The sequence below is a fragment of the Loxodonta africana genome, chromosome 3, assembly GCF_030014295.1.
Source record: "Loxodonta africana isolate mLoxAfr1 chromosome 3, mLoxAfr1.hap2, whole genome shotgun sequence".
Lineage (NCBI taxonomy): Eukaryota > Metazoa > Chordata > Mammalia > Proboscidea > Elephantidae > Loxodonta > Loxodonta africana.
The window spans coordinates 69,108,039-70,261,471 of record NC_087344.1 but is presented as its reverse complement, the minus strand read 5'-3'; the positions used below and the strand labels follow the sequence as shown (position 1 = coordinate 70,261,471).

Below are 1,153,433 nucleotides of genomic sequence, written 5' to 3'. Positions count from 1 at the left end.
TGAAAGGCCATCACTAAATGCTGACAGTACATTTGTAAGTCTGTATGGAACAGGGAACAGAACATATTACTACATAATTTGGGAGGGAAATAAATATACGTATCTTCCTGGGAAAAAATAAACGGGGAAAGGAAGGGAGGAAGGGAGGGAAGGAAAAAGGAACAAAGGAGGGAGGGTAGAAGGGAAAGAAGGAGGGAAGGAAGGGAGGAAAGGAGGGAGGGAGGGGGGGAGGGAGGGAGGGAGGGAAGGAAGGATTGTCTCAGATTTACAGCAGAGCCCAATGATTTATCCGATGTTGCTGGGGTCACTAAAGCTCTGAAAGCTACCTGATCCTAGAAAGACTGATTTATTTATCTCAGAGTAATTCCACCCTTTGGTCCATTGAGACTCCAGCTTAAAAGACATCACTTAGATCACTAAGTCCTCCCTCTGGCTAAGGGTTTTGTTCTGAGGCTGAAGCCCCTGTGCGTTTTCCCAGCTAAATATCTACGTCCTGGTGTTCACACCTGCGTATTGATATATCTGAATGCCTCCAGATCTATGCTGTCTTGGATAAAAGTGACAAATTCTACAGCATTTCCTCGTGAATTCCCACTAACTAGTATTTTCACTAATAAGAAAATCCCCTTAGTTCTTATCAAGTAATTTCATTGAGGTGATCTGAGCTGTAGAATATCTAGAAGGGGAAGTTAGAGTGTCTGTGTAAGCTGGCAGTTTTAGGGGACACAGCCAGGGTGATGACTACGAGTGGATCTGTCACAGTTCCTCCCAAAGCCAATGTAGGCTCCTTCTAGAAGCAAGGTAAAACAAAACAAAACAAGTTGATTCTGACTCCTGGCACTATGTGTTACAGAGTAGAACTGGGCTCCGTAGGGTTGTCTTAGCTGTAATCATTATGAAAGCAGATTGCCAGGCCTTTCTTCTACCGCCCCACTGGGTGCAGTGAACTGTCAACTTCTCAGTTAGTAGCCAAGTGCAAAACGCTTGTGTCACCCAGGACCTCAGAAGGAAAATAAATCCTCAGAACCTTATGGGGAGGGGAATGGGTTTTTAGGTTAGGCTGCCTCTCCCACAATTAAGGCAAAGGAACACACAAAAGCCTCTTGCTGCCAGTGCATGTCTCTGTTTGACCTTTTCATTCATTCGTTCATTCCACAAATATCTGTTGAACACCTGCAATGTACCAGACACTGGGATACAGGGATGAGCAACACAGATAAGGCTCCTGCCTTAATAGAGGTTTACACTTTGATGGAAAGAGATAAATAATAAACATGTAAACATATAAGCAAACAAGTAACAAGCAAATAATTTCAGATAGTGTCAAGTGTTCAGAAAAAAAATGAAACAGGATAATGAGATGGATAGTTACTGAGGGATTGCTTTTCCAGGGGAGTGAGTCATGGCAGGCCATGCCAAGTGACAGTTGAGATATGAATGAGCAGGACAAGGCAGCTGCTCCGAGACGGCACACTGCTTCCTTATTTTCCGTAGCCTGGCTGTGCCTATCTGTCAAGGTCACCTACTCCAAGGAATCTTACCTGGAATTCTCAGTGCATATTCTTGCCGTCTTTTCAGAGCTCCTAGACTGTGCCACGCATACAGTCAGACAGTTCTCCTAATATGTGTATGTATGTGCATATGCATGTGTGTGTGTGTGTATGTGTGTGAGTGTGTGTGTATGTCCTACCCTGATACGAGGATACACAACCCATGAGTCAGTTAGGGGTGCATCCTGTTGGTCAGTCTACAGCCCAGGGGCCTGAGTTCTTCCCAGGGTTGGTCCAAACCCACTTAGCCAACTGCCCACTGAATGAATTTACCTGGATCTCCCACGAATGCCTTGTTCTCAGCATATCCCAAACTGAATTCATCACTTTTTCTCTTCCCATGTCTGCTCTTCCTCCCATATTCCCTGTTTCAATGACACATCTGCATTTCTTTCTTTAAAGGCCTGTCTCTGCCAGGGTCACCGTGTATGGTTGGGCAGTGTGTGCACTACACAAAGGCTGAGAGGTTGAGAGGTTGAGAGGGAGCTAGAATACTTTCCATAATCAGGTCGCCCTGGCATGGGGCTGGATCCCCCCAAAGAAAGTAGATGATAGTCTCAAGGGTACCATCTACTTGCCTAGCCCAGCATCATGAGGTTGTACTTTCCAAGAGCAGATACTTTTTCTAATTTTCTCAAAAATTCCCTATACCTAGCTGTGTCCCAGATCCCCGCTGTAGTGTGATCTTCTTGTGGGCAAGCCTTACATGTTAATAGCCTTAATTCTCAGCCACATCTCCATAAGAAAGACCAGTTAATATCCTCTCCACCTACCTGTTCCTTCCCTATCCTTCAAGTCTCCCTCCTTCCAGAAAGCCCCCTTGGCACCCTGAATGCACCATAATCTCTCTTCTGAAACCAAAGTACAGACCATCTACACAGCTCACCTTTCCTTGCTTGTATTGTCTAGGAGTGCTGCTTTCCATACTGACTTTTGCCACTCCAACTGGACCACAAGTTCCCAAAGGCTGGGACTATGTGTTGGGTCTTAGTAACAGGCACTAAGTGATGCATGGGTAATAGAATCCTCAAAATGTATTTCTCAAAGTGTGGTTTCTGCAAACTATTTGTGTCAGAATCGCCTGCGTATTCCTGGGTCCATCCCAGACATATTGCATCAGAATCTGTAGGAAGTGGGTCCCTGGAACCTGAATTGTTAAGAAGCAGGGCTTTGAACCACTTCAAAGCAGTTCAGTCATGGCCGACGAAGTGAAACTGGAACAGGCCCAGATTTTTACAATTTGGGTAGTCCAGAACAATAACCAGAACAGGAAAAGTTATGGTTGAAGCCCTGAAACAGGAGACTCAGAAGAGGCATACTGAGCCCTTTTGGGAGCCTGACGTGTGAGACCAGGTTATTGGCAGAATTGTGGAGAGAGACACATATTCAAACCAGAGTCATTGGCCACCATCTTTGAGTGGAAAAACACTGTTGCTGACTCTGCTCAAAATTTGGAGGGCAAGAGATTTGGTGGCTATGCAACACATGTACTTCCCTTTTTTTCTAAGAGCGAGATTAGGTTTCTAGTAGGGCTTCAACCTGTAATTTTTTCCATTCTGGTTCTTGTCCCGGTTCCTAAAAATTCAGGTCTGTTCCAGTTTCGCTTCCTAAGCCATGATTGAACTAGGAAGGACAGGTTCGAAGCCCTGTTAAGAAGCTTTCAGATGATTCTTATGTACACTAAAGTTTGTGAACCACTGTCTTAGCAACACTAGACCTGCAGAGAAAAGAGGGCTGCAAAGTGAAGGATCAGGATAGGAAGGTGTAAATCACCAGAGTGGTAGGTCACTTGCTGCCCCTTACATCTGCCAGGGCACATTTTTATTCACCCAGGGAAATACAGCTCTCCGAAGGAATGACCAACAGTTAAGAGTGCTGATCTGAAGCTAATCTGAGTTATATCTTGAATTAAAAACAAAACAAACAAAAACCTCAGAACTCAGAACAATATGTGGAATGCTGTAATTCGGTGATAAATAGGTAGGTAGGTAGGCAGGTATCCTGACAGGCAGATAGATAGATAGGTACCATGCCTGTACTTGTCATTGAGTTGATACTGACTCAAAGTGACCCTAGAGGACAAAGTAAAACTGCCCCATAGGGTTTCCAAAGAGAAGCTGGTGGATTTGAACTACTGCATTTTTGGTTAGCAGCCATAGCTCTTAACCACTGCACTACCAGGGCTATAGATAGATAGACAGACAGCCAGAGATGGATGGATGGATTGATGGGTGGGTAGGCGGGTGGGTGGGTGGATGGGGGGTGAGGGGGTGGAGGGGTGGAGGGGTGGATGGGTAGGTGGATGGATGGATGGATGGATGGATGGATGGATGGATGGATGGATGGATGGATGCATGGATGCATGGATGCATGGATGCATGGATGCATGGACAACCAGAATGCTCCTTGGAAGCAAGGATGGATAGACTGCATCTTACATACTTTGGTCATGTTGTCAGGAGGGATCAGTCCCTGGAGAAGAACATCATGCTTGGTAAAGTACAGGGTCAGTGGAAAAGAGGAAGAGCCTCAACGAGGTGGATTGACACAGTGGCTGCAACAATGAGCTCAAGCATAACAAAGATTGTAAGGATGGCACAAGATGGGGCAGTGTTTCGTTCTGTTGTGCACAGGGTCGCTATGAATCAGAGCCGACTAGACAGTACCTAACAACAACAACATGTGCCAGGCACTGTTCCATGTGGCTTTATCTATACCAATAATCCTAAGAAATGGATACTATTTAAATAGGGAAGTTGAAGTAGAATTTAAGCAAAGCAAATTGCCCAAGTTGGCACCAATAATGATAGACTGGGGATTTGAACACAGGCAGTCTGTTTTCAGAGGCATGCTCTTAACTACTGGCCAACACTGTCTTTTGCAACTCCAAAACCTGGATTGGTCCTTGGGAGAAGTTCATCTGTACCTCGGCCACAGTAGGATCCATACAATTTCTGATGCAAGTGTTATCTTCTCTCTCTCTAGCTGATAGACTCACATTTCCAGACAGGTTGCTCCAATCCAAGTGTAGAATATGTGAAAGTGAATTAATGAATCAATCATTCAATGAGGCAGCTGAGCTGATTCTTTGAAAAGCCATTAAAATGGATAAATCTCTGACAAATGAGATTAGCTAGGAGAGGGTGTTGGTGGGATACATTCCATGTGTGAAGTGTTGACATCACAGGGAGCCTAGAAAATGAAGAGATGGAGAGAAGGTAGGTGAGTGTGACAGGAATGTTAGTTAGATAAAGGAGATGACCAGAGATATGGCCAGAGAGGTAGGCAGGGGCTGGATGGTGCAGATCTTTATACGGGATTTTGAAATGTGTCTTAAGAGCCTCTGGGTGTCATTGAAAGGTTTTAACAGGGTGGCAGCCTTCCCAGCAAGGCCAACAATGGACACTGCCCTGGAGATATCTTGAAGACTACTTCTAGGGATATGCTCTGTGAAATAAATGAATGGGAACGGTGAGTGATTCTGTCCCTAGCACACAAAAAAGGCACCTGAGAGGGTACCCAGGGGTGCTTGCAGAGGGTCCTGGAAAAGAACATGGTAGAACCTCCTGTTTGCTAACTCATGCAGTGACTCCCAGCCCCATTCCCTCCCTCCTCCCTACCTCGCCTGGATTCGGGATTTTTCTGCAGTTGGAACCTTGGCCAAGGGTTGGCCTTTCAGACAGTGGCCTCATTCTCGTGGATTCTGAGTCATGGAGGCAACAGTGTCAGGATAGGCCAGGAGCCTAGTCAATGTTTTCAGCTGGCACAGATGTGTCAGTGCCTAACAGTCCCGAGTCCTCTGGGCCAGCCAGGCTTTGGCTGAGGTCATAAGGACAAAGCAAAAGGAAGCACACAATACCCCAGGGGAGGAGGAGGAAGTAATGGAGCCCATCCAGGCCCCACACTGCCCTTTAGCATTAAATACTGTACTGGCCTGAGCTCTTGACCCAGGCTTCCAGCTCTTCTCAAGTTCCCCCAGCCATGTCAAACAGCCCAAGAGCCACCATCTCTGCAATAACCTTTCCTGAATTGGGGAGATGGGATACAATCTTAGGTGTTAGGCCCAGGGAGAATTCAATTCAGTTCATTGCCAGCTCTGCAGTAAGATCTGGGGCTACAAAGACATTGCATCTGCCTCTGGGAGCTACAGTCTATGTGAGAAGACAACAACGAGCAAACAACAATGGTGCAATGCAGTCATCTAACAGAAGTGAATAACAAGTGCAATGACAACACAGACAGGCAGTGTAGAAGTCCTCCTAGTGGACGTCAGGGCAATTGAAGCAGAGGAAACATTTGAGATGGAACTTGAAGGACAGGTAGCATTTGGTGAGCAAACAAGGAGGAAAAGAGCATCCTAGCAATAGGGAATAGTATAAACAAAGGCATGGAGGCATAAAAATGCTTGTCATACAGAAATGTTGTTGTGTGTCACCGAGTTTATTCTGACTCATAGCAACCCAATGTGACAGAGTAGAACTGCCCTATAGGGTTTCCCAGGTTATAATCTTTGCAGGAGCAGATTGCCGGGCCTTTCTTCCCATGGAGAGGCTGGTGGGTTCAAACTGTAGACCTTTCAGTTAGCCGCTGAGTGCTTAAACAATGCTCCTTATTTCAGAAGTAGAAAAGCATAACAGCAGCACAAGAACTCTGGAGCCAGAGTGCTAAGGTTGGCCTCAACTCTGCCACTTACGAGTGCTGTGACCCTGGAGCTGTTAATTAACCTTTCTGTGCCTCAGCTTCTTCATCTAAAGAAAAGGCAATAATAACAGTAGTGACTTCATAGGATTGGAATGGAGATTTAAAAAGTCAAACTACATAAAGTGCTGAGAAGGATGCCTGACATATAGTAAAGACTATGTAAATATTAGCTTATATCATTATTGTTGTTGTTACTACCATCATCTTTGAACAGCTGCCCAGTGCAGAGTCAGTGAGGCTGGCTGTGTGTGAACGAAGGGTCAGACACAAGATTACAAAGGGAAACTGGGCCATCCCTCCACCAGCCAACAGATTGACCCAGTGAGGATTTCAATCCGTCTATCCTAAGGGTGAATTCTTACAAGCAGGGGGTCAGAGGAGCTACTAAGGGGTGACATAACATGTGCCCATGCCCTGGACCAAGGAATAGAAGCTCTCTCAGAGCCCAAGTTCCAGGTTTAACCCCTGCTCTGGCCATTTAGCAGGCTCAGTCTGTGTTCCAGAGACCATCAAATCAACAACAAATGCCCCCACTTTGCCACAAGGGACTGAAGGAGAGAGCACTGATGGCTTTGACCAAACTACCTCTCCTGTGAGTCTGAGGGCAGCCTGGAGACTTGTGGGTGGAAGGGGAAGAGCTGTGCAGAAGATGTACATGTGGTCCCTGAACATGTCCAGAAACCTTAGGGTAGAATGGATTTGAGCCTGACTGGGATCAACTGGTAGGTGAGGGCCAGAGCAGGAGTCTCCAAATAGAAGCAGAAAATCTACAATGTGCATCTGAAAACCTAGTGGGAGGAGCTGGCAAGAAGTGGACTAGAGGCCAGAGCCCCAGCTAAGTGGTCTGGAGTTCAGCATGGGCTTCCATCTCAGTGGAGAAGGAAAGCACTTACAATGATTGCACCGAATAAGCAGGACACCAGAGCAAAAGCAGAAAGCACTTCTTTTATTCCCCACACCTGTGCTTTTAATTTTCTCTTTCTTGCCTTGGGTGAAATCATAGGCAGATTCTATAATCTGAGCATGTCATTCCTTTACAATAAAGTCCTCTAATCACTTTCAGGCACCTAAAGTATCTCATTTCAGTAATTAAAATACATAGCGCAGTACAATAAACTTTATTTAAAGTGAAAGTTCTTTCTTTCCCCCAGCTTGAGCCTGTTTCAGGGTAGTATGGGGCAGGAGGAGGAGGACACAGGGTTGTCCTCTTGATTTCCTCTCTTTACACATTTCCATCTCCCCATCGCACCTCATGTGGCTGTCTTTGGCTTCTCCAGGGTTAAAGTAGAGACAGTAAGGGGAAGTAAAGTCAAGAATGGACTTACTGGACTGGCATTGCTGCCATCTGGCATGGATTCTTTCTGGGATTGACTGATGCTAACTCCATGACCCTTCCTGGTAAATTTCCTTTGAAGATGGCTGTAGGCAAGTTTTCACCCTGGGTCCATTTGTCTTATGGGAAGCCCGGCCTCCACCCCATCCTACTCTATTGGTGGAAATGTATCTAGTCTCTAGTGCAGCCTGGCTTCTCTTCTTTCTCCTTCACCCATTAGCCAAATCTTGACTTCTTGCTTTAGATTTTTCAGATGGGGACAAGCACCAGAACATTGGTCCCCCTTATTTCCAAGAAATGAGGCATTGGTGGTTCAACGATAGAATTCTTGTCTCTCATGCAGGAGACCTGGGTTAAATTCCCAGCCAACATACCTCATGCGTAGTTGTTGCTGTTAGGTGCTGTTGAGTCAGTTCCAGCTCAAAGCGATCCTGTGTACAACAGAACAAAACATGACCTGCTCCCTCGCCATCCTCACATTTTTTGTTATGCTTGAGCCCGTTGGTGCAGCCACTACGTCAATCCATCTCATTGAGGGTCTTCCCCTTTTTTGCTGACCCTCTACTTTATAGACCATGATATCCTTCTCCAGGGACTGATCCCTCCTGAAGACATGTACAAAGTAGGCTAGACAAAGCCTTCCTATCCTCACTTCTAAGGAGCATTCTGGCTGTACTTCTTCCAAGACAGATTTTTTCATTCTTCTGGAAGTCCATGGTATATTCAAAATTCTTCACCAATGCTATAATTTATTCTTCGGTCTTCCTTATTCATTACCCAGGTTTTGTACGCATATGAGGTGATTGAAAACACTATGGCTTGGTTCAGGCACACCTTGTCCTCAGAGTGACATCTTTGCTATTTAACACTTTAAAGAGGTCTTTTGCAGCAGATTTACCCAATGCAATGCATCTTTTTGATTTCTTGACTACTGTTTCCATGGGCATTGACTGTGGATCCAAGTAAAATGAAATCCTTGACAACTTCAAACTTTTCTTTGCTTATCATGATGTTGCTTATTGGTCCAGTTGTGAGGATTTTTGTTTTCTTTAGGCTGAGGTGTAATCCATACTGAAGGCTGTGGTGTTTGATATTCGTCAGCAAGTGCTTCAAGTTTTCCTCACTTTCAGCAAATAAAGTTGAATCATCTGCATATTGCAGGTTGTTAATAAGTCTTCCCCCAATCCTGATGCCCCATTCTTCTTCATATAGTCCAACTTCTTGCATTATTTGCTCAGCATACAAATTAAATAAGTATAGTGAAAGAATATAACCCTAATATACACCTTTCCTGACTTTAAACCATGCAGTATCCCCTTGTCCTGTTCAAACAACTGCCTCTTGGTCCATGTACAGGTTTCTCATGAGCACAATTAGGTGTCCTGGAATTCCCATTCTTTGCAATGTTAACTATAATTTGTCACAATCCACACAGTTGAATACCTGTGCAGAGTCAATAAAACACAGGTAAACATCTTTCTGGCATTTTCTGCTTTCAGCCAAGATCCATCTGATATTGGCAATGATGTCTCTCATTCCACATTCTTTTCTGAACCCAGCTTGAATTTCTGGCAGTTCCCTGTAGATGTGCTGCTGCAACTGCTTTTGAGTGATCTTCTTTTGAAAGAAGAAGGAACAGTAGATGGAAAACATGGCCTTGGTGTTAGAAACAACACTGGAGGTTGCATGACAGAATTTTGCAAGGCCATCAGCTTATTCATTGTAAATATCTTTTTTTCAACAACATAAAAGGCAACTATACACACGGACCTCACCTGATGGAAAACACAGTAATCAATCAACAACATCTGCAGAAAGAGATGATGGGAAAGCTCAATATCATCAGTCAGAACAAGGCCAGGGGTCAACTGTGGAACAGACCATCAATTGCTCATATGCAAGTTCAAGCTGAAGCTGAAGAAAATTAGAACAAGTCCATGAGAGCCAAAATACAACCTTGAGTATATCCTGTCTAAATTTAGAGACCATCCCAAGAATAGGTTTGATGCACTGAACACTAATGACCAAAGGCCAGACGAGTTGTGGAATGACATCAAGGATGTCATACGTAAAGGAAGCAAGAGCTCATTAAAAAGACAGGAAAGAGGCCCCAAAACAGTTAAATGGGGGAACCCAAAAAACTAAAGACAGTCTTTTTAACAAATGGTGCTGGCATAACTGGATATCCATCTGCAAAAAAACGAAACAAAACCCATACCTCACTCCATGCACAAAAATTAACTCAAAATGGATCAAAGACCTAAATATAAAATATAAAATGATAAAGATCATGGAAGAAAAAATAGGGACAACATTAGGAGCCCTAATACATGGCATAAACAGTATACAAAACATTATAAAGAATGTAGAAGAAAGACTAGATAACTGGGAGCTCCTAAAAATCAAACACTTATGTTCATCCAAAGATTTCACCAAAAGAGTAAAAAGATTACCTACAGACTAGGAAAAAGTTTTTAGCTATGACATTTTTGATCAGCAGCTGATCTCTAAAATCTACATGATACTGCAAAAACTCAACTGCAAAAAGACAAATAACCCAATTAAAAAATGGGCAAAAGATATGAATAGACACTTCACTAAAGAAGACATTCAGGTAGCTAACAGGTATATGAGGAAATGTTTACGATCATTAGCCATTAGAGAAATGCACATCAAAACTTCAATGAGATTTCATCTCACTCTAACAAGGTTGGCATTAATCCAAAAAACACAAAATCATAAATGTTGGAGAGTCTGCGGAGAGATTGGAACACTTCTACACTGCTGGTGGGAAAGTCAAATGGTACAAACACTTTGGAAATCAATTTGGTGCTTCTTTAAAAAGCTAGAAATAGAACTACCACATGATCCAGCAATCCCACTCCTTGGAATATATCCTAGAGAAATAAGAGCCTTTACACGAACAGATATATGCACACCCATGTTCACTGCAGCACTGTTTACAATAGCAAAAACATGGAAGCAACCAAGATTCCCATCAACAGATGAATGGATAAATAAATTATGGTATATTCACACAATGGAATACTACACATCGATGAAGAACAGTGAGGAATCTGTGAAACATTTCTAACATGGAGGAACCTGGAAGGCATTATGCTCAGTGAAATTAGTCAGATGCAAAAGGACAAATATTGTATAAGACCACTATTATAAGAACTTGAGAAATAGTTTAAACCGAGAAGAAAACATCCTTTTGTGGTTATGCAAGGGGGGAGGGAGGGAGGATGGGAGAGGGACATTCACTAATTAGATAGTAGATAAGAACTACTTTAGGTGAAGGGAAAGACAGCACACAATACAGAGGAGGTCGGTACAATTGGACTAAACCAAAAGCAAAGAAGTTTCCTGAATAAACTGAATGCTTCGAAGGCCAGCATAGCAGGGGCAGGGGTCTGGTGACCATGGTTTCAGGGGACATCTAAGTCAATTGGCATAATAAAATCTATTAAGAAAACATTCTGCATCCCACTTTGAAGAGTGGCTTCTGGGGTCTTAAATGCTAACAAGCGGCCATCTAAGATGCATCAATTGGTCTCAACCCACCTGGAGCAAAGGAGAATGAAGAACACCAAGGCCACTAGGTAATTACGAGCCCAAGAGACAGAAAGGGCCACATGAACCAGAGACTACCTCATCCTGAGACCAGAAGAACTAGATGGTGCCTGGCTATAACCGATGACTGCCCTGACAGGGAACACAACAGAGAACCCCTGAGGGAGCAGGAGAGCAGTGGGATGCAGACACCAAATTGTCATAAAAAGACCAGACTTAATGGTCTGACTGAAACTGGAAGTACCCCGGTGGTCATGGCCCCCAGACCTTCTGCTGCCCCAGGACGGGAACCATTCCCGAAGCCAACTCTTCAGACATGGATTGGACTGGACAATGGGCTGGAGAGGGATGCTGGTGAGGGGTGAGCTTCTTGGATCAGGTGGACACTTGAGACTATGTTGGCATCTCCTGCCTGGAGGGGAGATGAGAGGGTAGAGGGGGTTAGAAGCTGATGAAATAGACATGAAAAGAGAGAGTGGAGGGAGAAAGTGGGCTGTCTCATCAGGGGCAGTGTAATTGGGAGTGTGTAGCAAGGCGTATATGGGTTTTTGTGTGAGAGACTGACTTGATTTGTAAACTTTCACTTAAAGCACAATAAAAATTATTTTTTAAAAAGACAGGAAAGAAAGAAAAGACCAAAATGGATGTCAAAAGAGACTCTGGAACTTGCTTTTGAATGTAGAATAGCTAAAGCCAAAAGACAAAATGATGAAGTAAAGTAGCTGAACAAAAGATTTCAAAGGGCAGCCCAAGAAGACAAACTAAAGCATTATAATCAAATGTGCAAAGACCTGGAATTAGAAAACCAAAAGTGAAGAACACAATCAGCATTTCTCAAGCTGAAAGAATTGAAGAAAAATTTCAAGCCACAAGTTGTAATATTGAAGGAATCTACGGGGGAAATACTAAATGTAGGAAGCAACAAAAGAAGACAGAATGAATACATAGAGTCACTCTACTAAAAAGAATTAGTCATTTGGTCGATGTTCAACCACTTCAGGAGGTAGCATACGATCAAGAACCGATGCTACTAGAGGAAGAAGTTCAAGCTTCACTGAAGGCATTGGCAAAAAACAAGGCTCTGGGAATTGGCGGAATATCAATTGAGATGTTTTAACAAATGGATGCGGTGCTGGAAGAGCTCACTTGTCTCTTCCAAGAAATTTGGAAGACTGCTTCCTGGCCAACCAACTGGAAGAGATCCATATTTGTGCCCATTCCAAAGAAAGATGATCCGACAGAATGCAGAAATTATTGAACATGCATAGCTACCACCTGTCTGTTGGTGGTGGTTTGTGTGTTGCTATGATGCTGAATAGGTTTCAGCAGAGCTTCCAGACTAAGACAGACTAGAAAGAAAGGCCTGGCAATATACTTCCCAAAATCAGCCAATGAAAACTCTAAGGATCACAATGGAACATTGTCCAACCCTCAACCCACCGTGGGGATGCCACAGGGCTGGGCATTGTTTCATTTTGTTTCTTTTCATTTCATTGTGCATGGGGTCCCCATGAGTCAGAGTCAACTCAATAGCAATTAACCACAACAGTTTCCAAGGAACCCCTATCAAGGTCTCCAAAAGAGCCTCCTTCCCCATGTGGTTTAAGGCTAGAGGGGTGTTACTTCCTCCCCATTTCATGGTGGTAGACAAAAAGTACACTGACAACTCTCTACAAAAGTCACTCCTCCCCTCACCCTCCAGCATTTCAAATTTCAACCCTTTCTACCTTTGAAATGGGTGATGACTAAAGGTGCTCAAAGCCAGTTTTGGTCATCTCTTCTTGCTTGTAAGTGCTGGATGGATGGTCAAGCATGTTGATTTGGAATATGGGGGTAATTGGCATCCTATTTTCTTGCTATAGAGATAGATATTCTTTATAGACACAGAGCAGTCAGCAACCTAGAAGGTTATCATGCTCAAGGGAATGATCCTCAGCTTTGTGGAGCTAGAAAATAAATTTTGTCATTGACCCAAAGCTGAACAATTTCTGCAGGACTGATACTAACTAAGCTTGCAGAAGACCAAAGTACAAAGCAGACTCCTTCTCAGTAACTAAAATGTTCAGATTTTCTATCCAGGCCAACTTGGTCCTCACCATGGAGGTACTTGAGAAGGTGACATAGGTTTCACGGTGTGGTGTGATTCCTGATTTGTCATCGGCCTCCTCTCTATATTGTAAGATCCTGAGGGCACAGATTATGTTTAGTTCATGACTGTATTCTCAGCTCCTTCAATTGCATTTGGCATTCAATTGGTGTGGTAGGCAGAATAATGGCATCCCAAAAATGTTCATGTCCTAATGCTTAGAATCTGTGAATGTGTTAGTTTGCATGGCAAAGGAGAATGAAGATTGCAGATAGAATTAAGGTTGCTGATCAGCTGACCTTGAGATGGTAAGATTATCCTGGATTATCCTGTGGGTCCAATGTACAAGAGTCCTTATACGTGGAAGAGAAAGGCAGATGATCAGAAACAGGGAGATAATTGAAATTACTACACCATCAATTCTGAAGATGGAAGGAGGCCACAAACCAAGGAATGTGAGCAGCCCCAGAAGCTAGAAAAGGCAAGAAAATGGATTCTCCTCTAGAGCTTCCCAAAAGAAATACATCCCGGCCAACATCTTGATTTTAGGCCCGTGAGACCCATTTCAGACTTCCGACCTCCAGAAATGTAAGATAATAATTTCATGTTGTTTTAAGTCACTAAATTTGTGATAATTTGTTACAAATCCATAATACAAACTTTCTGGAGCATTGAGGCTGAAATAACCCCCGAGGCTATTGCCGTCAGATAATCTTTAAACCTTAAACCAAAAATATCCCTTGAAGTCTTCTTTAAATCAAACAATCATTTATCTTAATTGCTAAAGAATGTCCACATTGAGTATCGTGCTCTTTTAAGAACAATGTAGATGGGATCGAATTGACAACAGTAACTCAAAAGACTGGATGAGAGGCTTAGGGGACAGTGACTTTATGTTAATGGGGGAAGAGGGTGATAATGATTCACAACTTAAAGAATGTAATCAATTGACGTCACTGAACTGTATATGTAGAAATTGTTGAATTGATGTATGCTCTGCTGTGTATGTTCTCAACAAAAAACAAAAATAAATTAAATTTTAAGAAACCTGATACAATCAGTGCCCAATAAATATCGACTGAGTCATGAAATTAAATTGAATCAGAAAGTTCCATGACGAATGTGGAATGTGAGCAAAGGACTAACAAAAACTGGAGGGCTGTTTCCTCCAGACAATAGCGGGTCTGTTGAACCATCCCTGGAAGCTCCTGGAGCCCATCTCTGGAATGACAAGATATTCAGGATATTCAGGTGCTCTTCTGTGGACTACGCTAGATGAATAATGCCAATTCCTGGTTTGTGAATTCTCCCTTCCCAGTTGACCTGCAGACCATTCCCTTCTGTAATTTCTTGTTATTGTTTTTAATTATAAAAGTAATACATGCACTTCTATTTCTTTTTTTTTCAATTCAGGTGAGTTTTACAACATGAAAAGTAGAAGTCTCCATCCTCCAATCAGGGGCCTACCTGTGAAAAACGGTGCTATGGCATTTTAGTTTTACATTGCTGAATGATCTCACAGCTGGTGATGGAAACTAAGATGGCCAGTTGAAACTGTTCATTAGCTCCCTTTCTCAAGTGGCGCCCAGGGCACGTGCCCTACCTGCCATACCTTAGTTATGCCTCTGCCTCCAAACCCTCATTTCTGATCTCCAGAGGTAAACTACTACAAACACTGTGGATTCTTTCAGAATTTTCCTACAAATATGCCAGCATGCACTGGCACATTTATAGTTGTATACACGCACGCACACACACACACACACACAGTATTTTGACACAAAATCCATGATACTATAGATATTATTCTATTACTTGTTTTGTTCGTGAAACAATATATCTTGGATATCTCCTCGTATTAACACAAACAAATACACTTTGTTATTTTTAAATGGTTGCATAATATCCCATTGTTTATCTAATTTATATGCCCACTGTCATAAAAAAAAAAACAAAAACTGTCATAGTGGCATTTAAATGGCTTGGTGTACTTTTGATGAAGGACAGAACATCCAGAAAGAAGCTCAGTAAAGACATGGAAGATCTAAATGCCACAATTAACCAACTTGATCTCATAAGCATATACAGAACACTCCAACCAACAACAGACAACTGTACTTTCTTTTCCAACACAAATGAAACATTCTCCAGAATAGACCACATGCTAGGCCACAAAGCAAGCCTTAACAGAATCCAAAACATTCAAATATTACAAAGCATCTTTTCTGACCATAAAGCCATAAAAGTAGAAATCAATAACAGAAAAAGAAAGGAAATTAAAGAAATCAAATAAATGGAAACTGGATAACACCTTGTTCAAAAACTGCTGGGTTATAAAAGACAGAATACAGAAATTCATAGAATCAAATTAGAATGAAAACACATCTTACCCGAACCTTTGGGACATAGCAAAAGCAGTGCTCAGAGGTCAATTTATAGCAATAAATGCACACATCCAAAAAGAAGAAAGGGCCAAAATCAAAACATTAACCTTACACCTTGAATAAATAGAAAGAGAGCAGCAAGAGGAGCCCTCGGGCACCAGAAGAAAAGAAATAATAAAAATTAGAGCAGAACTAAATGAAATAGAAAAAAGAAAAATAATTGAAAGAGTTAACAAGACCAAAAGCTGGTTCTTTGAAAAGATCAACAAAATCAATAAACATTGGCCAAACTGACAAAAGAAAAACAGGAGCGGGAGCAAATAATGCAAATAAGAAATGAGATGGGTGATATCACAACAGACACAACTGAAATTAAAAGAATCGTAACAGAATACTATGAAAAATTGTACTAAAGCAAATTTTAAAACCTAGAGAAAATGGATAAATTTCTGTAAAGACACTACCTACCTAAACTAACACAAACCGAGGTAGAAAAACTAAACAAACCTATACCAAAAGAAGAGATTGAAGAATTAATTTAAAAAAACTCCCAGTAACAACCACAACAACAAAAAAGCCCCGGCTCTGGTGACTTCACTAGAGAGTTCTACCAAACTTTCAGAGAAGAGTTAACACCACCACTGCTAAAGGTATTTCAGAGCATAGAAAAGGATGGAATACTCCTGAAATTATTCTATGAACCCAGCATAACCCTGATACCAAAACCAGGTAAAGACACCACAAAAAAAGGGAATTACAGACCAGTATCCTATCCCTCATGAACTTAGATGCAAAAACACTCAACAAAATTCTAGCCAATATAATTGAACAACATATCAAAAAATTTCAAAATAAAATAATTCACCATAACCAAGTGGGATTCATACCAGCTATGCAGAGATTTTTGTTTTTTTTTTTATGCAGAGATGGTTCGACATAAGAAAAACAATCATACAAATAAAACAAAAGACAGGAACCACATGGTCTTATCAATTGATGCGGAAAAGGCATTTGAAAATGTCCAACAGGCATCCATGATAAAAATTCTCACCAAAATAGGAATAGAAAGAAAATTCCTCAACATAATAAAGGACATTTATACAAAGCCAACAGCCGACATCATCCTAAAAGGAGAGAGTCTGAAAGCATTCCCCTTGAGAAGGGGAACCACATAAGGATGCCCTTTATCACCACTCTTACTCAGAATTTTGCTGGCGATCCTAGCCAGAGCAATAAGGCAAGAAAAAGAAATAAAGGCATCCAAATTGGCAAAGAAATAAAAGCATCCCTATTTGCAGATGGTATGATCTTATACACAGAAAACCCTAAAGAATCCTCAAGAAAACTGCTGGGAATAATAGAAGGTTTCAGCACAGCATCAGGATACAAGAGGAACATGCAAAAATCAGTTGGATTCCTCTACACCAACAAAGAGAATGCAGAAGAGGAAATCGCCATATCAATACCATTTACAATAGCCCCCAAGATGATAAAATATCTAGGAACAAATCGAACCAAAGACGTGAAAGACCTATAAAAAGAAAACTACAAGACACTTCTGCAAGAAACCAAGAGACCTACATAAGTGGAAAAACACACCTCACTCATGAATAGGAAGATTCAACATTGTGCAAATGTCAGTTCTACCCAAAGCAATCTACAGATACAACACAATCCTGATTCAAATTAAAATGACATTTTTTTTGTATTAACTTTTATTGAGCTTCAAGTGAACGTTTACAAATCAACTCAGACTGTCACATGTAAGTTTATATACACCTTACTCCATACTCCCACTTGCTCTCCCCCTAATGAGTCAGCCCTTCCAGTCTCTCCTTTCGTGACAATTTTGCCAGCTTCCAACTCTCTCTATCCTCCCATCCCCCCTCCAGACAGGAGGTGCCAACACAGTCTCAAGTGTCCACCTGATATAATTAGCTCACTCTTCATCAGCATCTCTCTCCTACCCACTGTCCAGTCCCTTTCATGTCTGATGAGTTGTCTTCGGGAATGGTTCCTGTCCTGTGCCAACAGAAGGTTTGGGGACCATGACCACCGGGATTCCTCTAGTCTCAGTCAGACCATTAAGTATGGTCTTTTTGTGAGAATTTGGGGTCTGCATCCCACTGATCTCCTGCTCCCTCAGGGGTTCTCTGTTGTGCTCCCTGCCAGGGCTGTCATCGATTGTGGCCGGGCACCAACTAGTTCTTCTGGTCTCAGGATGATGTAGGTCTCTGGTTCATGTTGCCCTTTCTGTCTCTTGGGCTCTTAGTTATCGTGTGACCTTGCTGTTCTTCATTTTCCTTTGCTCCAGGTGGGTTGAGACCAATTGATGCATCTTAGTTGGCCGCTTGTTAGCATTTAAGACCCCAGATACCACATTTCACAGTGGGATGCAGAATGTTTTCATAATAGAATTATTTTGCCAATTGACTTAGAAGTCTCCTTAAACCATGGTCCTCAAACCCCCGCCATTGCTCCGCTGACCTTTGAAGCCTTCAGTTTATCCTGGAAACTTCTTTGCTTTTGGTCCAGTCCAGTTGAGCTGACCTTCCATGTATTGAGTATTGTCCATCCCTTCACCTAAAGCAGTTCTCATCTACTAATTAATCAGTAAAAAACCCTCTCCTACCTTCCCTCCCTCCCCACCTCGTAACCACAAAAGTATGTGAATTCTTCTCAGTTTATACTATTTCTCAAGATCTTATAATAGTAGTCTTATACAATATTTGTCCTTTTGCCTCTGACTAATTTCACTCAGCATAATGCCTTCCAGGTTCCTCCATGTTATGAAATGTTTCACAGATTCGTCACTGTTCTTTATCGATGCGTAGTATTCCGTTGTGTGAATATACCACAATTTATTTACCCATTCATCCGTTGATGGACACCTTGGTTGCTTCCAGCTTTTTGCTATTGTAAACAGAGCTGCAATAAACATGGGTGTGCATATATCTGTTTGTGTGAAGGCTCTTAATTCTCTAGGGTATATTCCGAGGAGTGGGATTTCTGGGTTGTTATGGTAGTTCTATTTCTAACTGTTTAAGATAACGCCAGATAGATTTCCAAAGTGGTTGTACCATTTTACATTCCCACCAGCAGTGTATGAGAGTTCCAATCTCTCCGCAGCCTCTCCAACATTTATTATTTTGTGTTTTTTGGATTAATGCCAGTCTAGTTGGAGTGAGATGGAATCTCATCGTGGTTTTAATTTGCATTTCTCTAACGGCTAATGATCGAGAGCATTTTCTCATGTATCTGTTAGCTGCCTGAATATCTTCTTTAGTGAAGTGTGTGTTCATATCCTTTGCCCACTTCTTGATTGGGTTGTTTGTTTTTTGTGGTTGAGTTTTGACAGAATCATGTAGATTTTAGAGATCAGGCGCTGGTCGGAGATGTCATAGCTGAAAATTCTTTCCCAGTCTGTAGGTGGTCTTTTTACCCTTTTGGTGAAGCCTTTAGATGAGCATAGGTGTTTGATTTTTAGGAGCTCCCAGTTATCTGGTTTCTCTTCATCATTTTTGGTAATGTTTTGTATTCTGTTTATGCCTTGTATTAGGGCTCCTAAGGTTGTCCCTATTTTTTCTTCCATGATCTTTATCGTTTTAGTCTTTATATTTAGGTCTTTGATCCACTTGGAGTTAGTTTTTGTGCATGGTGTGAGGTGTGGGTCCTGTTTCATTTTTTTGCAAATGGATATCCAGTTATGCCAGCACCATTTGTTAAAAAGACTATCTTTCCCCCAATTAACTGACACTGGGCCTTTGTCAAATATCAGCTGCTTATATGTGGATAGATTTATCTCTGGGTTCTCAATTCTGTTCCACTTGTCTATGTGTCTGTTGTTGTACCAGTACCAGGCTGTTTTGACTACTGTGTCTGTATAATAGGTTCTGAAATCAGGTAGAGTGAGGCCTCCCACTTTCTTCTTCTTTTTCAGTAATGCTTTGCTTATCTGAGGCTTCTTTCCCTTCCATATGAAGTTGGTGATTTGTTTCTCTATCACCTTAAAAAATGACATTGGAATTTGGATCGGAAGTGCATTGTATGTATAGATGGCTTTTGGTAGAATAGACATTTTTACTATGTTAAGTCTTCCTATCCATGAGCAAGGTATGTTTTTTCACTTAAGTATGTCCTTTTTAATTTCTTGTAGTAGAGCTTTGTAGTTTTCTTTGTGTAGGTCTTTTACATCCTTGGTAAGATTTATTCCTAAGTGTTTTATCTTCTTGGGGGCTACTGTGAATGGTATTGATTTGGTGATTTCCTCTTCGATGTTCTTTTTGTTGATGCAGAGGAATCCAAGTGATTTTTGTATGTTTATCTTATAACCTGAGACTCTGCCAAACTCTTTTATTAGTTTCAGTAGTTTTCTGGAGGATTCCTTGGGGTTTTCTGTGTGTAAGATCATGTCATCTGGAAATAGAGATAATTTTACTTCCTCTTTGCCAATCCAGATGCCCTTTATTTCTTTGTCTAGCCTAATTGCTCTGGCTAGGACTTCTAGCACAATGTTGAATAAGAGCAGTGATAAAGGGCATCCTTGCCAATGACATTTTTTAATGAGCTGGAGAAACAAATCACCAACTTCATATGGAAAAGGAAGAGGCCCCGGGTAAGTAAAGCATTACTGAAGAAGAAAAACAAAATGGGAGACCTCACACTACATAATTTTGTTGTTGTTGTTGTTATGTGCCATCGAGTAGGTTCTGACTCATAGCAACCCTGTGTACAACACAACAAAACACTGCCTGGTCCTGCTTCATGCTCACAATTGTTGTTAGCCTTGAGCCTATTGTTGCAGCCATTGTGTCAATCCACCCTGTTGAGGGTTTTCCTGTTTTTCGTCGACCCTGTACTTTACCAAGCATGATGTCCTTCTCTAGGCAGGCACTGATTCCTTCTGATAATGTGTCCAAAGTATGTGAGACATAGTCTTGCCATCCTTGCTTCTAAGGAGCATTTTGGTGGTACTTCTTCTGAGACAGATTTGTTTGTTCTTCTGGCAGTCCATGGTATATTCAATATTCTTTGCCAGCACCACAATTCAAAGGTGCTAATTTTTCTTCACTCTTCTTTATTCACTGGCCAGCTTTCACATGCATAAAGTGATGCAACTGACACCATGGCTTGGGTCAGGCGCACCTTAGTCTTCAAGGTGACATCTTTGCTTTTCAGCACTTTAAAGAGGTCTTTTGAAGCAGATTTTCCGAGTGCAATGAGTCTTTTGATTTCTTGACTGCTGTTTCCATGGGTGTTGCTTGTGGATCCAAGTAAAATGAAATCCTGAATAACTTCTATCTTTTCTTTTTTTTATCATAATGTTGCTTATTGGTCCGGTCTTGAGGATTTTTGTTTTCTTTATGTTAAGGTGTAATCCATACTGAAGACTGTGGTCTTTGACCTTCATCAGTAAGTCCTTCAAGCCCTCTTCACTTTCAGCAAGGTTGCATCATCTGCATAATGCAGGTTGTTAGTGAGTCTTCCTCCAATCCTGATGTCCCACTGCTGCTCTTCATATAGTCCAGCTTCTCAGATTATTTGTTCAGCATACAGATTGAGTAGGTATGGTGAAAGGATACAATCCTGATGCACATGTTTCTTGACTTTCCTCCTTAACATAGAGTCAAAGCACCTTATTTTAGAGCCTATTGTACTGTCATGGTAGTCAAAACAGCTTGGTACTGGTGCAACAACAGATACATAGACCAATGGAACAAAATTGAGAATCCAGGTGTAAATTCATCCACCTATAAGCAGCTGATATTTAACAAAGGTCCAAAGTCCATTAAATGGGGAAAAGACAGTCTCTTCAACAAATGGTGCTGCCACAATTGCATATCCAACCACAAAAAAAAATGAAACAAGACCCATACCTCACACCATGTGCAAAAACTAACTCAAAATGGATCAAAGGCCTAAATATAAAATCTAAAACAATGAAGATGATGAAAGAAAAAAATAGGTCAATGCTAGGAGCCCTAATACTTGGCATAAAAAGAATACAAACCATAACTAACAATACACAAACACCAGAAGAGAAACTAGATAAATGGAAGCTCCTAAAAATCAAACGCTTATGCTCAGCAAAAGACTTCACCAAAACAGTAAAAAGAAAGCCTACAAAATGGGAAAAAATTCTGGTTACAACATATCTGATCAGGGTCTAATCTCTAAAATCTACCACATACTGCAAAACTTCAACAATAAAAAGGCAAATAACTCAATTAAAAAATGGGCAAAGGATATGAACAGGCACTTCACCAAAGAAGACATTCAGGAGGCTAACATACATGAGGAAATGCTCAGGATCATTAGGCATTAGAGAAATGCAAATGAAACCTACAATGAGATACCATCTCACCCCAACAAGGCTAGCACTAATCCAAACAACACAAAATAATAAATGTTGGAGAGGTTGTGGAGAGACTGGAACACTTCTACACTGCTGGTGGGAATGTAAAATGGTACAACCAATTTGGAAATTGATTTGGCGCTCTCTTAAAAAGCTAGAAATAGAAGTACCATACAGTCCAGCAATCCCACTCCTTGGAATCTATTTGAGAGAAATAAGAGCCGCCACACAAATAGATATATGCACACCCATGTTCACTGCAGCACTACTCACAATAGCAAAAAGATGAAACAACCTAGGTGCCCATCAATAGATGAATGAATAAACAAATTTTGGTACATACACACAATGGAATACTACGCAACAATAAAGAAAAGTGATTAATCCGTGAAACATCTCACAGCATGGGTGAATCTGGAAGGCATTAGGCTGAGTGAAATTAGTCAGTCACAACGGAACAAATATTATATGAGACCACTATCACAAGAACTCAAGAAAAGGTTTAAACACAGAACAAAACATTCTTTGATGGTTAAGATGGGGAGGGAGGAAGAGAGGAATTCATTAACTAGATAGTAGACAAGAATTATCTTAGGTGAAAGGAAGGACAACACCCAGTACGGGGAAGAGAGCACAACTGGACAAAACCAAAAACTAAGAAGCTTCCTGAACACAACCAAACACTTTGAGAGACAGAGTAGCAGGGGTAGGGATCTGGGACCATAGTTTCGGGGGACATCTAGGTCAACTGGCGTAACAAAAGTTTATTAAGTAAATGTTCTGCATCCTACTTTGGTGAGTGGCGTCTGGGGTCTTAAAGGCTCTGAGCAGCCATCTAAGATGCATCAATTGGTCCCAATCCACCCAGAGGAAAGGAGAATGAAGAACACCAAAGACACAGAGAAAATACTATCCCAAGAGACAAAAGGGCCACATAAACCAGAGACTCCATCAGCCTGAGACCAGAAGAACAAGATGGTGCCTGGCTACAACCAATGACCGTCCTGACAGGAAACACAACAGAGTTCCTCTCTGAGCAGGAGAAAACTGTAGTGCAGGACTCAAATTTGCATAAAAAGACCAGACTAATGGTCTGACCGAGGCTGAAGGAATCCTCAAAGACATCACTCCTGGACGATTTAGTTCTGTTATCCCAGAACTAAAATCATTCTTGAAGCCAACTCTTCAGACAAAGATTAGACTGGACATAAAACTTAAAATAATACTCGTGAAGAGTATGCTTCTTAGTTCAAGCAGATGCATGAGACTAAATGGGCAGCTTCTGTCTGGAGGCAGGATAAGAAGGCAGAAAGGGACAGGAGCTGTTCGAATGGACACAGAAAACTTGGGGTGAAAAGCAGGAGTGTATTTTCACATTATAGGAATTGCAATTAGTGTCATGTAATGATATGCATATAAATTTTTGTATGGGAAATTAACTTGATCTGTAAACTTTCACCTTAAGCACAATAAAAAATAAATAAATGGCTGGGTGTACAATATAACAGATTCTTTAATATTTAATCACATTCTCCTTAGACCACACAGGCATTTTATGGCTTTCATGGGTCCTGGCTGTTCAAATTTGGAGTTTCTACACCACATCCTATTAATCATATTTAAATATACCCCATACCACATCAAATATAAATCTTTTCTGTAAAAATTAAAAGGAATTTTATGATTTTGCTTTTGAAATAATTTGGCTCTGAGTAACTTATTTAATTTATGATTGGCTACAATTTTTCAGCAATCATCATGCATACTTGCGAATTCTTGCAAAGTGAGACAATTTAACCCACAAATAGTTTTTAAATGTAATGATGTTTTATGAATATTAAATTTAACAATTAATGAATGTGACATAATGCTATGTTCCATAGACATTTAAATGAACACACTGATTTTGATTTTTGCTACTTTCCTTTTGCATTTTCTTTTTTTGGCCTCACAGTTTTCTTAGGACTTGGAAAAGCGTATAACTCCTAGAGATGATGACTAGTGCAGTCAATGCGTAAAATAGCTCTGTGCACACCACTTCTTGGCTGGATGGCTGAGCTCACTTTTGAGGGAGTGGATAGGAGAATTGGAGTGTGCCCAGGGCTGGTATGGGCAGGAGGCTCACCAAGGTCCCCAAGATGGATGTTTCTCAAGATGGTCTGAAGCAACAGAGCAGAGCCCAGAAACAAACGGGTCATAAGTGGAACCAGAGTTACAGCTAAGTAGACAAGAGACAGAGGCGAAGGTTAGTCTTTTGTGAAGAGAACAAGGCTGGTCAGGACTTTGGTGCCCCCAGAGCCTTCGTCCATATATTCCAAGACAATCACTCAAGGGCTTGATTTTGATGTTTTGGGGGACCTTTGTCATATCTTTCTCAAAGGGTGGTCAAATCTTCAAGGTCTGTTGTTGGTACCTGCCACTAAGTTTGTACAGCAGAACAAAACACTGTCTGGTCCTGCATCAAAAAAGCTGGAGCCATTTGTTGCAACTGTGTCAATCCATTTCGTTGAGGGCTCTTCTTCTCTGACCCTGTACTTTACCAAGCATGATGTCCTTCTCCAGGCACTGATCCCTACGAATAACACGTCCAAAGTATGTAAGGCATAATTTTGCCACTCTTCCTTATAAGGAGCATTCTGATCGTACTTCTTCCAAGACAGATTTGTTCATTCTTTTGGTGGTCCATGGTATGTTCAATATTCTTCATCAACACCACAATTCAAAGGTGTCAATTCTTCTTCAGTCTTCCTTATTCATTATCCAGGTTTTGTATGCATATAATGCAACAGACAATACCATGGCATGCGTCATGCGCACCTTAGTGTTCAAGGTGATCTCTTTGCTTTTCAACACTTTAAAGAGGTGTTTTGCAGCAGATTTGCCCAATGCAATGTTTTTTTGATTTCTTGACTATTGCTTCTATGGGTGTTGATTGTGGATCCAAGTAAAATGAAATCCTCGACAACTTCAATCTTTTCTCCATTTATCATGTTGTTGCTTATTGGTCCAGTTGTAAAGATTTTTGTTTTCTTAACGTTGAGGTGTAATCCATACTGAATGCCGTGGTCTTTGATCTTCGTTAGTAAGTGCTTCAAGTCCTCTTCACTTTCAGCAAATAAGATTGTGTCATTTGCACGATACCAGTTGTTAATAAGTCTTCCTCCAATCCTAATGCTGTGTTGTTCTTGATTTTATCCAGCTTCTCAAATTGTTTGCTCAGCATATAGATTGAATAGGTATGGTGAAAGGATACAACCCTGACACACACCTTTCCTGACTTTATAGCATACAGTATCCCCTTGTTCTGTTCGATCAACTGCCTCTTGATCCATGTACAGGTTCCTCATGAGCACAATTAAGTGCTCCAAAATTCCCATTCTTCAAAATGTTATCCATAATTTGTTATGATCCACAAAGCCGAATGCCTTTGCATAGTCAATAAGACACAGGTGCACATCTTTCTGGTATTCCCCGCTTCCAGCCAGGATCCATCTGACATCAGCAATGATATTCCTGGTTACACGTCCTCTTCTGAATTCAGCCTGAATTTCTGGCAGTTCCTGTCTATATACTGCCACAGCGGCTTTTGAATGATCTTCAGCAAAATTTTATTTGCTTGTGATATCAATGATACTGTTCAGTAATTTCTGCATTCTGTTGGATCACTTTTCTTAGGAATAGGCATAAATATGGATCTCTTCAATACAATTGGCCAGGTAGTTGTCTTCCAAAATTTCTTGGCATAGACAAGTGAGCACTTCCAGTACTGCATCCGTTTGTTGAAACATCTCAGTTGATATTCAGTCAATTTCTGGAGCCTTGTTTTTCATCAATGCCTTCAATGCAGCTTGGCCCTCTTCCTTCAGTACAGTCAGTTCCTGATCATATGGTACCTCTTGAAATGGTTGAATGTTGACCAATTCTTTTTGATATAATGACTCTGTGTATTCCTTCCATCTTCTTTTGATCCTTCCTGCATCATTTAATATTTTCCCCATGGAATGCTTCACTATTGCAACTCAAGACTTGAATTTTTTTTCAGTTCTTTCAGCTTGAGAAATGCAGAGTGTGTTCTTCCCTTTTTGATTTCTAACTCCAGGCCTTTGCACATTTGATTGTAATACTTTAGTTTGTCTTCTTGAGCCACCCTTTGAAATCTTGTGTTCAGCTCTTTTACTTCAACATTTCGTCCTTTTGCTTTAGCTATTCTACATTTAAGAGCAAGTTTCAGAGACTCTTCTGACATCCATTTTGGCCTTTCTTTCTTTCCTGTCTTTTTAATGACCTCATGAATGATGTCCTTGACATCATTCCACAACTTGTCTGGTCTTCAGTCATCAGTGTTCAACATGTCAAATCTATTCTTGAAATGGTCTCTAAATTCATCTATGACTAGACTATACGGGGATTTTGGTATCTCCCTTGAATTATGTATGATAATCGTATAGTCAAAAAACATGACTTTATAGAATATAGGAATTCTAGAAAGAAGGACTCTAAGGTGAATCCATGCCTTCCCCTCACACACACATACACACACACATGTTTCTAATATTATAACATTTCTCAAAAGCATTAAATTTGAAATTATTGTTGAAGAAGGTTTGGAAAAGATCATCAGATTCTAGAAGTACTCAAAGTCATACTTTGGCTCTCGCTGACTTGTTCGAATTTTATTCAGGTTCAATCTGAACTTGCATTTGAGCAATTGATGGTCTGTTCCACAGATGGCCCCTGGCCTTGTTCTGACTGATGATATTGAGCTTTTCCACCATCTCTTTCTACAGATATAGTCGATTTGATTCCTGTGTATTCCATCTGGCGAGGTCCATGTGTATCGTTGCCATTTACATTGGTGAAAAAGATATTTGCAATGAAGAAGTCATTGGTCTTGAAAAATTCTGCTGTGCAACCTCTGGCATCTTTTCTATCACCAAGGCCATATTTTCCAACTACCGATCCTTCTTCTTTGTTTCCCACCTCCACCAGTAATTATCAATGCATCCTGATTGCATGTTCAATCATTTTCAGACTGCAGAAGCTGGTAAAAGTCTTCAATTTCTTCATCTGTGCCCTTATTAACTGCTGCATAAATTTGAATAACAGTCGTATTAACTGGTCTTCCTAGTAGGAGTATGGATATTATCCTATCGCTGAGAGCATTGTACTTCAGGATAGATCTTGAAATTTATTTATTTATTTATACAATGAATGCAATGCTGTTCTTCTTCAAGTTGTCTTTCCTGCATAGTGGACCATATGACTATCTGATTCAAAATGACCAATACCAGTCATTTCAGCTCACTAATGCCTAGGATATCAATGTTCATTTTGACAATTTCCAATTTTCCTAGATTCAGACTTTGTACGTTCCACATTCCAATTATTAATGGACATTTGCAGCTGTTTCTTCTCATTTTGAGTCATGCCACATCAGGAAATAAAGGTCCTGAAAGCTTGACTCCACCTAAATCATTAAGGTAGACTCTACTTAGAGGAGGCAGCTCTTCCCCAGTCATCTTTTGAGTGCCTTCCAACCTGGGGGGCTCATCTTTGGGCATTATATCAGACAATGTTTTGCTGCTATTCATAAAGTTTTCACTGGCTAACTCTTTTCAGAAGTAGACTGCCGGGTCCTTCTTTCTAATCTGTCTTAGTCAGGAAACTCAGCTGAAACCTGTCCTCCTTGGGTGACCCTGTTGGTATCTGAATACTGGTGGCATAGCTTGCAGTATCACAGCAACACGCAAGCCCCCACAGTGTGACAAACTGACAGACGTGGGGGCTTCAAGGCCTAGGGGTCTCTAACTCTGCCCCTATGCTCTGACTCTACGTCCCTAGATAGCACAAATGGTGAAGGAATCAACTACTAACCAAAATATTGGCTATTTGAACCCACACAGAGGTGCCTTGGAAGAAAAGTCCTGGTGATCTACTTCTGGGAAGTCATAACCTTGAAAAGCCTATGAAGCAGTTTTACCCTACTCTGCACACACATGAATCAGAACTGACTTGAGGGCAACAGTTTAGGTTTTTTTTTTTTTTTTTTTTTTTTGTACGCTCTGACTATTGTAAAATCAGAGTGGGCAATGAATGTTTAAGCAGAGATGACTAATGGGCAAAAGAGTGGTCTCCATCGGGAGGTAAATTTCCTCATCTTCATTGCTACATGTGAAAATGTCACACTGATCAGAGCATTAAGTGCTCAGGAGGGAAGGGTAACATAATGACAGAGACAATTTGGCACCTCGTTTGATTTCCTCACAAAATTAACATTTTTTAAAAGATTGACTTTCTCCATGGAAATTCCTCTCCAATGTAAGCACTTCCTTGATGATGGGCTATTATAAATGCTTACAATCATGAGGATGAGATTTCTATAACATCAGATGCTGTTATTGCTTTGGAATGAAATCACTGTGAGGACAATTTCAGCTCCTACAAGCAGCTCTTAGTTTTATGAAATCCCTGTGTGACAGAACACAATTTCCATACCTCAGGAAGACAACCAGCCAAGAAGCAGGGGCAGAGTCATGGTGAGGTGGGGGGAGATAAAAAGACTGGGAGACCACATGACCGTGGAAAAGCAGCAATGGCACTAGACAAAAACTCACAGCTCTTGCTCTTGAGTTGTCCACTCCTTGGGTAAGAAGACACTCAGAATTTCAGGGACACACAGGATTTCTTTCATTCAGCCCTCATGGACTCAGTGGGACTCTCTGGGAGTCTCCAGCCAGGACCCATGTGTGCTCTAGATATTGTTTTTCTTAGTAGGTGTGATGTCCATCATTTTCTTCCTCTTCATTCTAGGTCGCTGTGAGGATGGCTTCTTCCGCTCACAATAAAAAATGTGTCAGCTCTTGGGGAGGTGGGGTCAAGATGGCAGAATAGCCAGATGCTTCCAGGGATCCCTCTTACAACAAAGACCCGAAAAATCAAGTGAAACTATTATATTTATGACAAGCTAGGAGCCCTGAACATCAAAGTCAAAATTAGAAAACAGGCTGAGCGGCAGAGGAGAAAGATACGATTCGGAAGTGGAGAAGAGCTGCTGGGCCTGAATCACTGAGATCTCTCAGACACCACTCCCAGGAGTGGCTGTGGTGGGCTGGTCGTAGCATTTGGCCACAGTTTCCTCAGGGAGAAGCACCCAGCTATACAGCTACTGACACTCCAGAACCAGAGAACAGAGCATTCAGCAAAAGCTAAGTACTTCTGTATATTTTACTGTGTCCCCCACACCCAAGCCTGCTTCAGTGGCTGTTGGGTTCCCTGGCCCTGAGATAGGCCCATTTAAGCGCCCTGAGCCATGCTCCCAGACTTGGAGAAAGAATAAATTCACAACAGGGGGAAAAGATAATTTTCCAGCTCCACTAACCTAGGGAGCTCAAGACAGAAGCGGCTCCTGTTCAGGCATAAACAGTCCAAGGACTTTGAATACTTTTCCCCCCTGCATGGACCCGTGTGGGTCTATTTCAGGAGAATAGGCCCTTGCTGGCAGACTGCAGCTGTTTAAGCTGTGTGGTGGTGAGGAGGGTGTTTGATATTTGACACTGCTTTGCCTATTAAACAGGGTCCTCACCTACCCACGTCACGTGCCTAAGGACTAGTGGCTCCACTCAGGTCACCCAGCCACCTGCAACAGGGGTCCAAGGATAACTGATACCTCTCAGTCCTTACAACCAAAGACGTTCGGTGCCCATGGTCCATCTGCAGAACCCACCCATCTGTATGCTCTAGGGAACAGGGATGTGCTTTCTTCAGAGACACTTGGGGGATGGTTCTCAGCCAACTGCCCTGTTCAGAGTGTGACCCCCCCACTCCAACCAGATACCAGTACCTACACCAAACACCCCTGCCCCTCCAAGACTGTAGCACAGAGCCTGTACCACACACTAAATGACCAGCTACCTGGACACCTGATCTGTTTCCACACAAGAAAAGTAAATGGACTGATGAGATCATATACCTGATAACAACTCTGGCCATCTGGTGACAGGACATCAGAGCTCCAAAGATAAAAATAATCAAGCTAGCTCACTCAAACAACCCATTTGGTCATATCAAAACAAAACAAAGCAAGAAACTAGGATACAGTAGGGAAGCATAAAATAAACTAATACAATAACTGATAGATGGCTCAGAGACAACAGTCAATATCAAACCACATAAAGAAGCAGACTGTGACCGCTTTAACAAGCTCTCAAAACAGAGATTAAAGGATCTTCTGGATGAAGGTGCCTTCCTGGAACTACTTGATGCAGAATTCAAAAGATTAATATACAGAACTGTTCAAGATATCAGGAAGGAGATCAGCAATATGCAGAACAAGCCAAGGAACACACAGATAAAACAGTTGAAGAAATTAAAAAGGTTATTCAAGAATATAATGAAAAATTTAATAAGCTGCAAGAATCCATACAGAGACAGCAAGCAGAAATACAGAAGATTAACAATAAAATTACAGAATCAGACAACTCAATAGAAAGTCAGAGGAGCAGAATTGAGCAAGTGGAAGGCAGAATTAGTGACCTTGAAGATAAAGCACTTGACACCAACATATTTCAAGAAAAATCAGATAAAATAATTTAAAAAAATGAAGAAATCTTAAGAATTCTGTGGGACTCTATCAAGAGAAATAACCTATGAGTGATTGGAGTACCAGAACAGGGAGGGATAACAGAAAATACAGAGAGAATTGTTGAAAACTTGTTGGCAGAAAACTGCCCTGAAATCGTGAAAGATGAGAAGGTATCAATCCAAGATGTTCACTGAACTTCACATAAGGTAGATTTTAAAAGAAAGTCACCAAGACATATTATAATCAAACTTGCCAAAACCAAAGATGAAGAGAGAATTTTAAGAGCAGCAAGGGTTAAACAAAAAGTCACCTACAAAGGGGAGCCAATAAGAATAAGCTCAGATGACTTGGCAGAAACCATACAGGCAAGAAGGCAATGGGATGACTTATTTAAAGCATTGAAGGAAAAAAATTGCCAGCCAAGAATCATATATCCAGCAAAACTGTCTCTCATATATGAAGGTGAAATTAGGACATTTCCAGATAAACAGAGGTTTAGGGAATTGTAAAAACCAAACCAAAACAACAAGAAATACTAAAGGGAGTACTTTGGTTAGAAAAGCTGTAGCATCAGGTGTCAACCCAAGACTAGAACACAGGACAGAGGAATCAGATGTTAACTCAGACAAGGAAATCACAAAAATAAATCAAGATAAAAAAATGCTCAAAACAGGGAAACAGCAATGTCATTATGTTAAAGAAGCCAACATTAAAACAATAAAGAGGAACTAAGAAATACAGTCAGAGATCTTTCATGTGGAGAGGAAGACAAGGCAATATAAAGAAACAAAAGTTAGGTTAAACTTAGAAAAGTAGGGGTAAATATTTAGGTAAACGCAAAGAAAACTAACTATCCTACTCATCAAAATAAAATACAAGAAAAAAATAGAGACTTGGCAGAAACAAAATCAACAACAATGAAGAAGAAGAAATGACAATACATAAAGATAAACTACTCAGCACAAAAAATTAAGTGGGAAAAATAAACTGTCAACAACACACACAAAAAAAGACATCAAAATTACACTCAACTCATACCTATCCATAATTATACTGAATGCTAATGGACTAATGCACTGATAAAGAGACTCAGAGTGGCAGAATGGATAAAAATAGCACAATCCATCTCTATGCTGCCTACAAGAGACACACCTTAGATTTAGAGACACAAACTAAAACTCAAAGGATGGAAAAAATATGTCCAAAAAAAAAAAACAACAATCAAAAAAGAGCAGGAGTGGCAATGTTAATTTCTGACAAAATAGACTTTAAAGTTAAATCCATCGCAAATGATAAGGAAGGACACTATATAATGATTAAAGGGACAATATATCAAGAAGATACAGCCATACTAAATATTTATGCACCCAATGACAAGGCTGCAAGATACATAAAACAAACTCTAACAGCATTGAAAAGTGAGATAGTTCCACTTTCAGTGAAGGACAGGACATCCAGAGAGAAGCTCAATAAAGGCAAGGAAGATCTAAATGCCACAATCAACCAACTCAACCTCATAGACATATAGAGAACACTTCACCCAACAGCAGCCAAGTATACTTTCTTTTCTAGTGCACACGGAACATTAGAATAGACCACATATTAGGTAATAAAGCAAGCCTTAGCAGAATCCAAAGCATCGAAATATTACAAAGCATCTTCTCAGACCATAAGGCCATAAAAGTAGAAATCAATAACATAAAAAGGAGGGAAAAGAAATCAAACACTTGGAAACTGAACAATAAAAAAAAAAATACCATGGTCAAAAAAGACTGGATTATAGAAGACATTAAGGAAGGAATAAAGAAATTCATAGAATCCAATGATAATGAAAACACTTCCTATCAGAATCTTTGGGACACAGTGAAAGCAGTGCTCAGAGGTCAATTTATGTCAATAAATGCACATATCCAAAAAGAAGAAAGGGCCAAAATCAAAGAACTGTCCTTACAACCTGAACAAATAGAAAGAGAGCAACAAAAGAAACCATCAGGCACCAGAAGAAAATAAATAATAAAAATTAGAGCAGAGTTAAATGAATTAGAGAACAGAAAAACAACTGAAAGAGTTAACAAGACCAAAAGCTGTTCTCTGAAAAAATTAACAGAATTGATAAATCATTGGTCACACTGACTAAAGAAATACAGGACAGGAAACATATAACCTGAATAAGAAATGAGATGGGTGATATCACAACAGACCCAACTGAAATTAAAAGAATCATATCAGATTACTACAAAAAATTGTACCCCAACAAATTTGAAAACCTAGAAGAAATGGATGAATTCCTAGAAACACACTACCTACCTAAACTAACACGAACAGAAGTAGAACGACTAAATAGACCCATAAGAAAAGAAGAGATTGAAAACATAATCAAAAAACTCACAACAACAACAAAAAAAGCCCTGGCCCTGATGGCATTGCTGCAGAGTTCTACCAAACATTCAGAGAAGAATTAACAGCATTACTACTAAAGGTATTTCACAGCATAGAAAAGGACGGAGTACTTCCAAACTCATTCTATGAAGCCAGCATATCCCTGATACCAAAACCAGGTAAAGACAGCACAAAAAAAGATAATTACAGACCTATATCCCTCATGAACATAGATGCAAAAATCCTGAACAAAATTCCAGACAATAGAATTCAATAACATGTCAAAAAAAAAAAAGAATTCACCATGACCAAGGGATTCAAACCAGGTATGCAGGGATGGTTCAATATTAGAAAAAGAATTAATGTAATCCACCATATAAGTAAAACAAAAGACAAGAACCACATGGTTTTATCAATTGATGCAGAAAAGGCACTCAACATAGTCCAACACCCATTCATGATAAAAACTCTTAGCAAAATAGGAATAGAAGGAAAATTCCTCAACATAATAAAGGGCATTACTTTTTTTATACAAAGCCAACCGCCAACATCATCCTTAATGGAGAGATTCTGAAAGCATTCCCCTTGAGAACACGAACTAGGCAAGAATGCCCCTTATCACCACTCTTATTCAACATTGTGCTAAAGATCCTAGCCAGAGTAATTAGGCTAGATAAAGAAATAAGGGGCATCCAGATTGGTAAGGAAGAAGTAACAGTATCTCTATTTGCTGGTGACATGATCTTATACACAGAAAACCGTAAAGAATCCTCAAGAAAACTACTGAAACTCATAGAAGAGTTCAGCAGAGCATCTTTTTGCTGTTGTAAACAGTGCTGCAATGAACGTGGGCGAGCATATATCTGTTCATGTAAAGGCTCTTATTTCTCTAGGATATATTGCAAGGAGTAGGATTGCAGGATCCTATGGTAGTTCTATTTCTAGCTTTTTAAGGAAGCGCCAAATGGATTTCCAAAGTGGTCGTACCATTTTACATTCCCACCAGCAGTGTAGAAGTGTTCCAGTCTCTCCACAACCTCTCCAACATTGATTATTTTGTGTTTTTTGGATTAATGCCCGCCTTGTTGGAGTGCGATGAAATCTCATTATAGTTTTGATCTGTATTTCTCTAATGACTAATGATCGTGAGCATTACCTCATGTATCTGTTAGCTACCTGAATGTCTTCTTTATCGAAGTGTCTGCTCACATCTTTTGCCCATTTTTTAATTGGGTTATTTGTGTTTTTGTAGTTGAGCTTTTGCAGTATCATGTAGATTTTAGAGATTTTCTTACTGGATGTCCTGTCTTTCACCGAACGTTGTGTGTTGAAGTTTCCTACTATATTTGTGGAGGTGTCTATCTCACTTTTCAATGCTGTTAGAGTTTGTTTTATGTATCTTGCAGCCCTGTCACTGGGTGCGTAAATATTTAATATGGTTATATCTTCCTGGTAAATTGTCCCTTTAATCATTATATAGTGTCCTTCTTTATCCTTTGTGGTGGATTTAACTTTAAAGTCTATTTTGTCAGAAATTAATATTGCCACTCCTGCTCTTTTTTGATTGTTTGCTTGATTTATTTTTTTCCATCCTTTGAGTTTTAGTTTGTGTCTCTACTTCTAAGGTATGTGTCTTGTAGGCAGCATATACCTGGATTATGTTTTTTTATCCAATCTGCAACTCTCTGTCTCTTTACTGGTGCATTTAGTCCATTGACATTCAGAGTAATTATAGATTTTAGTGCTGTCATTTTGATGCCTTCTTTTTGTGTGTTGTTGACAATTTCATTTTTCCACTTACTTTTTTGTGCTGAGAAGTTTTTCTTTGTAAATTGTGTGTTCCCCATTTTCACTGTAGTTGAATTTATTTTTGCTGAGTCGTTACGTTTATCTTGGTTTTTATTTTGAAGTATGGGATTTGTTAGACCTCTTTGTGGCTACCTTAATATTTACCCCTATTGTTTCAAGTAAAAATCTAACTTGTATTGCCCTACATCACCTTGATTTCCTCTCCATATGGAAGATCTATGCCTCCTGTATTAATCCCTCTTTATTGATTATTGTAATCTTTTACATAATGACATCAATGATACCCTGTTTTGAGCATTTTTTTTTTAATTTATCTTATTTTGTTTTTGTGATTTCCCTATCTGAGTTGATATCAAGATGCTCTGTTTTGTGACCTTGCATTGTGTTGATATCTGATATTATTGATTTTCTGACCAAAGAATTTCCTTTATTAATTCTTCTAGCTTTGGTTTGGTTTTTGCAAATTCTCTAAGCTTGTTTTTTTGTGTAAATGACTTAATTTCACCTTCATATTTGAGAGTTTTGCTGGATATATGATTCTTGGCTGGCAGTTTTTCTCCTTCAGTGCTCCATATATGTCATCCCATTGCCTTCTTGCCTGCATGGTTTCTGCTGAGTAGTCCAAAATTATTCTTATTGATTCTCCTTTGTAGGTGACTTTTCTTTTATCCCCGGATACTTTTAAATTTTTCTCTTTATATTTGGTTTTGGCAAGTTTGATGATAATATGTCTTGGTGATTTTCTTTTGGGATCTATCTTGTATGGGGTTTGATGAACATCTTGGATAGATATCCTTTCATCTTTCACGATGCCAGGGAAGTTTTCTGCCAACAGATCTTCAACTATTCTGTCTGTATTTTCTGTTATTCCTCTCTGTTCTGGAACTCCAATCACATGCAAGTTATTCTTCTTGATACAGTCCTACATGATTCTTACGGTTTCTTCATTTTTTTTTTAATTCTTTTATCTGATTTTTCTTCAAATATATTGGTGCCAATTGCCTTATCCTCCATCTCCCCAATCCTGCATTCCAATTCCTCGATTCTGCTCCTCTGACTTCCTACTGAGTTGTCTAATTCTGTAATTTTATTGTTAATCGTTTGAATTTCTGAATGCTGTCTCTCTACAGATTCTTGCATCTTATTAAATTTTTCACTATGTTCTTAAATAATCTTTTTTATTTCTTCAACTGCTTTATCTGTGTGTTCCTTGGCTTTTTCTCTACATTACCTTATTTCATTTCTGAGGTCATCCCTGATGTCTTGAAGCACTCTGTATATTAGTTTTTTATATTCTACATCTGGCAATTGCAGGACTGTATCTTCATCTGGGAAAGGTTTTGATTCTCCACTTTGGGGGTTTGTAGAAGCAATCATGGTCTGCTTCTCTGTGTGATTTGATATTGACTGCTGTCTCCGAGCCATCTATAAGCTATTGTAATGATTTATTTTATATTTGCTCACTGAGTCTTATCTTCTTGTTTTGTTTTGTTTCAAAACACTCAGATGGGCTACTAAAGTGCGCTAATTGCATTGTTGGAGACTTTGAATCACTTATGTCCTGTTAGCAACTGGTTTGAGCTGTTACCAGGTATATGACCCTGAGTCCATTCACTATTCTTGAATAGAATCAGCTCAGGTGCCCTGATAGTGGGTTACCTAGTGTGTGGTATAAGGTCTCACCTACTATCTTAGAGGAGTAGTGGTGATTGTTGTATGCACCAGTTTCTGGTAGCAGCAGGGGGTCACAATCTGAGGAAGGCAGAGTGCTGACAGCCTTCCCCCAAGAGCCAGTGAGGAAGGAGTGTCTCTGTTCTCTAGAGTGCTCTGGTGGGTGGGCTCTGCAGCTGTGCCTTAGGCACCCAATGCTTGTAATTCTAAAGATTGGTAGGTGTCATCATCCTCAGATCCCTTTAGCAGGTGGCTAGGTGGTGTGGATGGAGCATCAGCCCTCAATTCCCTGCTGTGGGTCAGTGAGGAGTCTGTTTAATAGGTAGAGCAGTAGCAGACCTCCAAAACTTGCCTCTCCACTGCTCAGCTACAATGACAGTCAGATCTCTAACAGAATTGTCTTTGCGTACAATAGCCACCTGGTTCCATGTAGGGGTGAAAGCCAAAGACTCTGTATCTCTTATGTCTGGATGGAGCTGGTTCTGTACTGTTATTCCAGTTTAGGTAAGTCAGGAAAGGATTTTTCCCCTGATTGTTAATTGCTGCTTTTCCCAGGCCAGGAGAACGGGTTAGCGAGAAAAAAATGCAGAGCACTCCACTCTCTGGCCCAGGGAATTCCAATGTTAATGAAGCCGGCTGGGGCAGGAAGGGGAGGGATCAGATAGATAGGAGAGAGTAGCACAGTAAAATAGACAAAATCACATATCTTGTTTGGTGAGGGCTGTTTTATCTGAGAGTCCAGAGGGTTGTGTAGCCTGTGTGTGCTGGCTGAGTCCCCACCTGAGATTGCCCCAGGGGTTAGAGCCGGGTCCCGTGCTTGCCTTGTCTCAGGAAGCCACCATCAGCCCTGCCACACTAGCTCCAAAGGCCAGCACCAAGGGATCAGGGCTGGGTGGCTGCGTGCCAGTCTCCAGAACCAGTTGCTTCTTCCACGCGGTCTCTCATTCCTCTGTTGGCCACGTTGGTGTGTAGTCTGCATGCACTGGCTGGGTCCCTGCTGAGATTGCCCCAGGAGGTTAGGGCTGCATCCTGCGCTTGCCTTATCTCAGGAATCCGCGATCAGCCCCACCACTCTGGCACCAAAGCATCACAAGGGCTCAGGCCTGGGGCACAGCACACTGGGCTCCAGAGCTGGTCACTGCTGCAGAACGCGGTTTCTCACTCGGGTCAATTCCTTAGCTCTGTGTTTGATGGTCAGGGTTTGTATATTGTCATGTATGTGATCAATTCACTTGTTTTTTTGAGTCTTTGTTGCAAGAGGGATCAGCAGAAGCTTCTGCCTAGTCAGCCACCTTGGTCTCGCCCCTTTTGGGTAGTTTTTAATGTAGCATTATTTCAGGACAGGAGCCCCCGTCACCCAGTGGTTAAGAGTTCAGCTGCTAACCAAAGAGGTTGGCAGTTAGAATCCACCAGCCACTCCTTGGAAACCCTATGGGGCAGTTCTACTGTGTCCTACGGGGCTGCTGTGAGTTGGAATTGACTTGATGGATTTGATTTGGGGGGGGAGGGGAACAAGCCTAGCCATTATAGTAAGAAAGCTGTCTTGTATCTTTTAAGTCTTTTAAGCATCTTTCAAGTCGTTGGGTGGGAAGAGATCTTTCAAAGCCACTGGGTGTGGATTCAGACCTGTAAATGTGAATGGAGTGTGCCCAGCCTCTCCTCCAGGGTCCTCAGACTCTAGATTTCTCTCTTTCCTGAAGGACAAAAGGTGTGGGCCCCAAAATCTCCCTGGAGGAGAGCCTCCTTCAACAGACTTGTTGCTGGCTCCCTCCTAGACCCACCGCTCCATGCTATCTCACCAGCAATATATTCTTTTCAAACCACCCTCCAAAATGTAGCCAGAGACATTACTGCAAGAAACCAAAAGAGACCTACATAAGTGGAAAAGCATACCTTGCTCATGGATAGGAAGACTCAAGACGGTGAAAATGTCAATTCCACCCAAAGCAATCTACAGATACAACGCAATCCTGATCCAAATTCCAATGTCATTTTTTAACTAGTTGGAGAAACAAACTGCCCAATTCATATGGAAAGGGAAGAGGCCCCAAATAAGTAAAGCATTACTGAAGGAGAAGGACAAAGTCGGAGGCCTCACACCACCTGATTTTAGAACACATTATACCACCACAGTAGTCAAAACAGCCTGGTAATGGTACAACAACAGATACATAGACCAACAGGACAGAACTGAGAACCCAGACATAAATTCATCCACCTATGAGCAGCTGATATTTGACAAAGGCCTTTCAAAGTCCGTTAAATGGAGAAAAGACAGTCTCTTTAACAAATGGTGTTGGCATAACTGGATATCCATCTGCAAAAAAATGAAACGAAACCCATACTTAACACCATGAACAAAAACTAACTCAAAATGGATCAAAGACCTAAATACAAAATCCAAAACGATAAAGATCATGGAAGGAAAAATAGGGACAATGCTTGGAGCCCTAATACATGGCATAAACAGAATAGAAAATATAACAGAAAATGCACAAACATCAGAAGAGAAACTAGATAACTGGGAGCTCCTAAAAATCAAACACTTATGCTCATCGAAAGCCTTCACCAAAGAAGTGAAAAGACGACCTACAGAATGGGAAAAAATTTTTGACTACAACATATCTGATCAGGGTCTGATCTCTCAAATCTACAAGATACTGCAAAACTTCAAAAATAAAAAGACAAATAACCCAATTTAAAAAATGGATAAAGAATATGAATGGGCACTTCATCAAAGAAGACATTCAGGAGGCTAACAGATACTTGAGGAAATGCTCAAGATCATTAGCCATTAGAGAAATGCAAATCAAAACTGCGACGAGATACCATCTCACCCAAGAAGACTAGCATTAGTTCAAAAACACAAAATAATAAATGTTGGAGAGGTTGTAGAGAGACTGGAACACTTATACACTGCTGGTGGGAATGTAAAATGGTACAACCGCTTTGAAAATTGATTTGGTACTTCCTTAAAAAGCTAAAAATAGAAGTATCATACGATCAAGTAATCTTACTCCTTGGAGTATATCCTAGAGAAATAAGAGCTGTCACACAAATAGATACATGCACACCCATGTTCATTGCAGCACTGTTCACAATAGCAAAAAGATGGAAACAACCTAGGTTCCCATCAACAAACGAATGGATAAACAAATTATGGTATACTCACACAACGGAATACTATGTAAACGATAAAGAACAATGATGAATCCATGAAACATCTCACAACATGGATGAATCTGGAAGACATTATGCTGAGTGAAATTTGTCACAAAAGTATAAATATTTTATGAGACCACTATTATAAGAATTCAAGAAAAGTTTTAAACACAGAAGACAACATTCTTTGATATTTACGAGGATGGGGAGGGAGCGAGATGGAAATTCACTAACTAGATAAAGCAGGCAAGAATTATCTTAGGTGAAGGGAAGGACAACACACAATACAGGTGAAGTCAGCCAAACTGGACTAAACCAAAGCTAAGATGTTTCCTGAACACAACCAAACTGGGGTTGGAAAGGGAGATTGTGCTGTCACATTATAGAGATTGCAACTAGGGTCACATAATTATATATGTATAAATTTTTGTATGAGAAACTAACTTGAGCTATAAACTTTCACCTAAAGCATAATACAACATAAAAATTAAAAAGAAGAAACAATATGTAGCCAGAGTGATTTTTAGAACATCCTATCTGATTATGTCCATCTCATGCTTACAAACCTTCAGCCTTTCTCAGTAAGTATTTATTGACAGTGTCATTTGTTGGCTTAATGTACAAGGTCCTTCAGGATCTGGCACCTGCCAGGTCTTACCAGTTCCTACTGCTTCCCTCACCCACCTCTCCCTTCCACTCTAGAGAGCTCCTCATAGTTCCCTGAATGCACTGTGGTGTTGCCTATCTCCACACCAATGCACATGGTTTTCCACGGCTTAGATGACCTTTCCTTATTCCCTGGGATGCAACTGTTACAAGGTGACAGTGATATGATAGTTGGACAGATGCCAGCAGACATAGGAAAAGGAAATGAGTTCTCTACTATAAAGTATACAACCAACCACATGCACACAGCCTTGCAAAATAGGGGATCCAGCAGCAGGCTCAGTCCAAAGTTGTATTTGTTAGGACACAGTTCGGCTGCTGTAACAGACAGACCCAAATTCCTAACGCACCCTTCAACGCTCAGCTCAAGCCTCACCTCCTCAAGCCTTCCCTGATTTCCCTCACTGCCAATCACTCAAGGTCTGATTTAGAAGCCTGTTACCTGGGTTTCTGAGCAACCTACCTCGCTGCTGTCCAGGTGCAAGACCCAGTCTGGGAACTCGCAGGGGGTTGGTGATCTGTCATGTGCTTTGTTTCCCAGAGCAGCATCTAGCACATTTTATGTGCTTAGTATCTGCTTGATGAGCTGCCGGGCTGCTTAGGTTGGGGCTGGGAAAGGTAGAAGCACACCTGATTTATATACACCACCTGGATGACAGGTGCTTGCAATGGACTTGAAAGTGTGCCCTCTAAACTGCCTCCCTGTCTCTGGGCTTGTCTTCATAATGAAGTCAAAACAATATTTCTACAGCCCAGAGCTAGCCATGTCACTCCCCTTCTTGAAACCCTCCAATAGTCCCCACTGCTTTCGGGTTAAAATCCGAGCCCTTTGACACGTCTGTCAAAGGGAGGTTGTCAGATTGAGCAAATAAAAAAAAGATACCCAGTTAAGGTTAAATTTCAGATAAACAACAAATAATTTTTTCTTGTTGTTTAAGGATGTCCCATGCAATATTTGGAACATATTTATATGAAAAACAAGTTTGTTGTATATGTGAAATTCAAACTGGGTGTCCTGTACTGGCAACGTATTTGCAAAACTCCCAATCTCCTACCTGCCTTCCTCTGCAGCCTCCCCTCTCACTAAGGCTCTGCCCCAGTCTCTCCCCTTCTTGCCTCTGCACTTGCTATCCTGGGGACTTTGTGAGGATCACATGAGTTAACATATGCAAAGTGCTTAGAACAGCCTCTGGCCCAGGGTGGGAGACACTGAAGCAGTCACTGTTATTGTTACTACCCTCCCTGTCCCTCACACTGTACCCACACTCACTGCCCCACTTTGCCACATTAACTCTTAGCCTTTCTATAATCAAAAGACCCACTGCCGTCGAGTCAATTCCTACTTGTAGCGACTCTATCAGACAGAGTAGAACTGCCCCATAGAGTTTCCAAAGAGTGCCTGGCGGATTTGAACTGCTGACCTTTTGGTTAGCAGCCGTAGCACTTAACCACTACACCACCAGGGTTTTCATCCCTTCTATAGCAAGGTGATTATCTCCAACCACACCTCAGATGAGATAGAGGGGTCTTGGTATATTCTCCCGAGTGCCCTGTATTTGCCCTACTGCAGCTCCGGTCACTCTATGTCATGATTTCTTAATGGTCAGTTTCTCCCTCCCTGCCCACCCCCCCCACCTCCAGACTGTAGCGGCCACGAAGGAAGGGATCTTGTCTGTTTTGTTCACACCTCTGCCCTCGTGCCTAGCACAACACCTGGAAGAGGAGGCATTCAGTACGTATTAAATGAATGAATGAATGAATGAATGGCACCCTGTGACCCTTGTTACTCGGGAACTGGTTTCCTAGATACTTTAACCTCTTTGCAGTCAACGTTGAGAGAGATTCTGACATTGCCCTTCACTTAAAAAAAAACAAGTTGCCATCTAGTCAGCTTTGACTCATGGCGGCCCCATGTGTGTCAGAAGGGTCTCTGGGTGCATGTGAACCTCCAACCTTTCGTTTCGAAGGCGAGCACATTAACCATTTGCCCCACCCAGGGATTCCTGCCTTTCACTGAGGGTGCTCACTTCAGTGCTTGTGTGGCAGGAAGCAGGGAGGATAGTTCCAGTTCTTTGCCACCTGCAGATCATGTGTCTAACTTGAGCAAGTTACCTTTCTGTCCTGAATTCCAGTTTCCTCAGTATGATCCATCTGGACAGGACTGGGGCAGAATTAACTTCAACGTGATGCTAGTAGAAGGGCAGGCGCATAGCACACGCTCGGCAAACATTAGCTTTCTTCCTCTCCCTCCTAGCCAGCTAACCACTAACCAGGGCTTTCTTCAGAGAAAAAGTGAGGGAGCATGTGACCGATACCTGGTCAGTTTGCATAAAGCAACATATCTCGGCTTCAGATCAGAACCAGGAAACCCCACACTTTAAAGAGGAGAGGAAAAAGAGGTGGATGGGAGAGGCAGCGTCCGGAGACTTGAGAGAGAGAAAAAAGGGGCTGGAAGCAGTGGATCAATCACCAAGGTGAAAATTTAAAAGACGATTGATTTTCCTCCTTGATGTCCAGGTTTCAAGGGCTTTGTCGGATGCCTCTTGGGAAATCAACTTTGAGGTTTGTCTGCCACAGAAAGTCATTTCCTCTGAGCTCTGTTTCCAGTGGCTCCCTGGGCTCTGGGCAGGAAGTAAACACCATCGTCCTTGGAGATCAGCAGCTTGACCTTGGGGCCATCCCTCACTGTCTTGCCCCATAGCCCAAAGGATGCCCAGAGCACTGGACTTGGAATAGCTGCACCTGGATTCAGCCCAGCTGCCCTGGCTGTGTGGCCCTGGACAAGCAGATTGACCTGCCTTTATGTGCTGCTGACTGACAATTGCCAGATAGCCTTCCAGGGACACTATTGTGAGGTCTTGGAGATCAGACATAAGTGGACAGGATGGAGATGAGCCAGAGGATAGGAATAAAATGTAACTCTAAAGGTTGGAGGAAAGCCTGGTGGCGTAGTGGTTAAGTGTGATGGCTGCTAACCAAGAGGTCGGCAGTTCAAATCCACCAGGCGCTCCTTGGAAACTCTATGGTGCAGTTCTCCTCTGTCCTGTAGGGTCACTACGAGTCAGAATTGACTCATCAGCAGTGGGTAAAGGTTGGAGGTTCAATTCCACCCAGAGATACCTCAGAAGAAAGGTCTGGTGATCTTCCCAAAAAATCAGCCTTTGAAAAGCCTGAGGAGCACTGTTGTACTCTTACACACGTGGGGTTGCCATGAGTCAAAGTTGATGGGACAGCATCTTTTTTTGCCGGGGCCGGGGGGGGCGGGCAGGTAGATACCAAAAGACAGAACAGAGCCAATATTTTCCAAGGTGAGTTTAAGGAACAAGCAAGGCAAGAGGGGTGGAGCCAGGTACAGAGCAGGGAAGGGAGGAACCAAGTGAAAAGGTCCACAGTGTTTGCTGGGAACTGAGGAAGGCCCATGGTAGAGGGCCTGAAATGTCCAAGTCCAAGCTAATCTGTCTCCAGGTACCTGGTGAGGAGGGTAAATCTGGCTTAAAAAGCCCAGGGTTAAGGCCGACCACTGTGAATCTGACCATGTAAGGATGGCATGAGGATTACATGGGGTAATGGATGGAAAGCCCTGCCACACAGGGCTCAGTGAGGGCCCAATGTTAGATGAGCCTGAAGCAGAATATGAATCAAGCAAAGGACAAAAGAATCAACTTGAAGTTCCTCTCCCCTGTCTCAGAGACTTGGGCCCTCAGCTGGACTACTGGTGACCTAAGGGCTTCCATGACAAGTACGGCCAGGGCTGACCTGCCCCTGGCAGCAACCCAAGCTAAAGCCTTGCCCTGGCCACCTCCGCAGTGTTGGGCTTTCTCTGCTTTCCAATATGGGAGCTATGGCCCACAGGCCAAATCTGGCCCAATGTAAATAAAGTTTTATTGGAATGCGCCACGCATGTATATACTGTCTATGGAAGTTTTCATACTACAATGTCAGAGTTGAGTCCTTGCAACAGAGGCCATACAACCCACAAAACCAAAAGTATTTACTCAGTGAACCTTTACAGAAAACATTTGGCAACTCCTGGATTAGATGCAAAAATGTTTGTGACTGAGGCTAGGCTTACCTTTATGGCTCAAATAATATTGCCTTTTCTCAAAAACCTTTGTGGGACAACATCTGGGACTTCGTTGTTCATATCAGAGGAGTAAGGAAAGAATAGGCACTTTCAGTGCTGGGAAGAGGAAATTGTAGAAGAGGTAGAAGGTTCTTTGCTGGCCTGGCAAAGACCTTCTACCCCGCTCCCAGCATAAGGGGCATCTGGGAAGGGATGCAAATAGAACATAGTGGTCCCAAGCAGGCTGACTCAGGTTCATTTCAGTTCTCCCTTGTCCTTGCTGTGTGACCCTGGACAAGTTACTTAACCTCTCTGATCCTCAATTTAATTTTCTATAAAATAGGAACAATGAAGAGTGTCTGCATCATAGGGCAGAATTTAGAAAGGTCATGCACGTGAAGTATGTAGCACAAAGCCTGGTGTATGGCAAGCATTTATACAATGCCATCATTATCATTATACACAAAGCTTGGGATGGAGAGAGAAGCCCATATTTCCTTCGTTCCCATGTTCACAGAAGGAAATAATTTTTAAGTGTCAGAAACACGACCAAAAGTGTCCCGAGTCCAGGAAACCTACAGAAATTGCAAAGCAGAAGTCATCGTTCTATTTATTGTGCAATAGCATGAAAATTATTAACTGTTCATCACATGCCAAAATAAAAGTCACAACGATGGACACATCATTGATGCTGCTTCCCCTGCTCTCCCCTTTTTTTTTTTTTTTTAAATGGCCCATGAAAATTACCCAGCTAAGCTCGAAAGTTTGGGACTGCCTGATGAGCATCGAGCTGCTGCAGCTTCCCCTCCTGCCCGCCCCTAGCTCCAACTGGAAGGCAAAGCTTCATCTTGTCCACACTTGCCCACAGCTGGGGTCTCAGCGCGGCTGAGAGCTCTCCCCAGGCCTGTTCCCTCTCCCCACACAGAAGCCTGGCCTGTGGGTGGAAGCAGATTTCAAGACCTACACATGTTGGAGAAGGATGCTGATTCCTGAGGGAACAATCTGGGGTCAGCCTCTCTCTCTTTACCTCCCACCCACCCAGTGGTGTGATGGTTAACCAGCTCTCTGGGGGGAAAAATAACTTTAATTAGTAGCATGTACCAATTTCTGTGGTGTAAATACTCCCACCATGGCCAATTTCAAGCTACTGATTGTTTGCAAAATGCCTAAATGTTTAACAATGCAGCTCCTGATTCAGTATGAGCAGCTCCAGCACACTACTGCCTCCACCCTGTCTGCTGCACCTGCCCCTGTTTCCCAGATCCAGGAACCTTGTCTGAGGGCCCTGGGGTCCCCAGCAAGTTCTCCTGAGCTAGTGGGAAGTATAAGTTTGCTCAGGCCCTCCTCCTATACGACCTCTGTCCCTGGGTCTGCACAGGTCCATATGTTCCTCACACTAGAGGTAGCCTCTTCGGTGACCCCAGGTGATTCACCAGTTCAGGAGCTTATTCCTTCCTCAAAGGGCTGAATAGTGGGGGCTCACCTTCCCCTCCACATCCTTGACTGCCACCCTGCCATGGCCTTCATTCAAGTCTCACCATTTACCCCTAGACTTCACTGCAGCTTTGTCACTGGCCCCTCTCCCCAGTCCACCCTCCACATGGCCACCGGGGTAATCCTGAAGCATGAATAAAATTTTATTTTATTGGTCACTCTCTTGCTAAAAAAAAAAAAAGCAAAAAATTTTTTGTTTGTTTCCTTATCACCTACAAAAACAAAAAAATTCCGTTGCTGTCGAGTCAATTCCAACTCATAGCTACCCTATAGGCTACAGTGTGATGCAAATGGTCAAGTGCTCAGCTGCTGAAGATTGGAGGTTCAAGCCCATGTAGAGATGCCTCAGAAGAAAGGCCTGGAGACTATCTCTGAAAAATCAGCCACTGAAAACCCTATGGAGCACAGTTCTGCTCTGATACACATGGGGTCACCATGAGTGGAAATCAACTTGGTGGCCACTGGTTTTTTTTTTTTCTTTATCACCTACAGGGTAAAGTTAGGAATTCTTTTTATTGCTGGTGTGGGGTTTTTGTTTTGTTTGGAGGTCTTCTTTGGATTTCAGATACAAAGGGTCGAGTTAATTGTACTCATCTATGTGTAGATCACGGATGTCACAGTCCGTACAAGACTCCCTGATTTTGTTTATTTATGGGCGTCCCCCATTCTCCCTATTTCTCTTCCTACTGTAGGCAACCACACAAATGTGTTCAATGTGCATTCTTGAATTTCTTTGTATCCTTGGAAAATAAGGATTGGTTTAATCTATATGAGTGGTATTGTGCTAAAGACCTTGTCACATTTCTTCTCTTTCATTCAACTCTGTGTCTACGTTTGTCCACGTTGTTGTGTAAACATTGAGTTTCTTTGCTTCCACTGCTTCCTGTTCATCTACCAGTGAGGATGCTTAGATTACCTCCAACTCTTAGCTCCCACACACTGTGCTGCCATGTGTATTCCTGTATATGTCCCCTTACGGACTTGGACGAGAATTTCTTTGGGAATTGATGGGTCATAGGGCATATATTCCTTGGTTTGATTGTTGTTGTTGTTAGGTGCTGTCGAGTTGGTTCTGACTCATGGCAACCCTATGCACAACAGAACAAAACACTGCTCAGTTCTGTGCCATCCTTACATTCATTTTTATCCTTGAGCCCATTGTTACAGCCAGTGTGTCAATCTGTCTTGTTGAGGGTCTTCCTCTTTTCTACTGACCGTGTACTTTACCAAGCATGATGTCCTTCTCCAGGGACTGATCCCTCTTGACAACATGTCCAAAGTATGTAAGACACAATTTCACCATCCTTGCTTCTAAGGAGCATTCTGGTTGTACTTCTTCCAGGCAGATTTGTTTGTTCTTTTGGCAGTCCATGGTATATTCAATATTCATCACCAGCACCACAATTCAAAGGCATCAATTCTTCTTTAGTCTTCCTTTTTCACTGTCCAGCTTTCATATACATATGATGCAATTGAAAACACCCTGCCTTGGTTCAGGCACACTTTAGTCTTCAAGGTGACATCTTTACTTTTCATCACTTTAAAGAGGTCCTTTGCAGCAGATTTGCCCAATGCAATGCATCTTTTGATTTCTTGACTGCTGCTTCCATGGGTGTTGATTGCGGATCCAACTAAAATGAAATCCTTGACAACTTCAATCTTTTCTCTGTGTATCATGATATTGCACCGGAACCCATTCCACCAGCCCAAATCCATGCACCACTGGACCCCTGACCACTTCTCCAGCCCTGTCCTGAGTTCCTGTTGCCTGAGCTACTCACTAACTCACTGAAGATGAGTGTTTATTAGAAAGTGTCTAGTCCAAGCTAGCTCTTGTTTGGACTAGATTAGGGCAATAGGGCTCAGAGAGGGAACATTGGTGGCTCAAATTTATGCAGCTCAGAGTGGCTTAAGCAGGAGAGCCTGGGTCTCTTGATAGCTCAAGGCTCTTTTCACTGCTCCCCAAGGTCAAATGTTTCTCCCATTTTGCAGAAGTAGAAAAGAGAGTTCCAGAAACATGAAATCACAAACTTTGGGCTACATGGAAAATTAGAAGAGGGAATAATTGTGGCTCTTTTGTCCCTAAAATTACCTTCCTCCCTGATGTGGATCTGACCTACAAAGTAGGCAAGAACTAGACCTTAATGTCAAAGGAGTCTGGGGGTTTGTGTGGGCTCACTCCAAGTCATGCAGAGCAGCAGCATAGCCAGGGCTCAAGTGCCCACTCCCAGCTGTGCTCACCTGTCATCCAGAGCCAGCCTCAAAGGCCTGAATGATCTAATGGATCTTTTATTAGTCTGATGTTTCTGAGGCTTCAGCTAGGGACATTGCATTTAGAGTGAAGATTGTTTCCACGTAATTGTCAATTATTCCAATGGATCAAAGTTGGTTTGGAAAACCTGAGGCTAAATTTAAAAGTCAGTTTAAGCTTATGAAATTGTTTGGGGATAGTAATAATGTAAACAAGCAGGCTCTTTAATGCATAAAAAGGGAATGCATTGTATTTTTCATAGGGATTTCATCTCCTACATGCTCCCACACATACCTTCAGGGCATCGATCTCACATGGAGGAAAGGTTTGGAAGGGAGAGGAGGGTGTGAAGAACAAAGGGAAGGCATGGCAGGCTTCACTGGGGTGCCTCTTCAGTCTGACCAGCAGACAGAGCAGCCCTCCAGAGTGGGTCCCACAGTGGACCAGGAAAAGAACTCCCAATTTAGACTCAAGGCCACTGGGTGCACAGTCCTGGATGCCTAGACTATCACTTTGTAGCCTCTGCAGAAAGAGCCAGGAAAATTGTCTCCTTTGGTGCCTGTTCTTTTTGCAAGGGCAGCCACGTCCTACCTCCACACCTCCCCCTCTACTCAGTTCCACAAATCCACCCACAAGTTACGGGCAATTTAACAGGCAGATCGAATCTCACCAAGATTTCAAAGCCACCCAGTCAATGCATCCGAACTCTCCTTTTCTCTGCCTGTCCTCTGCCTCTTCTTCCTTCTCCTCCTCCCAACTTGTACCCCAGCAGAGAGCTGTCAGAGGGATCAGAGGCTCTTTCCCATTCAAGGTTGGCTTTTTCCATTGGAATTCACAATGGAGGACTGCACAGTCTTCACCATTTCTGATACAGCACAGAGTATACTGGTTAAGAACATGGGCTTTGGGACCAGGAAGCCTGAATTTTATACTAGCTGTGTAAACTTGGGCAAGATACTTAACCTTTCTGTGCCTAGGTTCCTCAACTAGCAAAATGGGAGTATGTGATGGTTAAGATGGTGTCAACTTGGCTGGGCCATGATGCTCAGTGTTTATATGTGATCATTCCCATGATGGGATCTGCTGTGAGTAGCCAGCCAGTTGAAAGGGAGTTTCCTTGGGTGTGTGGCCTGCATCTGAATACAAACAGACATACTGGCTTTTGCTTGTGCTAGATCCTGCAGCTGGCTCCTGTTCGTCTGACCTCCAGTTCTTGGGACTTGAGTTATGAGCTTACCTGTTAAACTTAGGATTCATCGATCTTCACAGCCTGTGAGCAAGAGCCTTACTCTTCGACCTACTAATCTTGGGTTCAACAGCCCCTGCAGCTATGTGAATCAGGAGAAGCCTCTATCCTGTTCCACAGACTTGGGACGTTCCAGCCTCTACAACTGCTTGAGCCATTTCCTTGATATAAATCTCTCTCTCTATATTTATACACTTTACTGGTTTTGCTTCTCTAGAGAACCCAGCCTAAGACATTGTACTAATACAAGACCTATCTCATAGACTTGTTTGGGAGGTCCCTGGGTGGTGCAAACAGTTTGCTTTCAGCTACTAACCGGAAGGTTGGTGGTTCAAATCCACCCAGCATCACTGGGGAAGAAAGTCCTGGCAAGCTACTCCTGTAAGATTACAGTCATTGAAAGCCATATGGAGTGCAGTTCTATCCTGAGACACATGTGGTCATCATTGGTCAGAATGGACTGAACAGCAACATAGATTTGTTTGTGAGATTTAAGATATATGTTAAGAACAGTGCCTGGCTTACTGTAGGTGTAGTATAAGTGTTCGCTGTCATGAAGATGACAGATGATGATGGCGATGACCGTGGACAGCTTCAGAAGGGGAAGAGAGACGAGGATTGGTTAAACTGGTTATTTCCAGATTATCTTTTCCTTCAATGGCATTTGCCTTCTGGAAACCAGCACTAAGTCAATCGGAATGAAGTCATTTCACCACTGAGGTCAGTGACAGAAAGAAAACCATAAACCCACTGCTCAAGTCAATTCCTACTCTTTGCAATCCTATAGGACAGAGTAGAACTGCCCCAAAGGGTTTCCAAGGCTAAAATTTTTACAGAAGCAGACTGACACATCTTTCTCCCACAAAGCTGCTGGTAGGTTCAAACCTCTGACCTTTTGGTTAGCAGCCGAGAGCTTTAACCACTGCACGACCAGGGCTCCTCCAATGGAAAGAAGTTCTCAAGAGCAGACATCTGACACAAGACTGTTCCCAAAAGGCTGGGATTTTGCCTTCTTAGGAAAGAGAATTAATGTAATGTAATGTAATGTAATGGTAAATGTGGGGTGTCTCCAGTCTCTTGCTACTCAAAGTGTGGTCCAAGTACAAACAGCATCAGCATCCCCTGGAAGTTCATCAGAGAAGCAGAGTCTCAGGCCAGCCCCAGACCTACTGAATCAGAATCTGCATTTTAACAAGATCCCCAGGTGATGTTTATGCACATTAAAATCTGAAAAGCCATCTTCCAGTCCAAATGCAGGGGAGTGGACTCAGTGTCCTCTGCTGTCCCACTAAACTCTAAGTGCCAGGAAGGCAGAGACTGTGTTTGTTTTATCCCTCACTGTATTCTCATTATTTTGGATTCCCAGACCTCCAGCCACAAATGATTAAGCACTCGACTATTAAACAAAAGTTTGGCAGTTCAAATCCACCCAGAGGCACCTCAGAAAACAGGCCTGGTGATCTGCTTCCAAAAGGTCACAGCCTTGAAAACCCTGTGGAGTGGTTCTACTCTGCACACACGGGGTCACCATGAGTTATAATAGACTTGATGGCAACCAAAAACTATCCTCATATAGTAAACACTTGCTGTCATATAGTAATTGCTGTCATATAGTAAACACAAGTATTTGTCAGAAAGATGTACCAATGAATAACTGAACAGTTGGATGAGTGAATGAATGACTTCTGCGCTCAGAAACCCTGTTGCCTCCTATTGAAACCTCTGTAAATGGTGCTGGAATATCCCAGCAGGGGGGAAAATTGATGAGCCAAACAAATACCCCAGCAGTTTCTATCATGCTGCCAAGTTTAAGCAACTGGCTTGAAGGACTTGAGACTTTTCATTTCCTGCAGCTGGGCAGTTAGGTCATGCAGGGACTGACCATGTGTCTACCACATGTCCCCATTCTCATACTTGAGTGACCCTGACAAAGAAGAAAAAAGGTCAGTCTGACATGACTTGGTCTAAATGTACCCACTCAGCCCAACAGGGACCCTCATGTCCTTGTCTGGGCACTCACTGTCCAGTACCTACAGACACTGGGTATACTTTCTTGAGTGGAGGTAATGGTTTATAGAATCCTCCCTCTCCCAAGGTTTGAAAATCTGAATGACATTTGCCTGTTCCCAGGCCTCCAGCTGCTATTAAACTTGCATGATTGTTCAAAGATCACCAAATTGTGGTTGAGTAATCCCCTTTACAAGTGTTTTTAAATATATGGACACAGTGTCTGCAACAATGGGCTCAAACAAAGCAATGATTGTGAAGATGGCACCGGACCGGGCAAAGTTTCACTCTGTTATACTTAAGGTGGCTGTGAGTCGGCGCCAACTCAACCACACCTAACAACAACAAAACATGTCATCTGCCTAGGCCGTGAGGCAGGGTCCAGAAATTTACAGTAGCTCTGTGTTTTATTGTAGTGGCCTCTTCTTCCTCTTTTGGATACCTTTTTTCCCTACCAATGTCTGCTTTCACCTTTACAGTCTGTATATTATGCTAAAGCTCTGTCCAAAGCATCGGGCTGTTTGTGATGGACTCAAGGCTTAGAAGAAGATCTGTAGGCAGCTTGGAGAGGACCCTGCTGTTCAAGGCTCTCTTTACCTTCTTCCCGACCAGCCCCTCCCCCTTCAATTCCTCTAACGTTACTCAACTATAGGAGATCCTTTAAGAATGGAAGCAGAGTGGAATGAGCTTAAGGTCTGATGTCAAACAGACCTGAACTTGGTTCCCAGATAGTGAGGGGCAGGCCAGCAAGGAAGAGCACCACATTCTTGCTTTGCTGGGCACAAGGTGCTTCAGGTCCCCACACTCCAGGGGAATGTGAGGCTCATCTTGTCCTCTCACCTTCCCATCCCACCCTGCAGGCCTCCCCTGCACTGTTCCTAAAACAACTACGCTTAGACTTATTCTTAAGTAGCAAAATGTACTTGTTCTCCCTTTGCCCATATGAGCTGGTAAGTGTGGCATACATGATAGCTGTCCACCCAATATCCATTCCCACTCCTGCCTTGCTCTTCCCCAACAGAACCCCTATTTTGTTGGATACACCTTCCTAAACTTACCCAAATGCCTTGGGGGATTGGACACAGCTCTGTGTGGTGCATCCTGATTAGTTAAACCAATTGTGGTTATTCCCATTTCTACCACCAGTGACCGGGAATCACTTCTGGCCAGTAAGGTATGAGGAAAGTCTGCAGGGGAGCTTCGGGGAGAGGTCTGTTGTTGTTGTCATTGTTGTCGTTAGCTGCTGTCTTGTTGATCCCTGATTCATGGTGACTGAATGCACAATGGAAGGAAACACTGCCTGGTCCTGTGCCATCCCCATGATTGGTTGCAGATCAGACAGTTGTAATCCATACTGTTTTCACTGACTGATTTTTGGAAGTAGATCACCAAACCGTTCTTTCTAGTTCATCTTAGACTGGAAGCACCACTGAAACCTGTTTAGCATTATAGGAACATGCAAGCCTCCAGTGACAGATAGATGGTGGCTGTGCATGAGGTACATTGGCCAGGAATCAAACCTAGGACTCCCACATGGAAGGCAAAAGTTCTATCACCAAGAGGCGGGGCCAAGAAGGCTGACTAGGTAGAAGCTACCTTGGATCCCTCTTGCAACAAAGACTAGGGAAAACAAGTGAATCGATCACATACACGACAGTCTACGAACCCTGACCATCAAACACAGATCTAAAGAGTTGACCTGAGTGATAGAGACTCAGCCAGCGCAAGCAGGCTGCATGCTGATGCGGCTAAAGAGAGAACGAGCAACCACGGGGAAGCAGCTACTGTTTTCAGAGCCTGGAGCCAGCATCCCAGTCAGAAAACCTTGGCACCGGGCTTTGGGCTGGGTGCAGGGGAGCTGAGCACGGCATCCTGAGACAGCACAGACATGGGACGCAGCCCTAGCCCCCAGAAGTGACCTCAGGGGAAGCCCAGCCAGTGCACACAGGCAGCGCAGTGACGCAGCTGACAGGAGGAAAAGTCACCAGGAGGCAGCGACTGGCTTTGGAGCCTGGAGTGCAGCGTCCCACCCAGGGAACCTTGGCACTGGGCTTTGGACTGGGAGTGGAGGAACGGACCACGGCTTCTGAGACAGCACAAGCGCAGGACGCAGGCCTGACCCTCGGGGGCAATCTCAACCCAGCCAACACACACAGGCTACACACCCCTCAGGAATCTCAAATAAAACAGTCATCACCAAGCAAGATAAGTAACTTTGTCTATATTCCTGGGTGCTACTCTCTCCTATCTATCTGATCCATCCCCTCCCATTCCCAGGTGGCTTCATTAACATTGGAATTTCCTGGGCCAGAGAGCGAAGTGCTCTGAGGTTTTTTGTTTTGTTTTGTTTTGCTTTTGTCTTTTCCTAACCCATTCTCCTGGCCTGGGAGAAGCAGCTACAAAAAACCCAGGGACCAAAAATCCTTCCCTGACTTCCAAAAATTGGACTAAAAATACAGAACCAGCTCCAGCCAAGCATATGAGATCCACAGTCTTGGGCTTTCATCCCTACAGGGAACAAGGTGGCTATTATAATGCAAAGGCAATTCTGATAGTGATCTGACTGTAATTCTTTTCGCGGATTACTGGAAAGACAATTTTCCCAGGTCTGACATCCCTACCTATTAAACAGAACCTTCACTGACCCACAATGGGGAACTGAGCGCTAAAGCTCCACCCAAACCACCTAGGCTCCTGCCATAGGGGTCTGAGGATTGTGACACCTACCAATCTGTGGAGGTGCATGCATTGGGTGCCTAAGGTACAGCTGCAGAGCCCACCCACCAAAGTGCTTTAGGAATAGAGACACACCTACCTCACTAGCACTTGGGGGAAGCCTGTCAGCATCCTGCCCTGCCTGGAGTGTGACCCCCTGCTGCTACTAGAAGCTGGTGCACACAACTATCACCACTATTCCTCTAAGTGAATAGGTGACAGTCTATACCACACATTTGGTGACCCAAAATCAGATTCTACTCAAGAATAGTGAATGGACTCTTAGGCTTATATACCTGGTAACAACCCAAACCAGCTGGTAATAGGACATAAGTGATTCAAAGGCTACAACAATCAAGACAGCGCAATCTAGTAGCCCATCTATGTATATTGAAAGAAAACAAAACAATATAAGACTCAGTGAGCAAATATAAAATAAATCATTACAATATCTTATAGATGACTCGGAGACAGCAGTTGATATCAAACCACGTATAGAAGCAGACCACGATTGCTTCTACAATTCCCCAAATTAAAGAATCAAAATCTTTCCCAAATGAAAATACAATCCTGGAATTGCCAGATGCAGAATATAAAAAACTAATTTACAGAATGCTTCGAGACATCAGGGATGACCTCAGAAATGAAATAAGGCAATCTACACAAAAAGCCAAGGAACACACTGATGAAGCAGTTGAAGAAATAAAAAACATTATTCAAGAACATAGTGGAAAAATTAATAAGCTGCAAGAATCCATAGAGAGACAGCATTCAGAAATCCAAAAGATTAACAATAAAATGACAGAATTAGACACCTCAATAGGAAGTCAGAGGAGCAGAATCGAGCAATTGGAATGCAGAGTGGGGGAATTGGAGGATAAGGCAATTGACACCAATAAAGTTGAAGAAAAATCAGATAAAAGAATTAAAAAAAAATGAAGAAACCCTAAGAATCATGTGGGACTCTAACAAGAAGAATAACTTGCATGTGATTGGAATTCCAGAACAAGGAGGGATAACAGAAAATACAGAGAGAATAGTTGAAGATCTGTTGGCAGAAAACTTCCCTGACAACATGAAAGACGAAAGGATATCTATCCAAGATGCTCATTGAACCCCATATAAGATTGATCCAAAAAGAAATCACCAAGACATATTATCATCAAACTTGCCAAAAACCAAAGATAAAGAGAAAATTTTAAAAGCAGCCAGGGATAAAAGAAAGATCTCCTACAAAGGAGAATCAATGAGAATAAGTTCAGACTACTCAGCAGAAACCATGCAGTCAAGAAGGCAATGGGATGTCATATATAGAGCACTGAAGGAGAAAAACTGCCAGGATCATATATCCAGCGAAACTCTCTCTCAAGTATGAAGATGAAATTAAAACATTTACAGATAAACACAAGCTTAGAGAATTTGCAAAAACCAAACCAAAGCTATAAGAAATACTAAAGGAAATTTTTTGGTCAGAAAATCAATAATATCAGATACCAACACAACACAAGGTCACAGAACAGAACATCCTGATATTAACTCAAATAGGGAAATCACAAAGGTAAATGAAGATTAATTTTAAAAAGAAAAAAATGCTCAAAACAGGGAATCATTGAAGTCATTATGTAAAAGATCACAATAATCAAAAAGAGGGACTAAACACAGGAGGCATAGAACTGCCATATGGAGAGGAAAACAAGGCAATATAGGATGATACAAGTTAGGTTTTTACTTAGAAAAATAGGGGTAAATATTGAGGTAACCACAAAGAGGTCTAACAATTCCATAACTCAAAATAAAAGCCAAGAAAAACATAACGACTCAGCAAACATAAATTCGACTGCTATGAAAATGAGGAACACACAATTTACAGAGACAAACATCTCAGCACAAAAAAGTAAGTGGAAAAATGAAATTGTCAACAACACACACAAGAAAGCTTCAAAATGACAGCACTAAACACATACTTATCAATAATTACGCTGAATATAAATGGACTAATTACACCAATAAAGAGACAGAGAGTCTCAGACTGGATAAAGAAACACGATCTGTGTATATGCTGCCTACAAGAGACACACCTTAGACTTAGAGACACAAACAAACTAAAACTCAAAGGATGGAAAAAATATATCAAGCAAACAATCAAAAAAGAGCAGGAGTAGGAATATTAATTTCTGACAAAATAGACTTAAATCCACCACAAAGGATAAAGAAGGACACTACATAATGATTAAAGGGGCAATTGATCAGGAAGATATAACCATATTAAATATTTATGCACCCAATGACAGGGCTGCAAGATACATAAAACAAACATTAACAGAACTGAAAAGTGAGATAGACACCTCCACAATTATAGTAGGAGACTTCAACATGCCACTTTCGGAGAAGGATAGGACTTCCAGTAAGAAGCTCAATAGAGACACGGAAGACCTAATTGCTACAATCAACCAACTTGACCTCATAGACATACAGAACACTCCACCCAACAGCTGCAAAGTATACTTTTTTTTCTAGTGCATATGGAACATTCTCTAGAATAGACCACATATTAGGTCATAAAACAAACCTTTGCAGAATCCAAAACATCGAAATATTACAAAGCATCTTCTCAGACCACAAGGCCATAAAAGTGGAAATCAATAACAGAAAAATCAGGGAAAAGAAATCAAACACTTGGAAACTGAACAATACCCCGCTCAAAAAAGACTGGGTTATAGAAGACATTAAGGAGGGAGTAAAGAAATTCATAGAATGCAACGAGAATGAAAACACTTCCTATCAAAACCTCTGGGACACAGCAAAAGCAGTGCTCAGAGGTCAATTTATATCGATAAATGCACGCATACATAAAAAAAAAGAGCCAAAATCAGACAACTGTCCCTACAACTTGAACAACTAGAAAGTGAGCAACAAAAGAACCCACCAGGCACCAGAAGAAAACAAATAATAAAAATTAGAGCTGAACTAAATGAATTAGAGAATGGAAAAACAATTGAAAGAATTAACAAAGCCAAAAGCTCATTCTTTGAAAAAATTAACAAAATTGATAAACCATTGGCTAGACTGACTAAAGAAATACAGGAAAGGAAACAAATAACCCGAATAAGAAATGAGATGGGCCATATCTCAACAGACCCAACTGAAATTAAAAAAATCATATCAGATTGTTATGAAAAATTATACTCTAACAAATTTGCAAACCTAGAAGAAATGGATGAATTCCTAGAAAAACACTACCTACCTAAACTAACACAATCAGAAGTAGAACAACTAAATAGACCCATAACAAAAAAAAGAGATTGAAGAGGTAATAAAAAAAACTGCCAACAAAAAAAAGCCCTGGCCCGGACGGCTTCACCGCAGAGTTCTACCAAACTTTCAGAGAAGAGTTAACACCACTACTACCAAAGGTATTTCAAAGCATAGAAAATGATGGAATACTACCAAACTCATTCTATGAAGCCACCATTTCCCTGGTACCAAAACCAGGTAAAGACATCACAAAAAAAGAAAATTATAGACCTATGTCCCTCATGAACATAGGTGCAAAAATCCTCAACAAAATTCTAGCCAATAGAATTCAACAACATAAAAAAAATAATCCACCATGACCAAGTGGGATTTATACCAGGTATGCAAGGTTGGTTTAATATTAGAAAAACCATTAATGTAATCCACCATATAAATAAAACAAAAGACAAAAACCACATGATCTTATCAATTGATGCAGAAAAGGCACTTGACAAAGTCCAACACCCATTCATGATAAAAACTCTCAGCAAAATAGGAATTGAAGGAAAATTCCTCAATTAATAAAGGGCATCTATACAAAACCAACAGCCAGCATCATTCTAAATGGAGAGAGCCTGAAAGCATTTCCCTTGAGAATGGGAACCAGACAAGGATGCCCTTTATCACCGTTCTTATTCAACATTGTGCTAGAGGTCCTAGCCAGAGCAATTAGGCTAGACAAAGAAATAAAGGGCATCCGGATTGGCAAGGAAGAAGTAAAATTATCTCCATTTGCAGATGACATGATCTTATACACAGAAAACCGTAAGGAATCCTCCACAAAACTACTGAAACTAATAGAAGAGTTCGGCAGAGTCTCAGGTTATAAGATAAACATACAAAAATCACTTGGACTCCTCTGCATCAACAAAAAGAACATCGAAGAGGAAATCACCAAATCAATACCATTCATTGTAGCCCCCAAGAAGATAAAATACTTAGGAATAAATCTTACCAAGGATGTAAAAGACCTATACAAAGAAAACTACAAAGTACTAGTGCAAGAAACTAAAAGGGACCTACATAAGTGGAAAAACATACCTTGCTCCTGGATAGGAAGACTTAACATAGTAAATGTCTATTCTGCCAAAAGCCATCTATACATACAATGCACTTCCGATCCAAATTCCAATGACATTTTTTAATGTGATGGAGAAGCAAATCACCAACTTCATATAGAAGGGAAAGAAGCCCCAGATAAGTAAAGCATTACTGAAAAAGAAGAAAGTGGGAGGCCTCACTCTACCTGATTTCAGAACCTATTATACCGCCACAGTACTCAAAACAGCCTGGTACTGGTACAACAACAGGCACATAAACCAATGGAACAGAATTGAGAACCCAGATATAAATCCATCCACATATGAGCAGCTGATATTTGACAAGGCACAGTGCCAGTTAACTGGGGAAAAGATAGTCTTTTTAACAAATGGTGCTGGCATAACTGGCTATCCATTTGCAAAAAAAATGAAACAGGACCCATACCTCACACCATGCACAAAAACTACCTCCAAGTGGATCAAAGACCTAAACATAAAGACTAAAACGGTAAAGATCATGGAAGAAAAAATAGGGACAACGTTAGGAGCCCTAATACAAGGCATAAACAGAATATAAAACATTACTAAAAATGACGAAGAGAAACCAGATAACTGGGAGCTCCTAAAAATCAAACACCTATGCTCATCTAAAGACTTCACCAAAAGAGTAAAAACACCACCTACAGATTGGGAAAAAATCTTCAGCTATGACATCTCCGACCAGCGCCTGATCTCTAAAATCTATATGATTCTGTTAAAACTCAACCACAAAAAGATAAACAACCCAATCAAGAAGTGGGCAAAGGATATGAACACACACTTCACTAAAGAAGATATTCAGGCAGCTAACAGATAAAAAAAAAAAATTTTTTTTTTTTTTTTTTTTTAACAGATACATGAGAAAATGCTCTCGGTCATTAGCCATTAGAGAAATGCAAATTAAAACTACGATGAGATTCCATCTCACTCCAACAAGGCTGACATTAATCCAAAAAACACAGAATAATAAATGTTGGAGAGGCTGCGGAGGGATTGGAACTCTTATACACTGCTGGTGGGAATGTAAAATGGTACAACCACTTTGGAAATCTATCTGGCGTTTTCTTAAAAAGTTAGAAATAGAACCACCATACAACCCAGAAATCCTACTCCTTGGAATATGCCCTAGAGAATTAAGAGCCTTTACACGAACAGATATATGCACAGCCATGTTTATTGCAGCACTGTTTACAATAGCAAAAAGCTGGAAGTAACCAAGGTGTCCATCAACGGATGAATGGTTAAATAAATTATGGTATATTCACACAATAGAATACTACGCATCGATAAAGAACAGTGACGAATCTGTGAAACATTTCATAACATGGAGGAACCTGGAGGGCATTATGCTGAGTGAAATTAGTCAGAGGCAAAAGGACAAATATTGTATAAGACCACTATTATAAGATCTTGAGAAATAGTATACACTGAGAAGAACACATTCTTTTGTGGTTACAAGAGGGGGAAGGGAGGGAGGGTGGGAGAGGGCTATTTACTGATTAGTTAGTAGATAAGAACTACTTTAGGTGAAGGGAAGGTCAATACTCAATACAGGGAAGGTCAGCGCAACTGGATTGGACCAAAAGCAAACAAGTTTCCGGGATAAACTGAATGCTTCAAAGGTCAGCAGAGCAAGGGCGGGGGTTTGGGGACTATGGCTTAAGGGAACTTCTAAGTCAATTGGCAAAATAAATTCTATTATGAAAACATTCTTTATCCCACTTTGAAGTGTGGCGCCTGGGTCTTAAATGCTAACAAGCGGCCATCTATGATGCATCAATTGGTCTCGACCCACCTGGATCAAAGGAGAATGAAGAATGCCAAGGTCACACGATAATTGTAAGCCCAGGAGACAGAAGGGGCCACATGAACTAGAGACTTACATCATCCTGAGACCAGAAGAACTAGATGGTGCCCAGCCACAACTGATGACTGCCTTGACAGGGAGCACAACAGAGAACCCCTGAGGGAGCAGGAGAACAGTGGGATGCAGACCCCAAATTCTCATAAAAAGACCAGACTTAATGGTCTGACTGAGACTAGAAGAATCCCAGCAGTCATGGTCCCCAAACCTTCTATTGGCCCAGGACAGGAACCATTCCCAAAGACAACTCATCAGACATGGAAGGGACTGGGCAATGGGTTGGAGAGAGATGCTGAAGAAGAGTGAGCTACTTGTTTCAGGTGGACACTTGAGAGACTGTGTTGGCATCTCCTGTCAGGAGGGGAGATGGGAAAGTAGAGGGGGTTAGAAACTGGCAAAACACAGTCACGAAAGGAGAGACTGGAAGGAGGGAGCGGGCTGACTCATTAAGGCGAGAGTAAATGGGAGTATGTAGTAAGGTGTATATAAGCTTATATGTGACAGACTGACTTGATTTGTAAACTTTCACTTAAAGTACAATAAAAATTGTTTAAAAAAAAAAAAGTTCTATCGCCAAAACACCACTGCCCCTGGAAGAAATTTACTTGCTCTTAAAATGAGACAGAGGGAGATCTAGATATGATGCCTGAAATGGCTGCAGCTATAGGGTGAATCAGACTTAAGACTGAGCCAAGACATTCAGGATGGCAGAGAGAAACTATAAAAAGAACCTGAGTCCTTGATGACATCAATGGGCCACTGACTGAATCAAGCCTGAAGCTGCCCTACCTCTGGAGTTGTTGTGATATGAGATAATAAATCTTATTGCCTGGAGTTATTGAGTTGAGTTTGCTGCAGCTAAAAGGGAAAAAGCAAAATGTATGATTAGATATAGACATCTAAGAAGGAGCTGAGGTGCTTCTGCCTCCTATGTGGTGATTGATCTGAAAAGGAACCTAACCATCAGTGTCAAGCTTCATGCCTCACGTAATCACATACGCGTATTTCATAGACATTCAAAAATACACATGAGTTAACAGGAGCCAAGAAAGGGAAGCAATTATGTGAATATTCTTATGAGAAGAACAAGTTACATTTAAAACCTGAAGTACAAGGGCTCAGGTTTGTTCAGGTTAGGGAAATGAAACACCACCAGGTGGGACTGGGTAAGAACAAGCCAATTAAACTGAGACATTTATTAGCATTTTGTTCTTGAGTGCAGGGCCTAATTGGTACAAGTTTATCTAGGAAAGGACTTCAGAAACCATAATTCTGTTGCTAAAAACTAAAAGTCATAATTCTGATGATAAAAAGGCTCTTCTGTTCAGAGTCGATTATGTAACTCATGTAACTGAAGAGATACACAGCATATTTGATATAAAGTCCTTAAGCAGATGGTGCTCATGCAGAACCTGTGCACAGACCAAGAGGCAGTAATTCAAAAAGAACAAGAGGGTACTGCATGGTTTAAAATCAGGCAAGGTTATAGCCTTTTACCATACTTACTCAAACTGTATGCTCAGCAAATAATCCTAGAAGCTGGACTATATGAAGAACAGGGCACCAGGATTGGAGAAAGACTCTTTAACAACCTGTAATACTCAGATGACATAATCTTACTTGCTGAAAGCAAAGAGGACTTGAAGCTCTAGCTAATGGAGATCAAAGACTATACAGCCTTCAGTATGGATTATACCTCAACATAAAGAAATAAAATTTTCACAGCTGACTCTATAAGCAACATCATGATAAATGGAGAAAAGATTGAAATTGTCAAGGATTTCATTTTATTTGGATCCACAATCAATGCCTACAGAAGCAGCAATCAAGAAATCAAACAACGTATTGCATTGGACCAATCTGCTGCAAAAGATCTCTTTAAAGTGTAAAGAAGCAAAGAAGTCACTTTGAAGACTAAGGTGCTCCTGACTCAAGCCATGGTGCTTTCAATCATCTTATATGCGTGCGAAAGCTGGACAATGAATAAGGAAAACCAAAGAAGAATTGATCCCTTTGAATTATGGTGTTGCCAAAAAGTATTGAACTATGACTGCTAGAAGAATGAACAAATCTGTCTTGGAAGAAGTACAGCCAGAATGCTCCTTAAAAGTGAGGATGGCGAGACTTTGACTCACGTACTTTAGACATGTTATAGGAGGGACCAATCCTTGGAGAAGGGCATCATGCTTGGTAAAGTAGAGAGTCAGCAAAAAATAGAAAGACCCTTAGGGAGGTGGATTGACATAATGGCTACAACGATGGACTCAAACATAGCAACAATTGTGAGGATGGCACAGGACTGGGCAGTGTTTTGTTCTGTTGTGCCTAGGGTAGCTATGCATTGGAAGAGACTCAATGGCACCTAAGAACAACAACAATGAGCAAAAGATGAGGAAATGATACCAAGACTATGGTTTGAGCCTTGCCCATGCCAGCTGCTGTGGCCCCATGGATCACTGTCTCACCGATTCCTCATTCTTAGCCAAGCAGAAGCCATGATCTTCCATCTTGTTTCAGGTGGGGTTCCCCAGGAAACAGATTCTGAAATGGAAATCCACATGCAGGAGGTTTATTGTGCAGATGGATGGAGGTAGAGTGCTCTTAGGAACATTTGGAAGGGAATGAATGAGGGCAAAAGAAAAGGTTGAGCTGAGATGCACCAGTTGTAACCAGGGCCTCAGCAGATCCCACAAGGAGCTCTGGCGGTTGGATGGCTCTTCAGAGTTGTCTAGAATTAAGGCGAGGAGGGCAGGCCTTTGACTCCACTCAGAATACTTATGGGATATGAGCTCCCCCCACAAGGGCACATAACCCTGGGAGAGGCAGCTCCCTTGGAAAGAAGGAGGACAATTCCCAGGGAGAGACTTATCCATGATCCATCAGCAGTCAAATTCCTGACCTCTGGAGGAGTGAGTGCCTTGGTCCTTTGGGGGGGACTCTGGGTGGTACACTACAGCATCCACTACACATCTGATCAACATGGACATTGGAAAGTGCTGAGCAAGAAGGTTCTCTTAGTCCCCCTCTATTCCAAGCACCTCCCAGAATGCACACTGAAGGCACTTAGTAAATATTGTTGGATAAATACCCACCTAACTACGGATATTCAGTACCCAACTGAGGCAAAGATGAAAGCATTTTTGGTCAACCACCTCATTCCGAGAACTGACCACTATCTCTGGAGCTCTCAAACATTGTTTAAATTGCACAGATTTGCTTCAAGTAAGGGAAGAAAGATTAAAATATTGCTGGGAGGGCTTATTAACTATTTGCAGGAAAAAAAGAAAGTTTTAGCCATTACAGCATTACTGCACAGCCTATAATAAAATAAATTGCAGGTGGTTAAAGAGTTAATTATAAAAGAATTGAAACCATAAAAGAATTAGAAAAACCTTCTAGGAGAAAGTTTATATAAACTTGGGGTAGCTAGGCCTTTCTAAGTATTGCTAAGCATTCAAGCATTTCTAAGCAAAAACAGTAAAAGAAAAGATTGATGGATTTGGTTACTTAAAAATAAAATCTTTGTTGGGTCAAAAAAAAATGCCATAAGCAAAATTAAAAGGCAAATGACACACTGGGGAAAATGCAATAAACATACAAAGAAAAGGTTGGTATACATGGAGAGCTCTCAGAAGTCAAAAAGGAAAGATAAGCGCCCCCATAAAAATGGGCAATTGACATAAATAGGCAATTGACTAAAGAAAAATTATAAATAGACAATAAACATATGAGAAGCATTCAGCCTCACTGGAAACAACAGATATGCAAATTAAATCAATGATGAGTGTGAGGAATTGGGCATTCTTGTAATTCTCGTACTGGCTGGAGGGAGTGTAAATTGGTACAGCCTTTTTAGAGAGTAATTTGGCAATATCTACCAGAAGCCTTAAAAATGTGCATACATATCTTCAACTTAGCAACTTTACTTCCAGGACTTTATCTTAATTATAAAAGCAAGTATATGTGTAAGGCTATTCAATAAAGCATTATTTATGTTAATGAAAATCTAGAAAGAATGCATATCCAGCCATAAGCAATTGGATAAACATATAATGGAAGAACCATATTGTGGGATGCTATGGAACTACTGGTGCCCTGGTGGCACAGTGGTTAAGAGCTCAGCTGCTAAGCAAAAGATCAGCAATTCAAATCTACCAGCCACTCCTTGGAAACCCTATGGGGCCATTCTACTCTGTCATATAGAGTCTCTGTGAGTCAGAATTGACTCGATGGCAACAGGTTTGGTGCTTTTTTTATTTATTTATGGAACTATAGAAAATATATTTTTAAATGAAGCTAAGACAGGGAGCAAAGCCCCAGAGATCAGAGGGTGTCTGAGAAATAGCGGAGAAACTGGTGTGGTTAGAGGAGAAGCAAGTAAAAGAGAAATAGACTATACTATCAGGGAGGTAATAGGGGGTTGGGTATGGAACCTACAGGCTTATTAACACAAGGGACAGAGGGGACCCCAAATCTACAAATAAAGTAACAAGAAATGGGCCAGGGAGCAGAAACAAAGCCATTTCCCAGAACAATGGGTCAGGGTATCTAAAAACAGCCTGCAAACTTCTTTAAAGTTGCCTTTCAGAAAAAGCTGGAGAAAACCAGCTCCAGGGACATGCACAGAACATCTACCTGTGACCTCTGTGTGACCTTCCACCAGGGGCAGCGAGGGGCTGCAGCCCCAGATGGGGAATCGAACCTGGGCAGCGAGAGTCTGCACAGGTGCGACACCCCATAATAAGTCCTGCTACGAATCCCAGAGGCCTCCGAGACAGGAGCCAACTTGGAAAGCTGCTGTGGTACCAAAGTTAACATATTGCCGCCTGTGCCTATGAATAAACAAGGATCTTTTCCAACCCGAGAACTTTTAAAAACTCAGGCCTGTCTTTTGTTCTGTGAGATGGAGTATGCGTTGCTCTAGGCCCTCCATGTCTCTGCTTGCAAGCCTCTTCAATAAAGTTTTGCTCGTGTGGAAAACTCTACAGGCCTCACCTGCTCATTCTTGACCAGTGAGAGGCAAGAACCTTATTCCGGTAACAAAGCTATAGATGAATATTCACTGACGTAGGGAAATGTTTGTAACATTGCTAAGTGAAAAAAAACGGGCTACAAAACCACATGAGTAACAGCATGAGTGTGTGTGTGTACATCTAGAAACAAAAAGAATGGAAGCAGTCGTATTTTCTAAACATTAACTTATCACTTGGATCTGGGATTACTGGTTTTTATCTTCTTTGTGTCTTTCTGTGCATTGTCCAAATTTTCTGAATTAACCAAGAATTACTTTTGTATTTAGAAAATAAAATGTCACGAACAACATTATTGAATTTAGTAGAAGTAGCAAAAAAAAAAAAAAAAGGATTTATTAGTATTATTAGTATCAGGACTGGGCCCCTAACTCCAAGACAAGGCAGACTTGCCTCTGCCCTACTAAGAGACAGAGAGAAGCCCACCTGAGCAGCACAGAAGACACTCCTTCTGATATGATTGGTATAAGACCACCCATTGTTTGAGGGCAGGAATGGATCCCAAGCTTCTCTGTGACTAGCACAAGACTGACAGTAAGTCGAATGAAGATATGAGTAACATAATTAGTAAACCTGCCTCCTACCCATTCCCTCCTATGCAAAATTTACTGCACAGAGAAAGGAGAGCCAAGCCTGTTCCTTGTTCCTGCAGGAGCCAGCAGACACTCTTGTCACCAAGACAACCTGAATATGAGCAGAGGTTGTGACGCTATGGAGGCCACCTTCCACCTTGGTTCTCTCCACCTCGCCTGCCCCTCCCTCTCCACTCTCACCTAATTCTCTCTCCAGGGGCTTCCTGTCAATCTCAAAGTAGAGACAGTTGGCTGCCCGACACAAAGATGTGCATTAACCTTTGACCCCGGGCACAGCATGAAACTCCTAAGGGTCCCAAACATATACTGCATTGATTTAGCTTTACTCCTGGAATAAATGGTGAGACTGTAGTAAACCCTGAGTGAGTGGATGGATAGATGGATGAATATTAAATAGTTACTGTCATTCATGGCAATCTTATGTGCAACAGAACGAAATGTTGGCAGGTCCTGAGTCAGCCCCAGGATCACCAACTTTTTCAAGTACATTGTTGTGGCTATAGAAACCCTGGTGGTGTAGTGGTTAAGAGCCATGGCTGCTAACCAAAAGGTCAGCGGTTCAAATCCACCAGGCACTCTTTGGAAACTGTATGGGGCAGTTCTATTCTGTCCTATAGGGTCACTATGAGTAGGAATCAACTCAAAAGCAATGGGTTTGGTTTTGATTTGGTTGTGGTTATTGTGCCAATCCATTTCACCAAGGGTCTCCCTTGCCTCCACTGGCCCTCAGCTTCACCAAACTTGATATCCTTCTCCAGCAACTGATCCCTCCTGATGCTATCCAAAGCAAGGGAGTCAGAAATGTTATGTTGTGCTCCATAAAATTTTGACTGGCTAATTTTTATAAGTAGTTGGCCAGACCCTTCTTTCTAGTCTCTCAGTCTGAAAACCTGTCTACCATGGGTGACCCTACTGGTATTTGAAATACTGGTGGCATAACTTCCATCATCACAGCAATATGCAAGCCACCACAGTGTGATAAACTGACAGGTAGTAGGAATGGATATTAGATCAGTCTTATCTAACAGTAGGGAGTAGAAAAGGCCCTGGAAGGTACTAGAAATTGGAAAGTAGAATAAGGCTGGAAGTAACTGAGAATGTTGACTAGTGAGGACAGAGGTGCTTCCATCCATTCTCACCTCCCCAAATTTCTATGTGTCAGCTCTTCTCCTGCAGGACTGAGTGACCCCCACCCTCACCCAACCCTGGGAGCTCCCTCTGGGGTCATCTCTATGAAGGAGCCACCACACTCTACTGTGACTGTCTATTGTTTGAGTCCCCCCAGACAGTGAGCAGCCTGAGGGCAGTGATTTTGTTTCTGTCAGTTCTCTTTCATATGAAGATTAAAGAAAGCCCAGTCTAAATGAATTAAGTAAATGTGAATTTACTGACTCTTGTAACTGTTAAGGTCCAAAGAGTAGGTTTGGATCATGGTGCAGTTGGTGCAGCAACTCCAACTATTTTACCATGGACCACTTCATTTCTCTCTCCATCTCTGCTATTTTTCCCTCCAGGTTGACTCATTTCTCAGATAGGCAGTTCCCTTGTGGTACCAAGATGGTTGCAACCACTCCAGAAATCGTACCCTCTCTACTTTAAGTCCAGCCAAAGAAACATTCCAGAATTTCCCAGAGAAGACTCATTGTACTACTAGGTTCTAATTGGGTCTCATGCTTATACCTGATTATCTGATCCATTCACTGTGGCTAGGTGAATGTTGAGCTCCCTGATCAGTTTAAGCTCAGGGTAAGAAACAGGAAAGTTGCCCAGAGAGAAACTAGGTATCTCAGCAGAAGAAGGGTGAACAACTGCTGAGATGTATAAACGACAGATGCCAATGGCAGACTGTGCCTTCTTCAGGGAGGAGTCTCACCACCTGGCATCGCCACCTGGCATATAGTAGACATCAATACATGCTACTTCCATGACCCCATCCCAACAAGGAACTCAGAATGATCTTGTCACAAAGCTTTCCAGGACTTCACTGGGTCCAGCCAGGCCTGTGTTGTCCCTGTGGCTCATCCACCATTCCCCTCCACTTCTATTGCCACCTTCCTGCCAGCCCTCAGCCTGTCATGCATAAGCCACAGGCAGCTGTCATCAGGACAGCCCACACCTCCTCATTCCAGAGCACTGTACGTGAAATGTTTGAAACCAGTGCGAACTTAGAAAATTGTGATTTAGGTTTCTCCTGTTTTCTCCCAGCATGGTCTTTGCTCAGTCAGTCAGGATGGGCTGCTACAGATATACCTGTCCAGATTCATGCAATAATAAGTACCATACAAGCAATAACAATAACAGTAGTTGTTATTACAGCTCCCATTTTGAGCATCTACAGTGCACCAAGTCCTTTAAACATATCATCACATGTCTGTACAGTAACTTGCGAGGTGGTATGACTGAGAGCATCCCCGGCTTTGCTCACCTCTAGGTCCAAGAAACCCTGGTGGCACAGTGGTTAAATTAAAGTTGGCAGTTTGAATCCACCAGGCACTCCTTGGAAACTCTATGGGGGCAGTTCTACTCTGTCCTATAGGGTCTCTATGAGTCAGAATCGACTTGATGACAATGGGTTTTTTGGGGGGGAGGTACAAATGGGATCCCATTATTAATAATTATTCAAATCTCACAGACTTTTGTCCCTGAATTCTGGGGACTAACCCCTGGCCTCCTACCCCCCCCCCCAAAAAAAATCCCAGTGTTCACCTCACATGAACCCACAGCTGGTTTCCCTGGGTGCCATGTGCCACTGCTCTGCCAGGTTTTGTGGTCTCTTCTGTTGTTTTTCGCCAGCACCCAGATCTCTACCACTGAGTCATTGGGCACCATGTTCTCTGCCACTAAACAGGAGCCTCCACTGTGCCATTCTAAGCAGCAGTAAATTCAGGGAAGATGCCTCTCTCCTCTCCCCCAACTCCCTCTGCTGAACAACTTCTCCAGGGCTTCTGGAGAAGACAGATCAGCCCTGTGGGTTAGGTCCTAGGTGCCAATTCCCTTCTCTCTGAGGCGCAAATTAAACCCTTCCACTGCAGCCTCAGCCCTGCCCAAGGTCTAGGAATTATGGATCACCATGTGGCAATGGCCAGAGGCACCTGACCCACCAGGACAGAAGGTGGCATGCCTGCCATGTGGGCTTGAGGTGGGTTCCACCGGCCCCAAGCCACAGCCTCTTGGGTCCTGGGTATGTCCTCTGCCCTGCTAACAGGCTGCTGACCTGTTTTTTTTTTTTTCTCTCTCTCATGTAATATACAGTTACTGAAAGAACTCCATCAGCACTGCACCCCCATCACACACACTCTTACCTATGGACACCAAACTGAGATGAGTGGGAACTGGGTTAGGAGATAAATACAAGTGACAGAAACTATGCTGTACTCAAGAATCACACTACTTCCCCCTCCCATTCCTTCTTCTCCCTCCCCTTCACCCCTCAAAGCCAACACAAGACTGTTTTCCTGGGTCAAGTCCTTTTCTCAGGGGAGTTTCCCCCAACTGGTTGAGAGTAGGCATTCAATAAACATCTCTTTAATGGTTGGTTGGTTCGTTGGATGGATGGATAAATGGAAGGATGAATAAAATGCCGCATCAGTTCTTATCCCAACTAGTTTTTGGTGAGTCTACTCCACAGATCTCTGAATTTCATTTAGACTCAAGCTGAAATCTTTACTAGACTTAGTCTGGGTTTTTAATTTTTTTTATTGTGGTAAATATATATATTTAAAAAATCATTTGCCTTTTCAGCATTCTTCACATGTAAAATTCAGCAACATTGGTTTTGTTTACCATGTTGTTCAACCATTATCATTATCCATTTTCAAAATTTCCTGTCACCCTTAACAGAAGCTCAGTGTCCTCTAAGCAGTGAGTGCCCCTTTCCTCTCCCTCCCATCCACCCCTGGTAACCACTAATGGACTTCAGTCTCTATATACTTGCCTATCCTAGATATTTCATGTAAGTGGAATCATACACTATTTGTCCCTTTGTGACTAACTGATTTCACTCAGTATAATATTTTTAAGGTTCATTCACATTGCAGCATGTATCAGGACTTCATTTCCCTTTAAGGTTGAGTAATATTCCATCGTGTGTATATACCACATGTTAGAGTTGTTACGATTCACCTTTATTTTAACCCTTTCAGCACCCAATTATTTTCCACTTTGAATTTTTTGTTGCTACCATATGTTTTCATTAATGGAATGCATGCTGAATCATTGAGTGTGTTTGAATTTTGGGTAGGCAGTGTGGGGTTTTTTCTAGCCTCATCCCACAAAACTTTACCCTCGCAGTCCAGAGGTACATATGTGTACCATAAATTCTACCCCCAGAGTCCAGTGGTACATAAGTGTACCAAAAAACTTTTATAAAAATCTGTGTTCTTCATACTAAAAAAGTTGATCCAGCACCACCTCATATAATATCCTGTTTAAAAAAAAATGTAATTTGTGGCACATGCCCATTTCTTCCATTTCGAACAGTTATACAGGCCCATGCCTTACAGCAGTACGTGCTGTAAGTGGGAAAGCAGCATCCCAATAGACCCCAGAGCTAGAAAAACATAGGTGGTCACTATATGTACCTTGCTTGCCCTGCAAGAATCACTAAACAAGAATCAGGGATGAGTTTCAGGAAATTCTATGCATGTGTGTGTGCTTGTGTGCATTTTACTTGCAGAGTTTACTAACAACAGTAAACACTCAGTGTTTACTGTGTGCCAGTTATTGTTCTAAGCACTAATTCACTTACATACATTGACACATTTAATTCCAACAAAAATATCTTCAATTTACTGTTGAAGAGACTAAGGTACAGAGGGGTTGAATAATCAGTTCAAGATCACACAGCTAGCAAGAAGTGGAACTGCTATTTGAACTCGGATCTTTGTGAATCCCCAGTCTGTGATTTTAACCTCTATATTTCATTATTAAAGTCTCAAAGACTTTAATTCACCCAACAAAGGCTAAGAACCTTCACACAAGAAGAAGAAGCTGAAAAAGTGGAAAAGAGCTTTGATTGTACGAAAATGAGGAACAAGGGAAGACTAAAGAAGTTAGCATCTGCTTACTGAGCCAGGAGCATTCTCCTATCAGGACTTTAGGTTTTTTTCATTTACTCCCCATGAGAACACTTTGGAGCAGGTCTCATAATCCCCATTTTACAGATGAGTCAAGTGTGGCTCAGTGAGGCTCAGTGAACTGCCCACAGTCACATACCTGTAGATGTGGTCCTGAGATTCAAACCCTGTTTGAACGTAGAATCAGTGCTGTGTGACAAGTTAAACTTACCTATCCACAGACTTCCCCGTTGTGGACAGGGAAAGTGGAATGAGAAGGGATCCTGTGCTCCTCTTTCCACCCCATCCTGGTTGTGGCTCCCTATTTCCCTCTGTTTTCTCCCACCACCCACCACCCCATCCACCACACCTGTCCCTCTTCACTTGCTGGGGATTAAGTTAGGAAAACAAAAATGAAATGAACACTGCTCTGCCAACCCATCCCTGGAGACACTGACTTAAACAGATCCGATGCTGCTGATGATGTTCTATCGATTTCCCCTCTAATTGCTGCAGCTGGATCTATATTCATTTTCTGTCTCAAACTTCTCTTTTGTTGGCTAAATCAGCTAAATGAAGGGCCCGTTTCTCTCTGCTCCTGTCCTGAAAAACCAAAGAAGTTTCAAATGAAGAGCTCTCTTCAGAAGTCAGTGAGGTCAGTAGACTGGGGACAAATAGGGTCAGAACTTCGTGACCTCTTTTGGAGATCTGGCAAAGAATAAGGCTGGAAAAGAAAGGCCCGGAGGTAAAGAAAGGCAAGAAGCACAAATATTCAAGCTTGAAGTCACAGACCAGGGGTCCATTTATTCACTCAACACCTTTATTGAACACTTACCGTGGACCAGATCCCATGGTACTGTATAGAATTAAATATGAGTGGAGGAGAAAGGTATTAATCAAATAATCTCATACATATGAAATTTGTGCTATGAAAAAATGTCCAGATTATTTACATCCACAGGAAGGAATCTCAAGGAGGAAATCAGAATTGGCTCAAGGAAGACTCATATGTCCATTTGTTAGCTTAGCAAGCTTCTTTTTCAGTGCTGCTCAACTCGAGAAGCACAATGAAGGGAGAAAAGTTCTGAAGGAGATCTCCAGGACTTGGTGCCTTTCTCCCAGGAGATCACCACATAGAGGAGAGACAGAGCCAGACACACACGACCAAGGCAGGCAGAGATGGGTGCTATAACAAAATATAGTCTGAATACTGTGGGAGATTGCAAAGGCAAAGATGAAATCTGGCAAGGGGAATGTGGAAAGACTTCTCTCAAGAGACAGAATTTGAGCAGAGCCTTGAAGACAGCAAAATCTCGACAGTCCTACTGCATCTTCTGGGTGCCCAGTTTTTCAGTAAATGCTGTGGAGCATAAAGCAGGGGAAGCAGCTAGCCATCTGAAATTACATAGACTCCATTGAAAACCAGTGCTGGGAGCATTGAGGGGAAGCCAGATGCTGCAGCCATTGAACCTGCTTGCTCAGGTCCTCGGGTGGAAGGTTGCACATACAAGATTAACCCTCTTCCTTTGCAATCTGCCTCTTACTTTGGCCATTTGAGTAAACCTGACACTGGATCTTCGAATTCTTTACTCAGGAGGCATTTCAGGCTTCTCCGTCCCCACTTCTGAAATCTCCAGCTACTAGCCTTCGCATGACGATTCTTCCTCCAATCCTTTGCTCCCCAAGCCAGAAGAGTGTACTAGTTACACAGGAGCACTAGTCAGTATGGACTGGGTTGTGCTGCAATAACAAATAACCCCAAAATATCAGAGGCTTCACACAACAAAGAATTTATGCAAGGTATGTGCCAAGTTCAGTGGTTCTCCAGAGCAGCACCCTTCCAGGCAGTGACTTGGGTATCTTGTGTGCTTCCAACTTATAACTCTGACATTTTGGTATATGGTTCCCAGGTTGCTATCTGTCTTAGTTATCTAGTGCTGCTATAATAGAAATACCACAAGTGGACGGATTTAACAAAAAGAAATTTATTTTCTCATAGTTTAGGGGGGTAAAAGACTGAATTCAGTACACTGGCTCATGGGGAAGGCTTTCTCTCTCCGTCGGCCCAGGAGAAAAATCTGTGTTGGTCAGGACAGCCTCTTAGCAGTGTCCACAGGCAGGCCTGTCTCTGGCCCTCAGCCCCTCAGCACAGTCTCTGCCCTGCTTGGGCAAGTGTTACAAAACTCTTTAGCTCTGCCAGTAAGTGCCCACACCAGGAAGCCTCCTGCCTGAAGACAGTCAGCTCTCACTCTGTGAGTCAGCTCCTGTGCTGTCTCATTCCAGTTTCCTGGTTCTGCTGCCACCATTTCTCTGCTGCTCCTTCCCCCATCTTGCACCATCTCCAGGTCCAAAGGACACGCTCTGCTCTTATCTATTCTTCTTGGTGGTATTGAGGTCTCTGCTTTCTTCTCTCTTCTTTTATCTCTTGTAAGAGAGAAGGTGTGACTCAAGTAAGGGTGTGACTTGAATAATGGTGGCGAGAGTGGTGACTGGCTGCCAGTCAGACTGGGTAAGGGTGGTGACTTGAGTCATGTCCTCTAGTAAGGCAGTGACTCAAGAAACATCCCACCCTAATCCTGCCTCATTAATATAATGGAAAACTCATTCCCAAATGGGACCATAACCACAGGCATAAACCCATTGCTGTGAAGTCGATTCTGACCCATAGCTACCCTGCCGGACAGAGTAGAACTGCCCTATAGAGGCTAGGTTTTACAACACATCACAAAATGGAAGATAATTACATCAGATCACAAAATGGAGGACAACCACACAATATTGGGAGTCATGGCCTAGCCAAATCAACACATATTTTGGGGGGACACAATTCAACCCATAACACCATGGTAGAGGAGAGAGCTGAAGATTCATGGGGGAACTTTTTACTGCCTCATCCCAGAAGTAACACACATTTCTGCTCACAGTCTTGGCCACAATTAGTCAAATGGTCCACTTAATGTCAAAGCTGGGAAGTTCCCAGGAAGAGGAGAAGGATGAAAAATTTATACATTCAAATGATGTTTTTATCATAATTAGTCCAGCTTCCAGACAAGAGGTCTATTTACAGACATTCTTATCTAGGACCCCAAACCTTCAATCCATCATAGCCCAGCTTCTCCTTTATTATTCCCATTCCTATAAGATCTTAACTAACTTTTCATGTCTCTGTCTTTAATGGTACTAGACACACTTCCCAGAACTACCCTGTGAGCTCAATATTATTATTGCTTCCATTTTGTTAACATGAAAACTGGATCAGAGAGATGCATAACTTGCCTAAAGTCTCCCAGCCCAAATCTGGCAAGCTGTGATTCAAGCTCTTGACTACCTTCAAGAGGAAACTTAACACCCTTTCCTCTACATTAAACCACCTCCATGAGAAAAGTTCATATCATCAAAGCATTTCTTCTCTTGTTGGGACAACAAAATTACGACACCCAATACATGCATATAATACAAGTAGAGTTGATTAAGTGTAGAGATTAAGAGTTTTGGGGGTCATGAACGTGTTGGTTCAAATCTCAGCTCTTCCATTTGTTATTTGGGTAACCTTGGTCAAATGACTTATCCTCCAGTTTGCACATCTGTAAATGGGAGTTGTAAAAGAACCAACTCAGGGTTATTGCAATGCTAAATGAGCTAATGTGGTTAGTAAAGGCTCAATAAACAGTAACTGCTATTAGTATTATAGATTTCTAGAAGTCAGTATCTAATCAAGGGTTTGATAGTGATTCAGACTCAGTGCTAAGACTCTAGGAGAGGAGAGAGAGGAGCAGAAATACTTGCAGGCTCCAAATGAATTGCTGCACAATTAAACTGCCAAGAAATTCAGAACTGTAAGGAAATTTCAAGCATGCACCTCTAGAGTAATAAAGCCCAGAGGTAGGGGTCGATAAATCTCTGAATATAGGAAAGAGGTTATATGTAGAGGCATGTACATATAACCTCCTTTCTTGCTTCTGCAAACTTGTACTTGAGCTGTCTCCAACACAGCTTAGATTAAATATCACCATGCTTTTTAAATGCATAACACAGTCTTAAGCCTATAGTTGATGCTCAATAAATAATATTTATTATGATCATTCTACTCCTATAAGTTGGCATATTAATGTGGGAGACCATAATAAGGCATTTATCTCTAACAAGTCTTATTCTATAATTTGTTGATCTCCATCCCCAGCTTTTTAGGGAACCCTATTCAGGAGCAAACAGCTCCTAAATATTGTGAGTTGATAAGTAAAAAATGCATTGTCCCAGACCTTGAGGAGCTCACAGTTTACACAGAGAATCAGATATGGTGACAAAACAACACGTATTGAGTGTCTTGTCTACACTGTACACTTCGCTACCGCTATCTCCAAACCTCACAGCCGTTGAATAAGGCGGGACTTATTCTCCCCATTTTACATATGAAGAGAATTAAACCTCAATTTCTTTAACCTTAAAATGGGCACAAACAGAAACTTCAATGATTTGCTGTAAAGATTAGAGACAGCACCTACAAAGGGCACTGACTACTCCCACGCACAAAGGTGTTATGAAAGATGTTAGGAAGGTTCCAGAGAGCAACCAGGATGTTTCTGTTTAGTTGCTACCTGTGCTGGGAAGGTGTGTGGGAGGAGTGGGCAACACAGGAGTTGGACAGCTGCAGTTTGGGATAGAAGACTCATATCCAGTGAGCACACAGGCACTGGAAGAGGGTGGGTAAATATGGGGACAAGTGAGCAAGTGAATAGTGGGAGGGAGGTGCCATCTAAGCCCTCCAACCCAATCTAAGCCCTAGGGAGATGAATATCAGACCCTACAGGGATGCCAGCTAATGCTATCCAAAGGCTAGGACTGGGTATGGGTCCATAGTTATTCTATTCCACACCATTTATTCCCCCCTTGTCCCACAACCAGATTCAAGATGATCCCGAGTTCAATTTCAGCGGCTGGCACAATGTCCAAAGCCTGCCTGCAACTTCAGTTTCCTGTGTTGTACCTAAGTCTCCTTTGCAACCAAGTAGACCCAGAAGTAAATGTGCCAGAGATAAATCTTGGGTAAGAAACTCCAGGTCTCCCCACAACCTATCACTCCTTCTTCTTGTACCATTCCAGGTTGTAGAACTAGGATCCTGACTCATATTTCCTGGTTCCTGGTCCAGTGACAAAATACACCAGAGAGTGACTCTAGCATCATTTGTCTCTGCGTACCGGCTCTACTATATATGATACCTCTCTGCTTCTGAATATTTGACTCAATGTGGCATGTTTATAGAGCCACTAACAGGAAGACTTTTGTAAGAATAACAAAAGAACATGCTTCTCGGGGTTAACTGGAGATAGCCACCTGTGGGTGGATTTTTTAGATGCCTCTTCAGTCCCAAATACTCCCACTTGTCTGTTAAAGGTCTAAAAATTTTGCCATCACAGATATTTAATTCATGTTAAGAATACTTTAAAGTGCAAATATTGCTAAGAAGGGTAACCCGCTATCAGAATTCAGACAAATTCTTAAAAGGAGGAACTTCTTGATGATATTACACTTGACAAAGCCAAGCTAATGGTCAGAACTCTGGAGGGTGGACGGAGCAAAGTCAGTTTGGACTTCATAAGACCAGCACCATGGAGAGTTCCTCCCTGGCTTGTAGCAATTTCTGGGAGACCTCCAGATCTGCTCCTTCTGGAGGCACCATTGCCTTCAGGCAAGCAGCCTTTCTGAGGATAATTCTCTAGCAGCCCCTGTTAGCCAATGAGTCTTTCATCTCTAACCAAAGGTAGAGTTCTGTCCTCTGGCCGGTATTAGAGCCTGGCTTATAATTTGTGCTCAAGAAACCAGGTGAGTTGGAACCTAAAAACACAGACCCTCCCTGGACTTATCTTAATGATGATGATAATGATTATGGTGGATGTGATGATAGTGAGGATAATGTTGATAGATAATATTATTGCATATTAACTATGTGCCAGGTAGAGTTTCATGCACTACATATATATTAATTCATTTAATACCTACAGTAAGCCTATGTTGTTGTTGTTGCTAGGTGCCATCAAATCTGTTCAGACTCATAGAGACCCTATGTACCACAGAACAAAATACTGCCTGGTCCTGTGTCATCCTTACAGTCGTTCTTATGCTTGAGCTCATCTTTGCAGCCACTGTGTCAATCCATCTCATTGAGGGTCTTCCTCTTTTCCGCTTGGTAAAGACCCTGTACTTTACCAAGCATGATGTCCTTCTCCGGGGACTGATCCCTCCTGACAACGTGTGGAAAGTATGTAAGACTCAGTCTCGCCATTCTTGCTTCTAAGGAGCTTTCTGGTTGTACTTCCTCTAAGACAGATTTGTTCATTCTTTTGTCGGTCCACAGTATATTAAATATTCTTTGCCAATACCACAATTAAATAAGCCTATGAGGTGGGTACTATTATTATCCTCATTTTATAGATGAAAAAATTGAAGGCAGGTATTCCTTACGCCACTGTGCAACACAACTCCAAGAGGTACCTGTCATTTTCACTCTGGTCTATGTGAATGGTGTCCCTTAGAGGATAGCATAGGATGGGACAGTGTTTTGTTCTATTGTACATATGTTCACTATGAGTCAGAACCGACTTGACTGTACCTAACAACAACAACCACCTAGACTCCTGTCAAGAGGACAAAGCAAGCATTTGTGTATTAAGCCTTCTTCAGATGACTTTCGGTCTTGTTTTATGGACTGTGTGGTGTTTCTGAGCAGTTTGTTAATCATAACCATAGTAGCAACAGTTGAAACATCTCTAACTAAGGGTTATTCAACTCATGATAATTTATTAACCTATGCAGATTTTTTTCTTTGTTTCTTTGCCAGAATGGGATCATACTATATGAGTCTGCAATTGGCTTTTCTGCTTGGCTCATTATGACACGTCATGGATATTTCCCCAAGTTAGTACAAAAAACCTACCACTTCTTTCTAATAGGGGTGTGGTGATTCACTGTGTGCTGCACTACAATTTTTTTGTCAACTTCTTGTTGATAGATATATAGATTATTTCCATTTTTTACTGTTACAAGAATGCCATTACAAATGTTCTTACATATATCCTTTCACCTCACACTAGTATTTTTGTATAAAGAGGAAACGCTGTGTCAAAGGATACGCAATTGGTTGGTTTTAATGATACAGCCAGATGGCGTGAGAAACAAAAGAGAGGTGCTTTAATAAGGGTGGAGGCATAATGGTTTGGAAGTGGTCATGAGGAGCGAGGAGAACGCTGACCTGAGAGTTTGTGTGTTGGCAGGATGAGCAGACTCGCCTTGAGAAGATCACAGAGGCAGCATGTCCTCTGGGGAGAGCTCATTTTCAGTTAAGGTGGGAGATGGAAGGAAGAGCCAGAGCATGTGGGGAAGTCTGTTTGCCACAGAATGAAAGGACTGGGAGGCTTGGGAGCTATGAGTTTGCATCAGGGATGACGGAGCAGAAAGCTACAGAGGAAAGAGAAGACAGGAGAAGATAGAGACTGGGGTGGTGGAGGGTCTTTCATATGTGAGGTGACCGGTGATGGATAATAAGGGTGTGAGGCCGGGGGACTGTCTGTCTGCAAGGTTCAAACAGGTCTCAGGTGAGAATTCCTGAGTCACTTTCAAAGGTTAATGACACTTGCAAGATGTGGTCTTAGCACAGGGTTTGTCTTAAGTCTGATTCTCTAGAAACAGAGCCTGAGGGATTTGGAAGCATGTGATTTGTTGAGGGATGGCTCTTTAGGAAAACTTGTAAGGGAGGAAGGGAAGCAGGTTAGGGGAGGAGAAAGAACTAAGCAAGGTGGCTGCTGTTGTTGTTGGATGCTGTCGAGTCGATTCCAACTCGTGGCAACCCCATGTATGTCAGAGAAGAACTGCCCCAATGGATTTTCTTGGCTGTAATCTTTATGGAAGTGGATTGTCAGGTTTTTCTCCTGTGGAGCCTCTGGGTGGGTTTGAACTGCCAACATTTCGGTTAGCAGCCAAGTACTTAGCCATTGCACCACCAGGGCTCCTTAGCACAGTGGTATCCTCAGTTAAAGTCTGGCCTTGCCTGACCCAAGGGGGTGCTTTGAAGTGCTCAGAGTGTCTTGCAGTGAGACAAAGGGGCCAGGTGTTTGTGTCTTGGTGTCAATCAGGCATTGGTTGCCTCTGGGGAAGGGAGTGTAAATTCCCAGACTTCTCCAGATTATGGGGTTCCCATCAACCAACGGCAAATCTGCAGAGAAAGACACATTCATCAGCCATTAGCCCCAGCTCTTGCAGCAGCTCAGGAACAGGTGCATGAACAGGTAAAGGTATCTGAGAAAGACTTAAACAGTGTCTACAACAAGATTCAAAGAGACATGTGGAGCAGTCTAATGAGGATGCCTCCAGGGACATCCAAGTTCAGACAGAGAAGGGCAGGACACATTGGTTCCCAGGAGTCTTGCCCCTTAGGGGAGCTGCAAGAGTGCCAGTGGACGGGAGGACTTGGTCTTCTGCAGGTAAACAGCTTGCCAAGGAACGATCGTTTAGTGGAGCAGCTGCTGTGATGCTGATGAAGAGCATCATGAGATAGCTGTTGTTTCATGGACTCTGTGGAACCTGGAGCATGTGCAGGTGAACTGTAGACAATACCAGGATATTGCACACTCTTTCTTCCCCTCCTCTCACATTTTCCCTCACTACGGCAGCTCAGCAACTGCTGATGTCCCGAAATCAAATCCATGGGTGTTGGAGTTAGACGGGCGAGGCTTGTCTTCAGTCTCTGCCATTTTCTAATTGGATGACTTTAGGTGAGTCACCTCACCTCTCTGAACCTCAGTATTTTCCCATAACACGTGCATATAACAGCAATCATGTCATTGGGTGGCTGTGAGATTGAGAGAGATAATGAATATGAAGCACTGAGTATATAATGGGTGCTCAATAAATGACAGTTGCATTTATGGTCGTTGTTTTTAAATAATTAATATTATTGTCACGGTTTAGGAGTGTTTATGCTGGCTCTTTCTTCAACTGTAGGCCTAAAAACAAATACCCCATAAATGGCTTTCTCACACTCTTTTCCTCTGGGAATCTTTCCAAGCTCCATGTCCTGATCTTGCTTTTCCACCATAATTGTTCCTCATTTATGACCGATCACAAGAGATTTGCATTTTTATGATCCACCCGGAACAGGAAGGACACAGGACCAGATGGGACCAGGATTGAGCAAGTGGCTCTGCCTTGGGGCTGGCCTCCCAGAAAGATTGCCATCCATCCTTCTTACAGTGTTCAAAGTGGCATGGAGAGCTTGGACTGGACTACCACTGGGTCCTGTATTGCTTAGAATGCATTCAGCTGCAAGTAACAGAAAAATTGCTTAAAAGTGCTTTAAGCAAATAGAAGTTTGTTTTTCTCACACCACAAGGAGTCTAGAGGGAGGAAATGGCTTGGCAGCTAGGTGATATCAGAGGTGGCATCTCTGAGAGTCTCTTGGACTTCTTGCATTTTGCTTCACAGTCACAAGCTGACTGCTATAGCTCTGGGATAGCACCCATGTTCAAGCCAAGAAAAAGGAGAGAGAGGGAGAGACTGCTCCAACCTTGCCTTTCCCCTTCTATCCAGGAAGTAGAAACCTTCCCAGAACCAGCAAGTCCAGTTGGCCAAAAAGGGTCCAAAAGCCACCCCTAATTGCCAGGAAAGCCAGGACATATTTTTAATTTGAACACTGCTGTTCTGAATTAGAACTCAGTGAGCAAGGGAGAAAGAGGGAATGGGTGTTGAGTAGGCAATAATCACTTTCACATCCAAGGAAGTTATCCAGTGGGAGTGTGGATCACAACAAGAGGACAATGAAAGGGCCTGGGCCAAGGAGCTCTGTCCCTTCCTCCTCAAAGCCTGAGCCTTTTTTGTACACACAGCTACCGGCATCTTGCACTTCCACTTCAGCACCTCCATCTCTTTGTTGAAGGGTGGGAATTTGGTGGTAGAGTGCAGGAATTCACTTTGCTTGTGCATATAGAGAGCAAGAAGGGTATGAATACTATGAATAGACATATGTACACCCATTTTCATTGCAGCATTGTTCACAATAGCAAAAAGATGGAAACAACCTAGATGCCCACCAACAGATGAATGGATAAACAAACTATGGTACATACACACAATGGAGTACTACACAATGATAAAGAACAATGATGAATCTGCAAAGCATCTCTCAACATGGATGAATCTGGAGGGCATCATGCTGAGTGAAATAAAGACAAAAGGACAAATATTGTATGGGATCGCTACTATAAAAATTCATGAAAAGGTTTATACACAAAACAAAAAAATCTTTGATGGTTACGAGGCAGGGGATGGGTGGGGACAGAAAGACACTAAATAGGGGTAACTTTGGTAAAGAGTAGGACAGTACATAACACCAGGGAAACCAGGACAACTTGCACAAGGCAAAGTTATGGAAGCTCCAAAGACACATCCAAACTCCCTGAGGGACCAAATTGCTGAGCTGAGGGCTGTGGGGACCCTGGTGTTGGGGAACATCTAGCTCAATTGGCATAAAACAGTTTATAAAGAAAATATTCTACATTTGACTTTGGAGAGTAGTGTCTGGGGCCTTAAAAGCCTGTGAGTGGCCATCTAATATATTCCACTGACCTCATCCCTCTGGGGTCAAAGGAGAGTGAAGAAAACTAAAGATACAAAGGAAAGATTAGTCCAAAGACTAATGGACCACAACTACTACAGCCTCCACCAGACTGAGTCCAGTACAACTAGATGGTGCCTGGTTACCACTACTGACTGCTCTGACAGGGATCACAGTAGAGAGTCCTGAACAGAGCTGGAAAAAAATGTAGAACAAAATTCTAACTCACAAAAAAAGAACAGACTTACTGTCTGACAGAGACTGGAGAAACCCCAGGGTATGGCCCCCAGACACCCTTTTACCTCATTAATGAAGTCACTCCTGAGATTTACCCTTCAGCCAAAGATTAGACAGGCACATAAAACAAAACTAGACTAAAGCAGCACATCAGCCCTGGGGCAAGGACTAGAAGGCAGGAGGGGACAGGAAAGCTGGTAATAGGGAACCCAAGGTTGAGAAGGGAGAGTGTTGACATGTCTCAGGGTTGTTAACCAACGTCATAAAACAATATGTGTTTAATGAGAAACTAGTTTGTTCTATAAGCCTTCATCTAAAGTACAAAAATAAATAAATAAGAAGAAGGGTATTAATACTTCAACTCCCTTGCCCCTGATTGGGACAGCTCTGAGCTGTGACTTACATTGTCTCCAAGGCTCCCTTATGAAATTGGGCCAGTATTACTGTGCATGGGACTTTGCTTGTTATCACACCCTTGCTCAGCTTATTCCTTTACTTGTCCCAGTTCCCCGCTCCCTTACTGGATTTTCCCAGAAACATTTCATAAAAAATCACTTTCACATGCATCCTCAGGTTGGCTTTTGGGGGACACTCTTAGTTATCTAGTGTTGCTATGACAGAAATACCACAAGTAGATGCCTTTAACAAACAGAAGTTCACTTTCTCACAATCTAGTAAGCTAGAAGTCCGAACTCAGGGTGCCAGCTCCAGGGGAAGGCTTTCTCTCTCTGTCGGCTCTGGAGGAAGGTCCTTGTCATCAATCTTCCCTTGGTCTAGGAGCTTCTCTGTGCAAGAACCCTGGGTCCAAATGACATACTCTGCTCCCAGTGCTGCTTTCTTGGTGGTATGAGGTCCCCATGTCTCTCTGCTCGGTTTCTCTCTTTTTTATCTCGAAAGAGATTGATTTAAGACACAGCCTAATCTTATAGATTGAGTCCTGCCTCATTAACATAACTGCCTCTAACCCTTCTCATTAACGTCATAGAGGTAGAATTTACAACACCTAGGAAAATCACATCAGACAACAAAATTCCCACAATACTGGTAATCATGGCCTAGCCAAGTTGACACACATTTTGGGGGGATACAGATCAACCCATAACAGTGACCTAACCTCAGATCCTGTGGTGTTGTGGTGTGATTCATGTACTCAATCTGTTCAGAGCAGTAGATGAGGCAATGGGAACAGGCTGTTAGAAAGGCCTGAGCAGTGGATCAGGGCCCAGCCTAGCAGGCCAGAATTTAGGACAAGGTCCCCAGCTCAGTGTAGTTGTGGAGTAAAGAGGGAAATGGAGGCAGAAACTTAAATAGAGGGATATGGACAGCATTACAGGTATGAAAATGATATACAGTGTGCTGGGCAGAACCAGGATTTGCATGAGGTCTCCATCACTACAGAAGAAAGACCAGGTCCAGGCCACACCTCCTGGAGCCTAAACATCCAGTGACCTTGAGGTCTGGGTCATGATTAGTGCAGGGCTGGGTAATGCTAACTCTTTAGGTTTCAGACCGCAGGGCTCTAGCTGAGCAGTGCATGGAAGGAGAGTGCTGACACTCCACACCTCAGCTCACCTGACTTCATAGAGCATCACAGCCAGGAGGATCCCAACTGTCTTTTTCAAACTGTAGTTTTCAAACTGTCATCAGCCAGAGCCACTGTGCTTTCATCTGTTTTACATATTAAGCTTCCATATAAGATTGCATTTGAACAAAAGATTCTACTCGTTAAGAATAATGGTTGAAAATCTTGACATTGTTCAATCCTTCACTTGAATTTCCAAACGAGGCCAATGTGCCTAGTACTCTCCAATTCCACCTGCACCTGTGTTCCTTGCATTTGATAACATGATAAGCAAAGATCAAGGTAAAAATAAAACTTCAAGCCATGGCACAAAGAGTCCTAGCTTCAGGCTTGAGGACTGTTCTACAGAAGTGAATTCTTGGGTAACTGAGGCTGGATAACTAAGCAGTAAAGAGTGTGGGCTCTGGAATTAAACAGACCTGGATTCAAATCCTGAAGCCACCACTTGCTAGCTCTATTATCAAGGAAAAGTGAGCGAACTTCTCTGAACCCACATTTCCCCATCTATGAAATGGGAATCTATAAAAGCCATGCATAGTACATACCTAATAAGTATTTGTTTGATGGGGTCTGTGACAATCAGATGAGATGATGTCTTAAATACAGTAAATAGAGCCGATATCCAGAATATCTCACAACTGGTATGGCACTGGTGCCAACCAATCGGCATGTCACACTGACAAATCAGAGTAGATGCACTGACCAATAAGAGTGGATGCTGGTCTGAAACAGACAACATACACATGCCCCTGGGTTCTTTCTATAACTTTTATAGTAGTTTCATAAATGATGGCCAGATGACACAAACCCCTAGATAATTTTGCTTTGCCCCTAGCTATGGAGACTCCAAAATTCTCCAGTCAATTTCACTGATATAATCAATAAAGACAGACAACTGCTTTGCTGAATGAGGGTCATTCTCTGCCCCTCACAGAGGCTTTCAGTGAAGATGGAGAAGGAAGGTCTGATTTGTTGAGTACCCAACTACAACTGAAAGGTTAGCATGCCCTTGGCTGAAGCAGCGAAGTATGAGGAAGATCAGCCATAAGGAATTCCCCCAGGGACTTCTTCGGCTTCCGAGCTGGGTGAGCAGACATCGGGACTCAACATCTCACTAAGAATAGTATGTTTCATCCATGTGCTCTTGTTCAAGATTCAAGTTCACAGAGACCGAGTCTGAAGAGATGTGCTTTATTTAGGGGTTTACCTTGGGGAGTATCAGGGCATGTGTGAGAGAAGGCACCAGAAGGAAGTAATTCTCCAAAAGGAAACTGAAAAGCTGTTAGAAAGGGGCGATGAATGCTGGGCAGCAAAAAAGAAATGTGTCAACTACATCAGGAGACATATGATTCACCCTGTAATGTTCATCTTCTAAGTTATGACAAAACCTCGATTTGCCAACTCACTAGAAATTTTTTTTTTTAATTTTTATTGTGCTTTAAGGGAAAGTTTACAAATCAAGTCAGTCTCCCACAGAAAAACTTATATACACCTTGCTACACACGCCCGATTGCTCTCCCCCTAATGAGACAGCCTGCTTCCTTCCTCCACTCTCTCTTTTCATGTCCATTTCGCCAGCTTCTGACCCCCTTTACCCTCTCATCTCCCCTCCAGGCAGGAGATGCCAACATAGTCTCAAGTGTCTACCTGATCCAAGAAGCTCACTCCTCACCAGCATCCCTCTCCATCCCATTGTCCAGTCCAATCCCTGTCCGAAGAGTTGACTTTGGGAATGGTTCCCATCCTAGGCCAACAGAAGGTCTGGGGGCCATGACCACCGGGGTCCATCTAGTCTCAGTCAGACCATTAAGTCCAGTCTTTTTATGAGAATTTGGGGTCTGCATCCCACTGCTCTCCTGTACCCTCGGGGGCTCTCTGTTCTGTTTCGTCAGGGTAGTCATTGGTTGTAGCCAGGCACCCTCTAGTTCTTCTGTTCTCAGGCTGATGTAGTCTCTGGTTTATGTGGCCCTTTCTATCTCTTGGGCTCATAATTACCTTGTGTCCTTGGTATTCTTCATTCTCCTTTGGTCCAGGTAGGTTGGGACCAGTTGATGCATCTTAGATGGCCATTTGCTAACGTTTAAGACCCCAGACGCCACTCTCCAAAGTGGAATGCCGGATGTTTTCTTAATAGATTTTATTATGCCAATTGACTTAGATGTCCCCTGAAACCATGGTCCCTAAACCTCTGCCCCTGCTATGCTGGCCTTCAAAGCATTCAGTTTATTCAAGAAACTCCTATGCTTTTGGTTTAGTCCAGTTGTGCTGACCTTGCCTGTATTGTGTGTTGTCTTTCCAGTCACCTAAAGTAGTTCCTATCTTCTACCTAATTAGTGAATACCCCTCTCCCGCCCTCCCTCCCTCCTCCTCTTGTAACCGTCAAAGTATATTTTCTTCTTTATTTAAACTTTTTCTCAAGTTCTCATAATAGTGGTCTGATACAATATTTGTCCTTTTACAACTGACTAATTTCACTCAGTGTAATGCCTTCCAGATTCCTCCACGTGATGAAATGTTTCACAGATTCATCACTGTTTTTTATCGATGCATAGTATTCCATTATGTGCATATACCATAATTTATTTATCTGTTCACGGGCACCTTGGTTGCCTCCATCTTTTTGCTATTATAAACAGTGCTGCAACGAACATGGGTGTGTGTAAAGGCTCTTATTTCTCTAGGATATACTCCAAGGAGTGGGATTGCAGGATTGTATGGTAGTTCTATTTCTAGCTTTTTAAGGAAATGCCAAATAGATTTCCAAAGTGGTTGTACCATTTTACGTTCCCACCAGCAGTGTAGAAGTGTTCCAATATCTCCACTGCCTCTCCAACATTTGTTATTTTGGTTTTTTTTTTTGGATTAATGCCAGCCTTGTTGGAGTAAGATGGAATCTCATTATAGTTTTGATTTGTGTTTCTCTAATGGCTGATGATCCTGAGCATTACCTCATGTATCTGTTAGCTACCTGAATGTCTTCTTTAGTGAAATGTCTGTTCATATCTTTTGCCCATTTTTTAATTGGGTTATTTGCCTTTTTGCAGTTGAGTTTTTGCAGTATCGTGTAGATTTTAGAGATCAGGTGCTGATCGGAAATGTCATAGATAAAAACTTTTTCCCAGTCTGTACGTAATCTTTTTACACTTTTGGTGAAGTCTTTGGATGAGCATAGGTGTTTAATTTTTAGGACCTCCCAGTTATCTAGTTTATCTTCTGGATTGTTAGTAATGTTTTGTATACTGTTTATGCCATGTATTAGGGCTCCTAACATTGTCCCTATTTTTTCTTCCATGATCTTTATCGCTTTAGATTTTATATTTATGTCTTTGATCCATTTTGAGCTTGTTTTTGTGAATGGTGTGAGGTCTGGGTCTTGTTTCATTTTTTTGCAGATGGATATCCAGTTATGCCAGCAGCATTTGCTAAAAAGACTGTCTTTTCCTATTTAACTGCTTTGGGACCTTTGTCAAATATCAACTGCTCATATGTGGATGGATTTATGTCTGGATTCTCAATTCTGTTCCATTGATCTATGTATCTTTTGTTGTACCAGTACCGGGCTGTTTTGACTACTGTGGCAGTATAATGGGTTCTAAAATCAGGTAGAATGAGGCCTCTCACTTTGTTCTTCTTTTTCAGTAATGCTTTACTTTATCTGGGGCCTCTTTCCCTTCCATAGGAAGTTGGTGATTTGTTTCTCCATCTCATTAAAAAAATATCATTGGAATTTGGATGGGAATTGCATTAAATGTATAGATTGCTTTTGGTAGAATAGACATTTTTATAATGTTAAGTCTTCCTATCCACAAGCAAGGTATGTTTTTTCACTTATGTAGGTCTCTTTTGGTTTCTTGCAGAAGTGCTTTGTAGTTTTCTTTGTATAAGTCTTTTACATCTCTGGTAAGATTTATTTCTAAGTATTTTATCTTCTTGGGAGCTACTGTAAATGGTATTGATTGGGTAGTTTCCTCTTTGATGTTCTTTTTGTTGGTATACAGGAATCTAACTGATATTTGTATTTTTATCTTGTATCCTGATATTCTGCTGAGCTCTTCTATTAGTTTCAGTAGTTTTCTGGAGGATTCCTTAGGGTTTTCTGTGTATAAGATCATGTCATCTGCAAATAGAGATACTTTGACTTCTTCCTTGCCAATCTGGATGCCCTTTTCTTCTTTATCTAGCCTAATCGCTCTGGCTAGGACCTCTAGCACAATGTTGAATAAGAGTGGTGAGAAAGGGCATCCTTGTCTGGTTCCTGATCTCAAAGGGAATGCTTTCAGGCTGTCTCAATTTAGGATAATGTTGGCTATTGGCTTTGTATAACTGCCCTTTACTATGTTGAGGAATTTTCCTTCTATTCCTATTTTGCTGAGCGTTTTTATCATGAATGGGTGTTGAACATTGTCAAATGCCTTTTCTGCATCAATTGATAAAATCATGTGATTCTTGTCTCTTGTTTTATTTATATGATGGATTACATTAATTGTTTTTCTAATGTTGAACCATCCCTGCATACCTGATAGGAATCCCACTTGGTCATAGTGAATTATTTTTTTGATATGTTGTTGAATTCTATTGGCTAGAATTTTGTTGAGGATTTTTGCATCTAAGTTCATGAGGGATATAGGTCTGTAATTTTCTTTTTTTGTGGTGTCTTTACCTGGTTTTGGTATCAGGGATATGCTGGCTTCATAGAATGAGTTTGGGAGTATTCCATCCTTTTCTATGCTCTGAAATACCTTTAGTAGTAGTGGTGTTAACTCTTCTCTGCAAGTTTGGTAGAACTCTGCAGTGAAGCCATCCAGGCGAGGGCTTTTTTTGTGTGTGGAGTTTTTTGTTATGGATTTATTTAGTTGTTCTACTTCTGTTTGTGTTAATTTAGGTGGGTAGTGTGTTTCTAGGAATTCATCCTTCTCTTCCAGGTTTTCACATTTGTTAGAGTATAATTTTTCATAGTAATTTGATATGATTCTTTGAATTTCAGTTGGGTCTGTTGTAATATCGCCCATCTCATTTCTAATTCGGGTTATTTGCCTCCTCTCCTGTTTTTGTTTTGTCAGTTTGGCCAATGGTTTATCAATTTTGTTAATTTTTTCAAAGAACCAACTTTTGGTCTTGTTAATTCTTTCAATTGTTTTTCTGTTTTCTGTGCCATTCATTTCTGCTCTAATTTTTATTATTTGCTTTTTCTGGTGCTGGAGGGTTTCTTTTGTTGCTCTCTTTATATCTGTTCAAGTTGTAGGGATAATTCTTCGATTTTGGCCCTTCTTTTTGGATGTGTGTATTTATTGATATAAATTGACCTCTGAGCACTGCTTTCGCTGTGTCCCAAAGGTTCTAATAGGAAGTGTTTTCATTCTCACTGGATTCTATGAATTTCGTTATTCCATCCTTAATGTCTTCTGTAATCTAGTTTCTTTTGACCAGGGTGTTGTTCAGTTTCCAAGTGTTTGATTCCTTTTTCCTGCTTTTTCTGCTATTGATTTCCACTTTTATGGTCTTATGGTCAGAGAAGATGCCTTGTAATATTTCAGTGTTATGGATTCTGCTAAGGCTTGCTTTATGATCTAATATGTGGTCTATTCTAGAGAATGTTCCGTGTGCACTAGAAAAGAAAGTATACTTGGCTGCTGTTGGGTGGAGTGCTCTGTATATGTCTATGAGGTCAAGTTTGTTAATTGTGGCATTTAGATCTTCCGTGTCTTTACTGAACTTCTTTCTGGACGTCCTGTCCTTCACCGAGAGTGGCATGTGGAAGTCTCCTACTATTATTGTGGAGCCGTCTGTTTCACTTTTCAGTGCCGATAGAGTTTGTTTTATGTATCTTGCAGCCCTGTCATTGGGTGCATAAATATTTAATATGATTATATCTTCTTGGTATATTGTCTCCTTAGTCATTATATAGTGTCCTTACTTATCCTTTATGACCAATTTAACTTTAAAGTCTATTTTGTCAGAAAATAATATTGCCACTCCTGCTCTTTTTTGATTGTTGTTTGCTTGATATATTTTTTTCCATCCTTCGAGTCTTAGTTTGTTTGTGTCTCTAAGTCTAAGGTGTGTCTCTTGTAGGCAGCATATAGACAGATCGTGTTTTTTAATCCATCCTGCCACTTTCTGTCTCTTTTTTGTTGCATTTAGTCCATCTACATTCAGCCCAATTATGGATAGGTATGAATTTAGTGCTATCATTTTGGTGTCTTTTTTGTGTGTTGTTGACAGTTTCTTTTTCACAGTTTCTTTTTCCCACTTAATTTTATGTGCTCAGTAGATTATCTTTATATATTGTCCTTTCGTCATATTCATTTTTGATTTTGTTTCTGCCGAGTCTCTATTTTTTTCTCTTATTTTATTTTGATGTATAGGATAGTTTGTCTTCTTTGTGGTTACCTTATTATTTACCCCTATTTTTCTAAATTTAAACCTAACTTTTATTTCTTCGTATCACCTTGTCTTCCTCTCCATATGGAAGATCTATGACATTTCTTAGTCCCTCTTTATTGTTTTAATGTTGTCTTCTTTAACATAATAACATCACTGTTTCCCTGTTTTGAGCGTTTTTTTATCTTGATTTATTTTTGTGATTTCCCTGTCCGGATTGACTTCTGATTGTTCTGCCCAGTGTTCTAGTCTTGGGTTGATACCTAATATTATTAATTTTCTAACCAAAGAACTCCCTTTAGTATTTCTGGTAGTTTTAGTTTGGTTTTTATGAATTCCCTAAAGTTCTGTTTATCTGGAAATGTCCTAATTTCACCTTCACATTTGAGAGACAGTTTTGCTGGATGTAAGATTCTTGGTTGGCTATTTTTTTCCTTCAATTTTTTATGTAAGTCATCCCACTGCCTTCTTGCCTGCATGGTTTCTGCCGAGTAGTCCGAGATTATTCTTATTGACTCTCCTTTGTAGGTGACTTTTCATTTATCCCTAGCTGCTCTTAAAAGTCTCTCCTTATCTTTGGTTTTGGCAAGTTTGATTATAATATGTCTTGTTGATTTTTTTTTAACATCTACCTTGTGTGGAGTTCGATGAGCATCTTGGATAGATATCTTCTCATCTTTCACAATATCAGGGATGTTTTCTGCCAACAAATCTTCAACAATTCTCTCTGTATTTTCTGTTATCCCTCCTTGTTCTGGTACTCCAATCACTCGTAGGTTATTTCTTTTGATAGAGTCCCTCATGATTCTTAAGTTTTCTTCATTTTTTTACAATTCTTTTATCTGATTTTTCTTCAAATATATTAGTGCCAACTGCTTTATCTTCAAGTTCAGAAATTCTGCCGTCCACTTGCTCAATTCTGCTCCTCTGACTTTCTATTGAGTTGTCCACTTCTGTAATTTTATTGTTAATCTTCTGAATTTCTGAGTGCTCTCTGTCCATGGATTTTTCCAGCTTGTTATATTTTTCATTATGTTCATGAATAATCTTTTTAATTTCTTCAATTGCCTTAACTGTGTGTTCCTTGGCTTGTTCTGTGTATTGCCTCACTTTTTTCTTGATGTCTTGAAGGGTTCTGTATATCAATCTTTCGTATTCTGCCTCTGGTAATTCCAGGAATGCACTTTCATCTAGAAGATCCCTGGATTCTTTGTTTTGAGAGCTTGTTGAGGTGATCATCGTCTGTTTCTTTATGTGACTTGATATTGGCTTTTGTCTCCAAGCCATCTATAAGTTATTGTGTTAGTTTATTTTATGTTTGCTTACTGTGTCGTAGCTTCTTGCTTTGTTTTGTTCTGAAATGCCCAGATGGGTTGTTTGAGGGAGCTAGCTTGATTATTTTCACCTTCGGAGCTCTGACATCCTGTCCCCAGATGGCTAGAGCTGTTATCAGGTATATCAGTCTAGGAGTCCATTCAGTTTTCTTGTATTATTTCAGCTCAGGTGTCCAGGTAGCTGATAATCAAGTGTGTGATACAGGCTCTGTCCTACAGCCTTAGAGGGGCAGAGGTGATTTGTGTAGGTACCAGTATCTGGCTGCAGCAAGGGGTCGTGCTCTGAACAAGGCAGGGGGCTGAGAATCATCCCCCACATGTCTCTGAGGAAAGTGTGTCCCTGTTCCCTACAGCATACGGGTGGGTGGGTTCTACAGATGGGCCATGGGCACCCAATGTTTTTGGTTGTAAGGACTGGGAGGTACCAGTTATCCTTGGGCCCCTGTCGTGGGTGCCTGGGTGACCTGAGTGGAGCCACCAGTCCTTAAGCCACTGAGGCAGGTAAGTGAGAACGCTGTTGAATAGGCAAAGCAATGTCAAACATCAAACACCCACCTCTCCATCGCACAGCTGAAATGGTTGGAGTCTGCCAACAAGGGCCTATTCTCCTGAAATAGGCCCAAACAGGTCCTTGCAGAGGGGAAAGGTACTCAAAGTCCATGGACAGTTTATGCCTGGACAGGAGCTGCTTCTGTCCTGAGCTCCCCCGATTAGTGGAGCTGGCAAATTATCTTTTCCCCCAATGGCTAATTTATTCCTTCTCCAAGGCTGGGAGGATGGCTCTAGGAACTCAACAGGGCCTATCTCAGGCCCAGGGAAATGAGCCGCTGAAACTGGCTTGGGGGTCAGGGGGCATGGTGAAATACACACAAGTACTTACTTTTTGCCAAGAGTGCCATTCTTCTCTGGTTCCAGAACTGTGAGTAGGCTGTGTGGCTGACTGCTTCTTCCTGAGGAAACTGCAGCTGAAGGCTAGTACCAGCCCACAGCTGCTCCTGGGAATGGTGTCTAAGGGCTCCCCGTGATTCAGGTGCGGTAACTCCTCTCCACTCTGAACCATCTCTTCCTCCCTCTGCCCCTCAGTTCATTTTCTAAGCTTGCCTTTGATGTTCAGGGCTCCTAGCTTGTCATAAATATACTCGTTTCACTTGTTTTTTTGGGTCTTTGTTGTAAGAGGGCTCTCCAGAAGTGTCTGTCTATTCTGCCATCTTGGCTCTGCCTCCTCACTAGAAATCTTATTGCATATACTGTACCCTGTTCAATTCCATTCATTCTAGCAGTGGTGACCAGAAGAGGGAGAGATGTCTGCCACCACCACTCCTGGAGGTATCCAGGTCCTGCCTATTCCAAGTGTGTGTGTGTGTTTAAACTTCCTTTTCAATTTTGTGACCCCCCTCCTTCCAGGTTTTTAATAAATGATCATTTTCCTTAAATTAGCCAACAAACCTTAACTGAAACAACTGGAAATAACAGGTTCCCTTCGTGCATACAAAATATGACATGATTAATGGATATTCAATTTACATGTAATGTTACAGAGATTGCAAGAGAAAATAACCCCAAACTTGGTGCTTTGACACAATCACACCTTGCACTCCTTTGCCTCCATCCATTTGCCCATGCTGCTCTCCCCAACTAGAATGTCCAGTGTCTTTGCAGTAGCCATCTTTTGGAGTGGGCATTGGCCTGTGATGACCCCGTTCTCTTACAACTCCCCTGGATTCAATGACCGAGTCTGAACTACCTGAGCTGGGTCTTCAAGTCCAGCTAAGTAAACCAGAAATGGACATTTGTCCCAAGCTAAGCCAATCAGGTCCTTCTCCAAAGAATCTGGAATTTTGGACTGAGAGACCCAGAGACTGGGAGTTGGTGGAGGTGAGTATGTTAGTGAGCTCCCTGGAGAAGAGGACTAGGGACTCCAGCTGCTGAGGTCTCCCAAGCTGTGGGATTCAGCCATTCTTGATATTTACTTATTTCTTTCTTCCTTGAATTCCTTGAAACAATTGGGACCCTTCCAATAACTCTTTTTGTTAAACTACCCAGTCAGTTTCTGCTATTGGAAACCAAAATAACCTTACTCAACACACTCCTGTTTACTCAGGACTGCTATGTCCTGTTTCTGTGAAGCCTTCTGACCCACCATCCCCTGGCAGGTAAAAATTTCCCATTTCCTGTCTTGTAGGAGTCCCTGAGTGGCACAATTTGTTAAGTGCTCAACTACTAACTGAACGGTCAGTGGTTCAAACCCACCCGGAGGTGCTTTGGAAGAAAGACCTGGTGATCTGTTCTTGAAAGGTCACAGCCTTGAAAACTCTATGAAGCTCAACTCCACTCTCCATACATGGGGTCACTATGTGTCAGAATTGACTTGATGCAGCATTTTGTACATTGTTGTATAATCTGTTGTGTATTTAGAAAGAAAGAAGCAACCGTATTTATACTGGTGTCCCCCGTGCTAATCTTAGTGCCTACAGCATTATAAGTGTTTATTTAGTCCTTCTTGATTAAATGAATGTATGAATCAACAATTATAGTTAATTGGATATGGGCTCCATGAAGGGTTAAACTGTATTCCCTTCTGGTGTGTAGGTGAACACTGCAGAGGGATGTCAGCAGCAAGCCAGCTCTGTTCAGCTCACATCTCCACAACAGTGAGCTCAACAAGCTGTCAGAACCTCTTTGTCCTACTGGAGAGTCTGTTTGCTGCATGTTGCTTGAAATGAAAGGACATCAGATAGGGGGCTAGAGATTCCCTTGGTTGTACAGAGATTTCTTGTTTCCAGAGAACCTGACCTGGTGCACCTCCTGACCATCCTATTGACCCCTGGCTGTCTGGAGCACGTCCCTGAGGAGCAGGGAGTGATGCCTTTCTATTTGGGGCGAGGAGGGCTGACAGGGAGCTTCGGAGAGTCTGGCTGCATTGTCCTCCTCATTCACAAGGGCTCGCTTCTGACAGTCTTGAGACTTGGTTGTGGCTCTGAGCTGAAATTAAAAGACAGTTGCATCATGGATGAATATGAAACTCCTGGCAGAGTAAGAATTTCTAGAATGACCAATCCAGTGACTGTAATTCTGACCCAAGCCACGCAAAGCAAGTGCAATTATGGAAAAGCAGGGCAAGAGTAGACAGATGAATTTGATGCTGATCAAATTTCAAGTGCTCAAAACACAAGCCATCTGAAAAGTTGGGGCACGGGACTAATGCTTGGATTTCAGTTGAGCTGCAGCACCTACAAGAAAAATGGAATGTGGCCCCACAGGTCTGTGGTTGTGCCATTCGAGTACTGAATTAGAAAGGTGGAAGCTGCCTGGAAGGAAAAGCCCTCTGAACCAAGAAGCCAGGCAAGAGTCGGCTGACAAGTCTGAAATGATAGTGGGAATAATAATAACAATATAACAGCTAATACATCATACAGAGTTCTAAGTACTCCAGATGTGTTATCTCACTCAGTTCTCACAAAATATATGAGATCTGTTATCCCCAGTTTACCAAAATGAAAAGGGGCCCAGGCATTATGTAACTTGTCTAAGCTCACACAACCAGTCAGTGGGGGACCCAAGACACTTGCCCAGGCAGCCTGACACCAGACCCTTCACGCTGAGCCTCTAGGCCGTAGATGCTCTCTGCGTCTGAGCTACCCTCACTCTTCCCAGTCACCTTGGGCTCTTTCCTGCCTCAGGGCCTTTGTACATGCTGTTGTCCCTGCCTGGAACATTGTAGAAATTAACAATAATAGTGTAATAGGATGGAAGTTTCTGCTGAGCCACTAGTGCAGCAGATACCAGATACCAGCTTGGGCTTTGAAATAGACCAGTCCATAGAATCTGCCAAAATGAACAAGTAGCTAAGCAGAGGGTAAGTAAATCTTAAACTTTTTACCCTCGTGGAGATAATAATAGAATCAGGAGAAAAGGATATTGAGGAAAATGGTTTTTAGAGAGAGAAAACTGAGGCATAGTGATCTTAACTTATCCAAGGTTGTCCCTAAAATAAAATTTGTCATTATGTGGCCTGGGGCAGGCTAACACTGACCTTCAGTCTCTCTAATGTATCAGAGACTAACCTACTATCACCAAAACCATTCATTTTTCCTTCTGGATGCATGGGTATATCGTATCTCCCAGCCTTCTTTCCAGTTAGTTGTTACCATCTGGCTGAATTCTGGCCAAAGAAGGAGCGTGGATGTGATGTCGGCCACTTCCAAGCCTGGCTGGTTAAGCCCTCTTGTGTGTGAGATGTCCATTCAAGTGAAGATGTTCAGTAAGTAATCAGATCTGTGAATGTGGATTCAGGGAAGAGGTCTGGGTTGGAGATACACATTTGGAATAGTCACCCTAGAGATGGTATTTGAAGTCACAGGCCAGATAAGACCACCTAGTTTAGGCAGAAAAGAGGAAAAGGTTGAGACTGAGCTAAGCAACACTTCAACATTGAAAGGGGGAGAGAGACAAGGCAGAGCTAGCAGAGGAGGTTGAGAAGAAGTGCCCAATAAGGCAAAAGGTGAGTGTGAAGCCAAGAGAAGAAAGTGTGTCAGAAAGAAGAGAGCGATCAACTGTTGAGGCCTGAGAACTGACCTTGGGTGAGGCCACATGAAGTCACCAGTGACCTTGACAAGAGCTGTTCTGGTAGAGCAGTGAGAGTGAAAGCCAGTCCAAAGGGTTCAAGGTAGATGGAAGGAGAAGAAATGGATAGAGAAAGTGAAGAAAATGCTTCAATTTTTTTTTTTTTGTAAAGAGGAGTGAACAATGGCACAGTAGGCAGAGTGAGAGATGTGTAATCAAGAGTGTTCTGTTTTGTTTTGTATTGTTTTTAACAATTCTTGGATGATTATGGGAATGGTCCCAAAGAAAAGGAAAACTGAACGAATTTTTTTGACTTCTGGCAACCCCGTATGTGTCAGAGTAGAACTGTGCTCCATAGGGTTTTCGATGGCTGATTTTTCGGAGGTAGATTGCCAGAAGTAGATCCTCTGTGGCACCTCTGGGTGGACTCGAACCACCAACCTTTCAGTTAGCAGCCAAGAACAGAGGAGATATTGTCAGGATTGATGAAATCCTTGTGAGACAAGAAGGGATGAGTTCCAGTGTACAAGTGGGGGTTGGCCTAAGACAGGAGCATCGGCAGTTCAATCACAGGAATAGCAGGGCAATACATACATGTGGGCAGAAATGTAGATGCCTAGCTTTTAGCTGATAACCTATGACAGTTATCCTCTTCATGTTTCTATTTTCTTGGGGAACTAGGAGCAAGGTTATGGCTGAGAGTGAGAAGGAGGAGGAATAAGGCGTGGAGTAGTTATCTAGGAGAAAGAGGAGAACATGGACCAGAGACATGTAGAATAGTTGCCAAGTTGCACCAAAGGTCTGTTTGAGGTTGTTGGACATCAACTGAAAGACAGAAGGAGCCACATAATGTTGGGTTTACCTCCAGCCACATTCTGCTGTAAGGGTACAGACATGAAGCTGGAGAGAGTTGGATTTAACCAGAGATGGGTCAAGGCAGACCATTGTAACAGTGGAGGCCACCTTGTCTGAAGAGATACCTTATGGATGCCACATTGGCCTTGTGTTGTTCCAAAATATCTCTTGTGCTAGGATGTCTCTATGCTCTTGGAGTTTTATGAACTTTAATGACTGTAGTTATTGCTGATGTTGTTAGCTGCCATTGAGTCAGCTCCTGACTCATGGTGACTCCACGCACAATAGAATGAAATGTTGCCTGGTCCTGCACCATCCTCATGGACTGCTGGTGACGGCTGAGAATGTAGCTGAGGAGCTTGTGACAGCGGTGATGGAGAAAACAGAAGAAGGCAGATTACAACAAAAGCAATTTTAGTTGGTTTCCTGCCAACTCTGTGTGCAAAGCCTCTAACTAATGTGTCTCAGTCTTCTACCTGCCCGTACAAACCATCGTGACAGAAAAGACAAATTGTAGAGGTAGTGATAGTTAACGTTTACTGAGTTCATCTCTACCAGATGGTATTCTAAGCACTTTACGTGGATTATCTTATTAAACTTCACAACCTGATGAGGCAGTTGCTATTATTATTATTACCATTTTGCTGGTCAAAACACTGCGACATTGAGAGGTTAAGAAACTTGTCCAATGCCACACAGCTAGTAAATGACAGTCAGAAGTGGCATCTCGACAGTTATCTCAAAACCTGAAAGCTCTCCCACCATGGAGCTGCCTCCCAAGCTCCTAAGTACCACAGAACCCGGGCTTTGCTGTAGATACCAGTTCCTCATCAAAGCTCCCCCAGAACTCAGTGCTGTTGAGTTGATTCTGACTCATAGCAACCCTATAGGACAGAGCAGAGCTGTCTCATAGAGTTTCCAAGGAGCACCTGGCAGATTCGAACTGCCGACCCCTTGGTTAGCAGCCATAGCACTTAACCACTATGCCACCAGGGTTTCCAATCAAAGCTCCAGATTTCCTAAATTTAGATGACAGATGGGGAAACATATTCCAGTTTATAGCCTAATTTATAAAGGGCTCTAACTTAGCTCAAGTTCTGGAGGCACAGTTGTTTAACAGAGGTATTCTAACCCAATTATCGGAGTTGGAAGAGGAAAGAAGGATGGCTGGTAATCACAGCCAGCCGCCTTAATTGTCAGCAAATGGGAGTGGGAGAAAGTTTGCCTCCTCTCCTAAACTTCCTTGTAATTAACAATATTGTGACTCAACATCACACCCACACACGCCCACAAACACTTGCATTTTGGCATTACGCGGCCGGATGCCGTACCCACCATGCTTCTTTACGAGTAACCAGAGAAATGGCCTTGTTCATCTACCGAGAGGTATTGGGGAAATGCCTCGGCTAAATATCTCAGAAATCAGCATACTGTTCCCCTAAAGTCTGTTTTCTTTGATTACCTTAATCCCAGATTCCCTGGTCCTCCTGAGCCCCCAATTGCTCTGCAACATCGGCAGCAGTCGCTCCCAGCCTTTGGCAGCTGCTTCCTCACGGTAACCACATTTACAGGTGCAAACCCCTTCCCAAGGTAACCAACACCTTACACCAAGTCGTTTCTCTTGTAAGTAGTTGGGATTGTTAATTTTGCTATCAGCAACCTCTTAAAAGAAGCTAAACTGACCCACAAGGCCCCAGAGGAAGAACTAGGTCAGTGGGCAAGGTAAGGAGCTAACAGAGATGCTTCCAGGTCCACGAAAGCAAACTCGACTGGGAATTCAGGTGGGACTAGCAGCAACAATGGTTCAATGGTAGGATTTTTGCCTTCCATATGGGAAAGGTATTATATATATATATATATATATACACACAAATATATTTTATACAGACTTCTATACATATAAACACACAAATATATTTTACAGAAGTCTGTAAAGCATATTTGTGTGTATATATGTAGATTTATATATATCTACATATAAGTATATTTTACACAGATGGCTTTGTGGAATAATTCTATTCTGCAATCTCTTCCACTTGACAATACGTCATGTTCAGCTTTCAGTGTCAGCACACACAGCTCTACATCATTTTTAATGATGAGATTGGAATCCTTTGGGTTGATATAATAAAATTCACTTAACCAACCCCTGTTGTTGGATATTTATGCTGCTTTCAGTTTTTTACTATTAAAAACAAAGTTGTATTGATTATATATATATATACACACACACAGTCCTTGACCTTGAGGAACTCTCAGCTATAGGAATTTGGAAGGAAGATTCCATTGCTTTAGTTTATGGCAGGGAAAATAATGACTCTTTCTTATAATAATAATAATAATAATAATAAAAGCCACTGTCTCTTAAGCCTTAACTTCAGTCATAACTGCTTCTTAAAGAGCCAGGCACTGTGCTAAGGATTTTATATCCCTGTGTCATTTAATCCTGACAACAGCTCTGTGAGGTTGCTATTATTAGTATGTCTATCTGCCCAAGGAAGGAATGGAAGCTTAAAAGCAGGAAGTGACTTGCCCAAGGTCACATAATGTATAAGTGGCAGAAACAGAATTCAAGCCTAAATCTGAAGACTGCAAAGCCCAAGCTATTAGCTAATGTTAGATGCCCTCTTTATAGTCACTTGGAACTCTTGTTCCTGGATTTTAGCCTCAGACCTGATCCTTATCAGGTATATGCTGAAATAAAAAAATAGCAATAAAAGACCACTTGTGGTAGCTGTGCAGTCACTGGGTGGTGTGACTGGTTAACGCGCTTGGCTGCTATCTGAAAGGTTGAAGATTCGAGTCCAACCAGTGGTGCCTTGGAAGAAAGGCTTAGTGATCTACTTCCATAAAGATTACAGCCAAGAAAACCCTGTGGAGCAGTCCTACTCCGACACACATGGGGTCACCATGAGTCAGTCTACTTGATGGCAACTGTTTTTTTGAGGGTAGATGTAAAACAGCCACAAATTTTTTCTCACCCCATAGGCACACCACTTTGCCTCCCAATGTGTGTTAGAAGCTCCTCATTTCAAGAGCAGAGCTTATTTCCCCAACCCTGGAATCAGGGCTGTCCTTTGTGACTTGCTTGAACCAGTAGAAGGGGGCAGATGAGATGCTGCACTAGTTCCAAGCTTAGGTTTCAAGAATCCCCACTTCTACTCTCATCTCGGAACCCTACCATTCCCATGTAAGTGAGCTTGGGCTAGCCTGCTGAAGGGTGAGAGATACAGGCTCCATGGCCCCGTTGCCCCCAGCTGTAGAGCCTAGCTGACTAGCAGCTGTCTGAAGATGCGTGAAGGAACCCAACTGAGATCAGCAGAACTACCTACCGAATGATGAGCTCATAAATGAGTATTGTTTTAAGACCACATGTTGGGAGAGCATGTGATGTAGCAAAAGCTAATGGATACACTGCTCATGGTTCGGTGATATGTGGGTGATGCAGTCTGGGAGAGAGGGTCTGGTGGGGATTGGGGGCCAAGTGTCTGGGAAGGCTTCACAGAAGAGGTGACAGCTTGTGCATCTCAGGGAGTGCAATAAATAGCAAAGCCTCCTGAAGCAGAACAGGGAGGTGGGCCTGCATGAACAATGAGATGAATCTCACCGCTGGTGCTGCGATTGCCTGAGACTATGCTCCAGAGCCTGAATTAAACAGAATCCTCCCTCTGGATGGAAAGGCAGCTAGATGTCATTTACACACCAAGGTGAAAAATAAAACACCTTGCAGGTTCCCTGGCAGTCTCCAACATGTTTACCCTGAGGGCTGGAGCAGAGATAAGTTGGAAGATGGTCTCCCTTTCAAGTGGAGAATTGGAATTCCAGTCTTGGACCACAAAAATGTTACTTTTTTTCATGCTTTTCCTCACCCTGACTGGGGCTGATCCCGGATTAACACATCCCTACCTCCTCTGACAAGGTAGGTGGTGTGAAGTATGTTTTTCCAGTAACCCTTACACAGGCCACCCAGTGGAGCTGCTCTCAGCAGTGTTCTGATGAAACAATTGAGCCAAGTAATATGCCAGCATCAGTGACTTAATAACAAGTCACTCACTCACCCACTCATTCACTACAAAAACATCCCAACCTGGACACTGTGCTTAAAGGTCTAAGGGCTTGTGAGAAGCTCACAGCTTAGTGGGAAAGACTGACACAAGCATAGTCAGGAATCCTTTTTGTATTTTATATCCCACCTTTACTAGCAGTCTTTCTCTTTGCTTTCTCTGGTTGCTCACTAAATACTTCTCTCGAAAATTCTATACCTTTCTCAACTGAACCTAGGCAAGAAAGAAGTGATTCAAAAGGTGGACTAAGAAAGGACCCTGTCTGGTCTGGGTTCGTGATTGTCTTAGTTATCTAGCTCTGCTATAACAGAAATACCACAAGTGAATGGCTTTAATAAAGAGAAATTTATTCTCTCACAGTCTAGGAGGCTACAAGTCTGAATTCAGGGTGCCAGCTCCAAGGTAAGGCTTTCTCTCTCTGTCAGCTCTGAGAGAAGGTCCTTATCACCAGTCTTCCCCTAGTATAGCAGCTTCTCACTGCAGGAACCCTGGGTCCAAAGGATGCACTCTGTTCCCCATGCCGATTCTTGGTGGCATGAGGTTCCCCTGTCTCTCTGCTCACTTCTCTCTTTTATATCTCAAAAGAGATTTACTCAAGATACAACATAATCTTGCAGATGGAGTCCTGATCATTAACATAACTGCCTCTAATCCTGCCTCATTAACATCATAAAGGTAGGGTTTACAACACAAAGGAAAATCACTTCAGATGACAAAATGGTGGACAATCACACAATACTCAGAATCATGGCCTAGCCAAACTGACGCACAATTTTGGGTGACACAATTCAAGCCATAACAGTGTTGGAAGCAGCAAGGTGTTCTCTCCAGCATCTGTAGAAATCTGAGGGGCTGGGGTAGTGAGAGGGTGTGAGAGGGGAAAGACAGATGGATTGGGTGTGTGTTCTGTATGCCAAAACCCATTTACTCTGGGTTTTGGTGTGTCCTGGGAGGAGAGGAGAAACCCAGACAAAGTGGCGGAGGCTTTACTCTTTTTCTTTTTTAATTGTTGTAAAAATATTGATAATCCATCATTTACCAATTCAACCTTTTTCACATATATAATGCAGTGATACAAATTACACCAATCATGCTGTACAACCACCACCAATATCCATTGCCAAATTTTCCATCACCAGGTTTTGCTCTTGTAAGAAGCCAAGGCGATAGGTTTGAGACCTGAGGGGACTGTTACCTGGTATTGTGCCATTATAATAACAATAACAATTTTTCACACCTAAAAGTATTTTCCCACCTGTGTTTATTAATGCCCTATTGTATCCCCCACGTGTCTGTCAGCTTGTCGTACTGTGGGGGCTTGCTAGTTGCTGTGATGCTGGAAGCTATGCCACCGGTATTCAGATACCAGCAGGGTCACTCATGGAGGACAGGTTTCAGCTGAGCTTCCAGACTAAGGCAGACTAGGAAGAAGGACCCGGCAGTCTACTTCTGAAAAGCATTAGCCAGTGAAAACCTTATGAATAGCAGCAGAACATTGTCTGATATAGTGCTGGAAGATGAGCCCCCCAGGTTGGAAGGCACTCAAAAGATGAGGGGGGAAGAGCTGCCTCCTCAAAGTGGAGTCGACCTTAATGACGTGGATGGAGTAAAGCTTTCGAAACCTTCATTTGCTGATATGGCGTGACTCAAAATGAGAAGAAACAGCTACAAACATCCATTAATAATCGGAACCTGGAATGTATGAAGTATGAATCTAGGAAAATTGGAAATCATCAAAAATGAAATGAAACACATAAACATCGATATCCTAGGCATTAGTGAGCTGAAATGGGCTGGTATTGGCCATTTTGAATCAGACAATCATATAGTCTACTATGCTGGGAATGACAACTTGAAGAGGAATGGTATTGCATTCATCATCAAAAAGAAAGTTTCAAGATCTGTCCTGAAGTATAAAGCTGTCAGTGATAGGATAATATCCATATGCCTACAAGGAAGTCCAGTTAATACAACTATTATTCGAATTTACACACCTACCACTAGGGCCAAAGGTGAAGAAATAGAAGATTTTTATCAGCTGCTGCAATCTGACATTGATTGAACATGCAGTCAAGATGCATTGATAATTACTGGCAATTGGAATGTGAAAGTTGGAAACAAAGAAGGATCAGTAGTTGGAAAATATGGCCTTGGTGATAGAAACAATGCCGGAGATCAAATGATAGAATTTTGCAAGACCAAAGTCTTCTTCATTGCAAATACCTTCTTTCACCACCATAAACAGCGACTATACACATGGACCTCGACAGATGGAACACACAGAAATCAAATTGACTACATCTGTGGAAAGAGGTGATGGAAAAGCTCAACAACATCAGTCAGAACAAGGCCAGGGGCCGACTGTGGAACAGACCATCAATTGCTCATACGCAAGTTCAAGTTGAAACTGAAGAAAATCAGAGCAACTACACAAGAGCCAAAATAAGACCTTGAGTATATCCCACCTGAATTTAGAGACCATCTGAAGAATAGATTTGACTCACTGAACACTAGTGACTGCAGACCAGACGAGTTGTGAAATGACATCAAGGATATCATCCATGAAGAAAGCAAGAGGTTGCTGAAAAGACAGGAAAGAAAGAAAAGTCCAAGACGGATGTCAGAGGAGACCCTGAAACTTGCTCTTGAGTGTCGAGCAGCTAAAGCAAAAGGAAGAATTGATGAAGTAAAAGAACTGAACAGAAGATTTCAAAGGGCCTCTCGAGAAGACATAGTAAAGTGTTATAATGACATGTGCAAAGAGCTGGAGATGGAAAACCAAAAGGGAAGAACACTCTTGGTGTTTCTCAAGCTGAAAGAACTGCAGAAAAAATTCGAGCCTCGAGTTGCAATAGTGAAGGATTCCATAGGGAAAATATTAAATGACGCAGGAAGCATCAAAAGAAGATGGAAGGAATACACAGAGTCATTATACCAAAAATAATTAGTCAATATTCAACTACTTCAAGAGGTGGCATATGATCAGGAACCAATGGTAGTAAAGGAAGAAGTCCAAGCTGCTCCGAAGGCATTGGCGAAAAACAAGGCTCCAGGAATTGATGGAATATCAATTGAGATGTTTCAACAAACAGATGCAGTGCTGGAGGTGCTTACTCATGTATGCCGAGAAATATGGAAGACCACTTCCTGGCCAACCGACTGGAAGAAATCCGTATTTATTCCTATTCCTAAGAAAGGTGATCCAACTGAATGTGGAAATTATAGAACAATATCATTAATATCACATGCAAGCAAAATTTTGCTGAAGATCATTCAGAAACAGCTGCAGCAGTATATCGACAGGGAACTGCCAGGAATTCAGGCTGAATTCAGAAGAGGACGTGGAACCAAGGATATCATTGCTGATGTCAGATGAATCCTGGCTGAAAGCAGAGAATACCAGAAAGATGTTTACCTGTGTTTTATTGACTATGAAAGGCATTCGACTGGGTGGATCATAACAAATTATGGATAACGCTGCGAAGAATGGGAATTCCAGAACACTTAACTGTGCTCATGAGGAACCTTTACATAGATCAAGAGGCAGTTGTTCGGACAGAACAAAGGGATACTGATTGGTTTAAAGTCAGGAAAGTTGTGCGTCAGGGTTGTATTCTTTTACCATACCTATTCAATCTGTATGCTGAGCAGATAATCCGAGAAGCTGGACTATATGAAGAAGAACTGGGCATCATTAACAACCTGCATTATGCAGATGACACAACCTCGCTTGCTGAAAGTGAAGAGGACTTGAAGCACTTACTAACGAAGATCAAAGACAACAGCCTTCGGTATGGATTGCACCTCAATATAAAGAAAACAAAAATCCTCACAACTGGACCAATGAGCAACATCATGATAAACGGAGAAAAGATTGAAGTCGTCAAGGATTTCATTTTACTTGGATCCACAATCAACAACCATGGAAGCATCAGCCAAGAAATCAAAAGACGCATTGCGTTGGGTAAATCTGCTGCAAAGGACTTCTTTAAAGTGTTGAAGAGCAAAGATGTCACCTTGAAGACTAAGGTGTGCCTGACCCAAGCCATGGTATTTTCAATCCCATCATATGCATGTGAAAGCTGAACAATGAATAAGGAAGACCAAAGAAGAATTGATGCCTTTGAATTGTGGTATTGGTGAAGAATATTGAATATACCATGGACTGCCAAAAGAACAAACAAATCTGTCTTAGAAGAAGTACAGCCAGAATTCTCCTTAGAGGTAAGAATGGCGAGACTGTGTCTTACATACTTTGGACATGTTGTCAGGAGGGATCAGTCCCTGGAGAAGGACATCATGCTTGGCAGAGTACAGGGTCAGTGGAAAAGAGGAAGACCCTCAAAAAGGTGGATTGGCACAGTGGCTGCAACAATGAGCTCAGGCATAGCAATGATTATAAGGATGGGTCAGGACTGGGCAATGTTTCGTTCTGTTGTGCATAGGGTCGCTGAGTTGGAACTGACTCGATGGCACCTAACAACAACAACAACATTGTCTCAGAACTGTGGGAGGTGTTGGAGAACTAAAACAGATCCTTCCTCCAGGAAGCCATGGTGTGTTGGGGAGACAATATGTCTTTAAGCAGACATATTGCTTGCTACTCAGAGTGATGGATGCTATGATGGGAATAAGCCCAGGATGCTGAGGGAGCAGAGAGGAACGGCCTGAGTGATCATGAAGGGCTTCATATTTGAGTTGGATAAGTGGAAGTTTTCCAGGAGGAATAAAGAATTGAATACACAAAGATGTAACACATGAAAAAGCAAAGAACATTCTAGTCTTCCAGAGTGTAAAATGAACAGGGTATAGTTGGAAGCAGGGCAAAGAGAGGCAGGCAGAGGGCAGTCCATGCAGGGACTTATGGGGCAGTTAGAGGAGCCTAGCCTTTATCCTGTGGAAAGAAGGGGGGCCCTTGAAGGGCTTTGACTAGAGAGGGACATTATCAGAGCTGTCTTTTGGAAAGTGTTCTCTGGTAGCTGTGTGGGGAACAGTTTATTGAATGATAAGGCTAGGGTTGGCACAGGACCAGTCAATAGTTTGTTCTGTTATGCATATGGTTGCCATGAGTTGAAGCTGACTCAAAGGCAACTAACAACAACAAAAACAGTGAAGGCTAGGGTGGCCATGGGCAAGTTACTTAACAACTTTGCACATCTGTAATCTGAGGAAAATAAAAACAACTACTTTTAGAGTAGTTGTTCCATGAATTAAATGAGAGGATCCGTGTAAAGCACTTGGAACTACTCCTTGTACATTGCAAACACTGTAATTACTAATTATTCTTATTTCATCTATTCAACCTGATGATGACTGAATGTGGTCAGTGAGCTAGAGAGTGAGTCTAGACATGCTTCTATGGAACTGGCTAAGATGATGCCATTCCCAGAGGCAAGAAATATGAGAATAAGATATGGCAAAAAAAGTTTACTCCCCTCCAGGACAATGGTAGTGGTGCCCAGTGCCCAGAAATAAGCTCTGCTCCCCTCTTCTCTCTGAGACTCCTACTGTTGTTGTCTTAGTTTTGTGTAAGTAGACTAGATTCCTGCTCAAGACTAACAGCAATAAGGAACATCTGCCAAGGCTCTGTCACTCCCATTTACTCTGTAAAGTTCAATATAAGCCTTTAATGTAAGTATGACAGGTATACTATGACCCCATTTTTAGATGAACAAACTGAGGGTCCTCCACTGGCCAAGGAGAGATGGATGATAAAAGAAAGAGTCATGACTCTGATACTCAGGTTGTCTGGCCCTCAAATCCAGTTCTCTTCCCAAGACCTCAAGTTGCTACCATCCTTTGCTTCTCTCGTGGGTTTCCTCCCAAACACCACGACAGCACAGAGATTTGTCTAAGCTCCAGACCCTGATCTCCCTGTCTCCCAGGGGTGGAAGAGGGGCTTCTGAGTCCCGCAAGAAGAGAGGAGTGGAGGGCTGACCCCAGATCTGATTGGGAGGTTCCTTAGAAAGAATTCAACACCTTGAAGGCCCTCGCTGTAAGCCCAGAGATTTCTCTCTGGTGACAGTGAGAGAAGGGAGGGAGGGTTAGACACAGTTCTCAGCCATTCTTTAGAGAGTGACCCAAAGAGGGAGGGGGAGAACCGTTATTCTTCTCTAAGCACCTGTTCCAGGTACCAGACAGTCATCATCTCAGTAACTGTTCATATCCACTATAAGGCCCTTGACATCATTTCCATTCTTCATATGAGGAGACTGAGAGCCAGAAGTTAGGTACGCCAGTCTACATAACTCCAAAACCCAAATTCTTAATCATTCTGCTGTGGCAATCTTGCCTTCAGGTGAAGAAATGAGATGAGACACAGTGTTGCTCTGTGTATTTTATTACTAAACCAGGAAGATACTGTTCTACCTTTAATCATTGCTTTTGTGAGGACAACAGGGTGAATTAAGTACTGTTAAAGGGGCTCCATGGAGTAGTAAAAGTGGAGAAAAGTGTTTGCTTTTTCACCAGGCTCAGTGTGTATCTGTCTCTAGCCTATAATAACAAGAGTCATTAATTAAGAAGGAACATTTAAATGGGAACATACTAAGTGCCAGGAAATTTGATAAATACTTTACGTACATGATTTCATTTATTCCAGAAAAGACCCCTCTGAAATAGGCTCTATCATCATCCCATTTTCCAGCTGAGAAACTGGAGGCTCAGAGAGGCTGAATAACTTCTTTCTGTAAGGTCTTACAGCCACTAAACAGCAGTGCTAGTCCATGTTCTTAACTGTTATTTTATGCTGCCTTCCCTAGGTGGCACAAATGGTTTACAGTCAACTACTGACCTAAAAGTTGGTGGTTTAAACCCACCCAGCAGCGTCATGGAAGAAAACCCAGCAATCTGCTTCCGTAAAGGTTATAGCCAAGAAAACTCTATGAAGTAGTTCCACTCTGAAACACATGGGACACCATGAGTTGGAATCAACTGGACAGCAACAGGTTTTGGTTTTTGTTTTTTTCTGAAGGAGAAGAAAATTCCCCTGCTAGTTACAGGAGGGTGTGTATGTGGTGCAAAGACCGTCCAGGACTCATGGATCCACCTCGGAGGCCAGAGGACAGCTCCTATGATTAAATCACAATGGAAACCTAGAACAGGAGCCAACAACCCTGTGTCATCCCTTCTAACAAGGTCAGTAGACCACCGATCTATGTAAGAGATGGACAGGGATAGCATGCAAGTTAACAGCATGGACTTTGTGGTATGAAAGACCTAAGATTCCAATCTGCCCCCCCACCCCCATTTATTAGCTCTATCATCTTGGACAAGGTATTTACTTTGTTTGGGTCTCAATTTCCTCATGGATAAGATGGGGTCAATAATAATACCTATTTTTCTGGTTACTACTGCTTTGTAACAAATAACCCCAGATCATACTGGCTTAAAACACAGTTCATGGCTTTGTGGTCAGGAATTTGGGAATAGTTCAGCTTGAGGACTCTCATATGATTCCAGTCAGATGTTAGCTGGGGCCGCTGCCATCTGAAGACTCCACTGAACTGGACATCCAAGATGGTCATTCACATGGTTGGCAGTTAGTGTCAGCTGTTGACTGAGAGTGCAGCTGGGCTATCCCTTGGAGTGCTGACACGTGGCCTCTCCAGCTTGGCAGGCTCTTGGCTGGACTTCTTACATGTTAACTCACAGCTCCAAAAGTGAGTGTCCCAGTTAACAAGTGGAAGCTGTGTCACTGTTTATGACCTAGCCTCATAAGTCATGCATAATCACTTCTGCTGCTCTATTGATTACAAGCACATCACAGGACTGCCCAGGTTCAAGGGGAGGAGAATTATGTCCCATCTTTTAGTGGCGGAGTGGGAAAGTTTTAGAAGAACAGTATGAAACAGGTGATATTGTTGTGGCTGTCCTTGGAAAATGCAATCCATCACCCCTGTATTAAATGGTATTGTATATGAATTAAATAAAACAATTCATGGAAAGCCCTTAAGACAATGCTTGTATGTGTATGCGCTTACAAGTCTTTTGAGACATAGGCTTCGGTGAAGACACACTGTAAGACAGGACATTACAGGATCAATGAGAGCAGCCTATAAGAAAGTGCTCAGTAAAGGTTAGCTCTCTGGGTGGTGCAAACAGCTAAAGAGCTTGGCTGCTAACTGAAAGGTTGGAGGTTCAAGGGTACCCAGAGAAGTCTGGTGAACTACTTCTGAAAAATAAGCCATTGAAAACCCTATGAACCACAGTTCTACTCTGACACACACAGGGTCACCAGGAGTCAGAATCGACTCTATGACAACTGGTTTGATTTTTGTTTATTATAATTACATAGGACATGCTTGGGAGATTTCTTTCAACATATAGAATGGTGGCAAAGGTTGAAGAGAATAAAAGGAATTTTTGGTGGTTAAACATTGGCAACCATTGGCTCACAGCAATGGCTAAGACAATTTACCCAAAGAGCAGAATCACTTGACCATTTAGCTAGTAAATGGGTGCAAGGGAGAGAAAAGGGATAAGACCAGGAACTAGAGACCATTGGAAAGTAAAGTAGCAGGTTATCAGATCTGTGCTGGCTGAAGGGCTTGGAGTCTTGGGTGAGGGAGGTGTAATTCAGGAGGCAGGCAGGACGATGTGAGGTTTAGAGTGGGACTGACCAGTGAGGCCAAGATGGCTGGGAGCTATGCATCCTAGGCTCCCTCATATTGTATAAGAAGAAGAGGAGACAAGTCCTAAAAGGGACAAAGAGCCTACCAGTCCTTCAGTGGGACCAAATTCAGTTCAAGAAAGTACAGCTTAGTTCACAGAGGCTGGATAGAAATCAGCAGCTGAGAGATTCAAGTCTGGTGTCTGGGCTGGTCCCCCAAGGACAAGGAAGCTGGTCCACAAACCTGTGCACTGGGGAAAGGGGGGCTCTGAAGGTGTTTTCCCCTTAATTTCCTAGAACGTTTCCTAATCCAGAGAATCTCAAATGAGAATGAACGTAGCCAAATCTGAATTTACTGAGAAGGTATGAGAAAATACTTCGCTATTTCACTAATGCTCCTATAATAAAATCCATAACATGGTCTACAAGACCTTGTATGGTTTGTCCTCTGGTAGTTCTGCGTTCTCATCTTAAGCCACTCTCTCCTACTAACTTTATTTCAATTCCAGTAAGCTTCTTTCAGGCCCATAAACACTAAACTCTTTCTTGTCCCAGAACCTTTGCACATGCTGTGTCCTCTGCTTAGCCCTGTCTCCCCCATTCTCCCCACTTTGCTTGTCTGGCTTTTTCATCCTCTAGGCCTCAGTTCAAATAAGATGTCTTCAGTGAGGGCTTTTCCAATTACCCAACCTAAACTTGACTGCCCTTTTCTTACTCTCTTTTAAAACACCCTAGAATTTTTCTTCATATCTCTTATCACAATTTTTATGAGTTTATTTGATTATTTACTTATTTATTCTCTCACTTCCTTACTAGACTCTGAGCTATATGAGGACAGGCACTAAGACTATTATTTTTACTCTATATATGTAAACTTTAGCCTAATGTCTGCCATTCAGTATCTATTAGGTAAATATTAGTTGAATTTGAGCAAATATGGAAGTATAAATTAAAAGAGGTTGAGAAAGTCCATAACCTCAGCATGGCTAAGGTAAGAGGTATGGACTTTGTCCATTCCAAGGCCACAAAGCTGGGAATGTACCAGTATGTTGGGAGTGGTGGCGGCCATAACACCTTAGATAAGAGCTGGGATCTGGGACTGAAGCATTCTTGTTCCTGAAGGTCAGACCTCTCCAAGGTAGCTGTGTCTGACGCTGATTCATTCCCAAGTGTGTTCTTTTTGAGATGGTTTTCCAGGAAGCAATTTTTATGTGCAGATGAATTTGTGTGTGTTCTGATGTCAGAACATGAAAACTCAATCACCCAATGTGCTGTTGCTACCAGGAAACAGTCGCCTAGTTGAGATGGGCTCTGCTATATCCTCTGGTCAAGCTGCTTTCCTTGGTCCTGAAATGTCCCGTCTTACAATGTGTCCTCACAGAAGTACGTGTCTCCAAAGACTTAGAAGCACACACATTCACACATGTGCACAAAAACCTATACACAATTGTAAACTCAACCACACCCATCTGATGAATAGTAAAGTAGCAAAACCCATTTGACACACATGCATTAATCTCTTGCTATATTTATGCCAAGAACTGGAATGGGTTGGGAACTTTTTGAACATAAAATATCATTCTATCTCCTGAGGCACGTTGTCTGCAAAAATATCCACAATTACTTGCCTTCCTGTGCCCCTGCCTCTTGCAACATGACTTTGCACCTCTTTCCATCTAGAGTGGCATCTGTTTTCTAACCCTTTGAATCTGGGCTGGTCTTGTGACTTACTTTAACCAACAGGAAATAATGAGAGTGACGCTGTGCCAGGTCCAAGAGACCTTGTAACCTCCATTCTCTCTCTGGAAAACTTGCCATGTAAACAAGACCGGGATAACCTGCTAGGGGATGAGAGAAACATGGAGCAAGCAAACACGAGCCATTCTGGCTGAGGCCCTTCTACACCAGCCGGTCCCCAGCTGACCACAGATACATGAGTGAGCCTTGCTGCAAGCAGCCTGGCCCAGCCCAGCCCTGAAGAGCTGCCTAGCCAATCAACAGAGTAATAATAAATGGTTGTTTTCAAAGCCCCTATGTTGGAGTTAATTTGTTACATTAAAGTAGCAATTTATATACTTTCTTACATCAAGAACTACATCTGAACATTCCCTGCAAATGATATATCTTTAAAATTGGATGTCCACCTAGGGCCCTGAAGCAATTGTACTACTGACTATAAAATCTCAGAAGTGGTGGGACTCTAGGAATAGCAACATGATGTGGTCAAAAGAGTACTGCTTTGGAAGCAAGGAAGCCTAAATCTTCATCCTGAGTTGGCCACCAACTGACTGCAACCTAGGCAAATCACTTGACCTCTGTGGGCCTTGATTCCTTTATATATTCAAAGAATGCATATAACTAATACGTTAGGCCCTTCAGGCTCCGACATACACTCTCTGGTCCCATGGTTCTCAGTCTCTGCTCCTTTCCTCTGTAAAGCAATGAAGGATGATCAGTGATTCTTTCTGTCTTGTAAGTTAATCCAGAAGGATGGAGTGCTATTTCCTCTGTGGCAACTCTGCCTTCACTGACACTTTTCAGGATTTGAGTGCCTCTGTAGCAAGAACAGACACCCTGAGATGCTGGCTTTGTGATAATTCACTGAGCTTTGTCAACATATGTGAACATGCAGATTTTCAGCCTGTCTTAGGAGTTGGGATGGAATTGATGAATGTGGCTTCCAGATATAGTCTCCATCACAACATCTCCTAAAAAGGATTCCAAGCATTCTATTGAAAGTTGTACCCTGCTCCTCCTTTTCTTTTCCCTGGGATTTCCCATGGAGGTTAATAAATTTGATTTACGAGTGGGCTCAAGTTTCCCTGGCCCAAAGAGGTCCTAGACTAACACACAAACACGTGTACACACCATGGTTAGGTGATAAGGTTGCTTGGAGCTCTTTGTGTAGTTCTGACCACACGTGTATTAGTATAAATGTTGAGAGGGGTAAATTTATTTCTATGGATAGTTATGAATGAGTTTTAATTCCCAATAATTTCACAGAAATTTGTTCCGAAAAGGGAATCCAGGGAGTGCCAGCTTAGAAACTGAAATGTAGGGCCTAGCCTCAGATACTGCTGGTGACCCAGTAGACAGCATTGTGAGTAGGATGTTGGATGAAGGTCAGGCATTCTCATGAGGAGACATCAAAATCAAGCCCAACAGAGAGCTATAATACCAGAGTCCAAGAGAAAATCAGGGTCAAGAGCAATGGGCAGCTGGAACCCAGCACATGAGAGAAGGTAAAGCAAGTAGGGAACCTCTTGCTTGAAGTGTTTAAGGATAATACGAATAGTGTACCATTCAGCACTCTTTTTATTGAAAATTATAGAAAATCTAAATCCAAAATGACTTAAAAAAGGGAACTTAGTGGATTACAAAACTGAAAATTTGGTGTAGGGCTGTTTTCAGTCATGTGGTTGGAACAATGTTACCAGGACCCAGATTTCTCTGTTTCTTGGTTCTTTCCTGCTCTCTTTGACGTGTTGGCTTTGGCACATTCTCCTGCAATGGCCACAAGAAGGCTGCAGCTGTACCAGAACTTTCATCCTCTGCAATCTATATCCAGCAGAAAGAAAGACCTTCTCTCTCTCAATGGTTTACAAGTCCTGACTCTGACTCTTGTTACCCCAGTTAGGCCACCTGGTATTCTTGAACCAATTCTGGTCCTACGGTTATGGCATATACCAATTAGCCTAGGCTGATTAGGGCACAACCCAAGAGCTGGAAGGGGCCAACTCCACTCAAACTAAAGTAACTGAGAGTGAAAAAGGAGCAACTGCCCAAAGGAAATTAAAAAATTAAATACATACACAGAAGATAGGTTGATGGATGCTGGACAAAAAGCCCACAGATATTCACTGCAGGTACCCACGAATAGAAATAGAGAACAAGGATTGTGCCATTCAGCCTGAAAGTCTAGAATATTCTGAGACCTGAGAGTAAAAGTTGCTGCAAGCAGACAAGCTTCTAGATGACGAATGTTAGTAAAATATGCCAAATCATTGCTAGAGGTAAAGGAAACAGGATTCTTAGAGAACTCCTCCTGGACACCTTTGGGGCCAGAGAAGTTCAGATAGATTTTCTGGACATGGGATCGGAAGAGGAATATGCCATTCCAGATTTGGGTACCTTTAGAGAATATGCCTGAAACTGTAAAACCAGTCAAATGGAACTGATGTTTCCAGAGACCAGGATTCACAGTAAAGATAAGCTGCCCTAAAGGAAATAGGTTGGAATTTTTTTAAATGCAGACATATTTGAAGGCATATCAAGCAGAGCTGTCATTCTTTTGGATATTGTATATACCCCCAATGCAGCCTGCAGATGCAAAAGAGGTCACGTTTAAAGCTCAAATTGCCATAGCTCCAAGTTCCGACCTGCTGGGTTACAATAGTTATAAGGCAGGGTCACAGTCTTCTGTACAGTTCTGTCACTCTGTCACCTAGGCTTAAAGCACTTCTCTTGTTCCCCAAGTCTATGATATCTCTCAACAAAACAACTCAATCTGCTGCTGACTTTAGCCTTTTCACCAGTGAAGCTTAAATCTGACATCTGAAACCAGGGAGGAACAGATGTCATGGTATCTCCACCTTCAGTCTCTCCCATCTCTATTCTATGGCCAGACCCTAATAAAATACCATTCTACTTCCCTAGTGTCTAAATAGATACAAACAAATATAAGAGGGAGATTGATCATTCATTTAACTAATATTTGTTGAGTACATAATATACTAGGTGCTTGAGTTTACAGTTTAGAGGAGATGACAGAGAATAGCAATACAAACATAAACTTGTGTGTGTATATGCTCACATATAAATACACACACACATATAATTATATTACGTCTAATGGTGGCACAAGCAGTTTGCAATCAGCTGCTAATCCAAGGTTGACAGTTTGAACCTACCCAGAAGCTCCATGGAAGAAAGGCCTAGTGAACTCCTTCCATAAAGATTAAACAACAACAACAAAAAAAAAAAACCAAAGCCATTGCCGTCAAGTTGATTCTGACTCATAACAACCCTATTAAGACAGGCAGTAGAACTGCCCCATAGGATTTCCAAGGAGCAGCTGGTAGATTTGAACTGCCAACCTTTTTGGTTAGCAGCTGTAGCACGACATAGCTCTTAACCATTGCACCACCAGGACACCACGTCCATAAGGATTACAGCCAAGAAAATCCTTTGGAACTGTTCTACTCTTAACACACAGAGTCACCATGAGTTGTGGCCTGACTCAATGGCAGCTAACAACAACAGTGGTAAGTACTATGAAAACTACCTGGTTGGAGAGAAAGAGAATAAATTGGAAGGGATTACTTGAGATGGTTTTAGAAGAAGTCTCTCAGGAGATGACATTTAAAGTAAAACATGGGAATAGTTAGGTCAAACTAACCCTTGCTCTAAAAACAACTAAAATCTGGATAAAATAGCTTAAAAAGCTATTTCAGGCACTGGAGAGCAACAAAAAGAATGCAAAAATGAGAAGAGGATTCCTCCTTGAAAGACAGGAACTGCAACAAGTGATTTGTGAGTTGGTGACTTTTTCTTTGAAGATATTCCCCAATACGTTCACAGTTTGCAGAAGCAGAAAGCTAAAGCCTTACTGATGAAGAAATAGCAGCTAGAAGCTGAAAAAACTGAGTGGACATTTTAGTTGCTGCCTGCTGAAAAGCAGAGTTTGGAATTTGGAAACAGCCAGATCAACTTCCTGTGAGAACAAATATCAACACTTTCCGGAGGAATATAATAAAATCCAAAGACAGTACAACACATCATTTATAATATTCAGTATATAATAAAAAATCAGCAGTCCTGTGAAGAAACATAGAAATGTGAACCCATACTCAGGAGAATCTATAGTCTATTGCAACTCACCTCAAGATGACCCAGACATCAAAATTAGCAGAGACTTTGAAGCAACTACTATAATATGCTCAAGGATTAAGATGAAAATATACTCATAATTAATGAACAGGTAGGAAATTTCAGCAGAAAAACAAAAAATAAAATGAAAATTCTAAATCTGAAGAATACAATAACTGAAAGAAAAGTTCAGTAGATTGTATTAAGAGCAGATTAGAAATGGAAGAAGAAACAGTCAGTGGCTTGAACAGGCTTAAAGATATATGAATGGAAAATATCTATTCTGAACAACAGGGAGCTAAACAAAGAAAAATGAACATAATCTCAGAAACCTGCTATACAGTATTAGATAAAGTAACTTATCTGTAATCAGAGTTCCAGAAGAGGAGAGAGAGAATGAAGCAGAAAAAAATATTTGGAGAATTATTAGCACAAATATTGCCTAATATGGTAAAAGACATCAGCCTATAGATCCAAGAAGCTCAACAAATACTGAGGAGTGTAAAACAAAGAAATTCACAACTAGGCACATCATAGTCAAACTCCTGAAAATTGAAAAATAAGGATAAAATCTTGAAAGCAGCCATACAGAGGAAAATGGTACTTATCAAGGAACAGTGATAAAAATGACAGCCAACTTCTCTTCAAAAATAATATAGGACAGAAGACAATGGAATAAAATTAATAAAGTGCTAAAAGAGGGAAAAACCTGTCAACACAGAATTCTATATCCATCAAAACTACCCTTCAAAAATGAAGGTGAAATAAAAACAATCTCTCCCCCTAGAAACTCCAAGAGGAAAGTAGTACTGTCAACATCCTGATTTTAGCTCAGTGAAACCCATTATGGACTTCTGGTCTCCAGAACTGTAAGATAAAAAATTCATGTTGTGTTATTTTAAACCAGTAGTTTGTGGGGGAGCCCTGGTGGTACAGTGGTTAAGAGCTCGGCTGATAACCAAAAGGTCAGCAGTTCGAATCTACCGGCTGCTCCTTGGAAACCCTATGGGGCAGTTCTACTCTGACTTAGGGGGTCGCTATGTGTGGGAATCAACTTGACAGCAACAGTTTTGGTTTTGGGGTTTAAGTTTGTGGTAATTTGTTAGAACAGCAACAAGAAACTAGTAGGAATAGAAGCCTAATATGAGGAGCGAACACTTCCCAAGTCATTTTATGGGACCAATGTTACCATAATACCAAGACCAGACAAAGGGTACAAATAAAGACAACAACAGACCAATATCCCACATGAATGTAGATGTAAAAATCCTCAAAAAATATTTGCAAACTGAATTCCACAAAGTATAAAAAGAACTATTTATCAATTATATGCTAATTATATACCATGACCAAGTGAGACTTATTCCAAGTATGCCAGCCTGGTTTAATGTTCAAAGATCAATCAGTATAATCCACCATATCAAGAAGCTAAACAAGAAAAATCATATGATTAATATGAATTTATACAGAAAAAGCATACATGATTTTAAAAAACTCTCATAAAAAGAAAAATAGGGGGGAATTCTTCTATTTAATAAAGAGTATCTTCAAAAAACCTACAGTTAACAACATACTTTCCCTTCTAAGACCAAGAACAAGGCAAGGATGTCTACTTTTATCACTCTTACTGAACATATTACTGAAAGTCCTTGCCACTGAAATAAGGCAAGAAAAAGGAGGGGGGAAAAAAAGTACAGATTGGAAATGAAGAAATAAAATAATATTTTCAGATGACATGATTGTCTATGTAGGAAATTCCAAAGAATCGACCAAATAAACTAGAACTAATGAGTTCAGCAAGGCTGCAGGATACAAGATCAACACACACACACACACAGAATTGCATCTCTATATACTAACATGCATGTCTATGAACATGCAGAAAACAAAATAAAAAATGCAATGGATTTACTTTTAGGGTGATAAAAATGTTCTGGTGATCATTGTACAACACTGTGGTACTAAATGTCACTGAATTATACAGTTTAAAATAGTTAAAATTATGAATTTTTATTTATGTGAATTTTGCCACAATAAAAAAAAAATAATACAATGAAAATTAAATGCCAAATGCTAAAAGAAAAAAAATACTTTTTAAGGTCATTCAAAGAAAATGAAATACTTAAGTATATATTTTTTAAAAAAACATTTACAGGATCTATATGATTAAAAATACAAAATGCTGATGAAAGAAATCAAGGAATACCTAAATAAATGGAGAGAAATACTGTGTCCATGGAGTGGAAGACTCAACATAATAAAGATGGTATTCTCCCCAAAGGGATCTATAGAAGGAAAGAAAAAAAAAAAAATCCATTGCTGTCAAGTGGACTCTGACTCTCAACAACACTATAGGACAGAGTAGAACTGCCCCAGAGGATTTCCAGGGAGCAGCTGGTGGATTCGAACTGCTGACTTTTTAGTTAGCAGCCAAGCTCTTAACCACTGTACTACCAGGGCTCCAAATTGATCTACATAGGTTTAATGAAATTCCCATAAAAATTCCTACAAAGTTTTTTGTAGAATAACCAAGCTTATTCTAAAATTTATATGGAAAGGCACAGGTCCTAGGATAGCTAAAATAACCTTAACCAGATGAATAAATTATTCTACCTGATACTAAGATCTACTATTTTGTTGGGTATGTAGCTGTAGTAATCAAGACAGTATGGTGGTGGCAGAGAGATAAACACATAAATCAATGGAAAAGAAAAAGGACTCATAAATAGGTCTACCCAAATATGCCCAACTGATTTCTGACAAAAGTGCAAAAGCTATTCAATGGAGAAAAGACAGCCTTTTTAATGTATGAAAAAAAAAAAAAAAAAACTGGAACAATTGGCCATTCATTGGCAAAAAAAAAAAAATAGAAATTAACTTTGACCAAAATCTCACACCTTACCTTGGGAGGGCAGTCTGTACTGCAGCCTTGTGATCCTCACCTAGACTGCTTAATCAGACTCTTTGGGCCTGGAACACTCCCTGATAATGGAGGCTGGGAATTGAGCCTCCCACTGTCCCAGTTTCTTTTTCTTCTTTGTTGGGGAAACCATTTTCTCATCTGGGTACGCAGTAAACCTTCTTTGTACTGCTTACTGCTTAAAAGTGTGTGTCATACGGCACCTGCCAACCCCACTACTATATCTGTTCCCGTTGGAGGGGTAATGGAATCCTTCACCTGTAGCATGGAAGAGAAGTCTGTGCAGACCACCAGCCCTGCATCAGCTGTGGAGTGAGCCCTGCTGGCGTGGGGGACCGATGTCCATATATAGAACTGATTGTAATCTGTCTCTTCTCTATGTGAGGAAAACTTTATTCCAACCAGTGCCTGTGTGTCATGTCTTGCTTGGTGACTTCAGACCTTGTTTCAGCACCTTAAACAAAAATTGACTCAAAATATCATAAACTTAAAAGTAAAAACCAAAATAATAAAACTTCTAGCAAAAATCGTATGAGGAAATCTTTGGGATCTAGACATAGGCAAAGAATTCTTAGACTTGACACCAAAGCACAATCCATAAAAGGAATAACTTGATAAATTAGATCTCATCAAAATTATAAAATTTTGCTCTGGAAATGTGAAGAGGATAAAAATACAAGACTTAGAGAAAATATATGCAAACCACATACGCAGCAAAGGACTAGTATCTAGAATACATAAAAACTCTCAAAACTCAGTAGTAATACAACAAACAATCCAATTAGAAATTAGGTAAAATACATGAAAAGATACTTCATTATAGAAGACACAGGGATGGAAATAAACACATGAAAAGATATTCAACATCACTAATCATCAGGGAGTCCCAAATTAAAACCACAATGAGACATTACTACACACTTACCAGAATGAATAAAATAAAAAGTACTGACAACACCAAATAATGCTGAGGAGGCAAAGAAATTGAGTCACTCATACATTGTAGGTGGAAATGTAAAATGGTGCAGCTACTCTGGAAAACATTTTGGCAGTTTCTTTAAAAACTAAACATGCAATTATCATATAGCCCATCAAATGCACTCTTGGGCATTTATCCCAGAGAAATGAAAATTTACGTCCACACAAAAACGTGTGCATGAATGTTCACAGTAGCTTTGTTTATAATAGTCAAAACCTGGAATCATCCAAGTTGTCCTTCAAATGATTAATGGTTAAACAAACTATGGTACCTACATACCATGGAACACTTGCCGCCCTAAAACCCACTGCCATTGAATCAATTCTGACTCATAGCTACCCTATAGAACAGAGTAGAACTGCCACATAGGGTTTCCAAGGCTGAAATCTTACAGAAGCAGATTGCCACATCTTTCTCCTAAGGAGCAGCTGGTGGGTTAGAACCACCAACCTTTCAGTTATCGGCTGAATTCTTAACCACTGCACCACCAGCGCTCCTATCATGGTTTACTACCCAGTATTAAAAAGGAACAAATTATTAATACATGCAACAACTTGGATGAATCTCTAGGAAATTATGCTGGGAGAAAAAAGCTAATCTCAAAAGGTTAAAAAAATATAATTCCATTTATGTAACATTTTTAACTGACAAAATTTTAGAATGGAGGACAGATTTACTGGTGGCCAGAGATTAGGGATGGAGAGGTAAGGAGAATAGGAGGGAGGGAGGTATGGTTATAAAAAAGACAACACAAAGAATACTTATGGTGTTGGAACTGATCAGTATCGATTGTATGGAACTTAATAGACACCAAAAAACCAAAGCCAGTGCCGTCGAGTCGATTCCAACTCATAGTGACCCTATAGGACAGAGTAGAACTGCCCCACAGAGTTTCCAAGGACTGCCTGGCGGATTCGAACTGCTGACCCTTTGGTTAGCAGCCATAGCACTTAACCACTACGCCACAAGGGTTTCCCTTAATAGACAAACACAAATGAATACAAGTAAAACTGAAGAAATCTGAATAAGACTAGTGAATTGTATCAACACCATGATACAGGTTGTGATTTATACCATAGTTTTGCAAAAATGCTACCATAGGGTGAAATTGGGCAGAAATGTGCAAGGAATCTCTCGGTATTATTTCTTACAACTGCATGTGAATCTACAATTACCTCAAGAAAAATTTTCTATTAAAAATCAATTAGCAAGATGGAAGACCTAAGCCCAATATTATCAATAATCATATTAAATATACATGGACTAAATTTCAAATAAAAGGCAGATGTTTTCAGAATGGATTAAAAAATCACGGTCTAACTCTATGTTGTCTACAAAATATGCACTTTAGATACAAAGACATAAATAGGATAAAAGCATTTTTTAAAAAAAGGAAAACAATTTCCTTGCATACATGAATTTCCATGCATGCACAAATAAAAAAAGGTGAAACTACAATATTTATATCGGATGAAATAAGCTTTAAGACAGGGAGTATTACTAGACATAAAGAGGGCTGTTTCATAAGATTAAAAGGTCACTATTTTAGGGAAACATAACATGCATAAATATATATGAACCTAATAACAGAGCTTCAAAATACAGGAAATAAAAATTGGTAGAATCGAATGGAGAAACCGACTAATTCACAATCATAGTCCTCTCTCAGCAGTTGACAGAATAACTAGATCTTTTCTTTTAAAAAAATTAGTAAGGTTTTGAAAGATTTAAATGATACTGCAAAAGGAGCCTTGGTGATGCGGTGGTTAAGTGCTCAGCTGCTAACCAAAAGGTCGGCAGTGCATTCCCACTAGCCACTCCACAGAAGAAAGATGTGGCAGCCTGCTTCTGCAGAGATTACAGCCTTGGAAACTCCATGCGGCAGTTCTACTCTGTCCTATATGGTCCCCATGAGTTGAAATCAACTGGACAGCAATGGGTAAATGACACTGCCAACCACTTTGACTTAATTAACACTTATAGAACACTATATCTAGAAACTACAGAAAACACAGTCTTTGGAGGCCAAATGGAATGTTCATCAAGACAGATAAAATTGGACCATAAGAGACTTCCATAAAGTTTTAATATATTGAAATATTACAAAGTATATTTTTGACCAAAATCAGAAATAAGTAACAATAAGCTATCTAAAAAAGCCACAAATATTTTTAAATTAAATAATATACTCCATAATTACTCATGGGTCCAAGAAAAAATCACAAAGGAGATTAGAAACTAGTTCAAAATGAATGATGATGAAAACACAACATATCAAAGTTTGTGGCATGCAGCTAAAGGAATGATCAGAGGGAAATTCATAGTTTTAAATATTTATATTCTCGTTGTTGTTGTTAGCCACCATGGAGTTGACCCTGACTCATGATGACCTTATATACAATAGAAAAAAATGTTGCTCAGTCCTGTATCACCCTCACAATCATCAGCATGTTTGAATCCATTTTTGTGGCAATTGTGCCAATTCATCTCACCAAGGGTGTCCCACACCTTCATTGGCCCTTTACTTCATCAAACATGATGTCCTCCTCTAGCAATTGATCCTTCCTGATATGTCCAAAGCAAGTGAGTCAGATAATGTTCCGTTGTAATCCATAACATTTTCATTGACTAATTTTGTTTGAAATAGTCAGTCCTTTCTCTCTTATCCATCTTAGTCTGAATAGTCCTCTGAAACCTGTCCACCATAGGTGACCCTGCTGAGATTTGAAATACTGGTAGCATAGCTTCCAGCATCATAGCAACACAAAAGCCACCTCAGCACAATAAATTGACAGGTGGGTGGTGGCATAAGAATAGACAAATAGATTGATGGAACAGAATAGAAAGTACAGAAATAAATCCACACATACATGGTCAATTAATTTTCAACAATGGTGTCAAAGTAGTCAAAGGGGGGAAAGAAAGTCTTTTCCACAATTTAAGCTGGGAAAACTGGATAAACACACGGAACAGATAAAATTCATATCCTATCTTTTATTGTACAAAAAAAGTAATTCAAAATATGTAACTTGTAAAAACCAAAACTCATTGCTATTGAGTCAATTCAAACTAATAGTGACCCTATAGGACAGAGTAGAACTGCCCCATAGGGTTTCCAAGGAGTGGCTAGTGGATGTAAACTGCCAACCTTTTGGTTAGCAGCCATAGCTCTTAACTTCTATGTCACCAGGGGTTATCAAAATGTATAGACAGAACTAAATGTAAAACCTGAAACAAATGCAAAGCTTTTTGAAAATACATAGAATATTGTGACTTTGATGTCATCAAAAATTTTTTAGCCATGGCATAGAAAGCAATCACTAGAAAAGATGAAATTGATAGAAATTAGACTTCATCAAAATTTAAAAATTATTCTCATCAAAAGGCACCATTAAGAAAATGAATTGCTAATCCATAGCCTAAGAGAAAACATTCACAAAACATGTATCTCACAAAACGCTTTTATCTAGAATATATAAAGAACTTCTACAACTCAAAAATAAAAAGGACAATCCAATAAATACATGGTCAAAAAATTTCAAGAGAGATTTACTTGAAAATAAATTAATAGCCAGAAAGTAAATGAAAATGTTTTCAACATCATTAGTCATCAGGGAAATGAAAATTAAAACCACATTGAGTTACCACTAAATATCCATTAGAATCACAAAAATTCAAAAGATTGACAACAAAACCATGCCAAGATGTGAAGCAACCAGGCACTCTCATATTGCTAGTGGGAATGTAAAATGGCAGATCTACTTTGGAAAAAGGCTTGGCAGTTTCTTATAAAGTTAAGCATAGACCTAATGAACAACAATTTGTCAAAATTACACAGTTTATATTTGTGCATTTTAATATACATAAATTTTGCATATACATAGAAATAAGAACTGTTACTTTATTGTGGTGAAAATATATATAGCAAAACATACGCCATCCCAATGATTTCTATATGTACAATTCAGTTACATTGATTACATTCTTCAAGTGGTGCAATAATTCTCAGTATCGTTTTTCAAATCATTCCACCACCATTAATGTAAGTTCAATGCCCCCAAGAAATATTTTTTTTTTAAATAACTAAGACTTATAGGATGAGAAGGAGCACAGTGAGAGGAGAAGTATCAAAGACAGAGGGAGCAACATGTGTAATGCCTGAGTATAACCAAATGGATGTCCTGTTTAAGAAAGTGAAGGGTCAGTGTGGCTGAAATAGAGCTGATGAGAAAACAGAATGGAATGTAAAAACTGTTAGGAGTTAGATATGATCCAGATCATTGGTAACCCAGGATAAAGAACATTCACCTTATTGAAAGTGTAATGGGAAGTCATTGGAGGGTTTTAAGCAGGGAAACATTGTGGTCCAATTTGGGTTTTTTAAAAAGATTACTCTTAACAGCTTTCTGGGGGAATAAATTGCAAAAGCCAGAGCAGAATCAGGGAAACTAGAGAGGAGGCTGTTGCAGTTCCTCTGGTAAGAAATGAAAGTTACAGGGACTAGTAGACAGCAGCAGCAGAGAGGACATTCTATCATTTTGAGATACATTTAGGATATGCACATTACATGAACTTGATAATGGTTTAGATGTGGAGAAGGGATTGAAAGAGAGAGAAAAGCAAGGATGGCACCCAGGCTTCTGGTGTGAGAAATCGGGCAGAGAGTGGTACCATTTACAAAGGTGCAAAAGACGGGGAGAAGTTTGTATATGAGGGGAGAGAGAAGAGTCTGAGGACATTGTTGTTGTTGTTAGATGCCATCACATTGGTTCCAACGCACAGCCACCCTATGCACAACAGAACAAAACACTGCCCAGTCCTGTGCTATCCTCACTATCATTGTTATTCTTGAGTCCATTGTTAGAGCCACTGTGTCAATCCATCTCCTTCAAGGGTCTTTCTCTTTTTCACTGACCCTCTAATTCACCAATCATAATGTCCTTCTCCAGGGACTGATCCCTCCTAATAACATGTCCAAAATATGTGAGATGAAGTCTTGCCATCCTCGCTTCTAATGAGCATTCTGGCTGAACTTCTTCCTAGACAGATTTGTTTGTTCTTCTGGCAGTCTGTGATATATTCAATATTCTTCTCCAATACCATAATTCAAAGGCATCGATTCTTCTTGGGTCTTCGTTATTCATTGTCCAGCTTTCACGTGCATATATGGAGATTGAAAACATCAGAGCATTAGGACATGGTAAGTCTGAGAATCATGTAGAAAGGTCAATTAAGTTGTGAGATATTTATGTCTGGAAGTCAGAGGAGAGTTTGATCTGGAGATATAAATTAAAGAGGAATCAGCATGTGAATGGTGTTTAAAGCTCTAGAAATAGAAGGTATCAGGTGCAGAGAGTGAGCAGAAAGGAAAGATCCCAAAATGAGTCCTGGGGAACACAGAAGACCACACAGAAGTCCAACACACGGTAGTTGGGTAGAGAAGGGGACACCTGGGAGAAGACTGAGAAGTGGCCACGGAAACAGGGGCAAAGCAGAAGAGTGATGACATTGAGAGACTGTAGGGAGATTGGAACTCTTATGCACTGCTAGTGGGAAAGTAAAATGGTACAACTATTTTGAAAAATGATATGATGCTTCGTTAAAAATCTAGAAATAGAAATACCATACAATCCAGAAATCCCACTCCTAGGAATATATCCTAGAGAAATAAGAGCCATCACACAAATATACATATGCACAATGGTGTTCATTGCAGCATTATTTACAATAGCAAAAAGATGGAAACAACTTATGTGCCCATCAACAGCTAAATGGATAAACTATGGTACATACACACAATGGAATACTACACAACAATAAAGAACGATGATGAATCTGCAAAGCAACCCACAACATGGATGAATCTGGAGGGCATTATGCTGAGTTAAATAAGTCAATCACAAAAGGACAAATTTTGTATGAGACCACTATTACAAAAACTCATGAAAAGGTTTACACACAGAAACAATCTTTGATGGTTACGGGGCAGGAGGGGGGAGGAAAAAACACTAAATAGACAATAGGTAAGTGATAATTTTGGTGAAGGGTAAGACAGTACACAGTAGTGGGGAAGCCAGCACAACTCGTACAAGTCAAAGTCATGGAAGCTCCATATACACATCTAAACTCCCTGAGGGACCGAATTGCTGGGCTGAGGGCTGTGGGGACTATGGTCTCCGGGAACATCTAGCTCAACTGGCATAACATAGTTTATAAACCTACGTTCTACTTTGGTCAATAGCGTTTGAAATCTTAAAAGGTTGTGAGCAGCCATCTAAGATACTCCACTGGTCCCATCTCATCTGGAGCAAGAGAGAATGAAGAAAACCAAAGACATAAGAGAAAGATTAGTCCAAAGGACTAATGGATGGCAACTACCACAGCCTCCACCAGACTGAATCCAGCACAACTAGATGGTGCCTGGCTACCACCACCGCCTGCTCTAACAGAGATCACAATAGAGGGTCCTGGACAGAGCTGGAGAAAAATGTAGAAAAAAATTGTAACTCAACAAAGAAGACCAAACTTGCTGGTCTGACAGAGACTAGAGAAACTCAGACAGTATGGCCCTTGGACACCCTTTTAACTCAGTACTGAAGTCACTCCTGAGGTTCACCCTTCACTCAAAGATCAGACAGGCCCTTAAAAAAACAAAATGAGACTAAATGGGCACACCAGCCCGGGGGCAAGGATGAGAAGGCAGGAAGGGATAGGAAAGCTGGTAATAGGGAAATCAGGCTCAAGAAGGGGAGAGTGTTGACATGTCGTGGTGTTGGCAACCAATGTCACAAAACAATATGTGTATTAATTGTTTGATGAGAAACTAATTTGCTCTGTAAACCTTCATCTAAAGTACAATAGAAAAAAAATAGAATGATGACATGGAGAGTATTTTAAGGAAGGAGTAATCAACCATGTTAAATGAAGCCAAGAGGGTAAGAATAAGATGGGGGCAGGAAAGTGTCCATAGATTTAGTTACAAGAAAGTTGTTGGTAACCTTGACAAAATCAGTTTCATCTGGAGCAGTGGTAGCTCAGGCCAGACTTCACTGAGTAAAGGAATCACTAGGAGGTGAGAAAGTATACAGCATACATGGACACCTCTTTCCTGAAGCTTTGCTGTGAAGGGAGCCAAAAGATTTGGGCCATAAGAGGTTTGCAAGAGAAGCACAAAATATTCTTAGAAAACAGGAAGTGAGATTTCCAAAGAACTATTGGAGTGTAGGCCACTGAGGAGAGTCCTAAAGACAGGATGATTTTGGTGCAGGATCAGTACCCTCTCTCTTAATATAAGTCTCAGTGAAGAGAAAGTGGTCAAATTAAAAAAATAAAATAAAGAGAAGCTGGTCAGTTTGGATGTGTGGCACATTTAACCTGCTGCAATGCAGGCATGGAGAGGATGAATGGTTGAGTTCACGTTTAGTTGGAGTTTTTGCAGAAGAATATGACAAATAAAGAGATGAGCAAGGGAGTTAAGCTGATTATATTTGTAGGAGGGTGATGAGAGCAATGGATCACAAAATCTCAGAGGTAAAAGAAGGAACGTAAAGGCAAAGGGGAGGTGATAGAGGGTGGAAAAGTGCATGCATGTACCAGTACCAGCGGCCATCGAGTTGATACCCAGTCATGGCCACCCCATGTGTTGCAGAGTAGAACTGTGCTCCATAGGGTTTTCATGGCTGTGACCTTTCAAAGCAGATTGCCAGGTCTCTTTTCCAAGGCACCTCTGGGTGGGTTCAAACCACTAAATAGTCAAGTGTTTAATTAACTGTTTGTGCCACCCAGGTACTCCTGTATGAGTGTAGGGGGTAGGGTTTGATAATTGGATTACAGAATACTCTAGTGGGGGGCGCTTAAGAAAGTGGATGTATGGATAGGCTATAGTCAGGGGGCAGGAACTTAGAATTATAATTTTGGAGGTAGAGGTACCATTTGGGGTGATAATTTAGAGTCCAAGGGTAGCCTTAGGCATTAGTGGTAGAGCGGAAGAAAGAGTCGTTGGAGGATAAGGATGTATAAACACCCAAAGAATGAGGATTAGATGAGCCATTTGTGTGAATTTTGGAGTACTCGGAAACTGGGACTTAAGACGAAGAAAGCGAACCAGGAACTAAGTCTACAATGAATGGGGGGACTATCCAGGTCAGTTGTGGCAGCCATGGGTGTGCTCACGAGGGGAGCAGGGTATGAGTCTCAAAGGAACAGTGGCTTTTGAAAGGAGGGGGAGAGATGGTCTGGAAGCAGCCATGAGGAATGAGGAACACAAGCAGTTCATTCCTGGTCCTGAGGCATTTGGAAACACAAACGTGAAAATACAGTCGCCACCTGAGAGGGTTGCCTGAGAAGTGATGTCCTCAGGCAACAGCCATGTTTCAAAAAAGTGGGTAGTGGAGGGGATACTGGAGGAAGAGGCTGAGGAGACAGGGGAGTTTGCCAGTCAGAGAGGGAGCCTACCTTAGCAGTGTCTGGGCCCATGCCCTATTGTGTGTGTGAGTATATGTGCATGCGTGTGTGTTCCACGTTCCATCTATTTGAAGGCCACCATTCAGCCTTTCCCACTTCCAAAGTGATAATTCTCATAGCAATGGATCACAAGCAGGGCTTCAAACCGGTTCATTCTGGTTTGACCCCCTGCTGAGAATTTGCATTTCCAACCCAGATACACTGAATCCGAATCTACATTCCAGGAATCTTGTTAAAATGTAGATTCTAATTCAGTACATCTGGGGTGGAAATGCAAATTCTCAGGAGGAGTTTGAACGGGAAAGAACCACATCAAAGCCCTGATCACAAAATCTCAGTGGTAAAAGAAGGGAAGTGAGGCAAAGAGGAGCTGATGAAAAGTAGAAACGTGCATTGCGTGGGTAGAGGGAATAGATAATTGGATCACAGAATGCTTTAGTGGGGGCACTTAAGAAAGTGAATGTCTCACTGGCTACTGCCCATGTGGGACAATTTCACCACTGTAAATTGGTGGCTGGAAGAACCACACTTACTCAGTGGTAAGACTGGGCCACCAGTGAAGTGGTAGCTGACTCGCCAACTGAACTTTCAAATCCATTTGTCAATTCGTTCCTGGTGGATAGTGCCCCCAAGAGCTCACACAGCTAGCATTCTCTCCGTTACTCTAAGGACAGCCTGAAGTTAAAGAATCACATCATGGGATTTGGTGTCTCCTGTGGCCTCTCCCATCAAAAGGATTCAATTAAAGTGCCAAGGACTGCAATGCCTCTTTATTTCATTCACATAAGACCAGGTGATCCTTCCATTAATGTCCAAAATAAAAAGTCAGCTGTGTGCAGTGGCTTAAGCTAATCCTACAAGATACATTTAGCCAAATAAGCATGTGCAAATGCAGAAATTTGAATTTTGAGCTGGAACATCTGAAGGACATGATGTGCCTGCACATTTAGAACATTTTACTCCGTGGAATGAGCCAGGCACTTTACTAAGATGATGCATTGCTACAGTCTGTCTAGAAACAGAAAAATGAACCCGAGCCAGGGCAGGCTTCCTCACCTTAAGTAGATGTGAATCCAAAATGAGCACCTTAAAGAAATAGGCTGAATTTGAATTACCTTAATCACTAGGTGGAAAGAAATCAGTATTTTTTTTTTTTATAGAAACTGAATATATGAGACTATCAAATATCTCCCTTTAAATAATGATGAAATGACCATGTAAAGAATTCTATTTTCATTCATTCAACTAGAATTTTAAAAACCCGTTTTGTCTGATGGCCTGTGCTAGATGCTGGGGATGTAAAAAAGGCATGAGTCCTTTCGCTAAGGCTCTCCCAGTCTAGGGGAAGACAGACAGTCACAGATATTATCAATTCCCATTAGAAGGTGGTCTAGACTAGATCATGAGTTCCAATCTGTTGACTCAGGAGCCTGGGCAGAGGGCATCCAGATTTGCAGAGTTTTATTGCACTAAGTATTATCTTAGAAAAAAAAAATATATATATATATATATTCTACACATGTATGTACTATTTTCTGGGATGTACTATTTTAAGAGGAGAGTGGATAAAGTTGTGATTAACAAAAAGAAATTTCATTTAAAAGTTTTCTGAATTTATGGAGCTTCTTGCTATTGTGTATTTTCTCAAGCAATGGATATTAAAACTATAGCTATATCTGTGAATACAGGAAATAATTTGAAGTTCATAAGGCAATATCAAACCAGGAAGAGATGGTAAGCAGTGATGTAAGTCACCAGCTTGGGTTTACCATTACCAGTTACCATTAAGTCAACTCCCACTCATGGCAACCCCATGTGTCTCAGCATAGAATTGTGAGCCATAGGGTTTTCAACGGCTGATTTTTCAAAAGTAGATTGGCAGCACTTTCTTCTGAAGCACCTCCAGGTGGATGTGAACCACCAGCCTTTGTTGGCAGCTGAACATGTTAACAGTTCGCACCACTCAGGGATTCGGGATTACTGTACCTCAGTGTAATCCCAGCCTAGTGGGCGTCTAGGACTTGATATATTCTCTGATTCAAGGCTAAGCTCTCCATCTGAGTTCCAGATTCCATGTCCCTTTCCTCCTTGGAACCTTACTCCACCAATTACTTCTTCTCTTTGATATCGTCCCTCTCCCTTTCTAATAGCTCTCTTCCCTTAGTCCGTATATATGATCGAGTTTCTACTATCTTTTTAAGAATATCCTCTATCGTATCAGTTCCACAAACACTTGTGGGGTCTCCATATGTTGCCTTGCTGACCCATGGTACCAGCATTAATTTCTCTCTGTATATTAGCCCCCTCCTACCTTTACTTCCATACTATCCAGCTTAGATACCATTTCTTATCACTTCAACCTCTGTTGCCAATACTCTTACCCTAGGGTCCCCTCAATTCAACTTCTGGCCAAACATCAACTTTGAATGAATCCAATTATCACTCATCTCTGGTTGCTAAGCACTGCTGGAAATCCACACAGAGTGGTGTCACTATAAATCATTGATGCCACTCTAAATTTATGGTCTCCGACTTCAAAAAGACCCTCTGTGCTACCTGGCAATCTTTCTCTATTTCCCGTGTCAGCGCTCTCTCATTCTCCACAGTGCCTATTGTAGATTTTTAACCCATCCTTAAATCTTACCCCATTGTTGCTCTAAGCAGATGAATTCACCCCTACTTTGCAGAGAAGGTAGAAGTCCTCAAAGAGGGAAACACCGTAGCCTTCTTCCATCAAACCTATAAGTTTACTTAAATCTAAAGCTGTCATTTCTTACCTCTCTTCAGTTAACTGTTCTTTCTTCTGTCTAAAAGTAATACTTCAGTGGGTTCTCTGGATCTCATTCCCTTCCACTTTTCAGGGATCTTCTTCTATTTATCCCCTCTCTTCTCTACATTTTTCAATTACTCCTTCGCTCTCAGCTCCTTCCCAACTGCATTTAAACTTGTTCAGGTTTTCCCCATCTTAAAAGAAAAAAAAATCATATTCTTCCCTGTACCCCTAACTAGTTACTACCAGATCTCTCTCCTTTCTTTCATCAAAACTTCCTGAAATTGTTGTCAACACTTATTTTTTCCAATTCTTACCACAAACTGCAAAGCCTGTGTCATCAATATATTGCCTTCCTCTACTACTTGCAGTTCCAAGTGTGTACCATCCTTTCTTGTCTTCAACTTTACTCATGTTGACTTTCCTCCCCTATTTGTTCTATCCTTCTGTTCTCCTGGCTAACTCTTACTCATCCTTTACCACTATGCTTGGATATTACTTCCTTAAGCTTCTCTAACTTTCCCTCCTTCCCCCAGAATGGATGAGACAGCCCTCCTCTCTACCACATTAGCATCTTCTGCACACTTCCACCCTACACTCACTGCACTGTGTTGAATTTATGAAATACTGTGTTTGTCTCCTTCCTTAGGCTGTGAATGTCTTCAGGTCAGAAGCTCTGGTCCCAGGAACAGGGCCAGTGGGTGCTACGTTCACTTCACCCAGCCAGGTACCACAAGACAACAGGCACCAAAAGAATAATAGGTCAGCCCAAGGTCAGAGAACAGAGCGAGAGTACCTAAAACTGCTCAAAATGCCAACTATTCACACAGAAATGGAAATTTCAGTCCATCTGGCAATTTCAAAGGCAGTGGGTCTTAAAATGAACTTTTCACAGGCAGAGAATTTGCAAAGCTACTCACCCCAAACTCAAATACATGGGCTTGAAAAGAAACTGCAAGAGATCACAGAACTCCTTCTCTTTCTTCTTTATTTCATCGATAGACACTTTCTCATGAAAATAGACTCTAAAAGGTCCTAGAAATGAGAGCTTTAAGAAACGGAACAGGTCAGCCCAGCCATATAGCAGGCAACACGAGATTAAAATAGTCCCAAAAGGGCACTCTGCCTTGACAATGAAAGCACACCCTTTCTGGGATGGGCAGGGCTTCCCCAGGGCCCCCTGTCTCAGAAGCTGCAGCCATTCCACTGGGGAAGGGAAGGTGTCAGATGGTCTGGGGCTATCAATTCCACTTCGGCCATCTTTGATGTGATGAGACAATGATGTAGAAAGCTGCCTTCAGGAGAAAAGAGTCTTTAGAGAACAAAATTCTGGATTCTAGCAAGTGTCCCAAGCAATTTAAAACATCATTACAAAGTGTGCAAGGAGTGAACACTGATATGGTGACATAACATGTCCAGAATACATTTTGCAGTGTCTCAGAGAAGCATCAGGGAATCTTCAGCCTTCTACCCTTTCTCTTTTTCTCTAGAGTTTCCTCTAAAAGTCCTTGATTCTAAAACTAAGACCACACCAGTGACGGGCTATAGGGCCAGCACAATAATACAGGGTTAGTTTGTTCTTGAGTTACGGGCATTTACACTGTAATACTGACTTGGTATTACTTTGGAATGTAGATACTGTTGTACATAAGTGTGACAAAGACTAATAGCTTCTCATAAAATATCCATATTTTCCTCTTCTTCTTGAGTACACAGCTAGAATACATTTCCCAGCCTCCCTTGCAATTAGATGTGGCCCCAAGATGAAGTTCTAACCACTGAAATATGAAAGGAAATGAGGTCTGCCGCTTCCAGGCTTGGCCTTTAAAAATTCCCATACATGTACTATCATACTCTTGTTCCCTTACAACTGGCTGAAAAGGAGACCACCTTCAGGGCAGCCTTGAAAATCATGAGTTGAAGATGACAGGTCTCTGTAAGCATGGTAAGCTTCTATTGCATGTGAGCCACAATACATTTTGGAATCTGTGTTAATTATTTCTTTCTGTGTAACAAATTACCCCAAATATTAGTTGCTTAAAACAACATTTATTATCTCACAATTTCTGTGGGCCAGGAGTCTGGATGTGGCTTAGCTGGTTCCTCTGGCTCGGAGTCTCTCAGAAAGCTGCCATCAAAGTATCAGCAAGAGCTGTACTTATCTCAAGGCTCTACTGGGGAAGGAAGGATCTGCTTCCAAGCTCACCCATGTTATTGTTGGCAGGATTAATTCCTCATGGCTGTTGGCTGTAGGCAGCCCTCAATTCCTTGCAACATGCAGTTTGCTTCATCACAGCAAGCAAGCAAGAAGATCCAGACAGAGCGAGTGAGCAAGACAAAAATCAGTCTTTTGTAATCTAATCCCATCTTTGTTGCCACATTCTGTTCATTAAAAGCAAATTTTTTGTCCAACTCAACTCAAGGGGAGATAATTACACAAGAGCGTGAATGCCAGGTTGCAGCCCTGGTGATTCTGTGGTAGAATGCTCACCTTTCATGATGGAGACCCAGGTTCAATTCCTGGCCAGTGCACCCTATGCCCAACCACCACCTATCTATCGGAGGAGACTTGCATGTTGCTGTCATTCTGAACAGATTTTAGCAGAGCTTCCAGACTAAGATGGACTAGGAAGAAAGGCCTGGTGATCTGCTTAGGAAAATCAGTCAATGAAAATCCTATGGACCACACTGACTGATCTGCAACAGATGATGGGGTTAGTGCAGGACTGGACAACATTTCTTTCCATTGTGTATGGGACCATGAGTCTCAGGTTGACTCAATGGCAGCTAACAACAATAACAATGACATGAATACCAGGAAGCGGAGATCACTGGGAGCCATTTCAGAAGCCTCCTACCACAGGGTCTATTTGTTACAGCAGTTAGCCTATGCTAACTATTACAGTAACCCAGCTTTGATATTGGTGAGAGTTCTTGAAGCTTATTTGACATTCGCCCCACACTTTCTGTCTGTTCTTGGAAGCAGTGGCAGAGGCCATTTTCAGTTCATCCTTAAGTGAAGAGAAGAGCAATGACATTTAAAAGAGGGCTGAGTTTTTCCGGCATGATCCACGTTAGCATCATGACCATAGCTGACCAAATCCAATGAAAATCCTATGGACCACACTGACTGATCTGCAACAGATGATGGGGTTAGTGCAGGACTGGACAACATTTCTTTCCATTGTGTATGGGACCATGAGTCTCAGGTTGTCCACCTTCCTTCCACCAGTGACTAAAATCTGTGATAGCAGGCAGAGCCTTCCCCAGAGTGGTGGCTTTGCTACCACTTTCTCCAAAGGGTATGACCAGTACTGATACTTCAGGAAAAGGTAGAGAAGAAAGAAGGTTGGTCTGACTTTCATGAGCCCTGAATTGAGGAGGGGCTGGCCAGACAGCTGTCAGATGCAAAGTTCCTTGCTATGTGTATAGTTCAATTTAATTACTCATCTGCCTAAGCCCCATTCCTCTCCAGATGTTGCATCACAGCACTGCTGGAATTGCTGCTTCCAGCCCCCTCTCATCACCCTAATTAAGCCAAAATAATAAGGCAACATGTTAGACACAATGATAGAGTTTTAATTAGACTTTAATAAACCCAGTGTGAATTTGGTCTCATCAGGTGCAACATTTCTGAAGAGCAGTGAAGCCTAGGAATCATGATATGGTTTTGGTATAAATAGCAACCACGATTTTATTCTCATTTTTGTGTAGGGAGACCAGAAATTAGGTGTGTGTGTAGCCATAATAACCCCTTCCATTAGGGGAACATTTTGCAGTTTGCAAAGTTCTTTCAGGCCATTGCTATGTGCTTATGTGAGCTGAAGCTCATTTGGCAACCAGTTCCAGATGGGGAGAGGAAGGGAAAAGCAAACGTTTAGTTAATTCCTTTGACATGCCAGGCACTGTGCTAGGAGCATCAACATGGAAGAGAAGTGTCTCGCCCAATGTCTCAGTACTTAAGAAGTGTCAGAGCCAGAACTCCCACCCAGATCTGTCGATTTCCTGTATAGCACTCTCTTCACCGCTTCATGCAAAAAGTTCCAAAGACATCCCGAAAAGCGGCTGTCACAGAGACAGAGTTACAGGATTAGAGCTGAAAGTGTCCTTAGAGATAGGCTCAACCCCATCATCGCATAGATAGGAAAACTGAGGCACAGAAAGGAGGAATTCACCTGGTCACACAACGATTTGGCGGCAGAACTAAACTAGAACTTCAGTCTGATGCTGCCACATTCTCTCGTTCATGTACTTGAACTTGACTCGAAAATATTCACTGAGGACCTACTATGTGCCAAACACCGTTTTAGGGGCATATCAGTGGGTTAAAACAGAAAAAAAATTCATGCTCTAGTAGAGTTTCCATTTTAGCGGGGGGGGGGGCAGATGATGAATAATAAATAAGTAAATTATATTGTATGTTAACAGAAGATAAGAGAGAAAAAAAGCAGAGAAAGGGGAATTGAGAGTGGCAGAGTGTGAGAGTAACAGGGTAGTTAGGGTAGGTTTTATTGAGACACAGGTTCTTGGCTGCCAACTGTAGGGTTAGAAGTTCTAGCCCACCAGAGGTGCCTTGCAAGAAAGGCTTGGCAATCTACTTCTGAAAATCAGTCACTGGAACCCCTATGGAGCACAATTCTACTCTGACACGCATGGAATCACCATGAGTTGGAGTCACCTCAAAGGCAGCTGGTCGTTTTGGGTTTGTTGAGATACAGAGAGCTTTCTGAAGGCAAAGGCTTCCTCATTCATTCGCTTATTCATTCTTTGAGAATTTAGTGAATGCTTATTTCGTCTGGCCTTTCGATGGAGATAGGCAGTGATGTCAGTAGAATCCAGACAGCCATCTCTGTCAAAGATCTCTGCTGAATTCACAAGAATAGCACTATGATCTGAGATACTTTTCCCCAGCAAAGAGCACTGCCTGAGTTCATGACCAGCCAAGTGGCTCCAGTGCTACTAACTGCTTCCACATGGGACAAAACATCTGGGCAAAATGAAAAATGCAGCAGCTAGGCAGTGTTTGGGGTCCAGAGATGAGAGACACCCTTGGCAAGGCTGGGGAGCAGGCAGTTTACCGGCAGGAGCCTTGTGATATGGGGTTGCTTTCTCCCATTCCCAAACAACTCACCACACGTGGCCCCCCTGCAGTGCTACCCCTACAAGTCTCCCTCCCTAGAGAATGCCCTACTTAACCTTTACCCACTTTTCTCCTTAAAAACTTCCCCAGACTGGAGCTAACCCTATTATCAAAGCCCTATTTGAAACTCCCCAAGGGGTCAGCTGGTTCACCCTACAAGCTAGATGAATCCATGAATTCCTGTGTCCATTCCAGTCTTCTGATTGGAATCTGTTGTTGTTGGTTGCAGTCCAGTAGCTCCTGCTCAGGGCAATCTTACATGTAACAGAAAGAAATGTTGCCTTGTACTGCTCTACCTTCATGATCGTTGGCATGTTTGAGTTCATTGTTTTGGTTGTTCCATCACTCCATCTCATCGAGGCTTTCCGTTGTGTTTGCTGATGAGTAGATTGGAATCTACTGACTTTAAACCATTTATTTCCTCCCTCTTTCTAATTTGTGGAATGTTCTGGAGATAAGTGATCTCTGCCAGGGGCCTTCATAGACACTGTGTGGGAGTGAAGACCGTTTGCCTTTGGATAGGATTTTGCAATTGACAAAGCACTTTTGCATCCATAACGTCATTTGTTATTGTTGCTGTTGTTAGGTGCTGTTAAGTCAGTTCTGACTCACAGAGACTCTGTGCTCAACAGAACAAAACATTGCCCGGTCCTGCGCCATCCTCACAATTACTATACTTGGGCCCATTGTTACAGTCACTGTGTCAATCCATCTCATTGAGAGTCTTCCTCTTTTCCACTGGCCCTCTACTTTTCCAAGCATGATGTCCTTTTCCAGGGCTGATCCCTCCTGATAACATGTCCAAAGTATGTGACACATAGTCTCACCATCCTTGCTTCTAAGGAGCATGCTGGTTGTACTTCAGGTCATTTAAACCCTACAAAAGTGCTTGGCCGTTATTCCATTATTTCCCAGATTAGTAAGCCTACGCTCTTACTGATAATAGACATCCAACATTGCAGAGCCATTGAAGCACAACTCAGTGTCCTGTGCTCTTTCTAAAACCCCAAACTGGCTGGTCCTGTGGGCGACATTTGGTAATGTGGCAGGTAGACAAAGTGGAGGTGACCTAGCCCCAAGTTGAGTGGAAAAGCAATAGAACAACATAAAATCCAAGAGTAGTATAGTATTTCTCAAACTTAATGTAGACAGAAATCACCTGGGGAGCTTGTCAAAACCCATATTCTGATTTGGTAGGTCTCTGGGGCAGAGCCTGAAATTCTGCATTTCTTAGAAACTCCCAGGTGGTGTCGATACAGCTGGCCCTCATGCCACACTTAGAGTAGCAAAAGGATGGTGTCATTCCCCAGACCAAGTTGTCCGGTAGGACTGAGCTCAGATCCCAGCTCTGCCTTTTAGTAGCCATGTTTCTTTGGGTAAGTCTCTTCGTCAAGCTGAAATTAAGGTTTTGTTTTTTCCAAACTGGGCATTGAAGGAATGCCATGGTGGGCACTCACATTTGTCGTAAATACCTTGACTCTCTTACACCTTCAGACTGTCACATAGAGTTCTGACAGGGATGCCCTGCACAAAGGCATCTGCCCACGGGGATGGGCATGAGCTAAAACCCAGCCAATACTTTGCTCACCCCCTGGGGCCCCCTGCCCAAGGCTGTGTCCACCTAGAGGAAGGGGAGTGCTATTCTCATTTATACAAGGGCACTGCACTCATCAGCGGAGGCCTTATATACCTTCCCATGACCCTTGAGAACTGCTCATGGTTCCCGAGGCATTCCAATGCATCTGCCTCATAGGGTTTGATCTAATCGCCTAGCTCCTCATCTATACTTTGTCTGCTCCTTCAAGGACACCTGTTTCAGAGGCCTGTTCAAGTAAAGACCCCTTTGACTCTCCCCCAAGCCTCCACTGTGTCCCACCCCCAGTGACAGCCTTGTGGTAAATCCATGTTAATTCATTACCATTCATTCATTCAACAGTATATATTTATGAGTTGGCCACTATGTGCTGGGCAGAGTCCCAGGTACTGGGAATACAATAGTGAACAAAAAAGACAAAGCCTTTGCCCTTATGGAGCTACCATTCTCATCAGGAAGAGACAATACATAAGCAATGTTTAAGGTAATGCCAGGCGGGAACATGTGTAACAAGGAAGAGAAAGCAGGGTAGGAGGATATTGAGTGATAGAGGAAGGTTTTGTTGGTGTGGTCAGGGAGATGATATTTGAGTAAAGACCTAAAAGAAGTGAGGGATGAGCTGTGTGAGTGGTCGAGGAAGTACATTCTGGGCAGATGGAATGGCTTCTGCAACAGGCCTTGGAGCAGAACCTGCTAGGCATGGCCAAGAGAGTCACAACAAGACCAGTATGGCTGTAGCAGGGTGTGACAATGGGAGCATCTATGCCACAAGGAGAAATCTTTTTATTCTAAACATGATATGGCACCACTAGCTTGCTGTCATGGCCATTTCTGATGCTATAGTTATGCCCCCCTTTGTTTCTGGTTTAAATGTTTTAAGTGGGCGTGTGTGGCATAATTCATTCAAAAAATTTTTGAGGCCTGACCATGTGCCAAGCATTCTTCTAGGCCCAATTCAAGGTCCTGTGGATAGAGTAGTGAGCAAGACAAACTCCCCACCCTCATGGAACTTACATTTCCATCAATGGGGACATGAATCTCCATATTACCCTCTTCTCCTTGCTGAGACCCAGGTAGGAATGAGGGTGCAGGGTGAAAGATTTGACATCTGGAGTTGACGGCCACTGTCTGAGACACCTCTCTTTAGATATGCAAGTTAGGGTGGTCGCAAGCAAGAAAGGGCTGAGGGACCCACTACTACCCACACGCAAATGCTTTATCTGGGTGACTGTCACGGAAATCAGGAAGAGAAGATTGGTTTCATGTTGGAGCCAATGTGAAGCAGACAGAAAGGAATATCCCTGCACAGGAGAAGTTTGTGGAGTTAAGTTTCTTGAGAGAGCTGGATTTGACCTTGGAAATGAACATAAGCCCTAGGAAAGCACAGGAATTATGGGGAGAAAGGAACTGGGATGCTTGTATTTTACTGGCGTGTACATAAGTATTCTGCCAAATTGTACTTGCCCTTCAAGATTCAGCTTAATAAGCAAGTCTTTCACAGGACTATCCTTAAACACTTGGTCACTTCCTCCCCCAATAGAGGTCTCATTTGGCACCTGGAACAATGCCTTCGGTGCCTATCACAGCACCCAGCTTGTAGCAGGCACTCAATAAATACTTGCTGAATGGATAGATGGATGGACAGATGATGTGATGGCCATCTAGAAATAGTTTTATCTCATAGTAGATTGTCAGCTCCAAGACGTATGTATGTAGCGGTGGGAGGAGCGTGTAGGAAAGGTCTGAGGCTGATTAGTTAATCTCTTTTTCTTCTATAGCACCTAGACTGTGGCCTTGTACAAAATAAGAGTCCAAAAATGTGTGCTGAATGAAAGAAGATAAGTTTTGACCAGAAGTACTGAATCCAAGGGTTGAGTTTTTTCCATGAAAATTTAATGCCAAAAAGAATTTCTGCGTATGAAATCCACCCTTCTCCGATCACTTTTACATAATTCAAGCAGCATGTGGTTCCCTGGGGACTTCTTGGGACTTTAAGTCCGAGGATTGAACAGCTGCACTTAAGCAATTACCATCGATTTGTCATTACAGGGGAAGTGGTGGAAAGAAGGGCATGGAGATAAGAGGCAGAGATGCAGAAGGGCCCAGGGACAGAAGGACCCAGAGACCAAGCAGCACAGGGACAGGGGGCAGAGGCACAAAGACGGCCTTTGTGGAAGCACAGAGCTTGGAGAAGTCAGAGTGTCTAGAAGAACCAAAGTGAAGGATGAGGCTATTAACGCACTCCAGAGGTGCGGGGCCTTTAAGCTATTTCCTGGTGTGCTTGTTTCTTTCTCCCTGAACAATCTCTGGTCCATGGCCCCTCATCATCGTCTTGACAAGCACATCTCAACAAGGCAAGTCTGAAAAGGGAAGAGGTCAGAGAGGTTGCCTTTGTTTTGCAGCAAAAATCCAGGAGATGATGAGGAAAAGCACTGAGACACTCTTTGAAGATGGGAGTCTCTGGGGAGCTGTCGGAGGAGTGGGAACGACTCAGGCAGGGTTTGCCAATTCCCACATCCCCAGCAAACATCTGCGCTGATTAGTTGTTAGGGGTAAGATAGGCTTCTCCCAGGAGTGGTCCAGGTTGGAGAGGACCAGGACTGCAGAGGAGCTGCTGGCTAGGAAAGATGACAAATGACTCCCACAGGGACCCAGGCCTCAGAAGGAGGAAGCCCTGAAAGAAAGAAGAGGAGTCATTTTCCTCCCCTGATTGCTCATTTAAAATGAAGTTCTCTCCAAGGGAGGTGGGGTGGGGAAGAAGCCCTCGGGCCCCTCCCACTTCATTGTGAATTCTAGTTGCTGATGAGTCAGTTCTGACTCATGGAGACCCCATGGGTGTCAGAGTAGAACTATGCTCCATAAGGTTTTTAATGTCTGATTTTTGGGGAGTAGATTGCCAGGACTATCTTCTGAGGCACCTCTGGGTAGACTCAGAACTAGGGCTTCAAACCAGTTCAAAATGGTTCAGTAATTGCTGTTGTAAACAAGAGCAGTATACTCGTTGCATAGCAGCCAAATCTGTTGCCCATGGGCTTTTGACCTGATTAGGAAACGAACAGCTGTGCCCCACTCTAAGATGGCACCGACCGCACCGCTTTGAAAGTGTGTCATTCTCCATAATCCTCACAATAATGTTGCTATCCCAGAGTCCTGCCACAGACCTTCCTCCTGGACACTTCAGGAGTGCAATGTAGGAGACTGGATTATTGGTGGGGCTGTGGAGAGTAACACACAATCAAAGCAGTATCTTAGTTTCCTAGTACTGCTGTAACAAAAATACCACAAGTGGGGTGGCTTTAGAGAACAGAAACTTATGTTCTCACAGTTCAGGAAGCTAGAAGCCTGAATTCAGGGCATCTATTCCCCGCCGCTCCACCCCATTTCTGCTTCCTTGTCTAGGCTGCTGTTTATACCACTCAGAGGTGATTAGGTTTGGGACACACCCTGCACTGAAATGGATGCATTAACATAATAAAGAAAACTCTATTCCCAAATGGATTACATCCACGGCCATACTCCCATTGCCATAGAGTGCATTCCATCTCATAGCCACCCTACAGGACAGAGTAGAACTGCACCACAGGATTTCCAAGGCTGTAATCTGTACAGAAGCAGACTGCCACATCTTTCTCCCATGGAGCAGCTGGTGGATTCTAACCATGGACCTTTTCAATAGCAGCTGAATGCTCAGCCACGGGGATTCCAACATACACTTTGGGGTGGCACAGTTCAGACCGTATCACTCAATAAATGGCAGATGCCTGTTAATATCTGCTAAATGGATGATCAATAAAACTTCACTTAACCTAAGGTTTTCCAAACGTATTTAACCGTTAAACTTTTCCCCCATAACACCCAAGAATATCAGATTTGGGGAAAGGTGAAGGTCTCTACCAACAAGCTGGGGTGCCTGTACTGTGTTCCCCTAAGGCAAACTTGAGTACAGTCCTCTCCATTCCACAGACCTCTCTGACCAAGGAGAACCTACTCTGTCCTTGGCAAAGTGGGATATTTATGAGACGAAACCCACCAGGTGGTCTGATCTTCCTTCTGAACATTAAGGATCTAGTCATGACAAACGGGAAGGAGGTTGGCCACAGTGAAAAACCAAAAAAACCAAACCCATTGCCATCAAGTTGATTCTGACTCAGGGACCCAATGTGTAATCTTTCCAGAAACAGATTGACAGGTCTTTCTTCCACCATGCCACTAGATGAGTTCAGACTACCAACCTTTTGATTAGGAGTCGAGTGCCAGCCATTTGTACCACCCAGGAACCTTCAAATGCAGTGACGTGTGCATTATACTTGGAAATGAGTGTGAATTGGTCATTATGGAAATTATACAAACTAGCCGTTGACAAACTATGGGATTTGGGAGTGAGGAGGAAGAGATGGGCTAATTTAAAGTTTGCATGGAAGTATAAACATGTGACACTAGCCAGGAAAATTCTGACACTTAAAAGAATAAAGAGAAGTGACATGTCTGACCGGATATTAAAACATAATAAAAATCTGTAATACTTATAACTGTTAGGTACTAGCACAAGTCAGGCAAGTTGTTAAAGGAAAATAGAATCCAAGTATAAATCCAAGATCTAACAGGAGTTTAGTATATGATGAATATGGTATTTCACACTGGTTAGGGGAAAAAAAGATTATTCAATAAGGGGTGTTGAGAGAACCAAGTAACCATCTGGAAAAAAGGAAAGCTGGATCTCGTCTTCACTTTTCACACCAAAGTAAACTCCAGATGGAGCAATGATTTAAACATAAAAATTAAACCTATAAAAGTACTAGAAGGGAATATGGAAAAATTTTTATGACTCTAGAATGCAGACATCCTTTCTAAGCAAGATACAAACTCTGAAATGAAAAAGTAAAAAACTTTTTTTTTTTACTTGACCAGAAAAATGAAAATTTTCTGAACGTCAAAAAAATACTATAAATAACCCCAAAAGACAACCAACACACTGGGGGAAAATATCTGCAACTCATGTGACAAACAAAAGACTGGCTTACTTAATATATCAAAAGCTCTTAGAGATCGATAAGAAAATGACAAAGAACCCAACAGGAAAAAAATGGGCAAAAAAAGCAAAACAAAAAACCACAGACTATTTAGAGAAAAGCACCTGCAAATGGCTAATAAATATACTTTTAAAATACTTAAAGCACCTCTCAAAATTAAATAAATGCAAACTTAACTTGAGAAATCATCTTCCATTTATCAGACTGACAAAATCCAGAAATTTGATCAGACACAGTCGCAGCATAACTAAACCAGTTGCTGGTGAGTCTATTCCAACTCATGGCGGCCCCATGTGTGTCAGACCAACACTGTGCTCAGTAGGGTTTTCAGGGGCTGATTTTTCAGAAGTAGGTCACCAGACGTTTCTTCTGAGGTATCTCTGGGTGGTTTCAAACTATCAGTCTTTCATTTAGCAGCCGAACCCTTTAACTATTTGCACCACCCAAGGAGTAGTGATATAAAAAAAAAACCTTGTTGTTATCAAGTGGCTTCTGACTCATAGTGACCGTATAGGACAGAGTAGAACTGCCCTGTAGGGTTTCGACGGCTATAATCTTTACGGAAACATACTGCCACTGTTGAGCACTTAACCACCGCACCACTAGGGCTCCTAGTAGTAACATAAGCCTTAAAAAAAAAAACCAGTAGCTGTCAAGTCGATTCTGACTCATAATGACTGCGTAGGGCAGAGTAGAACTGCCCCACAGGGTTTTCAAGGAGTAGCTGGTGGATTCAAACTGTTGGCCTTTTGGTTAGCAGCCTGAGCTCTTAACCACTGCACCATCAGGGCTCCAGTAGGATGGGTAGGGAAATAGGCACTCACATGCCCTATTTGGTGGGAAAATGAATTAGGGCTGCCTCTTTCTTTCATAGGAAATCTGGCAACATCTATCACAATGAAAAGAGTGGGCCAGATGCTTGGTTGATGGTTTCCTGCTCCAGCAGTGCTTGGGCTGAACCATTCATTGCTCACCCCGGGCCGGCTCTTCAGGGGTCTCGAGGCCACCTCTCCTCAGCCACCTGCCAGTTCCCCCATCCCCTCACCCTGGATCGCAGGTGCTCCAGAGCTATCACCAAGACTGGAAGGCTCCCTCAACCCCAGATCAACCTGTGGCTCTGTACCGCCTCATCGACCACCCATGTGTTGCCACTCTGGCTGGAACGATGTGACTCTGAAGAACTCTGCCAAATGTTTTCTTCTAGAATCCCATCAACAGAGAGAGCATGCTGAGAAACCAATGGAACAGCAGAGCCCGAGCTTCCTTTAGAAGACCAAGAGCCCATGGCAAATGGAAAGGGGTTTGAACACAGTGCAGTGTACATTACACCTGGACAAGAGTGAATTGGCCATTACAAAAATGGTATCTGCCACAGGATAGCTCTATCTTATAATGAAATCACATATATATTGAATAGTTACTGTGTGCTGGGCACAAAGGTAACCTTAACCCTACTGTGTGCTGCACACAGTGGTAGCCTTGATATCTACTGTGTATGTGTTTGGCATGGCAGTATTTGACCCCTAATATGTGCTTTTTTTTTTTTTTTATGTGCCGGGCATAGCATTAACCTTGGTACCTAATGTGTGCTGGGCACTATGGCAGTCTTAACATCTACTATGTGCTGGGCACAGTTGTAGGCTCGACACCTACCGTGTGCTGGGCATTATGGTAGTCTTAACACCCACTACCTGTTGGCTACAGTGATAGCCTTGACTCCTACTATGTGCTAGGCATGTGGTAACCATGGCAATTATTGTGTGTGGGTGCTATGGTAGTCTTAACACCTACTGTGTGCTAGACACAGTGGTGTCCTTGATACCTACTGTGTGCTGGGCACAGTGGTAGCCTTGACACCTACTGTGTACTGGGCATGGTGGTAGTTTCAAAGAATTGGTAGAAATGGCAAAAGACAGGACCTGCTTCCTTGACCCAGGTCTTGCTTAGATGTATGCTGGGTGGTCTGGCAGTTTTCTGAGCTGCTCAGGGTGAGTTCAGCTGCCAGGATATAGATATTGGTTGGCCAAGCTCCCAGAAAGCTGAGGACTAGAAAGATAGATTGACTTCATTTCAGGAGAGGCTAGAAGGTCTGAGATTGTTTGTGAATGCTGATAGATTGAAGCCCACGATGTGCCAAGTTAGTCTTGGGGTGGATCAGGGAAACCCACGCATGTCCTAAGGGTCAGAGGCTGAGCCAGGACAGCCCAGGCCTGCCACAGTACCCAAAGCCCTGTCTTCCTCCTGCCCTGGCCTCTGACCCTTGTACCCCTCCTTCAACACCAACTTAGGCCACGGTTCTAATTGAACCACTCCAAGTCTCCATAGCAGATTCCTTTTATCAGGTGCTCTCTAGGAGATGGTGTCAGCAGCTGTTTTGCTCCTGGGTATCAACCTGGGCACATGGGTAGACTGCCGGGGGTCACTGTCTCTCCCACTCTTCCCCTAGGCTCATCCATGTCCCCAATCCTGGCCCAGGCTTTCTGGAGAAAAATGACTCCAGGCAGTCTCATACTAGCTTGAGATGCATTTCAAAGATCAGAAAACTGCAACCACAGCTGTCTTACATGACACCGCCAGAGTGCCGGGTGGTAAGTAAGTGTCTGAGCACCACAGCAGAGCACCTGGCTGCAGATCTGAGACACAAGCAAGTTGCTTAACTTCTCCATGTCTTAGTTCTTTCACTGGCAAAAGAGGATAGAAATAGTACCTATTTCATTGGGTTGCCATGAAGATTAAATGAATTAACATCTCTAAAAGCACTTAAAACAGTGCCTGGCACACTAAGTGCTCAGTAAACAGTAGCTAATATCACTAGTAACAATGAGCATCAGACACCATCCTTTACATGCGTTGTCTTATTTAATCCTCACATGGTCCTCAGAAGGTAGACATTACCACCTTCCCTCTCCCCAAATGATAAGGAAACTGAGTCAAGGAGAGGTGAACTAACTTGCCCAGGGTCTGACACCTAGAAAGCAGTGGCACTGAGGTATGAACCCAGGCCCTTGGGCCCAGAGTCATTTGGACTCTAACCATTCTGGTACACTGCCCAGTGGAAGCAGCCTCCTCGGATAGATTTTTTAGAAGCGTCGTTGGACATGGTTGTCTTAGTTACCTAGTGCTGCTGTAACGCAAATACCACAAGTGGGTGGCTTTAAAGAACAGAAATTTATTTTCTCACAGTTTTGGGGGCTAAAAGTACAAATCAGGGTCTTGGCTATATCAAGTCCTTCCTTGTAGGAGTCCCAGATGTTTCTCGGTTCTTTTGCTTGCAGAGGATCCTCACATGTTTTCTGGCTTCCCCTGTGCGCATGCCCACGTGGGCACACATGTGTGTGTCTTCATCTGATCTGCTTTTTTTTATAACTAGGAAGTGATTAGACTTAGAATCCGCCCTACTCGGGTATGATCTAATTAACATAACAAAGAAAACTCTATTTGCCATTTCTAATACATTCCCAGGTGTAAACCAAAAACCAAGCCAGTTGTCACCAGACTGACTCTGACTCACGGCAACTCCATGTGTGTCACAGTAGAACTGCGCGCCACAGGGCTCTCAATGGCTCATTTGTTAGAAGTAGATCACCAGGTCTTTCTTCTGAGGTTCCTCTGGGTGTATTCAAACAGCCAACCTTTCAGGTAGTAGCCGAGTGCTTAACTATATGTGCTCCCACAGGAACGAAACCTGAAGTCCAATCTGTTGTCATCGAGTTGATTCCAGCTCATAGTGACCCTAGAACAGAGTAGAACAGTCCCCTACAGGGTTTCCAAGGAGTGGCTGATGGATTTGAACAGCTGATCTTTTGGTTAGCAGACTTAGTGCTTAACCACTGTGCCAACAGGGCCCCAAACACATATTTTGGGGGGACACAATTTAATCCATAACAAAAGTGTTTCCTCAAAGACAAGAAACCCTGCAGAGTTCCCTGTCATGTATGCCAAGGATCATGCATGTGGCACAGATGGTTATTTGGACCAAGGTCACTGTAGGGGCTGCCCAGGGCCTTTCCTCACTTGGCTCAGGTGAGCTGGCTCCAGCAAGTGCAAGGCAGACTCAGCAGTCATAACAGCTAACACTCACCCAGCACTGCGTCAAACGGCCTTACGCATTAGGCACTATTTTATCTCCATTTTATAGATGAGGAAGCTGTGCTACGAACTGGTTAAGTACTTTGTCCAAGGTCCCACAGCTAGGAAGTGACAGAACCAGGGTTTGAACCCCAGACACTCTAGCTCCAGAGACCATGCTCTGAAATGCTATACCAAACTTCATGAGAGTTTGGCATACCTGGCACATTGCCAGCCCAGAGCCCAGCCCAGGGTCTCCTCTGCTCCAGCAAAGCAGGAAGGAAGTCCAACCCCTCAGAGATCCAGGACAACCCAACAGTCCAAGGGGAGCATACTTGGAACCAGTCATGAGGTGCAGGCCTCCGGTCGCCCCCACGCGTCTGTCATACTGAGATCTGCAGGAAGGAGGCTGCAGAGTACAGTGAGAGGAGTACTGGGCTGGGAGCCAGGGGCCTGGGTTCCAGTTCTAGAAGCATGACTTCTGGAGCATCGTTTTCCCTCTCTGGGCATCAATTTCTTATCCGTAAATTAGGTTTATATCCACTCTAATGCTCTCTTTCGTTCTGACACTCCTGGTTTTGTCAGGAAAATTATGGTCCTTTCTGAGAAGAGAGACATATAGTGGTTTGATCTGACATCTCGCAGAGGGTGAGAACTATCATGTGACTTGTCTTGGGAGGGGCCTGACTTGGCTAGCACAGCAAATGTCATTATTGTTGGCAGATGCTTAGAAGGTGATGCCTGCATGTCTGATGTGAGTGGGTCAAAGAGGTGGATTGAATCCTGGGCAGACTCCCAGGCCAAAACTCAGGCCAGGGGGTAGGAGTTGAAGAAGGACAGAACTCAGCTCTGTATAGGAAAAGCAGAGTCATGAGTTGTCTTATGAAAGAGGAAGCTCCCTATTGCTGGAAACATCCCTGCAGAGATGCATGTTCATCTTCCAGGGGCCTTGGAGAGAAGGTTCCTTCCTTCCCCGCTGGGCTCGGGATGCACCACATCTTAGTCCACTCATTCATTCATTGATCATTTATTCACCCATTGAATATTTAATGAGCACCTGCTCTGTACCAGATACTGGGCTAGGAACAACTGATACAAAGGTGAACAAGACACAGCCCTGCCCTTGTCCACAAAGATGTATACACATGACCAGGGGTATTGAAAGGGACTCTTGTCCACTGGATTGTGACCATTTGGTGGGTAATGGGCTACCTGAAGAAAGCTTTGGACATTCTCCCCAGAAACATGCATCCTTACCGGATATTTTATAAACAGAGTTGAAATCCACAGAAGAATGAGAGTTGATGTCCTGGAGTCCATGCTTCCAGCCTATTAGCTCCCATGCCCACACAGCTGAGTGGCACTGGCTGGCTGCCAGGCATGCTGCGAAGATGGCAGACATAACCAGGGACAAGGAGAGAGAGCTAGCAGGGATACAGGGCCACTGCAGGCAGGACTGATGTCAAGGGAAGCCAGCCACAGGGACAGGATCCAAGCTCTGAGAGGGCACGGGCAGACCTAGCCCTGTCAGGTTATGGTCCAAGAGGAATCCATGCCACTGGCAGCACGACCTAGGAGAAGAGTTTCTGAAACTCGAGGCAGAGACTAGGGGGAGTGAGACCCAGGGCCAGGTCTTTACAGGAACTCCAGGAGGAAAACAAAACCAGACTCATTCTGGGAGGGCAAGTTGAGGACCCAGGGGGGAAGTAGGATAACCTCAGCCCCCCACCAGCCCCTTGGAGGACTAAACGTGGGGACGGAAAAATCCAGCATAGCCAAGAGTCTGATCAGAGAAGAGGCAGGCAGATACCCCAGTCTTCCACGAGGATTTCTCTGCTTTTGCTCTGCAGGGAGCAAATCAGGACTATTTCTATCCCACTGCTGTTTCCAGGATAAAGCCTCTTGCTCTTGGGCTCTGCAGGTCAGGGCTGGCCCAGACGAGGGACACTCCAGGGACAGAACCTCAATGGGGAAGTGGTGCCAAGAACCCTCAGAAACGCCACCAGAAGCCAAGACCCAGGATCAGTCTAGGTTACCTGGGAGATGGGGATAGGATCTTTAAGCACGCCTCCAGGGTTCATCGTGGGAAACAAAGGGGCTGGGATCTCCCCAGAAGAGGCTTTGGAGACCTAACTAGACGAAAAGCTGAGATTAGGACACCTACCTCTGAAATGAAGCAGACCATTGATTCATCTCCCATCAAGGTGGGGTTCAAAAAGCCATCCCAGGGTGAGGTTCTTCCCAACACCTGGCTTTCATCATGAAAGCCTGGGGTAGCTGCTCTCATTGTCAGGAGGGCCCACAAGACAGAGGCATCTGTTTCTGTCCACCTTCCCATTCATTTAAAAAAGAAAGAGCCCATACTCTCCCCTACTGTGTGCCAGAAGCTACTGGCCACTTTCCATACGATACCTATCTAGTAACTGCATTGACCATCACCATCATCATTCAAACCAGCTGCTCTCAAGTAGATTTCAACTCATGGCAACTCCATGTGTGTCAGAGCAGAACTGTGCTCCATAGAGTTTTCAATGACTGTTTTTTTCAGAAGTGGATCACCAGGCCTTTCTTCCAAGGTGCCTCTAACCTCCAACCTTTTGATCAGCAGCCCAGCACGTTAACTGTTCGCACCAGCCAGGTAGAAGAAAACTGAGATTCAGACGGTTTCAGTAATTGTCCAAGGTCCCTCAGTTAGTAACGGTAGAGCTGGGATTCAGACCTGGGTCAGTCTGACAGCTGGACCATTGGGCAACACTGCCTTCTTGTCACTTGTCCTGACCTGAGCCTCCCCTCTGACCTGGCTTCTCCAGTGACACCATCAAAGCACCTTGTTTCATGGTCTTCATAGTTTGGCATTTCTATGGCCACAGCAACCACAGTCCTCCTTGGTGAGGATCTTGATGCAGCTTCTGGTTGGTCCTCTCCCTGGCTTTCTCTCTGCTAGCAGCATGAGTTCTAGGCAACTGGTGCTCCACTCTGGCTTCCTCCACGTGGCAACTGAAACCTCCATGCCACAGATCTGTAACACTAATGCCCCTCATTTGGTGATATTCTTGCCAAGCTTCTCAACTGCTCTATCCCTCTTCCCAACCTCACTTGCATATCAGCCCACCCACGGCTCTGCGAGCTGAGACACTGGAGGCAGGCCAGCCAGACCTGATCCTCAACCACGATTAGTCAAACTTTCCCCAGCCATAGAAAGTTATCTCTCTCTAAAACCGTTTCTCCCAGCTGAGATTTTTCTGTCCTCAAATGGTCTAGCCCCACCTGTCCAAAAACCCATTTCTGAATTAACTGAGGTCTGCTCTGTTGCATCTCAGCCCAGGATAGGTCTGGAAGTTCCACGTGTTGGCCACCACAACAGTCAGGAGAAGCTGGACCAATACTCCATCTGGCACATCTCAGAGCAGGCCCAGGCATTTGGCCCTTAAACAAATGCCATTGTGAGTCCTTGGCTTAACTGTTTCCTGTGTTCTCTCCTCAACTTGATTGTACTGCCTTAAAGTTGGTTTCACACGATGTTCAAAATAACTAATTAAATCAAAAGTTGTAGGAGGAGAAGAGGGGAACTCTCATTTACTGAACACCGGCTTTGAACAAGGGAGTTAGGGGCATTCTGTCTTTAATCTTCTTGCCAACCTTAGGAGGAAGTGCCGCAGACTTCTCTGGTTTCTACCCACAGCCACTTCCCCTTCTCCCTGATTTCCCATTAGGCAAGCCTGATGTGCTGGGGAAGGTAGGCCCCTTCTCCAGCACCAGGGTCTCATTATCTTTCACCAGTCATGGTCTAAGACAAACAAGTGAACTTAATCTTTGTTCAAATTCCAGCTACAAAGCCTGAGCTCTATAGCCAAGCTTGTTGTTTGTTGTTGTGTGCCATCGAGTCAATTCTGACTCATAAAATTAAAAAAAAAAAAACCCATTCCTGTCAAGTCGATTCTGACTCATAGCGACCCTATAGGTCAGAGTAGAACTGCCCCATAGAGTTTCCAAGGGGCGCCTGGTAGATTTGAACTGCTGACCTTTTGGTTAGCATCTGTAGCACTTAACCACTAGGCCACCAGAGTTTCCTCCTGACACATAGTGACCCTAGATGGTAGGGTGGAACTGTCCCCTATGGATTCACAGGTTATAATCTTCATGGGAGCAGATTACCAGGTCTTTTCTCCTATGGAGCAGCTAGTGGGTTTGAAATGCCAACCTTTCAGTTAGCATCCAAGCACTTAACCATTGCACCACCTTAGCCAAACTATCTGGGTTCGAATCTCAGTTCTGACCATTATACACTGTGTAGCTTTGGACAACTTTGTTTTTTTGTTGTTGTTGTTTGTTTTATTTATTTAACCTCTCTGCACCTTATAAAGTTTGTGGTTTGAGTCTACTCAGAGGGTCCTGGGGAGAAAGACATGGTAAGCTACTTCAGAAAAAACAGCCCTGAAAAACCTGTGGAGCACAGTTCTACTCTGACACACATTGGGGTAGCCGTGAGTCGGAATCTATTCAACAGCAACTGGGTTTTTTGGTTTTTGTTTTTTCTTTGGCACCTTATAAATAGTACCTATTTCTTGTGATTGCTGTGAATATAGAGTAAGTTAACACATTTAAAGTATTTAGAAAGTCACCTGTCATATAGCAACCAAACAAAACTAAACCCATTGCCATTGAGTCGATTTCAACTCATAGCGACTCTATAGGACAGAGTAGAACTGCCCCAGTGGGGCTTCTGAGGAGCGGCTGGTGGATTCAAACTACCAAACTTTTGGTTAGCAGTCGTAGTTCTTAACCACTGCGCCACCAGGGCTCCGTCATTTAGTAAGTACTCAATGTTAGATATTATTTTTATTGTTGTTGTTATTATTGCTATGAACCACAAAGGGGAGAAATCTTGGGTGCGTCTATTCAAGATTATGCACCCTAATAAAATGAGAGGTGACAAGGGAGGCTGTCCTCTTCTTCCTGTCTTGCATTTGATTCTGATGGGATGTAATGTGATGTCTCGAGCTGCAGCAGCCATCTTGGGATTTTGAAACACTCATCTAAGGACTGAAGCAAACATGCTGATAATGGTAGGATGGCATCTTAGAAACTTGTAACAGTCTACCTCCAGCCTTCTCCTTATGTGACATCATTGTTAGCCATTACATGCTATGATTAGCCACATTTTACCAATGGGGAAACTGAGGCTAGAGGGAAGGGTTAAGTAATTTGTCCATAATCACACACAGCTAGATGGAAGATCCAGGATTCAGACCCAAAGTCCATGCTCTTTCCTCGGAGCCAGCAGGACTGAAGGCTTGGAGAGACAAGTGTATCTCTTGGAGAGGAGGTAAGGGAGGAGTGTGCCTGAGAGGGGAGGCTGGCTTTTCCTGACTCTGCTTCCCCTGGAAGAGGTGTATCGGAGCAGGTGCCTGCCTGCCTGCCTGCCTCCAGTGCCTCAGCTGTCAATAAAACCCCCAGCCTGGCTGTGGCAAGCTGCAGATTCATGCAAATTCAGCGCCTATATTTAGCAGTAATTTAGCTGTCATCAGTCAGAGGGAGAAGAAAAAGCCCTCCCCAATGTAATGGTTATTCATATCGACTACCTACTCTTCGGAGCTGTATAAATCCAGTGGAATCTGACTCAAAGTTGTGGTAGTGCACCAGAGGGTGGCTGGCTTCGATTATCCTACCCCCACCCCTCTTGCCAGGGCAGAGCTGCTGGGGCAACGATCTGAGTACAAAGAGAAGGAGGGTGGATTTTTCGTGGAGGGTGATGATAAGGGAAAGAAATGAAGAAAGATGAGTCAGTGATGGAAATCTAATAAAAAACCTGAAACAAGAAGGATGCCAATGAGTCAGAGGATGTTGGAGCTGGAAGGGCGCTCGGAAATCAAGCAGTTCACTCTCCCCCCCCCCAGGAAACTGAGGCCAAGGAGAAGATAATCATAATTGCAGCTGTCATAATTGCCCTTACTATGTGCCAGGCACTGTGATAAGCACTTTGCAGGCATATAGGCATGTGGTCTTCCCAGTAACCCTAAAAGATCAGAATTATTGTCCCTGTTTTATAGGTCAGAGACCTGAGATACAGAGAGAGTAAATCACTTGCCCCAAGTCCAAAAATGACAGAGCCAGGATTTGAACCCAGGTTTGTCTGATGTCATAGTTATTGCTTATAACCACTGGCAATAGTTGTTATTTTTAGGTGCCATTAAATTGATTCCTGTTCATATGGACCCAGTGTGACTGAATAGAACTGTTCCATAGGGTTTCCTAGGCTGTAATCTTTACGAAGTAGATTGCCTGGTCTTTCTCCCTCAGAGCTGCCGGGTGGGTTCGAACTGCCAACCATTCAGTTAGCAACTTAGCACTTAACCATTGCACCACCAGGGCTCCTTAAAATACTGTGTGATTCGTCAACAGTTTCAGTTAGTAAATGTCAGAACTGGGTGAGACCTTGGTTTGACCAGCTCCTAATCCAACCTTCTTCCTCCAAGTGGAAAAAATCAACAACAAGCAAGAAGAGAAAAGGGAAAAGAGAGCATGATGGGTAGAATGGGGGAATGGGTTTGTCCTTGAAGTGGTTGGAAATTGGGGGAGGGGAATTAATGTACTGTTTTCTCCCTCTAGTGACATGCCCATTGCATTTATTTATGGATGGTACCTGTAGGAGCCCAGGTAGTGAAGTGGTTAAGCATTTGGCTGTTAACCAAAAGGTCGGCAGTTCGAATACACCAGCCACTCCTTGGAAACCCAATGGGGCAGTTCTACTCTCTCCTACAGGATCGGTTTGCAAAGAACATAGGCTACCCATCCTGAGCTGGTGCTGGCATCCTTCACCAGCAGCTCCTCCAGGACTAAGAACATGGACCCAGGACCAAAGAGCCTGAGTTCAAATCTTTATTAGCTATGTGACCTTTAATAAATCACTTAACCTCCCTGTGCTTCAGTTTGTTGTTGTTGTTAGGTTTCAACAAGTTGATTCCACATACAATGTAATGAAACGCTGCCCAGTCCTGCACCACTCTCACAGTCTTTGCTATTCTTGAGCCCATTGTTGCAGCCACTGTGTCAATCCACATCATCAAGGGTCTCCCTCTTTTTCGCTGACCTTCTACTTTACCAGTATGGTGTTCTTCTCCAGGGACTGGTCCCTTCTCATCACATGTTCAAAGTGCATCACCGTTCTTGCTTCTAAGGAGCATTCTGGTTGTACTTCTTCCAAGATGGGTTGGTTTGTTCTTCTGGCAGTCTATGGTATATCCAATATTCTTTGCCAACAGCATAATTCCAAGGCGTCAGTTCTTCCTCAGTCTTCCTTATTCATTGTCCAGCTTTCACCTGCATGTGAGGCAATTGAATATACCATGACTTGGGTCAGGGGCACTTTAGTCCTCAAAAATGACATCTTTGCTTTTTTAACATTTCCAAGAAGTCTTTGGCTGCAGATTTGCCCAATGCAAAACATCTTTTGATTTCTTGACTGCTGCTTCCATGGATGTTTACTCATCTCTAAAATGGGAATACAGCAAACAATTAAGCACTCTGTTGCCAACCGAAAGATTGGTGGTTCAAACCCACTCAGTGACTCCTTGAGAGACACAGTGATCTGCTCCCATAAAGATTATAGCCTGGAAAACCCTGTGGAGCAGCTCTACTCTGTCACATTGGGCTGCTATGAGTCAGAATCGACTTGGCCATACCCAACAACAACAACAACAAAATGGGAATAATAATGGCCCCTCCCTCACAGGATTGATGTGAGGACTAAATGAATTAGTATGTGTAAGGTGCTTAGCCATAGGGCCTGCCACCAAGTCAGTGCTAAGTAAGTGTTGGCTAATACTATCGCTTTTATTGTTATTAATTCTGGGATGCTTTTGTCTCCTAAGCAGAAGGTCTATGGGGCTGAGAATTTTCCCCCTGAAACTCAGAGTAATTAAATTATTCATTCACCATGCCAGAGAATGGACACTCCAGTCATTTGAATAATACACAAAAGTATTATATTTCTATCCCTCTCCTTTCTCTACCAAACTCCACCCACCCAAACCCGGACACACAGTACCCCCTCATAACTACATTTATCTGGGTAATAGTAGAGAAAAAAAATCTCCTGTTTTGTCCTCAAATTGCTCGGGTATCTTAAGGACAGTTGGCTTAATCTAGGGATATTTTGGGCCAGAATGACTCTAGCCAGCCCCCTCTTTTGCTGCACCTTCCAGGCTGCTACTACATCATGTTGCTCCGCCTGGCCTCACGCTGTTCCAGCAGCCTGGGTCAAGATTATCAGACCTCTCCATTCTGTCCTAGAAGTTCCAGATATCCTGTGCGGCTTCACAGTCAGCATGTATCCTGAGCAGCCAGGAAGAGGAATTGCCACAAATAACCGTGCTAATGGGAGGTAATGGAAGAAGGAGACTGATGTCTCCAGTTCACGGGAGGGCTGGAAACCCAAGCTCGCTGAGCCCGGTCTGAGCACTTCAGTCCGCCGCTGGCTCCTTTAAAAAGGGCCGTGGACCAGGCTGTCTATTCTGAGTCTATGTCTGTAGGGACACATCTCAGGAAAGGATCCCACGGTTCTCAGATCTGGGGAAGATGCCGAGAAGACATTTTGTCCATTCTCCTGTCTCCAAAAGGGTTGTCCCAGTTTCCCCTTTCAAAACCCTTTACCATAGGAAAAATGCAGAGTGTGAATGCTGTGTCACCTGAGTCAGTGGTCCTCAAAGTGTGGCCTCTGGACCGGCATCATCTGTATCACCTGGAACCTTGTCGGAAATGCAAATTCCCAGGGCCTATCGCACAATCTGGAGTCCCTGGAGAGTGCAAATGGTTAAGCAGGTGCCTAATGGCTGAAATGTTTTCAGTTCAAACCCACCGAGAGCCACCTGGGAAGCCAGGCCTGGTGATCTGCTTCCAAAAGGTCACAGCCTTGAAAATCCTATGGGGCAGTTCTACTCTGCACACGTGGAGTCGCCATGAGTCGGAATCAATGGCAACTGATAACAACACCGCACACCTACTGAATAAGAAACTCCAGGGGTGGGTCCCAGTGATCTGTGTTTTAACGAGCCCTCAGAGAATTCTGATGCACAGTCAAGTTTGGGAGCCACTGATCTAGTCAACAGTTCACCATCTTTGCTGACTATTAGAATCACCTGGGGAGCTTTTAAAAACCCCTATGCCCAGGCCGTGTCCCAGCCCAGAATCCCACAAGGTGGGTCCCAAACATCAGTGTTTTTAAATTTCCCCAGGTGATTCTGATACACCCTGAGATTGAGAACTACTGCTCTAAATATTTAATAAACCAAACCACAAACATCCGCTTTCCAGTAAGACTGTGCTTAGCAACAGCCATAACGACATTCTGCCCCTGTGCAAGAGAAGGGGAATCAAGTTTATGCTGCACCTACTGCCTGCCAAGATACCACTGTGTCTGTTTTACTAAGGAATAAATCACCATTTAGTTATTCATTTATTTATTTAGGGGCACGAAACTGTTAAGTAGCTCATTCAACATCTGCAATAAAGCTACCTTATGGCAGCCTACACAAGTTCTAACCTAGGTTCTCAGGCTAGACCCTGGGTCTGAATTTAGACCCTGACACCACTGTGGTGTAAAACGTACACACCATCACTACCGCAACAAATGCAGTTATTTCAGCTCTGCCTCAGCTCTTGTGAATGACAGTACCAGCTGATATTCAGACTCTAAGTGAATTCAACCCATGAGAATTCAGCCAGGCAAAGAGCACACACCAGTCAGAAACACAGAGTAGTCCGTCTACACTAGCATCACCAGACAGTAATTAAACTGTAGTTGTAGAGGGTGTGGCATGTTATAAAAAAAATAAAACAAACAAACCTGCTGCCATCGAGTTAATTCCAACTCATAGAGACCCTGTAGGACAGAGTAGAACTGCCCCCATAGGGTTTCCAAGAAGTGGATGATGGATTCGAACTGCCAACCTTTTGGTTGGCAGCCACAGCTCTTAACAACCGCCTCTACTTAATATCCAAAAATATAAATTAGAAGTTTATAGCCACCACAAGGAGCCTGGGTGGTGCAAGTGGTTTGGAATCAGCTGCTAATCTAAAGGTTTGTGATTCGAGCCCACCCAGTGGCTCCACGAAAGAAAGGCCTGGCAAACTGCTTCTGTAAAATTACAGTCAAGAAACCCCTATGGAACAATTCTACTCTGCAACACATGGAGTTGCCATGAGTTGGGGGCAAAGTCAATGGCAGCTAACATAATAACAACATACTCACCACAAAAGCCGCAATTCAGTGCTAGTTGATTTCATACACTCTGTGGCCTTGGTTCCTCTCTTAGTAAGTTTCAGAGGCAGAATTTGAACTTTCTTCTGCCTGACTCCAAAGCTCAGGTTCTTAATACTACTTTTTTTGTTGTTGTTGAGAACATACACAGCAGAACATACACCAAGTCAACAATTTTTACATGTACAATTCAGTGACGCTGATTACATTCTCCAGGTTGTGCAACCATTCTCACCCTCCTTATCTGAGTTGTTCCGTCTCCATTAACATAAACGCACTGCCCCCTACATTTCCTATCTAATCTTCTGATTTGCTGTTGTCAGTTTGATTCCATATAGATAGATGTTAAAAGAACGTAACGCTCAAGGCAGACATTCTTTGCTAGTCAAGCTAAATTATTATTTAGGTTTAAGAAGACATCAGGGGATATTTTTGGCTTAAGGTTTAAAGGTTAAAGATTATCTTAGGGAATACTTTCAGGGGTTCATCCAGCCTCTATGGCTCCAGAAATTCTGGGTCCCATGAGAATTTGAAATTCTATTCTCCATTTTCCCCTTTTTGATCAGAATTCTTCTATGTAGAATCTTTGATCAAAATATTTAGTAATGGTAGCCAGGCACCATTCAATTCTTCCGGTCTTATAGCAAAACAGGCGGTCGTTCATCGAGGCAATCAGCCTCACATCCATATCCTCCTCCTATCACTGACTCTCCTTTTTCCTCTGTTTCTCCAGGCAACCAGAGACCAATTGTTGTACCTTGGATGGCTACTTAAAGCTTTTAAGGCACTGGGCACTACAATGAACTAGGATAAAGAACAGAAACACTAAACATGTTATTAGGCCAATTAACTGGAATGCCCCATGAAACCATGATCCTAAACCTCCAAACCAAGAAACCAAATCCTATGAGATGTTTGGTAGCATATAAGCAGCCTCAGGAGCTACTCTTTCTTTTTTTTTTTTTTTTTTTTTGGTCATTCTTGTAAATATATTTATCACACAACTTTTGCTAATTCAACTTTTTACAGGCGTACAACTTATTGACAGCTGTAACGTTAATCCATTGTGCAATTCTACTCGTAATCAATGTAATTTTTCCATTATCATAAACCAAAACTCAGTACTTCATAGGCAATAAGGCCCCCACCCCACCCCCTTTTCCTCTTTCTCCCACCTCTGGTAACCACTAATAAGCTTAAATCTCTATACATTTGCCTATTTTTGTCTTTTTACATAAGCGAGGTCATACAATACTTGTCCTTTTGTGATTTACTTATTTCCCTCAGCATGATGTTTTCAAGCTCCATCCGTACTGTAGCATGTGTCGAGGCTTCATTTTTCCTACTGGCTGAGTAGTATTCCATTGTATGTATGCACCACATTTTGTTTATCCATTCATCCGTTGATACGCATTAAGTTTGTTTCCACCTTTTTGCTATCATGAATAGCGCTGAAATGAACATTGACGTACAAGTCTCTGTTTGAGTCTCTGATTTCAAGTCTTCTTAGTATATACTAGGAGTATGTATATATATAAAATCTTATTTTAACCCCAGCAATACCCCTAGGAGTAATTACTATCGATGGCATTTCAAAAATGAAGAAATTGAGGGTTAGAGAGATTAAATTACTAGCTTGCCCAAGATCACAGAGCTACTAGAATTTAAATGAGGTGGGCTAACACCAAAGACCGTGCTCTTAATCATTACACTAAGATGCTAGTATACCCACCCAAAGGACAATTTGACTTTATGTCACTAAGGTCAGTAACTTTAAAGATAATGTGGAAACAGAGGGAATGATGTACTATGAATAAATGAAAGACGCAGATTACCAAATGGTAGGAACATTGTATTTGCCATTATATCTGTATGTGTCTACTATGAAAAAAACCAGGAAGGAAATATGCAGAAGTGGGAAAGACTGCTGTATTAGAACAGTGTGACTGTTTGTGAATTGTCAAAAGTTTCCCCAGAGTTATTCACCACTTTTTCATTAATAAAACAAATCAATATTCTTTTCCAAATGTCTACATCTGCACAATGTCAAAAATGTGAGTGGAAGGTAAAAAAATGCCATCTGTCAGCAGCCTATATCTCTTGCCCAACATCAGATATCTGGAAAGTCTGAGTGAGCCAAACGAATGAAATGTTCATGCTTCGCCTGAAGATTTTGGGGAGTGGGGAGGACAGATCTCTCTGAATAGTCCAAGAACTTTGCAGAGAATTAGGCTTAGGTGGAAATGCTTTTGACAGCAATGCCCAACTGAGGAAAAGTACCGGAGGAAGCAGATCCAGTTTCCCAAGTAAATTGAATGCAGGACATTTCCATGTTTAGCCACGTCTGTCTCAAGTCCTGGGGGGAAAACATAGTCCCTGGGGAGTGGAATATTCAACTAGTGACAGCTGTTGGGGGCTGTCAGGTGGGTATTGTCTAACCAGGCCCAGCTGACCCACCTCTGAATACAGAAAGCTCTGAGAACTGTTTCAACTCACATGAAGGAAACAGTGTCGTTGTTAGTTGCCGTCCAGTAGATTCCGATTCATGGAGACCCTATTGTTACAGACTAGAACTGCTCTATAGGGTTTTCTTGGCAGTAATCTTAACAGAAAGAGCCCTGGTCGTGCAAATGGTTAAGCTCTTGGTTGCTAACCGAAAGGTTGGTGGCTCATCACCCACCTAGCAACTCCGCAGGAGAAAGATCTGACGATCTATTTCCATAAAGATTGCAGCCTAGAAAGCTCTTAGGGGCAATTCTACTCTGTCACATGGGGTTGCTATGAGTTGAAATCCACTCAAACGGCGTCTAGCAACAACAATCTTAATGGAAAAAGTCATTACTCCTTTTCTTCCACAGAACCACTGGGTGGATTCGAACCACCAACCTTTAGGTTAACCGTCTAGCACATGTTAATATTCATCAAAATACAGAGCAGGGAAAAGGATAGTGGTGATTGTTGCACGACACAACGAATGTAGTAAATGTCACTGAATTGCACATGTAAAAATTACTGAATCAGCAAATGTTTTGTTATATATATATTTACCACAATAATAAAAAAATACAGAGCAGGTTTCTCCTCAGAACACTGGCATTCCTATTATTCCTTTACAATGCATTCCTTCTACACGACACCAGGATGATAGTATATGATTCCCCCACCAAACCCCCAGCTGCTTGAACTATAGGAGAGCTCTTGAGCCAAGGGGCAGGATTGCCAGTGGCCTATCAATCCGTCAGGCAGGAAAGCTCTACTCGAAAGGACAATGTTATCTCATAGCGCCAGCCAAGCAGAGACTGGGCTCTTCATAGCAGGAGCAGAAGCAGAAAGACCTGCAGGAAGAAGCTGAGAAGAGACTGTGTCTTGTTTACCATCATGGCAGAGAAGTGACACACTCTTGCTTCTGGGGGTGAATGGACAGTACTAAAATGACCTGACGGTGAAGCAGTCTTGTACCCTGGAGGATCTCCTAGTCCCCAGGCTATCTCCCAGTCTCAAGGTCATTTGGCTATAGTGCTGTCCCTAGGATACCTTGGTTGGGAGTGTTTCCTAGGGTTGTTCCTATAGCCGGGACCTGCTGGAAGGACAAGGTGGCTTGCCCAGAGAGCTGGTCTGGGACCTGGAGGCCACAGCAACTATGGCGGGAAGTGACCACAGAGTTCTGCAGGCACACTTCCAGGTCTAATTGGTTGGGCCAGAAATTGACAAACTTTTTTGTAAAGGGCCACATAGTGAATCATTTCAGCTTTGAGGGACAAATAGTCTCTGTCACAACAACTCAATTCTGCTGTTGTAGCTTGAAACCACCCATAGACAATATAAAAAGAAACAGGTATGGCTGTATTCCAATAAAACTTAACTTACAAAACCAGGAGGCAGGTTGGATTTGGCCCATGGGCAGCAGTTTGCCAGTCCCTGTGTTGGACCGTCAGGTACCTGGACCTGACGGTGACATGTCTACATTCTTCTCAAGGGCAGTGTGTTAGCAGTTCATTGAATACCTCTACCCACAGAAGCTGATAAATGCAGTGGAGGGATTAGCTCGGGGGAGCAATGGCATTAGTCTCCAGCTAATGTCCATTTCTCCAACTTTACGTCCTTTTGCAGCTCCTGGATTCGGGGGTAGCCTAATAAGATGTAAGAATGGCAGAAGGTAGGCTCCAGAGCTCTGCCTCTCCTCCTAAGTACTCTGCCTTCTGGGGAAAAACAGCTTTCTAAGGTGTGGGAAGACCGAGACTATTTCAAGAAAAGAAAACACCATCTGTAATAGTCAGAAACTTAGTTCTCGACTCCACCCATCCCTAAACAAATCCCTTTGCTCATGGAAAAGTAGACTCCTCACAACTCCCAGCCACTTCTGTTCCTATCTTTGCTCCCAGACATGCCACAATGTCTGGTTTCAAAGACTCTCCCCTGAGCTCCAGGCAGTGATCTGTAGCCAGCTGTCTCCACCTGGGTGACCGGTAGACATCTCCTGATTTCCATTTCCCTGCAGACCCCAGGTTTGTTCTTCCATATCATGAAACTGTCACCTCCAATTACTCAGTTGCTCCAGAATCTTCTTTAGCTCCTCCCTTTCCCTTACTTTTCACATTCAAGCCATCACTCAGTCCAATCACTCCACCTCCAAAATTTATCTCAAAGCTTTTCTCCTATCTCCATTTCCACCACCATACCTTAGCCCAGGCCATCAAAATCTCTTGCCTTCACCCCCACTGCCACTTCCTTAGCTCAAGCCCAATTATCATCCCTCCCAATAGCTTCCTAACTATTCTTTTTGCTTCTTCTCCTACCCCCTACAGTCCATTCTCCATTAATCAACTGGAGTGATATTTTTGAGAACAGAAATGGGAGGGTCGTGTTATACCCTACAAATTAACCTATTGTCATTTAGCTGATTTTGACTCTTGGCGACCCCGTGTATGTCAGAGCAGAATTGTGCTCCATAGGGTTTTCAGCTGCTGCCAGGCCTTTCTTCCATGGTACCTCTGGGAGGACTTGAGCTGTCAGCCACCAACCTTTCACTTAGCAGCTGAGTGCTTAACCATCTGTACCATCCAGTGACTCCTATATCCCTCAACCCCCTGCTTATAATACTTCTTTAGCTTCTCATTGCCCTTAGAATAAAGCCCAAGGGCTTAGATAGCATTCAAGATTCAGAATACTCTGCTTCCTGTCCACTTCTCCAACCCCATCCTATAGCACTCGCCTTGCTCACAGTGCTCCTTTCATGCTGGTCTCCTTCTGTTCTGTTCTTTGAATACAGCAGGACTTTCTAACTTTCAAGCGTTCGCACTTGCTGTTGCCTTGGCTAGGAATGTTCTTCCCCCCAGTTCTTTGCATGGCTGGCTTGTTCTCACCCCCCAGGTCTCGGTTCAAATGCAACTGTCTCATAGATGTTGTCATATCTAGAACCCAGCCCCAAGTTACTGTTACTTTGCCCTGTATATTTCCTTAAGAGAATTTACCTTCGTCTGAAACCATCTAGCTCATTGTTTACTTGTCTGTTGTTGCCTCCCTGTCTTAGTAATATAGTGCTGCCATAACAAAAATTAGCACAAGTGGGTGGCTTTACTGACTAGAAGTTTATTTGCTTACAGTTCAGGAGGCTACAAGTCCAAATTCAGGGCATGGCTCATTCCTTGTCTATTTCAGCTTCCAGTAGCTGCCAGCAACCCTTGGAGTTCCTGGACTTGTAGATGCATCTGCCTTGATATGGCATGTGTCTTCCCCCCACACCTATCTCTGTGTCTAATCTGCTCCTTTTATAACCCAGAAATGATTAGGTTTAGGACCCACCCTACTCTGGTATGACCTCATTAACATAACAAAGGAAAGTCCCTATTTCCAAACAAGGTCATATTTACAGGTACCAAAAAACCAAACCAAACCCCTTGTTTTTGAGTTGATTCCAACTCATAGTGACCCTATAGGACACAGTACAACTTCCCTATAGGGTTTCCAAGGAATGGCTGGTGGATTTGAACCACTGGCCTTTTGGCTAACAGCCAAGCTTTTAACTACTGTGTCATCAGGGCTTCATTTACAGGTACAAGGGTTAGAATTTTAACACATATTTAGGGGAGACACAATTTAATCCAGAACACTCCCCCACTGACATCTAAGCTCCATGAAGGCAGAAGTCTTATGTGTCTCACGTGTCTGAGCTACTGTTGCTTCTCTAATGCTCAGAAGACTACCTGGCACAGAGTACGTGTTCAGTAAATACTTGTGGATTGAATGAATAAGTAACCTCACCCTACAACATAAAAAAAAAAGGGGAAAATCCAGTGGTCACCCTTCTCCTCCTTTTCCCCACTCACTCAGGACCCTTGGATTTTATTCCTTGGCCTATATTTTCTGCTCATAGAAGAGAGGATTCTTCTCAAGGTGTGCCGGGGTGGGGGGGCTTTGCCTCATAGCCAAGAGCAGCAGAAGGAGTGAGACAAGTGAGGGTACATGAAGCGCAGGGGCCCACAGCAACAGGTGGTCCCACATTGGTCTTTCATCCTTTTTACTTTCAATTTCCCACCAGAGTACTGTGGTGGCTTGTGTGTTGCTATGATGCTGGAAGCTATGCCACCAGTATTTCAAATACCAGCAGAGTGACCCATGATAGGAAAGTTTCAGCTGAGTTAAGACAGACTAGGAAGAAAGGCCTGGCAATCTATGTCAGAAAATTAGCCCATGAAGACTTTATAGATCGTAACAAAACATTGTCTGACTCACCTGCTTTGGGCACATCATCAGGAGGGATCAATTGCTATTTGATGAAGTAGAGGGCAACTGTTTGATAAAGGGCCAACAAGGTGATATGAATATGCACAACAGACACAATGATGGATTTGAACATGTCAGCCATCATGAGGATGACGCAGGACTGGGCAACATTTCATTCTGTTTTACGTAAGGTTGCCATGAGTCAGAGCCAACTTGACAGTAACTATCTATCTATCTATCATCTAGCTATCTATTTATCATCTATATATCTAATCTATCTATCCATCCATCCATCCATCACCTATCGATTATCTATCTCTATCAATCTACTCTGAATTTCTGTGCTCTTTCTCTGATATAGAATTGATGCCATCTATCTTGTAGGTTTATTGTCAGGGGCAAATAAAAGAATGCACACGAAGCTAACTCAGTACAGAGAAATCCCAGAAACTTGGAACAAGTAGAGGGGTTGAGAGTGCTGGTTTGGCGAATGTGTTGACCAGCATCACTTTGGAGGGGGTATCTGGAAATTCTCTAAAGAATGCAAACTTCATGAAGCAGAAACCTTGTTTTATTCACCACTATCTCTCAAGTCCCTAGAACAGTACCTGGTACATAGCAGGCCATGAAGACATTTTTGTGAATTAATCAGTAGAAGCCAAATGTACTTGTTGTTAGTCAAGCGTGAGGGAGGCAAGAATCAGACAAATTAGTCTGAGATAACACAGTTGAACTCTTTTGCTCTTAGTAACAACTAAAAAAAAAAAAGAAAAAAAAAGTGTAACTGGGTATGGTCAGGACTGTAATGAAATCTGTCTGGGAGTTACCTACAGGATTTAGCACCTAGGAACCTTGTTCTTCTGGACAGTTATTTCCCCCTTTCTCATCTCTTTCCTGTTTGGATTCAATATATTTCCCAGCAGCAAGCCTTCCATATTACTTTTCTACCATGCTTCACTTTCCCAAGACAGACTCTGGGACTAACTTGGGCAATCCATTCTGCTCAGATGAGGGAACTCTTCATTTGGTCTGATGAATGTGGAAACAGAAGTAAATTATTCACTTAGAATCAGTTCATCATTGTTCTGTGGTAGTTAGAGGATGCAGCCACCAACAGGCCTGGAGCCTCTCCACCTCCTGGCCCTGGAGTCTGGGGCTGACAGAGTGTGGGCCCCTCTGCCAATTTCCTGCCAGGTCAGTTCCCAAAGTGAAGCACTTCGAGGTAGTCATTTGGATGTCTAGATATAACCCAAGGCACAAGCCAGTGACTATTACTGACTTTGGACGTGAGGCTAAGCTTTCTTAGTGAGGCTCAGGGAATGGATGACATTGAGTTGGGAGGGAGCAGGGTCTCAGAGGATGTCTGGTCCCAATCCCATCTGGAGCAACCTTCACTTTGAAAGTGTCATCTGAGCCTCTGTGCATGCTGTTTTCTCTATGAGAGTCCCCTTCCCCTCCTTTTCTTCTGGCCTATTTGTCCCTTAAGGTTCAGCATTGGGTACTTCCAAAAGTCTCCCCTGATCTCCCCGCCTCAGTCAAGGGCCCTTCTCCCTGCCCTTTTGTTGGTCTCCTGGTGGTGCAGTGATTAAGAGCTCAGCTGCTAACCAAAAAATAGGTAGTTCAAACTCACCGGCTTGTCTGCAGGAGAAAGATGTGGCAGTCTGCTTCAGATCACAGCCTTGGAAACCCTATGGGGCAGTTCTATGCCATAGAGTTGCGATGAGTCAAAATTGACTTCACGGCAACACGTTTGGTTTTTTGGTTTATCCCAGCTCTTAACTATCTCACCCAATACGCTGAGAGCCCTCCGATGGCAGGAGCTTGTCTTATTCCGCTTTGATCACCAATGTCCAAAACAAGGCCTATCATATAGTAGGCATCAGTGAATTTGGAGGTTGAATAAATGAAACAACATTCTGAAGATCACACGGCCCAGAAGTGGTGAAGCCAGGTGCATTAGTCAGCTTTGAAGTATAATAAACAACCCTCAAATCCCAAGGCTTAAAACAACATACATTTATTATGTGTTCGTGTTGCATGTCAGCAGCTGCAGGAAGCTGTGGCTCACCTCAGCTCTGCCTCCTGCATCTTATTCCAGGACCCATATGAAAGGACCGTGCCCTATATGGGATTTGCCCATTCTCAGAGGGAAAGAGCCAGAGGATGACACAGACCATGCATTTAAAGTTTTTGCTCAGACACAGTGTATGTCAAGTCCACTCATATCCCACTGGCAAAAGCAAGTAAAAAGGTCAAGTCCAAAATTAGTGGGATGGGGAAATATTTTCCTCCTTTGAGGAATATTTAAGAAGAACTCCAACTCTGATGTTCCCCCTCTTTCCTTTGCACTTGCCCCCTAGCTTAGAAGTCCCCTTAGGAGATAAGCAAGGGGGAGGGATCCAGATGGAGAGAGGGAAGTTTATGGTGAGGAATCATCGAGACACCTTCCTAGAAAAGCTGTTTATTTTCCATCTTGATGAAAAATTTGCAATGTTTACACCATTCCAGCACAAGTAGCACCGTGAGTTAAGACTCACAACTTCCGTAACTGATTTCATGTATTTTTGACAGTGCCATCACGTTTCAAGGAGTCATAAATTTTCTTTCTCCTCTGGAAACTATGTCCTCAAAATACAATGCTTATAGACATAATCATAAGAAACACACACAGCATAAGCTCAATCCTCTTCCCAATTCTGCATTTATGAGCCCAAAATATCAGCTGGTATAAGAACAGTTGTACTGAGCCTGCACCCACAACTCAAGCCAATGTCATGACAACAGCCCCAACTGAGATAGGACATGCCTCTCAGGAACAGCGGCTGGTGTTCCCTCCTCCCTCTATCCCCTGCCTATTTGTGGCCCATTTTGACTCACCAAGGAGCTGGGAAGGAAAAAAAAGTCAGAGAGGCACTAATGCCTATTTGCAAACTGGAATTCCAGTGGTGGTAACATACCTACACACAGGTTTTACTTGCCTTCCTTCAAGGCTGTAGTTAGCTAGGGCCGAGGAGTGGTGCAGCTGAGTGATGGCAGCCTCCCATTAACTGGGACATGGGCTCTGGTCTCCAAATGGACACAGCCAGCTCTCAGTGTCTGCATGTATACCTACATCTAGCCTGCTCCACTCATTTATTATACCTGTCTGGTGCCTATAGTTTTTATCTTCTTATTTAGTGAGTGCCTACTGTATAGGAAAACGGTGTTGCCAAAAACCAGTTGCTGTCGAATTGACTGTGACTTGTGGCAACTCCATGTGTGTCAGCGTAGAACTCTGCTCCATAGGATTTTCAAAGGCTGATTTTTCAGAAGTAGATCATCAGGTCTTTTTTCCAAGGTGCCTATGGGTGCCTTGAACTTCCAACCTTTTGGTTAGCAGCCAAGCATGTTAATCATTTGCACCACCCAGGGGCTCTGAGGAACTGTGCTGGAAGCTACCTATTCTTTCCCCAAGAATAATGCAGAAGACTGCCTCTTCTTTTTTAAACTTCCCACTCAATTCAGTATTCTATTGAGGGGACCACATGATGGCTTTTCCAGTGAACAACCATTAAGGTAATAGACACCAACCACTTTAGAGTATTCCCAAATGACTCATCCGTGTAAGTTCTCATCATTCACATCTAGGATGGCAATAAAGTTGAAAGAATATGGAATCTTGGCCAAATTGACCTGGGTTCAAATTCCAGCTCCAAGTTACTTCTATTCTCTGAGCCTCAGTTTCCTCATTTCTAAAATGGGTAAATTAATTTAGTACTGTTGGGTTGCTGGGACGATGGAGTAAATAAGGTCATGTATGTAATGTAAAAAGCAGACCACACATTGTAAATATTCGATAATATTAGCTCCCTTTCAAAATCTCATCTACTTAAAGCCTTACAAAATGTGAATACCTGAGGCATGCAATAATTATACAGAGGAAAGTCAGCTAATGGATATGAGTGTGAGAGGAGGTGATTATTCTCTCAAAGGGATAATGGAAAACTACTTAGGCGCCTCTTTTGGGGGGAAGAAGTGGGCTACATCCCATGAGCACCGTGCCTTATGACATGGATTCCTGTGGATAGGCTAGTTCTGTTTGAGGCTATGAAGATGTTTTCTTGTTTAATGTTTATTCTGTTTCTGTTTCTTGCCATTGCACTTTGTTCTATGAAGTTGGTTGGCAGATGCTGTCCCATTCTACAGATGCAGAAACTAAGGCTCTGGTGTTCTAATCAGGACTCTTTTGGTTGCAAAAGCATAAAGCCACTCAGGCAGCTTTTGTTGGACAACCTAATGAGCTTGCAAGGAGTGGCACCAATGGCAGTTGAGCCTCTCAGGAACTAAGACTGGAAGATCAGGGATCTAGGTTACTTTTTTTTCTCACAGCAGCCTCACGGTCTCTGTCATCTCTTCTCTCTCATTACTCAGCTTGCAATTGGCCCAGTATAACCACCAGCCTGGTTCTACCCTATGTCCTTTGAATGCAGAGCTTGTCACTAACTATCAACTCCCCATAGCCTGAGGTTGAGATTTCTGTACTAGAGTCTAGGAGATTACTACCCTGCCGCCAAGAATATTACGTCCTGTAGATAACCCCGCATTGGACATTAATTCTGTTTCCAGGAGTTTCCCCTGCCCTCTGGTTATTCTTCCCTGTTTTCTCAACAAAGGAGATAGAATGGAGGAAAGGCAATATCCAAAGAAATGATGGCTTGGAATTTTCTAGAACTGATACAGAAACATACTAACATACGGGTAAATTCAAATAAATATTGGCTATGCAAATAATAATAACAATGTCTGGTTTGTGAGGGGAAAAAAAATAAACTACTGAACAACAATAGCCTATAGTCAAGAGAGGGGTAATTGTAGGTAAATTTCTTGGATTGTTTAGGTGGAGAGTATACATATATATAATTTATTCTGTTAAGTATGCATATTAAAATGTCTAGGGTAACACTAAAATAACACAAATAGGATATGTAACTTCCATATTAATAGAGGGACACTAATGAATAGAGTGAGGGGGAATCAATCTGAAAGAGTCAAGAAAGTAGATCAGAGTAAGGAGGGAAAAAAAAGAGCAAGATTAATAGAAAGCACAAAATAAAATAGTAGAATAAAGTCCAACTCTAGTGCTTGGTCCTAATAAATATAAAATGACTAAGTTCTCCAGTTAAAAGAAAAAGATTGAATAAAAATAATTCACTTCTATTTTCTTCATAATATAAGCAGAAGCCAGTTGTTGTCGAATTGATTTCAATGCATTGCAGCCCCACGCATGTCACAGTAGACCTGTGCTCCATGGGTTTTAAATAACTGATTTTTCAGAAGTAGGTTGCCAGGCCTTTGTTCCAAGGCATCTCTGGGTGGACTCAACTTTTCTGTTAGCAGCTGAGCACATTAACTGTTTGCAGTATCCAGCGGCTCTGTTTATAAGATAGAGATAGCTTCAACTTCAGTACACAAAAAGATTAAGGCATAAAGATGGGAAAAAATATATCAATAAAACGTAGAATAAAAGAAAGTTGACATGTTAGTTAGATTGTCTGATTAAATAGATTTTAAAACAGGAAACATTACTAGAGATAGAGTCAGTAAAAGTTCAATTCAATGGAAAGATGTAACAATTCTAAACTTGCATGAACATAATGATGTCACTTCAAAAGAAATAAAACAAGAATTGATAGAAGCACAGGAGAAACTGATAAATCTGCCTTCAAACTGAGAGATTTTAAAACATTCTCATATTACAGTAACAAATAAATTGTGCACACAGGAAAAAGTCAGTAGGGGTATAGAAGATATGAACACACACTTACAAATTTGATTTAATTGAGCTCTGTAGTAATACTTGCAGAATAATAATTATCCCCAACTAAATAAGGACAATTAAACAAAGTCTGAACAAATTGCAAATAATTTGTATTACATGTTTTCTGACCACATTGCTATCAATTTAGATAACAATAACAAGGATAATTAGACCAAAATTCCTTTGAAAATAAAAAATCACACTTTTAAATGACTCATATGTCAAAGAGGAAAAGATAATGGAAGTCAGAAAATACATAGAACTAAACAATAGTGAAAAAACAATACATCGAAATTTGAGGGCTACAGTTAAAATGACTGTTATAGGAAAAATTACAAACTAAAATGCTTATATTAGTAAAGAAGATTGAAAATTAATGAATTAAGCTTATTCCAGACTAATTAATTAGAAAAAGGAAACGATAGAATAAACCCAAAGGCAGCAAAAGGAAAGAAATAAAAATAAGAGCATAAGTTCTTGAAATTAAAAATATGTACAATAGAGAGGATCAATAAAGTCCAAAGTAGATACTTCAAGAAGTCCAAAATAATTGTCAAATCTCTGGCAAGATTGAAAGAGAAAAAAAGTGAGAAGGCAAATTAAAAAAATAGAAGAATATAAAATACGGCACATTACAGCTATAACACAGAATATAAAGGTAAAAAAGGGCTACTGCGAACAAGTTCTGATAATAAATTTGAAAACTTAGACAAAATGAACAAATTCTGGAAGAAAACTGCCAAAACTAATTCAAAATGAAATAAAATATATGAGCAGTTCTATAACTACTGAAGAACCTGAATCAGTGATTTAAAATTGCCCCATATGGAAAATATAGGGCCCAGAATATTGTACTCACAGGTTCTACCAAACACTTAACAAATGGTTTATTCCAAAATTACACAAATTCTATGAGAAATTATGAAAAGAAGAAACACTCCACAGCTCCTTTTATTAGGTTGGTATAACCCTGGCACCTAAACCTAACAAGGTCAGCATCGGAAAAGAAAATCACGGGCCAAACTCCCTCATACATACAAAAACTTAAACAAAAGATTAGCAAATGGCTCATGAAATATTAGAATACTGATTAATGTAATTCATCTCAAGATGCATTGATAATTACTAGTGTTTAGAATGTGAAAGTTGGAAACAAAGAAGAAGAGTCAATAGTTGCAAAATATGGCCTTGGTGACAGACAGGATGCTGGATATTGCATGATAGAATTCTGCAAGACCAACAACTTATTCACTGGAAATACCTTTTATTCAACAACATAAATGACCACTATACATATGGACCTTGCCAGATGGAATACACAGGAATCAAACCAACTACTTCTGTGGAAAAACATGATGGCGAAAAACAGTATCAACAGTTGAAACAAGGCCAGGGGATGGCTGTAGAACAGAACACCAATTGATCACATACAAATTCAAGGCAAAGCTGAAAAAATAAAAACAAATCCAGGAGAGCCAAAGTACAACCTTAAGTATGGTCCACCTGAATTTAGAGACCACTTTAAGAATACATTTGACGCATTGAACACTAATGACACAAGACCAGAAGCATTGTGGGTTAATATCAAGGACATTATACATGAAGAAAGCAAAAGCCCATTAAAAAGATAGGAAAAGAAAGAAAAGACCAAAATAGAAGTCAAAAGAGACTTTGAAATCATAATGAAATGTGTAAAGATCTGGAGATGGAAAAACAAAAGGGAAGAACACCCCCTGCATTTCTCAAGCTGAAAGAACTGAAGAAAAAATTTAAGCTTCCAGCTGCAATACTGAAGTAAAAAATTGAATGACATAAGAAGCAGCAAAAGAAGATGAAGAATACACAGAGTCCCTGTACCAAAAAGAATTGGTTGATGTTCAACCGTTTCAGGAAGCAGCATATGATCAAGGAAGAAGTCCAAGCTGCACTGAAGGCACTGGGGAAAAACAAAACTCCAGGAACTAATGAAATACCAATTGAGATGTTTTAACAAACAGATGTAGTGCTGAAAGCACTCACTCATATATGCCAAGAAATCTGGAAGACAGTTATCTGGCCAACTGACTAAAAGGGATCCATACATGTGCTCATTCCAAAGGTGATCCAACAGAATGTGGAAATTATTGAATAATGCCATTAATGGCACAAGCAAACAAAATTTTGCTGAAGATAATTCTAAAATTGCTGCAGCCATATGTCTACAGGGAACTGCCAGAAATTCAAGCTGAATTGAGAAGAGGATGTGGAACAAGCAATATCATTGCTGATGTCAGATGGATTTTGGCTGAAAATAGAGAATACCAGAAAGATGTTTACCTGTATTATCGATTACATAAAGGCATTCGACTGTGTGAATCATAACAAATTGTGGATAGCATTGCAAAGCATGGGAATTCCAAAACACTTAACCGCACTCATGCAGAACCTATACATAGACCAAGAGGCAGTCATTAGAACAGAACAAGGAGATACCGTGTGGTTTAAAATTGGAAAAGGTGTGCACTAGGGTTGTATCCTTTCACCATATGTATTCAGCCTGTATGCTGACGAAATAATCAGAGAAACTGGACTACATGAAGAACATGGCATCAGGATTGGAGGAGGACTCATTAACAACCTGCAATATGCAGATGACAGAACCTTCCTTGCCAAAAATTAAGAGGACTTGAAGCACTCACTGATGGAGATCAAAGACTATGGCATTCAGTATGGATTATACTTCAACATAAAGAAAACAAAAATATTCACAACTGGACAAATAAACAACATTATGATAAACAGAGAAACGGTTGAAGTTGTCAAGGATTCCATTGTACTTAAATCAACAATCAACATACATGGAAGCAGAAGTCAATAAATCAAGTGACATATTGCATTGGGCACATCTGCTGCAAAAGACCTCTTTAAAGTTCTAAAAAGCAAAAATGTCACTTCAGTGGCTAAGGTATGTCTGACCTGAGCAATGGTCTTTTCAATCACCTCATATGCATGCAAATCTGGACAATTGATCCATTTGAATTATGTTGTTGGCAAGGAATACTGAATATACCATAGGCTGCCAAAAGAAATACAACCAGAATGCTGCTTAAAAATGAGAATAGTGAGACTTCACCTTGCTTACTTCAGACATGGCATCAGGAAGGACCAATCAGTGGAAAAGGACATCATGTTCAGTGGTGTAGAGAGTCAGCAAAAACAAGGAAAATCCTCAGTGAGATGTATTGCCACAATAGCCTCAAAAATACACTCAAACATAACTGAGATCATGGAGATGGTGCAAGACCAGGAAAAGTTTCATTCTGTTATACATAAGGTTGCTATGAGTTGGAGCAAACTGAACAGCAACTAACAAGAACAACAGTGACAGAGATAGCTATATATGCACACAATAACACAGTTTCAAAATATGTGCAGCAGAAACAGAAAAGAAAGGAGAAATAGATAAATCGGCAATTACGGTTAGAGATTGCAACAATCCTTTTTCAGCAATTGACTGAGTAAATAGACAGCAAATTAGTAAGGACACAGAATACTTGAACAATGCTATCAAAAAACTGAGCATAACTGACTTTTATAAAACACTCCTTCCAACAACAGAAGACCACACATTTCTTCCTAGAGCACCTGGAACATTCACCAAGGTAAACCATATGCTGGGCCTTAAACAAATCTTAATGAGTTTAAAAGAATTTAAATCATATAGAGTATGTCTTCTGAATACAAGAAAATTAAACTAGAAATCAGTAACAGAAAAATATCTGAAAAAATCCCTAGATATTTGAAAATTGAACAAAACATTTCCAAATAATTCCTAGCAAAGAGGGAATCACAAGGGAAATTAGAAAATATGTTGAACTGAATAAAAACAAAAGGAAAACATATCAAAATGTGTGGGATGTAACTAAAAAAATTTCTTGGAGAAAAATGTATAGTTTTATATGTTTATATTAGAAAACAAGACTAAAATTAGTTAACTAAAAATCCACCTTAAGAAGATAGGAGAAGAAGAGGATATTAAAACCAAAGTAAGTAGAAGGAAAGAAATAGTAAAGATAAGAGCAGAAACTAATGAAGTAAGAAACAGACAAAAAATTGAGAAAATTAGTAATTATGTTTTTTTAAATAAACATAATTGACAAACCAATAGTGAGATTAATCAAGAAATAGAGAAGACATAAATTACTAATATCAGGAATGAAAGAGAGAAAATCACTACAGATCATGTAGGGGGTGTTATGAACAGCCTTATGCCAACAAATTCAATGCTTTAGACAAAAAGGAAAAATTTCTTAAGAGACAAAATCTACTACAGCTCACTTAAAAAGAAACAATAAGAAGGCAGAGCCAACATCGTGTCCTAGACAGATGCACAGTGATGTCCCTCTGCAGCAATTTCCAAATTTACCAAAAAACTCGGTAAAATAGATAGAAAAGTCAATCACAGAACCCTAAGCATCAAATAAAGGGATAAAAAACTAGATCAAACACAAAATGGAAAAGGAAATTAATAGAAAACAGAGAATGAGGAGAGATATGGACTGGAGGTCACCTGCTCACTAATACGGCACAGCATCACCATCTTGAGGCATAGCCAGCAATGACCTCAGACAGGGAGTACGGGAAGTCAGCTTCACAGAGCTCCCAACAGGAGACAGAGAACCCAGTAACCAGAGAAACATCCTTTCCCATCCCTCAACCCTCTGCCCCATATGCCATTCCCCCCCAGTCCCACCACACCTATCACATTGCCATGGCTAGCTCATCCACGGTGCTGAGACCTGCTGCCACACTCGGCTCACACCATCCCTTTCCTCCCCAGCACTCAACCAGCTGCTGAATGGAGGTAAGTAAGCCCATACCACTCCCTGCCCAAGGGGGTTTTGAATGCTCCCGCATTGCTAAACAAACATCAGAAAAAAAAAAAGCAGGATGAAACAAATGAACATACAATCAAAAAACAAGAAAATAATGCTTTAATGTCACAGAGACAGCAGACAATATCAAAACAAATTTTAAAAAAGCAGGACAAGATGGCTTCACTATATAACCAAAATACAGAATCAGATAACCTTCTGGTATTAAAAAAAAAAAAAAAAAGGCAGTGGAATTATCTGATATGGAATTCAAAAGACTAATATTTAGGGCTCTCCCAGAGATTAGGAAAGAGATCAAGGAAAACACAGGCAAAACCAAGGGAAAAAAAAGACAAAATCATGGAAAACACATACAAAACTGATGAAAGCACAGCCAAAATCAAGGAAAACACAGACAAATCAATAGGAAATTCCAGGAAAATAACACAAGAACAAAACAACAAAGTAAATAAACAATTAGAAATCATACAAAAATAGTAACTAGAAATGCAAAATATAAACAACAAATTTTCAGAAATGGACAACACAATATAATGTTTTAGGAGCAAATTTGAAACAATGAAGGACAAAATCAGCAAGACTGAAGACAAATCCATGAATGTCGCTTTGTTTAAAGAAAGATAAAGAAATGAAGAAAACCTAAGAATTATGTGGGACACAGTCAAGAGCAAAAATTTGCATGTGATCAGAGTTCCAAAACAGGGGCAGAAAATAGACAACACAGAGAAGATTGTTGAAGATTTGCTAGCAGAAAATTTCCCAGACATCATGCAAGATGAAAAGCTGACCATCCAAGAAGCTCAATGAACCCCATATACAATAGACCCCATCAGAAAGTCGCCAAGACGTATCACAATCACACTTGCAAAACCAAAGACAAAGAAAGAATCCTGAGCGCAGCTCAGGAACCGCAAAAAGTCACTTACAGAGGGGAAACAATAAAACCAAGCTCTGATTTCTTGGCAGAAACTAAGCAGTCAAGAAGACAATAGGATGATATATATAAAACCATGAAAGAAAAAAACTGCCAACCAAGAATAATGTATCCTGCAAAACTCTCTCTAATATGATGGCAAAATTAGGACATTTCCAGATAAACAGAATTTAAGAGAATTTGTAAAAACCAAATCAAACTTACAAGAAATATTAAAGGGAGTCCTTAGGTTAGACAACAAACAACAACAGTCACCAACTGGAGTCTAGGACTCAGGGTAGCATCAGCCAGATACCATCCTAGGTAATAAACTCTCAATAATATAACAAAGCTGAAAGACTTAAAACAGGGAAACAGAGCTGTCAATCTGTAAATGATGACAAGGTCAAAACAGTAAAAGGGGGAATAAATGGTGTAGGTATAGAACTTCCAAATGGAGGAAGTCAAAGCTGTATCAAGTTACAAAATACTGGTTCAAGCATAGAAAAACAAGGGTAAATTTCAAGGTAACCACAAAGAAAATTAACAAACCGATTGAGTCGGAATCAACTCGACATCAGTGGTTGGGTGGGTTTATTGTCAAAATAAAAAAGAAGAAAAACACAAAGACTCAGTAAACACAAAATCTATAATAACAAAAGAAAATCCACAAACAAAAGGAACTCAGCACAGGAAAGTAAGAGAAACAAAGAAAACGTCAGCACCAAAAAAAAAAAAAAAGCACAACAATATGACAACAATAGACTCATATGTATTGATAATCACACTGAATGCAAATGCCTTAAATGTACCCGTAAAGATAGAGAGTGGCAGAATGGATGAAAAACATGACCTATCAATATGCTGTCTACAAAAAACATACCTTAGACACAGAGCCATAAATATATTAAAAATCAAAGGATGGAAAAAATACATATCAAGCAGACAGTATCCTAAAAGGGCAAGAGTGGCAATATTAATCTCAGATAAAATAGGTTTTAAGATAAAATCAACCACAAAAGACAAGGAAAGACATTATATAATAACTAAAGGGACAATCCACCATGAAAACATAACCTTAATAAATACCTTCACACCCAACAAAAGGGCTCCAAAATACATACAACAAACTCTAACAGCACTGAAAAGAAAAATAGACCCATTATCCATTGCCATCGAGTCAATTCCGACTCATAGAGACCCTACAGAACAGAGTAGAACTGTCCCACAGTGTTTCCAAGGAGTGCCTGGTGGATTTGAACTGCTGACTTTTAGGTTAGCAGCCATAGCACTTAACCACTACACCACCAGGGTTTCCAGAAAAATAGAGGGTTCCACAATAATAGCAGGAGATTTCAACACACCACTCTTGGAAGAGGACAGAACATCTCAAAAGAAACTCAACAAAAATACAGAAGATCTGAAGGCCAAAATCAACCAGCTTGACCTCATAGACATATACAGACTCTCGACCTAACAACAGAAAAGTATATACTCTTTTCCACCACACATGGAACATTCTCCAGAATAGACCACATTTTAGGTCACAAAACAACCCTTAATAAAGTCCAAAACATCAAAATAATACAAAACATTCTCCCTGATCACAATGCCATAAAAGCAGAAATCAATAACAAGAAGAGCAAAGAAAAAAAAAATCAAATACATGGAAACTGAATAACACCTTGCTTAAAAACAACTGAGTAATAGAAGAAATAAAAGAAAGGATTTAAAAAAATTCCTAGAGTCAAATGAGAATGAAAACACATCATACCAAAACCTTTGGGACGCAGCAAAGGCAGTACTCAGAGGGAAATTTATAGCAATAAGTGCAAATATCAAAAAAGAACAGACCAAAATCAAAATGTTAGCTCTACAATTCAGCGAAGAAAAAGAGAACAGCAAAAGAAGCCCATAAGAATCAGAAGAAAGGAAATAATAATGATTAGAGCAGAAATAGAAATAGAGAACAGAAAAACAATAGAAAGAATCAATAAGACCAAAAGTTAGTTCTTTGAAAAGATGAACAAAATCAACAAGCCATAGGTCAAACTGACAAAAGAAAAAATGAAAGGAGGCAAACAGCCCAAATAAGAGATGATATGGGCAATATCACAACAAACACAACTGAAATAAAAAGGATCATAACAGAATACTATGAAAAATTGTACTCCAACAAATTTGAAAACTTAGAGGAAATGGACAAATTTCTAGAAACACGTTACTTACCTAAACTAACACAAACTGAGGTAGAATGAAAAAAAAAAAAGAATGAACAGACCCATAAAAAGAGAAGAGATTGAAGAGGTTTAAAAAAAAAAAAAAAAACTCCAACAAAAGCCAGCCCTGAACAGGACGGCTTCACTGGAGAACTCTACCAGACATTCAGAGAGCTTGCACCAATACTAACTAAACTATTTCAGAGGTTAGAAAAGGAAGGAATACTCCCAAATTCGTTCTATAAAGCCAGCATAGCCCTGATACCAAATCCAGGCAAAGACACCACAAAAAAGAAAATTACAGACCAATATATCTCATGAATATAGATTTAAAAAATTTTAGCCAATAGGATTCACCATCACATCAAAATAATAATACAACACAACTAAGTGAGAGTCATACCAGGTATGCGAGGATGGTTCAACATTAGAAAATCAATCAACACAATCTACCACATAAATAGAACCAAAAAAAAGGAATCACATGATCATTCTCAATCAGTGCAGAAAAGGCATGTGATAAAGTCCAACACTCATACCTGATAAAAAAAACACTCTCAATAAAATAGATATAGAAGGGAAATTTCTCAACATAATAAAGAGCATCTATACAAAACCAACAGTCAACTCCATTCTCAACAGAGAGAGGTTGAAAACATTCCCCCTAAGAACAAGAGCAAGACAAGGATGCCCTTTGTCACCATTCCTATGTAAAACTGTGCTGGAAGTCCTAGCTAGAGTAATAAGGCAAGAAAAAGAAATAAAGGGCATCCAAATTGATAAGGAAGAGTTTAAAACTATCCCTTTTATCACGATATGATATGATCCTATACATAGAGAACCCCAAAGATTCTACAAGAAAACTACTGGAACTAAGAGAAAGATTCAGCAGAGTAACAGGAAACAAGATAAATATACAAAAATCAGTTGGATTCCTCTATACCAACAAAGAGAACTTCAAAAAGGAAATCAACAAATCAATACCATGTACAATACCCCCAAGGAGATAAGGTACTGTAATGGTTGCGGTTGTATGTCAACTTGGCCGGGCCGTGATTCTCAATGATTTGAGAGTTGTATGATGGTGTGATCATTTCCAAGATGAGATTTGACATTATGTAATCAACTCCATGACAGGGTCTGCTTTGAGTAGCCAGTCAGTCGAAAGGTAGTCTCCTTGGGCCTGTGGCCTGCATTGAATATAAGTGGATATTCTGGTAAGGCTTGTGGGCTTTTGCTTGTTCTGGATCCTGCAGCTGGCTCCTGTTCATCTGATCTCCAGTTCTTTGGACTTGAGCTAGCAGCTTACCTGCAGTCTTGCCTGCGGATCTTTAGGATTCGTCGATCTTCACAGCCTGCTCTCCAACTTGCTGATCTTGGGCTTGCCAGCCCCTGTGGCTATGTGCATCAGGGAAAGCCTCTATCCTGACTCATGGACTTGGGACATTCTAGTCTCTACAACTGTGTGAGTCATTTCCTTGATATAAATCTCTCTATATATCTATATGCTTTACTGGTTTGGCTTCTCTAGAGAATCCGGCCTAAGACAACTACTTAGGAATAAATCTAAACAGTGACATAAAAGACCTATACAAAGAAAACTACAAGACTATTTCAAGAATCCAAAAGAGACCTACAAAAATGAAAAAAGATACCATGCTCATGAGTAAGACTCAACATCGTGAAAATGTCAATTCTACCCAAAGCAATCTACAGATACAATGCAATCATGATCCAAATACCAACAGCATTCTTTAATGAGATGGAAAAATTAATCACCAAATTTATGTGGAAAGGAAAGAGGCCCTGGATAAGCAAAACATTATTTAAGAAAAAGAACAAAGTAGGAGGCCTCGAACTACCTGATCTCAGAGCCACAGTAGTCAAAAAAGCCTGGTACTTGTACAATGACAAACATATAGACCAGTGGAACAGAATCGAGAACAAATGGAACTGGGAAAAGTGAATGTCTATCAACAAAAAAATGACACAAGACTCATACTTCACACCGTACACAAAAACTAACTCAAAATGGATCAAAGACCTAAATGCAAAACCTAAAACAAAAAAGATCGTGGAAGAAAAAATAAGGACACAGCTAGGGACCATAATATATGGCATAAATACAATACAAACCATAACTAACAAAACACAAACACCAGAAAATAAGCTAGTTAACTGGGAGCTCCTAAAAATTAAACACTTAAGCTCATCAAAAGACATTACCAAAAGAGTAAAAACAGAACCTACAGACTGGGAAAAATTTTGGGCTATGACACATCCGACAAGGGTCTAATTTCTAAAATCTATAGAATACTTCAAAATCTCAACAACAAAAAGACAAATAATCCAAAACAGAAAATAACAAATGTTGGAGAGATTGCAGGGAAACTGGAATTCTTATGGACTGCTGGTGGGAATGTAAAATGATACAACCACTATGGAAAATGATATGATGCCTCCTTAAAAAGCTAGAAATAGAAATACCATACAATCCAGCAACCCCATTCCTAGAAATACATTCTAGAGAAATAAGTGCAATCACACAAATAGACATGTGCACCTGTGTTCATTGCAGCATTTTTCATAAAAACAAAAATGATGAAAACAGCCTAATTTCCCATCAACAGATAAATGGATAAACAAATCATAGTAGGTACACACAATCGAATACTAGGCAATGATCAAGAACAATGACAAATGTGTGAAACATTTCACAGCATAGATGAATCTGGAGGGCATTATGCTGAGTGTAATAAATCAATTACAAAAGGACAAATATTGCATGAGACCACTACTATAAAAACTCTAGAAAATGCTTACACACACACACACAATCTTTGAAGGTTAGAAGGAGGGGAGGGGTAGGGATGGGAAATCACTAACTAGACAGTAGATAAGTGTGACCTTTGATGAAGGGAAAGACAACACACAATATGGGGGAAGTCAAGACAACTTGACCAAAGTAAAGTCGCAGAAACTTCCTTCTTTTGTTGTTAGGTGCAGGCAAGTCAATTCCAACGCATAGCAATCCCATGTACAACAGAACGAAACACGTCCGGGTCTTGCAGCATCCTATCGTTGTTATGCTTGAGAAATGCCAAGTGTGTTCTTCCCTTTTGGTTTTCTATCTCCAGGTCTTAGCACATGTCAGTATAATACTTTGCTTTGTCTTCTCAAGTTGCTTTTTGAAATCTCTGTTCAGCTCTTTTACTTCATCATTTCTTCCTTTCGTTTTAGCTACTTGACTTTCAAAAGCATCTTTCAGAGAATCTTGTGACATCCATTCTAGTCTTTTCTTTCTTTCCTGTCTTTTTAATGGCCTCTTGCTTTCTTCATGTATGATGTCCTTGATGTCATTCTACAACTTGTCTGGTTGTCAGTCGTTAGTGTTCAATGCATCAAATCTATTATTGAGATGGTCTCTAAACTCAAATGGGATTATACTCAAGGTCATGCTTTGGCTCTTGTTGACTTGTTCTAGTTTTCTTCAGTTTCAACTTGAACTTGCATATGAGCAATTGCCTGTCCATTCCGTAATTGACCCCTGGCTTTGTTTTGACTGACGATATTGAACTTTTCCATTGTTTCTTTCCACAGATATAAGTCAACCTGATTCCCGTGCATTCCATCTGGTAAGGTCTACGTATATAGTCAACATTTATATTGGTGAAAAAAGATATTTGCAATGAAGAAGTCATTGGCTTTGCATAATTCTATCATGTGATCTCTGGCATCATTTCTTCCCAAGACCATATTTTCCAATTACCAATCCTTCTTTGTATCCAACTTTCACATTCTAATCACCAGTAATTATCAATGCATCCTGACTGCATGTTCAATCAATTTGAGACTGCAGAAGCTGGTAAAAATCTTTGATTTCTCCATGTTTGGCCTAGTCAAAGATTAGACAGACCAATAAAACAAGCAATAAGACGTGTGAGGAATGTGCTTCTTAGTTCAATCAAGCATAGGAGACCAAATGGGCAACACCTGCCCGAAAGCAAAGACAAGAAGGCAGGAAGAGACAAGAAAACCGGACAAATGGGTGCAGGGAACCTATGGTATAAAGAGAGAGGAGGAGAGTGCTGACACTTTGCAAGGATTGAAACCAATGTCACAAAGCAATTTGTGTATAAATTTTTTAATGAGAAACTAACTTGCACTGTAAACTTTCACCTAAAGCACAATAAAAAATTGTTTAAAGAAACAAAGAATCTGAATAGCCCTGTATCTTTTAATGAAGTTAAATTCTTAATTAAAAACCTTCCCCAAAAGAAAACAAGTGGCCTAGATGGTTTTGCTGGTGAATTCTATAAAATATTTAAGGAAAAAATAATTATACCAATTTTATACAAAATCATTCAGAAAACAGAGGAAGAAGAAACATTTCCCAAATCATTTTCTAAGACCAGTATTACTATTATACCAAAACTAGACATAGACATTATAAGAAAAGAAAATGACAGGCCAATATTCATCATGAACATAGACACAAAAATCCTTGACAAAATACTAGCAAATTGAACTCAGCAATATAGAAAAAGATAATACATCTTGACTAATTGAGGTTTATTCCAGGGATGCAAGGCTGGTTTAACATTAAAAAATCAATCAATGTAATTCACAAATTAACAGAATAAAAGAGAAAAATCCTATGATCACTTCAACAGATATAGAAAAAGCATTTGAAAACTTCAATGATACAGTTTCTCAGCAAACTAGGAATAAAAGGGAACTTGCTCAATCTGTTAAAGGACATCCATTTAAAAAAAAAAAAAAAACACCACGTAAAATATCATACTCAGTCGTAAAAGACTAAATACTTCCTCTCCTGTTATAGGTTGAATTGCATACCCTAAAAGATGTTGAAGCCCTCTCCCCTGGTACCTGTGAATGTGCTGTTATTGAGAAATACGGCCTCTGCAGTTATAATCAAGTGAAGATGCGGTCATACTGGATTAGGGTGGGCCTTAAATCCAATGACTAGTGTTCTTATAAGGAGACACACACACAGGCAGAGGTGGCCATGTCACAATGGAGTCAGAGATTGGAGTGATATATGGTCAAAGAACACCAAGGATTGCCAGCAACCACCAGAAGCTAAAAGAGAGGCATGGAACAGATTTGCCCTCAGAGTCTCCATGAGGAATCAACCCTGTGGATACCTTGATTTCAAACTTCTGGCTTCCTCAACTGTGAGAGAATAAATTTCTCCTGTTTTAAGACGCACAGTTTATGGCAATTTGTTATGGCAGTCCTAAGAAATTAATAAAACCCCCAAATTAGGAAAAAGACAAATATGTCTGCTCTCACCACTTCTAGTCCATATTGTACTGGGGGTCCTACGCAATACAAGAAGAGAGAAGAAAGATATAAAAGGCACAAGTTGACATGATCTCTAAGTAGAAAATCCTAAATAATTTACAGAAAAAAAGCTACTATTAGTAATAAGTGAGTTTAGCAAGATCAATATACAAAGTTGATTATACTCCTATACCCAGTGCTGTCGAGCCAATTCGACTTGACTAGACTGCCAATATTCAATTGGAAATTAGAATAAGAAAACTACAGCATTACAACAGCATCAAAAAACATGAAATACTTAGGGATAAATTTAACAAAATATGTTCCAAACTTGTACACTAAGTAGCCAGAAAGTGAAGAAGACCTAAATAATGGCGAGGTAGATCATATTCATGGATCAGAACTCAATATTGTTATTATGTCTGTCAATCTTCCCTAGTACAATCCCAATCAAAATCCTAGTAGGCTTCCACATAGAAATTGAAAAAGTGATTCTAAAATGTATATGAAAACTCAAAGGAACTAGAATAATCAAGACAATTTTTTAAAAAGAATAATAAAGTGGAGAACTTAAGTTATCTGATTTTAAGATTCACCATAAAGCTAAGTATAAAAAAAAAAATTAAAAAAAAAAGTATAAGGGAAGAGTAATCAAAACAAAGTAGCACTGGCATAAGGACAGACATATAGATCAGTGGAACAGTGTGATGGTTAAGAATTTGTGTCAAATTTGCTGGGCCATGATTTCTCAGTGTTTATATGTGACCACTCCCATGATGGGATCTGCTGTGAGTGGCCAATGAGTTGAAAGGGAGTTTCCTTGGGGGTGTGGTCTGCATCCAAATACAAGCAGACATTCTGGCTTCTTGCTCACTCTGGATCCTGCGACTGCCTTCTGTTCGTCTGACCTTTGGTTCGTGGGATTTGAGCTATCAGCTTACCTGCCAATCTTAGGATTCATCAATCTTCACAGCCCATGAGCAGAGCCCTGCTCTCCAACCTGCTGATCTTGAGTTTGCCAGCCCCTGCAGCTACATGAATCAGGAGAACCCTAGCAGTCTTGCCTGCCAATCTTGGGATTCATCAATATTCACAGTGTGAGGCAAAAGCCCAGCTTTCTGACCTGCCAATCTTGGGTTTGTCAGCCCCTGCGGTTATGTGAATTCGGAGAAGCCTCTATCCTAATCCATGGATTTGGGACATTCCAGCCTCTACAATCACGTGAGCTGTTTCTTTGGCATAAATCTCTCTCTCTATATATATTTATACATGTTGTTGGTTTTGCTTCTCTAGTGAACCCAGCCTAAGGTAAATGGTATGGAGATAGATCCACATATACACAGTCAATTAATTTTCAATAAAGTTGCTGTCTTTGTTTTCTATTGCTGCTGTAACAAAGTACTACCAACTTAATAAATTAAATAAACACAAATTTATTCTTTTACATTTCTGTGTAGTAGAAGTTTGACTCAAGTCTCAGTGGGCTAAAATCAAGGTGTCAGGAGGGCTATGTTCCTTTTGGAAGCTCTAGGGGAGAATCTGTTTCCTGACCTTTTCCAGTGTCTAGAGGCTGCCCACAATTCTTGACTTGTGGCCCCCTTCCTACATTTCCAAATTCAGAAACAGTGAGTCGAGTCCTTCTCACGTTGCATCACTATAACCTCTTCTACCTCCCTTTTCCATTTTTAAGGAACTTGTTATTATATTAAGCTGACCCAAACAACCCAGGATAATCTCCGTATTTTAAGGTCAACAGATTAGCAATCTTGATTCCATCCATAGTCTTAATCCCCCTTTTCCATGCCACCTAACATATTCACATGTTAGGTTAGGAAGTAGACATCTTGCAGGTGGGTGGGGGAAATTATTCTGCCCACCACAGGTGCCAAAGTAATTCCATGGGAAAAAGAATAGTTTTCACAACAAATAGTGCTGGGACAATTGGGTATCCATTTGGGAAAAAAAAAAATCCTGGTCATTACCTTACCCCACACACAAAATTTATCTCAAAAAGGATCATACATAGATATATATACCCTTAAATATGAAAGCTAAAACTATCAAACTTTTAGAAGAAAATCTTTATGACTGTCTTAGTCACCTGGTGCTGCTATAACAGAAATACCACAAATGGATGGCTTTAACAAAGAGAAGTTTATTTCCTCACAGTAAAGTAGGCTAAAAGTCCAAATTCAGGGCGTCAGCTCCAAGGGAAGGCTTTTTCTCTCTGTCAGCCTTCTCAACAATCTTCTCCCAAACTAGGAGCTTCTCTGCCCAATGACCCCGGGTCCAAAGGATGTGCTCTGCTCCCGACATTGTTTTCTTGGTGGTATGAGGCCCCCCATCACTCTGCTCGCTTATGTCTTTTATATCTCGGAAGATTGCCTCAAGACACAAGTCTTGTAGGTTGAGTCTTGCCTAACTAACACAACTGCCACCCATCCTCCCTCATTATCACAGAGGCAGGATTTACAACATATAGGAAAATCACACAATACTGGGAATCGTGGCCCAGCCAAATTGATACACATTTTGGGGGGGACATAATTCAATCCATGACTATACACACGCGCACACACACACACACACACACACACACACTGGTGTTCCTCACACACACGCACACAGATCCATGTGGGAGATTGGATTTTTATGGATTATTGGCAGGACTGTAGAGAGCAACACATATTCAAAACAGCACTATTTGCCACCATCTTTGAGCAGGGGACCTCTGTTTCCTACTCAGGTCAAAATTTGATGGGCAATAGATTTGGCTGCTATGCAATGCCTATGCTGCCCTCATGTGTGTTGGCAATTACTGAAACATTCTGAACCGGTCTGAAGCCCTGGTAAGCCCATATATGTAAGGAGCTCCTAAATCTAATCACTTCTGAGTGATATAAAAAGCATAGACACAGAGACAAACAAGTACAAACTGGGGAAGACAGAAGCACATGCGAGGATCACCAAGGAACCAAGGAATGCCAGGGCTGTAGCAGCTGAGACAAGGATCTTACCCCAGAGCCGACAGAGAAAAAGTCTTCCCCTAGAGCCAGTACCCTGAATTCATCCTGAACTATGAGAAATTACTGTTCTTTAAAGCCACCCACTTGTGGTATCTCTGTTACAGCAGAACTGTATGACAGTAGCCTGGATATATGTGGGTAAGTGGTGTTCACAGAGGCACTATAATGGCTGATGTTATGTGTCAACTTGGCTAGGCTTTGATTCTCAGTGGTTTGGCAGACTCTGGACTAGGAGCTCTTTCATAATGTAATATAATGTAGTCACCTTCCATTTGGTGATCTGATGTGAGCAGCCGATCTGTTGAAAGGGGGGTTTCCTGGGGGTGCCGCCAGCTTCCAGTATATAAATGGATGTTCCGGCAAAGCTCACTCACTTGCTCTCTCAACCCTGAACTCTTCTCCTCACCTGACCTCTGGTTCTTGGGACATAAGCCTGCAGAAGTCTCCAGCCTGCCACCTGACCTGCAGATCTTGGATTCATCAGCCCCCACAGCCCCATGAGCCAGCAGACATTTCCAGCCTGCTGCCAAACCCACGGATTTGGGACTTTCCAGTTCCCACAATTGTGTGAGAGATTTTCTTGAAGTAAATTTTTTTCCGTATATATTTATACAGGTAGTCCCCAACTTACGGCATATTTAAGTTATGACTAATCGCACTTACATCGGGTTTTTTTTGTACATCTTATTGTTAGTAATATGCATTCCATGCAGTGTTGTGGTGCATAATTTGCTAATGTTATCATTTCAGAAGTTCAGTGTAGTTGTTCAAAGATCGGATTTATAAAGATACTGATAACAAAAAGCAATAACAATGAAAACTAAGGAAAAAAAAGAGGCATCCGACTACGTCAGTACCAGCTTATGATGGAGTTGTCAGAATGGAATCCCATCTTAAGTTGGGGACCACTTGTATATATATTTCACTGGTTTTGCTCCTCTGGAGAACCCAGACTAAGACAGGCCCGTTAGGAGAGCTGGAGGGGGCTAAGAAGTTTAGAGTTTAAGTTTTAGGCCAATTATTCCCTAACTTTGCACCAAATAGCTTTGGGAAGTCATGAAGTTATTTGGAAGGATTCCTCAAATTCTTACGTGCACTGAGCATTGTCTACTGAGTGAATAAATACTGTGCACTGCAAATATATAGGCTACTATTTTTAAGTGTAAAGAAATATTGCAATGATTTTTAAAATTCATACTCATTTAAAAGTCATAGTATTCATTTGGCATTATGCATTTTCCCAATTGACAATTACTGGGAAGTACAACTGCTGCCGGGAGTTGAGGTGCAGAGAGGTATCTAGAAACATTTTTGATGTTAAAGGTGGAGGTGATGTCCTCATAATTGAAGTCTGAGAATTCCCTGAGGCAATGAGGAGAAATGAGACAGTTTTAAGTAGAGAAACGACATAATCAGGTTTCTGTTTTGGAAAGGTCACCGAGCCTCTGTGGGGAGGGGGTGTGGGGGAAAAGCAGGATGGATTACAGAAGGGAAGCCTCCCAGTAGAGAGAGACACCATTTTGGGGGCTTTTGTAGGGATGATAGATAAAGGTGGCCTGAATCAGGAGATGATAGGGAAGATGGGGTTGTTGTTAGTTACTGTGGTGCATTGATTACTTTTGTGTGTGGTCTGTCTAGCCATGGTCTTGTAACTCCCACCTAGGTGATTAGGTGGGACTGTATGATAAAGTAATTGTGGCCCACCAAGAGGACTGGTCAATTTTGCCTTAAAAGAGAGCCAATTTCAGAGCAGGGAGGAGGATCCTACCACCACCAAGGAAGAACAGCCAGGAATGAGTGCATCCTTTGGATTCGGGATCCATGTGCTGAGAAGCTCCTGGAAGCAGGAGACCGAGAGAGAGAGCTGTAACCTTGAAGATGGTGAGAAGTGGTGGCAAGAGAGACCCGACAGCAGAGACTTGGCAGCAGGAGATGGCATAGTGGGCTTCCCAGCCCATGGAGAAAGGAAGCTGAGTGCCTTTGTGCAGAGGCCTAGGGCCAGGGAGAGGCATCCCTGTGAGCACGGCTGGGAAGAGGCTGTCCTGATGGAAGAACTGTATCCTGAGTGTTCCTGAGCCTGAATTGTAACTGTTACTTCCCTAATAAACCCCATAATCATAAGTATGGTCTGTGGGTTCTGTGTGGCCATTACAATGAATTATCAAACCCAGCAGAGACGTAGAGAGTACTGTGTGAGGGATGGTTAGTGTCCCAGTTAGTAAAGATTTTTTTTTTTAGTAAAGACAATAGAGAGAGGAGGTTTGTCTGGCGTCCACCTCATGTAAGTCAGCCTCGCGCTTTTGATCTTGGTTCCCCTTCCCCCTCGAGGGGTTGAAGGAGGTCAGACACTGCCCCCACTCCATTTTTACGGTTACCATGGAGTTGGCTGCAACCCATGTTGACTTTTTTATAACAGAGAGAAGCATGGCCCAATTCCGTGCCATAATGGTTCACAATCGTTGGAATGTTAGAGCCATTGTGGTGGCTATTTTGTCAATCTATCTCATGGAGAGTTTTCTTCATTTTTGCTGATCCTCTAAAAACCATGATGTTCTTTTCTAGTGATTGGTCTCTCCTGATGACAAGTCCAAAAGTAAGCAAGTCGAAGTCTCGCCATGCTTGATTCTAAGGAACATTCTCGTTGAATTTTTTCTGAGATTGATTTGTTTGGCCTTTTGGCAGCCCACAGTATATTCAATATTCTCCACCAACACCACAATTCAAATGCATCAATTTCTTCTGTCTCCCTTTTTCACTGTCCAGCTTTCAAGCTCATAGCTGGGGAGAGAGGGACATATCCAGAAGACATTAAAAAAGGCAGAATTGACAGAAGGTGGTGAACAAGTGAAGGTGAAGGAGACCAAGGATTGCAGTTCCTGGCTCTGATAGATGCTGAGACCATTCATCAACGTCATCTACATGATCTCCTGTACTCCTCCAAGCCAGCCTGTATGGGGGCACTATGATTAGCTCTATTTTAGAGATGGCCTGGACCTTTGCATTTTGGAAATCACGAAACTCTCCAGTTTAGAAAAAAAAAAAAAAAAAATCCTGTAAGTTTGATCAAGTGTTTGAGACGTAGGAGGCAATAAAAAAGAAGAGAAATGTGTAGCTCCTGAGCTGCTGATGAATCTTTAAGGGAGAGAGAGGACTGAAAGACACAAGTTACTAAATACAGGTGAGTAGTCATTATCTGGGTCATGGCTAAACAAAGAGAAAACATTCTAAGCCTACAAGTGACAAGGCTTGTCTGTTAACCACTCTTGTTTGCTCATTGGTATGAACACACAACTGAAGGGTAATATTGAAATATGGCTTAGAATAAATCGCTTGCACAGGTTTCACAGCTGTAAAAGGTAAGGAAGGTATTGTAGGTTGAATTGTGTCGCCCCAAAATATGTATTGGAATCCTAATCCCTATGCTTGTGGGTATAATGTAATGTAATGCAATTGCCTTACATCTAAGGTAATATGATTGAATCGCCTCCCATAATGCAATCTAACGTAATGTAATTGATCAGTTGAGGTCATACCAGTATAGGGTGGATCATAAGCCTAATCACTTTGCAGTTATATAATGAGCAGATTAGACACCCACGGGGAAAGGCAGATGACATGGGAGGACTGCCAAGGAGCCAAGGAATGCCCAGGGCTGCCAACGAGGAAGGAATCGACACAGCTGAGACTCTGATTTGGATTTTTAGCCTTCAAAATTGTGGGAAAATAAATTTCTGTTTTTAAAGCCACCCAACTGAGGTATTTCTGTTACAGCAGCACCAGGAAACTAGGCAGAAAGGATTCAAATAATAATAATATCTAACGGCACTGGGTTTTTAACATTTATAGAACATATGTGTATGTATATTATGTTGCTGTTAGGTTCCTCGGTGGCACAAACGGTTTGCACTCAACTTGTAACTTAAAGGTTGCCAGTTCGAATCCACCATGTGGTAAGATGAAAGAAAGGGTCTGGTGATCTGCTTTAGTTAAGATTACAGCCAAAAAGCCCTATGGAGAAGTTCTACTCTATAACACATGGGGTCACCATGAGACAGAATCAACTCGATGATAACTAACAACAGCATGTTTTATTACTGCCATGGAGTCCGCCCCCTACTCATGGCGACTCCATGCACAATGGAATGAAACACTACCTGGTCTTATGCCATACTCATGATCAGTTGTGTGTCAGGCTGTTCTGATCAATAGGGTTTTCACTGGCTGATTTTCTGCAGTAGATCGCCAGGCCTTTCTTTCTAGTCTGTCTCAGTCTGGAAGCTCCTCTGAAACCTGTTCAGCATCATAGCAACACACGAGTCTCCACTGACAGACAGGTGGTGGCTGTACATGAGGTACATTGGCCACAAATCGAAATCACGTCTCCCAAATGGAAGGTGAGAATTCTGCCACAGATCACCCACCATGTTGTTGTTGTTGTTGTTGGTAAGTGCTGTTGAGTCCGTTCCGATTCATAGTGACCCTATCCACAACAGAACGAAACACTGCCCGGTCCTGTGCCATCCTTACAGTCATTGTTGTGCTTGAGCTCATTGTTGCAGCCACTGTGTCAAACCACTTTGTTGAGGGTCTTCCTCTTTTCCGCTGACCCTGTACTCTGCCAAGCATGATGTCCTTCTCCAGGGACTGATCCCTCCTGACAACATGTCCAAGGTATGTAAGACACAGATTTGCCATCCTTGCCTCTAAGGAGCATTCTGGCCGCACTTCTTCCAAGACAGTTTTGTTCGTTCTTTTGGCAGTCCGTGGTGTATTCAATATTCTTCGCCAACATCACAATTCAAAGGTGTCAACTCTTCTTCAGTCTTCCTTATTCATTGTCCAGCTTTCACATGCATATGATGCGATTGAAAATGCCATGGCTTGGGCCAGGCGCACCTTAGTCTTTAGGGTGACGTCTTTGCTCTTCAACACTTTGAAGAGGTCCTTTGCAGCAGATTTGCCCAATGCAATGCGTCTTTTGGTTTCTTGACTGCTGCATCCATGGTTGTTGATTGTGGATCCAAGTAAAATGAAATCCTTGACAACTTCAATCTTTTCTCCCTTCATCATGATGTTGCTCATTGGTCCAGTTGTAACGATTTTTGTTTTCTTTATGTTGATGTGTAATCCATACTGAAGGCTGTGGTCTTTGATCTTCATTAGTAAGTCCTTCAAGATCTCTTCACTTTCAGCAAGCAAGGTTGTGTCATCTGCATAACACAGGTTGTTAATGAGTCTTCCTCCAATCCTGATGCCCCATTCTTCTTCATATAGTCCAGCTTCTCATATTATTTGTTCACCATACAAATTGAAGAGGTATGGTGAAAGAATACAACACTGATGCACACCTTTCCTGACTTTAAACCAATCAGTATCCCCTTGTTTTGTCCGAACAACTGCCTCTTGATCTATGTAAAGGTTCCTCATGAGCACAATTAAGTGTTTTGGAATTCCCATTCTTCGCAGTGTTATCCATAGCTTGTTATGATCGAATGCCTTTGCATAGTCAATAAAACACAGGTAAACATCCTTCTGGTATTCTCTGCTTTCACACAGGATCCATCTCACATCAGCAATGATATCCCTGGTTCCACGTCCTCTTCTGAAACCAGCCTGAAACCTGGCAGCTCCCTGTCGATATACTGCTGGAGATGTTTTTGAATGATCTTCAGCAAAATTTTGCTTGCGTGTGATATTAATGATATTGTTCTATAATTTCCACGTTGAATTGGATCACCTTTCTTGGGAATAGGCATAAATATGGATCTCTTCCAGTCAGTTGGCCAGGAAGCTGTCTTCCATATTTCTTGGCATAGATGAGTGAGTACCTCCAGCACTGCATCTGTTTGTTGAAACATCTCAATTGATAATCCATCAATTCCTGGAGCCTTGTTTTTCGCCAATGCCTTCAGAGCAGCTTGGACTTCTTCCTTCACTACCATTGGTTCCTGATCATATGCCACCTCTTGAAATGATTGAATATCAACTAATTCTTTCTGGTATAATGATTCTGTGTATTACTTCCATCTTCTTTTGATGCTTCCTGCGTCATTTAATATTTTCCCTATGGAATCCTTCACTATTGCAACTCAAGTCTCGAATTTTTTCTGCAGTTCTTTCAGCTTGAGAAACACCAAGAGTGTTCTTCCCTTTTGGTTTTCCATCTCCAGCTCTTTGCACATGTCATTATAATACTTTACTTTGTCTTCTCGAGAGGCCCTTTGAAATCTTCTGTTCAGTTCTTTTACTTCATCAATTCTTCCTTTTGCTTTAGCTGCTCAACACTCAAGAGCAAGTTTCAGAGTCTCCTCTGACATCCATCTTGGTCTTTTCTTTCTTTCCTGTCTTTTCAGTGACCTCTTGCTTTCTTCATGGATGATGTCCTTGATGTCATTCCACAACTCGTCTGGTCTTCGGTCACTAGTGTTCAATGTGTCAAATCTATTCTTGAGATGGTCTCTAAACTCAGGTGGGATATGCTCAAGCTCATATTTTTGCTTTTGTGAACTTGCTCTGATTTTCTTCAGTTTCAGCTTGAACTTGCATATGAGCAATTGATGGTCTGTTCCACAGTCAGCCCCTGGCCTTGTTCTGACTGATGATATTAAGCTTTTCCATCGTCTCTTCCCACAGATGTAGTCAATATGATTCTGTGTGTTCCATCTGGTGAGGTCCATGTGTATAGTCGCCGTTTATATTGGTGAAAGAAGGTATCTGCAATGAACAAGTCACTGGTCTTGCAAAATTCTATCGTTCGATCTCTGGCATTGTTTCTACCACCAAGGCCATATTTTCCAACTACTGATCCTTCTTTGTTTCCAACTTTCGCATTCTAATCGCCAGTAATTATCAATGCATCTTGATTGCACGTTCAATCAATTTCAGACTGCAGCAGCTGATAAAAATCTTCTATTTCTTCATCTTTGGCCCTAGTGGTTGGTGTGTAAATTTGAATAATAATCGTATTAACTGGTGTTCCTTGTAGGCATATGGATATCATCCTATCACTGACAGCATCGTACTTCAGGATAGATCTTGAAACGTTTTTTTGATGATGAATGCGACACCATTCCTCTTCGATTTTTCATTCCCAGCATAGTAGACCATATGATTGTCTGATTCAAAATGGTCAATACCAGTCCATTTCAGCTCACTAATGCCTAGGATATCAATGTTTATGTGTTCCATTTCATTTTTGACGGTTTCCAATTTTCCTAGATTCATACTTCGTACATACCAGGTTCTGATTTTTAATGGATGTTTGCAGCTGTTTCTTCTCATTTTGAGTTGTGCCACATCAGCAAATGAAGGTCCCGAAAGCTTTACTCCATCCACGTCATTAAGGTCGACTCTATTTTGAGGAGGCCGCTCTTCCCCAGTCATCTTTTGAGTGCCTTCCAACCCGGGGGGCTCATCTTCCAGCACTATATCAGACAATGTTCTGCTGCTATTCATAAGGTTTTCACTGGCTAATGCTTTTCAGAAGTAGACTGCTGGGTCCTTCTTCCTCGTCTGTCTTAGTCTGGAAGCTCAGCTGAAACCTGTCCTTCATGGGTGACCCAGCTGGTATCTGAATACCAGTGGCATAGCTTCCAGCATCACAGCAACACACAAGCCCCCATAGTATGACAAACTGACAGAAACATGGGGTGAGAAGGTGAGAATTCTACCACAGAATCACCCACCATAGGACCCTATATATTTGCAACACACAGTCAAAACTGTTCTTGGTTCATAACATGTACAAATTCACTTAATAAGCCTCCGAACTCAGTGAGGTAGGTGGTATTATTATCCCCATTTTTTAGATGAGAAAACTGATGCAGACAGAGGTTAAATAACCTATCCAAAATAGCACAGGTGGTTAAGTAATTAGGAATTAGACCCAGCCAATCTGGCACCAAAGCCTGCTCTCTTAGCCATTACTCAAAACCTCCACTTCTGTCTGTTCGGCTCCAGAGACTGAGACCCTGTGCATAACTACTGCACCATACTGCCCTGACATGGGAAGGAGTCCAGGTGTAGGGGCAGATGGTTAAGCCAGTCCAAATTCAAGGCAGTGGGAGGCCAGGAGGAAGTGGCTGGCACCTGGGGGGTCCTTTGCTCCATGAGGTGGGTGTGCATGGGCCTCTGGATCTGGAGGGTCTGGGATGGGGAGGGGGCAGCAGGAACATTGGTGGCCACAGCCGACTCTAGGCAAGGGCAGGTGAGGCATTGCAGTGTTCGGTGGCGGCTGGAGCAAGCGCACCCTGGTGGGAGGGGTGGGGAGGCTGGGGGCACTAGAGCTTGCTGGGATTCTTTGGGGACATTTTACATGAAGAATCAGGCTTTCTTGGTCTTGTGAAATTGATTTTATTTTTATGTCTTAAGTTTGTGCCAGGATGTTATTTCTCAGTTGAATTCCTTTGACTACTTCTGTCTCCAAATTACACTCTCATCTTCCTCCTGTAGCTGTGCATCCATTCCCACGTGAAAACAGGGAAGGCAAGCAGACAAGCTTTGTTTTCTGAAGGCTGAGAATGCTGTCTGCTGTTGGCATGGCCCAGAAAAGGGGCACTCATCAGCCTAGTAACCAGTGGTAAGCTCAGTTAACAAGTCACTGGTTTTCCTTTTTAAAAAAAAAAAAAAATTCCATTTGCCTCATTAACTCTTCACTCCAGGGTCTCATGTATATATATATATATACTGTAAAAATTCAGTGACTACTCAGTTTTAAAGACCCAGGTACAGTAACCTTTGCTTCCTGCCTTTGGCCTCAGCTAACAGGCTCCTTCTAGGCTTTAGTGCCCTTGAGCAAGGCTATGTCTTAGTTAAGACTCTACTTCCCCCAGAGGCTCTGAGAGGCTCTTTCTGATAGAAGCAACCTCAAAGACGAGCAAAGGGGAGAGGGGAAGGTATACATTTACTGAGCCCAACTCTGTACCTTGCAAACACTGGACATTATCCAAGCTAATGCTTGCATTTACTATGTGCCAAACATCATACTAAGTCCTTTAGTATTTAGTATTTAGACCACTTTGGTCTTCAAAATTACCAACCTAGGTCTGTCACCTTCCTGCTTAAACTATTCAAGGGTTTCCCATTGCTCTTTTGGTGTTGGCTGCCATCAAGTTGGCCCCTGACTCATGGGGACCCCAGCCACAACAGGATCAGACTATTATGATTCATAGGGTTTTCACTGGCTGATTTTCTAAAGCAGATCCCCAGGCCGATCTTCCTAGTCTTTCTTAGTCTGGGAGCTCTACTGAAACCTGTTCAGCATCATAGCAACGTGCAAGCCTCCACTGACAGACAGGTGGTGGCTGCACATGAGGTGCATTGGACGGGAATTGAACCGTGGTCTCCCACATGAAAGGCAAGAATTCTGCCACTGAACCACTAATGCTCCATTTCCACTGTTCTTAGGATGGACTTAAAAACAGTGCATTTAATAGAGAGGAACAATTAGAAAAAGAGGGTGAGAATGGTTGTACAAGTTGAGGAACGTGATCGATGTCAGTGAATTGTACACGTAGAAATTGTTGAACTGGTTTATGTTTTGCTGTGCATATTTTCAATTAAAAAAAGACCTTAAAAAATTCTTACTGTGGCCTGTAAGGATCTATGTGGTTGAGTCCCTGACTATCAGTTCAACCCCTCCTCTTTCATGTACTAACCTAACTCCACTACTTATCCTTCAGATCTCAACTGAAAAGCCATAGTAAGTGGGGAATAAGAGAATGCAGTGGTGTCCCGTATGGCCTCTAGAGCCCAGATTGTCTGGATTCCAATTCCAGTTCTGGACTTGATTGGCCTGATTTGGATCAGGTGCCCATCCACAAGCCAATCACTGACCAAGTCGATGAAATCCCCTGAATGGCTTAACAAAGCTCCCAGTGCTGTCTCCTAGAGCCCAGGAGTAAGATCAACTTTATTGGGACCACATGAGCTAAGAGTGGAGCAGACATGGCTCACTAAAGCAAATCAGGAACATTGCCCCAAGAAGGAAGAGCAAATGCAAAAATAACAAATGTCCACTTCAGTGTCCTGCTGTGTTTTCCAGACTTTGATCATTGTGCTCCTCCTCTGTGAGATTTGCCTTATCCATGTACCACGTGCACTATTATTTAATTGGCATTTTTCTTTGAGCTTTTTTTAAACTTAGAGGGTTTTTTTTTTTTTGTACTTAGAACTTCATTTTAAAATGAATTTATTTATATCAATGCTGTTAACGAAAAAAAACAATATTACTTGCCATAAATAGGAGGAGACCTTAAAATTTTTCCTGTGGAAACAAGACAATGGTATTAAATTCCACCTAGATACTGTGGCCTGCAACAAATATTCTGAAACCCCGCCCTTGTTCTCTCTTTGTTAAAAAGAGAGATTATCAAGTGTTAGAAAGGTGTAAAGACATACTAACACCAAACTGAGCCTTTCTCCCTGATGTAATCAGAAGGCCTAAGAAAGAATTGAAAAGGAAATTACTTTCTCACTATGTGATTCAATGTGATGTGATGTCATATCCACACAGCATTGAAAAGCCATTTTCCACGCCACTTACAATCATCTGGTGTGTCATGAGTGCTACCTGCCCGACACTTTAGGAAACACTGTCTTGGGGTGTTTGAACCTGGTCAAAATTTTTGAATGAATGGTCAAAGGCAGTGGAACTAGGGATGAGATGGTTATTAGAGAGGAAAGGAGGCAAAGCAGCCAGCACATTTTATCCACAGAAAATTATCTTTGTCTAATTGGTCCTTTCTGGTAAGATGTGAAAGCGTCAGCTCGAATCATTTTGTTTCTCTCTTTGCCTTCCCATGGAGCTGTCCCTAACCAGATATTTGCTTTCTAAGCTTCCACCTAAGCAGTCTTTCCAGCAGGTGACCCCTACTTCTGCCCAGCCAAAAACTTGGGCTCCTCCTTGACACCTCTTTTTAACTTATCCCCTTCACTATGAAAATTTCCCCAGTTGTTAGTAGATTCTGACTCATGGCGATGCCATGCAAGCACAGTAGAACTGCACTGTGTAGAGTTTTCAAGGCTGTGACCTTTCAGAAGTAGATTGTCAGGCCTGTCTTCCAAGACACCTCTGGGTAGGTTCAAACTTCCATCCCTTTGGCTAGTGGTCAGGCACTTAACCATTTGCACCACCCAGAGCTCCCTAAATCAATCAATCACTATAGTCCACATGCCATTATCCCCCTTGTAGACTACCACGACTGCTTCCTATCATCCTGCTTCCCCTTTTGCCCTAATTCCCCCAATCTGCTTTCCACCTAGTAGCCAGAATGATCTTTTTTAAAAAGGAATTTGAACACTCCTCTGCATTAACACCTTCAATGGCTTACTGCACAGGACAAGACTCCTTATTCTCCTTAGCGTCCTAGAAAAAGTGGCTCCCTGCCCCTGGAGCCCACTTCCCTATGTTCCACCCCACCCTCTGGCTGCCTCTGCCTCATCTTTCAGTGAAAATGTCAATCCTTCAGTAATGCCCTCCCTGACCCTCAACTCAAAGTATATTCCCCATCACAGTGCCCCATTCTTAGCCTTTATAGTCTTTTCCACCATTTTAACTCTATATTTGTGTGGGTATTTGTTTCATGCAATCCCGCCACCCCCCACTCCATGAGACTGAATGGTCCATGAGATTCACTGGGACATGTCTGTCTTTCTTAGTCACTGATAAATCTCCAACCACTCTCCCAGAGCCTGGCACTCATTACCAGTTTGTTAAAAGTGTAAATAAATATTTTCCATAGAGCAAATAATGTCCTTAATGTCTAAAATTGTTTAAGAGAGAAATGTGTTGCAATAAAAGAGAAGCAATTTTAGGGTAAGCATTAAGCATATTGAATGTATTTGGTAAGAGGCTTGGTAGTGGATAAGGTATAATTATGTGGCTGAACAGGTTAAGGGTGATTTGTTCTTTGTGTTTGTTGTTGTTAGTTGCTGTTGAGTCAACTCCAACTCATGGTGACCTTATGTATATAACAGAAGGAAATGTCGCCCGGTTCTGTGCCATCTGCATGATCACTGGTTTATGTTTAGCTGGTGGAAATAAAAGTCTGTTAAATTGTGGAAAAGAAAACATGAAGAGTTCATCAAGCCATTGGAAGAAACAGACAAGATAACTCAGAGGATGCTGGGTGTTTGCCCCCTTGAGACCACAGGAGTAAGATAAGCAAAGGGATGGCTAGATTCCAAACAAGTATAAAATTAGCCCCATGAAGGCTCAACTAGCCGTGTGGCTACCACTCCATTGGCCCAGCTTCTCCTGTTAATTACACCAGAAATGGAAAATCTGCCTGCAAATAGGGCTGGTCAAAGTGGAGTCAAGCTACATCACCTTGGAGAGCGATGGGGGTGGAATTTAGGAGGGGAGTGGGGAGAGGCTAGAGTGGGACATCATATGGGTATGACACTGAGGGATGACTTTAAAGGAATACACTGATCCTGTGGGCTTGAGAATGTCTTGAGCATGTTACCTTCCTGAATGTTTCTCCTGCAAACATGTGGCAGCTTTCGTTAATAAACTAAGGATTTCTGAATCAACATTTCCTCCCCTGTCTTGCTCACCAGTACTGCTGCTTGGAAGAGGGCCCCACAGGGAGCAGGGCAAGGAAGAGTCAGTAGTCCCCACCAGATTTTAAAGGTCAGGGACCTTCTTCCCATTATAATGATAAGGCAAATAGGGTCAAGAGACTTAATGTAGAGAGAGTGGGTTATCATGTAATCAGTATGTACATTGTGTGTGTGTAGTTGGTACACAGTCCCCAGAACTTAGAAGTAAGATCATTCCTTGACGGTGAATCTGTTAAAAATGCCAACTAGGGAGCAAGCTTGACCATCAGCGTAAGGCCCCAGTTGGGTACAACTAGTGGTGCGTCAGCTCATACCAGCTTACAAGAGGCAATCATTAAATTTTCTGTAATTCTGTAAACTGGTTGTCGACACAACCATTATGAAAAATTAAATTCTCTAAACCTAATAAATAAATTTTATGAAAAACAAAGATAATGGATATTCAGAGTTTATCACTTCCTATTTTACGACTTTTTGCTACTATTTGTGCTTTTGAGATTATTTGCATCTATTGTATTTATACGGTGGAAGCTCTATGTAACGTTGTGCTACCGCACCCAGTGGAGCTCTGCTGGCGCAGTGGTTAAGAGCTATGGTTGCAAACCAAAAAGTCAGCGGTTTGAATCCACCAGCCGCTCCTTGGAAGCCCAATGGGGCAGTTCTACTCTGTCTTATAGGGTCACTATGAGTTGGAATCAACTCCACAGCAAGGTTTTTTTTTTTTTTTTGCACACAGTGGTAGCTTGAAATTGGTCAAGGTGGGAGTATTTATACCATGAAATCAGAAAACGCAACAAACCAGGGCTTGATTTATTGTTTTGTTGATTGTCTAAAAAAAAAAATTTGATTGTCTAGACTTAAGAAAATGATGGAGAAAATGTTAATAACGCAAATTAAACTTAAAAGCCTGTCATGTCTCTAAATGTTACACTGAGACTAGCACAACAACTGAGGAAATATTCTTCCTGTATTTGAGGACTATCATCTTGTTCAGCAAAGCAGTGGTGCACATCATTGACGAATGAATGGAGCCCTGCCATGTCTTCGTTGTTTCGCTTTCATCTTACTCGTTAATTTAAAAGAAAATACCAGCCACAGTTCAGGTCAGAACTAAACTCATTGTCAATGGCTTCCTTAGGTCGGCTATAAATACAGGAGATCACCAAAAACCAATGAAACCACTCTATGAGAAGCAGTTGGCCATATGGAATTTATAGTAAATGGCATTGTGCGTTTTGTTATTATTTGCAAAGTATGTGTTACACGTGCTTTATATCAGTAAAGTTTATAATAAATGTATGTACATATGTACAATATATGCATATGTCTTTTTGAGAGCTGGTTGTTAAACATGTATGTTTTAAATTATTTCAAAATAAAATTTACTAAAAATATTTACCCCAAAAATGAAAATATTAATAAGAATAGTTTCACTGCCCCACTCTTCATCCCTTACTCTGATTTACTTTTCTGTGTAGCCCTTATCACCACTGATTATAGTGTATAGTTTATTTAACTTTCACAACAATCATTTGAAGCAGGTACCATGATTATTCTTTGCTCCCTCTGTCTGAATCGCTCTACTGGCTTCACTTTTCCAGGAAGCCTCACTGGCTTGCTCGCATCAATGCCAAGACAACTACAGTAGGCAGCTCTGACCTGGCTCACAATGACCCCTGCCTCTTGGTGTTTATGCCCTAGTGGGCTCCTCTTAAAGAGCCCTGGTGGTGCAGTGGTTAAGTACTTGGCTGCTAATCAAAAGATGGCAGTTCAAACCCACCAGCTACTCTCTGGGAGAAAGATGCAGAAGTCTGCTTCTGTAAAGATTGCTGTTGTTGTTAGTTGCCATCCAGTCAGTTCCAACTCATAGTGACCCTGTGTACAATAGAAGGAAACACTGCCTGGTCCTGTGCCATCCTCACAATTGTTGTTATGCTTGAGCCCATTGTTGCCCACTGTGTCAGTCCATTTTGTTGAGGGTCTTCCTGTTTTTTTGCTGACCCTCTACTTTACCAAGCATGATGTCCTTCTTCAGGGACTGGTCCCTTCTGATAACTTGTCCAAAGTATGTGAGAAGAAGTCTTGCCATCCTTGCTTCTGAGAAGCATTCTGGCTGTACTTCTTCCAAGACAGATTTGTTCATTCTTTTGACAGTCCATGGTATATTCAAAGTTCTTTGCCAACACCATAATTCAAATGGTCAATTCTTCTTTGGTCTTCTTCATTCATTGTCCACCTTTCTCATGTATATGAGGCAACTGAAAACACCATGGCTTGAGTCAGGCACACCTTAGTCCTTAAAATAACAACTTTCTTTTTAACACTTTAAAGAGGTCTTTTGTAGCATATTTGCCCAATGTAATACATCATTTGATTTCTTCATGGCTGCTTCTATGGGAACTGATTGTGGATCCAAGTAAAATGAAATCTTTGACAACTTCAATCTTTTCTCCATTTATCATGATGTTGCTTATGGGTCCAGTTGTAAGGATTTTTTTTTTCTTTTCTTTTCTTTATGATGAGCCGTAATCCATACTGAAGGCTGTAGTCTTTGATCTTCATCAATAAGTGCTTCAAATTCTCTTCACTTTCAGCAAGGACTGATATGTTATCTGAACATTGCATATTGCTAATGAGTCTTCCTCCAATCCTGATGCTGCGTTCTTCTTCATGTTGTCCAGCTTCTCAGATTATTTGCTCAGCATACGGATTGAATAGGTATGGTGAAAGGATACAACCCTGATGCACACCTTTCCTGACTTTAAACCACCCCTTGTCCTGTTCAAAGAGCTGCCTCTTGGTCTATCTACAGGTTCCTCATGAACATACTTAAGTGTTCTGGAATAATCATTCTCTGCAATGTTATCCATAATTTGTTATGATCCATACAGTCAAATGCCTTAGCATAGTCAATAAAACACAGGTAAACATCTTTCTGCTATTCTTTGTTTTCAGCTATGATCCATCTGACTTCAGCAATGATATCCCTAGTTCCACGTCCTCTTCTGAATCTGGCTTGAATTTTTGCAGTTCTCTGTTGACACACTGCTGCAGCCGCTTTTAAATGATCTTCAGCAAAATTTTACTTGTGTGTGATATTAACGATACTGTTTGATAATTTCCGAATTCTGTTGGATCACCTTTCTTTGGAATGAGCACAAATATGGATCTCTTCTAGTCAATTGGCCAGGTAACTGTCTTCCAAATTTCTTGGCACGGACAAGTGAGTGCTTCTAGCGCTGCAGCCATTTGTTGAAACATTTCAATTGGTATTCTGTAGATTCCTGGAGCCTTATTTTTCACCAATGGTTTCAGTCCATTCCATAAAGATTACAGCCTAGGAAACCCTATGAGGAAGTTTTACTCTGTCTTATAGGGCCACTGTGAGTCAGAATCAACTCAACAGCCATGGATTTGGTTTTGTTTTTGGTACACTTCCTCACTTGAATGTGGACTGGACCTTGTAATTCCCATCTAACAAATAGCATATGGCAAAAGATGAGAGGCTACTTCCGTGATTAGGTTATACAAACGCTATGACATCCATCTTGCTAGCAGACTCTTGCTGTCACTTCTTGCCTTGTTGCTTATTTGTGACCTTCCTGTGAGCTTTCTAGCCAATAGCCTGCAAACAACTACATTCTGCAAAAAAACACGAGTGAGTTTGGAAGTTGATCCTCCCCAGATGAGCTTTCAGATGAGACCATAGCCCCAGATGATACCTCATTTGCAGCCTGTGAGAGAACCTGAAGCAGACAACGCAGTTAAGTCATGCCCAAATTCCTAACTCACAGAGACTTTGAGATAATAGATGCTGTTTTTTTTAAGCCACTATGGTTTTGAGTAACTTGTTACACAGCAACAGATAGCTAATATAACATTCCTCTGCATCTCCACAGCACCCGTACATCTCTTATCATTGTATATATATTTTGTATTATAATTGTGTGTTTGCATGTATCTCTCAGCCTCCCCATTCTCACACTGTAAACTCTTTTTATGAGCAAGGACTGTGATTTGTTTACCATTTTATCTTCAGTTTATAGCACAATGCCTGTCTCACAGTTGGAACACAATAAATCTTGTTAAAAATTATTGAGAAGTCCTCTGTTATGGATTGAATTGTGTCCATCCTCCCCCCAAAAAATATGTGTTGGAATCTCAAACAGTATACCTGTGGGTGTAATCCTATTTGGAAATACGGTTTTCCTTGTTGTGCTACTTAGGTCATACCCGATTTGGGTGAGTTCTAAATCTACTAACTTCTGATTTGTAAAAAGATCCAATTAGACACAGAGGCATGGACACGCAGGGGAAAACAGACACCATTTGAGGATACTCTACAAGCAAAGGAATCAAGGATCAGTAGCAGACACCAGAAGCCAGGAGAGAGGCTCACAGAAGGAATTGGCACAGCCAAGACCCTGATTTGGACTTCTAGCCTCCGGAACTGAGAGAAAATAAATCCCTGTTCTTTAAAGCCACTCACTTGTCATATTCATGTTATAGCAACACTAGGTAACTAAGACATTCCCTATTAGAAGTAAATTGTAGTTGGGTTTATGTATCAGCCTATGAATTTGGTCAGCTCTGATGAAGTTCTTAAATTTGCAGAATTCAGTAGCAGAGCCTGAACTCTTGGCATATCACCACGGCACTGTTCACCATGAGGCCCCATCTGGGTGGCCAGCTGGTCCTGTAGATGAGATCTCTATATCAACTTCTTCAACAGCATAATTCTTGAAACTAGTGTTTGTAACATGAAACCACATGAGAGGACAAAGTGACCTGCCCATCCACCTGTTCTAATTCATATACTTTTAAACCTTCCGAGGAAAACCATTTCTCCTCCTTCCTTTGTACCACACAAAGATTTAGCCATAAAATTTAGGCTTAGAGTAATCGCGTCCTGAATAAATGGTTTTTCTTTTGGGTTAAAAAAAAAAAAAAAAAAAAACCACTAACATGTTCATTTTAATTTGAAAAATGCTATTTTAAATGGTAGGGAGCCTTTTAATTCTTGACTCTGAGTTATAAAAAAAAATAGATAAGCAGAAATGTGTTATTAAAGCTATTTTTCTTGGCTTTCTGGTAATTTAATAAACTACTGAAGCTAAGCCTTGAGACTTTATGATGCAGCAAGAAGAAGACTTGTCTGTTGATTAATAGTTTCTGATCGTCCCCCACCCAGCCCCCCTGCTTCCCGGGGTGATTCCTGAAGGACAGCGGGTGATTTCTGAAGAATGAAGACAATTTGGATAAATGGTGTACAAAAATGCCTTGTCTACGGAAACTCCATCTCCAGGAACATCCTACCCACTCTTCTCTAAGGCTCAGAGTGCTAGAGAACAGGTTGAGATGAGTCTCAGAAGACAACTCAAAGGGTGGTCATTTACATTTTTGACAACTTCAGAGCATTTCACCAACTTTAAAATATTTCCACCTCAAGGTCATTTGGGGCTTTCCAGTTATTAGGCCTTGGTTACTTGACTTCAAACCTACTCCTAATGATCCTGAAACTCTGCAAACCACATTTCTGCTTTGCCTGTTGGCTTACTGTTAGGCTCTGTCACTAAAGGGCAGAAGAGTCCCTACATGGCACAAAGGGTATAAGCTCAACTATTAAACTAAAGGTTAGCCATTCAAAACCACCCAGCTATACTGCAAAAGAAAAGATCTGGCGATCTGCTTTGGTTAAGATTATTGTTAGGTGCCCTTGAGTCAGTTCTGACTCATAGTGACCCTATGTACAACACAATGAAACTGCCTGGTCCTGAACCATCCTCACAATCATTGCTATGGTTGAGCCCATTGCTGCAGCCACTGTGTCAATCCGTCTTGTTGAGGATCTTCCTCTTTTTCACTAACCCTCTACTATACCAAGCATGATGTCCTTCTCCAGGGACTGGTCTCTCCTGATAACATGTCCAAAGTATGTGAGACTAAGTCTTGCCATTCCTGCTTCTAATGAGTGTTCTGGCGGTATTTCTTCCAAAACAGATTTGTTTGTTCTTCTGGCAGACCATGGTATATTCAATATTCCTTGCCAACACCATAATTCAAAGGCATCGGTTCTTCATCAGTCTTCTTCATTCATTGTTCAGCTTTCACATATATATGAGGTGATTGAAAACACCATGGCTTGGGGCAGGCACACCTTAGTCTTCAAGGTAACATCTTTGCTTTTCAACACTTTAAAGAGGTCTTTTGCAGCAGATTTGCCCAATGCAATGTGTCTTTTGATTTCTCGATGGCTGTCTCTAGGGGCGTTGATTTTGGATCCAAGTAAAATGAAATCTTTGACAACTTCAATCTTCTCTCCATTTATCATGATGTTGCTTATTGGTCCAGTTGTGAGGATTTTTGTTTTCTTTATGATGAGGTGTAATGCATACTAAAGGCTGTCGTCTTTGATCTTCATCAATAAGTGTTTCAAGTCCACTTCACTTTCAGCAAGCCAAGTTTTGTCATCTGCATATTGCAGGTTGTTAATGAGTCCTCCAATCCTGATGACCCCGTTCTTCTTCATATAGCCCAACTTCTCCAAATATTTGCTCAGCATACAGATTGAATAAGTATGATGAAAGGATACAACCCTGATGCACACCTTTCTGATTTTAAACCACAGAGTAACCCCTTGTTCTGTTCAAACAACTGCCTCTTGGTCTATGTACAGTTTCCTCATAAGCACAATTAAGTGTTCTGGAATTCCCAATCTTTGCGATGTTATCCATGATGTGTTATGATCCACACAGTCAAATGCCTTTGCATAGGCAATAAAAATAGGTAAACATCTTTCTGGTATTCTCTGTTTTCAGCCAAGATCCATCTGACATCAGCAATGATATCCCTCATTCCACATCCTCTTCTGAATCAGGCTTGACTTTATGGCAGTTCCCTGTCAATGTACTGCTGCAATCACTTTTGAATGATCCTCAACAAAATTTTACTTGTGTGTGATAGCAGTGATATTGTTCGATAATTTCCACATTCAGTTGGATCGCCTTTCTTGGGAATAGGCATAAATATGGATCTCTTTCAGTCATTTGGCCAGGTAGCTGTCTTCCAAATCTCTTCACGTAGACAAGCGAGCACTTCCAGCACCCCATCTGTCTGTTGAAACATGTCAATTGGTATTCCGTCAATTCCTGGAAACTTGTTTTTCACCAGTGTCTTCAGTGCAGCTTGGACTTCTTCTTCGGTCAGTAAAGCCCTATGGAGCACAGTTCTACACTGCAACAAATGGAATCACCATGAGTCAGAATCGACTGTATTGCGACTAACAACAACAACAGAGGGAGACCCGAAGGCTGGAAAAGGAAGAACGGACTTTTTCATTACTGTTTGGCTCCTGTTCCTGTCAACGTCACCCTAGCAATGAAAATTTGTTTCAGTAGCCGCAGGTGCAACCAGCTTGCTGGTTTGCCAACACTTGCAGAATCAGCCTCATAGTGGCCCTTACAACACCCACACCAGTAGGCTGGCGCCTCCTCCTCAGAGGTTTGGGTCCCTGTTCCATGGGACCTCTCCTCTGAGCTCAGAGATTCCAACACAGCCAAACTGCATCCCCTTCCCTTCCCAGATGTGGGAGTCTGAGGTTCAGCTCCTCAAGATTCCTCCTCCAGGCTTCTATGTGTTAATAGTTCCAACCGCTTCCCTTTGGGTGGTAGCTGCTTCCTGCAGTTGCTACCTCTGTGATACCCTTAGAACTTTTTTTTTTTGTCTTTTCAGTTTTTCAAAACAAAGTTCACAATTATTTATATTAAATTATTTCTGTTAAAACAACTGATGTCTGTTCTGTCTTCTGCCTGAGCCCTTACTGATAGTGACAAAAAAAAAAAAAAAAAAAGCAGATTAGCACATCTTTGTCCTGTGGAGCACCTTGTGATCTGAAACTGCCAACATTTCAGTTAGCAGCTGCTGTACAGTTGATCCCAACTCATGGCGAGCCCGGGTGTTGCAGAGTAAAACCATTCCATAGGGCTTTCTTGGCTGTAATCTTTGTGGAAGCAGATTGCCAGGCCTTTCTTCCAAGGTGACTCTGGGTAGGTTCAAATTGCCAACCTTCATGTTAGTAGCTGAGAGCAAACCATTTGTGCCAGCCAGTGACCTCTGAAAGCGACAGAAAGAAGCAATCCCAGAAAATGTAGATAGACTAAACTTGTACTCCTTAGGTATTTTCTTAGGACTGTTTCTCTCCTTATAAAATGAAACAGATGGTCCAAATATGTTTCATGTATGAGACTGACTCCATGCAGTCAACATTCCATTCTCTCCCTCTTCTTTTGGTAATGGTTGGGAAAGGTTGTTGTGGCAAGGAAAATCTTCTTTGTTGAAAAGTCTTTCCTTCGGTGCTATATAGTTAGCTCTATGAGGACAGAGAACATGATTGCAAGTAACACAGAACTGAGGATGCCCTCCCAAACCAGAGAGGGTTGATTTCCTGGCTTCAGATGAAGAGTCTCATTCAAGAGACTACCACCACTGCCCTCCCAATACCCAGTGCCTGTCTCCCACTGCTATGACAGTAACTTAATACTGGAAAAAGTGTTAGCCACTTAGCTGTCTGAAAACTCAGTAAGGACCAACCATATGATACATGTTTCAACAAAGTTCATTCACTCTGGGCTGTATTACTAGAAATAGGAAAGTGGGAGAAATGGGTAAGATCAGTGACTTTGGGTCACTCACCATGTGACCTTAAATAGGATATTTAATCATAATGAGCCTTAGTTTTGGCTTATACAAAAATATGTATCTCACAGGATTATTGTGAGAATTATAAGAGATAATAAAGATGATCCAACAGAATGTGGAAATTATCAAATAATATCATTAATGTCACACACAGGTAAAATTTTGCTGAAGATAATTTAAAACTGGTTGGAGTAGTAGATCGACAGGGAACTGCTAGAAATTCAAGCTGGATTCAGAAGATGTGGAATGAGGGATATCATTGCTGATGTCAGATGGATCCTAGCTGAAAGCAGAGAATACCAGAAAGATGTTTACCTGTGTTTTACTGACTATGCAAAGGCATTCAACTGTGTGGATCATAACAAATTATGGATAACATTTGCAAAGAATGGGAATTCCAGAACACTTAATTGTGCTCATGAGGAACCTGTACATAGACCAAGAGGCAGTTGTTTGGACAGAACAAGGGGATACTGCATGGTTTAAAGTCAGGAAAGGTGTGCATCAGGGTTGTATCCTTTCACCATACCTATTCAATCTGTATGCTGAGCAAATAATCCAAGAAGCCGAACTATAGGAGAAGAATGCAGCATCAAGATTGGAGGAGGACTTATTACCAACCTGTGATATGCAGATGACACAACCTTGCTTGCTGAAAGCAAAGAGGACTTGAAGCACTTACTGATGAAGATCAAGGACTACAGCCTTCGGTATGGATTACACCTCAACATAAAGAAAACAAAAATCCTTGCAACTGGACCAATAAGCAACATCATGATAAATGGAAAAGCTACTGAAGTTGTCAAGGATTTCATTTTATTTGGATCCACAATCAACACCCACGGAAGCAGTAGTCAAGAAATCAAACAATGTATTGCATTCGGCAAATCTGCTGCAAAAGACTTCTTTAAAGTGTTAAAAAGCAAAGATGCCACCTTGAAGACTAAGGCGCACCTGAGTTGTACATAGGGTCACTGTGAGTCAGACCTGACTCTAGGGCACCTAATAACAGATAGCACTGTACGTGATTCACTGTAAGTGCTCAAGTATTAGTAGCTGCTATTATTCTTTTTTTTTTTTTTAAGTGTCATTTCTATAACCCATTGCCATTGAGTCAACTCCAACTCATAGCGACCCTATAGGACAGAGTAGAACTGCCCCACAGCGTGTCCAAGGAGCGCCAGGTAAATGCGAACTACAGACCTTTTGGTTAGCAGCCGAACTCTTAACCGCTGTGCCCTCAGGGTTTCCAGTGTCATTTCTAGAACCCACAAAAATACGTTAATCCTCAACTTTATAGACTGTCATTAGTTTTAAGATTTGCAAATAGAGTGTGTCCTGAGGAAGGAGACTAAGGGTTGTGACTTAAAAATATATGATATGGGAATTAGACATAGGGACCAGGAACATTAGAAGAGCAGCCATCACTTACCTGACACTCTGATCTGGGTTGGGTATCCCTACTGTGTGCTTTCATAGCACCCAGTATTTTCCCTTAATAACCTCATCACCTTTCTTAGTAACTATGGCTTAATGCTTAAACTTAAAAATCCATGCAAGCAGGAATTGTGTCTGTCTTGCCCACTGCTATATTCCCAAGTCGCCAGTGAATATGTGCTGAATGAATAGGGTGGGGGTGTGGAGGGAACATAAAGAGCCTGGAGTGTTCGGTCCCACCTGCTGACTTCACAGTCCAGAAGCAGGACAAGCACTCAGGGTCCCCCTTCCCTGGAATTCCCTGAGATACACACAGTCAGGGAGTGCATTGTGTTGGAAAGGCATTAGGTATTGATTCCAGGTCTCCCTTACCTAAGTTACCTTCTTAAGAATTTCTTAAAGGGAAAAATTCATAGAGGCTTCTAGGGAATTCATTCTCAGTCATCCTGGGATGACAGCTTGGGCACTGGACTCTCACTCAGAACGCACCTCAACACAATTCAGCATGCATTTTTGATACCCACCACATGCCAGGCACACTACTGAACAATATTCTATGTGAAATTTCTCTCCTTTTAAAATAAACGCTATTTTTATTAGCCTTCACACGTCAGTCAGTTTGTCACACTGTGGGGGCTGGGGTATTGCTGTGATGCTAGAAGCCATACCACAGTTTTCAAATAGCAGCAGGGCCACCCGTCATGGACAGGTTTCAGCTGAACTTCCAGACTGACAAAGACTAGGAAGAAGGACCTGGAGGTCTACTTCTGAAAAGAATTAGCCAGTGAAAACCTTACCCAGTGGCAATGATGCATTGCCTTGGGTGAATCTGCTGCAAAAGACCTCTTTAAAGTGTGAAAAAGCAGAGATGTCACCTTGAAGACTAAGGTGTACCTGACCCAAGCCATGGTGTTTTCAATTGCCTCATATGCATGGGAAAGCAGGACAATGAATAAGGAAGACTGAAGAAGAGAAGAAGAATGGATGCCTTTGAATTATGGAGTTGGCGAAGAATATTGAATATACCATGGACTGCCAAAAGGACAAACACATCTGTCTTGGAAGAAGTACAGCCAGAATGTTCCTTAGAAGCAAGGATGGCTAGGCTTTGTCTCATGTACTTTGGACACGTATCAGGAGGGACCAGTCCCTGGAGGACATCACACTTGGTAAACTAAAGGATCAGCGAAAAAGATGAAGACCCTTGAAGGAGATGCATTGACACAGTGGCTGCAACAATGGGCTCAAGCACAAAAAGGATTGTGAGGATGGCTCAGAACTGGGCAGTGTTTCATTCTGTTGTACACAGGATCACTACAAGTCGGAATCGACTAGACAGCATCTAACAACAACATTTTTATTAAAGCAGTACATGCACATGATTTAAAAGCTAAAAAAAAACGAAACTCATAAGCAAGGCACCACCATCCCCCACAAACCTATCCTGCTTCTCATAAGCAACCACTTCAACCTTCTTGGCCTTTTATTCTGGTGTTTACCTCCAGATTTCTGCATAATTATTGCAAATTCCACTATGTCTTGAATCATCTATTTAGGTATTACCTACTCACTTCCTTTTATGGTAAATGAGGATTTTAGCTCTATTCACACACCCCTTTTCTTATCTATCCTCCCACTACAGTGATATCACAATTTTTGGTCAAATCCATATTTGAGTTTCTTATTATAATGATCATGTAAATATTCTTCATTGCTGAGTTAATAATTGTTTCATTTTTCATTTGAATTTATAGCTAATTCTTCCCACCCTCATCAACTGCTCTAAAACAACTCTCAACACAATTTTCCACACAGTCAATTGTCTCAGAATAATCTGTCATCTTCCTTTTCTCCCACCTTGTTCTCCATCCCCACCCCCATGAACACAGATCTTTTCTGGAAGTCTCCAACTTCCTACTCCAATCTGGACTAGTGGTGGCAGCTCTCCCTACATTGTTTCAAGGCTCTTGAGTTAAGACCTTCCTTTTCCATCATTCCCAGGAGTTCCTTAGCCTCTTTCCTGCATTGGATACCTTTTTCCTGGATTCCCTGTCTTCTTTCTCATTTACTCACTTGTCTTAGGTTTCTGATAAGGGTGTTGTTATGTTAAAAAAAAAAAATTTTTTTTTTTTTTATGTTAGGTGCTGTCCAATCGGTTCCGACTCATTGCAACTCCTTGTACAACAGAACGAAACACTACCTCGTCCTGCACCATCCTCACAATCGTTTTTACACTTGAGCCCATTGTTATAGCCATTGTGTCAATCCATCTTGTTGAGTGTCTTCCTCTTTTTCAGTGACCCTCTACTTTATCAAGCATGATGTCCCACTTCAGGGACAGATATTCCTGATAACATGCCCAAAGTATGTGAGACAAAGTCTCGCCATCCTTTCTTTTAAGGAGCATTCTGGCTGTCCTTCTTCCAAAACAGATGTGTTCGTTCTTTTGGCAGTCCATGGTATATTCAATATTCTTCACCCACACCATAATTCAAAGGCATCCATTCTTCTTCTCTTCTTCAGTCTTCCTTATTCATTGTCTAGCTTTCACATGCTTATGAGATGATTGAAAACGCCATGGCTTGGGTCAGGCACACCTTAGTCCTCAAAGTGTCACCTTCGCTTTTTAACATTTTAAAGAGGTCTTTTGCAGCAGATTTTTTTAATCGTGATATTGACTATTTGTCCACTTGTAAGGATTTTTGTTTTCTTTTGTTGAGGTGTAATTCATATTGCAGGCTACACTCTCTGATTTTCATCAGTAAGAGCTTCAAGTCCTCTTCACTTTCAGCAAGGAAGGTTGTGTTATCTGCATATCACAGGTTATTAATGAGTGTTCCACTAATCCTGATGCCACGTTCTTCTTCATATAGTTCAGCTTCTCAGATTATTTGCTCAGAATACAAGTTGAATAAGCATGGTGATAGGATACAACCCTGAAGTACACCTTTTCTGGTTTTAAGCCACACAATATCACCTAGTTCTGTTGGAATGGCTGCCGCTTGGTCCATGTACAGATTCCACATAAGCACAATTAAGTGTTCTGGAATTCCCATTCTTCACAATGTTATCTATAGTTTGCTTTGATCCACATAGTTGAATGCCTTTGCAGAGTCAATAAAATACAAGTAAACATCTTTCTGCTGTTCTCTGCTTTCATCCAAGATCCATCTGATATCAGCAATGATATCCCTCGTTCCACATCCTCCTCTGAATCCAGCTTGAATTTCTGGCAGTTCCCTATTCAGTGAACTGCAGCGACCATTTCTGAATTATCTTCATCCAAATTTTACTTGTGTGTGATATTAATGATATTGTTTGATAAATTTCGTGGTCTGTTGGATCACCTTTCTTTGGAATTGGCACAAATATGGATCTCTTTCAGTGGGTTGGCCAAGTATCTGTCTTCCAAATTTGTTGGCATAGACGACTGAGCACCTACATCATTTGTTGAACACCTCAGTTGGTACTCCGTCAATTCCTGGAGCCTTGTTTTTCACCAGTGCCTTCACTGCAGCTTGGAATTCTTCCTTCAGTACCATTGGTTCTTGATCATATGGTATCTCCTGAAACGAACAACGACCAATTCTTTTTGGTACAGTGACTCTATATTCCTTCCATCTTCTTTTGACGCTTCCTGCATCATTCAATATTTTGCCCAGAGAATCCTTCAATATTGCAGCTTGAGGCTTGAATTTTTCCTTCAGTTCTTTAAGCTTCAGAAACGCTGAGTGTGTTTTTCCTTTTTGGTTTTCGAACTCCAGATCTTTGCACATGTCATTATAATACTTTGTCTCCTCAAGCTGCCCTTTGAAATCTGTTCAGCTCTTTTACTTCATCATTTCTTCCATTCGCTTTAGCTACTCTACATTCGAGAACAAGTTTCAGAGTCCCTTCTGACATCCGTTTTGGTCTTTTCTTTCTTTCCTGTCTTTTTAATGACCTCTTGCTTTCTACATGTATGAAGTCCTGGATGTTATTCCACAACTCATCTGATCTTATGTCATTAGTGTTCAATGCATCAAAGCTATTCTTGAGATGGTCTCTAAATTCAGGTGGGATATACTCAAGGTCAGATTTTGGTTCTCCTGGACTTGTTCTAATTTTCTTCCACTTCAACTTGAACTTGCATATGAGCAATTGATGGTTTGTTCCACAATTGGTCCCTGACCTTGTTCTGACTGATGATATTGGGCTTTTCCATTGTCTCTTTCCACAGATGTTGTTGATTTGATTCCTGTGTTTTCTATCAGGTGAGGTCCACGTGTACAGTAGCCCTTTACGTTGTTGAAAAAAAATATTTACAATGAATAAATCGTCGGTCTTGTAAAATTCTATCATTCGAGCTCCAGTGTCATCTCTATCACCAAGACCATATTTCCAACTACTATTCCTTTTGCTTTGTTTCCGGTTTTTACATTCTAATCACCAGTAATTATCAATGTAGCTTGATGGCATGTTTGATCAATTTCAGACTGTAGAAGTTGGTAAAAATCTTCAGTTTCCTCATCTTTGAGACTTTAACTGATCTTTCTTGTAGGGATATGGATATTATTCTATCACTGACAGTGTTATCCTTCAGCATAGATCTTAAGATGTTCTTTTTGACAAGGAATGTAATGCCATTTCTCTTCAATTTGTCATTCCCGGAATGGTAGATTACGTGATATCTGATTCAAAATGGCCAATACCCGTCCATTTCAGCTCACTGACGCCTAGGATATAGATGTTTATGTGTTCCATTTCATTTTTGATGACTTCCAGTTTTCCTAGATTCATACTTTGTACATTCCACATTCCAATTATTAATGGATGTTTCCAGCTGATTCTTCTCATTTTGAGTTGTGCCACATCAGCAAATTAAGGCCCTGAAAGCTTGATTCCATTCACGTCATTAAGGCTGACTCTACTTTGAGGAGGCAGCTCTTCCCCAGTCATATTTTGAGTTCTTTCCAACCTGAGGGGCTCATCTTCTGGCATATATCAATGTTCTGCTGTTATTCATAAGGTTTTCACTGGCCAATTTTTTCAGAAGTAGACTGCCAGGTCCCTCTTCCTATTCTTAGTCTGGAAACTCAGCTAAAATCTGTCCACCATGGGTGACCCTGCTGGTACTTGAAATACTGGTGGCATAGCTTTCAGTAGCACAGCAACATACAAGCCACCACAGTACAACAAACTGACAGATGCTAAGACATGCATATTGTCCTTATTTTTAAAATGTACTGTCTTCTCTTATCTATCTGAAAATATTATGCTCTGTCTCTGTTTCCTTGGTTCCTTTTTACCTTTGTTTAATCTGTTTCTTTCTTGTTGGAGGCTGGCCATTTCTATTAAGTATAAGTCTTAAAAAGTTGATTGGAAGCTCTTTGTATATGCACGTAATTGTTGGGTTATTTTCATTGCTAACCCCAAATGCCTTCGGGGCAATTTAGTTTCTCTAGACAATCCTCCAAATTCCTGCCTCTCAGTTAAAACCTAGCTGCTGGCATTGGAGTGTCTATGTGTATTTCACTTAATCCCCATTTTCCAACTGAGCCCTCATCGCCACAATCTTTATACATGGTGTCCTTAAGCTTCTCCAGAGAAGATGCCTTCTATCTTTCACAGAACAGTCCATGGCCCCTAGATCTGTGGGGCAAGGATAAGAACTACTCCCAACCCATTGCTTTCAGCTCTCCCTGCAGCCCCACCCTCCAAGGTGCCTCGCAACTCCAGTTCCTGAGACCTTCAGGGCTCTACAGAGAGAACGTTTTGGTTCTTGTTAATACCTCCTTTGGCACGCATGTCAAGGTCATCTTCCTCTGTTCTGCTATAGCATTTATCATTCCTCTATCCTGTTTCTGCCTTTGTAGATAGTGGGTGGGAATGCAGGCTCTTCCTAATTACATTGAGTGTGGTGTTTGTTCATCTGCGTTCTTGTTTTTCTTATTATTGAAGGGTAAATTTCAAGAGAAGAGGGCCAGTAATGTCTTTACTTCACCATCTTAAAACCACAAGTCTACATTATCTTTTAATCTTCACCTATTAATATTGCTATCAGTAGAACTGAGGTTCAGAGTGGTTAAGTTCTTTGCCCAAGGTTAGAGTTGGAAAGTGGCTAAGAACCCAAGTCCAGCCAAGGGCAAAACCCATGTTCTTTCTCTTACCCTCCTGCTTTCCAACACTCTGAGACAAAGGGAGAGTGACAAACTATAGCCCAGCCTGAGTCAATAACTGGAAGTATGATTTGAGGAAGCCCTTGGGAAGAATAAGGGCTCCTGCCTTGTGAAAACTTCCAGGTAGCTAGTGTTTCTCAGAGTCCATGGAGAATCTGCACTGTTAATGAAGGATATCAAGAAGAAACAAAAAATACTGGCTCCAGCCTTGGGAAAAGAGGCTGTAGAAATCAGAGAGAATCTCCAAACTTAGACCATAGAGTCAGGGAGAAGGTATAAGTCTTAAAAGAACTTAGGAGAGAAATTGGTTTCCAGGGACCCAGAAAGTCAAGTTAGGGCAATGGTGTCATAATGTGCAGGCAAGAGAAATGCTCTTGTGATCACTGCACTGAAGGCCATCCTGAGACAGTGGTAACTTCCAGGTTCCCAGTCTCTCATTGCTCTCAGGGTTAGGGCTCTTAGCGTTCCCAATGCCTAGCTCTCACTGGCCTCAGCCAGGGTAGGGTTGAGCTTCCAGGTGACTAATGGGTTTGGTAATTGAGCAGGTTAGAGCTAACAACACTGGCCCATCCTATATGTGCACAGCTCATTTTTTAAGACCCCAAAATAGATCTTTACATTTATTCCCTGTGTAATTTCATCTTGTTAGATTTTGCCAAATGGGTTTCATTTCATAGACCAACTCTGATCAGTGATGGCTGCCTGGAGCACTATCTGGAGGATTATGTGGCTTTGCCCAGGCTCAAGGGAAAAGAACACCACAGTTGATTGGTGATGCCTGCCATGGGTCCAAGACAGGACAGTTAAAGTACATGTGCCATAACTAATTGAAATCACTGTTTTGGAGTCTATCTGCCCAGCCTTGTGTCCTCCATAAATGTGATCAGGATGCCCTTATCCAAGACACTGATAAAAGTTTTGAAAAAGATAGGTCCAAAGGAAGGATAGTGCCATAAGGTTCAGTCTTTGAAACTAACTTCTAGATTGGCATTGATGTACACTCTTTGGATATAATCTTTTACTTTTAGGATTATTTTTGAATTGTTTTCCAGTCCACATTTTTCTACTTTGTATACAAGAGACACGGCCACCTGGGGCAGGACAGAGGAGAATGCACTCATTTTGTGCCCATTCTTGGTATGCGTAAACTGAGGTATTCAGAAGTAAATGGATCACAGAGGAAAAAGAGATAAACCCTCAGTTTATAATCCCAGTGGTCCCATAATTAAATAGCCATACTTCGAGGACTCTAGCCTATGGCTTCTTTTCACGTCCTGAGTAAATGCTAAGTTCTCTGGGGAAAATTACGCAGAACACGACAAAAATAAACAGGCACACCCCATTTCAAGCAGCTCATACTTTTATCATAAAATACAAACTTTCTAAAATTAAATGTCTTATTTCTATGTTACCAACAACAACAGAAACAAAAATCACTCATGTTAGCTAAATACAGGTGCATATGTGCTTGAGCAAGTGAGTATGAAGACGAAGGGCGTGTATGCATGGTTGGTGCTGGTGTGAGGGTGAGTGTGTGTAGGTGTTGGTCAGTCGATGAGTCTGGCCTTGCTGTTTTCTGTCAGTGACCTGGTCGGAACCTTGGCTTTCCAAACTTCATACCAAGCTGTGGCAGAATCCAGAATTCCAGAGCACTTAGCCCTTTGGGTCAGGGCTAAGGAGGGAGAAGAAAAGGAAATCTAAAAATTTATGCCATTCCCACGGGAGGAAAAATAGGGGCTGTTCATCAGTGGCCCACCAGACGTTGAGCTGAACCTGGAAGAGAGAAAGTATGAATGCTCTGATAAAACCCCTGATGTTATCAGTGATATTAGAGAAAACTACATATTAATTTTTGTGGCTGTCAAAGACTATGAATCTCATAACAGGCTTGGAGGCTAAAAGCTTTGGCATAATAAAAAAGCTTTGGTTCTTGGAAAATAAAATATTAAAATGATATAATTAGGAGACAATAAAGAGCTTCTTCTGCCACTTACTTAAATGGGGAAATCCCTGATGGTCTATAAAGAACATTTCTATGAGGCCTGTACTCTCGCCATGACAAGGACCACAAGAGAGAGGGCTTCTCTGGGTCTGAACACCTTTCCTGAGTGCCTATACTCTCTCTACCTGCTGTAGAGGACCAGGTGTGTTCCTCAGAGATTCCACAACATCAGAGAACAGAGCCAGGCCCCAGCATTGACCTTGAAGTTTGCACAATCCTGGGGTGCCTCCTCTCCTTATCAGCACCAAGCTAAATCAGGCACTTCATTTCAGTCCAAGATGTGAGCATGAAGGCATCATTGAGAGACCTGATTCTTTGCTAGACCTTCAGGGAAAGAAGCGCCAAGAAGACTTGAGCCTCAGCCTCTAAGAGCAGAAGCACATATAGTTCTACTTTTTCTCCCTGGTACACTCTTATTCACACTTCAAAATAGAGTTCAAAAGCCATCTCTTCTGTGAAGCCTTCCCTGACCTCTCCAGATGGAACTGGTGCTCTTGCTTCTGGGTTCCCATTGCAATTTCTTCACCCATCTGCTAGGGTACTTTGAATCAATGGGAACAGAGCTCGATACAAATTGCAGCAGAGCAAATGTCTGGATTTAGTCTAATCCCGGGATTCTCAATCATTTTTCAGTTGGGCAGATGTATATTACAGAAGATATTCACGTTCATGGCATCCTCCCATGAATTGATAACACCAAAAAAAAAAAAATAGGAGCGGGGAGGGAGCAAAAGCAATGGAAGTAAACCACCACATAAATTTATAGTGCCTTAGCTGTCAATAGTATCTGCCTCTTGCTGTGAGGTTCCATGGACAAGCTAGGCTTTCAGTTATGTCTGATTCCCTGCGTACTAAAATAAGTTCCATGATGGTAGCGACATTGTCTGGATTATTCACCATTTTACACCTAGCACACAGGCCAGGACTTGGCATGAGGTAAAACCAAACTAGATCCTGTTGAGTTGACTCAAATTCATGAGAACCCCATGTGTGTCAGAGTAGAACTGTGCTCCATAGTGTTTTCGATGGCTGATTTTTTTGGAAATAGATCACCAGGCCTTTCTTTCAAGGTGTCCCTGGGTGGACTCGAACCTCCAATCTTTTGGTTAGCAGACAAGTGGCACGAGGTAGATGCCTAATAATTAGTTAATATCAGCAGTAACTTCACCCCTTTTTCTGTCAAAAATCATATTGGAACCTAAATGATTGAAAGTAAAGTTATTATAGGAATCTCCTGGATGCTACTCTGATTTGTAAAATAAAGGCCAAGACCCATGCTTTAGCATTAACAATTATCAGTAAAAAATTACTCATTACACACTTCATATCTGATTGCTATACCCCATATATCTAGGCCTTCCAGGTTGAGAACTTCTGATCAAATCAACTGTCAAGGACATGGTCTGGACAGACGTGCATTAGGGGGACAGGAAGAGGGGCAATCATGTGAACTGGAATTATCAAGGAAAGCTTCTTGGAGGCAGAGGAAGAGAAACTTGAGTCCCCTGAGTATAGTAGCCATACCTCTTGGCTTGCCTAGGACAGTCCCTTTGCTGGTATTTCTAGTATAATAATTATTAGTGCCTCTATTAACTCTCAAAATTATTATTGCTTGGAAGATAAATAGTATGGTTATCCTATCCTGAAGAATATGTGCAAATCAGCTCAGCAGAGGGAAGTCACGGCTCTCCTCCTTCTTCCCTGAGATCATGGAGGCCACCTGCTCCTTCCACTCCCACTTGATACAGTTTAGCCTCTTGATTAAACCTCATTTTTTCCTGATCCAGAGGAGGAGCTGACTTTCCTTGTCTCCCAGACTTAACTATTCTCTGAGGCCCACGTGTCCTTTCCCATTCAGGGCAGCCTCTCCTAGACCTCGTTCCATCCAGCACCACTGGTAACCCCCAATACACTGTGCACACTGCTCCCTGCACTCCACCCTATAGCGCCCAGGTTTCTTCTCATCTCTTACCGACCCCTTCCTCACTCCTCCAGGAAGAACGTTCTTCATTTAGCTTCCTGCGCCCTACACTCTTCAATTTTCTCTCCCACCTCACTAGCTATTCCTTCTCAGCTCTTTTGATAGCTTCTCCATAACCATACCCCACAATCTCTCAATGCTGGAAGCCCCAGGGCTCAGTCCTTGGGCCTCATCTCTTCTCTGTATACACTCACTCCCTGGGCAATCTCACCGCAACCTATGGCTTTTTAAATACCATCTATATGCTAATGGATCCCATATTCATATTAGCAGTCCAACCTCTCCCCTGAGCCCCAGAATTGTATATCCATCTGCCTATCAACAGCCTCACTCACATATCTAACAAGCGTCTCAAATTTCACACGTCCAAAACTGAAAACAGAACTGATACCCAGCTTCTTCCTCTAGTCATCCTGATCTTAATGTTTTGGTATTACCATTCACCCAGTTGCTCAAGTAAAAAAAAAAAAAAACAAACCTAAGAATCATGCTTGACTCCTCTCTTTTTCTCACCCCACTTCCCCTCTATCATCAAGTCCCAGCAATTTTACCAAGAACATCTCAAATCTTTTCACTTGTCTCCTTCTCCACAGCCATCACCCCAGTCTAAGCCACCATCTCTTGCTTGGACAACTATAAAAGCTCCCTAACCTGTTCTCCTGTACCCACTCTTACCCTTATAGTCCATTCTTCACACATTACCCAGGATGATCTTTTTAGTAGAAAAAGATCTGTCAGGTTGTCATACTGTGGTGGCTTGAGTGTTGCTGTGATGCTGGAAGCTCTGCCACCGGTATTTCAAATACCAGGAGGGTCACCCATGGTGGCAGGTTTCAGCAGAGCTTCTGGGCTAAGACAGACTAGGAAGGTCAATGAAAACCCTACGGATTACAAAGAATATTGTTTGACACAGTGTTGGAAGATGAGCCTAATAAGTTGGAAGGCTCCCAAAACACACAGTGGCTACAACAATAGATGCAAGCATACCAGCAATCATGAAGGTGGTGGAGGACCGTGCAACATTTCATTCTGTTGAATGTCAGATCACCATGAGTTGGAGCTGACTCAACAGCAACTAACAACAACAACAACTTGCTCTCCTGCATCAACTCTTATCCCTATATTTCATTCTTCACACATTGGCCAAGGTGATTTTTTTTAAGTAGAAAACCAGATCATGGCCTCACCAGTTCAAAAGCCTTAACAGCTTCCCACTGCTCTTAAAATAAAACTCAAACCCTTACCATGCCTACCAGGCCCCACTTTGTCCCTCCCTGGCTACCTTTCTGATTTCAATTCCAACCACTATCTCCCCATCACTCTTTGTGCTCCAGCTACATGTTTCCGTCTTGAGGCCTTTGTACTTTCTATTCCTTCTACCCATACATGTGCATGGCTTATTCTCTCACTTCATTTAGAACCTGGCTCAAAAGACATTTCTTCATTCTCTCTTCTTTTGCCTCGCCAAATTTTTCCTCAGAGCTCTTGGTGGTGTTTGCTTGTTTATCTCTTTATTGTCTAATGTAGTCTCCTTGAGGGAGTAAAAACATTATCTGTCTTGTTCACCCCATTATCCCCAGTGCCTAGAATAGTGCCAGGCATATAGAAGGTGCTCAATTATAGTTTTTAAATGAATCATCTCTTTAGGGGACACGAACCTCCTTGTCTCCCTGTACTGACTTCACTTTCCTCATCTCTGTAGGCTCCCAGGGCACCGCTCTCCCCTGCTGACTGCTGCTCTCCCTGTCTGTGCTGCCCCATCTCTCCTCTCCCCAGGCTCTCCAGTACTTCTCACACAGGCCGGTCCCAGCCCTCTGCTCCCAATATGCGTTTCTCTTACCCTGAGCCCAGAGTCACACCAGGGAACACTGGAAATTAGCGGGCCAACAGGTAGTCTCTCTTGATCCCTCTACTCTCCTTCCCTCTGCGGTCTCATCATCTATTCTCACCTCCAGAGAGGTGATAAACACTCATAAAACAAAACCCAAACCTACTGCCATCAAGTTGGTTCCAGCTTATAGCGACCCTGTGTTAAGTAAGCACTCATACAGCCTCCTAAGGTCACCTCCAGACCACTCCCTCTCTGGCTTCTGTTTCTCTTCCCTCCAGTCAATTCACTCGGATGTGTACAAATCTTCCTTGGATCCCCAGGCCCGGCAATCTGAGGCCGTTGACAATCCTACCTCAGCCTCCCTTTTCCAGTCTTATTTTTTCACCTTTTTCAGGGCCAAGTCTAATACCTCAACTAGGGAGGGAAGGAACAATGGAGAGAGGGAAGAAGAAAAGAAGGGAGGAAGAGAGGAAGGAAGGAGGGACAAAAAAAAGAGACAAAAGAGGTTGTGAGTTTCACATTCAAATAACACTATCGACCACCCTCTTGAAGATTCTCTATACACCCTAGGAAATTAAATGATCTGAGAATTTCAACAGTTAAGAAATCTATTTATATTTGTTTCCCACAGCTTTTCCCAAATATATCTGATTATGGAAATCTCTTTCTAGCATGCATCCCTTTTAACAAGGCATTTTGGGAAACACTGATTTAAAGGGAGAGTTTGGGGAGACCCAGTAGACACTGCAGTGAAGGTATATGATGGGATGTCGGGGTAGCGGACTTGGCTCTGATCCTATAAACTGAGCTTCTCCAGCTGGGCACACATTCTCAGGGTGTGCCTGAGAGACTGGATTCACAGGAATGACAGCACTGCCTCTTGGAACTATTAGTTGGAGATTTGGTAGGTGGGGATAAGCAGCTCTTTATTGTTATATGAAAACAAGCATGGATTTATTACTGAATAGCATGCAAAACTTGGGTGGAGTTGTCAGCTGAAAGGTTGCGTTTTGTGTTGGCTGTTTGCTGCTGAGCCCTCAGGCCCTCCCAGAGAGTATGAGTCCCTCTCCTCTGCTGTTTGGGGGATTTGGGTGGAAAAGCGTAAGCAGCCCTGAGAAGCAGTCCAAGGCCCTTCCGCAGGGCGTGTCATGAAGTCAATGGGATGTTCGGGAGATCACCCTGGCAAGGAGCTCCGGGTGCAGTAAAAGGGGAGAGAGCTGTAAGAAGACTACCTGGTCCTGTCTGGCCATGTCCTGTTGCAGACCAAGCAGATGGGTAAAGGTACACCATCACGTTCCACGGCTGCCCCTGCTATGGCGCAGTGTGGCTGTTCCACAGTGGCTGTGCACCTGCATTTCTGTGACCAGACTGCAGGACCCAGCCCTTAACTGGACATACAAAGGGAGCCCACCAAGGCTCCACGCTCTGCTCACCTCCACAAAAGGCCCCTCCCAGGATTCACAGGCACAGGACCCTCCCCTCGGAACACGCGTACCAAGAAAGCACTAAGGAAGCCCGCCGCGCTCCCCTCCCCTGTCCGGCAGCTTTCTGGGTACTGGCTGGGCTTCTAGTATGGGCCGAAGACTCACCCGTAGGCTTGGGGGAAGAGGTACTGCGGCCCATCTCCTGCCATGGGAGAAGGGTCTCGGGGGTTGGTGGACAGCTTTGGAGGAGTCCTCTGAGGGTATGAATAGTTGGGCTGGATGAAGGGAACATAGCTCAGCAGGGGGGTAGTGTAGGAAGATCGGAAAATCTGCTGTCCCATCTGCTGTGGGTTATACGGCGTCACCTGCAGGTCAGAGGGAGAGAAGGGCTAGATCCTGTGGAGACCTCTGCTTCTAAACATTACTATTCCCCAGCCCTAAACCTAGCCCCAACCCTACCCCTCAGCCCCTGTGCCTCCAGTCAGTGTGGGGTACGGAGAAGGCGGCATGTTAGAATGGAAAAAGCACAAGGTTCAGCTTCTAGATATGAGCCTAGCGATTTACTTAATTTATCTGAGCCTCAGTTTCCTCATTTGTAAAATGGGCAGACACCATATATACGTTATATGGGAATTGAGTGAGTTGATATAAGTAAAGAGACTGGCATATAATAAATAATAAATAGCAAATAAAAATTACTCCTATCCCCCTACTTTACCTTGCCCTCTGCCAGTAACCACTCCAAAATCCCTTGTTTATTTTTAAGGCCTTTAGCTTCTCTAAAAAGTGGGGAAACACTGGCTACTATCTCAGGATCTCAACAGAGTCCAAACCCAAGGAAATCCCTGAGATGGTGAAATGTTCTATATCTGCACTGCCCAATACAATAACCATTAGCCACATGTGGCTATTTAGCACTTGAAATGTGGCAGGTGTAACCGAGGAACTGAATTTTTAGTTTTACTAAATTTTAATGAAAGGATTTTAATTTAAAATTAAAAAGCCACATGTGGCTAGTGGCAAAAAAAAAAAACTGTATTAGACAAGGTAAGTCTAGGAGGAAGGGCAAAAAGCTGCAATGGAGTTCAGTTTAAACCCTAAAGAAATACAGGAACTCGGTAGGGTTTCTGAGACTACATGGCTCCAACTCCCACCAAGACTGGCACTCCCATTACCACAGGCCCACAAGGCAGGAGCCTCGTCTGTCTGATTTCCTGATATATCCTAGTCCTGGATCAGTGCCTGGCACACCGTAGCTGCTCAATAAACATATGTCAAATGAATGAACACAAGATAGGAAAAGAGAGGAATGGAAGGAAGGAAGGAGAAAGGTAGAGAGGGAGAGGGAAAGAGAGAAGGGAGGAATAGACCACTAAGTATCCGCTTGCACACCTAAGCTAATGGGGAGCTCATTACATCATGGGTGCTGTATTCCACTATTGGTAGCTCCAAGCACAAGAAATCCTGTCCTTGTATGGAGCTGACATCTATCATCCCATACTGAGGGAAGGTTCAACCAAAACTGAAGAAGCATCTGGATTCCCACTTTAATAGCAGGAGTCTGAGGTCAAAGCTGCTGGAGGATTAAGCACTCTGAAGCCCTCTCTTACCCTGTTATCCTTATCTAATAAAAAAATAACAAAGGCTAGTATTTATTGAGTGCTTACGGTGTGCCAGGCCCTTGCTATGGATTCTCTCATTTAAACTCCAAACAGCCCTGTGAGGTAGGACTATTATTAGTCCCATTTTACGGATGAGAAAACCGAAGTTTGGAGAAGTTAAGTGAATTGCTTATTAAGGGTTTCAAGTGTCCAAGCTGTGACTGGAACCCCTGTGGTGTGAGCCCAGAGCCTGTCCCCAGCACCTCTCGGCTGTGCATCCTCTAGAAGACTGCATGCCTCTCTGGTCCTTTCTACCTTTTTCCTAGTGGAGATGTAGGGCCTGGTGATGCTGGACATGGACACCCCACCCTCAAGATTACAAGCTGAAGCTCAAACGTGCGAAGAGCTCACAGAGAGACTCAGGAAGGCCCTCCCAGGACAGACGCATGTGAGTCAGCACGGCAGGCAGATTCTGCTCACAGGAATTACGCCTGCTCTTCCCGGTGGTGGGAAGGGCATGAACTTGGGAGGAAACTGACATGTACGAGAAGATGTGGGTCCTAGAGCTTATCGAAGCTTTGTACAAAAATGTGCCCCTAACTCCATGTAACTGGTAAAAACCATAAAACAGAGCTCTGTGATCCTGATCTGGGACCATCTCCAAGGTACACTCTTCACTGACAAAACCAGTGTATACAACAGTGTGCTCAGAATGCCAACGTTTGTACAAAATTATCTCTAAAATAGGTGTCACAGGAAGGATACCTAAGAAACCGGTAACCACTATTGCCTCCAAGTTTTTTGTTTGTTTGTTTACTAAGTTCTTACGTGACTTTCTCAAATACATGCACGCACACATAGCTGCCTCAAAGTGCTCTCTTTAGAACCAGATGGACAGTATCCTGTTTATGGTGTGGAGGTGACGTGGCCGAGATTCCTTGAGCTAGACTGTCTCTTATCTTTACTTCCTCTGAGGACACAAGAGGCTCCTACTGCTGACACACAGTGCTGGCCCAGGTGATGAAGTAACCTGCATCTTATGGGCCCATCTCTACTCTCAGGGACCAACGGGAAGGTTCTAACCTCTTTCAGGTCAAGGTGCAGTCTGCAGAGAAAGGGCGAGGCTCCCTGGGGAGAGAGGAGAGGCCGAGGAGTCTGTAAGGTTGGGTGTATGTGTGTCTGGCCAAGTGTGTGTGGGAGTGCAGGCCAGCCCATGCAGGTGGCAAATCGGTCTTTGGCACCCTCTATACCCACTCTAAACTCCCTTCTCCCTGTCCCAAGATAATCAGTATCTCTGGATGTGCTTCTGTGTGTGTGTGTTTGTCCATGCACACGCACGTTGAGAGTATTTGTGTTGCTGTTTGTGTATTTGTATCTGTCTGTGCAAGTGTGTGTGCTTGTATTTTTGTCTCTGCATCTTTATTCGTAGACTGCATTTTTCTTTTTATCGTTATTGTGTTAGCTGCAGTCCAGTTGGCCTCTGGCTCATGGAGACCCCACGCACAATGGGAGGAAATGCTGCTCAGTCCTGCGCCGTGCCCATGATCAGTTGCAGATTGGACTATTGTGATCCCTTGGGCTTTCATTGGCTGATTTTCTGTAGGAGATCTCCAGGCCTTTCTTTCTAGTCCTTATTAGTCTGGAAGCTTTGCTGAAACTGTTCAGCATCATAGCAACAAGGAAGCCTCCACTGACAGACGGGTGGTGGCTGTGCCGGAGATGCATTGGCTGGGAACCGAACCCAGACCTCCCCTATGGAAGGTGAGAACTCTACCACTGAACCGTGCATATAAAAGGTTGTAAAGTGTGGTGTTTGGGAGCATGGGCTCTGAGGCCAGGCCGCCCGAGGTCAAACCCCAATTCTGCAATTGTGCTATCGTCCAGTAGAAATTCACCCCCCTCCCATCCTGAGAGTAGGGTTGCCAGATTTAGCAAATGAAAACGCAGAACAACAGTTAAATATGAATTTCAGACATACAAATTAACTTTTTAGCATAAGTGTGTCTCATGCAATATTTGGGATATACTTAGGCTAAAAATTTGTTCGTTGTATTTTAGGTGTATTTAAAAGGCATTGGATGTTTTTGCTGCCTTTTTGCGCTCCCGACATCCACCATGCAAGGAACAAGAGCTGCTGTGCCTTCAGCCTGGGTCCTTGAAGGAGTGGTATGAGGAACAGGCCTGAACCCAACCCACAACCTAGCCCAGCAAAACCAGTGTGGTCCACAGCCAAACCATCTATACTTGTGGACAGGAAATTAGCATTTATTGCTGAAAGTCCCTGAGATAGTGAGGTCATTTGCTGCCAGAACAGAAGCTAACTTACGTGTTAACTTTACGACCTTGGCAAGTTACTTAATCTCTCTGTGCTCAGTTTCCTTATCTGTTACCGATAGCACAGGGTGACTGACGGGGTTGGGTTAGTAAATGCAGGTAAAGAGGCCTTAGAGAAGTTCTTGGAACATGGTACAGGCTCTGTAAGTGCCAGCTGTTATTATCACGTGGGGATGTCGGCTCTTGCCTTCCCATGGATGATGGTACATGTGTCCATATTCTGTGGTCAAATGTTGGACAGAAAGTATGGCTGGTAACCAGCTGTTCAAAGATGAGGGGGCCAATGTCCCCCTGACACAAAGGCCTTCAGAGAGCTGAGACTGAGGTGGGGAGGTCACTGACTCACCTGTCGGGAGTAGCACCCCAGTTGGGGGTGCACAGCCTGCTGGTATGGCATCCTTGTGGCTCTCTGTGGGTACAGGCCCTGGGGAGAGAAGAGAGGGGCTCAGCACTGGGGGCAGCCACACAACAAGCCGCTTCCCAGCTCAGCTTCTGATTCACTTGTCTAGATCGTCAGACAGGGCTGGGCTGTTCCAACCCACCGCTGGCCTGACTCACAGCTGCCCAAGGCTGGCTGGAATCGAGCTGAGGGGGACACATCTAATGCCACCCAGAAAGCTCCTCTTCAGCAGGACTCACAGCCTTTTTGACCGGTGCTTCAGGAGCCTGACTGCCTCCTGAATCCCAGGTCTGCCCTTTAGTGGCTGTGTGACCTTGGACAAGTCACTTCACCTCTTTGAGCCTCTTTTTCCGTACCTGTAAAATTATGTAGATTCAAGACTATGAAGCCTGTGAAGGTAGCCAAGTTACCTTCATTGGCATCTCCACACCTTTCTAAGTTCCTTTCCCCAAGTCCCATCCCTGCCCTAAGAGTCAAGGTGTCCATGAAAGTCTCTCTGTGTGTGCGTTAGTCTGCATCTGTGTTTAAGTAACTCTGTGTGTGTACTGGCATCTGTGACTATGCAGCTGTGTGTTTTTGTATACAAAGGTGTAACTGTGCACCCAGGTGTGGGTTTCTGCTGCTGTGTGCTCCTGCATACACCTGTGTCTGTGCCCTATGGTGAGGGCTGGTGTGAGAATAAATGAGTTAATGCATCTAAGGAGCTTAGAATAGTACATTAAAAAAAAAAAAACACAGACTAAGCACTTGACAATGCTAGGTGTTTTAGGTATTTTTATCATCTCTCACTGCCCCCTCACTGGAAGAGGCCCTCTGGTAGCTCAGCCAAATGGGAAGTGAAAATCTTATTCACAACTGTGTCTGGGGTGGGCCTGGGGCATTCTTGTGCATGCACACACACACACACACACACACACACACACACACACACAAATGCGGCAGAACTAAGGTCCTGCTGCTATGGGGAGGGTCCATCTCAGGCTCTGCCTCTACCTGACAATCCAGAGCTACCCCCTAAGATGTGGCTCAAAGCCCAATGTGCCCTCAGCCCAGGGTATCTTTCCAGAGGCTTCCATGTCCCAGACGCTGCCACCCCTCGGTTCTCACCTGGTGCCAAGTGTCAAACTGCTGACAGATGACACTAGACTCTGTCCCAACTCATATAGCCAAAGCCAAACGAGTTGCCATGGAGTCAATTTCAACTCATCGTGACCCTATGTCTGTCAGAGTAGAACTGTGCTCTACAAAAAGGTCAATGGTTGTGACCTTTCAAAAGTAGATCTCCAGGCCTTTCTTCCAACGTGCCTCTGAATAGATTTGAACCACCAACTTTTCGGTTAGTAGCTAAGCACTTAACCACTGCACCACCCAAAGACTCCTTCACAGCCCATGGCATCCTCAAAAAAGGTTCCTGAATCCCTGGTAGGGGGTCCACACAGATGTCTTCGGGCTCTGCTAGACCCACTGTCTCCCAGGTCCTGAGAGTGCTCACCCTCGCAGAGCCTTCCTTGTCCTCTGCTTCCACACACTTGACACTTCAGACATTTCTGTGCTCTGCCCACCCCTCTACTTCTAGCAACCCCTTCCCTGAAACCAGGATGTCTGCTCACTTTACTCCAAGCCCTGCAGCCCAGGGAAGCCTCACTCACCATTGTGACCACAGCCTGGTCCCTGAGACACCAGCCCTGGCCTGAACCTGGACAGAGAAGTCAAGCAGACGGGGCTGCCTTGCCTGTTCTGGCCCTCCATGCGAGCTCAAAGGCCACTAATCCCCTCCCACCTGTCCCCTAACCTCCTCAGCACTTAACTCTGCTTTCCACAGTCAACCTCCCCGCCCAAAGAACGGCAGCCTCCATCAACCCCCTTGCCTATGCCAGGCCCACCCCTAGACATTGGGCAAGATGAAAAGCTCCCACCCCTGCTCGGTCCCGGGCTGATTTCTCCAAGAAGAAAACCTTCACATTCCTCAGTAGAAGCCACACCGTATGACTTTAAGAACACTTCTAGTTGTTAGAACTGCAATTCTGTAAAATCACAAGCAAGAGTAAATAAACATTCATTCTTCTTTGCTCGCAGCCATGGCCTCTTCCCACACATCCTCCTTCCTTAATTGGGAGCAGGGTTCCTTGATGCCAAGCAGCCAGGAGCCTTGGAAGTTCCTCCGTGTTGGGGACTTTCTTGCACATCTACGCCTCCCTTGGAGTAGGCTGGATCTGAGACCTCATCTTTATTCCTAACACCAAGCAGGGAAGAGACTAGGATAGGCTGTTCCTCTCTTCTGTCTCCTCAGCCTCGAGGTCTGTGGAGCTCCCTGACAGGATTTCCTAGGAAGCTTGTGGCTAAATAATATTAAAAACAACATCTGTATCATACTTGGTATTTTACACAGTCCTTTCCCACACGTTGACTCATTTAATCCTTACAACTGGATCAAGTGTAAACAGCTGCTGCTACTGGAATTATTAGCCCATTTTACAAATCCACCACCTGTCTGTCGCTTGGTACTTCTGTGGTGACTTACACTTTGCTGTGATGCTGGAAGCTGTGGCACACCAAATTTCAAATACCAGCAAGGTCACCCATTTTAGGTTTTAGCTCAGCTTCCAGACTAAGAGAGACTAGGAAGAAAGACCTGGAGATCTGCTTCTGAAAATCAGCCAATGAAAACCCTATGGATCACCATAGAAAATTGTCTGATACAGTGCTGGAAGATGAGCCCCCTAGGCTGGCCACAACAATGGACTCTAGCACACTGACAATCATGAAGATGGCAGAGGACTGGACAATGTTTTGCTCTGTTGTACCTGAGTTGGAGCTGACTCGAGGCAGCTAACAATAACATTTTACAAATGAGGAAACCAAGACTCAGAGCACTTAACTAACTTGCCCAAGGCCACACAGCTTGAACACAGCAGAATTCTTTTTTTTTTTTTTTTGCTACCAAAGGGACTGTAGGACATTTTATTAGCTATTCCGGCAAACAGGGAACATCCAGGCCAAAAGTGGCAAGAGACAAGGGGCTTGAGTTACAGTGAGGCCTTTTATAGTTTAGGTGAGGGTGTATCTTGCCCTTTTTTGGGAAAGTTGGGTCACTGAATGTTAAGCTGGCTTATTTTGGTTGGATGATTGTTGCTAACTCATGCTGACTCACGCTGGTATTGTTGGTAGGTGCCATCGAGTTGCTTCTGACCCAAAGCGACCCCATGTACAACAGAACGAAACACTGCCCAGTCCTGAGCCATCCTTACAATCGTTATGCTTGTGCCCATTGTTGCAGCCACTGTGTCAATCCATCTTGTTGAGAGTCTTCCTCTTTTTTGCTGACCTTCTACTTTACCAAGCATGATATTCTTCTTCAGGGACTGGTCCCTCCTGATAACAGGAGCAAAGTATGTGAGATAAAGTGTCGCCATCCTCACTTCTAAGGAGCATTCTAGCTGTACTTCTTCTGAGACAGATTTGTTCGTTCTGCAGAATTCTTCTAAACCTAAATCTACAAGTTCCAAAACCTGCCTTCTTTCTTGATCAACTATCTTAAAGCTAAATGGTATCCTGAGGTCATGAGGAGCTGGAGAAGGTAACTTATGCTGTCCTTGGCTATTCCCTGGGAGGATCAACTCCTTTTACAAAAGAGTTTAACTGGGCCCATTCAGTGCCTAAACTGCATCACAGAGCACAGTGGGCCTTATCAGCCCTTGACCACTCCGCCCAGAGATGGGGAACCCGGGAGTCAGTCCTGCAATGGGAACACTGGCGTCACTAAAGTTAGGGCACCTTCATGCTCAGAAAATGGTAAGTCCTATTCTAACCCACTTTGGAAGTCAAGTTGGAAGACATTAACATTACAAAGAGATACTATTTTCTTTTTATAAAGCCAGCCATTGCAAATTAGCTTTGCATGGCGAGCTCTCTGAGTGCATTTTAGAGTGACTCGGTTTATACTAAATAAAATTACACAGTTTTTTCTCTTTCAGAGATGGCGGCTGTTATGGACTGAATTGTGTCCACAAAAAGGTATGTTTAAGTCCTAACCCCGTACTTGTGAAGGTGAGTTTATTTGGAAATAGGGTCTTTGAAGATGTTACCAGTTAACATAAGGTCATGCTGGAATAGGGTGGGTCCTAATCCAATCTGAGCGTCCTTATAAAAGAGGAGAGATACAGAGACAGAAAGACAGAGGAATGACAGCCATGTGAGGATGGAGGCAGCTGCAGCTACAAGCCAAGGAACACAAGGACAATGGGAGCCGCTACGGGCATGGAACAGTTCCTCTCTCAGAGCACTCGGGAGCAATCAACACTGCCGACACCCCACCTCGCACTCCTAGCCTCCACAAGTTTGAGACAATAAATTTCTGTTCTGTAAAGGCACCGGTTTGTGGTGCTTTGTCGCAGCAGCCCTAGGAAACAGGCACAGGGCTGCACGGTGGCCCATTGCTCGTCATTGGTTCATTCCTCATTTGCATCAGACTCTGAGCTTCTTAGTCACCATTGAAACCCCTCTCTGAGCACAATGCTCGGCCCACAGTAGGAAAAAAAATTTTAATTGCTTAAAGGGATGAGTAAATCAATAAAAACGAGTAAATCAGTGAACAGCCGAATGACTGAGCAGTGAATGAGAAAAAACAAAAATGCACAGGGAGGCCGACAGGGAAGGAGTCAGGGGCTCAGAGAGTGTGGGAACAGGGCACTTCTCAAAAGACCTAGGTAAGGATAACACACTGCAGATAGGGAACAGATGAACTTCAATTCCCCCTTGGATCAGGTCTCACTGCAACCTCTCACCTCCATGGTGGGACATGAGGCTTTCTGTCCTGAGGGAGAGAGAGCGGGCAAACAAACAAACAAACAAAAAGATTTGAAAACAAAATTTGGGGGAGGGGGAAGAGAGATTTTGCTAAACGTATGCAGCTCCAGTTTAAGATTCAGGAGCTAAGCCTAGTGGACTAGCTCAGAGAGGCTTTGCATGGAGCAGATACCCCGTCCATGTAGGACAGCTAAGCCCAAAGACTTGCCATCCAGTTGTAAAGGAGGAAATGATGTAGGGACCTGTCTCAGTTACCTAATGCTGCTGTTACACAAATACCACAAGTGGGTGTCTTTAAATGAAAGGAAATTCATTTTCTCATAGTTCTGGAGGCTGAAATTTCAATTCAGGGTTTCAACCAAGGCAATTTCTTCCTTGTCAGCAGCCCCGGGCATTCCTTGGCTCCCTGGCATTTCTGGGCTTGTAGATTATCCTCACACGGCATCAGTCTTCCCCGACGTGTGTTTGTGTATGTTCTGGTCTTTTTATAAGTCAGAAGTGATTAGGTTTAAGATTCACCCTACACTGATATGGCCTCAACTGATTGATTACAATACATTAGATTGCATTATGGAAAGTAACCTGCTCTGCCCAAGGCCAACTAATTTAACCACAGGTAACTACTCCATGATGCAACTAGGTTACTGTTTAGCCAAACAACTGGGAACCACAGACTAGCCAAGTCGACACATAAAGTTAACTATCACAGGACCCAAGGGGTGCTAGGAGGGGAAGGGTCATGGAGTCAGGACAAGGTAACTGTCAGGCATATGCCTCTATTCCCTTCTCCAGGCTTTGCCGGACAAGCCTGAGGCAGGGGATTCCCAAGGAGCTGGACCCACAAGCTTGTTGAGTTCCTATCCACTCCCCATACACCCACATGTCATTCTGGAGAGGAGCCAGGTAAGGGAAGAAACCTAAGATACTGAGCATCTTTCCTGGAGAAACTGAGCATTACCAGAAGGGACTATTTAAGTTATTGGATTGGACTAAGGCTTAAACCAGAGTGGACATTTATTTAATTTCTCCCTCCTTCTACCCAGTTGGCAGCATTTCTGAAGGGATATTAAGTTAAATAGACAAAATAAAGAAACTACATTTCCCCTGCATAAATAGGTTCTGTGAGTAAAATTCCCAACCTCACCACAAATATTTCATCATCCCTTTGTGTCTGGCCGGAAGCCCTGGTGGCGTAGTGGTTAAGCGCTACAGCTGCTAATCAAAAGGTCGGCAGTTTGAATCCACCAGGCTCTCCTTGGAAACCCTATGGGGCAATGCTACTCTGACAAATTGACTTGACGGCAATGGGTTTGGGTTTTTTTGGTTTTGTATCTGGCTACTACTTTCCTTTTAGCTATGAACCCAACACCAAGAATGTGCGCCAAGCCACCTTAACTGATGCGAGCTAACACTGGGCAAATGCAGTTTAATAATGCTACAGTGATCATTGGCGGCAGTGGGTTTTAGTGGGTGATCATTGGTATACAGATATCTACTTGAGTCCCTACCTTCAATTCTTCGGGGTATATGCCTAGGAGTGGAATTACTGGGTATGAGTCAGAATCAACTTGATGGCAACAGGTTTGGTTTTTGTTTTTTTATGGTAGTTCTATGTTTAACTTTTTGAGAAACCGCCAAACTGTTTTCCACAGCAGCTGTACCATTCTCTAGTTCTACCAACAATGAATGAGGGTGCCAATTTCTCTACATCCTTTCCAACACCTGTTGTTTTCTGTTTGTTTGTGTGTGTGTTTGTTTTAATCATGGCTATTTAATGGGGGTGAAGTGGTATCTCATTGTGGTTTGATTTGTATTTTCCTAATGAGTAATGATGTTGAGCATCTTTTCATGTGTTTGTTGGCTATTTGTATTTCTTCTCTGGTGAAATATCTATTCAAGTCCTTTGCCCACTTTCTAATTGGGTAGCTTATCTTTTTGTTGTTCACTGCAGCACTATTCAGATCCCTGGTGGCACAGTGGTTAAGTGATATAGCTGCTCACCAAAAGACTGGCGGTCCAAATCCACCAGCTGCTCCTTGGAAACCCTATGGGGCGGTTCCGCTCTGTCCTCTAGGGTCTCTAAGGGTAGAAATCAACTCGACGGCAACAGGTTTTCTGGCAGCACTATTCACAATAGCCAAAAGATGGAAACAACCTAAATGTCCATCAACAGATGAATGGCTAAACAAAACGTGGTACATATATGCAATGGAATATTACTCTGCCATGAAGAGAAATGAAGTCCTGATACCTGCTAGAACACAGATGAACTTTGAAAACATGCTGAGTAAAAAAGGCCAGTTATAAAGGACAAATATTATATGATTCTGCTTATATGAAATATCTAGACTAGGCAAATATATAAAGACCAAAGTTTATTAGGGGTTACTACGGGTGGCAGAGAGAACGAAAAAAGAAATGATTGCTTAGGGGGCACTGAGCTTCTGTTAAGAGTGCTGGAAAAAATTTGGAAATGGATATCAGTGATTGTTGTACAACATGATGAAGGTAATTAATGTTATTAAACTGTACGTGTAGAATGTTGAAATGGCAAGTGTCTACATATATATATCTTAGGATTTTTTTGAAAAGTAGTTTAAATGAGGTGGCCATATAATTTATTGTCCAAACTAAGACACTTGAGAGGAGAGGGGTGCTTTTTTAATTATGCCCGAACAAAAGACCTAAACTGGGACTGCCCCAAATAATCTAGGATGTATGGTCATCCAACTTTAAAGGAAATCACAGGAGGCAGGTGGGTAACAAGAATTATTCCATCATCCTCTCCAGAAATCCCAAGAGAAATTTTGTGCAAAGCACGTAGCCAGCCAAAATTAGCAACGCAGATATGGAATACACAGCACAGGCTGAACTGGAACTCAGAAATACACGTGTATATTTGCATGCATATGTATTTGAGTATATGTATGTGTATAACAAACGATCCGGTCTGACGTGGCAACAACGAAAAAAGAACTGATAAGTTGATAGTTACTGTAGTTCCAGCGAAGCCTCTGGAATGTAGAGATGGAGTTCAAGGAATGTATAAACGCTCTTTATGAAATAGGCCCCCTGCAAACCACCCCTCCTCCGTGGTCACACACTGGATGGGTGGCCACGTGAGGAGCCAGGCCCAGTACCCACACGCTTACCTGATACTGTGGGAAAGTGGAGTGATTTGTGAACACCGGCGGAGGTGGGTAGTTGAGGTTGAGCCAGAGTGGCTGGTTCAGGGTTGCTGAGGTCAAGGCTGTGGCAAAGCGTGGGGTGAAAACGTTCCCTGTGTACTTGAGGTTGTTCTTGTCCGCCACTGTTACAGGTGGGTTAACTGTAAGTCACAGGAGAGGGAAAGTGTTTCGGTGACTGAGGCAGGGCAGGGCCAGGGTGCCATCAGCACCACAACTGCCCCAGGAATCAATGTTCTCATAGAGGTCAGGTTCCTTGAGCTCTAAGAGAGTTCTTCAAAGTTCCGGTGAATTTTTGACTATGGGGAAACATAATTAGTTTCCACCTTGCCAATTTGGAATGGGTGAAAACCCCAACATGGTCTGGTTTGGGGTTTCTTTTTCCATCATTCTCTAATGAAGGAGGCAGTTTAGCAAGGGAATACAATAAAACAGATCACTAGGACTACATCTCCCCTGCTTACAAAACCAAATTCTTTCAAGTGCTTGAGAAAAATCCAGCTTTCCACAAATAATTGCAATGCCACTAGAATTCATTCTTATCAAATTACTAAAGCAGGCCTGCTAAAGACATATACTTGGCAACACTTTGAACCTTGCACAGGTGATTGTATCTATATGGGAATACTTTTTTTTTTTTTTTTAAATAATCTTTTAAAACATATAGCTCAGCTTGGCATGGCCCCAAATTTGTCTGAATGAATGAGGTTTTGTTGTTTCAGGATATGAATCCAGGAATCTCTCCCTCTACAAGATGTCCTGTGACCAGAACTAGAACAGTGTCCTCAGTTTCCCCTGTATTGATATCTTTTTTTGGAAAGGAGGTTTAGCTAAAACAGTCAGTTGTAGAAGGACAAGGTAGAGAAATCAGGGGCATGAATAATCTCAATCTAAAAATAATATAAAGCTATAGACTCTTCTTTGGCAACTTGACAGAATATGATACATGCTGGGTCGGGACTGTATTCAAAATTGACCACTAATAATGCCCATGTGACCCCTGAAAGCCAACCGTGTTTCTCTAGCAATTGTATTCCCAATAAGAAACAGGGAAAAAGGCATTTCCCCATTTCGTAAATTTAAAAGCTGATACCCTGAGAAAGACAGTGACTTGCCCTTGGATGAGACAGCCATTTGCTGGCAGAGCCACTACAGGGGACTATGAGGGTTCCCAGACTCCCTCCCTCTGCAGACCCTCCCTGGGTAGGGTCAGCTTACATTTCAGCTCCAGCCCCTCCATCTCCACTTTGCTGCGAAGCCTCAGCTGCCCGCTGGGGTTCTTGGTGGCCCCAAGGAACTCATAGAGCAGGTTCTTCTCAGTCGGCCATGCAGGCTTCTTGGTTGGCAGGGCCATGGACATGGTGCCCACTGGGTCACTGCAACCCTCCTCACTACAGCTGTCCTTCCGGCTCTGGGGCCATTGACTGAGGAAGAGGCTCTCTCGACCCCTGGTCAGTTCCTTGGCTCCAGGGTTCCGTTCTAGAGCAAGGGGAAACTGACTCAGTGCCCTGGGAAGGGCAAGTGCTGGATGTGGGGAGCACCTTTTTGTGAACTAAGTGATGGATTCTCCACAGCACACACTGGAAGCTGAGACCACTCTGGGGGACTCTCTCCTCTCCCTCCTCCCAGTCAAATCCAACCCCAGTCTCCTCACTGAAGCTTTCCCTGACCACTGCCTATCCTGGCCTTCCTCTTCCAGTCATTCATCCATTCAACAGTCCAAACATCCATCCATTTTTCCTTCTTTCTTTCCTTCCACCCACTCATTCATCCTTCCCTCCATTGTTCCTTTCTTCCATCCTGACTTTCTTCCTTTCTCCCTCCCCTCATCTCTTCCTACCTCCCTCCGTTCTTTATTCCCTTTCCTCCCTCCCTCCGTTCTTTATTCCCTTTCCTCCCTCCCATTTTTCCTTCTTTCCTTCCTTCCAACCACCCATCTATCTCTGTGCTGGATACCAGCAATGCGAAGAAGGCTTGGGCACAGTTTTTGACTTCAGGGAGCCCATGGGTGAATGGAGATACACACATTCCTACGGAACACATGCTCTGAGCCACACAGTCAGGCCCCTCGTCATGGGTTCTACACTCTTGTCTCATTGCTTGTAGGCAATTCAGCCAGTGCTCACTCTTCAATGCCAGGCCCTGACCTGAGGGCTGAGGACACTGTGATGAATCAGAGCCAGATTCTTCCCTGCAGGAACTCACAATAAGGGGAAGAGAGAGACGTACCCAGAAATAGCTCTGGGACAAAGCAGATGGGGATTGTGAAGTGACAGAGGAACACAGTGGGAGAAGAGGGTGGCTGAGACAGCTTCTGTCTGAGAAGGCCACAGGGCTTCCAGGAGGAAGTAGGGTTTCGGCAAGGCCTTACATGCCGGGGCACGGGGGAGGAAGGCACATCAGGCAGGGTAACTATGGGCAAAGAAAGGCATGGAAGCATGAAAGGCACACACGAGTCACTGGGCATGGCCAGAGTGTGGGAGAGAGGTATGGGCAGTGCCAGGTCCAGGTCTCTCTCCAAATACACCGAGCATTTCTCCAGCACGAGGACCCTGTCTGGGCCGTCGTGGGATCCTCCACAGCAGTGGTTTCCACACACCTATTTCTTTTTTAGCAATGGAGCTCTTTCTTAAAATTAAGAGTGTGTATGGGGAAATGCATATAAAATTATTTTTCAAGGCGTTGCTGTGGTAGAAGCAAGGAAGAGGGACTTGCCCTCCCCTGTACGCCCCTTTACTCCTTGCCTAGCCTGAAGGTCCCTGAAGGTCTCCACAGTGCTTGCCTAAGAACCTGGCTGCCCCACTGGATGGCTGAGCACCACATTAGACATACAGTAGGCACCTAGGACCCCTCTGTTAGCAACCTGATCAGGTGACCTGTGCTCAATCTTATCTGTTGGCAGTGGACCTGATCCCACCAACTCTTGGCCCCACCCTGGCCCAACCGCATGTAGGGCCAAGTTTAGGCAGGACTGGGCCTACCCTTCTAGCATCATCCCAGCAAAGGGAAGAGCTTCTCTAGCCTGAACCAGTTTAGGGGAAAATGACGTTTATAGCAAAACGTGTCCCTAGAGTCTCTTCCAAGAGTTTCTCTGGTTGCTGAGCTTAGCCCCTAGCCAGTGTGCTGAAATAATAATACTCACTAATAATAGCCATTTCCCCAGAGACCTACACACCTGCAGAGATTCTCTCACGCACACCTACAGTTGCCTCAAACATGCTTGCCTGCACAGCCCACATACACACAGCCACACATTCTGTAGTTTCCTTTGATGCACTCGCATGTACACAGCCACACACAGGACTGACATGCACAAACATGTACCTGTACACACAGACACACTCAATGTACCCATACCTGCAGTTTCCTCTAACAAATACACTCACACTTCCAAAGTTGCCCTTGGCACACCTTTGCCCACACATGTACACACACACAGTAGGGAGGGTGGGGATGGCAGGACTGCCTCAAACCCAGCAGCCCAATCAGACAGAGAGGCACCCACATATCCCTCTTGAAGAAAGACGTGGGAAGGAAAGTCCCTTCTCTCCGGGCACGGCTCAGTCCTCTCACACCCACAGCTCATTATCCCCAAAGATCCCCTCAGCCTGCCCGGAACTCAGAGTCTACCTTCCCGTTCATAGCTCTAATTCCTTGGCCTTCCTACAATGCTCCAGAATGTTCTCTAAGGTAAGCTTGAGCCTATTTTCTTGGGGGAATGGGTTTGTACCCTTCCCAATACAGGCATCCCTTAGTTATCATCCATGCTCACAGCCGGGGATAACCTGTTTTGGTTGACTTGGGTATGATCTGCCCTCCTACTCACTACCAACTGTAGGCATATGCCCCTGCCATCAGTCTGCCTTCGAGCTATCCAGCCTGAGTGGTTGGATCAGAACAGTCATGAAATGTGGAATCCTGGGAGTGGGGTGGGGGAAATGTGGGAGATGACTAGATTTAATGGAAAGGATGAAGGCTCCATAATTATGGATAGGAATGCAATTTTCAAGTGTATCAGGGGACACGTCCCAGAGCCAACAGTCTGAATTGCTCCTGGAGAGTTTAGCCATCCATCCCCCTGTCCCAGCCACAGAGGGCCAGTCCTCATTGCCAGAATAGGTGCCTCCATGGGACTCCACTGGAAACCAAATAATCCCAGTTGCCAATAATATTTCTTTCCTATCTAGACGGCAGTACTCCCGCTGCAGCTTCACTCTGAATCCAGCTGGGCTAAACCCTTCTTTCAATGCACTCTAGACAGCTGGTGAATTCAAAATATCAGCCAATTCCCAAATGGTGCCTCTCTTTCTTCTCAAAGCATGTTGGACCAGGGCCTCCATGTATGCTTATGAGAGCCATGCCCTGTGTGAGCATCCAGTGGAGGAGGCACATGGGGCTGAATACAGCCTGTAGACCTACACACCTGGGGGCTGTGTCCACCAGGGGGGCCGCCTTTTCCTAATTTGCACAGTGGTGTTTCAAGCACTTGCTGCAGCTCTGATGGGCTTCCTGGCAGACCCACTCACTCTCCCTGCTCCCTCAGGCCACACTCACCTATCAAGTGGTGCCCTTCCATGGCAGGGTCTGCCTCAGGCTTGGAACAGATCTTGGCAAACACTGGGAGCTGCCTCTTCTGAGTAGGGAGCTCAGGGAGCTTGTCCAGGGGTGCAAGAGGAGGCGGGGGTGGCAGCAGCAGAAACGGACCCAGCCCTGCGGGCTCCCTGAGTCCAGGGCCACTGAACATGCTGTTCTGCAGGAAGTCCTTGATGACCTTCGTCTCCTCCAGCACCATCTTGTTGTCGGGGGCCTTAGTTTCAGTGGATTTCAGTGGGAATTGGGCCAGAAGTTTGCTGATCTCCGAGTTGGAGGTGCCTAGGTCGTGACCCCCATCTTCTGTCACCTTGGCACTCTTGACCTTGGCAGAGCGCAGGATGCCCGTGACTGTGGACATGGCAGAGTCACAGTTCTGCCGGCTTCCAATAATGGATGTGGCCACCTTCTGCTCCAGAAGCTTGTCACTGGTGATGATGGAGGCTCCTGGGAGCTCAGTGCTGTCCGTCACCAGAGGAGGTCCAAGAATGCAGGGAGTCGGCACTCTCGTCCCCTCAGGAGTGCCACCAGGGGCCTCTAGCTCACCCGAATTCTCTTTGACCAGGATGAGGTTCTCTTTGGTGAGGCTCAAGAACTCCTGCTCCACCAACAGGGAGATCTCATCTTTGCCACTGCTGAGCTCTGGTGCTCTGCAAACAGGTCAGAAAGACAGAAGGTTTTAGTGCCAGTTTGCCAAGCGGTTGCTCTGCAGCAGGGAACAGGTACCAGGGAAAAAAGATGAGAGCATGACTGAAAGAACACATATTTCCAGATGAGAGAAACCTATTGGGGTCTCAAGAGAGATGTACGAACAAGTAGTGGACTTCCAAGAGGATTTCTGCAGGCCACCAGTGGGCTATAGTACAAAGAACACAGCCTGGGAATTGGGATGCCAGGTTCTCTCCCAATACTACCTCTTGCTGGGTGAACTGAGGCAAGTCCATCCTGCCTGGCTGGTCATTTCCAGGACCTGAGGCAATGAAAGGCTAGAGAGGTGGTTCCCTGGGAATGTTTGCACTAAAGGGGTTGGGGGCCAGGGCTTAGTGCAGCCCATCTCCTCTCTGCAGAAGGGCCGAATGAGAGCAGGGACTGCAGAGTGAGCAGCCTGAGATCACACCTGCTGTTCTTTCCCCACTATATGACCCTTGGCAGGTCTCTCAGCATTTCGGCACCCTGGTCTCTTCAACTGATTAGCAGGGACATTATAGGGCCCTCCTCATAGGGAGCTATGAAGGTGCAAGCCACTGAGGACAGTGTCTGGCACAGACCAAGGGCAATACAAGAGTCAGCCTGGCTGGGCCCCTGGATCCCGGATTCCACACAGTGACCCCATGGATTAGTGTCCACCCTGGTTGGTATAGCGCTCTGACCAGATCACAGCCTCTGGACTGGGCCCTCTTCCTGGGTCATACCAGTAGTCAGTTGGTTCCTGCAGCTGATTCACAAGGACTTCCCTGGATCTAAGACCTTGGCATCTACCTGTACCTTATACCCCTGCACCCCCAACTGGACCTGTGATGGCCAGCACCAGCCTGATGGGAACTGACGGGCCCATGGACTCTGTGATCTACATTGTTGTGGGGTAGCAATCCTGCTGGCCTGGCTCAAGCCCCTAGCCTGCCCACCAGCAGCCTCGGCAATGGTGCACCTTCCTCCATGGTGTTCCCAGCTTAGCCACCCAGCTTAGAACCATCTGCTATGCCGCCTCAATGGGCTTCTGTGAGGGGCAGATGAGATGGTCTACCTAGAACATTCTGGAAACTGCAAAGCATCGCGCCCCTGTGAGTACAAAAAGTGAAGATGATAAGAAGAGATAGAAGGAAATTAAGAAGGCCCCAGGAGTGGAGCTCAGTTGCTGTGGCTTAATATTTGCAGCTGGGGAGGAAGCCAGGGCCATGCCTGGGCCAGAAAGGAGGGAGGCCCAGTGTACATTCCTGCTCTGACAACCTGCTCAGAGGGCACAATGAGTCTCACAAACACTGAATATGAAACACTCTAAGCAGAATCCATAGTGCCTTCCTGGTAATGCTCTTGGTAAATGAGCACACACAAACACTTGCGCACACACAGATACAGACACACACGTGTGTGATGCACATATGTGCAGACTGCATGGGCATATGACGACTCATGTGTCACCACAGAAAGAACTAAGGGAACAGTCACTGCATCTGACAATCCATGAGGATGGACACAGGCTTAGTCTTAGAGGCTTCCTGCTGGGCCAGGCACTAACCCTTTAGTTATTAGATCCTGATGAGGCCCTGGGGACCCTGCGAGAGGGGCTGGGAAGCCAGGGCACTTGGGAAGCTTGGGGAAGAACTAGGTACCAAAGATATGAAAGCATATCAATATCCTAACAACCAACATAGCTGCACCTCCTGAACATCAGCCCTGCATATAACCTCACCGGGATGACACACCTGAAAGCAGGAAGTAGTATCAGGCAAAAGCAGACTCCAGCTAAGCCCTGGCACCACCGCTTACTTCGTGGCAGACCCTCGGAGCCTCAGGGTCCTCCCTGTAAGATGGGCATGGCACTGACAGCACCCAGCTCATGGGGTGGTCATGGGGGTATGGTGAGGTGCCCATGTATAGAGTTCAGCACAGCACAGTGCCCTGCACGTAGGGCACCCTCAGCAGAGGTTGGCTGTGAGCACAGCTGTGTGAACTGGTCCTGGCACACTCCCTGAGGGCCATCAAGACTGTGTGTGAGACAAGGCTAGTTCCTGCTCTCTTTTCTCTTTCCTTCCATCCTCTGTCTCTTCCCTGCCCTCTCTGCTAGTCCCTTCCTCTTGCTTCCCTCCTGTGTCTAGACTTAGGTCTATAAATAGGCCCAACTCTCACTGCTGTGCCCCCTGGGAACACTCAGAATCAAGAGATTGCCAATCCATGGTCCTACATTTTAGGCTCCCCCTCTTCTTCCTCCTCTCTGTCATCCTCAAACAGGTGAGCCCCAAGTCACAGAAACCAGATACCTGAAGGACTAATTCCCACCCCCCGCACCCAAAAAAAAAAAAAAACATCTTGCAAAGCAAGCTATATACCAATGGTTTTCTGAATTTGAAAGATTTCCCTATCATTATGTTAATTTTTAAAAATTGTTAATAATGCTGTTGTGGTTATACTTAAAAAAAAAAAAAATGAAAAAGGAGCCCTTATCTCTTAGATAGGGATGCATACTGAAGTGTGTACAGATAAAAGTGTGCCTGGGATTTGCTTTAAAAGTAATCCAGCAAGGGGAGAGGGGAGATGGGAGGGAGGTTAGTAGACGAAACAAGATTAGTCATAAATTGATAATTGCTAAAGCTGGGTGATGGGCACATAAATGTTATATACTATTCGCCCTACTTTTGTCTGTGTTTGGTTTCTTTTTAAAAAATAATAAAAATGTTACACACACGCACGCAAGAGACTCACTGCAGAACCCTTTAAAGTATAAGCCCCAAGTGGCAATCAAAGCAGCTTCCAAGACCCATAGGGCCCTGAGGTTCCCATTCAATTAAAAAAAAAAAAAAAATCCACACCAGTCCCTTTTTACCATCTGAGAGGACACTCTTACCCTTCTCCCTCCTGGAAATCAGGCTGGCAGAGAGGAACAAACAGGAGCAGGGTGTGAATCCCAGCTCTGCTCCTCAGAAGCTGCCTTCTAATCCGTTAACAAGGATATAGGGTGAGGATTATATGAGATAAGTTGTACAGCAGACTTAGTACAAGCCTGGTGGGTAGTAAGCCCTCAGTAAATGTTCCTGGCATAATTAATCCAAGGTTATCATCTAGGCTTGGATCTTAGTTACGATGAACCCCTATATGCCTCTCCACGGCTTCCGCTCATCGGCACTAGTGTGCCTTCCAGAGCAATGACGTACAGGTGTTCTCCATGCCCCCACTGAAGCCCTTTCAGCATCTGAGAAAACACTTGTATCCCTCCCACTTGTAACTGTCTTCTTTCCTCCGTTACGAATTTACCCTGGTTTTCACACTGGTTCTCTTGGGATGTTTTTCCAGACTCCTCCGTGTTCTGGTCTTTTTCCTCTGGATACATCATAGGGGTCAAACCTGGCATTCCCAGAAGGGGGGCACAGTGCCAAAAACAGCAGCACCCCCCCACCCTGGCTGTGCACCCTGTATGTGTCCCTGACTGGCTGCTCCAGGGTACCCAGCCTTTCCCAGGACCAGTCTCTGCAAACTCCTGCTATGCCTGCATGTGCCCATGACAGGCCAGACCGGAAGCCAGGTATCCACATATATCCTCACATTGAATCCTCTTCACATCCCTGGGCAACAGGCAGTATCGTCCCACTTTGCAGATGAGAAAAGTGACCCTGGAAGAGGCTAAGGGCCTTGCTATTGAGAAAGTGAAGAGGCTGATGTGAGGATACGGATGGGTCCATCTACCTTCATTAACTTCTTTCCAGTACCATGTTGGGCCTCCTTTTTGTAGGAATGGTTATCTGCTAGGTCTCCCCTCTCTCCCTGGTTTTACTCCCCAATCTGAATGCAGTCATGAATATTGCTGCTCTCATCCCATCTCTCCAGCTGGTGGAGAATCGTCCTGGTCATTCTTGATCCCATCATCCACAGCATTAGCTGTCCCTGACAGCTTCGCGTCAGCTGCATGTCTGAGGACTACGTCTTCTGGGTCTTCTGCCAATTTACAGATAGAAATGTTGACTAGGAAAGAGATCAGGGCAAAGCCGTGGGGACCCTGCCAGAGACCATCCTCCCAGCCTGACAGTAATCCTGGATCAACACTGGAGGAACAAAATCAACCCAGTGACTATCACCCCATCTCCAGTTCTCCATGAGAGCCTTTGTCAAATACCTTTCTGTAATCGAGACCCACTACATATTTAGATGTTCCCTGATCAAGTGTCACCCCTACCCGGCCCTCTCCACCCCCAAGAAAACAAGATTCATTCTTATTTGTTCTGGAAAACTGCATGAGAGGTAGGACATTCTCAGAGCTCAGATCAAACCATTCCCCTGCTTAAAACCCTCATGCGGTTTCTCATCACAGGAAGGATTAAATCCAAACTCCTTTCCATGACCCACGGGGCACTACACAAGCTGGCCCAGTCTCCCTCTCCCTCTTTGGCTCCACCTTGTTCAGCATGATCCAGCCACACTGGTCTTCTATCTATACTTCTATTCCCTGAAATGTCGAGTTCATTCCAGCCCCAGGACCTCTGCACGTCCTCTTCCTTCTACCTGGAATGCTCTCCCCCTAGATCGTCCCATGGATGGGTCCTTCTCATCATTCAGGTCTCATTTCAAGTTTTATTTCTGCAAAGTGTCCTCTCCTGCCCATTTTTTAAAGTATCTCTTCCCCCATTGCTAGGCATTCTCTACTCCACCAATCTGTATTTTCTTCATAGTATTTATCACTACCTTATATTTTCTTGTGGATAAAGTCTATACTCCCCACAACAATATATATTCCATGAGGGCAGGGACAGTATCTTATTCATGACAGAGGTCTAGGGGCTCAGAACAGTGCTTGGCACATAACTCCCAACTCAATAAATATTTGTTAAATAAATGAATGAACAAGCTCACTTGCCTTTACCCTTCTCCATGTCTGGGAGCTCTTGGCTTCCCTGTTGTCCCCTCTTGCTCCTTTCCTGCCCAAGGGCTGCCAGACACCTTCCACAGGTTGCAACCTGTAGGGCTTTTGGTAGCATTTTCTGGCCTCCCATCTCATGTCCCACCTCTGGTCTGGCATCCCTGCAAGCTGACCACACGACACTAAACATCCTGCCTGGCCTAGCCCGAACCCTCCAATCTCTGCAAGACATCTCTGTGGGTAGGCCCACACAGAACCCACACTGACTCCCAGCGACCACCCTGGAGCTCACAGGAAGATCTTTAAAGCCCGCCACAACTTTAATGCCAGGGTCAAAATCACACTGCTCACTTGCCTTTCCTGGAGTCTACCTTTTTTCTTCCCTTCCTAAGAAGTTTTACTGGTCCTGGCACCTTTCCCGTGCTATTTGCTTTCTCCTTCGGGTTGGTAAAAACCATAAAATCTCTCACAGACGCTATCACAGTGAATCATTCAGGGAGGTTCACTCAGCTCCAGGCTCCTGACGAAGGAAGCAAGACTGAATTGGTGCGGTGGCTCCAGCCGCTGCCACCTCTGCTTCGCCCACCTCCAGAAATGATAGGTGTTCGATGGTGGCTCTGGACTTGGATTGCCGTGCATTATTTCTGCAACTGTGGTATACAGAGTTGTATGAAAATGAAGGCTATTGACTGGTTGGCACCCCTTCCCAGAGTAATGACTAAGCAAGCATGCTGTTAGCTCCCCGACAGCAGTTCTGTGTACATGATAACACAGAGCAAAGATGAAAACTGCTATTCATCTGAGCCAAACAACAGAAAAATGCAAGCAGAAAATTGTTAGTGCTGGAGGAGGACACCAAAACAAATATTTTCTTCCAGCTATAGCATCTCAGATAGACGACAAACACAGTACCCAGGCCCGGTGCCCAGGCAACATGGCTGATTGAAAAGCAAAGGAAGGGAAGGGCTTCAGAGTCAGGCACAGACCTGGCCTTGAACTGTGGCCCATCCACAGACTGAGCTCATGGCTTTGGGTGAGACTCTGACTTCTCTGCTTGGGTAGAGTGGAGCAACATAGCCCATGAGTGAGGTGGAAACTGGGTGCAAATCTTCACACTTAATGGTGGCCAGATCTTGCGCATGCTGCCTGGTATCTCTAAGCCTCACATCTTACTAAATAAAATAATAATAAAGGTTAGCATTCTTCAGGTGCTAATTAATATGCCAGGCACTGTTAAACACTTTACATGCAAAAATCTTATTTTAAAACCCACAACAGTCCCAACAGGTAGAGCAATGGAATGATTGCAGTAATGGCCCCCATTTTGACACGCCTTCTTGTACCCATACCCTCTGGCAGCTCCCTCCCATCTTGATACCGTAGCAAACAGAGACTTGAAAAGTTCTTGGGCATTAGAGTTCAACCACTTGTTTCTCTTGGAACTTGGCCACCTCCATGTGAACAAGCCTGGCATGACCCGCATCACATGGGGGAAAACTCCAAGGTCTCTCAGCCAACAGCCAGCTGACCACAGATGTGTGGGTGAGCATGAGCCAAGTTCAGCCCAGTCCAGTTCATCCCAGAAGAACCACCCAGCTGAACCCAGACCAAAATGCCAAACTACAGAGGTGAATTTCAAGTAAAGAGTGGTAGTATTCAGCCACTAAACTTTGGTGTGGTTTGCTATATATCAAAAGCTAACTGACATAGATAGATAAAATTATCTCGATTCTATAAATTAAAGAGCCAAGGCACAGAAGTCAACTAATTTTCCCAATGTCACAAATTAAAAAGGACAAAGCAGCTGAACCCAGGCCATCTTGCTCAGATCCTGTTCTGTTAACCACTAGACTATAAAAAAATAGTGCTCTGAAAATAAGAGTGAAATGCTATACGGGAGAATACTAGGGGTACATACCTAAGTTAGGAGATAAAGAAAGGCCTCTCTGAAGAAGTGTCATCTACAAGGGGTCCTAAAGGATAATAAGCATTTAGCCAGGTGAAGAATGCAAGGAAGAGCTTTCAGACACAGGGAACAGCATGTGCAAAGGTCATGAAGTAGGAAAGAGCTCGATGCGTTGGTGGGACTGACTTGCATATGGGAGAAGCACATTAATGGGAGGGGGGAGTTGCATGAGATGAGGTTAGAGATGCAGGCAGGGGTCAGATCATGCCGGCTTTGGAGGCCGTGCTGAGAAATTTTCTCCTAAATGCAAAGGGAAGCCATTGGAAAGATTTCAGCAGGGAAGTCACAGGCCCTGACCCCGTGTGTGAGGGCTATTTCCCCCAGGAAGCAGTCCAGAGGAGTGACAGGAGGGGACTGAGGACAGAGCCAGAATCTGCGATGTCTCCACTAGATGCCAGGTATTATACTTGGCGCTTGTCCCCACAACAACCGTGAGGGATAGGTAGCATCTTCATTCCTGCTTTAGAAAGAGGAAACTGAGACCTGGAAAGGTTGAAAAACTTATTCAGGTTCATCCCATACAGTAAGCACTGGAGTGGGATCGGATCCTGGGTCCACGTGGTTCCAAAGGCTCTACTCTTAGCTGCCACTATGAACTTCCCAAAACAGGGAGGTGGGAGGAAGAGCAGGAGGTTTGCAGTCAGGAAACCAGCTCTGTCCTTTCTGATGGGGTGACCTGCAATTCACTTCCCTTCCTTCAGTTGTGGAGCAGGCCAGAAGCCAGGGAGCCAAAGCAGGAAACAGGAAGGAGAAGGCAGAACTCAGTGGGCAGACCTGCAGAGGGTAAGGGGAGCAGAGGGGTAAGGGAAGGATGGCAAAGCACCAAAGGTGCTGAGAAATCAATCTTTTGTCGCCCAGGGCATATGTCATAGCACCCACTGTGCAGGGAAGGGACATGTCAGAGTTGCTTTGTGCCTTGTGTCTTTTTCTATCTTCCCTCTGCTCCTGATCCAGGAGTCACCGAACTGACTTCCCCCCCATATACACACACATACACAAACACACACACACTCATACACACATCCATACACACACACACTACTCCATAAAAAAAAAATCTGTTGCTATCAAGTTGATTCCGATTCATACCGATCCTACACGACGGAGTAGAACATAGGGTTTCCAAGGAGTGGCGGGTGGATTTGAACTGCCGACCTTTCGGTTAGCAGCCAAATGCCTAACCACTGAACCACCAGGGCCCCCTCACTACTACACAGCCCTGGGGGAAGTCCAGCAGGAAGAAAAGGAGCCTGGGAAGGACAGGCTAAGGGCCCTGACCGAGTTCTTCCAAGTGTAGGGGTGGGAACTCACTGAGCTCTGTGTGCTGAGGCCTCTCTGGCAGGGGGCAGGGGTGTGGGGAGAGGGCTTTCGGAAAGGTTTGGCCTCCCTGCCTTCACCCCCCTCCTGCTCACAGGCTGTCATGAGGATTAAGTGAGATGATGCCTGTGGAAAAAAAAAAAGCACTTGGTAAATTGTAAGGAGCACAATGCAAATGTTAGCAGCTCAGCCTGAGAGACAGCGTGGTGTGAGAGAGCAAGCCAGACTTAGCAGTCACACTGACCCCATTTCCATCCCAGATCTGGGCTTTCTAATGATGTCAACTTGGAGAAGTCACCAAAATCTCAGTTTCTTCGTCTGCAAAATGGGAATGGTGATAGCTACCAGGGTTAGAGGGGATCAAAACTGTGAAGTCTCTCAGCTCCTTGAGTGCCAAGCCTGAACATTTTGTTAATCTAATTTCCCAGCACAGTTCTTGACACATAATAAATTCAATTTTTTAAATGTTCCTGGCATACACTTAGAGCTCAATAAATGTCAGTCTTGTTCCTTCCATGCCTCCTTGTCAAAGCTGTGCCCAAAGCCTAAGGTTCCATTGTCTTTGATCCCCAAAGTATCACAGAGCCTTCTACCCATGCAGAAGGCACTTGCAGGCTTGCTTCAAATGCAGATTCCTGGGCACTCCTGGAGAAATGCCATTCCCTTGATCTACAATGGGACACAAGTATTTGCATTTTGAACACCCTTTACTCCCCCCTCCAAGTTTTGATGCAAATGGTGCACTTGGAGACACCCAACCCAGTGGGCATTTCCCTTTAGATGCTTTCCAGCAACTCCCTGCCTGTCGGTCAGGGCAGGATGGGGCAGCCTTAGGAGGCAGGATCAGCATGTGCAAGTGGGTCACCTCCGGCATCTCCCTCTCTCTGGCTCCCCTCCCACTGGAGGGGAAAGAAGGAGCTGGAAAAAAAAGGGAGCAGGTGTGAGTGGACCAAGAACCGGAAGGGGTGGGGTGGGGGTGACGGATTCAGTGAGCTGGGGAATGAGACAGGAAATGCTGGGGAATAAATACAGCAATAAAGGAGCTTCGGCTGGGAGCTACAGAGTGATTCTTATTGTTCAAATTATCTTTAAAACTTTTCATTTGAATCTGTTTAATAAGGGAAGGCTTACCCTAAGGAAGAGGTATTTTTTTAACGTGACTTGGGAGCTGAATTGGAAAGAACGTTGCAACAAAGATATTAAAAAGGGGATTAAAGCAAACCACTGGTGGCCCATCTCTGCAGGTTCCCACAACCTGCGACAGAGCTCCCGAAACCATAAAATTAAATTAAAAAGGGGGACACGGGAAGTGGAACGTTAATCATGATTCATCTTTCCTTCACCACTCATGGCTTCTGGTGCTAAGCAGACACCAAAGAGCTATTCTGGAGAGCACTTGGTGTCCAGGGATGAGCTCAGGCCTTGAAGCCCCACCTGGTTCCTATATCTGCTCTACCCTTTCTTTGCTGTTTGATCCTGGACAAGGTGCCTAACCTCTCTGGACCTCAGTTTCCTAATCTGTAAAACGGAAGTAATCACAAACATCCACTGTTAAGCGTTGCTAAGACAATGAAATAAAACAGAAAATTAAAATATAAAGCAAAAACCAAGCCAGTTGCCATCAAGTAAATTCCAACTCGTGGTTGCCCCACGTATGTCAGAGTTGAACTGTGCTCCACAGGGTGTTCAATAGCTGTGATCTTTTGTAAGTAGGTCGCCAGGCTCTTCTTCCAAGGCACCCCTGGGTGAATTTCAACTGCCAACCTTTTGCTTAGTAGCTGAGCGCTTAGCCATTTGTGCCACCCAGGGAAAATACAATGAAAGAAAAAGAAAATTTAAATATAGTGCCTGGAATATATGAGGTGCTCAAGAAAAGATCAGTTCCCTTCTCTGCAGCCTGAGGCAGAAGGAGCAAAAAAAAAAAAAAAAAAAAATAACCTTCAATGTCTTGGCTTACTGATAGTCTGTCCCTCTACTCCTCTGATAACCATGACCCCTTGCTTGGATCCTGGCCATCTCTGGGCCTCACCCTCCTTGGGGTGATATTTTCATGTTCATCCATTCATTCACTTCTTCATTAGTTCATACACACCATATAGGCACCTAGTGCGAGGAACTGGGCTGGGCACTGGGGGAACACAGCCTTTGCCCTTAAGGAGCTCATGGTCAAATGGGGAAGGAGGGTGTTGCCACAAGGCGGCAACATGTGCAGATGGTGCCAGCATCTGGCAACAATGCATGCCAGGTGACCATGTCATCAGGAATCCCATGCCAAGACAGCACTGACAGGTCTGATCTGGACATGTGTTCTCCCCTCTGGTCACTGAGCAAAGGAGAGCTGGTTCTAAACTGACTCTTCCATCCAATCACCCTCACATAAAGACCCATACTATGAAGTCCTCAGAGCCAGGGAAGTGTTTGTCCCTCCCAATGATCTCATATGCTTTCTTTTATTAGATAAGAAACCAATTGTCATGCTCCTCCTTTTTGCCCTGGCTGCCAAGGAGCTCAAAGACAAATTCTGTCCTCAATTGAGTCATTTCCCTTCTAGCGTACGAGCCTTGTCTCCCCATAGCATTCTTCATAACTCCTTTTTATTTTTAATAATAACAATGTTGATGATGATGATGATGATGATGATGAGCATGGTACTAGGTGAGATTTACATAGGTTATTTCATTAACCTCTATAATAATCCTTTAAGATAGTCATTATTACTTTTTCCATTTTGCAGATGAGGAAACTGAGACTCAGAAAGTTTGAATAACTTGGTTATACAGCTAGGGAGTCTGCTAGGATTCTAATCTACCTGCCTCCTTATTTTACTGTATCTGAATCACCTTGAAACCCTTAAGTGGAGAATGAAGAAAGCCAAAGACACAAGGGAAAGATTAGTCCAAAGGACTAATGGACCACAAATACCACAGCCTCTGCCAGACTGAGTCCATCCAGAACAACTAGATGGTGCCTGACTACCACCACCGACTGCTCTGACAGGGATCACAGTAAAGGATCTCAGACACAGTTGGAGAAAAATGTAGAACAAAATTCCAACTCACAAAAAAAGATCGGACTTACTGGCCTAACAGAGACTGGAGAAATTCTGAGAGTATGGCCCCTGGGCACTTTTTTAGCTCAGTAATGAAGTCACTTCTGAGGTTGACCCTTCAACCAAAGATTAGACAGGCCCATAAAACAAAACGAAACTAAAGGGGCACACCAGCCCAGGGGCAAGGACTAGAAGTTAGGAGGAGACAGGAAATCTGGTGATAGGGAACCTAAGATCGAGAAGAGGAGAGTGTTGACATGTCATTTGGTTGGTAACCAATGTCACAAAACAATATGTGCACTAATTGTTTAATGAAAAGCTAGTTCTGTAAACATTCACCTATAGTACAACAACAAAAAAAGTCCTTAGGAAGGAGGTGTGATATAATTTTTTTCATTTAAATTAAAAAGAGGAAAACAAGAAGATCGAGGAAGAAAAAATGTTGAATGAGGTGAGCAGTGAAAAATCCAGAAGGTGATGCACTTATTCTAAGTCTTAAAGGATGGATAGGATTCCGATAGAGATATGGGGAAAAAGCATTCCTGGTAGTGGAGGAACCTGAGCAAAGGCAAGAAGACGTGTGCCTCTTGGCAGCTCATCTTGATTTACAGAGAGCGTGGAGGAGAGCAGCAAAATGTCATCTAGAGATGCAGGCAAGGCCAGCTACAGAAGTCCTTGAAGACCAGGCCTAAGTGTTCAGAGGACAATGGGAGCCTTAGAAGATGTCGGAATGGAGCTGTCCCTGTACTTTAGGAAGGGGAAGTTGGCCAATGATGGAGGGTGGTCTGGAGGGAAAGGGACCAGATGCAGCAGGATGAGATGAGAGGTGAGTAGCAGAAGTGAAAAAGAAGGGAGGGAAGAAGTCAAAGGCCACCTACAAGGCAGAAGGGACAGAGCTTGCTGACTGGCAGGATGTGAGAGGAGACTGAAGGAGGGAAGGGTCAGGGTGGCCCTGAGCCTCTGTCTCCAGCACTATTTCATGCACTATTTCACTTGACAAAAAATTATGGGGGATGCATGGATGCCAGTCAGCGTGATTGGAGCTGTGGAAGAAGCTGAAACCCAGCACTGGGGAAACTCAAAGGAAGGAGATACTTAAGTCCTGGGTCTGGGAGCACAGGATTCCAGCCTGTGCCCAGGGGTTATCTGAAATCACTCACTAAATATTGAGGAAGTGAGTATGTGTTTCAGGCAAAGGGGTACACAGCAGCTTTCCTTAGTGTCTCAAAGAAGTGTATGACCTCTCAAAGGGGAAAAATGCCAGCCTAGAACATGAGACTCCAAAAATCTTCGGAGCTGGCTGACATTTTAGAACATCAGTCCGAGTTTCCATTTGTGAGTCTTGTCCTTATCCCTCCCAGGTTTCAAGCTTTTTAAAAATAAATAAATAAAAGTAGGTATATATTCCAATCAACTTTTCCAGAAAAGTAGGGCTTTTTCTTTTTATTTAGGCAATTGTTTAAATAACATAAAGAATCAGTGTGTTAGGAGAGTGATTCAAACGAAGACAGCACCTTGGGTTTCCAAGTCTCACTTGCTCCACGAGCATGGGGGACCGGCTGGTGGGAGCCAATGATGAAGATCTACTAAAGCGGATACAAACAGTCATCTTCATTCTCATCACAGAGAATCCCCTGAAGGCTGACAATCAGGAATTCATTTTTTTCTTTAATGCTTAAAGGGCTTCTTTTCTTTCTGCAGACTTATCTTCCCACTTGAGTCTGACTGGTAATGAGGCCAACTGAGTTCTTTCTGTCTGTACTGGCAATCCAGGGGTGAGTAGTACTCAGGTGGTGACCAAGGGTCTGGAAGCAGCCTGGAAAGCTGACCACACCCAGAAAGCTCCAGGCCACCTTTCCACTCTCATCTACCCTCCCACTCCCTACACTCCACCTCCAGAGAAATCTACTTCCTTCCCCGTGTTTCCTGGACACTTTCCATAGGCTGTTCCTTCTCTCTTCTGAAGACTCAGCTCAGGAGTCATCGGCTATGGGGACCTTTGCAGCTACAACTGATCACACCATCATGTGCTCCCGGAGAATTTTCATCACACTCACGGTGCAGGGGCCTCGTCTGTTGACCCTTCAGCCTCCTCTAGGAAGCCTTCATTGAGCCCCAACACTAGGTCGTATGCCCCATTGTGTGCTCCCACGGCACTGGACACTTCGTCAGAGCACTTATCATAATATGGTGTGGTCTGTCTTTCTCAAGACACTGGCAGGCCATGATGGAGGTCAGAGTCTGTCACCATCTTTTTCACCACTGTATGTTTTCCACAGTGTCTAGCAAATAATAGACGCACAATAAATATTAGTTGAATGTTATTATTGTTGAATATATCTGTGTCCATGCCACCTGTTAGACTGGGAGCTCTTTGAGGGAAACGCTTCTGTCTTACTTGTCTCTGTATTCCTGGGACCCAGCCCAGAGCCTGGCACCAAGATGGCGGCAATCCATAAGTGAAAGAATTAATACACAGTCAGGGCAATTGAGTCAGTAGCAAATCCAAAGCCCCAACTCTGCTCATTCTGAGGCTGAGAAGTTTTAGCAATGAGAGGAGTGAATGAATAAGTAATCTTAGGATGTGAATTGCTTGCACACAATTCTCTAAGCCCAAATTTAAGACTAATTAAAAGATAACTGAACAAGCAAGATTTCAGGGTTTAATTGCCAATAAACAAAACTATTGATTTTTCCCCTATAAGCCCATTTCTCCCCCTTTCTTTTCCACCTGAGTAAACGACACTACCACACAATCAGTGGCCCAAGCCAAAAACATTGCTTCAGTCTTAATGTCTGCATGTATGCCCCAAACCATCATCGGTAAGTCTGTTCATTCCTCTCAAAATATACACTGAATCCCCCCACTTTTTCCATCACTGCTGCGATCACCCTGTCCAACCACCACCGCCATCAGCTGTCACGCGGTCTCTCGCAGGATCTTTCTAAAGGTCTCCCAGCTTCCTCTCTCACACCTCTACAAACCATTTCCACACAGCAGCCGGCTAGATCTTTAAATAACAGTGAATCTGATCATGTTACACCCCCTTCCTAAAAACCTCCAACTGGGAGTCCCATAAAACACCGAATAAAATCTGAACTCCTTACAGTGATCCCCAACGCCTTCTATGACCTTGCCCCTGTCTGTCTCTGACATCGCTTTATACCACGTCCCCAGCACTCACTATGCTTCAGCCATGCTGTCCCCGTCAAAGTTCACTCCCGCCTCAGGGTCTTTGCACTTTGTCTTCCTTCTGTCTGGCCATCTTTCCCCACATCTTCACCTGACTGCTTCCCTCTTACCATCCAGGTCTCAGCTCAAATATCTCTCCTCAGAGAGCCTGTCCCTGGCCATTCCATCAGAAGGACCTCTCTATTATTTTACTGTTTATTTCCATATGAGCCCTCATTGCTATGTGAAGTTAGCAAATAAAATTGTTTATTTTTATGTGTTTATCATCTGTCTCCTCAAACGAGAATGTGGTTCTTTTTATATTCTGAAATTATCATATTTATTTACTTGTTTTCTATCTCTTTCTCCTTGTTGTTGTTTTTAGGTGCCGTCGAGTGGGTGCCAACTCACAGAGACCCCAGGTACAATGGAAAGAAACACTGCCTACTCCTGCCCCATCCTCGTCATTGTTGCTACGCTTGAGCCCACTGTTGCAGCCACTGTGTCAGTTCACCCCATTTAGGGTCTTCCTCTTTTTCGTGGACCCTCTACTTTATCAAGCATGATATTTAGCTTACAGAAAAGAGAAATTCAAGGATGAATATTGTTGCTGCCTTTTAGTATCTAAAGAGCTATTGAGGGAAAGAGAGGATAGATTTGGTTTGGAACTGTAAAAGACAGAATCTGGACAAACTGGTATTAGATTGCTAGAGGCAGATTTCAGTTGCAGGAAGACAATGATGTTTTGACACTCGGGGCTCACAGCAAGAGAATGGGCTGCTCTGTAGTGAGCTCCCCATCTAAGAAAGTATACAAATGGATAATCAATTAGCAAGGATGTTGGGGAAGGGATTCAAGCAGCAGAAGATGGCCTCCAAAATCCCTTTCAAACTTGAGATGTCTGGGTTTCTATGACATATAGGGACAGAATTCTGGCTAACAAGTGTGCTAGAACTTATTTGTCTAGTTGCTTCACTAGCAGAAAATATCATCACAAATTAAGCAGAGGAAAGATTTGCTGAGAGGTGTTTTTTTGAGCCTGGCGCCATCCCAGAAATCCCATGGACAGCTCTCTGAATTTGAAATGTTATCTGTGTGAGATCATTCAAAACATGGAACTTCCAAACATTTTGACTGTCCAAAAAGATGCCTCATTTCTTGGGGGAAGACAGCCAACATCGCATAGTGACTAAGATGGTCTTGTGTTTGAATTTTGAAGCTCCACCACTTCCTAATGGTAGGATCTTAGGCAAGGAAATTAACCCCTCTGAAACTCAGCTGCCTTCTCTGTAGAAAAGGATTTCAGTTAAAAATGTTGCTGTTGTTGGGTACCATGAGTCGATTCTGACTCACAGCGACCCCATGTGACAGAGTAGGACGATCCCATACGGTTTTCTTGGCTGTAATCTTTACAGAAGTAATCTTTTTCAGAGGAGGCAGGGTTCAAAGGCCAACTCTTCAGTTAGCAGCCAAGTGCTTAACCCTTGCACCACCAGGGATCCTGATTTAAAAATGGGGGGAGGATAATTGAAATAAGAACAGCACCGATTTGATAATAATTGAAACTCAGTGACAGATATGTGGACATTCACTATACTATTCTATTTTTATGTGTTTGAAAATTTACATAATGAAAAATATAAAAATGGAGAGTTTAATAATAGTACCTACCTCACAATAATTGTGGATGTAAAGCAATTATCATCATTATATTAGGAATTCACAAAACCTAATTATTACCACCAAAAAATCAAACCCACTGCCGTTGAGTCAACTCCAACTCATATTTTTAAATATCCCACTTAATCAACCCAAAAAAACCCTATGAAATGCATAATCATCATCTTGATTTGGCAGATGAGGAAACCAAGATTTCGTGAACTTAAGAAGTCAGGAATCCTGCAGTCACCCCTGGGCTGCAATGTTATCTGAAACCAGAGTTATCTGACTCCACCTTCACCCTGCCTTTATTTCAGTAATAGCTCTTTTTGTTCTACTTGGCTGAGATCTTTACGATTATGATATCATTCATTCATCTAAGCCAGTGGTTTCCTAACTCATTCCTCAGCAGCAGAACCCCTTTTTCCAAGGCAGCCTTACTCAGAACACCAGTAAGGAAAACAGATAAAAGCAGAACAGCTCTGTCGAAGTGAGGTCTGGGACCCAGAAATCAGGCACTTGGCTCCAAGGTGGCCCTGAAGCACTGTAGGGTCTATGGAACATACTTTGAAAACCCCAGATTGAAGCCAACAACAGTAACAACCCAAATCGTAAGAGTCACATAGTAAAAACAGCCTTCATTTGTATAATGCATCTTTTGTTTTCCTGTAGCCCATCACATTTGATACTCATTATCACCTCTGAGGTGGATAAGGCAAGGCACATCATCGTCAATTTGCAGATGAGAAAATCAAAGCCAAATGAAGTTAAGCAACTGGCCAAAAGTGCACCAGTTCCATTGTCGGCCACCTACAGACTGGAACTAGAGTCTGTCTCCATTAACTCCATGTGACCTGGCAGAAAGGGTGCCATCTACTGGAAATTGCTACTGACTCTCAGCCATCAGGAGCTCAGCAGAGCCCCATAAGCCCCTCTGCCAAGGCCCTGTCCCTGAGCAGATGGTTATGGCAGGGGCAAGGGGCTCAGTATCACTGGAGGACCAGTCCCATCAGAGCCATGTCGTGTTGAGCACGTGGCTGGGGAGACAGTAATAGCCACAGTGTCCTTCACCCTCATCTGCCACAAGTAGGTAAATGCAGCAGGCAGGGCAGATCTGTGTAGCAGTTACACTTTGCCTTTCTTCTAGCTCTTGCTTGGAAATCCCTGAATCCAGAGGCAGTGATAATTGCCTGAATGGCTCCCCAACTCCACAGCATCTCTGAACCGAACCGGAGCATGTGCTGGGATCGGTAGCACTTAATTATCACTTAGTCTTTATTAGCACTTAATTATTAACACATAATCCATCTGTAAAATGGGGACACTAATATCTGCCTCATAGAGACTCTGGGAGGATTAGTTAACGTTTGCAGTCCACTTTGAAGATGCAAAACATTGAAGAAGTGCTCAACGGTGGCATAAATAACCACACTGGATTTATGTTCTTTTTCTAATGAGGTCCCTTCTTCCTCTCTGCTCCTCCCTCTCCTTTTGATTTTCCATCCCCAACAATATCTGCCCAACTTTGCTCTGTTAGAGAAACTCTGAGCTCCATATTTCCCAGTCATAGGATTCCCTATCTAGGAAATGGGCTATTTACAGCCATCTTTCCACACTTTAATTTTCTATTATGTCCTCTGAATATGTCAATGCCTTCCCAGTAAATATTTTGATGTGAGTTTTTGCAGCGGCTTCTGTGGAGGCTGAATGGGACAGCTGCTCCCTGTATTAGGGAATTCCAGATGTGATTTAAAATTACCAGACTCATCTGTGTGAATGCCCAGCCTTTGAGGGATGGGAAGAAGGAAGGATCTTCTGGTTGACTCTGGGGAAAGCCATGGGCTTCAAAAGAGATAGCCACCTAAACCTCGGCCTTGGCTAGGATGGCTTTTCAAGGACCTCAGACACAAATCTGGTTTAGGTCTGCCTTTAGAATGAAAACATATTCTCTCAGTGGACTGGTGAAGAGGCAGCCTGGAATACAGCCCTGGCCTGATCCTTCATCCACAGCCATGATCAGCTTTTCTCTCTAAAGCATGGACGAAGACCATGGTTGGGGAGGAGAAGTATATAGCTTTAGGATGTAACCTGACTTAATGATGGACCAGAACATTCCCCCAGCAGGTCAGGTCTCATCTCCTCCCTCTTCCCTTGGTACCATCCAAGCAGGGAGACACTTACTGTTCTTGGAAGCCAAGTCCATTGTTTCTCGAAGTCCCAGCCGTGGGGGCAGAGAGCTGCTCCGTCCAGGTCCTGGGCTGCATGGCCTCAGGCAGGCCCTGAACCCTCTTCCAGATTTCATGGCAGGTCTTGTCTAGGCTGTCTTGGGGTGTGTCATGGTGGATCCAGATGTATCTGGGGAATGGGCCCAGGGCGGAGGGAGGCTTGGCCACCAGGGCCGAGGACGAAGGGAGTCCATTCCCACTGGCCATGCTCCTCCTCTCTCTCTGGAAGCCCCTTTGTCCACCCAGAGCTCGAAGACTGGGGGACCATCCACCACTACCCCTCATTCACCAGGAAGGGAGATGAGGATGGGGCCTGGCAGAGGCAGGTCAGTTCTGTCTGGTTGTTGCTCCAGCAAGGTGACTATGTTCAGAGGCCCTCGATTTGGGTGTGAGTGGTGGTGAGTGAAGAGCTTTCTTTTGGGGAGGGGGAGCTTTGTGTGATTTGTTTTTATTTGCTCTTTCCTGACTTTTGCCCCCCTCCCCCTCTCTCTTAGAAGAAAATACTTAAAAGTCAACAAAAACCAGTAGCTTAGTAACCGTGGAATCCCCGGCAGCTCAGGAACCAGGCGCCTGGGCGGGCAGAATGACATCTGGGAACAGCTGGAGGGGGAAGGCTGGCTCTCCCCCACAGTCCCTGACACTCCCCCCTTGCGACACACCCCTGGCACCTTGCGGCTGCTGGGGCTCAGCCCATTCTCTCCCACTAAGCCAGCGGATGACCTGTTAAGAGCCTGGCACCGTGTTAGGCACGGTGGGGGCAGGAGGCCACCATTAGAGTCTCAGCTCCGCCTTCCCAGGGACCCCCGCGCAGCCTGAGGGCCAACGGCCCCTGCCTTCCCTCCCCCCGCTGTGACCCCTCTTGCTCGCCCCACTAGCCCCCGCCTGTACCCTTCTCCAGGGGTTGTTCTGCCGCCCTCTAGAAAGAAAACTTCAGCGGGTAAGTCTGGGGCGCGCTCTGCGGCCTTCCGCAGCCCGCCCCCAGCACCTCCAGCAGACACCTGCCACGTCCTCTGAACCGGGACGCGGGGATGGGCACCAGGAAGGGTCCCTACGCCTTAAAAGTGTGCTGTTTCCGTCGGAAGGCGGGGCGAGGCGGCTTTGGCCTGTTTGCCTGCCAGTGGCTCTCACGACCTTGCCATCGAGCGGTGGAATTCTTTTTGTGGGTTTCAAATGCAACGGCTGGGTGCGCGGGGCGCCCCAGGTTCGGTGCCCAAGGCCCTCTGCCGCCGCGGGCTGGGGGCGGGTGAGGCGGCGCCCCGGTGGGGAAGCTTTCCCCCATTAGAAGTTCACCAGAGGAGACAGGCTGCGGCCTCGGTCAGCTACCAAACACAAACGTCGCGCCAGCCAGGGGGCCTGCCCCTTTGTCAGCCAGATTTTACCGCTAACTGCCGTTTCAGTCAGGCGCTTGCCGTGTGCCAAGCGCTGAGCTTTCTGCGTTCTCATACTTGATCCTTACAAGCTCCCGCAGTTACTATCGTTTATTATCGGTCTGCATATACAGAAACGGAGGCTCAATCACAAAGGGATATGTCTATGACCAGCTAAGAAATGGGGAGCTGGGATTCAAACTTGGGCACTCTAGGCCTGAGCCACTGAGATAGACAGCTCTTTCCTGTGCTTCATTGAACTCAGAACTGAATCAGCAAACTCGGACAGAGGCTCTCTAGCCTCGGGACTCAGTGGTTGTTCCTCCAGATTTTCCCCAGAGAAGGAGGAGCAAGAGGTGAAGAAAGGAGAATGGATGCAAATAGGCCAGCTGGCAGCCTAAGGAGGTAGGGCTGGGTTGAATCCTGAGCTGTCACTTCCAAGCCCTGTGTCCCTGAACAGCTTTCTTGACTTCTCTCATCCTCATTCATTCATCCATTTCCCAAATATTGGCTGAACGCTTCCTCCATGCCTTGCTGGGAATTGAAGAAACATGAGAATAAACAAAAAGCATGGTCCCTGCTCTTATGCAGCCTATAATCTAATGGAGGGAGATAGACCACAGACTAGCCAAGCAAGTAAATAAACATTAATTATAGATTCCTGGTGATTCAGTGGTTAAGTGTTGGGCTGCTAAGGGAAAAGGTCTGTGGTTTGAACCCATGAGCCACTCTAGGAGAGAGATGTGGCAGTCTGCTTTTGTAAAGATTACAACCTTGGAAACCCTATGGGGCAGTTCTACTCTGTCCTATAGGGTCGCTCTGACTTGAACGCGACTTGATGGCAATGGGGTACAGATCCCTGCATGGCACAAAGGGTTCAAAGCTTGGCTACTGGGTGGCACAGGCAGTTTGCACTTAACCGCTCACCTAAGAGTTGGAGGTTCCAACCCGCTCAGTGGCTCCATGGAAGAAAGGCTTGGAGATCTGCTTTCATAAAGATTATAGCCAAGAAAACTCCATGAAGGAATTCTACTTTCTAACACATGGGGTCCCCATGAATTCGGGGCTGACTACAGCAGCTAACAACAACAACAACAACAACAACTAACCCTAAGACAATTCGAATGCATCCGGAGGTGCTTCTAAAGGCCTGATACTTCTGAAATGCAGTGTTGTTCCACTTTGAAACACATGCGGTCACCGAAAGTTGGAATCTACTTGAAGGCAACTGGTTTGGTTTATTTATTTATTTATGTTTAAGAGATGAAATAAGGGGCATGTAGTGGTTAAGTGCTACAGCTGCTAACCAAAGGGTCGACAGTTCAAATCCGCCAGGTGCTCCTTGGAAGCTCTATGGGGCAGTTCTACTCTGTCCTGTGGGGTCGCTATGAGTCGGAATCGACTCGACGGCACTGGGTTTGGTTTTTGGTTTGGTGATGGAAACCAACAAGTGAGGCATGAGGAGGGGAAGGGGAGAGGGAGAGAAAGAGGGAAAAGGGCAACATTAGATGATGGTCCAGGCAGACTTCTCTGAGAAAACAGAAGCATGAGAGTCCTTTTTCTGTTAAAATGGTGTTCATTATCATGGGAATAAAATTTCTGGCACACAGTAGGTACTCAATAAATATGTGTTGAATGAATTAATGGTATACTGTATGTAACGTGCCTGGCATACAGTAGGTGCCCAATACACAACCGTGCTCTTTACAGAGGAGCTGAGTTCCTGGAAATGTTGACTCTAAATTTTGAAATCCGAGTTTCATTCCCCTTTGATTTTCATTATAAAGTTGAAGATGTGTTCCTTTGGGGAAAATTCTGAGGACCTAGACTGAATAAAATTATAGTTAAGAATGTAGAAAACCTTTTAAGATAGTGTATTTAAAGGAAAAGTGATCATTTCTGATGAAATATTAATAGTTCTGAAAATGTCACTCAGTGTTTGTGCTGCTTGGCATTTGGTTGGCTAACACCCTATGCTTAGAGCAGAACGCCAACAATCCTGCGCTGCCCAGACCACAGATTCTGGAAAGTTAGCCAGCTTACTCACTCCTCCTGTTCTCTCTCCTCTTCAGCAGGAAACTGGGCAACAGGGTCTAAATCAGAAAGGATTAGGAAAAAAAAAAAATACAGTAGGGACTGTGAATGAAGGTTTGCTTCTTGGAATATACAGCTGAGGTTTCTAGAAGATTCTGCAAAGACCTCAAGTAATGTACTTAGAGAAAGTATACGCTGCATTTTCCAATATGATAGCCACTAGCCACATATCTGTTTTAAATTTAATTAAATATATTTAAATAGAGTTAAAAATTCACTTCCTCAGTGGCACAGGCCACATTTCAAGTACTCAATAGCCATGTGTGGCTAGAGACTATACCATAGTGAATAGTGCAGAAGATATTTCCCCTATTGCAAAAACAGATTCTTAAGCCGGACTGCCTGAGTTCAAATTCTGAGTTCAAACTTTCTGGCAATGTCAACTTAGACAAGTTACCTAACCTTTATGTGCCTTCATTTTCTCATCTGTAAAATAGGGATGATAATAAAGAACACCCACCTCATAGAATTGTTGTACCTGTGTAGATGTTCTATTATCAAGTAATTACTAAACACATGGAAAGTCCCAGGAACAACACCTAGCCCATAAAAGTGTTGTAGTTTGCTTGTTGATTACATTGAAATGCGTATCTCCAAATCACAGGCCTTCATGTTATGTGTGGGGAGGGTGAACTTCACTTGTACTTTTAGGCGTACTGGGGAAATTGCTCTGTGTTGGAGGAATGGAATCAAAGCATCACCTGAGCCTCCCAAGGATCTGTTCCTTTTGAGTATTCATTTTCTGCAGCTGCTGTTAACAAATTACCACAGACTTGGTGGCATAAAACAAGAGGAATTTATTTTCTCACAGTTTTGGAGGCCAGAAGTCCAAAATCGAGGTGTTGGCAGGGCCATGTTCCCTTCAGAAGCTCTATAGAAGAATCCTTCCTTGCCTGTTCCAGGTTCTGGTGGCTCCAGGCATTCCTGGGTTGTGGCTGCATAAGCCCAATCTCTGCCTTCATCCCTTCTGTGTCCCAAATCTCCCTCTGCTTTTCTTTTGTAAGGACACTTGATTTAGACCCCATGAAGATGATTCTGGATGATCTTGTCTCAAGATCCTTAACTTAATCACATCTACAAAGACCTTTTTTTTTTTTTTCCTCCTAAATAAGGCCACATTCACAGATTTTAGGGATTAGGATGTGGGCATATCTTTTTCAGCAGATGGCACCTTTCGGTTCACTGTGAACACCTACTGTGTGTGGGTCAAGACTGTGCAAGGTACAGGAGTTAGAGATGAGTAAGACCTCTACTCTAGACAAAGTCACAGTCTAATTAGGAAGGAAAAACATTCCATAAGTGCCTGATTGTAAAAACGGGCTAGTAGTAGTAATAGTAACACCATCACCTACCTAAATTCAGGGGAGACAATGTGAATCACCATCAGCAAAAAGCTGATCCCTGTGAGGTAGAAGTCAGACATACCTCCTATCTCCAACCTTTTAACCAATTCTGACACCAGCCATCCCTCCCATGGCACTCTCTACTGCTCATCTGGGTTTGATAACCCATTGCAATGACCACACAAAATGACCACAAAAAACTCACAGATTGTACTTACAGTTGAGTGGTTTATTAAGGAACAGGGTGCCACTCGGGATCAGGATCAACAGGCTACAACTCAGGATCAGGACGTATGTAGGTAAAGACTCCGTCTTCACTGCAAGACTCCTCTCTCAGCTTCTCTCAGTTGTGCAGGCCTCCTCTCAGCACTGCCACTGGGCCTCTTTAGGGCTTGTCACCGTCTTCAGTGTTATAGTCCTTGACCTATTTTACAGCTCCTTTAGAAGGTTCCTTGCCTCCTCTCTCTTCTTTTTCCTTTTGCTTCTTCCTGCTGCTTATCTTTCTGCTTCTTTTTGTCTCCTAAAACCTCTTTGGGGCTGGCTGTATAAATAAATATACAACCTCCTTGTCAATTTCAAGGCATGGCACTCCCACCACGAACTACTGACCAGTCCCCTCTTGATAGGTGACAGGCATTAATTTGCATAGTAGGCGTGGCTGGGCTACAACTCATCTCACTCGCATAGTCTATTGACCAATCCCTGCAAGGTACATACCAATCACAGGGCAGCCTGCAGCCCAGGACCAAACAAAAAGTATCAAACCAAGTTGTTTACAGCTTACCCAGGAAAGGTCAATTAACCTGGCAAAAGTACAGACCCTCTGGGGTAGAAAACTAGGACAAAGTTAACTCCTTAGGGTTTAAGGGAAAAAAAATCAAGTTGTTTTTCCCAAGAACCAAGGCAAATGTTCACATAAAGGAACTCATTTCACCACACTGGTACACAACAAGTGTTGGATAAATGCTTATTCCAACCTCTGGTCAACACATAGTTATGTTCTTCCAGCACATATTTTGGTGCCCAGTAATATTTGACTAGCTAAAGACAGAATATTGAAAAAGACAGGCTTGGCCCCTGCATTCTTAGAGCTTCGAATGAAGCCTTAGATGGTGGTGGATACCATTTCATCTAGGAATTATTTTTAGCTTGGAAAAGCTCTTTTAAATAACCCCTTATTTACCATATTACCCTCAGATGGCTGTTTAACCTCTCAATGCCTCAGTTTTCTCATCTATGAAATAGAGATAATAAGAATACTGAGTTCCTACTGATAATTGAGATATACATGTGAAGTGCTTACAAGAGTTAGCCTGGCGTACGCTACATACCAATAAACGTTACCTATCATTATTTCGAATTCTGGGATTCTTGTTTTCCTGTTCGGCTCCAAGAAATCCCCAGGAAGAGGCAACTCTCCCTACCTATTCTCCAGTCAAACCCCAGACTCATCTGGCTTCCATATCTGATACAAACGTGCCCAGGTTGGAGAACTCAGAAAGGTTGGAGAATTCAGAAAGATCTTCACAGGCCCTAGGCCTGCTTACTCTTGTAGGCTTTTCTGTTAGTAATTAAAAAAAAAAAAAAAAAATTGTTAGTAATAGGGAACTATAAAAGGGTCTTTGGTTAATTTTGAAACTTACAGATGTTTTTGAGTTGTAGCTTTGCCATCAGCTAGTTCCTCTTGGAAGCCCTAACCCCAGTACGTGTTGCAGCTTTGAGGTCAACTAGTTACTGCTTAGAAGCCTCAGCTCCAGAACTGGTTGGGATCCAGTGCCCGACGCCTGTGCAGTTGCCGAAGACACTGTTCTGAACTGACCCTGGAATCTAAAACCCTCTATGTGGAACCTAAAGTAGCCAGAGAGGACCCAATAAAGAGGATCTCCAGACCACTTGGACTGATTAGAAAAGCGAGTGGTCCATGCACGCGGACATCTGGGCCCCAGTGACTAAGCACCTGGAACTCCCAAGAAGGGCATGGGAGGAGAATTCCCCGAAAGGGAGGGAAAAGCCTTGTTGGAGCACCACCTCAGCCTCATAAAAGCCCATCCCTGTTTGCTTTTGGGGAGACAGTGCTTTGAGAGCTATCTCCCTGTCCCTTTACTTGTCACAAGTAATAAAGCTTTGCTTTCAACAAAAGCTTGAGTCTGTTTATTGGCTTGATACCCTCTAAGCAGTAAACCCCTTGCATTTGGTAACACTTCCCCTCATCTAACATACTTTAAGCACACCCACCTATCATCATAAATGTAACTTTTTGGCTGTAAAAGAAAATTGAAAGGATTTTTGCCATTTTGCTTTTGAAAATTTTTGGTCATGAGTAATTCATTAAATTTACAATAGGTTATAATTTCTCACCAATCTTGGTGCTTACTCGGGAAATCTTGAGCAGTGAGAAAAATCCACCCTACAAATTGTTATCAAATGTAATGAAATTTTTATGACTACTAAATTCAACAGTTAATGAAGTTGACAAAATGTTACGTTTTACATTTAATTAAATATTTACTGATTTCAATGTTGCAGTTTTCTTCTTGGCATTTTGGAGCTAACAATAAAATTTTCAGGGCTCAAACTTTTTTGTAGGCCCCTAGAAACCACAGGGACTCCAGTTACCATGCCAATAATCCCTAATGGGTCAAACAGCCCAGAGCCAGGACCCACACGTGGTTGGGTCCCAGGCAAATTTCTTTCCGAACAAATCATTACAGCTGAAGGAAAAGGAGGTTGCAGGCATGTTTCATGGGAATGAACCTTCCCTGGATGCAGAGAAGCCAGACATTTCCAGGACTTTGAAAAGGAAGCTAGAGTCTTCCAGAAGCAAAGTTGTGACTCTGTGGCTTCTCTTTCCTAGAGACATTATCAGCAATCCTTGCCATTTCCCATGGGATTTTATCCATTATTATCACCCATATCAAGGAGCCGTCGTGGCCCAGTGGTTAAAGCACTTGGCTAGTAACCAAAAGGTCGGCAGTTCAAACCCACAAGCTGCTCCAAGGGTTAAAAATGTGGCAGTCTGCTTCCATAAAGATTTACAGCCTTGAAACACTATGGGAAATTCTACTCTGTCCTGTAGGGTCACTATGAGTTGCAATTGACTTGATAGCCATGGGTTTTTTTTTTTTTTTTTTTTTTAACACATATTCTTTGCCCACGTGTGAGGAGGTAGTTAAGAGCTTGGGTGGTGGCATTTGACACACATGAGTTTGAATTCCTGCTCTACTACTTACTACTTGGTGCCTTTGTACATGCTTAACCTCTCTGGAGGTTTCTTTATCTGAAGAATGGTAAAAACAATACAGACAGGTTGCATATAAAATTCTCAGCACAGAGCCTTTCTCATAACGACCCCTCAGTAAAAGATACTGATGATGATGATGATGAACTATTATTATTAACAACCTTGTAGTATAAAAATGGCAGCCGATGAGATCTCCATTTACAGATAAGGAAAAGGAAATTCAAAGTTGGCAGAGGAAGAGAATATGGCTTGGCAATGGTGGCCCAGTAAGAGATTGTCATGGATTGAATTGTATCCCCCCAAAATGTGTGTCAACTTGGCTAGGCCGTGATTCCCAGTATTGTGTGATTGTCCACCATTTTGTCATCTGATGTGATTTTCCTATATGTTGTAAATCTACCTCTGTGATGTTAATGAGGCAAGATTAGAGGCAGTTGTGTTGATGGGATAGGACTCAATCAATCTATAAGATTAGGTTGTGCCTTACGTCAGCTTCTTTAGAGATATAAAAGAAAGAAGTGAGCAGAGAAACGGGGGGATCTCATTACCACCAAGCAAGAAGAGCCAGGAGTGCGTGTTCTTTGGACCTAAGTTCCCTGCACTGAAAAGCTCCTAGACCGGGGGGATAATTGATGACAAGTACCTTCCCCCAGAGCCAACAGAGAAAGAAAGCCTTCCTCTGGAGCTGACACCCTGAAACTGGACTTCTAGCCTCTTGAAACTTTGAGAGAATAAATTGCTGTTTGTTAAAAACATCCACTTGTGGTATTTCTGTTATAGCAGCATTAGATAACTGAGACAGAGATCCATAGAGTCAGAACCCATTTGGCCTTCTGGCTTCCTGCTTTGGGTTTTCCCACTGAAACAGACCTCAGCCATGATAATCCCTCAAGAACTCCTGGAGAAAGTCTATACGGGATCCCTGTCAACTAGAAGCACGATGCTTTGCCCATCCTTCTATAACTTCCATACCAGGATATTGGTCATCAATATACACTCGTTTAAGACTTCTACCAGCTTACTGCTGAAAGAACTTGAGGCAGCTTTCAGATTAAAAAATCCAAACTATGAAATTGAGGAATAAAGCAAGAACTGACTCCATCTAAAGAAAGACAGAGTCCCTACTTCCTGGCACATGGACTGGTCAGATCGCGTGGAGGTAATAAAGCTGGGTATCCCTATTTGTCAGCTAAAGCAAAAATGGAAACACGTCAGATGGCAGAGTTTTTATTTTCTGACAGCAGAAAATACACATCTTCATCTGCAGAGACAAAATGTTTCCTGGAAATAACCCCAAGCATGAATTTATCATGAGACCTTGTATAAAGGACACTGAGTGACATAGTGGGCAATATATTCAATTCTGCTTTCATAAAAGACAGAAATGCCGTTAAATTGGTCAGTTTCTCACATCAGGGTTCTCTGAAGACAGAAAGCATAACATTAAATCATAACTCAGAGAAGGCATTTCCTTAAGGAACTCAGATAATGAAGTCCAGGGGAGATACCTTTCGGTCCATTCCACAAACATTACTGAGCACGTACTCAGGCATCCATCCATCCATCCATCCACCCAGCTAATAGCAGCTGAATGCCCACCATGTTCCAGGCACTCTGGCTGGCTCTGGTGAAGACTGCTTGTGAGAGCTGACACCTGGACTGAGTTTTAAAGGACAAATAGGAGAATGCCAGACACAGAAGAAGGAGGAGAATGTTCCAGGCTGAAGAGCAGCAGGCACAAGGGCCCAGAGGGAAGAGAGAGAGAGAGAGAAAGCACAGCTCATTTCAGGAGTGCTGGGTCTCTGGATGGCTGGAGCATGGGAGTTGGGGTGGGAGGAGTAAGCAGGGGCAGATAATGGAGGCTCTGGTAGGGAGAGTCTTGCAGGGAGCTTGGATTTCACTTTACAGGCCATGGGGGAAAGTCCTGGGAAGGCTGGGGAGCTGTGAAGTCAGGTTAGTGTTGTAGAAAGATAGCTAGTGCCAATGAGGAAGATACATTGAATAAGGGTATCTTCCTGTCCTGTGACTGCTGTAAGCAATCCAAGGACAGACGTTAAGAGGTAAAATTCGTAAAAAAAAAAAATGTTAAGGAGGTTGAACTGAAGAGACTTGGTGACTGCCTGGATGTGGAAGTTGAACGAGGTGGGGAGACCAGAGTGACCTCCCAGGTTTGTGCCTTCAGAACCAGATGAGTATGTAAACCATTTCCTGAGATGGGAGACCAAGCAGAGGGCAGTGTGGTGAAGGACTGGAAAATGGCGAGTTCAGTTCTGAGCAGGCTGGGGTGGAGGGTCCTGTGGGACATCCAAGGAGAGGATGCTAGACATGGTGCAGGTATTGGGGACCCCGGGGACAAGAGAAAATCTCCTCCCTTTGTTCCCAGTCCCCCTGGGCAAAACAAACCAGAAAGCTGACAATTACAAAGAGTGTGGAGATACACAGAACAGAGATACAGTTCCCCTCATGCCCTTCCTCCTGGTGTCCTGGGCAGCTATGAGCGCGGCGGATTTACCGCCACGCTCTGTCCAGCCCTTATCCACACTGTGCTGTCTTTCTGGAAAATGCCACTTCTCGCCTCCCCTCTCTCCCTAGGCTGAGCTAGGTGTCCTCCTGGTTTCTATCACACCCTGCATCTCTCCCAGAGCACTTAATCATGTTTTGCTGTTTACCTTTCTCCTCAATAAACCATTAACTCCCTGGGGGCAGAGACCACTGGCAATGTTTTATTCTTCTTTACGTTTTTTTTTTTCCTCAGCACCTAGCACAGAGACTGACACGAAGATTAATGTTTGTGGCATGAACAAATGAATGAATGAATAAGGAGTAAATGAACAACTGCACAGGATGTTATAAAAAAACAAGGGGGGGTGTATAAGGGTACTGCTAGCTGCTGTAACAAACCCCAATATTTCAGTGGTGTAATACTGTTAAAGGTCATTTCTCACTCATATAACAGTCCAATGCATGTGTTCTGGTTGGTGAGTGGCTTTCTTGCACGTGGCAATTTGGAGACTCAGGTTTCTTGTATCTTGTGGAATGCTCTATATCCAGCCAGCAGATGAAGGAGTAGGGATGAGAAGGTTTTATGGGATAAGCCTTGAAGGGGCACACATCACTACTGCTTACACTCCTTTGGCTAGAGCACTGTCTCATGACTGCATCTAACTGCAAAGTGGGCTGGGAAATGTACTCCTGGCTGGGCAGCCACCTGTCAGTGGCATCTCTATCACAAAATTTCTCAACCTCAGCAGTATTGACATTTGGGACCAAATAACTTTGATATATGGAGCTGTCCTGTGCATTTAGGGTATTTGACCCCATCCCTGGCCTTTACCCTGAGAAGCCAGAAACACCCTCCAGTTGTGACAACCAAAAGTGTCTCCAGACATTGACAAGTCAACTCATGGTGACCTTATATGTATGACAAAATGAAATGTTGCCCAGTCTTGTGTCACCCCCACGATTGCTGGCATGTTTGCCAGTCTCACTGAGGGTCTCCCTCACCCTTGCTGGCCCTCTACTTCACCAAACGTGATGTTCTACTCCAACAATTGACCTCTCCTGATGATGTGTCCAAAGCAAGCGAGTTGAGCAATGTTCTCTTGTGATCCATAAGGTTGTCACTGACTAATTTTTGGAAGTAATCACCAGGCCTTTCTTCCTAGACTGTCTTAATCTGGAAGCTCTGCTGACACCTGTCCATCATGCGTAACCCTGCTGGTATTTGAAATAAAAGTGACATACCCATACCCTTTGCCATTGACTTGATTCTGACTTATAGTGACCCTACAGGATAGAGTAGAGCTGTCCTATGAGGTTCCAAGGCTGTAAATCTTTATAGGAACAGACTTCCACATCTTTCTCTTGCAGAGCAGCTAGTGGGTTCAAACTGATGATCTTTCAGTTAGCAGCTGAGTGCTTAACCCTGCACAACCAGAGTTCCCAAGTGACATAGCTTTCAGAATTATAGCAATGTGCAAGCTACCACAGTCTAGGAAATTGACAGGTGGATGGTGGAGACATTGCCAACTGTCCCCTAAGTCAGCCCTGGTTGAAGACCACTGGTCTATGGTATGGAAGCGGGGGCATAAGTTGTTGATGTACAGCTAGCTGTTCATACTGAAAGGGCCATCTAACCCAGCTGCTGAAGCTGGGGATGGGAGGAACTTAGGGAAGGTTATCTGGGGGAGGCGATGCTTGAGCTGAGGAGCAACATGAACGAACACATGGAGGCACGGTAGCACAGCCAATTGGAGGAACTTCACGTAGAGATAATGGCTTGGAACAGCCCCTCCCCTGTGGACTATGGTCTCTGACAAGCAAAGGAAAGTTTTGATCTCTGCTCTGTCACTGACAATTTCCTTGTTTCACAAATGGAGAAATTTTCTGCAAGAAATGTCAGAATTCTGTGGCCCCAGCATTTGGTACCACTGGAGGAACAGCCCAGGTTGGGACCCCTTCTCTCTTCTCCCTCCTGGTTTGGAAGCCAATAGACTTGCTGCAGTTTGTTCTGGGTTTTTTCTTCATGAACCCCTCTGTCACCTTTCTTTGGGAGGCAGATCACTGTCATCTCGACAGTGACAGCCTTGCCCTTGGGAAATACCAGCTTCTGTCTAATCACACTCATGATTTAAAACTCCCCCTAACCCCAACTTCAGTCCCAGGCTTTTCCTTTGAGCTTTGCTCTGTGGCCCTTCTCTGCTGTCCTGCTGGCCCCTCTGCCTCCCTCAGCTGCTGCCTCCATTTCAGCTCCACATTGCCGGAGCATTCTATTTGCTCTCTCCCTTTTCCTCAGGCTTCAGTAGCCTCTTTTATTTTCTTCTTAAGCCTGAGTGAAAATTTCAGGCCTTCAGTTTACAGCCCCTGCTTGAATCAAGCGGAGTTCTCCTGGAGCATCGAGGCCCTGTTTCGTTCTAGAATGAACTCTGATCTTATCTGGGTGTTAGGCTTATCTTGGTGAGTCACTATACTGCATTGGGCTTTTTTCAATGTGATGTTGTGGGGAAACCACGACCCATGGCTGCCTGTTGCTCACTGTGAGAATGGAAAGGGCACTCAGAGAATGGAAGAGGCAGGCAGGAAGCCAGCTCTGGGGGCTGAGCTGAGAGCCACACTCTCCTAGGCTAGCAGGGAGAAGGCTGCTGTCACTTCTTTCATTCCCGTCTCTACCCTGACCTGCAAACGTTTCCAAGGCCCCATCTCTGCCTTCATCCACGTCACTCCTGGCTTGGACCATTGCAGTAGCCTCTTAAGTGATCTCCCTTCGTCTACCCCTTCGCTTCCTATCTATTCTCTATAGAGAAGCCAGAGTACATCCCACATTGTGTCACTTGGCTTCCGTTCCCCGCTAAAACAGCCATGCTATACACAGTCTTAACAAATGTCTTCGGCTGGGTTCTCTAGAGAAGCAAAACCAGTGAAGCATATACATACATACATATATAAACCCATTGCTTTTGAGCTGATTCCACCTCATAGTGACCCTACATGGCAGAGTAGAACTGCTCCATAGGGTTTTCAAGGAGTGGCTGGTGGATTCAGACTGCTGACCTTTTGGTTAGCAGCTGAACTCTTAACCACTGTGCCACCCCCCCGCCCCAGTGCCCAGTGCCATCCAGGACTCCATATATATGTATACACACACGCACACACACACACGAGAGAGAGAGAGATTTATCTCAAGGAAATAGCTCACATGGTTGTAGAGGATAGCAAGTCACAAGTCCATGGGTCAGGTATCAGGCTGGAGGCTTCTCCTGACTTATGTAGCTTCAAGGGCTGATGAACCCAAGAACAGCAGGTCAGATGGTAGGCTGCAGGCTCACAGACTGCGGAGGCTGATGGATTCCAAGGATGGCAGGCAATATAGCAGGCAGCTGGCTCAAGTCCCAAGAACCTGAGGTCAGATGATGGCGAGCTAGCAGCAGCAGAGCAAAAACCACAGGAAGCAAAAGCCAGTGAGTTTTGCCAGAACTCCATAGGTATTGAATGCAGGCCACACCCCCGAGGAAACTCCCCTTACACTGATTGGCTGATCACATCAGATCTCATCATGGAGAATGACTACATCATTAGGTAACTACCAAACTACTAAGAATCATGGCCCAGCCAGGTTGACACACATCACAACAGATACCTCTTCAAATACCTATTCTGTCATGAGTTTGCTTTCTTTCCTCCCTCTACCTGAAAAGTCCTCCCTTCCTATTCTCCACTGCCTAAGGATAAAATCCAAACTCCTCATCACCCTGAGTCCCTGCCTGCCTTCCCTTCTTTCATCTCCTGCCCCTCTCCCCTTGCTCACTTCCATCCAGTCCCACTCTTCAAGGTCTTTGTCCGTGCTGTCTGTCCCAAAGGCCCTTTCCAAACTCTTTGCACAACTGTCTTATTTATTTTTAGATCCCATCTTTAAGGTCACCACCTCAGAGAGGACTTCCCTGATCACCTATTAAAAGCCTGTTTCCTTATTCTTCCTCATATCACCATGAATTTTCATTACAGCATGTTTAATTCGTAACTTCACATATATTTGTTTGTTTATTGCCTGCCTTCATCAAGGATGGAGCCAGAGTGGTGCAAATGGTTTGTGATCAGCTGCTAAGCTAAAGGTTGGCAGTTTAAGCCCATCCAGGTCTGACACACTGCTCTGATAAAAGATTACAGCCAAGAAAACTCTACGGAGCAGTTCTGCTCTGCACACCTAGGGTTGCCATGAGTTGGAATCAACTCAACGACAATGGGTTTGTTTGTTTGTCCATCAAGGCAGGGACCGTGCATTATGGTGTATTTTCAGTATCTAGTACAGTGTGAATCGACTTGACAGCACTGGGTAGTACAGTGTCCTGGCATGTTGTGATGTTCAAAAAATATTTGTTGAGTAAATGAATCTTCATCTTGTGTAAGTCCCTATCCAGACTTCAGGGTCTAGCCAAAATCTTACTTCTCTCATTAAATTAGCTTTCCAAGTCCCGGAAAAGCTTACTTTCTTGATATGTCTCCATGTAACATGCCCTTCCTTCTCTGTCATGGTCCTGATGCTGTCTGGCTTGTATCAGCTATGTGTGGATTCCCATCTCTGCCCCACGTCCTTCCTTGCTGGGACCACACACTGTGCATCTCTGTGTTGCCCACAGCACAGCTTCTGCACAGGACCTGAGCTCAGGAAGCACTTAGTAAATGCATGTGGACCTAAATAGATCAGAGGAAGGAACCGATGGCAGAGGATGCAAGTAACTGGGCCATTTACAGGGATAAAAAGGGTGCTCCTGCCCTCCACGGCCCCCTGCAAAAGGGATGAAAAATGCTCTTTTTTGCCAGGGAGAATTTTGGGGGGAAACCTCAGCTGCTGGTGGCAGCCAGAACAAAGTTCTGGAACCCAGAGAGGGTGGGGAAAGTCCTTTGGCTTGGAGTCCCCAATCCTGGAGGAACCCAGGCCCTCTTTAGTCCAGCTGTGGGCTGCAGAGCAGGCAGGGGCTTCTCTGCCAATTCCTTTCTCTCCAGGAAACCCCATCCCCAGAAGAGTTGAAGCCCAAAGCTCAGGAGCCAGGACCCCAGCCCAGGGAAGGTCCAGCCACCAGGACCCACGGTGGGCGGGCCTCCACTCACCACAGAGCCTAACCCTCCCTCCTCTCCAGGGCTGGTGGGAAGGCCGCGGCCAGTCGTGGCTGGCTGAGCTCTCGCTTCGGGGGCTGGGTCTGGACAATGAGGAGCGAAAAGCCTCCTCCCTGCTGCCCCAGGACATAAAGCGGGCCTTTCACTGAGAAGTTCTGGCTGCTCTGCTTGGTTCTTGGCACCCAGCGAGCCCGCGTCGGGAGGGCCGGGAAAGCAAGTGCGCTGGGGGTGGGGATGGGGGCTACGATTCTAAGGAGGCTCGCCCTCCGGGGGCCACCGGGTCGGCTCCCCAGCTGCGGGATGAGCTCATGCCGGGAAACCGGAACAACTTGGGGGGCGGGAGCATCCAGGAGGCCGCAAGAGCATGGCTCGGGGGGAACAAGTTTTTCTTGGGGAGCAAAGGCAAACATCTACTCCTCTGGCCCTGTCACCTCCCCCGGGCTGGCGACCCATTCAATCCTCTCCATGCCCTTCCCCAAAATTCCCAGGCTGCGACCACCGCCGGCCACTGCCCCCTGGGCCTCGCAGATGCCAAAGCTCCGGCTTGGCCAAACCGTGCGGCTCGCTAAACCCTGAGAGCGGCCTCTCTCGGATGCCTCTGGCAAAGGGGTTGGGGTGCCGGTCGGCAGGTACCTCTCTTCTGGGCACATCAGCCAGGGCCTCCTCCCCAGGCCTTTCCCCTTCCCCCTCTCCAGCGCTCCCCTCTCCCCCTGCAGCGTCGCTTCCCCCTCGCCTAGATAAGAGTTTGGCGTAGACAGCGAAGGAGCCATCGTGACTGACGGAGGAGCCCAGTGGAGACAAGACCGAGACAGCGGCCGAGTCGGGGTGGGGGATGGGGTGAAGACCGCAGCTGAGCCCTGGGGGCTTGAAGGCAGTGGCGACCGGGGGGGAGGTGGGGAGCGGCTCGCGCCATTGGGAGAAACTCCCCTGGTTCGGGGCCCTGGCGGGGAGGGGGAGAGGCAGGGTCTGGTTAATTTTGAGGATAAATTGTACAAGTAACTCTTGCACGGTCCTTCCACCAATTCGCTCCCCGCTGCCCGCAGACATGCACTCCTCCCTCCATCCAGAGATTTTTTCTGAGGGGTGTTGTATGACCGCACTGTGTGAAATGAACAGCTCCCCCACCGCTTCTTAACCCAGCCTAGGTCTACGCACACACGCCTCTCTCCTGGGATGGGGTAGGAGGCTCTTGCAAATGGGGCTCCTCGTCGTCTCCCGCCAGCCCCAGACTGCAAGTTCAAAGCCACTACCCAAGATCAGCTCCTAGGAGCAGTGACTTGAGAACCGAGTCCTTCTTTGGTTATCTTTGCCCAGACAGTATTCTAATTTCCAAACGTGGGAGCGGCGTGTGTGCGTGTGTGCCTGGGTGTGTGAGCGCGTGTGTCGGTATCACTGTGTGTGTGTGTGTGCGTGCGTGTGTCTGGGAGGTGTATTAATGGGTGATTTTATAAATGGAAACGGGAGAACTGAACTTAAAAGGAACTGGTCAATTGTAAAACAAACAGGAATAAACAACCCTTTAGATGTAATTTGTGGCTTATCTGGAGGTGGAGGTGGTGCAGCAGAGGAACCCCAACCCCCCAATATTTTTTCCTTGGCTGCGCCTCCACCCCCAGCATTTGGAGCGGCGGAGAAGCGGCTCCGGAGTGATTAATCCGGGGATAATTCTCCCCCCTCCCGCCCCCCGGCGCGAACCCCGCGAAGCGGGATTGGAGCGAGTCATTTCCGAGAGCGCAGCGCGCCTCTCCCCGGCCAGGCGGACACTTGGTTCATTCCAGCCGCAGAAGCTCAGGGCTCCCGCGTACCGGGATTTTTTCCGAGCAGAAAAAAGCTCCAGAGCTCTCCTGACCTCCTTTCTCCTCGGCGGCGAGCGGAGCCTCTCCCTCGGCGCTGCCGGCCGCGCCATGCCGCGCTCGCGGGGATGGGAGCAGGGGCACTGCGGCTGCCCCGCGGGGAGGGCTCGCGGCGAAGCCGGGATTTCGGCTCTCGTGCCGGGTGCAGGGAGCCGGTGGGGCCGGCCGCCGCCGCCGCCGCCAACGCTGCCGCCGCTGCTGCTGCTGCTGGGCTGGGGGCTGCTCAGCGCCTCGGCCGCCGCGGGTAAGTCCGGCAGCGCCGGGGAGACGGGGCCACCCCGCGCCCCACCCGAGCCCCGAGCCCACCCATCCCCGACCGGTTCCAGTCTCTATCCCCGTGCCCCCCCCCGCCTTAACCTCGCACCCACCCAAACGCCCACCCTAATTTTCAGCTTTTCCTCTCTATCACCAACCCCCACCCCACCCTCAACCACGTCCCCACCTCCACCCTCAACCACGTCCCCACCTCCACCCTCATCCTCACTGCTGCCCCCAGCCCCAGCCGCAACTTGGCCGGGTCGTGCCGGCATGGGGGCCTGGGAGACAGGCATCCCCTACCTGGGTTGCGGGGCACCGGGACAATGACTTCAGTTTCTCCAACCATCCAGCCCCCAAGGTGCCAGGCTTTTCCCCGATAAACTTTCCCGGAGCCCCCCCTCCCCCCCATTCTAGTTGGCACAACCGTCGGGGGCTTAGAGAAATGGCGCGCCTCCTCCCCATTTCCGCGCCTGCCTGGTCTCCCCTTCCCTGCCCTCGACCATTTTCTCCTGAACCGAACCCGCGCCCCCGCTGGAGCCGCCCGCAGACTGCGGCCGCCACCCCCTCCCCAATTGTCTCCCTCTTTTTTTTCGGTGCTCTGGGCTAGTAGGGGAGCCGGGGGGGCGGGAGTCCAGGGCGGGGGTCCCACGCACGCTTTTCAGAAGGGCGGGGGCTGGGGGGTGCTGAGTGACGGGGAGGCGGGGGCATGGGTTGTGCCCGTGGGCGGGGGAGGGAGTGTCGCCACCCGGCTCCGCGCCGCCACATCCCCCTTGGTTCCCACTCCGCGCCAAAGTGCCCTTTCCCGCGCCCTGCTGCAGCCGAGCGCTTGGGCTGCGGCAGCGGCGGCGCAGGCGGCAGGACCCGCTCCAGGCGACCGAGTCGAGTAGGGGGCAGACCTGGCGGGTGCTGCTAGTCCTGGAACTTCGTAGTGTCTGGCTGCAGCTTGCCAACCGCGGAAGGCACGCGGCTTTAGGAGGGAACCTAGTCCACAGTGGGGGCCACTGGCCTCTACTCGTTCCCTCCCACTTTACCCCATATATCCCACTGAAGCTCAGCTTTAGTTACAGCCTAGAAAGTTCCCTGTGCCCGGGTGGGGACGGGTCCAAACGGGCGGCACCTGGAGCTGCATTCTGTTTAGTCCGGAGGCTGACGCCCACCCGAGAAGAAGACCTGAAACACCTGCTGCCAAGGCCTGGACCCAGGGCATCTCAGGCTGGGAACAATTTTTTTTTTTTTTTATTAAACCGCCGATTGAACCTCTGAAGGCTTGGCCTTGGCAACCCCACCACCCAGTGTCCTCTTCTTGGAGAGTGTCCCCCATCCCCTGGCAGGCCAGCAAGTGGTGAGCTCTCCAGCCCCAACATCTAGTGAGCCGAACCCCACAGACTGTGTCGCTTGCCCTTTAGTCCTGGAATGTTGGGGTTCTTGGGCAGTGAAGGCCCCCCAAACCAGCCCGGCTCTCTTCTCTAGACTTGAGCGGACTTTCTCGGGTTCTCCGGAAGAGTCATAGCCGCCGACACCCAGAGAGGGGCGCCCGCGATGCACGCGCCTGGGAACTCGGTCTCGCTCACACCCACACCCCCTGGGAAGCTGTGCACACCAATGCTGCTGGTCACCCAGACTTGCCACATGAGCAGCGGGGAGACCTTCTCTACCGGCCGTCAGGCCTGTCTGAGCTTTGTCCGACTGAGTCCCCTGCTCTGGCTTAGCTGACCCAGAACCGCCCAGATCTGACTTGAACTGTTTTTCTGGCTAGATTTGTCCCTGCCTCTTAGGTATGACAGGCCTCCGGGAGTAGAAGAAAAAGGCCAAATCACCCAAGCTTGCACACTGCTACGCGGTGCTGGAACCTTGCCTTGTAGAGATCCATTTGCTGGCAGCTTTTTGGTCGGTGGAGAAGTTGGGGGGCAAGGGGGGACAAGAGGTTTGAAGGAGGGAGTAGTTGTCCTCTGGCTTCCAGTGCTTCCAGTGCATTTCTTTTCAAACCTTCCCAGCATTTCATTGTGCTGTTTCAGGTGCAGATTACCCAATAAGCAAGGTAAGCACGGGCTTACTTGTGCTTATGTACTAATCTGTAGTGAACAATTTCACAACCCAGGTGAAATTGTTCACTATAGATTAGTAAGTAAGTAGAAGTAAGCCCGCGCTTACCTTGCTCTTTGGGTCATCCACCCCGGCAGGGATTGTAAATTTGAAAAGAGGTTTTGATTCTGTAGGAAGGTGCTGTGGGACTGGGAGAGAGACAAATGTCAGCCATACCTAGAAGCAGAATCTTTGATGTGCTGAAAAAATGTGAAATTGTTCACTACAGATGATTTGGCAAGCAAGGTAAGCACAGTGCTTAGCTTGCCTACTTGATAATCCGCCGCTGTGCTGCGGAGCCTTGCAGGCAGCAGCAGTTTGGGAATGAACTTGGTGAGAGGTGATCAGCAGGATTTGGCACATTAGAGGGGGAAGCACAGTCATTTTGTGTCCCCTTCACACCATTGACTTTAAAAGATGTTCAGGACTGAACAGTCTCCTTTCCTTGGCCCAGTGTTGGCTGGATAAAATGAACATAAGGAGTTGAAAAGGAGGAGCCTTCTTATTTATCTTTACCTTCTTCCCCCAGACCCCTCTACCTGTGCATTGCCTTACCCTACCCCCGGCCCCCCCCCCCCCCCGAAAAAAAAGACCCAGGCTTCTTACTTTCCCTACTGTCAATCAATCAATGGCTCTCCCTATTGGATATTTCCCCTTGGCCTGTAAAAACAAAAGGAGTCAATAAGACTTCTTGGCCCCATTGACCTTTTGTAGCTACCATCCCAGTTCTTTTTAAAAACAATTTCTACATGTGCAATTAAGTGACACTGTGTACATTCTTCAAGCTGTGCTACTATTCTCACTGTCGTTTTCCACTTGTTCCCATCACCATTATTTTAAGCTCACTGCTCCCTAAGCTTCCCATCTGACCTTTCCAGTTGCCCTTGGCAGTTCGATCTCACATTCTCTTGCTCTTTTACAATCAACTCTCTTCAAGGGGGTCTTCAGCTCACTTTTCTACCACCATTCACTCCCTGTAGTCCAGCTGCTGTCCCTAGGACTCCCCTGCAACTTTCTAGGAAAGATCACTGTTGATCAACCTAATTGTCAAATACATTGTACCATCCTTCCATTCCTTCACTTCCCTGTGGCTTGGGACACTTTTAAATTCCCATCCTCGGGCTTCTAGGACACCATGCTTCATTGATTTTTCTCCTACCTCTTGGGCGTTCCTTTTCAGTCCCTAATAGTAGCATTTATTCCCTTCCCTTAATTATGGGGATCTGCAGAGTTCCATTCCTTGTACTTTCTCATTTCCTTTCACCACTCCCTGGGTGAGCTCATCCATGCCCACTCCTTCCACTACTATACTCTGAAGCTTCCAGATACATCTCTCCTGCCAAGACATTTGGCCTGATAAATGTCTACTGGCTTCCTAGCCCATGGAAGCTTTGGGTCTAGACAGCTCATATATCTAGCTGACTCTTGGACATCTTCACCTGGATATTTCCCTTCCAAAGCAAACTCAGTAGCTCTTCTCCTAAGCTTCCAGTATTCTCTGTGTAAATTGGTGATACTTGTAGCCCAGTTACCCAACCCAGGAACCTTAGGCTCATGGACAACTTCCTTTTAGTTACTTCCCTTACTAACTGATGATCAAGCTCTCTCAGTTTTATACCCCGTTACATTGTTCTTAAACCTAGCTACATTTCTCTGTGGATTAAGAAGCTCTGAGCATTGAGATGGTTGTGATGCCTTCCATCTCTTTAATAAATAATTCAAAATAAAAGTAATATTAAACTATAAAATAAATATAAGGTTCTCTGACAAAGTTCTGGTTTTTCTCATGCCAACCGCATTGTTACTTTTTTAAAAAATCAAACACCTAATTAGTTTTTTTAAAGATTTCCCTTGTTTTGCTCATTACCTAAGTGCTTGGTGAGTTGGCCTCTTGCAGACAGGGGCACCTGGCTGTGCCTAGTGTTTTATTATTGTACAAATGAAATTATATTAAACGTGTTTATTTGTCGATCCCACATGTTAAATTGTGAGCTTCCTGAAGGCAGGGACTGTGCTTTATTTCTTTCAGTAACCCTAGCTCTCAACTCAGGGGCTGGCATAGAATTGGTGCTTGATAATTGGTTGTTAAATCAGTGTACTATTTATTTATTTATTTCCTTTGAATGGCTTTCCAGGGACCAGTAAGGCTAAATCAGGAGTTTCAGGGGTCCAGGAAGTCAGTTAGTTTGCAGAGGAAATAGGATCACAAAGATACGTGGTTCCCAGTTGCATTTCACCCAGAACTAAATGCTACAGATGGGTAAGAAAGCTCCCTAGATTATCTAGAACCACTGCAACAACAAGCTTTGTCATTCCCACCCCCAGCGGGAAGGCATTTAACTGCTCAGTCACCAATGTGTGTATGGATTTGAATTTCCATTCGTGGTTGAGCTGTGGGTTTATTTATTTATTTATTTTTAATGCGCTGACTACAAAGAACAGTGCTGACTATACATAGCATGGACGGTGTGTGGCTTTGTTGAGATGAGGCTAGAATAATGTGCAGGGGGCTGGAGAACCAAACTGTGGGGTCTTGAACACTGCAAAGTTTAAGTTTGTGCAAGGAACCAGCAGGTAGCTTCAGTAGCACCACCTTGACCCATGTGCCTGACATACCTGTTTCATTGTCTTTGTCCTGCCAGCAGGAGTAAGGGAATCTCATTGCTCAGCAGAGTCAGATGTTCCTTGTCTCGAGACTTAGCTGATCTTGGACCTCTCTGAGGCTGAGGTTCCCACCTGTGAAAGGGTGCAGTAAGTCCTAAATTGTGGGAAAGATTAGAAATGAGGTGCGCCACAGACCCAGCACAAGACCTTCTTCACCGAGTGTGTCCATTAAATGGAAGCTGGGCTGAACAGGAACACTGAGGACAAAGGAATCAGCCAGGGAGTCTGTGTGCCCTCACCACATCTTCACCCGCCTATTGTGCTCAGAAAGCTGTCCTGGGCACCCAGGGGAGTGACACTAATAGCTAGTGTTCACTGAGCACTCACCATGTGCCCAGCACTGTTCCAAGCACTTTTCATGTGTTAACTCGGTCCTCACAGCAACCCAGTAAAGTTGGCAATATTATTCCTGTTTTATAGACGAAGAAACAGGTTCAGAAAGGATATGTAATTTATTCACAAAACAAGTAAATGGTGAAGCCAGGATATGAGCCCAGGTCTGCCTGACTCTAAATCCCTCACTTGTAACCACACTGCTATCCTACATCTCAGGGGACCCAGCTGGTGCCACATCCCTGGAATCCTTCTGCCCAGGCTGCCTTCCTCCACCTGGCTCTTGCCATTGGGCTGCCTGCCCCCATCAGTTATGTTATACCGGTTTTGGCACTTGAGGCCTGGATCCCCAACTTCTTCTCTTCAAGCAGCCAGCATCTATCCATCTCCGCTAGCTGCAAAGCTGTCTTTGGTTTCTAGCCCCAAATGCCCATCTAGACTAAGCTCTGCAATGGGATCTCAAAACTCCATGTTTTTCCCTTTTGTAAATTTCATCATGACGTATTGGAATTTTCTGTTTAATGAGATGATATCTTAGTTATCTAGTGCTGCTTTAAGAGAAATACCACAAGTGGATGGCTTTAACAAACAAATTTATTTCCTCACCTCAGAGTTTAGGAGGCTAGAAGTCTGAATTCAGGGTACCTGCTATAGGGGAAGGCTTTCTCTGTCGCCTCTGGAGGAAGGTCCTTCAGCTTCTGTTTCCTAGTTCCTTGGAGATCTACATGTGGCTTGGCATTTATCTTCCTCGCATCTCTGCTTGCCTAATCTGCCCCCTTTATATCCTTTAGAAGATTGACTCAAAACCCACCCTGCGCTAATCCTGCCCCATTAACATAACAAAGATAAGCCATTCCCAATTGAAATTATAACCACGGACATAGAGGTTAGAATTTACAGCACATATTTTTGGGGGTCGCCATTCAATCCATAACAGGTGGTGTCTGTCTAAAGGACCATGAACTCAGGCAGGGCAGTGTAAGCCAGCTCACAGCACATAGCAGGCTCTCAGTAAACACCTGTTGAGAGGATCAGAGGCTGGTTTTCTGGAGTTCAGGTTTCCCTTTCCCTCAGACGGCCCTGTTGAACATTCCCAAGGCAGTTGTGGGCTGGGAGGAGTGGGAAGGGGTGAAGAGGGATCCCTAAGTGGGAGATAGCCCCAGGCCTGTCTGCCAAAGGATTTCACCTCTCATCAAGAATATAAGAGCTAAGGGTGTACCTGGGGGGAGAAGAGAAAACACAGTCTTATCTGAACCAACTCAGTGTCAACTTAACAACAATTACTACTACTATTACTACTACTACCACTACTACTATTACTCCTAGGACGCTGTACTTGCTTTCTGCACCAGCCTCTTAGGATTGTAAGAGAAATAATCTGAACACAATGCCACTCCAAGATACCACTATCTGCAGTAGCGAGAGTCTTTCTTCTTTGGTACTGCCATTAAAAACATACCCCTTAGGGGCACACCAGCCCTGGGGCAAGGACCAGAAGGCAGGAAGGGACAGGAAAGCTGGTAATAGGGAACCCAAGATTGAGAAGGGAGAGTGTTGTCATGTTGTGGGGTTGTTAGCCAATATCATAACTGTTTAATGAAAAACTAGTTTGTTCTGTAAACCTGCACCTAAAGTACAATTAAAAAAAAAAAAAGAGAGAGAAACAAACAAAAAAGCACTCAGGCCAAGGGGTGGGGAGGGAATTACAGCTCTGGACAGGAATGCCCAGAATTAAACAGTTTTATGTTAATATAATTTTATTATAATAAAATGTAATAAATATAAGTAAAACTATTCTTGTTAATAAAATGCAAGAAATTAGTAAAATATAATAAAACTTAAAACAAAACAAAACACACCCGTTAGAACCTGACCAACTCATCCAACCCATCAACCCAGGTCAGCAGTCTTCCTGCAGGCCGGTAATGGGGGAGGGGGAGTACCTCTTGTTCCCCCTAGAGGTTGGAGAATGCCACAGACACTGCCTTCCCTGGGTTTTTCTCCTTGGGTGGGATAGGGCCTCCCAACCCCTCTGCTTTGCCTACTGGAGAGTCCTCAGTTTCCTCAGCAACAGGGAACATCTGGGTGAGCCTGAAAATGGAGGATTATTCCAGAATCCTCACAGAGACCCTGCTTCAGAATCACTGGCTTTAAATGGAACTTAGCTGTCTCCTGAGCCAACAGAAAGTAAAGGGTGGGCTGGAAGATGTGGGTGTTTCTCAACCTGAAAATGATGATGTAGTTCCTAGAGCTCTTTCCTGGCTCTTGTCAGTCAAGGGAAACAAAGGAAACTCCTATTTATTTTCTCTGTGGTCTCTTGAGAGCCCATCCTCCTGGGCTATCTTTCACACCCTTCCTTTAAAAATGAGACTGTATATTTTCTTTTTGCCCACCCAAGTACACACTTAGCTTGGTAGGAGGTGAGATCCTTTGACTTTCTCAGGTAGCTTCAGGTAATGCGAAGGATGGTTATGTTCCTATATACAATCACAAATGAGAAGTTTGGCCAAGCAGGGGATGAGGGGAAGGAGATGGAATAGAATATGATGAGGTGGGATTGGAGAATAAAGATAATTTGAGATGGACTAGGATCAAGTAGGGAGGGATGAGTTGGAGTCGGATCAAGAGTGGATTGGTATATGTTGGGATGGGATAGATAGAACGAATTGGAGTGGATTGAGATGAGTAGTGAAATGGTATGGAATAGACTGGAGTGAGACGGGATGGTTTGGGATGGGATTGAGAGCACGGGATGTAGAGTATTCAGGTGATTGATTGGGATGAGATTAGATGGGATGGAGTGAGAATGGGTTAGAATGGATTGGTATGTGATATGATAGCTTGGATTAGGATGGGATAGGATAGGATGGGAGCCCTGGTGGTGCAGTGGTTAAGAACTTGGCAGCTAACCAAAAGGTCGGCAGTTTGAATCTACCAGCTGCTCCTTGGAAACCCTATGGGGCAGTTTTACTCTGTCCCATAGGGTCGCTATGAGTCGGAATCAGCTCAGTGGCAGTAAGTTTGGTTTTTTGTTTTACCAGATAGGATGGGATGGGTGGGCCAGAGTAGAATGAGTCAATCGGGATTTCGTGGAGTAGAGGCAAGGTGAGATGGGGGTGGGTGTATTGGGGTGGTTTGTGTTGGGTGAGTTGGGATGGGATACTGGGAGATGTGGTGGAGTTATATGGCCATTTGACTATGAGAAAGTGGGAAATGAAGGAGAGCACCAGAAACACTTCACCTGCTTCACCTGATTGTAGCACCTTCCTCTCCAGAACTCCTTGAGCTTTGGTCAGTTTCTTGCTTGCCTGAACTGTGACATTTCCAGCAGATAGGAAGTCCCCACCAGCTCCCCGTCCTGCCCGTGGATCCTAAAATGCTGAAGGAGAAGTTGAAAGTGCTGTGTGGCCACCACCAGGAACCCTATCGGACAAATGTGTCAGACGCATGCCACAAACACTGGAGCAGCTCATGTCAAGGTCAATGTGAGAGACGGGGCACTCTGTCCATCCTGGAGCTAGTGGGGTGGCTGAGCCCACAGAATGCAAAGCCCTGGGGCATTTTGGGGGCTTCCTCACTAGAACTGCCTTTTACTTTCTGCCTATTTTTTTTCTATATTGTTTGAAAATTTTAAACTGAATTGGTCTCTAAGGGGATGTGAGTCCTATCCTTGAAAATCATCATTACAAGGAACTTTTATGGTGCTAAAAATAACGTATATATACTTCAATTACTGAGAGCACCAAGATAACTCTTAGAAATTTATTTGAGAATCTTCTGTGTGGTCTAGAGCAGAAAATAAGAGATCATATTGCATCACAAATAACCTTCCTCCTTGCCAGTGTCTAGTTTATACTCAATTAAATGCAATTATAATCCAGAATCCTCAAAAAAAAATATGTGTCCGTCTTCTAGGTTTTCTAATAGAAAACAGAACATGACCCATTATTAAGTAGCTACAACTATTGATTGAAAGTAAGCGAGTGTGACCTGTTCTAACTTCAAAGGGTAGAAGCAGAGACTTTGAAATCTAGACTATCTGAGATACAAGTGTACTATCAGAGAATGCTGGAGACATTTTGTGCGAAATGATTGATGGCCCTTTCTGAGATGAGCAGGTGTGGTAGAGTTGGCTCAGGCCTCAGAAAGTTTGCCTGCAGGCTGTTGCCTGACTCCTTCGCCTTCCCCTACCCTGTCCTAAGTCTTCCTTGCCACATTCTGACCCTCCCTGCATCCTGCATCCCTGCTTCAGGGGTGAGATTAAAGGTGGACAGAGGCTTAGAGATTGGGTGATGCTTAGTAATGAGCTGTGGGTGTCTGGTACATTACTTGACAATAAGAACGAGGTGATAGTTTGGTGATTTCTTTTCGGGCCGTGTTAAAAAGTTCCTAACGTGAAAACAGTCGCCTCAAATGATGGCGTCCACTTCTCCCAGGGACCTGTGTGGCTCTGCCCTCCTAGCCCTTGTTATATGTGCTCTTCTAGAAGATCCCTGCCATGAGGCCTAGGAGTCAAGAAACACATCTGGCTGCCTTGTTCCTGCCCCTAACGATTTCTGTGACTGTGAGTGAATCATGTCATCTTCCTGAGCCTCCATTTCCTCACCTGTAAAATAGGAATGGAGTCCCTGGGTGGCACAAATGGTTAAGTACTTGGCAGCTAACCAAGAGGTTGACAGTTCAAGTCCAACCCAGAGGTGCCTCAGAAGAGAGGCCTGGCAATCTGTTTGAAAATCAGCCATTGAAAACTCTATGGAGCAATTCTACTCCGACACGTATGGAGGTGCCATGAGTGGGAATTGACTCACTGTTAACTGGTTTGTTTTTTAAAATGGGGATAATAATACCCACCTTGTCTATGTAATGCCAGATTTGGAAGCTCTTTAATCAGTAACAGAAAATCGGAGCCAGAAATATTAAAACAGGGTGGAAAATGTTACTAGCCTAAGCCCCATCCAATGGCAGATCCTGCCCAGGGGCCAGTCTGCCTTGGCTTTCCAGCGATGGGAAGCATAGCCCACCTGGCTGTGCTTCAGGCAGGAAAAGACCCCAGGGTGAAGGAACGTGGATTTGCTGAGCTTCCTGGTCCTGATCGATCCTTGGCCTGTGTGATTGCTCCTGAGAACTGGAAAGGGAGGAAACAAGCAATCCGGAACTCTACCCACGCCCCTCAAGACATCCTGGCCGCAGCCATCTGCCCACCCGCCACTGGGAAGCAGCATTGTCAGTTCCCTCTGGGAGAGGTGACTGCTCCGGCTTCACCTTCTCACATGCATCAATCCAGGGAACAAAATCTGCATCGAGTCTTTGTAATGCTTACTACTTGCTGTCAAGTCATTTCTGACTCATGGTGACCCCGTGTGTGTCAGAGTAGAGCTGTGCCCCATAGGGTTTTCAATGGCTGATTTTTCAGAAGCAGATCACCAGGCCTTTCTTCCTAGGTGCCTCTGGGTAGACTTGAACTACCAACCTTTTGGTTAGCAGCTCAGTGTGTTAACTATTTGCGCCACCCAGGGACCTTTTAACTATAGCAAGATGACAATTCCCCACATGCCAGGACCACTAGAATTCACATCTCCTATGACATTTTGTTCCAAGAAACGTGAAACGAGGACAATGCTGCAAGGATAGTTTTCCCGAGCCACATGGAAGGCACAGCTGGATGTTTTCGTTTCCTGCTTTTTTTTTTTTTTTAAATGTCAAATGCTTAACACTGAATTAATCCTACCAGCAGTCCATAGTGCTTTATGATCACCAGCCTGTGCAAGGCTTCTCTCTTGTTTTATTTTAATTTTTTCCTCCTTTCATCTTCAATCCCCAACGGTATCATTGCTGTCCTCCCATAGGTACCCAGTACTCTCATATATCTGATATATGTCTTAAAGTATGCACAGACCCTTATAAAATACGTCGTGTTGTTTTGTATATGTATTTTTAATTTACATGAATGGTATTGAACTACAAATTTTATCTGGTTTCTACTTGATTTACTCAACACCGTATTTTAAGGATCTAACCATGCTGCTGGTGGGCGTCTAGTCTGTAGTCTCTAACGGAAATTTAGTAGCATGGTGAGTTGTGCATTCATCACATTTTATGTATCGGTTTTCCTGGGGACAGATCCGGGGCGTGTCTCTGATTCCTCCTGGCCACACACGTGCCCTCTTGGGACCCTACGTGAGAATAACTCTGGGCTATACAAATCAAAGATTGGGAACCCTGAGTTAATATGTTAGTTTTCTGTGTTCTGCTACGCTGCTTTCTAGAAGGGCTGTGCCAGGTCACACATTTCTGCCAAAAGTGCTCAAGGGTGTATTTTCCCAAATCCTCACCAGTACCTGATGTTACCCAACTTTCTAATTTTTGCTGTTCTTACAATGTTTGAACTGCTGTCTCGTTGCTTCCCTTTTACATTCCTCTGTTTCCTAGGGAGTCTGAGTATCTCTTGTGTGTTCATTAGCCGTTTGAGCTTCTCTGTTTTGTGAACTGCCTTTTCATATCCTTTGCCCATTTTTAACTGGATTTCCTTTCTTAGTTTTTAATTTTGTTCGGTTGGTTTCCAGAAGCTCCTTTGACCTTCCAGATATTGCCCTTGGTTGGTTTTGGAGGTCACCAATAACTTCTCCCAGTCTGCCGTCCGTATTTTCTTTGTGGCCTCCTTCTTGGGGAAGAAGTGCTTTTGACGTAATCAGATCCATCCACGCTTTGTGGAAGGCGGAAAGTGAGACATATGGGGGGGCTGATGAACTGAGGAGGGGGCTGGATTCCCAGGCCCTCTGGGTCTGACCCTTTGTAGGGTTGGCACTCTGTTGGAGCACTTTGAGGTGCCCCAGAACCTTCCTATTGATCATGGGCTCCCAAATCCTGCAGGACATCTTTCTTCTGACTCAAGGCTCTGTGTTTCCTGAAGACCCCAGTTAAATCCAAATGGATTACTCCATGGGTGCTACACAGATGAACCATTTAGAGAATGTGAGGGGTTGTTCAGTCCTTCCCAAAACCACAGGCATTTATTGAGGGCCTGCCCTGTGCCAGAAAGGGTTTCTGGGTAGCACAAATGGTTTGCACTCGGCTACTAACCAAAAGGTTGGTGGTTCGAAACCACCCAGTGATGTCATGGAAGAAAGGCCTGGTGATCTGCTTCCATAAAGATTGCAGCCAAGAAAACCCTATGGAACTTAATTCTACTCTGTAGCACATGGGGTCGCCATGATTCGCAACTGACTCCACAGCATATTTCCTGTCTCCTGTCCCCCTTCTCCTCAAAGAGGATAAACTTTTATCAAGAAAGAAAATAAAAAATAGCAAATCTACCTGCTTGGGTATGACTCAGAGGATCATTTCAATCTACCATTTTGTGGGAAGATCTACCATATTCTACCTTGCCTAAGTCTTTTGTGTCTGCTAACCTTTTTACTACTCTGCCTCTTTCCTTTCCTCTCTTCTTCTCTTCCAACCTCATCCACTTACCTTCCTCCCCCTTTCCTTCTCTGCTCCCCTTTCCCCCTGCCCTCTTAGGCACACCCCTTTCTGAAGGTCAGGTCTTCCGAGTGATCAGCCTTCAGCCATTCTCACCCTTCTGCTTAACCTCTGGTGACCCCAGTCTTGACCATGCATGAGAATGCACAGAGGGAAGCTTTGGATCCTGGGTGGCTTTGGAGGAAGGCTTCTGCCTACACTTGGCAGCCCACATGGTGGCTGCCATTTGTAGCATTGCCTCCTTGCTCCCCCCTTCCCCTTTTTTATCTGCTCCTACACTGGGAAAGCCAGGACCAGAGGATATGGCACTCTAGAGTGGCCCCAAGGGTGACCAGATTTGTGTTAATGAGATTAGGCAGACCTGAAGAGGAGACTGGGAACCACTAGCCTTGCAGGGCTGCATTAGCACCCCTGACCTGCTAAACTCACTTAACATCAGGTCTGTTGGTAAAGGGCAGCCTGGCAGCTTGAAGCTCCTGAATCACCAAGTCTTTCCACTGCCCCCGGAATTGTTAGGTGAGAAATCAGGACACTCAGGGGAGTCTTATCCTCAACTTCCTCCACTGTACTAATTTCCATTAGTCTAGATTTAGTACTTGCTGAAGAGCAGACACAAAGCGCTGAAATGCCATTTTCCTCTGGCTAGTTGGTGGAAGGCAGCTGCATTTTAGGACAGAGGTGAAGCGGACTAAGACAGGGTCAGCCAGCCTGCTTAGGCTGGGGGTGGGCTCTGGGAGGATGCTCCAGAAGGTGGGACCCAGGAGCCAGGTGCCAGCTCTCGCTTTGTTCAGGCTGGAGGAGGATCCAGTTCTGAGGGTAGGGAGCTGGCAGGGTAGAGGGGCCCTAGCCCGGTGGAGGGGCATTGGGAGTCTGTAGTCCCAGTGAGGATCTCAGCAGGGAAACCAAGGCAAGGGCCCAATTATACAAATAGGAATGCTAAGGCAGGAAATACACTGGCAGGAAAAGACTCTTGGAGGTCCAGGGATGGCATTCATTCATTCATTCAATCAACCAAACATTTCTTGGCTTTTGGAATTGGGGTGGGGACTGTTGAAAAGGTGCACTGGCAGGAGCAGGGGAGGATGTTTCAAGAGCAAATGAGTTTAGCAAGCACTTGACTATTAGCCGAAAGGTTGGTGGTTCTAATCCACCTAAAGGCAGGCCTGGCAATCTGCTTCCAAAAGGTCACAGCCTTGAAAACCCTTTGGAAGAGTTCTGCTCTGCACACATAAGGTGGCCATGAGTCGGAGTCGACTGGATGGCAACTAATAGCAACAATAATAGGCCCTTGGTTTCCAGCCTGTGGTCCAAGGCCTCACCAGGAAGCTTGTTAGAAATACAGTCTCTTAGGCGCCACCTGACCTGTCAAAGCTGAATCTGCATTTCAGTAAGATCCCCAGGTGATTTGTGTGCCCTGGAGAGTCTGAGAGGCACTAGACTACGGCATTCTCTGTGCACAAACTTTGGGGTAAGGTCAACCTGGGGCAAATCCTGGCTCTAGTTCATTCTGGGCCTCAGTTGTCACATTAGTAAAATAGGACAAAAATCCTGACCTCACAGTCATGCTTGTAAAGTGGCTGGCTCACAGCTTTCCTGCGCTTTTGCCCCGATGAGGTCATGCCACCCTGAAGGCAGGGGCTTCTGTCTGTTTTGCTGACCATTGTGTCCGCAGCATTTAGAACAGTGCTTGGAACATGGTAGATGCTCAGTAAATATTTGTTGAATGAATGAATGAATGCCCATCAAGTGGCTATCAGATTAAAATGAACACCCTGGAGGCTGCTTTCTGGAGCATCAAAGACACAGTGAGGTTTTCTTTTTTGTTCCTTCACCAAATTGTGGCAGGTTTTCCCCAGGTGAAGGATTGCTGAGCAGATAGGGCCAGGAAGTTGGAGGGGTTTATGATACAGAGCAATAAGACGGCAACCCTGTAATAGCCTGTGTTTCAGGAATATTCTATTATTGCTGCAATCTTTGGGTTGAAAGCCCTTGAAAAAATTAAATACTATAAAAAAAAATACTATGGGAGATGCAAATCATTAATATCTTAGTAAGAATGAACTGATTCGTCTGAAGACAGTAGGGTAAAGTAGAGTGGTGAGAGGGTAGATATGTGTGTATCTTGACCAACCCAGTGCCTGTGGGTCTCAGGTTTTGAGCCCAAAAGTTCATCTGACCCCACCTTGCTCCACTCTTTTCGTCTCGATCCAACCCCTTGCTGGCCTCTCCCACTCTGCTCAGTCCCTGGTGTATTCTGCCCCTGGCTCCGAAGCACTCTGGACTACAGGCTCTTATCTTGGGGCCATTCTCATCTCTGGGGCAGCCTCATCCACTCACCCTCCTGAACAACCTGGTCTCTTACTTCACTGAAAAATTGACACTAAAGGAAAAAACTGCTTAACCTTGCTGTTGGATTTGTATAGAGATGTGCTGAGGACTCTGTGCCCCTCGTTACCTAGAACGTCACTGCCACAGTTGGCATCCCTGCCCCCCATCTATCTAATGCCTCCCTCCCCTCTGTTTCCTTCCCGTTAGCCCATAAACATGCTTCATTTTCATCTTAAAAATATACTCAACAACACCCCTCCCTTGACTCTGCACCCCCTTTCGGCTATCACCCTGTCTCCCTCCTTTCCTTCCCAGCCATGCTTCCTGAGAGAGTGTCTGCCAATTCATTTCTCAGCTTCATTTGTCATCTGGCTTCCACCCTCCCCAGTCCGGGGAAGTGCTCCAGCCAAGGGCACCACATGACTTCCTATTTACCAAATCCAAGTGTCTCTCTTGGCTTCCAGACCTTTCACCGTCTGCCCAGAGCCTGCCTCTTGACCTCCCGTCTGTCCTTCCCGCTTGCCTCTCCCTCTTCAGCGTCTGACACTGCTCATCACTCCCTCCCCCTTCAAATTTGCTTCAATGTTGGTGTTTCCAGATCTTTGGCTTTAGCCCGCCTCACTTTTTTAATTCTACATTTCATTCACTACTGTGGCTTTAATGCAACTATCCAAGTGCTGATAATCCTCTAATTTAGTCTCCAACTAAGACCTTGCTCCTGAACTCCAGACTCACATACCCACCTGGATGGTGCACCGCCCCCATGCTCAGCATGCCACAAACTGAGCTGTTCATTTCTGTTGTCATAGATGTGACTCAGCTCTGCCTCCCAGAGCAATTTTTTACTATCCCAAGCTTATGTGTCCCACCTCACCACATTGCTCACTAAGCATGCATCTTTCTAAGCCAGAAACCTGGAGATCAGTCTTGAATTCTATACCGGCCCACTCCCCTTTCATCTACTGGTAACCAAATCTTGTGGGTTCTACCTTCCAAATAATTTTCAAGCCTGCCCTCCATTTCCCGGCACCCTTACTGGTGACGCTGTGCCTTGGACCTTGTTCCTTTTTTCCTGGATATTCGTGACACAAGGCACCCTGGAACTACCATAGCCTTCCAGCTGGTCTCCCTCCATCCATTCTTGGCTTCGTCCAATCCACGGCCAACACTTCAGTCAGAGATAAGGGGAGTGGCTTTCTTCTCTGGGAGGGAAGAGACGGGACAAGACCAAGATCAGGAGGAGAAGCTGATAACCATTGAAGGAGTGGCAAAGAATCTGAGGCTCTTGGGATAAGAGTGAGCCTTGGCAGGTGTTTAAATGGATATGCCACTAACTCCCTTCCCTTTTAGAGCTCCAGCTGATGGGGCGGGCAGTTTCCGATTGATGGAATGTAAGTACAAAGAAGGAGCCCTGGTGGTGCAGTAGTTAAGCACTTGACCACTAACCCAAAGGTTGGCGATTAGAACCACCCAGCAGCTCTGCGGGAGAGAGATGTGGCAATCTACTTCCAGGTTACAGCCTAGGAAGCCCTCTGGGGTAGTTTACTCTGTCACATGGGGTTGCTAGGAGTTGGAATTGACTCAACAGTGCCTATATAACAATAAGAAGAAGAACGAAGAACACTAGTCGTATGGAAGGGAAAGTTCTGATTTATTTATTAATAGCTGGGCATGTGCCCGATACCCTCAGATCACAGATCTTTTGGTACCTCATGTTGGAGAACATGGCTCTGGCCTGAGGCCCAATGGTGCTTTCCAGCATGCACTGTGGATTTAAATCTCGGACACTGTGCACTCAGGAACATGTGCAGAATTAGGGCTCTGAAGGGGTCTGCAGGACACACCCAGAGCCCACTTTCCTAACCAGCTGTAGGGATGAGAATGACAGTGGGCTTTCTCTCCCCTACCAGCTTCAGGTAGAGCAGGGGCATCTAGAGGGCATGCCTTGCTGATCAGTTCAGCGGCCCTGTTGTTAGTTGCCATTGAGTCATGGTGATCTTATGTGTAACAGAACCAAACATTGCATGGTCATGTGCCATCCTCACAATTGTTGGTATGTTTAAGCCCATGTTTGCAGTCACTGTATCAATCCATCTCATGGAGAGTTTCTCTCATTTTCACTGATGAAAACATGATGTCCTTTTCTAGTGTTTGGTCTTTCTTGATGATGTGTCCAAAGTAAGTGAGCCAAAGCCTTGCCATCCACACTTGTAAGGAGCATTCTGGCTGTGCTTCCTCCAAGACTGATTTGTTCCTTCTTCCGGTGGTCCACAATATAGTCAATACTCTCCACCAACACCACAATTCAAATGTATCAGTTCTCCCTCTATCTTCCTTTTTAGTTGTCCAGCTTTCACATGCATATGAGGCAACTGAAAGGACCGTGGATAAAGAGGTAAACTGCCTTCCCAGCCCTCCCTAGCATGGGGGGAAAGGGCAGCCCCCTCTGCTGTGTGTGCTGATGCTTTCCCAGAGAGGGGTGTCTCTCTCTGCCTCCCTCAACACAACCCAGCTTTGTGACACATTCCCACTGGGACACATTAGGGACACATTCCCATTCTCTGAGTTCCTCCCAAAAACCTTGGGTTTCCAGGCACAATTTCTACCAGACTGTATTTATTAAAAGGGACATGAATTCATTCCCCATTTTTATTCTTAAAAGATATATGTAACTGCCACTTGTGATAAGGTTTGTTGGCACTGATCAGCACTCCCTTACCCCCCAAGCAGGAAGAGTTACAGGAGGCTCTGTGAGGGACTGGAACAAGGGTCATTAGAGTCCCCAGGTTAGCGCAGATCTGCCGTGTGGCAGCCCACCCACAGATGAGCAAAGTCACGTTAGGAAGGGGCCACATGCAGAAGACACATGGCCCCACTCCAACCTCTCCTCTCACCTGTTACTCAGCCTCAGTCCCTCTTCCCACCCTCTCCCTTCATCCTTCATATGTTGCCTGAGTCAAGGCAGTGACATGCGTCCACTTTCCTAACTTGGGTCCTTCTGTTACGTGGCCTTAGGAAAAAGCATCTTGGGACTTCATTCTCATTCCCTTTATCTAAGATTGGGGCTACCCCTATTCATTCCCCCAAATGCACCTCATTTCAATTTCCCCTTTCAAAGCAGTGGACAGCCTTGCCAAGGAGGGGACGTTTCTCATGCAGTTAAAGCAGAGGGGCAGGGGAAACTGACATCCCTTAATTGTCAAACGACTGGGGTCCCTGAGGGCCAAGACTCTGTCCCACCAATCAGAATGGGCAGAGGACGGTGTGATCTCACTGATTGGGAATCTTTCCAGCCCAAAGCAGACACTTGGCATGTATATGGCCTGTGCATTTTGACCGTGAATAAATGTGTTTTCTGTTAGGCTCTTTGAAATACTGAAAATAGCTCACAAACTCTCATTACTGCCTTTGAAGACCCATAGGGGTCTGGGAACCCCAGGCAGAGAACACTGGTCTTGTCCAATTCCTCCTCTCGACTCTAACCATCAGACCATTCTCCCCTCTCTAGTGGGGAAACAACTGAGTGAAAAAGAAAAGAGGAGTTGAATGGAGAGATCAGAATGTTAGCTTTTTTACTGATAAAGCTGATTGGAGAATGTGGCTTTGGATGTGAGTCCAAATTGGCTGACTAATACTTCCCTCTTGAATTAAAAAAACTTACCCTCTCATTTACCTGCACAAAGGGACAAGCTCAGGCCCCCATCACATGGGCGAACCCTGCTGGGTAAGTTTAGGGAGGCCAGAGGCAGGGTGGGGCTGAGCTGAGCGTGCTAATTTATTTCCCTGAAACACACTCTTTGGACAAGTTACTCCTCCTCCCGCAGTATGGGGAGAGAGTGAGTGGGCAGAGAGAGCCTGGACAAGTAGGTGTGCCACTGGCGCTGTGCCCTCTGGGGCAAAGACTGGGGATTCCCTTCCCTCTGTGGAAACATCGCGTTCCCAGATGGCGCGGTTTATGCCCTGCTGCTAATCTATAGGTTAGTGGTTCGAACCCCTCAGTGATGCCTTGGAAGAAAGGCCTGGTAATCTGCTTGCATAAGATTACAGCCATTGAAAATCCTGTCGAGCACAGTTCTGCTCTGACACACATGGGGCTATCATGAGTTAGAATCCACTCGACAGCAATTGGTTTTTATAGAAATCACTGAGCACAGCATTTGGCACATAGTAAGAGCTCAGTAGGTCCCTGAGTGATGGAAATGGCTTGCACTTCACTACTAATCTAAAGGTTGGCAGTTTGAACCCACCCAGCAGCACTGTGAAAGAAAAGTCTGGTGATCTTCTGTAAAGACTACAGCCAAGAAAGCCCTAAGGAGCTGTTCTATTCTCTAACACACGGGGCTGCCATGAATCAAAATGGAGTCTTGGTTTTTACGGGACCACGAGGAGTAGGGTGAGAGCGTTCTCTCCTAACATGGCTGCAGCGGACCTGGACTGAGCACGTCAGCATTGCTGCAGCCCAGGGTGGTGTGGACAGGCAGGACCTGTTCCCCATTAGGGCCCCACCCACACTGGGCTCAGCTGTAGATGCCAGAAGCCTTGGAGGTTTCTCAAAGCCCTTATCCAGGCTGAGAGGAGATGCTGACGAAGACATTGATCATCTGCCCCTCTTATCTCTGTGACATATTTAAATAAGAAAATAAATTGTTCATTTTTTCCCCCTTCATTGTACCCTGGAAGAGTAAATGGAGAATGCGCTTCATCCAGGTGAATCGTTAGGAGATGGGACCACTGTTTAAAATTCAGCAGTTCTCGAGTCAGACCTGATTCTCCTTGGTTAACTCCTTGATAGGAACTGATGTCAGATTAGGCCCAGGCCCCATACATTTGCTTTGCAGATGAAGGACCAAAATTGAATGGAATAATAGGTCCAAGGCAAGAGGAGCAGGCTGGGGATGACAGAACAAGTTACTAGCATAAGGCAATAGCAATGCCAAGACTTTTTCCTCCCTCCCTCACTCCCTTCCTGTCTTCCTCCCTTCCTTCCTCCTTTTTTCTGTGCATCCAGCCAGCCAAGCATCCATTCATCAAAGTGGTACTGAGCTCCCACTTTGTGCCAGGCACCGTGCTGGATTCTGGGATATAGAGTTGATGACAGGCGTGGTATTTGTCCCTTCCCCCAAGCCTTCAATGTTTCTGGTATGTCACCCCTGGGGAGTTCAGATAATTAAACAGATAATTTAAATACAGTGTGATTAGTATCGTGGAGCTCTGGTGGTGCAGTGATTAAGTGCTCGGCTGCTAACCAAAAGGTCGGTGATTCAAACTCACCAGGTGCTTTATGGGGTGGTTCTACTCTATCCTATAGGGTCACTATGAGTCGGAATCAACTCGACAGCAATGGTTTTGGCCTTGGTGACTGGTATTACCGTAGAGTTTAGCATGGGGCTGGGATAGAGGTTATGGAAGCGGTGAAGAAGGGCAGGAATCTAGGGAAGGGGTGTAGAGGTGGGGGATCGAGTCAAGGGGATGGTGTCAAGGATGACTTCTTGAAGGCAGTAGTGTTTAAGCTAAGACCTAGAGGTCCAGCAGGGGTTAGTATGGGGAAGACAGAGAAGAGTAAACCGGGGCTTCTTTACCTGGTAAGGAGCCCTGATGGCACAGTGGTTAAGTGGTTTACCTGGTAGTTATTTGTAAGGAGTCCCTGGGTGGCATAAGCAGTTAAGAGCTTGGCTGATAACTAATGGGTTGGAGGTTTCAGTCCACCTAGAGGTGCCTTGGAAGAAAGGCCTGGAGATCTACTTCTGAAAAATCAGCCACTGAAAACCCTATGGAGCACAGTTCTGTTCTGACATATATGGGGTCACCTCGAGTCAGAATTGACTCACTGACAACCGGTTTGGGTTTTATTGTGGGTGATTACCTGGAAGGCTGTTCCTGTGGGGTGAACGTGTGCTGGACCCTGCGGGATGCCTGTCCTATTCTGATTCTGCTTACCTTGAGCACCTCATTGTGCTGTGCAGGTGCCTAATATGCATTATCATATTCGACCATCACAAAATCCTCCTGCAGTAGGTACTATAGTTATTCTCGTTTTATAGACAAAGAAACTGAGGTTTGGTGGAATGAAATCACTTACCCCAAAATTACACAGGTGGGGATGGAGCTGAGACTGTTTCCACCTTATATCCCCACCTGCGGTGGAGTCTCTAGGTAGTGTTGCTGGGTCTGAACCACCACAGCACACAGCACCAGACCCCTAGACAGAATCCAGCACTGACACTAATCACGACACCATTTCTGTAACGAGAGCAGCAATAATATTTCCACGTATGGGTTCCTACTATGAGCCAATGTGCCAAGCTATTTATTTATCTACCATTTAGTGTAAGTCTTAACAACAGCTCTGTAAGATAGATGGCATTATTATCCCCGTTCTGCAGACGGAGAACTGAGGCTCAGTGGCATTAAGTAATGACTCAGATCACCTATCACCCATAGCTGGTAAGTGTAGGATCTAAATTAGAACCCAGGGCTGCAGGACCCCAAAGTCTGTCCTACTAAGGAAAACATGGTGGTTTGAACTCACCCAGAGACACCTCAGAAGAAAAGCTTGACGGTCTGCTTCCAAGAGGTCACAGTCATTGAAAACCCTACGGAGCAGTTCTACTCTGCACACATGGGGTAGCCTTGAGTCAGAATCAATGGCAACTGTTTTTTGAAGAGAAGGGGTCATTCTTATCCCCCATCATTTCCTGCAAATGTTCCTGCCACTTCCAGGCCCCAATTTCCTCATCTGTATAAAGGGGGCAGTCGTTCCTGCCTGCATGGAATGGAGATGTTGGCAAGGTCATCTGGGCCTTGCAAAGGCTGGATTCCATTGGGCTTATATGGCGCTTGCAGCCGCACTCAGGCTGTCATCTCCAGAGAGGCCAGGTGTCTCCACGAGAGATGACTGAGGGGATAGAGAGCAGCCACTTCTGGGCCCCAGCTCCAGGGACAAGTTGTCTGATCTGGTTGTTTGTATCCCTCTTCACGTGGATGGTTACACCGTTAGCTCACCGCCTCAGATGTGGAAAGATAAGAACCTATTTGGAGACTGAGGGGACAGTGGGGACAGGATGCTGCCCGTCTCTTTCCTGAAGGCCTTGGCAGCAAAAGAAAGACGCAGAGAAGCTGCTGGGAACACTGGGTGACTCACACGCTGGGCAACCATTTACGGGCCTGACCCTGTGCAGTGCTACACAGGTGAATGGGCAGGCATCGTCCCTCCTTGAGCAGCTTGCACCCCAGTGCGGTAGGCACAAGTGCACATAGCCACACTATAGTGTGATGCCCAGAAACCGACTGTCATCCCCCACGTTTTCTTACTCTTCCCCTCCCCACACATAAATCCATCAGCAAATCCTGTCATCTCTACTTCAAAATTATCCAGAAGCCAGCCTTCTCACACCACCCTCACCACACCCTTTCAGCCCAAGCCACCATCTTGTTTTACTTGGACTGCTGTAGTAGCCCCCTCACTGGCTTCTCTGCTTCTGTTCTTGGCTCTTGCCTTTGTTCTCTAACCCTGCAGTTGGAGATCTTTTCAAAATGTTAGTTGGAGCATTCATTCCTCTACTCAGAATCCTCCAGTGGCTCCCACCTATTCAGAAATAATTCAAGGTCATTTCCATGTTCTTGCCCATAGTTTCCTCTTTGACCTCATCTCCCTTGAGTCTCCCCTGATTTAATCTGCTCAAGCTGATGGCCTCCCTGCTGTTCCTCAGACACACCAAGCGTCTCTCACAGGCTGACCTTGGGCTCCCTGTCCACCAGAGAGCTGAATGGCTCACTTGGTTGCTCCCATCAACTCTTTCTCAGATGTGCTCTCCTCAGAAAGGTCTTCCAGAATCCCTTATCCACAGTAATGTCCTCCTTAACTTACCTCTGTGTTAGGTTTCTTCATAGCCTGGGTTAACTGTCCAATGCATTGTATATGCCTTTTTCCTCCTTTACTGTTTGTCTTCTCAAGTAAGTTCATGAGATCAAGGTGTTTGTTTTGTTGTCCGCTGTATGCCCAACTCCCAGAATAGTGCCTCATATAGTAGGGGCTCAATGGATATGTATTGGATGTTGAATGAATGAATAGAGGACAGAACCACGACTTACGGAAGCCCAGAAATGGCAAAATACGTCCAGTGTGGGTGAGGGAGTCATTGTTGGATGATGTGACATTAGAGGTGGAACTGACAGGTGCAGAAGGCATTTTTCTGGGGAAGAAAAGAGGTATTCCAGGAAGAGGCCCCAACACTGCAAAAGGCGTGATATTTTCAGGAAGAGATGAGAAGTTCAGTGTGGTTGGAGTATACTCCTGTGCATTGTGACTGGGGCTGCAGGAAATGAGCTTGGAGAGGGAGTCAGGCAATGGAGGAGGGGAAGAATGTGGTCACTCCAAGTGTGTAAGAGCATCAACTCTGGAGCCTGACTGCCAGAGTTCAAATCCCAGCCCTGCAGAAAAAATGTGTAAGTCACTATTTGAGGCAACTGTTAAATCGACATTTGTTGTTAGTCACCATCGCCTCGGCTCCAACTCACGGTGACCTTATGTATGACAGAACGAGACGTTGCCCGTTCCTGCATCATCTTCATGATTGTTGGTATGTTTGCGTCCATTGTTGCAGCCACTGTGTATTTTGAATGCCTTCCAGCTAGGGATTTCATCTTCCAGCACTGTATCAGACAGTGTTGTGTTGCGATCCCTGGGGTTTTCATTGGCTAATTTTTGGAAGTAGATCACCAGGCCTTTCTTTCTGGAATCTCTACTGAAACCTGTTCACCATGGGTGACCCTCCTGGTACATGAAATACCAGTGACATAGCTTCCAACATCATAGCAACACACAAGCTACCACAGTAGGTGCACTGACAGATGAATGGTGGAATCAACACTTAGGATCTTGGAAAACAATGCCTGGGGTGTTGTCAAAAGCATAGGTTGGAGAGTTAGGGAGACCTAGGCTTAAATCCTAATCCTGCTAGATACTAGCTTGGGCAAGAGACTTAATCTCCTCCAGCCCCAGTTTTCCCATCTCTAAAATGAGAGCAATGATCCCTAACTCACAGAGTGTTTGTAGCAATGCAGGGAGATGGTGTACGTGAAGCACTTACCTGAGCCTGGCCTCGTACATGGTCATGGTTACCAGGGTAATGGGGCTTGCTGAATCCTGGGGATCAGGAGCACTGGGAGAAAACGTGTTCTTTAAGCTCCTGGCAGGGCTGCAGGTATTCTCTAGACATTTACCAGGCCCTTGCCTGGCTGCTAACCAAAAGGTCAGCAGTTCAAATCTACCAGCTACTCTTTAGAAACCCTGTGGGGCAGTTCTACTGTGCCCTATAGGGTCACTATGAGTTGAATGGATTTGACTAGATGGCAGTGGGTTTTATTGTTTGTTTGTTTTGCCTGAAAGGGGGCTCTGTGCTGCTACGCCTTTACCCAGAGACACTGCACTCCAACTTGAGGTCCACAGAAGGCCGTGCTCCCTTCTGCCTCTGGGCCTTTGCACATGCTGATCTCTTAGGCTGGAGTGTTATAGTCCCTTTGGCTCGTTAACCACAGTTCATCTGTCACATCTTGACTCAAGGTTCATTTCCTCAGAGAAGCCCTCTTGGACCAACCATTCTCATAGAATTGTGTTCCTTGCCCTTCATAGCTTATCTCAGTTGATAATTATACGTTGGTCAGTGTCATTAATTGATTACTATTGATCTCTGCCATCAGACTGTAAGCTTCAGGAGGGCAGAGACTGTGTCTGGATTTGCTTATCATTATATCTCCAGCTCAAAGGCCAGTTGCGGTCAGGTTGAGTCGACTCCGACTTATGGTGACCATGCCATGGGTATCAGGGTAGAACTGTACTCTGTAGGGTTTTCAGTGGCTGACTTTTCAGAAGTAGATTGCTAGGCCTTTCTTCGATTCTACCAGAAGCACCTTTGAAGCACCTAACCTTTTGCCTAACCCAGGACTCCACACAGAGTTCCCAAACCAAGGACCATCCTGTCAAGTCGATTCCGACTCATAGCAATCCTATAGGACAGAGTAGAACTGCCCCATAGGGTTTCCAAGGGGTGGCTGGTGGATTCGAACCATCGACCTTTTGGTTAGTAGTCATAGCTCTTAATCACTATGCTACCAGGGCTCTGAACCAAGGACAGTTCCCAGTAAATAGTAGGTCCTCAGTTAATGTGAAGAATGGCCCAGGGAAGCTGGAAGTGACGTATGCCACTGTGGTGACCTTGCCTTACCCTCTTCCCTCCCAAATAAGATTGGGAGAGCTGAGGAAGGCACCTTACCCGTGCAACCTCACAGCTCTAGGAGGGATGCCAGTTCTCTTTTTAATTTATGACAACAACAACAACAATAATAAATAACACATACTCAGCACTCCAGTCACTGTGCTAAGTACTCTGTAGACATTACTTCATTTAATTGAAATGTCATTATTATTGAGTGAGAAAAGCAAGATGCTGAGAAGTGTGTATAATATGATTCAATTTAAAACAGATAAACAATGCCAAACCCCTACTATATATGTAAATGTGTATATGGGGATATGTAAGTTTATGTTTGGGTAAGGTTTTATGAGCATGAATAAAAATACAGAAAGATGCAAACTAGATTGTTAATATGGGTTACCCAGGAGTGCGTGTTGGCTGGTGGGTAGTGTGGATAAATAGGGGGTGGGGAGTGAGGGAGAGGAAGCCAAGTAAAAAAAAAAGGAAAAGTAAAAAATAAAATTGCATAAAAACCCAATATGCATAATAAGTCATACGTATGCATTCTTGTAAAAATTTTATATGAAAGTGCACTTAAAAAGAAATATAAAAATTGTTCCAGAAAGACATAGTCTGTGCTCTGCTGGCAAGAATATAGTGTGATGGGCACTTTCATAAACTGCCTGTAGGAGTGTAAATTGTTACAAAGTTTCTGGAAGGCAACTTGGCAATACATTATCAACAGCCTTAAAAATATTCATGTATTTGGACTCAGTATTCCACTTCAAAGAATTTATGCTAAAGAGATAACTAGAGGTGTAGTCAATCACTTATGTGTAAGATGAATAGCAATATTTATAATAGAGGAAAAAACCAAAAATAAACTAAATAGCCAACAAGAAGGGTTGAACAAACTAAGGTACATTAATTGAAAATAAATAAAAGTCTCTCCTGTAGACTTGGGTACTATTATTATCTCTATTTTACGATGGAAGAAACTGAGGCTCAAAGAGGTGAAGTAAACTAGTCATAATCACACAGCAAGTAAGAGATGCAGACAAGATTTGAGTCTCTACATGTTTCCAAGGACATGAGATGACCTACCTTACCGATGGGCTTATGACCAGAGCAAACAGCAGTTGTTCAAGCCCCTCTCTTGGAGGAAATTGTGCAGTTTATGCCCCAAACCCCTGGAAGCCTGATTGTGACCTGGTGAATCACAGCATGTAAAGGGGCCTCTAGAAGGATCATCAAAGTGACTTTGCTTTCCTCTTAATGAAATAAAACGTAGAAAGCCTTTATCCAGCACATGATACAGAGTTAGCACTCAGTATTATAACTTGTAATTCACATGATCATTTTTTCTTGGTTAGAGAAGCAGTTGGGGAAATTGGGGCTTTTTCTTTCACATCATTTTGAATTCTTCTTGAGTTACCTTGGAAATTGTCTTTTTGAGGGAAACTTGTTGGAGTGGAAAGAGCCAAAGCTTTGGAGTCAGATCTGAGTTTGAATTCTGGTACTGCTGCTCAGCATCTGTGTGATTTTAGGCAAATGACTTAACCTCTCTGAGCCTCAGTTTCTCCTCCGAGCCTCTTTGCCTAACTCAGAGAATTGCAGTGAGGATGAAATTAGATGTCGAATAGCAAACAACTAACGTCGTTTCTGCCTTGTAGTAGGTGTTTACTAAATGTTGGGTTGCTTGCCTTCCCAGCCGGTAGGCACAGTCTTCAGTTGAAGCCTTGCTGAGTGGCACTGGATTGTGATTGGCTTTAGATGGGATTGGACCGGGTTTAGCCAGGATGTAAACTAGGCCAGTGGTACAAGCATCATGGCTGGGGCTTCACCCTAGGCTAGAGTTCAAAGTTGGTGGTGGAGCGAAAGGACCATATGGTTACCTGGGCCCAGGATGACTCCTGGAGGTTTTCAGGCATGTTTTAAGCCTGATAATTTTGCTCTTGCTGGTACCTAGAAGTCACAGCTGATCAAAGATAAGTCGAGGAGTCTGGGCAAGACAAAAAGGAGGGAGGCAGGCTTGCTGTTGAGAGTGCTCAGATACACTCTGGGTGAAGAAGAGCTTAACAGGGCCTGGAAAACGTAGCAGGGTTTTCACTCATTTTTTTTTGGTAAAGTTCTTAGACCTTGGCTACCTCAGTCTCCTCATCTCCAGAGATATAAACAGGTCCAGACTACAGGGTGGAATGAAGAGAAGCAATTGATGAATGGATGTGTGAGTGGATGGATGGATGGATGGATGGATGGATGGATGGATGGATGGATGGATGGATGGATGGATGGATAGTAGGTGATGGAAGGGTGGATGAATGAATGGAATGGATAGCTAGATGATATTGAAAAGTTTTTGGAATGGATGGTTAGTAGGTGATGGAAGTGTGGATGAATGAATGGAATGGATAGCTAGATGTGATTGAAAGGTTTTTGGGATGGGTGGATGGATGGGCTGGTATGTAGAGGGTGGCTGAATGCACGAATGGGGTGGATTGAAGGGCTGGAAAGGTGGAAGGATGGATAGGATAGACAGGATGGATGGATGGGGTAGGTGAATAAATGGAAAGATGAATGGATAGATGGAAGGATTGGCTTGATAGATTATACAGATGAGACAGGATGGATGAGTGATTAGGAATGATCGCTGAGTGGATTCAGGGGGTGCGTAGATATGACAGTTTTGTGCCAACTTGGCTAAGTTATAGTACCCAGTTATTTAATCAGACACCTATCTAGGTGTTGCTGTTGAAGGTATTCTCTAGATGTGGTTAACATCTACTGTCAGTTGCCTTTAAATAAAGGAGATTATCCTTGCCAATATAGGTGGGCCTCATTCAAACTATTGAAAGCTTTAGAAATAAAAATGAGGTTTCCTGGAGAAGAAGAAATTCTTCTTCAAGACTACAGCGTTAACTCCTACCTGAGTTTCCAGCCTGAGGACTGCCTGACAGCTTTTACACTACCAGTCTACCACAATTGCATGAACCAATTCCTTAAAAAAAACAGAACGAACAAAGAAAAACAAACAAACAACTCTATCTCTGTACCTCTCCTATTGGTCCTGTTTCTCTGGAGAACCCTGGCTGATACGGTAGACTTAGGGGGGTTTGGACAGGTGAATGAATAAAAGAAAAGGTCCATGGATGAGTGGGTGGGAGGATGACTGAGTAACGGATGGATCAGCGTTTTCATAATTTGTAGCTCGAGCAAACCCATTCTGGAGATGACTGGCCAAAAGTGCTAAGAAAGGCTGAAACGGGGAAAAAAAATACATCACCTTTTTAGAGGAGCTGCCTGGGGCTAGGAGCCTGGACTCCTTTGCACCATCCTCTTCTCAGTTACTGTGGTGTCTTTCCTGAAACCTCTTGGTGTATCAGGCCTGGAAGACCAACACAGACCATGTTCAGATGGCTTTGTAAAAACAGGCTGTATCTATTCTGGAGTAGTCACACAGTCTGTATTGATTCTGACATGCAAATACGGGATATGTCTACACTGGTGATCACACTCACATGTAATTGGCGGTGGATACTGCCTGCTGCTGCTCTGCTGGAAATTAAATTAGGCTCAATGGCTAACAGTCCAGGGCAAGCTCGCTGAGTGGAACGGGCCAACAGGAAGGAAGATCTGTCCAAACACCCATAAGTCTACTGTATCAGCTCAGGGGCCTGTCTCTTGGATGAGGAGATTTTTCCCTAGTTAAACAAGTAATTTGATCTGCAAATTACTACCAGTTCAATGAAACAGATTTTTTTTTTTTTTTTTTTTTACTGAAGCAACGTGTGTGACTGAAGATAAAGCGCAGAAGAGGTCTCTGAGGTTCTCAGCCGGGACCTGGACAGTCTCTGGGATGCGGTTACACAAATGACCTAGTTTTCCTCCCCTCCCGGCCTTAGTTCTGTCTCTTGCTTGCTCTTTCTCTTTCCTTTAAGTTAGTTAGTTATAACTACTTTTTAATTACTTTAGACATAATACACGCTCAGGGCAAAAATTCAGGCAGCATAGAAAGGCACATGGTGAAAAAATACCTTCTCCCCAGTGCAGATCCCCAGTCCCACTTGTTAAATGTGATCTCTACTAATAGTTTCTTTTGAATCACTCCAGACATTTTTAAAGCATATCCTGAAGTAGAAATGTATATATTAAAAAAAAAGTCTTTCTCACACAAATGGGATCATTCTATTTTTCAGGTTGCTGTCGAGTCTATTCTGACTCATGGCAACTCCGTATTGTCAGAGTAGAACTGTGGTGCATAGAATTTTCAATGGTTGTTTTTTCAGAAGATTGCCAAGCCTTTCTTCCAACGTGCCGCTGGACTTGAACTTCCTTTATACATATCATGTACTATCCTGTAACATCCTTTTTTCACTTAGCAATATTTCTTATACATCTTTGTGCATAGGCATATGTACACTCATCTCATTCTTCTTAATAGCCATATGTTGCTGCTGTTGTTAAGTGCCATTGAGTGGGTTACAACTCATAGAGACCCTACATACTACAGAACAAAACACTGCGCCATCCTCGTGACTGTTGTTACGCCCGAGCCCATTGCTGCAGCCACTGTGTCAATCCATATCGTCCAGGGTCTGCCTTTTTTTGCTGACGCTCTACTTTACCAAGCATGATGTCCTTTTCTTGGGACTGATCCCTCCTGATACCATGCCCAAAGTATGTGAGATGAGGTCTCTCCATCCTTGCTCCTAAGGAGCATCCTGACTGTACTTCTTCCAAGACAGATTTCTTCTTTTGGCAATCCGTAGTATATTCAATATCCTTTGCCAGCACCATAATTCAAAGGCATCAGTTCTTCTTCGGTCTTCCTTATTCATTGTTCAGCTTTTACATATGCATGAGGCAATTGAAAACACCATGGTTTGAGTCTGGTGTACCTTAACCTTCAAGGTGACGTCTTTGCGTTTTCACACTTTAAAGAGGTCTTTTGCAGCAGATTTGGCCAATGCAATGTATCGTTTGGTTTCTAGACTGCTGCTTCTATGGGTGTTGATTGTGGATCCAAGTAAAATGAAATCCTTGCCAACTGCAATCTTTTCTCTGTTTATCATGATGTTGCTTATTGGCTGCATAGTATTCCATAAATTACTATAAACTAGTCAATCATTTCTTATTATTTAGGCTTTTCCTAGTTTTTGGCTACCTCAAATAATATCACAATAAAATAATCCTCTGTGTGTGTGTATATATCTCACCATGGGTGAACATATCCATAGAAAGGATTTACTGCCTCCAAGGGTGAATGTATTTATTTTGATTAAAGTACCAAATTCTATCAGTTTAAATACTTCCAATAGTATTTGGAGGGTCTTGGTTTCTCTCCACCAAACCAAACCAAACCCGCTGCCGTTGAGTCGATTCCGACTCATAGCGACCCTATAGGACAGAGTAGAACTGCCCCATGGGGTTTCCCAGGAATGGCTGGTGGATTTGAACTGCTGACCTTTTGGTTAGCAACCAAACTCTTAACCACTACACCACCAGGGCTCTGTATCAGAAAGGTATGTCATTACTGCATTTTTTTAACTATAAGTGAAATTGGGCATCTGTGTATCTTAGTCATCTGTATCTCTTTTTCTACAAACCTGTCTGTTCATGTGCTTTGCTCATTTTGTATTGCATTGTTCATATTTTTCTTATTGATTTGTAAGAACTCTTTGCATATACATGGCATTGGCTCAGTGGCATTAGCTCTTTATCAGTTGTATTATGGTAAATCTTTTCCCCAGTTTGAAGCTTGTCTTTAAACTCTGTAATATCCTTTTTTTAACCTACAAAACTTCTTCATTTTTGTGCAATCAAATTTCCAAAATTTTGACTTTGCGGTTTTGTGTCATTCTTAAAGAAAGGTCTGTCTCATTTTCAGATTATGTAAAAGTTAACAATGAAGGTGCTTTAATGCATTTTTCCCCTAATCTAAGGATTTTTAAAACAGGGCATCAACTGTTACTATGGCAATGTAGTAATTACTTAATTGAAAACGAAAATGTGAAGTCTTCCCATTTCTGAAGGGATTTTGCAGCTTCTTCATCCCTTGGGCCTAGAAGAGAGAAAAGAAACGGCCATTTGATGATTTCTGCCTCTCCAGGCTATTGCTGAGAAGAGATTAAAAAACAAAAAGGGTTTGAAGTTAGGGGGCAAAGTATGGAGGCTGTTTTCAGGCAAACAGAAGTTTGTAAAACGGTGGGGGAACAGGGAGCATGATCAGGGCCACAAACATGAGGCAGCATCACAGACAAAAGTGTCTTCCCCCTTCTGCCAGTCTGGCTGCCAGAGATGCCAGGCTTTGATGCTCACACCCCGTCCCCAAGGCTTGCTCTCTTTGATTGATCTGCGGGACTTAACACTGCAAAAGAGGACTGGAGATAGGGATTGTGAAATGCGGGCCTTTGCACAGCCCATGACAATGTACATATCAATAAATATGGGCTGGCTGAATTAGTGGAACCATCGTGATTTTGAAAGTCTTGCTTTTTCCATTATTCAGACAACTCCATGTCCAGGGTCCTGTGCTAGATGATGGCACAACATCACTAACAAGCCACTGTACCGGCCTTGGAGGAACTGGCAGTCTAGTGGACAGCTAGATATGGAAAGAAGTGAAACTGTAAAAAGGGAGAGAGGTGCTAATAGAAGATGCTTCTAGCACAGGACGGGGACCCTATCTTGTCCATCATTCTGTCACAGGACCTAGTACAGGGCCTGACCCTTTGTAGGTGCTCAACCAGTGCTTGGTGACTGAATGAATGAATGAGCAGAGAGGAAGAACCAATAACTATGGGGGGAGGTAATTGAGGAGGGATATTTTAGTCTTAAGGGGAAGAAGAAGGTAACAAAGCAAAGTGGGTGATAAGCAAGGTGGGTCTCTTTGTGGGTGCTACCTGTTGTGCACAGGGCTTGGGATGAATTCTACAATGTCACGTGGTAAGAGTGAAGGTATTGGCTTTATTAGGGAAAGGGAAAGCTGGCAAACTCAGGGCAGCAAGGCAGGACAGCACAGGTCCCCCATTGTCCCTTAACTCCATAGCTGGGCACGTTGGGGCCAGGGCGCTCTGCTGGGTACTCAATGTGGGTCTGTGCTCCAGAGCAGAGTCCAGCCCCTCTGTTGCTCTTTCTTCTTACAGGTCAAGTGTGCAAACCACCTTATCAGTGAAGGGACACACAGGCTGCCTGGTGCAGGCTGTATATGAGAATTGTCTAGGAAGGTCAGCTGTCCCACACCTGGGGAGTTTGTGGCCTGTGGGACATTGGTGTCCCCATTGCCAACGTCAGTGAGAGATGGTGGCTTCAACCTGCCCTTCATTTGTCCTAGTGGTAGGCAAGCCCCGTGAAGCTGGCTGCCTGGGTGAGAACTGAAGAAGGTTCAGGATGCAGAAACTGATGCCACGGTCAAGCCAGTGACCAGGTCTGTTCTATACACACTCCTATGTGCTAGTCAGGTCTGCAGTTTTAGGTTCTCTCTCTGGCTGCAGTTTTAGGTTCTCTCTCTGGCTGCTGAGGGAAGGAACGATCTCAGGAGAGAAGGAGGGGGAGCAGGCAGACCAGCAAGGGAGCTATTCTCCAGGGCAGGGTGGGAGGGTGCGGTAGGGGGCGGTGAAGAGGGTTTTCAGGACTCACCTGCCCCACCCCTATCCCCAGCACCCTCCCAGCCTCACCCCCATCCCCTTGCCTCTCTCTCAGGATGCCTGCTCTGATGACCATTTCTTGTGAGGCCCTTCCTGGCCCTCACCTCTGCACATCTACAGCACTTGGTTCCCGGTTTGAAGGACAAAACAACACCATCCTACCTAGGACTCCAGATCAGATAGGGCATCTGATTCTCCTGTGTACCTACCTGCCAGACATAGCGCAGAGTAGCTGCTCAATCAACCAGCCGTCTGTTTGTCGTACTGTGGTGGCTTACGTGTTGCTATGACGCTGGAAGCCATGCCACCCATATTTCAAATACTAGCAGTGTCACACATGGTAGAGAGGTTTTAGCAAAGCCTCCAGACTAAGATAGATTAGGTAGAAAGGCTTGGCTATCTGCTTCCAAAAATTAGCCAATGAAAGTTTTATGGATCACGACAGAATATGGTTCATTACAGTGCTAGAAGATGAGCCCCATAGGTTGGAAGGCACACTCAAAATACAGAGTGGCTGCAATAATGGACGTGAGCAAACCCAAGACGGTGAGGATGGCACAGAATCCAGCAATGTTCTTTCTGTTGTACATGGGGTCACCATGACTCAGAGCTGACTCAATGGCGCCTAACCGCAACAAGATGCTTAATATTGACTTCCAATCTGATACCTGTCCTTTTCTGCATAGACTGTACCCTCCAAATCTCTCCCCTCCTCCCATCTCACCAACTGATGCTTTCTTTTTGTTAGCAAACATTTTTAAGTACGTGTGGTGTGTCAGGTCTTTTCAAATGCATGTTCTCATTTCACCTTCCCAACAATTCTGTGAGGCAGGGGATGTTATGACCCCACTTAACAGATGAGGAAACTAAGGTTCAGGGACACTAAATAACTTGCCTCAGGTAACACAGCCAGTTAGTAATGACAGAACCAGATGAGAACCAAGTATATTTGACCCAGAGCCTAAATTCTTCTGCCTGCTTCTTTTAGGGGTGGGGAGATGTCTTTTTTTTTTTTTTAATAAGAAAGTGGGTGACTATATCCTGCAGGTATTTGCACAGGCTGGCCTGACCTGGCAATTTCTCCATCTTGTACTCTCAAGGAGTGTGTATAGAACAGACCTGGCCGCTGGCTTGACCGTGGCATCAGTTTCTGCATCCTGAACCTTCTTCAGTTCTCACCCAGGCAGCCAGCTTCACGGGGCTTGCCTACCACTAGGACAAATGAAGGGCAGGTTGAAGCCACCATCTCTCACTGACGTTGGCAATGGGGACACCAATGTCCCACAGGCCACAAACTCCCCAGGTGTGGGACAGCTGACCTTCCTAGACAATTCTCATATACAGCCTGCACCAGGCAGCCTGTGTGTCCCTTCACTGATAAGGTGGTTTGCACACTTGACCTGTAAGAAGAAAGAGCAACAGAGGGGCTGGACTCTGCTCTGGAGCACAGACCCACATTGAGTACCCAGCAGAGCGCCCTGGCCCCAACGTGCCCAGCTATGGAGTTAAGGGACAATGGGGGACCTGTGCTGTCCTGCCTTGCTGCCCTGAGTTTGCCAGCTTTCCCTTTCCCTAATAAAGCCAATACCTTCACTCTTACCACGTGACATTGTAGAATTCATCCCAAGCCCTGTGCACAACAGGTAGCACCCACAAAGAGACCCACCTTGCTTATCACCCACTTTGCTCTGTTACCTTCTTCTTCCCCTTAAGACTAAAATATCCCTCCTCAATTACCTCCCCCCATAGTTATTGGTTCTTCCTCTCTACTCATTCATTCATTCAGTCACCAAGCACTGGTTGAGCACCTACAAAGGGTCAGGCCCTGTACTAGGTCCTGTGACAGAATGATGGACAAGATAGGGTCCCCGTCCTGTGCTAGAAGCATCTTCTATTAGCACCTCTCTCCCTTTTTACAGTTTCACTTCTTTCCATATCTAGCTGTCCACTAGACTGCCAGTTCCTCCAAGGCCGGTACAGTGGCTTGTTAGTGATGTTGTGCCATCATCTAGCACAGGACCCTGGACATGGAGTTGTCTGAATAATGGAAAAAGCAAGACTTTCAAAATCACGATGGTTCCACTAATTCAGCCAGCCCATATTTATTGATATGTACATTGTCATGGGCTGTGCAAAGGCCCGCATTTCACAATCCCTATCTCCAGTCCTCTTTTGCAGTGTTAAGTCCCGCAGATCAATCAAAGAGAGCAAGCCTTGGGGACGGGGTGTGAGCATCAAAGCCTGGCATCTCTGGCAGCCAGACTGGCAGAAGGGGGAAGACACTTTTGTCTGTGATGCTGCCTCATGTTTGTGGCCCTGAACATGCTCCCTGTGCCCCCATCGCTTTACAAACCCAGATTTGGTCTGGATCTGACTCCCTCTCCTCCCCCACCACTCACACCGCTTTCTCTACCCCCAGGCGTGCTGACCTTCTTGTTAAGAGAAAGCAAGCTTGCCCCTGTCTGCAGGTGTTTATGCCTGCTGTGTTCCACGCCTGGAATGCTCTCTCCCCGGATCGTCGCATGGCTCCCTCTTACTCAGCCTTCAGGTCTCTACTCAATGTAACCTCCTCGGTGTCGGACCACTGTAGTTGAAGCAGCCACCTAGGCCACAAATCTAATCACACTCATTATATTATTTGCCTATTTTTTTACTTATTTATCGTCTAGCTCTCCCCCTGGAAAATAAACTGCGTGAGGAAGAAGATAGAGATTTCTTATCCCCAGGGCCTAGAGCAGGCTTGACACACAGCACTTGATAAATATTTATCAATAGTATGAATGAAATGTACAGGGGCGGGTGGAAGAGAGAGAATGAGTGGTAATTAATGTTTATTGAGCTCCCTGTGCGCCTGGTGTTTCCATCCATAATCTCACTTAATCTTCCCAGCACGCCTGTGAGGGAGGTGTTATTATCTACCCCCGTTACAGATGAGGGATACAGCTGAGGCTCAGAGAAGGTAAGCAGGATGCCTAAGGTCACACAGCCAGCAGTGGCAGTGCTAGACTGGGAATTCATAGGCCATGCTTGCTCCTCACTGCTGCGCTGTGGGATGCTTGGTGGGTGCTGGGTGCAGCGAGCGGGTGAGAGTGGCAGATGCCCTGGAACATGTATGTGACTGTGGTACAGGGTTGGAGTCAGGGAATCAGTGCAAATTACATTTCAGCTGCCATGGGTTCTTTTTTAATTCCTTCGTATTCACAAGCATCCTTGCATGTATTCTTACCTATATGTGCAAGCACATGTGCACATACACAGTTCTGGACACACATGCATGTTTGCACACACACACTTTCACTAGACATGCACACAGCTCCACACCTGGAGCTTCTGCATAAGTTCTTCCAGAAAGCAGGGTCCTGGTGCAGGGAGCGGAGCAGCAGGAGGGCCTACTGAGCTCTACCCCCTGGATGGTGGAAACACAGGTGCTGTGGGTGCGTGCATGGAAAGCTGTGTACATGTGGTAGAACTGTGTGTGCAAGGTGTGCGTGTGTGTGTGAGTGGGTGTATGCATGCATGTGGTGCACGTGGATGTTTGTGCGTGTAGCTGTGGGTGTGTGTGTGCCTGTGACTTCCGTATGCCGCATGTGGTACACGTGGATGTTTGTGTCTGTAGCTGTGAGTGTGTGTGTACCTGTGGCTTCTCTATGCCACACGTGGTACACGTGGATGTTTGTGTCTGTAGCTGCAGATGTGTGTGTACCTGTGACTTCTGTAAGCCACATGTGGTGCACGTGGATGTTTGTGTAGCTGTGGGTGTGTGTGTACCTATGACTTCTGTATGCCACGTGTGATGCAGGTGGATGTTTGTGTGTGTACCTGTGACTTCTGTATGCCACACGTGGTGCAGGTGGATGTTTGTGTCTGTAGCTGTGGGTGCATGTGCCTGTGACTTCTGTATGCCAGAGGTTGTGCATCAGGAGCGTCTTGCTTAGCCTGGTCCCTGCTCCCAGCCTCAGGGACAGAACTTGCCCCCCACCCCATCACTGTCCTTCTGAGTAGGCCACATTCAGGGGCCAGGCCCCTCCCAGCCCACACTCCAGGCTCTGTGTGGCGTCCACACAGGACTGTCCTGGGAACAAATCCCCGTCCAATCATTCACCTCACATCCCCCACCCCAGGGCTGGCTTTTGCTGTCTCTAGGCAGCTTTCTGATGACCCAGAATGTGAGTCTGTGCTTGGCAACCCTGCCTGGCAACAGCAGTCAGGGCCCAGTCAGGCTAGCAGCTGCCCAGAGCCTGGCGGTGGTGTAGGTCCTTCAGGAAGGCGTGGGCTTGCTTCTGTGCTCTGGCAGGACCGGCCTGTGCTGCCTCTTGACCTTCACGCCTCCTTGAACAGCTCTCAGAAGAGCCTCCATGTCTTTGACAATCCTGTGGCTCAGAGCCAATGCTGGGGAAGGAGGGAGGGAGGTGGCAGGCCTGCAGACCTGAGTCCGATGGCCATGTCCCTAGGGCCATGTATCTGGGTGCAGTCTTTGGGGGAAATTTGGTTTCCCAGAGTTTTTACAGAGAGTTGCCACCAGAGCCATGCCCAAGAGCTCCTCACACTGGCTCCTTGGAGTAGTCCGAGGAGAGGCCTCGGGAGCTACCAGTGCTAGGGGTAGGGAACAGGCGGGGGCCTGAGCTGAAGCCTGATCTGGGGTCTGCCTCTTCTGGAGCAAGCCTCTCTGAGCTGTCAGCACTGATTGTAGAGCAGGAAAGCCCTCAGACAGGGACTAGGCCAACTTATAGTCCAGAGAGAACATGGAGAGAGGAAGCCCATGGCCCTATGAGCAAAAGTGGAATTGGGAGCAGCAGAGGGGGTTGCTGAGAAGGTGGAGGGATACCACTTCCCAAGAGGGATGACTCAAGAACTGACCACAGCCTGAGGGGTAGCTCTAGGTCATTGCTAGCTGAGGCTGGGTGGAGGGTAGTCCAGGAGTCCAAAGACCCAAGAGTAGAGCAAGTGAGAGTGTGGCCAATGCCCAGCCCTAACAAACAAATGAACAAAACCCAAGCAAACCAGTTGCCATCAAGTTCATTCTGACTCATGATGACCCCGTGTATTACAGAATAGAGCTGTTCCATAGGATTTTCTTGGCTGTAATTTTTGCAGTGAACAGATTTCAAAGGGTGGCTCAAGAAGACAAAGTGTTATGATGAAATATGCAAAGACCTGGAGTTTGAAAACCAAGAGGGAGGAACACGCTCAGCATTTCTCAAGCTGAAAGAATTGAAGAAAAAATTCAAGCCTCGAGTTGTGATATTGAAGGATTCTAGGGGGAAAATATTGAACGATGCAGGAAGCATCAAAAGAAGACGGAAGGAATACAGAGTCGCTGTACCCAAAAGAATTGGTAGACATTCAACCATTTCAGGAGGTACCATAGGATCAAGAGGCGCTGGTACTGAAGGAAGAAGTCCAAGCTGCCCTGAAGGCGTTGGTGAAAAACAAGGCCCCAGAAATTGATGGAATACAACTGAATTGTTTCAACAAATGGATGCAGCACTGGAAGTGCTCACACGTCTATACCAAGAAATTTGGAAGACAGCTACCTGACCAATTGACTGGAAAAGATCCATATTTGTGTCCATTCCAAAGAAAGGTGATCCAGCAGAACGTGGAAATTATTGAACAGCATCATTAATATCACTCCTAAACTTTGAGAGAATAAACTTCTCTTTGTTAAGGCCATTCACTTGTGGTATTTGTTATAGCAGTACTAGATAACTAAGACAGATGGAAAGACTTCCTCTTACATACTTTGGCCATGTTATCCAGAGGGACTAGTCCATGGAGAAGGACATCATGCTTGGTAAAGTAGAGGGTCAGCGAAAAAGAGGAAGACCCTCGGTGAGATGGACTGACGAAGTGGCTGCAACAATGGGCTCAAACATGGCAACGATTGTGAGGATGGCATACTACTGGCAGTGTTTCGTTCTGTTGTATGTATGGTCCCTATGAGACGGAAGCAACTAGATGATGCCTAACAACAACAACAACAACAACAATCTTTTGGAAGCAGACTGCCAGGCCTTTCTTCTGTGGTGCTTCTGGCTGGGTTTGAACCACAACCTTTTAGTTAGTAGTTGAGTGCAGACCATTTGTGCCACCCAAGAACCTGCAGCCATGCCCAGGCCTCTTTAAAAACTGGATGCCTTGAGACCCTGAATGACTCCACTCCCTCCAGCAACTTCTTCCAAACCCTTTCCTTCATTATGAAGTCTGGTCTGCACTGTCCACCCCTTGAACGACTGTCCCTCTTAGACCCCCCACCTCTAGTCCTTCTGCCTCTGCCCTTTACACTGCGGCCCTGGGTCAGCCCCATAGTTCACCTCTCTGCCTTCACCCAGGCTCTGAGTCCTGCTGCCACTTCTTACTTGCCCAGCACAGCTCAGCCTTCTTTCTCCCTTCTTCCCTGGGCAGCATCTGGTCTTAACCCTAAGAATAGCCTTTCCAAGGCACAAATATCTGGGTCCATCCTAAGATGACCTCACCAGTACCTCCCTGAGACTCTACAGGCCGTGGAGAATGTAGTCCTCCCACATTCTGATCCCTTCCTGCAGATCACCTGCAGCTGTGCCATGTACTCCTCCTTCCCCCACTCCCGAGGAAGAGGACAGGTCCTTCCTGTGCTCCCGGGTCCTAGAGCCATTTCCTGTGCTCCCAGGTCCTAGAGCCGTGGACCCCATTCTGTTCTCTCCTCTGGGATTCAGCTCTCCTCTCCCCTCCACCCTTCTCATTTTAAGTTTTTTTTCCACTGCCTTTTCTTCTTACATTTAAAACATGTTGAAAATAAAAAGGGGGGCTCTCTTTGAACCCTGGACACCTCTCTGACTACTGCCCCGTCCCTCTTCTTTCCTTTAGAGCTAAGCTCTTCCAAAGAATAGTGTGTACCAGGTCTGTATTTCTTCCCAGTTATCTCACATGGGGGCCCTATGTGCTATATGTCACAGAGGACAGAACCTTTGTCATGTAGCTGTGCGAGAACTGCCGTCTCTGGCTTCTCTCTCTTTCTATGTCCTTCTCTTTGTCTTTGCCTTTCTCTGCCCCGATTTGGTCTCTCTGTGCGTTCTCTCTTTCCCCTGTGTCTCTCTTACTACTCTATCTCTCTCAGTTTCTTTTTCTCTCCTCTCTGTCTCCTGTTTTCTTCTTGGAATCTCCCTCTGTGTCTGTCATGTTGTCTCTTTCTGTCTGCCTTTCTCTCTTACTGTCAGTCTTTCTCCTTTGAGTCTTTGTTCTCCCTGCCTTTGTCTTTCTCCATGTCTGTCTCTGCATGTCCTTGTCTCTGTGTCCCCGTTCCTTCCACATCTATGTCCCCCTTCTCAACCTCTCTGTGTCTCTTTTCTTACACCCCTGGCCACAGCTTTGTTCCTTCCGCCTGACCATGAGAACAGCCTGTCTTTCTTAAGGTGATGTCTCTGACAGCCAGAATCAGAGTCGTTCCCTGTCCTTCCCTCCCTCCCTTGTCCAGGTGTCCAGCTACTGTTGCAAGGGAGTGAAGGTGCAGGACTCTCAGGAACCCCAAAGGATGCAAACTCTGCAGTAAAGCAGAAGCTCAGGGCTTGCTATGTCCCAGGAATAGTACTTGGTGAATGGGCAGTGTCTTCATGGCACAACTTGGAGTACCATGCCTATGCCAGCCTCATGTAACCTTGACTATAGGGCCACAGAGGCTGTGCTTACTGCCAGGGATCCCCATGTTCACCTACCCCAGCTCAGGGCCCAGACAATAGCAGGAGGCAGGTAGTGGGGGGACGCAGCCTGAACAAGGGGCCTTGGGGAAGAGTTTGGCTTTATCCCCTAGGAAGTGAATTGGAAGATACTGACAGACTTTGGAATCCCTGGGTGGTGTGAATAGTTAACATGCTTGACTGCTAACTAAAAGATTGGAGGTTCTAGCCCACCTAGAGGCACCTTGGGAAAAAACTCCGGCAATCTACTTCAGAAAAATCAGACATTGAAAACCCTTTGGTGCACAAGTCTACACTGACACATATAAGGTTGCCATGAGTCAGAATTCGCTTGACAGCAACTTGTTGGTTGGTTGGTTGAAAGGCTTTGAGCAGGGTAAGTGTCTTGGGTTGGGTGCTCCAACAGACATACTCTGAGACAAGGATTTGTTTGAGTGGATAACGCAGAAGACAGCAGTTGATGAATGGAGAAGTGAGACAGGGAAGGGAGGACTGCCCACAAAAGAGAGGCTTCCAAGCCAGTTACTCCTGTGGGAGCCTGGACAGTAATCCTACTGGAAGTCAGTGTGGAGCACACACCTCGAGGGCCCAAGGAGCTGGGTGTTCATGCCCTGACTTCCACCTGTCATTGGCTGGTGGCTGCTCCTGGGGTGCTACTTCCCCAGTGCTACTGCTCTAGAGGCCAGAGAAAGCCTGCAGGCACCCGTAGTTGCAGTTCAGGCTGGTGTGCACTGAAGTGCTAAGGGAGAAGGGGCTGGGGCCCGTCTGGCTGCCTGTGTATAGTATCAAATGGAGGAAGAAGAGGCAAAGGGCAATTGTATGCTTGGAGGGCATGGCAGCCATGTATGGGGAGCATGGTGCAGGTCTGGACAGGGGGCAGGTTGAATGGACTCTTGGCCTTCCATGTTTCTGCATTGGGATCTAAGTTTATGTGGAGTCGAAGAAGGGGGCTGTCAGCCGTGGAGGATGTGACTAAGGGACCCCCAGTGGGGCCTGGAGATCCCTTCTCAAGAGCCTCTCCTGGGGCCTGAACAAGGCCAGCATAGGTCCTGGGCCTGGCACAGCGGCCCCACCTGAAGAGGTGCCCTCCAGGTGGCAATGCAGAGGGAAAGAGTCCATCTCTGTGTGCTCAGTGGAGGTGTGCAAACGGCAGGGCCTGGGGTGCCTCCAGTTAGTGTAATTACATTCTTCCTGCTGACAGTTCCCACCATGGTCGCAATTGGATGTGACAGTCTTATTAAATAACTTCACCAGTAACTAGTAATAATAACAGAGGCCTTACTTCCTGACCTAAATTGCTGGATGCTATTTTGGTGAGCGGCAGTGGTGCTGCAGGGCTTTTGCAGATTGCTCTCAACACACACACACACACACAGAGACACGCACATACATGCACACGCACCTATGCACACAGCCACACGTGCACACAGACCTAAATGCATACATGCACACATGCATATGCATGGTTGGGGCTGATGGGAAGTGTACACATGTCACCTATGCACAGTCTATATGTAAGGGCCTCACCTGCTCTCTAAACTGCAGTCCTGGTGCATGCTGGTGTTGCGAGCGCCCTCAGCAGGGATTCAGTCCCCAGCCTGGTTGTTGCATAGAATGGAGATGTGGCTTCTGAAGTGTCTTTTGGTCCTGTGTCCCTGTCTCCACCCTGCCGTATCCTCTGTGCATTTATATCCCCCTTCTCCTGTGTCTATGTCACTTGGTGACAAAAACAGTTTGCACTTTACTACTAACCTAAAGGTTGGTGGTTCAAATCCACCCAGTGGTGCTGCAGAAGAAAGGCCTGGCGATCTGCTACCGTAAAGATTACAGCCAAGAAAACCATCTGGGATGGTTCTACTCTGTAATCTGTGGGATTGCCACCAGTCGGAATCAACTCTACCGCAGCGGTTTCTCCTGTATGTAGAGTTTCCTTCCCTTCCTTTTCCATCAGGTAAAATTTTATTCATCTTCTAAGGCCCAATACAGATGTTTCGTCTTCCAAGATGCCACCTCTGGTCCCGCTGCAGTGGGATTCACCACTTCCTGAGTTGTTCTCCTGCTGTATGCAGTCTGGCCTGGCACTACATTCCAATTTCATTTGCTGGATACGGAATTGTCTTGTGACCACTAGACCGTCATTTCTTCAAGGGCAGGGACTGTGTCATAATCATTTCTGATGACGCACCACTCCCATCGTAAGACTCGCAGAGCGTTTACTGAATCAGAGTGGACATAGGTTTAGCACTGGCTCAATGGGGAGGGAGGAGGCGTTGCTAGAGGCCTGAGACTTGGTGGTGGTGGGTTCATGCTCAGGATGAAATGCTGGGAGTGGCCCTAGTCTGTCTGTGTTTTTATTTTCCATCTTAACAACAAAAAAAAAAAGTGTGAGCCGTTCACTCTCTCAGAACAAATAGAACTGTGACTTCTGTTTCAAAATTGATGTGGCTGGTTTTGTCTGCTTTTGACAGTTCTGTCAGGTCCCTGACAGTTGCAGTTTGTTTTTTTTCTGGGACCGCGGGATGATGAGTTGGGATGCAAGCCTTGCATTGACCCACTGGGGGAGCACACAACCCCTTCTGGCTTCTCCCAGTGCCTTTGGACTAGGAGTTCTGAGCCAGCCAGGGAGAAGGCGGAGGGGGAGAAAACAGGGCAGTGGGAGTGTGCAGATGAGTGTGTGCCAGGGGCAGGGGCGTCACCCAGATCGTCTGACTCCGGTGAGTACCTGAGGGTATAAGCAGTACCCCTAGTTGGAGCTCCCTAGTCTTCTTCCCCACAGACTCTTAGCCTCCCAGAGTCTGAGCCTAAAAGGACTGCCCTGGGCTCCTGTGCCCTCCCTTTCCTTCCCGGCCCACCCACAAGCCTGCAGCATGGCTCTGTTGATTGACGTGTGCTTCTGAGCAGAAGGGCCATGGCTGTTCATCTCTGCATTCGCAACGTGCAGTGTAAGCCTAGCCCTCAAGAAACATCAACACATGTGTGCTGATGGATGAATGAACAAATGATGCCATCGTTTAAAGCCTGCAGGCTCCTTCCCTGACCTGGAATTTTGAGTCTGCCTTGGATTCGAACCCCAGTTGTCACTAGCTGAATGATTTCAGAAAACTATTTAGCCTTGAGAAGTTGGTTTCCCGTCTGTAAAATCAAGAACAGAATCCAAGACTGCCGGATTGTTGTTGGGATGAAATGCACAAGGGGCCATACATAGATGTTAGTGGTTAAACCCATGGGCTCCGGACCCAAGCTGTCTGGGTTCACATCCTCACTGCACTACTTCCTAGCTGTATGACCTTGGACAGTTTACTTAGTCTCTGTGCCTCAGTCTGTTCATCTGTCCATGGGGATCACAGCGGTACCTGCCTCCCAGGGCTTCTGGGAGTACTAAATGAGGTAGGCATTGAAAGTCGTGCCTGGCAAACAGGGCATACATGATGGGGTGTCTTGACTGAGTCCAGCTGAGATTCAGTTATGAGGACATTTAGGAGTCAGACCACACCCTGTCTAAAGGGCCTCTCTCGACACACGCCTTGGGCTGCGTGGGGTCCAGGAGTTTTATGAGGAAGAACTTGAATCCTGATCATGGATGGAGTTCAGAAGTCTGTGTTGTTGTTGTGTGGTATTGAGTTGATTTCAACTCCTAGTGACCCCATGTACAGAATAGAACTGCCCATAGGGTTTTCTAGGCTGTAATCTTTAGGGAGCAGATCGCCAGGTCTTTCTCCCCGAGGAACTGCAGGGTGGGTTCGAACTGCTAACCCTTCCATTAGCAGCCAAGTGTTTAACCATTGCGCCATCAGGGCTCTAGACCTGTCTAGGGGATGGGGGGGAGGCTCTGGGAGAGTTCAAATGCCGGGCGGGACAAAGTGACACCTAAGAGAACATTCACTATGGATGAGTAAGGGCCAGGCAGGACTCCACGGCTTGAGGGTCAAGAGAAGGTTTGGCTCTGGATAAAGCCTGAGGGTGCTATTAGACTGCACCCCAGTCCATCCCTGCAACCCGTGTACATCAGCATTTTGAGAAGGAAAGGGCGGCTTGGTAAAGACGACAAAGGTACTGCAAACCCTGAGCTGGAGGACTCCCTTCTATTATAGGATTTCTCTGCCTCAGCCATTTGGGGCCAGATACTTCTTTGTTGGGGACACTGCCCTGTGCCCTGTAGAATGCTTAGCAGTATCCCTGGCGTCTACCTCCTAGATGCCCATAGCACCTCCCCAGGACTGACAACCAAAAATGTCTTCAGATTGCCAGTGTCCCCTGGGAGGGGGGCAAAATCACCCCCATTTGGGAACCATTGTTCTACTACACTGAAAGAGGATGACAACTTCCTGCCAACTGGAAAGAGAAGTGAGAGGTGAAAGTCGGGAGGTGGAATAAAACAGCGAAGTGAGTTCTAGCTGCCCAAGGTGTTAACACTCGTGCACGTCAGAGAGCAAGGCGAGCCTTGTCCACACAGGGCTCTCAGCAGACCCTCTGCAGCAATCCTGTCTTCAGTGGTCTGGAGGCTGCTGAGGAAGGGCACAGCAACAGGCAGGAAAGGATTGCAGGCCCCAACGATGGCTCTGCCTACATGTGAGTTGGCTGCCCCCCATGAGTGCTCTGCAGCACTGGTTCTCAATCTTGGCTACAGCATCGCCAGCGTCCCAACCCCAGAGCTTCTCATTTAACTGGTCTAGGGTGGGAGGCTTTGTCATTGAGATTTTACAAAGCTTCCCAGGTACCACCAGGAGCCACTGTAACCAAGGATTTGCACCAGTATCCCCTGCAAACTTCTGAGAAGTGCAGATTCTCAGCACCACCTAGATTTAACTGGATTCCCAGGAGATTAGTGTGCACATTAAAGTTTGAGAAACCTTGACCTAGGATACCAAAGATGGGAAGAACTGCGGACCTTTCAGCCTGACAAGATGGAGTCATTCTATTCAGTAACCTTAAGGAAAAACAACTACATTCACCTTAGGGGGTTATGGTTAGCTGTTGTTGAAATGGCCCCCAACTCATGGCAACCCAATGCACAACAGAATGAAACACTGCCCGGTCCTGCACTGTCCCCATGATTGGCTGTGGATTGCACTGATGTGATCCATCAGGCTTTCATTGGCTAATATTTGGAAATAGCTCGCCAGGCCTTTCTTTCTAGTCTGTCTTAGTCTGGAAGTTCAACTGGAACTTGTTCAGCAGCCTAGCAACACACAAGCCTCCACTAATAGGCAGGTAGTGGCTGTGGGTGAAGTGCATTGTCTGGGAATTGAACCCAGGTCTCCTACATGGAAAATGAGAATTCTACCACTGAACTACCAATGCCACCTTATCTTAGGCAAGGCCCTCAAACAGGGAAGAGCTAGTGGATACAGTCTTTATTCTTTTCTTGCACTAGAAAGGACCCTGTGGCAGAGATGTGTACTGAGTGGCCTTCCCCATCCCTCATACTCCAGAACCTGGTCTGGTCACCCCTACAACAAGCTCTACCAAAAGATACCTGTTCCTCCAAGTCTTCCTCCCTCTCCTCTTTTCTCTCCATACTGAGAATATTGAAGAATGCAGGAGAAAAGTCCCAGGCTTCAGACCCTCGTCTCTTGGCTCTCCTCACCTCCCGCGTTAGGGCAAATTCATTTATTCATCAAATTTCATTGGACCACCTGCTAATAAGCCACACACTCTTCCAGGCTCTGAGGATTCAGTAATAAACACGAAAGAAATAAAACAAACTCTTGTCCCCAGGGAGCTTGCATTCTGGTAGGGAGAACAGAGAGCAAACAAATAAACAAGTAAATATATAAAATTATGTTGGGTAGTGATAAGAACCTGAAGAAAAATAAAGCAGAGAAAGGGCAGTTGGAAAGGCCTCTAGGAATAGATAGGAGGAGGGAATGAGTTTATTTTTTCTCTCTGATTAGAAAGAAATTAAAATTATCAATTGATTACTATCGTACCACACTCCTCACTTCGTTCTCTTTATAAGTTTTACCCAGATGTCTAAGCCCCTTTTGGATGGCACCTCCTCCAGACGCCCTTGCCCACTGTCACTCAGCAGAGCACACTGACTTTAAGGGGCAAGAGGGGCCCCAGGGCCTCATACCTGTAAATGCCTTGCCATTGTTGTTAGCTGCAGTTGAGTCAACGGAATGAAACACTGTCCAGTCCATGATGGGTTGGAGGTCAGGCCATTGTGATCCGTAGGGTTTTCACTGGCTGATTTTTGGAAGTAGATCACCAGGCCTTTCTTTCTAGTCCATCTTAGTCTGGAAGCACTGCTGAAACCTGGTCAGCATGATAACAACATGCAAGCCTCCATGGACACATGGGTGGTGGCTGCACATGAGCTGCAAATGGCTGGGAATTGAACCTGAGTCTCCTGAATGGAAGGTGAGAATTCTACCACTGAACCACCATTGCCTTGCTGTTGTTGTTGTTGGATGCCATCGAGCTGGTTCTGACTCATAGCGACCCTAAGTACAACAGAACAAAACACCACCGGGTCCTGCGCCATCCTCAAAATTGTTGCTATACTCGAACCCATTGTTGCAGCCACTGCGTCAATCCATCTCGTCGAGGGTCTTTCTCTTTTTCTCTCACCCCCTGTTTTACCAAGTGTCATGGATTGAATTATGTCCCTCAAAAAATGTGTATCAATTTGGCTGGGCCATGAGTCCCAGTATTGTGTGGTTGTCCTCCATTTTGTGGTTGTAATTTTATGTTGAAGAGAATTATGGTGGGATTGTAACAACCTTACTAAGATCACATCCCTGGTCCAATGTAAAGGGAGTTTCTCTGGGGTGTAGCCTATACCACCTTTTACCTTCCAGTCCCAGTCCCAGTGCCGTCGAGTTGATTCCGACTCATAGTGACCCTACAGGACAGAGTTGAACTGCCCCATGGAGTTTCCAAGGAGCGCCTGGCGGATTCGAACTGCTGACCCTTTGGTTAGCAGCCGTAGCATTTAACCACTACGCCACCAGGGTTTCCCCTTTTACCTCACAAGAGATAAAAGGAAAGGGAAGCAAGCAGAGAGTTGGGGACCTCATACCACCAAGAAAGCCAGCACCAGGAGCAGAGTACGTCCTTTGGACATGGCGTCCCTGTGCAGAGAAGCTCCTAGTCTGTCAGAAGATTGATGAGAAGGCCGATAGAGAGAGAAACCTTCCCCTGGAGCTGACGCCTTGAATTTGGACTTTTAGCCTACTTTATTGTGAGGAAATAAACTTCCCTTTGTTAAAGCCATCCACTTGTGGTATTCCTGTTATAGCAGCACTAAATGACTAAGACACCAAATATGATATCCTTCTCCACGGACTGATCCCTCCTAATAACATGTCCAAAGTATGTGAGATAAAGTCTCACCATCCTTGTTTCTAAGGAGTGTTCTGGCCACACTTCTCTCAAGACAGATTTGTTCATTCTTCTGACACTCCATGGTATATTCAGTATTCTTCATCAACACTATAATTCAAAGGTGTCAGTTCTTCTTTGGTCTTCCTTATTCATTGTGTAATTTTCACATGCATATGAGGTGATTGAAAACACCATGGCTTGGGTCAGGCGCACCTTAGTCTTCAAGGTGACATCTTCACTTTTCACCATGTTAAAGAAGTCCTTTCCAGCAGATTTGTCCAATGTGATGTGTCTTTTGATTTCTTGACTGCTGCTTCCGTTGGCATTGATTGTGGATCCAAGTCAGCTCCCTCTTGCCTAACAGGTGACTGTGGAGCATGTGATGGTTGGACATAAGTACGTTCCTGCTTGTCCACTCAAGTGCAGCCTGCAAAATGTCCGCGCTGCAGGGGAACGTATGCTTTTAGCCCTTTCAGGAACAGATGTGTTGTGAGAGGATGTTGCATCTGTGACATCTGTCAGGAGTCAGGGTCCTGGGTCCCAGCTCTGCCACCCCTATTGGTATGACACCTCTTGCTTCTCTGAGCTTGTGCATGACCCCTACGTCCCTCTTGAGAAGCACAGGGAGACAGGTACCTCTAAACCCGTAAAAACCAAACCCATTGCCATCAAATCAATCCTGACTCAAAGTGACCCCTACATCTGAGTAGAGCTGCCCCATAGGATTTTCAAGGCTGTAAATCTTTATGGAAGCAAATCGCCACATCTTTCTCTCGAGGAACGGCTGGTGGCTTTGAACCACCAACCTTTCAGTTAGCAGCCAAACACAACCATAGTGCCACCAGAATTCAGTTGGGAAGTGTCGCCAGGAGAATGTGAGGAAGCCCAGGATATGAAGGTATGAAGTTATGAAGCCCAGCTTAGCTTCAGCCTAAGCTAAGAGGTCTAGGCTGGGTGGCCCAGCTAGGAGCAGAGTGCAGCTTACAGTGGATGGGGCTGCATAGCCTACGGTGGTCAGAAGTGAAGCTGAGTGTCTCCTGCTCCTCCATGTCCCTCTTCTTCTCCTTTCTGTAAATTCCCTGCCCTTCTCAGTTACACATAGGCTTGTCAGCTGCCTCTCAGTCATGAGCACTGTCAGTATAGGGCTTTGCCTGTCTTGTAGGAGGCTCTCCTAAGTGTCCATTGGATTGAATTGAATTCATTCATTCTTTTGCCCCAAGCTGGTGTGATTCCTGCTAGAGATCCCCAGCACTGGGACCAATTAGATCCCAGAGCCCTCTTCTAGGCTTTCCCCTTTACAGATTCTCTCATTGGGAAGACTCGTTCATTCATTCAGCACTTCTGAGCACCCATTTTAGGCTAGGCATTGTCCCAATTATAGACAAAACAAAGGCTCTGTCCCCCACAGCTCACCATGATATGGTAAACTCTGGCAGGCCAATGGCGTGTTCCCTTGATCACCGGGGGAGATTTTCCTCAAGAACACCTAGGAGATGACCTTGGGAACTCCTGTCCCAGTCTTTGGTGTGGTGACACTCTTTTGGGGTGGCTAAAGCAGAAGAGGGCAAGCATCGGCAGGATTTCTGGAGAGCCTGAGGGGTCTCTAGGACCATTGTCCATAGCACTCTGCAGAGCCGTCCACTGGGGAGGCCCTTTGAGTGACCTCATGGCCTGAGCCGCTGTGGGTGGGGCTCCCTGGGGTGTGAGGAGGCTACCAGGACAGCAGACGGTTGGGTATATAGGTTGGGGCTGCAGCTGGTGAGGTTGGGGGATGAGGGTGGAGGAGCTCTCCTGGAACAAAGGCAACTAAGGCCAGGACTGGGCATCTGGGGAAATGGCCATAAGGATGTCTTCTGGGCCGAAGACTGGGGTAACGGGCAAGTTCTCAAGCAGATGCCCCCACATGCCCAGTTAATCATGTTGTTCACCACACTTTGCACGTGTATGGGTGAGGGGCAATGATTGGAGCTGATTGCTTCCTTTTATAGAGATTTTAAGAGGAAGTGCATTTCTCCACTACTCCCTGGCACAATTTTTAGATTATCTATCCACCCACTCAGATTATATATATATATTTTTTTTTTCCTTAGTTCATTTTAAAGAAGAGAGGAGGTTGGAAGGAGTGAGAGAGGAATGGGAGGGAGAGAGAGAGAACACGTAAATGAAATTTTATTAAAACAGAGATAATTTAACAACAATTAACATCTCATCAAGGCCAAGATATGCCAGCTCTGTCTTTCCTCTGAGGAAATGGGATGGGTAGGGCTATAGTGAAATCATTGACAGCCCAGAGGAAAGTTTCTCAGCTTTGGTCAGCTCCCTTAGATAGCTGTACTTCATTTGGTAATGCTACATCGGGCACAGGTCTTTCCCTCCCTTCCTCCCTCCTTTCCCTCCCCTCCCTCCCTCTGTTCGTCACTGTCTCTCATCCATCCCAGCTCACTGGCTGTGGTGCTGGAGCACATAAGTTACCATCTTAGTCTCAGAAGTCAGGCCGACTTGTGCTTGAGTCTCAGCTTTCTCATTTTTTATCATATGAGTGAATTTGGGTGAGTTACCTAGCCTAAACCTCATTCGCTAAATGAGGTCAAGAATAATACTCTTTGGAATGTTGTGAGGTTTGAAAGAGGGAATGGCATAAGGAACTCGGCATCGTGTGGGGCACACAGTCAGTGCTTGTGTGCATGATGGCTGAAATCCTTTCCACCTCATGCTAACTGATGTGTGCTTCTGTGGACACCTTTGCTGGGCACTCAAGGATCAGGTGGGGAAACAGTCAGACTGTGCTCTCTGCACTTGAGGTGCTCCGAGTCTGGTGAAGAAATGGTCATGGAAACAGTGGGCAAGTGGCAGCCAGGACCCCCCTGCCCAGTTCTAGTTCTACCCTCGGCTGAATCTGTGGGATGCCTCCATTCCCAAACTGCTTCCAGCCAGAGCCACACCATGGCTTCCAGGGGCTTTAGGGAGTTAGGTGCACATGAGCTGCGCATTTGTGAGTTTACTGGGTTGTAGTTAGTTCATTCATTCCACGAATATTTCCTGAGTGTGCACTATGTGCCAAGTGCTGTTCTAGGAACTTGGATGCATCAATGAATAGAACAAAGACCTTGCTCTTGTAGAGCTAACCTCTTAGCAGGGAGAAATAGACAATAAACAATAAACATGATGTATAAGTAAATGATATAGGTTGCTACAGAGTGGTACATGCTATGGAAAAGAGAAAACATAGAGTAGGTAAGTGGACTTGGAAGTGCTGGAGATGGTAGTGGGGGGTGTTGTGATTTTATAGAGTTGATCAGGGTAGACCTCATTCAGAAGGCAATGTTAATTAAAGAGTTAAAGGAGGAGAAAGGATTCACCTAATCTCGGGAAAAGACCTTTGTAAGAAGAGGAGAAAGCAAACACAGAGGCCCTACGACAAGAAAGGACATGGCAGGTGTGCTGGAGGACCAGGAAGGAACTGCATCAATTTCTCAAGGCTGTTTTAGCAAAGGACCACAAACTTGATGGCTTAAAACAATGGAAATTTATTCTCTTACTGTTCTGGAGGTCAGAAGTCTGAAATCAAGGTGTTGGCAGGTCCATGCTCTCTCTGAAGGCTCTAGGGAAGAATCTGTTCCATGCCTTTCTCTCAGCTTTTGGTGTTGCTGGAAATCCTGGCATCCCCTGGCTTGTAGACACATCACACTAATCTCTGCCTCTGGCCTCACATGGTGTTCTCCCTGTGTGTCTGTGTCGGTCTCTTCTCTTTTTACAAGGACACCAGTCATATTGCCCTGGTGCCCACCATAATGACTCATTTTAACTTTGGAACATCTGCAAAGACCATATTTCCAAATAAGGTCACATTCACTGGTACCAGGGGTTAGCACTTCAACATATCTTTTGGATGACACAATTCAACCATAACAGGAGATAACATGGTTGGGGAGGGGTGAGCAAGAGAAGGGAAGCTCCGTAAGAGCAGAGACCACCTCTGTTCTATGTTTGGAATGTGATAGAACTCAGCAAGTATCGGTTGAATGAACGAATCCTTGCTGGCTGGGGAATTAATCCTTGTCTAGGCTGGCCTGAGCGAGGTCAAACCAGGTCTGACCCTGTCACTAACTGCTTGAGCAGAGAAGACCTATGTGATCTCTCCCTTTTGATAGGAACAATTTTCACATTGCCAGCAGAGCTCATATAAAATTCAAATATGCAGTTGGGGGCATCAAAACTCAAAGCCCTTTCTTTCACATGTGAAAGAGCAACTCATCTTCTGAAGATTGGGAAGAACAAAGTGAAATTGCTTATGACCCTTTAATGCCTTAATTTAAAGAAAGGTTGGACTGAGCTTGTCCTATAGCCACTGTGAATATTGCCATGAGCGAGCCGGTTTGAATTCCCAGCGGATGCCTAGACTGAAGTTGCTGGAGGAATGTGGGGGTAGGCTGTTAACAGAAGAAAGGGCTGCATCCAACAGCTGGTGGCCACACGTCATGCTGTCCTTAGCTTTTGCAGTCCGATGTTGTGTCTTGTGCTGTGGGCATCTGTATCTTGTCTCCCTAACCTCCATCCCTCACCTATCTTCCCCCTCATTGGTTAGTGAGGAGTTAGGGCTAGCAGCATCTCAGAAATACATTCCTGAGGGGCCATTTCCCACTCTGATACCCAGATTTCCTTGTGGCAAACCACTGCTAATGTGGCCTTTGCTTCCATGTGGCCCCTGAAGAGGGTGGAGGAAGGTATCTTGGTACTCAGAACACTGGGTGAAGCGCCAACTCTCTCTGCTCCCGCCTCCACCCCATCAGCCCCTTTTTCTCCTCTCTCTCTCTGATTCTTCATCTCACTTACTCTCTTCTCTGTTCCTCACGGCTCAGAAATCCTGGGAGAGGTTATACAGGCATCCCTAGGATCAGGAGGGACAACGGACCCTGATTCAGAACCATGGATAGTGGCTCTGATGATCCTGGCAGACACCTCCATTCACTTTGGTTAGCTGCCTAAGAGCATCTATATGAAGGTGGCCTTGAGAGCCCTATTTTATAGATGGAGGGACAGGGGCCTTAAGTGACTAAGGAACTTGACCACATTCCTTGCTATTAAGTGGCAAAGTAGAGTTTAGAACCCAGGCTTTCTGATTCTTTCCACTGTACCATATTATATCCTCTGTCCCTCCCTCTCTTCCTCCCTTCTTTCCTCTCTCTCTCTCTTTTTATCTTTGTTATTATTAATTTTCAAATGTAGGTAACATGAGGGCAAAAGGCTTGGCTTGAAGTTGCCTGTGTCCTTTAGGAATAAGACCAATTGCATTGTGGATGTGTGTATCAGACAAAATGGCAGCCGTGAGCTCTCTAACGGATAAAGAAACAAGTGAGAAGTGAAAAATAGAAGCACAGATGACAGACAATTGGACACAATCTGTTTATTCAACAGATATTAACTGAGTGTCTAGGAAGGGCCAACCCTGTACTGGGGATTTAATAGGGAGTCTGATGTGGACTTTCCATCAAGATGCTCTTGGCTGGTGAGAGGATCAGAAACATAAGCTTGTTTTCACGTCCTTTTGACAGTTCACTCCCTTTTCTCAGGTTAAATTTTTTGTCTTCTGGGAAGTCCAATGGGCACAGGCCTCCCCATATGATCTCCCTTCTAATGCCGTGCTGGGCCCCACCATAGTAGGCTCATCCCCCAAATGGTAGCCTAGGAGTTCAAGCTGAGATGATTGGCACTTGAGGAAAGGCCTCCCCCAGGCGAAGTCCTACAATTTAAACAAGTGCTCTAGAAACAGGTATGGTTTGTCACATTTGCCAAAATAAACTTCCATCCACCAGTGACCCATCACCCACCCATCCATCCTCCCGTCTGTCTGTCCATCCATCCAGCCACACAAGATAGAGTAGTGGTTAAGAAGACAGAATTTGGCACCAGATTGCCCAGAGCTGAATTCTGTTTCCACCATTTACCAACTGTCTGACCTTAGGCAGTTTACTGAACCTTCCTGGACCTCAGTTTTCTCATTAGTAAAATGGGAATAACAATAGCACCTATCTAATACAGTTGTGAGGTGCCCTGGTGGCTCAACAGTTAAGTGTTTGGCTGCTAATCAGAAGATTGGTGGTTCAGACCCACCCAATGGCTCCTTGGGTGAAAGACCTGGCAGTCTGCTTTCATAAAGATTACAGCCTAGAGAACCCTATGGGGCAGTTCTGCTCTGTCACATAGGGTCACTATGAGTTGACATTGACTCAATGGCACCTAACAACAACAAGACAGTTGTGCGGATAGGATGAGTTATTACATTTAAAGTACAGAAGACAGTACTCAGCACAAAGGAAATGTTTAATACTCTTGTTAGACTGTAAGCTCCATGAGGGCAGGGATGGCACCTGGGACACAGCGGGTGCTGAGTAATATATATGTTTTAAAGTAAGTGAATGAATCCAACACTTGCTAAGTCCTGAACTTTGATGTGTCAGACTCTGCGCTAAGCCAGCCACTGTCCCTGGGCCAAAGCTGCAGCACAGGCATCTTCTCAGCTGAGGAGAACTCAGTGATGTCTCCCAGCCTTCACTTTGGCCCACCTCGATGGGTGAGAGTCTCTGCCATCAGCAATGCAGAGATACCTCTGCTGGTCCATGATTCCCCTTTGACGTAATAAACAACCCCTGGCTGGTGTTGGCTTGAGATGATGGAAAATGAGCAGCATCTGTGTTGCCAGGCAGGGCAAATCGTATTTGGTCCACAGTGGTAGCTTCTGTGTTAAGCATGTCCAGGAGAGTCAGAGAGCCTGGAGTTAGAATTAGGAAGCTGAGCGGTTTGGGATTATTCCCACAGAGCAATTGGATGTGGTACAGGCTCAGGCTCGCGGCCTCACCCGCCCTGTGTATTGTTCTGTGCCTTTGCTGCCTGTGTCTCCAGCTTGGGAGGAGGAAGGAGGCCCTGTTTTGTCTACATGTCCCTGAGGCACAGCAACTGTGCTAAGCTCCTTTCAATAAATCCTGGGCTCTAACACATGGGGCTGCATGCAGAGTGAAACCAGGCGTGGAGCGCTCAGAGTGGGCCCCCAAGATGGTGCCTGGGATCTCTGCAGCCTGGCTGAGGGAGGGGCGGTGGAGGCAGAGAGCCTGAGTGTGGGCTTCGCTCTCACACTGGCTTGGGGTTGAAGCCCAGCTCTTCCACAGTCACCTGATTGACCTTGATTATGTAGCTAAACCTGCAGAGCTTTGTTTCTTCGTCTGTAAAATGGTAGGTTGTGGGGGTGGTGTATAAGAGCCATTTCGAAGGGTCATTACGAATGCTGAGGGAGATAATGTTAACAAAGCCCGTGGGTAAGTGTTGATCCCCTTCTCAGACCGGCGTAAAAGCGCCAGTCTCGACGCATTTGTTTGCACATGCTCCCTTCTCTTCCCCTGAGATCCAGCAATATGCTCCTCCTGAACCGCTGGTCAAGCAGAGACACACCCGTAAACCAGTTGACATTGAGTCAATTCTGACACATGCTGATCCCATATATGTCACAGTGGAACTGTGCTCCATAGGGTTTTCAGTGGCTGATTTTCTGGAGGTAGACTGCCAGGCCTTTCTTTTGAGGCACTTCTAGGTGGACTGGAACTTGCAACTTTTTGGTTAGCAAATGAATGGAATAAGGTGTACATACCCAGAAACTCCAAGCAGAGGCACAGTTAGTAATATTGGCTGTGCCTCTATGTCTCCTACTTCACTCTGAACTCCTTGAGGGCATGGGGCATACAATATACTACCCTCCAGTCCCCCCTCCACTAGCTCCCCACCCCTTCAGCACCCAGCCCCTACATGTACAGCCTGGAGCTTGGTCAGGGCACTAAGCAGCCCTCCTCAGATTGGCTTGAATGAAAGATTGAATTTGACTTGGACCTCTGGGGTTCTTTATAGAATTTAGGGGGCCCCTAACTTGGGTGGGGAAAATGGCATCTTCATTTTCTGTGATTGTCTATTTTTTTTTTTTTTTTTAGCATCACTGCCCACTTTATTTTACAAGGCCAGCAAAACTCTAATACTAAACTCAAAGACATGACTAAAAAAGAAAAATTACAGATGAATAGACCTCCCTATCTGACTCATGGTAACCCCATGTGTGCAGAGTGGAACCGTTCCCTAGGGTTTTCAAGGCTGTGACCTTTCAAAAGCAGATCACCAGGCCTGTCTTCTAGGTCGCTTCTGGGTGGGTTTGAACCACCAACCTTTTGGCTGGTAGTTGAGCACTTAACTGTTTGCTCCACTTCTGAACATTAATCAATGTAAATTCACCATATTACAAATTAAAGGAGAAAAACAATAGGATCATCTCGATACATGCAGACCTTACTCAGATCCCACTAGTTTTTACACAATTTCATTTGTGTGTGACATTTTGTATAGTTTGTATTGATTTGTCTTCAAGTACATTGTTCTTTTCTCTCAGTGTCCATTTTGTTGTTATCCCATCTTTTGTGGTTTTTCCTCTCAGACATTGGATTTTTCTTCTGTAGAAGTTTTATTTCAGTCTTTGTTTTAAAACCTGGCTTCCATATCTCTTCTTAACATGCTCAAATTTTCCTCTGTTTTCTTGATGACATGGACCATAGTTATGATAAATGTTTTAATGTTCTTGTTTACTAATTATAATCTGTTTAATTTCTGGGTCAGTTTCAGTTTATTAATTTTTTTCATTATCATGTGTCATAATTTCCTGTGTCACGTGCCTGGGTATTTTTGATTGGTGCCAGACATTGTGAATTTCACCTTGTGGGGTGTGGGATGTTCTTTTAATTATTATTATTCTTGTTCTGGGAGGCAATTAAAGTAGTTGGAAATTATTTAGTCCTTTCAGGGCTTGCTTTAAGCTTTGTTAGGTGGAACCAGAACAGCTGTTAGTCCAGGGTTAATTTTGATTCATTACTGTCATAATGCTAGAAATTCCTGGTGGCCTAGTGGTTAAGAGCTACAGCTGCTAACCAAGAGGTCGGCAGTTGGAATCCGCCAGGCACTCCTTGGAAACTGTATGGGGCAGTTCTACTCTGTCCTATAGGGTTGCTATGAGTTGGAATCGACTCGATGGCAGTGGTTTTTTTTTTTTGAGGTAATGCTCTTCTGAGTGCTCACCTGATGCCCCATATTTTATGGCATTTTTTCACTTTGGCTGGTGGGATGTGAACTATTTCTAACTCTGTGTGAGCTCCAAGGACTTTTCTGTCTGGCTTCTTTCACAAGGTTCTTTCCACAGATGTATGTGCTGATCAGTGTGAAGCTAAGACTTGAAGGGAACCCTCTGGAGATATCCAGTGCCGTCTGTGTAGATCTCTTTGCTCTGGTACTCTGTCCTCTGGACCATAGTTGTCTTGGTCTTGCCAAACTCCCTTTTCTGTCTCTTAAACTCTGGCTCCACTTAGGTTCTCCCTGTCTGCGTGGTAGCTTGGAAAGGTCTATGCGGGCAGTAACTTGGGCAATCATAAGACTGGCTTTGTTTGTTCCCTCTCTGTCTTCTCTTTCTTTAATTTGTTGTGCTTTATTTTTATTTTAGGTGAAAGTTTACAGCTCAAATCAATTTCTCATACAAAAATTTATTAGTTGCAATCCCCACAATGTAACAGCACTTTCCCCCTTTCCACCCTGGGCTTCTTGTGTCCATTCGACCAGTTCCTGTCCCTTCCTGCCCTCTCATCCCACCTCCAGACAGGAAGTAATCTTCTATTTAAACTTACCACTTGTATCAATTAAGAATATAGGCAACAAAGTACAGTAGTATTAGCAATACCTGTGAATTTATAATGGATAAGGTCACAGATATTTTCATAGAACATTATAGTTATTGCAAGCATTTTGAAATGTCATTTATGCTTCATGCTAAAGTATTTATTAGGCTCACTGCTAGATCTTGTTAATAATGTATTAATAAAGGAGTACATATATTACTACATGGCAAATTTTCAATATATTTTGAAAACTATATTTGATATAATTGTTTTCCTTTGATACTCTATGTGTTTTGTTCTGTGCATGTAAAAATATGATTTGAGAATAGTCCACAGGCTTCACTAGGCTGCCAGAGGGGCTCAGGGCACAGAAAAAGTTAGGAATTCCTGGTCTAAAAGGTCCGTGAATGGCTTCTTTAGTTCATGAACCCCTTGAAATGAACACAGAATTGGGGGGCGGGGGCTCGTATCCCTATGCACATTATCCTGGAGAGAGTATTGCTAGCTTTCGTTAAGAACTCCAAAATGGCTAAGCGTTTACCTGTGGTTTTCAACTGGGAGGTGACTTTGTCCCCCAGGGGACATTTGACAATGTCTGGACACATTTTTAGTGTTGCAAGTAGGGGAAGAGGGTACTGGCATCTAGTGGGTGGAGACCGGGGATGCTGCAAACCACCCTACAATGCACAGGACAACCCCCACAACACAGGATTATCCAGCCCAAACTGTCAGTGGAGCTGAGGCTGAGAAACCTGGACTTGACTATCTCTCTGTTCAAACCTCTAGGAAAACAACTACAACTGTGCACAATTTCATCAGAAGCACCTGTGATCATTCTGTCATCCAACACTTAGTGTGCATCTGTAGTATAGCAGGCGTGGTCTTGACACTAGGATTAGAGGAGTAGGACCCTGGAGGATCTCTGGGTCTGGGTTTCAGTAGGATTCACGATCTGGTAGAGCTACGTGCAAGGTGCAGCGTTATACCAATTTCTCCTGGGTACCTACTTGTTCCTGGTGACATGCTGGGTACTGGGGATCAGGGTGAACACGACAGAACAGGGTCTCAGCCCTCATGGAGTCTACATCACTCGGGGAATACAGGCACTAAACGCTGCCATCAAGTATTCCTGATGGAGGATGGGGGTGCGGGGCTCTGCAAGAACACGCAGCGGGATGTGTGCTCGTGTGTGTGGGGTGAGGGGAGTACAGCATAGGGTAGTGGTCCGCGAGGTTTCCTGGGGGCAGTGACATTTAAACTATGACCTAAAAGATGAGTAGGAGTTGGCTAGGCTCGGAGATGGGGAAAGGGTGCTTCAACCGGAGAAAGCAGCACTTTTTGAGGCTTGAAGTAAACAAAAGAGCACAGAGCATTGAAGGAACCAAGCTATGTCTGGCTTGGCTGGAGTGTCATTTAAGGGCAAGAGTGTCAAGTGAGGACTAGGGGAGGAGCAAGGGCTGGCTCATGCGGGTCTTACGCACAGTTCTTAGGATTTGGTACTTTATCCAGAGGATCCAGAGGAACCATTGAAGGATTTTTAGCAAGGGTGGCAGGTCAGCTTTGTTTTTTTGAAATGCAAATTAGGAGGAAAGAGTCCTGGGGTTGGGTGAAGCCAGATGGGCAGCTGTTGCAGTGAGAGAGGAGAAACTCTGCCTAGGAAATCAGGGAAGGCTCCTCAGAGGAGGTGCTATGTGAACTGAATCTCAAACAGTTCTAGGTTTGCTAGGTAGAAGGCAGCACCCTGGGTGGGGCAAATGGTTAAGTGCTGCGCTACTAGCTGAAAGGGTGGTGATTCAAACCCACTCAGAGGTGCCTCTGATCTGGCCTGGGGATCTGCTTCTGAAAGGTCACAGCCTCAAAAACCCTGTGGAGTAGTTCTACTCTGCACACGTGGGGTTTCCATGAGTTGGAATCGGCCTGACGGCAACTAATAACATCAACAGGTGGAGAAGGCAAGTGAAGAGCAATTCTAGGCAAAGCACCAAGCGTTGTTAAAGCCTAAAGGGCCCCGGGGTGTTTGGGGGTGATCTTCTGTTTGGTGTGACTAAAGCATGATGTGAAGGGAGAGGAACTAAGATGAGGCTCAGTGCCAGCCTCCCTACGACCAAAGCCTCTGGTCTGTCGTAAAGGGTGATTACCAAGGGGCAAAGATTCTGTTTGACCCCTCTCTTCCTATTTGCCCAGACAAGGTGCCCTGCCAGAAGGCAAACACAGAGATGACTGGGGTCCGATCTAGACTTGAGTGTACAGTTGGCTCCCGGGCGGCAGGTGAGACATCATCAGTGGGCGTGGTGATTTATCCGGCATCTGCAGTGCTCCTCTGTGTTCCCTTTTAGGACAGTTTCACTAATTGCATGGCTTTGGCAAATCCATATCTCCAGCCCAGGCTGCACTCCCAAATACCAGTCTACAGCCCTAATTGCCTTCTGGCCATCTCCGTTTGCCTGTCCCACTGGCATCTCCATCTAAATTTGTCCAAAACTGACCTTATCAGTCAATAAATATTTGCAGAATTGAATTGAATTTTCCTGCCAAACTTCTCAAAAGAGTTATCTCTTCAAAATTATCATTATTTGTAGACAACATGATTGTGTACCTAAAACACCCAAGGGAATCAACTGAGAAATCTTTAGAATTAATGAGTTCAGAAACCCAGTTGGATGCAAGATGAATATATAAAAATCAATAGGTTTTTCTGTAGATCAGCAATAACCAGTTAGAAAAAAAAATGGAAAAAATGCCATTCACTAGAGCAACAAAAAGCACATAGAATGCCAGGAAATAGCCTTGACAAGACATGATTGGGACATATATAAAGTACAAATCTTTACCGAAAGTTTAGCTAGTATTTATTGATCACTTACAGTGTGCCAGGTACCATACTGTTTACCAGACATTATTGCATTAATCTGTACAAACATCATGGAAGTGGGTACTCATTTTAAAGATGTAGAAACTAAGGTTTAAAGAGTTTAAATAAGTTGCTGGCAGAACTGAAATTTGAACCTAAGTCTTCTGCTTTCATAACCCAAGCTTTTAACCTTTTCACTAAAAACCAAAAAACTAAACCTGTTGCCATGGAGTCGATTCCGACTCATAGCCACTCTACAGGACAGAGTAGAACTGTCCCTCAGGGTTTCCAAGGAGCTCCTGGTAGATTCAAACTGACGACCTTTTGGTTAGCAGCTGTAGCTCTCAACCACCGCTCCACCAGGCCAGAGCTAGACATAAAATGAGTTTGGTGGGAATTGCATCTGAATAGTATAAAGAGGCAAATTTGTTTCACTCATCCATTCATTCAAAAAATATTTACTAACTGTATACCCTGGACAAACACTGGCCTAGGTGCTGAAGATAAAAATATAAATAAAATCTCAGAGAATCTACTGATGAGACAGCCACATGAACACATCATGACATTGCCATTGTCAAGGGCAATGATATTCATAGTGAATGAGGAGCAAGCAAAGGCAGAAGACTTGACATTGTCTGGAGGGTTCTGAGAAGGCCTCCTGCAGGCAGTAGAAAGAACACTCCAAGTACAGAGAGCTGGGTGGACATTTGCATCCATTAATTCATTCATTCAATCAATGTTTACTATATGCCAAGTACAGGTCTGGGAGCTGGAGACAGAGCAGAGGACAAAGTAATGCCCCTGTTCTCATGGAGTACTAACGTTAAGGTTGGCGGTTTGAACCCAACCAGCGGCTCCAGGGAAAGAAAGCCCTGGTGAATTGCTTCTGTAAAGATTATAGCCAAGAAAACCCTATGGAGCAGCTCTACTCTGTAACACATGGGGTCTCCATAAGTCAGAATGGACTCCATGGCAGTGGGTTTGGTTTTTTTTTTGTTTTTTGCTTCTTGTGGCATTTGCATTCTAATAGAAGGAGACAAAATAAACAAACAAGAAAATATATGTCCCCTCCCACCCCCCCCCCCCCACATACAAAACCAAACCCACTGCTGTCAGGTCAATTCTGACTCACAGAGACCCTATAAACCAGAAAAAACCAAACCCGCTGCCATTGAGTCGATTCCGACTCATAGCAACCCTATGTTGTTGTTGTTAGGTGCCATCGAGTCAGTTCTGACTCATAGTGACCCTATGAACAACAGAATGAAACACCACCCAGTCCTGTGCCATCCTTAAAATCATTGTTATGCTTGGGCTCATTGCTGCAGCCACTGTGTCAGTCCACCTTGTTGAGGGTCTTCCTCTTTTCTGCTGACCCTGTACTTTGCCAAGCATGATGTCCTTCTCCAGGGACTGATCCCTCCTGACAACATGTCCAAAGTATATAAGACGCGGTCTCATCATCCTTGCTTCTAAGGAGCATTCTGGTGGTACTTCTTCCAAGACGGATTTGTCCGTTCTTTTGGCAGTCCATGGTGTATTCAATATTCTTCACCAACACCACAATTCGAAGGTGTCAATTCTTCTTCAGTCTTCCTTATTTATTGTGCAGCTTTCACATGCATATGATGTGATTGAAAATACCATGGCTTGGGTCAGGCACACCTTAGTCTTCAAGGTAATGTCTTTGCTATTCAACACTTTAAAGAGGTCCTTTGCAGCAGATTTACCCAATGCAATGTGTCTTTTGATTTCTTGACTGCTGCTTCCATGGCTGTTGATTGTGGATCCAAGTAAAATGAAATCCTTGTCAACTTCAATCTTATCTCCATTTATGATGATGTTGTTTATGGGTCCAGTTGTGAGGATTTTTGTTTTCTTTATGTTGAGGTGTAATCCATACTGAAGGCTGTGGTCTTTGATCTTCATTAGTAAGTGCTTCAAGTCCTCTTCACTTTCAGCAAACAAGGTTGTATTCTCTGCATAATGCAGGTTGTTAATGAGTCTTCCCCTAATCCTGATGCCCCGATCTTTTTCATATAGTCCAGCTTCTTGGATTATTTGCTGAGCATGCAGATTTAATAGGTATGGTGAAAGGAAATAACCCTGACGCACACCTTTCCTGACTTTAAACCAATCAGTATCCCCTTGTTCTGTCCGAACAACTGCCTCTTGATCTGTGTAAAAGATTCCTCACGAGCACCATTAAGTGTTCTGGAATTCCCATTCTTCGCAGTATTATCCATAATTTGTTATGATCCACACAGTCAAATGCCTTTGCGTAGTCAATAAGACACAGGTAAACATCTTTTTGGTATTCTCTGCTTTCAGCCAGGATCCGTCTGACATCAGCAATGATATCCCTGGTTCCATGTCCTGTTCTGAAACCAGCCTGAATTTCTGGCAGTTCCCTGTTGATATACTGCTGCAGCTGTTTTTGAATGATCTTCAGCAAAATTTTGCTTGAGGGTAATATTAATGAGATTGTTCTATAATTTCTGCATTCGGTTGGATCACCTTTTTTGGGAATAGGTATAAATACGGATCTCTTCCAGTCAGTTGGCCAGGAAGCTGTCTTCCATATTTCTTGGCATACATGAGTGAGCACCTCCAGTGTTGCATCTGTTTGTTGAAACATCTCAATTGATATTCCATCAATTCCTGGAGCCTTGTTTTTCGCCAATGCCTTCAGAGCAGCTTGGACTTCTTCCTTCAGTACCCTTGGTTCCTGTTCATATGCTAACGCTTGAAATGGTTGAACGCCGACTAATTCTTTTTGGTATAACGACTTTGTGTATTCCTTCCATCTTCTTTTGATGCTTCCTGCATCATTCAGTATTTTCCCCACAGAATCCTTCACTATTGCAACTCGAGGCTTGAGTTTTTTCTTCAGTTCTTTCAGTTTGAGAAACGCCGAGCATGTTCTTCCCTTTGGTTTTCTATCTCTAGCTCTTTGCACATGTCATTATAATACTTTACTTTGTCTTCTCGAGCCTCCCTTTGAAATCTTCTGTTCAGTTCTTTTACTTCATCATTTCTTTAGCTGCTCGACATTCGTGAGCAAGTTTCAGAGTCTCCTCTGGCATCCATCTTGGTCTTTTCTTTCTTTCCTCTCTTTTCAATGACCTCTTGCTTTCTTCATGTATGATGTTCTTGATGTCATTCCACAACTCGTTTGGTCTTCGGTCACTAGTTTTCAATGTGTCAAATCTCTTCTTGAGATGGTCTCTAAATTTAGATGGGATATACTCAAGGTCATATTTTGGGTCTCGAGGACTTGTTCTGATTTTCTTCAGTTTCAGCTTGAACTTGCAGCCCTATGGGACAGAGTTAAACTGCCCCATAGGGTTCCCAATTCTGTAAATCTTTACAGTGGCCACAACAGTGGGTTCAAACATAGCAACGTTGTGAAGATGGTGCAGGACTGGGCAGTGTTTCATTCTGTTGCACTTAGAATTGCTGAGTCGGAACTGACTCAACACCACCTAACAACAACAAATCTTTATGGAAGCAGACTGCACATCTTTCTCCTGTGCAGCAGCTGGTGGATTTGAATGGCTAACCTTTTGGTTAGCAGTTGAGCACTTTAACCACTACACCACCAGTTCTAAATATTGTAGGGTGCTTAAATGCTATGAAAAGAAAAAATAAATCAAGAACCAAGGTACCTGGTTTGCGGGGAGGGAGATTTCAGTTTTATTTAGAGTAGTCAAGAATTACTTTTTGGAAGAGGCGATATATGACTTGAGACAAAGAAAGTGAGAGAGTGGGCCACACGGTTATTGGGATAAGAACTTTCTGGGCTAGGAGATGAGCAAACGGAAGGGCCCAGATGGATGGATGTGTGATGGGCTTGTGGATCAGCAAGGAGGCCACACGGCTGGATTCCAGGGCTGAGGGGATGAGACAGGAGAAGTCGTGAGGCTGTGAGCTGTCTGTTCATGCAGAGCCTTCAAGGCCTTGGTGAGGACTTCTGCTTGCCTGTTGAGTGACCTGAGAAGCCGACCAATTTTTAGTAAGAAGTCTTCCTAAACATAAATAAAGGAAAAATATTACTAAGAAAAAGACAGATAAATGGCTACCTATAAAATTGAGCATTTTAATCTACATGAAGTGTCTAAACAACAACAACGAAAAGCATACAACTGGGTATAAAATAACATTTGCAACAAATATGACAAAAGATTGAAATCTTGATTCTATAAAACGTTACTACAAATTGATTAAAAAAAAAAAAGTAGCAAGAACTAATTGCAGATATACCAAAGCCCAAACCAAACCCAGTGCTGTTGAGTCGATTCTGACTCATAGTGACCCTATGTGGTGTAGTGGTTAAGTGCCACAGCTGCTAACCAAAGGGTCGGCAGTTCGAATCCACCAGGTGCTCCTTGGAAACTCTATGGGGCAGTTCTACCTTTTCCTATAGGATCGCTAAGAGTCGAAATTGCAGAGATAAGTACATGAAATTCAGAAGCATTGGTATACCAAACATAGTAAATAAAATTAAAAGGCCAAAATAACTGTAAAAAGTATATGTAACACATATGATGCATAGAGGATTAATAGCCATAATGTATAAAAAATGTGTAAGAAAAAATAAAAATCACAAATGTAGTTAATGTCACTGAATTGTACATGTAAAAATTGTTGAATTGGAAAATGTTATTTTATAAATATTTTTACCAGAATAAAAAAATAAACACCACAATGAAAAATGAACCAAAGATTTCATCAGATAATTTGCAAGAGGAAATTAAAATTATTAGGAAAAGTTAAAAATAAATGATGAATCTGAGTCCTAAAGAAATGCTAAATAAAACAAAATAGCAAGGTTTGTTTGCACCTATCAAGTACGGGAAAACTTCTCAATAGGATAATACACAATGTAGACGAAGATGCCTTGACTTAGTCGTAGTTGGTGCATTGACGATCCAGAGCCAAAGCTTCAGAAATGTTCGTACCCTTTGACCCAGTAACCTGTACTTCTGGAAGTCTGTCCTAGGGAAATCATCCAAAAACAAATGAATGAGCAAAAATCCGAAGAGTTTAGTTCTCAGGGATTGTTCCTGAGGCTGACACAGGTCTTCGCTAGATGCCAAAGACTTGGGTGAGAGTAGGCCAGCCATCCTGGGTGCTGGGAAATCAACATTATGATGAGAGTCAGTAGCAGGATTTCTATCTGTAGGGCAGCAATGTAGTCACTAGAAGTGAAGAACAGGTAGCCTGTTTCTTGGCAGAAATGCGACATTTCATAGGCACAAAAGGATACTTAGCCCTTTTGGCGTGGGTTCTTACCCCATTAGCGTTTCAATCTGGTGTGGTCGCTCTGGGTTATAACTTTCTCAGCTCACTAACATGCATTTGATTTTGGGGAGACTTCCAAACGAGTCAGGCTTCTAGCCCTTTCTAACTCTCCCTGACAGTGCCTGCCACAGACATCGACCAGCCTAATATGGACAATAAACCCCCAGAAACCAAAGGTGGACGTGGTTACTGCATAAATGAACCATAAATGAACGTTCATTCTGGGACTTGGGCCATGGAAAAGTATTTTCCACTGCGCTGGCCAGAAGCCTGTCACCACACCTCAGAGTCCAGGTCTTATTTGTAACAGAAAAATCCAGAAACAGTTTAAATGTCTGACAATAGAAGAATGGTTGAGTAAATTCTAGCATAACCATATACTGAAATGCTGTGTATCCATTTAAAATGCTGCTCGTGAACAGATTCAGTATCTTGGGGGAAAACATTATGTTATAATGATTACTGAATTGTTGCAAAAGAAAACCAAGAAATGACCTGAACGTCTGTCAACAAGGGAGTAGTTGAATAAATTGAGATACAGCCATGCCATGGAATACGGTACATTTATATAAAAAATGTTAGAGCTGTACCTACTGACCTGAAAGGTGTCCTCAATGTATTGTTAACTGAGAAAGCAAATTCCAGTGAAATGAGCTAAACTATGATCCTGTATTTATTTATTTATTATTGTACTTTAGATAAAAGTTTACAGAACAAACTAAGTTCTCGTTAAACAGTACACATATTGTTTTATGACGTTGGTTAACAACCCCAAGACATGCCAACGTGCTCCCTTCTCAACCTTGGGTTTCCTATTACCAACTTTCCTGTGCCCTCCTGCCTTCTAGTCCTTGCCTCTGGGCTGGTGTGCCCCTTAAGTCTAGTTTTATGGGCCTGTATACTCTTTGCGTGAAGGGTGAACCACAGGAGTGACTTCATTACTAAGCTAAAAGGGTATCCAGGGGCCATACTCTCAGGGTTTCTGCAGCCTCTATCAGGCCAGTAAGTCTGGTCTTTTTTCGTAAGTTAGAATTTTGTTCTACATTTTTCTCCACCTCTGCCTGGGACCTTCAGCTGTGATCCCTGTCAGAGCAGTTGGTGGTGGTAGCAAGGCACCATCTAGTTGTACTGGACTCAGCTTGGTGAAGGCTGTGGTAATTGTGGTCCATTAGTCCTTTAGACTAATCTTTCCCTTGTGTCTTTAGTTTTCTTCATCCTCTCTTGCTCCCAAAGAGGTGAGACCAGTAGAGTATCTTAGATGGCCGTTCACACGCTTTTAAGACCCCAGATGCTACACACCAAAGTAGAATGTAGAACATTTTCTTTATAAACTGTATTATGCCTGTTGAGCTAGATGTTCCTCAAGACCATGGTCCCCCCAGCTCCCAGCCCAATAATTCAGTCTCTTATAATTTTTTTTTTTCTTAGGGAGCTTGGATGTGTCTACGGAGCTTCCATGACCCTACCTTGTACAAGTTGTGGTGGCTTCCCCAGTATAGTGTACTGTCTTACTCTTCACCAAAGTTACCACTTATCTATTGTCTATTTAGTGTTTTTCTATTCTCGCCTTTCCTCTCCCTCGTAACCATCAAAGATTATTTCTTTTTGTGTGTAAACCTTTTCATGAATTTTTATAGTAGTGGTTTCCTATAATATTTGTCCATTTGTGATTGACTTATTTCATTCAGCATAAGCTCTCCAGATTCATACATGTTGTGAGATGCTTTGCAGATTCATCATTGTTCTTTATCGTTGCATAGTACTCCATTGTGTGCATGTACCATAATTTGTTTATCCATTCATCTGTTGATGCGTGTCTAGGTTGTTACCATCCTTTTGCTATTGTGAACAATGCTGCAAAGAACATGGCTATGCATATGTCTATTTGTGTGTTGGCTCTTGTTTCTCTAGGATATATTCTTAGGCATGGCATTGCTGAACCGGGTGATATTTCTATTTCTAGCTTTCTGAGGAAGAGCCAAATCATTTCCCAAAGTGGTTGTGCCATTTTGCGTTCCCACCAGCAATGAATAAAAGTTCCAATCTCCCTGCAGCCTCACCAACATTTGTTATTTTCTGTTTTTTTGATTGGTGCCAGTAATGCCAGGGTGAGATGGTATCTCATTGTGGTTTTGATTTGCATTTCTGTAATGGCTAGTGATCACAAGCATTTCCTCGTGTGTCTGTTAGCTGCTTGACTGTCTTATTTGGTAAAGTGTCTGTTTATTTCCTTTGCCTATTTTTTAATTGAATTACTTGTCTTTTTGTTGTAGAGGCGTTGGATTTTCCTGTAAATTTTAGAGATTAGACCTTTGTCGGATTTGTAATAGAAAAAAATACTTTCCTAATCTGTAGGTTCTCTTTTTACTCTTTTGTGTGTTCTTAGTTATGGTTTATATCCTGTTAATGCTGTGTATTAGGGCTTCTGGCATTGATTGTAATTTTTTTCTATGATCTTTAGAGTCTTTGATCTTTAGGTCTTTGATCCATTTTGAATTAGTTTTTGTTTATGGTGCGAGGTATGGGTCCTGTTTCATTTTTTTTGCAGATGGGCATGCAGTTTTCCCAGCACCATTTGTTAAAATGACCGTCTATTCCCCATTTGACAGACTTTGGGCTCTTCTTGAAAATCAGGCAACCATAGGTGGACGGATTTACATCTGGGTTCTCAATTCTGTTCCATAGGACAATGTATCTGTCATTGTAGCACTACCAGGCTGTTTTGACTACCACAGCTGTATAGTAGGTTCTGAGGTCAGGTAGTGCCAGTCCTCCCTACTTTATTCTTCTTCTTCAATAGTGCTTTACCTATCTGGGGCCTCTTCCCTTTCCATATAAAATTAGTGATTAGTTATTCCACCTCTTTAAAGAATGTTGTTGATATTTGGATCGGGATTGCTTTGTATTTGTAAATTGTTTTGGGTAGAATTGTCATTTTCACAATGTTGAGTCTACCTATCCAGGAGCATGGTACTTTTTTTTTCCATTTATGTAAATCTCTTTTGGTTTCTTGCAGTAGTGTTTTGCAGTTTTCTCTGTATAGGTCTTTTACATCCCTGGTTAGATTTATTCTTAAGTATTTTATTTTTTTAGGGGCTATTATAAATGATATTGTTTTCCTAATTTTCTTTTCATCGTTCTTTTTATTGGTGTATAGGAATCCAACTGATTTTTGTATGTTTATCTTGTATCCTGCCACGCTACTCTACTGAATCTTTGTATTAGTTCCAGTAGTTTTCTCATGGAGCATTTTGGGTTTTCTGTGTATGGTATCATATCATCCACAAATAGGGACAGTTTTACTTTTCCATTACCAGTTTGGATGCCCTTTGTATGTTTTTCTTTTCTTGTTGCTTTAGCTAGGACTTCCAGCAAAATGTTAAATACAATTAGTGATAAAGGGCATCCTTGTCTTGTTCTTGTTCTCGAGGGGAATGTTTTCAGCCTCATTCCGTTAAGATGAGCCTCCCAGGTTTGCAGGCACTCAAAACGTGACTGGGGAAGAGCTGCCTCCTCAAAGGAGAGTAGACCTTAATGATGTGGATGGAGTCAAGCTTTTGGGACATTCATTTGCTGACGTGGCATGACTTAAAATGAGAAGAAAGAGCTGCAAACATCCATTAATAATCAGAAGCTGGGATGTACAAAGTATGAATCTAGGAAAATTGAAAATTGTCAAAAATGAAATAGAATGCATAAACATCGATATCCTAGGCATTTGAACTGAAATGGACTGGTATTGGCCATTTTGAATCAGACAATCATATGGTCTACTATGCCGGGAATGACAACTTGAAGAGGAATGGTGTTGCATTTATGGTCAAAAAGAACATTTCAAGATCTATCCTTAGGTACAATGCTGTCAGTGATAAGATAATATCCATATGACTACAAGGAAGACCAGTTAATACAACTATTATGCAGATTTACACACCAACCACTAAGGTCACACATGAAGAAACTGAAGATTTTTACTAGGTTCCACAGTCTGAAATTGATCGAACATGCAATCAGGATGCGTTGATAATTACTGGCGATTGGAATGGGACAGTTGGAAACAAAGAAGAAGGATTGGTAGCTGGAAAATATGATAGAATTTTGCAAGACCAAAGACTTCTCCATTGCAAATACCTTTTTTAACCAACTTAAACGGCAACTGGACATGTGGGCCTTGCCAGATGGAATACACAAGAATCAAATCGACTACATCTGTGGAAAGAGACGATGGAAAAGCTCGATATCATCAGTCAGAACAAGGCCAGGGACTGACTGTGGAACAGACCATCAGTTGCTCATACACAAGTTCAAGCAGAAACTGAAGAAAATTAGAAAAGTTGATGAGAGCCAAAGTACAACCTTGAGTATATCCCACCTGAATTTAGAGACCATTTCAAGAAAATATTTGATGCATTGAATGCTGATGACCAAAGACCAGACAAGTTGTAGAATGACATCAAGGACATCATACATGAAGAAAGCAAGAGGTCATTAAAAAGACAGGAAAGAAAGAAAAGACCAAAATGGATGTCAGAAGAGTCTCTGAAACTTGCTCTTGAACGTCAAGCAGCTAAAGCAAAAGGAAGAAATGATAAAATAAAAGAACTGAAAAGAAGATTTCAAAGGATGGCTCGAGAAGACAAGGTAAAGTATTATAATGACTTGTGCAAAGAGCTGGAGATAGGAAACCAAAAGGGAAGAACACACTCGACATTTTTTAAACTGAAAGAACTGAAGATAACATTCAAGCCTCAAATTGCAGTAGTGAAGGATTCCATGGGGAAAAATATTAAACAACGCAAGAAACACCAAAAGAAGATGGGAGGAATACACAGAGTCGTTATACCAAAAAGAATTGGTTGACTTTCAGCCACTTCAAAAGGTAGCATATGATCAAGAACCAATGGTACTGAAGGAAGAAGTCCAAGCTGCACTAAAGGCACTGGCAAAAAACAAGGCTCCTGGAATTGACGGACTATCAATTGAGATGTTTCGACAAATGGATGCAGCGCCGGAAGTGCTCACTCGTCTATGCCAAGATATTTGGAAGACAGCTTCCTGACCAACCAACTGGAAGAGATCCGTATTTATACCTATTCCCAAGAAAGGTGATCCGACCAAATGCAGAAATTATCGAACAGTATCATTAATATCACATGCAAGCAAAATTTTGCTGAAGATCTTTCAAAAGCAGCTGCAGCAGTATATCGACAGGGAACTGCCAGAAATTCAGACTGGATTTCAGAAGAGGACGTGGAACTAGGGGTATCATTGCTGATGTCAGATGGATCCTGGCTGAAAGCAGAGAATACCAGAAAGATGTTTACCTGTGTTTTATTCACTATGCAAAGGCATTCGACTGTGCGGATCATGACAAATTATGGATAATATTTCAAAGAATGGGAATTCCAGAACACTTACCTGTGCTCATGAGGAACCTGTACATAGATCAAGAGGCAATTGTCCAAACAGAACAAAGGGATACTGCATGGTTTAAAGTCAGGAAAGTTGTGCGTCAGGGTTGTATCCTCCCTCTCACCATCTCTATTCAGTCTGCATGGTGGACAAATAATTCCAGAAGCTGGACTGTATGAAGAAGAATGGGGCATCAGGATTGGAGGGAGACTCATTAACAACCTGCGTTATGCAGATGACACAACCTTGGTTGCTGAAAGTGAAGAGGACTTGAAGCACTTACTGAAGAAGATCAAAGACCACAGCCTTCAGTATGGATTACACCTCAACATAAAGAAAACAAAAATCCTCACAACTGAACCAATAAGCAACGTTATGATAAACAGAAAAAAAGATTGAAGTTGTAAAGGATTTCATTTTACTTGTATCCACAATGAACACCCATGGAAGCAGCAATCAAGAAATCAAAAGACTCATTGTGTTGAGAAAATCTCCTGTGAAAGACCTCTTTAAAGTGTTGAAAAGCAAAGATGTCACCTTGAAGACTAAGTTGCGCCTAACTCAAGCCATGGTATTTTCAATCGCCTCATATGCATGTGAAAGCTGGCCAATGAATAACGAAGACCAAAGAAGAGTTGACGCCTTTGAATTGTGGTGTTGGTGAAGAATATTGAAAATTCCATGGACTACCAGAAGAACAAAACAGATCTGCCTTGGAAGAAGAACACCCAGAATGTTCCTTAGAAGCAAAGATTGCAAGACTACGTCGTACATACTTTGGACAGGTTATCAGGAAGGATCAGTCCCTGGAGGACATCATGCTTGGTAAAGTACAGGGTCAGCGAAAAAGAGGAATACTCTCAATGAGATGGATTGACTCAGAGTGTGCAACAATAGGCTAAAGCATAACAATGATTGTCATCATGGCACAGGACCAGGTAGTGTTTCCTTCTGTAGTACATAGGGTCGCTAAGACTCAGAACCCACTCAACGGCACCTAACAACCACAACAACTTAATTAAGAATGATGTTGGCTGAACATCATGCTAAATGGAGAGATGCTGAAAGCATTCCCCTTGAGAATGGCAACCAGACAAGGATGCCCCTTATCACCACTCTTATTCAACATTGTGCTGGAGGCCCTAGCCCAAGCAATTAGGCTACATAAAGGAATAAAGGGCATCCAGGTTGGTAAGGAAGAAGTGAAAGTATTTCTGTTTGCAGATTGCATGATCTTATACACAGAAAACTCTAAGGAGTCCTCAAGAAAACTACTGAAACTAATTGAAGACTTCAGGATACAAGATAAACATACAAAAATCAGTTGGATTCCTCTATACCCACAAAGAGAACATCAAAGAGGAAATCACCAAATCACTATCATTTACACTAGCCCCCAAGAAGATGAAATACTTAGGAATAAATCTACCCAGAGATGTAAAAGACCTTTACAAAGAAAACTACAAGACACTACTGCAGGGAACCTAAAGAGGCCTACATAAGTAGAAAAACATACCTTGTTCATGGATAGGAAGAATCAACATTGTAAAAATGTCTATTCTATCTGTAGATACAATGCAATTCCGATCCAAATTCCAAAGACATTCTTTGAGATGGAGAAACAAATCACCAACTTCATATGGAAGGGAAAGAGGCCCCGGATAAGTAAAGCATTACTGAAAAAAAAAAAACAAAGTGGGAGGCCTCACTCTACCTGATTTTAGAACATATTATACTGCCACAGTAGTCAAAAGAGCCTGGTACTGGTACAACAACAGATACATAGACCGATGGAACAGAATTGAGAGTCCAGACATAAATCCATCCACATATGAGCAGCTGATATTTGACAAAGCCCTAAGTCAGTTAAATGGGGAAAAGACAGTCTCTTGAACAAATGGTGCTGGCATAACTGGATATCCATCTGCAAAAAAAAATGAGCAAGACCCATACCTCACACCATGCACAAAAACTATCTCAAAATGGATCCAAGACCTAAATATAGTATCTAAAACAATAAAGATCATGGAAGAAAAAAATAGGGACAATGCTGGGAGCCCTAATACATGGCATAAACAGTATACAAAACATTACTAGCAGTGCACAAACACCAGAAGAGAAACTACGCAACTGGGAGGTCCTAAAAATCAAACACCTATGCTCATCCAAAGGCTTCACCCAAAGAGTAGAAAGATTACCTACAGACTGGGAAAAAGTTTTTAGCTATGACATTTCCGATCAGCATCTGATCTATAACATCCACATGATACTGTAAAAACTCAACAACAAAAAGAAAAATAACCCAATTACAAAATGGGCAAAGGATATGAACAGGTATTTCACTAAAGAAGACATTCAGGTAGCTAACAGATATATGAGGAAATGCTCACGATCATTAGCCATTAGAGAATTATGAATCAAAACTAAAATGAGATACCGTGTCACTCCAGATATGCTGGTATTAATCCAGAAAACAAAATAATAAGTGTCGGAGAGGTTGTGGAGAGATTGGAACACTTATACAGTGCTGGTGGGAATGTAAAATGGTGCAGCCACTTTGGAAATCAATTTGGTGCCTCCTTAAAAAGCTAGAAATAGAACTACCATATGATCCAGCAATCCCATTCCTTGGAATATGTCCTAGAGAATTAAGAGCCTTTACACAAACAGATATATGCACACCTGTGCTCACTGCACCACTGTGTACAACAGCAAAAAGATGGAAGCAACCAAGGTGCCCATCAATGGATGAATGGATAAATAAATTATGGTATATTCCCACAATGGAATATTTTGTATCAATAAAGAACAAAGATGAATCCGTGAAACATTTCATAACATGGAGGAACCTGGAAGGCATTATGCTGAGTGAAATTAGTCAGTTGCAAAAGGACAAATATTGTATGAGACCACTATTAAAAGAACTCAAGAAGAGTTTAAACAGATAAGAAAATATACTTTGATGGTTATGAGAGTAGGAAGGGAGGGAGGGAGAGGGGTATTCACTAATGAGATAGTAGACAAGAACTGTTTTAGGTGAAGGGAAAGACAGCACACAATACAGGAGAGGTCAGCGTAACTGGACTACACCAAAAGCAGTTTCCTGAATAAACTGAACACTTCAAAGGCCAGCATTTCAGGGGCGGGGATTTGGGAACCATGGTTTCAGAGGATATCTAGGTCAATTGGCATAATAGAATCTATTATGAAAACATTCTGCATCCAACTTTGGTGAGTGGCATTTAGGGTCTTAAACGCTAGCAAGTGGCCATCTAAGATGCATTAATTGGTCTCAACCCACCTGGAGCAAAGGAGAATGAAGAACACCAAAGACACAAGGTAATTATGAGCCCAAGTGACAGAAAGGGCCACATTAATCATAGACTACATCAGCCTGAGACCAGAAGAACTAGATGGTGCCCAGCTACAACCACTGACTGCCCCGACAGGGAACACAACAGGGAATCCCTGATGGAGCAGGAGAGCAGTGGGATGTAGACCTAAAATTCTCATAAAAAGACCAGACTTAATGGTCTGACTGAGACTAGGAGGACCCCAGAGGTCATGGTCCCCTGACCTTCTGTTAGCCCAAGACTGGAACCGTTTCCAAAGTCAGCTTTTCAGACGGGGATTGGACTGGAGTGTAAGATAGAAAATGATACTTGATGAATAGGTTTATTAACTTTGTTTGTTGTTATGTTGAAATTTACTCTTATTTTCCTAGGTTTGAACCAGTCTATTATTACATGGTATTGCCTTGCCTTCCTCTCCATTAGGAAATTCTATACCTACACTGTTTATTGCCTTTTTTATTGTTCTGGTTAACCTCCTTGGTTCCCTGTTGTAAATCTTCTGATTTTGAATAATCCTTGATAGTTCATTTCCTAGGTTGGTATCTGGCTGGTGGGATGCTGTGTCTTAGATTCAGGCTGTTGTCTGATGTTGTTGATTGTCACACTGAAGACTCCCTTTAATAATTATTGTAAGTTTTGTTTGTTTTTATAATATTCTCTTAATTCCTGTTTATCTTAAAATACCCTAATTTCACCATCATATTTGAACAAGAGTTTTGGAGGGTACATCATTCCCAGTTGGCAGTTTTTTTCTTTCAAGGTTTTAGATGTGTTGTCCCATTGCCTTCTTACCTGCATGGTTTCTGCTGAATAATGAGAGCTTAGTGTTCTTCCCCTCTCTATGTGACTTTTCATTTTCCTCGAGCTGCTCTCAGGATTCTTTCTTTGTCTTTCATTTTAGTGAGTGTAATTATGATTTAAAAACCCAGCACCCAGTGCCGTCGAGTCGATTCTGACTTAGCCTTGGTGATTTCTTCTGGGCTTCATCTTATATGGGTTTCGTTGAGATCCTTGGACAGTCAGCTTTTCATCTTTCACAATATTAGGGAAGTTTTCTGTCAGTGATTCTTCAATGATACTCTCTGTGTTTTCCGTTTTCTGCCCATGTTCTGAAACTCCCATCACTCTCAAATTTTTGCTTTTGATTATATCCCACATCATTCTCAGGGTTTCTTCATTTTTCTTTTTTCTGAGTTTTCCTCAAACAAAGTGGTATTCAAGTATTTGTTTTCATTTTCACTGATCCTGTCTTCCATTGTTTCAGACCTTCTCCTCAGCCCTTCTCTGACACTGTCCATTTTTGAAATCTTGTTGTTTATCTTTTGGATTTCTAATTGTTGTTTTTATATGATTTCTAGTTGTGACTTTATTTTCACATTTTGTCCCTGTATTATTTTCCTGAATTCTTCCATTTTTTTGTCTGTATTTTCCATTAATATGTCTGCCTTTTCCATGAATTTGTTTATTTTTTCCTCATTTCTGTCTGCATTTTGCTTGAACTCTTGGATAGCTCTGAATATTAGAGATTTGAATTCCCTATCAGGTAGTATGAGTGCTTTTTCTTCTACTGGAAAGTCATCTGCTGTTTTATTTTGAGCACCTACTGGAACCATCCTTTCCTCTTTTTTTAAATATGTTTTGATATTGTCTGCTGTCTTTGGGACATTTTGTAGTTATTTTCTTCATGTATTGATTGTAGATTTGTTTGTTTCATCCTGCTTTTTTATTTTATTTGGTTATGTCTGAGCAGGTGAGTTGTGCATTCTTGGTTGTTTGCTCGTCTTTGGGCATGATATTTTTTACCTCCTTGTCCAATGGGCAGGGCCAGTCACTCAGCTGTGGTGCAGCAGGGCAGGTCCAGTCGAAGGGGAGAGGCTGGGATGGATTGTTTGTAGCATGTAGTGGGCCAACAAGGCAGGCTGAGGGTCAATGCAGGGTAGGTTCTGGTAGGCCGTGCCTGTGCAGCTCGTGGGTGCGATGTTCAGTATATGGTGTAGATAGGCAGGAAGGAGGTGAGAGGTGATGTGTATAACTAAGTTGGATATGGGAAAGAGAGAGAGGAGAGAGAAGCCAAAAAAGAAGAGAGAGGAGCCAAAAAAAGGGAAAAAGTGGTGTTTGAGCCTGCTGTTGGAGTGGTGAGATGAGAATCTGACATATGGAGAAATACCAAAAGGAAAAAAGAGAAAAGTAAATAAATCAAAAGTTAAAAAAATGCCCCCCAGGGATCCCATCGACGACCAAGTAAGTGGCTTCCAGTGTAGAAGTGGCACAGCCATGTAGAAGGGGAGGAGGAGGCACACAGTGCCTGGTATTCAGGAGACAAGGAAAGAAGGAAAGCAGTGAGAGAGAAGAGAAACTGAGAAGAAGAACAAAAAGGAAAAAAAAAAAACTAGAAAAGAAAAATAAATTAAGAAACAGAAAGATATAAAGAAAAAATGTCCCCAGGGATCCCAACAGCGACCAGGGAAGTGGCTCCCAGGCCTTGGGGCACAGCCTATCTAGAAGGGGTGGAGATGTTACACAGCATTGGGTATTTAGGAGGCAGGAAAAGAAGGAAAGTAGAGAGAGATGAGAAACCGAGAAATGAAGAAAAACAGAAAGGAAAAAAGAAATAAAATTTAAAAACAAAAAGAAAGAAAGAAATGCCCCCAGGGATCCTACCAGCAACCAGGGAAGTGGCTCCCAGGCCTTGGGGCACAGCCTATTTAGAAGGGGTGGAGATGGTACACAGTGTCAGGTATTCAGGAGACAGGAAAAGAACGAAAGTGGAGAGAGATGAGAAACTGAGAAATGATGAGAAACTGAGAAATGAAGAAAAACAAAAATGAAAAAGAAAAATAATAATAAAAAGAAAGGCCTCCAGGCATCCCACCGGCGTGGCTGTGGAGACAGGAGAAGTGGCACCCAAGCTGCACAGTACAGCCTGGCTAGAAGGGGTGGAGATGGCACACAACACCAGGTATTCAGGGGATAGGAAAAAAAGGTAAGTAGAGAGAGATGAGACCAAGAAATGAAGAAAAACAAAAAGGAAAAAGAAAGAGAAACAAACAAACAAAAAAGGGCCCAGGGATCTCACCAGTGTGGCTGCAGACCGAGGAAGCAGTTCCCCAGCCTATTGGTGCTTCACAGCCTGTCAAGAAGCAGCAAAGTTGGCACATGGAGCCAGCTGTTTGAAAGAAAGGAAGGAATCAGGTGAGAGGCAGGGAAGAAACCCAAAGAAGCCAAAAAAAGCAACTCCAGCAACCTACAAATGGCACTGAAGGAGCCAGCCGGTGTGGGTGGGGCAAATCCAAGCAGCACAGAGTCGGCACCCCTTGGCCAAGTGACCGCAGCCTGCTGGGAAGCAGTGAAGGCCGAGTAGGGGGAAGCAGAGCGGGGGTGGGAAAGCGTGTGCTGATGGTTACTGGGTGCTCTGTCTCCTGCTGGGAGCTCTGTGAAGCTGCTTTCCTGTACTCCCTGTCTGCCGATCTCTGACAGGAGTCCAAGATGGCGTATCCGTGCTGCGTTAGCTGATAAGGGACTTCTGCTGTATCTCTTCTCGCTCTCTGTTCTCTGTCAGTTTCTTATTCCATTTGGTGCTTGGTTGAGTTCTTTATCTCTTCATCTGATGCTTAGGGTTCCAGGATTGACATTTGTTCCCATTTTACTTAGTTTTTCCGATCTTTGCTGTGGAGGGATGGCGTGGTGCTTCTGTGTTTAGCGCCATGTTGGCTCTGCCTTCTGATCCTATTTTTAAAAGCAAAATAATAAAAATTCCCCCTGAAGGTGTCCGTATGAATATATGAGAGAGAAGAAGGTGGGGAGGGATACACACCTGGCCGTTAACTCTGGTAACTGGGATGAGTGGAAGGGAGGGAGACTGAAGGTAAATTTTTCTTTATACATCTTCGCATTGCATACATGCATGCCTATCCATATTACAAGTTCGCTTTGCCATTTGTGATTGAATATTGAGAAAGAATTTACTGTGTAAGGAGCACACAAAATTATACATACAGTATTATATCGACGATGTGAGTATGCATGGAAAAATCTAGAAAAAATAGATGTGATATTAACAGCAGTTGCCTCTGGGAGGCGAGATTATAATCAACTTCTTTTTTATTCTTACCTGCATTTTCCAAATTTTTGACAATAAGAAAAAAGTGTAATGTTTAAAATATAATGGCCTCCACCTGCTTACAACCAATCTTGCCTTTACCTATTACAACCTGGCCTCTGTTCACCTCGCCACCCTCCTTCCTGCTTTTGCTGAAATCCATATATCCTTTCAGCAAATATTTATTGAGATCTAGGCCCTCGGATGCAGCAGAGAACAGAATGAAGCTTCCACTGTCATCATTCTTACTTCCAGAGGGACCGTTTAGATATCAAAGCAAGCGACCTTGCCAAAGACCCTCATCCTAGCCTATGTGGTGTTCAGTACATTGAGTCACCTTCTCCCGTGTGGAACTGCCCTCTGTTCTCCTACTATTCTGCCTATCCCCCTAGTCCTGCTCTTGTCACCTTTTTGTGGTGCTATCTTGTCCCCTTCCATGTAGAGTGTTCCCAGGGGCTCTGTTCTCAAACCCCTTCATTTCTGTCTCTACAGCAGGAGATACCATTCATACCCAGAGTCTGAATTGGAATCTCCAGCTCTGGGCAAGTCTGAGCAGAGACAGCAGCCTGGGATGCTGGGGCTGGGGTGGATGTTGGTATCTGGTTGTTCAGGACATGAATGGGGGGTGCCCTTAAGATGTGGCCCCTGTGGCAGTTGAGTACTCCTTTTCTGTACTTCAGAACGCACTCCTTTAGCATGGTACTTTCCACATGGATTTATTTAGTTTGTGATTTGAGTCCAATGGGCTAGCACAGGGTCTAACCTAGAGGGGGACTGAATGAAGGAATGAATAAATAACATGATTCAAAGAAGTCGCCAGGCAGATTTTAGGGGAATGAGCCGAGTAGATGTGGTACCTGTGCCAATTAGGGGAACAAGTTCAGAAAAGTATATCAGGGCCGACTTTGAAAGCTGTAGACAGAGAAACGTTATTTCATTATTATTGAATATTTTTTCTGTTTGGGGATCACTTAAGTCTTTTGTGAATTATTCATTGTTCAAGACCTTGTCCAGTTTGTCAATTATAGTGCTTTTTTCCCCCTGTGGATTAGTAGTGTTTCTATATTAAAGATACCTTTTTATCCAACATTTTTGTGTGGCTTTTGATTTTGTTTATATTTCTGACATACATATACTTGTATCTAAAACTATTAATCTTGTAGTATGTTCCACAGCTTTTATGTTTAGAAATCTCAGATAGCTTTTTACCTATATTTTCTTCTAATTTTTTTATTGCTTGATTTCTACGTATTCTTTAATATTAAATGCTTTTTCTTGGTCTGGGATTTATTTTAGTATATTGTGTGAGTTGGGGAGATGATTCTTTTCTCAAAGATTCTTTTCTCAAAGATTCTTGACCCTGCAACAATTTTTCTTTTCCCCTTGACTTTTTTTAATGTCACCTTAATATATTTTGATTGTTGTGTGTGTTAAAGGGAGCCTGGGTGGTACAAGCAGTTTGCAATCAGCTGCTAATTCACAGTTTGATGGTCTGACTCACCCAGTGGCTCCTTGGGAAAGGCCTGGTAGATGGCTTTCATAAAGATTACAGCCAAGAACACCCTATGAACAGTTATTCTCGGTAACACATGGGGTCTCCATGAGTCGGGTGCTGACTTCACAGCAGCTAACAACAATAACAACATGTATTAAAGCTATTCTTGGAATCCCTCTTTCGTGTTCTACCTGTCCACCCTTATGCCACCTCCACACTATTTTCCTAAGTGTTGTTTGGTGATGTTGTTTGTGTAGTATCTTGTAAGATGAGACTACTAAATTAACTACTTATTTCAAAAATGCACTGGTCATAATTATCGGTCTATTCTTCCAGTTGAACTTAGGTCTCATTTTACCAAATTTAATACAGAGGCCACTGGGCTTTGGATCAAAGTTGCATTAAAAACTTAATTAACTTGGGGAAGAAGCGACATCCTTTTAGTAGTTAATCTTTGCATTCATGGTTAAGCTATGTTTCTGCAATTTTGGAAAATTTTTTGTCCCTATGTAAATATTACCTTTATGTAATGCCTGCACATTTCTTATTAAATTTAGTTCTATGTATTTTGTAGTCATCATAAACAAGAGCTTTTTCTTTATATTTTTATTTGTTGCTGGTATATAGGAACGTTACTGATTTTTAAATTTTATTTTACATCTGGCTACTTTACTGAAATTTCTTATTAGTTCTAATAGCTTTATAATTGATTCTCCCGGTTTTCCTAAGTATATTAATATGTCATCTGCAAACCGTATTTTTGCTTCCTCTTTTCTGCTTTCTTTTGCTTATGTCAAATGGTTTAGCTTCCTCCAATAAAGCCTTAAGTCCCAGTGGCGATCATGGCATCTCTGTCTTCTTCATGATCATAATCAGGTGTTCAGTATAATGTTGGCTATTGTTCTAAAGTGGGTGCTTTATTATGGTAAAGAAAGATTCATTTTTGTAGTCCAAATGTTTATTATAATCAGGGTTACATGTCTAATTTTATTAAATGCCCTTTTAGAATTTATTCAGAAGACCTTAATTTTTTTCCTTTAATGGGATACTTTGTGTTGAGAGATTTCTTAATATTATTAGAGATTAACTGTCTTTTGTCAGTTAAATGGGCTTTAAAAAAATTAGTGTTGAATCATTTTATCAGCATAGTGCTTAAGAAAGTGGATCAGACTGCTTATGTTTGAATCCCTCCTCTGTGTAACAGCGTGGCTTTGACCCAGTTCCTTAATTTCTCTTTGCCTTAGTTCTTCATCTGTAAAATGGAGATGACATTAATAGTCTCCACCTTATAGGGCTGTTGTAAGGATTAAACAAGTCAACATATGTAAAGCTCTTAAAAGAGTGTCTAGCCAAACATTCAGTAAACACAAAGGACATGTTGAGTTATTGAGAACCTACCATGTGTCTGGTACTGAGTTCAGGGCATGGATTCAAAGATGGGCAAACTCACATATGGTCTCTGCTCTTAAGGAGGTACAGCCTGGTGAGAAGACAGATACTCATAACTTACACAGAAATGTGGAAATTTGTTTCTGTGATAAGCACTATGAAGGAGGGGTTATGATGTCATGAAAACATACAATAGGGGATTTGACCTAGCCGAGGAGGGACGCTTGATTGAGATCTGAAAGATGAGTATGCCAAGGGAGGAGAGAGCTTACTAGGTAGAGAGAACAGCATATGCAAAGGTCCTGTGGCAGTGGAATAAGAGCGTATGGCAGATAAAAAAAACTGAGAAGGGTAGGGTTTGGCTGGAGAGCTGGTGGACTTGAGGCTGAGGGATTACTAAGAGCCAGACAATGTAGAGACCCTCATAGACCTTAAATAGTTTTTCCTATTGAAGAGCAATAAGGAGTCATTGAAGGTTTAGGACAGATGTGGGGGGAGGGGTGCAGTGGTGGTGGTGAGATGACCTGATCAGGTTTCTGTTTTAAGAAAAATCTCCCCTTGGCTGCCGTGTGACGGCTGGGTTTGACAGGGCCATAGTGAGTGTGATTGACCCATTAGGAGGCTATTATGGTTTCCAGGGAAGAGATTGGTAAGTGGTGGGAGATAGAGAAAGAGACAAGGGTGATGATTGGCCATAGGGTTTTGAGGGAGAGGACGGTGTCAGGGACAGCTTCTAGGTGGGCCTTCTTTAGCTGAAGCAATGGAGGTGCCATTCCATTCACTGAGAGAGGAGCAAAGGAAGAGGATGGACTGGTTGGGGGCACATCACAAGCCTGAGGTCTATTGGGAACACAGGTCTGGAGCTCAGAGGGAGGTCTGAATATGAAGTTGAGAGTCATGAGGGCAAAAGTGGGGAGGTTAACTAGACTAGGGGAGAGAGGAGGAAAAGCCCCAACACTGAGCCTGAAAAGACCAAGAAAGCAGGCAGAGAGGACAAAGGAAAGAAAAGTGTGGTGATGTGGGAGGAAGTTTAGGACCTTGCTGCTCAAAGTGTGGCCCCAACCAGCAGACCAGCGGCTCACATCACCAGGAAGTGAGTTAGAAATGCAGGCTCTCCAGCCCCACCCAGATGCCATCAGTCAGAGTCTGCATTTTAGCCAGCCTCTGGGTAATATGCACACGTAGTGAGGGCTGAGGGGTTCTGTCCCTGGAGGAGCATTTCCAGGAGGAGAGCGTGAGCAGCAGTGTTAGAGGCAGCTGAGAGGTTGGCTCAAATGAGGATCGATAGATGAGCATGCCAAATATCCACAAGACCCATTGGTGACCTTAGCAGACCTGTTTGGGTGGAGTGATAGAACCAGAAGGCATAACAGGTGGAGTTGGAGAGTGGGAAGAAAGGAAATGGGAGCCAGAAAGTATAGACAGATTGTGTTTTCTAGAAATTTGGTGTGAAGGGAAGGAGAGAGATAAGGCTGTAGATGGAGTGAAATGAGGAATGAGTGGGGAATTCTTTGCTTAGTGATAGAGCATTGAGCACATTTAAAAGGCAATGGGATAGATTCACTAGAGAGGAAAGACGGGACATACATAAGACAAAAGCAGGGTAGTATAAGGTGCTTGAAGAGTAAGAAAGAATGGAACCCCAAGGGCACGTAGTAGTTACCTGTGACTACCATAACAAACTACCACTAACTGGGTGGCTTAAAACAACAGAAATGTATTGTCTCACAGTTCTGGAGGATAGAAGTTCAAAATCAAGGTGTCTGCAGGGACATGTTCTCTCTGAAGGCCGTAGGGGAAGATCCTTCCTTGCCTTCCTTCTGGTGGCTTATAGAGAGCATCTACTCCAATCTCTGCCCTGTCTTCACATGGCCATCTTCCCTCTGTGTGCCTCTCAGTGTCTCTTCTCTTTTAGTAAGGACACCGGTCATGTTAAATTAGGGCCCACCCTACTCCAGTAAGGAGCTCTGATGGTGCAGTGGTTAAGTGCTTGGCTGCTATCTGAAAGGTCAGCGGTTTGAACCCACTAGCTGATCCATGGGAGAAAGATGTGGCAGTCTGCTTCTGTAAAGATTTTCAGCCTTGGAAACCCTATGGGGCAGTTCTCCTCTGTCCTGTAGGATCTATAGGGTTGCTATGAGTCAGGATCGACTTAGCGGCAATGGGTTTGGTTTTGGTTTTTCTACTCCAGTGTGACCTCTTATTAACTTAACACCTTGCACACAAGGTCACATTCATAGGTGCTGGGGTTTAGGACTCCAACATAACTTTTTGGGGACACAATTCAACCCATGGGCCCAGAAGAGGGCACGTGGAAGGATTAAGTTTAGACAGAGGAGGGGAGGTTCCTCTATAGGGGGAAAGAGGATAGTGTGGTACAGAGTAGAAGGGTTTGGAATGGGGAAGACGAGAGAATCCCTGTTAGGAGGCTTGTATTTTCTATGGCAAATGGGAGGAGAGGACATTAGCTGAGAGTAGGGCCTGGAGAGTCGGGAGGCTGTGGACAATGAAACGGTCATTCTGGCATTTAGCGTTTTAAGAGGAAGTCTGAGTTGACCCTGATTTTCAAACTCTCGGAGCCTTACTATCCCATCTCACAGAATTGTTCTCAGATTTGAATAAAAAATACGCCCATTTTATCAGCTGGACAGTGTCTGGCACACAGTGAGCTCACAGTCAATGTTAGTCATCACCTTTCCTCCTCTGTGCTAAGCATAGGGCTGATCCCTTGGAAGCTCTTGGAAGAATGAGTTAACAATTCTTTAACACATTTCTCTCATCTCCCTGGAAGTTGCTGGGAATCCTGCCCGCACTGAACTACTCCCTTTCTCTCTCCCAGGCCAGAACTGCACGTTCCAACTGCAGGGTCCCAACGGGACAGTCGAGAGCCCAGGGTTCCCGTATGGCTACCCCAATTACGCCAACTGCACATGGACCATCACTGCAGAGGATCAGCACAGAATCCAGCTGGTGTTCCAGTCCTTTGCCCTGGAAGAGGACTTTGATGTCCTGTCGGTGTTTGATGGCCCGCCCCAGCCGGAGAACCTGCGAACAAGGTAACACCCTGCCCAACCTCCCCATAGCAAACAGCCGAGCCCCAAGCCCAGCTTTCAGAGAGGCAGAATTTGCTCAGCTGAAAGGTTTGCAGTCACTAACAAAGGCCTCTTATATTTAGGAAGTCCCTCTCAACTCCTCTGATTTCTTAACATTTTCTGTTTTTTTTTTTCCTGCTTAGAAGTATCTTATAAGAGGGATTGATGTATAGGACATTTGGGAAGACTAGATGGAAAATGTAAAAGGATTGTAGGTAAATTCACGTCTTTCTGTTGAAACTGATTTTGCTTGGAGACTTATGTCTGTGTGTATAACTATTGTGTTTGTGTATATTGCACACAGGGAAATATTTATTTTCTCCCCTTGGACTCAGCAGACATGTGGGTGATATCAGAGAGCAATGGGCAGTGAATATGTGTTGTGTCTTATATTGAAAGCCATCCATACTTTATTGGCATTGGCCTTGAATTTGTGTGGCCTTGGCTGTGGTTGTAGAATCGGAAGTTTTGGGGAAGTTCTCACTCTAGTAAACCATACTCAAGTTGTTGGAAGAGACAACTGTGGAGGGGGCGAGTCTGCTTTCCTGAACCTGTGGGCTGCCTCCAAGTGGTGGAGTTCATATGTGAAGAGGGCAGGCCAGGGCCCCACTGCAGAAAGGGTACACTTTTCTGGGGCAATGGCAAGGCCTCACTGTCATAGCTCTCCAGGTTGTGTTGACTAGGCCTGCTGTGCCCATCAAAAAGCCTTGTCTCTGTCCTACCAGCCAGGCGTCAGGGATTCCCAGGAAGCCAAAGGGTTAATGACTTGCCAGGCAAGCCCTGGGGAGCCCGAAGTGCTAATTGCCTCTAATGACTTGGTGCACTAATGAATGAATGGTTCCCTGCCAAGCGCTTAACCTCAAAGCTTTGTTTAAGACTGACTATCTGAGCCTTTGGCTTCTTAGCTCCTGGAGCAGGGTCACAAACAGCATTTACAGGACAGCTTCCAGCCTATTATCTCCCTTCCCAGCCTTCTTAGGGCGTTGCAGAGGTTAGGCCAGAGGCCTGCAGGGGGCATGTCTGGGGCCCCACTGACAAAGAGCTCCTCCTGGGCAGGACTGGGCTTATCCATCTTCCCTTGACATTCAGCAAGGTTTAGCACACAGTAGGTCCTCAGTAAGAGATTGATGAATGGACTGGAGTCCTCTTCATTCATTCCTTCAGCCAATATTTCATTAGCCCCTATTATGTCCCAGACACTGGCCTAGGTGCTGGGGATACAGCAGTGGACCAAACAAGGTCACTGACTCTCATGGAAGTTGCCTGCAAGTGAGGGAAACTGACATGGAAATATTTAAAAAAAAATTTTTTTTTCATAACATGGCAGGTGCTATGCGGAACAAGCAGGCAGGGTGAGAGAGTGATGGCAGGGATCCGAGTATTTATAGCGTGGTCAGGGAGGCCTTTCTAAGGAGGAGATATTTGAACAGAGACCTGAATCATGGAGGGGGGAACTGTGTGGGAGAACTTTCTAGGCCAAGGGTACAGCAAATATAAAGGCCTTTGAAAGGGTGCTCCTGGCATCGTGGGGCCCAGTCCTGCCGTGCACATCGCTCCTTGGCTAAGCCAGCCATGTTGAAGGAGAGGGCCTGTGATTTTGGTACCATCACTCTAGGCTATCCCACACCTTAAGATGTAATTTTGATGATCCACTAGTGTGAACGGGGACACCCTGGTGGCATAGTGGTTAAGAGCTATGGCAGTTCGAATCCACCAGGTGCTCCTTGGAAACTATGGGGCAGTTCTCTCTGTCCTATAGGGTTGCTATGAGTTGAATCGACTCAATGGCAACGGGTTTGGTTTTTTTTTTTTAGTGTGAATGGACTCAAACATACCAACAATCATGAAGATGGCCCAGAACTGGGCAACATTTTGGTCTGTTATACATAAAGTCGCCATCAGTTGGAGCCGACTCGACAGCAACTAACAACAACAACGAAAGTTTGAATTCATCTCACAAGTAGACAGGGGTATGCAGGAGGCCAGCAGCTAGAGCAGAGCCAGTGGGCGGGAGTGCTGGAAGGAGAGGCTGTGGTAGGTCACGAAGGGCCTTATAGGCCATGTAAAGACTTTGCTTTTGTCCTGAGTGAAACAGGGTTTTTTGCCCTTGGAGGGTTCTGAAGCAGAGGAGGAATCTGCTCTGGCTCACCTTTGAGGGAATGTGGGGAGAATGCAGTGACAGAGGTGAGGATGGAAGCCGCCCATTTGGCGTGTGTTGTAATATAGCCCAGGGGAAAGATGAAGGAAGCTTGCGCTCTGATGGAACCCAGAGCTGACAAGATTTGCTGTTAGATTGGATGTGTCGCAGGGAAAGAGTACCCAGTGAGCAAGGGAAGCATGAGCTTACTTGTGCTTACTCACTAATCTGAAGTGCACAATTTCACATGGGTTTCACCACATCAAAGATACAGTGAACTCCATGTGAAATTGTGAACTACAGATTAGTAAGTAAGCACAAGTAAGCCTGTGTGTACCTTGCTTACTGGTTAATCCATCCCTGGATGTGGGATATAGGAGAAAAAGGGGCCAGGATGATTTTAGAATCTTTGGCCTGAATAAGTGGTAGAAAGAAGTAGCTGTTTCCTGAGACAGAGACGGCTGCAGGAGGAGCATATGTTGGGAAAGCTGAAGGTTGGAAGTTAAGACTTCAGTTTGGCCCTATAAAATTTGAGATACCTCCCTGGGTGGTGCAAATGGTTAAGTGCTTGACTTCTAGCCAAAAGGTTGGTGGTTCACACCCACCGGAAGGTACCTCAGAAGACAGGCCTGGCAATCTGCTTCTGAAAGGTCGCAGCCTTGAAAACCCTATGAGCAGTTCTACTATGCACACATGAGGTCACCATGAGTTGGAATTGACTTTGTAACAACTAACAACAACAACAATTAGATATCCAGGTGGAGCCATTGAATATGCTCTTGAATGTGTGACTTTAGAGTTCAAAGAACTTAGGGCTAGAGATGAAGTCAGGAGACTGGGAATGGTGGTGTCTAAAACCATGAGACTGGAGAAGGTGGTAAGGGAGAGATCCTCTCCATCGAATTTTGAGCTAAAGCAGCGTCTGTGTGTAAACTTTTGTTGAATGGTGAGTAAGTGATATAAGACTGAAAGTCTACTAGGTCAGTGGGGTACTTGGTAGAGGTGTGTGGACAGCTGGAGGCAAGCTCTCTAACTCCACTGACTCAAGGAGACTGGAAGACAAGTTCCTTTGTCTGGCCCTGGCTGGCCGTTTTGCTGTCCTCCAGGATTATTTCCGCTTTTCTTGCTCCTAAGGCAGGGTCCAAACATATGTGGTCAGGCCAGTTTTCTGACATTTGGTTTTTCTGACTCTGAGTGGGGGGTGAGGATGTCTTAGTTTCTTAGGGCTACCATAACATAATATCACAGAGTGGGTGGCCTTAAAGAGCTGAATTTATTGTCTCACAGTAAGAGTCCAAGGAAGGCTAGACATCTAAATCAGGGCACTGGCTGTATGGTAGAGCTCTTTGTTGGTAGCTTCAGGTGTTCCTTGTTCGTTGGCATTCCTTGGCTTGAAGACAGATCTTCACAAGGTCTCTTTCCCCTGTGTCTGTCTCTGTGTCCATTCTGCTCTTTTTATAAGACCCCACTCAGAAGGGATTAGGTTTAGGACCCCACTGCTCTGGTATGACTACATTAACAAAACAAAAGAAATCCCTAATTCCAAATGGGGTCATATTTACAGGTACAGGGGTTAGGACTTCCACATTTCTTTTGGGGGGACATACATCAGTCCATAACAGGGGGAATACATCAGACCCACCAGAGGTGGGGACTGCTCTAGCCTTTGCTCTAAGGCATGGAAGAGTGGAAGCTTCCATGACCTAAAGGGGTGGTCATGGCAGAGAAGGCTTCTTGTTTGTCCTGAGGATGCAGAGAGGCCTGGATGTGACCCTGGCTACAGCACAGCCCACTTTGGCCAACCAGCCATGTTTGAGGAGGAGGATCTCAGGGTTTGTACCTTCAGTAGGTCACCCCAGACCCTTCTTGGGCTCCTTGTCTCTGCCATCTTTGTGACTTGCTCGCTTGAATTCATTTCAGAAATAGCCAAGGGCATGTGGACTTAGCCAAGGGCAAAGGCAGGAAAGGGGCTTCTGCTTCTTAACACTGCTGGGGCCAGAGGAGCTCACACCTTGGGAAACAGTAGAAGGGCAGATGCCTAGAGAAAACAATCCAGATAGCATTGGAAACTGCTCTCCTTGAAGGTGTGGAATAGTATTCCTTTGGAGGGAGATGGCAAGCATGTGTTCGGTGGAGACCCTTGAGTCTGAGAATTTTTTTCATGTTCTTGCATGTTGTTAGTCTATTCAGGTTCAAAATGTGTTTCGTCTCTTCGTGTGTCAGCTTCTATAATCGATGATTGTCTAGAAAATCATTCATTTGATTGAGATTTGTCAGTGTATTAGCCTAGAATTGTACTGAGTTTCCCAGGCAACATTTCTTTCTCTTCAGTATCTGAGATTACATCCCCTTTCTCAGATCTGATACTGTGCATTTGTGGTTTCCTTTTTTTTTTTTTTTAACTCAATGAGTCTTGCCAGGAGTTTGTCTGTTTTATTGGTCTTTTTAAAGCTCCAACTCTAAGGTTATCAATTTTGCTTTTTCTCTGTTATCTAACTTATTGTTTTCTGCTTTTATCTGTATTCATTCTCTTCTCCCACTTACCTTAGGCTGATGTTGCTCTTTTCCTGACTTTGTGAATTGAATTAAATAATGAAAACATTAAGAGGCATTTTCCCCTAAGTACGACTTTGAACATGTGCCATAAATTTTGATGGATAGTTGTTATTTTATAAAGAGTGTCTAATTGCACTTTTTCTTCCCTCTTTGACTCTAGGGTTTTGCCATCAATTTTTCAGGAAATATTTATTACTCTTAAAAACTTACTTTCTAGTTTTATTCCATTGTGATTTGATTGTAATTTCTATTTTGGAGAATTTGGTAATTTTTTTTCCTCCACAATAAGGTCATTTTTTGTAAATACTCTGCAACTATTTGAAAAGAATATATGTTTTGTGGTTGAAGGGTGAAAACAACTCGTGCTTATTAATATTATTCAACTTTTCTAATTTCTTATTTATTGCTTAATTAATATTAATAAAATTAATATTATTAATATTAGGAATATATTGATCTCACATTTACACCATGGTCAATTTCTCCTTGTATTCCTGAGATTTCATTTTATATATTTTGTTGCTGTACTTTTCAGTACATAAATATTTTTAGCATTAGATCTTCAGAGTGAATTTTGTATTTTCTTAGTATAATAATCTTTAACCTTAAATATTTTTTTGTCTTAAATTCTACCTTGATACTAATATTGTGACCTTTGTTTTCTTTTAAGTTTTATTTATTGGGTCCATCTTTGCCAAGTCCTCTATTTTTAATATTTCCATATCATTTTTTAAGATACATCTCTTAGTACAGCTTATATTGAATTTTTTTTTTTTTTTTTTAAACTCTAACTGAGTAGGCTTCATTCTTGAATAGGCAGGTTCAATCCAATCACACTTTTTTTTTGGTGATAACTGATATGTTTGCTCTTCTATAATATTTTATGCATTCTAATTTTACATGTTCTTATCATTATTTCCTTTTTTCCCCTCTGTATTCAAGTTTTCTTTATTTTCCTGTGATTTTCGTTCTAAAACCCATTGCCATCGAGTTGATTCTGACTCATAGCGACCCTATCGGACAGAGTAGAATTGCTCCATAGGATTTCCAAGGCTGTAAATCTTTAAGGAAGCAGACTGCCATATCTTCCTCCTGTGGAGCAATTGGTGATTTTGAACTGCCAACCTTTTAGTTAGCAGCCGAACACTTAACCACTGAACCACTAGGGTTAAAGCTACTTTTTCAGAAAACATTTTAAGCTACCTTTTTTGTCAGCATCCTCCCTAGCTAGCTTTTTTCTTAATCTAGACTTACTGGCACTGTATTTTGTAGAAATTTCTTGGTTTTTGTGACATGTAGGTACCTGTCTCTTTTTCCTAGTTTCCAAAACTGACATAGATATTCCCTCTTTTTATAGGGGATCATTTTCATGGGAATTTAGGGGGTCAAACTTAGGGGGAGTTTAACATGTTGTCTTGGCTCTCCATGTTGAACTGGAAATTTCTCAAAGGTTTTTAATCTTTTCAGTGCTATTGTGACTAGAATTATTTTTTAAAATTTATTTTCGAATTGACCATTGCTAAGATGTTTTTGTTAGGTGCCATTGAGTTGATTCCAACTCATAGCAACCCCATGTTACAACAGAATGAAGGACTGTCTGATCCTGTGCCATCCTCTATATCATTGCTAAGACACGGACACATAATTGATTTTTGTATATTAATCTTGTATCCTGTGACCTTGCTGAACTCATTTATTAATTTTATGGGTTTTTTTGTGGGGGGAAAGGGGTGAATCCCTTAAGATTTTACACTTAGAGGAACATGTCATCTGTGAGTAAACACAACTTTACTTTTTCCTTTCCAATATAGATGCCTTTTCATTTCTTTTCTTTTTCCTGATTGCAGTAGATAGAAACTTCAGCACAATGCTGAATAAAAGTACGAGAATGGACATCCTTGCTTTGTTCCCGGTCTTAAAGGGAAACATTCTTTTCATCTTAAGAATAATATTCACCATAGGTGTTTTGTGGGTGCCCGCAAATAAAGGTTTTTAAGCAGAGGACTTATGTGATCTGACTGCAGTTTGAAAAATGCACTGGAATGTCCAGGCAGGCCAGGCAAGAGAGGCGATAGCCTGGACTAGAACGAGGACGAGAGAGAAGAGGGTGTGGATTTGTATGATGTTACGGAAAAGAGTAGGGAACCCTGGTGGCACAGTAGTTAAGCACTAGGCTGCGAACCGACAGGTCAGCGGTTTGAACCTACTAGCTGAGGGAGAAGATGTAGCAATCTGCTTCCTTAAAGATTTCTGGCCTTGGAAACCCTATGGGACAGCTCTACTCTGTCCTACGTAGGACACTAGGAGTTGGAACTGACTCAACAGCAGTGAGTTTGGTTTTTTTGGTTTTGGTTTACAGGAAGCACTTATCCTCAGAATTGATGGTAAATATATAGGGACTGTGGAGGAGGAATAAGGAAAAGGAGGACTTAGAGGATGACTCCAAAGTGTCTGCTTAGAAGCAGAAAACAAGCCAGATCAGCCCACAGTGAATTCCAGTCTCCAGTAAAATGTGTTCTTGTGGGGTACTTGAAGCATGCTCTTTACAGGTATTATTTTATGTTTCATGGTCAAGTCTAATCTTTGTCTGAAGAGCTGGCTTCGGGAGTGGTTTTAGTTCTGGGATAACAGAGAGTCCGGGGCCCAGGTTCTCTTTTTACTCTTTTGGTGAAGTCTTTTGATGAGCATAAGTGTTTGATTTTTAGGAGTTCCGAGTTATCTAGCTTCTCTTCTGGTGTTTGTGCACTGTTAGTAATGTTTTGTATTCTTTTTATGCCGTGTATTGGTTTTTTTATTTATTATTATTAGGGATTTTGCATTATCGCTTTTTTTTCTTCCATGATCTTTATATTTAGATCTTTGATCCATTTTGAGTTAGTTTTTGTGCATGGTGTGAGGTATGGGTCTTGTTCCATTTTTTTGCAGGTGAATATCCAGTCATGCCAGCACCGTTTGTTAGAGACTGTTTTTTGCAAATTCACGGACTTTGAAAGGTCTTTGTCAAATATTAGCTGCTCATAGGTGGTTATTTTTTTCATAGGTGGTTAAATTTACGCCTGGATTCTGAATTCTGTTCTGATGGTCTATGTTTCTTTTGTACCAGTCCTGGGCTATTTTGACTACCGTGGTGCAGTATAATAGGTTCTAAAATCAAGTAGTGTGAGGCCTCCCACTTTGTTCTTCTTTGATAAGGCTTTATTTATCTGGGACCTCTTCCCTTTCCATATGAAGTTGGTGATTTTTTTCTCCATCTCGCTAAAAAAATGTCGTTGGAATTTGGATTCGGATTGCATTGTATCTGTAGATCACTTTGGGTAGAATTAACATTTTCATAGTGTTGAGCCTTCCTATCCACAAGCAAGGTATGTTTTTCCACTTATGTAGGTCTCTTTTGGTTCCATGCAGTAGTGTCTTACAGTTTTCTTTCTACAGGTCTTTTACGTTTCTGGTTAGATTTATTCCTAAGTATTTTATCTTCTTGGGGGCTATTGTAAGTGGTAATGATTTGGTGATTTCCTCTTTGAAGTTCTCTTTGTGGGTGTAGAAAAATTCTAATGATTTTTGTGTGTTTATCTTGTATCCTGATACTTTGCTGAAATCTTCTATTAGTTCCAGTAGTTTTCTTGTGGATTCTTTTGGGTTTTCTGTGTATAAGATCATATTACCTGCAAATAGGGATATTTTTACTTCTTCCTTACCAATTTGGATGCCCTTTATATCTTTTTCTTGCCTTATTGCTTTATCTAGGACCTCTAGCACAATGTTGAATAAGAGTGGTGATAAAGGACATCCTTGTCTGGTTCCTGTTCTCAAGGGGAATGCTTTCAGACTCTAATCTCTCCATTTAGGATGATGTTGGCTGTTGGCTTTATATAAATGCCCTTTATTATGTTGAGGAATTTCCCTTCTATTCCTATTTTACTGAGAGTTTTTATCATGAATGGGTGTTGAACTTTGCCAGAAGCCTTTTCTGCATCAATTGATAAAATCAAGTGGTTCTTATATTTTGTTTTATTTATATGATGGATTACATTGATTGTTTTTCTAATGTTGAACCATTCCTGGCTACCTGATATGAATCCCACTTGGTCATGGTGAATCATTTTTTTGATATGTTGTATTGGCTAGAATTTTGTTGAAGATTTTTACATCTATGTTCATGAGGGATATTGGTCTGTAATTTTCTTTTTTTGTGGTGTCTTTACCTGGTTTTGTTATCAGGGTTATGCTGGCTTCATAGAATGAGTTTGGGAGTATTCTATCCTTTTCTATGCCCTGAAATACCTTTAGTAGTAGTAGTGCTAACTCCTCTCTGAAAGTTTGGTGTTTTCCAGTGAAGCTGTCAGGGTCAGGGCTTTTATTTGTTGGGAGTTTTTTAATTCCCTTTCAATCTCTTCTTTTGTTATGGGTTTATTTAGTTGTTGTACCTCTGTTTGTGTTAGTTTAGGTAGGTAGTGTGTTTCTACAAATTTGTCAATTTCCTCTACGTTTTCAAATTTGTTGGAGTACAATTTTTCATAGTATTCTGTTACGATTCTTTCCGTTCAGTTTGGTCTGTTGTGATATCACCCATCTCATTTCTTATTTGGGTAATTTGCTTCCTCTCCTGTTTTTCTTTTGTCGTTTTGTCCAGTGGTTTATCGATTTTGTTGATCTTTTCAAAGAGTCAGCTTTTGGTTTTGTTCAATTGTTTTTCTAGTCTCTATTTCATTTAATTCTGTTCCGTTTTTTATTATTTGCTTTCTTCTTGTGTTTGAGGGCTCCTTTTGCTGCTCTCTTTCTATTAGTTTGAGTAGTAGGGTTAATGTTTTGGTTTTGGCCCTTTCTTCTTTTTAGATGTGTGCATTTACTTCTATAAATTAACCTATGAACACTGCTTTTGCTCTGTCCCAAAAGTTCTGGTAGGATGTGTTTTCATTTTCATTTAGTTCTGTGAATTTCTTTATTCCATCCTTAATTTCTTCTATAACCAAGAAGTTACAGAGCAAGTTAGTTTCCATTTATTTAATTAATTTTTTTTTTTTTGCTTTTTCTGTTATTGATTTCTACTTTTATGACTTTATGGTTCAGAATAGATGCTTTGTAATATTTGTATGTTTTGGATTCTGTTAAGACTTGCCTTGTGGCCTAATATGTGGTCTATTCTAGAGAATGTTCCATGTGCACTAGAAAAGAAAGTATACTTGGCTGCTGTTGGATGGAGTGTTCTGTGTATGTCTATGAGATCAAGTTGGTTGATTGTGGCATTTAGATCTTCCGTGTCTTTACTGAGCTTCTTTCTGGATGTTCTGTCCTTCACTGAAAGTGGTCTGTTGAAGTCTCCTACTATTATTGTGGAGCTATTTCCTCTTCAATGCTGTTAGAGTTTATTTTATGTATTTTGGAGCCCTGTCATTGGGTGTGTAAATATTTTTTGTAGTTATGTCCTCCTGTTGTATTAACCCTTTAATCATTATATAGTGTCATTCCTTATCCTTTGTGGTGGATTTTGCTTTAAAGTCTATTTTGTCAGAGATTAATACTGCCACTTCTGCTCTTTTTTTTTATTGTTTTTACTTGATGTATTTTTTTCCATCCTTTAAGTTTTAGTTTGTGTCTTTGAGTCTAAGCTGTGTCTCTTATAGGCAGCATATAATTGGGTCTTTTTTTTTTTTTTTTTTTTAATGCATTCAGCCGCTCTGTCCCTTTTTGGTGCATTTAATCCATTTACATTAAGCATAATTATTGATAAGTATGAATTTAGTGGTATCATTTTGATGTTTTTTTTGTGTGTGTGTTGTTGACAGTTTCTTTGTTCCACTTTATTTTCTGTGTGGAGTCATTTTTCTTTATGTATTTTCTTTCATCTTTTTCATTGTTGATTTTGTATTTGCTGAGTTTTTATTTATTTATTTTTTTCTTTTGATATGTAGAATTGTTAGTTTCCTTTGTGGTTACCTTAATAATTATCTCTATTTTTCTAAGTTTAAACCAATCTTTTATTTCTTGATATCACCTTGACTTCCCCTCCAAGTGAAAGTTCTATGACTATTTAGTCCTTTTTTGTTTTAATGTTGTCATCTTTTGCATATTGACTCCTCTGTTTCCTTATTTTAAGTGTTTTAGCTTTGATTTATTTTTGTGACTTCCCTTTCTGGATTAATATCTGGTTGTTCTGTCCTGTGTTCTAGTCTTGGGTTGTTATCTGATGTTATTGATTTTCTATCCAGAGAACTCCCTTTAATATTTCTTAAAATTTTGGTTTGGTGTTTACAAATTCCTTTAAACTTCTTTTTATTTGGAAATGCCCTAATTTCACCATTGTGTTTGAGAGACAGTTTTGCTGGATATATAATTGTTTGCTGGCAATTTTTTTCTGTCAAGGCTTTATATATGTCATCCCACTGCCTTCTTGCTTAATTACATGGTTTCTGCTGAGTAGTCAGAGTTTAGTCTTACTGCCTCTTCTCTGTAGATGACTTTTCGTTTATCCCTAGCCACTCTTAAAATTTTCTCTTTCTCTTTGGTTTTGGCAAGTTTGATTATATGTCTTGGTGACTTTCTTTTGGGACCTACCCTATGTGGGGTTCGATGAGCTTCTTGTGTAGATGTCTTCTCATCTTTCACATTATCACAGAAGTGTTCTGCCAACAAAACCTCAACAGTTCTCTCTGTATTTTCTGTTATCCCTCCCTGTTCTGGTACTCCAGTCACTCGTAGGTTATTCTTCTTGATAGAGTCCCACATAATTCTTAGGGTTTCTTCATTTTTTAAAATTCTTTTATCTGCTTTTTTCCTCAAATAAGTTGATGTCAAGTGCTTTATCTTTAATCTCAGTAATTCTGACTCCATTGCCTCAATTCTGCTTCTATGACTTTCTATTGAATTGTCTAATTCTGAAATTTTATTTGTAATCTTTTGGATTTCTGTTTACTGTCTCCCTGTGGATTCTTGCAGCCTGTTAAATTTGTCATTATGCTTTTGTATAACCTTCTTCAGTTCCTCTGTTGCTTTGTTTATGTGTTCTTCGGCTTGGTCTGTGTTTTTTGCTTGATGTCCTTCCTGATCTCTTGAAGAGCTCCATGTATTAATATTTTGAATTCTAAATTCTGATAATTCCAAAAAAAAATTCTCTTCCTCTAGGAGGTTTCTTGATTCTTTGTTTTGGTTGCTTGCCGAAGCCATTGTGCTCTGCCTCTGATTTGATATTGACTGTTGTCTCTGAACCAGCAATAAGTTTATTATATTTATGTACTTTATGTTTGCTTACTGTGTCCTAGCTTCTTATTTTGTTTTGTTTTGTTTTGATATGACCAAATAGGCTGGTTGTGTCAGCTTTGATCATTGACATCTTTGAAACTCTCACATTCTGTCACCAGGTGGTTAGAGCTGTTACTAGGTATGTGAGCCCAGGAGTCCATTTACTTTTCTTGTGTGGATTCAGCTTAGGTGTCCAGGTTGTTGGTCACTGATTGTGTGGTGCAGGCTCTCACCTACAGTCCTAGACTGGCAGAGGTGATTGGAGTAGGCACAGGTATCTGGCTGCAGTAGGGGGCCATGTGCTGAGCAAGGCAGGGGACTGACGGCTGCCCCTGAGTGCCTGGGTGGAAGGTGTGTCCCTGTTGCCTAGAATGCATCAATGGGTGGGTTTTGCAACTGGACTTTGGGCACCCAGTGCTGTTGGCTGTAAGGACTGGGAGGCACCACTTTTTCTCAGACTGCTGTTGCTGGTGGCTAGGTAGAGTGGGTGGAGCCACCAGTCCTCAGGCCCCTGATGTGGGTAGGTGAGCACCCTGCTTAATGGGCAGGGCAGCGTCAAATGTCACAGATCTGCCATTCTCCCTTAGCTGTTGCAGTTGAAAAGAGGCTTCAGGTATACACCCTGTTGTACTGTGCTAATGAGGGCCTATGTTGCTGAAATGGGCCTACATAGATCTAGGCAGAGGTGAAAGGTATTCAAAGTCCTTGGACCCCTTATGCCTGTGCCTAGGGAAAGGGGCTGTGCCTCCCCAGAGCTCCTGGCTTAGGGGAGCTGGCAGATTATTTTTTCCTATTTGTTAATTTGTTCCCTCTCCAAAGCCAGGAGAATAGCTTGGGGTGCTTGATGGGTCCTTCTTCTGCCCCAGGGGTGCAGCTGTTGCTGAAGCCAGACTATGACCTGGACCAGAGCAGGGTGGGTGCAGGTAAATGGGAAAGAGGTACTTCCCAGAAGAGGGAAGGGTTTTTTGATCTGCGTGGTAGGTTAGACACTTGGATTTAACTCTCACCAATTCAGCATTGCCTCTCCCTGGCTCTGGAGGCTTGAACAGACTTTCCGCCGCTCAGTTTCTCCCAATGTGGGAAGGGCGTCCTGACCGCCACTCCTTGCCACAGCCCATGCGCTGCAGTCGATCCAGCCTACAGTATGCCAGCCGGGTCAAGTCTGGCAATTCCTCACTGTTTCTGAACTGTCTCTCCCTCCCCGTGCCACTCCGTCTGAGTCCTCAACTTTGTCTTTGATGTTCATGGCTCCTAGATTGTCATATATAATCAATTCATTTGTTTTTTCAAGTCTTTGTTGTAAGAGGAACCACTGGAAGCGTCTGACTACTCCACCGTCTTGTCCCTGCCTCCCATCAGACTTTTTAGATCAGGGAATTGCAGGTGTGAAGACAGCAGTGGAAAAGGCGATGGGCTGAGGTTGTTGGTGGCATTACTGATCCCATGGTAACCCTCACTCTGCCACTCCCCCCACCTGCCCCGGACCTCCCTCCCATGGGATGGACTACCTCAAGGGTAGTGGCAGGCTTCTCTTTGCGTGTATCACCTAAATGCTTCCTGTTTTTGTTTTCTAAAACCTGAACTATGGTTGTCACAACTAGGGCGGGGGATGCTACTGGTAACTAGTGGATAAAGGCCAGAGATGCTGCTCAGTATCCTACAATGGCCAGGACAGTCTCCATCAACAAAGAATTGTCTGGCCCCAACCATCAATAGTCCTGAGGTTGGGAAACCCTGAGGTAGAGATTGAGGAGTTAAGGCCTTTAGCATCAGCCATGTCAGTGACCTTGGACAAATCAGTCAACTCACCTGAGCCTCAGTTTCCTCCTCTGCAAAATGGTGAGCCCTGTGTGATGCTGTTACTGACAGCTGCACCTGGCACCGCTGATGAAGAGGTGCCTATCAGCACAGTGTGCACAGCTTGTTCTGTATGCAGATGCCATTCATCTCCCGACGACGCCCTTTCTTCACCAGGAGTTCATAGCCATCTCCTTGAAAGCATCTCACATTTCGTCTAGAGCTGTTCACAAGCAGCCACATCCCAGGGTGCCGGAAGGCAGTGTCTGGCTGCTTGAAATTAAATTTACAATAGAAGCTGATCAGATTCGTCTCATAATGGATCAGGGTGGGAAACAGGAGTCAGAGATGGTCTTGAATGCCAGGGAGCCTGTAGGAGTTTGGAAATTAGTAAGAAAAGAACAAAGAGCCTTTCAGATAATGCAGTGCCACCCTTGCCCAGATGAATGACTGAAACAATCCCCACCTCTCTGCTTTTGCACAATTAGATGGCCTTTCAATGCTGGCAAACATCCGATTGCATTGCAGTTAAATGTGGAATGAAGTTTTCTAATGGAACACGAGCAAACATCTACGGAGGCACTGCTAATAAACTGCATTGCTGTATAGTGGCGGGTTTATAGGGAGCTGGCGATGACTGCACCAGTTGAGCACAGCTAAGCATTCTTGAATTTAGACATTTGGGCTGAAGTTATGGGAAACAGTACAACACATTCCGTCACTTATTGGCAATACACATGCTGTCGCCAGCCTAAGGTGGAATGTAGTTTTTGTCATTTGGAGCTGGTTGCAGATTTCACTCAACTGGTGTTAGACACCTGTTTGGAAGTTGTAAAAGTCCACAAATTTGCCAGATTTACTGTCTTCTTATGAATATGTATCACAGAAGAGGCTCCCAGTGGACCTGTCTGTTGCCTAGTATTCCCTAAAGTGTGTACCTGGCACATCGATAGGGTCATCTTTGGAGGGTCCTCTCCCCAGAGTGCCTGGAGAATGTGCTCCTCTAGGCAGGAGGTGGCTGAAATGACCCCTGTGGATGAGGGAGAAGTTCTTTGTTCAGAATTGAAACACAGAGAGAGAGAGGATGCTGGAAAAGGGAGAGAAAGAATGATGTTCATTACCACCACTAGTTGCTGTCACGTCAATTCCTACTCGTGGCCACCCCATGGGTTGCAGAATAAAACTGCTCTCCCTAGGGCTTTCATGGCTATGAACTTTGGGAAGCAGATCGCCAGGCCTTTCTTTCAAGGTGCCTCAGGTTGGTTTGAACTGCCAACCTTTTGGTTAGTAGCTACACACTTAACCATTTGCACCACTCAGAGAGTCCAGAAATGATGGTACTGGGCACCCGTTATGTGCCAGCCACCATGGTAGGCTCATTTGTTCATTCATTGTCATTTATTCGACATTTATTGAATGCCCACCAGAGGGGTGGATACAGTTGGAATACAAGGGTTGACAAGACAGTGTCTACCTTCAAAGAACTTACAGCCTCTTTGAAGAGTCAGAAAGTAAGCAGGCAGAGACAGTCCAGGATGCTAAGTGCTATGACTGGGACTTGACCTAACCCTGGGAAAGATCTCTGTAAATGCTGATCTCTAAGCTTCGGAAACCCGGGTGGTGTAGTGGTTGAGAGCTATGGCTGCTAACCAAAAGGTTGGCAGTTTGAATCCACCAGGTGCTCCTTGGAAACTCCTATGGGGCTGTTCTACTCTGTCCTATAGGATCACTATGAGTTGGAATCAACTGGACAGCAATGGAGTCAATGGGGGATGCGTAGAATGCCCTCCCTCCACTCTGCCCCTTTGCTTACTGATCTCTGACTCATTCTTCATCTCAATTCAGTTGTCACTTCCTTTCTCAGGGACTCGTTCCTGACACACCACCTCCCCACAACCTTCAAATTCCCCTGTAGCTTCTCGCAGCATATAAACATCTCGTTCCTTGGATCTTTATAGGCCATCTTCCTCCCGCAGATTACTGCACATCTGCTCTTCATGGTTTTACATGTGTGTATGCGTGATTGTTTGATTTATGTCCTTCTTCTTCACAAAACTGTAGGCTCCTTGACTACAGAGACTGTTGGAGTTGACTCGATGGCAATGGGTTTTTGTTGTTGTTATATCTCCAGGACCTAACACAGTGCCTGGCTCAGCACAGTGCCTGGTACAGTATATGCTCAGCAAATATTTATGGAGTGAATGAATGGATGCTTTCTGGAGGAAGGGATGATGACAGGGCACGGAAGGTGGGATGGAAGAGGGTTCCAAGGCAAGAGAATAGCATGTGCACAGGTCCAGGTTAAAGTGGGAGAAAGGCGAGGTGCAGAATGACAGTGGGTTCATGGTGACTGGAGTGCAATGGGGAGGTGGAGGAGTAGCTGGAGCCAGATCACCAAGGCCCTATGCCATGCCGGGGAGCTAGGCACAGACTGTAAAGGTTTTATATACATATTACATGCATTGCCTGTTTTAATTGAACAATGTTGTGTTCATTTCCTTGTTAGTAGTTGCCATCGAATTGGCTCTGACTTGTGGTGACCCCATGTTTAACAGAACCAAATGTTGCCCAGTCCTGCACCATTTTCAAAATTGTTGGTATGCCAGCATCCATTATTGTGGCCACTGTGTATTTTGAGTGCCTTCCAATTTAGGAGGCTCATCTTCCAGCACTATCTCAGACAATACCCTGTTGTGTTTCATAGAGTTTTCATTGGCTAGTCTTGGGAAGTAGATCACCAGACCTTTCTTCCTAGTCTTTGTGAGCCTGAAAGCTCCACTGAAACTTGTCCACTGTGGGTGACCCTGCTGATGTTTGAAATACTGGTGGCATAGCTTCCAGCATCCTGGCAAGACAAAAGCCACTGCAGTACAACGCTGATACACTGGTGGTGGATTAATTTCCTAGGACTGCCATAACAAAATACCACAAACTGGGTAGCTTATGAGGATGGAAATTTATTCTAGAGGCTAGTATACGGAGGAAAACATATGAGGGCCTCCAAATCAACTTGTCAGCCGGGCCTAGCTCCCTCCAAAGTGGGGAGGTGAAGATTTTTTTCTAGTCTCTTCCAGCTTCTGGTAGCCTGAGATGTTCCATGGATCTTTACAGGCTGTCTTCCCTCTGTCTGTCTGTTGTGTCTCTTCTCCTCCTTTGTAAGGACACCACTCAGGTTGGATTGGGGTCCACCCTACTCTGCGTGACCTCAGGTTAACCGATAACATCTTCAAAGACTCTCTTTCCCAACAAAGTCACATTCACAGGTGCCAGAGGTTAGGACTTCAACATATATTTTGGGGGGACACAGTACAACCCATAACAGCTGGGTAGTACTAATTCTCATTGCAGAGGTCAGGTAAGCGTCTAAGGTATCTTAGCTGGTAAGTGGCTGAAGGAGGGGTGGTCCATAGGTCTTTTAGGGCAGAAACCGGGCTTTTTGTTTCCCTAACAAAGTACTTTCTCACTGCTTTGAGTTCATTTGCATCCATTTAATTTATTATTTTTTTTAAAGCACTTTCTTTAAAATAGTAAAAGTAATAAGTACTGGCTGTTTAAAAAAAAGTCAAGCAGTACAGTGTTGTACTGAGTGAAAAAGTACAAGTGCCTCCTTCCCGGGCCCTTGTCCCAGCCCTGCTCCCTGGAGGAAACCGCTGTTAACAGTTTGGTGTGTGTCCAATTTCTTTTTAAATAAAGATTCATTAAACTGCCCATGAGACTTATTGGGACATCCATCAGCCCTTTAAAAATTGTTCTGATGAATTAAGTGTAAACTAATTAGAAACATGGATTCAATTACCCTCGAAACACACAAGGGTTTAATAATTAATACGAAGAGGGCTTGAGGCCAAAGGCGTTATGGATTTTATCAAACCCCTAACATCTGAAAAGTGAATACGTTTGATTCACCCGAAATGCTGGCAGATTTGCCATCTGGAGGCAAACCTGCTGGTAGGAGCTGTCTATTTAATCAGGGAAGTTATCTATGATTAGGAAGGAGTCAGCTAAAGTGGTGTATAGAGGCCAAAGCCTGCTGGGTCTTGCTGGACGGAGCTGTCTTGAACAGTGCAGCAGCCTGTCTTTCCAGGTTACTGCAGCTGGCCACGTACATGGTCTTTCACCAGGCAAGTTTGGGGGCCGGGGGGCTGCTGAAGTCCCCAGCAATATCGCCGACCCTAACTGTGGGCCCAGAGCATCTGGGGAGCAATATTGAGCCAAAGAAGCACTGTAGGACTTTCAGGGAAAACATTCTGTTTATCCCCATGAACCTGTGATGAAAAGGACGGGTTTAGAGAAGGGTCGGGGGGTTGGAATACATATTGGTGTGTTTATACCAAGTGCTTTGTGTATTATATCTCATTTAATCTTCACAATCTTATAGAAGAAAGAATTATTACCATGATTTTATTGCTAAGGATATTGAGGCTCAAAGAGGCTACATGCCTTGCCCAAGTTCACTCGGCTAGTGAGTGCTGCAGCCATATGTGAACTCCCAGATTTGCTTGACACCCAAGTTCATGTAGGCGGGCACCGCCATACCCGGGATGAAAGGAGTTGTGGCAAGGGAGGGAAGAAGGGCCTTCCAGAGTGGGGCTAGGGAAACTAACTGCAGTGACCCATGGGTAGCCATGTGCTCCATCACCTAATGCCAAAGGGTGAGTTTGGGGGGACATAGTGGAGGAGTGGTTGTCAGCAGGTGATTTACAAAGCCAGGTGGACAGCAGTGTCGGAGGCTTGAGCAATTTGTCCATTCACAGGAGGACCCTGTGGTTCAAGGTCAAAATCAATTTTTCAAAATCAAGTCTCACTTTGCTCATTTGCCAAACCTACTATTTAAGAGCAGCCAAAATTTAAGGCCCTGTGGAGCTTCAGACTTGGGCCAAAAGGCTGTGCTGCCTACACCCCTCTCTGTGATCGGTCCTGCCCACAGTGTAATAAGGTGTTTGTCGAAGGTTTGATGTTACCCCAGAGTGGAGTTGGCCACCCCCAGACCCTCAGCTGCCCCTTTATTGAAAGTGCCTGCCAACATGGCTGTTGCTGAGATAGAAAAGTGTTTCCTCCTTTGTCCTCAACTCTTATTCCCTGAAATATGTTGCAACCTTGAACTTTTTGGACAATAGAAACCACTGTGCCAGGGTTCTTGGTAACCCTGTTGCCCTCAGGGTAGAGGCAAGCTTGGACAAGTAGTTCCAGACTTTACTCTGTTCCTTTGTCAGCAGAAGTGATGCCTAAATAAAGACCTCCCAAATGCTGAGTTCTTGTTTCCTTGGGAACAAGGTGGCTGCAGTGAGAGTGCTGACCCATGGAGCAAGAGAGCTGAGCACCTCCGGGCAAGAAGCTTCCTGGAGGAGCGGGATGCCTCTGGGCACTTACTGGTGAGCTAAAGAGCTTTAACAACTGCCTGAGTAGGGCAGAGGCCAGGCCCGAGCAGTGTTGGTGACAGAAGTTTATCTCTGGGCACAGTCAAGAATTGCCTTGATCAAAGAATGGTATCCCGATTTGTCCTGTTACCTCCAAGTTGATCCTGATCCTGAATTGTAGTCTGTTACTTCCCTAATAAACCCCATAATTGTGAGTATATGGCCTATGAGTTCTGTGTGGCTATTGCAACAAATTGTCCAACCCAGTAGAGAAGTAGAGAGTGCTGTGGGAGGGATGGCCGGTGTGAAAATTGATAAAAAGGGTTGCAGGGTGAAGGTATGTCTGACCTCCACCTCATAGGAATGAGCCTTGGGCTAATGCTGATGTAAGTTCTCCTTTCTTCCCCAGAAGTTAGAGGAGGCCAGATGCCACCTCATTTTTACAGTTGGGAAGCAGCTGTCCAGCCAGGGACAGTATTCCTCAGCCTCCCTTGCATCTAGGTGGGGCCATGTAGCTCAGTGGTCAATAGAATATGGGCAGATGTGATGTAAGTGGTCAATAGAATATGGACAGATGTGATGTACACTCCTTCTGTATATGGCTCAGAAAACCTGCACTGTGATCCTCTTTATCTCTTTCCCTGGAGACACAGGATGTAAGAAGCCTGAGTACCTGGTTGTCTATGTGGAATAGAACCCACTCCTTCCCAAGGACTGCTTCTAACGGGATTGGATTTTACATAAGTGAGAAATAAACTTTTATTGTATTAGGCCTTTGAGAGTCCAGGATTTAATCTATCATGGTAGCTAGTGTAAACCGGCTTAGCAAGTGCAAACTCTGAGTCTTGGCATTTAGGGATTTATTTTAGTACCTAGAGGTAGGTGAGAACTCTAAACAGCAAAGTCCCATTAGCTGTCCAGAACTGACCCTGGGTTTTATTTGCTTTCGGGAAGATGAAGCTCCTGGATGGTTCAACTTTTGTGCCTAAAAATTAGGCCATCAACCCATAAAGTGTGATATTTTTTAAAGCAGATTTTTTTTTTGTGCTTTTGACTTTTGGTGGATTCTCTTTGCACCAAGATATAGTCCTTCTTGTAGACCTTCTCCCTATTCTATCTCCCATGGCCTTGGCTGGGCATGCAATGTAGTGTGGTAGCTGAGAGGTAGGCTCTAGAGTCAGCCTGCCTGGGTTCAAGTCTTTGCTCTGCCTCTTACTGTGTGATGTTGAAGAAGTCATTCCTCTCTGAGTCTCAGTTTCCAAATTCATAAATAATAGTACCTACCCTGTAGGGTGGAGCATTGATGGTTCAGTGGTAGAATTCTCACCTTCCATGTGGGAGCCCTGGATTTGAATCCCGGCCAATGCACCTCAGCCTCAACCACAACCATCTGTCAGTGGAGGCTTGTATGTTGCTATGATGCCGAACAGGTTTCGGCAAAACTGCCAGACTAGGATGGGCTAGGAAGAAAAGCCTGGTGATAGACTTCCAAAAAAATCAGCCAGTGAAAAAAACCACAGCAGTCTGATCTGCAGCCAATCATGGGGATGACAGACGACTGGGCAGCATTTTGTTCTGTTGTATATGGGCTTGCCATGAGTTGGCAGCCGACTCAATGGCAGCTAACAACAGCAAAGCAACACCTTGTAGGGAAGTTTTGAAAGTTCAACTACCCTAAACCCAGAACCCAGTGCTGTCGAGTCAACTACCCTATGAAGTATAAAAAATTTAGAAAATGCTGAACACATGGTAAGCACTCAGTAAAAGTTAGCTTTATTATCGTTATTGCCCTTTCCAAAAGCCCAGACCTTTCAGCTATCTCCATTGTCACTACTCTGGCCCAAGCCACCATCATCTCTTGCCTTGATTATTGCAACAGCCTTCTACCTGGTTTCCTTGCTATCCCTTCAGTCTATTCTTAATACCAGAACTAGAGGGGTCTTTTTGTATTTCTTTTTAAAAAATAAACTTTTACTTAAAATAGCCTTTGATTTATAGAAAAGTTGTGATGATAGTATAGAATGTTCCCATCTACTCCAAACCCAGGTTCTCCTGTTATTAACATTATGTTGGTACATGTCACAATTAATGAATCAATACTGATACATTATTATTAACTAAAGCCAATGCTTTATTTAGATTTCCTTAGCTTTTGCCTACTGTCCCTCTTCTGTTTCAGGATCCCATCCAGGATATCACATTACATTTAGTCATCATGTCTCTTTAGGCTTCTCTTATCTGATGTTTTCTCAGACTCTTCTTATTTTTGTGACCTTAATAGTTTTAAGGAGTAATGGTCATGTATCTTGTAGAAAGTCCCACAGTTGGGATTTGTCTAATGTTCTTTTCATGATTAGGCCGGGGTTATGTGTTTTGAGGAAGAAGAACACGAAGGTAAAGTGCCACTAATATCACATTATGACTTATCACTATTGATGTTGACCTTAATCACCTGGCTGACATAGTGTTTTTCATGTTTTGCCACTGTAAAGCTGCTGCCCTCTCCCCATACTGTACTCTTTGGAAGGAAGTCACCGTGGCAGCACACATGTAAGGAGTGGGGAGTTATGCTCTACCTCCTTGAGGACAGAATATTTACATGAATTATTTGGAATTCTTCTGCATGAAAAATTTATTTATTCTTCCTCATTCACTAACTTAATCATTTTTTTATATCAGTATGGACTCATGGATATTTATTTTATACTCTGGGTTGTGATCCAATATTACTCTATTTATTTTGTTGGTCAAATTGTTCCAGGTTTGGCCATTGAGAGCTCTTTCAGTTGGCCTCTATGTCCCTTTGAAGTTGCCCCATCATTGTAAGCCTTTTTTGTTGTTGCTGTTGTTGAACACTTCCTTACTTTCTGGCACTACAAGATGCTCCAGGCTCATTTTGTGTATTTCCTGCTTCAGCCCTAGAATCAGCCATTCCTCTAATGAGCCTTGATTCCTTTTATTAGAGAATGGTATTGGAAACCAAAATCTGGGCAATAGGTATGCTAGTTTCTGTTGGGATGTCATTGTTTGTAGGCCCTCTCAGCTAACAAAGTAATGAAATACATCTTTGTTTACTAACCCGTGCATATATACATACCTAAAAATATTTCTATATGTGTCCATTTGTAGCTATATTAAGTTAAACATGAATTCATACTGACATCTCCAACTCTAATGCGCTACCACATGGATAATTCTAGCCTTCCTCCCTTGTTTGTCTATAAATTTCCATTTCAACAATGAGAGGAAACCTGGTTCCTACCATCAGCCATCCATTTACTCAATTATTCAATTCCTGTAGTTGTTATAAATTGTTTACCCATACCCCCATGAAAAAAAATTTACCAACTAGAGTACAGTTCTTACATGCAGTTCCTTTTGCCTGTAACCTTACAGATTTCACTCATTTCTGAAGTTTTTTAGGTCAGCAATTCCCCCCACCTTCTTCAGTGAGATCGTTTCATACATTTATAATACAGTTAGATTCTTTTGCCCCATAGTCCATATCCCATCCTGGGATCCCAAGATCTCTTAAATGAGTTTTTAAAATTTGTATACATGAAGGTTCACTCTTTGTGCTGTAAAGGTTTGTGGATTTTGATAAATGCATAGTGACATGTATCTACATTACAGTATTACACAGAAAGGTTTTTCCACCCTAAAAAAATCCCCCATACTTCACCTATTCAAGCCTCCTCTACATCCCCAAGGAATCCTTTTAAAACATGAGTCCGATCATGTCATTCCTCGGCTGAAAACTCTCCAGCAGCTTCCCATCTCAGAGGGAAAGACCAAGTCCTGACTGTGCCCAAGAGCTCCCTGTGTGACCTGCTGCCCACTCTCCCTCCAACACAGCTCCTCTTGCTCTGCTCCTCACTCACTGACTGTAGATCCGCCACACTGGCCTTCTCGCAGTCCTCCAACATTCCAGGCCTGCTCCTGCCCAGGAACTCTGCACTGACTCTTCTCGCTGCTTGGGGTGCTCTTTCTCTAGATGCCCTCAGGTCTAATTCCTTCACACCCTTCAGGTCTCCAAAAGTCTCCTTCTTGTCTTAATTTTCACATGTCCTCCGTAGCCACGCTTCCCTATTTTAAATTGTTCTCATTAGCACTTATTACTACCTAACATTCTATATGTTTTGTTTAGTTTTCTTGCCTATAGTCTGTCTTTGCAGCCTAAAACCTATGAGGCTGGGATTCTTGTTCACCCCTATATGCCCAGTACCTGAACAGGGACATAGTAGATGCTCATTTAATTGTTGTGGCACGAGTGAATGCATGGTCATCATTTTTGATGCATTTCAGCAACAGATATTGTGTGCCAGCTCCCCGGTGTGCTGAATACAGAGACCAAAAATGCAAGGGCTGAGGCCCGGGGGGCCTAACAAGCACAATGCTTCTAAGAGGGGGCTAAGCTCTCAGGGTTTTACCCCTGCTCTGAGTCAGTGCCCCAGCCACACAGGCTGCTGGTCCAGGGCTGGACAGGGAATGGCCCTCGAGGGCTGGCAGCCTAAATGAGGAGCTATCAATCCTAAAGGGCATCAGTGGGTAAAGTGCCCCACCCCTCCCCACATTGGAATTTATCTGAAATGGGCAGAAGGGAAAGGAGAACTGGATAACTGTGTCTTTTCTGCATGGTGCTTTGTCTCCAGCGTAAGCTAGGTGAAGGCCTCGACAGGGCAGATTATTTGTAGAACCCCAAAGGAGTGGGCTCCTTCTATTTTGGAGCATGTGGAAGAGTAAAGATTTTCTTTAATTAGATAGTGCCGGATAGATTTAATTAAAGCTTCAAACCTGCAATTTTCTTTGTTTGATTGATCAGTTGGTGCTGATTGCCTGGAGTAATCATGGAGGGGGAGGTGGGGTCTTCAAAATCTGATGGCGATAAGAAGCAGACTGAGTCAACTGTTGGATGCTGGGTTGTCGGAGTGATTTTGAAAAGGTTTAAATTGCACAAATGTTTATTAGCTGGTCAAAAGAAAATAAGGTGTGTAACACTTTTGTCTAAACCATGCTCCTGGCCAGTGTGCTTCTGTAGAAAAGTTTCTGTTTTTACTCCTTTCTTCAAATATAATTACGCCCCCTGAGACCAGGCAGTATTACGTTATTTCTGTCTTTCTTTTATGAAATAATTAAAGCATGTTATTGGGAGTATCTCATAATGGCCTTTTAAAATTGCTAAAGCCTCCTGGAGGGTCAGGAGAGAAAGAAGGCCTCTCACATTCTCAGTGTGAATTTAGGAAATGCAGACATTTTGAAGTCAGCCTGTCCTGGGTTTCAGTCCTGCCACTACCGATTTGCTTGCTCTGTGACCTTGGACAAGTACCATTGAACTTCTTTTTCCTCATCTGCAAAATGGGAGAGTTGTTGAGCTACCCAGATGAACTTATGTGTATATACCAAGCACCTGGCACAGTAGGTTCTCACTGAGTGGCTGCCTGCCCCTTTCCTTCCCTTCCCAGTGCTCTGGTGCCTCACGGAGGTCCCCACCATGATGAAACTCTGTGAGCCCATGAGACCACAGCCACCTTGCACCCCAGTGCAACCACAGCATTGACACACTGCTTGGACCTAGTGGTCCTCAACCATTTTTTGTCCAGTGAACGGATAAATATGAATAACCCACGCATTTAGGACCTTCTAAAAGCTGGCGACATTAATACAGGGTAGAAGAGGTGGTGGCTTCAAAGAACTGTCACATTAATGAAAGCCCTGAAGAGATTTGATGGATTGAATTCTGTCTTCCAAAAGATATGTTGAAGTTCTAGCCCCTGTACCAGTGAAGGGACCTTGTTTGGAAGTGAACTCTTTCTTGGGAGATGTTATCAGTTAGGTTTACATGAGGTCATACTGGAGTAGAGCAGGTCCTAATGCCTTCTTAGTGGTGTCTTATAAAAGCGGAGAACAGATACAAGGAACTTGAGAAGATGTGTTTACAAGTCAAGGAACATCAAGGATTGTTGAGAGCCACCAGAAGCTAGGAGAGAGACATGGAACAATTCCTGTCTCAGAGCCCTCAGAAGGAATCAATACGGCTGACACCCTGATTTGGACTTCCAGCCTGTAGAACTGTGAGACAATAAATTCCTGTCCTTTATAGCCACCCACTTGATATTATTTAGTTACAGCAACCCCAGGAGACTAAGACAGGGTCTTTGTCACCATTGTGGGTAATAATGACGTGATGGCTGCCATTGGAGAGCAGTGCTGGAGAAGCTTCTTTTCAACTGGTGAGACCACCTCAGAGGGCTGAGTTCAGTTCTCAGTTGTACACTGTAAGAGGATGCTAAGGACAATTATCAAGACTATTGCAGCAGAGAAAAATGTTTAAGTTAAAAAAAGCCAAACCCAACAGACTACAGAATTGCCTGTGTGTTACGTATATCACTATGTAAGAACATATATACCGATGAACAAGACTGGAAGGAAATAGAATAGCATGCCAACAATTGCTGTATTAGGCAGACTTGATTATAAATGATTTTTTTTAATCTACTGCATTTAAAAAAATGTGGTCACACAGTTGTATTATTTTACAGTAAGAGTGCATTTTCAGTTAATACTAAGTTAAACATAAAAGAAAAGTAAAAAGCTGAAATATATTCCTCCTTTGTGTCTGATCATTCCCAAAGAAGGGCATCAACAAACTGAAGTGAGTCCAGAGGAGAATGGCCAGGATGAAGAGGGACTTGAGTTTACGTTGCCAAGTGGAAGTTGAAAGACCTCAGGGTGTTGTTTATTTGGAGGAAGGAGAACCTTGGGGAAATGATGACTGTTGTCAAAGACCAGGGGAAACGACACAAAAGCTGGCATTGGAGGGTGGCCCTCAGCCTGTGAAATGGAAGTTGTTGTTGCTATCTGCCGTCATGTCGATTCCGGCTCATAGCAACCCTGTATGACAGAGTAGAACTGCCGCATAGGGTTTCCCAGGCTGTACAAGTATCTGTTTGGGTCCCTGCTTTCAGTTCTTCTGGGTATATTCCTAGGGATGGAATTGCTGGGTTGTGTAGTAATTCTGCATTCAACTTTTCCAGGAGTCATCAAACTGTTTTCCACAGCAGCTGCACCATTTTACATTCCCACCAGCAATTTGATTTGTTTTTAATCATTTTATTTGGAGATTTCAAATGACACTAAAGAAGGCAGTGATCATTTTATGTGAATCTCAAGGGGCCCTGGGTTTTTAAAAGGTTGAGAAACAGTGGTCTAGATGGGTGCTTCTCAAACTTTAATGTGTGTATAAATTTGGGGGTTTTGTGAAAGACTGCATTCGGATTCTGTAGGTCTGGGGCACGACTCAAGATTCTGCATTTCCAACATGCTCCCAGGTGATGCCAGTGCTGCGGTTCATGGCTCGCTTGAGATGATTGCGCCCCTTCCCAGCAGCTCATGGGGCCCCTGGCCTCCTAGAATGGCAGAATTCCAGCTGCTTATGTACAAACCTTGGCGTGTCCTTCATAAAAAAACAAAAACTAAACCTGTTGCTGTTGAGTGAATTTACAACTCATGGAGACCCCTCAGAGTAGAACCGAGCTGCATAGGGTTTTCTTGGCTGTGATCTTTACAGAAGGAGTCCCTGGGTGGCACAAAGAGTTAAGCACTCGATTTGTAGCTGGAAGTTTGGCACTTTGAACCCAGTGAGAGGCACATTGGAAGACAGGCCTGGGGATCTGCTTCTGAAAAGTCACAGCCTTGAAAACTCAATGGAGCAGCTCTACTTTGGACACATGGGGCCACCATGAGTTGGGATTAATTTGACAGCAACTAACAACAAAAACAATAATCTTTACGGAAGCAGATTGCCAAGACTTTCTTCCAAGATGCCTCTCCATGGGTTTGAACGCTAACCTTTAGGTTAGTAAAAAAAAAAGAGTATATCGGTTGTGCCACCCAGAGAATTCCATCCTTTATAGAGTCTGTTGAACGGAAAAGAACCAAGTAAGAATGACGAACTACCGAATCCAGACTGGACTTAAGCACTGTGTTCTAGTAGCAGTAGAACATGGCAGTCATTGTTCAGGTTTCCATCTTCTGTACATGTTTAAGAAGCCCCTTGGGCCCTGGTGGTACAGTGGTTAAGCGTTCGGTTGCTAACCAAAAGGTCGACAGTTCAAATCCACCAGCCACTCCTTGGAAAACTTATGGGGCAGTTCTGCTCTGTCCTATAGGGTTGCTGTGAGTTGGAATTGACTCAACGGCAGTGGATTTGGTTTGGGTTTGGTGGTACAGTGGTTAAGGTTGGCGGTTTGACCCCACCAGCAGCTTCTCAGGAAAAGATATGGCAGTCTGCTTCCATAAAGAGTTACAGCCTTGGAGACCCTATGGGGCAGTTCTTCTCTGTCCTACATGGTCACTGGGAATCAGAATCGACTGGTCGGCAATGCGTTTGGGGTCTTTTGGTACATGTTTATATCTGTGCCCGTGACTATTTATCATTTGCAAGTAATGCTCTGTTGTTGTAATCCTACTTTTTTTTTTATTTTTTATTTTATTGAGCTTCAAGTGAACGTTTACAAATCAAGTCTGTCTGTCACATATAAGTTTATATACATCTTACTCCTTACTCCTACTTGCTCTCCCCCTAATGAGTCAGCCCTTCCAGTCTCTCCTTTCATGACAATTTTGCCAGCTTCCAACTCTCTCTATCCTCCCATCCCCCCCTCCAGACAGGAGATGCCAACACAGTCTCAAGTGTCCACCTGATATAATTAGCTCACTCTTCTTCAGCATCTCTCTCCTACCCACTGTCCAGTCCCTTTCATGTCTGATGAGTTGTCTTCGGGGATGGTTCCTGTCCTGTGCCAACAGAAGGTTTGGGGGCCATGCCCGCCGGGATTCCTCTAGTCACAGTCAGACCATTAAGTATGGTGTTTTATGAGAATTTGGGGTCTGCATCCCACTGATCTCCTGTTCCCTCAGGGGTTCTCTATTGTGCTCCCTGTGAGGGCAGTCATCGATTGTGGCCGGGCACCAACTAGTTCTTCTGGTCTCAGGATAATGTAGGTCTCTGGTTCATGTGGCCCCTTCTGTCTCTTGGGCTCTTAGTTGTCCTGTGACCTTGGTGTTCTTCATTCTCCTTTGCTCCAGGTGGGTTGAGACCAATTGATGCATCTTAGATGGCCGCTTGTTAGCATTTAAGACCCCAGATGCCACATTTCAAAGTGGGATGCAGAATGTTTTCATAACAGAATTATTTTGCCAATTGACTTAGAAGTCCCCTTACAGCATGGTTCCCAAACCCCAGCCCTTGCTCCGCTGACCTTTGAAGCATTCATTTTATCCCGGAAACTTCTTTGCTTTTGGTCCAGTCCAATTGGACTGACCTTCCATGTATTGAGTGTTGTCCTTCCCTTCACCTAAAGCAGTTCTTATCTACTAATTAATCAGTAAAAAACCCTCTCCCTCCCTCCCTCCCTCCCCCCCTCGTAACCACAAAAGTATGTGTTCTTCTCAGTTTATACTATTTCTCAAGATCTTATAATAGTGGTCTTATACAATATTTGTCCTTTTGCCTCTGACTGATTTCGCTCAGCATAATGCCTTCCAGGTTCCTCCATGTTATGAAATGTTTCAGAGATTCGTCACTGTTCTTTATCGATGCGTAGTATTCCATTGTGTGAATATACCACAGTTTATTTACCCATTCATCCGTTGATGGACACCTTGGTTGCTTCCAGCTTTTTGCTATTGTAAACAGTGCTGCAATAAACAGGGGTGTGCATATATCTGTTTGTGTGAAGGCTCTTGTTTCTCTAGGGTATATTCCGAGGAGTGGGATTTCTGGGTTGTATGGTAGTTCTATTTCTAGCTGTTTAAGATAACGCCAGATAGATTTCCAAAGTGGTTGTACCATTTTAAGTTCCCACCAGCAGTGTATAAGAGTTCCAATCTCTCCGCAGCCTCTCCAACATTTCTTATTTTGTGTTTTTTGGATTAATGCCAGCCTTGTTGGAGTGAGATGGAATCTCATCGTAGTTTTAATTTGCATTTTTCTAATGGCTAATGATCGAGAACATTTTCTCATGTATCTCTTAGCTGCCTGAATATCTTCTTTAGTGAAGTGTGTGTTCATTTCCTTTGCCCACTTCTTGATTGGGTTGTTTGTCTTTTTGTGGTTGAGTTTTGACAGAATCATGTAGATTTTAGAGATCAGGCGCTGGTCGGAGATGTCATAGCTGAAAATTCTTTCCCAGTCTGTAGGTGGTCTTTTTACTCTTTTGGAGAAGTCTTTAGATGAGCATAGGTGTTTGATTTTTAGGAGCTCCCAGTTATCTGGTTTCTCTTCGTCATTTTTGGTAATATTTTGTATTCTGTTTATGCCTTGTGTTAGGGCTCCTAGGGTTGTCCCTATTTTTTCTTCCATGATCTTTATCGTTTTAGTCTTTATGTTTAAGTCTTTGATCCACTTGGAATTAGTTTTTGTGCTTGGTGTGAGGTATGGGTCCTTTTTCATTTTTTTGCAAATGGATATCCAATTATGCCAGCACCATTTGTTAAAAAGACTATCTTTTCCCCAATTAAGTGACACTGGGCCTTTGTCAAATATCAGCTGCTCATATGTGATTGGATTTATATCTGGGTTCTCAATTCTGTTCCACTGGTCTATGTGCCTGTTGTTGTATCATTACCAGGCTGTTTTGAGTACTGTGGCTGTATAATAGGTTCTGAAATCAGGTAGAGTGAGGCCTCCCACTTTCTTCTTCTTTTTCAGTAATGCTTTCCTTATCCGAGGCTTCTTTCCCTTCCATGTAAAGTTGGTGATTTGTTTCTTTATCACCTTAAAAAATGACATTGGAATTTGGATCGGAAGTGCATTGTATGTATAGATGGCTTTTGGTAGAATAGACATTTTTACTATGTTAAGTCTTCCTATCCATGAGCAAGGTATGTTTTTCCACTTAAGTAGGTGCTTTTTAATTTCTTGTAGTAGAGCTTTGTAGTTTTCTTTGTGTAGGTCTTTTACATCCTTGGTAAGATTTATTCCTAAGTATTTTATCTTCTTGGGGGCTACTGTGAATGTTATTGATTTGGTGATTTCCTCTTCGATGTTCTTTTTGTTGATGCAGAGGAATCCAAGTGATTTTTGTATGTTTATCTTATAACCTGAGACTCTTCCAAACTCTTCTATTAGTTTCAGTAGTTTTGTGGAGGATTCCTTACGGTTTTCTGTGTATAAGATCATGTCATCTGCAAATAGAGATAATTTTACTTCCTCCTTGCCAATCTGGATGCCCTTTATTTCTTTGTCTAGCCTAATTGCCCCGGCTAGGACTTCTAGCACGATGTTGAATAAGAGCGGTGATAAAGGGCATCCTTGTCTGGTTCCCGTTCTCAAGGGAAATGCTTTCAGGTTCTCTCCATTTAGAATGATGTTGGCTGTTGGCTTGGCTTTGCATAGATGCCCTTTATTATGTTGAGGAATTTTCCTTCAATTCCTACTTTGGTGAGAGTTTTTATCATAAAAGGGTGTTGGACTTTGCCAAATGACTTTTCTGCATCAATTGATAAGATCATGTGGTTTTTGTCTTTTGTTTTATTTATGTGGTGGATTACATTAATGGTTTTTCTGATACTAAACCAGCCTTGCATACCTGGTATAAATCCCACTTGATCGTGGTGAATTATTTTTTTGATATGTTGTTGAATTCTATTGGCTAGAATTTTGTTGAGGATTTTTGCATCTATGTTCATGAGGGATATAGGTCCGTAATTTTCTTTTTTTTTTTGTGATGTCTTTACCTGGTTTTGGTATCAGGGAGATGGTGGCTTCATAGAATGAGTTGGGTAGTATTCCGTCATTTTCTATGCTTTGAAATACCTTTAGAAGTAGTGGTGTTAACTCTTCTCTGAAAGTTTGGTAAAACTCTGCAGTGAAGCCGTCCGGGCCAGGACTTTTTTTTTTGGGAGTTTTTTGATTACTGTTTCAATCTTTTTTTTTGTTATGGGTCTATTTAGTTGTTCTACTTCTGATTGTGTTAGTTTAGGTAGGTAGCGTTTTTCTAGGAATTCGTCCATTTCTTCTAGGTTTGCAAATTTGTTAGAGTACAATTTTTCGTAATAATCTGATACGATTCTTTTAATTTCAGTTGGGTCTGTTGTGATGTGGCCCTTTTCGTTTCTTATTCGGGTTATTTGTTTCCTTTCCTGTATTTCTTTAGTCAGTCTAGCCAATGGTTTATCAATTTTGTTAATTTTTTCAAAGAACCAGCTTTTGGCTTTGTTAATTCTTTCAATTGTTTTTCTGTTCTCTAATTCATTTAGTTCAGCTCTAATTTTTATTATTTGTTTTCTTCTGGTGCCTGATGGATTCTTTTGTTGCTCACTTTCTATTTGTTCAAGTTGTCGGGACAGTTCTCTGATTTTGGCTCTTTCTTCTTTTTGTATGTGTGCATTTATTGATATAAATTGGCCTCTGAGCACTGCTTTTGCTGTGTCCCAGAGGTTTTGATAGGAAGTATTTTCATTCTCGTTGCATTCTATGAATTTCCTTATTCCCTCCTTGATGTCTTCTATAACCCAGTCTTTTTTCAGGAGAGTATTGTTCAGTTTCCAAGTATTTGATTTCTTTTCCCTAGTTTTTCTGTTATTGATTTCTAGTTTTATTGCCTTGTGGTCTGAGAAGATGCTTTGTAATATTTTGATGTTTTGGATTCTGCAAAGGTTTGTTTTATGACCTAATATGTGGTCTATTCTAGAGAATGTTGCATGCGCGCTAGAAAAAAAAGTATACTTTGCAGTAGTTGGGTGGAGAGTTCTGTATAAGTCAATGAGGTCAAGTTGGTTGATTGTTGTAATTAGGTCTTCCGTGTCTCTATTGAGCTTCTTACTGGATGTCCTGCCCTTCTCTGAAAATGGTGTGTTGAAGTCTCCTACTGTAATTGTGGAGGTGTCTATCTCACTTTTCAGTTCTGTTAAAATTTGATTTATGTATCTTGCAGCCCTGTCATTGGGTGCATAAATATTTAATATGGTTATGTCTTCCTGATCAATTGTCCCTTTTATCATTATGTAGTGTCCTTCTTTATCCTTTGTGGTGGATTTAAGTCTAAAGTCTATTTTGTCAGAAATTAATATTGCTACTCCTCTTCTTTTTTGCTTGTTGTTTGCTTGATATATTTTTTTCCATCCTTTGAGTTTTAGTTTGTTTGTGTCTCTAAGTCTAAGGTGTGTCTCTTGTAGGCAGCATATAGATGGATCGTGTTTCTTTATCCAGTCTGAGACTCTCTGTCTCTTTATTGGTGCATTTAGTCCATTTACATTCAGCGTAATTACAGATAAATAAGTGTTTAGTGTTGTCATTTTGATGCCTTTTTATGTGTGTTGCTGACAATTTCATTTTTCCACATACTTTTTTGTGCTGAGACGTTTTTCTTAGTAAATTGTGAGATCCTCATTTTCATAGTGTTTGACTTTATGTTTGTTGAGTTGTTACGTTTTTCTTGGCTTTTATCTTGAGTTATGGAGTTGTTATACCTCTTTGTGGTTACCGTAATATTTACCCATATTTTTCTAAGTAAAAACCTAACTTGTAATGTTCTATATCGCCTTGTATCACTCTCCATATGGCAGTTCTATGCCACCTGTATTTAGTCCCTTTTTTTTTTGATTATTGTGATCTTTTACATTTTGACTTCAGTGATTCCCTGTTATGAGCATTTTTTTTTTAATTAATCTTAATTTGTTTTTGTGATTTCCCTATTTGAGTTGATATCAGGATGTTCTGTTTTGTGGCCTCGTGTTGTGCTGGTATCTGATATTATTGGTTTTCTGACCAAACAATATCCTTTAGTATTTCTTGTACTTTTGGTTTGGTTTTTGCAAATTCTCTAACCTTGTGTTTATCTGTAAATATCTTAATTTCTCCTTCATATTTCAGAGAGAGTTTTGCTGGATATATGATCCTTGGCTGGCAGTTTTTCTCCTTCAGTGCTCTGTATATGTCGTCCCATTCCCTTCTTGCCTGCATGGTTTCTGCTGAGTAGTCTGAACTTATTCTTATTGATTCTCCCTTGAAGGAGACCTTTCTTTTCTCCCTGGCTGCTTTTAAAATTTTCTGTTTATCTTTGGTTTTGGCAAGTTTGATGATAATGTGTCTTGGTGTTTTTCTTTTTGGATCAATCTTAAATGGGGTTCGATGAGCATCTTGGATAGATATCCTTTCGTCTTTCATGATGTCAGGGAAGTTTTCCGTCAGGAGATCTTCAACTATTTTCTCTGTGTTCTGTCCTCCCTCCCTGTTCTGGGACTCCAATCACACGCAAGTTATCCTTCTTGATAGAGTCCCACATGAATCTTAGGGTTTCTTCATTTTTTAAAATTCTTTTATCTGTTTTTTTTTTTTCAGCTATGTTGGTGTTAATTCCCTGGTCCTCCAGATTTCCCAGTCTGCATTCTAATTGCTCGAGTCTGCTCCTCTGACTTCCTATTACGTTGTCTAATTCTGTAATTTTATTGTTAATCTTTTGTATTTCTACATGTTGTCTCTCTATGGATTCTTGCAACTTATTAATTTTTCCACTATGTTCTTGAATAATCTTTATGAGTTCTTCAACTATTTTATCAGTGTGTTCCTTGGCTTTTTCTGCAGTTTGCCTTATTTCATTTGTGATGTCTTGAAGCATTCTGTAAATTAATTTTTTATATTCTGTATCTGATAATTCCAGGATTGTATCTTCATTTGAGAAAGATTTTGATTCTTTTGTTTGCGGGGTTGTAGAAGCTGTCATGGTCTGCTTCTTTATGTGGTTTGATATCAACTGCTGTCTCTGAGCCATCACTGGGAAACTTGTTGTTCCAGAAATTCCGCTAAAAAAAAAATGCAGTCAGATCCCTATCAGAACTGCCTCTGGATTATAACTGCCACCTTGTTCCCTGTAAGGATGAAAGTCCGAGATTTGGATCATATATGCTTGGCTGTAGCTGGTTCTGTGTTTTTAGTCCAATTAGGGATGGATTTTTGGTCCCTGGGTTTTTTGTGGTTCCTTCTCTCAGGGCGGAAGAGTGGGTTAGGAAAAGACCAAAAGAAAAAAAAAGGCGGGGGGGGAGCAAAGCCGCCTCCGAGCCGGAGCTGTTCTCCCTCTGGCTCAGGAAATTCCAATGTTAATGAAGCCGACTGGGGAGGGTCAGGGAGGGATCAGAGAGAGAGGAGAGTAGCACCTCAGAATATAGCCAGAGTTGCTTGTCTTGCTTGGAATGACTATTATATCTGAGATTCCCGAGGGGCGTGTGGCCTATGTGTGTTGGCTGTGTGGAGATTGCCCCCGGGGGTCTGGCCCGCTGAAGCCGCAGTCATATCCTCCGCTGCCAGTCCAAATCCTAGCATCAAGGTTCCCCTGGTGGGACGCTTTACTCCCGGCTCCAAAATCAATCGCTGCCTCCCGGGGATTTCTTGTCCCGCCAGCCGCATCGCTGCGCCGCCCTCGCGGACCGGCTGGGCCCCCTCCCGGGGTTAGTTCAGGGGAGTAGGGCTGTGACCCGTGCTTGTGCCGTGACAGCGCCCAGTCAAATACCCAGCGCCAGGGTTCCCCGGGTGGGACGCAGCACTCCCGGCTCCAAAACCAGTCACTGCCTCCCGGGGAGTTCTCCCACCAGCCGCGTCGCCAAGCCGCCTGCGCGGACTGGCTGGGCCCCCTCCCGGGTTCAGTTCAGGGGGGTAGGGCTGCGCCCCTTGTTTGCGCTGTCACAAGATTTGTGAGTTCAGCTCCCCTGGGCCCAGATGCCCGGCGCCAAGGTTACCTGACTGGGACGCTGGCTCCAGGCTCCGAAAACAGTCGCTGCTTCCCCGTATTTGTTCGTTTTCCGTCTCTAAATCTGTGTTTGTTGTTCAGGGTTCGTAGATTGTTATGTATGTGATCGATTCACTTGTTTTTTCGAGTCTTTGTTGCAAGAGGGATCCGGGGTAGCATCTACCTCGTCCGCCATCTTGGCCCGCTCCTGTAATCCTACTTTTGTTGGTAATGATGTGTGTTTCATTCTGAGGAAACATAGAATTTGAGTAAACATATATTTCTCAATATTTCCCCCTCATTACTACCCAGAAACCCTGGTGGCATAATGGTTAAGTGCTACAGCTGCTAACCAAATGGTTGGCAGTTTGAATCCACCAGATGCTCCTTGGAAACTCTATGGGGCAGTTCTACCCTGTCCTATAGGGTCGCTATAGGGTCCTGTCCCTATGAGTCAGAATCGACTCGATGGCAACGGGCTGTGAGTCACAGGAAGAAACCACGCGTGAGGGAGCAGGCTTGTTTCTGGAGTCATCCCTGAAAGCCAGCCTTCGTTGGCTGCCACTTACAGCCCCGGTGCGGGCGAGTGTGCTCGTCCTCGTGTGCCTTCACTGCTGGCTAAGGGAGGCGGCATGACTTTCTCCATGAGTCTGCGAGGGTGTAACAGGGCTGCCAATAGCATTGATCGCCACCCGCTTAGAGTACTGTCGTTTCACTATCATTTCCAGGAATTCACCGTGTGTCTGACTACTGAGTATCTCTCTCCACCGTCCTCATTTCTGCTCAGCTGCCCATCCTGCCCCCAGCCTGACCGTGGGGGGGCCCCAGCCTCAGGAATGGATCTGGGGTTAGCATGTGGCCTGAGCCCCACATCTGGGGTACCATGGACACTCGTGTCTGCTGTGCAGCAGTATCCCCTGGCTGGTCCACACCCTGCTGGCCTTAGCCTGCCTGAGCCTTGGCTCCTCCGACCAGGGCCTCACTCCACCTGCCTCTCACTAGACCACTCTTCTGCTGGCTGTGGAGTAGAAGTCCTACTCCATGTCCGACATGGCCCCAGGACCCCAGTATCCCCCAGGCCTCGGCCCTCCAGGCTCCCTATATACCCACTATACCAGAATGTTTGCTGAAACCAAACTTTGATTCTCTCCCCTCCCTTCCTTCCTCTGCCCCTTTCCTCTGCTGACTTGGTGGTGTTTCAAGATGCCACAGAGCAGAAAATGCCAAAGGGATGAAATTCCAAGGCAGGGTGCAGGTGAAGGAGGGAGGTGGGTAGGAAGAATCAAAAGCAGGCTTTGGAGCAGTGGTTCCTGAAAATAAAACTTAACATATGTATATGTATGTGTGTGTGTATATATATATATATATATGTATGTGTGTGTGTACATGTATGTATTATATATATGTATTATATATATAGAGAGAGAGAGAGAGCCCCTGGGTGTTACAAACAGTTAAGTGCTTACATGAACTATCTCGTGTAATGTTCACAACAATTCCATGAGGTCAGCATTACTACCCTCCTTGCACAGATAAGACTACTGAGGTTTAGAGAGGTCAAGTCATTGTCCCAAACTCCAGCACCTAGTAAGCAGCAGAGAGAGACTTTAACCCAGGTCTGTGATTCCAAAGTCAGTGCTCTTTATACTCTGGAGCCGGCCCCGTAGAGGGCTGAGTGGTGCCCTTGGTACCTGGAAACACTTAGGCCTAAAGGAGAGAAATGGGTATGTTTTCCTATGGTTTCTGGATACCTCTGGACTGCTTTACTCCCCAATTCCATGGGACTTTTGAGCCCAGCCCAGGCCTGATGGAGCCTGCTGTTTGGTGTCATGGCATCTGTGCCCAGTCAGCAGAGTCAGCCCCACCTCTGAAAGCAGAAGGACAGAACAGGAGAAAGAAGGAAAGGGTTGGGGGATCCAAAGGCAGAGCTGGGCACTGGAGAGAGGAGGAAGGTTTGTTCCAGGAAATTCAGAAGAAAGAGCATAAGAGGGAGGCCCAGGGGAAGGGGGAGGCCTTTGGGGAGCCTAAGCGCTCACTACTAATCAAAATGTTAGTGGTTTGAAACCACTCAGAGGTGCCTCAGAAGAAAGGCTTGGTGATCTGCTTTCAAAAGGTCACAGCCTAGAAGACCGTATGAAGCAGTTCAACTCTCCACAAGTCACCAAGAGTTGGAATCAACTCTATGGCAACTGATTGTTTTTTTTCTCTTCCTGATAAGGGTTTGGGTGTTGGTTTTTACAGTCAGTTTTATTGCTTTTCGTCTCTGGGGATTGCCAATTGTGGTGTCAGAAAACAGAGCCTTATAGGCCGGCAGAAGCAAGTGTAGGGCTGGGGGCTGTTGTACAGGACAGGCCACAGCAGAGCCAGGTCCAGATGAAGGGATCTGAGGCTTCCCTAGGCTATCCTCCCTTGCCTGGGTGTCCCACCCTCTGGGATGGGCCCTCACACTTGGTTCTCATGCTCCTGGGCCTGCCCTGGTGTGCCTAGCTCTGCCCTCTCCACCACCTTCCCTGTCCTCTGTGTCCCACAGTCTTCAACACTGTCGGCTTGAATGTATATCCTGAGATATGGCCACAGTAGGACTTCCTGGCTGGGCCATTTTAAGCATCCACATTAAAGTGACAGTGTCAGAATGTACAAGCCACTCTTTTGTTATGAAGTCTTGTGTGCCGTGGACACCCCTGATGGATGTCAATGGCACTCATTACTTGGTCATAAAAATAGCTGAAAGTTAGGGTTTATTTTTAGGCTGGGTCCAAATGTTGCTGCCTTAAAATGCCACTGCAGAGGCTCAGGGGGCCTGGTGGGTTCTTGCTCAGTTTTCCTCTGAGCTGTTGCCAGAATCTGGGTCCTGATGAGGTCAAAAGCCGTGGTAAAATGTGCTCTCATTGATTTCAGAGTCATAAAGGTGGAAAAGTTGAGGGCCCAAAGAACCACATCTATCCTGCTTGACATCCCCACTAGAGGGGAAGCCAATGGAGTCTTGTCCCATCCCAGCACCCTGCTGTGGGAATATATGCAGAGGGGCCCAGGTAGGAGCTGGGGATACAGGTACACAGGTAGGAGCATGAAGCAAGTTCCCTCACTGAGCCATGCCAACAATTTCCTCAAATGGAAAATGGGGATAATACTTCCAACCTCTAGGGGGTTGTAAGATTTCAAAGCGGTCTTGTGGAGCCAGCCAGAACTAAAGCACGCATGTGTGTGCATGTGTGTATGTGCATTGCTGTTATGGTGCCCAGAAAGTTGTGTCACTCATCAGGTAATAATATTGATGGCTACTGCATACTTACTGACCACTTAACTACGTGCCAGGCACTGATCTAAGCACTTTATGTATATTAGCTCTTTTAAATCTTATCACTTAAGTAGTTGTCCTCATTTTGCTGACAAGGAAACTGAGGTACAGGGAGATAAAGTGACTCCTTAAACGTTGGTGCTGGGATTTGAATTCAGGCAGCTAGGATCCTGAACTCCTACTCTTAACACATGGAGGCAGGGAGCAGTGGCCTCAGTGTGGTAGAGAAGCCAGGGCTTTGTCTTCCGTGGTGAGGTTGCCTTGATGAATGTCTGGAAAATCAAAGACTGGGTCAGCTGTCAAAGTTGGATGCCTCCTGACTGTCAAAATGAGATGATGCGTGTGAAAGGGCCTGGCATGGAGCCTGGCATACTATGGGCAAGATTTCTCCACCTCAGCACTATTAGCGTTTGGGGCCAGATAATTCTCTGTTGTAGGGGGCTGTCCTGTGCATTGTAGGATATTTAGCCGCATCCTTTGGCCTCTGCGCCCTAGATGCCAGTACCAGCCCCCTCTACCAACACTCCCAGATGCAAAAACCAAAACTGTAGACATTGCCAAATGTCCCCTGGGGAGGGAGAAATTGCCCCTGGTTAAGAACCACTACTGCGGGGGTTTAGAGAGTGTGAATTTCCCTTCTGTCCCAAGAGCAATTCCGTCCCTACAGGCTTTATGTCTCTTGTGCAGTTGGCTACCTCCAGTCGAGGCAAAAAGCTGACTTTTCTGGCCCTTGGGTAAGGCAGGTGGGTGGGGCCTTTGTGCATCTGAGCTTCAGGGCACAAGCAGGGGTAGGGGAGGGATGGGGGGCCTGAAGGTGAGGCCGGGCCACACCAGGGACTGGACAGCAACTGATTCTGAGTCTTCACCTTCACGGCCTTTTTATCCTTTTCCACTAAAAAGGCAGATGGCATTTCTATGACTCCAGTTCCACAAAGAATCAGTTGAAAAGATCAAAAATGTGGCATCTGGAGAGTTTAAAATTAGATTCTTACAAAATACGAGTGGAAGAGGGTGGCGGAAAATAGAAACAGGGAGTCCCATGACTTGCACAAATCCTGCGCTTGCTGCCTGGGAGCTCTGCAGGGTGGATCCAGATGCCAAGGAATTCCAGGACGCCTGGGGCAGGATGCGCTGGGGGGCAGGAGGGGCCCCCCATCCTTCAGAACTATCCCCAAGCTGGCTGGCTGCTGCTGCCTTTCCTCTTTCAGGGCCTTCCTATCCTTCTCCTTCCCTTTCTTATGTATATATATATACATATATATATTTCAGATTATATAAATATGTCCTGATTATAGAAAACTTGGAAAATGCAGACTACTATTAAGGAAGCATTTTTAAAAATCAGCTATGATGCTGCTTCCCAGAGAGAACCACTGACAGCACACCCCACACACTTCCACTGTGCTTTTACCAAAATTGGATTCTACTGTATATCTCATCTTCTAACTGATTTCTTTTTTCCCACTGCACTTGACTTAACCCAGTGATGGAATCCAGCCTTTCTGGGGCCTCTTACTCCCTCATCCTATCAAGCATTAATTAACACTGGCACCATACTCCACTGGGCTCAGTTAAGCCCGGGCACACAGGGGTGAGGATGGGTCCTGCCATTGAGGTCTGCCAAGGTGGAAAGGGAGACAGGACTCGTGATGTACTAAGTATTGTTACAAGGCAGCGTCTTATTTGCAAAGGCTTCCTGGAAGGACCCCAGCTGGGCTTTGAAGAATCATTGGGACTTGGCTGGGAAGACAGGGCAAGGGAGGTCATTCCAGGAAGGGAGTACAGTACAAGCGATGGCAGGGAGGAGTAGCTGTTTAAGGCATGTTTGGGGGGACCTTCGAAGTGAGGTTGGGAGCCAGAGCAAAGCAAGCACTCAGTCCTTGCTGGCCTTGAGGATGAGCAGCTGGTTGGAAAGGTGGGTGGAAGGCTGGTTGATGGGGAAACTGGATTTTCCTGGATGCAGGAGCGTGATAGAGCACTGGTCAGGGTGGGCTGGAGGGTGTCGTGGCCCCTAGTGCTGCTGTAACTGAAATAACATGAGTGGGTCTCTTTAAAGAAATTTGTTTTCTCACAGTTCTGGAGGCCAGAAGTCTAAATCCAGGACTTGACTGTGTCGATTCCTTCCTTGTTGGTAGCCTTGGGCATTCCTCGGTTCCTTGGTGATATTCACCTGGCATCTGTCTTCCCTGGTTATGCTTGCTCTGTGTCTCTGCTGCTCTTTATATAACTTGAAAGTGATTCGGCTTAGCACCCACCCTACACTGGTATCACCTCACCTGATTGATTGCATTACATTAGATCGTAATATGGGAAGTGATTACATTACATTGGATTGGATTACATCCAAAAGTATAGGGGTTAGGATTCCAGAACATATTTTCTGGGAACACAATTAAATCAATGACAGAACGGAAAGGTCTTCATACTTGTCTGACCATGTTCTTTCTTGGATAAATGCCACCATGTGCTTCTGGGATTCCTGGGGTTGCAGGCGTGTGCTGGCTGGCTCCATTTCATAGCCCTGGACTGGCAAGAGAGAGGGGACAACTGCTGGGGGGAAAGTCCAAGTGGAAGTAAACCTGAGAGCCCAGGGAGAAGCCTATTTTGCATTGGACCCCTCAAAAAGAAGAGGGACAGATGGAAACCAAGAGGTCTCTGAGACAGAGAGGGTGCTTCTACAGATCTCTGTCAACTGAGAGTTGAGATCTTCTACTGAGTATGGAAGTAGCCACATAATTCACAGAGCACGGTGCAAAATGAAAATGCAGGGCCCCTTTTTAAAAAAAAACTATTAAGAATTTCAAGATGGCAAGAGCAGAGTATTAAACTAAGTGTGGGACCTTTCCAAGTGCAGGACCCTGTGCACCTGCACAGGTTGCGTGCCCATGAGGCCAGCCTTTGCTGATCACAGGGTGGATGGAAGCGTCAGGAGACCAGAATAGGTTTGGAGAGGCTGGAAGGGGCATGTGATCCGGGATGCAGGATGGAGGAGCCCACAGGGCTGTCTTTCATTGACTCAGTCGTTCACTGACATTGTCTAAGAGGCAGCAGGTCCTAAAGCTTGGTTTAGGCCAGAACCCCACTCAAGCTGATGACAAGTTGGGACCTATGCATATAGCTGGTAAGCATATGTTGTTGTTAGGTGTTGTCAAGTCAATCCTGACTCATAACAACCCTGTGTACAACAGAACGAAATACTGCCTAGTCCTGTGCCGTCCTCTTAATCGTTGTTACGCTTGAGCCCATTGTTGCAGCCACTGTGTCAATCCATCTCGTTGAGGGTCTTCCTCTTTTTTGCTGACCCTCTACAAAGCATGATGTCTTTTTCCAGGTACTGGTGTTTCCTGATAAAAAGTCCAAAGTATGAGAGATGAGGTCTCTCCATCTATGTCTCTAAGAACCATTCTGGCTGTACTTCTTCCAAGACAGATTTGTTCCTCCTTGTAGCAGTCCATAGTATATTCTTTATTCTTCGCCAACACCATAATTCAAAGGCGTTAGTTCTTCTTCGGTCTTCCTTATTCATTGTCCAGCTTTTGCATGCATATGAGGTGACTGAAAACACCATGGCTTGGGTCAGGCGCACCTTAGTCCTCAAAGTGACATCTTTGCTTTTTAACGCTTTAAAGAGGTCTTTTGCAGCAGGTTTGCCCAATGGAATGTGTCATTTGATTTTTTGACTGCTGCTTCCATGGACTTTGATTGTGGATCCAAGTAAGATGAAATCCTTGACAACTTCAATCTTTTCTCTTTATCATGGTGTTCCTCATTGGTCCAGTTGTGAGGATTTTCGTTTTCTTTATGTTGAGGTAAAATCTGTAATGAAGGCTGTAGTCTTTGATTTTCATCAGCAAGTGCTTCCAGTCCTCTTCACTTTCAGCAAGCAAGGTTGTGTCATCTGCATAATGCAGGTAGTTAATGAGTATTCCTCCGATCCTGATGCCCCGTTCTTCATATATAGTAAGCAATAGCTGGTAAGCACATAGCTGGTAAAATCTTCATGTCTGGCATGTGGTGGAGCAAGAACCCAGTTGAGGACTGAGGCATGGGGAGAACAGGCCAGTTGTCTGAGGAAGGGGCTGAGCGGAGCTTAGTAAGGCAGGGAGGCCAGGTGTGTCCATTGTGAACCAGGGTGGAGCAGCTCAGAAGGCATGTGGATCCTCCAGCTGGCACCCACCCCCATTCAGCATGCACAGGGCAGCAAAGCGCACTGTGAACCCGCCTGCTCCCTGTCTCCTGCCTCTTGGATATAGAGCCCCTCTGCTCCTATGGGAAAAGGTCCCTGGTTGGCGCAAATGGTGACGGTGCAGTGGTTAAGTGTTCAGCTGCTAACCAAAAGGTCAGCAGTTCGAATCCACCAACCGCTCCTTGCAAGCCCTATGGGGCAGTTCTACTCTGTCCTATAGAGTCACTATGAGTCAGAATCGACTCAAGAGCAACCAGTTTTTTTTTTTTTAACAGAAAGGTTGGCAGTTTGAACCTACTCAAAGGCATCACAGACGAAAGGCCTGGTGATCTGTTTCCATAAAGGTTACAGCCAAGAAAACCCTATGGAGCAGTCCTACTCTGTAACACATGGGGTGGCCATGAGTTGAAATCAACTTGATGGCCTGGGTTTGGGTTTGGTTTTGCTGCTGTGGGGCCTTCCCTTACTTCCATTCTAATGCCACAGCCTCACAGAGTGTGGCCTGACAGGTCATTTCTTCTCTTTCCTTAGAGTAGGTCTGGTTTTTTTTTTTCACCATAAATTTTGCTTGATAGCTACAGGAATGTAGAGGATTTGTTTTTATATCATCATCGCAATAATATCAAGCCTTGCTCTATGCCAGATATCCTGTCAAGTGCCTTTCCTATATTAACTCATTAAGTGCTCACAAAGACTTTCTAAGGGAGTTACTGTCACCATCTCCATTTCCCAGTTGAGGACATGGGATCAGAGAGAGGAAGTGATATGCCCAGGGTCACAAAGAAAGTAAATGGCAGAGCCAGGGGTCTGATTCCAGCATGTGAGCTCTCTGCTCTGACCAACTTCTGTGTGATGGGGGGACCTTGGGAGGGGGTTCTTCTGCTCTCTCAGCTCAAATACCATCTTTTTCAAAGGGACATCTTGGAGTTATCAGCCTCTTTCTCCCACCCCCCATTATAGCTTGGCTACCTGTGCTCTGACCAGGTGGTTCTGCCTGGCTTCTCCTCCTCGCATACTCTCACCCCCACCTTGGTTCATTCTCTGCTTTCAAGCCCACCAGACAGTCTGGGTTAAAGGAGGGATCAATGACACCTTATGCGCCTACAACCATCTCATTGGCCAGTGTCATTGCCTGCCCAGCGCACAGTGGCTCACCTCTGTGCCCCAGCCCCCAGCTTGTTTTCAAAAGCTCAGATGTGGGGTGCTGTAAAAAACCAAGTAGTAATATGCAAATCGCCCTGATTATTTATGGCCAAGTTAGTAAATATGCCAGAGAGACAAGGTGGGTGGTTGTTTTTACGATCTCTGCAGTTCTCGCAGGGAAATCTATGGCAAGCAGAGTCCGGGTGAGTAGAGCACAGCCCAGGGTTTAATAAACACAGCCCAATTATCAGGCACCAGGAACAAACAGGCCAGGGGAGGGGCAGGGAGTAATGAGCACAGGCAGCCAGGAGGAGGAGGAGGAGGAGGAAGAGGAGGTGGAGTGGGCCAAGAGACCCTCTCCCCGCCCACCTCTCCATGGTCTAGTCTCTGAGTGGTCTGCTGGGTGGGGGTTGGGCACTGGCCACAAATCACTGTAATGGGTTCTACAGTGTTGCTATGGGGTCCGGCCTGTGCGCCAGGGCATTGCTCCTGCCAGGAGCCTCAAGCTGCTACAGTGACAGAAAAAAAAAAAATCAGAATTGGACTGGTGAGGGAGGCTCAGGGGTTTAGGGCCCTAGGAGTTCGGAGAAGGGACGTTTTCTGCCAGCCATCAGCCTGACGCTAAGAATGGCAGGGCCCAGCCTGGTGCTGAGAATGGCGGGGACCACTGGCTGGTTACCCCAGTCAATTTTCAACGCTGTCACATCTCTGGAGTGCTTGCTTTTGGGAAGTTGGAATCTAGATAGAGTTGAGCAGGAGAGACCAGGGCAGGGACCAGTGATACTAGAGGGGCCCCAGGAGAGCAGGAAGCCAAGCAACCAAGGCACAGTCAGAAGTCCTGTTGGGGTATTTGTCCCCCGTTCTCCACCCCAGACCAACCACTCAGTTATCAAATGGGAGTGGAGGCGAGACCTTGTAGGTGCTCCTTGATAGGAGCTAATGTCCCCAGGAGCAATTAGTGGCCTAGGGAAGGGAGCTGGTGGGTAAACACCTCAGCCTCCTCTCTCTTCCACAGGATAACTCTGAGGTGTGTGTTCTGCACCTGTGTCCAGCTTCCCCAATGGGAGTCGGCACCATTAACTCACAGTGATGCCTTATGTGTCTAAAACCAAAACCCACTGCCATCGAGTCAGTTTTGACTTACAATGAACCTATAGGACAGAGTAGAACTGCCTCATAGGGTTTCCTAGGCTGTAGTCTTTATGGAAGCAGACTGCCACATCTTTCTCTCATGGAGGGGTTGGTGGGTTTGAACCGCCAACCTTGCCTACCCACCCACTTGCCTAGGATCCCTTTATTGACCGCCTTCATTTCCCTGTCTCACTTCCTTATGCCCTTGCTAGGCTTTCTGGAATCACCTCCCAAATAAACTCACTTGCACCTAAATCCTTGAACCCAGTTCCTGCTTGTATGGAAAACCAATCCTGGTGACTATAGTTGTTGTTAGCTGTTGTGGAGCCTCATGGTGACCCCATGCACAACAGAACAAAACACTTCCTGTCCTGTGTCATCTCTAAGATCTGTTGTGGATTGGACCGTCATGATCCATACAGTTTTCACTGTCTGGTTTTTGAAAGTAAATCACCAGGCCTTTCTTCCTAGTTCACCTTAGGCTGGAAGCTCCACTGAAACCTGTTCAGCTTTATAGCAACATGCAAGCCTCTCCTGACAGATGGGTGGTAGTTATGCATGAGGTGCATTGGTAGGGAATCGAACCTGGGTCTCCCACGTGGAAGGTAAGGATTCTACCACTGAATCACCAGTGCTCTAATTGGTGACTATAATTGAAAAAACAAAAACAAAACACAGCTCTGACTCATGTGACCCACGTATGTCAGAGAAGAACTGTGAGACACAGGGTTTTCAATGGCTGATTTTTTGGAAGTGGATTTCCAGGCCTTTCTTCTGAGATGCCTCTGGATGGACTTGACCTTCCAACCTCTTGGTTAGTAGCTGAACGTGTTAATTATTTGCACCAGCCCAGGACTCTAGTGACTGTAGTTCCCAGGTGCTAAGCCTGGTGGCATAGTGGTTAAGTGCTACGGCTGCTAACCAAAGGGTCGGCAGTTTGAATCCACCAGGCACTCCTTGGAAACTCTATGGGGCAGTTCTACTCTGTCCTATAGGGTCGCTGTGAGTTGGAATCGACTCGACGGCACTGGGTACTGGGTAAGCACTTAGAAAGAAATAATTATATCAATAGCTATTGAGCACTTACTATGTGCCAAGCACTGTTCTAAACTGTTTATGTGAATTAACTCACTGAATCATCTCAACCTCCCTATGAGGTGGATGCCATTATTAATCCTCCATTTGATAAAGAAGAAAACGAGGCACAGAGATGTTAAGTAACTTGCCTGAGGTCAACAGCTTGTAAATGGCAGAGCCAGGATTCAAACCCAAGCACTCTGGGTTTAGAGACTATTTTCTTAATTATGCTAAGCTGTGGGCCTCACATTCCAGGCCTTGTGCTTGGCGCTCAGGATCCACAGATGAACCAGACGTGGACCCTGACCTTGGAGAGCTCATGGTCTTGAGGCAGAAACATGACAAGGAAGTAGACAGGTCAGTGCAGCTTGGAGAGATGTGTCCAGAGCAAGTTGAGTTTAGAGGAGAGAGTACCTGGGGGGAATCAGGGAAGGTATTGCTAAGGAGGTGACACTTAGCGAAGCCTTTTTTTTTTTCTTTTTTAGTATTTATTTTGTTTTTGGTGAAAATGTACAGAGCAAAACATACACTCATTCAACAATTTCTACATGTACAGTTCAATGACATTAGTTACATTCTTCACTTTGTGTCAACAATCTCAATATTTCTACTCCAATTGTTTCCTCACCTTTAATTTAGATTCATTGAGCCCTTAGTCTTATCCTTTATACTGCAGATTTACTGTTGTCAGTTTAGTCTCATATACGTTATAGTTTAAGAGAGTGCAATACTCAAGGCATAAATTCCTTACTAATTGAGCTAAACTGTTGTTTAGTCTAAAGATGACTTTAGGGAATAGTTTTGGTTAAAGGTTTAAAGAATAGCTCAGTGCAATAATTTCTTGGGTTCCTCCAGTCTCTGTGAGTCCATTAAGTCTGGAATCTTTTAAGAATTTCAAGTTCCATTCCACATTTTTCTCCCTTTTGATCAGGATCCATCTATCATGTCCGTGATCAAAACGTTCAGTAACGGTTGTAGGGCACCATCCGTTTCTTCTAGTCTCATGACAGAGGTGGCAGTAGTTCACGAATGCAGTTAGTGCTGTAATCCATCTTCTCTGATTCTGGGATTGGGCAAAGTCTTACAGAAGAAATTGGAGTAAGAGATAGCAGGGGATCAATGGGATGGGGAAAATATCCAGGCAGAGGGACACGGTGGGTGTATAGGGGCTGAAAGGATGAGCCACAGTGATATTCGGGGAACTGCTGACGTTCTATATGGCTGGAGAGCTGGAGGTGGGTTGGCTTTTTGATTGTTTGTTTATTGCTGTTGTTCTTTGGGGTGGAGGCCAATGACTGATGAGAGAAGAGGCAGAGGCCAGATTATGAAAGGACTTTTCACCGTGCCAAGGGAGGGAGAGCTACGCAGAGGCTCCAATTGCCCTTGCAGTGCTTCATTTCTTTAATGGGCGGTGGGTACACAGGTGATCATTATATTATTCTCTATCCTTTTTTGTGTTTTGGAAGATTTTTACCGTAAAAAGCATTTAGGAGGTAAATTGAGGGTGACTATATAATGAGTTAATTATACCTGGGCATGTGGTCACCCTCCAGAAAATAAGCCAAACCCAATGCCGTCAAGTCGATTACGACTCATAATGACTGTATAGGACAGAGTAGAACTGCCCCACAGAGTTTCCAAGGAGTGCCTGGTGGATTCAAACCACTGACCTTTCGGTTAGCAGCCATAGCTCTTAACCACTATGCCACCAGGGCTTCCAGTCACCCTCCAGGGGTGACCAAAACCAAAAATCCAAAGCCGTTGCCGTCAAGTCGATTCCAACTCATAGTGACCCTATAGAACAGAGTAGAACTGCCCTATAAGATTCCCAAGGAGCTGCTGGTGGATTTGAACTACCGACCTTTTGGTTAGCAGCTGAGCTCCTAACCACTGCACCACCAAGGCACTGGGAAACAGTGGAGAGCTGTGTTTTGCTCTCTGCCAAATGCATTATCAGCGTCTTCATTTTGTTTTGAAAACTGACTGGGTGGGAACATCAGGGAGTTGTGACAGGTATAGATGAGAAAGCATATCCCACAAGAATAGACCAGAATCTTTACCCTTTCCCTCTAGACTGTAGTTCTGGGAAGGAATCCCAAGGTCTCATTAGCTTTCTTGGTACCATGTTATATAATCAGAGTCAATCGTAAGCTCCAAGATTATTTGGCAATGGGCTGTGTGGAAACTACATTTGCATTTGGGGTCTAGAGCCCAGGGATAGAGCTTTACTTTGATCTGTTTCTAAGGCAAGGCCAGAAGGGACTTTTTGGATTCAGGTTTTGGTCACTGAATGCATCCCTGCTTGCTTCATATGAGTCATAGGTTGGCCAGTGTGCCATCTATGTCCCTACAAAAAAAACCAGCCCAGTCCCTATAAAAGATACTAAAAATTATGGACCTAAAAGCAATGTGGTATGCTGTTTGGGTCTTAGGACAGAAAAAAAAGACTTTCTTGGAAAAACCTGAAGTCTGTAATTTACTTAATAATAAAATGCCAATGTGAATCTCTTAGCTTTCAGTTAGTTTTGTATAACCATGGTTACTTGAGAAGTTACCATTAGGAGAAATTGGATAAAAGATAGATGGGAACTTTCTGTACTATCTTTGTAATTTTTCTGTAGATCTAAAATTATTCCAAAATAAGGAGATTATAAACAAATTAAAAAAATAAACTAATTAAAATAAAATCATGGTGGGCAGGAAAGGACCGAGGATTAAGCCCTGTGCATAGTCATTGACCCCATAGAAAATTGGTCTTAATGTAGAATGCCTAGCCCACCCTTCCCCTTCTTGTGCCTTTTCCTGATGTTCCCACCCAATAACTCTTTTCAAAAGGGAATGAAGATGATGATAATGCACTTTGCAGAGAGCTCTCTACTTGATCAGGAGATTCATCATGGGTTGCTTTGAAATAGCGTGCTTTCTTGCTACATTTTAAGAAGTTCAGCTACTAAAGTTCCATTTTCATTTGCCTTTTCAGAAACCTATAGAGCATGGCAGGCCCGTTTTCCCCAAGGAAGAAAGGCAGGAAGAGGGTTTCAGGGTGTCAGACCCTGGCAATAAAATTAGACCTATATAAAACCTACACGTACCGCCAAATTTTAACCTTCCTTGGGGGCTTCTTGTCTTTGCTTTGCCTGGAGGGACCCAAGAAGGTGGACTGATGAGGAGTCAGTCACCCATGGAAGTGTCCTGTTCTGACTCAGAGATTGTGGTGACCTTTCAGTCTTTCCCAGACAGGCTACACGGCAAATTGTCCCCCGCTTACATAGCTTTAATTGTCTCTGCTGATGAATGAGGTCTCGTAAGGTATCAATTATTATCCTGGCAAGAGGACGAATATCAGACTTAAACAAACGCCCATGAACTTGCTTATTCTATTAAAAACCAAAGTAATGAGAGATGATTAATGGTGTATGCCCTGAGAGAAGCCACAGGAAGGGACAGGCAAGAGAGCAAGGTAGAAATGAGCATGTTCTGATTAGGGGGCAAACAAGGCTTTTGTTTAAAAGTAGCTTGCCATTGCTCCTCTTCTTTTCAAAGCCACTTCTTGAGAGAGCTGCCTAAACTCAGTGTCCCCACCTCTCACTTCCTGTTAATGGCTTAACCCACTGCAATCTAGTTTTCAGTTCTTCCACCCACTGATACTGCTCTGGCAAAGGTCACTCCTGTTCTTCTAATTGCCAAATCAATGACCTGCTCACTCCTTTCTTACTGGTCAACCATAAAGCATTTGCTGCCATTGACCTTGTTCTTCCTGAGGCGCTTCTCTAGCTTTGCTGGCATGACTAACTCCTCGTTCATTCATTCAATTTCACACATGTCCGTTGAGAGTCTGCTGTGTGCCAGGTGCTGTGCTAGGCACTGAAGATAAAAGAGCAAACAATATGGACAGAGCCCTTGCTCCCAATGGAGCTTACATTCAAGCAGGGAAAGAGGCAATTAACAAGTAAATCACATAAATAAGACATTCAGTGAGTGGTAAGTGTTCTGAAGAAGATAAAGCAGAGTGGCTGGTGGAGTACGATGATGGGGCAGCATAGTCTGTCAGTGTGTTATACAGTGGTGGCTTGTGTGTTGCTGTGATCTGGAAGCTACGCCACCGGTATTTCAAATGCCAGCAGGGTCACGCATGGTGGACAGGTTTCAGTGGAGCTTCCAGAATAAGACAGACTAGGAAGAAGGGCCTGGTGATCTACTTCCAAATATCAGTCAATGAAAACCTTATGCATAATACAGCCACCAACAATGGACTCAAACATACTGATGGTCATGAAGATGGCTCAGGACCAGGCAACGCTTCATTCTATTACACGTAAGTTGCCATGAGTCAGAGCTGACTTGATGGCAACTAACAACAACAAGACAGAGTGGCTAGTGGAGTATGACAATGGGGCAAATTACGCAAGGTCATTGGGAGCCTCTCTGTGGAAGTGACCCCTCATTGCTTTCACATGGCAGTCTCTTAAATCTTGCTGCTATCTCCAGGGTTTTAGCTCTGCCTTGTGTCATCTCACTCTGCACAGACTTGGGCAGGATCCTCGGGACCAGGGGTTTTGGGCTGAACTAGTCCTTGCTTTGCAGAGTGTGGCACCAAAGGCAATCCAAAAGATGGCACCCGGGGGGTCAAGCTCAGTTCCAAATTCAACCCACAAGTTGTCTAATCCTGACAGCCCAGGCAGAGAGGTAGAATTCAGGGATAAGACCACAGTTCAGAATCCAAGCCCACTGATTATGATGTGAATGGCACCCCTTGGAGTTGTGCACCACTCTTGCTGAAAAATCCTAGGAACTAGGGCAGAGTTAGAGGTTCAGAACAGACATTGGGGAGCAGAGCCTGAGAGATTCCTCAAACTACCTGCAAAAAGTCTCAGGCGACCAAACTGTCTCAATGCCCCAGAGGCTCCTTCATCTCCTGCCTATGGGTCTACAAATATCTCTTGTTGGGAGATGATAACTCCCACAACCACCCTGTGCCTTTGTCTTTGGTGCCCTTGCCTCACACTGCAGAGCTGTGGGCTCAGCTTGTCCTATTTCCACAGCCCATCCTGGCCCTTGGGAACCCAGCCTGAGCACAGACCCTGGCACCCTGCTCAGAAGGGAATCTCCAGTTCCTCCCTGAGGCCGTGGTTCCAGAGGCTCTGGTTTATACTGGCTCCCTGGTGTCTTGGTTTCTTCGTGCTGCTGTAACAGAACTACCATGAATAGGTGGTTTTAAAGAGCAGGAATTTATTTTCTCACAGTTCAGCATGTGGCTCCGAGGGGAGCTCCTTTCTTGTGTGTTTCATCTCTACATGTTGCCTTCAAGTGGATTCGAACTCATAGCGACCCGATAGGACAAAATAGAACTGCACCATACGGTTTCCAAGGAGTGGATGGTGGTTTCCAGCTGATGACCTTTTGGTTGGCAGCCAGCTCTTAACCATTGTGCCACCAGTGCTCCATTTCAGCTCTAGCAGCTGGCAATCATTGGAGTTCCTGGGCTTGTAGACTCATCTCCTCTGTCATCTTCAGATAGTGTCCATCTTCCCCCTGTGTCTGCTTGCTTCTCTCTGTGTCTGATCTGCTCATTTTATATCTCAAAAGTCATTACGTTTAAGGCACACCCTACACTGATATAGCCTTATTAACACAGCAAAGAAAATCCCATTCTCAGATGGGATTATATCCATAGGTATGCAATTAGGATTCCAACACATATTTTTGGAGGACAAAATTCAATCCATAACACCAGGTATAGGGGCAGAACAGTGGACATTGTGCCGTGGGTGTCCTGAGGTCTGGTCCTGCCCTCCAACTGGGTCCAAGAAGCATTTCTGTCCAGTTCACAAGGATAAGACCTAAGCTCGTTCCACATCATGTCTAGCACCTTCTGGTTGTGAGTGTCCAGCAGCTGATAATAATAATGGTGATTGTCGTTAACCTGGACACAGGTGCAGCACTGTAAATATTGTCTTTAATGTGGAGACCCAGACCTTTCAGACAAGGCACGGTGCTCACATGGGTTCTGGTGACCAGCAGGAGGGACATGATTGTCCAAGAGCATGTACAACCTCCAGGTTGGTCCTCCCCGTTCTCCCTATACAGCCTTGCCAATATTGTCAGCATCACGAGCATTCCCAGTGCTCTCAGAGGCTCCACCTACTGCCTTCCCAGGTGGCCTCAGCAAGTGTCAGAGGGGCTAGGTATCAGGATGGAGAATCTCCAAGGGGGATACGCAGCTGGTCACTCACTGATATTTGGACAACTGCAGGGATTGTGTCTGCCTGGTACATGAGGAACGGAAAAGGCAAAGCCCTTCCAGATGGTGCCCCATCCTAGGCTGGCACCATCTCAGGGTCTGAGTCTGTTTCACCTGCTCCACTGAGCCCCCCAAGGTGGTGCCTCCAAGCTTCAAAGGTAGCCAAGATGGACAGTAGCCCCCATTCCCAAGTGGGCGACATCGCTGGGGCCTGATCTGGGGAGAAGTAGACACAAAGGCGGAAATCTTCTGAAACCTGGGGGCTCCTCCTCCTTAAAGCCCTTTTCTCCAGCCCCAGGCCCACGAACTGCTCCCCTCCCAGTGCTGGGAGCTTCGGTCTCTGTCACAGAATGCCAGGTAGGGTCTGGGTTTCCTAGGATCCCAAGCAGGTGAATAAAGTTTGCATCTGCTACAAAGCTGAGCAGCCTCCAAAAAAATCTCCTCTCTTGGGGAGACTGGTAATTAAGCAGTCATGGCAAACACATGGAGCATGAACAGCTGGTTGTATCTATTTGTTCTCCTGTCATTGGTTGGAGAACAATTTCATAAATTACATGTAAAGCTGGGTTTTGTCTTTGTTCTGTTCCTGTCATCCCCTTTGCTTGAAATGACCTCCCTATCTTCCTGAAACCCTCCATGCCCTTTTGGTTGGCTAATAATTTATCCTTTTAGGTCAGCTCAGGCTGCTGATGTTGGATTCTCTGGGCACATGTCTATCATTGTACCGACTGCCTTGCATTATAGTAGTGTCTTCAGCAACAATAATGTTAGTTATTCACTCCTACCGGGGTGCCAGGAGATTTTCTAAATGCTGGGGATAGAGCAGTGAACCAAATAGATAAAAAATCCTTGTCCTCATGGAATTCACATGCTAGTGGGGAAAGATAGACCCAATAGATAAGGATTAATAAAATATATAATATGTCAGATTGTGGTGTTAGGGAGAAAATGTGGGGTGGGCGTACAGGAACTATTAGGTGAGGTGGGACACATTGCAATTTTAAACAGTGTCCCTAGGGAAGGCCTTGGTGAAAAGATGTCATTTCAGCAAAGACTTAAAGGAGGTTAGGGAACCAGCCATGCACACCTGGGAGAAGAGATAGCTGGAGAAAGCTGAGGGAATAACAGGTGCAAAGGCACTGGGGCAGAATCTTGCCAGGTATGTTTGAGGAACAACAAGGGCCAGTGGGGCTGGAGCAGGGGGGGACTAGTTGGTGGTAGGAGACAGGTAACGGAGAGGGAGTGGAAGGTAGTCGCAGAGAGTTGCCCAGGTTGTTATAAGACAAGCTTTTGTCCCAAATCAAGTGGGACTCCTTTGGAAGGGTTCTGAACAGAGAAGTGATGTGATCTGACTTAAAATGTTCATTCTGGCTACTGTGTTATATGGGTAAGAGCTGAAAGCAGAGAGATTAGATAGGATTATTGCAATAACAGTAATCAAGGCAAGAGACAGAGCTGACTTGGACCAGGATGTAGCAACGGATGTGATGAGAAGTGGCTGGATTCTGGATAAATTCATGCAAATGCCTCCTCTTGTTGGTGAACTCCTTGAGGGCAGAGTCCATGTCTTATCATTCTCTATCCTGAGAGCCAAGCACAATACATGTTGTTTAGTAGGGCACACGATAGATATTTTGTTGAATGAATGACTGATGAGAAATATTTTTTAAATGTTAACCAGTGGAAGTAAGTCAACCTCTGGTTTCTCTTTTAAACCTATGAGATCGTGGAGCAAATTATCGGCAACAACTATCCAGGCTGATGTCATAAAGAATACTGTTCATGGGTGAGCTGAACTAGGGACAAAGAAGTGTGGGACACGCTGTACACGAATCATTTCTTTTATAAGGGCCAGCACAAAGCTGGTTCCAATAAGGAAAGCAGAGGTTAAAGATGTCCCAAATGCCCAACTTTTCTAAGCTGGAGTACCGGTCCATCATCTCTAACGTCGACTACTCCCTCTCCCCTCAGCACTCTCCCTCCCGTCTTTGGGTTCCCTAATTCTCTGCAGTATCTCACAGAACTCACAAACCATATAAAGGAAGTGGCTCACTAGGTTGTGGAGGCTGTCAAGTCCCAAATTTGTGGGTCAGGTGTAGGCTCCTCCCAGCCCATGTGGCTGCAAGAGCTGATGAACCCAAACTGGCAGTTCAGACCACAGGCTGCTGGCTCACAAGGCTGAGGAAGCTGGTGAATCAGGTCACAAGATAGGCCGCTGGCCCAAGGGGCTGTGGAGGCCAGCGAATTCCATAATTGGCAGGTCAGACAGCAGGCGCCTGGGGAGGTCAGTTGATCACTGACCAGACGAGGCATCCAGATGCAGAGAGAGCCTTGCCAGGAGGCATTCATAGATCGTAGATGCAGGTCACACCCCAGGAAAGGGCTTACCTTTGGTAAAGGTGGGGCCTGAGCTACCCCTCCTTCAAGGTTGTGACCCAAGGCACACCTTACAAAAATCCTGCCTCATCAACATGTGGAGATCAGGATCCACAACACATGGAGGACAGCCACACAATACTGGGATTCATGGCCTAGCCAAGTTGACACATAACGTCAAACATCACAGGTTAAGTATACCTTATTTGCATAGTCCCACTCAGTCATTTTGTGTGAGTCACAAAGACCATGGCTAGAAGGGCCATATTAAGTGATTTATTACACTGCACACTGGCTTCAACTGTGTTTGTTTTTCATGTTGCAGGACTTCTCAAAGCCTTTAATACACTAATGCAGAGGTTCCCTAAGTTTCTTATTTTAAAGGTATCTGGTCAAAATTGAAGGTACCCTTGTGGTACAGTGGTTAAGCCCTGGACTGCTCAGTGAACCCACCTAGCTGCTCCACGGGAGAAAGATGTGGAAACCCTATGGGGCAGTTCTACTCTATCCTGCAGGGTCGCTATGAGTAGGCATTGACAGCAACAGGTTTTTGGTGTGTAGTCAGTACTGACTCAATGGCAACGGGTTTGGTTTTTAGTGTCTCAGTAATTTTTGCATAGTGCCTCTAGGGAAAAACAAAAATTAATGACTCTGTTTATTAAGTAGTTAGGTTTAAAAAAAAAAAAAAAACCGGGTATTTATGTCCCGACAATTTTGTAGTCATTTGAAAAAATAATGAATATACATTGAAAAAAAAATTCTTTTTTAAATATCATCCTTCAGTAAGCCCAGTTACTAATGGAAGATGTGTGCTTGTTAGGTACTCCAGTTTCTCAGACTTTAGAATCAGACAGGACACCGCCACCCTCATATCCTGTTTCACACTGATTTTCTCCTGGTGCGTACTTTATGTCACACCAGCCACCAAGCATTCAGCTTTGAGAAGTGTGATGTCACTCAAAGGGATGTAGCTTAACATTGATGTTGTGAATGACCTTGAGATGATAGTTTGTGTGTCCAGAAGATGTTGAGTATCATTGTTTCCCTTAAAAATTTTTAAATATCCTGCAGTGTCCCTGTAAATTCACTGTGGCACCCTGGAGCACCATGGCGCACAGTTTGGGAACCACAGTGCTACTTTATATGTAGCTTTTCCCAAAATTATTTGTCAGTTTTTTTCCAAGGAAATTATGGTAACAGCTCACTGGAGAGTATTCTATGGAGCGAGCATAGAGTTTGGGAACTGTTGGGATAGAGCACAAAGAATGCCCAGGACTTCTTGCCACAACTCTAGAAGCTTCAGTTCTCTGCGAAATACCCTGGGGTGCTGGTAGAGTGGGTGTGCTTGAAGGATTTGCATCCTTCCTGTGCAGCGCTGCTTCCCTGCTTTTAGACCTCAGCAGGTAGGCCTACTATGACTCCAGACCTTCCTTCTAAAGTCCAGACACATTCTGGAAAGTCTGTATGGAGATTGGCAGCCTAGCCTTTGCTGCCACCCAGCCACACTGAAGATGGGTGTCCTGGCTTCCCAAAACCGTGCCTGTGGAGCTGAAACTAGAGGCACGCAGAGCCAGTGGATGCTTTTTGGGTAGGCTTGGACATTGGAGGGAAGATCCTTTGGACTTCAGGTTGGGTTTTCCAGCAGATATGTGGCATCAACACTTAAAGGGACTGTAAACCCAATTTTTCCAAGTTTCCCATTTTCAGAAGCTTTTGACAAAATGCAAATAGGAATAACCAGAGAGAACATGTGTCTGTAGGAGTGTGTGTGTGTGTCTGTGTATTTTGTGTGATTATGACTACTGTCCATCAATTACCTAAAAATTACTAGATGATGCCTGTAACGATAGTCCTGTTTTTAGCTTAATGGTTTATGTATCTAACTAGTAGCTGCTGTCTGGAGTAGGGCTGCTGGCAGATCAAAACACTATTTGCCAAGCCCGTCAGTGTGACAAATGTTGCTTACATTTACTCTTTTATTCCCAAGGTCAATTGGCATGTCTTTTTTTTATGTTACTGTTTGATGTGCTAAGGGCCTTAAATGAGAACTATTCAATAAAGGTCCAATTTGCTATATTACTGTTTATTCATGGATAATTCTATATTAGTTGAGCTCTTTAAGACTACAAGGAAGAGATATGCATGGATCACCCTCAGAAGTGGGGGTTTTTAACAAGTATCTCCAGATCTTGGGGCATCACAGAACACCTCTTTAGCCTTTTCTTTTGGTCCCTCTGGGTTTCAGGGCTTCCAAGACTGGGAGTGTCAACAGCCTCATGGCCAGTGAAGCGATAGCCTGAGCTCCGTGCTTGACCTGGCTTCCCCGAATGTACCATTTCCCAGAGATCAGCCCACAGAACTCTAGTCCACACAATGCTCTGAGAATAAAAAGGCCTACAATCAAATGGTCTGTGATCAGATGGAGCTGTTACATAATCTATTCCTGCCTTGGAGGTGCACATTAGCTTACTAAAAGCCCCAGAATATTTTGGTTGGTTGGTTGTTTGCTTTCTAAAAAAAGTCCCTGCTTAACTTTGTTTAACCCAGCATTTCCCAATTCCGTTTAACCAGTGAATACCCATTGACATCCTTCAGAACATACTTTGGAGAATAATCTAACATCTGTACTTGCCAGAAGAATTTGGTCGTGAGGACACTGGCGGTTCAGTGGTAGAGTTCTCACCTTCCATAGCGGGAGAGCCAGATTGGATTCCCGGCCAATCCACCTTATATGCAGCTAACACCCATCTGGCAGTGGAGGCTTGCATGTTGTTATGATGCTGAACAGGTTTCTTCAAGCTTCCAGACTAAGACAGACTAGAAGGACAGGCCTGACAGTCTACTTCTGAAAATCAACCAATGAAAACTCTATGTATGGGTCACAACAGTTCAATTTGCAACTGATCATGGGGATGGAGCAGGGCTGGGCAGCGTTGTGTGCCATTGTGCATGGGGTCGCCGTGAGCCTAGAGCACAAACCAAAGCAACATTTCTGTAGAGACATACTCACCTTTCTGCCCCTGTCCTCAGAAGGCCTCCATGCCTGGAAGACATTTTGACGAATCCTTAGTCTTGAATCTGCCTTCTCACACCTATGTTTCTCTATCCAGCAGCAATAAAGATTTATACACATTTCAGTAATGGGGTCACCCTGATGTACTCATGGACTCTGAGGTTCCGGGTCAGAGTTCCTTGACATCAGAGTTTCATTATGGTCTTTCCTATTGATCCTCTGACTGGTAGAAGCAAAGCTACTAAAGAAGACTGGAGGGGCAGGGAGCAGACAGAAGATATGGCGGAGAATCTGGCAATAAGTCTTGACAAAGTGAAAGATGAGTGTTACTTTACGTCTCTGAGTATAATTTTACAGGTGACGCCACCGGTTTGCAAAAGACTGATCTCTGCGTATTTTAGAGTCAACGGAGAGGATAACAAACAGCAACAGGGGCCTCTTGCTTTTCTTGCCATCATTTTTCCTAGTTTCTCTAATAAGTCTGGATTCTGTTATTGAAGAATACTTCACTCCTTTCAATATGGTATTTAGACTTGGCAGGTAAAAGATGGGAAAGTCGGAAAGTTTTATTTGCTCATTCCAACACACGACATGGTAGTGCCTCGTGACTGCAGGTCATCAGCCTATCTAGAACCCATCTGATGGATGCTGAATGGGTAGGTGGAGAGCAAGCAGTGGGACAGGGAAGGTGATCCTGGAATCGAGATGGGCAGATTCGAGCTTTCCCAACCCTCTAGCTTTAGCACCTTTGTGGAATCTTCTGTGTTGGAATTTATTTACCAAGCCAGGGAAATAGCAGTGCAGTGGTAAATATCTGATGGGAGAAAATGCCTAGTAAGCTGCAATTCCATATCTTGTAAGTGATAAAACTGTAACTGTTCGTCGACAGTGTACATTAGCTATTCACAGCTTGTATCAATATAGTACCAAGAAATTAGGGTCTAGAAATCTTTAATGGCAGCTCAAAAAATACCGTGGAACTAACCTGGGTAATAAAATCAACAGTTTCCACTTGGTGGGTTGAATGCCATTCTCCGAGACGACTTCACAGGAGAAGCCCTGGCGAGGTTTAAGATTCCTCCATGAAGCTGTATGTTGTTGAAGGAGAAGCCTCTCCTTAGATGGACTGTCTGGGGAGGGGTCCAAGGGCCTAACTCTGGTAGACACAGTGAGAGGCTAGCTACACCCTCGGTGAATTTGGCTTACTTGGAAGAGTAGGCAGCCAGGGCCAGCTAGGATGGGGCCCTGGGAATCATCCAAACTTAGGCCTGGCTCCACTGGGGACAATTTGGTATTTTAATGCTCAGGGTCCAAAAGGGAAGGGCAATCTGGCACCAGAAGACATGAATATCTAGGGAGTGATGAAGGGTATCCGATGCATGGATAAGTCAGCAGGAAGCCAAGGGACAGGCGATTGGTGGCCCAGGGCCCTAGGTTCTGGTTCTGGTGGTCAGTTCATTTCCAGCAAGGTCCTATCTAGTGCTGCAGGTGGGGGAAGAGGAGGTGGTAGTGGGGGTTGGAATACAGGAGATAACTGAGAGGAAGAGACCAGCAAGGACCAGGCAGGAGCTCTAGGCTCAATCCAGGTAGAATGAGTTCAGGTCAGCTCTAATGGAAGACTGAGGTGCTGCCCAGTAGAAATCTAATGCAAGCCCCGTGTATATTAAAAAAACAAAAACAACTTTATTTTGAAACAATTATAGATTCACAGGAGGTTGCAAAGATAGTACAGAGAGGTCCCATGTACCCTTCACCCAGTTTCCCCCAATGGTTACATCTTACGTGATATATTATATTGCAATATGAAAGCCAGGAAACTGACATTGGTGCACTGTGTGTGCATACTTCTGTGTCATTTTATCACATGTGTAGATTCGTGAAACTACCAGCATAATCAAGATGCAGAACTATTCCATCACCTCAAAGATCTCCGTTATGCTACCCTTTTATAGTCATACTCCCTCCCTCTCAGTATCCGTAACTCCTGGGTACCATTAATCTCTTTTCCATTTCTATAATTTTGTCATTTCAAGAATGTTATATAAATGGAATCATGCGGTACGTGACCTTTTGAGATTGACTTTATTTCCCTCAGCATTATGCCCTTTAGATCTATCCAGGTTATTGAGAGTATCAATATCCTGTTCCGTTTTATTGATGAGTAGCGTTCCGTGGTATGGATTCACCACTGTTTGTCTAATCATTCACCTATCGTAGGATACTTTGGTTGTTCCCAGTTTTTGACTATTACAGATAAAGCAACTATTAACAAATATGTACAGGTTTTTGTATGGACACATCTCTTCATTTCTCTGGGATAAATGACCAGGAATGCGATTGCTGGGTTGTAGAAGTGTATGTGTGTTTTTTTTTTTTTAACTGCCAAACTTTATTCGAGTGCCTGTACCATTTCGCATTTGCACCAGCAATGTATGAGAGATCAGCTTCTCCACATCCTTGCCAGCATTTGATGTTGTCATTACTTTTGTTTTTGTTTTTGTTGTAGTTGTTAGGTGCCATCGAGTCAGTTCCAACTCATAGCCACTCTATGTACAATAGAATGGAAGAGTGCCTGGTCTTGCACTGTCCTCACAATTGTTGTTATGCTTGAACCGATTGTTTTGGCCGCTATGTCAGTCCATCTCATTGAGGGTCTTCCTCTTTTCCCATGACTCTCTACCAAGCATGATGTCCTTCTCCAGGGACTGGTGCCTCCTGATAACATGTTCAAAGTATGTGAGATGAAGTCTCGTCATTCTTGCTTCTAAGAAGCATTCTGGCTGTACTTCTTCCAAGACAGATTTGTTTGTTTTTCTGACAGTCCATGGTATATTCAATATTCTTTGCCAACACCATAATTCAAAGGCATCAATTCTTCTTTGGTCTTCCTTATTCATTGTCCAGCTTTCACATGCATATGAGGGGATTGAAAATACCATGGTTTTGGTCAGGCCCACCTTAGTCCTCAAAGTGACATCTTTGCTTTTTAACACTTTAAAGAGGTCTTTTGCAGCAGATTTGCCCAGTGCAATACTTCGTTTGATTTCCTGACTGCAGCTTCCATGGGCGTTGGTTGTGGATCTAAGTGAAACGAAATCCTTGACAACTTCAGTGTTTTCTCCGTTTATCACGATGTTCCTTGTTGGTCTGGTTGCGAGAATTTTTGTTTTCTTTATATTGAGGTGTAATCCATACTGAAGGCTGTAGTCTTTAATCTTCATCAGTAAGTACTTCAGCAAGCAAAGAGGACTTGAAATACTTACTGATGAAGATCAAAAACTACAGTCTTCATGCACTTATTTTAGCTGCTCTAAAAGGTGTATAAAATGGGTAAGAAGCCTTGGTGGCACAACAGGTAAGCACTTGTCTGCTAACCTAAAGGTTGTAGGTTTGAGGCCATTGAGCCACTCTGTGGGAGAAAAACCTGGCAAGATTTTTCTGTAAAGATTACAGCCAAGAAAATCCTATGGGGACAGTTCTACTCCGTCACACGGGGTAGCTATGAGTCAAAATGTACTTGACTCAAGAGTACCTAACAACAACAAAAGATATGTAGTGATATTTCATCATGATCTTAATTTGCATTGCCCTGATGGCTAGTGATGTTGAACATCTTTTCATGCACTCTTTAGTGAAACGTCTCTTCATGTCTTTTGCTGATTTTCCAATAGGATTGTTGGATCCTTGCCTTGTCCTTAGTCCTCGGGAAAAAGCATTCAGTCTTTCACCATTAAATGTATTAACTGTAAGTTTTTTGTAGATGTTCTTTATCAGGTTAAGGAAGTTCCTCTCTATTCTTAGTTTTCTAAGAGTTTTTATCAGGAATGGGTGTCAAATTTTGTCCATTGCTTTCTTCTGCATTTATTTGATAGGATGGTGTGATTTTTCTTCTTCAGTCTGTTAATATGGTCGACTCGGTGATTGATTTTCAAGTACTGAACCACATTGTATCCTTGGAATAAACCCCACTTGTTTATGATGTGGAGCCCTGGTGACGCAGTGGTTAAGAGCTCAGTTACTAAGCGAAGGATTGGCAGTTTGAATCCATCAGCCCCTCCTTGGAAGCTCTGTGAGGCAGTCCTACTTTGTCCTTATAGGGTCGCTATTAGTTGGAATCGACTAGATGGCAACAGATTTTTTTAGTTTATTTATGATGTATAAATATTTTTATATATTGGTGAATTCTGTTTGCTAATATTTTGTTAAGGATTTTTGCACTTTATTTTTTTAGTTATTTTTGTATTTATGAAAGCTGTTGGTCTGTAGTCTTCTTTTTTTGTCTGGTTTTGGTACCAGGGGAATACTGGCCTCCTAAAATGAATTGGGAACTGTTGCCTCCTCTTCTGTTTTCTGGGAGAGGTTGTGTAGAGCTGGTGTTAATTTTTCTTTACATCAGAAAAAAGAAAAACCCAAACCCGTTGCCATCAGGTTGACTCAGACTCATAGCAACCCTGTACGACAGAGTAGAACTGCCACATAGAGTTTCCAAGGAGCATCTGGTAGATTCGAACTGCCGACCTTTTGCTTAGCAGCTATAGCACTTAACTACCATGCCACCAGAGTTTCCTTTCTTTACATTTTTGGTAGAATTCACCAGTGAAATCATATGGGCCTGGATATGTCTTTTTTGGAGTTCTGGAACTACTAATTTAGTTTCTTTAATAGCTATATGGCTATTCATATTATCTATTTCGTATTTCATACTGGGGAAGTTATGGTAGTTTGTGCTTTTCAAGGAACTGGTCCGTTTCATCTCATTGTCCAATGTTGTGCGTAGATTTGCTTGTAGTTTTTCCTTTTTGTCCTTTTGATGTCTGAAGCATCTGTAGTGATATCTCCTGTTTCATTCCTGATATTGCTAATTTGTGTTGTCTCTCTATTTTGTTAGTCTTGCTAGAGGTTTGTCTGTTTTATTGATCTCTTCTAAGATCCAACTTTTTGTTTCATTGCTTTTTTCTGTTGGTTTTCTGTTTTAAATTTTAGTCATTTCTGCTCTTATATTTATAATTTCCTTTCTCCTGCCTGCTAGGTTTCTTTTGCACTTCTCCTTCTAGGTTCTTGAAATGGGAGGTTAGATTACTGAGTCTTCTTTTCTGATGTAAGCATGTAGTGCTGTAAATTTTCCTTTTGGCACTGGTATAGTTGTGTTGCACAAATTTTGATATGTTTTGCTTTTTCATTTTCATTCAATTAAGTGTATTTTTGAATTTTCCTTGAGATTTTCTCTTTGAACTGTGGATTATTCAGAAATATGTTGTTTAGTTTCACACTGGCGTTTTTTCTGCTGTCTTTCTGTTATTGACTTCTAATTCAATTCCATTGTGATCAGAAAACACACTCTGTGTGACTTCAGTTCTTTTAAATTTGTTGAGATGTGTTATATGGCTTAGGATATGATCTATCTTGGTATATGTACCATACGCTTTTGAAAAAAATGTGTTTTGTGCTCTGGGTGGGTAGAATGTCAGTTAGGTCCTGTTGGTTGATGGCGTTATCAAGTTCTAAAACATCCTTGCTGATGTTCTGCCTGCTTACACTCTATCAGTTGTTGAGAGAAAGATGTTATCTCCAGCTATAATTGTAGGTTAAGTCTTTTTCTCTTTCAAGTTCTATTAGTTTTGCCTCACATATTTTGCAGTTCTGTTGTTTGGTGCATTCACTTTTAGGATCGCTGTATCTTCTTGGTAAATTGATCCGTTTATCATTATGTAATGTTCTTCTTGTCCCTGATCATTTTCTTTCCTCCGAAGCCTACTTTATAAGATACCAGTATAACCGTTTTTGCTTCCTTTTGATCAATGCTTGCGTGGTGTATTTTTAACCACTCAGTCAGTCTCTGCCTTTTAATTGGTATATTTAGACCATTTGCATTCAGTGTAATTATTGATATGTTAGGGTTTAAGTTGATTTATATTTCTCTTTGTTCCCTCTGTTTTTTTACTTTTCATGTATGTAATTTAAAATTTTCCATAGTCATGTTTTAAAAAGTAAAAACATACAGGCAAATTTAATATTAATAAAATAATTCATTTAACCCAAATAAATCCAAGATATTACCGTTTCAACATGTAATCAATATAAAAATTATTAAAGAGGCATTTGGTGTTATCGTTTTCCTTGTCAAGTCTTCAAAATTCAATGTGTCTTTTACACTTACGGAACATCTCAGTTAAACCTGTTCACTGTTCACTCACATGTGGCTGGTAGCTACCATATTGGACATTGCAAGGCTATGTCATAGAGATGACTGGGGGCTAGACCAATGCTGTGCCTTAGAGTATATAAGAATCCAGTTTTAACAAATATTCACTGATACGTACTTTGGGCCAGGCTTTGTCCTAGGGCCTGGAATACAGCAATGAACCAGACATGGTTTCTATCCTTTTGGACACATTATCTCCCTTTTCCTTGGCCCTGGTTGTGGGAAGAGACAGCCAAGTAAACAGATGGTTGAAATCCAGTGTGAATTGCACAGTATTAATGTGCAGTTTTATTCCAGAGATTGGATGAACAGATTAGAAAAACTCAATATAGAGGTGGGTAAAGCAGAAAGATGTAAAAGCCTGTAACCTCATTCACTATATTTTGCATATATCCCTTCTGTGCCAAACCCAAAAAACCAAACCTGTTGCCTTAAAGTCAAAGCAACCCTATTGGACAGAGTAGAACTGCCCTATAGGGTTTCCAAGTAGCGGAGGGTGAATTCGAACTGCCGACCTTTTGGTTAGCAGCCGAGTTCTTAACCACTGTGCCTCCAGGGCTTCCCCTTCTATGCAGCGGTATATTAATGTAGTGATTAAGAGTAAAGAATAGGGGTTGTGAATTTAAATCTGACTACTGAATAACTGTGTCATCTTAGGCAAGTTACTTAACCTCTCTGTGCTTTTTTTCCCTCATCTACAAAATGGCGATAACGATAGTAATTATCCCATAGGACTATAGGGAGGATTCAGTGATATAATTTGAAGAAAGCACTTAGAACAGTGCCTGTAGATACAATAAAATGTTAAATATTGTGTGTGTGTTTGTATTGGCAACATGGCTACATATTATTTATACTGTCTATAGCTTGTTGTTTTTATTTCTCAGTATTATGTCTTGGACATTTTTCACATCAACACAAATTGGTCTACCTTATTTTTATTCATGGTTTCATTGGCTAGAACTAGTCACATAGTTCTACCTAGATGCAAGGGCTTCTGGGATATGTAGTTTATTAGAGAATAACCACTTTGCAGCAACAACCCTGTAGTATGAAAGAGGAGCATGGATCTTTGGGGAGAGAGAACTTTCTCTACTTTAAAGAGACTGCAAAATTCTCCTCCAAAATGTAACAAGTTACATATTCTACAGCAGTGTATGGGTAGATCTGCTCCCCTTGACCATTGCCAACTCTGGATATTTTCTAATCTACTGGTGAAAAATTAGTCTTGTGGATTTTGTTTACATGACTTTGGTACTAATTAGGTGGATCATCTTTCCATTTTTATTAGCAATTTGTATTACTTATGTGAATTGTTTGGCCATATTCTTTGTCCTCTTCCTCTTTAACTGCCTATCTTTTTCTTACTGCTTTGCAAGTGTTCTTTATAGACTATGATTATTAATCCCATTTCTGTTATATGTATTACACATAATGTTCCCAGTTTGCATTTTTCTCTTTACCTTTTTACAGTTTATTTTGCCATGCATATGTGCTTAATTTTATGTAGTTAAATCTGTCAATATTTTCCTTTAAACCCTCTGGGGTTTTATATTGTATCCGTAGATAATCAATCTCAAGAGATAGAAATCCAAATCAAATTATCTTAAGCAAAAAGAAAGGAAAGGAAAGAAAGAAAGTTGGCTCACGTAATTGGGCATCACAGAGGTAGGTCTAGTTTCAGGTATGGCTAGACCAAAGATTTCAAAAATTTATTAGGGCTCTGTCCATCTTTGCTGCCCACTGCTCAGCTTTGTTTATATCGGTGTGGTGATATAATTTTCTCATAAAGCAAATTCTGTGTGATGATGGAAAGTGTGCTGGCCGTCCCAAGCTTACATTTTAATGGTTCAAGATAAAAAAAATAAGAAACTCTCACAGTCTGTATATCAAATCTCGTGGAAGGACTCTAAATGGCCTTGCCTGGGTCATGTGCCCTTCTCCCTGCTCTCTGTACCTTGAACAAATCCATGAAGATGAGGGATAGTATGTCATGACTGATCACTTGCCCACTTCTGTGGCAAGAGGTTAGGTGTGGTACCTATCAGAATCTCAGGCAGTGGGCAGATCCCAGAAGAATGATGGCCAGGTAGAAGCAAAAGAAGACCTCTAAACATGTCGTACTTAGAAAAGCCCTCCCTAGCCTAAGATTATGAAAAAATTATTTATTTCCTTCAAGTATGCGTGGTTTTGTTTTTTAGCCTGAGATTATGAAAAAATTATTTATTTCCTTCAAGTATGCGTGGTTTTGTTATTTTGAAGGTTTTTTTTTTTTTTCTTTTTATTGTGCTTTAGATGAAGGTTTACAGAGCGAATTTTTATTGTTAGGGGACGTGGAATCGTTTCTGACTCATAGCGACCATATGTACAACAGGACGAGGCACTGCCCAGTCTTGGGCCAGGCTCACAATCTTTGTTATGCTTGAGCCCATTGTTGCATCCACTGTGTCAGTCCATCTCATTAAACAATTAATACACATACTGTTTTGTGACATTGGTTGCCAACCCCATGACATGTCAACACTATCCCCTTCTTGACCTTGGTTCCCCATCATCAGCTTTCCTGTCTCCTCCTTCCTTCTTGTTCTGGCCCCAGGGCTGATGCGCCCATTTAATCTCCTTTTGTTTTATGGACCTTTCTAATCTTTGGCTGAAGGGTGAACCTCAGGACTGACTTCATTACTGAGCTAAAAGGGTGGCCGGTAGCCATACTCTCGGGGTTTCTCCAATCTCTATCAGGCCAGTGAGTCTGATCTTTTTTTGTGAATTACAATTTTGCTCTACGTTTTTCTCCAGCTCTGTCTGGAGCCCTCTCTTGTGATCCCTGTCAGAACAGTCAGCAGTGTAGCCAGGCACCATCTAATTGTGCTGGACTCAGTCTCGTGGAGGCCATGGTAGTTGTGGTCTGTTAGTCCTTTGGACTAATCTTTCCCTTGTATCTTTAGATTTCTTCATTCTCCCTTCCTCCTGAAGGGGTGAGACCAGTGGAGTATCATAGATGGCTGCTTACAGACTTTTAAGACCCCAGACATGACTCACCACAGTAGAATGTAGAACATTTTCTTTATAAACTACATTATGCCAATTGAGCTAGTGGTTCCCGAGACCATGGTCTCCACAGCCCTCAGCCCAGCAATTTGGTTCCTCAGGGAGTTTGGATGTGTCTATGGAGCTTCCATGACCTTGCCTTATACAAGCTGTGCTGGCTTCCCCAGTATCGTGTACTGTCTTAAAAAAAAAAAAAAAAAAAATTTATTTATTTTTTTTTACCCTTCTCCAAACTTTCCACTTATCTGTTGTCTATTTAGTGTTTTTCCATCCCCACCCCTCACCTCCCTTGTAACCATAAAAAATTGTTTCTTTTTGTGTGTAAATATTTTCATGAGTTTTTATAATAGTGGCCTCATACAATATTTATCCTTTTGTGATTGACTTATTTCACTCTACTCTGTCCTATAGGGTTGCTATGAGTCGGAATCGACCTGACAGCACTGGGTTTGTGGGTTTATTTCACTCAATGTAATGCCCTCCAGATTCATCCATGTTGTGAGATGCTTTGCAGAGTCATCATTGTTCTTTATTGTTGAGTAGTACTCCATTGTGTGTATGTACCATAGTTTGTCCATTCATCTGTTGATGGGCCTCAAGGTTGTTTCCATCTTTTTCTATTGTGAACAGTGCTGCAATGAACACGGGTGTGAATATGTCTATTCATGTGACGACTGTTATTTCTCTAGGATATATCCCTAGAAGTGGGATTGCTGGATCATATGGTATTTCTATTTCTAGCTTTCTAAGGACGTACCATATCGTTTTCCAAAATGGTTGTACCATTTTGCGTTCCCACCAGCAGTGTGTAAGAGTTCCCATCTCCCTGCAGCCTCTCCAGCATTTTTTTTTTTTTCGATTCATGGCAGTAATGACTGGGTGAGATGGTATCTCATTGTGGTTTTAATTTGAATTTCTCTAATGGCTAGTGATCTCGAGCATTTCCTCATGTTTCTGTTAGCCACCTGAATGTCTTCTTTGGTGAAGTGTCTGTTCATTTCCTTTGCCCATTTTTTAATTGAATTATTTGTCTTTTTGTTGCAGAGGTGTTAGATTTTTCTGTAGATTTTAGAGATTAGACCTTTGTCGAATTCGTCACAGTCAAAAATTTTTTCCTAGTCTGTGGGTTCTCTTTTTACTCTTTTTATGAAGTATTTTGATGAACATAAATGTTTAATTTTTAGATCTTGGTTATCTAGCTTATCTTCTGGAATTAGTGTGTTGTTAGTTGTGGTTTGTATTCTGTTAATGCCGTGTATTAGGGCTTCTAGTGTTGATCCTATTTATTCTTCTATAATTTTTTTTTTTTTTTTAGCTTTAATAAGAGAAATTAATTTTCTCACAGTCTAGTAGGTTACAAGTGCAAATTCAGGGTGTCAGCTCCAGGGGAAGTCTTTCTCTGTCAGCTCTAGAGGAAGATTCCTTGTCATCAATCTTTCCCTGGTCAAGAAGCTTCTCAGGCATAGGGACCCTGGGTCCAAAGGACGTGCTCTGCTCCTGATGCTGCTTTCTTAGTAGTATGGGGTCCCCCTATTCTTCTATAGTCATTTATAGGTTTTTGTTTTATATTTAGGTCTTCGATCCATTTTGAATTAGTTTTTGTGTATGGTGTGAGGTATGGGTCCTGTTTCTTTTTTTTGCAGATGGACATCCAGTTTTGCCAGCACCATTTGTTAAAAAGACTGTCTTTTTCACATTTGTTGGACTTTGGGTCCTTGTTGAAGATCAGGTGACCATAGGTGGCTGGATTTACATCTGGATTCTCAATGCTGTTCCATTGGTCAATGTATCTGTCATTGTACCAGCACCAGACTATTTTGACTACCACAGCTGTATAATAGGTTCTGAAGTCAGGTAGTGGGAATCCTCCTGCTTTCTTCTTCTTCTTCTTTAGGAGTGCTTTACTTATTCGAGGCCTTTTCCCTTTCCATATAATGATTAGTTTTTCCATCTCTTTAAAGAATGTTGTTGATATCTGGATTGGGATTGCATCGTATTTGTAGATTGCTTTGGGTAGAATGGTCATTTTCACAATGTTGAGTCTACCTATCCATGAGCATGGTATGTTTTTCCATTTATGTAGATCTCTTTTGGTGTCTTGCAGTAGTGTTTTGTAGTTATCTTTATATAGGTCTTTTACATCCCTGGTTAGATTTATTCCTAAGTATTTTATTTTTTTAGGGGCTATTATAAACTGTATTGTTTTCCTGATTTCCTCTTCATCATTCTCTTTATTGGTGAATCCAACTGATTTTTGTGTGTTTATCTTGTATCCTCCTACTCTGCTGAATCTTTCTATTAGTTCCAGCAGTTTTCTTTTGGAGTCTTTTGGGTTTTCTATGTATTGTACCATATACGCAAATAGGACAGTTTTACTTCCTCATTACCAATTTGGATGCCCTTTATTTTTTTTTCTTGCCTTATTGCTCTAGCTAGGACTTCCAGCACAGTGTTAAGTAGGAGTGGTGATAAAGGGCATCCTTGTCTTGTTCCTGTTCTCAAGGGAAATGTTTTCAGCCTCTCTCCATTAAGAATGATGTTGGCTGTTGGTTTTGTATAAAAAAAAAAAAATTTTTTTTTTTTTTTATGGATGCCCTTTTTTTTTTTAATTATGTTGAGGAGTTTCCCTTCTATACCTATTTTATTGAGAGTTTTTATCAGGAATGGGTGTTGGACTTTGTCAAATGCCTTTTCTGCATCGATTGAGATGATTATGTGATTCTTTTCTTTCCTTTTATTTATATGGTGGATTATGTTGATTGATTTTCTAATGTTGAACCATGCTTGCATACCTTGTATGAATTCTACTTGGTCATGGTGTTTTTTTTTTTTTTGATATGTTGCTGAATTCCATTGGCTAGAATTTTTGCATCTATAAGTGAGAGATGGAAACCCTGGTGGCGTAGTGGTTAAGTGCTATAGCTGCTAACCAAAAGGTCGGCAGTTTGAATCCACCAGGCACTTCTTGGAAACTCTATGGGGGCAGTTCTACTCTGTCCTATAGGGTTGCTATGAGTCGGAATCAACTTGACAGCAACGGGCTTGGTTTTTTTTTTTGGAAGTGAGAGATATTGATCTGTGATTTTCTTTCTTTCTTTCTTTTTTTTTTTTTTTGGTGTGTGTTGTCTTTGCCTGGTTTTGGTATCAGGGTTATGCTGGCTTCATAGAATGAATTTGGAACTATCCCTTCTTTTTCTACATTCTTAAATAGTTGGAGTAGTACTGGTGCCATCTCTTCTCTGAATGTTTGGTAGAATTCTCCAGTGAAGACATCTGGGGCAGGGCTTTTTTTGTTGTTGCTAGAAGTTTTTGTTTTTTTTTTAAACTACCTTTTCAATCTCTTCTCTTGTTATGGGTCTGTTCAGATTTTCAACCTTGCTTTGTGTTAGTTTAGGCAGGTGATATGTTTCTAGAAATTTGTCTGTTTCCTCTAGGTTTTCAAATTTATTGGAGCATAGTTTTTTAGTTTTTCATAATATAGATTTTCATAGTTTTTATATTGTCATTTTGAGTTGGAATTGACTCAATGGGAATGCATGGTGGTATAGTTTTTCATAGTACTCTGTTCTGATCCTTTTTATTTCAATCTTATCTGTTGTAATGTCACTTCATTTTCATTTATTTGGGTTATTTGTGTCTTCTCCTGTTTTTCTTTTGTCAGTTTGGCCAATGGCTTGTTGATTTTGTTGATCCTTTCAAAGAACCCACTTTTTTTTATTTTTTCTATTCTCTATTTCATTTATTTCTGCTCTGATCTTTATTATTTCCTTTCTTCTGGTGGCTGTGGGCTTCTTCTGCTGTTCTCTTTCTATTTTTTTGAGTTGTATAACTATTGTTTTGATTTTATCCCTTTCTTCTTTTTTGATGTGTGTGTCTATTGCTATAAATTGACCTCTAAGCACTGCCTTTGCTGTGTCTGAAAGGTTTTGGTGTGATGTGTTTTCATTCTCGTTTGATTCTAGGAGTTTTTTGATTCCATGCTTGATTTCTTCTATCACCCAGGTTTTAAAGTAAGTGTTATTCAGTTTCCATGTTTTTTTTTTTTACCCCCCTTGCTCTTGTTATTAATTTCTACCTTGTTGGCCTTGTGATCAGAGAAGATACCTTGTATTATGTTTTGGATTTTGTTACAGGTTGCTTTGTGGCCTAAAATGTGGTCTATTCTGGAGAATAGTCCACACGCATTGGAAAAGAATGTGTACTTTTCTGCTGTTGGGTGAAGTGTTCTGTATAAGTCTATGAGGCCAAGTTGGTTGATTGTGGCCTTTAGATCTTGTGCATCTTTGTTGAGTTTCTTTCTAGATGTTCTGTCCTTTGCTGAGAGTGGTGTGTTGAAGCCTCCTACTGTTACTGTGGAACTGTCAATTTCTAAGTACCGTCAGAGTTTGTTTCGTGTATTTTTGAGCCTTGACATTGAATGTGTAGATATTTATTTTCATTTTGTCTTCATGGTGGATTGTCCCTTTGATCATTATATAATACCCTTCCTTGTCTTTTATGATGGGTTTTGTTTTAAAGTCTATTTCGTATGTGATTGGTGTTGTCACTGCTGCTCTTTTTTGGTTGCTGTGTTTGATATGTTATTTTTTTCTATCCTTTGATTTTTAATATATTTATGTCTTTGTTTCTAAGGTGTATCTCTTTTAGAGAGCATATTGATGGGTCCTATTTTTAATCCATTATGTCACTCTGTCTCTTTATGGGTGTATTTAAGCCATTTGTGTTCAGTGGGATTATTGATAGATGTGAGTTTATTGCTGTCATTTTGTAGGGTTTGTGTGTGTGTGTGTGCATGCGTATGTGTGTGTGGTGTTTACATTTTCTTTGTTCCTCTTACTCTCTTGTGCTGAATTCCTTTTGTTTGTGGATTTTTTTCATTTCTTTCATTTTTATAGATTTTGTGTTTATTGAGACTATGTTTTTCTTCTTTGATTTGATGAGTAGATTTGTGAACTTTCTTTGCGGTTACCCTGAAATTTAACCCTATCTTCCTGAGTTTAAACCAGTCTTTTATTACTTGATATCACCTTGACTTCCATTCCATTTGAAAGTTCTATACCTACACCATTTATTCCCTCTTTTATTGTTCTGATGTTGTTGTCATTTATAGATTGACCTCTCTGGTTCTCGGTAGTAAATCTTTTAGTTTTGTTTTATTCTTGGGAGTTCATTACTTAGGTTGGTATCTGGCTGATTCTCTCCTGTGTCCTAGATTCAGGTTGTTGTCTGATGTTATTGCTTCTTTAACCAAAGGATTCCCTTTGATAATTCTTGTAAATTTTGTTCGGTTTTTACATATTCCCTTCATTTATGTTTATCTGGAAATGTCCTAATTTTGCCATCATGTTGGAGTGAGAGTTTTCCCGGATATGTTATTCTTGGTTGGCATTTTTTTTCTTTCAAGGTTTTATATGTGTCATCCCATTGCCTTCTCTCCTGCATGGTTTCTGCTGAGTAATCAGATCTTAGTCCTATTGTTTCCCCTTTGTATGTGACTTTCCATTTTCCTGAGCTGCTCTCAGGATTCTTTCTTTGTCTTTGCTGTTAGTGAGTGTGATTATGATATGTCTTTGTGTTTCTTTTGGGGTCTATCCTATATGTGGTTCATTGAGCTTCTTGGATGGTTGGCTTTTAGTGTTTCATGATATTAGGGAAGTTTTCAGTTAGGAAATCTCTAATGATCTTCTCTGTGTTTTCGGTTTTCTCCCCCCATTTTGGAACTCTGGTCACACACAAATTTTTGTTTTCGATTGTATCCCATGTTGTTCTCAGGTTTTCTTCGTTCTTTTCACTGCTTTTTCCTCAAACAAAATGCTATCCAAAATTTTGTCTTTAATTTCACCAATCCTGTCTTCCATTGTTTCAAATTTGTTCGTAAAACTTTCCATTGCACTGTACATTTCTGAAATCTTGTTGTTTATCTTTTGGGTTTCTTATTGCTGTTTTTGTATGATTTCTAGTTGTTTGTTTATTTTGACACTTTGTTCCTGTATTATTGTCCTAAATTATTCCATTGATTTGTTGTGTTTTCTCTGATTTGTCTGTATTTTCCATGATTTTGTCTATTTCTCCCTTATTTTTGTCTGCATTTTCCTTCATCTCTTGGACAGCCCTGAATATTAGAGTTTTGAATTTCCTATCAGGTAGTTCCAGTGTGTTTTCTTCTACCAGAAGGTCATCTGGTGTTTTATTTTGGCCACTTTCTGGAACCATCCTGTCCTGTTTTTTTATATGTCTTTATATTGTCTCCTGTCTTTGAGACATTCAGGAATTATTTTCTTCATTTGTTGATGGTCAATTTGTTTCTTCCTGCTTTTTTGTTTTATTTGGTTATGTCTGGACAGTCTGGCTGGGCATACTTTGTCACTTGCTTGTCTGTGGGCACGATACTTCTCACCACCTTGTCCAGTTGGGCATGGTCAGTCTCTCAGCTGTGGTGCAGCAGGGTGGGTCCAGTGGGGGAGGAGGGGTAAGACAGGGTCATTTGTGGCATGTACTGGAGGCATCAGGGTGGGTCTGGGGGGCAGCGTACATCAGGGTCCATTGGTTTTCACCGGGTGGTGGTGCTCAGGGGTGCACTCTTATCATGTGGTGCAGATAGGCAGGAGGGAACGGAGAAGATGTGATGTGTGGCGCTAAGTGAGTGAGAGGTGAAAGAGAAAGAAGAGAGACAAAACAAAAAAGTACATAAAATGGTGGCACAGTAAGATTTAGTAGGTGGGGGCAGGTTAGATCTTGCAAGGTGTGTATTCCTGGCTCTCTAGCTGAGCGGTGTAGTTCAGCCTGTTGAAAAGGAGCATGGGTGGTGCATGGGCCTAGGTGGGCAGGAGAAAGGAAAGAAAATAAGAGAAAGAGAGAGAAGAAACAAACAAACAAAAAGCAACAAAAAAAAAATAAATATGGTGCTTGGGGAGGCAGTTGTTGGAGGCAGGTGGAATTGGGGTGGTAGTGTGCTAATGTCTCTCTCACCAGGCGACATGACAGGACCCTTCAGGAAAGGGTAGGGGCAGTGCAGGGCCTAGATGGGAATGAGAAGGAAGAGGGAGAAGGGGAAAGATGAAGAAAAATTAAAACTATGGTGCTGAGGGACTTGGCATTTAGGGGCAGCACAGACCTGTGGAGGCTGTGTCAGAGCCTTTCTAGTCGATGGGGGGGAGGGTGGCACACAAGGCTAGGTGGGTTGGAGAAAGGAAAGGAAAAAGGGAGAGAGAGAGAGAAGAAACGGCAACAGAAAAAAAAAAAAAGAAAAAATAACAGAAGCCAAACAAACAAAGAAATGGTGCTGAGGGAGCTTGCCAGTGGAAGTGACACAGACTCAGGAAGGCTGTGTGCCAGTGGCTCTCTAGCTGAGTGGTGTGGCACAGCCCATCAAGAAGGGGCAGGGATGACACATGGGTTTAACTGGGCATGAGAAGGGAAAGGAAGGAAGAGTGAGAGAGAAGAAACCAAAAAGAAAAGAAAAAAAATAGCACTGAGGGAGCCTCCAGGTGGGGTGGCACAGACCCAGGGAGGCCATGTGCCTGTGGCTCTCTAGCTGAGTAGTGTGGCACAGTTAATCAATAAGGGGAGGGTACAGCACATGGGTTTAGCTGGGTGGGAGAAAGGAAAGGGAGAAGGTGAAAGAGATGAAACAAACAAAAAAAGCCAAGAAACATTAACCTCAAAAAAAAAAAGAGTGGTGCTAAAGGAGCTGACTAGTGTGGGTGGGGCAGACCTGGATAGCAATAAGCTGGTGTCTCTCCAGCCTGGTGACCGTGGCCTGTTCTAAAGCGTCAGAGGCTGTGTAGAGGGAAGACGGGTGGGGTGTGGGAAGGCATGTATCCCTGGTTACCGAGTGCTCTATCTCCTGTTGGGAGCTCTGTGAAGTTGCCTTCTCGTACTCCCTGTCTGCCGTTCTTTGTGGCTGTTGTCCAAGATAGTGAATCCATGCCACATTAGCTAGTAGAGGACCTCCACTCCATAGCTCTCCTCCTTCTCTGTTCTCTGTTGGTTTATTATTCCGTTCGGTACTTGATCTAGTTCATTATCTCTTCATTTGATGCTTAGAGTTCCAGGATTGACATTTGTATCTGTTTTACTTAGTTTTTCAAGTCTTTGCGGTAGAGGGATGGCATGGTGCTTCTGTCTATAGCACCATGTTGGCTCTCCCTCTACACATAAATTTTTGGCCTGGGTGAAAAGTGTGTGTGAGGGAAAGAGATATCATATGGGGTGAGGTAGGGATCCTCCACTGGATGTTTTTATACCTGAAGAAAAGATGATCTTGAAACTTATTTGGTCACTCAATTTACAGTTTGATTACCTTTCCTCCTCTTTGAGTTGATTCCGAGTGAGCATGAATTCAGTAATATTAAGAGAGCAGAAAGTGCAAGAGTTTCATCTAGCACAGGACTTTTCACGATGGGCTTTAACAGACATCTGATTTAACTCGACTTAACCAAATACCTTCTCCATTGGACATCCTAATGGGCATCAAGGTGTTATAGCAGGGGGAGGTGTACAGAGGGGTCCGGGAGCACCACAGATACACCACACTACCTGAACACAGGGGTAAAGGTAAACCTTATATCCCCCCACCCAGATCCTGATCGGGTGGGGGCAGGGCTGAGCCTCAGAGAGATGAGAAAGCGCAAAGGTCAGTGGGAAACTGGATGCCTCACTACTACCTGTGTGCACAATCAGGCCTCCTGTGGGGACCACCATGCATGAAGGCCCAGAAGTGACAAATACCAAAAATGTGTTCCCAAGTGTTCAGTGAAAGCTTCATTATTTTATCTTTTTAACATTAGGAGAATCTTTTAAAAGTGAGTCTCTTGTGTTAAAGACAAATTTATCTCAGGTTCAGCAGTTCCTTCAGTTTCACCTCCATTTCTTTATCTTCACTTAAGTTCCAGAAAAGTATTTAAATTTAAACATTTTAATTTTAAAAGCATGTACAGTATTATCCCATTTGTATAAAATTCTTTCATTGAATACAATCCCATCCACTGATCTTTCCATCTCTGTGTGTGTCAAATGTCAAGAGTGATTCTTTCTTTCTAGAGTGTACTGGATTTTTTTTTTTTTTTTTGCTTTCTTTTTAAAATAATGAGCATGTATCATTTCTATAAAAGTGGTAAACATTCCTTTTGAAGAATAAAATCTGTGGTAAGAAAGCAGCCTGCTACTTAGAGTTGGATATATTTTCCTCAGTATGTGAATAAATATTGTTTATTTCCAATTATTACATGTAAATCTGTGGATACTTCTACCCAGAGCCTCAAAAGACCCCAGCCAGAAAGGGAGGAGAGAGGAGAAGAGGAGAAAAGTAAGGATAGACAAAAGAGGCAGGCCTCCAGGTCTGGGATTAGGCCCTGTTTTGGGGGAGTAGCCCTTCAGATTTCTGTAGCAGAAGACTGCTGATTTCCATCACCTCTGTGTGCAGATCACTTTGTCTTTGGACACCCTGTATGTGCCTGGAGTTAGACTTCTTACATATCCCTCCCTGTGCCTAAGTTAGCATCCAGTAGGTATTCAATAAATGCTTAATTGTGCATGCAGCAGGTGCTCAGTAAATGCACAACTGATATGAAGTTTCCCAAGGGGACTTTTCTTCTCAAATACATCTTTTTGTTTTTCAGACTCACAGGCTTTCAGCTGCCAGCCACCATCGTTAGTGCGGCCACCACTCTCTCTCTGCGCCTCATCAGTGACTACGCAGTCAGTGCCCAGGGCTTCCATGCCAGCTATGAAGGTAGGTGACCTGGAGCCTGAGGTGTGATGTTGTAATAGCCACAGGCAGGGCCGCACTGCTTTCAGCATCACTGACGCGCTTCTTCAGAATCAGAACTTGTGCTTCTCCCACCAAAGCTGGTTACTAGCCAGTAACTCAGTTACTTGAATTGTCCTTTCTGTGTCTCCAGGAAACAGAGAATTGAATTCAGAGTTCAGCTGCAGTAGTTTATCCTGAGGACCTGATAACATCTAGTTCTCTGTCCCTTTAACTGGTTTTGTTGTGTTTTTATTTTTTTTTTTTAATTCTGTTTTATATCAGGCTTAATTGTGTAAGGTACCTCAGCTTGTTTTTTGGAAGTAAGAGAGATATAAACCCTAAGTAAAAGACATAAAATAAGTAGCCGAAAAAATTTCTGCTTAATGTAGCCACTGCAAAGAGTCAGTTTTACATCATTCAGAGAAGAACAGTTTTTCCTTAATAGAATGGATTAGGGTTTCTTGGTTTGAGCTATGCAAATAACTTACACTTCTCTCAGCCTGTTTAAATATGATGTTGGCATTCAAATTAACACTAATATCTTCAGATTATACACTATTGTTATTATTAACTTTATTATGTTAGTTCAGAAGGTGGTACTTCTAGATCTGTCATTTCCCTGGGAAATTTGCATCTCATTAATAGGTAATTATGCTACTCTTGGCTAAGACGTGCACTGCTATTTTGTGTTGAAATCATTAATAGGCATATTTTAAGACTGTTAATGATAATTAATAACAGTAATGACATAACACCCTTGTAAAGGATGCCAGTTATTAGAAAGGTTTCTTTCTCTTGCTTTTGTTCAAGAACTTAAAGAATAAGTGATACTTTCTTGAATGAAGCTATAGGAAAATTGAGATAGATACTGTACTACCTTTTTCTTGGCCAGGAGTATATCAGGGGAGGTGAGCAGGTTCTACCTCCTACCTCCTTGGCAAAAATTACCCCTGATGGCAGGGGAATGGAGAAAGGTAGTTCAATGCTTCAATCTGATTACATGAGGGCACTGAAGATGGCCTCAGTTGTCTTTAACTGAGAGTTCCTGAGAAGGCTCCATGTGCCTTTAACTGAGGGCATCTGACATAACCTCAGTTACCTTTAATTGAGGGCTCCTGACAAAGACCTACCTGTCTTTAAAGTGAGGACTCCTCAGATAGCCCAACTTCTTTTAGAGAAAAGATCAGCTCTTCCAAATATCAAGTTGGTGATCTTGGTCATCTTGGCTGTATCTTTACCTGGTCCTGAACCTAAACTAATGCTTTCCAAGCTTAAGCTACAACCTTCTTACTAAGAGAGACCTTTCAGAAGTTTCTTAAAGTCTCTCAGGCCATTATAGCTCTGTCCATGATATGTTGGCATTGGATGGAAGGAGGGTGGGCTAAGTCAACAAGGAGAGGCCTGCAGAGATTCTTGGAGAGCCTGACACATAGAGGGCCCTCCTGGTGTCTTTAGTCAGCAATCCTATGGACTTGTCTGAGACCGAACCTTCCATAAAGCTTTCGAAAAAAAGTGTTACATTGATCCCTAGCTACGGCGCGTCCCTCAGGAAACAGTGCCGATTTGAGGCAGAGCAGATTTGAGGGCACATTCTGTAGAGTCCTTTTACTTTTATTTTTTTTATCGTGCTTTAAGTGAAAGTTTACAAATCAATTTGGTCTTCTCATACAAAAATTTATGTACACCTTGCTCTGTACTCCTAGTTGCTTTCCCCCTAATGAGACAGCACACTCCTCCTCTCCACCCTGTATTCCCTGTGTCCATTCAGCCAGCTCCTGTCCCCCTCTACCTTCTCTTTTCCCCTCCAGACAGGAGCTGCCCACATAGTCTCATGTGTCTACTTGAGCCAAGAAGCTCACTCCTCACCAGCATCATTTTCTGTCTTATAGTCCAGTCCAATCCCTGTCTGAAAAGTTGGCTTTGGGAATGGTTCTAGTTTTGGGCTAACGGAAGGTCTGGGGACCATGACTTCCAAGATAGCTCTAGTCTCAGTCAGACCGTATAGAGTCCTCTTAAAACAGAGGTTCTAGCCTGGAATTAATGGGCAAGAGTCGATTTTTAAGCATCAGAAGGTCTGTGAATGGCCTGAAATTACAGACAAAATTCTGTGTATGAGGGCATGTATATATTTTTTTTCCTATGGAGGGTTTAGAGCAGGGGTTAGCAAACTATGGCCCTCTGGCCAAATCCAACCAACAGCTTGTTTTTGTAAATAAAGTTTTTATTGAAACATAACCACACCCATTTGTTTACATATTATTAATGGCTGCTTTCATGAACTACAACTGCAGAGTTGAATAACTGTAACAGATCATATGGCCTGCATAACCTGAACTATTTACTATCTGGCCCTTTATTGAAAAAGTTTTCAAGCCCCTGGTCTAGAGTTGTGCCATCCAGCATAGTAGCCATTAACCACATATTTAAATGAATTAAAATGAAATAAAATTTAAAATTCAGTTCCTCAGTCATATTTGCTAAATATCAAGCCAATAGCCATATGTAGCTAGTGGCTACCATATTGGACAGCAGAGATGTAGAATATTTCCATCATTTTAGAAGTTTCTGCTGAACAGCACTGAACTAGAGCTTTCGTGAGATTCACAAGGAAGGTCTGTGATTTAAAAGAGTTTACAGAATGTTGTTGTTTGTTACCTTTGTCGACTCCAACTCATGGTGACCCCATGTGTGCAGAGTAGAATGGCTCCATAGGGTTTTCAAGGCTGTGACCTTTTGGAAGCAGATCATCAGGCCTGTTTTCTGAGGTGCCTCTGGGTGAGTTCAAACCGCCAACCTTTCGACCTTAGGATAAAATAAAGGCTGATGGGTCCCTTTTCTTACCTGCCTGGCACAGGTGAGGCAGCCTAGACATGAGAATGCACAGAATTCTGTATCAGGACCAATGGGACAGAAGGAAGGCGTGTCCCCCTAGCCATGTAATGGCATCAGGTCTCTAAGTCATAGGTGCTAAGAGAAACAAGTCCAGAGTGACCTGACCTTATATGGTTAGCCTCGCTGAGTCCTCTTCTTCTGTGCCAGGCCTTGGCCTTGCCTGCACAGACAAGCCCTGACCCTGATGCAGACGGGTAGCTGTAGCTGAGTGAGTCCTTGTACAGTCACCCATGCAGAGTTTCTGCACACTTCACAGTATGTGCGCCTGGCTGTCTTTGGAGTGCACAGCAAAGTGGGTCACAGCTGTCTGTGCTAACGAGGGAGTCAGGCATGGGTAAGCCCAGGCAGTCACCAAACCCTATTGGTTTGGCTCGGGAATGGCTTATGGGGCAATTTGTGCATCTGGAAAAGTGTGAGTTGCACCCACTTTTGGAGCACCAAAAGTGGAAGGGCAAGGGGTAAAGGTGGGAGTAGCCAGTAGGAGACAGCTCCTGCTATGAATATACCTACATCCTCTATGCATCCACAGTGGTGGTCATGGTCCTCTGTATCACAGGGCTCTTCAACAAGAGGCTGGATAAGCCTATACTTGGGGATTTACTCATCAACACTAGCTTTTTGGGCTTGTAAATGACTGACTGGGTGACCTTGGCATATGTTTAAGCTCTGGGCCTCACTGAAGGGTGGTAGGATCTAGCAGTGAAAAGAACCCTATGAAAATGGGGCTCTCAGAGAAGGAGGTCGACCCCCTCCTTCCATTGGAAAGTTTACTTTAGGCAGTTGTGCTGGACAACAAGCAGACAGACAGGCTCCAGAGGAGAAAGCCCCCCCTGCCAGCCCAGACTTGTCCCCAGTCAGGACAGCTCCCTTACATTCTCGAGTCTGGAGGCCACTATCTCCATTTCACAGTGGCATCAGGGCCCTGCTCTCTGTAGTTCCCCTTGTCTGACACTCTTGAATATCTGCTATCAAAGCAAGTTTGATCCTCCTCCGCCCTCATCCAGAGTGTGAGAAGTACAGATAAGGAACAGAACTGCTGGTAGGGATTCGAGAAAAAGGTGAAGTCAGGTGAAGAGTGTCAGCTCACGGCTGCTGCTGCTGCAACGGGAAGATCAAAAAGGCCAGTTGTCAAACCTGAGATGACAGGAGGTGCTTGAGTTGTAATCCCCGGGGACAAGAGCATGAGCTGCAGCTGGCGGTGGACAAGAAGGAAGGGGATCAGCTTGTATTAAGCACTGACTGTGTGCCAGGCACTCTACATACATTTTCTCATTTAATCCCCACAACGACCTTGTGGACAGACACTATTATCCCCGTCTTACACATGTAGAGCCGGGGCTCGGGGTGGGGGGTTTGGTGTTCAGGTTAAGGCTACTCGATGGCCAGGAGTCTTTTTTAAAATTTTTTGTTATTGTGGTAGATATATATATATATAACAAAACATTTGCCATTTCAACATTTTTTACATGTACAACTCAGTGGCATTAATTACGTCACCACGTTGCAATTTCAAATGCTTTTATAGCCTTTAATAAAAGTTCAGTGCCCCGTAAGCAGTAACCCGTCTTTCTGCCTCCCACCTACCCCTGGTAGTCACTAATAAACTCACGTCTCTATAAAACCAGTTACCTAGCTGCTGTGAAGCTGACTCTGACTCATGTCGACCCCACGTATGTCAGAGTAGGACTGTGATCCATCGGGTTTTCAATGGCTGAGTTTTCAGAAGTAGATTGCCAGGCCTTTCTTCAGAGGTGTCTCTGAGCAGATTTGAACCTTCAAGCTTTCAGTTAGCAGCCAGGTGCATTAACTATTTGCACGACCCAGGAACTCCTTGGTCTCTCTATATTTGCCTATTCTAGATAGTTCATATAAGTGGAATCAAATGATATGTGTCCTTTTAAGACTTCATTTCTGTTTATGGCTGGGTAATATTCCATTGTATGGATATACCACATTTTGTTTATCTGTTCCTTTGTTGGTCAACAGGTGGATTATTTCCACCTTTTCTGGCTATTTTAAATAGTGCTGCAATGAACCTTGGTGTACAAGTATTTGCTTGCATTCCTGCTTTCAGTTCTTTTGGATACATACCTAGGAGTGGAATTGTTGGATTATACGGTAATTCGATGTTTAATTTGTTCAGAAACTGATGACTGGGAGTTTTAATGTGGTTTTTCTGGCACAAAGACTATAGTTTTGCCCTGCTCTACGTTCCCTGCAAAACACGTAGAGTGAGGCAGAGGCTGGTGGCTCCATTTCATGGGCAAAGAGTCTGGAGCCAGTCAGAGGCAGGGCAGGACATAGGAAGCCTGTCTAGGGCTTCAGTGCCCCTCCAAGCTGTGCTGGCTCATCCCATGGAGGCAGCAAGACAGATTTTTCAGAGCTTCCCATCCAGGGCTGCCAGATAAAATATAGGATGCCCAGTTAATTTGAATTTCAAACTATGACTAATTTTTAATATAAGTATGTACCATGCAATATTTTGGGAAACCCTGGTGGTGTAGTGGTTGAGAGCTACGGCTGCTAACCAAAACGTTGGCAGTTCGAATCTACCAGGGGCTAGTTGAAAACTCTATGGGGCAGTTCTACTCTGTCCCGTGGGGTTGTTATAAGTCGCAATCGGCTCAGCGGCAATGGCAATAGGTTTGGCTTTAGTTTTGATGCAATATTTGGTATATACTTATACTAAAAACTGATTCATTGTCATAGTTTCTTAGTGCTGCTATAACAGAAATACCATAAGTGGATGGCTTTAACAAAAAGAAATTTATTTTCTCACCGTTTGGGAGGCTAGAAGTCCGAATTCAGGCTCTGGGTCTAGGGGAAGGCTCCCGCTCTGTCAGCTCTGGGAAAAATTCTTGTCTCAGCTTCTGTAGCTGACCATCCTTTGAGTTCCTGGGCTTCTAGACTGGTTTGCCTCCCTGGTCTTCAGATAGTGTGGGCCATCCCCGTGTCTGCTTTCTTCTGTGCCTAATCTGCTTTTTTGTATTCCAAAAGTGATTGGCTTAAGACACTTGGCCTTGCTAACATAACAAAGAAAGTCCTATTCCCAAGTGGCATTACAGCCACAGGTACATATTTCTGGGGGACACAATTCAAGCCATAACATTGTTTATCTGAACACATTTATTTGGGAGTAGTCCTGTATTTTTATTTGTTTAATCTGGCAACCCTATTCTCAGCACTGAATCAGAAAATATGCCCTCGGCAGCCTGCATCCCATTTACCTCCTCCTTGTCCTTGCCCCCAGATCTGTCCTGGTCTTGCTTTGCCTGGCTGGGGCACCTGCCAGCCACTGAGGGCCTAGCTGCCCCTCTGCCATTTCAATGCGTGTTCATTTGGACATGTCTCCACATATACACACATGTGCACACAATGGCCCATGTGTGCTTAGGACTCTGCTGTACGGGCAGTTCTGTAATCTGGTTAATGAGGCTGACGTCTTCCTGAGTTGTAAAAGCAGCCCTGCTTTTGTCCTTTCTAATGACTATCAATGAAGGAGCCATTGTGGTTTGAACAAGGATATTCTTCACCGAAAATGTACACAGAAGATGATTGGCTAAATAGTTGTGACTTGAGCATACCACAGTTATTTAACCAATCATCTTCTGAGGACATTTAGCTGGAGAACATCCTTGTACATTCAGTTTATACTCTCACCTAATTATCTTCTTAGAATAAATTCTTGGAAGTGCAATTGCTGAGTCAAAAAGTGTGTAGCCTTTACGTGTTGATACATAGTTCCAGGGTGTCTTTAGAAAGGTTATACTAAGGTACATTGCCACCAAGTGTGCGCAAGAGGGCCCACTCCCTCCCCTCCACCTTCCCTACATTGCATTTTGGTGCATTTTAAATCCATTTCCTTTATTAAAATGGGTGAGAAGTGAAATCTCACTTGTTGTTCGGATTTGCATCTCTTTGATCGCAGGTAAGGTTGAGCCCCAGTCTTCACTTACTGGCCGTTTGGAGGTCATTTGTAAACTGCCTGTGTCTGCCTACTTCTCCGCTGGGATGCTAGTACTTTTCTTATCTTTTTTTTGTAGGTGGTTTTTTTTGTATATTTAGGATATTAACATGATGGGTTTCCTTTCGATGTGCAGCAATTTTCATTTTTATGCTGCTAATTTTAAATTTTAATTATTTGATTTTTTCTTTTATGATGTCTGCCTTTGGTGCCATGCTCAGATAGGCCTTCTCCATGCCAAGATCAGATAAATATTTATTTAAGTGTCCATCTTATACTTTGAGGGTTTTAGTGTTTCCTTTTCAAATCTCTTTGGAATTCAGTTGTTTGTCTTGGTTCTGTGATTCCCTTTCTGTCTCTGACTCTCTAATGCCCAAGCTGTGTGTGTGTGTGTGTGTGTGTGCGTGCGTGTGCATGTGTGTGTGTGTGCCAGTCTGTCTCTCTCTTTGGGTGTGTGTAAGTCTGTGTGTTACTTCCTCAATTTGCCCCTGGGGTGCCTCTCCCTGAGGTTTCTAGACTGGCAGCTGTTTGGACATTATTTCTGCCGCCTCAACCCCCAGGCTTCCCACCCTTCCCACACTGAGTGGAACATAAACAATTGTTATAAGCAGATCAGAAATGTTAATTAGGGAAGAGTCCCTGCAGGTCTTTAATGCCTAATCCTGGTTGTACCTTTGCATTTTTGCAGCATTAATCCTGGGCAGTCACTCTGACACTGTCGTGACTACAGCTGCTTTGAATGCCGGGTCTCAGTCTCTCAGCTATAATAGCCTAGATGTCAAAACAGGCATTTCTCTGTCGAGCTAAGCCTAACTGCAAAATAAAGAAGGCTTACTTAAAAATTAGACAAAGACAAAATAAACCTGTTGCCATCAAGTCCATTCCGACTCATAGGAATCCCTATAGAATGGAGTAGAACTATCCCATAGAGTTTCCAAGGAGCACCTGGTAGATTTGAACTGCTAAGCATTTGGTTAGCAGCCGTAGCATTTAACCACTACTTAGGATGACTCCGTTCCATTTATTAACTCCACATAGAAGCTGGGATGAGAGAGCCTTATTCTTGCACACTGTCTGGTAACCATAAAGGAAGAGTTGGTGGCATAGCATAGTGATTATGACCTCAGGTCCTGGGCTCAGATATCCCTGGAATCAAATCCCATTTCTGTCACTCACTTGCTGTGTGGCCTTGGGCAAGTCGCTTTCTGTCTCTGAGCCCCAGCCTCAAGATTTGTGAAATCAGAGCAAGAATAATACTTACTTCCTAGAGCTGTTGTAAAGATAAGACAACATACGAGGCATGTGATGTTCTCAGTACGGGACCTGGCAAATTGTCTGTGCTCTGTAAATGTCAGCTAATTAATTAAGCCACCCTCATCCTAGCCTTACTTGACTGGAATTATTTTAGGAAATGGAAGAAAAGGTACATCAGCTTCATAGGTCAAGATTCCAGCCCCATCCCAGGCCTCCCTCCCCTCCACCACTCCAGAATTTACATAAAATCCTCAATTCAGTTGTTCATGGTGTGTCTGTTCTTACAAGGCGGTGACTTCTTTGGGCTAGGAGCAGAGTGTTCTCCATGTCCGTGAGCCTGTCAGATAGGGATGAGGTCTCGGGCCATCACCTAGTGGATTGGAGCTTATGAGACCAAGGCCAGAGACTCTCAGTCTTTTCATGAACCTCTTTTCCTACCACAGATACTGGCTTTGGAGCTAAGGATCCTAATAAGAAGTCCAGTGGGCCTGAGACATTTGGCGTCATGGGCTTGGCTGAGAATCTGATGAAAGCTGTGACTTTTCCCAGACACACACACACACACACACACACACACTCATACACACTCAAATCCACACAAGTTTCCATGTAAGTCAGTGAGAATCACAGATGCCCTTAAGCCCATCTATGAGCCCTGTTGTGGATTGAATTGTATCCGCCCAAAATATGTGTTGGAATCCTAACCCCTATACCTGTGGATATAATCCCATTTGGGAATAGGGTTTCCCTTGTTAAGTTAAGGAGGCCATATCAGTGTAGGGTGTGTCTTAAACCTAATAGATTCTGAGATATGAAAAGAGCAGACTGGGCATAGAAGCAAGCAGGCACAAATGAAGGAAAAGTAAATGCCATGTAGAGATCTCCAGGGAACCAAGGAACGTCAGCTAGAGAAGCTGAGACAAGGATTTTCCCCCAGAGGAGACACAGAGAGAGCCTTCTCCTAGAGCCAGTGCCCTGAATTCAGACTCCTAGCCTCCTAAACTGTGAGGAAACAAAGTTCTGTTCGTTAAAACCACCTGCTTGTATTTCTGTTACATCAGCATTAGCTAACTAAACAAACCACTAGTCCACCTGAAAAACAGCCTGTATCCCACATAAAGCTGGTGGTAGAGGTTCATTCTTCCATTTGTTGAGCTAATATTTATTGAGTGCCTACTGTGTGCAGACTCTGTGCTCATGCCGTGCTAGCACATGCCTCCCTGAGTTGTCATTCAAGCCTGACTTCACAGTCACAGAGTGCACCCTCTGCCCCATCCATCCACCTCCCAAAGGGGAACAGAACGAAGGAGGGGGAAGAAATATTCAATTTTGTGTTGCTTCTGAAAAAGCACCTCAGTGGGCCTTTGTTACCAATGGAGGGACAGTAATGTCATCTCTGCCTCAGGACCACAGCACCTTGAAACAGGCTGAGACAGACACATCTGTGAGAGACAGACAGATGAAAATGGAACTCCCTGTTGTTGCTGTACCCGGAAAGACAGGTGAGAAGCCAGCTTCCGGAAAATATGCTTTCACAGCTTTTGGAGGTGGAAGCGGGGTTGAAGGTGATCGTGCCACGGCACACAGATGGAAATTGGGGTCCTGAGATGGCAGTGGAACCCAGCGCTTTGGCGAAATGGGCCCTTCCTGCTTTTATGCCATCCCATAATTAGACCTGCTGATTCTCCTCTTCCAGCCTCAGTCTCTCAGACAATTTACTCATTCTGAAAGAGTTCCCCAATTCCAGGGCATTATGCAGACATCTCAAAATTGGGCTAATGGAAGCTATTTGATAATATATATACTGAATATGCAATTTGCACCACTTGGGCCGCTGCGGGCCAGAACAGCAGGCCTGCCCAGGCCTCCTCGGGGGTGGAGGTGGTGAATGTCCATTTCCTCTGCCCGGGATGGACAGCGCGTGCTTCCTGGGTGAACCTGCTCCATTTCCAGTGGCTCTGCCTTGGGAGTTGGAGAACACTGGCTTTAATCAGCACTGTGGAGTAGCAAATTAATACATAGAGATGTGGCATTTGAGACGAATTGGGCAGCACTTCTCAATAAATGGGGAATCAGGGTGAATTTCATATCACATTCTCAATAATCCAACAAACAGTTCGTCATGCATAGTGATATTTCCCCCTTTGGGGGAAGAGTATTAACATAGCTTTAAGATGAAATTACACCAAACTCTAGTTCCCGACCCTCCTCAGGTCACAGTGTCAGAAGACAATGATGAGGGCAGAAGGAACATTTTTAGGCAGCTGGATTGCCTTCGGGTGAGCTGGATGTCACTTTATTTCTCTGTCCCTGTTTGTCCATCCGTCCATCCATTCGTCCCTCCATCTATCCACCCATCCATCCATCCATCCACCTATCCATTCATGCATTCAACAAATATTTGTTGAACATCTAGTCTGTGCCAGGTCCCATGGTAGACCTAGAGGGTACAAGGATGAATAAGAAGTGGCCCCTAGTTTCAAGGAGCTCTGAGACCTGAAAAATTGGGAAGGAATGGGTAAGAGCGCAGGTATGGGAGTCAGAAAGACCTGGGTTCAAACTGAGGCTCCCCTGTGTACTAGCTGCAGGACCTTGGGTAAATCTTCCAACCTCTTTGGACTAGTTTTTCAGCAAAACAGAAACCATAATGCCCACTTCAGTGAGTTGTAATGAGACTTAAAAGAGTTAATACATGGAAAATGCCTGGCACAGAGTAGGTAATCAATAAATATCAATTCTTCTACCTTATGGAAAATGGGGCCTTTGATGGCTCAGTGGTAGAATTGTCACCTTCCATGCAAGAGACCCTGGTTTGATTCTTGGCCAGTGTATCTCATGCTCAGCCACCACCTGTCTGTCTGTTGAGACTTGCGTGTTGTTGTGATGCTGAACGGGTTTCAGCGGAGCTTCCAGACTAAGATGGACTGGGAAGAAAGCCCTGGTGATCGATTTCTGAAAATCAGCCAGTGAAAACCTTACAGATCACAATTGTCCAATCCTTGATTGATCGTGAGGATGGGACAGGACTGAGCAGCATTTCATTTTGTTGTGCCTGGGGTTGCCATGAGCTGGGGGCAACTCAAAAGCAGCTAACAACATCAACAACAATCACATGGAGAAGATTGCCCTCATGCCTGTCCGGGTCTCTGCAGCTCAAGGCCCAGCTCTGCCGTGTACCCCCTGTGTGACCCTGGGCAAGGTACCGAACCTCTCCATTGCCTTCTTTGTAAAAGAGGGTAACTCCCTCTTCCTTTAAAGGTGGTCGTGAGCATTAGTGGTAAGGCATTGAAAGCACCAAGCACAGCATTTGGCACATAGTAGATGTCCAGTAAAAAGTAGCTATTATAACAGGGCATGGTATGTTTTGTGGGAGTGAAAACAAACAAAAACCTTTCTCTTGCCAAAACCTTTGGCCAAGCCTTATGGCTCTCCAAGGGCAAGAACCGTCACCAACTTTTTGGTTCTTCTGCCACCATGACACCTTAGTTGGGGGCCTGCACATAGTAGAACCAAACCAAACCCATTGACATCCAGTCAATTCCAACTCATAGCAACCCTATAAGACAGAGTAGAACTGCCCCATAGGGTTTCCAAGGAACAGCTGGTAGATTCGAACTGCTGACCTTTTGGTTAGCAGCCAAGCCATAATGGCTGTGCTTGCCTCTCCTGACCTGGATCCATCTGAGGGGACACAGCCCTGTGAGCATATGGCTTAGTGAATGGGGTGCAGGCTGGGTGTTAGTCTGGCCACCCTTTTTTTAGTACCAGCCTACCTCGGGGTCCTTTTTTAAGTGCCCAACCTGAATAACTACCTGGCAGTCCTGCTTTTGAGCCTTCCTTTTGTAGGCTCTAGTTGCTGAAAACCCTGGTGGTGTAGTGGTTAAGTGCTACAGCTGCTAACCAAAGGGTCAGCTGTTCGAATCCGCCAGGCGCTCCTTGGATACTCTATGGGGCAGTTTTACTCTGTCCTGTAGGGTCACTATGAGTCGGAATTGACTCGATGGCACTGGGTCTGGGTTAGTTGCTGGTTGCCCAGCAAGACATCCAGAGAATCATTAGCTGCATGGATCATAAAGATCTCAGAGAGCTCTCACTTAAATTGTTCTAATTGCTTTCAGAATGGAGTCCAAACTCTACCTGGCCATCAAAATGCTGAGCGCCGGCCCACCACCACCTGCCTCCCCTCGACTTCAGACACACTGGACTCGATTAGGTCGTCAGATACCCCATACTCTGTCTCCTCTCTTATCCTTCAGGCAGGCTGAGTCCCCTTTCTCCTGAACCTTCCCTCCTCACCCTGCTCCACCTCTGCCACCCTTCTTCCCCCAGCTATTTATCCTTCCAGTCTCTGCTTAAACTACATCAGGGAGGCCACCCTTGGTGTGCAACACGGCCATCATATCCTCCCTTAGCTTCCCGTACTTCTCTCATCACTTGCACCCCTCGTGGTTCCTTGTCGGCCTTCCTCACGCCCGTATGTGCTTCCTGACGGCCAGAATAAGCAGTAAAGGACCAAGGCTACGAGCTGATGGTCTGGAGGAAGAGTTGACTCCCAATTCACCCAGCTAGTAGCCAGCCATGTGACATTGAGCGAGTCACTTAACCTTCTCTGACCTCGCCCTCCTATGAATAAGGACAATAATAATAATAATTCCCACTTCTTGGGATTGTTGCTGGAAAGGAACAAGCTGATGCATGTCAATTGTTCCTAACAGTGCCTGGCATGGAAATAATAAATACTCAAAAATATACATTGTGAACAATTATGATCACTCTTCACAGCTGTGCCTAGTCCAGGGTCTGACATATAGTAGATGCTCAATAAATATTGATTAAATAAGTGAGTGAATAAGTGATCATCTCACCCAATGTAAAAGACCCAGACAAGGAAAGTGATTTGCTCAAGAAACCTGGTACCATATTTCACTGAACCTAAGATGCCCTCAATTGTAAGCAGCAGCTATTTTATGTGCCACTGAGAAAGAAAAAAGTGGTGCCAATTAAACTATGACATGCCATCCATTGTAAACACAACCCAATTTCAGAGAGATTAAATATGAAAAAGTGCACCCAAGAACCTATGAAATATGGTAACTGCTTAATTGCTTTTGATCAACCCCTCAGCCTCAGTTTGGCATGGCCTCGTCATTCTGACCCCTCTCTGACACGGCGCTCTCTGACAGTCCTGACCTCCTCCTTTTCAGCATTCAGGTGGAGGCTCTCTGCCTGTGGGATCACCTCTTAATTTATTCTCTCCTCTCCAAGTCTCATTACTTCTCAATTTTCTGCGTTGAACTCTATTTAACACCTATTAGCACAGGTCTTCAACTGATAAATGCCCCCTTTCACAGGAGGCAGCAGGATGCCCCACTCTTGACCCTCCTTCCCATATCTATACCCAAGGCGCCCGAGCCCATAGACCCACGCATGGCTCGCTCAGGACCAATGCCAACTCTCCCCAGCCCCTCCAGCACTGGGCTCTGTGGTCGCTTCTGTAGAGCTCCATAGCTCCAAGGAACACTGTTAGTTATCTAGTGCTGCTATAACAAAAGCACCACAAAGAGTGGCTTTAGTGAACAGAAATTTATTTTCTCATGGTTTGGGAGGCTAGAAGTATGACTTCAGGGCACTGGCTCGTCCTAGGGGAAGACTCTCTCTGTTTACTCTGGGGAAAGTCCTTGTCTTTTCTAGGTTCTCTTCCTTAATTGGAAACCGTGGTGGCATAGTGGTTAAGTGCTACTGCTGCTAACCAAAAGGTCAGCAGTTGGAATCCACCAGGCGCTCCTTGAAAACTCTATGGGGCAGTTCTACTCTGTCCTCTAGGGTCCTGTGAGTTGGAATCCATTTGATGGCAGTGGGTTTGGTTTCTTTTTTTTTGGCTTCCTTGGTTCCTTGGTGATTTCCATGTGGCATCGGTCGTTCTTCATTTTTGCTTGCTCCCCTCTGTGCCTAGTCTGCTCTTTGTGTACCTCAAAAGTGATTAGTTGAAGACACACTGTACTGATAAGGCCTCATTAATATCACAGAGAAAACCCTATTCCCAAATGAGATTACATCCATTTAGGATTTAGGATTTACAACACGTATTTTTTTGGAGGATACACTTTAATCAATAACAGATCCTAAATGTGATTTCTCCTGTTTGGATGGAAGGTGGGCCAGCCAGCCTTCAACCACTGCCCTGGTAGTGACTGTAGCTGGACATACCCATGTTCCTCCTGAGGACCTAGGTCAGGTGACCCCATCAGAGCCCCCACCCCTGACCAGCCCTGGCTCCCCGGTTCAGGGGATGCATGCCCTTCTGTCACCTCTTCCTTATCTTCCAACCCATGAGCCAAGCACTAGTGGGAGAGGGTGCCTCCAAAGAGAAGGATCAAATTAAATATTCCAACCCACCTCTTCCCATTAATTGATAATTTGGGGGTGATTAGCCACTGTTTTAGATTATTCTTTCCAGCCCTTCCTTCATTAGTGTGGATAATTGAGGGTTGAACCCATTGACATTTCACTTTAACAGCAGGAGAGAAAAGCATTTACTCAGCGCGTTCCAAACCAACCAAACCTACTGCTCTCGATTCCAACTCATAGCCACCCTGTAGGACAGAGGAGAACTGTCCCATAGGGTTTTCAAGGCTGTAAATCTTTACGGAAGCAGACTGCCACATCTTTCTCCCATGGAGTGGCTGGTGGGTTGAAACCACCCACCTTTTGGTTAGCAGCCAAGTGCTTAACCACTGCACCGCCAGGGCTCTTTGCTCACTGCATTAGGTGGGAGATTCTGACTTGAGACTTGGCAGTAGATAGATTATATCTCTGTCCTTTCCCTTTCAGTCTCATTGAAAAACAGGTTTTTCACAGGTCTTGGACCCTCATACAAGCTGGCAAGATCCATAAGCCCAGGGCCCCTGAGATGAAGAAATCAATGAAACCAGTGGTCACCAGGCACCTTCTACACACCCAGCAATACAATGGATTTTGCAGACACCGCCACATCACCACCTCTGAGCAAGGCCTTGTTGTTACTGTTGTTAGCTGCTATCTAGTCAGCTATCAACTCATGGCAACCCCACGTACAATGGAACGAAATGCTGCCCAGTTCTGCACATTCCCATCACTGGCTGTGGATTGGACCGTTGTGAGCCATAGGAATTTCACTGACTGATTTTCAGAAGTAGATCACAGGACCTTCTTCCTAGTCTGTTTTAGTCTATAAGGTGTGCAGAAACTTGTTCAGCATCATAGCAACAGGCAAGCTCCCACTGACAGATGGGTGGTGGCTGTGGTCGAGGTACATTAGTTGGGAATGGAACCTGGGTCTCCTGCATGGAAGACAAGAATGCTACCACTGAACCACCATTGCTCTCTGAGCAGGGCCTTAGGGTCTCCATTTTACAGATGAGGAAACTGAGGCTCAGGGAGGTTAGTTACCTTGCCTGAGGTTACACAGTAAGCAGGGGTCATCCACAGTTTGGAAATCAGTCTGGTTCCAAAGATTACGCACTCTCCACAATGTGCTGCCTCTCAAAATAAGTCCACACAATTTTCCATTCCTGCCCCTTCCACCCCTCCCAACCCTCCTGCTGGCCGCAGGAGGGGCAGGCAAGCCAGCAGCATGGAGCCTGCAGTCTCCAGTGCTGGCCTTGGGAAGACAGCATTGCAGCTCCTGTCTTGTGGATGATTGCTTTCTTTTCTTGCTCTGCAACCCTTCGTTCCTCTGCTCCTCCCTCAAGGCCTTTATTCAGCCATATTTTAAGAGAAAAACAGACTGGGCTTGGTAATGCATTAAATTACCAGGAGTTAGTCTTGTGAAGTGGAGGAGGCAGAAGAGTGGCAAGCCAAGCACGTTTCAGCCTCAGGGCCTTCATACCTTCTGTTCCTTCTGCCTGCATCACTCTCCCCCAATGGCCCCGTAGTTTTCTGCTTCGCCCAGGTCTCTGCTCAGATATCAGCTTATCAGAAAGGCCTTTCCTGACCACACTATATAACATAGCACCCCCTCATCACTCCCTGTCACCCTGACATGTGATACAATTTTTTTATTTGCTTATTGTCTGGCTCCTCCACCAGAATATGAGCTTCCTGGGGTCAAGGGTTTTGTCTTTTTTGTGTTGTTGTTGTTGTTCTTTGCTGAATTCTCAGCAATTAGAACAAGTCCTGTCACGTGGTAAACCAGTTGCCTTCAAGTCAGTTTTGACTCATGGTGACCCCATGTGTGTCAGAGAACTGTGCTCCTTAAGGTTTTCAATGGCTGTATCTTCTGGAAGTAGATTGCCAGGCCTTTCTTCTGAGTAGCCTCTGGGTGAATTCAAACCTCTAACCTTTCAGTAAGTACCCAAGTGCTTAACCACACACACCACCCATGAACTCACATGGTATGTGCTTAATAAATATTTATTGAATAAATGAAAGAATAAAATCCAAGCCCAGAAGAAAGGAAGAGCAGAGGTATTAGAGCAACTGTCAGAAATACCACAGGTGGAAGTGTAGCTTGCTTGTGGGAAGGGGGATTGGCAGGAGCTGAGCTGGAGGGAGGCTGAGGGGCCAGCAAAAATGCAAGACGTTGGAGGCCACCAGAATGAGACACGACTCTATGCTCAGAGTGGGGCCATCACTGAAGGGCTTTGGGCAGGGAAGTGACACTGTGAGACTTGTGCTTTACAGAGGGCGAGCAGAACAGGGCAGACCAGAGGTCAGGGACCAGTTGCTGGCTGGGGCTGTCGTCCAGCATGGAACATGCCTGGACCCTCCCCAGTGCTGGGGGGGTGCCACAACAAGGGGAGACCAGCTGTGGGGCTCCTGCCACTGCCCCCACATTCCCTGGGTGGGTGGATATCTAAGCTGCTGGCACAGAATGAGTGCCCTCTGTCTGGAGCAGCATGGCTTTCACAGTCACTTTAACAAGAATATTTATAATATTCTTGTTTATTCTACCGACATCATGGTGTGACTGTAACTGATTGAACAAGCTCACCTTAAGAGTCCCGATGAGTAGATGAATGTTCAGGTGCTGGGGTCTCTAGCTGTAAGTGATATGGATGAAGTCCTAGAGATCACACTTGGAAATTTTGCAGAGGATTCAGAACAGGGAGGAAAAGCAAATGCATTGGAAGGTGACGATTATAAGGATGATAATGAAAGCTAGCATTTCTTGAGCTCAGACCAAGTGCCAGGAACTCTTCTAAGTGCCCTAGATGTATTAACATTTAATCCTAACAGTAACCCTCTGAGGTAGGCACTATTATTATCCCCATTTTACAGATAAGGCACAGAGAGTTTGAGTAACTTGCCTTGAGGTCAAACAGCAACTAAGAAGTTGAATGTGGGTTTGAACCCAGGCAGTTTGTGCAGTTCCACTTCAGCCTACAAAAATGATTTCACACGGCTCGGACTATTTGATCAAAATAAAGTATCCCACTATAAAAGGAAGCAATGTCAAGGTTTGTATTTAAGTTGGAAGAATCTTACAAAGGAGGACAATGCACTAATCTGACTGTATTGAAATGTAAAGTTCTGTACAATAAAAGCCATTTAAAATTAAAAGAAAAGCAACTGACTGTGGAATAACGTTACACCAAATATGGCAGCAAAGGGTTAATCTCTGTATTCTATAATGAGCTCAGGGCCTGGGTGGCACAAGCAGTTTGCTTACCTAAAGGTTAGAAGTTGAAACCCACCGAGTGGCTCCACAGAAGAAAGGCCTGGCAAACTGCTTCCATAAAGATTGTTGTTGTTGTTGTTAGATGCCATCTAGTTGATTTTGACCCATTATGACACTATATGACAGAGTAGTACTGCCCCATAGGATTTTCTTGACTGTAATCTTTAGGGAAGCAGACAGATCACCAGGTCTTTCTCCTGTGGAGCTGCTGGGTGGGCTCGAACTGCCAACCTTTCAGTTAACAGCTGAGAGCTTAACTGTTTGCATCACCAGAGCCAAAAAGACTCTATGGAGCAGTTCTGTTCTGTAACACATGGGGTCGCCAGGACTTAGAATTGACTCGATGGTAATGGGTTTGGTTTTTTTGGTTTTTATAATGAGCTCTTACAAAGTGGTAAGAAAGATAACCAGGAATTCACACCAGAGGAAATAGATTCAGCAAATAAGTACACAGGAAAACTATTTGGTCTTGCTAGTTATCAAAGTAATGTAAATTAAAAGAATGCAGCAGCATTTTATCCCTATTAAATTAGCCCAAGGAGCCTTAAGAGGACAATAGACAGGGCTGAAGTGGTTGCAGAGAACCAGACCCACTCACACATTGCTGGTGGTGCCGTGAATTAGTCCTTTGGGAATCTTATTTGACAACATATATCAAGAGTCATAAAATGCTCATGTCATTTGACCCAGTAATTCCCCTCCTGGGAATATATCCTATGGAAATAATTCAACAGAGGAAGAAAGTTATATGCATGAAAGTGTGGATTTCAGCATTATTTATAATGATGAAAAATTGGAAACTGTAAAAATGTCCAACAATTGGGGAATGGCTAGGAAAATTATGGTATATCTACCTAATGGATTTATGCAGCCATTTAAAATTATAATAGCATTATGTAGTAATGCAGAAAGATGTTTATGATATTATTTCCAGTGATAAAAGCAAGATGCAAAATTGTTTTCCCATATTTATTATAACTGTGTAAAGTAGGTCTTACATGGACAGGAACTAGATGGAACTAAAAAGGAAATGATTAATATGGAGGGCAGTGAGGTTGTGGGTGATTTTTCAAGTTTCTCTTTATGGCTGCTTTAGTGTTGTTCGTGTGATAAACAGCAAATGGGAGAAAATGTCTGGCAATGAAGTTCTGGCTTATGTGAGAACTACCTAGACGTTTGAACTGGCTCTGAATTCATCGTGAGCCGAATGTCACATGGCTCTATTAATGAAAGTATAGATTCCAGATCTGGGGAGGTGGAGACGTTCAGAGAAAGGAAACCCACATAATGAAATATTGATCAGCAAGGTGTTCTGAAGGAGCGTGAACTTTATCTCCAGCATAAGACCCACACAGGCTAGGTATTTGAGAGAAATGAATGACAGAAATAATGATCACCCAGGGAACAGTTGAGGGATCATTGTTGAAGTGACCTGAGGGTTTATTAGTAGAAGACAGAATAAAGACTTATTAAGGGTTGCTCCAGAAAACAGAATAACGTTCAATGACTAGATAGTTCAAGGAAGGCCAGTTTCAGCTGAGAATAAAGAAGAAATTTCACATACCTTTAATTATTCTAAGTTAGAGTAGATTGCCCTGTGAGGTAATGAGTTCCCCATCTTTTGAGGCGATCAGGAAAAGCTTTGATTGATCGAGCTCTGCCAGGAATGCTGTTTACATATTTCTCAAACTGGTATATGCACTAGATGTTGTCAAATTTACGATTCCATTGATTGTATTTTACATGTTCCTCTACCAGGAGAGGCAGGTTAGGCATGGGCTTCCGGACAAATTGTGCTTTATTTTACGCCATTATTTTATGCAGCACTAAGAAAGAAAAAAATGCTGCTCATTAAACTATGACACACCCGGGATTGTAAAACTCATCCCAATTCCTGAGCTGTTGAAATGTGGAAAAAACAAAAAAATCAGTGAAATACTATATAGCCTTGGGGGATACATGGTATATTGGAAGTGCCCAAGTTTGCAGGCTAAATGTGGGCAAGGAGGAAGAGAACGCACTAGCTGAGCTGAACTTTGCGTTCCTCACCACCTCAGTGTCAGCAGCCCTTCTGCCCCACCTGCCGGGATGGGAGTTCGGCACACCTGAAGAACTGACCTGAAGCCCCTGTGGCTGAAGCAAAGCATCTTCCAGTTTTGCTGGGGCTGACCATGTTAAAGCAACTGTAAAGGCCAAACCCCACCCATTGCCATCAAGTCGTTCTGAAACCAACTATATATCCATAAAAAAAACCTGTGCCGCTGAGTCGATTCCGACTCATAGTGATCCTATAGGACAGAGTAGAACTGCCCTGTACAGTTTCCAAGGAGCACCTGGCGGGTTTGAACTGCCAACCTTTTGGTTAGCAGCCATAGCTCTTAACTACTACGCCACCAGCGTTTCCGTATATCTATATCTGTAAAACCCAAAACCTACTGCTGTTGAGTCTATTCCAACTCATAGTGACCCCATAGAGTTTCCAAGGCTGTAATCTTTATAGGGCCGCTAGGAGTCAGAATCGACTCGATGGCATTGGGTTTGGGTTTGGTTGTTGGAATCTTTATGGAAGCAGTGTACCACATCTTTCTCCTGTGGAGCTGCTGGTGGTTTCAAATCGCTGACTTTTTCGTTAGCAGTTGATTGCTACTGGGCCACCAGGGCTCATATAGAGTGAAATGGAAATGGACATTTTGAAAATGACAGAGCAGAAACTTCAGAGATGTGTCCTGCTGGTGGCTGGCCACTCTATCTTGAGCCCCTGGACCTGTGGTGCCTGCACACACGTTCCTTTCCTGTTGAGGATTTCTTTGGGGTGAAAAGCTTGCAGAACTGGATAGGGGGTTGCCCTAGATGCTTTCTAAAATCCTTGACAAATTTGAGTCATTAATTCAATGGGTCTGTGATTCTGTAAGTAACAACTTTAAATCAACAACTATCCATCCATTAGTTCGATTGACTTTGATTTCAAAGCATCTCCTAATCTCTAGTATTGGCCTAGACCCCCCCTACGAAGCCCTGTTAACACTGAGACTGCAGGGATACAGACCTTCAGTTCCCAGCAGCCAACCTATCCCACATTCCCAGCATCCTCAGGAACAGCTGCAGCCCTTTGTGAGTCAGAAAACGGCTAAGGGCCTGAAAAGGTATAGCAGTCTCACCTGGGGTGTCAGCCTTCCCCAGGCACAGGTGAGCCCGAACCCAGTGCCCACAGTGCCCCTCCCCCTGCCTTTCATCTGAAGCTGAAGCCTCCCCAACCCCTCCTGGAGGCAGGGGGAGAGCAGGAAGCAGCTGGGACAGGGGAACAAGCTTGCATTTTGGAACGAAATAATTCTAGGGTTATTCTGCCAGTTACTGTGTGTTACCTGGGGCAAGCTCTATAATATCTCTGAGCCTCAGTTTTCTTAACAGTAAAATGGGTTTGTTGCATGGGCACAGTGAGATAACAACAGTACCTACCCACGGCCATGCCCCCTGAGGTTGAATTTGCTTCTTTGTCCAAGATCCCTCTGTGCCTTGGGACCACATTAGATTCTTAAAGCTTTCCTGTCCATCTCAGATGGAGGGTGAGGTGCAGGAAGCTTCCCTTTCTTTCCTGGGAAGCATATCTGGAAGGCTGTGGTCTAAGCAGCTCCACCCTTCACAAGCCACAGAGAATTCTGTTTCCTGTGCTGCAAGCCCAGCTGCCTTGGAGAACAGCAGGAACCTTGCTGAGAGGCAGCACATGGACAGGTTGTCTCCTGACTGAAGCTTCTTGGGACACAAAGTGTTTTTCTTGGTTTCTAACTGTCCAGCCAAGCACAAACAGGAGAAAATGTCTCAAACACCAAAAAAAAAAAAAAAAAAAACCATTGCCCTCAAGTCAATTCCGACTCACTGACCCTGTAGGATAGAGTAGAACTGCCCCATAGGATTTCCAAGGAGTGCCTGGTGGATTCGAACTGCCAACTTTTTGGTTAGCAGCCAAACTCTTAACCGCTAAGCCACCAGGGTTTCCAAACACTGCAAAGGTTATGAAAACCTACCTTTCTTATAAATCCATCCACCCAGCCAGTCGTTCGTCCGTCCGTCCATCCATCCATCCATCCATCCATCCATCCATCCATCCATCCATCCATCCATCCATCCATCCATCCGCATGCTTGAATACCTACTCTGAACAGAGCCTGGGAAAATACAGATGGGAAACAGCCAGTCCTTGCTCTTGGACAATCATGGTCTAGTTGGGGAAGACAGACATGACATCAGACAACTGCGGTGAGCCATGATAATGACTGGATGGATGAGGATGTGGGGCACAGTGGCCACTTGCTTAGGTCCCAAGAGAAGAGCTCATTAGCTGAAATTTGGATTCCACACCATCATCTACCAGGGTATCCCCAGGCTTGGAGTCATCAGCATCTCCCAGCCCTATTTCCTGGGTGGAAGTTTGACACATAGGAAGAACTGAGGTGAGACCAGTGTAGCTGGAGCAGAGCGAGCTAGGGGGGAGTGGAAGAGGTGATGAAGTCAGAGAGAGAAGACGGGACCAGGTCATGCATGGCCTTTAGAATATGGGAAGGACTTGCGCTCTTATTCTGAGTGAGCTGGGGGCCACTGAAGGGTTCTGAGCAGAGGATGACCTGATTTGACTTACCTTTCAACAGCTGCTGTGTTGAGAAGATACAGACACATGGAGGGCAGTGGGGGACAAAGGAGACTGGCCAGTAGTCTACTGCAGAGATGCAGGCGAGAGACAAGGGGGACTTACACAGGGGCACTAGGAGTGGAGAGGGTGAGAAATTGCATACTCCAGATAGATTTTGAAGGTGGAGTTGACAGAATTGGCTGGCAGGTTGGATGTGGAATATTAGAGACAAGTCAAGGGTGACTCCAGGGTTTGGCTGGAGCAACCAGAAGCATAGAGTTGCCACTGAGGTGGGGAAACCTGTAAGTGGATCAGGCTTTGGGGTGCAGAGATGGGAAGCTCAGTTTGGACCATTAGGTACGAGATGCCTTTTAACATCCAGGAAGAACTATTGGATGGACAGTTAGCTGGAGAGGGCCGAATCATCAGAGCATTACCACCATGTAGATAGTATTTAAAGCCACACGGTGAGACGAGATGACCTCAAGAAGGAGTAGAGATAGAAAAGGGAAATTCCCTTTTCTCCCAAAACCCACACTGCCTCATGGTATTCAGAGAGGGCCCATTACCCTTTTTTTTCCCCCAGGTGCACATCTGGGGAACAGTCATGTTTGTTTCCCAGTTCTTGCAAGTGGCTCTTTCCTAGATCTTGCAAGTGGCTGGAGCCTCAGCTTCTTCTAGAGGCCCAGGAAAAGCAGGTCAGCCTCCATAGAGCTGGGGATCAAGGTCAGTACTGGCCCTGGCAAAGGAGAGCTGGTGCCTGCGTGCGCACTTGACTCGGGAGGCATGGATGCCCAGACCCCCAGTGGGAGCTGAGTAAATGTTGGTTCAGCAGTGAGATGCAGGGTCCCTGAAGCCTGGTCCTGAGAGAAGCAAGAGCAGGTTGTGTTGCAGAGAAGTCACCCCTCTGAGCAGAGAAAGGCAGGTGGTGTTTGTGTGGGTGTGTTGGGAGCTAGTGGCAACACAGACAAAGGATTGCTTGCAGCACAGGGAGCAGAAGCTCGTCTCTGCCGGCGGGCACCTATTGCCCGGGGAACTATGGATTGAAAAATCTGTAATGGGCATGACAGTGAGTGATAACACTTGAAAGGAAATCCGCGATGTCTGCTTTCAAAGGAACTTGGGACTGACATTCCCAGGAATGCCATCTGCACAAGGCTCCTCTAGCTGTGCCTCTGGAGGTGTCGGTGAACACTTAGCCAGCTTGCTGATGTTAACATGACGAGAACAATTAGTGAATCTGTGCGCTGGGCTTGGCGTTGAGCTTTTTTCTGAAGGTTAATGGTTGGTTAACAGAAGCGAGACCTTGGGGACATGTTGTGGTTGGGGGCACCAGGAAAGCAGTGGTCAGTCTTGTTCACTGCAAAATACAGATAAGTTTGGGGAAAGGCAACCATATCCCCTTACCCCTGAGCCCTGGCAGTTATAAGGAAAGGGGCCAATACTGCATTGACTTCTTTTATGTGGCTTTGTGTTATTGAAGGAGAATCATTCATTCAACCAACAAATATTTGAGTGCCGACTATGTTCCAAGCACTGTTCAAAATTCTGGGCTTAAAGCAGTCAATGAAACAAACAAAAATTCCTGCCCTTATGCAGCTTACATTCTAGTGTATGGAACGGATAATGTTGCTGTTAGTTGCTGTCCAAGAAGGCTCTGACTCATGGCGACCTTAGTATAACAGAACAAAATATTACCCAGCTCTGTGCCATCTTCATGGTTGTTGGTATGTTTCATTGTGTTGCTAGAAGCATGTAATAGATAAGGCAAATAAGTAAAATATATAATATGTAGATATTGATAAGTGCAAAGCAAACTAAAAAGTAGAGAAGGAAGATAGTTTGGGCCCGAGGAGAGATGACAATTTTAGAGTGAGTAGCTGGGGAAGGCATCCTTGAGAAAGTAATATTTGTGCAAAACCTGAAGGAGGTGAAGGAGTGAGCCACTGTGATATTTGGGGAAAGAGCTTTCCAAACAGCAAGTGCAAAGGCCCTGAGGCATGTTCAGGAAACAACAAGGACTGTAGGGTGGCTGGAGAAGGACGAGTGGAGGCTAGATGAATAGGAAGTAAAGTCAGAAGGCCACAGAGCCAGGTGCTGTAAACCCTGATAGGCCATTCTGTAACAAGAAGAAAACTTTGAACCATTCAGTCCAAATTCTCAATTTTTTTTTTTTCAGATAAGGAAACTGAATCCCACCCAGGCAGTGTGGTTTGCTCATTGCTGTTAGCCAACCTGAGTCTAATACTCAGATCCCTTGATATCCAGATTATTCCTTTTCATCCAACTCACTCATAGAACATTTATAGAGCCCCCTAGTGTAAGTGGAAGAGTGTCCCTGCATAGCCCAAATGGTTAAGTTCTCAGCTACTAGCTGAAAGGCTGGGGGTTCAAACCTACCCAGAGACACTTTGGAAGACAGGCCTGGCGATCTGCTTCCAAAAGGTCACAGCATTGAAAACCCTATGGAGCAGTCCCACTCTGCACACATGGGTGGTCATGAATCAGAATCTTCTCCATGGCAACTGACAACAAATCCTAAGTGGAATATAAACAGGACTGGTGAGGGGTTGGGAGACCTGGGGTGGGGAAAGGATGGACTCTCCTGAGAAGATGCTTCATAGGCTCTTCGTTTTTATTTCCCATCCTGATGAAAGCATTGTAATGTTTCTATCACCCCAGAGCAAATGGAAAGGCAAGTTCCTTTGCCCAGTTTACAAAGCTGCTTTCTGGACTTTGGACAGTTCTGACAACCCACCTTTACACATAGAAATTATGAGACGGTCTTACTAGACTAGGGTTAAGCCTCTAGTGGGAACAGAAACCTGTAGTAATTTGGTCATGAAGTTCTAGCATGATGCTAGGTGGTTGGGATTCCCTAGTGAACAAAGGCAGCCTTTACCCGAGCCCTTACGGAGCACCCAGCTGAACTGAGGGACAGGCCGGAGGTCACAGCACAGAATGACCAGGGCTGTGATGGGGTGTCAGGGCTGTGGAAGTGCAGAGGAGGGGTGTCTGAGCTAGGTATAAGGCAGGTGGATTAGGGAAAAACCCCTAGAGGAAGCAGAGGCCTCAGGATGGAAAGGAGATACTGTTGTTGTATGCTGTCAAGTTGATACCGACTCATAGAGATCCTATCACGCAGAGTAGGACTGACCCATAGGGTTTCCAAGGAGCAGCTGGTATTGAAATGGTGCCTTTTTGGGTAGCAGCTATAGCTCTTAACCACCGCACCGCTAGGGCTCCAGGAAAGGAGATCGCCAGGCCTTTAAAAGGCAAAGGGAGATTCATAAACGAATCACCAGAGGGTCAGTGAGGCACACCCTAACAGTTCCCAACCTGGATTCAAGTGCAGCTCCATTGGTTATGATTTTTGTGACCTTGTGTAAGTCATTGAACCTCTCGAAACCTCAGTGTCCTCATTTATAAATGGGGGTAACAATAGAACTCACCTCATACAGTGACTGTGAGGATAAAATGAGAGGATGCAAGAAAAATATTTAGTGCATTACAGATGCTCAATAAAAAAACCAGTTGCCATCGAGTTGATTCTGACTCATGGTACCCCATGTGTGTCATATTAGAACTGTGCTCTAATGGCTGATTGTTTTGTAAGTAAATCATCAGGCCTTTCTTCCAAGGTGCCTCTGAGTGGACTCCAACCTCCTTCCTTTTGGTTAGCAGCCAAGCGTTTTATCCATTGACACCACCCGGAGACTATAAATGCTCAATAGGTGATCTACATTATAATGGTGTGAACAGTGTTCCCTTCTATTGTACATAGGTTCACTGTGAGTCGGAACCCACTTAATGGCACCTTACAACAACAACAACATTATCATTGTAATGATAATTATTATAGTATGGCGGAATGTTAGGGATCATAACTCCCAGCCTAGGCTTTGCCTCTGGGAGGTGATGCCACTGTAGTTGAGTCTTAAAGGAGAGTCAACAAACCAAGGGGAGAGTAAAGAGATGGGGGGTCTGGCATCAGGCAGAAGGGGCAGCCTGATCAAAGACTTGGAGGCAAAGACCAGCATGGTAGATATGAAAACTACATGTAGTTCAGAACTAACAGAAGGGGAGGAGAGGGGTAAGATGACCCTGTAAATATAGACAGGATCTCAAGCGTGGAGGGTCTTCGCGAATGCTATGGATCTGAATGTCCTGTAGACATCGGGGCCCCATTAAATGGCTCTTAGCAGCAAGGAAGCAGCATGGTCAGACTTTTAGAAACATCACCCTAGCTGCCAAGGGGAGGATGAATTGCAAAGACTCAAAATGGGATGCTGGGGACCCACTTAGGAAAGCATCAAGTTGGTCCGGGTGAGTGATGATGGGGCCTGGAGTAGGGTAAAGGCAGTGAGGATGGAGAGGGAAGGCTGAAGCTGAGTCACACAGGAGTGAGATCAGCGGGACTTGAGATTTTATTAAATATTTGGGGGTGGGGGGTGAAGGGGCAGTTAAAAAAAAAAAAAGGAAAAGGAATGTCTGTCCAGAGTGACTTCCAGGAGGCCAGGCAGTTTTAGAAAAGAAACTGCTGAGCCTACTGTTCAACGTGCTGAGTGTGATGGGCCTGGGGGCCATCCAGGGAGTGAGATCTTTGAGCCTGGAGTTGGGAGTCTTCACTCCTAATGAATTTAGGAGTGGAGTTAAGAGCTTACATGTGGTAGTTAGCACCACAGAGGGTGTCTTAGTTTCCTAATGCTGCTGCAACAGAAATGCCACAAGTGGGTGGCTTTAAAGAACAGAAACTTATTTTCTCACAGTTTAGGAGGCTAGAGATCTGAATTTGGGGTGTGGCTGTAGGGGAAGGTCCATCTTTGCCTATTTCAGCTTCTAGTAGCAAGCAGCCCTTGGAGTTCCAGGGCTTGTGGATGCAACTGCCTCCGTTGTCCTTATCGGACAGTGCCTGTCTTCCCCCTGCATCTGCTAGCGTGTGTCTGTGCCTCTGCTGTGCTTTACAGAACTCAGAAGTGATTAGGTTTAGGGTCCACTCTATGCTGGCTGACGTCAACTGATTACATTATATTAGATTGCATTATGTCAAGTGATTACATTATGTTACGTCCACAAGTATGTTGTTCTTAGGTGCTGTCAAGTCGATTTCAACTCATGGTGACCCCATGTGACAGAGCAGAACTACTCCATAGGGTTTTCTAGGCTGTAATCTTTGTAGAAGTAGATCAGCAGGTCTTTTCTCCTTTGGAGCTGCTGAGCAGGTTTAAACTACCAAACTTTCAGTTAGCAAGCGAGTGCTTAATCGTTCCTCCATAGTATAGGGGGTAGGATTCCAACACCTATTTTGAGGGGATGCAATTTAATCCATAACAGAAGTATAAAGGATCATCTAGGGAGAGGCAATTACGGCGGGGAGTGCAGTGGGCAGAGCAGGGAGCCTTGGGAGACCCTCAGGGTAGGCAGAGGAGGAGGCTGACAGCAAGGAACCATCACAGGGACCCTGAGAGAGCTGCGGAGGAAGGAGCACAGATATCAAGGGGTTAAAGAGTCTCCAGGAGAAGGGGGTGATCAACAGTGGTAAATGCAGCCTGAAGGTCTGGAAGATCAAAACTACACAATGTCCACTGGATTTGGCTATTGTCTGGATGCTGCCTGAGGGTGAGCAGTTAGCCTTGGAACCCCCCACCCCACCCCAGTACAGGGGGCTGAGCCCTGAACAGGAAGCCAGGAAGCAGGGAAGGGTATCTAGACACCTCTTCTGAGACATCTGTACAGTAAAGGGAGACCTGGTGTCAAATGAGGTTCTGGATTTGTTTGGTTCCATTTTCACTGTGGAAACCCTGGTGGCATGGTGGTTAAATGCTTTGGCTGCTAACCAAAATGTCGGCAGTTTGAATCCACCAGGTGCTCCTTGGAAACTCTCTGGGGCAGGGCAGTTCTCATCTGTCCTATAGAGTCAGAATGGACTCAGTGGCAATGGGTTTGGTTTTTACTGTAGGAGAGGGGAGGGAGGGTTTAAACCATGAGGGGAAAAGAGAGAAAGGATGACAAAGCCCCAGAGAGAGGGATTGGCTTTGAGAAGGAGGAAGAAGCCCTTATTCTCTTCCTCTTGGCTAAGAATTGTTAAGAATGGGGGTGGATGCTGATAGTTTTCTTGGTGTGGCATGTTTGTGTTGGCAGGTGGGTGGGGTGGGCAGAGAAAGCTGAAGGAACTCATACCCACATATGCTCAGTAACAGGCAGATGGGAGAAGGTAGGGAAGACTTCAAATCTCCATTCAGCAAATATTTATTGTGCACCCACTGTAGGCAAGGCACTTGAGAAGCACTGTAGATACTGGTGTGACACAGACTCTGTCCTTCTGGAGCTTACAGTCCCATGGGGGGATAGACATTAAACAAATACCGCACAAATAAATATGAATAAACACATTAATGAATAAATGAACATAATAATAAACAAGCCTTTTAAGATCTCTCTTTTATTCCTCTTAAATTTCGACTTTCTTAGAAGCTGCCCATCTGTGTGTGGTCTGTTGAGAAAGCTTGTTTGAACCTGCACCTGTTTTTCTGCTTTGTCCCGTCTTGAACAGAACATGGCCAATGACAGAGCCCTGTGCAGACCACTAGAGACTCCCGGCAGGTGATCTGTTTTATGTTTTTAGTACCCAGGGCTAGTTTAGTATCCAGGGCTAGCATTTCTCCATCTCACCTTGCAGAAACTTCTGGCCACCTGCAGTGCTCCAGATGACAGGAGGCAACATGACACAGCTGAAAGAACATGGGATAGGGCGTCAGAAACCCTGGATTAAAGTCCCAGCCAGGCTCCTCAATCAGGGAATGATTTTGAATGAAACATTTAATCTTTCAGGACCTCTGTTTCCCCCTTTCAAAACCAATAAACCAGTTGCCATTGAGTTGATTCCGGCTCATGGTGACCCCACGTGTGTGAGAGTAGAACTGTGCTCCATAGGTTTTTCAATGGTTGATTTTGGGGAAGTAAATCCAAAGCACCTCTACGTGAACTCAAACCTCCACCTTTTGGTTAGCAGCTGAAAGCCTTAACAGTTTGCACTACCCAGGGACCCTCCTCTGTAAACCAAAAAACCAGACCTATTGCCATTGAGTCAATTCTGACTCATAGTGACCCTGTAGGACAGGGTGGAACTGCCCCGTAGGGTTTCCAAGGAGCGCCTGGTGGATTTGAACTGCCAACCTTTTGGTTAGCAGCCATAACCCTTAACCATAAGCTATAGCCCTTAACCATAAGCCATAACACCACCAGAGCTCCCCTCCTCTGTGAAGATGGGGTTAATCCGAATACCTGCCTGTGCCTTCTTCACTTGGTACTTGGGAAGGTTAAATGAGGGAACGTGTAGGAAGATGGGTGGTAAACTTCAAGTGCTGAGCACAGCTGTGGTTTTTGTTTCTCACCTGTGCCCACTTGGAGCCGCAGCCACTGGCTGATGAGTGCAGAGAACTGCCGGCGAGTTTCAGAGTCCTGATTTGGCTCTGCACGCTTCGTAAGGCATGATCATTTACTGGCTTAAGTGAGATCCCCAGGATTTTTCAAAGAGTCAAACAATTTATACTCAAACTGCAGCTTGACAGCCAGACTTTGATATGCTCATCTTTTTTTCAAGATCCTGTATCTTGCTCTTACAGATTATAAAAGTCTTACACATTCATGGGAGAAAAATGTGGAAATGTACAAAAGCACAAAGATGAACATTACAATTAACTATAATCTGACCATCTAGATATGATCACAATTAACATGTTGGTATTTATCTTTCCAGATAGATATGTGTGTTTATGTGTGCATAAAACTGAAATTATATGTATATACACTACTATAATTATTGAACCTTTCCCCCATATTTAAAATTTAGATTGTTTCCACTTCTTAACTCTGATAGATAATGCTGCAATGAAAAATTTCTATATATAAATCATTGGGTACATCTGATTATTTTCTTAAAATAAATCCATAAGGGCATGGCTGTTTGAAGATGTTTGCTGTGTGGTTTCAAATTGCTTTCCAGAAAGATTTATGCTCTTACCAGCAGTGTATATCCATTTCCTTACACCCTCACCAGTGCTGAATATTAACATTTTTAAACAATGGTTCACCAGTTTGATGGGTAAAAGAGGGTTCACCCACAGAAGTCAGAGGAGTCCCATCTTGAGGGGTTGCCTGTATCACAGCAGGTGCAGAAATCTCCCAGCAGAGCTCCTCTTTCTCAGAAGCCTGTTGTTCCCTGGCCCCGTCCTGCCTGCCCCTCTTTCATTGGTACTGAGCATGCTCCCTGCCAGAGCGGGGCACTCCTAAGAAGCTGAGGTCAGGCCTGCCCAGGTGTTATGGATTGAATTGGGTTCCCATAAAAAAGTTCATTGAAATCCTACTCCCCAACCCTTCGGTACCTGTGAATGTGACCTTGTTAGGAAATAGGATCTTTGAAGATGTGTCAGTTAAGTTAACCCAAGGCCATACTGCAGTAGGTGGGGCCTAATCGTATGTGAGTGGTGTCCTTATCAATGAGCAGAAAAGGCACAGACAGGGAGGATGGCCATGTGATGATGGAGGGAGAGACTGGAGTGATGCATCTGCAAGCCAAGGAATGCCAAGGGTTGCCAGCAACACCAGAAGCTAGCTCAGGCAAGAAGCAGCCTCTCCTTAGAGCCTTCAGAGAGAGCATGGCCCTGCCAACATCTTGATTTCCGTCTCCTAGTCTCTAAAACTATGAGAGAATAAATTTCTGTTGTTTTAAGCCACCCAGTTTATGGTACGATGTACAACCAAAAACTCAAAAACCCACTGCTTTCGAATCGATTCCAACTCATAGTGACCCTATAGGACAGAATAGAACTGCCCCATAGGGTTTCCAAGGCTACAAATCTTTACGGAAGCAAACCGCCACATCTTTCTGCCTCAGAGTGGCTGGTAGGTTCAAACCGTTGACCTTTTGGTTAGCAGTCGATTGCTTTAACCACTGCGCCACCAGGGCTCACTCTTTGTAGGACAGCCCTAGGAAATAAAGACAATAGGTAGTGATGCTCAGGGGCATCCGAGTTCTGAAAAGAAAGAGAGGGCGAGCATCAGGCCAAGGCCAGCCAGTCCCACACAGACCACCTTGGACGGACTTTACTGTTGTTGTTGCCTTTGAGTCAGCTCTGACTCCTGGTGACCTCATGTACAACAGAATGAAATGCTGCCCTGTGTCATGCCATCCTCGTGACCGCTGATAGGCTTGAGTCCCTCGTGGTGGCCAGTGTGTATTTTGAGTGCCTTTTGAGTGTACTGAGTGTATTGTACTTGAGTGTATTTTGAGGTAGCTCATCTTCCAGTACCATATCAGACAATATTCTGTTGTGGTCCATAGAGTTTTCACTGACTGATTTTCAGAAGTAGATTGCCAGGCCCTTCTTCCTAGCCTGTCTTAGTCTGGAAGCTCTGCTGAAACATGTCTACCATGGATGGCCCTGCTGGTATTTGAAATAACAGTGGCATAGCATCCAGCATCTTAAAAACATGCAAACCACCACAGTACAACAAACCGACCGACTGGTGGTGGTAACCGATAGATGGGTAGTGGGACCCCTCTTTTGGTCTCATCCATACTCCAGAATGCTCTATTGTCCAAGGATCCTATCTCTTTCCAGACTAGATGCAGATCCTCTAGAGGCAGTGAGCTAGCGTCCTGCCCCTGGGAGAGGACATTTTCATGCCTAAATAGGAGCAACAGAGTGCCCATGCCTAGAGAGTCTGGCTCGCTGGCTCCCCGGGGGACATGGCATTCTCCTCCTCAGTACTTGCTTACTCCTTGAGTGCTTTCATTTTCCCCCAGGGGTGGCCATGACCCCACTCTGGACTTAATAGAAGAGGGGTCAGAGAGTATGAACTTCCTAAGTCAGTGCCCAGTGGGTCATTCATTTATTCACTCGATCGTGCATCATGCTAGATGTTATGGAAAAAATGAAGATGAACAGAACCAGGTCCTTTGGTGCCCTGAAGGTGCTCACAACCAAGTTAAGAGAGACAAACCTATAAATCAGCAATCAAAATAGTAGGGTGCACAATGAGCCCTGGAGAAGTTTCTTCCTGAGACTCTGAAAGTCCAGGCTGCCCACCTCTCTTTGTCTGTTATTTGCAGTGTAGGATGGTGAACTGGAGTCAGGCAGTGAGAATGGAGTGGGATATGAGTGGTTGGTCTGTTGGCAGCACTTGGTTGAAGCTCCTGGAATAACAAGAGCAAGTGTTGGTGAGGTTAGAGGCCATGGAATTCTCTAGGTATGCTGTGCAAGGGCCCCTTCCTAGGAGGTAGGATGTAAACCTCTGAGTTAGAGACCAAGGGATCATGTGAGGCCTGGGCAGATTGCTCCAAAGATGCCCCTAGACTGAAGTTTCCATGGGAAAAGGCACCTCGGCATCTGATTTGGCTGGGAATCAGGATAGGGTTAGTGACAAACCAAGAAGGCTTGCAGTCCTAATGGCCAGGGAACCAGTATGTGCTGATACAAGGATCGGGCAGAGAGGGCAAGTGGGTTTCATCTTGTGTGCCAACATCAGTCAATTGGTTGTGGCTGCCAAGACCCAGTGCTGAGGCCACATGGAGATTCACTGAGAAGAGTGTGGAGATCAATTAGTGATGTCTCCTTTGGGATAGATGAGAAGAATAGAGGGATGTGTGCTCTTTTGTCATCCCTGATCTCAGGCATCGCAAAAGATACTGCTGGATGGCAGTGAGGACAGTGTCATGATGGTCCATATGATTTATGCTTGTGCCTGGGAAGGGGGCTGCATAGACCCCACTAGAAGAGAGATTGCCTGAGCTCAGCATAGAATCAAGGCCCCAGCCTTGGTAACCAGATGCAGATAGGGTTCCAGTCCTAGGGGGCTATAGCACCAGTCAGGGAAACTGAGGCAGGAACCAGTCATATACACTAGGCCAAGCTGTGGGGCATGGGAGCCGTCAGCTTAGTGGATTCCCATGACTCCTGATATTGGGCTTAGGGCCATATGGCTAATTTGAACTTCACCTTCTAATCATAAACATAGCATAGATCAGTCATATATAAGGGAAAGAGAAGGGTTCCGGAGGAGCCTGGTAGCACAGTGGTTAAGTACCTGGCTGCTAACCAAAAGCTCAGTGGTTTGAACCCACCAGCCGCTCCACGGGAGGAAGATGTGGCAGGCTGCTTCTGTAAAGATTTACAGCCTTGGAAACGCTATGGGGAAATTCTACTCTGTCCTATAGGGTCATTATGAGTCAGAATCGACTCGACAGCAAGGATTTGTTTTTGTTTTGGGTTGGAGGTTTAGAAGGATTCCTGGCAAGTGAGATTTTAGGAGCGCTTAAAAGTCCCCCTTTCTCCTCCTACCAAACCCTCTCCTGTATCCTAACTGCTGTCTCTAATTTCAAGTATAAGAGGTGGCCCCATAAAGTGCCCAAGCCAGAAACGAGCACCTGACCTGTCACTGCCCAGGCAGTCAGTCTCTCACCCTCCCTCTGCCTCTTGGCCAAGGCAGAGAGGGTCCCCCTAGCTGAATGTGCTTCAGTCTGGGAAAATCTTTTTCTCTGGGAAGTTTCTCCAACTCCAATCTAATTAGCTTCCCCACTGAGAGATTGCTTTCCCTTGCGGGGACTTGGCTCATGGGTTTCCCATGTCAGTGTGAAGAGCCATTGATGGAAAGTGGTAGGAGACTACACTACTGCGGGCCTCTCCATGTGCACTGTCTTCATTATGATTGGTGGATGGCCAATAGCAGCAGGACCTGGGCCGTCCAGCCCAGCCTCGCCCAGAAAGGGTTGTGGCAGAGGTAGTGCCTGGGCAGAAGGAAGGAAACCGAGGATTGGTGAGTTCAGAGCCTGACAGGGAACCCTCCATCAGGATGATGTCAAGCTCCCAGATGTAGGAGAGAGTTGGAAATAGTGGAGGTGCATGGAATGAAAACAGCATTTAGCCAGGTTACAGGAATACCTAGACACTAAAAAAAAAAGACTATCCTAAAAAGTTCCCTGGGGAAGCTCCATATCTCCTTGATTCTAAAATATTTCCCTTGCCTTCCTACACCTCACCCAATAGTTTGTTGTTTTTGTTAATTACAGTCGAGTTGGCACTGACTCATGGCGATACCATGTACGACAGAACAAAATGTTGCCTAGCCCTGTGCCATCTTTACAACTGTTGGTATGCTCAAGTTCGTTGTTGCATCCACTCTGTATTTTTGAGTGGCTTCTAACATCCGCCAGTACTATATTGGATAATATTCCGTTGTGGTCCATAGGGTTTTCATGGGCTAATTTTCAGAAGTGGATCACCAGGCCTTTCTTCCTAGTCTGGCTGAACATGGACGCTCTGCCTGAAGCCTGTATACTGTGGGTGCCCTGCTGGTATTTGAAATACTGGTAGCATGGCTTCCAGCATCATAGCAACATGCAAGTCACCACAGTACAACAAACTGATACATGGGTAGTGGACCCAACAGTTTAGCCCTTCTGAAATCGAGGTGAATCTTACAATCAACAAATGCGGTTCATGCTGTTTTTCTTTTTTCCGAAAAAGCTATAATTAAATTGATGGTGCGTGTCATTACTGATGATACGCTTGAATCAAGAAAATACAGTATATGCACAAAGAATGAAAGTGGCAAAGAAACCTTTTATTACTAGATAGAGCTATGACTTCAAATGCTCTCTTGAGCTGGCTGGAATTCAATGAAAATGTCTTTAACTAACCTATTTCTGTGATTCTTTTAGTGGTGTGTGAGAAAGCCAACTCAAAGAAACTTGAACACAAAAGGGAGTTTATTGGCTTAGGCTCCAGGGACATCAAAAGAGTAGATGGCTTCAGAAATAGCTGTACCCAGTGCCATTGGGACTTCGTTCATCCTTCACCTGTACTCCATTTCTTCTCTAGCAGGCTGTTTATGTGGCAACAAGATGGTTCCTGAGAGTTCTGGGCTTACATGATCCTAGAGAGAGAGATCCTATTTCTCCCAACATCTATATATCAGAAGTCATGGAAAAACTGCTATTGGCCATCCATGGGTTATATAATGCCCCTCCAAGGCAAATCACAGTGAGCATGGGGGTTAGGTGCCTTAATGGCCAGTTGCATGTGGCTAGAGGGCAGGAAGGGCATTGTGATTTGATTAACAGTCTGCACAGAACTGTATGGGCTGGAGGCATGGCAGTTCTCCAACGGCCAGAAAAATACCGGGCAGATAAAAACGATAGCTCTTCACTCTTGGGCCAATCAGAAGGGCCTAACTATCCAAAGCTCAACCCGAGACTTCAAGGAATAGACGTGGTAAAAGTTGAGTCTCAGGTTGAGCTTTGGATGGTTAGGCCCTTCAGATTGGCCCAAGAGTGAAGAGCTGTTGTTTTTATCTGCCCAGTATCCTTCTGGCCGTAGGGTCGCTATGAGTCGAAATCGACTCGACGGCAGTGGGTTATTCAAGGAAAGGCCAACCTGGAATAATACTGTCAGAATAACAGAGGACAAGGAGAGAAAGAGGCAGAGTGTGGCACTGCTCCAGCGCCTAGAGGGTACAGGAGGGTCCTTCCTAGGTGGAGGCTGCCTCTGGGCACATCCCCACAATGGGTTTGTGGATGTCTGGAGAGAAGGGGCAAAATAGCTGGAGAGACTTAGTAGCCTAGGCTGCGGCAGCAAGGAAAGAAGAGGCAGAGGAGAGACCACATCCTCCTGTGAAGATAAAGTATGGGGATGCTTAGCCCAGTGCCTGGCACCCAGCACCCAATCAATAAATGGTAGCTATTATTATTACCCATTAGGGATCATCCCGCAGTGCCTGCAGTCTGGGCACGATGGATGCAGGCTGTGTTTGTGTAATGGGGATTATTTATTAGTCACCTTGTAAAAAGCAATGACAGAAAGGCACAAAACTATGTTACCACAGAGGGATCTTATCTCCTGGAAATCAAAAGCTTCTGTTTTTCCACTAGGAAACAAGAGTACTTGTTCTCAGAGATAAAATCCAATTCTTCTATTAAGACCTCAAGGGGAAGGAGGAGATGTAATTCCCATAGATCTCAGCTAGGCTTTTAGGATAATTCTGCTCTAGTCCCTAAGTACCTGGGGAGTGGGTGGGTGTGGGGGTAGGAATGGGAGTTGGAGAAGGGAGTGGGGAGTGGAGATGAATAGGCCTCCAGGGAGCTCACTTAGTCTTTTGCTCCAACTTTTCTACCATTAAAGTCCCTGGGTGGTACAAAAGGTTAAGGACTCGGCTAATAACCAAAAGGTTGGAGGTTCAAATCCACCCAGGGGTGCCTCAGAAGAAAGACCTGGCCATCTACTTCCAAAAACCAGCCATTGGAAACCCCACGGAGCACAGTTCTACTTGGACACACAGGGAGTTGCCATGAGTCTGAATTGACTCTACGGCACTGGTTTTCGTTTCCGACCTTTACACGCTCAGGGCAGAGAACCAGAGATGGTGTTTATGTGAATCAGTTTCTACTGGTTGAGGAAGGCTGAACCACTGGACCACTCCCCACTTCCTTTTCAAACTCTCCCCAGCCACATTTGCTCTCAGCTTCCTCACCTAGTCCACTGCTGACAAAGGACCTGTGTTATAAAAATGTGACCCATTACCCATTACCATCTTGCTACATATACTGTTTTAGAACTACCTTAAAAAAATTTTTTTTAATTTATTTTAATTTTTTCAGTTCATAGATACAGCAAGGACATTTTTATGTGGCAAAGCTTATAACAATTCAGAGTGGCTACAAAATCCCCATGCATGAGATTAGGGACTTTGTTAATTATTTGTTTAATAACAGCTCTGCCTAACGACAGTTGAAGACCTAAAGACAGCTATCAGAAAACGGTTCCCCACAGAACAAGGGGACATTTTAAATTTATGTGAAGAATAGAAGGCAGCATACAAATCACTTCTAATTGGCACGCAGTGAGATTTTGTGGCCACTCTGAACATGACATTTATTAAGCACTTAACATTGCCCAGCAGTATGTGGTCGTTATTTCACTTAATCCTCACATCTGTTCTCTGAGGTAGGTACTGTTAACTATTATTGCCCCCATTTTACAGGAAAGGAAACCAAGGCACTGAAAGATTATTAACTGGGAGAGTGGTAGAGTCAAGTGTTGAGCCCGGGTAGTCTGCCTGAAACTACCATTAGATGAAGCCTCCTGGCACCGAGTGACTTCATCAGCATGAAGAAAGGAATAATAATTTTATTCATTTTTAATGATTCCATCCCTGTTATAAACATCCAAGCAATACAGAAAAAAATATAAATACAAAATGTTTTATGATCACATAAAGCCACACCAATCCAAAAATAAAGCAGTTAACATTTTCAGAGCATCACCCTAGATGTCTAGCTACCTAAGGAGATAAAAAGCTGACAGAGCTGCAAAGAAAGAATTTTAGAAAAAATGTGATCGCTGCACCCTTCCTATGTTATTTTTACTTTCAAAAATTTCACTTGAATTTAAAAGATAGAAAAAAATTAAAGAAAAATTGGAGATAAATAGATAATTAGACATTGGTTCCTTCAAAGCTAAGAACAAAGATTAAAGAATCCATTAAGAAACTGGAGTTATTATTATTGTTATTATTATTTGTTTGCAATATTTATTAACCTTGAAAGATGAGGAATTTAGTGCACATATCCTTGTTCTCATTTCTTCAACCCCCCTTTCCTGGTTTAAAAAATTTATAGGTTTTTTTTTTTTTTTCATTGGCAACATCTATGATATTTATATTCTATACAATCATTCTCATAGTTATATACCCTTAACTCCATATTTAAAGGAATTTAATACTCATCACTAATATTCTTACTACATATTTTACATTCCAGAGTTCTGTGATTTGATTGATTGCTTGGTTTACTGTAGGTCCCTTGTCAGATACTTTTCAGAAGAAGGGCTCATGGGTGTTGTATTCCCTGAATTCGTACATGCTCAAGAATGTCCACCTATTGTGTAAATACTTAAATGACAACTTTATTGAGTATATACTTTTTAAGCTGTAATTCTCCTCAGAGCTCAAATGGATTGATCTGAGGCCAACCAGACTCATTTCTCTCTTGTTTAGCTTGTGTTTTCTGTCTGGATTCTCATATGATTCATTCATTTTCCTTAAAATTTAATAATTTCCATTAGGATATATCGTGAAGGTGATTGCTATATATAAAGTTTTCTGAGACATAATGTGCCCTTTTGAAATTCAGCTTTCTTTATTTCAGGGAAGTTTTCTTCGATTGTATCTTTGACTATTTTTCTCTGTGAATATGTTAGATATCCTTTGTCAATATTCCGTACCTATGATCTTCTATATAATCATGTTTATGTATTCAGTCTTTTCCATTTATTTATTTGATTTTCTCATACTTGCCTGACAAGTTCCTGGTATGGGTTTTCAGACATATCTAATTCATTCTTCTTCTCTTTTAAAAAAAAGTTGCTTTCACTGTGTTTTTTTTTTTTTTTTTTCTTTCCCCTGCTCTGCCTGCTCACCTTTCTTGTCTTTGGTTACCTTAAAATTCTCTTTTAGATCCTTGAAACTCTTCTTCGAGTCCTCTCCCTTCCTCCACTCCCCTCCCCAGCCAAGAGTTTTCCAAATTTTTTGGAGACTGGAGAACCATTTTTTTTTTTTCTGAATTTATCATGTTTCCTTTGATAATTCCTCCTAAGGCATGTGTTTTCCATAGCCTTTTACTTTCATTGATTTCTTCCTTTCTTATTTTATTCACTTTGTGACTTCTACTTGTACTTCTATGGCTAGTTTCTCACTAATTACCTCTGTTTTTGAAATGGACCAAATATTTGCTATAGAATAGGTTGCAGAACTCTGGAGCCCCAGAAACAGGGGATTATGAACTGGGTAGTTTTGCATTTCGGATCAGGTTTTGTGGTTCAAATACCCTCTCCCCAAATCTGGTATTTGCTCTTTGGGCCCAACAAGACCCATTTGGTCCATGCTTCTCTGTGTGGGGCTTGGGGATGGATACCTCCCTTGCCCATGCCCTACTCTGTTGCCTCCCTAAGACAGAAGGCAGGGGTATAGATCACTGAAGTGCAGTGGCAGCTTGGCCTTTCCCTCAGTCTCCTCACCTCCTTTCTTTTCTGCAGTGCTGATGGAGTCTCTACAGGACACTCCCCTGGCTGGTCCACATGTCAACATGTGGTCACTCTAATCAAAAGTTCATTGAAGGCCCTATCGGGGCCTAGATACTTCGTTTTAGGGAAATCTGCATTTTTCTGAAGGGCTGAGGATGCATGTGCAGGCTCTCAGCATTCCTCTTTGTTTAGATCTAGATTTTGCAGTATTTGGCCAATACACTTAATGATTTGTGGTTGGGACATTTACTTGTTTCATTGAAGATAAGAGTTTTTACTCCCCTATACTTCCGTCCTTTTTGTTGTTGTTGTCAGTGGATTTCAAGAGACATAAAGAGTGTAAATGCCTTTATTTGATATCTTTAAAACAAAGTCTTCTGTGTCAGCATTGTTTAATGGTTACACAGAATTCCACTTTGTGAAAATAGCAACATTTAATTTACGAAATTTTCCGTTGAAGAACATGTGTGCTGTTTCCTTTTTTCTGTTTTTTATCTGATATAAACAATGCTGTAATGAATCTCAGAAGTCCTCGGGTGGTGCAAAGAGTGCACTCAGATGCTAACTAAAAGGTTGGCAGTTTGAGTCCACCCTGAGGCACCTCAGAAGAAAGGCCTGATGATCTACTTCTGAAAAATCAGCCATTGAAAACTCCATAGGGTGCAGTTCTCCTCTGACACGCATGGCATTACCATGATTCAGAACTGACTTGATGACACCTGAATTTGTTTTTGTTTTTGGTGATGAATATCTCTGGTCTTGCAAATTTGCCCAGTTGTCCTCATGTTTTAAAGAACTTGGCGAAAGCCTCAGAGAGGCTAAGGGATCTTTCCAAGGTCAAGAGTCTTCTTTCTAGGAGAACTGAGAATAGACACTCAGCCTTGAGACCCCCTTCTCTACCCTGCTTCTCTTTTTATCATGGGAAAGACTCTTCCCACTGCTGGTCCTCTCCAACTGTACTGCCTCCTTAGGCACCACATTCTGGTAGATGTAACCCCTGTTCTCAGAGGGATTAACTGTAAGAGGATTTCTTTACAGCTTTTCTCCTGGATTCACACAAAAGGACTTAGATAAGTCTTGGCTTATGGGGCCTTAATGGGCCATTAGGGGAAACTGGAATATCTGGGGCCAGCTGGAACCGGGAGGGGGGCTGTCAGGGAGGCTAGAACATGCCTGCGGAGGGCGTTTCAACTCTGTCCTCCAATGTCCTTAAAAGGAGACTCCAGGAGTCTAGGCTGTTTATTCAACCCAGAAATTTGGACTTTCTTATACTGAGGATCAAGTCTTTGGGGACATGCACACTCAAATGACAAATAATTGAGTATCTAACCTGTGCACGGGGCTGGCTTCACAGGCATGCGACCTAGGCAGTCACAGAGCCCGGTGCTCGAAAGGGCCCCATGCTTGTTTCAACCCTCTGCTACTGCCACCTTGGAATTCTTAACCACTTTTGAACAAGGGTAGCCCTGTCAGAGCAGTGATTTAACAATTCAGCCGGTAACCAAAACATTGGCAGTTTGAATCTACCAGCCGCTCCTTGGAAACCCTATGGGGTAGTTCTACTCTGTCCTGTAGGGTTGCTATGAGTCAGAATCGACTTGTGTTTTCAGCGAGGATCCCTGTATTTTCACGTTGTGCTGGGCGCTGCTAATGTAGCTTGTCCTGCCTGAGCCAGACACAGTACCGAGCTCTTTCAGCTGGGCTAGCTGAAACTTCCACAGAGAGAAGCAGAAAGCTGGATCCTAGGGAGTCCCTGTCAGGTGGGGGCCTTCAAATCTGCAGGCCGCAGCTAACTCAGGCCAACCGGGCAGCCTGATATGAGAGCAGAGCAAGCCTAACGTATCTGTGCAGACAGGGCGAAACATGAACAAGGTGACTGTCCTCCAGGCCCACAGCCACAACTCATCACACTGCAGAGACCAGCCAGCGGGGGTCCCCAGGCTGCATCCCAGGGGCAAACCAGATGCCTCTCCTACCCTCCTGGATGGTAGCATGCTGGTGGAAGCTACTAGAAAAGAAGGCATTCGTTAGTCTCACTCCCATCACCAGGAGCATCACCAAAGAGAAGGGGCCCAGGTACAATAATTGTGCGGACAGATCCCAGCATTCCTGCCTTATTGGGGCTGAAAGGTGGCCTCCCTCTCTCTCCCCCTCCAAGCCTCTCTCTTTCTCTTTTCTTTCTTCTGTTTTATTAGCTGCACACACACAAAAAGATTTTTATTACTCAAACGAGCTCTCAGCACGTCTGCTAATACACTCCTAATGGGTTTTAAGACTTAAAAGCAACAGCACGCATCACCATTTGCCTGCTCAGCAAGAATTTACCCGGTGGGAGGGTAGGACTGAGGGAGGGGAGGAAGGCAGGGAGCAGGAGCTACCTCCGTTGGCCAGAGCCACCATGCAAATGAGCTGGGATGCGGTCCCAACATATTAAATGGATCAGAGCAGCTTCTCATTCACGTGTGCAAATTAGATTAATCAGACCAGACACAGAAAGAGGAGAATAATAATGCTGTTACTAAGGACACGTAGCCACCCACAGGAGCTCATAGGGATCATACCTGAATTGGGAATCATCTTTGGACAATAGGTCAAGGCCTGGCCCCTCTCACACAATCATTCACCTGGGTCCCATACTGCCAGATGATCCCTGCCTTGTCAGCAGTCCAAAGCCTTGCTTTTGGACCCAGCACGCTCAGGCGGTTCCAAGGCCCCGATGGCCTGGCCTGAGAGCAGGAAGAGAGATTCAGATTTCTCCGCTACCCTCTTGGTGCCTAGGGCTGAGCAATGCACACAGGCCAGGCTTCCTAGTGTTCCTGTGTGATCTGAGGGTTCTGAGCACAAAATCCAGAGCCTGATGACCTGGCACTGTTGGTTCCCAAGTGTATGACCTTGGGAAGATGACTTAATCTCTCTGAACCTGAGTTTCTGTAGGTGCTATTGATAACACTCTCAAACAGTTGTTTTATAGATTAAATGAGATAATACATACTAAGTACGGTGCTGCTGCTGTTATGGTTAGTTGCCAATGAGTTGACTTCGACCTCGTGTACAGCAGAACGAAACATTAACCGGTCCTGCATCATCTTCACAATCATTTGTATGTTTGAGCCCATTGTTGCAGCCAAAAGCACAGTGCTAGATACAATAAATATTAGCTGTTATGTTCTCCCCTGTCCTTCCTTTCTCCCCCTCTTTTTTCCCTCTCACTTTCCTTCCTACCTCTTTTCTCCCTCCTTCCTACCCTCTTTTTCCTCCCTTTTCTCCCTCCCTCTCTCTCTCTCCCTTCTTTCCTTTTTTCTCCTTGTCTTCTCTTTCCCTCTTCCTCCATCTCTTTCTCTCTCCCTTTCTCTTTCCTTCCCTCCCCCCTCCCTCTCTGTCTCCCTTGCTCCCTTTCATCCTTCCTTCCCTCCTTCCCTCCCTCTTGCCAACCCCTTCTTTCTTTTCTTTCTGAATCATAGAATCAGTTCCAGTTTCCTCTAAGTTGATGTGTAGAATCAATTTCAGGATATCACTAATTTGATCTTCCAAGAGAGGCACACCAACCCGCCTTATCTAGAGTTGGCGCCCTTTGGAAACTCTGGTTGTCTGGAGCAGCCCCGTGCATAGGTAACTCTTTCCTTCCAGTCTTTATAAGCTCTTTCATTTCCCTTCTCCAAGCTTGGCTCAGCCCTCTTGTCAGCCCAGCTCTCGGTAGCCCCAGGATGCTTAGGACTTGCTGCCAAGACATTCTGTTCGTTACCTGCATGTTGGCCCTGACATCTGATATATACAGAATCCACACACCTGTGCCAGGATTCTCTGGGCGAAGAAATTTTTGTGCAAAATCCAGAAGCCAGGAGAGGGGAACTCAAAGCTTGACAGAGTGTGGCTTTCTCATCGTCCTTCAGCACTTTTCCATTTCTCTGTACTTAGTTTGACAGGCAGTGTGTGCCCAGGTCCAGGGCTGCAGGAAAGTGTGGCAGTGCAGCCAGGGGCATGGTAATTGCGTATTGCCTGATTACCAGGGAGCTTGACCATTTGCATTTCCTTTTCTGTGAATTTTCTGTCCATATCCCTTGCCTATTTTTCTTAGGTTGTTTGATTTTATTTTCATTTCTCAGTAATTTGTAGGACATCTTAATAATGTCTGAGCATTGATCCTTTGCTTATTATGTATGTTGTGCATCTTTTCATCTCATTGGCTGCTTGTCATTATTGGCCAGTTGTGTTTTTCACCATGCACATCACCCAGCTGGCCTCACTGAGGCATGTGCCAGCCCTAGGCTGTGCACAGTTACAAATGGTTGGGGGTCATACCTGGAGATGTCACCTGTCAGGTGTGCACAAACAGAAAAACCTAGATGCGCCATTGCCCCAGACTACTGAGTATTAACACAACTGGACTTTGGGGTTTTTAAAAAATTTTTTTTCTTTTTTAAAGGATTGGTTTTCTTGTTTGCAATCAGTTCATTACTTTCCCAGATAAAAGAGAGAACAGAGATAAGATAAACTCTCCTGGCCCTGCTGTAGCTGGGAACGGAGTGTGAACAAAACCCTTAGAGAATAATCCAGAAGTGGGTATTGGTGAGACAACTGCCATGTTTTTTTGTTTCTTGAGAACCGCAATGCTAGTTCACTGGTAGAATTCTCACCTTCCATGTGGGAAACTCGTGTTCAATTCTCGGCAAATGCACCCCAAGTGCAGCTACCAGTTGCCTGTCTTTGGAGACTTCTATGTTGTTCTGATCCTAAACAAGTTTCAGTGGAGCTTCCAGACTGAAGTGGACTGGGAAGAAAGGCCTAGCAATCAAAAAAATCAGTCAGTGAAAATCGTATGGATCACAGTGGTGCCATCCCGTTGTGCGTGGGGTTGCCATGAGTTGGGGGCCAACTTGACAGCGGCTAACAGCAACAAAGCTTGACCTCAGGGCTCTAGGGGACACAAAGGTTTGGCATAGACTGGAAGTCTCGGTCAGGAGGCCAGTTATAGAGGCAAAGTCACGTAGGCCTTTGGTTCCAGAAAGCTGGGCTGGTGGGAAGTGCCCTCCACAATGACCTGGTCTGATGTCCTGAAACAGCCCTGAAGCCCCCAAAGGCGGCCTGAATCACCCCACCTGGCAACTTCTAATGATGACTAGGGAGAAGTCCTGCAGTTGTAGGTTTTAAATGGATGGTGCCAACCTTGATAAAACCAAAGGCATATACATGCAGCATGGGCAAGGTCGTTTTGTGAGGAGTCCAGGTAATACAGAGTAGTCCAAGTAGGAACATGTTGGAAGTCTACCTGGATTCACGGTAAGAACTTACACTCTCCTAGAATTCTCTCTCTTCATCATGGAAAAAAACCACTAAAATACATTTACCTAAATGGGCCTATTGTGTCCAGGACTGACAGGGGCATTTGAAAATATTTCTTATCCATGTAAAAGTGGCTGGATGATGGATCAGACCAATGAAGTTAGATTCCTAGACCTGTCACTGCGTGAGACTGTGTCTTTAGGGAGTTGGCTCCAGAGCAAAGGGACTATTAATTAATGCTACTTTCCATAACGACGGGCTCAACAATGGCCTGAAACACATCAAAGATTGTGAAGATGTCACAGGACCTGGCAGTGTTGAGTTCTGTTATGTATAAGATCACTGTGCATTGGAGCTGACTTGATGGCACTAACGCCAAATACTACCACCTTCCTTTTGATGAATATTTATGGAATATCTACCATGTGTTGGGTACTGGGTTGGGCTCTGGAGGAAAAATGAAAAACGAAAACAGATGCAATTCTTGCCTTTATGAAGCTTAAAGAAGAGAAGGAAGACAAACATTAAATACAGGAATCACATAAATACACATAAATGACAACTGTGGAAAACATCACCAGGCAGCAGTACACAGTGTGTGAACATGAGGTACGAGGCAGCCATCACTGGACCTAGCTTGGAGTCAGAGGGGCTCACAGGGGAGCAAGGCAGGCATTCCCAGCTCAGTGAACTACCACTGCCCCATCACTCATCCTCCCTCTGACCTCCTGCTCACCTCCCCAGTCCCAGAACTCAAACCACACCTACTGTATTCATTTGATCACTACATCTGTTTGTTCTACCTCCAAAAAAGTCTCCAAATCTGACTTTCATATGCCCCCTGTGTCTCTGCCTTGATTTTCATCTTTTTATCTCTCCCCCAGAGAGGGTCCCCTCATGGGTGTATTGTTCTTTAGCATCTCCTTCACTACTTCACTCATCCTGGAGCCAGAGAACTGACTCCTTCATTGGCAAAAGCCTTCATAACAGAATAAATTGTTTGTTCAGTTAACCTGTACCAAGCAGAAGTGGTTTTGAGCTAGACACTGAGGGGGAAAAGGGATTGGGTTTCTTGGAAGGGATGGCCTTGAAGAATGGATAGACTTTGGATATGAGGGGTAGGTGAAGGAGACCATTGCAGACAAAGAAAAGAGCAGTGTTAAATATTGCCAAGGGGCCCAGGAATGTGAAGCTTTAGAGAAGGAACTGGATGGGCAGCTTGGAGGTGAACTTCCAGAAAAGTGCTTCATTACGCAGTGCGGGCAGAAAAAAAGCAGGTGGGTTCAAAGGCCAAGTTGAAAAGTTATTCTTGGACAACGGGAGGGATGCTCCAGTCTGAGAGAGGAGGCCAGCAGAAGAAGACAGTGATGTTATGGGGAACCTTGAGATGGAGCGAAGGGCACTGAGGGAGCCAATTAGACCCTACCACAGTTTGTAAACCCAGTCCTTAAATCATAAAAATTAAGTATGTAAATATATATTTTGCTATAAAAATTTCAAACTGTAGAGAAGTTTCCAAAGTAAAAACTGAGAGCCTCCTTCACCAGCTTTCTCCCCCTTTAATCTTTCGGAATTTTTCAGGATTCGCAGTTTTCTGGGTGCACGGTGTGTAAACTTCTAGATCTTTTTCTATGCATTACACCATTATATAGATCGATAGTTAGATAATAGATAGGCAGATGGGTAAAGGTAGATATATATATGCACAGATATATACATGCAGATCTAGCTGTGCTTTTTTCTACATAATTGAGATAATACAGAATGCAGTATTTTACAACTTGCCTTGTTCTGTCCACATGTCAATATGTCTTTAGAGATCTTTCTCTATTCATATTCTTTCTTCTTAGTGGCTCTATAGATTTCTGTGCCATGAGTTACCTGTTTTATTGATGGACAGTCAATTGGCTTACAATGATCTCTGTTAAAACAATGTTGCAACAAGTGCCATTGCCCAGGCATCTTCCTGCGCATGTCAGAATGTCTGTAGGGTGGAAATCTGGGGGAGCAATGTCTGGGTCAAAGAGTATGTCGGCTATAATTTTTAGGATTGTCAAATTGTCCTCCTTAAAAGTTGTGATAATTTATTTTCCCATCAACAACCTAAGCTCATTTCCCGACCCTCACCATCTATTAGATTCTTTATCAGTCTTTTTTCGTTGTATCAGTCTTTCATTTCTGTCAATCTCATTGTCAAACAGTGCCCTCTCACTGGTGTCTTGATTTGCACCTTCCTCTTTTCATATGTTTATCTTCCATTTGTATTTTTTCTTCTAGTAACTTACCTGTTCATATCTCCCGTCCCTTTTTTTTTTCTATTGGGTTGAGTTGTCTACCTTTTTCTTATTGACTTGTTAAGACTCTTAATATATGCTGGATATTACTGTTCTTGTTTCCTAGGCTGTAACTTGTCTTTTAACTTTATTCTGTGGCCCATTTTAGAGATGAAGAAACTAAGTCAGAGGGAAGGATTTTAAATGACTTGCCCAGGGTCACTCTGACCAGGGGCGTTTTCTGACTCCCAGTAAAGAATATAAATAAGATAGTAAAGAGATCCGGTGGTCTGCAGAACAAGCCTGCGCCTCCTCTGGCTCCCATTCAGAGAGATTACACAATTCAACACATCCCTAGGCGTGAGCCAAAGTTGCATCAGGCTGCAGAGCTTGGTGGGACTGAGCTTGGTGTGGATCCTGTTTAGCCCTGCTCGACATTCCTTGTCTCCCTGCTATATTTTGATGGGAGAATTTCAGAAATTTACAAGCCCGCAGTTTATGTTTGCTTAGGAAATGGTTTCAAGCTGTGTTCTCTGAAGCCCTAAGGGTTCTAGGATAGCATATGGGACCACAAGGAGTTTAAAAAAAAAAAAACTATAGGAATGCCGCATGCAATATTTATTTGTAGGAATCTCTGGGTGGCTCAAATGGCTAAGCGTTGGACTACTAGCCAAAAGTTTGGCAGTTCGAACCCACCCAGAGGTGCCCTGGAATACGGGCCTGGCAATGTGTTTCCAGCAGGTCACAGCCTTGAAAACCCTATGAAGCAGTTCTGCTCTGCACACATGGGGTTGCCACAAGTTGGACTCGACTCAGTGGTAACTACCGACCACCACCACCACCATGTCCCACCCAATATTTACTTATACTAGAAAAATCATTTGTTGTTTATTTGAAATTCATATTTAACTGGCTGTCCTATATTTTATCTGGCAGCCCTAACCTGGAGAAGGCAGGAGATGGGAAAGAGCAGGGGATGATTGGGTGGGCTCCCAGCCCGAACCAGTAGGTGTCCCTTTTAAATGTGTTAGATTTTTAGCTTTAGGAAATTAAGGTACAAAATCATTAAGTAACTTGGTAGAGCTGGGATTTGTATTGAGGTGTGTCTGATGGGAGAACCCATGATTTTTCCCATGTGTCCAGAATTTGGGGATACCAACACTCTTCTAGCCTTTTACCGTGCTGAGGAAGAGAAGACCCAGGATAAGCAAAGGGTGTGGGGGGAGACAGACCTGTTATACCATGGGCCCCCATGTGGAGAAAGCACGGCATGAGGGAACCGATGGAGAGAGAGTAATGTGTGTTTCCTTCAAGACTCTCATTGCCTTAAATGGAGTGAATCCATGTTAATTTAAATTAAACAACTGTGTAATTAGGCCTAACTCCATTTCCAGGAGTGAGTTCACAGCGCATGTAGGGATCTTTGGGCCTCTGATTACTACACATCTTATTTTGGATAATTTTTTTTATACCTATTCTAAGTGTATTTTTTAATCATCTTTAATGAACTCTAATTAACATATAATAAACTGCACCAATTTTAAGGTTACAATTTGATGAGTTTTGACAAGTTTACAGATCCACTTAATGTCCGCCACAATCAAGATTATGCTCCCAAAAAGTTCCTAGGTGTGTACCTTCTTAGTCATTCCCCTCCCACCCAGCCCCCAGGGAACTGATCTGCTTTCTGTCACTTCAGATTAGTTGTCTTTCCTAGAGTTTCATATAAATAGAATCATACAGTACAATCATACAATTTATACTCTATTGTTTGTATACACACACACATATACATATATACACGTATGTTGTTGTTGTTAGGTGCCGTCAAGTCAGTTCTGACTCATAGCAACCCTATGTACCGCAGAACGAAACACTGCCTGGCCCTGCACCATCCTTACAATCGTTGTTATGCTTGAGCGCATTGTTTCAGCCACTGTGTCAATCCATCTCGTTTAGGGTCTTCCTCTTTTCCGTTGACCCTGTACTTTGCCAAGCACGATGTCCATCTCCAGGGACTGACAACATGTCCAAAGTATGTAAGCTGCAGCCTCACCATCCTTGCTTCTAAGGAGCATTCTGGTTGCACTTCTTCCAAGACAGATTTGTTTGTTCTTTTGGCAGTCCGTGGTATATTCAATAGTCTTCACCAACACCACAATTCAAAGGCGTCAGTTCTTCTTCCATCTTCTTATTCATTGCCCAGCTTTTGCATGCATATAATGCAATTGAAAATACCATGGCTTGGGTCAGGCACACCTTAGTGTTCAAGGTGACATCTGTGATTTTCAACATGTTAAAGAGGTCCTTTGCAGTGGATTTGCCCAATGCAATGTGTATATATGTATAAAACCAAACCAAACCCACTGCCGTCAAGTCAATTCCGACTCATGGCGACCCTATAGGACAGAGTAGAACTGCCTGATAGGATTTCCAAGGAGCGCCTGGCAGATAGGAACTGCCGACCTCTTGGTTACCAGCTGTAGCGCTTAATCACTATGCCATATACACATATGTATCTGACAAAGAATTTGTATCCTGAAAAAATATGCACACACATACATATGTACATTTGTGTTCACATACGTTATGTGACAAAGGATTTGTATCCTAAAAAGAAAAGAGTCATATGTATGTACATATGCATGTACGCACACATATAACCCAAAATTCCATTGCCCTCGAGTCGATTCCAACTCATAGCTACCCTACAGGACAGAGTAGAACCGCCCCATAGGGTTTCCAAGGATTCAAACTGCCAACTTTTAGTTAGCAGCCTTAGCTCTTAACCACTTCGCCACCAGGGTTAAAACCAGTTGCCGTAGATTGTGACTCACAGCAACCATATGTATATGTCAAAGGGTTTGTATGCTGAAAAAAATACACACACACATACATATATACACATGTGTATATGACAGAGAATTTGTCTCCAAAAAAAAAAAAAACATGTATTTTTTGTTGTTAGGTGCTGTCGAGTCAGTTCCAACTCATAGTGACCCTATGTGCAACAGAGGGAAACACTGCCTGGTCCTGTGCCATGCTCACAATTGTTGCTATGTTTGAGCTCATTGTTGCAGCCACTGTGTCAGTCCATCTCACTGAAAGTCTTCCTCTTTTCCATTGACCCGCTACTTCAACCATGATGTCCTTCTCCAGGGACTGGTCCCTCCTGATAACATGTCCAAAGTACATGAGACAAAGTCCAAAATCTCGCTTCTAAGGAGCATTCTGGATGTACTTCTTCCAAGACCGATTTGTTCGTTCTTCTGGCAGTCCATGGTATATTCAGTATTCTTTGCCAATGCCATAATTTATATATATATGTGTGTGTGTGTGTGTGTGTATTTTTCTCAGCCTGTAGCTTACCTTTTCATTTTCTTACCTGTGTCTTGAAAAGCAGAAGTTTTTAATTTGATAAAGTTCAATTTACCTATATATATATATATTTTTTGCCTGTCTCAAAGCAATGAAGCTTTTTTTTTTCTTATTTTCTTCTAGAAGTTTTATAGTTTTCGCTTTCATATTTAGGTCTTTGATTCATATTAAATGCTGTGAGGTAAAGGTTGAAGTTCATTTTTTCCCATATGGATATCCTCTTGTCCCAGGACCATTGCTTGAAAAGATTGTTAGGTCATATTTTGATTAAATGCAACATGATTACTTCTCTATCGGCCCTTTTATTTTTCAATCAACAAATACATATGTATATATATATTGGCCAATCAACAAATATTGTTGAATTTCTGCTGTGTGTCAAGCATTGTTGCAAGTGCTGGGGATTTGCAGTTAACAAACAGAATAAGTCTCTGCTCTCATGGAGGCTATAGCTTCGTCTAATAATAGTAATTGTCTTAGTCATCCAGTGCTGCTGTAACAGAAATACCACAAGTGGATGGCATTAACAAAGAGAAATTTATTCTCTCACAGTCAGTAGGCTGGAAGTCCAAATTCAGGGTGCTGGCTCCAGGGCAAGACTTTCTCTCTCTGTCAGCTCTGGAGGAAGGTCCTTGTCATCAGTTTTCCCTTGGTCTGGGAGCATCTCAGTGCAGGAACCTCAGGTCCAAAGGATGCGCTCTACTCCCGGCACTGCTTTCTTGGTGGTATGAGGTCCCCATGTCTCTCTGCTCCCTTCACTCTTTTATATCTCAAAAGAGGTTGGCATAAGACACTACCTAATCTTGTAGACCTCATCAGTATAATTGCTGCTAATCCATCGTATTACATTATAGTGATAGGATTTACAACACATAGGGAAATCATGTGAAATGGTAGACGATCACACATTACTGGGACTCATGGCCCAGCCAAGTTTGCAGACATTTTTAGAGGACACAATTCAGTCCATGACAATAATAGATCAGGTACTGGAAAGAAAAATAAAATAGGGTTAGGAAATAGTGACAGGGCACGCTGAGGTGAAACTGGGAGGGCAGCATTTTAGAGAAGGCAACATTTGAGCAGAGACCTGAAGGATGGGAGCAAGCAGGACTCAACTCTGCAGATGGACATTTAAGGTAAGAGCCTCATTCCAAACATGTCCTGTAGCCAAGCCGGCCCAGTTTCTCAGAAATCCCATTAGGGGCCATTGTTGTGGCAGGGTCCTCGGCAGACCCCCATGTCCTATCAGCTGTCAGGCCAGGACCCTTCCATGCCCTGGCTGCTCCAGCCACCGCTCACAAAGCTGTGTCTTACAGCAGTGGCTTAATAATAAGTCCATTGGGAATGTCGGTAGCAGAATTCACTCCTTCCTTCATTCCTTCAATCAAAGACTGTATATTAAGCACATTAAGTGTACTTGGCGCTGTGTTAGACTCTGGGGAAACAGAGATGAACAAAAACAGGAGAGAAGGTGGGAGATGAACCTGAGTTACTGCTTCAACAGGGCCAGATCAAGAAGAGTCTTAAATGGGCTTAGTACACTAGGTCTTTGCTCTATTAAATGGCTGAGGCGAGGGAGTGATCACTCTTGTCGTTTTGCAGCTACTGGATAGTTTTGGTGGAAGGGGGTGTCATGGAGGACAAGTAGGGCTGAGATGTGATGCAGTGTAAATTCAGGTGGTGGAGATGGGAAGGAAGGGTGGGAGGAAGAATCTGGAGTGATTCCAGGTTTCTTACCTGTGCAGAGGCGGGTGGCGGTGCCCTTGATTGTTTTACGGAACACAGGAGGAGGAGCAGGTTTGGAATGGGGTGGTCGGGGAGAGTGATGATGAACTTATTTGGGGGGCATGTTGAAAGGAAAGTACCTGTAGGATTGAATGTCCAGCTCTTAATTGAGAGTCTGGAGCTCAGAAAGGAGGTCTGGCCTTGGGCTTCATCCACAGTGAGGTCATGGTTGATACCAGAGATGGATGAGATGCCTCAGGAGGTGTCTAAACAAATACTTAGTCTCTGTCAGGCTTTGTGCCCAGCTCATTACATGTATACCTGAACAAATAGTGTAGTAGTTAAGGCACTGGGCTCTGAGGCTTGACTTCCTGGGTTCAAATCTTGGCTCTACACTTACAACCAGGGTGACCGTGGGCAAGGCACTTCACCTCTCTATGCCTCTGCTTCTTCGTCTACAAAATGGTGATGATAATAATGCTCATTTGTTGGGGCTATTGTGAGGGTTATATTATTTAACATATGTATAGCACTTAGAATAGTGTTCATGCACAGCCACCGCCCCTCTGTCAGTCGAGGCTTGCATGTTGCTATGATGCTGAACGAGTTTCAGTGGAGTTTCCAGACTAAGAAGGACTGGGGAGAAAGACCTGGTGATTTACTTCTGAAAATCAGCCAAATGAAAACCGTAACCGTAAGCAATCATGGAGATGGTGCGGAACCTGGCAGCATTTCATTCCATTGTGTATGGGATCACCATGAGTCCGGGCTAACTCTATGGGAGCTAACAACAACAACACTGTGTGATCAATGAACGTAAGCTAATTACAATAGTCTTTAATTTTCAACAGAGGAGCCCTGGTGGTGCAGTGTTTAAAGCACTTGGCTGCTAACCAAAAGGTCAGCAGTTCGAACCCAGTAGCTGCTCTGCGGGAGAAAGATGTGGCAGTCTGCTTCCATAAAGATTTACAGCCTCAGAAACCCTATGGGCCAGTTCTACTCTGTTCTGTAGGGTCGCTTTGAGTTGGAATCGACATGACAGCAGTGGGTTTTGGTTTCTTGGTTAATTCTCAACACGCCTATAAAATAGAGATTATTATCACCCATTTTACAGATAGGGGAATTGAGGGTCTGACAGGTCCATGGCTGAGGTCGTGGAATCAGGAAATGGAAGAACCAGGACTTGAACCGAGGTCTGTGTGTCTCTAGAGTCCACCATATAAGACTGTCTCCCATTGTGACGAAAAGACCTGTGCCTTCATTGGCTCCTTGACCAGCTCAGTCCTCCTGGGGAGTGGGGTTAGGGTGGCTGGCTGAGCCCCCAGCCCTGCTATGGCATCAGCCATCCCCACCTTCTGCACACCTCCAGCCTGTGGTCAGAAGACCCAGTAGACCCACCTGCCGGCCCTCTGCAAGCATTAGTAGGACACTGTCTTCTTACTTTCTGAAATCCTCCCACCTCCTCCAGGAAGCCTTCCCTGTCCATCCCGGTTCCCAAGAGCCCAAGCCCATCCTTTGGGTGTTCTTACCCTGATGGTGCATCCCACTCACTGGGAACTTGCATGCACACTGCCCTGCGAGCGTCTTGTCTTGTGACATTTTGTGACATGATGTTCTTGTGCCTACTGTGCCTTGTCTAAGTTGGTCTCAGAGCCGGGGAGAAAGGAGCCCTCAGTCAGTGCTGATGGAAGGCTATTCACCATGCCCAGTGCCCCATGTTATGCTCCAAGTGCCCCATTTGGATAAGAGAGCAAGTCAGGAGCTCTGGCTGAGACAGTGTGGCTGCTTGGGGTTGAAGCCAGGAGAGAGGATTTGGAAGGACTTGGAGCTATTAGCAAATAAAGCATAAACAGAGGCCAGGAGTCTGACAGGAGCCTGGGTTAAGGAGCCGGCTGAGTCGTGGCCCAGTGGGGACGCAGGAAGTCAGCCAGCCCTGGGAGGGCGCTGGGACCAGGCAGAACCTGGGTGGGAAGCCTGGCCGTACTTACCTGCTCTTCGACCTAGTGCAAGATGCCACCTCCCTGAGCCTCAGCTTCCTCAGCTGTAAAATGGGTATGATATTGGTCCATCCCTTACAAGGGCATGAGGACACTGTGCAATGACAGACATAGCATGTGTCCTCCCCTTGCCCTGTCTTCCCATGGAGGGGAAATTTCCTGCAGAGGAAAAGCTTTAAAAGAAGTATTTGGGAGATGAGGAAGGACATGGATTGGCAGAGCAGAAAAGCCCAAAGCTAATCTTATTGCCGTGGTGTGGGCTCTGACTTATGATGACCTCATATGTTACAGAGTAGAGTGGCCTCAGAGGGTTTTCTTGGCTGTAATCTTTACAGAGGCAGCTTACCAGGCCTTTGTTCTGTGGCAGCACCAAGTGGGTTTGAACCTCCAGCCTTTAGGTTAGTAGTCCGGCATAAACTGTTGGCACCACCCAGGGACCTGGGAGAGCAGAGGGAGGAGGGTATTGCTGAAAGGGTGTGAGCCTTGGCAGCCCAGACACTGTGACTGTGTGGGAGGGCACTAGGATAGGGGGATTGTTGGACACAGTATATGAAGAGGGAAGAGACTGACTACTGTTGTTCTATAAATGCTGGCTGGTGCCAGCTCTGTGTCAAGTCTTGTGGGAAACTGAGAGGGTGGGTGCCAAGGTGGAGGAGGTGCCACTTCTGGCTTTAAGGAGCTCCCTGGTGGCAGGAGGTTCAGACTCACTAATGGAGCGTCACCATCCAGGGTGCTAATGATGAGCAAGGGGTAGACCAGGGACACAGAAGGCAGATGACAGAGCGGTGGCTTCTGCTTGGCCCTTCTGCAGGAGCACTGATTGCTGTGTCTCGAGAGAGCCTGTCAGTGGATGAGACCCCTGTGTTCCTCTAAACGTGGGGGATCAGATAGGTGCCGGGCCTCAGGCTGTATAGACTGGACGCTTGAAAGGAAGCAGAGGTCTCTGTCAGCAGGACCAGGCTGGGCAGTGTTCTGAGGGCCTTGACCTCCAGCCTGGGAAAACCCAGGGAGCAAGGTCTACTGGGCAGCAGAGACTTTCACATCCACTCAGGGGTGGATTATCCAATAGCAAGGTAAGCACAGCACTTCCCTTGCTTACCAGATCATCTGTAGCGAGCAATTTCACATTTTTTCACTACATCAGAGATTCTGCTTCTAGGTATGGCTGGCGTCTGCCTCCTTCCCAACCCTGCAGCACCTTCCTACAGAATCAAAACCTCTTTTCAAATTTACAATCCCTGACAGGGGCAGATGACCCAGTAAGCAAGGTAAGCACAGGCTTACTTGTGCTTACTTACTTATCTGCATGTCACTACAGATTAGTAAGTAAGCACAAGTAAGCCCGTGCATATCTGGCTTACTGGGTCATCACCTCTGAACACTATCCCACTTAATGCCCCCTAAAATACATAGTGGGGAGGCATTGGTGGTTCAGTGGCAGCTCTCTGCTTGCATGCAAGAGACCCAGCTTTGATTCCTGGCCAACCTGCCTCATACATAACCACCACCTATCTCAGTGGAGGCTTGCATGTTGCTATGATGCTGAATAGGTTTCAGCAGAGCTTCCAGACTAACACAGACTAGGAAGAAAGGCCTGGTGATCTATTTCTGAAAATCAGTCAGTGAAAACACTATGGATCACAACTGTCTGATCTGCAGCCAATCACAGGGATGGCTCAGGACCAAGAATTGTTTCATTCTGTTGTGTATGGGGTCGCTGTGAGTCAGAGGCCAACTCAAGGGTAGCTAACAACAATGAATATAGTATCCTTTTTTATTCAAAGCCCAGAGAGGTCAAACAGCTTACCTAGAGCCACATAGTAAGTGAGTGACACAATCAAGAGTCATGCTCTGATCCTTCAGGTCCACTGGCATGCTCTTTCCCATACCCCAATTCTGCCAGCCCCAGAGCCTTCACAGCAGATGGGCAGCTTTTACCTCTCCACCAAGCCCTGCATACGCTGCTTTGTTCTGCCGTCCTCCAGAGCAGCCTGGGCAGTTCTACCACAGTCCCTCCTGCCCTCCCCAGCTGCCAAACCTCTAATGAGCATGCCTGGCTTTGTGGCTGGGATGCGCACTAGCAATTGTTCCCGCAGAGCGTACCTCTCGCGCCCCTCCCTAGAACGCTTGGCTCCTGGCTACATTTAGCTGTGGCTGCTTCACAGGGAGGGATGGTTAGATGAGGAAGGAAGGCTAAGTTCAAGTCTTAGAGAGGGAGGCAGCAGGAGCTCCATCCATGCTGAGTTGGTCCTCCAGGACGGCCTCTCCATCTCCTGCCAGGTCCAGCCTTGATGCTGTGGCATCGGGGCTGCTGCACTTAAGCGGCTGGAATCTGATGGACCCTGAGGCCCATGTAGGATGCTAACAGAACCCTTTGTGGTTGTTGTTGTGTGCCATTCAGTCGATTCTGACAGATAGCGACTCTATATGACAGAGTGGAACCTCCCCATAGGGTTTCCTAGGCTGTGATCTTCACAGGAGCAGATTGCCAGGTCTTTTCTCCTGCAGAGCCACTGGTGGGTTTAAACTACTAACCTTTCGGTTAGCAGCCGAGCGCTTAACCATTGCACAACCAACCTCCTTTAATCCCAACATCAGATTTCTGTCTTCATCGAAGCTGCCTTGTTTCTATTGATAGGCTTTATAATAAACAAACATTATACATTTGTAGGTGTACAGTACTTTTATATTAAATACATCACCTGCTTTATGGATCACGGTTGTGTGCAAGGTTTCCACTGATAGATTTTGTAATAAGCAACAAATATGTGTATGTATGTGTAATAAGCAAATATGTCTATATGTGCATGGTACTTGTATATTAAATATGTCATCTGTTTCATATATCAGGGTTCTGTGCAAGGTTTCTTTTGAAAGAGATTTGTTTCCTTAAAAAAAAAAAAAGTTTGGAAATGAGAGCTTCAGACTTTGATGGCTGGCTGCCCACAGTGTGGCCCCAGGATTAGCAGCCTCCCGGGAGTGGGTTAGAAATGCAGAATCTTGGGCCCCACCCCAGATTGAATGAATAAGATCCACAGGGTGACCGCTAGGCTGTTTGAGAAGCACTGCCTCAGTGTCAATCAGAATCTCCAGGGAGCTTGTTAAAATGGAGATGCCCTGGCCCCACTTCCTGATATTCTGATTTAGGAGGCCTGAAGTGCTATGGGGCAGTTCCACTCTGTGCTAATAGACTCCACTATGAATCGGAATCAACTTGGCAGCAATGAGTTTTGGGTTTTTTTTTTTTTGGTAAGCCCAAGCAATCTGCATTTTTCATCAAACCCTGGGTTGGGGCAAGCCCTCTCATCTGCCCTCAGAGATGCTAACGTTCGCCCTCTGCTGCCAGCACCAAGAAGGCAGGCTGCCAGCCAAAGCACAGAAACAAGTTTCCTGTAAAACCTCTTTCTCTTCTTTCTGGAGACACTCTTCCCTCTGGGTCGGTGACCCTGATGCAGTTGGATGGGTGAGAGCCTCTACCTGCTCAGCCTGGGGGGAAACATGCCTGTGACTCACCACACTTGTGACTAACACACCTGTGACTCAACACACCTGTGACTCACAGCTTCACACGTTCTCACTTCGGCCTTGGCTGTGGAGACAATCCTTCAGCTTCAGGGAGAGACGGGTTAGGACAGGAACGCTCGGGGGAAGCCAGGCCTGTCCCCAAGAGGAGACAGCTGTGGCCAGAAATCAGCTCTGCAGTCATGGAAGGGCTCCTAAATCGATTTCCAAGTAGCCAGTCACCAAGGAGTTGAGACCAGTTCTTTCCTCCCTTCTTGCCCTGGCCAGACCTTCCACAGGGAACAGTGCTTCCAAGTAGAGAGAGGTCCCGAGGAAGGTGGGAGGGAGGGGAGAGGCAGGTGACCAGACCAGCTGGCTTAGCCACATCCTGGAGAATGAAGACCTATATAATTTCTTGGTACCTGCTAAGTACTCAAAATTTTTCATTGAATGGAAACAAAACAAACAAAAAAGACCCTAAAACATCTCTTACCTGGATTGTAGCAGGAGCCTTCTCACCAGTCTCCCTGCCTCCAGTCTCCTCCCCTTTAATTCATCCTTCTTACAGCCCCTAGGCCATACCATTCCTTGCTCTGACCTTCTGGGATTCTCAGGGTCCAGTCCAAATGCCTCAGCAGGACTTACAAGACCTTCGTGACTTAAGTCTGCCCACCTGTCCAGCCTGAGTTTTTGCCAGTCCCTCCTGTGCCGTCCAGTCCACCAAGACTAAATGATGTCCAGTTCCTCGAATGAGCCACACTGTTCCTGGCCTCTCTGCCTATGCATCTGGTGTTCCCTTCACCAGGGATACCCTTTCCTCCACCCACTGGCAGATCCACTGGTCCTTCACAGCTCATCCCAGGAGCCCCCTCATTGGCCCGTCATTCATTCTGTTATTCAACAAATACTTAGTAAGTTCTTACCATGCGCCCTGTACTAGGCGAGAGTCTGCAAGGATATCAACTGTAGACAGTAAATATAGTCAGCGAAAGTACTCATAGATCAATAAGAGTCACGGTAATCTCTCCCCTCCCTCTACATCTTACTAAAGAGCAAACTGAGGCACTGAGTGTTAAATGACTTGCTCAAGGACAAACAACTAGAAGGTGGTAGAGCTGGGACTCGCACCCAGAGAGTCTGACTTCAGACCCCATGTCATTCTGCAGCCCTATTGCAAATGCCTCTTTCTCAATGCCATGCAACTCTGTCCACCCTCCTGTCCCCTCTTTCTCTAGCCCTGGTCCTCTTCCAGTGCTCTCATCTCAGGGGACAGAACCACTTTTCATCTAGTATTCCAAATTAGAAACCTAGAAATCATCTTTACCTTCTCCCTCTCCATGACTAAGTCCTGTCTGATTTGGCCCCAAGTATCTGTGACATCAGTCGCCTTTTCTCCACCATCCCCGCCCCCTCCTAGCCTGCACTGCCATCATCTCTCACCTGGATGCCTGTAATAACCTCTTAATTGGATTCACTGTTTTCACTTTTGCCCTCGACAATTCGTTCTTTACAGAAACCAACACATTCATGGACCACCTGACCAGGTCATTCCAGCGTGGCTCCCATGGCCTGTCCTCATGTTCTGCCTTCACTGTCCATGCCCCCGCCACCTGGCCATTCCTCAGTCCCTCCACCCTAAGCATCTGCAAATGCTGTCTCCTCTGCTGGAGACTCTTCTCATCCTGCACCCTCAGCCCCAGCCACGTCTACCTGTATCCATTCTTCAGATCGCAGCTCAAGTGTGATGGTCCCAGAGGGCCTTCTTGATCACCACCTCCACCCAGATGCCTTTACTTTATGTTCTCGTAATGCTTCTTTTCTTTATGAGGCTGTCTCCACTTACGATTACACACTTATTGGTGTCATGACTTTATGAATCCTTGTCTCCTTCACGAGCCAAAGGTTCCATGAGGGCAGGGACATGTCTAGTTCTGGTCTTCACTGTATACCCAGCACCTGGCACAGTGCCTGACATATAGGAGGCACCCTATAAATATTTGACAACCAAACAAATGGGTTGTTGAGAGGGTTCAATGAGAGAATGCATGTAAAGGCACTTAATACAGCACCTACCATCCAGTAGGCACTCAATTATTAGCTAATAATAGTTGCTGTCATTAGAACCAATCTTGAACGAGCCCTACCTGATGCCCAAAGGGGGATGGAAACTGCAAATAACTAGGCAATGACTGCAAACAGTTGGATAGGAACTTTTAAGAGCTGAAGGTGGTAGCTGCAAACAGCTGGGGAGTTGACAGTGAACAGCTGGGGTGGTGACTACAAATATCTGAGGGTGATGACTGTTAACAGCTGGGGTTCTGATTGCACACTTCTGAGCATGATTCCTGCAAATAACTGGGGTAGTGCCTGCAAATATCTGGAGTGTTGAACTGCAAACAGCTGGGAGTAAGAACTGCAAACAGCTGGAGTGGAGGCTGCAAATGCCTGGGGAGTAGACAGCATACTAACACGCAAGTGTGCGTGGGGACACAGCCCGCTCATTCACATCAGCCCCAGACCCTACCTGCCAGTGCAGTACCCCAGCCCCTGCACTTCCTTCTCTCTCCCAACACAGTGTGTCAGGGAGGCCCCTAAGGGTGTCTCTTGTAAGCCCACAGACAAGACTCGTCCCCCGTCTGATCACCTAGGCAGTATCTTTCCTTTCCTCCTGTGCTCCAGCCACTCTGCCTTTGCTCGGTTCCACAAATGGGCTGTGCTTCCTCCCACCACCTGACTTTTGCACATGCCATTCCCTCTGTCTGGAAGTCCCCTACCCCACCCTTCTGATCAGGGGTGGATTATCCAAAAAGCAAGGTACCCACAGGTTTACTTACTAATCTGTAGTGCACAATTTGTAGTGCACAAAAAAGCCCATGTGAACTTGTTCACTACAGATTAATTGTGTAAGCACAATTAGGCCCCTGTGTACCTTGCTTACTGAAAGCCTATGCGTGCCTTAAGGAGCCCTGGTGGCACAGTGGTTAAGCACTCGGCTATTAACCAAAATGTTAGCACTTCAAACCCACCAGCTGCTCTGCAGAAGAATGATGTGTCGATCTTCTCCCATAAAGGTTTACAGCCTTGGAACCCCTATGGGGCAGTTCTACCCTGTCCTGTAGGGTCACTGTGAGTCGGTGTGAGTTTTGATTTGGTGTATACCTTGCTTACTGGTTAATCTGCCACTGCTTCAGATCCTAGTTCCAATATCACTTTATCAGAAGGACTAGGTCAAATTCCACTTCTTCATCTTCCTTCATCATTTCCTCATCCTCAGTGAGCACAATGATTGCCATTCCTTCATTTGCACATACTTGTAAGATTCTCTGATTGATGTCCATCTCCCCTGCTAGACTGTAAGCTTCTAGAGGGCAGGAGCCACAACTCACCACTGTATCCTTAGGACCTAGCCCAGCGACTGACACATAGAAAGTGCTCAGTAAATAGGAGACGGATGGAGCAATGGCTGAGAGTGGCTTGAGAGTCCTTTGTGGGCAGGAGCAAAGAAAATAAAAAAATGATCTCTAATTAAGTACCTACTGTGTACCTGACCCTGCAATAAGTTACCCCGGTCTACTTAGTACTTGGGATACATGTGAATGAACCATCCTGCATCTCTCCAGAGAGCCAGAAACCTTGATTCTTGCCTTAGCACAGCCACTGCTTCACTGTGGAATTTGGCCTGTTAGGAAACCTGTGAGGAAAAAGCAAAATGTACCTGCTGGCATCGACAGCCTCCTTCTCCAGCCCTCTGCTTCAAACAACAGCAAGGAAGGATCCAGTAGTCCTCGGCCTCAGCTTCCCTGTCTTTATGAGAGGGATTTGGACTCTAAGCTGATTCCTAAGGACTGTGCCAGGTGTGATAGTCTGAGTCTGTGACTAGTTTCACAGGGAGCTCCCTGTGTTTTCATTCCAGAACCAGCAAAGCCCTGCCCAGGAGTTCCAGTCCCCAAACCAGTGTCAAGGGGCCTGGCCACTGCTGCCCACTTCCTTGCCCAGGAAAGGGTACACCATGAACGCTCTCCCCTGCCTCCAGGTCACCAACTCCTTCCACCTAGTTAATTGCCTACAAGAATATCGTAAATTCAAAAGCAAGGCACAGAACCCACATTCATGCAAGCACAGAAACCCCATAAGAGACCCCAAAGTATAATAGCAATCAGCGCTTACAAAGCATGGACTAGGTGCCACGCATTGCTCTAAACTGAAGCTCAGAGAAGTTTAGAAACTCGTCCAAGGTCACACAGCTAGTAAATGATAGAGCTGGGCTTTGGACCTAGGGGATGGGCTCCAGAGCCCCTGCTTTTAAGCTCTGCATCGCAGACACCCATACACACCCCCCATCAGACACAAAGCTCACAAAAGTGCACTGTTGTAGCTGCTATTGAGTTGATTCCAGCTCATGGCAACCCCATGTGTGCAGAGTAGAACTGCTCCATAGGGTTTTCAAGGCCGTGACATTTCAGAAGCAGATCGCCAAGCCTGTCTTCTGAGGTGCCTCTGAGTGGGTTTGAATCGCAGCCTTTTAGCTAGTATTCCAGCACTTAACTGTTTGTGTGACCCAGGGACTCCTACCGAAGTGCACACACACATAAAACAGAGTTTTTCAGTGAAACCAACAAAATGGCTCCTGTCTACTTCCTCCTTTGCTTGCCCAGTGCACTTGGGCTCAGTGGCTGGGAGCACCACATGGAGCCAGCTGGGAAGGGGCTCTTGTTTCCAGTAGGCTTCTCTCTGTCTCAGATGGCTTGGCCTTCCCGGTCTCTGCCAGCCATGCTGGAAGTGAGGTTCAGCGAGGACCGAGCCTGCAGTTGCCTTCGATACTGATGCCCCTGCTGGGGGGAAGGGGCAGGGTATTTCTCAGTGGGCCCCTGGCCTGGCTTGACAGCGGTTTTGGATGGTAGCCGAAATACCTCCTTTATCTTTGCCTCATTAATTCAAAGATGCCATAAGAAACCTGTTAGGAAAAAAACAAAATAGGCATGTGGGTGCTCTGCACCGACAGCCACCACCCCACCCCCTCCCTGCTTCAGACATGGCCAGGGAAGGGATCCAGGCAGCTGGGAAGGGGCTGGGTCCTGCCAGGCACAGCTGACCTGAGCATCTCCCCTGCAGGGGATAGAGGGGGTAGGGTGATCAAGGGGAACCTTAGAAGAACCGAGAAGGGGCAGAGCAAATCAGCAAGAGACAGTGGAGTGTGATAGAAAGGTGGACAGAGCAACAGAAGTATGGTATGAAGTCTAGAAGCTTCTAGGTAGTGGGATGTACCTGTGATGGGACAGACAATGAAGACGAGAGGGTAGAGGGGGCTGCTGTTGATCCCAACCCCTGTACTGACTGGCTGTGTAACGTTGGGCAAGTTACTTCACTCTCTGTGCTTCCGTTTCCTCTTTTGCACAGTGGAGATGGTAATCATACTCACTGTGTAGGGTGGTTGAGAGGATTAATGAGATAACTCTTGCAAAGAGTTTAGTATTTTTTTTTTTTCTAGTGCCATCGTCTTATTATTAGTAATAATGAGGATGCTGACAGTGTAGCTGGGGAAAGAGAGATAGAAGGGATTGTGGAGTACCTGGGTGGTACAAATGGTTAACATCTTGGCTGCTAACTGAAAGGTTGGAGGTTTGAGTTTACCCATTGGCACCTCGGAAGAAAGACCTGGTGACCTACATCTGAAAACTCAGCCACTGAAAACCCTACAGAGCACAGTTCTGCTCTGACACCCATAGGGTTACCATGAGTCAGAGTCAACACGACTGCAACTGGTTAATGTCGATATTGTTTTATGTCCTAAAAAACAAATAAACAAAAAAAGTATAAGGTTTAAAAAGGACACATGAAAGCCATCTTGGTTAGGACAGGGTAGGCCCTCAAACTCAAGCCCTGGTCAGTGGGGAAAGGCTCTCCAACCCCAGTCTGGGTGCCTGGGTTTGCAGCCTCTGGTGCGGCCCAGTCCCTCAGCCCCAGCTGGTTGTGGGGCAGCCCTGCTCAGGGCTTCCCAGGCCTGCTAAGCAGGTGCAGAACCTAAACGCTCTGTGGCTGGCTGGGATGTAGGGGAAAAGAGGGAGCCAGGTGACCCTGCTCCCTGCCCCACGATCCTCTATATGATCTCGGTCTTTGTATGTGAACTTCATGATTCATCTTCTAGTTTCTGTCTGAGGCTAAAGGCCTCCTCTGAACCCCAGCCTGCTTGTCCGGGTGCTGGCCTCCTGCTGAGCTCTCACCAGCCCCTTCCTAAGCTGGGTCTGGTCTCCATGCCTTCAGCTGACACCTGAGCCTGCTCCAAATCACCCCGAATTTCCATATGAATGCCTCCCAAGGTCAGACTTGAAAGAACCAGTGTGAAGGCCCCAGCATTCCTCAAGGCCAGACCCACAAAGGTTAGGACTGAGAATCAAGACCAAAAGACAGAGGTGGCCTACAAGTCCTGTAGGCTGGGTCCACGCTCACCTCTCAGCCCCTGCTCTCACCACGCCACCATGCCTCCCTCTGCTCCCCGAGTCCCAGCCACAGTGGCTTTATTTTAGTTCCAGCAGTGCACCTTGCTGCCCCAGGGCCTTTGCATTGCTATTCCTTCCACTTGGAGTGCTGTTCCCCCACCCCTCCCCCGTTTAACTCCCTCTAATCCTGCAGGAGACTTAAAGGCCACATCCTCAGGGAAGCCCCCAAAACCTCCAGGACTAGATATGGGCCCCTGTTGTCCACTCCTAGGGCTCTGGAACCTATTCTTCATTGCTTTTAGCATCACCCCTGGTGGCACAGTGGTTAAGAACTTGGCAGCTAACCAAAAGGTCAGCAGTTTGAATCCCCCAGCAGCTCCTTGGAAACCCTATGGGGCAGTTCTACTCAGTCCTATAAGGTTGCTATGAGTTGGAATCAAGTTGATGACAACAGGTTTGGTTTGATTTTGGTTTATCCTTAATAATTACTGTTTTTTTATTTGATTGATACCTGTCTTCTGTTTTTTTTTTTTTTTTTTTTTTATGTTAGACTTCTTGGAATCTCTATAGGGCAGTTCTACTCTGTCCTATAGGGTCACAATGAGTCAGAATCAACTCAGTGGCACTGGGTTTGGTTTGGTTTTTGGTTTCTGTTAGACTGGAAGCCCCATGAGGACAAGGTCCATATCTTCTTTAGTCACCCCAAAGCCCAGCCAGTGCTTGTTAACTGCGAACACTTTGTGAGCACCCACTGTGTGCCAGGCATTGAGCTAGGTGCTGTGGGTACAACTGTGAATGAGGCACGGCTGGAATGGTGACCCATGACTAGAATATGACTTGCAGTGTGATAAATGATGGGGTGACCGGGGTGCTGGAGGAGCACAGCTGAGGAGACACAGCCGAGGGTGCCCCAAGCCCAGTCTGAGAGAAAGAGCATAGGGACGGTGATATCTAAGTTGAGGCTTCAAGTCCCACAATCAAAACTAATTGCCTTTGAGTCGACTCTCACTCATGGCAACCCCATGTGTGTCAGAGTAGAACTGCACTCCATGGGGTTTTTAATGGCTGAGGTTTCACAAGGAGATCACCAGGCCTTTCTTTCGAGGCACTTCTGGGTGGTCTTGAACCTCCAACCTTTTGGTGAGCAGCATCCACTTTAACCGTTTGTACCACCCAGGCTTTGCAGTCCTGAGGCTTTAGCCTATAGGGTCAGCCATGTCAAAGGGCTGGGGTTGGGGAAGGGCATCCAGGTGGAAGAGACAGCAGGAGCAGAGGCACGGGACTGGGTACCGTGGGAAAAGAAATGACAGCAGTTCAGTGTTCCTGGAACAGAAAGTGCCGCAGCACAGAGGCGGGAAAGGAGGCTGGGTCATGTCAGGTCAAGGTGAGGGGTTTGGAATTCAGCCTGAAGGCTCCCTCCTCTCCTCTCTTCCATCTTTCATTGCTCTTCCTCTTCTTTCCATCCTTTTTCTAACTTCTTCTTTTTCCCCTAACTCCTAACTAACTTCCTTGTCTACTCCCCCCCCCGCCCCCGCCACCTCCTTCCTTGAATAATGGCTTAGCCTATGAACTGATTTCTTTCTTCTATATTCCCTACTCCCCTTGCCCCCACCATATCATCTGTTGCCTCTTTCCTGGGGAAGCTTTGAACTCAGTGACACTTGAAGAAGGTAAAAGGAAGGACCGAAGAACCAGCATCAATTGAACATCTTGTATACAACAAGAACCATGCTAGGAATTTTACATGTATTCCTTCATTTAATTTTTAAATCAACCCAAGGAGGTAGATATGAGTGTCCCCATCTTATAAATGAGGGAATTGGGGATCAGAGAGATTCAAAGTTACCCGAAGTCACATTATGGCAGAGCTGGGGTTTAAGTACAGGCCTACAGACGTCATCAAGAAAAGGGGCCTGTAAAGGTGGAGCTTCAGGCATGACGATGGGGCCCTGGGAGAAGAAGACTTGCCAGCCCACTCTCTCATGCCCTGGGGATGACGCCTGCTCTGTAGCCTGTTCTGAGCCTGGAGTGGAAGCCATGGACTCCTCTGGGGCAGATGGTGCTGCAGGCAGGCTGAGTAACCATCGGCTTAGACAGGGCTGCCAAAGGTAGTGTTGGAGCCAAGGCAAAAATGAGCCAGAGGCCAGAGCCCAGGAGATGTATTTCAGGGCTAAGGCCACACCCTAGACCAGGGTCCCCTGTGTCCTGAGAGCCCCTTCTCCAGTCCCTCTTCTTCCAGCCTCCATTTGGATCCATGTCCCCATGTCCTCAGTCACGTCCTGGCCTCAGACATGTCCCCAGATCCCAGTCACCACTGTTGGCCAACCACGACAAATGGAAGCCCTGAGCCATCCACATCCTGAGCTTTCTCCGAAGGTCAGATCAGTACATTCCACTCAGGTGAGAGAGCGACCCAGGGTCCCTTGGCTCAGCCTCCAAGGGTCTGGAATTATCAGCAAGTTGCTTTTGAAAGAGCAGAGCAATGAAATGTGTGAGGATATAACTTTTAATTTAAAATCCTGTGCCCTCTGCATTTGGGCGTCAGGAGGGATCTTGAGTGGCATTTGTGGAGCTGCCGGCGAGCGTGTGAGGTCAAGCATACTCATTAGCTGTGCTTAGAGGCCGCGGCCAGAGGAGCGGGGAATAAATCGGTTCCACCAGCTGGGTTTCTCCCTATCAGGAGGGAAGCAGAGCTCAGATTTACTTTGGCATCCACAAGGCAGGGCCATAGCCGAGCACAGAGAGAGTGTCCACAGGGGCCACAGTGGAGCATCGAGGGGGATCCGAAGGGGCTACACTGGCTTTGTTGTGTCCTGGCCTTCCGGGAAGGGGAGACCTACAGGTGAGCCCTTTAGATAACACCTGTGTGGCATCGTCCCTGCTTACAGAAAGTCAGATTTTGGCTGCCAGAAATTTTACCAGGGCAGGAATCCATGGGCCTGTGAAATTTGTGTGGTTTGTGTGGTTTGTGTGTGTGTGTGTGTGTGTGTGTGTGGTGTGTGTATACATGTGGAGGGGAGAGGATTCTCAGAGGGTTCCATTTATTTATTAAAACAAACAAAAGGGTTGCCACTGAGTTGACGCTGCCTCCTGGCAATCCCCTGTGTGTCGGAGTAGAACTGTGCTCCACAGTGTTTTCAGTGGCTGATTTGTTCAGAAGTGGGTCACCAGGCCTTTCTTCTGAGGTGCCTCTGGGTGGACTTAAACCTCCAACCTTTTGGTTTGTGGCCAAGCTACGTAACCATTGAACCACACAAGGACTCCTTCATTTATTGAGCAAACGTGTATTGAGCAATTACTACGTGTCTGGCACTGTTCTAGGCACTGAAGCTGTAGCAGTGAACACAACAAGGTCTGTTTACGTTCTAATGCAGGAGAAAAGAAAGTGGATACATCAGCAAACACATCAAAACCACATTTGGTGGTGACATGTGCCACGAAGGACAAAGGAGAAGAGAGAGGGAGGGACAACAGTGCAGTTTGGACCCATTGTTCCAAAACTGTTAGGAGCCCTTAGTGTAGACAGTAAGTGGATTCCGGTCCATGTGAAGGTGTCCTTGGATCCATTCCACCTTGCAGAAGAGGTCTCGAGATGAGCCTGATGCCTTGGGAAGCCAGGCCCTGTAGTGATGCCGATGGAACCTGGGGAGAGAGAAAGAGAGATGGGATGCCCCTGCCCACCACCACTTCCTTCCTGCACCCAGTCCAGTGCAGGAGGGAGAGTGGGAGCCTGAACAGTGCTCCACGCAACGGGAAGAAGCACCTGGCTTCAGAGTCAACTGAGCTGGGTCCCATTCAGCCCCTTCTCCTTCCAGGTGACCTGGAGTGGGACACATAAAGGCCCTGGCAGAGTGTTTGGTTCACAGTGGCTGCTCAGTCCATGTAGTTCTCTTCTCCTTTCCCTTATTAGGGGCACTCACAGAGAAAAAGTATGCCAGGTGTGCTGGCGTGGAAGGGGCCAGGAGGCTCAGCCAACAAGAATGTCACTGCTTGGAGAAGCCCCTTCTGCTCTCTGGGACTCAACGTCTTCATCTGTGAAATGGAGGAGTTGGGTTCTGAGCTGGTCCTGTTGTTGTTAGGTACAGTTGAGTCAGTTCCGACTCGTAGCGACCCTATGTACCACAGAATGAAACACTGCCCAATCCTGCACCGTCCTCACAATCGTTGTTATGCTTGAGCCCATTGTAGCAGTCGCTGTATCAATCCATCTTGTTGAGGGTCTTCCTCTTTTCCACTGACTTTTTTTTTTTTTTTGTACTTTACCAAGCATGATGTCCTTGTCCAGGGACTGATTCCTCCTGACAACATGTCCAAAGTATGTAAGACACAGTCTCGCCATCCTTGCTTCTAAGGAGCATTCTGGTTGTACTTCTTCCAAGACAGATTGTTCATTCTTTTGGCAGTCCATGGTATACTCAATATTCTTCTCCTGCACCACAATCCAAAGGCATCAATTCTTCAGTCTTCCTTACTCATTGTCCAGCTTTCACATGTATATGATGCGATTTTGAAAACACCATGGCTTGGGTCAGGCACACTCTAGTCTCCAAGGTGACATCTTTGCTTTTCAGCATTTTAAAGAGGTCCTTTGGATCCTGAGATGGCTCTCAATCTCATGCTCATATGTTCACGTGTATTTTCCTGAGGGCTGCATCCTGCTGAGCAGCCTTCAGCCCCTGACCTTGGGACCCTCATGGTTCAGTGGAGAAAAGTGCAAGCAAAGTGGCCCTGCCACTGACCGGCCAAGTGGCCTTGAACAAGCCATGTAAACTCTGGACCTCAGTTTCCTCATCTGTAAAATGGAGACAGTCAGAGTACCTTCCTGGTGGGGCTTTTGAAAAGATTAATGAGTTAAAACATGCAGAAAATTCAGACTCACACACAGTTAAAACAAGCTTTTCAGGGACAAACAGCCTGACTTGCTCACGTCAGTGTCTCTACTGCTCAGGCCAGTGCCCAGCTCAGAGAAGGGATTTTAGTAGAAGGGGAATGAGCAGATGAGGCTGGAATCTCTCCTGCATGCTGGGTTATCAATTTCTGGAGCCATGTGAGATTTATATGGGCCCATGTGACACACAGACGGTTCTTGGAGGCTGCTGTAAAGATATCGCCAACACCTGTCCCTACGTGCCTCCGCATTGTGTATTTGAGCCTTGATATACGGGGGATGTTTGCCAAGGGAGAGGAGTGTTATTGGACATTTTTCGTGGTTGTAAAGATTACTTCTTGATGAAAACACGCACAAAGAAAGACTTACAAGCTGCCCTTAAGGTAGGCAAATGAATGATGTGTGTTTACAGTACCTGAGCCATTGCTCAGGGCTGTCACCTGCAAGAGCTCCTCACAGGGCTGGGATCGTGGAATGGAGGCCAGCTTGGCCACGTACTGGGAGCAGGGGGCAGTTCTGCACTAAGGCTGCAGCAGCCACTTATCTTGATCCCTTCCTTTGACCTCCTGGCTCCTCTCAGCTTGTCTAGGTTTTTCCTATAAAAGACTGAGCTTTTCCCCCAAAATCTATCCTGGTTGCCCACCTACCCAGGAGTGACCTTGGGGCTCAGGCCCTCCCTGTGTCAGAGTCCTGCATCCCAGCCAGATCCAAAGTCCTTAAAGAGCACAGCTCACAGCCATTCCTCAAAGGCCCCCTCTAGCCCTGAGTGCAGTGCCTTGTGCATAATAAGCAGGCAAGAAAGGACTGGGACAGAGGAGAATCGTCTTCAGGTGACCACATGCACTTTGCTTCTTCATTGCACTTATCATACCACCTGCTTCCTCAGCTGATCCAAGGGAGGGTAGGAACCTTGTCTGATCGAAGCTCAAAAGCCCAGGGCTTGCAAAGGCTGGGGAAACTCCTTCACAGAGTAAGTGAATGAATATTGAAACTGACTCCACCCCCACCTCCCACCAAGCCATTTCAGACCCCATCTCTTTTGGTCTCCCCAGTGGAAAGGAATGTCTCCCTCCTGAACCCCTTTGGCTCCACTGCTTCCTTCTTTGGTCTGCTTACTGCTTGGCATTAAGGGGAAACATGTTGGTACCCTTGGTTGTAAAGACTAGGGACAGAGTGCCAGGCAATAGGCCCAGAGCATCCTAAAGTGGACACAGGCCAGGGTGGGGTCCCAGCAGGGCTGGGGCTAGTATCTTTCTTAGGAGGGGGCTAGAGGCAAACGGATCATGGGTCAGGATGGGTAACTGGGAGCTGGGTCAGAGACTGCGATTGACTTAGAACTGTGCAAACACGGATGGATGGCTCACCCTCTCTGAGCCTCAGCTTCCTCTCAGTCGGTGAGGGAGAAGCCTATAGGGCTTGTCCTCCTGTTCCAGGGCTATGAAGAAGAATCAGAAGACAAGTCAGCACACCTGGTGGAATTCAGGATGTGTTTTAGTTCCCAGTTGTCACATAACATTGCCATAAACTTATCAGCTTAAGAAAACACAAATTTATTCTCTTACAGTTCTAAAGGTCAGGAGACCAAAATCAGTCTCAGCAGGCTAAAGCCAAGGTGTTGCGTTCTTTCTGGAGGCTCTAGGGTTAATCTGTTTCCTTGCCTTTTTCAGCATCGAGAGGCCGCCTGCATTCTTTGGCTTGTGGCACCTTCCTCACATCACTACACCCTCTGTTGCCATTGTCACACCTCCTACTATTGACTCAGACCCTCCTGCCTCCCTCTTGTTGTCAGGTGCTATCGAGTTGATTTCTGACTCATAGTGACCCAATGTGACAGAGTAGAACTGCCCCATAGGGTTTCCTGGGCTGTAGTCTTACAGGAGGAGATCATCAGGTCTTTTTCCCACGGAGCCGCTGGGTGGGTTTGAACCACTAACCTTTTGGTTACCAGGCTAGCACTTAACCATTGTGCCACCAAGACGGCTCTCCTGCCTCCCTCTTGTAAAGACCCTTGTGATTACATAATCCGGGATAATCTCCCCATCTCAAAATCCTTAATCACATCTACAGGGTCCCCTTTACCATGTAAGGTTACAATCTCAGGTTCTGGGGATTAGGGTGTGGACATTTCTTGGGGGGCCATAATTCAGCTTGTCACAGTATAGTAATATATTAACCTATTAATCAAATGAAATATTGTTATAACTCTTATAGGACTATGCCCTAAAGCAGTGCTGTTCCGTAAGAAGGTATAATGGGACCTGGTTTAGCCTGGGAGGGACAGGAAGGGTTGGGCCACATCTCCCTCTTCCTTAAACCCTGTCAGTTCTGCCTGCCCTCTCTGCCCTACAGAAGTCCCCAGGGAGCCCCTTTCTTCAGCCACCCACTGTCCATTCCCCCACCCACTGTTCATTCCCCCAGCCACTTCCCCTCGTCAGGGCAGCTGTTCTCTAAGGGGGTGACAACCTAGGACAGTGGCTGTCAAGACTTTAAAGATGTCTGTCCCTCCTAAGCAGCATGGGATCCTATAGGACCAGCTTCCCTAGGGACTGTCAGTAATGGAAATATAAATATTCATCTTGTGGCCTGAAAGGGGTATCAAGCTATTATGTAGTCAAATGCACAGCTTCTCTCCAGCCCACCCAAATTCTGCAGAAAAAAAATTCTGCAGGCCATTTCTCTGAACCTACAGAAAACCAAACCCATTACTGTTGAGTCAATTCTGACTCATAGTGACCCTATAGGACAGAGTAGAACTGCCCACAGGGTTTCCCAGGAGTGGCTGCTGCATTCGAACTGCCAACCTTTTGGTTAGCAGCAGAGCTCTTAACCACTGTGCCACCAGGGCTCCTCCCTCTGAACAGTAGACTCGTTTACCTATTTGGATGTCATATAAGAACAGGACTTGTCATCTACTCTTGATGGCTCCTGGGGGCCCTTAGGAGTTGGCCCACCTGCTGAAGGCAGGACAGCTATTCGGCGTTTGAACTAATCCCACTGGGCCTTCCCACGGCAACTAGGGAAGGCAAAGGCCACCATCAGCCTCCTTGTGCCTGGGCTTTTTGGGGGAAAACCACCTCTCTGGCCACGTTTCATGAGGATGTGTCTCTCAGAGCTGCACAGAGGCCTGTGTCTCTGCTCCCACCCACGCACGCAGCTGAAAGGACATCGGAATGTGTTTGGCTTCACAAAAAAGCTGAAGTGATGGCGATCAGAAAAAAGATCTAAGAGAGGTGCACGGCTTTCAGAGACTCTGCAGACGTTCTGTCTGTGAGCAGCACGGGGCTGGGCGGCACTGGATCCACAAAGCTAGAGGGAGATTGGTCTGTGAGCTTCCATTTCCATGAAGCACCACGCTGGCTCACCCATGCAGACAGGCCACTTCTTTGGCCCCAGGGACTCTGGAGGTCACTGCAAACATGGCCTGGGCAGGGCCTCCAGGGAAGACAAAGGCTGGTGTTCATCCCCCACATGTTAATCTCAAGTCGCGCTCTCCTGGAAGATGTCCTTGGCTGTGTCAGAGCCTTGAAGGAAATCCTCTTAACTGCCAGTGACTTCGGAACAGTCCCCGAAGCCACCATGAGAGCCACCATAATGATAATGATAATGATTCTGGTAATGATAATTGCTGTCATTGATGCGTGTTTATGCTGTGCCAGGCACTGTGCTAAGCCCCTTACACATGTTATCTTAATTAATCCTCTCAGCAGCCCCATTATTGCTGTTGTTGTTAGGTGCCGTTGAGCCGGTTCCGACTCATAGGGACCCTATAGGACAGAGCAGAACTGCCCTATAGGGTTTCCAAGGAGCAGTTGGTGGATTTAAACTGCAGAGCTTTTGGTTAGGAGTCGAGCTCTTAGCCACTGTACCACCAGGGCATCAGGCCCCATTATTAGCATCCTGATTTTACTGGCGAGGAAACCAAGGCTCAGAGAATTATGCAGTAATGCAGATGGCTGGTTCTGGAGGGAGGCAGTATGGATTGTGGGACAATGGGCTTGTATATTGCAGCGAAACAAATCTTGATTAGAATCTAGAGTTTGCCACTTACCAGCCAAGTGGCCAGGCAAGTCACTGAGCCTCAGGGAGGCAGGGGAGAGCTGACTGGGCACGCGTGGGTCTCTCCCCAGGGCCCAGCCCTGCACATATGTAAGCTTAGTCCCTGCAGGCTGGGGACGACCTTCAGAGGAAACCACCCCCTTTCTGGGAAGGCCTGCCGGCAGGGAGGGCTGCTCCGTCCAGTGGGCACTTGCCCTTCCCTGCCTGGAAGACAGGGATAGGGACATGCCAGGGTAACCTCTGCAGAACTGCCCACTTCTCTGCGCCAGAAATAAGCTCAGACTCAGAGGCCATCCAACCAGGCTTGCTGCTTATGGGCAGGCTCCTCACCCACCTTGTGATTCTGCAGAGCTGGCCTCTCTTCCCAGGAGCAGAGGTCTTGAGGAGATCAGGAATGGTAGGGAGATGAATAACTGCAGACATAGGGATTCCTGAGGGAGGGTGTGCAGCAGCCTCAACCTAGGGCAGTGGTGGGAGAAAGTCCTGGGGTACCATCTTCACAACCAGCCCGGCCTTTGCCTAGAGATATTGATGGCAGAGCTACAATCATTCTACCTTCCATCACCATCTGAAACATACGCATCCATCCATCCATCCGCCCGCCCGCCCGTCCGCCTGCCCGTCCATCCGTCCGTCCGTCCATCCGTCCATCCATTCATTCATTCATTTATTCATTAGAGGAGTAAGTACAGCATAGTGGTTATGAGTATGGGCTTTTGAGTCAGATGAATCTGGGTTGAATTTTTGCTTTTCCATGTGTATTCTTAATGTGATCTTGGGAATGCCATTTAACCTCTCAGAACCTCAACTTTCTCCATTGTAAAGTGGAAATAATAATACCTACTTCTCAGGGTTGTGGTGAGGTACAGATCAGGTAATGTTGTAAATCAGCGAGCACAGTGCCTGGCACTAGTCAGTGCTCAATAAACAATTTAAAAGCCTTCTTTCTCTTTATCTATCTCACTATAAATCTATTGAGCTATTGATCGATTAGCTCTATCCAGGAGAAACAAAATGTAGGCCACGAATGCTAGCCACATCTGTAATTTAACATTTTCTAGTAGCCACATTAAATGAGTAAAAAGAAACAGGTGAATTAAATTTAATAGTATATTTTATTTGGCCCAATATGTCCAAAATATTATTCTTTCAACATGAAAAAAAAAAAAAAACATGAAATCAGTGTAAAAATATTAATGAGCTATTTTACCTACTTTTTTTCCTACAAAGTCTTTGAAATCGGGGGTTTTTATTTATGCATACAGCACCTCTCAGGTGAGACCCCAAAAACCCACCCAATGCTGTCGAGTTGATTCCAACTCATAACCATCCACCTCTAAATGTGAGTGTTCCCTGGGTCTGGTCCTCTGTTGTGTTCTTCTCTCACCACATTCTCTCTCCTGTGATCTCACTGACTCCCACAGTTTCAATTATCACCTCTGAGTGGACGATGATGGGAGTGCCTTGCAGGCCTTCTCCAGGCAGCAAGAGAGCAGACAGAATGGGCACAGGCCATGCCAAGAAAGGCACACGACCACGAAGGGCTAGGATGAGATAGCAGAGGCCAGAGGGACTTAGGATCACAACAGAAAAGGCCCAGGAGAAGCCAGGTGTATTAGTTTTCTATTGTTGGATGGTAAATTATCACAATTACCAATTAGCATAATCACCAGATTATCACAGACTTAGTGTCTGAACACAATCTGCATTTATTATCTCAGTTTCCTGGGTCGGGAGTCTGGGCATGGCCCACCTGGGTACACTGTTCAGGGTCCCATAAGCCTGCAAGCAAGTGTTGGCTGGGCTGCATTCTCACCTGGAGGCTTGACTGAGGAAGAATCCACGTCTAAGCCCATTCGAGTTGCTGGCAGAAGTTATTTCCTTGCAGCTGTATGACTGAGGGCCCTGGCTTTTCACTGAATGGCAGCTGGAGGTGACTTTCACATCCTGGAGGTCATCCTCAGGTCCTTGTCATGTGGGCTTCCACAACGTGGTCACTTATTTCATCAAGCGTGCATGGAGAGCCTCAATCTCCAGTCAGCTAAGACAAAGTCTTAAATAATGTAGCATAGTCACAGAAGTGAAATCATAAAGATGGCTATCTTAGGCATTAGTGAGCTGAAATGGAGTGGTATTAGTCATTTTGAATCAGGCAATCATATGGTCTAATATGCCGGGAATGACACCTTGAAGAGCAGTGGCATTACATTCATCCTCAAAAAGAACATTTCAAGGTCTATCCTGAAATACAATGCTGTCAGTGATAGGATAATAGCCATACACCTACAAGGAAGACCAGTTAATATGACCATTATTCAAATTTACACACCAACCACTAAGGCCAAAGATGAAGAAATTGAAGATTTTTACCAACTTCTGCAGTCTAAAATTGATTGAACATGCAATCAGGATGTACTGATAATTACTGGTGATTGGAATACGGAAGTTGGAAATAAAGAAGGATCGGTAGTTGGAAAATATGGCCTTGGTGATAAAAACGATGCCGGAAATCACGTGATTGAATTTTGTAAGACCAACGACTTCATTGCAAACACCTTTTTTCACCAATATAAATGGTGACTGTACATATGGACCTCACCAGATGGAATACTCAGGAATCAAGTCAACTACATCTGTGGAAAGAGACAATGGAAAAGCTCAACATCATCAGTCGGAACAAGGCCATGGGCCGACTGCAGAACAACCATCAGTTGCTCATATACAAGTTCAAGTTGAAACTGAGGAAAATTAGAACAAGTTGACAAAAGCCAAAGTATGACCTTGAGTATATCCCACCTGAATTTAGAGACTGTCTCAAGAACAGATTTGATGCGTTGAACACTAATGACCGAAGACCAGACGAATTGTGGAATGACATCAAGGACATCATACATGAAGAAAGCAAAAGGTCATTAAAAAGACAGGACAGAAAGAAAATACCAAAATGGATGTCAGAAGAGGCTCTGAAACTTGCTCTGGAAGATGGAGTAGCCAAAGCAAAAGGAAAAAAATGACAAAGAAAAGAGCTGAACAGAAGATTTCCGGGTCTCAAGAAGACCCGGAGATAGAAAACCAAAAGGAAAAACAGGTTAGCATTTCTCAAGCTGAAAGAACTGAAGAAAAAAATTCAAGCCTCGAGTTGCAATTCTGAAGGATCCTAAAGGAAAAATATCAAATGACACAGGAAGCATCAAAAGCAGATGCAAGGAGTACACAGAGTCACTATATCAAAAAGCATTGGTCAGTGTTCAGCCATTTGAGGAGGTAACTTATGATCAGGAACTGATGGTACTGAAGGAAGAAGTCCGAGCTGCACTGAAGGCGTTGGTGAAAAACAAGGCTCCAGGAATTTACAGAATACCGATTGAGATGTCTCAACAAACAGATGTAGCACTGAAAGTGCTCACTTGTCTATGCCAAGAAATTCGGAGGACAGCTTCCTGGCCAATCAACTGGAAGAGATCCATATTTATGCCTATTCCCAAGGAAGGTGATCTAACCAAATGTGTAAATTATCGAACAATATCAATAATATCACATGCAAGCAAAAATCTGCTGAAGATCATTCAAAAGTGACTGCAGCAGTATATCGACAGGGAACTGCCAGAAATTCAGGCCGGATCTAGAAGAGGACGTGGAACCAGGGATATCATTGCTAATGTCAGATGGATCCTGGCTGAAGGCAGAGAATACCAGAAAGATGTTTACCTCTATTTGATTGACTGCTAAGGCATTAACTGTGTGGGTCATAGCAAATTATGGATAACATTTCGGACAATAGGAATTCAGAAACACTTAAGTGTGCTCATGAGGAATCTGTATATGGTTGAAGAGGCAGTCCTTCTAACAGAACAAGGGGATACTGCATGGTTTAAAGTCAGGAGAGGTGTGCCTCAGGGTTGTATCCTTTCACTATAACTATTCAGTCTGTATGATGAGCAACTAATCCGAGAAGCTGGACTATATGAAGAAGCATGGGGCATCAGGACTGGAGGAAGACTCATAACAACCTGCTTTATGCAGATGACACAACCTTGCTTACTGAAAGTGAAAAGGACTTGAAGCACTTACTAATGAAGATCAAAGACCACAGCCTTCAGTATGGATTGCACCTCAACATAAAGAAAACAAAAACCCTCACAACTGGACCAATAAGCAAAATCATGAGAAACGGAGAAAAGATTGAAGTTGTCAAGGATTTCATTTTACTTGGATCCACAATCAACAGCCATGGAAGTAGCAATCAAAAAATCAAAAGACACCTTGCTTTGGGCAAATCGGCTGAAAGAGACCTCCTTAAAGTGTTAAAAAGTAAAGATGTCACCTTGAGGACTGTGTGTGTCTGACCCAAGCCATGGTGTTTTCAATCACTTCATATGCATGAGGAAGCTGGACAATGAATAAGGGAGACAGAAGAAGAATTGATACCTTTGAATTGTGGTGTTGGTGAGGAATATTGAATATACCATGGACTGCCAAAAGAATGAACAAATCTGTCTTGCAAGAAGCACAACCAGAATGTTCCTTGGAAGCAAGGATGGGGAGACTGTGTCTTACATACTTTGGACATGTCGTCAGGAGGGATCAGTCCCTGGAGAAGGACATCATGCTTGGTAAAGTAGAGGGTCAGCAAAAAAGAGGAAGACCCTGAACAGATGGATTGACACAGTGGCTGCAACAGTGGGCTCAGTATGGCAAAAATTGTGAGGATGGTGCAGGACTGGGGCATGTTTTGCTTTGTTGTGCATAGGGTCTCTATGAGTCAAAACTGACTTGACCCCACCCAGCAACAGTCACTGGAGTGAAATCCCATCATCTTTCCCATTTTCTATTGATTAGGAGTAAGTCACAGGTCCTGCCCACACTCAAGGGGATGGGATTAAACAAAGGCGTGAACACCAGAAGGCAGGGAACCATTGGGGCCCATCTTAGGGTCCATCTGCCACCTGGGGTTTGTGAAAAACTGGAAAGACTAATGATGAAAGGTCAGCAGACTCACCTCTCCTCCCACTTGAGTTCTAAGTCAAAGAAAGAAGAGATGCAAAGATAAGTAGCCAAATGGAACTCAAAGGGCCAGTTTTATTAATTTCTAGACAAGCTCCTCATATTGTAGGACTTTGATAGGGCTAGACCAGAGAGCGAGGTGGGGCTTCCGTCTTCCTCCCAAAGAGATGACAACTGAGTGCATGGGGCAAGGCTAACCAGATTTACTTACCACGTCCATACATGGAAAAACTGGAACCAAAGGAGAGATGGTGTGCTTTACCTCTAGGAGGCAAGTTAAATTGGAGTAAAATTCAACAGTCAGCCCTTCCTACTGTTTAATACAGTGGCCCTGCCCCTAGTAATACATGGCCCAGTAGATGCCAGGATCTCAGTGCTTGGTTGTACTATTCTTCCCCTCTTGAGGAGGAACAGATAAGGAAAGGGGGGGCAAGAAGCAAGAAATGTCCTCTCCTCAGGGAAGGGAGATAAAGATCCCCCTCAACAAATTTAATAAAGTCCCTGGGTCACTCAAATGGCTAAGCACTTGGCTACTAACCGCAAGGTTGGTGGTTCAAACCCACCCAGAGGCACCTCAGAAGACAGGCCTGGAAATCTACTTCCAAAAGGTCAGTCGTGAAAACCCTATGAAACACAGTTCTACACTGACACACACAAGGTCACCATGAGTCAGAAGTGACTCAATGGCAACTGATTCAACAGCCATAGAAGGAATTGACAATTATGTTAGAGCAGGAAGAAGGGCAAGGACCACTGCTAGGAATGGGCGTGATTGTGATATAACAAGCCCTTACTCGTACACTGGACCTTCGTTGCCATCAAGTCAGTAACGACTGAAAAGAGTAGAACTGCCCCATAGGGTTTCCAAGGAGCAGCTGGTGGATTCGAACTGCCGACCTTTTGGTTAGCAGCGGAACTCTTAACACTGCACCACCAGGGCTCTACGCTGGACACACAGCCTCCTAAACACTTTCTTGCCTGCTGACCCATTTGATCTCCATAACAAAAGCAGCCAGGGCAGGGAGTATTGTGCCAATTTTAGAAGTGAGGTAGCTGAAGCTCTGAGAGATCAAGTGACATTGCTGACCAGTTGTATGACTGAGCTGTGAACCTAAGTTTCCAATTCCCTATCTAGTTTTCTTCCCACTCTGTACTATGCTGGCCACAGAATGAAGAGAGAATACAGAGCAACTTAACCTCTCTCTCTTACATTTGCTCTTATTTCTGATATCAACCAAAGGGTAAGTTTAGCAAAGATGGTTAAATTCATAGCTGGAGAGCATCATCAGACTTACCTTGCTTGTGGTAGTTAGCTAGGAGTTAAAAAAAAAAAAAAAAGTAACAAATATGAGTGGTTGCCATGCTTTAGCACCTATCAGTGCTTGCCCAATAATGTCCCCGGTGTGGTTTTTGACCCCCTTGCAGAAATGGTCGAAGGAGCTTCTGTTACTTTAGAGGACAGAGCCCTCCAAACCAGCCCTCCTTCCTCTATCTCCAGGTGTATTCTGCTCCATGAAGGCCGTTTTTCACAGACCAGAGGTCTGAAAGTACAACTAGTGAACTGGGGTCTTCTCAAAGACCTGTTGCCCCATTGGCCTATTACATCGAGACACCTCAAACCAATAAACCATGGTCTCATTGGGCAGACCCTATGGGTTCTTTCTTCCCACCATGGAAACTCTGACTTCTGATTTGCCCCTGGAGGGTCACAAAGAGGTCATGCATTTTCCTCATTATACCTCTAGAACACCCGCTGAGTGATTTTTATGGGCCTTTGGCCAGGATTTGTCCTGGGGAGTAGAGAGAGGAGAAAGTGGGCTTGTCATAAGAAGAGAAAGAAGTCGGTAGAGATCTTTACTTGATGTAGGTGGCTGCATGGGGGCCTGAGTGCAAGGTAGGAACAGCACAGAGGCCCTACACACGATTTCATGTCACTCCCCACTTGAGTGTAAGTGCGCACTTGAGCGCTCGTGTGCCGGGGGACTAAGTATACATGTACATGTTCCCGTAAGGGTAAGCGTGTGTACCTGAGTATGTGTTGTTGTTAGGTGGTGTAGAGTTGATTTTGACTCACATAGACCCTGTGTGACAGAGTAGACCTGCCCATAGGGTTTCCCAGGCTGTAATCCTTCGGAGAAGCGGGGTAAGTTCGAACCCTCAAACTTTTGGTCAGCAGCCGAATGCTTAACTGTTGTACCACTACCATTAGGTTGAGTGTGTGTGCCTGAGTGTATAAACCCTTGGAATTCAAGTAGGCTATTCCCTGACAATTTGACATTCTCTAACTCTTAAATATCTTTATAGCGTATTTCCCCTGTTAAAAAATCGGTAAAATATGGACTTGAAAGAACATGTTTCAGTGGCCTCTTCAGGCCTTTAATGAATCCATAAATATGAGACCAAAGCCATTTATAAAATATTAAAATCAATTTTCCACTAAAATAAACTCCCCCACTACATGGTCTCCCATGGTTAGTAGACTGACATTCAGGGGGAGTTTAAGTAAAGCTTCTAAACCAAAATGGGATCACGATTAATGATAATACCATGCCCCTATTCTCCCACCGCAAGAGACAACACTTTGCAAAACGTTTAAACCTTTTCCTTGTGCTGAAAGGTCAGCTGGGCAGCCATACTCCCACCTCTACCACCTGGCGCTTTATGGAAATGTTCGCAGGACTCCCAGCTATATCCCGAGCACATTTCTGTGGAGAGTCATGGGTTTCCTGGGCACAGTCTCACAACACTCTCAGCCGCCTTTTTAGCTGTCACCAAAGTATTCATTCCTACTCAATGAGCAATTTCTGCCCTGGCTGAAGCACTTGCTGAAATGATTTCATAAATCATCTTTTTCTTGTTTCCAAACACTCGCAAATCAGAGCCACCATCAAATTCAACATCCACTCCTTAATTCACCCACAGCTTCTATTTTCTAGCTAAAACCATTACTTTCTTAGACTCCCTCTCTTACTTTTCACTTCTATTACCACCCCTGGCAGTTGGCTCTATTTTGGGAACTGATTTTTCACAATAAAATAAAGATTTTCATCACTTCACAGGAGTCACCACATAAGCCCAAACCGAGATGAAAACCCTGTAGAAGGAGAGATGGCCAGTGGGCAGCCAGCGAGTTTCACCCATGTGCCATGTGCCTCCCTCGCACAGGAGCCTCTCTGCACATGTGACTCCAATTTGAGCATCAGCATAACTAGAAGTTATGGCGTAACTAAGGAAACCCTGGTGACGTAGTGGTTAAGTGCTACTGCAGCTAGCCAAGAGGTCAGCAGTTCGAATCCGCCAGGTGCTCCTTGGAATCTCTACCAGGCAGTTCTACCCTGTCCTATAGGGTCGATATGAGTTGGAATAGACTTGATGGCAGTGGGTTTGGTTTTGGGGTCCTCCGTAAAGGTTCACTTTGTGCAGACTGGGCCTTCAAGGATTTACATCTATAAGGGCAGGAAACGTCCACGTTGCTGCTGGGGATATGCAGGTGGGGCCGATGTTGGCCCAGAATCACAGTCGAGAAGGCTTTACTACAAGGGGGGTGGTGGTAGATTCTGGGGTCAAGGCCAGAGGACGGAGGCCAGAGTCCTGGGGCCAAGGAACCTCATAGGTTTCCTGTCCTATAGAATTCAGATTTTCCTTCATTTCTTCTTGGAAGCCACCCCTACCCTCTTTCTGGCCTCTGCCCATTAAGTGCATGCCACTCTCCATCATACCTGTCTAGGGAAGTTGCTCCAAACTCTGACTACACGTTAGAACAACCTGGAAGCTTTAGGAATGCCCCTGATTAGTGGGTCCTCTAGAAAAGGACCCCACGTTTGATAAAGTAGAGGGTAGGTTAAAATGAAGGAAGCCCTCCATGCGATAGATTGATGTGGTGGCTGCAGCAGTGGGTTCAAACACACCAAGGGTTGTGAGAATGGCGCAGGACTGGGCAACGTTTCATTGTATTATATATAAGGTCACTGTACGTCAGAGCCAACACGATGACAACTAACAGCAGCAACAGTGGGACTGTCATAACACGGGGGGTCAGGATCTAAAATGGTACGCTACCCGTTGTGGTTGAGTCAGCTCCGACTCCTGGCGACCCCATGTGTGTCAGAGTAGAAATGTGCTCCCTAAGGTATTTGATGGCTGACTTGTTGGAAGTAGATCATCAGGCCTTTCCTCCAGGGAGCCTCTGGGTGGACTTGAACCTCCAGCTTTTCAGTTAGCAGCCGAGCACGTTAACCGTTTGCACCATCCAGAGACTCCTTGGAAAAACAGTTTGGCAGTTCCTTAAAAAATATGGCCCGATCATTTATCACCCTTATTAGACTTAATACTCTGCACTGTGCTTACCTGTTAACTTCTCCCTTCTCTGCCTCCCCCATTAGACTGTGAGCTCCATGAGGGCAGGAGCAATCCTGCTTGTCCCCATCAGCCCAGCATTTGTTATGTTGCTGTACCGCCATGGAGAGGTTGTGCTCTTGATGTATAAACTGCATTCAGGGCTGGCTTTGCTAGCATGTGATTTGTGCCGTCACACAGAGCACAGCTCTCAGAAGGACCCCACTCACGATTTCATGCACACTATCGCCATCTTGAAATATATAGTCATTTTCGAACAAGAGGACCCACACTTTCATTTTGCACTCGGCCCTGCAAATTATGTGGGTGATCCTGCCTGTGTTGAATACATTGGCATGCAGGAAGTGTGTTCAAAGGGTTGGTGTGCCTAGCTGTCTAATGTTGGTGTGACATGAGTTGAGAATGCCCGAAGGCAAGGGCCACAGTTGTCCAACACTTTCTGACAGCTCCCGGCCTTGGCTCAGGCACAAGGTCATCCTTTGTTCTTCTTTGTTCTGGAGGCAGCCCCAACTCATGGCAACGCAACAAGATGCTGCGTGGTCCTGTGCCATCCCCATGATTGGGTGCAGATTAGACCGTTGTGATCCATAGGGCTTTCATTGGCTGATAGTTGGAGTGGATCACCAGGCTTTTCTTCCTAGTTTGTCTTAGTCCAGAAGCTCTGCTGAAACCTGTTCGGCGTCATAGCAACACGCAAGCCTCCATTGACAGACAGGTGCTGGCTGAGCATGAGGTGCGTCGGCCAGGAATAGAATTCTTGTGTCCTGCATGGAAGGTGAGAGTTCCACCACTGAACCGCACTGCTCCTGTACGGTGCACTTTACCATCCCTCTTATCCCTTGGCCTTGATAATGAGAGGGTTTCCTGACCCATGATACCCCTCGGTGAGAACCTGGACTTACTCCTGAAGGTTGGGTGTTCATGCACTCAGCATGGAGTGCGTTTGTCCTCTGGCATAGTTTCAAAGCCAGACGGCGATAAAGCCAGGGATGCCAGACTCTGATGAGGCCTCACAAATCAGGTAGGACATTGCACTGTAAGCTGGGAGCTTTTTATCAGGCCTCATCCCAGGAGGCCCTTCTGTGGGAAGCAGAAAGCAGGGGGTCTTAGCTTCATGATCAAGGGGAACAATATGAGCGGTGAGAAGAATTCTAACTCCTTCCTGGGTGACTTGGATTCAGGCTCCTTACGGTTTTCCAGTGGGAAGCTTGCTGAATGGAGGGACCCAGAGGGACAGAGTTGGTACAGGTGTATGGGCCAAGCAGCCCTTTGCCTCTGAACCTTTGAGGTCTAAAGAATAGTGAACTTTTTCAGAGTCTTTCTACTCACAGTGTTAAATGCTTTACGTGCAAGTTCTCCTTCCGTCCTCCGCAATCTTCCCGGGGAGGCGTTATGAGTGTTACTGTTTTATAAGTGCGGAAGCTGAGCACAGTGAGTCTGCTGACTTGCCCATGGCCGCCCAGCTAGTTAAGAACAGAACAAGGATATAAACTCAGACCTGCCTGGCCTGGAAACTTGGGCTCACAAGGCTGCAACTCACTGCCCCTCACCCATCTGGGGCCAGGAAGCCTCTGCTTTCCCTCAGTGGGAGGAGGGGCTTTCATATGAGGGGAGCAGGTTCTGCATCAGTCCCCCTGGACAGAGCCAGAAGGAGAGGAGATTTGGTGTCCGCATCCTCAACTGGAGCAAATGGCAGCTAGCAGAAAGTTTGGAGGTTTGAGTCTACCTAGAGGTGCCTTGGAAGAAAGACCTGGCAATTTACTTTCAGATAATCAGTCATTGAAAACCCTATGGGGCACAGTTCTACTCCAACATACGTGGGGTTGCTGTGAGTCTGAATCAACTTGATGCCAACTGGTTGGCATATCCTGGGGAATAAAGACAAAAGAGCAGAAGTCTTTATTGCTGGAGGTGGGGAGGGGAGATCATCAGGAACCCAGAAGGTAAGCTCCTTGAGGATTATAGAACCTCTGTCATTGCGCCCACTCTACTTGTTTATTTGTTCATCTAGTGACCATCTCCTGAGAACCCAACACATCCCAAGCAATTTATACTAGGAATTAGGAGTGCAGAGAGCAAAAGACAATTGCAAATATGTGTCAGGTGCTTACTATGAGCCAGGGTCTCTTCTGCAATAGCTCTACGTATAACACTTTAGAGCTGAGCAAATCGAGTCATAGAGAGGATAAGTAACTTGCCCTAAGTCCCACATCTAGTAAGGGGCAGAGCGGAAATTTGAGCTCAGGCTTTAAAAATTCCCCTGCTCGCTGGAACTCTCATACACTGTGGCTGAGAATATAAAATGGTACAAGCACCTTGGGAAGACAGTTTGGTAGTTTCATAAAAAGTTAAACATATACACACCATATGACCCGGCCGCTCCAAACTCCAAGGTTTTACCCCAAGAAAAATAAAAGCATCTGTTCGTACAAAGACTTGTATCCAGATATTTACAGCAGCTTTATTTGTAATAAACCAAAACCTGCAAATAATCCAAAGGTCCATCAATAGGTGACTGGATAAACAAATTGTGACGTATTCCTACAGTGGAATACTGTTGTTGTTAACTGCTGTGGACTTGGCCCAAACTCATGGTTACCCCATGCACGATGGAACAAAAGGCTGCCTGGTGCTGCACCAGCCCCGTGATTGGTTGTGGATCTGACTCTTATGATCCATTGGATTTTCATTGACTGATTTTCAAAAGTAGATTGCCAGGCCTTTCTTCCTAGTCCATCTTAACCTGGAAGCTCCACTAAAACCTGTTCAGCATCATAGCCATTGGCAGACAAGTGGTGGCTGTGCATGAGGTACATTGGCTGGGAATCGAACCCAAGTCTCCATCATGGAAGGTGAGAATTCTACCACTGAACCACTGCTACTCCCGTAATGGAATACTACTCAGCAGTAAAAAAGAATGAACTACAGATACATGCATAAACATGAATAAACCTCAAATGAATTATCCTGAGGGAAAGAAGCCAGGCATAAAAAGGGTACATACTGTATGCCTCCATTTATATTCTAGAAATTGCAAACTAATCTAGACTGCTGGAAAGCAGATGAATGGTTACCTGGGAATAGAGAGGGACAGAAGCGAGGTGCTACAGAGGGACACGAGGAAGCTCTCAGGGTTATTGGTTATCTTGATTGTGGTGATGATTTAATGGAAATATATATATATGGAAACCCTGGTGGTATAGTGGTTAAGAGCTACAACTGCTAATGAAAAGGTCAGCAGTTCGAATCCACCAGGTGCTCTTTGGAAACCCTATGGGCAGTTCTACTCTATCCTATAGGGTTACTATGGGTTTGAAATGACTCGATGGCAATGGGTTTGGTTTTATATATATATACGAAAGCTTATCAAATGGTACATTTTAAGTAGGTACAGTTTATTGTATGTTAATTATACCTCAAAAGGCTTTAAAAAAAATCCTATGCTCAGACTTTATCCAAGATCAAATAAATTAGAAGCCTTAGGAGTGGAGCCCATACATCAGTATTTTTTAAAGCACCCCAGTGATTCCAGTGCTCAGCCAAGATGCAGAGCCATGATGCAGTGTGAAGACAGATGCATAAACAGGTGGCAGTATTCTGGGAGAGGAGTGCTTAGAGGAGGCCCACCTAACCAGCCTGAGGAGAGCCAGGGAGAACATCTCAGTGGAGGCGACAGCTGAGGTGGGTTTTGAAGGCTGAACAGGAGTTTTCCAGGAGGGTGAGATGGGAGAGCCCTGGGAAGAGTGTTCTAGGCAGAACGAGCAGCATCAAGTACAGAGGCATAGAAGCTGGAGAAAACTGTGAGAACATCAAGATGTTCGTTACCTACATCTTCAGGGGTGTAAGGCAAGGAGCACCAAGATGTCCCTGGAGTGGCGGCAGAGCGGGGGCTGGCCCTTCCAGGGATTTTGTCCTTTATCTTGAAGGTCCCCGTGAGGATAAGAATGAGAGTTAAGCAAATAATGACCTTACCCTTTCCTGGACTTGGCTTTCTCCTTCCTAGGAGGGCTTGGGTGCAGTGTAGATTGGGTGAGGGGTCCACTAAACAGCTTTAAGGAGGGGAGTGACATGGTCAGGGCCCCTTGAAGGAGGAGAGTGACGTGGTCAGGGCCCCTTGAAGGAGAAGAGTGACATGATCAGGGCCCCTTGAAGGAGGAGAGTGACATGATCAGGGCCCCTTGAAGGAGGAGAGTGACATGGTCAGGGCCCCTTGAAGGAGGAGAGTGACACGGTCAGGGTCTCTTTAAGGACCACCCTGGCAGCCAGGGTGAAGAAGGCAGGAGAGGGCAGGAGTCAGACTCATGAATGTTTGTAATAGCAGGATCTGTGCTCTAAAGCGGATGGTGCTTGCTCTTAATTTCTTCACTCATTTTTTCATTCAACAAATACTTATTAAGGGTCAACTGCGTGCCAGATGGAAATCCCTTCCCTCATGGAGCTTACATTCTAGTGAGAGAAAACAAAAACTAAACAACACAATTACGTATAAAACCAAAAACTAGTTGTCATTGAGTTGACTCTAACTCATGGGGAACCTGTGTGTGTCAGAGTAGAGCTGTGCTATATAGGGTTTTCACTAGCTAATTTGTTGGTAGTAGATTGCCAGACCTTTCTTCTGAGGTGCCTCTGGGCGGACTTGAATCTGCAACCTTTCAGTTAGCAGCCAAGCACATTAACTGTTTGCACCACCCAGGGATTTCCATATGATACATTCCAAAAAAACCAAACCCACTGCCGTCGAGTCGATTCCGATGCATAGCGACCCTATAGGACAGAGTAGAACTGCCCCATAGAGTTTCCAAGGAATGCCTGGTAGATTCGAACTGCAGACCTTTTGGTTAGCAGCTGTAGCTCTTAACCACTACACCATGTTAGATGATTATAAATGCAATGGAGAAAAATAAAGCAGGGAGGGGAGATGGGGAGCAGTGGAATTGGGCTGGGACTTGCACATTTCAGTGGTGATCAGGAAAGATCTCCCTGAGAAGCTGACATTTCAGGAAGGACTGGAAGAAGATGACTGAATTTGTGGATATTTGAGCGGACCTGTAAGTGCAAAGGCCCTGAGGCTGAGCAGGGTGAGTGGTAGGGGGGAATAGTAGACAGCAAAGCAGAGAAGCAATAGCTTGCGTGGAGCCTGCAGGCCAGTGCAGGGACTCAGGCATTTATGCTGAATGAGGGGGCACTGTTGGAGCATCTGAGCAGAGACGTGGTGATGAATCTACTCCCGCAGGGCTGTTTGCAAATCATATCTTCATCAAGCGAATCCTACTTATAATCTCCTATGGGAAGCCAGCCTCCCCTAACAGTTCTTGCAAGGAGGTAACTGGTTCCCACTAAGTAGGTGCTTCTGCAGAGATGTGGCACATGCTTTTCACAAATTAAATCTTTATGTGACCCCCAAACCCTTCTAGGAGAGACAGCAAGCCTCTCAAAGAGTAACGCCACCCACGTACAAGCCCTGCTCCTCCTCCAGAGGTCCAGCTTCTAGGCAGATCCGCTCACTCTCATTAAAAGTAGATGAGGGGTCCCTGGGAGGCAGAGCCAAGATGGCGGAATAGACAGAGGCTTCCGTCGAGCCCTCTTTACAACAAAGACCCGAAAAAACAAGTGAAACGAGTATATTTGTGACAAGCTGGGAGCCCTGAGCATCAAAGGCAAGCTTAGACAATAAACTGAGGGGAGGGGGGAGGAAGAGTCCGTTCAGAAGTGCAGAGGAGCTACCAGACTTGAATCACGGGGAACCCTGAGGCACCATTCCCAGTGTGGCGGCGGCGATGGTGGGCTGGTACTACCATTTGGCCGCAGTTTCCTCAGGGAGAAGCAGCCAGCCACACAGCCCACTCACACCTCCAGAGCCTGGGCAGAAGGGCGCTCTCGGCAAAAGCTAAGTACTCGTGTATATTTTACCACACCCCCCTACCCCACCCCCGAGCCAGTTTCAGCAGCTGAATCCCTAGGCCTGAGATGGACCCTGGTGAGCACCTAGAGCCATCCTCCTGGCCTTGGGGAAAGAAAAAATTTGCAGTTGGGGGGAAAAGATATTTTGCTAGCTCCATTAACTGGGGGAGCTCAGGACAGAAGCTGCTCCTGTGCAGGCATAAACCGTCTGTGGACCTGGAGCACCTTTCCCTTCTGCATGGACCTGTGTGGGCCTATTTTGGGAGAATAGGCCCTTGTTGGCAGACTCCAACCATTTCAGCAGTGTGGTGAAGAGGTGGGTGTTTGACGTTTGACATTGCTTTGCCTGTTAAAGAACGTCCTCACCTACCCACATCAGGGACCTGAGGACTGGTAGCTCCACTCAGGTCACCCAGCCACCCACGACAGGGGTCCAAAGATAACTGGTACCTCCCAGTCCTTACAACTAAACACTTTGGGTGCCCGTGGTCTTTCTGCAGAACCCACCCACCAGCATGCTCTAGGGAACAGAGATGCATTTTCCTCAGAGACACATGGGGATCGGTTCTCAGCCCCCTGCCTTGTTCAGAGCGTGACCCCTGCTGCAATCAGATACTGGTATATACGCCAATCACCCCTGCCCCTCTAAGACTGTAGGACAGAGCCTGTACCACACACTTGATGATCAGCTACCTGGAAACCTGAGCTGAAATCATACAAGAAAACTGAATGTACTCCTAGACTGATATACCTGATAACAGCTCTAGCCAGCTGGGGACAGGACACCAGAGCTCCAAAGGTGAAAATAATCAAGCTAGCTCACTCAAGCAACCCATAGGGGTATACCAAAACAAAACAAAGCAAGCAGCTACAACACAGTAAGCAAGCATAAACTAATACAATAACTTATAGACGGCTAGGAGACAACAGGCAATAGCAAGTCACATAAAGAAACAGGCCATGATCACCTCAACAGGCTCTCAAAACAAAGACTCCAGGGATCTTCTAGAAGAAAGAGCATTCCTGGAATTACCAGATGCAGAATACAAAAGTTTAATATACAGAACCCTTCAAGACATCAGGAAGGAAATGAGGCAATATGCAGAACAAGCCAAGGAACACACAGATAAAGCAACTGAAGAAATTAGAAACATTATTCAGGAACATAATGAAAAGTTTAATAGGCTGGAAAAATCCATAGACAGCAATCAGAAATTCAGAAGATTAACAATAAAATTACAGAATTAGACAACTCAATAGAAAGTCAGAGGAGCAGAGTTGAGCAAGTAGAAGCTAGAATTTCTGAACTCGAAGATAAATCACTTTGCACTAATATACCAGTGCCATCGAGTCAATTCCGACTCATAGCAACCCTGTAGGACAGAGTAGAACTGCCCCATAGAGTTTCCAAGGAAAAATCAGATAAAAGAACTTTAAAAATGAAGAAACCTTAAGAATCATGTGGGACTCTATCAAAAGAAGTAACCTACGAGTGACTGAAGTACCAGAACAGGGCAGGATAACAGAAAATATAGAGAGAATTGTTGAAGATTTGTTGGCAGAAAACTTCCCTGATGTTGTGAAAGGTGAGAAGATACCTATCCAAGATGCTCATCGAACTCCACATAAGGTAGATGTTAAAAGAAAGTCACCAAGACATATTATAATCAGACTTGCGAGGACCAAAGATAAAGAGAGAATTATAAGAACAGTGAGGGATAAATGAAAAGTCACCTACAAAGGAGAGCCAATAAGAATAAGCTCGGACTATTTGGCAGAAACCATGCAGGCAAGAAGGCAATGGGATGACATATTTAAAAATTTGAAGGAAAAAAATTGCCTGCCAAGAATCATATATCCAGCAAAACTGTCTCTTAAATATGAAGATGAAATTAAGACATTTCCAGATAAACACAAGTTGAGGGAATTCGTAAAAACCAAACCAAAACTACAAGAAATACTAAAGGGAGTTCTTTGGTTAGAAAATCAATAATATCAGGTATCAGCCCAAGACTAGAACACTGGGCAGAGCATCCAGAAGTCAACCCAGACAGGGAAATCCAAAAAAAAAAAAGCAAGATTATTAAAAAAAAAAAAAAAAAGCCCAAAACAGGGTAACAGCGATGTTATTACATAAAAGAAGACAACATTAAAATATTAAAGAGGGACTGAGAAATGTAATCATACACCTTCCATATGGAGTGGAAGATACGGTGATACAAAGAAATAAAAGTTAGTTTTAAATTTAGAAAAATAGGAGTAAAAAATAAGGTAACCACAAAGGAGACAAACTATTCTACTCATCAAAATAAAATACAAGGGAAAAATACAGACTCAGCAGAAACAAAATCAACAACAACGAATATGAGGAAAGGACAATATATAAAGAAAATCTACACAGCACATAAAATCAAGTGAGAAAAAGAAACTGTCAACACACAAAAAAAGACATCAAAATGATAGCACTAAATTCGTACCTATCCGTATTTACCCTGAATGTAAATGGACTAAATGCACCAATAAAGAGACAGAGAGTGGCAGAATGGATTAAAAAACAAGATCCATCTATAGGCTGCCTATAAGAGAGACACCTTAGACTTAGAGACACAAACTAACTAAAACTCAAAGGATGGAAAAAAATGTATCAAGGAAACAACAATCAAAAAAGCGCAGGAGTGGCAATATTATTTTCTGACAAAATAGACTTTAAAGTTAAATCCATCAGAAAGGATAAGGAAGGACACTGTATAACGATTAAAGGGACAATACACCAAGAAGATATAACCATATTAAATATTTATGCACCCAAAGACAGGGCTGCAAGATACATAAAACAAACTCTATCAGCATTAAAAAGTGAGATAGACAGCTCCACAATAATAGTAGGAGACTTCAACACACCACTTTCGGTGAAGGACAGGACATCCAGAAAGAAGCTCAATAAAGACACGGAAGATCTAAATGCCACAATCAACCAACTTGACCTCGTAGACACATACAGAACACCCCACCCAACAGCAGCCAACTATACTTTCTTTTCTAGTGCACATGGAACATTCTCTACCATAGACCACATATTAGGTCATAAAGCAAGCCTTAACAGAATCCAAAATATTGAAATATTACAAAGCATATTCTCTGACCATAAGGCCATAAAAGTGGAAATCAATAACAGAAAAAGCAGGCAAAGAAATCAAACACTTCGTAACTGAACAATACCCTGCTCAAAAAGACTGGATTATAGAATACATTAAGGATGGAATAAAGAAATTCAGAGAATGCAATGAGAATGAAAACACTTCCTATCAGAACCTTTGGGACACAGCAAAAGCGGTGCTCAGAGGCCAGTTTATATCAATAAATGCACACATCCAAAAAGAAGAAAGGGCCAAAACCAAAGAATTATCCCTACAACTTGAACAAATAGAGAGCAGCAAAAGAAACCCACAGGCACCAGAAGAAAACAAATAATAAAAATTAGAGCTGAACTAAATGAAATAGAAAACAGAAAAACAATTGAAAGAATTAACAAGACCAAAAGCTGTTTTTTTGAAAAAATCAATAAAATTGGTAAACCACTGGCCAAACAGACAAAAAGAAAATCAGGAGAGGAAGCAAATAACCCAAATAAGAAATGAGATGGGTGATATTACAACAGACCCAACTGAAGTTGAAAGAATCATATCAGATTACTATGAAAAAATATACTCAAACAAATTTGAAAACCTAGAAGAAATGGATAAATTCCTAGGAACACACTACCTACCTAAACTAACACAAACAGAGGTAGAACAACTAAGTAGACCCATAACAAAAGAAGAGATTGAAAAGGTAATCAAAAAACTCCCAACAAAAAAAAGCCCTGGTCCGGACAGGTTCACTGCAGAGAAGTTACCACCACTACTACTAAAGGTATTTCAGAGCATAGAAAAGGACAGAATACTACCAAACTCATTCTCTGAAGCCACCATATCCCTGATACCAAAACCAGGTAAAGACGCCACAAGAAAAGAGAATTATAGACCTATATCCCTCATGAATGTAGATGCAAAAATCCTCAACAAAATTCTAGCCAATAGAATTCAAAAACATATCAAAAAAATAATTCACCATGACCAAGTGGGATTCATTCCATGTATGCAGGGATGGTTCAACATTAGAAAAACAATTAATGTAATCCACCACATAAATAAAACAAAAGACAAGAATCACATGATTTTATCAATTGATGCAGAAAAGGCATTTGACAAAGTTCAACACTCATTTATGATAGAACTCTCTGCAAAATAGGAATAGAAGGAAAATTCCTCAACATAATAAAGGGCATTTATACAAAGCCACCAGCCAACATCACCCTAAATGGAGAGAGCCTGAAAGCATTCCCCTTGAGATCGGGAACCAGGCAAGGATGCCCTTATCACCACTCTTATTCAACATTGTGCTGGAAGTCCTAGCCAGAGCAATTAGGCTAGATAAAGAAATAAAGGGGGTCCAGATTGGCAAGGAAGAAGTCAAAGTACCTCTATTTGCAGATGACATGATCTTATACACAGAAAACCCTAAGGAATCCTCCAGAAAACTACTGAAACTAATAGAAGAATTCAGCAGAGTTTCTGGATACCAGATAAACATACAAAAATCAGTTGGATTCCTTTACACCAACAAAAAGAACATCGAAGAGGAAATCACCAAATCAATGCCATTTACAGTAGCCCCCAAGAAGATAAAATAGTTAGGAATAAATCTTACCAGAGATGTAAAAGACTTATACAAAGAAAACTACAGTACACTTCTGCAAGAAACCAAAAGAGACTTACATAAGTGGAAGAACATACTTTGCTCATGGATAGGAAGACTTAACATTATAAAAATGTCTATTCTACCAAAAGCTATCTATACATTTAATGCAATTCCGGTCCAAATCCCAACAACCTTCTTTAATGAGATGGAGAAACAAATCACCAACTTCACATGGAAGGGAAAGAGGCCCCGGATAAATAAGGCATTACCGAAAAAAGAAGGACAAAGTGGGAGGCCTTACTTTACCTGATTTTAGAACCTATTATACTGCCACAGTAGTCAAAACAGCCTGGTACTGGTACAACGACAGATACATGGACCAATGGAACAGAATTGAGAATCCAGACATAAATCATCCACATATGAGCAGTTGATATTTGACAAAGGCCCAAAACAGTTAAATGGGGGAAAAGACAGTATTTTAACAAATGGTGCTGGCATAACTGGATATCCATCTGCAAAAAAATGAAACAAGACCCATACCTCACTCCATGCACAAAATCTAACTCAAAGTGGATCAAAGACCTAAATATAAAATCTAAAATAATAAAGATCACGGGAGAAAAAATAGGGACAACGTTAGGAGCCCTAATACATGGCATAAACAGTATACAAAACATTATAAAAAATGTAGAAGAAAAACTAGATAACTGGGAGCTCCTAAAAATCAAACACCTATGCTCATCCAAAGACTTCACCAAAAGAGTAAAAAGACTACCTACAGACTGGGAAAAAGTTTTTAGGTAACGACATTTCTGATCAGCGCCTGATCTCTAAAATCTTCGTGATACTGCAAAAACTCAACTGCAAAAAGACAAATAACCCAGTTACAAAATGGGCAAAAGATATGAATAGACACTTCACTAAAGAAGACATTCAGGTAGTTAACAGATGTATGAGGAAATGTTCGCAATCATTAGCCATTAGAGAAATGCAGATCAAAACTACAATGAGATTTCATCTTACTCCAACAACAACAACAAAAAAATCCAACAAGGGTGGCATTAATCCAAAAAACACAAAATCATAAATGTTGGAGAGGCTGTGGAGAGATTGGAACACTTCTACACTGCTGGTGGGAATGTCAAATGGTACAAACACTTTGGAAATCGGTTTGGCGCTTCCTTAAAAAGCTAGAAATAGAGCTACCATACGATCCAGCAATCCCACTCCTTGGAATATACCCTAGAGAAGTAAGAGCCTTTACAGGAACAGATATATGCATACCCATGTTTATTGCAGCACTGTTTACAATAGCAAAAACATGGAAGCAACCAATGTGCGAAACAACGGATGAATGGATAAATAAATTATGGTATATTCACACAATGGAATACTACGCGTCGAAGAACAGTGAGGAATCTGTGAAACATTTCATAACATGGAGGAACCTGGAAGGCATTATGCTGAGTGAAATTAGTCAGTTGCAAAAGGACAAATGTTGTATAAGACCACTATTATAAGAACTTGAGAAGTAGTTTAAACTGAGAAGAAAACATTTTTTTGTGGTTACGAGAGTGGGGAGGGACAGAGGGTGGGAGAGGGGCATTCACTAATTAGATAGTAGATAAGAACTACTTTAGGTGAAGGGAAAGACAGCACACAATACAGGGGAGGTCAGCACAATTGGACTAAACCAAAAGCAAAGAAGTTTCCTGAATAAACCGAATGCTTGAAAGGCCAGCAGAGCAGGGGCAGGGGTCTGGGGACCATGGTTTCAGGGGACATCTAAGTCAATTGGCATAATAAAATCTATTAAGAAAACATTCTGCATCCCACTTTGAAGAGTGGCTTCTGGGGTCTTAAACGCTAGCAAGCAGCCATCTAAGATACATGAATTGGGCTCAACCTACCTGGATCAGAGGAGAATGAAGAACACCAAGGACACAAGGTGATTACAAGCCCAGGAGACAGAAAGGGCCACATGAACCAGAGACTGCATCATCCTGAGACCAGAAGAACTAGATGGTACCCGGCTACAACCGATGACTGCCCTGACAGGGAACACTACAGAGAACCCCTGAGGGAGCAGGAGAGCAGTGGGATGCAGACCCCAAATTCTCATAAGTCCAGACTTACTGGTCTGACTGAGACTGGAAGGACCCCAGTGGTCATGGCCCCCAGACCTTCTGTTGGCCCAGGACAGGAACCATTCCTGAAGCCAACTCTTCAGACTTGGATTGGACTGGACAATGGGTTGGAGAGGGATGCTGGTGATGAGTGAGCTTCTTGGATCAGGTGGACACTTGAGACTATGTTGGCATCTCTTGCCTGGAGGGGAGATGAGGGCGGAGGGGGTTAGAAGTTGGTGAAATGGGCACGAAAAGAGAGAGTGAAGGGAGAGAGCAGGCTCTCTCTCACTCTCTCATTAGGGGGGAGTAATTGGGAGTGTGTAGCAAGGTGTATATGGGTTTTTGTGTGAATGACTGACTTGATTTGTAAACTTTCACTTAAAGCACAATTAAAAGTATTTAAAAAAAAAAAAAAAAAAGTAGATGAGGCCTACAAAGATAGAAGGAATTGTGCACAGAAGATGTCAAGTGTGAGTGTGAGGCTACAGGGCCCTGCAGTCAGAGCTCCAGAACAAAGCTCCTAGCGTAAACTGCATGGAATTTACTAAAGCAACGACAATGTCCATCTAGTCTAAACAGCTACTATACCATTTACTGGGCACTTACTCTGTGCTGTTCCTGGGTGGTACAAATTTTTAACACACTCGGCTGCTAACCGAAAGGTTGAAGGTTTAAGCCCTCCTAGAGGTGCCTTTGAAGAAAGGCCTGGTGATCCACTTCTGAAAAATCAGCCAGTAAAAACCTGTGGAGCACTGTTCTACTCTGGGGGTCACCATAAGCTGGAATCAACTCATTGGAAACTGATTAGTTACTATGTGCCAGGATCTATGACAATTACTGTATAGGATCTATCACATTTAATTATCTCAGCAACCCCCAGTATTAATAACTTCCATTTCTCAGATGAGGTGCTTGAGGATCAGAGAGGTACAGTGCATTCCTCAAAGCCACACAGCTATAGTAGAAGTCCAGGTGTCTCTGACTGCAAAGCTGTGCTTATAATCACTCATGACGTTGTTACCCTCTCCCAGCTGTTACTGAGACATCGGTGCCCACTGGAGTCCCTGGGTGGTGCAAATGGTTAACATACTTGGCTGCTAACCAAAAGATTAGAGGTTCGAGTCCACTCAGAGGCACCTTGGAAGAAAGGCCTGGCAATCCACTTCTGAAAAATCAGCCATTGAAAACCCTGTGGAGCACAGTTGTACTCTGACACACATAGAGTTGCTATAAGTCACGATCAAGTTGATGGCAACTGGGTTTTTGGTGGCTTTGAAACAGGACAGGGCACCATAGGCCAGGAAGCCCTATTCCCAGTAAACATGGCTCTTCAGCCTTCTGCGTGTGATGGAACATCAGTGGTGGACTGTAGGGGAGGGGTGGGATCTGGGACTAGGCTGGGCCTGACCTGGGGGAAGTGGCTGGGCTGTAGGCCCTCATGGGGGTACCCAGCAACATCTGATACAGGGCCCCAAACTTCCCCCGATCCACAGCAGGGAGATCTGATGCAGGGGGTGAGAGTGGGCAGGAGGGCTCTTTAAGGCATGAAATGGGTCTGGATGCACTGTCCTTTGGATCTAGGACCCCAGGTCACAAGTGAGGGCTTAGCAGGGGAGGGGCATGGTACCCTTTTTTGCATTGGTGGACTGGGCTTAAAGTCCAGTGCTAGCAAGGAACTGGAGGGAAGGGAAGGAAATACAGTCAGAAATGCTGACCCAGGACTGTCTGGGCCAACTCAGAATCAGAAAAAGGAATGGAGAGATGACCCACCTCAGACCCCGCTCCCACGAACATTCCCCTGGAGCATTGTCTCCCAATAGCTCATTAATTCCAGCCAAGCCTGTTGCTGTCCCATAGCTGATTCCGATCCATAGTGACCAGAGTAGCCTTCAAATCTTATGTGTCCCCCTTCTGCAGGTGCCTTCAAGAGATGTCATGTGCATAGTGTAATGGGTTGAGTCGTGTCCCCAAAAATGTGTGTCAACTTGGCCGTGATTCCAAGTATCGTGTGGTTGTCCTCCATTTTGTGATCTGATGTAATTACTCTATGTGTTGTAAATCCTAACCTATATGATGTGAATGAGACAGGATTACAGGCAGTTATGGGCTCGGTATGTTAATAAGGCAGGACACAATCTATAGGAATAGGTTGTTTCTTGCGTCAATCCATTTCGAGATATAAAAGAAGCTAGAAGAAAGGAGAAGGAAAGACCTCCTACCACCAAGAAAGAAGAGCCAGGAGCAGAGTGCATCCTTTGGGCCCAGGGTCCTTGTGCTGAGAAACCACTAGATCCAGGGAATGATTGATGACAAGGACCTTCCCCCAAAGTTGACAGAGACCTTCCCCCAGAGCCAACAGTGAGAGAAGCTTTCCCCTGGAGCTGATGCCCTGAATTCAGACTTCTAGCCTCCTAGACTGTGAGAGAGTAAACTTCTGTTTCTTAAAGCTGTTCACTTGTGGTATTTCTGTTATAGCAGCACTAGATAACTAAGGCACATAGACTTGTGCAAACACTGAGAAAGAAGAGCAAAACTCCCACCCTCCAGGGGGATCCTGTTAGCTGGGAGAGGAGATGTCTGATGCCTGGGCTCTGAAAGGGCGGCAACAGAGTCCCTCTTTCTATGGGAAATGCAACGGCCCCTCTGGGATCCCTCAGCACCCACGCGGGCTGCGCCCCACCGGGTACTCCCCTCACCTTATTGTAATCATTTACTGACACTCTGTCTTCCCCGTAAGACTGCACACCCCTTGAAGTCAGGGCCTGTGCCTGCTCCATGTCCCTGTCCCCGACGCCTGGTACAGCTGAGGCATAGAGTCATAAAATAAGTGAGTGGCTGTTAGGAAGCAGCTGTTTCCAGAGCATCCAGGCTCCAAGTCAGTGGTCTGGTGGTGCTGTGCGAGTGAACTGGCTCCCGTGGACTTTGTGTGTTGAATAATTGAGGGAGGTATGCCGGAGGCAGAGCAGCGGGGAGACTTCTCACATCTCTGACAAGTGAAAGGCAGTATCCAACACAGAGGAGGGAGACGTGAGGGGCGTATCTGGGGACTTTGTCCTGTGAGGATTCCAGAGTGGGATGGGGTGAGGGGCACAGCCTGGAATAGAGGGGGACAGACAGCAGGGGAGCACCCGGGGCCAAAGAGGGGGGCTGGGGCAGGGGCGAGATGGGGTGGGGCTTCTGTGATGGTGGGGCAATGGATTAAGGCTGCCACTGTGGACCAGTCCAACCTCCTGAGACCCAGAGGACTTCTGTCATGTGGGGACCAGGATCCAGAAAGGGGCTTGAAGCTAAGATAGAAAATAAGACTTCAGTCATCCATTCAACGACTGCCTCACTGAGATCCAGTAGTGAACAAGATTTGTCTTATAACAAAGTTTATCTGTGTAAGTCTGTGGAGTCCCTGGGTGGTGCAAACAGGTTAACATGCTCAGCCGCTAACTGAAATATGAGAGGTTCAAGTCCACCCAGAGGTACCCCAGAAGAAAGGCCTGGTGATCTACTTCTGAAAACTCAGCCATTGAAAACCCTATGGAGCTCAGTTCTACTCTGATACGCATGGGGTCGCCATGAGTCAGAGTCAACTCGACGGCAGCTGGTTTATTTTATTTTTTTATTTTTGGATAAAAATTATAGAAAGTCTAACTTGTTCTTACAGAGGTAGCCTTCTAATGTGGAGACAGCCAAGAGATGAGTCAACAAGGAAATCATCTGATTGCTGATTGGCGTCAACAGCTCACAGAAGCAAAAGTGGGGCCTGGGGTTATCTTAGGGCGGTCTGGGACAGCTTCGTTAAGGAGCGGACCGTGGAGCAGAGACCCGAGTGGCCTGAGAGACGCAGGTGAGGGAGCTTTACAGAGACCTGCAAAGGCCCTGAGGTGGACATGAGCCTGCCTCATTGAGGAGCTGCCTGGAGGCAATTATGGAGGAGTCAAGTGCATGGGGGGAGAGAGGTGCTAGGATGACTGTTACGGATTGAATTTTGTCCCCAAAAAATATAATATGGAAGACCTATCCCCTGCTACGTGTGAGTACGACCCTTTGAAGATGTCAGTTAAATTACCATGAGGTCATAGTGGACCAGGTGGAGCCTAATGACTGGTGTCTTATAAAAAGAAGAGACACAGAGAGGCAGAGAAAGGATGGCCATCGTAAAATGCATATGCGAGCCAAGGAGCACCTAGGGAGACCAGAAGCTGGGAGAGACAAGAAAGGATCTTCACCTTCAAGCCTTCAGAGAGAACCCGGCCTTGCGACACCCTGAACCTGGACTCCTGGACTCCAGAACTATGAGATGATAAATTTATATTTATATAATTTATTATATATATATATATATATATATATATATGGCAGCTCTAGGAAACTAATTTAGTGGCCAGCTATGCTGGTTTGCCTTTACCGAGGGGTTTCCTGGGACACGGGGCTTTTTGTATTAAAACCAAAAAAGTCCTGGGCAACCTGGGGTGAGCTGGTCACCTGGAGGTAGAGCATGAACATAAAGAGGGGAGCGAGGACCAGGTCGTGCAGGGCCACCTCTGAGGCCGTGGTGAGGAGCTTGGGTTTTATTCTGAGTTTGATGAGAATCTATGACAATGACTCGTTTTTCGTTTAGCAGGTCTTTGCCTGCTCTGTGTTGGACAATTAGGAAGGATGAGACACACGCAGCCCCTGCCTTCACAGAGTTCCTGGCTTTGTGTCCTCTTGTCTTGGCAATTAAGCCAGCGGTGGTACACACATCACCCACGCCTTCTCTTTGGCATTTTCCAACCAGGCTGAGTGTAAACAGAGGCACCCAGAGCTTTTTATTTTTTCCCATCCAGATCAACAGGGCAGTACTTCTTGACATCATTTTGTTGTGATGGAGAGATGAGGGTGTGCTCTGTGCTCTTGTGTTAGCTGCCCAGGTCAGCCTGAAAATAGTGCGTGGGCTCGCTTTTACTGAGCACCTGCATCAGAGGGTCACAGGGCAGCAGGGGAGGTGGAGGCAGGTAGGCAGTTAGAACGCAGCTGGAGGAGGCCTGGAAGTTGCGTGGGCAGGGAGGCACACTATCAGTGATACAGAAAACCAGTCGCTGTTGAGTTGATTCCAACTCATGGTGACTCCTGTGTGTCAGAGTAGAACTGTGTTCCATAGGATTTTCTTGACTGTGACCTTTAAGAAGCAGATTGCCAGGCCTTTCTTCCCAGGCACCTCTATGTGGATTCAAAGCACCACCCTTTGGGTTAGTAGCTGAGCACTTAATCCTTTGCACTGGGACGTATAATACTAGCAATACAGAAAAAAAAAAAACAGTTGCCATCAAGCCACCTCTGACTCATGGCAGCGCCATGTGTGTCAGAGTAGAACTGCACTCCATAGCATTTTCAGTGGCCGATTTTTTGGAAGTAGATCATCAGGCCTGTCTTCTGAGGCACTTCTGGGTGGACTCAAATCTCCAACCTTTCAGTTAACAGCTGAGCACTTTAACTGTTTGCACCATACCAGCAATAGCCAAACCAAACCAAACAAACATGTTGCTGTCGAGTCGATTTCGACTCATAGCAACCCTATAGGATAAAGTAGAACTGCTCCACAGAGTTTCCAAGGAGCGGCTGGTGGATTCAAACTGTTAACCTCTTGGTTAGCAGCTGTAGCTCCTAACTACTGCACCACCAGGGCTCCAATCCCAGCAATAGGTAACATCTATTAAACACAAACTGTATCAGCTTCCTGGTGCTGTGTAACAATTTTTGACCAATTTGGCAGTTTAAAACATCACATATTTATTATCTCACAGTTTCTGTGAGTCAGGAGTCTGGGCATGTCTTAACTGGGTCCTCTGCTCAGGGTCTTACAAGGCTGTAATCAAGGTGTCAGCCAGGACTGGGGTCTTATTTGAGGCTTGAGGTCCTCTCTCAAGCTCATGTGATTGTTGGCAGAATTCACTTCCTTGTGGCTATAGAACCATGGCCACTTGCTTCTTCACGGTCAGCAAGAGAATTACTGATGCCTCAAGTCTCTGACCTACAGACGCTCTTTAAAAGGATCCCTGATTTTGTCAGGCCCATCCATCATATTCACAGGTCCTGCCCATACCCTAGGAAAGGGGATTAGGGTTAGAGTTAGAGTGTATACACCACAGGGTGGGACTTTGGGGGCCCATTTTAGAATCCTGCCAGCCACACTAACCACTTCAGTGCTTTACACATCCTAACTCGTTTAATTCTCAAAACAGCTCCATGAGATAGTTACTAGCATTATCCCTATTTTACAAATGAGGAAACTAAGACACAGAAAGGGTGAGCTATAAAGCCATGGTCACACAGCTAGGAAGTGGCAGAGCTGGACCTGAATCTCCAAAGACAGAATACATAGGGCTTCGGCAAGCATAGCCTCATGGAGAGTGGATCCCTGTGGCAAGGAGGAAAGGAGGGAGGGGGGAGGGGAGCCCGCCAAAGTTCTCACTGCTGTTTCATAAAGCGTTGCCATGGAAACACTGCATGAAGCATCACTTTAAAGAGCTGTTTGATTATTTTTCAAGGTGGTGTCTGCAAGCACATAGCAGCAGCACAAACACATGCACACACTGTAGCTGAGTTAATAGGTCCAGCAGTGGGCACACAGCGGGAGGGTCGGAGGGCTCATCTATAAGGGAATAGGCTCTTCGGCAGTATCGTGGTTCTGGCCAGTGTTCCTTCCTGGGAAATCATCCGTCTTCAGTTACCCTAGCTCAGAGAATGTTCTCTGCCGGTGGCACCCCTCCCTCTCCTTCCACTGGACCTCCACTCCTGGTGCCACCCCTGCCCTGCCCTGCCTGGGTCTCCTATACCAGCAACCTGGCACCTTTGCTGAACCAAGCGAGGGGCCTCAGACAGAGCAGAATTCATGGACGTTACACCTGGACACAGACCTGGGAAAGGCCCCAAATCTGCTCACTTGTAGCCCCTTTCATGAGTTCCAGCTCCCATCATGACACAAAGCCCTGGACACTTAAAGATCTAATCCCAAATCTTAAAGCTAGCACTGGCCTTGAAGATCAATGAGGCAGGAGGTCCAGAGGAATAATTATGATGACAACCATATCATTATGACTGCCACGTAGTGTGAATTTTTGCCAGGCCCCAAGCAAAGTGCTTTGTATGTACATTACGTCCCGTCTAATTGCTCATTTGTCATTTCATTCAACAAATACTGAGCAGTGACTCTGTGCCAAGTTCTGGGTGTATACCAGTGAGTGGGTTAGCCAGGGTCCCTGCTTTTCTGGAGCTTACATTCTAGTGGGGGAGACAGACAATGAAATACATAAATATCACATTGTGTAAGTGCTATGCAAAGAATTAGACTAGAGCTGTGTTGTAGACAGGGCCCAGGGGCATCTTTGATGGTCAAGGGGAGGTCTCTCCAAGGAGGTGATATTTAAGCAGACATCTGAATAAAAAGCTGTGCCAGGGAGTTGCTGTTGTTAGGTGCCATGGAGTTGACCGCAATTCATGGCCACCCCATGTACAAGGGAGCAAAACACTGCCCGATCCTAAGCCATCCCCATGATCCATAGGGTTTTCGTTGGCTGATTTTCAGAAGTAGGTTGTCAGGGCTTTCTTCCTAGTTCATCTTAGTCCAGAAGCTCTGCTGAAACCTATATAACATCATAGTAAGACACAAGTGTCCACTGACAGATGGGCAGAGGCGGCACATGAAGTGCATTGGCTGGGAATTGAACCCAAGTCTTCCACAGGGAAGGTGAGAATTCTACCACTGAACCACCTATGACTCGTGCCAGGGAGAGGGCACAGCTTTTGCAAAGGCCCTGGGGTAGGAACTGGCTTGACAAGTTTGAGGAACAAAAAGAAGGCCAGCGTGGCTGGAGCTTGGCAGGTCAGGAACAGACTGGAAAGAACAGAGGTTGGCCGGGTAGACTTCGTAGATCCAGGTAAGGAATGTGGATTTTATTTGAAAGGGTTTGAAAAGCTGATGGAGGCTTTAAGCAGGGGATGTGCTTGAACTTATGTTTTAAAAGATCTCCCTGGCTGCTGTGTCAAGAATGGCTGGGGGGTGGGGGCAAGAGTAAAATCAGGGAGCTCAGCTGGTAGGCCCTTGCAGAAACCAGGTGAAGGATGGGGCCCAGAGGTAGCACTGGAGCTGAGAGAAGTACATGGATTCAGATAGGATCAGCAGGCCTGGCTGATGGGTTGGACGTAAGGGTGGGGGAAAGAGGATTCTAGACTGATTTTTAGTCTGAGCAACAGCTTCCATCCTCACGACAAGTTTAAGGCATATTGTTTTCTACAAAGAATAAACTAAAAAAAGAAAACGAGCACAAGATCATACAGCTGGTAAGAGGTCAAGCCAGACTGAGCCTGGCAAACCCCCCATCTGGAGCATTTCACTGCTGTACCACCCTGGATGTGAGCTCAGTCATGGCACCAGTGCCAAGGTGGGGACGAGTTCTGCCTTACTTCCGTGTCAGCACAGAGGGAGGACACCAAGCCCAGGTGTGGCTGGTTTGGCACCTACAGGTGGGACGTTTGAGTGGAGAAAGCAGACGGAATTCCAGTTAATTTTACCTAACAGTGTTGGCATATTAGAAGGAGCTCTTTAGAGATGGTGATGATGGTGATGATGATGATGATGATAAAGGCAGTGGCAACACAATGATGAAAATGGCAGCTCTCACGCATTGGGATATTTACAGCAAGCTCTTTAAAACCCAAAAAACCAAACCCACTGCCGTCGAGTTGATTCCGACTCATAGCGACCCTACAGGACAGAGTAGAACTGCCCCATAGAGTTTTCAAGAAGTGCCTGGCAGATTTGAGCTGCTGACCTTTTGGTTAGCAGTGGTAGCACTTAACCACCACGCCACCAGAGTTCCCAGAAAGCTCTTTACAATATAACATTTTATCGGTCCTCACTATCACCCTACAATGTAGGTACTATCATTGTCCCCATTCTACAGACGAGCAGACTGAGGCTAAGTGATATTAAGGCCACTCACCAGTAAGTGGAGGAACAAAAATTCAAATCTTTGTCTCCACAGCCTTGGTGCCTTTCTAGTAACGGCCCAGGTTAAGTAAGGAGACTAATTAAGAAGGTACAACTGCCCTCACTCCTTGGTGTTCTATTTTTGGGGCCAACTTGAAGGTACACAGAGTAATTATTTCCTGGAATGAGTATCTTCTGCATGGGCCCCAGGATGCTCCACACGCAGCCTCCCGCGTGGAAGCTGACACCACGTTTGCTTGGCGACAAGTCACAACAAGGCTCGGCACACTCCCACCCCACCCCACCCCACCCCACCCCACCCCACCCCACTCAGGCGGCACCTCCTGGGGAAAATAAGATAAAACAAAATCAAGCTGGGCTCCTAATTCACATTCTATCTCCGGCAGCTCCTTGATGATAAATAATTCTGGAATTGGAAATGAGGCAGGAGGGAGGTGGGGGGGTTCTGGACAGTGTGGCTCAGCTGGCCGTTTCCACTTGGAATTTCTCTCTCTTCCTTCCTGGGGTGCCTGGTGAGTCAGGGCCAGGTTACTGGGTGTGAGCGGCCACCTTTGCCTCCTTCTGCTTTACTCCAGGCTTGACCATGCTGTGTATGATCGTGGATGTTTAGGTGGCTGGGTGCAAGTCAGCGGCCCCACAGGACTGCCACCCCAGGGACATGCCTACCCCTGCACATTGCCCCCCTCACCCCTCACCTTACTTCCCCACCCCTCGCCATATCGGAGCCTCAGGCCCTGCCCTCACCATATTGGAGCCTCAAGCCCTGCAGGTTTCCATGTTATTGTTGTTACTTGTCATCCGGTCGGCTCTGATTCATGGAGACCCCATGTACAACAGAATGAAACGTCGTCCGGTCCTGTGCCATCTTCACAACTGTTGTTATGCTCAGGTCCATTGTTGTGGCCACTGTAAAAAAAAAAAAAAATTTTTTTTTTTTTTTCCAACCTAGGGAACTCATTTTCCAGCAGTATATCAGACAGTATTCTGTTGTGATCCATAGGGTTTTCAGTGGTTAATTTTTGGCAGTAGATTACTGGGCCTTTCTTCCTAGTCTGTCTTAGTCTGGAAGCTCCACTGAAACCTGTGTAGCATGGGTGACCCTACAGGTATTTGAAATACAGATAGCGTAGCTTCCAGTATCATAGCAAAACAGAAAACACCATAGTACAACAAACCGACAGATGGTTTCAATAGCAACCCTTTATCAATCAGCTGTGAAAAGCAGTCAAGTATAGTGGTTAGAGTCCTGGCTTTGTCACTTACCTGGTTTGTGACCTCAGACAAGTTATTTCACGTTTCTAGCCTTAGTTTCCTTAAGTGTAGAACTAGGATTACCATGGCACCTACTTCACAGATGGGGAGACGGGTTGGCTCAGATAATACTAGCACTTCTGAGCCAGGCATCATGCTGGGAGCTTTGCATGGCTTATCTAAGTTGGTCCTCACGACAACCTCCCAAAAACCAACCAAACCCATTGCCGTTGAGTCGATTCCAACTCATAGCGACCCTATAGGGTGGAGTAGAACTGCCCCATATGGTTTCCAAGGAGGGGCTGGTGCATTCGAGCTGCTTACCTTTTAGTTAGTAGCCAAGTTCTTAACCACTGCACCACCAGGACTCCTCAACAACTAAGAGGTAGTTATATTGTTATCCTGTTTATGTCCTGTGCCCCAGGTGGAGAAACTGAGTCTCAGGGAGGTGAAGGACTAGCTGCAGGTCCCTCACTTGTAAGTGGTGGTGTTGGGGTTCTGACTGCAGAGCTTGCGCTCCTGTCTAATGCCTTATTCTGTCTTTCTCTGCATGGAGAGCATCGAGCATAGGATTAGGCCCACAGGGAGCATCCAGCAAAGGAAGGCCCGGCTGGTAAATTCTGGACATGATCATAGTTGGCTGCTGGGTCAATAAAATCAATCCCTCTCCCTCGGGGAAGAAGTCAGCTTTAACGGTCAAGGCCCTTGTTAGCCTGGACATTCTGAGCTTGGGGCTGGCAGGCCTGTCATACCGGGTGGGAGAAGAGGGATCCAAGCCTGACCTTAGTGAGGCCTGGAATCCTGCCTTCCTGGAAAGAGGGTCCTGAGCCCCAAAATAGTGAAGACCCACGTGGATTCTGTATTTGTTGCCCAGGGCTGCCTTCACAGATTACTACAGACTTGGTAGCTTAAAACAACAGAAATTTATTGTCTCACAGTTCTGGAGGCTGGAAATCAAGGTGTCCAGGATATCAAGGTGTTGGCAAGGCGACACTCTCTGAGGACTGGAAGGGAGAACCCTTCCTTGCCTCTTCCAGCTTTTGTGGCTGTCATACTTCTTGGCTTATGGCCGCCGTCATTCCCGTCTCTGCCTGCATCTTCACAGAATATGCCTGACACACTGCAGACCCTCAGATGATTGCCTTGCCTCCTTGTGGAGGCTGCAGCCCTGGAGGGGCTCTGGTAGCCTCTTAAATAAAAGAGCCATCTTCTTCAGAGTGTAAGCATGCTGAGAGCAGACAGATGCTCACTGTGGCTCCCCAGCGTTTTGGCTGAGTGGGTCAATGAATGAATGAGCTGCTCCTGGAGCCAGCATGCCTCCTAAGCAGGTGAAGATGTGGAGTGACAGCACCCACAGCATTTGGACAGATTGTTGTCGCTTAAGCTCAAGAGAGAGCAGAGAGAACGAGGGCTGCTTCTGTAGCCTCCCCCAGCCCTGGAGATGAGTGCTAACAGGCTAAGGAAAGGAGAGTAGGAAGGTCAAAGACGGGGTCAAGGGTAGGCAGCAACAACTAGGGGCTGAGTTGTCAGAGAACAGACAAGGGGAAGGAGGCACTGGGGTCTTCAGGTTTTGAGGATACGGAGACTCCAGGCTGGAATCACTTAGGAGCCAGAATTAAGAGTTTGTCTGTCTTTGGTGAATAAGCACAGTGGTAGAGTGATTGGGTCACATCAGTTCTTCGAATACACAGAGGGAGGTAAGACCATCTGGGGGCCTCTTCTCCCATCCTTCTCTAAGTGGGAGGGGCAACAAAGCCCACAGGGACCTGGTACAAGACTCCATCTCCATGCACGTACCCTGTGCCCTGGGACAGCTGCAGCCCTCTTCATTTTGCTTGGGAAACGATGGGGCCTGGGAGCTACCTACTCCTAGGCCCTCATTCTCCTGGGGCTATCAGCAGCCTGGCCTCTCCTATAAACATCAGTTCCTGTCCAACACTGCCAGCCTGCAGCTGCTCAACCCTGTCTCTCTTGGGCCTATCCTCAACATCTCAGACATAGACACGTTACACCCACCTGTACCCCACACACATACACAAACATTACACACATGCACAAATCTTACAATGCACTCACTCACATACACACAACTTGATGGCACCTAACAACAAGAAAATGATGCTGAGCAAGTTTCAGCATTGCTTCCACACTAGATGGCCTGGCGATTGACTTCTGAAAATCAGCCAATGAAAATTCTATGGACCACAATGGTCTGATCTGCAACCAATCATGGGGATGGTGTAGGACCGGGCATTGTTTGGTTCTGTTGTGCCTGGGGTCCCCATGAGTCGAGGGCCCTCGATGACAGCTAATGACAACAACAGCACCAAGGACAAGAGCCTGGAAAACAAACCCACAACGGGGGCTGCCCTGCTCCTAGGCACATGCCAGCTCCTCTCCCTGGAATGTCTTCCTCTCTCAGCCAAGGCTGTGCTGAATACCTCTTCCAGGAAACTGCTCTTATTCCTTCCCATTGTCCCTGAGGCTGTGTGCCACTCTGGTGGGCAGCGGTGGCACAGGGCAGCTGAGGAGAGGGACAGGAGGGGACAGGGTCCTGGGCAGGAGGGATACCCCACCTGCTGGGCAAGGCTCACTCTGGGTCCAGTGAACACAGGGTCACCTTCTGGGCTCTAGGGCATCTGCATGTCCCTAGTTGGGGCTGGGTGAGACCATTCGTGAATGATTCTTGTTAGGAGCTAGGTGAGGCCTTTCAGACTTGAAGCAGCTGTCCTCTGCCTGGCTCATTAAAAGTCATGTTGGTCCAAGGGATGGCACCTGCCTGGCAGAGCCAGGGATGGCTTCTTGAGTTCCAGCTCCTGGGGCCCATCTGTTCTCCCCAGTGACTGCTCCCAATTTATCTGTATTTCAGCTCCAGCCCCTCTCACTGCACTAGCCACTTCTCTCAGGGAACTCCAGAGACTTAACACATCCCAAATTTACTGAGCACCTACCATGTGCCTGGAGCCCTGGTGGTGCAATGGGTAAGAGCTCAGCTGCTAACCAACAGGTTGGCAGTTTGAATCCACCAGACACTCCTTGGAAACCCTATGGGGCAGTTCTACTCTGTCCTATAGGGCTGCTATGAGTTGGAATCAACTCGATGGCAATGGGTTTGGTTTTTTGGGTACTACGTGCCAAGCACTGAGATCAGCACTTTGTCTGGTATATCTTACTTAGTCCTCTCAACAGCTCTCTGAGGTGGGCACAGTTATTATTCCCGTTTTATAGGTGAGCAAACTGAGGTGCAAGGAGGTGAAGTAACTTGCTAGTTAAGTAACAGAGTTGGGATTTGAACCTGGGCTGTCTGTCTCCAGAGTCCATTCTCCTAACCGTTATGCTTTGCTACCTTTTGCCATTGGGTCTATTCCCACTCGTGGAGACCCCGTGTGTTACAGAGTGGAACTGCCTCATGGGGTTTTCTTGGCTGTAATCTTCACAGAAGCAGTTCAGCGGGCCTTTCTTCCACAGAGCTGCTGGGTGAGTTTGAACTGCCAGCCTTTAGGTTAGCAGTTAATCTGCAAACCACTCACACCACCCAGGTTCCTTCTGCTCTGCTACCTATTGTATAATGACTGCCAACCTATAGTTGTACCACCTGTCTGTCAGTTTGTCGCACTGTGTGGCTTGCGTGTTACTACGATGCTGGAAGGTATGCCATTGGTATTCCAAATAACTAGCAGGGTTACCCATGGTGGACAGGATTCAGTGGAGCTTCCAGGCTGGAGTTTCTGGAATAAGACAGACTAGGAAGAAAGGCCTGGCAATCCACTTGTGAGAATTGGCCAGTGAAAACCCTGTGGATCACAACAGAATATTGTCTGATACAGTGCTGATAGATTAGCCTCCTAGGTTGGAGGGCATTCAAAACACACAGTGGACTCAAGCACACCAATGGTTATGAAGATGGCGCAGGATCAGGCAACATTTCATTCTGTTGTACGTGGAGTTGCCATGAGTAACACCTGACTTGACAGCAACTGATGGCAACAACAACCCATAGTTAGAAGGGGACACAGACAGAATCCAAACTCAAGTCTGTGGGACATCAGAGACATTCTCCGAACCGTGACGTTCTATGCCTCCAGGCCCTGATCGCCCCTCGATGCCCACCTCATAGATCATGGGTGGAGCCAGCAGCTGCCTGAACCCTCTCCAGGGTCAGATCTACATCCCCATCCCCACCCCGGCATACCATACTGTGATAGTAGCTTCAGGACAGGCACCAGGCAAGCCCCGCCAGTATGGGGAGCCAGTGTGGGGATCGGTGCGCTGGCCTTCAAAGGCGCTCTGGAGACATAAGGAGACGTCTCTGAGAAAGGGTTATTAACCCATAAGAGGCTACACAAAAGTGGATCATTTTTTAAAACAACTTCATTGAGTCGTAATTCACGTACATACAATTGGCCTGTTTAAAGTGTATAATTCAATGATTTTTAGTATATTCACAGATATGTACAGCTATCACCGTGGTCGATTTTAGACCATCTCCATCACCTCAGAAAAGAAACCTTGTACCCTTTAGCTATCACCCCCTATGCCTCCATTTCCTCCCCAGCCCTAAGCAACCACTAATCTACAGATCATTGTTTTTATACATAAACACGGGTTGTTTATTTATATGTGTGGGAGAATAAGTGTGTTGTGTCTGCTGTCAGATTTGTGAGTGCAAGAGCTGTGTACAGATGCCTTCTGGGTTTGTATGTGCACGTTTATGTGTATGAGAATGTGTGTATGTGTGTAGGAGTGTGTGTACAGCTGGGTTTGTGCATATTGGGTGTGTGAGTACACTGGAATAGCCTGTTTCATGTGTAAGAGACTAGGGTCTCCCAGACGAGGGGCTTCACCAGGCAGAGTGGGTTCTACCTCCTGCTCTGTGACCCTGGAGGGCCGGAATGGATAATCTCCACCTGCCCGGTGTACAGGGGCTCCCATGAAGCCTTTGGAGAAGGAGCTGGGCTCCAGAGATGAGTAAAAATGAACTGACAGGCAAGAGGCAGGGCCTTTCCTTCCCTACTGTTCCTGATTCTTAAAGTGCAAAAGGTACTATCTCTGGCTCTGTTGAGGAACTTGTAGGAAAGTGTGCCTGGAAGCAAACTTCTCACCCAGTTGGGGTAGTCTTGTGCTTCACTAACCCTTCCTCTGCTTCTTCACTGTAATGCAGCCATTAGGAAAGGAGGTGCAAAAAGTCAAGCTGACTGAGTTCAAACCCCAGCTGCCCCGGTTCCCAGTCACGTGTGTGTTAAGCGCTCACCTTCTCCAAACCTCAGTTTCCTCATCTGTAAAAAGGGGACAGTACCCGCCTTACAGTGGATTAAAAGAGACAGGATGAAATGTCAAGTTAGCCCATAGAAGTGTCCAGTAACCAATGGTGCTACTGATGAAGAAAGCAGACAGAGGGGGGTTCACAGGACTCCTTATGGGGACTCAGGTGCATCTCATGTTTAATCATTGTCTCTTGTAGTCACTGTGTCCCCATCCTTTGCAGAAGGTACAAGAAACTGGCGGATAAGGGGGCTGGAAGCTTCACTTCTCACCATCCTTTGCAGAAGGTACAAGTAACAGGTGGATGAAGGTAGCTGGAAGCTTGACTTCTCCCCTCCTCTACCAGCCCCTGTAACTCTTCTTGGAAAGAGGGAGCGAGGGGTCAAGAGTCTTTGGAGTACTCTGCTTCTTTCAGCAAGAGCAAATTAAACGAACTCTTGCCTTAAGAAGAAAGATGCCTGCGAGGTATGCTGGGGCTTCAGAGCCCTGGACAGGGAGCCAAGTGGAGGAAATCAGGGATCTGGGGCTACATTATTCTAGGGGGTTGGAGTTGGCAGGTGGGGTATCACCGTGGACATCTCAAGTGGTGCTGACACTCAGAGGATATAGGAGACTAAGACCCAGCCTTGGGGAGGAGGCTGCAAAGCCTGGACAGGGACAGAGCAGGGCTCCCACCATGAGGAGCGTAAGGAGAAGGCAGCTTGATGGGACAGCCCTGGCAGGGGTAGGATGGCCTCCCTGGGAGGGCGCACTCACCCAGGCAGAAGAGTCGCAGACTCAAAGCAGGACCCACCTGCTGGGTTTGGGTCAGAGCCTCCTCCTCTCCAAGCTCTTTTGCTAGGATTTGTTCAGGGCTGACATGGCAGGTGATGAGTCCCTGCCTGCAGTTGGGCAGGGTGCGGGTCAATCCTGGCTGGTCCTGGCCAGAAACCTCCAGAAGGCAGGCCCCACCAGGCCTGAGGGCCATTCTGCTCCAGTCAAACAGAAAACCTCCTACCCTGCAATCCAAATTGTCAGATGAAAAGAAAGGACCTGTGCCTTTGGCTTCTCTGGCATGCTGAGCTCCTGTGACAGGACACATTTACTTCTTTGGTAAGAATTGACTACCCACTCCCCACCAAAGTCACTGAATGATTAGGTCTGGGAAACCTCAGGCCATCCCCCAAAAACAGTTGCTGTCAAAATGATTCCGAGTCATGGCGGCCCCATATGTGTCAGAGTAGATCTGTACTCTGTAGGGTTGTCAGTGGCTGATTTTTCAGAAGTAGATCACCAGGCCTTTCTTCTGAGGCACCTCTCGGTGGACTTGAACCTCCAACCTTTCAGTTAGCAACCTAGCACTTGCTAACCATTTACACCACCTATAGACACCCAAACCCAAAAAACCCGCTGCCGTCGAGTCGATTCCAAATCATAGCAACCCTACAGGGCAGAGTAGAACTGCCCCATAGAGTTTCCAAGGAGCGCCTGGCAGATTCAAACTGCTGACCTTTTGGTTAGCAGCCATAGCACTTAACCACTACGCCACCTAGCCAGCCCCCAGAAAAAACTCAGGCTTGGACATGCCACAGGGGGAGGCATGTTTGTAAAAAAATAAATAAATAAAATAAATGTTATTCTGGAAAGTACTATGTACTGTCAGCTGTCATTGCCATTGTTCTTTTTATTATGGTGATTAATCAGGAAAGCAAAGCAACTTGGGTCTATCCTAGTTTAGAATCCACCAATTATCAAGGTGTGTTAGGCAGAAAGGTTCGGGTTAATAGGTGTTTCCAAGAATAAAAGAGAGGTTCTCTAGTCAAATGTTTGGAAATTCTGGATTAAGTGAAGCTCTCTTCTACAGAACCTCTAGATAAACTCGTGAGCATTGCTTTCTTCATTAGGAGGGAATTTCTGCAGTATTTCTCAAAATTACTTGGCCCACTGAATTTCTGTCAAGGAAGTTATTTCCCAGCCAGTGTTGTATGAAACAATTTCTAGATTTAGCCACAGATTACATACTGAGCTGTTCTATGCTTAGTATTAACTGTGTTTTGCCTTGTCTCCCCATAGGCACTACTTACTTTCCGTGTGTCCCTCTGTCTGGACCCAACTGATAATCGCTGTGCCAGGGTGTGGTGCGGGTGGGGAGGGCAGAGTGAGGAGCACTAAGGAATGGGGCTAGAGGGGTTGACAGAGGCCACATTGTAGAAGACCTTTGTGCCAGCCTGAGGGGCCAAGGCATGGCACAGCGTCTTGAAATGGGAGAGGGGTGTGTTGTTGGTGCAGAAAGACAACCTGCACTTCCCACAGACAGTGAGTAGAGGAAGGATCCCTTTGACTTCAATGCTCTGTCCTTTCCCAGGTTGAACCTGGACCTCTCTGACTCCAAAGCCTGTGTTTTTTTCGCTGCTCTGTCACAGCGCCTTCTCAACAAAACTGATCTTTTCTCAGTTCCATTTCCCTATCATCAGGAGATGGGAAGTTCTTGAGATGTAAATCATATACCTGAGAGAAATACGCAACTGAGTAAACACTAGATTATAGGTCAGCAAACTATGGCCTATGGGCTGGCTGCCTGTTTTTATAAATAAAGTTTTATTGGAACATAGCCACTTCCATTTGTTTGTGTATTGTTAATGGCTGCTTTGACACTGGAGTGCAAAAGCTGAGTTATCACAACAGATACCTTATGGCTTTACAAGCCAAAAATATTTACTTCGCAGAATAAGTTCGCTGATCCCTGCACTAGTTCATGTCTCATGCTCTCTCTTTCTCTGTGTGTTCCTCTTTCTCTGTCTCTGTGTGTGTGCGCATGTGTGTATACTGTATATATGTATATACATATACACACATACAGCAAAACCTATGAAGGCCAGAACTTATGTAAGGCGGAAACCTGTCAGATAAGGAAAACTTAAATATTTTCCACTAAAACGAGCAATAGAAAAGTGCACCCTGTCAAAGGCAGAAAATTTTCAAGACTCAGACAAACAAGGCAGTCCCATTGCGTTCTGGCTCTCCCAGGTTTCACTATGTGTGTATGTATGTGTGTGTGTGTGTGTGTGTGTGTGTATAGCTCTGGTGGCACAGTGATTAAAGAGCTGGGCTGCTGATCAAAAGGGCAGCAGTTCAGATTTACCAGCCGCTCCTTGGAAACCTTATAGAGCAGTTCTACTCTACCCTTTAGGGTCACTATTAGTCGGAATTGACTTTAAGGCAGTGGTTTTGGTTTATACACATACACACACTCACACACACACGAATATACATTGTTTGGTACTGTCGAGTCAGCTCTGATTCATAGGTACCTTAAGTACAAGAGAATGGAACATTGCCAGGTCCCATGCCATCCTCACAATCATTGATGTGGAATATGCTGTGTGTGTGTGTATATATATATATATATATATATATATATACGCAAAGAATTAGAGCCTTGGAAACCCTATGGGGCAGTTCTACTCTATCCTATAGGGTCACTATGAGTAGGAATTGACTCAACAACGATGACCCTTCTTTTTTTTTTTGATGTATATATTTATGTATATATATATATATTTTTTAATTCATTCAACACATTCCAACTGGGCACTCTTTGTGCCAGGCATTGAATCAAATGCTAGATATATAAAGAATGTAAAATCATTCCTGCCCTTCGAGGAGTCCAGAGATCAAAATAGACACCTAAGCAATTACGAGCAGGCTCAGCTTCTGTTTGGAATCCAGGGTGTTGTAAATGAATGAATGAATTACAATATTGTATGACAAGTGTAGCAAATACAGCGCAAGGGAAGCCTTGACATAATCCCATAAGTGGGGTCCAAAAAATCCAGTCACATAAAATGTGGGATTGTGGATTGCAAAGTTATTGTAATGACTAGAGTCAGCCTTCGTAGTTAGTGAGCCAGGAGCTTCGGGATTCTGGAAGCCAATCGCCAATCACATTACACCTGAATTTATATTCTATCAGGGTGTGTACATGTGGGGTTTTACAGTTGCTGTAAGATACCGAGGATATAAAGGAAGGCTTCACAGAGGAGGTGACATTTAAGTGTGGTCTTGAAGGATAATAAGAGTTTGCCAGATGGAGAATGTGAGAGGAAAGCAACCTGTGGTTTAGAATAGCAACAGTGGAGGAGACAAGGTGGGGGGAACAGGAGATAAGGCAGGAAATGTCAGGAAAGCACTTCACTGATCATGGCACAAAGTAAATCTACAATAGATAATGTTTAAGATGCTGGGCAGCTAAAGGTAAGTGAGTTGTGAAGGAGTAAGATGGTGTGTGAAGCAAAAGTGCCCACAACAGAGTGGGCACTCAAAAGATTGTTATTGTTGTTGTTAGTTGCCATCGAGTTGATTCTGACTCATGGTGACCCTAAGTGTGCAGAGTAGAACTGGTTCATAGGATTTTCAAGGCTGTGAACTTTTTGGAAGCAGATTGCCAAGCCTTACTTCTGAGATGCCTGTTGGTGAGTTTGAACCTCCAACCTTTTGGCTAGTAGTCCGGTGCTTAACCATTTGTACCACCCATGGACTCCTATTCAAAATATACCAAACTCAAAACCCATTGCCATCAAGTCAATTCTGACTCACAGTGATCCATAGGACAGAGTAGAACTGCCCCATAGGGTTTCCAAGGTGAAATCTTTACAAGAGCAGACTGCCACATCTTTCTCCTTCAGAGCAGCTGGTGGGTTTAAACCACCGACTTTTTGGTTGGCAGCTGAGCACTTTAACCACTGTGCCACGTCAACCATGCCCACTGCCACCCCCACCCAACAAACACACACACACAGAGCACCATCTGTTCTTTTGGTACTGAACACGGTGGGAGGATAGTCCTCTCTGAATCCTTCTTCCCAGCCATCCTATCATCTTGTATCAAACTTATGGCCGTGAACATGAAACGGGTTACTTGATGGAAGATAATAAACTAAAACATATGAAGGCTGCTTGTCCAGAGAGCATTAATGACTCTTCATTATAATATAGGGACCAGAGTCTCAGATTAAAAATAAAAGAAGGCAGGATGTAGCTCTTGCCACCCTCCAACCACAGAGGAGAGTCACTGTCATACAATCACTGAGGATGTTGTGTTGATTGGCAAGAGCCTGGCTTTGTAGAAGGGACAAAATTCCCCACAGCTAATCTACAATGGAATTGTTCAATGTCAGGGAAAGCTTTAATGATACTGTTCTGGGCTGCGTTGGATGTAAATACCCCACTCTTCATTTTGTAAGCAATCAAAGGGAAGCTTTATAGATGGGAGAACATGAGCGGTTATAATATCTGTGCCAAAGAACACACAGGCAACATGGAAAAATCAAAGGATGCTGTTGCCTTAGAAAGGCTTCGCTTTGTGGCTTATCTGCCATCTCCTACTTCTGCCCAGTAAATCGTGCATCAGGCACATTACAAAAGACCACGCTTTAAATGTTGCCCTTGACATTATTAAAAAGTACAGGATTGGCAAATCAGACTGGGAAGGAAAAAAAAATACCGCTAAATCTGAACAATCAGGTAGGTAATCACCTTTCATCTTGTCGAGGTGGCTAGAATGATGAAGGGGGGAAAGAAGGCTCGTTTATTAAGCACCTATGGGCCCTTTGCCTCTGTCAGAAGCAGCATCGCATTCCAGCTAAGAGCTGAAAAGACCTAGATTCACAGCCTAGCTCTGCCCTTTCCTCTAGCTGTGTGGCCTTGGGAAAGTTACTTAAACTCTATGTGTGCCTCAGTTTTTTCATCCTGTATCCCACAAAGTCCATAGGTGACGCAACCTAACTACTACAAACTAGAAGTTGGCAGTTTGGACCCATCCAGCAGTGCCGTGGAAGAAAGTCCTGGTGATCTGTGAAGATTAAAGTCAAGAAAACCCTAGGGACCAGTTCTGCTCTGGAGGACACAAGGTCATCACGAGTAGGAATCGACTCGATGGCAACGTGTTTAGTTTTTTTTTTTTTTTTTTGAACATATCCCATAGGATTGGTTTAAAGATTAATAAAAGTAAATTTATATCCCAGGACCTAAAACATACAAGATACTCAGTGAAGGGTATTGTCAATCTTAAAGAAAAAAAAAAAAGTTGCTGTTGAGTCACCTCCAACTCATGGGATCTCATGTGTGTCGGACAAGAACAGTGCTCCATAGGGTTTCGGTGGCTGGTTTTTCAGAAGTACATTGCCAGGCCTTTCTTCCAAGGTGCTTCTGGGTGGACTTGAACCTCCAGCCTTTCAGTTAGCAGCTGAGCACATTCACCATTTACAACATCCAGAGACTCCATATGGGAGGAAAAAACTATCCTCGTTTTCAGGTGAAGGAATTGAAACCCAGTGAGGTAAATTTTCTGGCTCAAGATCACTCGGAGAGAGGCAGTCAAGCATGATTTGGACCCAGTCCTCTCTGATCTGGAAGTCTACCCTCTTTCTGTTCACTGTGCAGCCTCTGAGAAGCTGGCTTGGGATAAAAAGGGAGGCAGGCTCCACCAGACTGAGTCCAGTACAACTAGATGGTACCCAGCTACCACCACCGACTGCTCTGACAAGGATCACAATAGAGGGTCCTGGACAGAGCTGGAGAAAAATGTAGAACAAAATTCTAATTCACAAAAAAAGGCCAGACTTGCTGGCCTAACGGAGACTGGAGAAACCCTGAGAGTAGAGCCCCTGGACACCTTTCAACTCAGTCATGAAGTCACTTCTGAGGTTCACCCTTCGGCCAAAGATTAGACAGGCCTATAAAACAAAATAAGACTAAAGGGGCACACCAGCCCTGGGGCAAGGACTAGAAGGCAGGAGGGGACAGGAAAGCTGGTAATACGGAACCCAAGGTTGAGAAGGGAGAGTGTTGACGTGTCGTGGGGTTGTTAACCAATGTCATAAAACGATATGTGTACTGTCTAATGAGAAACTAGTTTGCTCTGTAAACCTTCATCTAGAGTACAATTAAAAAAAAAAGGGGGGGGGGCGGCAGGGTTGGAAATGAGCCCCCATTCATCACATCCAGGTCCTGGTGGCGGCGCCAATCAGAGTCTTTTGGTTATGGCAGCTCATTAAGTAAAGAGCAGTGAGCGTTTGAGAGTGACTTTTTAAAAAGAACTGACTTTTATTTATAGTGACGTTTCAGTCATTAATTTCTAAGGAAGAAAGCCCAAAGCTGAAGCAGGTTCATTAAAAATTTGACATTAGTAATTTAATTAAATTGGGTCTTTGCGTCTTGTGGAAAATGAAGGGTTGGTTCTACACCAGTTTTCAGCCCATTTCCCCTGGTGGGCTTCCCCCCTCACCTTCGCTTGCTTTCTTCTTCAAATGCTTACCTGACCTAGCCCTCCCACCCCAACACTCACAAACACACATATCACAGTCACTGCCTCTGCAGATGTCATCACCACAGGCGCCATCACCATGGACACCATCACCATGGGCACCATCACACTGGCGCCATCACCACCGCCAAGGAAGTCAGCAGCAAGAGGAGTGTGGGAAACAGCCAGCTGGGCCAGTGCAGAGGGTTCTGGAAGTAAATCCTCTCATGGGGTCATCTCACTTGTCAGGGGTAGGGAACAGGCAAGGAAGAGCTCTTTGGTTCTTAAGCTGAACTCACCTGCAAAAGAATAAGCCTCTTGAGGGCAGGCACTCACTGTGTCTTTTTTGCCACTATATTCCCAGCTCCCAGTGCAGTAGGCCTTCAATAAATTTTTGCTGTGTGGGGGAGTTAATACATGAGCGAGTAATTCACCAAACAGTCAAGTAATGAGCAGTCAAATATCTCCCTGTAAGTGCGGGGCACTGTGTTAGGCTCCCAGGATATATCTGTAACCCAGAGCAGGCACCTGACCTCGTCGCCCTCCAGCCCAATGGAGTAATGACATCTGCCATTTTTTGTGCACCTACCATGTGCCAGGCACTGTGCCAGCCACACGTCATTCACTACTGATACTCCCCTCAACCCCCTGAACCCCTCAACCCCTCACTCTTTCTCAGATAAGAAAACTAGGGCTCAGAGAGGTCACATGACTCAAGGTCAGGCAGAATAAGACAACAGCAGCACCTTATTTCAGACATAGATCAGGCTGGTTCCAAAGTTGGCCATTTCTCTTGGCACAGAGTTGTGTCTTCCTTGAAAGGAAGGAGGGGAAAGAGGAGAGAAAGCCTTCTTTCTGAGAATTCTGAAATCATCAGGGCTGCTGGAGATGGTCCTAGAAGGCAGGAGCCAACCAGGCTCTGGGCAGGGAATGGACACTGCAAGGGCCTGGGGCACCCTCTAGAGTCCAGGCCTGCGCATCTCTAATTCACCATCTTCATTGCCACCCCTTCCCGTCATTCCAGGATCCCTAAGCTCCTAGGCTTTTTCTGGCCTCAGGGCCTTTGCACATGCTGTTCCCTCTGTCTGGACACTCTTTTTTTTTTTAATTTTTATTGAGCTTTTAGTGAAAGTTTACAAATCAAGTCAGTCTCTCATATAAAAATATATACACACCTTGCTGTACACTCTTAATCGCTTTCCGCCTAATGAGACAGCACGCTCCTTCCTTCCACTTTTTTTCCTCATATCCATTTGGGCAGCTTCTGGCCCCCTCTGCCCTCTCATCTCCCCTCCAGACAGGAGATGCCAACATAGTCTCATGTGTCTACTTGATCCAGGAAGCTTGTTCTTCACCAGTATCATTTTCCATCCCATATTCCAGTCCAATCCCTGTCTGAAGAGTTGGCTTTGGGAATGGTTCCTGTCTTGGGCTAACAGAAGGTCTGGGGACCATGACCACTGGGGTCCTTCTAGTCTCAGTCAGACCATTAAGTCTGGTCTTTTTATGAGAATTTAGGGTCTGCGTCCCACTGCTCTCCTGCTCCCTCAGGGGTTCTCTGTAGTGTTCCCTGTCAGGGCAGTCATCGGTTGTAGCCAGGCACCATCTAGTTCTTCTGGTCTCAGGATGATGTAGTCTCTGGTTCATGTGGTCCTTTCTGTCTTTTAGGCTAATAGTTACCTTGTGTCTTTGGTGTTCTTCATTCTTCCTTGCTCCAGGTGGGTTGAGACCAATGGATGCATCTTAGATGGCCGCTTGCTAGTGCTTAATACTCCAGAAGCCACTCTCCAAAGTGGGATGCAGAATGTTTTCTTAATAAATTTTATCCTGCCAATGGACTTAGATGTACCCCAAAACCATGGTCCCCAAACCCCTGCCCCTGCTATGCTGGCCTTCGAAGCATTTAGTTTATTCAGGAAACTTCTTTGCCTTTGGTTTAGTCCAGTTTGGACACTCTTTTTGCCTTGCTAATTCCTGTTAAACTCTTAATGTTCAGCATAGATGTCACCTTCTCCAGGAAGTTGTCCCTGACTCCTCAGACTGGGTTGGGTGCCCTGCCTGGTCCCTATCCCATCATTGTTGTTGTTTGGTGCCATTGAATTGATTTCCACTCATACAACCTCATTGACACAATGGAACTACCCCATAGGATTTTCTAGGCTGTGATCTTTATGGAAGCAGATTACCAGGTCTTTCTCCCGCAGAGCCATTGGGTGGGTTTGAACCACCCACCAACCTCTCGGTTAGCATATCCCTTCATAACACTCAGCATGTCGTTTAATCGAGCACATCTCCCTCTGAAGTGAGAGCTTAAGTTCACTTGTGTCACACTTACTATATGCCAGGCTCTGTCCTAAGCACTTGCCATACCTTAACTCATTTAACGCTCACAACCACCCTGCAAGGAAGGTGCTATCTTGATCCCCATCTTACAAATGAAGAAACTGAGGCCCAGAGAGGTTACGAGACTTGCTCAAGGTCCCACAGGTGGAAAGTGCTTGGGCAGAAATGTGGCTCCAAGTCTGTATTCCCTATACCCCTTTGCGTAGCCTCCATAAACTATCGTGGATGAATTAATGGGCAGATGCTTGGACAGCAGTCTGGACGAGGCTGCAACCGTTATCCCCACCCAATGGCGAACATCCAGGAAGACTGGGAGGCCTAACCTGCAGAGCACACATGGTTCCAACTCTGGGGAGAAAGGCAAAGGCAAGGGGAAGCTGTGTTGCAGTTGAACAGGTGACTCACAGGCACAGAGGAGCTGCGTCCTCCCATCCCCGTAATTGACGGGTTAGGATGCTCTTGCATTCCATACAAAGACTATTTCCTCTGGATAATGAGAGCACAGTTGCAGCCGGTCCTGATTGCTTTTGCTCCACTCTTTCACTGTGCATCATGTTCCTCTGCTCCCAATTTTCCCCTTTAAATGGGTCAGGCTGATCAGAACTCAAGCTCTTGTCTTCCCATCTCACTGCCTATTCCAGCATGAACACCTCTACGACTTCCCCTGAACCTGCTGGGCCAGAGTACCCTCTGCCTCCTAGGGCAGACCCCACTTGAAAGAAAGGCCATTCTGTTTAATGAGCACCTACTCTATGCCATGCTCTGCGTCAGGAACTGCCATGGTGTTTGGTGAGAAACAGTGTGGAGTCTGAAATCAGGGCATCTGTGCCCAAGAGATTAAAGTGACTCCCTGGGTCTCAGAGAGAGCGGTTGGGACAGACATACCAGGGCTGCATTAGAGAGAACTAGAAACCTGGGTGCACAGAAATACCACCTGTGGCTCCTTCTTAACGCATGACTTCTTGTGAGTACCCCAGCCGTGGAGAATTGGCAGATTTGAGCGGTGAGCGGGTGGGAGTGACCATCCCCGATTTACTGAAGTGAGTCTCAAGGGGCTGACTTGCCGAAGGGGGTGCTGCTAGGAGGCAGGGTGTCAGGGCTTGAGATCAATTCACAGGATGCTGTCTCTCCCTTCTCGCCCCTAGTTCTTCCCAGTCACACGTGCGGGAACCCAGGGAGGCTGCCCAACGGCATCCAGCAGGGCTCCAACTTCAACCTGGGCGACAAGGTCCGCTACAGCTGCAACCCCGGCTTCTTCCTAGAGGGCCACGCCGTGCTCACCTGCCACGCCGGCTCTGAGAACAGCGCCACGTGGGACTTCCCCCTGCCCTCCTGCAGAGGTAGGTGGCTGGAGGGGGAACCATGCAAGTGGGCGGCAGCTGGGAAGGGATGCCGGAGTGGACTTACATGTGCCCAGAAGGGATGCAGCTTCTACTGGGGAAGCTACACCCTACACATTTATTGGGTAATGTATTTGTTTTCTTGGGCTGCCACAATAAAGTACCACAACTGGGTGGTGCATAAGAACAGAATTTTACCATCTCACAATTCTGGAGGCTAGAAGTCCAAAAGGGGCCCTGGTGGTACAGTGGTTAAGCGCTCAGCTGCTAACTGAAAGGTCGGCGGTTCGAACCCACTAGCAGCTTTGAGGGAGAAAGATGTAGCAGTCTGCCTCCATAAAGATTACAGCCTACAAAACCCTATGGGGCAGTTCTACTCTGACCTATAGGGTTGCTATGAGTCAGAATCAACTCAGTGGTGTCTAACAACACATCAACAGAAGTCCAAAATCAGAGTGTCGGCCATGTTGGTTCCTTCCGAGGGCTGTGAGAGAGGAACTGTTCCATGCCTCTCCTGCTTCTGGTGATGGCCGGTGGTGCTTGGTGTTCCTCGACTTTAAGAGGCATCACCCCAGCCTCCGCCTCTGTCTTCACCTGGCCGTATGCCCTCTGTGTGTCTCTCTATCTCTTCCCTTTTTATAAGGACAGCAGACACATTGGATTAGGGCCCACTCTAGTATAATCTCCAAATGAGGTCACACTCACAGGACTTCATATGAGGTCACATTCACAGGACTTCATATCTTTTTGGAGGACACAATCCCACTCACAACAGGTACCCACTATAGGATCCTTAGGGTCTCAGGTATTTCAAGGGCTTCTCAGCCTTGCCAGAATTCCTGGCCCTCAGGGTGTACTTCCTCAGATTCCTTCCCCTGCATCCACAAACTTATTTCTGGCCAGTCTGCCTCACCTCCTGTCCTCCAGTCTCAGAAGTATCATCCACCTTCTCCTCAAAGACCATCTCTCCCCTTATGCACGGGTCTGGCCCCAGCTGCTTTCACACTGACCTCACCCTGGTAGTTCTTCTTTTCTCTTTCCTATCAACTCAACCTCTCCTTATCTAATGGTTTCTCAGCCTCCAAATATGCTCAAAACCTCTTTACCCCAGTATTCACCCCTCCACAAAACCCCACCTCCCTTCCATGCTGGGTCTTCTTCTGCCTCACTGCTCGGGTAGCCAACTCTTCTGTGTTTGCCCGCGACTTTCCCATTTTTATCTCTGAAGGTCCCATGTCCTGGGAACCCCCTCCATCCCAGGCACACTGGGCCAGCTGGTCATCCTACTTCCAGCCTATTCCCTTATTGCCCCCCACTTATAATAAAAAACAGTTGCCTTTCAGTCAACTCTGACTCATGGTGACTACATGTGTGTCAGGGTAGAGCTGTGCTCCATAGGTTTTCAATGGCTGACCTTTCAGAAGTAGATCGCCAGGGCTGTCTTCTGAGGTGCCTCTGGGTGGACTTGAACCATCAGCCTTTCAGTTGGCAGCCAAGCACGTTAACTCTTTGCAACATCCAGGGGCTCCTGCATTCATAGTAGCCAACCTTATTTGTCAAATAATTTCTAATGGCTTTTATCTGATGATAAAAAATAATACATGATCTTTTCTAAAAGCTTAGAAAACATAGAAAAGAATAAAGAAGGAAACAAAATTTAACCATTTTAACCACAATTTCCATGCATTTCTTTCCTGTCTTTTTCCAAATCCTATTGTACCTATGCAGCTCTTATAAATATGTACATAATTGAGATTCTAATGTGTGTAGACAGTTTCATAACCATCTCTTTTTAAAAATGTAACATCACATTGTGGCATTTTCCCATTCCACTAGCCAAGACCAGTGTCCTGAAAGCGCCATGCCTCCCCTCCTTCCTGCCTGTTTACTCCCCTGCAGCCTGGCCTTCGCCCCCAGTATTCTGCATCATGTTGCCAAATCAAGTGGGAATTATTTTGCCTCTTATATTTCTTGACCTTTCAACAGCCTTTTGCACTATTGACCATTCTTTTCTTCTTGAAACTCTAATCTCTAAATTCCATGGGTCCCAGAACACCAAGATATAGGTCTGGGACGATCATATTGAGTTGTTGAAAAATGGCTGAACAAGGAGCTCCTCCTTCGGTTTAAGTTTTATCTACTTCTTAGAGGGAGCTTTCCTGTAATTACTATCAAAAGGCTGGCTGCAGGGGTAAGCAGCTCCCTCTTCCCACTCCCACCCACATACACACACCCACTTTTTACTGTCTACACCAGGGATGGAAAACACTTGGCACATACAATCTCTTCTTTGCACTCCCATGGCAGACATAATTAACGGATCATAGCATCTTTCCTGCTTGAGCCTGGACACAGCTGTGAATTCCTTCTCATAGACAAGCCACAACCAAGCAGACCGAGTCTCCACGTGTCTTCACGTTTCTTTTTCACGGCTCAGTCACCAGTGCTTGCTGTAGTCATGCGGTGAAGCCGAAAGGGAGCCAATGTCCCCTTTCCTATCTCCCTAAGTCTCCTTTACTGTGGCCTCATTACTCACTCAGGATATTCTCTCTTCTGCTGATTGGCATCAGGAATGATCAAACCAACCAGGTTTACTGTCACTGGTACTTCTCCTATAACCTTTGCCATCGCTAGTACTATAGCAGAGCCATCCAGAACATGGGCTCTAGTGTCTGATCACTTGAATTCGGATCCTGGCCTTGCTACTCACACACCCCCTGGCTGAATGACTTGGGGCCAGTTACTCAACCTCTAGGCCTCAGCTTTCTCATCTATAAATGGAAATAACAACAGTACTTAACTCATACATAAGCTGGAAGTGAGGTCCAAGTTGATAAATGCTAAGTACTTAACAAAAGGCCTTGTGTGTAGAACAAATCAGTGGGTGTTAGCTTTCACTGTAGTTCTTACTGCCATGCCACTACTAGCTGGCATTTATTGAGAACTGACTATGTACAGGGGCCGTGGTGGTTCAGTGGTAGAATTCTTGCCTCCATGTGGGAGACCTCAAGTGCAGCCACCACCCGTCGGTCTGTAGAGGCCTGCATTTGCTATGATGCTGAACAGGTTTCAGCAGAACTTCCAGACTAAGATAGACTAGGAAGAAAGACCTGACAATCTACTTCTGAAAAATCAGCCAATGAAAACTTTATAGATCACGGCAGTCTGATCCCATTGTGCCTGGGGTAGCCATGAGTCAGGGGCCGATACAATAGCAGCTAACAACAACAACACCCTGAACTTCTCCTGGGATGTCCTTCACGTGCTTCAAACTGGTTAATTCCAAAATTTGTGTTCCTTTTTTCCCCAAACTTGTTGTTTCTGCTGCTTTTCCTAGTTTGGTGAAGAGTGTTACCACCCACCAAAGTGGCCAAGACATGTCAATGGCTCTTATACTCCCATCTTTCCCTTACCCCCCACATCATTGACCACCATGTCCTGGTAAATCTTCCTCTGCACTGGTCCCCTTCCACACCTCTGCCCTAACCAAGAGGCTATGGCTATGGTCCAGGTTCTCCTGTCTCTCAACTGGCTTTCTGCCAAGTATCCTCAATGAGCAGCCATCCTCCAGGTCCCCCTGCCACACACACCCCCCAATCCATTCTCCACTGCTGGAGTGAACTTTTTAAAACACCAAAACCAATTGCTTTAAGTTAATTCTGACTCGTGGTGACCCCATGTATGTCAGAGTAGAACTGTGCTCCGTAGGGTTTTCGATGGCTGATTTTTAACGTAGATTGTCAGGCCTTTCTTCTGAGGCACCTCTGGGCAGACTTGAACTGCCGTTCTTTCAGTTAGCAACAGAGTGCATTAACTATTTGCACCACCTAACGACTAAAAACAGAGCTGACACAATCACTTGTTGCCTAGAGTCTCATTAGTGGCTCTTTACCCCTAACAGGGTCAAGTTCAGATTTCTGAGCATGGAGCACAAAGCCCTTCCAGAAGGAGTCCAAGGCCAACCTTTCTAAAAGTCTGTCTCTTACTTAGTCTTTTCTTAAGCATTTTCCTATTTAGCCACACCAGAGAATGCAGCCTTCCAGAACATACCAGGGATGCTGACCGAGGATATCAAATCTTGCTTGCAGGATGTCAAATCTTGCTTCTAGCTCTGGGGGCCCCCTGCTGCCTGAGGGGCTGAGATGGGGTTCTGCTTAAAGGCTGGGAGAGAACAAGGGGTTCTCAAATTCTGAGCCCCGGTCCTTCCCCCTTGCCCTGTGCTTTGGATCCGCTTCTCTATTCTAATATGCTACAAGCTGCAAGAGTATCCTAAAAGCATTCTCAAGAATGTCAGTGACTTTCTGAAAGTGGTTTTCCAAACTGCCCTTCTTTTGGAGGCCCAGCTAAACAGGAACAAAGGGTGCTTTCCAGGCATCCACTCCATGCCAGCCCTGGCGGTCACGCCAGAGTTAACGGGTTCATACTCAGGAAAGATTAAAAGCTTTTTGGCCTTTCTTCCTCTCCTGTAGAAATCTCAAGGGCTGGCATCTGGGAGTGGATAAACCTCATCCACTGGGCAGTGGTCTGTAAATATTTGCTGAATGAACGGATGGCTGGATGGTTCTAATTCATGATCAGGATCCTGCAGGCTTGCAAGCCCTAAGGGGGAATTACTGGCGTAGGTTACCCCGACCTGCCTAGCAGCACTGAGTGGCACAGTTTCTTCAAGGCCTGAGCTTCCCAGCATAGGTTAGAGAGTTGCATGCTTCTAGGAAATGCCACATACCTGCCCAAAAGGTGGGCTCAGTCTCAGGAGCTTTGGCAGCACAGACTAAAAGGATAGGGAGCAGCTGAGATCAGGGACCCAGCCAGCTGACCTGTGTGTCCATCCCAAGGAACCTGACCAATCAAGGGATGGTCCAGCTGCCAGAAAAAAGGGGGCAGGCTCTGCAACCTCTCTTCGCTTTGTGTCTCACAGGACACCTGTCTAAAGGCAGAGGTCCCTGGGAGGCACCAAACTTTGTGGAACCTCTGATCAAGAGAAGGAAGACCATGTGGATTTCAGCATCTGGCCTCTGACTTGAGAGAGGCCTTGGCCCTGGATCAAAGAAGGCCTCGAGGGGAAGGAGCAGAGTGTGGGTGCTCTGGGGGCTGAGAGGCAGATGATGCAGAGAAAGCTGCCGTGAGCAAGAAAAACTCAGCCTCTGAAGTTCAAGCCAAACACCACAGGCTGCCACCAGACAGTGGAAATAGGCATTTGGTTCATAGAAGCTTGTACAGCAAGAGCCGAGTTGCAGTCCACATTTTCTGTAAACTGCAGAATGTGAAACAGAGTCAATGGTGCCGAATATGAGAAGAGGGTGGAGTCGGAAGGGCCTAAGTTCAACCCTAGTTCTGAATTTTTAAGTAGAGACAAAAGTAGCAACCTTACAGTGTTGATTGCGGACTCATTCATTCACTCAGCTATTCAGCGACTTTTTATAAAGTACCTACTGTGAATGCTCCTTAGAAGCAAGAATGGCAAGACTTCGTCTCACATACTTTGGACATGTTATCAGGAGGGATCAATTCCTGGAGAAGGACATTATGCTTGGTAATGTAAAGTGTCAGTGAAAAAAAAGAGGACTCTCAACTAGATGGGCTGACACAGTGACTGCAGCAGTGGGCTCAAGGATAACAAATATTGTGAGGATGGCACAGGACTGGGCAGCATCTCGTTCTGTTGTATGTAGGATCGGAACCAACTCAACAGCACCTAACAACAACAGTCTTTGATTCAAATATTACTTAGGGAGCACCCATTAAGTAGCAGATATTGTTCTAGATACAGAGAATCCCAGTTACCAACAATCAGACCCAATTCCATCATCTCATGGAGTTTACTTTCTAGCAGTGGGGAGCAGAAAACAGACACAAACCTATAAAGAATTTTCAGGCTGTGAAAGGCACTCTGAAGGAAATAAAGTAACTTGTGACTAGGAAGGCTGCTTTTGATTGGGTGGTCATGAAAGGCCTTTCTGAGGAGGTGACATTTGAATGGAGTTCTGAATGACAAGAAGAATTCTGTTATATGAAGACCTGGGAAGGGGCATTCCCTGCAAAAGGAAGAGCAGCTGCAAAGGCCCTGAGGTGGGAAATAGCTTGACATGTTAGAGGAACAGAAAATAGCTGCATGTGGCAGAAGTAGAGTGAGGGCAGGTGCAGAGGGCAGGGCTGTGGTCAAACAGGGTAAGACATTTGGTTTGACTCTAAGTTCAGTCAGTAGGGAGCCACAGGAAAGTTTTAAGCAGGGGTGGTAAAATATGACTATATTTTTTTTAGAAAGATCACTTGATGCCAGAAGGGAGAGAGGGGACTGTAGCTGGGCAAGGGGCACAGCAGAGTCCAGTTGGGGGGTCATTTCAAGTGTCTAGGCTGGAGATGGTGCCTCTTGGTCAAGGGTGGTTGTGGCAGAAATGGAAAGGAGTAGATTGGAGCTGTGGTTTGCAGCAGAGCCAATGGGTCTTGCCAACAGGTAGGATGTAGGTGGATGGAATGAGGGGTCAAGGCTGACTCCTTTTTGGAGTGCTGGGTGGATGGCCCCATTGACCAAGATGAGGTAGACCAGGGCAGGGGGCAGGAAGCAGTTGCATGGGAGAAGAGGGCTGTGGCCTAAGGAGAAGCGAGATCACTCCATTTGCCCAGGTTAAGTTTGTGATGCCCATGAGACACCCAGGTGGGGACAGTAATTCTGCAGCTGGGAGAGGCCTGAGCTAGAAAGAGATCTGAGAGAGGGACAGGAGACCCCAGGGTGGCCATGTAGATAGTGAAGAGGGTCTGGGCTGCATGCTGGGTGCTGTTGTGCTGGTCAAATTAACATGCAGAAAACAGAAAGCACCATGCCAGACACAGCGTGGATACCGAGTGATTCTGAGCGCTGGGGCCTTGGCATGGACCACGGCTGCCAGATGCCACTCTAACTAGAGTTCCACCATCACTATTGTGACCCTTCCGTTACTATCACTGGGTGGCTAGGCCCACACTTTTGAGGCAGCACAAAGTCTCTGCCTCAGGCCCTGTAGGCAGAGGAGACAGGGGACAGGAGAAGGCTGCTCACAGCCAGAAACCCCTTCTCTGGGGTCTGGTGCTCCCAGGAGCCTGCTCCTAGCCCCAAGTCATGAGCTGCATTGCAGCCACCAAGACCTGGGAGGCAGAAAAATAGGTGGGTAAGGGTGTGGGTCTGGTTCAGACTGTCATGGGTTCAAGTCTCATCTCCGCCATGTAGTAACTATGTGACCATGGGATAATTAAAAAAAAAAAAAAACTTTTTAAACCTCAATTTCCTCATCTGTAAATTGTGGGTGATAATACCTATCTCTCTGAGCTGCTTGGGGATTAAATGAGAAAATTCCAGTAACGCTTTTAGCACAAGCCTGTCCATAGTAAAAGTTCAGCACAGAATAGTTACAGAATTGATGACCATCTCCTGTCTACATTCATTCATCCCCTCAGAAAGATACTTTGGGTGGCAGTATCTATGGAAGGAGTTTGGGGTGGGGGCAATGGCAATGTTCTCAGGTCATTTCTTAATTTGGGAAATGGGTGTCTTTGATAAAGCCGAGGACTAAAAAGCAAATAAATAAAACATTTGCCGCTGAGTCGATTCTGACTCACGGAACCCCGTGTGTGTCCGAGTAGAACTGTGCTCCACAGAGTCGTCAATGGCTGATTTTTTGGCAGTAGATCACCAGGTCTTTCTTCTGAGGCACCTCTTTGTGTATTTAAACCTCCAACCTCCTGAAAAAGGTTAGCAGCCAAGTGCGTTAAACCATTCGCACCATCCTAGGACTCCAGATCCAAGGATAAAGGGGCAGAACGGAGACCCCTTGGAAGAGGGAACTGACAAGGTTGAGCATGTTACTGAGGTACCAGCAGAGATGAGGTACGTAGTTCTAGAAGAGGGAGCTACTGCATATTTTGGGCAGTTGTGCCCAGGCTCTCTCAAACTTGCTTTTAAAATGCAAGATGGCAACCTCTCCTCCAGGGCCAACTGGGAATTTCATTTCCTGGGACACTGACTGGTGCTGGGGAGGGAGGATATGGACAGAAGCCCAATGCTAGGACCCTAAAGCTTCCAGACACCCAAGATTGTGCATTGGATTTGCCCTGCGAGGGGGAAGGGCCCAGAATGTGATGCACATTCCTCTAGAAATTTGTGTCATTGTAGAGTTAACAGGCTTCAAAGGGACCTGAGAGACAGTTCTTTAAAATTATAGTTAATTGAAGGAATTTCACTAGAACCTAAAGTTGATCATAAATAAAATCATAAACTTGGAGAGGCAACTATCAGCAAAATACACCTGCACCTTAGGATATACATGACTTAATGGCAGCACAAAATGCCCATCGCCAGAGAAGGAGAAAGTGTAAATTAATATTTTAGGACTGTGGTGTCAGGTGAAGGTTATATTTTATGACTCTGAAGTTGTAACCATGAAATATGATGCCTTATTTAAAGTGTGAGAAAATCTCCAAACAACTTTTACAGCATCTTCAATCAAAACAGGATGGTGCAAGAGCGAGGATGTTAGAGGAGGTGAGGATGGCTAAGGTGGCAAGGGTGACACCCTGAAAGTAGACTGGCAGCTACTCTGGGGGTCCCAAGCTCTCGGGTCCTTAGTCCCAGAAGTACCCTGAAATCATTGACTAAAATTGGAAAGTTTGAAAATTTCAGGATGACTTGCTAAACCATTATCAAGCAGGGAGCTATGATGTAGTGGAGGAGACCATGATTCTGGTGCCAGAAGATATGACTGGAATCCTGACTCAGCTGTTTGCTGTGTGACCTTAGGGAAGTTACTTAACCCCTCTGAGCTTCAGTTTCCTGTTTCATTTAGTTGCTGAACAGATATTTATTGAGTGCCTGCTTATAGTTGTTGTTATGTGCCATCGAACTGGTTCTGACTCATTGTGACTCTACATAGAACAGAACAAAACACTCCCCAGTCCTGCGCTAACCTCACAATCATTGCTATAGTTGAGGCCATTGTTACAGCCACTGTGTTGGATCTTCCTCTTTTTTGCTGACCCTCTACCTTATCAAGCATGATGTCCTTCTCCAGGTACTCATCCCTTCTGATAACATGTCCAAAGTCTGTGAGACAGAGTCTTGCTATCCTTGCTTCCAAGGAACACTCTGGCTGTACTTCTTTCAAGACAGACTTGTTCGTTCTTCTGGCTGTCCATGGTATATTTCAGTATTCTTCACCAACGCCATGGCTCAAAGGCATCAATTCTTCTTCGATCTTCTTATTCATTGTCCAGCTTTCGCATGCATAAAAGGCAACTGAAAATATTATGGCTTGGGTCAGGTGCACCTTAGTCCTCAGAGTGACATTTTTGCTTTTTAACACTTTAAAGAGGTCTTTTGCAGCAGATTTGCCCAATGCAATATGTCATTTGATTTCTTGACTGCTGCTTCAATGGGTGTTGATTGTGGGTCCAAGTAAAATGAAATCCTTGACAGCTTCAACCTTTTCTCTGTTTATCATGATGTTGCTTATGGGTCCAGTTGTGAGGACTTTTGTTTCTTTAAGTGCCTGCTATGTACCAGAAAATGCGCTAGGTGCTTGGGACAGAATACACATGGTCCTCATAGAGTTTTCTGCCTAGAAATTAGATCAATAATGACTTTGTTGATGAATTAAAATTGTGATTAAGTACCACAAAAAGAAAGTATGAAATGATCTGAAAATGCAAATGTATGATGGATGTAGAGGGAACATTCTGTTTCTGGAAAGATCCTTGAGGAAGCAACACAGACTGAGCCATAAGGGCTGAGGAGGTACCAGATAGGCCCAGAGAAGTACGGAAGAAGGTTCCAGGGAGAAGAAATAGCACTTTCAAAGGTCTTGAAGTGGAAGTCACTTGGTGCATGGAAAAGCCAGGAAGAGGCCAGCGTGGTCCTGGGTAGAGGGGAGGGAGAGATTGATATGAGTGAGGCCTGGTAAGCTCCTGGTAAACCATGGAATATTTTTCTTTATCCTGAGTGAAAGTGGGAATTATTAAAGATTCTCACACAGGCGAACGACATAGTAATCAAGTTTGTGATTTCTAGGATCACTCTGTGTGAAGCATGGACCACGTGGGGTGGGGCTGACAGGATGTGGTGATTGCCTGGGTGTGAGGGAGAGCGGGATGTCACCCCCAAGCCTCTGGCATGAGGAACTGGGTGAGTAGGGCTGACCTCTCTGACACAGGAAACTACAGAGAAGGTCAGGTTTGGCGAGAGGAGAAGATGAAGGCAGTTTTGATCAGGTTGAGTTTGAGAAAAGTTTAGGATATCCAGCTGGGCTCCTAAGACCAGAACTTGGCAGAAGGCTGTGGCGTCATTATCTTTCCCCTGAGACCTGCTTCTCCTCTGGCCTTCCTTGTTGGGCAGTTGTCCATCTAGATGCTCAGGCCAGATTAAATGAGACGATGCAGAGCAAGGGCCTGGGTAGACACTTCTCTAGGAAGAGAGGCTGCTGCTCGCTGTCCACCTTAGCCCACTCAGAGTCCCGCAGCTCCTGAAACCGCTCCCTCCCCACCTGGACAGCTTCTCTTTGGCTCCCTGTTCCCTGTGCCAGTGGAGGCCCCCCACTTTCAGTGTTCTTTCTCAGCCTCCTTCTTGGCTCCTCTGCTTCTGCGTCCCCTTAATTGCTGATCCTGTACCCAGCCTTTCTCCACTCCTGGGAAAAAAACTCGCTTCTTCATCCTGCTGACTCCCAATCTCTCAGTCTCTGGGTCCTCTCTCTTGAGCTGCAGGCCCATGGGACGTCACTGCCTGTTTGTTCCTCAGTGTCTTCATTTCTTAGTGCTGCTATAACACAAATACCACACATGGGTGGCTTTGAAGAACAGAAATTTACCTTGTCACAGTTTAGGCAGCTGAAAGTCCAAATTCAGGGTGTTGGTTCTGGGGGAAAGATTTCTCTCTGTGTGACTCTGGGGGAAGGTCCTTGTTTCTTTCAACGTCTGTAGTCCAGGCGTTCCTTGGTTCCTTGGCAACCTTCACATGGCATTTATCTTCCCCCATTTGTGCTTGCTCCTGTGTCTGATCTCCTCTTTTTATCACTCAGAAGTGATTAGGTTTCGGACAGATCCTACACTGATAATGGGCTCATGAACATAACCAAGAAACCCCTGCTCCCAAAAGGGATTACATCCACAGGTACAGGGGTTAGAATTCCAACATGTATTTTGGGGGGACACAATTCAGTCCATAGCGTTTGGAACCCACACTCAACCTGGGAGTGGGGAAGAGCAGGGTGGGAGTTGTCTTCCTACAGAGACGCAGCTCCTCTGGGACCCCAGTTGACTCCAGCAGCGTTAGTGTCCGTCCTGTTCTCCATGCCTGAAACCTCGGAGTCCTCTTCCTCCTCCTTCTCCTTCACTGCCCACTCTCAACTGGAGACCAAATCCTCTGATCTCCCCTAGCCTGGCCCTGGAATCCCTTCTGTTCTCCTCCCTCCTACTGCTCAGGCCTTGGTTATTAGAACAACCTTTCACTGCTCTCCCTGCCTCCGGTCTCTACCTGTCATCCTCCCCCTCAAGCCACATCTCATCACTGCCCGGTGTCCAGAGTCATCCTTCTAAAGCAAGTCTGGGCTTTTACTCCCTGCTTAAAGAGCTCTTTGCCACACCTACAATGGCCCCCGACACCTTCAGGGTGAAGTCCAAGCAGGTTAGCAAGACCATCAGGCCTTTCATGGCTGATCTCTACCCTCCCTTTGCATTCCACTCCCTTAACTCAACTCAGAGGAGCCCTGGTGGCACAGTGGTTAAGGTGATGGACTGCTAACTGAAAGGTTGGCGGTTTGAACCCACCAGCAGGTCCGTGGGAGAAAGATGTTGCATCCTGCTTCCATGGAGATATACAGCCTTGGAAACCCTATGGGGTTGCTATGGGTCAGAATCGACTCTATGGTAGTGGGCTTGGGTACCTCATCTCATGCCTCCTGCTCTCTCACCCCAGTGGACTGCTGCCCTTCTCCAAGCACACCATGCCCATTCAGGCCTCCAGCCCGTGAATACCCTGTTTCCGCTGCCTGGAACCCCTGTCTGTCTTCTTCCTCTGGCTTGCTTCTACTCCTATTTCAAGGTTCAGGCCAAATGTCCCTTCTTGCACCATGCTTCCCCTAAGCCCAGTACAGTGGAAATCAAGCCGCTGCGGCTAGGGGTGCAGACAGGGCCAGTGCAGGACTGTGGGGGACCAGCAGTCCCAGGCTTGCTGGGAGCTGACAATGACAAATCTCTGCCCTGCTGACTGGCTCCTGTACCTTATCTCCCTGGTAATGTTGATGCTGACATTATTTACATCAGAAGGAGACAGATCCAGCCTCGCATGTCAGACTTCATTGCCTCCTGCCAGAGAGATACCCAGAGTGGAAATACCATGCAACTTAATAAAACAAATAAACAGCAGCTGCAAACTGGATTGAACGCCAAGCAAGGCAAGTCTTGCCTACATTCTCTCCCTTCCTTCCCCCCTAGACTGGGGGCAGCAGAGGAGGAAGGAGAAGAAGGAGAAGGGGATTAGAGCCTCAACTTCTTACGTGGCATTCAAGGCTTCCACAGGCCACTCTTGCCTTCCCAGTAGCTAGCTCTGGCATTCTGTCTTTCCCTTCACACTTAGGCAATCCTGAGTGACTTTTAAGTCCCCAAACATGCATAGACACCCACCGAATGCTACTGTGTTGCTCTTGCTGTTCTCTGCCTGGGAAACCCTCCCTCCCATGGTTGACCAGGCAGTCAGTCCTCTGCTGGAGTCTGTCCTGCCAGCCCAGCTTTCAAAGCACAGCAAGACTTTGACTGTGTCTCATCGTGACCACCCTGGTCCAAGCCACTGTCCTCTCTCACCTGGGCTGTTGCAGTAGTGTCTCCAGGGCCCTGCTTCTGCTCTTGCCCTCTCCAGTCTGGTGTCAAAACAGCATCCTGAGGGATCCTGTGAATTCACAAATCAGATCATGTCATCTTCTGCTCAGAGCCTTCCACTGGTTTCTCATTCCACTTAAAAACAAACAAACAAAAAGCAATTGCCATCGAGTTGATTCAGATTCACGGCAACCCTGTGTGTTACAGAGTAGAACTTGTCCGTAAGGTTTTCTTGGCCGTAATCTTTACGGAAGGAGATTGCCAGGCCTTTCTTTTGCAGTGCTGCAGGGTGGGTTCAAGCCACCAACCATTAGGCTGGTGGTCAAGCACAAACCCCTTGTGCCTCCCACGGACCTTGTGCCCTACCACTCTCTCCCCCTTGCTAACTCTGCTCTGGCCTGGCGGGCCTCTTGGTGTTCTTCAGCCACCCCAGGCCTTTGCACCAATGACTTCTGCATTTGGTGTTCCATCTGCCGAGAATGCTCTTCTCCCAGTTAAGTATGTGGCTCCCTCCTAACCTCCTCAGGTCTTTGCTCAAATGTCCACTTGTCATTGAGGCCTTCCCTGACCACCCTTTCTGGCATTTCAACACTCCACTCCTAACACGGGATGCTCCATGGCCTCCTTCTGCACTACCACCACCTGACATACCACCTCGGTGATTGTGGTGTTAGTTGCTGTTAAGTTGTCTTTGACTCATGATGACCCTGTGCACAACACAGCAAAACATTGCCTGGTCCCTATGCCATCATCACCATTCCTGGTATGCTCAAGGCCATTGTTACAGCCGCTGTGTATTTTGAGTGCCTTCCAATCTAGGGGGCTCATCTTGCAGCATTATGCTTGACAATATTCTCTTGTGATTCATAGGGTTTTTGCTGGCTAATTTTTAGAAGTAGGTCACCAGGCCTTTCTTCCTAGTCTGTCCTAGACTGGTAGGTCCACTGAAACCTGTCCAGCATGGGTAACCCTGCTGGTATTTGAAATATTGGAGGTGTAGCTTCCATCATCACAGCAACACCCAAGACTCTGCAGTACAACATACTGACTGACGTGTGGTAGGAACATACTATAGAGTTTACTTATTTCTCTTGGCTATTCTGTTTTCCCCTGAATAGAATGTAAGCTCCATGAGGGTGGATAATTTTGTTTTATTCACATCTGAATCCCCAGCACCTAGAACAGTGCCTGACACATAGCAGGTGCTCAGTAAACATTGGTTGAATGAATGAGTGAAGGTCTCAACCCAAATGCTGCCTCCTCTGTGCAGCCTCCCCTAACTTCCTGTGTGCTGTCACTGTGCCCGAGAGCACCTCCCTCTTAACAAATTAGATGCAATTGCTTGTTTGTCCACCTGCCCCCTCTCTGAGAAGCACATAAGGGCAGAGATGAGTCAAGCTTCTTATATTGTAGCCCTGGCCCTAGCCCAGTGCTTGACACACAGTGGATGTGGGACGGAAACATTCGTGAGCACCTAACTGGGTGAAGCCCTTTCCTTTCTGTGCTTGTAAGAACCTAAGAGCGGCTCATAGACTTTGAGGTTTAGAAATGGGCTCATCCTTCTCTTGAAATGGACCTTGGCCCTGTAGTATGACATTAATAAGAATAATTCGGGCCCATTAAATAAGTTCAAGTTTATCTCCAGCCAGACTGCTTCTGTATGTCCAGTTGCCAACTTGATCTTTACACTTGGATGTCCCACAGACACACCCAGCTCTGGATGCCCAAAATTGAACTACTGGTTGCCCTCCGTCCACAAGGTACTCCCCTCCTGGGTTCCCTGCCACAATGAGTGAAAGCTTTCATCCATCCGGAACCTGGAATTCATCCCTCCCAGTTGCTAAATTCTATAGATTCTACTTCCTAAATATCTCTCAAGTCCCCTTCCCACCCTCCCCACAGCCTTAGCTTGGACCTTATCTGGCCTTACCTGGGCGGTGGTGACTATATGTACTACCCAGAGCATTCTTCCTGTGCCACCCACCGCCAACTCAGACTTCCTTTATGCCACAGCCAGAGTGATCTTTCTAAAATATAAATTTAATCACATTTCTTCACTACCTTTCATCTCCAAGATGAAATGGAAAGAAAAGGAGAACTTGGCCTTTGTTGGGCATCTACCATATGTTGATTACTGGCTGGTGCTAGGTGCTGTCACATTAATTATTTCATTGAGTTATCATAAACATCATTTTACAGAGAAGGAAACTGTGGCTTAGAGAAATAAGTTGCCCATGCTCACGTGGCTGGGAAGTTTTGGAGGCTGAATTCAAATCTTGGCCTTCTTGATGGTGAAATCCATCTTCTTTCCAGTATACTCTGCTGGTTCCAAATCTCTTTGGCTGCAGTGTTCTCTACCATGTGGCCCCTTCAACATCTCTAGCACCATTGCCCGTCATTCCTCTATATTCATTGTATTCACCGCTATTATCTCAAGCTGTTTGTCTTAGACGTGCCCTGTACTTTCACACCTCTTTGTTTGTGACCGTTTGTTCCCTTTGTGCTAAAATGCTCTTCCCTTTTTTCTCCATCTAGTGAACTCCTATCGGTCCTTCAAAACCCAGCTGTAGTGACACCTCCTGTGTTTAGCCCCCAAACTGACTCGCTCAGGCAAAGTTATTTGCTGCTTTGCTTGTGTCCTCACAATGTAAATTGTACTCTCGGGAGGCAGAAGGGTGTATTGGTTAAGAGCATAGGACTAGAATCAGACTGTTGGGCTTAGCATCCCAGATCCTTTAATTACTATGAGCTGTGTTACCTTTGGCAAGTGACTGAATCTCTTTTGCCTTGGTTTTCTCACCTGTAAAATGGGGGTGATACTTCTTGGGGTTGTAGGGAGGATTAAATGAAATGTGCAGCGTCTACTAGAGTTTAGTCCACATCTCTAATACAGCATACGCTCCAGTGCTCTTATAATTGTAGCTGTTGTCGGGTCCCATCAAGTCAATTCTGCTTATAGCAACCCCATGTGACAGAGTAGAACTATCTTATAGGGTTTTCTTGGCTGTAGTCTTTAAGGAAGCAGATTACCAGGCCTTTCTCCTGATAAGTCAAAGAGCCACTGGGTGGACTTGAACTGCCAACCTTTCAGTTAGCAGCCTGGTGCTTATCTCTTGTATTATAATTACTTACTTGCATGTAGGCTCTAGGAGGCCAAGCTTAGAAAGTCTGGGTAACTTCTGAGGTTACCCAGCTAATAAGCGGCAGGGGAAGGATGGAAATTGAGGTCTGTAGTATTTCAAAGCAGGTGCTGTTATATGTCAGAACATATTCCTCTGATCTTTTTTTTTTTTTTTTTTTCCTGAATATAAAGTCTCAGCTGAGATTTGAGTGGAGTAGCAAGGCTGTTCCAGGTTATCCTGCAGGGATGAGCAAGACATGGTCCTTGCCCTTGGGGATTCCAGGTGGAGCTCAGAACCTAGAGTGGGAAGACAGGCATGTGAACAGGCGTTCAGACGTGGTAAGTGCCGTAATGGAGAGGAACAGACTGTTGTGGAGAACAGGGAGAGAGCAGTTGCAGAGAGCTTGGGGGAACAGGTTTTACCAAGACATGTCATTGGAGTTGAGTCTTGACACATGACAAGTGTGGCTCTGGATAAAGGATATCGTAGGCAAAGGGGACGTGAAAGCAGGACAGGAGGCCTGAACATTCACGGCACTAGAACATGTCAGGTGTGGGACAAAGGGCCAGAGGAAAGATGGCAGTGGTGAGGGCCTAAAATGCCCTTTGCGTTTTGCCTCAGGGAGTTGTGTTGAGTTTTTGTTGTATTTAATCACATCCAAGGTTTAGAAAGATCTTGTGGGAAGAAACTGCCTATTCACTGCAATTGTGAGCATGGTAATAAATGTGACAGCTGATTTCTCCTTCCTTCCTGGTCATTGAGGAAGAGTGTGCGCTCTAGGGCCAGAGTTCGCATTCTGCTCTGCTGCTTATTAGATGTGTGACGTCAAGGAGGTTACTTAACCTCCCTGTGCCTGGGTTTCCTCATCTGTTAAATGAGAACCAAAAAACCAAACCCAGTGCCATTGAGTCGATTCCGACTCATAGCGACCCAATAGGACAGAGTTGAACTGCCCCCATAGAGTTTCCAAGGAGCGCCTGGTGGATTCGAACTGCCAACCCTTTGGTTAGCAGCCATAGCACCTAACTACTACTCCACGAGGGTTTCCTAAGTGAGAATGATATTACCTAACTGTCTCATAACAGTGCTTGGCACTTGGTAAGCAAAGAAAAGTTGCCATTGAGTTGATTCTGACTCATGGAGAACCCATGTGTGTCAGAGTAAAACTGTGCTCCATAGGGTTTTCAGTGACTGATTTTTTGAAAGTAGATCACCAGGCCTTTCTTCCAAGGCTCTCTGGGTGGACCTGAACCATCAACCTTTCAGTTAGCAGTGAGTGCATTAACCATTTGTACCACCCAGGGACTATCTAAGTGTTTGGCATCATTGTCACTGTAATCAGTCCTAATTCAGACTAGCATCGTGCCTCACCATGTCTGTGCCTTGTGTTCCAGGACCTCTCTTATGGGTGAAGCCCATGGTAAGTGCCAGAGACTGGGAATGGGACCATTCACATGAGCTTTTTGTCTCTGTGCCTACAGCGGACGATGCCTGTGGTGGGACCTTGCGGGGCCAGAGTGGCATCATCTCCAGCCCCCACTTCCCCTCGGAGTACCATAACAACGCCGATTGCACGTGGACCATCCTGGCCGAGCTGGGGGACACCATTGCCCTGGTCTTCATTGACTTCCAGCTGGAGGATGGTTACGACTTTCTGGAAGTCACGGGGACCGAAGGCTCCTCCCTCTGGTAAGCACCATCCCCTACCCCTTCCCTTTCCTCCTCTCTCCTCTGAACTTGGGACTTACTGGGATCCAGGCACCTGAACTTACTGCCAAAGGCCTTTTTGCCTCTTCCTCACAGCTGCTGTTGGAATATTTTCATCTCAACATATTGAGAAATCACTGCATAGTTTTAGAACTGGGGTAAATTTTTACAGTGATTTTGGTATCTGATTTGAAGCATGTCCTTGCTGAAGAATTTCATGATGGGTCGTGGTTGAGTAAATTGCATTAAGACTAAAAATGTTCTGGCCTCAGGATGTGGATAGGTTCTCGGTAAAATGATTTGAAATATAGCTCCATCTCTGGAAGACATTTTCATAGCATCCAGCAAAGGGAATAGAACCTTAAGTGGAAATTGTTCTTCTGAAGACAAAGACAACCTTCTCCCTATTGTTCTGGCTTTGCGAAAGTGGGCGGGCTTTTCCGCAGCGTGCCCCATCTATTATGGGGATTCTCAGATATTGCCGGGCTCGAGAGGAGATGGGTGATTGAAGACTTAGCTGAGTTGCTTGTTTTCTCCCAGATTTGCAGCCATTGGACATGCCCAAGATGAGCTTGGCTTAAGGAAGTATCCAGCTTCCTATTTGGGCGACAAGCCTGACAGGTGGTGTTGTGGCATTTAGAAGGTGGTGTGGCATTTAGACTGCTGTCTCATTTTCTCATTGGGCTGTATTGTTGGGATGAGGGGCTCACAGCGACCTTCATCAGCACATCATGAGCCAGTAAAAGGCTGTGTCTCCAGATGTGCTTTAGACAAAGATGGCACATCTGTGCAGCCTTCACTGCCACAGTGCCAGGGGAAAGGCAGGGCTCAGTGTGTGGGGATGGAGGGGTGTCACTGAGGCTTCCGAGTGAAGAAGAAAGTAGGTGGCTGCAACAGTCAGTGAAGGGCAGTGCCCAAGGAAGATGGAGATACAGTAGCCAGTTGGGGTGGAAATTAGAGGAAGGAAAAGAAGAAAACAGGAACAAGGGGCACATTTATTGAATGTCTTCCTATACCAGGTATTGGGCAATGTGGTTGTTGTTGTTAGTTGCTGTTGAGTCAGCTCTGACTCATGGCGATGCCATGTACAACAGAATAAAATGTTGCCCGTTCGTGCACCACCTTCACGATCATCATATGCTCAAGTCCGTTGTTGCCACCACTGTGTATTTTGGTGCCTTCCAACCTAGGATTCATAGGGTTTTCACTGGCTAATTTTCAGAAGTAGGTATCCAGGCCTTTCTTCCTAGTCTGTCTTAGTCTGGAAGCTCCACAGAAACCTGTCCACCATGGGTGACCTTGTTAGTATTTGAAATACTGGTGTCATAGCTTCCAGCGTCACAGCAACGCCACTGAATAGAGGTGCTCCTGTCTATTGAATGAGAAAATAAGACAAACTCCTGGTAGAAGCCAAGTGTGATTGCTTGAGAGGGGTAAAATGGGAATGGATTCACCCTAAATACAGACTCTGAGATTTGAGAACCAGTGTACCCCTGACAGCTCAAGTTTCCCAGTGCAGTGACTAGGTGTAAGACGACCTTGGTGTCGTAAGCATGTCACAGGAGCTTGGCCAGGTCGTTTACTACCTTGGATGGGGGTGTTGAGAGGAGCACAGGTGAGCCGGAGCCTGAATTGCTCTGTGGAGGTTGATGTTCTGTAAACTAGTCTAGGAGCAACGGCTGGGCATTTGGAGCTGGGAGTCGGGTTGAAGAGCTAGATACACCTGCACTGGCCCAGAATCCCAACAGCCTTCCAGCCTGAAGATTCTCTGACCCCATGCTTCTTTTTGTAAAATGCCTATTTTTTTATTTGATTGTCAGTGTAATATATATGCTCATTATAGACAGCATGGAAAATATAAAAAGGTATGAAAAAAAGTATAGACAAATTAAAAAAACAATTATTAAAATTTTGATGCACTCCTCTTTGGCTTTTCGCTTTGCCAAGATCAAGCTCTTTTTATATATTTTGATATTACAAAATTAGGATCTTAATATATCTGTCATTACCTATTTTTAGTAGACTTTATTTTTAGAGCAGTTTTTGGTTTACAGAGAAGTGCAGAAAGCACATAGCCCCCATATGCCCTCCTCCGCCCTGCACACTGTCTTACATCCGTGTGGTACCTGTGTTACGATTGATGAACCAATATTGATATGTTATTATTAAATTCCATAGGTTCCTACTAGGGTTCACCTTCATGCTGAGTTTTGACAAATGTCTGTCCTGTGTCCACCATTACAGTATCATGCAGAGTAGTTTCCGTGCCCTAAAAATGCCCCGTGTTCCCAATACAGGATAAGTCAGCACAACTGGACTAAACCAAAAGCTAAGAAGTTTCCTGAATACAACCAAACACTTTGAGGGACAGAGTAGTAGGAACGGGGTTCTGGGGACCATGGTTTCAGGGGACATCTAGGGCAATTGGCATAACAAAGTGTATTAAGAAAATGTTCAGCATCCCACTTTGGTAAATAGTGCCTGGGGTCTTAAAAGCTAGCGAGCGGACATCTAAGATGCATCAATTGGTCTCAACCCACCTGGAGCAAAGGAGAATGAAGAACACCAAAGACACAAGGAAAATATGAGCCCAAGAGAAAGAAAGGGCCACATATACTAGAGACTCCATCAGCCTGAGACCGGAAGAACTAGATGGTGCCACCAGTGACTGCCCTGACAGGGAGCACAACAGAGAATCCCTGCTGGAGCAGGAGAAAAGTGGGATGTAGACCTCAAATTCTAGTAAAAAGACCAGAGTTAATGGTCTGACTGAGACTGGAGGGACCCCAGAGGTCATGGCCCCAGAACTCTCTGTTAGCCCAAAACTAAAACCATTCTTGAAGCCAAGTCTTCAGACAAAGATTAGACTGGACTATAAGACATAAAATGATACTGGTGAGGAGTATACTTCTTAGCTCAGGTAGGCACATGAGACTATGTGGGCAGCTCCTGTCTGGAGGTGAGATGAGGAGGCAGAGGGGTACAGGAGCAGGTTGAGTGGACATGGGAAATACAGGGTGGAGAGAAGGAGTGTGCTGTCACATTGTAGGGAGAGTAACTATGGTCACATAACAATGTGTGTATAAGTTTTTGTATGAAAAACTGACTTGAGTTATAAACTTTCATGTAAAGCACACACAAAAAAGATTAAAACTGATCCATTCACCTCCTTAAAAAAAATGCCCTGTGTTCCACCCATTCATCCCTCCCCCCTCTCTGCACTTCTACCAACCATTGATCTTTTTACTGTTTCTATGGTTTTTCCTTTTAGTTATCTCTTTTTAACTCAGCATTATATCATGAGATTTTTTTCTTATATCATTGTGGAAGCCCATGAAACATAATAGATGTGATAATAGGATCATTTATTGAACATTTACTACAAATATGTGCCAGGCCAGTTCTAAGCTCTTTACAACTACGTATAATTTCATTTCTTCTTCATAATAACTCTATAAAGTAGATACTATCATTTCCTCCATTTTATGGATGAGGCCCAAAGAGGTTCTGTTTCTTGCTTGAGGTGATATTACTTGCTTGAGTATAGTAAGCAGCAGAGCTGGGACTCAGCCCTGGGTTAGTCAGACTCTAAATCCATGAAGGTTTTTCGGGGCTGTGTAGTATTCTCTTGTACGACTGTGGCACAGTTGACTTAACCAGGAGTTCCTGGGTGGTGCAAGTAGTTAATGTGCTCAGCTGCTAACCAAAAGGTTGAAGGTTTGAGTCCACCCAAATGTGCCTTGGAAGAAAGGCCTGGCAATCTACATCCCCCAAATCATCTATCAAAAACCCTATGGAGACTCGGAGGCGGGGCCAAGATGGCGGACTAGGTGGACGCTACCGCGGATCCCTCTTGCAACAAAGACTCGGAAAAACAAGTGAATTGATCACATACATAACAATCTACGAACTCTGAACAACAAACACAGATTTAGAGACGGAGAACGAACAAATACGGGAGACAGCGATTGTTTTCAGAGCCAGGAGCCAGCGCACCAGGCAGGTGACCTTCGGAGCCCGAGTTGGGGCAGAGCCCAGGGGGGCAGACGGCACACACAAGGGGCCCAGCCCTAGCCCCCGAACTCATCCCGGGAGCAAGCCCAGCCGGTTGGCGCGGGCGGCGTGGCAGTGCAGCCGGTGGGAGAAGTCCCCGGGAGGCAGTGACTGGTCTTGGCGCGGGGAGAGCAGCTTCCCAGCCGGGAAGCCGTCCCGCCGGGAGTTTGGCGGGAAGCGGGCGGGGCGCAAGCGCGGTGACCACCTACATTTCCCTGAATTGACCCCGGGGGGGGGGTCCAGTAGTTCGTGTGGGAGGCGCCCACCCAGTTCAAGCGAGCGGCGTGGCGCGCCGGAGGGAGAAGTCCCCGGGAGGAAGTGACAGGTCTTGGAGCGGGGAGAGCAGCATCCCAGCTGGGGGAGCCGTCCCGCCGGGATTTTGGCGGCACGAGCGGGCCGTGAGCGTGGGGACCACCTACATTTCCCTGAATTGACCCCGGTGGGGGGTCCAGTAGTTCGTGTGGGAGGCGCCCACCCAGTTCGCGCGAGTGGCGTGGCGCGCCGGAGGGAGAAGTCCCCGGGAGGCAGTGGCTGGTCTTGGAGTGGGGAGAGCGGCATCCCATCCGGGACGCGCAGTCACACCCGGTTCGCGGGAGCGGCGTGCGACACGGCTGGAGGGACGGGGAGCCCCTGGGAGGCAGCGACGGATTTTGGAGACGGGAGTGCACCGTCCCAGTAGGGGAGCCTTAACCTTGGGGGTGGGGCTGACAGCGGAGGATCTAACCGTGACGGCAGCGGGCCAGACCCCCCGGGAGGCAATCTCCACACACCCAGTACATATAGGCGACGCACCCCGCGGAAATCTCAGATATAAGAGTCATTCCAAGTAAGACAAACAACTCTGGCTATATTCTGAGGTGCTACACTCCTAGCTCTCTGATCCCTCCCCCACCCTCCCCAGGCGGCTCCATTAACATCCGAAAAGCCTGAGCCAGAGGGAGAACTCTGATAGGGATCTGACTGCATTTTTTTTTAGCGGATTTTCTGGAAAAAGTAGTTTCCCAGTGATGGCTCAGAGACAGCAGTCCATATCAAACCACATAAAGAAGCAGACCATGACAGCTTCTCCAACCCCCCAAACAAAAGAATCAAAATCTTTCCTAAATGAAGATACAATCCTGGAATTATCAGATACAGAATATAAAAAACTAATTTACAGAATGCTTAAAGACATCACAAATGAAATTAGGCTAACTGCAGAAAAAGCCAAGGAACACACTGATAAAACTGTTGAAGAACTCAAAAAGATTATTCAAGAACATAGTGGAAAAATTAATAAGTTGCAAGAATCCATAGAGAGACAACATGTAGAAATACAAAAGATTAACAATAAAATTACAGAATTAGACAACGCAATAGGAAGTCAGGAGCAGACTCGAGCAATTAGAATGTAGACTGGGACATCTGGAGGACCAGGGAATCAACACCAACATAGCTGAAAAAAAATCAGATAAAAGAATTTTAAAAAATGAAGAAACCCTAAGAATCATGTGGGACTCTATCAAGAAGGATAACTTGGGAGTGATTGGAGTCCCAGAACAGGGAGGGAGGACAGAAAACACAGAGAAAATAGTTGAAGAACTCCTGACACAAAACTTCCCTGACATCATGAAAGACGAAAGGATACCTATCCAAGATGCTCATCGAACCCCATTTAAGATTGATCCAAAAAGAAAAACACCAAGACATATTATCATCAAACTTGCCAAAACCAAAGATAAAGAGAAAATTTTAAAAGCAGCCAGGGAGAAAAGAAAGGTTTCCTTCAAGGGAGAATCAATAAGAATAAGTTCAGACTACTCAGCAGAAACCATGCAGGCAAGAAGGGAATGGGACGACGTATACAGAGCACTGAAGGAGAAAAACTGCCAACCAAGGATCATATATCCAGCAAAACTCACTCTGAAATATGAAGGAGAAATTAAGATATTTACAGATAAACACAAGCTTAGAGAATTTGCAAAAACCAAACCAAGGCTACAAGAAATGCTAAAGGAGATTGTTTGGTCAGATGACCAATAATATCATGTACCAGCACAATACAAGGCCACAAAACAGAACATCCTGATATCAACTCAAATAGGGAAAGCACAAAAACAAACAAACTAAGATTAATTCTAAAAAATAAATAAATAAACAAAATAATACACATAACAGGGAATCATGGAAATCAATAGATAAAAGATCACAATAATCAAAAAGAGGGAATAAATATAGGAGGCATTGAACTGCCACATGGAGAGTGATACAAGGCGATATAGAACGATACCAGTTAGGTTTTTACTTAGAAAAATAGAGGTAAATAATAAGGTAACCACAAAAAGGAATATCAACTCCATAACTCAAGAAAAAAGCCAAGAAAAACGTAACGACTCAACTAACATAAAGTTAAACATTATGAAAATGAGGATCTCACAATCTACTAAGAAAAACGTCTCAGCACAAAAAAGTATGTGGAAAAATGAAATGACTAACAACACACATGAAAAGGCATCAAAATGACAGCACTAAAAACTTATTTATCTATAATTACGCTGAATGTAAATGGACTAAATGCACCAATAAAGAGACAGAGAGTCATGGACTGGATAAAGAAACACGATCCATCTATATGCTGCCTACAAGAGACACACCTTAGACTTAGAGACACAAACAAACTAAAACTCAAAGGATGGAAAAAAGTATATCAAGCAAACAATAAGCAAAAAAGAAGAGGAGTAGCAATATTAATTTCTGACAAAATAGACTTTAGACTTAAATCCACCACAAAGGATAAAGAAGGACACTATATAATGATTAAAGGGACAATTGATCAGGAAGACATAACCATATTAAATATTTATGCACCCAGTGACAGGGCTGCAAGATACATAAATCAAATTTTAACAGAATTGAAAAGTGAGATAGACACCTCCGCATTTATAGTAGGAGACTTCAGCACACCACTTTCAGAGAAGGACAGGACATCCAGTAAGAAGCTCAATAGAGACACGGAAGACCTACTTAAAACAATCAACCAACTTGACCTCATTGACTTATACAGAACTCTCCACCCAACTGCTGCAAAATATACTTTTTTTTCTAGTGCACATGGAACATTCTCTAGAATAGACCACATATTAGGTCATAAAACAAATCTTTGCAGAATCCAAAACATCGAAATATTACAAAGCATCTTCTCAGACCATAAGGCCATAAAAGTGGAAACCAATAACAGAAAAATTAGGGAAAAGAAATCAAATACTTGGAAACTAAACAATACCCTGCTCAAAAAAGACTGGGTTATAGAAGACATTAAGGAGGGAATAAAGAAATTCATTGAATGCAACAAGAATGAAAACACTTCCTATCAAAACCTCTGGGACACAGCAAAAGCAGTGCTCAGAGGCCAATTCATATCGATAAATGCACACATACAAAAAGAAGAAAGAGCCCAAATCAGAGAACTGTCCCTACAACTTGAACAAATAGAAAGTGAGCAACAAAAGAACCCATCAGGCACCAGAAGAAAACAAATAATAAAAATTAGAGCTGAACTAAATGAATTAGAGAACAGAAAAACAATTGAAAGAATTAACAAAGCCAAAAGCTGGTTCTTTGAAAAAATTAACAAAATTGATAAACCATTAGCTAGACTGACTAAAGAAAACCAGGAAAGGAAACAAATAACCCGAATAAGAAACGAGAAGGACCACATCACAACAGAGCCAAATGAAATTAAAAGAATCATTTCAGATTACTACGAAAAATTGTACTCTAACAAATTCGAAAACCTAGAAGAAATGGATAAATTCTTGGAAAAACACTACCTACCTAAACTAACACATTCAGAAGTAGAACAACTAAATAGACCCATAACAAAAAAAGAGATTGAAACGGTAATCAAAAAACTTCCAACAAAAAAAAGCCCTGGCCCGGATGGCTTCACTGCAGAGTTCTACCAAACCTTCAGAGAAGACTTAACACCACTACTACTGAAGGTATTTCAAAGCATAGAAAAAGACGGAATACTACCCAACTTATTCTATGAAGCTACCATCTCCCTGATACCAAAACCAGGTAAAGACATTACAAAAAAAGAAAATTATAGACCTATATCCCTCATGAACATAGATGCAAAAATCCTCAACAAAATTCTAGCCAATAGAATCCAACAACACATCAAAAAAATAATTCACCCTGATCAAGTGGGATTTATACCAGGTATGCAAGGCTGGTTTAATATCAGAAAAACTATTAATGTAATCCATCACATAAATAAAACAAAAGATAAAAACCACATGATCTTATCAATAGATGCAGAAAAGGCATTTGACAAAGTTCAACACCGATTTATGATAAAAACTCTTACCAAAATAGGAATTGAAGGAAAATTCCTCAACATAATAAAGGGCATCTATGCAAAGCCAACAGCCAATATCACTCTAAATGGAGAGAACCTGAAAGCATTTCCCTTGAGAACGGGAACCAGACAAGGATGCCCTTTATCACCGCTCTTATTCAACATCGTACTTGAAGTCCTAGCCAGGGCAATTAGGCTAGACAAAGAAATAAAGGGCATCCGGATTGGCAAGGAGGAAGTAAAGCTATCACTATTTGCAGATGACATGATCGTATACACGGAAAACCCTAAGGAATCCTCCAGAAAACTACTGAAACTAATAGAAGAGTTTGGCAGAGTCTCAGGTTATAAAATAAACATACAAAAATCACTTGGATTCCTCTACATCAACAAAAAGAACACCGAAGAGGAAATGACCAAATCAATACCATTCACAGTAGCCCCCAAGAAGATAAAATACTTAGGAATAAATCTTACCAAGGATGTAAAAGACCTATACAAAGAAAACTACAAAGCTCTACTACAAGAAATTCAAAAGGACATACTTAAGTGGAAAAATATACCCTGCTCATGGATAGAAAGACTTAACATAGTAAAAATGTCTATTCTACCAAAAGCCATCTATAGATATAACGCACTCCCGATCCAAATTCCAATGTCATATTTTAAGGGGATAGAGAAACAAATCACCAATTTCATATGGAAGGGAAAGAACCCCCGGATAAGCAAAGCATTACTGAAAAAGAAGAAGAAAGTGGGAGGCCTCACTCTACCTGATTTCAGAACCTATTATACAGCTACAGTAGTCAAAACAGCCTGGTACTGGTACAACAGGCACATAGACCAATGGAACAGAATTGAGAACCCACATATAAATCCATCCATGTATGAGCAGCTGATATTTGACAAAGGACCAGTGTCAGTTAATTGGGGAAAAGATAGTCTTTTTAATAAATGGTGCTGGCATAACTGGATATCCATTTGCAAAAGAATGAAACACGACCCATACCTCACACCATGCACAAAAACTAACTCCAAGTGGATCAAAGACCTAAACATAAAGACTAAAACGATAAAGATCATGGAAGAAAAAATAGGGACAACCCTAGGAGCCCTAATACAGGGCATAAACAGAATACAAAACATTACCAAAAATGATGAAGAGAAACCAGATAACTGGGAGCTCCTAAAAATCAAACACCTATGCTCATCTAAAGACTTCACCAAAAGAGTAAAAAGACCACCTACAGACTGGGAAAGAATATTCAGCTATGACATCTCAGACCAGCGCCTGATCTTTAAAATCTACATGATTCTGTCAAAACTCAACCACAAAAAGACAAACAACCCAATCAAGAAGTGGGCAAAGGATATGAACACACATTTCACTAAAGAAGATATTCAGGCAGCCAACAGATACATGAGAAAATGCTCCTGATCATTAGCCATTAGAGAAATGCAAATTAAAACTACGATGAGATGCCATCTCACACCAACTAGACTGGCATTAATCCAAAAAACACAAAATAATAAATGTTGGAGAGGCTGCAGAGAGATTGGAACTCTCATACACTGCTGGTGGGAATGTAAAATGGTACAACCACTTTGGAAATCCATCTGGCGTTATCTTAAACAGTTAGAAATAGAACTACCATACGACCCAGAAATCCCACTCTTCGGAATATACCCTAGAGATACAAGAGCCTTCACACAAACAGATATATGTGCACCCATGTTTATTGCAGCTCTGTTTACAATAGCAAAAAGCTGGAAGCAACCAAGGTGTTCATCAACGGATGAATGGGTAAATAAACTGTGGTATATTCACACAATGGAATACTACGCATCGATAAAGAACAGTGACGAATCTCTGAAACATTTCATAACATGGAGGAATCTGGAAGGCATTATGCTGAGCAAAATGAGTCAGTTGCAAAAGGACAAATATTGTATAAGACCACTATTATAAGATCTTGAGAAATAGAAAAAACTGAGAAGAACACATACTTTTGTGGTTACGAGGAGGGGAGGGAGGGAGGGAGGGAGAGGGTTTTTTATTGATCAATCAGTAGATAAGAACTGCTTTGGGTGAGGGGAAAGACAACACTCAATACAAGGAAGGTCAGCCCAATTGGACTGGACTAAAAGCAAAGAGGTTTCCGGGATAAAATGAAAGCTTCAAAGGTCAGCGGACCAGGGGCTAGGGGCTGGGGAACATGGTTTGAGGGGACTTCTAAGTCAATGGGCAAAATAATTCTATTATGAAAACATTCTGCATCCCACTTTGAAATGTGGCGTCTGGGGTCCTAAATGCTAACAAGCGGCCATTTAATATACATCAATTGGTCTCAACCCACCTGGAGCAAAAGAAAATGAAGAACACCAAGGTCACACAACAACTAAGAACCCAAGAGACAGAAAGGGCCACATGAACCAGAGACCTACATCATCCTGAGACCAGAAGAACTAGTTGGTGCCCGGCCACAATCGATGACTGCCCTGTCAGGGAGCACAACAGAGAACTCCTGAGGGAGCAGGAGATCAGTGGGATACAGACCCCAAATTCTCATAAAAAGACCATACCTAATGGTCTGATTGCGACTAGAGGAATCCCAGTGGCAATGCTCCCCAGACCTTCTGTTGGCACAGGACAGGAACCATCACCGAAGACAACTCATCAGACATGAAAGGGACTGGTCAGCTGCGGGGAGAGAGATGCTGATGAAGAGAGAGCTAATTAAATCAGGTGGACACTGGAGAGTGTGTTGGCAACTCTTGACTGGAGGGGGGATGGGAAGATAGAGAGAGAGGGAAGATGGCAAAATTGGCACGAAACAAGAGACTGAAAGGGCTGACTCAATAGGGGGAGAGCAAGTGGGAGAAGGGAGTAAGATACATGTAAACTTACATGTGACAGACTGATTGGAATTGTCAATGTTCACTTGAAGCTTAATAAAAGTTAATTTGAAAAAAAAAAAACCCTATGGAGCACAGTTCTACTCTGACACACATGGGGTCGCCATGAGTCGGAATAGACTCAGTGGCAACTCGTTTTTACTGGTTTCACTTCACAAGATCTCTTCTTAGAGTCTTACCAAGTTTTCACTTCTAGAAACAAATGTCATGATGGATATCTTTGTCAATTCCCTCTCTTCCAGTCCCAAAGTCTCTTTGACTCGCTTGTTGATCCACGGGCCAAATGGTCTCCTACAGGTGTGAGTCTCCACGTTGTCCAAACTTCTGGAGTGAAACAAACCTAAGGGAGTATTCCTTTTCCTATTAAGTCACTCAGTAGGGAAGGAATTAAGCAGAGGAAATCGTTTGGGGAGTCATTCAGGACTCTTGGCTATAAGATTAAATTATAATTATTTACAGAGTTGGTGTCACCACTGCCAGGCAGGATGCATTTGTTGTTCTAATTTATACTTGCCTAGAAATTTGGATAAACAAACTTGGAGGCTCAAGATGGCTGTGTGTGTGAAGAATTGGCCCTCTCCCTTGCCCCTTGCCTTTATGGATCCCGGGATTCCTGTGAAAATTTGATGTTGTTAGTTTATGAGTATACTGCTTTTATTAGCATACATTAAGATTCTAGGATGTTCTCTTGACTTCTGTGACAAGGCATAAAGACAACAGATCCTGTTACAAAAGATGGATTTGAACAGCTAGGCATCTCCTCCCCTGTTGAGAAGACAAACTCCTTTGAGAGAGGGGGAAAAAAAAAATCCACCATCTCTCTTACCAATAGCGGGTTCCCACTGGTTCAGAAGGGAGGGATGCCACAAGAATGTCTGTGACTCAGTTTCCACACTCTGCCCCTCCCCCAAGCCTTGGTGAGAAAACAACAGGTGAGTTTGTGTGGGGGCTCCAGCTGTTCACATTTCATGGACCAGTAACGTTTCCAAACAATTGGGAAAACATAGAGCTGGTCAATTTTTATTATGCCAACTCAGGATATTAGAAAAGAGCCTGCCAGCCCCTCAAGACATTATTTCATAAAAGGAAGGACCACTTAAAGCCAAAAATGTGGCAAGATATAATCAATTGGCAACCTTCTGCTGACATAATGAAAAGCACAAATCAATAGCAGTGTGTGTCCATAACTATAGTGTTCAGTTAGTTGTATGTATGTTTATATATCAGGCTACTCATTTTTCCTGTTTCATTGGTGCATGACCACAACCTTTGGGAATTCAACAACACATTGTTTGAACAGGGAAAGATTGTGGCTATAGTGAGCATTGAACCTTGTAACTCTGACTTGTTGAGAGAGTCCAAATATTCTAGACTTATTCTTCTTAAAGTTAATTGCTTTTTTAGTGATTGACCATGAGCAAGAGCTGAGTTTGAACTGACTGAGGATTACAATTCAGACATTAGCTTTGGTACTGTACCTCCACTACACACGTGTGTGCGCACACAACACGCATGCGCACACACACACACACACACACTGCCAGTTCACCTACATATACACCACCAAGTCACATACACACACGCATATTGTCACTGTTACTTGCTGTCAAGTTAGCTCTGACTCATGGCAACCTTACGTATAACAGAATGAAACATTGCCCGGTTCTGTGCCATCTTCTTGGTCTTTTATATGTTTGAACCCATTGTTGTCGCTATTGTGTCAATCCATGTCATTGAAAGTCTCCTTCCCTTTCACTGATCCTCTACCACACATACGTACACACCACCAGTTCACCCCACATACACACTGCCAGGCCATGTACACACACACCACACACACGCACCACAGCCACCTATACCTACTGCCAAGTCACACACACACATATACCACCAGTTCACCCCACACACCATAAAGTCACACACACACACCACCCATGCACACACAAGCACTGCCACATCTGTCTCAGACACTCATACACACACAGTCAAGTTTCACACACATGCTTTTATCTCTAATTCACTCACACTTTCATCTCTAGTACTGAACTCAATTTCGGCCCGTTTTTTTCTCATGGACCCTTTTTGGGTGGGGCAAAGGAGGGGTCTTTGACCATGATGGAACCCCATTCCCCTCCCTCGCTTTCTAGGAGACACTCTCACCATTGCTAGAGCTCCTCATTAGGGCCCTGGATGTTTTTTCCATGGCCAGAGGGCTGAGACTAGGGGATTCCGAAGGCCCTCTCAGTACACGGGACCTGGATCCCTGGAAGGATTCAGGATGGTGTTATAATAGTGAGTGAAAGGTAAGGACCAGCCCCATTACAGAGCCGACCCTTGCAGAGAAAAGAGGGGATCCGAAGGCCACTAAAAAGCCACTAGACCCAGAATCTCTCCTTACTCTCTGGAACCCCCTCACTGTCTCTGGTGGATGAGGCTGGAGGGTCCAGCTGGGCTTTCTGGCCTTCCTCCTCCTGTGAAAATGTCTTCCAGGAGCAGGGAGGGCAGGTGGGGCCAGGGTCTGATCTGCGCTCAGAACTGAAGCCACTCTTGTCCTGTGGGGCCTGTGGAAGTCCTGGCTGCAGTACTGTGTTTGTAGGGGGCGGGGTGTATGGCGGGGGGAGTTCAAAGCTCCTGCCTTGTTCTTCTGTATCAGTAAGTGGGATTCTGTGTACACACTCTGACCACCACCCCATTTCTTGGCTGTTGGCTCAGTAGGTCAGTCTCTGCAGGTGATTTTTGGCCCTCTCTTCCTGGCCTCCCTTCACTATATTTCCATTTTTATTCTTGTTTCACTCTGACCATGTGGGCTCTACCTGCCCATCCTCTGTCTCCCCATACCCCTCGACTCAGTCCCCATGAACCTGTATGTGACCAGCTTGCCTCCACCCAATATTGAAGGAAAGGAAAGGCCAGCACTGACCAGGGCTTTGAGGAGGACCTTGTCCTATGGTGGGAGACCAAGACCTCAGGAGGAGGCTGCCTTTGAGACAGACATTGGGCATGAGTGGGGCAAGAAGTGCATTATTCTAGGGCTGCTGCCTGTCCTCCTGCCAGGATGCAGGAGCTCATCTGATCTCAGAGACAGGGGTCTGAGAAGAGGTAGTCCCTGCGGTTCTCCAGGGAGGAGTCTCCCTGCCATACCCCACCCTGGGCTCTGCCCTCCATTTCTAATCCTCAGGGGCTCCCTGCCTGCCTTCCCCAGCCCCTTTCTTCCTCTCTGGGGCTGTTAGACTTCAGTTATTCTCCAAAAGAGAAAACCAAAAACCAAGTTGATTCCAACTCATGGTGACCCCATGTGTTATGGGGTAGAACTACACTTGATAGGGTTTTCAATGGCTGTGACCTTTTGGAAGCAGATCACCAGGTCTTTCTTCCAAGATGTCTCTGGGTTCGAACCACCAACCTTTCCATTAGTAATCCAGTGCTTAACCGTTTATGCTACCCAGAGACTCCTCTTGGAAAGAGAACTTCTCTGGAAAGCAGACTCAAGCTACTTCTCTGCATCCAGCAGCCAACCCTTTTAAGTTTCATCATTTAAAGTCCTCTGTTCACCCTCCTTTTTACCTCGTAAGACCTTTGACAGTTTCTCTTTGTTCCCATTCATTTATTCGTTTTTGTTTTTGTGAGTGGGGATACAAAAACTTCCATCCACCTGATAGACATTCAGCTTGAAAATTTTGCTAGCAGTCCTCTTCCTCCTTTAGAAAGATCTCGTCTTAATTATTAGGCGTTTTACACATGGAATTTGAACCAAATAGAATCATTTGATCTCAGCAACTTCTAACTAGATATTTCATTCAGGAGCCATTAGATTCAAATATAATTAGAATGAGAATAGCATGCCAATGGGGATTTGTTAATAATAACTACTCACTTATTTATTCATTCACATATACTTTATCAAGCCACTGGGTTAGATCATTTACGTCCTTTGTAACTTTTTTCCCCATTTTTTTTTTGGTAATCATTTATTGAGAGCCTTCTATGAACTAAACACTCTTCTAGGTACTAGGGAGACAAAGACTCAGTCCCAGTTCCTAAGGAGTTACTTATTCACTCTACAAATGTCTATGTAATAGCCACACACTATGCTGGACCCTGGAGCTCACAGTCAGGGCCAAGAGGTAGAATATAATTAAATGCTTACAATATCATGTGTGAGGTACTTTTCTAAAAGGAATTAAGAATTCCCTTTAGGGACTGAACGGAGAAGTGTAATAGTCAGGATTCTTTTGGTTCAAGAAATAGAAACCCACTTCCAGCTGGCTTAAGCTAAAAAGGGAGTGTGTTGGCTTTTGTAACTGAAAAGTCCAGGTGCTGGCATCAGGCACAGCTGGATCAAGGTATGCAAGTAAGTCATTGGTATCTGTTTCTCTCCCTCCCATGGCATTATGGTCTTGTGTGTTGGCTGCATGCCCAGGCAAGCTTTTCCCATGAGGTTGCAAAGATGACCACCATCAGCTCCCTATATCCTACAGGTTAGCAACCCCAGCAGAAAGCAAATGTCTTTTTCCAAATGGTTCCCACAAAAGCCCTCAGATGAGCCTTGATTAGGCCAGATTGAGTCAAGTGTCTACCCCTGAACCTTGATTAGGTCAGATTGAGCCAAGTGCCCACCCTTGAACCCAGTGTATCCAGGGCCATAGGGTGCTCTCATTGACCAAATCTGGGAGTAGAGAAGGGGTGGTCACCAAAGGAAAACCAGGGCTCTGGAAAGTCAGAAACAAAAGACGTGTTCCAAAAAGGTTGTCTAAGTCTTGCTGTCATGATGGAGGGGGTGCTGGGAGGACTCAGACAAATGAGTCCCACAGGGGATGACTTGTACGTTGAACTGACTTACAAGTATATGGGTTTGCCACCAGCATGACAGTGTAAGGCCAAGGGGATGGCAGGACCACAGTCACGGAGGCAGGAAAGAGCCCTGGTGTGTTTGGGGCTCTACCAGTAGAGTACTGGGTACAAGAGAGCAAGGGGGAAGCTATGTGGCCTGGAATAAAGATAGGGACGGCCTAGTCATGAAGTACCTTATACCCCATGATAACAAACTAGGAGTGGATCCCATAGACTGTGGAAAGCTATTGAAGGGTTTTAAGCAAGGAAGTAACATAATAACTCTGAGTCTGAATGGGGCCAAAGTAAGAGGCCCAGAAACCAGCCATAAAACTTTTTTGTGACTACTCAGGCAACCTTGCAACCATACAACCTTGAACTATGGTATCTATGAGTGGGTGGAGGTGGAAAGGAGGAGGTGATGTCAAGAAACATCTCAGATATGGAAACAGCTACATTTGGTGGTTCACTGGAAAGGAGGAATGAAGGTACGAGAGGAGTCTGAGATGACTCCCAAGCTTCCAGCTGGATGACTGGGGTGGGGGCATTCTCTAAACAGAGACACACAGGGGAAGGAGCAGAACTGGGATGAAGGCAAGATGGTGTTCCTCATAAGGGGGACTAGTTAGGGAAGTGAAAACCTTGGCAGGGAAGGCGGTAAGTATTGATCCAGGGACACAGCTGCCCTCAGTTATTGACGCATAGTTTCTGCGATAAGACTAGTGGGAGTGGTCAAATGATATTAATAGTATTTGGCGTTCAAGCAAATACCCTGGCAGGGCTCTGAGAAGTTATCTTCAGGATCAGCACCAGCATCATCATCATCACCAGTATCTCCTTCATCATTATCACTATTGGCCCTAATGTCTCCATCTGGATTACCAACATCCTTCCATCACAATTCATTCATGAAAACAGACTGCCTAGGCCCTTCTGTTGTCCAACATTGGGCTTAAAACTAGGAATACAATCGCAAACAAGACCTCTACCTTAATGAAACTTGTGGTCTACTTGGGGTGACTGACATTAATAAAATTATCACATAGTAAGTGTAAAATACAACTGTGACGAGGGCCATGAAGGAAATGGATGGAATGGAGAATAACGGCAGTGGGGACCCTATTAAGATAAAGGAACCTCTGAGAGGGTGGCATTTAAGCTGAGACCTGACTATTGAGAAGGAGCCACCATGAGAAGAACTCAGGCAGCACATTGCAGGTGGAGGTAACTGCATGTGTAAAGGTTCATCATTACAGCACCCTACTTGCCCTTGGACTTCGTACTTAGATGTGGCATAAGCCTAATCCCTGTCCTCTGGGGCTTCAGCTTGTTTGAATGTCAGAAGCTTGACAAGGTCTGAGGTCTCAAAGTGGCAGAGATGCCCAGAAAGTAGCCAAGATGGTGCATGGCTGAGAATGCTGAAGCCAGGAGCATCGTGAGCTGCTATGCGAATTGGGCCTGTTCTAAAAAAAAAAAAATTTTTTTTTTTTTATACTAGACAAGCCTTCCTTGTGGGTTTGTGATTTCTTTGCTTCCCACTCCTTCCCTGCCACATCCCAACTCTTTAAGCCGCACCAAGAAACCTCTCCCTTCTGATGGAGCCCATGAAATTACATCTGTTGTATCCATCAGAAGCCAGGCCATAAATAACCAGCCCTTTAAAATCTCATCTCCTGTATCCCTCCAAGTTGGAAATAGCATTACAAGCTCCACAACCGAGCAGTAGGAAAGGATTAGTGCCCTAGCATGCTGCTGGCATGAACATGTCTGGAGGGGCGAAGGCTCCTACACTCTCTGCAGAGTATCAACGTGACTTCCTTGCTTCCATTGGCAAGAACTTGCTCTCAAAAAGAAAACAAAAGCCACAGCTTGGAGGCACAGGAAGTGAACCGGTATCGTCCACGGTCGGCACAGTGGCTCTGTTAAAGTTCATGATTTGACAAAGTACTGTGTGTGGGAAGCTGAGGTCGGGCAGCTGGCCTGTCCCTGTGGGTCTGACTTTATGCAACAGGTTTGTACTAAGTGACTCATCTGCACAGGGGCCTGTGCCAGAACCACAAAGGGTACCAGACAACAAGATGCTGTCCTCAACATCTCTTGAGGAGCTGCCGGATGCTTGCTAGTGCCTGTAAGACAGATGGAAGGAGCTGCTTTGGGCCCTTGCCAGCAGCACCTCACTCTGGCAAGACCTGTCTTCTGGATGATGTTGATTCATTCAGAATGCTCCAGGACCCCTCCGAATCTCCACGTTTGTGCTTGGCCACGGATGTTTGTTCTGCTCTCTCTCAACATCACCTGTCCTGTATTTCTCACTGATTTTTTTTCTCTTGCTCCTGCAAACTCTTCTGGCTTCCTAGTACTGACCTAAGTCCTTGGTTCTAACCCCAAATCTATCCTGTTAATCCCAGCTTCTCCTTATCCAGTGGCTGGTGCGTAACACCCATAGACTTACTGGGGAAGCAGGATTCATCCAGAACATTAGCATTTGAGAACCTAATGAAATGGCCGAAGGATCACTGTTGAACTCAACAATTTTGCACATTTAGGAAGGGAGAGGAAAGGGCTGGTTTGAACAAAGAAGGGAAGCTTCGTGGAAGAGGTAGGACTCTTAACATCTCTGGGAATTTCTCATCCAAACTTCTTGGAAGAGTGGTCTATATTGACTGCCTCCAAATCTTCTCCTTCTACTCATTCCTCACCTACTTCACCATGGCTCCTACCCCCAGCCTTTCCCTGAAACCACTCACATTAAGACCATCATGAGAGACTACTCCTTTTTCTTAACTCCACCACTTCCATTTGCCAAACCTGGAAGATGTTTTTCAGGTCTCATCTTTCTGGACACTCTGTACTACTTTGCATTGTTGGTTATGTTTTCCTTCTGGAACTATCCTTTCTTTCTGCATTCATGGTGCTGTTCTCTCTGATTCTTCTTGGGCCTCTCTGACCATTTCTTCTCTGTCTCCTTTGATGTCCCCAAGGCTCTGTTCTTGCCTTTCTGCTCTGTTCCCTCTGTGTATTCTCTCTGGGTAATCTTACCTGCTCTCATGGTTTCAGATACTGCCTATTTGCTTATGACTCCCAAATCTGGCTTCCTATCCACTGAGCATCAAACTATAGAGCCATCTACCTGCTGAACATCTCCATCTTGATGCCCAACCAATAGCTCCAACTTACCATGTTCCAACTTCACTCATAACTGATATTGACAGAGTTAGTTTTTGTAAGGTGTGGAATCCCCTTGCAGTAAATAATTTGGCCTTTGGTCCTGGTTCCTGAGAGCCTGACCACACCTGAGGCCAATGAGGGGGGATGACTAGACCAAGTGGGATCACCTGAGGGCTTGATGATGCCTAAGCCTCAGGAGGCATGATCATGGTCATGTGGTGAGGCCAATAAAAGGTCTTGGAAGACGGAGCCTCAATGAACCTTCCTGGGTGGAGAGGGCAAATATCTGTTCTCGAGAGGCTAAGCACATCCCCTGGGACATGGAAGCTCTTCACTAAGACCCCTTCTGGACCTTGCCCTATGTGTTTGTATCCTTTGTCTGCTAGATTGAAGATAGCCCTTTTAGTTTGTGAGTCATTTCAACAAATTATCAGACCGGAGAAACAGAGGAAGGGCTGGCACCCACTGACCTAGCCCCATGTTAATGGGGATGAGAGAGAAAGGGCAGCACGGAGAAGGTGGGGTCTAGACTGACCAAGAAGAGAAACTGAGATTTCCCTAGACTAGTTTGATATAATTGACGCAGCAAGCAGGGTTAGCTAGAGAACACTGACTGTTTAGTTTCTTGGTTTTCTAATCTATCTATTTATCCGATCCCAAAATTTAGGAATAACCTGTTTAATCTCTCTCACCATTCACATTCAGTTAATTGCTAAGTTCTCCCAATATACTTTCTAGAACATGTCTTGCCATCCTTGCTACCACTGCCCCAGTTCAAATCGTCATTTTTCTTCTTTGTGGGTTGTAATAACCTCCTTACTGATCTCCCAGCATCTTGCCTCTCTCCAATTCATTCTCCCTACTGCTACCAGAATGCTTTAATTAAAATGAAGATCAGATAGGCCAAGCCCCAGGCAAAAGCTTTCAATTGTTTTCCATTGTCTACAGAATAAAATGCAAATCCCTGATAGGCATGCAAAGCCCTTCTTGATCTAACCCTTGCATACTACTCCATCTTCATCTCTTACCACTTCCTGCTTTGACCTTTATTAACCCTGAAACTTAGTGATGTAACACCACAACGGTTTATTTCTTGCTCATGCTAGATGTCTGTCTTGGGTCAGTGGAGTGGCCCTGATCCACAAAGTCCCGCAGGTAGATATCCAGACTCAAGGGAGTTCCACTATATTTTAGCTGCACCACCTGGAATATATGGCCTTTTCAAATGCCAAAACAGGGACAGGAACTGCAGGCTCCAGCATGGGCTTTTCACTGCCTTGGCCACATTGCTTCCAACTCATGTTCCATTGGTCAGAACTAGTCACATGGACCCATTTAACTACAGGGAGTCAGGAAATGAGGATAAGCAAATGAAATGCTTGGTGAGCCACCATCTCAGCCACACCTCGCTCAAGTGAACAAGTCGTTGTCCCTGTAAAGGCCAACACCTCTTCTTATGTTTCAAATCTCATCTTCCTCAAAGACTTCCCTACTAAACTTATTCCCTCTTCCTTGCATCAATAATTTTTCCCTCTCTATTGAGCATTCCTAACAGTGTAGAGACATGTTCTAATATCTGCTATATAAAATTAAAACAAAAACAGCATCAACCACCAAACCCTCCCATAGTACTTAGCTCCCATTCTGCTACCACACAATTCCTCAGTTACCACCAATTGCTGAGCCATGGTTGTTGTTGTTAGTTGGCATTGAGTAGGTTTCAACTCATGGCAACCTTATGTATAACAACACAATGTTGCCTGATCCTACCCATCCTTATGATCCTTGGTATGTTTGAGTCCATTGTTGGGGCTATTGTGTTAGTCCATCTCACTGAGGGTTTACCCTGTTTTCGCTGGCCCTCTACTTTACCGATCATGATATCTTTTTTCTAGCAATTAGTCTTTTCTAATGACATGTCCAAAGTAAGTGAGTCAAATTCTCACCATTTCACCTCTAAGGAACATTCTGGTTATATTTCTTCTAAGACTGATTTGTTCATTCTTTTGGCAGAGACAAGGTCTTTGCTGAGGCAGATCCCCTTTTCAGTTTTTGCCCTGCCTCGTCACTAAAACAACCATTGCTAAGATGCCAAAGACCTTCATGTTGCCAAACCCAGTGTTGCTTCTCATCTGGCTTGGCCTTTTGGCAACACACTATGCTGGTCATCTGCCCTTGAACTGTTTCCTTCTCTTGACCAATGTAACACCACAGAGCTACATTCTATGGCCATTCCTTTGCATTCTCCTTTGCTCTCCCCTCCATTGTTCAGTCTCTATCTAACCTTTACATTTGAATTTCCCAGGGGGTCCTGGGACCCTCCTCTTCTCTGTCTACTCTCTTTCCCAGGTCATCTCAACCAATCACACACTGGCTGTCAATACCACCTATATGCCAGTGGCTGACAATCATTTCCATCCCTGATAGCTCTTCTGGGCTCCAGATACTTATTTTTAGCTGCTGCTCTGATGTCTAACAGGAACCTCAAAATGAACACGCCCAAAGCTGACTTTGTATCCCCCACCCGCACACCGACTCTTCTTCCCCCAGCCTTCTCCACTACTTCCCACACCTGCCTACTTCCAGGAGGAAGCTGTCCTTGCCATTCTAAGCCACCGCATCTCTGGGCTGCTCAATGACCTTGTCGCCCTGCTTCTGCCCTTGCCCTTCTGTAACCCGTTCTCCATATAGCAACTAGAGTGACTTATGCTTACAAATCAAATCATGTCCCTCCCCTACTTAAAGCCCATCACACTTAGAATAAGATTCTATGTGGTCAGTGCCCACCTCTCTGACTTGCCCTCCTGCCACTGCCCCACTGCACTGTCTGCCATCCTGTCATGCAGGCAGGCTAAACAAGTCCCTCCTAGGACCCCTACACTAGCTGGTCCAGGGCATTAGAATCCTTTTCCTTCAAAGTCTTCAAGTCCTGTGCCTTCAAAGTTTAAAAAAAACAAAGAAACAAACAAACAAAAAAAACACTTTTTCTTTTAAATGCATACTTCAATTTCCCCTCCTTAGAGCGGCCTTCCCTATCCGTGCAGTCTGAACACTCCTTAGAAGCAAGGATGACGAGACTTCATCTTGCTTACTTTGGACACGTCATCAGGAAAGACCAATCTCAAATAAAAGGACATCATGTCTACTAAAGTAGAGGGTCAGCAAAAACAAGGGAAACCCTCCAAGAGATGGATTGACATGATGGCTGCAACAGTGGGCTAAAACATACCAAAGATTGTGAGGATGGTACAGGACCGGGCAACATTTCGTTCTATTGTACATAAGGTCACCATGAGTCGGAGCTGACTCAATGGCAACTGACAACAAAACAGACAATCTAAAGTAACCCCTCACTCTCTGTCGCAGCGCCTGGTTTCGTTTTTATCATAGCATTTATTACTCCACCACTCGTCTGTCAGTTTGTTGTACTGTAGTGGCTTGCATGATGGAGATGGAGAAGCTCAATATCATCAGTCAGAACAGGGCCAGAGGCTGACTGTGGAACAGACCATCAATTGCTCATATGCAAGTTCAAGTTGAAGCTCAAAGTTAAAGCAGGTCCATGAGAGCCAAAGTATGACCTTGAGTATATCCCACCTGAATTTAGAGACCATCTCAAGAATAAATTTGACTTATTGAACACTAATGTCTGAAGATCAGATGAGGTGTGGGATGTCAACAAGGACATCATACATGAAGAAAGCAAGAGGTATTAAAAAGATAGGAAAGAGAGAAAAGACCAAAGTAGATGTCAGAAGAGACTCTGAAACTTGCTTTTGAAGGTAGAGCAGCTAAAGCAAATGGAAGAAATGAACTGAAAGAGCCGAACAGAAGATTCCAAAGGGCTGCTTGAGAAGGCCAAGTCTTGTAATGAAATGTGCAAAGACCTGGAGTTAGAAAACCAAAAGGAAAGAACACACTCGGCATTTCTCAAGCTGAAAGAATGTAAAAACAATTTCAAGCCCCGAGTTGCAATTTTGAAGAATTCTATGGGCAAAATATTGAACAATATAGGAAGCATCCAAAGAAGATGGAAGGAATACATAGTTACTGTGTCGACTGTTTCATGAGGTAGTATATGATCAAGAACCGATGGTATTAAGAGAAGGAGCTCAGGCTGCACTGAAGGCATTAGTGAAAAATAAGGCTTCAGTAACTGACGGAATAACAATTGCGATGTTTCAACAAATGGACGCAATTCTGGAAGCACTCACTCGTCTATGCCAAGAAACTTGGAAGACAGCTACCTGGCCAGCTGACTGGGAAAGATCTATATTTGTGCCCATTCCAAAGAAGGATGCTCCAACAGAATATGGAAATTATCTCACAATATCACTAATATCACATATAAGTAAAATTTTGTAGATGATTCAAAAACGGTTGCAGAGTACATCGACGGGGAACTGCCAGAAATTCAAGCCAGATTCAGAAGAGAGCTTGGAACAAGGGATATCATTGCTGATGTCAGTTGGATCTTGTCTGAAAGCAGAGAATACCAGAAATATGTTTACCTGTATTTTATTGACTATGCAAAATCATTCACCTGTGTGGATCATAACAAATTTTGTATAACATTGAGAAGAATGGGAATTCCAGAGCACTTAATTGTGCTCATGAGGAACCTATACATAGACTAAGAGGCAGTTGTTTGAACGGAACAATGGGATACTGTGTGGTTTAAAATCAGGAAAGGTGTGTATCAGGGTTATATCATTTCACTATACTTATTCAATCTATATCCTGAGCAAATAATCTGAGAAGCTGGGCTATATGAAGAAGAACACGGCTTCAGGTTTGGGGGAAGACTCATTAACAACCTGCGATATGCAGATTACATAATCATGCTTGTTGAAAGCCAAGAGGACTTGAAGCACTTACTGATGAAGATCAAAGACCACAGCCTTCAGTATGGATTACACCTCAACATAAAAAAACGAAAATCCTCACAACTGGACGAATAAGCAACGTCAGGATAAGTGGAGAAAAGATTGACGTTGTAAAGGATTTCATTTTACTTGGATCCACAATCAATGCCCATAGAAGTAGCAGTCAGGGAATCAAATAATGTGTTGCACTGGGCAAATCTGCTGCACAAGACCTCTTTAAAGTGTTAAAAAGCAGAGAAGTCACCTTGAGGACTAGAGTGTGCCTGACCCAAGCTGTGGTATTTTCAATTCCCTCATGTGCATTTGAAAGCTAGATAATGAATAAGGAAGACTGCAGAAGAATTGATGTCTTTGAGTTATGGTGTTGGGGAAGAATATTGAAAATACCATGGACTGCCAGAAGAACAAACAAATCTGTCAGGGAAGAAATACAGCCAGAGTGTTCCTTAGAAGCAAGGATGACAAGACTTCTCATGTACTTTGGACATGTTATCAAGAGGGACCAGTCCCTGGAGAAGGACGTCATTCTTGGTAAAGTAGATGATCAGCGAAAAAGAGGAAGACCCTCAAGGAGATGGATTGACACAGTGGCTGCAACAATGGGCTCAAACATAGCAACGATTATGAGGATGGTGCAGTGTTTCATTGTGTTGTACATAGGGTTGCTGTGAGTCGGAACAGACTCGTCGGCACCTAACAACAACAGTATTTATCACTACCTGATAATTTTCTTGCTTACTTATATATTTGTCTTTTTTCTGTATCTCATTGCTGGCAGAAGCATGAAAAGCCCCCAGTGCAGTGCCTGGTACCTAGTAGGTGTCCAAGGTTGATTTGGAGGAGAGACCTGCTTCTGCCCAGCCAGCAACGTCCTGTGGCTAATTGTAAAGGTTAACAAGGAGCCTCTTCACCAAGTATTTTAAGTAATAACCTTCCTGGGGGACATTTGCAAATCAGCCCTGACTCTTGCTGATTACTCATCCTAAACTCAGTCTGATTAATAATTAATCAGCAAACTGCTTGGCCAGAGCAGGCTGATCAGTGCTAGAAAGGATCTTAAATTATGCGAGTCACTTGGCCAGTCTTAAAATATAAATAAATAAATGGAGCTCAGCAGTAGATAGACCCGGAGAGGTTTGACGGTAATGCAAGTAAGGTAAGGTTTCTCAGTTGTTTGTTTTTCCTTTTTGTCTCTCTCTCTCTTTTTTTTTTTTCCTCCTTTTGACCAGGAAATCAATTAGGCTCAAGCTTTCAACCTCAGAGAGAGACTATGTAGCACAGAAATAGAAATGTGTTAAACATCACTTTCCTTTTTTTTCCTTCCCTTCAAAAGAGTTTTGGTCTGGGAGGCAGAGGTTAAAATTAGCCAGTTTGTTAAGCAAATACCTGTCTGGCACCTCATGTCAATTTCTGCAGCCCCGTCATTTTCAGCTCTGCCTTCACCTCCTCTGAGCAGCAGCTAGGGCCTGGCAAGAAGGAGTAAGAGGTCTGGGAGGAAAGGAAGGAGGCACCCTCGAAGACTGACAGGCACTGCTCACCCCATCTGGGCTTGGGACAGAATCAGCTTGCCAGCAACCTGTCCCAGCAGGAGCCCTTATAGTGCTCTTGGCTGCCTGCCTACAAACCCCAGGGAGACAGGAGAAAAGGCAATCAGGACGTGATGAACAGGCTCCCCACTGCCAGGGAGTGAACTCAGAGACCACTGGGGATGCCTTGAACCCTCAGTCTGCAGCCTCCATCCTCAAACACCCATCCTGCACAGGACTTCGTCTTTCTTCTCCAGCTTCCCCTTCTGGTCCCCAGAGATATGGCTGAGGGGAGACTCAGAAAGGGAGAAAGCCCTGTTGACCCTAATCTCAGAGCCAAAAAAGGGTGTGGAGATAAAGGGGTTAGTGTAGTCAGTGCAACCCTGATGCCTATTTGAACCAGTGGGGAATGCAAGGAGACACCCTAGATGAATGGAGTTGGAATGCTTGGGGTAGGACCCAGATGGCAGTAAGCTCCCCAAGGGAGCCCAGTGTGCAACCCAGGTGGAGACTCAGTGGACTAATGGAGGATGGTGGGCTTTTGGGAAACAGTGAAGTACTGAAATGGACTTATCAGGAGTTGATTGTCTTGCTGGGAAATAAAGGGATGTCTGTCTTGTGCCTCTCACGGTGAGGGGAGGAGAGGTGGTCAGACATGGCAGCTTCCAGGAGCCCCAGAGCTTCTGATTATCATCTCAGTTATACCCCAGCTTGAAAAAATACCCTCTAGAACTTAACCATGTTTCTCAAATTACAATGCATTGACCAACTCCCTGCATCAGGCTTGCCTGAAAGCCTGTTTAGAATGCAGATTCTTGGGCCCCACCACAGACTAGTCAATCCAAGCTTTCTGAGGATGGGGCCCAAATTCAATATTTTTAACCATTCTCCTGGTGTTCCAAAGCAAATTGAAGTTTGAGAGCCACACTGGGCCTAAACAGGGCACTTAGAAAAGCAATGATATGGAGAAATGTGGGTTTTGCCCATTATGAAAAGATCCATGTTCTTATGAATTGATTCATTATTGAATTTTTTGGCATGGAAGCTCTCCAGTTATATTTTACCCATATGGTTGGCTATGGTTTATGCACAAGTGTGGGCAAGAACACGAATTACATAAAATGAAGCACACTGACTGCTAGCGGATTTTATTAATTTATTTAATAAATAATTTGTGCCTGCCTACTGCGTGCCAGATTCTATGATAAGCCCTGGGGTTACGAGGCTGAACTGGAAAGTCTCAGCACCTCAAGGAACCATTGAAGTCTGTCCTTGAAGTCTAGCCTCACTGTTTTGCCTACCAAAGGTACTACCCCTTGCCATCGAGTCGATTCCAACTCAAGGCAACCGCCGTGTTTCAGAGTAAAAATGTCCTCCATAGGGTTTCCAATGGCTGATTTTTTGGGCATAAATTTTGAGGCCTTTCTTCTGAGTCATGTCTACGTAGACTTGAATCTCCAATTTAATGATTAGTAGCTGAGTGCGTTAACCATTCACACTACCCAGAGACTCCTTACAAAGTATGGGCCTACTCAAAGGATGTCTCCTTCTCTGAAACCTTTAGACGTGGTGGCATCCTCTGCTCTATCTCACCCATCTGCCCCTCCCTACTCTCTACCACCCCAGGCTTCTACTGCACTTTCAAAAACCACTTAACTTGGTTAGCATCCTTCTCCCAACGTGAATCCTTTAAAGGCATGGACTTGTCCCATCATTTCTGAATCCCCAGCGCTCAGTCAAAGCCCTGGCACAGACAAATATAAATATTTGCTGACAATTTGTTGAGTAAATATAGCCTTGGAGATCTTAGAGTCTCAGCCCTCTCCTCGCAGCCCCATCTCACCACCACCAGAAAGAAAATCACATGGCACTTGCCTCAGAGCTGATCCCCTTTGGGCAGCAGGACAGATGTCAAGATCAATAAGCAGGCAGATTTCTGTTGATTGCCTCTCTCAGCCGGACAGGTGCTGTGCAGAATACCATCACATATCTTGTCTCATTGAGTCTTCCAACCATCTGCAAGTTAGGTATTGCCAGACCCATCTTTCAGATGGAGGAATTGAGTCTCAGAGACTTAGCTTCCTCCTCCCCAGCACATTCTCCTCTCCAGTGGGTTCTCCCATTCTGTTCCCACTGCAGATAGTAGGCCAGCCACTCTTAGGATCATTCCTTGCCTTTAGAGCTAGTTCTTCTGGTACATCCTATCTGGTGTCTCTGAGTCTCAGATCATCTGCCCGAACTTCCTCCCTCCTGCTTTAACATACCGTCAGAGTCATAATAATCCTTAAGAGCCACCGTACTAAGCATTTCACATGCATTAAAACCCCAACCCCACTGCCCACATGCATTACCTCATGTAATCTATACAACACTCTTGTGAAAGAATTTATCATCATCCCATTTTTTTCAGACAGAAAAGCCAAGACTCCAAAGAGGCTAAGAAATCTGCCAAAAGTTATACAACTGGTAAATGTCAGAGCACAGGGTTAGGCCCATGTGCTCTGTGCTCTAAACCACTGGTCTATCCTGACTATCTCTTCTGCTCCTCTGGGCTCTGATTCACTCACTTTCTGTTCATGGGTTCTTTGTTTCTCTATTCTCAAGTCACAGTCCTTTCTGTCCTCCCTCCAGTGGGCCTGGGGTGAGTTAGTGCTGGGTCTTGGAACTGCCAGTGTCTCAAGATGGCATCGCCCACCCAGTCCTGCTCACACTCCTGCAAACTACACAGGAGAGTACAGGTTGCGCTGAGTCCAGCCCTTGAGTCAAAGAGGGAATTCTGCCTACTACTGGACTAGAGTCTTACCCTCTTCCTGCATACAGGCCATTGAGAGTTTCAAGCTGCTTCCCATGTTGGGGGCTGGGGTAATGTGGCTTCTGCCTGATGCTTCTCCCTTCCCCAGTTTTCCCTCTGAATCTGTATTGCCAGTTCTATGAAGTGGATGCAAAACCTCCTTGGAAGATGTTTGTGGCAGGTGCACCTGGGCTGCTCACTCGAAAGTTGAGTGCTGACCACGCACAGCCCCCTACTGGGTCCCCAGCAGGCCTGATTCTCTTACTTGAGGGCTCATTTCTCTTCCCTGTGATGCCATGGCTCCAGGGTGGGAGGGTAGCAAGGGCTTGGCCTGCTCTGCCTCCAGTTCTAGCCCTGAGAGAGGGACCATGTATCAGGGTCTCCCCTCCAGCATCCTGGGATAGATCCCTGGGACTCCCCTCTCACCCCTGAGCCTCAAAGAAAGCAGCGTGGAGTAAGGGAAAGAGCATGGTTTTAGGAGTCAATGTTGAGTTCACATAACATCTCTGGTGCCAATTCATCACGTGACTTCAGTTAAATTACTTATCCTCTGGGGGCCTTACACAGAGTTACCAGAAATATCTGGCAGGAAAGACTCTGAACAGGTCCAGCTTCCCAGCTTTGAAACCCTGCCCCCTGCCCTTGCTCTGACCTTGCTTGACTGAAGTACCTGGAAGTCCTGTCCCTGTCATCCATCTGCCCCTGCTGCCAGCTCCGCCAGCCTCCCAGCATGCGCCCCACGCAGATGTCTGCACATAGCTCCCTCCAGAGGCTCCAAAGGTGCCCTGGGTCTCGGCCTCCATAGCTGATGAGCCAGGGAGGTGGCTTCGGACTGGGCCTGGGCGGGAGGCCACAGCAGGGGGTTGTCATGTCCCTCTGGACGAGACAGCTCTGAGGTCCCAGGGCCATTTGGCAGTGCCCTGAAAGGCACATGGAAAAAGTCAGGGGGACAATGTGACTTTGACTTCTCTCTCTGAGCAAGGCGCTTGGCTTCCTAAACTTCACTTGCCCAATTTTATAAGGCAGTTGGTGGGTCTTTATCACCCACCCCCCACAACCTTCTGGGGATAATGGAGCTTGGTGCACAGAAACGTCTTAATTTTTCGTGTATTAAAAAACAAAAATCGTTGAGTTGATTCCGACTCATATCAGTCCTATATGACAAATTAGAACTGCCCCTGGAAACCCTGGTGGCGTAGTGGTTAAGTGCTATGGCTGCTAACCAAAGATCAGCGGTTTGAATCCACCAGGCACTCCTTGGAAACTCTATGGGGCAGTTCTACTCTGTCCCATAGGGTCGCTATGAGTCGGAATCGACTCGATGGCAGTGGGGGGATAGGGTTCCCAGTGCTGTAAATTTTTACGGAATCAGACTGCCACATCTTTCTCCTGAGGAGTGGCTGGTAGATTCAAACCGCCAACCTTTCAGTTTGCAGCAGAGCGCTTTAACCACTGCACCACTAGGGCTCCTTTTCATGTATACCAAAAACAAACCCAGTGCCGTCGAGTCAATTCCGACTCATAGAGACCCTACGGGACAGAGTAGAACTGCCCCATAGAGCTTCCAAGGAGCGTCACAAATTCCCCTCCGGCAGGATCTGCCCCCTAAGGTCATTTTTTTCTGGAACTGGGAGCATTTGAGGAAGAAAGGCCAACTGCCGTTTGTACAGTGCCAACTATGTACCAGGCATTTACATGGATTATTATTTCCTGTGCATCTTTACTCAACTGTAAACAACCAAGGCTCAAAGAGGCCACACACCCAAGGTCATAGTGCTAGGAAGTTACAGCTTGAAGCCAGGGCCCTTTGCCTTTCAACCTCTTGCTCTTTCTGCTTTTCTGGATCTTGGGGGTTGGAAGGGACTTTTTCTGCAAGGTTGACCACTGCCTGTGCCCTTGGCTCCCTGTACCCTCCCCTATCCTGCTGATTTCGACCTTTGGGCTGTGCTTGCGTGGAGCTCTGAAACCTCTGTGCCATGTGTTGTCAGCTCCCTAGAAGCCAGCCCCAGTGAGTATGGTACAGACTACAGGTAGGAGAGCCCTGTCACTGCAGACAAATGGCCTGTGTCATTCAGCCACATCCTTCTCAGTGCTGGTCCCTGGCCTGAGTTGTTCAGATAGCCCTTTTCATTTAGAGTTGTCTTTATAGATACCACAGAGGTCCACGTGCAGTGACAGCCCAGGCTCTGACCCTCTGAGAAGAGAGGCAGGCAAGACGGCTCCTGAGTCCTCTTTGCTACCTGTTCAGAGCTTACAATTACCAGAATCTGTCAAGCTCTATCAGGTGACGTTTTTTACATGAGGGCAAGTGTCCCTTAGGCCTTACTGAGCTGGGGGTGGCATCCGGGATGCCAACTCTGCCTCTATCCCTCCTCCAGCAATTTCCTTTACATTCGCCAATCTTCTCCCAACCCTGGCCCAGCGATGCCCTCCCAAGCTTCGCCCCCAATTCCCCCAGACCCCCTTGCTGGTAAATACCCTCCCCCAAGCCCCTTCCCTGCTCCACCTGCCCCTGGTGCCTTAGCAAGTAATTACCGTCCCAGGAAAGTTGACAAGTCCCTGGTGACTTCCAGGCCAGCTGGAAAAGATTCATTATTGTGTATCTGGAAGTAACCAGGCCCATCAGCACCGGGGCTGAGATAACGCCAGTGTAGAAGTTCTCTCTTCAGGGGAATTAATTAGGATTCCTTATTAAAGATCCAATTAGGCAAAAGGGCATTTTTATCTGTGATAGTCAGCTGTTTCTGTTTTTCTAAAGCATAACTCCAAGTTAAAAAACAGAGAGACAAAACCAGGGGGCTGTGTTTTTCCTCTAAAACAATTCGCTTTCCCAGTGTCAGTTACGTCTTCATCAGAATGTGAAAATAGATTTTCTCATTCAATTTGCAATGCTTTATCTCTTCAGAGTCTGGTAATGATTCCACTCTATCACTTTAGCAAGAAATACAGCCCCAGGTGGGTATTTGGGGAGTGGGATGGATGTTTGGTTAGGATGACTGTGTGATAAACAGCTCTTTTTAGCAACCTGATTACAAGGGCGGCTCTGCCTCGTACTGTCAGTATGACCTTGGGCAAGTCGCTTAACCTCCCTGAGCCTCAATTTTGACCTCTCTAAATCGAAGTTTGTTGCTGTTAGTTGCCATCAAGTCAGCTTCAACTCATGGGGGCTCCACAATCAGTTTGGGAATCAAACCTGGGTCTCGTGAATGTAAGGCTAGAATTGTCCGTAGGTGGTACAGTTAAGTGCTCAATTACTAACCAAAATGTTGGCGGTTTGAAAACACCAAGGTGCCTGGGAAGAAAGGCCTGGCGATCTGCTTCTGAAAGGTCACAGCCTGAAAACCCTATGGAGCAATTCTCTTTACACATGGGGTCACTCTGAGTAGGGATCAACTCAATGGCAGCTACCAACAACAAATTGAGGGTAGTAATCCTTGTCTCCCAGGGTGGGAGTGAGCATTAAGAGCTAACCGATGCAGTATAAGAAGGTGGCTAAGAACCCAGATTCCCGGGTGAGATGACTTTTGTGTCAACCCCTGAACAAGTTAATCCCTCTGAGCCTTGGTTTGCTCATCTGCAAAATGGGAGGGAAGTCCCTCCTCCATAGAGTCTCTGGGAGGATTAATAGAGAGGGTATATGTGAGAACAACTTGCCCGGGGAGAACATTCACTATGTGTTTGTCCAGTTGGAATCAAGCCATTATGTATTTCCCCCAAGGAAGCCCAGTGAGGTCCCTGCGGGAAGCTGTTCTGCTCCCCAGCTGGAGAGAATCAAATTCATTTTGTCCTGGGTGGGTCCTGGCTCTCAGTGCCTTCCTTCTTAAGTTCCCAGGGTGATTCTAAGGTACAGCGGGGCTGAGACTCATTGTGCCACGTCATCCAGTTGAGCTTTGCTGATTGACATAGTGTGTGCTCCGTGATTCCCAAAGAAGCAGTACAGGAGGAGGATGGAGGGATGACCTCTCGACCTCAGTGGTTGCTGGTTACCCTCAGCCTGGAACCCAATACCCAGACTCCACCTGACCTTCTTAACTGGTAATTCTGTGGACAGGCTTGGTACAAATCCCACAGATTTGTATTGCACTGATAAAGAGAGCAGCAGCAGGCTCTTTTATCCCTGAGAAAACTTGGTGGAACAATAGAATCCCAGGTTCCCACTGTGGAAAGTGTGTTGTTTGTTCACCTGCCTCAATCCACAGAAACGAAAAGGAGCCCCAGAGGCATGGAGGAACTGAGTCCCAGAATCACTCTGCAAGATAATGGGAAAAGCCAGAATGGATTTCAAGTTCTCCAAGTCTGACCCAGACCTGTTTCTACCACCTTAGATAGGTGGATGCAAACCACCAACCTTTCAGTTAGCAGCCGAGTGTGTTAACCATTCGTACCACCCAGGGACTCCACCTGCCACGCCACATAGGAGCCTGAAATTTGGGGGTGCCAGCCTCTCTCCTTGGTTGCAGCCCTGGAAGCTCTGCTGCTTGACAGCCATCATCCTCATTTTCCAGGTGAGGAAGGTGAGGCACAAGGAGGTGGCCTGGCTTGCCCAAGGCCACCCAGGGAGCTAGTGTCACAGGCTGACTGTGCTTGGGGTGGTCTTAAACCAACTGTAAAGGTAGTTGTACTCGTGCAGCTTTTCCTGTCTGTCTGCATGGTTTGCTGTGGGCCCCAGGGTCTGACTTCACCAGTTGATGTCCTTGGGTTCACTGAGGCCTCTAGGACGTTCAGGACCCACACCATGAATGCAGATCGTCTTCCTGCAAAAACGTGCTGCTGGAAGAGACCAAGAAATCCTCTCCTCACCATCTCCTTCTCACCGTCCCCTCCTCACTGCTCCCCCCAACCCTGCCCCTGCCAATTCCCCCATCAAATAATTCCTGATAATGAAGTTAGGATGATTCATTGGTTTTCTGATGAGCGTGAATTCATCATCAAAATCTACATATTTCAATCCCCTGATATGTGCTCTCAGATTCCTAACCTGATTAATATGTAAAGTGTTTTATCCTGTGACTTAACAAGAGAAAACCCAGCCTGGTTTTTGAGGCCGGCGTGGCTCCCAGTCTCCAGAGTTCCCAGAAGTGTGGGGCAATGCTGCTGACTGTGCTGTGAGGGAGGTAAAAGTCACTCGTCGGGGCCTTGGCCAAGGAGTGGCAGGCCCAGGTTGCCCAAGCCCTGCCGCTTCAGACCCACCGCCTCATGGCCCTGAGGGACCTCATTTAGCATTCATTCCCCACACCCACATGGGAATAGTCCCATGTCTAGAACCTGGGGAGACATAGCAGCCCCCTGAGCCTGATCCAGCACCATGACCCTACCCTCTCCAGAGAAAGGGCCTGGAGCCCCTGTCTCTCGGCCCCTCTTCCTCAGTCCACACCCTGGGCTGACCCTGCTGCTGCTAGCCTGTCTTATCTACCAGAAAAAAAAAAACCAAACCCACTGCTATCGAGTAGATGCCGACTCAAGATTCTCTTAAGATCCAGCCCCCCAAAACTCCGCCACTTTGACCACAGTTTTAATTTCTTAGTGCTGCTGTACAAGTGGGTGGCTTTAATGAACAGAAAGTTATTTTCTCACAGTTTAGGAGGCTAGAAGTCTGAATTCAGGACCCCGGCTCTAGGGGAAGCCTCCCTCTATCCACTCTGGGGAAAATCCTTGTCTCAGCTTCTCTAATGTTCACCTTCACATTCCTTGGTGTTCTCCCCGTGACGTCTGTCTTTCCCCATCCCTGCTTCCTTCTCTCTGTGCCTAATCTGCTCTTTTTATACTACAAAAGTGATTAGGTCTAAAACATACCCTACACTGATATGGCTGCATTAACGTAACAAAGAAAACCCTATTCCCAATCGGGATTATCTCCTTAGGCGTGTTATGTTTTTTTTTAGGTTCCCACTCATGCAGCCCTAGGTACAGCAGAAGGAAATGCCACCTGGTCCTGCACCACTGTCACAATCTTGCTGTGTTTGAGCCCTTGGTTGCGTCCAACACATATTTTTGAGGGACATAATACAAATCCATGAAACCCATTATACGTCTCAACTCCCCTACCACCAGATTCTGCTGTTTTCCCAGGCTGGACCAACTTCGGCCCACACCCCCTTAGACTCACTCTACTGCCTCGTACCCCCACGCAGGGCCAACCCTGCCTCCCTCAATCTCCCTGTCCCTGACCCACAAACCCATGTTGTTGTTGTTAATTGCTATCGAGTCGATCCCGACTCATAGCCACCCCATGTCTGCAGAGTAGAAGTGCCCCATAGAGTTATCAAGACTGGGACCTTTTGGAAGCAGACCACCAGGCCTTTCATCAGAGGCAACTCTGGGTGAGTTCGAAGCCCCAATCATTCAGTTAGTGGTTGAGTGCTTAACTGTTTGCACCACCCATACGGACACCCATATATCCCACAGGTTTCCTGTCAGATCCTCTGGACATAGTCTTTGTGAGAGGCTGTTTTCCTTGAGATCTCTAGAATGAAACATGGGTTTGAATCTCGGCTCCAGCATTTGGGCAAGTTATTTAACCTCACTGAGCCTCTATTTCTTTAGCTTTAAAATAGTGTGTGGGCAGTGTGGCCTTCCATGGGAAAAAGAGTGCCTCAAGCACAGGGGAGCAGATGCTGGTAGTTGGCAGTCAGCTGACACGCTCTGAAAGGTCAAGGGTTTTAGCTTTAGGTAGGGCACTAACAACACCTGTTACAGGTATACGTGTATAAAAGGGCTGTTCGGAGGGGAGGGAGTGTTTTAAAGAGCTGTAACGCTTGGCGCCCAGGTGAGACTCAGTTCCTGGATGTGACCCTGGGGAAGGAGTAGCTTCCCCAAAGCCTTGAGGAACCACTGAGACTTAGACGAATCCACAAAGACTTGGAGAAGGAATAGAGGCTTTGACAAGCATCACAGAGGACAACAGGAACCGTTATCCAGGCAGCCCCACTGCTGTGAGGAGTCCCTGGGTGGCAAAAATGGTTACACGCTGGACTGTTAACAGAAAGGCCTGGTGATCTGCGTCTGAAAGGTCACAGCCATGAAAACCCTATGGAGCACAGTTCCTCTCTGACACACATGGGGCTGCCATGAGTCGAAACTGACTTGACAGCAAGTGGTTTTTCCATTGCTGTGACACTGAAGCCTCACCCAAGCCCCTCCCCTGTAGACAACAGCCCTGGAGACCTCCAAGGTCAGAAGGAGGAGCAGACCAGATATCAGGGGTGCATGGATCTCCTTCGAGTCCAACAGGCTGCCACTAGGAGAAAGAGGATGACTTCAGGGACCACTATAAACCATCCTAAGGATTCTGGAAAAAGGCTAAGCTTCCTATTAATTTGGCAATTAGTGACTGAGATTTGGAAAATCAGGGGCATGAAACTTATTTTGTAGTCACTGAATGGTAAGTTTTGTGGTTTTAGGTTGCACACACACACTCACACAAGCCAATTACTCATCGGGATACCAGGGAGTCAAGTCTGCCGTCAACATACAAGTATTTTTGGAAAGTTCTGTTTATTTTCTCCTGACCGTGCATTGAGTGAAGTAGTGCTTCTTATACCAGTTGTAGGCACCGGAGTGAAGTCACCAAGAGTGATGTCACCAAGAGCTCATGCCATAGTTGAGCAGGGACGCCTACTTGGGGGCTTTGTTTAGACACACCCCAGCATTCACTTCATTACTTTCTGGAACCACCATGAGAAGTTATAGAACTCAGCCTGGGGAGAGAGAAAAGGGCTCAGAGTTCAAACACATCCATGACCCTGTTAGTCTTCTTTTCTAAAATGTGTGGGTAAAAGTTCCTTTGTGCTTCACTTCCTTATCCCTCCTCCTCTCCCATCCTGTGGCTTGGAGGCCAGTGAGCAGAGCCCAGGACCTGGAGTTCAGCTGGGTGACCTTGGGCAAGTGACTAACCTCTCAGTATTCCCATCTGCAAAGTGGGCATAACTGTGCCACAAAAGATGCTCAAGAGACAGCACGGTACCCAATAAGTGCCGGTTTTTGGGTTTTTTTTTCTAATAATTTTGATTCTCTCTTTGTTTTAATTCCTCGCCCTTCCTCATACATTCAGGTCGTTCCAGACAGAGATAAGACCTGGATATTTCTACTGATGTGGAGACTGGATAGACAGTGCAATGATCTATCCATAATCATAATGAACCATCATCAGTTTATTGCACATACCATTGTGCCGAGGGCATTGGTGGTTCATGGTAGAATCCTTGCCTTCTATGCAAGAGACCCAGGTTCAAATTTCCGGCCAGTGTACCTCATGCACAGCTAACACCCCCCTGTCAGTGGAGACTTGCATGTTGCTATGTTGCTGAACAGGTTTCAGCGGAGCTTCCAGACTAAGAAAGACTAGTAAGAAATGCCTGGTGATCTACTTCTGAAAATCAGCCAATGAAAACCCTACAGATCACAAAGGTCCAATCCCTAGCCAACCACGGGAATGGAGCAGGACTGGGTAGCATGTCATCGTTGTGCATGGTGTCACCATGAGTCAGAGGCTGACTCAATGGCAGCTAATAACAACTATTATGCTAGAAACAGCCTAGTAATCATTTTTAATGGGATAATATCAACCCTGTCATCTGACCAGTTCGCTCTTGTTCCCATCTGCATTCGGTCATTCACATCCTTTAAATGCTTTCAAATCGGCCCTTAGGACTCAGGGATGCCCGCCCCCACTTCCTGCTTCAAATATCCTCCCATTGGCCTCAGCAGAAAGGAGGGAAAGGGCAATTATTTTACTGAATTGATTTCCAGCAAAAAAGGAAACCGAACTTGAAAAAGAGTACTAATTTTGTATTTCCATTCGAAACAGAAGACATGTTCATTACAGACAGTTTAGAAAATAGAGAAGAACTAGAAAATTAAAAACAAAAAACTTGATACATGAACATTTTGATGCATTTCCTTGCGTTTTGTTTCTAGGCATGGTTTATTTTTTTAAAGCTGTGTTCATAAAATGTCTGTATACTTTTTTTGTTACTTAAAAAAGCAGCTCATGGTGAAAAATTTTAAATATACTGAAAAGGACAGAATAAAAAATGTTCATCTTCTGTTTGTCAAACTCCTACTTCCGTTCTCCTCTCAGAAGCAACTGTTATTAAAAAGTTGGCATGTAGCTTTGCAGACCTGTCCTAACAGTTGCCTGATACTGTATTTTTCACCTTTCAAACAATGCTAAACTTAACCTTCATACAAATACCTTGATGCACATGTTGGAACATTTATAGGATGGCTTCCTTAAAGTGGAATTTCTGGGCCAAAGTGTATACCATCTTAAATTTTTGATAGATTCCGCCAAAATGTACTGCAAAAAGGCTGTGCCAATGTCGCATTTCCATCAACCATGTATGAGAGTGGCTATTTCCCTACACTCTTCCCAAATTAAAGTTTTATTGTTTTTATCCATCTCAATGGTTGAAAAAAATAGCATCTCATTTTTGTTTTGATTTCCCATTTCTCCAAGTATCAGTGTAGTGGATAACATTTTCATGTATTTATGCTCATTTTTATTTTATTTCCTGGATTGCATATTCATATTTCTTTTCCATTTTTCTGTTGGATTGCATGTGTTTTTCTTGTTGATTTGTAGGAGCTCTTTGTATATTTTGAATAGTAATACTATGTCTGTCCTATATGTTGCAAAAAAAGTTCTATCAGTCAGTAACTTGTCTTTTAACTTTGTTTTATTATCCCTCAAGGCAGAACTTTTACATTTTTATGTGATCAAATAGCTTCATTGTTTGTCCCTTGTGACATCTAGGTTTTGTGTCTTGGCTAGGAATACTTCCCCACTTGGAGATTATAAAAATAATCTTCTCTATTTCTTCTAGAGTGCTCAGAGTTTGGTATTTTACAGTTATCTCTTTAATCTGTTGGAATTATATTTTTGTGCCAGGTGTGAGATAGAGATCTAACTTTTAGTTCCAAATGAATAATGAATTGTCCCCAAAACTGTCCTTTTTGATTTGAAGTGGACCTTTTATCACAGGCTAAATTCGCATCTATTCATGGATCTCTCCTGGACTTTCTCTTCTATTTCATTTACCTATTATCCTATTTCTATAGAATTTCACATGGTTTTAGTACCATAGCTTTAGAGAAATTTTTGTTTTCTAGTAGGGAAAAAAAAAGTCCTTCCTTGTTATTACTGGTAAAACATTTTTATTCGAATTCTTGTGCATTTACTTTTCCAGGTGAATTTTAGAATATTTTTTACAAATTTATCCCCAGTGAAATTTCATTGGAATTTTGATTGGAATTTGCTAAATTTGTAGATAAATTTGTAGAAAACCAACGTTTTTTTACAATATCGAATCTTCCTATTCAGGACCATGGTAGGCCTTTCCTCTATTCAGGTCTTTGTTTATGTTCTTTAATAAAATTTTGTTGTTTTCATCATATAGGCTTAGTAAATTTTCTGTTAGGTTTATTCCTAGGTATTTTTATGGTTTTTTACTGTTATTGTGAAGAGAATCATTTTGCTATTGCATTTTCTAATTGTTTATTGATGGTAAATAAGAAAGCTATTGATTTTTGTACATTTCTTTTGTAACCAACCACCTTACTGAACTTTCTCATTAACTCTAATAGTTTTAAAGTTGATTATTGTAGATTTTCTAGGTTAGACAATCATATTAACAGCAAGTAATGTAATTTTGTCCCTTCATTTCCTATATATATGTATATGTTTTTTTTGTTTTTTTGCCATCTTACATGGCTAGTGCCTCCAGAACTGTATTGAAGAAAAGAAAACTGATTTGGCATCTCCAGAATTTCTTCATAGGACAGACTTAAAAGCAACCATAGTGCTTATACATTAAAGATCAGTAAAAACAGCAGAATTTCTAAAGATGCTTTTATTCACAATTTAAGATGGAGAAATCATATGTTATCCATATTAAAGAATGTTATCATTACTATATATGGAGTGATTTGGAAGGCCTGATGGAGATTGAAATTCTGATTAAGATTGATTAGAGATTTGGAAGGTCTGATGGAAGTGCCCAAAAATGGAAACCCAAGCTGCTCTCTAGCGCCATCACTGGGTGATGCTATATACAATTTTGTGTCCTGATTATTTTGTGCTTAAAATTGTAACGTTAGTATTTTCTGTGTTATTATAAACCCTTCCTGTCCTGTAGAGTCGCTACGAGTCAGAATTGATTTGATGGCAATGAGTTTGCTTTTTTTTTTTTTTTAGTTTTTGGCCTCAATATTCCAATAAGTAGCTACATCACAATTTACTTAACAATTCTTCTTTCTCTGGACATTTAGATGGTCTCTAGTTGTCCACTGCTGTAAATATTGCTGTGAAGAACATTTTTGCGTATAAAGCTTTTTTTCTGAATTTATGATTATTTCTTTAGGATGGATTCCCAGAATGAATATTTTTTAAGACTCTTGATTCTTATTGCCAAATTGCTTTCTAAAAGCATTCAGTCATTTTACACTGCCATGGCAGTATGTGTCTGAAGAAATGGGACATTTAAAATTAAAGATTATGAAAAATGTCATAGAGGAAGGAGAATGAGAATGGAGTGAGAGAGCTGGGTTTGAATCCTGGTTCCTCCACTGATAAACTGGGTAACCCTCCCCCCGCTCCCAGGGGGAAAAAAACTCTCTGAGCCCCAGTTTCCCTCTCTGTAAGACTGTAAAATATGCAGGTAACTCTTCCCTCAGCCATGTTGAAGGGTGAATAAGAACAAACAGGTTGTGGCCCTTGGCACAAAGAAGCTATAAACAAATAAGCATCACCTTCCTTTTATTTGGACAGTTTTCGAGGGTTTTATTTTCTAACCAGCTTTGGAGACTTCCCCTGAAAAACATGCTGCAATTAGTAATGACTTCTGTCCCTCAGCCGAGGCCTGTCTGCCAAGGGGAAAACCCTTTCCTGCTGCTGGCCGCTGGCCCCAGCTGTAAGCTCTCAGGCCTGTTTCACAGAAAAACTTCCCATGGGGCTGTGCACTGTGCCCAGCTCTGTGGACAGGCCACTAACAAGCCTCTTGAAGCTTGTGGCCACTTCTCTGCCTGGTGCTGGGGATGAGGAAAGAGCACGGAGCCCAGCATTCCCAGTGAAAATGGTGGCCAGGGGCTTCCAGAGTGGCCATCAGCTTCTCCTCTAATTCACTAACTGTATTCTGTCCTTCACGGACACTGCACAGAACAGGGCTGGTTTGCTCTGCTCACATCCCTTGGTTGCCAAGCTCTGCCACTTCGGCTTCCTAAATATCTTTCCAGTTTGTCCCTTTCTCTGCAACATTAGTACCCCTGACCTTGTTCAGGTGTTCTCAGACCTGGAACATTGAAGCAGCCGCCTACTAATCTCCAGAATTTCTCCATTCCATCCATCCTGTATCCTGGCCCAATGCAGTCTTTCTACACGCCCATATCTGGCTGAGCCATTTCCCTGCTGAAAACTCTTCAGTGGCTTTCCCTCATCAGTGGGGCATAGTCCAATCTCTTAGCCTAGCATCCAGGGCCCTCCAGCTGGATATCACTCCTCAATTCTGCATTCCACTCATACAATCATTTGTTCAAGAGACATTTATTAAGTATCAGGGACCATGCTAGGCATTGGATTTGTAATTAGGATCTGTTTCGGGCTCACCAGTCCAGAATAAGATTACATTAGCTAACACATTTTGCACACTTTTGAGGCATTTAGCTCTGTGCCAAGCACTTTATATGCATAATCTCTCTTAACCCTTTTCAACAGCCCTATGAGGCAGGTATTGGAATCCCCGGGTGGTGCCAATGGTTAATGCGCTTGGCTACTAACCGAAAGGTTGGAGGTTCGAACCCACCCAGAGGTACCTCGGAAGAAAGGCTTGGCAATCTACTTCCTAAAATCAGCCATTGAAAACCCTGTGAAGTGGAATTCAACTCTGGCTTACGTGGGGCTACCATCAGTTGGAATTGACTCAATGGCAACGGGAATGAGGCAGGTATTATTTTCATTCCCCTTTTGCAGATGAGGAAACTGAAGTTCAGAAAGTTGACATAACCCATCCCAGGTGACTCAGCTAGGAAGTAGTAGAGCCAGGGCACAAACCCAGGTTCTCTACCTCTGGGGCCCATGCTCTCAACCACTCATCAATTCTGATTTATTTCCTATGTATTACACCTGAGAATAGTCTAAACTGGTGGTATCTTATCCTGTACACATGTCCTGTAAGAAATATGGGCATAGAATTCACAGTCTAATTAGCAGAATTATAAAACTTGCCACTGACCACAGACTAGCACAGGAGCTTAGCAAAGTCTCTTCCTCCTGGTGCTCCAGGGTGGGCCACAAGGTTCCTGGCTTGAACCCTGGTTCCCAGACCCCAATTCCTGGCTCCTCCCTTAGAACCCGACACCTGGGTTAGTTATGTTTCCCCAAGGGGGACCCCTGCCTTCCTCTTCGGACCTTTTATAGCCAGCCCTTGTAGGGTGCAGTGGGCACTCGATAACTGCATTGAATTAAATTGAATTGAATTGAACCAAATTGAATTCAGAGGCAGATATTCTCCAACAGTGGCTGGGATTTAAGTTCATTGTTGTCCTAATCATCTTGCAGTAGATAACACTGCCTCCTCCATAAGCCAGGCTAAGCACTTAGGTTTTTGTGGATAGTATATCTAAAAGGGTTTCTGGTCAGGCAGGCTGGCTTTTTCTGCAGAGACCACTGGAACTAGATCTGAGCTGTGCATGTTCTTTGATGCCGTTTTCTGATATGTCTCAGACGTCAGACCATTTATGTTTAAGAATCATGTGGACCACTTATACTGTTATGTGACCTTGGGCAAGTTACTTAACCTCTCTGAGCCTCTACTTCCTCATCTGTCTCAGCCTCCTAGGGATAGTGCGAGGATTAAAATTAGAAATTGAATGTAAAGTGATTAGAACAGTGCTTGTATTAAGAGCTCAACAAGTTTGGACAATAATTACAGTGATTGTCCTTCTCTTACTGTCTCCACTATCTTTGCTGAGTTGGATAGTGAGGTAGATGAAGGGCAGTAAGGAAAGCTGAGAGGCAAGTAATCAGAAAGGATGGTCATCAGGGAGATCGGTCAGCCCAGGGGGCCTGGAGGAGTGGGGGCTCCCAGGTTCTGTGCCTGGGAAAGTGGCTGAAGGATATGAAAAGCTGAGAGGGGATAAGCCTGGAGAGGTAGATGGAGACCAGATTGATTGGTTTTTATCCTGAGGGTGGTAGGGAGCTGCTGAAAAGTTTATAGCAAGGGAGTGATATGACCATTTTTGCCTAGTTAAAAGATCATTGTGGCTGCTATTGGAGAACAGGCTGGAGGGGTGAGACTGCAGACAGACAGAGCTGCTCCTTGTGGCACAGCTCAGGTGAGAGATGATGGAGCCAGATCTAAGACAGTATCGGGGGGATGGACTGGAGGGGTGGATTTAAGAGACTCCAAGAACATGAAAACAGCATAACTTGGTTATTGATCCAATGAACTGGAGGAGTGGAGGAGTAAAGAATGTTCCCAGCTCTTGGTTTGAGTAGGTGGATGGCGGGAGCAGTGGGCAAGGACAAGGAGAAGGGAGTGATTCTTGTTAAGTTCAAAATCCCATGGAACATCCAAGATAGATGGATATAAGGATCTGAGAATCGGTGGATGCTTACAGGTTGTAAATAGACGTTTGGGAGCCATCAACATAAAAATGAGTGCAAGGTAAGAGCTTACAACTAGGGACAGTAGGGAAAGAGGGTGGAGAGGGAAGACAAGAGGGCACACAGAGTCAATTCGGGGATGCAGGCTTACTGGGAGCCTGTCTCTATGAGAAGCGGGGTCTGGAGTTGGTGGCACTGGCATCTGTGTGTCAGGGAAAGACCAGGGCATTCTGTTGTCCGCTGAGCCCAAGACTCAGTTGTGACTGTCTTTTGTAATCAAGTCTGGCCCTTTAGCTCTCTGCCTGGCCTGAAGCATGGCCTGAAAACCAGTCTGTTTGGCTGGCCCATGAGCCCCTGCTCCGCTCTGGTTCTCCCTGTCACAAGGGCTAATCCTGTCTTTCTGGCTATATGAGATTACAGAAATAGTAAGTCCTGGTCTACGTGGCAGTACCTTGCTCAATCTCATCCCAGTTCTACATTCCAAATCCCATAATAAGGAGTGAAGGCCTCCATCTGAAGAGTGAGCAAAATAGTGAGACAGCCTGAAAATGGGGCCTTGTTCCCAGTTCAGATGCCTGAGTCCTCCTTGGGGTATCTCACCCAGGTTGATTGGGCCCTTGAAGAGTGAATAGGAGTTTGTCACCTAGACAAATGATGGTAGGCATTCCACACAATTCTGGAACAAGCTCCAGCTGGCAAGCTCTTGGCCCTATTTCTATCAGAACCCTTATCACAGTGACTAGTGTGTTATGTGTGGTTACATGTCTCTCCTCCCAGAGAATGAGGTCCTTGAGGGCAGGAAGCGTGCTTTGTTTGCCTTGCAGTTTTCAGCACAGCGTCTGGCATTTTCTGGGCATCATAAATACATTTTTGTCTCAGAGAGTATGATGGGATGAAAGTACCAATCTAGTAATTCCCTGTTTCCTTGTCTTAGTATGAATGGGGGAAAGATAGCATTTTTTTTTTTTTTTTTTTTGGTCTTATCACTGGTTTCAAGTGCAGGACCAGTGATACTGAAAATGTTTTATAAATAGTATGTTGATTTGAACCAAATTGAAGAAGTTGCTCACATGGTAGGCATTAAGAAGATCTTTTGCAACATTTGGACTTGATTCGAGTATAAGAATTGCACCAGAATGAGCTTGGCTTCTCCTCCAAACAACATGGTCACAGTTTGAGAGTGATGCCTTTGAAATAAATCCCGTTTGAGTAATGTTTCTGTAGGACTCATAAAATCTTAATGGCAATCTTTTCTCATCTCAGAGACTATAAGAGGGAAGAGAGCGCCAGAATCACTGAGTTAGAAGTGGAGAATGCTGTATTTTTCTCATATGTGGTTTATACATTTAATGTAAATATTTTTAAATTGCAAATCCAATACTGACTTACACAGTAGTTCAAAAATCCTGGCTCTGTCCAAAGTGCTGAATCTCTGAACACATTCCCATCAAAGAGTAGGTAGTAGAGGCATCCATCTGGATAGAAAGTTCAAATGTATTAGAAGATTCAGTAATAGCCATACTAAGGGAAATAGCACAAATATGGCATAAATAATACCAACACGAATAGCTGAATGCCAAAGAGGGGGAAAGCGATAAGTTGGTAGCACTGAGCTCTCACCCTAGTTATACAAAGGAAAACTGACTTGGGAACCATGCATTCATCCAACGCACATTTTTTGAGTGCTTACTACATCCTGAGCATCAGGCTATGACATAAAATGAGATAAATCATAATCACTGGTCTCCATGAGGTCACAATCAGTGCTGGCTCAACCACTGACCTTGGTGGTGACCTTGGGCAAGTCACTTAACCTTTCTAGCCTTGGATTTCTCATTTAAAAATTGGAGATGAGAGGGTCTCACAAGATTATTGTGAGGATTAAATAAGAATGCTTGCAAAGCACTTAACACAGAACTTAGCATAGTGTAAGCTCTCAGTGAATGTTACATGTATTAGTGTGATGCACTGTGCTGCATTCTTTATATCCATTGTCTCATTTATTCTATGTTAGTCACATGGGATATGTTTTAATATCCTCACTTCACAGGTGAGAAAATGAGTTTCAGAAGAATGGGGTTAGGTAACTTGCCAAGTTCCCACAGGTAGTTAGTGGTGTGGACATTCAGAGTCAGCTCTATCTTACTTGAAAACCAATGCTTATAATTCTGGTACAGTCAGTTGGAACAGGGGTTGGGGATAGACAGACTGTCCTCACCAATCCAAGGATGTTAGGCAAATTCTGCTCTCATCTGGGATGTCATTTCTGAGAAGGCGAATTCAAAGGGCTTGGGGCGGGCGCGTGACGCAGGTGCTTGTGCAAATTTTAGATCGGGAATGCTTGTGCACTGATGGGAATGGAAGGATAAATCCTAACCCTCGGGATAATGGGGCCAGACCTCAGCCATACAGACAGAGGTTCACCAGGCTTCACCCGTGAGGGAGTAAGTATGGGGACCAGAGACCCAAGCAGAGTGGTCAGGCAGATGGGCGTCACTTGGTGGGGAGAGATGCAGTTAACTAAAAAGGCTGCAGGGGCCGGGGGGCTCGATCCCACGAGGTACATGGCACTTTGGATGCAGAGTCAGCAGACCATTTCCAGAGTCCGCTGACAATAGGGGAAGGGACTGGCAACTCCCTGGCACTGGGACAGAGAAGGTTTGAACCTGAATGTGGCTGAGCAGAGGCTGGTGGGAAGCTGTCATCCTAGAAGCCACTGTGTCACACACCCCATTTGGAACCCCCAGCTGCAAGAAATTTGTGATTGTGCTGGTCTGTGTCCTGTGGAGTGGGGCGGCGGGGGGAGGTTCTGAATGAGCGACAACATATTGCTGTCTCAGGGGTTAGAATGTGCTTTTCCTTTTAGTCCAAGAGCTTATGATTTGGTCTTGCAGACCTCACATAAGTAAATATTCTCTTTGCTTTCCTCCCTGTGGGAAACTCAGAGCCACAAAGCACAACAATGCCCCCCTTCCCTCCAAGGATACCCAGTAAATGATAGGGCTACTTGGTGTCCCCTTGATTGAAACTGGAAAGGTCATGTTTCAAAGTGCCATTGGGGCTTGCTTTTCCCATTTGTGAAAATCCTGGACTGTCCTGAGGCCTTTTTAAGGCGCCCTTGCAGTGCTGACCTTCCATAGGTGTCTTTCAAACGAGACACGCTGGAAAGCCTGGCGGGCCACCAGGCAGGTAAACGGATCAATGAGGGCTGTTCATCGGATTGTGCTCCCAGGGCCTCTGTGTCTGGTGCCGCAGCCCCTGCTGCTGCCGTCAGATCAATGGAGGAAGCAGATGGCTGTGTCGTGTCAGAACAATGACTCCTTTGCAGACACTCGCTCAGTCCTTCTCCTTCAAGCTGGGGAAGTCAGGGGCGGCTGTGCCCCATACCTGGGCAGCTCTGAGGAGACCTATGTTGGCTTCTGATAAAGGTCAGCAGGGGAATGGACCACGTGCTGGTTTCCTTCTCACCTGTGGTGCTGTCTGTCCTCATTGGAGGGGCCGTGTGGTTGCTCCTGCTTCATGTACATGGAGCCCATGGGGCACTGGCCTTGTCATTCTCTGTAGCTATAGGGCAGGCATGTTGTGCTGGAAAAAGCAAAGCAGGAGTTTCAGGTTTTTTTCGGTGCCTTCAGATACTAACAGCCCAAGGCTCATGGAATCCTCCCGGCTTAGGAATCCAGTTGCCATTGAATCAATCCAGACTCATGGTGACCCCATGTATGTCAGAGTAGAACTGTGTATCACAGGGTTTTCAACAGATGATTTTTTGAAAGTGGATCGCCAGGCCATTCTTTGGAGGCGCCACTTTCAGTTAGTGGCCAAGCAAATCTCTTTGCCACCCAAGGATTCAGTATGCAGCGTCCTAAAAGGTCATTCCAACCTCTGAGTCTGCCTGACCTTCTAGATCTAGGAACCCCACGGAAAGACTCCCAGTTTCCACATCTTTATATCAGGAGAGAATCTGATTGGCTCTGCTCTTTAGTCAGGCGTCCATTCCTCATCCAATCAGCTGAAGCTAGGAAGGAGTAGGCTCAACTGGTACACAGCATGCAGGAGCGCACCCCTCTAGTGTGACTGGTGGGGAAGGGAGCAAGGCAGTCTTGAGAAGAAGGTACAGGCTGGGCAAGAACTCCAAGCCATGTCTTCTCCATTGGTTTAACCTCTCTTCCCTTTGGGCTCCCTAAGGAGGTAATTGAGAAAACCACTCTTTTCCTCTACCTTCTGGAGCTAAACAAAATGGTACAGATGAAAGGCCCGGCAGTCGGTGGAGAGGGCTTGAGAGCAGTTTCTGTGTGTCCTCACCACTACAATATTGTCTATCTGGCTTTCACAGTCTGCAAAAGGGAGCTCTGTAAATACCAGTGATTACTATGATTATTATGAATCCTCTAAGCAGCTAAATTTCCCAAATTCCAAGAGTTTTAGTGCCTTGGGATTTAGAGATATAATTTAGAAGAGTTGAGCCTCAAAAAGGTTGATAACGATGGTCTTGGGTTACATCAAACAGCAGAGAGAATTTTGATGGGAATTCTAGGTCCTCATCTCCCCCCTCGTGGTGTTGGGACCAGCGGCATGAAGGATCCCAATTACTTGAGTCATTGGGCCCAGGAGTCCTTGCCTCCCAGCCTCCCAGAACTCGTGACCCAACCTATAAACCCACTGAACAGGTTAGGGATAGGCAATGCTGAACCGGCCTTGGGCCACAGAGCTGTGGCCACTCTGAACAGCTTCCTGCTGTTGAGGATCCCAGGAGCCTGGCCAAGTTTGGCCCATTTCCTCTTGGGCAGCCTTTTGCCTCCTGCCCACACATCAGTCTTGCCAAAAGAGGGCTGGTGCTGCAGTGTCGGGTCAGTTCCCCCTCTCCCCCATTTAGTTTTTACTCATCTCCTAGTGTTTTTCTCTGACTTCAGTACTTACTGAAATACCAATAAGGCAATACTATGTTTTATTTGATCTATTGACCAGAGCAACCTGAATCTGTGTTCTCTGTCGGGCCAGGAATGTTTTGACCTTCTAAAAGGAAATGACTGCTCTCCGAGCCAGAGCCAAGCAAGCAGCTTAGACCCATCCACAAGCAAAAGGCTGGGCCTGGGGAGCTCCAGGCATTAAACCACCATCAAATGATGACTAGAGTCTGGAAGCTCGTGATTTGGAGCAGCAAGGGAAGGGAGGGAGCAGTGATCCAACTGCTGCCATGAGAGGCAGTATAGTGAGGATGCTGGGACTCAAATGTTTGAGTTTGGACCCTGGTTCTGCTACAGAATGCTGTGTGACGTCAGACAAGTTGCTTAACCTCTCTGTCCGTCCATCTCCTAACCTGCAAATCAGGATCATAATAGAATCTACCTCATGGGGCTGCTGTGAGTATTGGATAAGTCAGTACATTTGAGATACTTAGTACAGTGCCTGGTATGCAGTAAGTGCTCAAAGTGGTATTGTTCCCAGGTGCTGCGTAGGTGCTTTGTACGATGTTTTCTTATCTTATTTTCATAATAATCCTGGGAAACAGATTTTGGTGTCCCCAGCACACAGACGAAGAAATTGAATCTCTGATGTTAAATAAATTACCAGGGCCACGTAGTAGTGAGTAGCAGGGACTGATTTATATGGTGGACATCTCTGACTCCAAATTCTATGTTCTTTCCGTGTTACCACCCTGGCTAGCCCTCCTCATAGTTAGCCTATGAGTACCAGTTGCTGTCAAGTCAGTTCTGATTCATGGCGACCCTATGTGAGTCAGAGTAGAAATGTGCTCCGTAAGATTTTCAATGGCTGATTTTTTAGAAGTAGATTGCCAGGCCTTTCTTCCAAGGTCACTCGAACTGCCAACCTTTCGGTTAACAGCTAAGTGCGTTAACCATTTGCACTATCCAGGGGCACCTAAAGTTAGACTGTTGTTGTTGTGTGCTGTCAAGTCAAATTTGATGCACAGCCATCCTGTAGGACAGAGTAGAACTGCCCCGTAAGGTCTCCTAGGCTATAATCTTTATGGGAGCAGATTGCCAGGTCTTTTCTCCTGCAGAGTTACCAGTGGGTTCGAACCGCCAACCTTTCAGTTAGCAGCCAAGTGTGTAACCAGGGCTCCTTTATTGTTAGACTGGATTACCATAATCACAGTCCTTCCCTTTTACTCCCCTCTGCTGAGTCTCTCGACACTCACCCAAGTGTCAGTGACCCTGGAATCAGAGAGCCATTACAACATGGACAAGTTACATAACCTTTCTGCGCCTCCATTTCTTTATCTGTAAACTGGACATAGTAATAGAGCCTGCTGAGAAACAGCACAGCAGGCGCTGACTCCTGGACACTTGGCCTGGCACTACCTTGGGCCTCGATGTTGCCAGGACCTGGCCTGGCACTCACAGCTGGGCCTTGGTGTCCTCCTGTTGAACATAAAGAATTTCACAGAACATCAACACCAGACAAGGCCACTCTGTGAGGTGATGGATTAAGAAAAAACAAGGCCACTTTATAATCACGTCTGAACTCAGACATAAACAAGACCATCATCCAAGATACGAAAATGACCTAACGTCCTCCTCCTCCTCCATCTGCATCTTGGCTAATGTGAGTGACTGCTGACTCTTTGCCAACTACAACTTTAGTCTTGCTTCATTCCTCCCACCTTCTAGATAAGATGTATTATGTACCTAATCATAGAATTTCACTTGCCAGTTTGTCATACTGTGGTGGTCTGCATGTTGCTATGATGCTGGAAGTTATGCCACTGGTATTTCAAGTACCAGCAGGGTTACCCATGGTAGACAGGTTTTAGTGGAGCTTCCAGACTAAGACAGACTAGGAAGAAAGGCCTAACAATCTACTTCTGAAAATTAGCCAGTGAAAACCCCAAGGATCAATAGAATACGGCCAATAGAGTATTGTCTGATGTAGTGCTGGAATATGACCTCCCTAGGTTGGAAGGAAGGAGCCCTGCTGGCGCTATGACTAAGCACTCTGCGGCTGTCCAAAAGGTTAGAGGTTCGAATCCACCAGCGGCTCTGCAGGAGAAAAGACCTGGCAGTCTGCTTTTTTAAAGATTACAGCCTAGGAAACCCTATAGGTCAATTCTACTCTGTCCTACAGGGTCGCTAGGAGCCGAAGTGGCCTCGATAGCACACAACAACACAACAGATTGGAAGACGTTCAAACTGCGCAGTGGCTGCAACAATAGACTCAAGCAACCAACAACTGTGAAGATAGTGCAGGACCAGGAATGTTCTGTTCTGTTGTACATGGGGTCACCCTGAGTCAGAGCCAACTCTACAGGAGCCAACAACAATCACAGAATAGTACACCTACTTCCTGACAGTATCTGATCCAGAACAAAGCTCCATTCCTTTGGACCCTCCCCCAAATCACCTACACAAGTCCAAACCCTACTGTAGGTTCTTTCTAATACCCTCTTACTGAGACCCCTGGGGTGTGCAGTCTCACTCATTGCCATGAGTTGATAAACCCAACTTTGTTCAACTACAGGTAGATTCCTTGTGGTCTTTGGCTGGGGATGGGGTGGCGGGTCATTGATACTACCTTCTATTTTTTTTTTTTTTTCTAGAGTTTAATGTGGTGATGCCTGGAAAGCACTTAGTAGTGGGTATGGGATAGTAGGTGCCCAGTCAGTATTAGTTATTAGCATTATATTTACTACTAAAAGATGTTCTTCCCCCTTGGGCAGAGCTGGTGAGCCCCCATTAACTCTGACTAACCAGCTCCCTTCTTTTCTGAAATCCATGCAGATACCCTCTTATGTTTGCCCCGGGCACTGCAGCATTTCCCTTTTGCATTTCATAGACCTTCACGCCACACCCCAGACCCCAAGCCTATAAAAACCCCTGTTGCCCATGACTTTCAAGACCACCGCCCTGTCCTGTCTTTGGGGCCTCCATGGAGAACATTCTATCAAGGTGTTTAGACAGCTTTGCAGAATCACTACAGCAAGGTGGGGTGGAAGGGAGGCCAGAGCAGTAGTGGAGAGAAGATCTGGCTTCAGCAGCCCCTGTTCTACTTCCTGGCATGAAGACTTCCATTGTGCAAATGGAAGTTTCCTTACCCACTTGCCAGACCAGATCCTTCAGCAAAAGTGTACTCGCAGCTGCATCAGCAAGGGGCAGCCCCAGGGATGCAGAGTTCTTCCGTGCCCATCGCTGCTAATTGCAGATAATACAGTAAAAATACAGAGCCGCATCTGTTCGTTTCAACATCGGTATCGAGGAATTTACGTGGTTGATAATGACAGGGTGTGAGGGGAGGAAGATGCTTATTCTGCCTGCGATCCAGAGACGCAGCTGTGAGCAGAGAGCTGGAGGCGTGGTTGCCGGTGCCGATCAAATTCTCTGGGCACCAGCCAAGCCCTTCCACAGAGGCGCCAAGGGGTAGATCCAGGTAGTTCTCTGGAAATACCCACTGCTTAACCAGTCAAGCACAGAGCGTGTCCAGGCACCAGGAGGCCTTCTGGCCCAACTCTGCCCCATTTGCAAGGGGTTCCCAGGAGAAGGGGAAACCGACCACTGTCAGGCAGCAAGACACAAGGAGGAGCATATCTCTCATGGATCCAGTTGCAAGCATTTTTCCAGCAAGCATACACTGAGCACCTAACCTGGTGTCTCAGCTTTTCATCTGTAAAATGGGGGTATTTAAAGTGCTGCTTCATTGGGTTGTTACATTAAATAAGATTTCTTAGTTGTGGTCAAGTCGATTCTGACTACATGGTGACTTCATGTGTGCAGAGTAGAACTGCTCCACTGGGTTTTCAAGGCTGTGACCTTTTGGAAATAGATTGCTAGACTTGTCTTTCAAAGCGACTTTGGGTGGTTTTGAACCGCTAACCTCTCGTCTAGTAGTTGAGCACTTAACAATTTGCACCACCCAGTTACCTCTTTCGATAAGATAATGACATGTAAATTGCTTCAAACTGTACCAGGTATGTAATAAACATTCAATAAAAGTCAGCTAGTATATTTTACCCTGTGTCAAGCTTTGTGTCGGATTTTAGGGATACAAGGAAACCCTGGTGGCGTAGTGGTTAAGTGCTAAGGCTGCTAACCAAAGGGTCAGCAGTTTGAATCCGCCAGGTGCTCCTTGGAAACTCGATGGGGCAGTTCTACTCTGTCCTGTAGGGTCCCTATGAGTTGGAAATAAAGCAGGGCCCCTGCCCTCTTCCGCCAGCTGGGGAGAGAGACAACAGTGTGATCTGCAGTGAGATGGAGGTGTGTGTACTTACAGAAGGTGCTGTGATCACAGAGGAGAGTGGGAGTGACACCAGCCTGGAGCAGCATGTGCAGAGGCCCTGAGAAGAGGGTGAAAGTTTAGTGCCTCAGGGGAAATACTGTGTAGCAAGACCTTTGTTGTTGTTGGAAGTCAGTCCCAACTCATGGTGACCCCATGTGTACTGACTGAGTAGAACTTCTCCATATGGTGTTTATGGCAGTGACCTTTTGGAAACAGATTGCCAAGCCTGTCTTCCAAGGCACCTCTGAGGGGGTTCGAAACACCAACCTTTCAGCTGAGAGTCCAGCATTTAACTGTTTGCGCCACCCCGGACTCCTTAGGGTGGGCGTATTGGGTATCTATTGCTATGTAACGAATCACCCCAAACTTAGTGGCTTGAAACAACATTTGTTACCTCACATGTTCTGTGTGTTAGGAATCTGGGTGTGACTGAGCTGGGTTCTCCAACAGAGTTTCTCACAAGGCTGCAATCAAGGTGTCCACCAGGTCTGCAGTCATTTCAAAGTTCCAGTTGAGGGATGGACCCACTTTCAAACTTATTCACATGGTTGTTGGATGGAATCGGTTACCCACAGGCTGTTTAACCCCGGGCCTTAGTTTTGTGATGGGTGTTGGCCAGAGGCCACCCTCAGTTCCTTGCCACATGGCCCTCTTCGTAGGGAAGCTTTCAACATGTCAGTTTGCTTAGAGCAAGCCAGAGAGTGAGAGAGGTCACAGTCTTTTTTATAGCCTAATTTCAGAAGTGACATCCTTTTGCCCTATTCTATTTGTTAGAAGAAAGTCCAGCCCACACTCCAGGGGAGGGGATCACACAGGTGTGAATACCGGGAGGCAGGGATCATCGGGAGCCAACATGTCAGAAGCTGCCTACCACAGTGAGTGTGCGGGACAGGACAGCTGGCAAGATGGGCAGTGGCCTGATTATGGGGGCATGTCAGACCCTCATAGGTGATGAGCAACCATTGAAGGGGTTAAAGGGCGGAGTCTTAGAAACATCACTTAGCCAGCCAGAGCAGAGAAAGAACTAGAAAGGGAGCAATGGGTAGGAAGGGCTGTTACAAGGAAACTGTTAGGAGAGGAGGGCCACGTGAGAATGTTGATTGTATCGCTGGTAATCCAACTCAGAGCTTAGGGCCACCTGGAGGGCCACACGCCCTCTTTGGGACTTTGGCCAAACTGTTTCTTTTGCTTGGAACTGCCTTTTTGCATGCTGTCTTTAAACCATCCTTAAGAGACCAGGCCAGGCAGCCCCGTGTATAGGGTACTTCCCGAACACCAGACTGGGGTGATGTTCCAGACATCCCACTGAATCTTTGGCACACCTGTAGGGCAGGTGTTATTTGTGGGAGTGTGACTGGAAGTCACATGACAAGACAAAGGGATGCCCAGTGCCTTTGTGACCTCATCCTGATGATCTTCATTTTAATAAGCCCTGCTTCTGGTACACCCCGTTCTAGGACCTGACCCCCAGTCTTAAAGGCCCAGAAACAGGACCTTTTTAACCCAAAATAATTGATGCTTTTGTGTAGACTGAAATCAACTAGAAGATCTCAACACAACTGTGCAGTCCGGACGTTAATCGATTGTTTCACAACTGGGATCAACTTCTCTGTTGGAATTAGAGGGAAACCCAATAAATAAATATACTTATTCCCCTCTCAAGTTCAGAGTCAATTGGCAGATGCAGGAGGAAGACAGATGAGAACCAGCATGTCACCTTTATTACTGGTTGATTGGATAGTACAGCTGAATACATTGGGCAGCCAAAGAGAGACAGACAGACATAGAGGCTGAACTGAGCACGATAAGCTCCTCCTCCCAGACTCACCCATGAGAGAAGTCACTCCACCGTGGAATGAATGAGTGGGCCAAAAGAGGGAGAATTCCTCAGTGGTTCTTCTCCCTCTTTTAGTGTCAACGTCACCTGGGAACTTGTAAGAAATGCTAAGTCAAGGACCCGCTCCCAGAAGTACTGAATCAGAAACTCTGAGGGCAGGGCCGAGCAATCTGCATTTTAATAAGCCCCGGAGGGTGTTTCTGGTATACACTAAAATTTGAGAACCACTGCCCTGGTGGCACAGTGGTTAAGTGCTATGGCTGCTAACCAAAAGGTCAGCAGTTCAAATCCATCAGCCGCTCCTTGGAAACCCTATGGGGCAGTTCTGCTCTGTCCTATATGGTCGTTATGAGTTGGAATCAACTCAATGGCAATGGGTTTGGTTACTTTGGTTTTGGTCTAGTAGAAGTTGCTCCACGTGGAAATAGACCTAGGAAGAAGTGTTCCTCTGGAGCATTCTGCCATCAAGACCCACCCTTTCCCTCTTCCCCCATGCCTGATCTTCTAGTATCTTGGAAAATGTTTCACAGTGTCAGAGTTTCCACATTTGGTTGTTAGCTTACAGCTGTGCCAAGGAAGACCAAGCAGAGGATCTTGTTGATTTATTTCTCTTCCAAAAGGAAAAAAAAGGCCGTGTGGGTTGATATTTTCTAGCCTTGGCTCTTTCTCTTACAGCCTTGAAGTAGGGGGCATCCTCCAGTTGGTATTTGATAGTCTCTGAAGACTTCAGAATGGCCAATAACTAGAAGTCAAGGATAGAAGCTCATAGTCCCCTTGCGTTAACTCTCCGTGGCTTCCTACTACACTTTGATTTCAATATAAACTTGCCAAAGCCTGCAAGGCCTCTGTCTCCTGCCCTCACCCACTCGCTCATGCACCTCCAGTCACTCTGACCTCTGTTCTGCTCCTCTAATATGCCAAACTCACTGCTGCCCTAGGGCCTTTGCACTTGCTAAGCTGTTGGCTGAAGAACTCCTCTCTCAGCCTTTGGCCTGCCTGCCTCCTCCATGTCTTTTACATCTCAGCCCAAGTGTCATCTCCCCAGAGAGACCATCTTTGACCACTCCATTTAAACTGCCCTTCACCACACCTGTCATTGTTTGTATCATTAGCCTGGTTTATTTTCTTCAGAGCATTTGACAGGATTGGAAAATTACCTGGGTGTATTTATTTCACGGCTTTGAACTGGTTCATTCTGGGTAGAACCCCTGCCAAGAATTTGCATTTTTAACAAGTTCCAGGCAATGCTAATGCTGTTGGTTAGGGACTAGGGACGAATTCTGAGAACCACTAGTAGAGCAGTGGTTCTCAAAATGCATTATACATAAGAATCACCTGGGGATCTTGTTAAACTGTAGATTCTGATTCAGTATATCTGAGGTAAAAACTAAAACTCACTGCTTTCGAGTCAGTTCCGACTCATAGCAACCCTATAGTACAGAGTAGAACTGCCTATAGAGTTTCCAATGAGCAGCTGGTGGATTTGAATTGCTGTGGAAACGCAAATTCTCAGCAGAGGTTCAAGCCCGGAACAAAGCGATTCAAAGCCCTGATTGGTTTGTTGACCTATTTACTGTCTGTCTCCCCGTCATTGGCATGTGAGAGGCCAATGACCTTGCTGTATCCTTAGCAGGAGACCCTGGGTGACGCAAACAGTTAAGCACTCAACTACTAGCCAAAAACATGGCAGTATGAACCCATCCAGAGGTGCCTCAGAAGAAAGGCCTGGCAATCTCCTTCTGAAATGTTACAGCCTTGAAAACCCTACAGGGCAGTTCTACTCTGAAATACACGTGGTTGCCATGTGTCAGAATCAGCTTGATAGCAACTAACAACAGAAGAGTTCTTGGTATGTTTCAGGCATAAGATTTGCATAAGTATTTGTTGAATGAATGAACAAGTGAATGGATGCCTAAATGGGCCCAGGAGAGGCTCTAGAAGAGAAGGATCAGTGGAGAGATTCAGTCATCAACACAGCGGCGGGCCCAAAGACTCTGGCGTTCGCTCACCAAGGGCAAGGACCCCTGAGCCCAGCCCGAGTGGGCCTGGAGTGCTGGCACCACACCAAAGGTTGCACCTGCTTTTCCTCTCAGCCATTCTCCTGGTTCCTGGCTCCTGGGACTGCTCCTCCTCATTCCCTCCCTCCCCCTTCCCTGTCATTACATTAAAGTCACTGGAAGCCAGCAGATTCACACCCTCCTGTTGTCTTTTTCATAAAGGAATGTTAATGAAGTTCGTTTTCAGCAGGGGCGGGCGCAAACTGTTGTCAAAACTCTGACTTGGCCACCCACATTCACATAATTAATCACGCAGGAAACCAGGAACGGAGGCATAAGGACTGGGAGGTGGCTGTGTGGGGGCCCTTTTCCAGGGGAGAAGTGCGGCACAACACTGCCCCATTCAGGCTGGAAAGAAGATAGCCCAACCGGAACCACTGCAGAATAGTACCAGTCAGGACTGAATTAGCACGGAGGTGGGGAGAGGGCTCCCCCAGCTTGAGAGGTTGGTAGCAAAATAAAGGAAATTAAACAGGTGGGGTAGAGGCTGGAGGAAGAAACAAGGTTAAAGACAGTCTCTTCTAGAATTGTGAGGAAACTGGCATTTATCGAGTACTGTATTAGTTATCTGTTGCCATGTAGCAAATCACCACAAACTTTGACATTGTCGTTAGTTGCTATGGAGTTAGCTCTGACTCATGGTGACCCCGTGTACATCAGAACGAGATGTTGCCCAGTCCTGCACCATCTTCACACCAGTTGGTATGTTCAAGTCCATTGTTGCGGCCACTGTAGCATTTTGAATGCCTTCTACCCTAGTAGGTTTATCTTCCTTATTTTGGACACTATTCTGTGGTGAAACCATAGGGTTTTCGTTGGCTGATTTTTAGAAGTAGATTTCCAGGCCTGTCTTCCTAGTGTGTCTTAGTCTGGAAGGGCTCCTGAATCCTGTCCAACATGGGTGACCCCACTGGTATTTGAAATACTGATGGCATAGCTTCCAGCATCACAGCAGCATGCAAGCCACCACAGTATGACAAGCTGACAGAAGGGTGGTGAACCACAAACAAGCAACACATTTTTTAGCTCAAAATTTCTGTGGGCCAGGAGTCCAGGCTTGTCTTAGCTGGGTCCATTGCTTGGGGTCTCACAGGCTGCAATCAAGATATCAGCCTGGGGTGTGCAGTCCCCTGGAGACTCACCTGGGCAAGGCTCTGCATCCCTGGTCATGTGGTTGTTGGCACCATTAATATCCTGTGGGTGTAAGACTGAGAGCTTCCATGGCTGGCTGTTGGTGGGCTTCACAAACATAGCTGCTTATTTTATCAAGCAAGAATAGTCTCTGGAACAAATCTGCTCACAAAATGGGGTTTTATATATCATCACGTTGTCGTGGAAGTGGCATCCATCTCCTCTGCCATATCCTGTTGGTTAGAAGCAAGCCACAGGTCCTTCCCACATTTAATGGAAGGGGATTATAAAAGGATGTGAACGCCAGGAGGTAGAGATCATGGGAGGCCACCCCACCTCTGTCTCCTACAAGTACCTGTTGTGTGTCAAGGACTGTGCCAAATACGTTTGCATGTGTTACCTCATTTAATCACTAAAACAACCCATAAGGCTGATACCACCTCCCATCACACAGATGAGAAGCCTGAGGCTCAGACCAGTGAGAAACTTGCCCCATGTCAGGATTGGAACCACTCACCTAAGCACCAAGTTAACCTGCGTGAACTTAGAGGCCGAAGGGGCAGCATCCTTACAGTGAGGAGCAAGAGCCTGAGGGAGGCAGGAGGAAGTGGGGTGGAGGTAGGGGAAGGGGGCAGCAACAGGAGGGTGATATGCCCCATGAGACACAAGACCAGGAGGAAAGGATGGATGTGGATTAGATTTTGAGAAAAGAAGAAAACTGAGAGCACTTTTGTCGGATAATCTCTGTTTTTCTCTGAAGCAGAAAATGAGGGCGTCTCCTGAGAGGGCGGGGTGGAGGGGAAGCAGAGCCAAGTGGGAACAGCAGCTGTGGGGACTGGGAGCGGGCATCGTGCCTGCATGAGGACAAAGTTGCCAAGTTGGATGAGGCTGCTTCCTCCACGAAGACTTAAGCCACTGACTTGGTGGTGGGACCTGTACCCTGCCCACTCTTTGTGTGGTCTTTAGTTTCATCACAATGCCCTGTGCGCTGGGGGTTATGCCCAGGTCTGTGTCTCTCACCAAAAGGAAAGTTCTCAGAGGACTGGAACCTAATCTGTATGAGTTTCCTAGGGCTTCTATAACAAAAGACCACAAGCTAGGTGGCTTGTGAGAACAGAAATTTATGGTCTCACAGTTCTGGAGGCTAGGAGTCTGGAATCAGGGTGTTGGTTGTTTTGATAACTTCCAGTCTCTGAGGGAGAATCTATTCCAAGTTTCTCTCTGAGCTTCTGGTGACTGCTGGCCATCCTTGGCGTTCCACTTCCTGCTTCCATCATCATATGTTGTTTTTCTCTCTTTCTGTGTCTCATCTCCTCTTTTGTAGAACACTGCTCGTATTGGGATTAGGGCCACCCTAGTCCAGTATGACTTCTGTTAACTGATAACTCATAACATCTTCAAAGACCCTTTTTGCAAACAAGGTCATATTCACAGATACCCAGGGGTAGATCTTCAACGTATCTTTTGGGGGGACACAATTCAATCCATAATAGTGTACCTTCTGAGCCCCCCAAAATTCATGTCCTTCCCACACATGGAATACACTCACCCCACCTCACCCTGTCTTAACACATTCCACTATCACCTCTCATCTTCCAAATCAGATACGGGTGAGACTCCTGGTATGGTCCATCCAGAGGTAAAATTCCACTTCATCTGTGTGCCTCTGAAACCTAGAATACAAGTTACCTGTTTCCAGAATACAATGGTGGCATGGGCATAGGATAGATATTTCCATTCCAAATGGGAGAAATTGGAGGGAAAAAAGGGATCGCAGGTCCCAAGCAAGTTCAAAACCCAGCAGGGCAAATTCTATACGATTTCAAGGCTTGAAAATAATCTTGTGTCCTTTGGACCCACTGAGGTAGCAGCCCTGTTGTGCCTCCCTGTCTCCAGCACAGATCCTGGCACACTGAGTCCCCCATAAATGGCTGGTAAATCATGTAGTGGGAGACTGCAGGGGCACCCTCCCTGATATCAGGGGGCCTTACACGTCACGCAGAGTGGTTTTCACTGGATGCTGTGTGGGAAAAAGAGGGAGCCTTATACAGTCTTTGAATGGGAGCAGAAAATGGTCCAAGTCCTAGTTCAGGAAGGTTCCTCTGATGACTTTAGGCAAGAAGAGGTGGGTGGTGGGGAGAGTGATGCCGGCAGGAGCGCAGGGAGGGTCTGAGACTTGGAGAAGCAGTGTGGTCAAGTGCTCAAGAGCACAGACTGAAGCAAACATCGGGCCCCTCCGTCCCCCCCCGAAGAGCCGTTGTAACTCTCCCACTCCAGACTGTCATGTGGCCACCAAGGGAATGTGGACCCAGGACAATGCTCAGCCTCCTAAGGCCAGGCCGTTTACAGGGAGGGAGAGGAAGTGATCGCTATAGTCATCCCAGGGGAATGGTTAGATCTGTGGAAGCATGTTTATATAGTGTCCCATTCTATGATTTTGTAGACCAGTAGGGGTTGTGTCCTTTCAGTGTTTCTCTGGGGGTGGCTTTGAAAAGCTTTACAAGGAAAGCATTATACTTTCAATCCTTTAAAAATAATTATCAAATATCGTGCAGAATTAATATCCTTGATAGATAATTATCAAGTATCGTGCAGAAATGATCTGGTAGACCTAGACCAGCTGAAAGTCAGGGGTAAGGTGAGAGTTGGGCATGGAGTCAAATATTTGCCACTCTTGGTCATCTCAGAAGGGAGCTCAGTTGTTTTATGTGAAATGTATGATCATTTGCTAAGAGCTCACCTATGTCATGGTCCACATCTCAAAGTATCTGACGTCTCTGGAAAGTAAGCTTTCTGATTTTATAAGCCAGCTTGATTTGATTTGATACGTATTAAACATGAGAGGGCAGCAGCAAAGGAAGAAAATATTGGGCTGCATTATGACCCTGTAATCTCAGCTCCACACCATATAGAAAACTTTTAATTACATTTCTATCAGTTCTTGAAGTGAAATACATATATTTAATATTATAAAATGTCTTCATCTTAATAGGTGTCATGGATTGAATTATGTCCTCCAAAAAATGTGTGTATCAGTTGGCCTGGGCCATGATTCCCGGTATTGTGTGATTTTCCTATATGTTGTAAATCCTGCCTCTGTAATGTTAATGAGGGAGGATGCCTGCACGGCAGTTGTGTTAGTCAGGCAGGACTCTACCTACAGGATTGGATTGTCTTGAGGCAATCTCTTGAGATATAAGAGAAGCAATCACAGACAGGGAGCCCCCATACCGCCAAGAAAGCAGCCCTGGGAGCAGAGCTCGTCCTTTGGACCTGGGGTCCCTGTGCAGAGAAGCTCCTAGTTCGAGGGAAGATTGATGAGAAGGCCGACAGAGAGAGAAAGCCTTCTCCTGGAGTTGCCACCCTGAATTTGGACTTTTAGCCTACTTTACTGTGAAGAAATAAATTTCTCTTTGTTAAAGCCATCCACTTGTGGTATTTCTGTTATAGCAGCACTACATGACTAAGACACTAGGGAACCAGCTTGCTATAATAGAAATAATAGTAGTTGTCATTGTTAGCTGTTGTCAAGTTGGCCCCAACTCATAATGACCCCATGCATGCAGAATAGTGCCATTCCTATGACAGTTTACAGATCAGACCTTTGCGATCCACAGGGTTTTCATTGACTGATTTTCAAAAGTAGCATCAGGCCTTTCTTCCTAGGGTGTCTTAGTTTAGAAGCCCTGCTGAAATCTGTTCAGCATAATAACAGCCCACAAGCCCACACTGACAGAGAGGTGGTGGCTGTGCGTGAGGTGCGTTGGCTGGAAATCAAACCTGGGTATCCCACATAAAAGATGAACCTCCAGTGTCCCCTATAATAATGATAGGTAACTATCAAATATTAAAAAAAAAAATTACCTATCATTTAATAGGTACCATAGAAAAATCTATTAAAAATTACCATCAAATATTACCTATGTGCCGGGGACCATACTGTGGTTTACAGGTAATATCTCATTTAATTCTCCTAATAACCTAAGACGTGAATATGACACCCATCTGACCCCAAAGTCATCCAACCTGTCAGTGGCAGAGTTGAGATTCAAACCCAGGCCTGTCTGATTCTAAACCCTGAATTTCTAAATCACCCCACTATAATACCTCTCACCCCCTTAAAGGTTCACCCAGTTCTAAAACACTTTTAAAATTATAGTAAAAATCCATATTTTTGAAGTGTTTTAGAACTGGGTGAGCCTTTAAGGGGATGAGAAATTAAATTTTAAAAGCAAACTTCAAATAGTGCATTAGAGTAGAAAATCCTCCACCATGGTATAGGGTTTCAGGTGGAGTTAGGGCAGCCTGTTGCATGCGTAGCCTGGTGACAAACACAATTTTGCATTCTGACCCAGGCTTTTTGATGAAAAGACGTCAGAAGAGCCAATCTCTATTGATTGGTATGAGACAGTTCACAGTGTATTGTCTGGGAAAAAAAATCCAGTTATAGCAGACACAGCACAAATTTCTTATCAAGTATGACTCATTTGCAAGTGGCAGAAAACCTAACTCAGACCATCTTAGCAAAAAAATGAAATGTCTCGGTTCATCTTCAGTAAAAAGTCCGGAATGATGTGATGTCTCTAGGGTTCTGAATGTATTAGCCTCATTCGGAGGCTCTCTGTAATGGCGGAATGACTGAGATCCACTCTGATGGGACCGACCTGGGACCCACGCTCATCACTGAGCCAATCACTGTGCCAGGGGGATTCCTGGCCTTCGGACCCTGGTATCAGCCTGGGAATCAGGCTGCTGTTAGGGGTCATAAAAGCAACAAATGTCCTCATGTCCTCAGTTATGTGACATGACTTGGGTAGATGCTCACCAGTGTCAACAGGGATTTCTTATAGGGATTGGGATGATTTTTACTCATGTTTCAAGCCTGATGCAGTATTTTGTTTATTTTAAGTCATCATAAGGATCATCCTAAAAAGCATAGGGAACCCCATTGGAGTCCCATACCGACTCGCTACTGGTATCTACATCTTGCTGGAGGTCTGGTATCTGGAAATACAATTGGAACCCTAAATTCCAGCTTCCTGACCTCTGCTGGCTTGGTCCATCCATGGAACAAGTTCCTGCTTGGTCATCTTGTCATATTTCTCTGCTGGGACCTGGATTGGGAGCCTGACCTGAACTCCAGGTCTTCTGGACCTGAAAGTCTGTACTGCCACCCCCCTCACCAGAGCTGGACCTAGTGTCCCTGGACCTGACCCCTTGTATGGTCCTCCAGCCTGGATAGCCACTTGGAATCAGGATGCTCCTACCTCCATGCCTTCTAACTTTTTCACACCTGGAGACTCCCACCCTACCTGTCTGAGCAAGCCCTGTGGATTCTGACCATACGTTCCTTCAGACACTGCTGCCACCTCTCTCAAAGCCTGCCTGTCCCCAGTTTCTCATACCCAGTCTCTTCTCTTACCATGCCACTCATTTCCCCAAAGCAGTAGCAATGGCCGCTCTAGAGCCACACGCGAGACCAGGGACAGAAGAGACAGGCAGGACAGGTGAATGGCATTTTATTTTTTTCAAGTTGAATCCATCAGCTTCTGCCTGACTCCATTTTCCCCCTGCGCTGGTTCCTAGCCATTCGGACGCTCTTCTTCCTGGCATTGCGTTGTTTACGGTAGACTTCAAGTTCCTCCTGGTACTTAGCTCTCAGGAGAGCTGCCTTCTGTTCATACGGCTGCTTTTCCTCGTCTGTCGTTGCAGACCACATCTTCCCAGTGGCCTTTGCCACCTGCACCACTGACCAGGTTGGGTTTTCCCTCTTCAATTGGGCATAGTGATCTTTGCAGAAGAGTATGAAGGATGATGGAGGCCGTCTGGGTGCCTGGGGGTCGCGCTTTCTCCGTTTCTTCCTCTTGCCCACATAGTTCATCATCTCTTCCTGGTATCGGGCTTTGTCGAGCTTGGCCAGGGCTTCATATTTGGCCTTTTCATGCTTTGAAATAGATCTCCATTTTTCTGAACACTTTCTAGAGAACTCTTTAAAGCCAAGGTAGGAATTTGGCTGCTGCTCCTTGAACTTGTTTCTGTAATTCAGCAAAAAATGGATGTAAGAAGAGACGTTCACCTTAGGCCTTAGCTGAACTTCTTTTCCCATGTTCATAAGATCATTTTTTTTTTTTTTTTCTGGATTCAGGAACTTGGACAGCAGAGACTTTTGTCCCCACACTCCAGGAGCAATCTAGAAGGTCCTTTGCTTGTGGTGAATTTTTCTCTCTGCAAGAGCTGCAGTCGGAGGTCGGCCTTTTCAGTGGTGGTGTCATTATTGGGTCAGAGGAGGGGTTGTGACATCACCTGCAGCCTGGCCAATCCTAGCCAGTGCCTGTGGGAATTTGCATACAGGCACTCTTAGGGGTTAGACACTGGAGGGTCAATTTTTGCCTCTCATGAAAGATGGTTCACCCAAAGAAGGCTGTAGGGCAGCTACTTCCACTAGAAATATTTCTTCTTGTCTTCTCGGAGGCAGTGGGCTTTGCTCAGCTGTAAAATCCAACTGCTGTCAAGTTGACCCCAGCTCATGGTGACCCCACATGTGTCAGAGTAGAATGGTGCTCCACAGCGTTCTCAATAGCTGATTTTTTTTTTTTTGAAAGTCGATTGCTAGGCCTTTCTTTGAAGGTGCCTCTGGGTGGACTCAAACCTCCAACCTTTTGGTTAGCAGCCAAGTGCATTAACCATTTGCTCTACCCAGCTGTAGGGGGTTTTAAGTCCCTTGGGTGTACTTACGAGGCATGGGGTCAACCTTCCCCACTATAGAATTGTCAGGGTGTCACACCATCCCTTCCAGAGACAGGCTGGAAATAATGAACACGAGGAAGTGGATGGCTCCAGAACTGTCAGGATAAAATGTGAAGTCTTTCTGTTTGCCTTGAACAGTGGCAGCTCGTAACCGGCAAAGGGTTTAGTAGTAACTCTAAAAATAATCAGGTATGACAGCTGTGACTTGGTTCCTGTCAGGACAAAGTTGTCTAATTTAAAACCCAAGCACTTGGGCTGTGAGTCTGAACTCTTCACTTCTCCGAAGAAATTTGGGGGAGGAAAGAGGGAGGAGAACCCTGAGATTTTCCTAATTACACTTGCGTCCATGAAAATGAGATAGAGTCCCCCACTCTCCTCTCAGGGGCCCCTGTTTCTCAGGGTTGTAGCACAGAGCTCTAAGAGCTACGTTCAAACTCACTGGCTTCTGGCTGTTTATAAAAGCAGTTGCATGTAATACAAGAGCCTCCCAATTGGAGAGAAAACAAAAGACAAGGAAAGCATTGTTAGTGACCTTTGGACCTTGTGCTAGGTACTTGCTTATGTGGTATTGGATCTAATAGAAACTCAGTGGTTGATGCTAGCTCTCAATTTACAGGACTAGAAAGCTGCCTGTCATTAATATGAGACTTTCAGAAAGTAACTGTTTGAGGGCAAACAGCCACTCACAGGTGGGAGCCTGGTTCCTGACTGATGACTCTTGCCTCATCCTGTCTGCACAGAACAGCTTCTTTGGGGGCTGAAGGTCCAGATGCGGGGCCTCAGCAGCTAAGCCTGACCAGGAAACTTGCCTAAGACTGTGCTGTGTTTTGATATTTTACCAAGTCCCTTCCCAGGGCTCCAAAATTGACTTCAACTTCCATTTTCTGTAAACGAAAGATGAAAATTGGTTAGTCCCCGGTCCTGAATTCTTGCTCCAGTTCTGCCAGATGGCTGGATTCCCTTAGCCATCACCTCCCTACCCATGAGCTTGTGGTTTCTCATCTGTAAAATGAACAATTTGGACTGAGCAGAGAAGGCTTCCAGGTGACATGCCATAGTTGTGTGGCTGGATTTGAGGTCGGCCTGATGATCTACTTCTGAAAATTAGCCAATGAACAAACCCTATGGGTCACAACAGAATATTACCCAGTATAGTACAGGAAGATGAGCCACCTAGGTTGGAAGGCACTCAAAATACACAGTAGCCACAACGATGGACTCTCTGGCATACCAATGATCGTGAAGATGGTGCAGGACCTGTTGACATTTCGTTCTGTTTTACTTGGGGTCACCATGAGTTGGACCCAATGCTATGGCAACTGACAACAACAAGGAGGTATCAGATGCCATTTGAGGATGCCTGGGCAATTTTTGGGGGGGGGCAATTGAAGTTGGTGGGGGGCTGGGGTTTGACCAGTGGGAGCTGATTACTCTGGGGATATTGCTCAGCCTGGGCAGCTTTTTTCACTCCAGTTCTTTCTCCCAAGGGGCCAAGGTTGGCCCACCTGCTCTTTGGACTTCAGCTGAGGAGCAGAGATGAAGGCGGCACAGCTCGTTCCTGAAATAGGATGGGATGTGAGGATAAACTTGACTAAAAATCCACACACATTGGTCAGATTCTGCTCAGGCTCAAAAGAACCATAGCTGCTATGTGTCTTTGTTCACAACCTTCCACCCCCTCACGCTGATAAAATCTTGGAAGATAAGCTCCATGATAACCATGTGGAGGCTAGCAGATACAGGAAGAGGCAGCAGTAAAAGGTAAACTCAATGGCAATCTTTTGATATTCGGGCCAGACTCCCTACCAGGAGGGATGAAGCAGGGGAATTCCTTGTTTGTTCTTAGCTGCCTTTGAGTAGACTCCAACTCCTGGCGACTCTGTGTACAACAGAACGAAATGTTGCCCGGTCCTGTGCCATCCTCACAATCGCCGGCATGTTTGAGTCTGTCATTTCAGCTACTGTGCCTATCCATCTCACTGAGGGACTCCCACACCCTAGTTGGCCCTCTGTTTCACCAAACTTGATGTCCTCCTCCAGCAACTGATGTCTCCTGATGATGTGTCCAAAGCAAGTGAGTCAGAGACAGTTCTGTTGTGATCTAAAGGGTTTTCATTGTATAGGACAGAGTAGAACTTCCCCATAGGGTTTCCAAACCTGTAATCTTTTAGGAAGCAGACTGCCACATCTTTCTCCCTTGGAGTGGCTGGTGAGTTCAAACTGCCAACCTTTCAGTTAGCAGCTGAGCACTTAACTACTGCGCCACCAGGGTGCCTTAATTTTTGGAAGTAGATCATTACACCTTTTTTCCTAATTCCTTGTTTAAATACCAAAACACCAAAACCATTGCCAAGTTGATTCCGACTCACAGGCAGCTTAAAACTAATAATAGTAAAATAAAACAGTTGCCATGGAGCTTGATTCTGATGCATGGTAACCCCATGTGTGTCAGAGTGGAACTGTGCTTCATAGGGTTTTCAATGGCTGATTTTTTGGAAGCAAATCACCAGGCTTTTCTTCCAAGCCGTCTTTGGGACTTAGACTTCCAACCTTTCAGTTAGCAGCTGCGTTAACCATTTTTACACCCAAGGACTCAGGGAAGGTAAATAAACCTGGCTTTCTAATCCAACTATGTGTGCCAGGCATCTAAGGTATCTCCTCCAGGTCCCTTTTCCAGTCTTCTCCACCCTGCTATCTGCCCCGAGAGGCTGCCACATATGGACCCCATCAGTGGGTCCTGTGCCGTTTGACTTCCATTTCAGTTTAGCTAATGGGGACCCCCACAGGAGATTAGGGAAGGAAAAGGGTGAGCTCCAGTCATTCTTCTGGCTTCCTCTGTGCAGGGCTGCCTGGAGCTGGCTCTCTGTCCTTCGAGTAGAGGTCTCTGCTCCACTTAAAGTGTCCTCTCTAAAGGACTCTCCTTCCAGGTTCAGTAATTTCTCCCTCTCCTTGTCCCCTCCTGCCTAGGGTGGTAACAAGTCTGCTATCCATTGTGGCTTTCCTACACCCTACCCTCACCTTTGTAAATAGCCTCTTTATTAAACACTCCTTGAATCATTCTAATTTGAGCGGGCCATCTGCTTCCTGCTTGAACCTGCTGGATGCACCAGATTCTAGCTTTCCACCATGGGTAGCTGTGGAGGTGGCTAAGTAAAGGAAAGTGTGGACATCAGCCTATGGTAGAAGGATATGACACTTCTGGAGGCCCAGGTACCCAGCAGTCATGCAACCTAGCCTGGTTTGCATCTGCAGGGCCCCATGGCCTAGGAAGAGATGCCTAATACCCTTTGGGATGAGTTGACGTAGGGGCATTGGTCTAGAGGGCCCGATAGTAAATATTTTAGGCTTTGTGGGCCACACGGTTTCTGTCACAACTACTCAACTCTGCCATTGTAGCTCAAAAATAGCCGTAGACGTTAGGTAAATGAATAAGCCTGGCTGTGTTCCACTAAAACTTTATTTAAAAAAACAGGCAGTGGGCTGGAATTGAGCCAACGGTCGTTAAGTTTTTGACCCCAGGTCTAGAGATGTCAGATCGGGACTTTCAAATTTTTTGGATTGCACCCTACAGTAAGAAATACACTTTATATCATGACTCAGCACATAAATACACACTTAATAATCATGATAATAACGACGATGATCATAACTAATATTTACGTCATGTTTAATATGCTCCAGTCTCTGCTCTAAGTTATATATATTTATTCATTTAATCATCATAACAACCCTTTGATGTGGGGGCAGGGGGAAAGACTTTTTATCCCTACTGTAAAGATAAAGGTAGCTAAGCAAAGGAAGGTTACAGAAACAAAACTTTTATGAAACAATACTTAGACTTACTACATGTGTGACATACTCTTTTGTTTTCTATTCTATTCTGTTATGCTCTCTTCCCTCTTTTATTATTTAAAAATGCAACCCCAAACTGGTCTCATGACCCATTAATGGGCAACAATCCATGGACTGATTTGAAAAGCACCATCGAGGCGAGCTGGAGGTAGCTCCCACCTCTGAGATTGCATGACCTTGTTTTATCGGTGGCCTTGGGAGCCACAGACAGGAGTCCAAATTCTAGCTTTGCTGCTTACTAGCAAGGTAACTTTGGATAGGGCTCACCCATAAAAAGCAGTGAGGTAATAATAGAGTTGTGAAGATGAACTTAATTGAAATCATGAGAATAAAAGTACCTGGAACTTCCGCTCTCCTACAGTGTGGGCTGGACTTGTTGACTCATTTCTAATGGTGTAGAGTATGGAAAGGGTCAAATGCCATCTTTGCAGTGGAGAAACCTGGCAGACATCCTCATAATAGGCCCTGTTGTTATCACGTGTCCCCTTATATGATGTGATGAGGAGGACATCTACCTCTCTGGTATTTTTCCCCCAAATCCATAAGCCCACTTTAACCATGAGAAAACATTAGACAAACCCAAATGAAAAAGCATTCTATAAAATCCTTGGCCAATATGCTTCAGAAGTGTTAAAAGTCTTGAAAAAACAAGGTAATACTAAGAAACTGCACAGATTAGAGGAGGCTAAGGAGACATGAAGGAGCCCTGGTGGTGCAGTGGTTAAGTGCTTGGGTGCTAACCCAAAGGTCAGCAGTTCAAACCCACTAGTGGCTCCGTGGGAGAACAGACCTGACAATCGGCTCCAGTAACAATTTCAGCCTAGGAAGCCCTATAAGGCAGTTCTACTCTGTTATATGGGGTCGCAATGAGTCAGAATTGATTCAATGGCACCTAACAGTAACAGCAAGGAAATATGACCACTAAATGCAATGTAGGCTGCTGGATTGGATCCTGGAAAAGAAAAAAGACATTCGTGGAAAAGGTGATGAAATCCAGATAAAGTCTGTTGTTAGCATTGTGCCAATGTGGACTTCTTAGTTATGATAAAAGGGCTACGACTATGTAAGATCCTTACATTAGGGGAAGCTGGGTGAAGAGTATACAGGAACTTTGTGTACTATCTTTGCAACTCTTTTTATTTCAAAGTAAAAAGTTGTTTTTGTTTTTTTAAGTCTCCCCAGGCTATACTAATGTGCGTCCAGGATTGAGACACCCTCTTTTTGATCCTTAATTTCCAGGAATCACAGAACCAGGTTTTGCCTTCAATGGCAGTGACAGAGCTAGTGTTTGTCTTGGCCTATCTTCTGTCACAGTCATTCTCAAGCTTTGTCGGAAGCTGCAATCACCTGGAGAAGCCCTGGTGGTGCAGTGGTTAAGCACTCAGCTGCTAAGTGAAAGGCTGGCAGTTTGAACCCACTGCTCCATGGGAGAAAGATGTGGCAGTCTGCATCTGTAAAGATTACAGCTTTGGAAACTCTGTGGGCCAGCTCTACTCTCTAGGGTTGCCATGAATCGGAATTGACTCAACATGACAGGTTTTGTTTTTCCCTTGGCGGGGGAATCACCTGAGAAGCCTGTAAAAATCGCAGGGCTCAAGACACGAGAAGAACGAAGCAACAACAAAAAGCACAGGTTGTCCCTGATTTAGGATTTTGAGTTACGATGGACGGCACTTATGAGTCTTTTTTGTACATCTTACTGTTAGTAATATGTACTCCATATAACGTTGTGGCACATACTTTGCTGATGTTCTCACTCTAAAATGTTCGCTTGCAGATGTTCAAAGATCGGATTTATGAAGATACTGATAATAAAAGGCAATAATGAAAACTAAAAAAAAAGAGGCATTTGATTTATACCAGAACAGATTTACAACGGAGTCATCAGGAGGTTATCTGTCATAAGTCCAGGACTGCCTATACCTGGCTCAGGCATATCTGATCAACGCTTCCTCCGCCCTGTCTCCTGCCCCTCCTTCTGTGGACTGGGAATCAATGGTCGAACTTATCTTCTGAGCAAGGCATCTGTGGTCGGCAAAATAATGCCCCCCCCATGTCCATATCCTAATCACCAAAACCTGTTGAGCATGTTAAGTTACATGGCAAAAGGACTTTGGGGGTACCTTTAAGTTAAGGTTTTTGAGATGGGAAGATTACCCTGGATTATCCAGGTAGGCCTGATGTAATCACAAAGGTCCTTAAAAGAGGGAGGCAGGAGAGTCAGAGTCATAGAAGGAGATATGGCAAAAGAAGCAGAAGGTCAGAGTCAGAGATACGAAGGTACCTGCTGCTGGCCTTGAAGATGGAGCAAAGGGCAACAAACCAAGGAATGAAGGCAGCCACTAGAAGCTGAAAAAGGCAAGGATTCTCCCCTAGAGCTTCCAGAGGGAGTGTGGCCCTGCTGACACGTTGATTTCAGGCAAGTGAAACCCATTTCAGACTTCTGACCTGCAGAATTTTAAGATAATAAATTTGTGTTGTTTTAAGCCACTAAGTTTGTGGTAATTTGTTATAGCAGCAATAGGAAACCCATATAATATCATTCTGTTTCAGCTGGTGATCTGTAATTTCCTGTGCTATTCTTAACCACTCTTGTGTATAAAAAATTGGTGTCAGAGCTTATTAGATAAATTGGTGAGGAGCTAAAGTTATCTACTCAACTTTACACACTTCACTCACTTGCTGACTCACTAAGTCATCCCTGATTCACTCGTTTGCTTCTCCATTAATTCACTCTTATATTCTTTGAGTTTATTCACTCACTGCCCTACTCATAAACATGTATCTCAGTAAACAGCAGCGAAGTTGCTGGAACAGTTGATGGCCAGTGATAAGCAGTATTTGAGGGGTGAATATGTCTTAGGAAGCACAGTCCTAGAGGGAGGCAGCCACTTGCAATTAGAGCAAATGAAGCCAGGAGTTAGCAGAGAGGCGACACAGAGAGAGGGAATCCTTTTGGCATTTGCATTCTTAGTTCTGATCATTCCTGGGGCCAGCTACAGCCTTGCTCTTCCCATGGTTTGGCTACAGCATCCAGTCATTTTTCCTTATCCCAGGCTGGTTTGATCTGGGTTTCTGCTACTTAAAACCAAAAGTATTAAGGCATTAACCCAGGTGTGATTGATAGAGGTGAGCAATATGAGAAGACAGGAATGCTTCTCTTCCCTGTTTGTCAACTACCCTCTTCCTATCTCCTTCCTCTTCCCTCTGCTTGTGTTACCTCCACCAGACTAATGAATGGACCTTGCATTTGTTACTGAGTCACTCTAGGTACAATACTGGCACAGAGTGGGTCCTCCGCAATGATTCCTAATGCTTTTTGGGAAACCCTGATGGCGTAGTGGTTAAGAGCTACGGCTGCTAACCAAAAGGTCAGCAGTTTGAATCCACCAGGCGCTCCTTGGAAACTCTCTGGGGCAGTTCTACTCTGTCCCATAGGGTCATTTTTTGAGCACTTGCTATGTGACAGGCACTGTGCTAAGAGGTTTTATACCCATCACCTCACTTAAACCTCCTAACAACCCTGAGTATGCAAACAGTTAACATGCTTGGCTGCTAACCTAAAAGTTAGGGGTTTGAGTCCACCCAGAGATACCTCAGAAGAAAGATCTGGGGGTCTACTTCTGAAAGGTCACAGCTATTAAAAACCCTATGGAGCACAGTCCAACTCTGACACATGGAATCAACTAGACAGCAACTGGCTTTTAAAAACTCCGAGATGGGTGCTATTGGTATCCTGTTAAATACATGGAGAAACTGAGGCCCAAAGCAGGTCAGTTCCTTGCCCAAAATGAGAAAGCTTTTAAGGTTAGAGCTGAGAAGTGGACATAGGCGAGCCCATGCACGTAATCTCTACTCCAGAGTGCTTCCCACTTGGGAAACGTCAGTCCGTTTGCCCACGGTTCTCCTTTGCTGCATGGAAGCATGCCATGACCAGGAGTTGCAGCTCCCATTTCTTTATGATGCTTTATGAGCATCGCTGTACCACATTTAACCCTCATCACTGCACTGGGAAACACACTGGGAGAAGAGGCTCAGAGAGGTGAAGCAACCTCTCCAAGGTCACACGGCCAATAGCTGGTAGAGGTAGGATCAGAATCCAGCTCCCTCTGACTTCAGGACACCTATCTCACTGATCTTGTTGTTGTTAGCTACCCCGGAGTGGACCTCCGATTCATGACGACCCCATGCATGACAGAAGGAAACATTGCTCAGTCCTGCACCATCCCCACGATCAGTTGTGGATTGGACCATTGTGATCCATAGAGCTTTCATCAGATGATTTCCAGAAATAGACCGCCAGGCCTTTTTTCCTAGTCCGTTTTAGTTCGAAAGCTCCACTGAAACCTGTTCAGCATCATAGCAACTCGCAAGCCTCAGGGGACAGACAGGTGGTGGCAGCACATGAGGTGCATTGGCAGGAATCAAACCCAGGTCTTCCACACGGAAGGTGAGAATTCTACCAGTGACCTTAGCGTCCCCACGATGTTTAGCCCAGCTATTCTCCAGCAGAGTGGGAGGCTGGCTTTCGCAGCTGGTTTCAGACTGCTGAACTCTCAGGCAGGGTGGCTTGCTGCCTCCTGGGGAGGGAGGGGGAGGCAGGGAGCATCGATGGTGCTCAAACACAGAAGGGCAGTCGAGTGGCAGGCAAACACTGGTGTGGGAGGCTCTTCGATAAGCCATCTGTAAACATTTCCTCTGGGTGAGAAGTATCATCCAAATTTAATCCCCAGAGGCCTCTGCAAGGCGTACATTACCACCCTCTCTGGAAGAGGGCAGGTCCCTTTTCTGAGTCCTTTCCACCAGTGGCAAGCAGGTGATGGTGAAGACCAAGAGCACAGAGCTGGTGGAAGAGAAAGACGAGTTGATGGCCGAGTGGACCATGTACTCTGGGTGCCACGGAGCACCCTGTCCTTCCGCCCTGTGCTCTTCTGTCACCAGAATGTGTGTAAGTATCCTTACTTCCCCGGGAAGACCTAGGCCAGAGTGCTCTGGCATCTGCTTGATCCCTGTGTGATCTGGAGAGTGGAGTTCAAGGCACTGATAAAATTCTATCCTCTCTTCTCAGTCATAAGCATGGGAAGGAAATAACTCACTTTTGTGAGGTACTTACGATGTGTCAGGCATAGTCCTAGCCATGTTATTGCCAGAACCCCACATCACAGGTGGTATTTCTTCATGGCTCAGCCGAGGAAGCTGAGGCACAGAGAAGTTCAGTCCCATGCCCACCGTACACCATTAGTGAACGTGGGAGCCAGGATTCAAACGCTCCTCTGTCTGATTCCAGAGCCTTCCCTTAGCCCTGTTGGGGAACAAGACAGGTGGTGTCTCCACTTAGGCACTGACCTGAGCCAGGAAGGGTTAGAGGGCAGAGCGTGAGCGTGCTGGGGTCACCAGGCCCTGAAGGCTTGTGTCCTGTTCCTGGCCAAGGCTGATGTGGTTAGGATTTAGCAACTTAGGGCATGGGGACTGCCAGGCCTCAGGCTGTCACCCTGCATCCCAGGTATAACCTGTAATAACAGAGACTCAGGTTAGAGGCAGGGAATAGCCATCTGAAGAGCCAACAGCTGGACAGGGCAGAGACCATGCTTAGACTCGGTCCCAGTCAGGCTGGTGTAAGTTCTGGAGGAGGACAGATGTACAAGGCGCAGGACACCGTTTACAAAGAGGGCAGGAGGGAGGAGGCACAGAAGTGGAAGAAATGACTCTGGGACACCATTTTCCCAAAGCTTTCTCTCTTTGTCAGAGTGAGTGCTCAGCCCTTCTCTTCACTGAGTATCTTCACACCAGGGGTCACAGGGACCTGTCTTTCTGAGAGCAGTTTCATCAGCTGATTGGCCCAGCTTAGGTCGGGTGGCCAATCAGCTGTGACCTAAGGACCATGTGACACACAGGGCTGCCTCTTTCAGGAAGTGTGGCTTGAGGGAAGGAGACTGATCTTCAAAGACTTCCACAGTTCCAGTTACTATCAAGTCAATTCCGACTCATGGTGACACCATGCGTGTCAGAGTAGAACTGCTCCATGGGGTTTTCAGTGGCTGATTTTTCAGAAGTAGATCGCCAGGCCTTTTTTCCAAGGTGCCTCTGAGTGGACTCGAACCACCAGCCTTTCAGTTAGCAGCCAAACTCGTTAACCATTTATGCCAACAATGGACTCCCTCAAAGGACTTCTAGGGCTCAGAGAAGAGTGGAACTGCCTGATTTAGGCCTGGAGACAGAAAAAGGGAGTTAGTATGTCCCACCCTTCCCCAGGCATTCTCTGAAAGGTTATTAGAAATCCACAAGCCCCCTCCCCCAGAGCTTGGCACAAGGCATCACTTCCCATCTCCAGACTCACTTGTTTCTGTTCCCTTCAGCACCATGAGTACCTCCTCTCCATAGAAGCAGGGATCCCTCACCCAGCAGAGTCCCCCCCCAAGCCCTTCACAATGTGCCACCCCCAACGTGCTAGCCCCAGGATCCTGGTTAGAAGCCCTTGTTCCGTCTGCAAACACAGCCAGGAACTCCGTCCCCTGGCACGCCCAGACTCAAACACACGGCCTCCAGAGAGCGCGAGGTGCGTCTGGCGGATGAACAAATGAACGTTTACCTGATGTGTTTGCGTGGGCTCCCTGGAGCTCGCATTAAGCTGAGCAGGGAAGAGCCCTGATAATTTGTTAAGTTTATTGAGTTGCTTTGGAGGCAAAGGCACGTTTGCCCACACTAATTACCAGATGCCATTGTTGCTGCCTAAGAAGAGTTCCCCAAGAAGGCACCAGCAGCTGCCATGTGAATGGGAAGCACGGCTCAGGCTGCAAGACCAGTGGGGTGGGGAGGCGTGTTTTCATGACAGGAGTGGGTGGTGCCCAGGAAGCCAAGATGACACTCAGCATGGCATTCGAGGTAGTCCCCGCTGTCTCCTGGCTTACCTGCTCAGCTGCCTCTCCCTTTGCTTTTCCCCACATATGCCCTCTGCTTCCACCAGTAGGATCTCATTCATTCATTTAATCAATGCCTTCACCTACTCTGCTGTATTTATTATTGTTGTTAGTTGCCCTTAACTCAGCTCCCAACTCATGGCGACCTCACTCGCAACCGGATCAGACAGTTGTTTTCCATAGGGCTTTCGTTAGCAGATTTTCAGAAGTAGATGGCCAGGCCTTTCTTCCTAGTTTGTCTTAATCTGGAAACTCCACTGAAACCTGTTCAGCATCATAGCAACACACAAGCCTCCACTGACGGATGGCTGGTGGCTGTGCTTGAGGTGCACTGGCCAGGAATCGAACCCGGATCTCCCAAATGGAAGGCAAGAATTCTACCACTGAATCACCACTGTCCTTGTTCAGCAGTATCTACCGAGTCCTTTCCATGTGTCAGGCACTCTGCTAGGCCCTGAGGAAAGAACTGTCCACAAAATAGAACCTTCTCCTGTCTTCAGGGAGCACACAGTTTGGTGGATGAGACAGATCCCTGAACATGGTGAAGTAAGCAGGATGGTAGAGAAAATGCAGGGAGCCGAGGGGCTATGGGAGATGCAAACTAGAATTGGCATCAAAGGGATAGCTTCCCGGAGCCAATGGCTTATAGACTGAGACCTGAAGGATGAGCAAGAAGTAGCTAGGAAAAGAGTAAGAGTGGGACAAGGCGGACAGGGGGAAGTCGGAAAGGAAGTGAGTTCTTGGTCATTGGGAACATTCAAAATAGATCTTGACTGTTTTGAATATCAAGAATGCTGTGGGCATTAGACCTAGAAGACTTGGGAAGTCCTTCCCAAATTGAAGATTTTAAGATTAGCTGATTTCCACTCTTCTGAAAGCAGCAGGGGATGTAATTAGAAAGAATGCCCACCATTGAAAGCAGGGGACTGCCATTCATTCATTCAATCACTTATTCACAAAGCACACATAAGAACCCATCTCTGCCAAAGCAACACCCTGGATTAGCTGGCATTTCCATGGCCTCCGTGGGTCTTCCGTACTGATGGTCACAGCACCCTGAACACCTGCAGCCAGCAGGCCCTTTCCCACCCTCACCCTCAATGCTTGTGCACTTCTTCTGCCACCAGCTGGGCCTTGTACTTTCTGAGAATCAGTAGGGTTTATTGCCAGCTCTCTTCTGTGCCAGTCACACTTGTTATTGTAATTATGTGATTTAAATTAAACATCACATAAATGGTGAAATATGAGTGTGAAAGGAAATATAGTTGCATCTATGGAAACTAAATTGAATACTTTGGAATGGCTCCATGAAAGAAACTCTCTAAAAAGCATTGCTTCCTAAATATTAGGTGTGAGTGAGACAAAAGCACCTAATGGATAGGTTCCATGGGGACAGGGACTGGGTCTGTCTTGTTCACTACTGCATCCCTGGCACCTAGCACAGTGCCTGGCACATGGTAGGTGCCAGAAAATATTTGTTGAATGGATGAACGGTACCAAAATTGGAAATGGGGAACCACGCATTATGAGTGTAGTGTATACAAGATAGACAATGCAGAGAATGGACCCATTGTCAAAGGAAAGGCCTTGGTCCTCCATTAAAAGAATTGGAAAATTAATGTACCTTTAATAATATTTTTTGTGAAAAAGAAATATTTAAGCTATGTATGCATCTTTTTGTTTTTCCCAAGCACTCAGCTGCTAACTGAAAGGTTGGCAGTTCTAACTTACCCAGAGGCAGCCCAGAAGAAAGGCCTGGTGGTCTGCTTCAGAAAGGTCGCAGCCGTGAAAACCTTACGGAGTACAGTTCTACTCCGCAGCGCACAGGGTTGCGATGAGTCAGAGTTGATTCCACGGCAGCTGGTTTGGTTTTACTTAGAAATTATTTTTTAAAATTTATCAGCCAACTGCATCATCTGAGAGCCTTCTACGGTAGGGGTCGTCAAACTTTCTGCAAAGGGCCAGATAATAAATATTCTTGACTTTGCAGGTCATAGTCTCTGTCACAACTGCTCTGCCATGGTAGCGTGAAAGCAGCCATAGACAATGTGTAAATAAATGGGCATGGTTGTGACCCAATAAAACTGTATTTACCAAAACAGTAGTGGGTCATAGTTTGCCAACCCTTGTTCTATGGCATTGATTTATTCTGTGTACCAGGCACTGTGCTGTGGTGCTGGAGACACTGAGACAAACAGGACTCTGTCTCTGCACTCATGGAGCTCATTTCTAGTAGGGGTCAAGTCAAAAGGTGATTACAGTTTGGTGTGCCCAGTACAATGTAGGCACATGTTCATGGAGCCAAGGGGACGAATGGAGGAAGCTGCTTCTCCCCTGGTGCAGGGAGAGGATGAGGAGAGGTGGCATTCAGTTAAATTTGTAGATGAGGGATAGTTTCTCAGGTAGTCAGATGGGTGATGGCAGAGGGTTGAGGAAATAACATATGTGAATGCATGGAAACATGAAAGTGCTTGGTGTGTTCCAGGACATACAGGCCACGCTGTATAGCTGAAGCTCAAAGTGCATGTCATCCAGGATGGAAGGTAGGCAGGAAAGACCCTCTATCCTGCACTAAAAAGTCTGGACTTTATCGTGAAGCCAGTATGCCTCCACTGCTGGGTTTCCAGAAAGGCAGGGATTTGATCAAGTCACCCCACAGAGATGTTTTAGAACAGCGGGAGGATCAGAATGTTGTCTCTGTCTGGACGATAGAGGTGGAGAAGCCTTGGCCACCACTGACCCTGGTGGGGGCCAAGGTGAGAAATGGTTTGATGTTGATGCCTGGGTTGGGTGACTGGGAGGATGGAGCAGAATACGGGGAGATGGAGCACTAAGGAGCAAGAATGACTGGAAGGAAGCTTTGTTTTTTTCAGACCATAGTAAGCAACCCCAAACACATAGTAGGTAGCTGAGAATTGAATTTTCATGGGTTAGTTCGTATCTCTCAAATCTTCCTGTACCCTGCTGGAAGCCATGGGAGATCAGGGGCCTCTCTTCAAAGAGAAACCTGGATGCTGGGGGCACTACAGCACTCCATGTCCAAAATAGACTATCCCAGACATTCATCCAGTTGCTGGAAAATACGTAACACCATGGGGTTTTCTTGGGAAATGGGCTTATGTTAACATAGCAGGAGTCCTAGATTGGTGGAAGACTGATGTGGAAACATTTGTGATGAGCCTGAGCATCAGGGCTGAGTTAATTAAGGTTTGCTTCAGGGATGAAAGGTAACTGGGGCTGAAGGCACAGCAGTTGGCCTCCAGCAAGGCCTATGGTGGTCTCTGCCCATCCCTGACCAATATATTCCCAGAAGGATTTCCTTGCATGCACCCTTCCCAAGGGAGGAGTACAGGTGGCAGGAGGGAAGGCAAGGTTGGCTTGGAATGGGGGACAGGGTGGCAAGCACCTCCCATATCTCACATTCGCCTGGGCCAGCCTTAGGGAGGGAGTGTTGGTTTGTGCTTGGCACTGGGACACAGAGAGGCTTCAACCCTGGATCAGAGCCAGGCCGTGGCCATGGTCTAGTTAAGAGCCAATGCCCATGGGAGGTGCTCAGGGAGCACAGAAGCCAGACGCTATGATGGTGAGGGAGTGGAAGCTGCACAGAGGAGGAGATGTTGCCCTTGAATTTATAGATTATAGACTTTGCATGGACTCCTCATAGCTAGGGAATCACCGTGGAGGTGGCTTCCGCTGGCAAGCACAGTGCCTTGTACACCTCACATGCTTGGTGAGTAAATGAATGAATGAATGAGAGAGTGAATACGTGAATGAGTTTCCTCATGAGAATATCCATTTTCACAGATGCTGGGGTTTAAGCCAAGATCCCTCAATACTCCTTCCCCTCAGCTTGCAATTAGACAGTGATTCCTTGCGAAGTCACTGTCACCATCTTGTGGGGGTGTCTCTCAGCACCTCAACATCCTGTCTGTTTATTAAACTCCTTGAATTATCCTGATTTGGGTGTGCCACCTTAAGAAGATATGCTTTCCATGAAGTCTGCTCCAAGCTGTCTTATCACCAGGAGAAGGGCTTAGATTTTGCTTTCCACAGAGGAACGCGAAGCCACTTTTTTCCCCAATCAAGTACATGCATTAAAGGGAGTGATTTTCTTTTTTACCCCAAGCCATATGCCATTAATGAAGCCCCATTTAATGGAAGTCAATTTACCAAAAAGAAGAAAAAAGTTGGGTATAATTGCTTAAATACATTTTATGTCGTACTGCAATTGCAATTTTCTGGGCGAACTTGGAATTCCTGGGCCCCCCATAGTGAAGTTAATGTGGACAGGAAGGTTTGAAGGGGAGAATTTCTCTTTGTACTTCTCTCCCTTAATTATGATTCTAAGAGGGTGCAAAATTAAAGAGGATCCTGGGGGGGAAGAGGGAGGAGCTGAGCAGGGACAGAATGGAATTCAGCCTAAACCATTCCACCGCCTTCCTTCACCCTTGCATGCCTGTATGTGTCGGTATAATGCAGCAGCTGAGTGCAGAGGCCCTGAATTGGATGACCTCGGGTTGAATCCCACCTCTACCAGTGAATGGCTGGGTGACCTTGAGCAAGTTTCTTAACCTATCTGGGCAGCCAGGTGGTGCAATGGGGAGGGGCATAAAAAGCTGGAATTGCAAAATGTAGAGAAGCACAAAATGGCAGTGTGTTTTCTAGGACATGGGAGCTCTTCTGTTTGCTTGGAGAACTCTTTGTGTGTGTGTGTGTGTGTGTGTGTGTGTGTGTGTATGTGTGCGCGCACGCGCACACACACACGTGCGCTGAGGGAGGGAAGGCAAGCAGGAGTCAGACCAAAGTCTTTACAGAGAAAGTGACATTCGATCAAAGGCTTGGAGGAAGTGAGGAAGTGAGGGGTGAGCCAGGCAAAGATCTGGAAAAAGAGCCAGCATAGCAGGTAGAGGGAGCTTCATGTGCAAACGCCCTGAGGCAGGAGCACGCCTGGCCAGATTGAAACAGCAAGGACACCCATGTGACTGGGGCATAAAGAGGAGAGGAGAAGAGCACTAGAGCCCTTTTAAATCCTTTAGGTCATAAGAAAGCCTTTTACCCTGAAGACAGGATCCACTGAGGGTTTTGTTTTGTTAACTAACTCTTTAAAGGTATGGAGTCCCTGGGTGACGCAAAGACTACTAATTGAAAGGTCTGTGGTTCGAACCTACCCAGAGACACCTCAGAAGAAAGACCTGATGACCTGCTTCCAAAAAGCCACAGCTTTGAAAGTCCTATGGAGTGAAGTTCTTCTCTGTAACACATGTGGTTGCCATGAGCCAATCGACTTGACAGCAACTGGAAATTAAGCTTATAGGAGTCCCTGGGTGGTGCAAATAGTTAACGCCCTTGGCTGCTAACTGAAAAGCTGGTGGTTCGAGTCCACCCAGAGGTGCCTCAGAAGAAAGACCTGGCAGTCTATTTCAAAAAAAGCAGCCATTGAAAACCCTCTGGGGCACAGTTCTACTCCAACACACATGGGCTCACCATGAGTTGGAGTCAACTCAAGGATAACTGGTTTAGGTTTATTAAGGTATAATTTAATATAATATACCCGTTTTCGATGCATAGTTCTTTGGAGCTTTGATAAATGTGTATACTCCATATAACTACTATCTTATTCAAGATACAGAAGATTTCCGTCACAAGGGGATTCCTTTGTGTCCCTTTCTAGGCAATCCCCAACCCAACCACTCACCCTCAGGCCCTGCACCCACTAATCTGCTTTCTCTCACTGTAGATGCAGTCTTTCCGTGTTGTTGTCTGTCAGGTTGATTTTCAACTCAATGGCCTGTGACGGAGTAGAACTGCCCCATAGGGCTTTCTTGGCTGTAATCTTTACAGAAGCAGACCACCAGGCCTTTCTCCTGCGGAACCACTGGGTGGGTTCCAACCACCAGCTTTTCAGTTAGCGACTGAGCACTTAGCCATTGAGCCACCAGGGCTCCTTAGTCTTACTATAAAAAAAAACAAAAACAAACCTAGTGCTGTCGAGTCAATTTCAACTCATAGTGACCCTATAGGACAGAGTAGAACTGCCCCATAGAGTTTCCAAGGAGTGCCTCGTAGATTTGAACTGCGAACCCTTTGGTTGGCAGCCATGGCACTTAACCTTTACGCCACCAGGGTTTCCCAGTCTTACTATAGTGTCGTATAAATGGAATCATACAGTAAATACTCTTCCATTGCTCAGCATAATGCTTTTGAGAGTCATCCATATCATTGCCTGTATCAAAATAGTTTGTTCCTTTCTATTGGAGATTTTGAGCAGAGACATGACACTATCTCATGACACTATTTCATCCTGAAAAAAAAAAAAAAAACAGTTGAAATGATATATATGCCAAAAAAAAAAGAAGAAAAACCCATTGCCATCAAGTCAATTCTGACTCATAGGGACCATATAGGACACAGTAGGACTGCCCCGTAGAGTTTCCAAGGTGAATTCTTACCGCCCACATTTTGGTTAGCAGCTGAACTCTTAACCACTGCGCCACCAGAGCTCCAAATATATGTATAGGTTTTCACTGGCTAATTTTTTCAGAAGTAGACTCCCAGGTCCTTCTTCGTAGTCTGCCTTAGTCTGGAAGCTCAGCTGAAACCTGTCCACCATGGGTGACCCTGCTGGTATTTGAAATATGAGTGGTATAGCTTCCAGCATCACAGCAGCACACAAGTCACCACAGTACAACCCACTGACAGACATGTAGGTTATATATATATTCTTTTTTAACCACAATTAAACAAAAAAAAAAAAAGGTGATACACACACAGACAAGGCTGGTCTTGAGAGTTCTGAGCCTTGGGAATTAATGATGAATGGCTTCCTGGGAGTGGGTAAGGGTATGGGATAGAAACAACAGGGAGAAGTCCATAGGGCTTCCCAAGTTTACAACTGGGGGTTACAGCAATCAATCCTACTCAGACCCAACGGGCTGGGGAGGCCTGGCTGACTTCCTGTTACACTGTAATTCTGGTGTGTAGACAATGGAGATCATTAATATCCTGCTCTTGGGACCCCAGCACCCTCCTTTCATTCTATTTTTCAGTAAGAGCCTTTGGTTCTGAATTATTCAGGTAAATTCTCTCTATTTCTACTTCCTTATGTAAATAGCCTCCAAGCTTCATCATTGAGGTAGAATTGAATTTGGCCTGGAGGAAAAGAAAAATCCACAATACCATTTGTGGCTCCTTAGAAAACTTAAATGACTCAGCCAGTAATAAACTATTTTAAACGAAATCTGGTGAAATACAGTAATTGGTTTCTATAATAGCTCTTACCAGAGCAATATGGGTTATATTCCTGGAGTTTGGTGTGTGTCAGCATTTTCATGATAGGAGAACTCAGTTGTGTAGGATGTGAAGCTCCTCGGTTAGTTTCTTTGTTTAATACATATTTATGAAGACCTGCTATGCTGGCTCTCTTCCACTTGCCCTTCCAGATCCTCTACCTAGCCTTCTCCACCTTGCTCGGTACCTGAAGAAACTTAACCTGTGGGGCTACATCAGCACCCTCGCTTGCCCTCTAGCTTCCAGTTGGGTTAGATCAATAGGAGCATAGGCCAAAGATTGGAGGAGGGGAAGGAGGGGAGTAAGTTCAGAGGTTTCATTCCTTGCTGCCTTCTAGAAGGATTTTCAAAAACTGGCTGTACCCTTTCTCATTTGGGGATAACCATTCCCTCTCTTCCCCGCTCCAGGCCTGAGGACGGTGATGAGCCCCTGTTACCAGGCCCAGGGCTTTCCCTACAACCTGCCCTCACTTTTGTAGAGTGCATTTATTAAACTCCTTGAATTATCCTCATGTGCACATGCTACCTGTGTTTTCTGATGGGACCCTGGTGCGCCCATTTTGTACCAAGTGATGTACTAGGTGGTGGAATGAGGAATAAAATAGCACCTGTCATTTACTGAGAGCCTACTATTTGCCAGAGACTGTGCTAAGGTCTTGTGTGTGTGGGTAGATGAGGGGGTAAAAATACAATACACACAACAAAACATTTGCCAGTTCAACAGTTTTTGCATGTATTATTCAGTGGCATTGATTACATTCTTCATGTTATACAACCATTTTTGCTATCCCTTTCCGAATTATTTTGCCACCATGAGCAGAACCTCAGTGCTCTCTATGCAATAACTCCCTCTTTCCCCCTCCTTCCCATCCCAGGTAACCACTAATAAGCTTTGGTTTCTATGTATTTGCCTGTTTCATGTAAGTGAGATCATACAATATTTGTCCTTCATCCACGTGGTGGCATGCATCAGGACTTCATTTCTCTTTATGGCTGAGTAATATTCCATTGTGTGTATGTACCACATTTTGTTTAGCCATTCGTCTGTTGGTGGACATTTAGGTTGTTTCCACCTTTAGGCAACTGCAAATAGTGCTGCAATGAACATTGGTGTGCTGAGGTCTTTTTGAGCATTATCGTTATTATTATTACTATTATTTTTCTTGCAACCGTTTGAGGGAGGGGTTACTATTGTCCCCATTTTATAGGTGACGTCACTGAGCTACTGAATGCTTAAGTGATTTTCCTAAGATCACATAGCTGATCGCTCCAAAGCCTGAGCTTCTTGGCCACTAAACTGCGCCACCCCTTTGAGGGTTATCTTAGGGAGACCCACACCTAGTTAACGGAATTACACCTTGCATAAAATGCTGTGGCATCCCAGAGGAGGGGATAGGAAAATTGTCATTGTTGAACTAATATGTGTCAAATACTAGGCTAGGTTCTTTGCCCATGAGGTCTTACATATATATTCCCCTGAATTCTTCAGGCTGGTATTTATTCCCAGTCCAGAAAGTTTAAGTAACTGGTCCAAAGTCACACTCTAGTTAAGCGATAAAGCCTGGATATGAACCCAAATCTGGTGGCTTCAAAGCCAAAGAGAGCAGGAAAGGCTTTCATGGGGATGTAGCATTTAAGGGGCTTCCCCACGTTGTCTCCAGGTAGACATGGTGACGTAGGTGAGAGGGATACAAGTAGGTAGCAGTCCAGGCAGGAAGAACAAAGACTCAGGAAAAGGAAAAAGCATGGAATGCATAAGAGACATAGGTAGGGTGTATGTGTGGGAATGAGAGCAGACAGGAAAGACAGAGGAGTGAATTGACCAAATTAGAAATGGCCTTGAATTTGAACTCTATCCTGTTGCTAACAGAAAGTCATGAGAAGTCTTTGTAGCTGATGTGTATGCAGGGAGGAAGAGAGGGAAGAAGCTGGGCATCTTCCAGGTAGGAGGCTATGGGGTGGTCCAGAGAAGAGAAGATGAGGCGGAGATTCCTGAGGGGCAGGGGAATGAGCAGAGCCAGGGACGGGACACCGAGGGCTTAGCCAGAGTGACATGGTGAGGGCGAGGACTGAGTGGAGGGCTGACCAAGTAGGGCCAGGTTGGAAAGTTTGGAAGGTCATTCTCTGTAGGCACTGGGGAGCTGCTGGAGGTTCTGGTACCCTGAGTAACCCTGGGAGGAAAGACCTGATTGACGTGGAAGTTGGCTTAGGAATGGTAGTCAATAAAGAGGCTGGGGTGGTGCCATGATGGTGGAAGAGGTCCAGGTGCCCAGACCAGGGCAGGAAAAGCAGCCAGCTTGGAGAGACAGCGAGAGAATGGGGACTGTGGTCAAAGAGATGGAGTAGCAGTGGTCCAAGACTGCCAGCGCTGCCCACCCACTGAATGGAGGAGTAGGTCACAGGGAAGGCTGGACAGGTTGGAACCCAGACTGGAGGAGGCTAACCTAAAGGAGGAGGGCAGGCCCGCCAGAAGAGGAGGAGGCACTGCTGTGAGAGTTGGAGGGGTGAGGGAGGGCTGCAAAGGCAGAGGAGGAGCCAGAGGAGATCAGGACCTGGTAAGTGACCCAAGAAAGAGCTCCTACACCTACAAAGAGTCACATGCCTGTTACGGTTGCCCCAGGTCCTTCCTCCTGACCTCCTAGGGGCCTGACGGGCTTGCTAGGGACAGCAGGACCTCTGCTGGGGTGTCGAGGAAAGGGGCCATAACTCTCCTGGAAGGTCTGGACCGCTGCTAAAAGGGCTGGTCCTCTGTTGAGGGGCTGGAACTCTTCTCTAGGCTTGAAGAATCCACCGCTTCTCTCAGCATCTCAGGGAAACCTAAGGGTAGGATGAGCGCTTGGAGGGCGCACCAAGCCCCCCTCCAGCTGCTCAGGCCCCAGGCTACTGCGGACAGCTGAGGCAGCCAGTCCTCCCCTTCCCACTTCCAAGGCTGGACTGAGGTCCCAGCAGGCATGGGAAGTGGGGAGACTCCCAGATGCCTGGACCTCTGTCTGACCCAGCTATGCTCCTGACCTGGTCCTGCTTCCTGTCCCCACAGGTTCACAGGAGCCAGCCTCCCAGCCCCTGTCATCAGCAGCAAGAACTGGCTGCGGCTACACTTCACATCGGACGGCAACCACCGGCAGCGCGGCTTCAGTGCCCAGTACCAAGGTAGGCGGGGCCCAGGACCCACCGTCATCCTTGGCTCACAGGGCAAAGACACCTGGAAGGGCTCATCCTGTCCCCAGACTGAGTCCCTGTGGCTGCGGGGTGTCCTTGCCTCTGTTGTCCTGTTCCTATTTGCAGACCTCTGGGTCTCTGTATGTGCCTTATGGTCTGTGACATTTCCCTACTTGTCCACCCCTTCTTAGATCCAGGCTAATCATAACAGCTCATCCTTACCAAGGGCCTTCTGAGGGTGAGGCACTGTTATAGGCACCTGACAGGTATCATCTTGCTTAATCCTTCTCATTGCCCTGTGAGGTAAATACTGTTAAAAACCAAACCAGTTGCCGTCGAGTCAACTTCGACTCATGGCGACCCCATGTGTGTCAGGGTAAAGGTGTCCTCCACAGGGTTTGATTTTTTTTTTTAATATTTTATTGTGTTTTAGGTGAAACTCTATTATAAACTTTATATAGCAGATTAGGTTCCCATTTAACAATTTTTATACAAATTGTTCCATGACATTTGGTTACATTTTTCACAATGTGTCAACATTCTCATTATTTCCATTCTGTTCATTGTTTCCATTAATCTAGCTTCCCTGCCCCTCCTTAGCTTCTCGTCTTTGTTTTAGGGTAAATAATCAAATATATGAGACCATTTGGGCTCATATATTTGATTATTTAAGGGAGAACAGTATCCACAGGTGATACTGTTTATTTTATAAGCCAATCTGTTATTTGGACAAAAGGTGACCACTGGTTCAGTTCCAAGTTCAAAGGTATCTTAGAGTGACAGTCTCAGGGGACCTTCTAGTCTCTACTGGTCCAGTAAATCTGGCCTTTTTAAGGATTTGCGATTTGTTCTACGTTTTTCTCCCTTGCTATCCGGGACCTTCTACTGTGTCCCTGGTCAGAACGGTTGATAGCGGTAGCGGGTCGCATCTAGTTCTTCTGGTCTCAGGCTAGATGAGGCCGTGGTTCATGTGCGGTGTTAGTCCTGTGGACTAGTTTCTTCTTGGAATCTTTGGTTTCCTTCATTCTCTTTTGTTCCAGATGAGACCAATAGTTGTATCTTAGATGACTGCTTTCAAGCTTTTAAGACCGCAGATGCTACTCACCAAACTAGAATGTAGAACATTATCTTTAAGAACTGTAATTATGCCAATTGACCGAGTTGTCCCAGGAGACTATGGTCCCAAGCCTTCAATCCCTGTAAATCAGTCCTGAGAGGTGTTAGATTATGTCTAGGAAGTATCCATAATTGTGCCCCCTAGGTGGTTTATTATATATATATATAAATACATACACAGCGCACATAAGTGTGTGTGTGTGTGTGTGTGTGCATACAGACATACCTATACGTGCACACCCATATACTCACGTGTGCATGTGCCTTCCTATACACATATATGCATACATATCTACCTATGTAATCACACACACTTTTTTGGTTGTTATCATTGTTGTTGCAAAATTGTATGTTACAGCATTTACTAAAATTGTCCCTTACTCTTGTGTACTTCTTAGTGTCTTCATTTACCTTGGACAAGTTGCACAGACTTCACTCATGTTAGGTATTGCCTTTCCCATCACCAAAAATAAGGAGTGTCTATTTTTTTTTTTATTGTGTAAAAAGTGATTCCCTCTTACTCTTCCAATCCTGATAACCATCAAAGAAAGTTGCTTTCTGTATGTGTACCTATTCTTGACTTTTTATAAGAGTGAGACCATACAGTATTTGTCTTTTTGTGACCAACTTATTTCACTCAGCATTACGTCCTCCCAATTCATCCATATTATGTTTTATGAAAGCATCATAATTCTTTATAATTGCATAGTAGTCTATTGTATGCATGTACCACAATTTATCCATTTATTTGTTGATGGGCACCTAGGTCTCCATAGGGTTTTCAATGGCTGTGATCTTTTGGAAGTAGATCTCCAGGCCTTTCTTCCCAGACACCTCTGGGTGGATTTGAACTGCCAGCCTCTCAGTTAGTAGCCAAGCTCTTAGCTGTTTGCACCACCCAGAGACTCCAAGTACCATCACCGCCCCCATTTTATGGATGAAGAAGCTGAGGCTTGGAAACATTAAGCCGGCTGCCCCATGTCATCTAAGCCTTTGCCATTTGAGTCCAGAACCCACCCTCTTAACCACCATACTTTAGCCTACCCCAAAATAAAGCAGGAGAGCAGTCCACATTCCAACTATTTTTCATTTTATCTAGAATATGGGTGTATTATAAGCATAGACAAAATATCCCTGGGGTGCAGGGGTTAAAGTGCTCAGCAGCTAACCTAAAGGTCAGTGGTTTGAACCTACCAGCCACTCCATGGGAGAAAGATGTGGCAGCCTGTTCCCCTAAAGATTGCAGCCTTGGAAACCCATGGGGCAGTTCTGTTCCATCCAATAGAGTTACTGGACTCAACAGCAATGGTTTTGGTAGCCAAGATGCTCAAATCTGTAAAGAGCTGTCTGGTTGCAAGAGATTTCAGGCTAGGAATGGTGGGCAAAAATTGCAGGTAAGCAGCTTTCTGCCCCAATAATGAAGAATTTCCTAACCCGAAGAGCTACCTATAAAAAGGATGGGCGAACACAGGAAAGGGGGTACCAGTGGTTCAGTGGTAGAATTCTTGCCTTCCATATGGGAGACCCAGCTTCAATTCCCACCAGTGCACTTCATGTGCAGCCACCACCCATCTGTCATCGGAGGCTTGTATGTTGCTATGATGCTGAACAGGTTTCAGCGAAGCTTCCAGACTAAGATAGACTAGGAAGAAAGGCCTGGCGATCTGCTTCTGAAAATCAGCCAGTGAAAACCCTATGGATCACAACAGTCCAATCTGCAACCAATCATGGGGTTGGTGCAGGAGGGGGCAGCATTTTGTTCCATGGTGCGTGGGGTCACCATGAGTCAGGGGCCAACTTGATGGCAGCTAACAATATCGCGTAGAGAAAATCCAAAACCCCAATGGGCATATGGGAGTGGGTGATGACGTTCCTTTTCTACCTTGAGTTTATTCAAAGTATACAAAATTTATGGAAATAAACATTTAGGGTTGACCTCATAACTTGCTCATTAAGCCTTTAACTATTATCAATCACAAATTAAGTGTGGTTGTAATCGATTCAACAGCACACTTGTATTGCACACTTACTCTATATAAGGCCCTGGGGAATGAAAAGAGGAGTGGGCTTAGGTTGCAGTGTGGTAAATTCACATACATAGGAATAATTGCAATGTGGGCCTGATAAACTAAACGCAAAAATATAACCTGTTGCCGTAAAGTCGATTCAGACTCATAGCTACCCTACATGTTACAGAGTAGAACTGCTGCATAGGGGTTTCTGAGTTGACTCGATGGCAATGGGTTTGGTTTTTGATTTTGGATAATCTTTATGGAAGGAGATTGACAGGCCTTTCTTTGGTGCCACAAGGTGGTTTCGAACCGACAACCTTTAGGTTACTAGTCCAGCCAACCTCCCAGGGATCTGCGGGCCTGATATTAGTGTGAAAATTGAAACAGAAACACCGTTGAGGGGGTGCTGAGGAAGGAGTGTTGGATTGCAAGAGGAGAGCAGTTAAAGGCTTCACAATGAAATCTCAGCAGCTTGCTTGTCCAAACCCCCTGCTGGTTTCAGCCCAGACAGCAAGGCGCACTGCCCACCTTGAAGGGCACAGAGCAGGGCCCAGCCCCCGTTGCAAGGCCCCAGGGGCCAAACATCCTGGCTGGAAACAGGGATAAAAGCAGCTCCAGAGGTGGAAGCATTAAGTTTTAAGCCAACCTTTTATGAATGACCTCATTTACTTGGCCTTGTGTGGCAGAACACATTTGAAATTTTTTAAAAAATAAACAAGAAACCGACTTGGTGTGAGGAGTTTAACAAAGACTCTCCAAGAGCTTTCCTAGAGACATTCTTTCTGCATTCAAGGTTGGGCCTTTGTGTGAGTGGGGCATCTGTCTGAATCTCTCCGTTGTGTTTTTCAAAATAGAAAAGCAGAGGGGAATATTATAATTTTGTATGATTAAATAAGTGCCAGATGTTTCTAATATTTTACATTACTGAAGGCCTGTTTGTCATTGTAATAGGTTAAGGTTTGATGCCAGACAATGGAGAACAAGAACGCAGACCAGACATCTCCTGATCACAGGGGAAAGAACACACACTGATTGCGCTCCTATTGTGCACCAGGCTCTGTGCTGGGCACTGTGCAAGCATTGCTCTATTTGATTCTCCCAACAACACAGTAACATAGGTGTTTCATTCCCATTTTTCAGCTGAGGGAGCTGAGGCTCAGAGAGGTTGTGGAACTAGCCCAAGCTCACACAGCTTGTATGTGGTGAAACTCAAATTCATTTGTAAGCCTATGTGAGTCTTTCTACAAACTCACAAGACCTCCACTTAGAATACTTTGGTTATCTTTCCTTTCCTGTTCGGCCACTAGCTTTTTTTTTTTTTTTTTTTAGCTTTTTTATTTTTTAGAGCAGTTTTAGATCTACAGAAAAATTGCAACCAAGTACAGAGTTCCCATATATCCTCTCTTCCTCCTGCACACATCTTATATTTGTTACAATTGATGGACAAATAAACAAACAAAAAAAACAAACAGACCCGTTGCTGTTGAGTCAATTCCAACTCATAGCAACCGTGTGGGACAGAGTAGAACTGCCCTGTAGAGTTTCCAGGGAGTGGCTAGTGGATTCGGGCTGCCAACATTTTGGTTAGCAGCTGAGCTCTTAACCACTGGGCCACCAGGACTCAATGACCCAATACTTATACATTATTATTAACTGAAGTCCATAGTTTACATTAGGGTTCCCTCTTTGTGTTTTACAGTTCTGTGGGTTTTGACAAACACATAGTGTCATGTGGCCACCATTATAGTATCATGGAGAATAATTTCACTGCCCTTAAAATGTCCAGGGCTCCACCTGTTCATCCCTTCTTCCTGGGCCTCTGGTAACTTCTGATCTTTTTGCTGTCTCTATAGTTTTGTCTTTTCCAGAATGTCATATAGTTGGAATCATGTAGCGTGTAGTTTTCGCAGACTGGCTCCTTTCTCTTAGTGGTAGGCACTTAAGTTTTCTCTGTGTCTTTTCATGGCCTGAGAGTGCATTTATTTTTATCATTGAATAATATTCCATTGTATGGATGTACCACAGTTTGTTTATCCATTCGTCTACTGAAGGATATCTCGATTGCTTTCAATTTTTGGCAATTATGAATAAAGCTGCTATCATGTGTAGGTTTTTATGTGGACATAAGTTTTCCTTGGCCTGTAGCTTTTAAACTTCGCTTTCTAAGTCTCACCCTTCAGTGTTGCTAGCTGCCGTCTAGCCAGCTCCTGACTCATGGTGACCCCATGTGCGACGGAATGAAGCGCTGCCTGATCCTGCGCCATCACCATGATCAGTTGTGGATCAGACAATGTTCTGTTATGATCCACAGGGTTTTCATTGGCTGATTTTCAGAAATAGACCACCAGGCCTTTCTTCCTAGCCCATCTTAGTCTGGACGCTCCACTGAAACCTGTTCAGCATCGTGGCAACAGTCAAGCCTCCAGTGACAGACAGGAAGTGGCTGCACCCTCGGTGCTTTGGCTGGGAATTGAACCTGAGTCACCCCATAGTAAAAAACACATTTTATAACACAACCCAGTACACACGTACAACTATAGAACTAAAAGGAAAGTGTCACCAAGTAATAGCCTTATGAAGTGTGGTGCATCCTGAAATTTTTCTTTTCCATTTTTTAATGCTAATTATAATCTCTAATTTGACTTTATAAGCCTGCAACAGGGGATAACCCACAAGCTGAAAAATATTGTTTTAGTCGTGAACTGGAAAACAGACCCTCCCTATCTTATTCTCTGTCTACCACATCACAGCCCAGAACAGGTTTTTGGGTATTAGTATGTGCCAGCATTTACAGAGGGCTCTCTAGGCTTCAGACACTTGACATTTATTATTTCACTCAAGTCTAATAGCAGTTGTGTGAGGTGGACACTCTTATTAACCCCATTTTACAGATGAGGAAAGAGAGGCTCAGAGAGGGGCCATAGCTGGCTTTGGTCTCATTGATAATATATAGGAGTCAGCAGCTGAGTTCCAGCAGTATTAATCTGGACCTGACATGCTTAATTACTGTGGCGTGTGCCAATTGTTAATGCATGACCCTGTTCTGGAACCTTCTTTTTCTAGTGTTTTCCAGATTGAGAGTACCCAGTACAAGGGCACACAATGATTATTTAGCAACTCGGTGACCCTAAAGAGGACTTCTCAACCTCAGCGCTATAGACATTGTGGACTGGATAATTTTCTGTTGTGGGGGACTGTCCTGTGCATTGTAGGATGTTTAGCAGCACCCCTGGCTTCTACATATAAGATGCCAGTAGCCGACCCCCAACATACACACAATTGCAACAACCAAGAATGTCTCTAGACATTGCCAAATGTCCCGTGGGGGGTAAAAATCAACCCTGGTTGAGAATCACAGCTCTAAAAGAATGAAAACTTTGGAACCATAAAGACCAACCTAAGTTTTACTGCTTGTAAACACAGTCCAAAAAGAGTAGTAGAGACAGTTCTCAGTCAGGGGCCTGGCAGGAGGCAGAGGCACGCTGCGTGGCGTTAACTGAAGAGGGTTTAGGGAAGGGCCCGCTACAGAGGGGAAGAACAGTTGCTGTCGAGTGAACTCTCACTCAAGGCAAGCCCATGCGTGTCAGGGTAGAACTGTGCTCCACAGGGTTATCCATGGCTGATTTTTCAGAAGTAGATCACAGGCCTTTCTTCCGAGGCACCTCTGGGTGAACTCAAATCTCCAACCTTTTGGTTAGCAGCCAAGCACATTAACCATTTGCACGACCCAAGGAACCCACAAGGAATGGCAAGGCCAGAGACTAAACATTGTTGTTGTTGTTAGGTGCCGTCGAGTCGGTTCCAACTCATAGCGACCCTGTGCACAACAGAACGAAACTGCGCGGTCCTGCGCCATTCTCACAATTGTTGTTATGCTTGAGCCCATTGTTGCAGCCACTGTGTCAATCCACCTCGTTGAGGGTCTTCCTCTTTTCCGCTGACCCTGTACTCTGCCAAGCATGATGTCCTTCTCCAGAGACTGATCCCTCCTGACAACATGTCCAAAGTATGTAAGACGCAGTCTCGCCATCCTTGCTTCTAAGGAGCATTCTGGTTGTACTTCTGTCAAGAGAGATTTATTCATTCTTCTGGCAGTCCATGGTATAGTCAATATTCTTTGCCAACGCCACAATTCAAAGGCATTGATTCTTCTTCGGTATTCCTTATTCATTGTTCAGTATTCACATGCATATGATGCAATTGAAAATACCATGGCTTGGGTCAGGCACACCTTAGTCTTCAAGGTGACATATTTGCTCTTCAACACTTTAAAGAGGTCCTTTGCGGCAGATTTACCTAATGCAATGTGTCTTTTGATTTCTTGACTGCTGCTTCCATGGCTGTTGATTGTGGATCCAAGTAAAATGAAATCCTTGACAATTTCAATCAGCCAGTAAAAACTTTGTGAATAGCAGCAGAGCATTGTCTGATATAGTCCTGGAAGATGAGCCCCCCAGACTAAACATTAGAGGGGCCTTTACTGCTACTACATTTGAAGAGGTCAGGGCCTGAAATGGGGAGAGATAGAACCATGGAAAAGGGACCTCATGGCAGAGCTGTGGCCTGCAAGAGCCTGGCCACTTTCAACTCATAGTGCGGGGAGGAAGAACCAGAGGAATCAGTAAGCTGATCTCATACTCCTCCCTTCCTCCCTCTCTCCCTCCAGTCTCCTGCCGTGCCTCTCATGGTATCTTAGTTATCCAGTGCTGCTATAACAGAAATACCACAAGTGGATGGCTTCAACAAACAGGAGTTTATTCTCTCACAGTCTAGGAGGTTAGAAGTCTAAATTCAGGGTGCCAGCTCCCAGGGAAGAGTTTCTCTTTCTGTCAGTTTTAGAGAAAGGTCCTTATCATCCATCTTCCCTGGTCTAGGAGCTTCTCAGAGCAGGGACGCTGGGTCCAAGGGACACACTCTGCTCCCGGCTCTGCTTTCTTGGTGGTAGGAGGTACCCATCCTCTCTGGTCACTTCCCTTTTTTATATCTCAAAAGAGATTGACTCAAGACACAACCTAATCCTGTAGACTGCATCCTGCCTCATTAATATAACTGCCTCTAATCCTTCCTTATTAACATCACAGAGGTTAGGATTTACAACACAGAGGATAATCACATCAGATGACAAAATGGTGGACAATCACACAATACTGGGAATCATGGCCTAGCCATGTTGACACACATTTTGGGGGAACACAATTCAACCTATAACACATGGGCCAACCCAAATGGAAGCAGGGACCAGGGAACCAGTGGTGTGGTCTCCAGAGGCCTTCTGCTACCTTATCCTGTTCCCTGAGAGGCCACCTTGCCTTACTAATGGGCTCCTTACTGTCTGGTAGGCCACAGAGCCAGCCTCCTGGAGCTCAGAGCTGGGCAGAGAAATTGAAAGAATGGCTCTGCAGGGGCAGCTGGAGAGTCATCCTCACAGGAGCAAGTTTACCTGCGCTCAGCTTTATGGCATTAGAGTCTCAAGTGATTTATGGCGCTTCAGAACTAATAATTGCCAACTCCTAATTGCATTGATGGATTTTCCCCCAGAGAAGCAAAAAATAAAGAAAAGATAAATAACCTACAAGGTAGCACATTGCATTCTTCTCTCTGAGCAATCAGAATTGAGAGGCGTTAGTGGCCAGATCCATTTTAACTAATACCACAGGGCATCAGAAGACACGAGTTCTAGGCTGACTGCCTCTAGCTAGCCATTGGAAAGGGGGAAGTTCTGTTCACTTTAACAAGCATTTTCTGTGTGACATTACCATGTGACAGCACAAAAAGATGAACACGATGAGGCCAACCTCTGTTCTGAAGGAGAACAGTTTAAAGAAAGGAATATACATGAATCTATAACTGTCCACAGCATGATAAGAGCTGTAATTGAGGCCTGATGAAGGGTTCTAGGACTAGAGGTAAATGAGCAATTAATTTTGCCCAGGAGACTTAAGGAAAGCCAAAAAAGATGGAGTAACTTTAATGTGGATCTCAAAAAGATGCCAGAGCAATAGAAAGAAGCTCTCCAGGTAGAACAGAGGCAAGAAAGCATGAAACTGGTAGGTCTGAAAAATCACAGATATTTATGTGTGCCTACAGCAGGGGTCTGGAGTCCCTGAGTGGTGCAAACGGTTAAGCACTACGTTACTAACCGAAAGGCTGGCGATTTGAACCCACTCTGGCATCTCAGAAGAAAGGCCTGGAGATCTGCTTCTGAAAGGTCACAGCCTTGAAAATCCTGTGGAGCACAGTTGTACTCTGCAGACGTAGGGCCACCCTATGTTGGAATGGACTCTACTGCAGCTGGTTTGGTTCGTTGCCTTTTTTTTTTTTTTTTTGCTTAAGAGCCAAGGGCTGCAAACTATAGCCTGCAGGCGAATCCAGGCCTCAGCCTGTGTTGGTATGGCCTTAAGCTAAGAGTAGTGTTTATATTTTTTAAATAGTTGAAGAAAAAAATCAAAAGACTAATGTTTCATGACACTTAAAAATTACATGAAATTCAAATTTTGGTGTCCATAAATAGAAGTTTTCTGGAATTCAGCCACACTCATTCATTCATGCATTGGTCTATGGCTGCTTTCTTGCCACAACGGAGTAGTTGAGTAGTTGCAATAGAGATAGGTGGCCCTTGTGGTTATGCATTTATATGGGGCTGTTTACAGAGAAAGTTTGCTGGACGCTAGCCTAGAACAATGGTGAACGATCCTGAGTTTGAGCTTGGAAGGTGATGTAAGGGTCGAGTTCTAAAAAGCTTAGGTTACGTTGGACTTAATTCCATGCGTGGTGGAAGGTCATCAGAAGCCTTTAACAAGAGGGGAGACCTGATTGCATTTTCATTTTAGAAAGAGCTTTGACTGCTCTAGAATTCATTCAGGGAGGCCCAGTTAAGTGTCTCCGATAATTTGAATATGACAAGGGCCAGCATTTAGGCAGAAGCAGTGGAGATGGAGGGAAGGAGACAGGCACAGTGGAGATATTTCCATGGTAAACCACCCTGGACTGGGTGACTGGTTAGGTTTGGTTGGGGGCAGGAAGGAGAAGAAGGAGTCAAGGATGTATCTTTGGGTTCTAGCTTGAGTAAATGGATAAAAATGATTAACCAAGATGGCCAGGGGCACAGATTGATGGGGCATCAATTTTTCTCTGGACACAATGATTCTTTGGTAGTTTTGTCTGGTAGGAGGACTGTTCAGTTGGTAGTTGGATAGCCTGAGGGTCTGTAGTCCAGGAAAGAAGGGTTTGGGCTAGAGATAGAGATATGACAGGTGGAAGCCAAAGTCGAGGCTGAGACCACCTCTTTGGGCAAGAGTCCTCCCCTTCTGGATAATATGAGAGGAAAAGGACCAAAAAAAGAGAGGTTTTCAAACTGGGTTCCCCCAGCAGCTGGCTTGATAGGGGATGAATGGGTGGAGCTCCAGGTTTCCAGCCCCACTTCAACCACAGTAGTCCTTTTTTGATTTATTTTTTATGATAGGCATTTACCTAAGAGTCTGTTAAATAGATAGGTACTGTAGCTAACATGTTTGGTGACCACGGGACTTAAAGTTCCTTAAGGTTCCTTCCAGTTCTGGAAGGCCAGATAAGGTTGTATAATCAATTCATCTGCCTCCAGGCAAGGAATATTTCCAGTCCTTCTCAGAGTATTAATTGCCTTCCTGTTTTTTTCACATCTACAATGATGAAAAGGAATGACAGTAAGCAGAGCCTTTCTTAAATGCTCCGATGCCTGATGATCACAGCCGGTGAAGGTCTTCCCAGGTAGTGCGGACAAAAGGCCTCACTGTTACCCTCCTCATTTGTAGAGAGGGAATAATATTAACCCCATAGTGCTATTGAAAATTAAAGTAAAATACCTGGCACAAGGGAGGTGCTCAGAAAACAGAACCTTACACTCTCTTACTCCACCATCTAGACTCCCTGTTATACGGGGAGACCCTTGTGCACTGAAAGAAAATGAGTTGGCAGCTATGGCTCTCCTCAGAGACATGCCCTTTGCCTCCCACTCTGACCTGATGATCATAGTTTGATGCCATACCCTAGCTGTCTTACTGCCTCTCTTGTCAAAGCAACCTTGGTAACCAAGAACCCATTGTCGTCAAGTCGATTCTTGGTGACTGAGCGATGGAAGATATCTACAATGAAAGCCATTGGCTCCCCTGCCTTCTAGAAGTCCTGTGCTGAGCCCTAATTGTCTGCAGAATAAACTTGTCCATTTGAAACCAATTTGCATTTACCGAGATGCTTCAGGCTTTTTGTAGTGACAAGATGAAGCTTCTGTTTTCCACACATGTTGCGTTCTTGCTTGTGACTTCTCTGCAGCCTCGGACCTGAGCAAAGGTGCCTCAGGCATCCTGTGGTCCAAGCTCTGACTCCTTTGTACTCTTCTTGTTGGCCTGCTGAGCTGCCAAGCTCTTTCCAGCCTCATTTCCAAGTTCTGGGCCTCCAGAGGCCTCTTCCCAAATTTCAGGGCCAAGTGCCCAAAAGCCAAGCTTCTGAATTCAGTCAAGAGTAAGCCTGCTATCTGTGCAAGAACAGAAAACGCTTTACCCATCACCTCACCTAACAGTTGTAGTACCAGGGCCAGATTACCCAATAAGTGAGGTTTACTTGTACATACTTACTAATCTATAGTGAACGATTTCACCTGTTTTTCACATCTCTGAAACCCATGTGAAATTGTTCACTACAGATTAGTAAGTAAAGCCGAGTAAGCCTGTGTGTACCTTGCTTACTGGTTAATCCACCCCTGAGTGTAACCCATATCTTCTGCCTGGAAATGAATTCAAAGCACATATCTTTCAAACAGTTGGTCATTCGTCCATTCAGTCATCGCACTGTTAATTGGGCACGTTTATGTGCCTGGCTTTGTCTCCGTCATAAGATATAGGCATAGTTGATATGTCCCTGTCAGTTGTCACTGAGTCAGGTCTGACTCATGGAAACCTCGTATACAACAGAACAAAACTCTCCCTGGTCCTGTGCCGTCCTTACGGCTGTTGGTGTGTTTGAGAGCATTGTTGTAGCTGTTGTGTCACTCCACCTCACTGAGGGTTTCCCTTGTTTTCTCTGACCCTGTGCTTTACCAAACGTGATGCCCCTTTCTATCATGACGCCATTGGTCTTCCCTACTGATATGTCCAAAGTAACAAGAAGAAGACTCACCATCCTCACTTCTAAGGAGTATTCTGACTGTACTTCCTCTAAGACTGATTTGTTCATTCTTCTGGCAGTCCGTGGTATATTCAATATTCTTTGCCCACCACCACAATTTGAATATGTCAATTCTTCTGTCTTTTTCAATGTCCAGGTTTCATAAAGACTATGGGTTGGGTCAGGTGCACCTTAACCATCAGAGACGGGTTTTGGCTGATATAGTCCATGCCCTTCAGGAGCTCATGGGGCAAATGGCTAGGAGAACAAAACATGACATTGTAGTATAATAGGTGTTGCAACGGAGTCCTGAATGAAGTCTTGAGAGAAAAATGACTGCAACATAAGAGATATAGAGACAGCCACAGACAGGAGGTAACATTTGAGTGAGGCCTTAACCAATAAAGGTAGAGAAGGGGAAAAAGGACTTCCAGGTAGAGAGAATGGAATTACAAAGGCAATTGAAACCAATAGCTGATAGTTGTAGTGATTCCCTTAGACGTCTCTTCTGTAGTAATTTTCTCCAGCTGACTTCTCTGAAGCCATTAGTGAAGACCACTGGACAGTCCACTAATAATGGCAAAGCTCTATTCTAACAAGAGAACATGCTACCAACCTCCGTGCTACCTCTACCTTTACTTCCCATATACAACGCCAAGGCCCTTCTCTTCTCTAGGGCATTCAGTGGCTATAGCATCTGCTGTGCTTGACAGAGTGGCCACACCAGCAGCACCCAATAAAGCACTTCTTACCACCTTAGCTGGGTTGATGATTCTTTTTTCCATCACATTCAAAAAATATCTAAGCATGGTGCATAACCAACTTTTTTTTTTTAACATTTTATTGTGTTTTAGGTGAAAATTTACACAGCAAATTAGCTTCCTATTGAACAATTCATGCACAAATTTTTCATAACATTGGTTGCTATCCCCACAGTGTGTCAGCATTCTCTCCATTTCCACTTTGGCTTCCCCATTACCATTTGTCCAGTTTCCCTGCCTGTCCTTGTCTTCTCATCTCTGCTTTTGGGCATAGGTTGCCCATTTGGCCTCGAGTAGTATAGTTGGTAGTTCTAAGGAGAACATTCCTCATGAGTGTTATTGTTTATCTTATAGGACAATCTATTATTTGGCTGAAAGATGACCTCCAAGAGTAGCTTCAGTTCCGGGTTAAAAGAGTATCTTAGGGCAATAGTCTCAGGGGTTCCTCTAGCCCCTATCAGTTCTGTAAGTCTGGTCTTTTTTATGAATTTGGCTTTTGTTCTACACTTTTATCCCGTTCTAAACAGGACCTTCTATTGTGTCCCTGGTCAGAGCAGTCGGTAGTGGTAGCTGGGCACTATCTAGTTCTTCTGGTCTCAGGCTAGAGGAGGCTGTGGTTTATGTGGGTCATTACCCCTTTGGGCTAATTGATTCCTTGAGTCTTTGGTTTCCTTCACTGTCCTTTGCTCCAGATGGGAAGAGACCAATAGTTGTATCTTAGATGACTACTCACAAGATTTTAAGACCCCAGACACTACTCACCAAACAAGGGTGTAGAACATTATCATTATGGGCTATCTTAGGCCAGTTGACCTAGATGTCCCCTGAGACTATGGTCCTGAACCTTCAAACCCAGTAACTCAGTCCCACAAGGTGTTTGGATATGTCTAGGAAGTTTCCATTACTGTGCCCCCATGTGCTCTATTATATGTACAAATACATATGCAAAATATACAGACGTATATATATACAAATGTGCACAATTATACGTATATATGCACATGCATGTACTCCCATACACCCTCCCACACCTATATAGCATACGTATCTACCTATGTAACCACTCACAAATTTTTGGTTGTTATTGTCACAGAATTGTATATGTTATACCATTTACCGTAGTTGTCCTTTATTCTTAAGACCTCTCAGTGTCTTTGTTTACCTTGGTTATGTTATGCTGACTTCCCCCATGTTGTGTATTGCCTTTCCCTTAACTAGAATTAATACCTGTCTATTTTTTTTACTATCTAATAAGTGATTTTCCCTCCCATCCCTGGTAATTGTCAAAGAATGCTGACTTCTGTGTGTAAACCTATTCCTGACTTTTTATAAAAGTCATATCATACAATATTTGTCCTTTTGTGATTGACTTACTTCACTCAGTGTAATGTCCTCTGTTGGGCAAGTTGGCTGCACAAGATCTCTTTAAAGTGTTATAAAGCAAAGATGTCACCTTGAGGACCAAGGTGCGCCTGACCTAAGCCATGGTGTTTTCACTCGCCTCATATGCATGCGAAAGCTGCACAATGAACAAGGAAGACCGAAGAAGAATTTACACCTTTGAATTGTGGTGTTGGCAAAGAATATTGAATATACCATGGACTGCCAAGAGAACGAGCACATCTGTCTTGGACTTGCAACCAGAGCACTCCCTGGATGGCAAGACTAAGACTACTTCTCAATACTTTGGACATGTTATCATGAGGGATAAGTCCCTGGAGAAGGACATCATGGTTTGACACAGAGACTGCAACAATGGGCATAGCAACAATTGTGAGGCTGGTGTAGGACCAGGCAATGTTTCGTTCTGTTGTACATAGGGTCGCTATGAGTCAGAACTGACTCGATGGCACCTAACAACAACAGTGTCCTCCAGATTCATCCATGTTATAAGATGTTTCACAGACTCATAATTATTCCTAATCATTGTGTAATATTCCATTGTATGTATATACCACATTTTGTTTATCCATTCACCTATTGATGGACACTTAATTGTTTCCATCTTTTTGCTATTGTGAATAATGCTGCAATGAACATGGGCGTGCATATGTCTATTCATGTCACGGCTCTTATTTCTCTAGGATGTATACCTAGGAGTGGGATTGCTAGATCATGTGGTATTTCTATTTCTAGCTTTTTCCACGCCGTACCATTTTCCGTAGAGGTTGTACCATTTTACAATCCCACCAGCAGTGTATAAGAATTCTAATATCCCCACAACCTCACCAGCATTTGTTGTTTTCTGTTTTTTTTTTTTTTTTGAGGAGTGCCATTTTTGCAGGGGTGAGATGGTATCTCATTGTAGTTTTGATTTGCATCTCTCTGACGGCTAATGATCACGAGCATCTCTTCACATGTTTGTTACCCACCTGAATATCTTCTTTGGGGAAGAGCCTGTTGATGTCCCTTGCCTATTTCTTATTGGATTGTCTTTTTGTCATTGAAACGTTGAAGTTTTCCCATATATTTAAGAGATTAGACCCTTGTCAGATATGTCATTGCCAAAATTTTTTTCCCAGTCTGTAGATTATCTTTTTACTCTTCTGGTGAAAACTTTTCATGAGAATAAGTATTTTAATTTTTAAGAGGTCCCAGTTACCTAGTTTATCTTTGGTTGTTTGTGTGTGTTTAGTTATTAATAGTGTATTTATGCCATAAGTTAGGACCCCTAGTTTTGTCACTATGTTACCTTCCAGGAACTTTATAGTTTTAGGTTTAACGTTTAGGTCTTTGATCTATTTTGAGATAGCTTTTGTGTAGGGTAGCTATGAGTCAGAATCGACTCAATGGCAATGGGTTTGGCTTGGTTTTTAGTTTTGTGTATAATGCAAGGTGTGGATCTTGTTTCATTTTTCTGCAAATGTATATCCAGCTTTGCCAGCACCATTTGTTAAAGAGACTGTCCCTTCCCCATTGAATGAACTTCGACCCTTTGTTGAAGATCAGCTGTCCATAACTGGATGAATTTACTTCTTGGTTCTCAATTGTTTCATTGGTCTATGTGTCTGTCATTGTATCAGTACCAGACTGTTTTAAATACTGTGGCTATGTAGTAAGTTCTGAGATCAGGAAGTGTGAGGCCTCCTGCTTTGTTTTTCTTCTTCAATAATGCTTTAGCCTCTTTCCTTTCCATATAAAGTTGGAGATTAGTTTTTCCATTTCATTAAAGAATGTTTTTGGGATTTGGATCAGGATTGCATTGTTTCTATAGATCACTTTGGGTAGTATTGACATTTTCACAATGTTAAGTCTTCCAATCCATGAGCATGGTATGTTTTTCCATTTATGTAGGTCTCTTTTGGTTTCTTGCAGTAGTGTTTTGTAATTTTCCTTGTGTAAGTCTTTTACGTCCCTGGTTAGGTTTATTCCTAAGTACTTTATCCTTTGGGAGGCTATTGTAAATGGTATTGTTTTCTTAATTTCCTTTTCAGAGTTCTCCTTGTTAGTGTAGAGGAACCCAACTGATTTTTGCATGTTGATCTTGTACCCTGCCACTTTGGTGAACTCTGCTATTCCAGTAACATTCTTGTGGGATCTCTGGGATTTTCTATGTACAGGATCATGTCATCTGCAAATAAAATAAATAGTGATAGTTTTATTTCTTCCTTGCCAATTTGGATGCCCTTTATTTCCCTTTCTTGCCTAATTGCTCTGCCTAGGACTTCCAGTACAATATTGAATAAGAGTGGTGATAATGGACATCCTTGTCTCATTCTCGTTCTCAAGGGGAATGCTTTCAATCTCTCTCTGTTGAAAACAATTTTGGCTGTTGGTTTTGTATATATACCCTTAATTATCTTGAAGAATTTCCCTTCCATTCCTATTTTGCTCCGAGTTTTTATCAGGTGCTGGATTTTATCAAACATCTTTTCTGCACTGATTGAGATGATCATGTGATTCTTCTTTTTGTTTTATTTATATGGTGAAATACGTTGTTTGATTTTCTAATGTTGAACCACCCGTGTGTCGCTGGTATGAATCCGACCTGATTGTGATGTATATCACTTTTTTGATATGCTGTTGTGTTCTGTTGGCTAGAATTTTATTGAGAATTTTCTCATCTATATTCATGAGGGATATTGGTCTGTAATTTTCTTTTTTTCTGGTATCTTTGCCTGGCTTTGATATCAAGGATATGTTGTATTCATAGAATGAATTAGGGAGTATTCCTTCCTTTTCTATGTTCTGGAATATTTTGAGTAGAATTGGTGTCAACTCTTCTGTGAATGTTTGATAGAACTCTCCAGTGAAGCCATCTGTGCTGGGGCTCTTTTGTTTTCCTGGTTTTTTTTTTTTTTTTTTTAATGTATGACATCTTTGATTTCTTCTTTTGTTATAGGTCTATTTAGGTTTTCTACCTCTGTTTGCGCTAGTTTAGGTAGATAGTGTGTTTCTAGAAATTTGTCCATTTCCTCTGGGTTTTCAAATTTATTAGAGTACAATTTTTCAAAATATTATTTTAGGATCCTCTTTTTTTATCTCAGTTTGTTCTGTTGTAACCTCGCCCATTTCATTTCCTTTTTGGGTTATTTTCATCTTTTTTTTTTTTTTCCTTTCTTTCTCAATTTGGCCAGTGGTTTGTTGACTTTATTGATCCTCTCAAAGAACCAACTTCTAGTTCTGTTATTTTTTTTTCTGTTTTTTTTTTTTTCCTATTCCATTTATTTCTGCCCTGATCCTTATTATTTCCTTTCTAACTATGGACTTATTTTTCTGTTCCTTTTCTATTTGTTTATGTTGTCAGGTTGATTTATTGATTTTGGACCACTTCCATCATGGAAAGGGCAGCATTTTGTTCTTACTAGTACACTTACTCTGGGTGTGTATTTGCCTTCCCTGCACACAATGTTTCTGCCAAAACTACCATCCCTGGACTTGTGGTATGCCTTATACACTGTCATGGCATCCCACACCGCATTGCCTCGGATCAAGAGACTCACTTCAGAGCAAATGAAGTGTGGCAGTGGGCCCATGCTCATGAAGTTCACTGGTCTTACTGTGTTCCCCATCATCTTGAAACACATGGCTTGACAAAATGATGGAATGGCCTTCTAAATATGCAATTACAGCACCAGCTAGGTGACAATACCTTGTAGGATTGGGGCAGTGTTTTTCAGGAGGCTATATGTGCTCTAAACCAGTATCCAATATATGGTGCTCTTTCTTCTTCCATAGCCAGGATTCATGGGTCCAGGAATCAAGGTGTAGAAATGGGAAAGGCACCACTCACTATTACCCCTAGGGACCCACTCACAGGATTTTTGCTTCCTGTCTCCATGACCTGACGCCCTACAGGTCTAGGGGTCTTTCTTCCAAAGGGAGGAATACTCCCACCTGGAGACACATCAGTGATTCCGTTGAACTGGAAGCTAAGAATGCCACCTGGCCACTTTGGGGTCCATCTGCCTTTGGATCAACAGGCAAAGAAGAGAGTTACCATATTGGCTGGTGTGACTGATCCTGATTACCAAGAGGAAATCGGATTGATATTATATAATGAAGATAAAGAAGAGAATGTCTGGAATGCAGGAGATCCCTTAGGGCATCTCTTAGTACTACCATGCCCTGTGATTAAAGTCAGTGGAAAACTACAGCAGACCAATTCTGACATAACTACTAGTGGCCCAGACCCTTCAGGAATGAAGGTTTGAGTCACCTCACCAGGCAAAAAACCAAGACCAACTGAGGTGCTTGCTGAGGGCAAAGGGAATACGAGATGGATGGTGGAAGAAGGAAGGTAGTTCTAAGTATCAGTTACGGCCACATGACCAGTTGCGGAAATGAGGACTGTAATCATTATGAGTATTTCTGCTTTGTATGTGTGCATCAAATATTTTTGTTTTCTTCACTTATAAAATACAAGATGTAAACACTGCTAGTGCATTTTCAGTAGTGTGTTCATTGTATCATGTTATGCACAAGTGTGGCTTTATAATTGTCTTTATTCAGAACTTATATACAGTTTAAGGAGACTTTTTTTCTATACAGGTGCCAAGGTGACAAAGGGTGGTCTGTGGTTAAGATTGTGTGTCAGCTTGGATGGGCCATGATTCTCAGTGTTTTGGCAGTGGTATAATGTGATTACTTCCCTGTTGAAATTCCATATGTAATCACTCCCATGATGGGATCTACTCAGATCTCTTCTCTAGAGATCCCAGCCTAAGATAATCACTATGAGTTGGAATCGACTTGATGGCAAAGAGTTCTACAATTATCGTTGAACTGTTTCTCTTTTCAATTTTGTTAGAGTTTGTTTTGTGTATTTTGAAGCTCTGTCATTCGGTGCATAAATATTTATCGTTGTTATGTATTCTTGGTGGATTGACATTTTCATCATTACATAATGCCCTTCTTTGTCTCTTATAATGAATTTTGACTTAAAGCCTATTTTATCCAAAATTATTATTGGTGTTCCTGCTCTCTTTTGGATACTATTTGCTTGATATATTTTTTCCATCCTTTGATTTTTAACTTGTTTGTGTCTTTGTGTCTAAAGTGTGTCTCTTATAGGCAACATGTTGATGTTTTGTTTTGTTTTTAATCCATTCTACCACTCTTTGTCTCTTGACTGGAGCATTTAATCCATTTACATTCAGTGTGATTAATGATTGGTATGGATTCACTGCTGTCATTTTGTTATACTTCTTTTTTGTGGTATTGACAGTTTCTTTGTTCCTCCTGATTTTCTGTACTGAATTCTTTTTCTGTATGAATTTTCTTTTCCTATTAATCATTGTTGTTGTTTTTGTGTTTACTGAGTTCCCCCCTCCCCCTTTATTTCTGTGAGTAGATTTACTACTTTTCACGGCCCACTCATAGCAACCCTGTGTACAACAGAATGAAACACTGCCCAGTCCTGTGCCATCCTCATGATCATTGCTATGCTTGAGCCCATTGTTGCAGCCACTGTGTCACTCCATCTCGTTGAGGCTCTTCCTCTTTTTTGCTGACCCTATACTTTACGAAGCATGATGCCCTTCTTCAGGGACTGATACCTTCTGATAACATGTCCGAAGTATGTGAGTCATAGTCTCGCCATCCTAGCTTCTAAGGAGCATTCAGGCTTTACTTCTTCCAAGATAGATTTGTTCATTCTTTTGGCCATCCATGGTATATTCAATGTTCTTCTTCAACACGGTTATTCAAAGGTGGTTATTCAAAGGTGTCAATTCTTCTTCAGTCTTTCTCATTCCTTGCCCAGCTTTCACATGCATATGAGATGATTGAAAACACCACAGGAGGTATGGTGGTAGAGGGATTTGATGGGCAACCAAAGGCCTAGGAATGCTCACTGTCGTTTCACCGGGTGGGCAGGGGGATGGTGGAAAGTCAAGGCTAGAGGGGGAAAGGGGAGGATCCTACTGCAGTCTCCAGGTGGTCACGTGGCAGAAGCGGGGAGGGATTTGTGCCGCTAATCAGCAGGAAGGCGGGGAGAGGGGAGCTGCTTTTCTAGTCACTGGGTGTAAGTGCCTGGGCACTTCCCTTTGGCTGCAGCCAGCTATAGGGACCTGGCCCAACCAAATGCGATGATGGGGTGATGGGGAGGACTGCATGGGGTCCAGTCTGGTGGGGGATCTCCTGTTGACACTCCATGAATCTATTACTCTGTGTGTGCCACCTACCCTAATGGTCAGGGACTGCCGCTGGTGACTAGTCCTATCTCTGGGTCCTGGCTCCTTCCCTGCTCTGTGGACTCCAGGATCCCTGGAGCTCTTCTTCTTGTCTTTCTCTCCTTAGATCCAGTTCATGTCTTGCTCACCTTGCTTCACTCCAGATATGTCTACCTAGTTGCTTTGTCTCTCAGGGGGAATTCTGTGAAGTTGCCTTTCTGTGCTCCTCACTTGGGATTGATGCTGGCGCTTCTCAAGGTGGCCAAGATAAGCTAGGCCAGCTGGCAGGGCACTTTTGCTCCACATCTCTCTCATCCTCTGTTTTCGTTCAGTTTCCCCTTCCAATTGGTGTTTGATCTAATTCTTTATCCTTCCATTTGATGCTCAGAGTTCCAGGATTATCATCTATATCTGTTTCACTAGGTTTCTCAGGTCTTTGATGTAGAGGGGCAGCATGTGTGTCTTACTAAGCCGCCACCTTGGGGCAAAGTCTAACATGTTCTGCATAACCAACTTTTGAGGAGGTCTGCATATTTTTTTTCAACGATCAGTGATCCCTCAACACCTGCATTCTTAGCAGTGATCATTGCCAGAATTTTTGAGTGTTCTTTTAATTGTTTCTACATTGATTTTTTTTTTTTTTTTTTTTTTTTTTTTGCTCCTCATTAGCTGGAGCAGTAAATCTGAGGCACCAAAGCAAAGCACCTGGACGATGCCTTTTTCAGCAGTAGCTCATGTAGCACTTAGTGCATCTGTGACTATTTCTTTTCATTCTTTTATATGTCATTTGTCCCACCAATCTTTAGCACAGCCACTCTATCTGAAAGTTTTGCCAGATGTTCATTTAATTTTTCTTTTTCATAGCCACTAGTAGTAACATCTAAATTTCAGTGATTTCTTGAATATGTTTCTCAATTTGAATCTTGTCATCTTTTCCTTGCAAGAGTATGGTATGAATTTTGGTCACAACGACCTCTCCAGCTTTTCCTAAGTCATGAAGCTAAACATTTTCAGGATTCATCGTCAAGCTCCCTTCTCCAAACACTCTACCACCAGCAGCAAAAGCTGTGTTGGTTCTTTCTATGTCACCAAAACCTGAAGCGTTGACTGCTATAATCAGAAAATCAACTTCTATCCCATTCAAAATGAATGTTGAGAGCATCTTCAGCAATTAAGACCAAAGACTTTAGTGGGCACCAGCAATTTCAAGAATGGATACAATGGACTGGACACTGGGAATCCTAAACATCCTGGAATTGACATTTCTGAACTTTTGAGGTGTCATTAAAGGATGGTCAGGTAATCTTGATCAGACTCTGTGCCTTCAATTTCTAATTCATCATTCAATGGTTTTCTATTCTTGTAACTTTTGTAATTATATTACAAATAATGTTGCTGATTTCTCTTTCTCCACCTGCAAATAGTGTGGCAAATTGAGCAGTGTCTTCAGGGGTTGCCACAGGTTTAGGCTGCTTCCGAAGTTCAGCCGTTACAACATCAACACAACGTCACACTTCTTCTGATTTCCACGGGATTAACACCTTCCCTAATCTGGAAGCTTTCCGTGGTGATCAAGTTTGCCGGTACAAGAGCAGTGGGGGCACCACCCCAGCCTCTTCACTTGTGCATTGCCAATATCCTGATCAAGTCTGGTGCCGATAATTTTATATTTATTTTTTAAGTCACTTCACCTGGCAACGATCACATCATCTTTTGTTACTTCGAGATTTTCCATTTCCGTTTAGTAATAGCTGTTATTCCCTTTTGCTCCTGTTATAGACTGAATTACATCCACCCAAAATGTGTGTTGGAGTCCTAGCCCTATACCTGTGGATATAATCCTATTTGGAAACAGGGTTTCCTTTGTTACGTTAATGAGGCACGTCAGTGTAGGGTGAGTCCTAAGCCTAATCACCTCTGAGTGATAGAACAGCATAGACACTGTTATGGATTGAATTGTGTCCCCAAAAATATTTTGTCAACTTGGCTAGGCCATGATTCACAGTATTGTGTGGTTGTCCACCATTTTGTGATGTGATATGATTATCTTATGTGTTGTAAATCCTAATCTCTATGATGTTAATGAGCCAGAATTAGAGGCAGTTATGTTAATGAGGTAGGACTCAATCTACAGGATTAGACTGTATCCTGAGTCAATCTCTTTTGAGATATGAAAGAAAGAATCGAGCAGAGAGGAGAAGGACCTCCTACTACCAAGAATGAAGAGCCAGGAAAAGAGCACATCCTTTGAACCCAGGGTCCCTGCTCTGAGAAGCCCCTAGACCAAGGGAATATTGATAACAAGGACCTTCTCCCAGAGCCGACAGAGAAAGAAAGCCTTCCCCTGGAGCTCATACCATGAATTTGGACTTCTAGCCTCCTAAACTGTGAGAGAATAAATTTCTGTTTGTTAAAACTATCCACTTGAGGTATTTCTGCTATAGCAGCACTGGGTAGCTAAGACAGGGGCAGAGACAAGAGAATATAAATGTTGGAAGATCACCAAAGAACAAAGAATGCCAGGAGTCAAGGATCTTCTCCCAGAGTCAACAGAAAGAGAGCCTTCCCCTAGAGCCAGTGCCCTGAATTCAGACTTGTAGCCTACCAAGCTATGAGGAAATAAATTTCTGTTCTTTAAAACCACCTACTTCTGGTATTTCTGTTACAACAGCACTAGGAAACTAAGACAGCTCCATAGTAATAACGGCCACAGAATCTTCTAGAAGATCTACACCTCGAAGCATTAGGGCTTAGGCACCTGCACCAAATTTTACATCTTTGGCAAAAACCCGAGTGAGGTGAGGAGCCAGTGCTCTGGACACTGATCTCATCTGGCACAGGACTGTGGTTAATGGCGGCATTTCTGCAAGGTAGCAGGCAGGCCCTCAGCACCAAGCCAGGGGCAGAGTTCAGGATGAATACTCAACAATTTCGTCAATAGGAAGAAGGGGAGAACAAATTTTAGTTTTTATGAGATCACCCTCTGCAAAATTTTTTAAGATATGTTCGAGGAGGTCAATCAGTAAACAGTAATCCTAGCAAAAATGTAGGGTTTAGGGCATGAGTAGCTTACAACATGGGAAGGAGTACAGACATCGGAGAAACTCTCTAACTCGTACAAACAAGATTTGGTGAAGGAGTGGGCGCGGGGAGACGGGAAGGGGTGGTTTAGCCAACAGGACAGCCATAGCGGTGGGGAGAGAGGAGTGATCAGGGTCAGTAAAGGGGCTTGCCTTGATGGACGGAAGCCTGAACCCACAGAGTTGAGAAGAGGCTGCAGGCTTCATCTACTCCTTGACTCCCAGATCTCTTGAGACACGTTAGGCCTGCCTGTCCCCTTTCCTTCCTTTAACAGATCCTTGTATCCCACTAGCTCAGCCTGATAACTCATGCTGCAGATTAGAGAGGCATTTGTATTGCCAGATTCTTCCAGCTAAATGTGTACCATGTGTCCCGCTAACCTTTACAACAGCGGGAAAATGTCTTGTAATTAACCAGAATATAAAGGATGAATGGAGCAGCCTGGCAGTCTTCTATAGTCATTATCATTCACAGGAGATGAATGCACCTAGTAAGATTTCCATCAAACAGTTGAAGGCAGCACTCTTCTCTTGGGAGTCCCGATTTTGCTCACAAATAGTGCAAATGCATGTATACGAGTGTGTACTGTATTTTGTTTGTGAGTATTTGTAGCCATACATACACATGTGCACGGATATGTAGTTGTGGTGAGCCTGTTGTAGACACAAATGCATATGTATGCATGGACATGTGTGCATGCATGTACATCAGAGGGTGTGCGTTCAAGTGCAGCCAGGACCATGGAGTCAGCCCCAGGCTCCATTTAATCTCCAGCTGCATTGAGGATTACAGAATCTGCTTTTGAGAGACCAACTTCAGTGCAATATTGGCACAACACTAGTGGGCTTTCCATGAATGAATGAAGGAACAAACAACATGAATGAATGAATACATCCCAGAAATTCTCTAGGTCCTTTGGTCCATCTGCTGGATTTTCCCTTTGTTCCTGGCTGGATCTGTCAGTACTGCACTGTGGAGGTCTAGAGGAAGTTCTGCCCTTGCTCTCTGACCCTTTGCATCCTGGTCTACCCGGCCAGCTGAGCTAGCTCTCCAGTGAGGTCATTTTGTGGCTGATTTCTACAAGGTGCTCCACATTCCATGATCACACCTGCCTGATAAAAAAAAAAAAAAAAAAATTTATAAGACTGTTTAAAAGGTAGATTAACGACGTATAATTCAGGATGTGACCACTTCCCTGGGATTGCTCAAAAACCGAGGCCCCAGCATCCGGAGGTAGTTTCTTGATGTTAATGTCGCTGGTGATATGGAGCTTGCCTAGAGCTTACCCCCACCAAGGGCACTTTCCTGGCCCACTGATCAGCAACCATGATGATGTGGCCAACTATAGGCTCCACCTCCCCAGAGCCCAGGCCTGGGCCAACTGGGCCTGGGTGGCCATCTCCGGCCCATTAGATATCGTGCTGTTGGTATGAGAAGCCTCTTCTCAAAGAGCTTTGGCACCTGCATTTCCCAGGCTGATGTGGAAAGAACAAGGACTAGTCATCTGTGGATTCTAATCTGCATCTGATGACGTTTTTGTGCTCACGCGCAACATGGGAGTAAGTACCGCAACCTCTCAGACCAAGCTCCATGGTGGTAACATTCAAAACATTTGCATGTAAGTTAAGGACCCCACCCCCAGTCTTAACAGATATCTTCTTGTTCAGTTCTTCTCATCACCTTAACCAACTCATTCCTATGGTAAGTAGTTGTCGTTAGCTGCTGTCGAGTAAGCTCCCAACTCTTGGTGACCCCATACACAATGGAACAAAACACTGCCCAGTCCGGTGCCATCCCCATGATCAGTTGTGAATAAAACCGTTGTGATTCACAGTGTTTTCACTGACTAATTTTTGGAATTAGATCACCAGTCCTTTATTCCGAGTCTGTCTTAGTCTGGAAGCTCTGCTGAAACCTGTTCACTGTCATAGCAACACACAAGCCTCTCCTGACAGATGGTTGGTGGCTGCACATGAGGTGCGTTGGCCAGGGATTGAACTCAGGTCTCCCACATGGAAGGTGAGGATCCTACCACTGAACCACCAGTGCCTCCTGCTATGGTAAGTAGCAGGAAGTAGAAGAGAAAGAACAGAAGTTAGTTCCTGCTTGGGAGGCATGATGGCATCATTCACTACTAAAAGTGGCCCACTGAACATTGAGCACTGAGCTCTCAGGTTAGACAGCCCATCCTGTGGGCGGAAGGAGTAGAGAGGATGGACACAGAAATTGCAGGGATTTCTTCTGGGGCCTTAAGTGGGAGAGGAGCAGCAGACTTCCTTTATGCAACCTTGAGAAGAGAGGGAGAAGCACTCCTTCTCAGCAGCATTCATGTCTACCTGCATCTCAAGGTCCCCCATCAGAGCTACAAGGAAAACCCAAACAGTATTTGTCCCTGAGAATGACATCATGGTTCCCTGGCCCCTTCCCCACCTCTCTTCCTCTGGTAGACCCAGGACCCGAAACAAGGAGATTGTGACTTCATCTCCTACTTCTTGGCCAGGTGCCCCAAGCCATCTCCACTGACCCGATCTCAAATGGGCTGCACTGGGTCAGAGACACCCGCACCCCACACCTGCCTAGTGCAGGATATCACTGAGAAGAGCTCGCACTGTTCTCATGGTGCCAGGGACGCTGCTGTTCTCCTGGGGACAGTTGAAGCGAAGGGATTTTTTTCCCCGCCTCACTGTATTAGCTAGGCTTGAATAATGCATGTTTCCCTACTAATGCCCTCTATTTGATAATAGGTCCATGTTAGTGCTCATTGGAAATTTTCCTGCTGGATACACATGGAGAGCAATGCACATCTATAAAAAGGGTTTGAATGTACGTTGGGAAGCAGTGACTCTGGATGTAACTTAATTTTATCAGCATCCACCTTAGACAGTGACTGGCCAGGGAACAAACCCTTGGGGAACTTTTTAATGCAGGCAGAGTGAGGCAACTGGAAGACCACCCTCTTGCGCTGCTGATCACTGTGGGTTTGGGTTTTGGGTTTGGCATGTTACTTGGAGTTCAGAGCAAATATCTGAGTTTTCAGGGCCTGAGCTGAGGAGGGGGCAGCTGCTGGGTATAGTTGACTATGCTTCTGGGGTGGCTTTCACAAGAAAGGAACCTGAGGCTCAGCTGAGAACGCAGCTTCTGTTTGGCTGTGTGACCTACAGCAAGTCACGTAAGCTACTTTGAACCCCATTTTTATTATCTATCAAGTACACCTAATAACCAGAGTCCCTGGGTGGTGCAGTTAACACACTTGGCTGCTAGCCAAAAGGTTGAAAATTCGAGTCCACCCAGAGGCAGCCTGAAAGAAAGGCCTTGTGATCTACTTTCCCGAAATCAGACATGGAAAACGTCATGGAGCACAGTTCTACTCTGACACACGTGGGGTTGCCATGAATCAGGATTGACTTGACAGCAACTTGTGTGTGTGTGAGAGAGAGAGAGAAAGGTATAATAACTACTGGTCAAGCAAGATTGTTGACAGGATAAAACTAAATGAAGTGATTATTGAGGGCCCACCATGGACCAGGCACGGGGGGGCCCAGAGAAATTGAGGGTACAGTAACAAACAAAACAGACAAAAATCCCAGCCTTCATGGAGCTTACTTTCAATATGGGGCAACAATAGACAAAGTAACTAAGTAAATCATACAGCATGTTGAAAGGTTTGGAAGATAAAGCGGGGAAGGGGGTAGGGAGAGCTGAGGCTGGAGGTGCAGTTTTACATGGAGTGGTCGGGGAAGGCCTCCATGTGGAAATGGTACTTGCACCAACACTTGAAGGAAACAAGGGAATGAACCTGTCATGCAGTTACCTGGGACGAAGCGCCGAGGCAACAGGCTGGCTGAAGCAGGAATTGTTGTTGTTGTTATTGTTAGGTTCAGCTGAGTCGGTTCTGACTCATAGCGACCCTATAGGACAGAGTAGAACTGCCCCATAGGGTTTCCAAGGAGCAGCTGGTGGATTCAAACTGCCAACCTTTTGGTAAGCAGCCATACCTCCTAACCACTGGACCACCAGGGCTCCGAAGCAGGAATAAGCCTCATATATTGGCAGAACATTGCATGTGACTGGAGGAGAGTAATGGAGGGAGAGTAGTCAAACATGCGGTTGGAGAGGTCATGGGGAGGGCCTATGGTGTGGGTCCTCATGGGCCGTTTTCTGCTTTTACTCCAGGACAGATGGGTTGCTGCTGAAGAGCTTTGAGCCAAGACGCAATATGGGCTGACTTCTGTCTTAACAGGCTTCCTCTGACCCTTATGTTGAGAATAGCCTCTATGGAGGCAAAGGTGAAAGATGGAGGCCGCAGCAACAAGGCGAGAGATATCAGAGGTTTGGACCAGGGTGATAGACATGGAGGTTATTATGAGCAGTGCCTGGATTTAAGATATAATTGGAAGGATTTCATGATGGATCATGTGTGGGTATAGGAGAGAGGAGTCAAGGGTGCTGATTTTAGTAAAGAGCTTGTAAGGCACTTAGCCTAGGGCCTGGCACATAGGAAGTGCCTAGTCATAGTTGTTACCATTGTTGGTTATCAGTCTCAGCAGGGCTGAGTCAGCAGGAAGGGGCTAGCTGGAACACAGCAGGGGGATCTGGGACTGGGCAGTTGTACCAAAGCACATAACTAGAGGCAAAGTGAAACCCTTGGAAGCCAGGAGGATGCGTTGGGGAATAGGGGTCATCAGACACTAAGGAGGAGTCCCTGGGTGGTGCAAACAGTTAACACACTTGGCTGCTAACCAAAAGGCTGCCAATTCAAGTCCACCCAGAGATGCCTCGGATGAAAGGCCTGGCAGTCCACGTCCCAAAAATCAGCTATTGAAGACCCTATGGAGCACAGTTCTACTCTTACACACATGTTGTCACCCTGAGGTGAAAGTGACTCAATGGCATCTGGTTTTGGGGTTTTAGACACTAAAGAGGTTGATGGGTACAGAGCAATGTCCTTTGGAATTGTAGAGTTCTGTCTCTGGCATTCTTTTTTTTTTTTTAATTGTGCTTTAGACGAAGGTTTACAGAACAAACTAGTTTCTCATTAAACAGTTAGTACACATATTGTTTTATGACATTGGTTAAGCACCCCATGACATGTCGATACTCTCCCTTCTCAACCTTAGGTTCCCTATTACCAGCTTTCCTGTCCCCTTCTGCCTTCTAGTCCTTGCCCCAGGGCTGGCGTGCCCCTTTAGTCTTATTTTGTTTCATGGGCCTGTACAATCTTTGGCTGGAGGGGAACCTCGGGAGTGACTTCATTACTGAGCTGAAAGGGTGTCTGGGAGCCATACTCTCAGGGTTTCTGCAGTCTCTGTCAAGCCAGTAAGTCTGGCCTTTCTTTTTTTTTTTTTTTTTAATAATTTTTATTGAGCTTTAAGTGAACGTTTACAAATCAAGTCAGTCTGTCACATATAAGCTTATATACACCTTACTCCATACTCCCACTTACTCTCCCCCTAATGAGTCAGCCCTTCCAGTCTCTCCTTTCATGACAATTTTACCAGTTTCTAACCCTCTCTACCCTCCTATCTCCCCTCCAGACAGGAGATGCCAACACAGTCTCAAGTGTCCACCTGATACAAGTAGCTCACTCTTCATCAGCATCTCTCTCCAACCCATTGTCCAGTCCCTTCCCTGTCTGATGGGTTGTCTTTGGGAATAGTTCCTGTCCTGGGCCAACAGAAGGTTTGGGGACCATGACCGTTGGGATTCCTCTAGTCTCAGCCAGACCATTAAGTTTGGTCTTTTTATGAGAATTTGGGGTCTGCATCCCACTGATCTCCAGCTCCCTCAGGGGTTCTCTGTTGTGCTCCCTGTCAGGGCAGTCATCGGTTGTGGCTGGGCACCATCTAGTTCTTCTGGTCTCAGGATGATGTAAGTCTCTGGTTCATGTGGCCCTTTCTGTCTCTTGGGCTCATAGTTATCGTGTGACCTTGGTGTTCTTCATTCTCCTTTGATCCAGGTGGGTCGGGACCAATTGATGCACTTAGATGGCCGCTTGTTAGCATTTAAGACCCCAGACGCCACATTTCAAAGTGGGATACAGAATGTTTTCATAATAGTATTATTTTGCCAATTGACTTAGAAGTCCCCTTAAGCCACAGTCCCCAAACCCCTGCCCTTGCTCCGCTGACCTTTGAAGCATTCAGTTTATCCCAGAAATTTCTTTGCTTTTGGTCCAGTCCAGTTGAGCTGACCTTCCATGTATTGAGTATTGTCCTTCCCTTCACCTAAAGTAGTTCTTATCTACTAACTAATCAGTAAATAACCCTCTCCTACCCTCCCTCCCTCCCCCCCACGTAACCACAAAAGTATGTGTTCTTCTCAGTTTATACTATTTCTCAAGATCTTATAATAGTGGTCTTATACAATATTTGTCCTTTTGCCTCTGACTAATTTCCCTCAGCATAGTGCCTTCCAGGTTCCTCCATGTTATGAAATGTTTCACAGATTTGTCACTGTTCTTTATCGATGCGTAGTATTCCGTTGTGTGAAGATACCACAATTTATTTAACCATTCATCCGTTGATGGACACCTTGGTTGCTTCCAGCTTTTTGCTATTGTAAACAGAGCTGCAATAAACATGGGTGTGCATATATCTGTTTGTATGAAGGCTCTTATTTCTCTAGGGTATATTGCGAGGAATGGGATTTCTGGGTTGTATGGTAGTTCTATTTCTAACTGTTTAAGATAACGCCAGATAGATTTCCAAGGTGGTTGTACCATTTTAAGTTCCCAGCAGCAGTGTATAAGAGTTCCAATCTCTCAGCAGCCTCTCCAACATTTATTATTTTGTGTTTTTTGGATTAATGCCAGCCTTGTTGGAGTGAGATGGCATCTCATCATAGTTTTAATTTGCATTTCTCTAATGGCTAATTATCGAGAACATTTTCTCATGTATCTGTTAGCTGCCTGAATATCTTCTTTAGTGAAGTGCATGTTCATATCCTTTGCCCACTTCTTGATTGGGTTGTTTGTCTTTTTGTGGTTGAGTTTTAACAGAATCATATAGATTTTAGAGATCAGGTGCTGGTCGAAGATGTCATAACTGAAAATTCTTTCCCAATCTGTAGGTGGTCTTTTTACTCTTTTGGTGAAGTCTTTAGATGAGCATAGATGTTTGATTTTTAGGAGCTCCCAGTTATCTGGTTTCTCTTCCTCATTTTTGGTAATATTTTGTATTCTGTTTATGCCTTGAATTAGGGCTCCTAACGTTGTCCCTATTTTTTCTTCCATGATCTTTATCGTTTTAGTCTTTATGTTTAGGTCTTTGATCCACTTGGAGTTAGTTTTTGTGCATGGTATGAGGTATGGGTCCTGTTTCATTTTTTTGCACATGGATATCCAGTTATGCCAGCACCATTTGTTAAAAAGACTATCTTTTCCCCAATTAACTGACACTGGGCCTTTGTCAAATATCAGCTGCTCATATGTGGATGGATTTATATGTGGGTTCTCAATTCTGTTCGATTGGTCTATGTGCCTGTTGTTGTACCAGTACCACGCTGTTTTGACTACTGTGGCTGTATAATAGGTTCTAAAATCAGGTAAAGTAAGGCCTCCCACTTTCTTCTTCTTTTTCAGTAATGCTTTACTTATCCGAGGCTTCTTTCCCTTCCATATGAACTTGGTGATTTGTTTCTCCATCACATTAAAAAATGTCATTGGAATTTGGATCGGAAGTGCATTGTATGTATAGATGGCTTTTGGTAGAATAGACATTTTTACTATGTTAAGTCTTCGTATCCATGAGCAAGGTATGTTTTTCCACTTAAGTAGGTCCCTTTTAGTTTCTTGCAGTAGTACTTTGTAGTTTTCTTTGTATAGCTCTTTTACATCTTTGGTAAGATTTATTCCAAAGTATTTTATCTTCTTGGGGGCTACTGTGAATGGTACTGATTTGGTGATTTCCTCTCCGATGTTCTTTTTGTTGATGTAGAGGAATCCAAGTGATTTTTGTATGTTTATCTTATAACCTGAGACTGCCAAACTCTTCTATTAGTTTCAGAAGTTTTCTGGAGGATTCCTTAGGGTTTTCTGTGTATAAGATCATGTCATCTGCAGATAGAGATAATTTTACTTCCTCCTTGCCAATCCGGATGCCCTTTATTTCTTTGTCTAACCTAATTGCTCTGGCTAGGACCTCTAGCACAATGTTGAATAAGAGCAGTGATAAAGGGCATCCTTGTCTGGTTCCCGTTCTCAAGGGAATTGCTTTCAGGCCCTCTCCACTTAGAGTGCTGTTGGCTGTTGGCTTTGTATAAATGCCCTTTATTATGTTGAGGAATTTTCCTTTAATTCCTATTTTGGTGAGAGTTTTTAATCATAAATGGGTGTCGGACCTCGTCAAATGCCTCTTCTGCATCAATCGATAAGATCATGTGGCTTTTGTCTTTTGTTTTATTTATATGGTGGGTTACATTAATGGTTTTTCTAATATTAAACCAACCTTGCATACCTGGTATAAATCCCACTTGGTCGTGGTGGATTATTTTTTTGATATGTTGTTCAATTCTGTTGGCTAGAATTTTGTTGAGGATTTTTGCGTCTATGTTCATGAGGGATATAGGTCTGTAATTTTCTTTTTTTGTGATGTCTTTACCTGGTTTTGGTATCAGGGAGATGGTGGCTTCATTGAATGAGTTAGGTAGTATTCCGTCATTTTCTATGCTTTGAAATACCTTTAGTAGTAGTGATGTTAACTCTTCTCTGAAAGTTTGGTAAAACTGCAGTAAAGCCATCCGGGCCAGGGCATTTTTTTGTTGGGAGTTTTTTGATTACCGTTTCAATCTCTTTTTTTGTTGTGGGTCTATTTAGTTGTTCTACTTCTGATTGTGTTAGTTTAGGTAAGTAGCGTTTTTCTAGGAATTCGTCCATTTCTTCTAGGTTTGCAAATTTGTTAGAGTACAATTTTCCGTAATAGTCTGATATGATTCTTTTAATTTCAGTTGGGTCTGTTGTGATGTGGCCCATCTCGTTTCTTATTCGGGTTATTTGTTTCCTTTCCTGTATTTCTTTAGTCAGTCTGGCCAATGGTTTATCAATTTTGTTAATTTTTTCAAAGAACCAGCTTTTGGCTTTGTTAATTCTTTCAATTGTTTTTCTGTTCTCTAATTCATTTAGTTCAGCTCTAATTTTTATTATTTGTTTTCTTCTGGTGCCTGATGGGTTCTTTTGTTGCTCAGTTTCTATTTGTTCAAGTTGTAGGGACAGTTCTCTGATTTTGGCTCTTTCTTCTTTTTGTATGTGTGCATTTATCGATATGAATTGGCCTCTGAGCACTGCTTTTGCTGTGTCCCAGAGGTTTTGATAGGAAGTGTTTTCATTCTTGTTGCATTCAATGAATTTCTTTATTCCCTCCTTAATGTCTTCTATAACCCAGTCTATTTTGGGCAGGGTATTGTTTAGTTTCCAAGTATTTGATTTCTTTTCCCTAATTTTTCTGTTATTGGTTTCCACTTTTATGGCCTTATGGTCTGAGAAGATGCTTTGTAATATTTCGATGTTTTGGATTCTGCAAAGGTTTGTTTTATGACCTAATATGTGGTCTATTCTAGAGAATGTTCCATGTGCGCTAGAAAAAAAAGTATACTTTGCAGCTTTTGGGTGGAGTGTTCTGTATAAGTCAATGAGGTCAAGTTGGTTGATTGTTGTAAGTAGGTCTTCCGTGTATCTATTGAGCTTCTTACTGGATGTCCTGTCCTTCTCTGAAAGTGGTGTATTGAAGTCTCCTACTATAATTGTGGAGGCGTCTATCTCACTTTTCAGTTCTGTTAAAGTTTGTTTTATGTATCTTGCAGCCCTGTCATTGGGTGCATAAATATTTAATATGGTTATATCTTCTTGGTCAATTGTCCCTTTAATCATTATGTAGTGTCCTTCTTTATCCTTTGTGGTGGATTTAACTTTAAAATCTATTTTGTCAGAAATTAATATTGCTACTCCTGCTCTTTTTTGCTTATTGTTTGCTTGATATATTTTTTTCTATCCTTTGAGTTTTAGTTTGTTTGTGTCTCTAAGTCTAAGGTGTGTCTCTTGTAGGCAGCATATAGCCGGATCGTGTTTCTTTATCCAGTCTGAGACTCTCTGTCTCTTTATTTGTGCATTTAGTCCATTTACATTCAGCGTAATTGTAGATAAGTATGTGTTTAGTGCTGTCATTTTGATGCCTTTTTATGTGTGTTGTTGACAATTTCATTTTTCCACTTACTTTTTTGTGCTGAGACATTTTTCTTTGTAAATTGTGTGTTCCTCATTTTCATAGTATTTGACTTTATGTTTGCTGAGTTGTTATGTTTTTCTTGGTTTTTATTTTGAGTTATGGAATTATTATACCTCTTTGTGGTTACCTTAATATTTACCCCTATTTTTCTAAGTAAAAACCTAACTTGTATTGTCCTATATCACCTTGTATCCCTCTCCATATGGCAGTTCTGTGCCACCTGTATTTAGTCCCTCTTTTTGATTATTGTGATCTTTTACATATTGACTTCAATGATTCCCTGTTCTGAGCGTTTTTTTCTCTTTAAAATTAATCTTAATTTGTTTTTGTGATTTCCCTATTTGAGTTGATATCAGGATGTTCTGTTCTGTGACCTTATGTTGTGCTGGTATCTGATATTATTGGTTTTCTGACCAAACAATTTCCTTTAGTATTTCTTGTATCTTTGGTTTGGTTTTTTGCAAATTCTCTAAGCTTGTGTTTATCTGTAAATGTCTTAATTTCGCCTTCATATTTTAGAGAGAGTTTTGCTGGATATATGATCCTTGTTTGGCAGTTTTTCTCCTTCAGCGCTCTATATATGTCATCCCATTGCCTTCTTGACTGCATGGTTTCTGCTGAGTAGTCTGAACTTATTGATTCTCCTTTGTAGGAGACCTTTCTGGCCTTTCTTTTTGAGTTAGATTTTGTTCTACATTTTTCTCCAGCTCTGCCTGGGACCATCTATTGTGATCCTTGTCGGAGCAGTTAGTGGTTGTAGCCAGACATTATCTAGTTGTACTGGACTCAGTCTGGTGGAGGCTGTGGTAGATGTGGTCCATTAGTCCTTTGGACTAATCTTTCCCTTCTATCTTTAGTTTTCTCATTCTTCCTTGCTTCTGAAGGGGTGAGACCAGTGGAGTATCCTATATGGCCGCTAACAGGCTTTTAAGACCCCAGACACTACTCACTACAGTAGAATGCAGAACTTATTCCTTATAAACTATGTTATGCCAGTTGAGCTAGATGTTCCCCAAGACCACAGTCCCCATAGACCTCAGCCCAGCAATTTGGTCCTTCAGGGAGTTTGGATGTATCTATGGAGCTTCCATGACCTTGCCTTGTACAAGTTGTGCTGGCTTCCCCAGTACTGTGTACTGTCTTACCCTTCACCAAAGTTACCACTTACCTTATAGTCTATTTAGTGTTTTTTCATCCCCACCCCTCCCCACCCTCATAGCCATCAAAGATTTTCTTTTTGTGTGTAAACATTTACATGAGTTTTACAGTAGTAGTCTCATACAATATTTGTCCTTTTGTGATTGGCTTATTTCACTAGCATAGTCCATGATTCATCTATGTTATGAGATGCTTCACAGATTCATTGTTGTTCTGTTGTGTAATACTCCATTGTGTGTATGTACTGCAGTTCGTTTATCCATTCATCTGTTGATGGGCATCTAGGTTGTTTCCATCTTTTGCTATTGTGAACAACGCTGCAGTGAACATGGGTGTGCATATGTCTATTCATGTGATGACTCTTATTTCTCTAGGATATATTCCTAGGAGTAGGATTGCTGGATCATATGGTATTTCTAATTCTAGCTTTCTAAGGAACCGCCATATTGCCTTCCGAAATGGTTCTATCATTTTGCATTCCCACCAGCAGTGCATAAGAGTTCCGATCTCCCCACAGCCTCTTCAACATTTGTTATTTCCTTTTCTTTTGATTCGTGCCAGTAATGGCAGGGTGAGATGGCATCTCATTGTGGTTTTGATTTGCATTTCTCTAATTTTTTTTTTTTAATGTCTAGTGATCAGGTGCATTTCCTCATATGCCTGTTGGCCACTTGAATGTCTTCTTTGGTGAAGTGTCTGTTCATTCCTTTGCCCATTTTTAAATTGGATTATTTCTCTTTTTGTTGTAGAGTTTGGATTTTCTTATAGATTTTAGAGGTTAGACTTTTGTCTGATTTGTAATAGCAAAACATTTTTTTTCCCAATTGTAGGTTCTCTTTTTACTCTTTTGAGGAAGTCTTTTGATGAGCATAAGTGTTTAACTTTTAGAAGATCCCAGTTATCTAGCTCATCTTCTGGAGTTTGTGTGTTGTTGCTTGTGGTTTGTATCCTGTTAATGCCATGTCTTAGGGCCTCTAGGGTTGATCCTATTTTTTCTTCTATGAACTTCATAGTTTTTGGCTTTATATTTAGGTCTTTGATCCATTTTGAATTAGTTTTTGGGTATGGTGGGAGGTATCAGTCCTGTTTCATTTTTTTTTTTTTTTGCAGATGGACATCCAGTTTTGCCAGCACAGTTTGTTAAAAAGACTGTTTTTCCTCATTCGATGGACTTTGGGCTCTTGTCGAAGATCAGGTGACCATAGGTGGATGGATTTCCATCTGGATTCTCAATTCCGTTCCATTGGTCAATGTATCTTTTGTTATACCAGTACCAGGCTGTTTTGACTACTGTAGCTGTATAGTAGGTTCTCAGGTCAGGTAGTGTGAGTCCTCCTACTTTATTCTTCTTCTTCAAGACTGCTTTACTTATCCAGGGCCTCTTCCTTTTCCATATAAAGTTAATGACAATTTTTTCCATCTCTTTAAAGAATGTTGTTGGTATTTGGATTGGGATTGCATTGTATTTGTAAATTGCTTTGGGTAGAATTGTCTTTTCACAATGTTGAGTCTACCTATCCATGAGCATGGTATGTTTTTCCATTTATGTAGATCTCTTTTGGTTTCTTGCAGTAATGCTTTGTAGTTTTCTTTGTACAGGTTTTTTACATCCCTGGTTATATTTACTCCTAAGTATTTTATTTTTTTAGGGGCTATTATGAATGGTATTGCTTTCCTGATTTCCTTTTCATCATTCTGTCTATTGGTGTATAGGAATCCAACTGATTTTTGTATGTTTATCTTATATCCTGCTACTCTGCTGAACCTTTCTGTTAGTTTGGTTCTGGCATTCTTTGTGTGCTATTTGGCAAAGTCCTAGTGAGCTGTGAACTGGGCTTACAGTGACAGGGTCAAGGCTGATTCAACCCAACAGGTACCTCACCTGAGCCAGACACCATCCACCAGCAACCTCAAGGACTTAGCCTCACCTACTGGCAACAGGCTTGGCCTCTGCACATTTGTTCAAGTTATTCTTTCACATGTGCGCACACGTGAAAGATTCTCCTTGAATCACCAAAAGCCAAATCCATAAAGCCTCGCTTAAGCACCACCAACTCAATTAAGCCCATATTGTTCTCCCCTGGTCCCTTCATTTGATAAATATTTATTAAGCAATGTGCCCCACCACTCGACTGTCAGTTTTTCATACTGTGCTGGTTTGCATGTTGCTGTGATGCTAGAAGCTATGCCAACAGCATTTCAGATACAAGCAGGGTCATTCATGGTGGATAGGTTTCAGTGGAGCCTCCAGACTAAGATAGATTAGGAAGAAAGGCCTAAAGATCTACTTCCAAAAATTAACCAATAAAAACCTTATGGATCGCAAGAGAATATTGTCAGATACAGTGCTGGAAGATGAGCCCCTCAGGTTGGAAGGCACTCAAAATACGACTGGGAAAGCCCTCAGTGAGATGAGTTGACACAACAGTCAAAACAATGGGCTCAAACATATCAAAGGTCATGAAGATGGTACAAGATTAGGCAGTGTTTTGTTCTGTTATAGATAAGGTCACTATGAGTCAGAGCTAACTTGATGGCAACTAACAGCAACAACACCTATGTGTACCAGGTACTTCCAGGTGCTGGGGCTACAGCAACAAACAAGACAGATGAGGTCTTCTGCTCTCATGGAGAGAGGACAGACAGTAAACCAGGCAACATGTACGTGATATCAGATAGATATTAAGTGTTCTGACTAGTAACAGTCTAAGGAGAGACTGGGTGGCTACTTTAGACTTCTCTTTTGGACATGTTAATTTTAAAGTGTATATTTATACATCCAAATAAGATGTAAAGTAGGCAGCTGGATATATGCCTGGAGTTCAAGGAAAGGTGGTTGGAGATGGAAATCTGTGTGGTTTAAAGCCCCAGAATGAGCTTGGTGTTTTGAGGCATGTACCCCTAGCTTCTGATTCTAACTCTATTGACTCTATGACTCCGGGCAAGTTACTTAACTTCTTTGAGCCTCAGTTTTCTCATATGTAAAATAGGCTTATAATAGCTCCCTCGTAGGTTTATTTTTATTTATAAAAATATCAGTGCTGAGTAAGGTGTGTGGCAATAAATGTTCGTCCTCCCTCTTCAAATTCCCCTTCCTGCACACTTGGTTCCACACTGTCTTACTTTAGGGGTTGTCTTAATCATCTAGTGCTTCTATAACAGAAATACCACAAGTAGATGGCTTTAACAAAGAGAAATTTATTCTCTCACAGTCTAGTAGGCTAGAAGTTCGAATTTAGGGTGCCAAGTCCAGGGGAAGGCTTTCTCTCTGCGTCAGCTCAGGAGGAAGTTCTCTGTCATCAATCTTCCCCTGAACTTGGAGCATCTCAGTGCAGGAACCTTGGATCCAAATGATGTGCTCTGCTCCTGGCGTTGCTTTCTTCGTGGTATGAGGTCCCCCATCTCTCTCTTTGCTTCCCTTTCCTTTTATCTATTGTAAAATAAAAGGTGGTACAGGCCACACCCCAGGGAAACTCCCCTTACACTGAATCAGGGATGTGACCTGAGCAAGGGTATTACATCCCACCCTAATACTCTTCAACATAATCCAATCTTGCCTCATTAACCACAGGCAGAGATTAGGATTTACAGCATATAAGAAAATTGTAACAATCACAAAATGGAAGAGAACCACACAATACTGAGAATTATGGCCTAACAAAGTTGCCACATATTTTGGGGGGACACAGTTTATTCATGATAGGGGTGTTAGTCTGTTGCCTCTGTCAGACTGTGAGCTGCCAACCACAAGACAAGGACATTGCCTAGTGCTTCTCTCTCTCCCACAGTCCCAAGACGGTATTGGTCACAAAGTAGAGACCTATTGATTGGCTGATAGAGCACTGTTCCTCATTCACTCACTCATTCATTCCTTCAACAAGCACTACAGGGCATCAGACCATGAGGAAACAGAAGAGAATAAAAGCAAGGATCCCTGCAGTCCAGTGAGGGAGTCAGACATAGCATGATGTAGCCCACAGGGTGATGGATGCAGGGAACTCTTGTGGGATCTAGGCACTGTTAATATGTAAACGCTTGACTCTGTTGGACAGGTGAGGCAACAGGGTCTCTAGGCAACTATAATGCTCAAAACTGAGTAGGAGACAGGGCAGAGCTTCCTTTTTGGAACAGTACCTAGCAGCAAACAGGGAAAGTTCAGAAAAAGCTGAGCATGGTGTGTTGACTAGGCCCAGAGCTCCTGGAAGGCACATCAGATGTGAGGCCCAGGATAGCTCAATCATTCCAGACCTCTCCAACCTGTGAAGGCAAGGGCCTTGGTGAGTCCTGACATATCAGTTAGCTACTGCCACAAAAATGCTACGCAAAACCACCCCCAAAACTTAATGACTTAGAAAAAGACAATTCTTAGAGATGTGCAGGTTGTCTGAGGATCAGCCAATCTTGGCTTAACCTGCTCACGTGTCTGCGTAGATGGGTCAATCTAGGCTGGGCTCAGCTAAGCAGACTGACTGCACCTCGTGTCTCTCATCCTCCTGGGAACAGCCATGTCTTCTCACAATGATAGCAGAGATGCAAGGGGGCAAACCTAATCTGGCAGGTGCTTCTCAAGCCTGTGGACTTGTGGAGCCCTCCAAAATCCCAATGGCCAAAGCAAATCATGTGGCCAAGCCCAAGTCAAGGGGTGGGGCAGTATACTCCACCTCTTTAATGGGAGGGACTACAAAGTCATATTGCAAAGGATGTGGCTACATGTAGGGGTGAAAACATGGGCCATAATCCAGTCTACCACACCTGGTCAAGGCTGGTTCAGGAATTGGACAATGCCGAATCTGCAGGGGAGTCGCTGGGTGATGCAAATAGTTAAGGCGCTTAGCTGCTAACCAAAAGGTTAGATGTTTGAGTTCACCAGAGGCACCTGAGAAGAAAGGCCCAGCAATCTACTTCTGAAAAAATCAACCATTGAAAATATTATGGACACAGTTCTACTCTGACACACATGAGGTCTCCATGAGTTGAAATCAACTCCTCGGCAATTGGTTTCTGGAAACCACCGCAAGGGGCAGAGCTGCAGAGGGTGGGCTGCAGAGCTTCACACAGTAGGTGCCCAATAGAAGTTTGCTGAGGAGAAAATATAATTCAGTAGTTTTAATGACATCTCAGACATCTGGGAAAGGCTGGGAGGGGGTCCCAGAGCCTCTCAAAGCACGCTGGGTGGGAGGCCAACTAGTCTGCCTACCCCAGAGGGCCAGCTTGATGGCAGCTCTTCCTCCATGTCTGAGGTCCTGCTGGAGGTGGACACTACCCTTGGCCTGTCCCTGTCTGGAGGAGCTCCATGGAGTGTCCCAAACCAAGAGAGGGCCCCAATCCTGGTCACACAGAACACATTAAACTGTTTTTCCTCTTATCTCTCTCTAGTCAAGAAGCAAATCGAATTGAAGTCCCGAGGTGTGAAGCTGATGCCCAGCAAAGATAACAGCCAGAAGACGTCTGTGTGTAAGTGTCTGCCCGCCTGCCTGCCTGCCGGGCCTCTCGCTTGAGGTCAGACCCGCCGGCGCTACGGCCTCAGGGAGGCCAGATGACAGTGTAATGATTTCCCTTCCGCCTGCTTCCCCTCCATCCTGGGCTCTGCGCTGACCTGGTGGCCGCGAGTAGCCCTGGGGCCTGCCCCTTGCCGCCTTCTCCTCCTCCTCCCATTTCCTTCCTTTTCCTCTTTCTCCCTCACTTCCCATTTTAACTGCAGTCCAGGGAGTCATTACTCTACATTTCTCGCTTTATTTTTCCTTTTGAATCACTTTCACCTGCTAAGACAGTCCGCTCCTCCTCTAGGAGCCAATAACCTCAGGCTGTGATCTTGGGGGCTGCAGCACCCCAGTCCCAGCTCCCAAGGCCTGATTGGGAAGGGAAGGGAAAGAAGTACCCTTTTCAGGGCCTAGCCGCTTCCTCCAGGCTCCCTGGACCTGGCCAGGCAAAGAAGAGGGGACTAGCGGGTAGGGCCCTGGCTCTCGGTGATGGGGCAGTGCGGGGGGCTCTCAGCTTGGGCATGGGAAGATTATGTCTGTGGGAACACGTTCCTGCTGCCGGTGTTTGGAAGATTAAAAGGGGTTTAGTGCTAGGGAATAGTCTGAAATGTTGCCTCAGAAGCATGTGATGGGAACCTGTGCTACGGAGCTTCTGAGCCCAGCACAGGAAGAGGTTTGAGAATGTTCTGGGCCACCCAGAGGGCTGCTGCTGAAAGCAGAGAGGTTTTTTCAAGAAATCTTTTGTTTTCATTCTGGGGTGGAGGTGTGTTGAGAGCCTTCTTTGGTCCCCCAAATGACTGACTTCCTGGTTTTCCCTTCTGCGTCTTATCTCCTCTGTCTCTCTCCCTCTGCACTTTTTTCTCCCTCTTTCCTCTTTTCTCTCCATCCTTTCTTCACCCTCTCTGCTCTCCCTTCTTTCTCTCTGCTCCTGTGTTGGTGCCTGACTCGCTCCGCCCTCCCGCGGCCCTATTCTCTCTTTCTTTCACCTTCACATGCTCGCCTTCCTGTGATGTTAGAACAGCATTGAGCAGAAGTGGAGCACAGCCACTGGTGGTCCCAGAGCTCTGGGCAGATGTGTGTGAAGGGACTGGGGATGGCAAAGAGGCAGTTTGGTCCAGAGGCCCCGAGTGAACTGAAACTGCGGGTGGGGACTTTCTCTGGTCTTTTAAGTCCTCGAGTTGGGACGGGGCACCACTGGCAGTCAGATAAGGCTGGGGACCAATGTGGCTCTCATCACATCCCACGGGGCCTGGAGGGCAGAGGGCAGCCAGGAGACTCTGCTTCTGTGCTTTACTGGGGGATGGAGCCAGAAGCCAGGATTGCTGAAAGTTAGGCCAGGAATCTGCAGAGAACGCTAGAGCCACACCCCTGGGCCTCACCGTGTCTTTCCATCTGTGGTCACAGGAGACCAGATGAACTGAGACAGGCACGGATTCACTTCACAGTTGCCCTAGAGCCACAGCCAAACCTTAAGGAAATAGCCCTGATGTGGGAGGGAAGTTTTTACCCCAGTTGTGGTCCTCAGGTAGCCCTGTTCCCTCAGGCACTAACCTCTGGGTTTCGCATCTATAGAATGCAAGTCTATCCACCCTACCTTCCTTTCAGGGGACCTGTTGGTTCTGACATGGGCCTTCTCAACCTAGGTCTTCAGAAGGTCCTTGAGCTCGCTGAAAAGTGACATGTGAAGTTGTGGGTGTGTTTTTCTGGGGAGGGGGACCATGGTTTCCATTAGCTATGCAGAGATGTCCAATGTCTAAAACTTACCCCAGAAAGGTAGAGAAACCTGATCCTAATGAGATAATGCAAGAACTCTTTGAAAAAAAAAGTACATAGATATAGATATACATACAGCTCTCTACCAACAAGGCATTGATCTCAGCTCTCGGCTTTCCCCAGAGAATGGGTGTGTGGCTCAAGCAGCCTCGGAGGCAGGTGGTCTACATTTTTGCAGGCGTCTGGTCCTTTGTGTCTTGGCCACATTTCCTGTGAACAGGTGTCCTGAACTCCAGGGAAAGGGTGGACCACGTGAGTGTCTCATCCTACTCACTGCCTTCACCAGACTGTCCATGGGTACCATAGACCCCATTGGCCATCGGGTCTGACCACCCACATGTCTGTACCTTTGGGTAGAAGTCATTGCCTTTCTGAGCATGTTTTGGCTATTTCTTCACCACAGGGGCCCTGATGGGGCTAGGGTAAGGATCATCCTCCCTTCTCTTCCCTTTTCAGCCTACAGCAAATTAATGTTATAAGCAAGCAGCTGGTTTTGAATAGGCAGTGAAGGCTGGAATGAAGAAAGGGAAGGGGAAAGTCCTTTTGCATTCATAATTTAGACAGTAAACTATTCACTGAGGTTTAAGTTGGCTTGTTTCCTGGGAAACCTTAAAGTCCTCCACAGGGAAGAGAGCACTGGGGGTGTGAGCTGCATCACCGGTGGTGTTGGTAATGTCCTGGATGGTGCCTGAGCCTCATTGTGGTCTGGCTGATGAAAGGGGAGGCAGCGGGGTCTACTCCATGGGTCAGGGGCTGTGTTCAGTGGGTGGGTTTTGCCATGGTCTCTCCATTCTAGTTCAGCCTATCCTCATCAGTCAGCCGTTTGCTCTGTCTTCTTACTGGGTGGTATTAATACCAAACAGGAGGGCAAAGACGGGACAGGAAATTCCTCTGTATCCTCAGTGTGCTACACTGGGCTATGTGGTTCCTATGCAGTGATCACTGGAGTTGTTGGGATGGGTGTGGAACCTAGGCAGGCTTAAGTAAGCAGGACCTACAGAAGGTGGGTGCTTAGCTTGGAATTTGACGCTACAGATGGATCACCATGGGGCTGTAAGAGGGGCTGGCTTAACAGCCACCAACCCATTAACCAGCAAGTACAGCTCAGGACTGTCATTCTTACTTCCTTAGAGTGGAGCCTCCTCTCTCCTTCTGCCCTCCCCTCATATCCTCGAGGCCCCAGTTATCTTCTTCACGGAGTATTTCCTTCCCGTTATTTGCGAAACACTAAGGCTCCAAGGAGGCAGCCTGTGAGCTTGCTCTTATTTGGGAGACCATACTTCCATCGTACTTCCTGGCAGGAAGGGTCCTGGGCTAGTGGGAAGAGTAGCTTTACTAAGTTTAGCGTGTAAGGGTACTTGCCTCGGTGGTAGAGGTATGGGAAGGAAGGGGATGGGGGTAGAGACAAGTGACTGGCTGTAACCTGGCAGGACGGAATGTTGGAGAAAGGGAGGGTACCCAGGAGGCCTCAAGCTCACTGCTACACAACCAAGGGGACACCTGGTGTCTGGCTCGAGCATGTTGTCTGTCCAAATTCCCAGGTTCCCTTGGTCAGCCATGCCCTGGGCTACCTGGAGATTGTACAGGGTCTACACCAGGCAATGAGCTTCATACTCAGTGAGTTTCAAATGGAGCTCCCCACCTTCCCTGCTTCCGTTGGACAACTTGCATCCTCACAGCTATCCAGGCCTGAGAAATTCCCTCCTCCCTCTCTTCCCTCCTTCTCCAAGTCTTTCATGAACCCTGGTGATTCTTTGCCATGTTGCCCATGCCCATAACTGCTACCTGTGTCCATCCCCACTACCAGGCTCTTGCCTTTAACCTGGATGATCACAGAACTTCCCAACTTGTCTCCCAGTCACCTGCCTCCTTAGCAATCCAGTCTTACTATGTCATTCTCCTGCTCAGAACTCTCCAGTGGCTCCACATTGTCTTCAGGATCAGACTTGAACCCCTTATAAGTCTGACCTCTGAAACCTTACCTTCCACTCTTCCTTGTCACACATCACCCTCCCTCCTACTCTGGCCACGCTGTGCAACCCCCAGTTCTGTGTCCATGTTACCCAAATCACCCTCATGCCCGTTTCTCTGCATGAAATGCCATTCCCTTGTTTCCATGTATCCAAATCCTAGGGCCATATTCAATGGCCATATTTTTCCAAGGGCCGTATTCAACCCTTCTCCAAGCGGCCTTTCATGTCTCTCCCATCTATACAAGACCTTTCCTTCCTCTGAACATCCCTGTGGCTGCATCTTCCATTTCACACATCACCTCCCCCATCATGGTTCAGCAGTTCATGGCTATGTGTCATGTCTTCACTTACCTGTGAGCTCCTTGAGGACAGTGGTATCTGACTGCCCTTGATATCTCCATGGTACCCAAAACAGGGCCTTATACGCGGTAAGTGTTCAATTAATGCTTGTTGTATACCCATGAGCGAGTGAGTGAGTGATGGAGCTCTTTGTTCATATTATGGGACGTTGAATGAGAAGGGAAATGGACAAACTCAGGGGAACATTGCTCCAGGCTGTCTTTCATCCCTTGTCCAGAAGTGGCTGTTGGGATGCTGGGACTGGTGAGTCTTTGAACGGAACTCTTCTCACCAGGCTGTCTTCCCTATCCCATGCTCTGTTCAGCCCCAAAGCCAGAAATTCAAAAGCAGGAATGCGTTCCAGCCCCATCAGTAGGAGCATCTAAGAGCAAAGAATAGGCAGTGGTGGGAGGTCTCCACCCACGCCTTCAACTGCAGACAGGAGAAAATTGTGTGTATATCCGCCGCTCCCTGACACAGCTCCTCCTTTAGCCAAGATGACTGTGGTATGGTTTCAGTAAATAGGACTCTGGTGTTGGCAAGTGTCAGAGCGTCACGCCATCTGCCCAAGGTGACATGGCTGCTTGACACCCTTGGCCAGAGGCATCGGGTGGGAGGTGCTCTGGTTACTACTTACTCTGGCTTGAGAAGTGTGTGATGGGAAGAGGTTTCTCAGCAGAAATATCCACGTATGAGCGAAATTCCCAGCCTTGAACTTCAGACTGCAGCTTTCTCTTGCATTCTTTACCGTTTCTGATCACACATCCACCTTTTGTTTAACTTTCTTTGAGTCATGTCTCCATTCAGGGCTGAGGTTGGGGGTTTCATCTCATCTAGAGTCACCATCCCCGGATCTGAAGTGCAGGATGGGAAGGCCACGGAGGTGGTGGTGGGGGAGGGCTATGGACTTCCACCTCTGGCCTCTGGCGTGGGATGAGGGAACCAGGTGGTTTGTTGGTGTGGGGTGCCTAACTCTAAGTCCACATGCTCTTGATGAATTTCAACTTGGAATTGGCTGGCCAAGAAATTTGTCAAAAGCCACCCCCATATTACACACTCAGGAAACCCCAGCCCAACAGCTCCAGCAGCACCAGTGGAGCAGGCCCTCCTTCTGTCTCTGCTTCCACCACCCACCCTGAGACGTTGCCCCAGCTGGTGCCTGCTTGTGACTATCCATCTCTGTGTGTGCTGTTTTTTGCCTTGTAGTAACTCAGGTTGGTGTGTCCCAAGGGCATAATATGTGTCCAGATCCTGGCATACCAGAAAGGGGCAAAAGACTAGGCTCGGATTTCAGGTAAGATCTGTTTGGGAACCTCCTCACTGCATGAAGGGTGGGGTGGCCAGGCTGGGAGATGGCAGGACCTGGGCTTCCTGGAGGTGGCGTGGAGAGGATGATGTGGACACAGGGACAGACAATGTATGGTGATGGCCTTTGATGTTCTTTCCTGGTCTAGTCCTGGGATCAGTGCCCATGCCCAAAGGGGGGCTGTAGACTGCCAGTGTTGCCTGGCAGACCCATACTACAAAGGGCTGCCTTCATCAGTAAACCAGGAGACAGCCCACACTGCTGATAATCTAGGGAACCATAGGGCCTTGAGATGGTACGTTTTGCAAAGTTTCTAACTACCGGGGCATCTTCCCATCATCCTCCATTTTCGTTAAAGTTTATGGGTACTATCTACCCACTCTTACCTGCCCTAATTGATACTTAGAGGATTGCTGTTTTGCTCACAAAGTCACCTTTTATCTCAATTCTAAAACCATTAAATTGTCCAAAAAAAGTTGAAGAGCAGGTATTCCAATGGAAATATTAACAGATAAAACAGTGGAATGGAGTTTAAGGGCCAGAAGAAGAAATAAAGTTCAATGTGGTACTTCTTTGTGGAACCAGAAGGAACTCAGGGTGGGGCTCGCCAAGGCCCAGGGGTTGAGCTCATGTACGTGCTTTGTCTCCCAGGTTAGGATCCAGCGTCCAGTTCACCTGCAATGAGGGCTATGACCTGCAAGGGTCCAAGCGGATCACCTGTATGAAAGTGAGCGACATGTTTGCGGCCTGGAGTGACCACAGGCCGGTCTGCCGAGGTGAGGGTGCCCCGCAGAAGGGAGGTTGACCAGAAAGCTGGGCTGGGCATGTAGGATAAAACTCAGCTCCTGCACCATGAGGCCCAGGCTCTTATCTAGACTGAGCTCAACGTACTCCCTGTTCCTTGCTGTTCCCCAGGCCTTGGTTACTGCATTTATTTACTAATAGACACATTATTTAGCACTTTCTCTCAAGGCCTCCTATGAGCAGGAGATACAGAGGTGGGGAAGGAAGACATGGTCCCTGTCCTGCATGGACCTTACAGTCTAATGGAGGAGGCACATATTAAGCAAGTCCTTATCCCATTGCACTAAGGTATCACAACAATACCTAGATAAGAAGGGAAGTCACCTTTTAGACCACCACCTTGAGTACCAGTATTATAACACGTGCACATCCCGAAGCATCTACCTCGGTGCCCTTGTTTCTTTCCCCACACTCTGCAGTAAACAGATTCATCACTTCTGTTGGAAGAATGTATTACTCTTAGCTACTCAGCAGTGGCATGGGCCATGGGATCAAATACGCTTCTCTGTGGGATTCTTCTAACTCACACTTGGGCATCTTATTCTCAAGGGCCCTGCCATCCACATTCTCAGGTATCACATGGACCAAAGCTGAGCTGGCTTAGCTTCCACGGCCCAAAATAATTTTAAAATATCAGACCTGAGCATTTCCCTTCACTGGGACAGGACAGCAGCTGATTCTGTGGCAGGGAGGCCCGAGATCTCATCCCCCAGGTCAAGGGCAAAGAGAATCCTTGAGCACTAGACCATTAGATGGTCTTTGATTTTCTATGCTCTGCATACATCTCTCCTCTTCCACAGCTTGCCCCTATGATCAGGACTCAGAGTTTTTGAGTTCAAGTGGAGCCAATAACTCTGGAGTTTTTAAACAAAGCCAGTGTTTGCCTTCTTGAGTGGCCCTTTGGAAGAGAAAGCATGTGGACAACTATAAAGTTACATTCTTTTTGGTCTCAGAAGGAAGTTCTCTGCCTCTCTCCAGGCATATGCACCAAGAAGAAATTCATGCAGCATGAAACAGGTCCAGAAAAAAAGAATTTAAAGGACTCTTACACTGAGGAAAGAACAAAATTTGAGCTGAGACCCACCTCCTTTTTTAATGGTTTTATAAGTAATCTGGAAGACAGTCATGAAAATATCTTTGAAATAAACCTTAAATGTATTAAACCTCACTGAACTCTGAGGTGGCATGATGACCATTTATAATGTGCTTTGTGTTTCCACTGATTTTAGCTATATTATTTCAAGGATCCTACATAGGTACCATTAAAAATAAAATCAAACAAAAGAATTCTTGAGTAAATTCTCAGCTTTACTCACCTAGCCATGGGCAATTGGGCAAATTACTGATTTGGCCTGGCCTATTTCCTTACCTGTAATAATAATGTAGGTAACAGCACTACCCTGACCATCTTGTGTTTAATGTCAAGGTCAAATGGAGTTGTAGATATGGATACACTTTAGGAATTGGGAAGTGCTAGACAGAAAAGCAAATATCTACATGCTAGATTATAAGCTCTATAGAGCAAGGACTTTTGTTCACTTCACTGCCTCAAACAGGGCCCCGCACATAGCAGGTGCTCAATAATGTGTTGAATGAATGATTGGATGAGTGAATGATCGACTGGTACATCACTCCAATTCTGTGGAGCCAAGACACCAGCTATGTGGAGAGACACAGAATTATCAAGTCTGAGGACCAGGAAAGACTCCTGTGCCAGTCTTTGATTTCAGAATTCCTCTTGAGAAGCCAGAATAACAATGCCTTCAGGTGGCAGTGAGATCTGATCTCTCCCCAAGATTATTTCATTGGAGGAAGAGATTTTTTTTAGTAATGGTGGCTGTTTACATGAATATGCCAAAGGTGGGGAAGAAGTTCATAGTCAAGTCGTAAGCCCATCTTTTTCTCCAGATATGTCCTCTGCCCCATTCAAACCACCTCCAACGATTTTGATCCACAGGACTCTGGATTCTCACTACATCTTTCGCTAAGCACTAAGCTAAATTTTTTTTCTCCCTCCATGCACATTATCTTATTCAATCCCCTGCCTTCATCAAAACAAAACAAAACCAGTTGGCATCAATTCTGTTCCAACTCGTGCCAACCCCATGTGTGTCAGAGTAGAACTCTGCTGCCTAAGGTTTTCAATGGCTGATTTTTGGGGGGTAAATCACCAAGCCTTTCTTCTGAGGTACCTCTGGGTGAACTCAAATCTCCAGTTTTTCAGTTAGCAGCCAAGTGCATTAGCTCCCTACCAGCGTGAAGCAGGGGGAAAACCATGGAAAACAGGCAGAGCTGGGTTCAAATCAAAGCAGCGTCACTTTTTAGCTGGGTGTTGTTGGGCCAGAAACTTCACCTCTCTAAATCTCTTTTTTTCCTTCTAAAAGTCAGTAATAATAAAGCATTATTTCACGGTATTACCGCAAGGACTAGAAGAGGCAATGAACATGACGGTCCTCGTTTAGAAATGATACCAGTGTGTCTGCAAGGCTTATGTGCCCATGTGTATGATTTAAACTACTGAGCACTGTTGGGGTATAGCTTGTCCAAGCCCCCATACCAAACCCTTAGCCTCTAGTCACTATGAGTTCTTTTAGGAACCTATTTCCTCACTGTCTGATCCAATCATAATCCAATTGCATAGTTTGGGAGTCATACAGGCTTTGATCTAAATGACAACTCTGCCACCTGTTATCTTGGTGGCTGTGGGTGGACTCCTTCATCTTTTTGAGCCACACAGCCCTCATCTGTGAATTGAGGAAAATAAAACCTACCCTGCCCAGAGATTGTAACATTTAAAGTCAAATTATAGCAAGTGGCAGGCACCATCTCTAGGGGAGAGTAGATTCTCAGTACAGGTTTATCTTCCTGCTTTTCTCTCCTCTTGTGTTCTATTCCATGGGTCATTATGAGGGAGAAGGAGAGGAAGCCTAGGCTCCTGCGTTTGGATTTGGATGATCGGTCCTGGGCTTCCCTGAAAGCCAAAGGCTGGCATAGATATAAGATTCAGGCACCCCTTTGTTTTGGCAGTTTTGAAGATTTCTACCTTTATACCTTTTGTCTTTAATCAGAGTCACTATTCTAATTATGACTTTTAGGAGAGTTTATGTGAACCCCACTTACAGGGGGAAAAAAGAGATAAAACTCTTTAAATTCCACAATAGCACCACTAAGAATCAGGATACCAAAAGATTGCATTCTAAAAAGGTTCGCTACCATACATAGGGGTATTATTTTTCTTCTAATGCATTTAAGATATGATTTGACTTTAAATATTCATTTTCCACACAATTAAATCTACTAAAACACGGGGCCTGGCAAATAATAGGTCTCGACAAATGTTTGAGGACCACCTGAATGAATCAGTGATTGAAATGAATGAACACTATGGGCTGTGCCCTCATTTTGGAATTTGGAAATTAGATATTCATATGCCTTTCTTTTCTGTCCCTCCCACCAGAAGAAATAAGCTTCTGATTTGACTCTTAGAAAATTTTATCATCCAAGAGCGATTGAGGGCAACATGGAACACCGTTATACCAATTCTTTTCAGCCCCGATGGAGGCAAGATGGTGCAATCATTATAGGGCTTTTTGGACTTACTTCACATACGGAGTCCAATATTTAAACATGAGCTTTTGCAGAAGTCCAGCAAATAAAGCAGATGTAAGGGGAGCTTCTCTGATTGAGTTAGGGGTGGGGGATTTGGAGTTGCCCCCTCTTCACTGCTCTCAGCAGCCCTAAACCACCTCTGAGGAACCCCAGGGGCTCAGGGAACACTGTTTTTGAAAACCACTGGTGTAGAGAAGAGGACCAAATGGACAACCAGGAGATCTGGTTTATTGCAACCAAAAGCTGATGTTGAGTGAAGACAGGGACTGAGTACCCAGCCCCAGGCGAGCTACTTAAAGTTGGTGATTCACAGAGTAGATAATTAACTCGAAGATAATTAACAGCAAACCACATGCTATTTTCCCTTTGTGGTTAAACCACTATTTTCTGTGTGTATTTTTCTCTGCTATTTAGAATAAAAGCTTTTTGGTGGCTAGAATACCAGACTTGGGAATCAGAGACCCAAGTTCAAGTTCCAACTTTGCCATTAATAAATCATGTAAAAAAGCCCATTGCTGTTGAGTCGATTCCAACTCGTAGCAACCCTATAGGACAGAGTAGAACTGCCCCATAGGATTTCCAAGGAGCAGCTGGTGGGTTTTAACTGCTGACCTTTTGATTAGCAGCCAAGCTCTTAACCACTGCACCACCAGGGCTCCGCCACAAACCATGTAGCACAGGGAAAAATCACTGAAATGCTCTGAATCTTCTTCCTCATCTATAAAATGGGGGAGTAACATGGGAAATATTGCACAAACCAGACTATGTTAAATACCATAGTAATTATGTGACAGTTACAGGTGGTTGCCTTCCTTCAAGGTCCCTGGGTGATACAAATGGTTAAGTGCTCGGCTACTAATCAAAAGGTTGGTGGTTCAGATCCCCTCAGAAGTGCCTTAGAAGAAAGACCTGGTGATCTACTTCCAAAAAATCACAGCCATTGAAAACCCTGTGGAGCATAGTTTTACTCTAACACACATGAGGTCGCCATAAGGAAGAATTGACTCGAAGGCAAGAACTGGTCTGCATTCTTGGTGGCCTTCAATGGGTCAACTTCCTGGGCCTGTCCCTTAAACACAGTGTCATCCAGAGTTGTGTTTTTATCCCTTCCTCTTTTCTCTCCTCTATTTATTCTTCCTAGGTGACACGTGACTGCCCTAGAACACATCACCCATTTCTCCAGCCCTTTAGAATGTCTGAGCCCCTTACCTGTATGTGCTAATGCTTAGTGCTCCCATTCGCTAAGCCATTTATATTGTATAAAACACTGCAGTAGGCATTTTTCATTATTTCTTTATGAGGAAAGCAGCAATAACCATATTTTATGTTTAGTTGAAGCTTAGAGCAGTCAGCTATTTGTCCAAGGGCACAAAGCTAATAACTTGAGCCAGGAATCAAACCCTGACTTCAAAGTCTCTGTCCTACTTCTACTTAAAAATTGAACATGGACATTCTTTGGCATCAATATATTGGATGGAATGATGCAGAAAACAACTCTTACTTCTACCTTCCCATTTTTGGGTAACTTTTTATTTTGATATGATTTTCAACTCAGAAAAGTTGCAGGAAATATGCAAAGAAAGTCCATATACACTTTGCTCAGATTTGAACAACTATTTTTAAGGAGTTAATGGCTGAAAAGGGTGAGTCAGAGAGGTAGAAGAAGACCAAGTGGAGTCATGGAAGCCAACGAATGCGAGTTTCACAGAGAAGCTTCAGTAGGATCAGATAGTCCAGAGAGGTCAAGTATATATGACTGAAAAGTAACCATTGGGCTTAAATGGCTCAACTGAGTGGCAAATAGTTGATGTTGCCTTTGCAAGAAATTGGTGAGGGGACTGAACAAAGACATGAAAGGACTGATTTGGGCTGAAGATTCAATTATTATGACACCCATGAATGTGGTGATACCACCATACTTCTGGTAGCCCCAGGGCACCCAGGATGAAGAATAAAGAAGGATATTAGGCTTGATCAAAGGCAGCCATTTATCCAAGCAGATATAAGAGAGTCTGAGGGAGCTGAAAGCATTGTGATTGGTCTTGAGTAGTCCAGACTGGGTAGTGAAACAAGAATAGGAGGGAATTGGAGCCAGGGGACTGGAAGGGCCTACCATAGAGAACAGCAGGTGCATTGAGATTGAAGTCACGTCACTAGGAGCTTGAGCAGTGGTGTAAAGAATTGGATGGCTGAGCTTAAGATCTCAGAGATGGACTCTCCTCGTTCCCAGGACAGCAAGGCCCTGGGTGTGGCTGTGGACATGGTTGATCTTAAGATGGCAAGAGGGCAGAGGTACCACATCTCATGAGGAGGGCTGGACTCTAAGAGGAGAAGAGACCACTCCTCTGTTGTAACAGAAGCAAAGAGGAAGATGGTGAGCACATAGCAGACAGGGTTGTAGAGTTGGAGGATGAGACAGAGGGTGTGTCTTCCAAATGGCTTTTGTTTTCTCCACAAAGAGTGAGGCAAGGTCATCAACTGAGAGTAGGGGGAGGAAAGAAGAGTGAGTGGCACGAGGGATGTGTAGTAAGCATGAAAGAGTCTTTGAGCAGAGTGAGACAGTAAACTTAATAGAGCTAAATAGTAGGATCACTGGGCAATATCTAGGATCCTTTTGAGGTGGTAATCAACCCTGGTGGCACAGTGGTTAAGAGCTCGACTGCTAACCAAAAGGTCAGCAGTTCGAATCCACCAGTTGCTCCTTGGAAACCCTGTGGGGCAGTTCTGCTCTGTCCTATAGGGTCACTATGTGTTGGAAATGACTCGATGGCAATGGTTTAATCATGAATTCATAGTGACATCATTCTTCCTATGTGTGTGTCTTTCTCCAGAAAAGCTCAACTATACAGGCCAGGTGTGGAGAATATAGATGGAGGGATTTATTCACAATTGATGTTTTCCAGGCTACTGATAAAAGAGGAAAGGGGCAAGGATTTGGGAGAACTTACAAGAAAGTGATCGTAATGTTGAACCCTGAGATCTAAGTTGGGTAGGACAGAAGACAGGAGAGAGTTAGTGGGTAGAGAGAGATTCTGGTATCAGTAGAATGGTGGTCTCAGTGAGGTCAGAGAAGAGTTCCTGTGGTAGTTTAGCAAATGTTTGTGGGAAGAAATAATGGAGGGTGAGAGAATATGGGCTTAAATTAAACAGGAGTTGGAGGAAGAAGTGCTGAAAGGTGTTGCAGATGTTCGGGGCTTCGTTTGCCTTAGAATTGGTGGTGAGAAGGTAGTTCCAGAAGACTGTAGAATGGGTAGGGAGGGAGGCCAGTGGTAGGAGAAGCAAAGGAAGGCAGCATGGAAGAGTGTGGGAACAAGATCTGGGGAGAAGATAAGAGACCAGGGGCACTTGCATCTGGAGGAATTCCCTTCTTTGGTGCTAAGTTGTTGTTTTGGTGTAAGAACTGTCTATACGTGAAATTTCCCTAAGGTCTCCTGGGATACTGTCCCTCATTATATTGGATAGTGATGTTCAGGGGAAGAGCGGGAGTGGCTGTGGAGCTCAGATATGGAAAGTCCCATAAAAGTCTCCCCTGAAAGCTATAGAAAAGAGCAGCCAATGGGAAAAGGCAACTACAGAAACATAGACATGTGTTCATGCATTCATCTAGACGTTGTCTGAGTACCTACCATTTTGCCGGTCCATGGGGGTTGCAGTGTTGAGCCATACACTCTTGGTGAGACCCCAGGATTTGGCTGCGCAGGGGGAAGTCAGTCTGTTTACAGACCCCCTGACTTCTTGACCTTGACTGGAGAGCAGTGGAAAGAAGTAGTTGATGCTCCCTTCTGAACCCAAATGAAAGTGCTCCATACTAACTACCTGCAGATTATAATATTTTAATTAAACCTCTCTAAACCCTTAAAGTGGTAAATGTCTTTTTGACCTGTTCTATCTAATTACCTTCAGCATGTTTCAACAGACTGCAAATACCACCTAATTCTTGGAAACAAGTACAGGATAAATTTAGTCTAAATCCGAGGGCTTTTGGCAGCACAAACTGACTTTACAGAAGAGGTGTAAGGTGGCCCTGACAGAGATTTATGAGGATTTCCTGAAGGGCTAGGATTCTGAAGCTACAGGCCCTCTTTGCAAAAGTGGGATGGGATCATGTTTTTGGTTTTGATCATCTTATTCTAATTTGTTTAGTAATGTCAGTCTCAAGTGTGGTCAGAGAGGGGAAGAAAAACCTATGTAAAGAAATTTCAGAAAAGTAGAAAAAGAGCTAAACAGAAACCCCAAGCCTAGTGAAATGGGTCGACCTTGAGACTGGACTCACTTTTGCTGAATGGTGACTACATCCCAGACACTGGGCTGAGGATTCACATCCATCATCTTACATGATTTCATCCTCACCATAATATGATGAGGTGGATCTCACCAGCTGCATTTCATAGAGTAAGAACAGGAGCAGAAGGGTTTCATAACTTATCCAGACTTACGCAACAAGTAAGTGGGCTTAAACACAAAGGGTCATCTGGTAAACCCCAAAGCCTATGCCATCCTCACCACTCCACCTGCCTCCATGCCCAGGTATATCGAGTGCAATCTATGAATCTAAGTATTTCTCAACACAGGATAAAGGAGCAATCAGTTGCACACAAGGGGAGTGGGGGAGAGGGTCCTTTTAGGGATTTGTTCCATCTTGACTCAACTGATTTGAGCTCAGGCCAAGGGAGAAGCAGATCCTCTGGGTGCAAGCCTGGGCTGAGCCGTCAGTAGAACCATTCTCACGGAAGGAAGGGCACGAGAATGCCTTCAGAAATGCAAGCAATTCTGATCCAATGGACTCTTGACAATAACTCTGACAACACTTGCTTTGCTTTTGTGTAATCGTTTTCACACCTATATCCTCCACCTGACTGTGACCCCTCACAGAGGAATGGTTGCGTCTCAGACATTTTTCTCTTCCCACACTGTCTAGCTCATAATAGGCACTCAATAAATGTTAGAATGAGTGAGTACAGGAATGAGTTCATGAAATGAGAAGAGATGAATTATCTTGAGGAGCTGGGGAGCTGCTTCCCAGACCCTTCTAGGAAGGATTTCCTGGGAAAGGTTTATCATAGCCCTGTCCACTCAGGGAGAGGAGCCCTACGATATTTTGCCTGTCAGAGGAAACCAGGTTTGACACCACTATCATTTTATATACTTAGGCTTGTAGCATTTGCTCACTATTTTTTTACTGTTAAGCACTTTGCCTACAATTAGGATAAATTGCCATGTGGGTAGCAACAGAACAGGCTCATAAAGCTCTTTATTAAAATAGCTGTGTGCTAACATTGAAGAATCCACCACTCGTCTGTCAGTTTGTGGTACTGTGGTGGCTTGCGTGTTGCTGTGATATTGGAAGTCATCCCACTGGTATTCAAATCCCCTGGTGGATAGATTTCAGTAGAGCTCCCAGATGAAGACAAAGCAGGAAGAAGGACCTGGCGATCGACTTCTGACAAAAAATCAGCCAGTGAAAACCTTATGGATAGCAGTGGAAAATTGTCTGATATAATGCTAGAAGATGAGCCCTTCAGGTTGGAAGGCATTCAAAATATGACAGGGAAGAGCTGCCTTCTCAAAGTAGAGTCAACCTTAATGATGTGGATGAAGTAAAGCTTTTGGGACCTTCATTTGCTGATGTGGCATGACTCGAAATGAGAAGAGACAGCTGCAAACATCCATTAGTAATCAGAACATGGAATTTATGGAGAGTGAATCAAGGAAAATTGAAAATTGGCAATATGAAATGAAATGCTTGAAGATTGACATCCTAGGCAGTAGTGAGCTGAAATGGACAGGTATTGGTCATTTTGAATAGGACAGTCATATGGTCTGTTATGCCAGGAATGACAAATTGAAGAGGAATGGCATCAAAGTCATTTCAGAAAAAAAATTTCAAGATCTATCTTGAAATACAGTGCTGTCAGTGACAGAATAATATCCATATGACTACAAGGCAAACCAGTTTATACAAATATTACTGAAATTTGTGCATCAATCACTAATACCAAAGATGAAGAAATTGAAGATTTTTACCAACTTCTGCAGTCTGAAATTGATCAAACATGCAATCAAGATGCATTGATAAATTGCTGGTGATAGGAAAGTGAAAGTCGGAAACAAAGAAGGATCAGTAGTTGGAAAATATGGCCTTGGTGATGGAAACGATGCTGGAGATTGCATAATAGAATTTTGCAAAACCAATGACTTATTCATTGGAAATACCTTTCTTCAATAAAATAAATGGTGACTGTACACGTGGTCTTGTTGAACGGAATGCACAAGAATCAAATCAACTACATCTGTAGCAAGAGATGATGGAAAAGCTCAATATCATCAGCCAGAAAAAGGCCAAGGGCCAGCTGTGGAACACACCATCAGTTGCTCTATGCAAGTTTAAGTTGAATCTGAAGAAGATAAAAACAAATCCACAAGACACAAAGTACAACCTTGAGTGTATCTCACCTGAATAGATTTGATGCATTGAACACTAATGACCAAAGACCAGATGAGTTGTAGAGTGACATCAAGGATGTCATACATGAAAAAAGCGAAGGTCATTAAAAAGAAAAGAATGAAAAGGTCAAAATGTCAGAAGAGACTCTGAAACTTCCCCTTTATTGTACAGTATCTAAAGCAAATGGAAGAAATGATTAAATAAAAGAGCTGAATGGAAGATTTCAAAGAGTGACTCTAAGAAAGCAAAGTATTATCGTGAAATGTGCAAAGATCTGGACTTAGAAAACCAAGAGGGAAAAACACGCTCTTCATTTCTCAAGCTGAAAAAACTGAAGAAAAAATTCAAGCCTCAAGTTGCAATATTGAAGGATTCTGTGGGCAAAAAGTTGAGCCATTCAGGAATCATCAAAAGAAGATGGAAGGAATACACAGAGTCACTGTACCAAAAAGAATTGGTTGGCATCAACCATTTCAGGAATCCATAGTACTGAAGGAAGAAGTTCAAGTGGCACTGCAGGCTTTGGTAAAAAAAAAAAAAAAAAAGGCTCCAGGAACTGATGGAATACCGATTGAGATATTTCAACAAATGGATGCAACACTGGATGCAATTACATGTCTATGCCAAGAAATTTGGAAGCCATCTACCTGGCCAACCGACTGGAAGAGATCCATATATATGCTCCTTCCAAAGAAAGGTGATCCAGTGTAATGGGGAAATTATTGAACAATATCATTAATATCTCACACAAGTAAAATTTTGCTGAAGATAATTCAAAAACAGTTGCAGCAGTACATCGACAGGGAACTACCAGAAATTTAAACTGGATTCGGAAGAGAACTTGGAACAAGGGATATCATTGTTGACTTCAGATGGATCTTGACTGAAAGCAGAAAATACCAGAAAGATGTTTTCCTGTGTTTTATTGACTATACAAAGGTATTAGACTGTGTGGATTGTAAGAAATTGTGGATAACATTGCAAAGAATGGGAATCCCAGAACACTTAATTGTGCTCCTGAGGAACCTCTACATAGACCAAGAGGCAGTCACTTGAACAGAACGAGGGAATACTGCGTGGTTTAAAATCAGGAAAGGTGTGTGTCAGGGTTGTATCCTTTCACTATACTTATTCAGTCTGTATGCTGAACAAATAATTGCAGAAATTGGGCTATATGAAGAAGAACAACCCACGATATGCAAACTGCACAATCATGCTTGCCGAAAGCCAAGAGGACTTGAAGTACTTACAGATGAAGACCAAACACTACAGCCTTCAGTAGGGATTACGCCTCAAACTAAAGAAAACAAAAATCCTCACAACTGAACCAGTAAGCAACATCATGATAAATGGAGAAAATAATGAGGTTGTCAAGGATTTCATTTTACTTGGATCCACGATCAATGCCCATGGAAGCAGCAGTCAAGAAATCAAATGGCGTATTGCATTGGGCAAATCTGCTGCAAAAGACCTCCTTCAAGTGTTGAAAAGCAAAGATGTCACTTTGAGGACTAAGGTGTGCCTGACCCCAAGCCATGGTATTTTCTGTTGCCTCATATGCATGCAAAAGCTGGGCAGTGAATAAGGAAGACCCAAGAAGAATTGATGCCTTTGAGTTATGGTGTTGGTGAAGAATATTGAATATACCATAGAGTTCCAGAAGAATGAACAAATTTGTCTTGGAAGAAGTATAGCCTGAATGCTCCTTAGAAGCAAGGATGGCGAGACTTAGTCTGACATACTCTGGGCATGTTACCAGGGGGAACCAGTCCCTGGAGAAGGACATCATGCTTGGTACAAAGTAGAGGGTCAGTGAAAAAGAGGAAGACCCTCAACAAGATGGATTGACACGGTAGCTGCAATGATGAGTTCAAGCATAGCAATGATTGTGAGAATGGCGTAGGACTGGGCAGTGTTTCGTTCTGTTGTATATAGGTAGCTATGAGTTGGAACCCACTCGCCGGCACCTAACAACAACAACAACATTGAAGAATGGAGTGTCCAGAACTAAAGAACATATTTTTAAAGAAAGCAAACACCTAGGTACAATGTAGTACCTTAACTGTTATCAATCACTACTTAATCTAATTAGTTTAGAAGCTATTTTAAAGAGCTTAATTAGATTAAGCTGTGATTGATAACACTTTATATCTACTCGAGTAGAGTACTTCTTCTAATTCACCTTTCATCTTTATGCTTCCTGTCAAAAGCCTGTTCCAGGCATGAACTGAGTATGGGGAAGGATTTGGGAAACAGGTGATGGGCACTGAAATCACTCTGGGTCCCCCTCAATGGGCTGAGCCAGTAACCTCGGCAGAGTCCTTGGACACAGACTTTCTGAGACCTCATGGTGCGGCCTGGGCAAGGACATCCTGAAATTCTACCTCAGGAGGCCTGAAGGGTTGCAAAATGTGGACTTGGGGGCTTGCAGGATCAGATGAGGCTTCAGAGACCTAGCTAAACAGATTTGGTCTAGAGCAGAGCTTAATTATTTTTAGAAAACTGGAGTGTAAATGTGAAATTAAAACAGATGAGCACAGGTAGGACTTCTCTGCTTAGCAGGCCCATAGGTGCCTGGGGCTGTCCCTGCCCACCCAGCTTTAGGTCAACATGAGTAGTGAGCTGCTGGTCACAGTGGAGACAGGGACAGGGTTGGGGTCCAGGTTGCTTAGGCTGCCTGTGGAAGTTCATCATTGCCTGTACAGCACAGCGGGACGGGGCACATGGGCTCCAGGAACTCTGACTTCCCTTTTCGGGCTGGGAACTGTGGGGAAAGGGCACAAGAAGCAGAAGGTTATGTCTGGGGTGGGACTGTATAGACTTCAATCTCTCCTGGGATGGGAGCAGGAGGTGGGGAGGGAAGCTGGACCTAGTGTAGATTAAAGGCTTCTCTTCCATCTCCTCTCTACAGCCCGAATGTGCGATGCCCACCTTCGAGGTCCGTCGGGCATCATCACCTCCCCGAACTTCCCCATTCAGTATGACAACAATGCACACTGTGTGTGGGTCATCACAGCACTCAACCCCGCCAAGGTAAGGCTCTCCGGGACTGGGAGGGTATCCTGGGGGCAGGACTGGCCTGGGGGCACTTGGTCTGTGAGGGCCTTGAAACCCCAAACATACTCGTGGTGGGGTCTCCAGAGATAATTCTTAAAAAATGTTTTTAAATTAAATATCAAGTAGATAAAAAACATATTTATTAAATATAAAGAAGATCAATACAACAAACACCTGTGTAGCTATCTCCCAGTTTAAGAAGTAACCATCACAGTTACTTTTGTGATGCATTTCTGTCACCAATCCCATTCCATTCCCCGTACCCTCGGAGGTAACCGTGCATCTCAATCCTGTGATTATCATTTCTTTGCTCTTAATAGTTATTACTTAAGTGTCTATTCCTAAGTAGGCATTGTTTAGTATACCAGCATTTTAACTGCATGTAAATGTAATCATGTTGTATATATTCTTCATCAACATCACTCAAAATTATGTCTCAAACGTTGGTCTGCGTTGTGTGGAGTTTTGCACTGCTGTGTACTTGTTTCATGTTTATTTCCCCTTTAGTTTCTTTTTTTTTTCATGACATGCCCTTTACTCTCTCTTGTCAAAACCCACAAAATAACCTGCTAGAATTTTTATTACAATTATATCAAAGCTATAGATCAATTGCAAGCTCTGGTGGATCTGTGGTTAAGAGCTCAGGCTGCTAACCAAAAGGTCAGCAGTGTGAATCTACCAGCTGCTCCTTGGAAACACTATGGGACAGCTCTACTCTGTCCTATAAGGTTGCTAGGAGTCAGAATTGACTCCACAGCAACAGGTTTGGTTTTGGCTTATAGGTCAATTGTAGAAGGACTGATGTCTTTATGCTGTTGAGTCTTCCAATCCATGAATGTGGTACATCTCTCCATTTATTTAGGACTTCTTTAGTGTCTTTCAGTAAAACTGAATAATTTTTTCCCATTGCAGATCTTGTACATTTTCCAGTGTATTTACTCCTAGATACACATTTTATATTTGTTGTTGCTGTCATGAACCATATCTTTTTAAATAGCATTTTCTAGCTGTTTCTTGTTGGTGTTTACAATGCAATTGATTTCAATATTTTGGTTTTTGTACAGAACAACTCTTCATAATTTATCTGTGAATTCTTTGGGGTTTTCTACATAGGCAATCATCTTCTGCAAAGAAAGATGGTTTTGTTTATTCCTTTCCAATCCTTATACCTCCCCCCCTCCCTTTTTCTTGCCGCCGTGTTCTGGCTATAACTTTCAGTATAATGTTTAATCATTGTGATAGACTGCACCCTTGTTATTGTTTGATGTTAAATAGAATGTTTTTTATTGTTTCTTCATTCAGTATAATATTAAGGGGTTTGTTTCTTTTTTAATTTGTAAATACTCCTTTTTAGATAGAGGAAGCTCCTTTATAACCGTGGTTTACTAAGAGCTTTTATCACAAATGCATATTGAATTTTATCAAGTAACGTCTGCATGTATTGATACAATCATATGATTTTCCTCCTTTATTCTCTTAACCTGGTGAATTACATTGATTGATTTTTCTAATATTAAGCCAGCCTTACATTCCTGGGATAAACCCAACTTGGTCATTTATTATTATCATTTTTGTGCATACCTATACATGATTTGCTAATATTTTGTTTAGTAATTTACATCTATTTTATTAGTGAGATTGGCCCATACTTTTTTTTTTTCTTATTGCTTTTGCCAGAGTTTTGTGTCAAGATACTGCTAGACTCATAAAATGACTTAGAGAATGTTTCTATCCTGTGGAGTTATTAGTGGAAAATCAGAGTAACTTATGCCTTGAAACTTTGGTGATAAAAAAAAAAAATTTTTTTTTTTTTTTTACTTTCCAGTAAAACTATCTGGGTCTGATGTTGCCTTTGTTGGAAGATTTTAAGCTATAGATTTAATACTTTTAAGAGCTAAAGAATTACGTAGGGTATCTTTTTTTTTCTAGAGTCCATTCCACTAAGCTTTTAAATTTATTGGATATAAAGTTGTCCGTACTATTGCTTATTATATTTTAATCCTGCTGTTGCTGTATTTCTGTTCTCTTTTTCATTCCTAATTTTGTATCGTCTTTTTTTTTTTTTTTTTAAATCAGTGATACAAGAGGTTTCATGTTTTGTCTGTTTACAAATAAGCAACTTTTGGTTTTGTTAATACTCCTTTTAATACATTTTCTATTTCATCAATTTCTGCTCTCGTCTTTATTATTTTCTTCCTTCTATTGTATGTGGATTTATTCTGCAGTTCTTTTCCTAGCATCTTAATTTTGATGCTTAGGTTATTATTATTCAATCTTATTTAAGCAACTAAGGCTATAAATTTCCCCCTAAGGACTACTTTGACTACATTCCCACAGGTTTTTTTATATACCATTTCTGTCATAGCTTAGTTCTAAATATTTTCTATTTTTCAGCATTCTTTCATCTGTCAACCATAGATTATTTAGAAGGATTTCTTAATTTAATTTCTAAACAAAAGAATTTTCTAGCTCTCTTTTTGCTACTGATTCTGAAGTTTGAGATCAGAGACTGCTATCTGTATTTGAGTTGATTTTATGGACCAGAAATGGTCATTTTTCATGCATACCCTGTGTGTGCTTGGAAGGAAAAAAAAACTGTTTTGCAGTCATCATGTTCCAGTATGTCAAGTGAATAGAGCTTGTTAGTTGTGTTTATATCTTTTATGTCCTCATTGATTTATTTTATGTCTTTTTTTTCTTTTTTTATTGTAATTTAGATGAAGGTTTACAGAACAAACTAATTTCTCATTAAACAGTTAGTTAGTACACATATTGTTTTATGACAGTAGTTAACAACCACACATCATGTCAACACTCTCCCTTCTCAACCTTGGGTTCCCTATTACCAGCTTTCCTGTTCCCTCCTGCCTTCTAGTCCTTGCCCCTTGGCTGGTATGCCCCTTTAGTCTTGTTTTGTTTTACAGTCCTGTCCAATCGTGGCTGAACGATGAACCTCAGGAGCGACTTCATTACTGAGCTGAAAGGGTGTCCGGGGGTCGCACTCAGGGTTTCTCCAGTCTCTGTCAGGCCAGCAAGTCTGGCCTTTCTTTTTGTGTTAGAATTTTGTCCTATTTTTCTCCAGCTCTCTCTGGGCTCTCTATCGTGATCCCTGTCAAAGCAGTCAGTGGTGGTAGCCAGCCGGGCACCATCTAGTTGTACTGGACTCAGTCTGGTGGAGGCCATGGTAGATGTGGTCCATTAGTCCTTTTTTCTGTCTTCTTGATCAATAAAGTAAAGAAAGAGGAATATTATAATCTCCCACTACAATGGTGATTTGTCTATTAGCACTCAAGTTCTGTCAGTTTTTGCTTTATGTATTTTGTGATTAAGTTATTACAGCATGCAAGTTGAGAATCGGATCTTTTTTAAAAAAAAATCGAATGTAATGACTCTATCTCTAGTAATTTTTTTTTTTTTTTTTTTTACCTTAAAGCTTCCCCCTACCCTGCAGCTGGTATATCAGCTTTCTTTTGGTCTTTTTCTAATAGATCTTTTTCTGTTCTTATATTTTCAACCTTTCGCTTCTTTAAGTTTTATATAAGTTTTGTAAATAGCTGAATTAAAAAAAAAAGATTTCGGTCAAACAATCTACCTGTTAACTGAAAGATTTTGGCCATTCAAAATATACACATCATTCTGTTCTTTAACTGTTACCTAAAATACTCTAGAAATATGAGTATGCATTCTTAATGATAGCTAACATTAAACAATAATTTTATGTTTCTACTAAGAAGTCAAGGATCTTAGAACACTATAAGTTTAATTTTCCTCTCCCAACCCGTGCGCTATGGTGTCCAGCATTTTCATTTTACCTTGCTTTTTCTCGCAAGGCATTATTGTATTGTGTAATAAACCCAGTGTCCATTTAGGTTTACTCAGATTTTGACCACTTCTTTGTTCACCATTCCTTCTTGCATGTCAGTTCTTCTCCCTGGAATCATATTTCTACTGTCCAGAGAATATATTTTAGAATTTCTTTTTGTGTTGATGGCAAACTTTCCTAGTTTTTTGTTTGTATTAAAATGTCTTCACTTACCCCTTGTTTTTGAAAGAATGCTCCTTCTCTCTGGATGTTCCATTCTCGGTTGATAATAATTTCTCCCTGCACGTGGAAATATTATTCCACTGTACTCCATTGTTGCTGTCAGCTTATTTCCATCCCTTTGTGTGGCATCCCCCTAAATGCTTTTATTGTCTTTTCCTTGTCTTTGGTGTTCTGCAGTTTCATTCTCATGTGTCTAGGTATGGATATTTCTGTATTTATCCTACTTTGAGATTCATTAAGCTTCCTGGATTTATGAATTGTGCTTTTCATCAGTTCAGGGAAATTTTTAGCCATTATCTTTTCAACTGGAAAAGATTTTCTCTCTTTTCTACTTCTGGAAGTCTGACAAAACATGTTAATCTTTCTTACTGTGTATTCTCTGTCTCTTATTTTCTCTCTCTTGTTATATTCACTAATTCTCTGTTCAGTTGTGTCAAATCTCTGTTAAATTCATTGTCTTAATTTTCTGGTGCTTCTATGACAGAAATACCACAAGTGTATGGTTTTAACAAAGAGAATTTATTTTCTCATGGTAAAGTAGGCTAAAAGTCCATATTCAGGGCATCAGCTCCAGGGGAAGGCTTTCTCTCTCTGTCGACCTTCTCATCAATCTTCCCCCAGACTGGGAGCTTCTCTGCACAGGAACCTCAGGTCCAAAGGACACACTGCACTCCTGGCACTGCTCTCTTGGTAGCATGAGGGCCCCCTGTCCCTCTGCTAGCTTCTCTCTTTTATATCTCAAGAGATTACCTCAAGACAAAATCCAATCATAAAGATTGAGTCCTGTCTCACTAACAACTGCCACCCATCCTCCCTCATTAACATCATAGAGGCAGGATTTACAACATACAGAAAATCACACAATACTGGGAATCATGGATCAGCCCAACTGGTACACACATTTTGGGGGGACATAATTTAATCCATGACATTCATTCAGTTAAAAAACAAACAAACCTTTTGCCGTAGAGTTGATTCCGACTGCCCCATAGAGTTTCCAAGGAGTACACAGTGAGTTTGAACTGCCAATCTTTTGGTTAGCAGCCATAGCTCTTAGCCACTACGCCACCAGGGCTTCCTTCATTCAGTAAGGTTTATTTTTATTTCAATTTTTTTTTTTTTCTTTTAAGGAAGTACTGTTTGGTTCTTTTTCAAATGTTTTTGGTCATGTATAATAAATAGTCTTACTCCTTACTCATACTGTTAGATCCTTCTTTAATTCTTTAAATATGTTAAGCATACCTATTTCATGTTGTTTTTGCTAATGCCAACCTCTGAAGTCTTGGACAGTTTGATTCTATTGTCGATTGTTTCTCATCTCTTGCTCCCAGAACTGTGTTTCTGTCTTTGTGTTGTACTTTTTGACTACGTGGTGATAACCATAAACTTTGTCTGTGGGAATTATCTGAGACCTGGATGGATGTGAATTCCTCCAGAAAGAGTTTGCATTTGCTTCTGCCTGGTGCCTGGGGACACCACCACCTGGGACCTCTTTAGGCTAAATTTCAGTATGAAGGTTTTCAACTACCCAAGTATTGTGAAATTGTGAAGGCTGCAAACCCATCTCATACATTACGGTGTCCAGTATTTTCATTTTACCTTGCTTTTTCTTGCAAGGTATTATTGTCATTGTGTAATAAAGCCAATGTCCATTTAGATTTACTCAGTTGTTGACCACTGAGGGTGACTTAGAGTTATGAAACCTCAGGGGAAATTTTCTGTTCTCTGTACACTCAGTGTCAAGGTCTGAGGTACACATTTTGCCTCCAGACACCCTACCCCTACAGGATGGTAGAAGCAGAAGAGAAGGAGGACAGGTTTAATTCTAGCTGATCCGTATGCTAAGTGTTCTGCCCTTGGCTAGCCCAGTTTTTATGCAGAGGAGGGTCTCCCTTGTTGGCCCCACCTTGGTGGACCCTGAACTTTGTTCCTGGTCCCTCTCCGCTACTAGGCCCTGAAGACCAAAGTTCTACTTCACTAGTTTTTAAAAATGTACTCAAGACCAAAACTACTTCACGCTCTGAGTCACTTTCCAGGTCCCTATATTCAATATGTCTGGGACTCCGTGGGACTCTGAGTATTCCTTACTAACTTTTGCTGACTTGTAGAAAGATATATATATATTTTTTAATACTAAAAAAAAATATATATATATTCTTTGGTCAGAGTACCCAGGGCCACAGTTCTGGAATCATGGAAAATAGATTTCCACTGAAAAGCATTTTACAAAGAAAGATTCACATTTTACTCAAACCATTTGGTGATGAGCCTAGTCAATGAGGAAGAATACTTCAGCCACAGGGGTTGAAGATGGAGGCTAGACCAGGAGAAGGACTTGCTAACATAAGGGTATCTATCAAGTAGTTGCCTTGAGGGCTCTTTCCTGAGTGCAGTTAAAGATGCTTATCTCTGTTTTATTTTGAACCTGAAGGTGTAATATAAAGGAAAGTCTACTTGAGGCTCAAGAAGTTTCTGAGAAACCATTTGATTCACCCTCAGAAGGTCTAGCCTTAGCTGGCATGTGGAGGTCAGTGACCCCATCTACGTTACTCCTCACCTTGCCCTGGTAGTGACACCAGTGTGAGTTCTTGAAGCCAGGCCCTCTGAAGAGCACACTCTCGGGGTCAAGCAGTGTAAAGGGTGTTCCCACATCTCCATGAGTTCTTGGTGGGCTTTAAGTAGTGACACGGAAACCCAGAAAGGCTCAAAAGGGCCCCATCCTGACAGAAAACAGGAGGAGAACAGGGAGCATCCATCCAGTGCAGTAAGGAGGGTATCAGTATGGAAACTCAAAATCTAAGAGTGAGGAATGAAAACTGCCTCCCTGCAAATGGCAGGGAAAACCGATGCTGTATTCCTAACCCTGTTAGGAACTGGCTCACAGGTGAGCTATACATGTGTCCACGGACTGCCTATCCATTTACCTTCCAGACGTCTGCTTCAGCAAAAAACACGGCCTCTGTAAGTTCACTTTCTGTTTTATGAGATTATCATTCATTCAGTCATTGACTGGAGATATGATCTCTGCCCTTGAGGAACTTGCTCATAGGAGGGAAGACAGGCATATAAACAAAAAAACTAGAGTACAGATAAATGCTAATGGAGGCAGCCCAGAGTGCTATGGGAAAACCAGGGAAGGAGCTACTAACTGAAAGGTCAGGGAAGTTTTCTCAGGGTAGGTGACATTTGAACAGGGTGAGAGGTAAGAAGACTTAGAAATCTCAAAGGGGACACATGGGCGAAGGTTTGGAATAGCCTCCTGGAACTGAAAGTAACTCAGCATGCCTACATCAAGATAAGGATGGAAAGGTAAACAGGGCCAGATCTTGGTGAGTCCTGCATGCTTGGCAAAGAGGTTTGGTTTTATCTTGAACCAGAATTTTTAAGGGTAGAAAGGCTAGACTGCTGACAATAACAATAGCTATTTCATAGATAGATAGAAGGCTACGGTAGAGTCAACTTTCAACTCATGGCGACCTTATGTATAATGAAATGAAACTTTGCCTGGTCCTATGTCACCCTCACAATCTCCAGCATGTTCCAGTCCATCATTGCAGCTATTTTGCCAGTCCCTTATCCTCACTGGCCCTCTAATTCGCCAAATACAATGCCCTCCTCCAGCAATTGATCCCTCTTGATGACATATCCAAAGCAAGAGAGTCAGACAATGTTCTGTTGTGATCCATAAGGTTTTCACTGGCTGATTTTCAGAGGTAGATCACTAGGCCTTTCTTCCTAGTCTTCTTAGTCTGGAAGCTTCACTGAAACCTGTTCACCATGGGTGACCCTGCTCATACTTGACATACTGGTGGCATAGCTTCCAGCATCATAGCAACACACAAGTCATGACATGCAACACACAAGCTACCACCATGGATGGTGGAACAATGTCTTACAATATGCTTATTCTGTGCCAAGCACTGAGGTAAGTTTTCTATATATTTTATTTAATTCTCTTAATAGTATAATGAATTGGATTTTAATTGACCCATTTGATGAATGAAAAAACTGAATTATGGTTGAGTTAAAGGTTAGGGAACTTAGTCACAGTATGTAACCAGTAAGTGGCAGAGCCAGGATTTAAAACCAGTCTTTCTGGTTCCAACACCTATACGCTTAAATAGTTGTATCTTGCTGCTGTGCACAACAAAGTTTTGGAGTAGACAAAAGAAGATGAGATTGACAGCACTGGGATTAGTCTTGGGAAGGACAAAGGTTACTCCTTCTAAACCAGAGAAATAGAAATAAGGTCTGAGTGTTTTGAAAGATTACTCTGACAGCCATGGAGTAGATTGGAAAGAGCAGGGCTTCAGAACATTCGAACCCCTGCTGAGGGTTTGCATTTCTACCCTAAGTATACCAAATCAGAATCTATATTTTAACAAGATCCCAGGTGATTCTTATGTATAATAAATTTGGAGAACCACCACTGGTGGCTCAGTGGTTAAGAGCTCAGCTGCTTACCAAAAGGTTGACAGTTCGAATCCACCAACCCCTCCTTGGAAACCCCGTGGGGCAGTTCTGCTCTGTCCTATAAGGTCGCTGTGAGTTGGGTTTCGGGTGACTCCACTAGTGGTTCTCAGAACTGGTCCCTAACCAGCAGCATTAGCATCACCTGGGAATTTTTTAGAAATGCAAATTCTCAGCAGGGGTTGGAACCAGAATGAAAGAGTTTGAAGCCCTGGAAAAGGGATACTGGAGGGGTCAAAACTAGTTGGGAGGCTGAGGCAGTTACCCAGGTAAGAAAAATGAGGTCATCAACCAAGGCTTTGGAAATATGGAGGAGGAGACAGATTTGAGAGATTTATAGGATCCAATGAGACTTGGTGGCTGAATGGATGTGGGAGTTGAAGAAGGAGTAATTTTATTCAATATTGCATCCCCAGTGCCCAACACAGTGCCTGGCACTTAGTAGGCACTGGATAAATATTTACACAATGAATGAATGAGTGATAATTCACTGCTTTTTGGCATGGACAAATGGGAGACTTAAAAAGGAGACACCAGAGGAGGAACATGGTATGTAGGGGTCAAGAGGGAGATGGGACATCCAGTGGTATTTAACTACACTGGTTTTTTAAGCTAACAATCAGTAACAGATTCTTTTTCCCAAATTGAGATTGTAAGACAAGCTTTACCAAGTTTGTACAAAAGGCATGTATTGCTTTGTAGTATAACACACTTTATTGATTAGAGTAAAATTCTCTTTGTGTATCAAAAGTAAATAAATACACTGGTTAGAAACTGGATAAATTGGGTTCAAGAGAGACATTTGGGTATTATCTCATCAGCATGTGGGTGGGAGTCTAAGTCTAAGAAATCAGACAGCATTTCTTGGGAAGAGTGAAGAGAGTAAGAAGGTTCAGAATGGATGGGAAACACCATCCTAAGAAAGAGCAGAGAAAAGAAGGGATCCAGGGAAAGAAACGTAGCAGGAGCAGTCTGAGAAGTAAGAAGAGGACCATGCTATAGAAGGAGGAAGTTTCCAAGGAGGCCATGCCTGATGATGGCAATGCTGAAAATGGTCTTATTGGGTAAGGACTGAAAAGAGACCATTAGCTTTGACCTTGGAAGAAGACCTTTCCGTGGAGCTGTGGGGACAGATGCAGACAGCAGTGGGGTGAGGAGCAAATGGTTGGGAGGTGAGCTTCTGGAGACCATTCTGAAAAGTTTCATGGTGACGCAAAGAAGGAGAAAGGGCAATAGCAGGTGAGGGGGCTCAGGTGGAGAGAAGGTTTGGGCTGCTTTGGCATTTTTGTTTAGTTTGTTCAGTTTTTCAGAAACTTGATAATATTTGTAGGCTGAGGACAGAGCAAGCACAAAGGAAAAGGGTGAAGATGTAGGAGAAAAGGTTGGTGACTGAAAGGAGGTCCTAGAGGAAGTAAGAGGGAAGTAGGATTGAGAATGCCCGGGTTCCCTTCGCAAGGAAGGGGGCACTTTTTCTTCTGAGAAAAGTAAACCCCAAAAAGCCTATAGCTGTCGAGTTGATTCTGACTCATAGCAACCCTATAGGACAGAGCTGAACTGCTCCATAGGGTTTCCAAGGAGTGGCTGGTTAATTCGAACTGCCGACCTTTTGGTTAGCAGCTGTTCTCTTAACTACTGTGCCACCAGGGCTCTGAGACAGAGTAGGAGGTAAAGAAATACCGCATCCTGTTAGGAAAGGGAGTTGAGTTTTGCCTGCACAGTGTGGAGTTGGGTGTGTGTCCCCTCATTCTTCTCATAGTCGTGGGATGATTGTGCATCCCAGTACCCGCATATTGTGGGCGTGAGGATCCTTCTGGAAGTCCATGCCCCTTGTAGGACTACTGCTGGCTGAGCATGGGAGGGGGCTAGGAGTGTTCCAGTGACTAGCATCCCCCAAGGGCAAGAAGAAGGCCCAAAGAGACAGAAATGCTCTGGTGTTGGCATAACCAAGAAGCTGTATCGAGATACCAGCATTAACTGAGCACCTACAGGCTATGCAATGGTTCTACACAGTGGGACCAAGAAGAACTTACTGACTTACTGGGGAGGTGGGTTAAGGGTGTATCTCTTCTCAACAAACCAGGAATAAGACAAATGAAAATGCCCCAACCCCATCTTTCTGGATGCTCTGCAGATTCAGGGCAAAGGGAAAAGAAGTACAGGGTGAGTGGTACCGGCTTATCCCACAAGCAACCTCCACACTCTCATTTTGATTGGGATGTCCTTGGAAAATGTTAACCCCACCTCGGGCATATGGACTGGCTTAGTCCTTAGAGTCAGTCTTCCCACGGTAGTATTCCCCAAACATGGTTAATCATCAAAAACATCTAGGGAGACTATAAAAACATAGATTCCCAAGCCTTTTTCCCAGATGTTTGGTTCAGTAGGTCTGGGGTGGGTGCTTGGAACATGTATTTTTAAAGAGCACCCTTGGTGGTTCTGTCTAGCCAAGCTTATATGATAAAGAACAAACTCCCTGGAGGATACATACGGGGCCCATCCTCCATCACTCCCTTTATGCCACGCAGCCCCAGCCACACTGAGCTCCTGGCCCCTTAAGATTCATAGACACACCTGGTCCTTTAAGACCCCTGTCTGTCCACATGCCCAGACCAGTCCAAGTGCCCCCTCTTCCAAGAAGCGTTCAGAACTCCGCCAGGCGTTGCTCCCTCCTCTGCTCCAACAGCACTTCCTCAGAGCCTTTTGTTGGAGCGCTGATCATGCCGTTCCGTGTTTAGAATCACTTTCCCCCTTAGATCACTGGTGTCCCGAAAGCAGGAATGGTGCTCTGTGTACTTCTGCAGCAAGCACAGAGCTGGGCACAAGAGGGACTCTGCAAACGTTTGAATGCATTCATGATGGATGGAGGAGACACATCTCTGTGTCAGGCAGCAGTCAGGTGTGGCTCTGCACCTGTTGGGCTACAGGTACAGGCTGTGGCCCCAGGGCTGCTGCCTGTTAGGACCTTTTGGCTCAGCCTCATACAAGATGTGGCTGGTGAAATGTCCATATTCAGTTCCCAAGCCCGACCTGCATCCGTGCACCCTGTCTGCACATACCTGCCTTTCTTTTGCAGCTTCTCGGTGTGCACTTAAGACATATGATCCAATTTGCATATAAGCCTCACTGAATTTGGTCAGGAGAGTTAACTCACCTTTGTCAGAAAGGAAGAAAAAGCAGGAGAGACAGAAAGAATATTCATGAGGGTAAGAGAAAGGAGGGGTATGGAAGGAAGAGGGAAGGGAAAGCTCATTTCCTGAACTTCAAAGCCAAAGATAACAGCATTTTGATTATTCACTCCTTGGGGATCATCGGTGTCGCTGTTCCCTGTGCCAGCCTGAAGAATTGAGAAATAAATCTCCCAGCAGGTGCTCACCGGCTAGTGCAAATGTCACGAATGCGTTTGGCAGTCCATTTGTTCACTCATTTATTCATTCTGCAAACATTTACTAATGTCCTCTCTGCTGAACCCTGTGCGAGATGCTGGCGATCAAAGAGGTTACCCCAATGTGCCCCACAGCCCGCGTGCCCCACAGCCTGACTCCTCAGGGCTGGGCAATGCCAAACCAAGACAACTAACCCAGTTGTTGCAGAGTCGATTCCTACTCGTAGTGACCCTGTGCGTTACAGAGTAGAACTGCACCATAGGGTTTTCTTGACTGTAATCTCTATGGATGCAGATCTCCAGGCCTGTTTTCTATGGGTTGCTGGATTCGAACCACCAATCTTTAGGTTAGTATTCTAGCACAAACTATTTGCACAAGGCATTTCTTTAACCTGCCTACTCCTACTCTGAAATCTGATTCCTTTCCCTTTTAGAGTTATCTCCACTTATGCATCAGTTCTTGAATTCTTCTTCCCCAGAACTGGTATCACCTGTACACTTTTCTCTATTTCTGAAGACAAGGCAGGATTTTGTGCCCCTCATACTGTCTCTGATTTCGGCACGTGTTGCACTGTATCTATTTTGTATTGGCTCATACGTCTCCTCTACCAGACTGTAAGGTCTGTGAGGGCAGCAGCCATGTATGTCTTGCCTACCATTGCCTCTCCAAAGTCTGGCATTTGGTAAGTGCTGAAGAGCTGTTGAATGAATATGTGAATTAATTAAGTAATTAGTTAACTGATTAATGAAAGAATGAAAGGGTTTGACTGTTCTCAGAGCTACCAAAATGAAACCTGAGGTAGTAACCAAAGTTCTAGGACCTCTGAAATTTCTCAGTCTCTGCCTCTGGGCTTTATTTCCCAACTTCCTCAAAAACCCTCCTCAAAGATGCTTGAAGCTTCTCTCCTTGAACTTTTGACGGTTCAGATCTTCAGCCTCACCACTCCAAGAGCTGACTTTCTAGTTCTGCCCTGGGTCCTCAGCAAGACCCAGGCAGGACTCACCATTCAGGCTGCACCCAGGAAAACTGAGTTTCTTCCCTTTCACAGAACTAGTAGTCTAAGTGGCAGCAGGATTAGTAAGCCAAGGCTGAACGGGCCAAGACCAGCCCGCAGGAGCCAGACATACGCTCTGAAGAGGAATAGGAGGGGTAGGACTGGAGCAGAGCCTGGTGAAGGGGCTTCTGCTCAGCCTGAAAGGGGCAGGGGCAAGCCACATAAGCCTATGGCTTAACTATATCCTAAACGTCAGAAGTTGACAAACTCTTCTTTGGTGGCAAAAGCTTGTCCTTAGAAACTGTAGCAGTTAGGTTGCAGTTGGCTGTGAATTGCAAAAAATTCTTCCACAGAAGTTTAAACAAAACAGATTAAACAAAATACATCTCAAGGATGCACAATGTCTTTAGCACCTTCTGGTTTTCTCCATTGCCGTTCTTTGCGTGTGGCTGTCACTGTCATGATCACAAAAAGCCTGTTCCACCTCTGTCCTCACATCTGTGTTCTAGGGAAAAGGCAGGAAAAGGAACCCTGATCATGTATTGTATTATTCCTTAGCCCACCCTTGTTGCCCAGAATTCTGTCACATAGTTGTCCTTAGCTCTGGGGTTAGCTAGGTACATTGCCACATTCTAAACAGTTATTTTAGAAAGGAATAAACAAAGGGAGGAGGGCATGGTGGTTCAATGGTAGAATTCTCACCTCCCACATGGGAGACCTGGGTTTGATTCCCAGCCAGTGCACTTCATGCGCAGCCACCACCATCTGTCCTTGGAGGCTTGTGTGTTGCTATGATGCTGAACAGGTTTCAGTGGAGCTTCCAGACTAAGATGAACTAGGAAGAAGCTGGTGATCTACTTCCAAAAATCAGCCAATGAAAGCCGTATGGATCACAATGGTCTGATCCACAGCTGATCACGGGTATGGTGCAGGACCAGGCAACATTGTCTTCAGTTGTTCATGGGGTTGCCACGAGTTGGGTGCCGACTCCACAGTAGCTAACAGAAACAACAAAAACAAACAGAGAAAGGTCCATTAAGTAAACAATTATCCATGTGTGCCACAGAACCCCAAGGTATGAACTAGATCAAAGTGGGATATCTTTGAAGCAGGGCCCTACCCACTCTGGTTCCTTCTCCACCTTTGTTGGTGGCCCCTGAAGTATCTTTAAGGGACTCTGGTGTGCCTGGGAACCTAGCTGGAAAACCATTGCACCAGGTAGGGCAGGAGTCAGCAAACTTTTCTGTAAGGAGTTTGATGTTAAGTACTTTAGGCTTTGAGGGCCACCTAAAATCATTGCCACGTATTTGTCTTCTTTTTTTCCCTAACTCTTTCAAAATGCAACAACCATTCTTAACTCAAGAATGACCATACAAAACAAACCATGGACCACATTTGGCCCAAAGACCATAGTTTGTCAACCCTGCTCTAGGGAATGATGAGGCACTGAGAATTTTTGGTAAAGGATGGCTGACAGACAGAGAGCCCAGTTGGGAGGCTGTTGCAGAAATGCAGTTATTGAGTAACGCCACCTCAGTCGAGATCTCCTGGGACTACAGCTTCCTGTAAATTGTCCCTAGGCTGTTGGATCCTCTGCAGCCTCACAGCCATTGAGCACAGGCTGCCAGGGCAGGAGCCCCATCCTTGGCTAGTCCTGAACAGTGCTTAGAAAGCAAGGAATGTCCTCCAGAGACTAGGATGGGTGTCCTCCATGGTCCCTATTCAATCCCCCATGACTTTCAGGATAAACTGGCTGTGTTCTGGGGGGTATGGTTCCCAAGACTCTCTCCCCTACCCACCCTCTGCCGTGAGTGGCTCATGCAAACCCCAGCTCCCACTACCCCTTTTCCTACTCTGGGACCCTAAACCAGCTTGCTGGTTGGCCTCTCTACCTCCAGCCCATCCTTGATACTGAGCTCTCTTTCCTAAAAACCACTTCTGATTATTTATACTTCCCCACTCAAAACCTTTAATAGCTTCCCAGAATCTTCCCAATCGAGTCTAGACTGCTTGCTCTGGCCTGCCAGGCAAAACCCAACCTCTGACTCTGTCCCCAGGCAGACCAGTGCTCAAGCCAGCTGTTCTGCATGCCCCACTTCCCCGGCCTTGACGGACCTGCGTGCTGGTTCTTCCTTCCCCTGTTTATGACCAGTTGCCATCCAGTTTATTCCAACTAATCAATTCCAGCTCATAGGAACCCCGTGTGTGTCAGAGTAGAGCCATGTTCCACAGGGTTTATCAATGGCTGATTTTTCGGAAGTAGATCTCCAGGCCTTTCTTCTGAGGCACCTCTGAGCGGACTTGAACCTTCAACCTTTCATGTTAACCGTTTATACCACCTAGGATCTCCCTCCTATTTTATGGCTCACAGCATTTCCTGGACAAAGTCTATACCCTTCTCCCTCCTGCAGGGCCAGCCTGAGCCTCTCCCTCCCTTCTTTTCCATCTTTCAGCACTCACCACCTGCTCCACCAAATTGGCATTCAGATCCTACTCTAAACCGCCAGGCAAGTGAGGTAACTTACTGGAAGCAGCTAGCCCGGTGCTTGGCACATAGCAGGTGCTCGGTAATTATGTCTGAGATGAAGGGTTCATTTATTCATTTGTTTAATGGGTTTAAATCGGGTGCCTAAGCTGTATACAAATGTGCCTCTCTGATCATGCTTATTTCATGTACTGCCATCCCTCCTATCTCAGAAAGGCACTTTGTGAGCTTGATTGATATGCATGTTAGTTAATGAGTCATTATAGGATTCTGTCTTTAAACAAAGGCCAAAGCAGAGGAGAAAAAAGAGGAAATTGTCAGTACATCGTGCACTGGAGTTCCGTCCCGAAGCTGCAAGGTTGTGTATGGTGGACTGCCTACTAGGCGTAATTAGCTCCCGTGTTAGGGTCAGACACTGTCAGATGTGGTTTACATCAATGGCTGCTGTCACCAGTGATGTGAGCCATTTTACGGCACTGGGTTGGGGCCTTCAAAGCAATACTTTCCCATTATAGGCCTAGTAACTGTGTGCTCCCTGTCCTGGAGGTAGCGCAGTGAGCTGGTGTCTCCTGTCCTGGGACTGGCTAGATGGGGCTGGTGATGGAGAAGATTGCATCCAGGACCCTCACTCTCTGCTGAGCCCAGGCCCTCTTCTCCTGCAGAAAGCACTACCTGCCTCGCAGTACTTTATGTACAGCAGGTGTTTGCTGAGCACCTGCAGTGGTCCAGAAAGAGCTCAGAAGAGGTTTTTAAGATGATAAGACATGATCCTTTCCTCACAGACCTGAGACTTCATGGAATGTTGTGAGGTGGTAGCACATAGTGGCAAAGAGCCTGGCCTCTAAAGCCTGCCTGGTGTGAGTCCCAGCTCTACCACTTAGCTGTGTGATCTTAGGCAAGTTGCTTGACCTCTCTGTGCCTCAACATTCTCATTTCTGAAATGGAGGTAATTATAGTACCTGTTGTGAGTTTTACATGAGTTGATATATGTAAAGTGCTTTGTACAGAGTGGCACATTGTAGATGTCAGGGATTATGGTGAAGAAATCTCAGATTATCAAATTACATAATTAAGTGTCTCAAAAAATCTTCTGGACCAGGAGTCGGCAAACTATACAGCCAGGGCGCCAAATCCAGCCCACTGCTTGTTTTTGTAAATGAAGTTTGATTGAAACACAGCCATTCCCATTTGTTTACATGTTGTCTGTGGCTGCTTCTGCGCTGCCACAGAAAAGTTGACTAGTTGCCTGCAAAGCCTAAATTTTTACTCTCTGGCCCTTTACAGAAAAAGTGTGCCGACCCCTGTCCTAGATGGTAACTATGGTGAGGGATCTGAGATGGTAGCAATCCGTCCACATTGGAGGGTCGGGAAAGGCATCCTTTGGGAGGTGGGCTGGCCAGCAGACAGGCACTGGTGGTACAGAAGCAGTGAGCCCTGGCCCCCTGGCCCCTAGGAGTTCACGGTGTAGTACAGAAGCAGATAAAAAGACAATTACATACAGCAGGTGAGTACTGAAATGAGGTGAGAGGAAGGTGCTGGGTAGGGAGCACCCACCTGGTCCAGGGTAATCAGAGAGCACTCTGAGAAGAAGAGAAATGTGCTAGGGGAGGAGGTGGAGAGGGAGGAGCCTGTGCAAACCAGAGTGGAGCCCCTCCTTATATGTTAGGCTAGGAAATGGCAACGAACGTCACTCTAGCGGCAGGACTGGAGAGTGAAGGATGGAAAGAAGATTCCGGCCTGAGGCAGGCATCCTCTGATGATGGCATGAGTCGACAAGGAACCTGAGAGGGGTCTCACCTCCTGGATGGGAAAACCAGAAGGGCCAAGGAATATCCAGTCACTATTAACAGTTGTTTTCCATCCCCTCTTTTCTAACCCACCCCAATCCTGCAACAGGTCCACTTCCTCCCTCACCTAGAATAGTGCTTCTTGTTGTTGGGTGCCTTCGAGTTGATTCTGACTCATAGTGACCCCACGTGGCAGAGTAGACAGAACTGCCCCATAGGGTTTTCTAGGCTGTAATCCTTATGGAGGAAACCCTGGTGGTATAGTGGTTAAGTGCTACAGCTGCTAACCAAGAGGTCGGCAGTTCGAATCCACCAGGCACTCCTTGGAAACTCTGTGGGGCCGTTCTACTCTGTCCTATAGGGTCGCTATGAGTCAGAATCGACTCGACAGCAGTGGATTTGGTTTGGTTTTGGGGAATCCTTATGGACGAACATCCACCAGGGCTTTCTCTCATCAGGTCACTAGGCGGGTTCGAACCTCCAATCTTTCAGTTAGGAGCTGAGCACTTAACCATCATGCCACCAGGGCTCCTTAGAAATTGCTACAGCCCAGTAATTGGTCTCTTGGTTTTCAAACCACTGTCAGTAGTGTTGATCCTAAAATGAAAATTTCGTATCACACCCTTGCTTAAAACTCTTTCGTAACTTCCTTTTGTCTTCAGGACAGAGTCCCAAATCCTTAGTGTGGCAGACGGCCCTTCATAACCTGGCTTCTCCTGCTTCTCTCATTTCTCCACCCTCCACTTCCCTCTCACTAAAACTTGTTGCCATCAAGTCGATTTCTGGCTCATAGTGACTCTATAGGACAGAGTAGAACTGCCCCAAAGAGTTTCCAAGGAGTGCCTGGTGGATTTGAATGGCCGACCTTTTGTTTGGCAGCTGTAGCACTTACCGACTACGCCACCAGGGTTTCCCCCTCTCACCTAGCAAACCAAAAGACAACCAGTTACCTTTGAGTGGGTTCCAGCTCCTGGCAACACCATGTGTTACAGAGAACTGTGCCCCATAGGGCTTTCAGGCCTGTGACCTTTCAGAAGCAGATCACCAGGCTTTTTTTTTTTTTTTTTTTTGAGGCAATTCTGGGTGGTTTTGAACCACCAACCTTTTAGTCGGTGGTCAATCACTTAACTGTTTGCCCCACCCAGGGACTGTTAGAAATCTGTACAAGTCACGCCATCCACCCACGCCTCTTGCCTGTCACTTGCTCTTCCCTCTGCCTGGATTGCTTCCCCTTCTTTATGTACTTGTTGAACTTTGGTCCATCTTCCAGACTCAGCCAGGGCTTCATTTCCTCCAAGGGCCTCCTAATCTTTCTCCCAGCCAGTGGCAATTGCCTCCTCCTCTTCCGAGCTGTACACCCATTGATGTGCTCACGGATGTTCTTATGCAGAGAAGCTCCTCTCTGGGGCTCCCAGGCCTGCTGCAGAGGGCCCTGCATCAATGCATCCAGGCCCATGAATGCTACGGCACCAGTTTGTTTCTGTGGTACCTGAAGGCACCTTGAGGTGAGACTTGCCTAACACCCTGGCAGTACCTGGTGCGAGGCTGTTTGGTGTGGACAGAGGAAGTCTGCAGACGGTATCAACCACAACTAGGAAAAAATATCCATGGAAATTTTATATTCCTTAGGTTGTGGAAAAGGATACAAAGGGGCAACTTCAGCCTACCCATTGCGTGAAGAGCCTCAAGAGATTAAAACCAAATTGAAATGGCAAAAAGAGACCCTGATTAGACAATAGGAGTGGGCACTTCTTGTGTGTCCTATCTTCATGAATGGCCCCACCACACACCCACCCAACTGCCCAAGCCAGAAACCTGCAAGTCATTGTAAATCCCTCCCTCTCCCTCAACCCCTCATCCACCCAGCCACAAAGTCCTAAATATCACTAGAATCTGATGCTTTTCTCATCCTTATTGCTGCTCTTTGGGAAGAACCTTCTCCACTGCTCACTTAGACTTCGCCAAAGCTCCTGAGCCATCCTCACCACCTCTAGCATCACTCTTGCCACGTCACTTTCCACAGTTTCCAGCAGCCAGACCTATCTAACCCCCTCGCATCACCCCACTGTTTAAAACTCTTCTACTGCTCCTCTCTCAGGATACACCCCAATTTTCTTGAGCAGGAGGTCATGAAACCCTTTGGGCTGAGCCCCAGGCAAACATCTCAAGTTCTCTGTCTTCCTGAGTCACCTCCTTGCCCTGAATGCCCAGCCACATTGTCCCCCAAAAGTGAGGACAGCTGGCAGGTGCACTCAACCAATGTTTGTAGAGCTGCCTCTAACAGACATTCAACAGCGTGTTATTTTAGAATGTTTCATTGCTGCCACAGCTCGGGCCTGTGCACCTGATTCCCTCCTGGAATGTCCCCTTCCCTTTCCCAGCACCCCTCTTTGGCCTGATGGAGTCTCTCGTATCCTTCTGAATTCCCTCAGTTGCCACCATTGTGACTAGCCTCCACTTCCTGTCTTCACCATAAGTTGGTTAAGACACTTCCTCTGTGCTCCCACGGCCCCCGTATGTCTTTTTCCCTGCCAGAACATTTGTCACCTGATGGCACAAACAGTTAAGTGCTCAACTACTAATCAAAAGGTTGGCAGCTCAAACCTACCCAGAGGCACCTTGGAAGACAAGCTTGACTCTCTGCTTCCAAAAGGTCACAGCCTTGAAAACTCCATGGAGCACAGTTCTACTCTGCCACACATGGGGTCACCATGAGTCGGAATTGACTGGAAGGTTTTGTTTGGGTTTTGGTCATGATTATCATTTTATATTTCTCTCACCCTTACTCACTGAGGGTAGGTACCATGTCTTGCTCACTGTTGAAACCCCGCCTCCTAGCCTGGCATATGGTGAATGTTTCGTAAATATTTGTGGAGGGCAGGACTAAAACAAGCTAAGAAGGGGGAATCTTGTTGAAATCTCCTTCCTGGAACATTCATTTATTCAACAAATAAACAAAAAAAAAGGATTGAAAACAGCAGTCAGAAGAGAGACTGAGAGGAACTTCTGCAGGTCCCTGGGGACAAGATAGCTGAGATTCCACATGTGGCCTGAAAAATTGCCACCAAGCCCATGGGGATTTCTGTGCATTAAAGCATGAAGAAAGAGTCTAATCATCTTGCAGTCAGACAGATGTGTCTGTTGTTTCCATGACAGCCCCTGGAATTGGCCAGATGTGCCATGAACATCTCTGGAAAAATCAGGGGGCCCCAGAGACTGTAAGGCCTGGAAAGAAGTTCATTCACTCTCATAGAGGTGACACAAAAATAGTCAGTCTGCATTAAGGAGTCTGTAGGGTGGTGTCACCAGTGACTCTGGGCATCGGGACATAACCTGAAATAGTCTTACCATCCTCAAGCCTTTGGAGATCTTCTTTTCTTTTTAAATTAAGAAAAGTCTCTCTTCATGGCCACTGTCTGCTCCCTAATCCTATACTCCCTCCCTAGGTGATCAAGCTCGCCTTTGAGGAATTTGACTTGGAGAGGGGCTATGACACCCTGACAGTCGGGGACGGTGGGCAGGACGGGGACCAGAAAACAGTTCTGTACATGTAAGTGAAGTGGTGCATTTGGTTGGAAGGGTGGGATGGCACGTGTCCCTTGGCTGTGGGTGGTGGGGATGGGCTCGCCGAATCTTCCTGGTTCCCCAGATCACCCTGCTGCAAGGACAGATCCTCCAGCACTTTTGGTTTCCAGGACAGTGCTTCTGCCTCCTTCTACTTTAATCAAGGGAAATAGAGAACTGGACCGAATTCTCACTGGAAATTCAGAAAATGAACAGGCTCTGAAGAAGCAGGGGAAATAGAAGTCTCATGTGTGACCTTGAAGCTGCCCATTTTGCCATCTACTTCTATGCAGATCCCACTTCTGCCACCCAACATTTTTTACTCAGGGCTGCAGAGTCCTTGGCAGTCTGACATCATGCAAAGGCAATGGAAGTGTTTTGCTAACCTCCTTGCATGTTCAGGAAAGTAGATAGTTCCAGAGAATTGGGACCATACAGATATAGTGAGCACACTTTTCTGAGCCTGAGAGAGAGAGAAGTTAGTATGTTGTGGTCTAGTTGTGGGATAGGATAATCAATACCAGGCTGTCCTGGGATTCCATTCTGTTGGGTCCTTGCTCTTGGGGCCATTGATGCCCTCCTTCTTTATTAGCCTGACATGGAAGCAGAAGAATGCTTCTGATCAGTGCATGTGGCCAAGCTTCAGAGAGACAGGCCTGGCCTTGTTCATCTACCTTGTCAAGAAGAAAAAAATCACAAACATTGAACACCTTCTGTGTGCCCAAGAACTGGATGGGGACTTTCACATCAGTTATCTCAATTAATCCCCACAACAGCTCCGTGAAAAAGTTTTATTATCCCCATTTAACAGGTGGGGAAACTGAGGCTTGGAGTAATTAAATGTCTTGCAGAAGATCGTGGAGATGGCAGGTGGTAGAACTAACACTCTAGTTCACGTCTTCTGATTTCCGTCAAGGATCCCATCCCATGCCGCACTCCCTCCCACCAGCCTAGTTCCTGTCTAACACCCTCAGGTTTTAATGCTGAATAAGAAACGGCTCTTCAGTAAAGGCTGGCTTGTCCAGGTGCCATTTTGCCCTGAGTTCATCCCATACCTTCTCCACACCTTCCTAGAGAAGATGCTATCAGAGCAGTAAAACAACTCACCAATGTTACCTGCTGAGTCAAGTGACATGGCTGGGACTTGGGATCTATTAGAACAAAAGATTGCGATGTGAGCCCAGGAAGGACCTCACCACCCCCCCAGCCCACGCACGTCTGCTTGGTGCATTCTCATCACTCTCCTTCTGCCCTGGCTTTCCCTCCACATAGGTGAGTTAGCACCATGTGCCTAAGGCTCCTGAATCCTAGCTCCATATCTTCCTGTGACTCGCTGGGCTTTGTCACAGAGGGAACCTTAGAACATCGGAGCTCAAAAAGGCATTCGGGATCGTACAGCTCAACCTTCTCATTTAACATTGAGTGAAAAAGCCCAGAAAGGCTCAACCCCTTGCCCAAAATCCAGCAGCAAATGAATGGCGAGGCCTGGGTTTGCACCCAGGTCTCTGGACCAGTCTTATTTGAGTGAGTTCCCAACACGTTCTGTAGCAGCCCCCTAGCTGTAGGGTGTTGAGGCTCTCCCTAACACCTCCAGTTCTCTTTAGGCCAACATTGACCTCAAACCTTCAGGGAAACGCATGTAAAACAGCTGGGCTACTTTGTTATCATAATTGGGTCTAACACTCGTGATTAGTAAAAGCAAAGACCTTGGCCTTCTCCGTTTCTCACTGGGACTCCCACGTTATGAGCCAACACTGACCTGGCTTCTCTTCTTAATCATTACAGCTAGGCCCAGGGCTTAGCGCCCCTAGGCCAGGGATGTCACATGGGCCAGGGTGGCTCCGCTGTGGTCTATCCCAGCTCCACCCTACGGCTTCCATGGTGTGTTGCTCGTCTTTCTGCAGCCAACTCAGCAGGCCCCCAAGCTTTGAGACTCCTGGTGGATCAGAGACTAGGACTCATTAACCTAACCCCCACTCCTGCCCATGCTGGTAGCTTTTCTGGTCTCAACAGAAGGAGGGAGCCAGCCTGGGAAGGGGCTGGAACACCTGAATAGAGTTTTTCTTCTTGAACCACCCCCTCCAGGCCTGTGCAGTGGACTCTTGGCTCTTCTACTCACCATCAGGCTGGCCTTGGGGAGTCACTGCCCATTTTGCACCTCTGTCTTCCCATCTGTGCAGTGGGGATGATAATCCCCACTTCAGTGGGCTGCTGGGGGCATTAAATGACATAGTGGATGGCACTTGATCAGCACAGCATCTGACTTGGGTAGGTGCTTGGTAAATGTGAGTTGAATCAGAATCCTCCCCAGGCTTACAGCTCCTTCAGAAAGTGCAACCCTGGGGTGATGGCTGTACATTAAGCCTTATCTCTCACATGGAATGGAAGGATATGCCTCCTGAGAAGAAATCCCTGAGCTTTCGACTAGGGAAGTGGGTTTCTGTCTGTGTCTTTTCTGCAATGCAGTTCACACAGGAGATCAAAGGCCCCAAGATTTGGATTCTGCTATCCCTGTACCCAGGGAGTCCTGGTGGCAGCACAAGGGTTAAATCACTCAGCTGCTAACTGAAAGGTTGGTGGTTCAAACCCACTAGTGGCTCTGCAGGAGAAAAGACCTGATGATCTGCTCCTGTAAAGATTATAGCCTTGGAAACCCCATGGGGCAGTGCTACTCTGTCCTATAGGGTTGCTAAAGTTGGAAAGGGCTCCACGGCACATAACAACAACATCCCTGTGCCCTGAGCAAATGAGGGCAGGGATCTCCCTCCTGAGCCCAGGGGTCTAGGCTGGGGAGTCGAGGGAGAGGGACTGAGTCTTCCCAGCAAGTGGAGCACATGCTGCTTGGTCCAATGTCAGAAACACTGTGGGGCGCAGAGCTTGCCCCAAATGGGCCTGGATCCTAGATATTCCTTTGGATGTAGTTGGTTGGGCAGTCCTTCTATTTGGGTGTTGTGGCAGGGTGCACCCCTCTAAATCTCTCTGTCCTGACAGTCTGACAGGTACGTCGGTCCCAGATCTGATTGTCAGCACCAACCATCAAATGTGGCTTCTCTTCCAGACTGATGGCAGTGGCAGCTCCTTGGGATTCAAGGCTTCTTACGAAGGTAACTGCTTTGGGTGAGAGGGATAAACTCTGCACTGGGGGTCCGAGACTGGGGATCTGGCTTTGTAGTCAGAAACCTGGGGTTTGAATCCTGGTTATGGCCTATACTAATTTCCCCTCTTTAGGCCACTTCTTTGACTTTTATGAGCCCCAGCTTTCTTCTCGGTTCAGTGGAGCCCCAGGTTGCTTTGAGGGTTTCATGAGATAAATCACTTAAAATTCCGGACCCACAACACCAGGCACATACATCAGCTCTATCCCCAAGTCAGACCTGGCTCATGTAGATCTTTGATACCAGTACCAGTCGCCATTGAGTCAATTCCGAATCATGGCGACCCCATGTGTGTCAGAGTGGAACTGAACTCCATAGGGTTTTCAGTGGTTGATTTTTTGGAAGGAGATCCCCAAGGCTTTCTTCTAAATCACTTCTGGGTGGACTCGAACTACAACCTTTTGTTTAGCAGCTGAGCATGTTAACCCAGCAACTCCTTTAAAAAGCCCCTTAAAATTTCTGAGCCTTGCTTATTTTTAAAAATCTTTAGACTTGGAACAATAGTTTCCCACCGACCCTATTCAGGTTCCATGGTGATGAGTAAATAAGTGTGTATGAAGGGCAAGGTGCAGACACACGTCATGGTTGGTAGCCCAAGGAAGATGCAGATGAGAGTGGCCTTTATCTCTTGTTGAGAATAGGCATTAAGAGAACAGCAAACTGGGACCTAAGAGATATCACCACCCTCTCACCTTACCCACCAATGCTCTTGTTGACTTCCTCTTGGCCAATGAGTGCTAATGCTGATCCTCACAAAAAGAAGAAGAGAAGCCATTCCACAAATATTTGTTAAACTCCTGTTAGGCACTAGACATACCAGCACTAGGGGAATGGAGTGCTCGATAATGTCTAACAGGAGCTTAACAAATATTTGTGGAATGGAGGAAACCCTGGTGGCATAGTGGTTAAGTGTTACAGCTGCTACCCAAGAGATCAACAATTCAAATCCACCAGGGGCTCCTTGGAAACTCTATGGGGCAGTTCTACCCTGTCCTATAGGGTTGCTATGAGTCGGAATCGGTTCGATGGCAGTGGGTTTGGTTTGGTTTTGGTTTAGAGGAATGGATGCATAAGATCTACACCCTTACCTCAAGGGGCCTCCACTCTAGTGGTGAGACAGAGGAGAAACAAATATGGCATTAAAGCAAGATAGTTGCCCCAAACAGAGTCAACAGGAGCACAGATAAATGATAATGAAAGGCTTTATCAAGAAATGAACCTTGCATCTTTAAAATGATAAAGTAGCTACCAGAGTTGGTGAGTGGTGCAGATGATTAATGCCCCTGGCTGCTAAGCAAAAGGTTGGAGGTTCTAGTCCACCCAGAGTTGCCCTAGAAGAAAGTCATGACTATCTCCTTCCAAAAAATCAGCCGTTGAAAACCCTGTGCAGCACAGTTCTACTCTGACACGGGTGGGGTTACCATGAGTTGAAATCAACTCAATGGCAACTGGTAACTGGTGGTAGAGAGACAGGAAGCAGGGGGAGAAGGTACAAGACTGATAATTATACAAGAAAATATTTAAAGGAGAGAGCCCAAGCTGTGTTGAACACCTCCGAAAGTCTCTCATGCAGCCCAGTAGGGCTCCCCCACCTACCCTCCTACCCCCAGTGTAATAAAGCAGGCTCTGGATTCTTATTCTGGGACCTGTCCTCTGTCTCCAGACTGGGTGCATAGGGAGCTAGCCCAGATTTCCTACACTAACACTATGGTACACATCCAGATGCACACCAGGGGATGGATGGTAGATGTCTGTTCTAAGAGTAAGAGGCCAGGTGTCTAGGTGAGACAGAGCAGCAGACAGAGCACGCCTCTACAACGGTGAGTGTTGAGTTCAAATCCTGGTTCTGTGACTTCCCAACTCCGTGGCAAGTCATAGAATCTCTCTAGGGCTCTGTTTCTTCATCTGTGAAATGGATATTATAATACAACCTAGTTCACAGGGCTACTGTGAAGATTAAGTTAGATTATGAATGTGAAAATAAGAGATGTTGCAAATTGCAAAGCAGTTAGGGAGTAACTAATGAGTGAGTAAATGGATAGTTAAATGAGATTTTCCAGTGTATGAAGCTACATGCAAGCAGTGGTGATGGAAAGAGCACTCACTAGATGAGAAATCAGGAAACCTCAATTCAGGGCCAAGCTCTGTTGCTCACTCCTTTGAAAATGGGAATGAGTGTGAATTTGTCAGGACTGGATTTGGACTTGAAGTAGTTTTCTCCCATTTCTAAAATTCTATAGATGTTCAGCAGTAAGTGTTCCTGGAAGTGGGAAGGAGTGATTCCATGTCAGTCAAGTGCCCATAGTCTGTCTGTACTTTCTCAATGGCTTGGATAAGGCATAAATAACGTGAGCTTGAAAGGGATAACAGTACACCAATTGGCAAACAGAGCATACAGAAAGATCTTTACAGAATAGAGCTATTGGCTAAATTAAGAGGATAAGATGAAATGGGAATAAATATAAAGTCCTCTTTCACGGCTCAAAAATCTAGCTACTAGAATTTGTGCTGTGCTTTATTCTTCCCTGATCAGGCATCAGAGAATCAAGCTTAGATGTGAGGACCTTCACTTGAGACAGACAAAGAGAGGACTTATGTCAGGCCCCATGAGTCTTAAACCCTTGAATGTTTACTCAGGAGAAAGGCAGAATCAGGGAGATGAGAGCTGTGTCCAAATATTTGAAGAGCTGTCTTGTGGGAAGAGGAATTAGACTTGTTCGGTGTGCTTGCATGGGAAAAGAAAGGGACATAACATTTGTTGAGAGCCTACTATGTGCCAGAAGCTTGATGTTTTGGGCGAGAGGGTAGTTTCAAACGGTGTCATGCAAAGACCTGGGATACCCCAGGGACCACCCAGGTCGGGTGGGGGTTGCCTAGCCAGGAAGGCTCCAACGGTAACTCTATTTCTTTTCCTTTCTTCTCTTTTATTCCTGGTAAGCCTTCTTTCAAGAGGGGGGTTGTAGCTAAACCTTAGTTTGAAAAACACTGTTTCATCTCATACAGTGCTCACAACCATATGGTGGCTTCTGTTCTATAGATGAGGAATCCGAGACTCGGAGAGGTAAAGTAACTTACCCATGGTCATGCAGTTGGAAAGAATGGAGCTGGGATTTGAACCCATGCCTCTCTGACTCCATATCCCATGATTTCCCCACTGTACTGGTAGCCTCTCAAAGTTACAGAATTTTAACTCCTTATAAAATCTTTGTAGAAGTCAAAGCATTTCCCCAATCAAATGGAATAGTGCTCTTCCCACAAGCCAAATCTGGCCACAATTCTCTCCTACTAAGAAGGGAAGGAAAGGAAGGAAAAAAGAAAGAAAACTATAATGTCAACCTGTAATTGCCCTTAGGATAAAGTACAAAGTCATTCACGTGGCATCCAAGGCTCTCCATGATAACAATCCCAAACCCACTCTGGTGCCTATGAATCCATTCAAGACAGAGATAACATGTTCTTAATCTCTCCACCCCACAGTGCCTAGTCCAGTGCCTGGCACAGAAGTGGGGCTCAGAAAAGCCTGCAGAATGTAGCTGTAATAACTTTTGACGCAGGCACCCTCCTTGGCCCACTCTCAATTCCCTGTCAGCCACTTTACCATCTCTCGGTTCTGAGGTGCTAAAAGCCCACATTCTATAATGTCCCCGTAGGCTTTGAGGTCCCACAAACCCAATTTAGAATCAGGTTCTGCCATTGACTGCCTGTGTGATCTTCAGCCAGTCCCTCCTCATCTCTGAGCCTCAGTTTGCCTGCCTGAGATGAGTGGCTGATGTTTACCTCACAGGAGGACTCAGTGTAGTGAAGCACCCAGCATAAAAAAAAAAAAAACCAAACCCACTGCCGTCGAGTCGATTCTGACTCATAGCGACCCTATAGGACAGAGTAGAACTGCCCCATATAGCTTCCAAAGAGCGCCTGGTGGATTTGAACTGCCGACCTCTTGCTTAGCAGCTGTAGCACTTAACCACTATGCCACCAGTGTTTCCAGGGCCTGGCATTTAGTAAATGCTCAGTTAAAAGCTTGCCCCCTTCTCCCGCTTCCGCAGTGCTGCAGTCATTGCCCAAACCTTCAGAATTACCTCTGCCTCCATCTCAGCCCTCCTTTTAACCCAGCACCAGGGGAATCCCGTAAGGATAGGTGGTTTTGCTCAGGAATGGGAAGGTAGCTGAGATGCAGATGTTCACCAGGATAGCATGAGGCACTTGAGGACAGAGACCTCCCAGGTATATCATTTCTACCCCGCCCCCAGGCATGCCTGGCCCCATCATCATCATCTCCATGCCCTCTGACCCAATTCAGGTAGAGGGAACCTTCTTTATGTCAGGACAGCTGGCACCGCAATGTCACATGCCCACCACTACCACCATCACCACCATCACCAAAAGCATGATTCCTATGGGTGGGCAAATTGAGGGCATTTATTTCCCAGAAATTCTTCCAGTTCTTCTTCTTGGCAGAATTTCAGGTCGAGCTGGTGGAGTGTGCAGAGGGGCACTTAGGATCTGTCACTATCTGAGCACTCAGAGCTAGAAACTCAACCCCACTCCATGGGGGCAGCCAGCTGTGGGAAATGCATTCATAGTTGCAATTGCTTTGCTTCCCAGTAGAACAAGAAATATTTAAGGAACAGGCAATTAGCACTTACCAGAAACATTATAAAATTACACACAACTTGCTAACAAGTTTTAGCATCAATCTGGGAGTAACCCTGCTTCCTGACTCTGAGCCTGGAATCTGGCAGCCTAATGCCAAGGCTGGGAGACCGGCCCAAGGGAAGAAGGAGCCAAGACCCTGGCCCTGGAGATACAGAGGAGTAGGCAGGTAGCAGTTAGACAGGAAGGATGCTCAGCAGCCAGCAGGCTCGTATTAGAAATGAGGTCATCTCAGTATTCAGCAAACATTTCCTAAGACCCTATTACGTGTTACAGACACCGTTCAGGACATTGAAGCTCTGAGTCCAACAAGGCAATCTCTGTCTTCCTCTAATTTGCTATTTTCTCTATAGTAAAGCAAGTGCTACAAGATGGGGAAATACAAAGGAGAGTCAGCTAATACTGCTTTAGGATATCAGGGAAGGCTTCCTGGAAGAGTTGGTACTTTAAACTGAGTTTTACTTGAAGGATGAAAAGGATTTTTTCAGACATCTCTGAAAGGAGCCAACAGGTTAGCTTAGAAAGCTGAGATGTATAGATAGAGTTGAGGCTAAAATCTCCAAGGAAATAAACTTTGGGGAAAGTTTGGGGAAATAAAGTACAGAAGATGGCCAAGACCAGGCCTCTGCAGGCAGTGCCCAGTTGATCTTAACTCTGGTGATGAGCACTGGTGAGCTTTCTGCAGAGATGGTGTTGGGACTGGGCTCTAAGTAATGGAGAGAAGTTTGAAACAAGGCCAAGGGCAGCAGGCTAGCATCATTGACTCTGTCACTTTAGACACTACCTTTTCTCCTGATGGACTACCAAGCATGCAATGTGCCATTTTAACCCTTAAGTCTGTATTTTCAGGACTCCTGTAATTCTTCTTGTTTGGTCCTCATAAGCTGGGGCGCATGAACTTTCCAGCTTGGGTTGGAATAACAGCAGGCATGTTCCTAAGGCACTCATTAAGCTTCCATGACACCATTAACTCTTTCTCAGACACTGGGAGCCAGAGTTCAGCTGGATACAGGCAACATCTGCTTCCTCTCAGAAAAACCCAGCAGGAGCCATGCTCCACCCGAGTCTGCTCTGGCCCCTGGGTTGACGGTGGCAAGTAAAAGGCTGCCACATTAAAATTTGGTGGGAAGTAATTTGTGAATATGATATAGTCTCTAAATATCTGGACTCTTGCAAATGGTAAGTTCTTGTTTTGGGCTAATGCGGACAGCTTGGAGGCCGCCTAAATGCTCCACATGTCCATACCCACCTTTGTTTCCCAGCCTCCTTCAGCCCATGACATATCCATGACAGTGTTGTGTAGGAAGGAGATGCAAGTGGAGAATGTCATCCACACCTACCCATGCCCCCATCACATTCATGAAAATCATATGCAGAGAGATGCACAGATACCAAGAGGTACACATACATAGATGCGCTGTCTCTTGCCCCCTTGTGTCCTTCCCATCACTAGAAGTAGAAAAGTGGAGCGGGGTGTGGTTCTACAGAAATTCATGAGATATGGGCAAGCCCAGAGTGTTGTCCTACTGCACCAAAGATGTTCTGGCCACTCACTAGGAGTTGGGCCTGATTGAACAGGTCTGGAACACTTACTATGCATAAGGCATCTTGCTTGGTCTGGAGATACAAAGAGAAGGGATGGAACCCCTAGCTTTGAGAGATGACAACCTACAGCAGAGAGCTTAACTAACTTATCCCTCAGCTAGCTTCTTCATGGTCACCCTCAGACCATCTCTCTGGCCCATCTCCCTTCACCATCACTTCCTGCCACATGAGACTTCTAACTATTCTCTAACTAGTTTATATTCCAGGAGTATACACATTTAAAAAAATAACTGTGTTCGTCCTTAAGAACCTTACTGTTTAACAGAGAGAAACACATGCAAAATTGTAGCACCATTGCTATACCAGAGAAATGTCCATGGACTATGGGAGCGAGAGAGAAAGAACTCGTTAGTCTACCTGGGTGATTCAGGGAAAGAATCCCAGTTGCAAAGTACTTGAGCCAACACTTGAGAGATGATTGAGTTGGTCCAACAGGAAAGTAGGGGGTGTTCATTCTAGAAATAGACACCAGGTGCCAAGCTAGGGCCATGTAAGAGCTGGCTAGGCTCAACCAATAACAGTGACAATAATAACAATGAGGAAACACCTACTAGTTATTGGTTGCCTGCCATGTGCCAGCCATTGCGACAACTGTTGTATTTGTATAAGTTCGTTTAATCTTCCAAACAACCCCCAGAGGTAGATGTTATTATTACCATTTCCATTTCACAGATGAGAAAACTAAGGCTCAGAGAGAATAAGTAATTTGCACAGGGTCCATTTCTTAGTGTCAGAGCCAGGATGTAGATCCAAGACTTTCTGACATCAGAGCCCTTGCTCTCACCATTGCACTATTTTGGTTCCCTATGGGCCACCCAGTTTTGGAGCGTATAAAGCTCAAGGAAATGATGGTCGAAGATGAAGCTGGGGTTGGAGGGGGGTCAGCATGGGTCCTACCATGTCAAGGAGTTGAAGTTTTAATCTGTGGATTATTAAGAGCCATTGAAGGGTAAACAAGCCAGAGACAGTAACGATCAGGTTTTTATTTTTGGACCATCTCGGGCTGCTTTGTAGAGTAGGGAATAGAGGGAGGAGTCAGGGCAGCCACCCAGGAAGCTGTTGCAATCATGCAGGTGAGAAATTGCTGGGGCTGAGCTAAGGCAGTGAGAGAAGGGCTGGAAAGCAGAGAGTGCAAAGATGTTCAGGCAGATGAGCCAAGAGGAGGTGGTGAGTGAGAGCTGGGTGGGAAGAGAAAGGGCAGAATCCAGGCTGATTCCCAGGTATCTGGCCTGGATGACCTCCACGAAGCTTTTCCAACTGTACCAGCCCGAGGCAGGAGCTCCCTCCTTTGTTTTCTCACAGACAGGTCATGTGATCAGGTCCACCCACCTCCACTTCCCTCATCATTTACCTTGCAGTTATTTCTATACCCAGCTGATCATGAGTTTTCCAAGAGCAGAGGCCATGATCAGTTCATTGTTTATCTTTACTTCCCAACATGACATTTGGCACAGTTTTCATGTAATAAATATTAGCTGAACCTGTGAAGAATAGACAAAGAAAGTGTTCTGTACATTCTGGGCACAGTGCTAAGCTCTGGTGTACCATGGTCAACAATACGTAATCAATCCTTGCCTTCATGGGACTTACACTCTAGTGGGCGGGGAGATGAGAAACAAGAAGGCAGACCTGGCAGCCAGCTGGGAGTGAGGGGGGCTGAACTGGTGGATCAGCTTGTTCCTGATCCCAAACAGATGGTAAGCTCTGTGAGGACAGAGATCTCTGACCTGTTCTTCCCAGTGCCTTACTCCCAGTGTCTGAAACAGTAATCGATGAAATATTTCTTGAATGAATAGAGGAACAGTTACAAAGGGCTATCAGTGCTATGAAGGGGAAGAATGGGGTGTTAAGAGAGAAAATGAAAAGGAAAAACCTAAGATGCATGGTCAGGGAAGCACCTTTGAGAAGGTGACATTTTAAGCTAAAATCTGTAGTGAGTTTTGCATATGAAGGGGAGGAGGAGAGGGGATTATATCTCAGGCTGAGGGAAAAATAAAGAAACAAATGGACATATGAAGTCCTACCCATTTAGAGAAGCAGTAAATCAAAGCCCAAGCTTGGCCTCCCACATTCCTCAACATGGTGCTTCCCTTCTTAAAAAAACAAAACAAAGCAACAAACAACAAGAACAAAAAAAACCCTGTTGCCATCGAGTCAATTCCGACCTGTAGCAACCCTATAGGACTGAGTAGAACTGCCCCATAGTGTTTCCAAGGAGCAGCTGTTGGATTTGAACTGCTGACATTTAGGTTAGCAGCCATATCATTTAACCTTAGAGCACATCAAATAGTCCATGAATTTATAGAGACACATGACGTGATTCCTTCTGTAAAGACATTCTCATAAGAGAGGATTCCAATTTGGTATTAGAAATTGAAAAACCTGGGGCGAAGACAATGCGGTTAATCACACATGAGAGGGTTAGAACAGCCAAGAAAGGGGAAAATAAATACACACTGCAGCCTCAGCTATGATGAAATCAGAGGTGTCTTTGAAGCTCATGTTTTCTAGCTTGCGTTTGGTAGGAAAAAGAGAGAGGAAACACTGATAAAATGGAATTATATTAAACCCAATAATTGGACATTATATGCATGATTTGCTCAAGTCAGAATTTGGTTTATCCGTCTGGAATCCTGGGCCCTGATCTCAGACTTGGTCAGCACCTGACCAAGAGGCCCAAGGTCAAGTGCATTTGAGGATGGGCAATAGAGCACAAGGAATCCTCTGCAGGAAGGCAGGGAGCCCTGGTCTCTTTGCTCCCAGTGGGGGGTAGAGGGTGACACTGGGCTTGAAGGAAAGGCCCAGATCAAGATGAGTATGTCCAGGGAACAGAAGCCAGCCACCTGTCCCCTCTCTCCCACTGGGAAGGAGCTCCCATATCTTACCCTTCCCTGCTCTGCTCTTCCTCTCCCCTCACCCCATCTTGGTTCTGTGGTCAACAAATTTCCCTATGCCTTGAACTTGTTTTAGTCATCTAGTGCTGCTGTAACAGAAATACCACAAAGGGAAGTTTATTCTCTCACAGTTCAGTAGGCTAGAAGTCCAAATGCAGGGTGCCAGCTCCAGGGAAACGCTTTCTCTGTCGGCTCTGAGGGAAGATCCTCGTCATCAGTCTTCCCTCCGTCTGGGAGCATCTCAGCACAGGAACATCAGGTCCAAAAGACATGCTCTGCTCCTGGAGCCACTTGCTTGGTGGTATGAGGTTTCCAGCTCACTGCTTGCTTCCATTTCCTTTTTATCTCTTGCAGGATAAAAGGTGGTACAGGCCACACCCCAGGAAAACTGCCTTTACATTGGTCAGAGATATGCCCTGGCTAAGGGTGGTGTTACAACCCCATCCTAATCATCTTTAACATAAAATTACAATCATGAAATGGAGGACAACCACACAATCATGGCCCAGCCAAATTGATACATTTGTGGGGGGGAACATAATTCAGTTCATGACAAACCTGTTTACCAAATGCTCCCTTAAACCCTACTTCTCTTTGAGGTCACCATTGAGGTGACCTCAAGGTCACCTTGAGGAAGCTCTCTCCAGTGCTGGCAGCTCATTTCTTCACACCTTATGAACTTCACATTTGAGAGATGGCATCATGTCCTCACTCCCCGATGCCATTCCACCTCATCTCCTTTGAGCTTATGCCATCTCCAACTCTATCACTTTCTACCCTTCCTCACCAATTAGCCTTTTCATCTCTATGCCAGGACTTACTGTCATCTTGCCTCTCATTTCCTTGATTTTCTCAGTTCCTTTCAGCCCATTCCCCTGTGGCTGCAGCAGACCTTGTTGTTTAAAAAAAAAAAAAATTTTTTTTTTTTTTCCTTGAAATCTCAACTTCATATGTCCTGCTCTGGGGCCCTCTGTCCCTTCAGCTCTCTCACTCTGTCACACCCGCTACTCCTGTTCACCACCCTTTCCTTGACCTCTCTATTTCCTCCTATCACCTCCTGCTGTTTTTATTTCCTTCTGTCTTTAGCCTAAGCTCCTTGGATAACAATTAAGCCATTCTTTTCAACTCCTTGGAGTCCCTGGGTGATGCAAATTGTTAATGCAATCAACGGCTAACTAAAAGGTTGGAGGTTTGAGTCCACCCAGAGGTACCTTAGAAGAAAAGCCTGGTGATCTACTTATTAAAAATCAGTCATTGAACACAAAAAGAAACAATTTTTGATAGTTACAAGGGAGGGGAGGGGTTGCGATGGAAAAACACTAAATAGACAAGAGATAAGTGGTAACTTTCGTCAAGGGTAAGACAGTACATGGTACCATGAAAGCCAGCACAACTTGTAAAAGGCAATGTCATGGAAGCTCCATAGACACATCCAAACTCCCTGAGGGACTGAATTGCTGGACTGAGGGCTGTGGGGACCATGGTCTTTGGAAACACCTAGCTCAATTGGCCTAACATAGTTTATAAAGAAAATGTTCTACATTCCACTTTGGTGAGTAGCACCTGGGGTCTTAAAAGCCTGTGAGTGGCCAAGATACTCCACTGGTCTCACCTCTTCAGGAGCAAGGAAGAATGAAGAAAACTAAACATACAAGGGAAAGATTAGTCCAAAGGACTAATAGACCACATCTACCACAGCCTCCACCAGACTGAGTCCAATGTAACTAGGTGGTGCCTGGCTACCACCACTGACTGCTCTGGCAGAGATCACAGTAGAGAGTCCCAGACAGAGCTGGAGAAAAATATAGAACAAAATTCTAACTCACAAAAAAAGACCAGACTTACTGGCCTGACAGCGACTGGAGAAACCCCAAGAGTATGTCCCCCAGACACCCTTTTAGCTCAGTAATGAAGTCACTTCAGAGCTTCACCTTTCAGCCAAAGATTAGACAGGACCATAAAACAAAACGAGATGAAAGGGGCACACCAGCCCAGGGACAAGGACTAGAAGGCAGGAGGGGACAGGAAAGCTGGTAATAGGAAACCCAAGGTAGAGAAGAGAGAGTGTTGACATGTCATGGGGTTGGTAATCAATGTCATAAAACAATATGTATACTAACTGTTTAATGAAAAACTAGTTTGTTCTGTAAACCTTCACCTAAAGTACAATTTAAAAAAAAAAAATCAGTTACTGAAAACCCTATAAAACACAGTTCTACTCTGATACACATTAGTTGGTGTCAACTTGTTTTGTTTTGTTTTGGTCAACTCCTTGCTCCATTATCTTTTCATTTCTCCTCCAAGCCCAACCCACCCCTCCATCATTCCTGTTTCCCCTTTCTCCAGTCATACATGAACCATGAGACTGAGGACTTCTGGGGCAAGTCACACAGCCCTGCTCAGTGTGCCTGTAAATGAGTAATCTCTGCCTCAGTGCACCCAGAGCTGCATGCCCAGATCCATCTAGCCATGATTTCTCCTGCTCCAGGGTGACTATTGCAGACATTCTTGTCAAGGTCAAATCTTTCCCTGCCTTTCAGCAAAGACCATGACCTCCTCTACTTAGAAAATAGAACCTAAATGAAATCATAGGATCTCTCTCAACTTCCTGCCATCCTACCTAAAACTCGCCACAACTACCTCTTCCCTCTTCACTCCTGTCCCAAGGAAAGAGTCCTTCTGATCTCATGACCAAGCCCCCAGAGTGCCCTGGATGCCCTGCCTTCCCAGGGCCTCATGCCATCATTCCCCATTTCTCCTCCATATCTTCAGTCAATCATCCAATCTCTGTCTCCGCTCTTCCTTAGCATTTCAATGTGGTCAAGTTTCTCCCATCTTCAAAACATTTTTTTAAACCTTCCCTCAGGTTTCTCTCTATTCCTTCACTACCAAGAAACACTTTCTTTGAAATCATCTGCTCTTCCTGTCTCATCTTCCTCATCTACCACTGGACATTGGCTCCATCATCACACTTAATCTATTCCTGCCAGTATCACCAATGACCTGTCACTAACCTGCTTTTCAGTCCTGTCTAAACTTGCCTGCAGCATATGATGCTGTTGGTCTCCTTGAAACTCACTCTCCTGTCAGCCTCTGTGAGTCCACTCTCCCCAGGATTTTAATCTATCACTCGGAAATACTGGTGTTCCCCACTGTTCTGTCCTGGATTGATGCCTCTTCTCACTCTCCTTGAGTGGTCTCATTCTTCTCATGGCTTCTTTGATTATCTTTCAGCTAAATCCCCAAATCTATTTCTAAAACTTTCTCCTGAATATAAGACCTTTAGAGCCACTTGCTCCCAGATATTTCCATTTGGAGGTCCCACAGGCACCTCAAATCTCAGCATGCCCTACTTACTGATGACCCTCCATCCAGACCTGCTCCTCCTCCTGAATCCTTGCCTTAGCGAAAGCACATCCAGATGGCCAAGCCAAAACCTGCAGTCATGTAGACTTTATTTAGAATGTTGGTATGTTCTTCATTTTAGATTTTTTTGCATTAATTTTTACTTTCTAAAACAAATATTGGACTAACATATATTTTTTCTTGATTATTGATATTTTTGGTGCCCCCTTAAATTTAGTTCCCAAGGTGAATGCCTCACTCTCCTCACCCTCGTCCTGACCCGGCCCCCCAAGTTTGAGTTAGGTGCTTTCATTGTACATATTACTCTGTGTGATAAATTCCTATTTTCTTGTCTGTATTTTGACTAGATGTTCGCTCTTTGAGAGCAGAGACCATATCCAGATCCCAAGGGTCTAATACAGGGACTGGCCCACAGTAGATGCTCATTACACATTTGTTGGTTGCATCATTGGAGGAAGGAACAATTGGGTGGGTGTGGGCACATGCAAAGGGCTATGCTTACAAAATGAAGAGAGCTGGGCAGATTCCATCCCCTCCTAAGGACACTTGTTGTCTTGAACTGATCACAGCATTAGACAAGCCACTTGGGCAGGTATGCAGGTGGATGTACCCCACATTTGTATCTTCTACAATACGGTGAGGCCTCCCTACCAGCCAACAGCAAACCAGTTGCCAAATCTACTGCGACTCATGTGGCCCCATGTGTGTCAGAGTAGACTTGTATTCCACAGAGCTTTCAATGGCTGACTTTTCAGAAGTAGATCACCAGGACCTTCTTCCAAGGCACTCCTGGGTAGACTCAAACCTCCAACTTTTCAGTTAATAGCCAAGCACATTAATCATTTGCACCACCCAGGGGCTCCCCGAGTCCTAGGAAGCCTTAAATCTGCATCCTGCCCCTGGCAGCAGGATCCAGCTCTGACTTCAGATGTTGGTGATTTTTAACTAGGGCCCTGAATGCCTGGCTTCACTGAAGTGGCAATCCTTGCCAGGGCCGTGCACCCAGACAGCGCATGCTTGAGGACATCCTGGAAGCAGGGGGGCTCTGCTGCTTACTTTCCAGGTCAACTTGTCTCTGGGGCCCTCTTTTCCTTTCCTTCAGGTGTCCTGAAGCTCTGGGACCTGGGGCAAAGGGACCATGCATCTTCCCAGGAATGGATGGTCCTGGGAATATATGGCCTTAGTGTATCCCCTCTCCTACCCATTTCTGAGCATGGGAGAAACCAGCTTTGGAAAGGGTTCATATGTGTTTTCTACAGGTGTGTGTGTAGTGGGTGAGGCCAAGGGGTGTATAAGATGAGAGGTGGGAAATCTGACCTATACTTGAGATTCCTCAGACCTGATACCTGTTGCCATTGGACACACAGACCTCCTTATCCCTCACTCCCCACACTTGAGGACCCTAGAGGTTTGATCTAGATGACACCTACACCCAATCCCAGTCATAGAATGCCTTGTTCTGCCAGCTGTCAGCAGAGGGCTGGAGGTCCTGGTTTTGCAGGTAACATGAATGCAACAAGCAAGAGCCATACAAGACGGTGCCTGGGGCTAGCATAAGCAACCCTGATTTTCCAGAAGCCCAACAGATCTGTACTTCTGCATTTGCAGACTCATCCCTATTGGAGTCACACACAGCAACTTCCGGGGGTGGTTCCTGACATCCCATATTGGCATCTACAGAAAAGCAAGGACCCTTTTAGCCTGAAAACGCTGGGAAGGTATCCAAAAAAAACCTCCCTGATGGCTCCAGCTCCCCTCTTTCCCAAAACACAGGAATTTCACAGTCCTCACATTACCATCTGCCATTTCATTTGTTACGTTACATCCTTCCTGCTGGACTCCCACCTCCTTGAGAACATAGTTCCTCCTCCTCCCCCACTTTTTCCTTCTCTTCCCCTCTTTCTCTGGTCTCCCTCTGGTCACCTCCTCCCTTCACCTCTCATAGCACTAAGAACAGGCCTGGTGGGCCTTGGCCTTCACTTGCTGGCTGACCCATTAGAGGCCAAGGTGAGCACTGATCCTGAGACTCCAGAGGAGACTCCAGAGACTTGGCAAAGCAGCCTCCTTTCCTGAAGGATCCTAATAGACTCCCCACGAGGCAGCCGGCCATTCATTCTCACATAGCCCAGGCTCCAGAACTCTGTCTTGGAACCCGCTCCATGTCTGACTCACGACTATTGAATCAAATGAACTTTAGGTACATACTTAATGAGTCATTTGTTTCATTTCACGTGCGCCCAGCTGAAAATGAATTACAAAATGCCTTCATAAATGTACGTCCATATCAGAAGGCATCGAATCTGATTCTCACTTAATTTCTAGTTGAGGGAAAGGCGGGCAGCAGCTCAGCTGTCTTCACCTGCCTTTGCAGCTCAGGAATGGATTGGCTACATTTAAGATCTAGCAAGTGGCATACATAACCTAGATGCAGAGTCAAGTTCAGTAAGGAAGTCTCCAAACTGCAAGAGGTAACCCACCTTCCCTGAGTGAAAATTTCCAAGAATCTGAGCACTTACATGAACACAGAGGATCAGACACTTGATACCTGTAAGGCCCAGTCATCCTAGGGTGCTGTGTTTAAACAGGACCTTGCAGGGTTTCTCATGAATGTAATTAATATAATTAACTGTCCCACCTGTGTCCCCCCTCACGGCCACTGACTTGTGGCAGAGGTACAGCAGAGCACGTAATGTGGATCTTCAGCTCCAAGAGAGGTATCAAGTCGCCTTTTGTCTCTGTTTTCTTGTCTTTCAGAGATTGAGCAGGGCAGCTGCGGTGACCCTGGTATCCCTGCCTATGGCCGGAGAGAAGGCTCCCGGTTCCGCCATGGTGACACACTCAAGTTTGAGTGCCAGCCTGCCTTTGAGCTAGTGGGGCAGAAGGCAATCACATGCCAAAAGAATAATCAGTGGTCTGCTAAGAAGCCAGGCTGTGTGTGTAAGTGAGCGGGAGGCGGTGCTTTGAGGGCCCCAAAGAGAGTCAGGGGGCCCACTTACCAGCAAGTCCAGGGGCCCCATCCTTGAGACCTTGCAGGGTTGTAACAACAGCTTCACTTTGGTTGGTTTCTTTTATTCTTTGGGGCAGTGCTTGCTGGGTCCTCATTCCTGGTGGTAAAGTACACTGTAGCACTGAGAGTGATTGATCTTGGCATTCAGGGACCTTCTTCAATGCCATCTTTCCCTCCCTGGTGATCCTTCAGAGCAAGGTAGAGGCCAATGGGGCTTGGTCCGCCAGGCTCAGACTCAGGGATTTTCTCTTCATCCTTGATGCCACCGGTGACACCATGCAATTAATCCGGGGTGGAAGAGAATGCAAGCGTGTGGTTGTAGACTCTGTACCAGCATCTGGATGCTATGGAAAACCATGGCCTTGACAGAATATAACGAGTTTCCTAAAATTGCTCTCTTTTGGATGGGACTTAGGGAGCAGCGGGGATCGAGCTATCTTTGCATTGTTGATCCTTTGGGGAAGGGGTTAGCGTTGAGTGCTCTGTTATAGGGAGATAACAGGTAACCTCTCAGATGATATAACCATACTTTCTGGTGCAAATGATGTCTTAATTAAGTCTTGGGTCACAGTGGAATTGATGAGGGTGAGGGAACTGTGTGTAGCAATGGGAGAACCAGGCATGGTCATCGCTGGGAAATCAGAGGCTCTGGCTTCTCTGGGATGTCACTTCTTATTCTTCCAACCCTTGCCACCCCACCTCCTCCTCCATCTCTTTCAGTCTGCTTGTCTCAGGTCAGCCTAACCCTCTGACCCTTCCCCCACATGGGTGGGCTTCTCTGGACCTCTGAGTTCTGCACACCAGAGAATGGTGGCCTCTTGGGGCTGGGAGAGTAGCCTGGGAGACCACAATGGAGCACCAGTGACTACTAAGAGTTTGGTGTCTGAGATGGTGAGTTAGGTCATACCACAGAATTAGACTTTTCCAAAAAAAAAAAAAAAAACTTTGGTCTCACAAAGCATTTTTGATGACTTGTGAGTTTATTTATGTAAAAATTCTTACAGAGGTTTAAAAATCAAACCACCCTTAGATACACATTTAACAAATCACCCTTACTGGAAAGAATGGAATGGCATGAGATCTGCCAGTCTCTGCTCGCCGATGTAGTTAGAATATGGAGCCCTACAGTGTTAGCCTTGTAGCCCACCGGGACTCCAGGGGACCAGGAGGGGTGGGGAGCATCACCAGGGAGCAGCTCAGGGCACGCAGCAACAAAGGGGCTGGGAGTTGTAGAGACCAAGCCCAGACAATGGTGGGTGAAAGGAGTCGAGCTAGGCAGGGGGCAGGTTTGAGGCTGGGCTTCAGAAAGTAAAAGCATAGACTGGAAATCTCCAGGGTGATGGGGCTTACTCTCTGAAATCCACCCAGATAGAACAAAGCAGGGAGAACTGGAACAGGGCCAAGCCCCTGGGGCAGAGAGCTGGTAAGAATAATGTGGGAAGCAGAGCCAGCCACCCACTTGTTCTTGTTAGCTGCCATTGAGTTGGCCCCTGACTCATGGTGACCCAGTGTACAACAGGATCCATAGGGTTTTCACTGACTGATTTTTTGGAAGTAAATTGCCAGGCCTTTCTTCCTAGTCTGTCTTAGTCTGGAAGCTCTGCTGAAACCTGTTCAACATCATAGCAACATGTGAACCTCCACTGACAGACAAGTAGTGGCCATGTATGAGGTACATTGGCAGGGAATCGAACCTGAGTCTCCCACATGGAAGACAAGAATTCTACCACTGAAGCATTAGGACCAAGATCAAGTTCGCTGCCCCGCAAGCCAAGAGATGTAGGTAGCAGAGTGCTGGGGAAAAGCCTTAGGATTTGGGGTGGTGAGTACCACTTGAGTCCTCCAGGAATTTACTTGACACTTTGACTCTTAAGAGTAGTTTTAAAAAATGTTTTGAGAATCTTCACTAATCCTGCTGCTCAGCAGGCTCCCAGATTCCAGGAGCAAGGCTGACACCCACAGTGAGCTGGGCACTAATGGCAAGCAGCTGAGTGACAGAGGGGACACAGCAGCCCCAGCAATTGTGAATCTGTGGGGAAACCCTGGTGGCGTAGTGGTTAAGTGCTTCAGCTGCTAACCAAAGGGTCGGCAGTTCAAATCCGTCAGGCGCTCCTTGGAAACTCTATGGGGCAGTTCTACTCTGTCCCATAGGGTCGCTATGAGACGGAATCGACTCGACGGCACTGGGTTTGGTTTTTGGTTTGGTTTGCGCTCTGTGGTTTAAAACAAGGACGTGGAGCCTGAGCCTGAAGATGATAACTGTGAGCCAGGCAGTCTGGGGGACCGTCATGGCATTTCTTCTTCTTGACGATTATGGGATGTAGGGGAACGGCATCACTAAGGCACTGTAATCACTTAGGTGTGTCTGGACATTTGAGTGTAACAGAGCACAACTTGAGTCTCAGGGATGCTGATGTCAGTGGACAAGGCGAGAGAGCCAACTGGCCCAGTGCCTTTGCACCACATTGCAAGGTTGATTTGCATTTCATGAAGGCAAGGGGTCACCATCTATCAGCTCTCTCCTGGGTGTCCAGCCCCGAAGTCGATGCTTCCTAGACTGTCCTCAGGGAGCTCACAGTCTAACAGGTGGTGAAAAGGAAAAGAGGGTGATAAAGAAAGGCCTGATGCACTGACATAACCTTGGATTCGAATTCTGGGGCCCTGATTTTAATGCTAGTTCACCTACTCAGCTGTGACCAGGGCATCTCCTCTCTCTGGGTTTATTTCAGTTTACTGATCTACCCGACAGGGTAGCACTCCGTTCTGACTCCAAACTTCTATGCTTCTATGTTCATACTTCCAGGAAGAGGTAACTGTGACGTGAACAAACCAAAAAAACAAGTTGCTGTTGAGTCAGCTTCGGCTTATGGTGGCCCCGTGTGTCAGAGTAGAGCTGTGCTCCACGGGATTTTCAGTGGCTGATTTTTCAAAAGTAGGTCACCAGGCTTTTCTTCTGAGGCACCTCTGGGTGGACTCAAACCCCCAACCTTTTGGTTTGCAGCCAAGCACGTTAACCGTTTGCACCACCCAGGGACTCCAGCGCATGAACAGTCCCGACATTTTCCACCACAAATGCTTGAAAACTACTTCCTGAAGCAGATCATTACAGAGCAGGTCATACTTCGATTCAGGGATATTAAACTTTGATGTCCTGCTCCTGACTCTGGATCAAATATATCATGGTGTGTGATCAATAGAAAAGGCTCGGCATCTGTAAACATCTATCAAAATGCAAAATAGTAAAGTTGATTGCTGCATTTTATAAAGTGTTCATAAATGTACACACAAAAGCCCCTCTAGCAAAAGGCATCATAACTGTCCTACGTTGTTGTTAGGTGTCATTGTTAGGTACTGTCGAGTCAGCTCCAATTCATGGTGACCTTATGTATAACAACGACATGTTACCTGGTGCTGTGCCATCCTCGCAATCGTTGCTATGTTTGAGCCCATTGTTGCAGCCACCGTGTCAATCCACAGCACACGTTAATCACAATAAATATGAATACAATATTTAGCAAACAAAAATGTTCTTTCCTTCTGAGAATATAAAGGGGCTTGAGGAAATTGTTTTGATGGCTCAAATCTCTTTGAACAATTATCCAAAGAAGTGCAAAGCAGTGCATTCTTCTTTCCTGACACAGGGAACTGCCCTGCTGAGACTACACAGATAAACACTCTTTCTTCCCTGTCCCACAGCATTTTCTGCAGCACGTGGAGACTTCAGAGCCATTTCATTGGCTTTTGGACTGCCCTGACAGTGGTAGATGCTCAACAGATGATCTTTTCCATCTAGGTTTTCAAGAAGGTGATGTTTCTGACAACGAAAAGCATTTTTAAAGAAAAGATGGAACCAATTTCTTTTTTCTTACTCTCGTAGTCCTTGGTTAATTCACATCTCCAGGGACCACTGCTCAAATTAGATGAAAGTAGCACCCCATTCCATCCATTCAACAATTTTGTTGAGGGTCTACCACATGCCAGACACCAGGCATTGCATTCAGAGCTATTCAGTCTCTGCCTATGCAATTTTTGCTTAACCTGACTGTCTTGGTGAGAAAGCCTTGGCCAGGTTGCATGGATTCTTCACCTTCCCAGAAGCTCTACCCATCTTACTCCCTTCTTTACAAAAGGATAGGAAGCCTTTCTCATACAACCATGTCCAGTTTTCCTTTACAAGAGATGCAATGAGAAGGAAGGTACAAATAACTCTGATGAAGGTTTGCACAATACTCGATGCTATGTTGACAGGCGAGCAGAAAGCTTCACACTTCATAAGGAAGCCAGGAAACCAATTATCAGTCCATTAGCAGCCACTTTCAAAAGAAGTTTCAAAACAACCTTCACCAGAGATTTGCCAAGACTGCACAAATGTGCTCTTTCCTTCGCCATGTTGTAAACCGCTGTGGGAAGGTGTGAATCCTAATTGCTCAGCTCCTAATGTATATGGCATATGTGGGAAATGTGAAGGCAGGACCTACTGGGATCTAGACAGTGAAAGTTCCTAATCTGCAGAGTCTTGAGAGATCCAGGGAGGGAGAAGGGGGTGCTCAAAAAAGTGTCTCAGAGGATACAGGGCTTGAGCTGGGCCCTGAAGAGCTGGGAAGTAAAGAAGGGTGTCCCACACAGGGCTACTAAGGGAAATGGTTCTCTTCTAGTACCCTCCTGTCTGTCCTCCCCTCTCTGCACACACACACACACGTACAGCTTCTGGACAAAGGGGTAGGTTAGGTCATAGGGTCATCAGGAAGCCGGCCTCTCCCAAGTACCGTTACTCTAAGTCAGGGTTTTTCAACCTAGGCATTACTGACATTTTAGACCAGATAATTCTTTGTTATGTGGGACTGTCTTCTGCCCTGTAGGATGTTCAGCCGCATCCTTGACCTCTACCCACTAGATGCCAGTAGCAATCCAGGGGAGGAAGTGTGACAGCTAAAAATGTCTCCAGATATTGGCAAATGTCTCCTGAGCACAAAATCATCCCAGGTTGAGAAGCACTGGTCTAGGATAACCTGAAGAAAAAAAAAAAAATCGTTGCCACCGAATCCATTCTGACTCATAGCAACCCTATAGGACAGAGTAGAACTGCCACCATAGGGTTTCCAAAGCTGTAATCTTTAAGGAAGCATCTTTCTTCCGTGGAGCAGCTGATGGGTTCAAACCACTGACCTTTCAGTTAGCAGCCAAGCACTTAACCGCTATTGCCACCAGGGCTCCTTCCCGAGGATAACCTAGTCTTGTCAGATCCCAATATGATGAAATCTTTGGATTTGTGTTTTTAGTGGGGCTATGATTAAAGTGGAAACCCTGGTGGCATAGGGGTTAAGGTACTATAGCTGCTAACCAAAAGGTCGGTAGTTCAAATCCGCCAGGCGCTCCTTGGAGACTCTATGGGGCAGTTCTACTCTGTCCTATACAGTCGCTATGAGTCAGAATTGACTCAACCGCAGTGGTTTGTTTTGTTTTTTTTTTTATGATTAAAATCTATAGAATCATAACAGCGAGAAAACACAGAGTAGGGAACAATCCCAATACTAATTAAATGTTTTATCTCATTGGAAAGAGATGAAACTTACTGAACAACTTTATGGGAATTGGCCTTTTGTTCTCCTCATTTTACAGATATAAACAAAGTTCCAGGAGAGTAGGTAACTAGCTCAAAGATTATAGAACTGTTAACGGTGGGCTGGAATTTGAGCTACTAATTGGCAGAGCATCAATCTGAACCAAGATTCCTACTCCAAGTCCTGCACTTTCTCCATTGCACCAGATTTCTAGAATTCAAAGGTTCATCTGTAGCAGCAAGGGCAAGGAATTCTTAGAACAAAAATACTAGGCCAGAGTACAGAAGGAAACTGTTGGCTGAGTTACACCCGCATAGTGACAAGGGTTGAGAGGCATTAAGCAGATTAATGGAGGATAGATCCATCACCCTCACTGGAAGTCTACCAGTGTTGAAGCCTTTTCCTAGTCTTTACTTTTTCTCATTTCTTCCATTTATCCATTCATCTTTCACTTACTGGGCCCCTGCTATGTACAAAGATTCGTGAGAGGACATGGGTGTTTCTGGTTGGGCACAAAATTCTAAACTGGAGGACCCCGGGGAATGATCCTGCCAGAGTTGAAGGGGCTGATCTCTTTGTGTCATGACCTACATAGTAAACCCGTGGCCGTCGAGTCGATTCCGACTCATAGCGACCCTATAGGACAGAGTAGAACTGCCCCATAGAGTTTCCAGGGAGCACCTGAATTCAAACTGCCGACCTTTTGGTTAGCAGCCGTAGCACTTAACCACTATGCCGCAAGGGTTTCCTACCCACGTAATATGCTATGACTATTTCAAGAAGTATCTGGAGTTCAAAGGCCAATACTCAACATAGGTCTTTGGTGTGTTCTAGTTTTTGAAAAGCTTTTAAACAAACAAAATACATTTAATCTCACTGCCTTGAACCAAAACTGATTTCAAATTTGGTCGTTCTACATTGATTCTTAAGAAGCCCTGGTGGCACAACAGTTAAGCGCTCGGCTGCTAAGCGAAAGTTGGCAGTTCAAACCCACCCAGAGGCTCCACAGGAGAAAGACCTAGCAATCTGCTCCCATACAGGTTACAGCCTAGAAAACTCTATGGGGCAGTTCTCCTCTCACATGGGGTCGCTCTGACACCTAACAACAACATATTGACTCTTATTCATGTGCATACATATTTTATTTTAATCAAAATGAAAATACCATTTTGCACTCTGTTTTAAAGTTCACATTGTGTTGTGTATCTTAACATGTTGCTACATGTCTTTTATAGTTGTGGCACTTAACATCTACAGAATGCTGTGCCTTGTGAATGGACCATCACTTACTAAACTACTTATGTTTATTTTGTGTAAGACTGTAATAAACATCCTCATGCATATGGATTTTTTTCCCTCTGTTGATTTATTTCCTTAGGATAAATTTCCAGGAGTGAGTTATTGGTCCAGGATGTGAACATTTTTATACATCTTGATTCATACTTTCATGTGGCTCTTCCAAATGTCGTATGGTTCATAATGCCAGTAGCAGAAGCTGTAAGATGCAGGGTTAGATTCATAAAATATGTGGCCTTCCCATCCAGAAACCTGGCACATCTCTCTTTGTGTTCATCTACTTTTATTTTTTCAAGTAGGTCACATACATCACTTGTAACCTTTATTAGCGTCACCAAACCTTCTCAAGTATTTGGGTGGCCTTTTAAAAATTGCTAATTTAATAGGTACGAGTTGTACATGTCCCTACAACACACCCTGCTGACTACTGCAAAGTGCCAGATGTTATGGTAGTGGTGATGTCATTAGCTGCTGTTGAGTTGGCCCCTGACCTATGGTGACCCCACATACAATGGAACAAAACACTGCCCAGTGTGACACCATCCCCGTGATCAGTTGCAGACCTGACTATTGTGATCTGTAGGGTTTTCATTGGCTGATTTTCAGAAGTAGATAGCTAGGTCTTTCTTCCTAGTCCATATTAGTCTGAAGCTCTGCTGAAACCTGTTCAGCTTCATAGCAACACCCAAGCCTCCACTGGCCAACAGGTGGTGGCAGTACATAAGGTACACTCGCCAGGAATTGAATCTGGGTCTCCCACATGGAAGTCGAGAAGTCCACCACTGAACCGCCTTTGCCCCCACAGATGGTATGATAAGTGCTTTGAATCTGGATCCAAAGATGAATTGGATGTAGTCCTTGATCTCAATAAGCTCTCCCTAAAGTGGAGGTAGACATGAGGATGTAAATGACAGTGATACCTTGTGATTTAAAACATAGTTCTTCAGTTAGAAAGTATTGGTGATACAGACACATTTAGGATCTGCTCTATCAAGATTCATTCTTTTATTCAGCATATGTTCTTTGAGCATTTACAATGTGACAGGCACCATAGTAGGTGTTGAGTAAGAGAATGACAGCTCCTTGCCTCATGGAGTGCAGACTTGAGGTCTTTTCCGTTAAATAGTTGGGCCTGGAAGATGGGAAGACAATGGTGGGGCCTTATTGCAAAAGCAGACATCTAAGTGGCAGTAGTGGCTTCTGCCCCACTAAGTAAAATGTTCATGGGAATAGGAAGGCCTGAAAGACAGAGAAACCATAGTATTTTGGCCTGTGTAACAGAGGGTTGTTCAGTGGATACACTCATGCACACACATACACACATGCACACTGCCAGTTTGGGCATTTGGCTTTGTGGTGGTTCCTAACAGGGTGGGCTACTACCAAATGGATGTGAGTGAAAGAAGAGAGGTGGGTTTACGGAGTAGGATTTGGAGAGGGACTGCTGCCTACCCACTGGCCAGAAGCATGTCTCTGCTGTGGGCAAGAGACATTAGAGTGGCGCCAGAGGGATGTCAGAATTTCCATGCCAGAACACTGGACATGGACTTCAGTCCTGGCCTTTCTGCAGTCAGGCTGGATCCAGCCCTGTGTAGCAGTGATGGGAAGCATTTGCTATTGGCAGTCCTTGCCCAGTGACTCTCTGTACTAACATGTGGCTCCTAAAAAACAAAAAGCAAACCCATTGCCAGCAGGTCGATTCTAACTCATGGCGAGCCCATGTGTTACAGAGTAGAACTGAGCTCCGTAGGGTTTTCTGGCCTGTTAATCTTCATGGAAATAGATCGCCAGGCTTTTCTTTTGTGGCGCTGCTGGGTGGGTTCAAACCTCCAAGCTTTAGATTAGTACCAAAGCAAAAACCAAACTTGTTGCTGTTGGGTTGATTCTGACTCAGGGCGACTCTGTTACAGAGTAGAACTGCTCCATAGGGTTTTCTTGGCTATTATCTTTCCGGAAGCAGATCGTTAAGCCTTCCCTCTACGGCACCACTGGGTCGATTCAAACTGCCAACCTTCACGTTAGTAGTTGAGTGCAAAATGAATGTTTGTACCACCCAGTGACCTATGTGGCTACTAGGGTGTTGGTATTTTCCTTTTCAATTCGAAGCAGCTCTTTCTATATTGTGGATAGGAACCTCGTGTGGTATTTGATATTCATATTTCCCCAATCTCTTGTTTTTCTTTTGTCGTTTGGCTTTTTCGCGTGGTACCGTTGTTTTGCATTTTTACATAGACAGATCTCTCTATATTTGTGATTTCTTTTCAAAGCTGACAAAGTTATCATTCTGCCATGAATCTGAGAAGCAGTTTGTTCTATTTTTGGTTATTTGTCAGTAATTTGATTTTTTTTTTTTTAATGTAATTCATTAATCCATCTGGAGCTTGTTTAGATGAATATATAACATTGTCCAAACTATTATGTAGTTTTCCAACACAATTTATTAAGTAATTCATTTCCCTTTTGATTTGAGGGAAATGAATTGTTTTATCAGACGCCGAATCCTCAGATGTAGTTAAGTCTGTTTCTTGAGTCGCCACTTTGTTCTGCTGCTTCATTTCTATCTTGTACCGATATTAAATAATTTTAATTGTTGTTTTATAATATGTTCTAATATCTGGCAGGGCTGGAAACTGCTTCTTCCTCCTTTAATTATTTTCTCTTTCAGAATATTCATTGTTATTCTCATCTGTTTGTTCAAGATTAATTTTAGAATCATTTTGTCAGAGTAAAAAAAAAAAATCCTATTGGGGTTTTGCATCTGTGCTCCTGCTAAACTGTAAATTAACTTGAGGAAAATAGGCATTTTTATAATACGCAGCCTTCCCGTCCAGAAACAAGGCATGTCTTTCTTTTTGTTGGTCTATTTTCATTTTTCTAAATATAACAGCTTTGTGGTTGTCTTCTTATAGGTCAAGCATTTCTCTCGTTGCCTTTATTTTTAACTAGACAGGTGCTTTTTTTCACTTCCCCTCCCACTTCGACCTCAATGCATATCCATGTTTTCTCTGCTTCCAGTGGCTGAAACCAGGCATTCCCTGTAAACATATATTCCCAGATTTCCCAAGATATGTGCAATTTCAAACACCCTTTTTCTTGGCCCAGACAATATGATCATAGTATCCATAGTCCTCGGAAATTGCCTTTTTCAATTGTTAGATGCCAGAATTGGGATCTGCTAAGGTTTGAAAACGTCGGACTCAGTGTAGGGATAATATTCCTGGGAACTGCATGTGATCGGGGCAGGGGCTGTGAGCTTCCTCTGCGTGATGTAACATTCTCCTTGTTCCTCTAGGTTTACCTTAAATGTCCCGTTGACCTGCAGGTGGTCCCAGGAGAGGATTAGCAAACAGTCTGGGGATTGCTTTGGTCTAAATTGGTGTTTCGAGCCAATTCGCAGAAATTGAAAACGAGTATGTGCAGTTCCAGGACCCCCTTCCTCTGTTAGCCCGTCCTCAGGGACCTGGAGACTAAAAACCTGTGGTCTCACTTTCCTGCTGATGTGCAGAGCTGGGGGTGGTCTGCTCTGCAGAAGGACCTTCGGTTTTCCAAAGGGGTCATTTTCTTGGGTGGAAAGCCTGTGTTGGTGGCCAGAGGTAGGGAGGATCTCTTTCTGCTCCTGTACTGCAGAGTCTACACTATGGTCAAAACTGAGAAGTGTGTGGGACCTCAGGAGGCCAGGGCTGGGGGAACTGACCCTGGATGAAGGAAGGACCGACAAAGAAGACCCTTAGATTTCCTACCAGAATGTCCAAGGAAGTAGCATCAACATTTGTCCTTCCAGGCCAATGTGGGTCGCATATATTACTTGTTACCTTTGTTTTTAAATAGGCAGATGCTTTATGTGGGGGAGAGGCCTCTGAGTTGAATGAGGTCCTCATATATATGTATGTATATACATATAGATATGTATATATATATATATATATATACACACACACATATATACATATATATACACATATATATAAGGCAATTTTATATATATATAAAATTGCCTTATATATAAGGTTACCATGATTGCAACTAACAACAACTGAAAGGGTACTCAGTCATTTTTTGGGCTCCTACTATGTGCCAGTTTCTTGGAAAGAGTTTTGTGCATTCCTGAAGGATTTTGTCCCCTGACAAGATGACAGCCCCATGAGGCATGAGGCTATGATGCTTGTGGCTGATATCTTGTGAATGTATGTTGTTGCTATGAGGCTGGCTAGGCTGAGGCTGCCATAACTCAGTTGTTGTGATGGTGGGGGCACCTGGGGTCCATGAAATGTTGACTTCCATGTTGATGTCCCAGTAAGAAATGGGATGCATTGTCCAGTACCCTGACACTACAACTCGATGTTGGGGCAGCCTGCCTTTCCTTTAATTTGCATGTAGCAAAATGTGGAGGAGGCAATTATGCTGGGCAACAGGGATGATTCTCACATTTTCTCTCCAAGAGCTCACAGTCTAGTGGCTCGTAGTCTAGATACACACATACTTTTGATATAAAACAGTCTCTGAATTATTGCAATAATTGATATGCTCACAAAGCACCACCAGAATGTAGAGGAAGAAAAACTCATTCCAATTGTCAGATTCTCGGAAGACATCTTGGAGGACCATAGCACAGACAAAATTCTAGCTCAGTTCAACCAAAAATCTCCCTAGAACCAAACCAGACTGAAAATATAGCTTAGTTCAGGGCCCACTCCAAAAACCATATTCCTATAGTTAAGAGCCCTGGTCCTGGGCATATTGGGACCAAAGCTACATTGGTAGAATGGAGACTAGAAAAACTGACCAAGCTTTAGGAATTGAGCTGAGCAGGGGCACTTGTGTTGTCCTTGTTGGTGTCTAAAGGCAAGCATGGTGCAGGCAAACATCAGTCCTGAAGAGTCTGTCCAGGCAGACAACAGTGTGATGGTTCCATTTGACCTGCTCACTCAAGCAAGATCTTCCCTAGAGTCTGGGATTATAGGGAGCAGGACCTGGCAAGAACTGGGCAGGTGCCAGGGGCTCAAGACAAATGGGATGGGGTTCAGGTATTCAGCTCTCCAGTCCCAGAGAGCACTACCATGTACGTTAGGGGGTTGGAGGCTGGAGTCTAGGCCTGAGGAAATGACAGACATGGTTACCCAGGTGTTGTGTTCAGGGCTCATTTTTGACATAATAAAATCCTGGGTGAGTTGACAGCAAGACTTTAAGATTGGAATTGCTGATGTATTCCCTGGTTATCTGAATATCTGACAATGGCCAGAGGGCTTTGGTAAGGAAGATACCAAGACCTTACTCTTCTCAGGTCTCAAAATACCCCAACCGCAGGGGGCAGAGGAGAAGAGCCCCCTCTCCCCTCTCTATTGTTATGCTCTTCATCCTTTCTTCCCACTAGCTTGGTAGTGACTACAGAGTCAAGTTCCTGGTTAAAGGACAGGTTGAGCTTTCTGTTCTCCAGCAGTTTAGTGATAGGCTCCAAGCCAAGCAAAGCCTCTTAGCATATACTTGTCTGGGTGACTTACTAGTTGCATCTGAGTTCTCATGGTCACTCTTAACTTCCTCTCTTCATCAACAGATCTGGAGCCTGTGGGCACCACCAAGGGCCCATCACTGAACATAGGGCCTCTGCAGATCTAGGGGGAGCTCCTTGGAGGGGTCCCTAGCTGGGGGTGCCCACAGTGCACAGGGCTCCGGCTCCTATTTAATCCTGGGCTGTAAATTCTGCTTGCAGAGTGAACAGGGTACCTCTGCCATTCTTACTTCAGTTTTCACTTTTAGGATGAGAGCCAATTGGTTGTTTTTTCTCTGTAAAATGTTCAAGCTACATGCATGCCAGGTGCATTGCCATGGCCTCTCTGCAGACTATGCCTTCTTTATGTACTCTGAAATGTCCAACAGAAAGCAGTTGAGGCAGACTAACCAGTCAGAGTCTGTTTTCACAGCTTGCTCAGAAACTGGGACTTGAAGTTCTACCAGTACCACTTCCTCATCTTTGGGTGTCTTGGCAAATTTGTCATCTCCCTCAGACATGAGTACCTGGTTATCAGCCCTGGACATCATGGGTGAACTCAGGTTTGCTGTTCTCAGGGAGGGCACCTCTCACCTTTTCTAGGGCTTGGTTTCTAGGAGAGCCTTGAGTTTCCTCTCTTGGGCTTATAGGCCCTTCCTTTAGTCCTTACATACAGAAGCAGTCTTCTGGGGGGGCCTCAGCAGACTTGGGTTCAACACCAGAGCTGCTGCCCTTGGGCTACCTGACTAATTATCATCTTGCTCTAAGAGGCTCCCTCAAGACTTCTCATGATATTGAAGGTAGCTCTGTCGGGTAACTATAGACTCCTCTGGATCACTTGGCTTCCCCTGGAGGGAAATCCAAACAAGACATCCTTTCATGAGACAGCCACCAAGTATTCTTTTCCAGTCTTCAGTGAGTGGTGGTCTGAGATATGACTGGACTTGGAGTGGTGGGGATCATGGCTGCTTCTAGATTCCCCGTGAGGCTGCTCTGCTGAAACAGATGGTGGAGCTCTGACAGAATTCAGGTACTTGGGAGAAGAGGACAGGCTCTGAGGACTTCATAACCCCAGTGATACGGACCTACTCTCCCAGGAGCACCTTTTGGGCTGTTGTTGGTGATGATGTTTTGAATTCCTCTGATCTTTTTTGTTTTTGGTGTTGAGAATACACAGGAAAACATACACCAATTCAACTGTTTCTACATGTACCCGCCATTTAGTAACATTGGTTACATTCTTAGAGTTATGCAACCATTCTCACCCTCATTTTCTGAGTTGTTCCCCTCTATTAACATAAATTCACTGTCCCCTAAAGTTCCTATTAATCTTTTGGGTTGCTGTTATCAATTTGATCCCATATAGATAGTTCTTGAAAGAGCATAATGCTCAAGGCGGACTATTTTTTACTAGTTAAGCTTAACTATTGTTTGGTTTTAAGAAGATTTCAGGGGATATTATTGGTTTAAGGTTTAAAGATTATCTCAGGGCAATAGTTTCAGGAGTTCATCCAACCTTCATAGCTCCAAGAAGCCTGGAGTACATGAGGATTTGAAATTCTATTCTGCATTTTCTCCCCTTTGGTAAGGATTCTTCTATAGAGTCTTTGATCAAAATATTCAGTAATGGTAGCCGGGCACCATCAAGTTCTTCTGGTTTCATGGCAAAGGAGGCAGTTGTTCGTGGAGGCAATTAGCTGCACATTCCATATCGTCCTCTTATTTCTGACTCTCCTTTTTCCTCTCTTGCTCCAGGTGAATAGAGACCAATTGTTGTGCCTTGGATGGCCTCTTGCAGGCTTTTAAGACCCCAGGCACTACGCAACAAACTAGGAGGCAGAACAGAAGCACTAAACATGTTATTAGACCAAGTAACTGTGGTGTCCCATGAAATCATGACCCTATACCTCCAACCCAAGGAACCAAATCCCATGAGGTTTTTGGTTGTACATAATCAGTCTCAGCAGCTACTTTTTTATTTATTTAGTCATTGTTGTAAATATATCTATCACACAACTTTTGCCAATTCAACTTTTTACAGGTGTACAACTCATTGACAGCGATTACAGTAATTAACTGTACAGCCCTACCCTTAATCAATGCAATATTTCCATCACTGTTAAACTCCTCCTTTCCCCCTCCCTCCTGCCCCTGGTAAAAAAATAAAAAATAAAAAAAATTTTTTTTTAACCACTAATAAATTTTGTTCTCTATACATTTGCCTTTTCTTATCTTTTTATATAAGTGAGGATATACAATATTTATCTTTTTGTGATTGACTTATTTTACTCAGCATAATGTCTTCCAGCTCCATACGTATTGTGGCATTTATCAAGACGCCATTTCTCCTACTGACTGAGTAGTATCCCATTGCATGTATGTACCACATTTTGTTTAGCCATTCATCTGTTGATGGGCATTTAGGTTGTTTACACATTTTGGCTATTGTGAACAGTGATGCAATGAACACTGGTGTACAAGTCTCTGTTTGAGTCTCTTCTTTCATGTCTTTTGGGTCTATATGTAGGAGTGGAATTGCAGGTAGTTCTGTTTTCAGATTTTTGAGGAACTGCCACACTGTTTTCCATAAGAGCTGTGCCATTTTGCATCCCACCAGCAATAGATAAGGGTTCCAGTTTCCCCACATCTTCGACAACATTTGTTATTTTCTGTTTGTTTTATTTATTTTTTTTATCTTCGCCATCCTAGTGGAAGTGAAATGGTATCTCATTGTGGTTTTGATTTACATCTTTCTGATGGGTAGTGTTGCTGAGCATCTTTTCATGTGTTTGGTAGCTATCTGAACGTCCTCTTTGGTAAATGTCTATTCAAGTCCTTTGCCCATTTTATGATTATTTGTCTTTTCGTTGTTAAGTTGTTGAAGTTTTATATATATTTTGGTTATTAGATTGTCCCAGTCAGTAGCTTGTCTTTTTCACTTCTTTGGTAAAGTCTTTTGAGAAACAAAAGTTTTTAATTTTTATGAGGTCCCATGTATTTATTCTGTCTTCTGCTGTTTGTGCTTTTGTTATTATATTAGATAATCCACTGTTAAAATCTATGCCTGACAGCATTTCCCCTGCTTTTTCTTCTAAGAATTTTATGGTTTTAGTTTTCGCATTTAGGTCCTTAATCCATTTTAAATTTGTTTTCGTATATGGTGTGAGCATGAATCCTGTTTCATCTTTCTGCATATGGAAATCCAGTTTTCCTAGCACCATTTATTGAAGAGACTCTTTTTTCCCCATCAAATAGACTTAGTACCCTCGTCAAAAATCAGTTGACCACTGATGTGTGGATTTATTTCTGGACTTTCAATTCTATTCCTTTGGTCTGTGTGTCTATTGTTGTATCAGTACCAGGCTGTTTTGATTACTCTCACTGTATAGCATATTTTAATATCAGGATTGTGAATCCTCCTACTTTGTTCTTCTCTTTCAACATTGCATTAGCTATTCAGAGCCTCTTGCCGTTCCAAGACAAGCGATTACAGTAATTAACTGTACAGCCCTACCCTTAATCAATGCAATATTTCCATCACTGTTAAACTCCTCCTTTCCCCCTCCCTCCTGTAAAGAAAGCTGTTGGAATTTTGATTGAGATTACATTGAATCTATAGATCACCTTGAGTAGCACTGACATTCTAATAATATTTAGTCTTCCAATCTATGAACATGGAACATCTTTCCACTTATTTAAGCCTTCTTTAATCTCTTTCAGCAGTGTTTTATAGTTGTCATTATATAATCCCTACACATCCCTGGTTAGATTTATTCCTAGGTATTTTATTCTCTTAGATGCTATTATGAATGGAATTGTTTCTCTAATTTCCCTTTCAGATTTCTCATTGCTGGTATATAGAAAACCATCTGAATTTTGTTTGTTGACCTTGCACCCTGCAATTTTTCTAAATTCCTCTATTAGATCTAGAAGATTTCTTGTGGTCTCTGGGATTTTCTATGTATAGGAGCATGTCATTTTTGAACACAGAGAATTTTGCTTCTTTTCCAATCTGGATACATTTAATTTCTTTTTCTTGTCTTATTGCTCTGGCTAGGACTGCTAATACAATATTGAATAGAAGTGGTGAGAGTGGAAATCTTTGTCTTGTTCCCAATTTCAAGGGGAATGCTCTCAGCCTTTCTCCATTAAGTATAATGTTGGCTGTGGGCTTTCTGTTATTCCCTGACTCATATTGAGGAATTTCCCTTCTATTCCAATCTTCCTTAGGATTTTCATCAAAAAAGAGTTTTGGGCTTTATCAAATGCATTTTCTGCATTCACAGAGGCAATCATGTAGTTCTTTTCCTTTGTTCTATTGATGTGGTGTATTGCACTGACAGATTTTCTAATGTTGAACCATCCCTGCATGTCTGGAATAAATCCCACTTGGTCATGGCGTATGACTTTTAATATGCTGTTGGATTCTGTTCACTAGTATTTTGTTGAGGATTTTTGCATCTATATTCATAAGAGATATTGGCCTGTAGTTTTCTTGTGGTGTCTCTGGCTTTGATATCAGGGTTGTTTGCTTCCTAGAGTGAATTATGGAGTAGTCCTTCTTTCTTTATCTTTCTGAAGAGTTTAAACAGTATTGGTGTCAATTCTTCTCTAAATGTTTGATAGAATTCCCCAGTGAAGCCCTCTGGTCCAAGACTTTTTTTATTGAGAGATTTTTGATTACTGATTTGATCTCTTCACTTGTTATAGTCCTGTTGAGACTTTTTATTTCCTCTTGAGTCAGTTTGGGTAGGTTCTGTGCTTCTAAGAATTTGTCCATTTCATATAGGTTATCCAGTTTGTTGCTGTATAGTTGTTCATAATATTCTGTCATAACTCTCTGTATTTCTATTGAATTAGTTGTAATGTCCCATCTTACATTCCTTATTTTGGTAATTTGCATCTTTTCTCTTTTTTTCTTTGTCTGCCTAGCTGAAGATTTGTCAATGTAATTGATCTTTTTCAAAGAAACAACTTCTGGTTTTAGTGATTCTCTCTATTATTTTTCCATTTTTGAATTCCTCTGGTCTTGAGAGAAATAGGGTGAAAAAACCCTGACAAGGCCTGGGCTCTTAGAATACATCCCGCCAAGTTACTTTTCTCCCCAGCTGTGTCTGGCTAGCCAGGTTAATAAAAGGAACTGAAGGTAACTCCTGCCTATCATGGAGACTGACTGGGATTTGCCCTGGTAGCAATGATAGGTCCCTACAAGTATCATTCTGGAATCTTGGATGCTGGGCATGGGCAACTGTGGGGCCTCATGGGAGTGCAAAGCACTTTTGTGTAGCTCTTGTTTGGGACATAGAAAGTCTGAGTGATCAGAACACCCAGTATACCCTCGACATAGCACAGATTATCAGAACCCCACAATGAGACTGAAGACGGAGAGAGTATTCAACACTCTGGCACAGGGCTGTTCAGCACCAGATATCCCTTTTCAGCTAATAGAGTGTGTCTCCTTTTATAAGTTGATCTACCCGCAGAGAGTGGGACACAGAATCATATAGTTAGCAACCTGAGTAGTGATTCATTCCTACAAATGAGGGGTTTCATCAGAGTCTTCTGGATTTGGAGTTGCCTATTCATTCCTTGAGGGGGAAGAGGGACTGAGGACCAGAGTTCAAACCTACTGGTCTGGGATCATGCTTAGTTAAGAAGGTAGGCTATGCTGGGGGAGGGATGGATATACCTCTCTCTTGCTGCCTCAATAGACTGCTTGAGAGTAGGAGATACACTGAGCAGACACATGAGTGGAGACACATTGTTAGCAGTAGAACTGGGACGTGTTGTTTCAAACTCGACCAGACTTTAGATAATACCTCCCACACACCAGGCACCATGCTGCCCTGGACGCCTTCACAAGCTTTATCACATTGAATCTTCACAACAGAGCTGTGATTTAGAAGTTATTAACCCAATTTTTATACATGTTGAAACAGACGCGATAAGACAAAGTAGCCCCCGCTCTCCTTCCCCCCCAAAAAAGGTGTAGAGTTAGTAAGTGAAAGATGGCATGCAAACCCAAATTATTCAGAAGGATTTGTATTTCTCTGCTTCAGCTTTAGGGTGGTGGCTAGGTTTGGCTACATATATTTTCCAAAGAATTTGTCACTTATTTCAAGGTAAAAGCTGAGTCCTAGGAGTGTGGGCTCAGCATCTTCCCAGGATCAAATAGCAGGGAACTTCATGCCTTGTTCCTTAAGGTGTCAGAACCTGGCCTGTGAGCTGGCAACATATCCTCAGCCAGCAGCTTAGAAGTAAATGAGACCCGAGTTCAGAACCTGGCCTTGGAAAAATCCTATGAGCATCTCAACGAAGAGGGTCTAAAGGCTAGGTAAGAGCCAGGAATGGTTTATTGTTGTTATGTGCCGTTGAGTTGGCTCTGACTCATAGTGACCCTATAGGACAGAGTAGAACTGCCCCATAGGGTTTCCAGGGCGCGGCTGGTGTATTCAAACTGCTGATCTTTTGGTTAGCAGCCAAACTCTTAACCATTGGTGGGCATTATTCTAGAGGTACCGTAAGGATCAAGAATCCCTGGGTGGTACAAATGGTTATTGCACTTGGCAGCTATCCTAAAAGGTTGGAAGTTTGAGTTCACCCAGAGGCATCTCAGAAGAAAGGCCTGGTGATCTACTTCTGAGAAATCAGCTATTGAAAACACTGTGGATCACAGTTGTACTCTGATATACATGGGACTGCCATAAGTTGGAGTTGCCTCAACTGGTAAGGATAACTGGTAGTAAAGATAAAGCCTGGCTGCATAGTAATCCCAACCCAGAACCCAAAACAAGGCAGTGGGTAATGCCCAGAAGATGGACAGGCCGTGGCATCATGGTGATAAGCAGTCAGGTAATTTATACCCAGATCCTAGCCAACCATTGAGGGGGTACGGAGAACAGGGTCCAGCCATAGGACACAAAGACATAGCAGTTATCCCCACCAGTGAGCTTTAGCTTAGGATTCCAGTTCCAGAAGGGGATCGGAATGTGAATGAGGAGCTTGAAGCAGAAGCTACTCCTTTGGGGTTAAGGATACTTTTGAGGGAGAGACCATGAGTAAACAAATCCCAATTTGTTTAGAACAACCTGGCTTATACTTGTTGTCCTGGTGTAATTATTAATAGTGCCACCTTTCAGTCTGAAGTGTTTCAGTTTGGGCAATATGTTATATGGTCACCCTAACCATGAGCCGATGGACTTTAAGCCAAGAAGGGGATTGGGCCCCAGCCGGGTGACCTGGATGCTGAGGGTAATCTCTGAGCAGACCTGTGAAGCTCTGGTGATTGGCCCCTGCCTATCTCTCAGGGATCCAGAACCTATTAGCAGCAAGATTTCATTCTACAACCCTCAAGCTGCTGGGGTCATAGCTGTCGGCCAAGTGTGGCTTAGGCACTGGATGGGATGAGCCTGATACGTAGACTCCATGACTACAGCATTGAAGGGTAAGTGAGGGGTGGGAGGGACCCACATGACTCAACAGAAATGATTCTTAATGAATTTTCCAGGTGGACAGAGGAGAGAACCTTCTAGAAAGAAAACATAGCCTGGTCAAAAGCATAGACGAGGGGTTAGCTTTGCATATTTGTAGGACTGCAAATTGCCTAATATGGCTGGAATGTGGGTGCATTAGGGGTTGGGAAAATAAAGGCAAAAGAGCTTCTATGGGCCTTAGGTCATCGAGGGTCTTTTGTGTCCCTATGAGAAGTTTATACTTTATCCTTTGTGCAATGGGGAGACTTTAAAGGGTTCCAAGTGAGGATATAATATCATGAGAACTTGTGATTTAAAAATTCACTCCAGAGGCAATAAGAAGGATGGAGTCAAGAGGAATGAGATTTAAAGCCAAGAGACCAGGAGGAATATTGCAGTCAACTAGGAAGAGGGCCTCAGCTTACTAGGGGCATGATGAGGATGTGACAAGTACAAGAGATATAGAAGAGATAGGATCAACAGAACTTACTTACTGATTGGATATGGGAGTGAGGGAGAAGGAGTTGATATATTTAGTGTAGGCAACTGGGTGTTGTCATTCATGGAGACTAGGAATGAAAAAGGCTTAGGAAAATAGATAAAGAGCTCAATTTTGGACATGCATTCCAGGTGCCAGTGGGATCTCCAGTAGAGATGTACATCAGACAGCTTAATATAGAGTCTGGAGTGTGGCAGGAGCGTCTGGGCTACTACTGTTGATTTGAGAGACAATGGCATAAATGAGAAGAGTGTGGGGAATGAGAAGAGGGGAAAGCCCATAGCTGGATGGGGGCAGGACTGAATCGTTTGTTGATGCCAGGATCATTCTAGGTCCTAGAATTTAGGAGAACCAGATTTGGAAAAGAAGACCAGGAGTTCAGTTTTAGATATACTTGGTTTAAGATGCTGTGATAAACTACAAACTTACTGTCATGTTCTGAAAGACCCAATGTAAATTGACCTTTGCAATTCTATCCAGCTCATTCCATGTTCCTTGCTCCATTGTTCATCATGCTTCTGCCACACTGTCCACCTTCTGTCCCTCACATACCTAAGCCCATTCCCGCCTCAGGGCCTTTGCCCTTGCAACCCTTACTACCTGAAGTGATTTCTCTGAGGACGGCTGACTCTTTTTCAACAGGCCACTGTTCAGAGGTCACCTCCTCATATGGGCCAATGGACCATATCTTTCTCTTTCCCATTCATTCTCTTTCCCATGACGCAGTTGTATTTTCTTCATAGCTCTATTAGAATATTGCTTCATGGGGGCTGAGGACTTCCTTCTCTGTCTTGTTAGCTGTCAGTCCCAGCACACAGGAGGTGCTCGATCAATACTCATGCTAGGTGGAGACATTGAAAAGACCATTGGATATATAGGTCTAGAGCTTAGAAGGGAAGTCTGTCCTGGAGGTGTACATTTAAGAGTTGTGTGTAGAGTGGGATGCCCTAAAGAGAATTTATAATCTGAGAAGAGAACCCTGAAGTAGAATCCTTTAAGGTTCAAAATGTGAAAGCCAGGTAGAAGAGGAAAGTTCTCATATGACTGTACAGTAGCAGTTAGAGCAAGAGATAGAAAACCTATAGTGAGGTGTCGTGGAAGACCAGGAATGAAAGTGTTTTGGGAATGAGGGAGAGGTCAGCTCTGTTGACTTCCCTGCTAATCTAACTCAGAACACCAGTGCCCAAATCCTGCCTACCTGAGAGGTGGGCACTGGGCAGAAAAAAAGAAACACAAAAACTTGAACTATTGCTTTTGGATGAGATTGCATCAAATATGAATTTAGGAGAACATACTGTGTGTTCCAAGTCCTGGGGTGGTGCAAACGGTTAATGCATTCAGCTGCTAAACAAAAGGTGGGAGGTTCGAGTACATCCAAAGGCACCTTGGATAAAAGGCTTGGCGATCGACTCTCAAAAAAATCAGCCACTGAAGACCCTACGGAACTCAGTTCTACTCTCATGGGGTCGCCATGAGTCGGAGTTGACTCAGCAGCAGCTGGTTTACTGTGTGCTCGGAAAATACATGGCAGCATCATCCATTTTTCCTTGGTGCTCTTTTTGGAATGTGTGAGTTTCTAGAAGGCATCCCCAGCATTCTCAGAGAGAGCCAGTCCTAAAGTTAACTGAATCTTTTATAATGATAAGGATGAGCCCGGCTGGGTGACTAGCTTCACCCCTGACTGGTGTGACCTGCAGAGCCTCATGCAACCTCTTTGGGCCCAACAAAGTTAGGTGATAAATTTCACCAAGCTCCAGTGCCAAAGATAACTGAGATGAAAATTAACATACACTGGGCTTCTGAGCAGAAGGAGGCTAAAGAAATTCAAGGGTTGGTGTGAGTTTCTAAAGACTCTGCTTCCAGCTCAGCTATTGCATTAATCAGCAACGCTGCCTCAGTTTACTGGTCCAGAGACACACAGTGAAGCAAGAACAATCTGATGGGCCACTTCTGCTTGGGTGAGCACTGCTAGAGAAAATCGCCCAAGCAGGCATATTGGTGCTGCTGTAAATTCAGGGCCACCAATCTCAATCAAGCCTGCAATACCGCCTTGCAATCCATCTGTGTTTTTCAAGTCAGCCTGTTCCCCTCTCCTCGATGGAAACGTTTTCTACTCCCCTCAGACCTATGAACAGTCCCCACTCTTCACCTTGCTCTCAGTCAATGACCTTGCCTCCCACGCAGCAGGCAATGCCCTAAACTTCCAAATACTAAGGACGCCCAGCCTGGCGACCTGTACCCATCCCCACTCTTCCTCCCTCCTTCCCACCTTGTATAATGGAGAGATGATCAATCCTTTCTCCCATCAAAAACCAAACGTCCTATAGACATAAGTACATAGAAAAGGTTTTTTGTTTTTTTTTTAATGTGTATTTCCTTTTAGATTTTACATCAGGGACTTTCATACACTTTTAACCTCACGGTGAGAGATGCATTTTACATTCTAACTCAGTACGCACAACATTATAACATGTTTCTTAAACACTATTTACCTTTCCTACCTGTGATATACTCAGATATTTCCATTCTTTTTCTGTTTTTTTAAACTTTATTGTGGTAAGATAAATATAATTTTAAAAATGCTGTTTTAAGTGTGTAATTCAGTGACATTAATTAAGTTTACCGTGTTGTACAACCATCATCACTATCTATTTCCCAAAGTTTTCATCACCTCAAACAGAATCTCAATACCCTTTAAGTAATAACTAACCATTCTCCCCTTACCCCTGCCCCTGGTAACAACTAATAAACTTTTGTCCAGCCCCTGGTAACTTCTAACCTACTTTTGTCTCTATGCGTTTGCCTATTCTGGGGATGTGGAATCATACAATATTTGTCCTTTTGGGTCTGACTTATGTCACTCGGCATAGTGTTTTCAAGGTTCATCCATGTTGAAGCATGTATCAGAATTTCTCTCTATAACTGAATAACATCCGTTGTGTGTATATATCACATTTTGTTTATCCCTTCATCTGCTGATGGACACTTGGGTTGCATCCACCCTTTGGCTATTGTGAAAAGTGCTACAGTAACCATTGGCGTACATGTGTCTGTGCAAACCCCTGCTTCCTTTTTTTTTAACATCCAGCTCATGACCCACCACATAGATTTCATGACCTGTCACCAATGGATCGCAAAAAAAAATGAATCTGGAAAATTTTGCTATAGATTCTCCCCCATCTTCCATCTTCTTGGGAAACTTATGCCCTGTGTAATTTATCCTCCTGTCTCTTCAGCCTCTCTCCTTCTGCTAGATCCTTCCTGTAAACATTTACATTTCTCCAATACTCTCTTCCACATTCAAACTTCTCTAGCCGTTGTCCACACTATCTGTGTCCATTCCTCACCTCCCAGTCTCTCCTCATCCCACTCCATTCTGACTCTGTCTCCTCCAAGTATGTGAGACTGCTTTCACCAAGCTCACCAGTGACTCTCTATTGATGAAACCCAATGGATGGTTTTCAGCCATCATCAAACACAGGGCTCAGCAATATTTCAGAAGAGAAAACCCTTCTTACCTTTTTAAAACACACTCTTTTTGTGTTTTATGACACTTCGTTAGTTACTGTCGAGTCAGCTCTGACTCATGACAACTCCATGTACAACAGAATAAAGCATTGCCCAGTCCTGTGCCATCTTCACAATCTTTGGTATGGTTAAGTCAGTGGTCACTGTGTATTTTGAGTGTCTTCTAACATAAGGGGCTCATCTTCCAGCACTGTAAAAACCCAGTGCCCTCAAGTCGATTCTGACTCATAGCGACCCTATAGCACTGTATCAGGCAATATTCTGTTGTATTCCATAAGGTTTTCATTGGCTAATTTTCATATGTAGGCCACCAGGCCTTTCTTCCTACCCTGTCTCAGTCTGGAAGCTCTGCTGAAACCCGTCCACCATGAGTGACCCTGGAACTGTTTGACATACCAGTGGCATAGCTTCCAGCATCTAGCAACACACAAGCCACCCTAGTAGGACAAACTGATAGACAGATGGTGGTTTATGACACTACTCTCCTGTTTTATTTCCTTCTTCAGGCTGCTGCTGCTCAGTGTGCCTGCCGGCTTCTCTCCATTCTCTCGCAAAATTCCATGCTGGGTTTTTTGGGGATTTTTTTTTTTGCCAATTTGATAGCTGGCCCACCTAGTTAATTCAGGAAGGTCTCATCTTGTTCTAAGTTTTGTTTTCTAATAAGATTGTGCATTTTCCACATCCTTATTGATCAGCTTTATTTACTCTTTTTTTAATTGCATCTTAATTTCCTTGGCAAATATTTCTATTTTGGATGTATATCTTTTTATTGAATTGTAGTTCTTCATATAAAAAACATGGTAGATAATTTATGACTTTAAATGTTTTCTCTCTGCTTGTCCCTCATTATTTAGCTTTTGGAGCCCTGGTGGCGCAGTGGCTAAGAGCTACAGCTGCTAACCGAACGGTTGGCTGCTAACCAAAACGATCGGCAGTTTGAATCCACCAGCTGCTCCTTAGAAACCCCATGAGGCAGTTCTGCACTGTCCTATATGGTTGCTATGAGTCAAAATCGACTCTATGGCAATGGGTTTGTGTTTTTTGTTTTGTTTTGTTTTTTGGTTTATTTAGCTTTTGTTTATGGTGATTTTTGAAATCCAAAAGCTTTCCATTTTTGTAGTTAAAATTATTTTTCCCTTCAGATTTCTAAGTTTGGTATAATGTTAAAAAAAAAAAAAGTCCTTTCCCACCTTTGAGATTATAAAAATACTGCTTATATTTTCTTCTAGTACTCCTATGGTATAAATCTGATCTTTTCCTCGACTGGTTAGGTATTTGTTTTAGCATAATTTGTCGATCAAGCAACCCTTTCCTTGCTAATTTGAAAAGCCCCTTTCATCATATACTAAATCCTTGCATTTCTATGTCTATTTCTGCACTTTCTATTTGATTCCATTGATGACTCTTTTGAAGCCAGATTTTACGATTGCAATATTATGTGTAATAAATTATATGTAATATAATAGATACATATGCATGTATCAGTTATATGCTATGTATATTTAATAATATGCATGATATAATATAGATTATGGTAGTTGGGCAAGCCCTACCTCCACTGGGAGGAAGTATATGTCATGGTTGAGAGTTTGGACACTGGAGCCAATCTGGATCCATATACCAGTTTCATCACTTACAGGCTCTGTGACTATGGACAAGTTACTTAACCCCCAGACTCAGTTTCTGTATCTGTAAAATGGTGATAATAATAGTGCTCACCTCAGAGAGTTGTTGTGAGTTGAATGAGTTAAAACATATGACCCTCTTGGAATACCAACTAGCACCTCATAAGCTGTGCATACTCATCTACTCAAGAAGAACTTGCCTATTTTACCTGTCTTTCCAAGAGGTGAACCTTATAATTGTTTCAAGTTTCAGGGAAAAAAAGTGGTTTTGCATCTTGCCTGGCATTGTGTTAAATTTATGCAACAGTTCGAGGATAATTATCATCTTAACAATATGAACTTTTCATCTGGGAACATAGTCTGTCTCTCCATTTTTAAGTTTTCTTTTCTGCCCATCAGAAAAGTTTTGTTCTTTTCATTATATAGGCTGTGTTTGTAATTGTTTTAGGGTTGAATTTAAATTGCTAGCACTTTGCACGTAGGATTTCTCTGCACTAGACTGTAGGTGTGTCGGGGTGTGAGGAGGTGGATGTGGGTATGTGTATCATATGAACATTGTCTTTATGGGAGTATTTATATCATGATTAAATAGCGTGGCTATAGCGTGTTTGTTAAGATTTAAAGCACTGGCCATGAACTCACTTCATCCGTAATTATTTTTCAGTTTCTTCTAGGGTTTTTCTTCATAGTAATTTTGGTAATTCAAATTTTCCTGAGACATTCTCCGTTTTATCAAGATCTTCTAATTTATTAGTATGTCATACATGCTATTTTTTATAATCAGCTTATCTCCTTATTTCTTATTATATCCTATTATGTATGTGTATTTCTTAAGTAGACCAAACAGTGTCTCTTTTATTGGTTCTCCAAACCAGTTGTTGGACTTTCTAACCCACTCGTTTCTGCTTTTATCTTTGCTAAGCCGATCCTCTCTCTTTCCTTAGTTTTGTTTCATTATTCTGTTTTTAAACTTCTTAAATATAAATTTGATTCACTTTTCACTTATTCTTTTTTTTTTAATTTAATACTGAAAGAGACCATGAATTTTCTCCCAAGTATTGTCGTGGCATAGTATCGTCATCATTATTGTAAGTAGTCTATATTGACAGCATTTGTTTCCTCTTGAATACAGATCTATTTAGAAACGGTTTTATGAATTTTCAAGTGATTAGGAATTTTCTTTTTTCTTTCTTTATGGATTTCTAGTTTATTTGCACTGTGAACAGAAAATGTAGACCAACAGTTTTTGCTTTGGAGAGGAGTTTGTGGAGATTTCCTTGTAGCCTAATATAAGGTCCATTTTGTAATGTTCCATGGGCACTTGTAAGGAAGGTTGTGTCCCTTGTCTACAGGCTACAGAGGTTTGTAACACACACGCTCGTAATATTATTCAGATTCTCAACATCTTTCTTTACTTTTTTAACTTCATTTTCAAATTCTTTTATTTTTACAATAGTTTATTTTGTCTGATTCACTGCTTTGGGGCACAAAGCTTCCTAGTTATCATGTCTTTGTTTTGGAATGTGCCTATCATCCCGTTTTTTTAAACCTTCACTTTGGATTTTGTTTTAGGACGCTGTCAGGATCAGTGATGACTCCTTTTGCTTTTGTCAAGCCCCGAGTAATTAAATTAGCATTTTAAAAGCAGTGAAGCTAGCAATGACAACAGCAAGGAAAAGAAATAGCAAAAAGTTTTTTTTTTCAACAAGCCTCTTCTCTATTCATGATAATATTAAATAATAATCACATATTATGCATAGTAATTTTGAGTCAAACAATCATATGGTCTGCTTCGCTGGGAATGATGAAATGAAGAGGAATGGTGTCACATTCATTGTCAAAAAGAACATTTCAAGATCTATCCTGATGTACAGTGCTGTCAGCAATAGGATAATATCCACATGCCTGCAAGGAAAAACAGTTAATACCGTTATTATTCAAGTTAACTTACCAACTACTAAAGTCAAAGATGAGGAAATTGTAGATTTTTACCAACTTCTGTAGTCTGAAATAGATCAAACATGCAATCTAGATGCATCGATAATTACTGGTGACTGGAATGTGAAAGTTGGAAGCAAAGAAGAAGTATCCGTAGTTGGGAAATATAGCCTTGGTTATAGAAATGATGCCAGAGATCACACGATTCAACTTTGCAAGACCAACAACTTCTTCATTGCAAAAACCTTTTTTCAACAACATAAATGGCAACTACACATACACATGGACCTCACCAGATTGAAAACACAGGAATCAAATCAACTACATCTGTGGAAAGAGACGATGGAGAAGCTCAATATCATCAGTTAGAACAAGGCCAGGAGCCAGCTGTGGACCAGACCATCAATTGCTCATATGCAAGTTCAAGTTGAAACTGAAGAAAATTAAAACAAGTCATTGAGAACCAGAATATGACCTTGAGCATATCCCACTTAAATTTGGAGACCCATCTCAAGAAGAGATTTGACACACTGAACACTAATAACCGAAGACCAGACGAGTTGTGGGATGACATTAGGGACATCGTACATGAAGAAAGCAAAAGGTCGTTGAAAACACAGGGAAGAAAGAAAAGATTAAAATGGATGTCAGAAGAGACTCTGAAAGTTGCTCTTGAACATAGAATACCTAAAGTAAATGGAAGAAATGATGAAGTAAAAGAGCTGAACAGAAGATTTCAAAGGGCAGCTCAAGAAAGCAAAGTATTATAACGAAATATGTAAAGACCTGCTCAGCATTTCTCAAGCTGAAAGAGCTGAAGAAAAAACTCAAGCCTTGAGTTGCAATAATTGAAGGATTCTATAGGCAAAATATTGAATGGTGCAGGAAGCATCAAAAGCAAACGGAAGGAATACAGAGTCGCTGTACCAAAAAGAATTGGTCAACGTTCAATCATTTCAGGAGGCAGGATATGATCAAGAACTGGTGGCATTGAAGGAAGAAGTCTAAGCTGCACCAAAGGCATTGGCAAAAAACAAGGCTGCAGGAATTGATGGAGTATCAATTGAGATGTTCCAACAAATGGATGCAGCGCTGGAAGTGCTCACTCATCTATGCCAAGAAATTTGGAAGACAGCTACCTGGCCAGCCGACTGGAAAAGATACATATTTGTGCCCATTCCAAAGGAAGGTGATTCAACAGAATGCAGAAATTGTCTAACAATATCATTAATATCACATGGAAGTAAAAATTTTCTGAAGATAATTTCAAAAATAGTTGCAGCTGTATATTGACAGAGAACTGCCAGGAGAGGATATGGAACGAGGGATATCATTGCTGATATCAAATGGATCCTGGCTGAAAGCAGGGAATACCAGAAAGATGTTTACCTGTGTTTAATTGACTATGCAAAGGTGTTCAACTGTGTGGATCATAACTAATTATGGATAACATGGGGAAGAATGGAAATTCCAGAACACTTAATTGTGCTCATGCAGAACCTGTATATAGACCAAGAGGCAGTCGTTTGAACAGACCAAGGGGATGCTTCATAGTTTAAAATCAAGAAAGGTGAGTCAGAGTTGTATCCTTTCACCATACTTATTCAATCTGTATGCTGAGCAAATAATCTGAGAAGTCTGAAGAATTGATGCATTTGAATTATGATGTTGGCAAAGAATACTAAATATACCATTGACTGCCAGAAGAATGAACAAATCTGTCATGGAAGAAATACAGCTAGAATGGTCCTTAGAAGTGAGAATGGCGAGAGTTCGTCTCACGTACTTTGGACATGTTAACAGGAGAGACGTGTCCTGGAGAAGGATATCATGCTTGGTAAGGTAGAGGGTCAGCAAAAAAAAGATGAAGACGCTCAGAGAGATGGATTGACACAGTGGCTGCAACAGTGGGCTCAAACATAGCAATGATAGTGAGGACAGTGCAGGACAGGGCAGCGTTTTGTGCCGCTGAACATAGAGTTGCTATGAGTTGTAACTGACTGGAAGGCACCTAACAACAACAACATGCATAGTAATTACTCAGCCACTTGTCAATGAATTTTCCACCTTTATTATTTTTCAAAAGTCTGAGCCATGTGAGAACCATTTGACCTAAAGGTCTATCTGCAGTCAAATTTATGAACACAACCGTAACTACAAATTTATGAACACAACGGTAACTACTTCTAAAGGGGAAAGGCACCTGATCCCCCTCTTTTTTTATATATATATAATTTTTATTGTGCTTTAAGTAAAAGTTTACAAATCAAGTCAGTCTCTCACACAAAAACCCATATACACCTTGCTATACACTCCCAATTACTCTCCCACTGAGACAGCCCCACTCTCTCCCTCCACTCTCTCTTTTCATGTCCATCTCGCCAGCTTCTAACCCCCTCCTCCCTCTCTGATCTCCCCTCCAGGCAGGAGATGCCAACATAGTCTCAAGTGTCCACCTGATCCAAGAAGCTCACCCCTCACCAGCATCCCTCTCCAACCCATTGTCCAGTCCAATCCATGTCTGAAGAGTTAGCCTGGGGAATGGTTCCTGTCCTGGGCCAACACAAGGTCTGGGGGCCATGACCACCGTGGTCCTTCTAGTCTCAGTCAGACCATTAAGTCTGGTCTTATGAGAATTTGGGGTCTGCATCCACTGCTCTCCTGCTCACTCAGGGGTTCTCTGTTGTGTTCCCTGTCAGGGCAGTCATCGGTTGTAGCCAGGTACCATCTAGTCCTTCTGGTCTCAGAATGATGTAGTCCCTGGTTCATTTGGCCCTTTCTGTCTCTTGGGCTCGTAATCGCCTTGTGTCCTTGGTGTTCTTCATCCTCCTTTGATCCAGGTGGGTCGAGACCAATTGATGCGTCTTAGATGGCTGCTTGCTAGCATTTAAGACCCCAGACGCCACTCTTCAAAGTGGGATGCAGAATGTTTTCTTAATAGATTTTATTATGCCGATTGACTTGGATGTCCCCTGAAACCATTGATCCCCCTCTTTTAATCTGGATGATTGAGAGTGATGAGATCCAATCACAACTCTTTGTTGTTCCTCATTTGGGACAGTGAGAAGCAGGCTTATTCTGTTCTCTAATAGAAGCATTGCATAGTATCAAAAAAAATTTTTTTTTTAAAAACGCGCATGTAATTTTCTAAAGAGATAAAGGTTAGACCTTTGTAGGACAAGGCACACTTCCTTTTCTGCCCTTTTTGCATCAGGAATTACCTTCTGGGGTGGAAGACAGCTTCGTAGGGCCACTTTCTTGTTTATTAGTGTCAGCTTATTAGCCCCATCTCTTTCCAGATAAGAAAAGAAATATCTCTTGGCAGCTGTCCAGAAGACTCTTGGCCTGAGAAGAGTATCCATGAGTCTGGTGTAATATTGTAATATCCAAGGGACTGATGTTAATATTAAACTTTTTGTTGTTGTTGCTCACATTGGCCTCCACCGCTGCTTCTCAAACCCTGGCTGGGGAGCTTTTAAGACCTCTGATGCCCTGGGTCAACTCCATCATTTAAATTGGAATCTTGGGGCCTTGGCATTGGTAAAGTCTAACTCCCTTCTCATGTGAAGCCTGAGCTAATTGTGCCCCTTCTTTTACTTTTGACCACTCTGAGTTGTTTAACTGTGGGTCTTATCCCAAAATAAGGGCTGTGTATTTTACTGCTTTTGGGTGCCATTCAGTCGATTCCAACCCATAGCTACCTCATGTGACAGAGTAGAACTGCCCCAAAGGGTCTTCTTGGCTATAATCTTTATGTAAGCAGATTGCCAGGTCTTTCTCCCACAGAGCCGCTGGGTGATTTTGAACCACCAGCCTTTCAGTTAGCAGCCGAGTGCTTTAATCGTTGCTCCACAGATTAACTTGTATAAATTTATTCTCGTAAATGATGTCTTGTCTTTCTTTTAGCATCTCACCCTCTTTGTGCTTCTTGTTGTTTCCTTTGAATTCCACTTTTTGCCTAAATTGACTGCCTTGCTTTTTCCTCTTTGGTAATTTTGAAGATAAACTATTTCATATTCTATTAGTAATTACACTGAACATCTTTAAAAACATACTCTAACCTATATTTCTCTAATTAACCACAGAAACTGTGTAACAGGGTTTCTGACAAGATGAGGAAATTAGCATATCTCCTTGCTTCATCTTTACTCTTTATATCGGTATAATCTGGCAGTTTCTACCCTTGGGTATGGACAGAAATGGTGTTCTCACATCACTCTTCTCAGGAATATTTATTATACTGCATTCTGTTTTTATAGCTATGTTTATAGCAATTATTTAGATTTATTACTGTGTTGGTTTCTATGCTTGCCGCCAATCTTTTTTTATTTTTTATTAACCACAACTTTCCCATACTAGAGGCCTTCATTTTGATTCATCTCTTGGTTGGATAGAGAACATCTCCAAGTGGTGTTTCAGGAATGTTATGTGAATAGTTTATTTTCTGAGGACTTTCATATTTGAGAGCAGCTTTCTGTTATCTTTGCTGTTTGACAACTTGGCTAGAACACACCCTTTTCCTGCTTTAAATTATTTAGCGAAGCATCTGTACTATGTCGAATATAAATGTGTTGAAAGCCATGGCACAGTATTTTCCCCTAGTTTCTAGAGCTGACACAAGTGTTCACCTATTGTTACAGACTTTGGTCAATTCTGTTGGTTGGGGGTTGACTTAGGATGGGGATGTGAGGCACGTTTGTTCAAGTTACCATCTTTCTGGGTGATATCAAGGATTAGGTATTTATCAATTTATTCAACAAATATTGACTGAACACCTGCAGTGTGCCAGGCATTGTCAGAGCCATTAGGGATTCAGAGGTGAATCAAACATACTAGATTTCTGCTTTCATGGAGTGTATGTATGTGTTGGAGAGTGGGAGGGACAATCCATAACAACAGAACAGGCGAATAAGATCATTTGAAGTGATAAACAGAACTGCTGCATAACAGCTGCTCAAATTTTAAAATGGCGCCCTGGAGCTGTACAACACGGCAACCCTGGAAAAAGACTATCAAGACGTGAATGCCCATTCAGTGTCACCCCATGAGGGATGAGGGTAGGGACCCAGGTGACATTAATAAAATTCCCTGCAACAGGTCCATATGTTTGCACGTTTATGTTGCCCCGCCCCCCGCCCCCATCATCTTCCCTCTGGAACTGTAGGGGTTTTTTTTTTTTGTCTATAGTCTGTCTTGGTGTGTTGTTCTACTGGTAGACACACTCATGATTTGCCTCCTTCTGTTTTTTGTTTTGCCTTCAGAATAGTCCGCTTTGAATTATGGTTCCTCATTTTTTGCATTACACTTTCACTGGCCTCCCACAAAGCTGGAGATGGGATGGCATCGTATGAGCCTCTGCATCCAACCCAGAGCCCTCACTTCAGTGCCGATGTCATCCTTGGGGTCGACAGATGGATCTTCGGCAGATTCTAGAAACACCCCCAAGGATTCTGCTTTCAAACTTAGGACCAGTGAACAGTATTGGCCTCGTACTGGGACATATTTCAGAGATTGGCTAGGAGCTTGGTCCCTGGTGTCAGACTGCATAGATTTGAATTTGGCTGTACCATTTACTAGCTGTGTGACCCTGGCAACTTACTTAACCTCTCTGCATCTCAGTGTCTTTATCTTTAAATGGGGTTAATAACAGTACCTATGTCTGGGTGCTATTGTGACATTTAAATGGGGTAATTGATGAAAAGTGCTTAGAACAATGCCTGCATTTAGTAAACTCTCGATACATATATAATAATAATTACTATTAACTGTATCTTGTGTTGCCTAAAAGCTTTTTCATGTCCTCTCCTCTTTGCTCAAACTCTTCTATACTTATTAGATACAGGGATTACTGGAATAAGATTGAATATGGTTTAGGACACTTAGGAACTAGGCTCCATTTGCTGGGAAAGCTTCAGCAGTAGTTTGGAAAAGAAATAGCTAACACAGAAAAGGGGAAGAAGAGTGGAGACGGGAGAGTCAGGAAGAAACTCACAAGAGTCTCTGATACCTTTATTTTGTTGTGTGTGTGTTTTGTTTTATTTTGCTTTGCAAACATGATTTTATGATTCCTTTTTGTATTAGCTTCATTATAACTAATAAGTCAAATATTAGTCTTAAGGAGCAATATTATTAAACCAAACATCAATATAGAAGTTATATAAATGTTTATCACTTGAGACTTTTATATGTTAAAATTTTTATTTAGAATGAGCCCATATTATTTTTGCAATGAGAAAAATTAAACACTTTTTCATTTTGAAAAAAGTATCAACCAGAACCCACTACCATAATGCAATTTTTATTTTTTGGCTCACGTCCAGTTTTTATCCATATTAAAAAAACATTTAATAGCTATAATCAAAAGTATACATATAATTTGATGATCTAGTCTTTTACTTAAAATGATTTTTAACATTCCTCTTTCTACAGGGTTGTATTTATCACTTTAATGATTGCATTCAAACTGCATGACATTAAATGCTATAATTTACCTCACATTGTCAGGCAGGCATATAAGTCGTTCACAATTTTTTGCTGCAGTGAAATTACCTCAGTATAGATATCTTTGTCCATGTGGCTTTTTTTCTTTTGAATTAATTCCTAGAGATTACTGAGTTAGAATCTTCGAATGTTTTCATGGCTCTTAATAATTCGTATTCTCCCTTCCAAAAAGATTGTATCAGCTTTACCCTAAAGCTGTCCAGGAATGTACATACTAGTTTCCATGAAGCCTCAACAGTATTGGGTTTTATGTTTGTCTTTTTCTTTCTTTCTTTCTTTTTTTCCCAGTGAAATGGACTCTTTCTCCTGTTGATTTTATTATCTCTCATATGAATCTTCTGGTCATACTCTTTGCTCCTGTAACTACTGAGGTCTTGGCAATGTTCTTGTACACTTATAAAAGCTCTTGATTCAGTACTGATATTTGCCCTTTGTCATATTCGTTGCAGTTATTTTTCCATTCTATTATTTTCCTTTTTTAATTTTTGTTTAGTTTTTGTTTGTTGGTCTTTCTATAGACAGCAATTTAGATCACTTTCCTTGCCTAGTCCCTGTTACAGGGCCTGTCAGGAATTAGCATGAAAAGAGTGTAAAATAAGGGATTTCAGAGGAGTGACCCTTAGGTAAAGTAGAAGAGAGGTGCCAGGAAGTGGGCAGGGCACCAAGATGAGGTCTTTAAAGCTTTAAAACTTTCGTACAGGAAAGGCAGGCTTTCTCCAGCCCTTCCTCAGCATGGTTTTAGAGCCTGAGGCTGTGGGAATTCCTGTGGCATGCCTACTGTTTCCCCACCAAAATCCTTTAAAGGAGGGAAATGGACTTGGAACAGTTCCACCCTGGTTACTTGCATGGTGGCGGTGGCAGTGGTGGCAGCACTGGTGACGGCAATGGTGGTGGTGATGGCGGTGGTGGCCGTGGCGCTGATGATGGTGGGGTGGCGGTGACAGTGGTGGTCATGGCAGTGGCAGTGACAGCAGTGGTGGTAATGGTGGTGGCAGTGGTGGTGACAGTGGTGATGGTGGCGGTGGTGGTGGTGGCAGCAGCAGTGATGGTGGCAGTGACGGCAATGGTGGTGGTGATGGCGGTGGTGGCAGTGGTGCTGATGATGGTGGGGTGGCGGTGACAGTGGTGGTCATGGCAATGGCAGTGACAGCAGTGGTGGTAATGGTGGCGGTGACAGTGGCAGCGGTGACACTGGTGGTGGCAGCCGTGGTGGCAGCGGTGGTGGTGGTGGTGACTGTGGAGGTGACGGAGGTGGTGGTGGTGGTGATGGTGGTGGTGGTGGTGGCAGTGGTGGCAGTGGTGCTGATGATGGTGGTGGTGGCAGTGACAGTCATGGTGGCAACAGCAGTGACAACAGCAGTGGTGGTGGCAGTAACGGCGGTGGCAATGGCAGTGACAATGGTGGTGGTGGTGGTGACAGTGGTGGTGGTGGCAGTGGTGGCGGTGGTGACAGTGGTGGCGGTGGTGACAGTGATGGTGGCAGTGGCAGCGGTGGTGGTGGTGGTGGTGGTGGCAGTGGTGGCAGTGGTGGCAGCAGTGGTGGTGGCAGAGATGGTTATGGTGGTAGTGGCAGTGGTGGCAGCAGTGGTGGCCGTAGTGGTGTGTGCATAATCCTCTGCACCGAGAGTCAGAAATACCCTCGCTTGAGAGACTTTCCTCTGAGTTGAGCACTGCCTGTTCCTTCTGCTGGAAACCAAGCTGAGAGAGTTAACTTGCTACCCTTAAGCTCAGATGTGGGCTTGTCCCCAACACAAAGGACCACAGAGCATGCAGGCATTGGCTGGAGTGAGTGCACTGCCAGAGGGAAAGGGAGCCAAAACAAGACAAACCCTCCCGTGTCTGCTCTTTGCCAAAGGGACCCTTCCCCAGCCTATGCCTAGCATGGAGCCAGCATGTTTCCTGCCTAGAGCTCTAAGCCCAGCCAGTCCAGCCCAGCCCTGTGTCACCCTTTCTTTCTTTCTCTTGTCCTTGAGACTAAAAGAATGGTCCCTTGCCAGCCTTCAGTGGCCCTGGCAGAGTGCCAGAAACACCTGCTGACCTCCGCTGCTCTTCTCTTGCAGTTTCCTGCTTCTTCAACTTCACCAGCCCCTCTGGGATCGTCCTGTCCCCCAACTACCCAGAGGACTACGGCAACCATCTGCACTGCGTCTGGCTTATCCTGGCCCGGCCTGAGAGCCGCATCCACCTAGCCTTCAATGACATCGACGTGGAGCCACAGTTTGATTTCCTGGTCATCAAGGATGGGGCCACAGCTGAGGCCCCAGTGCTAGGCACCTTCTCGGGAAACCAGCTCCCCTCCTCCATCACCAGCAGCGGCCATGTGGCCCGTCTTGAGTTCCAGACTGACCACTCCACAGGGAAGCGGGGCTTCAACATCACCTTTACCAGTGAGTTCTCCCTCTGTCCCCAGCTGACCATCCATCTGAGTGTTGGCCTCCAGAATAGTTGACGGTGTTCCTGGGAGGAGTGTTGATGGGGTGGGCCAGACCAAGGCCGTTGCTGGGCTGCAGCGCTCAGCCAGGGGGCTCTCAGTGTGACCACAAAAAAGCGTGCACCTCTGGCCACTGGCCGGGTGCCCTTTTCTGTGCAGTCACTCTTTGGAACATTTATTTCCCATAGGTGTGACAGATACTGTACTAGGAGCCTGGTCATCAACTTTGTATCTCACGCTCCCTCTCCTAGAAGGCCCAGCTAGAACCAGGGAGGGCCCGGGGGCAAGAAAGCCTCTGTCATCTCTCATCAACTCCCAATTCCCTCTTTGACAGGCTCCTCCAAATACCTGATCACCTACTGACTGTCGACTTCCAGTTTTGTTGATGTAATTGCTTTGCCGGGTTCCCATTCTCCATGCGTCAGATCAGAAACAGTGTTTCTGTTTGGTTCCAAGACTTGGTGGAGCCAACTCTTAGGGCATTTCCTCAGGGCCCCTCCCAGGCCACAGACTAAAAGTTGCACCTCCAGTTTCAATCCCGGACCCCCTTTTCTAGAAACAACCTGAAGCTCAGCAGTGATTATTTTCATTTCTGTGTCTCATGGGGTTACAGTTGGGGTGGGATGGGGGCAAAGGCTTGGAAACTGGAAATAGCACGAAGCCAAAGGTAGCAAGAAGTTGTTATCAGACCATAATAAACCACGGGCCCCATGAGGTTGGCCAGTGACAAAAGGTCAATGGGGATGAAGCTGTGTCGGCCTGAGAAATTAGCCAGATTCATTTCCAGAGACTGCCAGTGAAATGTTGTTGTTATTAGCTGCTGTGAGTCGACTCCCAACTCACAGTGACGCTGTACACAATGGAATGAAACGCTGCCTGCTCCTGTGTCATCCCCATGGTCCATTGCAGACTGGACCATTGTGCTCCATAGGGCTTTCACTGGCTGATTTTTGGAAGTAGATCACCAAGTTTTTCTTCCTAGTCTTGTCTTAGTCTGGAAGCTCTGCTGAAACCTGTTTAGGGTCCTGACAACGCTCAAACCACCACTGACAGAGGGGTGGTGACTGCCTATGAGGTGCATTGACCGGGAATTGAGCCAGGTCTCCCACAGGGAAGGTGAGAATTGTACCACTGTACCACCACGGCCTCGATTGTGAAATAATAGCCTCCAATTCAAGCTCCACCCCCTATACACAAATGGACACAGAGAGCTCTTCCATGTTATACTTTTGGACAAAATTGATCTCCTCCCAACACCACCCCCCTTCAACCGTTGACATAGAAGCCTTGTCTCCCTGGGGTCCAGTTGGGCTGGAGACAATAGGTGGTAAGAGGTGAGTCATTTAGGGCCCCTTCCAGTTGAGTCGACTCAATGGCACTGGGTTCCAATCAACCACCCACGGAAAAGCCCTTCACAATGGTTCTCCTCACTAGCCTTCTTCAGTATGCCCAGACATCCTTCTCAGGGTGTGTCTCCTCCATTCCCATCATCTTATGGGCAGAAGAAAGTGGAGCCAAGGTCTGTCTTCCCTAACCCTCCTAGTATGAAGAAAAAAAAAAAAAGTATGAGAGCACCAATAATGCTGGTTTTTAGCTTATCTCTTCTCATCCCTGTTTTTCCCATGAGATTGTGAGCTCTGCAAAGGTGAAGGTACATCTTATCTTTCTGTCCCCTCTGCCCAGCACGTGGTAAGAGTCAGTACATGTTTATTGGATGGAAGCATTCGTGAATGACTAGGTGCTCTTCCTGCACTGTGATGTGAGTGCGCAGAAGAACAAGGGTAACAGGTATCCCAAGGAAGCCAACTTATCCAGGGTGGTGAGGGCTGAGAAATCTATGGACACATAGAGCTCTTCGGTCTTGTAGTTTTAGACAAGACTGATCTCCTTCCAACATCCCCCCCCCCACCCTTGACATAGAAGCCTTGTCTCCCTGTTCACCTATCCCTGGGGTCCAGTTGGGCTGGAGACAGTAGGTGGTAAGTGATGAATATATAGGTATGGACACTGCTGGGGGACTTAGGGCAAAAATGCATGTTCACGGCTCCTAGGAAAATCAAATTCTATTAAAGCCCCCACTTTCCAGAAAAGAAACAAATAATGAGTCCCTGGGAAGAAGAGGCAGAAGACATTCAGAGTTAACTTCACTTGTGGGCAGTGGACTTGACCTAAGGTTGTGCTCTTAATTACTTACTATTTCTTTCCAAGGTTTCCCCATCATTATAAAAGTGATGTTGTTGTTGTTGTTGTTAGTTGCCATTGAGTCATCTCCAACTCATGGCAACCTTAGGTATAACAGAATGGAACGTTTCCCGGTCCTGCACCATCTTCCTGATTGTTAGTATGTTTGAGTCCATTGTTGTGGGTATCATGTCAATCCATCTCATTGAGGGTTTCCCTCATTTTCGCTGACCCTCTACTTTACCAAACATGATGTCCTTTTCTAGTGATTGGTGATACATATCCAATATTAAAAAGCTCAAAAAACAGAGAACAGATCAAAGAAGAAATTTAAATACCACCCAGAAATGGCTCTTGCTAGCATTCGGTGAACACTATTGCAGACACTGGGGAGCCCTGGTGGCTCACTGGTTAAGGTCGGCAGTTCAAACCCGTCAGCCATTCTGCAGGAGAAAGATGTGGCAGTCTGCTTCCATAAAGATTTCAGCCTAGGAAACCCTATGGTCAGTTCTACTCTGTCCTATAGGGTTGCTATGACTTGGAATAGACTCTACAGCAATGGGTTTGGTTTATTGTTTTTGTATGTTGATTTGAAACCTTTGTCCCTGTAACTGGCGTCAGTAATCCTGTATGCACCTCTAGAACCCCTTGGCATAAACCTAACCTTTTCCCACGTGGAACATTTTGGATGATGATGATAGTAAACCAGTTGCCATCTAGTCGAGTCCAGCTTACAGCAACCCCACGTGTGTCGAGATAAAATTGTGCTCCATAGGATTTTCAATGGCTGATTTTTCAGAAGTAGAACAACAGGACTTTCTTCCAAGGTGCCCCTGGGTGGACTCGAACCTCCAACCTTTCAGTTAGCAGGCGAGTGTGTTAACTGTTTGCACCATCTATGGGCTCCTAATGATGATAGTAGCTACCTTTTACTGAGCACCTATTGTGGGCCAGACACTGTGTTGAGCACTTTGCAGTTGTCACCAGTAGCCTGAAACCGCAAACTCTATAAACTATGAAATATCCCTGTTCATAGACCAGGAAACTCAAGTTTGAAAAGGTGCACAGGTAGAAGTGGGCAATATTTAAATCCTTGCCTTAGAGGTTTTGCTCCCAGGTTTTTGAAATAACTCCATAACCCTTCTCTCTCTCTCTCTCTCTCTCTCTCTGTGTGTGTGTGTCTGATGGGGTTTTTGAACAGACAAATGCTTGGACTCTTCTTCCCACCCCATATTTCTAAATGTCAAGGTGACCTCATCCTCATAGTTCCTACTGAAGAAAGGTAGTGAGACTGAAGTCTGGGCTGACCTAGGCTTTGCTCGTCAGCGGGAAGGGTGTGGGGACTCAGTCAAGGCTCCGCAGGCTTGCTCGTCAGTGGGAAGGGTGTGGGGACTCAGTCAAGGCTCCGCAGGCTTGCTCGTCAGTGGGAAGGGTGTGGGGACTCAGTCAAGGCTCCGCAGGCTTTCTTCACAATCATCTCCATGCCAGAAGTCCCACAGCTCCTGTTCAGTCAGAAGGCTCACCAGGTGTGCAGGCCTCTTGCCTCCAGCAAGATCAGCAGCCTCCAGGGATGCTTCTGTTTCTGAGTGTGCAAGTGTTTCAATCACTAGGGAGTTTCAAAGCCTTGTAAATTGGGTTCTTCAATGTGGCAGCTGCCTGTGCAGCCATGGAGCCTGCCTTCACTGGGAAGCCACCATCTTGAAAACAGTAGAGATGCACATAGGGCCTGGCTGGTCCCTGGGGGGGTTGGCGCAAATGTTTGCGTTCACCTACTAACTGAAAGAGTGGTGGTTTGAACCCACCCAGCCACGCTAAGGAAGAAAGGGCTGGCAACCTACTTCCATAAGATTGCAGCCCAGAAAAACCCTATGGGGTTCAGTTCTACTCTGTAATACATGAGGTCATGATGAGTCAGGATCAATTCAAAGGCAATAGGTTTGGTTGGGGTTTTCATTTAGTGCCACAACTATGGCATCATGATGGAGGAAGTCTGGGAATGTGGCTGGTGGGCATGGAGTAGGAAAGGTATTTTTCCATGTGGGAAAGGGAAGAAAGGAACTCATACCCAGTGAGTACTTACTGCCTGCCAGGTGCAGTACCAGACACTCGCCACTTTCATATTCATATCAATTTTAACTTTATTTACATCTCAGAATGACCCAGTAATTGAAGTATGATCTTCATTTTAGAGGTCAGGAAACTGAGGCTCAGCAAGGTTATGTAAGCTGCCCAGGGCTGTGTCACTAATAAGAGGCAAAGCTGATTAAACCCGCAGCGTTCTGGCCCTTTTCTTTCCCCTCTGACTGCATTATCAGTTGCCAGGGCAGAGTGAGAGACAAGGAAATGAAGGGAATGGCTTCAGATAGGTTTAACTCCAGGGCGCCTACGTTAGGATTCTTAGTGTCTATTAGCGTCACAGGATTTAGAGTCCAGCTCACCTGCAGCATGAATGATCCCCTAACTATCTGAAGTTAGGGAAGCATGACGTGGACTTGACATTGGCAAGACAGATCTGCTGCTTAGTCACATTGAGCCTCCATTTCCTCGCTTGTAAACTGGGGTAATAATGTCTATCTCATGGAATCATTACATGGTGTAAATAAGCTAACATGAGAAGCACTCAGCTCACTACCTGATCTATAAATGTTTGTTAGATCGACATTGAATTAGATGCTCAGGAAAGCAGAAGATCGGTTTGACAAGCACCTGCATTTTGCCTAGGAGTCCCTGGGTAGCACAAACAGTTAACGGACTCAGCTGCTAAAAGAAAAGTTGAAGGTTTGAGTTCACCGGAAGCACCTTGAAGAAAGGCCTGGTGATCTACTTCTGAAAAATCGGCCACTGAAAACCCTATGGGGCACAGTTCTACTCTGACACACCTGGGGTCGCCATGAGTCCAAATCAACTCCATGGCAACTGGTTTGGACTTTGTTGTTGCTGTTTTTGGCTTTCTGCCCAGTGTGGCACATTAGTCGTTACCACAGGGTTCCTGCTCCTAAGGTTTCTAGCTCCCCCTCCAGTACCGCAGGTTCTTGGGGAAGTGGGGGCAGCGTAGGTTTGGTCATGATAATGAAGCCTGTGTTCTCTGGGGTCCCCACACTAGTTCTGACTAATCATGTCCTTGACCCTTCTCCCTACAGCATTCCGACACAACGAGTGCCCGGATCCTGGCGTTCCAGTGAACGGCAAACGGTTTGGGGACAGCCTTCAGCTGGGCAGCTCCATCTCTTTCCTCTGTGATGAAGGCTTCCTGGGGACCCAGGGCTCAGAGACCATCACCTGCATCCTGAAGGAGGGCAGCGTGGTGTGGAACAGCGCGGTGCTGCGATGCGAAGGTAAGAGACTGCTGGGCTGGGGCCGTGGCTGTCCTCAGGAGAGGCTGGAATCTGTTTCTGTGTTTGTTCTTCCTCTTCTCCCAGAACCCAAGGCTACCCTTTCACCTTGACACCATTCCCACGGGGGCTTTATATGACCACTTTGCATAGGATTTGAATTGTAACCAGAGATTAAACCCGTAGAAATGCTGGTTCTGGACTGTCAGGCATCAAAAACCACCTCTTCTTTCAAGCTGGGAGCCCTTCCAATATCACACCCATTAGGAGCCCTGCTTCCAGCTCCTGCCCAGGGGCGCTCCATCAGCCCCAGCAGCCTTGGCAGTGCTGTGAGCTTTTCAAGGTGCCTGCCTCCCTTCTCCACATGCTAATTCTCCCCTATTCCCTGGGACATCTCCCAGGCTCGGCCTTTGTGCCCCTGTTAAATGCTGCCTTGATATCCTCGTGTCAATCTCCAGGAGGTGAAGAAACACAGCTTGACACAAGCGGGAAGTTCGTTATGCCATCTCCTCAGTCCGCCTGGACACACAGCATGGTTCCTGCCTCAATTTCAGACAGCAGCCATCTGTTCCACCAAGCAGCAGACATTTTTAACACAGATTAAGCTTCTTGAGGGCAGGAATCTTGTCAAATTTGTGTGCCACCACAGTGCTTGGCAGAGAAGTGCTGCTCAATCAGCGTTTGTGAATAATGGGTGGACAATCCATACACCGCGGCCCTCTGGGGCTGCGATGTGTTCCTTCAGGAGCCAGATAGCATCTTCCTCTCATCTCATGTGATGGACAGAGGATGGAAACCTAAGACACCTCCTGACTTAACCTCTCCCAACCTCCAATCTTACATGCTGGCCAGCAAGTGGGAAGGACAGGGGAATGGATGAGGAGGGAAGTGTGCCTTAGAGTGAGCACTGCCCCAGAGCTGACAGGTAGGTGCATGAGAGAGGAGAGACCATGGAGGACACACTGTACATCTTCACCAGCAAAGGAGGCCAGGGTTGGGGTGAGCTTTTGAGTCATAGGGGCCTCTGTTGGAATCCTGGTTCCACCACTTACCTGGGAAAGTCACTTTGTCCCTCTGAGGCTGTCTTTTCAGCCAGACAAAAAGGGAGAGAGAGGAAATAATAATAAGATCTGTAAGTAAAGAGCAGGTCATGGCTTAGAGTACTCATGATTACTGGCTGCACTGTCACTGAGGTTGGGAAATCTTCCCAGGCCTCTTATCCTCCATACCTGGCATGTCATTGGCATTTGGACAATGCTCAGTAAATACTGGTTGATGGATCCTGAATGAATGCATGAATGAACTAGGCTGTTGCTTCCCTAATGAGCAGCATGTCAACGAAAGGCTGGATGCTAGCCAGACGGCCTGCTCCACCTCCCTGTGACTTCCCAGCTGAGTCACCCTGAGCAAGAGACTTGACCTCTCTGTTCCTCGGCTGCCCCATCTGTAATATTCAGGTTAGTGCTGGTGACCTCTCCCCAGAGTTGCTGTGAGCATGCATGGCATCGGGATCAGTGCCTGACATGGAGGTAGTGCTCCGTAAGGATTAGCCGTTAGCATTATTTTAACTTGATTTTAACCATTTCTTCATCAGATGGATCAGATTTGCATACTCTCTACTTTGGGGAATCAAGTGATGAGTCCCTATCCTTCCAGGTGCCCACCCCAACCATGAAAAGAATAAATTTTCCTTCTATCCTCCAAGGCCCCACAATGTGCTCCACACAACCTCATCACCATCCTTCCCCAGCACAGTCGGCACTTTTGGGAATAAAGCATCTTAAGAGTCAGAGTGACCATGTGAAGCTCACGGCTTCACCCCTTCCCAGCTGCAGACCTGATAGATTACATCAGTCCCTGGACCTCAGCTCCCTCATCGGCAACAGGGGGTCATCGCACTTGTCTGGTGGAGTTGTTTGCAGGTGGAACAAGGTGGCCGTGCAAAGCAGCCTCCCAGCCTGGGTCTGGAGGGCTGTCAGTCGGGCTGGTTTACCCCTCTTTACCTCTTCTTCGGCCGCCCCTCATTCTTTCCTTGCACGCATCAGTTTCCTCTGATTTCTTTGGTTTTCCTCATGTCAATCCAACTCGTCCAGGACATCCTCCCTGCTATCTCCAGCACACCCAGTCCCTCCCTCCTCCTAATTCCTATTCCTTTTATGGGCACTTTAGTGGACACTCGCTCTTAGCATTATGAGAGTCCCTGTGTGGTGCAGAAGGTTGACATGCTCAATTGCTAACTGAAATGTTGGCAGTGTGAGTCCACCCAGAGGCACCTCAGAAGAAAGGCCTGGCTATCTACTTCTAAAATATCAGCCACTGAAAACCGAACGGAGAACAGTTTACTCTGACACAGATGGGGTCACCACAAGTTGGAATTGACTCAGCGGCAACTGGTTTGGGTTTGTTTTCTACCAGTGTTACATTTATCTTTACCAGTTCCACAGGCCTTGGTCCTATCTCCCCGCCAAGACTGTGGGCAGTACCAGGGCCAAAGCCCAGGCCTCCAGTGCCCTGGGACTAGATCTATGGGGGCCAAGTCCCAACAGAGCTGACCTCGCTGAAAATCCTCCTCTCTCTCCTCCTCATCTCTCCACCTCCTGCCCTCCTGAGTCAGGGGTTCCCAGACCATAGTTCAGGAGGTGCAGGGAAACACTTATGACCTCATGTGAGGGAGAGAATGAGCGAGAATTTGACCTCTGATAGTGGATTTTAAAGCGGCTGTCACTATTTCATAGTGAGGGGGAAATGGAATTAAGTTAAAAGTCTTCATTGGAAAATTAAAACTGTCTTACTCGCTCTGTCCCTAGAGGGGGAAGCACACAAGGTTTTGGGGTAACAGGCTACCAGAAATAAGGGGCAGCCTGTTGGAGACCCTCACTTTGTGCAGGGGAGAGTCTTGCTCTGTTTTCAGAGTGATGGGAATTTGATGCCTGCCTCTTTTGGGGGAGCAGCATATCAGAGGGGAAATATGAGAGCCTGATGCCACCCAGGGTGGCCCGGGGTGGGGGGAAGGGGACAGTTGCCATCAAGTCAGTTCTAACTCATGGTGACCCCAGGTGTGTCAGAGTGGAATGTGCTCCACAGAGTTTTCGGTGACTGATTATACAGAAGCAGATTGCCAAGCCTTTCTCCTGAGGCACCTCTGGGTGGACTCAAACCTCCAACCTTTCAATTAGGGGCCAACTATGTTTGCGTCACCCGGGGATTCCAGGATAGAGAAACCCTGGGGAATCTGCCTTTCTTTGGCCCCTTTCCCTCCTTGTGCCCAAACCTTGGGAGAGCCCTGCTTTGTAATCAGCATCTTTGTCTTTTCCATTTTTTCTAGTTTTGTTTTTGATTAAGTGTCCCCACCTTGTGGACAATTAAATGCTAATGGTCTTTTTAAAAACCTTTTAATATATGCCAAGAGCCACTTCGTTTTTTGAGAGGCTGTAATGGGACAAGGAGGAAATGGCTGCTTCTGCTAAATTTAGAAAGACAGATGACGACCTGGGTGATCTAAAGCAGAGGTCGCCAACCTTTTTCTGAAAGGACAGGTGGGAAGTATTTTCAGCTCTGCAGACCCATAAGGTCTCTACTCAGCTCTGCCACTGTAACACGAAAACAGCCTTAGACTATGCACAAATGAATGTGCCCGAATTGGCCCGTGGGCTATAGTTTACCAACCTGGGAGCAGTGATAGTTCAGTAGTAGAAGTCTCACCTTCCATGCAGGTCCTAAGACCTAAGTTCGATTCCCAGCCAATGCACCTCACGTGCAGGCGCCACCTGTCTGTCAGTGGAGGCTTGCATGTTGCTCTGACGCTGAACAGTCTTCAGTGGAGCTTCCAGACTAGGACAGGCTAGGAAGAAAGGCCTGGTGATCTGCTTCTGAAAGTCAGCCAGTGAAAACCCTATGGATCACAACAGTCCGATCTGCAGTCAATCATGAGGATGGCATAAGAGCAGGCAGTGTTTCGTTCTGTTGCTCAGGGGGTCACCATAAGTCGGGAGCCAACTTGACAGCAGCTAACAACAACAACAAACCTAGAGTATAGAGGACATAGGGGATCCGTATATTTAAAATCAGCAATTTCCTGAGAAAGACTGCCAGGTAGTGAAGGCAGCTGCGTAGGAGTGCCTGGTCTTTTTCTCCCCAACATTCATCTCTTTCTTGTCTCCATTAAGGAGGAACCAAATAATCATACCCCACTACGATCAGTATTTTATAAGTATCCCCTCATTTTAGCCCTGCACCAGTCCAAGGAAGTAATTATGGTTGTCAGCCCCACGGAGCACAGAGGAGTTAAGTCACTTATGCAGGGTCCTCCCAGCTTGCAAATGAAGAGGCCAGGATTTAAACCCAGGCTCTTAGCTCCATTGTTACTTTATTCTTATTAAATAACATCGCTAAAGAGAATATAATCTCAAACATGTTTATGAAAGACTTAAAAGCATCCATTAGTAGAATGAAAAGCAGGCTGCGTACTTTCTGTATCCCAGTAGAAAATTAAAACAAAGAAAACATACTGCCTATTGCAAAAGACAAAGGAGACAGGACACCACATGGAAGCATCAGAAATTGACAGCATAAAACAAAGTGACGGCAGTAAGACAGACATACCAGTTATGACGATAAAGGTAATTAAACTCCCTCTTAAGAGACAAAGACTCGTAGACTGAGTTTTTAGAAATATGCTGCATATAAGAAATACACTAAAGGAAAGGAGACAAATTATCTACAGTGAGCGGGGTATTTTTATTTTTTTATTTTTAAAGTAATGCTTGGTGGCTGTAAAAATTTCAGATAATATGCACGTGTGGTGAAGTTCAGGGTGAAAATACTCATTTCCCAACCCCACTCCTCAGAGGAAAAACAGTGTCACAATTTGGTGTAAACGCATCCACATTTTTTTTTTCCCACAGTATGTACACCAAATGTGTTACTTTTACAATCAGGAGGGGAAAAACGTCCTGCAGAAAAGAAAGAAAGTCGATTCTCCCCACTCCTGTAAGAGAAATCTAAGGGATGGTTCTTGTTCATTTAGGCCTCCGAGGGAGATGGAGGAAAGGGGATTGTTGAGTTTCCAACATTATCTCATTTAATTTTCATGTCACCTTAAAATTTTTTTTTATTTATTTTTTTTTTTTGTAATAAAGATACTATTACACTCTGTAGGTTGAGAAATCTGAAAACCAGGGAAGTGACTGGACTTGTCCAAGATTACTGAGCTAGTAAAAATTCAGTACTTACTATGTGCTAAATACTAGTCTATGTGCTTTACATATATTGTCCTATCGAATCCTCATGACAGTCCTAGGAAGTAGGTACTATTATTATCTTCATTTCACAGGTGAAGGAACCAAAGTACAGAGTGGTTATGTGGCTTACCCAAGATCACACAGCTAAGTGAATGGCAGAGTCAGGATGTAAATCCGGGTAATCTGACTCCGGAACTGGCTCTTTTAACCACCAAATGAGGACTGCTGGACTCCAAAGCTCATTCTCCTTTCGTTCTACTCTAAAATGGTGGAGGACCAGCAGTGGGCGATGGAAGACGGGCAGTGGAGGGTGGAGGCACATAGTGAGAAGGCAGGGCTGAAGGGAATAGGAGGCTACCCTTCAGGCTGTGAGAGTGAATAGCTCCAGCGTTAGAGAAAGAGCTTTGACTACTTCTGGTCATTCACACTGGATAGCCAGTCAATTGAAACCCCTTTGATGGCAGCCTAGGTCCCAGCGGGGAAGCCTAATCAGGATAGGCATTCCCACACCCACCCATAGTGGTTAGAAATGCTGGCTCTGGAGTCAGGCTGCCCAGGTTTAAATCCTGTTCTGCTACTTCCTAGCTGTGACTTCTGGGCCAGTCACTAACCTCTCTGTACTGTTTCCTCAACTATGAAATGAGGATAATACCAGTACCCACTTTATAGGTTGTTAGAAAGATTAATGCACACACAAATAAAAAGTACAGGTGAAGTTCAACGTCAGCACATTATGAAAGCTCATTGAGTATTAATTAGTTCTTTGTGTTATTCCCTCCTATCACCATCCCCATATTACTGCATTGAGTAACTTTAGCATCAGAAGTCGGGAGTGGTGGGTCTTCCCTCATAGGGGACATGAGCCCTTCATGAGAAGCCCAGTATCCCTAACTTTCAACCAGTATTTCGTTTCTTCAATAAAATATTTATTGAGCACCTACTATGTCCCGGGCACTGGGCCCCTTTTTTTGTCTTATGGCCGAGTTTCTTTCCTTATTCAAGTGGGAATCCTCCCCTCTTTTTCTTTCTTTCCTATTTTTTGTTTGTTTGTTTTTTCCCGTCTAACATTTTTTATGGAAAATTCAAACCTATAAAAAAAACAGAGAATAGTATAATAAACTCCCATACACCCATCACCCAGTTTGAAGAATAATAAACTCCTGGCCTATTTTGTTTCATCTATATCCTTACCACACACTCCCCTCACTCTGGGATTATTTTGAGGTAAATTTCAAATATATTATTTCATCTACAAACATTTTAGCCTGTACCCATAACAGATAAAAAGACTCTTTAAAACATAACTATGATTCTGTTATCTTAAAAACTTACAAATAACTACTTAATGAAATCAAACTTCCATAATTTTCTAATACTTTTTTAACAGTTTTTTTTTTTTTTAATCACCATCCTAGTTAGGGTCATGCATTCCAAGTAGGTGAGAAATCTCTTAAGTCTGTGTTAATTTACAGGTTTCTACCCCTGCCACTTGGAATTGTTTTTTTTGGAAAACCGGGGTCATTTGTCCTGAGGAGCTTCCTGCATTCTGAATTTTCCTGATTGCATCCCTGAGAGGTTGTTTAACATGATCCTCTTTCTCTTCTATTTCCTTTAATTGGTGGTAAGATCTAGAGACACTCAGATTCAGGTTCCATTTATGGCAAGAATATTTTATAGGCAGGCTCAGTGCCTCCATCAGAAGCACATAATGAATGCCTAGTTGTCTCTCTTTTGGGGATGTTAGGAGCCATTGATGATTGTAGCCCAGAAATTGCAAAACAGCATCCTTCTATCATTTCGCCTTCATTTATAAGCTAGAATACTTCTATGAAGAAAACTTGCCCTCAGCAACTCTTCGGGCACCCTTAGGTGTATAGTTCATAAAGAAAAGGCAAGAGAAATACTTCATTATTTTCCTTTATTTACCAGTTTTCATATTAATGAGTTGATTACCTAATATCTTCCAAAGTTGAACATTTTAAAATGTCATTACAGTCCAGTGGGTTTAAACATATTTTCTGTATTTCAATCCATTATAATTATTATTCTAATTGACACTCAAATTGCCCCATTAGCCAGTGGGAGCCTTTTGAAGTTGGCTTCTGTGCCAAGTCATCTTGATAGCTTCCTTGCTTTCTAGTTTGACAAAATGTCCATCCTCATCTTGCGCATTTTCTGCCTGTGACCTAGAATCAGCACTTTCTCCAAGGAGCCCTGGTTCCTTTCAGTGGAAAATGATAGAATCTGGGCACCAGAGGTGCTTATTAGTACTGAGTTGGCCTTGTCTCTAAACCTCTTCAATGAACAGAGTTAGGAAATACTTTTTAAAGATAAAATGCACCAGGGGTTCATATTATTTCAAAATTAAAATCTCTTTTTTTACTTAACTTTCTCTCTCACATATGTGTCTTATTTCATTCTTGCTGAAAATCCCAATCCCTAACAACACCAGCATAATTTCTCATTTGCTGTATCCCATAATACATACCCAAGAATCTCAGAAAAGTAATACAGTAAAACCTGTGAAAGCCAGAACCTCTGTGAGGTGGAAACCTGTCAGAGAAGGAAAATGCAAATATTTTCCACTAAAAAGAGCAACAGAAAAGTGTTAAGACTGCACCCTGTCAAAGGAGGACAGCTTGCAAGACACGGGAAAACAAGGCAGTCTTGTTGCATTCTGGCTCTCAAAGGTTTCACTGTATCTTACAACCAACAACAGTGTGATTATATACATATATACAATATGATTATACATATATATTATACATATATATACAATATGATTATACATATATATATACATATATATATACATATATATATATTATTTATATGGGTATATATATTTATATATACACATATGTGTGTGTGTATATCTTTTCACAATTTTGCCACAGCATCTTTGGGATAGAGCCCCAGAGGTAGGATTGCTGGATCAAAGAGTAAATGCATGTGAATTTTGCTAGACATTGCCAAATTCCCCTCCATAAGGATGTACCATTTTGTTTGTCTGCCAACACAGTACTGGAATGCCTGGTATCCCATAGCCTAAAAAAAACAAACTAAACCCAGTGCCGTCGAGTCGATTCCGACAGAGTAGAACTGCCCCATAGAGTTTCCAAGGAGCGCCTGGCGGATTCAAACTCCCAACCCTTTGGCTAGCACCCGTAGCACTTAACCACTATGCCACCAGGGTTTCCTCATGTGTCATCAAACTTTGATTTTTGCCTACCTGATAGATGAGAAATAGTGTCTCAGTGTACTTTTAGTATGTGTTTTTCTTGATAAGAGTAAGGCTGAGCGTTTTTCCAAATGTTAAAGAAATACTGCATTTAGGAATCTTTCTCTCCTAATCTCTGTCAGGTAACTATTGTCGTGTGCCATCGAGTCGATTCTGACTCATAGCAACACTTTTTTTTTTTTTTCCCATAAGGAATAAAATTATTTCCAGGAATATGTGTGGGGTGGATGAAACAAAGGAGAAGTTAGTGATCACCAAAGGCATAGAAATAAGCTAAGAAGTGAGATCAGAGTCATGATAAAATCATATTGCTTAAGGATTTAAATGCAGCTGTGCAAAGGAAGGAAACCCTGGTGGCATAGTGGTTAAGAGTTATGGCTGCTAAGCAAAGGGTTGGCAGTTCGAATCCACCAGGTGATCCTTGGAAACCATATGGGGCAGTTCTACTCTGTCCTTATAGGGTTGCTATGAGTCAGAATCGACTCAATGACAATGGAACGAGTTATGCAAAAGAACATCTGCGGTATGAAACAAAGATGGAGGTGGGTTGGGTGGAGAAAAAAGATGAGAGGAATAAAAGGGTGTAGTCCGTTGAATGGTGCTCCCCACTACCCACCAAAAAAAAAAAAAAATGATTATGTCCAACGCAGAACCTGTGAAAATAACCCTACTTGGAAAAAGGGTCTTTGCAGATGTAACTAAGTGAAGGATCTTGAGATGAGATCATCTTGGATTATCCTGGCAGCCCCGAAATCCAGTGAGAATTGTCCTTATGAGAGGAGGAGAAAACACAAACAGAAGGGGAGAAGGGGCACAGTGGAGAGAGGAGGCCACCATGTGAAGAGACAGAGGCAGAAATTGGAATGATGCACCTAAAAGCCAAAAGGCACCTGGAACCACCAGAAGATGGAAGAGACAATAAAGGATTCTCCCCTGGGGCCTTGATTTTAGACTTCTGGCCTCCAGAACTGTGAGGGAATAAGTTTACTTAGGGTTCGCTAGGCTGTAATCTTTTCAGGAGCAGATCACCAGGCTTTTTTTCGTGCAGAGCGACAGCTGGTGGGTTCAAACCACCTACTTTTCGGTTAGCAACCAAACACTTAACCAATTGTGCTACCAGGGCTCCTTGTCAGGCAACTACACCCTGGAATATGAAAATGAACTATAGAGAGAGTGGAGGACTGAATGAATAGAGAAGCCAGTTGGCAACCACAGGAACAAGAGAAGGGACTAAATAGCCAACTAGTACAGCAGGAAAGCAAACAAAATGTCAACCACCAAGGGAAGGAATTGAGTTTTTATCTCTGTAGACCTTGAGTAGTGTTTTGTCGATGCGCATAAATTGAATGGAAAGTAGCCTAGATGGGAGAGTGACTATGTGATCTGTGGCTTCCTGGAAAGTAAGTAAGGAAATCACAGCCCAGCAGGGAGGCTGGGCCTGTGCTGAATTGAATCCAAGAAAGATCGCCCAGTCACTGCTGAAATTGGTACCTGAAGGGGAACCTGGGGACATAGCAGTAGGGATGGATGTCCCTTGTACCTCCAAGGTCTTGCATGTCCATTAGAGAAATAGAAGAAGTCATTTTCATTGGTTTCAGTGAGGTGGATGGATGGGTTTTAAAAACTGAGGTTACCCAGGAAATGACAACAGCCATATGCAATTTACTCTCTCAATGTGTGATGTAGGTGCAATGTAATTACTTAGTTTCTCCAAGCCTCAATTTACTGAAAATGGGGTATTAATTTCCACCTATAAAATGAGCATAATAATAGCATCTGCCTTTTTGTGTTGCAAATGTCACAAGGATAACCCACATTAAGCCCTGACACATAGTAAGCTCTTAATACCCATGAGCTCATTACTGTCAGCAGTGGTTAGAGTACTGTTATGTCCTTGCAGGTGATTTGCAGACAGAAGTCTTGAGGTGAGTCGCAGCTCTAACTTTATTAGGTCTGTATTCCTGATCTAGTCTCTTAAACTATTTGTCCCTAGTTTTCTCCTCTGTGAAATGGGGATTACAAATAAGTTCAAAGTGCTGTGTGCATTTAAATGAGCTAACACATGTAAAGCAGTTAGCATAGGAAACTATCAGTATGAGCGGCTGCTATCATCATTATTATCATTCTTATTTTTGTTATCATCTTTGTTAATTAAACTTCCTAATATAACTTTTTATTAAAAATGCTTGACCACTATTTTAGACATTTCTAGGAAGATTATAAAAATAAGACAGTAAGGGTGGAGTAGACTCATTATTTGAGGAAATAACATGAAAATTTGCAGAAACAGCAGTACTCTGTAGCTCTTTTTCCCCTCCCTGGTCCTGTTCAGGGTGTTTTTGACATCTGGTTGCTCTATAATAAAGGAGTCCAGGGGAAGCAGGGGCTCCTTTCAAACTGGGAGGCTACTTAACTATGTTCATGCAGACTTGCTTAAGTCTGAATTCCGTCTCTACCCCTTGTTACCTGAGTAACCCTGAACTAATTACCTCACCTCCTTAAGCCTTAGCTCTCCTATCTGTAAAATGAAGATAATAATAGCACCAGCCTCAAGGGGTTCTGTGCTTTGTGAAGAGTAAACATGATTACCTATGTAAACCTTAATACGTGACACGGAGTGAGCTCTCAGTAAATGGTGGTGGTGATGGTAGTGGGGCAGCATTAGTGGTGGCTGTTTTCATCATCCTCATCATCGGTCTTAGCGAGATGTACTAGTCAGGGTGGGCTTAGCTGTTCTTGTTAGCTGCATCAAATCAGTCTCTAACTCATGCATGGTACACCCATGCACAATGGAACAAAACATTGCCCAATCCCACACCATCCTTATGACTGGCTACAGATCAGACTGCTGGGAAAATCGGTGGCTGATTTTCAGAAGTGGATTACCAGGCCTTTCTTCTTGGTTCCTCTTAGTCTAGAAGTGCCGCTGAAACCCGTTCAGCATCATAGCAACACGCAGCCCGCCACTGACAGATAGGTGTAGCTGCACATGAGGGGCATTGGCCAGGAATTGAACTTGGGTCTCCTGCCCTGTGTGGAAGGTGAGAATTCTCCCTCAGCACCACCAGTGCCTCATGGGCAAGGTTAGTTTGTAATAGCAATTAACCCTAACCCTTACTGGCTTAAAAGAACAAGAGTTTATATTTCATGCAGCTGCTTAAGCTACACGTTTAACATGGATCTTTAGGATCACTGGTCTGTAGAATCACTCAAAGACTCAGCCAATGGGACTTCCATCTTGACACTTGCTCTCACAATCACAGAGCAGGAAAAGAAAACTGCAAACCATGCACTGGCTCCTTAAGTTTCCACGTAGACGTAACAGGAGTTACTTCTGCTCTCGTTCTATTAGCCAAAGCAGTCACATGGTCTTGCATTACTTCAAAAGGGGTGGGCCGATGAAGTCTATCACAAGGCCTGAAGGGGTAGTGCCAGAACAGTGCTAATGACCACCACAGGGCCAAGGATCTGGCTGCAGGAAGAGGCAGGAGTAATGAGAAAGACGCAGGCGGGAATGGAGAAGCTAGTGATGGGCAGGATGGGCAGAGAGAGACAGGCTTTGCAAGATCAGAGCCAGCTATTAGGTATGCCTGTACCACCTGGTATCTTGTGGCGTTACCTGCCGTGGACCACATTCATTCATCCTTTCACTCATTCATTCAGTAATTACTGAGGGTTGACCGAGTGCCAAGTACTGTGCTAAATGTGGGGATGTCGAGTTGTATAAGACAAAAATATGGCTCCTCCCTCACCCATTGCTGGTGGAAATGCAAACTGGTATAACCTCTGTGGAAAACAATTTGGCAGTTCCCTGAAAAGCGAAACATAGAACTACCATATGATTCAGCAGCTCCACTCCTAGGTATATATGCAAGAGACTTAAAAGCAGCAACGCAAACAGACACATGTATACTAGTGTTCATTGCAGCACTATTCACAATAGTCAAAAGGTGGAAGACAACTCAAATGTCCATCAACGGATGAATGGATAGAAAAAATATGGTCTGTAAGTATGGTATATACAAACAATGCAATATTATTCACCCATAAAGAGAAATGAAGTCATGATACATACTGTAACATGAATGATCCTTGAAAACATTAGGCTGGATGAAGTAAGTCAACCACGAAAGGACAAATATTATATGATCTCACACCTATAAAATATGTAGAATAGACCAAATTTTTATTAGTGGTTACCAGGAGCAGGAGGGAGGGGGGAGGGGGGAGTCATTGCTTAGGAAGCAATGACTTTATCTTTATGGGGATGGAAAATTTGGCAACAGATATTGGCGATGGCTGCACAGCACGATTAATGTAATTAGTGTCACTAAACTGTATATATGGAAAATACACACACGTATACACATGGAGCGTAAAATGCAGCATAGAGTGACCATGCTCTGGGCTGAGCATCATGGCTCAGACCACTCTCCAGTGGCCACAGCCCCAGGTACCTGGATGTGATGAGATGGGCTGGGTTTGTGCTCTGCTGTAAGCCTGACAAGACAACAGAATGAGGAACAAAGAAAAACCGACATGAACCAAATATGAGCTGTACCTCAGCCTTTCTAAAAGAGTAAAGGATGTTCATTTCTCCTCTCTGGCCCTTAATAAACCACCAGATGATGTAACTGGACATATCCAAAAAGGCCCCAATAGACAAAACTCACACTTTATGTAATTCTCCATAAAAACAAAAACAATGCTTGTTGGCTGGCATATTTTATAGAGAAGGTTTTTTGTGTGTGTTCATTTATTTGTCCCCCCAAGAAATCTGCTTCTCTCCCTCCTGTCCCCCCAGCTCCCTGTGGTGGTCATCTGACTTCTCCCAGCGGCACCATCCTCTCTCCAGGCTGGCCTGGCTTCTACAAGGATGCCTTGAGCTGTGCCTGGGTAATTGAAGCCCAGCCAGGCTACCCCATCAAAATTACCTTCGACAGGTGCTTGTAACCATGATCTCGAGGGGGCAGGGGGGTAATTTCTGGGGAGTGGCGTGGGAGGGAATCCAGAGTGGGTGGTGGGCCAGAACAGACACTGAAATGTCAATGAGATCAGAGAACACTATCGCAGACTGCCCTGCATAGGGACAAATCTCACTGGGCTCTGCAAGTGGGTTTAGTTCCATCTTGGTAGTGGGATTTGTCTAGGGAGCCATGCCTGGAGGGATGAGGAGAAGGCCTGGCATCATTTGGTATGTCAGAGCCAAGGAGGTAGCATAAGCATATAGATGCCTTCAGATGTTGGAAACATGGCATTACCATCTGAGGAACATAACCATGAAATGTTTAATATGGGAAGGCAGCCTACCTGACCTCTGGCCCAAATCCTTCTCAGATGCCCCACTTCTAGCTCCCACACTGGTTATGCCCATTTGGTGGGAAAAGTAGACACCCAGGTATGAACACAAACTTCTGAGCAAAGCATTTATGGCCTACAGTAACAGCTGGCAGATTTTGTCTACAAAGGGCCAGATAATAAATATTTTAAGTTTTGTTGGCAAATTCTTCTTTCCTTTTTTTTTAAACCTGAAAAACGTAAAAACCATTCTTAGCTCACAGGCCATACAAAAAACAAAAAACAGGCCACAGATCAGATTTGGCCCTCAGGGGTAGCTTGCTGACCCCTGGCCTAGAACATTCTGACCCCCATGAGGCTAGTAGTTACTGTGCTTCTAAGTCTTAAGATGGACAATGGTCCAGGTCATGGAAAGGAGGGGCTTAAGGAGGGGTTAAATACATTAGAGAAGGCCCTTCCCCCTTTCTAGTAAACATGCGCCAGTCATATAAAAATATCTCAGCCCATCAAAATCAAGTTGTTCTTTTGAAGCCCTGGGATAAGCGGGGCCTTTTGTCATTTGCAAACTAATCAGCACTGTGTGTCTCAAGAAGTCTTCACTTCCGTCTTTTGGCAGATTTAAAACCGAGGTCAACTATGACACCCTGGAAGTGCGAGATGGACGGACCTACTCAGCGCCCTTGATTGGGGTTTACCACGGGACCCAGGTCCCTCAGTTCCTCATCAGCACCAGCAACTACCTCTACCTCCTCTTCTCCACGGACAAGAGTCACTCGGACATTGGCTTCCAGCTCCGCTATGAGAGTGAGTCTCGGAGGGCACCGGGAGGCAGGTGACAGGGCTGGCCCAGAGTTTGCTCAGCATCATCTCCGTGGTGTTCTCTGTTATGGCATGCTCCCAGAAGATGCTCCCTCACCCTAGAATGCCCCAGAGCTCCACAGGAGCTTCACAGTCATTGTTAACCTTTGAGAAACGATGACGCCTCGTGGCCTACATGCTGGGCCCTCTCACGAATACTGCGCGGCCTCTTCTGTGTGCACATGATTGTGTGCCACCATGCTGGGCACTCCGGGGAGAGAGTGTTTGGCCAACCATGAAGATGGAGTGAGGTGGCATCTTCCCACTCACTCTTGCACCTTCTGCCCACTTTCTGCATTCAAACTTGATGCCTGGACTTAAAGGGATGGATGTCACTTTATTTCTTGCAGACCAATACAGAAAGCTGTGGTCCAGAGCGTCATGAGAATAGGGCCATTTTCTTACACGTTTGTATCCCTAAGCTCTAGCATAGTACCTAAGCTATTCGGCTAAGGTTTATTGAATGAATGAACAGACAAATGAACCATCAAGCTAAAGGGTTCTCTCTGACAGGTCTTTAAATACCCTCTCACCTAAAACTGACAACACATTTGATGAGTGGGTAATCACCGGCACCTTCAACCTTTTATTAAATGAGGGGCCACTTGCCTCCCTTGCCTTTGTGAGTCAGCCACAGTCCCTGTCTGGTGACAGTGGGCTCTCTTTTCCAGCTATCACACTACAGTCGGACCACTGTCTGGATCCAGGGATCCCCGTCAATGGGCAGCGTCATGGGAATGACTTCTACGTCGGTGCTCTGGTGACCTTCAGCTGTGACTCGGGCTACACGTTAAGTGACGGGGAACCCTTGGAGTGTGAGCCCAACTTCCAGTGGAGCCGGGCCCTGCCCAGCTGTGAAGGTGAGGCAGACCAGCACGGGGCACCGAAGAAGAGGCAGATTCCTTTCCTGCCATTAAAAGCCAGGAGCTAGAAGGGGAACTGACCCCCCTCCTCCACATCTGTGAGGGCTGGAGGTTTGGAAGGAGATGGGGCAAGGGATCCTAGGAGGACTGTTAGGGGAGCAACCCTGGGCATTCTTTAACTGCTCTCTTTGCTCTTTCTGTAGCTCTCTGTGGTGGTTTCATTCAAGGCTCCAGTGGGACCATCTTATCACCCGGGTTCCCTGACTTTTACCCCAACAACTTGAACTGCACCTGGATTATTGAAACATCGCACGGCAAGGGTGAGTGAGCCCATAGTAGATTTTGGGATATGACATGGTTAGGGCCCCAAATTCCTCACGTGAAAGCAACCTCAATGGCGATCTACCTATACAGTAACCTCTGGCCTCAATCTGAATTTTTCTCACCAATGGAAAAACTCCCAAAACCTTCCCATTTTTTTGAATCACAGAGTTCATTAATAAATGTCTTTGAGAATCCATAATCTCCAGGCTGGAAGAGATCTTGGAGGTTACCAGCTCAAAAATCCCACTCAATGCAGGAATCTCCTCTAAATTACTCCCTAAAGGATGGTAACATACCCTCTGTGTAAGCACCCCCAGTGGCGGGGACGTCACCACCCCAGCCAGTTGACAACTGGGCACCTAAGTATAATTTTTTGATAGATCTGACTTTCCCCGATAGTCTGTTAAGCATCCCTTTTATTCTTTGTACTGTGCCCTGGAGGAGCATAAGGAGAATGTACTAGCTCTTCTTCACCCACCCTTCAGGTATCGAACGTGACAGTCCACTTCTGCATGATTCAACTGTTCCTTAGATGGCACCTTTTCATACTCCTCACCAGGCGAAGCTATTGTCTCTGCTACCCAAAGATAAACAGTCTTTGGAGGTCCAAGTTCAAAGTTAGGATTCTGGTTATAAATAAACACTAATTAATGTACTCTTTCATTCAACAAATATTTATTGAATGCCACCTATGTGGCAGGCACTGCAGCTGTGAATGAATAAATAACCAGACAGATACGGTCTCTACCCACAGAAGCTTATTCCAAAGTTCATCCGGAGTCGTGGTTCTTAACCCCTCTGCACTTTGGCAAATACACTAATACTTAGACCCTACCCTAGAGGTTTTGATTTTCTGCGTTGGAGGTGGAGACCCAGCATCTATGCTTTTAGAACACATCCCCAGTAATTCTAGGGCGTGCTCTTAATTAACAACCTCTGATCTAGAAGAATTAACACGTAGAAGAGCCAAGAAAAAAATTTAAAAGGAAGAGTAACCCTTCCAGATATGAAAGTATTGTTGCAGGCTAAAATAGTTTTAACAATGTGGTATGAGTAGGAGTGAGCATACAAATCAGTGGAGAATAAAGGTCCAAAAATAGACTGCTGTGTGTGTGGTGTGTGTGGCGTGTGCGGCATGTGTGTGTGTGCGCGTACGTGTGTGTGTGAGAGAGTGTGACTAAATGACTTAGTATGTGTTTAAAGTGTCATTTCTGATCCATTGATGAGAGGATGGAATCTTTAATAAATGATGTTAAAACGGTGGGCTTAACCAATTGGAAAAACAACCAAATCCATAACTCATACATTTAATTACATAAATTCTAGTACTAGAAGAACATAACCATCGAACCTCAGGGAGAAGGGAAGGTACTTTAAAGAGTAACATCAAAAGCAGAACCCAAAAGGCAAACACTATTAGATTTGATTTATTAAAAATTTGAATGGATTTATGTCTAAAAAAGACCATAAAAATCCAAAGTCAGATAGTGAATGGACAAAAGATTTGCAGCATAAATAACTGCCTAAGGTTTACCGTCCTGATGCATACAGAGCTCTTAAAAAATCTATAAGAAAAATATGCCTGACCCAGCAGCCTGTAAAATGAGCAAAGCTATACACTAACATGTCACAATAGAGGAAATACAAATGAAAATACCAACCCTACAAATAACTAAAGAAATACAAATTCAACCAGTAATGAAACACCATTTTTCAAGTCAACAAAGGTAATCATAGGAGCGTGGGGGAGAGAATAGAGACAGGAGTGCTCTTACTGCTGACATCGTGTCAAATGCTTTAAACTTCCCAGAGGGTGATTTGGTGACATGAATCGAGAGTCTTAAACATGTATGTGTCTTTGGACTGAGTAGTTCCACTTCTTAGAATTTATATGAAGAAAATAAATAAGACTGTGCATCAAGATTTAGCTACAAAGATGCTCCTAAAACGTTGTTCATTATATTGAAAAAATTAGGACCTATTCAAATGTCCATCAATAAGGAATATTAAATAAACTTACAGTACAGCCATATAATGAAACACTATGCAGCTACTAATGTAATGTGAAAGAATATTTAAAGATCTGCAGAGGTGGTTGCAATACATTGTTAAGTGAAAAAAAAAAAGTTTATAAATGAGCACATTTAGTTTATTTAAAAAAAAAAAAAAACGAGGATATGGACATAGAAAACAGTCTCAAAGAATATACCCCAAGATGTGAATTCTAAAACCAAAAAACTCAAACCCAATGCCATCGAGTTGATTCTGATGCATAGCCACCCTACAGGACAGAGGAGAACTGCCCTATGGGATTAAGCCCTGGTGGTGTCGTGGTTAAGAGCAATGGCTGCTAGTCAAAAGATTGGCAGTTCAAATCTACTAGATGCTCCTTGGAAACTCTATGAGGCAGTTCTATTCTGTCCTATAGGGCTGCTGTGAGTTGGAATTGACTTGACGGCAACAGGTTTGGTGTCTTTTTGATAATCTTTACAGAAGCAGACTGCCACATCTTTCTTCCGTGAAGTGGCTGGTGGGCTTGAACCACTGACCTTTCGGTTAGCAGCCAAATGCTTAACCACTATGCAACCTTATTTTCATCTTTTGGCTTTTTTTTTTGATTTGGGGAAATAAACATATATTACATGTAAAATAAGATAAACACTATTTGTATGAAAACAAAAATTTGAAAAAAAGTCATCCTTACTGCATGTACTCAAGTGCATTCACTTTGCTTTTAATAGGCCTGACCTAGCTGGGACTAGGGTGGCCTGGAGCTTCTTGGGGCAATGAAGGACACTCCAGGCAGTCAGAGAGAGGCCTGGTGTTGTCTCTTTCTCCCCACAACATTGTTCCGGAAGAGGAAAAGGATGGGGGCAGCGTCCTAACTCATCCTGCAGAGCTACTCCGTGGCATCAAAAGGGAAAGAGGAAGCCCTCATGATCTCTAGTCATGATTTTCTCTGTCTGGGCATCTGTGATTATAGGGTGTGTGTTTCTCTCTGGGAGTCCCTGGGTGGCACAATCAGTTAAGTACTCAACTACTGACTGAAAGGTTGGTGGTTCAAGTCCACCCAGAAGTGCATCGGAAGAAAGGCCTGGGGCTATCTACTTCTGAAAAAAAAAAAAGCCATTGAAAATCTTATAGAGAGCCCAGTTCTACTCTGCACACATGGGGGCACCATAAGTCAGAATCAACTCGACGGCAAATCATACATGTGTATATGTCAAGTAAATATATAGGTCAATACACCTCAAGAAATATTTTAAAAATGTTTATCTTATACTTGCACTGCTCTGGGTGTTAGGAAACACAGCTGAACAAGCCACTCTGCTGTTGCCTGCCCTCAGGAAGTTTATAGTCTAGTGATGGAGATTAAAAAAAAAATGAACAAACCAGTTGCCATGGAGCTGATTCCAATTCTTGGCAACTCTGTGTGTTTCGGAGCAGAACTGTGCTCCATAGGGTTTTCAATGGCTGTGATCTTCTACTGCCTTTCTTTGATGCCCCTCTGGGTAAATTCTAACTGCCAACCTTTCAGTCAGCAGGCCAGTCCTTAACTGTTTGTGCCACCCAGTGATGGAGATAGACAATCTAAATAGATCTGTCCATCTAACATGGCCAATGCTGTAATAGAAGGAATAGAGGTGGGTGAACATCCAGAGCCCAGCTCAGGGACTAGGCAGGTGTCCTGGAGTTGAGGCTTGAGCTAAGACTTCAAGGATGGACAGGAATTATCCAGGACAAAGGGCATTCCAGGCAGAGGACACAAGATGAGAAAAGGCACGGATATATGGCCAGCCTTCCTTAGAACCATTTAAAGGTTTCACATAAGCCTTAGCTTAGAGCCCCAAATCGTAAAATAGCTAGCACAGGCCTATAGCTTTGCTTACCTTTCTCAGCCTCATTCTGAGCCCTCTAAACACTAAGCTCCAGCTCGCTGAGCTTCTATGATTTTTCTAGAACTACACAGGCTTTCTTTCCCCTCCAGAGCTTTGCTCACTATGCCATTTTCTTTCCCCTGAAGTATGGCCTCTCTCCACAGCACCTCCACCCTTCCACTGTGTAGCCAGCTCCTCGTCCTTCTGAACTCACTTCCTCAGAGGAGTCTTCCCTGACCCCTTCCCTTCCCTGGGTCAAGGTTGGCTCACCTCCCACGTGCTTCTGCAGCCTCCTGTACCTTCCCAGCCACAGACTTCGCCCATGGCGCTGAAATTGCATTTTCACCTTCTATCTCCCTGACAAACTATAAGCTTTTCGAGAGACATGTCCGTCTTGTGTCCTGCAGTTTCCCCAGCTTCTAGCACTGTGCCTGGCACATACGGAGCTCAATAAATATTCAGTGATATGAATTAAATTAAACTAATCCAGACTCTTCTTCAGAAAGCATTCCTCAGTTTTGCTTGTAAGGGTATCTTGGAATAGTGTAGCTACTAGGGAGCTGACCCTGATCACCTCATAACAGGCAGAAGCACAACTGAGGAAACTCAAAACTTTGTGAAATTCACAATTGTTGAACAGTTCAGAATTTTCAACTAGCCACACCCTCAGCCCAAAGGAACAGCCAATTTAGGAATCCAGAGACTGTGCCCTGCTGAGACGCTGGGACTGGCACCCTTTAACCCACAAGACTATAAAAACTAGATGAGTTGAGCAAAGAGAACACCCACCATTACACACCACCTAGGTGCTAGGCAACATGCCCTGTGCTTTGCATACACAGTCTCATTTATTCCTCACTTCAAGGAATAAAACTCACTTGTGAGGGAGGTATTTGTTGTTGCTGTTGCTATTAGTTGCCATCGAGTCAGCTCCAGCTCATGGTGACCTTATATATAACAGAAGGAAACATTGCCCCGTCTTGTGCTGTCTTCACGATCATTAGTATGTTTGAGTCCATTGTTGTGGTTAATGTGTCAGTCCATCTCATTGAGGGCTTCCCTCTTTTTCATTGACCCTCTACTTTACCAACCATAATGTCCTTTTCTAGCACTTGGTCTTTCCTGATCATGTGTCCAAAATAAGCAACACAGAATAGTTACCCTTGCTTCTAAGGAGCGTTCTGGTTGTATTCCTTCCAAGACAGATTTGTTCGCTCTTTTGGCAGTCCATGATATATTCAGTATTCTTCACCAGTACCATAATTCGAATGCATCTTTTCTTCTTCTGTTTTCCTTTTTCATTGTCCAGCTTTCACATGCATATGAGGCACATCTTAGTCATCTAAGTGACATCTTTGTTTTTTAAACTTTAAAAATGTCTTTTGCCCAGTGCAATGTTATTATCCATATAAAGTAGAACTGGGGTGGGAGAAGGGGAGGGAGAAATCGACTTTGGCGAAGACCCTTCAACTCGTAGATGGGCTTTTGGTCCAGATCTGTCTTACTCCATTGCCCATGCTTTGTCCACCACCCTGCTTTCTTCTGCCCTGGTGTGGTGTTGATTCCATTTGTAGGATTTGCATGGTTCATTCCAGCAAAGAATTCTTGTGTGTGTTCATCAGTCATACCAAATCTGGATTCCAGTCCGAAAGTGGGGGCCTCTAGTTCTGTAACAATGTCTTCGTTTTCTCACATCAGCCAAAAGAGCCCCAAGCAACCAGCACAGCTGGGAAAACCCAGGGGTTTCATCTCAATTGTTTACTCCTCCTTAGAATCCCAGACAAATGTTTGCTCCTTTGTAGGGGCTGCATTTGCATGCTAGAAGAATAGAGTGTAAAGTACAATGATTAATCAACTTTGTTTCCGGCTGTTACTGTGGCCTCTCTCCACCCAACCACTGTTCTAGCTAGGAGGGAAAGGACAGTTCCACCAAGTGTTTTCACAACGTCTGTCTACAGACTGAGTGATAGGCGCACATCCCCCAAATCTCCTCCAGCATGCTCACACCCCTCATTTCTGGGATTCCCACCCCTGTGAAGCCTTCCCAACCTTCTCCATGAAGTCAGCCACTCCTCCTTTGTGCTCCCACTCCACGTTCTCACTGCTGGTGTGTCTGTCTCCACTGAACTCGGAGATCAGGGCTTAGCTGCATCCCTGGCCTCATGGTTTCTGCTGAGTTCTGTACTCCACCATACCACCACAGAAGCCCAAATGCCCAGGAGCACCAACTCCTATCAACGGGGAGACAAGAATATGAAAACATAAAATACTTTAATATGAAGGGCTTAGATCCAGCCTTCCAATTATTTTAGTGTTCGTCTAAGGCATATCAGTAATTATCTAGAAAAGTATTTCTCAGAATTTTATGTGCCTACAAATCACTTGGGGATCTTGTTAACATGCAGATTCTGATTTGATAGGTCTGCAGTGGAGGCCGAGAGTCTGCATTTCTAACCAGCACCCAGGGGATGCCCTTGCTGCTGGTCCATGCAGACTCTTTGAGTAGCAAGTGTGTCCAGCACTCCTGCTTCCTGCACCATCCACAGCACCTAATCCTGTAAGCACACTCACCTGTGGATGGGCATGCGTTAGCAATCATGCCTACCCAAACACAACTGCAAGCTGGGCCAGTTGGAGAGTCACTTTGGGTATTAAGGTCTTACCTCTCCATAATCGTTCTCACCACCTGGTCCATCTCACCACCTGGCTGCTCTTACTACATGCTCTAGTCCTATAACTTGAGAGACAGTGTTGAGCAGCGATTAGGAACACAGCCTCTGCAGTCGGATCACCTCAGTTTAGATCCCAGCTCTTTAACTAGCTGGGTGACTGTGTTAGGCTGGATCCTCTAGAGGAACAAAACCAGTGAAATATATATACATATACAAAGAAAGAAATTTTTCTCAAGGCAATGGCTCACGTGGCTGTAGAAGCTGGGAAGTCCCAAGTTCGTGGGTCAGGCATCAGGTTGGAGACTTCTCCTGACTCATATAGCTGCAGTGGCTGACGAACCCAAGATTGGCAAGTAAACTGCTAGCTCAAGTCCCAAGAACCGAAGGTCAGGTGATGACGAACCAGATACAGAATCCAGAGCTGGAGCCTTGCTGGAACATCCACTTATATACCGAAGGCAGGCCACACCGAACAGTGAAATGAAGTGCTGCCTGATCCTGCTCCATCGCCATGATCAATTGTGAATCAGGTCTTTGTGATTCATAGGGTTTTCACTGGCTGGTGTTTGGAATTAGATCACCAGGCCTTTCTTCCTAGCCTGTCTTAGTCTGGAAGTGCCGCTAAAACGTATTCAGCATCGTGCATGCCTCCACTGACAGATGAGTGGCGCATGAGTTACATTGGCTGGGAATGGAACTCAGGTCTCCCACAGGGAAGGCAAGAATTTTACCACTAAAGCACCAGTGTGCTCTCTACCTTTGTAGCTCAACTTCAGTCCTAAACTCCAAATCCGTACTTCCACTTGCCCATATAGGGTTGCTATGAGTCGGAATCGACTCGAAGGCAGTGGGTTTGGTTTTAGTGGGTCATAGATATCTGCTTGGATGCTGGTAAATCACAAAGTGCAGGGTGTTCAAAGCTGAACCCATTACTTCTCTACACCCAGCTCCTTTTCCTCCTATACATCTCACCCCAGGAAGTGAAAGACATCACCATCCTTCAGTTCAACACCTGCCCACTCATCTTTTCCTTTCTTCTTTGTTTTGTGCCCTGCTGGCTCCCATCCATGCTACTTCTTGAATGTTTCATATCTACTTCTTGCTTTCCTTCCGTTCTGCCAAGCCCCATTCTCTTGGCCAGCACATGCAGGCTGTCTTTCTAATTGATCTCTTCACCTCGTCTTCACCATTTAGTCCTTCTCATGGTCAGCAAAATCTTTATAAAAACTGAAACCTGGTCCATACTTGATAGGATGACTTGTCCTTGGCTCCAGAAAATTTTCCAGTCTTCAGCCTACCTTTCCAGCCTCAATTCCAGGTATTTCCTGCCATGTGGGTCTCAGCCCTCAGCCCTAAAATTGGCCGCATCTCTGTTGCTTTACACATGCCAGGCCCCTGCCTGGGAGATGACCTTTCCTCTTTTCCCTGGTTAATTTCTGCACATCCTTTTAAGACTCATTAAATGTTCACTCCTTAATGAAGCCATCTGTATTAGTCAGTATTCTCCAGATAAAGAGAGAGAGAGCTGCTATTGAGTCTTGGCAAACTTATGTACAACAGAACGAAACATTGCCTGATACTGTGCCATCCTCATGATCACTGGCATGTTCAAGTCCATCGTTGTAGCTACTGTGCCAATCCACCTCACTGAGGGCCTCCCTCTCCCTCATCGGCCCTCTCCTTCATCAAACATAATGTACCCTCCAGCAATTGGTCCCCCCCTTTTTTTTTATGATATGTCGAAATCAAGCAAGTCACACAATATTCCGCTGGGATCCATAATATTTGGTTAATTTCTGAAAGTAGATTGCCAGACCCTTTTTCCTAACCTGTCTTAGTCTGAGAGTTCCACTAAAACCTGTCCATCATGGATGACCTTGCTGGTATTTGAAATACTGTTGGCATAGCTTCCATCATCATAACAACACACAAGCCTCTACAGTAATACACATATATATGCATATGTATGTATGTATACATAGAGAGCCCTGGTGACGCAGTGGTTAAGAGCTTGGCTACTAACTAAAAGGTTGGCAGTTCAAATCCACCAGCCCCTCCTTAGAAACCCCGCCAGGCAGTTCTACTCTGTCCTGTAGGGTCGCTATGAGTCTGAATTGACTCGATGGCAACGAGTTTTTATATATACATAGAGAGAGAGAGAGATTTTAAGAAATTGATTCATTCTATTGTGGGGGCGATCAAGTCCAAAATCTGTAGATCAGGCAGAAGACTGGAAAGTCCAGCAGAATAGAATAGCCATGTTACAGTCTTGAAACAAAATTCTTTATCCTGGGAAACCTCAGTTTTTGCTCTTAAGGCCTTCAACTGATAGATGAGGCCCACCCCATTATCAAGGGTACGCTCTTGCACTTACAGTCAACTCATTGTAACACATCAACAGAATACCTTCATACCAACATCTAGACTAGTGTTTGACCAGACCGCTGGACACCACAGCCTAACCACGCTGGCATATGCAATTAACCATCACACCACCCTACACGTCCTTCTTTCTGTAGTAAATTGCTTCCTATTCTGCCCTCCCTACCACTCTCATTCGTAGTCCTTATAGTATTTATCACTCTGTATTATAGCTATTTGTTTAATACCTTGTCTGTCCCATTGCTCCTAGCCCAGGGTTTGGCGCATATCAAGAACTCAACAAATATATAAATACTTGTTGAATGAATTAATAACTATGACACATTCTCACAGACTGAGCCATAAATCTCCCTTTCAAATGCTGACAGCCATAAAGTTGGTGTGCTTTTCCTAGCTGGATCCGTGGGCAATGGTGTGTTCAGGTTCATTCATTCAGGTTTGCCTGTCTGTATTGATCAATATGTGATACTAGTTATTTGCAAAATCAAAATGTTCTTGCAGATCCTGCCTTGCAGCTGGGCACCTTCAGCCATGTCACCATTGCAGACTTAACCCTTCTGGTCTCTTGGCAGGTGTGTTCTTTACTTTCCACACCTTCCATCTGGAGAGTGGCCATGACTACCTCCTCATCACTGAGAACGGCAGCTTCACCCAGCCCCTGAAGCAGCTGACTGGCTCACGGCTGCCAGCTCCTATCAGCGCTGGGCTCTATGGCAACTTCACTGCCCAGGTCCGCTTCATTTCTGATTTCTCCATGTCATATGAAGGCTTCAACATCACCTTCTCAGGTAAGAGTGTGAGGGTTCCTGGGGGAAAGAGACCTCAGAGGCCTTCTGACTTTCCCTCTGCTGCCGGCCTTTGGTCTTCTTAGCAGAAAGTTGTTGATCTACTCTACAGTCTCTGAGGCAATGACCTCAGTGCTGCAGCAAAAGATATTTGGGTTAGACACAAGGAAGAACTCCCCTCCAATGGGTATAGAAGGAGTTAGCAGGTTTGTTGAGGAATCTCCTTCTCTGAAGGTGTTTAGGATTTGCTCTGAATGACCTACCTAGCTGGTTGTACTTGAGAACCTCACAAAAGTCACTCCCTGCCCTAGCAGTTCCAGATTCTTCTCTTATTTCCACTTCCCCCACTTCACAGCCTACCATTAAGAGAAGAAGAAGAAATAAGTTTGGAATTAATATATTTGAGATGTTTTAATCTCATTTGGAGTCGTTTTATGAGTGGTAATTTTTTTATTTTGGTGAAAGTAGACTGTTTTAACAATTTCTACATGTATAATTCAGTGACATTGATTACATTCCTCAAATTGTGCTACCATTCTTGCTATCCTTTTCCAAATTATTCTACCACCTTATCTTAAACTCACTGCCCCCTAAGCTTCCCATCTAACCTTTTGAGTTGCCTTTGTCAATTCATCAGTGGTAGTTTAATGTTAATAGATATTTATCTCTGTGTTTAGGATCCTGAAAAGTAAGCCCTTTTACGTGGCATTCAGGGAGAAAAGAGAACTAGTACCAAGTTTCCTGGCTGCTCTTGTCCCATTGTACCCCAGGGTCCCACCTTCTCAGCCAGGAGTACAGATATCAGATGGATTCCTCCTGGGATGGGCAAGAGGTACCTGGCCTTCAGAACTGGGCTCTTGCTGACCCTTCAGCAGCAGAAGCCACCTGCCATGTGCCTGGCATGGCTGACAGGACTGGCCTGGCCAATGGAACGTATCCAGCTAGTATACCACATTCTATCTGAGAGACCTTCCTTCTCACCACAGAGCACCCTGGAGCACTAGCCCCCATGTGAGAAAGAGTTCCTTGGGGGCAAGGGAATAGTCACTTCTATGAGCACTAGAGGTACCATGTTCATACCCTGCCCATAAATGCTGGCCCATTAGACTCGTCCTCTGACCCATTATGGAGACTTAGCTCTCAGTGACATACTTGAATTTTCTTTCCCAGTGTTTTTAAGTTGCCCTAAGCTGGGACATATATCCTGGCCCTCTTCTACAGGGATGATTGGATTTGTCTGGTTCAGTGCCTAGAGAGAAAAAGTCAGGAGAGTCTGAGAGCCCTGAGGTTTGGGGTTAAAATGGAGATGAAGGGACAAAGGAGGGAAGGGTCAAGTCATGAGGTGCTTCATCAGTACTCTCAAAGCGTGCATCCAGAAACGCAGTGCCCCTAACCCACTGTTCACAGTAGTGAAGGATCCGGACCACCTAAAGATGACATGGCCTTTTCCTCTGACTTGCTGTCTGCCTCTGTTCCTCTTGGGCTCTCTCTCCTTTTCTCTTTACCTTTTGTAGGGCAGTGTGTGGATATTCTCTCCCTCTGTCTTTCTGTATGTCTGCCTTGTTTCTCCCTGGCACTTTGACCTATATGTCTCATCTTCTCTCTCCGCGTCTCCCACACATATCTCTGACCCTGACTCTTCGGCTGCCTTTCCAGAGTATGACTTGGAGCCCTGTGAGGAGCCCGAGGTCCCAGCCTACAGCATCCGGAAGGGCTTGCAGTTTGGCGTGGGTGACACCTTGACCTTCTCCTGCTTCCCCGGGTACCGGCTGGAGGGCACCGCCCGCATCACGTGCCTGGGGGGCAGACGGCGCCTGTGGAGCTCGCCTCTGCCAAGGTGTGTTGGTAGGTGGTCACGTGCTTTCATTTTGCTTCACTAATGGGGTGGGCAAAGCTTTAGTCAATTGCTATGGTGTAGTGGAGAGCACACAGGCTGAGAGTCCAACAGGCCTGGGTTTGAGGACTGACTGACCACACACTTACCTGTGGTGGGGCCTTGGGCAGGTCACCTAACCTTCTTCTGCTCCAGCCTCCTTATCTGTAAAACAGAAATGGCAATACCTGCTTTGTGGGGCTTTTCCATAGACTAAACAGACCTTTGCAAACTGGGCCTTTACAAAGTAGGCATTCAAATGAAATTGACTTCAATACTCTCATCTCCCCACCCTTAACACGTAGACTCATGACTTAAGGGTACCTCTTGCAGAGGAGCCTGGATGAGTACCAGGTAGACCTTTATAAGTCTAAGTAGGAAGTATGACCTTTATACAGGGAGAGTCCCAGTCTGTTGGAGCAGATGAGTGCTAACCCTCGGAGAAAACCTAAGAAGACTTCTCCACTCAGCTGGGGGAAAGAGGGGAGCATAGTGGGTTCATTCCTAGAGCACCTATTATGTATCAGAGCCCTGGGTGCTCAGTGGTTAACAGCTTGGCTGCTAACCAAAAGGTCAGCAGTTCAAATCCACCAGCCACTCCTTGGAAACCCTATGGAGCAGTTTTACTCTGTCCTATAGGGTCACTATGAGTCAGAGTTGACTCAATGGCAATGAGTTTTACTACATATCAGGCACTGTTCTGGGTGTTGTGGATACAAAAGTGAACAAAACAGGCCAAGTCTTCCATTCACAGTCTCACTTTCTGGTGGGGCTAGATGGGCCATGAACACATAGGTATGTAACGTACCAGGTAGAGTTGAGGGGTTCAAAGAAAAATTAAGCCGGCTTAGAGAGTGCTGGGGTGGAGTTGCTCATCTGTAAAGAGTGGTCAGGAAAGGCCTCTGTGATGACTGACATTTTAGCAGAGATCTGAAGGAATCTCAGACGCCCACCACTGGAGTATCTGGGAGGAGAGGTAACAGAGTGCAAACCCCTGAGCCTAGAGGGTCTCAGCGTGTTTGAAGACCAGCACGGAGGTCACGAAGAGAAGGGTAGATGACAAGGTTAGGGACGGGCTGGTTGGAGGGTGCCTCTAACCCACAGTCCTCCTGCCTCCTTGCCAGAGCCTTAAGGAAGGCTGTTTAGAGCTATGGGTGGGCCTGCAGGGTGACCAGGGTAGGGTGATATCCCAGGGAGGTGGAGCAATTGCTGTCCTTAATTTATAGGGTTGAAGGCTCTGCATGCTCAATACTTCCAATGCAGAGCTCTACCTTACCTGGGTGGATTAATGGGGTTTTTCCAGGCTCAGTGTTAGCCATGGAACTCATGCTTAGAGTGAAATATTACACAAAACCCTAATACTGTATACAAAACAGATAGGAGCACATTGCACTGACTCAAGCAGGGGCTGGTATCTCAGAGGCCCATGTGGTCAGCCTGGCCTGAGACAACTCTGTGGAGCCCTGGGACTCTGCAGGGGTGGGGGGCCAAGTACCTGCTCTGCCACTGACCAGCTCTTAGAACTTGGCCCAGCCACCAAACCCACCTTAGCCTCAGCTCCTTCCTTTATGGAGGGAGGCTTCATTCCAAGGTTAACCCAGCCAACAAAACCAATAATGATGTAATTGACATAAACCACAAGGTGCCATGTCATTTTCTTGATTTTTGCCAGTAACCTTTTACAATCTCAGTGAGGAAAAATTAAGACAAATAGATGTGGAATTCCACTTTTGACCAATTAAATAATCTCAAAATGTATCCGTTCTCCTGTACACCAGTCCCCAAAGCATCCACCCATCCTGACCTGGGTGCATATGCAAACACGTACACACACTCACATACTCCCACACACTCATGTATGTACTCACACACACACACACTGACTAACATACTCACCCTTGTACCCACTTACATACTCACTCACACACTCACACAAGCTCACTCATACTCGTGTACACTCATACTTGCATACACATGCACACACACTCACACACACACACAACTTACCCTTGTAGGCTCAGTTCCTATTCTTCATAGGCTTCGATAGCAAATGAAGAAAGAGCCAAATTAGCTTGGCATTTTGAAGGCTGCACCCCTTCTTTCAGAGAACTTCTGTATTTGTAAGTCTTTTAGACATACCATAGGGGCTTACACAAACCAAGCATCCTATCAGCTCTTTTGTACTGACCCTTTTGAAGGGCCATCCCTGAACATGGTTTTTAGATTATTTTTGTGTTTTTCTTGCAGAGAGCGTTTATTTCCCCCAATTCTTTTCCATTTGTTTGGTATTGCTTTTTTACCAATCCAGCTGCATGGAAGGTCCTTTGGGTCCAAGGTTAAGGGGTTGTCATGGCTTTCTTAAGATATCGGCTGCTCGCAGCTCTTTTCCTCTCTGGGAAAATGTCCTCAGATAAGTGGTTCTGGGGGAAATTTTTCTTGAATGGGATTATCCAGGACCACAGATGCACAGTCTTTAAACTCTTGCCTCATTGATCTCATTACATAAACTCATTCTTTAACTTATTATTCCAATTACTGTTTGTTCATGACATCTCACAATATTTTCATTATTTCATTTGTCTTCTGTCTCACATGTTATTAATACCGCCTGGCAATTACAATCACCTCTAATTACAACCAGCTCTGCCGCAGAGGCTCGGGCTGGAGGTATCATGGGAATGCCCACCCAGGGGAGGCTCCCAGTTGAGTATGTACTGTAGGTGTAAATTGAATGAATTAGCCCACACAGTGTTACCAGGAGAATTCCCAGTGAAGAAGGAAACGAACAGCCCTGGGCTCTAATTCATGGTATGATGGGGCTGAGACAGCCTCTGACTCCAGAGGACCCCATTCTGCAGCAGGGGACATGGCCCTGTCCTTGGGATCCCCAGTGTGATGGAGAAGACCTGACCCTCTGCCTCAGGAGCCCCAGACTGATGGATAAGCTACAGCTCCTGACCTTAATAAGACCTCTTCTGACGGGGACGACAGAAGTCACAGATGCCTAAATCAGTGACAGCACTTTCCTGTGCATATGCCTGCTTGTTTCTCTGGAGCACTTATCTGTTCCCATCCACACTTGTGTTTGGATTTTCAGATTCATCTGCTCGCCTCTGCTGTTACTTTGGAAACCCTCCCAGAATCAAGCGCCATGTCCCTCTGCCCTCCTGGACTGGCCGTAGTGCTCAGGACAGGGGCCCTGGGGGGGAGGAGGACCTGGGGACTGGCCAAAGACTGGCCACATCTGAAGCTGTCAACCCTGTTGCCATCGTTGTAAATGTGTTGGGTATGTGGGGAAGATAAGTGGGTCATGCTGGAACCTGGGACAGAGAAGAAGTATGTAGCCACTGTGCAGCAAGCCAGGGCCAAGAAGGGGCTCCAAAAATAAGCCAAAGCCCATGTTTAAGGGAATCCACCTTGGTCAGAAGCTAGGCAGAGGACAAGAGGCATTGGGAATGGTGGGGGTTCTCTGAGCATTGGGTAGATAATGCATGCCTCCCAAGAAACCTCTAGGGCTTTCTGCCAGTCCCAAAGCACAGGCAGTTAAGGCCCCAGCTGGAAGCAGATCAAGCCACATAAATTCATCTGGGACAGATGGGGAGAGAGAATAGGAATAACACTTGTTAAGTGCCTACTATATGCCAACCACTGGACCACCTACTTTACACATAAAATTTCATTCATTTAATCACTATAGTCTTATGAGGATGCTGTATTGTCCACATGATGCCAGATGAAGATACCAAAGTTAATATAACTTGTCTGTCTGACTCTGAAGCCCGTGGTCATTCTGCTGCACCACGTGCCTCCCGGAGACAATGGGGAGATCCTTCAGGAGTTGCCATGTGATGGGACTGAGTAATAAATGTCTAATGTGCACCACCCTCAGCCACACACCACCCAACTAAAAACCCTCTTCTCAGGGCCTTCACCCCCAAAATTTACACACTCGAGATACATATCTACCTAAATCATGAGCTGACACCGCCCCTTGGGTGCCTGTCCATCACTGTCCCTTTAGGTTATAACCCAGCCTAGCACATTCATCATGAATATTTGGTCGCTTTGCAAACAGACTGAGCTTAAAATATCACAACACTAGATTTCTTCTTCAAGACAAATAATGGGTTATGTAAAGTCTTAGGCAACCAAAGCTGGTCCTGAACTAGATAGATCTTAGGGCACATCTAAAACACAGGGACTTGTTGGCAGGACATAGTCACTGTCTTCGAATACACTCTGGGCTGAGGATAATTAGGGTTGACTATGTGGTCAAAGCAGTGTCTTCTTGGCTGACCTCGTTGTCCTTCCAACCAGAATGAGGACACTGAGAGATGGTTTGGAGAAAGCGGAATTCCTACCATCAACCTCAGAGATTCAGAACATGCTCCAAACTCCCCATATGTCCAGACAAATAATGGGCTCACCATCTGGACTTGTATTTAAATCCTTCCGGAACCTAATTATTTTTAGGACCATACGTCTTCTGAGGTCAGTGTACTCCATATTCTTTCATTCATTCGTTTGGCAAATATTTATTTTACAGACAATCTGGACTAAGCCTTGGAGATTCATAGATGCATAAAGCATGGCCCCAGCCCTCAAGTAGTTCACAGTTTGGATAAGGGATACAGGCAAGTGATAAACAGTCATGGTACAAAGTGGTAGGCGCTGTGATGCAGGGAGGCCCAGGGTACTTTTAGAACACAAGGAAAGGCTTATAAGTATTTAAGATCCTGGAGCTCCAACTGCAGGCTTCATTTTCTATAGCACATGTACTACCACTGAGCTGCCTCCCAGCTCATCTGCTGATGCCTGCCCTGTGACCAAGTCCCAACGGACCCACAGTGCAGTGGAGGAACTAGAAATATTAACAAATCATTCAAGTAAAATGTGATAAGTGCTATAAATAAAGGTATGTAGACATTCTATGGGAACGATGGGGAAAGAATGACTAATTCTATAGGAGGAGAAACAGACTTTTGAGAAGAGGAAGTGAGTTCATTCATTGAATGAAACAAGGCTTCAATACCTCTATGCTAAAACTTTCTCCTAACCCGGGGGGAAGGTAGAGAGGGCAGTGGCTGTTCTTGCCTTCCATGCAAGAGACTCCAGTTAGATTCCTGGCCAGTGCACTTCAAGCAAAACCACAAACCATCTGCCAGTGGAGGCTTGCATGTTGCTGTGATGTTTTCAGATTAGGAAGCAAGGTCTGGGGATCTACTTCTGGAAATCAGCCAGTGAAAACCCTGTGGATCATAATATCTGATCCGTTATGCATGGGGTCACCATGAGTCAGGTACCAACTGAATGGCAGCTAAGAAGAAGCCATAAAAAAAACCCAAACCCATTGCCGTTGGATCAATTCCAACTCCTAGCAACCCTATAGGACAAAGTAAAAACAGCCCCCATAGGATTTCCAAGGAGCAGCTGGTGGATTTGAACTGCCAACCTTTTTTGTTAGCAGCTGAATGCTTAACCAGGGCTCCAACAAGAAGTCTTGGAAGCTAGATAAGTGGGAGCTCCTAAAAATCAAGCACTTATGCTCATCCAAAGACTCACCAAAAGAGTAAAAAGACAACCTACAGACTGAGAAAAAAAATTTGGCAATGACAAATCCGGTCAGCATCTAATCTCTAAAATCTACAAGGTACTGCAAAACCTCAACAACAAAAAGAAAAATAACCCAATTGAAAAATGGGCAAGGGATATGAACAGACACTTCACCAAAGACTTTCAGGCCGCTGATAGATACATGAGGAAATGCTCAGGGTCACTAGCCGTTAAGAAAAAAAAATAGACAAATGCAAATCAAAACTACAATGAGATAACCATCTCACCCCAACAAAAAAAAAAAAACTTTTTTTTTTTTTTTTGCCAAGAAGGCTAGCATTAATCAAAAAAACACAAAATAATAAATGCTAGAGAGGTTGTGGAGACACTGGAACACTTATACACTGCTGGTGGGAATCTAAAATGGTACAACCACTTTGGAAATTGATTTAGTGCTTCCTTAAAAAGCTAGAAATTGAAGTACCATACGATCCAGCAATCCCACTCTTTGGAATATATCCTAAAGAAATAAGAGCCCTCGCATGAATAGATATATGCACACCCATGTTCATTGCAGTACTATTTATGATAGCAAAAAGATGGAAACAACCTAGGTGCCCATCAACAGATGAATGGATAAACAAATTATGGCATATTCACACAATGGAATACTACACGATGATAAAGAGCAACAATGAATCTGTGAAACATCGCATAACATGGAGGAATCTGGAAGGCATTATGCTAAGTGAAATTAGTCGCAAAAGATCAAATATTGTATGAGACCACTATTATAAGAACTCAAGAAAAGGTTTAGACACAGAAGAAAGCATTCTTTGATGGTTAGGAGGGTGGGGAGGGGGGAGGAAAGGGGTATTTTACTAACTAGATAGTACAAAAAACCGAACCAAACCCAGTGCCATCGAGTCGATTTCAACTCATAGCGATCCTATAGGACGGAGTAGAACTGCCCCATAGAGTTTCCAAGGACCGCCTGGTAGATTCGAACTGCCGACCTTTTTGTTAGCAGCCGTAGTAGTAGACAAGAATTAGTTTAGGGGAAGGGAAGGACAACACACAATACAGGGGAAGTCAACACAACTCGACTAAAACAAAAGCAAAGAAGTTTCCTGAATACAACCAAACGCATCGAGGGACAGAGTAGCAGGGGCGGGGGTCTGGGGACCATGGTTTCAGAGGACTTCTAGGTCAATTGGCATAACAAAGTTTTTTAAGAAAATGTTCTGCATCCCACTTTGGTGACTGACATGTGGGGTCTTAAAAACTAGCAAGCGGCCATGTAAGATGCGTCAATTAGTCTCAACCCACCTGGAGCAAAGGAGAATGAAGAACGCCAAAGACACAAGGAAAATATGAGCCCAAGAGACAGAAAGGGCCACATAAACCCAAGATTACATCAGCCTGAGACCAGAAGAACTAGATGGTGCCCGACTACCGCTGACCGCTCTGACAGGGAACACAACAGAGTGCCTGATGAGAAAAGTGGGATGCAGAACTCAAATTCTAGTAAAAAGGCCAGACTTAATGGTCTGAGACTAGAGGAACCCCAGAGAACATGGCCCCTGGGCTCTCTGTTAGCCCACAACTGAAACCATTCCTGAAGCCAACTGTTCAGACAAAGATTAGACTGGACTATAAGACATAAAATGATAGTGGTGAGGAGTGTGCTTCTTAGCTCAAGTAGACACATGAGACTAAGTGGGCAACTCCTGTTTGGAGGTGAGGTGAGAAGGCAGAGGGGGACAGGAGCTGGTTGAATGGACACAGAAAATACCGGGTGGAGAGGAGAAGCATGCTGTCACATCATAGGGAGAGCAACTAGGGCCATGTAACAATGTGTGTATAAGTTTTTGTATGAGAAACTGACTTGCATCATAGACTTTCACATAAAGCACAACAAAAAAAGAAGAAGAAGAACAAGAAGGCTTGGGGACCCTTAATTCAGGGACCACAGAGTTTGAGATCTCAGCCCCACATCTTCATGAATTGAGAGACCTGATCTAAATTGCTAAGCCCCACATTCTTTATCCTTAAAACAGAGATGATAATTATACCTAGCGTGTGGTGCTGGTTATTGTGACCAATGACTGAGGTGACACTTGTAAAGTGTTTGTCATGGCATTTTGCATAGAATGGCTCAGAAGATGCCAGAGATTATTATTCAATATTGTTCCCCGCTTAGTTTCTATCCTCTGATACTGAAAAGACTTCATCTCTCCTCACTTAACTGCCTCCCTCTTCCTCTGGATCCTCCTCGGTCATGTCAGTTGCTGCGATACTATGCAAACAGGTGTGGGAAGCGGCTGCTTTTACTGTGGAAGTAAAGGGCACCTGGTAGGTTCATTTTTCTTTCTGCAGAACAGAGACAGACAGACAGAGGCAGACAGATAAGCAGCCAGGCAGCAATTCGGGTGGGCAGGTATTTTTTTAAAGGTTGATAGGCAGTCTTACAGACAGGCAGACAAATGGGTAGGTAAACAGGCATTTTGGCAGGTTGGCAGGCAAACAAGTTGCCATCTTTGTAAGATCCTCCAGAGCTGTGAGTTGTTTCCCACATGCGATGGATGGAGGTTAATCTGTGATTATTGTGGTTCTCTTCCCAGCTGAGTGTGGGAATTCAGTCACGGGCACTCAGGGTACTTTGCTGTCTCCCAACTTTCCTGTGAACTACAACAACAACCACGAATGCATCTACTCCATCCAGACCCAGCCAGGGAAGGGGATTCAGCTTAAAGCCAAGGCCTTTGAACTCTCTGAAGGAGATGTCCTCAAGGTAAAGTGGATCGATTTCACAGAGTACGTATGTTACAGTGTGCAAACGTGTAGTCAGCCCTCACCTGTTAACTCTGTGTGCATTATCTACGGACTTTCTCCTTCCCCCCTGAGTCTTAGGGTATTATCCTCACTCCTCTGGGAGAAACTGAGGACCTAAAAGAGAAGGATATGTGAGTGTCTAAAGATGTGTCTTTATGTTTTTTCAAGGGGTGGCTGCACTTAAATGTGTGAATGAATATGTGTGGACTGCTTTATAAGAAATAATACTAAATTCAGTTGGAGTGGATCAAGTTTTCCATTGTCAGCCCTGATCATCAACACGAATAATGAAGAGCTAATAGAATGTGTGTGTGTGTGTGTGCATACTTGTGTGTAAGCATGTGCATATACATTTATGTAAATATGTATTTGTGGATATGGATACTTTTCTGTGTATGTTTCCACACATGTGTGAATCTGTGCCTGTGTACTTATTTGGGTTTGGGAATCTGTATCTTATCACATACTTGTCTCGGTATATTTTGTACGTGTGCCCTTGTGCATGTTGTGAGCACACGTTTCATAGAGCAGTAGGCTATTGCAGTAGCCTCAATGTGTGATGGTGATGGCCTGTGTATGGTAGTGGAGTTAAAGAAAGTGGATTCGAGAAATACCTAAGAGGAGGAAATGCTAGGACTTGGATTTGAGATGACAGAGAGGGAGTTTTTAAGACATGGAGCATATATGTGACTTACATTTCTTTGTGTAGGTGTGATTAAGTGGGCTTCTCCAATAAAGATCAAAGAGTTGACATAGGAGACTTCATTAAAGAGCTCTCTTATTAAAATGGATTATAAAGAAAATCTCATACGAAGTATGACCATTTTCATCCTAGGCCAAGAAACTTTATTTTAGCTTATTCTAAATATAGTTTTATTTCCCGTAGCCAGATAAGTACTGACATTAGAAAAAGTTGAAACAACCAGAGGTCACTATGCTGGAAAATCCAAAGAGAAAGCATTAACTTCTCCATCTTTTGGGATTCTCTCCAGATGTAGTGAAGTGCTGTCCTTCTTATGCATGGATGATATTCTTGACCCAACCTCTGATACATGTGTTCTCTGGTGTGTACGTGCATGTGTGTATGTGTATGCCTGTGTGCATATGTGTGCGTGCATGTGTCTGTGTTTGGAAGGCATTTCTCACTCTTTCCTAATCCTTCATGAACTCAAAAGGATGCACTCGTAAGATGGCCAGCTGGGAATGGGTGTGCATGAGATAGGGCAGAAGAATCCCAGTGGGGCTTAGGGTCCTATCATTGGCTTCTTAAACTCTGCTTTCAACCTTCACGTTTCCCAGACACAAAAGTATGTGTCTCTCTGTGAGTGAGCATGAGACCAGGGCTCTATACACTTCCTAGCTCCATGTCTTTAGTCATGCCCCTTACCCTTCACGGTTCTCCACCCGTTTGTTCATCATGAACAGTAGAATCTCAGAGGACACAGCCAGGGACAGCAGTGCTGGAGTGACTTACTCTATAGTGGTCCAGATGGAAGGTGTGCAAGCTGGGCAATGTAGAGGCCTTCTTGGATGCAGAGGGCTATTGTTAGCCCGGCAGAAAAAGGCATCTTTGTAGCATGTTACCATTTTCATGTTGTGAAGGGAGTATGAGCAACCATCCTGTGCATGCAGGTGATAGGACCAGCAGAAATAGCTCCTAGGGTGCTGCAGATCACATGGAGTGTGGCCAGTGCTTAGGCATCCTCAGTAGGGTGGTCTAGATTCAGAGTAGCACCTAAGACATAGACAACAGGTGTGTATGCCCAACTGCACTGTCAAGATGCTGGCCTCAGGATCAGGTGAGAAGATTAATAGACAGACAGAAGAAAGACTTTCCAAAGCTGAATAAGAAGGGAGGGGCACAAGGCATAAAATCCAAGTCAGAGGTCAGGGAGGGCTCAGGCAGCATGCAGGACTTCAGGTAATCCTGCAGAGTTGGGGAGTGGGGTGGATGCTGAATTCCTATGTTTCTTAGGGAGACTTCATGCTTTTTCTCTGCAGCCACCTGCCTAGCTGGCCCTGCCACCCAGCAGGTAAAGGGCTCTAGCTTTCCAGTATTGTGCTCAGCCTTCTAGGCCAAGGGCATCCTCCTGCATCTAAGCCTCTTTAGTGTCCTCCTCAGAGGGTTGGACTGTGGCTTCTGACCCAGCTGAAGGGCCATTCAAGGGCCCCTTCTATAGAACTGACCCTGAGGAAGGGAGGGAAAGGCACATGGGAGATCAGGGTGGTATCATGTATCATCTTCCTCTTCCAAGCTCTTCTCCTCAGGACCCCCTGCTGTAGGACACAAATAGCTACCAGAACTGTTTCAGAACTAAAAGAAACTCACAGCTATAGTTTCCCAAGTGGGATTCAGAGCCGCCCCACAACACAGTCCGCTGTAGCTATTTGAACCTGACAATCTTGTCTACTTTGACAGAAGTATGTGCACAAGGAAACTAGAGATCAGAGTCACCTCCAAATCCATCTTGCCTGGACCCATCTGCTACAATGCAGGTGTATTCCTAATCCTGAGGACTTGCCTGACCCTCCAAAGAAGCCCACATGCCCACCTGAACTCCTGACACCTCCTCCACACTTTACTTGTCTCCCAAGACACAATATTATGAGTTTGACTAGCCCTTCCAACCTATGTTGTTATCGTTAGTTGTCGTTGAGTCAGCTCCAACTCATAGCAACCTTGTATAAAACAGAACAAAACATTTCCCAGTCCTGTGCCATCTTCATGATCATTGGTATGTTTGAGTCCATTGTCATGGCTATTATGTCAATCTATGCCATTTTCTCTGACCCTCTACTTTATCAAACATGATGTCCTTTTCTAGTGATTGCTTTTTCCTGATGATGTGCCCAAAGTAAGTGAGTCTTGCCATCCTCGCTTAGAAGGAACATTCTGGTTATATTATTTTAAAACTTATTTGTTCATTCTTCTGGAAGGTCATGGTATATTCAGTATTCTTCACCAACACCACAGTTCAAATGTATCAACCCTGTATATAGTCCTGTATTTATGACCCAGGACACTTCCCTGTTTTTATGCATTTGTGAACCCATGCCTGTTCCTTACCCTTTTCTGTACCCTTAGCAACTGTTCATTTCTTTAATATCACTCCCCCTCGCCCCAACTTGTATCCCAGAACCACCCAACTCCTTTTGTTCTGGTCCCCTCTAGGTATTCCTTGCTGCTACCCTGGCATTGGCAAGACAGGAAGGGACTTTAAATGCAATAGAATTGAAAGGCAACTTCCTGCTCAAGATGGCAAATGAAGCACCTGCATATAACTACAGCCTCTTCAGATTCCCATTGTAATGACTAAAAGGAATACAAAAATAGGGAAACCTGTCTCAGCACTGAAAATTAGGGAAAGGTACCCTTCACATACAACTTAAAGGAATTTCTAACAAATGGTTTACCACAGAAAAAGTCCAGATTGAGAAAGGGGCTAATCAAACCACAGTTGATATAAATGAAGTCAAATCCTGCTCATGCATGAAGTGGTAGAAACCTTAAGAAAAAATGCATCTAAGACCACCTAGCTCAGAGCAGCAGAGCCTAGGGTCCATTAGCAGGGGCCAAACTTCAATCCTACTAGCCCTTCTGGAAGTGCTAGGTCTACAGCTGTGATTACCTCTTGACATGACATTCTGGCTCTCACTTGCCTTTTGTTGGCAAGCCAGGTAAAGCAGGACACTGCCATGGCTCATGCCTAAAAAGAGTAATCATGCTTATTGGAGAAGAGGCTGCACAATGACACACACACACACACACACACACACACACGGTGTTTGGCACTGAGGAGATACCCCCCTGCTATGGCTACTTCTGGCTTTGCTCTTCTGCTCCCTTGACAGACTACTGGATGTTTCCATTCTCTCGCTGTAATGGTGTGTCAACAAGAAAAATAACTGGGTATGTGAAAATATTGAGTAGATCAGAAGAAGGGAACCTATCGGAGGAATCACAGCTAATTATTCTCCTGTAAGCTACAAAGAAAAAAAACATTTAAAACTCCTAGTTTGCATTCTTAGCAGGATTTGAGAGAATATTATATTTATGACTCAAAAATAAGCAATAATGAAAACAGCATTCTGAGATGAGGAAAGATTGAATAGAGATGAAAACATGATCACCCAATTAAAAAATGGAATGGAGGCAATGAAGGGAAGATGGTAAACCACAGAAAAATGAATTAAGTTTATTACAAGATAAATTTGAGCCCTTCTCCCACATTTCATAAGGAAAGGGAAAGATTCTTGTATCTTAATAAAATGTAGAATCAATCCACAGTAAAACTTTACATGCTAAATAATACAGCATGAATAAATTAAAAATGGCTAGAAATATAAAAAAATTTAATAAAGTTATACTCATCATGGGAAGATTTTAATATACCTCTCTTAGTCTCTGGCAGATCACTTAGGTTAAAAATAAATAAGGATTTAGGTAGCCTGAATGATACAACAGAATAGATCTGAAGTAAGTAGGAGAAAGATATTTTTAAAAGATAAAAGCAGACAGGCATAGGAAGGAGGAATAAGGAAGAATCATTGCTTAGTGGGCACTGAGTTTCTCTTAAGGGAAATGAAAAAATTTGGAAATGGGTAGTGGTGATGATTACATAACATGGTGAATATAAATAATGTCCCTGAATGTACATGAAAAAATATACCACAACTTAAAAAAACATAAAAGCGGAAATGACAGGAAAAAAAAACTAAAAAACAATAGCAACCATAAACAAAACCAAAAGCTGGTTCTTTGAAAAATAGCTGATAAAATAGACTAATCTGACAGGACTGATCAAGAAATAAAGAAGCCACAAATATGTAGTATTAGAAATGAAAAGACATAATAATCATAAATATATGTTGCTGTTGTTGTTAGGTGCCGTCGAGTCAGTTTCGACTCATAGCGAGCCTATGCACTACAGAAGGAAACACTGCCCGGTCCTGCGCCATCCTTACAATCGTTGCTATGCTTGAGCTCATTGTTGCAGCCACTGTGTCAATCCACCTCGTTGAGGGTCTTCCTCTTTTCCGCTGACCCTATACTCTGCCAAGCATGATGTCCTTCTCCAGGGACTGATCCCTCCTGACAACATGTCCAAAGTATGTAAGACGCAGTCTCGCCATTCTTGCCCCTAAGGAGCATTCTGGCCGCACTTCATCCAAGACAGATTTGTTTGTTCTCTTGGCAGTCCATGGTATATTCGATATTCTTCACCAACACCACAATTCAAAGGCGTCAACTCTTCTTTGGTCTTCCTTATTCATTGTCCAGCTTTCACATGCATATGATGCGATTGAAAATACCATGGCTTGGGTCAGGCACACCTTAGTCTTCAAGGTGACATCTTTGCTCTTCAATACTTTGAAGAGGTCCTTTGCAGCAGATTTGCCCAATGCAGTGCATCTTTTGATTTCTTGACTGCTGCTTCCATGGCTATTGATTGTGGATCCAAGTAAAATGAAATCCTTAACAACTTCAATCTTTTCTCCCTTTATCATACTGTTGCTCATTGGTCCAGTTGTGAGGATTTTTGTTTTCTTTATGTTGAGGTGCAATCCATACTGAAGGCTGTGGTCTTTGATCCTCATTAGTAAGTGCTTCAAGTCCTCTTCACTTTCAGCAAGCAAGGTTGTGTCATCTGTATAACACAGGTTCTTAATGAGTCTTCCTCCAATCCTGATGCCCTGTTCTTCTTCATATACTCCAGCTTCTCGTATTATTTGTTCAGCATACAGATTAAATAGGTATGGTGAAAGAATACAACCCTGACTCACACCTTTCCTGACTTTAAACCAATCAGTATCCCCTTGTTCTGTCTGAACAACTGCCTCTTGATCTATGTAAAGGTTCCTCATGAGCACAATTAAGTGTTCTGGAATTCCCATTCTTCACAGTGTTACCCATAGTCTGTTATGATCCACACGGTTGAATGCCTTTGCATAGTCAATAAAACACAGGTATACATCCTTCTGGTATTCTCTGCCTTCAGCCAGGATCCATCTGACATCAGCAATGATATCCCTGGTTCCACAACTCAAGATGAGAAGAAACAGCTGCAAACATCCTTTATTAACTGGAATCTAGAATGTACAAAGTATGAATCTAGGAAAATTGGAAATCGTCAAAATGAAATGGAACGCATAAACATCGATATCCTAGGCATTAGTGAGCTGAAATGGACTGATATTGGCCATTTTGAATTGGACAATCATATAGTCTACTATGCTGGGAATGACAACTCGAAGAGGAATGGTGTTGCATTCATCATCAGAAAGAATGTTTCAAGATCTATCCTGAAGCACAACGCTCTCAGTGCTAGGATAATATCCATACGCCTACAAGGAAGCCCAGTTAATACGACTATTATTCAAATTTATGCACCAACCACTAGGGCCAAGGATGAAGAAATAGAAGATTTTCCTCAGCTGCTGCAGTCTGAAATTGATCGAACATGCAATCAAAATGCATTGATAATTACTAGCGATTGGAATGCAAAAGTTAGAAACAAAGAAGGATCAGTACTTGGAAAATATGGCCTTGGTGACAGAAACAATGCCAGAGACCGAATGATAGAATTTTGCAAGACCAACAACTTCTTCATTGCAAATACCTTCTTTCACCAACATAAACTGCGACTATACACACATGGACCTCACCAGATGGAACACACAGAAATCATATTGACTACATCTGTGGAAAGAGACGATGGCAAAGCTCAATATCATCAGTCAGAACAAGGCCAGGGGCCGACTGTGGAACAGACCATCAACTGCTCATATGCAAGTTCAAGCTGAAACTGAAGAAAATCAGAGTAAGTCCACGAGAGCCAAAATATGACCTTGAGTATATCCCACCTGAATTTAGAGACCATCTGAAGAATAGATTTGACGCATTGAACACTAGTGACCGAAGACCAGATGAGTTGTGGAAGGACATCATACATGAAGAAAGCAAGAGGTCACTAAAAAGACAGCAAAGAAAGAAAAGACCAGGATGGATGTCAGAGGAGACCCTGAAACTTGTTCTTGAGCGTGAAGCAGCTAAAGCAAAAGGAAGAATTGATGAAGTAAAAGAACTGAACAGAAGATTTCAAAGGGCCTCTCAAGAAGACAAAGTAAAGTATTATAATAACATGTGCAAAGAGCTAGAAATGGAAAACCAAAAGGCAAGAACATGCTCGGTGTTTCTCGAGCTGAAAGAACTGAAGAAAAAATTCAAGCCTCGAGTTGCAATAGTGAAGGATTCCATGGGGAAAACATTAAACGATGCGGGAAGCATCAAAAGAAGATGGAAGGAATACACAGAGTCATTATACCAAAAAGAATTAGTCGACATTCAACCATTTGAAGAGGTGGCATATGACCAGGAACCGATGGTACTGAAGGAAGAAGTCCAAGCTGCTCTGAAGGCATTGGCAAAAAACAAGGCTCCAGGAATTGATGGAATATCAATTGAGATGTTTCAACAAACAGATGCAACACTGGAGGTGCTCACTTGTCTATGCCAAGAAATATGGAAGACAGCTTCCTGGCCAACTGACTGGAAGAGATCCATGTTTATGCCTACTCCCAAGAAAGGTGATCCAACCGAATGTGGAAATTATAGAACAATATCATTAATATCATATGCAAGCAAAATTTTGCTGATCATTCAAAAACGGCTCCAGCAGTATATCGACAGGAAATTGCCAGAAATTCAGGCTGGTTTCGGAAGAGGACATGGAACCAGGGATATCATTGCTGGTAAATATATGAGATATCATAAACATTAGCAAATATTTAGGAATAACTGTAAGACAAGATATTTCGAAACTTTGATGAAATGGGAATTTTTGTTAAAAAAAAACTTATTAAAATTGAGAAAAAATAGAAAATATGAACGGATTAATTACCATTCAAAAATTGGAATTCCACCTCCACAATTATAGTAGGAGACTTCAACACACCACTTTCGGAGAAGGACAGGACATCCAGTAAGAAGCTCAACAGAGACACGGAAGATCTAATTACAACAATCAACCAACTTGACCTCATTGACTTATACAGAACTCTCCACCCAACTGCTGCAAAATATACTTTTTTTTCCAGCGCACATGGAACATTCTCTAGAATAGACCACATATTAGGTCATAAAACAAACCTTTGCAGAGTCCAAAACATCGAAATATTACAAAGCATCTTCTCAGACCACAAGGCAATAAAACTAGAGATCAATAACAGAAAAACAAGGGAAAAGAAATCAAATACTTGGAAAATGAACAATACCCTCCTGAAAAAAGACTGGGTTATAGAAGACATCAAGGAGGGAATAAGGAAATTCATAGAAAGCAACGAGAATGAAAATACTTCCTATCAAAACCTCTGGGACACAGCAAAAGCAGTGCTCAGAGGCCAATTTATATCAATAAATGCACACATACAAAAAGAAGAAAGAGCCAAAATCAGAGAACTGTCCCTACAACTTGAACAAATAGAAAGTGAGCAACAAAAGAATCCATCAGGCACCAGAAGAAAACAAATAATAAAAATTAGAGCTGAACTAAATGAATTAGAGAACAGAAAAACAATCGAAAGAATTAACAAAGCCAAAAGCTGGTTCTTTGAAAAAATTAACAAAATTGATAAACCATTGGCTAGACTGACTAAAGAAATACAGGAAAGGAAACAAATAACCCGAATAAGAAATGAGAAGGACCACATCACAACAGAACCAAATGAAATTAAAAGAATCATTTCAGATTATTATGAAAAATTGTACTCTAACAAATATGAAAACCTAGAAGAAATGGATGAATTCCTGGAAAAACACTACCTACCTAAACTAACACATTCAGAAGTAGAAGAACTAAATAGACCCATAACAAAAAAAGAGATTGAAACGGTAATCAAAAAACTCCCAACAAAAAAAAGTCCTGGCCCGGACGGCTTCACTGCAGAGTTCTACCAAATTTTCAGAGAAGAGTTAACACCACTACTACTAAAGGTATTCCAAAGCATAGAAAATGACGGAATACTACCCAACTCATTCTATGAAGCCACCATCTCCCTGATACCAAAACCAGGTAAAGACATTACAAAAAAAGAAAATTATAGACCTATATCCCTCATGAACATTGATGCAAAAATCCTCAACAAAATTCTAGCCAATAGAATCCAACGACACATCAAAAAAATAATTCACCCTGATCAAGTGGGATTTATACCAGGTATGCAAGGCTGGTTTAATATCAGAAAAACCATTAATGTAATCCATCACATAAATAAATCAAAAGACAAAAACCACATGATCTTATCAATTGATGCAGAAAAGGCATTTGACAAAGTCCAACACCCATTCATGATAAAAACTCTCACCAAAATAGGAATTGAAGGAAAATTCCTCAACATAATAAAGGGCATCTATGCAAAGCCAACAGCCAATATCACTCTAAATGGAGAGAACCTGAAAGCATTTCCCTTGAGAACGGGAACCAGACAAGGATGCCCTTTATCACCACTCTTATTCAACATCGTGTTGGAAGTCTTAGCCAGGGCAATCAGGCTAGACAAAGAAATAAAAGGTATCCGGATTGGCAAGGAAGAAGTAAAGTTATCACTATTTGCAGATGACATGATTATATACACAGAAAACCCTAAGGAATCCTCCAGAAAACTACTGAAACTAATAGAAGAGTTTGGCAGAGTCTCAGGTTATAAAATAAACATACAAAAATCACTTGGATTCCTCTACATCAACAAAAAGAACACCGAAGAGGAAATTACCAAATCAATACCATTCACAATAGCCCCCAAGAAGATAAGATACTTAGGAATAAATCTTACCAAGGATGTAAAAGACCTATACAAAGAAAACTACAAAGCTCTACTACAAGGAATTCAAAAGGACATACTTAAGTGGAAAAACATACCTTGCTCATGGATAGGAAGACTTAACATAGTAAAAATGTCTATTCTACCAAAAGCCATCTATACATTTAACGCACTTCCGATCCAAATTCCAATGTCATATTTTAAGGGGATAGAGAAACAAATCACCAATTTCATATGGAACGGAAAGAAGCCCCGGATAAGCAAAGCACTACTGAAAAAGAAGAAGAAAGTGGGAGGCCTCACCTTACCTGACTTCAGAACCTATTATACAGCCACAGTAGTCAAAACAGCCTGGTATTGGTACAACAACAGACACATAGACCAATGGAACAGAATTGAGAACCCAGACATAGATCCATCCACGTATGAGCAGCTGATATTTGACAAAGGACCAGTGTCAATTAACTGGGGAAAAGATAGCCTTTTTAACAAATGGTGCTGGCATAACTGGATATCCATTTGCAAAAAAATGAAACAGGACCCATACCTCACACCATGCACAAAAACTAACTCCAAGTGGATCAAAGACCTAAACATAAAGACTAAAACGATAAAGATCATGGAAGAAAAAATTGGGACAACCCTAGGAGCCCTAATACAAGGTATAAACAGAATACAAAACATTACCAAAAATGATGAAGAGAAACCCGATAACTGGGAGCTCCTAAAAATCAAACACCTATGCTCATCTAAAGACTTCACCAAAAGAGTAAAAAGACCACCTACAGATTGGGAAAGAATTTTCAGCTATGACATCTCCGACCAGCGCCTGATCTCTAAAATCTACATGATTCTGGCAAAACTCAACCACAAAAAGACAAACAACCCAATCAAGAAGTGGGCAAAGGATATGAACACACATTTCTCTAAAGAAGATATTCAGGCAGCCAACAGATACATGAGAAAATGCTCTCGATCATTAGCCATTAGAGAAATGCAAATTAAAACTACGATGAGATTCCATCTCACACCAGCAAGGCTGGCATTAATCCAAAAAACACAAAATAATAAATGTTGGAGAGGCTGCGGAGAGATTGGAACTCTCATACACTGCTGGTGGGAATGTAAAATGGTACAACCACTTTGGAAATCTATCTGGCGTTATCTTAAACAGTTAGAAATAGAACTACCATACAACCCAGAAATCCCACTCCTAGGAATATACCCTAGAGATACAAGAGCCTTCATACAAACAGATATATGCACACCCATGTTTATTGCAGCTCTGTTTACAACAGCAAAAAGTTGGAAGCAACCAAGGTGTCCATCAACGGATGAATGGGTAAATAAATTGTGGTATATTCACACAATGGAATACTACGCATCGATAAAGAACAGTGACGAATCTCTGAAACATTTCATAACATGGAGGAACCTGGAAGGCATTATGCTGAGCGAAATTAGTCAGAGGCAAAAGGACAAATATTGTATAAGACCACTATTATAAGATCTTGAGAAATAGTAAACCTGAGAAGAACACATACTTTTGTGGTTACGAGGGGGGGAGGGAGGGAGGGTGGGAGAGGGTTTTTTATTGATTACTCAGTAGATAAGAACTGCTTTAGGTGAAGGGAAAGACAACACTCAATACATGGAAGGTCAGCTCAATTGGACTGGACCAAAAGCAAAGAAGTTTCCGGGATAAAATGAATGCTTCAAAGGTCAGCGGAGCAAGCGCGGGGGTCTGGGGAACATGGTTTGCGGGGACTTCTAAGTCAATTGGCAAAATAATTCTATTATGAAATCATTCTGCATCCCACTTTGAAATGTGGCGTCTGGGGTCTTAAATGCTAACAAGCAGCCATCTAAGATGCAGCAATTGGTCTCAACCCACCTGGAGCAAAGGAAAATGAAGAACACCAAGCCCACATGACAACTAAGAGCCCAAGAGACAGAAAGGGCCACATGAACCAGAGACCTACATCATCCTGAGACCAGAAGAACTAGTTGGTGCCCGGCCACAATCGATGTCTGCCCTGACAGGGAGCTCAGCAGAGGACCCCTGAGGGAGCAGGAGATCAGTGGGATGCAGACCCCAAATTCTCATAAGAAGACCAAACTTAATGGTCTGACTGAGACTGGAGGAATCCCGGCGGCCATGCTCCCCAGACCTTCAGTTGACACAGGACAGGAACCATCCCCGAAGACAACTCATCAGAAATGAAAGGGACTGGTCAGCGGGTGGGAGAGAGATGCTGATGAAGAGTGAGCTAATTATATCAGGTGGACACTTGAGATTGTGTTGGCAACTCTTGCCTGGAGGGGGAATGGGAGGATAGAGAGAGAGGGAAGCCGGCAAAATTGTCAAGAAAGGAGAGACTGAAAGGGCTGACTCAAGACGGGGAGAGTAAGTGGGAGTAGGGAGTGAGATGTATGTAAACTTATATGTGACAGACTGATTGGATTTGTAAACGTTCACTTGAAGCTTAATAAAAGTTATTATAAAAAAAAAAAAAAAAAATTGGAATTCCTTCATACACTTCTCAAAGGCCCCAGGCCCTGACTATTTTGCAAGTAAACTTTAACAGAACTTCAAGAAACAATCAATCCCTGCAATAATCAAACTGTTTCAGAAAAAAGAAAAATAAGGATCCACAACCCAATTAACTGTTTTTAAATGAAGCAAGTAGAAACATTGATATCAAACTGAATAAGGGCAGTATAAGAACAGAAACTGTTAGGTCAATCTCACTTGCCATCTTAGATCTTAAATTCCTAAATGAAATACCATGTTGAATCCTGCCGTGTGTTAAAAGAAAAATGACTGGTGGGATTTATTCCAGGAATATGCGGAGTCAACATGAGAAAAACTCATTGTTGTTAGGTACCGCTGAGTTGGTTCCAACTCAAAGCAACTCTGTGTACAACAGAACAAAACACTGCCTGATCCTGTGTCATCCTCACAGTTGTTGCTACGTTTGAGCTGACTGTTGCAGCCACTGTGTCAGTCCATCTCATTGAATGTCTTCCTCTTTTTCTCTGATCCTCTACTCTACCAAGCATGATGTCCTTCTCCAGGGACTCGTCCCTCCTGGTAACATGTCCAAAGTACTTGAGATGAAGTCTCACCATCCTTGCTTCTAAGGAACATTCTGGCTGTACTTCTTCCAAGACAGATTTGTTTATTCTTCTGGTAGTCCATGGTATATTCAATATTCTTTGCCAACACCATAATTCGAAGGTATCGATTCTTCTTCAGCCAAGCTCATAATGTCATTTATTAGGCAAGCCATATGAAATTGCCATTTTTGTAGGCCAAGACTGCTTGAATATTGGGAATTTCATGTGGCTCAACCTAAAATCCTGTAAACAGATTAGAAGACAAAAACATAAGATCCTAGCAACACACACCAAAACATCAGTGATGAAACTCAATACCCATTCATGATTTTTTTTAACTACTTCACGTAACTATGAATAGAAGATAACTTTCTTAATCTGACTAAAGATTTCTACCAAACACCTACATCAAACATTATACTGTATTTACTGGCAAAACTTTGTAAGGATTCCCAATAAAGCCTGGAACAAGACCAGTATGTCTTACTATCACCAATAGTATTCAACATCATACTGAAGATCCAAGCCATTACAGTTATATCAGAAAAAGAAAGTATAAAAATTGAAAAGGAATGTAGAAAATTGTCTGTAAATAAAATTACGTACTTTTATTCAGAAAAAAAAACTAAAAAAGTTTTTTTTTTTTTTTTGAGCGTAAGAATCAACTGGTCAAGTATCAGAACCAATAAGGTCAATAAGCAAGGCTACGGGTGTTTAACCAATAAGGTCAATAAGCAAGGCTACTGGTGTTTCTATAGCCAATTAAAACGGGTATTTGGGGAAAAAATAAAACCTCATTCATAATAGAAAATAAAAACTATGAGACATCTAGGAGTAAATCTAACAAAAATATGCATGACCTTTACTTAGAAAATTATGAAATTTTGTTTTGAAGAACATAAAACTAAAAGAAATGTAGGGAGATTTCAAGCTCATGGATAAACAAAGGACACAAAAAGCAATTCACAGGAAAGGAAAGCGGAATTGTTGATAAACATACATAAAGATGCTCAACCTGAGTGTTAATCAAGAAAATGCAAATTAAAACAAGATACCAAATCATATCCATAAAATTGGGGGGGGGGGAAATTATAATGCTTGTAAATACCAAGTGTTGGTGAGGATATAACACAATGAAAACTCTCATATGTTGCTATTGTTGTTGGGTGCTGTCAAGTGGATTCTAACTCATGGCAACCCCATGTGACAAAGTAGAACTGCCCCATAGGGTTTTCTTGGCTGTAATCTTTACGGAAGCTGATACCCGGGTCTTTCTCCTGCAGAGCCACTGAGTGGATTCAAACTGCCAACCTGTGGGTTAACAGCTGAGAGCTTAACCATTGTGCCACCAGGGCTCCTTCATACATACCCATTGAGAATGTAAAGAGAGCAATCAGGCAGTATCTAACAATGAGGAAGAGGGAGCTTCCCTGTAACCAGCTTCTGCCTTCTAGATGAATGCCCTAAAGGAACTCTCCAGAACACGTGTGCAGGCATCCCTGAAGGAATGTTCATAGCACATTGTTTGTATTGTGTGTAAACAGAATCCATTTAATACACTCATTTTGAAACCAGCCATCCTGCTGACCTGTCTTATTAGATATAGTGGATGTGCATAGATTCTCTTGGATTTCTCAGGGACACATTCCCATCACCTGTGTAAAATGGTAGGAGTCCCTGGGTGATGCAAACGATTAATGCACTCAGCTGCTAACCAAAAGGTTGGAGGTTCTAGTCTACCCAGAGGCACCTCAGAGGAAAGACGTGGTGATCTACTTCCAAAAAAAAAATCAGCCACTGAAAGCCCTGTGGTGCACAGTTCTACTCTTCCACATACGGGTTGCCATGTGTTGAGGTCAGCTCGATGGCAACTGGATTAAACTGTTATCTAATGATAAGGTGGACCATCAAAGCAGTTTTGTTAAAGACAAGCAGTGTCTTTTTAGGATATAAATGTATACAAAAATCTAATTCCCAAGAGCAATCAAAAATACTCAGAAAGAAATACAGAATTTTTCTGAGAGACATAAAAGACAGCTTGATTAAATGGAGCCAGACACCATGTATCTGGAGAGGAAGACTTGATATTATATTGATTTTTTTTTTCCTCAGTCTATCCACATATTCAGTGTAACTCAGTCAGAATTATGCAAGCACTTTTTTGTTAAACAAAACAAAACAAAACCAAACCCAGTGCCGTCGAGTCGATTCCGACTCATAGTCGATCCTGACCCTATAGGACAGAGTAGAACTGCCCCACAGAGTTTCCAAGGAGCGCCTGGCGAATTTGAACTGCCAACCCTTTGGTTAGCAGCTGTAGCACTTAATCACTACGCCACCAGGGTTTCCATTTTTTTGTTATTTAGGAAAATTCTTCTTGAGTTTATCTAAGAATAAATGTGGGAGAATAATTAAAATATATATATATTGAAAGAAGACTAATATTTGAAAAAAAGATAACGAGAATGGTTGCACAACTTGAAGAATATAATCAGTGTCACTGAATTGTACAAGTAGAAATTGTTGAGTGCTGTTTATTTTGTTGTGCATATTTTTACCACAATAAAAGAAAGAAGATGACTAATGAGGGAGAATTTGCCCTACTAAATATTTAAATATATCATAAAGCTACAGAAGCTAAAACAGTGTGGTTCAGGCACAGGAGTAAACAAATAGACTGATGGAATAGAATAAAAAGTTGACAAAAAAAAACCCCAAATATATGTAGTTACCAGGGGTGGAATCAAATGACATATTGCATTGGGCAAATCTGCTGGAAAAGACCTCTTTAAAGTTTAAAAAGCAAAGATGTTACGTTGATGACTAAGGTACACCGGACTCAAGCCACGGTATTTTCAGTTGCCTCATGTGCATGTGAAAGCTGGACAATGAATAAGGAAGACACAAGAAGAATTAATGCATTTGAATTGTAGTGTTGGAAGAACGAACAAATCTGTCTTGGAAGACGTACAGCCAGAATGCTCCTTAGACGCAAGGATGGCGAGACTTCATCTCAAGTACTTTGGACATGTTATCAGGAGGGACCACTTCTTGGAGAAGAACATCATGCTTGGTAGAGTAGAGAGTGAGTGTAAAAGAGGAAGCTGCTCAATGAAATGAATTGACACAGGAGCTGCAATGGTGGGCTCAAACATACCTGCTATTGTGAGGGTGGCACAAGACTGAGCAACGTTTCATTCCATTATACGTGGGGCCACTGTGAGTCAGAAATGACTCAACAGCACCTAACAACAAATAACAACATACGATAAAGGTGAATTGAAAATTGGTGGTGGCCAGAATAGTAACAAACAGCATTTGGCCAAATGGTTAACCAACCAGGGAGAGAAGAAAGAATTTTATCTTACAGCATATACCAAAATAAATTCCAGGTAGATTCAAGGACGAAAGTACTAGAAGAAAACATTGGTTCATTTATTTATTATATATTTCTTGAGTGCCTATTATGTGCCAGGCACTATTTTGGGTACTGATGTGTGGATAAATATATTATGAATTGGGCTAATTTCATGATAGAAATTCCTGCAGTTATTTAAAGGCTGTTGCGGCAAAATATGCACATTATATTAAGTGAAAGAGTAGGTTGCCATATAGCATCTGTAGTTTGGTCCTATTTTCATTTTAAAAAATATAAAGAAATATAATGGTCTGACTGAGACTGGAAGGACCCCGGTGGTCATGGCCCCCAGACCTTCTGTTGGCCCAGGACAGGAACCATTCCCAAAGCCAACTCTTCGGACAGGGATTGGACTGGACAATGGGATGGAGAGGGATGCTGGTGAGGGGTGAGCTTCTTGGATCAGGTGGACACGAGACAATGTTGGCATCTCCTGTCTGGAGGGGAGATGAGAGGGTAGAAGGGGTTAGAAGCTGGCAGAATGGACAGGAAAAAAAGAGGGTGAAGGAGGGGAGCAGGCTGTCTTATTAGGGGGAGAGCAATTGGGAGTATGTAGCAAGGTGTATATAAGTTTTTGTGTGAGAGAATGACTTCATTTGTAAACTTTCACTTAAAGCACAATAAAAAATTTTTTGAAAAGCAAACAAAAAATATATAAATATAAGAAAAGGCATACATAAAACAAAGCCTGGGAAGATGGTCACCAAACTGTCATTAGTGCTGCAAATTTTTACTTAATTTGTGCTTGCTGTGTTTTGTAAGTTTTCTACAATAAATATTTTATTGTAATGAGATTATGTTTTTCTTAGGGAATCAGAATGAATTATACTTTGAAATTAAGGAAAAATCCTGTTCCCATTAAACTTTTTATTAATTAACAATAATTTTTAATACCATTCTATATTCAGTTAGTATTCAAATATCTAATTAGCTCATAAATGTCATAATGTTTTTTGAATTTATAGTTTGTTTGAGTCAGAATCCAAATAAGGTCCATACATTTGATTGGTTATCTCTTAGGCATTTTTTTAAATCTATATGTTTCTGCCTGTTATGGATTGAATTGTGCCCCCCAAAATATATATGTTGTAAATGCTAACCTCTGTGCCTGTGGTGAAAAACCTGGTGGTGTAGTGGTTAAGAGTTTGTCTGCTAACCAAAAAGTCAGCTGTTTGAATCCAGCAGATGCACCTTGAAACCCTATGGGGCAGCCCTACTCTGTCCTATAGGGTCTCTGTGGGTCGAAATCTACTTGATGGCAGGGGTTTAGGTTTAATGCCTGTGGTTATAATCCCATTTGGGAGTGGGTTGTCTTTGTTATGTTAATGAGACAGGATTAGTGTAGGGTGTGTCTAAGTTAATTGCTTTTGAGATATAAAAATAATTTTTTTTTATTTTGAGATATAAAAAAAAAAGTTTTGTTTTGTTTTTTTATATAGAAGGGATTAAATAGGCAAGCAAGAGAGCAGAGACGGTGTAAGATAGATGCCAAGACATATAGAGATATCCAAGGAACAAGGACCAAAAAAAACCAAACCCACTGCAGTCGAGTCAATTCCGACTCATAGTAACCCTATAGGACAGAGTAGAACTGCCCCATAGCGTTTCCAAGGAGTGCCTGGCAGATTTGAACTGCCGACCTCTTGGTTAACAGCTGTAGCACTTAACCACTACACCACCAGGGTTTCCAGAAGCAGAAGCTAAAGAGGCAAGGACCTACCTCCAGAGCTGACAGAGAGAGAAAGCCTTCCCCTAGAGCCAGTGCCCTGAATTTGGACTTCTAGCCTCCTAAACTGTGAGAAAATAAATTACTGTTTGTTAAAGCCACCCACTTGTGGTATTTCTGTTACAGCAGCATGACATAACTAAGACACCCTCCCTCTCTTTTCTTCCTTTGTAATTTATTTGTGGAAGAAATCAGGTCATTTGTCCAGAGGAATTTCCCACAATCTGGATTTTGCTGATTACGTTCTATCATTTCATATGTTCTGCTGTATTTCCTGTAAGTTGGATCTGATTCAGGAATTTTTTTTTTTTTTTTGGCAAGATGAATCCATCAAGAAGTACCTAATGTCTGCTTCTCCCTTTTAATTGTAGCAACTGTTGAGGATTAATGCCTTGGCCCAGTCATTCCAATATATGTTTCAATGGGTAAGATATTTTTATAGTAATTTGGATTCCGCAGAGCACTAAATTCGTAAGTGGTACCATCTCAGTGCTTGTTGGGACCCAGAACTCTCTCAGTCTATTGGTGATATAAGGCAATGGCATATGAGATCTGGAAACAGACTTGAGGTTCCCAGGAGCCTAAACAAATCTCTGTAATATACAGCACTGTTAGCTTGAAGAATAGCTTCTTTTAGAAAGCTTTTGCTTCATAAATAGTCGAATGGAATTATTGTTTCAATTTGCTGGCAGCTGGCACCACATTGTGTGCCATGTACAAATATTCATCACCCACCCATAGATCCCATCTTTGATATTTACGAAAGCACCAGGGGGTCTTTCACTCCATCACAACTTCTGTTGTTATTTGTACAATTATCTGGAAAGGAGCAGCAACCCTGAAACCTGGGGAGCCAGTTCATTTTTTTGATGAGTGCTGTCTTTGCTGATACTCAGAAGTTCAGGGGACAGATGGGAGTCAGGAAAGCCAGATGCCTGCATGAGTCCACCCCTGACAAGCCCTGCAGGCCTTAGATGGAGCCCGCATTTTAGGAGGAAAGGGACAGAGGCTGAGCTTGGGAGAGGGAAAGGAACCCTGGCAAACTAGTCACTTTAACTCCATCCTGCCTGGATCCCAGGGGCCATGTCCGGCAATATGGTTGAGACTGAGGCTACTGCCCCAGTGCGATGGGGTGCATGAGGGAGGCTGTGTCATCTACTGGAAGGACAGGATTGAGGGTTTAGCAATGTAGAGATAGATGCCTGATGGGTTCAGCCTGCCTGTCTGCAGGAACAGATGGCTTAGGGAGTCAGACAGCCCCACCCTGGCCACCCCAGGCTGCTGACGGGTAAGCTGGTACCATATGGGGGTTGAAAGAGTAAGAGTTGATCTCCACTGGAAAAGTTAGAATAGCAACCAGTTCCTAGAGACTGGACTCATGCTGAGATGGGACAGACGCAGCAGCACTGGTGCCAAGTGGAATCGAGGAGCTGACGACTTGCTCCATTGCTAATTCCACTCTGCCATCTTCCTTGCACCTGATGACTCACAGCCCCTCTCACAGTTCTTATTGGTGCAGAACTCAGGACATTTGGGCTGTGGGGTAAGAAGTTCTTGTTTGAAATAAGGCCATGCTGAAGACATTGGTTGGGTGTCTCCCCTGTGTCCAGGTGTACGACGGCAACAACAACTCTGCCCGTTTGCTGGGGGTGTTCAGCCGCTCTGAGATGATGGGAATGACTTTGAACAGCACATCCAGCAGTCTGTGGCTTGATTTTATCACCGATGCTGAAAACACCAGCAAAGGCTTCGAACTGCAGTTTTCCAGTAAGTCTTCCTTGCATCAGAGTAGACAATGGATTTCCCTGGTTCACAAGCAGAGGGAAGCTGGGCTCTGGGACACTGTCCACCACATAAATAGGTTTGATTTTCTCTAACTGGTGCTTGCTTAGCAGGTTGTTTCGTCCAAGACATTGTGCCTGTGACTTGGATAAGCTGCCACTAGACTGCAGCTTCATGGCCTGAACATGTGGTTAACCGAATTGAGGGTCACGTCATACTTTTCACTCATTTACCCTCAATGAGCCTTTTAAATTAGAGCAACCAATGTTGTTGTGTGGTGCTGTCAGTCGATTCCAGACCATAGTGACCCCATGTGAAAGAGAGCTGTCCCATAGGTTTTCTTGGCTGTAATCTTTATAGGTGCAGATCGCTAGGCCTTTCTCCTGCAGAGCCACCGGGTGGGTTCGAACCTCCAGCCTTTCCGTTAGAAGTCAAGCACTTAACCATACCACCAGGGCTCCTTCGACATAGGCCTCCCTAATAGGCAACCCCGTGTACAAGTAGGTCACAGGCCTTTGTTCCTAATCTTTATTTATAAAATAATGTTCAACTCCAGCCAAATTCTAAAAATGCAAACACTAATGTATAATTACATTCTTTGTTACCCATTGCTGTTGAGTCGATTCCAACTCACAGCAACCAAGAGGATAGAGTAGAACTGCCCCATAGGGTTTTCACGGATATAATCCTTAGGGAAGCAGACTGCCACGTTATTCTCTCATGGAGTGGCTGGTGGGTTCAAGCGGCCGACCTTTTGGTTAGCAGCCAAGGACTTAACCACTGCACCACCAGGGCGCCTATGTTCATTGTTACTACTCTCTAAAGACTTGAGTCTTGATTCTTTCCATCTTTTTTTTCTTCATAAATTTAACTTTCTCTTCTATCACTCGGATTTTGAAAACAGGAAGCATCCAGGTGTGTAAGCAGCTCCAGAGCACTTGGGATCACATTCCCCATCCTCTGGCTTCACAGACATTTTATTCACCTACTCAAGCCCCTATTTGCTCGTTGTTGTTGTTAGATGCCATTAGGTTGGCCCTCGGCTCACGGCAGCCTCGTGTACAAGTAGACCACAGGCCTTTCTTCCTAGTCCTTTTTAGTCTAGAAGCTCCACCGGAAGCTGCTCAGCATCATAGCAGCGCACCGTCCACCCTTGACAGGTGGGTGGTGGCTGTGCTTGGGGAGCATTGACCAGGAATTGAACCCAGGTCTCCCACGTGGAAGGCAAGAATTCTACCACGGAACCACCACTTGCTCTTTAGGTAGGGAAGGAATATGCTCTTCCAGAATGTTTTAAAATTCAATGAGTATCCATCAACTGATGAACAGATACAATGGAATTATTTGGCAATTAAAAAAATGAAATACTGGTACATGCGATAACTTGGATGAATCTTGAAATCATTATGCTAAATGAACCACATAGTGTATGATCTGACTTCTATGAAATGTCCATAATAGGCAAATCCACAGAAACATAATGTACATTAGTTTTTTCCTAGGGCTGGATGTGTGGGGAGGCAGGTGTTGGGAAGGAAATGGATAGTAACTGCTAATAGGCATATGGGGCTTCCTTTTGGGCAGATGAAAATGCTCTAAAATTGATTGCAGTGATGGTTGCACCACTGTGAATATAATAAAAAAAATTGAATTGTGCACTTTAGGTGGGTGAATTGCACGGTATGTGATTATATCTCAATAAATCTGTTATTAAGAACCCCAGTGAGTATAGACAGGATTCCCCTGCTCGGGCTGTCAGCTGCCCAGCTTAGGGATCTTCGCCTGTTACAGCAGACGGTACAGTGGAGCAGGATTAAGCAGAGTGACATTGAATCCCACTGCTATCATTTGACAATTATGCGGCTTTGGAACAATTTATTTAACCTTCCCAAGTCTGTGTGCACAGTTGTAAAACGCAGGTAATTATACCTACCTATAAGACTCCTATGAATAACAAGTGAGAGATAGCACACGTAAAGTACCATATAGTAGGAGCTGTAAGTCAGCTTCCTTTTCCAGGCTTTTGCCACGGTATATTTAAGTAGAAAATAATTGAGATTTTAAACATTCAGTTAAAGTGACTTTTCCATATTACATGATCCCATAAGGATGTCTCAGTGAGCAAAATGGAGGAAAAACACCTCCTGCTAACAAAACACTAAGGAGTCAAACACAGGAAATAGAAAACCCAGGCCTTCGCCTGGGAGAAATAGGAACCCTGGTGGCACCATGGTTAAGAGCTTGGCTGCTAACCAAAAGGTTGGCAGTTCAAATCTACCAGCCGCTCCTTGGAAACCCTATGGGGCAGTTCTACTCTGTCCTGTAGGGTCGCTATGAACCAGAAGTGACTTGAAGGCAATGGGTTTGACAGTGGGTTTGGGAGGAATAACTGGAATCATTTGCATATAGCACCAGGGGAATCAATGCTCCTTAATATCCCCTCACCTGAGTATTGGAATGTGGAGAGAATCCAAATTGGTGATGCCATCAGAACCTAGAGATACTTACCAGGTGTCTTCCTTGAGCACATGGGGTCTGAGGGAAGAGAGGGAGCATGGTTTCTGTCATGACAGGAGCACCTTCCTCACATTGCCTCTTTATTCTTCACCAGGTTTTGAACTCATCAAATGCGAGGACCCAGGAACCCCCCTGTTTGGCTACAAAGTCCACGATGGAGGTCATTTCGCAGGGAGTTCTGTGTCCTTCAGCTGTGACCCTGGATACACTCTGCGGGGCAGTGAGGAGCTACTATGTCTGAGTGGCGAGCGCAGGACCTGGGACCGGCCTCTCCCCATCTGTGTTGGTAGGAGGCTGCCTGCTTTTCAAGCTCCTTTTTTTCACACCTCGGGCTCCCTGCTCTGGTCTCAGTGAGGATCTCAGCTCTTCAGGACCTGGGAGCCCATCTAGTTGGACTGAACCCCCCTTTTAACAGGGATCATCCTCATTCTGCCGCTCCTTTCTCCATGTCCTCACTTTGACACCTCATTACTTCAGGCAGGAACGCAGCCAGGCATGGTGGATTGCCACTGTCACACACTTAGCAAGACGCACACTCAGAATTGTGACGCTGGAGATGGAGCGAGGTGGGAGAGTCAGTTAGAAAGGGAGAGGTTTCGGCTTTTGCCTGCATCCCAGTGGTCCCTTCACCACCAGGACTCAAGTCTCCAACTCATTCTGGGCCTCAGTTTCCCTGTAGAAAAAATGCTTCCTTTCTGGGGGAAGGTTGAAGAGTTAAGATAATTAACTGGCATCTTAAGCCTAAGGTACATCTGGTGTCAGCAGAGGCTCTGGGGAAGCTTTATTCTTGGGTCTCAGGACAAGAGAAGGCTGGCCTAAGGCAGAAATGTGAAATAGGTGAAACACATTGTTACATGTGTCTGGATTTTTCACCTCTTACCACCCACCTGACCCCACGTTTTACCCTCCTCACTGATTAGGATTCTTACCACACTGCTTTGTCCCACATCCCCAGCCCTGACGCCAGGCCTATCCCTCTTCCCATCTCCTTTCCCGTGTCCCAGAACAACAGCATGTCTGTTAACACATCACTGGCTAATCATGTTGTTGTTGGTAGGTGCCGTCGAGCCAGTTCAGACTCACAGCGACCCTCTGCACAACAGAACAAAACGCTGCCCAGTCCTGCGGCATTCTTACAATCGTTGTTATGCTTGAGCCCATTGTTGCAGCCACTGTGTCAATCCACCTCGTTGAGGGTCTTCCTCTTTTCTGCTGACCCTGTACTCTGCCAAGCATGATGTCCTTCTCCAGGGACTGATCCCTCCTGACAACATGTCCAAAGTATGTAAGACCCAGTCTTGCCATCCTTGCCTCTAAGGAGCATTCTGGCTGCACTTCCTCCAAGACAGATTTGTTTGTTATTTTGGCAGTCCATGGTATATTCAATATTCTTAGCCAACACAATTCAAAGGCGTCAGCTCTTCTTTGGTCTTCCTTATTCACTGTCCAGCTTTCACATGCGTATGATGTGATTGAAAATACCATGGCTTGGGTCATGCGCACCTTAGTCTTCACGGTGACATCTTTGCTCTTCAACACTCTGAAGAGGTCCTTTGCTGCAGATTTACCCAATGCAATGCGTCTTTTGATTTCTTGACTGCTGCTTCAATGGCTATTGATTGTGGATCCAAGTAAAATGAAATCCTTGACAACTTCAATCTTTTCTCCCTTTATCATACTGTTGCTCACTGGTCCAGTTGTGAGGATTTTTGTTTTCTTTATGTTGAGATGTAATCCATACTGAAGGCTGTGGTCTTTGATCTTCATTAGTAAGTGCTTCAAGTCCTCTTCACTTTCAGCAAGCAAGGTTGTGTCATCTGCATAACACAGGTTCTTAATGAGTCTTCCTCCAATCCTGATGCCTCGTTCTTCTTCATATAGTCCCGCTTCTCAGAGTATTTGTTCAGCATACAGATTAAATAGGTATGGTGAAAGAATACCACCCTGACGCACTCCTTTCCTGAGTTTAAACCAATCAGTATCCCTTGTTCTGTCCAAACAACCGCCTCTTGATCTATGTAAAGGTTCCTCATGAGCACAACTAAGTGTTCTTGAATTCCCATTCTTCGCAATGTTATCCATAGTTTGTTATGATCCACACAGTTGAATGCCTTTGCATAGTCAATAAAACACAGGTAAACATCCTTCCGATATTCTCTGGTTTTAGCCAGGATCCATCTGACATCAGCAATGGTATCCCTGGTTCCACGTCCTCTTCTGAAACAGGCCTGACTTTCTGGCAATTCCCTGTCGATATACTGCTGGAGCCATTTTTGAATGATCTTCAGCAAAATTTTGCTTGCATGTGATATTAATGATATTGTTCTATAATTTCCACATTCAGTTGGATCACCTTTCTTGGGAATAGGCATGAATATGGATCTCTTCCAGTCAGTTGGCCAGGAAGCTGTCTTCCATATTTCTTGGCATTAGACGAGTGAGCACTTCCAGCGCTGCGTCTGTTTGTTAAACCTCTTAATTGGTAGCCCATCAATTCCTGGAGCCTTGTTTTTCGCCAATGCCTTCAGAGCAACTTGGACTTCTTCCTTCAGTACCATCGGTTCCTGATCATATGCCACCTCTTCAAATGGTTGAACATCAACTAATTCTTTTTGGTATAATGACTCTGTGTATTCCTTCCATCTTCTTTTGATGCCTCCTGCTTCATTTAATATTTTCCCCATAGAATCCATCACTGTTGCAACTCGAGGCTTGAATTTTTTCTTCAGTTCTTTCAGCTTGAGAAATGCCAAGTGTGTTCTTCCCTTTTGGTTTTCCATTTCCAGCTCTTTGCACATGTTATTATAATACTTTACTTTGTCTTCTCGAGCCGCCCTTTGAAATCTTCTGTTCAGTTCTTTTACTTCATCAATTCATCCTTTTGCTTTAGCTGGTTGACGTTCGAGAGCAAGTTTCAGGGTCTCCTCTGACATCCATCCTGGTCTTTTCTTTCTTTCCTGTCTTTTCAGTGACCTCTTGCTTTCTTCATGGGTGATGTCCCTGATGTCGTCCCACAACTTGTCCAGTCTTTGGTCACCAGTGTTCAATGCGTCAAATCTATTCTTCAGATAGTCTCTAAATTCAGGTGTCCCATAATCATACAAGACCACAAACATCCATTGGAAAAACATTTAAGTGCCTACTATGCATGTACCATTAAAAAAAATTTTTTTAATTTTTTAAAAATTAAAAAAACAAAGAATAAAGTATGTTCCCTGTCTTTGGGCAAACTTACACTCTAGTAAGGGGAATTGACACATAAGCAGGTAATTATAATTCAAGATAATTGCTGTAAAAGACTTACGTGGAAAGTATTAGGGAATACAGAAGAAGTTTCCCATAGAATGTAATGTTACTATTGGGATTAGGAAGGATGGGTAAGAATTCACCAACGATGGGGGAGAGGGGCATGGAAGGAAAGAATTCTTGTTTAAGCATGTGCAGTGGCTGATGGTATGAACCAGCATGATGAGAAGTGCTAATGACTGAGATTGGTTCTTTTCCCCAAGACAACTACTTTTTAACAGGATTTTCAGCACTGTTACACAGCAGAGGGTCTGTGGGCAAGGATTTTATGCCTGAAAGTAGAGAGACCATAGTAGCAACCTGTAGGATCTTCCTCCCCCCTTGTATTTGAGCTTGACCCACTCTGCAGGCATGCCCAGCCCTTTCCCCCTTCACCCTCTTTCTACTTCCTTCTTTCATTCATGCGTCAGGCCCTGTGCCAGTACTGTGGATACAGAGAAGAGTAGATCCTAGGCCAGTAGGGACACATACATAGACAGACAGTGGTATAACGCCAAAGGCAAGCCAGAGCAAGCAAAATGTGAAGGAGGCATAATGATTCACGTGATAAAAGAGTTATGTGCTTTGCAGAAAGTATTCGCTATAAAGTTGTTTGAATGTCAAACATCATGACTGAACTAGATTTAGAGGGTCCACTCAAGGAAGGCTAGTATTTATGCTTTAAACTTTGGAGGCCTTCTCCAATGAGAATCGCTCAGGCTCTACTGCTGGGAATAAGTCTGTGTACTTGGGATTTTATATTTTTACATATGTCATATCATGGTAGACTTCATTATGGTCTACCAGAAATGACTGCTATGGCTTAAAGCATCCAAGTGTCTTCTTCATTGATGAGATGGCTGAGTAGACTCTGCAGGCAAATGAATCAGCCAAGGCTCTAGGATGGAAAGAAGGGATAAGTCCAGAAGGGATAGAGCCTAGGGTCCTGATGTTGGTGAGTCCGCTCATGCTTGCCCATTTGTCCCCCTCCTGCCCACCTGCCATTCCCCAGATTCAGGGATCCTATGGGAAAGAAGCAGTTGTGTCCATGAGGAAATAATTCCAGTACTGCTGCCTCCAAACACTTGCTGGGAAGCAGACGGTGCTTCTCCACCTGAAATGTGGAAGAAAGCCCTAGGCAAGGACCTGGATAATGGCATGACATCTTTCCAGCTACCTCCTCTATTTGTGGGGCCAGACAGGCTTCCTCCCCACAGCTTATAGGTCTCCCTCTCACCCACACTCTGTTCTCTTCCATTGTCCCATTCTACCTGGCGTCTTTCAGTCAGGTTGGTACCCCCGTCCCAACAGCACTATGGAGGAAGGACTCACAGCCAGTGAGACTTCAAGCAAAGGATCTGGTCTCCCAAGAACTCTTAGTGGTAGAGGGCCCCCTTTCCCTTCCATGGTGGTCCTGTGTGAAGCCATGGAGCCCTTGATACACTTGATGAGTTCTTTATAGCAACAGGTGAAGGTCAGTCTTCCATCTGTGATCTTGATCCCATCTTCTCCTACTTATTCTACATTCTTGCTTAATCAATTATTCCTTTTCCTTAATAGCTCTGTACTAAGTCTTCTCCTCATTTTTACTTTTGCTGCCTTGGTTCAGATCCTCATTGTAATTTGTCTGGAAGGCAACAGCTTCTTTTATTCATTTGGTCACCTATCTATCCATTCATTCAATAAGCACTTATTAAGCATATGTACCAAACACTGTACTAAGCATTTGATATGCAAATATGAGTAAAACAAGATCCCTGCTGCCAAGGAGTTTAGTCTTGTGGAGGAGATAGATAGGATTTAATAACATGCTGTGGACACTATGATAAAAAGTTGTTCAAGTTATAATGAAGACGCAAAGGAGAACAGTGTCAATTCTGCCTAGGGTGGAGGTATCTACAAAAGGTTTCACAGGGATGATGTTTGTCAGGTTGTCAGTCCAAGTACAGGTACAAAGATGTCCAGTGTTCCTGAGTTCATGAAGTTGATTAGACTTGGCTAGAGCAAGGGTGGCAGCGTAGGGGGGCCAGAGGCCAGAGGAAGCCCCTCTGGAAGCTCAATGGGCTCTACTGCAGAATTTGGTCTTCATTCCAGGAAGGAAGGTTTCATGGCCAGATTTGCATTTTAGAAAGATCACTCTGGTGGCACTGCTGAGGGTGGACAAGACTCAGCTCTGCCAGCTGGGAGACGATGAGGGCCTGAGCCAAGACTCTAACAATGGGGACAAAGCAGGGTCTAGTGTGAGAAAAAAAAAATGTCGCCAAGGTTATCTGGAAGAAGATGAGATGTGGGGGAGGAAGGAGGAGAAGGCCAGGAGGAGTCATCTGTCTCAGGTGACTGTCCCACCCATGCCACTCAACCAACCTGGCCTACTCTTACTCTTCCTTCAAGACTTATTTGAAACCAAGGTCCTCCCTGCCTCTCTGCCTTGTGACAAGAGAGATTGGCCACATCCTCCTCTGTGCCACCACTTGCCATGAGTGTGCCTGGATCGGGGCATGCAGCACACACTGGGGCTATGTCCTCCACTCATCCACAGGCTCATCCAGAGGAGGGATGGGGTCTTGTTTACTTCTGTTCTCCTGCACCTAGCACAGGTCCCACTGCTGTCAAGGAGCAAGTTCAAGGCCCACATGTTCCTCCATGTGAGGCCTTGAGGAGTTTAGTCACAAAGTAGGCTGCCAGCCCTACGCACAGGGCACACAGGAATCTGTTCTTTCTGTCTTTCCTTTTTTTTTTTTTTTAACAGCCTTACTGAGATATAATTCACATATCATACAATTCACTATCTAATGTGTACAGTTCAGTGTTTTCTTAGTATATTCTCACGGTTATGCAACCATCACCACAATCAAATTTTTTAATGTTTGTTTCCCCAAAAGGAGACTCCATACCCGTTAGCAATCACCCCTCTGCCCCTCTTCCTCCCACCCCCAAGCCCTGGCAACTACTAATCCACTTTCTGTCTCTGGAGATTAGCCTGTCCTGGACCTTTCATGTAAATGGAATCATAGAATACGTGGCCTTTTGTGTCTGACTTCTTACACATAGCATGTGTTTTCAAAGTTCACCCATGTTGTAGCACATGTCAGCACTCCATCCCTTTTTATGGCTGAATAACAGCCCATTGTATGTACGTAGCACATTTTGTCTATCCATCCATGAGTTGCTGGACATTTGGGCTATTTATACTTTTGTCTATTATGAACAGACGACTTTCATGTGAACATATGTTTTCATTTTTCCTAGTTATATTCCTAAGAGCCAGATTGCTGGGTCATATGGTTACTGTATGTTTAACATTTTAAGGAACTACCAAATTGTTTTCCATGGCAGCTGCACCATTACACATTCCCACCATCCTAGCAGGTGTGAAGTGGTGTCTTATTGTGGCGTTGATTTGTATTTCCCTAATGGCTAATGAGGAGCCCTGGTCACACAGTGGTTAAAGCTCCTGACCGCTAACTGAAGGGTTGGCAGTTTGAACTTGCCAGTCACTCTGCGAGAGAAAGATGTGGCAGTCTACTTCCATAAAGATTTACAGCCTTGGAAACCCCATGGGGCAGTTCTACTCTGTCCTACAGGGTCACTGTGAGTTGGAATTGGCTGGACGGCAATGGGCTTTTTTTTTTTTTTTAATGACTAATGGTAATGAGCATCTTTTCATGTGCGTATTGTCCATTTGTGTACTTTCTTTGGAGAAATGTCTATTTAAATTCTTTGCCCATTTTTTAAAAACTGGATTATTTGTCTTTTTACTGTTGAGTTGTAGATGTTCTTTATGTATTATGAAACTTTTATATGGTGTGTTCAATCACCTGGAATGAACAAGAGGGACTCAGGAACCCACAGGCAAGAGGACCTAGTGAGTTACTGCGGGCAGCTCAGCCCACCCCAAGAAGCTCACTCTTTTGGGATTTCTTTCAGCTGAGTGTGGAGGGACAGTGAAAGGAGAGGTGTCGGGACAGGTGCTGTCACCCGGGTACCCAGCTCCCTACGAACACAATCTCAACTGCATCTGGACCATCGAGGCTGATGCCGGCTGCACCATTGGGTAAGTATCAGGGCCTACAAAGTAACCATTGCCAGTTGTTCAGAGGAGCCATCACCGGCATTGTCACCTGGCCATCCAGCTAGTGCCTGGACCTGCCTCCATCAACCTGGAGGTCCTCATGGTCAACAGAGTTTGGTATGGCCCAGGCCTGTGCTGGGTCTTGTAAGAAACCTGGAAAGGACAGTCTCAGCCTCACAGGGCTGCTTCCAAGTTCAGAAAACCCACTGCCATAGATGACCCACTTACAGCAAGGTGGCTGAGGACACAGGCTTTAAGCCACAGAGATCCGTTTGAATCCCAGCCCCGCCATTTACTATTTGCAGGACTTTGGACAAGGTCCTTAATCTCTCTGAGACTCACTATCTTCTTTAGTAAATTATAGGTTATAATACCAGCTTCCCAGGATTAACTTAAAGCATTTGAATGAGATATTGCGTGTAATACGCTTAGCATGGTACTTGGGACATGGCACATATTTAGTAATGGTGGTGTGGCTATTTCTCTGAAGTAGGACTCAGGTATATGATGAGTGGAGCCAGAAAGTCCCGTGATAAACATCAAATGAACAATGAGTGAGTCAAAAGCCTAAGCGACTGTTTTACTCTAGCGGACACATCTACAAGTCAGAAGAAGGTTTTCCTGCATCCCTACCTTGGAGCATCACTGAGTCATTCCCTCACATGGCAGTACCTGTGCGAGGTGCTGATGTTACATCAGTGAATGAGGCCCAGTCACTATTCACAGAAAGTAGAGAAGATGTGCTCACACCACAGACCTTTGCACAGGGCATGAGAAGAAGGGGAATGAGAAGGCAGGACAGGAGGAGAAGAGGGATGTTATTCTGGAAAAGGTGACACAGAGCTGAGTCCTGAACCATGGAGAGGAGCTTGCTAGGTATCCATGGAGGAAGGTTGGTGGGGAAGGGAAGGGCCTTCTAACACAGGAAGTGAAGCCTTGTGGTCAGGCTCAGGGAGCTGGAAATGGTTTCATGTGGCTGGAGCATTGCAAACCCATTGCTATCGAGTCGATTCCAACTCATACAGTGCAGTGGTTAAGTGCTACAGCAGTTCGAATCTGCCAGGCGCTCCTTGGAAATTCTATGGGGCAGTTCTACTCTGTCCTATAGGGTCGCTATGATTCGGAATCGACTGGAAGGCAATGGGTTTGGTTTTTGGTTTGGAGCTTTGCATGTGAATTGGTAGGTCGGAAGAGCTGTGGGACAGGAAGCTAGGGAGATATGCTGTGCCCAGGGCATGGAGGTCCTTGGATGCTGTGAGGCTGGGTTTGGACATATTCAGGGGTAGATCAGGCCTGGGAGCCCAGTGGAGAAGCTGTGTCCGTAGTCTGGCTGGTAGGTGATGAGGGCTGAACCCAGGCAGTGGAATGCGGGTGGAGGAATAGGCACAAGTTCAAAAGACATTTAGAAGGTCACACCAGCTGATCTCTCTGTCCTCAGTAAATAGGAAATTGAGGCTTCTTTTGTCCCCCCCCCGCCTTTTTTTTTAATTGTGTGACATACAGTAAGTACAATATCCAGAAAAGTTTGAAGAACAGCACAGCAAACACCTGCCTTCCTACTACCTAGACTCAGCATTTGTTAATGTTCTGCCTTATTTGCTGCCTTTCTTTTTGCTGAATTACTTGAAAGTGCGATGTAGACGTTGCTACTTCTTCCTACATACTCTGGCATGCATTTTCTACAAAGGAGGATAGACTTCCCCGTGACATGGCAACATGAGCATACCTCAGGAATCAGCAGTTCTCTGGGAATTAAGATCTAGGACAAGGGCTGAAGGAGAGAAGAGCTAGTCTTGGAGCAGCTGACAGAGGGAGAGGATAAGAGACAAACAAAGGGCTCTCTGATCAGCAGTGAGGACCATTATTACTTATGGGAATGGTGGGGTGGAGGGGAGAAGTGAGGACCACTTCCCAGCAGCCATCAGGAAGAAAAGATCAAAATTAAATACAGGAAATATCCTACCCTCAGCAACATAGAAGGAGCTCTGGTGGTACAGTGGTTAAGCTCTCAGCTGCTAACTGAAAGGTCAGTGGTTCAAACCCACCAGCCCCTCCATGGAAGAAAGAGGTGGCAGTCTGCTTCCATAAAGATTTATAGCGTTGGAAACCCTATGGGGCACTTCTATGAGGTCTCTGTGAGTCCTTTTGGGTCCTATAGGGTCTCTGTGGGTCGGAATCGACTTGACAGGAACAGGACTGGAACAGGACAGCAACATAGGATGAAATAAAAAGTCACGGAGTAGGGGGCTAGGAGGAGACAGGCTGAGTGTGTGTGGGAGGACCCCAAGATGGGAAATAGCCAGGAGAATATGAAGATGACATCAGTCCTCAATCCTGGAAGGCTTCTTGGAACCATGGTAACCTCAAAGGAACCAATGCTAAGTAAGCAGAGGAGAGTGAGGGGTGTGTGTCTTTCCTGTGCTCACCCAACCCCCCACTCCGGCTCGCCATCCTAGCCACACTGTAGCAGGCACTTGTGTCCGGTCCATTTCGGCTCTCTCAGCAAGATGCACTGACACAGTGGCTGCCACAATGGACTCAAACATACGTATTATTGTGAAGATGGTGCAGGACTGAGCAATGTTTTGTTCTGTCACATGGGGCCACTATGAGTCGGAGCCAGTGAGTGAGTTTGAATGGACCAACCTTTAGGCTAGCAGCTAATGGAAAATCACTTGTTCCACTCAGAGTCCTTACACATACAATGTCGTTGTTAGTTGCTGTCCAGTCGATTCTGACTTAATAGATACTCATTTTTTTTTACTCAAAATGCAAACAATATAGAAGTTTATAAAGTAGAAATCAAAAATCCTGATAGTCTTACTCTGTTTTCTTCTACACGCCCCACATAATATAACCGTTGTTAACAGTGTGCTCTACTTATTCTTTTAGATCGTTTATATGCCAATATATACAGAAAGCAAATGCAATAAACATGGTTTCGAAAATAAGATCATCTCTATGCATGGCTCGGTAACTTGCTTTTTGTTTTACCACTTCATTGTATATCATCGTCTTATTATGTCAATATGTATAGATATACCTCATCCTGTTTGCAGGTGACAGGGAATTCTGTTGTATGCACAAACATAATTTATTTCACGATTCCTTTATTGATGAAGTGCATATTTTCAGTTTTTTACACAAGTGAACATGAATCTTTGCAGTCTTCAAATTATTTCCTTAGGATATATTCACAGAAGCAAAATTTTGATATATGACTTCAAATCTCTCTCTAGATATTGTAATAATATTGTAATAATTGACATGTCCACTGAAAGTCCATGGGAAGCCTAATTCCCCAGACAGCATCACTGAATATCGTCAATCCTTTTAGTGTGTACCAGTGTGATAGACAAAATGATACTTATTTGTCCTTACTGCTTCTAGTTCTTTATATAGTTTTCTTCTGGGAAATTTGTCGTTTTCATATGTTCTACTGTTTTGATTTCTAAATACTGTGCAATTTCAGTTTAGAGTTCTTTTTAACCCAAGAGTGTTTAAGAATTTTTTAAAACTTACCAAATGGCTTTTGGGGGGGGGAGGAATTATGTTTTTATTATTATTATTCTTATATGTGCATTTTTTCTTTCTGAGCTTTGTTTTGTTTTATATATGTTCCATGAATATTTGAAAAAGAAAGAAAAGAGTTCAGGGTTCTATATATTTCTGTTATATCAAGTGTATTATGCTTTCTTTCAAGTAAAATACATTATGCTTCTTTAATGCGTTTTTTTATTTTTACCCTTCCCGTTGCTAGCTAATTTGATCAAATTGGCTTTGTTTTTCTTCTAGTCATTTGGAAGTTCTATATCCTGTTTTCATTTCGACAATAAGCTTATTGTTTCATCAATTCAGTTTTTAGCAGTATTTATCCTGTTATTTACTGTCTCTGTATTTTGGAAATCTTGTTTTTATTTTTATTGCAAGGAAACTGCATTTTGTTTTCAGATTGCTCCTGACAACTTACTTTTGTTTTTATCAATGTTTTATTGTCTTGAATCTCTCTGAGAAAATGACTTAGGTTGTATTTTACATTGTCTTCTGTTTTTCCCTGCATCGACTGCATTTTGCAGTTGGGCCCTTTGGTCTGATTATTCAGCTGGATTCCTCTTCAAGAGCTACTTGTCTTTATGTCCCAGAAGTTTTGTTATTCATTCAGTAGCAAATCATAGCCAAGAGCTGGACTCTGGTACCAGGCAACCTGCCACAATTATTACCTACATAGCTTGGGCAAGCTCTTTAAGCTCTCTGTGCATCAGTTTTCCCATTTGTAAAATAGTGATTTAAAATAATACCTATCACATAGGTGGAAACCCTGGTGGCTTAGTGGTTAAGTGCTCTATGGCTGCTAACCAAAGAGTCAGCAGCTCAAATCCACCAGGCGCTCCTTGGAAACTCTATGGAGCAGTTCTACTCTGTCCTATAGGGCCACTATGAGTCAGAATCAACTGGACAGCGCTGGGTTTGGTTTGATTTTGGTTATCACATAGGTAGCTATGAGGATTAAATTAGTTAACTTACATAAAGCACTTAGAATGGTGCCTGACATGTGATTCCCAAGTGATAAGGACTCCCGTCAGGAGTTGGGTAGGTAGCTGTGATGGTTAAGGTCGTCCATCAACTTGGCTGGGCCATGATTTTCAGTGGTTTGGCAACCATATGATGTTGTGATCACTTCCATGGTGAGATTTGATATAATGTGATCACCTCCATGATGGCATCTGCTCTGAGTAGCCAGTCAGTTGAAAGGGAGTTTCTTTGGGCATGTGCCTGCATCGAATATAAGCGGACATTCTGGCAAGGCTCGTGGGCTTTTGCTCACTGTGGATCCTGCAGCTGGCTCCTTTTCATCTGACCTCCAGTTCTTGGGACTTGACCTAGCAGCTTACCTTTAGTCTCGGCTGCCAATTTTGGGATTTGTCAGTCTTCCCAGCCTGTGAGCAAGAACCCTACTCCCTGACCTGCAGATCTTGGGTTTGCCAGCTCCTACAGCTATGTGCATCAGGAGAAGCCTCAATCCTGACCCATGGACTTGGGTGAGCCATTTCCTTGATATAAACCTCTCTCTATAAAATTTTTTTTTCTATAAATATTTATACATTTTACTGGTTTGCTTCTCTAGAGAACCCAGCCTAAGACATTTGGTACTGAGAATGGCTCTAGAGAAACAAAATTGTAAGGATGAGTTTTCTAAATTGGTTCTCAAGTCTGGTTAGTCTTATAGATGTTGATGACTCTGCTTCCAGTAGTAAAGAGGGCTCTGCCAACCCATGGCGTGAGGTAGAACTCAAATTCACAAAATATCACCACCAATAGATCAGGTATTGGTGAAAGGCAAGGCTCTGAGTGATTGCATATGTGATACCTTTCTACAATTTTGTCGTAATAAGAAGTGTAAGGAAGCTGGTTGGTTGGTCCTACTTTTGCCAGACAGGCTGTTGAATGAAAGAGATGAGCTCAGGGCTGCAGAGTCAAAGTGCAAGTGCTGCGTAAACAATCTCAAAGTTTCCACGTGTGCCTTGAAAGAAAGCCTGATTTCTTGTAGTAACAGAGCTGATATTGCAGAAAGCAAACCCTGAGTCTTTTCATAAGAGTGGCTGAATTACAATGCCAACTCAATTGCCAACCTTGAAAGGTGTCTGATGTCAAAGTGAGGGCATTGATTGAGAAGAAATGTTATCCTGAAACTTGGGATGGGGACATATGGGCAGATAATCAAGGAACTGGAGACACTGAGGCCCTAAATTCCATTGAATCAGTCCTAGCAATAGAACCAGCCCTCTCACTCCCATCCAAAGAGATTACTCCATGTTTGCCTGCTAAACCACCCTCCCCAATAAAACCATTAGTGCCTCCACTCCCGTATAATGAGATTAATCCAGCTGCTTCTAAAGAACCTTTGTCTGAATAATTGCCTGGGTTATTGCCTGTGGCAGATGCTTTACAAGACAATGTTGAATCTTCTCAAAACACTTCCCTACTACTGATTTTGGCTTCTACACCTATAACTAGACTTAAGTTCCAGCAAGCCCCAAAAGGTGAAGTACAAAGTGTGACCCAGGAGAAGGTATGCTCTACTTCAAAAGAGCTGCTTGACTTTTCTAATATGTACAAACAGAAACCTGGGGAATATGTGTGGAAATGGCTATTCAGGCTGTGGGGTACTGGTTCAAGGAACATAAAGATGGATCCGTCTGAGTTTACTGATATGGGCCCACTATACACAGATTCTTCATTCAGTGTTTCGGCTCAAGAAGTTAGGAAAGGAGCTAATAGTTTATTTGGTTGGGTAGCTGAAGCATGGATTACGCGGTGGCCTAAACTAAATCAAGTTGAAGTACCAGAATTGCCTTGGTATACTGTAGAAGAAGGTATCCAAAGGCTTAGGGAAATTGGCATGCTAGAGTGGATTTATCAGGTTAGACCCACAGACCCACTCATAGAGTGCCCAGAGGATATAACTTTTACCATAATGGTAAGGAACAAATTTATGAAGGTAGCTCCAGCATCCTTGAAGACTGCCGTAATTGCTATTTTGTGTAAGTCAGATTTGATGGTGGGAACTGCCCTAAATGAATTAAGACACCTAACTGCAATGGGCCTGATTGGACCCCGTGGTGGTAGGGGCCAAGTGGTAGCACTCAATAGACAAAGACAAGGTGGGCATGCTTACCATAATGGACATTGGAGTCAAAGCAGTAATCAGAATAGTCTGACTCATATGGACTTATGGCAGAAAACGGATCTTGGAGAAGGATTATCAAAAACTTAACCAGGTGAAGACTTCAATTGCAGCTGCTGTTCCAGATGTAGTTTCATTGCTTGAGCAAATTAATACATTTCCTGGTACCTGGTATGCAGGTATTGATCTGGCCAATGCCTTTTTCTCCATACCTGTTTTGAAGGACCATCAGAAGCAGTTTGCCTTCAACTGGCAAGGCCAGCGATACACCTTCAGTTGCCTAGCTCAGGCCTGTATCAGCTCTCCAGCCTTATGTTATAATTTAGTCTGCAGGAACCTTGATTGCCTTTCCCTTCTACAAGATGTAACACTGGTCCATTACATGATGACATTATGCTGACTGGACCTAGTAAGGAGAAAGTGTCAATGACTCTGGACTTATTGGTAAAACATTTCCATGCAAAAGGGTGGGAAATTAATCCCACAAAAATTCAGGCACCTTCCACCTCAGTGAAATTTCTAGGGGTCCAGTGGTGTGTGGCATGTTGAGATAGTCCTTCTAAAGTGAAGGATAAGTTACTGCATCTGGCTCCTTCCACAACTAAAAAGGAGGCATTTCACCTAGTAGGTCTCTTTGGATTTTGGAGGCAACATTTGGTGTTCCTCATTTGGTGTATTACTTTGGCCTATTTATCAAGTGACTCGAAAAGCTAGTTTTGAGTGGGGTCCAGAACAAGAGAAGGCTCTGAGACAGGTTCAGACTGCTGTTCAAGCTGCTCTGACACTTGGGCCATATGATCTGGATGATCCAGTGGTGCTTGAAGTGTTCGTGGCAGACAGAGATGCTGTTTGGAGTGTTTGGTAGGCACCTATTGGTGAATCAGAGTGTAGGCCCTTAGGATTTTGGAGCAAAGCCCTGCTATCCTGTCCTTTTGAGAAACAGTTTTTGGCTTGTTACTAGGCCTTAGTAGAAAATGAATGCTTAACCACGGGCCACCAAGTCACCATGCGTGCTGAGTTGCCCATCATGAACTGGGTGTTGTCTGATCCACAGAGTCATAAAGCTGGACATGCACAGCAGCACTCCACCAGTAAAAGGAAGTGGTATATATGAGATCAGGCCCAGCAGGACCTGAAGACTCAAGTAAGTTGCATGAGGAAGTGGCCCAAGTGTCCGTGGTCTCCACTCCTGTCACATTACCTTCCAACTCTCAGTCTGCACTTATGGCCTCATGGAGAGTTTCTTTATGATCAATTGAGTAAAAGAAAACTTGTATCTGGTTTACAAATGGTTCTGCAGGGTATGCAGGCACCATTCTAAAGTGGACTGCGGCAACACTACAGCCCCTTTCTGGGAACTCCCTGAAAAACAGTGGTGAAGGGAAATCCTCCCAATGGGCAGAACTTGGAGCAGTGTACCTGGCTATTCACTTTGCTTGGAAAGAGAAACAGCCAGATGTGCAATTGTACACTGATTCATGGGCTGTGGCCAGTGGTTTGGCTGGATGGTCAGGGACTTGGAAGGAACATAATTGGAAAATTGGAGACAAGGAGGAAGGGGGAAGAGGTATGTGGATAAACCTATCTGAATGGGCCAAACAAGTGAAGATCTTGATTGTGTCTCATGTGAATGCTCACCAAAGGGTGACCTCAGCAGAGGATCATTTTAACAATCAAGTAGATAGGATGACACATTCTGTGGGAACCAGTCATCCTTTTTCCCTAGCTACTCCTGTCATTGCTCAATGTGCTCATGAACAAAGTGACCATGGTGGCAGGGGTGAAAGTTATGCATGGGCACAACAATGTGGACTTCCACTCACCAAGGCCGACTTTGCTACAGCCACTGCTGAGTGCCCAATCTGCCAGCAGTAGAGACCAATACTGAGTCCCCAATATGGCACCATCCCTCAAGGTGATCAGCCATCAACTTGATAGCAAGTTGATTATATTGGACCACTTCCATCATGGAAAGAGCAGCATTTTGTTCTTACTGGAATACACACTTACTGTGGATATGGATTTGCCTTCCCTGCATGTAATGCTTCTGCCAAAACTACCATCTATGGACTTGTAGAATGCTTTATCCACTGTCATGGTATCCCACAGCATTGCCTCAGATCAATGGACTCACTTCACAGCAAATGAAGTGCAGCAATTGGCCCATGCTCATGGAATTCACAGCTCTTACCATGTTCCCCATCATCCTGAAGCAGCTGGCTTGATAGAACAATGGAATGGCCTTCTAAAGACATAATTACGGTTCCAGCTAGGTGGCAGTACCTTGCAGGGCGGGGGCAGTGTTCTCCAGGAGGTTGTATGTGCTCTAAACCAGTGTCCAGTATATGGTGCTGTTTCTTCCATAGCCAGGATTCATGGGCCTAGGAATCAAGGGGTGGAAATGGAAATGGCAGCTCTCATTATTACCGTTAGGGACCCACTGACAGGATTTTTACTTCCTATCCCTGCAACCTTATGTTCTGTGGATCTAGAGGTCTTAGTTCCAAAGGGAGAAGTGCTCCCACCTGGAGACACATCACCGATTCCATTGAACTGGAAGCTAAGAATGCCACCTGGCCACTTTGGGCCCCTTATGCCTCTGGATCAACGGACAAAGGAGTTACCATACTGGCTGGTTACCATATCGGCCGGTGTGATTGATCCTGACTACCAAGAGGAAATCGGATTGATATTGCATAATGGAAGTAAAGAGGAATATGTTTGGAATGCAGAAAACCCCTTAGGGCATCTCTTAGTACTGCCATCTCCTGTGATTAAAGTCAATGGAAAACTACAGAACCCAATTCTGACATGAATGCTAATGGCCCAGACCCTTCAGGAATAAAGGTTGGGGTCACCCCATGAGACAGAGCACCATGACCAGCTGAGGTGTTTGCTGAGGGCAAAGGTAATACGGAATGTGTTATGGAAGAAGGTAGTTCTAAATACCAGTTATAACCAGCTGCAGAAACGAGAACTGTAATTGTTTATGAATATTTCTGTTTTGTATGTGTGCACCAAATGTTTTTGTTTTCTTCACTTATAAAATATAGGATGCAAACAGGGCTAGGGCATTTTCGGTTGTGTGTGTTCAGTGTATCATGTTAGGCACAGTATGAATTTATAATTGTTGTTTTTCAGAGTATTATGTGTGGTTTAAGGAGATGCATACAGGTGCCAAAGTTGACAAGGGGTGGATTGTGATGATTAAGGTTGTGTGTCAACTTGTCTGGGCAGTGATTCTCAGTGGTTTGGCAACCGTATGATGTTGTGATCACTTCCATGATAAGATTTGATATACTGGGGTCACCTCCATGATGGGATCTGTTCTGAGTAGGCAATCAGTTGAAAGGGAGTTTCCTTGGGTATGTGGCCTGCATCAAATGTAAGTTGATACTCTGGCAAGGCTCGTGGGCTTTTGCTTACTGTGGATCCTGCAGCTGGCTCTTGTTCTTCTGACCTCCGGCTCTTGGGACTTGAGCTAGCAGCTTACCTTCGGTCTTTCCTGCTGATCTTGGGATTCATCAGTCTTCCCAGTCTGAGCAAGAGCCCTGCTCTGTGACCTGCTGATCTTGGGTTTGTCAGCCCCTGCAGATACGTGAATCAGGAGAAGCCTCTATCCTGTCTCATGCACTTGAGACGTTCCAGCCTCTACAACCGCATGAGCCATTTTCTTGATGTAAATATATATATATGCTTTACTAGTTTTGGTTCCCAGCCTAAGACAGTAGCTTTTTATTTTTCCCAAGTGGAGCATCCTCAAAGCACAGATGTGGGCACCATGCTGTGGGTGGGAGCAGGTGTCAGGTAGGCTTTCCTTGAGTGTGGAGATGGAAGAGCGTATGGGATAGCCAACAAGGCAGACTATTCCCAGGTGCACAGACTGAAGACTTGCAGCTGCCCCTCCCCACCTGCCCCAACTGCAACCAAGCATTGAAGGTGACCCTCTAGAGGGATCCATGGTCAGGATTTACCCCAGCAAGCTGGGCAAGGAGAATCACTTTCCAGGAGGACCCACGAGGGGCAGTGGGTGGCTGCAGGGATCTGTGGTCAGGCTTATCCCTGCATGTGGCCCAAGCAGGAAAGTGGACCCTTTCTGAGTGTACCTGACAAGATGGTCTGGCAGATTGGTCCTTCCCTTGAACATAGCATCTGCAGCATTGGGCAGGTGTTTTTCCCTGAGTCCAAAGAATGGGGCAAATTGGCTGATGGACTCCCTCTAAGCCTGGCACCTAATGTCAGGAGAGCAGACTAGTGAGCTCTTACCTATGTCACCAATACATAGAACATGGAAGCTTCCAGTATATAGGTGAGACCTCTTTTCAGTTCCTGATATTGGATCAAAGTTTTCCTTTTTATAAAGAATGAACCAGCTCAGGCAAAAATTGGAGAAGAGAAGACAGCGTAGCCTTTTGCTCTGACATTGCCTCTCTCTACCTATCATTTATCAAGTATCTACAGTATTCCAGGTTCTGTCCCTATTTTACAGATAAGATCATAAAAAAAAAAAAAGATCATAGAGGCCCAGAAAACCTGAATGCCTGAAGTCTCACCATTAACCCAGTGATGTGGATTTTGAACCTGTTCTCTCCAGCTACAGCCTTTGCTCTTTCCAGTCAGCCACTCTGGCTCTGTTTTAGTTCCACTTAACAAAACACGCTTTGAGACTTTCTTTGTGCCAGAGACTGTGTGAGGCTATGCAGTGGGAGACGTGAATCAGAATCAGACTAAAGCCAGTCCTTATCTTGCAGGGGCTCACATTCTAGTGGGAAAATAGTCAATTAAAAAGGTACCTCCAAGACAAGGTAGATGATGTAAGCATAAGCCAGGTTTAGTAATGGGGAAGGGAGAGAGAAATTCTCCCTAGAGTTGTGAAATTCCAGTTGAGGGATGAAGGAGCAAAATATAGAGTCTGTCCAGGAAAGAGTACTCATTTGATGTGATTGGTGGCTAGGTGAGGGGAGGAGATAAGGTTGTGTGGGTAAAGAGTCGTCTCTTTACCTGAATGCCAAGATGAGAATTTTGAATGGATTTCTTGGTAAAAAAAAAAAAAAAGGAACCATTGGAATATTTTGAAGACAATAGTGCAATTTAGTTCAATTAAAACTTGGAGCATTTATTCAGTGCCAGGCATTCTGCCAGGCCCTGGGGATATAAAGATAAATAAGACTCAGTTCTTGCCCTTGAAGGTCTCAGTCTTACAGATATAAATTATATCAGTTATAGTAGAAATAGAAAAACTGACTGATGCTGGCTTCAGCAGATGGGAGATCTTTTTTCTCTTGGAACAAGAAGTCTGAATTTGCACAGGATGCCATTCGCCTCTTTTCTTGCTCTGATATCCTTAAGCTTTAATCTTCACAGTAACAAAATGGACTGCTGCAGCTCCAGGCATTGCATCTGTATTCGAGGCTAAAAGAAGAGGGAAGAGGAAAGGACATGGAGCTTTCTCCTAGTGAGGCTTTGTGTATCTATTTGGGAAGAACCACCATCCCCAGAGACATCGTCCTACATCTTGTTACTTATACTTGCTGCCCCTGCCTGAGGGAAGGAGGAAGATCAGTTGTGTTTTGCTTTTTATGGCCTCAGTAGTACAGACAAATGGAAAACAAGGGGGTTGAAAATGGAATATGAATGAGCCAATCTACAGTGTGTGCTACAGACTTTAATATATTAATGTGATAAATGCCATAGTAGACATATGTATAAAACACAATAGCAAAGCATTTGTGATAATTCATAATTCCAGGTGGCATTTGGGGGCAGAGTGTGTCATGGATTGAATTGTGTCCCCAAAAATATGTGTCACCTCGGCTAGGCCATGATTCCAAATATTGTGTGGTTGTTCTCCATTTTGTGATTCTAATTTATGTTAAAGAGGATTAGAGTAGAATTGTGACACACCTACCCAGGAGACATCCCTGGTCCAATGTAAAGGAAGTTTCCGTGGAGTGCGGCCTGCACCACCTTTTATCTCTCAAGAGATAAAAAGGAAAGGGAAGCGGGCAGAGAGGGAGGACCTCATACCACCAAGAAAGCAGTGCCGGGAGCAGAGTGCGTCCTTTGGACCTGGGGGTCCCTGTGCAGAAAAGCTCGTAGTCTGGCAGAAGATTGATGAAAAGGCTGACGAGAGCGAAAGCCTTTCCCTGGAGCTGATGCTCTGAATTTTAGCCTACTTTTTATTTATTTATTTTGGGTTTTTACTGTGAAGAAATCAATTTCTCTTTGTTAAAGCCATCCACTTGTGGTATTTCTGTTATAGCAGCACTAGATGACTAAAACTGAATTTGGTACTGACAGAGTGAAGTGCTGCTCTAACAGATACCTAAAATGTGGAAGCAGTTTTGAAGCTGTGAATGGATAGAGGAGCAGCAGCAGCAGAGAACCTACAGCAGAAGAGAATCAGCAGCAGCAGAGCCAGGAGACCAGTGCCACACAGCCCTGGAGCTGACCCATGGAGCGAGAGAGTTGAGTGGCTGTGCACAGGAGGCTTCCTGGCAGAGTAGGGTGCTCCAAGCTCTTATAAGTGGAGCAACAGGGCTTTGGAACACTTGCCCTAGCAGGGCAGATGCGGGCGTGAGGCCTGAAGAGCCGAGAGGCCAAGAAACCAGGAAGCAGAAGCTGAAGAGACAAGGAACACAAGAAGCCAAGCTGCCTCAGTCTCAAAAGGTATGGCCCTGACTTTAGAGGTTTCAAAGTGTAGAGCCATAGCCTCTGGTGTTTCTAAGGGTGGAGTTGCCACTCAGATGGACTAGGAGAGTGGTGCGCCTAAAGCCGAGTTGCTGTCCCAGTGGGCCTAGAAGGCAAAGCTGAAGCCCAGGGCCAAAGGGCCTCCATTCAGAATCCAAAGAGTGTGGCCAATACCCAGAGTATGGAAGGCTGGACTATTGTGTAAATTGTCTCAGAGAACAGAGGATTATTTTCAAAGCCTTGAGGGCTCATATAATATGATCTGCTGACTTACTCGGTACCTGTTATCCTTTCTTTTCCTCCAGTTTCTCTCATTTCTAATGGAAATGTCTAGCTTGTGCCTGTTCTGCCATTGTGCTTTTGGAAACAGATAACTTGTATTCTAGATTTCACAGATGAAGAGGAATTTTGGGGTTTTGGACTTGGAGTTAAGACTTTTGCTATGATATGATGGGGTGAATATGTTTTTCATGTTGCGAAGATGTGATTTTTGGGGGGACCAAAGGGTGGAATGTCATGGATTGAATCGTGTCCCCCTAAAATATGTGTCAACTTGGTTAGGCCACGATTCCCAATATTGTGTGCTTGTAATTTTATGCTAAAGAGGATTAGGTTGGGATTGTAACACCCTTAGCCACGTCATATCCCTGATCCAATGTAAAGGAACTTTCCAGGTGTGGCCTGCACCACCTTTTATCTCTCAAGAGATAAAAAGGAAACAGAAACGAACAGAGAAGGGGGCCTCATAACCACCAAGAAAGCAGTTGTGGGAGCAGAGCAAGTCCTTTGTACCTGGGGTCGCTGTACAGAGAAGCTCCTAGTCTGGGGGAAGATCGATGAGAATGCTAACAGAGAAAGCCTTCCCCTGGAGCTGACCTCTGAATTTGGACGTTTAGCCTACTTTACTGTGGAGAAATAAATTTCTCTTTGTTAAAGCCATGCGCTTGTGGTATTTCTGTTATAGCAGCACTAGGTGACTAAGACAGAGTGTTACAGACAGGATCTGCTATTCTAGTTGCACTTGAAGGAATATTAGGCGTTCACCACACAGGCATGTCAGGATCTTCCAGGCATGAAAAGAGAGGATGATGTCAATGTGCCGAGTTTATTGCCTGGCGTGATGTGGCGATGATATCTCCACTTTAGGAAGATCAGGGGCAGCAGTGAGGAGGATAAGCTGGAGTGCGGAGAGGCTGGAAAAACAGGCTGAAGTCTACTGTCACTGTGTGAGGATCTTGGTTACATTTAAAAGAAGTAGGTTTTGTTTCTGGTGTGCAAATTTGGTTGAGGTGCCATTTCAGCGGGCTATGTGAAGGAAGAAGGAGAAGGGAGACAACAACAGGCCTTTCCAGGTATGCTTTTCCTAAAAAGCTCCAGGATCCAGGAAGTGGCGGGGGAGTGGAGAATTTCCTGCTCCAGGACTCTCTGATTGCTGCTCCTAACACCCATTTCTGGGGCCCTGGTGGTGCAGTGGTTAAGAGCTTGGCTGTTAACCAAAGGTTGAGTGGGAATCAACTCGATGGCAATAGGTTTGGTTTGGTTTTTAACACTCATTTAGTCATAAAGGAAATCCTGGTGGTGTCGTGGTTAAGAGTTCGGCTGCTAGCCAAAAGGTCAGCAGTCCAAATCCACCAGGCACTCCTTGAAAACCCTATGAGGCAGTTCTACTCTGTCCTATAGGGTTGATATGAGTTGGAGTTTACTCAACGGCAATGGGTTTGGTTTGGTTTTTTTTAGCCATAAAGCTCATATTCAGCTAATAGTATGAGTTTGCTGATTTTGTAACTGTAGGGATGCTTCTTAATGATTAATGCAGAGAGCAAGCTGGAAACTTCATCCTTGGCTGTTGGTCATAAAGCAGCAGGATTGCTGAGAGGTGGGGCCGTGGTTTGATTAACCAGAATCCCTGCCCACTGGAACTTGGCTTCCCAGGAGGATGCTGGGCTAGACAAAACATGTGCTGTGCCCAAAGACCAGATTCCCCCACTGAAGTTTCAGACCAGCCATAGGGCAGCAGTTCCCTACTGTGGTCAGCATTGCTTCTCTTTCAGAACCAGAAAGTGGACAGCTGGCCCAGAGGAGGCAGAAGGCACCAGAAGTGAAGCTTCTGTTCTCAGCTATTGCCAGGAATCCTGGCTGCAGGTTTAGCAGCTTCCAGAAGATTTATTTTGAGCAGTGACAAGGAGTTAAGCATTAAACAGAGAAAGTCCACGTAATTGTGCGCCAAGAGCCGACCTTCTGAAAGAACTAAGCGGATCAACTCGCATATGGTTGGGTATTCCTTTGTCAGATTTAAGGTTTCAGCAACTCAGAGAATAGCCCAAAAGGAGCTTAAAAGTTTTTTGGAGGAGAGGATGTGAATAACTTGGTAGGTATAAATGTAGCATGATAGCTTCAAGAGTGGTGATGCTCTCTGGCCATTAAATTTTTCATGTGTCACTTCTAGAAAAAGAAACAAACTATTTCAAGTTATCCAAGAATAATAGCCCAACTGAGCTACACCAGGTGGTTGAATTGGCCGAAATTCATCAACTTGACTGCCAGTGTACTATCTCAGAGATGAATTCTAACATCTCAGGAGAAGAATGAAGAGTTCAACCAAAATAATGCTCAGACTTCGTTGGTGGGCTGCACTGGACCAGTATAGCTCTCTCTTGTTTAAAAGACAAGCAAACAAACAAAATAAAGCCTGTGATGCCACCAACAACATGACATTCATAAAAGAAGAGGACCCTTTCCGTAGAGAAATAGGAGAAAACATACATATGATCACATGTATCCTTATGAGAGGGATCCAGAAGGAGATTTTATACACACAGAGGAGAAGGTGATGCAGAGATGGAAGCAGAGATTGAAGGGATGTGACCCCAAGCCAAGGAACACCACTGGCAGTCATCAAAAGCTGGAAGACACAAGGAATGGATTCTCCCCAGATCCTTCAAAGCGAGCACTGCCCTACTGACCCCTTGATTTGGGGCCCAGAGACAGGAAAATTTAAAACAGATGTAGGCAGTCCCCAGGTTATAAATGTCCGACTTACAGACAGCCTGTACTAAAGAAAGGACTGCCATAAAGCCTATCGTATTAAAAATTTGAGTTAAATACAATGGTTCATAATAATAAGCGCAGACACTACCTTGTGACACTCATGAAAATATTGTGTGGTTTGGAAATGTTTCTTAAGTGTCTTATATGCATAGAAAGGTAAAACGTGTACTATATACTAAGACAAACATTTGACTAACTGACAGTAAACAAGAACTGTATTTACCTCTTCTGACATGCCTACAAAGTCGACTTAAAGACTGACTTAAGAATGGCCCTCGTTTGTAACCCGGGGACTGCCTGTATCTACATGCTTTCTCATCCAAATACAAGAAAGTGTGGCTGCTAAGTAGCAGAGGATGTAGGATAAGATGGGGAGGGAATAGCTCCTGAGATAAGAAGGTCAAGAAGGAGAAAAGTAAAGAATGTAAAGAAACTGAATATACAACACAATTAAAATCCACAACAGCCTTATAGGAAACAAAATGACTGAAACACAGGCTAGAGAATCACTGTTATGGAAATAATTATGCACCCTCCCCCCAAAATATGTCTTGAAATCTAACAACCCCTATGCCTTTGGATGTAATCCTGTTTGAAAAAAGTTTCTTTGTTTTATTACTTGAGCCCCTGGGTAGTGTAAATGGTTAACATGCTTGGCTGCTAATTGAAAAGTTGGAAATTTGAGTCCACCCAGGGGTGTCTTGAAAGAAAGGCCGGGCAATCTACTTCTGAAAAATCAGCCATTGAAAACCCTAAGGAGCAACAGCTCTACTCTGACACACATGCGCTCATCATGAGTCGGAGTCAACTCCACAGCACCTGGTGATGGTGGTGGTGGTATGTTAATTAGTTCATACCAGAGTAGAGTCGGTTCTGAATCTCATCACTTCTGAACTATAAAAAGAACATATTTGACACAGAGGCACATACACACAGGGGAAAACAGATGCCATGTGAGGGTCATCCGTGAGCCAAGGAACCAAGGATCCCCCAGGGCTATGAACAAGGAAGGAGTCAGCAGCACCAAGACCCTGATTTGGACTTCTACCCTCTAAAACTGAGAAAATAAATTTCTGTTCTTTAAGGCCCTCCAGTTGTAGTACTTCTGCTACAGCAGCACTAGATAACTAAGACACAAGCTAGAGAATCAGTCTAAGACTGCGGAGAAAAATAGAAAGGTACAGAAGAAGTAATGGAGTCCCTGCGTGTTGCAAATGGTTAAGCAGTTGACTACCAGCTAAAAGGTTGATGGTTCGAACCCACCCAGAGGCACCTCGGAAGATAGGCCTGGCGATCTGCTTCCAAAAGATCACAGCCTTGAAAACCCTATGGGGCACAGTTCTACTCTGCACTCACGGAGTTGCCATGAGTCAGAATCGACTCAACAGTAACTAAGAGCAACACAGAGGTAATGAAAGACTAGTTGCCCGACGTGGAGGTCAGAGTACTGATCCAGTCGGCATGAATGAGGAAGAGCCATGAGCAAATGGAACAGACGGAGTAATAAAATACAAGATGTTTAGAAAACTTTCCTGAGAAAGAGCAGGGGGCTAGAGGGGTGAAGTGACCAATCTAAACCTCCCTCTGTGAGCTGAAAGGACTCACTGAGTTCCAGGCAAAATGAATCAAATACAACTTGATGAAAAATGTCACAGTTCCAAGGATAATAAAAAACCTCTACAAGCATTTGGCAAAACACACACAGGCAAGCACACAATCAGCACTCACCAAACGAAACAGTGGTTTACACAAGAACAACCACCACCGCTAATCTGACCCCCTCTCCAAGGATTTTGTTTCCATAATACCAAAGGCCAGATTCAGTGGAGTTATGAGGTCCAAGAAGTCTTGATTCAGCCAGGATTTAATTCACTTACAAAAGTAACAGAAGATTATTTTCCGATAGGCACAAAAGCCACCGAAAATTGCCACTCGTAAGCTTCCTAAAGAATCTGCAAAGACATTGCAGTACACTGAATAATGCTCCCTAAGATATTAAAATCCCTAGAATCTGTAAATGTTACTTTACTGGGGAAAAGGGTCTTTGCAAATGTGATTAAGTTACAGATCTTGAGATGAGGAGATGATCCACGGTTTCAGGGTTGGCCTTAAATATGCAATCCCATGTATCCTTATAAGAGGGAGCCAGAGGGAGATTCTGTATACACAGAAGGGAAGGAGATGTGAAGATGGAGGCAGAGATTGGAGGGATATGGCCCCAAGCCAAGGAATGCTGACAGTCACCAGAAGCTGGAAGACACAAGGAATAGATTCTCCCCTAGAACCTGTTGACACCTTGGTTTTGGCCCAACCATCTGGCATCCAGCACTGTGAGAGAATAAATTTCTGTTGTTTTAAGCTATCAAATTTGTGGTAATTTGTTATAACACCCACAAGAAAAACTAATACAGACATATAATTTTTAGCCTACTGAGATGTTTAGAAAAAAGTGTGGAAAGACTTGATGACCGTTGGAGACTGTGTTTAATTTGGGTCTCAGGTCCCTGATTGTACTGTCAGTGGTTTGATAGTTGGGGGAAGTCATCTCAGTTGTTACTGAGTCATTTCCAACTCACTGTGACCCCGTGTGTGTCAAAGTAATACTGTGCTTCGTAGAGCGTTCAGCATCTGACTTTTCAGAAGTAGATCTCCAGGCCTTTCTTCTGAGGTGCCTATGGGTGGCCTCAAATTGCCAACCTTGTGGTTAGTAGCCAAGCTCGTTAACCATTTACAACACTCAGGAACTCCTGGGAGAAGGGACAGGGGAAAGTGAAAACTTTTTATATTTTCTGTCTTATGTACGGTGGAGTAAAATGGTATATCATTTTTCTTAAATTTGAAAATTAGAGAAAATGTGAACTTAGTATTTAAAATTAACAGCTAGTAGAATTAAAAACAAAATGTATACATCACAAATCACTGAAGAAAGTTTGTAAACTAAGAAATATTTTAAAAAATGAGAAACAAAAGGAAGCAAGAAAATACATAAACAAAAAGCATAAAGTGGGGTGATGGCAATAAACTTGTATTAGTCAGCAATGGCTAACTGCTGTAACAAATAACCACCCAGTCTCAGTGCTTTGACATGATAAAGGTTAATTCCTCGCTCACTTCACAGTTCAATGCTCACCTGCAGTAGGGAGCAGGGCCCCCGTGTGTGAGCGGAGGCAAGCTGGGGAGGTGCCTATCTCAGAGTCATTCAAGGCCTCTGGTTCCTTCCATGTTTGGATCCTCCAAGTCCTCTAGTGGATCCTCCACATCTGGCCAGCTGATGAGGGACGATAAAAAGCATGAAAGATTGGAACAATATTTTTTAGGAGCCAAGCCTTCCTCCCATGTACCATTGATCAGAACACATTTCACAGCTTCACCTAATTCTGGGTTGTGACTAGACAGCACAGGAAACAAGAGCTGGTGAACACATAACTTTGTCTCTGCCATAAAGAGCAAACATATCAGCTCTGATAACAGGTATAAATTCACTTTTGTCTGGCCATCCACTGTGTGGTAGGGTGTGCAGAAGAGGTAGTCCTGGAGCAGGCTGAAGTTACAGGAGTTCAGGATGGGTAGAGAGTGGGAGGGTTCATGAATGTGGAGCCCAGAGCAAAGAAGAGTTATTGTCTGAGGCTTGGTTGAAGGATGAGCAAAGAACCAAGGTCAAGTTGGAGAGCAGAATGCAAGATGCTGATCAAGGGATCTGCAAAAGAAGCAAGACATCCCAGAGAGAGGCCCTGGGATGATGGTGCACAGGAAACGAAGCCTCTATTACATGTGGAACAACTACTGGCGGACCTGTGGGCAGGGAGGGAGCTGCGAGGAGCCACGAGCTGGTGCCCAGAAGTCAAAGCTCCATATTACAAGACAAAAGTTCTCAGGTAGGGTAAAAGAACAAAAAATACTGCTAACCAGAAGAACACTAAAATATTAAAAATAAACAGGTTGAGATAAAAGTATACCAAAGAACACATGTAAATCAAAAGCAGACATGACAAGTTTACTAAAAAAAAAAGTAAAATTCAAGATAAAAATTTAAAAAAAAAACGTAAAAGCAGGAGGATTTCAAATAATAAAATGCATGGTCCACAAACATGCTAAGAGTCATGAATCTTACGTGCCCAATAACCTAAGGAGAAAACATTTAAAGTAACACCTGTTGGAAATACAAGGAGAAATTGACAAATTACTGCAAGAAACGTTTAAGAACTCCTCTTAGTACTGTTGAAAAAAAATAGAACAAAATGAAAAATTTTAGGTGATTTTACCATTTGTTGGGTTTATTCTCTGTATCAGGGTCAGTGGTAGATGCTCGATGTGTGATTTCATTTGCAATAATCCTCTTAGCTGGCACTGCAGATACTGCTGTTGTTGCCATGTGACAGAGGAGTAAACTGAGGCTCTGCAAGATGAAAAAACTCGGTCGTGATCACCCAATTAGTTATCACAGAGCTAGTATTTGAACCCAGGCCTTTGACTCCACAGCCAGTGTTTTTTCCACTTTGTTATATAGACCCTTTAGAAGGCACTGGTGATTCAGTGGTAGCATTTTCGCCTTCCATGCAGGAGACCTCAGTTCGATTCCCAGCCAATGCACATCAGACACAGCCACCACCTGTCAGCGGAAGCTTGCGTGCTGCTATGATGCTGAACAGGTTTCTGCAAAACTTCCAGACTAATACAGACAATAGGAAGAAAGGCTGGGTGATCTACTTCCAAAAAGTCAGCCAGTGAAAGCCATCTTCTGATCCAGTTATGCACCAGGTCACCGTGAATCGGCCAACTCGACAGTAGCTGACAACAATATATAGCCTCTTTGGGAGGCCTGGGCTTTTTATTTTATGGAGAACATTTCCTCTAAAAATGTAGTATAAAAAATAAATCTGCCCCTCACAGAATCCCTGGCATCTACAGGGCAGACTCTATCTAACGATAGTCAATGGCAAAGCCTCCAGTCACACGGTGAAGGTGAGGGTAAGGCAGGCAACTGGCCCAGGGTCACCCCCGCAGGTCAGAGTGGAGCACAGAGCAGCCGCCTCAGCCATGCACTCGCTGCGCTGCCCGGACCTCCCACAACACCAGTGACCACCCCAGCCCGTTCTTCAGCGTTCTCGGCAATCTGAAGCCAGTTTTATTCTTTCAATTTTGAAAATTACAGAAGAATCCTTTTTTGTATTGAATACCAGCTGGCCCCAGGAGAGAAGATCCTGTAATTTTGCTCTGGAAACCAATGCTTGCTTTGGGCTCTGTGCTATCTTCTCAGTTTTTGCTCTTTGGACAGTGCGATGCTTTAATTATTATTGTCTGCTATTATGATCATGGTTTAATTGTTGGTTTGCAGCCTGGGTGGCTCAGAGGGGGGCAGTTTATAAAACAAGTACTATTTTCTTGTTGTCATTTCTAATGTCACTGAGGATAATTTAGGCTGCATTCTCATTTGGAGATGGGAGTGATTTCTGACCCCCTCCCCCTGCAGCAGCTGTTCACTCACATGCCATGTTCCCCTGATATAGCGGTCAGCTGCAATGACTCGGGTCCGTGAAGCAGCCATTGTGTTCACGCAGTGGTCATGGTTACCGAGGGGCACCGGAAGCCCTCTTCCAATCCTGGGTCCCCAATCAAAAGGCAAGTGAAATCAACAGTCAAAACACCATGGATTTTTTTCTTTTCTTTTCTCATTTTCACACATCTTTCTACCTTCCAGTGTGCTTGCTACCTGTAAGGATGAACCACCTGTAAATGGTGAGGGGGGCAGTATCCCAAAAAGCCTGATGTGTTCAGGTTTCCTTAGACTGAGAGAACTGAGGATCATAACCCCACAGGCAGGTTTGGCCTGCTTTGTGGGAAGGTGCCATGTAGACAGTACTTGAGAGGTGGGGCTCCTGCAGACAGAACGTGATTCTCCCCTAGCTCCTTAGATTTAGACTCTTGTGGAACATCCCTTCCTGGCACTGAGGCTGTGAGTGTCATGAACCGTGCTGGCCTGGCCACAAAGCACAATGGAATCTCAGTGGTAGGTTGGTAGGAAGAGGTAAGGCGTGAGGACCAGGTGAGACCACCCTCAGCTGGGAACATACTATTGGGAGATTGTGGTGGGAGGTAGGTGTAGGTGGAAACACCTTGACAAAAAGGTGTGTGGAGACCTTGAACTTGAACAGGGACAGCCCCACAATCCAGAGCACCCTTATAGTTAAAGCAGGCCATGTTCCTGTCTGTATCATCAGTGCCTACAGATATTGACTGATTGGTTGAATGTGTGAATATCAGTATCAGTAGAGGCTCAGAGAACCAATAGGGCTGGACTTAAAAAAGTGAGACCCTGGTCTAGACTAAGCAGGGAGCTCTGGCACAGGTCTGTGTGGCTAGGTCCTGTCTCTGTGGTAGGGATAGAATGCCAAAGGTACAGTTGTAAGACTGGATATGGGCAGTAAAGAGAGATGTGAGAACCTCAAGAGAAATAGGAAATAACTTCCTTAGAACACAGGATTTGTTTATGTTGCCTATCACCAAGCGATATACACTTAGCAAGGACTGTGAGTGCATTTGGCTGAACTGTGGGGGTCCCCAAAACCTGAGTCATTACCCATTCATTTAACCATCCAACCAAACAACGTTCACCAGGGACTTAGTGTGGGTCAGGCCCAGGGCTGGGTACTGGAGATACAGAAGTGAATGAGACCAGACACGACTGACCTGTCAGTGAAACAGGTATGTCAATGGATGCCTCTGCTACAGTGGGATCGTGTACAAGGAGCACCTCAACCAGGCTGAGGGGAGCAGGGAGGATGTGTAGAGAAGCCTTTGGAAGAGCTCCCCACCAAATATGGACCATCAACCAGTACAAGTTAGTCAGGTGGTAGGGGGGCGTGGACGGAGCTAGGAACCTTCCAGTAAGAGATAGGGAAGGCCCCGAAGCAAGAGAATAAGAAGTAAATGGTGAAGGGCCAGAGGAACAGAAGAAGGAGACAGGGGCCACTCATGAAGGACTTGGTGTGCCCCTAGGAAGCTTGGCTTTATTCTGTAAGGTCAGATGTGTGGTTCAGAAAGATCACCTTGGCCATGATGGAAGAGGTGGATTGAAGGCTGGACCCAGGAGGGCCAGTTATGCTTTTCATGCCTCTGTACATGCTGTTTCCTCTCTTGTGATTCTCTTCCTCTCTTTCGATTTCCTCATGAATTGATTTTCTTTCTTCAAAACTGCTTCAAAGACACCTCCTCCTTGAAGCTTTCCTTGACTCGCTCAAGTACAAGAAGAAGAAAACAAATCAGTTGCCATCAAGTCAGTTCCAACTCATGGCAATGCCGTGTGTGCCAGAGTAGAACTGGGGGCTCCATAGGGTTTTCAATGGCTGATTTTTCAGCAGTAGGTCACCAGGCCTTTCTTCTGAGATACCTCTGGGTGGACTTGAACCTCCAACCCTTTAATTAGCAGCCTAGGGCATTAACCCTTTGTACCATCCAGGGACTCCAGAAGAAGACAGTGTGAAAGAAAGGCCTTTGGTACCAAACAGACAGGGTTTGAATTCTGGCTCTGCCCCTTCCTAGCCGTTTGACTCCCAGGTGAGTTGACGTTGTTAACCCCTTGGAACTTCAGTTCTCCCATCAGCAAAATGGTGCAAATAGACTCTAAATTGCAGTAATTTTATGAGGATATTAGGCAATACGCATGAAGTACTTGGCACATAAGAGATTTCCCACACATGTTTAGTTCTTTCTCCTCCAGTTATTTCGATAACACTTTATCCCACTCTTTTAGCACTTATTATATATATGATCATGTTTTGTGCATCTGCTTCAATAAGCAGCATAATCCTCCAGGGCAAGGACAGAGCCTTCCTTCCACGTTTCCACAGCTCTTGGCAGCAAGCTTGACATGCAACAAGCGTCGTCCCTCCTCCCTGGAGTCTGCCTGTTTCGTGTCTGCAGCCCAAATAAACAAACACAGTTACAAGCAGTGCATCAATATAAGGGGATATCTTTTCCCTCCTTTCAAAACTTCCCCACCTGGGGGCACAGTGCAGGCACCAAAACCAAACCAAACCCATTCCAACTCACAGTGACCCTCTAGGACAGGGTAGAACTGTCCCATAGGGTTTCCAAGGCTGCAGTCTTTATGGAAGCAGAGTGCCACATCAGCTGGTGGGTTCGAACTGCCGACCTTTTAGTTAGTAGCCAAGTGCTTTAGCCACCGCACCACTAGGGCTTCTTACAGTGAGGATGGGTCCTCAAAATTGTCAGTATTTAAAAAACCAAAAGAAGACCAGACACCTACAGCGGAGCTGCTCCAGCAAACCCAGATGTCTGTTTTGGCCTAGAATGATCTCTATTGATCAGAGCCTCTAATTAGCATTCACAGACTTTGATTTCTACGAGATGAGAAAAGTATTCAATAGCGGTCTTAATAAACGCAGGCTGTTTGGCAAACCAAGTCTTTAACGGCTATCATAAGGGACTTATAACTAAAGAGTCACTAGCCTCCCCTGGTGGCACAGTGGTTAACTGTTTGGCTGCTAACCAAAAGGTCGGCAGCTGGAATCCACCAGCTGCTCCTTGGAAACCCTATGGGGCAGTTCTACTCTGTCCTATAGGGTCTCTATGAGTCAGAATCAACTCAGAGGGAAAAGGGTCAGCTTCCTGCAGTGGCTCCTAACTAATGTCTCTGCTTCCACTCTTGCCTTTGCCAACCCATTCTCTTGAAATGCAAATCAGAGCCTGCCAGGCCTCCACTTAAAATCCTTAGCTCACAGAATAAAATACAAACTTCTCCCCCCACCCACAAGGAGCCACATGACCTGGTCTCTGCCTGCCCCTCCTGGTCCAGCTACAGCCTCAGTGGCCTTTCTGTTGTTCACGAGCTCCAGGCTGGTTCGCTGGGGCCTTTGCACATGCTGCCCTTTCTGCATGGAAAGCTCCCTCCCATCCCCTGCTCTGCCCTGCTCTTCACACAGCCGGCACCCTTTGAGTCTCTCATCTTGCTTAGACGTCCCCTACTTAGGTCTCCCACAGCAGCCCTATTCAAAGTGTCTCAGCACCTTGTCATTTCCTTCACTGCATTTGCCACAGTTGATCATCTTTTAATGGGTTTGTATATGCAGAGGCCAACTGCTATCCAAAAGATTGGCAGTTCAAGTCCACCCGGAGGCACCTTGGAACAAAGGCCTGGTGATCTACTTCTGAAAAATCAGCCACTGAAAACCCTATGGAGCACAGTTCTACACTGACACACAGGGGGTCACCATGAGTCAGAATCGACTTGACGGCCACTTGTTTGGTTTGGGGTTTTATATGCAGGAATATTGGCCATCTCCAGAAGCTCCCAGAAAATGGCACCCTGTCTGTCATGTTCACCCTTATATCACAGCACCCAGCACATACCAAAAACCCAAAACCAAACCTGTTGCATTCGAGTTGATTCCAACTCAGAAAAACCCTATAGCACATAAACCAAACTAAACCCTTTGCTGTGGAGTCGATTCTGACTCATAGTGACCCTATAAGACAGAGTAGAACCACCCCATAGGGTTTCCACCCCATAGGTTGGATTCAAACTGCCAACCTTTTGGTTAGCAGCCAAGCTCTTAACCACTGCGCAACCAGAGCTCCAATAGGAGATGTTTAAATAAATGAATGCAGGAAGAGGTTTGGAACTTTGGCCGCTAACCTTTTAGTTGCCAAGTTGTATTATTTCTGCATTCAAAGGATCTCAGGCTCCTATAAAACTAATCCTCCTAGGATTTCATTCATTCATTCAATGATGCGAAATTATTCACCTCGAGGATTTCAGTCTGCCTCTATTTTCTACTTAAGAGGATAAAGACCAAACTTCCCCACCCAATATTGAGAGCCTTCTCTTCCCTCTCGAAATCAGCTTTATTCACTGTGACATCCTAACAGTACCTGAGCTCAGGTATGGGAGTTGTCTTTTTTCCCTCAGACACCTTCACCTCCTCTCTGCCTCTGGGTTCACATCTCAGATTACTTATTACATCCAAAAAAAGTACACTCCCTGTCATGCTACCCAAACGTCAAGTCTCTTTTCCTCCTTCCTTCCCTGATATGTCTGGCCCCCACAGACCTCTTTTCTGAGAGCACATGTAACAGCAGCTGCATAGCGTACCAACCACTCGGTCTGCTTCCAGCGCTGTCTGCCTCATTTCCCGGTGCTGTTGAGCAACAGGGGGAAAACAGAGAAGGAAGAGTGACTCGGCACAGCAGAGAGTGTGCCTATTTGCTCTACCTCCTGGAGCACCCCTTCTCCCCCTTTTCAACCAAATGTGGGTCCCCAGCTTGCCAGCCTGTTCCCTGCCGAATGCCCTGAAGAGAAACATGCCTGTCTGTGTTCACTCCATCCGAAGCCTTGGGAGGGGAGGCCCGCCAGGGGGTTAGAATGCAGCCACTGAGAAAACTCAAACCAGCTCCTGATATTGAGCACTCTCCACCTGTATCTGTGAAAAAGTCTACCTAGGAAATCCAAGAGACTCACTTGGATTTTACAAGAACTAATTGATGACTGCATAAAAGAAATATATATATATATATATATGTAAGGAACAATAAATAACTAGCAAATGTAACTTAAATCTCATTCACAGTGGTACCAAAAACAATAACCTTATAGACTCCCAAGGAATGGATTTAATAATTAATGTGCAAGGAAGAAAACCACAAAACTGCCAAAATGCACAAACTAAAAATAAATTGAGATCTCTACAGTGTTCCTGGCTGGGAAAAATAAGTAGCATAAAGATACCAATTCTCTTCACATTAGTCCATAGAGAGAGATAGGTGCCATCAAGTTGACTGTGACTCATGGTATTGCCCAGTCCTGCTTCATCCTCACGATCGCAGGCATATTTGAGTCTATCATTGTGGCTTTTATGCCAATCTGTCTCACCAAGGGTCTCCCTCACCCTCGTTGGCTCTCTGCTTTACAAAATGTGATGTCTTCCTCTGGCAATTTATCCCTCCTGATAACATGTCCCAAGCAAGCGAGTTGAACAATGTTCTATTGTGATCCATAGGTTTTCATTGGCTAATTTTTGGAAGTAGATTCCCAGGCCTTTCTTCTTAGTCTGTCTTAGTTTGTAAGCTCCACTGAAACCTGTCTACCATGGGTGGCCCTGCTAGGATTTGAAACACTGGTGGCAAAGCTTCCAACATTATAGTAACACACAAGCCACCACAGTACAACAAACTGACAGAAAATGGGTGATAGAATTAATGAATAAATGTGTGCAATTCCAATCAAAATCACAATGGGATTTTTTTTGGAGGGGGAACTTGATAACTATAAAGGTCATTTGAAATGGTAAATTTTGGAAATTATCTAAGAAATATTGGGGAAAAGTATGAAAGGTAATTTGCAGTAATAGAATATAAAAATGTAAGAATATGAAAACCACAATAAACTGAGTAGCTGTGTTCCTGGTAACACAGAAAAGGCCAAGAAGGGTGCCACTGAAACTGAGGGGAGGGCCTGGAAAGAGAACCATGACCAAGGTGACATTTCAAACCAGTGGGGAGAACCTGGATTATTTGGCGTAGTGGTTAAGAGCTAGTGGTCTGGCTGCTAACGAAAAGGTCAGCAGTTTCAATCCACCAGGTGCTCCTTGGAAACCCTATGGGGCAGTTCTACTCTGTTCTATAGGGTCGCTATGAGTCGGAATCAGCTTGACAGTAATGGGTTTGTTTTTTTGTTTTTGTTTTTTTTCAGGGTGTATTCATTCCACAGGTACTCATGAGCACCATCCACAGTGTCAGGCACGGGGACTATAAATAGTGAGCAAGATGTAGTCCTGCCCTCTTGAAAACAATATCCTAGTTGGGCAGACAGATAGTAAACAAATAAGTATGCTGTTGCTAGTTGCCACTGAGTCAGCTACGATTCATGCTGACTCTACGTACAACAGGATGAAATATTGCTACGCCATCTTCATGTTTTTTGCTGTGCTCGAGTCCATTGTTTCAGCCACTGTGTATTTTGAGGGCCTTCCGAACTAGGGGATTCATCTTCCCGCAGTACATAGGATAATATTCTGTTGTGATCCATAACGCTTTAATTGGCTGATTTTCAGAAACAGATTACCAGAGCTTCCTTCCTAGTCTGTCTTAGCCTGAAAGCTCTGCTGAAACCTTCCCACCATGGGTGACCCTGCTGGGATTTGAAATACCAGTAGCATAGCTTCCAGCATTGTAACAACACACAAGCCACCTCAGAGCCAGAAACTGACAGATGGGTGGTGGGAAATAAGTATTATTGTTAACATTGAGTCAGTTCCAACTCACAGTGACCCTATGCACAACAGAACGAAACACTGCCCTATCCTGAACCATCCTCACAATCTTTGCTATGTTTGCGTCCATTGTTGCAGCCACTGTTGTCAGTCCATCTCATCCAGGGTCTTCCCCTTTTTTGCTGACCGTCTGCCTTACCAAGTATGATATCCCTCTGCAGGGACTGGTCCCACCAGATAACATGTCCAATATACGTGAGACGAAGTCTCGCCATCCTTGCTCCCAAGAAGCATTCTGGCCATACTTTTTCCAAGACATACGTGTTAGTTCTTCTGGCAGTCCATGGTCTATTCAATATTCTTTGCCAACAACCATAATTCGAAATCATAAATTTGTATAGGCTGTGATAAATGCTAAGGAGGAGGTCAACTTGGTGTTTTGATAGACAAAATATGGAAGAGGTTACTTTAGACAATTGGGCATCCATTTGGAAAAAGCAGTTAGGTCCCTACCTCAAAAATGCAGCTATATGTGTGCAAGGAAAATGTTAAGCTTTGCTTTTTAATAATTTCAAGAGGAAGGGGGTTTTCCCAGGCATGACATGACACCTAGTATCCTTAAAGGAAAAGATTAACATATTTGTTTACATAAAAACGAATAACTTCTATGCCAAAATAGACACAGTAAACAAAATTTAAAGGGAAATGAGGCACCAGACACTGAGAGAAAATATTAGCAACAAATATATAAAAGAGGAGTCAAAACATATAAAAGATAAAATTATAAGGTATAAATATAATGAAAAGAAGCCGAAAAATATGAAGAGATGGCCAGTAAATATTTGCAAAAATACCCAACCTTACTAAAAATTATCTGAATTGAAAACCAGTGAGATTCCATTTTGGGCTAGCAGATGGGCAAGTATTTTAATACAGAATATATCTGCAACATCATAAATCCTGACATTGGTGAGGTGAGGGTTGGGGAGAATAGTCACATTAATACTGTTTAGTGGGAATATAAATTGGGTTAATCATTTGGGAGGGCAAATTTTAAAATATACATACCCTTTCTCCCTCCAAAAAATATTCGTACATATCAACTGAATATTAACAAAACCATGCAAATTTATATAGAGATAGATGTGTCCGTTGCAGTCTGATGTGAAATAGCGAAATACAATAATGCCCATTTCTGTAGAAAAAATGAAGTAGATGTTGTTGTTAGTTGCCATCATGTCCATTCTGATTTATGGCAACCTTATATGTAACATAACAAAACATTGCTCAGTCCTGTGCCATCTTCATGATCATTGGTATATACATGTATATGTCCATAACATAGTATTTTAGATGAAGAAAAAAAGTTATACAAAACTATGTAAGGTATGGCCTCGTTTGGGGGAAAAAATATGTATGCACGTACATTGAAAAAAACGTCTGTATGGATAACCTAGTATTAGGTGAAGAACTCTGGAAAACTGGTTAGTTGTGTGAGAGAGAGAGCAAGAGAGACTAATTTTCTTTTATTCACTATTCCTGTATACTGTTTGCCTTGTTCTGCCTTGAGCACATCTTATTTTTCTAATTTCAAAGGACATTTCTAAAAAGAGTGATAAATGGATTGGATCCTGTAACAGAAAAAGGACGCTAGTGGAAAACTGGAGGAACCCAACTACGGCCTAGAGTTTGGCTTATTATAATGAATCCATGTTGGTTTCTTAGTTGTGACAAATGTACCGCAGAAATGTAAGATGTTGGCAGTCAGGAAAACAGTGAGAGGTCTATGGGAATTCTCTGTAGTATCTTTGCAACTTTTCTGTAAGTCTAAAATTATTCCAAAATTTAAATATATATATGTGTATATATATATATGTTAAAAAGAGAGAGAAAGGGGAGGGAGAAGGAAAGGGAAGGGGAAGGGAGGGGAGGGAGGTGGGGGAGGGGAAGAACACTGGAACAAGAGGGCCAGCGAGTACACTACTTGTAACCAAGACATCTTTGGCCAGGGCCTTTTTGTCCTGGAAAAATTTGGGTCCCTACAGAGCTCCCTGACTTTGAGAGCTGTCTCTAGCAGGCCTCTCACACATGGAGACCCCAGCCTGGCCTGCTGAAGGTTGCAGGGGTTATCTCAACCAAGCCTCTGTGTAGCTGATACCCCCGGAATTCTGCTCTGAGAAGCCTAAGAGTGGAGTAACTTCCACACATCCTTCAGGCCTGGGTTTGGGCACCGTCTTTGCTGGAACATCTTCCTTGGTGCGTCAAGGTGGTCCTCTATGTGTTTCCATTCCGGCCTCCCCTTCCTCCTTTCAGATCCTTACTAATTTGTACGTGACTGTATAGTGATGTGCCCATCCCCTCACCAGATATCGGAATGGCTTCTCAGAGACCCCACAGTTCCCTCTGCCCTTTAGCCCCTATTTTTTTAAGCCTATCCTTTATCCAGCCCAAACCACTGCCTTCTCAACAACCTCCCCACCATCACCACCAATCTAGAAATGATAGGGCTATGGGCTCAGGAGTGAGGTCTGGAGCCGGGTAGGGTTGAGGAGAGGGGTGGGGTCTGACAGTGGCAGCATGAAGCTCATAATAATCCACAAGATAGACAAAATCCACCCTTCGCCCCGTCCCCACTGCTGGTCACGCCAAGCTGAGGAGCAGGCAGGTTGGAATCATGAGGACACTGCTCAATACTGCCTTCTCTTCCTTCCTACAAGTCTTTCCATGGGTTTCAGACCCTTCCTAACTGGAGTCCCTGGAGAGGAGGGGCTCTCTGGGGTGACTGCGTGCCCTCTTGTCTCGCTCAGGCTCCACTTCCTGGTGTTCGACACAGAGGAAGTCCATGACGTTCTGCGCATCTGGGACGGGCCTGTGGAGAGCGGGGTCCTGCTGAAGGAGCTCAGCGGCCCAGCGTTGCCCAAGGACCTGCACAGCACCTTCAGCTCGGTCGTTCTGCAGTTCAGCACCGACTTCTTCACCAGCAAGCAGGGGTTTGCCATCCAGTTCTCAGGTCTGTGCTCACCTCCGAGCAGCCCCACGTCCCTTTGTCCTGCCACCCGACACCAACCCCCTTCCTTCTCCCTCTGGTCCCTCCCTTTCCTCAATCTCTCCATTTATGTAAAGATATTTTTGAGCATCTGCTCTGTGCCTGGTACGCAGGAAGCACCCATTCAGATATCTGGTGGGGGGATGGGCACATCAATATACATTCACATACAAAGGGGTAAGGATCTGAATGGAGGAAGGGAGGCCAGAATGGAAACCTATAGAGGGCCACCTTGGAGCATCAAGGAAGATGTTCCAGAAAAGATGGTGCCCAAGCCCAGACCTGAAGGATGAGTGGAAGTTGCTCAAGAAAAGGAAGTGTTTCAAGGAAGGAGTGGCCACTATGACATGGAAAGGTGCCACTGAGCTGGGCTTTGGAGGCTTCATGAACCCTTATTAGATGGAAGAGAGAAGGAAATCCTAGCATGAAGAATACAGGACAGTGCAGAAGCAGAAAAGTAGGTTCCAGAAATATAGGGTTGTCCATTGTGGCTGAAACACAGGAGTGGAAGAATGCAGAGGAAGTACAAGCTGACAGCGGTTCCGGGCGCGGTGATAGACGAGGTGATATGACATGACATGGTACAGGTCTTGGTAAGGACTGGAAGCCAAACACAAGTAGTCTCAACTCAATTAATTATGTACTACAGTAGCTAAATATGGAGGAGCATGACAAAGAGCGACCAAAAATGGGCAACGCTGAAAGGTCCAAGTCCCAATATTGGATCATTTATATGATTGGCCCTGTCCCTTCCCTGAAATGAATCATCTCATCTCCTCTGAAGTGCCTGTTCCATCACTCATCTCCCCGAACAAGTGACTCTCGGTTTATGCTCCCTGTTTATTATACAGCAGCTATCTTCATTACCATCTCCTTACTCCACCGTGGGGGGAGGTTTCCATGGGGATTCCAGAGCAAGTCTGTGGACACCTGAGCCATGGCTTTGATGCCACACTTTCACCCAATGGTGTATCAGTTCATGGGGATTGGCATCTGTCGCTGGCACGGGTGAGGCTGTACAAGTAGTCCCTGACTTACGACATATTCAAGTTACGACAAACTGCATTTACGACCATCTTTTTTCTTTTTTGTACACCTTATCATTAGTGTTACATTGCAGTACATAATTTGCTGAGGTTATCATTCTCAGATGTTCAGTTTTTATGATTTATTGTTCAAACATTGCCAAAGTTATAGATACTGATAATAAAAGACGATAGTGAAAAGCAAAAAAAAAAAAAAAGTGGTATTCGACTTACATCAGAACCATAAGTGGTCAAATGGTTTGCACTTGACTTCTAAACTAAAAATTTTAGTTCGAACCCACCCAGTAGAACCATGGGAAAAAAAGGCCTGGTGATTTACTTCTATAAAGATTACAGCCAAGTAAACCCTGTGGAGCAGTTCTACTTTGTAACACATGGGGTTGCCATGAGTTGGCATTGACTCAACAGCAATGTGTTTGGTTTTGGTTTTTTCATGTTCATTCATGGAGAGAGTACATGAGTGACATTACACTCACATAGGGATTAAGGTCCCACCGGAGAGCTAGAGTTTAAATGAGCGTTTCCCAAAGTCTGTTCCCTAGAGCTACATGGGATGTTAATTGGTATCGCAAAGAAAAGAAGTTCAAAAGGTCAAGTCTTGTTGGGAATGGGGTTGAGGCAGACCTAAAGAGGTTTTCTTTAATGTGGGGCTTCCTGGAACTTTTAGTATTTAATACACATGAATTCAAGGGGTGTCTGGTGTGTCACAGTTTGCAAACATACTTGACCATGGATGGATTTTTTTCTAGGCCATCTCAAGAGGCTAGGATTTCATGGAACAAACTTTGCAAATTGCTGGGATAAGCAATGGAAGGATCTCATGGCAATAAGGAGGGGGACATGCAGTCTCTCTCTCTCTCTGGGGAAAGGAATGTTATGAATAATTAAAGCCAGACATGTATTGTTCTCTGACTGTGCCCAAGCCATTGGGTATGGCTTTAAAAAAAGAGAAGAAAAAAGGCTCATAATTGTCCTGACAGAGTCCCCCATGGATTTGCATCATCTGACATCCACTGTGTCCTAGGCCTGCCGCATGGGACAGACAGATTCACTGGCCACTGTCACGCTCTGTGCCTTTGCTCTGGCTGCTTTCTCATGTGTTGCTTATCCCACAGAAATCTATTCATCCTTCAAGGTTCATCTCAGATATCACTTCCTCCCAATCACCCGCTTCAGAATAAATTGCTGTAGCCTCTAGCCCTCCAGCATTTGACTTCCACTTCCTCAGTACATTGTCAGTACCACACAGTCTGCCTTTCTTGGAGCTGGTCACCCACTTGTTGTCACATGGAAAGCTCTTTGAGGGCTGGAGCCACACTGTGCCTCTCAGATGCCCCCACAGTGAATGCATGCAGTAGGTGCTCACTCACAAATGAGCACAAGAAGAAATGAACAGATGAATGGATGGTTTTCTCTAATATGAGTTTCCTTGAACAAGCTGCTCTGAGCATTTCTTAGGACTGCAGAGCAGGGACTGGTCAGGCTTCCTAGCCTCAGCTCCTGAAGGCCGTGGCAACCCAGCCCAGTGTTCTGGGCATAACCAAGGTTTGGGAAAGGTCACCTTCCCTGTTGCTGTCATCAGTCAGCAAATACCAGGACTACTCTAGGGAGGCAAGAGTGGCTCACCCCATGTTAACTTTATAGTGTGTGTTTGACAGGGGATTGTAGGGAAATGCCAGGGACGATTAGTCTAGGCTTGGCTTATTAAGTAAACATGACTGTGTAACATCTAACATCCTGTCTGTACCACGTGAATCCAGGCTGCCGCTGGAGGCTTTGCCAAGCAGCTCAAATTCAAGAGCATTAAAGAGAGAAAGTGAGAACAATGAAAGGTGAGGGGGGCGCACGGAAGGAGAGGGAAGTACAATTGCTACCATCTATTGAGGGAGTGCCATGCTAAGCTCTTGCCTCCATTTCTCTTACAATTTTCACAGAACTTTACAGTATGGGTCCCGTTATTAATCCACGTTGCAGATGTGGGCTCTGAAACCGAGAGAGGTTTCTCAGCCAAGGCCGTCTAGTGAATAAGTAGCAGAGCCTGGATCAAAACCCCTGTTTCTAATTCCCAAACCCAAGCTGTTAATCATTGCAGTCTGTTGCCAACCATATAAATATTCTTTCCAAATATGGCCAGAACAGTGAGCTATTTTTCTTCTAGGGAATCATTTCCGCTTGTAGAGTTGCTGTGCAAAGTTTGAAATGAAAGCTAAGTCTTTTTTTCATTGGGAAAAAGTAGATTGCTCTCTATTTGACTTTATAAATAAAGTCAGTGTCAGATTGTGACGATCTGTCCATTCATTCATTCAAAAAGTATTTATTAAACACGACTGTGCTGGGTACTGTTCTAGGCCACAGTCCCTGTTCTCATAGAGATACACAAGTGATATACAATAAAGATGCAAACAAATTAGCAAGGTCATTACAGACTGTGCTGTATGAAAAGAGCAAAACAGGATGATGTGATAGAAGGTTAAGGGATGAGCCCAGAGGAAGGTGCTCGAAGAGGCCTGTCTGAGGAGGTTACATTGGAACTGAGAACTAAATGACAACATGGAGCTAGCATAGGAAGACCTCCATTCCAGGCAGAAGGGCCAGCAAGTGCAAAGGCCCTGAGGGCAGACTGGGCTTGGTATTGGACAAACATTTTACAAACGTGGCTGGGGCATCGTGATGGTAGGCCATTAATGGTGTTAAGGATTAAATCTGGATAAAAGCAAAGAATATGTTTTTAAAACCTGATGTCAAAAGAGGAGAGCTTAAGATAGGATTAAGATATACTAGAAGCTGGGGAACTTTTTTCTATAAAAGACCAGATAGCAAATGTTTTAGGCTTTAGGAGCTATCCATTCTCTGCTGTAATGACTCAGCTCTGCTGTTATAGCATGAATGCAGCCACAGACCATAGGTAAATGAATGAGCATGGCTGTGTTCCAGTAAAACTTCATTTACAGAAATAGGCATACAGCCAGATTAGGCAGTGGGTTGTGTTTTGTCATATACTGTCTCAAGATATTATTGGATATAAAAAAAACCCATTGCCATTGAGTCATTTCCGACTCATAGCGACCCTACACATCGGATATAAGGATTAGATACGGTAACTCCAGACTCATCCATACAATCCTCAATCTTATAATTAGCGATACTAATGTGTACAATTTCCCTAGGCCGGTGCTTCTCAAACGTTCCCACTGAAGCCCTCCTAACAGCAGAAGAGAGTGAGTTCACACCCCCAGGTCATCTGGACGGTGAAGCAAATACAAAATCTCTTTGAGTCTTTATGTTTTCACTTAAGAACTAATGTGAACTGTACATTCTACTCTATCATAAATTCATTTGTTCTACAATCAAAATCATTTTTCTCAAAATGTTTTAGGAAAACCCACCCTCTGAGCAAATGAGCATTACTTATACTGTGGCCTCCAGAACCTGCTGCCCCCACAGCCTGCCAGTCACAGTTTGCTCACGATGGCATAGACCGGCACCAAGCCCCACTGTCAGCTCTGGGCTGTGGAGGCAGCTGTGGTAATTACAGCTGCCCAGAAACCCTTCTCTGGACTTTGCCTTTGATACCAGTTCCTTTGACGTGGTTCCAAGTGCTGCATTGGTTTATTCCTTTCCTCGTCTATTCTTTTATTCCTTCCTTTCTTCCATCACTCACTCAGCGTTTCACAACACCTGCTCTGGGTTAGGTATTAGACTGCAAACATCTCCCACATTCCTGAGTTTTTGAATTTTTAATACTTCTCAGTTACTCATGTTTGTTTTGAGGTCTACCTTGCCACTTGCTACAAACATTTGATTTTTCTTTGAGCATAGTTTCAGTATAGTGGGTCCTTGGTTGTTTGCCATGCAAGAGAGAGCATGGTCTTCACCCAACCTCAGCAGATCTCTGCCATCCCACCACCACTGCTCAGCATTCAGGCAAGCCAGCTCCAGACTCCTTGGCAAACAGTTCTGATTGAATATGTTGAGTTTATATGTAATTATCTTGTCACTCCCTTATACTGATAATGTTAGTTACATTATGGAAAATTGCACAGCTTTGTCTATGCAGCAACACTTGTGTTCTCAAATCAAATTGAACTCAATTCTGCAATCATAACAGTGCCATCACGATTAACTCCTAGTATTTTATGGCAGGTTGATAGTGGTAATGCTGAAGGTATTGGTGGAACGGATGGTGGCGGTGTCATGAGAGTGGCAGTGTGATCACAGGTTGTGGAGGACACAGTGACGGTAATGGTGGTGAGAATGGAGATGGTGGCACTGCTGCTGCAGCTGATGACGGTGATATGGAGATAGTGGCAGCGGACACAGTAGTGGCACTGGTGATGGAAGTGACAAGCTGGCAGACATGTTGCCAGCCTCACTTTCTCTTCTGTTTTCTTGTCTTAGTGTCCACAGCAACATCCTGCAATGACCCAGGGGTCCCGCAGAATGGGAGCCGGAGTGGCAGCAGTTGGGAAGCTGGTGACTCCACAGTGTTCCAGTGTGACCCTGGCTATGCACTGCAGGGAAGCGCGGAGATCAGCTGTGTGAAGATCGAGAACAGGTTCTTCTGGCAGCCCAGCCCACCAACGTGCATCGGTACAGAGCCACTACAGAATGAACTCTCTCCTCTGGTTCCATTAGTCATGTGCTCCAGACCCCTCCACCTAAGCAGCAGCTACATCCTAGGTCTGGGGCAGGAGAATCTGAATAGCTGAAAGTCGCAGATGACCCAAAGCTTAGCCTTCTTTGCATGCATGCGCGCATGCGCACACATACGCGCACTCATCCACGCATTCACGTTCCCACTCTACTCGCCCCAACCAGCCCAAACCAAACCCACTACAGTGGAGTCGATTGCGACCCATAACGACCCTATACACACTACAAATTCTTCACTCTATAAAATAATCCTCAAGATTTCTAAGTCAAGCATGTCTGTCCTTCTTCTCCCTGGTCCAGGATGTATAGGTTGGAAGGAGGACAATGAGCCATCTCAGGTAGTAAGGGTCAACCCCACCCAGTTGCCATTGAGTGGATTCCAACTCACGGTGACCCATTGTGTGTCAGAATAGAACTCTGCTCCAGAGGGTTTTCAGTGGCTGATTTTTTGGAAGTAGATTGCCAGGGCTTTCTTCCAAAGCACCTCTGGGTGTACTTGAACCTCCAACATTGTCGTTAGCAGCTGAGTATGTTAACAGTTTCTACCACCCAGGGACTCCAGTAAGGGTCCTCAGATTCTGAAATGGCTTTCCTATTATCTGAAGCCCAAGAAGGGCACTTTCAGGCTCAGGATATAAAGGAAAGAAATTTGCTTTTCCTTTTCTGCAGGAAATTATTGGTTACCTGGATTTTGGTTCCCTAGATCCATCCTTAGTTTTAAAATCTTCCCATTTGACAGGGGAAGAAACGTATGCTCAGAGACTTGCCCAAAGTGATATAGCTTATAAGGACTGGGGCCTCAATAATCCTGCACCCCAGATACCTGAGACTGGGAGGAGGAAGGAACTTGAAGGCAGAAGGGAGCAGGAAAGAAAGAGAAATAGAAACAAACATTCCAAGTGCGCTCTTCCACAAAGTGCTTTTTCTCAGGCAAGGTAATGAATGCATTTATCTCCCATTTCAACATTGGTATTAAAAAAAAAAAAAAAAAGAGGAGGAAAAAGAGCCAATAGCTCTTGAGTCCTTTCTGTGGGCCAGCCCCATTCTGGGTGTTTACTTACATAACCTCGTTTAATTTTTCCTACAGCTCTCTGAAATTAGCCCCATTCCTTCATTTTACAGTTGAGGAAACTGAAGCATAGAGAAATGTGAATACCTTGCCCCAAATCACAAAGCTAGGATATGGCAGAACCAAGATTCATACACACACACACCAATCTGAATGCAAAGTCTTTCATTGCCCTGCCTCTCCGCCGTCTGCCGTGCTGGAAATGGGTTCCAGGGAGCTCCAGAGACATTGCTCCGCAGAGTCCACCCTAGCCGTGCCCTGCACCTCTTCCCATGCAGGCTCATGGGGGCCTGTCCAGCATCAGAGGACTGGCCTTTGCTAGATACAGCTGTGAGGCCTGGCATTGACAGTGAGTCACTAAATCCTGCTCCTCACTGGTGATTAAGAGACACATGACATGGTATGTGAGACAGAGAGTGAGGGGAATGGACAGAGGACAGTGGAGACCTGGGTTCTAGAGCCAGCCCAGTCCTTAACTAACCAGTTGCCGTCAAGTCAGTTCTGACTCATGGCTACCCGCTGTGTTTCAAAGTAGAACTGTGCTCCGTAGGGTTTTCAGTGGCTGATTTTTTGGAAATAGATCAGCAGGCCTTTATTCTGAGGTACCTCTGAGTGGATTCAAACCTTTCAGGCCAGGAGCCACCCAGGGACTCCCCTTCCTTAACTTTGTGTTGTGATATGTAGAAAAGACAATGGGATATTGAATTATGTTGATAAACACTTAACCCACGTAGGTGCTAACCCAAAGATTAGCAGCTCAGGTCCACCCAGAGGCACCTCAGAAGAAAGGCCTGGCAATCTACTTCTGAAAAATCAGCCCTTGAAAACCCTTTGGAGCACAGTTCTACTCGGACACTCATGGGGCCACAGTGAGTCGAAAGCAACTCATTGGCAACTTTTTTGGTATTGGTGGGGGGAGGAGCGTTGGTTCCGGGATCTGCCCTTCACTAGTTCTTCAGTCTTAGGAAAACTGCAACTCTGAGCTTCACCTTCTTCATTTGTACAGTGAAGGTATATATACTTCCCTCATGGGGTTGTAAGCGAGGAAACACCTAACCCTAATCTCAAGAAATCCTGACTCCCTTCCCTCCCTCCCGCCTCACTCTGCTCTTCTTCCCTCTGTTGTTTCCGTCTTTCAAGTCTTTGGACTCGCTTCCCTCAGTAGAATTCCCTCCTCTGGGAAGGAATTTTGGGAAAGCCTGGGGGAGAATGACCTCTGAGGCCCCATCCATAGCCAGTACTCTAGAAGGCTGTGGTTCCATAAGCTTACAGAAAAGCAGGTGCTAAGGCAAGACTGTCCCCGGTGGACAGGAGGGTTTCATCTTGTGAGGCTGGCGAGAGTAGTGACTGTGCAGCGAGCAGGGCAGAGAGGTTAATTCAGCTTTCATTACCCATTCTTTTACCCTCGGCTTTGGGAAATGTTCCTCAGGCAACAAAATAAATGTCTTTGCGTCTTCTCTCAAACAGACTGGAAATCCTTCTGACAAGCCCCTAATTTCCAGCTCTCTTGGCAGTCTGCCATGACTGGGTCTAGCTGGCCTTAAACCCTTCATTATACGGAGGAAGAAAACAAATATTTATTGAGCGCCATCCCTATGTTAGGCACTGGGCTAGATATTTGTGGTTGTCAGCTGCCATTGAGTTAGCCCCCAAGTCATGGCAACCACACGTACAAAGGAATAAAACACTGCCTGGTCGTGCACTACCCCCATGATCAGTAGCAGATCAGCCTGTTGTGATCTGTAGGGTTTTCATTGGCTGATTTTCAGAAGTAGATTGCCAGGCCTTTCTTCCTAGTCTGTCTTAGTCTGGAATCCCCACTGAAACCTGTTAAGCATCAATAGCAATACACAAGCCTCCAATGACAGACAGGTGGTGGCCGAGCATGTGCATTGGTCAGGAATCGAACCCGGGTCTCTGCATGGAAGCCGAGAATTCTACCATTGAACCACCACTGCCTCTCATTACTTCCATTTAAATCACCAGGTGGTAAGTTAAGAGCTCAGGTTCTAGAATCCAGCTACCTGTATTGGAGTCTGACTTCACCACAATAAGCTATGTGGCCTTAGGCAAATCACTTAACCTCCCCGTGCCTCAATTTCCTCACCTGTGAAATAGGAAAAATAATAGCATTCACCTCAGAAGGTTGTTTTTAGGATTAAATAAGATAATACTAGGAAGCACTTAGAACCATGCCTGATTCATAGTAAACTCTGTATATGTTAAAGCCATTATCATCATTATACCTTTCCATCTTGTAGATGAAGAAATAGAGACTCAGAGAGGTGGAATAACTTGCCCAAACTCACACAGCTAGTAAGTGGCATTGTCAGAATTTGAACCCAGGACTGTGTAACTTCAAAATTGATGCCTTTTTCACAACTTTCACCTCTCAGGACAGCCTGCCTATTTCTTGGCCAACTGGCATGAGCAGCGACTTGCACCCACTCCCATGTGGGCACCCAGAGTTTGGTGAGGTCTAAGTCTGGGTCTGAAGAACAGACCCATTGTTCTCTATTTGGTGGTGGGGAGTGGACAGGCCATGACCATGGGTGTCAGGACAAATGCCCTGAAATGGAAGTTAGTTCTGGTTCCAGCTTGGCTCCCTAGCTGCAGCCCCAACCCAGGGCCCACTCACAGTGCCGAGGCCTCATTTGGTCTCCTACAGCTCAGCTGTCCTGCTGGCTAGTGCCTGCGTCTGCAAGAGGGAAGGGGGACTTTTTTCCCCTTCAGACCCCTCTGTCAGCCCTAAGCAGCAGAAGCCGTCCTTTTGATGAAGAGCCTTAGGAGCCCAGCGCCAGGACCTGAGACGTAACTGGCAGAGGGCAGTGAGGCCCAAGCCTGGGTCCCAAGTAGGAAGCCCAGCAGGGGCTGAATGTAGGCCCAGCAGGCTGATGCCAGGGAGCTTTCTGGGAAGGAGCTGTACCAGGGCAGATGCCTAGAACCCAAACTTACTAAGGGCAACAGGAGCAGTTTCAGAAACACCCAGACTCACCCAGTCTGTGTCTGCTCTAAAGAGGTGAGATAGAAGCAGACCTGATTCAAGGAACCTTCTTCATTCCTGTAGACACTCTTAACTGCTAGGGCTTCTCCGCCACCAGCATGTGGGGAAGAACACTCTTTCTTGTCTACTCCCGCTGTCACCAATGATTCTGAGCCCATATAGAGGAATGGGAAAATCATGGGCTTTGAGTCTAGAGTGATAACTCTCTGAGCCTCAGTTTCCTCCTTTATAATAATCCATGGCTTTGTGTTGTTATGAGACATAAATGAGATAATGTATCTAAAATGCTTTTTGCCATGCCTGACACATAATAGGCACCCATTTCAGTATTTCTTGCACTCAAGATGGTCTTAGTCACTGCTATTCATGACGACTCAGGTTCCATGTTCCTCCATGTTAGGGCTTTTGTGGCCCTATCATTTTTTAAAGAGACCCTGTTGAAGTCGATCCAGACCTTTAAGCCTCACCTTCAGTAAAAGCCACAGAATGAGGCAATAAAACTCAGCTGTACAACAAGCAAGCTGGCTATTCTTACCTCAGCGCTTGGAGATGCTCTTTGGCTCCCACCTCAATGTCGCCTTGGATTTGCTGGCCTCCCCCTGAGTGGCTGGCTCTCGGTGCTCCTTGTGGGTACACCTTTTGCCAACTCCACTGCCAACCTCTGATGGTACCCTGTGGTTTATCCCTATTTATCTCGGCTACACTTTCCTGTTAATAACCCCATATACTTCCAAGTTACTACTCTGTCAAACCTCTCAGGTCATAGAGCGACAGCCCCAGCCATTTAGGGGGGAGAACCTGATTCAGAATATGGAAGAGTTGGCCAGAATGTGCCTGGGTGGGCAGCTTGCTGTGTCATCCAGCCATGCCCCCCTGCTTGGAAGGGCTGTCATCTCAGGGGAGAGAGGCCACCATGGATTAATTGGGAATTTGTGAGAGCCCCACATAACTGAGGTATAGACTAACTCTTGGACAAGGCCTTTTAGAAAGCCGGAAGGTGTCTGCAGCCCTAGACAGATGCCAAGAACACTGGTAGTATAGAAGGCCAGCAGTTCTTGGCAGGTGAACATGATCATGTTTTCCTCTTCCTGACATCAAGTGCACCAGAACTTATGGTAAATATCTACAAAGCTCTTCTGGAAACTGAATATAAAGGTAGTGAAGAGAGGACCGTCTACTTGATATGTCTAAAATACAGCTGATGGCTACCATGTATTGACTATTTATGCCAAATGCTGTAGCAAACATCTCCTATAATCTTTACAACCACCCTGTGAAGAAGGTACTATTATCTCTTCTACAATAGATGAAGGACGCTGAGATCCAGAGAGGTTAAGTAAATTCCCTCAGGTCACACAGCCAGGAAGTAGCAGAGCTAGGTTTTAACTTAGGTCATTCAGACTCAGTCCCTCCTCTACTGTATCTTATCAATACCCATTAATATTTGACTGGGGTGAAGGGGACAGTCTTACCTTTGTCTTCCTCTCTCCTCAGCTCCCTGTGGCGGAGACCTGACGGGACCCTCTGGAGTCATTCTGTCACCAAATTACCCAGAACCCTACCCGCCAGGCAAGGAGTGTGACTGGAAAGTGACCGTCTCACCAGACTACGTCATCGCCCTGGTATTTAACATGTATGTACCTTTCCCCTGGGTGGGAGACAAAGGGTTCAGACCAGTTAGGGGTTTCAGGACCCAGGTCTCTAGGTAAGTGTGCATAGGTCTTCTGTAAACAGAGTTCCCAGTTCAGTGGGAGGTGAAGAAATTGAAAAAAAGAGAAAGTAACATTTATTGAGGCTTTCCTATGTGTCAAGCCCTGTGCTTGGTGGTTTCACATATATTTTCCTATTTAATCCTTCATAATAATATATGAAGTATCTATTATTATTTCTGTTTTACCTCTGAGGATATTGAAATTCGGAAAGCAGGACTTTGCTGGTTCCTTCTTCCTCTCCCTCTTGTGTTTTCCTTCACCGCTCTCCTGGAGTCTTCCATCACACTCCCTAGCATATGCTCTCCTGTGCTCCTCCTAGCTACTGCCCTACTCTTTTATTCCTTTTACAAGCAAGCTCTTCAAAAGAATTGTCTCTGCTTTTCTCTACTTTCTCACCTCCAGTTTACTCTCAAATCACTGGAGTCTGGTTTCTGCCTCCACTGTTCCATAGGAAACGCCTCAGTTAAACGTTAGCAACAAACTCCTTATTACCAAGCAAAATGAGGCTTTCCATGTTTCATCCTAGTCCACCTCTTGATCACGCCCTCTGCTCTTACGGTAGTTTTCCCTTGGTTTTTGTGAAGTTACTCTCCCCTGGTTCTCCGTCTTCCGTGATTTTCACGTCTACCTTTTCTTGCCTCTCTTCCTTGGCCAAAGTCAGTCACTGGTTTCTTCTCTCCTCACCCACACTTCCTTCCTGGACAGACTCATCCACTCCTGTGCTTTCAACTTCCTCTTGTAAGTGAGGATTCCACTCTGCCTCCCACCCAGACTTTCTTCTGACCTGCAGGTCCCCATATCCAACTATTGGACATCTCTTTGCTGCTTACAGGAATCTCAAATGCAATATGTGCAAAATTAGAAATGTTACTTCTCCCCCAAGACAAGCTCTCTTCTGAACACTGGAGAGTGGCACCGTCTTCTACTTTTACTGCTTCATCCAACTAGTGACCAAGGCGTGGACCTTCTACTGCCTTGGCATTTCCCACATGTTCGCCTCTTCTCCATTCTCCCAGCTACTGTTTTAGTCCAAGTCCTTACCATTTCCCATCTAAATTACTGTCATAGCCTCCTAACTGGTTTCTTTGCCCCCAACTTGCCTTCTATGCCAATCTGTCCTTTAGCTAGCTGGCAGCTTGATTTTATCATCTAAAATAACCTAAAATGCTAAAATAACCACATTGTTTTCCATTCAAATATCCTATAATGACCCTACTTAGTAGTAAAAAGGAATGAATTACAGATACATGTAACAACATGGATGAATCTCAAAAATATTATTCCGGATAAAAGAAGACAGACAAAAAAATACATAATGTATGATTCCACTTATATGAAATTTTAGAATCAGCAAATCTAACATATGATGATGGAAATCAGACCAGTGGTGGCTTCTGGGGGTGGGGAGGAATGACTGGAAAGGGGCGGCTAGGAACTTTCTGGGGCAGTGGACGTCTTCTGGGTCTTGACATGCAGATGTCAAAACTGATCGAGCGGAGAGCTTGGATCATTTCATGGTGTGTAAGTTCTACCTTGATTTAAAAAAAAAATCCTTTATTTAAGAAAAAAAATACCTAAATGAGTCCCTCATCCCTATTAATTAAGGTTCAAACTTCTGAGCTTCATTCCAAACCATCTGGCCCCTTCCTACCTCTCCAGTCATTCACGTATCTCCCTGTGTTCCCACAAACCCACCCCATCCTAAACCCTGAGCTCCAGGCAGGCTGAACTACTGGCAGTTTCTGGGGTAGCTTATTTCATGCCTTGTGACTTTACCCAGACTTCTCCCTGCACAGCGAACTGCGTTTGCCTCCTGCCCAACCAGTGAGCATCTTCTCATCTTCCATGCTTGACCTCTTCCATGAGGAACCTAGTTTTTTTTCCCCACTATGCCTTGTACAGACTTTCTACTTAATTTTGTTGTTTACTTCACCTCTTACAGCATCATCAACTTCTTGAAGGCAGGGCTGATGTCTGACGCATTCCCGTATCCTTGGCACCTTGCTCAGTGCTTGGCATATTGAAGGTGCTCAGATAAAACTTGATGATTGAGGGAAGGAAGGGACAGATGGAAGGCAGTTAGTTAGGAATTAATGGAGCCATAATTCATGGCCACATTTGACTCACCCTTCCTTGGTGACTTTGAAAGAGCAGATAGTTAGAAGCTGAATTACGGGACAAGAAGGCCCTATCACCCAACAAGGATGGGAGTGACCTCACAGCTGAGACAGTGTGAGAGGGTTCCCTCCTGTAGGGAGGAAGCCAGTGCATATCTGACTCTGGCCTCCATGACCTCCAAACCCCCATTCTATCTCTCTGCCAGCCCTACCCACTTTGTCCTAGAGATGTTGTGTCCCCTCTCCCTGCCATATGTGTTAGCTCAAGGGTAGAGCATCCATTTCTTTCTCAGTCCAGCCAGTTGGAATAGCTGGCTTTCCCAGCCCATAGCTAGGCTATGAATGAGTTTGGATCCAAAACCTAGTCTTTGCAAATTGATATACTTATATTCTGCTGTTTTCATTTTTGTACACCTGATTGGTATCAGCTACCTTTGTTGGATCTATACCTAAGAGTAGAATTGCTGCATCATAGAGCAGGAATATGTTCAGATTTAGTAGATATTGCCAAACAATTTTCCAAAATGGTTAACCCAGTTTACACTCCCACTAACAGGGTATGAGGGTTCAGTGGCTCAAATACTTGGTATTCCCATCATTTTCATTCTAGCCATTCCAGTGAGATAAATTACATTCAAAATCCCTAATACCAGTTTTCTAAACTAAGGCAGTTTTTTTAATGGATTTTTTTCCCATACCAGGGTCAGATAGCTAGGAGGGAGACCAGCTCTGGGCATTAGGAGTGGGACGCAGATCGTGAGGAGAGCTGGAAAAGTGGCTCTGGGAAAAGGAAACAAAGCAAGGGTCCTTCATGGTAAAAGACCCTCTCCCTGCCTAGAAATGGCTTTGGAGATGGTTCTTTCCTTCCTGGAAAAGGAGGTGCATTATAGCACAGTATAAAGAACATTAAAATTGGTTAAGAGACCTGGGTTCTAGACATGCCTTTGCTGACCACTGAGTGTCTAGAGTTGGCAATTCATGTTCCCTTCCATAAAAGGAGGGCATTAGGCTTTCAGCTCCAGCTTTCTGGACACTAGCTCTGGAATCTGCCTCCCCTGCCCCTAAGCTTCTTGATCTATCTTCTCGCCTGATGGGAGGTCATCGGGGCTTCATTCTCTCTCCCCACCAGCAAGTCTCTGGGGGTTGGGCACCTCTGGGGTGGAGAGCCTGCTTTCTGGGAGGCCTCATCATTTGGTTGAGCCTAAGGCCCCAGCATCAGCCTTTATTTGACCTTAGCGGGGTGGGGTGGGTTATGTTTGTTCCCCAGCTTTAACTTGGAGCCTGGCTATGACTTCCTCCATGTCTACGACGGACGGGACTCTCTCAGCCCTCTCATAGGAAGCTTCTACGGCTCCCAGCTCCCAGGCCGCATTGAGAGCAGCAGCAACAGCCTCTTCCTCGCCTTCCGCAGTGACGCATCTGTGAGCAATGCTGGCTTCGTCATTGACTACACAGGTAAGGGCCTTGCATCCGAGATGACTGAGGACAGGGTCAGCCAGGCCTGGCAGAGGGGAGCAGAAGGCAGGGCAGTGTGTGGAGAACGTTGGGCTGGACTGCAGGGAGCCGCTCCAGTCCTGGTGCTGCTGCCGTGTAGAGAGGGCCTGGCTGCCCTGTGGCACTCCAGGTAGCTTCATCTGTCACCTTCCTATGTCCCAGTGCTGGAAGTTAAGGGGGCTAGTGTGAGTCAAGGATGCCCATGTTCTTTCTGAGTCCCATTTCTATTTCCAAATCACTATTCCTCTTTTCTCTTTTTCCTTCAAGGTTTGTTTTAGCTCTTCTTCACTCTCATAACCCCACTCCATGTTGTTGTCAGGTTCTGTCAAGTTGATTTTGACTCACAGTGACCCCTGGTGACAGAATAGACCTGCCCCACAGGGTTTTCTAGCCTGTAATCTTTACAGGAGCAGATCGCCAAGTCTTTCTCCTGTGGAGCCTTTCGGTTGGCAGCTGAGTATTTAACTGTTGCGCCACCAGGGCTCCTTCCTCACTCTATACCTATGAGCTAGTATCTCCCTGCTCACTCCCTACATTCACTGAGGATTCTGACGTGAGGCTACATCTTCCTCTCTGCTCCAAAGCCCCCCTACCATCCAGGGTAACTTCAGTGTCCCTGTGGACAGTTCGTCCAGCTCCTAGGCTCACAGTGCCTAGTCCTCTGTCCCAAGGACTACTCCTTGGCCATACTCTGGAACCTTGTCATAAATTGGACACTTTCTGATATTTTCTGATCACATTTTCCTATCCTTCCATTCACTTGGAGTCCTGGTTGTACAGTGGCTAAGAGGTTGGCTGCTGACCAAAAGGTCAGCAGTTCGAACCCACCAGCTGCTCCTTGGAAACTCTATGGGGCAGCTCTACTCTGTCCTATAGGATCTCTATGAGTCCGAATTGACTCAACAGCAAAGGGTTTGGGTTTTTTTTTTGTTTCCATTCACTTATTCCCTTTGCATTTTTTAATTAATTAAAGCAGATTGACTAGTGTAGGGGTCAAGAGCAGAGGTTGACAAATGTTTTCTTAAAGGGCCATATAGTAAATATATCAGGCTTAGTGGACCAGACAGTCACTGCCACAATTACTTGTCTCTGCTGTTGATGTGTGGGAGCAGCTGTAGACAGTTTGTAAACAAACAGGCTTGCTGTGTTCCAGCAAAGCTTTGCTTATGAAAATGGGCCTCCATCTCATAGAAATGGCCATTCTAACTTGCTTTAAGCTCATGTTCACCAAGTAGCAGTTGCGTGACCTTGGGAAAGCTGTTTAACCTCTCAGAACCTCTGCTTCTTCATCTATAAAGTGATAGAATAGTTCCTATTTCATATAAGCAGGCGAAGATCAATTAGTCTTCGCATTAAAGCTCTTGGTACGATGCCTGGCACATGTCAAGCATTCTGTAATGTTCAAATATGATGATGATAATGATTATTAATAGTTCCAGGCTCTAGAGCATGCCACTTTCTTCTACCGTTAGTCCCTTTCTGATCTATTCTTCTTCCCTAATTATCTCAGATCCCATTATCCAAATCTTAGCTCCATTTCTTGCTTGATTTGTGAGCTTGGCAAGTTATTATCTCTCAGAACCCATTTCTCCATCTATAAAATGATGGTAATCATAATTATGTTGCAGAAAGTTGCTTAAGATTAAGATATGTTAAGCCTACGTACTGTATATGTTAGTATGATGCCCAGTATGTACTAAACTCTATAGATACTCTAGAGATGGTAGTTCTAGTGATTGAGACCATAACCCAGGTTCACCCAGGCTTCTTCAGCCTATGTGTACAAATGAGGACACATTACCAGTTAAAATTGAAAATTCTCTGGCTCATATCCCCCACTTACATAATGTAGGACCTCAGCAACCTTTTAAGATATCCTTTGATTAAATATTCCTGGCAACCCCTGGGGATATCTCGCATGAGATCGCACATAATACTGATCGTAAAATAGCTAGTGCTTATTTAGTGTCTGCCACGTGCCAGTACTGTTCCAAGTGCTTTCTATCCATCAACTCACTGAAATCCTCATAAATGTCAATTGCCTGCTATTTGTCAGGTAGTTGGTAAGTGCTGCACGAAACAATGAACATTTGCTCCTGGAGTTGGTCTGGGGAATGGATATTTTACCATCCACTCTTCCTCCAGGAGCCTGCCATTCTGTAATCCTGTATCCAGACCTTCCTCTACATGTCAATATCCAGAAAACACGGCCAGACATTTTGGAATTCTAATAGAAGATGCAACTTGGATTCAGCCTGGGACCTCCATCACTCCACCCATCCCCATCCTCACTGCCATGCCATCATCTCCTTTTTCTTATTATTCATCTCTTTAATCACACTCTCATCAGCACCTTCAATTTTCCTGCCCCCTTGTCCTTTGTTGGAAACCCTGGTGACATACTGGTTAAGAGCTATGGCTGCTAACCAAATGGTCAGCAGTTTGAATCCACCAGGTGCTCCTTAGAAACCCAATGGGGCAGTTCTTCTCTGTCCTATAGGTTTACTATAGGTCGAGATCCACTCAACGGCAACAGGTTTGATTTTCGGGGCGGGGGGGGTGTCCTTTGTTGGAGCCCTGGTGGTGCAGTGGTTAAGAGTTTGGCTGCTAACCAAAAGGTCGGCAGTTGGGAAACCCTGCGGGACAGCTCTACTCTGTCCTATAGGGTCACTATGAGTCAGAATCAACTCGACGGCAATGGGTTTTTGTCCATTGTTAAACCCACAACCCTGATGGCTGAGCATTGGCAGAAGATGTCACACAACCATAACACTGAGAGCCAATGTATTTACGTCCTTTAACCTCTGCCAAGCCTTAGGAACCTCTGACTTGTCCAACTGGGTTCTTATCCTAGGTGGTAATTCTAAAATTTCAACCCAAAGGTTACGGCTTTTAGCCTCAGCCTTACAATATGAATTCATTTCATCTTCCCTGCATACAGTAAGCTACTGGGTAGAAACTTCCACAGCTTCTTCCCTAATTACCTTGTTCATGGCAACCTAGCTGTTGCCAGTTTCCCCAGGTCCTCTCCACTGAAGTTTATCGGCTGAGAACCACACCTCAGTTTCTCTTTCCCAAGGAAGCCCTTTTCACTTTTGGCTGTTGCCCAAAATGGTATCTTGAGGAATCCTCAGGTCTAAAACACAGCCCCAGGGAACAAAGCCTTCCCAGCTGCCATTTGAGCCAGCCAACCTGGCTGAAGGGATGCCAGTCCCTGGAGGACAGTAGAGGTGAGGCACAGCCTACGAATGCACCTACCACCCCCTTGTTAGGATCTGTGGTGCAAGTACCACAATAATGGGCTCCTTCCTTCCCAGACTGCACACCTCCTAACATTAGTCACCCCTGGCAGTCTGCTTTCATAAAGATTTGCAGGCTTGGAAACCGTATGGGGCAGTTCTACTGTGTCCTATTGGGTCACTATGAGTCAGAATTGACTCGACAGCATCGGGTTTGCTTGTTTGCTTGTTTGTTTGTTTAATGTCTTCCCCAAAAAGGTCCCTAGGTGATGCAGTTTACACTCAACTGCTAACCTAAAGGTTGGTAGTTCAAACCCACCTAATGGTACCACAGTAAAAAAGGTTTAGTGATCTGCTTCCCTTAAGATTATAGCCAAGAAGGCCCTGTGGAATAGTTCTACTCTATAACACATGGGGTCACCATGAGTCGGAATCAACTCAACAGTAACTAACCACAACAAGTATCTCCCTAGGTCCCTGGGTGGTACAAGCAGTTTTCACTTGACAACTAACTGAAAGGTTGGTGGTTTAAACCCACCCAACAGTGCCAAAGAAGAAAGGCTTGGACATCTGCTTCTGTAAAGGAAATGGAAGCCACGTGCTACCAAGATAAAACTGCTTGCACTATAAGGGAGTCCATGTAAAGAGCTTTTAAAAAAAAAAAAAAAAAGAGCTAGATAATAAATATTTTAGGCTTAGCAGGCCAGATGGTCTCTGTTCAGTTACTCAACTCTACTGTTGTAGCACTACTGTTTTTGTAAAAGTCATCGGGCCAGATTTGACCTGCAGGCCGTAGTTCTCTGACTCCTGTTGTATATGAACAGGATCACACCATATATACCAATCTCTAAGCTGATTTTTTTTTCCCAACAATAAACAGATGTTGAGCATCAGTATACAAAGACTTCTGCCATCCTTTTTACAGATTGCTTGTATTTCAGGGGATGGCTCTAATCCAACTTTTATAACTAGTTCCTTACTGCTCGGATGTCTGGGTTGTTGTTGCCAGTTTTCTGTTATTGCAAACAATGGTCATAAATGGGCCTCACCCACAAGGACTAGAGAGAAGCCAGTTCTTTTATGGTTCTCATTTTAGAGGGCTTGAGTTTTATTTATTATTATCATCATGATGTTTTAGCCATTTAGTTTTATCATTCACACCTGAGCTCTGGTTTGGCAGCCTCAAGTCCTAACTGTGGTTTTAATTCTATCTCTTAATAGCCAAATGGTTTGGAAAGCTCATTTAGCCTATCAGATCGCCACATTCCTCATCTGTAACCTGAACATGAGTATACCTGGCCCTGCCTGGGCAGACACAAATGAGATACCAGATTGGAAAGTGACTTGAAAATTATAAGGTGATATTCCCATGTAAGGGGTTATCATCATTATCATTATCCTTGTCGTGATTAATGTTATAACGCCTGGAATGATGAGCTCTTCTTCCTCTGACATGGAGTAAATATAGAATGGAGTCTGTAGTTGGAGTTGTTGATGTGGCTATTGATTTTCCAAGCCTGAGGGTGTTTAGCCAATTAATTCAGCAGCTGTTTATTAAGCGTCTATTATGTGCCAAGTAGGGCTGGCCCTGGTGCCAAATTTTGTGATAGTTGCTGAGGTTATAAGAAGAGTAGGTGATGGTCCCTGTTCTCTGAGAGTCCAGAACGTAACTGGAAAGGCGTGCACTTACCCAACTGTTATGGATTGATTTGTATTCCTCAGAAATACTAACCCCCATATCTGTGGATGTAATCCTATTTGGGAATAGGGTTTTCTTTGTTATGTTCATGAGGCCAATATTAGTGGAGGGCATTTTATGCTCATCACTTTGGGGATATAAAAAGAGCAGATAAGGCACAGACGAAAGCAAGCACAAATGGGGAAGAGATAGGTGCCACATGGAGATCTCCAGGGAATGCCCAAAAGAACACTGGAGAACCTAAGACAAGGATTTTCTCCCAGAGCAGACAAAGACTTCCCCTAGTGCTGGCACCTTGAATTTAGACTTCTAGCCTCCTAAACTACAAGAAGATAAATTTCTGTTTCTTAAAGCCACCCACCTGTGGTATATTTGTTATAGCATCACAGATAACTAAGACACCATCCTACCAAGACAATGTGATACATGCTATAATCAAGCGAGAAAAAAAAAGTATAGAATTCTGCTAGAGAGAGGCAAAGTTCAGGAATGTTGCTCAGAGCACTTAAAAATATAGGACTTTACTTAATGGTCTGACTGAGGCTAGAAGGACCCCAGTGGTCATGGCCCCCAGACCTTCTGTTGGCCCAGGACAGGAACCATTCCCAAAGCCAACTCTTCAGACAGGGATTGGACTAGACAATGGGATGAAGAGAGATGCTGGCGAGGAGTGAGCTTCTTGGATCAGGTGGACACTTGAGACTATGTTGCATCTCCTGTCTGGAGGGGAGATGAGAGGGTAGAAGGGGTTAGAAGCTGGTGGAATGGGCACGAAAAGAGAGAGTGGAGGGAGGGAGTGGGCTGTCTCATTAGGGGGAGAGCAATTGGGAGTGTGTAGCAAGGTGTATATAAGTTTTTGTGTGAGAGACTGACTTGATTTGTAAACTTTCACTTAGAGCTAAACAAAAATTTTTAAAAAAAGTATAGGAGCTTATCAGACAGAGAAGAGAAGAAAGAACATATTGACATAGTGAAGTATTCTGGAGTAGCCATAGCCAGCTGGAGTCCAATGCCAGTGCAGTGATTTACCCAAAGGCACAGTTTCTTAAACAAAGTAGAAGTTTATTCTCCTTCCTGTAAAAGAAATTCGGAGGTTAGCACCCAGGGCTAATGAGGCAGCTCCACTGAGGCTCCTTTTGTCTTTCTGCTCGACCTTGCTAGTACACGGCTTCCATTCTCAAGGTTACCTCAGGATCCAAGATGGCAACCGGAGTTCTAGCCACCCTTTCTGAGTCCCAGACTTGTGGGCAAGAGGAAGAAAAGAAAGAAGGGCCAGTGAGCATTCTCTTGGCACCTTTCCTTAAGCAGCCTTTCTAGAAGTCTCCCATGAAAGAAATATTTATTGAGTGCCTACCATGCCAGGCCATTGGAACACAGCAGTGAACAAAACTGGAAATTTCCTTCATGGAACTTACATTCTAGTGGGGGGGAGGGGGGCGGGAAACAGTTGCCATTGAGTCAGTTCTGACTCATGGCAACCCCATGGGTTTCAGAGTAGAACTGCCCTCCATAAGGTTTTCAACGGCTGCAACCTCTCAGAAGTAGATAGCCAGGCTTTTCTTCTGAGGTATCTCTGGGTGGATTTGAACCATCAACCTTTCAGTTAGTAGCTGAGCACTTAACCGTTTGCACCACCCAGAGACATTCTAGTGGAGGAAGACAGAAGAAAGAAAAAGGTAAATTATCATACATGAGATAGCATTAATCCCAGTGGAAAAAAATAAAATAAAGCAGAGAAGGGTGGTGGGGGGAGTGCTGGTGAGAGGAATATTGTAATTTTAAACAGCTGATTGGGGAAGGTGTCACTGATGGAAATGAGAGAGGGAGCCGTGTAGATGGGGGCACATTCTGCACACAGAGGCCAGCATGGCTGGAGCAGAGTGAGCAAACAGACAGCAGGAGGCTAGGTCATAGAGGTGAGGCTCAGGGGCAGAGTGTGCTGGGCCTTGTACACCTGTAACGATTTGGGCTCTTACTTTGAGTGAGGTGGGAGGCTATTAGAGTGTTTCAAACAGACTTGATCTGATTGATGTTTACATCTCTTTGGCCAGACCTAGCTGCGTGGGAGGCTGGGAAATGTAGAACTGAGCTGGTGCCTTGATGCTCTAGATGAAATCAGGTTCCATTATTTAAAGATAAAGGGGGGAATAAATGTTGGGTGCCACAGCTAATTTTGCCTCTTAGGCGCTATGTGAAATTGATTCCAAGATACTTAATTTCTCTGAACTTCAAATTAGATTTGACCCACTTTGAATTTTTAAAAAAGACAGATGAGATGTAAGACATGGTGACAGTACACTGTATCTCTGTGCGTCATGTATGGAAAACCCAACGGCCAGTTGTGTTCTGGCCCCGGCCACTAGGCTTAGGTAGAGGAGCAATCTGACATGGGGTCAAGGTGGCTTATCACAGGGCTCACAAGGAACCACTGAGAGGCTGTCTGCGAGGTGAGTGACCATTTTCCTGGAATTTACTTGAGTTTAAATGTAGTACTATATTCAGAGCTGCTTCACCCTTAACTATGGACAAGACTTAAAGAAGGGCAGGCCAGCCTATCTCCTAGGGTGCAAGGGCTCAAATGCAGGAGCAGGTGGACTTGGCAAGATCATATAGACAATCATTGTCCCATCCCATCAGTCAACAGAGACTGACTAGCGACTGAGCGACACCCTCAAGCAGCGGCTGCGTCCTTTTTAGGTAGCCTAAAAAGTACCCAGGTGATAGGACAGCTCTCAGCAAAACTCCTCTGAACCTCTCATCTCTGGGCTCTGATCCCATCCATTCCAGCTCTTTCTGCCTTAGCTCCGCTCTGAATTCTGAGTTATTCTCCAAGGGCTGTTAGCACCTCTTGTCAATTCCCATCTCTAGACCTCTGCTGCTTCCCCACAGCATAGCCTCCAAGACACTAATTGAAACCTGATACTCAATTGCATTCCCTGGCATTGTCTGGCCTTTGCTGTGCCCTGACACTGCTCAGCCCTGGTGACAGGCCACTTGACCATCAGTGATCTTAGAGCAAGGAAGACTGAGGAAGGGCAGCAGCGGATGGTAGTGAATGTTGGCTCCCAAGGGGTGCTCAGAATTTTCGTCCAGTGATGAGGGCAGCTTCAGACTCTAGACTCTCCTTCTGCAGAGATTCAGGGCCCCAACTAGTACCCCCAGTCGCTCAGGGCAACGTCAAGTACAGTCTTATCTGGTGCAGAAGAATGGCGTGGATGGCTGTTAGGGGCTCAGGCTGCCACTTCTCTCACGTTCCCGGTATGCTTGACTGAGAAGACACATAAGGATCGAAAGCCAAATAGTTTTAATAAACTGGCAAGAACTCAGTACCCCAGTGCAAAGCCCTAGAAAACTGTATTGGAGACCTCAGCTTGTCCCAGAGGTGAAGTAGGGTTTCCTACTTCTGCCCTGGATCTGAGTATGGCACCCATGCTATCAGCAGTGCCTGCTAGGTGTGGAGATGACTGGTCTGCAGAGCAGATGCAGGTCGACCTTCCCAGCCAGCTGCCTGGTTGTAGGCAGAAGAAAAAGAGAAAGAGCAGACTCCAAAACCAGCTTTCTGTCCTGCTTAGCACCTGGATACAGAACGCCAAGGAAGCTCACCATTCCTCAGTGTGGGAGGTCAAAGTCAGGCAAAGGGGTGGATGGGCAGTCGCCTTTACCATTTACCCTTTGCCATCAAGTTGATTCTGACTCATAGGGACCGTATGGGACAGAGTAGAACTGCTCCATAGGGCTTCCAAGGAGTGCCTGGTGGATTCGAACTGGTGACCTTTTGGTTAGCAGCCGTAGCTATTTACCACTACACCACCAGGGTTTCCTGACTCATAGCGACCGTTTAAGACAGAATAGAACTACCTCATAAGGTTTCCAAGGCTGTAATCTTTCTCCTGTGGAGTGACTAGTAATTTGGAACCACCGGCCTTTCAGTTAACAGTGGAGCACTTAACCACTGCGCCACCAGGGCTCCTTCAACCTTTACCATAAACCAAACCAAAATCAAACCCAGTGCCGTCGAGTCGATTCTGACTCATAGCGACCCTATAGGACAGAGCAGAACTGCCCCATAGCGTTTCCAAGGAGTGCCTGGCAGATTCAAACTGCCGACCCTTTGGTTAGCAGCCGTAGCACTTAACCACTATGCCACCAGGGTTTCCACTTTTACCATAGTGACCCTGAAATGTGGTTCGGGGACCGTCAGCTCCCACCTGTCAGACCAGTGGGTGCCTGCCTTGGGAAGGAGCAAGTAAGGGATGATGAAAGAGGAATCCAACGGTTTAGCAGAAATTCCCTCCTCTGTGGGTCAAGGCAAGAATGTGGGGAGAGAAAGGGAAATTTCACTCTCCAAAAGTGACTTCCAGTCCTGGATTTCTAAACAAATTTAGAAAAGCTTCTAGACCGAAAGGGAATAAGAGCAGTAGCCCTGAATCCCATGTGCTCTGTGGCTGACTGAGGTCAGGGTCTCCTCTGTGTGCTACTCCATGGAAATGGGCCACTCATGAGCCCTGTGTGTGCATGTGTGTGTTCTCTTTTCCAGAAAACCCCCGGGAGTCATGTTTCGACCCTGGTTCCATCAAGAATGGCACGCGAGTGGGGTCCGACCTGAAGCTGGGCTCCTCCATCACCTACTACTGCCATGGGGGCTATGAAGTTGAGGGCTCCTCTACCCTGAGCTGCATCCTGGGGCCCGATGGGAAGCCTGTGTGGAACAACCCCCGGCCGGTCTGCACAGGTGGTAGAACCCAGAGATGGGAAGGGAGTCTGAGAAAACGGGCATGTCAGAGCAGAAGGGGCTGTTGGCAAGGGAAAGGGGAAGGCAGGACATGGTCCTCAAAGGGTGACTCCTGTAAGCAGGACCTGACAAGCTTGGGTTTGCTGTGGATGAGACTGGCTCATTTTTCACTGGGCGCACCAGTGCCTGTCAATGGGTCATCTCTCTCAAACCATGAAATGTTCCCATCCTCACCCTCAGATCACATCGATACTCATGTCCTGAACACTGGTCCCCAGACATGCCAGAAGCTCACACCAGAGAGAAGGGAGTTGCAGTTTAATATCAGCCTTTAAGCTTGTTCCTGGGCCTAGGGAAAATCGCTGACAGAGCAGATGTGTAAAACGAAGGCCAGGGAGCTGGGCTGGCTCCAGGCAGGTCTGGGTTAGCCATAAAAACCCGTTGCCTTCGAGTCGATTCTGACTTATACCAACCCTATAGGACACAGTAGAACTGCTCCATATGGTTTCCAAGGAGCACCTGGTGGATTCAAACTGCCAGCCTTTTGGTTAGCAGCCATAGCTGTTACCCACTACACCCCAGGGTTTCCAGGTTAGCCCTAGGGGTCCTAAAAAGAGAGATAGGCTGGAGTGTCAGAGCGTCAAGAGCATCGTGTCCACCTACATTGAAAAGCAAGGTGCCCTCATTGCCTAGGTGAGAGGAGCCGGCTCAGAGGTCTACCTCTTGTAGAAATCGGGGATCATGGCTGGGAGAGGAAGTGGCTGTGTGGCATGGGCTGGCCCCTTTCAGCAAGGTTAGCTTGGAGAGGCTCAGCAGACACTACCCAGGCACAGACATCAGCCATGGCCAGCAGATCATATCTAGGCCACACCTACAAGCAGAAGGAGTTCCTAGTATACTCCTCAAGGCTGTGCCTCCAGGGACCAATGCCCATGTGAATAGTTAGAGGGCAAGGGCTGGGAGGTGCCCAAGAGGGCTCTTGATAGCTTCAGAATGGTTTCAGGCCACATGTCAGACCAGGAATGGATGTCCTTGAGCAGAGTGGGACAGTGTCCTTAGAACTCCCCTGCTCCACCTTAGTGACTGCACACCTAAGGGCAGCCTCGCCAGGGCCAGAAACTCGGAGGGGGGCAGAACAGAGGGTGGACAGCTGATGAGAGGCCCACGAGGTCACCTGGCCCTCTGCCTGGTTTCTCTTTCAGCCCCCTGTGGGGGACAGTATGTAGGTGCGGATGGAGTGGTCTTGTCCCCCAACTACCCCCAGAACTACACCAGTGGACAGATCTGCCTATATTTTGTCACCGTGCCCAAGGACTATGGTGCGTATGGTTTTTTTCTGTTTATTTGTATGTTTTCCAACTCCCCTCCCTCACTCCAAAAGCGGCAACTCCTCAGGCCCATCCCAGTGATCCACCCCCCTTCTGGGAATGGACAGAACTGACTCCCAAGCTGGACATCAGAGTGTTGACTCTATGAAACGGGCTGTAGGATGCATGGTCTCCTGACACATGAGAGGAGAAGGGCACAGGCGAGGCCACCTGTAACCAAGGCAAAGGAGTTGGTGAGGAATCAGCCAGAACAGAGGGCAGCCCAGGTGAGCAGGGGAACTATCCAGCACTACCCAGGTCTGAATGGCGATGCTGCAGAGCCAGGTGTACTGGGTCCCCAGGTGTTGGTGGCCAGGAAGCAGGAAGAAGGGAAGGAATGAGATGAGCCAGAGCTTGAAAGTGAAGGTGAGGGGACAGGGCCCCAGATTCAGAGCCATATGCTTGCAGGTATTCTACCTGAGAACTGGCACCTGGTCTAGCAGCTATGGGGTAGGATGGGCAAGAAAAAAGGAAGAAGAAGGCCAGTGCCCTGAGAAGACAAAGAAACCTCCAGATTCCACAATATCCAGACAGAAAGAAGCCTGATTGCCAATGGGACAGTCAGGGTCCTGCCAGCCCTGGAGGCATTCCGGAAGTTGCTGAGGGTGACTGACTTTCTTTCCACCTAGATCTTCTTGTTGGAGGAGTAATGACTACTTCTAAACTCAGTTTGTATTGCGGGGGCAAAGGGCATCAAATATCCTAACCAACCAGAAGAAGGATGGGGCAGCCTGCAGAGAGCTGGCTGCTTATTCCCAAGAGATAAGATAGGCAATCGCAAGACAAGACTCAGTGCTTCAGTCATGCACCAAACATGTATTAAGCACCTGTCGGGGGCTGTGCGTTTTGCTGGGTACCAGAGCTACAGAGCTGAGAGAGACATGTTCCCTGCCCTATATAAACTCCCAGCCTCCTCTACACCCACAGCTCCTGCCATCAGTGTGGCCACCCCTCCTGATCACCCACACACTCGTGTGCCTGTGCACACACTCCCCAACATGCTTTCGTGGCAGAAGCTTTTGATCTGCAGGATCATAGACTCTCTTAGAAAAGTCCTAAAAACATTGTCCAATCCAATCTGCTATCCAGAAAAAATCCTTAATAGATGGGCATGCAGTTTGTGCTTGAATTCCACCACTAACAGGGAGCTCACCTCCTTACAAGCAGCCAAGTCCAAGATTGGTCTGTTTCATTGAGCTAAACCTATATAGGGAGAGCTGGTTCTACGAAGAGTAGTGATCTGTCACAAGCATCTTCTTGTTGCCATTGATGCTGAGCTTGGGGGACAGAGGAATATTTTTCATTTTGGGTCTGGAGTACTCATTCCCAGCTCAGATCTCAGCTCTGATGTCATCTCAAAGATGCCTTTTATGATCCCCTATCTAAAGTGACCTGCCTCACCCTATCACTTGATCCCATCACCCAATTTTATTGCACACCTAGAACTTAACAGAAACCCTGGTGGCTTAGTGGTTAAGAACTACAGCTGCTAACCAAAAAGTCGGCAGTTCAAATTCACCAGGCGCTCCTTGGAAACTCTATGGGGCAGTTCTACTATGTCCTATAGGGTCGCTATAAGTCAGAATCGACTCGACGGCAGTGGGTCTAGAACTTAACACTGAAATTATCTAGTTTATCTATTTGCACAAGTATTTTTTGACTGCCTCTTCCCACTACAAGGAGCCCCTGGGTGGCGCAATGGCTAAGTACTTGACTACCAGCCTAAAGGTTGATGGTGCAAACCCACCCAGAGGTACTTCGGAAGACAGGCCTGGCAATCTGCTTCAGAACGGTCACAGTCTTGAAAACCCTGTGGAGCAGCTCTACTCTATAATGCGTGGGGTTACCCTGATTCGGATCCAACTCCACAGCAGCTAACAACAGCTTTCCACTAGAATGTACACCCTGAAAGCAGGAACCTTTCCTGTCTGTTCGCTGTAGGGGAGAATGTGGAGAGACCCCTGCCACCATCCCTAATGCAGTGCCCATTTGCAGGGTACAGAAATTCACTCTTCCTCCTGCACTTCTTCCTCCTGCTCCTCTCCCTCCTACTCTCCTACCATGAGTTGAGAGCTAAGAATCTCTCACTCCATTCTCGGTATCATCATTACAATTTTTCTCAGACAGCTGAGCCCATAGCCTGAGTCCCTCTCCACCCCTGCTCCAATATATACACGCCCTACTTCGTACATGCTCAAGGCTCTCAGCCATCGTAGAGAACAGTCTACTCTGGTTCTTGCCCTCAGGTGCACCAGGCCACTTGAGAGACCAGCACAGGCAGAATGAACTGGGGCCTGGCAGTGTCAGAAAAGGCATCGCTGACTGACCCAGCCCCTCTAGCAGTGCTTGACAGAGAGGGGAGGCCTGGGGAAATCCCTTGGGATTCATACCTGGTGTCCTGAGTAGCCATCAAATTACAGGGCCCTTTTGCTTTGTCCAACAGAGACTGGATCAGGGCATAAGACCCACTGGCCTTTCACCCTCGCTTCCTTGAGCTAGGTGAGGGGCCTTGGGGAGCTCTTTTAACCTCTCTGAACCTCAGTTTCTTTGTTTATAAAATACGGGTATTATCTGGAAGAATCATGATCAAAGATGATGCTGTACATAACAAGTGGGATACTTGCATACAGTAGGTGCTTAATAAATGTCACTTCCTCTCTCCCCTCTGGACCTAGCCAGAGGAAAATGAGGTGGAGATGTTTGTTCCACAGACAGTTGCTCCTTCCCCAGGAGCAGGCTATTACTTGCCACCCTTGTCCCTCTTAACTGTGGGGGATCTTGTATTCAGGGGATCTCCTGGTGGGCTGGAAGTTTGAAGCAAAAGGAGGGAAGATGCAGGGTCCTGAGATGACATAGAAAAATAGAGAATGTTACCGAAAGCTTGTTCATGTCTTCGTGTAGCTGCTGCAGCTACTATCTGGGGGACGAATTGGGTGTACTTGGTGCCACCTCCACCAGCCTGACGGTTGGATGCCACCCTGAGTGTTGCCTTGACTCGTGTGGCAGAATGTCAGCCCAGCCCTTCCCAGCTCTCCACGTCCCTGTCTCTGGGAGTCTGATCAGTGCATTGATCAGTCAGTGGAAACGCTCAGCAAGCAGTTTGCCCCATGAACTAACGACTTCCTCTGAAGTTTTCCTCCTCCTGACCCTGGATGGCCGAAATGATTTGTCCTCTGCCACCAATCAAAAGGCTGGCGGTTCCACCCAATGGCTCACTGGGAAACAGCCCTGGCAATCTACTTCCATAGATTCCAAAAACTCAAAACCAAACTCATTGCTGTGGGGTTGATTCCAACTCATGGCAACCCCATGAGTTATAGGGTAGAGCTGCTCCGTGAGGTTTTCTTGGCTGTAATCTTAACAGAAGCCAATCGTTAGGCCTTTCTTCTATGGTACTGTTAGGTGGGTCCTAACCGCCAACCTTTATGTCAGCAGTCAAGCGCAAAATGTTTTCACCACCTAGCCTTCCTAAGATCAAAGCCATTGAAAACTCTATGGAGTGGCACAAGTTGAAGAATGGAATCAATGTCACTGAATTGAACATGTAGAAACGGTTGAATTGGTGTATGTTTTTCTGTGTATATTCTCAACAACAACAAAATAAATACAAAAATAAAGGAAAACCGTGCTGAGTGCAGTTCTGCTCCAACTTACGTGGGATCATCATGAGTCAGAATCCACTTCACAGCTACGGGTTTGGTTTTTCTCATTTTGGGCCCGGCGTCCCAGCCCCTCCCTCTTGCCCCCAACATGTCCGTGTGGGTCTTCCACACTGAGATCCCCACACTGTGTCTCCTCCGCAGTGGTGTTTGGCCAGTTCACCTTCTTTCACACCGCCCTCAACGACGTGGTGGAGGTGCACGACGGCCACAGCCAGCAGTCCCGGCTCCTCAGCTCCCTCTCGGGCTCCCACACAGGTACCGAGTCTTGGCCGCCGCTGGGGACAGCGGTGGGCTGGGGGTAGGTTAAAGGGAAAGAGGCCTTATAAGCACGGGTGGCCACAGGTGGAGCCACACAGGTTTGTGGCTGCCGCTGTCTCTAACACAACAGCCAACTCCCACGAGCCAACATAGAGAAGGGGCATCAGAAGCTCCCCTCATCCCAAGGCGTGTCTACACTACCCTGAAATAATGTAGCATCCTTCTATTTGCCTATTCTGAGACCCAATTTTCTTTCTAATTATAAACATATTACATTTTCATTGTAGAAAACTTAGGGAATTGTTTTCTCTATACAAAAGAATTGTATAGAGAGTTAAAATAAAAACCAACCACACTGATAAGAGTTATTGTATCTCCTTCCACTCCTTGTACCTATTTAATCTTTTACATATCTTATTGAACAAAACAGTATACATATTTTATTGAAATATTCACTGTAAGCATTTCTGTCATTACTTTTTCTTCTATAATAGGATGTTTAAATACTGTATAGCCGTCTGCTATGTATTTTAAATGTATGTAATTAATTTCCTGTTATTGAACATTTAGATTGTTTCTAATTTTTTATTCTTCTGAATAGCAATTTGACATATTGTTCGTATATCTTTGCATACATCTCTGGCTGTTTACCTTAAAATACATTTCTGGAAATAAAATTTCCAAGTTAAAAGATATGAGATTGTCAAATATCCTTCTAGAAAGGTCTTGCCACTTTGTTCACCAACAATGGATAAGAGGGCATGTTTTATTTTCACAAAAAATTAGGTAATTACAAAACAAAAACTTTATCCTGATAAGTGAAAAATTGTATCTCATTTTCTAACTTGCCCTTTTTATTACGAGTTAGGTTAACCTTTGGGTAATACTTTTATTGGTCCATGCATTTTTGTTGTGAGTTTGTATTGATTTTTCTGTCAGAACTTCTTTTCTTATTTATTCAGTATCATTCCATATTCTTATAAGCAATATATATTACATGCTATAAAAACCTCTTATTCTTATAATATGCTATTACATGTTTAGAAAAACATGTTGTCATTTGCCATTTAATTTTCTTCAGGGTGTGTTTTAATGTCCAAGGGCAGGGGGGTTAATATTAAAATGTGAGGTTTTATGTCAGAAAATTTTAATTTTCTATGAAATCAAATCTATCAATATATTTTTTTTAATTTTATTGTGCTTTAAGTGAAAGTTTACAAATTAAGTCAGTCTCTCTTTTTTTTTTTTCTCATACAAAAAATTGCTACAGCTGTTAACCAAGAGGTTTGCAGTTCAAATCCGCCAGGCACTCCTTGGAGACTCTAGGGGGCAGTTATACTCTGTCCTGTAAGGTCGCTATGAGTCGGAATCGACTCGATGGCAGTGGGTAGTGGGTTATATACTCCTAGTTGATCTTCCCCTAATGAGACAGCACACTCCTTCCCTCCACTCTCTCTTTTTGTGTCCATTCAGCCAGCTTCTGACTCCCCTCTGCCCTCTCATCTTCCCTCCAGACAGGAGATGCCAACATAGTCTCATGTGTCTACTTGATCCAAGAAGTTCACTCTTAACCATTATCATTTTCTATCCCATAAACCAGTCTAATCCCTGTCTGAAGAGTTGGCTTTGTGAATCATTCCTGTCTTGGGATAACAGGAGATCTGGGGACCATGACCTCCACGGTCCTTTTAATCTCAGTCAGACCATTAAGTCTGGTCTTTTTACGAGAATTTGGGGTCTGCATCCCATTGCTTTCCTGCTCCCTCAGGGGTTCTCTGTGGTGTTCCCTGTCAGGGCAGTCATCGGTTGTGGCGACGCACCTTCTAGCTCTTCTGGTCTCAAGCTGATGTAGTCTCTGGTTTATGTGGCCCTTTCTGTCTCTTGGGCTCATAATTACCTGGTGTCTTCGGTGTTCTTCATTTTCCTTTGCTCCAGGTAGGTTGAGACCAGTTGATGCATCTTAGATGGCCACTTGCGAGCGTTTAAGATCCCAGACGCCACGCTCCAAAGTAGGATGCAGAATGTTTTCTTAATAGATTTTATTATGCCAGTTGACTTAGATGTCCACTGAAACCATGGTCCCCAAATGCCCGCCTCTGCTACGTTAGCCTTTGAAGCATTCAGTTTATTCAGGAAACTACTTTTGGTTTAGTCCAGTTGTGCTGACCTCGCCTGTATTGTGTGTTGTCTTTCCCTTCACGTAAAATTGTTCTTGTCTACTAATTAGTGAAAACCCATCTCCCTCCCCACTCTCATAACCATCAGAGAATATTTTCTTCTCTGTTTAAACTATTTTTCGAGTTCTTATGATAGTGGTCTCGTACAATATTTGTCCTTTTGCAACTGACTAATTTCACTCAGCATAATGCCTTCCAGATTCCTCCATGATATGAAATGTTTCACGGATTCATCACTGTTTTTTATTGATGCATAGTATTCCATTGTGTGAATATTAAAAAAAAAAATTATACCATAATTTATTTATCCATTCATCCGTTGATGGGCACCTTGATTGCTTCCATCTTTTTGCTGTTGTAAACAGTGCTGCAAGGAACATGGGTGTGCTTATCTCTCTTCCTGTAAAGGCTCTTATTTCTCTAGGATATATTCCAAGGAGTGGGATTGCTGGATGATATGGTAGTTCTATTTCTAGCTTTTTAAGGAAGCGCCAAATTGATTCCCAAAGTGGTTGTACCATTTTATATTCCCACCAGCAGTATATAAGTGTTCCAGTCTCTCCACAACCTCTCCAACATTTATTATTTTGTGTTTTTTGGATTAATGCCTGCCTTGTTGGAGTGAGATGGAATCTCATTGTAGTTTTGATTTGCATTTCTGTAATGGCTAATGATCGTGAGCATTTCCTCATGTATCTGTTAGCTACCTGAATGTTTTCTTTAGTGAAGTCCCTGTTCATATCCTTTGCCCATTTTTTAATTGGGTTTTTTGTCTTTTCGTTGTCAAGTTTTTGCAGTAACATGTAGATTTTAGAGATCGGATGCTGATTGGAAATTTCATAGCTAAAAACTTTTTCCCAGTCTGTAGATAATCTTTCTACTCTTTTGGTGAAGTCTTTGGATGAGCATAGGTGTTTGACTTTTAGGGGCTCCCAGTTATCTAGTTTCTCTTCTTGTGTTTGTGCATTGTTAGTAATGTTTTGTATACTGTTTACGACATGTATTAGGGCTCCTAGCATTGTCCCTATTTTTTCTTCCATGATCTTTATTGTTTTAGATTTTATATTTAGGTCTTTGATCCATTTTAAGTTAGTTTTTGTGTATGGTGTGAGGTAGGGGCCTTGTTTCATTTTTTTGCAGATGGATATCCAGTTATGCCAGCACAATTTGTTAAATAGACTGTCTTTTCCCCATTTAACTGACCTTGTCAAATATCAGCTACTCATATGTGGATGGATTTATGTCTGGACTCTCAATTCTGTTCTGTTGGTCTATGTATCTGTTGTTGTGCCAGTACCAGGCTGTTTTGACTACTGTGGCAGTATAATAGGTTATAAAATCAGGTAGAGTGAGGCCTCCCACTTTGTTCTTCTTTTTCCGTAATGCCTTATATATCCGGGGCCTCTTTCCCTTCCATGTGAAGTTGGTGATTTGTTTCTCCGTCTCATTAAAAAATGTCGTTGGAATTTGGATGGGAATTTCATTGTATCTATAGATTGCTTTTGGTAGAATAGACATTTTTACAATGTTAAGTCTTCCTATCTATGAGCAAGGTATGTTTTTCCACTTATGTAAGTCTCTTGGTTTCTTCCAGTAGTGTCTTGTAGTTTTCTTTGTATAGGTCTTTTACGCCTCTGGTAAGATTTATTCCTAAGTATTTTATCTTCTTGGGGGCTACTGTAAATGGTATCGATTTGGTGATTTCCTCTTTGATGTTCTTTTTGTTGGTGTAGAGGAATCCAACTGATTTTTGTATGTATATCTTGTATCCTGACACTCTGCTGAACTCTTCTATTAGTTTCAGTAGTTTTCTTGAGGATTCCTTAGGGTTTTCTGTGTATAAGATCATGTCATCTGCAAATAGAGATATTTTTACTTCTTCCTTACCAATCTGGATGCCCTTTATTTCTTTATCTAGCCTAAATGTCCTGGCTAGGACCTCCAGCACAATGTTGAATAAGAGTGGTGATAAAGGCCATCCTTGTCTGGTTCCCGATCTCAGGGGGAAAGATTTCAGACTCTCTCCATTTAGGGTGATGTTGGCTGTTGGCTTTGTATAAATGCCCTTTATTATATTGAGGAATTTCCTATTTCTATTTTGCTGAGGATTTTTTGTCATGTCTGGATGTTGAACTTTGTCAAACGCCTTTTCTGCATCAATTGATAAGCTCATGTGGTTCTTGTCTTTTGTTTTATTTATATGATGGATTACATTAATTGTTTTTCTAATGTTCAACCATCCCTGCATACCTGGTATGAATCCCACTTGGTCATGGTGAATTTTTTTTTGATTTGTTGTTGAATTCTATTAGCTAGAATTTTGTTGAGGATTTTTGCATCTATGTTCATGAGGGATGTAGGTCTGTAATTTTCTTTTTTTGTGGTGTCTTTAGCTGGTTTTGGTATCAGGGATATGTTGGCTTCATAGAATGAGTTTGGGAGTATTCCGCCCTCTTCTATGCTCTGAAATAGCTTTAGTAGTTGTGGTGTTAGCTCTTCTCTGAAAGTTTGGTAGAACTCTGCAGTGAAGCCGTCTGGGCCAGGGCTTTTTTGTTGTTGTTGGGGTTTTTTTGATTACCTGTTCAATCTCTTCTTTTGCTATGGGTTTATTAGTTGTTCTACCTCTGTTTGTGTTAGTTTAGGCAGGTAGAGTGTTTCTAGGAATTCCTCCATTTCTTCTAGGTTTTCAAATTTGTTAGTTTAGGTAGGTAGTGTGTTTCTAGGAATTCCTCCATCTCTTCTAGGTTTTCAAATTTGTTAGAGTACAATTTTTTGTAGTAATCCGATATGATTCTTTTAATTTCAGTTAGGTCTGTTGTAATATCGCCCATCTCATTTCTTATTTGGGTTATTTTCTTTCTCTCCTGTTCTTCTTTTGTCAGTTTGGCCAGTGGTTTATCAATTTTGTTAATTTTTTCAAAGAACTGGCCTTTGGTCTTGTTAACTCTTTAAATTGTTTTTCTGTTCTTTGTTTCATTTAATTATGCTCTAATTTTTATTATTTGCTTTCTTCTTGTGCCTGAGGGTTTCTTTTGTTGCTCTCTTTCTATTTGTTCAAGTTGTAGGGATAATTCTTTGATTTGGGCCCTTTCTTCTTTTGGGATATGTACATTTATTGATATCAATTGACCTCTGAGTACTACTTTCGCTGTGTCCCAAAGGTTCTGTAAGGAAGTGTTTTCATTCTCATTGGATTTTATGAGTTTCTTTATTCCATCCTTTATGTCTTCTATAACCCAGTCATTTTTGAGCAGGGTATTGTTCAGTTTCCAAGTGTTTGATTTCTACTTTTATGGCCTTATCATCAGAGAAGATGCTTTGTAGTATTTCGATGTTTTGGATTCTGCTAAGGCTTGCTTTATGACCTAACGTGCGGTCTGTTGTAGAGAATGTTCCATGTGCACTAGAAAAGAAAGTATACTTGGCTCCTGTTGGGTGGAGCATTCTGTATATGTCTATGAGGTCAGTTTGGTTGATCGTGGCATTTAGATCTTCCAGGTCTTTATTGAGCTTCTTCCTGGACATCCTGTCCTTCACTGAAAGTCGTGTGTTGAAGCCTCCTACCGTAACTGTGGAGCTGTCTATCTTACTTTTCAGTTCTGATAGAGGTTGTTTTATGTATCTTGCAGCCCTGTCATTGGGTCCATAAATATTTAATATGGTCATATTCTCCTGGTATATTGTCACTTTAATCATTAGTTAGTGTCTTTGCTTATCCTTTGTGGTGGATTTAACTTTAAAGTCTATTTTGTCAGAAATTATTATTGCCACTCCTGCTCTTTTTTGATTGTTGTTTCATTAATATATTTTTCCGTCCTTTGATTTTTAGTTTGTTTGTGTCTCTAAGTCTAAGGTGTGTTTCTTGTAGGCAGCATGTAGATGGGTCATGTTTTTTTGTTTGTTTGTTTGTTTGTTTTTTATCCATTCTGCCACTCTGTGTCTCTATTCATGCATTTAGTCCATTTACATTCAGGGTAATTATGGATAGGCATGAGTTTAGTGCTGTCATTTTGATGTCTTTTTTTATGTGTTGTTGACAGTTTCTTTTTCTGACTTTATTTTTTGTGTTGAGTAGTTTATATATTGTCTTTTCCTCTTATTTGTTGACGATTTTGCTTCTGCCGAGTCTCTATTTGTTTCTTGTATTTTATTTTGATGAATAGGATTGTTAGTCTTCTTTGTGCTTACCTTAATATTTGCTCGTGTTTTCCTAAGTTTAAAACTAACTTTTATTTCTTTGTATCACCTTGTCTTCCTCTCCATATGAAAGATCTTATGGCTACATTTCTTAATCCCTCTTTACTATTTTAATATTGTCTTCTTTTACATAATGACATTGCCATTTCCTTGTTCTGAGTATCTTTTTATCTTGATTTATTTTTGTGATTTCCATATCTTGGTTGACATCTGATTGCTCTGTCCTGTGTTCTAGTCTTGGGTTGATATCTGATATTATTGATTTTCTAACCAGAGAGAGAACTTTTAATATTTAATATTTCTTGTAGTTTTGGTTTGGTTTTTACAAATTCCTTAAACTTCTGTTTATCTGGAAATGTCCCAATTTTGCCTTCATGTTTGAGAGACAGTTTTGCTGGATACATGATTCTTGGCTGGCAGTTTTTTTCCTTCAATTCTTTATATAAGTCATCCCATTGCCTTCTTGCCTGCATGGTTTCTGCCAAGTAGTCCAAGCTTATTCTTATTGACTCTCCTTGGGATCCTTTGTAGGTGACTTTTTGTTTACCCCTAGCCACTCTTAAAATTCTCTATCTTTGGTTTTGGCAAGTTTGATTATATGTCTTGGTGACTTTCTTTTAAGATCTACCGTATGTGGAGTTCGATGAGCATCTTGGATAGATGTCTTCTCATCTTTCACTGTATCAGGGAAGTTCTCTGACAACAAGTCTTCAACAATTCTCTGTGTATTTTCTGTTATCCCTCCCTGTTCTGGTACTCCAGTCACTCATAGGTTATTTCTCTTGATACAGTCCCACATGATTTTTAAGGTTTCTTCATTTTTTTAATTCTTTTATCTGATTATTCTTCAAATATATTGGTGCCAAGTGCTTTATCTTTAATATCACCAATTCTGCCTTCCACTTGCTCAATTCTGCTCCTCTGACTTTCTGTTGAGTTGTCTAATTTTGTAATTTTATTATCTTCTGAATTTCTGATTGCTGTCTCTCTACTGATTCTTGCAGCTTATTAAATTTTTCATTATTTTCTTGAATAACATTTTTAATTTCTTCAACTGTTTTATCCATGTGTTCCTTGGCTTGTTCTGCGTATTGCCTGGTCTGCTTCCTGATCTTGTTCCTGATGTCTTGAAGACTTCTGTATATCAATCTTTTGAATTCTGCATCTGGTAATTCCAGGAATGCACCCTCATCCAGAAGATCCCTTGATTCTTTGTTTTGAGAGCTTGTTGAAGTGACCATGGTCTGCTTCTTTATATAACTTGACATTGACTGTTGTCTCCAAGCCATCTATAAATTACTGTATTAGTTTATTTTATGTTTGCTTACTGTATCCTAGCTTCTCGGTTTGTTTTGTTTTGATATGCCCAAATAGGTTGCTTCAGTGAGGTAGCCTGATTATTTTTGTCTTTGAAGCTCTAACGTCCTGTCACCAGATGGCTAGAGCTGTTATCAGGTATATCAGCCTAGGAGTCCATTCACTTTTCTTGTATGGATTCAGCTCAGTTGTCCAGATAGTTGGCCATAAGTGTGTGGTACAGGCTCTGTCCTACAGTCTTAGAGGGGCAGGAGTGATTGGTGCAGGTCCTGGTATTTGGTTGTAGCAGGGGGTCACACTCTGAACAAGGCAGGGGGCTGACAACTGTCCCCCGAGTGTCTGTGAGGAAAGCACATCCCTGTTCCCTAAAGCGCACAGGTGGGTGGGTTCTACAGATGGAGCATGGTCACACAATGATTTTGGTTGTAAGAACTGGGAGGTACCAGTTATCCTTGGGCCTCTGTCATGGGTGGCTGGGTGACCTGAGTGGAGTCCTTAGGTCCCTGATGTAGTTAGGTGACGACCCTGTTTAATAGGCAAAGTGGTGTCAAACATCAAACACCCACCACTCCACTTCACAGCTGAAACAGTTGCAGTCTGCCAGCAAGGGCCTATTCTCCTGAAATAGGCCCACACAGGTCCATGATGGGGGGAAAGGTATTCAAAGTCCACAGACCATTTATGCCTGGACAGGAGCCACTTCTGTCCTGAGCTTCCCTGGTTAGTGGAGCTGGCAGATTATCTTTTCCCCCAACTGTGAATTTGTTCCTTCTCCAAGGCTGGGAGAATGGCTCAGGACACTCAACAGGACCTATCTCAGCCCCAGGGAAATCAAAAACCACTGAAGCTGGCTTGGGGGCTGGGGCATGCTAAAATATACGCAAGTACTTAGCTTTTGCCAAGAGCACCATTCTTCTCTAGTTTGGGGGTGTAAGTAGGCTGTGAGGCTGGCTGTTTCTTCCTGAGGAAACTGAAGCCGAATGCTACCACCAGCCTGCAACAGTCGCTTCTGGGAATGGTGCCTGAAGGTTCCCGGTGATTCAGGTCCAGCAACTCCTCTCTGCTTCTGAACCGTCTCTCCCTCCCCATGCCACTCAATCCATTTTCTAACTTTGCCTCTGATGTTCAGGGCTCCTATCTTGTCAAATATAATCGTTTCGCTTGTTTTTTCAGGTCTTTGTTGTAAGAGGGATCACCGGAAGCATCTGACTACTCTGCCACCTTCTGTCAATATTTTTAATAGTCCTCTCCTTTGTGTTTCTGCTGATCAAATAAATATACATCTGTGTTTTCTTTTACTTCTTTTTAGTGTCATTGTTCTGCTGTAGTACCTTTGGAATTTATTTTGGTTTATCATTTGATTTAGGAACTATAACTATACTCTTTCAAGTATAGTTAATCAGCTGATTCAAAATGCCAGCTTTACATAAATTAAGTATCTGTTTATAGACTTTCTATCCATTTTCTCTAAGCTCCTGTTTATTCTTATATCAGTATCAAAAAGCTTTAATTATTGAAACATTATAATAATTTTTAATATATGATAGTATAAGTCCTCATTGTCATTCTTGTTTTTAAATTGTTTTTACTGGCTACTGTTGCTTACTTTTACCTCCAAATAAAGTTTGGAATTATATTGCCTAGTTAAAAAAAAGTTGCATCAGAATTCTGACTGACATTCCATTAAACTTTTAATTTGCGGAGAACTCACATCTTTATAATATTACCTCTTCTTACCATCCAGAAACATGGTATGTCTCTCCGTTTATTTATCTTTTATAAGCCTGAGGAATTTTCAATTACGCAGTATTTATTTTCTGGTAAGTTTATTCCTAAATATATCATGGCGATTTTGTTGTTGCTCCTGTTGCTACTTTAAATGGGCCTCTCTCCCGTATTATATTTTCTAACTATTCTTTGCTAGTTCAGTATATTAGCAGACTGGTGTTTTTGTATATTCATTTTGTGAAGTCGTTGAACTCTCATAATACAGCTAATACTGCTGACTGATTCTCCTAGGTTCTCCAGGCAGGAGGCAATATCATCTGCAAATAAATTTCTCATGCTTTTTTTTCCTCCTGTTTGGTAATTTTTCTTTATTTTCTTCCGTAGTTATTGGCCTATTCAGGAATATCTGTTCAATATCAATGTGGATGTTTTATATCTTAGTAGAAAATTCATTTAATATTTTATTATTTAGCGGTACAGCTTATACAGTATACTGCGATAGTATACTATGATAAGGATAATGCTTAATCTCCTATGTATTAGAGGCCTTATCTCTTGCCTTTACCACATTGTGTTCATATTTGTGCTGTATGTGAGTTTTTTTGCTCGCTGTGTGTGTTGGTGTGTTTAATTGGGCCTATTTAGTATTCTTCTGTGAGGTTTGTTGTTGTTTTCTAATTAACCCCTGCTTTTATTTTGTAATTTCTCTCCTCCTGCTTTTCTTCAGTTTGTTTTGATCTTGTTCTAACTTCTTGAATTGAGAGTGTTTTTCATTATTTTCTCTGTGTAATAAAGAACGTGATTATGGTTACATAGTCACCGCTAAGCATGATTTTCACTTCATGCCATGAATTTCGATATGTACTATTTTCATCATCATTACTTTCTAAGTAGACCATAATAGTGTTGTTCTGTTCTTTTGCCCAGGAGTTATTAAGAATATCCTCTCCCTCCCCAAGAACTTGGGTTTTGTTGTTGTTGTGTTTACGTTTTTGTTGTTCATTTCATTTTTATTGCCTCATGGTTAGAGAATGTGACATGTACCATTTCTACTTCGGGGATTAAACAAGGTCCTCTCAGTAACCAAATACATTTTTGTAGCTCCGTAAGCATTTGAGAAGAATCTATGCTCTCTGTAGGTGGCAAGGCCATATAGTGAGGGATGATGAGCTCAGGCACTGGAGTCACACTGCCTGGCCTCTCATTCTGGCTTTCCCACTTGCCTGCTGGGTAACTTTGGTCATGCTACTTAACCCCTCCAAGCTTCAGTTTTCTCATCAGTAAAATGAAGATAGTAAAAGTTCTACTTGCAAGAGTTATTGTTAGGATTAAGCAAGCTTTGTAATAATCATTAGAACTGTCTTATTCAATTTTATCACTCAAATCCTTTATATCAGTGATTCTCCACCAAATGATGTTTCCATACCACCACCCCACACATAGACACCCAACCAGGAGTGCAATTCAGTATCTCTAGGGTTGGAATGCTTTTTCAAAATTTATTTCTAGATAAAGAGACGGACGGACGGACGGACGGACGGACGGACGGACAGATAGATAGATAGATAGATGAGTAAGTGTTAAGTATAGATGTAGAAATATAGGTACAGGGCCTATAAAAAGAGATTAAGATATAGACAGACAGATAGATAGATACAGATGAAGTCCCTGGGTGGCACAAATTGTTAAGGGCTTGACTACTATCCAAAAGATTGGTGGTTCAAACCCACAGAGATGTGCCTTGGAAAACAGGCCTAGTGACCTGCTTCTGAAAGCTCACAGCCTTGAAAACCCTATGGAGCACAGTTTACTCTGACACACATGGAATTGCCATGAGTCAGAAGTGACTTGACTGAAACTCACAAGGAAACCCTGGTGGCATAGTGGTTAAGTGCCACGGCTGCTAACCAAAAGGCTGGCAGTTCAAATCCACCAGGTGCTCCCTGGAAACTCTATGAGGCAGTTCTACTCTGATCTATAGTGTCGCTATGAGTCAGAATCGACTCAATGGCAATGGTTGGGTTATAGGAAACTAATAACAACATAGATGTAGGTACAGGTATGGGAGGGTAGTGGTGGTTCAGTGGTAGAATTCTCACTTTCCATGTGGGAGACCCAGGTTTGATTCCCGGCCAATTGACCTCATGTACAGCATCGCCAATCTGTCAGTGGAGGCTTAGCATGTTACTATGATGCTAAACATGTTTCAGCAGAGCTTCCAGACTAAGACAAGGAAGAAAGGCCTGGTGATCTGCTTCTGAAAATCAGTCACTGAAAACCGTATGGATCACAACAGTCTGATCCACAGCTGATCATTGAGATGGCGCGGGACTGGGCAGCATTTCATTTCATTGTGCATGGGATCACTGTGATTCGGGGGCCAACTCAACAACAGGTATCGGAACAACAACAGGTATTAGAATAGATGCACAAGTGTAGGACCAACAAGAATAGAAAACAGTAGAGACAGAGATAGATATAGTAGGTGTAAGACCTATAGGTGTCAATATCAATACACTCAGAGAATTTGATATTCCTCTTTTGGAGAAACACTGATAATTAGCCACTGGTATAGATGGGAATGAACTGTGTCCATGTCCTTCCGTTGTGTTAGGAGGAAAAAAAAGTTTAATTTGAGAACCACTACCCAGCAGTGTTTATTTTGTTTTTCTGTTTTGATATGTAAGTGATTAAGATTGTTGTGAAAATATCATCCACTATAATTATGGTATTGCATTGTTTTCTTGTACTTCTAACAATTTTTGAATTTCTATTTACCTGATATATCTTTACTCATTTTCTCTGAGAGCCTTTTGCTTTTAAGAAGAAGCTTAACATTTATTTTATGAGTAAACAACTTGGTCTAGTATCTGTTATCTTGTTTTGTCTTTTCTTGGTTTGTGTTTGTTTTGTTTTATTTTTGCTCCCTTGCTCTTCTGTCTTTACTTCTTGTTGTTAGTTGCCATTGAGTTGGCTCCAATTCACGGCAACCTTGTGTATAACACAATGAAATGTTGCCTAGTCCTCTGACAGCTTCATGATCCTTAGTATGTTTGAGCCCGTTGTTGTGGCTGTTGTGTCAGTCCATCTCATTGAGGGTTTCTCTCATTTTCACTGACCCTCTACTTTACCAACCATGATGTCCTTTTCTAGCAGTTGATCTTTCCTGATGGCACATGCAAAATAAGTGAGCCAAAGTCTCTCCATCCTAGATTCTAAGGAGCATTTGTTGACATATTTGGGCTTTTATATTATTATTATTATTAATTACTATAGCTATATGAACTTCTACCCTGAGAACAAGTTTTCACATCTGCATTTAGTTTTGTTACCTTGTTAACAATAGTTATTTGAATTTAACTCTACTTTCCTGGTTACATTTATCCCTGCCAATTCTTCATTTCCCTATTACAGCTCATTTTTCAGCAGGATTCATAACTGCAGTACTTTCTATCATCTTGCATAGATGAGAATGCCTTTCTTTTTATATATCATATAAATGATAGCTTGATTGCAAATCAGATTATGGGTCACAAACCTTTTCTTTCAAAACTCTGGAGCAGTTGTTTCATTCTATTCGGACATTTAATATTGCAGACAAGTTGGAGTTTGACCTGATTCTTTGTCCTTGTGGGTAACCTGTACTTTCCTGTCTATATATATGCCTTTCATATTTTTCCTTTACTCTTAAAATTTAAAGGTCCGCTAATGTGTGTTGTAACAGAGGTCTATTTTCATTAATTATATCTGGCACTTTTCTAACTATCTCAGTCTGAACCTCAAGTCTTTCTTAAGCTTAGGAAATTATCTTCTTTCTTAAATTGCTTTTTATACTTTGATTTCTCTGTCTTCTCTCTCTAGAATTCCTGAAATATGTATATTGGATTTTTCGGGGGGAGGAAGATCTCTCTTCCATGCCTCTTGTTATTTCTGTCATTATTCTAATCTGTTTTTCCTGTGGATCCTGGGAAAACTTTCCAAATTTAATCTCTACTTTCCTGTTCAATTTATGCAGAATCCAACTGCCACTCACCGATGTTTCTTGTCGCTTTGCAGCCTTTACAGGTCTCACATCCTTTCTTAAGCATGTCTTCCTCCTCATAGATGAAAGGCTGGATGTAATCCTGTCACAACCATGACTGAAAATCTTCTGAGATTTTTTTCTGTTCTTCATTGTAGTTCGCAGAAAAATATTTCCTTTGACTTCTCAGAATGGCTCCTCCTTTAAAACTTTGGAATCTTTCCTTATGTCTAGTGATCTTGTTGTTAGCTGCTATTGAGTTGACTCCAACTCATGGTGACCTTATGTGTAATAGAATGAAACATTGCCTGGTCCTGTGCCATCTTCATGATCACTGGTACGTTTGAGTCCATTGTCGTGGCTATTGTCTTAATCCATCTCACTGAGGATTTTTCTTGTTTGTGCTGACCCTCTACCAAGAATGATATCCTTTTCTAGCAGTTGATCTTTCCTGATGACATGTCCAAATCAAGTGAGCCAAAGTCTTGCCATTCTCAATTCTAAGGAGCATTCTGGCTGTATTTCTTTCAAAACTAATTTGTTTGTTCTTCTTACAGTCCACAGTATAGTCAGTATTCTTTGCCAGCACCAGAATTTGTATCAGTTCTTCTTCTGTCTTCTTTTTTCATTGTCCAGCTTTCACATGCATATGTGATCTTACTGTGTGTTTGTTTATGGAGTGGAAGGCCTGTGTGTGTCCAGGATTGGATGGTGAAATGGATTCTTTAAGAGATTACTGAGGTCCTTGTCCAGATATGTCAGGCCAGATGATGGAAGGATGGAAAAATTGAGTTTTGCTCTGTTCTCATCCATTGGAACTTAGAGGATGAGCTACAGATGGAAGTGATAATGGAGGGAAATGTTGTCTTTGTGAATTACATTTTTTGTTTGCTTTGACAGCAGAAGTTAGCTGGGGCAATGATTCTTAGCCAGGCTCAGCCATCTGGGTCAAATGTCAATCTAAGTGTACTGTGCACAAAGCTGTGCACTCTCCAGGGCTGATAGCATCGCATGGGCTTTGTAGAAGCACTGGAGGAGCCAGATGTGCCTTCCAGTGGTCTTTGGCTGGTCCTGACAGCAGTGGAGGGATGACCTGGCTTTCTCTAATCCCTACTTCCCTTCTGTTGGTGAAGTCAGCAGCTGTCCTAGGGGTCCCCAAGGCTGCAGAGGGCCATATGCAGAGTGGCCATGCCACTGTCCATTCCATGTCCTCCCAGGGCTCCCACAGGAAAGTAATGACAAGCAAGAGTACACTTCACAGCTGCTGGTCTAATTGGTGCTGTCTTGACTCTCGTCACATCTGTACCATATCAAGCAAAAAATACATCTTTATCTTCTGATAAAAAGGCCATCAGCCTCCCTTAGCTTCCAGCGCCAATGCAAGTTTTCACCAATCTGTATGGTATTGGTTGAGTGACGATACAATCTGGTTTGCCTGGGTCAGTCCCTGCTTACACTTGGTTGTCCCAGCCTAATAATTAATAGCAAGTGCTTTCACTTTCAAAAGTGTCCTACTATGAGCAATCAATTATATGTTCACTCTGGTTATCAATCATTTCACTGGAGATTGGGGAAAGACCAGTTACTCCCAGATAATCATATTACCCTCCTTCCCAGAAGCTGGTGGCACTTTTGTTTATCAGATCAATGTCAGTTTTCCAAGTAAATCACCGATCAGTTTGATAATGGCCATTGTCCCATTTCCCATAGGGCAAAACATCTTTGGAAGCTTTCTCATTTCCAAGCAGTCATTTCATCTTTCTGAACCTCTCTTTCTCGATCTATTAAATGGGTGACCTGAACTCTGTACTGCCAACCTCATATTGACCACAGATCAAGACAAGACATGGCTATGAAAGCCTTCTGTTAACTTTAAGGTGTGGTAAAAGACTGAGGTTTCATTTCAGGAAGATATGCGATGTGGAAGGAATTGCTGAGTGGGGTATTGGCAGCCCACTGTCCTGCTCAGGATTTTTTCTGCTGGGCTTCACTGCTGGACTCACTCTCTCCTTCCCTCCTCGCCCCTTATCTCGGCAGGAGAATCGCTGCCCTTGGCCACCTCCAATCAAGTTCTCATTAAGTTCAGTGCCAAAGGACAAGCACCAGCCAGAGGTTTCCACTTTGTCTACCAAGGTATGTAGGACAAGGACACAGGAGGAACAAAGGCAATCTTGATCTCCAATGATTCAGTGATCGAAGGAAAGTGAACTTGGACCCCCTGTCCGGAGCCTCAATCTCAGAGCTTTGGGGTCAATTGCTGGTTTGTGGGGCAGTTCCCTGGAATTCAAGTGAATATTATGTATTGATTTACTCAACAGACATTTTCTGGGCCACAGTCTATGTCAGATGAGGAGAGAAATCTGACATGGAAGCTAATCCCCCACCATTGTCTGGAATATAGAAGGGGAAACCAGCCCAGGCCTCTTATGTAGACTCTCTCCATGGAGCTTGGTTTTGTCTTCAGGGCACAGAAAAATGTGGGAGAGAGCACAGGCTTTGAAATAAGATGGACATGGATTTGAATCCAGCTCTGCCATTTCTAGCTGGGGGTCAGGTACTCCACTTCTTGAAGTCCCGGTTTGCTCACCTATAAAAATGGAGAAAATAATAGTGCTTACCTCAAAGGGCCATTAATAGGATTAAAAGAGACTCACAAAGTAGCTAGCACAAAGCAGGCACTCAGTAAATGTGTGTTCCCTTCCTTACTGGCCATGAAAGGCAAAGTCATGGAGCATCCTGGCTTCACCTGCAGGCCCCAAGCTCTCCTTTTGCTGGAGACTGTCCACCTTTCCAAGGCCCAGGTTCTATGATGGTCCTGTTCACCTGACTGCCCAGGATGAGCTGCATTTCCCCGTGCAAGGCTAATCCTGCCGCTGGGATACATCTCTGTGGACTGGGCTAAAGGGTCTTATCTGCCATTGTGGGGAGCAGGGAGAGGAGATTCAGATCATGGAAAGCAGGGCCCTGGGCAGGGTCCTAGGGTGCATGGTGAGAAGAGGCCAGAGAGAGGAAAGACACTGAATGTAGAGGAGGAAGGAGCCATTCTCCTACTTAGCGGACATGGGACCCTGATGGGGAGAGGGCATCACTATAAAGGCAGAGAACAAAACCAGGCCTCATGTCTGGACCCAGTGGACTCACACCACCTGCCATGGTTTCCAGAAGCCCTGGTGTAGCATTGTGTGTCTAACTAGATTTCAGTAAAATGGTCATTATTCTAGATAGTCCCCCACCCCTGCCCTAAGGGAAGGAGCTCAGAGCCTCTCATGGTCCCATCCAGACGGTCTCAGCTCCAGTCCCATTGTGTGTAACTCCTCAGCCAATTTCTTGAGGCGTGAGGCCTGCCCCTCAGTACCCTTGTCCCCTGCAGCGGTGCCTCGAACCAGTGCCACGCAGTGCAGCTCGGTGCCGGAACCCCGCTATGGCAAGAGGCTGGGCAGTGACTTCTCAGTGGGCGCTGTTGTCCGCTTCGAATGCAACTCCGGCTATGCCCTGCAGGGATCCCCAGAGATCGAGTGCCTTCCCGTTCCTGGGGCCCTGGCCCAGTGGAATGTGTCAGCACCAACATGTGTGGGTGAGTGCCTGGACAGCTGGGACACGGGGATCCGGGAAGCATCAAATAGTCATTTCTTCCTGGGGGTTCAGGAGGCAGGAAAACCCAGCAGATGTCCCAAGTCACACAACAGCACCTTCCCACCAGCATAGCTTAAGTAAGATGTGCCACTCAGCCCAAATTGCTAGTCCTGTGGTTGGGCGTAGAGGGCAGAAAAGTAGAAGGGGCTGGGGTTGCAGGGGAGATGCCAGTGTGAAGGAAGGAGCATGGGAGGGCTGAGGGTCCAGGTCCCTGAAGGAGGATTGTATGGGGAGAAGTCGTGGAGAAGACCAAAAACAAAAGGAGAAGGCAGGACTGGGGGCCGTAAGGGAGAAGCCAACACAGGGAAGTCACTAATGGAGGGTGGGAGGCTCTCAGGGAGGAGTCTGTTTAGGGAGAAGCATGAGGGGACCACAGAGACAACCGCAAGGAGCCTCTGACCAGAGCTGCCTGTCGTCTCCAGTGCCGTGTGGAGGCAACCTCACGGAGCGAAGGGGCACCATCCTGTCCCCTGGCTTCCCGGAGCCCTACCTGAACAGCCTCAACTGTGTGTGGAAGATCGTGGTCCCCGAAGGCGCTGGCATCCAGGTAGGAACAAGGTGGTACCTTGGCCTGGCAGCTGGCCAACACAGGTGCTGGATGTTGCCAAACACTAGACAAGGGGGAGCCAGGGAGGAGAGGTATCAGGCCTACAGCTATGGAGGCTCAGTCCAAGTGTGGAGATGTAGTCCACAAACAGAAAAATGTAACAACTCACAGGCCGTAGGCGCTCCAGGGGTCTAAGAAGAGGGACAAGTAACAGGAAAGAGAAGTGGGCGTGGCTGGGGCTGACAGGGAAGGCTAAAAGAAGGAAATGGACCTGGAGCTGGAATACAAAGATAGGGGAGATTCACTGGAAATTTTTTTCAAATGGGTTTGAGACGTGTATTAGTTTCCTATGGCTGCCATAAGAAATTACCACAAACTGGGTGCCTTAAAACAACAATTTATTCTCTCACAGTTCTAGAGGCCGTAAGTCCAAAATCAAGGTGTCAGCAGGGCCATGCTCCCTCTGAAGGTTCGAGGAAAGAGTCTCTCCTTCTGTCCCAGCTTCTGGTGGTTGCCAGCAATTCTTAGTATTCCTTGACTTGTAGGTCCATCACTACCATCTCTGCCTCCGTTGTCACATGACCTTCTTCCCTGTGTGTCTTCACATGGCCTTCTTATACAGACACCTAGTCATTGGACATAGGCTCCCTATGAGTCAGCACCTAACAACAAGTCATTGCATTGAGGGCCTACCTAAATCCAATATGACCTTGTCTTAACAAATTACATCTTTGGAGACCCTATTTCCACATAAGGTTAAATTCTAAGATTCTGGGAGGACAGAAATTTGGGGGAGACACTATTCAACCCAGTACAGGGAGTTTCTTCTTAAGATAGATGGGGGACAGAAGGAGTGAACCAACAAACACACGGAAGTATGGAGAACCACCATGCACACGCTTAGGGTTTTGGACCTAGGGGATCACACCTGAGCTGTAAGAGCAGAATTGGTAAAATAACTGGTGTGCAGTAGTAGAGCAAAGTGGAGGGAGGCCCCAGATTTGGTGCTATGGCATGAAAGTGGATCAGGCACCTGCAAGGCCAACAGAGAGGCGGCAAGCAGGGACTGGCCAGCAGAGAGTTCCTGGTTCATTGCTGCAGGATGCTGGATGCAATCAAGACAGGAAAGTGGAAAGCCCAAGGAGTGTTTGAGAGATAAAGAGAAGGCCAGTTGGACTGAAGTAGTCCCTCTTCCTGGATTCTCCTTTCCCTGCTCTCTACCTTACAGAGTTCTCCACTGTTCTGTAATCATTTATTTCATGTCTGTCTCTCCCACTGGGCAGTGAACTCCCAGGGCTAGAAACTGCTTCTTACTTCTATTGGAAGGGTCCAGCAGAGTATCTGGCCCAGAGTATGTACTCAATAATTGAATTAATTACATCAGTGGAGGAGGAGAAGAAGGAAGGGAGGGATGAACTCAAGCTGCCTAATGAACGATCAATCCCTCTGCCTTCTCAGATTCAAGTCATCAGTTTTGTCACAGAGCAGAACTGGGACTCCCTGGAGGTGTTTGATGGTGCAGATAACACTGTGACCATGCTGGGGAGTTTCTCAGGTAAGATGGGGCTTTCAGAGGCTGCCTCTTGGAGGGCAGTGGTGGACTTTTTTAAAAAATTACTATTATTGAGATAAATTCACCCTTTTAAAATCCACAAGTTAGTGTTTATTTAGTATATTCACAGAGTCGTACAACCATCACCACTATGTAGTTCCAGAATATTTTCATCATCACCCCCAAAAAACCAGGTACCCATTAGCAATCACTCCCCGTTCCACCCTCCCACCAGTCAACCACTAATCTGCTCTCTGTCTCTATGGATTTTCCTGTTCTGGACATGTTATATAAATATGTGGCCCTTTGTGTCCAGCTTCTTTCACTTAGTACTATGTTTTCAAGGCTCATTCATGTTGCAGTATGTATCAGTACTTCATTCCTTTTAATAAAAAAAAAAAAAATTGCTGAGTAATATTCCATTGAATGGTTAGACCACATTTTGTTTACCTCTTCATCCATTGATGGGCATATGAGTTGTTTCTGCTTTTTGGCTATTGTGAATAATGCTGGTATGAACATTCATGTACAAGTTTTGTGTAAATATATGTTTTCAGTTCTCTTGGGTGTATACCTAAGAGTGGAATTGCGGCGTCATATGGTAACTCTATACTTAACTTTCTGAGAGGCTACCAGACTGTTTTCCAAAGCAGCTGTGCCATTTTACATTCCCGTGGTGTATGGTTTTGGCCAGAGTAATTATCTGAATCCTTTTAGGCCCCAGTACTCCATATTGCCAAGCTATAAAAAGGAGTCATGTGCCTCAGATAAACTGTCTACCCTGCCCTCATTATCCAGATAATTATACATGCCAGAGTATAGCTGAAATCTTAAAGATAGCTGGAAGAAGTCCAAGCTCATAGACCACCTGAGGAACTCACTTTACTGCGGACATCTGGCCTTGCCACTGCTCAGCTTGGGAAAGTGGTTAGGAGTCTTCCCTCCCTCTGTCATGAGTGGCACTAATTTGTCGTTTAGTAAGTTTGAGAATTGGAGCTACTTGGGGATGTGGCCTTGGGAGCAGAATGTCAAAAGGAGCAGCGAGGAGCTCAGGGGCCTGGGAGACTAAGCCTAAATGACCCCTGGTGTCCTTGCCTTAGGGACAACTGTGCCTGCCCTTCTGAACAGCACCTCCAACCAGCTCTACCTTCATTTCTACTCAGACATCAGCGTGTCTGCAGCCGGCTTCCACTTGGAGTATAAAAGTAAGAACTCGGGGTCTCAGCTGTTTATAGAGTTCAGGGTGGGAACTAACAGGAGTTATATTTGGGCTTTATTTTCTCCATCCCACCCAAGCCTTACCTCAGACCTGGATGAGGATGCTAAAATTCAGAGAATGTCTGTAAGCTCCTCAAGATAGCACAGCCAGGAATCAGTGGAGCCAGGATTCCCACGAGGTGCCTCCTGCTCTAAAGACCATGTACCTGCTCAGTGTTCACACCAGGAGTGGGAAAGGGCCTGGTCATTGGTCTAGGCCCCAGTATATAATTTGGAATGTAGGAAAATGGAATTGCTCCCCTTGTCCAATCTCCAAAAAACCTGTCCTCTCCAACCCCCAGTTCTGTGAGGCAGTTGTCTTCGAGGTTCCTGCTCTGATCAGAAACTTCACTCCTTTTTGGCCCAGGTTTATCCTTCCAGGCACAAAACCTTAGATTCTGGTTTCCAGTGTCCTAAAGTGGTCACCACTAAAAACTCTTAAAGTTGTGTCTTCCGAGGTCAACAAAGAAAGAGATTGTTGGGGAGACTGCTTTCTACAAGGGACATCCTGAGGCTGCCTGCCCCCTTCCTTTTCCTCACTGTGTATGGGAAAGCATGCTTATTGAGTATTTTCTGTGTGCTAGGTTTTTGCTAGATTTAGTTAGGTTTGGGTAAGACCAAGATGGATTAGCCCACTCAGGGTCCATTGGAAAGAGACAGAAATATAGACAGAAAAGTGTCTTGCCAGCATTACAGATACTCTCATGGATGTCTCTAGATGATAGAGCAGTGGTTCAAAGAAGGGAATGGTCCCTTCTACCTGGGGCGGGTAGACAGACAGATGTCATGAAAAGCTTCACTAAAGAGCTAATGCTTGTGCCAGGTCTTATAATTTTAGTTCAAGAGACATTAAGTGCCTACAGTGCTCCAAACCCCGTGCTAGGTGCTTAGGGGACAAAGATGAATGAGACATGGTCCCTGCCCTCAAAAGCACAAAGTCTAGGGTGAGAGTGGACTTGGAAACAATGATTTTATTGCAGCGTGATATGCTAAGGAACAATAGAGGAGGGAGCTGAACCTGGTCGGGTAAGATTTTACAGAGGAGAATGCTGAGTTAGGTTTGGAATGAGAACTAAGAAATGTGGGAAGTCCCTGGGTGGTGTAAAAGGTTAATGCACTTGGCTGCTAACCAAAAGGTTGGAGGTTTGAGTCCACCCAGAGATGCCTGGGCAAAAAGGCCTGCCAATCGACTTCAGAAAACTCAGCCATGGAAAACCCTATGGAGCACAGTTCTACTCTGACATACATGGGGTCGCCATGATTTGGAGTCAATTTGATGGCAACTAGTAAATGATTGGCTTGACCATCTTTGGCGTCATGGGCCTGTGCACGTAGAAGCCTCAATTGGTGCCAGAGTCCTCATAGAGTCAGGGTCAGCACTGACTATTATGCAGATATCCATCTGTACCTCGAAAACGAACTTCACCTGGAAGGTTGGGAGAGGATTAGCTGGATCCCAGGGTGCTCATCAACTGATGTGTGTTCCTGGTAGGAAAGACTTGAGACAGCTTGAAACAGAGGACTCTGAGGGGTAGAGGACAGGACAGGAACCTCTGAGCCCTTCCTCCTCACAGGTCTAAGGCTTCACGTACACGGAGGAGTGAGGTGTCTCAGGTTTCTTGAATTATCCATATTTTCCCTTTGACCTTTTTTTTCTCAGTCCTCTCCAGTTTTGTTTCCTTATCCAGGATTTTAATTCAAACCCTTAAATGTTCCCTAAGATCTTCTCTGTTCTTTTTTCTTCCGAAGACACTTTCTTCCTGAATCTCTTTGTCATTCTACCACCTCATTCCCAGCAAAAATTCACCTCTTCTCGGTGTTCATTGTCCAAAGAAACTGGGAGTTTTCTCAGTAACTGAAGTTTATCATGCACTGTCCTCTTGTGGTTGGAAGAGCTAGGGGAAGAGAGAGGTCTCCATTAAATATTTGGCAACTGGAATTCCTAGGGACCTAAGAAGCCCATAGTAATTGTTTTGTAGCTGATCCACAAAGAGGGCACAGACGATGGAGAATTCACTGTCATTGTAGAGGCAAATGGTTTTGAAGGGTACTGAGAAGTCATTCTACTGCTGTGACTCACATCGAATATTTATTTAATTGAAATGGAAATGGAACAATATGTTTCCAAAAGTAATAAATTGCATACAATAAAAAATATAATTCTTCCTTTGCTGTAAGCGTGGCTTAAATAAAGCTCAGTCTGTGCAGAGTAAGCGAAATAGAATGGACTTTTCTCTGTCTCACTCCTTTTTCTCTCTCAGTCTTTGCCTTTCTCCCCATTCCATTTTTCTTCCTACCATACTCATTTGCTCTTGCTCTCACTCTGTCTTTCTCTTCTCTGCCTCTCCCTCTCCTGTCACCACCTTTCCTGTCACTCTCTCTTTCTTCACCAGTAAGGACATCTCGCGTAACTAAGCTGTGGTCAGCCCACTGTACACTGAGTAACATTCTACTTGGATGCAGGCAGGAGTGGGGACGAAGAGACAAGATGATAGCGAAGCTGAAGAACTTCAAGTTCAATTTGATGATTGTCGTAATCCTTGTCCTTGGGGTCCTTTGTCCCAGCTACTGAGATTTTTGGATTTAGGGCCAAACAGCCTTTATTTCCAAGTATCACATCCACTTCTCAAAAGCACATGTATGACAGGAATTGACTGGGAAGGGCAAACAGAGAACTTTTCTGGAGTAAAGTAATGTTCTACAGCTTTGATAGGGTTTTGCATTGTAACAAGTACATGCATTTGTCAAAACTCAGTGAATATGCTCTTATATTTGTGTATTTCATTATACGTAAATTTTCCCTCAAAAGAAAAATAAAGCACATGTAGTTATCAAAATCTCAGCTCAAATGTGCAATGGAATCCACCAGCTGTTATGCAAGAAGATAGAACTGGTCGTTGGAGACCTAGGCCGACCGGTTCGTCTCATTCTTTTCCATGAGTGTCTGGCTGTCTTCAGGCTCTATACACGTAGGTTCTCCAGGGAGCCATATCCCTCAGAAAGCCCCCAAGAGGGCTGAAGCCACCCTCCCCTACAGTCTGGGCTGTACAGGTACCCAGGGTCAGACCCAACCACCAAGTCTGTTAGTCCATACACCCTTCCCTTTCTGTCACCCCTGGTGAAAGAAGACTACTTTAAGATAGGTGGAGAACTCAGTTTATAACTCGCCCCATCAAGATTCTTCTAGCCCTGATGCCTAGAGCTGTGCACTCCACGTCCAGATTTTGTGAGTGCACCTTAAATCTCTGCACCTGTAGATAGGCTTCTGAGGGCCCTGGAGAAGCATGAAGTGGACCAGTCTGGAGATGCCACATCCCCATATGCTGTGTGGGAGTCAGCCAGGAAGGGACTCCAGGGGGACCATGAAGGAGGAAGATGATTTCAGGAAGGGAGGGTTGAGCGTGAGCTCACTGGGGCCTCAGTGCTTGGTCTCCATTTGGGCAGTGGAGTCACACCTGGAGTCAGACATGTCTCTGCGCCTGTCTCAGCCTACGTCCTCACCTGTGAAGTGGGATGCTAAGACCTGCTTCCAGGGGGTGAGATGATGCACATGGGAAGGGCTCAGTGCTCCTCCAGCGACATGGGGAGGAGGAGCAGATGGAACCAATGGATGTCCTATCAAAGCATCGTGCAGAACACCAGGTGTATAATAAGGACTAAATGAATGCAAGCTGAATCTGAAAAGTCAAGAAAGGAGAGTGAGGGAGAAGTATTTGAGAGTCCATGGAGGTGATATAGGGAGCGATCGGGCCAAGGTGGATCATGGAGATACTAGAGTGTCAGGATAAGGACGTTAGGTTCCATACATCAGGAATGGAAGCCACTTCAAACTGTTGAGCAGGGATGTCCCATGATTCAAGTAGAGATTCTAAGCAGCTTTGATTACCTGTGAGTGCTGGACGGACGGGCACAGCAGTGGCTTAGGGTTGGGATGAGAGGGAGGATATTACAGGGTCCAATGGTGAGTGAGGGCGAGGCCAGGGATGACCACAGGAGGTGAAGCATAAGGAGCCACCAGGTGCTGCTGCCAGAAGAGGGCTGGCCTGACCTTGAAACACAGCTGGAGAAGTAAGGCAGCAAAGAGTCCTACCTGCTGGCAAACTTGTCTCAGGTCAGACTGTCCCAGGGAGGGGGACAATTTCTAGGCCCCTGAGAATCACTGAAATCCCCCTTTCTGATAACTCCTCTCCTTCCTTCTCACCTTTCTTTGACTTCTCTCCCTATTCCTTAGCCTGTTAGGGCAAGGAAAGCTGAGAAGAGTTGGCCATAGGAGGCAGAGTGATGTGGGAGGAACATGCAGAGGTCCGAGGGATTAGAGCAGCACTGGGGAAGACCCCTAGCTCTCCTATCTCTGCTCCAAAGTCCATCCAATGAGCCCAGGGGGTGGGCACAGCCTTCATGGCAAGGGAGCGCTCTGCCCTCATTGCTGGGCAGAACAGAGTCCCCAAGATGGTACCCTCTTGCCCCAAGGAGCTTTGGTCCTTTGACCCCTTGTGCCACATAAATATTCTACTTTTCTATATGTGCCAGGAAGTGAAAAGCATTGTGGAGCACCAGCCAGGAGGCTGAGAGGAGAGATAGCCCAACTTGGAGGCACCCTTCTCACTGCTGCCGGCACAGCCCTCCATCTACTATTGCACTGACCAGCTGGGCTTGTTCATTTTTCTTTCTGTCTGTCTCTGTCTTTCCAGCTGTGGGGCTGAGCAGCTGTCCAGAACCTGCGGTGCCCAGTAATGGGGTAAAGTCTGGCGAGCGCTACTTGGTGAATGATGTGGTCTCTTTCCAGTGCGAGCCGGGATATGCCCTCCAGGTACTGCCCCTTGGCACCCCAGGCCAGGGAACAGGTGCCCCCTGAGATCGATTGGCCGATAGGCCAGCCTTAGCCAACCTTGCATGAGCAGAGTGCAGTCACCAAAGAAGGGGGGCAGCATCCCGCCCCCAGAGCTGCCTTGGGGACTGTTACTCCCTCCTGGAGCTGCTCATGCAGAAGACAAACTTTGCTGACTAGCAGTTTGGCACAAGCCAGACTTCAATGTGTTCCTGCAGAGCTGGGTTTGATTAGGCTTTGGGAAATTTAATTTTCCTTTGAAGGCCACAAGGGGATTGAGTAATTAAAGGAGCCTTACAAGGAAGCCTTGAATAATGAGAATTCTTTAGTAATGAGTGTTAATAATCGTCCTTCCCCAAAATCTCTCTCCCTCTGTCTCACTTCCCATCCCACAGCAGATCTGTTTTATGACTTCGTACCTTTGTATATCTTATTCCTTAACGTGCGGCCTGGACAAGTCCCCTGTTCTGGGTTGCACGTACAATTGTGCCCTTGGGGGCAGCTAGCCCATCCCTGTTCCTGATTCCCGCAGGGCCATGCCCATATCTCCTGCATGCCCGGGACCGTGCGGCGATGGAACTACCCTCCACCACTCTGTATTGGTAAGACAGCCTTTTCTCGGTACATTCAAACCGTCTTCCAACCGGGGGGTTTGAGCTAAGTGACATAACGTTGAATTCAAATTCAAATCAGAAAAACGTTTGGTTTTCTGAGGTTGTTCCAAGTTAGTAGCTTTAGACTGATGTCTTTGTAATCTTTAACTCTCACTCAAGGCTGACTTTTGGAAACCTCCACCCACCCAATGAGAAATGACAGGAGGTTTGCCCATAGGAAAACTTTATGATGACCATTCGGACTCCAGATAATCAGCAAAACCCCAAATGAAACTTAGAGACACTTTGGGCTCCCCTGCATGACTTTGCACGGGGCAGACAGAGAAATCCATGTGTAGAGAAATACTAAGGACTACACATGAAACATGAGGGTGTTGGTGGTTCAGTGGTAGAATTCTTGCCTTCCATGCGAGAGACCCAGGTTCGATTCCCAGCCAATGCACCTCATGTGCAGCCACCACCCATCTGTCAGTGGAGGCTTCCGTGTTTCTATGGGGCTGAACAGGTTTCAACAGAGCTTCCAAACTAAGGTGGACTAGAAAGAAAGGCCTGGTGATGTACATCTGAAAATCAGCCATTGAAAACCCTGTGGATCACAACCACATCCCCAACCAGTCGTGATTGAGCATGGGGTTACTGTGAGTCAGGGGCCGAGTCGACAGCAGCTAACCACACCAACAGCAACACATGTGCAACAGGGCCTTAGCTTCATTGGGTTTCTAACTCTGCTAAGCAACGGTGGGGAGCTCAATGGATACAGGAAAAGACAGGGTCTCTCCCTCAGAATCTCCTAGTTAGGTTAGAGAAGGGAGACACTGACATTTATTTATATCTACTGTGTGGGAAAGGAGCCCTGGTGGTACAGTGGTGAAAGCACTCAGCTGCTAACCAAAAGGTCAGTGGTTCGAAGCCACCAGCCTCTCCATGGGAGAAAGATGTGGCAGTCGGCTTCCATAAAGATTACAGCCTTGGAAACCTGGCAGTTCTACTTCGTCTTGTCGCTATGATGGCGATGGGTTACTGTGTGGGAAGCACAGTCCCACATGTTTCTTCACACCAGCTCTTCAGGAGAGGTTGTATGACCCTCATTTTCTCAAATAATAGGAAAACAAAGACTCTTAGGATTAAAAACAAAAAGGGAGAGTCAGGAATGGAAACCCAAGTTTGCCTGATGCCTGATTACAAAGTGTAGCCCGATGCTGACCTTGGAGTTGGAAGCAAGTCAGGGGAGTATCACTTGGGCAAGATGGCATTTCCCTCCTGTGACTTCACCAGGGTGCAGGATCTGCTCATCAGCCAAGCAGGTCAGAAATGTGTCTGGTCAACCCAGGTCCTTTCCTCCATTATGTATTATGAAAGAAACCACTCATATTAACAGTAGCTACGGTTCACTGAGGGCTTACTGTGTATGCCAGCCCCTGTCCCAAGGGAAGCACAGTTCTTTCTCATTTAACCCTCCTAAAACACTACCACCATGAGGTAGGTACTATTATCACCTCCATTTTACAGTTGGGAAAACTGAGGCTTGGAGGGGTTTAGAATTTGGGCAAGGTCACACATGCAATGGAAATGCTAGGATTGTGGCTGGACAGTTGGATGCTGAGCCCACACCCTGAAGCCCCACACTGCCTCCCTTGTGCACAGGTCTGCTTGCTTGGATCACCCTCTCCCAGAAGGGGCTTGCCTGGGCACTGGGCTTTCCTGACTCACCAGTCCCTTTCTCTTCACGCAGCCTTTTCCTTGAAAAATGTGAGAGAAAAGAACTGATGTCTACCAGCCAGGCTGCAGTATAACCCAGCCATAAATACCTGTTGTCCCTGAAGTCATCTTGATTGGCGTTTTACATGTCCCATCCCCTGGGGTTACCCCTTCTCAGATAGCTTTGTGGTTGGCTCCCCCTGGAATGCTCATCACAGTCACTCTGTATGAGCTTCCAAGAGGCCATGGGTGAACCGTGTCAGAGTTCTAAGGGTGGGTGCACGGTGGTGACCACCCGCCCCATGGAACCTATGTCATATGTCAGCATGGGGTCTGCAAAGAGTGGGGCCTCAATGCATGCCAGTTCCCTTCCCTGTTCTTTTTCCTCAATCTTGGACAAGTGGATTGAGCAGTGAGGGGAGGGAGATTGTGGGGTTAGTGTATAGAATGGTCAGACTTCTCTTGGAGCAGACCGCTGTCATGATTAGTGTGTCCTACTAAGGGGTCTGACCTGGGAAGGGCAAGCTCTGGGTCAAGAGCCCATGACTTGGGTTCATGGACCCCTGGGAAGCCCAGGAATGTGCTTCCCTTCCTGAAATTTCCCACTCAATTTTGTCTGTGTGTACAGTATTTAGGGAGAGGAACTACAAGTCCTTTGGATTTTTGAAGGGGTTTATGACTCGGGAAAGGTTAGAAACTGCTGCTCTACAGAGAAAGGAGAGTCAGGAATTGGAGTAACAAATAGATTGCGTGTCTGGTTATCTTTATGAACAACTGCCTCCTTTGCCATGAGACCAGAAGAACTGGATGGTACCCAGCTACCATTACTAAACATTTTGATCAAAGATTCTATAGAAGAATACTGATCAAAAGGAGGAAGAATGTGGAACAGATTTTCAAATTCTCAATGGAATCCAAACTTTCTGGAGCCATTGATGCTGGATGAATCCCCGAAACCATTGACCCGAGATAATCTTTAAACTGTAAACCTTAAACCAAAACTATCCCCTGTAGTCTTCTTTGAACCAAAAAATAGTTTAGCTAATTAGTAAAGCATGTCTGCCTTGAGCATTGTGCTCTTTTAAAGAATTATCTATGTGAGATCAAATTGACAACAGCAACTTGACGGGTTAGATGAGATGCTTAGGAGGCAGTGAGTTTAAGTCAATGGTGATAAAACAGTTTGGAGAAGAATGGTGAGAATGTTTAAACAACTCGAAGAATATAATCAATGTCGCTGAGTTGTACATGCAGAAATTGTTCAAATGGTGTATGACTGCATATTCTCACCAAAATTAAAAAAAAAAAAAATATTGCTCTGAGAGAGCTTCCTAAAGTTAGCATGGCCCTGTATTCTCCTTCATGGTGCCCTAACACTCTGTCATTGTCATTGTCACAGCGCAGTGTGGGGGAGCAGTGGAAGAGATGGAGGGGGTGATCCTGAGCCCGGGCTTCCCAGGCAACTACCCCAGCAACATGGACTGCTCCTGGAAGATAGCACTTCCCGTGGGCTTTGGTAAGTCTCCCCAAACCCTTAGAGACAGGGCCTTCTCGCCTAGACCCCTAAGCTTAATTAAACCAGCTGTCTGCCATAATCTCTCAGCATAACCTCCAAGACAGTTGAGCTTTCTACCTCTCTACTTCCTCTTCTGCAAAATGAGGATAAACATACATCTCTGTCTGCCTCTTGTACAAGTGTGAGGATCAATTAAAAACAGTCGAGATGAAAGTCCTTTGGAAACATATAATGCGAGGAGGGGGGGATATTAAGCTTGCCCTGATTATTGTTTGAGTAGTGAGCTAAAAACCAGGGATATGGAAGGAGAAATCACCAGATGATGGTTAAAAAAGAAAAAATATGTATCTATTTTACTGAGACTAGACCTCAAGTTGTGCCTTTAACTCCAGTATCAGATTTATCATCCTAATTAAATTGAGCCAAGGTCAATATGAAATTGAGTTTGCGTTCTTCATATGCACCTGCTAGCTGGTCTAGAGCTTGGGAGAGGTTTTGTTGGTGGTGATGGAGCCTGCCAGCCATGGGAAGGGAGGTGGAGAAGGTGGAGGGGGAGGAAAGACATTGATCTGGGTATGAAATGTAATCACTGATGAGTCATCCATTGTGCACTGGGACTACAATTTAATCCCAAATATCTCTTTTGAAGGAATAAAGGATTTGTGTTGACATCAAGACGATGGGCTGTGCATGTAGGTTATCTTGCCTGAGTTCCTGCTTTGCTTCTAGGAAAGAAGTCTCCCAAGGGGACGACTCAGGCAAGGGGACTCCCAGTCTGATAGCCATGGGAATGAAGATCGTCAGCTTGTCCCTTATTATTCAGCCTGGAGTGAGTCTTCTGACTAGAGTAGGGGCTTCCAGGAGAAGGTGATCTAACCCACCTTCTCCAAATCTGGTCTGAAGGGAGGAGAGAGGTTGGTGACCCTCCAAAGGATAGTCTTATTTTTAGTACCTGCTTCTGAAGAAAGCAACCCTATAGGACAGAGTAGAACTGCCCCATAGAGTTTCCAAGGAGCACCTGGTGGATTCCAACTGCTGACCTTTTGGTTAGCAGCCATAGCACTTTGAAGGAAACTAGACACAAATGATCAGGGTGCAAAATCATGATGACTTTGGCAGCTTTGGGAAACTCCAGATTTTAAGACATTGAGGAAAAAAGAACTAGAAGACCCTACAGTTCTGCCTTCAGGCTTGGGGAAGAAGAATCTCAGTTGCTAGAGACAGGGAGAGAGGGCAACATCTAAAGGAAAGCAGAAGTTTAAATGAGAGGCTCAGCGCTGTCCTCTGACGTTCAGCCACCAGAGCTCTAAGCCCTGGGTGCTTATCCAGCCTTTGGGGAATAAGCATACTGCAGGGCCCAGGCTCAGGAGGCCAGGACTCCTTGACTCCAAGTGAATGTGGTATTCCAAAGAGAACCCTAACATAGCACCTGGTTTCAGTGTGCCTAAAGAGCCACTAAGGAGCCGTGGTGGTACAGCGGTTCAGTGCTCAGCTGCTAACCCAAAGGTCAGCGGTTCAAACTCACCAGCCACTTCACGGAAGAAAGATGTGGCAGTCTGCTTCCATAAAGATCACAGTCTTGGAAACCCTATGGGACAGTTCTACTCTGTCCTATAGGGCTACTATGAGTCAGAATCGACTCAACGGCCATGGGTATGTATGTAAAAATGTATGTAGGCAGGTATAAAGAGCCACCGCGTTTACATGTTTCTGCCACTAGATGGCGGCCACGGTCCTGTTCTTTCCTCTCAGCTCAATTCAGAGATTCTTGTCTAAGAGCCCCTTTGATGTGTATGGAAACCCTGGTGTTGTAGTGGTTAAGAGTTCTGTTCTTAGCCAAAAGGTCAGCAGTTCGAATCCACCAGGTGCTTCTTGGAAACCCTATGGGGCCATTCTAGTATGTCCTGTACGGTCGCTATGAGTCAGATTTGACTCGACAGCAATGGGTTTGGTTTTTTGTTTGTTTGTTTCATGGATGTGGAGCACTGGTGTTACAGTGATTAAGAGCTATGGCTGCTAACCAAAAGGTCGGCAGTTCAAATCCACCAGCTACTCCTTGGAAACCTTATGGGGCAGTTCTATTCTGTCCTATACGTTCATTATGAGTCAGAATCGACTCAACAGCAACGAGTTTGATTTTGATGGATGTACGCCCTGTGTTCGCTGATGTGGGAAAAATGCATGGATAGTGGGATGGAAAGCACTAATTGCACAGATGACAGATGCAAAGATGTTTATTGCAACATCATCTAATTTGGAAACAATCTACATGTTCATTAATAGGGGAGTGAGTGAAGTGTGGTTGGATAACTCATACCAAAAAACCCAAAACCAAACCCAGTGCCGTCGAGTCGATTCCAACTCATAGCGACCCTATAGGACAGAGTAGAACTGCCCCACAGAGTTTCCAAGGAGCGCCTGGCAGATTCGAACTGCCCACCCTTTGGTTAGCAGCTGTAGCACTTAACCACTACGCCACCGGGGTTTCCTGGATAACTCATAAGATGGAATTAATTCATATGCAGTTAAAATGAACGAACTATATCCTTGCATCTCAACATGACTAGATCTTGATATTGAGTAAAAAAGAAATTTGCCAAACTGTATGTACAGATGAGCAAATTTTAAAAGCTAAAATCCATTTAGAATCCCACAATGCAGAGATAATCATTAACTAAGAGCTTAGTCATCCACCATTAGAATGTAACCCTCATGAAGACAAGGCCCTCTTGATCCGATTCACCTCTGTGCAGTGCCTAGCACAGCCCTGGCTCATGGTAAATGCCTGGTAAATATTGTTAATGAGTGAGTATTCTCCCAGTTTTTTAATATAAAAATTAGAATTGTATAGGACAAACCACTTTGCATGCTGATTTTCACAATTAGTAATACATTATGGACATTGTCTTATACTTAGTAAAAATATTTCTTTAATACAATTTTTAAAAGTAATCTAATTTTGGTAAAAGCTGTCAGTAAACAAATATTACTATTAGCACCTCCATACTCATACTCCAAAGAGCATGTTGTTGTTGTTAGGTGCCATCGAGTCAGTTCCAACTCAGAACAGAGTAGAACTGCCTCATAGGGTTTCCAAGGAGTGCTGGTGGATTCCAACTGTCAGCCTTTTGGTTAGCAGCCATAGCTCTTAACCTCTGCCACCTGGGCTCCCAAAAAGTACATTAATGTTTAAGTTAGGGGCTTAACTAGATCCATTTCACCTCTCAGATTGTCAGGCAATCTTCATTAGCCCAGTAAGATTCCAAAGAATAAACTTCGCTTTGCTTCTTAATGGCACAGATGAGACAATGTATATTTCCAAGTCTTATATTTCTAAATCATCTCAAGTGTTCTAGAAAATTCCATCACTAAAGGTCATGTCTTTTGATGGATTGCGGGGTGGTGTTATTTTTAAATAAAAAGTTTATTTTAGCAAAGCTACCTTTATACTGATGTTGGAAATACGAATCACAAAGTAAATCAAATGTTGGCTCTGAACTTGGTTTTCAATAAATAAATGGGTTTGGGATAGAGCTCTGAAATGACTAATGCTTTACTTTTGAATGAATACTGTACTTCTAAGTTTAGTCCTGGGTGAAGACAAGAGACTGACTGGATCAGCATCTCCCAGTGTGTGTTCTGGGAACCCTGATTCAGTGGGAGGGCAGTGGGAGGGACAGGTGGGTGCTCACAGCATCAGGGGCTCTGGCACGAAGCTTCCGTGGGTGGCACATTTGAAGCAGGATTGGTTTGCTTTTGGCACTACCTTGCTTCTGTCTCACTCCCAGGAGCTCACATCCAGTTCCTGAACTTCTCCACTGAGCCAAACCATGACTTCATAGAAATCCGGAACGGCCCCTACGAGACCAGCCGCATGATGGGCAGATTCAGTGGAAGCGAGCTTCCCAGCTCCCTGCTCTCCACATCCCACGAGACCACTGTATATTTCCATAGCGACCACTCCCAAAACCGGCCGGGATTCAAGCTGGAATATCAAGGTGAGGACGAGTGCCCATTTGCTCCTCTGGATGTCCCCATTTCTTACCTACACCCACCCATCTTCCCAGCCTTCCATGCAAGAGCAAGAGATCCTTCAGGAAGGGTTGGGGGTGAGGAGACAGACCTGAGCAGTGAGGCTTCCCTTTGGTGGCAGATCTCTGCATACCCGTTTGACAAGCTTACATTCTCACATGGCTGGCCCAACAGCGCCCTCTCTACACCTCTGCACAAACCCAACAGCGAACAGCTTTCTCTGGGCAAGTGGCCCATCTGTTCCTTCTCAGGCATCCCCTGAGTGTCTGGCCAGCCATCTCCTCTCAGGCGTGATAGGCTTAATTACACCCTCTGGGTCTTCCCCTGTGTGTCAGGCCCAGTTGTACTCACAAGGCTCCTCCTGTGATGGGGGATTCCAGTAACAGTCCCTGGAGTGCCCACTGAGTCTTGTGCAATGAAACGGGCTCATTTACTGCTGGTTTTCCTGTGTGAGGCCCAACCACTCTCACTGCTGCTCTACCTTACTGAGGTGAAATCTTGCCACAGGCCCCACTTCTCCTAGTGTACTTTCCCTGGAAAGAGTCCCATCAACTCTGACTCAGGCTTCCCTGTGTGACGGGCTGTCCCCTGTGGTTGTGAGGATTGTACACCACCTGTGTGCAGCTGTACACAATGGCCCTGAATAGGTCCAGCTTCTCCCTCTGATGCTTCCCCCATGTGACTGACTGAACTTTTTGTTCTAACCTCTTTTCCCATCATAATGGGAATTTTTTCCATAGTTTTAGATTTTTTTTCCCAATACTAGCACATGCTTATAAAAAAAAAATTAAAACATTACAGATATTTTTGTGAGCACATCATAGAAAGTCAGAATATTCTCATAATCCCATCTCCACTCCCAGTACACCCCACCCCATTCAGAGATACTGACTATTAACAATTTGGTATCCATTGCCAGTTCCTCTTATTCACGTAGTTACATGCTATAAAATTGCCATTAACACTGAATTCACAAATGCTGAACCATTGCTCCTAAGTGAAATACAGGGTTAGGTTCCCTCGAGCCTCTTATCATAACATTTTCATCAACAGATCAATACATAAACTTGTTTTTCAGTGTGTTTCTGATTAAACACATCTAAAGCATTTTTTTATTTCTTGTGCTTTAAATGAAAGTTTACAAATCAAGTCAGTCTCTCATACAAAAACTTATACACCTTGAATGTACTCCTAGCTGCTCTCCCCCTAATGAGACAGCACACACCTCCTCTCCACCCTGTATTCCCCATGTCCATTCAACCAGCTCCTGTCCCCCTCTGCCTTCTCATCTTGCCTCCAGACAGGAGCTGCACACATAGTCTCATGTGTCTACTTGAGCCAAGAAGCTCACTCCTCACCAGTATCATTTTCTGTCTTATAGTCCAATCCAATCCCTGTTTGAAGAGTTGGCTTTGGGAATGGTTCCAGTCTTAGGCTAACAGAGGGTCCGGGGACCATGACCTCCAGAGTCCCTCTAGTCTCATTCAGACCACTAAATCTGCTCTTTTTACGAGAATTTGAGGTCTGCATTCCACTGTTCTGCTCTATCATGGATTCTCTGTTGTGTTCCCCATCCAGGCAGTCATCCATGGTAGCCAGGCACCATCTAGTTCTTCTGGTCTCAAGCTCATGTAGTCTCTGGTTTATGTGGCCCTTTCTGTCTCTTGGGCTCATATTTTCCTTGTGTCTTTGGTGTTCTTCATTCTTCTTTGCTCCAGGCAGGTTGAGACCAATTGATGCATCTTAGATGGCCACGTGCTAGCATTTAAGACCCCAGACGCCACTCACCAAACTAGGATGCAGAACGTTTTCTTAATACATTTTGTTATGCCAGTTGACCTAGATGTCCCCTGAAACCATGGTCCCCAGACCCCTGTCCCTGCTACTCTGACCTTCAAAGCATTTGGTCGTGTTCAGGAAACTTCTTAGCTTTTGGTTATTCCAGTTTAAACACACCTTATTTAATATAAGTTGATATGTTAACATTAAACTCATGGCAACAGCGTTCTAACTCAGGCCTGAATGAAGCTTATCTAACACACATGTTTTGTCCGTAAGGCACATTGCAGCCTTCTTGTGCTTAGGACCATTAGATAGCACTTCAGTACTATGCCTGAGGGCCACTTTAAACAGTGACTTCACCAACAAAAAGTACAAGCATGTGAAAACCGTGACACTAGACACACCACTAAAAGGACACATGTTTATAGTATGAGAGCTGAAAGAAGGCAGACTCGCCCTGTTCAACCTAAGCTGGGAATATTGGACAACTTAAAAGTTTTGCCACTCTGTACACGTTTGACTGCAAAAGCACCACAAGTATTGATTTGGGGGTTACAAATAAATTTTAGCAAGTAGGCAAATTTGCAAATATGAAGTCTGTGAATAATGAAGATCGACTGTGTTTCCCCATTTTCTTCTGTGCATACATTGATGTAGCTATATTATTATATTTTTAACCAAAATTGGATACATAAACATTTTTGCAGTTTGCTTTTTAGAGTTAAATTTTAATTACAGAAATAATTCACAAATATATTCACCTTGTTAAAAGAAAAATAAAGGAATTAAAACATTACAAGTAAGGATAAAGCTCTCTTTGTCTGCAACCTCCAAACCGAGGATTATTCCCCAGAAAAAGCCACCATTATTTTGGTGTGATCTTTCCCGACCTTTTTGCCTGCATTGATATACACACATTAGACGTACCTGTGAAAAATATATCATGTTTTATGAATTTTTTTATTGTGTTTTCTATATAGAGAATACCATACTATACATAATGTTCTGAGACTTGTCTTTTTTATTCTGGAAAAAATATGGCTTGGAGCTCCTTTTTTGTCAAAGAGGAATACTGTCTATTTGGGCTCGTCATTTAGGGAAATCCTAACACGATGTTCTTCTGCTCAGTGGGTGCAGTTGGACCAGTTATACAGGCAGCGATGCCTCCTCAGAGTGCTTGAGCCTGTCTTGGAGGAATCTCCAGTGAGAGTGGTTGAGTGGTTAGCCTGCAGGGAAGCCTCAGTAGGAGGAGTTGGACTCTCACACCAATGAAGCTTCAAGGCGAGAGGCTGTGCCTATCACCCAGACAGTCTTGCTTAGTTGGTGGAAATGAAGCTGCTCCACCCAGGGAGCCTCGATGTGCATGTGGTCTTGTCGCAGAGGCTGACTTTAACTAAGAGTATCTGCACCTGTGAGACACATGGACCCTTAGTTGGAAGCATGGGGCCTGTAAAACAGATTATAGTCTGTGACAGGTGAGATTTGGGCCTAGTGCTTGGTCAGTATTCCTCCCTGGGACAGACATAGCTCCTCCCCGCAAGGCTTCCCCTGTGGTAGACCCAAGTGCTCTGCCTGAAGCTTTTCCTCACCCTTGTGACAAGAATAGATGCTCTCAGGCCCACTCACATGGACTGTACCTCCCTTGCCCCTGTGATGGGCACAGCTCTGCCCCCTAAGTCCATGTAATGGGACCAGCCACTCTCAACTGCAATTCCTGCATGATAAGCCCACTTGTCCTTGTGAAGGCTGTCCATCTATGGCAGGCTCAGACTCTCCACTGAGTCCTCCCCTGTAGAAGAGACCTAACTACTCCCACAGAGCCCTGACCTGGGGCTCAGACACAGCCACACTCACACTGAGCCTTCAGCTTTGTGAAGTACTGCTACTAAGGCTTCCCCTGCACGAGGGGCCCAGGGATCCCTCTGAGGAACGACAGGAGGCCAACACTTTCAGTTAATGTTCCTCTCTGTGAAGTGCCTGTTCCTCCCACTGAGGCTTCACATGTATGAGCAAGCAGCCCAGTCCTCCTCCTGGGAATTTTCCCTATGTTTTTTGGGGGGTGATAGAGTCGGGGATTGGAGAGTTGTAAGTGTGCCGTCAGAGGTCCAACACTTGCACCACCAGCTACCTGTATAAGAAGCCCAGCTACAGCCACTTGAGTTTCCATTCTGTGATGGGTCCACCTCCCCCTACTCGCATTTACCTTCATGACTTGTCCAATGATCCCATTGAGGTTGCAGGCCTGGCTCCTCCCTCTGTGCTGCCCATGTGCAGCAGTCCTATATTCGTTTCCAGAGGCTACTCTAACAAATTACCACAAACTGGTGGCTTAAAACAGCAGAATTTTTTTCCCTCACAGTCTGGAGGCCAGAAGTTCAAAATCAAGGTGCCAGCAGGATTGGTTCCTTCTGGAGGCTCTGAGGAAGAACTCATTTGGTACCTTTCTACTAGCTTCTGTTGGTTATTGACGATCATTGGCACTCCTTGGCTCAGAAATACATCACTCCCATCACTGCCTCTGTGTTCACATCATCTTCTCCTCTGCGTCCTCTTTCCCTGTCTGTGTCTTTTCTTATAAGGACACGTTACTGGATTTAGAGCCCACCCAGGGTCATCTTATCTCAAATCCTTAATTATATCTGCAAAGATGCATTTTTCAAATAAAGTCCTATTCACAGATTCCAGGAGGACATATCTTTTAGGGGGCTACCATTCAACCCACCACAAGTTCTAAGGACTTCGGGGGAGCCCCACATGGTATCAGATCAGCTGCTTCTCTTCAGACTTGGCCTTGGCTTCCATCTGCTTTATAATGATCCCAACTTCTGGTACTAAATTGTCACTAGTGTCAGAGGCCCAGTACTCCCACTGAGGCCTTCCAGTTTATGACAGACCAGATGATTCTCCCTAACCAATAGGCCCACATTCTCCACTTGCATCTTTCCTAGCCCTGTGGAATTGTACCTCGTGAAATAGCCTCCAACCACTCACCTCAGGATTTTCCTTTACAGAAAGATCTAGCTCCATAAAAGAGCCACCTGTCCCCACTGAGGCACTTTCTATCAAGCACGCCCGGCTCCCGGTGGTACCTCAACTTTCTTTGGAAGAGATCCAACTCCTTACTCTTTCTCAAGTTTCCTCTGATTCAACACTCCGAACTTCCTAGTCTGTGGTTTTCTTTTCTTTTTTTCCCTGTGGTTTTCTTTTCCCTTCTTCATGCAAATATTCTCACAAAATTTATAGTGACCATATAAGCTACCCCTACCAAGGCCTCCCAGTCTGATGGGTATAACTTATTTCATCAAAACTTCTTAGGAGGATGGTGTTTATAAAGAAACAAAATGACTAAGACATGGAAGTGTTCTAAAATATTAGGTATCATCGTTTTTATTTTTAATTATGGCATCTCCCTTTGGGAAAAAACCAACTACTTTCACTGAGGAGCCCTTCTCTGGGAAAGTTAATGATTCCTCCTCTTAGGGTTTATAGGCCCAACCTCTCTCTTTGAAGCTTCTTCTGGTGGAAGAGGCTCTGAGATTTTTCTCAGTATAAAAGCAACTAAGGTACTCTCACTGAACTGTCTTTTTGAAAAGCCCAACTCCTTCCACTTGAGACAATTTCTGTGAAAGAGGCCAGCTACTCTCATTAAGGCCGCTCTCAGCTTTTAACACACAGGGCTGGCTCACTTAACATGCATGGAGCCATGGTGGCACAGTGGTTAAGAATTCAGCTGCTAACCAAAAAGTTGGCAGTTCAAATCCACCAGCCAATCCTTGGAAACCCTATGGGGGCAGTTCTGCTCTGTCCTATAGGGTCACTATGAGTTGGAATCAACTCGATGGCAATGGGTGCCCTCTTTAGGCACTTCACTGTCTTTGGGTCCACATGTTCTCCCTGAAGCTTCTCTTTAGAGTAAAGCCCATCCCACCTCCATTTACCTTGTGTTACCTGTGTAGCATGCTCACTGCTTCTACTAAAGTTTTCATCTCTGAAATCTCCCAAACCCATGTTGCTGCCATCTCTCCTTTGGCTGATCAATCCAACCACTCCCACTATGGTGTCTAGCTTTTTGGTGTGCCCAGTTACTTTTTAGATTTCAAGTGAAACCTACCCAGTTCTTCCCATTGAGACTTCTCTGTACAGTATTGAGTGGAAATATACATAGCACATCCACCTTTCAGGGAGAATTCACTTGAAATCTGCTACTCCTCAGGGGTGGGGTTTGAGGACCATGGTTTCAGGGAACATCTAAGTCAATTGGAATAATAAAATCTACTACAAAAAGATTCTACATCCCACTTTGGAGAGTGGCGTCTGGGGTCTTAAACGTTAGCAAGCGGCCATCTAAGATGCATCAATTGGTCTCAATCCATCTGGAGCAAGGAATAATGAAGAACATCAAAGACACAAGGTAATTATGAGCCTAAGAGACAGAAAGGACCACATAAACCAGAAACTATATCAGCTTGAGACCTGAAGAACTAGATGGTGCCCAACCACACCGATGACTGCCCTGACAGGGAGCTCAACAGAGAAACCCTGAGGGAGCAGGAGAGCAGTGGGATGCAGACCCCAAATTTGCATAAAAAGACCAGACTTAATGGTCAGACTGGGACTGGAGGGACCCCGGAGGCCATGGTCCCTAGACCTCCTGTTAGCCCAGGACAGGAACAATTCCCAAAGCCAACTCTTCAGACAGGGATTGGACTGGAATAGGGGATGGAAAATGATACTGTTGAAGAATGAGCTTCTTGGATCAAGTGGATACATGAGACTATGTTGACATCTCCTGTCTGGTGAGGGATGAGAGGGCAGAGGGGGCCAGAAGCTACCCAAATGGACACGAGGAGAGAGAGTAGAGAGAAGAACTGTGCTATATCATTGGAGGGAGAGCAATTAGGAGTATATGGCAAGATGTATGTAAATTTTTGTATGACAGACTGACCTGATTTGTAAACTTTCACTTAAAGCACAATAAAAATTAATTTAAAAAAGAAAGAAAGAAATCTGCTACTCCTACTGAGAATTTCCACTCTTAGAAAGTTCCTTCTGTTCCCACTGCCAATTTTCTAGGTAGGGTGGGCCCAGCAACTGCCATGAAGGCTGTTCTTTGCCCTGTGAACCCAGTTAATTGAAGGCTTTGCTCTGTGGCACATGCTAAACAAATCCCTTGCTTTGTTGACAGGCCCCAGCTACTTCCACTAAGATGTCTTCTTTTGAGCCAGGCCCACCCATACCCATGGAAACAGCTTCCCTGCCATTTTGAAGGACTTGCCTTGCATGACGGTCTCTCATTCCTTTTAGCCCAGCTCTTTCCTCTGAAAAGTTTTTCCCCTTGCCACAGGGTTGGCCTACTCCCACCGAGGTTTCTTCCTTCCCAATAGGTTCTAATTTCTAGGAATCAGAAAGACACCGCTCAGATCCTCACTCCACTGCTTCCTGTTTGTGATCATAATAATCGTTGGGACGGTCAAGTGAGATAAGCAATATGAAAGAATCTGGGTGGATCCGTGGCCCCATGTAGGTGCTCAGTAAAGAGTGTTTTAATCTAGCAGTGTCTTTCTTGAGCCTCCTTTCCCATGGATGTAATAATGAACCACAAAACCCACTTTTGTCATCAAGCTGAATCTGACTCATTGTGATCTCATGTATTACAGAATAGGACTGCTCCATAGGGTTTTATTGGCTGCAATCTTAACAGAATCTTAATGAAAGCAGATTGTGCCTCTAGGTACCTGGCTGTACTATTACTTTTGTTGGCTGCCATTGAGTCAATTCCGACTCATGGCTAGCCCATGTGTGCAGAGTGTACTCCATAGGATTTTCAAGGCTGTGACCTTTCAGAAGCAGATTGTCAGACCTATCTTCCAAGACACCTCTGGGTGGCTTCAAACAGCCAATCTTTTGACTAGTAGTTGAGCACTTACTCATTTGCGCCACCCAGGGATACTGTTGGATACAATAATAGTTAACGTTTACTGAGTTCTTACCATGTGCCAGTACTGTGCAAAGAGCTGTGCATATCTTAATTATCCTACTTAATCGTCACTATCGCCATTTTATATATAAGAAAACTGAGACATAGAGAGTTAAATGACTTGTCTAGAGTCAACAGTTAGTAACAAAGGTCCATCTGAGTCCAAGTCTTGGTGCTTCACCTCTGTGATAACTATCTGCTGCTTCTATATTCTGGTTGTAGAAGAAAATGTCCAGAGAGAATAAAGTAACTTTCTCTCCTCATTGTTTCCAGCCTATGAACTTCAAGAGTGCCCAGACCCAGAACCCTTTGCCAATGGCATTGTGAGGGGAGCTGGCTACAACGTTGGACAGTCAGTGACCTTTGAGTGCCTCCCAGGATATCAACTGATTGGCCACCCTGTCCTCACATGTCAACATGGCACCAACCGGAACTGGGACCACCCCTTGCCCAGGTGTGAAGGTATGTCCCTCCCTCATCCCTGGTGATTCTTCCTGGGGGCTAGAGAGACTGACCCAGAGCAGTCCCACATTCCACCTTCCTGCTCCTTGGGGTTGATCATACTGGACGTTCCAGGCAAACCTTATCTATCCCATTCTTTTATGAATGGGACCCAGCCTAGCCAGGGGAGAATGTCCTAGAGACAGAGCTCTCGGGGCCAGTGCTAAGAAGGATCTAGAGAAGAGTGGGCCCACCCCTAAGGTGCTACAGCCAAGCAGAAGACATACACAGTCCTTGGAAAGATCCAACCTGATGGGCTAGATGTCCCCAGTTGGAAGGGAAAACTATGCGTGATGATGTGAAGTTAATCATGGCACCTTCCTAAAGGAAGAAGAGAATGAAGCCCCTTTCTAGGAAACCTCTTGCTCCCCTCTTCACCTGCCACCCCCCTCACTTATTCTCTCTGCCCACATGTGCCTGAAAAATCCGAGTTGATCCTTTCAGGGAGCTGGAGGTAGCACTTTTTCTGGGCCTTCATCCTTAACCAGAACTAGTATGGAAAAAAAACAAGAGATCTGTGTTGCTTCTACCCTGTATGCCCACCTCAGTTCCATTTTCCTCCCTTTTTCACTCTTGGAGCCCAGTATTTTCCCTGGAAGAGAAGCTGATATTTGTCTTGAAAGCGGAAGGCTTGGCTGGGGCACTATAGCCCAGAAGAAAGTGCCCAGGCTCTGGGATCAGATCCCCCTCAGCTCCATCCTTGAACCACCACACCCTGGCTGTGTGACCTTGTCCAAGACACTTTACCTCTCTGAGCTTCAGTTTTTGCATTAGTGAAATGGGACTTCTTGTCTCTGCTTCACAAGCTGGGAGGGTTTAATAGATGACTCGTGTAAAGCACCCAGCACAGTAACTAGCTCACAGGCAATAAACTCTTAAGTGTCAGCTCTCCACGGAAAAAGAAAACTTGTTTGCAAAACTGAGCAGTTCTGATGTTGGCATATGAGAGCTTAATTTCTAGAAATATTAAAACCCCAATTAGTTTTTCAGATTTCCAGAACCATCCCCATGTATAACCAACTGATCCTTCTGAAATTGTTGATTGACCATGTACTATATGACAAGATTTTTTTTTTTTGCTTTAAGTGAAAGTTTACAGTTCAAGTAAGTTCTCATACAAAAAATTATACACACATTGTTATGTGACCATAGTTGCTCTCCCTACAATGTGACAGCACACTCCTTCTCTCCACCCTGTATTTCCCGTGTCCATTCAACCAGCTCCTGTCCCCGTCTGCCTTCTCATCTCTCCTCCAGACAGGAGCTGCCCACATAGTCTCATGTGTCTACTTAAGCTAAAAGCACACTCCTCACCAGTATCATTTTATGTCTTACAGTCCAGTCTAATCTTTGAATAGTTGGCTTCGAGAATGTTTTTAGTTTTGGGCTAACTGAGAGTCTGGGGGCCATGACCTCTGGGGTCCTTCCAGCATATGACAAATTTTTTGCTGGTCTCTTCTAAAAGGCTTCAACATCCCACAGCTGCCCTTAGGAGTGGCCTGGGGTGTGCCCCTAGGACCACCATGAGGCATGGTTGTGGCGTTTGAGAAAGTGATGTTAATTACTCCTTCCAGTGGGTCTTCTATGAAAGGGTGACGATGACAAGTACTTTCCACTAGGCATCCACAGATAGATGGCTGTGTCAAAAGCAACTCTCGCAAATATTGTCAAATTCTCCAAATAAGGAATCCATGCAAGATGGCAGGGAAGTATCTCCCCCAACCAGGACATCTGAGATCAGGTGGTAATCCTACTTTCCTTAGAGCCACCAATGGGGTAGCCACAAGAGCAGGCGATGTCCTCTTGCCCCCTTTCATGTATCCAGCAAAGCATGGGTCAAGGACCCTCTCACAGGGCAGCCCAGAGGTATGTTTTCCCATTCCTATTTTCTCTCTGGGTCAACCTAAAGGGATGACTATTTCAAGTGTGTGCCCCTAGGGTAAATGATAGAGGTGGACAATAACAAGTTTCCCCCACCTGTTGGGACAGCAAGAGAGGATGGCAGGACCAGGGGACATGTAATCTGAGTATATCATATCTGGGATTCTCAGGGTCCGCCGTCTGGCCAGAGAGGGTAATAGCATGACTTCACAACTCCCAGGCCAGGCCCGGTGGCAGAGATGTGAAGATCCGGGTCCAGTCCCCAGCAGAGCTGAGGGGTCTTGTATTGAACGGATTTGTATCTGCCCTGATGTCTTACATGTTCAGATATTAATTCAACATGGAAGAAGCATTGCTGTGTACCTCACGGTGATGGGCATTACAGGGGCAACAGTGAACTGAAGTCACCCCAACCAATGGGAGACTACACTGTGTTGACCTCAGTGAATGTCATGTGATTCCCACAAGCCACTTCCTACCTCAGAACCTCCCCTTCCTCATCTCACCCTGGCTTGGCTTCCTCGAGACTATTGTGAAGATCTGGTGAGAACAGATGTTTGCATGTGGAGACAGGGAGTTTTGAAGGCAGCAAAAGTGGCTAAAGCTCACTGGGAGGCCAGGGATGGGAGAGGCAGGTGGCAATAGCAAGGGAAGCTCCTGCCAAGGCTGAGCAAACAGACAAAATTTGAAAATAAAATAACACAGAGTCTTAGACACACATCCTATCAGAATGGCCGCTCTTCTGAAATCTTAAATTAACTCCTCCCACTTCCTGTCCTGTCAGCTTCCTCTTCTTCTTTGCACTCTCAATGGAAAGGGCACCGCTTTTCCTGTCTGATCCCTCCTTTGACTCTGGATCGCATCCCCTCAGACCCTCTCAGGGAAGTGTACTGGAGGCTGATCCCTTCCCTCTGACCACCCTGACTGTACCTTTCCTTCAGTAACTCACTGTCTCCTCTCCTCAAAGCTATGTTTTATGAAAGGGTATCTTGCACATGTAACCTCTTTTTACTTCATTTTAATTCTTCTGGTGGTTATGTCCACAACTCTAGATAATATACTTATGTTGTTGTTGTTGTCGTTAGGTGCCATTGAGTCAGTTCCAACTCATAGCAACCCTATGTACAACATAATGAAACACTGCCCAGGCCTGCCCCATGCTCACAATCACTGCTATGTTTGAGCTCATTGTCGCAGCCTCTGCATCACTCCATCTCATTGAGGGTCTTCCTCGTTTTCACTGACCCACTGCTATACTAAGCATGATGTCCTTTTCCAGAGATTGGTTCCACCTGACAGCATGTGCAAAGTGAGTGAGACCAAGCCTCGTCATCCTTGCTTCTAAGGAGCATTCAAGCTGTACTTCTTCCGTGACAGATTTGTTCATTCTTTTGACAGTACGAGGTATATTCAGTATTCTTCACCAACACCCTAATTTGATCTTCCTTATTCATTGTCCAGCTTTCACATGCACATGAGGTGATTGAAAATACCGTGGCTTGGGTCAAGCACACCTTAGTCCTCGAAGTGACATCTTTGCTTTTCAACACTTTGAGGAGGTCTTTTGCTGCTTTCACGAGTGCGGATTGTGGATCCAAGTAAAATGAAATCCTTGATAAGATAATTTCAGTATTTTCTCTGTCTGTTATAATGTTGCTTATTTGTCCAGTTGTGAGGATTTTGTTTTCTTTATGTTAAGGTGTAATCCATAATGAAGGCTGTTGTCTTTGGTCTTTATCAGTAAGTGCTTCAAGTTCTCTTCACTTTCACTAAGCAAAGTTGTGTCATCTGAATATCACAGGCTGTTAATGAGTCTTCCTGATGCTACATTTTTCTTCATATGGTCCAGCTTCTTGGAATATTTGCTAAGCATACAGATTGAATAAGTATAGTGAAAGGACACAACCTTGATGCACAACTTTCTTGATTTTAAACCACGCAGTATCCCCTTGTTCTGTTCAAACAACTGCCTCTTGGTCTACATACAGGTTCCACATGAGAAGGCAAAGTAAAGTATTATAATAAAATGTGCAAAGACCTGGAGTTAGAAAACCAGAAAGGAAGAACACACTCAGCATTTCTCAAGCTGAAAGAACTGAAGAAAAAATTCAAGCCTCGAATTGCAATGTTAAAAGATTCTATGGGCAAAATGTTGAGTGATTTAGGAGGCATCAAAAGAAGATGGAAGGAATACAGAGTCACTATACCAAAGAAAATTGGTCGACATTCGGCCATCTCAAGAGGTAGCATATGAACAAGAACCGATGGTACTGAAGGAAGTAGTCCAAGCTGCACTGAAGGTTTTGGCGAAAAACACGAAAACCAAACCAAACTCACTGCCGTCGAGCCAATTCCAACTCACAGTGACCCTATAGGACAGAGAAGAACTGCCCCGTGGAGTTTCCAAGGAACACCTGGCAGATTTGAACTGCCAACCTCTTGGTTAGCAGCCGTAGCACTTAACCACTACGCCACCAGGGTTTCCAGCGAAAAACAGAGCTCTGGGAATTGACAGAATAAGCAGCTGTAGCACTTAACCACTATGCCACCAGGGTTTCCGGCGAAAAACAGGGCTCTGGGAATTGACAGAATACCAGTTGAGGTGTTTCAACAAACAGATGCAATGCTGTAAGTGCTCACTTGTCTGTGCCAAGAAATTTGGAAGACAGCCACATGGCCTTCCAACTGGAAGAGATCTATATAGGTGCCCATTCCAAAGAAAAGTGATCCAACGGAATGTGTAAATTATTGAACAATATCATTAGTATCACATGCAAGTAAAATTTTGCTGAAGATAATTCAAAAGTGATTGCAGCAGTACATCTTCAGGGAACTGCCCGAAATTCAAACTGGATTCAGAAGAGGACGTGGAACGAGGGATATCATTGCTGATGGCAGATGGATCTTGGCTGAAAGCTGAGAATAACAGAAAGATATTTACCTTTGTTTTATTGACTGTGCAAAGGCATTCAACTGTGTGGATCATAACAAATTATGGATAACATTGCAAAGAATGGAAATATACTTATTTGTCTTTTTTAAATTAACTTTTCATTTCTTAAATTGAATTTCATATAAAATTTACAACCCGATTTTTATTTATATGCACATCTATGTGTCCCCATCCACATCAAGATATAGAAAATTTCCACTATGTCGGAAGCCTCCCTCATGTCTCTTTCCAGTCAATACTCCTGCCCCAGGTAACCACACAATTTTGACTTCTATCACCATAGATAAGTTTCGTTTGCTCTTGAATTTCATGTAAATGTGTCTGCCTTCTTTAGGTCATCATTATGCCTATGAGAGTCATCCATGTTGCTGCATGTAGCAGTAGTTTGCTCTTTTTTATTGCTGCATAGTATTCCAGTGGGTGACTATACAATTATTTATTTACGCATTCTACTGTCAATAGACATCTGTGTGGTTTCCAGTTGGCAAATTTGAATAAAGCTGCCATTAACATTCTTGTACATGTGTTTTGGTGAATTTTTGCACTCATTTCTCTTGGGTCTATGCCCAAGAGTGGAATTTCTGTGTCATATGGTAGGCATATGTGTAACTTTAGGAGATATTGCCAGTTTTCCAAAGGGACTGTGCCAAGTGACACTCCAGCCAGTGGTGTACAAGAGTTCCAGTTGCTCTTTTCCTCAGTAATGCTTGACCTTTTCAGTCTTTTTAATTTCAGCCATTCTAGTGAGTGTGCAGGACTTTTTATTTGCATTTTCCTGATGGGTAGTGATATTGAGCACCTTTTCATATGCCTATTAGCCTTTTTAAAATCCCCTTTTGTGAAGTACCTGTTCAAGTTTGACTGCTTTTTAATTGCATTGTATCATAGCTTTGTAGGAATTGCACATCTTGATTTTTAACATTAATATCTATTGACTCCCCAATATAAGTAGATGATGAGTAAGCTTTTTACTACCCCTGTTTTCTGCTCTTTTCCATTTGTACAACATCTCTCTTAGTATTTTTAATCTTATTTTGGTCACCTTTGTTCTTTTAAATAATACAGGGAAACCTCTATTTCTGGTTCTGTGCAATGTTAGCAGTACCTCTCGAGTCTTCACTTTTTAAAATGAGACTATTCATTCTCTACTTTTCTTCTGCCTTTTCTTCCACCACGACTCTGCCACCATCAGCTACGTTTTTACATTATCAATAATTTAAGCTTTACTTTCATCCCTACAACTGCTACCAAGTCTTCAATGTTTTGTCCATAGCTCAAGCTCTAAAACTAATAAATCGACAAACAATATTTGCATTATTATGACTATGTAAACTTTGATGCCGGATGAAGTCAACTGCTAGGATTACTTTTTCTTTTAATTGGAATCAATATGTAACCCCTGGGCTGCTTGAAGGAGATTATTTCCTGCATCAAGGTCAACTGAATTCACTTCCCTTATGCTTCATCATTTGCTTGAAATCATACAGTGTAAATTGCTTCATATTTGAACCATGACTTTTTCATGTATTTTCTGTTTTTGCTGGAGCATCTAAATGCTTTTTTCTTGTATAATTTGTTTTTCTTATTCCCTCTACTCTTCCCAAAAATTGCAGTCATATTTCTTTTTATGTGGAGTTCACCTCTTCTTTTTCCCAGGAGACTTCCTTCCAGGACTCTTCCATTCTCCTACTCTGTTCTGAACTGATTATACCCTCTGCCTCCTGCATGAGTTTTGCTGGGATGTTCCTCCATTGCCCTCCTGAATTGGAGTCAGTGTTTCCTAGATCCTCTGTCTTCCTTTTTGTTGGTTTTCTTTCTTATTTTCTAGAGGACATCCTCAAAACACCTTCCTAACAAAGGTGTGTTGAGTCCCTAAATGTCTGAAAATACCTTTAATGTTCCTCAAATTTAATTGATAGCTTCAGTGGGCATTGAATTCTATATTGAAAACTATCTCTCCTTTGAATTTTGAAGGTGTGTCTCCATTGTCTGTAGGATCTAGTGTTGCTAATGAGAAGCTGGATGCCAGTTTAATTCTTGTACCTTTACAGGTGATCTGTATTTTCTCTCAGGAGGCTTTTAGATTCTTCTCCAAATTCTTGGTGTTCTGAAACTTCAGTGGGATTTTGTTTCCTTTATCTCAGCATTCAGTAGACCCTTCGAATTTCAATGCTGGCATTCTCTCTTTAGCTCTGGAATATTTTCTTGAACTATTTATTCACTCATTACTTCTCCATTTTCCCTGTTTTCTCTTTCTGGAACTCCTGTTAACCAGTGTTGGACCTCCTGGATTGGTTCCCTGTGTCTTTTATCTTCTCTCTCACATTTTCAGTCTTTTATCTTTCATTCTACTTTCTAGAAGATTTTTCTCAACTTATCTTGCATCTTCTGTTAAATATTTTATTTTGGGAATCACAGTTTCAATTTCCAGTGGTTCTTTTTTGTCCCTCGTTGTTCACATTTCATGGCATTCTGTTGCATGGATGAAATATTTTCTCAGTTCTCTGAGGATAAAAATTAGAGATTATTCATTTAAGTTCTCTTCTGTACTCTAAATTATCTCTATTTTTTTCTTCTGTGATCATGTTTTTTTTCTATTTGTTTTTCTTAGAAACCCTGGTAGCATAGTGGTTAAGTGCTCCAGCTGCTAATCAAGGGGTCAGCAGTTCAAATCCACCAGGCACACCTTGGAAACTCTATGGGGCAGTTCTACTCTGTCCTATAGGGTCACTATGAGTCAGAATCGACTTGATGGCAGTGGGTTTGGGTTTTGGTTTATGTTATATTGCATACTTTCCTCAAATGTCTGCTGATCCCATTCAAATTTGAGAATGATGCAGTAGAAGGCCTGAGCTCTGTGTACATATGCAGGGTTGGTAAACCAGCAGGCTTTGATTTAACTGGGCAAGTGGGAAACGTGCTATAACAACTAGGGACTTATATTTTTATTGGACTTATACCCCAGATAACCACAAGGGTAATTATTGCTGGCTGCTGGCAAGAGATGATACTCAAAATACCAATAGTTAGCATAATGAAAGTTTATCTGTTGTTCCCATAAAGTCCAAGGCAGATTTGACAACTCTTCTCCATCTTCTAGCTGTTGCTAGCTGTGGCCCTCAAGATCCCTCTTGCAGAAGAGAGGAGACACAGCAGTTCTTAACTGTCTCAACTAGAAGTGACATATGTCACTTTTACTCGTGGTTCTTTGACCAGAGTCGTGTATATGACTCTATCCTAACAGTACCACCACCCATCTGTCAGTTTGTCATACTCTGGTGGCTTGCGTGTTTCTGTGATGCTGGAAGCTGCCACTAGTATTTCAAATTCCAGCAGGGTCACCCATGGTGGACAGGTTTCAGTGGAGCTTCCAGACTAAGACAGACTAGGAAGAAAGGCCTGGAGATCTACTTCTGAATATTAGCCAATGAAAACTTTACAGATCACAACAGGATAGTGTCTGATACAGTTCTGGAAGATGGCACAGGACCAGCCAGTGTTTCATTCTGTTACACATAAGGTCTCCGTGGGTCAGAGCCAACTCAACCGCAACTAATGACAACAACAACCTAGCAGTAAGGAAGGCTGGGGTATGAAGGAGCACATGGAGCGTCTTTGTTCTAATCCTGCCAGGACTAGAACATTCAGTTCTTCTAAAGATGAACTCGGTTTTTGTTTGTTCCAGTTTGTTGCTTGTAAGAGGAATAAGCACGTGGCTGCCTGTGTTCTGAGGGTGCTGATGGAAGGATATGGCAATGTCAGTTATTCTGTCTGTACACTTTCAATGAATCCCTGTTTTCCTTCCCATGACTCACTCCTACCCTTGCTGCAACTCTGTCTTCTGAGTCCCAAGCTTCTCTGGAATTTCTGAGAACAGATTCAGCTGCCTCCTCATGTATGCTGGACTGAAAGCTGCGTCTGTTAGAAATTTGTTGGAATCTCGTAACTGTTGATGGAGTCTTCTCATTGTCTTCATTGTGGACTGCATTCCTTTTCTATTCCTAGCTTATCTTTTCAGGGCATCACAGGAGAGAAAAGGATGCTTTTTCTCAGTGTGCCACCTTGACGCAGAAGTCTCTCCCCCTCCCCAAGAAACCTTCTTCCCTTGGCTCTTTGTCACCACATTCTCTTGCCTTTCCTGTCACCGCTCTGCCTGTGCCACTGTTTCCAGTTATCTCTTCCCTTGCCTGCAAGTGTTGTTCTCTGACGTTCTTTTCCTAGACTCTAGACGCTCTTCTCTTCTTTCCCACATCCACTTCTATGTCAGTCTCCAAATGCCATCTTTTTCTGCAACCTTTCTCTTTCCTGAGTTCCACACCTAAATATCCAATTTCTTACGAAATATCATTACTTCTCCCAGAGGCATCTAAATCTCAACATATTCCACAATGAACTCATCATCTTTCTACCATTAAACCTGAAATCTCCATCTCAGTGAAAGGCACCACTGGTCACCTGGTTACTCAGCCCTTAATTTGGACGTCACCTTCAGTGCTTCCCTCTCACTTATCTCCTATATATACCAGAAAAAAAAAAAAAAAAAACTTGCTGTTGAGTCTGTTTCGACTCATGGCAACCCCATGTGTGTCAGACTAGACGTGTGCTACATAGGGTTTTCAATGGCTGATTTTTCAGAAGTAGATCTCCAGGTCTTTCTTCCCAGGTGCTTCTGGGTGGACTCAAACCTACAACTCTTGATTAGCAGTCTAGTGTGTTAACCATTGGCACACCACCCAGAGACCCCTCCCGTATACACCAAGTCCTGTTAATTCTATGTCCTAAGTATCTTTCAGATGAATCCGTTTTTCTCTATCCATTGCCTCTGCCTCAATCTAGGCCACTACTTAGACAATCCCCCTCACTGGTCTCCCAGTCTTCAGCCTTACACTCCTCATCCGTTCTTTACAATGCAGGGGAGTAATCCTTCAAAACCATGAATATGCTTCTGAAACGGCCCTGCTCAAAAGCCATCAAGGTATTCCCATCTCCCTTGGAGTAAATCCCAAACCCCTTAACATAGATCACCATGTCCCTCAGGACCTGGCCCCTGATTACCTTCCAATATCCTTCACTCTCACAGACTTTATGCTCTAGTTAAACTGAAATACTTTTGGTTTTCCAGGTGTGCCATGTTCTTTTGCCTCTGACTCTTAGCACATGCTGTTCTGTACATGTATAACATTTCTCTCCTCTCTCCTTAGCCCTAGTCATCCCTCAGACTTCATCACTCTCTGGTTCTAAATGTGAATTCTACCAGGAATGTTCCCTCCCTCACAAGACTAGATGAGGGGCTCCCCCAGATGTTTCCTTAGCATTCCACTAGGATGCAAGCTCCATCCTGCATTGTAGATGCTATATACTTGGCTGTATCCTCAGTGGACTAAAGGGCCATGGGTCAGAACAAGAGTATCCTTGTTCCCCACTGTCTCCCCAGCACCCAGGCCATGCTCAGCACTGAGTGGATATTCAGTATTTGTAGAAGGGGTGGTGTGTCCATGTGTCATGGATTGAATTGTGTCCCTCAAAAATATGTGTCAACTTGGTTAGGCCATGATTCCCAGTATTGTGTGGTTGTTCTCCATTTTGTGATTGTAATTTTATGTTAAAGAGAAAGAAAGCCTTCCCTTAGAGCTGGAGCCCTGAATTTGGACTTCTTGTCTACTAGACTGTGAAAGAATAAACTTCTCTTTGTTAAGGCCATCTGCTTGTGGTATTTCTGTTATAGCAGCACTAGATAACTAAGACACCATGCCTACTGCTTTCAGGGTACATTTGCTTCCACAGGAACCCTTTCCTTTGCTTGGAGACAATTGAGATTCTTTCCTCTCAGTTAGATCAGCCCTTATCCAGATGTGTGCTTGATGCGCACACCAGCCAAATACACTCATCATTCTATTCCAGGATTTTTTTTGCCTGGAATCCTTGTTTATTTACCTCCCTGATGACTGAGTCCAAATACCATGGATACTTCAAGTCCTCTTTATTCTACCACCTAAAGCTTATATCAGAATAAGCTTAAAATTGAGTGTTGCATTTGAGGATCAGGAAGACAGGGAGAGAGGATTAATTCTATGTAGCAAATGCCTCCTCTGTGAGTAATGTACTGGGCTAAACATTTTACATACATCACTTTACCTAATCATCACCACAATCCTTATGTGTTTTAGTCCCATTTTACTGGTGAGGAAACAGAAACGCAGAGAAACTAAACTTCATGTCTAAGATTATCTGGTCAATGAGCAGCATAGCCATAATTTGAACCCAACCTGAGCCTCACCTCAGGAATCCCTAACTCTAAGTCAAGACCAAAAGTACCACTCTAGGCAAAGCAAGTTAAAGAATGAAAGAGGTACTTTCATAATTGCTGAGCTGTTCTTAGCCAAAGTACTGCAGCTCTAACCGTAACACCCACTCCATTCCTAGGAAAGGAGGCGATAGCTTCAATATGTCCTTTCTTCTAGCACGTCTCTTCCATTAGGAAGAGAAAGAGGGAGGTTTGGGGTTGAGGCAGGCCCATAGAGAAACCTGCAGTGAAGACCAGAGAGCCAGGTGGGGTGTGGTGTGTTGGAACTGATGGACAGAGCCAGGCACAACCGTCCTCAGCCCAATCTCTTCTCTCCCATCCCACCTGACCTCCTTGAGTTGGATTTGTGCTGGGAACTGGGACTTCATTGGGAAGCCATCTGAATTCTCAGGTGATCTTTAGCACTTATCTGTGTGTTTGTGTTCCCTCTCTGGCAGTCCCCTGTGGCGGGAACATCACCTCTTCCAATGGCACTGTATACTCCCCGGGGTTCCCCAGTCCATACTCCAGCTCCCAGGACTGTGTCTGGCTGATCACCGTCTTCACTGGTCATGGCATCCGCCTCAACCTCAGCCTACTGCAGGCAGAGACCTCTGGAGACTTCATCACCGTCTGGTAGGGCCAGGTGCCATGTCAACAGCCAGTTAGAAAGGAGCATTAGTTTGGCTCTAAACTGGGTTATCCATCTATTTGTTCAGAAAACCATGAGCTAAATGGTTCTAAAATGTCTGTCAGCCTCCTGGATTTCAAAGAGGCATGGTGGATGTGCCCTTATGACTCCTTGGATAGAAAGGGATGGGAGGGTAGTGGCTCCCAACCTGGCATCTAGGTCTGCTAGGGGGTCAGTGAAAGTACCAGTGGGTATGTAAATGGGAATAGGGGCGGATATGAAGACTATTCTCAGTATTTCCAGAGTCCAAACTAAAATTCTACATTTACTCTAGATAAGCTACCCATTTACTGCAGATAAGCCCCACTGGTCATCTCATGCTAATGAGAAGCTCTGAATCAGCGATGCCCAACAGAACTTTCTGCAGTGCTAGAAATGTTTTATATCTGTGCTGTCCAATACAATAGCCACTAGCCACATGTGCCTGCCAAGCGCTTGAATATGACTAGAGTGACTGAGAAGCTTATTTTAAATTTTATGTAATTTTAATTAATTTAAATGTAAATAGCCCCCAGTGGCTAGTGGTTACCAAATTGGACAGCTCAGCTCTGAGTTATATAGTTAGAATATCTATTATTAGATAATGAGAATATGAATTATTAGTTGATAAATGCATTTTCCTAGACAGTTTTTCCCAAATCACTGGATCTTTGGATAAATATAATTTTAAAGTTCCTTTGGTTGGAGGTTGCTCCCACTTTGGGAATGAGCAGGGGATGGTGGAATTTTTCTTCCCAAAATTCCCAGGACTGAATAATGTTAACTCAACTGCCCTGGGTTAATTTCCAGCTTAATCTCCAGATAGTAGCTAGGAACAGATGAGAAGGCCTAGATATGGTCCCAGGCAGGAAATCCTTTGCCAAGAAAGGCAACATGGGTATGTCTATTTGCTTGTGAGACGAGGAAATGGGGCTGGTGTGGATATCAACATGAGCTTCCTACATGTCTTATCCAGCCCTGTCCTAGCCCTGTTCCAAGGCACCACTTCTTGGGTGAGAGCTGTGCACCAGAAGCCTATTTGGGGAGGCTAGGTAGGAGAAGAATCAGGTGAATGAGGAATCCGTGTGAGCGTCTCCTACTCTGTCAACTCCGTTGGAGATTCTTGGGAGAGATTAGAGAGAAGTGTCTAGGGTGCTGGGGAAAGACAGTGTTGGGTGCAGGAAGAGTCACAGACACCTCCACTAGGTAGACAACGGCACTGGGTAGAACAGACAGCCATGGTGACTTGTGACATTCCAGGACCTTCTTTCCTACATGCAGGGATGGGCCACAGCAGACAGCTCCACAGCTTGGAGTCTTCACCCGTAGCTTGGTCAAGAAAACACTGCACAGCTCATCCAACCAGGTCCTGCTAAAGTTCCACCGTAATGCGGCCACAGGTGGGATCTTCGCCATAGCCTTCTCCGGTCAGTATGGAAGCCTAGCCTGGTGGGCAGGGCCAGGTTCTCAAGTCAAGGCTGGGCTAGACTCCTGGCCCTGCCGTTCACTAGGATGTAACTTTGAATGAGCTATAAAACCTCTCTGGACCTCAGTTTCCTCAGATTTATGATAATTAAATGTATTAGCTTATGTGAAAGCTCCCAAGTGCAAGTTTTCCTTCTCTTCTACGTGACCAAGGAAGAGAGGCACACAAGGCTGATCCTCGATGCCAAGTCCAAGGTCAGAGACACCAGGGTAAGGCTATCCATCCCACTTGTTCACATCAGATCACTGGCTGAGTTGTCCATTGCCTTTGCCCAGCTTTCCCTTAGCACCTTCCAGGGTTCCCCTACTCCAAAGACTCCCAGTGCCTCTGCTGACCTCGCAAAGAGGACTGGGTTTTTGTGCACAAAGGCTTGGAGATTTCAAGTAGACAGAGAAGCAAGAATGATCCAAGTTGGGTTTGTCCTTATCAACAGCCTGTTTTCTAAGAGTCCAAGGTTATGGGCCTGAATATAATTTCCTCATGTTTGTTATGGTGGACACTGCATAGAAAAATTTATAGAAAGTTCTCTGTGGGCTTATCCCCATCTATAGAGTAATCCTGCATGTTTACAATTTACAGAGTATTATGCATATTTGAACTGGAAATAAAGACAGCTGGATTTTATTTCTAGCTTTACCTTGGGCCGGGTGTGTGACCTTGCACGGGTTCCTTCCCCACCTGGTACCTCACTTTCTTTATCTGTTGAATGAGGGGCTTGGAGTTTGTGACCCTTTAAGAATTCTGTAGGAGTCCTTGAGTGGTGCAAACAGATGACATGCTTGGCTGCTGACTAAAATATTGGAAGTTCAAGTCCACCCAGAGGTACCTCAGAACAAAGGCTTGGTGATCTACTTCTGAAAAAAATCAGCCATTGAAAACCCTATGGAGCACAGCTCTACTCTGACGTAAATGGGGTCACCATGAGTTGAAATCAACTCAGCATCAACTGGTTAAGAATTCTGTGAGGTAGTAAAGCAGAAATTATTACCTCCATTTCACAAATGAGGAAATGGAGGACCAAGAAAGCCTTGAGGACTTGCCCCAAACCACATGGATAGAAATGGGAATAGAACTAAATTCTCTCAGTTTAGAGAATAATAATAAAATGAACATCTGTCACTGAGCCTAAGAAAAAGAATGTCACTGCCTTTGAGGCCCCTCGGTGCCTCCCCCGATCCTGAATGTTTTTGTTAATCGTTCCCTTGCTTTTCTTTCTAATTTAACTCCATATGTGTGTGCCTCTAAAAATATATATATTATTCAATTTTGCCTGTTATTTCTTTTATGTAAGTAGAATTATTCTATAATTACTGTTCTGTGACTTGTTAACATTAAGTTTTCGAAATTCATACTAATGTGTGTGACTGTAGTTAGTTCATTTTTCAATACTGTATAGTATTCCATTTGCATAAAAAACAGCAATTTAACTAATCTGATAATGGACATTTTAAGTTATTTTATTTCAAACAATATGAACATTTTACATATTCCTTAATGTGAACATGTACCAGAGTTTCTCTAGAGTACAGATGGAACTGCAAGGTTGGAAATATTCACATATTTAGAGTCACTAAGTGATACCAAATTTATCATATGAAATGATTATAACAATTTACACTTGTATTCATTTTCTAAGGGTGTCATAACAAATTGCCACAAACTGAGTGACTTAGAACAACAGAAATGTATTCTTCCATAGTTCTGGAGGCTAGAAGTCAGAATTCAGAATGTCAGCAGGGATGTGCTCTTCTCTGAAGGCTCTGGGGGAAGACCCCTCCTTGTTTCCTCCACTTTCTGGTAGCTTCAAGTATTCCTTGGCTTGGAACAGTGTCACTCCAATCTTGGCCTCCATCTTCACATGGCTGTCTTTTCTCTGTGTCCATGTGTCGTCACATGGCGTTCTCCCTGTCTGTATCTCTCTGCCTCTGTGTCTTTTCTCCTCTTCTAGTAAGTACACCAATAAGGTTGGATTAGGACTCCCCCTACCCTCCAGTATGACCCCATGTTCACTGAACTAACATGTTTTTGTGCAAATAACATGTGCCTTTAACGTTTATTTGCCAACTGCTCCCTCCCCCTGCAAGGTATTTTCATAAGTGCTGCTGTACTAATTTTTTTGACATGTTGCTGTAAAAAAAATTATCATAGAGTGCTTATGAAAGTACCTTGTGGCAGGGAGGGAGCAGTTGGCAAGCAAATGTAGAAGGCTCACGTTGTTTGGGTAAAAATACGGTAATTACATCTACAAAGATGCTATTTCCAAATAAGGTCAAATTCTCAGGTATCAATGGTTAAGACTTGAATATATCTTTGAGGGGGCCCATAAATCAACCCACAGCAGCACTCTTCCCGGCAACTGAGGTAGAGTTTCCATTGCTCTACATCCTTGCAGGCTCTCAGTTTTATTGGGCTTTGTAACTTTTGACAATCTGGTGGATTCATGGAATGGCATTTTGTTTTTCTGTTAATGATGAGGTTGAGCATCCTTTTTGATCTTTATTGACCATTCATGCTTCCTGCTCTGAGAAGTGCCTGCTCCCCATAGAACTTTCCTCTTCCAGTGAGAGAGAGACAATGAACAAGTAGTAGAGACATAAAATCCTTGCAACTTATACTAAGTGCTATGAAGGGAACAAGAGGTTAAGGTAGAGAACAACAGGGTTAGAGAATTCCTCTTTAGGTAGAATAAATATGGAAGCTTGTCTAAGAGGTACTATTTGGGACAAGAACTAAAGAAAGAAAAGGAACTAGACTTGCAAAAAAGTAGAGAATGGGAGTGGGGTGGGGAGAGAAACTATCCTTTCTGTAGGCAAAAACCAGACCTAAGTAAATTTCCCTTCATATAATGATAAATAAGCAAAAGAGAAAAATACCTTAGAGAGACCTATGAAAAGATTTTAAGACACTTTGAAGAATGAGGAAATAGGATTTGAATTGCAGAGAAGATGCTCATGAAAAAAAAATACGATTTAAGAAATAGAAGTGAATCTTGGGAAGAATCTGCACCTAGCATATAAGCCTAGATAACATAAACTTCGAATATAAGGTGAGATGTTAAGACAGCAGACAGAAATGAAAAGGGACCTGACTGAGAGATAAATAAAAGGGAAACCTAAATCTCTTCCCTTCCCTTCTCCTCCTGAACAATTCAGACCTAAAACCATTTGATGGGGCAGAGCAAGGTAGGCGTTCACATGGCCAGGGAGGGAGGGGGTGGGAACCACGATGACCCAGGCCAGGGTGTCACAGGGTAGGAGAGCATTCACACTGAGGGATGACCCGGCACAGGAGTTAGAGTCCACAGAGGTAAGAAGGGAGGCATCTGGCGTGGGATGTTGGAGTTCTCAGCAAATGGAGGTGCATTTGTGCAGGGTGTTGAAGCCAAAGAAGGTTGTGGAGGGAATCCACACAGGGTCAGTTCAGCAAGGGAAGCTAGAGATAAGGGAAGTCGGGGCCTACCCCAGATGACAGCATTCAGGGCAGTAGAGAAATTGGTTACATATGGGTGATTGATCAAAAAAGTTAATATATCAAGGACTTTAGAAGGCAGGTTTCTCGCTGTCAGAGAAGAGAATTAGAAATATGGGAAGAAAGAAAATTAGAATATACGCAGTGGTGGTAGAGTTGAATTGGAAGTATCGGAGTGAGCTTATGGTTTTTAATATAGAGAGAAATAAAAGGAGATACGGGTGTAAATATGTGTATTATTATGGGTATGTGAACATACATATATTCTTTGGCTCTTTCAAATGAGAGGGCTCTGGAGCAGTGACCCTTCAATAACAATCAGCACAACGAGCACCATGTCTTGGTTTCTAAGTACCATTTTCACTCAAACAGACCAGGGCTCCGTGGACAAATGATTGATTCCGATATGGGTCAGGGAAAGTACAGGATGAGTCTGGAACATCTTCTGGCAGAAAGCAAGGAAGTGCTCAAAGAATGGTAAAGACATGTCAAGAAGACATAGAAGCTAGCTCGAAGAGGCTCCCACTGACCAAGTTGGAGGCAATTTGAGCGTCGGAATAATTAATGATAGTAACAAATGATAACCTGTTGAATAAAATAGAAAACCATGAGTCCATGAATGTATTAGTTAAAAGTTTAAGAATATCTACATAGTTTCAAACTACTGCCTCATGCAATAATCACAAAAGGGCAAAGAAAAATTGTGCAGTGGAGAAGGCTGGCAGACACCACCTTAATCAAGTGACCCAAGTGGGCATCATCCGTGATGGCACAAATCGAAATCATGGCCCACCTGAGAAGGCACGATGAGAAGAACACAGCGTCACTTCTGTGATCACTCAAAGATGCACAGCCTGAATCCAAGCATGAGGAAACATCAGATAAACCTCAAATCGAAGGACATTGTGATCTAGTAGTATTGGACCTCATCCAAATTCCCCAGGGGAAGGAGAATCAAGATCAGCACAAAACTGATTCCTATGAAGTGGAGGTCAGACATACTTTTACTCTTCTACTTTTTCACCATTTCTAACACCAGCTGACCTCCACAGGGCACTCTCTACTTCTCTGCTGGGTTTGATAATTCATTGCAGTGGTCACACAGAACTCACAGACCATACAGTTATGGGCCTTATTAGGGAAGTAACAGGTTACAACTCAGGAGACGGGATACAGTTCTTCAATCAGGAGAACTTCCAACCAAGAGAGCTCTCAGCTTCTCGGCTGTGCCCACAGGCGGGCGGCCCTTCTCCTGGCTGTGCCTGCCACTGGGACTTCTCTGGGCCTCTCCCCTGCTCGGGCAAGTGTTACAGCTCTGTAGCTCCTTCCACAAGTTCCTGGAGGCACCTCCCTCTGCCAGCAAGCTTCCTGCCCAAAGGCACTCAGCTCTCTCTCACTCTGTGGGTCAGTTGGCCAACTGCAGCCACCTTGTGCTGGTCTCCTGGTTCCCACCAATCGTACTGCTGTTGCCAATTCTCTGCCACTGGACTCTGCTGTAGTTGCCAGCGTTTCTTACCATCTAGCGCCATCTTCAGTGTTACAGCTTTTGACCCATATTATAGCTCTTGTAGAAGGTTCTCTCTCTCTCTCTGTCTCTCTCTCTCTCTCTGTCCCCTTGTCTCTGTCTCTCCTGTGTCTAGGAGATTTTCAGCTCAGGGACCCCAGGTCCAAAGGGTATGTTCTGCTCCAGACTCTTCTTGATAGTAGTGAGGTCCCCTCAACCTCTGTGGGATTAATCATTTTATAAGCCTATTTCTTCCCACCAAGACAATGAACTGACTGATCCCCTCAGTAGGCCACAGTCAACTAATTTGCATAGCAATCAACTACTCCCCACAGGGTTTTATGCCCTTTATTTGCATAGTAAACTGACCAATCCTTTTGCAAGATTGTGCAAATCATCTTGACAGAACTATAAAACCAGGGCCAGAAAGGCCATATAAAGTAAAACCAGTGAAAACCAGAACCTATGTAAGGCAGAAACCTGTCAGAGAAGGAAAACTCCAATCTTTTCCACGGATAGAGAGCAATAGAAAAGTGGTAGGAGTGTACCGCGTCAGAGGCAGAGAACCTGTGAGATCCAGGAAAACAAGGCAGTCCGGTTGAGTTCTGGCTCTCACAGGTTTCACTGTATGAAGAGAAACCTGTTGCACTCCAGGCACACTAGGACACGCCACCACCAGCTGCTGTCAAGTCAGCCCCGTGTGTGTCGGAGTAGGACTGTGCTCCATAGAGTTTTCAACGGCTGATTTTTTGAAAGTACATCACCAGGTCTTTGAGACATTTCAGGGCGGACTCTAACTTATAACATTTTCAGTTAGCTGCCGAGCACATTTACCATTTGCACCACCTAGGGCCTGCTATGAAACAACTGGCCTAACCTTCAGAAGCGTCAAAGTCAGGAAGATCAAGGGAAGACTGAGGAACCGTTCCAGACTAAAGAAGATTAAGGAGACATGACAACTAGGTGTAACATGTGATTCTGAACTGGATCCTGTTGCTACTGAGGACTTTATTGTGACAAGGGATGAAACGTGAATGAGTTGTGAGGATTTAGATGGCAGTAATATATCAGTATTCATTTCCTCATTTTGATGTTTGCGTTGATGATTGATGATTTTGATGACTGCTAACCGGAAGGTCGGTGATTCGATACCACCAGTGGTTCCATGGGAGAAAGACATGACAGCCTACTTCTGTAGAGATTTACAGCCTTGGAAACCCTATGGGGTCCCTCTGAGTCAGAAGTGACTCAATGGCAGTGGGTTTTGGTGGGTTTATTGTGGTTATGTGGGAGAATGTGCTTGTTTGTAGAAAATACATGCTAAAATATTCTGGGGTTAGGAGGCAACATGTTGGCAACTTATTCTCAATTGATTCATGGAAAACAAAAGTCTTTACAGTATATTTTCAGCCTTTCTATACATTTGTGCCTGTTTCAAATGAAAATTTTTATTTCCAAGGGGAGCTAGGTAATAATTAAGAAAAGAAGGTGGAAACTAAAGCCAAACCCATTGTCATCAAGTCAATTCCAAATCATAGTGACCTTATAGGATAGAGTAGAACTGCCCCATAGAGTTTCCAAGGCTGTAGCCTTTATGGAAGCAGACCGCCACATCTTTCTTCTACAGAGCAACTGGTGAGTTCAGAACACTGGCCTTGCGGTAGTCATTGAGTGCTTAACCACTGGACCAGCAGTGTTCCTTCAGAAGAAATGCGATAGGAAGATTTAAATCTGCATAAAAATCAGCAAATAGCAGAGCCAGCACTGCAGAAAAATAGTTCAGAGATATGGAAGGGAAAGCGGAAAAGCTCATTATGAAGAAGGAAAAGGGCAAAGACCTGAAAATGACAAAAGAGAAGATGGTAAAAAAGGAGATCCAGTGAACAAGGAGCCAACATACAAATAAAAAAAGTACTATGAAGAAAAGAACTAAATGAATAGAACAGAAATAATAGAACTTATCTGAGATAAAGGAAAACCTGTGTATATAGAATAAGCCATATGTATGTGAAAGCTGGACAGTGAAGAAGGAAGACAGAAGAATAATTGCTGCATTTGAATTGTGGTGTTGGCAAAGAACACTAAACATGCTGTGGACTGCCTGAAGAATAAACAAATCAGTCTTAGAAGAAATATACTCAGAATGCTCCTTAGACATGAGAACGGTGAGACTTTGTCCATACTTTGGACACATTATCAGGAAAGACCAATTACTAGAAAAGGACATCATGGTTGGTAAAGTAGAAGGTCAGCAAAAACAAGGGAAACCATCAGAGAGATGGACTTACAGAACAGCCACAACAATGGACCTAAACGTACCAACAATCATGAAGATGGTGCAGGATCAGGCAACATTTCAATCTGTTATACATAAGGTCCTATGAGTCGGAGCTGACTTGATGGCAACTAAAAACAAACAGCAACATAGAATGGAGCTTACCATATTCCAGGAGAAATAAAAAACCACTTGGAAATTTTTTCAGATTATTAGGATAAGAGTGGGAAGAGGATCTACTAGAATCTAGGCAGAAAAAGTTACCAACAAAGGAAGCAAAATCAGGCCATGCTCAGACTAATTATTTTTGACATTAGATTCCAGAAAGTAAAGGAGGCATTTCCATAGATGCTTAAGGAGAAGGGAGTGGGGGAGTTGATGGCTTCACTTGTGGGGCAAGAGACAGTCATTCACAGGTATTTAAGAGCTTAAAATTCACAAGCAATACACAGTCTCAATTTGAATTGTTACTCAAGGATATATTCCACCCAATGGGGGATAAACCAGTAAGTCAAAAGACAGAGTTGTATAAAAGAGAAGATAAAAATGAGAAGCATTGATACTAGCTAAGCACAGATTTGTCTAAATAATCGTTGAAGATATACTTTCAAAGTAGATTACATTAATTCTTAAAATTTTAAAATGGTAGTTGTATATTTAAAAATACCCAAGTAGACAGAAGAGGGATAGGAAGAAGGAAATGTTATTCTATTTCATGGGTATGGAATCAATTGATATTATTCAATTTTTGACCTTGATAATTAGAGAAATAGGAGTTCCAAGTACATATTTCAGCCATTAATAAATTAAAAATAGAGTGCAATACTTCTAAATCACTAGAAGAAAAGAAACAAGTAAAATATAATTCATATATATGGTAGAAAACAAAAGGAACTAAGGAACAAAGATAAAGAAAACACAAAGTAAGATAAAGCTGTAAAATGCAAACATTTAATTACGACAAATCCAAATTTATTGAAGTCCAATTTGCTATTTAAAAACAAAGACTTTTAGATTAGATTAAATAAAATCTAACTATATTTTCTTTACCGGGAATGTAAGCAACTAAGACAAAATGACAGTTTAAAAATAAAAGAGTGAGTAGTGATAATATCGGGCAAACACAAATAACAATCAAAGATAAAAGTAGAATTCAAAACAGAAATTATTGAATGGGAAAAGTGAATTATTTTATGTTGGAGAATGCTGTAATCTATAATAATTTTTAAAAATTTATAATCCTGTTGGGAAGGGTGCAGGAAAACAGGCACTTGATCTTGGGCAGTTTAAGATTACGTATCACAAGCCTTAATGCAATGTGATCAACAACAGTCAGAACCTTTTGAGATGCCTACATAGCTCATACTGATCTCCTTAACTGCCCTCTCCCATGGGCACTTGGCACCCCTCCCCCTACTCCCAGCCACAATAGCTTGGACCATAGGTAGGCACCTAACCTGGCTCCAGCAAGAGTAATCAGATGTTTTTCTTAGGAACTTGAAATTGAACCTAAGAGCCTGGACTGCTCTCCTGAAGAGAAAAGATATAAATTCAAGTGTAGTGACTGGCTATCTTCTATTCTCCTTGTGGACTGAGAAGTAGAAAAATCCTAGGTGCAGAAAGAGAATGACTGAGACACCTGGAAAAGCTTCCTGAGGTCCTGATGGCCCTTCAGTTCCTTGTCGCCTACCTTTATGTCTTAGTTATCCAGTGCTGCTATAACAGAAATACCACAAGTGGGTGGCTTTAACAAACAGAAGTTTATTCCCTCACAGTCTCGGAGACTATAAGTCTGAATTTAGGGCACCAGCTCCAGGGGAAGGCTTTCTCCATCTGTCCGCTCTGGAGGAAGGTCCTTGTCATCAATCTTCCCCTGGTCTAGGAGCTTCTCAGCACAGGTACCCTTAGTCCAAAGGATATGCTCTGCTCCTGTCTCTTCTTGCTTGTTGGTAATGAGGTCCCCTCCTCTCTGCTTGATTCTCTTTTTTATGTCAAAAGAGGTTGACTCAAAATACAACCTAATCCTATAGATTGAGTCCTGCACCATTAACATAACTGCCTCTAATCCTGCCTCGTTAACATCATAGCCGTTAGGATTTACAACACATAGCATAATTACATCAGATGGTGAACAACCACACAATACTGGGAATCATGGCCTAGCCAAGTTGATACACATTTTTGGGAGCCACAATCTAATCCATAACACTTTATGAAGTCTTGGGCTCTCTGATAGTCTTTTTTTGTTTGCTTGTTTATTCTAGCCTGAGTTAATTTGTGTTACTTGCATCCAAAGGTTCCTAACTAATACAACAATCTGGGGCCCAGCTTGGAATTATGCAGAGATATGTATATAAAGATATTCCTCAAAATGTTATTTATAACAAGGAAATTAGAAACAATTTAAATGTAAAATAATAAGAGATTGGGTATGTAAATTATGATATGTACATATGCAGAGAAATACGGTCATTAAAAATCATTCATGTAGAATACAGTCCATTGATTTAAGGAAACATTTACTTTATACTGGGTTTTGTTATTTGTTTTTTTTTTAAGCAGGTGGTTATTAGGGGTTAGTATGATATAACCTAAGGTCCCTGGGTGCTGCAAATAGTTTGCTTTACGCTACTGGTCAAAAGGTTGGTGGTTGCAATCCACCCAGCATCGGCATGAAAGAAAGGCTTGGCAATCTGCTTTCATGAAATTTACAGTCAAGAAAATGCTATGGAGCTCAGTTCTACTGTAACACATGGAGTCATCATGAGTAGGAATCAACTCTACACCAATGGCTTTGGTATAACCTGAGGACACAGCAATTATGAGTCACGACAACAACGGGTTTGTACCTAGACCACAGGGGACATTGGTGGTTCAGTGGTAGAATTCTTACCTTCCACACCTGGATTTGATTCCCAGCCAATACAACATCAGGTTTCAGTGGAACTTCCAGACCAAGACAGACCAGGAAGAAAAGCCTGGCGCTCAACTTGGGAAAATCAGCTGATGAAAATCCTGTGGATCACAACAAACCAATCCCATTGTGCATGATCTGGGGGCCAACTCAAAGGCAGCCAACGACAATACCCTAGACCACAGCCACTCCTCCTCCTCCTGAGGTTCTTGAGAACTATGGGAAGCAAAGCAAGGTAACATTTGAATATCTGCTGAACTTGGACTCCAGACTCAAATTCAGAGCCCTGAATCCTCTGAGAAGCTGTGCAGAACTAAATCACGTGAGCCACATTTTTCTTCCTGTGCTAATTATTAGACTTAAAAAGCTTCAGTTCAAAGGCCAGTCTAACACAACCATCAGCATCGAGAAGAATGTACCCAGAAAGAGACAATAAGAAAGGGTACAATGAAATGGAACAAATAGAATGGAAATAATGAGAAGTCTATGCGTTGTGAAGAATGTAACCAATATCACAGAACAAGTTGTGTAGAAGTTGTTGAATAGGAAGCTAAACTGCTGTGTAAACCTACACTGAACACACAATTAAATATTATTTTTAAAAAAGGGAGGGTGCAGAGGCGGAGCCAAGATGGCGGACTAGGCAGACGTTACCTCGGATCCCTCTTACAACAAAGACACGGAAAAACAAGTGAATCGATCACATACATAACAATCTACGAACCCTGAACAACAAACACAGATTTAGAGACGGAGAACGAACTAATACAGGGAAGCAGCGATAGTTTCCAGAGCCTGGAGCCAGCGTACCAGTCAGGTACGGCACAAGCACAGAGACCTGCTCCACCCCCCTGAACTAACCCCGGGAGGGGGACCAGCCGGTTCCACAGGCGGCGTGGGACGCAGCCAGTAGGAGAAGTCCCCGGGAGGCAGTGACTGATCTTGGAGCAGAAAGAGCAGCATCCGAGCCGGGGAACCGTCCCGCAGGGATTTGGACTGCTCGCAGGTACGCCATAAACACGGAGAGTTGCTCCACCCCCTGAACTAACCCCGGGAAGGGGACCAGCCGGGTCGCGCGGGCGGCGTGGGACGCAGCCGGTAGGAGAAGTCCCCGGGAGGCAGCGACTGGTACTGGAGTGGGGAGAACAGCGTTCCAGCCGGGACACTTGGTCGCGGCACAAGCACGGGGAGCTACTCCACCCATCTGAACTAACCCTGGGAGGGGGCCCACCTGGTTCACGGGGGCGGCACGGCCACGCGGCTGGAGGGACGAGAAGTCCCCGGGAGGCAGCGACTGATTTTGGAGTTGAGAGTGCACCGTCCCAGTAGGGGAGCCTTGACGCTGGGCGTGGGGCTGGAAGCGGAGGATCTGACCGTGACTCCAGCGGGCCAGACCCCCTGGGGGCAATCTCCACACAGCCAGCACACATACGCGACGCGCCCGCGGGAATCTCAGATATAACAGTCATTCCAAGCAAGACAAGCAACTCTGGCTATATTCTGAGGTGCTACTCTCCTATCTCTCTGTTCCCTCCCCCACCCTCCCCAGGCGGCTTCATTAACATCTGAATAGCCTGAGCCAGAGGGAGAACTCTGATAGGGATCTGACTGCAGTTTTTTTTTAGCGGATTTTCTGGAAAAACTAGTTTCCCAGTGATGGCTCGGAGACAACAATCCATATCAAACCACTTAAAGAAGCAGACCATGACAGCTTCTCCAACCCCCCAAACAAAAGAATCAAAATCTTTCCCAAATGAAGATACAATTTTGGAATTATCAGATACAGAATATAAAAAACTAATTTACAGAATGCTTAATGATATCACAAATGAAATTAGGATATCTGCAGAAAAAGCCAAGGAACACACTGATAAAACTGTTGAAGAACTCAAAAAGATTATTCAAGAACATACTGGAAAAATTAATAAGTTGCAAGAATCCATAGAGAGACAACATGTAGAAATCCAAAAGATTAACAATAAAATAACAGAATTAGACAACACACTAGGAAGTCAGAGGAGCAGACTCGAGCAATTAGAATGCAGACTGGGACATCTGGAGGACCAGGGAATCAACACCAACATAGCTGAAAAAAAATCAGATAAAAGAATTAAAAAAAATGAAGAAACCCTAAGAATTATGTGGGACTCTATCAAGAAGGATAACCTGCGGATGATTGGAGTCCCAGAACAGGGAGGGGGGACAGAAAACACAGAGAAAATAGTTGAAGAACTTCTGACAGAAAACTTCCCTGACATCATGAAAGACGAAAGGATATCTATCCAAGATGCTCATCGAACCCCATTTAAGATTGATACAAAAAGAAAAACACCAAGACATATTATCATCAAACTCACCAAAACCAAAGATAAACAGAAAATTTTAAAAGCAGCCAGGGAGAAAAGAAAGGTTTCCTTCAAGGGAGAATCAATAAGAATATGTTCTGACTACTCAGCAGAAACCATGCAGGCAAGAAGGGAGTGGGATGACATATACAGAACACTGAAGGAGAAAAACTGCCAACCAAGGATCATATATCCAGCAAAACTCTCTCTGAAATATGAAGGCGAAATTAAGATATTTACAGACAAACACAAGTTTAGAGAATTTGCAAAAACCAAACCAAAGCTACAAGAAATGCTAAAGGATATTGTTTGGTCACAGAACCAATAATATCAGATATCAGCACAACACAAGGTCACAAAACAGAACGTCCTGATATCAACTCAAATAGGGAAATCACAAAAACAAACAAATTAAGATTAATTAAAAAAAAATACACATAACAGGGAATCATGGAAGTCAATAGGTAAAAGATCACAATAATCAAAAAGAGGGACTAAATACAGGAGGCATTGAACTGCCATATGGAGAGTGATACAAGGCGATATAGAACAACACAAGTTAGGTTTTTACTTAGAAAAATAGGGGTATATAATGAGGTAACCACAAAAAGGCATAACAACTCTATATCTCAAGACAAAAACCAAGAAAAACGTAACGACTCAACTAACATAAAGTCAAACACTATGAAAATGAGGGTCTCACAATTTACTAAGAAAAACGCCTCAGCACAAAAAAGTGTGTGGAAAAATGAAATTGTCAACAACACACATAAAAAGGCATCAAAATGACAGCACTAAAAACTTATTTATCTATAATTACCCTGAATGTAAATGGACTAAATGCACCAATAAAGAGACAGAGAGTCACAGACTGGATAAAGAAACACGATCCATCTATATGCTGCCTACAAGAGACACACCTTAGACTTAGAGACACAAACAAACTAAAACTCAAAGGATGGAAAAAAGTATATCAAGCAAACAATAAGCAAAAAAGAAGAGGAGTAGCAATATTAATTTCTGACAAAATAGACTTTAGACTTAAATCCACCACAAAGGATAAAGAAGGACACTATATAATGATAAAAGGGACAATTGATCAGGAAGACATAACCATATTAAATATTTACGCACCCAATGACAGGGCTGCAAGATACATAAATCAAATTTTAACAGAACTGAAAAGCGAGATAGATACCTCCACAATTATAGTAGGAGACTTCAACACACCACTTTCGGAGAAGGACAGGACATCCAGTAAGAAGCTCAACAGAGACACGGAAGATCTAATTACAACAATCAACCAACTTGGCCTCATTGACTTATACAGAACTCTCCACCGAACTGCTGCAAAATATACTTTTTTTTCCAGCGCACATGGAACATTCTCTAGAATAGACCACATATTAGGTCATAAAACAAACCTTTGCAGAGTCCAAAACATCGAAATATTACAAAGCATCTTCTCAGACCACAAGGCAATAAAACTAGAGATCAATAACAGAAAAACGAGGGAAAAGAAATCAAATACTTGGAAAATGAACAATACCCTCCTGAAAAAAGACTGGGTTATAGAAGACATCAAGGAGGGAATAAGGAAATTCATAGAAAGCAACGAGAATGAAAATACTTCCTATCAAAACCTCTGGGACACAGCAAAAGCAGTGCTCAGAGGCCAATTTATATCAATAAATGCACACATACAAAAAGAAGAAAGAGCCAAAATCAGAGAACTGTCCCTACAACTTGAACAAATAGAAAGTGAGCAACAAAAGAATCCATCAGGCACCAGAAGAAAACAAATAATAAAAATTAGAGCTGAACTAAATGAATTAGAGAACAGAAAAACAATCGAAAGAATTAACAAAGCCAAAAGCTGGTTCTTTGAAAAAATTAACAAAATTGATAAACCATTGGCTAGACTGACTAAAGAAATACAGGAAAGGAAACAAATAACCCGAATAAGAAATGAGAAGGACCACATCACAACAGAACCAAATGAAATTAAAAGAATCATTTCAGATTATTATGAAAAATTGTACTCTAACAAATTTGAAAACCTAGAAGAAATGGATGAATTCCTGGAAAAACACTACCTACCTAAACTAACACATTCAGAAGTAGAAGAACTAAATAGACCCATAACAAAAAAAGAGATTGAAACGGTAATCAAAAAACTCCCAACAAAAAAAAGTCCTGGCCCGGACGGCTTCACTGCAGAGTTCTACCAAATTTTCAGAGAAGAGTTAACACCACTACTACTAAAGGTATTCCAAAGCATAGAAAATGACGGAATACTACCCAACTCATTCTATGAAGCCACCATCTCCCTGATACCAAAACCAGGTAAAGACATTACAAAAAAAGAAAATTATAGACCTATATCCCTCATGAACATTGATGCAAAAATCCTCAACAAAATTCTAGCCAATAGAATCCAACGACACATCAAAAAAATAATTCACCCTGATCAAGTGGGATTTATACCAGGTATGCAAGGCTGGTTTAATATCAGAAAAACCATTAATGTAATCCATCACATAAATAAAACAAAAGACAAAAACCACATGATCTTATCAATTGATGCAGAAAAGGCATTTGACAAAGTCCAACACCCATTCATGATAAAAACTCTTACCAAAATAGGAATTGAAGGAAAATTCCTCAACATAATAAAGGGCATCTATGCAAAGCCAACAGCCAATATCACTCTAAATGGAGAGAACCTGAAAGCATTTCCCTTGAGAACGGGAACCAGACAAGGATGCCCTTTATCACCACTCTTATTCAACATCGTGTTGGAAGTCTTAGCCAGGGCAATCAGGCTAGACAAAGAAATAAAAGGTATCCGGATTGGCAAGGAAGAAGTAAAGTTATCACTATTTGCAGATGACATGATTATATACACAGAAAACCCTAAGGAATCCTCCAGAAAACTACTGAAACTAATAGAAGAGTTTGGCAGAGTCTCAGGGTATAAAATAAACATACAAAAATCACTTGGATTCCTCTACATCAACAAAAAGAACACCGAAGAGGAAATAACCAAATCAATACCATTCACAGTAGCCCCCAAGAAGATAAGATACTTAGGAATAAATCTTACCAAGGATGTAAAAGACCTATACAAAGAAAACTACAAAGCTCTACTACAAGAAATTCAAAAGGACATACTTAAGTGGAAAAACATACCTTGCTCATGGATAGGAAGACTTAACATAGTAAAAATGTCTATTCTACCAAAAGCCATCTATACATTTAACGCACTTCCGATCCAAATTCCAATGTCATATTTTAAGGGGATAGAGAAACAAATCACCAATTTCATATGGAAGGGAAAGAAGCCCCGGATAAGCAAAGCACTACTGAAAAAGAAGAAGAAAGTGGGAGGCCTCACCTTACCTGACTTCAGAACCTATTATACAGCCACAGTAGTCAAAACAGCCTGGTATTGGTACAACAACAGACACATAGACCAATGGAACAGAATTGAGAACCCAGACATAGATCCATCCACGTATGAGCAGCTGATATTTGACAAAGGACCAGTGTCAATTAACTGGGGAAAAGACAGCCTTTTTAACAAATGGTGCTGGCATAACTGGATATCCATTTGCAAAAAAATGAAACAGGACCCATACCTCACACCATGCACAAAAACTAACTCCAAGTGGATCAAAGACCTAAACATAAAGACTAAAACGATAAAGATCATGGAAGAAAAAATTGGGACAACCCTAGGAGCCTTAATACAAGGTATAAACAGAATACAAAACATTACCAAAAATGATGAAGAGAAACCCGATAACTGGGAGCTCCTAAAAATCAAACACCTATGCTCATCTAAAGACTTCACCAAAAGAGTAAAAAGACCACCTACAGATTGGGAAAGAATTTTCAGCTATGACATCTCCGACCAGCGCCTGATCTCTAAAATCTACATGATTCTGGCAAAACTCAACCACAAAAAGACAAACAACCCAATCAAGAAGTGGGCAAAGGATATGAACACACATTTCTCTAAAGAAGATATTCAGGCAGCCAACAGATACATGAGAAAATGCTCTCGATCATTAGCCATTAGAGAAATGCAAATTAAAACTACGATGAGATTCCATCTCACACCAGCAAGGCTGGCATTAATCCAAAAAACACAAAATAATAAATGTTGGAGAGGCTGCGGAGAGATTGGAACTCTCATACACTGCTGGTGGGAATGTAAAATGGTACAACCACTTTGGAAATCTACCTGGCGTTATCTTAAACAGTTAGAAATAGAACTACCATACAAGCCAGAAATCCCACTCCTAGGAATATACCCTAGAGATACAAGAGCCTTCATACAAACAGATATATGCACACCCATGTTTATTGCAGCTCTGTTTACAATAGCAAAAAGTTGGAAGCAACCAAGGTGTCCATCAACGGATGAATGGTTAAATAAATTGTGGTATATTCACACAATGGAATACTACGCATCGATAAAGAACAGTGACGAATCTCTGAAACATTTCATAACATGGAGGAACTTGGAAGGCATTATGCTGAGCGAAATTAGTCAGAGGCAAAAGGACAAATATTGTATAAGACCACTATTATAAGATCTTGAGAAATAGTAAACCTGAAAAGAACACATACTTTTGTGGTTACGAGGGGGGGAGGGAGGAAGGGTGGGAGAGGGTTTTTTTATTGATTAATCAGTAGATAAGAACGGCTTTAGGTGAAGGGAAAGACAACACTCAATACATGGAAGGTCAGCTCAATTGGACTGGACCAAAAGCAAAGAAGTTTCCGGGATAAAATGAATGCTTCAAAGGTCAGCGGAGCAAGCGCGGGGGTCTGGGGAGCATGGTTTGCGGGGACTTCTAAGTCAATTGGCAAAATAATTCTATTATGAAATCATTCTGCATCCCACTTTGAAATGTGGCGTCTGGGGTCTTAAATGCTAACAAGCAGCCATCTAAGATGCAGCAATTCGTCTCAACCCACCTGGAGCAAAGGAAAATGAAGAACACCAAGCCCACATGACAACTAAGAGCCCAAGAGACAGAAAGGGCCACATGAACCAGAGACCTACATCATCCTGAGACCAGAAGAACTAGTTGGTGCCCGGCCACAATTGATGACTGCCCTGACAGGGAGCTCAGCAGAGGACCCCTGAGGGAGCAGGAGATCAGTGGGATGCAGACCCCAAATTCTCATAAGAAGACCAAACTTAATGGTCTGACTGAGACTGGAGGAATCCCGGCGGCCATGCTCCCCAGACCTTCAGTTGACACAGGACAGGAACCATCCCCGAAGACAACTCACAAGAAATGAAAGGGACTGGTCAGCGGGTGGGAGAGAGATGCTGATGAAGAGTGAGCTAATTATATCAGGTGGACACTTGAGAATGTGTTGGCAACTCTTGTCTGGAGGGGGGATGGGAGGATAGAGAGAGAGGGAAGCCGGCAAAATTGTCAAGAAAGGAGAGACTGAAAGGGCTGACTTAAGAGGGGGAGAGTAAGTGGGAGTAGGGAGTGAGATGTATGTAAACTTATATGTGACAGACTGATTGGATTTGTAAACGTTCACTTGAAGCTTAATAAAAGTTATTATAAAAAAAAAAAAAAAGTGAATTCACCTAAAAAAAAAAAAAAAAAAGGGGGAGGGTGCAATGTACAATTGCCAACAATGGCTGTTGCTCAGCTGACTGTTGCTTAACATAAAGCAGTGACCCCCACCCTACCAGCTAATCTGGCCTAAGCCATATCCATACCTCATCCCTAAGGGGAACAAGGCAGTGAGGGATGAAACAAAATGGAGGTGTCTTGAGTGTGCCCCCGGTTAGAGCTCTTTAGCTATAACATGGCAAATATAGTATGATACCATCATCAATGTAGTAAAAGTGCATGTGTGCTCCGGGGAGGAGGGGGAAGGGGGCACTGTCTGTAGAAGACAGAAGGACGTACACCAAAATGCTAACAGTGGTTAAATCTAGGTGGTGGGGTTTCAGGAATGATGTTTTGTTGCTTTTCAGTATTGCATAGCTTTCGGCATTGAGCAGAGTTTTGTAATTATTAAAAAAGTAATTTTAAAAGATGCAGTGGGAACTTCTCCCAATCAAAATAGTAACCACAAAATATAAAATGCTCAGGCTGTATTTAAGTAGAGATTTCTTTTTATTGATATTTTCTAGAAAAATTAAGTGTGTCTTAGAAGTTTTAAAGGTTACCATGAGGCTAAGAATGAAAGGTAATTAAAAAAAAAAACTATAAAGGAAAACATTCATAGTTTGACTAAATAAAAATTTAATGCTTCTACAAATCATAAAGTACCATAAACCATGAAAATATATTTAACAGGCAAAGGTCAATCTTGAATAGCCAAAGAGTTCTTCAAATTTGTAAGAAAAAAATAGGGGCAGAGGACACAAATAGAAAATTAAAAAGAGAAGTACAAGTTGTCTATTGTCATAAGAAAAAACATTTAACCTAACGGATTATTAAATGCCAATTAAAAGAAAATAAATCTATTTGCCTATCAAATTGACAAAGATTAAAATGGATGACTATCTCCCCAGTGGCCTTTCAGTTCTGTGAGGGCAAGGACTGTCTATTTTGTTTACTCTGTATCCTCAGCACCCAACACCATGCCGCAATCCCTCAATACCAAATCAAACCCATTGCCATTAAGTCGATTCCAACTCATAGCAACCCTATAGGACAGAGTAGAACTGCCCCATAGGGTTTACAGGGAGCGCCTGGTGGATTCAAACTGCCCCTTTTGGTTAGCAGCCAAGCTCTTAACCACTGCACCACCAGGGCCCAAATCCCTCAACAGATAATCATTAAATGAGTTGGATGGGAAAAGAATGATGGCACCCAGGGTTGGAGAAACTGTCACTGTGTTGTTGGTATAAATTGGAACAATTTTCCTGGAAAGCAAAATGAGAGTATGTATCAAGTTCAGGAGCTTTGGTGGCACAGTGGTTAAAGTGCTCAGCTGCTAACCAAAATGTCAGCAGTTCAAACCCACCAGCAGCTTCACAGGAGAAAGATGTGGCAGTCTGCTTCCTTAAAGATTATGGCCTTGGAAACCCTGTGGGGCAGTTCTACCCTGACCTATAGGGTCATTATGAGTCAGAATCAACTTGATGGCAGTGGGTTTGGTTATGTATATAAATATATATATACATACATATATATATGTATATGTATATTTTAATTACTTTTGACGTTTACAAACAATGCATTATTATTCCCATTTAAAACAGTGGGAAATAGGCTCCAGATAGCATCTTTCCGCAGAACCTCTGATTTTCAGGAACGGAATACTGACATTCAATAAGAGATGCCTGTACTTTAGAAAGGTCATGAACTTCAATCATTTCTACTTAAAAAAAAAGTAAAAAGGGAGAAATAAAGAAATCCCCCAAGATGCGTGTATAAGGATGTTCATGGCAGTTTTACTCTAATTTGCAAAACTTTGGAAAGAGAAATGATTAACAACAGACTATCTGTAAAATGAATTATAACAAATTCATATAATGAAATACTATGGTGTCATTTCTATCCTATTTTTGAAGCTCTTTAATTACATGGAAAAGTTCTTGGAGTCTAATAGTAAGTGCTTAAGGATCAACATGAAGTATACGACATATGGTGCAGATTTCGTAAGAGAAAAATATTTATGGACACAGAGCTCCAAGAACTTAAGCAAAGGGTTAACAGTGATTATTTTTGAGTGGGCGATGTTTAATCTTTTTTCTGTGTTCATTTAAAAATCTTAGGTGTTCTTTAATTCCAATGTATTACATTTGTAATTTTTCTGCAAAGAACATTATTTTTAAAGACATGGCAGAAGTTAGAGTGCTTTTGGAAATAGCAACAACAGTGGCTCTGGTGCCAGCTGACACTTTTATAGCACTGAACCAGGGAGCCACGTCACGAATGAAAGCCAAGTGTTGAGCCCACACTGAACTCTGCCAGGCAGCACCATCCCACATGCATGTGCCATGCTCTGACCAGGGGGATGGATTCCAGTTTAGAAAATGCACTGAAGCCAAAAGTCTTTGGCCAAGGGTCAGAAGGCAAACAATCTGACCTCTGTGGGGCGCTCACATAAGGCACACGCAGTATTTAGAGGCTGTGGAGTGGAAAGAATGTGGAATTTGGAAGCAGCCAGACCTGGATCCAAATCCTGACTGTGTTACTTCCTTCCTGTGTGACCTTTCTAAATCCTGGCTTCCTCCTAAGTAGAGTAAGGGCACCTTGCAGGGTGATGTGAGAATTAAAGAGAATTAAAAAAAAAAAAACCTAAACCCATTGCCATTAAGTCAATTCCGACTCATACTGACATACAGTAGGTGCTCAGTAAATGCTCCTTTCCACTCCCCTTCTTGCTAGCGACCATCACTGTCTTCTTCTTAGACTCTCTCTTCTTTATTGTTAGTTTAAACATGTGGCTCCTGGTTTTTGCATCAGAGACAGACAAAAGAAGGGCAGCAGCAAATAAGCAAAATAATACTTTGTTTAACTTGCCCTGTGCGCAAATAAATACTCATTAATATTTGTTGTGCGAATGAATGAGGGATGAGAAAGTGAAGAGTTAAATGACTGAGTACCCTTGTACAAATGATATTCTTACACTGACTTGTCTCTTTTTACGTTTTCAGCTTATCCACTCACCAAATGTCCTCCTCCAACCATCCTCCCCAATGCTGAAGTCGTCACAGAGAATGAAGAATTCAACATAGGTAAAAAAAAAAAAAAAAAAGAAAGAAAACAGTTATCATCGAGTAGATTCCAACACAGGGCAACACTATGCGTATCGACATAGGTACCACCTCCCAAACCTGCCAACACAGGGATCTCGGGGCTGGCAGGGAGGGGCGGGCAGAGATGGAGGCTGACCAGAGGGGCTCACCTCTCTCTCCTGCCCATGGAGAGAAGCAGTAGTCCCAGTACAACTGAGTTTGCACCTAAAATACACTGTCCCTTTCAGTCATCACCTAGGAAAGCAGTTTCCTTTTTGTGATTCAAGTCAATATGTTTTGAGAAATAAATCCATGCAAGACAGTAAAAAATGTTACTGGAATAGGAAAACATTCTTAGCCTCAGACAAGGGCTAGCTGTGAAAGAGGATCAGCAATTGTTTGGGTCATTTGGCTGGAGGTGAGCTAGTGACTTAGATCTCAGCAGAACAGAACTTGTCACTCATAGTCTTGCCAGGAAGTATATTCGAAGTACTAAGGAGAGTCCCATCAGCTCTGCCCGACTTCTCCAGAGAATCCCCATGCTGTTCTCTCTTTGACAGGTGACATCGTGCGCTACAGGTGCCTCTCTGGCTTTACCCTGGTAGGGAATGAAATTCTGACTTGCAAACTCGGAACTTACCTGCAGTTTGAAGGCCCACCCCCAATATGTGAAGGTAATTGCACTAAGCTGTGTTCCTTTTAGGCCTTGGGGTTTACTCTTAGAGCCCTTGTTTTACTCCTTTTAATATACCCAGTTCTTAGCTTAGTCCCTGCCCCATAAAGTACAAGGTCAGTTGGTGAATGTTTGATGAAGCAGTGAGTGACCTTTGACCTGTTCTTAGGTCTGGGACTGTGAATTGGTCACAGTGGCCACATTTATTTCTGTCTTTCTTTTTCCTAACCTGGGCATTCCCCGGAAATTTCATACTGATAACTGGAAGGAGGGAATACTAGGACCTCAGGTATAAGTGGGCTCACACACCAACCTTGCCCTCCTGGAGTACAGATACACTCAAAGTCGGTGGAGTGGACTAGCCGGGAGACCATACTTGTCTCCATTCCTGTGTAACGCCTTGACAGAAGATGGATTTGGTCACCAAATTATCCCAACTAAGATTAAAAAAAAAACAGTGCTCTCCACTCATAGAGCACCTGACCTAGGGCATGCTACCTAACTTTCCTGTGCCTCAGTTTCTCATCTGTAAAATAAGAATAATGATAGCACTGATGCCACAAGGTTATGGTGAGTATTAAATGGGTTAATCATGTATAACACTTTAGAACTATGCCTGGCACATTGTAATTGCTCTATGATGGCTGTTATTATTATCACTAGTACTACTACTGCCCCTAGGTGGCGCAAACAGATTGCACTCAACTGTTAACCTAAAGGTTGGCAGTTCGAAACCACTGAGATGGACCGCAGAAAATAGGCCTGGTAATCTGCTTCCATTAAGATTACAGCCAAGAAAACCCTATGGAGCAGCTGTGCCCTGTAACACATGGGGTCTCCATGAGTCTAAATGGACTCGACGGTAACTGACGACAGCAACAACATGAGAAATAGGGGCCCCTGGGTGGGGCAAACATTGAATATACTTGGCTGCTAAGCAAAAGGTTGGAGGATTGAGTCCACCTGAAGCGCACTAGAAAAAAGTCCTGATGGTCTCCTTCTGAAAAATCGGCCACAGAAAACCACATAGAGTGCAGTTCCACTCTGACACACATGAGGTCGCCATGAGTCAGGGTGGACTCGACCATAACTGGTTTATGGAGAAATAAGTCAGGCTCTCCCTTGCCCCTTGGAAAGCCAGAGTAGGGAGAATCCAAAATATGGATTGTTAGTGAGAAGGAGAGGAGACACAAGCCCCAGAATTAGGCTGCCGAATACGTTGAGAAATCAGGTATCTGCGTGTTTCCTTTGAGCTGACCCACCCACCCATGAAGCAACCGGCCCCCAGTGAAAGGGAACTTTAGCTTCGTCCTGCTCCAGAACCCTCTTGATTTGCTCAGCCTCACTTTCTCATGTCTGCCCCTGTTTCTGTGTCTGCTTGGATCCCATCTCCTTGGCTTTGCTTTCTTAGCCTCATGCTTTCTTCTGGCTTCTCCAGCTGTGATCCTTTTTCCCTTTTTTTAATAACAGTTTTATGGCAATGTAATTTACATACCACGCAATTCACCGATTGAAAGTGTACAATCCAATGGTTTTTATTGTAATCACAGACTTGTGCAACCATTATCACAATCTTAGACCATTTTCATCACCCCAAAAAGAAACCCATTTCCCATTACCAGTCAGTCTCCATTTCCTTCCCACCTCTCCACCTCCTAGTCCTAGGCAACCACCAATCTAATTTCTGTCTCTGTGAATTTGCCTATTCTGGAAATTTCCTACAAATGGGATCATACAATATGTGGCCTTTTGTGACTGGCTTCTTTCACTTAGTTTAGATTTTCTAGGTTCATTCATGTTGTAGCATGTATCAGCACTTCATTTCTTTTTATTGCCGAATAATATTCCATTGTATGAATATACCACATTTTGTTTATTCCACTCATCAATATATGAGACATTTTGGTTGTTTCCACTTTTTAGCTATTACGAATAATGCTGTGATGAACATTCATATACAAGTTTTTGTGCAAACATATGTTTTCATTTCTCTTGGGTATGTACCTAGGAATGGAATTGCTGGGTCATATGGTCTCTATGGAAACGCTGGTGGCGTAGTAGTTAAGTGCTACAGCTGTTAACCAAGAGGTTGGCAGTTCAAATCCACCAGGCGCTCCTTGGATACTGTATGGGGCAGCTCTACTCCATCCTACAGGGTCCCTGTGAGTTGGAATTGAGTCAACATAATGGGTTTGGTTTTTGGTATGTAACTCTGTTCTGCCATTTATTGAGGATGTACGCGTATGGGCACTGTGCTACAGTATTTGCATGTATTAGTTCATATAATACAGCAGCTCTGTAAGATAGGTGTTATCTCTCTGTGTTGGAGATAAAGAAGCCAGCACACAGAGGAAATAATTTTTTCAAAGCCACATAAGTTTCTGTCAAGGGTGATGGGAAAATTTGGAAACAGATACTGGTAACGGTTGCAGTGTGATGAATGTAATTAACGTCACTGAATGGTACATGTAAGAAAATGCTGAAATGGCAAATGCTTTGTTACATATGTATTTATCACAATAAAAACACACATAGATAGTAAGTGACAGAGGCAGGCTATACTAGGAATGTTTACCTCAAAATTCTATGTGCTTAAGCATCATTCCCAATAGCCAAAAGGTAGAAACAACACAAGTGTCCATCAGCAGAAGAATGAATAAAGAAAATGTGGCATATACATATAATGGAATATTATTGAGCCATAAAAAAAAAGAAATTCTGATACATGCTACAAAATGGATGAACCTTGAAAGCACTATGCTGAGTGGAATGAGACACGAAAGGACAAATATTGTGTGATCCCACTTATGTGAAATCTCTAGAGTAGGCAAAGACATAGGGACAAAAGTTTAATAGTGGCTACCAGGGGCTGGGGGAAGGTGCTAACGGTGTTACCACTGAAGGAGTACTGAGTTTCTGCTTGGGGTGATGTAAAACTTTTTGGAAATGGATAGTGGTGATGGAATGTAACAGGGTGAACGTAATTGATTTGTACACTAAAACATGGCTAAGACGGCAAGCCTTTTCTTATATATATTTCACCACAATAAAATTTTAAAAAATAAATAAAATATAAAAAAATAAACTCCATGTGTTTAACCTCTGCCCAATAATGTCTTCCTACAAATCAGACCCATTTTATAGGTGAACGCTTTTGGTTTTGGAAATATTTCACTGTAGTCTGTATAGATGTACATCCCCGTCTACTCCAAAGCCTGCATCTGAGCTACCGTGTGATTCCAACCAGCTGGCCAGGCCGGAGTCCCAGCCTTACAGTAATGTTGGCTCAGGATCTGAGGACACCTCAGACCGTGGAGCAGTGTAGTGATGGGTGTTGGGGTCTTGATTGGATGTGCTTAAACACTGGTTTTCTGATAGTTGTCTTTTGCACCAGGCAAAAGGACATGTGTTTGCTCTACTTCCATCTCCATTTCATGTACCTTCTGTCTCTTTCTTTCTCCAAGTGCACTGCCCAACGAATGAGCTTCTGACAGACTCCACAGGCGTGATCCTGAGTCAGAGCTACCCTGGAAGCTATCCCCAGTTCCAGACCTGCTCTTGGCTAGTGAGAGTGGAGCCCGAGTATAACATCTCCCTCACGGTGGAGTACTTCCTCAGTGAGAAGCAGTACGACGAGTTTGAAATCTTTGATGGTAAGTGACCACAGGGAACCTGTGGAGAGAGAGAGGAACACACCTCATCGCTTTTGCTCAACCCAGTCCTCTTTGGGAATTAGAGATGCTCTCTCTGATCAGGAAAAACGCTCCAGCATCAGTCATGGCCAGCATCCGTACTACAAATGATGTGGACATGACCTGAGCATCTAGCCATAGAGCAGGCACTTTGATGGTGTTCTCTCATTTAATGCTTGCAGCCACCCTTTATCATTGTCCATTATATAGTGGAAACCCAGGCTCAGAGAAGGTAAGTAACTTACTCACCCAAGGTTACATTGCCTGGAAGTAGCTGTGCCAAGTTTCACTAATTCACTCAATAAACATTTACTGTGCACCTGCCAGAAGGTCCCTGGGTGGCACGAGCTGTTTGCTCTTGTCTACTAACCTAAAGGTTGGTAGTTCAAACCCACCCAGCCACTCTGCAGAAGAAAGGCCTGGCTATCTACTTCCGTAAAGATTACAGTGAAGAAAACCCTATGGAGCAGTTCTGTTCTGTAGTACACGAGGTCCTCAAGAGGCAGAATCGACTCAATGGCAATGGGTTTGGTTTGGGTACCATGTGCCAGACCTCTCTTTAAGTGGTTAGGACATATCAGTGAATAAAAGATTCCTGCTTTCAAGGAACATAATGCTTACATTATAGCAGGGTGAGGCAGACAATAAACAGTAAGCATAAATAAACGTGTAGATGAGATAGTGTGTAAGAAGGTGATAGGTGTTAGAGGAAAAAAAATAGAACAGGGTAAAGGGAATTAGGAGTGTAAGGGAGGGGGCAAGCAGCAGTATTAAATAGAGTGGTCAGGGTAGGCCTCAGTAAGAAGGTATGATCTGAGAAAAGACTAAAAGGCCATGAGTTGGAACTCAGAACCCGTTGACATGAAAGCCTGGGCACTTGTCATTGTAACCCATGTGTGCATGGCAGGCATTAGGCATCACTAAGACCTGCCACAGTGGTTACTCCATCCATGAGCACATTGTGAAAGCTCTGGGGTGGCCAGTAACCAAGGCTGGCTGACACCTACTGGCTGAGTCATAGCATCCACTTGGCTGTTTAGAACCTCTTCCACAGTGAATGCTCTCTGGTGGGCAGGGATGTGCAATACCAAGATTCTCACACCTGTTGCCCACTTACATAGGTCCATCCACATGATTCTTCTTTGGATCTTCCTGTCCTGATCTTTCAGTCTCGCTCCTTCCAGGCCCCTGACCAACCTCCTTAGCTGTTTACCACTGCCCATGAGTCCAGTACACTCTTACCTCAGGCCACTTTCTTCTCCACACAAACTGAATGACCAAATGCACTACCCAAAGCTCTGCCCTTTGGAAGGATTTCCTTTCACCACTGTCTTACAAGGCCACCCCCAAGCAGGGCTATAGTGCAGCAGGAGGCCATTTCTGGCTTGTAACCACATACCGGTGTTAATGGATTGAATTATGTCCCCCAAAAATGTGTATCAACTTGGCTAGGCCATGATTGGCTAGGCCACCATTTTTTCATCTGATATGATTTTCCTCTGTGTTGTAAAATCCTGCCTCTGTGATGTTAATGAGGCAGGATTAGAGGACGTTATGTTAATGAGGCAGGACTCAATATACAGGGTTAGGTTGTATCTTGAGTCAGTCTCTTTTGAGGTATAAAAGAGAGAAGTCAGCAGAGAGACAGGGGGACCTCCTACCACCAAATAAGAAGAGCCAGTAGCGGAGCATATACTTTGGACCCAGGGTCCCTGTGCTGAGAAGCTCCTAGACCAGGGGAAGATTGATAACAAGGACCTTCCCCCAGAGCTCATCGAGAAAGAAAAAGCCTTCCCCTGGAGCTGGCACCCTGAATTTGGACATCTAGCCTGCTAAACTGTGAAAGAATAAACTTCTGTTTGTTAAAGCCATCTACTTGTTGTATTTCTGTTATAGCAACAGTAGATAACTAAGACACCAAGCCAACCTTTCTGTGAACCAGGCTCAGGCTTTCTCCTCCTCTGTCAGCTGGCTATAGGGAACACCCATCCCCTACCCCCATGAAGACAAAGATATGAGCTAGGGAAAAGTGTCAGTGCAACATGGCAGGTTACAAGAGGGTCCAGACCACAGCTTACTTGTTCAGCTTGCTTCTCTGGACCCGCTTGAGCCTGATCCCAAATGTAGCACTTCCGTTTTACATTGGATTGCACTGGACCCACCTTGAGCCTTCATGTGAGGAGGCAAAAAAAACAGCAGATGGTTATATTAGAAATAAGTCCCTGGATGGTGCAGTTAACATGCTTGGCCATTAACTGAAAGGTTGGCAGTTGAAGTTCACCCAGAGGCACCTTGGAAGAAAGCTTTGGCAATCTAAAAATGAGTCACCAAAAACCTATGGAGCACAGTTCTACTCTGTCATACATAGGGTTGTCATGAGTTGGAAATGACTTGATGGCAGCTTGTCTAATCTAATATCTTTGACAGCTGTGATATTCTGTAATCCTGTGTCCTTCTCACCCCAGGTCCCTCAGGACAAAGTCCTCTGCTGAAAGCCCTCAGTGGAAATTACTCAGCACCCTTGATTGTCACCAGCTCGAGCAACTCTGTGTACCTGCGCTGGTCATCTGACCACGCCTACAATCGGAAGGGCTTTAAGATTCGTTATTCAGGTAAGTAAAACACAAGGACTCGTGAGAAGAACTATAGCTCCTGAGCTCCTTACATTTCTCACCCAAAATTCCCAAATAAGCCCTGGACCATCTCCTGGTCAAGGAGCCAGAGCTCCTCCATGGGGACTGGGCAGCCTTTCTCCTCCTCTAAATCTCTCACCCAAAGCTGTACCAATGGTCTCTGCCATTTTTCTACCTCCACTTCTTCTATTCCTTTCCTCTCTTTTAAACTCCTTCCTCTCTCCTGCTTCTCATACATCCAGCTTGTGTCTTTTGGATAAGTTTAACTATTACATATGGTTTGTTAAAGGCGATCCTATCCTTAACACTGTTGAAATGTTCTTTAAAACTGAAAAATCCTAAGACATGGGTATCTCCAGCTGGCAAATGTTTGGTAGGCAGCAAAGGATGGGCTATATTTTAAGTCCATGAGCCTCTCTTCTGTTCTGAAAGTCATATCTCATGGACAGACTAAGATCAAAGGACAGCAATCTATTAAGAACATAAAAAATAACACTAGGAATTAAATGAGATGGAGAAAATAAAATCTATGTGAACTCCCATCATGGGAACTACTTACTGCCTGTGGTTGGAGAGAAAACTTGATCAGTGGCTTGATGTCCACTTTGAAGGAGGATGGGTCCAGTAAACTTGATGGCTGGGCTTTGCAAGCTTGAAGGCAGAAATGCATTGCTTGAGAGCATGGGGAGAGACCGAAGAGCCACTAGCAACTCCTATCAGTACTCTTTCTTTCCCCTGGCTGCATTTGGCCTACATTCCAAACAAGTGTTGGACAGATTTTTAAAGAATATTGACTGGAAGAGATGTCTGATTATAACCTGCCTGAAGTCCCACTTATCTCAGTGCACCTCTTCTCATGGGTCATCTACTTGTAAAACCAACCCATTTGACCAGTCTTAAGGAACCCTAGGTGATGGCTTCCAAGAGGGGGCAAACCAGATGAAGCTGAGGGAAGTCCGAGAAGAATGGATCTTTACTCTCTGAGTCCATGTCTCTGCAGAGTCGATCCAAACCCTCCTTTCCTTCTGTGGGCATGAGAGGCAGGGTGGAGTCTTGACAAAGTGCCCGAGGTTCAGTGACCAGCTCTGTCCCTAACTAGCTATATGATGATTATTAGACAAGTCACTGAAACTCTTCAGGCCTCAGTTTCCTAATAATGAGAAAGAAACCTTTGCACTGATGGTTCTTAAGGCGCCTGTGCCCCATTTGTTTGGGAGCTGAATGGATTCAAGAGCCTGACCTTAGTTGGACAACCAGTGCTGCCTTCAAGCTGCAAAGGGGACCCCATACTTGATGTAGTTGGTTTTTATTTTCTTTTGTTTTGTCTTTACTAAACCGACTGGCTGTTTTTCAGTACCAACCACTTAGACCTTTCTAATGAGCTCTAGGTCTGGCATGGGGAAGACAGGCCCTGACTTTCCAGGGAAGGTGAAAGCCACCAGGTCTGTCTTCCTATGTGTACTTGGTTCCCTTAGCCTCATCTTGTTGTTTAGCCCCTTACTGCAGCCTGCCCAGGACTCTGCTCCATGGCTTCATCCTGGGCCAGACCAGCACCCAGCCTGGAGGCTCCATCCATTTCAGCTGCAACACCGGCTACCGCTTGGTGGGACACAGTATGGCCATTTGTACCCGGCATCCCCAGGGTTACTACCTGTGGAGTGAGGCCATTCCTCTCTGTCAAGGTGAGCGGCAGGCGGGAGGGAATGGCAGGGTAGCTGTGAATCCTACTCCCATCTTGAGCTTGTCCCAGCACCAATCACTTTCAAATGTGGTTTTCCTAATTGATAATTGACTCATTCTTTTGCAAACATTTATTGAGGATCCATAATATCGCAGGCCCTGGGGTTATACATAGGCATAAAATGCAGTCTCAGAGCAGTGGGGGGACAGCTACATAAGCGGATAAGTGCACAACAGAGTAAGGAAGCACTGCAGCAGGAGTATGGTTTGGATAGTGTGGGAACCCAGAGCTAAGAATGGACCTGCCTCCTTCTGGGCAGCTAGGGAAGGCTCCCAGAGTGGGATGCTTGGGCTTTGACTTTTAGGATGAGGGATTTTTGTGCCAGCCACTGGCAAGGAAAATATTGTAGCAACAAGAAGAGTGTGTGCAAAGGCTTAGAATCTGGAGAAATCATAACCTATGCAAAGCAGTTCCAGCTGACTGAAGCTCCAGGTCCCGAGAGGTGAGGGAGCAGACGGAGTTAGGGCTGAGACCACCTTCACCATAATTACAGTCATCAGTGATCAAGCACCTGCTATATACCAGCTAGTTTGCATGCGTTGCCCTTTATAACTGATGGGCTTTTTTCTTTGAAGCAATATCCATTCAGAGTATATTGGGAACAATGTGCTCAGCTTTTAACTGTGAGGTTGGAGGTTCGGGTCTACCCAGAGGAGCCTCAGAAGAAAGACCTGGTGACCTACTTCAGAAAAATCAGCCACTGAAAACTCTATGGAGCACAGTTCTACTCTGACACACATGGGGTCACCAAGAGTCGGAATCAACTCAGCGGCAACTGGTTGACTATACATTCAGACTAGAAATCTGAAAAAAAACGTAATATTGCAAAGGAAAAAGTGAAAATGACCTATACTCCCATCACCTGAGATCCCCACTGTTAGCATTTTGGCACATTTCCTTCAGCCTTTTATATATTGTTTCCAAATGGGGTCATTAGTATACAAAGATCTTAATATTTTGTTCACAACTTTCGTGTAATTAAATACATTTCCTCATCATTAATTCCAGTGTTTGCCAAGCATGTATGCGAAGACAGTTGTTTATTCAGGTATCATCCTATTGTTGGTCATGTAGATGATTTCTCTGTTTTTTGCTACAATAAACAATGCTGCTATTAAAATCCTTATAATTCCATCTTTATGAACATGCATATTTATTGCCTCAAAATAAATTCCCAGAAATGAGATTGTTGAATCATTTGTTGTCCATTGTTAAGTGCCATTGAGTTGGCTCCAACTCATAGCGGCTTTATATATAACAGAGCAAATCATTGCCCGGTCCTATGCCATCCTCATAATCATTGCTCTTTGAGCCCATTGTTGCAGCCACTGTGTCAGTCCATCTCGTTGAGGGTCTTCCTCTTTTTTGCTGAGCCTCTACCAAGCATGTCCTTCTCCAGCAATTGGTCCCCCATGATGATACACATGTTCAAAGTAAGCAAGACAAAATCTCACATCCTTGCTTTTAAGAAGCATCCTGGTTGTAGTTCCTCCAAGACTTATTTGTTTGCATAACTTATGCAAAACTTATGGGGTTTGATACGTATGGTCACATGGCCCTCCTAAAAGTTTGTCCTCATTTATATTTCCACTGACAGCAAGTAAAAGTTGCCTTTTCTCCCACATTCTCATCAACATGTACTGCACTGAAAAAAAAACAAGAAACCCTTTGTCAACTATATCAACAAAAACAGGAAATCACATTGTTGCTTGATTTTATTTTTCATTGGTTCCCATTAAGGTTAAAAAAAAAAATTAAAGTGAAGTACTTTTTAATTACACCTATCATCTCTCATCCTCACAGTCTTCTCAAAGCTTTCTCAAAGAACAGAAAGAATGTGTTACTAATATTCTTCTTGAAGCCCTAAGCAAAGGCCCCAGAGGCTGTCCACAAATACTGTTTGTCATTTGGCTTCAGTCTTCGCATCTCTAACTACATCAATACATCTACATCCCTTTATTCCAGAGCGCCAGTTGTAACCTACTATGCCTCTCATCCCTGTTACTTTTCATCACCACCCAAAATTAAGCACCACCAGGCTTCTGTCCACTTATCCCGACAGTGCTCTATGTTTCCTCATTCCGTCCCCACCCCCATCCTCCCACTGTGCTCTCTGTAATCCTAGTTCCATGGCTAACAAGCATATGCCCTTGGTCACCACCCACAAGCCTGTCTTCACTTCCTGCCTCCTTGGAGATTATGGCTCTCCCCTAAGAACATATGCTGTGGCCCTTTCAAGTACATACTAACTAACTAACTAACCCATAGCTGTGGAGTCAATTCCGACTCATAGCAACCCTATAGGACAGGGTAGAACTGCCCCATACGGTTTCCAAGGCTGTAGTCTTTACAGGAGCAGACTGCCACATCTTTCTCCCAAGGAGCAGTTGGTGGGTCTGAACCACCAACCTTTCGGTTAGCAGCTGAGCACTCAATCACTGCACAACGAGGGGGAGGGTGTTAATCCCCACATTTCCTGCATACCCAGGGCCAGGAAGAACCTGGAATTCTTCCAATTTCCAATTTCCTGTTGCTTCTTCCAAACCATTACTTCTCTACCTACAAATATATCTCTGTAGAGGCTCTCAAACCATCTGATTCTATGCCTCCTTTATCTTTTATTCCCTCCCTTCCTGTTCCACCCCCGCCCATTCTTTCACTCTATATAGCCTTTGCCTCAGAGATCTCCTCTCAACACAGGCTTCAAATACTATATTCCCCTCTCTCCTACCCACAGGAAGTGTTCCTTGATTGACTCTGGGTTTGGGGGATTGTGTTTCGCATGGAAATCATGAGGCTCCAGCTTCTAGTCATTCAGGCTGGGAGACTCTCCCCTGTCCTCTTAGTTATCCACAAGAGAGGGGCCAGCCCAGGGCCAGTGAGAAGCGGCTGCTGCCCACTGCCTTCACCTGTTTTATCCAGATTGACTCTCCAGGCAAAATGCCAATAGGATTCTAAGTATTTTTTTTCCCAAGGGGTTCAAGGAAGCAGGGCAGTTAGTTGAGGAGCTCAAAGGCTTGCTATTTAGATATCAGAAGAGTATCATTTTCCTTATTTTGTCATTCCTTCTGTTTTTCTTATCCTCCTCTTTTGCTCCCATATCCATCCTTTGAATCCTTCCTCCATCTTGGTATTCCAGCCCCTCTCCTCTGGCAGTCCTTCCTTCCCCACATTGTAATAGAGCCCTATCACTATGCCTTTCCTTGGGTCTTAAAATTTTAGAAGCACCTGGCATCATTGTTAGCCAATATTAATAGTGTTTTGGGGGGGAGGGGGAGGGAAAGGATTTGGGGGTTTTTTTGTTTTTGGGGGGTTTTCTTTTGTTTTTGTTGTTTGTTTTTGGTCTATATTCTGGAAATTTCCCTTAACTTTTTATTTCCAGCCCTTCTGTTTAATGCTTATTTTGGCATTCATGTTTCTAATTTAAAGCAGCTCTTCCTTGTTCTTTTTTATTTTTCTAAGCACTCCATTCTCATTTTGTGAATGCAGTGTGTCACTTTGACTTCCTCACTAGACTACTGATGAGAAGTTTTAAAATTATATATTTTCTGTTTCCTGAATTAGCTGTTTCCTGCGGGGGGTTTCTATTTGTTTTCTCTCTTCCATGATGTTGGTTTTCTTCATATGTGTAGTGATCCTTGATTGTTCATTTTTAAAAAGAAAAGACTAGGTTGATTGTCCCAGGTAGCAGATATAGGTTACCTTTGCTGTCATTTTATACAGATATTTTTACCCACTAGGTCTTTCCCATGAATAAGAAACTGAGTTGAGTAGGTAGCAGAGATGAGCAGGTAGAGAGGCAGCCTTTATACTGAAAGCCCTTAAATCCTAGAATTAAAAGAGCTTTACTCTGAGATCACAGCTCCTACCCTACCAGCTCTAATTCTCTCAAGGGAGTTTTGTTTGTTTGTTTGTTTGTTTTTCCTTTGTAAGCGGGAAAGAATAGCCCTCTGTATTTTGTTTAGAGAGTGGATGCCTACTGCTTCTACACTGTATTTGTGGGAAGGGATAGAGGAGAACTGGTCTCACTCTGTAGCCCCTCCTGTGTATTTTGGGCTGGGGCATCTTTGCTCCATTTAATCCATCAATACACTTCTGTCTGCTTTCCATCTTCAAAAAGATTTTTCTGTAATCTCTTGTCTGCTGATTATTCTCCCATTTTCTTTTCTGTTAATGAGGGTTTTTTTCCCCTTTTATTTGTTATTTACTATCATTTAATTGAAGTCTTAAGGGAGAGGAAAGAAAAAAAATAAGTTTTCAGACCACTACTTGACCCAGAAATCCTCATGACATGTTTTTCCCCTTTGCTAGCTCTTTCCTGTGGGATTCCTGAGGCCCCCAAGAATGGAATGGTGTTTGGAAAGGAGTACACAGTGGGGACCAAGGCTGTGTACAGCTGCAGTGAAGGCTTCCACCTCCAGGCAGGGGCTGAGGCCACGGTGGAGTGTCTGGAGACAGGCCTGTGGAGCAACCACAACATCCCCCCACAATGTGTTGGTGAGTCCTTGGATGGTGGAGGCTGGTGGAAGGAGGGGCTGGGTGAGCGGCTGAAAAGGTTCCTACAAGGAGTAAGCAAAAGGCCCAATAATGAGAAAACAGATGCATGGAGGCTGAGGGATTCAAGAAGAGGAGACAGGTGAGTGGTGTCCTCTGCCCACTGGGGTTCCAATTTAAAAGTCATCTCAAAGCAAGGATAGACCATTGTGCCCGGAGATGTTTCCATAAACCATCATAGAACTTAGGAATGGTCTGATCCATTCCCTTTTAAGATGGAGAAACTATAGTTCAGAAAGTTTGCATGAGTGTTTCTTAATCGCAAAACTCTAAACTGCCAGAGCTAGAGTTCAACTTTAAGACCAAGGTCACACAAGCCTAATGGACCATACCCATTCCAAAGGTACGGGATCTTGGGAACCTAAACTGTGCTTTTTTTGGATTATGAGTTACTCTCCAACATTTTAAAACTGGACAGTTTTACATAAATATCTAGATTTCTGTCTTCTCTTGAAAGATGAAAATCCAACCAAAGGGAACCGTCAGTCTCATATCCAACCATCAGTGTTAACTGAGCGCCACCTCCCTTTTTTCTCCAGAACCTGTACACCCCAGTTTGCCATATTCCCCTCTCAACCCACTTCATTCACTTACCAAACCCGCCCAGGGACTGCAGATTCTTGAATTCATCATTATTGTGTTAAGATCTCCCAGTCTCCAGCTCTGGGCTTTTGCCAATGTCTTCCATAATTAATTAATTGATCCTTCTTCCTCCCTTTATTTCTCCAGCTGTGACCTGTCCCGACATCAGCAGTATCAGTGTGGAACATGGCCGATGGAGACTCATCTTTGAGACACAGTACCAGTTCCAGGCCCAGCTGATGCTCATCTGTGACCCTGGCTACTACTATACTGGCCAAAGGGTCATCCGCTGTCAGGCCAATGGCAAATGGAGCCTCGGAGACTCTCTGCCCACCTGCCAAAGTAAGCCCGGGTAGGGAGGGTGGGCAAGTTAGTCACAGTGCCTCCACCCCTGAACTGTCTCATACAGGGGGTAAAGTGTGACAGGGAGAGGAGGGCTATCACCTGGGGTTGCAGTATATCTCTTTTGGATACTTACTTAGAATTAGGATCTGGGAAAATGCCTGCTCCTTTAAGTAAGTACTTCTTGGCATCTTGTCATCTCATTAAAAGCTGCCTTTCTCTAGGAAAGCATATACTAATTCAGTTGTTCAACATTCATGAGGTTCCTACCATATACCTGGTACCACAGGTTCCAAAGGGAGATCTGGGTGGCACACCACAGCATCCATTACAATACTTGTAATATTAATCAGCAGGAGTGGCATAGAGGAGGTAAATGATCATAAAGGGGTAGAAGGAAATAGCTTGTCAATGAGAAATGGGAGATGTGGGACTGAGTGGGAGAAGGAGTGGTATCATCTCATACCTATAACTCAAGACACTGTTTTATTAATGCAGCATAGTACAGACTCCACCATGGCATAGAACCATGTATACAGCACAGTGAAAGAAGTCATGAGTGTGTAACAACAGCATTCAGTGAAGCCACTCATATTTTAATGCAGCCTTGGCAACTGGGCCTCATCTCACAGGCCAGCTAGTTGGTGGCTATCTGCAATGGTGTTGAGAATGAATGTGAGGCTGCTGCTGGGCCCAGCAGAAAAGAACAACAAAATTGAAATTGATTTCCAGCATCAGCCCTGGGCACTTAGGAGCATACCACAGAATTGCCATCTCTCTAGTTTGGTGGTTCTAACCAGGGAACACATCTAGATCATCTGAGGAAATTTTGAAAAATACACACATCTCCAGAGATTGCGAGTCATGGGTCTGGAGTGGAGCCTGGCATTTTTAAAGCTCCCCAGGTGCTTCTTGCGACACCAGCAGTTGAGAATCTCTGCTGCAGTATAACATCACGCATCCAGTGTCATGACCCAAGCTCTGGTTAGTGCGTTCCAGTAGAGTAAGATTAACAGATCTTTTTTTGTCATTATTCTGGCTAATCAGACACAGCACCTGTCCCTCCCCTTAAGGCTGGCTTATTGAGTATCTTGTGATCTTTTTAGTCATTTCCTGTGGAGAGCTCCCCATCCCCCCCAACGGACACCGCATCGGAACATTGTCTGACTACGGAGCAACGGCCATCTTCTCCTGCAATTCTGGATATACACTGGTGGGCTCCAGGGTGCGGGAGTGCATGGCCAATGGGCTCTGGAGTGGCTCTGAAGTCCGCTGCCTTGGTAAGTGACCACCCCAGGCCTATACTGCCCATTTTTCCTTCTCAGAACAGGTTAGATTTTTTCCAAAGCTGGGGTCCAACCTTTCAGCAGTATCATTTTACCTACTGTCATAAAATGCTTGATCTAAACCTGTTTAACACTAATTATTGGGTATCTGCTACGACTAAAACTCTGGACTAGCTTCTCTTGGGGGTGCCCAAAAGAATGAGAAGAGCTTCAAGTCTGATGAGACAAAACCTTTGATGGGTTCTGATCAGGAAGATGTTTTGTATCTCTGGGCACCTATAGAGACACATTCCTGTAATATAACTTAAAAATACCTTCTATATTACATATTAGTAGATATGTATGTATGTGTATATGTATTTGTATGTGTACATATGTATATATGTATACACCCATTGGAAACCCTGGTGGCGCAGTGGTTAAATGCTACGGCTGCTAACCAAAGGGTCAGCAGTTCAAATCCGCCAGGTGCTCCTTGGAAACTCTGTGGGGCAGTTCTACTCTGTCCTATAGGGTCGCTATGAGTCAGAATCGACTCAACGGCACTGGGTTCGTTTTGGTTTTATACACCCATTGCCATCAATCCCGACTCATAGCAACCCCATAGGACAGAGTAGAACTGCCCCATAGGATTTCTAAGGACCAGCTGGTGGATCTGAACTGCCGACCTTTTAGTTAGCAGCCAAGCTCTACACTATTAAGGCTCCATATATATATATATGTATGTATATGTGTGTGTGTATATATATATGTCTCAGAAGAAAAGCCTGGTTATCTACTTACAAAAAAAAATCAGCCATTGAAAACCCTATTTAGCACAATTCTACTCTGACACACATGAGGTCGCCATGAGTAAGGAGCAACTCAACAGCAGCTAGTTATTTGGTATTGTGTGTGTGTGTATAATTAGCAAATGGCAGAGACATTAAACAACCTAGTTTACAAAAGGACAAAATTATCCTTTCCCCCATGGCTACTTCATTCCCTGCCTAAGCCAGAGAATTACCCCTTTTTAGATTCTAAAGTTTTCTCTCACTCCTTTCTTGGATCCCTTAAGTTCAAAGAAGAGTCCCAGCCATACAAAGCTAGTAGAATGGATTGAATGGTCTGTCCCAGGGTGAGTAGTGCTGACCTATCACTATCTCAAGCCCCTGTTAGGAACACAGTCAAAGGTTATTTCCACACAGGGCCAAAAGATTCTGGTGGAAATACCAGGAATACACTTTACCCAAACCCCATTTAATAACTCACCTAGGTTTATCTTGTCCTTGTTCCTCGCCCCTCAAGGATAAGGAAGAATGAATTTAGCCAAACCGTCTGTGTTTACATGGATATTTTCAGCATAACAAGGCTTTGACTGCCTTAACGCACATGGTGATGCCCCCACCCTGCCCTGCACTGTGCAGTTAAAAAAAAAAAAAAAATTTTTTTTTTTTTTTTTTTTATGCAGTAGGTGCTCAATAAATGTGGGTTGATGAGATAAAGAGGGGCATGATCATTGAGACAGGGAGGTAACAATGATAACTTCTCACTCATGTGTGGACACAGAAACTAAAGCCCAGAGATGGATGGCCAGGGGCATATATTGTCAATTGGATGCAGCACTGGGATTTGATATTGCCAATTCCTCAACACCGTTTCTATCATGTCTAGAATCCCCGAAGTCACTCCTGAATGGCTACTTTTAGGGTAAGATAGGAAAAACAGTGGGTGGCTGTGTTCTTGTTGTTAGCTGCCATGAACTCGTGGCGACCCCATGCACAATGGAACAAAACCCCCAGGTCCTGTGCTATCCCCATGATCAGTTGTGGATCAAACTATTGTGATCTATAGGATTTTCATTGGCTGGTTTAGGGAAATCAATCATTAGGCCTTTCTTCCTAGCCCGTCTTAGTCTGGAAACCCTGCTGAAACCTTTCAGCATCATATGGTGGCTGCGTACCTTGGCCCTTTTCCCCACGATGCCTGTGTCCCTCCACCCTGGCCAAGTTGCACCTCACTTTCTATGAGCTTTTCTTTGATTTACTCTTTTCTTCCATCCCCCGCCAAAGCTGGACACTGTGGGACTCCTGAGCCCATCGTGAATGGACACATCAATGGGGAGAACTACAACTACCGGGGCAGCGTGGTATACCAGTGCAACGCCGGCTTCCGCCTCATCGGCATGTCTGTGCGAATCTGCCAGCAGGATCATCACTGGTCGGGCAAGACCCCTTTCTGTGTGCGTAAGTATGTTGTCCACTCTCCCTAGTCATGGGGCTCAGATTCAAAATATACTTTCTGCCTTTTTTTCGTGATTAGGTTACCCGGAAGTTTTTTTTTTTTTTGTACATTTTGTTAATTTTTCAAAGATGTGATCGTTACATCCGTCACTTTTCAGTTCTCTGCTAATTAATTACTTCTTTCATCATTATTATTTTCTTTCTTGTATTTTCTCAAGTTTGCTTTTTTGTTCTTCTGGCTTTCAAGTTGCAAATTTAATCCATTTATTCTCATTCTTTCATTTTTATTGATTTTTAATAGTGTGTTTATAACTGAACTATCCTCTGATAACAGCTTTAATATGTAATGTTTTTATTATTTTTTTAGAAATTCTCTAATTTAGATATTAATTCCCCTTTTGCAGGAGCTTTTTAATAGAAGCTTTTTAAAATACATTTTCAGGTGGAAGGGCCTTTCTGTTCCTATTGTTTTTCATTTCCAATTTTATTGCACTGCATATATTTCTACTTTATAGAATTTATTGCCACTTTCTTTGTGACCTAATATGTGATAAATTGTTAGGAATGTTCCATGCGCACTTGGGAAGAAGGGGCACTAGAATGTAAAGTTTATATATATCTTTATTTATGTGTATACACACATACAAGATCTACCTTACGATATGTCATTTATGTCTTTTTATATTCTTACTTATTTTTGTCTGTTTAACCTGTTTTGTTCTGAGAGATGTGTGCTGAATTTTCCTGTTACTAGTGGGCTCCTATTTCCTTCCATCTCCTATAGTTTCTGCTACATAAAGTAGTTGCTGTATTATTTAGGTATTGCAAAATTGTAGTTTGTAGCCTTTAAAAATGTCCTTCCTTATCTCTTTAGTATTTTTTGGTTTGAATGCTACTTTTTCTGATATTAGGGTTGCAACCCCTACTTTCATTCTTTTTCCATTTGCCTCATATACATTTGCCCACCTATTTATTTTAGCCTTTCCAAATTAGGTGTGTCTCTTATATGCAGCATAGTTGGTTCTTGCCTTGGGAGCCAATTTGAAAATCTTTTTCTTATAACAAGAGGGTTTAACTCATTCACATGTATTCATATGACTGATATGTTTAATTTCAGTTCTGTCATGTTTTATGTAATTATTATGTGTAAAATATATTTATGGCATTTATCTGTACTATATGTTACCCTGGTGGCGTAGTGGTTAAGTGCTACAGCTGCTAACCAAGACGTCAGCAGTTCGAATCCGCCAGGTGCTCCTTGGAAATTCTATGGGGCAGCTCTACTGTGTCCTATAGGGTCATTATGAGTCGGAATTGACTTGACAGCAGTGGGTTTGGTTTTTACTATGTTGCTATGAGTCGGAATCAACTCAATGGCAACGGTTTGGTTTTTTATATGTTTTCTTTGCTTTTTTTATTTCTTTTGGTATTTAGGGAAGTTTGTGTTTTTGTTCTCTTATTTACTTTTGTACTGATAACATTTAAATGCCATTAGTCCATTTTCTTAACTTTTTTTAATGTGGTTTATCAATTTTTAATGGTATCCTTTGAATTTCACCTACTGACTATACAACAATCAATAAGCTTATTCTACTTTTCCTTTTTCCCCTTCCTTCTCTCATTTTTAGTTGCATGACTTATATTTTGTCAGAACATAAAACATTTATTATAGCATTTGTATATTATTATTCCACCCTTTTCTCCAACTTTTTTTTTTACTCCTAGATCTACCATTAAATATATTAAAATCTCACCAATGCTGTCGAAGTTTTCCCAGCTATCTCTTATGTAGGTAAAGCTCAACCGTTAGTAAATTCATCCAGAAAGCCTCATTTGCATAATATTCCTCAAGTTCTTGCATGTTTATTCGTGTTTTTCTGTGCCTTAAAACCTAATGGACAGCAGGATTAGATATAAAATCCTTGGCCACAATTTCTTTCTGTTTCTTAAAAAATGCTCCTCTACTTTTGTGTTGCTTGGCATGTTACTCTCAAAAATTCTAATATTAGTTTAATTCTATTGTTTTTGTAGATTATTTTGGTTGTCGACTTTTTTTTTCTGGAGGCTCTGGTGACTTCTTTGTTCTTTATCTTTAAACCTAATGTTTTTACTAATATGTGCCTCAGAGCTGACCATCTCAAGACTATTTTGCCAGGTATACTGTGGGCCTTTGAATGTGTAAATTCAGGTCTTCTTTTATTTTTGTAGCATTTTCTTGGATTATAGTTTTAAATACTAGCCCTGTTCCATTGTCTTGTTTTTCTTCTTCATGGACTCCAATTGTGTGTGTGTTGGTTCTTCTTTGCCTATCTTCTATTTCAACCTTTTTCCCTCCTATCATTTTTACTTTCTTTATCTAATTTTAATTCTCCTGGTTGTTTGCCTGACTTTCTTCAATATTCCTTGTTAAATTATCATTTGAGAATATTTTCTCTTGGGCTGCTTATAGTTTAGTCTTTATTTCTGAGATGGTTTTGTCTTTTTCTTGTATTTCTTTCCTGTATTTAATCAATTATCCTCTAATTGCTTCCCATTTTTGTCCATTTCTATTTTTACTTTTTGATTTTTGATTCCCAAGGTGTTTTTATTCATAGCCCCAAATGCTTATTTGAGAATATCTAATTCGTTTTAGAGTGCCATTACAGTTTTCTTCTGCTTCGTGTATTTTGTTTTGTTTGGCGAGGTTTTCATCAACTGAGATGTTTTTATTGTTTTCTGTTTTCTTATGGCAGCTTTTTATAGATTTAGGCTGATATTTTCTATTCATTTTGTGGGTTTAGAGTTATCTAAAAAAAAAATTTTTTTTTTATAAGAGCACCCTCTTCAGTCAGTGTAGCAAAATACAGTCTTTTTGTTTTATGTAGTTTTGTATTTTGACAGAAGCTTGTGTGTGTGTGATAAGGAAAAAGTGTGTGCCCTCCAATGCTTTGTTTGTTTGTTTCTCTTTTCTTTTACAGATCCCTAAATTTTGCTACCAGCCCCCCCTCCAATTTCGCTTCTTTTTCCCTTTACTACCCAATCTCAAAAAGCATATCTCTTATTCCTTCCTTCATTTGTTTCTTCCTTCCATCTCTCCTTCTTTCTTTTTAATATTTTTCCTCCAGAAGACATAGGGGAGAATCGCACACGCTTTTAAGGCCCTTTCCTGTAGTCAGTTCACTAACACACCAGGGTTCTCTTTCAATATTTTTACATTCAAGGCAGATTTTCTCTTTCTGACAGTGATTTTAGACCAGTCTTAAATCCTTTGTTTCTCACTTCCCTTTTCCATAAAAATTTTTTATATATTCTTGCTTTCCGAAAAGACTTGCAATAGGAGCATAAGAAATAGTTCTGTCTGAGTTTAGTGTTTATTTTCCTACTTACAGATATTTGAAATTTGTCACTTTCTCTGTTTTCTAGTTATTCTGCAGGTCTGGGTTCTCTGTGGTTTTTATTGTTCATCTTATTAATCTGACATTTTAAATGTGAGTGGCCACTATTATCCTTAGCTGCCTGGAAGTTATTTAAAAAATTCTTCACTGTTGAAAGTTCCTTAAAGTGAACTTATAAAGTACAGGTTTTTGTTTTTGATTTTTCTTCTTAGTTTGGTTTTTAATATAGGTGACAGGGCAATAAAGTAATAAAACTTAATAAGCAAAGTATCATTGTTGAAATGGCAAATGTTTTCTTACCTGTATATGTACCACAATTATAAAAATAAGGAATGCATGAAAATTACTCTTAGTAACTCCTTAAGTATTAGATTTATGAAAAGCAAGATCCAGCTATATTCAGTCACACTTCCAGGTGTGACTAACAAAAACATATTTGGTTTCATACAGATGATGAAAATTCAAATGCCTTCTGGAAATTGGCACTTAAGGTGTAAAGAGATTTAGGTTTTAATTAATGGGGAGTGTTGGGGTTTGGACTAAATGGAGAATATCTGCCTGACCTAAATACATGTAATTTTATATCTGGTCTCTATTGAAAGTCAGTATAATAAAGTAGTTAGGCACTCAGGCCCTGGCCCTAGATTGCCTGCATTCACATCCCAGTTTTGTCACTATATATTGTATAACCATAAGACTTATGACAAGTTAGTTTACCTCCCTAGATCTCAGTTTCATTATCTATAGAAAGCAAATACCTCAAAGATTATTGTGAGTATTAAATAGCTTAATACATGTAAATATTTAAAACAGTGGCTGGTATAGATGTTAAGTAGCTGGTTTTATTGTTGTGGTGGTGGTGGTGGTGGTGGTGATGCCACCACTTGTCAGATTACAAGCCCCATTCTCTCATGGAGCACAGCTGTTTTGGAGGATCTGGAAAAAGGAAGACAAGAGTAGAAGGAACAAATCTTTATAACTATTTCCTGTGTTCTGGGCACTGTGTTAGCTGGCATCACATTCAAATTTAAGGTTTTCAATATCAACCAGACTCTCAAAACTTTCCAACTCCTTCTACATGTCCCCAGTTATCTCCCTTTCCATTCCCACACAGTTATTTCATGATTTCACCTCTATTTTGAAGACCCATACTCCACCACCTCTATCTATATTCTCAACAAATAGCTAGAGCTGATAAAAGCTAAGATGGAAAATGTAGCCTAATGTGAGGGTCAAATGGGGCCTTTTAAATGAACCTCAGAATGGGACAGATTCACCCAGCCAATCAGGTGGCACTGCACTGGGGCAGGTATCCCTTCACTGTTGGGGAAAGGCTGCCTCTAGAGGAGTGGAGGAGAGCATGTGCTCTCTGCTGGCAGCTAGGTTCTAAGAGGAAAGTGGCAGAGCTGAGCCAAGCATGGCGGCTCATTCTTCCCAAATTGTGCAGATCAGTCACTCCACACTCCTGGAGCAGAGTAAGTAAAAGAGCACAGAGAGAGGCCAGGCCCTACACTAAAACGGAGATCCCTTCACAAGGAAGGAGTCGGGGGTAGGGGTGGGGAACCTTTCCTAACCACAACTTTGGTTCCCCACAGTTCGCCCGAGCTACTGCTTTAGCAGGGTGATGGAGCTCTCTTCACCAAGCCTTGATTCTGGCTCTGTCAAGATTGGCCCAGGAGCTAAGACTGGTCTGAATCTGCTGATTGGTGGTTATCAGTATATCTAGGGATGATGAATGAAGATGAGAGGCCAAGGGGATCAGAGGCAGAGGAAATAAGGCAGGACTGACCACCTGAATCAGAGAGAGCTACAACCCAGGCCTACAAAGCCCCATGGGAAGTCATAGAACGATTTCTCTCAAGTTTTCCAAGCTATGGACATGCCTTCAACGAAGATGCAACGTGATGCTAGGAAATAAAGATCTTTGTAGCAAAAGATACTAAAATTAGACTTAGGGCTGAACTTCCCTGATAGGCATGAGAAATGCCAGGTTAGACGAGGTTGACCTTCTTTGAATGTGGAATAATAGGAGGGCTTACCTATTTTCTGTTTTGGTTACAGCAATCACCTGTGGACACCCAGGCAACCCTGTCAATGGCCTCACTCAGGGCAACCAGTTTAACCTCAATGATGTGGTCAAGTTTGTTTGCAACCCTGGGTATGTGGCTGACGGGGCTGCTAGGTCCCAATGCCTGGCCAGCGGTCAGTGGAGCGACATGCTGCCCACCTGCAGAAGTGAGTCATCCTTCCTCTCCCACTCCAGCCCCAGCACCTCCATTGCCTGTAACTGAGGAGCAGAAGCCAATGAATTGACTGGCATTTTGATTCAAATAGGGAAGACTTGGGACAAAGAAAGGTCATAAAAGGGAAACTTTTTCAACCACATAGCTAGATATACCTGCATAAAATTTCACTGTCATTATTTAAGTAAAGCAAAACTTAGTTTTATCTTTCAAAACAGAAGTGGAAAACAGCCTTGTTTACATTTTATAGAGTAAATAATTTGTCATTGTCCAATAGAGTTCCATTTTTGATGGAATAAAATAAGCAGAATGGTTAGAATGAAAAATAAAAAACAGAGAGTCTGTGGGGACAGAATGAAGGGAGAGGGGAAGAGGCAGAAAGACACAGAAAGAAAACCAAAGACTCAAGAAGCAGACTGGGTGAAGGATATCCTGGCCCTATTGGAATGATTTAGGAAATAGCTGCTAAAGCTTTTAAAGGCTCTTCACAGCAGTCGAGCACAAATGGGGCTGGCTGCCCCTCACTTATAATGGTTTGGCAGACTAAAGGACATTCAATTGGAGAGTTAGATCTGGGCTGACTGCCAGCCTGCCCAGTCCTGATCAGAGACGGTTCAGGTCTTCATGGCTGTGAGGGCTGAGGGTCTCAGGTATGGTGGCTCTTTGTTGCAGTGTTGGGAGTACAGTGTGTCACAACTCATATGTAAATGTTATTAAAGGACCAAAATTTTCAAATTATTTTTTTTAATAAATCAAGATGAAAGGAAAAAACATTGCTGTCGAGTCAATTCCGGCTCATAAAAACCCTACAGGACAGAGTAGAACTCCCCATAGGGTTTCCAACGAGCAGCTGGTGGATTCAAACTGTGAACCTTTTGGTTAGCAACTGAGCTCTTAACCACTGCACCACCAGGGCTCCCCAAGGCAACATACTAGTCCTAAAATAACAACCCCTTCTTAACATTTCAAGGTGCCATTTTGAGTGAAAAAGGTTCCAGAGAACCCAGCAACTCTTGGCATGACCTTGTGTTCTGCCTTTCTCCCATCATCTATTCAGGCAGAAAAGGGTGGAGAACTGCTGCTTTGGGATGTCGCTATCCCACAGCCTCCCTTCTCCTCAGAAACTCTGCTCATCAGCCCTCTGTCTCTCTCCTGTAACCAGCCCCTCTCTTCTAGTATCTTCCCCATGTAGTGTGCTCAAGGACCAACCAGTCTAAGAATCAGAAGGCTGGGCTAAAATCCTTAGAAACATGGCCTGCAGTCCTACTCCCTCTTAGTCCCTTCTCTGCCCTGACAAAGTGATCTGTCCAAAGTACAAATCTGATCAAGTCACTCCCAGTTGAAAAACCTACCAAGACTTCCCATTGCCCTCAGGGTAAGTGTACTCTCCCTGTTGGCTTATAGGCCACCGTTGTTCCTCTCCACTTTCTCCACCCCCTGCCATACCTTTTCACTCTGGGTCCCAGCCACCCATTTCCGTGGAGTCTATTCCAACTCATAGCAACCCCACAGCCCCATAGGGTTTCCAAGGAGCAGCTGTTAGATTTCAACTGCCAATCTTTTGTTTAGCAGCTGAGCTCTTAACCACTTTGCCCCCCGTCATGTCTGCCATGTGCTGCTGTGCCCCCCAGGGCATCACACACACCATTTCCTCCAATGCGTTCTTCTCTGCCCCCCTCACCCTCTCTTTGTCTGGGTGACTTTTGTTCAACCATCAAGTGTCAGCTTAAATGTCACTTCTTCTGGGAAGCCTTTCCTACTCCACTGCCTGCATGTGGATAAGTGCCCTCCTTTTGTGCTTCCAGAACATTCTATACTGCCCCTATCAGAGCACTTATCAAATAGGATAATTGTTTGTTTGTCCTCCCCCACCAGGAGACAAATGTCTGGAGTTGTTTTTGATTGTCACAACTGGAGGGCTACTATTGGCATCTACTGGGTAGAGGCCAAGGATGCTGCTAAACATCCTACAATGCATAGGACAGCCCCCCATAACAAAGGATTATCAGCCCAAAACATCAAGAGTGCCAAGTTAAAGAAACCCTGCTCTAGACTAAATTCTGTGAGGCTCTTTGTGCCCAGTACAATGCCCGGCATACAGTACCTCTCAATAAACACCATGAGTGAATAAATGCTTGTGTTGTGACCCCAACCTCTCTGAACCTCAATTTTCTCAGCTATCAAAGAAAGAAATACCTTCCTTACCCACCTCATATGATGAGTACGAGGCTCAGGTAAGATAATGGGTGTGAAAATGCTTTTCAAGCAAAAGCACACATCATGGGTTATTAAGAACGTTGCCATTACTGTAAAAATCTCCGGTTTTGAATTAAGCTACTTTAACATTATAACATCAAATTTCACATTATAATGTCAAATTTATCCCCGAGGATGTTAATCTCTCCCTGAAATGCTCTTAAAAGTGATTAAAACAGCTTCCCAAAGAGCCCAATCCCTGTTCAAGTCAATCCAAATTAATCAGTTTTACAATTAGGGAGCTTTGCTGTGGGAGAACCATTGAGCTAGGGGTTGAGACTACGGAGACTACACATCCCTGCCCTCAAGGAACTCATGAATTCCAAAAAATCATAATCCAGGCTGGTGAAAGCAGCAGTAGAGGTCTGTGCAAGGTACCACTGGGGAGGAAGAGGTTAACCACTATGGGAGGAGGTTGGAAGGAGGGAAGAAGTCGTAAGAATCTCAGGACCAGCTCACCTTTCCAGGCAAGATTTGCTTTGCATTGTCCAGTGTTGGTCTAGAAATTTTGCATGCTGGTTTGGACTTCTGAATTCTCATTTAAAAGCTTAAGAAAATTCTCATGACCAGGTTTCTGCCTCTAATTGACCCTTTCCATTGCAGTCATCAACTGTACAGATCCTGGGCACCAAGAGAACAGCACTCGTCAAGTCCATGCTAGTGGCCTACACAGGTTCAGCTATGGCACCACGGTGTTGTACCAATGCAACCACGGCTTCTACCTCCTGGGCACTCCAGTGCTCAGCTGCCAGGGAGATGGCACATGGGATCGTCCCCGTCCCCAGTGTCTCTGTAAGTAGTTTTTATTTGTGTAAGGTCAGTGGTAATGTCCCCGTTTTCATTCCTGACTTTACTAATTTGAATTTTTTTTTTCCCTTGGGTTTTCTTTCAGTTTTGTTGATCTTTTCAAAGAATGAGCTTTGGTGTCATTGATTTTCTCTGTTGTTTTTCTATTCTTTATTTTATCTCTGCTCTAACCTTTATTATTTCCTCTCTTCTGCTGCTGTGGTTTCATTTTGCTCCTCTTTTTCTAGTCACTTAAGATGTACAATTAGGTTATTGATTTGAAATCTTTTTTAATGTTTATATTTATGGCTATAAATTTCCTCTAAATACTACTTCCATTGCATCCCATAAGTTCTGGTATGTTTTGCTTTTGTTTTCATTCATCTCAGAGAATTTTCTAATTTCCCTTGTGATTTCTTCATTTAATTTAGGGATGTGTTGTTTAATTTCCACTTATTAGTGAATTTTCTAAATTTCCTTCTGTTATTGAGTTGTAACTTCATTGCATTGTTGTCAGAGAACATACTTTTAATGATTTCAGTCTTTTTAAATTTATTGGGCCTTGTGGCCTAACATATGATCTATCCTGGAGAATGTTCCACGTGTACTTGAGAAGAGTATGTATTCTGCTCTTATTGGGTGGAGTGTTCTATATAGTGTTTAGAATTTTATTAGTGAGGATCTGATGATGGCAAATGCTCTCAGTTTTTGTTTATCTGAAAATGCCTTTATTTGTCCCTCATTTTTTAGGATATTTTTGGTTGATTTAGAAATCTATGTTGGCAGTTATCTTCTTTCAGTTCATTGAAAAAATCATTCTACTATCTTCTGACCACTTTTGTTGCTATTGAGAAGTCAGCTGTCACTCTTTCACTCCTTTGAAAATAGTTTTTCTCCATCTTTGGTATTCTGCATTTTCTCTAGTTCTTAAGCGAAAATTTTGCAGGATATAGAAGCCTAGATTGACACTTATTCTCTCCTAGCACTATCTCCTGGCTTTTATTATTAGACTTTCATTATTAATGACAAGTGTACTTTCTGTCTAGTTACTGTACCTTTTAATTAGTCTGTTTTTTCCTGCCTCATTGCCTTCAAATCCTCTCTTTCTTAGTGGAATTCAGAATTTTCCTACACTGTGTTTAGATTAAGTTTTTTTTTTTTTTTTTTATCTTTCTTGGGATTCATTAGGCTTCCTGGATTCTTTGGCATCTGGAAAATTCTAAGCTGTTATCTCTGTAAATATTCCCTCTCCCTCATTCTCTCCCTTCACTGTTTCTGGAACTCAAACTTAGGCCTTCTCATACTATTCTCCATGTGTCTGAACCTCTCTCTCATATTTTCCATCTCTGATAAATTTCTTCAAATCTCTCTTACTGTTCACTAATTGTCTGTTGGTGTTTAACCTGTTCTTGAGTTTCTGTCTTCAATTATTTATTTTACATTTGAGAAGTCCTGTTTTGGGTTTTTGTTTTTTTTTTTCAAATTTGCTTGATTATCTTTACAGTATATTAGTTCTCTGTAAATTTGTTCCTTTTTTACCCTTAACATATTAAATATATTTACAATGTATCCTGTATCTGATAATTCCAGTATCATAGTCTTTATGAACCTAATTCTGCTATGGTCATTTCTGCTGATTCTCACTCACTTGTGTCTTGTGTTTTATTATGTTTAGATCTTATATTTGAGTTACCGTAATCTGTGGGAACCATGAATGAGGCCCTTCCTCGGGTAGAGGCCAATGTCTAAAACTAGGGTAGCTATTATCTCACCAAAAAATGATTAATGCCCAATTAAAAAAAAAAAAAAAAACATTGCCACCAAGTTGACTCTGGCTCATAGCGACCCTATAGCTCAATAGTTGCTGATAATCTATATTCCAGAAAGCCAATGGTCTCCTCTTTTTTCATTGACTATTAGTAGAGATGCTAAACTGTACTTAATTACTGAGAGCACAAAAGGCAAGAAAGAATGAAACGAGTATTATTGTGTTCCTACAACGTGCTGGGGCATTTATCTCATTCAACTCTTAAAACAGCAAGTATTATGCTTCACTTCGCAGATATGGAAACTGTACAGTCAGGTGGGTAGATGTGGTTGCTAATGCCAAGTTGCTGTATGAGCAGAAAGTTTGCTTTAGTAGATGCCTGAGGTTTTCTCTTCTTCCCTGCCTCCCACTACAAAACACTTAGCATGTGCTCTGTGATGACTCTCCACTCCTGTGCGGAGTTGCTGAGATGTTTTCTCTTCCCTACAGTGGTGTCCTGTGGCCATCCAGGCTCCCCTCCCCATACCCAGATGTCCGGAGACAGCTACACTGTGGGGGCTGTCGTGCGTTACAGTTGTACTGGCAAGTGGACACTGGTGGGAAATGCTACCCGCATGTGTGGGCTGGACGGACACTGGACTGGCTCCCTCCCCCACTGTTCAGGTATGGTACGTGGAGTTGGAGTGGGGTGGGGGGGATGGAACTCTTGTGGCTGGTGAGAAGTGGGAGGTGGACATGCTACCAAGGTATCAATTGTTCATTAAAGGATGAGAGGGAGTCAGTCTTTTTGCACCTCATTCCTCACAGGCAGAGAGCTTAGTTTAAGAGATTCCAGCTGGAGTTCAGCCCTTATAGTCTGAGCCCAACTTCATGGCTTCGACAGCTCTGGCCAAGCCCATATAGACAAGAGATTATAAAATTAGGGAGGACACAACTTTGTGAGGTCAGCATATGGCCAGACCCTTGTCCAGACACTTGATTCCATAAGTTTATCAAGTTCAAACCTTCCTGCTTCTAAGCCCAGACCTAAACCCACGTCTACACTCTTTTCTCTCCTTTCAGACCCCCGAGTCCCAGCCTGCTTTCCTTTCCTTTCCTTCTTATTACCTTCCCACCACTCACTTGTCTTGTGTCCTGGCTGCCTAGTAGAATATAGTCTCTTTCCCTACAGCCTAAACACCAGCCTCCAGACTTCCTTTTAGTTATTTTTATTTTTTTTTTACTGCCCATCTCTGTAAGGACACTGACAGAGATTATCAAAGTAGCAAATGTAGGAAACTACCCTACGTGTCCATATTATTCAAACCAGAAATTCATCTCTAATGTTTTGTAACAGAACAAAATATTTGAAATTAAATTGTCCCACTGTGATGGTTAAGGTTGTGTATCAACTTGGTTGGGCTATGATACTCAGTGGTTTGACAGTTATGCAATGATGTATTTTGGTAGTTACGTAACGATGTAGTAGTCCTCCATGATGTGATCTGATATGATCAGCCAATCAGTTGTAAGGGGAGTTTCTTTGGGGATGTGGCCTGCATCCAGTATATATACGGATGTTCTGGCAAAGCTCATTTGCTTGCTCTGGATCCTACATCTGGCACATCATCATCTGACCTCTGGTTCTTGGGACTTGAGCCAGCAACCTGCCATATTCCTTGCCAATCTTGGAATTCGTCAGCCTCCACAGCCTGCAAGCCAGCAGCCTGCTGTCTTACCTGCCGATCTTGGAACTTGTCAGCCTCCACAGCTTGTGAGCCAGCAGCATGCCGTCTTGCCTGGTGATCTTGGATTTGTCAGCCTCCACAGCCCATGAGCCAGCAGTCTGCAGTCTGACCTGCTGATCTTGGGTTTATCACCCCCTGGAGCTATGTGTGTCTGGAGAATCCTCCAGCCAGACTCCTGACCCATGGTCTTGGAACTTCCCAGCCTCTGAAACTGTGTGAGCCATTTCCCTGAGATGAATCTCTCTCACTCTCTCTCTCTATATATATACATACACTTCACTGGTTTTCCTTCTATAGGGAACCCAGCCTAAGACACCCACCAATGACAGAAACCACCAAGCCAAAAAATTAGCATACTGCAGCTTTGTTTTCTTTGAGGGGAGCCTGCCTGGGTCTAGGAAGGGATCCTATATGGCATGTCATCCACAAGAGGGGCAGCTGCTCATATAACTTGATGTTTCTCAGGGAGCCCACCTTGGTGTTTAAATCAATCCCTATCCCTGACTATGCCAGATCCCCTCTAGAGGTGAGGGTCCCAACCTTCTCCTAATACAGATGCTTTCTCCTTGATATGAAACCTCACTCACAAGACGCACAACTCGTATCTTTTTCTTGCATTTGAGGTTCCCAGAATAGCCTGCCTTCCAGAACTTAAGACCCTTCCAGAGTATTGAACTCTACCAGATATTAGTTAGGTTCTCCACAGAAAGGAGAGATTCCCAAAGGACAGGCCATTGTGGCCTGTTTCGGAAAACATTTTACTACCCAGAACAATCCCAGACACATCACTCTATATGACCAGCCAGACTTTGGCCTCTCACTTCTATCTAATCTCTGAACCAGGCAGGACTACACATGATCAAGAACTCCTTTAGCTGTACTAGAAGAAGTCCTGCTAACTGGACTCCTTTTTGTCTGTTTGAACTTCTAGTGGAAGTGACTTAGGGAGGATGGCATGAGGGGCAGGGGACATGCACATTGACACCTCCTGAATTTACCCACAGAGTGGATTCCAGGAGAGCGAGGCATTCTAAAAAGGAAAGGGATCCAAGCATGCATCTGGTCTAGTCCCTTCTGTGAACAGTCCCTTTACATAAAGCTCCTCCCTCTGGATACTTTTCTAGGACGCTGGGCTAATGATGCTGTTATTTGATCTATTATTATGTGGGTTTTTATTCTCCATGAGAAGAAGTGCGGGATAGGGGAGAAAGAAACCAGAAAAAAAAGCCTTGAGCATCTCCTAATGGTTAGTATATGTAACCCAACTACCCGAGTATTCTCCTGGTCCACTGCATGGAATCCAGAGAGCTCTTGTAAAGTCTCGTCTATCCCAATATGTAACTTCTTTTCTCTGGAGACCTCTGAGGTCAGGAGTAGAGCCATAAGTGCTAAGGCTGAGGACTGAATAACCCTAAATGCCTTAGATAAGAAAATGAGACATGAGAATAGGTGATTAGAAAGTAACCCTAGGTATACACTAGTGAATAAAATTGACATAGTGCCTCCCTTCCTGAAATTTACACCTAGCCATCTTTTGCAAGTCCTAGAAAATACACATTCAGGGGTACCATGGTCAAATTTTTGAGCCTTGTTCTGTACAATCAGTAGACCCAGAAGATGCATAACAAAATCTCCTGAGTCCTTGAGTCATAAGCTCCTGGGCCATCAGGGATATACAGAGATTTCTGGCATTTGAAAGATACTTTAGGAAGTTCATTGCCCATCTCTCCAGTATCACCATCTTACCAATATACCTCTTCATTGAAGAGTCAACAGTTGCCATCTGTTTACTCTGCCCCCTTGGTGTGATATTCTGTCCCAGCCTCTGTGTATCATTGAAACAGATGCCTCAATACTGCAGTAGGAGCCATTGTGTCAGAACAAGCCCCAGGATTGGAAAGCTCTAGTCTTGTGCTTATTTTACAATAGTGCTGGCTCCGGCTAAGGTCAGCTAGTCACTGTGTGAGTTGGAGCTAGTCACCATCAAGGCTGCCTTCAAGAGGAACCCATTACTGCCTGCTGCACAAGCTACATCCTGGAAAACTTCAGAAGATAAGAAAACCTAGCCAAATGTGATGGGGCCTCTTTTTTCATATATTTGAAGATAGAATGACTCCCTTGGTTTGGTGGGTAGCAGAATAGAGAACATTGGTTACAGAGTATTCTTAGAGTCTAGAACTAGACTAGAAAAGGAAAATAATTCCAAGATTGAGAAAGTGAAAAATCATAAATGGTAAGTGGTGAGGTATACATAAATTAAGCATTTATTGACTCCAACAAATGAAATGTGGCCACTTAGATGTTATCATTTGATGCCCACACATGTGGGTTCATGAGGAGATAGATTTGACAGCATTTGGGAACTTTGTCTTCTCATGCAGAGGCAATTGGTTCTTATTCTTCCTCTTCCTCCTTCATGTTGACCACAGCCTAGTCTGATGCCCCCATACTTCTCTGTATTATAAAATGTGCCAGCTCCCACAGGCACTAGATCTTATGGCTTTGTCTTCTGTTCTCTATCCTCCTTTACCTCTTGGCTCCTTGGCACTCTCTTGGATAGATTTCTGCAATGTCAGAAGACAGATAACTACAGGAATGTAGCAAGAGATAGGGCACAAAGCAAGAGTGCAATAAGAGGGTCTAGGACATTTGGTCTACAGCCCACTCGCATTGAGTAATTTGTGGGTAGGGAATCAACTAAAGGCCCAAGATCATAATCTAAGCTGGGCTGTGGAGAAGATGAAGCTATGCTAAGGAGTTGTTGAGATTTTATCCTGCAGGCACTGGGAAGCCCATGAATATATTTTGGCAGGAAAGAAACAAGAATTGGTGGTTGCTGGTTGTTAATTGTTGAGATTTGAGGATCAGATGGAAAGTAGATTAGAGGGAGAGTTTAAGAAGGGACATGGGTTAGGAGGTATTTGCAGTAGTTCAGGCAAGAGAATGTTGAGCATCTAAACTAAGACAGTGGCATTGGGAATGGAGAGGGTAATGTAGAATTAATAGGTTCGAGTTGCCAGTTGAGTGGGGAAGAGGCAAAAGAGAGAAGGAGATGTGGTCAGCCTCGACCCCTGAAATTCCAGATTGGCACAGGCCAAAGATGGAGGCATGATTTTCACTATAGAACCTTCCCTCTGCCTTCCTACTTCTCTTTGCTATGTGATTCCCAGGGACTCACCCCTAACCTTGGCCGTTTGTGTTCTTTGACTATGGAGTAGTGAGACAGGAGCCTGTCCAGGTAACCTAGGCTAGGCAGACAGTTTTCACTACTACTCATTCCTGAAGCCTACTGCTTCCCCTTAACAATGGTCCAACCTCTTTCTCTCTCCACATTCTCCACTCCCTTTTCTTCCATGCTAAATGCAACAGGGTTTGTTTGGTTGTGGTCCACAGGAACCAGCATGGGCTTCTGTGGTGACCCTGGGATCCCTGCCCATGGCATCCGTTTGGGGGATAGCTTTGCTTCAGGCAGTCTGATGCGCTTCAGCTGTGAAGCTGGTCATGCGCTCCGGGGATCATCAGAGCGGACCTGCCTAGCCAACGGCACGTGGAGTGGCACGCAGCCTGAGTGTGGAGGTAATGTATGTGACACATTCTGCTTTTCCCCTTTTCCCACCCCCAGATGCTCTTCCCCAGTTCTCCTGCCCCCACACACCTGCCCTCACACTCACAGATAAAACCTCTGGCCCCATTTGTTCCCTTGGACTGACACATAATGGACACAAACAGATAGTTTATGTTTGTCTTCATTAGTAATCCCCACCCTCAACTAAGAAGGGAAGAAACCAGAAGAGACAAAATTTAGCCCATTAATACACTCAATTCTCATATTATTTGATTCAGGAACTATATGCCAAAGATTGTGGTATGTGCTGGGGATACAGCGATGACCAAGACAGAAATATGCCTTGCCCACTAGGAGCTCACAGTTTAAGGGGAGAGACTGTGTTAAACAAACATGTAAAGTGCCAAAAGAAATGCTAATCCAATTTTTAAATACCTTTTACAAGTAAGATAGACCCTTAATGATGTTTTCTGAAGTAGCTACAATATGAGAAATTACAGTTCCCCATGCATTCTTAAATTTCCCCCCAAAAAGTTTTTTTTAACTTCCCACTTTCCAACTTTTTGCAGCTGCTCCCCGGATTTCTCTATCTCCCTCTAAAACATAGCCTGATGGCGCTCTCCTAACTAGGGAGCAAGTTTCACAGCTGAGAGAAAGGCCAAGTGAGAATGTGTTGGAAGAGAAAGAGAAGATAGAAACAGTCATTTAGCAAGGTAGGAGTGTGAATGGAAGTGGGCAATGCAGACTTTCCAGGCAGCACGGAGGACTCAGTTAAGTAAGAAGTCGGAAGTTTAAAGTGAGAGTAGTCACCATCAGTCTTTTTGTTCAAGCACCTTTTGCTGCTTAGGTGCAGGCACAGTGTAGGTAGAGTGTTGGGTTAGGGTTGGGGTTTTACTAGGCAATTAAGACATCAGTAGAAAATGACAAGGGAGATGAGGGTGCAGACAAAGCAGTGATTATGATACATCTTGCAATCTAAAGAGGGAACAAATTTCTAAGTAGAGTAAGAGTCAATGAAAAAGTGATAGGATCAGTGAATTGTAGGTCCCAGTGGGAGCAAATATCACCAGAGACCCCACCCCAGAAGGAGAGAGAGCTTTGTTTAGCTAGTGTTGTTTCTGTTTATGGGACTGGAAAATATGACAATGGATGTTGGTGATGGTTATACAACATGATTGATGTATTTGGTTTCATCGAAATGTACAAGTGAAAAATGTTGAATTGGCAGATGTTGTGTTACCTATATTTTTACAACAATTAAAAAAAAAAGAGGCAGGCAGTGGTTAGAAGAAAGCAGGCTGTTTGAAATTGAGATTGTGGTATAGTCTTGTGGCACAAGAAGGGATGTTCTGGCCTCTGAACAGGGACTCCTGCCCAGGAGATGATACAGAGGAGTCCGTGTCTTCTCCCACTCATCTGCCCAAAGTCCTGCCTCTCCTGGGGGGTGATATTTGAAAAGTTAATTTCTATAAAATTATTTAGGCATAGCAAGAGAACTCTTGGTGGCAGAGTATATTGGCAAGAGGAATATTCAGTGTATTTTAAAATGCCTACTGTGACCAAGGTCCCTTTCATGCCCACTGGGATCCCTGGTTGGGGTCAGTCAGCATGTGAGAAGTATTCAGGGAACAAAAGGTGGGGAGTTAAGGTGTCTGGAACTGAATATTTGTTGAATGAGTAAGTATGTGTTTGTGTGTGTGTGCATGTGTGTGTTTATGTGTGCATGTGTGTGTGTGCATGTACACAGACCCAGCTCTTTATGACTTCCCTTAACAAACTCTTATTCATTCTTCAAGACTCTACTCAAATTTTACCTCTCACCTCTAGCCCCAATAAGCTGCTTTCTTCTTAGTGTTTTTTTTCCTTCAAGTATAATACTTATGATGTCATATTTTAATTCATCTGTTTATAGGGAGGTCTCTTAGAATAGACAAGCCCCTCAAGGGCAGGGACATAACTTGGTCATTGTTGTATCCCCAGCAAGTAGGATACAACTGGTTGGATAAATAGATGCCAGGTCCTGTGAGTTGTGTTTAATATGTAAGAATCATTTTGTAGATTTGACTTGGGACCGTGGAAATGTTATACATAGTTATAAAATACAATGAAATCAAAGTTGAAAAACAAGCAGTCTCTAAACATAAAAATCAAAATGGAAGAAGTGAGCCTAACCATGTGTCAAGTTGGTGGCTTATCACCCCAGAGAATTATTTCAAATGGCTTTAAAGCACAGTAATTTGACTGTGGTATATATCGTAAGGACAAAAAAAGCTGCAAAAAATCTTAAACTGTTCTCACCAATCCTATTGTTAGTAGTAATATTGGTATTGCTATTCTGAAAATAGTATATATATTCATATTGTTATTGTTGGTTGCTGTTGAGTCAGCCCTCAACTCACAGATTTTATTATTATTAAAATATGGATAAAACAAATAAAAATAATTCAATGCCATTAAGAACCAAGATTTTCATCATAAAATAGATACAATGTAAAAGAAGTCACAGTAAAACCCTTAATCCTAAATTTGGATTGGTAATATCAATATAAATTTATAATGTAGTATCAATTTTTCAAGTTTTTTCTAGATCAGTCCACTGGAAAAGTCTAGCATTAGAGACCAGCTCAGTAGTAATGAGTACCCTTAGCTCCCAGATCATGGTCTCTAAATCCGTTCTCCATTAAAAGGAACTAGGGTTTTTTGGAGAAACGTCTGATGCCAGGTCTGGGGTAGGAAATGTACAAGATGAACATGGAACACCTTGTCACTCCAAAAAGCAAAGAAGCAACCAGAGACGACTGGGGTCATGTCAAAGGAACTCAAGAGCCAACTTCAAGAGGCTCCCAGTAGCTAAAAATAGAACAGTTTAAGGATTAAGAAGAGTAATAATGGCAATGAATAGAAACATAATGCATTTAAATCTATGAGTTCCTAATGATTCTTAAATAAGCTCGCTGGTCACCTTTGGAGCTTGCTAGGGAACCAACTCATTATTCTGTCATTTTATTTAAAAAACAAAAAGAAAAGAAGCAAGCATTATCCTGCCTTCTGGTATGAACTGTAAGCAGATAGTTGATGAAGGAAAGTTCTTTATTAAAGAACTCCAGCTAACACAGAAGGAACTATGGAAGTAGAATATCACCATTTTGCAACCCCTAAGTAATGAATCTAGTCATCAATTGCTGCTAAGTGAAAACTAATGGGAAACTTTATAAAGCTGGATTAGGTGGGCAAATCTGAACCATCAATCAGTCGCAACATCATCAACAAGGAAACAGCCAGACATTATGTGCCTCCAGATGTGAGGCAATAAGACAGACACAAAAGCACCTATAAAGTACCCTTGCCAAAAATAGAACTTGGTTACAGGAATTACAGGGGACAGAGGAATGTGTTAAACAATACCTCACTGATACAGTTAGCAAAATCCAGAAAGTGGGAAATTCTACAGGACAAATGCCCTGGTTTCTGTAATAAATAAATTACAGGAGAGGGAAGGGTAAGATCTTGGCTCAACAGACGTGCAATATAATATCTTGGTTCAAAAGAGACGTGCAAACCAAATTTCATGTGTGGACCTTATTTGGATCCTGATTCAAACGAATCAACTGTAAAAAATAATAATAAGGCAATTGAGAAATTTAAATGCCAATTACATATTTGGTGATATTAAGGAATTGCTATTTTAAAAAATAGATGTGATCATAAAAAAGATAGTCTTTATTTTTTTTTAAGAAGTAAAAAATTCATACAGTTTTCTCCTTCCCTTCTCGGGGTGAGGTGATCAGGCATGAAAGCACCATGAGAGGCGTCACTATCCACAGGACCCTTGTGTAGCATGTGGTTTCCACTCTTGGCAGTTCTCAGATCCCCAAGTGACACCTGCCATTGTTCTTATGAATAATATGCTCTTTTGGATTCCTAGTGATCTCTTGTGGGAACCCTGGGACTCCAAGCAATGCCCGAGTCGTGTTCAGTGACAGCCTGGTTTTCTCCAGCTCCATCGTCTACGAGTGTCGGGAAGGCTACTACGCCACAGGCCTGCTCAGCCGACACTGCTCAGTCAACGGCACCTGGACAGGCAGTGACCCAGAGTGCATAGGTAAGAGCCTAGGCCCTCTGGGCTCCATGGCAAAGTAGTGGCCCAGGCAATCAGCTCCCTCATGCACAAGAAGGCTGTCCATGGGAGACTGAGAAAGCTGGCTGGAGTGGTGGGACTTGACCTTGAATGACAATCATGTTTGAGCATATACTTTGTGGGAGCTCTGAGCTAAGTGCCTTATTTTATATGTATTATCTCATTTGATTCTCACCACTACCCCATAAGTAGCTATTACTAGTCCTGCTTTATAATGAGATGACTGAGACTCAAAGAGGTTGAGAGTCTAATAGGTCATTTCACAGGCCCTAGTCATTTCACAGGCCCTAAAAAAAAAAAAAAAAAAAAAAAAAAATTTTTTTTTTTTTAAGCCAGTTCCTTGGGCTTTTCTATTCTCTTTTAGAGCAAATTCCCAGAGCTCAGCCTGGCTGTTTTTCTACTTTAAAGCTGCCACCATCTGCCATCTTTGTAGGTTCATTTTGTCCCTTGAACCTATCCTCACCCTAGCCTGGCTCCCAAGCATGGTGTAGCCTCACAACTCCCCTTTCTTGCTATTCTCAAGGGCAGCCCTAGGCCCTTTTCCTTAGAAAGTGGGTCACTGTGGGGCCCAGATGAAGAAGTGGTAGGATGAGGGAATCTGACATTTCCCTTTCAACATCCTGGTCAGTGATTTCAGGCTCTAACTGCAATCCCATGTCAAGTTCACTTTTGTTCTGAAGGTAGTTTGGTGAACCTCACCCTCACTTGATACCATGACATAGGCATGACCACTGCACATTGCATAGGTCATAGACCGTGCTTCTAGCTGTCTGGCCTAAAAGGCCTTCTAGGCAGTAAAGATTATAAGATACGCTTCTTGGTCAGCCAAATTTTATGTGGCCCGTGAACACATCTTGGCTCTTCTACCTGGAAACCACTCCCCTTCCTGGGGACCAGCCTCATTTAGGAACTGACCCCTCTGGGCACTTCCTTGTAGAGGGCTGGACTTCGGTTAAGCATGGCCTTTGTAGCCCAAGTTGCTGGAGTGCATAAGGTATGGTGTGGACAAGGACAGTGCGGTAGTGGGAACCTGATGCAGGGAGACTTGGCCAAATAGACTTGAGCATGGGCAGAGTCCAACTGGGAGCCTGGGAAGACCCAGGGCACCCCTGATCTGACAGACTTCCCTCTTGGACTTGTGCAAGGAATACTGAGGAGAAAAGAGACCTGGTCTGGGAATAAGCAATGCCATATCTCTCTTATCCTAGTCATAAACTGTGGTGACCCTGGGATTCCAGCCAATGGCCTCCGGCTAGGAAATGACTTCAGGTACAACAAAACAGTGACATACCAGTGTGTCCCTGGCTACATGATGGAATCACATAGAGTGTCTGTGCTGAGCTGCACCAAGGACCGGACATGGAATGGGACCAAGCCAGTCTGCAAAGGTGAGTCTACAGCTGCAGATCTGGGCAGGAGGGCAAAGAAGGTGTGAAGGTGAGGCCTGGGCTTTGAACATCTAGAAGGGACAGAGTGGCAAGCAAAGATCTTACCAGGGGTGTGCAAGGTGAGGACTGGCCCCTGAACTTCTTAAGGGTGAGAACTGGGAGGTACCAAGGTAAGGCCTGGACCATGAACATTGAGGGGAGGGCTGTGCAAAGAGGACTGGTTCCTCACACTTGGAAGAGCATTGTAAGATGCAAAAAGATCAAAACCTCTCGTCCCCCACCCAAGTAAGAGGGCCTTTTCTGATTCTTCCTGCATAGCCCAGACTCCCAGCAGGTATAGGCTAGCCAGTGATGTCAATTCTGAAGACTAGGGTCTGGTATCCTCAGGACAGCTCCAGAACTCACCCTGCTTTGGTCTCCCCCCAGCTATCATGTGCAAGCCACCTCAGCTCATCCCCAACGGGAAGGTAGTGGGGTCCGACTTCATGTGGGGCTCCAGTGTGATATACACCTGCCTGGAGGGCTACCAGCTGTCCCTCCCTGCGGTGCTTACCTGTGAGGGAAACGGATCCTGGACCGGGGAGCTGCCTCAATGTTTCCGTAAGTCGCTAACCAGGGCTTTTAGTGCAGACAGTCTGATGTCTCCACTTCCCCTCCTCAGAGCGCTGTTGCTGGAAGGCTGAGAGTAGGTAGTTCCCTCCCCAAAATCAGAGAGGAAGTTTGTCAGAGACACTAGTAAAGGAGGAAAGAAGTTTAAAGGCAGAAATTGAGTAGCCCTGGCTACTAACAGACTCTGTTTGCAGCCACAAATGGAAGCAATTAAGTCAGAGATAGGCAGATGATTCTTAATGGAATGGAATAGTACCCAAAGATCTGGGGGTGCTCTGTGCTGGGAACATGCGTGTCTTCATGGAAAATACCCTGCACAGACCAGATTTACTGGTCTGCCAGAGACTGGAGGACCCCTGAGTCTATGGCCCCCTGACACACTGCTAACTCAGAACTGAGGCCAGTCCCGAAGTCTACCTTTCAGCCAAAGATTAGACAGGCCTACAAAACAATCACACATATGAGGAACATGCTTCATAGTTCAATCAAGTGTATGAGACCAAATGGGCAACACCTGCCCAAATGCAAAGACAAGAAGGCAGGAAGGGACAGGAAACCTGGATAGGTGACACCGGGAATGCATAGTGTAAAAGGGAAACAGGAGAGTGCTGACGGGGGAGAGTACACTGTAAACTTTCACCTAAAACACAATAAAGAAAGAGAGAAAATACCCTATATGGAAGAAACTTCTGGGGGACCCATGATTTTTCTGGTAAAGAGGTCATTTCTTACCCACCTGGCCCAATTGTGCTCAGAAGAGACCCCAAGCCAATTCCAGGGCTCATTCCTTACTAAGATCCCCAGAGAAGGAGGTGCTTGGCCTCTTATTCTGGTCATGACCCGTAAGTGGGCTCTGAAAGGTTTTGTCAGTGCCCCTACTTTGGGAAAGCAGTAGGGACTATTTTTTCTTTCTACTTGAAATTTATCTAATTCTGCAGAAAATTATCTGCGTATTTGTGGCACTGTGTGAGTACTGCTGAAAATTTGCTTCAGTTTGGAAAAAATCAGCAGAAACTAGGGTCAGCAGAGGAAGTGGACCTGGGATGAGCAGCATTTAGTTCCTGGTTGGCCCCTCAGGCCTCCACACACCACCAGGGGACAGCTGGGAAGACAGTAAGTCTCAGGGTTGAGTCTGGATCCAGCAACCTTGCTTTTCATCTTGAGAAATAGCTGAATTGCTTATTTACAGTAAATCCCAGTCAATCTAAAAAAATTCATACTATATCTAAAAATACAAAGAAGAAAGTCAAAATCATCTGAACTCTCACTTCCCAAAGATAACCATGGTTAGGCTTTTAAGTATGCCTGCCACATCAATCACTATGCATCTTTGCATAAATAGTGATATGTATACAGTTTTCTATAAAAGGTATCAGATCGTGCGGCACATGCTGTTTCCTAACTTGTATTTTCAGCCATTGATATGCCATCAGCACCTTTCCATAGCAGTACATTCTGATCAATTATCAGTTTTAATGGCTGCAAAGAATTCCATTGTTGTGGGTACCACAGCAAGTTTAATCTTCTCCGGCTGATGATGAATTTGTCTCCGATTTAATCCTGTTAGAAGTTCTGCATTAAATATCCCTGAAAATAGCCTTTCTTTACTATTGTAATAATATACGAAAAGTGAGAATGCTGGTCCAAAGGGCAGGCACTTTATGCTTCTTAACATATGTTGCCAAACTGTCTGCTACAAAGAGTTTCCCAATTTATAATCCTACCAGCAGTTTATGAGAATGTTTCTTAACGCACAGCTTCATCAACAATGGATTTTGCCAATCTTTTTAGAATATTTGCCAGTCTGAGCTCAAAAGAGAGCTCATTTTCTTAATTGGCATCACATTGCTAATTAGCAAGGCTGAGCTGATCTTTCTTTACTTGTCAACAGAGCTTCAACAGGTTCATTCCAGTTTGAGCCACTGCTGAGAATTTTCATTTCTAACAAATGCCTACAAAGAATTTGCATTTCCACCCCCTGATGTACTGAATCAGAATCTACACTTTAACAAGATCCCCCAGGTGATTCTTATATACTGCTTCCTGGGAAGTTGTTAGAAATGCAAATCCTCAGCAGGGATTAGAACTGGAATGAACTGGTTTGAAGCCCTGCTTGTCAACTCTTTGTATTTCTTATTCTGTGAGTTGCTGCCAGGGCTTTGAACCGGTTCATTTCAGTTCAAACCTCTGCTGAGAATTTGCATTTTCTAACAAGTTTCCAGGCAATGCTAATACTGCTGGTTAGGGACCAATTCTGAGAACCACTAGTAGAGCCAAAAAACCCAACCAAACCCAGTGCCATCAAGTCGATTCCAATTCACAGTGACCCTACAGGACAGAGTAGAACTGCCCTGTAGAGTTTCCAAGGACCACCTGGCAGATTCGAACTGCCCGCCCTTTGGTTAGCAGCCATAGCACTTAACCACTATGCCACCAGGGTTTCCACTAGTAGAGCAATGGTTCTCAAATTTGATTGTACGTAAGAATCACCTGGGGATCTTGTTAAAATGTAGATTCTGAGTCAGTATATCTGGAGGTGGAATTGCAAATTCTCAACAGAGGTTCGAACCGGAACAAACCAGTGGTTGCTGCCTCCTGGATACGGTAGCTTCTAATCAGCTCAGCCTTCAACTGACCAGATTTGACAATCTTGGGATGAGCCTGCTGTGCCCAGGGCATAGACTACAGTTTTCAGGGCATAGACTACAGCTCCAGCTTCCATTTTATTTTGCATATGATTGTGAACCTCAGACCGTATGTACACATACACACAGCATAAAGAATGTTCCTCATGCTTGATGTGATGTCTTGAGGAATATCTTCCCTTCAGTAGTCAACTCTTAATGATACTCTCTGACATTAACACGACCTGAATGAAGTAGACACACTCACACCCTACCCACAGCAATGTAAACGTGTACCCTTAGGGCATGCCAAGGAAACAATACAAGTGAAAGACAAAGCCATATGTAACTTCAAAATAATAGAAAATACCTACTATAAGGGTTATTGTTTTTTTTTATAAGGGTTAGGATAAAAATGTAATTATGGCATAACCTCTCATTGCAGAATTATGTAGCCAATAAGTAATAATGATGTGATAAACATGGAAACTGTTTATATGATAATATTAAATGAACGAAGCAAGATTCACAGTCACATGGACATTGGGTTTGCAACCATGCGCAAGTTTATTTACAACTGAACAAAGACTAGAAGAGAATGTGCATGAAAAAGAAAAAAAAATTTTTTGGTTCTGGGTAGTAGGATTATAGTTTATTTCTGCTCAACTTTCTGTTTCTTATAATGTTATTTCATTATTTGGATGACTATTTTGAGTGTGGAAAGGAGCAGAAAGGCAGAGCAGTACTGAGGCAGGTAGAAGCGCTTTCAGGGGACTGCCCCCAGTTTTCAGAGCACAAGTGAAGCTGAGAGGAAACCAGTACAAAGGCAGGGAGTGGGGTGCAGACTGGGTTCCCAGAGCACCTCGGACCCGCCTTTCTCCCTTCATCTTCCCAGCTGTGTTCTGCGGAGATCCCGGTGTCCCACCCCGTGGCAGGAGAGAGGACCGGGGCTTCTCCTACAGGTCGTCGGTCTCCTACTCCTGCCAGCCCCCTCTGGTGCTGGTGGGTTCTCCACGAAGGTTTTGCCAGTCAGATGGAACATGGAGTGGCACCCAGCCCAGCTGCATAGGTGAGAGGGGACCTGGGGGTGGACAATGCCCTGGCTGGTGGGCAACTTTTGGGCAGAAACAACTACTACCTTCCTTCCCCTGTGGTTTCATCTGTAAAAGGGAGCAAGCCCTCCTCTGAGCTACTTAGAGGAGGATAGAAACTAACCAGCTCAGAAGTGTTGTGGAGGAGTCCCTGGGTGGTGCAAATGGTTAAGCACTCAACTACTAACTGAAAGGTTAATGGTTTGAACCCCCCCAGAAGCACCTCGGAAGAAAGACCTGGTGATCTGCTTCTGATAGGTCACAGCCTTGAAAACTCTATGGAGCACATTTCTACTCTGCACACATGGGGTCACCATGAGTCGGAATCCACTCAACAGCAAAGGGTTTGGTTTTTTGGTTTTAATGTGCTATGAGCCAAACGAAAAACCAAACCCACTGCTGTCGAGTCGATTCCGACTCAGCCACCCTGTATGTGCTACAGGGAAGTATATAATCAACCTGGAGAATGATTCACATGGAGGGATCAAAAGTCAGCATGTGGCTCTGCTTTATTTCCTATATCTGTTTCTCAGAGTGAGTTGGGACAGTGAAGTTTTCAGTTACCATGTGGTCTGTGTCTTTGTTTTGGCAAATCCAGACCCAACGCTGACCATGTGTGCAGACCCCGGCGTGCCGCAGTTTGGGATACAGAACAATTCCCAGGGCTACCAGGTAATGAGGTCAGCCAAGATCGGCCCTTCCTGCCTCCTGTCACCTCCTGTCACTGTGAGCATCAGAGACCCCAGGGACCTTTTCTGGGAGAGCATTGGCTAGAACTAAGGGAGAACAAGACCTTGGAAGCTGAAGAAAGGAGGTGCTCTGCCATTTTGAACCATGCTCCACATGAGGGCCATTCAGAAGCAGGAAGGTGTTTACATCAGAGAAGCTGATGTGGAAAGACAGATCACATGTAGTTCTACAAGCACCTCCCAGCAACCCCATGTAGCTGGGGCAGGATGTTTGTGGGAATTTAGAAATAAGTAAGACAGATAGGCCTACTCACCTCAAGACGCTCATATGCTACCCACCAACACAGGGTTCATTCAGGGGACAAAAGAGAGGCAGGTACCATGCACATGTCAGCACGTAGGCTCTGTGGACACATCTCAGAATCAGCTTTGGGAGGAGGGGATTTGGACAGTCTGGAATGGGACACTCTGAACAGAGAAAGGAATGAATTGTAAGGGTTAAGAGTAGAAGCACTTAAACGAGTGAGACACTATTGCATTGGCGTGGGTGAAAGAAGAGGGTGGGGTTGGGCAGGAGAATTAACAGTGGATGTGGAGAGAAGGGAAGGGTTTGGGATATGTTTTGTAGGTAGAACCAAGAGGCCTTAGGGATAGACTAGATTGAGGGGTTGACGGAAAAGAAGGAATAAAGGATGGCTTGAGATTTTTGAGTTGCACGACTGTGTGGATAATGGTGTCACTTGCTGAATGAAATGATGAAGTCCAAGAGAGAAGCAGCTTGGCATGGAAGAGGGAGTGGAAACTTTGAGTTTCCCTTTGTGTTTGAATTTGACCCAGTAGGAAATAGGAACTTTTTGAGAAGGAGAGAGGTATAATCCAAGTTGCAGTTTAGAAAACTGATCTGGCCGCATTATGCCAAATGGATTGGAGAAGGAGAGGTTGGAGTTGGTGGTTGCAAAAGTGTGGAGTCAGACAGTGAGGGGCTAGTGGAAGGTGAGGGTGGGAAAATGACTGAGCAGAGGGAGAGTGAGGGAAGGTGACAGTTCTGTTCAACAGATATTTACAAAGCGCAGTGCCAGGTTCTCTGAGGGATGTATCTACAACTAAGACAAGCTTCCTATCTTTAGTCTCCTTAGCCATGAAGATAGTGCTGGACCAGGCAGCATTTCATTCTGTTATACACAAGGTCACCACGAGTCGGAATCAGCTCAACAGCACCTAACAATAGCCAGTCCTTAAGGAATTTACACACAGAAAGAGACATAGATAACTAAGGATTTTATTTTGTGCAGATCTTCACATTTTATAAAATGCTTTCAAATCCACCGTCACATTTGAGCGCCACAACGTTCCAGTGTAGATGAGGCAGGGATAGTCAGCCACACATTCTACATAAGATTACTAAGATGTAGAGAGTTTCAGTGAGTAAATGTAGAAGCCAGAACTCAGACCCAGGGCCTTTGGATTCTGACTCGGGCATGTTGCCCATCCCAGCAGAGTGTGCTGTGTTTCATAACAGTATCAATGTGGCTCAGGGGATTGGATAAGGGCTTGTGGAAGAGGCACGATATAAGCTGCCTTAAAGGATAAATAAGATTTAATCAAGCAGAGAAGGATGTTCCAGGCAGAGGCCATGGGTAGAATTTGGGTCAGTGAGAAAGTAAGTAATCCAGTGTACAAATGGGTGGAGGGCTACTTTGGAGCATTGCTGAATGGAAGGTGATGATGGGACCTTCTGGTCTTGCTGCAGGTTGGGAGCACAGTGCTCTTTCGTTGTCAGAAAGGCTACCTACTTCAGGGCTCCACTACCAGGACCTGCCTCCCCAACCTGACCTGGAGTGGAACCCCACCTGACTGCATCCGTGAGTGCGGACTTCATTCCAAGAAAACTCTTGGCCACGTGTTATCTCCCCCGGCAGGTCACCCACTGCATACTTAAATGCTGTGAATGATAGGGAGCTCACATCTTCTCATTTGTACACATATTGGTCTTTTTGTAGTTCTTACCCCTTGGAGCCTTACAGAAGACATTTAATTTCCCTTCCACACAAAAGCCTTTCTGATATTTGAAGGCATCCCCATACTAAGGCAGATTCCAGTAGCAGCAAAAAGTAACAACTACAAGACCAGGCCTCAGGATGGAGATTTCAAGGTTTTGACCAAAATTATTCCTTCTTCCCTCAAAAAAAGTGCTGCAGGCTTGGATTCCTCCAGGCTTGACCAAGCTAGTGTCCTCATTATCTCCATCTTGGCCATTTATATTGGCATCAAAGTTGGGGAAGCGAGAAGATGGGGTGGGAAGAGGGGAAGGGTCTTCTGGGAGCAAAAGGGATAGGAAGGGGATGATTCATGTATAAACAAGGGAATGGCCAGAAAGGCTTCCTGAAGACTCTAATCTCTCCAGGTCCAACAATCTCTTTCCTCTCACCCAGCCCACCACTGCAAGCAGCCAGAGACGCCAACCCATGCCAATGTTGGGGCCCTGGACTTGCCCTCCATGGGCTACACGCTCATCTATTCCTGCCAGGAGGGCTTCTCCCTGAAGGGTGGCTCTGAGCACCGCACCTGCAAAGCAGATGGCAGCTGGACAGGCAAACCACCCATCTGCCTGGGTGAGTGACCCCCTCAGTGGGAGACCAAGGTGACAGCTGAGATTGAGGTCACAGAGAGCCAAAGAGAAGTGTGTTAGCTTCCTAAGGCTACCATAACAAATTTCTACAAACATGATTGTTTAAAGAAACAGAAGTTTAATCTCTCAAGGTGTTGGCAGGGCTGTGCTCCTCCTAAAGACTATATGAGAAATTCGTTCCTTGCCTCTTCCAGCTACTGGTGGCTGCCAGGATTCCTTGGCTTGTGGCCACATTATTCCTATCTCTGCCTCCACCTTCACATGGCCTCTTCTGTCTGTGTCTTTGTGTGTCTCTTATAAGGACACTTGTCACTGGGTTAGGGTCCACCAGGCTGATCCAGAATGATCTCATCTCAAGATTCTTAACTAATTACATCTTCAAAGACCCTTTTTCAAGAAAAGGTTAGATTCACAGGTTCTAGGGATCGGCACATGCACATATTCTTTTTTTTTTTTTTTTTTACTCAATAATACACTAAAAGAAGGAAGAAACATCGTTTCCAGGAGGTAGATCCTGCTTTTGATTTTCTGAAATGTCAGGCCTCTAGGAGACCAAACAGAGAGCAGTCTAAAGAGAGGCACATATTGAAGGCATCCCAAGTTTTATTTTGCTACCTTCTACCTGAGTTTAAACATACCCGCATAGGATTATGTTTATTCATCAGGCAGTGAAAACCTCTTTGGTTCCATCAAACTGGAATCACATATCACACATTATAACTCTGATTATATAGCACCCTTCAAAAATCATTTGGGGGTTACCAAGGTATCCCAGGAAACCCTTGTGGTGTAGTGGTTAAGAGCTATGGCTGCTAACTAAAAGGTCAGCAGTTCTAATCCACCAGGTATTCCTTGGAAACTCTATGGGGCAGTTCTACTCTGCCCTGTAGGGTCCATATGAGTGGAAATTTGACTCCACAGCAACGGGTTTTGTTTGGTATCCCAAGCCTCCGTCCCCCTTCTCTTAATTTATTCATTCTCTATTTATTGAGCATTATCAATATGCCGTGCCTGTGCTGAGCTTGGAGGGTACAGAGGAAAAAACACAAATCCTGCCCTGGAGCTGCATTCCGCTGCAGGATACAGACAGAAAAGTCATCAGATATAGACCCACTGCTATCGAGTCAATTCCTGTAGAAGTACCTTAAAAAACAGAGGTGCACTTAATGCCATGGGAATGAGGAAGAAGGTCACGAATTCAGCCTAAGGAAGGAAGGAAGAAGTCAGGGAAGACTTCCTGGAGAAAGTGATGTCTAAGTCCAAAAAGGATAAAGAATCAATTTGATGCTAGAATGGCATTACACCGTCTGTAACAGGTGCTGATCTCACCATATGCCAAGCATTGTTCTAAGAATTCTGTGTGTATTAGCTCACTTAATCCTCATGATAATCCTTCAAGGCAGGAGCATTCATATCTCCATTTAATATATGAGGAAACTGAGGCACAGTGAAGTTAAGTAATACACCTAAGGTCACTGGCTGGTAAGGGGCAAAAATGATATTCAAACCTTCACGGTCTAACTTCAAAATCTACGCTTTTAACCACTTTGCTATACTACCCCTCAAAGAGAGAGGGAGTTTCAGATTCAGAGCCTTTATTAGAGCTAGAATTTAATAACATTGCTTTATTTTCACTGCATGAGTTGTAAATTTCTTTTATTTATTGAAAGTAATATTTGTTTTTCATATATTTAAAGACTTTCTTTTTTAAAGTTACATTTATTTAAGTTTTAGGATATGATTTAATTTAAAGAAAAATATTAATAATAATAAAATACAAGTGGGCCAGCGTGGCAGACTGAGCTGGCTCTTCCTCCCACTCCAGACATATAATTATGTAATAACATCAATAAAGAATGTGTATACATAGCCAAGGATATTCATTTTTGACAGCTTGGTTGACACTGAATCCTACACAGCTCTCTGGTTATAAAATGATGAGTAAAACATAATGAACGTTTTAAATGTATAGTTGAGCTCTCAAGAAAGTAAAGGAAATCCCCAGGCTCACAACAAGACCAAAAACAAACAGGAAGCTGAAAATCTGAATGGTTAAACAGAACTGAAGCTACAACTGCTCTCAGGACATTGACCAGGAACCTGAAGTTTAAGAATCCCACAGAGGACAACAGGCAAGGCCTTGGGCCTTGAAAGGTAGAGAGCTGAAATAGGAATCCCACCCCCCACCCCCTTTCCCATAAGCCAGAACCCTCAGAGATCTAACCCTCAGTGAAACATTGGATTAAAAAATATCTTCCCTCCAGGAAAGGAAGGCAGAATCCTGGAATTAAAAAGTCTCCTCTGGGAATTTACAACTGTGAGTCTACTTTATGTGAGTTTGGTGTTTGTATTAATACTGACTAAATAGGACAGGACACCCTAAACCAAGAAATAAAGTGGTCCTCAGGTGAACAGCCTGAGATAGTGTAATCCTGTCTGGAGGCAACATCCTCAACTCAGGACCCAGAGAATTCCCAGTTAACGATTGGCAAATGAGCTCAAACTCCTAAATTACAAGACTCATGAGAAATAAAATGCCTTGAGCAAGAGCAAAAAATAAACAAGAGAAATGAACAAAAAATGCAGCGAAAGTAATTTATAAAAAATAAAATTAGAATCAAAAGAATGATTCAATTAAATATGACTTTGCAGAGCCTCAGCAAAAATGGAAACCAGAAAAAAAATTTTTTTCAGTTCAAACTCCTGAGAGGTAATAACTATCAACCTTCTTAGTGGAGACAAGGGTGAATCCTCCTTGAGATAAGATAACATCATCTAGAGTTCCTGCAACGTTTTTGTCAACAATGTCTGGCACTCGATCACAAACACTTGGTATGCCAAAAGACAAGACCACATAACCGAAAACCAAGGAGAAAAACAGATAATAGAAACAGAGCCACAAGTGATATTGATATTAGCTCGCGAAGACCTTCAAATAAATATGATTAATAGGTTCCAAAAGTAGAGGAAAAGATAAATAAAATACATGAAAACATTGAGAATTTCACTGGAGAATTAGTCTGTAAGAAACAAATGGAGATTCCAGGACCCTTAGTGAGCAGATAAAGTTGAGAAATCTCATAGAAAATAGAACAAAAGGTAAAGAGATGGCAATAAAAAAAAAAAGAGATGGCAATAGGAACCAAAAAAAAAAAAAACCAGAAAAAGATATTCAACATCCAACTAGTAGGGGAAGAGCATATCAAAGAAATAATATCATAAGAAAATTTTCCAGAAATGAAAGATACAAGTTTTCTTCTTGAAAATCGTTATTGTTGTCATTAAGTGCTATTGAGTCAGTTCCAGCTCATAGCGGCCCTACGCACAAAACGAAACACTGCCCGGTCCTGCATCATCCTCACAATTGTTTCTATGCTTGAGCCCATTGTTGCACCCACTGTGTCAATCCTTTTCCTTAAGAGTCTTCCTCTTTTTTGCTGACCCTCTACCAAGCATGATGTCCTTCTCCAGGGACCGATCCCTTCTTGAAACACGTCCAAAGTATGTGAGACGAAGTCTCGCCATCCTTGCTTCTAAGGAGCATTCTGGTTGTACTTCTTCCAAGACAGACTTGTTTGTTCTTTTGGCAGTCCATGGTATATTCAATATTCTTCATCAACACCACAATTCAAAGGCATTGATTCTTCTTCAGTCTTCCTTATTCATTGTCCAGCTTTTACATGCGTTTGAGGCAATTGAAAATGCCATGGCTTGGGTCAGGCCCACCTTAGTCCTCAAGGTAACGTCTTTGCTTCTCTTGCAGCCAATTTGCCCAATACAATGCATCTTTTGATTTCTTGACTGCAGCTTCCATGGGTGTTGCATGTGGATCCAAGTAAAACGAAATCCATGACAACCTTAATCCCTTCTCCATAGACCGTGATGTTGCTTATTGGTCCAGTTGTGAGGACTTTTGTTTTCTTTATGTTGAAGCGTAATCTGGCTGAAGGCTGTGGTCTTTGATCTTCATCAGTAAGTGCTTCAAGTCCTCTTCACTTTCACCAAGTGAGGTTGTGCCATCTGTGAAACACAGATTGTTAATGAGTCTTCCTCCAATCTTCATGCCCTGTTCTTCATCATACAGTCCAACTTCTTGGATTATTTGCTCAGCTTACAGATTGAATAGGTATGGTGAGAGGATACAATCTTGACGCACACCTTTCCTGACTTTAAACCATTCGGTATTCCCTTGTTCTCTTTGAACGACTGCCTCTTGATTCATGTACAGATTCCTCATGAGCACAATTAAGTGTCCTGGAATTCCCACTCTCTGCAATGTTATCCATAATTTGTTATGATCCACACAGTCGAATGCCTTTGTGTAATCAATAAACCACAGGTAAACATCTTTCTGGTATTCTCCGCCTTCAGCCAGGATCCGTCTGACATCAGCAATGATATCTCTGGCTCCACACCCTCTTCTAAATCCAGCTTGAATTTCTGGCAGTTCCCTGTCGATATACTGCTGCAGCTATTTTTGAATGATCTTCAGCAAAATTTTGCTTGCATGTAATATTAATGATATTGTTTAATAATTTCTGCTTGCATCACCTTTTTGGGAATAGGCATAAATAGGGATTTCTTCCAGTCAGTTGGCCAGGTAGCTGTCTTCCAAATTTCTTGGCATAGACGAGTGAGCACTTTCAGCACTCCACCCATTTGTTGAAACATCTCAGTTGGTATTCTGTCAATTCCTGGAGCCTTGTTTTTCGCCAATGCCTTCAGTGCAGCTTGGACTTCTTCCTTCAGTGCCATTGGTTCCTGATCATATGTTACCTCCTGAAATGGCTGACCATTGACCAATTATTTTTGGTATAGTGATTCTGTGTTTTCCTTCCATCTTCTTTTGATGCTTCCTGTGTTGTTTAATACTCTCCCTGTAGAATCTTTCAGTATTGCAACTCAAGGCTTGAATTTTTTCTTCAGTTCTTTCAGCTTGAGAAATGCTGAGCATGTTCTTCCCTTTTGGTTTTCTATCTCTAAGTCTTTGCATATGTCATCATAATACTTTACTTTGTCTTCTTGAGCCACCCTTTGAAATCTTCTGTTTCAGAGTCTCTTGTGACATCCATTTTGGTCTTTTCTTTCTGTCCTGTCCTTTCAATGACCTCTTTCTTTCTTTGTGTATGATGTCCCTGATGTCATTCCACAACTCGTCTGGTCTTCAGTCATTAGAGTTCAATGTGTGAAATCTATTCTTGGGATGGTCTCTGAATTCAGGTAGGATATACTTAAGGTCATACTTTGACTCTCGTGGACTTGTTATAATTTTCTTCAGTTCCAACTTGACCTTACATGTGAGCAATTGATGGTCTGAACTGATGATATGGAGCTTTTCCATTGTCTCTTTCCACAGATGTAGTCAGTTTGATTCCTGTGTATTCTGTCTGGCAAGGTGCATGTGTATAGTCACTGTTTATGTTGGTGAAAAAAGGTATTTGCAATGAAGTTGTTGGTCTTGCAAAATTCTATCATGCCGTCTCCAGCGTCGTTTCTATCACCAAGGCCATATTTTCCAACTACCAATCCTTCTTTGTTTCCAACTTTCACATTCCAATCATCAGTAATTAATCGATGCATCCTGATTGCATGTTCGATCAACTTAAGACTGCGGAAGCTGATACAAATCTTCAATTTCTTCCCATCTGTGGCCTTATTGGTTGGTGCATAAATTTGAATAATAGTCATATTAACTGGTTTTCCTTATAGGCATATGGATATTGTGCTGTCACTGACAGCATTGTACTTCAGGATAGACCTTGAAATGTTCTTTTTGACAATGAATGCAATGCCACTTCTCTTCAAGTTGTCATTCTCAGCATAGTAGACCATATGATTGTCCATTTCAAAATGTCCAATACCAGTCTATTTCAGCTCATGCCTAGGATATCAATCTTTATGTGTTACATTTCATTTTTGGCTATTTCCTATTTTCCTAGATTCATACTTCTCACATTCCAGCTTCTGATTATTAATGAACGTTTGCAGCCGTTTCTTCTCATTTTGAGTCATGCCGTATCAGCAAATGAAGGCCCTAAAAGCTTGACTCCATCCACTTCATTAAGGTCGACTCTACTTTGAGGATGCAGCTCTTCCTCAGTCATCTTTTGAGTGCCTTCCAACCTGAGGGGCTCATCTTCCAGCACTATTACAGACCATGTTCCACTGCTGTTCATGAGGTTTTCACTGGCCAATTCTTTTCAGAAGTAGACTGCCAGGCCCTTCTTCCTAGCCTGTCTTAGTCTGAAAGCTCAGCTGAAACCTGTCCGCCATGGGGGACCCTGCTGGTATTTGAATACTGGTGTCATATCTTCCAGCGTCACAGCAACACACGAAATTGAAAATACCACTAAATAATCTCTCCGGCCATTAAATTAAAAACAAATAAAATCATCAAAATTGTATCATTATGAAATTTTAACACTGTTGATAGAGACAATCCAAAAAAACTTCCAGAAAGGAGAAAAAACTGTTAACATACAAAGGATAGTAGTAAAATAGTTAAAGTAAAAAGCTAAACTGCCAAAGATATGCAGCAATTTAGCAGCTTAAAGTACAAAGAAGTTTATTTCTCTGTCATAGAACATCCAGGACAGGAAGACAGATTGCTGTGCTTCCAGGGACCAGGATTCCTTTTATCTTGTTTCTCTGCCATTCCCAGTAGTTTTTTCTCTTTCTGCCCTGTCTGTTGAAGGTAGATCACAGGCACATCCATGTTCTACCTCCTAGGAAAAGGGAAGAGCATGGAGGAGTACATGTCCAATGATTTAAAGCCCAAGACTGGAAGTGGCACTCATAATTTCTGCTATAACGTTGTCACATGGCTATACTGAGCTACAGGCGAGCTGAGCAATAAAGCCCCTCATTTGGCAACCATGTGCCTGACTACAACTCTATTACTGTAGAAGAAGGAAAGGATGGGCTTTAGTGGACAAGCAGCAGTCTCCCCATATGAGGAAATCATAGAGCATCGGACCGTAGCAGCAACACTGGAAGCCAAAAGACAGTGGAGCAGTAATCTCAGGATTATGAAGGGAAATTATTTTCAACCTGGAATTTGAACACAGCAGATGATCAATCAAGTGTGAGGATAAAATAAATATATCTTCAGAAAGGCAAGGCCTTAATAATTTTATCTCTCATGCACCATTTTGAAAAAGCTACAGAGGCTGGCTATCTCCAAATAAGGCAATAAACCAAGAAAGAGGAAGATATGGGATCCAGGACATGGAGGTCCCCTAAAGGAGAGGTTAGAGTATTCCCAAGGAAGTGATGAAGGGAGGTCACAGGGCAATAAATGTAGACCAAATGTGTAGGGCAACCAGTTTAGACTGAAAATTTTATTTATCAAACTAATATAAATAGTTTAGACGGAAGTAGGATAGAGGGCTTCAAGAGGAATAATTGCCAAGTAGGTAGGTGGGTGAGTGAATGAGTAAGTAAATAAATAACTGAACAATACTGATGTGCCTGGTGATATTGAGAGGAAATTTATACTCCTAAAAGATACAGACTGAATTAGTGATAATAGACTGAAACCAAGTAAATAAATTTAAGGGAGGTAAAAGGCAATTACAAACTCCTAGAGGAAAAAATTTATCAAGAAAATGAATATAATACATTACAGAGCTTAGCTATGAATAATAATATTTGTATTATCTTCATAGTATAAATATTATTATTCATAGCTAAGCTCTGTAATGTATACTTATTTAGCCAAAAGAATGCTATGTAATGCTATTAGAAAGACGTAGAAAGGATGTGATGTAAAAACAATTAAATCCTAATATCTCTTAGTAGTGGGGGCATTGGCGGTTCAGTGGTAGAATTCTCAGCTTCCGTGCAGGAGACCTGGGTTTGATTCCCAGTCAGTGCACCTCATGTACAGCCACCACCCGTCTGTCAGTGGAGGCTTGCATGTTGCTATGATGCTGAACATATTTCGGCAGAGTTTCCAGAATAAAATGGGCTAGGAAGAAAGGCCTGGTCATCTACTTCTGAAAATCAGCCAACAAAATCCCTATAGATCACAATGGTCCAATCAGCAACATTTCCCATTGTGCATAGGTCACCATGAGTCTGGGCTGACTCAACAGCTGCAAACAACAACAATCTCTTCGTTAAGAGTCAATAGATAATGTCTAAAGTTGAAAATCAAGATATAGCAGAAAAACCTTGTTTTTTTTTTTGGAAATTTGATAGTAAGTTCTGGAAGAGATAGCTATAAGAATTAAAAGTGATTCCCCCTGAGGTGCAGGAACTTGGGGAGGGAAGCAAGGGAATGGCTACTTTTTGTTAATAAGCATTGTAATTCTATTTGACTTTTTAAATTATTTATGTGTCTTAGTTATCTAGTGCTACTCGTTACTATAAGAGAAATACCGCAAGTAGATGGCTTTAACAAAGAGAAATTTATTCTCTCACAGTCTAGTAGGCTAGAAGTCCACATTCAGGGCATCAGTTCCAGGGGAAGGCTTTCTTTCTGTTGGCTCTGGAGGAAGGTCTTTGTCATCAATCTTCCCCTGGACGAGGAGGTCCTCAGAACAGGGACCCTGGGTCCAAAGGATGCACTCTTCTCCTGGCGCTACTTTCTTGGTGGTATGAGGCCCCTCATGTCTCTCTGTTTGCCTCTCTCTTTTGTATCTCAAAAGAGATTGGCTTAAAATACAACCTGATCTTGTAGATTGAGTCCTGCCTCATTACCATAACTGCCACTAATCCCACCTCATCAACTCCATAGAGATAGGATTTACAACACGCAGGAAAATCACATCAGAAGACAAAATGGTGGATAGTCACACAACATTGGGAACCACAGCCTAGCCAAGTTGACAGACACCTTTGGGGGACACAATTCAATCCATTAACAAAACATTATGTTAGTCTGATAACAAAACATTATGTTATGTAAAAGAAAGAAAGCCCCTCCTCCTTCTGCTAAGCAATCCACTCTACTGAGCAAAGTATTAGCAAGCCTGAAGAATTGACGTCATACATACAATGCTCTCTGGCCACAGGTCAGTGATATTGGGCAGAGGGGGAGGATGGGTTAGGAATAATAAAATTATAACTTACCAAAGAAAAAAGAATACAAGCCATGTGTTAGGGAATAGAAAAACTTCTAAATAATTCATGAGTCAAAGAAGAAATTAAAAAATATTTAGAACTCAACAGCAACAAAAACACTACATATCAAAACTTGTGGGACCCACACAAAGTGGTTCATAAAGGAAAACACACAGACTTAAGTGAATATATCAGAAAAGAAAACTGAAAAATAATAAGCTAAGTGTTAGCTTATAAATTCCAAAAGTGAGAACGTGTATAAGAGGGTAAAATAAGAACAGAAATTAGTAAAACCAAGAAAATATGAAGGACCCACAAACACCAAAGCTAGCTCTTTGAAAAGATTGATGTTTCCATTTCTGTAAAGAAGGCTGTTGGAATTTTTATTGGAATTTGGAATTTGTAATCCAATGAGGGTGGGTCCTGCCTTGCACAACACTTTGAGTCAATTGAGAGACACCAGGCCTTTGAGAAAGAGAAAGTAGACTTTATTGCAAGCCAGTCGAGCAAGGAGCTCGGAGATTGTCTCAAATCAAGCTCCCGAGGTTGGGGATTCTAGGGCAGTTATAGGGCTCAGGATAGGGAAGTTATACATAATTTATGAAGTTTCCGGGACTAGGTGGGCAATTTCAGGAATTAATTAACATGTATGGGGGTACATTGGGGGGTGCAATATGGCAGCTAGGGGCATATGCTTTTTGGGGGGGTGACGCATGAAGTTTATCTAAGGACAGCTTTTCAGCTTATTGCTCATGTCCAAATTGAGGGGAAGGGGTGGAGTTGGTGAATAGTGAAGCGGCCTTGAGTAGAAAAGCAGTAAGAGGACCTTGGGCACAGAAGGCCTTATCAGGAATTCACAAGCCCAGGTGTGATGGGGTGGGGGGGAGAAGTGTAACCCTGTCTTACATTTCAGGAGGGAGACCAGTTTAACCCTATTGGTTACATAATTGTATTAAATCTATAGGTCACTTTGGGTAGTATCGACATCTTAAGGATCTTAAGTCTTCCAGTTCATGGACACGGAAGGTCTTTCCATTTATGTAGATCTTTCAAATCTCTTTGAGCAGGGTTTTATAATTTTCATTGTATAAGCCTTTCACATCCCTGGTTAAATTTATTCCTAGAAACTTTATTCTCTTAGATTGCTATTGTAATTGGAAGTGTTTTCTAATTTCCATTTCAGATATCTCATCACTGGTGTATAGAAACCCAACTGATTTTTGTTTGTTGATCTTGTACCCTGCAACTTTGCAAAATTCCTTTATTGCCTCTGGAAGCCTTCTTGTGGATTCTTCAGGGTTTTCTTCTTTTCTCATTTGGGTATCTTTTATTTCTTTTTCTTGTCTGGCTAAGACTTCCAATACAATACTGAATAGGAGTGGTGAGGGCAGGTATCCGTGTCTCATTCCTGATTTCAAACGGAAAGCTCTCAATCTTTCTCCACCATTAAGTATAATGTTGGCTGTTGTCTTTTTCATAAATGCTCATAATCATGTTGAGGAACTTCCCTTCTATTCCCTTCTGTCTTGTTGAGGGTTTTTATCAAGAAAGGGTGTTGTATGTTATCAAATGCCTTTTTTTGCTTCAATAGAGATATCATGTGGTTCTTCTTTGTTCTATTAATGTGGTGTATTACATTGATTGGGAACCCTGGTGGCATAGTGGTTAAGTGCTACAGCTGCTAACCAAATGGTCAGTGGTTCGAATCCACCAGGTGCTCCTTGGAAACTCTACGGGGCAGTTCTACTCTGTCCTATAGGGCCGCTATGAGTCAGAATCGACTCGATGGCACTGGGTTTATTACACTGATTGATCTTCTAATGTTGAACCATCCTCACATTCCTGGAATTGTTCCCACTTGGTCATGGTGTGGGACTCTTTTAATATGATGTTGGATTCTAAAAACAGGGTTTTTTAATATGGGATTCTTAATGGGGCCATTCAGGGGAATCTATGCACAAAGATGTGAAAATATACATCTTTATTTTCCTTTACCTCTTACTGAAATTTTCTTTAATTTTGAATGTAGACAACAACCCATAATAGTGTTAGCAATGCCTGTGACTTTTTCACCAATAGAAATTGCTGATATTTTCACATTGTATTACAATTGTTATAGATATCATGAAATAGTGTTTATGCTCCTGACTACTTCAAGATTATGGTAGTTACTAAACCCACTGTTATATAAAGAATAAAGAATCACATATATATCCTTAATTCTTATTATGTATAAACATAGTGGATATAATTGATCTACTTTATAATCCTTTGAATTTTATTATTCTGAAAAGGGGCCCATCAGCATCATTAGACTGTCAATGGGCTCCTTGGCACAAAGAGTTAAGAATCCTGGTCGAGGAGGATCAGTCCAAAGGAAGATCTAAGGAACCCACCAATGTAATGTCAGAGAGGTGCCCGTTATTTTTGTAAGAGTCTGGGCCAGTGGCTGAGCGTGTTTTCTTCTGTTCTCTTTCCCCAGCAGAGGTCCGGCCCAGTGGGAGACCCATCAACACCGCCCGGGAGCCACCACTCACCCAAGCATCGGGTATGTATAGTCCAGATCTTGGGCTCAAGAAACTCGTGTAGCCTCTTTCACCCAGTTACCCATCAGCATGCCTATGATTTGCTGAGTACCCAATGGATGGGCATGAAAACTGTCTGTAGACCCAGACAGATGTTCTCACCTATCTCCTAACCCCAGCCTGACTTCAGGAGAACATGAGCCTCATGGAAGCAGAAAACTCATCCAGAAGAGAGAGCTAAGGCCTTCCAGACATGTAGCCTAAGCTTCAAGCTCTAGAGCCATTGATTACCACAATCCTTCCTGGCATAGGACCAGCTAGTGTATGGTCATACAGAGCCAGGCCCTGCCTGGAACTCCTAGACACGTAGACCCAAATCCTACCCAGGGAACCTCCTAGAAGTGCTTTCATTTCTAAGACAGGCATTTGAAGTCGCTGGGTGGTTACAGTTAACGCTTAGCGCTAACCAAGAGATTGGAGGTTTCACTTCACCTAGAGTTGCCTCAGAAGAAAGGCCTGGTTATCTGCTTCCAAAAAATCAACCATATGGAGTAGAATTCTGCCCTCACACACATGCGATCACCGTGAGTTGGAATCGATTCCATGGCAACTGGTTCAGTTTTTTTCATGTCTTTCAAAGTGTGATGTCCAGAACTGGACACAAAACTGTAGGTGTGGTCTAACCAATGCAAAATCATCATAAGCTCTCATGTCCTTTTTTGAACCTTGTACTTTTACTTACCACAGGAGCATGTGTGTTATACAGGAAAGAAGACTAGATTTGGAATCATAAACTCAGTTCAGGTTCCATTTTGGTCACTGACTAGCTGTGTCCTTGGGCAAATGAACTTCACCTCTTGAGCTTCAGTTTATTTTTCAGTAAAACGGAAATTACAATACTTTCCTTAGAGAATTATTATAAGCATAAATAATGATTTTAACAGCTATCATGCATTAGGTGCGTCAATGTACCTAACAGCATGTGACATATGATTTGCAACATTAGATCTTTTAACCCCTGCAATAGCCCTGATGAGATTGGTCTGAGTGCCCACATTTGCAGAACTACAGGTGTGGCCTGTACAGGTGAGGAAGCTGAGGCTCTTGCACATGGTCAAATAGCTGGTAAGTGGCGGAGCCAAGATTAGCATCCAGGTCTGCCTGACTTCATGAGCCCATGCTCCCATCCACCACACTATACTGACATGTTAGTTTTCTGTCTTCTCTCTTCTTCCTTTTCTCCATATTTTAACTTCCTTTCCTCCTTTTTTCCCTTTTCTTCTTTTTCCTGCTAATTCCTCCTTTCTCTTCCATCCTTATTCATTTCCTCCTTTGCTCTTATCTACCCTCTCTCTCCTTCTTCCCTCCATCCATCCACTCAGAGACACAAGAGGATCACAAGATGGCCAGAGAACTCTACCACCCTCCCTGTGTTAGACACTGGGTAAAAAGAAACAATCTCAGAGAGGGAGCTGGGATGGGGCAACAGGTGGCCTCCCTTCTACCAGCACACACAAAGTCCCTCTCACTTCCGTTTCTCAATTCCTCTAGTTCCTGGGGATGTTTTTGCCAAGAATTCTCTGTGGAAGGGGGCCTATGAGTACCAGGGGAAGAAGCAGCCGGCCATGCTCAGAGTGACTGGTTTCCAAGCTGTCAGCAGCAAAGTCAATGCCACCATGATTGACCACAGCGGTGTGGAACTGCATTTAGCTGGTAAGGTGCAGGCCGCCTGGCGAAAGTAAGGTTGGAGCAGGCACACGCCCTTTGTAAGGATGAGTCTAATGTCATTGCATTGTACTGTATGCAAGACTTAGACATGTCTGGGGGGCAGGAGGAGGGGGAAAGTCTATTTGTCTTTGTTTACATGATAAAAGCATCACGGATTAAATGCAAATTGTTAGATGGCAAAGGGCTAATAACATGAATATATAAAGAACTCTTATAAATAAAGACCACTATCTCTAAAATCAAGGACATTGGTGCTTCAGTAGTAAGATTCCCACCTTCCACATGGGAGACCCAGGTTTGATTCCTACTCAATGTATCTCACCTGTCTATCGGTGGAGGCTTGTGTGTTGCTATGATGCTAAACAGGTTTCAGTGGAGCTTTCACACTGTTGTGGGTTGAATTGTGTCCCCAAAAAATACGTGTATCGATTTGGCTGGGCCATGATTCCCAGTATTGTATGATAGTCCACCATTTTGTCATCCAACGTGATTTTCCTGTGATGTAAATCCTTCCTCCATGATGTTAATGAGGGGGGATGGACAGCAGTTGTGCTGATGAGGCAGGATTCAATCTACAAGATTGGATTGTGTCTTGAGCCAGTTTCTTTTGGGATATAAAAGACAGAAGCTATCAGAGAGACAGGGGGACCTCATACCACCAAGAAAGTAGCACTAGGAGCAGAGCGTGTCCTTTGGACCCTGCTCTGAGGGCCCCTGCACGGAGAAGCTCCTAGTCAAGCAGAAGACTGATGAGATGGAACTTCCTCCAGAGCCAGGAGAGAGAGAAAGCCTTACCCTGGAGCTGACACCCTGAATTTGGACTTCTAGCCTACTGTACTGTGAGGAAATAAATTTCTGTTTGTTAAAGCCATCCACTTGTGGTATTTCTGTTATAGCAGCACTAGATAACTAAGACACAGACTAAGACAGACTAGGAAGAAAGGCCTGGCAATGTATTTTTTTAAATAAGCCAGTGAAAGCCCTATGGATCACAACAGTCCAATCCCATTGTGCTTGGGGTCACCAGAAGTTGGAGGCCGACTCAGCAGCAGCTGACAACAGTCCCTAAAATTGAACCAAAAATAAAGAGGGACAGAGAATTCCTAGAAGCTAAACTGCAATCAATAAACAAAACAAAAAATATTTTTCCCCAGTAATCAAAAATAAGAGTGAACATAAAATACCATTTTTCTACTTATCCCATTAGCTAAGATTTTTTTCATGCTTGCAGAAAAAAATTATTGAGAATTGAAATAAAGATGAGATGTCCAGTATATGCTTGATAGATGACTTTATTATGCATGACAAGTTGTTTGTTTTTTTTTTAATTTTTATAATACTGTTAAATGAGAGAGCAAAGTAGGAAAATTCAAATAGCCTGGGAAATACCATTACTACTATTTCTAAAAATACTGATCATAATTTCGGACATGTAACGCTATTTGACTAAATTTTCTCTTTCGTTGTGAAAAAAGTAGAATTTGGATACAGAAAAATTATTCATGGGTCAAATTATTTTTAAATTCTGATATAATAAGATAATGCAAATAATACTCTTTTGGGTTATTTTGTGCAACATGCTTTTTAAAGCACTTTGTTATGTATGGTGTGAGCTTGGCAGGAAATCCTATTTGCTCTGTACTCGTGATGATACTTCCTATTTTAAATCCTTCTGCCCATCTAGCTAAGTTTTTTTTAAAGGTAACAAACCTTAGTGCTGGTCTAATTTCAGTGAAGGTACTCATGCAATGCTGGTAGAATATAAAATAGTACAGTTCTAGAAAACAATTTGGCAATTTGTATCAAGATTCTTGAAAATGATCAGACCCATTAATTAAACTTCTAAGAATTTCTATCCTAAGAAATAACTATGGAGGGGGTCAAATGTTTATGAGTAAAAGATGTCTCCTTTGCAAGGTTATTTGTATTACATAAAAATTGGAACAGAAAATTGTCTGAAAATAGAGAAGTAGGTACATTAATTACAGTCTATCTGCTGGATGGAATATTATGCAAATTTTGAGGAAAAGGCACCGACATAACCCAAGCTGTGGTGTTTTCAGTCACCTCATATGCATGCGGAAGCTGGACAATGAATAAGGAAAATCAAAGAAGAACTGACTTCTTTGAATTATGGCATTGGCAAAGAATATTGAATATACCATGGACTGCCAAAAGAATGAACAAATCTGTCTTGAAAGAAGTACAGTCAGAATGCTCCTTAGAAGCAAAGATGGTGAGACTACATCTCACATACTTTGGATATGTTATCAGGAGGGACCAGTCCCTGGAGAAGAAATCATGCTTGGTAAAGTGGAAGGTCAGTGAAAAAGAGGAGGACTCTCAATGAGATGGACTGATACAGTGGCTGCAACAATGGGCTCAAGCATAACAACGATTGTGAGGATGGCGCAGGACCAGGCAGTATTTCGTTCTGTTGTACATAGGGTCACTATGAACCAGAACCAACTCAATGGCACCTAACAACAACAACAACAATGCATTTAAAATAAGTTTACAATTTTTAAGGGAAAAATTATATTCATAAGAAATAAAATTGGAAGTATTTACAACAAAATATCAACAGTAAAAAAAATGTTGACAGTAGTTATTTTTTCATAGCAGGAACAGAAGTGATTTTTTTTTTTCTTCATGCACCGCTGCATTTTCCAAAATTTCCTCAATTTTCAGATTTCTATAATCAGAAAAACTAAACATCTTAGAACGCAGATGTTCACTAAATAGATGGATATATAAATGAATGAGCACATTGATACACAGTCCCACATACAATTATATCCACTCATATCTGCACACACACACAAATGAAGCTGAACGGTCATATCACTCATTCATTTTAACACGTAAATAGTCATAAACACACTCCTATACTCCCATGTACATGCCCTCATACAGTCCTGCACCCACTGAATTGAAAACATACCCATCCATTAATTGACGTATTATACACACGAAACCGTATTTTTTCTCACACATATGGATGGGATATGTGTAAGCAGGGCCACAATCACAACACAGTAATCCAGTTGTTTATCAATACATACGCACATTCTTGCATATACTCACCTCCAGCCTATACAAACTCACAGGCACCTCTATACTTACATACTTAGAGATGTGCAGAGAATGTTTATATCAACATCCAGCCACATACAGCTACACCATGAAATTCCACTCAGACACACACACCCACATACCCATAGATGGGCTTTTGAAATCTTCCCTGATTTTTCAAGTTACATGTGAACTTTCTTTTCTCAGGAATTTACAAGAAGGAAGATTTCCATCTCCTACTCCAGGTCTACCAGATCACAGGACCAGTAGAGATCTTCGTGAATAAGTTCAAAGATGACCACTGGGCTTTAGATGGGCATGTAAGTCTAGTTAAATCTCACTCTGTCCTTGACCTCCTTGTGCTCTGCCCCATCTCCAATTCTGAGATCACCAGCAGGGAAGGCGGGGGAGGAGAAGGGTGTTAAAACTCCCAGAATCAAGGGGAAAACTTGGGAGGAGGTTTTCTGTGAGGCCAGGACTGGTAGCAAGAGAGTTCTCATCTTACTGGGATGGGCAAAAGAAAAGATAAAAGGTCCAGGAGACTCAGAGTCCAGAGGATCACATCTGAGATAGATGGAGTAAGTTCTGAAATTACAGCAGAAAGCAAGGAATTGAGGGTCAGGGGTATAAGAGTAAATGCAAACAAGTTGAAGGTAAGGGTAGGTGGGAACTGGGAGTAAGTAGGGAGTCCCAAATGACTACCTCAAACATCTAGTCACATTTGAAGGTGCAGATTGTAGGTAATTTAATATAACTTAAGAGACCAGGATATTGGGAAAGGGATTAGCCTGTCTTGCATTCCCTTGAGGGAAAGACTTACTATATTCTAGGCTATCCCTGAGCTGGAAACCAGGTCCCCAGTGATGCTGCTCTGCCCATACCTTCCTAGTCACAGACAGTGACGTTGAGCAGAATGCCCACTGAAAATGCAGGGTTTCACCTACCACCTTCTCAGCATCCCTGACTTGGATTGTTGGGACTAGAGGAGAAGGGGTGGGGATAAAGGGAAAGTCACGGTGGGCCAGGAGTAGCAGAAAGGAGTCAGGGTGCATCTTCACAGACAGGAATAGTTGGTGGAGGACTGGCATGAGGTCAGCAGCTTTAGTGACTTTACTTTATAAATACATAAAGAGAATCAAATGTCTTCCCCAGCGGCTGATACAGGCATTTTTGGTATGCCCAAGGGTGTCTTATGGAGCCCCTTGGGTTTCTAAGCACTGGCTGTAATAGTAGTAGCCCAAAAGCTCTGCAGGAACAGCAGATTCCACCATGGTGGCTGCCAGATGTAAGAAGGCAAGGGTCAAAGTTGGGGGAGGGAGCTAGGAGTGTAGGACAGGGGCAAGACGGGAATGGAGCTGGGGAGGGCCAGGAGCAGCTGGAGCAGGCAGCTGCCCAAGATGACAGCCCACCATCAGGGCCACTGCTGGTAGGCTGTCACCCAGGGCGTGTTAGGGGCAAATAGGTGGGGAGGTCAACCCGGAGTCCCACAGACAAGAGAGCCCCACACTGGGGTTAGAGCACCCTGGAGTTGGAAGGTGCACCAGTTGTAGCACAGTAATCCTCAATGCACACCCCAAGCTGAGGAGTCCACAGTCTACATGTTTGAGTTCCATGTCTGAGCATCAAGGAGGCACAGGGGCAACAGGGAGGGGTTATGCCCCCAAATAGCCCCTGCCAAAAAAATTAATAGCTACTGGAACTGTGATGAAGTCTCCATTACATTAAACCCACTATGTACATTTTAATCCTGGTTATATTTGTTCCACACCTCTGTAAAATCTGTTTCCACCACAGTAATAATAGCTAGCGCATATCTAGGGCCTCTAGAGTGTTCTAAGTGCTTTATCTGTATTAAGCCACTTAATCCTCATAGCAACCCTATAGCATAGGTACTATTGTTATTCTTGGTTTACAAATGAGAAACTGAGGCACAGACAGACTAAGCAACTTGACAAGTAGGAAAAGAATATTTCTCACTACCTTATACAAGGAGTTGGTGCCTGCCTGGGTGTGGGAAGAGCATCAATGTCTGCGTGTCGTGCTGTGGCTGGGTGGGTGAAACCAGCACATCTGGCAGCATGTGTACCTATGAGTGTGTCCCTGGCCTGGCCTGCAGGAGCTCTGGCTTCTTCTAGCCTGCCTCGCATCTTACTCTCTGCTCCCACCATCACAGGTCTCCTCAGAGTCCTCCGGAGGCACCTTCATCTACCAAGGCTCTGTCAAGGGCCAAGACTTTGGGCAGTTCGGCTTTCAAAGACTTGGTAACTAGCATTTGTCCCTTGCAAGTGTGAACTCATGGGTGTGGGCAGAAACTGTGTTGAGGCCAAGGGGAAGGAGAGGATTGGTGAGGTTCAACCAGCTAAGAAAGAGGTTCTTAACCTTTTTGGGGTAGGGCATGCCTTTGAAATTCTGACAAAAGCTGTGGAATCTGTCTCCAAAAACAAGCACATATACACATACCCTCAAGATTTGCTGAACAGTTTCACAGCTCAGCCCTTGAGGGCCCAGGTATAGCCTCCTGCCACACTACCTGGTCAGCCCTCAGGCATCACCTCTGCCTCAGGGTACAAAGACACCCTTAAGCACTCAAGTTTGGGGGTCTCAGGGCGGCCTTCACTTGTGTTCTCATTTCCTCCTCAGCACAGTCCTAGAAGATTGGGCTTGTTGTCCCCATTTTAGTGATGAGGAAACTGAGACTGATAGATGCTTCCTTCCCATCTTCTTCCTTGGCATCTTTCCCTGCATCCTTCGGGTTATCAGTGTCAAGCATCCTCACTTCAGAGATTGACCTTGACCCAGAGCTTCTGGGTGCCAAGTCTCAGGATCTAATGGCAGGAGGGGGCCCTGATTTCTCAGAAGCAGTGGAAGAGGAGACAGGAGACAGTCGTGGTATCCCAGAGCCAGGCCTACACCCTGGCCACTCACACCTCCAGTCCCTAGCGGCCCATCAGCCAAGGCAATTCATTGCATTTTCTCATAGCTGTGGCCTTCAGAAAGCTTTTCCCCCTATTAAGCAGATCTGCCTTCCTGTCAGTCCCACTTCACACTGCCCCTCACCCAGATTTACTCTTAGCTCTGCCCTCTGAGGAAGCCCTGGTGGCGTAGTGGTTAAGTGCTACAGCTGCTAACCAAAAGGTCGGCTGTTCAAATCCACCAGGTGCTCCTTGGAAACTCTATGGGGCAGTTCTACTCTGTCCTGTAGGGTCGCTATGAGTCAGAATCGACTCGACAGCAGTGGGTTTGGCTTTTTTTTGGTTCTGCCCTCTGAGCTGCATGGAATGAGACCACCCTGTCTTCCATACAATAAACCCATTGCCATAGAGTCTATTCCAATTTGTAGAGTAGAACTGCCCCACAGGGTTTTCAAGGAGCAGCTTGTGGATTCAAACTGCCAACATTTTGGTTAGCAGCCAAGCACTTAACCATGGAGCCACCAGAGCTCCCTTCCATACAATAGCCCCTCAAAGATTTGAAGACAGTTTCCCTGGCTTCCACAACCTAACAAACTGGAAAGACATCAGAAAGTTGGGGTCTTGTTCTGGCTCCCCTCCTGGCTCATTGTCCCCTGAGGCAGACCTGTCCCCGCCTCAGGACGTCAGCCACCTCACTTAGGTGGAGCACTTCACAGGGGCCACCACCAGTTGCCATCAAGTCAACTCTGACTCATGGCGACCCCATGTGTGTCAGAGAAAAACTGTGCTCAGTTCTTTCTCAGATTCCCTTCCCTAGGACTGAGCATAATCCTCTGGGTACAGCCTGACCAGCACAAGGCATGAGCATAGGGGTCCCTGCTCCGGGGGAATGTCTGAGGGGGCAGGCCAGGAGGAGGTAGGCTCTGGGCCCCAGGGCCCTCCCAGCCGCATGGAGCAGGTAAGTCCCAGGCCACAGCTGTACTTCCCAATAGGGTGTAGTGGGGCAGGGTGGTTGACAGGGACCATGGCCTCAGACTGTGTCTCTTTGACTTGAGTTTTGTGATTTGGAACTTTACAGACCTCAGGCTGCTGGAGTCAGACCCTGAGTCCATCGGCCGCCACTTTGCTTCCAACAGCAGCTCAGTGGCCGCCGCAATCCTGGTGCCTTTCATCGCCCTCATCATCGCAGGCTTCGTGCTCTATCTCTACAAGCACAGGTACGGGGGAGGAAGGGGCCCGGGGATGGGGAGTAGGGGGCGGGCAGGCAGTCACAGGCGGGTACCAGGCCCTGTCCCGACCCCAAACCACCCAGAGCTGTCTAGGCTCAGGAGAGCTGTAACCTTCCAGAAGGAAGAAGTAACCTCCCTCACTCCCTCACTGTCCCCCTTTCTGTGTGTCTCTTTTTTCACGTCTTGGTCACTATCTCTCTTTTCCCCAGGAGAAGACCCAAAGTTCCATTTAATGGCTATGCTGGCCATGAGAACACAAATGTCCGGGCCACGTTTGAGAACCCAATGTATGACCGCAACATCCAGCCCACAGACATCATGGCCGCTGAGGCGGAGTTCACAGTCAGCACAGTGTGTACAGCGGTATAGCCACCAGGCCTGGCTGCCACCGCCGTCACCACTGAGAGCCCCGCCGCCGCCAGCCGGTGAGATGGGAGTGTGGGAGGCAGACCGTCCCCAACACAAGCACCCCATGATGGACACAGAGATGCACCCATAGATGCCCAGAGGCCCTGGCACCCAGGGGCACACATTCACCAGCACAGGAACTGTGCAAGGAGCACAGCCACATGCCAAGCCCTGGGCGAGTCACTTGGGGAAAATATAAAAAGGAGCTGACATTTGTTAAGTACATGCTGTATGCCAGACACTGTTCTAAGTACTTCACAGGTATAACTCATTGAATCTGTCCAACACATGTGAGATAGATGCTATTATCATCTCCATTGTTCTTTGTTATTGTTAGCTGCCGTTGAGTTGTCCCCAACTCACAGTGGCCCCCATGCGCAACAGAATGAAACACTGCCTGGTCCTTGCCATCCCCATGATCAACTTTGGAGAGGGACATTGTGATCCATAAAATCATGGCTGATTTTCAGAAGTGGATTCCCAGGCCTTTCTTCCTAGTCCATCTTAGTCTCTGCTGAAAGCTGTCCAGTATCATAGCAATGCACCAGCCTCCACTGCAGACAGGTAGTGGCTGTGCATCAGGTACCTTGACTGGGAATCAAACCCAGCTCTCTCACGTGGAAGGTGAGAATTCTGTCACTGAACCACCACTGCCTATTATCCCCATTACAGATGAGAAAACTTGGTGCAAAAAAATGAATTAACTTGCCCAAGATCACACAGCTCATAAGTAGTAGGGTCCAGATACTGGGCTTAGCAAAATATCCAAGTAGAGCATAATAGATAGATAGCTAGACAATCCCTGCCATTGGGTCATGAGGGGAGGAGCCTCGCCACCACATAGGCCAAGGGCCAGATACAAGCACACATGGAGACTCACAGGTACACACCGTGGCACTTCTAGACACACACACGCACACACGCACCTTTTCCTCTCGGTGTCCTCTCACCAGGAGGAAGCATTATATCTTCTTCCTTTAGGAGCTGGGAACCTGTGGGAGTTGCCCCAGCAGGGTGTCCTAACTATACCCCCCTCAGAGAACTGCGCCTTCTCCCCAAATTTCATTTCTTGGGGCCAGGCAGCTGCTCTCTCTCAGATAACTCCTCCTACCTTAGAGAGCCCCAGCCAGGGCTTGAGGGCTCTAGGGACAAAAGTCACAGTGCCCAGAGAGGTGAGGATTTCAACGGGGCAAGGGAAGTTGGTCAAATGAGCCTTCAGTCAAACCACAAAGCAAGTTACAGCTCTCCCCTCCCACGTATATGGCCTTTCACATGACGTGCATTTCAGGCCAGACAGGTATGGAGCTTCACAAGGAACAGGCTGGTGTGAGCAAAGGTGTGAGAGGGTTGGGCTGATGGAAATGTGGGGACACTAAATGCCAAGGGAGCTAGAAGAGTAACAGAAGTCATTATAAAAGTCTCCATCCACCGTGCATTGACCGTGCCCAGTATGTGACATGTGTTGTTTCATTTCGTCTTCGCAATAACTCTAGGAGAATTTTTACAACTTCAGTGTGAGGAGGAACTTGTCCAAAATCATGCAGCCAGTAAGTGCTGCACCCAGGATGCACAGCCCAGTACTTTTCAACACTTTGCTGTGCTCCATTCAGTTCTCCCCCTCCTCTTTTGGTCCATTTTCTTCCTCTAGAGAATTTCTGTTGCTGACATCTAAGGACTCAAGCCCCACAACGATCATGAAGATGGCACAGATTGGTGCAGCATTTTGTTCTGTTGTACGCAGCGTCACCACGAGTCGGAGCTGACTCGATGGCAACTAACAACAACAAAGTCTAAGCTTAAAATTTTAAGTATTAGGATAATTTATACATAAAGAGATAAAAAATTATTTTCAGAATGTATAAGGGCAATTATTGAATACAGAAAATTTACTGAAAGAGTTTTTCCCTCATTCTTTTTTACCTATCCAAAACAAGTATTTAAAGAAAGGGAAGAAATTATTTCAGTGGGATCGTTTTAACATGTCAAAAGTATTCTTGAGGTTTCACCTTTATACTCAGTATTACTTTTTCCTGCCATTTTCCTACTCGTAACTCTTACAAAGTGTTGTTGTTGTAGTTAGTTGCCATCAAATCGAGTCTGATTCATGGTGACCCCATGTGTGCAAAGTAGAACTGCTTCGTAGGGTTTTCAAGGCTGTGACCTCTCAGAAGCAGATCGTCAGGCCTGCCTTCCAAGGCACCTCTGGGTGGGTTCAAACCGCCAACCCTTCAGCTAGTAGTCAAGCATTAATGATTTGCACCACCCAGGGCCTCCGCCTCTGATGATTTTTATCAGAATGACATAAATCAGGCCTTGAAGGTGATCAGTAATGAATCTGAACTTCAAGTCACTGCATGAATTATTGCACAGTATAAGAAAGAGACGAGAATGTCTTGTCACATGGCCCAACTCCATACCGCAGTCTCCTCTGGGTCCCAGTGCCAGAGTGCACAGTGCATTCACCTCCGGGTTGTCTGGGGCTTGGAGGATCCCAGCCTTGGCAGCCCTCAGTGTTGTGCCCTCACTACAAGCCAGCAGCCCTCAATAGCTGCCCAGCCCCAGCCATCCACTCTGACCACGCCGCCTTCCCAGAGCTGGAACGCTGCTTGATCCAGGGAGGGGACATGTAAAGAACCCCCTGAAAAGACATACACGTGTCATAAATTCAAATAATGCCTAACAAGAACAAGTGAAATTAAAACCAATCTCTCCCCACACAGGGGCATCATGGAGGCTTGTGGGGTCAGTGAGTATATGGGCAAGAGGGCAGTGCCACATATGACTTTCGTGGACCTCTTCCTCCATTAAAAAAAAAGATACTAAACGTTAAACTTTACAACTATGGTAGTACAGAGATGAATACAATCTAGGCTGGATGCATTATTATATATGCATTATTATTATATTCAGGTTTTTCTTCTGTTTTTAAAAGAAACTAAAATTAAAACGTTATCATAGGTCCCTAAAAGTATCATGGGCCCTAGACCTGTGCCTCCTACGCCAAATGGATAAATAGGCCCTAACCCAGAAACAGATCACATTAGAAAAATATATGATGTTCGCTGTGTGTGTTCTCTACCTACACCAAGGGACGGACACAAACACACATGGAGACTCACAAGTGCATACCGTGGCAGTCCCCAGTATGGGAGGATTAAAAAGCAAAGATAAAGGTCAAGGCATATAACTTTCTTTAATTATTTCACTTTTGTCCCTTCTTTGCTTTGCTTTGCCTTGCCCTCTTCTGCCCCTCTCCACCCCCTACTAAATTTGCTGTTGTTGTTTGGTGCCATCGAGTCAGTTCAGACTCATAGAGACCCTATATACAATAGAATGAAACAGTGCCCAGTCCTGCACCATCCTCACAATCTTTGTTATGCTTGAAACCATTGTTGCAGCCACTGTGTCAATCCATCTCGTTGAGGGTCTTCCTCTTTTTTGCTGACCCTCTGCTTTACCAAGCATGATGTCCTTCTCCAGTGACTGATCCCTCCTGATAACATGTCCAAAGTATGTGAGATGTAGTGTCACCATCCTTGCATCTAAGGAAGGATTTTACAAACTCTGCTGTAATCTGTTTGTTCCCAGTTCTCCAGGGGGCAGGAAGCAAGCTCCCGTGAGCACAGTGCCCAGTGCCCATCTTTGTCTGTCTCTCTGCCTGTGTCTGCTACTGCTGGGACTTGGGCTTTTGCCCTGCCACCGTCTGCACCTGCCACCCTGGAGAGGACCCCACTATGCCCCAACTTGGGCAGTAAAGGAAGAGGGGCTGCAGACAGTGGAAGGAAGTTCATGGATTTACAATAGCAAAGCAATTTGTGGATATGTGTGTGTGTGAGAGTGTGTTGGCCTGTGCACACACAAACACACTTCTTCATCTGAGTCCTTGAGAAGAGACCATAGAAGCCTAAAAAAGAGAAATGTGTGTGAAAGCTGCCCATGTCCTGCTCCCCACAAACACAGAGAAGAGGAACCAACACACCCTCCTTGTCCCAAGTGTGAGGACCCAATGAATGTATTGGTGCGATGCATCCCACGTTGTATGCAGAAACCAGTCGTCTGCAAATGGACAGTCCCATCTGCAAAATGACAGCAAGAATGACCCCAAGGGCAGAAACACATCTTAAGAAATAGTTTGGAAATCAATTTCTTTATTTTTCAAACATAATTTTATTGCATTCCGAACCCAGTGAGTTAGAAAGTCATTCTGCAGTCTGGGTCCTGGGCAGCATTGAAGGAGGATGAGTCAAGAGGGCAGGGCAGAATCTGGCCACGAACCCAAAGTCAAGCCTGACTGGGAACTGGCAAAGAGAAGAGAAACCAAGTCTGTGCCCCAGACAGGGATGCCAAGTCTGGTGGCAGCCTGAAGGTGCAGAAAGGAACAGGAGAGAAAGCCTGCCGCAGCCTGTATCCAGTAATAATGGCCACTATGTATGGAGTTTCTTTGTGCCTGACACTCTAGGTATATATATTTCAAGACCTTACAACAACCGCAAAGGCAGGAATTATTATTTTCGTTTTATAGATGAGAAAACAAGCTCGGAAAGGTGAAGAAACTTAGGTCACACAGCTAGTAAGTGTGGAGTCAGGCTGCAAATCCAGGTCCATCTGGCTCCAAAGTCAACTATACCAGCTGCCAGAAACCAGGTCTAGAAGGGGCACCAAAGACAAGGGAAGAGTAGGTGGATCTCTGCAGACAGGTCTGGTGGGCCAGGCGGGGGACCTGTGTGTCCTGAGTTCAGATGTCTCCTCTTGGGGAGCATCAAGACAAGAACCCAGTACTCCAGGTCTTCAGGTGTCAGAGCTGGCCCTTTGGTTCCCAGCAGCCCGTGACCACAGCAGATAAAAGGATCTGAATCAAAGGAATGGCCCAAGTGAAAGGCACACACTCTCTAGTTCTTCACAAGTGGGTTCAATTTATTTTGACAGGTTCAGTGTGCTTGGGTCATTGATGGACTCCAGAAAAGTGCTGTTGGGAAGCTAATGAGCTTAGGAGTTAAAGCATGGCATTTAGAGCCACTGGAACATCTTTCTCTGTCCTTGGGAAGGTGCTTGTGGGCTTAAACACCCTGTGCGTGTGTGACATGCTGATCTCGGATGTTCATGTCACATTTTGAAATAACAAATACAAATGTGTGGGAGCGGAGTAGCAGGGATACCTGGTTCTTATATAGATTCTGGGTTTTGAACCATTGAAAGATCTGACTATTGTTGAGCTTAGCTAATTTCCAGTAGGTACAATGGGGACTGCTGATAGTAGGAGCCCATCCTTGCCCACACCGCCTCTGAGTCACAGCCACACCCCCTCTGGGTCACAGTATCCCTGGGCTGGGCGGGAGAATACCAATCCAGCCATACACACTCACACTCTCATCTTTGTCTTTCCCCGGAAAAAAATCAGAAAGCTCTTTGGCTGCTCATTTCTCCCTTGTTATACTCCTCTCATACCAGCCAGTGGACTCCTCCTCCAACCCCACCTTTGCCCCTTCCCTGTGTCTCCTTGTGAAGTCCCATGAGATGCCCAAGGAGCACATGCTGGTGGGGCACCCAGGACTCGGCTGTGCATCGCTCTTTCCCACCTCTGGCATTTTCTGTCCACCTCCAGAGGCTTGGGAGGGAGCAGGGCAGACTAGGCCCTACACCCACCATTCATGCCATATACCCACCACCATCCCGTGAGGAAAAAAAAAGTAAAAACAAACAAAAAAATCTTTTGTACAGAGATATATTTTTATTATACAAAGTTTGTACAGTACCAAAAAACAAAGAAAAAAAAGGTGTAAATTTTTTTTTCATTATTGTAGGTAAAAGGTAGTGGAAGCCTTTTTTGTAAATGTAATAAAGTGTATAAATGCAATTTTCAGAAAACATCGAGTGCTGTAAATATGTAATCTACACACCTTCTTGGCTTGTCTTCAGTATATACATTTAATTTATCTGTCTCTGTATATGAGGCTTCCCGCTGGGGTCCTGCATTATGGTACTTTCCAGAATTTGAAAGCAATTTTAAATTTTTTGAATTCAAATAAAATATAAATTTTTGCATTGGTTTTCTTACATTTTTATGGACTCTTTCATGGCCGAGGGTAAGTGTTTTGGGGGAGAAGGAGGGAAAGATACATTTTGAGCTAAAACCCAAGAGTGGAAATGTGGAAATACCTTTCTTAAACTGCATTGTCTTGCTCCTGACACATGTTGGGCACCCCCGGCACAAATGGTGGTGGAGTCTAGATCGGCTCAGGACAGAAACCTGGGGAGAATAATCAGGACAAAGGAGCTGCTCCCCTTCAGAGGGGTGGGGGGATTTGGCTTATGACTAAAGTCAGGATGTAAGGATCACAGTCTAAAGGGCAGGTGGACGAGACAGCAGGGGATCTATAGTAGAGAAATGCTGAAGCAAGGAGAGTCATCCAGGTAAGACAGCCACTAAAGCAGAGTTGAGGAGGAAAAGAAAAAATGGACAAGAACTACTACCTTTCTCTACATATTTAGGAGTACCTCCTTTTATGTGGAAATTTCATCCATATTACCTTCGGTTTATTTGAATGCCACTACCCTACATTTTTGCACTGTACCTTAGCTCCCACTGTCCCTCTGGTCAGCCCACTAACATGAGTTAGACCACCTTTCCCAGCTTTAATAAAGGCACCTTGTCTGGGACATAACTTCTAGTGTTTATAGCCTGACCATAGGGAACCAGCTCGGTGGGCCCAGCCCTCCCGTCAGGTTTGATGGTTTGGCTGGAATTCAAGTTCAGGAATTAGACTGTTAAAAAAAAAAACAGGCTTCTGTTGTATTGGGGGAGCAAGGTGACGAATATTAAATCTAAATTCAGAATTCACTCTAGCATACAAACAACTTATAAGGAATAACACAATTTCTGGACACCCCTTAGAGTGAGGAAAGACTTTCAAACATCATGCCAGGACAGGCTTTCATAAACTTAAGAGCATGAAGATCGGGACTGTCCCAAACTACCATGCCTGTGAGACAAGCTACACTGTCCCCGTAAGATTGACATATGCCAACAAAAGAGGGTGCCCTTGACCTAAAGTCAAGTAAGCAACCTAAATCACTACATCATTCACCCCAAAAGAACCACCTATTACTCATGGTCTAAGAAAATCCTATATATTTTTATCATGGACAAAAAAAAAAAGGTGGAAAACATACCTACAAAGTTTCTGTAAGAATAAAACGAAATGAGTAGTAAAACTTTTTAGCTAATGAAAACACTTTCTCAAAAAGCAGAGGGATATTTTAGAAAATACTCCAAAATGAGTTAAATGTCATTAAATAAGCAGTCCCAAATGTTTAGGCACAACACAATTCAGAGGCTCAAAACCTCACAATATAAACAAACACAGCTTGCAAGTAGTGTCACAACAATGTGTGTAAGTTTTTGTGTGAGAAATTAACTTGAGCTGTAAACTTTCACCTAAAGCCCAATAAAATAAATACATGGACACAGCAGAAGAAGTGAAGTGAGAGCTGACAAAAAAAGACGAAAGTATCTTGTCCAAGGGAAAATAGATGCAGAAAAAAAAAAAAAACTATAATAAAGGCCACTAGGTTTTTTAATTTTCTCCTAACAAAAATTAAATAAAGAGGTAAAAAATATGAGAAAGAAAGTGAGACATGGAAGACAGGCTAGGACAAACCAATTTAGGTATAATAGGAGTCCCTGAAAAAGGATTAAATAAGCAGGCTCCTAAAAAAATGGGGCAAAATTAATATCTGTAAAGAAAATTTTAATCTATGCAATGAAAGTCCAACGTTCCAGGGAAATGCATCCTAAAATGGTAAACTCTGAGACATATTCCAGTATGACTATAAGGCTTTAAAGAAAAAGAAAATATTCTCTGGGCCTCCAGGTTAAAAATAAATCCTTTGCAAAGGAAAGAAAATCAGGTCATCATATAATTTCTCAATAGCAAAACAAGAATGGAGCAGTATTTTCAACAAGATAATGAAGGAATCATTGAAGGAAAAAAAGTACAAGCCAAGAATTTTACATGCAGTTATTTTAACATCAACTGAAAAATAGTATTGAATATTCAACAGTTCAGGAATATTCTCACTCAGGATCCCTTCCTGAAGAATCTACTACTAATGGCAGGATGAGTTCAACCCAATCAACTGATAATCGTGGAACTTTGGCAAAAGAAGTTGTGTTCAGCATTGAATATATTGAAATCTAAAATGAAGATGGAGCTAACAATGGAAGAATAATATGTGAATGTCATATGTTCTGACAAAGTGGAAATAGAAATTTCTCATGGGAGGAGAAGGAAAAGAGAAAGGAGAAAGTAGAAAAAGCCAACTGATTGCCAGATAGAGAATTGTTGTTGTTAGTTGCCGTCAAGTCAATTCCAACTCATGGCGAACCCCTGTGGGCAGAGTAGAGCTGCTCCATAGGATTTTCAAGACTGTGACCTTTTGAAAGCAGACCATCAGGCCTGCCTTTCAGGGAACCCCTAGGTGGGTCATAGAGCCAACCTGTCAACTAGTAGTCAAGCACTTAATCATTTAGTGCCCACCAGGGACTCCCAGATGGAAAATAGGTGGGAGTCAACATATCATCTAAAGAAGGGTTTCTCAAACAGTACAATTGACGCTTTGAACCAGATAATTTTTTGTTGGACACCTAGCTGTCCTGCACATTGTAGGATTTTTAGCAGCATCCCTGGCCTCCACCCACTAGATGCCAGTAGCACATATCCTCAGTTGTGACTATCAAAAATGTCTCCATGCATTACCAAATGTCCTCTGGAGAGCAAGCAAAATTATCCTTCCCACCTTGAGAACCACTAATCTAGAGCTAATGAAATAGAGCCTAAGTAGAGAAAAAGAAGACTAAGGGCATTACATAAATAGATTAATATAAAGGTAATCAGTAGAATAAAAATACACACTTTGTTAAATACTAATACAAATATTTTTAAAGGACCCAAAGAATAACACTGTGAAAGAACCAGTAAACATGACAAGTGTGCAAAGTAAATATAACATAAATTAATGTGATAGCTCTGAAACCAAATATATCCATTATATCATTAAATGTAATTGGGTATAATTCACCTATTAAAAAGATTTTCACATTGCCTCATAAAGTAAAACCTAACTCTGTGCTATAACAAGAGGCATACCTAAAATAAAGTGATTCAAAGCAGCAAAAAACAAAGGAATAGGCAAGGGAATAACAGGCATATGCAAACAATAAGAAAATGGGTTATTTATCAGTGCAAGATAAATCATAGATAACAAAAACAAAACAGAAGAATATAAAAGACCTAAACCAAATCATCATAAGGAAGTTTTTGTAAGCATATGTCAAACTCTACAACCCAATATTAGAGAATGCACTTTTTTTGAAGCACATATGAACCATTCACGAAAATCTCCCTCATATGCTAAGAACTCTTTAAAATTCAGAAGAAAGAGACCAAAACACCATAAGCAAGTAATCACATGTAAGAAAAAAAGATATGCAAAAGACCCTTATGTATATGAATAGGTGTTCAATTTCAATCTCCAAAGATATAATTTCTCACATATTAGATCAGCAAAAATTCAAAAGCTAGAGAACGCACTCTGTTGGCAAACATGGGGAAACCGGCACTCTCAGGCACTACTGATCCAACTCCTGGGAGGAGAATTTGATTACAGTTAATGAAATTTCATAATTATTTACTTTATTGAGTTTTACACAAAGTAAAACTCAACTCTGCTCTGTAACAAGAGGCATACCTAAAATAAAGTGATTCAAAATGGCAAAAAACAAAGGAATAGCAGGCATATGCAAACAATAAGAAAATGGGTCACTTGTTAGTCCAAGATAGATCAAGATCAAGGTAACAAAAATAAAACCCATCAATCCTACTTGTAGTAATTTATTCTGAAGATATACCTCCTCAAATAAGAAATAACATGTGCACGAGTTACTCAAGGCAGCATTATTTATAAAAGCAAAAGACCAGAAACAACCTCAATGTATATCAATAGAAGATAGGTTAAGTAAACTAGGGCACATCTATGCAATGAAGTACTATACAACTGTTAAAAAAAAAAAAGAAAAAGAATAAGGAGGGTTTCCAGGAGCTAACAAGGAGTGATTCTCAAGATATGTTATTACCTGAAAAAGACCAAAGGCAGAAGAGTATATATTTTGCTAATTTTTATGTAAGGAAGAAGGGGACCACATTTACAAATCAAAAGCAAAATAAAGCAAATTGCACCTTCTTATGGAGTGGTGAATAACCACACAGAGAAGAATCATTTCAAATGATTTTTAAAATACAGTAATTTAAGAGGATAGAACTAAGGACAAAAAAATAGCAAAAAAAATTATTAAACTATTTTCAGAAATCATATTGGTGAGCAGAGTGTTGGTATTTTATTTTAATGCTGTATTTTGGGATAAAGCAAATGAGTAATTTTGATGATGTCATTGGGAACTGGTATTTTTCTCATGAAACAAAGGAGGTTCTTCTGTTAAATAACCAGTAGACCAGTTGCCGTCAAGTTGACTCAGACTCATGGTGAGTGTGTGTCAGAGTAGAACTGTGCTCCACAGGATTTTCAATGGCTGACTTTTTGGAACTAGATCACCAGGCCTTTTTCCTGAGGTGCCTCTGAATGAACTTGAACCTTCGATCTTTCAGTTAGCAACCTAGCATATTAACCATTTGCACCACCCAGAGACTTTCATGTGTTAGATAGATGAAGTATAAAACTCCGTAGTCCTGAATTTGAATGGAAATCTCAGAATAATTGCATAATGTATTTTACCTTTAAAAGACATGTATGTATGTGCATACATACATATGTATTTCCTAGCTCTGTCTACTGAAAAGGCCTAGGAACAATGAACAATCCAGTTGCAATGAGCACCCTTAACCCTCAGATTATGGTCACTAAATATCATTTCCCAATAAAAGGAACCAGGGCTCTTTGGAGAAATAACTGATCTGGGACAGAAAATGTACAAGATAAACATGTAGCATCTTGTCATCCCAGAAAGCAAGGAAGCTACCAAAGATTGGTAGGGTCATGTCAAAGGAACTCAAGAGCCAACTTCAAGAGGCTCCCACTGGACAAATATTGAGCTATTTGAGCATCAATAAGAATAAGAAAAAGTCAATGGATGAAAATCTATAAGTTTAAATTCATGAGGTCGTAATATTTTTTTGAAAGCTCATTGGTCACCTATGAAGGGTGCTAAGGAACATACTCATTATTTTGATAATAGGTGCATGAAAGAGAAGAAAAGTAAACATTTATCCTGCTTTAACTGTGTGAATTGTGTTTCAGGGAAGTCAGATAGTTGAGGGGGGAAGTTAACCTTTATAGAAGTATTCTGGCTAATAAAAAATTAATTAATTAAAAGGAAGAGAGAACATCTAAATTGAAAGATACTTAAAATATATCAGCCAGCCACAATGTACCACCTTATCTGAATCTTGATTCAAACAGTTTTTTAAAAATTATGAGACAATCCATGAAATGTGAGCACAAACCGGATATTTGATTATATTAATAAGTAATGTATAAATTTCAGGTGTGATAAAGATATTGTGGGTATGTTTATTATTAAAATGTCATTATTATTTAAAAATATATATAGAAATATTTATGGATGAAATGATATGATGTCTGGGATTTGCTTAAGTAATCCTTGGAGGGTGTGGGGGAGAATATGCATGAAACGAAAAGGGCCATGAGTTGATAATTATTGAATTTGGACATTCATTATATTATTTCTCTAATTTTGTATGTGTTTGAAATTTTTCTATAATAAAATGTTTAAAAAAAAACAGTGTCAAGCAATAACCTATATACATATTAGCTTTCCTTGCAAAAAAAAATTTTTAATGCAAGAAAGATTAACCACCATTATCTACAGGAGTTGAATGGGAATGAGATGAAAAGATGAGAATGGGAGCAAAAACCTTGAGAACGTCTCTTTATAGATTTTTAACTTTATATTAAGTACATATTTTACATATTGAAATGTTTTTAAACATGTCTTTAAAAATCCTGAAATTGAATACCATCAGCAACAAATGACCAAAAAGTGTATCAAACTGATAACTACAGAAAGAAAATAATTATTTTAAGTAACTTGAACACAGAATTCTGACTTAGTGAAATAACATTCTAAGAACAAAAAGGACTGAGAAGAAATCTTAAAATTACTTAGTTTATTGTTAATAGTAGTATTGGTATTATAATTTTGAAACAATCTTACATATACTGTACACCCACTCCTCACTTATCAACATGGTTATGGTCCAAAGACAAGGTTATTATGGGAAAATTGGCATTATGCAAAAATGGAGAATGACTGCAACAGATCACAAAATGAAGGATGACTACACCATTACATAAATGCCAAATTGCATCATTACATAACTGTCAAACCACTAAGAATCATGGCCCAAAGCTGACACATAACCTTAACAATCACAGCCAGCATTACTCTTGCCTCACACCTCAGCATTCATTGCTGCCAGATGGACATCGTTAATGAGCAAAATCCAGATAGTAGATTTTTCACTATTGTTACAAATTCAAAATGATGGAAATGAGATAGTAGATAAGTGAGGAGTAGGTGGTGGTGTTGTTAGATGCCCTCGAGTCAGTTCCAACCCCTAGTGTCCCTATGTTGAGCAGAACGAAAACAATCATTGCTATGTTTGAGCACATTGTTGTAGCCACTGTGTCAATCCATCTTGTTGAAGGTCTTCCTCTTTTTCAATGACCCAGGTATGATGTCCTTCTTCAAGGACTAGCCCCTCCTGATAACACGTCCAAAGTGCGTGAGTATTCTGGCTGTACTTCTTCCAAGATGATTTGTTCATTCTTCTGGCAGTCCATGGTATATTCAATATTCTTCGCCAGCATCATAATTCAAAGGCATCAATTCTTCTTTGGTCTTCCTTATTCATTGTTCATGCATATGAGGCAATTGAAAATACCATGGCATGGGTCAGCCACACCTTAGTCCTCAAAGTGACATCATTGCCTTTTAATACTTTAAAGATGTCTTTTGCAGCAGATTTGCACAATGCGATACCTCGTTTGATTTCTTGACGGCTGCTTCCATGGGCGTTGATTCTGGATCCAAGTAAAATGAAATCCTTGACAACTCCAATATTTGCTCCATTTATGATAATTTTGCTTATTGATCCAGTTGTGAGGATCTTTGTTCTCTTTATGTTGAGGTGTAATCCATACTGAAGGCTATAGTCTTTGATCTTCATCAGTGAGTGCTTCAAATCCTCTTCACTCTCAGCTAGGTTGTATCATATGCATATTGCAGGTTGTTAATGAGTCTTCCTCTAATCTTGATGCTGCATTCTTCTTCATATAGTCCAGCTTCTCAGATTATTTGCTCAGCATACAGATTGAATAAGTATGGTGAAAGGATACGACTCTGATGCACACTTTTCCTGATTTTAAACCATACAGTACCCCTTTGTTCTGTTCAAACAACTGCATCTCAGTCTATAAACAGGTTCCTCATGAGCACAACTAAGTGTTCCAGAATTCCCATTCTTCACAATGTTATCCATAATTTGTTATAATCCACACAGTCGAATGCCTTTGCATAGTCAATAAAACACAGGTAAACATCTTTCTGGTATCCTCTGCTTTCAACCATGATCCTTCAGACATCAGCAATGATATCCCTTGTTCCACGTCCTCTTCTGAATCCACCTGGAATTTCTGGCAGTTTCCTGTACAACTTGCAATTGTTTTTTAATTATTTTCAGCGAAATTTTACTTGTGTGTGATATTAATGATATTGTTCAATAATTCCTACATTCTGTTTAATCACCTTTCTTTGGAGTGGGCGCAAATATGGATATCTTCCAGTCAGCTGGCCAGGTAGCTGTCTTCCAAATTTCTTGGCATAGATGAGTGAGCACTTCCAGCACTGCATCCATTTGTTGAAACATCTCAGTTGGTATTTAATCAGTTCCTGGAGCCTTGTTTTTTGCCAATATCTTTAGTGCGTCTTCGATTTCTTCCTACAATACCATCTGTTCTTGATCGTATGCTACCTCCTGAAATGGCCGAATGTCAACCAATTCTTTTTGGTATAGTGACTCTGCGTATTCATTTCATCTTATTTTGATGCTTCCTGAGTTGTTCAATGTTTTGCCCATACCCCAAAACTAAACCCAGTGCCGTTGAGTCTATTCCTACTCATAGTGACCCTATAGGACAGAGTAGAACTGCCGCATAGAATTTCCAAGGAGCACCTGGCAGATTCTAACTGGCGACCCTTTGGTTAGCAGCTGTAGCACTTAACCACTAAGCCACCAGTGTTTCCGTTTTGCACATAGAATCCTTCAAAATTGCAACTCGCAACTTAAATTTTTTTTTAATTAACCTTTATTAAGCTTCAAGTGAACTTTTACAAATCCAATCAGTCTGTCACATATAAGTTTACATACATCTTACTCCCTACTCCCACTTGCTCTCCCCCTATTGAGTCAGCCCTTTCGCAACTTAAATTTTTATGTCACCTCTTTCAGCTTGAGAAATGCCAAGAGTGTTCTTCCCTGTTGGTTTCCTAACTCCAGGTCTGTGCACATTTTGTTAGAATACTTTGTCTTCTCAAGCTGCCCTTTTAAATTTTCTGTTCAGCTCTTCATCATTTCTTCTATTTGCTTTAGCTACTCTATGTTCAAGAGCAAGTTTCAGAGTCCTTTCTATATCCATTTTGGTCTTTTCTGTCCTTTCTTTTTAATGACCATTTGCTTTCTTCATATACGATCCCCTTGATGTCTTCCCACGACTCAACTGGTCTTTGGACATTAGTGTTCAATGCTGGGGTAAGTTAACCATTATCAAATCTATTATTGAGATGGTTTCCAAATTCAAGAGGAATATACTCAAGGTTGTACCTTGGCCCTGGTGGACTGGTCTTAATTTTCTTCAGCTTCAACTTGAGCTTGAAAATGAGCAATTGGTGGTCTGTTCCACAGTCGGCCCCTGGCCATGTTCTGACTGATGATATTGTGTTTTCAGTCACCTCTTTCCACAGATATAGTCGATTTGATTCCTGTGTATTCCACCCAGCATGGTCCACATGTATAGTTGCTGTTTATGTTGTTGAAAAAAGATATTTGCAATGAATAATTCGTTGGTCTTGTAAAATTCTATCATGCAATCTCTGATGTCACTTCTATCACCAAGGCCATGTTTTCCAACTACCAACCCTTCTTATTTGTTACCAGCTTTCTCATTCCAATCGCCAGTAATTATCAAGGCATCCTGATTTCATGTTTGATCAATTTCAGATTGCAGGTGTTAGTTCAAATCTTTGATTTCTTCGTCTTTGGTCTTAGTGGTTGGTGCAAAAACTTGAATAATAATTGCATTAACTGCTTGTTGTGGATTGAATTGTGTCCCCCCCCCCCAAAAAAATCTGTCAACTTGGCTAGGTCATGATTCCCAGTATTGTATGATTGTTTACCATTTTGTTATCTGATGTGATTTCCCTGTGTGTTGTAAATCCTATTGCTATGATGTAATGAGATGGATTAGTGGCAGTTATATTGATGAGATCTACAAGATTTAGATAGTGTCTTAAGTCAACCTCTTTTGAGATATAAAAGAAAGAAGCAAGCAGAGAGACATGGGGACCTCATGCCGCCAAGAACGAAGAGCAGGCATACACATCTTTTGGACCTGGAGTCCCTGTGCTGAGAAGCTCCTTGACCAGGGGAAGATTGGTGACAAGGAACTTCCACCAGAGCTGACAAGAGAAAGACTGCCCCTGGAGCCAATGCCCTGAATTTGGACCTGTAGCCTACTAGACTGTGACAGATTGAATTTCTCTTTTTTGAAGCCATCCACTTTTGGTATTTCTGTTACAGCACCACTAGATGGCTGAGACACTGGTCTCCCTCATAGGTGTATGGATATTATTCTATCACTGACAGTGTTGTACTTCAGAATAGATCTTGAAATGTTCTTTTTGATGATGAATGCAATGCCATTCCTCTTCGAGTTGTCATTCCTGGCATGGTAGACCATGTGATTGTCCAATTCAAAATGGCCATTATCAGTCCATTTCAGCTTGCTAATGCCTAGGATACTGATTTTTATGTGTTTCATTTCATTTTTGATGATTTCCAATTTTCTTAGATTCATACTTTGTACATTCCACTTTCCAATTATTAATGGACATTTGCAGCTGTTTTTCTCATTTTGAGTCATGCCTCATCAGCAAATGAATGCCCTGAAAGCTTTATTCCATCCATGTTATTAAGGTCGACTCTACTTTGAGGAGACAGCTCTTCCCCAGTCATATTTTGAGTGCCTTCCAACCTGAGTGGCTCATCTTCCAGCACTATATCAGACAATGTTTCACTGCTATTCATAAGGTTTTCACTGGCCAAGTTTTTTTTAGTAGATTGCCAGGTCCTTCTTCCTAGTCTAAGTCTGAAAGCCCCATTGAATCCTGTCCACCATAGGTGAAATACTGGAGGCATAGCTTCCAACATCACAGCAACACTCAAGCCACCAGAGTATGACAAGCCGACAGATGAGTGGTCATAAAATTTAACATATATACATATATTTCCTAGGTCTACCCATTGAAATGGTCCAGAAGCAATGACAACACAGTAGCAATGAGCATGCTAAACAGCCAGGTCTTGGTTTCTAAATACCATTCCCTACTAAAAAGAATTAGGGCTCCTTGGAGAAATGGTTGATTCCATATCTGGGGTAAGTTAAGCAAAAGGTAAGCCCAGAATGTCCTGTGAGAGGTAGCAAGGGAGCAGTCAAAGACTGTGGATTAAGTATTAGATAAAACCATTATCAACCCCCCAAATTAACTATGATAGAAACCTTCCAAATAAAAATAAGGGGGGGGGGGCAAATCACAGAGGAATTTCACCAAAACTTCAAGGAACATATAACCCCTACCTTACTAATTGTTCTGAAGAACAAAAAAAGGAGGAAAACTCCCCAAACTGGTGAAGCTAGGAAAAAATAAGCCTGTTATAGATTGAATTGTGTCCACCAAAAATGTGTATCAATTTGGCTAAGTCATGATTTCCAGTATTGTGTGATATCTACCATTTTGTCATCTGATGTGATTTTCCTATGTGTTGTAAATCCTACCTCTATGATGTTAATGAGGCAGGATTAGATGCAGTTATGTCAATGATGCAGGACTCATTCTACAAGATTAGGTTTTGTCCAAAATCAATCTCTTTTTTTTTAATTGTTTTATTATGCTTTAAGCAAAAGTTTACAAATCAAGTCAGTCTCTCATACAAAAATTTATATACACCTTGCTATATACTCTTAGTTGCTCTCGCCTTAATGAGACAGCATACTCCTTCTTTCCATCCTGTATTCCCATGTCCATTCAGCCAGCTTCTGTCCGCCTCTGCCTTCTCATCTCCCCTCCAGACAGGAGCTGCACGCATAGTCTCATGTGTCTACTTGAGCCAAGAAGCTCACTCCTCACCAGTATCATTTTCTATCTTATAGTCCAGTCCAACTCCTATCTGAAGAGTTGGCTTTGGGCATAGTTCCAGTCTTGGGCTAACAGAAGGTCTGGGGACAATGACCTCCAGGGTCCTTCTAGTCTCATTCAGACCATTATGTCTGGCTTTTTACCAGAATTTGAGGTCTGTCTGCATCCCACTGTTTTTCTGCTCCATCAGGGATTCTCTGTTGTGTTCCCTGTCAGGGCAGTCAATGGTTGTAGCCAGGCACCATCTAGTTCTTCTGGTCTCAGGCTGATGTAGTCTCTGGTTTATGTGGCCCTTTCTGTCTCTTGGGCTCATAATTACCTTGTATCTTTGAGGTTCTTCATTCTCCTTTGATCCAGGTGGGTTAAGACCAATTGATGCATCTTAGATGTCCACTTGCTAGTGTTTAAGACCCCAGATGCCACTCACCAAAGTGGGATGCAGAATGTTTTCTTAACAGATTTGATTATGCCAATTGACATAGATGTCCCATAAAACCACGGTCCCCAAATCCCTGCCCCCGCTATGCTGGCCTTCGAAGCATTCTGGGAATTCTGGAAACTTCTTTACTTTTGGTGTAGTCCAGTTGTGCTGACCTCTCCTGTTGTCTTTTGCTTCACCTAAAATAGTTTCTGCCTACTATCAAATTAGTGAATATCCCTCTCCTGCCCTCCCTTCCTACTCTTGTAACCATCAAAGAATATTTTCTTCTCTGTTTAAACTATTTCTTGAGTTCTTATAATAGTGGCCTCATACAATATTTGTCCTTTTGCAACTGTAAAGTCAATCTCTTTTGAGATATAAAAGAGAGAAGCTAGCAGAGAGGCAAGGAGACCTCATACCACCAAGAAACAAGAGCCGGAGCACACATCCTTTGGACCCAGGGTCCCTATACGGAAACCTCCTAGACCAGGGGTAGATTGAGGACAAGGACTTTCCCCAAAAGCTAACAGAGAGAGAAAGCCTTCCGCTGGAGCTGGTATCCTAAATTTGCACTTCTAGCCTCCTAGACTGTGAAAGAATAAATTTCTCTTTGTTAAAGCCATCCACTTGTGGTATTTCTGTTATAGCAGCACCAGATAACTAAGACAACCCCTAAAAGTGAAAATGAAATGAAATAAATGAACCTAAATGATACATCGGAAACCCTGGTGGCATAGTGGTTAAGTGCTACGGCTGCTAACCAAAAGGTCGGCAGTTCGAATCCACCAGGAGCTCCTTGGAAGCTCTATGGGGCAGTTCTACTCTGTTCTATAGGGTCATTATGAGTCAGAATTGACTAGATGGCAATGGGTTTTTTTGTTTGTTTTTTGGAATGATATATCGGAAAACCTGGTGTCATAGTAGTTAAGTGCTGTGGCTGCTAACCAAAAAGTCAGCAGTTTGAATCCACCAGGTACTCCTTGGAAACTCTATGGAGCAGCTCTACTCTGTCCTATAGGGTTGCTATGAGTTGGAATCAACTCGACGGCAGTGGGTTTGGTTTTGGTTTTAGTAATGATATATCAGGGAGCCCTGGTGGTACAGTGGTTAAAGCACTTGGCTGCTCACTGAAAGGTCATCAGTTCAAACCCACCAGCCACTCTGCAAGAGAAAAATGTGGCAGTCTCCTTCCGTAAAGATTTACAGCCTTAGAAACCCTATGGGACAGTTCTATTCTGTCCTATACAGTTGCTATGAGTTGGAATTGACTGAACGGCAATGGGTAAAGATATATCAAGTAGGTAAATAATTATTTCATATGGCTGTTGACCAATATCCTGTGGTGGGATATATTTTAAGGACAAAAAGAAATACAAAGTCTCCTCCCGTCCAGAGCAAAAAAGAGGGAAGAAAACCAAAGAGTCAAGGAAACACTTATTCAAAGGACTAATGGTCCACAAGAATCATGGCCTCCACTAACCTGAGACCAGAAGAACTAGATGGTGCCCAGCCACCACTACCAATCTCTCTGACTGGGACCACAACTGTAGGTCATGCTCAGACTGAGAGAGAAACATAGGACAAAATTCAAACTCATAGATAATACCAGACTTACTGGTCTTACAGAGACTGGTGAAAACTCCGAAACTATGACCCTCAGGCACACTTCATACTTGGAACTAAAATTACTCCCAGGGATCACATTGTAGCCACATAACAGGCCTATAAAACAAATAATAACACAAGTGATGAATGTACACCTCAGAACAATCAACTATATGAGACCTAAAGGGCAGCATTCTCCCAAAAGCAAAGTTCAGAAGGAAAGTAGGGACAAGAAATCTGGGAGAATGGACACAGAGAACCCAGGAAGGAGGGGGAGAGTGCTGACACATTCGGGGATTTGCAACCAATATCACAAAACAAGCTGTATATAAGTTGTTGAATAAAAAGCTAATTTGTTCTGTAAACTTTCACCTAAAACACAATAAAGTGTTCTAAAAAAATTTTTTTTAATGCAAAAAATCTTAAGCATCATTCAGTTTTATTGTTACTAATAATGTTGGTATTGTAGTTTTGAGACTATGTATAAGATGACTTTTAAATCTCTTACAGGAAAGTATACAAAATCATAAGTGTTCAGCTTAATAAATTTTCTCAAAGTGAACACACCCATGTAACCATTCCTCAGCTCAAAAAGTAGAACATTCCTCAGAATGAATTCTTTTTTTTTTAATATAAATTTTCTAGATCTGATTACTAAAGCAATCACACTTCAGGAGAAATGGGCATAACAAAGGCCCACTGGTTTCTAAGTACTATTGGCTTTGAAATATCATTTCCCAGAAATGTTACCGGCTGGAAATTCCAGGTTCTGCTCGGTGAGTGTCACTTGTATCAGCCAATAAATGAAAGACCAAGGTGGGAGAGTGGAAAGATGCCTTTATGTCATTGCACAAGGAAAGGAAGCCGTTGGAGCTGCTGCTGCCAAGACTGCTCCATGAGAGTGAGGGGAAAAGTTATTTTTAAGGGGCTTACAAGTAGAGAGTTCATACAAGTTATGACAGCAACATTTTTAATCATACTACACAGGTGCCAGGATTTTTACAAGGCAGGCCAAGCAAATGAGCTGGAATTCTACTGCAAAGGTGCGAGGCAGGGCAAACAAGCTGCTGGAGGCCGTGGAATTTTCTACAACCTGGGGACCTCTGTCTTATTCCCTCATTTTCTTTTTTTGGACATTGGTCATTCAGGACCAGTGTCTATTGTGAACTATAAGCTGACTTGGAATTGTTTGGCATGTTCTCAGGGAGGAGGCAAATATTGGACATAGGCCTGAAGAGCTGGCCTTTTTAACCGGGCCACATAGACAGGGATACATTGTATGCAACAGCAGGAGCATATACTTATGACCATTATTAACATTATAAAAGTAACCAATGATTTTAACCATCCTAGGTTGGGTAACCACGAGGGCAGCCAGCTAAAATCAGGACCCAAACCCATCATTAATTTTTCGGTGGTCACATGATCTTGTTATAATTGTTTATCTGCTGAACTCAGCTTTTATTGGTCATGTTCAATCTGTTTAGATGCACTGACTAAAGAGCAAAAACTAGCAATGATATATAAATATACACACATATATACATAAATTCCTCCATAAAAAGCTAACATTAACTCTAAGGCAACATGATTTTGTAGACCCATGGTTTCAATGGAGTTTACTTCAGACTGCAAAGTCTGAATCAAGCTTTTGTTGGTATTAGGTGCTGTCTCAAGCAACAGAGATATATTTTTAATGAACTGGTACAGGGTAAGAATGTCATAATATTTTCCAACCCCAAGCATTGGGAGTAGCACCCTCTATGCCTTTTCCCAAGCACTGTTAATAATATCAATAGTTTGTCTTTTAAATTTATGGATGTTTCTCATGGAATACAGAACCTCTTCTAGGAAGAGTAAATGTATGCCTCCTGCCCATAACCAGCCCAGCATGCATGTGCCAGTAAGATTAGCTGGCCATGTCTTATAGGCTGAATGCCCACACAACCAAAAGAGTCCTTGATGTCTTAATAAGTAGGTTGTAGAGGGAAACTGGAAGACCGTTTTTATAATGCTTTGATTGGTTACATTGTGCCCTAGTTTTTCTGACATAACTGTGCTAGTGCTGTCCCATTTAAAAGAGAGATTGGTATTGAATTTAGTCCATGTTCGGTTAGCACAGACCCAACATTGTATGGTGGACACCGTCCTACTGTTGAGGCATTATGGGTAGGATGCCACTGTATGCACCAAGCTGCTGGATAGTCAGACCTCAAGGTAGTGTATTGGGCTCTGTCTAAGGTTTTGTCTTTGTTTATTAATTGTGCCCCCTCTTCTTTTGGCCAGTAAGTTGGATGATGAGGTGCAGGGATTATGGGTAATCCTTGCCCTACATAGGAAGGGAAGTGCGAACAAATCCAGCAATTCTTGGCCCATGCAGTATGGTTTACAACTGCCTGGTGCAGCCTATTAAGAACATCGAAATCCCAACATGCATTTACATATAAGGCAACTCCTAAGAAAAACTACATCACCTTGTTCATGGTTGATTCTGCTCACTCAAAGGTCTACAGCAATCTAACCTGTTCAAGTAGAGCATGCAGGTATAGGAAACAGAATATTAACACCAAGGTTATTAGCAGTGTTAAAAGTCTTTGGGGGATCTCACCCATGCAGGAAGGTGTAGGGAAAACAAGTACTTAAGATCCTCGACTGGTTCACAAGTTCAGTTCTCACAGTTCTGGAGAGTTTGTTCCTTGGTGTCTGGCAGGGTGGTTTTCTTTACTCAAGTTTGGTGGATCCAAGCTTTTAGTCCATTGAGTGTGACAGCCACGGGTGTAGCCCAGAGGACTTCAAAGGGGTCAGTCCACTTCTGCTGAAGGGAGTTGACTTCCCGTGCCTTTAGAAGGGCCCAACGCCAAGCTGGAATGGATGGAGGGGCACCTATGATTCAGGTGGGCTCCTCAGGTGGGCGTATCTGTGGAAAGAAGACAGAATCACCCAAAGAGACCGCGAGTATTTTGTAACTTGCACATCTCCAACCTCACGGAGGGAGAGAGGTTAGTTAGTCATCACTAAGGCAAACTACACTGGTCTTATTGGGGTTCTCTAATTAAGGCACCTGTATAATAGCTCAAATGGATTGTTTTAGTTTGCTTCTTGGGGCAGCCCAAACCCTCAAAGGGGCCATAGGCAGTGCCTTTGTTCATACCAACTTGGTCTCTTGGCACAGCTTTGCTAGGTGTCTCTTTAGAATTTGGTTAGCCCACTTTCCTTTACCAATGGTCTGAGGTCTCCAGGCTGCGTATAAAAAAATGTAGGTTCCAATTAATGTCTAGGGCAGTCACCACTGATTGCACCACCAAGACCATAAAAGGGGCCCGTTGTCACTGCCAATGGAGACAGGAAGCCCGGATAGAGGGACAATTTTGTTCACAACCTCAGAGACCTTTTCAGTTCTGCAAGGCAAAGCTTCAACCCAGTTAGTGAAGGTATCAATAAAAACTAACAGATAAATGTAATTCTCGGGAAATCGAGGCATCTCAGTGAAACCTACCTGCCAGTCATCTCTAGGCATTGCCCCAGTTCACTGGACCCCTGAGGGCACTTCAGCAGTGTTTTGGAAATTGTTTTTTGAGAAGATGGGGCAGCTCTTTTCCACTGCCAAGATAGTGGTGTAGACCTTTGGTCCAATTAAATATCTCTTAACTCAATCATATAGTCCATCGAGTCCATAGTGTGTGGGCAGGTGGGCTCTCTGTAGGATAGGGTGTATGAGTTTTGATGGAATGAAAATCTTTCCATGGGGGTGTACTGCCATTCATCCTTGTTTAGAGTGTGCCCCCCCCCCCGCCCCAGGTCTTGCCAATGTCTTTATCTTGTTGGGAATAGTCTGGGTGGAGGTCAGGTGGGGGGTAACTCCAAATGAGGAATTAGCAGGGCTACTATGATAGGTTTCTTTTGAATCACAACTTTCTTTGCTGCTGCATCTGCTTTGTAATTACCCTTGGCCACCACGATGTCCCCTTTCTGATGCCCTCTGCAGTGTACTACCACTACTTGGGTGGGTAGCAGAATGGCTTGTAAAAGTTGTAAGATCTCTTGGGAATATTTAATATCTTTACCTCCTGCTGTTAGGAGTCCTCTTTCCTCCTGCTTGCTCCGTGTTCTTGCAATACCCCAAATATGTACTTGGAATCAGTATAAATAGTTTCTCACCTACCTTTGGTGATTTTTCAGAGCCTGCAGCACAGCAATGAGCTCAGCCTTCTGGGCAGAGGTACCTGAGGGAAGCACGTTAGCCTCTAGAGCCTCCTCCGAAGTGATCACTGCATATCCAGTTTTTCTTTCTCCTTGTTCCATGTAGCAGCTTCCATCAGTCAACAGTTCAAGGTCTGGGTTTTGGAGTGGCTGGTCAAAGAGGGCCGGCCAACTGACATACACCAGGTCAATGGTCTTTAGGCAATCATGGTCCTTTTCTTGCCTTAGCAAGGTGGGCAGTAGGGTGGCCGGGTTTAAATAGATGGTTTCTCCTAGGATGATGGCTGGGTCATCTAACAGTACTGCTTGGTACTGAGCCATTTGTCCCAGGAAGATGTAATGTGACCTTCTCTACTCTAAGATGGTCAGAACCCAGTGGAGTATGGTCACCCAGAGAGGTTAGCCAAGGGTGAGTTTCTTAGCTTCTTTGGTGACTAATACTTCTGCCGCTACTGCCCAAAGGCATGCCAGTCATCCTCCGGTGACCAGGTCTAACTGCTTTGAGAAATACACCAAGTCCCAAGAGTCTGAGTAAGTACCCCAGCCACCACTCTGACAGACTCATGTACAAACAGGTCAAAAGATTTATTCATTTCAGGGAGTCCTAAGGCCGGGGCCTCTATCACCTTAGTTTAAATGGTATCAAAAGCCTATTGTTCTGTCCCAGCCCATTCTAAGGGTTCTGTGTCTTTCCCGTTTAAGGCTCGGTATAAAAGCTTGGCAATAAGTCTGAAATTTGGGATCCAGATGTGGCAAAAAACAGCCATTCACAAAAAATCCTCAGAGCTGTCTCCGGTTGGTAGGGATTGACAATCTACAGAGAGCTTCTTTGTGGGCAGGGAGGAGTTCTTGCTTGCCCTGTCTCATTTTAAAACCCAGAAAAATCACCTCCTTTTGGTCAACCTGAGCTTTTTCTTCCAAGACATGATACCCTGCATTTCCGGGGAAGTTCAAAACTTCTATGGTGTTCTGAACAGAGTAATACTCACTGTGACTGGCGATAATTAGGTCCTCCACATATTGGAGGAGGGCACCATTGGTCAGGGTCAGTTGTCTCTGTTCTTGGGCCAAAGCTGATCCAAACAGAATAGGACTGTTTTTAAAGCCCTGTGGGAGGACTTGCTAACACAGCTGCTATTTCTCTCTTTTTCCTGGGTCCTCCCACTTGAAGGCAAAGATTTCCAGACTTTTCTCCCCGACTCAGATGCAAAAGAAGACATCCTTCAGGTCTAGCATGGTGAACCTGAAAAAGGTGGGGGACCAGGTTGACAACAGGGTATACTGCTTGGGAATTACAAGGTGGACTGTGACTGTTACCTGGTTGAAGGCTTGCAGAGCCTTAACGAACCAGTATTCTCCATTTTTCCTCTTCACTGGCGGGATGGGGGTGTTGAACTGTGACTGACATTGAGCCTGATGGTCCATGCTTCAGGTATCTGGTGATGATTTTTCCCAGTGCCTGTTGGGCCCCCACTCAGATGGGGTATTGCTTAAAAAGGAGGGGAACTATGCCCGGTAGGAGCTCAACTGCCACAGGAGGAATTTTTTGGCACATCCTTGCACCTTGTTGGCCCATACACACGGGACCTCTGCGTCCTTGATGTCTGGCCCTACCGATCTTTGCAATAGGCACACCAGTCTCGGCTTAACAGGGCTTGGAGCCGCTAACCTCCTTCTTTCCTCAGGGACCCTCCTCTTCTTGGGCCTCTGGGAGACAGGCCATTTCCCTGCAAGGCAGTGGCCAGGAATGCAGCCTGTCTCTTCTGATTGGTGATTTTTCTCTTTTCCTGTTCCCGGTCCCAACTGGAATATATCTGGTAGGCAAGCTCAAAAAGCCATGAGATCCCTAACTCCATACCTCCCTCAAATTTTGGAGTTTTCTCCGTATATCCAGGGTATTCTGCCTGATAAAAATCATATTCACTACGTGAGCATTTTCAGAACTCTCAGGGTCCATGTCTACCAACTGTTTAAAAGCCTCTCGAATTCTTTCCGGAAACCTAGAGGGATCTTCGATTGGTTCTTGTTTGATCCCATATATTTTGCTAAGGCTTTTTTTGTTTAGGCACCATTCAACCCTTCTAAAAGGCACTCCCTATGATAAGTGAGGCAAGTCTGTCCCTCAGCAATATTCTGATCCCAGCCAGCACTCCCCATGGGGAAACTCTCTGCTCCTGGCTGATTTACTGCCTGCACTTCAAGGCTCTGTCGGCCTCAGCCTCAGCCTCAGCCTTTTCTAGAACCATATACCTTTCTTCTGGGATCAGGAGCACATCTAGCAGTACCTGACAATCTGCCCAATTAGGGTTATGAGTGTGAAAGATGGAGGCAAAAAGATCCTGCATTCTCTTAAGGTCTTCCCAATACCCAAGACACTGGTTTTTCCGGTTATAAGGATAACTTGTTGAGAAAGGTTGGTGGATCCAGGCCATACCAGTGTCTCCTGCCAGGACTTGTTGGAGGGGATGCATGCCCCTGGGCTCAGCTGTGTTATAGCTCTCCTGAGAATCAATTGCCCTTGTGTTACTTTCGTTCCCCCTAGTCACCAAATTGGAGTGCCCAAATGCTTGGGGAGGGAGGGCTTGGGAGGGGCGGATACAAAGGTGGGAGGGGCGGATACAAAGTTGGGAGGGGCGAATACAAAGGTTGAAGGGGCTTAACTGGTGAGGCTTGTCACTGGCACTGGCACTGTGGCCCCATTGGGTGAAGGCAGGGCATAGGGAGGGGGCAACAAGGGTGCTAGAGCAGCGGGAGGCCGGAGCAAGGGAGGCAGGAGTGCAGGGCTGGAAAATCCTCTTCAGAGTCAGAAGGGAGGACTGGCAGTCTCAATCTGCCAGCCCCCTTCCGGACTAGAATTTTACATTTCTTCTGCAAACCGTTGTCCTGATACAGAGTCATGAAAGCTTCTACATAATACTTCTCAGCCCACTTTCCCTTGCAAATACAGAAAAGGTCCAGCTGAAGGATGGTATAACATAGGGACCCCTTTTCTGGCCATTCCTCTCCATCTGCTAATTTATATTTTGGCCAGGCATTATTGCAAAGGAAAATCATTTTCTTCTTTTTCATCGGGCTTGGCCTGAAATATTTCCAGTTCGCAAGGATGCATTATAAGGGGCTGCAATTGGAAATTCCTTGAACATTTCCCATTCTTCGAACACACATAGACCTTACATACTCACACAACCTAATTCGGTGCACCAGCCTAATGGCAGATAACTAGAGCCTTTTACACTCTCAATGGTCAATTCCTCCCCCTTCTTGGGACTCTTCTAAGGCATTACCTAGGAATTACCCTATTAATTACCAAATAACCCAAATACCTAATGCCCTCAGTAGCCAATTCCTTCCACTTCTTGGGACTCTTCTAAGGCCTTATCTAGGAACTTACCAAATAACCAAGGAGCATTTCGTGTCTCCCACAGAATCACCATTAGGTCTGAGGTGGATCAGCTTTCAGGGCTGTTCCAAAGTCTCCAGGAGAAATCTCTTGGTGGCGCCAGATATTCTGATCTGCCTCCGGAACCAAGCAGATGACTCCTGGTTGGCTCATCAGAAATGTTACCAAATGTTAACCCAAGTTCCGTTCTGCGTGACTCTTACTGGCCAATAAGTGAGAGACAAAGGAGGGAGAGTAGAAAAGTATCTTTATTTCATTGTGCAAAGAGAGGAAGCCATCGGGACTGCTGCTGCCAAGACTGCTCCATGAAGGCAAGGGGAAAAGTTAATTTTAAGGGGTTTACAAGTAAAGAGTTCATACAAGTTATGTCAGCAACATTCTTAATCATACTACGCGGGCACCAGATTTTCACAGGGCAGGCCAAGCAAAGGAACTAGGATTCTAAAGCAAAATTTCGAGGCAGGCCAGGCAAGCTGCTTTAGACAATGGAATTTTCTGCAGCCTAGGGACCTCTGTCTTACTACCAGAAAGCAGGGCTTCTTGGAAAAATGGCAGTCCCCTTGTCCAGGACAAGGAAAATAAAAAGCAAGCCTGGGATATGTTGAGCCAGCAAAAGAAAAGAAAGGAAAGGAAGGGAATGGGAAGGGATGGAAGAGAACTGAAGGGAAAGGGAGGGAGAGAAGAGAAAGGAAGGGAAAGGCAAAAAAGGGAAAGGGAAAGAAGGGAAGGAAAGACAAAAAAGGAAGAGAAGGGAAAAAGAGAAATATTTGCCTCTAACAGAGGTGACTATCATATCTACTCCTTCCTCTGAAAATGAGTAATTAGAAGGAAAGAATTATTTACGTTTTTTTTTTGAAGAATTGTATTTCATCCCTAATTGATAAAGAAAGTTTCTTTTTTTTTCAGAAGAAAGCTAGATAATAAATGTAGAAGGAAAGACAAAATTAGAAAATCACTTTTGTATAAGCCCCAATAAAATAAAATCCAGGCATGTATCATAGAAGCTAAAGCTTTAAGGTGAAAAGCTGATGAGAAACAGGATATTTGCACAGCGCCAACAAGTTATCCCACAGGTTATTTTCTATTTCTAAAGTAAAGGAAACATAATGTCATGAATCGAATTGTGTCCCCCAAAAATACGTGTCAACCTGGTTAGGCCATGATTCCCAGTATTGCATGGTTGTCCTCCATTTTATGATTGTAATTTTATGTTAAAGAGGATTAGGGTGGGATTGTAACACCTTTGCTCAGGTCACACCCCTGAGCCAATATAAAGGGACTTTCCCTGGAGTGTGGCCTGTACCATATTTTATCTCACAACAGATAAAAGAAAAGGGAAGCAAGCAGAGAGTGGGGGACCTCATACCAACAAGAAAGCAGTGCAGGGAGCAAGGGTGTCCTTTGGACCCTGGGTTGCTGCTCAGAGAAGCTCCTAATCCAGGGGAAGAATGATGACAAGGGCCTTCCCTTGAGAGCCAACAGAGAGAGAAAACCTTGCCCTGGAGCTGAAGCCCTGAATTTGGACTTCTAGCCTGCTAGACTGTGAGAGAATTAATTTCTTTGTTAAAGCTGTCCACTTGTGGTATTTCTGTTATAACAGCACTAGATGATTAAAACACATAATATTTATTACAAAGAAAAGATCGAATCGTTGCCACCTTAATCAAACGAACAACAGGGGACAGCCTAGCAGGTGCCTTTTAATGTCTTGCAATGGGACTTACAGAGCATCATCTATAAATTATTCTTTCCAAAAATGTTTAACCTGAAACTAATCAAACCTTTATATCTAACCTCCAGTTTACAGAAAATACAGGGATATGGAATAAATTAACCATCATTACAAGTAAACAATTGGACAAATCCAGAAGGTGTGACATTCTGTAAGACAATTAGCTCAGTCTTTTCAGAAAGTCAATATAATGAAGGGTGAAAAAAAAACAGAGGGAAGTTCCCAGAGTAAAAGAGAATAAAGAAACAATAACCAGAGACAATGAATGCTTCAGCCTCAATTGGACTCTGGTTTATTTTTTAAAAAAGGCAATAAAAGACATTTTGGAGACAAGCGGAGAAATTTTAATTTAGATTTGGGACATTTTAATAAGGACTGGGTATAGGCCCCCAGATGCTATATGCTCTGGGGAAGGCTCTGGACCACCTATGGTTCCTTGCTTTTATTTTACAAAATATAAGTAATTCTACATTTTTATGATAAAATTAATACTAAGTATTATACATAAGTCACAAAATAACACCATAAAAATCTAGAGATTACCACAGTAACATTTTGCTATAGGTCTTTTCAGAGTGTTTTTTTTGCCCACACGCAATTTTGTAATATTACTCTTCTCAACTAATAGTTTATTGTGGGCATTTATACCTGCAGTTTTATATATGTATTTTTTTGTGTGCATTTTAAATGGCTGCTTAGTTTTCCATTGCCTGATTGTACTATAATTTATGTCATCATTCCCCTTTATTGGACGTTTCAATTATAAAATGTTTTGCCATCATATCGCTGCCACGAACAACCTCACAGGATGATTGTTGAATATTGTTTAGAACTTAATTGACCATGAATTTATTATGGTACCAATCTTTCTGATTATGTAATTTTTTTTTCTTCCAGCAAAACTCGATAGCATGAATGCAGCAATAGAGACTGTATTATTGGGCTCTTTTTTGTTTCATGATTGAGGTTACGCCAACTCATAGCAACCTCATGTATAACAGAAGGAAACGTTGCCTAGTCCTCCACCATCCTCACAATCGTTGCTGTGTTTTAACCCATTGTTGCAGCCACTGCGTCAGTCCATCTCGTTGAGGGCCTTCCTCTTTTTCGCTGACCCTCTACTTTACCAAGCATGATGTCCTTCTCCAGGGACTGGTCCCTCCTGATAACATGTCCAAAGTATGTGAGACAAAGTCTCAACATCCTCACTTCTAAGGAGCATTCTGGCTTTACTTCTTCCAGGACAGATTTGTTCTTTCTTCTGGCAATCCATGGTATATTTACCATTCTTAAGACACCAGTAAGAAATGTATTGATAACAATGGTTGATATTCTGAATCATGGCACCTAAACTGGGTAGGAAGGAATATGAAGACAGGAAGTGATAGATGGAGAAATAGAGGGGACTAGAAACCAAAGCTCTTTACCTGTATTTTTCTCAGCTGCAAGTATGAGAAAACACAGCTCAAATTGACTTACCAAGAAAATTTATTCTTGTTCATTCATTTGCTGGCATGTCGCAAAGAGTAGGCTTCAGGATCAACTTAGCCAGTTTCCCCAGCTCCATTTCTCTGGATTCCCTTTGGTCATGCTCTCTGTATGTGGCTTTAGCTCTAGGCAGGCTTCTCTCAAGGTACTAAAAAGGGCTGTCGCAATCCTAGGCTTCATATCCACACATCACATGCAACAGGAGTATTTTTGGCTCTTTCTTAAGAGTGAGGAAACCAATTTTCTAGCCTCACCTCCAACCCACTATTGCATCTCATTGGCATAAATTGGGTATTCATTCCTGAATCAATTCATACTGCCATGGGAATGTCATCTTTGATTATCTTAGTGTGTACCTAGGTGGAAAATGGGCCAAAGAGATTACCTTTGGCTGAAACTGGGAGTAGGGGAAGTTCTGAGGCACATGGGTTTCATGGGAAGAATAGTTACATAAGTGGAAATACAGTACTCTTAGGAAGTGTATCCCTGGGTAGCACAAATGGTTTGTACTCGACTACTAACCAAAGGATTGGTGGTTCAAACCCACCCAGCAGCTAGGAAGGTTGGCCTGGTGATCTGCTTCTGTAAAAATTACAGCCAAGAAAACCCTATGAAGCAGCTCTACTCTGTAACACGTGGGTTTGCCTTGAGTTGAAATTGACTAGACCACAATGTGTTTGAGGAAGAGGGGAGGCAAACAGCACTGCTCACCATGGGCACACTAATAAACATGTAATAATAGACTGTGATGAATGCTATGAGGAAATGTGGTGGGGTCGGGGGAGGGGGGAATTACTAGGGTTAGGGAATGCCTGTTTGTGACATTTAAGTTGAGTCCTGAATGAGGAGTGGGAGTTAGCCAGGTGATGAATGCAGGGAAGAACATTCCAAGTAGTAGGGACTGCATGTGCAAAGGTTGGGAAGATGTCAGCCTTTTGGGGAAACTTAAAGGAGGCCAAAGTGTTGAAGTAAGATGAAACAGTTGAAACAGCGTATGACACAGACACAGGCAAAACCACGCAAGTGTAACAGGAAGCCGAGTAACGTGACCTGATTTACATTGTGAGAAAATCACTATTTTTGGGGAGCTTGGGTTAAAGATGGTCAAGAGTAGAAAAAGGAATGCTAGTCAAGGGGCAGTTGGAGCCAACCAGGTGGGGGTGATGGTAGCCAGGATGAAGGCAATAGCAACAGGATTGGAAAAAAAAAAATGGATATGGGGGCAAGAGATAGAGAAGATTAAAGGGTGACTCCTAGATGTCTAATGGAGCCCTGGTGGCACAGTAGTTAAGAACTTGGCTTCTAACCAAAAGGTCAGCAGTTCAAATCCACCAGCTGCTCCTTGGAAACCCTATGGGGCAGTTCTACTCTGTCCTATAGGGTCACCATGAGTCGGAATCGACTCAACGGCAACGGGTCCTGGCTTGAGCAACTGTATGGATGATGATACTATTTACTGGGATGAAGAAAGGGGGGTAGATGGTAATGGTTGCACAACAAAGTGAATGTAATTAATGTCATGGAATTGTACGTGTAAAAAAGGTTGAAACGGCAAATGTTTTTGTTACATGCATATATTTACCACACTGAAAAAAAGAAAGGGGTGGAAGGTTGGGAAGAGAGCTTAGGGGGAAAATTATTATGGACCTGCTAAGTCCAACAGGAGATACCAAGTAATAGGTTATGCCAATCTGGAGCTCAGGGGAGACTGGCATCTGGATTAGCTGAATTGGTGATACCAGAAGTGGTGGGGACTAAGACTAAGATGTGGCTGAGCTGGATGGAGTGAAGGAGGTAGTCATGAAGAAGCCAAGGACTATGTGGCCCTCCTGTGAATGTCTGATTTACCCAGTGTAAAAGAGAAATTTCCAGTAAATCTTTGATGATAGTAAATTGTAAAAAGCTAAAATCCATGTTCCTACTGCTTTTAGTAGAATTAAAACTGAAATTAGCAATGCTGGCTTTTAGGATCTTTATCTGGTATAGCAACCTTGGGTAGTTAGGGAGGTATCTTCTCTGTGAACAAGTCAAAATATGAAAGGAATGCACCCAAGAAGGGAGGTGCTGACATAGCTGCATTTGTGAAAAGTGGCCTCAAGAAATATTCTTTCATGATAGGAATGTAGAAACAATATTTCAGAAAAGACCTTGGGCGCCAACCTACTATTTAAGTTCCCCAGGCAACCTGAAAGGTTCAGCTTGAGCAAAAGGGCCTAGGTGAAAAATTTTATGGCCAGCCTCAGGCATCTGTCACTCCAAGGACATATTTTACATCAAACTAAACACTTTTACAAGGCATGCGTTGTAAACATCTCATGACTATGGCTGTAAATATCTATGTCCAAGTGTACTTTGTAATTGACCATTGTAATCAATCTTTGTAGCCTACCTAAGCATACCTGTTCGAAACCATCAGCAGCTTCTCGGGAGAAAAATGTGACAGTCTGCTTCCATAAGATTTACAGCCTTGAAAACCCTATGGCGTCTGCTACTCCACGGCAGTGTTTTCTTTTTTTTTTGAAGCATATCTAAGCATATGTATCCAATGGAAGCCGCTTGCCAATTTGCTTGACCCTCCCTCTTCTGACCTCAATGAATGTTTAACCAATTAATGATTTTTGTTGTAATTTCGTTTTTCAGACTGTCTTAGTAAAAAACCACTCAGGCCTTGAAATTAAAATTCAGAGGATTTATTCAGCATAAAGATTCATCCGCATGAAGGAAACCACCCCCTCAGGTAATTGAAAACATGGCAGTTTTTCAGTGAAAGGGTCTCAAAAAATTTATATATGAGGTTACAATAAGATCATACATGGTTGGCTTTTAAATGAGGTCATAGACAGGGAAAGGTCTTCTATCCGATTATACAAATGGACTATAGGATTGGTTACAGAGGCTGCACATAGAAACTTAGGTGGGCACAGAGATTAGAAATCACAGTCACAGGACGCTTGCTATACATATTTCTAGAGTAGGTCATAAAAGTGTTTTGTTTGAAGTAAAGCACTTCCTTCGCTGTCATCTTTGATGTAAAACATTTCTCGGAGATATTCGATACCAGGTCTTGCTGGGAGTGGCATCCCCACGTCCCCCCTTCTTAAAATTTGCTTATTTAAATGAAATCTTTCAGGTGCCTGAAAGCTTCAGATAAGGCTGGGCACAGGTCATAAATGTATTTATATCAAAGCCCCTTCTTTGGAATGCATTTCTTTCACATTTTGGCTTGACCACAGAGTGAAACTCCCTCCGTTTCCACGGCTAATAGCAATTAAGGAGGCAAATTGCAAATGCCTGGGTGGCTCAGTGGTTAAGAACTCAACTACTAGCCAAAAAGTCAACAGTTCGAATCCACCAGCCACTCCTTGGAAATCCTATGTGGCAGTTCTACTCTGTCCTATAGTGTCACAATGGGTTGAAATTGACTCGATGGCAATGGGTTTGGGGTTTTTTTGATTTTGTTTTGGTGAAAAGTCTGGGTTGACTGCTGAGAGCAGCTAAGTAAATAAAGACTCCCAGGCAGGCAAGTAAAAGGGACCAGTTTAATTCAGCAAAAACTTTTCATTCATTCAGTTAGCCCTGGTCAAAAGGCTTCATGAACTTCTTCTTTACAAGCCCTATAACCATCCCCTCGGAGACATCTTCTCTGAAATCACCATGTTTCCACTTACTTGAGCTGGTGCTTTCCTCTAATTAAACAGATCTTTTGAAACTGAATGTAACTGTTGTTATTAAGTACCATCAGGTTGCTTCCAATTCACAGGGACCATATGTACTACAAAACGAAACATTGCCTGGTCCCATGCTATCCTCACAATCATTGCTGTTTCAGCCCATTGTTGCAGTCACAGTGTCAATCCATCTCGTTGAGGTCTTTCTCTTTTTCGCTGACCCTCTACTTTAACAAGCATGATGTCCTTCTCCAGGGACCTGTCCCTCCTGATAACATGTCCAAAGTATGTGAGATGAAGTCTCACCATCCTCGCTTCTAAGAGGTGCTCTGACTGTATTTCTTCCAAGACAAATTTGTTCATTCTTCTGGCAGTCCATGGTATATTCAATATTCTTCTCCAACACTGAAATTCAAAGGCATCAATTCTTCAGTCTTCCTTATTTATTGTCCAGTTTTCACATGCATATGAGGCAACTGAAAATACCATGGCTTGGGTCAGGCATACCTTAGTCCTCAAAGTGACATTTTTGCTTTTCAACACTTTAAAGAGGTTTTTTGCAGTAGATTTGCCCAATGCAATACGTCATTTGATTTCTCGACTGCTGCTTCCATTGGCTTTGATTGTGGATCCGAGTAAAAGGAAATCCTTGAGAACTCCAAAATTTTCTCCATTTATCATGATGTTGTTTATTGATCCAGTTGTGAGGATTTTTGTTTTCTTTATGTTGAGGTGTAATCCAGACTGAAGGCTATAGTGTTTGATCTTCATCAGTATGTGCTTCAAGTCCTCTTGGCTTTCAGCAAGCAAGGCTGTGTCATCTGCATACTGCAGGTTGTCAATGAGTCTTCCTCCAATCCTGATGCTGCATTCTTCTTCGTATAGTCCAACTTCTCAGATTATTTGCTCAGCATACAGATTGAATAAGTATGGTGAAAGGATACAACCCTGACGTACACCTATCCTGATTTTAAACCATGTAGTATCCCCTTGTTCTGTCCAAACGACTGCGTCTTGATCTATGTACAGGTTCCTCGTGAGCTCAATTAAGTGTTTTGGAATTCTCATTCTTCCCAATGTTATACATAATTTGTTATGATCCACACAATTGAATGCCTTTGCATAGTCAACAAAACACACGTAAACATCTGTCTTAGTTATCGAGTGCTGCTATAACAGAAATATCACAAGTAGATAGATGGCTTTAACAAACAGAAATTTATTTTCCTCACAGTGAAGTAAGCTAAAAGTTCAAATTCAGGGCATCAGCTTCAGAAGAACGCTTTCTCTCTCTATTGGCTCTAGAGAAAGGTCCTTCTCATCAATCCTCCCCTGGTCTAGGAGCTTCTCTGTGGAGGGACCCTGGGTCCAAAGGATGCACTTTGCTCTCAGTGCTGCTTTCTTGGTGGTATGAGGTTCCCCTGTCTCTCTGCTCACTTCTCTCTTTTATATCCCCAAAGAAACTGGCTCAAGACACAATTCAATCCTGTAGATTGAGTCCTGCCTCATCAAGGCAACTGCTGCCCGCCCCCCCCATTAGCCCCCCCTCATTAATATCATAGAGGCAGGACTTACAACACATAGGAAAATCACATCAAATGACAAAATGGTTGACAATTACACAAAACTGGGAAACATGGCCCAGCCATATTGATACACACATTTTTGGGGGGATACAATTCAATCCATGACAACATCCTTCTGATATTCTCTGCTTTCAGCCGAGATTCATTTGACATCAGCAATGATATCTATCCCTTGTTCCACATCCTCTTTTGAATCCAGCTTAAATTTCTGGCAATTCCCTGTTGACGTACTGCTGCAACCATTTTTTAATTATTTTCAGCAAAATTTTACTTGTGTGTGATATTAATGATATTGTTAGGTAATTTCCACATTCTGTTGGATCATCTTTCTTTGAAGTGGGCACGAGTATGGATCTCTTCCAGTCAGTCAGTCAGGTAGCTGTCTTCCGAATTTCTTGGCATACATGAGTGAGTACCTCCAGTGTTGCATCCATTTGTTGAACATCTCAACTAGTATTCCGTCAATTCCCGGAGCCTTGTTTTTCACCAATGTCTTTAGTGCAACTTGGACTTCTTCCTTCAATACCATCAGTTCTTGATCATATGCGACCTCCTAAGATGGGTGAATACCGACCAATTCTTTTTGGTACAATGATCCTGTGCATTCCTTCCAATAAATCTGAATAAATCCTCTGAATTCCCACTTAAGGCCTGAGTGATTTCTCTATATGACACCAGGGTGATGGCAAGAGTTGGAGCTCAGAAGAACACTTCTGGCCAGGGACAGTAGTCTTCAGTGATTGCAGAAGAATGTCCAGGATGTGAGAGCCAACACAGACAGGAAGGGGCTGAGATGGTACAGGTTCACAAACGACATTAGCATCCAAAGAGCAGAGGCTTTCACGGGACCTGACAGTAGGGACCTGACCATAGACTATGGCAGTTCAGATGTGGGCCCTGGAGCCAAAGTACCTGAATTGCAATCTGGGCTTCCCCACTTAACTAGGTTTGTGACCTGAGGCAACTTATTAACCTGAGCCCCTGTGACCCCATTGTAAAATAGGGATGAACACACCACCACTTAGTTGAGTTGTGGTAAGGCTGAAACTGTTATCCATGTCAGGTCCTTAGCAGAGTGCTTGGCACTCAGGTACTTAATAAATGCTAACCTTTACCAGTACCAGTTGCCATTGACTCATGGTGACCCCATGTGTGTCAAGAGTAGAACTGTGCTGTATAGGGTTTTCGATGGCTGATCTTTCGGAAGTAGATCACCAGGCCCTTCTTCCAAGGAGATTCTGAGTAGACTCCAACTGCCAACCTTTCGGTTAGCAGCCAAGTGCTCAACTGTTTGTGCCACCCAGGGACTCCAAGTGCACACTAGTGATATTTTAATCTCCTTTATCCCAGCCACCTGGATTTTTGACTATCCAGTAGAAAAACCACAGAACCAGCAGTCAAGAAGCCTAGTTGAAAGGCATCTGCTATTTTAGTTCTATGTACATAGAATTGTGTGCTTCTGGACAAATTCCCTTTCTGAGCATCAGTTTCCTTATCTGGAAAATGGGCATAACATCTTCACTTGAAAGTTTTGCATAAGTAGGTTTCAATGAGATAAACTTTGAAAGGATTTTTAAAATTGTTATGTGACATATAGACTAAGCCTATGATTTTTACTTCTGTCTCTCATCTTTTTCCTGTTTCAGAACCTTCTTCCCCAGCTCCCAGCACTCAGACTCAGCTCTCTGATCAATAATGGGCAGCTGAGAGGGTCAGGTTTGCTACTGCTTGCATCTGGTTCAGATGGCCCACCGTTCCATGGACCTTCCTACAAGAGCAATGTTGTTATTGGGTGCTATCGAGTCGATTCTGACTCAAGATGACCCAGTGTGACAGAGTACAACTGCCCCACAGGGTTTTCTAGGCTGTAATCTTTATGGGAGCAGATTGCCAGGTCTATTCTCCCATGAAGCGGCTGGTAGGTTCAAACCACCAACCTTTCAGTTAGCAGCCAAGTGCTTAACCACTGTATTACTACGGCCAGTTAAGGACCTGGGCTTTTGAAAAGAGGCAGATGTGGGGGCAGCAAGTACACCTTTTATGCTTCCCACATGATACCAGGAGGGCAGTTACCTCTTAGGCCTCTGCACAGGCCTGAGTGTGGCCAGCTCGAGCTTAAGGAGAAAACCCTGTACTGATGGGGGTCGGCAGACCTGGATCCTAGTCCAAGTGTTACTACACTTGCCCAGTGACCATGAATAAACCCCTAGGACTTAATTTTCTCATCTATAAAATAAGGCTTTCAGGAATCTTTTCTAGCTCAAATGTCCTAGACCACTGCTCTTTAATAGAAATATAATGCAAGCCACAAATGTAACTTAAAATCTACAATAATTTATTATTTAATAATAATAAGTGCATAATTTAAAATGTTTCTAGTAGCCACATTGTAAAAGTAAAAAGAAACATGTGAAATTAATTTTAATAATACTTTTTATTTAACCCAGTATATCCAAAATATTATCATCTTGACATGTAACCAATATAAAAATATTGAGAGATTTTACTTTTTTTCTTTTCACATAAGTCTTCAAAATCCAGTGTGTATTTTATAGCACATCTCAATTTGGATTAGCCACACTTAGAGTGCTCAATAGGCACATATAGCTAGTGGCTACCGTATGGGAGAGCACAGCCCCAGAATTCTTGGTCTTGGTTGCTATGGAGTCCAGGTCATAGGAGAATGGAACAGGGAGAGGGTACAGAATGTTAAACCAAGAAGCCTAGCCCTCCATTTCTCAATTGGGAACCATGAAGAAGCTGCCTCCTGTTTCTCCTGCTTCACTTTTCCCTCTACCTGCTCCAATTCCTGCTGTTGCCTCTTCAGTCCTGCCTGCCCTATCTCCCACTTCTCTTGGTTGTCTGCCTTCTTCACTCACTAGACATCCAGGACAGCTGATCCCTATTTCTACCTCTTACCCTTCCTATCCTCCTATCTTGGTTACCTCCTCCCCTACCTGTCCCTTTACTCCTTCTCTTTCCCTCTGTGTCTCTGCCCTCCCCATCTACCCACCATCCTTTCCGACTTGCTCCCCTCTCTTCTCTCAATCCTTCTGTTGCCCTTGCCCCCCTGCTCCTTCCTCAAGCTGCCTGAGTCCTGTAACTATCAGGTCCCTCACTCCTCCTCTTCAGACCTCATCCCCAAAGATGCCCCGATCTCACCGGATGATTCCCACTGCCTACTAGGGGACTAGATGCCAGTCAGATTCCTGGTTCAGCCCAGAACCTCTGGCAACATGAGCACTGAGCAGCCTATTGACATGAGGGCCAACCGATAGCTGGCCCCAGCCCACAAAAGCAACTCCCTCAGGTAGGATTTTTTCCCTAGTACTACATTCTCAGTTATACTGGTCTTGGCCAGCTCTCTGCCTATCCAGATTGGACTCTTTCAGATAAGAGAGTTCTTGTTCTTGCCTACATTTGCTGGCCAGTCTTAGTGGACCCCAAAATTTATAACTGATCCCTATACCCTGTTGTACCTGTGATCAAACCATGCCTAACAGCAAGAACAGGGACAATGTAGTCCTTGGCCTCTCTCCCATCTTCCAGGAAGGCAAACCCTGTGGATCTGGTATTGAAGTAAACGCTAGAAAGAATGTTTCATGAAAACATGTAAACAAGACTCAGAACTTGCTCCTCCAGGGAGATCATGACTCTTTTCCTCCCAGATTTCATCTTTGCCCTAAGATGTGCAGAATATTAGCCATTCCAACAACCACAAACTCCTTAGACTTGAGATTCTGACACCTACAGGAAGAAACAGGTTTCCAGTGGATTCTGATCAAAGCCATGTCAAACTCTGAAAGGTTTCTATCTACTGACTCATGATCAGAATTCAAGAATAAAAGAATCTAAAAGGCAGAATTGCCTATATTCTATCCAACAATGATAAAAGGTTAAACTCTATTAGGAAACTTGAACTTTGAGCCACACAGTCTTCGGAATGTCACCATAAGAAGGGGAATGGGTTGAGAAAGGAGGGAAAAGAATCACCATAAAGATCCCCTAGCTCTCCCTTCCTTCTCAATATAAAGTACATTGGTTGTTGAAGCCAATCAGAAGAATCAGATAAGACTCAGTCATCTGATAACTGCCTTTCTTTTCATCCTTGTGTTATTTGAGGCCCAGATACCTCAGGTAGATTTCCTAACACAGAGATTCTATAGGGCATATCAAAATAGACTGTGGAGAATGCCAACAGACCGAGGAGCCATTTGCTATGAGAAAGAGGAAATGATTCCTGAGGTTTTACACATTCCCTGATGCCTGAAAAATCATAAGCAGTTATTGAGAAGTCGATTCCAACTCACGGAGACCCCATGTGACTAGAACCGTGCTCCATAGGGTTTTCAATGGCTATGTGATCTTTCAGAAGCAGGCTGTTAGGCCTTTTTTCCAAGGTGTCTCTGGGTAGATTTGAACCACCAACCTTTAGATTAATAGCTGAGCACTTAAAACTATAGAGAGTGGTAAAAGGAAAAGGCCAGTCTAACATCAAGAGCTTGAGATCTTGGGCCTTACTCCTCCTTCAGGGCCTCACTGTACCTCACTGATTACTCCTAGTCCCTTCCTGGATGCTTTTAGCATATCCAGGAAGATGCTAGAAGAATCCAAAACAAGTTCTCTTTTTTTTTGCAATAGTTTAATTAAAATAATATTTTGTCAGGCCACTTCATCCTAAAATAGCATCTGACTAGCTTTAAGAAACATACCTAATACCATAGGGAAATAATAATAATAAAGGATAGGGAAATGAAAACAAAGCCAAATAAAATGAAGCGAAGACTTGATGGACAAATTGCAAACCAGAGAGGCCTACTTAGTTTTCAGAAATTGGACCTTAAACATCTGAGCCTCCTGGTGGCCAAAATTTAAATCATTTTAATTTCACACTGAGACAGAACCAAATCAATCACAAATGTCTAGTTTCTGTAAGAAATTAGTTGTTCAAGAAAGGTCTCTGGAGTTAACGTTTAGGTTTCCTGTTTCCCCAGGATGCACCGGACTAGGGGTTAGCATGAGCTCATGCCTCTTCTCCTAATGCAGGACTTCCAGCCATGCTAGTCCTACCTCCCCCATCTATTTCCAGGAATCTTCAGAAGTGGAGTTGGGTTGGGGACCTCATATGTGGTCATGAACAAGCCTTTTCCTTATCAGGTACTGTCCATGTAGACGTCCTCTCCTGCCCTGGCCCTGTGCGTAAAGTTTGCAGCAGAGTTTTCAAAGACATTTCTCACCCCTACCTCCAGGGCACACCCTTGAACTGCTTCCTGCTGGTCTCCCCTGCCTCTAAAGATGCAGAAGCTACTCTGTGGTCTCTGAAGTCCTCAAAGCACTGGAGCCAGACCAAGTTCTCTGCAAAAGGAAAGACAAGGTCCCCTTTTCCTCTGTGTTACATTTGCCACCTGGCACCAAAGTAAGGTCCTCTGAGCCCTGGTGACTCTCAGGAGATTTTAGTGGCAACAACTCGTCAGCTCCTGCCTGCAGCCCCTTTCCCACTTTGGCTCAGATGAATCCACAATGCCGATCCAGGACCAGCCTTAAGACAGGCTCTGTTGCTAATCTTCCCTCCCTTGGCCCTCACCCTCTAGGTAGCACAATTATGGAAGATCTTCTTATAATGAAGATGTGAAAAATAAATGTGTTTATTATGTAATGGCAGACAAGACCAGAACCATCATCTTCACATATAAAGAAAGTCACTAACAGCGCCCTAATCAGAAAATCATTACCTATGCAAATCGCTATTCTATTTGTAGTGCATTTAGGCAAAAATTTTTAATAGGATCCTGCCCTTTACTGTTCTGATGCTCTTGACTTAACTAAGTGGCTTTTACAACAAAGCAGCTCTCAACCTTGAGAAATGGGAGGACTGAGCCCACTGAGAACAAGGCCTTCCTGAGCTCCCTGCCTCTTCCTCTAAGCACCATGGGATGGAGTTTCTGGGGTGCAGGCCACCCCATGGGTTCCTGGCAGAGACCAGGTTAGAGATGAAACAGGGACTTAAGAAGAGGTCATCAATTCCCTGCAGCACGAGGTGAGAGAAGTAACAAACAGGTACAGAAGGAACATGCCTTTATCCACCTAAAATGTGCTCTTGGAAGTAATCTCAGGTTTGCCTAAATTCAGAGTGATGGGAAAATGATGCTGGACATGTTAATAATGCTAACGTAGGAGTGTGAAGAGATAAACTGCCAGGAGCTGTGGATATAAAGATTAGAGTGTCAGCCACCCAGGCTTCAAGGTCCAGCACGAACGCCACCTCTCCTGCAAAGCGTTCCCTAACCTTCCACTATACATGGCAACAACTTCTTGTAGCAGGCTGTGGCAGGTGCTTAGGATTGGCATTTATTGTTACTGTGAGGGGGCTAAGGGAAGTCTGAACAGAGGAGGGAATCAGAAATTGAGGTAAAGGAATGTTTTACATGATTCATTTTGACTTTAGGTACTGACTCCATTCAGAAAAAGACTTCCCAGGCAGCTGGGTAACCTCAGTTCAATGGGAAAATTCCCTTAGGAGGGTGGATGTGTTTGCGAGACTGAGTCTGTGATGAGTCTTAATGTGTAAGCCTTACTGGGATGTGTGAAGGAGGCTGGTTGATGAGTCACTAAGTGTATATGTAAATGCATGTGGTGAATGGCTGGGCAGAGAGACTCAATATGGCTGCAGGTAGAGTAGAGAAGTTTGAGGGACCCCAGAATCATCCAAGTGGGGCTGGCCAACAGGCAGCTGGTCTCCTAGGTCTGAAGCTCAGAGGAGAGGCCAAGGCAGGGACAGATTTCAAAGTCCTCAGCATCAACACAGTGGTAAAAAATGCAAATGGATGAGACCATTCCAAGTGAACAAAGAAGTAGGCCAAGGACAGAACTCTAGGGCGTGAAGACCCAGCGCATCGTGGTTAATGTGAGTCTGCCCCTGACAGTCACACCCACTCCTGACGCCATCATACCCACTCCTGATATCATTGCATTTATTACTTCAAAACTTCTGCAAACTCTCCTTGAAAGGGTTATTATTCCCCTCCCAAAAGTGACGAAACACAAACTCTCCTCTGCACCCTGAAGGTAGAAAGCTACCCCCAATTCAGGGCCCCAGATCAGGATGAGGCAGGAAAAAAGGGCTACCCAAGGGTACTGACTGCTGTATTTTTCAGCATAGGAGGATACCAAATGCTTTCCACTGATTGGGGCAAGGAGTTCTGGGGGAACAATAAGGCTGAGAAAGGCATGCCCATGAGTTCAGATGCTGGGGCCAAGGCCTGAGAAAAAACTGGGTCACTAAACCACCTGGGTTCCACCTTTTCCACACCAACCTCTGGGCCTGCTGCCTCCTGAGGGAGTCTGTGGAATTTGAAGCCTTTAGGTGCCTTTACCAGTTACCAGTTGCTGTCAAGTTGATCCTGACTCATGATAACCCCATATGTGTCAGAGTAGAACTGTGCTCCACGGAGTTTTCAATGGCTGATTTTTTAGAAGTAAATCACTAGGCCTTTCTTCTGAGACACTTCTGGGTAGACTCAAACCTCCAACCTTTTGATTAGCAACAAACCATGTTAACTGTTTGCACACCCAGGGACCTTTTGGCACTTTTTAGTCACTTCAGAGAAATCGATGCCCTTCTTAGGGCAAAGAGTACAGAAATCAAGTAAAGGAATGCAGCCGTCTCTATATATAATGCCCTCCTAGGTAATATTTATCCCTTTGATTTTCCATAACCATATCCACACCAAGGTCTGCCCTGCGGCCATGCGAGCTGAGAACACTTGTCCTCTCTTCATAGAATGGATCTACTTCCCAAGAGTTGACTCAGGTTAACCAAGCTCAGAATGTATAAAATCAGATGTCAGTTTATTCAAGCAGCAAAGACCCAATTGGAGGATGTCTGAATGCCCTGCAAGGTAGTGGGTAAGGCCTCACACATGGAAACCACCTGAAAGAGTACTTCTTCCAAAGGAAGAGTAAGACAGGAAGGGAGGGAAGTCTCTCTCCTGTTCCACGCTGCTCTTGCTTTCACTGGCTGAGACTTTACAAAGAGATGTGGGATAAAGAAGAAAATATTGTTTGATGGTTATGAGAGGAGGGAGGGAGGGTGGGTGAGAGAAGGGTATTCACTAATTAGATAAAAATAAGAACTACTTTAGGTGACGGAAAGACAACATACGATACAGGCGAGGTCAGCACAACTGGACTAACCCATAAGCAAAGAAGTTTCCTGAATAAACTGAATGCTTCAAAGGTCAGCGTAGCAGTGGCAGGGGTTTGGGGACTGTGGTTTGAGGGAACATCTAAGTCAATTGGCATAATAAAATCTATTAATAAAACATTCTGCATCCCACTTTCGAGAGTGGCATCTGGGGTCTTAAATGCTAGCAAGCGGCCATCTAAGGGGCATCAATTGGTCTCAACCCATCCGGACCAAAGGAGAATGAAGAACACCAAGGACACAAGGTAATTACAAGCCCAAGAGACAGAAAGAGCCACATAAACCAGAGACTACATCAGCCTGAGACCAGAAGAACTAGATGGCACCCGGCTACAACCAATGACTGCCCTGACAGGGAATACGACAGAGAACCCCTGAGGGAGCAGGAGAGCAGTGGGATGCAGACCCCAAATTCTCGTAAAAAGACCAGACTTAATGGTCTGACTGAGACTAGAAGGACCCTGGTGGTCATGGCCCCCAGACCTTCTGTTGGCCCAGGACAGGAACCACTCCCAAAGCCAACTCTTCAGACAGGGATTGGACTGGACAATGGGATGGAGAGGGATGCTGGTGAGGAGCAAGCTTCTTGGATCAGGTGGACACTTGAGACTGTTGGCATCTCCTGTCTGGAGGGGAGATGAGAGGGTAGAGGGGGTTAGAAGCTGGCGGAATGGACATAAAAAGAGAGAATGGAGGGAGGGAGTGGGCTGTCTCCTTAGGGGGAGAGCAATTGGGAGCATGTAGCAAGGTGAAAATAAGTTTTTGTGTGAAAGACTGACTTGATTTGTAAACTTTCACTCAAAGCACAATAAAAATTAAAAAAAAAAAAAAAGAGTTGTGGGAAAGGAATAATATAGGTAAAAGCATCAGGACTGTTCACTGAAAACATGAGCCAAGAGCAGCAGACAGGTTAACACTCAAGGGGAAGAGAAAGTCACCATCTACACTTCCGCACAGAGCTCAGCTTGGCTCCCATAGTGAAGGTTCCAGAATACTCAGGACTACATTGATAATCATGTGTAAGCACTGATGGAGGCAGCATCCAAAAGATGACAGGACTATGGGGGAGGTGGGGATTGGTCTCCGTTCCGTAGGGGCTTCCTCCTCTACAATCTGTCTACAATCTGGTGTTTTGTCCTAGGCCCAACTCTTCTTTGACTGTATACATATTCCTTTTCTCACAATTTTAACTACCATGCATACACAAATAACTCTCTAGTCCTACCTTTTCCCCTAGCTTCAGGCCCAGCTATCCAAATGCCAAATCTCCTAGGCCCATCAAATTCAAAATGTCCAAAATTAATCATCATCTGCCCTCTTGCCCCATCTGTACCTCTTCTTTGTGCTCCCACTTTTTAACGACGGCATGCCTTACCCAGTTACCCAAGGTATTCTAGCTTTCTTCTGCTGTCCATAATTCTGTCTCTGAAATCTCTCAGACTTACCTCCTCTCCTTCATTGTAACCACTGCTCTACATGGGGCCCTCACCTTCCAACTGGAAATACTGCAATAGTTTCCCAATAGACTGTCCTAATTGCATCATATCCAAGTTGCATACAGCTATCGGAGAGATTTCAACAGTACACACCTGAACATGTTACCCTGAGCCCAGTGTCCAAGCTCTACTCACACAGTGCATGAGGTCTTCGATGACCTTGCTCCAGCAAGAAGCCTACAGTTTCCCCTAACCCTACCCTGAATCCATGCTATTTCACACCACTTTGCCTTTCCCTAGAACTCCCTTTCCCAGTATCCTTTTACTATTGCAGTTACTGACATCTGCTAGTTTTGATCCCGGGCTCACCCCATGACCCCACCCTCTCAGAGATAACATGAGCCAGGAAACGTAAACTGGGAAAGAATTGACAGGGTTTGATGCACCGATAGGCAGTAATCCCAGGAGATCTGGTCATTGGGAAGAGAGGTTCTGAAGCAGAGGAAGGGATTTTAATCTGCAGGAGTGGCAAATCTCTCCACTGACTTCCTCACATGTGATTCAGAGGAAGTCCCATCCTTCAAGGTTCTATCACATCCTTTATCTCCCCAAGTCACAAGATCACCAGGGTACAACTGGCATCCCAATGTCATAAGTGAAAGCAGGAGAGGGAATTTTCCTTTAAAATCCTATGGAAGCACAAGTCCTTAGTCAACATTTTTAAATCCTTCTAAGGAGAAACTCTGGGTGGCCAAAGTGCTGCACATTAGGAGTGGTACTGTATTAACCTTCCTGATTTGGTCTGTCCTGTATGACACTGGCCTTAAGGGCCAACACTTAGAAAGCTCTGGGTAGGCCTGGGACAAGATGGCTTAGGATAAAATTATGCCAAGAACTTAGAGTATAGAACAGTATTTAAAGCTCAACTCCTCTCATCCTCCCTTCTACTTCAGTTTTGGCACAGAGACCAAGAACAAAGCTGCAGCCACACCAAAAGGGAAACGCTCAGGAGGCAAAAATGCAGGTATGAGTGAGCACTGGCAAGGAACCCCAGGTTCCTGTAAGGTTTAACCTATGACCAAACCAAGCACAAGACGCAGGATTGCCCTCCCCAACCCCATACCCCTAGAGAAAAGGGAAACTCTGAAACCCATTTCCTTAGCCAAAGCAGAATCTCAGTGGAAGAAACATCACTGTGACTACATATTTTCCCCAGTCTCAACCCTTCTATATCTTTCACCCATATTATTGTAAAGACAGAAATTCACATCAAGTGTTTTGATATAGTTCAGTGTCGTTCAAAGCATTTTGCCAATCCTCAATGTCCTAAGTCCTTTAATCTTTAGAGTCTCAGTTCCATATTTGTTAAAAGGAGATACATAAGTTAATTCAAACAGGAAATGTGGTCTATAAAGTGCTTTGAGATCCTGGCACCTGAGATACCTGCCTTAATGTGGAAGGGAATTCAGTATAGAAGAGCACCACCTCAAGCTCTGGAGAAAGACATCTGGTTGAATCCTGCTTCTGTCAACTTTCAAGTTAACTTCCTTGAGTTTCCTCCTCTGGGAAGTGAGGAAAATATTAGTAGTCATCTCCTGGGGCTGTTGTGAGAATTAAATGGAATGATGTAGATAGTGCTTTAACACCGAGCCTGACAAAAAAAAAAGCAAATGCTCAAGAAGTCCTGACTATTTTTCCTTTAGTAACAATAATTTAGTGACGTCACTGTTGCTCCTACTCTTTGCTGAGCTCATAGTGGCCTGCTTCAGACCTCTGATTCTCAACTACGTCCCTGTCTCGTCACAGTCTCAAAGTTCTCCAGTAAGTGTAAGTCCCAGCTGAAAGTCGCCATGTATGAGAACCACTGCCGACGGGGTGTGTGCGCACACAACAGTGTGAAAGTACACCAAAGGTTTGGATCTATGCTCAAGACCACTGAGCCCTAAGTTACCAGTGTGGCTCAGACACTGTTAAAGCTCTTAAAATTCGACTCAAGGCGACCCCATGCGTTATACAGCAAAACTGCTGCATAGGGTTTTCTTGGCTATAATCTTCATGGAATCAGTTCACCAGGCCTTTCCTCCCTGGCGCTGATGGGTGAGTTTGAATCACAAACCTTTAGGTTAATAGTCAAGTGTAAACCGTTAGCACCACCAGGGACACAACAGCAAATGTAAGGACTACCTGAGGATTGTTGTGTGGGTGTTTTATACGAAAAAAACAATTTACATTTAAGAAAAGTGCCTTCAAATATAGATCCTTAGTATTTGTAATTCACTTCCAAATTAGTTGTATTATACCAAGATAACTCCCCTAGGCATACACCAAGGTTAAAAATTGAGAATGCTTCCTTCTAGCATAAATCTTAAGATCCTGAGAGTTTTAAATATACATTTCTCTGTCTTTTGTTGTGAGGGGAGGTGTCTCCTACAATGTTTTCCCTCCCACATGGGTTCTCCGATGGGCACTGAAGTGAGAGCTGTTGTTGAAATCTTTGCCACATTCAGTGCACTTGTAGGGCTTCTCCCCAGTGTGGATTCTCTGATGAATGATAAGACTGGAGCTCTGGTTAAAGCATTTCCCACACTCTCTGCACTTATAAGGCTTCTCTCCTGTGTGAATCCTCTGGTGAGTAATGAGATTAGAACGGTCACGGAAGAATTTCCCACACTCGAGACATTTGTAGGGCTTCTCTCCTGTGTGCACTCTCTGGTGTGTGATCAGCTTGGAGCGCTCACTGAAGCATTTCCCACAGTCTCCACACTTATACGGCTTCTCCCCAGTGTGGGTTCGCTGGTGGTTAGCAAGGGTGGAGCTCTTGCTGAAGCTTTTCCCACATTCAGTACACTCATATGGTTTCTCTCCCGTATGGATTCTTTGGTGACTAATGAGGGCAGAGCTCTTAGAGAAGCTTCTTCCACATTCGGAACATCGATAAAGTCTTTCCCCGGAGTTGGTGCTGTGCATTCCAGAGGAATTTAAGTTTTTACTGACACTGCTTCCACTTGGAGCTTGTTCAGGAGCTGTTTCCTCTATAGAGTTCCTCCAGTGAGCACTAAAGGATGAGCTTTGGCCAAAGCTTTCCTCAGGCTCACTACAGTGGTTATGATTTCCTCCAAAGTGGATTCTCTGATGTTTTAGCAGGTTTGAGCTCTGGTTGAAGCTTTTCCAACATTCCCCGCATTTGTAGGGCTTTTCCCCTGTGTGGACTCTCTGGTGAGTGACAAGATTAGAGTGGTCACTAAAGCTTTTCCCACACTCAAGGCATTTGTAAGGCTTCTCTCCAGTATGGATTCTCTGGTGGGTATTTAGGTTGGAGCGGTCACTAAAGCTTTTCCCACATTCAAGGCATTTGTAGGGCTTCTCACCTGTGTGAATCCGCTGATGAGCAATGAAGTGGGAGCTCCGACTGAAGCTTTTCACACATGTGTCACATTTGTAGGGTTTCTCTGCCAGGTACAGGCCTTGATGGTCAATAAGTTTTTCTAAGTCCTCTTCAGAAGAAAATTTTTCCCACTGTTCCTGTGGAGGATTTTCCCACTGTCTTTCACCTCCATTTTCATTTTCGCTTTCACTGTCTTCCTCCCAATCATGAGCTTGGAGAACATCCTCTGTAGTGCATTTTGATAATGCTCCAGGAAAATCCTCAAAAATTTCCTGTTCTGAAATCTGGTCTTCATCCTCATGCCTCAATTCAAAACCTGAATGAACAGAAATGAAGTTTTGTTTATTCATTAGTTAGCGTTTATTTATCTATCTGTATCTTATATCTTGAGGGATCTCTGGGTGGCACAAACAGTTAAGCACTTGACTACTAGCCAAAAGGTTGGCAGTTTGAATCCACCCAGAGGCTCCTCGGAAGACAGGCCTTGTGATCTGCTTCTAAAAGGTCATGGCCTTAAAAACTCTATGGAACATTTCTACTCCGCACACGTGGGGTCACCATTAGTTGGAATCAATAGCAATTAACAACAACAACAACAATCTTGTATCTTGTGGATATGGTTAACCTAAACTTGTATCCTCTGAATGTGACTAACATTAAATTGATCAAGTTTTGGAGCATATGTGCATTTCTGATTTACAAAGCCTAGAACACGGTGACCCCACTGAGGGAGCAATGAGGCCCAGCCTGAGCGGCCAGCCAGTCAGCCTCCCTGGCCAACTTCCTTATCTCACTATTCAATAAAAAACACCTCCTCCTTCTAATCATAGTATTCGGTATATCCTGTGGCACACGAGATTGAGTAAACTCTATAACTAGCCAGATGCAGCCCAGTAAAATCTTGACTGACTGGTTGCTATCTCATCTGGGGGATCACACTAGGCCAGGTACTGGATAATCAGAGCAAAGCACAAATCATTTTCCTATTCAGTCCCATTCTCTCTTTGGTTTGGTGACAAAAGATAATGAGCCTGACTTCTTCTTTCTGAGCCTGACTTCCTCACTTTTTCTGTGTGCCAATTACTCCAGACTTACCAGTGTCCAGGGTTCGGGGACATGTGGTTAGAGGTTTGATGATATCTTCATCTACCATCTTATCCCAGGCCTCGTGGTCATCAGCCCTGGTACTGCTCTGCCCAGAAATGAGGAGGCCTGTAGCCTCCCTCAGGGTCCCCATGGCTCTAACCGCAGTCCGAGCCCTCATCAACGAGTCAAGCTCCTCATAGAAGGGGCACGTCCCTGGTGGGTGGCTGCTCTTGGCTTTCCGGTAGCTTCGAAGTAGGTTTTTGAATCTGTAGCGACACTGTTCCAGCGTCCTCAGGAAGCCCTGCGCACACAGCCGCTCTGCAATGGCCCGGTATACCTGGCTGTTCTGGTGACAGGTGCGAAGTTTTTCAGAGAATGGGGACTCGCTGAGAATTGCCAGGAAAGCCTTGGTCTCCTCATAGCCCCAGTGCACACCTGCTGTCAGGAGTGAAGAGTTCAGAGCTATAAGACTTAATGAGATTAGCCTAGGTCATCATGATTGGGGTCACCTGCCCTGCTAAATGTCCAGAACACTGGCATCTCAGGAACTACCCAGATGCCTAGGGCACCAGCAAAGAATATACCCTTGCTTCTCAGAAGTGTGCTAGGAAATCAGCCAAACTTCCCCCCACCCTCTTCTAAGAGATTCTGTCAATACTTACGTCTCAGCTGAAGGGGAGGATGTAGGTGGCCATATTATACCAGGTGACCCCACCCCACCTGTAATTAGGATCCAAGAGCTTCTCCCTGTATCTGTTACAATAAATATCCTTTATTTACTTAATCTAAATCTCTACCAAAGATACACTAAAACACTAACCACTCACTAAATCAATCCAAATTCTTGGACTACTCCAGGGTAATCCAGGTTTCCTACCAAAGTTATTTGCTATCTATTCCTCACAAGACCACTTTCAAATTTCTCTCTTGTTTATGCCTGGTTTGTAATTGAGCTATTCCAGGTTTGTCTCACTACATCTACTCAGCCTCAACTACTACCACAGCCAACATGAGCCTACTACAAAATTGAGACAGAGAGGCTTGGGTTCAAATTCCAACTTTACCACATCCTAGATCAACAACCTTAGGAAAGTATTGCTTAATTTCTCTGAACCTCTATTATCTTAACTGTAAAATGAAGATAACACCTACTTCATAAGGCTATAGTGAAAAGTACATGAGACAAAGGCCATAGAGTGTACTACCACATAGGCTTGTAATGTATGATATACCACATAGCGTGGGTCCCCTTCCACTGCACATGTGTATATCTCATCTATGAAACTGCCTTTAAGAAAGGGCTAGCCTGCATTTTTTATATGCTGTGGCTCTGGGTCATCACACAGCAAGCATGCAGTAAGATCTGTTGCCTGGTCTCAAGCATCTGTAGCCAAGAATCCTCACTTTTCCTTCCTATGGAAGTCTTCTAGCTGACTCTCTTACATCTTACAGACCTGGTCACATGGTATCCCCTTGTCACTGCCCTTCAAAGTTGTGACCTTAAAGGTCCACCACTGGCTACAGAACTAAATCCAAGTCTTCTGTATGATACTCAGACCTCATCACCTACTCCTACCCAATACACATCTCTACTCCTGCCAAGCTGTTCCCTTTGCTATTCTCCAAAAATGCATTATGCATTCTTGCCTCCAAGGGCAGTAACAGGAATGGTTGAGGATACTATGGCAAACCACCTCAATAGAATATCTGGAAGCCAATAAAATGGACAATTATGAAGACTGTAGAGACACTAAGGCAAGAGAAGGTAAGTCACACAGCTACTAAGTAGCAAAGCCAGAAGCTGAACCTAGGCAGTCTGACTCCAGGGTCTGTGTTCTGTTCTTATCCACTATGAGAGGCAAAATAAGATAATTCATCCATTCACCTATTTACCAAATACTTCTCAAGTGCTTATTTTGTGCGAGGCACTGCAAGGAATGCTGGATACAAAATTAGGATGCAGTCCCTGCCCTCGAGGGGCTCACAGTCTAGTTCACACACAGGTATAATGCTAAGTGGGGGGAAAAAAATGTATTATTATTACACTATATAGAAATGGTGCCTGTATAAAGACAAGAATGGGGCACAGGAAAATGGAAAGAGTTTCATTTCCATTTAACTATTCTGGGATTCTAGATAAATTGTTTACCTAAATTTATTATCTGTGAAATCGTGGGTTGATGTGCTAGTTATACTTTTTATAATACACATTAAGAGAAATGCATGACTATTAAAATTAAAGGTTCAGTCATGTAACATGGAAGTAGCCCTGTGGCACAGTGGTTAAGTGCTCAGCTGCTAACCAAAAGGTCAGCAGTTTGAACCCACCAGTCATTCCATGGGAAAAAGATGCGGCAGTCTGCTTCCACAAAGATTACAGTCTTGGAAACTCTATGGGACAGTTCTACCCTGTCACACCGGGTTGCTATGAGTTAGAATCGACTCAAGAGCAACAGGGTTTTTCATGTAACATCTGTGATCATCTCTGTACTATCAGTGACATACTTCGGGAACTACTGGATTAGCTCTGTCAGGCCCTTTAAGGTTTCAAAAAAGTATGTTTTATAACTAAGAAAACTCGTACAAGAAGAGCTATCATAGCAGAAAACAGCAGAAATTTGAGAAATGACCTGAAAAATTAAACGTCTTATTCCAGTGACAACAATCCAGGCTTGCAGTATGTGCCCTGACCTCAGGGAGCAAAAGTTAGGCTGGCAGGAGGGTTGGAATCTGAATTCAATTAAACCCCCTTGTTCTTACCAATACGACTCTGGAACAGAGCTGGGCCCCCTGGAATCCTGGGTCCCTGGACGGACTCATCAATGGCCAGGTCATCACCATTACAGTCTTCTGCTGTTTCCTCGGGCTCCCAGCCCCCTTCCTCCTGCTCATCTATCTCTGCATCACTATCCCCCAGCCTAGGGAGTACCACAGCCTCTCCTGGGCCATCCGTGGCTCTAATGGCCGTCCGAGCCCTCACCAGGGCCTCCAGCTCCTCATAGAAGGGGCAGGTCCCTGGCGGGTGGCTGCTTTTGGCTTTCCGGTAATTCCGTAGGAGGTTTTTGACCCTGTATCGACACTGCTCTAGTGTCCGCAGGAAGCCCCGTGCCCTTAGCCTCTCTGCAATGGCCCGGTACACCTGGCGGTTCTGGTGACAAGTCCGGAGCTTTTCAGAGAAGGGAGACTCACTCAAAATTGCCAGGAAAGTCTTGGTTTCCTCATAGCCCCAGTGAACACCTGACACCTTCATGTCCTCCACGTTCCATTGGTATTGTTCTTCCCAGGTCCTTGAGTCCCTCCAGGCCAATGCCTGAGCTGATTTTCCTTGTTCATTATCCAGGTTATAATCTTCTGCAGTGTTCCTTTCCCCAGAATTTATAAGGTTTGGACCCCAAAATTCTGATGCTTGCTCTTGTTGGGAGATGCTATTTGGTTTTGAAATTAGAACTCCTATACAAAAGGAAGAAGAGAAGTGATTGAGTAGAAATGATCTGCTGAGCAGTGTTTATCCATGAAATATTTATCCCTTCCCTGTAAGAGGCAGATGAGAAATTCCCATGTGAATCCCTTAAAATGTCTGTGGAACAATAACAGCCACTCTTTTTGTCATTCCCTTAAGATTTATGGCTCTGTGCAGTCTATGGAATTTCAGAGACAGGAAGATCTATGGAATTTCAGAGACAGGAAAAAGAGTTGTGCTTTTTTGCAGCCAACACTGTCATGACAGGAATGGAGTGTGCCTGGATAGAGCTGACAGGGTGGGTTCCAAGAGCCAGCTCATCACCTTCATCATCTCGGTACATTCACCATGGTCCAGGGTCGCAGCCCTGGCCTGCTGTCTCAGAAGTCCAATCTTTTCAGCACCAAATGGGAGCCATCTCTCAGCGGCAGACTCAAGTGAATTAAGTCCATGAGATGGCTATATTAAACCACAATGAGGAATAAATAAATGTCTGAAGTCCGTATGACCAGCACAATCTCCTTTCTTGTAGGCACACCTACGTGGGATGCCAAATAATGAGCCATTTCTCTGAGAAGTCTAGGATCAGTATGAGGGAAGACACATGAATGGGAGAAAATAAAAGACTATGATGGGTCTGCCTCATGGTTGAGGGAAGATACTAGAAGCTTGCTGGCTACTTACTTAACAGTGGAACCCCTTTTTTCACATCATATCTGGGGAAATAGCGCCCAAAGGAACAAACTTGGAGAAATGCTAGACTGAGCTTCTTTTAGCTCTAACCTCTTTTTCATCTATTTTTTCTTCAAGTATTTATTTTAATTAAAGGCTTCCTATTTTGTTGTTTGGGAGTTATTGGCTCAGCAGTCCTTTAAACATAGCTAACTGGTTTAAAAAAAATAAGGAAATTTATTTTCTTTCTTTTTGGAAGTCCAGAAGGAGTGCATAGTACAAATTAGCTTGGCAATGTCATCACATACCCAGGTTCGTTCTTTCTCTCTGCTCTGCCAGCCTCAGGATCAGCTTCATATTAAAGCTGTCTCATGTCATGGCCAAAAGATAGACGCCACTGGCATATGAGGCCATGAGTTTCTTAGCAGGAGATACACATACACACACACACACACACACACCTTTCCTCCAACCACTGAATTCAGTCTAAAGGGAGTGACGAGACATTCTTTGGGGACAGAGTGTACAGGGCATTGTTTCCTTACCCAGGGACATGCTGTCTCCACAGTCATCTCCAGGGGGGTCCTTGCAAAACTTCTTCTCAGCATGTTTTCTAGGTCCCAGGGCTTCCTGTGAGATGCACAAGAGAAGATCAATGACAACTGTGGTGACTCAAATGTCACTGTCTTTTAAAAAGCCTGGGACCCCTATCAGGCCCCTGAAAAGACAATGGGAATGCAGAGGTGCCATGTGTGAGGCTAGAATCGTAAGGCGCAGCAAGGCCAAGGTGAGAGAACTGGGGTGGGAGGGACAGGCTTCCAGGGCGGCAGCCCCTGTGCTTATGCCCTTTGCTGAAGGAAGGCCATGGGGAGAGAGGAGGAGCACTGGGGGCCAGAGACCAGGGGTAGCGCTGACAGGCAAGGAAGAACAAGCAGCAGCTCACCTGGGACTCAGTGGGCACTTCCCAATCGCCAATGCTCCGCATCTTCGGGAAAGTAGAGACATGGGAAGTGAAGACAGCTGAGGAGAAGAAAAAGTCTCTGGATTCCAAAGAGGCATTCTCTCCCTCCCAGGTCCAAGTTTCCAAAAGTCATGCTTGGATCAAACTGAGACTCTCTCTGTGGCCAGTACAGATTTCTCCTTTTACTTCCCTTCCAGAGTGTCTAGCTCCTAAGCTGCCTTGAGTGATGTGCCATGTGTGAAATGCTAGCCTTGAACTGTCACAATCACTGCCCTGCTGTACCCCCAGCCTGTGCCTGCTGCATGACTCTGGCTACAGCTGGGCGTGCTAGGGTCACTGGGAGCTTCATCCTCTTTTCCAACACTTGCTTACTTACCTTACTTCTCAGTAAGTATGTTTATCAGACACCAGTCTATGCCTTGCCTTGAAATCTGTATGTGCTTCCTCCCTAGGCACCCTTCCCCACCATCCACCCCTTTCCTCTGAGGGAGCTGGCTCCATTCCCAGTGTTTCCCTGGTTCTTGGTACTCACCCCTCTCTTTCAAGGGCTGTGGCAACACCTTGATGTTTAGATGTTTGGGAAGGTCAGGGTTTGGATTCTTCACCCACTGCTTCTGGGCCTGTCCCTGAGGCCAGTGATCCTCTGGCTGCAGCTGGAAGTTCTGTGATTCCTGCACTGCCTTTAAGGACCTCGTCTCTGCACACACTTCCAGTTCCTACACACAGACAGCCAAAACTCCCAATCATCGGTTCTATAAGACCCACTGTGATAGGGCAGGGAATGTTATCTTGAGTACGGCTGTGATCCAAAAGCTAACAGGAGCTTTTAAGGTCCGAAGATGGCTTAAAGGATGACTATAAAGCCATTATACTGACTTCAGCAAATAAACCAGTATTTATAACACCAAATGAGTGCTGCTTTGTTTAATGCAGGGAGGGTATACAAGTGTTTCAACGAGGCTGCTACTGTTCAAAACATTTCTGAATCATAAAGAGATAAATTACGTAAAATGTGACATTAAAAAAAACCCTAACCTTTAGATAACCTTTTAAGTTATCTAAAAAGATAAAAGTATATATTAAAAGAAAAAGAGAAGCATAAAAAAAAGACAAAACACTAAATACAATTGCTCTAAAAATCTCTGCTGAAAACAAAGATAAAGAAAATTTAAAAGTAAATATAAAAAAAGAGAGAAGACAAAGAATTAAACATGGAATTTTAAAATAAAATAGAAGTATGTGCTGTTTACAAGGGCACATCTAATCCTAAAAACAAAAGAATAAGGCACTCTAACTCAATAAGGGAGCCCTGGTGGTGCAGAGGTTAAGCACTCGTTGGTCAGTGGTTCTAACCTACCAGCTGCTCCACAGGAAAAAGATGTTGCAGTCTGCTTCTGTAAAAATTGATAGCCTCGGAAACCCTATGAGACAGTTGTACTCCATCGTATAGGGTTACTATGAGTCAGAATCAACTCGACGGCAATGGTTAACTCAAAAGGAAAGCAGAAGTAGCTGTTTTAATTTCAATGCAAATTTCAGGCAAAAAAGTACTCAAAGATACAGAAAATACACATAAAAGAGAATAATCAATTGAGATAACATGATTAAATTCTTTTGTGCCCTGAAACACTGCAAAAACATATAAAACAAAAATTATTAGAAATACAGTAAGAAATGGACTCAAGCTAACTGTTATGAGCTTCTTAGGCTATGCAGTAACCATGGGAGCAGGAAGAGATAAAACAATAATAATAACCAAGAATATAAACTATGGAATTATCTAGTTGAAATTATCGTATATTGAATGTTATACCCTACAACACCTTTAAAAACTAGATGACAGAGACAAGCTCAATAAAAACATTTCTAGATTCCTCTTTGGTAATGAATTTATGGGCCACTTTTTTGTTTATTGGGTGGCAGACTGGTTAAGTGCTCGGCTGCTAACCAAAATGTTGGCAGTTCAAATCCACCAGCCACTCCTTGGAAACCCTATGGGGACAGTTCTACTCTGTCCTATAGGGTCACTATGAGTCAGAATTGACTCGACAGCAATGGGTTTGGTTTGGTTTTTTTTAAAGCCATACATAGATTTAAGGAGGAATCTCCATTCCCCTGGCCTTATCTTTTCATAAAGGAACTTCTACTAGGATATCCCCCTTCCTCTTTCCCCACTCATTCCCTCTTCCCCAAAGGAGAGAGATTGCTTGTGTACTTGATGAGATGTGGAGAAAGAGCTGAGCACACCCCACCCAGACCCTCCCCATCTTGGGCCACAGCAGGCTCTCAGGATGCATACTGGGCTGCTTGGCTGCTCATCCTGGAGGGGAGGTTACTAAAGCAGCCTCTCACCATGAAGGGGGAACCAAAGGGGGGCAGGCAGGGAGCGCCTGGAGGACTGGAGGTTCAATCCAGGAGGAAGTATTAGCATTACCCAATTCAGCTTTATCAATGATAAAGCTAATATCTGATTCTCTCTCTCTCTCTCCTTTGAGTTCCAAATTTAGAGGTGGGGCCAGGGCGTCATTTCCCGGCCCTAAAAATTTCAACAATATAGCGATCCCGATGCATCTAACTTTTGGAATAGGTAATATACCCACATGGCTCAAAAACAGAAGGATATATAAGGTTACTCGGTGAAAAGACCTCCCTGCCCCTGCTCCCCATCCCGTCTGCCCAGTTCTTGCCCTGACTCCTCACCACAGGTCGCCGTTGTTCTTCTGCATCCATTCAGGGCATCTTTATCCATACACATGCAAATTTAAATATATTCTTATTTTTTCCCCATTTTTTCCCAACAGGTGTCACCTATACAATACCTTGACCCCTACTTTTTGACCCAATAACATCCATTGCTGTCAATTTATTGCCAAACTTAGCTCCAAAAAATCTTTTGCTGATCTGAAAACTGAAATCCACTCTCGAAGAGAGGGATTTTTTACCCTTCAGAAAATACACAGGAATGGGCCATGAGCATCAAAGGCCATTCCAAATGAGGAGATCCTCCAATGCCTGGTTGGCTGCATAAGGAGATAACATCTGCTCATCAATATTCTCATACAAATTGTTTAAAAAAAAAATTACCCTTTGGCCAAAGATTAGACAGGCCCATAAAACAAAATGAGACTAATTGGGCACACCAGCCCAGGGGCAAGGACAAGAAGGCAGGAGTGGACAGGAAAGCTGGCAATGGGGAACTAAGGGGACACGTTGTGGGGTTAGTAACCAATGTTACAAAACAATATGTGTATTAATTCTTTAATGAAACACTAAATTGCTCTGTAAACTCTCATCTAAAGCATAATAAAAATTAAAAAAAAATAAAGTTTAAAAATGGGCCATGTTTTTGAGCCATGTGAGTATATTACCTATTCCAAAAGTTAGGTGCATCGGGATCGCTATATTGTGGAGCAAGGGGACTACACAGAGCAAAACTGTGGGAAGAAGAAATATAGTATCCCAGACATCATAAAGTAATTGTGAAAAGAAACCCTCAATTAATGTATACAATTATATAAGGTATTGAATTAATGTATAACATAGAAGATGTCAGTTGGAAAAATAGGTTTGCTTTGTCTTGAATAATAAAGAGTAAGTTTATTAATATCTGACATCCTTCACACTGTTACTAACAAATTAGTAATAGCACTCGGGGCTGCACATACTAACCAGGACTTCCGATCAAGTGCTGATTAACCCAGTGAAGGAGGTCATCGAATAAACCTAAATCCATTTTAAAAACAAAACCAAAACAAAAAAACAACACCTCACTTTGCTATAGTGACAGTCTACAAAGGGACTGTGTGACTAGACTCAACAACAACCTTCATTCCCGATCCCAGCTCCTCTACTGCCATCCCTAAGCAAATATTCTGATTGCAGGGATGGCAGCCGTGGACACAGAAAGAAGTAGACTCAGGAAATAATCAGGAGACAAAAAAAAAAAATATGAGGATACTGGTTAGGGGTGAGGATGAATAAAGAATCCATCAAAAATGCCTGTGTACCTCAAGGTCATGGAAGCTCCACAGATACATCCAAACTCCCTGAGGGACCGAATTACTGGACTGAGGGCTTGTGGGGATCATGGACTCAGGGAATATCTAGCTCAATTCGCATAACATAGTTTATAAAGAAAATGTTCTACATTCTACTTTGGTGAGTAGTGTCTGGGGTCTTAAAAGCTTATGAACGGCCATCTAAGATTCTTCACTGGTCTCACCCCATCTGAAGCAAGGGAGAATGAAGAAAACCAAAGACACAAGGGAAAGATTAGTCCAAAGGACTAATGGACCACAAGTACTGCTGCCTCCACCAAACTGAGTCCAGCACAACTAGATGGTGCCCGGCTACCACCACCAACTACTCTGACAGGGATCACATCAGAGGGTCCCCGACAGGGCTGGAGAAGAATGTAGAACAAAATTCTAACTCACAAAAAAAAAAAAAAAAAGACCAGACTTACTGGTCTGACAGAAACTGGAGAAACCCAGAGAATACGGCACCCAGACACACTTTTAGCTCAGTAATGAAGTAACTCCTGAGGTTCACCCTTCAGCCAAAAGATAAGACAGGCCCATAAAAGAAAACAAGACTAAATGGGCACACCAGCCCAGGGGCAAGGATGAGAAGGCAGGAGGAGACAGGAAAGCTGGTAATAGGGAATCCAAGGTTGAGAAGGGGAGAATGTTGACATGTCATGGGGTTGGCAACCAGTGTCACAAAACAATATGCGTACCAATTGTTTAATGAGAAGCTAGTTTGTTCTGTAAGCCTTCATCTAAAATACAATATTAAAAAAAAAAATAGAAGGAAAAAAATGCGTACGTACATGATGGGGAAACAGGTTCTGCAAGATGGTGGTAACAGAATAAACAAGCTAGAAATTACAAAACATCTGAGCTGAATGATCCCTTTAAGGAAAATTGCATACAGGTCCTTCAGCCCAGTAGGTCCCAACTTTTTTCAGGTGATAGTTCTCTTTGAGGAACACAAATAATATATTTTATCCCATTAGTAAGACCTGGAAGAATTTTACTTGCAAAAAATATAACTAAGTTATATACCTTGCAATATAAGACAACAAGCTACAACATATGTGCCCTCAAAACCAAGCTCCTTTGCTATTTACGCATTTGTTTTGACATTTGTGAGTACTTGGGAGTATGCAGAAAAATTGAAAAGTGAAAATAAAAATCACAGGAGAAAAATATGTAATAGATAAGACTGCATTACCTTATTTTTCCTCTATTTTAGAAGCAGTGCAAACTTTAGTCAACTCACAGGGGCATAATTTGGGAACCTTTGTTCTAAGCCAACCCCCTCATTTTACAGATGAAGAATCATAAAGACCTTGATTTAGGTCAGTTTTCATCTCTGGGTCTCAAATTCTTTATCTTCCACCTCTAAACCCCTAAGGCTTTCGTTTGTTTCTTCACTGCCATTTAAGACAAATGGCTGGTTTCTTTAAAAAAAAAAAAAAAAAAAAATGGGAGGTAGGGTAGCATATTAAACAAAGGTACGCTTTCTCATATTTAGTTCCATAACTAAGTATTATTCTCTCTCTGTATCTTCAATCAGTTTGTAAAGGAATCCAACAAGAAAAACTACAGACCTGAAGCCTTTCTTTCCTCAATCTCACATTCGTATAGAGCTTTTCAACATATAGAAAAACCCTACCATTTGCAAAGGATAGCATATATTCTCAAACCTATAATTTCCCCCAACAAAATGCAGCTAAGAATAACATCACAATATGAAAAATGGAGAGCAAAAGGATTATGCTGAGACGAGGGTTCTGGGTGGCTAACAGGCAGCGGAAGGACTTGTACTACAAACGCCAGCTTCAAAGCAGGATTTGAAATTTGTGTCACAACAAAATCACATCCTGGGGCTTCGGGGTCTCTTTCAAATTGTTGAAACTGTAAATGTTAAATCCATGATACTCTCACTTGCCTTACGTCAGCTCCACCTATCTAGTTATATAAATTTGGGTAAGTTACTTACCTCTCTGTGCTTCTTAACCCAGTTGAAAATGGTAATAAAAAAAAAAAAGCTACTGTTGAGTTGATCCCAACTCATGGCAACCCCATGTATGTCAAAATAGAACTGCACTCCACAGGGTTTTCACGGCTGTGTCCCTTCATAAGCAGATCACCAGGCCTTTCTTCTCAGGTGCCTCTAGGTAGGTTCCAACTGCCAACTTTTTGGTTAGTAGCCCAGCGCTTAACCCTATGTGCTACCCAGAGACTCCCTGGCGATAATAGCACCTAACGTTTTGGACTGCTGGTTGAGTAGATAATACATATGAAAAGCTTGGAACAGTGTCTAACACAGTGAGTGGTTAATAAATGTCAGTTGTTATCTCTCACAACTCAGAGGTATTTTAATTTCCATGGTTTACAGATGAGACACCTGTCGTGTAGTGGAAAGAACGATGGGCTTGGACCCTAAGGATCTGGGTTTAAGCTCTGGTTCACTAGCTGAGTGAGCTTTGTGAGCAACCTGACTTTTGCGAGCCTTCATTCATCTGTAAAATGGGGACAATGATACAATTTCTGCCAACTACATTATACTGTCAGAATCCACATGTAAAAACATTGTGTTAAGTGTAAAACACAATACAAACTAAATATGCAGTTTTAGGGAAGTGGTTATGAGTGTTGGCTTTAGAGTAAGGCTAAAAGGCTACCTGGGTTCAAATCCTGCTCTACTATCTGTAGCTATGAGACCTTTGACAAATTACTTATCTTCTCTCTGCCTCAGTTTCTGAATCAGTAAAATTAGGACAACAGTCCCTACCTCATTAAATTGTTGAGAAGATTAAATGAGGTAATATATGCAAAGTACTTAGAATAGTGCCTGGTATATAATAAGTGCTTGATAAAGGCCAGTTGTTCAACAGACACATAGACCAATGGAACAGAATTGAGAACCCACACATAAATCTATGCATCTATGAGCAGTTGATATTTGACAAAGGGCCAAAATCCACTGAATGGGGAAAAGACAGCTCTTTAACAAATGGTGCTGGCATAAGTGGGTATCTACCTGTAAAAAAAATGAAACAAGATCCATACCTCACACCATACACAAAAACTAACGCAAAATGGACCAAAGACCTAAATATAAAATCTAAAACAATAAAGACCATGGAAGAAAAAACAGGAACAACACTAGGGGCTCTAATATAAGACACAAAAAGTATTTAAACCACAACTAACAATGCACGAACACCAGAAGAGAAATCAGATAACTGGGAGCTCCTAAAAATTAAACACTTATACTCATCAAAAGACTTCACCAAATGAGTAAAATAGAACCTAAAGAAGGGGAAAAAAAAATTTTGGCTACAACATATTCAACAAGGGTCTAATCTCTAAAATCTACAAAATAATTCAATACCTCGATAACAAGAAGACAAATAATCCAGTTTAAAAATGGGCAAAGGATATTAACATGCACTTCACCAAAGAAGACATATCAGCAGCTAACAGACACATAAGGAAATACTCATGATCATTAGCCATTAGAGAAACGCAAATCAAAACTACGAGATACCATCTCACCCTGACAATACTGGCACTAATGAAAAAAACACAAAATAACAAATGTTGGAGAGGCTGCAAAGAGATTAGAACTCTTATGCACTGCTGGTGGGAATGTAAAATGGTACAACCACTCTGGAAAACGATATGGGCTCTTCCTTAAAAAGCTAGAAATAGAAATGCCACATGATCCAGTAATCCCACTACTAGGAATATACTCTAGAGAACTAAGAGCCATCACACGAATAGACATATGCACATCCACGTTCACGGCGGCATTATTTGCAATAGCAAAAAGATAGAAACAACCTAGATGCCCACCAACAGATGAATGGATAAACAAATGATTTTATATACACAATGGAATACTATGCAATCATAAAGAACAATGATGAATCCACAAAACATCTCACGACATGGATGAATCTGGAGGGCATTACACGGAGTGAAATCAGTCAGTCACAAAATGATGAATGCTGTATGAGACCAATATTATAAGAACTCAAGAAAAGGTTCACACACACACAAAAAACATTCTTTGATGGTTACAAGGGTGGGGAGGGAGGAGGAGGCAATCACTAACTAGAGTAGACAAGGGTCAACTTTGGTGAATGGAAGGACAACACACAATATGGGGGAAGTCAGCACAACCTGACCAAAGCAAAGGCATAGAAGTTTCCCAGTCACATCCAAACTCCTTGAGGGACTGAACTGCTGGGGTTGGGGGCTGGGGAATACAGTCTCAGGGGACAGCTAGGTCAATTGGCATAACATAGTTCATAAAGAAAATGTTCTACATCCCACTTTGGTAAGTAGCATCTGGGGTCTTAAAAGCTTGCAAGCGGCCATCTGAGATACATTTATTGGTCACATCACATCAAGAACAAAGAAGAATGAAGAAAACCAAAGACACAAGGAAAATATTAGCCCAAAGTACTAAAGGACCACATGACCAGAGCCTCTACCAGCCTGAGCCCAGAAAAACTAGATGGTGCCCAGCTACCACCACTTACCGCTCTGATGGGGATCACAACAGAGACCCAGACGGAATGGGAGAAAAAAGTAGAACACAGTTCAAATTCACAAAAAAAGACCAGACTTACCGGTCTGACAGAGAATGGAGGAACCCCCAAGACTATGGGCCCCAGACACTCTGCTAACTCAAAACTGAAACCATTCCTGGAAGCTCACTTTTCAGACAAATATTAAAAACAAACAAACAAACAAAAAAAACCAAACCCATCGCCGTAGAGTCAACTCCAACTCATAGAGACCATATAGGACAGGGAAGAACCGCCCCATAGGGTTTCCAAGGAGCATATGGTAGATCTGAACTACTGACCTTTTGATTAGCAACCAAGTGCTTAACCACTGTGCTACCAGGGATACAAGACAAAGATTAGACAGGCCCATAAAATAAACAATAACACAAGTGAGGAATGTGCTTCTTAGTTCAATCAAATATACAAGACCAAACAGGCAACTCCTGCCCAAAAGCAAGATGAGAAGGCAGGAAGGGACAGGAACTGACGAATGGTCACAGGGAAACCAAGGTGAAAAGGGGGAGCACGCTGTCACATTGTAGGGACTGCAACCAATGTTACAAAATAATATGTGTATAAATTTTTGAATGAGAAACTAACTTGAGCTGTAAACATTCACCTAAAGCAAAGAAAAAAAAAAAGTCAGTTGCTGCTGTTACTATTACTCTTGTTGTTGTGATTTTGGCAATTATAAACCCAGTCACATTAACCTAGCTCTGCTGCTTTGCCCAACCTGTTCCTTAGAGAATAGACTATGGCCTCACCTGCTGCCGTGCATCCCGGGCCTCTCGGTGCCAATCCTCTACCAGGGCCACCGCCTCCTCACCACTCTCTGGGTGGTGCGCTTGCACCCAGGTCTGGACCTCCCTGGGTAAGATGGTCATGAACTGCTCCAGCACCAGCAGCTCCAGGATCTGCTCCTTGAGGCGGATCTCTGGCCGCAGCCAGCGACAGCAGAGCTCCCAGAGCTGGCTGAAGGCCTCGTGGGGCCCAGCTGCATCCCTATACTGGAACTGCCTAAAGCGCTGGCGGGAGGCCTCAGGGACAGGGACAGGGTCCTGGTCTTCCTCCCAAGATTTGGGTTCTGATCCCCATGAGTCCTCCTCCAGTTTCACAATCAAGAGTCCTTCAGGCTCTGGCAGGGGAGAGGCCTGGGCCTGGGATTCCAGGGCGACAGCCATGGTCTAGACAGGATACCTCACTTCAGCTGGGCTGTCGTCTTCTGGCTTCTTCCTGCATTTAGGGTATACCCTCCAAGGGAGCTCCTGAGAGAAAGGTTGCTCCCCAAGGCACTGAAGGCAGAAAGACAAAGAACACAGTGAGCAAGAGGACGCAGGAGTCTGACTTTCTTCACTTCCTGCATACCTTCCACCATCCATGCATGGGGTGAGAGGGGTGCAGAGAGGCCCCTTTCCCAAAGGCAGGTAGTGAGACTACAATCTCGCACCAAAGCCAGCAAACTACACACCTTGAAGAAAGACAGCCCAGTATTAAACCATCTGGGGACATACCTAAATGCCTCAGCCTGGCATTCAAGCTCTCGATGAACTGCCCCAGTATAGCCTTCCTCTCTTTTACACACACCCAAAGTCTAACCTTCCCTCAAGTTGGGTTCCCAAGGTCACTCCCTTCACAAGGCCTTTCTTCCTGAGCCTCACCACATCCTCTATGGGATGCAAAATCCTTCTCTTAATCTACACTTCCCCTTGGCCTCCCACCCATTTGGCTTTTTCACAATCTTTCTTCTGATGACTCCCAAAACTCCAGCCAAGACCTGTCTCCATACTTCAGACTCCAAGACCCAATCAGCGACAGGACGTTTCCACTTGACTGTCCCTTGGACATCTGAAACTCAATGGGTCAAATGCTGAATCCATCATTTTCTCCTGCAAACCTGTCCCTCTTCTGGAGCTACCCATTCAGAGAAGACATCGTCTTCTATCAAGTTACTCATGCCAGAAACCTCGTCATCCTTCTCCAAGATCCTCCACATCCAATTCATCCCCAACCTGTGTCCATTTGGCCTTCTAAACATTTACATTTCCAACACCACCTCCTCAGTCCAGGGAATTACCACATCTTTCAACTGATTGACCTGCTAACTCATGTCCCTGCTCCACTCCCAGCCCCAGTTCCATTCTTCACACAATATCCAAACTTGATCAAAATCTGACCATGTCATTTCCCCACTAAACACCTTAAATGACCTCTCGTTTCCCTCAGTATAAAGTGCAAACCTTGCCTAAGTCTCCAGTCTCATCTCTTTACCACACTCCCACTCCTCAGGGTACTCCAGCTGCACAGCTCCCAGTTCCTGGATTGTGCTGTTCTCTGAACCCTCCCACATGCTATGATCTCCTCTGGGAAAATCTCCTCCTTCCTTCACCCAGCTAGGTCTCAGCTTAAATTGGATTTTTTCCAAGAGGCTTCCCTGAATCCTGAAACAACATTTAGTCCTCAGCCATAAGCTTCCATAGCACCTTACGTTTTCTCTACATAACCATGATCAGACCTTATTGTAATTATCTTACCCACTAGATCATAAGCTTCCTGAGGAACCTAGCACAGCTCTTGGCACACACAGGAAACAAACAAAAAAAAAACCAAACCTGTTGATGTTGAGTTGATTCCAACTCATAGCGACCCTACAGGACAGAGAAGAACCGCCCCCTCCTATTTCCAAGGAGCAGGTGGTGGATTCGAACTGCTGACCTTTTGGTTAGCAGCCGAGCTCTTAACCTTTTAACCACTGTGCCAGCTCCAATGATCAACTAATGACAATGGTGTCATGATTCAAGGATTACAATTAATTCATTTCTGTGTGTAAAAGAAATTAGCTTCCTGCTCATACCAGAAGAAATTTCTCTCCTCTTTATTTCCACCTTGCTTGTGACTTACCACTTTCTACATTGTATTATAAAGGGATACACGTATGTATGTGTGTCCCAGATAGATTACAGCCTCATTGAGGGAGAAGAATATAGCTTACTTCTCTTTTTTGTCAGCCCCAGCCCCAGCTAAAAGCATGGTGCTCTAAACAAAGGAGGCTCAGTAAATACTTCCTGAGTTAACTTCTGGGCCTGTCTCCACTACAATGAAGATCCTATTGACACCCATGCTGGGTTATCTGAAAAAATGAGCTCTTTGTGTCATTCTTAACAAATCAAGATGACATAAGAAATGCCCACTCAAAGGAGGCTATTAGCTGCATGACACAGCTGGATTGTGAACGAACAGTGACATTTTGCATCTTAGGCCATCTGACTAGACTGTCAGAAAACAAGCAAGGGCGATGCAAACTAAAAGTTTGTCCTAAAGACCTCCATATACTAAGGAAAGGCTGGAAACACAACCCATGGCCATCTGGCAACTTCCTTCTCATCCTTCAGCTACCAGCTCAAATGTCACCTCACCTGTTAAGTTCCTTGACATGCCCTTGTCATGCCCTGTCCCCACTCCTGCTCCCCAAGAACTGTCTCCCCATACTATGCTCCCAAAACAATTGGTTCACACCTCTAATATAGATTTTATCCCACACCATTGTACTGTGAACTTAACACTACTGTAGTGTCAAATTCTGCAGCCTGAAATTGATCAAACATGAAGTCAAGATATATTGATAATTACTGTTCACTGGAATGAGAAAGTTGGAAACAAAGAATGATTCGTAGTTGGAAAATATGGCCTTGGTGATAAAGAGAATGCAGGGGATTGCATGATGGAATTTTGCAAGACCAATGACTTATTCATTGCAAATACGAGGACCTCACTAGATGGAATACACAGGAATCAAATCAACTACATCTGTGGAAAGAGACAATGGAGAAGCTCAATATCATCAGTCAAAACGAGGCCAGGGGCCGACTGCGGAAGAGACCCCAACTGCTACATGCAAGTTCAAGCTGAACCTGAAGAAAATTAAAACAAGCTCATGAGAGCCAAATACAACCTTGAGTATATCCCACCTGAATTTAGAGACCATCTCAAGAATAGATTTGATGCATTGAACTCTAACTATTAAGATCAGATTAGCTGTGGGATGAGATCAAGAACATCATGCATGAAGAAAGCAAAAGGTCATTAAAAAGACATAAGAGGAAGAAAAGACCAAAATGGATGTCAGAAGAGACTCTAAAACTTGCTCTTGAATGTAGAGTAGCTAAAGCAAATGGAAGAAATAATGAAGTAAAAGAGCTAAACAGAAGTTTTCAAGTGGTGGCTTGGGGAGACAAAGTAAACTATGATAAGGAAATGTGCAAAGACCTGGAGTTAGAAAACCAAAAGGGAAGAACACGCTCGGCATTTCTCAAGTTGAAAGAACTGAAGAAGAAATTCAAGCCTCAAATTGCAATACTGAAGGATTCTATGGGCAAAATATTAAATGATGCAGGAAGCATCAAAAGATGGAAAGAATACACACAGTCAATGTTCAACCATTTTAAGAGGTAGCGTATGACCAAGAATCGATGGTACTGAAGGAAAAAGCTGCACTGAAAGTACTGGTGAAAAACAAGGCTCCAGGAATCAATGGAATACCAACTGAGATGTTTCAACAAATGAATGCAACCCTGGAAGCACTCACTCGTCTATGCCAAGAAATTTGGAAGACAGCTACCTGGACAACTGACGGAAGACATTCATATTTGTGCCCACTCCAAAGAAAGGTGATCCAGAAGAATGCAGAAGTTATAGAACAATACCATTAATATCACAAACAAATAAAATTTTGCTAAAAATAATTCAAAAACAGTTGTAGCAGGGCATCATCAGGGAACGGCCAAAAACTCAAGCCAGATTCAGAAGAGGACATAGAACGAATTACATCATTTCTGATGTCAGATGGATCTTGGCTGAAAGTAGAAAATACCAGAAAGACATTTACCTGTGCTGTATTGACTATGCAAAGGTATTTAACTGTGTGGATCTGAACAAATTTTGGGTAACACTGCGAAGAATGAGAACTCCTGAACACTTACTGTGCTCCTGAGGAACCGGTACATAGACCAAGAGGCAGTTATTTGAACAGAACAAGGGGACACTGCATGGTTTAAAATCTGAAGAGGTGTGCGTCAGGATCGTATCCTTTCACCATACTTATTCATTCTGTACACTGAGCAAGTAATCCGAGAAGCCGGACTAAACAAAGCAGCAGCAGCATCAGGATTGGTGGAAGACTCATTAACAATCTGTGATTTGCAGATAAGACAACCTTACTTGCAGAAAGGGAAGAGAACTTGAAGCACTTACTGACGAAGGTCAAAGATCACAGCCTTCAGGATGGATTACACCTTAGCAAAAAGAAAACAAAAATCCTCACAACTGGATCAATAAGCAACACTGTGATAAACAGACAAAATACTGAAGTTCTCAAGGATTTCATTTTACGTTGATCCACAATCAACACCCATGGAAGTAGCAGTCAAGAAACCAAAAGATGTGCTGCATTGGGCAAATCTGCTGCAAAAGACCTCTTTAAAGTGTTAAAAAGCAAAGATGTCACCTTGAGGACTAAGGTGCTCCTGACCCAAGGTATTTTAAATCACCTCATATGCATGCGAAAGGTGGGCAATAAATAAGGAAAACAGAAGAACTGATGCCTTTGAATTATGGTACTGGCAAAGAATACTGAAAACACCATGGACTGCCAAAAGAACAAACAAATCAGTCTTGGAAGAAGTACAGCCAGAACGCTCCTTAGAATCAAGGATGATAAGACTTCATCTCATGTACTTTGGACATGTTATCAGGAGGAACCGATTAATCCTGAAGAAGTACATCATGCCTGGTAAAGCAGGGGGTCAGCAAAAAAGGTGAAGACTCTCAACGAGATGGACTGACACAGTAGCTACATAATGGGCTCAAACATAGCAATGTTTGAGAAGATGGAACAGGACTGGGCAGTGTTTCGTTCCATTGTACACAGGGTCGCTATGGGTTAGAACCTACTCAATGACACCTAACAACATTGTAGTTAGCTGCTCCTACATCTGACAGCCGCACCAGGCTGAGTATTACTAAATCCCATAGTGTATCTTACTCATTTATGTATTCACAGTGCCCAACTCAGTGTTTGATAAATAGCGGGGCCGTTCAAAGTTTTGATGTCTTTTATTAAAATGATAAATGTGGTATGTCAAAAGCCTAATGGCCTATGTAGAGTCAAAAATTTATATTAACCTAAAGAATAAACTTCTCTTGTCTCACTCTCTCACACGAGGACTCATTCACCAGTCACTTGCAGAGGGCCCACGGTACTCTGTGCTGTACTAGATGCTAGAGATCCAACCATGCCTAGGACACAGTCCTATCTTCATGGAAGTCACAGTCTAGTGAAAGAGACAGTCGCTAAGCAAGAAAAGAAGTAGGAGCTCCTGCACAGACAACATTACAACAAACAGGCAATCAGCAGTCTCGCCCAGTCCAAAGCACAGAGTTTTAGGTAATGGATATTTTCTTCTGGAAAGATTTGAAGTCCCAAGGGTTCATTTCAATTAGAAATCAGAAAGCCTTCGGGACTATATATAACCAGTTTTTTCCATTCCTCTCTTAGGCAGATATGGACAGCAGCCTACTGCAGGGAGAGGACAGTCAGCCAACAGCAGGGTGATTTCACACAGAGCAGACAAAGGGAAAATGAACAAGGGTATTTCTCAGTTCTGAAACTACCGGGAATACCTGGGCCCCACTAGGATCAGCAATTCTAAGAGTGCCCGTTTACTAAGTGCCCATGGGGTGTCAGGCCCGGTGCCAGGTGCTCTACGTTCAGAATCTCACTGAATCCCCTGGGCCAGCAAGTGCCATTCATGCTGAATTGCATTACACTGGTCAATAACTTACGCATAGTCAACTAAATGCGTAACTACAACTACAACCAAGACAGGAAGGAAATAATTTAAATAGTGTGGTTGGTTCCATTCACTATGTGTCTGTCTGGAGTGAGCATGTGATGATACCCACAACTCTGCTGTTCCCTAGGTTGGTCTTGGTTCCCTCGTGCCTCTCTTTCCAGAGTTTGAGTACAGTGTCTTTCATACAACATGGTTCCTAAACACAAGCCAACTCTTTCATCTAATGCTCAACCAAGAAAACCCAGCTATCCTGGTTGGCCTACTATGGAAAGGCAGCATGTTAATTTCTGAAATGGCTCCTTCCCAAAACATTGTCAAGCTGACTAAATGTGATTTGTCACCTTCTGGGCTGACTTTAGAATGTAATCATCCCGTAAGGTACGACTCCACTATACACTCAAATCACATTTAGGAAAACTGAACTTCTAGGAAGAAAAATCACTTGTTTAAGCTCACAAAATTAGCAATTGGCAGAGTTGGGATCTAAAGCCAGATTCATTTTCTTCAATCGTTTCTCTCAACCACACTAAATAGATTCCTCCAGGTCTGCCAGGCATCCAAACTCCTGAGAAGATGGCATGGAAGAGTGGAAAGGGCATTAAAGCTGGAGTGAGCAGATCAGGGTTCTAGTTCCTCTCCCACCAATTATCAGCCATGTGACTTTGGGCACATCATGTGGTCCCCACTGCTACCGATCTAGGCTACAACTTACAGCTTGGCCATACTTGGCAGTTGCCCCAAGTTCCCCAACTAGTAGCTACAAATTTAAAAGACTACAGGGACCAGGCAGATAACATAAATGAGTGAAGTGGGCTGGGTGGAGGCTGCAGCTACCTACAGCATGCCAGGGGAAACATGGGGCCAGTGTTCCCAGGCCCCCGAAGTTTTCCAAGAGAAACTAGAACTACGGATTTTTAAATGCCGGCAACCAACCCAAAATTGTTTCAAACCCATGAGGATTAAATAAAGCATGACGGTGGGCTTCATCCAACACAGGCTCTCTTTTGCCACCTTTGAGCTAAATGATCTCAGTTAGTTTTCCCAATATCCAGGAAGACCTAGAAATGGTACAGACTCTCCCAAGCCATGATTCCTGTCAAAATCAGGGTCTCTCTACAAGCACAGGGGAGCTGAGTGGCATCATGGCTCCTAGGGTAGTGAGGATGGATGTGGACAAGAGAACCCCACCCAGTGAACGGTGGCATGGGAATAGAGGATCCACCCCAGGCCCATAGGAAAGGCTAGAACTATTCCATGACCTCCAAAGAGAAAGAAACTGGAAGCTCCCAGAGGCTGTCAGGCCCACTTGGCTGACAATCCAGGCTATGGTTTAAAGCAGCCAGGGCTTAAGCCAAGAACGGCAAATAAAGGCCAAATTGAATCAACTTAAATGGCTGCCTGAAATAGGGTGCTGAGGACTCTGAGTCCCATCTATTGCTTTGATCAATTAGCCATCATTACCAGAGACACGGGAAGGGGAAGTGGCAGCATACAGTCCATGTATTTGCCACCCTTGGCTTAATCTCCCATAAGCTCCAATTAGCAAGGGGCAGAGTTAGGATCTAAAGCCAGATTCATTTTCTTCCTATCGTTTTTCTCAACCACACTAAATAGCCTCCTCTAGGTCTGCCAGTCATCCAAACTACTGAGACGATGGCATGGGAGAGTGGAAAGAACATTAAGGTAGGAGTGAGTAAATCAGGGTTCCACTACGAGGTTCCAGTGCTGAAACGGCCTCAGGCAGGAGAAGACTAAAGCTCATGCCCCTGGAAATCCACAGGAAGCAGCAATCTTCAAGCCTGGTACAGTGAAGCTCACCCTGGATGATCTTTATTCACACATTCATCAAGCATTTACTGATGCCTGCTCTGGGCTGGCCACTGGGGACATGGAAGTGACTCAGACACTGTTCCTGTCCTGGAGAAGCGCACAGTCTAGAAAAACAAACAAGTCACAGATAATTATGATCTAACATGGTAAATGCAGTGGAAAAAAAAAGGGGGGGGGGGAGCCAGGGAGAGGAGGGGCGACTTAATCTGCCTAAGAGAAATGAACAAAGTAACGTTTGAGTTGGTTCTTGAAGGAAGAGTGGTTTTCTTGGCAGAAAATGGGAGAAGGGAGTATTTTAAGCAGAGAGAGCCAAACAGCCCACCCAGGAAATGGGGAGAACCTTTGCACTCCTATAGCATGGGTGCATGAGGGGTAGAAGCCTAAGATGAGGCCGCAAAGGAGGTTAACACTGTTTATGAAGGGTTTTGGATGTCCAGCTAAGGTTTTGAGCTTAATTACATAAGTGACAGGAGCCAATGAAGGCTGTGAAGCAAAAGAAGGCACAATCAGATTTATGGGTTAAATACATCACACTAGCTGTAACATGTGCCCATGTTGGGGAGGTGCAGAGATGCAGGCTTCTGCAAAAATCCTGACAATGAAGGGGTAGATTCAAAACATATTAGGGAAAGTGAAAGTATCTGAAGGCCCCCAGATGTAAAGGAGGCCCTGGGTGACACAAACAGTTAAGTGCTTGACTACTAATCAAAAGGTTAGTGGTTTGAACCTATCCAGAGGCACCTCAAAAGAAAGGCCTAGAGATGTGCTTCTAAAAGGTTACAGCCATGAAAACCCCATGGAGCACAGTCCTACTTTGCAACACAGAGTCAACTGGTTTGGTTTTGGGTTTGGTTTTTGGTTTGGATGTGGAGGAATACAAGGGGACTCAGAGAGGGCAGCTGGGTAAAGTGGATAATGATGCCATTCACTTCCACCAGGCATAAGGAGAGAGGTGCTGGAATAGGGCAGAGCACAATAGATATTCCCACTCACTGGGATCCAGAGGTAACAATCATTAAGGAAAGTGGGGGGGGGGGGTAAGATCAGGCCGTTTTGCTCTAGGTGGAGAGGCAGAGGCAGAAACACTATTTTTAAGGTTAGGCTTCAAGCTCAAGGCCCTATTATCCTCACTTCTTGGCAGTGCACCAGGGCCCTCTATCCTTCCATCTGTGGTCCCCAGGCCCTTCTATGATTCTCCCACCTCCAAAATCTCTGTCGGCCTCTTCACCTGTAGACCTTTCTAAGACCCTCCTCACTCCCAGAGCCCTCTATCTCGCTCCTCATCCTTGACCCTTCTGTGACCCTTCCCATCTCCAGACGTTCATCCTCTGCCTGCCCCATACACCACACATAAAAAAAAACATGCATAAAAGCGTCTTTCTCTACTCTCACCAACCCCGACCCCCTGTGACACCACCTTCTCCTAACTCTCCAGCCCAGACCCCAAGTCTCAGCTGCCCCCGCCCCGCCACCCGAACTCACCCACCGAGACACCCACTTCACAACAGGGCGGAAGTGCTCCGGGGTTCGCGCAGAGAATGCTGGGACGCGGAGTCCGAACAGCGCCACCCCAGGCATGGAACGTTTGAGACTACCACTCCCAGAAGGCACCGCGCGAGCGCCATTGAGCGGCTACCTCTTGTGCTGCCTTTCAGGTGTCGTCAGCCAATAGATAAGTCATCTTCTCTTGGCCCCTGGCACTGGAACAAATCGAAACAGATAAACGCTTGGAGGTGGGCTCTGTTGCGATCCCGGCCCTTTCCGTAAGGCTCCCGGCTACCGGCACCGCCCAGTGGTCGGAGCGGGGCCTATCGAAGGGGCGAAGTCAGAGCCTCAGACTTCCGAGATGGCAAAGCAAAGGCAGTAAGAAATGAGAGGGTGCTCGCTTTGGGAGCACCTACACTAAAATTGAAACGATACAGAGAAGATTAGCATGGCCCCTACTCCAGGATGACGCGCAAATTCGTGAAGCGGTCCATGTTTTTAATCGTAGCGGTTAAGTGCTATGGCTGCTAACCAAAAGGTCAGCAGTTCAAATCCACCAGGCGCTCCTTGGAAACCTTATGGGGCGGTTCTACTCTTCTGACCTATAGGGTCACGATGAGTCGGAGGCGACTCTACGGCAACGGGTTTGGGTTTTGTTTTTGTTTTTTTGGTTAGTAGAGAATGTCTGCTTGAGTGTTGCGCTCTTTCAAGATCTACCTATATGAGTCGGAATCGACTCGACGGCAACGGGTATCTATATGAAATCAAATTGACAACATCAACTCAAAAGATTTGACAGGAAACTTAGGGGACAGTCAGTTTATGCTCATGACGGAAGAACAACTCAGAAAAGGAGGGTGAGAATTGTTGCACAACTGGAAGAATTTAATGTCACTGAATCGTAGATGTAGAAACTGTTGAATTGGTGTATGTTCTGCTGTGTATATTCTTAACAACAACAAAATTTAAAAAGGGAGAAAGAAGAAAGATGAGGAGTGACTAGACTACTGGCCAGTTGGACAGTTGTAAGTTCAATTTCAAGCTCACCTCTAAGCTGAGTGATTTGGGGTGAATTCTGAACCTCCCTTTGTTCACTTGTAAAATGATAATGATAGCATCCATGTCACCAGGTTCTTGTGAGGCTTAAATGAGATAATACACCTCAAATGATTACCTCCGTGCTGGGTCCTAATAATGCACCCAGAATGTTAGCTATTATTATGTAAATCTGTTAGTACAGAGTTTGGCACTTAGTGGGTGTTGAAAGAATGTTAATCATTGTTACAGAACAGTCAATATAAATGCAGTTGCTTTGTACAATTTAAAATCCTTTAGGATCTGAGCAATTTAATATGGGGTTGAGAATGTGGGTTTTGTAGTAAAACATGGATCCAAATCTTAACCTAACTACTTCCTAGCTGTGTGAGCATGAAGAAATTACTGCACCTCTTTTGTCCTTGGCTTTTTCATCTGTGAAATGTAGGTAATATAATAGACCCTACCTTGTAGAATGTTGTGAAGATCGAATGAGATAATACAGGTGAAGCATAATCTTTGGAGCCAAACTGCTTTGGTCTGAAACTTCTTACTTTCAAATGCAGGATGCAGACCTTGCCACTCACTAGTTGGGCAAATGACATAACCTCTTTTTGCCTCAGTGCCCTTGTCTGTAAAATGGGAATAATAATGATGACGTCTACATGATAATATTGTTGGGAGGATGAAAAGTATGTAAAGAGCTTGGCACATGTCTGGCACAGAGAAAGAATTTAGTAATCATTAGCTATGATTATTTTGGGTGATCTACTTCTAAAATATCACAGCCATTGGAAACTCAGCGGAGTGCAGTTCTACTCTGAAACACATCGGATCTCCATGAGTCTGAATCTACTTAACAGAAACTGGTTAGCATATGGTAAGTGCTCAGTACATGTTAACCGGTGTTAAAATTAGGGGAATTCCATATCTTAGTCTTAAAGGCCCAGTTCAAATTCCTTCTTCTCTGTGAAACACCTTCTGACTTATAATAACTTCTGTGATTTTGCTCAGTAAGTGCAATAGCAACATATAACCACTTCTTGTTATCGAAGAGCCATACAGTCCTATGAGGTTGGTATTATTATCCACAGCTTGCAAGAGGAAATAGCCAGTCAGTCCCAGGGCTGGGATTTGAAACCCTGGGCATGTGACTCCAAAGATCTCAGCCCCACGCTACAGGTGGAAAAGGTCAGAGAGCCAGGGATGAAGGATGCAGTATGACAGTATGGAGGACAGGGAGGGCTGGAAATCAGGGCAAGAAGATATTTGAGGAAGTGTCAGGACCTGAAGCTGGAAAGGCTGCTTTGCAGGGTTAGGTAAGGACATCCACTCCAGGATTATCTGCCCTGAAGAGGCAGAATGGCGGCAAGAGTGCACAGAGAGAGAAGGATACCATTAGGACACAAGAGGGCGCCCCTCACCCTAAATCCAGCCTGGAGTTGTTCTATGGTTTCCCTTGGTCTTTGTCCTTGCATTTTACAGACGAGTAAACTAAGTTCCCAAGAGGCCAAGTGCTCTGTCCAGCATCATAGAGAAATAAGTGACAGAGCCTGAACCAGACCCCGGTTCTCTCTGGTTTAGCATCCACCAGGATTTTATTTGCAAGCGTCCTGTCCCCAATTTTCTATAGAGACCCTTTCCAAGCTGGGTCAGCCTTAGGCTTTAAGGATGCAGAGGTGAATCAAACCTGGTCCCTGCTGCCAGGGCTTGATCTCCAAACTTCTGTGCTTAAGCATCCCAGCAAGTAAAACATGTTTGAGCACATGTTCCCAGTACACATGTATTTATTTACTCATAAATTACATACATGAATAAAAAGAGGCAACTTTTTTTTTAGTAGTTCTGGACAATTCATTTAGGTATCTAACATATCTCTATTATTAAGTATTTATTATTTAACTTTGGGGGGAAAAAGAACCAATACTCTTTTTTTTTTTTTTTTTGCCTCTGTATTTTTATTTATTTACTTTTATTCTGCTATGGAGTCTACTGGTGGCGCAGTGGTTAAGCATTTGGCTGCTGACCAAAAGGTTGGCAGTTCAAATCCACCATCTCCTTCTCTGTCCTACAGGGTGGTTTTGAGTTGGAATTGACTCGATGGCAATGGGTTTGGTTTGGTGGTTTTATTGTGCCTTAGGTGAAGCTTTACAAGCAAATTAATTTCTCATTAAACAATTGAGACATATTGTTTCATGACATTGGTTGCCAATCCTGTGATGTGATCTTTGGCTGAAGGGTGACCCTCAGGAGTGACTTCAGTACTGAGTTAAAAAGGTGTCCAGGGGCCATATTCGCAGGGTTTCTTCAGCCTCCATCAGACCAGTAAGTCTGGTCTTTTTTTGTGAGTTTGAATTTTGTTCTACATTTTTCTCCAGTTCTGTCTGGTACCCTCTAACAATAGCTAACTTTTATTGAACATTTACAGTGCATTATGTCATGTTTCCAGTGCTTTATACATATTAACTCATTTAATTCTCAGCAAAAGTCTTTGAGGGAGGGTATAATACTAGTACAGAAGAGGAAATAGGTATAGAGAGGTTAAGTAATGTGCCAAAGACATATGGCTAAAAAGCAGGCAGACCAGCTCTGGAGTAAGGTGAGATAAAATAAAAATAAACAGAAGTTATAACATTTTTTTCCTAAACCCCAGTGGATCATCTTGTGCACCCTACTTTGGAAACCATTGTGCCAAGGGCTTCCAGACCTATGAGAGGAACAGTATAGTGTGATCAGTACTCTGAGAAAAGGAAGTACAGGACGCAAGTTGTGGGAGCTCAGGCAGCAGCGTACCCAGTCTGGGAGACTAGGGAAGACTTCCGGCGATATGTCTGAGCCGAATGCTAAAGGACTCATTGGAGGTCCCCAGAGGAAGGGGTGTTCTTGGGAGAAGGAGCAGCACGTGCAAAGGCCCCGAGGTAAAAAATTTTTTAAAATGCCATACTGGGAGCTACAAGTAGTTTAGCATGGCTAGAGTGCGAAGTGCCAAGGGGGGTGGGTTCCTCCTCCCAGTGTTGTTGTAAGGATCAAACAAGATGATAGATGTAACATGCCTTTATGTTTTTATGGAGGGAACAGGCAATCAGTCTGCTACCACCTGGGCAGAGTCTCAGCTGCTCAGCTTTTTGATCCTCAGCTGTCAATCCCTTCTATAACCTAGGTCGCAAAAGGAGTCCCTCTACCCTGTGAAGATCTGATCAAACTTGGCCTGGACTTCATCCCACATTTTAGGACTATTCAGAGCCCTTCCTTCTCCTCTACACTTTCCATGAATTCCAATCTTATTTCCTTGGGCTTCAGTTCCTGTGACTCTAGGACCTTAGCTTTCTGCCTCGTGTGGATTTCCATTAAAAAAATAAAAATCCAATCGAGTTGAGCATTTCATGGTCTCAGTAAATTTACAGACAATTTGGAAATCTGGAGATCACATCACATGCCACGTAGCCACTGTACCATCTCCCAAATGTTCTCATTCACCCTCCAGAGCCTTCCCAAAGCCTGTGTTCCCAACCTTTGACCCTCCCTGCACAAGCAGCACCCTACCACCCACCAGGAGCTGAGTTCAGTCTCACACCCCCACATATGCCCACTGTCTCCCTGCCAAGCTGGCTTGCTTTTATCTACCTCCACCTCCCTCACCTGTGCACCTACTCTACCATTACCCGGGCTGCCCCAGCCTCCTCCCCAGCCAAGCCCAGAAGTCATCCTTTCTTTCATCTTCCCTGGGCCACATGTGATAGTCTCCTCGGCGGAGCAGCCAGGCTAGCCTGTGGTAGCGGGGGAGCTGGTGGCGGGAGATAGGCTCCAGGAAGACCAGTAGCAGCGCTGGTAGGTAGGGGGCAGCCAGCAGGAGGGATGTGGCCAGGCGGAGTTCCAGGAGGCAGCGAGGTGTGCACAGGGCCTGTTGACTCAGCACACAAATTGTGATCCGGCTGCCCACCATGCTGTCTGCCACATTGTCTGCCACGTCCTTGCCTGGCTCAAAATCGCGCTCAGGGAGGCAGACACGCAGGCCCCAGCCAACCGGAGGGCAGCCCTCCAGAGCAGGCAGCAGCTCCCGCACCACCCAGCCCTGGTCTTGCCTGCAGTGTGACAGGAACACGTCGTAAAGGAATCTCTTGCCCTCACTCCTCTGACCCCTCAGACCCTGGAGCCAAGCCCTGAACAAAGCCTTGAGATAGACGATCCAGTTCCTGGTCGCTTGTAGGAAGGCCAAGGAGATCAGCAGAAGCAGCAGAGCAGAGCTGCCCAAAAAAAGCTCTAGCCCCAAAGTCTGGGGGCAGTGGCTCCAGAGAAAAGGGAAAAGAGGTCTGTTGGAGTGGCCCCCAGCTTCTGGCTGGCACAGCTGGTGTGTTGTTATGTGCACGTATGTTCTAGGGGACCGCTCAAGCCAGGGCCCCACCCAGGCATTGGCACACTGGCAAGCCAAGGACGATGTCAGAAAATACATGTACTGGGGCATCTGGGGGCTATGCTCCTGGAGGCTGCCATCCAGCACAAGGCCATTCTCCCAGCCCAGCACTAAGATCTGGAGACTGCGCAGGCCTTGGAAAGCAGCAGCGGACAGTGTCTCCAGCCCCGTGTGTTCCAGCTGCAGCACCTCCAGCATCGGCAGCTCACCCACCAGCTCCTCAAGCCGCACTGGGCGTGGCCGGGCTCGGGACTGCAGAAGCTGCAGCTTCAGCTCCCTCAGGCTGGGTAGCCCTGTGATGCAGCAGGGTCTGAGGTTGTGCCCGTCCCCCTTCACATTCAGCTGCTTGAGCCCAGGGAGCTGCCAGAGGAAGAAATGGGAGGTGTCCTGCGAGCAGAGGGCCTCCAAGCTATTGCCAAGCAGGGAGAGTTGATGAAGGGCAGGGAAAATCTTGGAGATATTTTGGACCCCTAGCTGTAGTCCCCAGCCTTTTAGGGTCAGAGTCTGTAAGACTGGAAGGACATCAGTAACGAGCTTCCAAGGCTTCATGCCTGAGACTGCATGAAGCTCCAAGCTGGCCAGCCCCACAGGCAAGGACAACATTCTGGGAGGCCCAGAGAGAAGCCTCAGTCTCAAGTTGTTCAACCTCTCTGGGCCCCAGAAGTCCCAGGCTGAGCTCAGCACGATCTGGGTGTCTAGCAGGTTTAGGGTGGTCAGTGCAGGTAGCGATCCCAGCCAGCCCTTGCCCAGGGCTGCCAGTGGATTCCGACTCAAGTCCAATGTCTGCAGCCTCCTCAGGCCCTGGAACACCTGGCCATCCAGGTGAAACAGCTGGTTTCCCTGAAGTAGCAGTTCCCGCAGGTGGGGCAAGCAGGAAAAGGTGTCTGGGAACATGGTATACAGCCCATTGTTAGACAGATCCAAGGCCCACAGTCCTGACTCAGCCCCTGTCCCATTCATGCACAGCATGGCAATCTGCTGTTGGTTGATTGTGAGCTTTAATGTCTGAAGACTGGGCATGGCGGCCAGGAAGCCTGGTGGCAGGTCAATCAGACGACTGCTCTTAAGATCCAAGCTCTTCAGGCTGTGGCAGGAAGCCAGAGCCTCGGGAGCTATGCGCCCTATCTGAGTGAGTCCCAAGTGCAGCTCTTGCAGCCCAAAGTGAGCAATTACCCCGACAGGCAGTTGAGCCATGCCAGTTTTCTTCGCAGACAGGGCATCCAGCCTCTGTAGTCCCAGTTCAGCCACAGCAGCTACCTCCGTATTTGTGTGATCCAGATGCAGAGTCCTCAGCTGGAGGCCTGGGAGGGCCCCAGGGCTGGTTATGTTCAGCCGTTTGTTGAATGACAAGTCCAATGTGTCCAGGGCCCAGGCATCCCCAGAGGAGGAGGCCAGCACCAGGTCTGGGAAAATGTCGGCCAGAACCCCCACATTCTGCAGGCAGCTGTGTGTCACAGCCAGCAGCTGTAGACCGGGAGGCAGCCGGACACCCAAGCTTCCGTCCAAGCAGGGACCCGAGAAAGTAAGGTACTGGAGGGAGCTCAAGTTGCCAAAGGCATCAGGGGGTAAATAGAGAAAATCCGTGTGGCGGCCTAGGAAGGTGAGCCGCCGCAGCTGCTCCAAGCCCCGGAGGGCTCCTGGCAGGAGCTGGGTGAAATGCAGATTCAGCCCCAGGACCTTGAGCCCAGGGAAGTGGGAGAAGGCATCCGGGGGCAGGACAGAAATGGAACCAGAGAGACAGAGCCCCTCCACACTCGGTGGCACAGTCTCCAAGACCTGTGTCAGGTTTGTCACTGAGGAGCATGAGGCAAAGAGGGACAGGCTGGTGTCCAAGTGGCACAGCAGGGTGTATCGGGAGACCAGAGGCAGCTGAGAGCCTTCGGTCACTAGGCAATTGACAACAGTCCAGGCTGTGATCAAAGGAAGGGACAGGAGCAGACCAAGCAGCAGCAAGTGTTTGCCCATCTCGGCACCAAGCCTGGTCCACAGAGAGGCAGAATCAGAACCCCGCTCTCTGCTCCCCTCCCTGTTTGGAGAGCAACACAATACTCACAGCAGTGATGGGATACACAGCTCCAAGTATGCCTGCAGAGTCTGGAAGCAGCATGAGAGGGCCACAATGCTCCCAAGCTTTAGAACTGCTAAAGAACTTAAGGGCAGGGTGAGGCCAGACTAGGAGATGCTTATACCTGAGGACGCAGGGGTTAGGGAAAGGAGGAAGTACACTAGTGGTGAGAGGTCTCACTTCTCTATAGTGAGGAAGCAAGCAGCATTTTTGAGCACGACAAGATTTGCGACTAGAGATCTAGGATCCCACTCTGCCATTTTCGAGGGCAGTGTGCTTCACCTTTCTGAGCCTCAGTTTCTTCATCTGTAAAATGAGCGTATTAATGCCTGCTTCACAGGAT

At 44.0% G+C, this 1,153,433-nt stretch overlaps 5 protein-coding genes, 1 non-coding gene and 1 pseudogene across 12 annotated transcripts; 2 read left to right on the top strand and 5 right to left on the bottom strand.

The window, feature by feature from the left end:
• Positions 1-215,676: 215,676 nt before the first annotated feature.
• Positions 215,677-257,921, bottom strand: C3H1orf94 (chromosome 3 C1orf94 homolog). Its single transcript, XM_003415480.3, has 7 exons — positions 257,044-257,921; positions 238,098-238,783; positions 234,762-235,022; positions 233,511-233,686; positions 225,499-225,576; positions 221,383-221,582; positions 215,677-215,752 (listed from the first exon to the last, which is right to left on the bottom strand). The coding sequence occupies exons 1-7, from the start codon at positions 257,370-257,372 to the stop codon at positions 215,677-215,679; spliced, it is 1,806 nt and encodes a 601-aa protein (XP_003415528.2). The 5' UTR covers positions 257,373-257,921.
• Positions 257,922-274,647: 16,726 nt separating this feature from the next.
• CSMD2 (CUB and Sushi multiple domains 2) lies at positions 274,648-1,071,978 on the top strand. The gene is given in 72 exon segments (XM_064281672.1): positions 274,648-274,840; positions 359,019-359,235; positions 435,418-435,530; positions 556,956-557,150; positions 574,588-574,795; positions 660,020-660,132; positions 700,614-700,691; positions 706,009-706,096; positions 706,760-706,884; positions 719,878-719,999; positions 740,634-740,737; positions 743,743-743,855; positions 759,179-759,361; positions 795,397-795,723; positions 801,089-801,283; positions 814,566-814,704; positions 815,676-815,863; positions 816,589-816,777; positions 816,984-817,100; positions 826,609-826,824; positions 828,478-828,666; positions 836,872-837,041; positions 856,776-856,932; positions 859,559-859,750; positions 866,677-866,803; positions 898,279-898,481; positions 903,962-904,153; positions 909,784-909,922; positions 913,386-913,573; positions 923,088-923,282; positions 924,485-924,601; positions 928,453-928,566; positions 944,047-944,142; positions 945,380-945,583; positions 946,065-946,189; positions 947,648-947,744; positions 948,842-948,946; positions 953,690-953,808; positions 954,359-954,428; positions 957,538-957,654; positions 961,443-961,652; positions 969,719-969,907; positions 981,522-981,699; positions 983,015-983,160; positions 1,004,382-1,004,462; positions 1,005,023-1,005,136; positions 1,008,600-1,008,788; positions 1,011,293-1,011,439; positions 1,012,954-1,013,142; positions 1,017,513-1,017,698; positions 1,018,485-1,018,679; positions 1,019,786-1,019,959; positions 1,021,124-1,021,137; positions 1,021,955-1,021,999; positions 1,022,001-1,022,190; positions 1,027,623-1,027,796; positions 1,030,664-1,030,852; positions 1,033,104-1,033,277; positions 1,037,735-1,037,917; positions 1,041,832-1,042,008; positions 1,043,253-1,043,432; positions 1,043,859-1,044,032; positions 1,047,561-1,047,734; positions 1,048,355-1,048,428; positions 1,050,196-1,050,307; positions 1,050,878-1,051,057; positions 1,062,626-1,062,688; positions 1,064,217-1,064,378; positions 1,067,676-1,067,788; positions 1,069,642-1,069,729; positions 1,071,459-1,071,597; positions 1,071,819-1,071,978. Coding segments are annotated over 72 exon segments (10,902 nt in total).
• Positions 637,125-638,286, bottom strand: HMGB4 (high mobility group box 4). The gene has a single exon (XM_010595190.3). It carries the CDS (start codon positions 638,284-638,286, stop codon positions 637,723-637,725), a length of 564 nt encoding a protein of 187 aa, XP_010593492.2. The 3' UTR covers positions 637,125-637,722.
• On the bottom strand, positions 672,742-682,516 carry LOC135230851 (60 kDa heat shock protein, mitochondrial-like; annotated as a pseudogene).
• Positions 1,071,979-1,110,555: 38,577 nt separating the features above from the next.
• ZSCAN20 (zinc finger and SCAN domain containing 20) lies at positions 1,110,556-1,145,759 on the bottom strand. Of its 7 annotated transcripts, none has more exons than XM_023554503.2 (9): positions 1,145,577-1,145,759; positions 1,144,083-1,144,198; positions 1,136,181-1,136,708; positions 1,127,359-1,127,542; positions 1,126,809-1,126,885; positions 1,126,411-1,126,495; positions 1,124,494-1,125,183; positions 1,121,743-1,122,168; positions 1,110,556-1,120,963 (listed from the first exon to the last, which is right to left on the bottom strand). In XM_023554503.2, exons 3-9 carry the CDS (start codon positions 1,136,595-1,136,597, stop codon positions 1,119,690-1,119,692), a joined length of 3,153 nt encoding a protein of 1,050 aa, XP_023410271.1. In that variant the 5' UTR covers positions 1,136,598-1,136,708; positions 1,144,083-1,144,198; positions 1,145,577-1,145,759; the 3' UTR covers positions 1,110,556-1,119,689. The 7 variants fall into 7 exon arrangements, with proteins under 7 accessions (XP_023410271.1, XP_003415527.1, XP_023410268.1 ...); XM_003415479.4 differs by having other exon boundaries at positions 1,121,743-1,122,171; positions 1,145,577-1,145,758; XM_023554500.2 differs by having other exon boundaries at positions 1,121,743-1,122,171; positions 1,145,581-1,145,758.
• Positions 1,145,760-1,145,972: 213 nt separating this feature from the next.
• LOC111752071 (U6 spliceosomal RNA) lies at positions 1,145,973-1,146,079 on the top strand. Its single transcript, XR_002787089.1, has one exon. It is a non-coding gene; the product is annotated as a U6 spliceosomal RNA (small nuclear RNA).
• Positions 1,146,080-1,148,652: 2,573 nt separating this feature from the next.
• Positions 1,148,653-1,153,169, bottom strand: LOC100661166 (toll-like receptor 12). The gene has a single exon (XM_003415290.3). It carries the CDS (start codon positions 1,152,988-1,152,990, stop codon positions 1,150,273-1,150,275), a length of 2,718 nt encoding a protein of 905 aa, XP_003415338.1. The 5' UTR covers positions 1,152,991-1,153,169; the 3' UTR covers positions 1,148,653-1,150,272.
• Between the last annotated feature and the right edge of the window lie 264 nt (positions 1,153,170-1,153,433).

Coding starts and splice junctions, on each gene's coding strand:
- ZSCAN20 (XM_003415479.4), bottom strand. CDS start 1,136,597: ATGGCTGTCGCCCTGGAATCCCAGGCCCAGGCCTCTCCCCTGCCAGAG. Junction 1,126,886..1,127,358: donor ACAGCCCTTGAAAGAGAGGG/GTGAGTACCAAG, acceptor TCTTCTCCTCAG/CTGTCTTCACTTCCCATGTC. Junction 1,126,496..1,126,808: donor AAGTGCCCACTGAGTCCCAG/GTGAGCTGCTGC, acceptor TGCATCTCACAG/GAAGCCCTGGGACCTAGAAA.
- HMGB4 (XM_010595190.3), bottom strand. CDS start 638,286: ATGGGAAAAGAAGTTCAGCTAAGGCCTAAGGTGAACGTCTCTTCTTAC.
- C3H1orf94 (XM_003415480.3), bottom strand. CDS start 257,372: ATGAGGGGTAGTGGTGGATGGTCCCCCAGTCTTCGAGCTCTGGGTGGA. Junction 221,583..225,498: donor TGGGGTGCTACTCCCGACAG/GTGAGTCAGTGA, acceptor TCTGACCTGCAG/GTGACGCCGTATAACCCACA. Junction 215,753..221,382: donor CTCTTCCCCCAAGCCTACGG/GTGAGTCTTCGG, acceptor TCTCTCTTCCAG/GTTCAGCTCAACGTCTGGTG.
- LOC100661166 (XM_003415290.3), bottom strand. CDS start 1,152,990: ATGGGCAAACACTTGCTGCTGCTTGGTCTGCTCCTGTCCCTTCCTTTG.